The sequence below is a fragment of the Podarcis filfolensis genome (genome assembly GCF_964270895.1).
Source record: "Podarcis filfolensis genome assembly, chromosome: 8".
In the NCBI taxonomy this organism is placed as follows: domain Eukaryota; kingdom Metazoa; phylum Chordata; class Lepidosauria; order Squamata; family Lacertidae; genus Podarcis; species Podarcis filfolensis.
Genome location: NC_139611.1, coordinates 78,762,444 through 79,887,110, shown reverse-complemented (window position 1 = coordinate 79,887,110; position 1,124,667 = coordinate 78,762,444). Strand labels below are relative to the sequence as shown.

Below are 1,124,667 nucleotides of genomic sequence, written 5' to 3'. Positions count from 1 at the left end.
ATATTGATGTTCCATGCCATAATGATAACACTTACATAGGCCATTCATGCAAAAATGGACAGGGTGGAAAGCCTTCATGAATCCCCATTCTGTAAGGATAATACAGACACTTTTTAGAATAATTTAAAAGACATACTCTGTTTCACCAGAGATGGTACCAGACGAAAAACAAATTGTTCCCAGGCACAGATGGTGCATTAAGGTTTAGGCTACAAGGCATATGGGTTGTAGGAAAGAGCACTGGCTGAAGTATATAAAACTATCCATCATGAAGATAGCCAATGCATGTTTCCTTGTGCAAAGGTGGCCAGCTGGCCACTTGTAGTGTGATAATGTGTACTATATTGCATCTGATCAGACAAGCATCAAGACAGACCTGACTTTCTTGTACTGCTCGGTATTACAAAAGCACTGATTCAAACTAACCCTGTTATCATGAGGCTAGGGTTAGAAATAAGTTGTTCTCCTAAGTGAATAATAGAATATATCACTTTGATGTTGTTTTGAATATAAAGCAAGCAGTGGCGTAGCGTGGGTTGTCAGCACCCGGGGCAAGGCAAGTAATTTGGGCCCCCAACCCGTGGATTTGCGCCCCCTAACCCGTGGATTTGCGCCCCCTAACCCGTGGATTTGCCCTAACCCCAGATGTTGCGCCCGGTGCGGCCGGCACCCCCTGCACCCCCCACGCTACGCCACTGAAAGCAAGTAGGACATTTTCTAAATAAATGAAACATGTTGTTTCAAAACAATCTCATTTCATAATAGTGAAACATTTATTTTATTAACATCCCAGATGACAAAACATGAAAAAATAAGGAAATTTAGTCTGTCATTAAATCAAAATAGGATTACAAACCGTCTCCCATGCTAGGGCTTGGATCAAGAGTATTATTGGGGTCAACTATCAATTTCCCTGGGCACTGCTTCGACTCACCCACCTTTGGCAATCTTCTGTAATGCACAACCAGAGCTTTGTATGCCATGGTAAGAAGAGAGGGTCAGCCTATTACTTTAGGGAAATAACCAAACACTGTGAAATGTCTGGGGTTTTTTTTCATTGTTTCCATGAAAACTTAAAACTCATTGGTTCTTCTAATGGAGAGATACTCAACATAGTGTCCTCCATATGTTTTTGGACTAGAACTCTCATCAATCTTGCTAACAAAGACAAAAGTAGGGGATAATGGCAGTTATAGGCCAAAACATCTGGAGAGTATCGCATTGGTTAACCCTATTACTTTTAGCCACAAGTCAGGCTCGTCTCATTAGCTCTCTCCAGCTTTCCTTTGGTATTTGAAGAAAGCTGGGGAGGTTCATAGTGCAATCTATCAAAAAAATTAAAATCCTACAATATTAACAATGTTACAACTTTTTCCTATACAAGAGTGGGAAAGCATACAAGTAGCAGATCAAAGATGAAGACAAATATAATATTGAAACAAAAGTTGCATAGGTTTTTCACCCATGATATGATTTCAGCCTTTTCCTGGCTTCTACCAAAGCAAATGTTGGATAAGCTCTGTTTTTTATCCTATCTTGTGATTGAGGCAGTCTATGTACTATTTCTTTCTTGTTCATGTGTGTCTTGAAGCATTGTCCAATCAGCACCATATATAGCTGGATTTTGCTGCAAACCTATAGCCCAATTTCCTTCAGCATTCAACAATGGGGGGGAAATATACATTTGAACTGAACACAGTGAGCACGCTTCCAAATCAGCTGCACTATAAATAGGTCTCTCTTAAACCCCAATTTCAGAAAGGGAAGTAGGAGCAGGCACACATTCTAAATGAATTAATCCTATAAACTCAGTTGTGCACCATTTGGTGAATATCACTGACGTGTTCTTTACATCTTGGAACAAATTTTCCTAGAAAAAGGGAGGGAAGCATCTCTTCCCAACAAGACCAAGAATGGAAAAGTGACTAGGAAGATGTCAAGTGAAGATAAAGTTAGTACTTGTCAGAATATTTTGTCAGGAAAACGAAAATGCCAGGAAACCTGTGTTGTTTACCCTCCTGCCAAAACCAGAACTTTCACAAAGCAGAATCAATAAGTTCTTCTCAGCCTTCTTATTGTAAACCTGACATAGTTATACAAGTGTGAATATCCTGGAGACAGGAGAATATAGAATCCTTCCACCCCTGCCCTCAATTCTCCTCAGCAGGATGAAGTGAGGGAGAATATTCAGGATTCAAAATGGGCTGTTTATACTGTGTGCCTGGAAAGTGAATGCAAAGCAAAGTCCTTTTCTATCACGGTTTCTCTGGCTTCTCCAGCTGCAGATCAATCACTTTCACGTTCCCTATGTCCTGGTAGGTGGCCTGCAGCCCCCGTGAAATGTCCTCATACATGGAACAGTCATCCAGATTCAGTCCCTAGGAAGGGAAAACAAAAAAAAGGTCAATTTCTGAAAGATAAGTCTATAAGCATAAATACTAATACACTATTATTCTGAAGATGCATTGAGTTTTAGGGAGATAGCCAAGGTTAGTCTTATTCAGAGCAGAACCAGAAAGATAAGTCTATAAGCATAAATACTAATACACTATTATTCTGAAGATGCATTGAGTTTTAGGGTGATAGCCAAGGTTAGTCTTATTCAGAGCAGACCCGTTAAAAACAATGGACATTACAAATTTCGGTGCATTCATTTCAAAGGGTCTGCTCTGTGGGATGTGACATCACTGTAGCAGTCAAATACAACATTTCCAGTTTGCCCAGAGTGGACTCACGGGGATGATGTTCCAGCCAGGAGGACTTCCTGTCACTAGGTATAACTTGATACAACCCTTTGGCTGCAACCCTAAACAAGTTTATTAGGAAGTAAATCCCACTAAGTAGCATATTGAGATTGAACTGAAGGGGGAGACGGCGCTCTTCTTTTTCCACAGGCCTCACCACAGGAAATGAAGATTGGGTCTGGTTTTTTTAGGATAATGGCAAAACATACTTTCACAGTAACGTAATGAACTCATCTTGAGCAACAGGAAAATGTACATAAGCATATAAAATACATAAAAATAAAAATAACAAATAGCAAAGCTGTTGACTACTTTCCTTCCTACTGGAATTAAAGCGTTCTCATTTTTTAATTCACCGATCTTTGGAAGGGATCCTCACTCCTAAATCTGTAGGCAGTGCCTATACTTTGGAACTCCCTGCCTATTGAGATCAAGCGCATGACTTCCCTGTACTCTTTTCAGCATCTGCTAAAAACATTCCTCTTTAGACAAGTCTGCCCAGAAGCTTAGAACTTTGAGGTGATTTACGGTAAATCTGTTTTAGCATTTTAACTTTTGTATGCTTTAAAGCAGGCTTCCGCAAACTCGACCCTCCAGATGTTTTGAGACTACAATTCCCACCATCCCTGACCACTGGTCCTGCTAGCTAGGGATCATGGGAGTTGTAGGCCAAAAAACATCTGGAGGGCTGAGTTTGAGGAAGCCTGCTTTAAAGTCAGGTTGTAATTTTTCCCCGTGATTTCACTGTTTTATCTCTTTGTAAACCGCTTTGAGGTTTTGTTTTGTTTTTACAATCAAGCGGTGTATAAATTTTATGAAATAAAAAAAATATATACAGTGGTACCTCTGGTTGCGAACGGGATCCATTCCAGAGGCCCGTTTGCAACATGAGCAGAACACAACCCGCGCCTGCGTGGGTCGTGATTCGCTGCTTTTGCGCATGCGCGTGACATCGTTTTGCACGTCTGTGCATGTGGCGAAACCCAGAAGTAACCCTTTCCGGTACTTCCGGGTTGCCGCAGGACGCAACCTGAAAACGCGCAACCTGAAGCAAACGTAACATGAGGTATGACTGTATTATGCATGAATATGTTTCTTTGCCTGGTGTTAAATTATGCTGCTGCACAATACTGGCTGGGCTTCCTTTTTCCAGTATCATATGAATACACCATGGTGTCCGTCTCCTTCAGCTTTGGAATTTTCCCACATTCTGCTGTACAGAAGCATGGGCATAGCCAGGATTTTTCTTAACATTTTTATTTATGGGGGAGGGGCAGCTGCCAATCCCTTCCCCATGCCCAGTCTCCTGGAATTACCTCATATATGTTCTCCTCTTCATAAGCCTTCTTCTTGGCTTGTAAAAGGCGCTCATTTTCCCATCTCTTCTGCAAAAAAAGAGAAGCAAAACACTATGAAAACAAGTGTGGTACATCAGGGTAGGCATCACTGGGCCTGCCAAAGCGTGCAGCCCAGTAGTGAGCCCAATGCTATTCTCTGGAGCTGCTCCTCAGTGATGCTGTCTGCTCACCTGCCCTAATGGAGACATAGTCTCTATGTGCTTTTCCTCCAAGTGGCTGGGCTTCCTGGACTCCACCAAATTGGAGATGGTTCACTGCTTAGCTGCATCAGTTTTCGGTGCATTTTACATGCTTTTAGGCCACAAACTCAGGCCACACACACACACCACACATTTAAAGCACTCTTCTGTCACTTTAACAGCCATGGCTTCTCCCAAAGACTCATGGGAACTGTAGTTAGGGGTGCCAGGGGTTGTTAGGAGACCCCTCACAGAGCTGCAATTCCCAACACTCTTAACAAACTACAGGTCCCGGGATTCTTTGAGGGAAGCCATGACTGTTATAATGGTACAATAATGGCTTTATTTTTTTAAGTATGTTGTGGATGTAACCTTAAACCAGTTTAACTGTCCTTCCCCCATTCAGAGTTGGGATTCTCTGAGGAAGTGAGAGGTGAGTTATAGCGAATTGTTGATTACCACTTCTTGCTAAATGACAATTACCAGTATTGAGAGGCTCATAATCTTGGTAGCCATTTACTGCTTAGATTTCATAGGTTCTCAATACGTTGGTCACAGTTAATGGTAACTAACGAGTTGATCACAGAAGCGCATAACAATTAAATCAATTTTAGTTTAAGGGCCATTTCATACAAACAAAAACTGGTCCTCAGCTGATCAGCACATGATAAAACTGAACACATGTTACGACATTCTGTCTGGCCATATGGAAAAGTAGTTGCATGAACTTTCTGTCATGCATGATTGGGGTGCATAGGTGAAAACCTACATCCTGGATCGAGGCGGGTCAGGGCTGCTGATTCTTCTAGACCTGTCAGCAGCCTTCGACATGGTCGATCACGAACTCCTAGACCACCGCCTTGCCGACGTGGGGATCCAGGGCACAGTCCTCCAATGGCTGCGCTCGTTTCTCTCTGGTCGGGGACAGAGGGTGGCGCTTGGGGGGGAATTGTCATCGCGCCACTCCTTGGTGTGTGGAGTGCCTCAGGGTGCGATTCTCTCCCCGATGCTTTTTAACATCTTTATGCGCCCCCTCGCCCAGCTTGTTCGGAGTTTTGGGCTGGGTTGCCATCAGTATGCCGATGACACCCAACTCTATCTGTTGATGGATGGCCACCCTGACTCGGCCCCAGACACACTGACCAGATGCCTGGAGGCTGTGGCTGGTTGGTTACGTGGGAGCCGGTTGAAGTTAAATCCTTCGAAGACAGAGGTCCTCTGGCTGGGACGGGACGATATGGGATTGAGGGGGCAACTCCCATCTCTTGCGGGGGTGCAGTTAGTGCCAGCACCGTCCGTTAAGAGTTTGGGTGTAATCTTCGATACCTCCCTCTCTATGGAGGCGCAGATTACAGCTATAACAAAGGCGGCATTTTTTCATCTCCGCCAAGCTAAGCAGTTGGCCCCTTACCTCTCTCGCCCTGACCTAGCCACTGTGATCCATGCGACGGTCTCCTCCAGACTGGATTATTGTAACTCGCTCTACGTGGGGCTGCCCTTGAGACTGACCCAGAAACTCCAGCGGGTGCAGAATGCCGCGGCGAGACTCCTTATGGGGTCTTCGCTGCGAGACCACATTCATCCGGTGCTATATCAGCTGCACTGGCTCCCGGTGGAGTACAGGATCAGGTTTAAGGTGCTGGTTTTAACCTTTAAAGCCCTATACGGCCTAGGACCCTCGTACCTACGGGACCGCCTCTCCTGGTATGCCCCACAAAGAAACCTACGGTCTGCAAATAAAAACATCCTGAAGGTCCCAGGCCTCAGAGAGGTTAGGCTGGCCTCAACTAGAGCCAGGGCCTTCTCGGCTGCGGCTCCAATCTGGTGGAACGCTCTGTCACAAGAGACTAGGGCCCTGCGGGACCTGACATCTTTCCGCAGGGCCTGCAAGACAGAGTTGTTCCACCAGGCCTTTGGTCAGGGCGCAGCCTGACTCCCTCCTCTGGCAACCTGCACAGAGTTTTGCTTAATGGTTGCCATCAACTTGATTTTAATTAATTTTTATAATGAAATATTTTAGAATGTTGGTTTATTTGATTGTTTGATTATTTGACTGTTGTTAGCCGCCCTGAGCCCGGCTTCGGCTGGGGAGGGCGGGATATAAATAAAATTTATTATTATTATTATTATTATTATTATTATTATTATTATTATTATTATTATCATCCTGGGTAGCTGTGTGTGACAGAGAAATAAAGAGGCCAATTCACCAAATGCCCAGCTGTAATTCAGACAGCATTTGTAGATGGACAATTCTAGCTTATGTGAACTAGTCTTCAGTTAGCTGTATAGATAAAACAACACGTCTCAGATAAGTACCAGGGGCCAGGACATGGTCTAAAGGTGCATGACACAGCCATCTTGTTCTTGTCAGTCCCTGGATGGGAACCTACCTGAGATCCCTCTGTGTGCTTCCTTAAGTTTCATGACAGCGGAGAAGTGGGATATCGATGTGATAAACATGTCACACAAGCCTTTTACTAAAGGAACACAGCAAAAAGCATTTTGTATTTCAGAGCCATCCACTTATTGTTCTCAGACAATACCCTTGGTACTTTGCTATAACTGACCCATGTGATTCCAGTGAACTGCCATTTGGGGGGAAACTCTTGTATCAGGCGATGATCTAGATGCTGTGCCTGTTGCTGGTGTACATGCTGATAAAAGGACAGTTTGCCTCTTTGGGGTAACAATCTACTCTTTAAAAATAGAAAAAAAGCAGAACAAGATCTGGTGACTGGAAACTGTAGGCTGACAGATTCATTATACACCATGCTCTCCCTGTCTGTCACCATGCGTACAAAGAATAGTCAGAGGGAAATAACAGCTCACCCTGAAGAGCAAAAAAAGACCAGGACCAATGGCACAGATGAGTAGCAGGAAACCCTCAGCTGTGATGATCTTATTTTTGACGCCTTCTGTCATTTTCAGGAAAGAGGCTGGTCGAGGCCCTAGAAGACAGCAAGCAGGAGAGTGTTTGATCCAGAAACCCCACAGCATCCCTAACTATTTTATCACTCTCTTGCTATCCCAGGTAAAAGTACAAGTATGCAAAGAAAAATATGCACCCCAGGTATTATTGCATTAAGTGTCTTTGTTTGTATTGATTTACTCTGCCTGCCCTGCCATGGGTGGTGCTGTGGGTTAAACCACAGAGCCTAGAGCTTCCCGATCAGAAGGTCGGCGGTTCGAATCCCTGCAACAGGGTGAGCTCCCGTTGCTCGGTCCCTGCTCCTGCCAACCTAGCAGTTCGAAAGCACGAAGTGCAAGTAGATAAATAGGTACCGCTCCGGTGGAAAGGTAAATGGCATTTCTGTACGCTGCTCTGGTTCGCCAGTAGTGGCTTCGTCATGCTGGCCACATGACCCAGAAGCTGTATGCCGGCTCCCTCGGCCAATAAAGCGAGATGAGCGCCGCAACCCGAGAGTCGGCCACGACTGGACCTAGTGGTCAGGGGTCCCTTTACCTTTACCTTACCTTACTCTGCCTGCCCTGCCATCTCTGCCACTGGCAGAGAAGCGGCACTGGCACTGATTTTGGGCAAGTACTTGCTATGAAATTGGCACTGATGCCAGCACTGCTTCTCCACAATGGTTCTGTTTGTACATTGCAGTGCCAAACCTACTCTCCGGATTTCTCCTTAAGATAAAATTTTTGGTGGCGGCTTCTGTGCCTCTTCACACATTCTGCAGAAAACGTTTCCCCATTTTGAACCTTCAGGTTAAATGTTGTGTTGTGCGGGCTGATAATACGTCATTTCACAGGCCAGTGGCAATTTCAGAAAGGAAATGAAAGTTCTTATTGACAAAACAAGGTTGTGGAGCATATTTACAAAAACCCTGATTAAGATACTGTCTGGCAGAAGTATGAATTCTGCTCTGACTTATAACTCCCTGGGTGTTTGGGAGCAACCCTAGTTGTAACACCTAGTTTACTTCTCAATGAAACCTACCTAACAAAGTTGTTGTAATGATAAAATGTGGTTGGGAATAATAATAATAATATTTTTTATTTATACCCCACCCTCCCCAGCCAAGGCCGGGCTCAGGGCGGCTAACAAGCAATAATAAAAACAAGTTGAATGAATACAACTTAAAAACAAGAGTAAAATACAACATTAAAATATTGAAACATTAAAATATTAAAATGCAGCCTCATCACAGGAGGAGAAAGGAAAAAGAAAAAAGAAAGAGGGGGAGGGGGAGGGAAGGGAATCAAATTGGCAGGAAGATAAACAATATCAATATTCTCATAACCCAGAACTCACCTGTATCAGTCCCTATTCCCTCTGAGCTTCTGCCTGGCACTACTCTAGCTACACTCCCATCTCTCTGGAAGAACCATTAACTTTAAGAATTCAATGCAGGAATCCTGTACAGATATTACCAGCCTGGCTTAGGTCTCTAGAAAATCCCCAGTCTGAAAAACGAAGCTGCTTCACTATAACCCATGAGTGCAGCTACTCAGAGCACACCCACGGAAATTAATGGGGATGACTAACTTAGGTCCATTAATTTAATTGAGACTATTCTGTGTAGAACTTAGTTAAATACAACTCCACGTTCTTTTCCTTCTACATCTGGCACCAGGTATATATCTATTTAACCAAGTGGTAACTTTGCAAGTGGTTAACTTGTATTCCCCCTGCCAAGTGATGAGGAAAATCCAAGCATACCTAAGCAGGGAAATAATCATATTGTCTTCACTAGGCTACAGCAGAGAGTGGAAGAGGAAAAATGCACCTCTCTGAATTCTGCAATGTCGTTTTCCAGCCAAGCAATGTTTTAAAAATGCATCTACTAAGATAACGTGCACATAAGAATGCTTGTATAATGACAAAGATGCCGTATACCCCGGAAAATTACTTTGCAAAAATGGGAAAACTGCACGTAAAAATGTGTATATTGGAAGAAAATTGTACCAAAACGCTGGTGAAATTCATTGAGGCCTTTTTCTAAAATGTGGAAATGTAGAGGGCAGGACTTAAAGACTAGAAAAAATAAGAAACTGAAACTTATATTGGCCCGTGCCTAGTGTTGAGAAGCTATCAAGTGTCACCTGGCAGCAGCTGTTTAATCAGAAGGTGGAAGAGAAGAAACTCCATCAACACAGCTGAGAGACTGGCATTTCTTGGTTTCTCCTCTCTTTGAAGTTTTCTACCACAGCAGGAACTAAGAACTCCTGTCTTGAGTACAGTGCCGTAGCGTGGGGGGTGCAGGGGGGGCCAGCCGCACCGGGCGCAACATCTGGGGTTAGGGCAAATCCACGGGTTAGGGGGCGCAAATCCATGGGTTAGGGGGCGCAAATCCACGGGTTAGGGGGCACAAATTACTTGCCTTGCCCCGGGTGCTGACAACCCACGCTACGCCACTGCTTGAGTACTAGTTTCCTCCTCCTGCCTCATCCATTTATCTTTTGTGTCATCATTCTTGATGCCTCCCTTTCCATGGAGGCGCAGGTTGCAGCAACAGCCAAGGCGACATTTTCCCATCTTCGCCGTATCAAGCAGTTGGTCCCTTACCTTTCCCACCCTGTCCTGGCCACAGTGATCCATGCGACGGTCACCTCCAGGCTTGGCTACTGTAACTCACTCTACTCGGGGCTGCCCTTGAAACTGTCCCAGAAACTCCAGCGGGTACAGAATGCTGCAGCGAGGCTCCTCACGGGGTCTTTGCCATGGGAGCATATTCACCCAGTGCTTTTGAAGCTGCACTGGCTCCTGGTGGACTACAGGGTCAGGTTTAAGGTGCTGGTTTTGACCTTTAAAGCCCTATATGACCTAGGACCCTCGTACTTACGGGACCGCCTCTCCTGGTATGTCCCGCAGAGGACCCTAAGGTCCATGAATAATAATAGTTTAGAGGTCCCAGGCCCTAAGGAAGTTAGATTATCCTCCATCAGGGCCAGGGCCTTTTCAGTGATGGCTCCAACCTGGTGCAATGCTTTGTCCCATGAGACTAGAACCCTGCAGGACTTGATCTCCTTCTGCAGGGCCTGTAAGACAGAGCTATTCCACCTGGCCTTCAATTTGAATAAGCCTGATCCTCTATTCCCTTTTCTCTTCTATGAAGAAACCCTTTCTGGGACCCCACATTTAAATTTTTCCCTGGCCTCCTTGCTGGCCCTAGTAGGACCAACTTGGCCAGTTAGCCCTGGTGATCATTTGATGTCTACTGACAGGGTTTTTTTTTCCCCTTCCCAAAATGACCCGATTTTTTGAATTTTATTGATATTGATGCTGCATTTTTATGTTGTCTTTTATGCTGTTTTAAAGTCGCATTTTAATCAATGTTTTATATTTGCTATTCTCCGCCCTGAGCCCGGTTTTTAAACCGGGAAGTTGTTGTTGTTGTTGTTTAGTCGTTTAGTCGTGTCCGACTCTTCGTGACCCCATGGACCAGAGCACGCCAGGCACTTCTGTCTTCCACTGCCTCCCGCAGTTTGGTCAGACTCATGTTTGTAGCTTCAAAGACACTATCCAACCAAAACCGGGAAGGGCAGGGTGTAAATAAATTATTATTATTATTATTATTATTATTATTATTATTATTATATCTAAATTATAACCCTGAGGGCAGGAGCTGTCTTGTTTCTATTGCTCTGGAAGCCTTTTTCATCTGAATGCATGCACACATTGCACACCCAACATAGAAAATTACCACTTGATAAAATGATGACCAGCATTTAATCTGCCATCACTTACAGGGGAAAGGGGGATAACTCCCTAACATTGTAACAACCACAGCTTGTTGTTTTGCTGGCTCTAGACCACTGGTTTTCAACTGGTGGGTTGAGAAAAGATCAGAGATGGACCGTGGCAGCAACACCATACAAATAGATGGTAGAAAAATAAATAAATAAGAAATGGGTCCCCAAATGTCTGTTTGACTTAAAGGTAGGCCCTGAAGTCTGCTGCTCTACCAGGGTTTCCCAAACTTGGGTCTCCAGCTGCTGTTGGGCTACAACTCCCATCATCCCTATCTAGCAGGGCCAGTGGTCAGGGATGATGGGAATTGTAGTCCAAAAACAGCTGGAGACCCAAGTTTGGGAAACGCTGCTATAGACAATGGGGAACAGCTGCAGCTTAGTGTAGGACATCTGCCTCTCTGGCCTTTCCATGTAGGGCTGAGATAGATTTCCTCCCTAATTAAAACCCTGCAGTTGACTCTGCCAGTTTGCCAGCACCGTTGTCGTCCTCCTCTTCCACTTCAACCTGATTATGTCATTCTGGACTGTCTGATCTTAAGCTTCTGATATTTTCCAAATGGTGATTTGAAGGAAGGTGGTCAGGAAATGGCCAAATTCATCATCTCCTAACCAGCCCCCTTCTCTCCAACTCTCCCAAATCTAGGTGCTGAAGGATTTTTGAAGGACAGCATTAAGATGTGCAGCTATTGCACACAGCAAATTATAGTTTTCGCTAGTTCCTCAAGACTCTTATCAGCGAGACTTAAATTTTTCATTTTTAAAAAGACCACCCCACTAGTACTAATATTAATACCAATACTAATAATTTATGTATACCCCACCTTTTTCCCTGATGGGACTCAAGGTGCCCCTCAAAGAAATATCTCTCAACCCAAGGCTGCAATCTTACATAATTCAGAGGAAGCTCATTGAACACAGTGGTCCTTACGCCCAAGTCGCTATTCACAGGTTTCAATAGTAAGATTTGTTTTATTTATCTAGTTTCCATAATCCTATTATTTCACCATGGAGCTATGAGTTGAGTATGCAGGGGCTGTCTCTCATTTTATCCTCACATCTACAAGTTAGATTACACTGAAAATACAGAGACTTGCCAAAAGAAGTTATCACTCAGCAGAGTATTGAAACCCCAGTCCAAGTCTTGCATTGTCAATGGTTTTCCAAGTGTCAGGATTCAGAATCAGATATAAAACAACATTTCAAGGCCAATGTTGAAAATTAAACACAAAACAACAGTGAACATCCTGAGATATTTCTCATTTTCAGACTGCATTTATTTCAGATTTATAAGGAGATAAAAAAAAATTTCAAAGTAGCTCCTAGAAAAGTTTTAAAGTTTAGTCATCTTATACTCTCTTCTGATATGCATTGGCCAATTACAAATTATTTTTTCTAATGCAATTTTTTAAAAAAACAAACAAACCCCAAACTAACAGGCAAATGTAACTTCTGATGCAGCCTATGCAGTGGTACCTCAGGTTAAGTACTTAATTGGTTCCAGAAGTCCATTCTTAACCTGAAGCATTCTTAACCTGAAGCGGACTTTTCCATTGAAAGTAATGAAAAGTAGATTGATCCATTCCAGACGATGAAACCCCCCCCCCCAAAACAGCAATTTAACATGAATTTTACTGTCTAACTAGACCATTGATCCATAAAATGAAGACTTTAAAAGAATTTTTTGATTTCAATTTAAATAAGGAGAATGTCTTAAAGATCGTTTGGGATGCCAGCAAAGCTGTCCTTAGAGGATTTTTTATACAGTGGTACCTCAGGTTAAGTACTTAATTCGTTCTGGAGGTCCGTTCTTAACCTGAAACTGTTCTTAACCTGAAGCACCACTTTAACTAATGGGGCCTCCAGCTGCTGCTGCACCGCCACTGCACAATTTCTGTTCTCATCCTTAAGCAAAGTTCTTAACCTGAGGTAATATTTCTGGGTTAGTGGAGTCTGTAACCTGAAGCGTATGTAACCTGAAGCGTATGTAACCTGAGGTACCACTGTACACCCTTCCCTCAGCTTGCCTGCTGATCCCTTGACAGCGTGTGTGTGTGTGTGTGTGTGTGTGTGTAAAAATCCCATTGGCACCAATGGGCACTTTCCCCCTAAGTCTAATTGTTGCCCATTTTGGGTGGTGGTGGGGGAGCAATTTTAGTTAGGATCACAGAATACAGGGAGTTATCTCTGCTTTCTCCAACCACAGTTCCAATGAGAATTGCACCCCCCCCCAAGGCATGGGAATAAGCATTGTATGTGTGTCGGGGGGGTTCTCTCACTAACTACTAAGCCTAATTGCCACACAAGGAGAGGTGTGTGGGTATTTTTGGTCATGATTAAGTGTGCCATTGTTAAGTTGTGGGTGAACATATCAGACGACACAGCGATTCTTCAAACAGCTCTTGTTTATTCGCAGGCCAGAACAGAACTGACTGAAGGGTTCAGCCAACCTGCTTATATAGAGCTCCACTACAACTTTCTGTAACTATCCAATCACTGAACGTCACTTTCAATTCCTTATTTGCATATGTGGACGTGAGTGAAAACTATCTACAGTATCCCCCCGCTGGCCCAGGGTGAGAACTTCAGCACATAACAGCCATGACTAATAATAATAATAATAATAATAATAATAATAATAATTTATTATTTATACCCCGCCCATCTGGCTGAGTTTCCTCAGCCACTCTGGGCGGCTCCCAATCGAGTGTTAAAAACAATACAGCATACCCACAGACTTACCCACCCCAACCCTATGGATTCACAAGGTTCATACTCACTCCGGACCCAGAGGTACGTGCCACAAGACTGGCGTTGGCCGGCCGATGGAGCAGACACACAGCAATAGTACATGGCTGTGTCTTCCCTTTGGACTGAATGGAAGCTGAGCGTTGACAACCCTTGAGAAAGGTCTTCCGTGATCTTCCGGCTGTCAGTCTCATTGACAGCAAAGCTTTCACTGCAGTTGGAGGAGCAAGTCTTTTTCCAAATGACTTTGGCCCCTTTGGGGGCCTTGAACTTGCACTCTAGAGTGGCAGAAGACCCTTCGGTGGTTATATAAGAGGGGTGTCCAGGCTCCACCGTCATGGACACATAGCCCACTGGTGTAGGCAGGGGGGCTGTTTGGGGGCGTTTTTTCTCAGTCGTAGGAGACAGAGTGGCTTCTGTCGTTCCAGAGCTGCTGGCATTTAGTGTGTCTGATGGTGAAATGGACTTGTCAACTGTGGTCTGGTTCTCACAAGCATAACCTGGAGAAGGGAGAAGGGAGAAGAAGTTTTGATGTCTGCAAGCTGTAGAAAGAGCCATCTTCTTTTCTTTCTTTTTATGTGGAAATCTCCTTTTGTTTTATTTAGGGCAGTGGTTTTCAACCAGTGTGCTATGGTACCTTGGGCATAGCTGTCAACTTACAGATTTGAAAATAAGGGACCAGCAGCCAAAATAAGGGACCTGCAGCCTCACCTGTTCCAGGCACTCCAGTCTTCCTGCCCTCCTGCAGTCTGGTCAAACTCATGCTGGTAGCTTCGAGAACACTGTCTAACCAGAGGTTCAACTGAATAGAATCTGAATCACATGCACCACAAGGCCTATGCAGCCTCAACTTAAGATAGCTCCCCGGCCTGGCTTTGCACTGCAAAGTTTGCAGCAGCACGTGCAGCAAAATGGCGTCCAGCATTCAAAAAACCCCTCAGCTTGCATTAACTAGCCACACACAAGGCATGCAAGCTCCACCCCCCAGTCGTTCTTAGACTTCTTATTGGGTGAGCAACACAGCTAAGCAACACAGCTGGAGCCTCCCTCCTCCGTGGCCGGCAGGGAGAGGAGCTGCTTCCTTTGAAATTTAAGGGACATCATTTAAGGGACATTTTTTTTTTATTTTATTTTTTTCAATGCAAAATCATAACAAAAATTACAAACATTGAATCCAAAATAATACTATACAAACAAAAATCCCCGGAACGTATAGGAAAAAAAACAGAAAACAAAAGGAAAAAAAAAAACAAAAGTAACAAGACTAAACTAAACAAAAACGAAAAAGCACACATCTACAGAAAAAAAACCATATCATTACGTACATAAACACAAATTGACTTCCTTTCTTTGTTCTAAGACCTCAAAAAATTTACTCTTACTGTGTTGTTGTGTCTAATTAGATTACTTCCACCTTGGTACTTTTTTTTTTTTTTACACCATTTTTCTTTTCCTTTAACCCTGTAAAGCATCATTCATTACATACCAATATACTAACTCCAGAACAATGTTTTTTCATATACTCTTTAGCACAACCCCATTCTTTTAATAATTTCTGGTCCGATTGTCCCCTTATGTAAGCTGTGAGTCTTGCCAGATTTATGTATTCGCAAAATTTAATTTGCCAATCTTTCACTGATGGAGTTTTTCTACCTTTCCAGTTTTTAGCTATAAGCATCCTGGCAGCTGTTGTTGCATAAAGGAATACTTTCCTTTGATTTTCGGGGATATCATTTGTAATTAAACCTAAAAGGAATGCCTCCGGTTTTTTTCTGAAAGATATTTTAAACATCTTTTTGAGTTCTTCATAGATTTCATTCCAGAATTGTTTAATAGGTCGGCATTCCCACCACATGTGAAACATTGTTCCTATTTCTTTTTTACATCTCCAACAGGTATTCGATTTTAATTTGTAAATTTTAGCCATTTTTACCGGAGTTAGGTACCATTGGTACACCATTTTCATAAAATTTTCTCTTATTGTATAACATGCCGTGAATTTAATATCATATTTCCATAATTTCTCCCATTGGTCCAGCCGAATTACATATCCTATATCACATGCCCATTTAATCATAACTTCTTTTATTTCTTCATCCTTTAATTCCCATTCTAATAATAAATTGTACATTTTGGATATATATTTTTTTTGAGTTTTGTAATAATACTTTTTGTAATTTTGATTCTTCTTTTTCAAATCCTATTACTTTATCCTGGTTGAATATTTGTGCGATTTGGTGATATTGTAACCATGTGGTACAGTATTGGGTCACCTCATCGTATGGTCTTAGTTTTACTTGGCCCTGTTCTTCCTTTAGGAGCTGCTGGTATGTTGCCATTCTTCCTATAGTATTTATCTTTTTAACCGATATTACTTCTAGCGGTGAGACCCACCATGGGGTTTTTGGTTCTAACAACCTTCTATGTCTCATCCAGACCTTGTATAATGCATTTCTAATTACGTGGCTTAGAAATTCTTTATGGACTGCCACTTTGTTATAAATTAGATAGGCATGCCAACCATATCTGTTGTTCCATCCCTCCAAATCCAAAATGTCACTGTTATCCAATTTGATCCAATCCTTGATCCAAGTAAAGCATGCTGCATCGTAATATAGTCTCAGGTCTGGGAGTCCAAAACCTCCCCGCTCTTTTATGTCAGTTAATAATTTATGTTTGATCCGTGGCTTTTTGCCTTGCCATATGAACTTTGTTAGGTCCGTTTTCCATTTTTTAAAACAATCATCTTTACCTATTATGGGAATCATTTGAAAAAGGAACAGAAGTTTTGGTAAGATATTCATTTTAATAGCCGAGATTCTACCCCAGAGTGTTAATTTCAATCTTGTCCAAGTTTCCATTTCTCTTTTTGTTTCTTCCCAATTTTTTTTATAATTATCTTCGAACAAATTTATATTTTTCATTGTTATTTGTATACCTAAATATTTCACTTTTTTTACAATTTGTAATCCGATTTAAGGGACATCCATCAATAAGGGGCAGCAGCGGGACATGGCGCTGGAATAAGGGACTGTCCCTTCAAATAAGGGACACTTGACAGCTATGACCTTGGGTCAGGTGTGTCATGGGCAATGCTGGCTTCCATCCCCCTTCCTTCCTTCCTTCCTTCCCTCCCTCCCTCCCTCCCTCCCTCCCTCCCTCCCTCCCTCCCTCCTCTGAAATATTTTAGAAGTTTTAAAGGCCTGTGACATTTATCTTTTTAGAGTCTTTGCATAGCACCTAAAGGATGCCAGCATCGGTATCCACTGGAGAAGGAGTTCCACAAATGGGCTGTCGCTATCAAAAATGCTCTCACTCCATTTACTAATTTTTTTATTAAAATGTGTGTACTGGCCTTTCATCCACAGATCTCTGGGATCTCTTCTATGAAGACAGAAGAGCACAGATGAGGGTATACACAGATGTTGTTAACGTATGGGCAGATACTGAAGTCATAAGTCAAAAAGGATTTTATTAGGTGAGTAGCAGTGGCTTGAAATGAGTTTGCAAATAGAACGAAAGAAAGCTAGTTCCAACATTCCTTAAGCCGTAGGAGCCATATTCTCAGGACTACTTATTTAAAATACAACACAGTGGTGTATCTGGGAATTCAATCTCTCTTTCCAACATCTTTGAAGACTTAGCTACAAGCGGGGTTGGGAATATGTCAAGAGACCATCAGATCACCAAACATTTGTGTTACCCTCCTCCTGCCCCAAGACAGAGAGAAAATGAGAATGTGTGCACACACTTTACTTTTCCATGGGGCCTGGGTAAAGGTCTGATCTAGTAGAATTAAATTTGCTAATAATAATAATTTTCCCAGTAGTGATGTATGGAAGTGAGAGTGGACCGTAAAGAAGGCTGATCGCCGAAGAATTTATGCTTTTGAATTATGGTGCTGGAGGAGACTCTTGAGAGTCACATGGACTTCAAGAAGATCAAACCTATCCATTCTTAAGGAAATCAGCCCTGAGTACTCACTGGAAGGACAGATCCTGAAGCTGAGGCTCCAATACTTTGGCCACCTCATGAGAAGAGAAGACTCTCTGGAAAAGACCCTGATGTTGGGAAAGATGGAGGGCACAAGGAGAAGGGGATGACAGAGGACGAGATGGTTGGACAGTGTTCTCGAAGCTACCAGCATGAGTTTGACCTAACTGCGGGAGGCAGTGGAAGACAGAAGTACCTGGCATGCTCTGGTCCCTGGGGTCACAGAGAGTCGGATATGACTAAACGATTAAACAACAACAACAATAGTAGTAATAATATCTTACTTGTTGCTCCAGCCACTTTAGTTGTGGTACCCCACCCAACACTCCATTAAATTAAAGCTTACGATGCACAGTAAAAATCTCAGATCTGCTTGTTGTCACCATGAAAACATTGATCCTGATGAATCCTCTTTACTTTTACATAGGATGTCGACAAAACCACAAACCAATCATAGAATACATCTGTGGACACAGAGCTGACCTGGAACCAGGAGTGAAGGACCTTTTGGCCCACCAGATGCTTGTTGGACTCCAACTCCCATCAGCCCCTGCAAGAATGGCCAATGGGCAGGGATGATGGGAGTTGTGGTCTAGTGACAGCAGGGATGGCCAAAGGTTCCCCAGCCCTGACCTCGACAAATCAGTGTTTGGGCTCAAAGTAAGGCAGTTTCTAGCTGCTAGCTTCGAACAGTCTTGATTAAATGGTTGCATTTACATGCCCCCATAAGTCATGGTTTATTTTTATTGATTGATGGAGATGGATACCTCTCACTACAGAGGGCATTCCATAAATGGGGAACCACCACTGAAAAGATCCTGTCACAAGTTGATTGTGAACTAAAAGTGTGTTCAGGTAAATGCAGCCGTAGGACCAGAACTAAGAGACACACATCTTTCCAGCATATGTGGGGGGCTTGCAAAAAAAGAGTTCTGGTTTTGGACTGTGATCTTTTCAGAAATTACTAAAATGACTGGTCAGCAATCATTAGTCCTGTTAAACATGTTTCAGAACAATGAGGATTGTCACTTAAAACCTCGAATTGGCTATCTCCTTGCAGCTGCCCAGCCAGCTGTTGCTCAATATTGGAAGGACCTCCTAAAGGATGTCGTGTTAGCTAACTGGTGTAGGTAAGGTAAAGGTAAAGGACCCCTGGATGGTTAAGTCCAGTCAAGGGCGACTATGGGGTTGAGGTGCTCATCTTGCTTTCAGGCTGAGGGAGCCGGCGTTTGTCCACAGACAGCTTTCCGAGTCATGTGGCCAACATGACTAAACCACTTCTGGCGCAATGGAACACCGTGATGGAAACCAGAGCGCACGGAAACACCATTTACCTTCCCGCCGCAGCAGTACCTATTTATATACTTGCACTGGCGGGCTTTTGAACTGCTAAGTTGGCAGGAGCTGGGACAGAGCAACAGGAGCTCACTTTGTCCCGGGGATTCGAACTGCCAACCTTCTGATCAGCAAACCCAAGAGGCTCAGTTATAAGATGGTTTGGCCAGATGCTTTGGTGGAAAATTTGATTTAAAATCTATGTTTGGCTAAAGGAATGAAATTTAAAGATCCATTTGAGTCAGATTGACACTGTTTTGTTTCTTATGCAAGCAAAGATGGACTACAAAGACATATCCCAGCAGCATACAAAACTTTACGGTTGCTTTGAACATTGTGGGCTTGAATTTGGGTACTTCTTGATGGGTTGTACTGACCAGTTAATGTTTTTGTTTTGTTTTGTTTATATTACTTTAGACTCCGCTTGTCTCCTGTATGAGATGAGGAATGGATTGTTCTGTACAGTACTTTTAAAACAGTGTTAATAATAGGAAAAAGGAAAAAGGAAAAAGGAAAAAGAAAATAACTGCTAAGGGCTGGTTTCAGTGTATCTGAAGAAGTGTGCATGCACATGAAAGCTTATACCCAGAACAAACTTAGTTTGTCTCTAAGGTGCTACTGGAGATAGATAGATAGAAAGATAGAAAGATAGAAAGATAGAAAGATAGAAAGATAGAAAGATAGAAAGATAGATAGATGAAAGATAGATATTGTGTCAGATCAACACGGCTACCTACCTGATGCTAAGGGCTGTCATTGAATCATTATGAGTTTGTATAGAATTTGCTCATTTTTGCCTTATTTATATGGGATTGCATTTATGATTGTAATGTTTGCTAATTTTTAATTATTATCACTATCATCATCATCTTCATCATCATTATTATGAGCTGATTTGAGCTCAACATTGTTACCAGAAAAGCAGAATACACATATTAATACAATCTTTAATTTAATTGTGGTTACATGAAGGACACCATGTAAAATCTATTATAATTTTAGCAGATCAGACTTTTGCCCGGACATCGTGGAAAAGCAGAGAGTGGCCTGTCACTGACAGGAAAATGGCCCCTGTGTTTTTACAGAAGCCTACATATTTAGCAGGTGACCATTTTCCTGATGTGTCACCTGCTGAATTTCTGCATGGCATCCAAGCTTACTGGGTTTGTTAAGAACAAAAAGGGGGGGCAGCACTCAACCACCCACCCCCATTTTGAATTGCCGTTCCAGTAACAAGCTGTGTAATTTTCACTCCCCTGTTCCTTCCCTTTCACTGAACCACATCTCCACTTCACGATGACACCCCCTCCCCGGCCATCTCTCAAGGGTACCATGCTGGTTTTAGTTCCCTTTTCCTGCCCCTGTTGACAGGAAACAGAAGATAAGTTTTTTTTTAATTTTATTTTCAAAAAGGGAACTTTGCAGGTAAGTGGGCCTTGTAGGGTGGGGTGGAACCTTACATGACAGGCTCTTCCTCTCCTGGGGATCATTCTAAAATAGGCTGTGGTTACCTCTGGGTCTAGCAGAGTCTGACAAAAATGGGCAGGAGGTTTGTAGGACAGGTAAATATATAAAAAGCTGCTAGCCCGCGAAAAGGAGTTAGGAACATACACATATCCTCCAACATTTCCCTGATGAAAATAGGGAAAGCAGAGACATCACCTTGCCAACAAAGGTCCGTATAGTTAAAGCTCTGTGAACGGAACAGTGGGTCTCCTTTAAATAGCCATGGCTCCCACCCCAAGAATTCTGGGAGCTGTAGTTTGTTAAAGGTGCTGAGGGCTGTTAGGAAGACCCCCTCCCCCCATTCCACTCAGAGAGTTCCTAGCATGGTGTAACAATAAATCCCTCTTCATGGGAAATTTTGAGAATTGCAGGTCTGTAAGGGGAATGGTTGGTATAGTTAAAGCTATGGTTTTCCCAGTAGTGATGTGTGGAAGTGAGAGCTGGAACATAAAGAAGGCTGATCGCCGAAGAATTGATGCTTTTGAATTATGGTGCTGGAGGAGACTCTTGAGAGTCCCATGGACTGCAAGAAGACCAGACCTCTCCATTCTGAAGGAAATCAGCCCTGAGTGCTCACTGGAAGGACAGATTGTGAAGCTGAGGCTCAAATACTTTGGCCACCTCATGAGAAGAGAAGACTCCCTGGAAAAGACCCTGATGTTGGGAAAGATGGAGGGCACAAGGAGAAGGGGACGACAGAGGACGAGATGGTGGGACAGTGTTCTCGAAGCTAGAAGCATGAGTCTGACCAAACTGCGGGAGGCAGTGGAAGACAGGAGTGCCTGGCGTGCTCTGGTCCAGGGGGTCACAAAGAGTTGGACACGACTAAAGGACTAAACAACAACAACAAGGAAAAGCGGGGCATTCCAGGATCAAGTCAGAAAATGGGACGGCTTCTGTAAATCCAGGACTACCCCCTGGAAAATAGGAACAGTTGGAGGGTCTGTATACATTGAAAGCACTATTGTACCACAGTCATGGCTCCCCACAATGAATTCTGGGATCTGCAGTTTCTTAAGGGAGATGAGAATTGTTAGGAGGCCCCTAGTCCTCTCACAGAGCTACAGTTCTGAGAATTGTAGATCTGGGATGCGAATGGCACCCTTATCTCATGACAGCTCCCAGAATTCTTTGGGGGAAGCCATGACTATTTAAATTGGTATCACAGTGCTTTCAATGTCTGGTGTGAATGGGGGTCAGGTCAGACCATTAGTCTACATAGCTCAGTTTTGTCTCACACCAGGTGTGGGAAACCTTTGGCTATTGGCTGTGCTGGCTGGAGATGATGGGCATTGATATTCAGTAACAGCTGGAAGACTCCAGACTTCTGGTTTGCAATAACAGGCAGTGTCTCTCGAGAATTTGAGACAGGGGCTCTCTCTCTTGGACAGCTTTTAAAAGAGGGTTAGACAGGGGGAAGGCTGTCTACAGCTACCAACCTAGATGGCTATGCCTTGCCTCCACTGCTGAACGCAGTATGCTTTGGAAACCCCTTTCTGGAAACTGTAGGAAAGGGAGAAAGGGAGAGTGTTGTTTGGCTCAGGTCTCGCTTGTAGGCTTCTCATGGGCATCTGGTTGGCGATTGCATAGCTGTCAATGTTTCCCTTTTTTAAAGAGAAATTCCCTTTTTTCCGAATAGGATTCCTCGCAAAAAAAGGGAAAAGTTGACAGCTATGTGATTGTGAGAACAGGATGCTAGCAGACACACTATTGGCGTGACCCAGCCGGCTCTTCTTACCCACTTACCTAGGAGCAAGCCCCATTGAACTTAATAGGGCTTACCAATGAGTAGGCATGCATAAGATTGGAAGTTATTCATTTTCCCACCCCATCTACTTTAATTTGAGCCTACTTGACCCTGATGGTGGTACAAGACAATTGAACAATGGATCCCTTTATTGATGGAAAATACCACAAGTGACACTGGTGCGTATACCAAAAGTCAGTTGATTAAAAGTGTTTCAAAACAAAGAACCACCATCCTATTCTATGAATAAGGGCCCCTCTATCCTAAGAAAACATGGTAGGTTATAGTTAAGGTTGTCAGCTGACACACACACACACACACACACATATATATATATATGTGTGTGTGTGTGTGTGTGTGTATTATTTTATTTTGACTGCATCAGACCAATATGACTACCTACCTATTTTTAATCTTTAAATTTAATTTATTTTTTAATTTACAGCCTCACTACTAAAATTGGCCTCTGATGAAGCTTTGCTCTGTAACCTATGGCACCATCAGGTTCAAGGCAGGGCCTTTTCAGTGGTGGTTCCCCATTTGAGGAGTGACCTCTCTGGTAAGGTACATTTCTCTCCCTCATTATTAACATCTGAGACGAATTTTAAAACATTCCTCTTCGCCTAGGGTTGTTGTTGTTTTGGTTAAGTATTTTTATTGCTTTTAAACAAAAGCAGAAAATCATTGCAGGCAATGGGAAGTGTAAAAACATTATTGGTTCACCCAGATATTTGATGGCTGAAGGGACTGTTCCCAACATCCCTGGAAATTATTAGCTGTGATTGTTTTGAAATGTTTTTGGATGTTCTTAAGGTGCTTAGGTATAATTAACGTTTATGAATGCTTTTCTTTATTTTATTTTAAAAAGCCTTATTGTCTTCCACTTTGGATTCCTTTGGAAGAAAGGGCGGGATAGAGATTTTTTTTAAAAAAAGCCTCTTCTAAATTCAGCCACAGAGCTCACATTTTATGCCGCAACTCTATACCCCACAGCTAGCCAATGTGGTTGCCTCCAGGTGATGTTGGACATTTAACGGCCAGGGACCCTAAACATCTATATGGCTGCCTATCCCTGTTATACACAGCTAATGAACTCAATGGGGCTTCTGAGTAGGGATGGGGGGGATTAAATTCAATTTGCACTTGAAGGCAAACCTACCTAATTCACACTTTCAGAAACAATATGCAAACCGAAACAGCCAGCCTTCAAAATTCACACCTCTCTGAATGTTGCAGTGCAGCTCTGCAGCTAAGCAATGTGTACAAAAATGCATGCAAAGTGTGCATAAAAATCTGCACATTACTGAAAATAGCATGTAAAATGCATTATCTTTGTGAAAATAGCTTTGCAAAAAATGTGCATACGAGGCAAAATTGCCTACAAAAATATATATGCTGGGAGAAATTCGCACTAAAACCTCATGAACTTTCATGGGGTCTGGTGAATTTTCATGTAGAACTGAACTGAAGACAGGAAAAAATGAGAAACAAAACTGCCCATCTCTGCTTCTGAGTAAAACATGCAGAAGGATGCACCGTCTAATCCTTCAGAATTACAGATACCTTTAGTGCCTGTGACCTCTGCTTTGAACCTGGCACAAATGAATCAGGTGATTTTCCTGCACCCCTGGCAAGGAGGAACACAATTCACCTGTCAAACTGCTGCATATCAGACTGCTACCAAAGCCCTGTGCATTGCCACTGCCCTCCCTATGCCAGCCCAGTTCCAAAGATCTCCAAACCTGTTAGGAACCGCCAGCCCAAAAGGTCTCCAGTGAGTGCTTACCTGTAAAGAGACTCAGTAGAACCAGGAAATACAGCTGATTTGGACCACCTTTCATCCTGCTATCTTTATCACTTCCTCGGAGCTACTTGTTCTTAGCCACGACGGTCCTAGACTTGCATACTACTTGCAGCTGAGTCTGATGGACTTGGCGTTGTTTTTGCTCACGAGCTTATTTTCCCCAACCCTCTTTTCAGCAGACACCAGGAGATGCGGCTGGTTGCTTCATAGCTCCACCCAACTAAACTTATGAGGGCTTCCCTCCCCCCCTCCTTTTATTTTCTGGCTGTGCACTGAAGCTTCAGTTTTCACTAGAAATGTATTTTTAATTCGGAGGGTGTAGCAGAGTGTCTTGTGATTCTGAGGAGAGCAGAGGCGATGGTTTATTGGTGCCCCTCTGCTTCTGTAAGGGCATCAGAACACAAGAAGAAGAAATCTAACTGGGGTTGGTTACCCTTTGCATTGGAGGGGATGTAACAAAAACGAAATGTATTGGCACATGTGGTGGTCATGTAAACATGTACAGTGGTACCTTGGGTTATATACGCTTCAGGTTACAGACTCCGCTAACCCAGAAATAGTACCTCAGGTTAAGAACTTTGCTTCAGGCTGAGAACAGAAATTGTGTGGCGGCAGCGGCACAGCTGCAGCAGGAGGCCCCATTAGCTAAAGTGGTGCTTCAGGTTAAGAACGGACCTCCAGAACGAATTAAGTACATAACCAGAGGTAACACTGTACAGGCATACCTTGGGTTACAGACGCTTTGGGTTGTGGGATTTCGGGTTGCGCAACATTCCGAACCTGGAAGTACTGGAACGGGTTACTTCCGGGTTTCGGCACTTGCGCATGTGCAGAAGCACCGAATCGCAACCCGCATGTGCGCTGATGCGTGGGTTGCGGGTTGTGAACGTGCCTCCTGCACAGAGCATGTTCGCAACCCGAGCATCCACTATACATAAACCTTGGGAAGAGGCGATGAGGGATATTTCTGAACAATAGGTGTACACCAATGCCTTTATACCACAGATCGTGCCTTTTATCAATTTTTGATACGTCAAATACAGACTGCTTATAATTTTTCTGTTAGTAGCTGCTCGAAGGAGCCCACGAGTTTTAGTTTAAATATTCTGTTTAATAAAGGAATGTTTATCCTTCTCCCTGAAAAAATTGACTCATAAATTAAGGATATCTTAGGGGCACCTAAACCTATGGACTTTGCTGTCATTTGTTATTTATATGACAAGTATACTGTATCATGACTGGCAAGTCCCAATGAAATGTGGCTTTATCTGGTACTCATTTGTTTAATATCAGGACAGTTTTTGTTGTAATATCTAATTTATTGTGTACCCTCTTGGGCATATACTTTATGTACCAATGGCTGTGAACCCAGGTGTGGGTTTTTTGGTCTTGTATAGTTTTTGTTTTCTCCCTTGCTGTTATTTTGTTGCACTTTCTATCTTTTCCTGGACTGTTATTTTAATTTCATGGTAAAGTTTTGACTTTTTTAAATGACATCTACATTCTTGTATACTAGAGCAGTGGTACCCGAACTATGGTCTGCAGACCGCCAGTCCTCTATGAGCTTCAAGCCAGATGGCACATCCATTGTACTGAATATTCATATTGACTTTTAATTATATTTCTATTGCTGCTTTTGTGCTTTCTGTTGTATTTTGCCACATAACAATATGAATACTATAAAACTCAAATTTTAATACAATAAAATACAGTATGTAAGGAAAAAACAAAGCAATACGGATATAATTACCGTATTTTTTGCCCTATAGGGCGCACTTTTCCCCCTCCAAAAATGAAGGGGAAATGTGTGTGTGTCCTATGGGGCGAATGCAGGCTTTCGCTGAAGCCTGGAGAGCAAGGGGGGTCGGTGCACACCGACCCCTCTTGCTCTCCAGGCTTCAGGAAGCTATCCGCTAGCCGTGGGAGACGCAGCTCTCCCACGGCTAGCGGAGAGCTTGCCTGCACCCAGAAGCTTGGGGCGCGCTGAGCTCAGCACGCCCCAAGCTTCGGGCTTCGCGCAGCGCTCCGCTAGCCGTGCAAAGTCACGCAGCTCTCCCACGGCCAGTGGAGAGCTTGCCGGCACCCAAGAGCTTGGGACGCGCTGAGCTTAGCACGCCCCAAGCTTCGGGCTTGGCGCAGCCCTCCGCTAGCCGTGGGAGAGCCGCACGAAGTCGCAGCAGCTCTCCCACGGCTTGCAGATAGCAGCCTGTTCTGGGGGCTGGGGTCGGGGGAAGCTCGGGCTTCCCCCGCCCCAGCCCCGCACCTGGGGGGGAAATAATTTTTTTTCTTTATCCCCCCCCCCAAAAAAAACTAGGTGCGTCCTATGGGCCGGTGCGTCCTATGGGGCGAAAAATACGGTAAAATATATACAGCATCTAGCACAGTACATTATTACAGCTACAGCAGGAAGAAATATCATTAACCCTTAGCAGTTTTCAAGTAGTCCAGGGGAGGGCGGGGGGAAGCTTGGGAACCCCTGGGTTAGAGGCTGGGCTCTTTTTGAAAGTTGAAATATGAAACACAGCACTTCTGGTAATCTATGCTAGCAACAATTTTAAAGGGCACACCCCAAAGAGACAAAATGGAAACCGGAATTTACCAGTTTAAAGGGAAACAGCGGAAGCCATATTCATGGCAGCTGCAAAACTAAATAATCAACAGCCTGCCTGCTTTAATTTGTTTCCAATCTCTACCTGATAAAATTCCTAAAAATACATCAGACAAGAGGGCTACATCAGGGTTCCTTCCAACTCTACAATTCTATGATTATATTACAAAGTTAGCTCCATTAATTTCAATGGGACTATTCTATGTAAAGCTTAGTTTGACACAACCTATAGTGATTATCCTATGGGTAGGCAAACTAAGGCCTGGGGGCTGGATCTGGCCCAATCGCCTTCTAAATCTGGCTCACAGATGGTCTGGGAATCAGTGTGTTTTTACATGAGTAGTATGTGTCCTTTTATTTAAAATGCATCTCTGGGTTATTCGTGGGGCATAGGAATTTGTTCATCCCCTCCCCACATAGTCTGGTCCCCCACAAGGTCTGAGGGACAGTGGACTGGCCCCCTGCTGAAAAAGTTTGCTGACCCCTGGATTATCCCCTCACCATGACTACGCAAAAGAACTTCCCCTTGTAGAACTGCCCATACGTTCCTTTAGATCAGCAGTAGGAAGCCTTAAGCCTATCATGCCAACCTGTCTGGCCCACAAGACCAATTTGGCCAAGCTACACCCACCTGGTGTCAGGTGTAGGGCAGGTAAGAAGAAGAAGAAGAAGAGTTTGGATTTGATACCCTGCTTTATCACTCCCCTTCAGGAGTCCCAAAGCGGCTAACATTCTCCTTTCCCTTCCTCCCCCACAACAAACACTTTGTGAGGTGAGTGGGGCTGAGAGACTTCAGAGAAGTGTGACTGGCCCAAGGTCACCCAGCAGCTGCATGTGGAGGAGCAGGGAATCGAACCCGGTTCCCCAGATTACGAGACTACCGCTCTTAACCACTACACCACACTGGCTCTTAAAGTGGTATCTCAGTGCAATGCAGGAATCACAGCTAAAGAATCTCTGACAGACAGCCATTCAACCTGTGTTTAAAAACCTCCAAAGAAGGAGAGCCCACCACCTTCCAAGCTTTCCGCTGTCAACAGCTCATACCAACAGAAAGTTCTTCCTAATGCTTAGTCTGAATCCCCTTGGTTGTAATATGAATCCACTGGTTTGGGTGCTTCCCTCTGGAGCAGCAGAAAACAAGCTTGCTCCATCTTCCATGTGGCAGCCCTTCAGATGATGAAGAAGAGGAGTTTGGATTTGATATCCCGCTTTATCACTCCCCTTCAGGAGTCCCAAAGCGGCTAACATTCTCCTTTCCCTTCCTCCCCCACAACAAACACTCTGTGAGGTGAGTGGGGCTGAGAGACTTCAGAGAAGTGTGACTGGCCCAAGGTCACCCAGCAGCTGCATGTGGAGGAGGGGAGACGCGAACCCGGTTCCCCGGATTACGAATCTACTGCTCTTAACCACTACACCACACTGAAAAGGAGTTTTCAGACAGTGCTGTTCAGCTGAGTTCTGGGAATCAGACAACTGTCAGATCCTGCAAAGTGCCGCGCACAGGGCTTTGTGAACTTCGACAATCAGCTGGCTGTTGTGGCTTGCGGGATACAGTGCCCGGGGCTTTGACAGACCCGATGATCAGCTGATGGTTGCCACTTTCTGAGTTGCGCCTTTGGCCTGCTTAGTTTGATTTCAAGCAGCACAGATAAAAATAGATCATCTGATGTCAGTGTGATGCCAGGTAATTGACAGGTGGGTCGCTCACCATGTTAACAATTTGGCTGCCAGATGAATCCACTCCCCCACCCCACCCCGCCTTGCCAACTCTAGCAACACTTGAAAAATTTGCAGGCCTGATAAGTATATTTGAATGTGACGTTCAAGGTTCCCTTTTTGCCTCTTCCAGCCTCTGCCACACATTTCCTCTCCTTTCTGTAGACAGGGGTGTGCGTGTGATAAAATAATGCAAATACCATGCAAACGACTAAACTGGGTCACTAAATTCATCTTGTCAGAAGAACAAGGGGGAGAGGAGGGTACCTATGACTGCAACATGGCAAGAAGCAACAAACGGAGTCCTTGTGTATCGCCATGGAAGGTCAGAGCTAGCAAACAGAGGCAAGGGACCAAAACCCAGGATTGCTATTTCTGGGTGGGACATCGCTCAGGGCATATGGCAGGACCCCTGAGGACGAATCACAAAGCAATAGGTTGCATAGAACTCACAGAAGCCCCACACTAAAATTGATAGAGCTAGCTGAGCCGTGTTGACCAGTTTCAGTGTGTCTACTCTGAATAGTGCCGGCACCAGGTGGCTGAATCTTCTACAAAAATGGAAAGAAAGTACAGTGGTACCTCGGGTTACATACGCTTCAGGTTACATACGCTTCAGGTTACAGACTCCAATAACCCAGAAATAGTACCTCGGGTTAAAAATTTTGCTTCAGGATGAGAACAGAAATCGTGCAGTGGCAGCAGGAGGCCCAATTAGCTAAAGTGGTGCTTCAGGTTAAGAACAGTTTCAGGTTAAGAACAGACCTCCGGAACGAATTAAGTACTTAACCCAAGGTACCACTGTACAGTCAACATGTACAGTCACTGTACAGTCAACACACTCAACATGTTCTGCTTCCAAGGCAAAGTTCACAAACCAAAACACCTCCTTCCAGGTTTGCCACGTTCTTAATCCAAGTTGTTCATAAACTAAGCTGTTCTTAAACCAAGGTACGTACCTGGAAGGTGTTTTGGTTTGTGAACTTTGCCTTGGAAGCAGAACATGTTGAGTGTGTTCCGTTTGTAAATTGAGTCCCCCGCTGCTATGGGAAAGCATGCTTTGGTTTAAGAATGCACTTCCGGAACGGATTAAGTTCGTAAACCAAGGTACCACTGTATTATGAAATAGGTTGTCATCCTCTCAGACACTTCCTCTCAGACAATACAAATCTGGGAAGATTTGGAGTCATGCTTGGAGAAGGCCAAAATAGAATTTCCTGACTGGAACATCCTGCTGGCAGGTGACTTTAATGCTAGGATAGGCAGCGACATCAATTCGTATGGCTCCAAAACCCAGTTTTTACCAGAGGCGGACTGGTTTATTCCTTGGAGTTCTGATGATAAGGTCCTGAATAAGGCAGGTAATACATTACTGGAGATTGCCTTTAAGCATAATTTGTACAACCTGCATGGTACCTACATGGATAGGTCAGGAGGTTTCTTTTCTTTTATCGGCCCTCGTGGTGCAAGTGTGATTGACCATATCCTGGTCTCTCCAACAATTTTGGAGAGGGCACAGGGTCTCAGCACTTTTAACAGAACTGAGAGCGACCATCTTCCTAGAGCAATCTCACTAATTCCCCTCGAATCAGGGGGATTACAACAACTACATTGTACAGTCCCTCCTCAAGCACCGGCCCCACGCAGGCGTAAATGGAACAGCGAGCTGGAGCTTAAAATTAAACAACACCTGCACTCTCCAGATTTATTGGTTCTGAGAGACCAATGTCTTTTACCGAACTCTGATCCTTTTCCACTATATCAGCGGGTCTCAGAGTCTCTTTTCCCATTACTTACAAACACCAGGCCTCCCAAACAACATAACATATCGGGGGGCTGGTTTGACAAAGATTGCCGGAAGCTAAGATCCTTGCTTAGGAAACAACAAAACAAGGTAAAACAGGAGAGGACTCTGTCATCTATGGTAAACTTCCACAGATGGCGCTCTTACTATAAAAACACCTTAAAACTCAAGAAATCCCTTTATAGGAAAGAACAATGGGAGGCACTTGATAAGGTGATTAAATCGCGAGACGATAGAAAATTTTGGGCAATAGTAGCACAGGGAGTCTCATCTAAAGGAAAAATTGTAAACAACAGTATTCCATCCGATGTGTGGTTTCAACACTTTTTCCAGCTATACACACCCTCAAATATTGCTAATTCGAGTCCGTCCCTCCCATTGAAGAATGTTCATCTAGCTAGTTGGGATCCTGTTACGGAATCAGAGTGCCTACAGCTAATTAAAACATTAAAAAATGGCAAAGCTCCTGGTGAGGATATGATCCCCCCTGAGGTATTTAAATCAAATACCCAATGGTGGGCCATCTTTTTGGCCAAACTTTTTACGGCAATAAACAACACATGTAAAATCCCAGCAAACTGGAAACTAAGTGTGGTAGCCCCTATCTACAAGAAGGGAGATATTCAAGATCCAGCAAACTACCGCCCTGTAAGCCTTCTGGACATCGCATACAAACTTTATACCAGGTACTTATTAAACAAGTTGGTAGACTGGGCGGACCACTCTAACCTGTTCAACCAGGAACAGGCAGGATTTAGAAAGGGCCACAATACGATAGGTCACTGTATGGTACTACAGACCCTGGTAGCTAAATATGCAAAAGCGTATAAGAGCAGACTCTTTGTGGCCTTTGTTGACTTGACATCTGCCTTTGATTCAATCTGTAGAGATAGACTATGGAAAAAATTATATGAAACGGATATTGATAGACGACTTTTAAAAATTCTCATAGAGTTACACACAGATACTACAGTCAAAATCAGAACTGGGCCATTGGGAACTCTTACGGACCCACTGCCATTGGGGAAAGGGGTCAAACAGGGATGCCTGCTAGCCCCATTTCTTTTTAACTTTTATATAAACGACATTGTTCAGTACATGGCAAAATACAAGTCATCGGCTCCAGCCATTGAAGGTAAACGTTTGAATATATTGCTATACGCCGATGACATGGCTTTAATGGCACTCACCCGAAGAGGCTTACGCAGCATGCTGGAGGGGATCGCAGCCTACTGCTCTCATAACTCACTAAAGATAAACTATGACAAAACAAAAATTGTGGTGTTTACTAGAGCTCGCCACACCTTTAGATGGTCTTTAGATGAACATGTGATTGAACAGTGCCCCTTTTTTAAATATCTGGGTGTTACATTTCAGGCTACATCTAGTTGGCTAGCCCACTTTAAGGCTGTAACCATCCTAACACGAAGAACAATTGGTGTCCTGCTTAGTTTCTTCCATACCCGGGGAGGACAATTGGTGATCCCGGCATTAAGAGCTTTTGTTGGGAAAGCTATTCCCCAGATGTTATATGGGATAGAACTCTGGGGGTGGAACCAGAGGCTGTTGGAACGGCTTGAAATTTTGCAAAATTATTACCTCAAGAGGATTCTAGGCCTTCCTCAAGGAACACCAGCAGCTTTCTTGAGGGTGGAAGTTGGATTACCCTCTGTGTCTGCCAGGGCCCACTTAAGATTCCTACGATTTTACATCAACCTTGCAAACACTTCAAACACCTTATTGGCCAAACAAGCCTTTGTATCTCTTCAAAAGAACACCACTTGGCGTCAAAACCTATCTGAGATCCTGGTTAGATACACCCTACCGGAGTTTAATATTCTCAAACTGTGGAGCCCGGACAAAGTTCGGGAATGGATCCTGGAGAGAGACGCTCTGTTAGATATCACAAAAATACAGAACCCAGGGTCCTCCCACTGGTTTCCCCGACTGAAATCAGTCAAAACCTGCGCCAATTATTTGGCGAATATCACCAACCCCACCCTTCGGAGAGCTTTCACCATGGCCCGTTTTCAAACCATTCCTACGGCCTATTTGGCAGGCAGATATGCAAAAATCCCAGTAGAGCAGCGTATATGTCCTTGTCATATGAGAACCAAAGAGGATCTCACACATTACATGTTGTATTGTCCCATCTATTCGGCCTTCAGGGATGCGATGTTACAAACTATTCCCAAATCAATAGCCAACCCTGAGGACCAAGTAAAGTTTTTACTGGTGGACGCTGATCCACGGATTTCTCACGTGGTAGCGGTCTTTGTGGTGAAGGCTATGAAAACTAGGGTATGGTTCCTGGAGGAAATGGTGAGGTTCCTCCCATTGCTCTCCTAACCTGTTGCTGTATCTTCTTTCCTGAATGGCGAGGTTTTTTGGGTAGTTTTCTTGCTGGGACAGCATGGCATGAATTTTAGCTTATTTTTGTAATTTTATTGTTTATCTTTTAATAATGTTTTATGGTATTTTGTGTAAAGGCATGGACCTCACAAATCTAATAAACTTTGACTTTGACTATGAAATAGGTTGTCATGTATTCCCAATACAGGGCTGCCTTCAGATGTTTTCTAAAAGTCAGATAGTTGTTTATTTCCTTGACATCTGAAGGGAGGGCATTCCACAGGGCAAGTGCCACTACCTGGTTCCCTGTAACCTGACTTCTCGCAGTGAGGGAACTGCCAGAAGGCCCTCGGCACTGGACCTCGATGTTCAGGTAGAACGATGGGGTGGAGATGCTCCTTCAGGTGTACTGGGCCGAGGTCAGCACCAACAACTTGAATTATTCGAATTATTCTCAGAAACGTACTGGGAGCCAATGTAGGTCTTTCAGGACCGATGTTATATGGTCTCAGCAGCCACTCCCAATAACCAGTCTAGCTGCTTCTTTCTGGATTAGTTGTAGTTTCTGAGTCACCTTCAAAGGTAGCCCCACGTAGAGCGCATTGCAGTAGTCTAAGCGGGAGATAACCAGAGCATGCACCACTCTGGTGAGACAGTGTGCAAGCAGGTAGGGTCTCAGCCTGCGTACCAGATGGACCTGGCAGGTAGACAGTTGCTTTTAATCTGGACAACTGGATCTGTGATCCTAAATGGATTTCTGTACAAACAAAACTGCAACAAATTTTGCTTTGACTATCCAAGAGGGATACAAAATATCTGAAGGGCTGTCACATGGAAGATGGAGCAAACTTGTTTTCTGCTGCTCCAGAGGGAAGGACCCAAACCAGTTGATTCAAATTACAACCAAGGGGATTCAGACAAAATTAGGAAGAACTTTGTGTTGGTACGAGCTGTCGACTGTGGAAAACTTGGAAGGTGGTGGGCTCTCCTTCCTTGGAGGTTTTTAAACACAGGTTGAATGGCTGTCTGTCAGAGATTCTTTAGCTGTGATTCCTGCATTGTAGGGTTGGGCTAGATGACCTTTGGGATCCCCTCCAATTCTACAAGTATATGATTTGAGGGTTTAGGATGAAACTTGATCAGACTGTGTAATGCCCACATTTCACCAGCAGAGGGAACCCACTACTACTAAAACTGTATTCTACACAATAGACCTCTCTCTCTATGGTTTAATCTCACACTTTATTGCAACAAAAGCATATCATATCAGAATGCTCAGGAAGATGAGCCCTATCACATACAAAAAAAGGTATTCCACAATTGCCTGCCAGGAAAATTGCCCACACCAATCTTTATGGCTTTTTAAATATCTTTTCACTCTCTTCCACGTGTGATTCAACACCTCTTGAAATAAGAGAGAAAGATAAATGAATCCAACACCATCTGAAAAAGAAGACCTAAAGTTTCAAACTGATACACAACACTTTGATTTACATTCAATTCACAACACATTATGGCCAAAATAAGTTGATTCTTTGTTTTTAAACAAGGGAGGTAGGAATCAACATTTGGGCACAAATATAATTCCATAGGGACGCGGGTGGCGCTGTGGGTTAAATCACAGAGCCTAGGACTTGCTGATCAGAAGGTCAGCAGTTCGAATCCCCGCGACGGGGTGAGCTCCCATTGCTCGGTCCCTGCTCCTGCCAACCTAGCAGTTTGAAAGCACATCAAAGTGCAAGTAGATAAATAGGTACCACTCCGGTGGGAAGGTAAACGGCGTTTCCGTGCGCTGCTCTGATTCACCAGAAGCGGTTTAGTCATGCTGGCCACATGACCCGGAAGCTGTACGCCGGCTCCCTCGGCCAGAAAGCGAGATGAGGACCGCAACCCCAGAGTCGGTCACGACTGGACCTAATGGTCAGGGGTCCCTTTACCTTATATTTCCACAGAATGGTTTTAGATACTACTTTGTGTATGTGGCAGAGCTCACCTTCCTGTTGAAGTACATCTGAAGTACATTTCTGAGCCAGACTAAATGTATAAATAACTGGGTAAAATAGCAGGGCAGCATTGGCCAAATGGGAATGGAAAGGATTATTTAAAAAAAAGGATTTTTAATTCTTTTGTGGAATCAGCAGTGCAAAAGTTTTGTGGAATCAACAGTGGCCATTTTGGATGTGGACAGTTGGAAGAAGCCAGTTGGGAAATGGATTACAATTCAGAGAAGACTGAACACGAAGGTTTTAGGAAACGGGAACCAGATTGTTCAAGGGGGGGGAACAACTCTCCTATGGAAAGAGGTTGCAACATCTAGGACTTTTCGTTTATCCAAAAAAAGGTGCCTGGCAGAAATGTTTAAATTTTCACAGTGGAGAAAGCGCAAAGCAGCATAATGCCAAGGACAGAAAAAAACATCTGTTGCTGGATCAGGCCAGTGGATTATGCAGTCCAGCATACTGTTCTCACAGGGAGCAAGCAGGTGCCCATGAGAACGCTGGAACCCAGGGTCGTCCAATGCACAAGACACAGAGATGGGCAGTGCACATCTAGCACAGTTGCAAGCCCTAGGCTCAGTGGTTTAACCCACAGCACCACCCGCGTCCCTTTAGAACCTCTTACTATTATGCAATTCAATCTGCCTCAGATTGAATTGTATGTTCCTGGTAAGAACCCTTTTAAATCCCTCCTAAAAGAAAAAAGACACCACATTCTTATTCCTAAGCAACAAAAAGTAGTTTTACTTATGATCAGGCAGAGCACAGTGTGATGATCCCTGAAGGCAGGCTTCAGGCTTAAAGTTACAAACATATACAAACAGGTTTACCCCGTATGGGAGATAACCTAGGGAGACTGCTGGCTAGCAGTCTAGATGATGCAGGAAAGTCGAAAGGAGTCAAAGAGACAGTGTGTGGCAGTGTGCCTTGGCCTTTTACCAGGTCTGGAAAAGCCACGCCCACCCACTAGTCACATGCAAGGAAGGATGCTCTAGCCAGGTGTAACAGGAAGTTTGACTGGCTGGACCAACATCCCCTTGAATATCCACTCTAGGAAAACAAGGAATGTTATATTTGACTGCTCCCTGTGGATTAATTACAACTCACATCCTGTATTGCAGGGGGTTGAACTGTATGACCCTCGAGGTCCGTTCCAACTCTGTGACTTCTATGATGATGCCTGCATACTGTCTCTGTTTTGCATACTGCTACTATTTTGCTCACTTCCTGATTCTGGGGTTCTTGTTGACCGCTGTGGAAACAGAATGCTGGGCTTGATAAACTTTTGTCTGATCCAGAATGGCTCCTCTTACGTTTTTCAGTAGCACAGTGCCTCTGAATGTGGAGGTTTCATCCAGCTGTTAATGGTGAACAGCAGCTAATAAGACTTCTCTAACACCACTGTAGGAAGGAATATGCCAATTTGGACTTCCTGGAAACCGCTGGAGAAAAGTGTTTTTTATGAAATTCCTTCTTCTCCACCTGCATTTTGTCTAATATCCTTTTAAAACAACCTAAGCCAGTGGACACGGGACGCGGGTGGCACTGTGGGTTAAACCACAGAGCCTAGGACTTGTCGATCAGAAGGTCAGCGGTTCGAATCCCCGCCACGGGGTGAGCTCCCGTTGCTCGGTCCCTGCTCCTGCCAACCTAGCAGTTTAAAAGCATGCCAAGTGCAAGTAGATAAATAGGTACCACTCCGGCAGGAAGGTAAACGGCGTTTCTGTGCGCTGCTCTGGTTCGCCAGAAGCGGCTTAGTCATGCTGGCCACATGACCCAGAAGCTGTACGCTGGCTCCCTCAGCCAATAAAGCGAGATGAGCGCTGCAACCCCAGAGTCGGTCACGACTGGACCTAATGGTCAGGGGTCCCTTTACCTTTAAGCCAGTGTGCATAATCACATCTTGTGGCAGGGAATCCCACAGACCGATTATGAGCTGTGTGAAAAACGACTTCCTATTGCCAGCCAGTTTCACTGGATGGTGACAAGTGAGTCACAAGATGGCCAAGGGGGTTGGACTAGATGCCCCTCAGGGTCCCTTCCAATGGTACAATTCCATGATGTTACGATTCCAAGCTTCATTTTGACATCCACGCTTGATGCCTGCAGTCTATGAATGTTCAGCACCCTGCATTTAGTTTTGTTGTTGTTTGCAGTCTTGCTTTTTGTTGTTGCAATTATTTAATATCATTCAAAAGTTTGGCTTGAGGAGCCAACCAGGGTAAAAACTGCTTCCCCTGTATGCTAGGCAGATGGTATTACCACTGAGCTATGATCCTACCACTGAGCAGGGCAGAAAATAAATAGCATATATTATTTTCACTAATGTATTCATTTTTATGCCCACTTTCCCCTTATATATGAGGCTATATATATATATATGCGCACTGGTTGGTTAGCAAGCTGCATCGTAAAATTTGGATAACTGCACTGTTCCAAAGGATGGTTTCCTCCTTTCTTTCATGTGAATTTGGAAGATTCAACTTTAAATTTGAACTGAATCGACTTCCCCCGCCCGCCATAAATACAATCCTAATCTAATAATTTAAGAAAAGACGGCTGGATCAGGCCAATGGCCCGTGTAGTCCAGTATCCTGTTCTCACAGTGGCTACGCAGATTTACTCAGAAGTAACTCCCACAGTGTTCAATAGGCTGCGGTAAGTATGCGCAGGATTGCAGCCCTCATTTATAAGCCTGATGGCAGAGCCCAGGGCCTTCATTTTCCTTTACAACAGCACCAGTTCTGCCATATCACTGCTGAAATCAATGAGCTTTAGGTGTGTTTAGGATTGCAAATCTGCTTCCAAGCAAAGATGGAGAAATTTCTGCTGTCAGCACTTCCTGGTGAGCTACTTCTCCTGCCTTTCTTCCAAGGACCTCAAAGTGGCATAGTGGTTCTCCTCCTCCCCATTTTATCCTCACAACGACCCTGTGAGGTAGGTGAGGCTGAGAAACAATGACTGAATCCAAGGTCACCCAGCCAGCTTCCTGGCTGAATGAGGATTTGAACCCTGTTCTCCCATATTCCAGCCCAACACTCTAACCACTAGGCGACACTGCCTTCATACTTAACACTGCTGTTTTATTGACGCTATTATGAAATTGTATGGTCGTTTTTTAGAGGTATTCTTGTTTCCTTTGCTGTGAGCCGCTTTGGGCCTGGTTCTTTCCTTGGAAAGGCGGCGTACAAACGATGACGATGCAATCCTACAACATGTCTTACTACTCAGTGAAACAAATCCCGTCGAGTCCAGGTAAGTGGCTTTAGGATTGCGCAGCCAATGTCCCGCTGAGCTGAACGGAGCTTGCTTTTCGGTGCACGTGCTCAGGATCCCGCTTGCGCGGTTTCGATGCTCCACTGTCTATGTAACTGGGTCTACTTCTGAGTGAAAACGGGTGGGCTAGAGGTCTGTTTCGATTTCCTTATGCGGCCATCCCAGCCCGAGAAGCAGGTGAGAATCGCGTTCGTACCCCTGCCTTGCAGCCTCCGACCCTTCACCCAGCGCGTTCACACGTGCATCCACCCGACCCCCGTCTACCTGCAAGCTGCGCGCGCGGCATTCCAGCACAAAGAGGCCAGCCGGCGTCGGAAGAGGAGGAGGCGCCGCCGAGAAACCCAGAAAGGGGAGGCGCTGCGGGGAGGAGGAGGAGGAGGAGGAGACCGGCGGGGCGGGATCCAGAAAGCTACGAGCGGCTTCCTGCTCCCCCCTCCACACCGCCCCACATCCCCGGCCAGCCCCTCCCCACGAGCCGCCCTCTGCAACAGGAAACCCCGCCGGGGCCTTGCGTCGGGAGGCAGCGGGAGCCAAACTCAAGTTCGATCCAGGTGAGGAGCTCCAAGGTGCTGCGCGCGTGTGCACGGCGTCGATTCGGATCGAAGGGGGAGGGGGTCCGTGTGGACAGAAAGGGGACGCTTCCGGTTCGAAGCGTTCTTAGCGCTTTGCTCGTTCCAAACAAACAAAAAAAGAAGAGTTTAAGAGCTGGGAGTTTTTGGGGCGTTGCAGCGCAAGCCCCTGTCCTGTCCGTGCCTGTTTACACTCGGGAGCAGGCGCCCAGTTGGATTCAAACGGGGCTTACTACTCCCGAGTAAGTGGGTTGCAGGCGGAATCGCGTCTCGCGTGGGAGCAGGCTCTGGTGTTCGTGGCCAGCCTCGTGAAAACGCCACCCTCGCGACGTGTTTTTCCAGGGCTGTGCCCCTGGAAAATATGGAGGAGTAGTCAATAAGCGGGCGAAGCGAAGCGGAGTGATCCGAGTTATGTGCCAAGTATATTTCCCTCCCGTCACTGGGTAACCTTAGAGCCCATTCCCTTAAATCGGCGCTGGAAGAGACGTGGATTCCTGGAGTTTCTTTTCTTTTGGAGGTAACTGTATTCTGCACATGCTCCGGGTAACTCTTGGCTGTGGTTATTCCAGGATTGAGCCTGGACTTTGACCACAGGATGTGTGGCAGCCCTTAGATTATTCCGTGGCAGAAAGTGGCTGGGGGAGCTAAGGCTAACACCTGGAACTGGAGCTCAAATTAATTGAATTGAAACTGAAAGTAAAAAGAGGTTAAGAGTGTTGGACCAGGGTTCAAATCCCTGGCTGGGTGACCTTGGGCCTGTCACTGCCTGGCAGCCTAACCTATCTCGCAGGGTTGTTGTGAAGATTAAATGAGGAAGAGTGGGGGAACCACGTATTTCAGCTCCTCAGATAAGACATGATATAAAAGCAAAAATACGTAGGTTCAAGAGAGGAAGGGATAATCTTAAAATGGACAAGGATGCATTGAAAGTTTGTATTATGTTAGCAGGGTGGGAGGGTGGCTGACATTCAAATGATTTTGTCCCTAAAAAGGAATATCCAAAAGGATGGATTTTAGGTTTTAGAGAGATGGAAAATGGGATTGGAGAGCAAGGCCTGTTAGTAGGGTGTGTTTTATGGCGTGTTTTATGTGGCGTGTGGTATTGATATGGCTTTCCGGAATTAGAAACATGGTTTTGTGTTTAAGGCTAAAAGGCCCTCACACAGCCTTCACAAACCTGGCACCCTCCCTCCAGATGTAGGACTACGACTCCCATCTTCCCCAAGGGCACCAGGTTGACAAAGATTTCCCTGGCACCGTCCTCCCCTCTTTCCTCCCCTCTTTTTCAGGCTAGTTTTACAGCAGGTGTCTTCTCCCTTTCCAGACCCAGGCACCACCTTTTACCTAAACACACATTTTGGGGCCTATTTATTCATAGCCTCATAGAGTCGGAAGGCACCATGAGAGTCATCAATCTGCAGTGACCAAGGCTGATGGGATTTGTAGTCCAGCGACTTCTGGAAGACTATAGCTTTCCCATCCTTGCTCTGTGACCCATGGAGGCTGTGTTTCGAAGGGGTGGTTTGTTTCATAGATGGGATTTTTAAGGCCATCATTACGCTGTCCTTTGACACCCAAGAGGTGTGTTTTCAGGGTCCAGCCTCTTCCTGTGCCTGTTTTAATTGTTTTTAAATTTTCGGTATCAAATTATTGTTACCCCGCCCTGGTGCCCGCTGGTGGAGGAAGGGCAATGAATTTAATAATAATAGATGAGCTATTAGTGTTTTGATGTAGGTGTAGAAACTCTTTTTGGTGTGTGTGTGGGTTGGGGAAGAGCGTTCGTTTGTTTTCTAAAAATAGGGAATGCTTTGTGTAATGAGAGTGTGTGCCGCTTGAGCATTTTGCAGGAAAAGGGCTGCGCTGTTTTTTTGTGCATTAAAAAAAAAAACCTCTGCGTGTTTACAACCACCATTAAAGGAAAGTCCATGGTCCATTGTTGGAGCAAGCGCTTTTCCATGCCAGCAGGGACCGGCAGCTGGGACTGATGTGAGTTGTAGTCCAAAATATTTGAAGGGCACCAAGTTGGCTAAGGCTAGTGTGGGCACCGCTGAGTTCAGACCGAAAGCAGCATGGCTTGGCACCCACACACACCCATTCCATCTATTCATATACGAAACACACATATCTGGGGGCAAATCTATTTTTTATCTATTCCTGATCCAGTCCATTTCCTGTGACCTAGAACTGGAATTACGGAGGTAAATAAGAATAAAATCAAGACCCCCCTCCCTTGAAGCGATAGTGTTTGAAATATGGGAAGTATTTCCCTGCAGCTGAATTCCTAAGAAGCCGCATACCTTTTGTTTTTGGCATTCAGGGGCACAACAGCCAGCTTTACCTGGAACTGAACTGGGAACTGGTCGCCTACCCACTCTAGAGGCATGTTGATCCCTCCTCCCCTTGCCACCTCTAGCCTCTCATCGCTCCAGCTGCCCTGGGACCGCAGCTTTTGCATGCCAGACATTTTTTGCTAGCCAGAGAGGCATCTTGAGCCTGTGAGGTCAGTTGCAGAGCGCATGCCAGGGGCCTGGTGGTTTGGGGGGGGGGGAAGAAGGGGTTAGGCTGCTGCCTTGGAGAGGTTTCTCAGCAGGCTCCAAAAGCCCCCTCTCTGCCCCATATTTTTCCTCCTCTTCCTCCTCCTCCATCACCCTACCAGTTAAAGCAGGGGTCAGCAAACTTTTTCAACAGGGGGCCGGTCCACTGTCCCTCAGACCTTGTGGGGGGCCGGACTATATTTTGAAAAAAGAACGAATTCCTATTCCCCACAAAGAGATGCATTTTAAATAAAAGCACACATTCTACTCATGTAAAAACACCAGGCAGGCCCCACAAAGATCCCAGAGCTGCATTTTAAAGAAAAGGACACATTCTACTCATGTAAAAACACGCTGATTTCCGGACCGTCCGTGGGCCGGTTCTAGAAGGCAGCTGGGCCGGATCCGGCCCCTGGGCCTTGGTTTCCCTACCCATGGGTTAAAGGCTCCCTTCATTTCGTTTTGCTTCGTAAAGGACCCCTCAGTGTGTTCCGTGCTGTTTGCTTGGCATGGAATGAATATCCCTGCAGCCAATAGTGTGAATCTGTTCCCCACTACAGTGTGCAAAGCTGCTGCTCTCCACATATGTTCAACTAGTTCTCCATGGGTCGGTTCATGTGTTGCTGCTGGCGACTGGTTGTGGGGGCAGCAGACTCTGCCTGGCTTCAAAGAGCGGTCCCCAAAATTATTATTAGGACAACTCGTCACTGTTTTACTCTTGAAACGTATCTCAAAAGGATGCTGTTGTGTGTGTGCATCAGGACGAAGGGGTTGTATTTTTGAAAGGATCCTGTGTTTGTGAGTGGAAGGTAGGGATTTAGTGTGTTTTGTGCATTGCACCCCCACTTTCGTCCCCACCCTCCATTTCAGATGTTGAAAGACTGCTTTCCCCCCGCTCACAGAGCTACAGTTCCCAGACTTCCCTGGGAAGATGGATTGATCGCTTACCCGCTCTGAATATTGTAGCTCTGCGTGAAGGACAAGGTGTTTCTGACAAACTGCACTTCCCAGAATACTGCTTTAAATGTGCACTGCGGCGGCACTCCCTGCCCCAAGGAGCTTCCAGTTAAAATTCTGACAGTTGAAGCAGACAACCGAGGGAAATGCGAGAAGGACAAAGGAGCAAGTTCAACTGACGGCTAATGACAAGCCCGTGTGATTGCAGCAGGAAATCGCTTTGCCTGCGTTGGCTCGTGGCCTGCTCTCAGCAGAGGCATGCTAGTTCATGTTCAGTCTATGCACAGGATGCCATGCGTGGCACAAACCAGCGGATGTTGTGTGTTTGGGGTTTTTTTGGGAGGGCTCGCTGTAGTGGGCCCCAAAACCAAATCCTCATGTCTGGCGCTGGGGGCACCCCACAGGCTGAAACAATTGGAAAACAACAGGGGCGGCTTTGCATGTGCCTGCCGCGTGCTCAGAGGACCACAGGAAGTGACCCTACTGTTGTTACTCTCATTGCTTATTGGACTGTTTTTGTGTGGTTTTCTTTCCCTCTGTCTCACGCCACTCTTTTTCAGACAGAAATCAGAGCGGCTTAGAACAATCAAGCCATAGCTATACCAAAACAATGTAGAAAATACAAATGGAAAATGGGACTGTATAAGCAGGCCTGATTTTGCCAATCTGGTGCCTTCAAGATGGTTGGGAGTCCTGGTTGGGAAGGCTGAACCAGACAAAACAACAAAATGGAGGCTCATGTAGGGAAGAAAAGCTGTGACGAAGACCTCTTGGGGGGAAAACAGAACTCCTGTTTGAATAGGAACCAGTGTTAGAAACCCAGATATATTAGCTAGGTGCCAAATGGCTCCTTAAACCAGGGTTACAGTCGCCAAAACAGAATGCCTAGTTGCCATTTTGGGGCCAAGAAGCTCAAAAGTTATATTTTTCAATACAGTCATACCTCGGGTTGAAGTAGCTTCGGGATGAATATTTTCGGGTTGTGCTCCGTGGTGTTACTTCCGGGTTTCGCTGCATATGCAGATGCTCAAAATGACGTCACGCGCATGCGCGGAAGCACCAACATGCGCAGACGCACAGTCGCGTGTTACGTTCGCTTCAGGATGTGAACGGGGCTCCGGAATGGATCCCGTTCGCATCCAGAAGTACCACTGTACGACTTTTTGGTTCTTGAAATTGTGCTCTGATTGTGCAGATAAAATGGAACGGATAGAATTCTACAGGATGTGTTGCTAGTGTGTGAAAACAGGATGGATCCATGGATCTCCAGGCAGGCAACTCCAGAGGGTGGAGACGTCCGGTGCCCCCTGCCCCCCCTCCAGAAATCTTTACTGGGTTGCAAGTGACCGTTAGCCAGGTGCAAAATGCCTCTGGTACCTGGCTAATTTCGAATGCTGAGAGGAACATAGGGAGCTGTCTTCTACTGAGTCAGACCATTGGTCCATCTAGATCAAATTTAATAAGTAAATATTGTCTACACCGGCTGGCTGCGGTTCTTCATCATTCCAGGCAGGGAATATCTCCCTGCTGGAGATGGTGTGGATCTTCTGTATGCGGTGGGGCATCAGATGTTGTTGAACTTCCATCACTTCTGACCATTGGCCATGTCCGCTGGGAATGATGGGAGTTGTAGTTTTAGCAGCATCTGGAGGGCCAGAGACTCTCCATCCCTGCTCTAGCCCACCAAACTACCAGCTTCCCTCAACCCATATAAAAACATTTAGTGTTGGTGCTGAGCAGGCTTTCTTAAGGAGTCTGCTTTATGGTGTTAGCTCTGCAACCAAGAAGCCCCCACTTCTCGGAGATGTCCACATCCGGAGCAGAGCTTCAGAAATTATGCAAAGTGCTTGTGGGGTGGTGAGAACTCAGAAAGGAAACCTTAAAACTTATAAGAATACATAAAATATGTAAGAATACTCCACCTTTCTCCCAAATGCTGCTCAGTGGTCCCTCTTGGTTCTCGCCACAGTCAACCAGGTGCCTTCACACAGTGCATACTTAAACTTGAAATTTGCTCCCAGAAGATGCAGTGAAGGCCACCCACTTATGCCCCCAGCAGATTTCTGTGGTCTGTCAGAGGGTTTCTCATGATGTGGGTCTTTTAGTGTGCGGCTGACCCTGTTCTGTGTGAAATAACATTTCTGCTGAGAGATAACGGGGACCCACTATCTGTATTTTGGGAAAACAATTGGAGTTGTTTTTGTTTAACAACAGGTTTTCTCAGCCGGATAAATGGGCCTTGATCACATGTGTCCACTTCTTAGGGTTTTAGTCATCTTCTAAATGTATTTGGTATTTTTTTAAAAAATAAACCTGTTTCTTATATGTAAATCGCCTTCAGACAGTGTTTTAGAAGGCAGTTCATAGATTGATGGTGATGATAGTATGATTAGTAACTTAGATGACTGTAGAAGAGGATATTGTGTGGGATTCTAGAAACAGTACGAAAGCCTGTGCTGATTTGCACATCTTTGAAAAGATCAGAGCAAGATGCATTGTGGGTTTTTTGTGGGGGTTTTTGGTGAGGTGGAGACGACAAGTACAGCACTAATGTTAACATGAAGGCAACATGGATGAAGACATGCTTTGCAGAACACAAACTTCGTACGCAGGAACCCTTTCCGCCCCGCTGTGCAAAAAGATTCCTCACTCTGATGAGATCTTAGGCCTTCTCCTCCTTCTCCCCCATGCCTCTGCTAAACAGCTGGAAGAGGAATCTCAGGGGGGGTGCCAAGGGGGCAGGATATCACAGCAGGAGGAGTGACTGTTCCAGCAATTCTCAGAAGACTGCGAGGAAGGTTGTGTCTTGGGACTGGGGGGACATCAGCGGATCCTGGAGCTGGGAACCAGATCCATGCTGCAATTGAGAGGGGGTTGAGAGAGAGGCGTGTGGGTTGGTATAACCAGGAGAGTGGAGCTGAGGCTACTAAAACAATTGGGGAATCTTTGCGCAGTGCAAAATTAACGTAGGCAAAGTCATTTAAGCCAGCCTTTCTGTGGATTTCCAGCTGTTGCTGGACTCCGTTTCCCATCAGCCCCAGCTAGCATGGCCAATGAGCAGGGGCTGATGGGAGTGGTAGTCAGATAAGGCCACTGGCACCCCAGTTCTGGCTTGCGGCATTCACCGCCAGAAAGCCAACGTACGTACATAACTTTGGAAAACACACAAGATACCAACCAAATTTAAGGAGGACAAATCTGTGAAAGGCAATGAGGTAACCTTCATATTCAAAGGCAGCAAAGCGCCATTTGTGTAAAGTGCTTTGATACCACTTCAAACAATCATGGCTTCCTCCCAAAGAATTCTGGGAGCTGTTGTTTGTTAAGGGTGCTGAGTCATTAGGATGCCCCCATTCCCCTTGTTGTTGTTTAGTCATGTCCGACTCTTCGTGACCCCCTGGACCAGAGCACGCCAGGCACTCCTGTCTTCCACTGCCTCCCACAGTTTGGTCAAACTCATGCTGGTAGCTTCAAGAACACTGTCCAACCATCTCGTCCTCTGTCGTCCCCTTCTCCTTGTGCCCTCCATCTTTCCCAACATCAGGGTCTTTTCCAGGGAGTCTTCTCTTCTCATGAGGTGGCCAAAGTATTGGAGCCTCAGCTTCAGGATCTGTCCTTCCAGTGAGCACTCAGGGCTGATTTCCTTCAGAATGGAGAGGTTTGATCTTCTTGCAGTCCATGGGACTCTCAAGAGTCTCCTCCAGCACCATAATTCAAAAGCATCAATTCTTTGGCGATCAGCCTTCTTTATGGTCCAGCTCTCACTTCCACACATCACTACTGGGAAAACCATAGCTTTAACTATACGGACCATTCCCCTTACAGACCTGCAATTCTCAAATTTTCCCATGAAGAGGGATTTATTGTTACGCCATGCTAGGAACTATCTGAGGGGAATGGGAGTTGGGGGGGTCTCCTAGCAGCTCTCGGCACCTTTAACAAACTACAGCTCCCAGAATTCTTTGGGCGGGAGCCATGGCTATTTAAAGGAGACCCGCTGTTCTGTTCACAGAGCTACAAAGCTTGCAACTGTTTATAGTCAATACCTCTTTTTTAAAAAAATATTTTTTTATTATGAATTTCAACAAAACATTTTGTCATATAGCATATCACCCTTGATCCCCCCCCCATTTCCCCCCTCCACATAAAGTAATCCACCCTCCCCTTCCCCCTGACTTCCCTCAGCTCCACTCTCTGGTTTATCTGCAAATGTTGTTCTCTGCATGTTACAAAATTGTATAGATCCTTAGTTTGTCTAACTGAATATTGTTAATAAAAGGTTTGTGAGTGTTTATTCGAAACCTGCCAAGGAGTCCAGTGCATTTTGTTGTTTCTTTAAGTACTTTGTAAAGGGTTCCCATTCATCTTTAAAATCACAGTTATCCTTGTCCCGTAGTTTATGTGTCAGTTTTGCCAGTTCTGCGTAGTCCCATCAGCTTCTCTTGCCATAGTTCTTTAGTCGGGATTTCCTCATTCTTCCATCCTTGTGCTATTAAGACTCTTGCCGCCGTTGTCGCATACATAAATATGTTCTTGAATTTCCTTGGCAGTTTCTTTTCCTGCAATCCCTAACAAAACCTGGCAACTCCAGATAGGACTGGGAATGCCCCTGTGTCTGCAACTTCGTACCGTGTCTGTCGGCGTGGACAATACTGAAATAGATGGGCCAGTGGTTTCACTTGGGCGCGAGGACACTTCCTGTTGGAAGCAGAAAGCTGCGCTAGATAACCTAGTGGCTCTTTTGAGAGCCAGTGTGGTGTAGTGGTTAAGAGCGGTAGTCTCGTAATCTGGGGAACCGGGTTCGCGTCTCCGCTCCTCCACATGCAGCTGCTGGGTGACCTTGGGCTAGTCACACTTCTCTGAAGTCTCTCAGCCCCACTCACCTCACAGAGTGTTTGTTGTGGGGGAGGAGGGGAAAGGAGATTGTTAGTCGCTTTGAGACTTTGAGACTCCTTAGGGTAGTGATAAAGCGGGATATCAAATCCAAACTCCTCCTCTTCTTCTTCTTCTTTTCGCGCAATTGCATTGCCTCCATAACCCATGAGATTTGCGCCCCTCCCCGCGCTAAGGGTGACACAAATGCCTCCTTTTCTGCCTGCTGAGATAGTGGATCTCTCTCTTTCTCTGCACTTGCAGGAGTGTGAGATGGCTTTTTATTATTATTATTTTTATATTAATTTTTAACATGCCATTTTCAGCAATCATTTAACACAATTTCATATCTTATACAATTTTTTGACTTCCATCAATCACGTCTGAAAATTTTCCAATCTTTTTCACTTAATTTACATTTCTTAGTTTCACTATTACTTTTAATTATCCTAACTAATAGCTTTCTTCATAATCTTCCTTGCAATATTTCATATATTCCTCCTTACAAAACCTCTTGTAATCTTACTAGCGTAATCTGTTGATTACAATTGCGTTTCAAATAATTCATATGCTTCTTCCAATCTTCTGTAAATCTCTGGTCCCGCAGATTTTGAATCCTTCCTGTCATCTTATCTAATTCTGCATAGTCCATTAATTTCATCTGCCATTCTTCTTTCATCGGTAATTCTTCTTGTTTCCAGTTCTGGGCCAATAATACTCTTGCTGCTGTTATTGCATATAAAAACAGTTTGTTATCCTGTCTATTAATATCCTCTCTTACAATACCAAGTAAATATGCTTCTGGTTTTTTAAAAAATGTATATTTCAACATCTTTTTCATCTCATTATATATCATTTCCCAGAAGTTTTTCACTTTCTTACATTCCTACCACATGTGATAAATATTCAATTATATTCACAATATTTCTTATATTATCTTTTCATCTGTCGACCAGGGAGAATGCCTGCTTGGTCCTTGTATATTATTTTGTTCATTACTTTTTTCAATCTATTTGCCAATATACTTCCAAACAGTTTATAATCATTATTTAACAGCGAAATCGGCCTGTAATTCTTCACTTGTAATAAAGCAGAGTCTGGTTTTGGTATTAATGTGATATATGCTTCTTTCCATGTATCTGGTAATTCTCCTTCTTTTAATATATTATTCATCACTTCTTTCAACGGTACAAGTAGGGTGTGCTTTAGTTCTTTATAATATTTTGCTGTAAATCCATCCGGTCCTGGTACCTTTCCACTTTTTAATTCTTTTATTGCACTCTTGATTTCTTCAATCTCTATTAGTTTATTCAGTGTCTCTTTCTTTTCTGTCGGAATTCGTTGCACTCCTTTCTGTTTCAAAAATTCCTCTATCCTATTTACATCTTCTTTTCCAGTTTTTTTATACAATTGTCTATAAAAGTTCACAAATCCTTTTCTAATTTCTTTCGGATTTTCTATTTCTTTTCCATCCAATATTTTGTTTATTGTATTTTGGGCCTTTCTTTTTTTTATTTGCCAAGCCAGCCATTTACCTGATTTGTTTGCATATTCAAAATTCTTCTGTCTCACTCTTTTTATATTCCATTCCACTTCTTGATTAATTATCATTGCAAACTGGCTTTGCAGCATCTTAATGTTTTGATTAATTTTAACATCATTCGGTTTTTTAATTAACTTTTTCTCATTCTCCATTATCTGATTTAAAATTTCCTTTTTTCCTTTCTCTTTGAATTTTTTCTTGATGCTATTCTGTTGTATAAAGAAACCTCGCATGACAGTTTTGCTAGCATCCCACAGCACATTCATATTGGTTTCTTTATTACAATTATTTACAAAGTATTCTGTTAGCATCTTCTGTGCTTTCTCAATTAATTTCTGGTCATCCAATAAATTTTCATTTAATCTCCATCGAAAGGGCTTTTCCTCTAATTCTTTTATTTCACACTTAATTGCATTAGGATCCAAATGTATCTTTGGTTGTATTTCAATCTTTGTGACTCTAGGTTTTAACTCACTAGATGTCCACACATATTCTATTCTCGAAGCTGATTGATTTGGTTCTGAAAAATGAGTAAATTGTTTTTCTAATGGGTGTCTCGGTCTCCAAACGTCTATCAAATTACAATCTATCATAGAGAAAAATGTCTTTGGTAGCTTCCCTTCCTTCGATCTTTCTTTTCTTCTTGATCTATTCATTTTCAGTGACACCACACCATTGATGTCCCCCATTATTATAGTTTTTTGATCCACAAATTCAAATAGTTTTTCTTCCAAATCTTTATAAAATTCCTTCTTACTACCATTTGGTGCATAAATTCTGACGATTATCAATTTTTCACCTTGCCAAGTGACTTGTACTTCAGTTACCCTGCCCTCTTCATCTTTGAAGATTTGCTAAGCTTCAAATTTGTTTTTTATATACATCACCACTCCCCTCTTCTTACTTCTGACGACATAAATTCATTTCCTAATTTTTTATTAATCAATACTCTTCTACGTTTCCTGGCTACATGAGTCTCTTGTAAATAAATAATATCCAAATTCTTTTTTAACAAAAAGTGTTCAGTTTTGTTCCTTTTATTTTTATTACTTATGCCATTCACATTCCAGGTCCATAATTTTAATTCCTTTTTGGTTTCTTTTAATATGTAAGACTATAAAAGTTCTTAAACCTGCCCCTCTTCCTCTTCTTCTTCTTCAAAATTATCAATATCTTCTCCTTCTGGGGTCACTGCTGCTGCTTCTTCTCTTCCCAACTCTTTATATCTCCTCAAAAATTTATATGTCTCATCCACACTTTTAAATTTGAATTTCTTCTCTTTATAATAAAATGAGACTCCTTCCGGAAATTCCCATTTAAATTCAATTCCAGTTTTCCTCAATATCTGTGTCAATGGCTTGTATTGGTCGTGTTTTTTCAGCAAGCGAAGTGGCACGTCTTTAAAGATGATTGTGAATATTCCATCAATACATAGTCTCTCTTCTCTTTTTCTGCAAAATCAAATTTCTCATTTCTCTATCCTTAAAGATAATCAGACAATCTCCTGGGAATTTTTTTGCCTTTTTAATCCTAAACGCATTTTGTATTGTTTTTGCCACTTCCTCTACCTCCATATTTAACCATTGTGCAATTTCCGTTGTCAATTTTTACAAAATATTTTCTCCTTGTGATTCTGGAACCGATCTAAACCTCAAATTCATTTCTCTTTGCCTCAGTTCATTCATAGCAATTGCATCCCACAGCTCCTCCTGTGTTTTATTTGTTTCTGAGACTTCTCTTTTAACTTTTTCTTCCTCTTTTTTCATATCTCTTCTTGCTTTGTTTTCTTCATCCCTTCTTCCAAGCTTTGTGTTCTTTTGGTTATCTCTTTCATTTGGCCCCTCAGAAACAGTCATATCAATTTTTTTATCCATCTGCTGCAGCCTTGTCTCCAAATTCTTTTCACTCTGTTTTATGTCCTTTTTTTTTTATTTCTGCAAACATTTTTAAAATCTCTTCTTTATTTTCACTTTCTTGTTTTGATCCCCTCCTCTCCAGTGGTGTTCCTTCTTCTCCTGCCTTTTTCTGTGCTGACATTCTTTTTTAAAAAAGTTTTTTTATTAACAATTTTGACATATCAAAGTATCAAAACATAATCATATTCATTATTTTTTCCCTTTCCCCCACCTCCCCATCAAACCCTCCCCCCCCCCCGAGACTTCCCTCAGCTCCTCTTTCTGATTTTTCAACACATATTATTCTCTGCAAACTGTAAAATTGTATAAATCCTTATATTATCTATCGGCTATGTTATCAACCAATAAATTTGTGTATGTTTATTCAAAACCTGCCAAGGACTCCAATTCATTTTGTTGTCTTTTTAAGTAATTTGTAAAAAGTTCCCATTCTTCTTTCAAGTCACAGTTGTCCTTATCTCGCAGTTTATATGTTAGTTTAGCCAGCTCTGCATAGTTCATCAATTTCTCTTGCCACTGTTCTTTTGTTGGGGTTTCCTCATTCTTCCATCCTTGTGCTATCAAGACTCTTGCTGCTGTTGTTGCGTACAAAAATATATTCTTTATTATCCTTGGCAGGTCTTGTCCTACCCTAACAGAAATGCTTCTGGTTTTTTTTAACAAATGTCATTCTAAACATTTTCTTCAATTCATTGTATATCATTTCCCAAATTTTTAAAATTTTTCTACATTCCCACTGCATGTGATAAAAAGTCCCTTCCTTTTCTTTAAATTTCCAACATATGTTTGACCCGGTTTCATATATATTTGCTATCTGTACTGGTGTTATATACCAGCTATACATCATTTTCTTAAAATTTTCTTTCAAAAGAGCACAATCTGTAAATTTTAAATCTGTTTTCCACAGTTTTCCCAATCCTCAAATTGTATATTATGTCCTATATCTTGCGCCCATTTGATCATTTACCTCCTCATCTTTTGTTTCCCATTTTAACAGGATACTATATGCACCCTTCAGCAACTTCACTTTTCTTTCTATAACTTCCTTTTGAAATCTAGAAGTGGTATAACTAAATCCTTTCTTGTTGTCTTCTTTGTATATCTCATGTAATTGCCTGTAATGTAACCAACTCTGAAAATGATCTTTTATGTCCTCATACTCTTTTAATTTCCATTTTCCTTCTTGATCTACAGTGGTACCTCGGGTTAAGTACTTAATTCGTTCCGGAGGTCCATTCTTAACCTGAGACTGTTCTTAACCTGAAGCACCACTTTAGCTAATGGGGCCTCCCACTGCTGCCGCACCACCAGAGCACGATTTCTGTTCTCATTCTGAAGCAAAGTTCTTAACCCAAGGTACTATTCTGGGTCAGCAAAGTCTGTACCCTGAAGCGTATCTAACCTGAAGCATATGTAACCTGAGGTACCACTGTATTAGCAAATCACTGTATGTAAGCCATTTCCCGTTTTTCTCAAGTGGCTTGAGCAACAGAGCTTCAGTTGGTGAGAGTCTTTTGTTCTATTAAGTCTTTATATGTCTCCCAGACCCTCATGGCATTGTCTGTTTTTAATATTTTTTCACTCTTTGCCACTAGATGTCACCCTCCAGTGTTAAACAGTCAAAGAAAGAAAGGGACAAAACAAGAAAACTTTAATTCAAAATTTTCCACCTCTTGTTTGGCTAATCCACCATTCCGGAACAGCAAAGTTAAATTCACCCCCAAAAAACAAACTCAAATCATTAAAATTAAACTTCTTCTGCCACTTGCTTGGCTAATCCACCACAAAGCTTTCCCAACGTAGTGCACACAAAATCACAAATTCCTTAATATCGAGGAAGAAAAATAAAAAAATAAAAACCACCACAAGCCTTCAAGTGTCCTAATAAAAACCCCCAAATAAAAATCAAACCAATTCTTCAGCCACTTCGAAATCCCACTATCCAAAAAATAAGAAGAAGAACAGGTACAAAAATGAAATCAAGATAGAAACCAATCCACCAGTTTGCTAACAGTCCACACCAAAAAAATAAATAAGGGGGAGGGGCGTAGTTCAGCGTCTTTTTTCCGCTCCTCTCCTCCTCAAAATAAAAATAAAAATATACAATCTGCAAGTCCAAATCAATTCCTGCTTGGGCTTAGTAGCTTTCTCCCTACACACTGCCGTCTGGCATTAGTAAAAACTAAAAAGAATAAAATAAGAAGTACGAAGTTTCCTAATTTTGACTAGGCAGTTCCGCATAAACAAAGGTAAAAGGAAGTTCTCCTTCTGCTTTCTCAGAAATCCTCAGGCTGACGAAGAACATCCAAAGTAAGAGGTTTTCACCCTTTTTATATACAGTCTGCTTCTATTAAAGTTTATATTTCCGCTGTAGGTAAAATCATAAGTTTACTGTTTCTTATCTGAGTTCAATTCCCAGACGGGGCTGACCTCCTTTTTTCCACCCCGCTGAGAGGTGGCTGTACTTATATCACTTCCTCTTGCAGGAAATCGGCTCTCTCTGTAAAAACGCTGCACCGCTCCTTTTGTTATCGAGCCCGGCTGCAGCAGATGCGGCTGCTCCTTTGGGCTCGGAGGAAACGGGGAGTCCCTGAGGGGCACAGGTGTCCTGGGGCGTGCGGGTCTTCACCCCCAACTCTTGTCGTTGCTCAAGAAACAGAGACAAGGGCGATGGTGTGACTCACTTCCTGAATCTTTTGCCCGCTTGTCTGCAGGTAGCGACCGTCACAAGGGCAGATGGGGAATGGATGTATATTAAGGGGCCAGGACCATTTTGTGCCTCTCCCATATCCTTCAAAGCACCTCGCATCCGTGGTCCTCCATCTGCAGCCTCGGAGTCCATCTTGTTGCAATCCATTCCATCTTGTTCAGTGGTTTGCTTGCGCCTGCCATTTCTGCCTCGTCCCTCACTTGTCCGCGGGGGCTGCAGCTGCCCTTAATCCTTGGTGCAGCTGATTCAGCCTTTATTATTGTCTTTTGCAAAATGCCTTTGCAAAGCGTTTCTTTCTCGTTCTCGCAGTGGGCCGGGCGAAGGCCCGGTTTGACACTTCTCTGGGCGCCGTAACAAACTTTGTGGCTAAGCAAAGGAAGTGGGTTTTTCACATCGCACACCCTTGAGTGTGTGAAATACATGTGTTCTCTTGACGGTTCTGTGGTTTCTCTCACATAATTAATTTGTTTAATGGCTTGTTTTATTTAAGGCAGGGCTTTGCTTGCTTGTTTCTTTGCAGTATTTCTATACTGGTTTTCAGACAGACCTCGCAAAGTGGTTTACGTAAGATTCTTACGACAATCAGCATCGCTTGAAAAAAGAAAATATTCAGTAGAATATAAAAGGCAACTTGTTTGCTTAAGGGAATAAATGACCCCTGTGGCAGTTTGAGGAGAGGGGACGTTATGGGAGTTAGATGCTGACAAATCCTCAAGCTCCCTTCTTCTCACCTCTCCTCCGGGCAAGAGGCCACATTCCCAAAATTGTGGTCCTTGAGGTTTATTCAGGTGGTCCATTGTGTGTCCACATTAAATATCCACCTTGAATTTTAATTGTATTTGTATGGCTTCTGTTGTTTCTCATATTGTATTCCGTTGAATGATGGTTCGAACTCCAAAGAATTCAGCTTGTAATACAATAAAATACAACATAAGAAATGAAAGAAGCAATAAAAAAATTAAGTTTTAAAATCATACAGCCTCTAGCACAGTACATTGCAATTGCTACAACAGGCAGAATAATCATTTAAGTGGTCCGCCAAGACCCTCTAAAAATTTCAAGATTTCCTACCATAATTTAAGGAAGGGTTTCCCAAACTCGGGTCTCTACGTGTTTTCAGACTACAACTCCCATCACCCTGAGCTTGCAGGACCCAGTGTCCAGGGATGATGGGAATTGTAGTCCAAAAACCAAGTTTGGGAAACCCTGATTTAAGGTATTTACTGCACCATGGCACTGAAATAGGCTCTCAGTTTCTATGGTGTGAGTCCACTTCTGCATGAGTATCTTAAAAGCACGCAGAACATTAAAGAATGTGGCTGAAAGCTGGGTCACAGTCCACTCTGAAAGGTTGGTCACCCTTTTCCGGACAAGCTTCTCTGTCTTTTTTAACATACGCATCACTGGCAGAACTTCAACAATAGTGCAGCTTGACAGAGAAATGTGGATGTTTGCTTTTAATTTCTGTTTCTTTTGCGGTTGCCAAAAAGCCACAGAGCCATTGGTCAGAGAAAAATGTAGCTATGGCTGGGAATCCTTGCCTGCTAAAGCAGCTTGACGCTTGATGTAATGCATTGCATATATATATATATATATATATATATATATATATATATATATATCCCCATAAAAGCTACTAATCCTCAGAAGGTTGTACCGGCTTGCTTCTCCCTATACTTTGTCTGGCTGGCCGTTTTGTGGCCTCAAAGGGCAAAAAAAGGGGGGCATTTTCTGCTAAGCCTCTGGGAGACCGCACAAAGAAGCAATTCCTTCTTGACTACAAGAGCGGCCATTTATGAGTCTTCTGTAAACATGTCCTGAAATTGCTTTGCAAGCTGGTTATTTTATGTGTGTGTGAGAGAGAGAGAGAGAGAGGGGGGGGGGAGATTCTGTTGATGGTCCCTAGGGGGCATAGAACCATAGCATTGCAGATTTGGAAATGGACCATGAGGATCATCTATCTCAGGCTTCCTCAAACTCGGCCCTCCAGATGTTTTTGGCCTACATCTCCCATGATCCCTAGCTAGCAGGACCAGTGGTCAGGGATGATGGGAATTGTAGCCTCAAACCATCTGAAGGGCTGAGTTTGAGGAAGCCTGATCTATCTAGCCCAGGGTTTCCCAAACTTAGGCTGCCAGCTATTGTTGGACTACAACTCCCATCACCCCTAGCTAGCAGGACCAGTGGTCAGGGATGATGGGAACTATAGTCTTAAAAAAACAGTTGTAGACACAAGTTTGGGAAACCCTGATCTAGTCCATTTAGGTGCTGGAGCTGACTTCTAAATTGTACTGTTCCCCATAAGTTGTACTGATCCCCATAAGGGACGCGGGTGGCGCTGTGGGTTAAAGCACAGAGCCTGGGGCTTGCCAATCAGAAGGTTGGTGGTTCAAATCCCTGCGATGGGGTGAGCTCCCGTTGTTCGGTCCCTGCTCCTGCCAACCTAGCAGTTCGAAAGCACGTCAAAGTGCAAGTAGATAAATAGGTACCGCTCCAGTGGGAAGGTAAACGGCATTTCCGTACGCTGCTCTGGTTCGCCAGAAGCGGCTTAGTCATGCTGGCCACATGACCCAGAAGCTGTACGCCGGCTCCCTCGGCCAATAAAGCGAGATGAGCACCGCAACCCCAGAGTCGTCCGCGACTGGACCTAATGGTCAGGGGTCCCTTTACCTTTACCTTACTGTTCCCCATTGGGGGAGCTACCCAGAGTGCTAACCACCCTGTAGGCAATTATTTTTATCTTTCCTTTGTGCCACCACTAGGGGACACCAAGGTAGTCATCACTCATTAGGATTTTTTTTACCTGTTCCGCAAAAAGAGACAAATAATGTCTGTGGGAAAATAGATAGGCAATGCTCTAGAGATGGGTATCTGGGGCTAAACCTCAATAATCAGGCTGGGAAACCTCAATAATCAGGTTATTCTGTTCCCCCACCCTGGGATAGTGTGTGTGTGAAGGCAATCCAGGCCTAGCACTTTGAAGAGTTTTGCAATGTGCTGTTTTGATTCTGACCCATATTTTTCCCCAAACCGAGCTCCTCCCTGGCCACTACTGCCAGCCTTTTGGAAAGGTGCCCTTTATGAGTCAGGCTGTCTGTGGGGTGTGGAGTTTTCCTCCTCCTTGACTTTTTCTCTGAGGCCTCTTTGTAGGTGACAGAGGCAGTATTCATGCAGCATTCACCTCCACCTAGTGCAGGAATTTCTGAGTAATGGGGGGGGGAGAGAAAGAGAGGTGGGGTGGCCTTGGTAGCTTGAATACCTCTCTGTGTATGAAGCCCTCCCCCCTGCTCCAACTTGCTTTCCATTCCATCTCTTCTCCCTCCCCCCCCCCCCGCATATCCCATATTCTTCCTGAGGACGGGTGTGTATTTTTCCTGAAAAACCAAATCCTTGCAAAGTTGGGTTTTATTTAAAGAGAGCAATCATTTAGGGGAAATCCATGCCATGGGTTTTTTAAGCTCGTTCACTGCACGTGACTCCCCCCCCCCAAGAATCCTTCGAACTGTAGGTTGACCCCCCTGAGCTATGATTCCCCAGCGACCTTAACAAACTACAGTTCCCATGATTGTCTTGCGGTTTGAAAGCACGTTGGATGGGGGTCTTAGAGCAGGGATGGGGAATGTGTTATAAACCGAACTCCCAAATCTATGTGCTTCTCCTCCACTGTCCAGTTTGTGAATTTTTCATTTTTCTGTGCCCCCCCTAAAGGTAGATGCTGACTCTGAACACTTGGACCCCTTGACTCAGCTGCTGGGGACCTTATCCCCACCCGCCCCACAGGGGCAGAATGGAGTTGGAGGAGGGATACAATGGGGTGAGTGATTGGCATGGGGAGGGGAGGGGAAAGAGATGGGCTTTTGTACAGTGAGGGGTAGTACAGTCAAAGTTCTAACCTGCCCACCTCCCAGGAAAACAGTGTTCCCCAAATTTAGGTCTCCAGTTGTTGGACTACAACTCCCATCATCCCTGGCTAGCAGAACCAGTGGTCAGGGATGATGGGAGTTGTAGTCGAAAAACTGCTGGAAACCCAAGTTTGGGGAACCCTACCACAGAGCAAAGATAGGGAGCCTGTAGCGCTCCAGACATTGTTGGAAATTGTTGGGATGCGGGTGGCACCGTGGGTTAAACCACAGAGCCTAGGACTTGCCGATCAGAAGGCCAGCGGTTCGAATCCCCACGACGGGGTGAGTTCCTGTTGCTCGGTCCCTGCTCCTGCCAATCTAGCAGTTCAAAAGCACGTCAAAGTGCAAGTAGATAAATAGGTACCGCTCCGGGGGGAAGGTAAACGGCGTTTCCGTGCGCTGCTCTGGTTCGCCAGAAGCAGCTTAGTCATGCTGGCCACATGACCCAGAAGCTGTACGCCGGCTCCCTCGGCCAATAAAGCGAGATGAGTGCCGCAACCCCAGAGTCGGCCACGACTGGACCTAACGGTCAGGGGTCCCTTTACCTTTACCACAGAGCAAAGATAGGGAGCCTGTGGCGCTCCAGGCAGTGTTGGACTCCAACTCCCATCATCCCCAGCTAGCAGAGCCAATTGCCAGGGCTGATGGGAGTGGGAGTTGGAGACTGGCAACCTCTGGAGGGCTCCCTTCTGTATTTTAGAAAGGGCAGTGCTTTTTTATAAATCAGATTTGCTGATTGGCAACTGGCATTGGTAGTTTCTACACAAAATACTCTTGTTATATGAGGGGTTTTGTGGGTGGAGAGAAAGTTCTGTTTTGAGAGTGTGTGGAGTTTCCAGGGTGCTTGGTTGGGACCTCAAGTTTTGGGTGATCCAAGCAGGGCAAGGCAGGGCTTCTTGATGCTGCCACTGAGATGGTCTCGCGTCTTCCTTACCAGAACCCGGCACTGGGTGCCCGCACTGGGTCGGCCATGGCGATCATCGGAGCAGAAGACGAGGACTTCGAAAACGACATCGAGCCAGTAAGTGGGAGGTTCGGGAGAGGCCAGGGTTCTAACAGCAGGAAGAAGGGCACAACAGCACCATAGCTCAGTGGCAGAACACTTGCCTGGCATGCAGAAGGTTGAATCATGGGCATCTCCAGATGTGGCTGGGAGAGCAGCCTTCCCACAGTCCCTGCTGCCGGTCTGTGTTGATCAACCTTTGGCCTCTAAAAGTTGCTGAACTACCATTCCCATCCTCCCTGCCAATTGGCCACACTTGCTGGAGCTGATGGGAGGTCATACTTCAGCAAGATTAGGAGGGCCGGAGGTTCTCCACACGTGGGGTAGACAGTGCTAAGCTGGGTGGGCTTGTTAGAAGGAAACTTGTTGTGAACAAACACCGAGTATGAGCTGGAAGGAACTGTGTTGAAAGGAGGCAGTGAGGAGAGGGTGGGGTGGAGAAGGTAGAGTGGGGAAAATCCTGATTTAACAACACACACACACACACTTTCGTTCCTCCCCTCAGTTCCAGAACCCAGATGCACAAAGCAGCATGTTCCAGAGCCTGGACCTCTTAACACGGCACCCCGCCTACTTGATGGTTTTTCTGCAGCATGTGGTACTGCAGTTCGACTCCAGCCCTGTGGTAAGCCTTGCATTTTTTTGTTTGTTGTTGATTTATTAATCATCTTCTAAACCACCATCTTGAGACGATTTAGACCATGGGTAGGCAAACTAAGGCCCGGGGGACCGGATCCGGCCCAATCGCCTTCTAAATCCGGCCCATGGATGGTCCGGGAATCAGCATGTTTTTGCATGAGTAGAATGTGTGCTTTTATTTAAAATGCATCTCTGGGTTATTTGTGGGGCATAAGAATTCGTTCATTCCCCCCTCAAAAAAATATAGTCCGGCCCCCCACAAGGTCTGAGGGACAGTGGACCGGCCCCCTGCTGAAAAAGTTTGCTGACCCCTGATTTAGACATAAGGTGATTTTCAAAAGTTAAAAACAACAGATGCATTTAAAACAAGACTAAAACCCTAACAAGTGGAAACTCATTTAAAGACTCGTTCATTCATGAGGACTAGCTTCCTACCACGCTTGGCTGTGGTGCCATTGGGTGGGTTGGCCCACGCAGGCACATCTTGCTGCAGGTTTCCCGAAGCTCATGCAGGGGACAAGCGTGAGTGTATTTTCTCAGACCAAATAATTTGCACCAGTTGTCAGCTTCAGTAGTGAACTTCCCACGTAACAAGACTTTTGACATGCTTTAATTCAGGCAATTCTTTGCACTGATCTGTCCAGTTCACGGTCAGCTGGAATGGCAAGATTGACAAATGGAATAAGAGATCAAGATGATTTTTTTTTTAAAAGAAGACTGGAAATGTTTTGTGGATTATTTGGAAAATTATTGTAAGCCTATCAAAAAGCTAACAGTAACACAGTAAATTCAGCAGTAACAATTGCTGAGATATAAAAATGAGAAAATGAAAAGAGAGAGATTAAATATAATATGTAGTGGGGAAAAAATGATGAAGCGAACCATGGAAAGGGTGAGGGGAAGTCTAAATGAAATGTGTATTTGGTATTTGGATTCTTATCTATTGTTTTAATTGTAAAATGAAAATGATAAATACTTTTTTAAAAAAATATGGAGTCGGATTGTGCAGGTTTTTCTGGGCTGCACCAGTTTCGCCGACAGATGATGGAATTGCATGTTAAATGCAGCCTAAAATAAACATATACAAAACTAGCCTGCTGGGGAGAAAAGGCTCTAGCCCAGCTTTCAGTGTTGCTAAAACACCCTCCTATCTATGGGCTTATACCTGTTGTGTGGCATAGTTCTCAGTATGTGAGAGGTTCCTGGCAGAAGCTCAGGACCCTGTAGCTATTCTTGATTCCGTCCTTGTATTGTCCGCTGTTGTTTCCCCCCAGCAAGTTTCTAGTCCCTTTTATTAAGTGAAATATAAGGAAAAACCTGGGGTCAGGTAGGCATTCTTAGCTCACTGCTCAGTAAGAAGCAAACCTTCGCCAGCCACCCACTGTCCCGAGCCCTGCAGGCAAGGGCACTGAGATTATTTACGAAGCACTCAAGAATATTTTTTTTAAGTGCTGTACAAACAGTAGGGTAGACCTGCGCCCAGTGGCTTGCAGTCTTATAGACACAATAGCAAAAGGAGGAGGTGTGGGTAGGGAAGGGAAGGGAAAAGCCCATTCGGATACCAAACGTGTTTTCCTTTATCGTTGGGCTGGATAAAGATCAGTAAGCAAGACAGTCTCTGCTGCAGGCTTGCAGTCTGATAGAGACGACACAAAAGGAAAGTGGAATGAGGAGGGCATGGGAAAAGAAGCAAATTAAGGCTCCAAGTCTTAAAAGTTAATGTAATAGATCAACATGGATAAATTCTGACATCAAGACCACAAGGTCAGTGCAGGAAGCAGTTATGGATGGCGTAGACTCAAATGGTGGTTGGTCCCAGCCAAGCCAATGGAGGGCGTCCCATGGTGTAACCTTGCCCTCTCACGCGGGCAGGCAGCATGATTGACAGTTAGTGGAAGCAATGATAACCCGGCTTCATTTCCCTGTTTTACAGAGGGAGCAGGCAAGGGCCTTTCTGAACTTCCCTTACTTCTCTCATTTAATGTTGCATTGATTAGGCCTGGAGTGTTGTTTTGGTTGTTGATTTTATTTTGCATTTCTGTGCCAATTTCCTTTCGAATGATTCCCAAAATGACTTACAAACCATAAATAGCAATGGCATAATAGAGCATCACAAGCACAGCGTAGATCATATAATTAACAAATCATCAGCAAAACAATTGCAGTCTATAAAACCCTGTTAACAAACCAGCAACTAAGAAATAAGCTAGCGCTCACAATTGCGGCGTAAGTCATATTATATGATTACCAAATCAATGGGGCATTTATAATCTATAGAACGATATTAAACAAGACAGCAACTAAAAATAAGCTAAACACTATTAAGTTCATACACACGCCTTCTCTCAATGACTGATAATCTTTCACTCTGCTCAGTTCATTAAAACACACATACCCATCCATCATCTGGGAGTTTTGGTGAGTCGCCATCTTGAATTGGCACAGGAGGGTCAGGTGAGAAGGAATCCGGCCCCTCCTTTCCTCGGCCGGCTGCCAGGTGTTTCTTTCCTAACTGCCTCCCTTTCTTTCAGCTCTGTTACCTTCATGTGGACCTCATACTGAACCGCCTTGGGGCCAAGGAGGCGAAGAAGCAGTTTGTGGAATTCTGTCATACGTTCCTAGACAAAGCCGGGGTAAGCCAACTCTGTGGGAGAGCGCTTCACGGTGACGATGGCTATCTTTATGAATCTATACCCTACGGGTGGTGTTCTGATAATTGTACTCAGAGTAGACCTGTGGAAATTACTGGACCTCACTTTGTCCCATTTATTTATTTCAAAGGGTCTCCTCTGAGTAAAACATATAGGCTGCATTCACACCATAGGTTTAAAGAGCTGTATTAAAAATCAGAAAGTTGTGGCTTGCCTCCTCCCAAAGGATCCTGGGAGTTGTAGTCTGTTATGGGTGCCGAGAGTTGTCAGGAGACACCTCCCCCCCTTTATTCCCCTCAACAGAGCTACAGTTCCCAAAGTGGTTTAACAGTCAATGCCTCTTCAGCAGCTCCAGGAATTGTAGCGCTGTGAGGGGAAATATGGGGCCTCCTGGCACCTTTTAAGAAAACTACAGTTCCCAGGGTCACGGGGGGGGGGGGAGAAGCTGTGTTTGAAGTGGTGTCATAGCGCTTTAAATGTATGTTGACTTACCACCCTCTCTGTCCACAAAAATACATGGGGCAGCATACATAAGATGGACACCATACGGAAGTACATTGCAGTGACAAACAGCAGTTGAAAACAAACTAGCAGCAGTTTTAAAAGCAGAAAATGTGATAGAAAATGGAGAGCCTTGAGACACTCCCTTCCTCTCCTCCAGCACCACTTTCTCCAGCTAGCTTTAACCAGCTTTTTCTCATAACCAGGATTCGAAACCCAGGTTCTGAAGCTCCTGTAATTATTCCACTCCTTCTACAATTTGAATGGTTTAGTAGCTGTCAGGTGATTCCCTCACAGGCCCATTCAAGGGTTTTGGGAATCTCACATGCTGCCTCAATGATGTCAGGGATCCACTTTTACCACAATTCAGGTTCAGCCTGGTCCACCACACGTGGCAGAATGAGGGGTTTCTGTTTCTAATCATTATCCCTTATTATATTTTTGGCAGCTACTGAGGGTCCCTGTTCCATCCTCCGTCCAGTTTGAGCTGGGTAAGACCCAAAGCGAATGATGTTCTTGTTGTGCGTGAGTATGCAGTAGGGAAACAGAGCTTTCATCTCTTTTGCACTGAGGAATTTTGCAGAAAGAATGCGTTTTATGCAAAGTCAACCCTCTGGCGGTATTATTATTATTTGCAAATTATTATTTTTTTGCATAGTAATTTACATGCATTCAGAAACGCCATAGATCCTTTTACGAAAGTCCTGGCAGACTGTGGCGAGAGAAGCAAATACAGTTATGGGTTTTGTGCAGTTTGACGTAATTGCAGGAGAGCCATGGAATTTTGCTACTGGTAGCAAAGTCCAGCATCCTGAAAACACTGGCATTTTTTGTTCTGCCGGCTAAAAGTCAAGTTAGTAGTCCTTGTGGATGTGCAAAGTGTGTGGGCATTGCCTGATGGCAACTCTGGAGCAATAGGGGAAGCCAGGTGTGTGGGGGGCGGGTTTTTTTTACCATGACTTACCAGGATTTTCATTGGACAGGCACACCAGAAGGTGGGTGTCGGTGCTCTCAATAGCTGAGGACTCTGCTCCCTGGCTGGCAAGCGCAGGAATGAAATTATGCAAGGTTGCTTCGTTTATGCAGGATTCAGTTTTTGTTTGTATGCGAAGCATTTTCATATTAAGTGCAAAGTATGTGGAAGAGCTGCAGGACCAGGTAATTGGAGCCAGAGGGGAAGTTGCACAGAAGGCAGAAAGTTTTGCAAGATAGTTGAAGGCACGGCAAGTGAGTTTCATCAGTTGCCTTGGGCAGGGATGGCCCCTCCCGGTCCAAAACTGAAGAGGCTTTTATGGCACAGTAACCCCTAAGGCCTATGAGCTGTTCCACACCCCACCCTCCGCTCCTTGCAGTTAGTGGTCTAATGGTTAGAGTGTTGAACTGCGAGACCACGGTTCGAATCCCCCTACCCAGCTATGAAGCTCACTAGATGACCTTGGGCCAGTCACTTGCTACTCAGCCTGGCCTCCCTTGCAGGGGTGTTGAGAAGATAAAAAGCAAGGCGGGGAGAACCACGCCCCCTGTCTTGTGCTCCTTGGACGGAAAGGCAGTACAGTGGTACCTCTGGATACGAACGGGATCTGTTCTGGAGCCCTGTTCGCATCCAGAAGTGAACGCAACCCGTGTCTGCGTGTCGTGATTTGCCGCTTCTGCGCATGCGTGTGACGTCATTTTGACCATCTGCGCGAGCGGCGAAACCCGGAAGTAACGCATTCCGTTACTTCTGGGCCGCCGCGGAGCGCAACCCGAAACCGCTTAACCTGAAGCAACTTCAACCCGAGGTATGACTGTACAGTGGTACCTCGGGTTAAGAACTTAATTCGTTCCGGAGGTCCGTACTTAACCTGAAACTGTTCTTAACCTGAAGCACCACTTTAGCTAATGGGGCCTCCTGCCGCCGCTGCACCGCCGGAGCCCAATTTCTGTTCTTATCCTGAAGCACTATTTCTGGCTTAGTGGAGTGTGAACCCTGAAGCGTATGTAACCTGAAGCGTATGTAACCCGAGGTACCACTGTATATAAACATGACAAATGCAGGAAATACTTAGGGAAAGTTGCTGCAGGACTGAACTGAAATCTCTACCCATTCTGGAGTTGGCGATCCTGGTTGCCACACAGCAGACGTGTGGCAAAATTACGTTTTAAGCTCATGGCAAAGAGGAGCCGGGAGTTGACTTAACACTTGTTGCTGCACTTCACGAAAACTTGTGACATAATGTATAACCGCGTTGGGTCTCCGTTGGTGAAGCAAGACTGCTTGCCTGGTTCCTGGTCCCTTTCTGCTCCCTTTCCAGATATTGTTGCCTCCGCCCCTCCGATCTGCAGCCCCTAAACTGTTCTCCCTCCTCCCTGCCTCCGCCACCCCCTCCAGCAGTCTCTGTGGCTTGCTCCCCCTCCTGGCTTGCTAGCTCGCAGCTGTCGGGGAGCCCCACCCAGCTGGTGAAACTCTGTGAAAAGCAGGAAGTTGGAGGGCTTGGGGGGTGGGGAAGGCTACTGCTCTCCCCCGCTGCCCCGGCCAATTGATGAGCTCATCTGGAGCCACGGACTGGCCCTGCCTATTTCTCCTGCCACGCTGGGGGTTGGGGGGGGGGAGAGTTTAGAAATCTGAGTGCAGCCAGGCAACGGGTCCTGCGGCTTCGTGGCACCATCTAGTGGGCTTGCCTGCCAATTGCAGCTGACTCCCACACACTCTGGAGAGCGCCCAGCCTCAGAAAGGAATTTCTGATATGAAAAATGTGCTGTGGTGCCACACGACTGTGGTGCCACATGGTGGTTAAGCATTTGGGAAGATCTCTGAAGGCAGGGTGTGTGTGTGTAAGTGTAAGGGGGAGGAACTTGTAGGAGACAAGACTTTTGCACTGGGGGGGGGTGTATGCAAGAGGAATGAAGAGATAGGGGGAGAAGCACCATTCACTTCCCCCTAGAACACTGAAAGGGGGTCGGGGGGGGGGAGCGCAGGGCCACCCCCTGTCTCTGCTTCCTGTGAATGAGTGAGCAAATGTGTTTTTATATACAGTGGTACCTCAGGTTAAGTACTTAATTCGTTCTGGAGGTCCGTTCTTAACCTGAAACTGTTCTTAACCTGAAGCACCACTTTAACTAATGGGGCCTCCCGCTGCTGCCTTGCCGCCGGAGCACGATTTCTGTTCTCATCCTGAAGCAAAGTTCTTAACCTGAGGTAATATTTCTGGGTTAGCGGAGTCTGTAACCTGAAGCGTATGTAACCCGAGGTACGACTGTATATTGCACAGAGAGAAGGCAGGGGTGCAAACGCAGGCGAACCTTTCGATTTGGACCACATTCGCGCCATTCATTTGAAGCAAATATTGCAAAACTACCCTTCTCAGAGTTCCTTGTGACGAGGGATTGGTTTTTAATCCCTTTTGGAGACTGTAGCTTTGAGAAGGGGATAGTGGGAGGGTGTTTCCTCTCAGCGCCCTTAACAAACTACAGCTCTCAGGATTCTTGGGGGGAAGGAGCCATGACTGTTTAAAGCAGGCGTAGGCAAACTTGGCCCTCCAGATGTTTTGGGACTACAACTCCCATCATCCCTTGCCAGCAGGACCAGTGGTCAGGGATGATGGGAATTGTAGTCTCAAAACATCTGGAGGGCCAAAGTTTGCCTATGCCTGGTTTTAAAAGGGATGTTGTGGCTCTTTAAATGTGCTGCATGAATGTGGCCTTAGAAATGGCTGGAAAAAATGGAATCATCATCATCATCACCAGAGATATTGTCTTTTTATAGGCAATATATGAGAATTATTTCACCCCCTCATTGAAAGAGTCTAGGCTGGCTTGCAAAAGTGTGAACGAAACCAAACAACAGTAAAAAAAAAAAAAAAAAGCAACTTGAAGCCAGAAAATAAACGTGACAAAATGCAACAAGGCAAGGGGCAATAAAGAGTTTTTTTGTTTTGTTTAGTTTTTTTTAAAAAGACTGAATAAGATGACTTTCAAAAAAATATTTTAAATACCTGGGAGAGATCTCTATACATTGTTCTTAAAACAGAAGAATACATTATTCCTTGCGTAACCCAGGTTCCAAAATCAGTGCCCCCCTTTGTGATGTCTGAGAATCCAATTCAGCCACCCAGTTCCCCCATATTTCTGAGATTTCACCCAACAGTGCTCACAGATATCGATATTTATCTCCACAGTCGAAAGGACTAGAAACCATTTTTTATATATAAAGTAGAGGCAGGGGAAAGTGATAGTAATTCTGTACAATCATAGATGTGCTAGGTACATGAAGCCCTACCAGGACATGGGTGTCGCTGTGGTCTAAACCACTGAGCCTCTTGAGCTTGCTGATCGGAAGGTTGGCGGTTCAAATACCCGCAACGGGGTGAGCTCCCGTTGTTCGGTTCCAGCTCCTGACAACCTAGCAGTTCAAAAGCACGCCAGTGCAAGTAGATAAATAGGTACCGCTGCAGTGGGAAGGTAAACAGGATTTCCGTGCACTCTAGTTTCCATGTGCTCACGGTGTTCCGTTGCGCCAGAAGTGGTTTAGTCCTGCTGGCCACATAACCTGGAAAGCTGTCTGCGGACAAACGCCAGTTCCCTTGGCCTGAAAGCGAGATGAGCACCGCAACCCCATAGTCGCCTTTGAATGGACTTAACCGTCCAGGGGTCCTTTACCTTTACATGAAGCTCATATGCTGCCAAAGGGACTAGCCCCTTCCATGTTGCCCAGCGTAATGGTTTTTCGGGGATTATGCGTGCTCATGCTCCTGGCAGCCCCATTCCCCCTGCTGCCACTTAAGCACCCTCAAGTTTTATCAATGCAGATGGTTAATTCACCTCTCCTTGTATAAAGGTAAAGGGACCCCTGACCATTAGGTCCAGTCATGACCAACTCTGGGGTTGCGGCGCTCATCTCGCTTTATTGGCCGAGGGAGCCGGCGTACAGCTTCCGGGTCATGTGGCCATCATGACTAAGCCACTTCTGGCAAACCAGAGCAGCACCCGGAAATGCCGTTTACCTTCCCGCCAGAGCGGGACCTATTTATCTACTTCCACTTTGACGTGCTTTTGAACTGCTAGGTTGGCAGGAGCTGGGACTGATCAATGGGAGCTCACCCTGTCACGGGGATTCAAACCGCCGACCTTCTGATTGTCAAGCCCTAGCCTCTGTGCTTTAACCCACAGTGCCACCACTTATATAGACCCCTCCAATTGTCATTGTAGGTCTCCAAATCTCAGGCTCTGAATCCTCTCTTTCCCCAGCCTTTCTAATTCCACAGCATTTTTATTAGATACACCCGGGGACTCCTGAAAGCAAACAGGCCCTTGCGTCATGAGAGCACAGCTGCACAGAAGCAGAGGTGACACTCTTCTCCTCCCCTCATTGAAATGGGGCCACAAATAAACAAACAGCTGCTCCACCCCAGAGATGGCTGCATTACCGTCCTAGGACAGCTCGCTCTGCTCCAGAGGCAGCTTCCGTGTTGGCGGCACGCCAGAGACAGTGGCATCCAAACAGCTGCAAGCGATTTGCCTTGACGATGCTATGTTTGCACAAAATCACAGAGGAGATGCCTCCCCTTGGAGCGATCTCCGAATCCCAGGGCGGTTCTCCAGTCAGTCCTGCAGGCCGATCACTTTTTGTTTATTCCGCAGGCCGGCTGCCAGGACAGCTGGGAGAGCTTTGAAGGGCTTATTTTCTGAGTCTCTGCGGTTGTTTCTAGTTCGGTTTGAGGATTTGTTTATTTATTATTTTTTAAATTGCTCTTGTACAAATATAGCAGCAAGAATACCCCTCTGGACTTTAAGGATACGGACCGTGAAAGGAAGCACAGAGCGACGTGGACTTGGGAAAGTTTCTAGGACACCCTTGTAGCAGGAACAAATATGGCATTGATGTTGCCAGCAGCAGCCATAGATCTTCGTCATGGTGCTGTCAGGGGAAGTGGGGGATGGAATGCTTAAAGTTTGCAGAGTTGCAGCCTTGCCGTATGTCGAGGGCTGGAGATCTGAGTGTTGAACCTGCCAGAATTCTCAGGATTCCAGTTTTCATGACCTCTTACAGCAAGCACACTCCTAGGACGTCCATTCGGAGGAGTCCATCCTTCCACCTCTGTCGTGTTTCTGAAAAGCAACAAAAATATCTGCGTTCTTTTGAGTTCGTATTAATGCACGCGTTGCATTGTGAATGCAGCATGAAGATTCAGTCGGCCCGATGAGCTGAAGTCGTGCAATGGCTGTGTGCCGTGAGTCAGGAGGCTCCAGTTCTCAATCCTATCTCTGTTGCACACTCATTTAGGCAACATTGTAGCGCACCCCAGATCTGCAAGCTGGGAGCAGGAATACCGATGTACCTTACGGGATTTTTGCTAGGATGACTGAGATAATGTATGTGAATTATTACTGAATGATAACAAAGAGGGCAAACTTCTTCCTCCTCAGATTCTCTTCTTGCCCAGCAGCTTCTTAACATGTTTCCAGTTAGTAAAAAAACCCACTAACCTCCAAATTACTTTTTAAAAACTTTACACAGAACTATGCAGATTGCAATATGCAAATTCAGTTGTCCATCTTACTGCAGAAGTTCTGCAGTGCAAGGGATCTTTCAGTTCCCGTTTCCCTGTAGGAGGGAAACTTAAATGCTTCTGAGCGTTTGCTGGCGAGAAGGTATTTTGGAGCGGTACAAAACTGTCTTGAGGTTTGGGGAGAATTCCCCAGCCTTAAAAACGATACCTTGGCAATGGGCCTCCATACTTGTCCTTTGAGCCTCTCAGTACCCCCTGCAACCAGTTTTGCAGCATGCCTAAAATTTTGGGGCCCTCCTCTCTCCTTCCCGCAGATCGTAACCGACCTGAGCTTCTGCCCGATGACCAGCAGCGAAAACACTTGCAGGACATCCAGGCTTTCCAAGAACAGGAGATCTCTCGGCAGCTGGAGGACTTCAGGTACAGACCCTGCAGCCGTCGGGCATGGAGGTGGTGGCAGAGAGGATCGGGGAGGGCTGGGCATCCTCTGAGGGTGGTGAAACTATCCAGAGTGCCGCTCTGGCAATCTAGACCCCTGAGAGGGTCTGTAGGGCCCATTGGCCCACCCAGTATCGCTTACACTGATTGGCAGCAGCAGCAGCTGTGCAAAGTTTCCAACAGGGGTTTATTCCCAGCCTACCTGAAGATGCAGAGGTTTGATCTGAGGATATTGTGTGTGCAGAACAGATGCCCTTCCGCTGAACTGCAGCCCTTCCCCAGCACCAGAACTAGGCAATTGGTGTGTCTAGTTCAGTACTGTCAGCACTGTCTGGCATTAGCTCTCCAGGGTGTCGGGCAAAGGGCCTTTCCAGTCCTGTTTGGGGGTGCTGGAAATCGAACCTAGAGCCTTCCCCATGCAATGCACATGCTCTACCAGTGAGCTACAGCTCTTTCCCTTCCTATAGAATCATAGGCTTGTAGGGTTGGAAGGGACCACAAGAGTCATCTAGTCCAACCCCCTTCAGTGCAAGAATCCTTTGCCCCAACATGGGACTCGAACCCACAACCTTGAGATTAAGAGTCTGAAGACCTACTGACTGAGCTTTCCTAGTGCACTGGGGTTGGGGAGCAGAGGCACTTTTCTTCCTGAGCTGTTTTGGCTCAGGGCATGCATTTGCGGCACGAAAGAGCCCTCACTGCCTCCTCCTTTGTTTCCGGCAGGGAAAAGAGGAAGATGGGGATGACTCCGGGGGAGTCCGAGCTCTTTGAGTTGGAAGGCTATCGGACGAAGGACAAAGGCATCCGCGAGGCCAAGGAGAAGCAGCTGGCCGAGTTGCTGATGGTGAAGCTGGAGGAGATGCAGTGAGTGAATGTCTTTCTGTTCACCCTGCGCCTAATCAATGAGCCTTCCCTGACATAGAATTGCAGGGGAACCCCAAGGGTCATCTAGTCCAACCCCCTGCAACGCAGGGGTCTTTCGCCCAACATGGGGCTCAAACCCACGACCCTGAGATTAAGAGTCTCAAGCCCTACAATCTTTATTTTATTTTATTATTAAATCTTTATTGGTTTAAAATACAAAGATACAAACATACAACGAAGGTAAGTATTTCAGATTTAAATACAAAAAAAAAAAGAAAAGAAAGGAAAAAAAGAAAATTTTTAAAACAAAGACAAAAAATGATAAAAAGAAGTGAAAAAAATCTTTACAATCTTTTTTTTTTTTAAAGGCCAGGGAATATATTGGTAGGGGGAAAGTATAAAAAAGGTAAAGGGACCCCTGACCATTAGGTCCAGTTGTGGCCAACTCTGGGGTTGTGGCGCTCATCTCGCTTTACTGGCCGAGGGAGCCAGCGTACAGCTTCCGGGTCATGTGGCCAGCATGGCTAAGCCACTTCTGGTAATATATTTCCTTTTTCCATACCAATATCTTCCCTGCACCCCCTTCTTAAATGCCTGGTCGGCAAAACAAAATGGTCTCTGCAGCTTCTTAAAACCTCCTACTTCTTATTGAGGCCTAGTGGACCTACTCAGGTTGTTATTAATTTTAAGCAACCCCCCTACCCCTCCACCCCAGGCTGTGCTGGTCCCATCCACACTTCCCACTTCTCCCAGGGAAAATGGATTCACCCAGACTGGCACCTCTCTCGTGCAGACCTTGCCTCTTTTTCCCAGGAACCGAGCTTCTGGTCCTTGGCACCCGTCCCGTTCGCACCGGGCGCAGCGCCAGGAACTGGCCTCTGATGTCTCATCCCTGAGGATGTGGCCGAGGCGTGCTGATTACGGCCTCCCTCGGCCGCCACCCCTTCGCTGCCAAGTTCCTTCCAGATAATAGAAACCATCTGTCAAGCAGGGGAAGAAAGAGAGAGGGAGACGTCCCCCGCCCAGGCCGGGATATTGCCTCCTGTTGCATCATTCAGGCAGGGTGTATAAACTCCCCTCGCAGCCCCCCTGTCCCCATCTCAGTCCTTGCACCCGACTCAACCCAGCAGCTCCGTTCCAGCTGTGAGCGCCTATCGAGAGCCCACCGCATCTCAGAACATGCGTATATGCCTTTCAACTTTTATTCTCTTACCGCGCAAATATGGGGCTGTTGTACGGGTGAGTTTAAACTTGCAAGGAGCCGGCGGGGGGAAGATGGGGAGTTGCTCCTGAGATGCAGCTGCCGCTGGGGTTGGTGCTGTGAGTCTGGGGGTGCAGCCCCTGCTTTAGGGATTTGGCACAGACATAGAATCATAAGGGTTGGAAAGGGACCCTGAGGATCATCTAGTCCAACCCCCTGAAATGCAGGGAAATGCAGCTGCCCCGTATGGGGATCGAACCTGCAACCTTGACGTTATCGGCACCACACTGTAACCAACTGAGCCGTCCAAACTATCCGTCTGTGCCTGTTTCTTCCCTTCAGTTATTGAGAGTCAAAGCGGCCAGCATGTTGGACTGGGATCAGGGAGACCTGCGTTCAAATCCTTACGAGGCTAGGGAGCCTGCCTCTTCTTAAACCTTGGCCAGACCTTGCTACCATTCAGGGTCCCTCGGGGTTGCTTTGTATGAGGGTAAACTGGGAGACTGCCCACCCTGAGCTGCTTGGCAGAAGCAAAGGAGGCGCAGATTGAGTAGGTGAACAAATATGGATTTCACAAACCAATCTCTGCCATACTTACGATAATATTTTATTTTATGCTCTTGTTAGTTATGTTCTTTTAAATGTGCATTTTATATTTGGCTTCACTTAGCAATGGCTTGTTTGTTTTTCGAAATGTTTAAGGGTGGTTTTTTGTTAACTTGTGTTAAATATGTATTCTGTAGTTGACCTCCTTTGTAATGTTTTATTTTGAATATTTTAGTTTCCTGTTAATTATGTTGCTTTGGCTGTATACTCCATATTTGATTTCCTTTAGAAATGTTGGGTTCTGGATTGTTTTATTGATGTTTTAATATACTGTAAACCGCTTTGAGATTTTTCTTAAAAATATAAAGCAGTATAGAAATGAAATTAATACTAATTTCTCTTTCTCCTTCTTTTTCATTGTCGATTCCAGCCCCACCATTTCTGTCGACGAGGAGAAAAGGTACATAACAGGCAGGGCTGCTGAGACGGTTGTTTTGGCTGTGTGTAGGGGGGGGGTGTTCAGTGGTTTTATTTCCACAGTGCAGCCCCTGTAGAGTTCCATGACACATGTACTACCGGATGCGACCTGCAGCAAATTTAGCTCCGCCGCTGCTCAGGAAGTTGTGTGTGTGTGTGTGTGTGTAGGCGGGGGGGGGGGGGGAAGGTAGGCCATCCTTTAAACCTTTGAGCTTTTGACAGTGACGAAAGGCAGTAGCCTGCCTGAGAAGGCAGAAGAAGCTGACTTATCCCAGAGTCAGGCCACTTGCCCACCAAAACCAGCACAGTCTGCAAAAACTGGTAGCCCAAGCTCTGGAGCAAAAGGTCCTTTTCAGCCCTGCTTGCTTGTTACCTGGAAGTGCCTGAGATATTTTAACCTGAGGTCTTTTCACAGGCAAGAGTTTATGCATTTCCATTGGATCTCAGGGTCCCTTGCCGTCCCTTCTGCTGCCTTCCTGGACCAGATCTGTGCCATACATTTAAATCCCAAGGCTTTCCCCCTAGAATCTTGGGAACAGTCTTTTGCTAAGGGTGCTGGGAATCATTAGCTCTGTGTAAACTACAGTTCCCAGGATTCTTTGCTGGAGGGGCAGGACAGAGCCATGAGCTGTAAACATGCTTTAATGTGTGGTGTGGGCAAGTGTCTTTTATAAGGGCCCATTGTAGCTGCTTAGTGACCTCTGCCCCCCTCCCGCCCCCGGCACAGGCATTTTTGGAGCTGTACCAATGAATCATACCCTGTGTGCATGTGTGTGTAGAGAATTTGGAATAGTGCTTCAGGAGCATGCATATATAGGAATGTTGCACCAAAATGGGCTTTCCTCCTATATATGCCTACCATAACAACATGAGAAGAGCATGGCACAGAAGTGAATGACAGTTCAATTGCTGGTGACCTTGTGCCATCAGGGGGCATCATATAAATGTTCCGGTTGATGTCGCCAGAAAATTGACTAGATAATACCAAAACTGAAAGCAGACCAGTCGGCTCAGTTCTGCCTTCCCCAAGTTGTATGTCTCCCTCTGCTGTCTGCAACCACTCAACAACTTTTCGTTTTCCTCTCTCTCCCCTCTGGTCCCTTAGTTCTGCCATTTTTGCTGCTGTTGTGACATATATGAAGTCCCTGGGGGTTAAGACGAAAGCTGCCGATAACAAGAAGTCGAAAGCCAACTTCTTCCGCAAGAAGGTATGGAGAAGCCTGAAACCCAGAATGGCGCCATTTCCCCCCTGTGTATTTGCTTCAGATTGATTACCAAGGTTGTTTTGCATTTTGTGGATTTGCAAGCGACCTCTTTTCATGGAAAGCAATGAATAAATGTACCGTAGTAAAGAATAATAATCTGGGACCTGGTGCCTGTCCCTTACCCAGCCACACCCAAATGATGAGAACTTGAACAAACTGGTTTACTAAAGTCCTAGCTCTTGCCTTTCAACAAAAGAGCTTCACCTTTATGAGAATTTGATAAATCTAGAACACATCCCAGAGAGTCCATATTTGGGCAGAGTTGGGATTAGGAAGCTACTTCATCCCTACCTTTGAAGGTGACCCGGAAACTACAATTAATCCAAAATGTGGTATCTAGACTGGTGACTGGGAGTGGCTGCTGAGACCATATAACACCGGTCTTGAAATACCTGCACTGACTCCCAGTACGTTTCTGAGCACAATTCAAAGTGTTGGTCCTGAGCTTTAAAGCCCTAAACAGCCTCGGTCCTGTATACCTGAAGGAGCATCTCCACCCCCATCATTCAGCCTGGACCCTGAGGTCCAGCTCCGAGGGCCTTCTGGCGGTTCCCTCCCTGCGAGAAGTGAGGTTACAGGGAACCAGGCAGAGGGCCTTCTCAGTAGTGACACTCGCCCTGTGGAACGCCCTCCCATCAGATGTCAAGAAAATAAACAACTACAGTGGTACCTCGGGTTAAGAACTTAATTTGTACTGGAGGTCCGTTCTTAACCTGTAACTGTTCTTAACCTGAGGTATCACTTTAACTAATGGGGCCTCCCGCTGCCACCGCACAATTTCTGTTCTCATCCTGAAGCAAAGTTCTTAACCCGAGGTACTATTTCTGGGTTAGCGAAGTCTGTAACCTGAAGGGTCTGTAACCCGAGGTACCACTGTATCTGACTTTTAGAAGACATCTGAAGGCAGCTCTGTTTAGGGAAGTTTTTAATGTTTGATGTTTTATCATATGTTAATATTTTGTTGGGAGCCGCCCAGAGTGGCTGGGGAAACCCAGACAGATGGGTGGGGTATTATTATTATTATTATTATTATTATTAATAATAATAATAATAATAATAATAATAATTAGTGAGACCATTGGGACCATCTAGCTCCAAATTGCTTACACTGACTGGCAGCATTTAAGACGTGGGAAGTTCCCAGTCCTGCTTGGAGATGCAAAACAGATGATTTTCCATTGAGCTGCAGCTCTTACTCATTCTTCCTCTCTCGTCCTCCTTGTTTCCTGCTCACCCAGATTTCGGGGACCAAGAAGCCCGAGGAAGCTCCCAGATCAAAGAAGAGCTTCAGCATTTTGGACCCAGCCCGCTGGAACCGGGGAGACTCCCACTGTAAGTATGCGTTTGTGGGCAGGAGCAGAGGCCTGCTTCAGGAGGCTGCTCTCCCTGTACTCAGCTCAGTAATCCACAACCTCCCTGGTCATTAAAAAAACAAACTCTTAAGCGAAGGGAGCCAATGTTCTTCCCAAAAGAAATGAAGGCATGCCCCCAAAGTGGCTGTGCCCACTCTTGCCCCCATCCTGGAAACAACAGGACATAACAGGGACAAGGGAGGATTGCGGCTGCACAGAAAAGCTGACCTCTTCTGAGTTACGTCAGTATAGCCTGCACCAGTGGGCAGCAGCTCTCCAGGTTTCTTGCATGCAGGGCAGATGGTTTCCCACTGAGCGACACCCCTTCTCTGGAAATGCCTAGGACTGACCTCTCTGGAGCAGGTTCTCTAGCTAGTAATTGTATCTTAGAATCTGAAGATCAGGGCTTGACCCCTTATAGATAAGTTTACAGTGAGGGTTTCCTCTCCTACTGTCCAGTTTGCATGCGCCAGGCCAGCTTGAGTGGTGAGTCTGGCATGCTCTTTGCCCATAAGTATTTTTTAATAATAATAATAATAATAATGGAGGATTATTATTATTATTTAACGCAGGCAGGCGCTGTTGTCCCTGGGTGGGGTTTGGTTTTATACCTTTCTCTTCCCCTAGCCCGTTTTGCCTTCCCTCCTCCATTTCTCCTCCTCTTCTTTTTTCCTGCATTTTTTGTAGATTCTGATTACAGACAACCCAAACCAGAGGGTGAAGGTACCAGCGCCCCCTCCCCCTCCTCCTCCTCTTCTCCCCCACCCCAATAACGCATGACGCCCCATGTGTCACCTTGTCCCTCTCTTAGCGGAGGGGTCCGCATTAAACTAATGCACTCCCTCGTAACCTCAGGCACTAACTTTTTGTATTCATGGTTTCACATAACAACGTCCCCTTTCACATAACGACGTTCCCCCTCCCCGCTGCCCCACCCTCCTGATCATAATATATTACTAATATATCACACACATTCCTGTACAAGCCCATCATACTCGTCAACGTTATCGGACAACTTCCTTTTGGCATGCTGTGGCTGCTCGCTATGTTTCCATCCGTGTGTCTGTCTGTGGGAACCGTGTCTGTATTGGCTTAAAATTGGGCAAGTTAAGTGGGAGAGGACTCCTGGGCTCCTCCCTTTTCTCTGAAGGCTTATGCACTTACAAAATAGTGCCCTTACACATTTTACATGCACCCCCCCAAAAAAAAATCAATTAGCTTTTCTAGAGAGCCAGTGTGGTGTAGTGGTTAAGAGCGGTGGACTCGTAATCTGGTGAACCGGGTTCGCTTCCCCGCTCCTCCACATGCGGCTGCTGGGTGACCTTGGGCCAGTCACACTTCTCTGAAGTCTCTCAGCCCCACTCACCTCACAGAGTGTTTGTTGTGGGGGAGGAAGGGAAAGGAGAATATTAGCCACTTTGAGACTCCTTCGGGTAGTGATAAAGCGGGATATCAAATCCAAACTCTTCTTCTTCCTTGTCACAGACACTTAAATTATTGGGGAAGGAGGAGTGGCTGGATTCCAACCCCCCTCAGCCCAAGCCATCATGGTACAGTGGTACCTCAGGTTACAGACGCTTCAGGTTACAGACGCTTCAGGTTACAGACTCCACTAACCCAGAAATACAGTGGTACCTCGGGTTAAGTACTTAATTCATTCCGGAGGTCTGTTCTTAACCTGAAACTGTTCTTAACCTGAAGCACCACTTTAGCTAATGGGGCCTCCCACTGCCACTACGCTGCCGGAGCACGATTTCTGTTCTCATCCTGAAGCAAAGTTCTTAACCCGAGGCACTATTTCTGGGTTAGCGGAGTCTGTAACCTGAAGCGTATGTAACCTGAAGCGTATGTAACCCGAGGTACCACTGTAGTACCTCAGGTTAAGAACTTTGCTTCAGGATGAGAACAGAAATTGCGTGATGGCAGCAGGAGGTCCCATTAGTTAAAGTGGTACCTCAGGTTAAGAGCAGTTTCAGGTTAAGAACGGGCCTCCGGAACGAATTAAGTTCTTAACCCGAGGTACCACTGTACTAAGTCCACGATACCCTATTCTGTCATTCAGATGATACAGGCTCAATAATGCTCAATCTTCACGCTCATGTTTTGTTTGGTAATTACTGTTCAGTGGTAGTACCTTGGTTCTTAAACTTAATCCATTCCGGAAGTCCATTTCAAAACCAAAGCGTTCCAAAACCAAGGTGCGCTTTCCCATAGAAAGTAATGCGAAATGGATTAATCCATTCCAGACTTTTAAAAAACAACCCCTAAAACAGCAATTTAACATGAATTTTATTATCTAACGAGGCCATTGATTCGTAAAATGGAAGTAATAATCAGTGTACTGTACTATATAATAAATAAAACAGTATTGCAGATGATAAAAATTAAAATTATTTTTTCCCCTTACCTGTGCTTATGATAGTCATTGTTTGGATGGGGGCCTTTTATCCATTTCCGCAGTCACAGAATCAGTCAGTAGCTGAACTGGGTTCCACACAGCCACAAAAACAAATTAACCTAAAAAGCCTCTGACTTTTATAAGACATCTGAAGGCAGCCCTGTTTAGGGAAGTTTTTAATGTTTGATGTTTTATCGTGTTTTTAATATTCTGTTGGGAGCCACCCAGAGTGGCTGGGGAAATCCAGCCAGATGGGCAGCGTGTAAATAATAATAAATAATAATAATAATAATAATAATAATTATTATTATTATTATTTCACGGGGACAGACCATAGCTGTCAACTTTTCCCTTTTCTTGCGAGGAATCCTATTCGGAATAAGGGGGTTTCCCTTTAAAAAAGGGAAATGTTGACAGCTATGGGGGCAGACCCTCATAACCTCGGCATTCCGTGAAAGGTTAAGATTTGAGCAAACTCATAAATTCATACATTTAGCAAGGGCTGGCAAATAATGCCAGCTATTATTGAGGATTATTGAAGAAACAAAAGGCTGATAATGGCCTGGTTTGCTTGATAATGGCAAGCCACCCGCAAAACATCAGGCTCTCTGCCCAGTAACATTTGTGGTAGGATAGCTCAGTCGGTAGAGCATAAGACTCTTAACCTCAGAGTCATGGGTCTGAGCCCCACCTTGGGTGAAAGATTCCTGCAGTGCAGGGGGTTGGACCAAATGACACTTGTGGTCCCAACTGTGAGTCAGGCCTTTGACCTGGCCAACGCAGTATCGTCTACACCAGTGTCTCCCAAACTTGAGTCTCCAGCTGTTTTTGGACCACAACTCCCATCATCCCTAGCTAGCAGGACCAGTGGTCAGGGATGATGGGGATTGTAGTCCAAAAACAGCTGGAGACCCAAGTTTGGGGAAACCCTGATTTAAGGTATTTACTGCACCATCCCACTGAAATAGGCTATCACTGGCAGTGGCTCTCCAGGGATTGAACCGGGCACCTTCTGCATGCAAGTCAGATGCCCTACCACTGAGCTACGGCCCTGGTGCCTTATGGGAAACTACCCAGAGCTTAAATGGCACCCTTGCTTCTCCATCCAGCATCTGAAATGGGGAGAGGTTTGGTATGTGCACAAGCCTTCAGAAGCGGGGGAAGTCCAGGGAGGAGAACCGTGTGTTTAAAGCGGTTAGGGAGCGCTATATGCATGGACTCTGTGTCTTCTAAAGCTTATTTTTTCCCCTGTGTTTTTGTTTTTTTTGTCTCCTTTACAGCAGCTGATAAGGCGCCGGCCTCGGACAGGAAAGGAAAGCCATTGGAGGGAGGCCCAGGGCGGATCAAGGGAAGCTTTTCGGGGTCGGATCCTGCGGGAGTGTCCGTCACTGTTCACCCCCCTCCTGGGGAGGGCAGTGACAGAGAGCAGGGTGAGAGATCACCGGGTGAGGCTGAGGGTGGAGGAGCTGCGGGGAAGAACCCTAAAAAGGGGGCAGGCGAAGGTGTTTGGGCCATTCCCACCCCCCCGATGACTTCTGTCCTCCCTTTGCCATCTCTAGGTGCCGACAGTCAGGCTTCAACTGATGCCTCAGACTCCCCGGTTACAGAACAGCCCATGGCTGGGGAGCAGCCCCCAGCTGAAGATGGCACAGAAAACGAAAGGTGAGAGGGGCACCGTTTTGGGAAACTCAAGGGAAGATTTGGGGGAAAGGCGGGGGAGAGATAAGCAATCCCACACCCTCTCCCCTCTTTTGAATGCTTATTTGTGTGTGGTTTGGTGATGCTCTGAGTACGCAGACAGTTGGTGGGTGTGCTAGTCTAAGGCTGGGGAAAGCTCTGCCCTTCCAGATGACTTGGACTGCAGCTCCCATCATAACAATAATAATAATAAATTTTATTTATACCCCACCCTCCCTGGCCAGAGACGTCCTGCTGGCTCGGGCTGATGGGAGTTGGGATCCAGCGACACCTGAGAAGCCATGATTTTCCTGATTCCCTGCTCTAGTCTGTTTAATCTGGAGTTAAATGTTATGGGGGTCTTGCATAAGCACGGAGGGAAAAATCCCATGGTGTCTCCAGAGTCCTGTTGTCACTTGGTTACTTGGCTCTTCCCTTCTCAGGGAACAGTATTCCTTCATTCGCTCTCATCCAGGTTCTCTGGTGTTTGTATGTAAAGAGGCCTATGTTTTTTTAAAGACTCTCTTCTCTCATAGCTTCCATTTAAAAAATAAAATAAAATGAGGATAGCATTCTTTCCCTCTGTTTCTCTCTGTCTCTCTTTTCTCTCTCTCTCTCTCTGTCTCTCCTTTCAGTGTTAACCAAATCACCCTTCTATATTCTGTTCTTCCCTTCTAGAAGGCGAAAAAGGTTGGTGGCTTCCTCTCACACACACTCCCTCACCCTTTGCATGAATTCCTTCCTCAGGGAAAGACACGCGAGCCGAGTTAAGTATGACCTTGTTATCCAAAGCTGCCTGGTTAGAACGGCGGTGCCCCTCTCGCCAAGTCCGTTGCTTGCGAAGCGGGGCGCCGTACGATGTTTGCTTAGGGGTGGCTGGGAGGGGGGCTAATTGGCTCAGTTACCCCTCCCTTGTGGGCGCACAGCGGTGAACTTGGGGGTCATTGCAGCAGGTTCTGAGCCCTCATCCCTGGCCCCAGTAATGCTAGCGGTGTGGGGTGTTGGTCCTCACAAGAAACAGGGTTCCTTTTGAAGTTGCACCCTCTTTGGGGGGCTGCACCTGTTCTCTGAGGTTCTCTCAAACCTTTGCATGGCAGCACAGGGTATTCTGCCTGTGCCCGGAGTGTTTCCCCACTCTCCCCTGTTCTGGTGCATGGATCTCTTACTGGTTCTGGGATTCTCACTTTTCCCCCTTTCTCTTCCCTTGTCTTTCCACTGCCGCATGTGCTGGTGTTTGTTTTCCTCTGCTACCCAATTGGGTGCTTGCTTGGCCTGTTCACTTATTGGTTGTGACGCTCCGCCGTCTCCTTTCCCACTGGTGTACGGCGCGCTACGCCCCGCCCCGTCGTCTCTCGTGATTGGTCCGTGGCCCTCCCGTGTCCCGTGGCCCATTCCACCGCCCTCCTTCCTCTCCAAATTCGGCTCGTCCAACCCAACGGCTCTCCCCTGTCTGCGTCTTTTTTGGTGTGTGTCTGTGGCCCCCGCCCCCCGGCTCTGCCTTGCCCGTCCGCCCACCCCCTCGCCAGGCTGTCAGCAAAGCTGGGCCGCTCCGAGAGCCTGCGGGTATACGAGCGGAAGCGGTCTCTGCGCGGTTCAGCCAAGGGCAAGCAGCCACGATCGCGGAGCGACGTGGACATCGAGGCCGCTGCCCGTGCCAATGAGATGGAGGAGAAGCAGTCCCTAGAACAGGCTCGGCAGAAGCAGGGGAGTCGCAAGTAGGTGAAGAGATGCTCCCCCTCTGGAGAGCCACCCAGGAGGGGACAGAAATGGGGCGCCCACACCAGGAGCCAGGTTTCAAGCCTTTGCAAACCCCAAACCAGCGTTAGTCTTGTTTACCGCCTGCACTAAATGCTGGGGTGATGGTAGTTTTCTCCCCCGCTAACCATTGTTGGAAACTCAGGTATATCACCTAGGTGCCGAATGGCACCCTAAACCTAATTAACCTTCGCCACAGCAGTATGTGTCTATTCACCAGAGGGTTGGGCTCTTACGATTCTATTTAATCTTGGTTACATTGCATGACTGTAGCTTGTTATTACAGTGGTAGCTTGGGTTACATACGCTTCAGGTTACAGACTCCACTCACCCAGAAATAGTACCTTGGGTTAAGAACTTTGCTTCAGGATGAGAACACAAAGCGGCAGCAGCAGGAGGCCCCATTAGCTAAAGTGCTGCTTCAGGTTAAGAACAGTTTCAGGTTAAGAACGGACCTCTGGAACGAATTTAGTATGTAACCAGAGGTACCACTGTACAGCAGTTTGCTGGTCCCAGTATGCAAGAAGGAGAATTGCACACAGTGGAAATTGAAATGGCGTTAACTGTGGACTAAGGCAGAGGTTTTTAAACTGTGGTCTGTGAGTTCCGTTTGCGGCAAGGCTGCAGCACATTCAGATATATCTGTACTCAACCTGGCCCTTACTTTCCTTCATGTGATGATGGAGGACTAAGATGCCCATCCCATGATTCACGCAGCAGCACAAGACCCGTGTCTTTTGCAGTACACGAGTCAGCTGGCTCGATGGAGGCATCAGTCGCCAACCTGGCGCCCAGAAATCTCCACGTGGTTGCAATTGGACCCGCACCACTAGCAAAACGCAGCTGGCACCCAGGGAATTTCGAGCACTAACCGCAGGGATGAAGTACTCCAGCTCCACACATGGACTGCTTCAGAAAAAAGTAAACTACAGCTGTTTGTCTCTCTCCTTTTGCCACAGTGCCAAGAGGGCAAGAAGTACCTTTATCCTATATGCCCTGCTGTTGAACTAGGGCAGAGGGTCTCAATTTTTCTTCTTCTTTTTTTACCACTTTAAAATTTCTCGGACCACTTAATAAACTTGTTTTTTCGACAAATCCAAGCACACACAGAACTCATATTTTTATAACACTTCTTCATCAATACCAGCTTCACACTTGAAACCAGTTCTTTATTATGGAAATTGTGGTCCCTAGGCTAAGCTGCTAGGAAAGCCCCCTTTAACTGTGTTTTTTTTTAAATTAATTAATTGGCTACGCCAGTGCTGTGCCATATTATGAAAATCATAGGCCACTTTGTTGGTCTGTTCAGTAGTAGATCAAAATGGCCTCTGTTTCCATTGTTGGGGAAAGAATTACTCAAGCACAGAGACAAATGGAGAGATTCTCAACTTTTCCACAATATTTCTGTGGACCATCTGCGCAGAGCTTGTGGACCACCCATCGTCCACGGACCACACTTTAAGTACCTCTGAGCGAGGGAGGATGTAGACTTTGAAACTGCCACTCTAGCCAACTATCTCTTCTGCCCAGGAGGACCAAAATAGTTCTATTCTCCCGAATAATCCACACTTTCTTTTTCAAGCTTCCCATGGGAAATAGTAAACTATAACTGGTTTTTACAGCTGTAATTTAACCGGAAACTACCGCTTCCCAACTCGTGCTTACGAGAGGTAAATACAGTTCTGTCTGGAGAGATTTGATTTAACCATCATAACTAACAGCCACTGGTGGAGATTACTTATAACTTTAAAAAAAGAAACAAACAAATTTTGGCAACACAATAAACAAAACATTTGTTCCTTTCCATCTCTACAATTCTATGATTCCACGTCTTGTAGCAAATTCTCTTGCTAGTTTGCCCTGTGGTAAAATGCCAAAAGAATAAAAAAGCACTTGGTGAATTGAAGGTGTCTATGGAAAATATTAATAGCAATTACTTGGGCGGGTGGTTTGATTTAATATTTGTATTCCGCTTTTCCAGCAGCAATGTTGAGCTCAAAGTGGCTCAAAATAAGAACAGCGTTTAAAATTTTTATTATTTATTATTATTTTAACATGTAAATAAGGAGAAAACAAAACAAATTCAGCAAACAATACAATACAAACTTGTAGTGATTCAAAATATCAAAAGTGGCTGCAGAGCACCATTCCGGGACCAGCTGAGATGCTCTCTTTGGGAAAGGGCTGCTTTACTCAGTGCAGCAGAACAACCCAGACAGCAAGATCTTTTAAATCTTTATTTCCTTTCTACCCTCAGAGAAAGAAACTGATCAATTCCATCTTGTTTTTGGAGGGGGTGCAACAACAGATTCCTTAGCACGATGGGATCTATTCAGTGGGAATGAAGAGGCTGCGAAGGAGGAGAATTGCGTCAACTCTCCCTCTGATCTTGACAATTTCGTAACTTCTGAAGAGGGAGAAAAAATTAAAATAAAAGACTTCGATCTGGTGGGATAAGACATGAAAGGGAGGTGCTTTTTGAGCTCTGTGAATGTGCCCGTACCGCTTTCTCTGTCATGTAACTTTTTGGCAGAAGGGAAATCCTCAGCATAGCTGTCAACCTTTCCCTTTTCTTGCGAGGAATCCTATTCGGAATAAGGGAATTTCCCTTTAAAAAAGGGAAACGACAGCTATGATGAGGAAGTTCTGTACCCGCCAATTTGCAATACAGCTATGCTGGAAATGTAGAAACAGGTTTAACCATTAGGGCTTCACCCAAGGAACCATGGGAATTGTAGTTTTGTGAGAACTACAAATTGCCAGAGTGCTTTGGGATGGGCCCAGGACAATGCTTAACTCGTTTCTCTGTTTTTGCGTCGGCCAGCCATCACTTTTTGTGTCTTCCTCTCTCTCTCCGCAGTCTGGAGCCGGGAGGGGCTGGGGGAGGGGAGCCCCCGCCGTCCTTTCTGCATCCCCAGTCTGAGGAGACTGAGCCGCGTGTTTCGGAACTGGAGCTGGACCCGCCCAACTGGCGGGAGCTCGTCCCCAAAGACACCCTCCTCAGGCTGAAGAAAAGCGAAGTGAAGCGGCAAGAGGTCATCAATGGTACGTAGCTCGCTCTCACCACCTCAGCACCGGTTGGGGCTGGGAAAACAGACAAGTCAAGGGAAGATGGGAGCAGGGTGGAACTGAGCCCAAAGCAAAACATTGGGGGTTGGACTAGATCACCCTTGGGATGTCTTGCAGCGCCACAATTCTATGATTCTAAGAGTGATATACTGTATTTTCCACTCTGTAAGACGCACTTTTTCCCTCCTAAAAAGTAAGGGGAAATGTGTGTGCGTCTTATGGAGCGAATGCAGGCTGCGCAGCTATTGCTGAAGCCAGAACAGCAAGAGGGATTGCTGCGCAGCGATCCCTCTTGCTGTTCTGGCTTCAGGGATTCAGACTATTTTTTTTCTTGTTTTCCTCCTCCAAAAACTGGGTGCGTCTTATGGTCTGGTGCATCTTATAGAGCGAAAAATACGGTACGCTTTTCTTTAGATCCCTTTTTAAGCTGCGATGAGGAATTCTCCCCATGAGGAAAGGTTGCAGCTTAATGTGCAATTCCAGTACAATTTCAGTTATGCCACATAACTTTAAAATCAGTTGCTTACTCACTCAGTTGTTAGAGTTCAGCACTGGGGTCTTTATAGATGTTGCTCTGCAGTTTTGTGATGGGTGTTAATTGTAAATTTTATCTGCACTAGGCTTTGCCTTAATGGGTTTGTTGTTTTAAATTAAGCTGTGCTGTTCCTTGTGGGTGGAGGGCGGGATGTAGATATTTTGAATAACTGACTTGTCCCTGTTTCAGCAGGACTAGAAACTTGCTTTATTCCTTTTAAAAGAAATTATAAGTGTGACACACCCACCCCATTGACACCAGTGCGGTACTTGCAACCCCTGCTTGCTTTTCTTTGACATGCCTCCCATTTATCTCTCATGCACATTAATATATAAATTGCAATAATAATAATAATAATATATTATTTATACCCTGCCCATCTGGCTGGGTTTCCCCAGCCACTCTGGGCGGCTTCCAACAAAGTATTAAAATACAGTAGTCTGTTAAACATTAAAAGCTTCCCTAAAGAGGGCTGCCTTCAGATGTCTTCTAAAAGTCTGGTAATTATTGTTCTCTTTGACATCTGGTGGGAGGGCATTCCACAGGGCGGGTGCCACTACTGAGAAGGCCCTCTGCCTGGTTCCCTGTAACTTGGCTTCTCACAATGAGGGAACTGCCAGAAGGCCCTCAGTGCTGGACCTCAGTATCCAGGCAGAATAGACCCTACAGCATGGATGGGGAACCTCAGGCCTGGGGGGTCAAATGTGGCCCTCAAGCCATCTCTGTCTGGCACTTGGGAGTCTCCCTAGGCCACGCTCCCTGCTGAGTCACTTGCCCCTCCTTGAGTGCTTTTGCCTTGCTGGAATATGCCCTCGAATACTGTGATCCTTGGATGAAGGGCGGTGCTTTAATTAAAATGAAATAAAAAGGCTGGCTTGCTTGGAAAAAGAGGTTTGTGTGGGAGTGAAAAAACTGCTTTATATTCGTTATTTTGCCCAAGGTTGGAAAGGGTTCCCCACACAACTGCACTGCAGGGAGAGGACACCTGTCCTGACATTCCCTCTGCCTTTTCTCCCGCAGAGCTGTTCATCACCGAACATGCCCACCTGCGCATGCTTCGGGTGCTGCTGGAGGTCTTCTACCAACCTCTGCTGTCTGAGGAGCACTTCATTTACAAGGAGCTGGCCAACATCTTCCCCAGCTTGGAGGACTTGATCGATGAACACAGTGAGTGCATGGGAGAGGAAGTGGGGTGTGGAATGAAGAGGCACAGCCGAGGCAATCTACCAGAAACACACACACAGGCCAGGTTTATTTTCCTGCAGTAGCTGCAGTTCCTTGGCTATGTGTTTCTTTCTTTTTTTTGTAAATGCTTTTTATTAAGTTTTCATTTCAAATACGCAGGTGGTGCTGTGGGTTAAACCACAGAGCCTAGGACTTGCCGATCAGAAGGTCGGCGGTTCGAATCCCCGCGACGGGGTGAGCTCCCGTTGCTCAGTCCCAGCTCCTGCCAACCTAGCAGTTCAAAAGCACGAAGTGCAAGTAGATAAATAGGTACTGCTCCAGCGGGAAGGTAAGCGGTGTTTCCGTGTGCTGCTCTGGTTCGCCAGAAGCGGCTTAGTCATGCTGGCCACATGACCCGGAAGCTGTACGCCGGCTCCCTCGGCCAGTAAAGCGAGATGAGCGCCGCAACCCCAGAGTCGGTCACGACTGGACCTAACAGTCAGGGGTCCCTTTAAAGGTAAAGGTACCCCTGCCCGTACGGGCCAGTCTTGCCAGACTCTAGGGTTGTGCGCTCATCTCACTCTATAGGCCGGGAGCCAGCGCTGTCCGCAGACACTTCCGGGTCACGTGGCCAGCGTGACAAACTGCATCTGGCGAGCCAGCGCAGCACACAGAACGCCGTTTACCTTCCCGCTGGTAAGCGGTCCCTATTTATCTACTTGCACCCGGAGGTGCTTTCGAACTGCTAGGTTGGCAGGCGCTGCAACTGAACGACGGGAGCGCACCCCGCCACGGGGATTCGAACTGCCGACCATGCGATCGGCGAGTCCTAGGCACTGAGGTTTTACCCACAGCACCACCCGCGTCCCAGTCAGGGGTCCCTTTACCTTTACCTTATTTCAAATTTACCACCACCAACAAAATACACAAATATTTCAAATCTTTTTACATCTGCCTTACTTTACGCTCCGTAGAGCAGTTCACTTCCCTCCTTCCCTTCCGCAGGTTTTCTTATTCCAATCCCTAATCCACAGTTCCTTAATAATAACTAAACCATGACGTAAGATTTATCTCAGTCCTGCTAATGTCTTCAAATTTCTACAGTTCTCACTTATATAGACCATAAATTTACTCCATTCTTTTTGGTACTTTGTTTCCTCCTGACTACGAATCCTATGGGTCAATATTGCTAATTCTGTGTACTCCCTCACAGTTGGTATCTCATGTGTTTTCCATTTTTGGGCTAACAAAACTGGCAGCTGTCGTAACATACATATATAATCTTTTGTCCATCTTCTTAATATCCTCTCCTATCAAACCTAGCAATAGACTTCAGGCTTTTTGGGAATGTATATTTAAGCATCTTTTTAAATTCATTATAGATCAATTCCCAAAACTCTTTCATTTTATCACATGTCCACCACATGTGGTAAAAATCACCTTCCTTTTCTTTACATTTCCAACAGATTTTACTACTCGTCCTATACATTTTTGCTAGTTTGACAGGTGTTAGATACCAGCGATAGACCATTTTCATTACATTCTCTTTTAAAGTAGTGCATGCAGTTCCTTGGCTATGTGTTTCAATCGTGAGCACCCACATACCGTGGAACAAGGAACAAGGCCTGGGCGAGTGGAGAAGGGTCTTTGAGCCTGCAGGGACGGATGTCCAGCTTGTGCTGGTTCCTTCAGGGTATGAGCTGGTGCACACTCAGTAACTGAGAATTTCCTTGAGGAGAGGAGGTCATTGCACTGTTTTTTTTCCATAACCAGTGTGTCTCTCTGTGTGTCTTTTTCTTTCCTCAGAGGTGTTTCTGGAGAGCTTAAAGAAGCTGAGGGAGGAAAACAATTCCCTTGTTTCTGAAATCGGGAACACTCTGCTGGCTCGGGTAAGGGGGTGGGGGAGGCCAGCTTGGACCAGTATTTTGAGGGATGGAGGGCAGCGTGGCCAGGGGTGGGGGTCTTCCTGAGAAATTAAAAGGCTTTGGAGCGGGGATCAAAAGCTCAGGCAGGGCCGTGGTCCATGGATGAGGAGTGGAACAGACTGAAGCATGTCGGCTGAGGGAATAATGAAGAGCATGAGGTCAGATCAGAGCTTCGTTTTGATGAAACGGGATGCTTGCCGCCTACAGAGCTGATGTAGCATATTGGGTACAAGCTATGTAAGCGCAAAGCTCTCCTCCGGTTCAACAAGCTGGTGTGGTAGTCAAGACCAGGGAGATTGGGGTACAAATCTCCAATCTGTCAGGGAGCTCCCTGGGTGATCTTGGGCCCAATCGGTCACCCTCAGCGTAATCTCCTTCAAAGGGTTGTTGTGAGGATAAAATGGGGGGGGGGGAAGAATTATGTATGGCTCCTTGGGCTTCTTGGAGGAAAGGTGGGAGGCAAATGCAACCCATCAATCAATCAATCCATGAATGCCCTATTTGACCTTAATCAAGGCACAGGTTATGCTCTGTGGCCAGACATAATCTTGTGAGCTTCCATTTCATTTTGCTATCATTTTTCTACTGCTTCTATTAATACATCTGTTTTAATTAGACTTGATGGGTTGTTCTTATTGTTAACGTGAGCTCACTCTGTTACTTTAAAAAAAAAATTCTGTTACATTTGCAATAAAAATACGCATTTTGAAAAAAATGAATCAATAGATAAGGCCTGAGCTGTCTCCATCCCACTCCGTGATACTCAAAGCGTAGCCCGTGAGCCGGCGGGTGAAGCATAAAAATATTGCACGGGTTGGGGCCATAAGGTCTTTTTAAAAATAAAATTAGAACTAAAGAATATCTCAAACGGCTCCTAAATGATCCCTGTGGAATCTTTGCCCTCTTGCCCATGTGTGAAATATATCTTATTATGTCTCTGTTACTGTACGTATCTCGGTTTCTCTCTTCTGGGAGAAAATACTAGGGGCAGGGAAGGAATGGTTTCAAATAGGTGTGGGGAGCCTTTGTCTGCCCAGAGGTTGGTCAACTACAGCTCCAAACACCCTTGACCACAGGCCATGATTGCTAGGGCTGATGGGAGTTGTAGTTCAGCTACATCTGGCGGGACAAAGGTTCTCGACTCGTGGTTTAAACTGTACAGTGAAGGCAAAGGCTGGGAATGGGGCCTGTCAGAAAGAGCTTTTCCCCCTGAGATCCCCAGAGGTGGGGGGGGCAGGATAGCAACTTTTGTGTGGCTCAGCACTTAGATGATGCCACACAATGAGCCAGTGTGGTGTAGTGGTTAAGAGCAGTGGACTCGTAATCTGGTGAACTGGGTTCGATTTCCTGCTCCTCCACATGCAGCTGCTGGGTGACCTTGGGCCAGTCACACTTCTCTGAAGTCTCTCAGCCCCACTCACCTCACAGAGTGTTTGTTGTGGGGGAGGAAGGGAAAGGAGATTGTTAGCCGCTTTGAGACTCCTTAGGGTAATGATAAAGCGGGATATCAAATCCAAACATAATGGCTGCGCAGGTGAATCAGCCCAGGTACATCACAGTGATTCTTGAGTAGCCAAAAATGGTATGAAGAGGCAAAGGTGTGGGGCAAGGCAGAGGCTATCTTGGCTATCAGAAAGGGACCAAAGGTTTGCAAGATCCCTCTGGGTGATCAACTCACCAACCTTCCCCCCCCCCCCCCCCAGTTTGATGGTCCTGAAGGAGCCTGGTTCCAGAAGATCTCGGCCCGTTTCTGCAGCCGCCAGTCGTTTGCTCTGGAGCAGCTGAAAGCCAAGCAGAAGAAGGAGCCGCGTTTCAACCAGTTCATCCAGGTAACTGCTGCTGGAGACTGGGGATAGCTCAGTCAGTAGAGCACGAGACTCTTAATGTCAGGGTCGTGGGTTTGAGCTCCACGTAGGGCAAAAGATGCCTCCATTGCAGCGGGTTAGACTAGATGACTCCCATGGTCCCTTCCGACTCTGCAATTCTGTGATTCTATGAATTTGCCTCTCCTTCTATGGTAGGGCCATGTGTATTCCACTGTTCCTTTCCGGTGAAAAAAAATGGTATAAGCTGTACAATTCAGCATCCCAAGAAACCTTTTATGTTGTACAAAAATAATGAATTAAGTTTCATTAATTCATTATGAGGTAATTCTGGTTTTTCCCCAAAAAATATTTATCGATTTTCCAAAAATTTTAAACAAACAAATAAACATACATCTTAACTGTACTTAATCCAATCTTAGTAACATTGTTAAGTGACTTCCTCGAATCCCCCTGGCTGAGTTTTAACGTATATCATTGTAAGAGTTTTCCAAAACAAATTTCTCATAAAATTAACTTAATCACGTAATATCTTTCTTTTCATTTTAACTTTAAACATATTATTCTCTAACATCACATGTTTAAATCCTAGGCCTATCTGGTATTTGCAAGTTTTTCCAATTAAGTTATCTTGGCATATTTAACTAAATAGTCTTTAAATTTCATCCATTCCTCCTGGTACTCCTCCTCCTTCTGGTCGCAGACTCTTCCAGTCAGGTTGCCTAGCTCCCAAAAGTCCATCATCTTCATCTGCCATTCCTCCACTGTTGGGACTTGTGGGACTCCACTGTTGGGAATTGTGTTTTCCAATTCTTAGCTAACAAAATTCTAGCTGCAGTTGTGGCATACAAAAACAATCTAACATCTTTCTTGGGCAGTTCCAGACCTGTTATTCCAAGAAGAAAGGCCTCTGGTTTCTTAATAAATGTATATTTCAACATTTTTTTCAATTCATTATAAGGCTGTGAGGTAATTCTGAGGCAATTCTCTTTTTAGTGTGAATGCGTAGCTCCATGAGGCTTAAGCATACACAGAATAAATTTTCGTAAAGCATGTGTCCAATTAAAAATTATTTTGGATAACTTTATTTGGCTTTTTGTGGAAGAGATTTTTTTTAAATAAAAAACTAGCAGGCCTGGTTAAGGGTGGTATTCAATGCTAGGTCCAGTGGGTCTACTCTAAGTAGGACTTGGTTGAAGACAGCCCTAGGTTCCTACTCCCTTTCTCCCAGTGAAACATTTCCCTGTTAGGGTCAGGTGATATTCTTTCATTAATCAAAAGTATATGCCATTAAGAAGGGGGGAAAGTTGTTGTTTTTGCAAACACTGAGCTTGGATACCGATCCAAAAAAAAACGACCCCGGGGAGGCTTTCCCCACTGTACCTCCTCCATTTACCCAGACTCAGTGAGCAGCCAGGTGTTTCCCTCTCATCCCTGCAGGAAGCAGAAAGTCAGCCTCGTTGCCGGCGGTTGCAACTGAAGGACATCATCCCCATCGAGATGCAGAGGTTGACCAAATATCCGCTGCTCCTTCACAACATTGCCAAATGCACAGGTGAGCAGAGGTGGGGAGGATGGAGGTCGCTGTGACAATCGCACAGGGACAGCTGAGCCAAGGGCGGAACAGACGACGTACTGTACATTTAAAGTACTGAGATAGCCGCTTTAAATATGCATGGATTCCCCTCCAAAGAATTCTGGGAGCTGTGGTTTTGTTAGGGGTGGGGTTCAGAGTTGTTGGTAGGCCCTCTGTCCTCCTCCCAAACCTACGATTCCCTGAGTTCCCTGTGAAAAGGGATTGGTTGTTAAAGCCTCTCTAGGCATTTGTCTGAGTCTTGATTTTGCTGCGGGAGGGAGGAAGGACTCACAATATTCTCCCCCTCCTGAGGGGGGGAAAAATCCAACCCTGAATCTAGATCTGAGCTGAATTCTAGATAGGGAAACACTGGGGCTGTATTTAATGGGATGCCTTTTGAAAAAACACTTCCGCCTTTTTCGATCTGTGCTGCAGAGGAGGCCGAGGAACGGGAGAAAGTGCAGAAGGCGGCCAACTGCTGTCGGCAGATCCTCAACCACGTCAATCAGGAGGTGCGCGACATGGAGAACTTACTGGTAAGTGTCCTTCTTCTTCTTGCTGCCTGACAGCATCATGCCTCAAGGGCCACTTCTCCCCGTACGAACCAATCTGGCCCCTGCGATTGTCATCCAAGGTCCTTTTCTGTATGCCAACACGAGAACGGGCCTTTTCAGTGGTGGCCACCTCCTTTTTTGGAGTGTGCTCTCCCCAGGGAAGCTCACCTGGTGCCATCATCACTTAAATTTAGGCACCAATCAGAACGTTTGTCCCGCCCCCCCCCATCCTTCGGCTTTTATTTATTTTCATCCTGTCTTTAAAAGTAACTGAATGAGTTTTAGAGTTCTCTTGCGTTTTGCTTTATGGTGGTTTTAAGGCATGTGTTATTATTTATTTATTGCTTATTATAATAGTTTTTTATTGGTATTTACACATATTTTCCAACATATCGTTCTTTTAAACATCATTTCAAAATCTTTGGCTATCACAGCCCTTCAACTTCAACTGATGGTTTTCTAAAATCTTTTCTAATTATGCATTTTGCTACTATAGTTATTGCTTTAAATTCAAATCTTAATACCTATTCTTAATTCTTTTCACAATAATTTATATATTACTCCTTACAAAACTTCTTTTAACCCTACAAGTGATATCAGTTGGTTACAGTTGCTTTCCAAATATGTCGAAAACTTCTTCCATTCCTTTAGGAAAGTCTGGTGCTGCTGGTTCCAAATTTTCCCTGTTAATCTCACCATCTCAGCATAGTTCATCAATTTCTCTTGCCACTCTTCTTTAGTTGTCATTTTTTCTTGCTTCCATCTTTGGGCTAACAATATCCTTGCTGCAGTTATCACATATAAAAACATTTTTTTTATCATTCATATGAATTTCTGTACCCACAATAAATTGGGTATTTATTGTTCGCACGTCACTTTTGAGTTAGCTTTTTTTTTTTAAGCGACTACTAAGTTTGATAAATGAATAAGTACCTCTCTGTTGGGCAGCTGCTCTTTCTAATCCTCCCTTGCCACTCTCTCTCTGTATGTGTGTGTCCTCTTCTCTGCGTTTTTCAGAAACTGAAAGATTATCAGCGTCGCCTTGACCTCTCCAACCTGAAGCAAAGTACTGATCCACTGCTTAGTGACTTTAAGGTGAGTTTCTGGCCTAGTATTTCCTCCCTGGTTGCAGACTGGGGAGTCGGGAACTTGTGAGCAGCCAAATACTCTCCATCATCCCTGACTTTGGACCCTGCTGGTTGGGGCTGATGAGAGTCTAGCAACATCTGGAGGGCCACCTTTTCAATGGGGTGGGGAGCAAATTCTCTAAAAAAATTCCACCTGTTTCCTCAAGGGAGCCTGCCACCTTTTAAAGAACTTTGCAGTAGGTAGCATGTCTCTCCATGCTTACGCTGTACCTGTTGGGTTTCAGCCCGTCACGCGGCTGCTATCAAGGGGGAAAGGGCCTCTGTTTTGAAATGTGGCTTTAAGGCTGCTCTGAGCAACTGGTCTGGTGCTCCCAATTTACGTAATGAGGTTTGTAAAATTATAAGAGTGTTTCTTTGATTTGGAGTGAAAAGTGTGGTCTTCCATGAGCTCTGGTTTCCCCAGGGCTTGTGCATGAAATGATAACGTATGCAAAAGCTCAGGCTGTAACCATCTCTTTCCCACAGAATGACATCACCAAGAAAAACCTCGTCTACGAGGGACCTCTGACTTGGCGTATCACCAAGGATAAATCAGTAGGTAAGTTGAGCTCAGGCTCACTCTTCCGTGGGAGTCTTCCTCGGCTTAAACTCTGGGACAGGGCTTTGATTCAAGAACTTCTTCTTGATGCCAGGGGCAGCGTGCTGACGCAATTGAAATAAGATTTGAGTGGATTTATTTATTTAAATCCTTCTCATCCCACTCTTCAGCCCCAAAAATGATTTGAAATGGGACCCCTACAGGTCTTGCCTGTAGGCATGGCACGAGAGGAAAAGGGATTGGTAGGGAGGAGGAAAAAAGAAAGCTCAGGCACCGTTACAGAGTTCTTGCACGGACCTGCTGGAATGGTATTATTTCAAGGGGAGGAGGTGTGGGTTTTCTTCACTGCATAACAATCCCCACCCTGGGGCGGACCTTGTGGGCAGTTTCCCCATCAGTATTGCTGAATAATGGGCTTGCTGTCCTCCAAGCAATTGTTTTATTTACATATTGTTACAATTCTTCCCTTGAGTGCCGGGAGACTAGCGGGGAGGTCGGCGTAAGGGGACTTCACTCAGTAGGCCTTTCAGCCTTGCATGGGCCCTCTGGGCCCCTATGCAACCTTGTTGACATTGACTACGTTTGAGATTTGTGGGCGTGGCTTCTGAGTTGAAGGGGTGGGGCTTTCAATGGCTCCACCCCCTCAGGGCACCCCTTTCTATAAGCTCAGCTTTGGTTGGGGGGGGGGGGTCTGGGTTTCCCAGCAAGGCTCGGAAGCGTACATCAGACCTCTGACCTTCTCTCTCTTACCCCCCACCTCTCCAAAAAAAGATGTCCACGTTCTCCTGCTGGACGACATCTTGGTGCTTCTGCAGAAGCAGGAGGAGCGCTTGGTCCTCAAGTGCCACAGCCGCACCATCAACCCAACCCCTGACGGGAAGCAGATGTTGAGCCCCATCATCAGGCTCAATTCGGCCATGACACGCGAAGTGGCCACAGGTGGGTGCTGTGGTGGCGGGTGGGTGAGTGAGGTGGAAGCACCTCCACTTTGAGTGAGAGTGAGGAAAATTCTCAGATTGATTCACATCCTGGCCGGCACTTTCTTGATCTCTTGCCCTCAGGCAGAAGATATAGAAGCATGATTAGTCGCACCAACAGGGTAAAGAACGGCTTCTATCCGTGGGCTGTTAGGCTGCTGAATGAAAAGATAACAACAGGGCAACTGACTTTTGGGTTTGGTGTGTGTGTGTGTCAGTAAACGAGGGGAATTAAGACTAAGAGAGCTGAGTGGCGGGTGCTCATGTAATCTCACTGTATACAAGTTGTACAAGTGACAATAAAGTATTTCAAAAATTTCAAAAAAAAATAGCAACATTAGGACCAGAGGTGTAGTGTTCTGGGGTCAAAGACACCTTACTATTTCTACAGCAGGGCTCCCATCTCCAGTATCTTAGAGCTGCCCGGCTAGCGTGAAAGGGGTAGCTTTTTAGCCACTGAGAAGAATTATTCTCATCCTTCATGCTGATTGGAACCAGTCGGAGTGAAAGGGGAGGCGACTCTGCCGCTGAGGATGGAGGAGCAACGATGAGGCATTTGTTTGCTTTTTTATTTTTTATATTGAATTTATATACTGCCCTATATCCAGGGGGTCTCATGGCGGTTCGTAGAATAAAATCAAGATATAAAACCACAAAATATCTAATAAAAATAAAAACAACAACCCAATAGCCCCCCCCACCACAAAAAACTCATTTTTAAAAGGGCATAGGAGTTGTTGTTCTGTATGCTTCAAAGCTAAGCATTTAGGGACACTGAGAACACAAGGGGCTTCTCGGGTTGAAGAGAATGATATTCAAGTTCTGTTACATGCAATGGAACTTCAAGGAAGGCACAGCTTAGGTCACTTGGAAGATACTGGAGCGCTCCAGGTCTTTTGCACAGAAAATAGTAGATCTGGCTGAAAGGCAATACGTGGAGATCTGCAATGATAGCTGCAATGGATCCTTTATTATTATTATTATTAAATTGTAAAATTATTGTATAATATTAGAAGCCGTCATTGCAGGGTTTTTAAGCAGAGGTTGGTCGGCCACCTGTCATGAATGCTTTAGCTGAGATTCCTGCATTGCAGGGGGGTGGGCTAGATGACCCTTGGAGGTCCCCTCCAACTCTACAATTCTGTGATTCTATGACTGTATAATATTGAAAGGGATGTGGCTATGAGGGGACATGGCTGTGAGGGGGAACCCTGTGCTACCGATTGGGACTGAAGCAGTGAAGTTAAAATTAAGAATGTGGGCCCCCCCCCAAGGAAGTTTTTAAGTGGAGGAGGAATACTGTTCAGTGGTAGACGTGTGCTTTGCATTTGGGGAGACCCCAGGCTGGCTCTCTTCGGTGAATAAAGGAACTCCAGTAACAAGATTGTGGGCACCTACAAGGCCCAGCAGGCTTTCCTTAGTTAGGTGGGACAGTTCCCTGGCAGCGAGGAAACTTCGTATGACGATTACGTTTCTTTGGTTGTGGAAGAAAAGGAAACCTTGAAACAGAACAGGCAGTGCGAGCTAAATTAAAAAACCCAAACCTTGCAGCAGCTATTAATAGTTTAGTGTTCAGCTCAGCTCAGGGCCATTCTCGTCTCCTATGCTGTTTTTAAATAAAAGATTGGGACGGAAGCCATAAACAGCCTAGATCCTTACCTTGAATAATCTAAAATTCTGCTGCAAGCACAGCTCTGACTGCAGACGGTCTCTGTATTCTTGGCCGTGCATCATCCGCACCCAGGCAGCATGAATTCTGTGCCAGGAATGCGGAATTCTGCAACCTGCACAAACTTACATGCAGGTCGGGCAGTTTTTTTCTTCTTAATTTGGCGTGAATTGACAGCAATCCTCTCTATTCCTGATACACTGGGACTCAATATATGCTGCTGGTGCTGTGGGCATGGTAGCCCACGCAGGCTCAGGCTAAGGGGTTTGGGGGAATCATGCAACCAGAAGATGCAAAAATGGTATAAAAAACAACAGACAAGCCCCTTGAGTCCTTAGGAAAGTTGCCACATCCCACCGATCAGAGGCCCTCACCCCCCACTGCACTGACTTCCTACCTGCACATAGAGGCAGCCAATGAACTCATGGCAACAAGAACACGCCCCTGCCACACCCCCTGCTCACACACAACAGGATGCCACAGAACCTCCAGTCCCAGTGGCAGAGCCAACAAAAACCTTACTGATGCCAGTCCCCAGGCAGCTCTCCAGACAGGGGTTTGAATCCCCTTAGCTCAGGCACAGAGAATCTCCAGGCCTCTCTGCCTTGCCCTCGGCACTCCCTAGACCAGCCTTTCTCAACCTGTGGGTCCCCAAATGTTGTTGAACTACAACTCCCATCACCCCTAGCTAGCAAGGCCAGAGCTCAGGGATGATGGGAGTTGTAGTCCAACATCTGGGGACCCACAGGTTGAGAACCGCTGCCCGGGGGCCGGATTAAGGCCCAATCACCTTCTAAATCCGGCCCGCGGACGGTCTGGGAATCGGCAGGTTTTTACATAAGTAGAATGTGCGCTTTTATTTAAAATGCATCTCTGGGTTATTTGTGGGGCATAGGAATTCGTTCATTATTATTTTTTCCAAAATATAGTCCGGCCCCCCACAAGGTCTGAGGGACAATGGACCGGCCCCCTGCTGAAGAAGTTTGCTGGCCCCTGCCCTAGACCATGCCCATCGCTGGCACTGCTTCACCCATAGAAACATAGCATTGGAAAGGGACCTCAAGGGTTTTCTAGTCCAACCCCCTGCAATGTAGCAGTCTTTTGCCCAACGTGGGGCTCAAACCCACGAACCTGAAATTAAGAGTCTCGGGCTGTACCAACTGAGTGCATCTGTCTTAAAATGTTATAGGTAGGTAGCTGTGTGGGTCTGCCATAGTCGAAACAAAATAAAAAAATTCCTTCCAGTAGCACCTTTGTTGTTGTTGTTTAGTCGTTTAGTTGTGTCCAACTCTTCGTGACCCCCTGGACCAGAGCACGCCAGGCACTCCTGTCTTCCACTGCCTCCTGCAGTTTGGTCAAACTCATGCTGGTAGCTTCGAGAACACTGTCCAACCATCTCGTCCTCTGTCGTCCCCTTCTTCTTGTGCCCTCCATCTTTCCCAACCTCAGTGTCTTTTCCAGGGAGTCTTCTCTTCTCATGAGGTGGCCAAAGTATTGGAGCCTCAGCTTCACAATCTGTCCTTCCAGGGAGCACTCAGGGCTGATTTCCTTCAGAATGGAGAGGTTTGATCTTCTTGCAGTCCATGGGACTCTCAAGAGTCTCCTCCAGCACCATAATTCAAAAGCATCAATTCTTCGGTGATCAGCCTTCTTTATGGTCCAGCTCTCACTTCCATACATCACTACTGGGAAAACCAACTAAGATATCTGAAGAGGTGTGCATGCACATGAAAGCTCATACCAATAACTAACTTAGTTGGTCTCTTAAGGTGCTACTGGAAGGATTTTTTTAATTTTGCCTTAAAATGTTTCTGCCTGGCTGGAATGTGCCCTTGAAACCCCGACGACGCCTCTTCCTTGCCTGTATGGAAGGCAAGAGGGAAAGTGTGTAGCCTACTGTACAAAGGTAGCATTTACACTCGTCCAGTTTCACCTCTGGCCCTGCCCACCCCGGGCATGCGGCCCCCAGAAGGTTGGCTGGAAACGTCCTATCGGGCAAACCTCGAATGGACGCTCCTCTTTTTTGATTCTGAACCTGCCATTTCCTTCTCTCCTCTTAGATATGAAGGCTTTCTACGTGATTTTCAGCTGGGAGGACGGAGCCCAGATCTATGAGCTGGTTGCGCAGACGGTGTTGGAAAGGAAGAAGTAAGAAACAGGGGAGGCGAGATTGAGATGCTGCTGGCTGGGGCGGTGGGAGGTGGGCATTTACCGCTGGAGTACCAAAAGGGTTGGTCCAACCACCACCACCCCAGCTTGATGCCCTCCAGGTTTTGGCTCACTGGCTGATGGAAGTTGTAGCCCAAAGCATCTAGAAGGCACCAGTTTGGGGAAGGCTGGGTTTAGTCTGTGAGCTGGAGTGGGTGGCAGAAACAGAGGGGTGGTAGTTTTAGAGGCGAGGGTAGTTCAATTTTCTCAGCTTCGATTCAGAGTCAATTTTCAAAATATGACTTTGCCTAGCACCAAGGGACGCGGGTGGCGCTGTGGGTTAAACCACAGAGCCTAGGGCTTGCCGACCAGAAGGTCAGCGGTTCAAATCCCCGCGATGGGGTGAGCTCCTGTTGATCGGTCCCTGCTCCTGCCAACCTAGCAGTTCAAAAGCACATCAAAGTGCAAGTAGATAAATAGGTACCGCTCCAGCGGGAAGGTAAACAGCATTTCCGTGCGCTGCTCTGGTTCGCCAGAAGCGGCTTAGTCCTGCTGGCCACATGACCCGGAAGCTGTACGCCGGCTCCCTCGGCCAATAAAGCGAGATGAGCGCCGCAACCCCAGAGTCGGCCACGACTGGACCTAATGGTCAGGGGTCCCTTTACCTTAGGTCTTTAAGCTTATTATTATTATTATTATTATTATTATTATTATTAATTGAATTTTTATACCACACTATACTCACAGGTGCCATTCCTTAATTTGCGCTGGGGCTCCTCCCTGGGCTTATAGTGGTGGGTGTCTCTGAGCATGTTCCAAGTGCCTCCGCCATGAGCAGTACATTTGGCATTTAAGGGGCCAGGCCTCCAGGTTTGGAGAGTCCAGGCCAGCGTGAGCCCCAGCACCTCTAACTGTTGTCAAATCAACCACTCAGTTTTTGTTTTACCCGATTCCCTTCTTTTGTTCTTTTCTAGCTGGTGCCGTATGATCAGCGACACGGCCGGCTCTCTGAAGGTCCCCATTAAACCACGGCTTTCAGTGCCAAACAGTCGGTCTTCGCCACACAGCCCCAGCTTGTAAGCCTGGCGTTCCTGGGGAGGGAAAATGTCTAAACCTTTCTCGTACCAAAGGCCACGTGGGGCATTTTGTGGGGCCTGCTTGCCAGAAGGAAGTGAGGCAAAGTCAGAGGCAAAAATGAGGAGGGTAGCGGACGGGACGTTTTCCTTTGTGCGTTCCAGCCATGCAAAACCCAGGAGTTTTTGCAAACATAACCTCCACGCAGCGTCTCTGCATCCAGACCAATGAGAGGCAATATCACAGTTCAAAGAAAGGTCCCACCCGGGCAGAAGAATTTTAGGGAGGGGGCAAAGGGAGAAGACTGAGAGGAGGAGGTGTCAGAAACTGAAGAGGTAACAGGGTTTAGTGAGCAGGGAGAGCCTGTGGCAGAGACAAGTGCAGAATCAGAAGGTGAAGCAGAAGAGGAGGGAGGCCAAGAGGCAGAGAGGAGTCCAGCTGGGGAAGAGGCAGAGGTCTCTCCCCATCCTGCTGCAACTAGCTCCCCTCCCTGCTGGTCTCCCAGGACCAGAAGAGGTATGAAGGGGGAGGAGCAAAGACAGGCGTGCTGGGACAGTCTCAGATTGCTTGGGAAGGACCGGGAGGCAGAGGAGTCTTAGGCAGTTGCCTCATAAGGGCAAGACCCACCAAGAAGAGTTGCTGTGCTCATGAGGCCTGGCTCCTCTGAACAGGCTTTGTTTCTTCTTATAAAGAGTTAACTTCACTTACTCAGTGTGATTTATTGCTGGCTGGCTCCCTGACACTGGAAGGGCTGTCTGATGGGGTGTGCGGGGGGAAGGAAGGACCCAGCCTGCCAGTGCAACCCATTTCCCCACCGCCGGCATAGATCTGCACTCACAACTTCTTCTTTTTCCCTCAGCAGCTACTCAGAGGGGTTGCTGGGTGGGACGGAGAATGGCAGCTCCCACAAGGAGACCCTGCATTCGGAGGGTGAGTTTGCGGCCAGGCGGTTTGGAGGAGCTGGAGGGGGCAAAATAAGAGTTCTGGGTTCTTACCGAGCTCAGAGCCAGGGGAATCCAGGGGCTCTTTGAGAGCAGGGATCCGATTGGTCTTTTGGTACCCCAAAGCAGAGCGAGAGAAGGACGGGATGCTGGAAGGGGCCGAGTTCGAGGGGCGCAGCCCTGTGAGCGGACCGAAGCTGGGCAAGGCAACGGAGGAGATCTTGGACGACATGCTGAACTTGCACAAGCACCGGCCCATAGGCCAGGGGGCCCTGTCATCCGCCGCACAGGACAGAAGTATGTAACGCTACTCCTTCGGAACTCCCTGCCTGTTGACGGCAGGCAGGCACCTTCAACTCTGCATTTTCCAGTGTCTGCTTAAGAACATTTACGCATAGGCAAGCCTATCTAGGGGGTGCAGGTGGTGCTGTGGGTTAAACCACAGAGCCCAGGACTTGCCGATCAGAAGGTCGGCGGTTCGAATCCCGGCAACAGGGTGAGTTCCCGTTGCTGGGTCCCTGCTTCTGCCCACCTAGCAGTTCGAAAGCACGCAGTGCAAGTAGATAAATAGGTACCGCTCCGGCAGTAAGGCAAACGGCGTTTCCGTGCGCTGCTCTGGTTCGCCAGAAGCGGCTTAGTCATGCTGGCCACATGACCCGGAAGCTGTACTCCGGCTCCCTCGGCCAATAAAGCGAGATGAGCGCCGCAACCCCAGAGTCGTCCGTGACTGGACCGAAATGGTCAGGGGTCCCTTTACCTTTAAGCCTATCTAGACATGTAGAGCAGCCTCCCCAAAATTGCTGCTCTCCAGAGATTTGGAGCTACAACTCTCATTGGCCGCCGCCAGGGCTGCAGAAGCCTGATGTAGAATGTTGACATGTGTTTTAATCTGGATTTAAGCATATCATTGATTTAGGTTTTTTTAAAAAACGACTTTGAGGTTTGTTTGTCTTTACAGTATGTAAATTGCATGAAGCAAATAGATAACCCAGGGCTGGTGGGAATTGGCGGCCCTCCAGATATCGTTGGATTTCAGCCTCTATCCAGCACGGCCGGTGGCAAAGGATGATGGGAGTTGTAGTCCAACAGTATCTGGAGCGCTGGAGGATTCCCCCCTCCCCTTCTCCATTCTTTCCCCTCCCCTCTGCGGAGATTCCTTCTGCCCCCACAACCCCCCAGCTCCAAGGCTCGCGAAGGAGATGAATCTCACCCCAGTCTTGTGTCTTTAACAGTATCAGCCCTGAGGAGGCTACTGCAAGTATCGGAGGAAGGAGACGTTTCCTTCCCAGCAGCAGAACCTGTGGACCGTCCGCCGGAGAACGGGAACCTCCGCGAGGGAGAAGAGGAAGAGGAGTGGGAGGCGGGTCACGGGACGGAGGCAGACGGCAGCCGACGTCACCCAGGTGGGGGTCTGAGAGCCAGGTGGCTGCTGGGAAAGTCAGCCGGGGCTTGATGAGAGAGGGGCATGCTGGGAGTATTTCACAGAATCATATATCCCCCTCCCTCCCTCTTGGCAGGAGGTCTCCCCAATGGCCCCTTGGAGCCAGAGTGGGGCTCCGAGCACCTGGATAGGGAAGGATCCAGTTCCATAATTCTGACCCACCAACAATCTGACGGGGTGAAGCATCACCTGCGGCTTCTAGAAGATGCCATCCAGGGTCTGAAGGTGAGAGAGGGTTGCAAAGACACACACACACTCACACACACCAGTGTGGCACGCTCAGAATTTACTGTGTAGTTTTGCACCCGTTTGCTTTCCTTGCAGAGCTAAACCCGAGCCCTGGAATATTAATTTCCAAGATTGTTTGGAAAGTCCAGAAGATGTAGGAGGGAGGGAGGGAGGTGCGGGAGCAAACGCCTGAATGTTTTTTCAAGCAGTGGGGTTGAAAGGGAAGAGGGGCAGAGAGATGGGCCCTCATGTTGAGAATGAGGGAAGGAGTGTAGGAAGGTGTGAAGACTGGCCTTTGATGGCTGCAGCCCTCGTCCATTGGCCTCTTTTAAATAAAGAAGAAAGACCAGGACTATAGCCATGAGGACTAGAAACTTAACGCAGGCTGAGATGAATGGGAAGCCTGGAGACTTATCTGCTGAGCCCGTTCTATTCACTAGACAAAGCAAAGAGCCGAGGGGGGTGTCTCTCTTCATGCCTGTACATGATTTGCTTTGTTATATTTTACTGCACTTAGGTCCCATCATTTTCTCCAGGCAGCAAACATGGTTCTCTCCCCCCTTACCTCACCCCCACAACAACCCTGTGAGTTAGGGCTGCTCACTGTCTGTCGGCTTAACCTGAGGTCACCCAGTGCCCTGCTCTCCCCGGTCCTAGTCTGCCACCCTCTTAACAGCTTCAGTATGCTGAGGCAGCATCACACTCCTGCTAGAAGGACTTCTTTTTAGAATTTATTCTTTGCAAGCCCTAGCTTATGCTCCAGGTCACCTTTAGAAGGGGGCTTGCCACTGAAGTGCTGGTTTTGACCTTTAAAGCCCTTCACGGTATGCCCCGTGGAGGACCTTAAGGTCCATAAATAGCAACACCCTAGAGGTCCTGGGCCTTAAGGAAGTTAGATTAGCCTCAACCAGAGCCAGGGCCTTTTCAACACTGGCTCTGGCCTGGTGGTATACTATGCCTCATGAGACCAGGGCCCTGCAGGATCTGATTTTTTCCGCAGGGCCTGTAAGACAGAGTTGTTTCACCTGGCCTTTGGCTTGGAGCCAATTTGACTCCCTCCCCCTCTTTCTTTCTTTTTCCTTTCTCCTCCTGTGATGATGCTGCATTTTAATGTTTTAGTGTTTTGATGTTGTGTTTTGATCTTGTTTTTAAGTTGTATTTCAATCAACTTGTTTTTATTATTAGTTGTTAGCCGCCCTGAGCCCGGTCTTGGCTGGGGAGGGCGGGGTATAAATAAAATTTATTAATTATTATTATTTCTTATTATTATTATGAAGCAGGAACGGGGAGCCCATGGCCATGCAGGTGTCCGTTGACTCCAGCTCCCAGCCGTCCAAGCCAGCATGCTCAGTGGTCTGACAGGGGCTGTTGCCCTGAGGGGAAGGGCTGCAGCTCAGTGGGTTAGAACATCTGCTTTGCATGCAGAAGGTTTCATTTCCCAGCATTTCTGGGGAGAGGGGTGGCAAAGACCCTTATCTGAAACCATGGAGAGCTGCTGCGAGTCAGTGCAGACAGTACTGAGATAGATGAACCAGTGGTTTGATATAAGACAGCTCTTCCTGTGTCCCTGTGCAGTCCAGCAACATCCACGGGGCGCCACGTTGGCCGATCTAGAGCGACTGGGTTGCCAAGGTTGAAGCCTCTCATCCTTGAGAGTTGGGAGTGTCCAGAAGGAGACTCCTGCCCACGTATGCTTGTCCCCATATCCCTCCTTCACCCTCTCAGTGAATATTTTCCTCAATCTGTTTGTCTGCCTGTCGTACTAGGAAATTGAAGCGGATTATTGGCACCTGCAGCAGCTGATAGGAAAACTCACGCCATCTCAGCCGCCCAGTTTCACATGAGGCTTGGCCAAGCAGAGAAGGTAATGGAAGAAACAGGCTCTGTCTGGGGTATCCCAAAAACTCGGTGCATGACCACCCTGTGTCCTTTGGTTAGGCTGATAAGACAGCGATTGGCTCAGGATGAGCCTGGGATCTTCGTGGCTGAGCAAGCAAGTTTTTGAAATAAGTGTTTATGCCTCAAAATTTAATTTAAAAGACAAAACAGTGCCTCCGCTGAGGGGAGTTTAGGAATCGCTCAAGCCACTTCTATGTAAATCCCACCCATTTGGTGTTTTTTTGTTTTAAATGGGTGTGTAATTTGCTGTGTTTTTAGCGTGTAGTAAGTCTCGCTGCCTGTTTATCCAAACATCCTCTGGCCCGTTGAGGCAGTTTTGAATCAGCCCACCAGGAGAAAACTCTACTCTCCGAACCCGAACCCCGAACCCTCCCATCCTTTCTTGCTTCAGATGTACCTGGCAGTTGGGGGCCTGTGAGTGGAATGGCAGGAGGGTGGGAAGGCTCTAGTAGGCCCAACATGTATCCATAGCAACCAGGAACCAGTGAAACGTAGTTAGGAATATTGGGGGCCACGGGAACTGTATTTCCCATGGCTCCTGGCAGTCCAGGATGCCTCTAGGGCCTTTTGGGGCCTCTGTGTGATTCCTCCCTGCCACTGCCAGGCAGACTTGGATGGGAAGGGACAGAGAAGGTGCAGGAGAATGAGCGGGCCCTGAATTTTAGTCTGGGTTTCAGCTCTGGCTCCAAACTAGGAAAGTCCATTTCTTAAAACCGCCCCACCCGCTCCGGTTTCAAACTCGAGTTGACACCGCTGTTTTCTGCTGCCCCATTCTCACTGTCGTCTTAATGGCTTTCTGTGTCTTCTCCCCCCTCTCCAGGCCTTTCTTTCACAGGGAGGAAAAGGGATCTTTTTTGCCAACCGCTCTCTCCAGCCAGATGTTCCTCCTCGAACAACACCAGCAACCAAGTGCGGCCTACACTGCTTTTTGTATAGAGGATTTATAATGCAGGGAAAGATTCCAGGGTTATAAATATATATTTTATATATATTCTACCTAGACCACGCTATAGGGGGCCATATTTAGAGGCTGCGGAACTGCATGTGAGTTAAGGGATCAAACCCTTCCTGAGGGGTGGGGTTAGCTATGTCATCAGGCCATAGAGGTGCTCTTGGGGGGGTCAGCTTTTTCTTTAGCTATGGGAGTAATTTGTGGTGTCTGTCCCAAAGAGAGGCGAATTAAAAAATTGGGTCCCTGTGGCAGCTGTCTAGTGGACCAAAGATGATGGGGTTGGGGTTGGGTGCAAGGCGCTTGTAGGCTTCTGGGCTCCACAGACCTATTCAGAACATAACTGCTGGAGACATCAAACTTGACCTCTTTTCTGCCAAAAGTGACCAGCCAAATAATCTCAGGGAAGGTTTGCAAGGAGGGTATGGCGATAGCAGTATCGAGCCCCTCCTCAAATTGTCAATCATCCTGGAGGTATAAGCTTGCCTTACAGTATATCCTCACACGTGGACTTAACCCTCCAGATAGGCATCTGATCCTTTTAAAAAGGAAGCGTTTGGCAGCAGCGGCAGCAGCAATCACCGCGGTTTCATGGGGAGGCAAATCTTTAACTCACTTCACTTGGTTTTCCTTGCCTTTACTCATCTCCCTGTCCCCAGAAACGCCCCGCTTTTCTAGAATGCGTTTTTATCCTTTTCCTGCCTCATTTATTCACATCTGCAGTCCTGCCCTAGCTGTCTCCCTCCATCCCTTGGCCCCTTGCTACCTTGCCATTCCACACAGTGCTTTTGTTTTGGCACCAATTCAGCTGAGACACACACACAAGCACAAGCACACAGCAGAAAAGCCTTGGGGTTGCATGCAAGCTGCATCAGCTGCCCTGAAACTTGAGCTGGTTCTCTCCCCAACACAAACCCAGCCACCAGAAGACTGGTCTCTCCTTGCTGGGTGACCCTTCACAGCTGGCTTCACAACATAACAGAAGGCCAGCTCCACCGTCAGTGCCATAACCACCTTCTGAAGAGAGGAGAAAGGCAGGGGGAAATGGGTCTTGTGTTATGAGATGAGCTTGAAGTCTGAAGGCAGCGTTGTTCCAGCGGTGGATCAAGGGAGACCCCTGGTGTTCCCTGGAAATGCTTCTCAAGAGATTTCCCCCAACGAGATCAGTAGTGCCAGGCAAGCTCCCTGGAAACGCCACTTGATCTTAACCTAGCCGGGTGCAGTTTCATGTGAGCCTTCTAGCCTGCCCTTGTCCCAACTCAAGGGAGACCTGGAAGACTTGGCCAGCAACCTCCTTCACTTGATTGTGTGCAGAAACGCCATTGCAGGGGTGGAAAGATTTATTTTATTTTTAAAACGCAAGCTCCTGCTAGCAAAGCAAAATCCCAACCAACCTCCTCCACAAAGCTTCTTTCTCACCACATCCCTGCTTTCCTTGGGAATTCCTGAGAAATCTCGGGGTTCGATACCCAACAATGTATATACCAAGGATCAGCTGAGCAGTGAGATCACACTTGCCCACACGTTATTTGGGGTTGCCTTTCACTCGGTGTTGCTGACCAGGTTATTCCCAGCACCGTGTAGCATTATAAAAGCTGCTTTTAGCCACAGGGTGCTACAGATGTAGAATATGAAAGCGAAACCACAAGGTCCTGGGTTGGGGGTCTCATCTGCCATAAATTTAATTAATGCACGATCACTTGGCTGCCCTTCTGTGACATGCTGTTTTATGAAAGGGACAGCAGGTGGAGCCATATCAGTAAGTCAGTGGGGGCCTCTTGGCTCTTCAAGTGTTGGGGTTATTGGCCTTTTGCAGTATTTTGCAGGAATTGAGTGGGGGCGGGTGTGTGTGCCCGTTCTTCCTCCTACCCCTGATCCCCCTTTGGCTGTGTATGGAAGGGACTTGTCCTCAAAGCTGGTCTGTCGCATGGAGCAAGAGGGCTCTGGACCTATAGAGGGCTGCTGAGCACCCAGACTCGGGGTTTGCTGCTGCTTCTGGCAACTCTGCTCACCCTCCCCAGCCAAGACACCTCCTATTTGTAGGACCTTTTGCCCAACTGGAGGGTTGCAGTGGCTCCTCCCTAAGCAACCGTGGCGTGTTTCCGACCTCCGGTTGGGAGAATTTCATCTGCCGAAACTAGTCAAGGGGGATAAACACAGGTGGTGCTTTCATCCCAGAGGACAGGTAGCAGACCTAAGGGTTGAGGTGAGGGGGAAAAGTCAAGTGAAACCTGCCGCCCCCCCCCCACTTGATGTCCTCAGAGACGGACCTACACAGATATTGCACACGTTCCAGTTCTTCCAAGTGCCTTTTATACTTATTGTTCATAATGTGCTTGTATGTTTAAGAAAACTCAATATTTTGCTGGGATATTATATATATATATATACGAACATAAGGGAGTGGTCTTAACTCCTCCAGCTGGGGCTAAAAGCAAAGAAGAACCCAGAGGTTGTTGTTTTTTTTTATATAGAGTGATATTATATATATTAGTCTTTAGGGGTTTTTGCCTTATTACTGTACAAAGAGCCTAACCCAGTATATTCGGAGAAGAAAGAGTGTGACCTTCTCAGCTTCCCAGTATTATGGAATGTATAATAGCCCCTGCCAAATCTGTTGCAGTCAGATGAGGTGTTTTTTTAACGTCACACTTAAAAAAAAGAAGGAAAATGAAATAAAAATTCTAAACTGCAAAATGTAAAAGCATCGGCTGGGTGGGGTGGGGGGATAAAATCCCCCGGGATCTGCTTTCACGTCTTTTACCATTGCTGTTTTGTACTTTCGTGAGACATTCTCAAGATGGTGCGCTATGGATTAGTTCACCTGCAGCTGCTGCACCACACATGCAAAGTGCTGCACTTATTTAATGGCTTTTCCCTGCTGTGTGGCGCCTTCCAGTTTGGACTCCCAGTTCCCATCAGCCCCAGCCGGAGATGATGGGTGCTAGAGTCCAGCAGCATCTGAAGGATCCTGTATTGGCCACTGCCCTCCTGTCGTAACCCATCCACCCCACCTAGGAAAGATGAGAAATGCAAGTTCTGCACTGTCCTGTCTGGGGCACAACTATTTAAGGAAAAATTAAGGAAGAAGCAAGTTCTGCTTGACTTCCTAAGCTTTTTTTTCCCCAGGCAGCATAAAATCCCCTCTTCAACCCCCCCCCCCCCCCCGCCCGAAACAGCCAATGCTTATGAGTGCAATTCTTACAATCTGTGCCTTTTTAGCATTCTGGATTCTTGACCTGGAGCGCTGGCTCAGTCGCGAACTGGATTTCAAGAGCAGTTTGGGTCTGTAGACTCGTGGTTGGCCTGGAGCACAAATTGGAACTTGTGCTGCTGTTGCTTGATCTTCCCCTGAATCGTGTGAATTAACCACGGGGTAGCTAATCGGTGGTCAACTGTCTTGAGAATGCTCTCAACTTGAGCTCGGAGGTTCCTTTTCCTAGAGTTCAGTTGAGGATTGAGCTCTGTGTGGTTCCCTCCGCCTGGCAATGTTTTTGTATGAGGTTTGCAGTGAAAATACTAGCCAGAAGAAGGAAATGTTTCCTCGCCAGAGGGTGGGGAGATCAGGTGAGTTTCCACTCTGTAGAAGGACGGGGTAGAAGGGAAGAGCAGGGATCCTGGGTTCCACATCCCTCCTGCTTATCTGGGCACAGGAGTCGTGGGCCCCTCCTTCCCGCACTTTACGTAGAGAGAAATCGGAGGCTTTTTGTATGTTACAGGAGGGTTACAGGTACGTGTAGGAGAGGTGAGGAAGAGACTGAACCAAAGATAACTTTTGTAAAAGATGCCAAATTAAAAGCTATATTAATCGCAGCGGCCTTTGTGATTGGAATACAGCGTGTATTTGCATTTCGTGTCTCATTTATTACATTGGGTTGGGTCAGATGATCCTCAAATGGGGGTCCCTTCTAACTCTGTGATTTTGCCTGGACGGAACATGTCCTTCAGTTACGATGGTACGTTTTGCTTTCCTGTGTTTTGTGCACGCATGGAACTCGTGACTCTTGTGTAACTTGAATATATAGCCTGCTGCGCAGAAGGAAGGGCTTAAATTGTTCCCCTTCCGCTCAGTTGCAGGCAGCCCCTAGACCAGGCATTGGCAAACTCGGCCCTCCAGATGTTTTTGAGACTACGATTCCCATCATCCATGACCATTGGTCCTGTTAGCTAGGGATGATTGAAGTTGTAGTCCCAAAACATCTGGAGGGCTGAGTTTGCCTGTGCCTGCCCTAGACAGTTTCTCATGAAGAAATGTAGCCCTCAGGATTGAAAGAGTCACTCATCCCTTCCCACTTACCTGGGAGTAAATGCCACTGAGCTGAGTGGGACGCAGGTGCCTATACTGTTAAATCTCTTCCTTTGCTCCTTTGTTAAGTGATCTACTTGTCAGGCTTCAAACTGCCACCTTGTTGGTTCCTGGCCTCTCACCCAGGAGTACCGCCTTTATTCATCCATTCCCTTTTGCCTGTGAGCAGAGACTCAAGTGACGAATAGATATTTTATTGCTTTAGAGGCCAGCGATGTGCTGGGGTAAAATTCTTTCCCATCTGTTTTTTTTCTTTTCTTTACACACTCCATAAATTAATATAGTATTTACAAAAAGGAAAGAGAAAACATAGGGGTCGGGTTAAACAGCGTCTTCATATCAACCACACAAATACAGTTTTTTTTTCCTTCTTTTAAAACACGGGGACACGAGCACACAGGTGAGGCGTGGGAGGGTTTTTTTTTGTTTGTTTTGTTTTTTACAGAGGGTCACACCAGAGCATGACAAGACAATATTGCACTTCGAAAGTCAGGGGTGGGTAAAAAAGGGTTTCAGTCCGTCTCCCATCATACAACTCCCTGTATTTTGGAGCGGGCCTGGATTTTCAAGTTCCTCCCCACAATTTTGGGAGCTGGAAATCAGGTTCGTAGGTTCTGGAGGACACTGGAAACTTGGAACCGTGTTGGCTTGCAGGAGCGCTCTCAACCTAAGCTGTGAGGACCCTGTCAATAAACACGTTTTGCTGCATTCCAGTTTGCAACAACCTACGTGTGCACCTTAAACTATCAGGTGTAGAGCAGCAACACAGGAATGGTGGTATTTGGACTACTTGGACTTAAAAAGGGATGATTCACACAACCAGTCTTGTGTTCTGGTTGGACCTTTTTGAAGACACCTTCACAGCACACTCGGGGCAGCCCCAGATTGTGACAAGCCAATTAAAGGCATCGGTAATGATGGGAAGCAGGCAGAAATCTGACCCAAGAAACTTATGTCAGGTGAGAAAAGATCCTTCACTTCATATCAACAAGGCTTGTGCAGGAGAACTTCCTGGTGTGGGGGAGGGGCGTTTGGGTGTTCTTTGCTGAAGCACCAGAATATCTTGTGCCAGCCACAGCAGCAAGCTGGTTGCCTCTAGAAAGCACCAGAATATCTTGTGCCAGCCACAGCAGCAAGCTGGTTGTCTCTGGCTGTTAAATAGGTCAAAAGAATTTAATGGGGTGGCAGGTGCACTGAAAGGGATTAACGTAGCCTGTGGAAATTTTCAGAGATGGTGTGGAGCTGGCCGGTCCAGGAAGTTTAATGGGACTAGTCTAGGGAGGGAGAGCCGAGGCAGATTGTGATCAAAAGTGCATGGAGGTATCTTCCCGTGGTATTGGAAGAGGTGATGAAGAGGACACTTTCAGCTCTCAAGTCTTAAGTGTTGCTGGACTGCAAATCCCATCATCCCTGACCATCGGTCATATGGGCTGCTGTGAGCTGGGAGTCCAAGAAGATCTGGGGTCTCTCAGCCCCCCCCATCTCTGCTTGTCCTGAGCCCTCGTCCCTTTCTTCCAGAAAGACTTTTTGCCCCAATCTGGGCCTCCCCAGGAATGTGAAGACAAGGCCCTCCATTGATGAAGTTGAGAGGGGAAGGGATGAGTATTCCAGCCCAGGGTGAAGGGAACGGGGAGCAGAAAGTGAGGGTGCTTTGGGGAATTAGACTCAGTATAATCAATGAATAAATTTTTCCTATAAAAATAGAGACATCAAACAAATGGGGGCAGGTTTTGTTTTCTTTCCTTTGTTTTAAACTCTTTAAGAATCTGGCTACTGATGGAGAGGGACCAGCAGTTGGGGCTCCGAATAATGCTTGCGTTCAGCTGCCTGGCAGACTCTTCGCTTCCTTGGCAGTGCCCAGGCTGGCCTCTGCCACCCCTTCCGGCTTGCTGGCTGTTGCCCCTGCCGTCCGCTCTGTCTGCAGCCGCTTGTAATTCTGCACCTGGCTCTCTATCGCCTCCAAGCTGTCGGGGCTGAAATCGCAGCCTTCGTTCTCTGAGCTGCATTCGCTTAGATCTGTGATCTCCAACTCGGAATCGGAGCCAGGGTCCTCTTTGGCCCCTCGCCCCCCTGAAGGGCTCTGGGCCCTGGGACCCAGCAGCTCCTTCTCACGCTCGCCAGCCACATTCCCAGCGCCGCGGAGGGGCAGGGTCATGCCATGGGGAGGGAGACAGAGGCGAGGGACGGAGCCGCCCCCCAGGGCTGCAGCCCGCTCTGTGCTATCTCCCGGCAGTAGTGAAATGGGTGCTGGAAGCTGGGCTAATGACCCAGACAGGGGGTTGGGATAGAAGTGTGGGGAGTACAGGGAGGCGGGCAGTTTGGAGCTGTTCAGGGGGAAAGAGCTGGACAGGTAAGGGTTAAAATTCCAGGGGTAATCTGGGAAGGAAGCGTTCCTGCCATAAGGAGTCAGCAAACTGGGGGGCTTTGTATATCCGGCAACACCTGTGGGGGAGAAGGGGGGGAAAAGAGGTGTGAGCAACCAGTCCATGCTGGGTTCAGAGGCTTTGGGTTTGCTGGAATCCCAAATCATTGTTGTGATATTTTCATATTACCCTTTGGCGTGAATCATAGCAATATGGAAAGAGAGGCAATCACCTTTTTGGGGAGTTCTTTTAAAAAACAACAACCCCAAAATGAACAAGCAGCAAAAATAATAATTAGGGATCACTACCTTGAAAGCATCTCCTGCCAACCTAGCAGTTCAAAAGCACGTCAAAGTGCAAGTAGATAAATAGGTACCACTCCAGCGGGAAGGTAAACGGCGTTTCTGTGCACTGCTCTGGTTCGCCAGAAGCGGCTTAGTCATGCTGGCCACATGACCCAGAAGCTGTACGCCAGCTCCCTCGGCAAGTAAAGCGAGATGAGCACTGCAACCCCAGAGTCGTCTGCGACTGGACCTAACAGTCAGGGGTTCCTTTACCTTTACCTTGAAAGCATAGCCTTCCCAGATTTTAATTTTTATTATTTTGGAAAGGTAGAGGATAAACAGCTTGCTCTCACCTGACCCCAGAAAAGGGAAGGTTGCATCCAGTCTGAGCTTCTCTGTCTCAGTTTGGCGTTCGAAGAGTGGGGTGCGGGTGGCTGGGTCCCCCAAACGGGGGCTGGAGAAGAGGCTTTGCAGGGTCTAGGGGGAAGAGAAAAGGAATGAATGAGCTATGCAGATGCATGGGCTCAAATGGTAAGTGGCTGATCTCGCTGCCTCCTGATCTGACCATCCTGGCCCTGTAGGCTGAAAATATTAAAAAAGGAGAAGGTGGGGTAGAAATGGCCGCTCTGCACATTCTCCATGGCACTATTGCAGCACAACGTTCTGACATCAGAGGCCCAGCTCACGACTGAGCTGAAATGTGCTCTGAAGGGGAGCAAACGGTGTGATGCACCCTCAACACATACCCTCTTAAAAAACAGACGTGGTTCCCTCTTTCCCGCATCATACCTCAGGGGTCAGAGGGGCACAATCTGCCCCGTGGTTGCTCCCATTGAAAGGGTTCTGAGCCAGCAGAAACGGGGAGTTGGCAGCCATGTCCAAGAGAGGATAGTTCACCAGGACCACTTTGCTGAAGTTGAACTTGTAGGTGAAGCGTTTGCCCTTGGTCTTGTGCAAGATCCGTTTGTTGTAGTAGTACCTGGCAGGGAAAGAAGCAAGGGGCCAGGTGAGCCAGTAGCGAGCAGGGTGGCGACAAATCCCCAGGGCGCTAAAGCGTCATTGTGGGATGTGCAAATCTGCGTTGGCAGCTGCTGACCAGAACCAGGAGAGTCTACCTTACAACAAAGGCCTGCAAATATTCTGTGGTTAAAACAAAGACTAGTCCAGTGAATAGATAGCCAGGCCAAATCAAAAGCCAGTGAAATTTTATGTGGTTTGTTTTCATACAATGGAACCATTTGTTTCGCCAAGACTGGAGAAATCCAGGTTCAAATCCCCACTTAGCCATTATACCCAACAAGGAACAGTTTGCAAGCCACCATCTCTCAGTCTAGGGATGCGGGTGGCGCTATGGGTTAAAACCACAGAGCCTAGGATTTGCCGATCAGAAGGTCGGCGGTTCGAATCCCCGCGAAGGGGTGAACTCCGGTTGCTCGGTCCCTGCTCCTGCCAACCTAGCAGTTCAAAAGCACGTCGAAGTGCAAGTAGATAAATAGGTACTGCTCTGGCGGGAAGGTAAACGGCAATTCCGTGTGCTGCTCTGGTTCACCAGAAGCGGCTTAGTCATGCTGGCCACATGACCCGGAAGCTGTACGCCGGCTCCCTCGGCCAATAAAGCGAGATGAGCGCTGCAACCCCAGAGTCGGTCACGACTGGACCTAATGGTCAGGGGTCCCTTTACCTTTACCTATCTCTCAGTCTAACCTATGTCTCAGTATTGTTGTAGGGATAAAAGAGGCAAAGAAAGAGGTGCACAACCTTGAGCTCCTTGGATATTATTATTATTATTATTATTATTATTATTATTAGCAGCAGTAGTATTATAAGTATTAGTTTTCTTATTAGCCGGGGGGCGGGGAGGGGAAGGGGAAGGCAAGAGTTGAGTTTTGCAGAGAGTGGGACTTCCGGGTTAGCGCCATCGGTGGAATGGCGGAGTTCCTCCGGTTGGAGGAACTGGCTCCATGGAAACTGGGTCTGCCCGCCACGGCGAAGGTGGGGACCCGCTAGAAATCCCAGGTGGAAGAAGCCTGGGAACGTGGGGTTCAGCAGATCACCAGGAGCGCCTCCCCTACTCGCGGGGGACCACTTTTTGGGACTCCGGAGTGAAGTAGGGTGATTGGCACGGTGCTGCGAACTGACTGCTATTTTCACGGAGGGAAGCCGCATTGCCATTGCCGGAGAGCGCTGACTTTTTCCTGTTGACAATTGGACTCTAATCAAGTACCCGTGAGTAGAAACGGAAAATTGGATCAAGAAATATCTTAATTTGGCATCGAAGTGGAAAGGTTCAAAACAGGAAGTCCGCCTTCCGCTTTCTGTAAATAGACTGAAGCAAAAATCTTGTAAGCTAATAGCCTGGAAAGTCGCTTTACAAAGGTCGAAATTTCCTTCATTTATAACCACTAAAACCCCCTTGGAAGCAGGAGAAAAGGGGGGAAATTAAACTGTTCAAGCCTGCTGGAGAGGGAGTAAAGGAGAATAAGTTTCCACCATCTCAAACCTGGGAACGGGGTGTCAGAGACAGAAATTATCGGAGACGTCCACTGACTGTGAATGGAATATTTTGACAGATAGTAAGAAAAAAGAGAAACAAGTTGACTCCAATGTTGCCTGTTGCAGTTTAAAGAAACAAAATATTCGAAAATTGAAAGTAACTTTCTTTTGTTGGACATGATTTAAAAAGATGGACACAAATAGAAATTGTGTCCTCTAGAGGGAGCTTGTCAAATTGTTGCTGCAGTTCACTTGTAGATTTCACAGCTGCGAGATTAACATCGTGGGACCAGACTGTGACCTTGAATAAAAATGTGTTTGGAAGAAGTCCTGGTGCTTGCTTTTTGCAAGACAAGTGCTTTGTTGGAGCAGTTGCATGAGAAGGTGGATTTGATGAACGAGAAGTTGGATTCGATGACTGTTGTAATCAGTGAATGTGGACAAGTAGGGAATACTGACATTGAAATCATACAGGGACCAATCCAGGAAACTGGTTCGACTGGGCAAATGCAAGGACAGATAATAATTAAGGAAGCTACGGTGCTACCTCAAGCAACACAAATGGTGAGACCCGAGGCCCTGCAGGAGCATAAGCCGCTGTTTTGGAAGAATGAACTTGAATTAGGCCAGAGGGAGTTTGGAGCTGAGGAGGCTCTCAACTTTGGAGAGATTTTGAAATATGCTGTTAAAGATCTTTTGGATTATATTGATGACTGTGGGGAGTGGGACTGTGGGGAATGGGCTGGTCTGATGTGGGGAGATGGACATGAGTATGGGTGGAAATTCCCTGGAGACCTACTCCCTAAGGAGAAAGGAAAGAAACTAAGAAAGAGACCAACAAAAGACAAGGAAAAGTGCAAAAATAAACAAGAAGAAAAAGATCTGCAGAAGGGGCATGGAAGAGACTTAAGAGCCTCGGATATCAGACAACCAGGTTGATGGACTAGATGGCATGGATAGCAAGGACTGACATAACCCAAGACCAGGAAGAAGGGACGTTGGATGAAAATTGGAAGAGTCTATAAAGAAAAATTTTTATTTTGGGAATTAGTGTAAAATTAATGAATATTAGGGAGAATGTTGGAATGAAATTGTCTGGCTTTAGCAGAAATGATATAAGGATAAATAAGTATTACGTTATTTAAGTTTTAAGGTATTTTATGGTATTTTATGGTAAGATAAGGTTAAATAAAGTAAGGTAAATTGAATAACAGAATATGGTGAAAGATGGATAGGATATATAGAGTTAATTAATTGGTTATAAGCTAAAATATTGAAAGGATTTGCTGAAACAATGATTGAATCAGGATACAAGAAGAGGGAGGTGTGAGGAAGTCGGGGAAATAGGCAGATGAAAGATAGGATATGGAATGACTGATTTGTTTTTAACTGTTTTTATTTTTTTTGTATTTTGTATCTCTTTGTCTTCTTTTTCTTCATTTTTTCCCTTTTTTTTCTTCTCTTTTTCATATTTTTGTATTTCCTCTGAAATTTTAATAAATATTATTATTATAAAAAAAGAGAGTTTTGCAGAGAGTGAAATCACAAACCCAGTTAACTGAAAGACCTGCTCAGCATCTGCAACCAGCAAGAAGAGCTCCTGATATTTTGCCAAACGTGGCTTCACACACACATGACAAAGGCAATCTCTGCGGCCATGAGGACTAGAAACTTGCAGTTTTAAAAGGAGAAGAAGAATAAATCTTAAGAATTCCAGGAAGCTGGATTCTGCACTACCCGATACCAAATTCCACACTACGTGTTGCAGTTGTGAAGCAATGTAGGGCAGCACCCAACATGCGGAACGAAGAGAGAATCAAAGGGAGAAGAGTTTTTTTTGTTCCAATTAGTCAAACATGAGGCAGAGCATGAAAGGATTTGGTGCTGTGCCAGTCCTCACACTCGGTAGGAAACATGAGTCCCAACAACTAAATACAGTGGTACCTCGGGTTAAGAACTTAATTTGTTCTGGAGGTCCGTTCTTAACCTGAAACTGATCTTAACCTCAGGTTCCTCAGGCCTCCCACTGCTGCATGATTTCTGTTCTCATCCTGAAGCAAAGTTCTTAACCCGAGGTACTATTTCTGGGTTAGTGGAGTCTGTAACCTGAAGCGTATGTAACCCGAGGTACCACTGTAGTGGTAACCAGGACTGCGTGCAGTCAATGCAAAAATGAAATAATAATAAAAATAATCCTCTAAGCAATCTGAATTCTGCACCCCAAAATGATGAATTCTGCAACCTGCAGAAATTATGCAAATAGAGCACACGTGCGCTGTTTCTCTATTCTATAACTTGCAGTGTTTACTTCATTGTTTAATTTTTCTGCTAGTGCTGGTCAAGAGGAGGATGAAGATTAGCACAATATAGAACATTGCTGTAGAGTTCGTGAAAAATCCATTGAAGAACAGCTGAGCTGCAGGACCATCTACACGGGTTTATTATGCAAAAAATATTGTTGTCCTTTCAAAAGAACCCGAGGTGCATCACCTTCCAAGATTTCAAGCGTCCTCTCCAGAATTCGAGAGACGTTTTTATTTTATTTTTAAAGAAAAACTGTACTATATTAAATCACATCACAAATGCTCTTGGCGCCAACTTGTGACATTGGCGTCTGCCCTGACTTAGGAATCAGCGCCCTCTGCAGGCAACAACAAATTTCATCCCCTTAGTGGCCTATTAGGGGGAATTGGACTCGGCTCCACTTCCAAGCAAAGAGCGCCCCCTGGTGAGTCGTAACATGTCACCCAGCTCTATGCTAGCAATAAATCTCGGAGCGTTCCTTAAACTGGTGCCCTGGGGAGGGAGCGTGGGTTATCAGGGAGTCTTCAGCATTTATTTACTGGGCAGAGCAGAGACGAATTCCCGGGCTCAGTTAATAGGAAGCGTCAATAGCACTTAGCTCCTCATAAATATTAATTAGGGAGGTGGAATCTCAAGTGGCCAGAGAGGTGCAGTTAATTAATAAGCAATAACAAATATCGCTGTCGATCAATTACACAGAGAGGCTACTGGGAGAGGATGATAGCAAAGCTCTTGTGGGTTTTAGTAGTGTTTAGGAGAGGTAGGCAAAGGAACAGGGAATAAAAAGCACCCCTTCTCATCTCAAGAATTTGATAAAGTCCTGGGAATAATGTAAGGAACTGGGTATGTTGCATGACTGCATGTGAAAGCAGTATTACACATAGTAAAAAATACTTACAAAGTGCAATCCTATACATGTCTACTCAGAAGTAAGTCACGTAGTTTTCAATGGGGCTTACTTCCAGGTAGGTATGTGTTGAAACTGCAGCCTTAGTTCAGTTGCCTATGTTGCAGAAATCTAACTGATGAATCGTATCAGTTTTAATAATCAGCTGATGGATTAAGTTTGCCAGTGAGCAAACTAATAGTACTTTCTTTGTTTCTAAATGATATAAATGTGTGTGTCTTTTGTAAGCATCCTTTTCCTGCACGGTGAGAATGCCTCTTTTTATAGATGATGGTTTGCCGCCAGCAGTTTATATCAGCTGTTATTTTGAAAACTGAAAAATAACTTCTAAAAAAATAAAGAAAGATGTTGCAGAATTAATCAGGGAATGTTGCAATGTGTGTGTGTGTGTGTGTGTGTGTGTGTGTGTGTGTGTGGTGTTAGAACTTAGCATTAATATAGGGCATTCCAAGACAACCACAGCTCTGTTATCTCAGTTCCCCTTACCACAGACCACAGACCTGAAAAGCAGGCCTGTATTATCCTGTCCACATCACAGATGTGAGGCTGAGTGATGGTGCCATTTTGGTTGGCATCTGTCTGGAGACAACAAAGGAGTGTGCCTTTGGCCACCCAGGGCGATTATGGCTGAGGTGGGATTTGAACAAACGACTCACTCACTCCTTCTTGCCCACTGCCTGACATACCCATCACATTACTGGCAATGCTGAAATCCACTGCATGCAGAAGGTTGCCTTCTGTACCCTCTGAGCAGGATCACAAGCTTTGCTTTGGTCAGGCAGGTATGGTGGAGTGTTCAACTTTTTAAAGCATCAAATGGAAGGAACACACACACACTCCTAAAATCCCTTCAGTTTCACAGTGGGTTTGCTATGTGGCATTACTCTCAGTGAAACTTGGTTGAACATAGCGCAATGTCTTTTACGGATTAGACTTCCTACTTCATGCATAATCATGCGCAGTTAGGGGGCATCCTCTCACCATTCTTTAATTAACCCACTCTGTGAATACAGGAGATTAACTAAAGCATGTTAAGAGGCAACAAATCCACTTTAATTTTGCTCGTGTACATTTTCACACACCCTTTAATGGGTTCCTTTTACACCAGGGCTGTAGGCAGACTGGGAGAAATCAAATAGCTCTGTAATTCTTCTTGGTCAACCTGGAGATTTCTGTCACTGAAGAAGGAGGAGATATAGAAAGACAATCCCACTAGGCCCTCCATCTCAAGTTATGGCCAGCCCCTCCACCTCCTCTAGAGAAATGGGGCATGAATGGTGCAATTGGCTTACTGGGTCTGTTAAATTCTAAGTTATCATACATTTAATTGAAACTATCTCCTTCCTTCGGAATCTCCAAAGCAGCAAGATGTGCAACTGTTTTTTTAGGCCATGTATGACTCCTTAAATTTAATCAATAACCAATCAGTTAGTTATAAAATTAATCAGTTTCAAACTTTTTAACCAATAGGTAACTCTAGTGAGGTTTTTTTTAAAGGACTCGGGGAAATTCCCCCACCTGGCCTCCACTCAAATGCCTGCCCTGATTGAACATTATCGCACTGTAAGTATGAAGGAATAAAGAAATATAAAAACATAAATTCACCCTGGAAGTGGTTTTCCAAAGCAGTTGGGAGAACTAGACGGGTTTCAAAAACCCCGTTCAACCAGAATAGGCCGCAATGCTGCAGCGCAAGGCTAGAGGGCGCTGTGGCGCTACAGCGCAGAAGCCTGCGGATCCTGCCGCCCAAGAGGCGCTGTCCAGCAGCGAAAGTGCTGAAACTGTCCGGGTCCGGCGCCGCAGGGCGTCCCAGTTCCTCCCAGTCCCCACCCAGTGCCTCACCTCAAGGCCCTGCTCAGCTTGTCGTAGTTCATATGGGGCTTGCATTTACGGATTCCCCACAGCCTGGCCACCTCGTCCGGGTCCTTGATGACAAACTCGCCGTAGTCCCCTTGCCAGGCGATGACGTTCTGGTATTCCTCTTTTTGCAGAAGCTCCAGGATAAAATGCCACAGCTGGATCTGGCGCGAGCCGGGGCTCGACTCTGGCTTGTAGGCCCAGTCTGGGAAGGCGAACCCTGCCGGGGGAGAGGTGGAAAGAATAAACCAGCTGGGGTCTAAAAGGGGGGGGGGGTTTGCTCTAGACAAGCCAGGAGAATCACTTATGTTTCTAGAGATCATAAGGTTGTTGGATATCTCTCTCTCCTGCACCTTTGGAGCAGGTACACAGGTACTTGCCTGCTGGGGCTCACGAATTCTGGAACCTCGTGAAGCATAGGAGCCAACTCCTAGGGGACAAGGGGTCTTCTGCCCCCCCCCATAAAATATTTGAGGAGGCAGGCCTGCCCCCAACTTGATGGGCATTGCCATTCAAATGATGTGCCTGCACTGTGTCATGTGATCGATTTTGAGGGCTGGGCCCCCCCAATATTTTATTCAAGTTGGCACCCCTGTTGAGAAAAGCATCAGGATCTAACACTCTCTGGCGCAAGCCCCGTACCTATCTGTGTGGATGCAAAAAGAGGCTGCCCATGTCCCGGAACATGGCAGTTTTCCCTCCCCCCCCCCCCGCAGCATGCAAAGGAAAGGGGGTTAAATGTCCAAAATGCAGCGACCTCCCAGGAAACTGATGCATTGCGGCGCTGTCACCTGATTTAAAAGTCAATTGATTAAATGAGCTTTGGTTGATTAATTGATTAGTCACTAGCTAAATCTTCACATGCTTGTATACGAGTAAAAAAAAAAAATCATTCTGAAACCAAATGTGCATTGCCTTTTTTAAGGGGGGGGGGTTGCTCATATATTTTTATTTATTTCATAAAATAAATAAAAAGGGGGGAAACTTCAAAAGAGATTTATAATAAGTGGGGAGGGGGAGGAACTTGAGGATGGCAAAGGGGTGAACTGGGATTGTGAATAACTGATTTAACTTCAGGCTTCCCCCAGTCCTTTCAGAGGCTGCGTTCGCACACATATTTGGAACTAAATCCTGCTGAGACTTGCGGGACTTGCTTCTGACTAATCACGGACAGATTCAAGCTGTCAGTTTCTCAGATTTTAGCACTAATTGTCCATGTGTGTTTGTGTGTGTGTTAGAACAAAGAGGTCTAGAAGCTTGTTCTGGTTTGAAATGGAACGTGAAGGTTGTCATATTTTTACAGAACAGCTGCTTGTTGTGGGGTCAGAGGGCATTCCACTGTTCTATTTATTCTAGTTCTATTTATTCATTTACTCAGCTTCTATCCCTCTCTTCATCCATGTATGATCCCAGGGTGGGTTACGGATAAAAGAACGCTTCAGTGAAATGCAAGAGCACTGAAATATAACTAAACAACCATATTAAAACCCCAATTGATATACTAACAGAGCAACAGAATGATTACAAATTTACATCTGGTTGATTCAAATCCCTGTGAAGGTGCCTGCAGAAGTCTGGATAAAGACTTGTGTCTTCAGCTTATGCTGGAAAGTCAGTACCAGTGATAACGGAGAGCAGGGCATTCCACAATCAGGAGAAGGTGCCGCCACCAAAAAGGCCCTCTCTTGTGCTGACACTACCTGTCTCACTCAGCAACAGGGCCACAAGAAGTGCCTCCCCTAAAGCTCTTAAAACACAGCCTGAATGGTTTAGGGTCATATTGTTTTGCTGAGTTAAAGTGCTATAAACACTTACTTGGGACTAAGTCAAGTGAACTCTGCGGGACTTATTTTTCATTAAATTGCACGGATCAGGCTGTGATAGCAACTTATGCTAAGAATATCATCGGTTTTAAAATGGCCACGGTTAGTTAGTTAGTTAGTTAGTTAGTTAATTGCATTTCACATGTTTCTCAAGGCAATATATGAACCCACCACAAAAACTGCTAAAAATAGTTTTTAAGACAGTGCAAAAACAACAACTGAAGATTGGTTTGAAAACAATGCAAAAGGAACACCTTAAGTAAGAAGCGGTCTTGAGAGTAGATTTTCCTGAGTGTATAAAAGTTGATTTCAGCTTGGCTGTGAATTTTTTTTGCAGAACTGTATGCAGATAAGTTACAGTGCAGATTAATTCCAGGGGGTTGCTGTGTTTGCCATGGTAAAAGATTAACTGCAAAGATTAACCGGATTCTTGTACGAGTGTTTGTGGGATGCAGCCAGTTTGTCCAATGTATGAACAGGTATCCTCAGATGGCAGACAAAGGGCAAAAAATAGTATACAGTGATCCCCCCCGCTAAAAAAAAAAAAGCCAGTAATATTTCATTGCCACAGTATATGTGTTAGTCTTTAAGGTGCCACTGTATTGTATTGTTTTCATATGGATTTTAAAAGTTGCTATACCATACAAAGTGGTATTCCTAAGTAGTTTTTGTTTTTTTAAGATATTGTATGATATGGGACATTCCTAAAAATCAAGTGAAATTGGAAGTGAATTTGAAATGGTTCGGTTAAACCTGGTTCCAATTAAAGCTAGGAAATATTTTTGTATGTTATAAGTCAGGGGTAATTCTTTGTTACATCATTAATCTTTATGATTAAGACCCCAATCATTGGGTTTATTATTGAATTTGGAATGGTTGGGTTGCCTTTTTATACTACCTTTCTGAGGGGTTTTTTTTTAAATTCCCTATTCTGTCAGCAATGAGTATTTTTCATACGGTGTTTCTCCTGCAAGAAACTGCTGAATGTTCATTCACTTATCAAGAGGTTCAGCTCTGTCACTTGTGGCCTGAATCGAGATAATGGTTTTCTATCCCACTGCATGTATTAATTAGCATAGCAGCACAGGGATGCTTGCTTTAGAATCAACACGGCTTTGTGAACAGCCACTATAATCATTTCACATACATTTAAGCATTAGCACAATTAGCACAGTCTGTATTCATGCTTTTCATTTCCCACTGCTTTCATTGCCAACATTTGTTTTCTCCACACATTTTGGTGAGTATACATCTGCCATCTTAGGAAATCTCTAGTCCATGAAAGCTTGTGCCAGAATAAATTGTTTGTGCCCGTGGTGCATAAGACTCCATATTGTTATTTTACTGCATGCAAACGTTGACGTTACTTTCCCATAGATGTCAAATATATTTGATCTCTTTTTGTTGGCCCCTTCGCCTCTTCTTTTTTAGTGGCTGTGCCTCTTTACAATATTTTATTTTTAGTGTCTAACTCTACACCACATGAACATTCATGCACAGATCGTTGCACGCAGGCACATGCCAAATAAACCCAAATGTTTGTGCACATGGCAAGACCTTTGCTAGTGAGTTTCCTCTTACACTACTTATAAAATGTTCCCTGAGTCCTCCGAGATCTCTCCCTTGAAGTTGAGATGCTCTCCGCCTTGTAGTTATTTCCACTTTCAGATCTTAATTCCGCAGTGGGCTTGAATAACAACCTGACACTGTGTTTAAAAGCAGGCATCTCCAAGGAGCAGGGATAGCCAGCTCGGTCACCTCCACCCCGACTAATTAATCATGGCTAAAAGCTGAGCTCTCTCTGCAGCTCAGGAGGGAACGCACTTCAAGCAGAAGGTGCTGAGGGACACACTCTGGCCTCTTCTGTGCAGGAGAGGTCAGGCCGGCCTCTTCAGATCTGTGCCTCTATCTATGAATCTATCATTAACAGGCCTAATGAACTGCTGATCAATGCCTTGATTTTCAGTTACACAGAGCACCTTTGGCACCCCTGCAGTAAATTACATTCACTCTCCCGAAGGCCTCTCTCTCGGATGCCAGGGCCCTCAAAGTGTGAGATCAGCCTCTCAACAGAGGCACAAATACTTTGCTGGGGAGTCCTGGGCACTATTGATGCCTCTCAAAGTGCAAAGGGGATACCTGTCGCATTCCTCTCCCCCTTGCATTAATTGAAGGCATGAGGCACCAAGGGCAAAGCACTCTTGGCCAATGGGATCGTAGCAGGACTGTAATGTAATGCCCACAGAGTTTCTACATCAGCTCTAAAATATGTGCAGATTACCTGCAGACCCACAGCCTGGAATATTAAGGTGTTTATAAGCCCTAGGATAAAGCAGTGGTCTGTCTGTCTGTGTCCAGTAGCCTTCAAATATGAACACTACTTAACTTGCTCAGTGCTTTATTTTGACGAAGCAAAATTTAATTTATCACAAAGGGAGAATAAATACCACATGGTTGCCTGTCCATTTTATACTGGGAGACTGGAGCAGGAACACTAGTTCTTCATTCTCCCTACACAGTTTTCCTTTTATTTTTCCATAAGAAAAACAGCTAGCAGCCTAAACAGATAGACAGTTTTGTCTCAAAGGTTCGGTTCAAGTCACCCAAGGAGATATGGAGAGGCTTCCCAGTTTCCATTTCCCATCTTGAACACGGGAATGTTTTCCTTGGGGTTTTTGAAACAGCAATCCCTCTGTGTGTGTGTGTGTGTGTGTGTGTGTGTGTGTGTGTGTGTGTACATTTATATATACACACACCATATTTTTCACTCTATAAGACGCACCAGACCATAAGATGCAAGTAGTTTTTGGAGGAGGGAAACAAGAAAAAAAAAATTCTGAATCCCAGAAGCCAGAACAGCAAGAGGGATCGCTGCGCAGTGAAAGCAGCAATCCCTCTTGCTGTTCTGGCTTCTGTGATAGCTGTGCAGCCTGCATTCGCTCCATAAGACTTTTTAGGAGGGGAAAAGTGCGTCTTATAGAGCAAAAAATATGGTATATGAAATATGGAATTATTATTATTATTATTATTATTATTATTATTATTATTATAGCATGGGAGGCTGAAAGAAATTTGCTTTTCATTTGTATAGCCTGCTCTTGGCATTTCCTGCTCTATTTGCAAAGCAGAAAGAGTGGATTCACCATGGTTCTAACTACTTCACAGAGCAGAAACTATCCTGGATGGAGTCCTTGCTGTTGCTGTCACTGCTGGATGATCTGTTTGTTCCCAAAGCACATTTGCAGTTCACATGAAGCAATGGTGCAGAGTAACAAACCACATAGGCTTGGGGTGTGTACCCCAAAAATCCTACACAGCGTGCGAGAACTCCTCAGCAGTGGACAGCTTCACACAGAAAAGTTTCCCCGTCGTTCGAAAACCCCTGTTGAAGGTGGAGATTGGCAGGTTCATTCTGCACCAACCACTCCCATTACTTTTTGAAAGGGAAGCACCAGCTCACAACTCCCCCAGGAACAAGACCTGATCAGTAAGGGGTGCGTTACTTAGTGGTGAATGAATGACACTCTGTACATGCTCAAAGGCCAATTGTTTTTAAGGAGACTACACCCTATTAATCACCCCGTCCTTTATTTTTAGGACTGCTTAGTAAATTACAGCTTCTGGCAAATTGACATGGAGTGCCTGGATTTAGAGTGGCAGGAACAGGAATAAGTTTGCTCAGTCCAGACACCTCGAAAGGGCATGTGTACCAGCCAGTTAAGTCAAGCTGAGCCTTGATTAAAATCTGGGCCTCCTAGTCCTGTTTATCTGGCTCTTTGGTCTCTCCCCAGCCCATGCCTCTCACTGGCCTTGCAGCACACTTCCTGGAGTCCCTTTGACTGGCTAAAATGTGTCCTTGATTATGCCTCTTGCTTGCTTCAGTAGAAGGTGGAGAGATGTGGTTATAGCACTGCAGAAACCTCAGGCCTGTGTGTTGCTGAAATGTAGCCTACTTTTTAAGAAGTAAGGGTCACATCCCAAGCTCCACCCACTGTTGCCTCTGGCCCCAACCCCCCCCCCCGGCAATTGGCTCCACCCACTCCTTAGAAAGTTGCCTATGAGGGAATGTGAGCCCCCAGGCTGAATAAACTTCCATGCCATGGATTTAAACTCTTTCAGGTAGTTCACCCTTGCAAACAAATGAACCAGCGAACTAGGCATGTGATACACAATCGCAGAGAGATTAAGGAAAACACAGTTTTCCACTGCTGTCGCTAGAGTGCCGGGTCTGGCAATGACACTTGACTGTTAAATTGCCATGCATTGACGCTGCAAAAATAGGTGAAGTTGCTCCCCTTTTTCAAGGGAGAGCCAGGTGGTGTAGTTAAGGTGTTGGATTCACAACGGGGGAAACTAGGTTCAAAAGCTGCATAGCCGTGATGCTCACAGGGTCACCACTGGCCTACCTCACAGGGTTGTTGTGAATCTTAAATAGGGGCATGGGAAAACTTGCATATGTTACCCTGTGCTTCTTGGATAAAGGTGAGATGTGGATGCAGAAAAAATACATACAGCGAGACTTTTCCTCCCCCGCCAACACCAGACTGCTAAGATTCTTCCTTTGACTGCCCTGCCATGGTTTTAGCCTCAGTGTATGGGGAAAAATAGAATCAGCTGGCTAATGAAACATGCAAGGCTTCTGTCCTCAGAGGACCAGCATGGAAAAGAGTGCCCTGCGGTTAAAACCAGCTCCTTTGATTGTCACTATTGCCCCCCAGCCTTCAGCTTGGAGCTACAAACTCCACAGCAGTCTAGACCCTTGGGGGAGATTTTGCTGTGAGAGAGGGGGAGGGTGCAGTTATTAGCTGTGTGAAATAAGTGGGTATGGTATTGTGTGTTTGTTTGTTTCTAACTGGGAGAGGGTGAACGTAGAAGCCATGATGGCTGTGTCTCATACAGCACATGTGGCTGGATTTGCATTTATTCATTGGATGGTCTCTATACTGGATCCATTTGCAGAAAAATCTCCTCTTCAAATTCTAATGTTTTATATTTACTAAATATCCACTGACGATTCGAATATTTGCGAGTGAACCGCTGAATATTTTACATATCATAATGTATCTTCCCTTCCTTTCTTCAGTCCCCTGTTTTCTGGTGGTTGCTTTTTATTATTCACAGCTTCACTCACATTATATTTTTTTTTAAATCTTCATTTTTAATTTATTTTGTTGCTATGACTTCATTGAATAAAAGCTAGGCATACATTTTAAAAACAAATAATTTCATTTCCCCCATGTTGCATGCAATGGTATGTAGCATTTGATAGTTGACATGCAATAGTATGTAGTGCTTTTTGACATTTGACACATGTCAGTATCAAAACAATCAAGAGATATCAACAGGTCTAAAGCCCTTGAGATAATGGTTTCACCTTCAATGTCGAATTAGAATTCTGAAAATGAAATTTTTGCATGCCAAATTTTGATAGTGAGAGAAAAGCAGATTTCAAATATTTGTGAATGTTGATTTCAGTGATATTGTTTCTGTCAGCAGCAGTAATGTGTAGCATTTTTTTCTACAATAGCAGTAGTATGTATGTACATAGGTATCAGACTAGGTTTGATGTTGGGCATACAATAAACTATGGACTGAACACTTCACTTTGTCTATGCAGGAGCTAGTGAAGGAGAAAGAAATTCTGCACATGCTCAGAGCTCCCCTATTATCTACGTACTGTGCAGCTAGCATTAAAAACCGACCAAATGGCACACCCATTTCTACTAACCAAAAGGAGCAGATTGCACCAGAACATTTTGCCAAGTTCTATTAAAATGAATGGGAAACAGAACAGTAGTATCCATTATTTTCTTTCCAGTGTGTCCATGTTGCAAGGAATAAGTTAGCTCAGCGTTTCCCAAAGTTTCTTTTGAGCCATTTGTCACCAGGTCCTAGAAATTGTTTTTACCTGAGCTAATCAAACTAATAATATAGAAGAACGCTGTGCCTCTCAGGAATTGCAGAGCTTATTCACCACTGCATGTGGACAGACTGCACTCATGGTCATTTGGAAGAACAGTGTTTCATAGAATCATAGATTTGTAGAGCTGGAAGGGACCACAAGGGTCATCTAGTCCAACCCCCTTTCACCTAACATGGGGCTCAAACCCACAGCCCTGAGCTTAAGAGTCTCGTGCTTTGCCAACTGAGCTATCCCAGCTCAGGCAATAAGGAATGATTTCTACAGATTTATTTTAATTACATTTATTTTCATGGCATTAGGGAAGACAATATGTTCACCCAAACCCCTGTATGGAATCAGGGTACAGGACAGAAATGAAGGCATTCTTGATGCCCATTCACACATGGTGCGAAATGTGTGTGTATGAATGACTACTTCACTCTGTTCTGCCCGTGCAGCATGATTTAAAGCATTTTGTCTGGGATGCAGGTTCAAGCCTTCACTCAGCCACAGAGTGACATTCAGCCAGTAGCCTAACCTACCTCACAGGGTTGTTGTTCTAAGTATAAAATGTGGTGGTGGTGGTGGTGGTGGGGATAATGTATCTTCCCTTCCTTTCTTCAGTCCCCTGTTTTCTGGTGGTTGCTTTTTATTATTCACAGCTTCACTCACATTATATTTTTTTTTAAATCTTCATTTTTAATTTATTTTGTTGCTATGACTTCATTGAATAAAAGCTAGGCATACATTTTAAAAACAAATAATTTCATTTCCCCCATGTTGCATGCAATGGTATGTAGCATTTGATAGTTGACATGCAATAGTATGTAGTGCTTTTTGACATTTGACACATGTCAGTATCAAAACAATCAAGAGATATCAACAGGTCTAAAGCCCTTGAGATAATGGTTTCACCTTCAATGTCGAATTAGAATTCTGAAAATGAAATTTTTGCATGCCAAATTTTGATAGTGAGAGAAAAGCAGATTTCAAATATTTGTGAATGTTGATTTCAGTGATATTGTTTCTGTCAGCAGCAGTAATGTGTAGCATTTTTTTCTACAATAGCAGTAGTATGTATGTACATAGGTATCAGACTAGGTTTGATGTTGGGCATACAATAAACTATGGACTGAACACTTCACTTTGTCTATGCAGGAGCTAGTGAAGGAGAAAGAAATTCTGCACATGCTCAGAGCTCCCCTATTATCTACGTACTGTGCAGCTAGCATTAAAAACCGACCAAATGGCACACCCATTTCTACTAACCAAAAGGAGCAGATTGCACCAGAACATTTTGCCAAGTTCTATTAAAATGAATGGGAAACAGAACAGTAGTATCCATTATTTTCTTTCCAGTGTGTCCATGTTGCAAGGAATAAGTTAGCTCAGCGTTTCCCAAAGTTTCTTTTGAGCCATTTGTCACCAGGTCCTAGAAATTGTTTTTACCTGAGCTAATCAAACTAATAATATAGAAGAACGCTGTGCCTCTCAGGAATTGCAGAGCTTATTCACCACTGCATGTGGACAGACTGCACTCATGGTCATTTGGAAGAACAGTGTTTCATAGAATCATAGATTTGTAGAGCTGGAAGGGACCACAAGGGTCATCTAGTCCAACCCCCTTTCACCTAACATGGGGCTCAAACCCACAGCCCTGAGCTTAAGAGTCTCGTGCTTTGCCAACTGAGCTATCCCAGCTCAGGCAATAAGGAATGATTTCTACAGATTTATTTTAATTACATTTATTTTCATGGCATTAGGGAAGACAATATGTTCACCCAAACCCCTGTATGGAATCAGGGTACAGGACAGAAATGAAGGCATTCTTGATGCCCATTCACACATGGTGCGAAATGTGTGTGTATGAATGACTACTTCACTCTGTTCTGCCCGTGCAGCATGATTTAAAGCATTTTGTCTGGGATGCAGGTTCAAGCCTTCACTCAGCCACAGAGTGACATTCAGCCAGTAGCCTAACCTACCTCACAGGGTTGTTGTTCTAAGTATAAAATGTGGTGGTGGTGGGGATTTGTACACTGTGTTAAACTCACTGGATGAAAGGTAGGATAACAGTGAAATAATAAATAAATAAAAACGTCAATTGCCCACTGTTGGAATTCATAGCTAGCTGAGATCAAACACGTGTTTAAAAAGAAACACATGTTTAAAAAGAAAAAGAACTTAAGAATTATTAGGATAGGGCCACTGGGCTCCAGAAACCGCAAAACAGAGTCTGGCGATTGGACCTCTCCTTGAAGGCTCAGCTAAAGTGACAATAATAAGGACTTGCAGTTGTTTCCAAAGCTACTCAGAGTAGACCCATTGAAGTCAATATACATTACTAACTTAGGGCCAATGATTTCTTTGGTACTACTCTGAGTTGGATAGAGCCCTTGGGAATATATATTCATATTTTTGCAAACTCCTTGACTTCCTGATTTGGGAAAGACAACATCTCAAACAGCGCCATCTGTGTGAGTTTGTAGGTGGGTATTATGTTGGTGATTAAATTTGCTTTGACTTCTTGGGTACATCCCCAAACTGTTGAAGGTGCACAGTGGTGTGGTGGGCCATCTTAAGCTTCTTGGAGGGGGGGGGGAATAGGTGAGGTATAAATGCAATAAAAATAAATAAATACGGCACAATAAAAAAGCAGGAAGGCAAAGGAGAAAAATGTTGGTTCTAGTTGTATCTTTTCATTTAAAAATTGAGGTAGCTCAGTTGGTTAGAGCCCATTGGTTATAGCCCCAAGGTCATAGAGTAATAGAATTGTAGAGCTGGGAGGTACCCCAAGGGTCATCTAGTCCAACCCCCTGTGATGCAGGAATCAAGGTTTGATCCCCGTATGGGACAGCTGCATTTTCCTGAATTGCAGGGGGTTGGACTAGATGATCCTCAGGGTCCCTTCCAACTCTACAATTCTACAAGTCCTTTCCAACTCTGCAGTTCTATGATTTCCCAATGGGGGAGGGGGAGCAGCACTGGCCAAGTGAGATCACCCTGGGTGCTTATAGGAACTGGAAGATTGAGATATAAATCTCTACATAAAGAAACATAAACTTTTAAAAGTGGTGGATACGCTGGGGTCTCACCTGGGAAAGTGCTGGGCCGGTTTGGTCTATGGCGGGATCTACCCTGAAATTAAACCCCCCCCCCCCGCTACTGATATATCTGTGTGTGTGTGTGTGTGTGTGTGTGTGTGTGTGTGTGTGTGTGTGTGTGTCTCTCTCTCTCTGTGTGTGTGTGTGTATTGGTAAAGCGAAGGCAATTTTACCTGGAGTCCAGAGAGCAGGAACCGGCGAGGTGAGCAGCAGGTCCGAGACGCAGTTACAGTCCATGGCGCGAGAAGGTTACACCTGCAGAGGCGGAGAAGGGGAGGAGGGCCGTGAGACTGGATGGGTGGACTGGGGGGAGGAAGCACAAGCGAAAGGAGGGTTTGTGCCGTTTGCGAGAGACAACTGGGTGAATGCATTAGAACAGCGAGGAAACGAGTTCAAAAGAAATGGAGTGGGGTAGGGGGAAGTGGTTGTTGTTTTCCAGGAGACAGCGGAGGAGATAAAGTTCTGCCCAGCTTCCCGCGGCGCTCCCAGAGGCCGACGGGCCTCCTGCTGCATCTGAAGGACTAGGAGCACTCACGGACTAAGGCCGAAGTCGCCAGCCAGCCAGCAATGCCGACCCGAGCTCCATTCCCTGCGCCCGCCGTTGCGTAAAAAGCTCAGCAGCGCAGCTCTGCGCGAAGTGGGAGAAAGAGCCCCGCGCCTTGGACCCGCTGAACCCGCGAATTATTCGCCTCTCTTTTGGGGTGCCTGCCGCTGTATTCCCCAGAAGTTTGGCCCTCTCCCCACAAGCCGCTTTTCAGTTGAAGTACTCGTAATGGGACGATCCGAACTCGGAAATAAGCCGGACTCACGAGTTACTAGTTGTGGGTCTGCTCCCCTGGAATGTGGGAACGGTCGAATTAATTGGCATTTCCTTCCAATTAAACTTGTTGGCTTCAACCCCGAGGCATCGTGGGCTTTGCTGCGAGTTGGGCTGCTGGTGTTATGTCGGCCTGGGCAATTGCGTCTGCGTGCATTAAGGAACGCTGTGTACCCGTGGTTGTGTGAACACGTCCCAAGAGCGTGTGCACATTTAAATTAACGGTGCTGCCTTTCACATATACCTCTGCGTGACCCTGTGTGTGTACTTGTGTAGATCCATTTGGCCCTTGGGTGCTGATTTCCATAGAATTGTTATTTATTAAATCTGTATATTGTATTACTTTTTAAATACGTCTGAGAGGGAGGCTGGTCGCCGCCGCCAGTTGCTTCTTTGGCGCCATCTCGCATGCCGAGAAGCCTCCGCCCAGTTGTATAACGCCCCACAAGTCTACCCCCAAAATACCCGCAGCAGCCCACCCAACAAAGCGAATATTGAGGGCGGGGAGGGTGAGGTTTCTGTTCCTAACCTGCACATTATCATTTTACCCAACCCCTTTCAACCGAAGAGCCACAGGGAAAGCGTGGGCAACAGGTAGCCCTCATTAAATTAGAATGCGCTCATTCAATTAGAACAAAAAACAGACCGCGATCCTAAACACAGCTCCTTGAAAGTTCGTCCCACGCTGCATTTGATGGAACTTTCTTCCTCCAAAGCAGGCATAGGATCGAGGCCTAGCACCAAGCTTCCTCAGTGCCCGAGAAGGGCTCCCCTTTAATTGGAGAGGGGGCTTCTTCACACACACGAATATTGCACACCCTTGGAGTGCAGCCTTGCACGAGGGCAGGGCAGCTTCCGCAGAATACTCACCTGCTTCCTCCACGCCAGCTAGCAGAATAGGGTTTGTTGGGCCCAGCCGCCCTCTTAGGAATCTGGCCCAGTTAGCTCAGCCCTGCCTACACCGACCGGCAAAAGCTCCCCAGGCATTTTTTCTATCTGCAGATACCCATGACCGAGCCAGGCCTTTCTGCGTGCCGAAGCACGACCTCATCGCAGCTCTTTCGCTCGCCTCTCCCCAAAAATCGCACTCGGAATGTCCGATTCGCCCCGCCAAAACTTCAGATTCACAACAGCAATAATAAATAACAGCAAATGTACTCATACCACCAGCGCGCTTTACACGGTAGCAAGCAGGGAAGCGAAAAGAAAGAAGAAATGGAAAAGGACAAGTCTCTGCCCGCAAGGAACTTACAAACTACGAAGGGAGGAGGAGGAAAGGCAGCAGAATAACCGAGGAAGGGTCTATACTTACGGTTTCCCCGCATGTAGATGCATATTCCTATTAAGTTGCATTAGCTTCCCACCCCCACCCCGCCGCGCCCTTTCTTGTCCCCTGCTTCCTTTCTCCCCACGGATTGCCCCATTTGCGCCCCACAACGGTTTAAAGCCCATCCTTACCTCTTTCCCGCGCCACGCGTCCATCCGAGGGATTTTTTTGGGTGCCCAGAGCGGGGGCAGTGTCCTCCCTGGTTCTTCAAGAAGCATCGTCAAGCATTCCGCCAACCCCCCCCCCCAGATCAGCCACCCTCCCCCCCACTCAGCCGGCTTATTTGGCAGCTGAAACGCGTCTCCTCCCCCTCACTCGCCCCCACCCGCACTCCCCCTCCAGCCACCCCGGGGCCGAGCGCGCGGCTGGCCGGGCTGTCAGATAATTACCGCGGCGGCGGAGGAGCCGGTGCCCTGGGCGACTCCGCTCGGCGCCTGGCGAGTGACACGCGGCCCGGAGAGCCGCATCATTTATGGATTCGCCCCCCGGACACGAAAGAAGGAGAGGAAGAGAAGGAGAGAGAGAGAGAGGGAACGCGCACCTGTCTTCCTCGCCTGCCCCTTACACGCTCGTTCCTTCTTCCCTTCCGTCCCTTGCACATTCCCCTTTTCCGCACCGCTCTTTTCCTCTCCCTTCTTCTCCCCGCTCCGTCCCTTCTTCTCTTAACTTCTCTCCCGCTTCCCTCCCCGGGAGCCCTTCATTCTCCCTTATTCCTTTCACACAGACAACCACGCAACCCTTTTCTCTCTCTTCTCCCGTCCTATTCACATTCCCTCCTTCCCTCTCCTCCTCAGCCTCGCTCCCTTCTTCTTCTTTTTTCACCTCCTTCCACCTCCACACTCTCCTCCTCCTTTTCAGGGCCTCTTTCGCGTTCCCTCCTTTTCTTCCCCCTTCCACGCCCGCTCCTTATCCCGTGTTGAGTTCCTCCTCTTCCCCCGCTTTCGCACTCTTCTCTTCCACTATCCTGCCCTCCCTCTCTCCCTTCTCTCTCTCTCTACCCGAGGAGCGCTAGAAACGAGGAGGGAGGGTGATGGCGATGGGGCGATGAGATGGGGCGGGTGGGGAGAGGGTCCGAGCTCCAGCCGCCTCCTGAGGTGTCCGGGCGCGGCGGCGGCGGCGGCAGAAGCCGCTCCAAGGGTGACGGCGCCTGAGCTCAGCGCTCGGCTCCGTTTGTCTTCATTAGGGGCGGGTGTTTGCTTGTAACTACTCCTGACTTCCCCACAACAGCTCCACCGCCGGCCTAAGGCGGGCTGGAGTGGCGGGGGTGTGCGTGGGGGAGGCGGAGGGGGGCGGCGATGAAAGAGACTCTCGCTGCGAGAAGCGAAAGTAAATAGGAAAACAGCCGGAAGAGACGAGGAAGGAGCATTTGCGCTCACCACCACACCGTCTCCCTGCCACACAACTGACTGTTGTTGTTGTGTTTGTGTGTCTGAGAGAGAGAGAGAGAGGAGGAACAGGGAGCAAAAAGTCATCATCCTCCCTCCCGCAGTTGTAAACGCAAACATGTATGAACAAGAGATCTTTCCCAAGGCAAGAGGGAGTTAAAAGTATTGGCGGCGGAATGGCCCAAAACTTTGATTCAAGCGGTATAGTGTGGACGAGGAGTGGCGTCCGGCTCTCCTCTGACAAGAACCACTTGTGTGTGTGTCTTCTCAAGCGGATGCTACCAGTTTGGAGGTGGGGTGATGTGTTTTCAGACTGGGATGCAGGTGGACAAATAGAAGCCTCCACCTGCCTTCGCCCAGTTGCTCTCCAGCCGCGTACTTGCTTATGCCCATCTTCCCTGTGCAGGTTATGTCCGTCTATCTCTGTATTTACAAAGGCGGGGGCTTTAATACTTCCTACATAGGCGCAGGGACATAAGATCAAATTCCAGAGATCTGGTGACCCGGCCTTAGCAGGGTGTGTGTGTGGCTGGGAGACGGCGGAGGAAGAAACATGAATGACCGGAAATTGAGGAGCGAGAGAAGATAGAGAGGCAGGTGGAGTGATGGGGAGACGCTCCACAGAGAGGTGTATTTAGACATCGTATCTGGAACAGAGTCGGTTTAAGACCAGTTTAGCAAGACACATTAGCAACTGAAATCGAAGAGATCGGGGTGTTCAAAAACGCCGATAGATAACAGGGACATCGCAGCTTTGTCCCCGCGTTCAGCACCGGGGAGAGCTCCGCCTAATAGAACGCAATACGGATAGACATAACTTCCACCCAGTGTCACCCCCTTGCCACCTTATTTCATGCAGTATCCCCTCACCTGCCCCCCCTTCCCGAGCTCCAAGGATGTCACCGAAGCCCCCGTCTTCCTCTCTGCGCGCCCCCCGCCGCCAGCTCCCAGCCTCTTGTCCTTGGTTGCAGTAATTTTCCGTTTGATTTGGGAGGTAATGCATTTTTTACAAATCAAAGAGGAAGCTAGCAGATCCCCCCGCAGGCCCCCAGGAGCCGGGGCCCAGATGAGAGGCGCAGATCATTTCCTTGTTAGTTTTGATTTCGGTTACCGAGGCTTTCAACTTCCCTCCAACCTCCTGGAGAAATGTTATAACAAGTAGCCGAGGGAATTTTCCCTTCTTTGCTTCCCCACTCCTTCCCTCCCTCCCTCCCTCCCTCCATTTCTGCCCCCTCCCCTTCGCTTTCTCGCTCGGTCTCATCTCTGCATATTTCTAAAGCGAGGAGGGCGTAAAGCAGCCGTCCAAAATTGAAAAGAAGGACGCAGGAGAGACACGAGGCACCCAGGACGCCCGCCCCCACCCCTATGAGACCCCCCACTTTCTTATTTATATATTTATTCACTCTCTTCCCACAAATTTTCCCCACGCGGTCTTTTGGAGAGATCCAAACATATTTTTTTAAAAGTTAGCGTTTTAGGCCAGAGGGATTATGAAATAAAGACACCCAGGTTTTCGATTTTTATTTTGGGTGGGGTCTGGTGTTATTTTTGGTTAGGATTAAATGTTTGCTGTAAATGTGCCTCCTCTGCACATCGCTGTGATCATTCAAGGGAGATGATAGCTAGAGTATTCCGTCCATGTTCGGTTCAGCAGAATTTCCAGCCCTACCCCAAAACTGCTTGCTTGGAAGCAAGCCCTACTGGGTTCAACAGGACTTACTTTCTAGCAAGCCCAGTTGAGTGCAGTGGGATTTAAGTCCAGGGAAGTGTGTGCAGGATTACAGCCTCGGACGAAAACCTGCAAACACACTGCAGAGTCGCGCGTGCATTGGTTTCTTCACTTGTAAGACTCACATAAGCGACATACACATATTCAGGCGCGCACACCCGTCTCATGCCTAAAGCTGCCATACCTGTCTGAAAAGCCCACCTATGAACACACTTTGTGGAGCATACTGGGAGACAGGTAGGCAGGTGAAGAAGCACCCGCGCCTGTTTACCAGGGCTGTGCTTACCTGAGAGAAAGTCCATGGAGCTTACTTATCAGTGCGCATGGAAAGGATGGCGCTGCATTTTGTGAGTGGGTGTTTTGTCAACCGAGTAAGTAATTTAAGTTAATACGCCTCTGCCTTTTTAAGCCGATTCAACTGATGATAAATTCGCGGGTTACCAAAACCTCGGTATGGGTGCCTTGACGCTGAGGAAAAGGAAAGGGAAACTGGCACCTTAATAAAGCGAAATCTCCAGTAACCGTGGAAGAAAAAGCCACAATCTAACCTTGATTATTTCAGAACGTGCAGACTCAAAAAACAAACAGGTGTGCTCTGCACTGGCAACCCCGCGGATACAAATTGGTCTTCGACGATTAATCAACTAAAGCGCCAGTTGATTAATCCACCGATTAAAGGTTGCAGCCTGGATCCATAAACGCACGCACTCCCTATGGGTTGTTACCAGAATAAAGCACAGAAGTGACACTTGCGCACAAGCTGCAACACAAACCTGTTTCTATCACGTACACACCGCACATATACAAACACAAACCAGGAGGGGAGGGGGGGGCACGTATTCATTCGCGCAAGGTTTGAAATGCTAATAGCATCTAACTTTCCGATGCAAAAAAAATAATAATAATCTGGGGTTTTTTTCCTCGTTATATGGGGTTTGGGAGGGGGGGAATTCGGTGTTTGTACCGCTTCTCTCTTTTTAATCTTAAAGGATATGTTTGCCGACCTGCCCCCCTCCTTTCTTTTTTTGGGGAATCGATACTGTAAATTATTCATTGTCATTAATTATCGATTTGGGTATCTAGCGGCGGCGTTTGGAGGATGAAAAGGTTTCTTCCTTCTCCCCCTCATTGTTCCATAACCTCCGGCGAAAGAAGCCAGAGCTGGAAGACACCCCCCTCACACCCCCTTCCCCCCAACCCAATCCACCAGCCCTGCTCTAAGCAGCCCCTATACACATGTTAGGGCAAACTCCGCTCGATCAATGGGGGATCAATGCGGAGGCATGAAACTAATAGCCAGCGAAGCCTCTTTGATCTGAAATCTCAGATCAAAACTCGAATACCTGCTTCTAACAAGACAGAGAAGGGAGGCGAGGGGAGGGAGAGGAGAGGCGAGGCGGGCAGGGGGCCGCGAAAGACGAGGGAGCCGGCGAGCTTTAAATACCCGACAAATATTTAAACATACAGGTTGCAAGTTTAACAACCGAGGATCGCCTGAGTTTCAGGGGGCAGAAAGGGAAATGTCTGACTCCCTAAATGGAGGGATTTTGGAGTGGGTGGGAGGCGCTGGATACACACACAGGAAACAGAACGGGAAACGGGAAAGGGCGCCCCCTTGAGGTTGGGGCAAGAGCAAGGGCAGGATCCCTGGTTTTCTGGGAGGCGAGGTAGGAACAAGAAAGAGCAGGAGATTGTGAGTTGCACGCAAAGGGGGGGAGCGGGGTGGGCAATGACCAACAGAGGAGGACTACACCGCTTATTATACTGCCCACGTCTCTACGGTCACATCCAGCAGCCCTCCGCGAAAGCGAGCTTGCAATTTATTAAGTAAAGTAATTAATAATTATTTTTTTAACAGTCTAATAGGGCTGCTCCGGTCCCCACGCCTTGTGCTGCCTCGTTTGATTATTTTTAATGTCCTCAGAAGTTCTCAGAACAACACTTTGTTTGTTTGGCGTTCTCCCCACCACCAACACCCCGAATATCAGAGTTTTTGGCGAGATTCCTTCGCCCTCCACCTCCACCACCACCCCAGCTATCCCAGGAGGGAGGCTGGCACTGGCACTCCAAACACCCCCCCCAAAAAAATATTCCTTAGATCCCTGGTGCGTAAATCTGAATCCATCCATCCTGTTGCGTACATATCCCTTTTGGAAACTTCCCACCCACCGACCCCGAAACAAATGCCTCGGGGGAGCAATCACAATTTTGATAATAACTTACTAATTAGAGGAGCAAGAGGAGAAGAGGAACTTCAGCTCCCCAGGTGTATGAAGCTAAAGCCTCGCCCATCGCTTGCGAGTTTGCAAACTTCCCAACATAGATATATTGTAAGTTATCCGGGGCAGAGAGACCCGCCTTCTGCTTGCAGACCGTGAGGTAGAGGGATGGCGCCATATAAATAGTTCATGCTAATAATATAGCAACTTATCGTTTCTGTTGCGCGTACAGGTCTGGTTTTTTTGTTTTGTTTTTACAGAGGGTAAATAGATGTACTTAATGCTGACCAATGCGCATAACCAGTACATATAATATACTGCTAAAATATATTAATGATACGTTCTGAGACAGATTGCGGTGGGTACCATCTTATCGCAATGACGTGTCTTTATTGCCCCGTTTTTTCCACGTGTGAGCTCGACACTTGATTATGGCCTCGCCTATCAAAATCAACGAGGTTTTCAACGTGCTTAAATCGGGCTGTATGCTATTTGATAAAACTGCTCTAATGCTTTGTTTATGCACTATATGGACGAAATGCAACCATATAGGGAGAATATATAGGGGGTGCCAACTTGAATAAAATATTTTGGGGGGGAGGGCAGGTAAGCCCCGCTTCACATCATCGATCACAACACGCGTGCACACTCACACCATTTGAATGGCAATGCCCATCAACTTTGGGAGAGAGCAGCCCCCTCAAATATTTTATAGAGGGTGGAGGAGAAGGGAACCCGGCCCCAAGGAAATGGCAATATATCTATATTGTGTATATGCACCAGTTCTTGCACTCGTTTCGTGATTCGTTTCCACTTATATCCCGCTTCTCTTTCCCAATAGGAACTCAAGGTGACGAACAGTATCAACGCAAGGATAACATTACAGTAAAACATTTAAAAACACACAGACTAGTTGGATCCGGCCGCCTCAGGATTTATTGGTACTGCTTCTGTAACAATTCCTCATATAGCGTATGTGTGTGTTAGAGGTGTGTGTGTTAGAGGTGTGTGTGTGTGTGTGTGTGTGCGTGTGTGTGCGTGTGTGTGTTCGGGTGCATGTGTCAATTGGAGGAAAAGTTTTCCACGTTACTTACTTGAGCGTAAGGCTCGTTAAGCTCCGCGGACTCTTTTTCTGAGCAAGCGTGCGAACCGGCAGTCACCCAGGGAATAATAATAATAATAATAATAATAATAATAATAATAATAATAATGAATGTGCATGAATAGGAGTCGTGGAAAGGATAGTAGCCGTAATGATACCGATGCCAATCATGAGAACCCCGATTATATCTGGTGCAGTAGGGAAAGCTTAAGCCATGATTGTACAGGCTAAAAAGTCGTCAAGATGCTTCAAGGCTTTTGTTACTTGTCTATCGCTTTCCCACTAAGCGTTCAAAGCGCTTTACATATCTCATATCCATAATGATTGCATTAGGGAGGCTGTAGGAGAGAGGGAGAGGGAGAGGAATTGCAGAGCATTTCCTGAAAGAGTACAGTCGTAAGGGGGAGTGGATGTGCAGACAGAAAGTGGAATCTACTCTAGCCCAGAGTTTGTGTGTTATCAGGAGGCGGATGCCGAACGACAGATGCAGAAAGATTTAGACTGCGGTTATATGCACATTTACCCAGGGGCCCATTGCACATGCTTGTTTCTAAGTACGCAAGCACAGGGTGGCTCTGTTGAGACTGGCAGCGTGCCAGCGTGTGATTTGGCTCACTTGCTAGAGCCAGCTGTTTTCATTAGCGTCACCATTTAAGGTACAGGGCGCTCTGCAGAGTCCCATCATCCAGCCCTCAAGGCTCTTACAGCGTAAAGCGTTATCAGAGTCAGCCCAAAAGTGAACCACTCTTAATTCCCAGAGAGAGAGAGAAGAGAAATCTGAGCCTCTGGCTAGGCGTGCATACAAAAGCACAGCGTTTGCCAACCCGGTGTCCTCCGGATGTTATTGACAACAACTCCCATCAGCCCCAGCCAGCACTGATGGAAGTTGTAGTGCAGCAACTTCTCGAGGGCGCCAGTTGGCGAAAGCTCGGTAAGTACAACGGGACTTAATAGGGCAAGCGTGACTAAGAAGGCAGCCTTCACTCTGGCATTGAAAACAGCGAGATGGGAACGTGGCCTGGAGAATCACACCCTTAAATATAGACAAGGACGGACACAAGAGGAGAAAGATGAGATGGAGATAAAAGCCAAATGTGACAGAGACAGGCGTCTGGCCAGGCAGACGTATTATATCCAACATGCATTCCAAAAGAAGAGCGGGGGGGTGGGGAGCGACGACCACTGGCCCTGGCAGCGCGATCCCAGGTGTGCTTCGTCGGAATAAAGTCTCATTTTGCTCGGGAGAAGCTCAGGCTCAAGTGTGTCAAAGGCCATTAACGTCAGCAGCCTTTAATGCGCGCGAGGTCTTCTAAGAGTAACAGCCCTTCCACTTTAAATAGCTTCCATCTTCCTCTCTGCTCAAACTACAGGGAGGTGCGGTGGGGGAGAGCCTCAGCAAAGACATTCCTGCCTTTTATTCTTTTGAGGCGGGGTGGTGAGTTGGACAAAGAGGCTACTTTGCTGAAATGTGTGTTTAAAGACCACAGCGTTCGTCGTCCGGCTTGAGATGCTCGTCTTGACAAATTACTGTGTTTCTCTCTTCAACCACCTCCGCCGCCGCCCCCCGCCCGCCCCGCGCGCCGCAAATATCCAAGGATAATGAAGCATATGTTTCAGAAATGGGGGGGGGGGGGAAAGAGAGAACCCGCTTGGCTTCATGAATTGGCTCGAGAAAGGAAGGATGCGCGGGGAGGCGGCTGTTGCAACTGCTTTTTCTCGAAAGTCAGAACAATGCATAGAAAAGCGTCCAAGCTGAATAGGAGACAGAGAGAGAGAAAGAGAGAAAGAGAGAAAGAGAGGGGGGGGAGAGAGACTAAAGTGATACGGACCATCCAAGCTCCCCTGTTAACACAATCTTCTAAACTGAAATTAAAATTGATTTTTCTTTTTTCCCTTTAAAAAGAATTCATATTTTCTCTGATCTTTCTAAAATAAAGAGCAAGGGAGCAAGAGAGGGAGGGGGGAGAGAGGACAAAAACAATGTCACTCTCTGTCACTTGGGGTGAGAGATAGGTGGGTGTCGTCGTCGTCCCCCCCATCTCTTTTTCTTTTTTCTCCAATGGCTGTGAAAGTTTTCCTATCCAGACAGTTATGGCGATCCGACGATTATTTGTTCACGAGAGTGGAAGACATTGGGCACAATCTGAAAAAGTAAAAAAACCCACCCCAAAAATCGCGTGTCGCCAGTGAAAAGAAACAAATGCATGTATTTTTGGGGGGGCGGCGGTGATGGCCAAACCTGTATGGCTGTATATTGCAACATTTTATATTCCCTTCAAGAAGAGATTGTAGTGAAGATTTTATAGAAAGGTCCTGACTCCCCCCCCCCCCCGTATTCACTCTTCTGAATTCCAAAGGTTTGCACTGCTGTGGTCCCTTAACTTTTCCCATACATTTCCCCCTTTAATTCCTAAAAGGTTTTTTTTAAAAAAAGAATCGTAATGCTTTTATCGCGTGCACACACAAATTCTCAGCCAGTCCCATCCAGATACCGCAGCTTATCTAGTCAACCACACTTTGACCAACTTTAAAACAAGTCCCTTCCTTCCTATAGATTAAATGGTGAATTATTCTAGAATAATGAGATAGACCACATTTTTGGGGCGGGCGGGATCGTGTAGGAACTGGTAATCAGGAGTAAAGGAAAAGGACCCCCTTCCCTTTCCAAAGATTAGAGGAAGAAGACTTCCGGAGGCGGCGCGACCGGTAATGGCTGCCTTCTCCGAGTAAGGAGAAGGGAGCTCCGCTGTAAACGGGTCGTCCGCTACGGCGAAGCGGAGACCCATCCAGGAAAACCACAGGTGGCAGAAGCCTGTGGTCTCGGGACCCGGCGGGCGCCAGAAGCAGCCCCCAAAACGTTGAAGGGACCCCGTAAGGGGCTCCGGATCGCGGAGGGGGTAGCGGCGCTGTGGGTCGTTGCGCAAACAGCGAAGTGAAGCCGCATTGCTGTTGCCGGTCAGCGCTGTCCTTTCTTCCTGCAACTTTTCTGAACTTTGGAAACTACAACCCGTGAGTAAATTTGGACATTGAAAACTTTCTGAAACTTTCGTCAACTTTCTGAAACTTTTTGAGAACTTTATGGAACTTTTAAAACTTTTTAAAAAAAAGTTGAAATTTGGCTGAAAACGGAGTGAGAATAAGCAGGAAGCCCATCTCCCGCGATACTGAACTTTAAGCAAAGAGCAGGAGGAGTGGAGACAAAAAGTTATGCTTTAACTAAATGCTGGCACCCTGTTAAAGCAGTTTTCTGAGAGAAAGACTTTGAGCTATTGACTTTTGCTGGTCATATGTGGGATGCACTGATATTCTTCTTCTGTGGTACCAGTGGATTATAAAATAAATAAGAATCTCTGGTGCTGGAGCTGCCTGAATGAGCACCAGTTTGCAACTTTGGATATATTGAATTCAGGTTTTGAAACATTCTGAGCTGGAACTGGATACTTTGAAACTGTTGCAGTCAAGGCACTGTAAGAAACACTGTTTTGCTTTAAGTTTTACTCTGCTAAAAATAACACACTGTGGAGGCGATAGACATGGATTTAAATTTATAAGTTTAACTTGGATTTGATCTTTTCCCTGAAGACGTATTAAGCTCCCTCTAGAGGATTTTGGGCTTACAGCAGTGACTTTGTTTTACTTTCCCTTTCCCGGCCTCTGTTTGACTATTGCATCTGGGACTCTGCTTTCTCATGGGAACAACTTGGATTGACCTTGGATTACAGATAACTTTGGAATGAGTGGCGCAAGGAGAAGAGGAAGGACTAAACAAACAACTTTAACTTTATCTGCAGCCTCACAGCGTAGATCTTCTGTGCCGGCCTTGCCTTCCACTTTGCCTCCAGACATAGAGGCGGCCTCCCTAATACAGGCAGGGGAGGGTGAGACAGAGGAGCTGCACCTGGGAGATATGGCTTCAGGGACAAGTAGCTCTGTCTTGGAGAAAATTTTGGAGAAACTGGAGGCTCTGGACAAGAAGGCTGATTTGCATACAGCTAAAATTGAACAGAACACAGAAAGTTTGAATAAGCTGACTGGACAAGTTGCACAGAATGCCCAATCCATTGGAGAATTAAAGGAGGCTGTAGGTGAAAATCGTAAACTGGCTGAAGATACTAGTCAAAGATTGGAAGAACTTGAGAAAGAAGTAAGACCACTCAGCAAACAAGTTGGAGAACATCAGATTTACTTTTTGATGACAGAACTGCGAAACAGGGAGACCAACTTGAGGATACGGTCAATACCAGAGGTGGAAGAAGATAATCTTATTGAATTTCTAACTAAGGAATTTGCCAAGTTTTGGGAGTTAGAGGAAAAAGACTTTAAAATTGCATCTGCTTTCAGGCTTGGCAGAGTCAGAAGGACAGAGAAGCCCAGAGATTGTTTGATAACATTGAGATCAAAGGAGGAAAGGGACAAGATTTTGGGCCTGCACTACGAAAAGTCACTAGACATCTTGGGCAAGAGAATTGAAATCTACAAGGACATTCCTAAGCAGTTGCTGGACCTTAGATCTAATTACACGGAATTGGCAAGACTGTTGAGAAGCAACGCAATTATCTTCAGGTGGGAGTTTCCACAAGGATTATCCTTTACCTACAGAGGGAGAAAGATCAAAATCAAAACAGTGGAAGATAGAGACAAGTTTTTGGGAGCACACGGAGAAGACCTCCACAAAGGACTTGGATTGCCAGCGCCAGAACCTCCAGGGGAGCCCGCCCCCTCGGATCCTCAAGGACCGGAGAACAAGGTACCACCCCAGAAAGAATAACCAGATCTATCCAGGATGTCTCTGCAGCTTTTGAGTTGGAACATAAATGGCTGTAACAGTCCCGAAAAAAGGTCTAAAATTTTTCATATTTTAAAAAAGGAACAATTGGACATTATATGCTTACAAGAAACGCATGTGATTAGGCTCCATAGAAAGGTGTTAATAAATAAAAGGCTTGGTCAAGAATTTATATCATCGGATACAGTTAAAAAGAGAGGTGTAGTGATCTATGCAAAAGAGAGCCTTTCACCAAAATTTCTCTTTAAAGACGAAAGTGGAAGAATCCTCGCAATAGAAATACAGTATCAAGGAGAAAAAATTTTGATATTAGGAATTTATGCTCCAAATGAAGGAAAATCGGATTTTTATAAGAAGTTGCACGAGATCATGCTGGACTATCTGGATTACAACAACGTCATCATGATGGGGGACATGAATGGGGTCGTATCAACAAATATGGATAAGTCACAGAACCAGAACATTACTAAAGAGGGAAGACTACCTAAGACCTTTTTTGAAATGACTGACAATATGGACTGGGTTGACATCTGGAGAGTTAGAAACCCCTTGGGAAGAGAAGGAACATTCTTTTCTGAAGCTCAACTGACTTGGACACGAATCGACCAAATATGGATAACTAGAAGTCTGGCACCTAAGGTGAGGAAGGTGGAAATCTGCCCCAAAACATGCTCCGACCATAACGCCTTGAGAATGGATATGACATTGATCCCAATCGGCTCCTTTAGATGGAAGATGAATGATGGCCTGTTTAGAGATCAAAGAATTGTAAAGAAGGCCCAAAAAACCTTAAAGGACTATTTTGAGATTAATTTGAACACTACGGTGGAAAAAAGAACTATCTGGGATGCAAGTAAAGCTGTGATGAGAGGGTTCTTGATCCAACAGAATTCCTTAAAGAAAAGACTGCAAAATGAAAAGAAAGATAAAATTCTGGAAAGTATCAAAGAGTTGGAGAAGAAGTTAAGATCTAACCCGAAGTCCCAACCGATTCTGAGAGAAATTAAACTTTATCAGGCGCAATATTCCAAGCTGATAAATCAGGAAATAGAATGGAAGATTAAAACAATGAAACAAAAAACTTTTGAATCGGCAAATAAATGTGGGAAACTGCTAGCTTGGCAGTTGAAAAGGAGACAAAGATTAAATACAGTAACAAACTTAGAGGTTGAAGGAAGGAACATTCAGAACCCGGGAGAGATTAGAAAGTGCTTCCAGAGGTATTTTAAAAAGTTATATACTCAAGGGCCACAAGATGAAATAGAGATTACACAATTTTTGGAGAGAAATGGATTAGCAAAGCTGTCAGAAGAAAACAGAACAATTTTAAATGGCAAAATAACACAACAAGAGATTGAACAGGCCATCCTGAGTCTGAAACAGGGCAAATCACCAGGGCCAGATGGACTGACCTCTAACTACTATAAGACATTGAAGGATTATTTGATACAACCTTTGTTGGAGGTCAGTAATGAAATAATGGAGGGGAAGAAGGCGCCTGAATCGTGGAAAGAAGCATTTATCACATTGATTCCAAAGTCAGAAACTGAAAAGACACAACTTAAGAATTACCGTCCCATCTCCCTTTTAAATGTGGATTACAAAATATTTGCAGATGTTTTGGCACGAAGATTTAAGAAAGTTTTAAGTGAGATAATCCATAAAGACCAGGCAGGCTTTCTCCCGGGCAGACATATGTTTACTAACACAAGGAACATTATAGACATATTGGAACTTTTACAAACAAACATAAACACCAAAGCAGCTTTAATTTTTATAGACGCGGAGAAAGCCTTTGACAACATTTCTTGGAAATTTATGAAGGGGAACTTAAAAGAAATGGGAGTGGGACGGGGGTTTGAGAACGGGATTGAGGCAATATATTCAGAACAAAAGGCTAAACTGATAGTTAACAATGTGGTTACAGAAGAGTTTAAAATTGAAAAAGGTACACGACAAGGCTGCCCGATTTCCCCATTACTGTTTATTTCGGTTCTGGAAGTGCTCCTGAATATGATTAGGGGGGACCGGTTGGTGGAAGGGATTCAGGTCGGAGCGAAACAATATAAACTTAAAGCTTTTGCAGATGACCTAGTTCTGACATTACAGGAGCCGGAGTCTAGTTTGAAAAGAGTACTACAACTGATTCAAAACTTTGGTCGAGTGGCAGGATTTAAGTTAAATAAGCAAAAAACTAAAGTTCTGGGGAAAAACATGACAGATATTGAGTTGGAACAGCTTCAGAAAGAGACAGAACTAAATGTGGTTAAAAAAGTTAAATACCTAGGGGTAAACATAACAGCAAAAAATCTGAGTTTATTTAAAGATAATTATGAAAAATGTTGGTCAGAGATTAAGAGAGACTTGGATAGTTGGTCAAGATTAAAACTTTCATTGCTAGGCCGAATAGCTGCCATCAAGATGAATGTATTGCCAAAAATGTTATTTTTGTTTCAGACACTGCAGATTGTAGACAAGACAGAGTGCTTCCGGAAGTGGCAGAAAGATATCTCTAAATTTGTCTGGCAGGGCAAAAAGCCCAGAATCAAATTTAAAATATTAACAGATGCGAAAGAAAGAGGGGGCTTTGCCCTGCCAGACTTAAAGTTGTATTATGAAGCTGCAGCTTTCTGCTGGTTAAAAGATTGGTTACTTCTTGAAGATACGGATGTCTTGGATTTGGAAGGTTTTAATAATGCGTTTGGATGGCATGCATATTTATGGTATGATAAAGCTAAGATAAATAAGGCCTTCAAGAACCATATTGTCAGAAAATCAGTTTTTAATGTCTGGACAAAATATAAAGACTTACTGGAGAATAAAACTCCGAGGTGGCTGTCACCCCTGGAGGCTAAGGCTCGGAAAAGAGCCAATATGGAGGCCAATTGGCCAAAATATTGGGAGATAATAGAAAAGGATGGTGACAACTGGAAATTGCAGAGTTTAGAAAAGATGAGAGACAAAGTGCGAGACTGGTTACACTATGCTCAGATTAAAGAAGTGTTTAAAAACGACAAAAAGTTAGGATTCCAAGTGGAAAAGTCAAAGTTAGAAACTGAACTGTTAGAACCTAAGACTAAGGTACTTTCAAGAATGTATAACTTGCTGCTGAAATGGAACACACATGACGAAATGGTAAAATCAACAATGATAAAATGGGCGCAGGATATTGGGTATAATATTATGTCTGAAGATTGGGAAAGGTTGTGGACCTCTGGGCTGAACTTCACTGCATGTAATGCGTTGAAGGAAAATGTGATGAAAATGATGTATAGATGGTACATGACCCCTGTCAAACTGGCTAAAATATACCATTCGTCTGATAGCAAATGTTGGAAGTGTAAGGAAAATGAAGGAACATTTTTTCACCTCTGGTGGACCTGCCCTAGAGTGAAGGCCTTTTGGGAGAAAATATATAATGAATTAAAAAAGGTGTTTAAATACACCTTTACTAAGAAAGCAGAGGCCTTTCTCCTGGGTATTGTCGGCCAGAGTGTGTTAAAAGAGGACAGAACATTCTTTTTGTACGCAACAACAGCAGCAAGAATATTAATTGCCAAGAATTGGAAAACTCAGGAGCTACCCACTGTGGAAGAATGGCAGATGCAACTGATGGACTATATGCAACTAGCCGAGATGACCGGCAGAATTCGAGACCAGGGAGAAGAAAGGATGGAAGAAGACTGGAGGAAATTTAAGACTTATTTACAAAAATATTGTAATCTGGCTGAGTGCTGAATAGGATGCCAGTGCAGACAATTGTCTACCATTAAAATAGATTTAAAGTCGAATTATATGTCAAACCAAATTAAGATTATTAATTAAGATGAGTTAAATGATAATCTGCTTGAAAATAATTTAATAATGATGTAAGTGTATGCGGGAGGTGTGGGGGAGTCCCATGTAACAATTGAAAGATGTTAAATGGACAACGATAAGTGCTTATTTGATATATGTTTTATTTGAAAACTTTAATAAATATATTATAAAAAAAAAAAAAAAAAAAAAAAAAAAAACAAAGATTAGAGGAAGAGGTGAATAGAAAGGAATGGATACGCATTGGGGAAAGAATGCGGATGAAAAGTAATTTCTCATAGGAAAAGAAAGGAAAGTATTAAGGAGAAGGGGAAGAAGGAAAGAATCAAGTAATGGGGAAAGGAGGTTAAACATGACTGTGAAAATAAGAGACTGGGGTAAGAAAGAACACACTCTCTCTCTCTCTCTCTCTCTCTCTCTCTCTCTCTCTCTGTGTGTGTGATAAACAAGAGCAAAAATGAAAGCGCATGAAAGTGGAGAAGGCTGAAAATTGTCCCTGAGTGGCTGATTTTTTATTTATTGTTTGTTTGTTTAAGGAAGAAAAAAAAAGAACCAAGGGGAACCGTCAGAAGTTAAAATGCTGATAAATCCCAACACCCACCTCTTCCACCCACCCGCCCCCTTATCCCCCTCCCCATCGCTGCTTTGGAGACGCATAACACACCGAGAAACCCCTCCCGGCTGCTTGGTTTCCCTTTGAAATCTCCCCCTTAATGAACATCTCCCGGAGCACTAGAGTATCATAAATAAATATATACACTCTGGATCCGGGGAGATGAAATCAAACTCCCCCGCTCCCCGTCACCTCCCGCCATTGCTGTGCCCAAAGCTAAAAAAAGCTCGCTTCCCTCGTCCCTAGCAAAGCTTCGAGAAACTTTTGGACCCATTTTGGATTCAGAGGAAAGAGTGACAGAGGTGACAGCTGCGGGAGGGGGGTGTGGTAGTGGCAGGAAGCGCCCCCCCCCGCCCCCCACGAAGCTCACTCAGCAAACTCCTCCAGAATCTGCGCTTGGTTAGAGCTGCGCGACGCTGAAGTGGCCTTCGCCCCTGGAGGGCGCAAGAGAGCAGCGCTGCCACCAAAGAAACAGCCAGGAGACTCCTTGCGGCCGTGCTGAGCATCCTTGCACCCTTTAAATGCCGTTCTCTGGCCAGCCACCTCTCCGCCGGAACCAGCAAACAGGCTCTTCCAGGGACTTCCGCGGCAGGCAGGCAGGCAGACATGAACTCATTGGGCGGCCTCGAGGGGAAGCAGCTAAGTCGCAGTCTCTGTCCCATTCAGCCCTTCAAGGCGGTGGTTTCCTCTCCCCATATGAACCAGCCTGGACCCTGGCCTGAGATTACCATCTGAGGCCCTTCTTCGTGTGCCCACTCCACCAGAGGTGCAGAGGGTGGCAGCACGAGGGTGGGCCTTTTCTGTGGTGGCTCCCCGTTTATGGAATGCTCTCCTAGGGAGGCTTACCAGATGCCTTCATTACATATCTTTAGGCACCAGGTACCACGTTTCTCTATAAGCAGGCCTTTGGCTCATTAAACATTATATGGCCTTTTAAATGTTTTTTTTTGGGGGGGCTGTTATTGGTTTTTGTTTTTAAAACCTGTATTTTTTGTTCTCATTTTGTATTTTTATGTTATGAACTGTCCTGCAGTCTTTGGATGAAGGACGGTATACAAAATTGAATAATAATAATAATAATAATAATGTGTGCAGCCTTATATGTTATTAGGCAATGTAGGTGAGGTGCTTTGAAAACTCAAGGAGCACATCATTTATTTATTTTAAAATAATTTCTATCCCACCCTTCCCTTCTTTAGAATATTAGAGTGGTTTACACTAAAAACAGTAATGCAGAAACAAACAAAAAACTGCAACAGTACAGATCTCCTAAAAGGATGGGAGTTCCAGGGGTGGGGGCGCACCACAACCCCCCTCTCCCTCCCCCCCTCTTTCTCTATATAATATAGCTATATATATATTCCTGCCTAAGTCGTCCCCCCCGCCAACTTGCAGGTATTCATGAGATGATAAAGACTGTGTGTGTGAATATATATATATCTTTTGCCTACCTACTTATATATTCATGGATCCATTCCCAACTGAACTGTGTCTCCTATATTACTTCCTAATCTTTTTTTCCTTCTTTTTCTTCTTTCTGGTGCATACCACTCCACACAAAGCCGTTCCCTACAACCATCCATATCCACATGTCGAACCACCCTGGGATTAATTTGAGCAAGAGTTCACCACCACAACCTGTTCGGAAGGTTCAGCCTCATCATAATTGGAGGCAGTAATAAATAAGGAGAGTGCCTCTGGGTATGTACAGAGTGCGCTCCGCAGCACCACTGAGTAACTACAGCTAACCAGCACACACATCTGGGATTAGAGATTCCAGGTCATTGCAGAGATTTTCAGCCTTTATAAAAAAAAAAAAAACCAACCACACACAAAACACACATAAAGCCTTGCATCCTCTCCATCAGTACCCACAATCCATCGACATTCTCTTCAGTCTTTTCATCCCTTTCTGACGAATGTATCTGTTTATCCATCCATCTTTCTCTTCCTTTCTTTTTCTGTATCTATGCATATCTTTTATCTCCCCTTTCCATGTATGCATTGTCTATCTATCCGTCAAATCTCTTTTCCCTTCCTTCATTTTCTCCTTCCTTCATTTTCTCCTTCCTTCATTTTCTCCTTACACCGCGCCCCCCCCCCCCGCAAACGGAGGCTGTCGGGAAGGGCCTCATCCCACCCTCTCTCCTCTTGGCCCGGGTCGCCATCTCTCCCTGAATATTCAGCTTTTGAGCACACCTCCCACTCGGGGACTGGAATAGCCTGACAGGGTTAGTCTCCACCATGACAAGAAAATGTAAAAACCAACCGAGACGCCCTTTTGTCAGCGGAGGGTGCGGGGTGGGGGGGACGTGGCCGGCTGCGGAGCGACGAATCCTGGGGGGGGGGCTGCTCAGCGAGCGGCCGCCGGGCTCTGCTGCAGCGCTCAGGCGCTCTGCCTACCAAGTAGCGTCGGGCCGGAGGAGCGAGACGCTGCCTTAAACGGGGCGCGTGAAATTGAAAGCAGGGCGCAGTTTAGCAAAATGTGCAAAGGGGGAAAGTGGTTTTTTTTTTAAAGCCACTGAAGAGAGGAGGAGTTGGCGTGGTGGTGATGGATCGGGCACTCCCCACAAACGCCGGGGGTATGTGGAAGCGGGAATAAGTTCTGTAACACTGTGACTTGAAGGGCAATGATTCACACACGCACACACTTCCATTGACAGCTCGCTTCCAGAGGCTGCTGAACGTGTGAACTGCTTTCACTTATGGAAAAACGACGAGTTTGAGGTGGCGCCAGGTGACGCAGGCTCTAGGTCTGCGGCGTTTGATCTGCCACTGCACAAACCGCCTGGTTCAAGCATTAAATGATAAGATGCACGTGTGAAGGTGCCAGCGGGAAACCCAAGTTTTCAAGCACTTAACAGAAATCGGTTCACGCCACCTGCTTATCTTCCAGTAACCCAGTAATTGCGAAAGTGGCTTTAGATTTGTCTCGACCCATTCAGACATGGAGGTAATCCCTTGGTGCAGTAGTCACCAGGTAACGGACACGCACGTCTGAACCAAACCTTTGCTTGGGGTTTATTGGCGCACTGAGGCCAAGGTCAGCCTGGAAATACTCGGTGCCCGGGAAGGGAAATCTCAGTCGCCTTCCTCGCAGCGTTGATTACTTCCCATGCTTTGCTCTGTGTGTGTGTGTGTGTTTAAGAACTACAGAGACTGATTAGGGTTACCCAGGCATAAGTTCAGTGGGACATACCGGTACTCTCGATTAAGTGTATTTAGTTTGGCAACCTAAGCATCCCTGTCGTCTACTGCACGCGATTTACGCCAGAGCGCACGGTGCTTCTTTTCGCGTAAGTAGACCAACGCGAACTGAGAAAGGGGGTCTCAATCCTCCAGGCACCTCGTTTTGTTTCGCTACCTTTCAGACGCCTTTACCGAAGAATTGTGGAAACGGAGCAACCCTTGACGGAGAGAAGCGCAGATCAGGAGAAACCGCTTCTCTCCCGGGAGATGTCTCCAAGAATTGGACTGGAAAGACAGCAGGAAACGCAGACCGGGTGGTGGGGGACCCACGGTGCGCAGGGGCCTATCTTGGTCAGGCGGCTCCGCGCTGATGGATCTGGGCGGTGCGGGAGATCCTCAAGGCCACTGGTTTGGCGAACTTGGGGAGGAGGGGGGTGTTGTATTGGTATTAACATCCACAACCACTTTGCAAACACCCAGCGGGCTGCGAACGGCATCGATTTGCAATTAGGCCGCTCTAATACGCGCCAGATTATGGCAAGGACGCAAAAGGGGGCCGGGAAGTGGAGAGGGGAGACTGGAGAAATCTTCAGTCACATCAAAGCGACTCTCCCCACCCAGCTCCGAGCAAAAGACGGTGCGCTACAGGCGAGATAAAAACCCAAAGCAAAGATCCCCTTGACGGCGCCTCCTATCCTTAGGTGACCTTTCTTTACGGTTCCCCTCATTTATTTCCACATAGGGTCTCTTTCTCCCTCCCCCCCTCTCTCAAATGCTTCTGAGATCGACCCCCTGCCCAAATAAAAACAAGTTTGTTCCCTCTAAAAGAAAAGATCCCCCATTCTTTTTAAAACTCCCAGTGTGGGTTTTGTTTTTTTTAATGATTCAATTGCGCGTCGTTTTAAATTCTCCCCCTTTTCGTTAGCATCTAGGCGGCTGCGGGGCTGTTTGTGCTGTTCGTGATCCCAGAGGGAAAGGGGAAGAGGAGGCAGGCGGATGTTAGGGAGAGAGCTTTGGGAAAGAAGCGGGTGGATTGGCCTTAAGCTGCGAAAGGAGGTAGGGGGTGGGGGAAGAGAGAGAGAGGACTGAAGCGCCGGGTTGCAAAACAAATAGGATGTGAAATCTGGATGCAAGAGGGAGAAAGAATGAAAGAATCTCATTCCTTCTCTAGCGTGGGACACCGAGCAGTTCGTAAAGACTCTGGCAGCATCAAGTGGGTGACCTGTGTAGATGGATGGAGCCATTGTGGAGCCATCGACAAGCTCAGCAGGCCTGTTGTCCAGTTGAGGAGTAGGGAAACACTAAACCATCACGTGTTCAGCAGGCACGGGCGTAGCCAAGATTTATTTTTTTGGGGGAGGCTTTATGTTATTGAGGGGCAGAACCGAGTTATCTGTGACGCAATTGGTCAGTTAGTTAAGTATTTTTATTTATTTACTTGATTTAGGGGAGGGCAGCTATCCCCCTCCCCGCACCCTCCTAGCTACGCCCATGTGAACAGGCATATGTGTGTCCGCCCTTATTAAAGTCACACCGATATTCGTAAGGTTCTCGGGACTTTGAGAACGAGAAAAGTTACTTCCTGGATCTCCTTCCCACGACCAGCAAGGCTGGGCGCAGCATGTACCTTCTCCCCAACTCCAGCTATCTCCCCTCCGCCCTGGTCAACTCATGGCAGAGTAAAACTAATGTGCCTCTTTACGTTTTATGCTTTGTATTGCTGTAAACCGCTTTGATTTTTCTTTGTGACGTAGCGGTATATAAATTTTTTTATTATATAAAACAAACAAGTAAAAACAAAAAACTGTATCATTTATAGCAACCCGCTTTTCAGGGAGATTTCGCGCACGACGCAGAAACCAACTCGGGTGTGTCGCCCAAGGAGAGCAGTGCCCCCATTCCAGCTTTTTCTCTGAGAGACGCACCTGAGTGGTACACGTACCTGTCTCAAACACCTGTTGGGAAGGGGGAATCAGGTACGCGTCCCTACGTACTTAAAGATGTGTCGCCCGGTCCTCATCTTTGATAGCGGGCGGGGCCAAGTGACCGACTAGGGCTGAGAATAAGGGTCTTCCGCTGCCTTCCCTCCATTTTATTTCCGGGGTGCTTTGCGCAGGAGACCTTCCCGCTGCATTGTTGCCAAGGTTTTCCCGCTAGCAACTTTGCTTGTGTCTGAAGTCTCTGGAGACATGCCAAAAGTGTGGTTGGGCGTTACTCCCCCCCCCCACCGGCTCCCACCTCCAAAGAAGCACCTCAAATCCATTCACTGAGAATTGTCCCATTAAAGTCAATGGATCTTGCTTCTAGGTCATTTCAGAATCGGGGCGCTGGAGCGAGAGAGCAGTGAGCTCTGCTGAAATGTCATACCTTCAAGTGCGTATAGTACTTCTTCCGCCAACCCCGTCAAGGTAGGCAGGCTGGTAGCTTTTACATGTGTGTTTAGGAATGGAGGCGGCTGGGCTGGGGAGCCGGAGAACGGAGCGAGCTCTTGGATGAAGCACTGCCACTAGTCCGGCCAACGGGAGTGGATCCTAGCACGCTCTCCGGATTGGGAGCGGGCGCGGGGACTCGAGGATGATAATTTGTTAATTTATCAAAGTGACGGCGGTTTGATCTCAATCTCTCATAATGATGGGACGTTAATTAAACTTGTAAGGTCACTTACGCCGATGGCTCGCTCAGTGTGTTTGCTAATTGAACTCTAGGCTCCCAATCGCACACCCAATTTGTCAGGGGCGCCTCTGGCAGCCACGGGGAGACGAGGAGGAAAGGAGCTTTGCAGCGCGCGGGCACGCGCCTGTTGGATTGGGCGTGGGGAGAGATAAATGCCAGCGAAATAGAGAGAGACAAATCTGAAATACCAGCAAAGGGTTAACCAACAAAAAGCAAGCAAGCCCTTTCCTGGACTCTTCCAGGTACTGTTTTGTTAAAGAATCAGTGCTTCTCTTGCCTAGTTGTGAATGCTTAGGCTTATCATGCGCACCCGTTCATATTGTGAGTGTACACAGACTGCCCCAAAGCCCAGACTAAGGGTGGTTTACACATGTGTGTATATCCGAAATAGCAACAACGCTTGGCATTTATATTTCACTCTGTGGAGTGCCAATAAGGCTTCTATTATCTCAGTAATCCTTACAACCTTGGTGCTGTAACAGGGCCGAATTATCACCACCTCAATGTTGGTAGGGATGCGGGTGGCGCTGTGGGTTAAGCCACAGAGCCTAGGACTTGCCGATTAGAAGGTCGGCGGTTCGAATCCCCGCGACGGGGTGAGCTCCCCTTGCTCGGTCCCTGCTCCTGCCAACCTAGCAGTACGAAAGCACGTCAAAGTGCAAGTAGATAAATAGGTACCGCTCCGGCGGGAAGGTAAACGGCGTTTCCGTGTGCTGCTCTGGTTCGCCAGAAGCGGCTTAGTCATGCTGGCCACATGACCTGGAAGCTGTACGCCGGCTCCCTCGGCCAGTAAAGCGAGATGAGTGCCGCAACCCCAGAGTCGGCCACGACTGGACCTAATGGTCAGGGGTCCCTTTACCTTTACCTACAATGTTGGCAGGATAGAAGGGGTGATGTGGGGGCATGTCTTGCTTATGACCCTCCTAAGTGTTTAGGGTGATGTGGAGGTTTGAAGGACAGGGGAAGTAGTAGTAACCTACAAAAGCTGCCAGAGAGAACGAGGAGCAGCTTCAAACCAGCCTGCTCCCCACTTGAGGAGTGGGAACTCAAGCGATGGCCGGCATGTGTGAACGTGGCTTGGCAGATATAACATCTCAAGCATTCATCATTAACTGAAATGCCTTGTTTCTCAATGAAGTCAGTTCACTCACTGACCTGCCACACATCAGGCCTTATATGGAGTTGGACAACTGATCCATCCAGCACAGAATGTCTGCACTGACGGGAAGTGGCTCTCCAGAGGATCAGATGGGAGTTTCTCCAAATCCTACCTTGAGATTGAACTTCTGCATGCAGAGCTGATAATCTACCACTGAGCTGCAGCTCAGTGCCCTGACTAGCCTGCCTTCTGTCAGTCCACCAATTGCCTTACAACCAGTCCAGAGGGTGGCACTGTCTCCTCTTTGCCTGCCGCCTCACAGCTGCCCCCTGTAGAACTCAGCAAGTAGGAGAATTAGTTCTCTCTGCCTATCATTGGCTCTGGCGCCTCCTACTGTTACACTCCTGGCCTTCTGCCCTCCCATCCCCAATGAGTTTCAGCCACAACTTGATACCTGTTGTGGGGTTTGCAGCCAAATCACAAATGCATGTTTTGCTAGACAAGCACAGGACTAGTGCACAGCGAGTTCTTAAAAGTTCCTAGAAAGGACCTGCTGTGTGGTCACTTCCCCTGTGTTCTCTGGGCAGAAATTCTGTAACAAAGGAAATACAGTGGTACCTCGGGTTAAGAACTTAATTCGTTCTGGAGGTCCGTTCTTAACCTGAAACTGTTCTTAACCTGAGGTACTACTTTAGCTAATGGGGCCTCCTGCCACCGCCTGATTTCTGTTCTCATTCTGAAGCAAAGTTCTTAACCCGAGGTACTATTTCTGGGTTAGCGGAGTCTGTAACCTGAAGCGTCTGTAACCTGAAGCATCTGTAACCCGAGGTACCACTGTAACTTGTTATACTTCCTCCTGCCTCTGAGGAAACTCTTTTTTCCACCATGCTTCCACACTGATCAGACATGTGCCTGGGGGCTCCACACACACATGCACTCTATTTTGCAGCCAACTTTGGTATTTTCTACCTGAGAAGTTTTTCTTACCTGTATTGTAGTTGCTGCCTGCATTGAGATGTAAGTAAACCTTTTTTGTTTATCTTACTAAAATGCATGGGCATAGCCAGGGGGATGGCTGCCCCCCAAATCAAGCAAATAAATGAAATAATTAACCAACTGACCAATCAAGTTGCAGATAGCTCAATTCTGCCCCCCCAACAAAAGTCCTGCCACCCTAACATAAATCCTGGCCATGCCCACGCTAAAGCATGTGGTTCATTCTCTGCAATGTGAGTGAAGAGGGGGAAGTCAGCAGACTACAAATAAAAAGGGTTAAAAATGTGTACTTGCCTTATTCCTAAACTTCAGCAAGTTGCAAAAGGCATAAGTGTTCTACTTTGCTAAAAAGGCTTCACTTACTTTTGCATTTCTCCCACACATATAAGATAGGTAGTTTAAATTTTAATCTACAGATTTAATCCTCAATCAATCTCCTACACCTTTGGCATGGAGTGGTGATTTGCATGTGTGAATGAGGCCACCATAGATATAAATACCATACACACATTGTTCATATTTCCTCAAACACAATGCTTGTCAATGGCATCTGTTCGCGCATTAAAGCTGCTATCACCATGTTTTGAGGTTTTCCAGTAATGTTATCACACATCCAGGTCAACTCTTGTGGCAAACATGCATCCGTATGACAGCCCACAGAAGTCAATTACCTCAATTCAAGTGGCGATTTGCATGTGTGAATGAGACTATTGGAATAACAGGGTCCCACTGCCTATTGAAATCCTTTAGTATGTAGAGTGAGCAGTGTTTGGCTAGTGAATCTTGGTTGGAGAGTAGACATTACCTGTTTCTAATCACATAGAGAGATGCTTGTGGAGTGAGAATAGCAACAAAGTGCTTAATTGTAGGCAGTACACAACTTGGATAGAAAAGCAATTGTGCTTGCTCCATTGTCCTCTCAGATCCAGGGTAATCTCTCATATTGAGGTTTGAGAGAGGAGGAGACAGAGGAAGAGGAGGAGGAAGCTGCAAACAGGACACACCTGAGATTATCAATCTAAACATCAAAGAGATAGAGAAGGCAGTTTAGGTATTATACGTACAGGGATAGCCTGGGAATCTGGAGACCCCTCCCTCTGTCTGCCTTAACCTCCTGCACATCCTTCTTTTGCAAGTTGAGTTGCACCCAAACTTCCAACAGGGAGCAATGCTGATCCAAAACCACACACTGAACTTTGGCAGCAGTTCACATCATGTACAACTCAATGTTTTTCAGTGAAGTCACTACATACACTCATTTACAAATCAAGCACGCAGGTTGTGCTAGCACAAGCAACATATCTAATTACACCAGCATTCATACGTTACTATCCACTGTATACAGAAAAACAGTGGAGCACTGTAACAACATCATTGCAGTGCAGAATGCTTTGGATCAGAGTTCTGGGACTTCCATTTTTTCATCCCTGGCCTCATTTCCCATCCGGTACCCTCCAAACGTCAGCCAGCCATGCTGTTGTTGTATATTCTCAGAGTGAACCAGGAAGCAGTGGAGGCTGGTCCATTAGGACAAATGGGGACAGCTCCACCAACCTCATTCTGGCAGTCCCCACTTTCCTGTCTTCTGACTCATATCCAGTCCAAGGGATAGCCCTGACCATCAGCTTCCTTAGTCTCAGTGTTGCCCTCTTAGGACTCAGCAGAGAAGAGGATAGGGACAAACTAGTCTTTCATTGGCAAAATTAGGGGTCCTTGTCTTCCGCCCCATCAGCACCAATGAACATCAGCCACAACTTCCAGGAAGTGACCTAGCCTGCTGTTTACCATGATGTCGATTGATTGACAGGTGGGATGTCCCACCCACCTGTCAAAGTTGGCCCACAGGGGTGGGGACCAGTAAGGATCTGGCCCACTACGCCAAGAAGGTTCCCTGCCTGATAGATATATAGATACAGATGTCTTTGTCCTCCTATTCCAGTCACACTGTATAATTCCCCTTCCCACCTAGTTCTCAAGCTTTCCACCTATTGCTCACACAACATTTTATTTCCCTCTCCTACCCGGTTGCCAGACTCCACCCCACCCCAGTTTCTCAATATTTTAAAATGATTAAAAAATTAAAAATATGAAACAGTTTATAAATGCTCAAAAAATGCTTTTAAAAAATGAAGAAAATATTCAATGCCACCGAGTTGTTAAATTCTTTGCTCAGAGTCGTTAAAACAAAAAAAGGATTGTGAAGAACTCCTAAAAGGCCTCTCCAAATTGAGGAAATGGGAGGTAAAATAGAAAATGCAATTCAATGTAAACAAGTGTAAAGCGATGCATGTCAGGGCAAAAAAAGGCCTTAATTCCACCTATTCCTGGGGTCTGAAATGGTGGTGATTGTTTAGGAACATGACCTTGGCTTGTAGCAGACAGCTAGACGAAGACATCACCCAGTTTGTGGCAGTGGTGAAAAACGCAAATTCCATGCTAGGAATCATTTGGAAAAGAACTGAAAACAAAACAGCCAACATCACATCACCATTATACAAATCTATGGTGCTACCACATTTGAAATACTGTGTGAAGTTCTGGTTTCCTCACCTCGAAAAGGATAGAGTACAATTGGAAAAGGTTCAGAAAAGGGCAACCAAATTTCTATAATCAGTTCAGGAGGAGTTCAGGAGCAGGGCAAGAAGTTCAGAACTGAACGGAAGCAAAGGGAGATGTCCTAACAAGATCCTGCCGCTCCCAACAAGCTTACAAAGAGGAGGCGTGATGTGAGACTCCTCTTGCCTTGTGGGAATATCAAGATTTCAATGGTATGCTCTGCCACGGTGGGTGGGTGGATCTGCTCCCATCTGTGAATGCAACCAGCTAGCCGTGTTTCTCAAACTTGTGCCTCCAGCAGCTGTTGGACTACAACTCCCATCATCCCTATCTAGCAGGACCAGTGGTCAGGGATGATGGGAGTTGTGGTCCAACAACAGGTGGAGGCGCAAGTCTGAGAAGCACTGATAGATGAACCTTGCTGTAGGCCTCTAGTATATTTAAGAATGTAATATTTGTCCTGCTGGATCAGACTGCAGTTGACACCCATGCCATACATTTAAAACATTCCTCTCCAAAGAATCCTGGGAACCAGTGCCTTAAATGTATGGTGGGGGTGGGCCTTTTATCTAGTCCAGGGTTCTGCTTTCAATTACACAACCCTTGGAAGCTCGTAAGCAGACCTCAAAGATAATAATAGAATCATAGAACCATAGAGTTGGAAGTGGCCCCGACTTCCCTGCAATGCTGGAATCTTTTTGCCCGACGTGAGGCTCAAACCCACGACCCTGAGATTAAGGGTCTCATGCTCTACCAACTGAGCAATCCCTTACACAAGGTAGCTAACCCCACTGGAGTTTTCCCTCAGCAATTGGTGTTGCCAAGAGGTATAGACTGCCTCTGAATATGCAGGCTTCAATTCATCATCATAATTAATAGCCATTGACAGATGATCGGTGTGCCTGATCCTTTCAAATAGCTGTTAAAGCTAACGACCATCATTTTATCTTGTGACAGAGAGTTCCACAAGCTAAGTGCATACTTTATGAAGAGGCAAAATGTGTCCTTGGCAAGCTCAGGTGCTCTTAAGACTGGATTTTGTCTCTCCTTGCCATCACCCATGACCACCCGTTTGAACCCAACCAGCAGGTTGATGATCCTTATCAGGGATGGGCGAATCTGTCAATTTTGCCCGATATACACATATTTACAAAGCATATTTCCCCCTGACTTTGAATCATAGAATTGTAGAGTTGCAAGGGACTCCAAAGGTCATCTAGTTCAACTCCCTGCAATGGAGGATTTGCAGATATATAAAATGTTTGCATGCTATTTTCACGTCTAGATGCATTTGATTTTGTTGGAGAGCGGCACTGCAAAATTCAAAGGTTTAAGGGTAGCTGCAGTCTTGGTATGCATATGGTTTCAGATACTTCAGATTAGTTAGATTTGCCTTTAAATGCAAACTGAGTAGAATTTCTCCACCATCCCTAATCCTTATATACATGGGGACTTGCACTGAAGGGGCTGTTGCAGATGTTCATGTCCTTTGAAGAGGCAACACTTCCCAGCTCTACTTGGCCGGGAGCTGCACCTCAGCAGGGCTTGGATAAGATCAGAGGGGACGGCAGGCTATTGAAATAACAAGAGCCCTACAAACAACTCTCAGTGTCCCTTCTGGTTTTGCTTCTTCTGACAAACAAAAAACAAAACCACACACAGTTTCTGCAGCTTTGTAGGTGTGTTTCGGGTAAGGGATAAGCCTGGATCTAAAAAAGTTCCTATGCTTTGGGTGAATTTCTCTCTTGCACCAGATCAGCCACTCACTCAGTGTCTCTCATCTGCTCCTCTTCTCTGACCCTCCTTAACTTCAGTCAGTTTCTTTAACTGCTCCAAACAGAACAGCACAGCAGAAAGGCTACTGGTGGTTCGTGGCTGCCGTCAGTTCAGCTTAATGCAATTTGGAGCTTGCTCTTATTGGGAACTTTGTGGCTGTTATTACCCTGGTGGGAGTGTTTTGGCTGTGGTTCTTGATCTCACTAGGAGAGGGGACAGTTTCCCCAGGAAACTTTTGCCTTGGATCAAAGGTGGATCATAGAATCATGGGGTTGGAAGAGACCCTAAGGATCATCTAGTCGAACCGCCTGCAATGAAGGCATATGCAGCTGTCCCATACGGAGATCGAACCTGCCACCTTGGCACCATCCTCTAGCCTACTGAGCTATCTATGTGTCCCCTAATACAGAGCCTTATTTTTGAGACTTCCTCTAATAATAACAATAGCAATAGTATATTGATACAGTGAAGATAAAGGTAAAGGGACCCCTGACTGTTAGGTCCAGTTGTGACTGACTCTGGGGACGCGGTGCTCATCTCACTTTATTGGCTGAGGGAGCCGGTGTACAGCTTCCGGGTCATGTGGCCAGCATGACTAAGCCGCTTCTGTCGAACCAGAGCAGTGCACGGAAACGCCATTTACCTTGACGCCAGAGCGGTACCTATTTTTCTACTTGCACTTTGACGTGCTTTTGAACTGCTAGGTTGGCAGGAGCAGGGACCGAGCAAAGGGAGCTCACCCCGTCGCGGGGATTCGAACCGCCAACCTTCTGATCGGCAAGTCCTAGGCTCTGTGGTTTAACCCACAGCGCCACCCACGTCCCTTTATTGATACAGTAGATAATAGCTATTTATCACCAAAGATCTGGGGATAAAAAATTTGCACAACTTCAGAATGTCAGAATTAACTTTTCAGAGCGTTGTCACGTTTGAGCTTTGACTTCCCCCTAAAAACATAACTTCCCTAAAACATAACTTCTGTTAATTAAGTTCATAAGACTCATGTTAAGCATCGAATAGCTAACTTCACTACTTTTGTACATTCCCATATATATATATATATTAGTGTTAGGTGTACATCCAATTTTTTATTTTATTTTTTAAAATTCAAAGTGTGAATGCAATACAGATGTACCGGTATTTGTTGACGTACATGTTTCATACTGATGCACTTGGTAGGCAAATGTGATTGGCTGTGGTTTGCTGCTGCATGGACGGTCAGTGGCAAACCCAGTTCTGTTGCCATGTAATGGATGAAATGGCCCTTGGTTAAGAAGGAACCCAGATCTTGCTAAGTTGCCTGTCGCCCAGCACTAACAAATATTTGGTTTGATAGCCTTCAACCAGGCCCTGGGTGTGTTGCAAAAACTTATTTAGCTTATTTATTTAAGAAGAGATCCCCATTTCCCAGGGTCAGTCCCTGGATTTACAAATCAGTCCCCATACAAAATCCATTGAAGTTGAAAAGTGTCCCCAGATTCATTGAAAAAAAATCTGGTAACCTTACCTTAGTACCTTAGTACTAGTACCTTAGTACCAGTACTTTAGTACCTAAAACAGGAGCAACTCCAGTGGCACCACCAGTCTGGTCAAGGAAACCAATTCTGGATCCAGGGCAAATAAATCCACAGTGGTTTATTGACACTTGCAACTAAAATCTGGAATCCCTGGGAGAAACACCCCAAACCCCTGAGACTAGGCTTTAGCAAATATTCCCCAGTCCATCGCCCAATAAATAATAGAACCTCCTCACATTTGTTTCCTCTGCTTGAGTTGACATTAATTAATATGCGCTAATTAATCTACGGCGCTGTGGTAAATACAGCTATGCTATGCAGCTGAAGCCGGTTGTGCCGTTCTGGGCTTCTGTGTGCCTTTAGCAGTTTAGCTTGTTAACGGGTGCATTAATATTATAACAGTTACTGCTAGGAATACTGTATTATTCAAAGTGTTAACAAATGCTGTACAGTTAAATATGCCCATTAAGGGGTTACAGAGCCTTTAAAGTTTTCAGTATTTTACAGGAGCACGGAAGAGTGGAAGGGAGCAAATAATTAACTGACCTGGTTTTAAAACCACACCCCTAAATTAACATTGCCACTGCAAATAACTACCGGTATGTGAACTGATCCTAAATTATGTTGCTTTATTCCATACGTATCATTTCTTTGGTCGGTGAGGGAGCAAGCATATAAAGATTTACTGAGAGAGAATATCTGAGATCCACTGACTATGATCCGACCTGATCATTGCTTAAGTCTGCCCAATGTTGTTTGGTAAATAAACACTGCTAATCCTTTCTTTTTCAGGATCTCCTCTTTTTGTTGCCTCTGTTATAGTAATATTTAGAATTTAAATATTTAGAATTACTTTCCCTAAGCACTCAGAGCATTTTATGTATGCATAACTGTCAACTTACAGATTTGAAAATAAGGGACCAGCAGCCTCGAAAATAAGGGATCAGCAGCCAAAATAAGGGATTTTCCGGGCACAGGTATGTTCAATTTTTGAGCCCCTCTGAGCCAAAGGCAGAAAGCCCAGCCATCAGCCAAATGAAGCCTCATCAATAAGGGACAGCAGCGGGACATGGCGTTGGGATAAGGGACTGTCCCGCCAAATAAGGGACACTTGACAGCTATGTATGTATGTGGATATTACAGATTTGAGGGATGGGAGTTGGGGGATCAAGGCTTCTCAAGGGTTTGTGGTTGAGGGAAGATTTGAACCAAGTACACAGTGATAAACAATTGTTTGTGCATGTGTGAAACAGACCTAACTGGGGATGTTTGTGGGTGGGGAGGCAAAATGGTCTTTGCCACCTCCCAGCTCTGGTTCCATGATTCTAAGGATGGGTTTTCACCCACACATTCTTAAACAGCAGTGGTTTAGTCCAAGAGTAAAGTCCTTCATTCCTGTATTGCTATATTGCAATGCACTGGTGAGTAAGGGTAGACAATACAGAAGGGAAGGGCATTACTGCATGAGCTAACACTGTAAGAACCAGGCTGCTAGATCAGCTTAGTGAAGCATTCTGTTCCCGACAAGCAGAGATTTCCAGGAAGCCCACATGGAGGGTGTGGATGGAATAGCTTTCCTCAGCTGCTTGCCCCTGAGCAGCTGGCATTTAGAGGTATATTGAATCTGAACCTGGAGGCTCTATTCAGCTGATGTGGCTGGCAGCCATTGGAGACACATCCTCCATGAATTTGCCTAATCCCCTGTTAATTAAAGTAATTTAGGCCCATAGACATCACCAAATCTCATGCACCGATTTCCATAAGTTAATTGGACACTGTGTGAAGAAGCCCCAATCTTTGGCCTGTCATGAATCTACTAGCAATCGGTTCTCCTGACATGATCCTGAGCTCCAATATTATGAGAGAAGGAGAATTATTTATTTACCTACCGCTGGAGTAAATTATGTTGTGAACCGCCCTGTGATCTTCAGAAGTAGGGCAGTATACAAATAATGAATGAATTAATGAATGAATGAGACTGCTGTGTGAGGGTACAGGTTTGGAGCTGGTTTGACCATTAGGCAGAGTGAGGCAGCTGCCTCAGGAGCACATCCTTCCTAACTCAACCTTTCTCTTTCATCTTCTTCCTGACTATTTTCAGATGAAACTACACTGTCAGTGACCTCAAGTGACATATTTGTTGCTTGGCTACACCACTTCAGAGTGCAGGTGGAAAAAAATAAAATGCTTGAATGTGCCCCTCCCACTTAAAAACATATGCAAACCCCCACATACCCTGGCATTGCCCCTTTTATAACTCCCCTACTACATTTGTAGGATCAGGGAGTCTTGTATGTGGGGGAAAGACACAAACATGCAAGTGTGACCTGCAAGAGAATGTTGCAGATTGAGGGCTTCAGGTTTCCAGCCAGCCATGACACGCCCCCCCAGGAAGCTCCTATCTATTCCGCACCCTATGCAGCTCTGGTTCTGAATATTCCTCAACATTTAGCATTTCATGCCTGCAGAGACATGCCTTTTGTTTATTTTTGCATGTTATTTTTTCACCGCTATACAGGGAGGAGGAAGAGAAGATTGCAAGGATATTAGGGGGTGGGGAACATTGCCTGACAGATAGGAGCTGCCCATTGTCCCAGTACAACTCCTGCCATTTCTTCTACTCCAGCCTGGGTTCAAAGGGAACCATAACTTGGGGTGCAGGATTGGAAGCAGGTTCAGTCTTCATCACACTGTTTTTGGGGGGTCATCCTCCAAAACTGCTGATATCATAATGCTAATATACAAAATCTATGGCGTGACTGCATTTGGGACTTTGTACAGTTCTAGTCCCCTCAGCTCATAAAGGATATTGTAGAGTTGGAAGATGTTCAGAAAAGAGCAGCCAAAATAATCAAGGAGATGGGGAGATTCTCCTATTAGGAAAGGCTGCAGTGTTTGGGATTTTCCAGTTTAGAGAGAAGGCAAGTAAGAAGTTTCTAAAAAACATGCACAGCCTGAAGTGGACAGAGGAAAGATTTTCTCCCTCACAACACAGGACATCCTGTGAAGCTGAACACAGGAGGATAAAAGTAAAGGTAAAGGGACCCCTGACCATTAGGTCCAGTCGTGACCGACTCTGGGGTTGCGGCACTCATCTCGCTTTATTGGCCGAGGGAGCCGGCGTACAGCTTCCGGGTCATGTGGCCAGCATGACTAAGCCGCTTCTGGCGAACCAGAGGAGCACACGGAAACGCCGTTTACCTTCCCGCCAGAGTAGTACCTATTTATCTACTTGCACTTTGACGTGCTTTCGAAGTGCTAGGTTGGCAGGAGCAGGGACCGAGCAACGGGAGCTCACCCCGTCGCGGGGATTTGAACCACCAACCTTCTGATCGGCAAGTCCTAGGCTCTGTGGTTTAACCCACAGTGCCACCCACGTCCCAACAGATAAAAGTAAGTACTTCTTAAATGGACAGTAGAGGCATGGAATAGTTATTTGTTTGAACTTATTCAGTCGGACATTGTCATGGTTATGTCACAGGAAACAATGTGGAAGGTCAAGTCCACCACGATAAGGAACAGATGGAACCCCATCTTCAATGGATAAAAACTACTGGAACAAAAGACATTCGGTGGAAACTAAAGATGCGTGGCTGAGGATAATAGTTTGAACCCTTCCAATGGATATGGGGTGGGGAGGGAGGGAAAGGAAAAAATTGTACGAGAAATTTAAAATTGGAATGAGATAATGTAATGTATGTAAAAATCCCGAACTCGAATAAAACTTCAAAAAAGAGAGAGAAAAAAGTAAGTACTTTTTAATCTAGCACATAGTTAAACTATGGAACTATCCCCTGCAGGAGGCAGTGAGAGCCACCAGTTTGGGATGGCTTTAAAAGAGGATTTGGCAAATTCCTGGAGGATAATGCAATCCATGAGGACTAGGCAATTATAACGGTGCTCTGCCTTCATGGTCAAAGGCAGCGATGCTTCTGAATACCAGTTGCTGGAAACAACAGGAGGGGAAACAACAGGATCTCTTGTGCTCGGATCCTTCAGCTTTCCCAAAGGCACCTGGCTAGCCGCTGGGAGAACAGGGCTGCTTGGCTAGCTGGGACGATGGCTCGACTCATCAGGCTCTTATCATGCTCTTAAAAGGTAAAGGGACCCCTGACCATTAGGTCCAGTCGTGACCGACTCTGGGGTTGTGGCGCTCATCTCTCTTTATTGGCCGAGGGAGCGGGCGTACAGCTTCCGGGTCATGTGGCCAGCATGACTAAGCCGCTTCTGGGGAAACCAGAGTAGTGCACGGAAACGCCGTTTACCTTCCCGCCAGAGCAGTACCTATTTATCTACTTGCACTTTGACGTGCTTTCGAACTGCTAGGTTGGCAGGAGCAACCGGAGCTCACCCCGTAGCGGGGATTCGAACTGCTGACCTTCTGAAAAGCTCTTACATTCCTCCTAATTTTTTATTTGCAATTTTCAAACCTTACAGTCTTCTCCAGGACTGCTGATACCCTCCCTCTTGAATGTGGTGGATGGTGTCCTTTTGCCAGTGAAAGGAGCAGCATATGGAAAGCTGTGCTTTGATTAGTAACTATGACAACAAAACCACAATCCTGAGTGTGAAAACTGGTGCATCCTAGCAAAGGGCTGAAGCAGACTTTAAGGGGCCAATTAGAAGCAGAACAAATTTCTAGGCCTCCTAAAAACACTTTCAAAGGTCTTTCTTTCTTTCTTTCTTTCTTTCTTTCTTTCTTTTAAGAAAGTCAATGAACATCTGTTAGAATCCAAGGACAACTCAGCATGCCAGAGAGTGAGAGCAAATAGATTTTTATATGTATTTAAATTTATAGCCTGCTCCATCCCAAAGGCTCAGAGGAGGTAAAAAGCAAATAGAAATATCCTGTTAAAAATCAATTAAAACACATAAGAATGTAACAGATCTTAAACTCCCTTCAGCTCTGTGCTGGCTTAATGCTGGCTGCCTTCATAAACCAAGTCAAACAGAGAGATCTTACAGTGGGATGGAAGGGCAGATAGATAGTTTCCTGCACATTACAGGAGTGGAATTTAGTTTACACACACACACACACACACACACACACACACACACAGAGAGAGAGAGAGAGAGAGAGAGAGAGAGAGAGAGAGAGTGTACATCCAGTATCTCTAGAAAGCTTAAAGTCCATGGGAAGTGGAGCTGCAGCCTTTGCCAACTTGGCTCCCTGTAGACATCATTGGACTCCAACTCCCATCAGTCCCAGCCAGCATGGCCAATGATTAGAAATGATGGGTGTTGGAGCCCAACACAATCTGGAAGGCCATGCATTCCCCATGTTTGTTGCTTCAGGATTGAACTAGGATGAAGAGCGCTTAACCCTCTAGACTGATGCTGTGGCTCAGTGGACCCAAGCCCTCCTAGGCTGTTTACTCTGGGCTCAGGCTCTCCTGCCTCCTCTCCCTACTTTGTAAGCTTTAGCTTGTTTATTTATTTATTGCTTTGCTTATGGGGGCTTCTGAGTACGCTGCAAAGCACAGTACTGACGTGACCTCAGCAACTGCCCTGGACTCCTTCGGGAGGAATAGTGGGGACATACATCCTAATAATAATCCATATTTATTTGCTCAGAGAACTAGATTTGCATCTAAACATATATATTAGCATATGCAGATTTAATGCAAATTTGTGGCATGGGCCTGTTCTCTTAATCTTCTAACTATCTAGCAATTAGCAATGCCCCTGCTGGATCCCCCCCCCCAATATCCTCCTCTGAAAAATGCTGCAGCTCTGGAGACTGCACCCCTCATCCATTATGATAACTGACATTCCTCACCTTCTTTACATGACAATCATCAGGCAAGGCCTCTTTCCACCTGCCTTGCCCCACCCTCAGGCCCTGGGACTCCTCATAAGGAAGCTGGTCCTGGAGGAAGAACTGTGAGGGGAGAGACTCCACCAGGCAAGGCCCCTTTCCACCTGCCTTGCCCCACCCTCCAGTCTCTGCTTCTCATTTTGTATTGCTTTATGTTGTGCACTGTGGCTTGCAGTTGTTTTATTAAATAAGTAATTTAGAAATTACTTATTGTAACTGTTAAGAGTGAATTTCTGTTTAATATTGAAATGCTGATATTTAATATTCTATACTATTTTGATGAACGTTGAATGTTATTTTATTTGCATATTGCATATTATTATTATTATTATTATTATTATTATTATTATTAATTTCAGCAATTTTTTCCTGATTCCTGCCTACTGAGTTCTTGAAACATGCAGTGAGCTCATAGGCAACCTTTTTGCACCTCCCCGCCCCCCCCCCGTTCTAATACAGTGGTACCTCGGGTTACATACGCTTCAGGTTACAAACTCTGCTAACCCAGAAATAGTACTTCAGGTTAAGAACTTTGCTTCAGGATAAGAACAGAAATCGGGCTCCGGCGGCGCAGCGGCAGCAGGGGGCCCCATTAGCTAAAGTGGTGCTTCAGGTTAAGAAGAGTTTCAGGTTAAGAACGGACCTCCAGAACGAATTAAGTACTTAACCCGAGGTACCACTGTATTTATTCCCTGCGAGGTCTTCCAAGCCAACTGCCTCTGTTTTCTTATTTATTTATTTTATTGATGAACCTCCCCCCTTAACACATCCACAGATACGGAAGTTCAAGTTAAAATGTGGGCAGAGGGGACGGGGGATGCAGAACAAGAAATGGTTTATATGCTTAGGGGTGCTCAAGCAGTTGCTTCCTCACCTTAGTTTTAGAAACACCTTTACTGGATATAGCTGAACAGTTTTGAACGAGGTATGTCTGAATGAAATTATGAAACAGAAAAAAACAAACCCAAAAAACCAAGAGCAAGCATCGTCAGAACAAAATGAAACTACCCTGTGGGCAAAACTGAGCAAACCTCCAACTTTGTTCTGCCTTCAGCCAGTCCCCAACTGCTTGGCTTCTTACACCCAGCTTCCTCTTCCATAGTCTCAGTGTTTCCATTACAGAGATCAAGAGGGAGAATCATAGAATTGTAGAGCTGGAAGGGACCCCCCAGGGTCATGCAGTCCAACCCCCTGCAATGCAGGGATCTCAACTAAAGATCTCAACTAAAGCAACCTCTTAAGGAAGGAGGGTCCACTACCTCCAGAGGGAGAGGAGAAGAAGAGGAAAGAGGGAGAGAACTAGAATTAAGTTTGCTCTGTCTCTTATTGGCTCCAGCTCTGCCTGCCATTAGCTCTGGCTCCCCCTGCCATTGGTCTTTCTGCATTCTGCTCTACCATTCCCAGGGGGGCACCAGTGCAGTGGCGTCGCAACGGGGGGTGAGGGGGGGTGCACCCTGGATGCCATGTCTGGGGGGTGACAAGAAGGCACCCCCTGGGGGCTCAAGCAGCCATCGCGCCACCGCAGCCGCATGTGGAGGACCCTCCATTCGCAGCTGTAGCCACGAGCAGAGCATCCCGGCGCCAGCGGCAAGCTGCTATGTACAGCGCATGTGCAACATTGCACGCATGCACTGTATGTAACGATGCCGCACATGCACTGTACATAGCAGTGCGCCGCTCAAACACTGTATGGACGGCAGTGGGATCCCTCTGTCGCCGCTACAGCCACATGTAGAGGATCCTCTGTTCACGTCTGTAGCGGCGACGGAGGGATCCTGGCACCGGCTGTATGGCGCTGGAGGGGCGCTGCTGGCAAACCACTATGTACAGCACATGTGTGGCAGCGCTATATACAGTGCATGCGTCGTACGTAGTGATGCTGCACATGCGCCCTACATAGCGACGCCCCGCCCCAGGTGTCACAACACCTTCGTTCGCCCCTGGGCACCAGCCATCACTGATGTGCTATATCAGACCATTTGTCTATCCAGCCTAGTGCAATGGAGATAGCTCAGTTGGTAGAGTATGAGACTCTTAATCACAGGGTCATGGGTTCAAGCCCCACGTTGGGCAAAAGATTCCTGGATTGCAGAGTGTTGGACTAGTAGACCCTTGGGGTTCCTTCTAATTCTACAACTATATGATTCTAAGCCTACACTAACTGTCACCAGCTCTTAGGCAAGCATCTTTCACATCACCTGCTCCCTGCTCCTCTTCACTGGAGATGCCAGGGATTAAACCCAAGAACTTCTGCATGCAAAACATGTGTTCTGCCATTGCACTGCAGCTCTACTGTATACACCAGCATATAACAGCCAGGACACTCCTTTACAAACCTGCCTGCTCTAGTGAGAAATTAGGAACTTCCCCCACCTCATTTTCTGTTGCCCCAAACACGGACCCCCTCCATTTTACTCTTCTTTAACAGCCTACTCCTTCCCTTCTGCTCCAAGAACAAATAGCCAAGTTCTGCAATGGCAGAACTTCAGATGAAATGTGGGGGATTACACTGCCAAGTGCCCCCTATTAAAAACAAACTAACCTGCAAAAGCATCCCTTGCACATAGGAAGCAAGAAGCCAAGATGAATCATCCAGGTACAACTGGCACACCAGCCAATACCAGTCTGCTGGTACACCAACCATGACCATTTCTGGATTGGGATAACAGCGACCTATGTGCTGGTAGCCTAAAAACTGGGCTACCGTAAGTGTTCCATGTCGGACTGCCCTTAAGCTTAGGTTTGGAACCCTGGGGTTTGCTGGTGTGGAAGGCAGGGAGCCCAACAGTAGGTGGCAGCAGAGAGCCAATGACAGGCAGATCCAACTAAGCCTAGTTTTGGCCCTTCCCTTCTCCCTGATGAGATCTACAAGGGTCCACCACTAAGACTAAAGAGGAGGAGGAGGAGGAAGCTGACAGTTCTAAGTAAGAAAGAAAGCAGGTGGGGACTTGCTGAGGTTAATGGGACCCTAACGAACCACCCTCCACTGGTTCAGAAACTGCAAGTAGTGCGGAATGCTGAGGCTAGGCTGTTTACTGGTATATCCTACTGAACACACGCAACATCTCTCATGATGGAATCCCAAGGGTTACTAATCTGCTGTTGAGCCAAGGTGAAGGCACTGTTGTTACTGGGCCCTGTGCACAGACTTCCCCAGCATTCAAAGACAAGCTTGAGAGGATTGAACAGATGAGAGCAATAGTGGGCCCTACAGCCATGAAGGCGGTTTCTGCACAAGGAAGTGAGGGGCAGGTGGGGCTTGCTGACCTGGGAAAGGAGCCCACCTAGGAGAAGGAAAACTCTGATCCTAAAACTCCACTGCCTTGTGGGACATCCTCCGGGAGAAGAAAAGGCTAAGGAGTAAACCCTACACAAATCTGCGGTGGAGTCCCCAAGCCCCTTGTGCGCCTCCTTCTGGCAACTCCTGCAGCCAAGCTGGTGCCAAACGCATTGCTCTGCTTTCCTTTGGACCACATCAGTGAGGTGAGAAGCAGGGTCTTGTCGTCTGAGCAGCCCAGGACACACTGCCCAGGCTTGCACCTCATGGAAGTCACTTCGGTGCTGCTAGCACAGCAGTTTGACTTCATCCCTGCAGGCGTACTCCATTGTCTCTCGAGACAGATGGATGCTAACAACACCAGGCCCTATGCAACTTGAGACGCAGTTATCTGAGAGATCACCTTCTCCTATACGCCCCCACAAATATCTCCAGAAGAGATCCAGCTGGTGGTGCCATGGCCTGCCTTAACTCATCTCACATCAATCAGGGAAAGAGAATTATCTGCTGCGGTTCCTGCACTGTGAAAAAGGTTCCCCTTAGAGATCTGGTGGGCTCCTTTAGTAATGTGTTTCTGCCAGCAATTAAAAACATTTCTGTTCACCCAGGCGTTTGTGGGCTGCTGATTGCTGACTCATTTACTCTCTGTTTACTGTGTTTACTTTGTGTAGAATGGCCATTTACCAGCGCTACCCATGGGAAATGGCTGTGTACTGCTATTTGTCGCTATTTGGGACAAATATTCCATCTACCCAATGAACGGGCAGGTGTGGATTCAAAATTGCTTAAAGTCATGACATGCATCCTCTTAAGAAAAATAATGCATGTGTTCTATTTCCCCCAAACAATTCTCAGCAACAACTCAAGGCTTATATTAGCCTCGTTGCAAGTGGAAATTATCTTCCTAGGTAATTTGAGAAACAGATTACTGGATGTCTAAGGATCTGTAGTGAGCTCAAGGTCCATCACAATTCTTCGGTGAGGACACAAGGCCTGAAAGAATACATGGAAGTAAATTCTAGCCACTTGAAGGCCCTGTCATATAGCCAGCTGTCTGAGGCAGTCTTGGAGGAGATGAGAATTCAGAGCAATCTGTCTAAAAATAGTCTATACCTATTAGAGACAGGCCTAGACCGTATAATGGACGGACAGGGAGATATATAATGTCCCCTTGGCTTGCAAGATGGGGAAGGATTCTTGAGACATAAAAGTTGCAGTGTGTGTGTGTGTGTGTGTGTGTGTGTGTGTGTATGTATGGGGAGGGGGGAGCAGCATATATTGCCAACAGATTTGAAGCCTGTATTAGTGAGTATAATTTTGTCCCTGGGCCTGTGGGCGCAAATATATGTTTGTTTAGCTGTGCATATACACACCCATGCTGCACATCCACATATATCCAGGTCAGCCTTAAAAGCATACCACATATTTAGCAGAGTAGAATCCTCAGATAAACTGGTAGAAGCATCAGGCTGTCTGCTAGTTCCGAGTGAATTCAATTTCACACCTTTGCTCTCTGTTAACGGGTAAAATACACCCCACCCTGCAACACAAGGGGTCCCAAAGTAGGTCCCTCTTAAGTTGTGGATCCCCAGGATCTTGTACTACACTTGTTTCCTTATCCTCACCCTGACAACTTCCTAAAGACCTCCCCATATTTCACAAACCTCTTGACACCCAACTCCCGATCTTGCTTGTCCTCCTTAGAATATTTGCAAATATTCCCCAAACTTCTTCCAAATATTCTTCCAAACTCCGGGTTCCTGATTCCCTGCCAGTCTCTGCTTCCTCTTCAACGCCCCCCACCCACCCACCGCTTTCCCCTCCTGCACTTCTCTGCCACGGCTGATGCCTCCCAGCCTCTGTGATCCTGTTTGACACGCCCCCGCCGCGAATGCCACCGGCTCGGTCCCCAGATCTTTCACCCCGGCCCCTCGCAACCCTCTCCCGATCCCCAGAGCCCTTCCCGCGCGGTGGGTCCCTCTTGGTCCTGCCAAGCTCGCTCCCCAGATCCCCCCCTCCCCAGCACCATCCCCACCACCGTCGTCCAGCCCAGCGCTTGCCCGTGTCCGAATCAATTAGAATTGAGATTGGACGCGCAGCGCTGAGGGTAAATATTAAAGCCGGGCGCTTCGCTAATTCAAACCATCGATCAGGCGGGGATGAGAGCAATAAATTATTGTGACAAGATGCAATCCTCGCGCCGGGCGCCTCTGCCTCCATCGATCCATGCGGCCCGGCCCGGCTGCCTGCGCCCTCCCCTGCCTGCAGACAGCGCTGCCCAAACCCTCAGCAGCCGCGGCCTGCGCCCATTACTCGCCTCTGGGCGGCGCCCTGCCACCGCCCATTCCCTCACCCCTTGGGGGTCTTTCAGATTCACTTCCCTCTCTTTCTCCAGCTCCCCTATGAATGAGTCGCAGTTTCCCTCCCTCTCTTTCTCTTACACACACATGCAGAGCCAGAACCTTCTGCTTCCTGCTCCCTGTCCTAAGTGACCTGTCGCACCCATCATTCTCTGCCACTCCCAGGTCTACTTGCTGCTGAGGGTCTCCCGGCCCTCTTTGTTGGACTCCCAGTGAACGAGGTCTCACCACCACCAACATGGAACCCCACATTCACCTCCCTGTCCATCCTAAATCCTTTTTCTCATTCTGGATTTCCAACATCTTCTCAGTCTCTGTTTTCTCTCCCTCCCAAGAACGATCACCCTAGTGCTCTCCCACTATCTCTCCAGCCTACTGCCTCCTCCAGACACCCTGCACCCATCCTCCTCTTCTCTTTCATGGGACACATCCACACCACATCTTGGGAACTGTAGTTTACCCACAACTACAATTCCTGGCACCCTTAACAAAATACAGTTCCCAGGATTCTTTTGGGACGCAATGCACCTTAAGTGTCTCCTGACTTCTTTCTGGGTTGCCCCCGCTTCTTTGCTTCTTATTCTCCATGGCTGTTCTTTTCTTCCTTTGCCCTGTGTTTTGTTTCTCTCCCCCTCTTCAGCCTTCCCTCCCCTGACTTGTGTACCAATGTACTTCTGGACAACCAGGGACTCTAAAACTCCAGTTCTTGGAAGATCTGTGCTCTCCTCCTTCCTTAGATTTCCCTTCCTTTAATTTGCACCTGGATACATTTTACTCATGCATGTTCATCACCAGACAACTGCAACTTCCAGTAATAGGCATGGACAAGCGTAACACTTATCATAGTGTTCCATCTGCAAAGCTGCCAGTAGAGAAGAAATAAGAGGCTACTTTTTTTTTAAGTGATAAAACCACGCAAACATATCCTGAATGAGTCCTATCACAAAGGCATCAAACCCGCCAATGAATTCTAACTATGTTATCTGCAAGACTGTTGAAAGAGAGAGGAATTTGGAGCTGACCTCTCTTAGAAAAATAGAGCTCTAGAGCTAACTTTGCTCCTGAGCAGGACCTCAAAGGCAAGTGTATTGAGGCTTTAAATGGCAGGTCACTGCTTGATTGATTGATTGATTCATTGATTTGATTCGGAGACCACACCCATTCCTAAGGCAGGTAACTACAGCAGGATGCCAACTGGAATAAAAATATTTTTTTTTTGTGGGGGCCAGTTAAGTCCTGCCCCACATAATCTATCACAAGACATGGTGCATGCACAGCATTTGAATGGCAATTCTCATGAACTTTGGGGGCCCCCAGTCTCCTCAAATATTTTAGAGGGGGTTGAAAGGACCTTGGCCCCTAGGAGTTGGCTCCTATTGCTGGATCTACAAAGACAGCAGAAGGAGGTGGTTAAATCCTGAGGTGCCAGTGTGAACTGTAATCACTTTAGCTGGTAATGGGCCGACAGCATAGCTTCCAATGCTCTCCCAAGTCAAACAGACTCCCTGCAAGTCAAGACCTTTGGCAAAGGACAAGAAGGTGCCTCACCTCCCATTCTATGTACAAAACCCAGCCAAAGTAGCAGCTGGATCTTAACTTCAGTGTTGGCAATGGGATAGCATCCTTGGCTACATCTGAAAGTAACAGGCTTTCTTTGGGGTCAGGCCTATGGCTAAAAGAGCTCTGTTCTCCAACACCTTGCTGCTGGTCCCTGTTCCACTAGCACAGCCTTCAGCAACCTGGAGCCCTCCAGTAGTCCAAAACAACTGGAGGGCACAAGTATTTGCCACTTGAGACAGTTGCCTCACTTTGCCAAATGGTAGAGCTGGTCCTACTGCAAGAAGAAAACCAGGTCACCCAGGAGAAATGTTCTCTGCACTCAATTTTTACTTAATACATGATTATCTCTCTGTAGTTTGAGGTGGTTCAACCTAACCTCCCAGCTCATTGCTACCTTATTCAATAGGATGTGTAGATAAGGCCAACATGTTGAAAATGCAAAACCCCGGCAAATATTAGAACTCAGCCGTCATCTGAACAACATGCAACAAGAAGCCAGCCCGAATTTGAATAAGTAAACCTTACTTCTGCAAGTTGCTGTTCACAGATGAACATTCATTGCTTTATGACTGCAATGTCAGCTGATGACTTGCATTTGTGAATGATCTGTCTTAGAGATCACATAGCACAGCAAGGTTTGCACATGACTTCAGGCACAACGCATTACAGTGGAGTCAGTCAATTATGAGTCATTGAATACTGAAGTGATAAGAAACACATAGCTGCGGTCAGCGGACAGAAGTCACGGGGTCTGGGAGCTGCCCAGTCCCCACAATAGGGCCCTGCAGACCTGGGGACTGCATTGCCATTTTATCTCTTGCTTGAAGGCACTGTGTCTTTACTGGATCCCAAACAAAGTGAGTGGTTGCTCCTCAGTCCCATATATTGGTGGTGTCCTTTGGGATCTCATGCTGTAAACCTCTCCACTCCACATGAGTTATGCCCCCACCCCCACCCTTCTCAGAAAATGAGCTGCCTTCCTTAGCCTTTGTTCATTGAGTGAGGGCCAAATAATATTTTCTATGTAATTTTCTCTAAGGAAGAGAGGGCTTTTTCTGTGCCAGCAGTGCCTCATGTATGGGACTCCTTGTTCCAAAGGGTTTTGGCTATCTCCCTCTTCATTTGTGCTCTGTAGGCAATTTAGGACATCGTGTGGTATTCAACTAATTTTACTATAAGTGGACCTATTGAAGTCAATGGACTTAACTTAGTTGTGTTTATTAATTTCACTGGGTCTACTCTGAGTAATTATTATTATTAATTGAATTTATATACCGCCCTAAGGGGAATACCACCCGTTCCTTTTTAAAAAAGCTTTTGGTTCTGTTGCTGCTTAATATACTGGTTGTCAATATGTTCCTTTTTTTGCTGCTGCTTTTTGTTTGGTCATTTGTGGTTTAATGGTTGGGTTACTGTTGATTTTGTATTTACAGGTCGCTTAGAGCAGCTCCTTTGTGGAGGAGACAAGCGAGGCACAGACTTCTTTTGAAACAAACGGCTACATACCACAATGGATGGCTCCAAAAATTAGGAATGTGAGGCACTTGTACTTGCTGTTGCTTCCTGTCATGTCCTGGGCCCAGCTACCTGCCTGAAGCAAAGCGTATCTGCATCCGTGAGAGGCAGCATGATGCAGGGGTTAGAGTATGGGATGATGACCTTGGAAGCCAGGGTTCAAATCCCCAGTGGGTCTCTTGCTGTTGCAGTTTATGTGACTAAGGGTACAGGAAGCCTCATTAGACTAGGTCATGGGTAGGCAAACTAAGGCCCGGGGGCTGGATCCGGCCCAATCGCCTTCTAAATCTGGCCCGCAGACAGTCTGGGAATCAGCGTGTTTTTACATGAGTAGAATGTGTGCTTTTATTTAAAATGCATCTCTGGGTTATTTGTGGGGCATAGGAATTTGTTAATTTTTTTCTTCCAGAATATAGTCCTGCTCCCCACAAGGTCTGAGGGACAGTGGACCGGCCCCCTGCTGAAAAAGTTTGCTGACCCCTGGACTAGGTCCATTATATCATTGGTCCATGGAGCCAAGATATGGGAACTAAGAAGTGGTTTAGTTGGGAGTTACCTTGGAATGAGTGTTTTTAATAATTTTCTATATACAGCTGACAGATGAAGTTCTCCTTTGTTTCCTTTTCCTCTTTTTGGCTTGTGTTTTTATTTAGATTATTTTTTTCATATCGTTGATACAGTGGTACCTCGGGTTAAGTACTTAATTCATTCCGGAGGTCTGTTCTTAACCTGAAACTGTTCTTAACCTGAAGCATCACTTTAGCTAATGGGCCTCCCGTGGCCACCGCGCCACTGCTGCACGATTTCTGTTCTCATCCTGAAGGAAAGTTCTTAACCCGGGGTACTATTTCTGGGTGAGCGGAGTCTGTAACCTGAAGCATATGTAACCTGAAGCGTATGTAACCTGAGGTACCACTGTATTCTAAAAAGACATTGGGCATTTGATATTAACCTTTGTATATCTTTTTTCAAACTTAATTAAAAGCTATGGTTTAAAAAGAAGAAGGTGCATAGAACTAAGCATTGTCACTCTATGCAGCCTGGCACCAGTGTTTAAAGGTTTCAGGCAGGAGTCTTTACCTGAGCCTGCCAGGGACTGAACCTGAGACCTCCCCTATGTGAAAGCATGTTCTCTACCACTGAGATACAGCCTTTCTCCAGATTCTCGTGACCATTTCCCACCCATGAGCACTTCTATTTTAGTTTGCATGCATTGCAATTTGAAGGAGATTATGCCTTCTCTTGAGCGCTTGTCTCCAAACCTACATGTGGATTTGGAGGGTAACTGAAATAGGGAGGTTGCATGACAAATAATGCCTGAATTCTGGATACATGTTCCTCCTGGCATCTGGAGCACACAGTTTTCAGCCCAGCTGAGGTCTGTGTCTTACTGCTTCACCTATGCCTTTGGTTGCTTCTCACAGGACTTTTTTTACCCCCCTCCATGGAGATTGTACCTGCAATGGAATGAGGGAAAATTCGGGCCACCCTCTCTTATAAGACTACACCCAGCAGTCACCCAATTAAGTTTTTTGGGGGATTAGATTCAGAGCACAACAGTTCAGGGAAGGATCATAGCTTCGTGGTGGATGGTCTCAGCATCAATCTCCGTCATCTCAAGGTAGGGCTGGGGATGCCCCCTATCTGAAGCCCTGGATAGCCACTGCCAATCAATGTGAATAATGCTGAGCTAGATTGATTGACTCAGCATAAGGCAGCTTCCAATGATTATACTAGGATAGGTTCCAGATTTTTTGGGGGGCGGGGGAGGGAAGCAACTCAATGGAAGAGCACTTGCTTTGCATGCAGAAGATTCCCGCTTGGACTACTGCAATGCGCTCTACGTGGGGCTACCTTTGAAGGTGACCCAGAAACTACAACTAATCCAGAATGCGGCAGCTAGACTGGTGACTGGGAGTGGCCACCGAGACCACATAACATTGGTCCTGAAAGACCTTCATTGGCTCCCAGTACGTTTCCTAGCACAATTCAAAGTGTTGGTGCTGACCTTTAAATCCCTAAACAGCCTTCGCCCAGTATACCTGAAGGAGCATCTTCACCCCCATCATTCAGCCCAGACACTGAGGTCCAGCTCCGAGGGCCTTCTGGCAGTTCCCTCACTGAGAGAAGTGAGGTTACAGGGAACAGGCAGAGGGCCTTCTCAGTGGTGGCGCCCGTCCTGTGGAACGCCCTCCCAGCAGATGTCAAGGAGATAAACAACTATCTGACTTTTAGAAGACTTCTGAAGGCAACCCTGTTAAGGGAAGATTTTAATGATTGATGTTTTATCGTGCTTTTAATATTCTGTTGTAAGCCGCCTAGAGTGGCTGGAGAAACCCAGCCAGATGGGCGGGGTATAAATAATAAATTACTATTATTATAAATTATTATTCCAGGTGCAACTGCTGGTAACTCTAGGCAGGACTGGGAGCTTCCCTAGTCTGAAACAGTGGAAAGCTGCTGGCAGTCTGTGCAGACAGTATTGAGCTGGATAGACAATGGCCTGACTCAGGATAAGGAAGCACTGCTGGAAGATGTAGTTGAAAAGATCTGGAAGGCATAAAGTTGATAAAGGCTGAGTTAAACAGTTTGTGTGCATATATATATGTGCATGTATGTGTATATATGCGTGTGTCTATATATATTATCATGTGTCACTCACACACAGGTGATATCCCACCCTTCCTCCTGCAGGAGCCCAGAGGTAGCTCAGTACTGACCTGGAGGGACTAATATTCTCACTTAGTATAAGGCTGCTTCCTATGATCTCCTTCTCAGGGCCAGCGTGAGACACGACACCCCTTTCCTGCTAATGAACAATGGGTGATTCCACCAGGTATTCCTTCTGCGCAAGCTTTATTGAAGTGAGCAACAGCTGCATGAGAGCAGTTTCCTGGTGGACGCCGGAGTCTCATGGGACATAGCTGTCAATGTTCCGCCAGAGTGGTGTAATAGTTAGAGTATTGAACCAGGAGGAAGGAAGACCCAGTCAAATCCCTGCTTGGCCATGAACAGGGTCTTTCAAATTTCAGCGGCACGCTATGCAAGGCTGAAATTTGGTGCACACACCCAACCTCTCGCCTTCCGTTCTGCTCAATTCACTATGTCGTAGTTGCAACGCTCTGTGGCAACCCCTAGGCTTGGCTCCCAGTGCGGCAGAACCATCCGCACTTATCAGAATCCACCTCTAACTAGGGGTACAGCCACTACTTCTCAGTTTAATCTACCATAGATTATGGTTATTGGGAAGAGGAGAGAACTGTATGTGCTTGCTTGAGCAACTCTGGTGAAAAAAGAAGGATATGCATATAATAAATAAGTAAAATCCATAGTGGTGCCCCAAATCCACTGCCTGTGTGGTTAGCTCATGATAGGGTTGCACTGGTTTGTATGGCCATGCTAACGGACATCGTAACATGCATTGCAACCTCCTAACTAAACTGAATTGTACATTTCGGGTGTTGGATTCCCTTCGGTGGCTTTTCGTTGCTGTTATGGCATGGGCTGGTTTGTTACCGCCAAAGCAGCCACATCCCTAACCAGCAGGGAGGCTTCCCATGCAGGAAAATAAACTGCCAAAAGCATGCATCACAGGAGCATGGGAAAGACTGACACAGAAAGAAATACTGGCAGGCCACAAACACACGCAAAGATGAGAAACCAGAAGGGTGCAAGGCATACCAGCCAGCTTGCTCCTGCCTGCTCCCCCCACCCCCTCCACACCTGCCTGAGTCAGCAGTAATGAAGGTTGTAAAGAAGAGGGATGGAACCCGTCAAAGAGGAGATTGGTTCTCAAGTACAACATCCTGGCCTATTTCAGCCATATAGCCCACAACTCTTCTCCCCGCCTTTCTGCAGCGAGCGTCACGGCCCTCCCTCCTCACCGTCATTCCGGAGAGAGGGCAAAGGATGCAAAAATGGCATTGGCTAAATCGGGAAACAGGTGAAGATGTTTGTCTCTCTTCTGGTCCCAGGAAAGATGAGATACAAACCAGGTAATGCAATGCGGGGGTTTTTTTGTTTTTGTTTCTTAAAAAACAGGTCTGCTTCTGTTTATGTAGGACGGGGTGGGGAACCGAGGGCCGCATTTGCTTCCAGGCAACCTTCCAAAGTCCACATGCCAGTGGTGGGCGGGGCCAGATGTAAAAGTGGGTGGGGCAATAAATGTAAATGTCACCTTGGCCCAGTAGTCTAATTTCTAGAAATAAGAATAAGAATTTTATTAATTATACCCCACCCATCTGGCTGGGCAGCTCTCAACAGAATATTAAAAACACAATCAAACACTGAAAACTTCCCTAAACAGGGTTACCTTCAGATGTCTTCTAAAAGTTAGACAGTTGTTTATTTCCTTGACATCTGATGGGAGGGCGTTCCACAGGGCGGGTGCCACTACTGAGAAGGCCCTCTGCCTGGTTCCCTGTAACCTCACTTCTTGCAGCGAGGGAACCGCCAGAAGACCCTCAAAGCTGGACCTCAGTGTCCGGGCAGAATGATGGCGGTGGAAAGGTCCTTCAAGTATTCAGAAACACTCATATACCCTCAGTCCATCCTCCAGCCGCACAAGACAAAAGTATTATGAGAGTTCAAGGACGCATTCCAGAGAGCCAATGTGGTGTAGTGGTTAGAGTGCTGTACTAGGATCTGGAAGACCAGAGTTCAAGTCCCACCAGCGTTCAAGTCTCCATTCGGCCATGAAGCTCCCTGGGTAACATTGGGCCAGTCACTTCCACTCAGCCTAACCCGCCTCACAGGGTTGTTGTGGGGGATAGAATGAAGAGGGAGAGAGCCACGTACACCACCTTCAGCTCTTTGGAGAAGAAGTTGGGATATAAACGCAACAAACAAATAAATAAATTGCACTTGGGCAGAAATACCCAGAATGTTGAAGCAGGGATTGGTGAGGCATGTGGCCTCGGGTCACAGAGTTCCAAGGCCCAGGCCCAGAGGCCTGGATGGCTGCATTTGTCCCCTCAACCTGAAGTTTCCCTGTCGCCAGATGTAGAGGCATGCAAGCTTTCCAGTTTACACAGAGCTCTTCGGCAGGAAGCATTATGTGGGAAATGCATACTAGTCCTGCTTAGACCCACTAAAATCAATAGCACTGTGATCCAACCATATCTACCTGTAACCGATAGACAGCCAATGTAGTGCTCTCCTGACATTGTAGGACTACATCTCCCATCATCCCTCGCACTTTGTGCATGCTGGCTGAGGCTGATGGGAGTTGGAGTCCAACAGCAGCTGGAAGCAGTGCTTTTTCCCCCTGAGGGTACTTAAAGGTATGCAGTACCGGCACCTTTGTTGTTGTTGCTGCTGCTGCTGCTAAAAAGTGTGGCATCTACTGTAACATCCTCATGGTGAGTACTGGGACCTATTTTTCTAGGAAAAAAGCACTGTCTGGAAGGCATTGAATTGGCGACCCCTGCTGCAAACCTTTAGCTTATTATTCTCTCCAAAGCTACACAGATTAAAAACATGAATATGCTTGGTTAGCACCCGAATTCTTATATCTTGGTCCCAGCCGAAGACCCCACCACACACAACGACACACTGCTGAATGCCACCAATGGCATTTCGCCCTGCCCCCGTTAATGTAAAAGCCAATGGAAAGTCTGTTCTTTTAGTTTAAGACCTATGCGAAAAACATACAGTATTCTATCCCCCGTTTAAATTATACCGCAGCTGCAGCGCATAAAATAGCAGGCTCTGCCTTAGCGATCGTGTGCCCTTCTCAGTGGGTGCTCACTGGGTCTCCCTCCCTAGAGATGGCTCCTTCCATGTTGTCCATCAGCTGCAGCTGAAGACTTTCTTGTTCCAACAAGAAATTTTGGGAATTTACTGCTTTTAATAAAAGGGCTGGTGCCGTGCTGTTTTTATTGCAATTATGTGTATGCTTTAAACAGATTTTATACATGTATTTTGTTTTAATTTGTTTTAATTCTACCAATGTTTAAACGCTTTTAAGGATTGTTTCCCACCCTAGGTTTCTAGTAGTTCATTTTTTATCTGTAACCCGCCTTGAATCCCATCAGGAAAAAAGGTGAGGTGGTAGTAGTAGTAGTAGTAGTAGTAGTAGTAATAATAATAATAATAATAATAATAATAATAATAATAATAATTGTGCCTTAGTATGCCTTAGGGAGCAATCCTAGAAGAAGATCCACTAGGGTGAGCTGGGTTAGGATCCAGCGCATCTCTGATTGAGCTGTCTTAACTGCCTCAACCTACATTCATTCAGATATACATCAGTATATTTTTCTTATCCCAGCTCAGCCCAGCTGGCTGAGCCAAGCTCAGCAGATCTTAAAACAATGTAAGCCCTGGGAAAAGGGAATTCTGGGGCATGGCAGGGGCAAGACCAGAGAGGAGAGGCTTAGTCTGATCCTGAGCCTATACAGCTTGGTCATGTGACCTTGGTGTAATTCAGTCACTATTTTAAAGGCTTGTTCTCCCTCTGCCAGGCTAGGCCATCTGAGCCAGCAGTATCCCCACAACTGAACAGAGTTCGGATCTGGCGTAACTTTATGCCAGCTTAACCTACAGTGGCTTGCTTTAAGCCGGATTCTTGTGTATAGGATTGCTCCCTTAGTGTTCACGTCCATGCATTGCCTTTATGTTTATATCTGCCACGGTCACAATGTCACGCGGCTATTTCTCACTCAGAAATTTATAGCGCAATCCTAGGCCAATATGCAGCACACTCCTAGCTGAGTGGATATAGGACAGCAGCGTTACTGTCTGAAGAGCACGGGGAGGTGGCTGAACCCTGAACAATGGCAACTTTTAATAAGACATTCCCAGAAGACAAAAATAAGGGGCTGCACCAGAAAATATAGGACCACTGGGGATAAACATGGACTTTGGAAGCACACTATTTAAAGAGATGAAAGGAAAAAAGTGTGCGCACTTTAACCACTGAAATAAATCTTCTCCCACCTTCCATGGTACTGACCAATGAATGTGAAGATACCTGGATGGTTGCAAAGCATTTTGGACTTCAAAATATTATTTGAACTGTTTGCTTTTTGTTTATTTAAAGAATTTTAAGCAAAAGACTGCATAAGATTGCTTTGTATGCAGGCTTTCCCACACCTCAGATGCTGAGGGTCATATTTTTGTCTCAACATCATAGACCAAAAGAGCCCTGATTTTTCTCAAATCAATATGCTTCCTTTAATTTGATCTGTTTTTCACTTGAGGATCCTTGAACACACACTCCGTGCTTTGGTTTCTGGAGACCTGCTGTCACACAGCTCGCAAAATCCCCGTTTCAACGTCGAGTCTTAATGTTTAAAGCCCTCTGTCCTTTCCTCCTCCTTTTCAGCCCTTATTTTCCCATTGTATCTCTTTCCCATGACCTTTGCTCCTCTAACTTTACCACCCTTGGCCACAGCAAGGCTTCAAGGACATCATCCATCCTTCTGAACTGCCCACTAGGCCAGGAGTCCCACCCCAGTATACTTATATGCAATAGTTGTACGTAGTGGCAAATTCAGAAGCGCACGGCCCCTTCACGAAAGCCACAGCCATGCCCCTTCACAGCCACACCACTTCTAAGATTATACAGTAAACTTATTATTATACAATAAGAAGAAGAAGAAGGGATGCATTGCAATGATAATGCAGATCTCCATGTATCGCCTCTCAGCTTCCTTTCCTATTTTCTATGCACATACATGGGCAAACAATTTGGAGTGCTCCAATGTCCTCTTCTGATTTAAAATGTCCCCCCCGCCCCTGAAGTTCCAACGTACGTAACAGAACCTACACACTCTTCTCTGGAAACTGAAGCACTTTGTGTTTTCAGCTGTCCTAAATGCTTAGCTTTGGAGCTTACGGTGGCCAGACAGCTTCCCTTTCATGCTGATTGGGTGGCACTAGGGCAATGGAGATAGGCACTCTGCAGGGAACTTGCTGCATTCAACCCCTGCCCTTTAACCATGGCACCACTGCCTATATGATGCCACCACCGCTCACCCGTCCTCTCTCAAAGCCAACGTTCCTTTGGGAGCACCAGCTGAGAAGCCTCCTACATGCAAACATTTGCTCATACTCCTCAAGTCACTGCTCTCTCCTTCAAACCTTTCCTCCAGGCCCAGTTCCTCCTTCATGTTCCATTGCCCAAACTTTTACTGACACCTGATTCTTCCTCCAGTTGCCAGTCAGGGGAATTTTCAAATCACCCTGATTATGCTTATTTTACTGAAAGTACCACCGCAGGTGTAGCAACAGCAGCACCACCAAGACCACCACCACCAGTAGCAGCAGAAATTTCATGACAGATTCTCTGGAGACTTCAGCAATTATCCCATCACTAAATAGTCTATAAGGATACAGGCATGTGGGTTAGGGGAAGACAATTCCCAACTGGACAGGTGTGCAGCTAGTTCGCATTTAGAGTGTGGGCATGTCAGTAGTTGCTCAGGGCAGAGCAAAAATGGCCTCCCAAAATTTTCCACCTTGCTAGTGAGCGGTGAAATGGGGGGGAAGCAATGGTGTGGAGCTAATTTCCTCTACCAGTAGTACCTTGGGTGGGTGTTTGTTTGTTTGTTTGTTTGTGTGTGTGTGTGTGTGTGTGTGTGTAAAAGAAAATGATCTTCTGAGAAATTCCAGCTCAATACAGAATTGAAACCCTACCGCTAGTTCATACTAGTTAATGAAGGAAGCAATGACCAAAGAAGAAAGAGCTGGAAGGAGGAAGGGAGCAAGCCGCTTGCTTCCTTAAACAATACTAAATTACAGTACATGTATATCAAAGCACGATCCACAGCGGTGCCTGAGATTCTCCACCATATCTGTGAGCAGCAAACAGGCTGAAATTCTCCAACTGTCATGTCTGAAAAATAATATTCACAGAATCTTTTTTTTTTAAAAACACACCATTGTCTTATAAGTTTGGGTCCAGTTCTATTTTTGAAAGCTGTTTCTGTTGGAAGCGTTGGGATTCAACTCAGCTTTTAGTAAGACTGGGGTGGTTTGCAGGGATGGGAGGGAAAGTAGATAGTAGAGAGGGGGAACCCCCAAGTTTCTGACCTAACGTGCCCTGACCTTCCCTCTGATACCTCTTAGAGATCCTGATCTCATTTCCTACTCCTCCCTTCCCCCTTCATCCCACCACCAGAGAGGAAACATCTTGTGCGACTCTTGAGATCAAAGACCAAGCAAGGCCCCTGACATCTCAAACTTTGTTAGACAGAACTTTTTGTAAAATAAATGAAGCTTTCTTATTTTCCCCATACTAAACGTCTCTGTATGGTTGCTTCCAAGCACAGGTGTGTACCTGTTACAGATAGGTAGCCGTGTTGGTCTGCCATAGTCAAAACAAAAAAAAAAAAATTTCTTTCCAGTAGCACCTTAAAGACCAACTAAGTTAGTTCTTGGTATGAGCTTTCGTGTGCATGCACACGTGTATCTGAAGAAGTGTGCATGCACACGAAAGCTCATACCAAGAACTAACTTAGTTGGTCTTTAAGGTGCTACTGGAAAGAAAAAAAATTTTTTTAGGTGTGTACCTGTCAAGGTATATCTGTGTCAGTGCACAGTTCAGACTTCCGCTGGTGGGATGTAAACTCCACATGCTTCCCATTGTTAATCTCCAACTGTTGAGGAGCAGTGTTAGTTTAGAAAAGTATTATTAATTAATTAATTTGATTTGTATACTGCCCTTCATCTGTAGATCTCAGGGCGGCTCACAACACCAACACATTCATTCTCTTAATTGTTTAATATGTAATAATTTACCCAAATGAACCTTACTTATAGATTGAAGGGTTACAACACCTCCAAGATAACCAAATTATGAACGCTGTAGGTGAGGGACGGGCTGTTGCTTATATTCACAAATGATGCCTTCAGCCCCTGAGGACATTTACCTAAAAGTAAGGCTTTTCAAGGGACCCGGGTGGCGCTGTGGGTTAAACCACTGAGACTAGGGCTTGCCAATCAGAAGGTCGGTGGTTCGATCCCTGCGACGGGGTGAGCTCCCGTTGCTCGGTCCCTGCTCCTGCCAACCTAGCAGTTCCAAAGCACGTCAAAGTGCAAGTAGATAAATAGGTACCGCTCTGGCAGGAAGGTAAACGGCGTTTCTGTGCGCTGATCTGGTTCGCCAGAAGCGGCTTAGTCATGCTAGCCACATGACCCAGAAGCTGTATGCTGGCTCCCTCGTCCAGTAAAGCGAAATGAGTGCCACAACCCCAGAGTCGGTCACGACTGGACCTAATGGTCAGGGGTCTCTTTACCTTTTAAGGCTATATTCCCATGCACACATCGCTCCATTGCATTGGACCCAAAAGGTGACTTATTTACGAAGTAAATGTGCACAGGAACATCTAATGATGCGGACTATAGTCCATGAAAAATAAATGCGTCAATATTTAAGATGCCACAGGACTCCTTGTTGCTGAAAACTGGGGGAGGGGGAGGAGGGATAGCGATCTGTGCTCAGGTCCTGCTAGACGGTTTCCCACGGTGGGGGGGGGGCACCTGGTTGGCCACTGTGAGAACAGGGTGCTGGGCTAGATGTGCCATTGGCCTCATCCAGCAGGCTCTCCTCTTTTTTTGTTCTTAAAGTAGGTGGGAATGTGTAATAAGACGAACCCAGAAATGACATCCTATAAAACGCGAGACTTTTAATCTCAGGGCCATGGGGTTCGAGCCCCACATTGGGCAAAACATTTCTGCTGTGCAGGGATGACCCTCATGGTCCCTTCCAACTCTACCATTCTATGATAAAAGAGGATTGTAGCTAACATTCATCCTACTCAGAGTAGACCCATCCAAATTGTCCTTTGTTTCAAAAAGCTTTCCTCTGAGCAGGACTAACCCTTGATATGATCCAGACATAGAAACCTGTCATGGTTCAGAGGAGTTCAGAAGTCAGAACCATTTTTATAAGTTTCAAGTCCATCATGTCCCTGAATTTCAAAGAGCGCTGATGGCAACACATTTACATCAAAGTATTCTGTAAGGAAAATTGCTATCATGCCCATTTTGTGGAGAGCAAACTGTAGCTGAAGGTTGCACTGCTCAATGCCACCCAAGGGCTCCATTGCTGAGCTAGGAGACAGCGCTCAACTTGATTCCCAAATGCTGGGCCTAAGCTCTGGAAGCAGTTCAGTAAAGGCAAGAAAACGCTACTTGCAATGTCTTCAGAGCCTTTCCCTCACAATTAACCACAATCACACCCTGCACATCAACGAATTAATTCAACACAGCTGAAAGGCACAAGTAATAATAATAATTTATTATTTGTACCCCGCCCATCTGGCTGGGCTTCCCCGGCCACTCTGGGCGGCTTCCAACAAAGATTAAAAATACATTAAAATGTCACACATTAAAAACTTCCCTGAACAGGGCTGCCTTCTGTTGTCTTCTAAATGTGAGGTAGTTGTATATCTCTTTGACATCTGATGGGAGAGCGTTCCACAGGGCGGGTGCCACTACCAAAAAGGCCCTCTGCCTGGTTCCCTGTCGCTTTGCTTCTTGCAGTGAGGGAACCGCCAGAAGGCCCTCGGTGCTGGAGCTCAGTGTCCAGGCAGAACGATGGGGGTGGAGACGCTCCTTCAGGTATACTGGGCCAAGGCTGTTTAGGGCTTTAAAGGTCCAGACCAACACTTTGAATTGTGCTCGGAAACATACTGGGAGCCAATGTAGGTCTTTCAGGACCAGTGTTATATGGTCTCGGCGGCTGCCCCCAGTCACCAGTCTAGCTGCCGCATTCTGGATTAGTTAGTGGGTAACAGTTAGTTGGTGGGTAACAATTACCCTACCCTACCCATGGCCACTTAAACAGCCATTTTAAATACCAAAATGCATTACACCGCTTTTCTAGGACAGACAGGGTTGAAGGTGCACCTGCAGCAGCAGAAGGTGGCATGGTCCTGAGGTGGGGAAGAAAGAGGGCTATACCGCTTCAAGAATGGATGGGAGTGGGGTGGGGTGGGTGGACGGGACACACCCCTCTGGCTGCTCCCCTACATTTAGACTTAAGCCTGAGGGCAAATTCTGTCATGTTACTGCTCTGTGTAAGCTGCTCTGGGAACCTTGTGAGGGTAGCTGAAAAGCAGGCAAAAAAAATGGAAACATAAATAAATGTTTAAAAAAATTATTCGGGCACTTGCACAGACAAAGAGGCTGAGGCTATGACCTTTCTGTCTTGTGCTGGACTGAGGTATGCCTCCCTCCCCACCACCTTCAACATTTTTTTTTTTGCAACCCACCACACCACCTGTTGTCTGAAGTGGGTCAGCCTACTGCCACTCACTGGATTCTGCTGCACTTCTAAGAGGGCTCTGGCTTTGGTGAGTCTCCCAGGGATGATTATTCCAAAATTGATGGTTGGCCAGCCAGCCAGCCAAGGAGAAGGCCTCTTTGGGTGCCTTTGATGCCTTAACATTATTAGACGGTCAAAGAGTTTGGCTTCCAGGCTTCCTGGAGCCTCGGCACCGTTCTCTTCGAAAAACCAATCTGCACTGAAGCCAGGTCTCCGTCTGACACGCTAGCCTTTCTAGGGCAACGCTAACTGTAACATGTGGACAAGGAGATAGATATCTTCCTGACAAGCCCACCAATTAATAATACAGCTTTCTTTCTTTCCCCCCCAGAGATAATTTAAGCACTTTGGGTATATTGCATGTATAGTCTGCATAACGAATGGCTTACAGACCTTTCTCCGGGGTTTTTAAAAGGAGCTAGGTTGTATCAAAGGCAATGAAAAAAACCTGAATTACCGTCTGCCCACCAGCGTTTACAGGAGTGGCATTGAACGTTGGTTCTATGTCTCCCTTCCGTCTTCCCTCTCGGTTAGAATAGGCATGGAACCTGATGACAAAACGCGTGAGGACTAGTGGAATGATTAACTCACATTCGGTAGAAGGTAGCAGAACTTTAGACAACAATTATAGCTTTAGCCCTGAATGAGAAGGATTGGGCGGGGGGGGGGGCTTGCATAGAATTAATCCACAGGGGGATGGTGTGCCTGTGTTGAAAGGAGAGACAGAGAGGTGGGAGTCTAAGCTGATTCGCAAAATCCTCTCTTCGTGTCTAAAACCACGAGTATTTCACTACCTCAGCATCCTGCGATCTGGTGATCCACTCACCACGCCGCTAAGAAGTCGAGACAGTTTGGTTCCAGTGATTTCAGTGAGCAATGTCCGGCTGCAAATCCAACCCATTCGGCTTAACTGGCGGATGGATCTGGCCGTGTAAGAAGAGGACGCAGATATCCACACTTTGAGGGGTGCACACGTGTACGTGTGAGTCACCGCAGCCCTTATATTCACCCCCATGTTTGTCCGCACGGTTCCCCGCCACCGCCGCGGCCACCACCCCAGGGTCCAGCGAGTAGAGGAATGCTATTTTGTGTTTACTCGGAAGTAAAACCCTGCTGGTTTCAAGCTAGTGTGCTTTAGGATTTGCAGCCCTAGATTGTAAGCTCTTTGGGACGGAGACCTCTCGCTCGCTGTCCCCTATTGCGCGATGTAGATTTTCTGCGATTGTTATTCGGAAACTGCGCCACATATCTCGCTACATCTAACTTTCCCTAAGAGATATATTCGTTACACACACTCAAACACACATTTCAAGAAGGGTCAGCTCCATTGGGGGGGGGGGGACTAAGTTCGGGGTCTTCCCCCCCCCAGCGCTTGAGTCAAGCAGCCCCCCCCCCCGCCAAGCACTGGAAATTCGCTTCTCCTCACCCAGTGTTCAATTTCTAAGACGAGAGGTCCGGGGTTCAAGACCCCTAACCTACTGAACTCCTTTTCTTCTGATACCTATTTGCTTAACGCACAAGCTCGAGATGGAAGAAGTTTCGCCAAGTTAAACTCAAGTCCTCCACATCCAGCCAACACTCGCTTGCTTGGTGGGGAATGAGGGTGGATGGTGTTTGTGGAAGCCACATCACACACGCTTCGTAATGTGAAAGGTGGAGAAGAATTTCTCCTGAACCTCAGGCGGCCGCCTCCTTCTCATACCATCCTGCCAGCCAACCTCATGACATTATTGGTAGGGAAAAAATAACCACAGCTGAAGGTGAGCCACCCATGATTTGCGGTGTTGGCGGCAGCCAGACTTGGCAATTTATAGGTCAGGCTTAAGGAACTAGTGGCTGAAAGGCAAGTGGGGTCATGATGACCCCAGAAACTTCGGTGTGATCTCAGTGATCCCCCTCTCCCACCAGCCCAGCTGCTCCTCTCTGCATTTCCGGGGCACCACTTCCCCAAATGCCCGGGTCCCTGAACTCCCTCCAGTTCCATACGCCTCTGGTTTCACCCCACACGCAGCCCAATAATATGCATAGATGGAGTTTCGCGGGCCTATGCCCCACAACCACACTCTTGGATCCATGGGGAAGGGAGAGGAAGAGCTTTCACTCCTGAGATCTTCAGATGCAACCTCTGCTCCAAAGGATGGAGTTCTACTGTTCCACCTTTTGCATAAGACGACGATTTACTACTACTACTGTACTACTACTACTTCTAATCTTGAGTAAAAGTATTGTTTGGCTCTTGGAACTTCGAGTTCCAAATTCCAGGACACACACAACCCCCAAATACTACTTAGCAGGGCGCTTGCAGCGCAAGTCTCTGCATGTTTACTCAGAAGGAAGCGCCTCTACACTCAAAGGGACTTGCTCCCAAATAAGTGTAAGCACACGATTGCAGCCTTAGGTTGCAAACTTATGCTGACGCACTTACCTGGGAGTAAATCCCACTGAATAGGGCTTTCTCCTGGAACACGACTGCCCCGTTAGGGCGCTTAAAGTGTTTCGCATACGTTACCTCAGTGATCTTCACAACGGCCCTGTAAGGTAGTTCAGTGTTTATTACCTTGGATGGCGAGAGTGGAGGCTGAGGCTAAGACCGAGCGACTTACCCCTGGCCACTTAGTGCTCACACAGCAGTGGAGAAATTTGAACCTGGAACTTGCTGGTTTCCAACGCCCGGGGAACGCAGTTCCCTGTTATTATCACCCAATCTGCAGAATTTTGGTGTGTGTGTGAGAGAGGGATGTGTTGGGGGGTTGAGTTTCAGCAAGAACGGTTTGCCTAAGGCCATTCATTGACTTCGAGGCTGAGGTGGAATTGCAATCGGGGACCTGGGCGGCTCACAGCTCAGTCTCTTAACCACTACATTGCACGGGCTGCACGGTCTCCTCTTTCCAAAGATTCCCTTTGGGGGTCTTCCTCCCTGATCTCCTGCCCTCTTCCATTTTCCCCGGGGTGGGGGAGAGGGAGGTTCGGCCAGCCCTTCTCCCCTATCCTCCGCCAGCCCCCCACCCCACCCCGGTCGGCCCAGCTGCCCCGAGGCTCCCGCTCCTGCCCTCCCAGAGGGGCGCGTGTTTGCCATGCCAGGCGCGTCCGCAGCCCGGCCGGCTCTCAGGCGCAGGGAGGCAGTTTAGCGCTGATGGATACACACACTTGTCTCTTAATCTCCGGAGCCTCTGATCAATACGCTATTTCCCTTTGTTGCCAGAAATTTCGATCCCCTGCCCTGGAATTAGGTTCCCTGCCTTAATCTAAACGGAAACCGGCTTCCAGTTAGCTGGGGAGCGAGGAGGGGAGGGTGGAGAGGGGAAAAGGGGAGGGTGAGTGAGCGAGAGGAGAATGGGAAAGGACAGGGAGAGAGAGAGAGAGAGAGAGAGAGAGAGAGAGAGAGAGAGAGAGAGAGAGATGGGAGGGGGGAGGAAAGGAGAGAGAGAGGAAGAAGGGATGAGAGAAGAAGCAAGAAGGAGGGGAGGGTCGGAGCACGAAAGGGTGTGAGAAAGAAAAACGAGTTGGGAGATGAAGGATTGGGTGAAGGGTGTGTAAGTAGGGAAGGAAAGAAAGAAGAAAGGAAGGGAAGAAGGAGAGATGGAGAGATGGACAGATATCACAGACCTCATTTCCTCCACTTTTAGAAGTGGGACCATAATAACTCCCTGTCATATAAGAGCCCCCCCCCGCTCCCACCTCCCCATAGAAGCACCCATAATGGCTTAACTTCCTCCGCTCTCCTCAGACCACTTTCCCAAGAAACTTTCCCAAGAATTTGTTACTCACTGTTCTCTCCCGTCACCATTCAGGCAGTCTCCAAGTTGAAGTTCTTTGGGAGGTTGGCTTGGCTGCGAGGGGGCGCGCCGGGAATTGAGGTGGTGAGGGGTTTGGGGGGTTGTTGTTTTTTGCCCGGGGTGGGGGAGGTTTGCTTCTTGAAAATGAAATCAGAATGGTTAGCTTTTTCTGGAGAGGGTGAATCAAGAGTTTTGGAGGGGGGTTGGGGGGAAAGAGACAAAAGTGTGTAGAGGAAGGAAGGAAGGAGAGAGAGAAAGAAGAGGAAAGAGAAGAAGATCGCCTTTTGGAAGGAGGGAAGGAGCCTGGCAGGGAGAGGAGAGACGAGACGGGGAAAAGAAAAGGGGGGAAAAGAGAGCGAGCGAGAGAGAGAGCGTGGGTTGTGGGATGAAGAGAAGGAATTGGAGAGACAGGAGGAGGTGAAGCCTCTATGTGTGTGACTGAGAAGCAGAGGAAGCCAAGGGATGAATCAGAAAGTGGCGAGGTGTGTCGGGAGAAGGGAGGAAGGAGGAAGGGAGAAATGGAGGGTGGCCGAGGAAAGGAAAGAAGGGAGCAGGCGGGCGAGAGGGAAGGTGGCTGTGCGATCGGGGAAACTGCGAAGTGTCTCGCTGGCGGTGTGTTGCTGCTGCTGCTGGTGGTGGTGCTGCTGCTGGTGTGTCTCTTACAAACGCGTCTTTCCCCGTCGATAGCAGGGGAGGGAGAGAGAGAGCCGAGGCAGAAGCGAGGGGGAAAATATATGTAGGCTACGCCAGTGCTTCGGATCGATGGAATATAATTTTCCTCAAACTCGGAAAATAAAGTTCATAGCTGATCAAATTTGAAAACAGATGTCGAATCGCGACTCTAAATAAGATTCGATCCTTCTGAATGGACTGTGGATAATATTTGGCCGGGCACTTGATGAAAATGACTGATTTCATTTAGACAGAGAGAGGGGCTGGGAGCCACCAACCTGTTTGCAGAAAATGGGATTTGTGTGTGTGCGTGCGTGTGTGTGTGTGTATCAACCCCCCCTTTCCAATTCTGACCCCCCTCTCCCTCTCCTCCTTTTCCCTCAAATTTTGATGGATGGCTTTAGGGACCTGAGCATGCGCCCCTTCCTCCAGAGGGGAGTTGTGTTAGAAAAGTCCCAGTTGAGACACAGGCAGATTTGTGTAGCCTTTTGTAGGCGCTTTAGTCCCGTCTCCCCCAGGCCTCAGCACTTCCCCACACCCCCCAGAATTGGGCGGCTGGGGGGTGTTTGAGGGGTCCTCTGTTTCCATCAAGAAATGGCACAAGCCTCTCACTCTCTCTCTCTTTCACACACACACACGATATTTAAACACAGCACTGTCAGTGACACCGATCCACCAAAGACCTTGGAGACAGAAAGTTCCCAAATGGTAGCAGAGCTGAAGCCTGACATCTGTATTTAATACCTAAGCTTTCCTGAAGCGATGCTGCATAAAAGTGCTCCTGAGCATGTGCAGAGTGCCTCCCCCCCCCACCCTGAGACCACAGCTTGTTTCTTAAGAAGCAGGCCTTCCTGGCTTGGCTTTGAGTCAGATTTCAACCCCACACTCTCTGTGTCTTTTTCTTTTCTTTTCTTTAAGAAATGAAGCCTCCCCCCCCTCTCTCCTTTAAGAGCCCAATCCCATGCCTGTTTACTCGGAAGTAAGTCCCACTGGGTTCAATAGCGATGACTTCTTCAGGAAATGGAGCACGTGTCTGCAAACCTATGCCCACCTAACCAGGGAGCAAAAGCCCCATGGAGCTCAATGGGATTGACCTCTGGGGCAGCGCTGCTGCAGAAGTTAGGATGGAGAATTTGGCCCAGTCCCTCTGCTCGCCTCCACGGCGTATGTGCAGGAAGCTCTTTCCAAGTGTCTCTTGGACACCAAGACCCAATATATTAAACCTCCCTCTTTTAAACTGGGAAGGTTCCCTCAGTGAGGCTGTGTGTGTGTGTGTGTGTGTACACGCGCGCACGTTGTGGCACACGTCCCACATCAGCACCAACAAGCAGCAATACACACTCTCACAATACAAATAGTCCAGAGTAGTAGGTTCTCTCTCTCTCCTTTTTTCCCCTTCTCTTTTTTTTTGCACTCCCTGCTTGCAATAACAATTAAATATCGACCGCTTTCCCACTCCAGAGGGTGCTGGAGAAACTGCCAACTGCACCCAAGGTATTTTCTCTCGCGCTGTGCGCCTATATATATATATATATATACACACACACACACACAAACACAAACACACACACACCTCCTTTCCTTTTTTTAAAGACCTGGGCTTGGCTAAATTGGTGGGAATCTAAGGGAGGAAGGCTGAGGGGAAATTTATGTGCAAAAGCTTTCCAAGATAGCAAAGCAAGCGTCAAATGTGTGTGTGAGTGAGGGGGGTTGGGGAGGAGAAGGAGAAGAAGAAAATCCTTCGCAGGGGATAGAGAGGGTGGAGGAGAAACAAAAGAGTAACCGTCCCATAGGCAGAAGGTTCGAGTCTTTGGGTGAGGAAGGAGCCGTGAGGGGACCATAGAAGGAAAGGAAGGAAGGAAGGAGGTGGCGGGAAAAGAAAGTCGAGAAAAGTCCAATTAAAGTCTAGTTAAGCCCTCAGAGCGCGTGGGCAGGCGCGAGCGCGGGAAAGTGAGTCTGCGCGCGAGGGAGGAAGCCGGAGGAGGAGGTGGTGGTGGCTGGGAGGGGGTCGCGCGTGTGAGAGGGAAATTGCGCGGGAAAAGCGTCCGCGTCAGAGAAAGGGACGTGGCTGTGGAGCAATGTTCGTGTGTGTGTGTGTGTGTGAGAGAGAGAGGCGTGTGTTAACGTCTGAGGGCACGCCGCCGTGTGAGAGAAACACTAACGGATGCGCGAGCGCCCGCCGCGCTAGTGTGAGAGAGTTTTGTGGCGATGCCCGTCGGAGAAAAGCATAGGGACTGTTTTTAAGAGGCGTGTGTGGTACATAGCTGTCAACGTTTCCCCCTTTTTTAAGGGAAATTCCCTTGTTCCGAATAGGATTCCTCGCAAGAAAAGGGAAAAGTTGACAGCTATGGTGTGGTAGTATTGAGAGGACGCCGTGTGAGGAAAATTCGTCGGTGACAGGACACGTGTGTGTGTGTGTGTGTGCGCGTATTTGCGCGCACGCGCACCAGAGGACGTGTGTGTGTGTGTGTGTGTGAGAGAGAGAGAGAGAGAGAGAGAGAGAGGGGGGGGGGGAACTGTTAGAGAGGTTAGGTATGAGGAAAAGTTTCCGTTAGAGGGAGTGTATGTGTGCCAGGGAAGAACGTCCGTTTGAGAGGAGTGTGTTAGAAGTGTGCCAGAGGCGGAGGGATGCCATATATGTGAGAGGGGGGAAATTGCGCGTGTGTAAATAGGTGAGAGTGAGTGAAGAAGGCGTCCTGAGGGGAAAGGAGCGTGTTGGGGGAAGATACTGAAGCCAGCCGGGCTGGTGGTGTGAGGGGAAAAGGCCTCTCGAAGGGCCGCGCTGCGCGTGCAAGAAGCCCAAGCTGTGGCGCCTGCCAGAGGAAAGGGCGGGAGGGTCGCGACCGGTGCGCAGCTGAGAAAGTATTGTGTGAGGGAAACTGCGCGCGCGTGTAAGAGATGGGGGCAGTACGGGAGGCAATAAATATGTGCGGGGGCAAAGGATGCGTGAATAGAAGATCGCGCGCGCGCGCGAGCGTGTGTGTAAGAGGGAGCCAGGGTGAAAATGTTTGAGGGCAGGTGGATAGGGAAGACTGCATAAGTTCTACCACTGTTGGTGTGTGTTGTGTAGGTACACACACTCAGCTAGGGTTTACACACACACACACACACACACACGAGAGAGAGAGAGAGAGAGTGAGTATGTTGGCTGATTCATAGGTTTTCTTTACCAAGCCACAAACCGCCTTAATAAACAAAAAAAGCCTCCTCTCTCTCTCTCTCTCTCTCTCTCTCTCTCTCTCTCTCTCTCTCTCTCTCTCACACACACACACACACACACACACAACAGCTGAACTGGGGCGGTGGAGAAGGTTGGATGTGTGTGTGAGAAGCAACACCAACACACACACACACACACACACAGGATTCATTTTGGATCTGGGTTATTGTGCTGAAGTTCCCTGATTTGCGAGTGTGCAGGGGATGGTTTGTGTGTTTCAAGAAAGATCTTTCCTTCTCCAGGGCGATCTGTTTGGGGTGGGGGGTTCAGGAAGATCTCGCCCCCCCCTTTCCACCCGGGGAGACTGCAGAGGGTGGTGGGGAACGGAGTCCGTGTGTGTGTTTTTGTATCTGTCTGGTCTCCTGGAATTATGAAAAATACCCACCATCGACACTGGACTTCAACTTCGATTAAGGCAGATAGGACATGACAGGCTCCGATCAATAGCAGGCCCGTCCTATAAAGTGTCAAGTAATGAATCAATTTCGACTAAATTTTCCATTTTTCAGGGGCCGTTCCGAGAGAGAAGAATATCCTCTTTTGTAAAGATATTATTATCGATTTCGGCGGCAATTTGACATCAGGGGTAGTTAATTCCACTCAGAATAAAATTGAAAACACTTGAGAGAGAAAAGAGAGAGAGAGAGAGAGAGAGAGAGAGAGACAAAGGAAGAGAAGGCGGGAGGGAAGGGGGGATAACCATGGGGAGAAAGGCTAGAAGGAGGAAAGGAGAGAGAGAAAGGAGAGAGGTGGACATTGGGATGAGTGGCGAGATAGACAGGCAGAGTGGAGGAAAAGAAAGGAAGGAAGGATGAGAGGAATAAAAGATGCTGCATAACGTGGATGGATATGGATGGATGGGCAGACCAGCTGAATTTGGGGGATAAGAGAAAAAAGAAAGAAAGAAAGAAAGAAAGACTCTGATGGTTTTGGTGAATACTATATAGTCAATATCTATAGGGTTGGCTGAAAGAAGGGTGGAATGGTAGGATAGAAACACTGCTTATCGGATGAATGAAAGGATGGACTACATGGGGAAAAGAAGGGTAACAATGAAAGCAATTGAGATGTTTCAGAGGCTGCTAAAAGCATAAGGGGTCAAGGGCTTTGGAATGGGAGAAAGTGTGTCAACAACTAGGACAGAGGAGCGGCAACTAGTAAGGAGTATTTTTCTATTTCATTATTATTTATCAGATTTCTTACCCGCCCTTCACCATGAGGGCTCAGGGTGGGTTGCAACAATTTACCAATACAGCACTGAAAACTGTTAAAAGAGATTATAATCAGGAGAATAGGGTGGGTCCTAAAAAAAGAAGAAGAAAGCAAAATAAAGAGGTGTGTAGGGAGGTAATTCTGCACCGTTACCAATATCTCCTGCCAACTCTGAAAGAGTCATCTCCCTCACAGATTCATCTCTAGAAGCCCTCCCCGAAAACATCTGGCAATGGCCCAGTTCTTGTTTCTTTTGTGACAGGAAGTGTATCCAAAGCTGGTGGAGGGGAATGGGTGGCCGCCAGATGCTACTGGACTACAACTCCCATCAGCCCCAGCCAGTGTGGTCATTGGCCAGGGATTCTGGGAGTTGTAGTCCAGCAACATGGGGAAGGTCCAGAGGTGTTGACAAAGGCCACCAGAAACCAAGACAAGCATTTGGTGGTGGGAGCATTTGTGTGAATGCTCTTTCAGAACTCTACAGATGTTGGGATCTCTCTGAATGGTGCACTGAGAGATAAGAGGTAGTGAATTGACCACAGGTCTGCCATGCTTCAGAGCATGCAGGATCAGAGTTATTAGTCCCATCACCACCACACTTTTGAAATCTGACTCCATCCAGAGACTTGGCCAAGCACCACCTATGGCAGGGCAGATGTGGGAGCAATGTTCCATGCCTACCCTATCCTGGAGGGGAGGAGGTTACTACCCCATGCTTTTCCAAAGCCCAGCTCACCTTCCCCTTATTTCTCTCAATACATTTCCTGCCTACCATTCCCTTTGCATGAAGAAAGGATGGGGAATCTGTGAACCTCCTCCAGTTATTGCTGAACCACAACTCCCAACAGCCTTGGCAAGCATGGCCAGTGATCAGGGAAGATGGGAGCTGCAACATCTGGAGGGACACTGTTTTCTCACCCCAGCATAAACACTGGATGAAATAAATGTGAGCGGTGTGTGCGCGCGCACGCACATGCCTCAGGCTGGAAAAGGAAGAAACAAGGGACTTAATTCAACAAGGGAGAATTCAACATTTCTCTTCAAGGACCCTTTGGGGGGAAACAGAAAGGAAGGCGGGAGTGTGAGAATGTGAAATCCAGCTGTGTAGCAGAACTGTTTGTGGGCTGCCTCTGACTCTTCCTAAACAAGCATTAGTAGTACTCATGTTGGGAAAAGTTAACATGAAGTGGCACTCAAGAGTGTGAAGCAGGGGTGGCCTATGTTGTACCCTCCAGATCATCTCCTACCATCCCCAATATTCAGGGATGATGGGATTTGTAGTCCTGAACACCCGTAGGGCACCTTGTTGGACCCCCTTGGCATGAATGTGCGAGGCAGAGATTTATGCAGGAATTTGTGACGGATGGGATGTGAACATGGCCTTGATGGGTGAACACAGTTGATTTGGCACAATGTGTGTTGAAATGGAAAAGGATGAGATTCACAGAGTTTGTACACTATAATGTTCACCATGCTCTACCCCAATGAGATGGGGTGGTAGAGCACACTGGTTATAAAGAGGTCTAGTAAACAGCATTTATCATGATGTGCTTCTGCCTGTTAAAAGTGATTTGTGCATAGAGTAAGATATATAGATGGACAGATTTAAAAACAATAACACCTAACTATGCGCAAGAGTACATTTACACAGGACTTTGTTCTGTGCACAATACATAGGAGCTGCAAAAATGTGCATTTGTATAGAAAGTGTGCAGTATAAATGGGGAAATATGTGAGTGACTATAAGAGCCCATACATGAGAAAGTGCGCACAGAATGGAATGCGCATATGAACATGCAATGTTGTGGAAATATTGTGGTGGATGTGATTAATGGTATGAGTATATTTGTTATCAAAGCTCTGAGTGTGCGTTCAGGCGCTGATGTCTATCTGCCGGCTTACTTACCTATCCCTACGAAGGACAGCTTGTGTAGGACGTAAGTGTAAGAATGGACACAACGAAGTCTGTTGCTATTGAATATCACCTCCGGTCTTATATGAAAGAGAGAGAATACAAAGAGTGTGTGTGCAGGAGTGTGCACACACAGACAAGAGTGCGTTGTTGTCGTTTGGTGGCTTTGTCCATAGGGATCATTGTAAGAATTCTCTCTGGATCTACTCACAGCTAGCCAGGCGTGCAATAGGAAACCTCCCCATTTATCACAGGGACAAGTCATGCTACATAAGCTTTCCCCAGCCACAATGTGGGAGGAAGGCTATTTAACCCCACCGGGGGGGGGGCATGATGCATCTGGTCATTCTCTGTGTACACACACACACACACACACACACACACGGGGTGTTCGAGAACAGAAACACATAACTGCTAGGGCAACCCCTTGCTCACACAGCTATAGGGTTATGACTGCTGCTTGATGTTCTGCTCACCTTAAGGGTAGGAAATCCCACTTATACAATGGCCATGCCCAACACTGGCGGAGAGGGCTATCAATGGCTACTGGCCACAGCTGGAGGCAGAACTTAGTTGGAAACTCTTCCAAACCCAGGAGGCCCCCGGAAGAAACTTTAGCCCACATCACTTAAAAAATCGGGTCTAGCAGATCCAATCTGAGACTCAAAATTGATTAATTTTGTTGTTGCATATATTTCAACAATCACAAGGGGTTTTTTTTTGAGTCGGTAGCACAGATGCTGTAAACAACCCCACTGAAAAAGATAACAGTGGTTACCCCAGACCTCGTTGCTGGTCGTGAAGGGGTCCCCATAACAGTCCAAGCTTCAGGGGCCCCCAAATGTAGGTCCACCACATCTGACACCAGCACATCTTCTGCATACAGAAGGTGCCATGGTCCACCTCTGGCATTCCCAGGAAGTACCGTATTTTTCACTCTATAAGATGCACCAGACCACAAGACGCACCTAGTTTTTGGAGGAGGAAAACAAGAAAAAAAATATTCTGAATCTCAGAAGCCTGAACAGCAAGAGGGTTCGCTGCGCAGTGAAAGCAGCAATCCCTCTTGCTGTTCTGGCTTCTGGGATAGCTGCGCAGCCTGCATTCGCTCCATAAGACGCACACACATTTCCCCTTACTTTTTAGGAGGGGAAAAGTGAGTCTTATAGAGCAAAAAATATGGTACTGGAAAAGATTTTCCAGAACCTTGGAGAGCTGCTGCCAGTGTACTGTGGACGCAATACTAAGTTGATGGAGCATCAGTCTGAGTGAGGCAGCTTCCAGTGTCTTTGGAAGGTCAGAGCAACCTCCAGCTTGAAGACCATTGAAGTAAGAGACATTGCTAACACCCTGAAGTTCTGTTTCCAGGGAGCTGTAGACATAATTCTCTATGCATAGTTTTAGAAACAGCCCATTTTTCCAGGCCTATCAGAATCCTGTTGGGTTGCCTTCTGGATATGATGTAGTTGCCGGGCTTAGCTGGTGAGAGAAAAGCGTACTCCAAGTTGCGTATGCTCTGCAAACATTTTATACGTCGATTCTATGTCGAGGTAGCTCAAATTCTGTGCAGAACAAAAACCAGGTTACAAACTTCACGAATTGACAGAATGGACACGATTTTGCATGGCTTATTCAGATTGCACCACTCAATGGGAAGGGCAAAGAGCTATGCAGAGCACTGCGGCCTCGCTTCTTGGCCAGCACCAAGATAAAACTTCGGCTGCTAGATTCATCAAGTATAGCTCGCACACTGTCAGGCCTATCTTTGCAGCCATAAAAACTAGAAACATGTTTTTTATTTAAATGAATGGTGCAGTTTTCAGGAACCTGAAATTTTCACAATCCCCTATTCTGCTTCTGAGGAGCAGGTTGCAACTACTTTGCCCAGAACATGCCTGCCCAGTGATGGCTGGAGTCTACTGAATTTGGTAGGGTGGCAGGGGTGCCAACTCTAGGGGGCGGAAGGGGCTTCGGCCCCCTCAATATTTGTGGGGAGGGGGCTGAGCTCCCCAAAAGTTGAGAGGGTTGCAATCCCCCGCTGCAGCTGGGAGAGCTCTCATGTGCTGGGCAGGATGTGGGGAGGGTGAAGATCACCCTCCCCAGCCCCCACCAGGTGAGTGCTGGTGTGCTAGGCGGGGGGTTGGATGTGTCACATGGCGCTGGGTCCCCTCATTGTGGTGGGCAACTCAGTGCACGTGTAGGGTGGCGCACTGGGAGGCCGAAAGATACTAATGCTAGATTCATTGCTACTTTCCTTTTTTACAGAATCCCACAAGGTGCAACACGGAGGAAGCAGAAAGCCTGGACTCGCCCACTGGACGGATCGTAAGTAGGCAGGCAGACGGGGGGGGGGGGGGGCTAGCTTTGGGCTGACTGAGGTTGGTGGGGCAGTGCCCTATTTTCCCTAAGGGCCCAGCCTCCACTGATGCTGCCTATGTTTATCATGCTGTCATATATTCTAGGCCAGTGTTTCCCAACCTTGGGCCTCCAGATGTTTTTGGCCTACAACTCCCATCATCCCTAGCTAGCAAGACCAGCGGTCAGGGATGATGGGAACTGTAGTTCAAAAACAGCTGGAGGCCCAAGGTTGGAAAACACTGTTCTAGGCACCGAGAACTGGTCCAGGGGGCTGAGCCCTAGCTCAAATTACGTCCCACCTTCATTCTTCCATACATGCACGTAAGGAGGTGTGGAAAGCTTAATCTTGGTTCACTGAGGTTCCCAGAAAGAGAGGGAAAACCGGCCCTGCACCACAGGAAACTAGAAGAAGAAAATATCAAAAGCAAATGATAGCATGCACCAGTATTATTCGTATAGGTTCCTGTTTCTTTCTGTGAATATGGGCTAAATGTCTTCCTCAGGTTGGAGAGAACTGGCTAGATCATGTTGGAAAGAAAGGATATGAAGACCAGTGGCGAAGTGGAGAAGCAACTGGGTGTTTGTGTGAGAATAGTTCAAAGACTTTTAAAGAGCAAGGGCAACAACATCGTCTGGCAGAGCAACTGATGACGTTTCCTTGCTCTGACAAGTATCCTGAGGGTTTCACGTTTTTACTGTTTGTGACAGATTAGAATAAAGGAAGACAGAAAATGAGTCAAGTAATAAAGAAGAGAACGGCTTCTTCTTTCCTTTGACGGGGTTCCTACTTCATGCCAGCAACACTTATTTGCGAGATGGTTTGCATTTCTGATTAGAAGCTAAATGTTGCATTTCAGATGGCTGAAGATCTTTTGCTAATGCTCAGTGTGTTTAATCAGTTGAACCTATGCTGTCAAAAGTAAGCACTGAGTTCAATGGAGCTTATTTCCAGGCAACTGTGTAGGATTGCAATCATGCTATGTAAGTGATAAAGAATGATATCCTAATTCTGCCCCCCCCAGCATGTTTCTGGACCATCACTGGGGACATGGCTATGAAGGCTGTAATTAGAAGCTCCTGCACGTCAAAATTTACCACCACAACACTGATTGGAGGTTATATCTTCCAGGAAGGAACTCAATGGTTCCAAAATGAGCAGAGAGAAGTCGTTCAAGAGAATCCTTTTTTTGGGGGGGGGGCATTGTGCATGGTTGGTGCCATCAAAGACACAACTCTTTTTACAGAGCAGTATTCATAAGCTCAAAGGTGCTTGCCTTGGTCGATCCTGTTGTACATTCAGGTCAGCCACAGAATTTCCCCCCAAAATTGGAATCCACTTATTGTGACCACCTCACCCCCAGTTTCCTAATCAATACTTTAGATGCAATCAATTGCCAAAATCAAATTAGGTATAATCTATTTTTTTTTCAGTTAGACCGCTGGCCCATGTAAACCAGGTGTATCTGCTCTAACTTGAAACAGCTGTTTCAAGCTTTCTGGCAGAGATCTTTCTCATTCTCGCTCGCTGAGCTCCTTTAACCAGAAATGCAAGAACTTGAATATTGGAGACATTCCCCCATTTGCAATTGGTATCCTCTGACACAGAGTGGTACTGTTAGGGTAGGAATTTAGGCCAGAAGTTCCAGAAGGGGGACCCCAAAGTCAGCAGAGCTGGCTTGCCACATTTTGAGTTTTGAGGTATGCAGAGTAATACAAATTGCCATATTGGGTTTGTGTGCTGTTGTTGCTGCTGCAAGACTGATAAATTCAGAATTACCTAAATTAGAATAAATTAGAATTACCTAAGCTGACCATTGTGGGACGCGGGTGGAGCTGTGGGTTAAACCACAGAGCCTAGGACCTGCCAATCAGAAGGTCGGCAGTTCGAATCCCCACGACGGGGTGAGCTCCCGTTGCTTGGTCCCAGCTCCTGCCAACCAAGCAGTTTGAAAGCACGTCAAAGTGCAAGTAGATAAATAGGTACCGCTCTGGCGGGAAGGTAAACACTGTTTCTGTGCACTGCTCTAGTTTGCCAGAAGCGGCTTAGTCATGCTGGCCACATCACCCGGAAGCTGTACGCCGGCTCCCTTGGCCAATAAAGCGAGATGAGCGTCACAACCCCAGAGTTGGCCACGACTGGACCTAATGGACTGGACCTAAAGGTCCCTTTACCTTTTAAGCTGACCATTGGCACAACAAAAGAGTTAGGAGCAGAGGCTAGCAACCTAAAGTCCGTTGTCCATAACCAGTCCACTTCTGACACCATTGCCGACACTGTGTGGCAGCTCAGCCATAAGTCAGAAAGGAAAAGCTGTCGTCACGCTGGATACAATCTAGAATATGGAAGGGGATTTGTGGTGCTCCAGATATCATTTGACTACAACTCCCTTCACCCCCAACCATTGGGACTGATGGGACCTGGAGCCCAACGACTGGAGAGCCACATGTCTCATTTACAGTGACTACCCCTAAAAGATATTCCAGATAACTTCAGTCGGGGTGGGGAAGGGAAAGTCAAAGAGAGGATTATGAAGTGGTCATGAAAAGGCTTGGGGTCTCCCCAGGCACTTCTCACCACTTGGTAACACGTGTAAACAGAAACTGGTAAGAGTCCAGATATTTCAAGGTACATGCACCAATGAAATAGGACGTTGCTGCCTGCCATCGTTTGGGCTGCAGGGTTCCAGGTGGTGTGAGTCCAGCAGAGGTGGATGGAAGGACCTCTTTAAAATGTGCAGAGCATTCTCCAGCTCCAGTAATTCATGCCCTCCAGCCTCTGTCGAATTCCGCCCGTCTGCTTAGCAGGGTCTGGCAGGGTCGATGCTTGGGTGAAGAAGCTACAGCTGCTAAAGAGAGGTCTGGGTGGTTCACTGCATGGGGCTCTCCCATTAGAGCTAATACTGTTCCTCAAGGTCTCTTGGGTATTGCCTGGTTCTTAGAAAGGAGCAGAATGGGTAGCTCAGTAGGAAAAACAGATTGCTGCTGCCCTCCAAACTCCTCCTCCGCCCCATGGAGTCCAACCACCCAGATTCAGTTCTTAGGGTTTGCTTTTGTTTTTGTTTCGCAAGGGGAATGGAGGAATAGTTTCTAGAGGTTAAAGCTGGAATGTGGGTAGCTAGTGAGAGGAAGAAGGATTTATGGGCTGCAGGGGTATTTCTGAGTACATAAAGGTTTGGGGGTACAAGCTCACAGTACAAATTTGCTTAAAGTTATTGAGGGCTTCTGGGCAAATTAAGAATGGTGGGTGACTGGCAATGTAATTTTTGCTAGGAGGATAGGGTCAGGAAAAAGAGGTGCCCCAAATAAATTTTAAGGAACAAAGGCTGCTATTCTAAGCACACCTACCTGTGAGTTCTCTCAGTGTTTCCGATCTTAAATTCAGCTTTGCCACATTTCTGCAGCATTTTTTTAAAAAGGGAAAATACTCAGGCAAATTTATCAGCACTTTAGTGCAAATTTGTCTTAATAAACGTGCCTGTATGTCTGCATACTTTCGCAAAATGAATGTTCCTAACCTAATGTATTCTTTAATGTTATAGATGTGGATATATGCATTTTTATTCCCCTAATATATGCATTTTTGTGCACATTACTTGGCTGGAGAAGTGTGAATTTCAAAGAAGGGCTGTGCTTCAGTTCACATATTGCTTCAGAAAGTGAGAGTTATGTAAGTTTGCCTTTATATATGAACTGAACGAAATTTCTCCCTCATCCCTACTTGGGAGCAACTCCTATTTAACTTGGTGGGACCTGTATGGCAAGGGTAGATAGAGAGGAACCTCCAAGCTTCCTAGACTGTCCTTCTTGTGCTGACATATTGGTCTGTCATATTGCTGTCCTCATTTCCTACTTACACTGGGAGTGGAGACATATTTGCATCCCTCTCCTGCTGAGGACAAAGAGCAAGGAGGCTCTTAGTATCTCCACCTTAATAAGCTAAAACTAGGATCTTGCCCCCCTTCATGGATCACTGCCTTGTCGTGGCGAAGGGGCTTGAATAACTCCAAGAAGCTCTGAACTATGCCGTGCAGGGCCACCCAAGATGGACAGGTCATAGTCGAGAGTTTAGACTAAATGTGATCCACCTGGAGAAAGAACTGGCAAACCACTCCAGTATTATGCCAAGAAAACTCCATGGACATAAAAAAGGAGAAGCTTTGAGAAGGAAGTGAGAGTTTCCAAGGCATGCTCTGGTTCATGGGGTCACGGAGAGTCGAACACAACTAAGACGACTAAACAACAACAGGATCTTGCCTATCAAATTTGTATTTCCTTTAATAAACTTAGTTTTCTTATTCTCCAAACTTTGGGTCTCAGTGTGATTATATTCTGGGTAAAGAGTGCTGAACAATGATGTTCAGTTAAGCTTCCAAATTTAACACCAAACACCAACATACGGTAAGTCTTGGTTGCTAATACAGTGGTACCTCGGGTTAAGTACTTAATTTGTTCCGGAGGTACGTTCTTAACCTGAAACTGTTCTTAACCTGAAGCACCACTTTAGCTAATGGAGCCTCCCACTGCTGCTGTGCTGCCGGAGCCCGATTTCTGTTCTCATCCTGAAGCAAAGTTCTTAACCTGAAGTACTATTTCTGGGTTAGTGGAGTCTGTAACCTGAAGCGAATGTAACCTGAAGCGAATGTAACCTGAAGCGTATGTAACCCGAGGTACCACTGTAGTTCATAACAGTGCTTCTCAAGCTTTCTGCATGGACTTCCCTGCTTCTCTGCTGAACGACTTCTGTGCATTTGTCACAGAACCACAATGCCTTGCAGAGGATCTGGGGTCATACACAAAGCTTACACAGTTCATTCACGTCATCAGTTAGGCCTACTGGTAGGGCCTGCTCCAAGTTTGAGGGGTTCCTTGGCAAAGTTCTCTCTAGTGGAGACCCCACTCCATTGGTTGGTCCCCATCTGTGGACTTGTCTGGTCACAGGAGCAACAACAAACAGCTGTGAGAGCCACCATTTAGATTGCCCACAATGCTCTGGATTCTTGTCACAATGGGGAGAAGTGTACAAAATTAAAATGGTGGCTCATAGACTCCATTGCTCAGCACAGAGAGCCCAAGGCAAGGTTGAGCAAGGGTGCTGGGTACTGATTCTAAGCCCTCCTGTTGGGTTGCACCATTGTTCCACATGAACTGAGCATTGTTGAGCTCTAGAATTATGTAAAGGTGTATGTGCTGGCCCAATACAACAGTCCAGCACATCCACTGCTTCACCTGCAGATGTAAAGGAGAAGCAGAGCTGTGTATTACCAGCTTGTTGCAGACAACGTACTCCAAAACTTCGGATAACCCCACTCAGTGTTTTTATGTAAAGGTCCAAGATGATGGCCCTTCGGCTTGATCCGGCAGAGTTCTTAGTTCTTTAAGAAGAAGAAGAAGAGTTTGGATTTGATGTCCCGCCTTTCACTCCCTTTTTTAAGGAGTCTCAAAGCGGCTAACATTCTCCTTTCCCTTCCTCCCCCACAACAAACACTCTGTGAGGTGAGTGGGGCTGAGAGACTTCAAAGAAGTGTGACTGGCCCAAGGTCACCCAGCAGCTGCATGTGGAGGAGCGGGGAAGCGAACCCAGTTCCCCAGATTACGAGACTACCGCTCTTAACCACTATACCACACTGGCTCTGAAAGGGGAAAACTGAAAGGGGAAAACTAAGAACCACTGTATTTAACACGCCTCTGTGTATAAGACGCCCCCTATTTTGAGGGACTCCAAGTTAAGAAAACCACTACACCACACTGGCTTTAAAGAGGGACAAAACATAAATGGGAACATTTCTTTCATAAAATATTAAGGCAGGAAGTTAAGAGGACAAGCGCTGATTGTAAGCAAGGCAGTATGACCACCCCAAAACTTTTCCAGGAGTGAACCGCCTTGAAAGGAGGATCACGTATAACCACCCCAATATCACCTTGTGCACAAACCATCGTGAATGCACAATGAAAACGACAGCTTGTGGGGAGGGGGCTTTCAGTGTCTAGGACCCATGAGCTGGCTAGAGGCAGAGAACGGCTCTAGGGAATGACCAGATGAAGACAGGGGAAACTTCTCCCCATGGCCACCCCCAAGCAGCCCCCATGGTTTGGTGTACACATCAAACGCCAATGGGTGTTTTGTTTGCAAAGCAGCCCTTTCCTGACAAAGACATTGCTGCCCTTGCGGGGTGGGAGGGAAGGATTGCTGGGAGATTTCCTCTGGCACCCCCAGCTCCATCAGCATGCTGAGGTTTGGGGTCATTCCCAGGGGCGCGAGGGTGTTAGAGAAGGCTGGAAACAAGGCCCCACAGCCGTTGCCTCTCTAACCGGTTGCGCTAGAGGGGTCAGAGGACTTTGCAATATCTCAGACTGCAATCACCACGCTATTTGCCTGTCACCATGGCCATCAAGCCCGGCTATCAACACGGCAATTGCCTTTCTCTGTCTCTATGTTTCCATATCGCTCCATTTCCCCCCCTCTCCTTTCTTCTCCGATCCCCCTCCCCAATCCTTCTTCCCTTCACTCTGTCTCCCGGGTGCCATAATTCCATCCACCAGCATGTCTCCTGTGTCTTTCTCTCTATCAGCTGTGAAAATTCTGCCTGCCTCCCTTTTTCAATTGGGCATGATGTGCCCATGGGGCAGGGGCAGGGGAATAGGCTCAGGGTGAAGGGGGCGGCGGGACTGGGGAGAGAGAAGACTCAAACACAAACACATAATACGTGTACCTTAAACTACCTGCTACCTACCTGCACAGACAATGATAATGTATTTGGCAGAGGAAATCTGGAACCAAGAATCAGTGCCAGCGCAAGTTACGAATGGTTGTGATCCGGTTTAAAGGCAGCAATGCTTCTGAATGCTGGTTGCTGGAAGCTGTAGGAGGGGAGACTGCTCTTGTGCTCGGATCCTGCTTCCTGGTTTTGGCCACTGTGAGAACAGGGTACTGGATTAGATGGGTCATTGGCATCATCCAGCAGGCTCATCACATGTGCTTATCAAGTGGCACCATTTTCTGGGGCAATACCATTTCTGGCAGCAGCTAAAATGGGCTGGTGTACATTTTAGGTGGGGAGACTCCCTATGCCAGAGTTATGTAACTTGTTACCCTCTCTATGTTGCAGGACTACAACTCCCATCATCCCTGGCCATTTGCCACGCTGTCTGGGGCTGATGGGAATGGTAGTCCAAAATAATCTGGAAGACCCTAGGTTCCCCATCCATGCCATACACCAGGGGTCAGCAAACTTTTCCAGCAGGGGGCCAGTCCACTGTCCCTCAGACCTTGTGGGGGGCCGGACTATATTTTGGAAAAAAATAATAATGAATTCCTGTGCCCCACAAATAACCCAGAGATGCATTTTAAATAAAAGCACACATTCTACTCATGTATAAACACGCTGATTCCCGGACCAGCCACGGGCCGGATTTAGAAGGCGATTGGACTGGATCCGGCCCCTGGGCCTTAGCTTGCCTACCCATGCCATACACAGAGAACATAGTTTTTCCCCTGACATGTTACCTTTCTATGTTCAGGGATTTTCTTCTCTTTCACGAGGAGATAATTCAGATATGAAGCTTGAAGTTGTATCCAGCAAAAAGCTTTACCGCTAGGTATCTTGAATCACATAAACTTGCCATTAGGCCTTGCAAGATTTCCCCCCTACAGTGCAGTGACCTACTCTTCCTTAACAGCTGACATATCCGTCAACACAGCTCTAGATTAGTCCAGCAGAGGTTGTTGTCTATGCTAACAGCAAGTGACTGAAGGCAGATGCCTGTTATCAAGGCTAGTCTAGAGTTTATGCAGCTATCAGTGGCACTCACACAGTTGCCCCCCCCATGTCTTAGCAATGCCTCTCAGCACCTTGTTCCCCTTACCCTCACAGGCCTTTGCCAATGCAGAAGGAAGGAGAGCTGGGATCAGTCCTCAAGCTCAGGCTTTGAAGCAGCGCCAGTAGGAAGAAACATGCTTGAAACATTATCCAGCCCTTTAGCATCTTCCAGCCTTTGCACACGGCCAAGGTGCATGCTGGGAATTAGGTAAAGGGACCCCTGACCATTAGGTCCAGTCGTGGCCGACTCTGGGGTTGAGGCGCTCATCTCGCTTTACTGGCCGAGGGAGCCGGCGTACAGCTTCCGGGTCATGTGGCCAGCATGACTAAGTCGCTTCTGGCGAACCAGAGCAGCGCACGGAAACGCCGTTTTCCTTCCCGCCGGAGCAGTACCTATTTATCTACTTGCACTGGCGTGCTTTTGAACTGCTAGGTTGGCAGGAGCTGGGACTGAGCAACGGGCGCTCACCCCGCCGCGGGGATTCGAACCGCTGACCTTCTGATCAGCAAGTCCTTAGGCTCTGTGGTTTAACCCACAGCGCCACCCGCGTCCCTTATGCTGGGAATTAGGGATGGGCAAAAAGTAGGTGTGTGGAACCTGCAGATGGGTGTGAAGGAAGAGGAGGAAGGGGTGGCAGAGAGGGAGGGAGGGAGGAAGAGAGCGAGCGAGGGAGATAAAGAGAGAGAGAGAGAGAGAGAGAGAGAGAGAGAGAGAGAGAGAGAAGCAGTAGCATAGAACAGATTGACAGAAAGAGAGAGAAGCGGGGTTTTATGTCAGGTGCTTCTCACTACAGACAGATGACCCACAACGGATGACCTGCAAAGGAATGTGGCCCTTGCCTGGACAGAAAAAACAAAAAGTTCCCCTGTTAAAGCTTGTGAATCAATTAGTTGTTTTATGTCCTGTTTTCCAACAAAACAAATGTATTTCTTCATCGAAAATTCTTCCAACCTGTCCAGAACTTGACATGTTTCAACTGGGATGAAGTTTCATTGCATGCCCTTCTTTTTCGATTTTTGGCATGTGTGTTCAGCCCAATCTTTGGAAATGTGGTCCTGAAACCATGCTGGCGTACAAAACGTGTACATGCTGCAAGTTCTAGTTGCAGCTTCATCTTGCATCCTATGGGAGTTGGGGGCAATGCTGGTGAACATCTAGGGAAGGACAAGTGAAGCCGTTCCACACACCTGACGCATACAAACACATAGACGAACATAAACAATGTGTATGCAGATGTGAGCAGCTACCAAAGACTGTGTTATCTGTGCTCTTAAAACTCACAGCCAGGGATGAGCACTGGGTCCACATGCTCAACCGAGTGTGCGGATTAATTCATTAATTGTCACATTTATATCCTCCCTCTCTCCACTTTTTCATCACAATGACCCTGTGAAGTAGGTTAGGCTGAGAGGCAGCGACTGGCCCAGCAGCGTAGCTAGGGGGGTGGGCAGGGCACACTGGGTGTCACTTACCCGGGGGCGGCACTTACCACGGGGCCTGCGGTTGAGGGGGACGCGGCGGGCAGACTCCATGCAGGCTCTTCCCAGAGTGCCCTGCCCTGCTTGCCCCGCCCCCATGGATGGCTCGCCTCGCCCCCGGGTGCACGGGAGCCCGAGCGCCTAGCTATGTCACTGGACTGCCCCCAAGTGGCCTTCGTGGTTGAGTCAGGATTTGAACCCCAGTTCTCCACGTCCTATTCCAGCACTCTAACCCAGGGGTAGGCAACCTAAGGGCCGTGGGCCGGATGTGGCCCAATTGCCTTCTCAATCCGGCCCACGGATGGTCTGGGAATAAGCATGTTTTTACATGAGTAGAATGTGTCCTTTCATTTAAAATGCATCTCTGGGTTATTTGTGGGGCCTGCCTGGTGTTTTTACATGAGTAGAATGTGTGCTTTTACAGTGGTACCTCAGGTTAAGTACTTAATTCGTTCCAGAGGTCCGTTCTTAACCTGAAACTGTTCTTAACCTGAGGTACCACTTTAGCTAACGGGGCCTCCCGCTGTCGCTGCACCACCGGAGCACGATTTCTGTTCTCATCCTGAAGCAAAGTTCTTAACCTGAGGTACTACTTCTGGGTTAGCGGAGTCTGTAACCTGAAGCGTATGTAACCTGAGGTACCACTGGGTTATTTGTGGGGCATAGGAATTCATTCATTTTTTTTCTTCAAAATATATAGTCCGGCCCACCACATGGTTTGAGGGACGGTGGACCAGCCCATGGCTGAAAAAGGTTGCTGACCCCTGCGAGTCTAGCTGGTAGTCCACACAGACTCTTCTGTACCTCTGTGTGGTACTTGGCAGGGGTTAAACTGTGGCTTGCACAGAAGAGTATCTGCCTCAGTCAGACCCTGGGTTTGGCACACCCATTGCTAGTAAGAGTAGGCCTTGCCAAGCCAATTAACCTATTGCAAAAAAAAAAAAAAAAGGCAGGAGGAGGATTACATGGGTGGAGCCTATTCAGCTAAATGCACACTCTATTGGATTATTGTAACTGAAAACCAATAAAAAATATTATAAAAAAATAAAAATAAATGCTCACTAAACAGCCTACTCCATGTGGATGCAGGTGGCGGTCATGCAAGCAGAAACTGGTCTTTTTGCCCCACTGGATGTAGGACATACAGGCAGCATCAAGAAACAGAAACTCAAATTGCAATACGGTCTTCTTTCGTGTTGCATCTGTTTGAGCTGCATGAGCACAGGGGAGATCTATATGTGTCTGTGTCAATGTATGCTCCTGTCTTTGCATACCTTGCTGTTGACAGCTGGTGCTGGAAAGCAGGAGCCAGGAAGTAAAGAACTGCCTAACTCCTGGGTAGAGCTCCAGAGACACCGTTGCCATCATACCTGGGACATATGACTTGCCCCTTAAGAATCCTGGGAATTGTAGTTTGACAGGGATGCAATTCCCAACACTCTTAACCAATTACAGTTCCCAGGATTTGGGAGGGGAGAGTCACATTCTTTAAATGTGTGGTGTGGATCGGCCCTGAGGCTGTGTATACACCATATGTTTGAAGCAAATTTAAGGCACACCCCCTGCAAGAATCATGGGAGCTGTAGTTTATCCCTCACAGAGCTACAGTTCCCAACATCCTTAACAAATTTCCAGGATTCCTGGGGGAGGGGTGCTTTAACTGGTTTGTATTGTATTAAGTGTTGGTTCTATGAAAAAAAATTAGGTGTAAGAAGAGAATTCCTGGATGCCAAGATCCCCAGCAGAGATTTAAAATCACAAATTATGCAGCAAAGTAAAGCACGGAAATATAGACTGTTAGACCTTTAAAATATGCCCTTGAGAGTTCTGAAACTTCCCTCTTCCCCTAGCATAGAAAAACACTAGACATTTGGTAAGTTAAAATGGTTTACTTACAAACTCTCCAAAGATCAGATTCATGTGCTTTTCCATACAACATTCAGAAAAAGTTGCACAGGTAGTAAAACTTGGCTTAGTTACTGTGGTGAAAGTTCTTAAATTATTCGTATAGGAACTCAAGAGTGGTTTGTGAGAGCCATGTGGCTAAGCTAGCTCCTCTCCACAAGCGGACCTTCTCAGGTAAACTGAAGGGAAACAAAGTCTTGATTGCATAGTTCCTCCCAGGGTGAGCTAAGCCTGGCAGGACAGCTTACTCTATGGTCTTAACCCCTTCATGCATTAATTAGATTTAAGCACGGTTATATGAGGCTGGTTATCCTGCACTGAGTTCCACAGTGTAAATTATGTACCTAAAGTTAGTCATGCCCATCCATTTCAATAGGTCTACTTTGAGCAGGACTAACATCTGATACAACCCAATGTATGGTGTGCACATAGCCTACGTTCTGCTTAAAAAGTCATTCTTAATTCATTCAGCCTCTATACTCTCCATTCCAACCTTTTTAATCTCTTAAAGGGACTGTGAGCACCTCAGGGACAGAAGCATCTGCATTTGGGGAAATTCCTGTGAGCTCCTCTGAGTTCACAGGAAAAAGTGAGATATACATAAAGCTAATAAACAAATGTTGTGCATTCCTGTGCTGACCAACCTCAAAGAAAAAGGAACAAACATGTGGACTGACTTTTTGTACATCTGACTGAGGGCTTATCCACACCTCTGCTTGCCCTGCCTCTTTCCCCCAGGGAAATACGCTCTTTTGGACTGAATTGGAACAAACAGCAATTGGGTTTTCAATGGACTGCCATGTGTTCCGATTTAGCGCTAAAGAGCTGGTTTTCTGGAGGAAGTGGCAGAGTGAAGGCAAAACTGCTTGGATCGCTCGGACCCGTGTCTAGAAAGTGTGGGAGAAGCAGAAACCCACTCAGACGCATACCTAGAAAGCACAGGGCCAGCAGAAATGTGGATGAGCTCTCAGAATCATCTATTCTGCCTGGCATCAGCTCTCAGGGCCAGCCCTACCATCAGGCAAAATGAGGCAGCTGCCTCAGCCAGCAGGTGTAAGAGGGCAGCTCCACTGCCACCAGCCATCCTAAGTCTCCTAACTTCCTAGCCATTCCCATTCTTCTGAGTCCCGATGGCAGCAATTTACATTATTTGAGATTGGTCTTCATCAAACAATCACAAGTTGGTGAAAGATATAAAACAATTTCAACCAAAACAGTAGGTGGAGCCAGAGCCAACTAAGGACAATTGGTCCTGCCTCTTGCAAGGCCAACACTTAGATGAAGTTTTGACAATTTATATACTGTTTGGTTACAATTGTTTCTAAATGGTGTACAAGAAACCTAATGCAACGGAAACAAAGATCACCTGACTGTCTATTGCAGAGAAAATAACTCAAAAATTACGTGTTTCTATGGGTAAGGAAGACCTGGAACACTTCTACGGTGTTTGCAGTGGCGTAGCGTGGGTTGTCAGCACCCGGGGCAAGGCAAGTAATTTGCGCCCCCTAACCCGTGGATTTTAGCACTCGAGTCTCTTCCACTAGATTAGCGCGCGCCCCCTCAGATGTTGCGCCCGGTGCAGCTGGCCCCCCCTGCACCCCCCACGCTACGCCACTGGGTATTTGGTAAGATTTCATTTCTTATGTGTCAAATGCAGATAGGCAAAACTCTTTCCCTTACCAAATCATGAAATTTGGCTTTCATGATGTGTTTTGCTGCCCCCTGTATTATTCACTATCTCATTTATTTGGAAAATATAACCTTTGCACTGCGTGTATGTCTCTCAACTTTGATTTTTGTTTTTTGCATTTTTGACTTTGCATTATATACAAAAATATAATAATACAACTTTTGTTTTTTTAAAAACAACAACACTCTGTGTGCAAGGAACTCAACAAAAAAAAACACAGAAAGAAAAATAACTTGTGTATGTTTTAAAGTACAGTATGGTTGTGAATCCCCCCCCCCTCCCAATTCTTTGTTTTATCTTTTTGCAAACCACTTTGAGGCTTTTTACAATCAAGCAGTGTATACATTTTATGAAATGCATGCATGCATGAATGAATAAGAACTGTAAAATATAAGAAGGCTGGCTGGCAGGAGCCGGCTGAGATTTGTGGGGCACTGCCCCATTTACTCTAGTGGACCAGCCTCCTGCTTTTAGCCAGAGACGCCAGGAATATGGAACCCACCCAGGATCTTCCCCTGTAAAGCACTCTGTTGGCTAATTATAGGACCTTTCACCATATCTAGATCTTTTTCTGCAACGGGGCTTAGAGCCCGAGTGATGTGTTGGTAGCAGAGCAGCATCAGAGATGCTCTAGGCACCTTCCCTGGTTTTTTAAAGCAAGTCTCTTAAATATATATATATATATATATATATATATATATATATATATAAAGAAATCTATAAAGGAAAATACATATTTCCACTATGCTGGTCACTGAATGCAAAAGCAGTAGAATGACTGAACACTTTGATTATTGTCCTGTGCAATCCTTTGTAAGTTTACTCAGAAGTAAGACCCACTATATCTAGCGGTCTTTCTGCTATCCTATATGTTTACTGCTCAGAATTAGGTCCCTTTGAGTTCAATGGGTTTTACTCTTAGGTAAGTGGGCATAGAAGGGACACAGGTGGCGCTGTGGGTTAAACCACAGATTCTAGGGCTTGCCGATCAGAAGGTCGGCTGTTCGAATCCCCGCGACGGGGTGAGCTCCTGTTGCTCGGTCCCTGCTCCTGCCAACCTAGCAGTTCGAAAGCACGTCAAAGTGCAAGTAGATAAATAGGTACCACTCCGGGGGGAAGGCAAACAGCGTTTCTGTGCGCTGCTCTGGTTTGCCAGAAGCGGCTTAGTCATGCTGGCCACATGACCCGGAAGCTGTACACCGGCTCCCTCGGCCAGTAAAGCGAGATGAGCGCCACAACCCCAGAGTCGGCCACGACTGGACCTAATGGTCAGGGGTCCCTTTACCTTTACCTTTAAGTGGGCATAAGATTGCAGTTGGAGTCCCCTTGATGTCAATATGTAAGGCTGTTGAGGAGCCACCATCACCCTGGGGGTCCCAGCATCTCAAAACATATCCTAGGGACCTCTCCCTGGCCCCACCTTCCTCACCTGAGACACAGGTAGGCACAAGAACCTGATGCCAAATTCTACTGGTTCTCTGTACTGCCACCTTGTGGGATGAGCAGGCACTAGGAAATCAGTTTTGGGTATAGGCCTGAGCCCTTGGAGAGACTTTGCCCTTCAGACAAAACAGCAATAAACCAGGTAGGTGGGACTTGCAACAAAATGTTGCAGAAGTGCTCCTCTTCAGGGCTCCAGCTTGCCAGCCATGCCAGCTTCCAAGATCCTCCATTCCATTCCTCCTCCCCAGTTTTCCCTTTCCCCATCCAGCAGTCAGTGTGCGCATGGATTACTGCAATGCGTTATATGTGGGGCTGCCTCTGGAGATGGTTCAGAAACTTCAGCTGGTGGAAAATTCGATGGTCAGGTTGCCCATCTAAACAAAACAGTTTGAGCATATAGCACCAATCCTGGCACTGGCTGTCAGTTAGTTTCCAGGCCCAATTCAAAGGGCTGGAGCTGACCTATAAAGCCTTATGCATTTCAGGACTGCAATACTGAAAGGACCACCTCTCCTCATATGAACCACTTCGGACCCTGTGCTTGTCATTGGAGGCTCTTTTCTGTGTCTCTGCTCCCCAATATGTCCACAGGGTAACAACATGGGATTGGGCCTTTTCTGTGGTGGCTCCCTGTCTGTGGCCTGCTCTCCCCAGACAGTCTCACCTGGTGCCATCATTGCATGTCTTTTAGGCACTAGGCAAAAACATTCCTCTTTACCTAGGCCTTTGGCCATTAAATAATCCATGACCTGTTAAATGTGAGGGGCAGAGACGGGACCGGACGGGACCGGACCCGGACCGCTATTATGCTTATTTTATTATTATGCTGTGTATTATGTTATTATGATGCTGCATAAATTATGATCCCAGCACCTTGGGATCTTTGGATAAAGGGTATATAAATTGAATTAAGAAGAAGAATATTATTACTATATATTAATTAATATCAGTATTAATAATCATGTGGCTACCAAGCATACTCAGTCTTCCTTGGGCTCTTAGAGTTTTTTTCTGGGTGGGTGTGTATGTTAACATTTCACCCTTCCTAAATATTATTCTGTACTCCTAAAGCTTTTGTTTGTTGCTTTTTTGTTTGTTGCTTTTTTGTTGGAAGCCAGCCAGAGTGGCTGGGGCAACCCAGTCAGATGGGTGGGGTATAATAATAATAAAATTATTATTATTATTATTATTAGTAGTAGTAGTATTACTACTACTACTATTACTAATGGTCACTATATGGAGTGTGACGCGGCAGCTAAAAAAGCCAATGCAATTCTGGGCTGCATCAATAGGAGTATAGCATCTAGATGAAGGGAAGTAATAGTGCCACTGTATTCTGCTCTGGTCAGACCTCACCTGGAGTACTGTGTCCAGTTCTGGGCACCACAGTTCAAGAAGGACACTGACAAACTGGAACGTGTCCAGAGGGCAACCAAAATGGTCAAAGGCCTGGAAATGATGCCTTATGAGGAACGGCTAAGGGAGCTGGGCATGTTTAGCCTGGAGAAGAGGAGGTTAAGGGGTGATATGATAGCCATGTTCAAATATATTGGCAGGGGGTTGGACTTGATGGCCCTTGTGGTCTCTTCCAACTCTATGATTCTATGATTCTATGATTCTATGATTCTATGATTCTATGATTCTATGAATCAGCACTCTGACTAAGGGCCACTCCAGAATAATGGTGTTTCTGCAACTCGCCTTAGTGGCAGATTTATTGCAGACTGTCCACACATCATTCTGTGTTATTAGTTGTTCTGCGATGCGTCCCCAATTTTACTGCCTTACTGCTGTCTAGACGGGCACTTTTGCACTAAAGAGCAACAAAAGACGCGCAAAAAACCCTGGAGCATTTGTGTCACGGAAAGTTAAAGGGTTTCGGCGGGAAGCTACGGAAGATGCACTGATTGAAAAACCCCAAAACCTTTGCAGGGGGAGCGAAAAGTATTGAAACCACGATCGCCTAAAACCACCCTGATACCATCACAAGCACAAATCATCACGGGTGCACAATAAAGAGGACATTTGGAGGTGGAATCCCTGCAGTTTAAGATAGCATTGTGGGCTCCCATGAAAGAGCTCGAAAACCCAGGTCCACACCCTTAGGGGTATCCCATAGATGACGACCACCCAAGTCTCCAAGGTGCCAGGTTCTCTCTCTACCCGCCACAATTCTGCCTCGCCTTTTTGCCCAGCTAATGCCAACGTACTGCCCATGTCCCTTGAGGAAAGGAAGCGGGTGGGGGGGTGCGCTCCTGTCCCAGAGCGTATCATTTAACAAAGGAGCTGGTGGATCAATGCTGACTCCTCGCCTAAATGTGGCAGGCCCCGGCCTGCTCTGGTGTCGCTGCGCGTTGCCCTCCGGCAGACAGCTTGAGTGATGGTACACATTAAACAGTTAATCCGCCTGATTGAATGTTTGCTTCCTCCAAATTGAAACATTAAACAACAACGGAGGGAGAAGAGGCGGCGACAAATCAGTCATGAAAGATTCATTTTCTCCCGAATAATGTATCTCATGAGCTCGGAATATACAAATAGGCCGGAGCCACCGGCGGAAACTCCACCTCCCCCCCTCCCTCCCCACCTGCCAGGCTGGGAGCAGGGCCACCCAGCATCCTCCCCACAGCCAATTTGGCCCTCTCAATATCGCCAGGGGGGCGCAGCGCCTGGGTGAAGGCACCGCTCAGCAATCCAGCAGCACCTCTCTTTTTTTGCATGTGTCACTGAAAGGGATTGGGTACCTTTCCCTTAACAGAAAGGAAGATCGAGCAGGGAGGGAGGCTTGGCAGATGTTGTCCAATGTGGGAGGTGGGGAAAGTCACCGACGAAATGGAGAGAAGCCACGCTGAGTTCATCAAGGCCTCAAATGCTTATAGCCCCCTGAATTGGCACAAGGTGAGCAGGTGTGCAAAGAGGTCAAGGTCAATAGGAGTCACGCCAAAGAAGGAAAAACCTTTTCAGCTGCTGCTTCTCACGGAGGGTCGTTGCCACCTCACGAATCCAGATACCGAAAGTGTGTCATTTGGGGGGCGGAATTTTCAAGGTGTGCCACCTGACCCATGTTGATCCCCCACCCTGGACGTCCTTTTTATTGTTCATCGTTGTGCCCTGAGAGTTCGGAATGTTTGTGAACATGCTGTGGCGTCAAACCTGGCTAGCCAATCAATCTGAATCAGTTTCACACTGCCAGAAAGGAAGAATAAGCAGGTCTCTAGGTATGTTGCAGAAGCAGGCGAAACATGGGGTTGATGGTAGAAGAAGAAGAGTTTGGATTTGATATCCCGCTTTATCACTACCCTAAGGAGTCTCAAAGCGGCTAACATTCTCCTTTCTCTTCCTCCCCTGCAACAAACACTCTGTGAGGTGAGTGGGGCTGAGAGACTTCAGAGAAGTGTGACTGGCCCAAGGTCACCCAGCAGCTACATGTGGAGGAGCGGAGACGCGAACCCGGTTCCCCAGATTACAAGGCCACCGCTCTTAACCACTACACCACACTGGCACCACAGTGGTAGAAACACGAAGGGAAAGAGCTGGAAAAGCTGCAACCAACTCATCTCCCACTTGGGTGATCTAAAGAGCTATATCCAGTGTCTATCTGCTGTGTGTGTGTATCCCAGTTTTACCATTGCAACCACCATATCAGGGAGGTTAGACAGAGAGAAAGCATCCTCTTGGTAGTTTCATAGCACCCTTTGAAGTGCAGGGAGTGGCATCCCCAGAGAGGACATTTTCTGTGGCACCCCAAGCTTTCGAATTCCCTCCCCTCAGAGGTGGACCATTGTATAGCTTTCGCCACATGCTGAAGATGCACCTCTCTGTCCTGACCTTTGACGCCTGAGATACGTCTGGGTTTTTGTTTTTTTTAGGACCAACCCTATACCTCCTCTCACTATAAATTGCTTTAACTGATTTTAATATGGTGGACATTTTGTTTTTACATTGCTGCAACCTGCCCTGAAAGCTTACCATGAAAGGGCAGGTAAGAAATAAAACAAAACAAAACAACCAGCCCACCTTCAGCTTGGTGACTGAGTAGGGGGATGTGAAGCCCTCTCTGCCCAGTGCTTGTCTGACTCTCTAACCACTACACTACACTCTCCTTTGCCTATTGAGGGTAACTCTAAAAAGCAAAGGTGGCCTGGACAACAGAACATCCAGGATCCCAGCTCTCGTTCTGAAACAAAGTTAAGGGTGCAAACAAATGATAATTTAATTTGTTTCCCTGCGAAGGTGTGAAAGCAAATATTGTATGATACAGGCATAGATGTTCATTATGCGTATATTCATCCTACTTCCATCTCCACCCAAACAGTTTTACAGCAAAACCTGTTTTTTCTAGAAACAATAGTGATGTGTTTTTATTGTTTTATTACTTGTTGTTCACCACCCTGAGCTCTTTAGGGAGGAAGGATGGGATATCCATTTTAATAAAAATAATAATAATGAAATGTGCATGCACACCCAAAGCCAGTATGAGGAAAGGATGAAGAAGCTGGGTTTGTTTAGCCTGGAGAGGAAACCATGCTAGCCATCTCCAGATATCTGAAGAGCTGTCCACACAGAGGGCAGAGCAGATTTGTTTACTGTTGCACCAGTGGGTGGGAACCTGAGTCAAAGGGTTGAAGTTACAAGAAATAAGATTTCAAATAAACACTGAGAACTGCCTGAGAGCAGAATCCTGTCTGCTGTAGTGTACTAAGGGTGCTGACTGTGGTTAGATGGCCCCAACTGCCCTTGCAGAACCACAAATTCCAGAGGGACTGTTAAACCACTCTGAAAATTGTAGATCTGTGAGCAGAGCAGGAAGTCTCCTAACCACTCTCAGCACCCTTAAGGAACTACAGTTCCCAGGATGCTTTGGGAGAAGCCATGACCTTTGGCTGATCTCATGAGAGAACTAGCCAGACTGGGACCCCCGAGCCCAGGAGATAAGTAACTATACAACCTTTAGTAGACATCTGAAGGCAGCCCTTTAAAAAAATTGTTTTAGTGTGTTTTTATATATGTTGGAAGCCGCCCAGGGTGGCTGAGGCAACTCAGTCAGTGGGGTATAAATAATAATTTTTTTATTATTCTGGAATAAGGGTAAAGGTAAAGGGACCCCTGACCATTAGGTTCAGTTGTGGCCGACTCTGGGGTTGCGGTGCTCATCTCGCTTTACTGGCCGAGGGAGCCAGCGTACAGCTTCTGGGTCATGTGGCCAGCATGGCTAAGCCGCTTCTGGCGAACCAGAGCAGCGCATGGAAATGCCGTTCACCTTCCCGCTGGAGTGGTACCTATTTATCTACTTGCACTTTGACGTGCTTTCGAACTGCTAGGCTGGCAGGAGCAGGGACCGAGCAACGGAATAGGACATCCCTATTTTCATTGGAGAAATCTGGGCGGGTATGAGACTGCAGGCACAGAGTAAGGAAGGAAGACGTACCTGGAATTCTGACAAGCGCAGGATGGAGAATGCAGGGCAGGGGGGCAGAGAAGAGAGAAAACTGTCTGGGTGGTGATGCCTCCTTCCTTCTTGTTCCCCATGCAAGGTATAGGAGCAGGATGGGAAAGGATGGGGAGAAAAGTATAATTGCCGAACCCCTTGAGCTGCGTTTGGAGTTACAGACAAGACCTAATGATGCATTGGACAAAAAAGAAAAAGGAAAAAGAAAGAAAGGCGCTCTGTGTGTGTCTGTGTGTCGTAGTAGCAGTAGTAGTAAATACCAGAAAGGATTTGAGCGATGGTCCCCGTTTTGTTTATCCTGTGCGTCCTCATTAAATTTAGCACTACAATTTGCCAGCATAGCCACGACAGCTGATTTACATGGGTGCTTAACGAGCTTAGGAAGAGGGAGGGGTGGGAGAGAGGGAGAGATTGATCATGGTGTTTATGTACATGGTGGTGTGTGTGTGTGTGTGTGTCGAGCTTGTCAAGCCTCTTTTGTATAGCAAGGCCTGAAGCCTGTAGCAATAGGTAAGACGAAATCCGCTCCAGCCTCTTCTTTGACAGCCAATGGGATGCCCTCCCCAAATTAGGTGCTCCTTCCCTTCTCAGCCACAGGTCAGCAATCCTGGCCTTGCTGGATCCCACTTCCATCTCAGATCGGGGGGGGGGGGGGGAGAGTCCATGTTTCTTCTCACAGCCACCTGTTGTGCCCCGGACAAATAGCTCATAACACAATGGATTGCAAATGTAATTATCGTTGATTGATTATTTAGGCTTCTTTCCTGCCCTGTCTCAAGGGCGCAAGTTGGTCTACAATATATCCTAATCTCATTTGGTTCCTCACAGCCAGGATAAGCTGGAAATGACAGTGGCTATGTACACATTGGCGGCTTGGAGCGCAACACGGTTGTTCCCCAGCCCCACTGCATTTTAAGGCATTCCAACGATGCTTGTGCATGCATCATGCAGGGCTCTCCTAGGGACGCGGGTGGCACTGTGGTCTAAACCACTGAGCCTCTTGGGCTAGCCTATCAGAAGGTTGGCGGTTCGAATCCTCACAACAGGGTGAGCTCCCGTTGCTCTGTCCCAGCTCCTGCCTACCTAGCAATTCGAAAGCACACCAGTGCAAGTAGATAAATAGGTACCGCTGTGGCAGGAAGGTAAATGGCGTTTCCATGCATTCTGGTTTCCGCCCCGGTGTTCCGTTGTGCCAGAAGCGGTTTAGTCATGTTGGCCACATGACCCAGAAAGCTGTCTGTGGACAAACGCCAGCTCCCTCGGCCTGAAAGCGAGGAGCGCCGCAACCCCATAGTCGCCTTTGACTGGACTTAACTGTCCAGGGGTCCTTTACCTTTTACCTTATTACCTGAATTGCTTCCCCACACTGAGCTCAAATTCACTGAAGCTGTCAACTGTGCATGCACGGTCACCTGCTGGTGTGCAATGGCTATCTCCAATGTACACACCTCAGCTTCACTGTGGCTTCCATTCTCTAATCTGATGGAAACTGGTTCGAATCACACATAGAATCATAGAATTGCAGAGCTGGAAGGTACCCCAAGGGTCATCTAGTCCAACCCCTGCAATGCAGGAATATCAGCTAAAGCATCCATGACAGATGGCTATCCAACCTCTGCTTAAAAACCTCCAAGGGAGGAGAGTCCACCACCCCTCATGGGATTCTGTTCCACTGCCGAACAGCTCTGACTGTCAGAAAGTTTTTCCAAATGTTTAGTCAGAATCTCCTTTCTTGAAACTTGAAGCCATTGGTTCAAGTCCTACCCTCGAGAGCAGGAGAAAACAAACATGCTCCCCCTACCATGTGACAACCCTTAAGATATTTGAAGAAGGCTGATCGCCGAAGAATTGATGCTTTTGGATTATGGTGCTGGAGGAGACTCTTGAGAGTCCCATAGACTGCAAGAAGATCAAACCTCTCCATTCTGAAGGAAATCAGCCCTGAGTGCTCACTGGAAGGACAGATCCTGAAGCTGAGGCTCCAATACTTTGGCCACCTCATGAGAAGAGAAGATTCCCTGGAAAAGACCCTGATGTTGGGAAAGATGGAGGGCACAAGGAGAAGGGGACGACAGAGGACCAGATGGTTGGACAGTGTTCTCGAAGCTACAAACATGAGTTTGACCAAACTGCGGGAGGCAGTGGAAGACAGGAGTGCCTGGCGTGCTCTGGTCCATGGGGTCACGAAGAATCGGACACGACTAAACAACAACAAAATCATATCTCCTCTGTCTCCTCTTTTCCAGGCTAATCATACCCAGCTCCTTCAAGCGCTCCCTGTAAGGCTTAGTTTACAGACCCTTGATCACCTTCGTTGCCCTCCTCTGCACGTGTTCCGGCTTGTCAACATCCTTCTTAAATTGTGGTGCCTAGAATTAGAAACAGTATTCCAGGTGTGGTCTGACCAAGGCAGAATATAGTGGTACTATTACTTCCCTCAATATGGACACTGTACTTCTATAGCATTAGTTTTTTTTTTTTTTTTTGCTGCTGCATCACACTGTTGACTCGTGTTAAGCTTGTGGTCCACCAAGACCCCTAGATCCTTTTCACATGTACTGCTAGTAAGCCAGGTGTTCCCCATCCTATATTTGTGCATTTGGTTCGTCCTGCCTAAGTGCAGAACCTTACATTTGTCCCTATTGAAATTGAATAGTCCCTACTGAAATTCATTTCATTAGTTTGGACCCAATTCTCCAATCTGTTAAGGTCATTCTGAATACTGATTCTGTCTTCTGCCACACTTCCCAGTTTGGTGTCACCTACAAATTTGATGAGCACCCCCTCCATTCCTTCATCCAAGTTGTTTATGAAGACATTGAACAACAATGGGCCAAGGACAGAACCCTGCGGCACCCAACTTGTCACTTCTTTCCAGGATGACGGGAAACTGTTAGCGAGCATTCTTTGGGTTTGGTCAGTCAACCAACTGCAGATCCACTTAACGGTTACCTCATCCAGCCCACATTTCCCCAGCTTCTCTGCAAGAATATCACTGGGGACATCGTCAAAAGCCTTACTGAAATCAAGATACACTATGTCCATAGCATTCCCCTGATCCACCAAGCTATGTAAAAAAAGAAATGGCATTCATCTGGCATGACTTGTTTTTGAGAAACACCAGCATCCTTTTCTAAGTGCTCACAGACCAACTGTTAAATTATCTGTTCTAGGACTTTTCCTGGTAGATGGATTCTGTATGAGTGGCTGTTTCCTCATAGGAGCCACTAGTTCTTATCAAGTTACAAGAAAGGAGATTCTGACTAAGCATTAAAAACACACATGTTCTGACAGTAAGAGCTGTTTGCCAGTGGAACAGACTCCCACGAGAGGTGGTGGAGATTTTTAAGCAGAAGTTGGATGGTCATCTGTCATGGATGCTTTAGCCGAAATTCCTACATTGCAGTGGGTTGGACTAGATGACTCTTGGGTCCCTCCCAGCTCTAAGATTCTATGACTCTATTCATTAGTTCATGGGACACCAACAGGTGCAAAACCAGGAGTATCTTAAGCAGGGGTTGCGAACCTTGCGGACCCTGCTGCCTGCTCAGTCAGTCCCCACGCTAAACTGGCACGGCGCGGAGGCCTTGCTGCGTGGGGACTGACATCCATGACACTGGTGCAGCTTTGGATTGGCTGCAGGCAGTCCAAAGCCGCAGACGCCTCTGGGTGGTTGGCGACACTGGTGCAGCTTTGGATTGGCCGCAGGAAGCTCCTGCAGCCAATCCAAAGATGCAGACGCCTCTAGGCGACGCCCCTTCCTTCCCGTTAAGGCGTATACGTATGGCCAAGAGCCAAGTGGAAGGAAGTGGCGGTGGGGAGGCTGCCTCCGCCACCCAGGCCAGTGGCTTGGGCTCTGCACCCCGCGGACCCCTGGCCGAGGCAGACGACGACGCTGCCGAAGATGAGGTGGCAGCGGCGGCGTGAGTGGTGGCGGTGGCAGGTCCTTTCAGGAGGGGGGTGCTTTCGGGAGAGGGTGTGTCTGGCCCCCCACAAGGTCTGAGGGGCCAGCCCCATCCTGAAAAAGTTTGCTGACCCCTGATCTTAAGGCTATTTATAAGGATGTTAACAAGCATCACCTGCCCAAATACGAAGGTGAATAAGAGGAGGTACAAGCCAAAAAGAAGATGTTTTAATATGCTTTGCACAGTTTCTATTATTATTATTATTATTATTATTATTATTATTATTAGAAATTAGATACCACCCTATACCCAGAGGTCTCCAGGTGGTTCACAAAATAAAATCAAAATATAAAACCATAAAATACATAATCAAAATAAAAACCACAACCCAATAATCCCCCCACCCCCAAAAAAACACATTTTAAAAGGGCACAGGATCCGCACAGCATTTAAAGTAAGACCATTAACAAACCTGGACAGGAGCCACTCGTTTAAGTATGGAAACTTATATAATTTGTGTGCCTGTTGTCACTGACATTGCACATCATTTAAGTGCACAGTAAACACAATCGCCTAACGTGTCTGATCTCCTCACCCATTTTTCAAACTTCACATTACCCAAATGCACACATCACCCCCCACCCCAACTAAACAGCCTGCTAAAACCCTTGAAGTGGGCAATGGCAGTGTGAAGGAGGGAGAGAAGACGATACTTTCCTGTTATTGATCCACTCATCTTCCAGCTCTCTTGCTGTCAAGCAAGCAGTTAGTGATGGCAAGGAGGAGTCACAGCAAGTGGGCATCTCTGGTAGAATGGAGGTAGGCCACTGGGGAAGAGGGCCACCAAGGGCATCTTGCTTGAGCTACCCACCCAAAATACCTGGAGCCAACACTGGTCAGCAGTGGCGTAGCGTGGGGGGTGCAGGGGGGGCGGGCCGCACCGGGCGCAACATCTGGGGTTAGGGCAAATCCATGGGTTAGGGGGCGCAAATCCACGGGTTAGGGGGCGCAAATCCACGGGTTAGGGGGCGCAAATTACTTGCCTTGCCCCGGGTGCTGACAACCCACGCTACGCCACTGCTGGTCAGGCCATGCATAGGCCAGGGCAAAATTTGTGATGTGTTGATGCACTAGTGCAGACATGACACTGCCCATGACATTGCACCTGTATCCCAAGTATTCACCCATATTTAAAAATCTGTGAACTTTTTGAATGTTGCCATAAGCAATGGGAAATTCCAGATTTGAGACCAATTTGGAATGCCTAACCTCCATGTCTGAAATGTGTGTGTTTAGAAGTTTTGTTGACATCAACTCACGTTCTGATTTTTACAGGCATCAAATATCAAGTTTCATCACCGTCATGTGCTAACTACCACTGCATGCCAGCTATCAAATGCAATCAAATGTGAAAATGAAAGTGAAAACAGCAACAATCCAATTCGACACCAACAAAAAATATTCGGTGAGAATCCTGTAAAGACTCAATTCAGGTCTAATGCTGAATGTACCTTGGTTGATTTCATTGTCCATGGAAATATATCCATTTGGAAAATCACAAACACACTTATTCTTTGTTACCACCATTTCACAGATTCTAGTGTGGCTCTTTGAGACTGGAAACAGGTCCCCAGATGAGTCCGAACTCAGATGATGAATCTGGTGGATCCATTTTATACCGACTCACACCATTGGTCCATGTGGCTCAGTAATGTCTATTCTGATTGGCAGCATCTCACCAGGGTCTCCAGAGAGGAGTCTTTCCTAGTCTATCTAGAGATGCCAAAGGCTGAATCTGGAACTTATAGCGTATGAGACATGGCCCTTCCCAAAGGCTCCTATTCCAGCTGAAGGTTGGTTTGCACAACTTTGGGGGTTGCGGTATAATGGATAAGAGCACCCTACTAATTGATCAAGGTGGGTACCTGCAACCTTCCTCCCACACACTGCTTTGTAAAATCACCCAGGGCTTGAAGTGCTGCCCTCTGAGGAAGGCCAACAGACAAAAAGATGACTAAACCTGGAGAGAGAGGAATCACACCCATCCTATAATGAAAGTTGATTGGAAAAGGAGGAAGAGAAGAGGTCTATCAACAGATATTCAGCGAAGGAGGCTGATTGGACCCTCCATATTCAGAGGCTGCAATCTTTTAACTACTGGCTCTTGGGAACAAGCAGCTATTGGAATCAGATGCTAGCAGAGGCGCATTTAGGGAAGTGTGACCTGTTTGCACTCAGGAATGCTCAAGTTAACCTGGTCTCCACCCCCATCGTTCAGCCCAGACACTGAGGTCCAGCTCTGAGGGCCTTCTGGAGGTTCCCTCGCGGTGACAAGTGAGGTTACAGGGAGCCAGGCAGAGGGCCTTCTCGGTAGTGGCGCCTGTCCTGTGGAACGCCCTCCCATCAGATGTCAAGGAAATAAACAACTGACTTGAACACCACTAGTAATCACATACAGCTCCCAAGTTAAAACAGTTCAACGCATCATGAGATCTACAACCTCTCCTAGACTATGACAGTTCTCTTTCTCAAGCTCTGGGAGGAAGACCTTTCATTGCCTACAGACAACTACCTAGTCTTACACAACTCCTCACCCACAATAATACAACAACCAGACTTAACATGGACACTGGTACCAGAGCCTGCAATAAACCCAGATGCCAACTTTGCTGCCACATACACCCGGACAACACCATTACTGGCCCCAACAACATCAAACATACCATCTCAGGACTATTTAATTGTTCATCTTCTAACATTGTGTATGCCATCAAATGCCAACAGTGCCCTTCAGCTCACTATGTTGGACAAACAGGCCAAACCCTACGCCAGAGGATAAATGGATGTAAATCTGACATCAGGAATCACAAGACAGAGAAACCAGTAGGAGAACACTTCAATCTCCCAGGACATTCTATACAAGATCTCAAAGTAGCTGTCTTATTACAAAAGAATTTCAGAAATAGACTGGAAAGAGAAGTTGCTGAATTGCAACTTATTACCAAACTTAAAACCATGGAGAGACCTGGTCTGAATAGAGACATTGGATTCTTATCTCATTATACATCTCACCCCTTGCTTTTTCCTGTAAGACCAACTGCAGTCGTTAACAGTCGTCAACAGGTTTACCACACCTATCAGCCAATCACCCATTCCCACCACCCTTCTGAGTAATACCCCTCCCCACCCTCTCACTATATAGAAGGGTCTGGTGACTTCTGTTTCAGTGTATCTGAAGAAGTGTGCATGCACACAAAAGCTCACACCAATAACAAACTTAGTTAGTCTGTAAGGTGCTACTGGAAGCAATTTTTTTATTTTGTTTTGACTTTTAGAAGACATCTGAAGGCAGCCCTGCTTAGGGAAGTTTTTAGTGTTTGATGTTCTTTTAATATTCTGTTGGGAGCCGCCCAGAGTGGCTGGGGAAACCCAGCCAAATGGGCGGGGTATAAGTAATAAATTATTATTATTATTATTATTATTATTATTATTATTATTATTAAGTTCAGTGTGGTTTCTGGAAGGGCTACAAAGCTCAGTCGCACTGGGCACGTAGCCTTGGGTGGCACCACAACTATGAATTAGAATGGAGGGCGAGAGGCGGACAGGCACTGAATTTTTACGTCACAAAGGGTGCTGGAATTTGAGACCCCAAGATGCTAGACATGATGGACTTTTTTTTGTAGATGGTCATTTTTATGTAGTCAAATCTGTTCCTAGAGGTGTCTACTGTTTGAGAGACATATGGGTACAGATTTGGCTACTTAGTTCTGTAGTGGGGCTCTCCTCCTTGGCCCCAACCACTGGCGGAGGAAGGGGGTACAGGGGGTGTGGTCTGCCCCGGGTGTCATCGCTGAGGGGGGGGTGACATCGGCGCAGGTGGCGCCCCCCTGGAATGCTTGCTGCTTGCCATGGCACCACCCTGGACCATGCGCCGCAGGCACCCCCACCCCCGTGGGACACTCACTGGGGGCGACACCACACCACCCCCATGGACAGCTCACCCTGCCCCCGGGTGCATAGCATGTGTGCTGCTCTGGGTGCTGGAGCAGATAGCTCCGCCTCTGGCCCCAACCACTCTCCCTTGACTTCTGTGCTGGCTTCCCTTTCCCCCCAGCCAGCCAGCCAGCATGCCCAGTCCAGATCAATACCTTTTGCCCCTGCTGCACTGCCAATCCAGACCCCCACTTGCCCAGTGCCTGTAATTTGCCATGCCAAAGGAAGATTTCCCAGCTGCCTTTACAGGCTTCCTTGGCCAGAGCATCTCCCAGTTGCAGACCTGCATACACTTACCTGGGAGTAAGTCCCACTGAATTTCATGGTACTTACTTCTGACGCGGGTGGCGCTGTGGGTTAAACCACAGAGCCTAGGACTTGCCGATCAGAAGGTGAGCGCCCGTTGCTCGGTCCCTGCTCCTGCCAACCTAGCAGTTTGAAAGCACGCCAAAGTGCAAGTAGATAAATAGGTACCACTCCGGTGGGAAGGTAAACGGCATTTCCGTGCACTGCTCTGGTTTCGCAAGAAGCGGCTTAGTCACGCTGGCCACATGACCCAGAATCTGTACGCCGGCTCCCTTGGCCAAGAAAGCGAGATGAGCGCCGCAACTCCAGAGTCGGCCACGACTGGACCTAATGGTCAGGGGTCCCTTTATCTTTACTTCTGAGTATGCAAGTGCCTTACCTACCCACTCCATTTCCGTTTCTGTGCCTGGTCCCAGAGGCATTAGATTGGTCTCTGTTGAGAAAGGCAATGCACACCAGAAGGGGCTTCACTTTAGGTTTCCTCCAGCGGGGCAGCTCTCGTGGTCTTTGCAGTCTGCCTCCACCCCCACCATGAACAAAGATTTCAGGCCATCACACCAGTGCAAGATACATGAGTGGGATGGCTGAAGGTGCCACACCGGCCAGCCATCTGGTGCTCATCACAAAGCAATCGAACACCGGTGTCAGCTTGGATCCAGCACCCTTCATGAGCGCTGTCAGGGCCAATTGCCACCAACTTTTCTGATCACGAGGGCGCCGCTTACAACTCCTTTCTTCTCAACCCGGGTTCAGAAAAGTGCTCTCGGCCAATTGGTTTTGTGCGTGGTTTGGTCCTGGGTACAGAAACTCTCATTTTTGCTGCATAACCACTCGAGGATTTCCTCATTTCGAACAGAGGGGTTTCCTGAGAGAAACCTGGCCGCTGCTCTGTATTTCGACTGGTTCTAGCTCCATGTCGGTTTGTTCAATATTATCAATTTGCTTTAAGCAAGAGTTCCCAGATGTTTCACACACCCACCCAGCGAGTATGTTTTTGGCTGCGGTCGCATTGCATCATGGGTTTTCCAGCTGAAACAATGTTCTTCCCCAATTTGGTGCCCTCCAGATGTATCAGACTAACATTCCCATCATCCCTGGGATGTTATGTTTTTTATTTCTTGATTTGCCACCTTTTCTTTCAGGGAGCCCAAGGAGGTGTACAAAGCTCTCCTGGCTCCCCATTTTACCCTCACAACAACCCTGTGAGGTAGGTTAGGCTGAGACACCGTGGCCGCCCCAAGGTCAGCCAGGGAGCTTTATGGGTGAACGAGGATTTGAACCATTTCATCAACAGCTGGCACCAAGCTGTTCGAACAGGAAGGAACCATTCTTTGTCTCTGACTCCAGGTAGACCCACTGAAATTACTGGAACCAAGTTCATCACATCCATTAATTTTGATGGTCCCACTCTGAATACGATTCATGTTGAATAAAGCCCCATATAACTGGCCTCAACCACTTGATCATTTCATGCTATCCAGGGTTCTCTGGAGAAAAGTGAGGTTGAACCCTCACTTAATCTGGAGTAAAAAGGCCAGTCCTTGCCTATATATATACATATCAATCACCTCTAAATGTATATTGCTTTACCCCTATCAGTACCGAGCAACAGAGCAAGGTCTCGGTTTTGAGCCAGGGCCTGCTAGGACTGAGTTCAGGAATTTGTTTCGAATGCAGAAAAAAATGCACTTTTCCTGGAATATGGAAATGACGTTAGAAATACTCTTCCAAATTTGTACGGGGTGCCTTTGCTTCATCCCTGGATGAGCTGAACCATTGGCTATGCATCTGGGATTAGAAGGAAAGGCTTTCATATTGTTGACTTCCAAGCAGTCTTTAGTCTCTGCACCACTTATTTTTGACAGCACTGAATAGAGGAATAGAGGGACTATGGAAACTGATTCTCAGCAACGGAACACATTTTTTAAAAAATATATATATAAAAGCACTTCTGAGAATGTGCAGAGTGCATTCCCTTCTTACAACCAGTCTCCTCAGACATATAAATATTAGTGGGCAAGAGGCTTTAGTACCAGACATTTCAAGACAGTTTCAAACCCTGCACTTTTAAAAGAAAAGTTCCCTTTAACACATGCAAAGTGTCTTTCCCTTCCCAGTAATAAAGACGGCCATGCATTACAAAACAAATATCTGCGACTACACTGGGCACACTCAGCACATGTGCAGAGGAACTGTCAAAAAAAAAGTGCAGAATTCCATAATTCCTCAAACTCCTGTAACCTGTAAAGACCTGATGTGCAGACAGGAACCGGGTTGAAATTACTCAGCAGTAAATATAAGGCGCTTCGCACATGCTCAGAGACACACACAGCTGTTACTAAATTCACATGCTTACGGATGGGTCAGGCCTTCCAGACCAGAGGGTGACATTTCCAGACATCCTGGGTCCCACTCACCCTCCCAGCTTAAAAAAAAAAGGGCAAGAAACTTAAACATTGGGGTATGGGGGGGACCCAGACTAGGAACCCCGCTGGCAGGTTGGGGGGTTGGGGGAGGGAGTCCCCGGTTCGTCTCCAGCTGGCGTGACCACCACCTCGGCCGGGGTGGGGGGCAGAAGGGGGGCGAGCGAGCCGTGCGCCCCGGCTCAGGCAGCGAAGTGGAGCCGACTCTGGAGTTGATCAATATTCGATTTAGGTGCTAATTCGCCGCTTTTCTGCAGCTGTCAGCGGGTGATGTATGGGGGAGGCGGCGGGGGTCGCCGGGAACCAGAGCCTTCTCCGCAAGTTAACAATAGACCCGCTTGAATATTATTTATGGGCTCGGACTTTGGACGCGCGCGGGGGGGGGGAGGGATCGGAGATCTGGGAAGGTGGGTGGGGGCTGGAAGGGTGGCGGCGCGCGGGGAGGTGGGGGGCCAGGAATGAAGTGAAGAGTTGTCTATTTGTGATGTCTCTTTGGCCCGTGAATGACAACAACCCGCTGGATAATTTAACAAACACTACAGAGGAGAGAGAGAGACAACAAGGCGCGGGGAAAAGGGGTGGGGTGGGGGAAGAAAGAGTGGCGAGGGAGGGAGGGAGATGCGCTGATCAAGCCCTGGCCCTCCTCTCCCCAACCCCCAACGCCCCCCCCAACCACCCGAGCGCCATCCCAAACAACCCAGCGCCGATTTGACAACTTAATCCCCTTTCCATTGCATTAGAGAAGCTCCCGGGCAAAGGAATTGGGGGTGACGGTTTGGGGTGAGAATTTGTAAAAAAATAAAACCAGGAAAGGTGGGGTGGGACGAAGAGGATGGGAGGATATGGGGAAAGACTGGACAGGAATGGGGGGCAAAACTGGGTGATGATCACACAATAACGCACAACCCATGCGCGTTTCTCAAAGGTCAGAGTCCACCCTGATTTGCTGAGTTGGTTGGTCCTAACAGTGGGTGGCAGTGGAGATGTTAGTCTTTGGGAAATACTGTAGGGGGGAAGAGAGAAACGGAGGGTGGAAAGGTGGTATGAAAGCGGGGGGGGGGGGGGGTGGAGCAAGAACAACTTTAAGTCCCCACCGCAACTACTTTGTCGCAAGAAATCTCCAAGGAGTATACAGTGGATAAGAGGCTCCTTCGGTGCTGCTGCCTTGCTAGGCTGTAGGCCTAGGTCAGATACGATTTTGTCCTTGGTGTTTGTCTCTTGGTGTCAGGCAGGTAATGGGGGGAACCTCAAAAATTGTGCCTAAAAGAGAGGGACATCGAAAGCTGCAACCCTCTCCATCTCCATCCCTACCCCCCAGATGGGTGACCACGGCATGTATCATTCCAAGATGTCCAGTAACTGTTTTAACCCCAAAAAATCCCCACAAAGATGGGGGAATAGAGGGGCCGGAGCCTCCTCCTTCCTGTCTCCCCCCCCCCCCGCCAAAAAAATGGACAATGTTATTAATGTACAATTGATCCATTGTGTGAGAGATGCTTTGGGTGGCGGTGATTTTTTGCACTGGTGTGTCCTCCCCAGCCTGCATTTCATATACAAATGAGCACATTCTTATTCTACTCATAAATTGAAGACGTGCAAAATATGGGGGTACAGTAGGAGGGCCGAGAGAAGGCCCCCCCTTGTGAAATGGATTTGGGGAAGCAGAGGGTGGAGGATGACTGTCAAAGCGGCAGAGATGCCAAAAGGAAAGAGGCAATTAGGAGGAAAGGATCTTCCCCCCACCTATAAATCTACCCCCACTCTTCAAAAATAAATAAACAGACAGTTTCTAATCAGAGCCAGTGAAGGGAAGCAGCTTCAAAGAACAAAAAGAGGAGGGGGAGGGGGGAAAGATTTACATAGTAGCATATAATCTCGCCAGTAATTTGTTTTAATTACTATTAAAATCTGCTCTAATCATACAAGTGGGGTTTCATTAGCCTTGCGGGAGGAGAGCTAAGCGACGGCTGCCCGCCTTGGCAGCCAGCTTCCTAGGATAAAATGGATTCTCAGGGGTTTAAGCAGACCAGAACTCTGAAGGCCAAATCTTAGCCCCAGAACACAGGAGGCGAACTGACTTGAGTTCTGTGGAAGGCATAGTTTCGAATGGTAAAAAAAGAAGACGTTAGGGTTGGATTAGCACTGATTGTCTTGATTAACACTGATTGTCTTGTTATTTATTTTTCTTATAATGGGTAAAAATCATACAGACCGTGTGGGCCAAATTGTGTGTAGGCTGCAGCCTACCCGGACTTTATGAAGTATGATTCTATGGGATCAAATACTTTTCGCCAGTGGCGAAAGTGAGCAGGTACGGGCACATATTAGCAAGGAGCACTTCCAAATTCTGAAAGATCCCAAACTTCTTTGTGGAATGGGATCTGTGTTCTCAAGCCCTGTAATGGGATATAGGGGTCAGTAATTCTCTTCTAGAAAGAGGTGATGGAGCACAGTTTTTCACAGCGGGGGAATATGAACTACGATAGCCGTTTATGCACTTGACGAAAACTGCTAGTCAAAATGTGCCCGCCCCCCCCCCGCCCCCCGTGCAGATGAAGGAATATTCCAAAATGCATCAGGCCTAAAATAAATCTTTCTTCAACCACCCAGAATTCCTTCTCCTCTTTCTCTATCACCTCCCATGGAAGGAAACACTCCTTTTAAAATTCTTACTGTATGGAGACAAGCTGTCGCAGCCTACTGACAAGGGAACAATACTTTGTACATGTTCAGAGGCATTCCACTACATCCTATCTATTTTCTTTCTGCAAGTTGGAGATGAAATGGGTGCAATGAGAAGCAGAGGGCCAGCAGTACCTAAGAGCTAATTTTTGTTTGTTTGTTTGTTTGTTCACTTATATTACTACTGTTCCCCATGTGGTGAGGAAACAAGGCCCCCTCCTGGCCAGCCTTATGGGGTGGCCACTGCTTGCCAATGGTGGGTGGAGCCAGAGACAAAAATGGGCGGAGATTTGGACGCCAATTTTATCTTTCTGCGGCAGGTGAGTTTGTACATGCACTCACACAGCCTCCATCCAGGCAAGCGAGAGGCACGATCAGAGATCAAGGACATATTCCAGCAAAGCAAAAACTCTCAGGCTGAGCACAAGATCAGCAGCAGTTGTGGCTGGGAAGGGGGTGAGACCTGAGGAGAACCCCAAGGGGCAGATAGAGGGTCTTGCTGAACAACGCCCTGACACAATTATTCCTCTCCCTTATAATAATAATAATTTATTATTTATACCCCGCCCATCTGGCTGGGCTTCCCACTCTGGGCAAACTCCAACAAAATATTAAAATACACTAATGCATCAAAAATTAAAAGCTTCCCTAAACAGGGCTGCCTTCAGATGTCTTCTAAAAGTCTGGTAGTTGTTTTTCTCTTTGACATCTGGTGGGAGGGCGTTCCACAGGGTGGGTGTCACCACCGAGAAGGCCCTCTGCCTGGTTCCCTGTAACTTGGCTTCTCACAGTGAGGAAACCGCCAGAAGGCCCTCGGTGCTGGACCTCAGTGTCCGGGCAGAACGATGGGGGTGGAGATGCTCCTTCAGATATACTGGACAGAGGCCGCTTAGGGCTTTAAAGGTCAGCTCCCTTGCATTTCTATTCTGCCCTTTCTTCCATCATGGCACCCAAGGTGGCACACATGTGGTTTTTAGGTCTCCCATCCAGGCACTGAATAAGGGCAGCGTGCCCCATTTTGCTGCTCCCGCACCAATCGCCTTAACACCCTATTGTGGCAGAGCCCCAGGCCCCAGATGGTCAGTGACCTTCATTGGATGCCACAATTTAAGGATATTGACAACTGGAATGTGTGCAGAGGAGGGCGACCACGATGATCAAGGCCTGATGAGGAATGGTTGAAGGAGTTGGGTATGTTAAGCCTGGAAAACAGAAAACTGAGAGGAGATGTGATTGCCACCTTCAACTATCTAAAGGGCTGTCACATGGAGGATGGAGCAAGCTTGTTTTCTCCTGAACCAATGGATTCAAGTTATAAGAAAGGAGATTCCAACATTTTTGTCAGTAAGAGCTGTTTGTCAGTGGAATGACCTCCCTCAGGAAGTTGTGGACTCTCCTTCCTTGCAGGTTTTTAAGCAGAGGCTGGATAGCCATCTGTCATGGATGCTTTAGTTGAGATCCCTGCATTGCAGGGGTCCCTTCCATTGGGGTCCCTTCCAACTCTACAATTCTATGGTTCTATGAGCAATTCTCTGGAATAGTGTATACACTCAGTGCCTCTCTGTCCATACGCTTTTCATTACACAGACAGTACGACTAAAAACGTGGTTATGGTTTAGCTCTGGACTGGTTTGTGCATATGCTTCCATCACTCATTAAACACAGTGTTGGGGAAATATTGGGGTTCAATACTCAATATTCTGTGGGTTCAGCCTGGACGGCCAATAAAATGCAGCCAATCGGAAGCCTCGCCTTGGTTTCCAAATGTTTTGGAAGTCGAAAAGACTTCCAGAACAGATTCTGTTTGACTTCCAAGATACCACTGTGTGTGGGGAAAGTGAGAGCAGGATGCCAGGCTAGATTGGAAGGCAATTCTTATGTACCTGAGATGTATATTCCTGAGACTGTAATTTGATTTAAACTGGTTTTCATAATGAATTTCAAATTGCTATAACTTGCCTTGAAACTTTATGGTGAAGGGTGGGCTAATAATAATAATAATAATAATAATAATAATAATGCCATCAGAGATATATCACCAGAGGTGGAATTTTCGAATCAGTGTATCAACTCAAGCACAATGCTTTTCAATGGAGACCATTTACACATTTACATGAAGCACTGCATTAAAGGGGGTTGGACTAGATGGCCCTTGGGTCCCTTCCAACTCTTAAGACATAATAATAATAATAATAATAATAATAATAATAATAATGTATTAATTTTACCCCGCCCATCTGGCTGGGTTTCCCTAGCTACTTTGGGCGGCTTCCAACAAAAGATTAAAATACAATACAAATGATTCTATGAAGCATTTATAATCAAGTAAAGAGGATTCGAGGGAGGTCCATTCATGTGTGCAGCAGAAGTCAAAGCACTCTGTTTAGATACTGGACAAAACTAGACTTTATGTACTAATTTGTACACAACAGTGGTACCTCGGGTTAAGTACTTAATTCGTTCCAGAGGTCTGTTCTTAACCTGAAACTGTTCTTAACCTGAAGCACCACTTTAGCTAATGGGGCCTCCCGCTGCTGCTGCGCCGCCGGAGCACGATTTCTGTTCTCATCCTGAAGTAAAGTTCTTAACCCAAGGTACTATTTCTGGGTTAGCGAAGTCTGTAACCTGAAGCATATGTAACCTGAAGCGTATGTAACCTGAGGTACCACTGTATTCTGCCGGGACACCAAGTGGACAATAGTGAGGTGGGTTAACAACACCGGTTTTTAAAGCTAGTTCACTCCTGAAAATAATTCAGGCTACTCACCCACAGATTGGCAAGGAATCTAGCTGCAAACTCTAAAGCCTTTTTCCATGCCGACTGAAAGCGATTCTCGGAATCGAACTCCCCTTGTGCCCCGAAAAGAGTGGCAGGGATAGGAAAGAAAAGGCACTTTTGATCTGTTTAGAGCGCGTCTACACAGGGGGCTTAACGCAGATTAACAAAACCACATTAAATTCACCCCTTCGATACAGGTTAATTAACCTGCTTACAAACCTCACATGCGCCCGGCCTTGATCAATCGAAGCGTACAATGCTTCCATGTAACCGCTTTCCTCAGTTAAATTTAACTACAGGTTTGCTCACAGGCGCCCGGCACTAGGTTCAAAGCACAAATACCACCTCTTTCACCGGGGAAATGTGACTGCAACTCCTGTTTTGAGGTCAGCTTTGTGTACCTCAGTTTGTATAGATCTGGGAATCTCAGGAGCTGCATGAGCAGTACAAGGAGATGTGTATATACAGGCATGTCATACCCCAATCCAGGAAGGAGGAAACGTAGGCCCTCTAGATGAAACCTCCTGTCACTCCCAGGCAGCATGGCCAACCATCAAGAACATCTGGAGTATTCCAACATCTGGAGGCTCCCCATCCTTGTCCTATTCCTTTATCAGTGTTCACAGGAACCACAGAAGAGGCTGCTGGAGTAGGCCATTGGCTTTTCGAGCCCAGCATTCTGTTCTCCCCAAATCTGGGGGAAACCCACTGTGGGAATGTTCAGGGTGGCAGGAGAGGATATATTGTTTATTAATATCCTTCCTAACTTGCGCTAGCAGGTTCCTTTACTTAGCAGAGTGCATTCCCCTTTACACAGAAGAAAACTAGTTGCAAACTCGTGTGAGTTTCTTAAGACAATACGCAATTCAGTCTGGCTTGTCCAGATTGAAATGTGCTCTAATATTTTCCTGGCAAGACCCCTCGAATCCCTCCTAAAAGAATAAAGACACCACAGTCTTACTCGTAAGTGATAAAAAGAAAGTTTACTCACGATCAGGCAGAGCACAGTGTGGCTCAAGGCTTAAAGTTACAAGCATATACAAACAGGTTTGCCCCATATGTGGGGGTGACCTAGTGACTGCAATTAGCAGTCTGGGAAGTTCGCAGGAAGAAAGGAAGATGGAAAAGAGAGAGAGGGGCAGCATGCCTTGGCCTTTTACCAGGTCTGGAAAGGTCACGCCCACCCACTAGCCACATGCAAGTAAGGATGCTCCAGGCCAGGAGGAACAGGAAGTTTTGACTGGCTGGACCAAACATTCTCTTGCATGTCCACTCTAGGAAAACAAGGAATGTTGTACTTGACTACTCTCAGTGGATTACATCCCACAAGCAGGAACTGAGTGCAACCGCGGTATCCCCTTCTGCGGTTCCCAGAAACTGGCCTCCAGAAGCATTACTTCCTCTGACTACGGAGGCAGAGCACAGCCATCGTGGCTGGGAGCTGTTGATAAGTCTTACCCTCTGTGAATTTGTCCAGCCATCTTCTAAAGCCATCCAAGTTGGTGGCTGTCGCTGCCTCCTGTGGGAATGAGCTACATGGTTCCTCCCTGCACTGAGGGGCGAAGGAAGGCGTCGCGACACCCGGGGTGGGCGTCGCTACATAGGGCGCATGCGCGGCATCACTAAGTATGACGCATGCGCAGTACGTAGTGACGCCGCACATGCACTGTATAGCGGTTTGCTGCCGGCGCTGCTCCAGCGCCATATGGATGGTAACGGGATCCTCTGCTCGCAGCTGCAGCCACGAACAGAGGATCCTCCACATGTGGCTGTGGCAGCGCGATGGCTGCTCGCACCGCCGCGAGCCCCCGCGGGGTGACTTCTTATTACCCCCACAGACATGGAACCCAGGGTGCACCGCCCCCCGTTGCGACGCCACTGCCCACACTCTGAGACAGGGGCCACCGCTTTGGGGCCTGGGCGTGTCCGCATGTCCGGCGGTACCTCTTGTGGCACCTTGCAAAGGGGCTCAATAAATATCTTCTCAGATATCCACATTGCATGAAAAAGCTTTTGCTCTTCCAGCTCAGTTCCAATCCTACGCTGAACACAGGGATGAACCAAGGTGATCCAGGGTCTGGAAACCAAGCCTTATGAGGAGTAGCTGAAGGAGCTGGGTATGCTTAGCCTGGAAAAGAGGAGACTGAGAGGAGCTATAACAGCCATCTTCAAATATCTCAAGGGCTGACACATGGTAGATGGAGCAAACTTGTTTTTCTCCCACTCTGAAGAGTAGGACTCAAACCAATGACCTCAAGTTGCAAGGTAGGAGAGTCTGACTAAACATCAGGAATAATTTTCTGACAGTAAGAGCTTTTTTGACAATGGAACAGTCTCCCTCGAGACTCCCTCATAGACTCTCCTTCCTTGGAGGTTTTTAAGCTGAAATTGGATGGCCCTTGGTCCCTTCTAGCTCTTCAATTCTATGATTCTATGAGGTGGGAGGGGACCACATTTTATAATTTAACATGGTTGGAATAATCCTGTTAACATATCCTTGATGCTCATGTGACAATTCCGTCCAGACTGAGTCTACAATGTGCCCCACTCTTGCTAGACAAATGCCAATACAGTCGTACCTTGGAAGTCGAACGGAATCCATTCTGGAAGTCCGTTCGACTTCCAAAACGTTCGAAAACCAAAGTGCGGCTTCTGATTGGCTGCAGGAAGCTCCTGCAGCCAATCGGAAGTCACGGGAGCCCCATTGGACGTTCGGCTTCCAAAAGAACGTTCAAAAACTGGAACAGGCACTTCTGGGTTTCGATCATTTGGGAGCCAAAATGTTCGAGAACTAGACTGTTCGACTTCCAAGGTATGACTGTATAGTCAGATTTAGGCCAAAAAGCTTTATACCTAGAGGTTCTTGGAAAGAGGGGAATGTTCCATATCAGGAACCAGCCTGGGACCTCAGCTTGAAACCTGTGATAGCAAAGAGAGAGTGAAAGGCCCCAGACCTCATTCGCCAACCTGTTCTCTGCTCCCTCCTGAATCCACTCTTTTAATTAAGTATCTGTCTGCGTTAATTGATCATTTCTTCTGTTACGTTTCCACCTCCTCAAGTAGCAGCTTTAATTGCATCTGGAGAGGGATGTCCTTTTACCTCTGGGCTCTGTCAAGATTTGGCCTTGCCTCCTTAACTTCATCCACCGACTCTGCTTCTGCGAGGGACCCCACCTTTGTTTGAACCTTGCTTTATCAGGATTTTGTTGGTATCCCCTCCCCACATGGAGCCCCGTAGCAAGATAACGTCAAGCGCAGTCCCGAAGCAAGCCCCAAACAAGATATTCTCTGACCAACAACCTCTGAATGCTAAAGTCAAGGTAGCCCATAGCAAATCTATTTCCATGCATTAAACGCAGAACTTTAAAACAACTGCTTCATATCATAGCTGACAATCGCCAATGGTTATGTCTCCATCCACAGTAACCAACCAATACATGTAAATGGATTGTTTCTCGTGTATGCAAAACATGATGGGTTCTTTTTAGAGCAATGATCCACACACCCTAAGGCAAAATAACAATAGTTTGCATTGTGAAATGAGAACATTGTGAAATGAGATCATTTGTGAAATGCATTGGGAAGCAAAAGATCAACTTGCCAACCCGAAGATCAACACTACACTGCAATGCTACACTCGTCTACAAGTGAGCAAATCGCTAGTACAGTGGTACCTCGGGTTAAGTACTTAATATGTTCTGGAGGTCCGTTCTTAACCTGAAACTGCTCTTAACCTGAAGCACCACTTTAGCTAACGGGGCCTCCTGCTGCTGCTGCTGCTGCGCTGCCAGAGCATGATTTCTGTTCTCATCCTGAAGCAAAGTTCTTAACCCGAGGTACTATTTCTGGGTAAGCGGAGTCTGTAACCTGAAGCGTATGCAACCTGAAGCGTATGTAACCGGAGGTACCACTGTAATGCAAAGGCACACAACCTCCAACAATGGAGTTGTTTTTTTAATCCTTCTACAATGGTCATCGTGCTCTTACCCTTTCACCCAAAACATCCCCATTCTTACCTATGCACAAAAAAGCTAGCTGCTTAATGCAGTGTTAAGACTACAAAATCCATGATGCAGTGCAGCCAAACACCTCAGGGTGAAAATGTCTGGGGGCCTTTAACTGAAAAGCTGATGGAATGGATAAAACTGAAAGGGCGCAGAGGAAAATGGAGCCACTCCAAAGTTAATGAAGCAGAAGGGTTTTCCCAAAGAAGTCTCAGGGATGGTGAAGAAGATAAAGGAATGAAATGCCACTTGGATTTTTGCATATGCTTAGGAGAAAAGCATTGTCGCCTGCTGATTTTGGTTTCTCACTCTTTCACCAACTTCTTCTATTTTTTCATAAGCCCAAAATCTTTCTGAACTTACATCCAGTTCCCTCTGCTCCCATTTCCCCTCTTCTGTCAATGTTCTGTCATGTGAGCAGAGATGGTGCAGTGGTTAGAGTGTTGGACTAGGACCTGGGTTCAAATCTCCCTGTGGCCATGAAATTCACTGCCTCTCAGCCTACCTCAGAGGGTTGTTGTGGGGTTTAAATGGGGTAGAGGAAGAACCATGCATCCCACCATGAGCTCCTTGGAGGAAAAGGTGGGATATAAATGCAAAAAATAAATAATAGCTATCTTTTTTTCTCCGTCCCTGAAACTTACTTCCTCTCACTTTGCCAGTCCTCCGGCCTTCTTCCTCTCCTTTTCTCCCCTTCTGCTTCTCTCCTTTTCCACTCTCTCTCTCCATCTGCCTTTATCCCCCTGCAATTTCCCTCCATCTCTCCCACCCACCCACCCACCCCTCCCCACCCCCTTTGCTTCTCGACAGCCGAAAGTCCCAATCAATCAATGAGCCAAGGATGTTATCAATAACCCAGAAGATGGATAAAGCCGCACGTCTTGATTACAATCCCTGTCTGCCGCACTTTAATTAACACTTTAGTTAATTAGTTCGGGACCATTTACGAGTAAAATGTTTTTATTAGGGAATTTGCATGATGGTGCCATTTGATGAATTGATGTGTTACGCAAACTATCCGACTGTTCTTAATAGATAATAAACAGGAATCAATCAGCCAGCGCCGACCGAGCCTCCCACGACGGCACATCGTCTCCACTCATTAAGGCAGGGCGACGAAGAAAGTTTCCTTCCTGCCCAGCCTGTGGCGAAGGCATCCTCCGTTCTGTGCTCGGGGAGTACCGGTACAACAGAGAGCCCTGAGAAAGACCGTTGCCATGCAGAACTCAGAAGCAACAGGAATGCCTTACAGACCATTGCCCTCCTAGGCCAATATTATCTAAGCAGCATCTCTCCAGGGTTTCAGCCAGGAGTTCAAGCCCTATCTAGACATACTGGGGGAGGAACCTGGGACCTTCCAAGATGCTCTGCGTCAGAGCTATGGTGCTTCCTCATCTTGATCACCAGCAGCCCAATCCTACGGCGATCGAACCTGAAAACCTCCAGCGAGGCAGTGCTCTCCGCTCCTCTACGCCAGCTGTCTTCAAGCTTCTCAGACCCAAGACCCACTTTTAACCCAGACGTGTATTTGGGGACCCATTTCTGTTAACCTTTTGCCTCCGCTGCAACCCACCTTGGATCTGGCCATGATGACCCAACCAAACAGTTGAAGACCAATGGTCCAAGCCAGAGTTTCCCAAACTTGAGTCTTCAGCCGTTTTTGGACTACAGTTCCCGTCATCCCTGACCTCTGGTCCTGCTAGCTAGGGATGATGAGAGTTGTAGTCCAACAGCAGCTGGAGACCCAAGTTTGGGGAACCCTGGGATAGATTGCTGATAGTATGCAAATATATATATATACATGGAAGGAGACTGTGGCATGGATGTGAGGCTGTGGCAGGGTCCTGGAGTCCTCCCACCTCCTTCCCAAAGCTGAGCAAGTGCTAACTAGGCTTTGGGGAGGTGGAGGGAGGACTCTAGGATCCTGTCACAGCCCTCATGCCTCCTTCCCATAGCCCAGCGCCTCGCTTGCCCGGATTTGGCAAGGCAGCACGAGGGCTAGGGAGGCATCAAATGTTGCCAAGGGCTGCCAAAAAATGCATTGAGGACCAGCATGTTGGCAGTCAAGATAACCCCACAATTAATTGGTAGTTGCTGTAGCAATGAGCCCGTATACTTTCATACATTTGCTTGATATAAGCGAATTAGTTTGGCTTGAAGGTACCCTTATCTGTGGGTCTGAGATACTGGGTCCTGAGCCCAGAAAGGGGAAACGTCAGTCATGTTTTAGGTATTGGCCACCTGTGTTCCTAATACTCTTCTTCAATAAAGCATTCAATATGGCTGTTCTCGTGTGTTTAAACTGCTTCCCTGGCACCCCTGCAAACCTTGAACTCCCACAAGCTCTCCTCTAGTTCTGAGGTCTGCGTGAAGATCAGAATATGCCCACATCACAATGCCAGTGTCCTCTCTCTACATACCAGCTCTCTTGCTCTGCTTGTCCACTGGGGACGCGGGTGGTGCTGTGGTCTAAACCACTGAACCTCCTGGACTTGCCGACTGGAAGGTCGGTAGTTCGAATCCGTGCGACCTGTTGCTCTGTCCCAGCTCCTGCCAACCTAGCAGTTCGAAAGCATACCAGCACGAGTAGATAAATAGGTACCTCTGTGGTGGGGAAGATAAAAGGTGTTTCTGTGCTCTCTGGCTTCCATCACAGTGTTCCGTTGTGCCAGAAGCAGTTTTGTCATGTTGGTCACATGACCCGGAAAAGCTGTCTGCGGACAAATGCTAGCTCCCTTGGTCTGAAAGCAGAGACGAGCTCCACACCCCATAGTCAAATTCGACTGGACTTAACCATCCAGGGGTCCTTTACCTTTACTTTACTTGTCCACTATCCTAGGCCAGCCTTGGTCAACCTGGTGCCCTCTAGGCATTTTGGACTACAACTCTCATCAGCCGCAGCCAGCTTGGCTAATAATAATAATAATAATTTATTATTTGTATCCCCCCCCCCAATCTGGCTGGATTTCCCCAGCCACTCTGGGCAGCCTCCAACAAAGATTAAAAATACATTAAAATGTCACACATTAAAAACTTCCCTAAACAGGGCTCCTTCAAATGTCTTTAAATGTCAGGTAGTTGTTTATCTCTTTGACATCTGATGGGAGGGCGTTCCACAAGGTGGGCGCCACTACCGAGAAGGCCCTCTGCCTGGTTCCCTGTAGCTTTGCTTCTTGCAGTGAGGGAACCGCCAGAAGGCACTCGGTGCTGGACCTCAATGTCCGGGTAGAATGATGGGGGTGGAGATGCTCCTTCAGGTATACTGGGCCAAGGCCGTTTAGGGCTTTAAAGGTCCAGACCAACACTTTGAATTGTGCTCGGAAACATACTGGGAGACAATGTAGGTCTTTCAGGACTGGTGTTATATGGTCTCGGCGGCCGCTCCCAGTCATCAGTCTAGCGGTCGCATTCTGGATTAGTTGTAGTTTCCGGGTCACCTTCAAAGGTAGCCCCACATAGAGCGCATTGCAGTAGTCCAAGTAGACTATGGTGTTTGAAAAGGAAGTCTTTCATGCTTCCCCCACCGCCGGCCAGTTTCACTTCAGTAGTAATTGCAAGGAAGGCAAGGACTAATGCAAGGGGTAATGCAAGGAACGCACTAGCAAGGCAGACCCCTCCCCACACCCCACAATTCAGCTTTTGCAAGTGGACAGGACCACCCAGCTATCCGTCACCTGATGTCATCAAGATGCTGGATGATTGACAGGTGGGTGGCCCCACCCTCTTGTCAAAGTTGGCTGGCGGAGAGGGATAAAGATCTGGCCCACTGGGCCAAAAATGTTCCCTACCCTAAGATATAGGGATGCTGGTAGAGCTGTGATCTAAACCACTAAGCCTCTTGGGCTTGCCGATCAGAAGGTCAGTGGTTCAAATCCCCGTGACGGGATAAGCTCCAGTTGCTCTGTCCCAGCTCCTGCCAACCTAGCAGTTTGAAAGCATGCCAACAGCGCAAGTAGATAAATAGGTACTGCTCCAGCGGGAAGGTAAATGGCATTTCCGTGCGCTGCTCTGGTTTCGGTGTTCCGTTGCGCCAGAAGTGGCTGTCATGCTGTCCACATGACCCAGAAAAACTGTCTGCAGACAAACGCCGGCTCCCTTGGCCTGTAAAGCGAGATGAGCGCTGCAACCCCAGAGTAAAGGGGTCCTTTACCTTTTTTTTTTTTTACCCTAAGATATGTCAAGAGGCCCATTGCGTTACCAATCAAAATGCATCATTCTAACAGAAAAGACAACGGACTTAGAAATAATACACTATGATATTTCACAGAGTTGGAAGGGACTCCAAAGGTCATCTAGTCAAACTCCTTGCAAATGCAGGAATCTTTGCCCAACATGAGGCTCAAACCCATGACCGTGAGATTAAGAGTCTCATGCTCTACTGAGCTATCCTCCCATGTAACTTTGCATATATACGGTACATAGGTGAAGATGCAACCTGTCTGCAAATGCCTTATGACTTCTCTTCTTACTAAGCCTACTGTAATGTACAGCACCACGATTATGTACAACTTGGAAATTTAGTTTTTAAAAAGCGCTGCTAGAGGCTCCTCAGTCTGAGACCTTGCACCATCGCTTACTTAACATGTCATTGAATCTGACACTGAGAGCACTCCTGTCTCCCCCAAGAACCCCAAACCCATCCCTGGAGCAAGATGTTCCTTAGTTTTTCCCACTCTGCTCCTGCCTGGTTCCATTGCTATATCTCTCTCCCATCTCCTGGAACATGCAAGGTCCTCACATTGCAGGACAGCAGGAAGGAGCAGACATTAAGCCTTAGTCAGAAGGGAAGGCATGGAAAAGAGGAGAGTAGTGAAGCTGTAGCAAGATGCATCCTCCCTCTTGTTTTTGTGATTTATTTTTGGGTTTTTTTATTGAAAGCTCAAAAAATACATAACCATAAACATGGCGAGATGCAGACAAAAAAGAAAGAAAAAAGATTCAGAACCCGTGCAGAAGGGAAAACAAAGGAGGGGAGGGGGAAAAACCCAAAACTGTATATTTTACAAGGTTGATATTGTACTTCACCAGATCTTACCCTATTACAGTATTTGTAAGAATGGATTCCAAATATCATTGAATTTGTCCATGGCGAGTCTGCATTTATATGCAAGTCGTTCATATGTTGTGAGTTTGTACAAGTCTTCAATCCAATCATAGAAGGGAGCCACAGTTTTATTTTTCCAATTCATTAGTATCCGTCTTTTTGCTGTGGTAAGGGCACGGAGCGCCCACTCATATTGTCCTTTTGTAAGGTTCCATGTGCCGGGTATATAATTCAAGAGGATGTTTTGCTCTGTAAATGTGGGGTTGCTCCGTACAGTTTTGCTGACGGTTACAGTTACCTTCTGCCGAAAGTCTTTCAATATAGGACAATGAAAAAATGTTTGTTTTAGAGAAGCATTATCTCTATTGCCTCTACAACAATTTGATAAGCCCTATCCTCCCTCTTGGTTTAAGGGCATGAAATGGATGGGACAGACACCCTTTTTTTCCAAACCACAACTGTTCCATACAATCCATTGCCCCCATTCATATCTCCATTTGTTCAAAACTGTTTTCGAATGCCAGTCTTGGCTTTTTGTATAGAAAGGATATTGGATCCCTTCAGAGACATCCCTTAGTTGCTGTCTGGCATGTTTAGAACGGGTGTATAAATAGCTGCCCGCCTTGGGCTGCCAACTTTTGAACCAGCCCCTGTAACTGTGCCTTAAGCGGCTAACTGATCTACAGTAATCAGCATGTTATCCTTCAGTCCCATGCCATGAAAAGCTTCTGATTTCGGCCGATCAGCCTTCCATTTCAGAGTACAGGAGCAGACCACACTGTTCTGCCCAAGGCACCCCCGCTTCCTGCCCAGTTGCCAATGCACTGCCCTCATCTGGTCACCTATAGCGAGTGAGAATCCCGTCCAAGTGATCAAGCAGAGAAGATATGCAAAAAGTTCGGCGCCACTTCCTTTCATTGCCATAAATAACTAACATGTAGGCAGACCAGGGCCATATTTTATGGGCTCTAGAAACCTTTTCTGGACTTCTGCAATTGCGTATCTAAGGCATGGTCTATCCATGCAGAAGAATATCATTCAACACATGGGGATGCCATTTTTGGATGCTTAGCTGTGTAAAATTTCCTGGCACATAAAAAGTTAGATGGAACACAGCTCACTCCTGTGCCTGTAGCAGAGGCCCAATCTGCTGAAATCAGCCAGTGCAGAGAGACACATCAGAATCTCTTAATTGCTCCACATAAACCAGTGTTAAAGGGACAGTTTATAGATGCCAGTTCAAAAACTGGTAACCCTATTTATGTTGTATTTTCAACATCCCTGCGTGTCATGATTCCACGACCGATCAAGAAGTGTTTTCTTATTTTAGTTTTTGCTCAGTTGCACAGGTTTAATTTTAAGTGTGCCATCTTGCTGCAGTTTGTTGGTCAATTAACCTTTTAGGGATTAATCTTTTGGAGTTTGGTAAAGAAACTGAAGGTACATTTTTTCATCTTTGGTGGACTTGCCCGAAGATTAAGGCATTCTGGGAAATGATTTATAATGAACTTAAAAAGGTATTTAAATATACTTTCCCCAAGAAACCAGAGGCCTTCCTCTTGGGTATTGTCGGCCAAGGGGTGTTAAAGACGGATATAACTTTCTTTATGTATGCTACAACAGCAGCTAGAATACTTATCGCGAAGTACTGGAAGACGCAAGAGCTACCCACACTGGAAGAATGGCAGATGAAGGTGATAGACTACATGGGCTTGGCAGAAATGACGAGCAGAATCCGAAACCAGGGAAGAGAGGCAGCGCAAGAAGAATGGAAAAAATTCAAGGACTATTTAAAGAAATATTACAAAGTTAATGAAAGTTAGAATGATGTTGGATTGGAAAGTAAATGGTTACTATTAGTAATGGTTAAGACAAGGAGAACAAGGAAGAATAGTCTAAATCTAAATTAAAATAAGGGAAGATTTGCTGAACAATCAATAAGAATTTGGAATACAGAAAGGGGAGGCATGAGGAAGTCGGGGAAGAAAGGTAAATGAAATTAGGATATGAAATGATACATGTTTTTTGTTCTGTTTTTGTCTTTGTATGTTTATGTTTGTTGTGTTGTGTTTATATGGAAAAAATAAAAATATTATAAAAAAAAAAATCTTTTGGAGTTTGGGGGTTGGAAAGGCACTCTAGAGTTCAGCCAGTCCAGCCCCTGTTCAATGCAGGAATGAGTAGATGCAAAAGGGGAATGGAGCTACTGTACCTTTAATAGGCACGTGGCAGAGGTCACTCCAAAATGTCACACAGGAAAAAGAGAGAAAAGCAGCTGCTGTTTGCCTTGTTTTCTGCACAGCTAGGAAAGGCAAATGTTCCTTGTCCCTGCAACTAAGGAGCAGGAAGCTTGTTATGCAAGGTACATATGTACTGAAATTCCCTCTTGTACACACTATTAAATGTGCAGGAGCCCCAGTCCTCCTTTGCCCCCTACTTGCAACTGCTGTGGCCTTTCATGGAGGCTTGAGGTGGAGACCTTCACAAGCAATCACACTTGTCTCCATGCCATGAAACCACTGGTTTCTGCTTGCCAACTCTGTTAAAGGCACGAGGACAACCTTTTGCAGCTAGTCACCCTTGCTATGAGAACCTATATTGCAACGAGAGAGACTTGGGCCTTGCTCCTAGTGTTACCGACTAGGTGAAAAAACCTTGAACAGCAGCCTGGCCTGTTTCTAGTTAACAGAGGCTTGCTAAGCTGCAAACTCTTAATGTCACTAAGCTAAATACTATCACCTACTAATTGCTGCAGAGGAAGGGACAGTTTGCTGCAGAGGCTGGCTCAAAAGCTAGCAAGTCAGCGTGCTCCAGAGATCCACGGAAAGCCTGCTTTCCTTTGTATCTTTTTGTTCTACAAAACCAACATTTCTACAGGGACAGCAAGGGGCATTAATCCTCTCCCGGTTTAACAGTCGGCTCCTTTTGCCTTCCTTCAATCAGAGGGCTTCCAGGGTTGATACTTGTGAGAGGAGCGCCACTATGTGCCTGTTAATAGTTACTGCACAAGGATGGCGCACCATGCACAGGCTTCCTTGCTGTTAAGTCCTCAGATGCACCAAAAGGGAACATTAATAGTTGTGCAGGGTTTCAGTTGCTGTAACTTATCCATCAAGCTGCATCTGCTAAAATCCTCTCTTCTACAGAACTACTAAAGGTGCAGGAGTCCTGCCTGCTTTTGCATCTGGCTGCCTAAGTCTTACTCCTGGTACTCATGCTCACTGGAGCACAACGGTCTGAGCACATCACACCAATCGTGGCCTGACTGCGTGGGCTGCCAAATTGTTTCTGAGCCCAATGCAAAGCGCAGGCCTGCAGATGTTGTCAGACTACAACTCCCATCATCCCTAAACATTGGCCAAGCTGGGTGGGGCTGATGGGAGTTGTGGTCCCCAAAGAAACATCTCAGGGGCCATAGGTTCCCCATTCCTGCTTTCTTCTGTTTGGAGAGCACGCATAGCCGAGTAAGTTGGCCTTCCATGAACATGGTCTTAATGGTGCCCCTGCTTTATCTGTATGCCATTTTAAAAATGATTCACCTGCATAATTTTCAGGTACAGGAGCAGGGTCAGTAAAAAGAGAGAACAATCAGAATGGAACTATCTTTGACATGAGGCACCAGACTCTCCATGGATAAGTAATTATCATGTAACAACAACAACAACAACAACAACAATAATAATAATAATAATAATAATAATAGTATATTGCCCATCTGACTGGGTTACCCCAGCCACTCTGGGCAACTTCCAACAAATTAAAACACAGCAGGACAAGGGTGGCGCTGTGGGTTAAACCACAGAGCCTAGGACTTGCCGATCAGAAGGTCGGCAGTTCGAATCCCTGCAACGGGGTGAGCTCCCGTTGCTTGGTCCCTGCTCCTGCCAACCTAGCAGTTCGAAAGCACGTAGAAGTGCAAGTAGATAAATAGGTACCACTTCAGCGGGAAGGTAAAGGGCATTTCCGTGCGCTGCTCTGGTTCACCAGAAGCGGCTTAGTCATGCTGGCCACATGACCCGGAAGCTGTATGCCGGCTCCCTCGGCCAATAAAGCGAGATGAGCGCCGCAACCCCAGAGTCGGTCACGACTGGACCTAATGGTCAGGGGTCCCTTTACCCTTTAAGACATCAAACGTTAAAAACTTCCCTATACCGGGCTGCCTTCACATGTCTTCTAAAAGTCAGAGAGCTGTTTACTTCATTGACATCTGATGGGAGGGTGTTCCACAGGGAGGGCACAACTACCGAGAAGTTCCTCAGCCGCACAAACTTAAGCATGATTACTCTGAGGTTCGGTTGAGTGTCAAGCAGCTTACACCTCGGGGAATATGCTTCCTGAATTTAGGCCTGTTGTCATGCAGTTGGTAAAGGCACACAGCCTCAACAGCATTTCCTCTGGAATTTGTTCTCTCTAATCTCAAACGCACAAGGCACTTTGCAGATGCTCAGAGGGACTGCCTTCTTTCTAAACTTTATCCTTACGTTTTTATCTTGGATTGCCAGCTTCTTTGTCTTGACAGAGCTCTATCAGTCGTACAGCTGGCCGTCAGAGGCACAGTATGGAGATGAAGTAAAAGGAATATTGTTGGCTTCATGCAACTGTTACAGGCACTACAGCAATGCCAGGGGAGGGGGGAAGTTGGCAGACTCCATTTTATGGCATTGAAAAGTGGAGGAACCAGTAACCTGGTGACCCAGGATATAAATCATGTCCCAGTATTGACAGGGAAAGTGGCTGTCTTTATCAGAAGTGAATAGGATGACCTATGTATGGAATCTCACCTACAGCCTGTATGCTGTAGCAGTAACTGCTTCTTGCTGGTCTGACCCCCATGTTTGATTTGTGGGGGGGAAGCCGGTGACTGAAACCCCTTTTGCTTAACAGCTTAACTAGCGTCCTCACCTAGTGGGCATTCTCTTAGCACTTAACCCAACACCTATAGCCAGCCCACCCATGAGACAAGGTGAGGCCGTGTCCTCAGGCAGCAGGATTCCCGGGGGCAGCAGATCTTCATTCCCCTCTTGTTCCTGATGTAGATCTTCACTCACCTATTCATGCCTGGTGGGGAGCGAGGGGCACCATTTTGTGTTTAGCCTCAGATGCCCCTGTGCCAAACCTTGCTCTCTGATCTGCCTGGCGCAATCCATGTCTGCTTGTACCAGTTATCATTTTCATTTTAAATTGTACTAATTTAATATTTTGATGTTTGCCACCCTGGGCTCCTTTGGGAAGAAGGATGGGATACAAATTTAATAAATAAATCACGGGACGCAGCCCTGAATTCCCAGGCTCCATCTGCACTCCCAGGTTCTCCGATTCTCATAAGACCTTAATTGTTGTCATCCATCTGTCTCGGGAGACAATGGAAGAGTATGCCTTCAGAAGTGAAGTCAAACCATTGGAGGGTTATGGCACCTGCTGTGGCTGTAGAGAATGGTACGGGAGAGACATGTTTTGTTGCATCTGGGGCAGATGAAGGCATGTGGTCATTGCTGTGGATACACAACTTTGATCTACTGTCTTCAGGCACTGTTGGTTGTCTCTAACCCCACAATGCCAGGTTCATGTTGTTGGCCTTCCTGTCACACTTGCAGGCATCTTTATCATGCAGAGTTGGTCCATCAATGGGCCTGGCACATGAAGCCAGCTCCCCGTACAGCACATCCTTGGGGATCCTGCCATCTTCCATTCTGTATATATGACCAAGCCTGCGTAGACATCGCAGAGACAGAAGTAAGAACCTGCTGGGAATGTGGGCTTGGAAGAGCACATCTTTGTTTGAGACCTTAACAACCAATAATGAAATAGAGTCGAGAGTGGATTTCATGCTCTTTATTCAACTCATAGTGTTGAGGAGGAATGGAAGTTCCCCCAGAATGTCTGCTTTATATACATTATTTACGCAATGGGCCCCACGTGATTGGCTAATTCCGGGATTCTCCTGTAGGCCAAACAGGTTGCGGATTCACTTCCACCTGGAGCTGGATTGGGTGGCTCCTGTGGACCAATCAGACTGCTGCATTCGGAATCCTGTTGTTCTAGGACCAATCAGACTGCTTCATTTTGGATCCTATTCAACTCAGTACATAACAGGTAAGAACAAACCCGTAAGAATATCTGGTGGGCAAGCCTGAAAGCAAAGCCCAACACCATCCTCTTCGGCCCGAAACAAAAAACTGGTGAGCCTGTGCAGATTTCTGCTTTGTTTTCCTAACCTGTGTATAGGTAGTCAGCCCAGGGTGTGACAGCAACACTCTTCCGAAGCTAACTCATCTCATGCTTAGGCAACAGGATCTCTATATAAAACACTTGCTCAGTGCTCAGTATAGCCTTCCAGGAAGGAGCTTTGGATATATTACTGATCATAGATAACCAAAAACCCGGAAGTAAATGCTCCGGTTTTTAAATGTTTATCGGAAGCCAAACATCCGACACAGCTTCCACTTGAGTGCAGGAAGCTCTTGCAACAAATCGGAAGCTGTGCCTGGTTTTTCAAAAGTTTTGGAAGTCGAACGAGCTTCCAGAATGGATTACGTTCAACAACTGAGGTTTGACTCTGTGTTTTAAAAGTATGGCTTCTTCTTTTCTCCGCTGAGGATATTTCCAAAACATACCACACCATCTCAGCCACTAGCTGGTCAGCCTCTGCATAGCACTAATTGGAGGTGGAAAAGGAACAAAACAAGCAATCCACTGTCATTAAAGGCACTGAATGATGCTAGCCTTTACTCTAGCCTTTGGCATCTGAGATGTGTGTTTTCAGGACCAACCTTATTCTTGTGAATGTAATCTGTTTTAAATGTATCTTTTTTATTCTGATTTTTTTTGTAATCTGCTCTGTAAGCTGGTGAAAGTCAGATAAGTAATCATCATCGACAACAACAACTACCATATCTGAAGCGCTCAACATCAAAAAAACGAAGATCATGGCCACTGGTCCCATCACCTCCCTGGCAAATAGAAGGGGAAGAAATGGAGGCAGTGAGAGATTTTACTTCTTGGGCTCCATGATCACTTCAGATGGTGACAGCAGCCACGAAATTAAAAGACGCCTGCTTCTTGGGAGAAAAGCAATGACAAACCTAGACAGCATCTTAAAAAGCAGAGACATCACCTTGCCAACAAAGGTCTGTATAGTTAAAGCTATTGTTTTCCCAGTAGTGATGTATGGAAGTGAGAGCTGGACCATAAAGAAGGCTGATTGCCAAAGAATTGATGCTTTTGAATTATGGTGTTGGAGGAGACTCTTGAGAGTCCCATGGACTGCAAGAAGATCAAACCGATCCATTCTGAAGGAAATCAGCCCTGAGTGCTCACTGGAAGGACAGATCCTGAAGCTAAGGCTCCAATACTTTGGCCACCTCATGAGAAGAGAAGACTCTCTGGAAAAGACCCTGATGTTGGGAAAGATGGAGGGCACAAGGAGAAGGGGACGGCAGAGGATGAGATGGTTGGACAGCGTTCTCGAAGCTACCAGCATGAGTTTGACCAAACTGCGGGAGGCAGTGGAAGACAGTAGTGCCTGGCGTGCTCTGGTCCATGGGGTCATGAAGAGTCGGACACGACTAAACAACTAAACAACAATGACGAAGTCTGCAGAAATCAGCAGGCAGAGGAAGCTTTAGAAGGCATAGAGATAAATGCCTGCTAATGCCAAGACAGAAAGCTTCAGCTAAAGGCACATTTATAGTGGCTGGTGAAAAGCTGGCAGGGCCATGAAGTCGGTCTGCAAAACAGGAGAGAGAAGTGGCTTCAGAAATGTGGTTGGAAAGGTGAAAAGCAGACTTAGTAGCTGCACAGGGTAGGAAGAAGAAGTAGCTCTAGGGAGTTAGGGTTACGCCCTAGTTGTTTTTTTAAATGAAGAGCCTACAGAGTCTATTTTTGATAGCTTCTTGATTTTTACAGTTGATTTTTAATTGGGATAGGGGTGGGGCTGTGATTTTACCCGAGAATTGGTTGGCATCTGTCTGTCTCGAGAGACAACGGAGGAGTGCGTCTTTGGGAGTGAAGTCAAGCGATTGGAGAGCCATGGCGCCTGCCGTGGCTGTAAAGACCAATACGGGAGAGACATGTTTTGTTGCAGCTGGGGCAGAGGAAGCCGTTCTGTTATGCCGAAGCAGGTGTTTTTTCTTTCTGTGCTCCTCCCAGCGGTCATTCCTCCTCTGGTCCCTGCTGCGGATACACGACCAGATTGTCTCCAAGATTCTTACCTGGAAATAAGCCCAGGTGAGCAGAGCTGTGCCTACTTCTTAGTAAACATTAACAGGATTGGATTTCAGCCCTGAGCACTGCCATGGATCCATATTTAAGTATCGAAATGTTAAATTGAGCCAGATCACTGGTCCATGTAGCTCAGAATTGTCTACACTGATTACCTGGGGCTTTCTGGGGCTTCCTCCAGGAAGTCTTTCCCAGCCCTAACCAGAGGTGTTGGGGATCAAATTCGGGATCTTCTGTATGCCAAGCATAAGCTCTGCAACTAAGTGATGGCCTGCCCCCCTGTAACCTTTTGCTAACAGGGATGGGGAACCTCCAGACATTGAAGCATGCCAACTTTCACCAGCCCCAGCCATCACAGCCGATGGACGTGGATGATGGGGCTTGTAGTACAGTACAAGGTTTCTAGTGGGGGTGGGGTGAGCACATCCTAGTCTTTCCAGGAGGGGATGCTGATCCTGGCAGATCAACAGTTCAAATGGACTTACTCCCAGGTATACATGCATCTTGTGTGTGCGTGTGTACATTTTGTGTGCATTTGTATTGGATTGCAGTCTAAACCAGGGTTTCCCAAACTTGGGTCTCCGGCTGTTTTTGGACTACAGTTCCCATCATCCCTGACCACTGATCCTGCTAGCTAGGGATGATGGGAGTTGTAGTACAACAACATCTGGAGACCCAAGTCTGGGAAATCCTAGTCTAAACCTTATGCTAGTCTTCACTATCTAACCCCATTCTTTGATTCCTAACATTTGGTAAATAAAGTGGAACCATGGTTCTCGAACTTAATCCATTCCGGAAGTCCGTTTAACTCCCGAAACTGTTCAAAAATTAAGGTGTGGCTTCTGATTGGCTGCAGAAACTTCCTGAACTCAAGCAGAAGCCGTGTTGGATGTTCGGCTTCCAAAAAACGTTCGAAAACTGGAACACTTACTTCTGGGTTTTTGGCGTTTGGAAGCCGATTTGTTAGTCAACTAAGCCATTCGAGAACCAAGGTATGGCTGTATGGGGTCCTCATGTGTACTTTATTTTATTTTATTTTTTATGTTTATTTTTTGCTACAATGTTCATCCTTGCTTTTGTTTTTTTAAACAGGTATTCTTGAAGCACAGAGTGGACGTTTTAGGACTGTTAACACCTGATTTTTATTTTTTTTAAAAGTTGAGGCATGTGGGGAGCCAGTGTGGTGTAGTGGTTAAGAGCGGTAGTTTCGTAATCTGGTGAACTGGGTTCGCGTCTCCGCTCCTCCACATGCAGCTGCTGGGTGACCTGGAGCTAGTCACACTTCTCTGAAGTCTCTCAGCCTCACTCACCTCACAGAGTGTTTGTTGTGGGGGAGGAAGGGAAAGGAGAATGTTAGCTGCTTTGAGACTCCTTAGGGTAGTGATAAAGCGGGATATCAAATTCAAACGCTTCTTCTCCTCTTCTGGGGACACAGAGCCTAGGCTGTGTCCAAGACCTGCCCCAGGTTATTGGACTCCAGCCTCCACCAGCCCTAGCTGGTACAGCCAACGGCTAGGGATGATAGGAATTGTAGTCCAGCAATACCTAACGGGCCACTGGTTATCCACCCCTGGTGTAAGGACAAATCAGCAATTTGCATTGGGTCTGGGGTACAGTGTCCATGCACCCTACTTTGCAGAGGCCTGTCCTCTATTTGAAGAGCTGCCAGAGGACAATTCTCTGTTTGATGATATCCTGAGAATCTAAGGTGAGCCTGGCAAATCAGGCGAATGGCCCATCTTAGACCAGCATCCTGTTCTCACAGTGGCTAACCAGATGTCCTTCTTGAAAGACCTACACTGGCTCCCAGTACGTTTCCGAGCACAATTCAAAGTGTTGGTGCTGACCTTTAAAGCCGTAAACGGCCTTGGTCCAGTATATCTGAAGGAGCGTCTCTACCTCCATCGTTCTGCCCGGACACTGAGGTCCAGCGCGGAGGGCCTTCTGGCGGTTCCCTCATTGCGAGAAGCCAAGTTACAGGGAATCAGGCAGAGGGCCTTCTCGATAGTGGCGCCTGCCCTGTGGAACACCCTCCCACCAGATGTCAAAGAGAAAAACAACTACCAAACATTTAGAAGACATCTGAAGGCAGCCCTGTTTAGGGAAGCTTTTAATGTTTAATAGGTTATTGTATTTTAGTGTTCTGCTGGAAGCCGCCCAGAGTGGCTGGGGAAACCCAGCCAGATAGGCGGGGTAAAAATAATAAATTATTATTATTATATTATTATTGAAGGTAAGGAACCATAAGAAGGGGAAAGCAGGGGGGACCTTGAAGTTATCCATCAATGCTTCGTCTCTGGACAGAAGACTTGAGAGGGCACATAGGTCGTCTGATCACAGCCTTGCCCACCACAGTGACGAGCACTGCGTTTCTATTTAAGTTCAGTGTTAGACACTGAGATACGAAAGCCAGGAGCTAAATAGCACCTTAAGCCTAGGTTATGGGCGCAACAATGGAATGTCTAGGCACACTTTTTTAATAACAAGAATACAAAGCTGAAAATGAATGAACTGCAGCTAAAATATTGTGCTCATTTTTCACATGGTCTAGTCCAGGCATCCACAAACTTGGCCCTCCAGATGTTTTGGGACTACAGCTCCCATCATCCCTAACAGGACGAGTGGTCAGGGATGATGGGAACTGTAGTCCCAAAACATCTGGAGGGCCGAGTTTGGGGGTGCCTTATTCTTAAGAGGGTCTCTTCTCCAGTCTTCAGAGAACAGCTGGAAGTGGGGAGGCAGAAAAAGGTCCTCCTTTCTTTTTACTCTGCAGTTTTAATCTGAAATCTTAGGTGCCCATAGCTCAGAAACTGCTCACACTAATGAAATTCCATGTCACAAAATGCGCCTAGAACAACAGACGTTTCGGACAATGTTTAAGTTACAGTGATGATTTCCAAATTTGTACCACTGCAGATGAATTAGCGTGTGCAAATATGTGTCTCCTTCTACCCAGGCTCATGCCTTTTTGCTGTGCCTTGTCGTGGTGCGTAGAGATTTCATTGCGTGGTGGGCAATGCTCAGCCCCCCCCCAGCTGCTTATTCACCTACAATGTAGGAAAACAACAGAAATGTAGCTTAGAAAAAATGAAAGATTCTTGACCTTTTCTTTTCCGTCCATTGGCCTCCAAGAAAAAAGAAATCCTGACGAGCCCAGATCTCTTTTGGCCGCTTGGCAACCCTAGTGGAGTTTCTCATATCACTTGCCCCCTCTCAACCCTGGGGGGCATTTGCTGTTCCTGTTCTTCTTCTCTCTCCCCCCCCCCACTACCACCCTCTTTCCAAATGTTTCATTATTCTATATATTTTTCAGAGGTTCAGATAAAAAAACGCACGATAGAAGTTGGCTGTAAAACCAGCAGGCCCCGGGGCTTCTCTTTTTAACATGCTGATTTTCTTTACAGCTTTCCTTATTTCATCTTCTGAAACCAGCTCCTCACTTCCTTATGCCCCAATCTCTGGGAGACATATCCGTTGGAGTTATTTGCTAATGACCTGCGCGGTGTTGCTTTTTCCCTTATTCTTCTGCCAGGGCTCGAGTTCAAAAGGAGCGCTTTTGTATAAAATGGCTTTCGGTTATGTATGTGTGTTAACTTTGCCTCCTGACCGGATCCCAAAGAACAAAACAAAACAATAAAGATGAGTATGCTGTTGAGCATATGCAAGGGTTTTTTCTGTGTGTGAGCATATCTTCTTCTTTGGTGATCACTCATAGCTGAGTAAGATTGTCTTCCATAAACACGGTTTTAACAATGAGTCCGTAAGTGACTGTGGAGGCCAATTCTGGATCCACACATCCTTCCACAGTGGGGACATTGGTTTCCGGGCGCGGGTTGATCACGGTGTGGATTTGCCAAGCGTGCCTTCCTCCTAGTACGTTTCTCCTTTGCGTCCTGAGTTTGAGTGTCTTCAAAGCCCATGACACCTTTGGTAAAGGCTGTTCTCCGACTGGAGCGCTCGCAGGCCAGTGTTTCCCAATTGCTGGTGTTTATACTACATTTTTAAAAATTTGCCTTCAGACAGTCTTTGAACCTCTTTTGTTGACCACCAGCATTACGCTTTCCATTTTTAAGTTCGGAATAGAGTAGTTGCTTTGGAAGACGATCATCAGGCAACCGCACAACATGACCAGTCCAACGAAGTTGATGTTGAAGAATCATTGCTTCAACATTGCAGAGTTAACATAAGACAAGCCCTCCTGGATCAGGCCAAAGGCCCATCTAAAGTCCAGCATCCTGTTCTCACAGCGGCCAGCAGATGCCCATGGGAATCCTGCAGCCAAGATCCGAGTACAAGAGCACTTTCCCCTCCTGTGGTTTCCAGCTACTGATGTTCAGAAGCATTACTGCCTTCAGCTGAGGAGGCAGAGCCATCTTGGTAATAGCTTTCAATAGCTTTCTCCTCCCTGAATTTGTCCAAGTACTTTCTTCACCACCTCTGACTGCTATGGAGTTTCGGAATTAAGGCTTCCAGGGTAGAAAACTTGGTCAAAGTTGTGCCCTTAAAAAACCCCAAAATGACACCCACCCATCCAAAAAATTCCATTCTGCAAGAAGAAATGCAGGATTGTGAGAGTTTATCAGACGTTGCTCAAACAGCCTCAAGAGTATATTTGCAACAATAAGGTCTTAAAACATGGTTTGTTTGTTTTTTAATCATGGAATCATAGGATTGTAGAGTTGGAAGGCACCCCAAGTCCAAACACCTGCAATGGAGGAATCTCAACTAAAGCAAAATGAAAAATGAGTTTCTCAAACATCTGAATTCTGCTCCAGTGGCACAATCTGTGCCCCCTCCTGATCACAGTACACACACAGTCTTAGTGGGTTTGATCCTCAACACATTAAGCAGAAATGAAAGTAGAGATTATCACCAAAGTTTGTAATTACTTGGTTCAGAATATGAATTTCCTCAGTTTGTTAGAGTCAGATGAAGGAGCTTCTCCACCCCCATCGTTCAGCCCAGACACTGAGGTCCAGCACTGAGGGCCTTCTGGCGGTTCCCTCGCTGTGACAAGTGAGGTGAACCAGGCAGAGGGCCTTCTCGGTAGTGGCGCCTGCGCTGTGGAATGCCCTCCCTGCAGATGTCAAGGCAATAAGCAACTATCTGACTTTTAGAAGACATCTGAAGGCGGCCCTGTTTAGGGAAGTTTTTAATGTTTGATGCTGTATTGTGTTTTTAATATATGGTTGGAAGCCGCCCAGAGTGGCTGGGGAAACCCTGCCAGATGGGCGGGGTATAAATAATAATTTATTATTATTATTATTATTATTATTATTATTATTATTATTATTATTATTACAAACAGTCCCCTCCAGAAGTTCTTCTCTGGCTTGGAAGTGAAGTGAGGTTCTGCACATCATGTACAGTGTTAACGCTGGCCAGCCTATTTAATAGGCGCATGTGCAAACATTATTTGTCAACTTCTTACTCATGATTAAAAAATAAAAACAAAACCTCTCATCGATTGCTACGAGAAACTTAACCAGACATCCTATCTTTAAGTTTGGTGAACACTGTCTACATTTGTGTGAGTCAATTCGCTCGGCCGTTTCTTGCAGATATTTTACGTGGGTCCCTATTCAAGATCTAAATCCCTCTCTTGTTCCTCTGTGCATGTTTGGAAGAAGGAATTTCCGGACACTGCTCCCCATCATGGATGGTGCTAAGCTAAGAGAGAACGCTTGGGAAACAGGCAGGTTCCCCCTCTGCAGAGATCTCCAAGAAAGCTCCTTGCTACTGAATTCCAAATAGAGCCGAGAGGATTTCAGCTATCATTCCTGAGGGCTGGGATTCTGGATTTCTGGAATCTGGACCACTGGAGTCAGTTCTTAGCTCTTGAAGGGGTGGAGGGAAGAGAGAGTAAGGGGAAAGGCTTGCAGCCAAGAACCTCTGGCTTTGGTCCCAAGCTCTTGGAATAGTTATTTCATAGTGGTGAGGGTGAGAGACAGGTATTTCTGGATTCCCCATGTCCCATGCCCAATAGTGCTCCTATCTTGCTATATAACAGGGATGTGGCCTTCCAGATGTTGTTGGACTACAGCTCCCATAATCCCCGGCCACTGGCCCTGCCGGCTGGGGCTGATGGGAGTTTTAGTACAACAGCATCTGAAGGCCACAAATTCCCCACCACTCCTTTATTACCTTTAAAAGGGGCCTCGAAATTTTAACTTCCAATTTCCTAAATGCCTTTTTTAGCTCCACGTTTATGTCCTACTGGGTTGCAACCTATTTATAAAAAACCTTTCACTGCAGCAGGGGTCCACAACACTTTTGGGCCTGGGGGCACATCAGGGAATCTAAGAAACTGCCACGGGCATCGCAAAGTACCCATTTCACAGAAGAACAAGTGGCGATGCTCAGAGCCAACCTCTCTTCACCGTAACAGGCAAAACATCTGCAAAGGTGGTATAATGGTTAGAGTGCTGGACTAGCTCAGCCATTAAATGCTCTGGCTGACCTTGGGCAAGTCATGGTCTCTCATTCTAACCTATTTTAAATAATAAAATAATAAAGAAAATTGACAGATAAGCAACAACCCCACAGGCAACCAAACACAGGAAAGGGCCTTTTCTGCGGTGGCTCCCCATTTGTGGAATGCTCTCCTCAGGGAGACTCACCTGGCACCTTCATTACATATCCTTAGGCGCCAGGTAAAAATGTTCCTCTTCAACCAGGCCTTTGGCTGATTAACATTCTGTGGTCCTTTTAATGTGACTATGAGAGGGGGTTTACTGGTTTGTTTCACTTTTGTTTTATTATGTATTTTGTGTTTTCGTTTTGTATTCTTATGTTGTGAACTTTGGATGAAGGGTGGCATACAAATTTAGTTAACAACAAACAACAACCACACAAAAGCAAAATCAACAAAACCATGTACAGCGCCACGTTTTAAGTACAGCGATACCTCTGGTTACGAACTTAATTCGTTCCAGAGGTCCATTCTTAACCTGAAACCGTTCTTAACCTGAGGTACCACTTTAGCTAATGGGGCCTCCCGCTGCCGCCGCACAATTTCTGTTCGCATCCTGAGGTAAATTCTTAACCCGAGGTACTACAGTGGTACCTTGGGTTACAGACGCTTCAGGTTACAGATGCTTCAGGTTACAGACTCCGCTAACCCAGAAATAGTACCTCGGGTTAAGAGGATGAGAACAGAAATCGTGCAGTGGTGGAGTAGCAGCAGCGGGAGGCCCCATTAGCTAAAGTGGTACCTCAGGTTAAGAACAGTTTCAGGTTAAGAACGGACCTCTGGAACGAATTAAGTTCTTAACCTGAGGTACCACTGTATATAAATTTGAAGGGGGCAGGTATGCTGGCACACTGGCAGGCCCCAATATTATTCCTGTGGCCTGATATTATTCCTGCTTCTTGGTATTATCCGTTCTATTCTTAGGATGTTCTATGACTTTAAAACCAGGATCGATTTCATATCAGGGATTTATATTTTGGATTCTTCCTTGGGAGGGCCCGGCCCGAGCAGGCAGCCGACGAGTATGTAAATAAATTATAACAAGCGTGGCAAAGCTTTTCCTGACAAGGAGATAGAAAAGCACCACCAGCCCTGCCTCCCTGAGTGTCAGGCTGCAAAAGGCATAAGCTCAGGACCAGCTTGAAAAGGTGGCAACCGTGCCCTAGCAGGCTTCAGCCCGGAAGACAGCTAGTGGGCGGAATCGCTGTCCAGGAGAGGGGGAAATTTAGAAGGACACCTGCAAGAAAAATGACCCGTTGTTCTTGGAGCTAGAAGGGGGAGAGAGGGATGATAGAGTATGGAACAAGGGCTGGGGACATCTGGTACATTACGGGATCTGTTTAAAGACCCATCCGTTTCTCTGATCCTGGCGGGATTTGAGGGATGGATGGAGAAATGAAGGGGGAGCAAATAGCTAGCAATAAGCCATTGATCAGCTACAGGCCGGCTGCAGACAGGCTCTTAGAGCAGAAGGGAAAGTGGGGAGAGGCTCTGGCCAGGTAAAGGAGGGAGGGGGAGAAGAAGGACTTCAAAAGGCAAAAGGGCCGAGACCAAGGCGATCACATGCAACCCAAGAGGTAGTTTTGCATAGTGGTTAGGGTACTGCGCTTCGGACAGGGGAGAACCAGGTTCAAGTCTCCAGTCACCCAGAAATCTCGCTGGGTAACCTTGGGCTGGTCACGGCCTGGCCTGCCTCACAAGGCTGTTGTGAGGACACTGTTGCATCCATGTGCCCTATGTTTCTTGGGAGGGAGGGCTGGGTTTAAAATGTAGGAACAACAAGCTCTTTTCAAAGGCACAACAAGCCAAGGGTGAGCTTGTGCATGTGCAGAGTTTCCCTTCAAGTAACTAGCATCAGCTCTCTGTACTGAGATTAGGAGCAGGACTTTTTGTTCTAAGTACAGTGGTACCTCGGGTTACAGACGCTTCAGGTTACAGACGCTTCAGGTTACAGACGCTTCAGGTTACAGACTCCGCTAACCCAGAAACAGTACCTCGGGTTAAGAACTTTGCTTCAGGATGAGAACAGAAATCGTGCTCTGGCAGCTTGGCAGCAGCAGCAGGAGGCCCCATTAGCTAAAGTGGTGCTTCAGGTTAAGAACAGTTTCAGGTTAAGAACAGACCTCCGGAATGAATTAAGTACTTAACCTGAGGTACCACTGTACTTTATTCCAGATGCACGGGTGTTTCAGCACCTCGTTTTAGAAATTAACTAAGCCCCAGTTGTAGGTAACAAGATCAACTGAGTACGGGAATGCTTGGGCCCTCTAATTCTAGAGTTATTTTCGTCTTAGTACCCCCCCCTCCGGAGAAATGGGGTGTGAAAACTGGGGGAATGCTCCCAGCAAAATGGGAGGAAGCATTTGCTAACAGAGCAAGCAACTGCAATTGAAAACATTACATAGAATGAGGAAATGGGTGTCCTCGTGGATTTTTTTGGGGGGGTGGGGGCATAGTAAAACAAGCATGCGAATGAGAATAATAATGCACGTTTTGCCTCATATCTCAGGTTCCACAAATGCTAGAAACGTACTCTTCTTTTTCATGAAAGCTGTGGATTTGGAGATTATGGTTCATCTGCCTCCCTTGCCCCCAAAGGTCTGCAAGGTAACGTAACAGATAGGACTCGGGGAAAACCCCACATCTTTAGTGGAAGATGTCGCAGGAGGCAGTAGATCAGCATCATGCTGCCATATGGCTGCTGACCGTCCTGCAGAGACCTGTGTAGGCCAGTTATATTGTTGGCCTTTTCCCATGAAGAATACTGCTGGCCAATCAGCAACGACACACTTCCCAGGTACAGATCAGATAGCTCCTCATGCATCAACCCCCCCCCAAAAAAGGCAGAGAGCTGCACAAAATTTGCATATGCTGATACAAACACGTTCACACATACACATTTAGAAATGCTATCTGTTGAATATAATAAAATGGTAAGCGCGTCATCACATTGCAGTTTGCTTAGCCACAGGCAGGTGGCGCTGCAAACTATAGCATAATGAGAGGCACCATGAGGTGGAAAGTCTATGAGGTCAGTGGAGAGTGGTTCCCTAGAGGGAAAGAGGTTTGGTGAGGTGGAGGAGTTGGCGATGGAAGCAGAATTCCATCACCTCATTGTGTGTATTATGTGGGGCCTGGTCTACACACACAAAACAGAATGGGGATCCTGAGACAGTTGATTAGGCTGTCTGAACTGGGACTGCAGGACTCCATTCAAGTTAAACAAAACGTAACATTCCCACTGAGCCATGCACAAACCAGGCCCAGGCAGGCAGTGCAAACTTCTGGCAGCCCTTGAAACACCACCACAGACTCTGTCCTGGTTTACACAAGCTTCAATATTGGGCAGCAATGAGCTAAAGGAGCTATGTGATTACAGAGTGGACTGTGCTGCTATAGCCTACAAATGGGGGTTCACTTTTCTATTGCTCCCCTACATTTAAAAATTCAGCACAGCAGGGAGAGGCCTGGGCTAAAATCTTGCTCCTGAATGTGTACCCCCTCCAAAAAAATTAGCAATAATCATCTGCAGAGAGGTTGTTGTTTTATGTGGGGGCAGCATTCAGACATAGCCTCCTACATTTATTTATTTATTTATTTATCCATCCATCCATACATACATACATACATACATAGCCTCCTACTTGACTCCACCTCCCATCATCCCTGACCCTTGCCCATGCTGGCTGGGGCTGATGGGAGTTGGAGTCCAATGACATATGGAAAGTCACAGGCCCCCCACCCCTGCTCTAGGTAAAGTCCTTTTCAGGGCTAGGTGCTTGCAACTGCCTGACCCTGGGGCGGCCATATCCTACTTCACAGAAAGCAGTCCTCTGTTTGCAAATGGGCTCTTTGGTCCACAGATAAAGAATGATGAGAACTGAGAGCAAGTGGCCCAACACCTGGCCTCACCTGTTCACAGCCTTTCCCACTAGCGTTAGCTAGTTTCCAGTTTAAATAATAATAAATATTTCCAAATTTGCATATGGCAAATAAATTACCACATGCACATTTTTTGCAATTCCGGTACATCTTTTTTTGGGTGAGGCGTGTCCTCTTTGGGGCAACACCTAAGTGGGCACCCTGCCCTGCTTTTACTACTGCACCAATATATCACTGGGGGTTTTTCAAAACAAAGTGGGATAGGTCAAGAAATTGCTCATGTCTGAGGAGGAAGATGTGTCTAGCACTACAATACCCTGAAGAAACTCATTCACCACTGTCTCAATCCCCAGCAAACTGTATTAACACCACACGTTTAAACCGTGTGGTTTCCTCCAAAGAATTCTGGGAACTGTAGTTCACTCTCCACAGAGCTACGATTCCCAGCACCCTTAACAAATTACAGCTGCCAGGATTCTTTGGGGGAAGCCATGTATGGGGTGTATACAAGCCCAGCCCCACTGCCCTGGTTACTGTGAAGTATGTGGGGCGGAGGCCTTCTTGACAACCACCATCTATTGAAGTTTGGTTGGTTGGAGTTCAGAGAGAAGCGCCTTTTCCATCATGGCTTCCATTTTGCAGAATGAGTTCCCCACGGAGATCAGGTGAGCTCTGAGGATGGGCTCCTTTTGCAGTGAGTTAAATCGCTTTTGATCCCCCCTGGATCACTGATACCGAGTTCTTCCTCTCTTTTCCGTTTCACCCCCTGCAGTTGTTTGTTGATTTATAATATTTCTCGCCCGCCTTTCGCCATGATGCAAACACGTTCACACATACACATTTAGAAATGCTATCTGTTGAATATAATAAAATGGTAAGCGCGTCATCACACTGCAGTTTGCTTAGCCACAGGGCCGGTTACAACAACATCATACACGATGATCAAAACAGGTTTTAAAAAATTACAATGACCAAACAACCAAGCCGTTCGAAAACAAAATACATTACAATAAAGGTTCTTAATTCTTCAAATTGTGGATGTGTTAACTGATTGATAATTTTTTTCTAATCGTTTGCTGTCTGTTGGGAGCCGCTCCGAGATTCGCAAACGAAAAGCGGGATGTAAGTTTAAAATGAAATAAATTTCTGGCTTTCAGTCTATCCTCCCTCTCCTCCGGGGCCTCCTCTGTTCCGTCCTCCCCTTCCTCCTCTATTTTTAGCCAGCATCTCTTTTTATTTTTTATTTATTTCGGCTCCCCTCTCTCCTCTTCCTTTCTAAACACTTCCTCCCCTCCTTTCGGGGAGCGCTCCACTCCCCCGAGCGTTATGACTTCATCCCGGCGCGGGCTGCCGGCAAGGAGAAATAAATCTTCATAAAGGCTGGGTTGTGATTAATCCGTGGGCCAAGGCTCGAGAGCGGGACCTTTCCCATTAGTGGATAATGGGAAGATGGAAAGCTCCTGTCGCCAGCACTAGCTGCCCGTCATTTGTTCCACTTTGCAGTCCATTTGGCGGGGAGACTACAAGGCACTCCATCAAAAATATTTTCAGAGTTAATTTCCGTCCCTTAATCTGCTTGATTCTTATTTTGTATCGAATGGCAGAATCGATTTTCGTGGCGACTAAATTAAATAAGGGCTCTTTTCATGCATGGGGGAGCCCGGGAGCTAAGGGGAGAAGGGGGGGGGTGAGTGAGGAAGAATTAGAAAAGAGGAGAAAGGGGAAAAGGGAGGGGTGGAAAAAAAATAAAAGATGTGCAGGCACATGGAAGGATAAATAGATAGGACTTGGGGGAGCGTGGGGGGGGGAGATTGGTTTCAAACCCACAATCCCACCTTCCCCCTCCCCTCACAGCATCCACAAAGGTGGGCCCAGGCAAATGCATTCACACAAACACCCTAGCTCTTGCCCAGTGTTGGTGCCAGGATTGGCACCCTCCGTGCCCCCCTCCCCTGCCTCCATCAGTCCCCCGTCTCCTCCTCACCGCAGTTCTTGCTAGTTGGCCCCCTGTGGGAGGGGGGCAGCCCCTTGGCGGATGCCTGAGCATGGCGACCTCTGACCCCAGCTCCGCTCTCGTCCGTAAGATTTCCGGAAGCCCACGGCTGCGTTCTGTGCCTTCTCCACTGGACTCCAATATTGATATTTTCCATTTAACTATGGGGGTGGTTGGCAGGGAGAGAGGGCTGCCTCACCTATCGCTCTGGAGAGAATTAAAACACCCCTATAAGCCGCAGACATCAGGAACCTCCAGGAGCTATAAGGCCACCTTCTTACCTTACAGATCCTGATCCTTCACTTTCGAGAGCAGTCCAAATGACAGATCCAATACGCCATCCAATAACGTCTGCTTGGGAGTAAAGCACACTGAGTTCGCAAAAGGATGGAGGCCTCAGCCTAATGTACGCTGCTGCCTTTTCTCCTTTGCACCAAACGAAACACCAAACACTAGTCTGCTATTGAAAGATGGTGAACAGACTCAGCAATCATAACAACAGTAATATTAGTAATAATACTGAGGGGCACCCTTCTCCTTAGTTAATAAACGGAGCTTCTGGTTGAGGAATTTATACAACTTATACCATGGTGGGGAGAGTGGGCTAGACTTTGCTCCGTAATGCACTGAGCACGAGGGTTAAAAATGGTCGTGGTTCTATTTTAAGACTCACCTTATTTCTGTGATTTTTAAGTTGCTTTCAACTGTCTTTGCGTTTTAATTGAAATCTGCCCTGGCTGCAACCTTAAGGTGGAGGGCTGGTAATCAACAACAAAACAACAACAATTAATCCTTCGCTAGACTCTGAGGATAGATAACACCCTGGGATGCCTACGCTGGCAAGGAAGGAGGAGGAAATACAACGGAGGGCGCAGGTGATCAGTTCATACACAAACACACAACGGCTCCCCTCCACACAAGCATCAGGTTCAAGCAGTGTTTGCTGGCCCCCCTCCATCAGAGCCTTCCATGTTCATTTCATCCACCATTCTTCTTCTTCCCTTGTCAGATAGACTCAGACCCCCCCCCCCCGACTCTGTGGACCCATGGGGAGAGTTGGAGGTGGGGGCTGTTGCTCTCTTTCTCTCTGGATCACATATAACCCTTTTGCCCAGCAAGAGAAGGAGAGTTCATTTATTCATGCTGGAGCCCAGCCATTCATTTATCTCTTTTTGCATCTCTGACAGCTTGACATGCCTTTGGCTCCCACCAAGAGCCCCCCGCCCTATTTCCCCATCCATCCTCCAAGCCTCTTTATCCGCCGTCCCGTCCAACAAGCCAGGGCATCTAACAGGGGTTGTGTGTGTTTTTAGAGTGCCACAGCCACAAGGGGTAGGCAAACTAAGGCCCGGGGGCTGGATGCGGCCCATTCGCCTTCTAAATCCGGCCCGCAGATGGTCCGAGAATCAGCGCGTTTTTACATGAGTAGAATGTGTCCTTTTATTGAAAATGCATCTCTGGGTTATTTGTGGGGCATAGGAATTTGTTCATTTCTTTCCTTCAAAATATAGTCTGGCCCCCCACAAGGTCTGAGGGACAGTGGACCGGCCCCCTGCTGAAAAAGTTTGCTGACCCCTGGTCTACACTCTTCCTTAGTGTCTTCTTTGGGACCTATTTCTTCCCAAGCCTTCTGCCATTGGAAAGTTTAATAAGGTACACAAACACCATCTCCCATTAGCAGCTCCAGGCAAGATTTCTAGCAGGGTGGGCTGCCTAAGTCTGTTGTTGCAAAAGCAACATAAAATCCCAAGGTGCCTTAAAAGACCAGCAAGCACATTGTGACAGAAGTTTTTGCAATGTCTGCTATCGCTGGCGGAAATGCGTCGGTCTCTCTCTTTCACAGACACGAGGAAAAAGAATGTTTTGATTCATTCATTTCCTCTCTAGACCGCTTTACATTTTTAAGGAAAAAAATCTCAAAGCGGTTGACAACGCAGGAAATCGTCATAAAAAGCAATTCAGAGGAAAACACTATTGAAGAAAGACTAAATATGAAGTATACATTCAAAGCAACGTAATTAACAGGAAGCTGAAATATATGAAAGATTTCAAAATAAAACAGTGCAAAGGTCAACGATGGAATGCACGTTAAATGCAGCAAAGTTAACAACGACGAAATCTCAAAACATTTCAAAAGAAAACGTTGCTAAAGGAAGTCAAATATAAAGTGCACATTTAAAACAACGTAATTAACAACAGAATAGAATATTATTGTAAGCAGAGAACGTACCTGCCGCTGTCACTGCCAGTCCTGCCAACGGCGGCTCAGGCTCAATGGCCTAAGGGACAGTCAAGGTGGTCTGTGGCCTCTTCAGCAGCCTCAGCTTTTGTAGCTGGAGTCAGTCAGGGCTCTGTCCTCCCAATGCAGGGAGCAGGCCTTCCAGGACTCACAGCCAAGATGGTCCAGCACAAAACCAGCACTTTAAATTCGTAACCTATCCATGCTCTGAGTGAGAGACAGCATTCTTCCTAACGTTCATTCTCTTTCTCTCCAGCAGGGGGCACTGGCAATAAGATGGATAACAAAAAAATAAAAAGGAAGTGATGTACATTGCATGACTTAACACAAGGAGAAATTGACCACTGGGGGGTACTTCCACTTGTTGCATTTCTTCTACTGCGGAAAATGCAAATCGCAAACCCAGTTCTACTCTTTCAGAGGAAGGAGCAAGACTGCTTACTCCTACCGTCTCCCTCCCCAAATGAATGTACTTGCAAGGGGGTTGGCACTGGGTCTCAACCTGCGTCTTGCAATACAGGATATCCAACAATATATTCCACTTTCTAGAGTAGGCCATGTACACGTGAGATCTGCAAAATAATAATAATAATAATAATAATAATAATAATAATAATAATAAATGTGCTTATTAGGTGTCCCCCCCCAAAAAAGTAAACTGAAAGCGACTTACGATATAATTAGGGTTGCCATACATCCGGAATTTCCCAGACATAAGCCAGCAATCGGCCGTCGGAAGCTGTGTCCAGGTGGAAATTGCTGGTTTCCCCCCTCAATTTTTTCCCAAGATTCTGAAAAAAAAAATAAAAATTGAGCAACTTGGGGCAAGATGAAAAAAATCTCAACAACTTTGCCAAAAAATGTTCGGCAACAACTTTTCTGTCCTGATTGTCACTTTTTGAAATATGGCAACCCTAATATAATACAAATGTTAAAACCAGTTGTCAGGGAATCAGGAGCAGGAGCACTGGAGAGAGAGGAGGAAGGAGCAGCGGAGAAGGTGGAGCAAGGCTAGAATCTTAAATTGGTGTCAAGGGGGAGGAGACATCAGCGGTCTGACACTTTAGACGTGGGGCTGCGCGCTGCGGCTCTGGAAGTGAAACTGAACTTCAATAAAGACTTTTATACTTAACAACGAAGCAGCGTTGGTCCTTTGTGAGCTGGGACCTAGGGTAGCTCTGACACCAGTATACATTTAAAACAAAATATTATCCATATATGTAAAGGGTAGCTCAACCCAGCCCACCCACTACAAGAAACCACAAGATCTAAAACTCTTCAAGGTAAAGGCCAAAAGCCTGGTTGAAAATAAATGTTAAAAGAAACAAATAATGTTATAAGTTTTCAAAACTACCAAGCTTAAGACTAGTTGCTTAGCTTTTAAACTGACATTCCACCTTAATGCCCACAGATATAAGTATTTTGAAGTATGTAAGATTACATTTTTTTTAATGATGGTTTGAAATTTGAACTTCAGCATACTATGTTGGAAGACTTATTAGGATTTTCCTTTCTTTGATTTGATTTGTTTTTGTTCTTATTTTCTGAAAAGCAAGCTGTGTAAAGTGAGATTGTATCAGGCTGGATTTATTTACAGCATTTGGAGTGTTTTGTATACATTATTTAGATTTTCAATAATTCCATAAGCAAGGAGCCACCACTAAAAAGTCCCAACCTCATGTTGCCACCCTCTGCACCTCCCTCCGAGAGGTTACACAGAAAAGGACCTTAAGTGATGAATACAGGGCCTGGATTGGTTCCTATGGTGAGAGGCGATCCTTGAGGTATTGGGGTCCAGCAGCCACTTCATTCCATTTTCATTCCATCCCATGTTTTCTGTTCTCCCTCTCCCCACGCCACCCCAGTCAATCAGTATCTTGTGGTCATTTTGGTTTTTTTTATTATTAAAACCAATAATAAATAATAAAAGTTGTTTATTGTTGTTGTTGTTGTTGTTTCATTTTATAATGTATATAAGAGAGAACAATTATAACACCAGGCGGAAATTAAAAGATGAAAAACGGAACCATAAAATAGGCACAGAGAATGTGTAGTTTCACATGCGTTAAAATAGCAGCGTTAAATTTGAAATATATAGTGCATATGTTTCTTGAGTCTTCTGGAAGCAACAATAGGCCTTTTCTTTCTTTCAAACTTATTTTTGTTGGCCATGGTGGATGCTGTACGTTTGGTTGGGGATGATGAAAGGGGGGAAAGTTTCAGTAAGAAGTCAGCATTTTCACCCAAAGATTCTCCGAATAAGTTATGTTTTCACAAGTAACTCCAACAACACCATTTGGTCTCTTCACAGTCGGCTCCCATCATTGATCAAGAAAACAGAAGGTGCGCAAGTCATTTTTCAATTGAATGTACGTTCTGATACGGCTCTTTTATTCAATATACAAAGCCAAAAGAAGCAAACACCCACATCTTTCTTTCTTTCTTTCTTTCTTTCTTTCTTTCTTTCTTTCTTTCCGTCATTTGGGTAAACACCCCATTCAGCCATCATAACATGTGCATAAGTCCAAAACCCAGAGGTGATGGGTAGGTGGTCATGGAGAGAAACATTTTTTTTATCTCCAAGGGAACACAGAGACACAGAACTTCCTTGCTACATCTTCCAGATGGGGTCATTCTCAATAAATCTGTAACTGCCCTGAGATAGCGATAGGCCCCATGACACTCAAATTGTGGATTGGGCCCTCCTGAGAGGAGCAGCATGGCTGGAAGAAGGACACAAACTTTCAAGGAGGGGCATGATCCAGTCTTCAGCACATGAGAATCATATAATTGTAGAGCTGGAAGGGACCACGAGGGTCATCTAGTCCAACCCCCTGCAATGCAAGAATCTTTTGCCTAACATGGGACTTGAACCCACAACCCTGAGATTAAGAGTCTCATGATTTACCGACTGAGCTATCCAGAGTATTCCCAACCACCACCCCAAGTACCACAGCCCCAACAAAACTACTCACCCCAGGGTGCTCTGCACCCTGGACAAAATCTATCTTTGGCTTTCCCTGGCCTTTCAGTTCTTAGGCTGTGTACAAACCATATGTTTAAAGCTCTTTACCTCCTTCAAAGAATCCTGGGAACTGCAATTTATGTTGGTTAATATGGTTTAAGAACAAAAGCAGAATTCCCTGGGTGCCTAGATCCAGGTTTGGGGCAAGTACTCTTTGGTTAGAGAACCCCAGCAGAGATTTAAAATCACAAAACATGCAGCAAAGTAAAGCGTAGAAATATAAGGTGTTGGACCTTTAAAATATCCCCTTCTAAGTTGCTTCCAAAGTTCCTCACTTCCCTTAGCATAGAAGGAGACCACACATTTGGTAAGTTATAATAATAATAATAATTTATTTAAGTTAAAATTGGTTTACTTACAAACTCTTCAAAGCTCAGGTTCATGTGCATATCCATACAACAGCAAGAAATGACAGGCAGTATAAATTAGGTTCCAAAATAGAAAGTGTTTCTAAATTATGTGTATAGAAGCACAAAGATGGTTTGCTTAAGCCATGTGGTCTAAGCCTGGAGCACCCAGCTTACACCTCCTTACTGGTAGGCTTTGCATGGTTGAAGTGAGAGAACAAAGAGTCTGGTAGCCCTTTCTCCCAAGGTGAGGGGCTATGACCTAGCTAAGCCTGGCAGGACAGCTTACTCTATAGCCTGAACCTCTTCATGTATCAATAAGAGTTAAGCATGTTGGTTTTATGAGGCTAATTTATCCCACAGTTTATGAGTGTGGGGAATTGTAGCTCTGTGATGAATAAATTGCACCTCCTAGAATTCTTGCGGGGGGGGCATTCACATGCTTTAAATGTAGGGACTCAGCTACACAACTGCAATTATGATGTTATAGGTAAAGGTAAAGGGACTCCTGACCATTAGGTCCAGTTGTGACCGACTCAGGGGTTGTGTGCTCATCTCGCTTTATTGGCTGAGGGAGCCGGCGTACAGCTGTGGCCAGCATTACTAAGCCGCTTCCGGCGAACCAGAGCAGCACACGGAAACGCCGTTTACCTTCCCGCTGGAACGGTACCTATTTATCTACTTGCACTTTGATATGCTTTCGAACTGCTAGGTTGGCAGGAGCTGGGACCGAGCAACGGGAGCTCACCCCGTGGCGGGGATTCGAACCACCGACCTTCTGATCGGCAAGTCCTAGGCTCTGTGGTTTAACCCACAGCGCCACCCGCATCCCTATGATAAGTGTGCTATAAAAATGTGAAACGAGATGGGGCTGTAGAGCTCAACAGCAAATTGCATATATATTTTTATAGTGGGTTTTTCATAGCGTTTTTTTTAATATCTGTGTAGATCCAGCCTAGGTGTATACACAGCCTTAGGCTGAAATCACATGTTTTAAGGATGTTTAGGTGAACCGCCAATCACAAGTGTAAGGAGGAGGTAAAAGTAGGTGCCAGCTACATGTGACATCCCTTCGATAATGAGTGAACCAGAGTGTTTTAGGACAGGATTTAGACAAGCTCATTTCCAATTTCTGCCAAGGCAATTTTATTGGCACAAAATACCAGGCTGCTATACTTTGCCAGCGTATTACTTTCCTAGGAAACATTCAGGTAGGTGCAACACAGGAATCCATTGGGAGATGAGAGCAAACAAGGGTTTTAGGGTTCCGCAGGTTTGTAAAATAAAAATAAAAATGCACTTTTAAAATAAAGGAAAGAGAAAGGGGTAGTTGAAGGGTATTTAACATTGGAAACGAAACCAAAATGATTTCACGGCAGGAGGAGAAATGTGAGAAGGGAGAGTTGTGCGAAAGAACTACTGTATTTTTCTGTATATAAGACGCCCCCTATTTTGGGGGACTCCAAGTTAAGAAAATGAGGGGAGATTTTCCTGAGTTGTTGAGCTTTTTGAGGGGAGGATTGCCCATAGTTAATGAGCTTTTTTGGAGGGGGGTGGCCCAGAGCTGTTATACTTTTTTTAGGGGGAATTGCCGAAATTCACTCACCCACCTGACCTACGCTGCCACTCACACGCATTGCAAAAGCCAGCTATCGTCTGTCCCCTCAACCACAGAAGCCGCCAATCACCCTCTCAATTGCTGCAGTGACAGCCAATCAACAACAGCCCTTCCCGCAGCCACCAATAACATGCACCATAGCTAATGGGGCCTCTTGCTGCCGGTGTGTTGCCGGCACACGGTTTCCATTCTCATCCTGGGGCAAAGTTCTCAACTCAAGGTAACTCGTTCCAGGTTAGCGGAGTTTGTAACCTGAGGCGTTTGTAACCTGAGGTGTTTGTAACTCAAGTTACCACTGTATAAGACGACCCCCAATTTTTGACATACAGTGGTACCTCAGGTTACATACGCTTCAGGTTACAGACTCCGCTAACCCAGAAACAGTGCTTCAGGTTAAGAACTTTGCTTCAGGATGAGAACAGAAATCGTGCTCCGGTGGTGCGGCGGCAGCAGGAGGCCCCATTAGCTAAAGTGGTGCTTCAGATTAAGAATAGTTTCAGGTTAAGTACGGACCTCCGGAACAAATTAAGTACTTAACCTGAGGTACCACTGTAATTTTTTAATAAAAAACCTTAGTCTTATAGACGGAAAAGTAGGGCATGTTCTTTATTCATTTTCCAGACTATAGCCATGCTTGTTAGATTAGTCACTGAAACATAAACAGATGGTGAGGACTTGATAACCTTCAATGCCTAGGCCTGGTCAGAAAGCCCCACCCCTACCTGCCCAGCCACACCTGAGGGCAAGGGTTCTCCATCCTTGCTCTACCAGCGTTTCTCAAACTTGGCTCGCCAGTTGTTGTTGGGCAAAAGATTCCTGCATTGCAGGGGCTTAGACAATTTGACCCGCGGGGTCCCTTCCAACTCTACAATTCTATGTTTCTATGACTACAACTCCCATCATCCTTGACCACTGGTCTTGTTAGCTAGGGATGATGGAAGTATGTGGTCCAACAATGGCTGGGGACCTGAGTTTCAGAAACACTGGTGGCCTGAATTTCAGAGAGGAGTCTTTTCCACACTTCCTGAAGGGCGGAACTGGGCATCGTGGTTCAACGCTAAGCTACAGTTCCACCCCTGACATGCCAGGATCCACAGTCTGATGCGAGAAGAGGTGCTTCCATCCTAAGAATAAGCTTTGATCATTTTAAAACAGGATCTGAAACAAGCTAGTGTTACGGAAATGACATTGGGGGGGGGCACATCTTTAAATAGGGACGCGGGTGGCGCTGTGGGTTAAACCACAGAGCCTAGGACTTGCCGATCAGAAGGTCGGCGGTTCGAATCCTCGTGACGGGGCGAGCTCCCGTTGCTTGGTTCCTGCTCCTGCCCACCTAGCAGTTCGAAAGCACGTGCAAGTAGATAAATAGGTACCGCTGGGTGGGAAGGTAAACGGCGTTTCCATGTGCTGCTCTGGTTCGCCAGAAGCGGCTTAGTCACGCTGGCCACATGACCCAGAAGCTGTACGCCGGCTCCCTCGGCCAATAAAGCGAGATGAGCGCCATAACCCCAGAGTCGGCCACGACTGGACCTAATGGTCAGGGGTCCCTTTACCCTTTACCTTTACTTGGCTGGAACTTCCTTCTTTTACTGACTGCATAGACCTGTGGGGGACTTGCACCCCAATGAGCTGGGCCTTTGAGTAGCGTCTCACCCTGGAATTTTCTTCCTTAACACTAGCTAGTTGACTCAACTCAGAGAGAAGGGATATCTGAATGGAAGAGATCAGGAACTCCCTGGTTATTTTTTTTTTTTTAAATTGGGCTAGCAAGCTCAGTTGGATGAACTAAAGGTGGAAGGGCTTTAACATTCAGGACGGTTTGCAACCTGGTACTTCTCAGGTTGGTCTCCTGTTACGCTACATTTGGGGGGAGATTCCAGCTTTCTCACTTTCTTCCCGCTATTGAAAATGATACCCAAAGCCCTTTCCAGTGTGAAGTTGTATGTAACAGTTATTTCCCAAAGCACACCCACTTACTTTATCCGACCTCCCAGATGTCCCAATTTCCAGGTCCCTTCCTCCACCTTAAATAAATTGCTCCAAGGCAGGCTGCTGTTTTCTCCCTTATCTGCTCCTTCCCCACAGCAAATTGCTACTCCCCCCACTCCCCGCCCTTCCAACCTAGTACATATATATATAAGAGGCACCAACAGAACCCCACCCAACTTGTTTCTTTACCCAAAGTCATCTGGTCAACACAGAACCTGAAGTTCCAGGGGGGGAAAAACCAGGTGAGCAAGGAAAGCTTTCACAGAAATATTAGCAAACTTTCCATTCATGACGGGCTGGTGTTTGGGGTGAGGGGGAGGCTAGCAACCTAAATGACAAATGCATGGCTTTTGGGGTGGGGTGGTTTGCATTAAACTGTTCTGTGCTGCCCTTCAGACTTCTCATATGTGCTTCCAAGCACATGGAAAATGCATACATGCCCTTTCCCTAGTCTAGTCATTTTCTGACTTTCTACTTTAAGAGGGAAGTGCTGGGATAGCTCAGTCGGTAGCACATGAGACTCCTAATCTCATGGTTGTGGGTTCGAGCCCCATGTTGGGAGATAAAATATTCCTGCACTGCAGGGGGCTGGACTAGAGGACCTTTGTGGGTCCCTTCCAAATGCTACAGTTCTGTGATTCCACACTGATATGTCCTGTGTGGCTTGCCAGGTAACCCTTGTATGTTGCAGGGGTGGGTTTAGGGCACATACTTGGTGCATGCAGACTGCTGGCTAAGTGAGCATCACTGCCACATTGCATGAAAGTTGCAGACCCCTGGAACATATTGCAGGAGAAATGTCCTAGCAGTGAGCAAGTTATCTCCCGAGGAAGCTGAGCTGCCATGGGAGAGTTCCAAGGAAGGTGATTCTGGAGACTGATTCTGGATGCAATTTGGGAACCACAACCCCACTTGCTTGCTTGTTGTCTGCAGTTGCTAGGCGATCACAACCCAACAGGTCTCTCCTGTTGTTTTCTGCAAAATGTCTGAGCCAAGCGAATATTGAGGAGATGTGTGCATTTCAGTATGGGTGGAAGGACAATGTTCCTGTTTGGTCAAGCATTGCTCAGTTGTTTGCTGTGCCTGAGGAAGGGAACATAAAGGGACTCCTGAGAGGTGCCTGGTGTAGTCTGACCATGTAGATCAACCTTCAGCTGGGCCGGCTGGGAGTGATGGGAGCTGTAGTTCAAGACGCTTGGAAAAACTGGGTGGGAACTGATTCAGGTATCATAAAGTGGATTGATAGTGGTGAGATCAGGATTGCCTGATAAAGAGCAGTGGAACTGCATTTAGAATAGCCATGCCTCTTACATGAAGGAGTCCTCTATCTGAAGAACTGTCCAGCCCAGATCACATCTTAATTTTGTTGCTCATCAACAGCTGACACCCAGGCAAAGAACTGGCTAGTCTTCCCCACTGTGGTGAGATCATAGAATTATAGTGTTGGGAGGGATCCTGAGCGTCATTTAGTCCATCTCCCTGCAGTGCAGGTTTGTTCCTGGCTTGCTTGAGGAAACCACAGATAAGAACAAATTTATTTCCTTGGAGGAAGCTGTTCTTGCAAGCCCCAAAAGACTGCTCGGGAAAAGGTTTTGTTGTTGTTTAGTCGTTTAGTCATGTCCGACTCTTTGTGACCCCATGGACCAGAGCACACCAGGCACTCCTGTCTTCCACTGCCTCCCGCAGTTTGGTCAAACTCATGTTGGTAGCTTCGAGAACACTGTCCAACCATCTGGTCCTCTGTCGTCCCCTTCTCCTTGTGCCCTCCATCTTTCCCAACATCAGGGTCATTTCCAGGGAGTCTTCTCTTCTTATGAGGTGGCCAAAGTATTGGAGCCTCAGCTTCAGGATCTGTCCTTCCAGTGAGCACTCAGGGCTGATTTCCTTAAGGATGGAGAGGTTTGATCTTTTTGCAGTCCGTGGGAAAAGGTTTAGATAGAAAAAAGAACAGAAATAAATAAATAGCAGGCTGAGAGCTAAGCAATAGTAGGAAAAATGCTCCTCTGACAAGCCAAAGTCACACCTGTGTTGTTAATCCAAAGAGCAGCTCCAGTAAAGGTGAAAGACCTAGGAATATTTTGTGGGTTTCCTGGAGTCTCACGGCTATCTCAGGCTATTTAGGCAGAGACCAGTCACCTGCAGAAGTGACTTCAGGTTATCTTCTTCGTGGAAAGATGTAATGTGACTCAGGTGGGCACCGTTAGGCCTCCCATGAAGACACCCTTTTGGGACACTTTGCCCCAGCACACACTTATTTTTGCCTAGTGAAGGCCACTTCGCAAATCAGTCTCCTTCCTGAAAGCATTTAGACCCCAGAGCTCTCTTAAAACATCTATCAGGTACCTTGAATCCACCTCTGTAAAGAAGAAAGACAGGGGGGTCAGAGATGCATTGTATTTGCTTAAATGAGAGGATTTAATTACAGCTACATTTATCCATATATATTAAAGGTAAAGGGACCCCTGACCATTAGGTCCAGTTGTGGCTCACTCTGGGGTTGCGGCGCTCATCTCGCTCTATAGGCAGAGGGAGCCAGCGTACAGTTTCCGGGTCATGTGGCCAGCATGACTAAGCCGCTTCTGGCGAACCAGAGCAGTGCACGGAAACGCCATTTACCTACCTGCCGGAGCGGTACCTATTTATCTACTTGCACTTTGACATGCTTTTGAACTGCTAGGTGGGCAGGAGCAGGGGCCGAGCAACGGGAGCTCACCCTGTCATGGGGATTTGAACCGCTGACCTTCTGAGCGGCAAGTCCTAGGCTCTGTGGTTTAACCCACAGCACCACCTGCGTCCCATCCATATATATTAGGATATGCAAAATTTAAGCAAATCTGCAGCCCGCTTTGTCCTTTGTTTAAAGCAGAGTTTCTCAACCTTTTTCCGACTGTGGCCCCCTTCTGATCTCGTTTCCTTCCTGTAAATTCTCTGTTCTACCAGTAGAAAGGTAGCTAGTTAAATGTTTTCTTCGTAAAAAGAACATGTTTTATTTATAGTTTTTATAATTTACACAATTACTGTACATAAAAATTTATACTTTAAGAGTTTCTCGATCAATGGGACCCTTGTGCTTGATGACCAAAACCAAGCTTTTTAAAATATCCGGTTCTATTGCTGTGAGTGATAAACAAATATCACCTCTGTCCATTATGTTAAGGTAATTCCACGTTAGACTGAGTAAACACCATATTTTCCTGTCTATAAGACCCCCCCATGTATAAGATGCCCCCTATTTTTGTGGCAACAACCAATCGCCACTCCACCCTCGGCACTATTCGTGTACAAGACACCCCCTAATTTTTGACATTATTTTTTAGGAAAAAATCCTAGTCTTATACATGGAAAAATATGGTAATTCACACGACTGAAACCTGATTCTACCAAATACAAAGTAGGAAATGCCATGAAAAACAAATTTGCTTTATCCCAAAGCTGTGGAAACTTTTAAGATATTCTGTTTTCTTTTTGATTCTTGGTCACTTCACTCTTTTCTTCACTTCTCACGTCCCTCTGTAGCCCCCTAGACTCGTGCCATGGACCCCCCATTTACACAATTTTCACCTGTTTCCCCCTTGGAATATCCTGGGCGCCCCTAGGGGGCCATATGACTCCCAGTTGAGAAACACTGGTTTTAAATGATGGATAAACAGCCACCCAGCTGCACTGGGTGCAGTGAGATACAAAAGGATACTGGACAACACCCCAAGGTGGGTGCAGCGGCTGAACTCCTTGAAAACTGGGTTTGAATCCCAGCTGAGCCATTGAAAAGGTTTGCCACCTCTTTTTCGGGCCCTGGTTCTACACAGTTAATGGCTGCCTGGCACACAAACTAAGGAGGCAAAATATTCCAATGCATGCCCGGAGGGAAAAGGTCACTGCTTTAATTTCTTTTGTGAAGCTAGTAACCCACCCAATGAATCACTGGGTGTGCCTTGCACAACCCCTCGGTTTTCGGTACCTGCAAAGGGGTGTGTGTAGCCTTCTTGACACGGTTGCAAACAGTGCCAGATTTACTTATAAGCTAAACAAGCCCTATAGCTTAGCGCCCCACTCTCTTGGGGGCCCCCAAAAAAAATTTAAAGGAAAAAAACTGGATGTACATTTCCAAAATATAAGATAGAAAACAAATAAAATAAAACCTACATACAGCAACAGTGTTTTGTTTTGTATTGTGTTAGGCTCCTATGATGTAACGGGCTACACCTGCTAACCTGCTCCCTAAAATATCACTGGTTTGCTCATTTCTATATATAGGATGCCTACATTCTGCATGTACAAATGGCTTTAGATATGTATTAGGTCCATAAATTACCATATAGCATATATTCAACACAAAAAAGCAGTGACAATTTGTTGTTGACAAAGGACAGCTGGACATATAAAGCTATTACCGTCAGTAGCTTAGGGCCTCATCAAACCTAAATCTGGCCCTGATTGCAAAGAATAACGGCGGGGGTGGGGTGGGTGTAAAGCACTATACATGCTAAAACTGTGCAGTAGAAGCTATTTTTTAAAGAATAAAATGAATGTCGTGTAGACTAGCCCCTGAAAGAGAAATGCCAGGAGCACATACATTCATGTCTGCCTGTACCATGCAGAAGTCAGGAACTGCACTACAGTCCCAAGAAATCTAAACTGTGTTGAGAGCTGAAGCACAGATACTTTGAAGTAAGCTGCATTGAAATCAATGGGATTTACTTTCAAGTAAATGTTTTTAGGATTGGACTTTTAAGCTCATTGATTTCAGTGGCAGTTGAGCACAGTTAAGTGCTTAATTCTCATTGATTTCAACAGGACTTTCTCTCCCATAAAATCCGGTGGCACCTTGGAGGCTAACTAGTTTATTGTGGCCTGAGGTTTTTCCTCCTCTAAGGAGATACATCTTCATGAATCCACATCTCTTAAAATGAGGTTACCAGCAGAGCAATAATAATAATATTAAAAAAAAGTCCAGCCAGAAACACCACTATCCTTTTAACAGAGGTTTGACATATAGAGATCAGCAACCGTAGCTTTTAATAGCATGGAGTTAAAAGTGATAAAACCTCTCTGTCAAAGGCATGGCTGCATCGAGACCCTGCTCAAAATTTGGCAACCTTGTTTAAAATACAAAAACATCTGGCAAATATAAACGGATATGCTTTTCGGCAATTCTCGGAGTCAGTTGTGGGATGAAACTATCACAGGCTTTGTCCTTAACAGAAGACAAAAAAAATGTACTCCAGGCCTGAGTACATCCTTTGTGCCAGGGCAAACTCTGGTGACAGTAAATAATTTAGACACATTTCCTTGCTTGGGACACCAGCCAACACTTTCTTTTAGAAAGGTAACTTGAAGAGATGCCCTAAGGGTTGCTGTATAAACTGCTGACTTACGTGCAGATTAAAAATGGTGTTCCGTGCCAGTCCTCTCGAGTATATTACTATTATATCCACAACTCCCACATAATTTTCTTGTTCTGGGCCCAGTCCCAAACGAAGCCGATCCGGCTCTCATGAAAGGGAAGTTCCGTTCTTTTATCAAAACTCCGTGGACAGAAACTCCTGATAATGGCTGGATTGTACACACTATAGTTCCACCCTTAATTTTCCTCCAGCGCCATTAGTCCCTTTTCATTTCAGATAAACCACACGTTATCTGACAGCGTAACATGTTCCCCAGGGCTAGAACTACCAAGGATATGCGCCGCCTGTAGGCAAGATCATTGGTGTTAAATAGTGGGTAGACATATCAGACGACACAGCGATTCTTCAAAGCAGCTCTTTATTAGTAAGCTGGAACAGAACTGAAGTGAAGGGTTCAGCCAGCCTGCTTATATAGAGCTCCAGTACAACGTAACTGTAACAACTTTATGTAACTATCCAATCCCTGAAAGTCACTTTCGATCCCTTATTTGCATATGTGGACCTGAACTATCTACAGTACCCCCCTGCTGGCCCAGGGTGAGAACTTCAGTACATAACAATTGGAGACATGGCCACATTCATACCCAGCATTGAAAGCACTATGGTGCTTCTTTAAACAAACATGGCTTCCCCTCCAAAGAATTCTGGGAGCTCTAATGCGTTAAAGGTGCTGAGAGATTTGAGGAGACCCCTATTCCTCTCACAGAGCAACAACTATCAGAGTTCCCTGTGAAAAGGGATTACCGTAATTGTTAATCCAATCTGAAAATTGTAGCTCTGCGAGGGGAATGGGTCTCGCCCAACGGCACCCTTAGCAAACTACAGCTCCCAGAATACTTTGGGTGATGCCATGACTGTTTAGAGTGGTATCATAGTGCTTTAAATGTATGGTTGAATGTGGCCATAGTCTTTTGGTTTATTTGCAAGCAGCCCATATTTATTATTATTTATTGTATTTGTTAGTCGCTTTCCTTACAAATTAACTCAGAGGGCCCATCTGCACGATACATTTAAAACACTTTCGTATCCCTTTAAACAATCAACAACCCCAAAAGACTCCTGGGAACTGTAGTTTGCTAAGAGTTGTTAGGACACACACACACACACACACACACACACACACACACACACACTCACAGAGCTATAATTTTCAGAGTGGTTTAGAAGGATTCTTTGGGGGATGAAAATATGTTTTAAATATATGGTGTGTACACAGCGGTTCTGTGTGAAAATCTGAAGGCATCCTCTGTTGACTCTGACCAATTTCCTCATCCTCAACCTCTTCCTTTCACAGATTTCAGCAGAGAGAGAGGGAGAGAGAGAGAGAGAGATTCTTTCGCAGAGCATATATATTTGCTATGAGGGTGTGAGCTTCTTGTCCTCTCAAGGCGTTTCCTGTATTGTTTGGAAATAGTTTTTCCACTTTGTATTTGGGGCCTTGCCCAAAATGCTCACTCAGATTGTCTGGGAACAAGCTAGATTTCTGCCTCAAATGTCTCCATGCAACCCTCAAGGAGAGGCGAAAAGCTAAGACCATCTCAACGTGGCTTCAAACAAGAGCAAAAACGGGTGTTTGGGGCCTGTTTGAGCAGATGCGGTTGTAGGAACACAGCCTGAGGAGGTCATACAAGGATCTCCGCAAGAGATTGGCTATCTGAGCACGAGTCTACCTTGTTGCCATGCCAACAGGTCTCCATCTTCCTCCACCCTAGCAAGATGCCATGAGGCAAAGGCAGTTGTTTTGAGGGCCATTAAAGATAGCAGCAGGATAGAACCGAGCCACCACAATCCACAGGGGAAGGGTCCCTTTGACCAAACCCCACAAAAATGAGCAGGAGATGTGCAGCAAGACAGGCTGCGTACACAATACCAGCTTAAAACACAGCTAGGTCATACTTTTTCTCAATTTGGATCGGAGGTGGTTTCTTGGGGGGGGGGGCATGCATCAAAAGGCAGCATTTGCTGAGGAACGACATGACTTTACACCACTTTCCAAGTGGTGGGAGTGGGAGCCAACCGGATGCAGAGTAAACAGGAGTGTGTACGCAGTTGCAGTGCCTGGTTTGCATGGCATTTGAAAGTCATGGTTAAGTTGAACTATCGTTTAAAGGCTAGGAAACAGAGCAGACATTGTAGCTGCTTCATTCTTCCTCCTGCCGGGTGCTAAGCGATGGTTTAGCTTAGAATTACATCAGAACCACAGGTCTGGGATTTATGTCTCACTATAAGCAAAACACAAGTTGTAACCATGGTTTGTTCTTGGCCTACTGCTCATGGTTTGGGGGGAAACAAACCATGAGCCTGGGTTTGCATGTAATCCTAAACGAAACCATGGCTTAGCTCCCCGCAGTGCAGTTAGGCGCAGGGAAGGAGTGAAACAGCCATTATCCCCCCTGCCATGGAGCAGCAGACTGCACACTCACACTTCAACCACAATTAAGCTTAACTATGGTTTATAATTAAATGCAGATAAAGAGAGGGGGCTGGCAAAAAAAACTCAAAATACAGGCCAGGATTGGTGAGTTGCATACCCTCCAACCTTTCTCCGAAGAAAATAGGGACGTCCTGTTCCATAACGATAATGATAATTTTATTAGTTATACCCTGTCCCTCTGCCTGGGTTGCCCCAGCCACTCTGGGCAGCTTCCAACAAACATTAGAAAGCATTAACAAACAAACAAACAAAGCATTAACAAACAAACAAAGCATTAAACATTTAAAAACTTCCCTATACTGTACAAGGCTGCCTTCACATGTCTTCTAAATGTTGTATAGTTACTTAACTCCTTGGCTTGGGGGTCGCATAGCTCCATACCCTCTCTAATGAAAATAGGGAAGTCCTAAAGAAAAGTGATAGCGACGCGGGTGGCACTGTGGTCTAAACCACAGAGCCGATCAGAAGGTTGGCGGTTCGAATCCCCCGACGGAGTGAGCTGTTGTTCGGCCCCAGCTCCTGCCCACCTAGCAGTTCGAAGGTATGTCAAGTGCAAGTAGATAAATAGGTACCATTCTGGCGGGAAGGTAAATGGTGTTTCTGTGCGCTGCTCTGGTTCACCAGAAGCGGCTTTGTCATGCTGGCCACATGACCTGGAAGCTGTCTGCAGACAAACGCTGGCTCCCTTGGCCTATAGAGCGAGGTGAGCGCGCAACCCCAGAGTCGTCCGTGACTGGACCCAATGGTCAGGGGTACTTTTACCTTTACCTTTAAAGAAAAGCGGGACATTTCAGGATCAAATCATTAACCAGGACGGCTTCTGTAAATCTGGAACTGTCCCTGGAAAATGGGGACACCCGGAAGGTCTGTGAGTGGGTTGGTTCCAAGGGCTCACCATTACCCAAAGCACATTAAATCCCACAGCTGGGGCCTGGGTCTGATGGTGGGGAATAACAGGAGCTCTCCTGCCTCTCTTCTCCACTTTCCAGGAGCTGACATGGCCTACCAGACGGAGTTCATCATCGATGCCCAGCCACAAGCTGTTGGCGCCAGCTACACTTTGAGCAACCAAGGGGCCTGGAATACAGACCTGTGTGACTGCTGTTCCGATATGGGCATCTGTGAGTAATTGGGGTGTGTGTTGGCAGCTAGCAGTTCCTTTCTGCCACTCAAGTGGTAGGCTGTACATGAGAAGAAGGAAGGAGGGCTAATGAGCTGTCTGTCAGGCAATCAGAAGAGCCAGGAAACTCAAGGTTTTGCCACTGATCGATCCACGGGGCTGCCCTTTCCCTGCCTGCCATCCCTGAAAAGATTCTTGAAATCAAAAGTTAGCCAACCTAGAAGGGGCGAGGGATCAGTTGTTGCTAATACGTGAGGCTATTTTTATTACCGGCACTTGCAGCAAACCATTACAGTGTGGAGTGATCTGGTACAGAGTCCCAGCCAGGCATGCCCTTTCCCAGGATACTCCATTACCCATTTCTCCCAAGGTATGTTCCCCGCCCACTAGTCAAAAAGCATTCTGTTCCCACTGAGCATGCACCGTCTGCACTGGGTTGTTGTTGGTTTGTTTGGCCCCCTCTTGCCCCCAAGGATTTTTCTATATCCGTGAAACTTGGTGTTCCTTCGAAACAGATGGCACTTCCCTCATGGACAGTGCATGCCTTTTTTATACTGTTACTTAAAACTGCTTGGGGCAATGCAGAAATTAGGAATAGCACGGGCCCTGCCATCAGATTCAGCATCTAAATGTAATGGCGAGCGGCACTGGGAAGAAAACGAAAATACAGGGGAAGAAGTAATTAGGAAGAATGAGGTGAAGCATTAGGAAGAAACAGGCCGATGGAAGGAATCTTCTGCATTAGGCTTATGCAGGAAGCTTAGGCATTGGGAGACAGTGATGTGTAGTGGTCAGAGTGACAGACTGCAACTGGGGTGTAACAGCACAGGACGCAAGTGCGACCTGCACTGTGCAAAGAAAGGGAGGCAAGCAAACCAGCTTAGCCAGGGGTCAGCAAACTTTTTCAGCAGGAGGCCGGTCCACTGTCCCTCAGACCTTTTGGGGGGGCCAGACTATATTTTGGGAAAAAAAGAAATTAACAAATTCCTATGCCCCACAAATAACCCAGAGATGCATTTTAAATAAAAGAACACATTCTACTCATGTAAAAACATGCTGATTCCCGGACCGTCCGCGGGCCAGATTTAGAAGGCGATTGGGCCGGGTCCGGCCCCCGGGCCTTAGTTTGCCTGCCCATGAGCTTAGCTAACCCCTCCTCCTACTTAACCTCACTGCTGCCACCAAGTGGATGTTTTTATTATCTCGCTGTCTCCACCAAACAGCCTTTTAATTCTCTAAATTCAACTGGCCCAACCTACTGGTCAGAGCGGTACAGCAACTAGACATGTTTTGAATAACTAGCCCCCAGACCATTCTGCCCGCCAACAAAACCCAAAAAACATGCATTTACTGTATTTTTCCATGTATAAGACGCCCCCTATTTTTTGAGCCTAAAATTAAGAAATAATTAACTGCAACATTCCATGTATAAGACAACCCCCAGTTTTAAACTTAAAAAATTTGGGGGGAAATATCGTCTTGTACATGGAAAAATACAGTACTTAAAGTAATGCATGATTCTATGAAAGCACCGGTGGTCAACCAAATTGGTGGCCTTCACCACCTCCTGCAATTGCAAGTTCCATAGTTTTAAGTCTGCTCCACCTTTTGCCTGACAGCCTCTTTGGATTATAATCTCTCCCCTTAACCTTCTTTTCTCCCAGCTAAACATATCCATATCCCCTATAGGACTTGGTTTCCAGAGCCCTCACTGGAAATCATTTGCCTTCCACCGGATACATGCAGAATGCTTCTGTCTCCCTTCCTCCAGGTCTCTGTGGTACCTTCGTTCCGTGCATCCTTGCCTGCCGTGTGTCAGAGCAGGCAGGTGAGTGCTGCTGCCTCCCATACCTACCTGGTACTATCATTGCTCTGCGGACCAGTGTGCGCGAGAGATTCCACATTGAGGTGAGATGTGGGAAGTCAAATAAAGATGGGTGTGGGGAGAGGGGTTGGGGTGGTAGTTAAACTGATGGGATGGCCAGGGTTGGGGTTGGGGTGGAGTTGCTCTTCTGCTCCAAAAGAAAAGCCCAGTCTGTTTTAATGAATACCTTTTTATAGGTTCAAAATTAGGCACGGAGGAGGAATCTGATTAAGCTCATGTTTAAAAGCAAACCTTGCCAATTTGCATTTTCTGACACAATGCACGAACCAAAACGCAGCCTTTGAAATTTGCACTTCTCTGAATGTTGCAACGCAGTTCAAGCAATGTGAACAAATATGCAAATACTAGGGCAAGGTGTGCATTGAGATGCATATATTACTGCAAAGGCCATACAAAAATGCATTATGTATGGGAATATTGCTTTGCAAAAAATGTGTAAATTAGGCAAAACTGCATACAAATTATATTAAGAGAAATTTGCATCAAAATGCTAATGAGTTTCATAGCAACTTCAAAAAACAAAAGCCCTGCAAACTGATGTGGAAATGTGGAGAAATTAAGACTGGGAACGTTTAAAAAATGAGACAAACCAAAATTGACAGATTTGCCCATCCTTACTCAAAATATGTTGGTAGCTATCAAGCTAGTTATGCACCTGAAACCTACCAAGGAGGAAGACACAACAGGGGTGGATGGGCTGGGTATAAGTAGTAAATCATCATCTACCCGTTGCTTGTTTTCTTACCATGATTAGAGTTCCTTAGGGCTGCTCAACTTTTCAGCTGACCATTGGAAGTCTGGCTTTTAGCAACAGCTTGATGCGCAGACACCAAGTGACAATGTGTTTCTTTTTTGTTAAAAGCTTTATTTGCTGACTTCTGCATATTACGCTGCTACTATGTGCATGAGGACATCCTGGGCCATTTTATTCTAGTCATTTGGCTGTATTTGATGGCAGAGATTAATAGGAAGGGAGGGCCTCTTCTGTGGTAGCCCCTTGTATTTGGAATACCCTCCCCAGAGAGGCCTGCCTGGCACCTAAGTTGTTTTCTCTTATGCCCCAAGTGAAGTGCCCTTTATTTTCCTGATGGATGTTGCTTTTGAATTGACTTTTATCATTGCTTTGGGACTCATTGGGAAAATGAACCTTGCTCACGAGAACAGGAAACACAATTGCATATTCAAAAGTAAAGTGCTCTTGCAATTTTTTAAAAGTGCTATAATAATCAATGTGTGGGCGGTGTGCCTTTGCTGAACCAGCTCTGAGGCTGATTTGCCTGAGTTTGGCCGAAATGAATCCCTAGATGGTTAGGAATTTCAGCCTCTGTCTCAATTACAAGCCAGTTTTGTCTCTTGGGAGCTACACAACTTCACTTGCCCCCGACCTTCCATTTTAACTCAGCCTCTTTGTTTCCGAAACCCAGGGCTCCATTTGTGAGGACTGGGTGGTCATGGCCTGCTGTCCATTCTGCGGCCTCTGTCAACTCGCCCGAGAGCTGAAGAACAAGAACTGAAGCAGAAGGGAAGCTGGCAGACATTCTTCACTCCTGCAGGGAGAACGAAGTAGCTGGATCAATGGCAGTGAGGGACGGAGGCCAGCTTCTGAACCCAGAAGCGTATCAACTGCAGAGCAAAAGACCTATTGTCCTTGCACAAGGAAAGAGGAAAAGATACGGCTCTCCTCTGTTCAGCCCCTGCGGTCATCCCACCTTGAAAATTGTGTCAAAATAAAATAATCATTGTCTCAAACTGCATGAGCTGGGCTGTCTTTGTCTTTTTGGAAGAACGGGTTAAGTGAGAATCAGTGTGATCCCCTGGCCCAGTAGAAGACTTAGGGGTGCCAAGTGGCCAGGGGGTTAAGAAAGGACAACCTGGCCTGCTCCTGTCTGTCTAATAAAGGACTCATATACAGTGGTACCTCAGGTTACATATGCTTCAGGTTACATACGCTTCAGGTTACAGACTCCACTAACCCAGAAATAGTACCTCAGGTTAAGAACTTTGCTTCAGGATGAGAACAGAAATCGGGCTCCGGTGGCGCGGCAGCAGCAGGAGGCCCCATTAGCTAAAGTGGTGCTTCAGGTTAAGAACAGTTTCAGGTTAAGAACGGACCTCCGGAATAAATTAAGTACTTAACCCGAGGTACCACTGTACAGAAATCAGCCCATGAAGCTTTTTTTATGGCATGGAGGGAAACTTCTGGGAGAGGCAGAAGTTCTCAGGTTCAGTCCTTGACAGCCTGAGTTGAAAGGGTTAGGGCTAAGGTGATGGGAAAGACCTCTCCAAGAGCAGACCTACTGAGCTAAACCAGAAGAGCAGATAGTTTGGCCTGATAGAAGGAAGCATCCTTTGATCAGCTTTGAGGATTGAACTCAACCAAGTGCAAGCACTTGTGAAACACAGACAATTGCACATTCCGTGCCTGCAGCCACTTTCTTCCCTATCCTCTGTTGCTTCACCTCTGGTGATCGTAGGTGGCTCAGGGCAAGGACTACCAACAAGGATGGAGCCAAATAAATAAATGATTATCTCAACTGAGTACAAAGGAACTTAATGTTATAAATTAACAGGCCCAACTGAACCATCCCATATTACCTTCTGAGACAGCGTAATCCTATGTTCGTATACTTGGAAGTAAGTCCATCGGCATTCAGCTGGGCCAAGGTAACATGCATAAGAGCAGAACCTCTTTGTTTATCGCCACTGTATTTTCATGTGTCTTACAGCCGTAATGTGAGGTCAGGGTGCCCTAAAAGGTGTTTACAATATTCTATAAATAAAATAACAGATAAACAGATAAGGTTTGCAAAGCTGAGGGAAGATTAACTACCCCATTAAAAACAAAGGATTGGTCAGATAAGCAAGAAAAAAATCTAGTCCTTTATCCTCGGTCCACCAACAATTAATACAAATACATGTGTGCGACTACAGTCGCAAGAATGTTATTTGCCCCAAAGTGGAAGGATGAAGAGGTCACGAAGAAAGAAGACTGGATACAGAAACTAATGGAGTATGCAGAAATGGTGAAAGTTACCAGAAGAATAAGAAATCAATATAATAAACTTTTTAGAAAGGAATGGAAGTGGTCTATTGAGTATTTACAAACAAACTGTAAACAGATCAAGACATTGGCAGGATTATTGTAAAAACCTGCAATATATAGATATATCTAGATATATATATATATATATATATATATATATATATATATATATATGTTGTTGCTGCTGCTGCTGTTGTTGTTGTTGAATTTGTATACCGTCCTTCATCTGAAGATCACAGGGCAGTTAAAACATAAAAATCATATATATATATGAGAATAGATGATTAAAAGAGTAAGTTAAGGCAATCTGAGTATACAGGAAAGGACGAAAATAAATGTAAGGAACCACAGAAAGAGGGGGAAGGGAGTCAAAACTGAAAATGTTAAAACTTGGTTAAATAAGTGTTGTAAATTATTATTGTTATAAATGAAAATTATAAATATTTTTTTAAAAAAATTAATACAAATAAGGACAAAATGAAATACTTATACTGCAGAAAGCACAAACATATCAGATACTACAGTATTCTTATAGATCCGGTTGACTGCACTGTCGCAGGAAACCCCCCCCCCAATCATTCAGTTTGTACAAACTTCACACACACTCACACTCACACACTACATACGCTACACGTCTGTTATAAATTCACAGAAAATCAACCATACATCTGATTTCCACTGTTCCACTTTTATTTTACTCCATGAAGGAAGGACTACAAAATGGGGACGGTTTGATACAGGGCAGCCATAATCCCTTCAGCATACCAGCACATACACAGGAGCCCTGCCCAGTGGCTATGTCAACCCTGATGGTCCTAGACAGAAGACCATCAAGATCACAAAAAACTTGCATATGGGTGTGGATTCAGCACGGACTGGAACAAAGGACAATGATCAGCTCTTCCCTCTGTGGGCAGGAAACTGCAAACTCCCCTCTGTTACCTGGAAAGTACTCATGGGGAGGGGGAAAGGGGGAACCAGCCAGGTGACAGGACACTCAGGTTACCACCACCACCCCTCCCTCAACCCCTCCTTTCTGTGATGTAGGTATGATATTTCTGGGGGTGGTCTTGATCTACAGGGTGGCAATTTCAAAAGTCTTTATAATACCTTGCACACCATTTTTCTAGGTCCTTCCTCTCTCCTGCAAGTGAGGGGAGCAGCACGCTGTCGCAACAGTTCAATAAAGGCCAAGCCTACAGGCTGCTGTTTTGCTCCAAGTTATCCTGGTTGGTGTCTTTGTTTTTGTCCAAGGGAGCCCTCGGATTTTTCCGTTAACAGCATAAACAAGAAAGCCACTATTACCCTCACCCTCTAGATATTTCTGTGTGTGCCTCTGTGTGGCCAGGCTGGGGGTTGTAGTCCAGCAATACCACAGAATTGTAGAGTTGGAAGGGATCCTGATGGCCGTCGAGCCCAACACCTTGCAATGCAGGAACCTATCAGAAGGCCTACACCTTCCCTAGCAAATGAGAAAAAGGTGAGAGGTGCGCCAGCCAGAAAACAGGAACCAGCCACGCACACTTAACAGATGCTCTTTGCCACCCCCGTGTCCCACTTAGAGATTTTGGACTACAACTCCCATCAGCCTTAGTATGCAGCCATTCTGGCTAGGGCTGATGGGAGTTGCAGTCCAAGAATGGGGGGGGGGCGAGCGTGCGGCAAAGGCTGCTTTGTTACGCCCATGCGGGGAAGGTGGCGCTTCCGCACTCTCCTTCTCCCTCACTCGCTGCGGGAGCTGCAAGCACGTGAAGACTACATTTCCCAGCATGCTCCCCGCAGCCTGCTAACGCAAACGCGCGTTCCTCCCCCTGCCACGCAGCCACACTCCGCTTCCGGCGAGGAGCTGGACCAGATTCCAAAGGAGGCAGGTGAGTGAGCGGGGGTTCCGCTGTTGCCAGGGGCAACCGTGGATGCAGGGGGGAGTCTTGGTCGCAGAGCATCCTCTGGGCCGCTCTCAGGCGGAGGCGCCTGGAAGGGGGCTTTAAGCAGATTTTTTTACTGAGCCTGTAGCTCCCCTGCCCGCTTGCAAGTGAGCCAAAAGCTGCTAAAATGTGTGAGACACACCCTGCGCTATCAGGGCTTTAGCGAGGCAAGGCCTCCTCATCAAGCTGTGCTCAGGGGATTAGGTGACCACCCTAAGCCGGTAGTAAACCAAACTGGACACTGCTCCTCTCTTATGTCCTTAAACCTTGCATCTTGGCTAATAAGGAGGCGGATTTCGGTAATATGGCACCCTGAGCAAGGACAAAATTTGACGCTCCACCTCCCCAATATTTCTTATTTACCCATATGTTTACCCGTATAAATATAGGTGTTGTTATTATTAGGCTTCCTCTTGGCTCTGCACCCTGTGCAGGAGAACTGCCCAAACAGAATATTAAAAACATGATAAAACATCAAACGTTAAAAACTTCCCTAAACACAGTGTACATTAAAAGCATAATTAACCAATTAGTTATTTAATTATGTTGTCAGTAATATATCACCCTCCTGTTGTGACTCTTCTAATCCAACCAGTCTACTATTCTGGATCTGCTTGGCACTTTTTTTGTGCTAGCTGGCTCCTCTGTACAGGATATATTTGTTTACAGAGCTGTGGGTGGATTTTATAAGACACTTGCTGGCTAAGTAAGAACTGCAAATTTGCCTCCTGAAAAGTAAAACTGGTCAGATTCTGCTGCTGAGTGGTTTTATTTGGAATTTACGTGGGGGAACGAAGGGTGCAGAAAAAGGCAAACAAGATGTCTGGAACCATCACCTTGGTGCCTAGATAATTGTTGGGTTACCAGCCGAAAACAAAGTACAAGGGGCAGCTATGATTTGTAAAAATTCTGGTGGCTGATGTTCCTTGTACTGGGGAGCAGGATTTAGAGGGGCTACATGCAAGCCAAATAACCAATTAGGAATGATGTCTGTATCCCACAATTCCTCACAAGCTCAGAATATCATCTTTCTCTCTCTTTTTTTTTTTTTGGCTTTATAAATGTTCTTCATGCACTGTCTAATCAGATTACTGAAATCAGAGGGGCTACTGATTTTAAGATTTCCAGGAGTCACTGGGAAGAACTTACACACACTGCATAGATTCTCTTTTCCCATCCCCCTTGGTGGCTACTAGAAGCTGAATAAGTTAAAGAAATTGAGAAGAAATCCTGCAATATTGTTAACTTCCATGATTTTATCCATGACTCAGAATTCCTCTTGTTTTAGAATTTGGGTTAGCTCTGCATAAAAGTTTGTGGGTGGTTTTTTTGCTTTTGAATACAAGCGACCCTGCCATGTTCAGATGAATGTAGCAAAACAGCAAATGTATTTTTGTCCAGGTTGCTGTGCCTCATTTCTATACTTTCGCTGGAGTACATTGCCCACAAAGAAGGCTCTCCAAAACACCCACCCCTCACTTTCAGGAAAGTGCCCTTCTTCTGAGCAAGGCATTGTGGATGAGATCGTCTCAGAGGCCATCTGCACTGTCAACTCTTTGCCACTCTGGCAGCAAATATTTGTTTAAAGCTAGCTTCTGAAGGCTTAATGTTTTTGAGTAACAGTTGCCGGAAGGCACAGGAGCAGCGGGTTCTCAGGTCCTGCTTTTCAGGTTTCCCACAGACATTTGGTTGGCAACTGTGAGAACAGGATGCTGGACTAGATGGGCCATTGGCCTGATCCAGATGTCTCTTCCTATGCTCATATGTGATTCTTAAACAAATCATATGTGAAATTGCCGATCTTCTTAACATACACATGTAACATGTCCCTAAGATCAGTCTCCACACTTGAGGAGCCAAAGGAGCATCATTGTATTTTATTTTGCCTGTTTATAATGTGTGAAGTGCCCCTTAGATTCTACATCCTAAACCAACAATGGTCTTCTTTCCTAGCTTTCTCTGGACAGCACTCCGATCTCCACACCTGTCTCCGCCACCAACTTCTGAGTGTTACGCCTGACTCTCTCTCCCTCTTCTCCCATCTCTCTGTAGCGCTGCCTTCTCTGTTATTGACCGAAGCACAATGGCAAGCAAAACAGGACCCGAGCATCTCTTCAACCCTGCCACTGAAATGGAGACAGCAGGGACCGTGTTGGGCACAAAGTAAGGAGCTGGGAGGTGGTGGGGAGCCCCTTAAATGGGATGGAGCATTATAGTTTTAAGATTGGGGTGAGGAACTGGTGGCCCAGAGCCCAAACCCTGCCCAGTCATTTGGACAGGCCATGCAGACTCTCCTGGGCCTTGCCTCTCCTTGGGGTGGTCCAAAGAGGACCATGGCAGCAGCACCTTCTGAAATGGCTGAAGCAGGAGGTAGGCCGAGCAGGGCAAGCATTGGAGAAGTGGCGGTTTCCCAGTGAGTTTGTTGCGACTGCTGCTCAGCTGAGCGGGACGGAGAGATAAGTCTTCCTCATGTTCCCCATCTCTCCTACTTCCCACCGAATTGGAAACAGCTGAGCGGTGGCAAAGAGGAGGCTGTGTTTGTATTTTCTGCTGTACGTAAGGGTGATGTGTACATGAGGGTGTGTGATGGCCTCCCCATTAGGGCTGGGTGATATAATGATATATCACTGAAACATTGCGAGCTGCAGCTACGCACCCTTTGGACATACCCACTGCCTGCATCTGGCTCCTTGGAAAGTTGGCTCCAAAGGAATGTAGCCCTTGTCTTGAGAGCAGGTTCTCCCATCCCTGCTCCAGCAAAGAAGGCTGCTGGCTCAGTCCTGGGCCTCTTCTTTTGGAGTTTTTTTTGGGGGGGGGCATGTGGGTTGAGATAGTCTGTCTCGCCAGAGTGGTGCATGCTCTCGTTATCTCTTACTTGGGCTACTGCAATGCGCTCTACGTGGGGCTAACTTTGAAAGACCTACATTGGCTCCCAGTACGTTTCATAGCACAATTCAAAGTGTTGGTGCTGACCTTTAAAGTCCTAAATAGCCTTGGTCCAGTATACCTGAAGGAGCGTCTCTACCCCCATCATTCTGAGGTCCAGTGCCAAGGGCCTTCTGGCGGTTCCCTCACTGCGAGAAGCCAAGTTACAGGGAACCAGGCAGAGGGCGTTCTCGGTAGTGGCACCCGCTCTGTGGAACGCCCTCCCACCAGATGTCATGGAAATAAACAACTACCAGACTTTTAGAAGACATCTGAAGGCAGCCCTGTTTAGAGAAGCTTTTAATGATTAACAGACTATTGTATTTTAGTATTTTGTTGGAAGCCGCCCAGAGTGGCTGGGGAAACCCAGCCAAATGGGCGGGGTATAAGGAATAAATAATAATAAGAATAAGAATAAGAATTAATAAATACCCTGCCGACTCTGGGCGGCTTCCAACAAAATATTAAAAACAATACAGCATCAAACATTAAAAACTTCCCTAAACAGGGCCGCCTTCAGTTGTCTTTTAAAAGTAAAATAGTTGCTTATTGCCTTGACATCTGCTGGGAGGGTATTATTATTATTATTATGTGGCTCTTGTGACTTGCCCCTCTTCTCACTCCCTGTTCTCCTGGCCTCCCCTCCCCTTCTTCCCCAGGATCAACATCCCAGCTCTCCTGCCCCAAGGACCCGCCAAGGAGTGGCTGGATCAGCGCCGGGCCACCATCCGGCCCTGGGCCAACTTCATCGACCAGCGGCGCTTTGGGAAGCCTCGGAACTTTGGGGAGCTCTGCAAGCGGCTGGTGCGCAACGTGGAATATTTTCAGAGCAACTACGTCTTTGTCTTTCTGGGACTCATCGTCTATTGCCTGTGAGTGGGGTTTTGAGGGCGTGGGAAGGAACCCTCTTAACTTTGAGGGCGTCACTGCGCATGCACTGAGCAGCCTTTTGTCCCACAGCTGGGATAAGCCACAGAAGCTGGTCTCAGGGGAAGGCTGCTTTAGGCACAAGATGTGGAAATATCCCTTCTGACAGAGTAATTTTTTGTTTGTTTGTGATGATACTGAAGTGTCATTGGAAGAAAGAATGGAGAGAGAAGCGAAGAAGTTGCATATTTGCCCTGAAGCAGTAAATTGTATGTTGATGACATACAAATAGAGATAGACAAATAGTCAAAGTTAGCATGTCAGACAGGAGGTTTCAGGCTAGCATTTTCCTTGTTTTTTTTTTTTTTTTTGGTTTTTTTTGGAGGGGAGAGCATTCAGTCGAGAACGTTTATTTCACTTTTCAAGGGAGCATTTAGACATTCAGTTCTGCCACCTGCGATATGAAACAGTAACTCTCAGAAGCAGACAAATAACAGGGAGGATCTGCAAGCAGGTTGGCTTTAGCTCTTATGCAGATTTTTGCTGCTTAAGGGTCACTGAGTAATACTGTATAATGTCCCAAAGCCGGGAACCCTTTTATGATTATTACTGTGATTTGGGGAGAGGGGTGGATTGATGATCCGTGATCTTTCTCGACGCTTCTAACCCCCTGGCCTTCTGTCTCTGCCCTGGCAGCATCACGTCTCCACTCCTCCTGATTGCGCTTGCTGTCTTCTTTGGAGCCTGTTACATCATCTACCTGAAGACCCAGCAGTCACAACTTGTTGTCTTTGGTACGTAGAGGGAGGCTGGCATTGACAAGCTGTGTGTGATAGGCAAAATTCATACCAGTGCGATAGATTGCATGCTGATTACATAACCACCACGATCACTGAAGCCATAACACTGCCCATTTTCTTCTATATTTCTCTAAAGCCACACACTAACCTTGTTTTTCGGGTGGCTTACGGCATAAAACGATGACATACAGTCACACCATAATATTGTAAAATAAAGCACCATATTTTTCGCTCTATAAGACGCACCAGACCACAAGACGCACCTAGTTTTTGGAGGAGGAAAACAAGAAAAAAAATATTCTGAATCTCAGAAGCCAGAACAGCAAGAGGGATCGCTGCGCAGTGAAAGCAGCGATCCCTCTTGCTGTTCTGGCTTCTGTGATAGCTGCGCAGCCTGCATTCACTCCATAAGACGCACACACATTTCCCCTTACTTTTTAGGAGGGAAAAAGTGAATCTTATAGAACAAAAAATGCGGTAAATACCCTGCAGCACAGGACAGAATAAAAGTAGTGTTTCAGAACGCTAAAAACACAGATTTCTGAAAAGCCTGGGAAATGAAAGTATCTTCACCTGGTGCCAAAATAACCATAAGGAAGACATCCCCACAGCTGATGGGCCACCACTGCAAGGCCCTGTCTCTGGTCACCACCCATTTCACTTCATTTAGCAGGTGTACCTGGAGCAGGGCCTCTAAAAAGGATCTCCCAGGTTAGACTCATGGAATTGTAGAGTTGGAAGCGACCACGAGGGTCATCCAGTCCAACCCCCCTGCAATACAGGAATCACCCACAACCCCGAGATTAAGTCTCTACCGACTGAGCTATCCCAGCATAGGACTCGGGTAGGTCTATTGGGAAAAGGCGATCTTCCAGGGATCTTTACCGGTTGCTGGAAATCTCAAGCAGGAGGAGTGCTGCTGTGCTCATGTCACGAAAAGGGAGGGGGCAGTTCTTGGCCATGTGGTTCGGACACCCCAGCCACTTTCGTGGGCGACACTCCTTGAAGCTCATGCCTTGAAGCATCCTTGAAGGTTGCAGCTCCCAGAGTAGCCACCAGGTGGCAGTGCATCAACAAGAATGATGCAGATCACTGGCGAATGCCCTTTTCTTGCTAGGCTTCAAGCCTGTAGTTTATAGCTAGAGTAGACCATAGAGCGCTAGGCGTCTTGTGTTCATTTGCAGAAATCAGGCAAATCTCTGCTATTGGGCCAGTGGTCGATTTACACAGGCAACCGGGGCTTCCAGCTTTGTCCTGAAAGGCCCTGAGAGTTAGAGCGTGAGCCTGGTATTCCTGCCCCCTGTATTCTCACCCAACCTCTTTTTCTTTAGGGCGGGAGCTCAGCACAGCCCACCAATACGGCCTGGCTGGGGGCGTTTCCTTCCCATTCTTCTGGCTGGCGGGAGCCGGCTCTGCTGTCTTCTGGGTGCTGGGTAAGTGAAGAGCCACATTCCAGCTGTGAGACACAAACCACCTTCCATTTCTTAATAAAATAGAAGGGGGGGTGTCTTCTCTTGTTTCCTGGAAATCTGGGAGACAGTCCACAGCTTGCACAAACAGCAAGCTGTAAAGTGTTCCTGTGGAGTTACTCGGGAGGAGAGCTTACCTTCCTGCACTGCTCATGACTGCATGTGCCACAGTGCATCCCGTACTCTCTTCAAAATGCATAAATCCTGCAGGAAGAAGAGCTAAATTCTGTGATGTGCATAACTTAGGCAAATGTGGTTCACTACATAATAGCCTCTTAGTTTGCATAATTTATTCTGCTTTTGCTAGTCAGGAGTTGCTGTGCATAATAATAATAATAATAATAATAATAATAATTTATTATTTATACCCCGCCCATTTGGCTGGGTTTCCCCAAGCCGCTCTGGGCGGCTCCCAACAGAATTAAAAGCACAATAAAACCTCAAACAATAAAAACTTCCCTAAACAGGGCTGCCTTCAGAAAATAACAACAACAATTTATTTATTTATACCTCGCCCATCTGGCTGGGTTTTCCCCAGCACTCTGGGCAGCTTCCAGCAAAAGATAAAAGATACATTAAAACAGATGTCTTCTAAAAGTCAGATAGTTGTTTATTTCCTTGACATCTGGTGGGAGGACGTTCTACAGGGCAGGTGCCACTACCGAGAAGGCCCTCTGCTTGGTTCCCTGTAGCTTCACTTCTCGCAGCGAGGGAACCGCCAGAAGGCCCTCGGCACTGGACCTCAGTGTCTGGGTAGAACGATGGGGGTGGAGACACTCCTTCAGGTATACTGGGCCGAGGCCGTTTAGGGCTTTAAAGGTCAACACCAACACTTTGAATTGTGCTCGGAAACGTACTGGGAGCCAATGTAGTCTTTCAGGACCGATGTTATGTGGTCTTGGCGGTCGCTCCTAGCCACCAACCAGTCTAGCTGCAGCAAGGCACTAATTCAGGGCACTAATGCCTGTTCAGCACCCTGTGACTTCTTAGATGTGATAGTCCTTACTGGAAACTTGTTTTTAAGAAGTGCAACCTGAGATTCTCGGATGCCGGGTGTGTGCATTACCTGCACCTACAAGTTGCAGAATACACGAAGCCTTGATTATTGGCCGTCTGCTTCTCACGCTTCTCAGCTGACACATACGGTATTTTGCAAGGTCTGCATTTTGATCATATTCATGGGCTTCTGCTTACTGCTGCCCCTCCCAGCCCTGCTCAAATTTAGTCCACAGCCTTGCACAGTTCAGCTTCACTTGCTGCAACATTATTTGTGGCCTTCCACTAGTTCAGGGGCCCTGGCACGTGACCCTGACCCCCCCCTTTTTTTTTGCTTTGTGGAGCAGATCATGGGATGAGGATGAAAAAGGAGCAGGAGCTGTGTGGTTTTCTCTTGAGTAAGAGGTGTATACCTAATTAATAAGGTGTAAAACTAATTCACCTTATGTTCGCCAGGCAAGAGGACAGTAAAAAAAATTAAATGCTGGGATCTGCCCCTGTTAACTTTCCTGGTCAGGAAGTGTAGTTCTGTGGGATGTGGGCTCACCTAAACCATCAGAGCAATTAATAATAATAATAATAATAATAATAATAATAATAATAATAATAATAATAATAATATAAATAATAATAATATATGAAGGGAATAGAGTACTGTAAGTTGGCATACCACATTCTGCCTGAGTCAGTTCTCGCAAAAAACAAAACTTGCAAAAAACAAAACTATTCCCACCTTGCAGAAAATCTGCTTCTGCAAACTATTTCCATTTTCCAACAGCATCTCATGTCGTTCCTGTGCCACCCTTGCCATTTTCAGTGCCATTTGCACAGGAAAAAGGCTTATTTGAGTTAAGCCTACTATGTGAATAATGTTTGAAAAGGAAACTGTATTAATGAGAATAGTGCTGGCATAATGGGTGGGTGGTGTTATGTTGTTTCATTTCGTTGTATTTTTGCATTCTGTTGGAAGCTGCCCAGAGTGGCTGTGGCAACCCAGTCAGATATGTGGGGTACAAACCAATAATAATAATAATAATACTTCCAGGTGGGGATTCCAGGTCTTCCATCCCACTCTGTTGTGACTCCCTTTCTACTTTGGCTCCTTTCTCTCCCTCCCCACAAGCCCAAGGTGCCCTTAGGAGCTGCAGCGTACAAAGAGAGCATGTCAGAGTCCCAGCGCTGTGGAAAGAGAACTAACCTAACCTTTTTGCTTTCTCCCTGTCCGGTCTGTCGCCCCCTGCAGGTGCCACGTTGGTAGTTATTGGTTCACATGCCGCCTTCCATGAATTGGAATCTGCCGAAACCGATGAGCTGCAGATGGAGCCTGTGTGAATGGCCTGGGGCAGCCCTTCGCCCCCTATATCGCTGTTACCCTGTCCTGTGTAAATACCACTGCTATTTCATTCCATTGCCATGTGCCATGTCCTTCCTTCCTTCCCCAAGAGACTGGCTTTGAGGCTCTCTCCAGATCTTAGAAACCCTTGATGCTCTCCCTACTTTTTGGGGGTGTGGGTTGCCTCCCACCCCTCGTCTCCCCATTCCTTAGAAACCCCCCCTGCCCTGAATTCCCAATGACCTCGCCCTTGGATTTCCCCATCTCGGGCACGTGATAAGGCCGTGTCCAGCACTCTCCGCCTTCGTGAGATTATTTAACTCCCATTACACTTCACCCAGTAGCCGGGCCTTGGAGGCCTTCCAGAACAGCTTTTAGTTCAGCCTCCTTTTATCTTCTGCCGGTAACATTAAAGAAGCAGAAGTGTTAATTGGAATGTCCTCCAAGCGCTTACTCTGCTCTGCCCAAGAGGTCACAGGGACACACAGTGTGTGTTGATACACGACAGCTCCTTCGTTTTCTCAAGGTCGCCTGCTTGCTTTGAGGCTGGCCGTCAGCGGGCCGTCGGAAATGCGAGCAGAGAGGCCTCTTGTCGTTGCTGCTCGGAGCTGACAGTGGATTAACCACCAAAATAAAAAATTTTAAAAATCAAAACTCCAGAGTCTACAGTCAGGGCAAAAAAAGCCACACTCCAGAACCTAATTCCGTACACGTGGCACCATGAATCATCCAGATTCTCCACATTTTTGAGTGCTTTGGTCTGGCAGATCAGTCAGAATAATTCATTTGGTTTGATTGTGGCCCTGACGTGGCCAAAGATAATTTAAAATGCATGTGAGGTGCCCTGTCCTTTTTTGCCCCCTAGCGCCTGATAGCACAGTATGCAACATTATTGCAAAGTTTTACAAGTCTCTCTATGTATTTGCATCCTATTTTATCCCCCAATGACTAATGGAATGGCAACACCTTTTCTTAATGTTACAGGTTCTGTGCAATTTTAACTTCTCCCTCCCCCCCCCCCCCAGCAATTATTCATCCATTTGGAAATTGCAAGGGCTCTTAATACTATGCTATTTACAAGTGATTCATATTCTGGGAGCACTTAATAAATTCCAGGTTAAGATGGACTGCTAATTCTGTTCATTTCAGCCCGGCTTCTCCCGAATTTCGCATTGGAGCTGGTCCCAGGGGTGGGGTGGGGGCGTCTCTCTAGGTCACAGAGACAAGGGAGCAAATTTACTTTCTGTTGCTCCAGAGCAGCCTTGGACAACCTGGTGCCCTCCACATGTTGATGGACTATAGCTTCCAACTCAGGTGGGAGTTGTAGCCCAGCAAAATCTGGAGGGCAGCAGGTTGCCCAAAGCTGCCCCAGAGCAACGAGTTTAAATTGCAAGCGGATTTCACCTTAGCCAGTGGTACATGCTCTCCAGTTTCTGTTTCAGTACTAGACTGAATCTAGTCTGATCAGACTGACTTGGAAGGTGGTGGTGACGACTATTTCATTAGACATTTTCAAGGCAAGGCTACATGTTGTAACAGCATATCATCTCCATCTTTGCTGGGTTGGACTCGATGCCTTTTAAGGTCCTTTCTAATTATCTGATTCTCACGTCCCACTGGAACTTCAGGTCTCTTACTGAAGTCGAGTGGCAGTAAATTCAGGATGGACGAAAACACAATCTGCTTCCGCATAACTTCGGAACTCACTGCCACAAGATGTGGCGATGGCCATCACTTCCAATGACTTTTAAAGGGGAATGGAGTAGTTAACAGATTAGGGGGAGTCTGCATTCATACATGCTAATGGTAACATCAGCTTTCCATAACATTGAGCATCCTGGCTGGAATAGAGTGACTTGACCTTGAGCAGGAACACTCAGTGCTGCAACACTTTGTTGCTTGACTCCCTTGCCGCCTGCCTGTTAGCCATAGTACTGAAATAGAAACTGAAGCCACTGAATGCCAGTTGCTACAGCCATGCAACAGGAAGGACTCTTGCTATCACACCTTGCATTTTGGGATTCCTAGGACCATGTAGCTCAGGGTTAGGCAACCTAAGGCCCGTGGGCCGGATGCAGCCCAATCACTTTCTCAATCTGGCCTGCGGACGGTCCGGGAATCAGCGTGTTTTTACATGAGTAGAATGTGTGCTTTTATTTAAAATGCGTCTCTGGGTTATTTGTGGGGCATAGGAATTCGTTCACACACACACACCCCAAATATAGTCTGGCCCACCACATGGTCTGAGGGACGGTGGACCAGCCTGCAGCTGAAAAATATTGCTGACCCCTGATCTAGCTGGAAGCAGGAGGGTGAATTGAGTGGACCTTTGGACTGATGCAGCAGGTCGGTTCCTGTTCACTGCATCCCACAGCATTGCCATGTGTTTGCTGCCAGAGGTTGTCACCCCGAAACACGTTGGTTGCGAAGTCTTTATTTTGAGAAATGGGACTGCGTGGATGAAAGTCGCTTCCCTGCCCTAAATGCAACGCAGCCCAAAATACCCTGCTGTTTTCCAAGTCGCGTTTGCTGAGATTAAAAGTGGCTTTCTTGCTGAAGCCTCAAACAGACATCAGCCTTAAAATGGATTTTCAGAGGAGGTAGCAGACTTAATAAATTAGGGCAGCTCGCCTAGGTAGTTTTCAGGTCACACCTGAAGATGCTAGATTGAAGAAACACGAATGGCAGATTCATATATATATATATATATATATATATATATATATATATATACACTCTAGATGATGAGGCTCCGCTGCATTTAGTGACTGCCATTGTATGCCAAGATGATTAAGCAAAAGAGTGCTGCCTCTCACCGCCATGGCTTGGTTTCCCTGGGAGGGAATGCTTAAATATCTATCTATCTATCTATCTATCTATCTATCTATCTATCTATCTATTTGCTGGTGTTAAAGGCACAGGAGCAGAGGACAGCTAAAAGATTTGGCAGCCATAAACCAGGGGGCAGTGGCAGAGTAGCATCTAAAAGCCCTCTCCGATGCTCTGCAGAACTTTTAAAAGAGAGGACGGAATTATAGCTCAGTTGGTAAAGAGCATGAGATACTTGATTTCCAGGTCGTGGGTTCGAGCCCCATGTTTGGTGCAAGATTCCTGCACTGCAGGGTGTTGTCCTTGATGACCCTCAAGGTCCCTTCCGGCTCTAAAATTCTATGAATTCTGTGAAAACGGGCCACCGCCCAGCCAAGCACCTGGGTCTCCCGAGTGCCTCGCCGCCACCTTTCCTTCGTCAGCAACTTCAGCCTGCTTTGTCACCATGGCAATACCCTGCTCTCTCTCTCTCTCTCTCTCCATCCTTCTGTTGCCGTGGCAATGACCTCCTCCTCTCTCCCCACTCCCCACCCCATGGGAGCCAGATGGAAAAAGCAATCCGATTAAATTAGCTGCGTCAAGAGGCATCTTTCAAGTTAGAGGACAGTGCCAGACAGTGGGGAGGAGGTCAGGACAGAGCTGAAGCCTCAGAAGGGAACTTGGGGAAAAGAGGAAGAGCAGCTGAGGGCATCCCAGGCCAAGGCTCGCTCTCTTTATTATTATCTACCCAACCCCAACCCACCGCAATGCCACCTGCAACCAGCCATCCTCACTTAGCTGTTTGCTGCAGTGCTGGGAGAGGCTGCTTGTCTCCCTCCTGTGGCCAAACGCAGAACAACAAATCCACCCTTAGCTAGAGTCTAAATTCTGTCTCGCACCTTTGCAGCTGCTTCTCAGAAGTCACGTAGGCAACATTTAATTCAAGCAGGATGCCCAGCTGTGTGCTCCTCTCCACCCTAATTTGCTAAGCAAGAGTAGCTGTCTCCCCATCAGCAAAGCCACAGCGGATCAGATGCACATAACAGTGGCGCATGGATCGTTTTGCTCCATGTACCGTGCAAGATGTTTAATGCCTGACGTCTTAATAAGCAGCCCTATAAAAGCTTCGGCTGAGACCATCTATAAACCACATTTCCCTTTCCTTTCTCTTGGGTTTTCTTCTCAGAGATTATGAAGGATCAAGTGCAGAAGAATTCTGGGCTGCATTGCTTCAGAGGGAAGGGGGCGGGCTGTTCTTTGTGTGTGCAATAAATAAATGAATAAATGCTATAGCCAGCAGAGCGAGGATGGAGCTACTCTAAAACTTTTTCTGTGGCAGAGGTTCTACCACACTGGTTTGGTAGGAGAAGGTGGCAAGGGTGGCAGGTAGACAAAGAAACATTTAAACATTTCAGTGCAGTGGTATGGTATCCAAATATTATTTTTTGCATTATACGGATAGATACCTTTTCAAAATGAGAGCGGGAGCATCAAGCGATACGGAGGGCAACCCTAGTTCTGATCCAGAGTCACCGTTTGTTGTGTGGCACGAGCACATTTTTATTCTGAAAGTGTGGCCCAGAGGCAAATAAAGTTTGAGAGCCGCTGCTCTTCAGCGTGTTCATGTACTTAGTAAGAGGGGCAATAATACACAACAAGCGCAGTTTCCACCTCCACTCTGAATTGGTACAGCCCAGAATTTCAACACCTTGGTCTCAACACTTCATTCTGCGTAATGGGTAGGCGGGCTATTCATTGCGCACCATTTCTCCTAACAGAAACACAGACACACACAGAGATATATATATATATATGTAATGAGACGGCTATATCTCATATATTAAATATTCCACTTCTGGTTTTTATTTGTTAAATCGGTTTGTTTTTTCCTCCTTGTTTTTGTTGGTTCACACGACAACACAATCCCAAAACGGGAAGGGGAGATGGGACAGGACAGACTACATCTCCCCCCCAACACGGGCGCTTCGTGTCCCCACTCCCCTCCCCACCCAAAACACAAAGAAAATAAAAGTTTATTGAGGGTGGGGACACACAGAGGTGAAGTCGCCTCACCCAGTCAGAAGCCAGAGAGGTCCCTCTCCTCCCACCTCAGGGTAGATGAGGAAGGGCACAATTTTTCCTGGGGAGGGAGCTATGGCTGAGGTCTCTGTACTGGGTCGTGGGCCAAGGAAATGGGAAAACGGCTGCCCAAGAGGAGAGGGTGGTGTTCAGCACCAGTGGGAATGACTGCCAGGAGGGTCCCCGCTTCCTCTCGATGGGTTACCTTGGGACAGAAGGGTAACATCCTGGCCCCCGCATACACACACACACAGAGGAGGGGGCAGGAGAAAGCTGCTGTCTTGGTCCTATGAGAGCAAATCTGTACATGCAGAGGAGAGGGACTCTGGACTCTTGGATTTCATTTACACATCTAGCGGGAGTCCGAGTCGAGAGGGGAGGGGTGCGGGAGCCAGGAGGAAAGGGGACGAGAAACCCTGGCGCGTTTTGTTCTCGAAGGGTTTGTTGTTGTTGTTGTTGTTCGCCTTTGTGCTGCAACACTCGCCACACGCAACCCAAAAAAAGTTGATAGGAGGGAGGCCAAGGAAGCGTAGATGGGCAGTTGAGGGTCACCCATGGCTGACCTCTGCTCCCCTCTCGTGCGTACACACACACACACACACAAATGTACACACACACACACACACACATCCCCCACCGGAGCAGGGGAGAAGGAGAAAATGGAAAATGACAAGGGTAGGGGAGCAAAAGGAGTTTCCCTCCCCAAACCTGGGGGGGTCAAAAGCTTTACTACTGCTAACCAGATAACAGTAAACCCCGCGCCCTCCCACCCGAAACCCTGTCCCGTTTGGCTCATGTAATCCGAGGCATGTTGTTTTTTGGGGGTACTGCTGGTCCCCGGGTTCAATCCCAGCTATGGAAGGGGGAAATTTGATGCAGGGGCAACAGTTGGTGGGTGAAGATGGGTTTCGCTGAGGTAAATAAATATTGCCCCAATGACCCCGTTTCTCTCTCTCTCTCTTGCACCCATGCCCCCTCCCCCCCCCACAGGCTGCTCCAAAAAACTAAAGGAAGAATATGGCAGAGAGCAGAGGTCGAGGTGTGTGTGGGGTGGCGGTTTTCCCTCCCCCACCGCACCCCTCCATCTTGGGACATGGGTGCAGGATGAGACAGGATGGCGTTCCTATCTCAGCCACCAGGGTCCGGGGAAATGAAGGCGGGGAAGGTGGTTTTGTTGTTTCTGTGTCCGAACGTATGATCCTGGCATCAGGCGCTCTCTCTCTCTCTCTCTCTCTCTCTCTCTCTCTCTCTCTCTCTCTCATAATTAGGCGGGGAGGATAGGCAGAATTTTGGAGGGGAGAGCACTCCCCCTTAAGGGGAGACAACCAGCCACGGACAAAGGAGGAGACTCAATAGTAGGTTTCTTTCTCCACCCATCCTGCAAAACAAAATAAAAAACGAACATGAGCAGGCAGCAGTGGCAGGCACAGTTCTCCTGTCCTCGTCCCCTGGCTCCATCCACAGGTCTCCCACCCACCCGCTCTCCCTTTCCCCCCTCACCCAGAAGATGATGATAATCCTTATTACTAGGATAATTGGTCGCATTCGATGGTGGCTTAGTGTTTAGACTCCCGCAAAGCTCCTCTTCTCAGGCTCCAAGGCAAGGCACCCTCTTTTTGCACATTCCCTGCCCCAACCACAGCAACTCCCTGCACCCTCTGAAAGGCTCTTTCTAATAAAGTCTGGGGAATCTCCAAAACTGGCCAGGAGATGGATCAGTGAAAAATTAAGGTAGGAGATGGATCAGAGGAAAATTTAAGTGTGCTATGTGAGAGGTTCCTGATGGTGCAATGCCATCGTTGGGTACAACCTGTATTATTCATCGTTGTTGCTATTCTATCAATAAGTGTGGTGTTCACTGAAGAAGACAAGTCCCAGCCCCAAATAGTTTGTAGGCTTCCTCAACCTTGGCCCTCCAGATGTTTTGAGACTACAGTTCCCATCATCCCTGACCACTGGTCCTGCTAGCTAGGGATCATGGGAGTTGTGGGCCAAAAACATCTGGTTTACAATCTAAAATGTCGACATAGGAGAGATGTGGGAACTGGGGGGCATAATAATAATAATAATAATAATAATAATAATAATAATAATAATAAATAATAATAATTATATATTATTTATACCCCACCCATCTGGCTGGGTTTCCCCAGCCACTTTGGGCAGCTTCCAACTGAATGTTAAAAACAATACAGCGTCAGATGTTAAAAACGTCCCTAAACAGGAACGGTTGTCTTTTAAAAGTAAAATAGTTGTTTATTGCCTTGACATCTGCATGAAAAAGGACAGCAAGGGAAAAAGCTGAATTTAGATTGTAAGCGCCTTGAGGGGGGACCTCTGTCATGTTTATATGAAGTTGTGAAGTCTATAAATAAATATGTTATTAAAATAAAAATAGGGTGCCTACAACCCTTATTTGAAACGCAACACAGTTCTACACAAAAGCAGGCCCATGGAAATGAATGGATCGAAGTTAGTAATGTCCGTTCATTTCAGTGGGTCTATTCTGGGTGAGGCTAATAGTGGGCACAGCCCCAGGGATGGGGAGCTTCCCGCTTCAACATCATCTCCCGAAATATTCCTCACGCTCCTCAGAGAACTCCCGACTTTCCCGGCCCCACTCACCTCCTGGGTTACGGCGCAGTATAAGTTTACGGATTTCATCGTACACAAAAATGAGGAAGCTGTAAGGGAAGGCGCAGAACCACCAGCTGGGCCTGAGGAGAGAAGGAAAGATCAGCACAAGAGCCGAGGAGACGATGGTTGGGTGTGAGTGTGCATCTTTGTGTGTGTGTGTGTGTGTGTGTGCCCGTGTGCCCCCACACAAGGATTCCCAAGACTGAAACAGAAATCCTGGGTGTGATCAAGCCTCCCCCAAATGAAAAGTCCTTGTGCCAGAGATGGAAAGACTCCTCCCTCTTGTCTGAAACCCACGTCCGCACCATACATTTAAAGCACTATGATACTGCTTTAAATAGTCATGGCATCCCCCAAAGGATTATGGGAGCTGAGGTTTGCTCCAAGGGTGCTCAGAGAGAAGAAGAAGAGGAGGAGTTTGGATTTGATATCCTGCTTTATAAGTGCCCGAAGGAGTCTCAAAGCGGCTCACATTCTCCTTTTCCTTTCTCCCCCACAACAAACACGCTGTGAGGTGAGTGGGGCTGAGAGACTTCAGAGAAGTGTGACTGGCCCAAGGTCACCCAGCAGCTGCATGTGGAGGAGCGGGGAAGCGAACCCGGTTCACCAGATTACGAGTCCACCGCTCTTAACCACTACACCACACTGGCTCTCCAATTCTCCAAGTGGTTTAATAATCAATCCTCCTTCACGGGGAACTCTGTGTAATTGTAGCTCTGTGAGGGAAATAGGGGTCTCCTGGCAATCTCTCAGCACCCTTAATGGACTACAGCTCCCAAAATTATTTGGGGGGGAAGCCGTGCCTGTCTAACACAGTATCGTAGTTCTAAAAATGTATGGTGTGAACATGGCCGAAGGCTGGGATTGAACCTGGGACATTCTACGTGCCAAGCAAGATGCTCTGCCATGGAGCCACAGATCTGTACTCACTTCAGGGGGTACATTCTCAGCGCCACATCCATGCCGGGGCAGTAGGACAGGAAGGCGGCCAAGGCAGTCTCCTCAAAGAGGCCAAAAATTAGGATCTTGTTTCTGAAGGGGGAAAGAGAGAGAAAGTGAAAGAGAGGAATACTCTTGTTATAAGTCACCTGTTGCCCCCATTTGCTTAAGGAGAACTCCCTGAGGTGCCATTGGAACCTCCGTTTTTGGGAAACTAACCCATTTCTCTGCTGTGAATGGCAGGTGAGTGCCACCCCCTGGGGGCTGCCCAGCTGGCGTTGGCCCACGTCAGGGCCTTTCCAGTGGCAGCCCCAATTTTGTGGAGTGCCTTCCCTTGTGAGGTACCTCTTGGTTCTCTCATTATTGTCTCTCAGGAGAAATTTAAAAACAATCCTGCTTACCTAGATGACTAAAAAACACTGTTCCTGGCAACCCTGAGATCCATGATTTTAGAAAGTTTTAAAGTGTTTTCAGAAATTTTATTTAAAAAACAAACAAAAACCAGCTTGTAAGGGAGCCTGAGGGTCATCTAGCCAAAAGCCCCCACAATGATTATGGATATGTTTGCTCTTCTGGGCTCTTCCTGGAGGAATTTATTTAAATAAATGAATAAATACAATGTTTCAAAACCCAGAAATGGCAAAAGCATCCAGTGTGAAGGGAAAAACTTTATCCTTAAATGTGTAGGAGTCATGCACTAATAACCAATCGTAGAATTGTAGCTGGAAGGGATCCCGAGGGTCATCTAGTCCAACCCCCTGCAATGCAGGAATCTGTTGTTCAACCTGGGACTCGAACCCACAACCCTGAGATCAAAAGTCTCATGCTCTACCAACTCCATCTTCTCGTAGGGTCCCTTCACATCCTGTGGGCTCCCAGATGATGTTGGGTCCCCACCAGCCCAGGGATTATGGGTGTTGCAATCCAGCAGCATCCGGAGAGCTGTAAGATCCTGACTCACGCTGTGGTAACCCTCCTGCTTTTATAACGGATGAAGCTGTAAGGCCCACAATGGCAGGGCCAACCGTACACAGGGCAGTGCTCACTGTGTCCTGGAACAGACACACAGTCGTAACTTGGTGGTCGAACTTAATCCATTCTGGGAGTCCGTTGGACTCCCGGAACCTTCGAAAACCAAGATGCGGCTTCTGATTGGCTGCAGGAAGCTTCATGCAGCCAATCGGAAGCCACCGAAACCACGTCGGAAATTTGGCTTCCAAAAACACTTCCGGGTTTTTGACGTTCAGGAGCTGAAACGCTTGGCAACTAAGCCGTTCAACATCCAAGGTTTGACTGTGGTAGCTTGACAATGACCAGCACAGAGGTCCTTCAACATGGTATTTTAAAAATATATCTATATATTTGAAAATATAACAAATGCAGGAGATGAACTCATATTAGAAAATACACTTGCCACGCAGGTACAGTCATCACCACAGAGCCAAGTTTGGCTGCACCTTCCTAACAAAGTCACTCTTTGTGGCATGTTCCAGTTTGCTGCCACGTAATGTGTGGGGCAGCCTATAGCCACCAAAGGGGGTTGGAATCTCTAGGGATTCCTCGATCCTTGTATGCCAGGGTTCCTGCCCAGGAGTCACAGCCTTTGAATCACAAATGCATAACAAGCAAAGCCTTCATTTTTCAGCTGCGGATTTGAGACTCTTCCCTCTATCATGCACTAAATTTCGAAATGTTTACCGGTCTCTCTTCCACACACCCCCTTTTTCTGGTTCCAAAACAGAGTTACGGATTCCTTGAGCAAATGGAAAATCAAGCAGCCTTACCTCATGCCCTGCTGGAAGACTGAATTCCTTCTGGTTTTGCAGATGATCAAGTCAGCCCACTGCACCACCACGATGCTGACGAAGAAGGCTGTGTGGCAGGTGAACTCCACCACTTTGCGCTGCTCGTAGGTCTAGGGGCAGACGGGGTGCAATCAATAGGGCAACATGGGGAAACCAGAAACATGCAACGCCGCCATTCTCATCCGCCACCCTCTCTGCCTCTCCAAACCAATCCCCGCTCAGCCTTGTTGAAATTTAGGAAATTTAGGTGTGTGACAGGTAAACAATGCACCTTGGCTGAAAGTGAGGGTTGCAGGCACTGCGGCAATGATTGCAATGCCCACCAGGGGCGTCACCATTTACAAAGGCACCACTGGTGAGCGGATCGTCAGCAACTGCAAAGCGCTGCTCCTTTTCCTGCGTGGGTTGATTTCAAACCACACAGGCAAAGGAGAACAGTCACCTGACACCACTGTGCCATCGGGTGATTGACAGGTGGGAAGGGAACCTGTGGCCTGGCAGGTGCTGGTAGATTCCAACCCCCATCATCCCTGACCATTGGTCATGCTGGCTTGGGCTGCTGGGAGTTGGAGACTAGAGGGCCATGGATTCCCCAGACCTGCTCTGCAGCACTACCATAAGTCCTGTTTGACAGAGCACGGTATTTGAAGATTGCTCTGTCTGAGCCCGGTTTAAAGAATTGTTTAAAGGGCTTGGCATCATTTTCATCTTCAACTGCTCAAGAAACTCTGTCGTGTAGGAGGAGGAGTTTGGATTTGATATCCCGCTTTATCACTACCCGAAGGAGTCTCAAAGCGGCTAACATTCTCCTTTCCCTTCCTCCCCCACAACAAACACTCTGTGAGGTGAGTGAGGCTGAGAGACTTCAGAGAAGTGTGACTGGCCCAAGGTCACCCAGCAGCTGCATGTGGAGGAGCGGAGACGCGAACCCGGTTCACCAGATTACGAGTCTACCGCTCTTAACCACTACACCACACTGGCTCTCATTTCTTCCCATTTCACAGAAATGGAACAGTGTTTGAGAAAGAGGAAATGGCCTAGGGCATCCCAGGGGTGTTGCAGCGGCAACAGGCTTTGTGGGGACCTTGGAACAAGAAGACCCTCATTGTGGGCCCCACATTGCCTCATCATTCCTGCCACCTGCTTGTTTGCCAGCCAGAGCCAAAAATCAGGCCCTGAGTGGCAGCTGCTCCTCCTCCTCACAACCACAGCCACTGACCAGTTATGACTAACGTTCTGAGTCACAAAACATATTTTCCTGCACCAGACCAAAGTTGATCATTCTCCACCCCACCCCACTCCCTTTTATATATTGGACCCAATTCAACTTCACTTAACACATTGGCACTCAGTTGAATTTCTGGCATCTGCCCACTGCCAGAAACATTCATTTGCTGCAATTCCACTAAATGCCCGGCCTCGCTCACGCATGTGCAAGCAAAATGGGCTCCCTCTTCTTACCCATTGTTGCCCGTAGGAATCTTCCAGATCGTTGCATGTCCGGTCATCCCAGTTGAGGCGGATGCCGACGAGAATAGATGGAAGGAACCCGTTCTCGGCCAAGATCACAAAGTAGGAGAAGAAACCGCCCAACGCCTGAATCATTCCTGCAAAAAAGAAGTGAAGAGTTGGCAGAAAGCAGGGAGACCCACAGTGGGTGGAGCCAGAGCCCTGGATAGGCGGAGTCAAGAACCAATGACAGGCGGAGCCAACTAATTGTTGGGGCGGGCTTTTCCCCCACCCGCCTCCCTGCTGGGTTCTGCAAGGGGCAGCACTGAGATTGAAGAGGAGCAAACTGTCAGACAGCGCTACCCCTTGGAGTGGCAATAAGTAATAAGGAAGGGGGGGCTTCCTGAGGGCAGGCTAAGCTGGGGTGGGGGGGGCAATGCCCCCCTTGCTCTAGTATACCAGCCTCGGCTGGTCCATGCCCTTCAATCACATGGTTCCCATTTCAGCCACCTTAACACTTCTAATCCTCCTTAGTCTCATGTCTAAGCCTACACGTTTGCCCTGTGAATAAAGCCACAGGTCATTAGCCCGCATGCGCAACACAAATGCCTTCCCACAAGACCCACAGCAGCTACAAAGCTTCCCTGTCTGCTTGGCCACAGTTTGCTCCTCACTCACCACAGGAGACCAGATGAGCAGCTATTCGCAGACCTAACAATTCTGGCAACACAAACATGTCATCTGGAATCCGACCCGGAATTAAATCTCCACCTTGAGTAGTGAACTGCTGACCAGAATTGCAGGAGGCATTTATGTAAGTGTGGTAAAGACCTGGGAGACCACTGGGTTCAGATTCCAACTGGGCCATGAAGCTCACTAGGTCCGTAACTCCTTCTCAGCTGTGCCTACCTCTCAGGGTTGTTGTGGGGAGAAAAATGGGCCAGGGTAATTCTGTATGCTACCTTGAGATCCTTGGAGGAAAGGTGAGGCGTATGTGTAATAATAAAATAAAGATGGATAAACCAGATTTACAGGTTGCATGGTCAGTGTAGACAATGCTGGCCTAGATGGACCAGTGACCTGATTCAATAGAAGGCAGCTTTCTATATAAAGCTGCAACCCTGTTACTTGGGAGTAAGTCCTATTCTCACTACTCTGAGAAATATTTCTGTCTCTGCCACAGAGGACTTGCCTTGGGACGAAAGCTTATTTGCATTCCTTTTTTTAAATGTGCAAATAATTTTTATTGGTTTTCATGTAAATACAAGAACAACGTATGACTCCACCCACAACCCAAGAATCTCTGTGGAGGGGATACTTGAATTAATGATACATAAACAAACGTATTACTTGCATACTGTGTGCTGCATGTGAAACTTAATATGGACGTACCACCGGACAAAGTTGCTTGCATTCCTGGGTCCCGCTTATGCCACTGGGACCAGCAGCCAAGCACCTGCAGGTTGGCCTGATTTTCAACACCTGCCCGATTCATCCCCACTCAACTCCCTTCTGCACCTGGGGGTGCTCAGCCCTGCTCAATGGCTGTCCCCCGTTTACTCACCAATCTGCCCGTAGGCCATGCTGATCAGCCTCTCATTCACCAGCTTGTCAGTCCTGGGGTTTCGTGGCTGTCGCTTCATGATGTCACTCTCAGCTGCTTCGTAAGCCAAGGAGATGGCTGGCACCTGGAGGAAGAATTGAGAGGGTCAGCAGGATTGCAGGATCGCAGGGCTGGGGGCTGAAATTTTTGGGTGTAGGTGAGGGGGTGGGGAACCTGTGCTAACAGATCAGCCCTGGCTAAAATGGTCAATGGTTAGAGATGATGAGAACCGTTCAAGCATCTCATTGGGGATATAGCATTCAGCGACAAAACCGTGGGAAGTTCCAGAATGACTTTTCTCTGTACTTTTGCTCAGAATGAGTCTGGTGTTCAGAGGCAGCCATTTTGTCAAATTGGCAACATGGAGATTTGAGCCTCTGCCTCCATGTTCAGATTGTAAAAAGTAACATGCAGACAAAGTGCTTTAAGGAAGGCCTTCCCTAGATACATCAATCAGTTTGAGCATCATGGTTTCTTCGCCTCAAAGGAACCTGGGGACTGTAGTTCTGCAATGAAATGACAGAATGCTCTGCACTCTGGTAAGAACTACACTGAAAGAGATAATCTTTCCCGGGTTCAAAGCTAGTTTCAGTTGGGGGGGGGAATCCCCGCATGCAGAAATCTAGTTATAAAGGAGACTATTTCTAGACAAGTGTTTAGAATCTCAACTTCTCCCTGACTAGTTTTCCATGTGCAGGTATTGCTTTCAGGTAGGAGCACTCAGAGATACTACCTTTCCTCACACACAGTAGCACAGTTGAGTAACTTCTACCATGCAGTTCACACTTGGTTTATGCCAGGCTTTAGTTGGGCTTTTGACACAGAAGTGAACCAGGGCTCCTCCACAGAGCCTGAGTCCAATCAGAAGATGGGTTGCAAAGAAGCAGCAGTAATGGGAATTTGGGAATATCTGGGTACTGGATCAATGCCCTCCTGATGATGCAGCAGTAAAACTGTTAGCACATCTGCAAAGCTAAGCAGGGTTTGGTATGGTTTCAAATTGGATGGGAGACCAGCGTGTTGAGATTCCTGCATTGCAAGCGGTAGTCAACCTTTTATATCTACCGCCCACTAATGCATCTTTCTTGATGGTAAAATTTCCTTACCGCCCACCAGTGCTCGATGGAAGGAGGATTCAGCTTGTGCCGTAGAACCCCCTAAGAACCTAGAATCCTGAAATGCCCACTAGTGGGCGGTAAGGACCAGGTTGACAACCCCTGGCTTAGATGACCCTCAGGTTGGATTGAGTTGGAAGAAAAGCGTTTCTGTGTGTGAGGGGATGAGACTCACCATGTCAGTGCCCAAGTCAATGCAGAGGATGGTGATGGTACCCAGAGGCAGAGGGATGTTGGCCATGATGAACAGCAGGAAAGGGGTGATCTCAGGGATGTTGCTGGTCAAGGTGTAGGCAATGGATTTCTTCAGGTTGTCAAAGATCAGGCGTCCTGGCCAGAGGGAGACACATGGGCGTAAGGGGGAGAGACAGGGGGCACAGCTGGGGGGCAAGGGGATTCCCAAAAGTCAGAGCAAGCCAGATCTCTGCACCCCTCTTCCCCTCTCTCACCCACAACTCAATTGCTGCTGCTGCCCTCTCCCCTTTGGGAACAGCGCTTTCCAAACCTTTCACGTTGCTGACACAGTTTTTGGACATGCATCGTTTCACGACACGGTAATTCAGTTTTACTAGCAAGCCGGAAGGTTAAACTAACCCCTTTCCGGCCCCAGGAGGGGCACGGGGACCATTTGCGCAACACACCTACACATTGCAGCTGACACACTGATGTGCTGCGACACGCAGTTAGGAAAGCTCTGCTTTAGACGGATCTTGAAATGAAGAGGCAGAATAAGGAACAATTCCTCAGCCAATCCACTAAGAACGGTTTAAGAGGTGTTGCCTTTAGGTACCGAGAGGGACGTAATGCGCACAGAATATTTATTGAATCAATTTAAATAATAAATTTGCCCTAGTTGCCTCCTGGAGATTTTAAATCAAAGTTGTACAGGCATTTATTGGGAATGGCTTAGATCAGGGATAACAGATGCAGTCCCTTCTGGATTTGATCTGCAGGTACAGGGCAGTATATAAATTCTAACAATAAACAACAACAACAATAACTGTTGTTGGAATTACTGGCTGGCTGAAATTCCAGAGTGTTGCTGCCAATCCGTGTAGACAATACTGAACTAGATGCTCAAGCTTCCTATATAGTCCAACACCCCCTGGGGGGCCATTGCCCCTGGCTGAGGTAATGAAAATCCTGTTTATAGGATCCTGCCAAGGCTAGTTCTACTCAGAGAAGACCTGTTGAAATGAATGGGCATGACTAGCTTACCTCCGTGAATTCCAGCAGCTCTACTCTGAGTAAAGCTCAGCTGCTTACAGCCCTGCCATTTTAGAGGCTCCCCCACAGCAGAAGCAAGATGGAAGCTGTACCTATATAACCAGGTTCTGCTCACACCCTTAGCGCTCGCTGATTATGAATCCAGTCCCCCTCTTCACTGCGTCCGGCAATCCTCAGAGCTTACCCTCTTCGACTCCAGTGACAATAGAGGCAAAGTTGTCATCTAAGAGGATCATGTCGGCAGCCTGTTTGGAGACGTCAGAACCGGCAATGCCCATTGCCACCCCAATGTCGGCCTTCTTCAGGGCGGGGGAGTCATTCACGCCATCGCCTGTTACAGCCACAATCGCACCCTATTGGTGTGGGGAGAGAGAGAGAAATGCACACTAAGAGCCAGAAGAAGGCCCAGAAGGCATCACCTGTGGGAGAGAGAGATGGGCAATCACCCAGCCTCTCCATCCAGGGATGATTTCTGTGGAAATAATGGCAGTGGGAAGTGTTGCCTGTGAGCCTGCAGTGGGGTATACTGGTACCTCAGGTTAAGAACTTAACTCGTTCTGGAGGTCCGTTCTTAACCTGAAACTGTTCTTAACCTGAGGTACCACTTTAGCTAATGGGGCCTCCCGCTGCCGCCACACGATTTCTGTTCTCATCCTGAAGCAAAGTTCTTAACCCGAGGTACTATTTATGGGTTAGCGGAGTCTGTAACCCGAGGTACCACTGTATATCATAAGCCTTTCTCAGACAGGTTTCTGGCTTTTTAAAATTGGTCATATAAGCTTTACCTGCTGATTTTTGCAGAAGAGCAGGCTGGGTGATATTTTGGGGTGAAGGGTGTCTTTGGCAACCTTAAGTTCACACAAACTTCCAGGCGTTCCCAAAATGATACTAATGGGAGCCTCTGTGTGTGTGTGTGTGTGTGTGTGTGTGTGTCAGTATCTCTTAAGGCACCTGCAAAATATCTCCGCAAATTTCCCTTCAAAAACACACAGGGCATGAGAGACCATTCGCTACTCCTGCTCAGTCCCTGTTTGCGCCAGCTCGGCCTCTCCTACATGCTGACTGCGGCAGCCATTTTGTGTTATGTCACACACACAATGGCAGCCATTTTTTGACCGGTGCCCACGGCACCTTCCTCAAAATTCCAAATGTGCCCAGTGGCTCAGAAAGGTTGGCAAGCCCTGCGCTAAAATGCCTGGGATTGTGCTGTTTTATAGAGGCAGGTGGGGCAATCATAGGGCTGAAAGCTTTCCCCGTGAGGCAACTCCCTCCACATTACCAAGCCAGCCAAAGAAGAAAACGCTAGGCTAGAACTCTTCTCCCTGAGTTTTCTATGCGCAGGGAGATTGGGTAACGCATGGTTCCCCGCTAAGAATTCTGGGAACTGTAGTTTGCCCAAAACGCTGAGAGCTGTTAGGAGACCTCTAGTCCCCTCCCAGAGCCACAATTCCCAGAGTTCCCTGTGAAGAGGGATTGTTAAACCACTCTGGGAACCGTCGCTCTGTGAGGGGGACAGGGTCTCCTAACAACTCTTAGCGTCTTAACAAACAACACCTCACAGCTGGATTAGTTGGTTGTGCTCTGTGGGGCCGGTTTGGGACCCCGCTGGATGTCCTTACCTGTCTCTGGCAACCTTCCACAATGATGAGCTTCTGCTGCGGGGACGTACGGGCAAAGACAATTTCCGTGTGGTTCTGCAGAATCTCGTCGATTTGCTCTGTGCCCATGTCTTTCAAGTCGGTGCCATGGATCACACAGGCTTTGGCATCTCTGGGTGGGCAAAAAGACGGCGTCAAGGTGGTAGAAGATGCACCTTTGTCATCCATACTCAGGGCTGGCCTCACCATGAGAGGAACCAAAGCGCCTGGACAGAAACCTTCTGTTACAGAAATGTGAATACAGTGGTACCTCGGGTTAAGTACTTAATTCGTTCCTGAGGCCGTACTTAACCTGAAACTGTTCTTAACCTGAAGCACCACTTTAGCTAATGGGGCCTCCTGCTGCTGCCGTGCCACTGGAGCACAATTTCTGTTCTCATCCTGAAGCAAAGTTCTTAACCTGAAGCAATATTTCTGGGTTAGCGGAGTCTGTAACCTGAAGCGTATGTAACCCGAGGTACCACTGTATCCTATAGAAGCTCAACAAACCAGGCAGGATAGGAAAAGTAAGAAGTGACTAGCCTGTACTATAACTCCCATCATACCCAATCATTTGCCATGCTGGCTTGGGCCAACGGGAGTTTTAGTCCAAAAGGGCTGGGGGAGGCTGGTCTATGATCTCTTGTGGGGTAGCAATTTAGCATTGTTTTGCTATGTTCTCATTCCAAGCAGCTCCAGTGAGATATCTCCACTATGGGCTTAATCTGGCTGAGGAGTCACTCCTTTCCTGGGAACTGTAGTCCTCTGAGGACTCCCACCAAACTGCAAGTCCCAGAATCCTCGCACAGGGAGGGGGGCAGGGAGAGAGAGCCATAACAATTGAATAAGGTACATTTGTATTGTAGCTAGACAGAGTTGGATGCCCTAATACCATGTGGCTTCTCATTCTGGTATTTGCCAAGCCGAGATCTGCTTAAATTCATGGAGCGAACCGTCTCACGATATGCAGCAAAACTGCCAAAGAGAGCTTTGTTCCTCCCTCAGCCCAGCCAATTTTATTCCAAGTCTCCCTCCTCGTCTCTGCCTTGGAAGAGTTATCTGCTTCTTGCGCCATTTCCCCAGCCTCATTATGTTTGTCTCCAGCCTCTGCCCCCTCCCCTACATACCCACACACCTTGACCCCTCTCACCTGGGGTTGACCTGGCTGACGGGGATGTTCAGCCGGGCAGCAATGTCTTCCACGGTCTCGTTACCTTCAGAGATGATGCCCACACCTTTCGCAATGGCCTTGGCTGTGATGGGATGGTCACCTGTTACCATGATCACCTGGTGGGGGAAGAGTGATGGTTACCAAAGGAGTCCCACTGTAGGCAAAGGAGGAGGCTGGCTAGCTAACCAGCAAGACTCACCTGGTCCAATCCGTTCCATCCTAAGGGTTTACAGGGCAGAACAAGGGGCCCCTGGGGAGGCCTGGGTGGTTGCCAGCATGATACCAGTTCCTTCCTGGTGCCTTTCTCAGTATGTATCTCAACCCTGATACAAACCCAAGGTGCCACAGCCTCGCTGGATGCCATTTGGCTTAGCTGCGCTGATGTCACAGAAGGCCTGGCAGGCCTTGGGCTAATCAAGTGACTGCCAGTCTTGGAAGGATCCTTTAAAAAAGTCCCGTATGACCTGATAATTTGCGACTGTCCTTTGGGGGATATAGGAAGCCCTGAACACATATTTTTTAGATGTCCCTTTTACGATGAGGCACGTAGAGAAACCATTGACCCCCTGCTGGTGAGGCTTGCTGACCTCCCGGTACAGCAAAAATTTGATCTTCTCCTGTTAGGCAAAGACCACAAGATGACCCGGATTGTCATCAGATTCTGAGCACAGATTTGTAGGCGCAGACCATCCCCCGATTCAATCTAGTTTGCTATGAAAATTCCCAAACCCACGGGCGACTTTGGGTCATTTTTCTAAGGTAGTCTATTTTAAAGTTTTTATGTGTTTATATGCCTATCGCACTTTTAAACTCAAAATCCATTGCCGTATATTGTTTTAAATGTTTGTTTTGCTATTGGGACTGTAGTTCCATTTGTGTTTCTCAAGCTGGTCTCTGACCGTAATAAATTTCATGTTCGTGTTCGTGACTGCTCAGAAGCAAAGGAACCCCTTGATTCCGAAGCCTATGGGCAAATTTGAGATTTAGGGAACGAGTGGGCTGTGGGATTGCCCCTCCACAGAGACAAATGCACCCAAGCAAAGGATCTCAAAAGAGCTGCAGCACTCCAGAGACGCACTCCACAGTGGGCCAAGAACGCCTTCCTGCAGCAGCCAGTTTGCTCGAGGGGTAGCTGAATTTTAGCGCCTGGCACCCACAACTCAGTTTCAAGGCAAGCGACACAGCATTACCTTGATGCCAGCGCTTCGGCATTTGCCCACGGCATCGGGCACAGCAGCGCGGGGAGGATCAATCATGGACATGAGCCCAACAAAGCAGAGGTTCTCGGTGGTAAAGTTGACATCGTCGCAGTCGAAGGCAAACCCTTTGGGGTACTGTTCCTCGGGCATGAAGAAGTGGCAGAAACCTGGAGGGTGAGAAGGAGGCAAAACCCCTCGGAATATGCCCTTTGGATGCCCTGTCGCCAGGTGCTAACTTGAGAAATGAAGGTGTTTTGCATGCAGAAAGTCGCAGGTTCAATCGCTGTCATTTGCAGGAAGGGCTGGCAACCCCCCCCCCCATTCTGAAATCCTGGAGAGCTGCTGCCAATCGGAGTCTGCAGTGCTGAGCTAGATAGACCAATAGTCTGACTCGGTATAAAACAACTTCCTATGTTCTTATGGTGTCAGGAGTGCATGCAGGAGCCAGGCCCTGTGACCAGTAGGGCTTCGCAGGACTGGAGCCTTCCTAAGTTTGTTCTGGAGAGGCAAGGCTCGGCCGCACAGGTGAGGCCGCTTGGTAACTCACTGCACCAGGTCGGGAAGGGATATAAGGTCAGCATTTCCCTTTGGCTCTTTGCCACAGCAACACGTTTCCTGCCTTGGGTTTCTTGCTTCCTGATCCTCGGATCTCAGCTTCTAGACTCCTTGCTTCTCAACTCTCGGACCCCTGACTTTGTGATTCCCTGCTTCCTGACCCTCGGACCCCTGGCTTCTGGACTCTCATTCCTGCTTCCACCCCACCATCTTGCCCCCGGTCCCAACGTCCTCAGCCGGGACTTCGATCGCCCGTAGACTGGACTGTGACATATGGCCTCTTTTTGAAGGAGCTTGAGACTTCCAAATCCATGGGCACAATTCTTTATGCACTCGAAAGCTATGGTGCCCAGATAACCCGGGCTTGGAAACTCTGGGTTACTGATGAGGTCAGCAGGCTTCTTACTGGCACTGTAGTGGCTTCTTAGTCTCGAATGAAATTTGGCACGCAGCCCACCCTGTCCACCTGCATCTCACGTTCTCCAGCCCTCTTCCCATCTTCACCCAGGGAGTCCATTCCCCACACCTCTCCGCAACCATGCATACCTAGCACCCTCTCGCCAAGACCTCCCAGCTCCAGGTAGGCATTCTGGAAAGCTTCTTTCATCTCCTCGTCAAGGGGCTGTTCTTTGCCTTGGAGTAGGATGGTGGAGCATCGGTCCAGGATGCGCTCAGGTGCACCCTTCATCACCAGCAGGTAGCGGTTATCATTGGGGTCTTCTGTCTCATGAATCGAGAGCTGTGGGACAGAGGAAAAGAGAGCAGTAGCATTCCCAGATCCTACCTGAGGTGCTATTTAAAGACAGTGCGCCACGTAGAACCAACCCGTATCTTAAACACAAAATAAGGTGCAAAATTATTGCTGCACCAGATCAAATGTTTTTAAATTGTTGTCCATGTAAAGAAGTTCCCTGCATGTAGTAAGCTAGTTCACCAGCAATAAGGGCTATGGAGAAACTGGATAAGAGGAATCTGAGAGGAGGTACGATAAAGGTAAAGGGACCCCTGACCGTTAGGTCCAGTCGTGGACGACTCTGGGGTTGCGGCGCTCATCTCGCTTTACTGGCCGAGGGAGCCGGCGTACAGCTTCTGGGTAATGTGGCCAGCATGACTAAGCCGCTTCTGGCGAACCAGAGCAGCACACAGAAACGCCGTTTACCTTCCCACCGGAGCGGTACCTATTTATCTACTTGCACTTTGACGTGCTTTTGAACTGCTAGGTTGGCAGGAGCAGGGACCGAGCAATGGGAGCTCACCCAGTCGTGGGGATTCGAACCGCCGACCTAATGATCGGCAAGTCCTAGGCTCTGTGGTTTAACCCACAGCGCCACCCGCGTCCCTCCAGCAATAAGGGCTATGGAGAAACTGGATAAGAGGAGACAGAGGAAGTACGATAGCCATCTTCAAATATCTAAAGGGCTGCCACGTGGGAAACAGAGCAAGCTTGTTTTCTCCTGCTCCGGAGGGTAGGACCCAAACAAATGGATTCAAGTTACAAGAAAGGACATTCCGACTAAACATCAGGAAGAACTTTCTCATGGTAAGAGCTGTTTGACAGTGGAATGGACCCGCTCCGGAGATGGTGTCCTCTCCTTCCTTGGAGGCTTTTAAGCAGAGGTTGGATGGTCATCTGTCCTGGATGTTTTAGTTAAGATTCTTGCATTGAAGGAAGTTGGACCAGATGATTCTCAGTGCTCCTTCCAACTCTACAATTCTATAATTATGTACTATATTTCCGTGAGTAATGGAGTGATAGGGTTTTGTATTTAAAATTAAAATTAAAATTGGGAGAACACTGAATCCTACGTCCGCAGTCTAAAGTGGTTTAGCATTCAATCCCCCCCTCACAGGAAACTCTAGTAATTGAAGCTCTTTGAGAGGAACAGGAGTCTCCAAAGCAACTCTCAGCACCCTTAACAAACTATAGCTCCCGGGATTCTTCAGGGAAAGTAATGGCTGTCCAAAGTGTTATAACAGAGCTTTAAATATATGGTGGCTATTTTTAATAAATTGTTCAGGCCACCCGTACAACACTCCTGGGGCCCAATGTTGCCCACATGCCTCCAGCTGACCTTTCCTATTTCAGAATATTCTGGTTGTGTAACAATACATCAACCGGTGGCTGGTTTTTTTTACCCTGTCTGTGCAGCTAGAATCCATTACGAATTTCTGCAGGAGAACTAGGTCGGTGTGAAGCAAGACAGCTTCCATGTTTGATGATCCTTGGGATAGCTCTGCTGGTGATGCTGGTTGTGGGTTCAAGCCCCACGTTGGGCAAAAAATTCCTGCATCGCAGAGGGTTGGGCTAGATGACCCTTGGGGTCCCTTCCGACTCTACAGTTCTGTGATTCCATGATGTAAATTTTGGGGAACGAACATTCAGCTGTTCGTGTTTTTCAAATTTTCAAATATACATTCCCACCCAAAGAAACCAGAGGCTTTTTTATTAGGGATAATAGGAGATGAAGTGAGAAAGAAGACTGCAAATTATTCTTATATGGCACGACTGCCGCAAGGATTCTTGTGGCCCAAAAGTGGAAATCCCAAGAGTTACCAACCCTAATGGAGTGGCAGACGAAATTATTCGAGTATACTGAATTGGCAAAAATGAGTTATAAAATTTGAGACCAAAAAGTGACAAAGTTTGAGGAGGAGTGGAGTAAATTTGTTGTGTATATATGAAATAACTGTAGAAGTTTAAAAACTGTAGCAGGGCTAACATAAATCTTGTGATGTATATAGAATGTAATTAAGAATCTGCAGAAGTGGATGTAAATTGGGAAAACCGAAGCAGGGAAGGAGGGAAGTTCGGGCACGAAATTGCGCAGGGTAAATAAGAAGATAAAAAAGGTTGAATGTTAAAGTTTAAGTTTTATTTAATTTTGTTTTGTTTTTGAAAATCAATAAAAATGTAATAATTTTTTTTAAAAAACTGTCCATGTTTTCCACTGCTCTTTGGCACCCGAGGCACTTGGTGATGAAAGTGCTTTGATTTCCACCATTCATTTATATTTGGATACCATGACGGTCAATGGCCAAACTCAACTGATCTGGGTAAGCGAGGCTTACATGAAGCCCTGCTGGTGCGGCAGCCGACATGACGTAGGGCATCAGATTATGGTGATGGGCTGTAAGATGCATCACAGGGCGTAGCTGCTGGTTCCACTTTTGGCTTGGGCAGAGGCAGGCCTCAATTTACCTTCCTGGCTCCAGAGGGACTTGTTCACTGAGGCCAATCATTCCGGACTGCTGGCCACAGGGAATCCTGACTAATCCTCTCCAGCTGTCGTTTAAAGAGGCAGGATTACGGCTGATGGGCCTGAGAATCCCAGAATGGGGAACTGTATTGGGATCACTGACTCAGTCCTCTCCATGGGAACTGTGGAACACAATTTAGTGGCTAGTACCAGACCCAGGATGGGATTCTCACTCCCCATTGCAGAGGAGTGTCAGGTTTCTCGGAGTGTCACCACAGCTTTTTAAGATCTCGGAGGGGTGAGGTGGGGTGGGGCAGTTATGCTGAGCTGGAAGATACATATGTCAACCACAGCTATGTGATCACTCCTGGGGGGCAGGAGAGGAGACTTCCTCCCTTCGGCTGAGGAGGAGCCAGAGTTATAATCTCTGGCAAAGTCCCGTGCGTTTACGCAGCTCCCTTTTCACAAGCTACGATCTGATCATTGTACTCACTGATAGATCCTGCGTTCGCCGGCTTCAATGTCACATGGCCACGGCCTTGCCACAAATGAGAAGGTTATAGAATGTTATTGTATTTGACTTAATAGTTTTTGGATTGTCATGAAAAGTGAAGGTCTGTTTTGCAATGTCACGAGACAATTTTGAACATGAGCAAAGGCAAAAGAAAATGAGCCTGAGCCTGAAGGAAAGTATTACACCAGCCATTTTGGAGTGAGGTGAAGAGCTATGAAGGAAAATTCTAGAAGACAGGACCGTGGGAAGATAAAGTTCTAGGGCAGGCATAGGCAAACTTGGCCTGCCAAATGTTTTTGAGACTACAATTCCCATCATCCCTGACCACTGGTCCTGTTAACTAGGGATGATGGGAGTTGTAGTCCCAAAACATCTGGAGGGCAGAATTTGCCTATGCCTGCTCTAGGGTGTGGATGACTTGCATTTATAGATGAATAGGAAGAGAATATTGGGGAGAAGGTTCTAGCAAATGCCATCAAATCTTGAAGAGCAGCTGTGGAGTTTTATTAATGTTGCGGGTCCCCACTCAAGGAATACCACCGGCTTTTTCAAGTGCCCTGGTACAGGGAAATATTCTGTTAATGTGGAATGTCACCTTGCCCTGGACCTCTTAGCATAGCTGACACCATTTTGATGGTTGACAGGGCCACCCTGAGACATTATACCTGGTATTTGTTGGTGGAGTTGAACGGGATCTCAGCCACTTTCTTGTTTTTCTCCCTCATCAGCTTGACGGATCCAGACGAGAGCTCAATGCACTTTAGCAGGGCGGACTCAGAAGCATCTCCTGCCACGTCACGCTGTGAAGAAATGGAGGCTCTTTTAAACCAGGGAGACGGCCATTTCCCTCTCTCACAGTGCCCCCCTCATCTACCACATTCCTTTGCTTGGCAGAAGTCACAGCAATCTTTTGTAATCTCTTTCCCTCATGGCCACCCTCCATATCTCACACACTTCAGACTGTCAACCACAAATGATGCTATTTTCCGGAACAACCAAAGACATTTCTGTTCTGAAAAGCTTTCCTAGTTGAATGATCTCTGCCATGGGTGTCTGCTTTGTATTGTTTTTAAATTTATCTATCTGATGTTATTTTCTGTGTTGTTGTCGAATCTCGTACATCACCTTAAGACGTGTGTGGAAGCTGATACATAATAGTAGAATTAATTATTATTAATACTATTATTATCACTTAAGTAAGGAGATGAGAGAAATGAGGGCACCCACCTTTAAACCTAACTACACCAAGGGCATCTTGGTCTGAAATAATATTCAGCATAGGCCCAAGTGCCACCCCAATACCTGACTTTTCACCTCCCAGTTGAGACCCAACTATGGTGTCCTTCACATTCTCTCATGGTGTCTTGCTCTCACCTTGAGGATGGGCACATTTTCCTGACCTCCCTTGAAGACAGCTCGGTTGCAAAGCCCTGCAATGTGGGACAAAGCTACCCAGGTGGCAGAACTCTTGTCGAAGGCCGTGCCTACAAAGAAGGGGAAGTCAGGTGAAAGGACTGAACAGCGACGTTCTAAGCTGAGGGAGAAATGGAACTGGGCTGTAGAACCAAGGCCGCATCCACTCCATTAAAATACTATGATGCTACTTCAACAGTCATGATTTACCCCAAAGAATTCTGTTAAGGGGACTTCCGGGTTGGCGCCATCGCCGAATGGCGGACTCCCTCCGAGCTCCGGAGGGAGTCTGCTCGGCAGGGGCTGGGTTCTACCGCACCGGCGATGCGGGGACCCTTAGAAACCACGGCCACGGAGGCCGTGGACATGGAGACTCGGCTTGCACCGTTAGCGCCCTCCCGACTCGTGAAGGAGCCTTTTTAAAGGCTACGGATCGGGTGCCGGGGAGAAGCGTGGTGCCTTGAGTTTTCTGCTTCCCCTGCTGAGCGAAGCCGCATGCCATCCGGCGGAGAGCGCTGACTTCTTCCATTGAAAATTCGGACTTTTCAACAACAACCCGTGAGTAAATTTGGAAACCGGGCTCAAAAGGAGGAAAAAAAAAATTTTTTTTTTCGAATTGGATACGAGCGGGGGGGATCCAAAAAGGAAGTCAGTCCCCTCCCTATTGTAAACTTTCCAAAACAAGGACGGGGAAACCAAGACCCAAAAAGGTTTGCATTGCTGATAAAAATCCAAAATTTCACGATGGGGAACTACAAGAACTGTGCTGGAGGAGGAACTGGAGAAGGGAAACGCAACCCCCCCCCCTGGGAACCGGGGCGACTGAAGAGAGAGCCTGGTGAAAGGAGTCGGAGATTTTGACAGCTGTCAAAATAGCTGTCAAAGTCGAAAAGCGGAGTGGATTTTATTATGAGAACTTGGCTGGTTAAATTTGATACAATTTGCTACAACTTGTTAAAATTTGGATACAAAATGGCGAATATGGATAACAAATTGACTTTTGGATTAGAGGAAACAAAGTCACAATAATCCCCCTTGAGGAGCTTCGGGACATTACAAGGATTGGGAAAGTGGAAAAACACCAATGGAACTTTACAGGACTGGTTATCTTCTGGGAAAGCTGCAAAACGGAAATAACATCTCGTCTTCAGGGTGTTTTCTTTTTTGTTTTTTTAAAGGAGACAATAGATTTTTCTATTGAAGAAAGGAAGGGACTGAACGTAAGGTTTTGCCCCTGAATAACAACCATCCCTGCAGACTTACCAAACTTTCGAATTACAACGTTTTAGCAGCGGAACAAAGGGAAATTAGACTACAACCTGGAAAGAACAATGGAGGGAGTTCTATTACAGTTTTATTAAAGACTGAAGTTAAAGTTTTGAAAAATAATGATAATAATAATAATTTTGATTTTCAAAAAAATTTATTTTTAATTTTAAAAAGAAATAGCCAGCAAGGAGTTGGGGAAAAGTTGTGATTTATGGCCTTAAGAATTCCAGGCAGACACTAGGGGTTGATGGTCAGGGGGAAATTAAACCGGAGACAGGGGGGGGAGAACTAAAACTCCAAAGGCTTGCTAACTTTGTTATTTTTTGCTGAATTGGTCTATTATTCATTATATTTTTTTTTTATTTTCTACCTTTTCTGTTTCTATTATCTGGGGTGCTTCTTTTATTAAAAAATGGAAATTGTGGAATGACATGGGGTGGGTCTTGGGGAAAGAACACTGGGTTTTTTTCTTTTTTTTTTTTTTATTATTATTAAGGGTAAAACAAATTAAGTTTCAATTTGAATGGGGAACTTGTTTGGCCAACAATATGAAAGGGGAATATGGTAGGGGTGGGGGAAGGGGGGAGTCCCGTAAAGTGATATTTTTTGTATTTTTGAAAAATTTTAATAAATATTATTTAAAAAAAAAAAAAACAAAGAATTCTGTTAAGGGTGCTGAGAGCTGTTAGGACACCCCATATTCCCCTCACAGAGCTACAGAATTAACAGTCAATCCCTCTTCACAGGAAACTCTGGGAATTGTAGCTCTGTGAGGCTCTCCTAACGACTCTTAGCACCCACAACAAAACGCAGTTCCCAGAATTCTTTGGGGAACGACTGTGAAAGCAGCGTTCATAGCGCTTTAAATTTATGGTGCGGATGCGGCCTGAGAGGAACTGGAGAATGGGGTGAGGAGAAAAATCTAGAGAGACAAGAGCTGCCCCATTTCACAATGCCTCACACAAGATGCACCACGCCAACATCTCATCGCACTTCCCACCCCAAAACCAACAAGGGGTACCCTTCTTGCCCTCACCAGACTGGTCCTCAGTAGTATCAGCCTCGTGGATCTGGTTGTCGAACCACATGTGGGCAACGGTCATACGGTTCTGAGTCAGGGTCCCTGTTTTGTCTGAGCAGATGGTGGAGGTGGAGCCCAGGGTCTCGACGGCCTCCAAGTTCTTCACCAAACAATTCTTGCGGGCCATGCGTTTGGCTGTCAAGGTCAGACATACCTTGAGGGGAGAAACACGAGTCAGAGGTGGTCAAACCACTTTGATTTAAACATACTAGGGCAAGCTGGAGGTAGGGATTTGCCATTTTGCGTGGACTTAAAATGCCACCCCTTGCCAGATCTCTCTCCCCACAAGATTTCCATCTGCAGGCCTAGACTGCCTTCTCCGTACTGCTTCCTCGAGAACATTTACAGCCCCGAGTGACTTACGGTGACTGTAGCCAGGAGCCCCTCGGGGACGTTGGCCACAATGATGCCAATGAGGAAGATGACAGCTTCTAGCCAGGTGTAGCCCAGAATCAGAGAGAGGACGAAGAAGGAAACCCCCAAAAAGACAGCCACGCCGGTGATCAGCTGGATGAAGTGCTCAATCTCCCTTGCAATGGGGGTCTTGCCAACTTCCAAGCCCGAGGCGAGTGTGGCAATTCGGCCCATCACGGTGCGGTCCCCTGTGGCGATGACGACCCCGCGTGCCGTGCCTGGTGAGATGAGAGACAACTCGATGGGCGCCATGGATTCCTACCAGGTTTCTGCCAGTTTAATAGTTGTTACCACCAACACCACCACCCCGAAAAAGAATCTTGAGAACTGTTGTTAGGCAGGAGAGAGTGAGTTAATTGGTTAGAACAAAAAAAAATTATACCCTGCTTGACTGTTAAAAAACACACACAACCCTACCGCAAAACAGTTTCCGGAAAGTTGAAACAAGAAAAAATTGCAGCTCTACTTTAAACTGTACCAAAGTTAAAATTCTAAAACAGATTAAAATGGCCTCTACCTGCTAAGCATCTGGCCAGGCTTGTCTAAACAAGACCGCTTTTAGCAGGCGCCCAAAAGAGTTCTGTGAAGACGCCTGGTTGATCTCAGTGGGCAAGGAGTTCCCAAGGTTAGGTGCTGCCACACTCAGCGATCAAATGCGGAAGGGGTCAAATGTGGCAGCTGTCGTAGTGCCCATTTCGCCGATCAAAGCAGCTGATTTGGGTTCATGCAGCGCAAGGCGATCTCATAGGTAAACTGGTCCCAAGTTGTTAAGGGCTCCATATACTAACACCTTGAACTTGGCCCAGTAGCAGATGGGCAACCAGTTAAGGTCTCATTCCCGCCAGCAACCGTACTGTTAAAAATCCCTATTTCCCCTTGCAGAACTACATTTCCCAAGGTTCCTTGGAGAAAAGGAAGGGGCATTAAGCTAATTGAGGGCTATCGATGTGAACAGGCCCTCCATCATAGCAATGCAACGTGAGGCTTTCTCCCAGGCTCTTCTCCAACTGCTTCCTATACACACTCACATCTGCAGATAAAACTCTGGCTGTACCTTCTACACAATTGGTAGAGAAGAAAGTGATGTTCCTTGTCTCCAGAGGGTTGTCATGGGTGCAATCAGGAGATCGCGTCTGTGGCTCTGATTCACCAGTCAATGAGGAGTTGTCCACCTGGAGAGAAAACACTGCACATTTAGTTCTTTTTCCCCCTAAGGAAGTTCTAAAAATTCAGTTCTAACTTCGATGTGGAAATTCACGTGTTAGATTTCCAAATTCTCAAAGGTGGTATGTAATAAATTCAAGGCTCTCAAAGTCTGACCTTCAAGATTAAGTTTAAGTTTTGGCTCTGAAGCACAGCTGCTTCATATATTATGAAATTCCGGCAAAGGTAAAGCCCAATGCATTGTGAAGTTCTCATGTTAAAAAACACACACCCCAAACAAACCAAAAACCTTCCCTTCATGGTTTTAGGGTAGCAATGTGGATTAAGCAATTTAAAAATATTGGCTCAAAATACGTGCCACTGACTAAAGCAGGTTGCAGATTTTTTATAAATAAATAATTTTTACAGCAAATACATATGCAAACTAAGATGAGCCACAGTTGTTTTAGATCAGGCACCCCCAAACTCAGCCCTCCAGTTGTTTTGGGACTACAGTTCCCATCATCCCTGACCACTGGTCCTGTTAGCTACGGATGATGGGAGTTGTAGTCCCAAAACATCTGGTGGGCCGAGTTTGGGGATGCCTGCTTCAGATATTCCCCTTAGGGAGAGAGACAGAGGGAGAAAAGGGGGTGCTTTTTTAAGAGGATGCCTCATGCATTATCTAAAATAAAGCAATTTTCTTCAGAACCATTTGGGTTTTCTTTTTCTTTTTCCTCATGCGTATCTAGGCTCATTGAATTAATTCATTGACTCGGCTGTTAAATGGACCAGCACAGCTCTCACTGGAAGTGCAAGAACAGGGCAATGTTTGGTTCAGAATGGGAGAAAACCAATGGCAAAAGACACCATGAGGATGGTCCCGGATGCCTGTTGAGAAGCAGAGGGCTGGAGACACTGGTGTGGACGGTATGGGGAGGAGGGCAGATCTCACCTTACAGCCATGAGCCGAGATGATCCTGAGATCCGCCGGGACCCTGTCTCCCCCTTTCACCTCTACCAGATCGCCAACCACCACGTCTTCGGCATTGAGCTGCATCTTCTCACCTTCCCGGATGACCAGGGCTTGCTGCAGGGTGAGAGAAGCAGGCTCAGGTAGGCAGGCAGACATTCTGGGTTCTCGGCTACTGGCACACAGATCCCCTAAAACACATCACCTTAGAGCATCGTCTCCAAGAGAGATGGAAGTAATAGGGTTATCACTCATGTTGTTAAGACTCATCACACACGTAGCAGCACTTCCAACCTGTGAAGGACCCTGCCTATAACAAACAGTACCAGTCTGCAGTGAATCGTTAATGTGTTATTTTATTCACACTGGGGCAGGTTTATTTGTTTACTTCTCTTCCCATTTCACAGGCGGGAGACCCGATGTCCAAAATGCAGGTGTATCTTGTAGTTCATTGTGAGATATTGCTATCACTACTTGACATAGACAAAGTGGAATCTGGTGGGCCATGGCTAAGCCTGACAGGACAGGTGGGGCGGAGCCAGGATGGAACCCTGGAGTGTAAAGGCTGGAGCCATCACTGCAGCTGGAAGTTCATGCATCAATCCTGGCAAAATCTCATGGGCCATGGGCAAAGTTTGGAGTTCAGTTGGAGAGAGGGTTTCACACCCTGCTATTGGTTACCTGCTGGTAGGACTCATAGGATGGGCCCATGCAATTCACTCAACTCTTTGTTCCTCCTCTCATACCTGGGGCACCATGTTCTTGAACGACTCCATGATCTTAGAACTTTTGGCTTCTTGGTAGTAGGAGAAGCAGCCGGTGATGATGACGACAGCAGCCAAGACGATACCCAGGTACAGCTGTACAATGGGCAGAAGCAGGACGTTGGCATGTCAGAAGCTGCATGGGGTCCCGTCCCCTCTGCCTTGCCTCCCTGCTCTTTCCTCCATGCCCCCACCCCCGATGCCATTCCCCCAGAACTTACATTGTCTCCCGCTGGGTCGTCCTCAGTTCCTGCCTGGATGCCGTAGGCCAAGAAGCAGAGAATGGCACCGATCCACAAGAGGATGGAGAAACCCCCAAAGAGCTGGCGGCAAAACTTCACCCATTCGGGAGTGGTGGGGGGCGGGGTGAGTGCATTGGGGCCATCTCGGGCCAAGATCTCTTGGGCTTTGCTGTGGGTCAGACCCTGAGAGAGGGAGACAGACAAAATAAATCCCCACTTCCCTTGAGGACAGGTGTCTCTGATCCCCCATCCGCCACCTGCTGCACACCCACCATAAATTTAAAGCACATGAATTCCCTCCAGAGAATCCTGGTAATTGTAGTTTGTTAAGGTTACTGGGAATTATAGCTCTGTGGGGTGTAAACTACAGTTCCCAGGATTCTTTGGGAGAAGCCATGTGCCTAAAGGCATCCTTTTCCTTGTCTTCATTCTGCATAAGGCAGGCATAGGCAAACTCTGCCCTCCAGATGTTTTGGAACTACAACTCCCATCATCCCTCGCTAACAGGACCAGTGGTCAGGGATGATGGGAACTGTAGTCTCAAAACATCTGGAGGGCTGAGTTTGCCTATACCTGGCATAGGGCTTCCCATACTTTTCTGTCAGGTTCTGCTTTAGAGGCTGCAGCACCTCTGAAATTATTAGCTTTTGAATAATCGGCTCTTTTATTGGCTGTTGATTAGCTTTTGTCTGCTGGCGATTGATTGATTGATTGATTGATTGATTGACTGGATGATTGATAAAGCACCTAATACTGCTCTGTTCATCCTGCCCCCTCAAGTCTATCTAGAAAATAAAGATCAGCTCCCACAATCCTGCAGGGTCGTTCTGTTCCACATAGCTAGCTACTGCCCAGCTCCCTTGCTGGCCACCTCTGCCAGCCACCTGTTTCCCCCACGTCAATACCCCACTAGCCAGGAGGGCCAGGCAGCACTCGCCAACCCAACCCTTAAGGAAGAAAAGCTGAGCATCACGCCTTAGATGAAATCCATGGCTTCCTTCACCTGCACACAGTCTGTGTTGTATTTCCGGCACACTTCTTCAATGGACATTTTATGCTCGGTCTGAAAAACACCAGAGAGAGAGAGAGAGAGAGAATTAGGTGGTGTCTCCACTGACTGCCCCAGATCTTCTGCCCCACAAAGGTCCTCCCTACTGCTGCGATGTTAGATGCCCCAACCTCCTCTGCAGCACCATCTACTGGTCAAGAGCAGGCCGCACACATTCCTACATCTGCGCTGCCTCCCCAGCCTCCCCACGCTGTACCAGACCATCAACTTACCATCGCCACCTCCTTCTTAAGATCATCCAGATCTCGGACCTTCTGCTGCGCTTTGCTCTTCTTCGGCGAAGAGTTCTCATCGTGCTTGTCTTGCGTGGTTGCCACGCGGTAGCTATCTGAGCGGCCGTACTATTTGAGGGAAGAAGGAAACAGAGACGAGGGGGTGAAATGCCACGCGCTAGAATGCCAGCCCCTAAAGCAACACCGTTATCGGTGCAATCGTTTCACATAGACCGCAGTGCAGAAGCATCCCACCCCCAGCTATTTGTGTATGGAAGCAGCTCCCATTAGCACCCAAAGGTTCAAGAGTCCTTATCATCAAAAGAAACTTCTCCTGTGCTCCACCACAACCACTCAGACCAGCCAATACATCTCTCCTGGCTATATGTCAGGATGGGGGACCTGTGACTTTCCAGTTGTTGGTTTGGCTACAATTCCCATCTTCCCTGACCACTGACCATGCCATAGGCTCCCTGCTATATATGAAGAGTCCATAGAACAACAAGGTACTCCGCAAGACCTAATTCACACAGAGCATAATTGGTTTATGGAACACAGTAATCTCCACTAGCTTGAACAGAAGGATTAGAGGAATTCACAGAGAACTATCAGGGCCTATTAGCACTGGCAGATAAATGGAACTTCGGTGTTCAGGAACAGTATATCTCCGATTCTCAAATACCAGAGCTAAACAATAATCTATCACCTTCATGCTTTGCTCGTGAGCTTTAAGGAACATTTGTTGGATCAAAATGCTGGATTAGCCGGCTCCCACGGTCTGCTCCAGCAACGCAATTCTTCACAGGCTTAAGCAGACATTGGCCTAAAACAATTAATACTATATTTTTATCTTTGTCCTTTGTTTAATCCACTTACTGGTTTTTATTGGGTTGTGGTTTTAGTGTTGTTGTCTCTCTAGAAATTCAACTAACTAAATGAAGCCGTTCCTTCTTCCTCTTTTAATTTGTGGCTTTCTCTCCCCCCCCCCACCCCGGGAAATGACGAGACATTTTGATTGCCATAGTTTTGCCACCAGGAGAAGATGGAAGAAGCCCTGCAGGGCTCCTGTAAGGGAAGTAGCAGACCCGGAAGAGGTGGCATCTTGCTAAGGAGCCGGCTAAGGCAAAACTCAGTGGCAGAGCATGTGTTTGGCATGCAGAAGGTCCCATGGTTAGTTCTTGGCACCTCCAGTTAAAGGTTATCTCAGGACAAAGAGCTGGGGAAGCCCCCTGCTTGAGACAATGCTAGGCTGGATGAACTGACCCAGAATTATGCTGCTTTGCCTGCTGATCAACTGCAACTGCATCTACAACAGCATTTGACGAGCGCTGAGCCCTTTGGCCCTCCAGGATCCACATACGCACTGCTGTGCATCATGCCGATCTGCGCAATCAGAGCTGCGCATGCGTTCCCGCTCAGGGGTTAGTTTGTGCTTTCTGAGGGCAAACCGTTGAGCCCTGCCTGCACACATGGTCTCAAAGATGGTGTCAGAATTTGCACCCGTGTTAGTTGCCTTGGTAACTGCACACAATGTAACCTGCTGCATGCCAGGTTTCGAACCCAGTGTATCAGAGGAGCCTGTTTCCATGCATGCATTTCTGGGGGTGCACATGATCAGAGCATCACGTGCTTGTCTGATGCTGCTGTCATGCAAGGACTATGGCAATGAGCTGTGAGATGGAAAGATCTCAGCTACTGAACTCACTGGGTACTCTTGGGCAAGACACGTACTCTCAACCTCTCAGATCTTCGACTAGCCTGCCTTACAGAATACAGAGGAGCATAACTGAAATATTATATGCAGAGTGCTTTGAACACTTGAGAAAGATGCACTTTTTCAAAGGTTTAATTCATGGTAAGCCTTAACTGCAGAACCTGTGCACCTTGTCATACATGCACGACAGTGCTTTTTTTATACAGAAAAAGAGGTGCAGGAACTCCCACTCTTTTTTTGACGGACAACCCAGATGTCAAGATTTTTAGGGGGGAGCTCCACCTGATCGCCCCACCACTGGCATCGCTGCAGCCACATTACATCGCCTCTGTCACACAGCTCTGGCCGCTGTGCCAATATACAGCTTCTGGTACGCTACAAAGAGGTGGCAGAACAGAGTTCTGGCTTAATAAAAGCCCTGGTGCACCTCTGGAACAGGCGCAGTACTGGGTGCTTCTGAGCATGCACAAAGCGCATTTCCTTCTTCACTGGGGAATAGAAACTAATGCACATGGATTTTTGGAGCAACAAGAAGAGCTTGAGGCCTAAGGTCTCTTCCTACAGAAATATCCTATCCTTTCAATATCTTCAGCAAACAGAATTGGTTGTTGACAGGGAGTTCCCCACACGAGGGCATTGCTAGCAGGTTGAGATTTGTGAGATCTCCTATTCCGCCCTTTGCTTCTTGTCTATGCCCTTGACCCATCTGAGACAGAACTTCATCTGGCCAAGGGAAGGAAAGCGACCTGCAGTTGTGTGCAGACTGTACTTTTGCCCCCTGACACTCTTTTGACCAAAGTTCTTCTGCCCACCTGCATTCTTCAGTGAAGCAGGTTTTGTAGGATTCCCCATTTCAAAAAACCTGCAGAACCTGTTTGACTCTGCACCATGGCAGGACAGGGTGGTGATGGAGTCTGGCCACCACAAGCAAGAGTGGTGGTCCCATCGTTCCACCTTACACATCTCTGAAAACTTCTATCCGAACGCAGCTCCAAACTGTCTTCCTTCTCCAGGCCCAATCCTAGAAGATGATTCACTAAGAACTGAACAGGGTGAGAGAAAAGGTGTGTGCTTTCTGAAAAAGGGAGGGGAATCTATAGGCTTGTGATGCAGTTTCATCTCTAAAGTCTGGCCTGGCCATTATCCACATAAGAGGAGGATGCAGGGAATAAATGTGCGCCTAAGGCCCAAGGAGGATATTCCATGACCTTGACTGACTTTGAGATGCCCTTTGCCAGAAGTGCTGATGAGCAAAAAGCTTGGGCCTTGATTTGTGACTGAGAGTGGGGTTGTCCTCCTGCCGGTCATCAGATGACCGTTCGGGGTGAGGGAACCTCAACAGACGTCCTCATTCACCCATGTCCCTGTCAGAACACCCATTGCAATTCAAAGCGTTGGCAGAAAGCTGAGATGTTTGGAAAGAGCGGTATACAACCTGAGAGCAGAGTATATGAAGCATGCACACCCTTAGACATGCTAATCAGAATACATGCACATGTAGAATCCTCCCCCCCACACACACACAAAATGGCGAGGCTGACATTTACAGATATTCACATGTACTGAGGCCCCAAACCACCAAGGGCCAAGGCAGCCATGCGATACACTTAGAAGCCCACAGAAGTCTCTCTTTTGCATGTGCAACCATGAACAAAATATGCACAGAATCACAGAGAAAGAAAAAGAATGCACTCTGCATGCTATCCGAACCACCAATACCCCAATGCTTTTCCAATGTGCTTTCCTTCCCAGTATGCAGATATATGCTGTTGCATATACATGTCCATTTCCGGACTAGTTGTGTGCATGAGAGTGGCACACACTGATATCTACCAGATTTCCTACAGTGGAGAATACTGCAGTCTCACACAAGGTGTTTTTCCCCCCTCTAAGAGACCTGGAAAGCAGTTGGTGGGGCATGTGGTTAGAATGCAATACTGTATTCCCCAAGCAAAGTGTCCCAACTCCTTGATAAGCTCAATGGTTGAGAAAGGAGAGTTTATAAGCTCCCACAGTTGCCCCTTTGGGTTTTTTTGGGGGGGGCGGGGATGTGGCATACTGCAGTACAGAGAAGAGGAACCCATCCTTCCTTCTATAACGCTAGTTATAAAAAGAGGATGTCCCTGTGGACCAAACCTGCTGATGTATTTCTGAGAGATGACTAAAGGCAATTGGTTACTCTGAGCTGGAGATAGGGGGCTTTTGTGGAGGGGCGTGCCTAGCTTGGGGGGAGGGTCTCTGGGCACCCGGCACCCGGCAAGGTGCCCGCCGGCCTCCCCAGCTCCATCAGGCCTGACCGCCACCCCCATATTCTGCGGCGCTGCGACGGAAGGAAGGGAGAAATCCCTGGCGTGGTGCCAGCGCTGCAGCAAGGCTCACCAGCCGCAGAGCCCTGTGCCAAATGAGGAGGAGGAGGAGGAGGAGGAAGAGGCAGATGAAGAAGGGTAGCAAATGCAAATCCCCGGCCAAAGGGACAAGACACCTTCCGCACCCTCTGGCTGCCTTTGCAGGGCTCCGGAATGAATTCCTGGGGAGGGAGCGACTGGGTCAGGGTGACCCAGGCAAGAGGAGGCAGAGGGGGGAGAGGCTGGCCTGGGGAGGAAGAGGAAAGAAAGAGGGTGTCTCTCTCCTATAAAAATCAGAGGGAATACATTGGTCTGGCTTGGGAATCCCTTTCTCCCTAGGCCCTGAATCTCCCACAGCCAAGAAATGAGGGGTGAGGAAGCAGATCTAGGGATCCAGCTGCGTTTTCCTTTTCCTTTTCCAAGGCCCATAATATATTAAACAAGGCCTAGAATAAACCCCCTCTCTCTGTCCAGCTTCTCTTTCTCCCAGTATTTCCTACCCACCACCCACCCCCACAAAAAAACCCACCCTTCCTCTCTTTGCTGCAGAGAGACGCTGGCAACGAGAGCTTGCCTCTCCTTATCCGCAGACACCAAATATAGGAGCCTGTAAAGGGGACTGGAGGGAGCGAGGGCGGGGGGAAAACCTCATGTGGGAGGGGGAAGCAGAAAGGGAGGCTGAGCAGCCATCAATCCCTCCCCCTCGCTTTCTCTTCAGGGGGAAAAGAAAGCTTAATAATGGTGCGTCCCCAGCTAAAAAACCCCGTTCCCACTCGATGGTCCTATGCATTTCCCCCTCCCCATCCTGTCTCTCTCCCCCCCCCCCCGGTTCCACCTCTCCCCTTCCTGCTCTTTGCAAGGTTACAGCTGCTGCAATGGTGCCCTCTCTCTCCCCGTCTCTTTGATGTGCCCCCTCCCTCTTGCCAGAAAGGAAGGCGGATTAGCTGCTCTCTGCCCATATGCTTTCCCTCCTCCCTCCCCCCCCCCCCCGCTCCCCGCAGCCACACACACATACACAGACAAGAGTGCTTGTCTTTTGGAAATCCGCGCCATCATTCCTCTGACCCCAGTCTGTTTCTTTCTCCTCTTGCATTCTCTCCCCAGCCCCCACCCCAGCCAAAGATAAGGGGCTTTTAATACTAGATTCCCCACTCTCCTCCCGCTGGGAACCATCAGGAATTTATTTGCGCGTAGAGGGGGAATCCTATCCCAATGTCTCCCGTTTATGTCTCCCGTTCCTGGTGATGATGGAGGCGCAAGGGGTCTAGAAAGCACCCCAGCTCCGTTCCTCCGGCCTCCTCCGTTTCCAAACAACATCCCTTTGCTGGATGTTGCAAAGGCTAGGAAAGGTGGCGTTGCGGGGGGCGGCGAATATGAACAGGAAAGGTGACCTTCCTAAATTCATTTCTCTGTCACTGGACTCTCCTAGGACTGTATTGCTAAAGGACACCAAATGGGCAAAGTATATTTCTAGGTGGGTGAGAAATTTAAACAACAACAATAATAATAATAACAGCATATGTTGATGATAGAAGTTCAGAAATAGGGGGACGGGTGGGGGTGAGTTTCTTGTTTGGGCCCCCCTCTGGCGCCACCTACACAAAAAGAGGGGGCTGCTGCCTTCTGATGCCGCAGCCCCCACTAGCACCTGCCCCCCCCCCCGTCCAGAGGAGAGAACAGCTCCTGAATATCAATGAGGGGGGAATAACAGCGCCCTCCTCTCCCGAGCACCGCCTTTGGGTGCCTGGCGATCATTTCCTGTGCTTTCCTTTTCTTCGCTCCATCTTTTTCCATTCCTCTAAACCTGCCTCTCCTTTCCCCCTCTTCCTCTCCTTTGCTCATCATCTCTCATCCTCCATTCCTTCCTCTCTCTCTCTCTCTCTTTCTCCCCCCACCTCCAGCCCAATGACTCATCCTTTCTCCTTCATCTCTCCATCCGGAGCTGACATCTTGTCACCCATGGGGAGGGAGAGATCTGCCTGCCATTTCCCTGCCAGCCCCTTTCCCTCCCTCTGCAAGGTTTTATCATCCCCTTCCGCCGCCCCCACCAAGAAATCCAAGTCAAAAAAAGCGCCCCAAATTCCAGACACCCCTCTCCAAAAACATACACCCAGGAAGGAGAGTCTCGGTTCCTAAGGCTTGAATCTCACATCATCATCACCAAATCATGAATCTCGCTGCGTGGACACCACTTTCCAATGGATGATAAGCTTTTTGTTTATCACAGCACAGCTAAAAATATGTCCTGAACTGTCAGGATGAGGTCCACACATCCTAGCGGATGCGGTGAAGAGAAGAGGGAGGGACACAGGGAGAAAATGGTCTCACAGTCCTCGCGCTCTCCAAGGACAAGGACAGAGATGTGCTGCGCGTGAGCATGGAGCCGGCAGAGGGGAAAAGAAGGTGACCGGCAGGGTGGGGGCGGAGGGTGCTTCATACGGGTACCAGCTCCTCCGTTGCAGAGGGACACATGCGCTCCCCCCATGCGCAGACACATACAAATACATGCCGGGGCACACCGCACAAAATCATGATCCACAGCGATCCACGGGATTAAGGAGTCACACGGGCACCATACACCAGTGCGCATAGACACATCTGCGCGGATTGCACAGACATTTCCCTGCTGTATATGTAAAGCGCAAGCGAGCAGGATTCTAGGTATGTGTCATCAGGAGGTGGGTGAGAGGGAGGTAAGCCAGCGGCAGATACAGGGATGGCGCGCGCGTGCGAGAGATGCGGATGCACAGCGTCGTGCGCACGCGGCCACACGCGTGCATGCAATGCGGGCACGGAGGCGTGTTTAGAAGCGCAAGTATGCAACACAAGGGCACAGCAAGGCTGCCCATACAGGTGCAATGATGCACAGAAACCCAAAGGTGTGCTGATCAGGGGGTATTGTTCGCTACACAGAGAGAGACACACAAAAAGAGAGGAACGCGCAACTTACCCCCATGTTGGCGGCTTGGGCGTCTCAGTCTGGATGACCCAGACTCTCCTGGGGGTGTCTAGCAGGCAGGCAGGTAGGCAGGAGGATGGATGGATGGATGGAATGGGGAAAAGAGAACGAAAGAGAAAGGGAGAGAGAAAGAGTGAGACAGACAGAGGGGAGAGGAGGGAGCTGCCTGCGCCCCAGCCAGGGATGCTGTGCCCACGGCTGCCAGGCGCGGAAGGACAGAACTCGACGCACTCCTGCCGCTGCTGTCTGAGCCGGGGCAGCACAACAGCCAATCAGCAGCTCCTCTCCCCCTCATGCACCCACCCCGACCCACCAGCAAGCCCCGCCCCTTTTACTGCAGAATTCACCTTGCCCAAGGTGGGGAGAGAAGGGGCAGGGGATCCCCCAAGCCTGGCCTGCACAATCTGCCCCAAACCAAACCGGTTGATGGGGACCCTCAAAATCAAAGCGCGCACACACACACAAATTATTGGGAATATGCCAAACTCTGCTGGATCGCAGTCTCCGGAGAATCCCACAGCCTCTCGGTTCACCACAGGCCTCCGTATGCACACATTTCAAGCCCCATCCAGTTGTCCCCCAAAGGCAAAGTGTCACCCCACCCCCCACGACACACCAAAACCACAATGCATCTTCTGAACTGCACAGAATATGGAGACCCACAAGTGTGTCAATGTGCCAGTCCCTCAGAGGCAGCCGGAATCCCCAAATCCTTCTCAAAGCAGGTGACAAACATGTACCGGAGGCCTTTCATATCTGAGGGCTACTGTCAACCTGAAATGAGGACACCCCCCCACCAGGACCGACGCCGCATTGCTCCACATCACCCCTCAGAAGCACAATTCGCCTCCCCAACCTGTACACACACCACACCGCATCAAAACAATGCACGATGTGCCGAAACATCCTAAGAACACACAATCGTGATTCCCCAACACACTGTGTTCCCCTCTCTCCCAAACAAACCCTATGGGAACCAGTGCCATTCAGATATATTTTCTGGGGAATAAACTCGAGGAGAAGGGAGGGAGGGAGGTCATAGCTCAGTGGCTGAGCACATGCATTGCCGGCCTGAAGGTCTCAGGTTCAATCCCTGGCCTCTCCAGTTAAAAGGATCAGGGAGCACGTGGAAGGAAAGCTCCTTCTCTTCTCCAGGAATCCTGGAGAGCCACTGCAGGTCAGATTAGGCAGCACACTGGGCTGGAGATACTATTCCTCTGATTTAGGATAGGGCAGCTATATAAATAAAACCAGTAACCCCTGCAGATACGGAGGTCACATCCAGACCATCCATTTAAACCACATTGCTCCTCCCACCAAAGAATCCTGGGAGTTGTAGTTCCCCCCTGCAGAACAACAATTCCCAGCACCCTTAAGAAACCACAGTTCCCCGGATTCTTTGCAGGGAAGCCATGTGGAGTGTGAATGTAATCTGTGCTCGGGGAGCCAAATCTGGCCAAACTCACAGATCGAGGAGTCTGCAAACTGACCCTCTGGGGGGGAATAGCTGCTGACTGGGAGATTTACAGCCTCTTAACCTCCAAAAGGGACGCGGGTGGCACTGTGGGTTAAACCACAGAGCCTAGGACTTGCTGATCAGAAGGTTGGTGGTTCGAATCCCCGTGATGGGGTGAGCTCCCGTTGCTTGGTCCCTGCTCCTGCCAACCTAGCAGTGCAAGTAGAAAAATAGGTACCGCTCCAGCGGGAAGGTAAACGGCATTTCCGTGCACTGCTCTGGTTCTCCTGAAGCAGCTTAGTCATGCTGGCCACATGACCCGGAAGCTGTATGCCGGCTCCCTCAGTGTAAAGCAAGATGAGCGCCGCAACCCCAGACTCGTCCGCGACTGGACCTAACAGTCAGGGATCCCTTTACCTTTAACCTCCAAAAACATACACAGTAATATAGAGATTGTTAACAAAGAGAGCTTTCCAGACATAACCATTGGAGAATGATTGGCACCTTGACCAACCCCAGGAATCCTTGGGGATAAAGCATGATATTTGAATTGGTATGAAACCACTGCTAATATGCAGTGATACCATCTGAACACATGTTTTGTTTTTCCTGAAAGATAAGTGGATCCTCTGGTTTGTGCATTTACACACACACACACTTCACCCCACTTTCCTAACTGCACATAAAATATGTGGCTTCACAGTCCTTACCACATTTCACCCCATCAGTCACAGAACCTGCATTGCACTAAGGCTTCCCTTTAAGCTGATAATGTTTGTTTGTTTGTTTGAAAACATTGGTATAGAACGGTGGAATTCTCTGCTTGGCAGCTGTTCGTGCGAAAAGGATCTCAGGACTGCAGTGAACATGAGTCAGCACTGTTGTGTACCTACAAAGAAAACTAACACAATTTTAGGCTGCATTCGTAAAACCACACCTTGCAAGTCGTCGCAACTAGGAGTTAGTTGCACTTTACTCTGCACCAGTTCGACCTCACATTGTTTCCGCTCTTAAGGAGGATGTCCCAGCCTTTGCAAACCTGGTGCGCTTCAGATGCATTGGGCTGCAATTCCCATCTGTCCCTGTCAACATGGCCAGTGGTCAGTGATGATGGAAGCTGAAGTCCAAAACTACTGTACCTCACAAACTAGTCTGGCATTATAGTCTCATGGAGACAGGACCTGGAATATAGTATGACATGTTCACAGGGACCCGAATGCCTCTGGCATGGCCAGACACCTGTACAGTGCCACAACACGGCCATTACACAGATGTGAATACTGCACCACTTGCAAAAAGCTCCCAGAAGGGAATACAGCCTAAAAATATTTCCCTGCCCCTGCAATAAACAAGCAAGCAAACAATCAAAGCTTCTATCTTGACCTTCCTTGGAAAAGCCAAGTTTGGTTCAAGTGAGGCTCTCAGTGAGTTCTTGGGGCTATGAAATAAAGATCTGAGGACTCCGGGAAAGAGTTAAAAATCAAGCTTTACTGTGATGAAATCAAACTCTAGTGAGTCAGATTACAATTCTCCCCCAAACCACCACCCCATCAGTGAGATCCAAGGTAAACATCTCCTGTAAAAAGAAAAGAAGCGAAGCAATATGGTATTATCCGACTGGTAACTGTTTACTGGTTCTTTTCAGAGCAAGGAGGGCCTACTCCCCAGGGATTAGTGCCAACTCCACCCTGATAGTCTCCCTGGATCTAAACTGGAGTCAGGGATTAAGAGCATCTAGGCCCCAGCATAATTTCTCAGCCTCCATCATCCCTCATTTGATCTCCATGGCAACTGGGCAAGGGGGGAAGTCCATGTGACCCAGAGTCACTGTGGCAACAGAAGGAAGGGGTTTCCACGGCAGCAAGACAAATAGGATCACTGCCCAATGGGAGGAGGGGCTTGCCACAGGTTCAGAAGGCCTGATATGGGGGAGGATAAACTTTAGGCACCCCTCATCTGTGAAAAGCTTGTGGAGGCCAGAGAGAGGGGTGGATTTCTTAATCCTCCCTCTGCCTTCTAACATAATCTTTCTCCCTATCCAGAGCATCTGTAGGATGAATTAGCTGGCATTCAGGTTTGGGGTAGGAATCAAGAAGTACCTGGGAAGGGATGCTCAGCCATTGCCCGTCCCTTGGCTAGTCTGTAAACCGGGTGGCGCTGTGGGTTAAACCACAGAACCTAGGACTTGCTGATCAGAAGGTCGGCAGTTCGAATCCCCGAGACAGGGTGAGCTCCCATTGCTCACTCACTGCTCCTGCCAACCTAGCAGTTCGAAAGCAAGTCAAAGTGCAAGTAGAAAAATAGGCTTAGTCATGCTGGCCACATGACCCGGAAGCTGTACGCCGGCTCCCTCAGCCAATAAAGCGAGATGAGCGCTGCAACCCGAGTCGGTCACGACTGGACCTAATGGTCAGGGGTCCCTTTACCCTTTACCTTTACTCTTTCCTACCCATAATCCCTACCTTTCCCTATTCCTCGGCTCATTCTTCATTGCCCTCCTTTAGCATGTAAACTCCTAGGGGAGAGTGATCAATCTTATTTTGCCTTTGCTTTTTTGCTGATTCAGCACCGTACCAGACACAGAAGAGAATATTCTCTTAGAATCATAGATTTGTAGAGTTGGAAGGGGTCCAGAGGGTCATCTAGTCCAACCCCCTGCAATGCAGCTTAAGCATCCATGACAGATAGACAGCCAACTCTGCTTATAAACCTCCAAGGAAGGAGAGGCCACCATTTTCTGAAGGAGTCCGTTCCACTGTCGAACAGCTCTTAATGTCAGAAAGTTCTTCCTGATGTTCAGTCAGAATCCCATTTCTTTTAACTTGAAGCCATTGGTCCGGGTCCTGCCCTCCAGAGCAGGAGAAAACAAGTTTGCTCCCTCTTCCATGTGGCAGCCCTTGAGATATTTGAAGATGGCTATGATACCTCCTCACGTTCTCCTCTTCTCCAGGCTAAAAGGACCCAAGTCCCTCAACTGCCCCAAACTGCTGGGTTTCCAGACCCTTGATCATCTTGCTCTCCCTCCTCTGCACGTGTTCCAGCTTGTCAATATCCTTCTTAAATGCGGCACCCGGAACTGGACACAGTATTCCACTATACTTCTGTTGATGCCGCCTAGAAGAGCATTCACTTTTTTGCTGCTGCATCCCACTATTGACGTATGTTCAGCTTGTGGTCTACTAAGACCCCTAGATCCTTCTCACATGTACTACTGGTAAGCCAGGTGTCCCCCATCTTGTATATTGCCAAAGTGTAGAACCTTGCACTTGTCCCTACTGAGATTCAGTTTGTTAGTTAGTTTTGGCCCAGTTCTCCAATCTGTTGTGTTGAATTCCAAATCTATCTTCTAAGCCTAAGGTATTAGCTGCCCCTCCCAGTTTGGTATCATCTGCAGATTTGATGAGGCTGTCCTCAATCCCTTTGTCCAAGTTGTTTATAAAGATCTTGAACAACAAATCCATTAGTGAGCATTCTTTGGGTTCTGTTAGTCAACCAGCTAGAAATCCACCCAACAGTTACGTCATCCAGCCCAAACTGTTATCTTCCAGCCTCAGATCCCCACCATCAGATATGGTGCCAGAATCTGGGGGACCATCCGAGCTGGGCTGCCAACGGGGGATTTCTACACACCCCAACACACACACAAACAGAGAAAGAACTGCGCTTTTTTCTTTCTTTCACTGACACTACCATAGTTCAATGGAAGAGGGAGCATTACATTTTTGGTTACATTAAATTTACAAGCAGCCACAGCATGCCTAGAAAAAATGACTTCAGCTTCTGGTCCAAAGTGGTACCGCCACTTGCCCACCACTGAAATGTCTGTCAGAGGACAGACCAAGAGGGTGGTAAGTGGCAGGACCACAAAGCTGGTCCATTGTGGGGTTCTTCTGAGCTTCTGAAGCCCATGGCCAATGCCTAACCTAGCTGACCACTGGCTCCAGGCCTGCAATATAATCCTAAGGAAATTGACCTCCCTTATAGGATTACTAGTACATAAGTGCAGTACTTTGGACACTCAAAAAGTACCATGGGCAATGGTACAGCTAAGTAGTTTTAGCCCCTAGACTTAGTGGCTTTAATTGCCCCACATGTACAACTTCAGTTGTGAAACACAACCTTGACATTTCTCTTCTCCCTCAACCAGCCATTCCACGCTTTTCACAACTGTCACAACATTCCTGATGTGTTAGCAAACAAAACAAAAAGTTAAATCCTAGCATCATCATGACCACAGAAATGAAATTATGTTTCCTCCTGCTGTTCTCATGCCAATTTGAGAAAAAGCACCCTTTTGTCATGGGAAGGATATATCCCCCCCCCCCAAACTTGGTTAATAAAATGAGGATCCATAGCTAAACATATGCCTGGCTGGCCACCCACCCTGCAACTCTAATATGTTTTCAAAAATAAGAAGAAAGGATGTCTGCAGGAACCAACATCACCCTCCGTGGGTCCTGGCATGCTAATCACCAGCCCAACTTCTGTTGCTGGGCCTGTCTGCTCCTACCCCATACGCTGCTGCTCTCTGGGTTGTCAGTTGGGGGGCCCTGGACTTTGGCTCACAAAATCCACTCTGAATTTTACCACTGGCTGTGGACATTATCTAGTCAAAGTTAAGCTCTTTGGAATCCCATGAGTTTCAATGGGAGAAAAGTAAGCATGTCAGTAAAACCCTCAGGGTTTAAAATATTATTATTATTATTATTATTTGTTGACAGGATCTTTTGGGTGCAGTGACCTCTGTTTCCATTTGCTCCCTTGCAGATTCCAGAAGAAATCCATCATGTCCGCAGACTCCTGGCAACACTCATATGCCTTTGTCACGCCAACACTATATTTCCAGTTCAATTTCATTGACATTTGCCGCTTGCTTTCTCATGCCTTTCCCCTACTCCGGGCTCCACTGCTCTGACCACAGGTCTCAAACCATTTCGCCCTTGCCCATTCTTATTATTTATTATTTATTGTATACATTTCCAAACTGTCCTTCAATAGAAATTTTCTGGGCAGTTTCCCATCGTTCCTTTTCTCCTCCCCACCCCCTCGCTCCCGCCGCTGCCCCATTCCCTTTCAATTCTCAAAGGAAAAGTTTGCCAAGAACTCTTCCCATCACAGCCGCCTCTTCTGGAAACTGATTGGCTGTCAGCTGTAAATGGCTGGCATTCCATCTGTGGCCAAGCCCTGCAACGCAGTGCTTGTTGATGGTGCTGAAATGGACAGCTCCATTCTTGCTTGAAGCAAGCAGGCTGTTCTTTCTCCCGCTTCTCTCAGAGCACACGCACGCACACATCAACTTCCCACAATCCTGGGAACTGTAGTTCGTTAGAGGTGCCGAAAGCTGTTGGGAGACCCTTAACACACACACAGGCAAACCAGAGTTTCTAATTTTTGTGGGGAGGGAAGCCACGTCTGTTTAAAGTGGCACAAGAGTGCTTTAAATGCACCGTGTGGATGTGCGGATGTGGCAGGCAAACCCCACATCTTCCACATATTCATGAGCATCGTGAGGACAGGAACCATAGACCAAGCCACGCCCACTTCTTCTGGTGACGTTGGATGCTCACTTCCTGTAGGGCGAGCTGGCTGGGGGAACTTTTTCAATCCAGGGGCCACATTGCCTCTCATGGGCAGTGCCGGATTTACGTATAAGTTAAACAAGCTCTATAGCTTGGGGCCCCACTCTCTTGGGGGCCCCCCAAAAAATTAAAGGGGAAAAACTGGATGTACATTTCCAAAATAAAAGATAAAAAAGCAAATAAGATAAAACCTACATACAGCAACAGTTTTGTGTTGTGAGGCTCCTATGGTGTAAGTAATGGGTCCCACCTGCTAGTCTGCTCCCTAAAATATCACTGGTTTTCTCATTTCTATATACAGGGTGCCTACATTCTGCATGGACTGGTTGCATGGCAACATGTGCAAATGGCTTTAGATACCTATTAAGTCGATAAATTACCATATAGCATATACAGTGGCACCTCGGGTTACATACGCTTCAGGTTACATATGCTTCAGGTTACATATGCTTCAGGTTACAGACTCTGCTAACCCAGAAATAGTACCTCCAGTTAAGAACTTTGCTTCAGGATGAGAACAGAAATCGTGCTCCGGCAGCAGCGGGAGGCCCCATTAGCTAAAGTGGTGCTTCAGGTTAAGAACAGTTTCAAGTTAAGAACGGACCTCTGGAATAAATTAAGTACTTAACCCAAGGTACCACTGTATTCAACACAAAAAACAGTGACAATTTGTTGTTGACAAAGGACAGCTGGACATATAAAGGGCCCCATTACCTTCAGTAGCTGAGGGCCTCATCAAATCTGGCCCTGCTCATGGGAAACCTTTCGGTGAGTCACATGCCCATGGTGGGCGGGGCCAGAAGAGAAGGTGGGTGGAGCAAAAGGCATTGCTCTTTCCCTTGAACAGCGGGCTACATTCCAGCCAGGAAAAAGGCAGAGGTTACTAGCCTTGCACTCAGCTCTCCATCCTCCAAGCCAGAGGATGCACTTGGGAAGAGCATGTCTGGTGAGGGGCGGGGCTTAGGATGGGGCGAGGCCTGAGGATAATCTTGAAAGCCAGATAAAAGAGCTTGGTGTTGGCTGATCAGGCCTGAGATTCCCAACCTTCTGCTGTAGGGAAATTGGAGCCCTTGCAGTAGCAGAAATAGTCTTAAGGACAGCTTCACACAAGATGAAATTTCCTGCCGGAAAGATGTGTGAGCACTGACAGGAAGCTAGACAGTATGGTGCAGTGGTTAGAGAGATGGAGTAAGACTTGGGAGACCAGGGTTCCTATCCTCGCTGGGCCATGAAGTTCACTGGGTGAGGGCTGCTGGGACAGCTCCGCTGGTAAGAGACTCTTAATCTCAGGGTTGTTGGTTTGGGCCCCACGCTGCACTGCAGGGGGTTGGACTAGATGACCCTCATGGTCCCTTCCAATTCTATGATCCATGATTCTATGCTCTTGGGTACATCACCCAATTGGGTACACCACTGAGAATTGGGTACAATTCTCAGCCTAGCCTGCCTCACAGGGTTGTTGTGAGGATAATATGGAGGGGGGAGCCAAGTACATCACCTTGGACTCATTAGAGCAGCGGTTCTCAACCTGTGGGTCCCCAAATGTTGTCGGACTACAACTCCCATCATCCCTGACCACTGGTCATGCTGGCTAGGAATGATGGGAGTTGTAGTCCAACAACATCTGGGGACCCACAGGTTGAGAAACACTGAGTTAGAGGAAAGGTGAAGCAGGAATGCAAAAATATCTAAACAGTTTGCTTTGTCTGTTTCGTTGGGTTGACATGGGCAGGGTGGGCCACAGCTAGTGGCACCTTTCCACTCCATTTCCCAAACAGGTAAAAGCACATGAAAACACATCCAAAAGGCAGCCCAGACTTGCATGTCCACCAAGAAGTCAATCTGTATGTGTGGAACAGCTGGTAACACATCAAACCTTTCAAAATCTTTGTTGCTGGTATCTCTCTGTCTCGGGAGACAACAGAGGAGTATGCCCCATAACCTTTACTTCCCGATAAATTGCAATTCAAGTGTTCAAAAATGGACACCTGGGTGATATAAAGCCCTGTGTACTCGTCAGCCTAGGTATGAGGAATTATATGTGCAATTTGCACAACTTCCCCACGGGGGAATGCCTTCTGAGTGGGAAATCTGTCTCCTGTGACTCAGACTCTGAAGGTCAGGAAAAGCAGTTGCTCTCACGACATTTGGAAATGCCTGTGGAAGCGGGGGAAGGGAGAGCTGGTGTCCCATTATAAGAAAGCATCTGTCTCTGATTTCTGTCCAACTAGCTGAGCACCCTGCCTCCAGCAGTGGACAGCACATTCAAGAAGTCTCCCAGCAGGCCATGAAAGCCATAGCTCCCTCCCACTATTCCCCCCAGCAAGTCACATTCAGGCTGCCCTTTTGACCTGGGGGTCCCGCTGAGACATTGAGGTGAATGCTGCCGATAGAAGAATGCCCACAGCTTCTCTATCTCTTCTCCCTGCTGTAGGACACAGCCCATGATTTGCAAGCCGAAGGTCACAGGTTCGATTCTCTTCATCTCCTGGTAAGGCTTGAGAAAAGACCCCATCTGTGTCACTCTGGAGAGCTGGTATGAGTCAGTGGCACACACTTTGCAGGTTCTGAGAGCCTTCGGCAGCGCTGCAGGATTTTGCAATTATGAAAGCAGGTTGTTTCAGAGGGTGCAGGGTTGGAGGTGGGCCTTAGCCTATCAATCCCAAGGAGAAGGAAGTGGGGTTTTAATTCCTCATCAAGGGATGGAGAAGGTTCACTGATGATGAAGAGGAATAATAGGGATTTTGAAAGAACAGGTCCAGACAGAAAAACTCTGTGTATGTCCATAAGTGTGATTACTATCCATGGGGGGTTCTGTGCCTTCCCCACCTCCACCTCCCCCCCATCCATGCTGCTCTTGCCATGTGCACCCGGGTCTGTGGGTCTGGCTAGGCATTCTGCATCCTGTCTCTCAGTCTGGGTGTTCCTCTTCCTTCACCTTGATTTGTCCTTCCTCCCTCCCCGCTGTGGTTGCAAAGCAGAAACCAGGTGGCCAGGCGGAATCCCAGCCCCTCCTGCCTGGAGAGAGTCAGAAGGGGAAGGGAAGCCAAAAAATCTCTCAAAGGCACCGATTCCCTCCCCCTGAACCTCCCCAGCACCAATCCAACAGCCATCCGGAATTGCACATTTGCAAATTGCCAGCCAAACCACATTCCCCCTGGGGTTTTGTTTTTCAGCTCTGGAAGCAGAATGGCTGGAGATGCTGGTGGGAGGCAGCGGGAGGGGGGGAATCTCACTGTGCAGAGCCTGTGATCCTGGGTTCTGGCTGCATCTCTGGGAAGGCAGCAAAACTGATGGCAGGCCATGTTCCTCAGCAGCGTTAAACACTGGTAATTGAGCTGGAAATGGGGCAGGGGTGGGGCAGGGCTGAGAGCCTGGACTCCTGGTTTGAGCGCCCTTTCTGCATTGAAATTAGGGGGGTCTGTCAAATTAGAGGAGATGTGGACCAGAACCTCTAGGTTCTAAGCAAATGTAGATTCCCCCCTTCTCTCTCTCTCTCTCTCTCTCTCTCTCTGTGTGTGTGTGTGTGTGTGAGAGAGAGAGAGAGAGAGCAGCCTAAACTACTTTGCAGGGGTGTTGTGAACTGGGCTGCCATTGGGGTGGGCCTCTGGGGCACAGAACTGGGGTCCTGTTCAACAAAACGAGCAGGTAGGCCTGCCAAATGCAGAAGGGGTGGCTTATTACATGCAGGACCATCAAATTGTAGAGCTGGAAGGGACCCTAAGGATCATCTAGTCCAACCCCATGCAGTGCAGCTGTCCCATGTGGGGATTGAACCTGCAACCTTAGCATTATCAGCACCATGCTCTAACCAACTGAGCTATAAATGAAGTACCATAATTGACATTACCATTGGAAGGAGGAGGTCATGAAGCCATTAAGTCCAGCATCTAAAATCAATTGCTTTAAGGGTTGGTTGGTTGGGGGGGTTTTTCCAATCAAGCGGCATATAAATTTTACCAAATAAATAATGAATAAAATTACCCAACTCCACCACTGGCTCTGAAGATAACAAGGGGGTGGGGGTGGACCTTGGGTTGTATTCAGCTACGTTCTACTCAGAGTGGGTGCATTGCAATTAATAGACCCAACTTAGTCATGCTCATTTGTTTTGATGGGTCTACTCTGAGTAAGACTAGCAGCCCTGTGTGCCTTGGTGTATGGATGGTGCTCCATTTTCAAGCCTATATATGTCAACCTCCCACCCCAACTTTCTCCAGTTATTCACCTTTCACTACTGCACCCATTATTTTATTTCTCTGTCCTCCAGGAAACTCATGAGGGACACATTTGACTCTTTCCTCCCTGCCTATTTTATCCCCTGCAAAGTAGGGGCTGAGAGACAGTGGACATTTCAAAGTCACTCAGCTGGCTTCACGGCTGAGAGGGGAATCTGGAACTGACTTTCCTGGGTTCTCATCTGACAGCATAACCCTGGGATGGAGGAACATGTGGCCCAGTGGCGTAGCGTGGGGGGTGCAGGGGGGCCGGCCGCACCGGGCGCAACATCTGGGGTTAGGGCAAATCCATGGGTTAGGGGGCGCAAATCCACGGGTTAGGGGACGCAAATCCACGGGTTAGGGGGCGCAAATTACTTGCCTTGCCCCGGGTGCTGACAACCCACGCTACGCCACTGATGTGGCCTGCAGATGTTCTCACTGTGGCCACTGTTGCTGACTCATGACAGTGGAGGCAGAGCCTAGACATTGCAGCTAGAAGTCGCTGAAAGCCTTATCCCTCAACAGGTTAACTTCTCTGATGGCCAGCAGTGTCTCTTGGGTCTCCAGCAGAGATCTCTCACATTCTACCTGCACTGCTTGCTACCTGAGCATTTAAAAAGCCCAAACCCAATGGAAACAGCAGGGATTGAAACTGGGATCTGCTGGAACCCGTGTGCTCCACCACTGAGCACTGGAGGGGGGGAAGAATTTCTATCTGGTGGGGAGAGACTTTCTGCAACAACTTGCCCGTGCCAAGAAGATGACGCAGGGCTCAGCCAAGGAAGCCTTCCTTTGTATTTGCTAATACCCCAGGGGATTCAGTAAGGAAAATTATAAATAGGTTCCAGAAACGCAGCCATAATTTTGTCTGTTGCAGCAAAAAACAACAACACAGAGTCTTGGGGCGCCTTAACTGGACTAACGCATTTTATTATGGCACAACTTGTTTGTGCACCTGATGATGAAGTGGATTCTAGTCCACGGAAGCTTATGCCATAATAAATTTGCTAAGTCTTTAAGGCGCCGCAGAACTCTTTGTTGTTATAAATAGTTTTGTGATCCTATTTCTTAGCCGCTGGGAGAGGTAGCGTGGGACTGGGCTAATGCAGCTGCGTTACGGCAGCAACTCACTCCTGACGTGAGAGGTTTGGGGGCTCGATCCCAGTGGGCCAGGGAGGCCTGCCTGCTACCTTCGATGTATTGGATTTGTTTAGGGTTGCAAGGAAAGCACTTTGCACATGCTCAAGGGTATTGCTATTGCTACTTTCAATTTGAGGTGGTTCTCAGGCTGAGCCCTGGGTGGCTAATGCCCCTGCCTTTGGTTCATTCCTGGCTAGAAGGTATTGGGGAGAAGCTTGAAACAAGCCCCCACCCACAGATCAGAAGTGTGTGGAAGGGATTGTTGCAAGTACAAAGAAACTAGAGGCTGAACTCTAAAATCTGCAGTCAAGAAATACAGTGGTACCTCGGGTTAAGTACTTAATTCGTTCCGGAGGTCCCTTCTTAACCTGAAACTGTTCTTAACCTGAAGCACCACCTTAGCTATTGGGGTGTCCTGCTGCCACTGCGCAGCCGCTGCACAATTTCTGTTCTCATCCTGAAGCAAAGTTCTTAACCCGAGGTAATATTTCTGGGTTAGCGGAGTCTGTAACCTGAAGCGTATGTAACCTGAAGCGTATGTAACCTGAAGTGTATGTAACCTGAGGTACCACTGTATAAGCTAAACAAGCCCTATAGCTTAGGGCCCCACTGTACTTTTGTTAGGAGCAACCAAAATGTCACATAGCGAGCCAGTTTTGCATTTTCTAGAACTATTCATCCTAAGAACATAAGACTAGGCTGGTTGGATGAAGCCAATGGCCCAAATAGCCTTGTATCCTATTCTAACCGGGGCCAAACAGATTACTGTGCATAACCCACAGGCAGGACTTGAGTGCATAAGTGCTCTTCTCACTTGTGAATGATCCCAGCGACTGGTTTTCAGACGCATGCTGCTTCCTACAGTGGAGGTGAAACGTCAGTCTGCACCTTAAGCGAACGGGGGAGGGGGGAGGAATGGAAAATTGGCTTGGTGCTTGTGCAGCCAAAAGATATGCATCCAGACTCACGCTCAAGATGGAGACTGCAGACTTGATTGAACGAGTGTCTGCTTAGTGCTGCTGCAGATCTCAGGTTACTCCTAGAACTATTGCATTTTGGGAGAGAAAAAGAAAAATGCACTGACCTTCTCTCATTTTTCAAAATGTATAATCCAGCAGATGCCCACACCTGTCTCTACACAAGGTGTAGATCTGGTCCTTTGAGTGGAGGGGGGAAGATGCTAGGAGATCCACTTCACAGGCTCTTGTGGCCTCTCAGCCACTCTCCCTGGGGAGCATAGGATTGCTCCCTAAATAAATAAAATAACTATGGTGGCCTGGTGTGTTTGAGAGAAGCGTGTGAACACCTTAAGGGTGTTGCCTGCTCTTTTTAAGACTGGATTTAAAGAGAGAATAAGAGATCAGTCATTTTGTGGAGATGACCAATTTGAAGAGCATGGTAGGCAATTTTGAACCCCCAAATTTGAACCCCCAAAACTTAATGATGAGTCATAATCATCATAATCATCACCAATATATCTCAAGCATGGTTGAAATAGGAAGAGGGTTCTTCTGTAGGTTGTGAGTCCTGATCAGGAAGGAAAGAGAAACAGGGCAGTCTTCATATTAGAAAAGTTGGAGATTAATTTTAGGCAGGGGGGGGCCCTCCAGATGTGGTGGGACTCCAAGGGCTCGGCCATAATGTCATTTAATGTGGACAACAAGCTTCCTGGACCTGCATTAATTCTCCACTGTCCCTACAATGTTCTCCCCCAAATCACTGCCTTTTCACCTACCTCGATCCAGATTTTCTTATATCACACCTTTAAAGCACATGACTTCCCCAAGAGAATCTTGGGAGCTGTGGTTTGTTTTTTTTTATATAATAATTTTTTTATTCAAGATTTTTATAACAACACAAACATATAACACATACATAAACAAACAAAGAACAAAAACAAAACATAAAACATGTACCATTTCATATCTTAGTTTCTTATACCTTTCTTCCCCGACTTCCTCATGCCTCCCTTTTCTGTATTCCAAATTCTTATCGATTACTCAGCAAATCTTCCCTTATTTTAAATTAAATTTAAACTAATCTTCCTTATTTTCCTTGTCTTAACCATTACTAATAGTAACCATTTACTTTCCAGTCCAACATCATTCTAACTTTCGTTAATTTTGTAATATTTCTTTAAATAGTCCTTGAACTTTTTCCATTCTTCTTGCGCTGCTTCTCTTCCCTGGTTTCGGATTCTGCTCGTCATTTCTGCCAGGCCCATGTAGTCTATCACCTTCATCTGCCATTCTTCCAGTGTGGGTAGTTCTTGTGTCTTCCAGTACTTCGCAATAAGTATTCTAGCTGCTGTTGTAGCGTACAAAAAGAAAGTTATATCCATCTTTAACACCCCCTGTCCAACAATACCCAAGAGAAAGGCCTCTGGTTTCTTAGGGAAAGTATATTTAAATACCTTTTTAAGTTCATTATAGATCATTTCCCAGAATGCCTTAATCTTCGGGCATGTCCACCAAAGGTGAAAGAATGTACCCTCCTTTTCTTTACATTTCCAACATTTATTATCAGGCAAATGGTAAATCTTTGCAAGCTTGACTGGGGTTATGTACCACCTATATAGCATTTTCATAATGTTTTCTCTTAAAGCATTACATGCCGTAAATCTCATCCCGGTGGTCCACAACTTTTCCCAATCAGCAAACAAAATATTATGACCAATGTCCTGAGCCCATTTAATCATAGCTGATTTAACCGTTTCATCTTGTGTATTCCATTTCAGCAGCAAATTGTACATTTTTGACAAATTCTTAGTACTGGGTTCTAACAATTCTGTCTCCAATTTTGATTTTTCCACCTGGAAGCCAATTTTATTGTCCAATTTAAACGCTTCATTTATTTGATGATAGTGCAGCCAATCTCTCACCTTCCCTTTTAATTTCTCAAAACTCTGCAATCTCAATTTGTCCCCTTCCTTTTCCAAAATTTCCCAGTATCTTGGCCACTTCGACTCCATGTTTAACTTTTTAACTGCCTTAGCTTCCATTGGCGACAACCACCTTGGAGTTTTATTTTCCAGCAAATCTTTATATCTGCTCCAAACATTTAATAGTGCTTTTCTGACAATATGGTTTTTGAAACTTTTGTGTGCTTTAACCTTGTCATACCACAAATATGCATGCCACCCAAAAATGTTATTAAAACCTTCCAAATCCAAAATGTCTGTATTTTCAAGAAGCAGCCATTCTTTCAGCCAGCAGAAAGCTGCCGCTTCATAGTATAGTTTAAAGTCTGGCAGGGCAAACCCCCCTCTTTCCATTGAATCCGTTAATATCTTAAATTTAATTCTGGGCTTCTTGCCCTGCCAGACAAATTTAGATATATCCTTTTGCCACTTCTTGAAACAGTCCATTTTATCCATTATTTGCAATGCTTGGAACAAAAACAACATTCTTGGCAATACATTCATTTTTATAACTGCAATTCGACCTAACAAGGAAAGCTTTAAGTTTGACCAAATCTCCAAATCTTTTTTCACTTCAGTCCAAGTTTTTTCATAATTATCTTTAAATAAATTCACATTCTTAGCTGTCATGTTTATACCCAAATATTTCACTTTTTTAACCACATTCAACCCTGTCTCATTCTGAAACCTTTCTTTTTCAACCTGTGTTAAATTTTTCTCCAATACCTTTGTCTTTAGCTTATTCAATTTAAATCCTGCCAATTGACCAAACTCTTGGATTATTTCCAAAACTCTTTTCGTACTAGCTTCTGGTTCTTGCAATGTAAGTACTAAGTCATCTGCAAATGCTCTCAATTTGTATTGTTTAGCTCCGACCTGAATCCCTTTAACCAACTGGTCCCTCCTAATCATATTAAGCAAAACCTCCAGGACCGATATAAAAAGTAGTGGGGAGATAGGGCACCCCTGACGTGTCCCTTTTTCAATCTTAAATTCTTCTGTAACCACATTATTTACAATTAATTTTGCTTTCTGTTCAGAGTATATTGCACCTATACCATTCTCAAACCCTTGGCCTACCCCCATCCCCCGGAGGTTCTTCAACATAAAACTCCAAGAAATGTTGTCAAAGGCTTTCTCGGCATCCACAAATATCAAAACAGCCTTGGTGTTTATATTCACTTCCAACTTTTCCAAAATGTCAATTATATTCCTTACATTGTCCGACAAATGCCTTTTTGGAAGAAAGCCCGCTTGGTCCCCGTGAATCTCCTCCATCAAAACTCTTTTCAGTCTCTTTGCTAAAATGTCAGCAAAGATTTTGTAATCCACATTCAATAACGAGATGGGTCGGTAGTTTTTAAGTTGGGTCTTTTCAGTCTCTGTCTTTGGTATAAGTGTAATGTAGGCCTCTCTCCACGTATCGGGTGCCCTTCTCCCCTCCATAATCTCATTGCAGACTTCCTTCAAAGGTTGTATCAGCTCTTCCTTCAAAACTTTGTAATATTTGGAAGTCAGTCCATCCGGTCCGGGGGATTTGCCCAGCGTCAAGCCTTGAATGGCATCTTCTATTTCTTGTGCTGATATCTCCTGGTTCAAAATTGTCTTACTTTCCTGCGAAACCTTTTTCAGTCCATTTTCCTCGAGGAATTGTTGTATATCCATTTCTTTCTGCGGCCCTTGTGTGTATAGTTGTCTAAAGTAGCTCTGAAAACAGTTCCTAATTTCCGCTGGGTTACTTATGTTCTTTCCTTCCACTTCTATATTTGTTACCGTGTTGAGTTTTTGTCTCTTCTTTATTTGCCAGGCCAGTAACTTGCCACATTTATCAGCAGATTCAAAGGTCTTTTGTCTCATTTGCTTAATTTTCCACTCTAATTCTTGATTCATCAGTTCCATATATTGTGTTTGATAAAATTTAATTTCTCTTAGGATCTCTTGCGATTTTGGCTTCAATCTTAATTTCTTTTCCCCTTCTTTTATCTTTTCCAGGATTTTTTCCTTCCTCCCATTTTGCTTTCTTTTCTTTAATGTATTTTGTTGTATCAAAAACCCTCTCATCACGGCTTTACTTGCGTCCCAGACTATTCTTTTTTCTACTTTAGTCCTTAAGTTAATTTCAAAATAATCTTTCAAAGCTTTTTGGGCCTTCTTGCAAATCTCCTCGTCTCTGAATAAGGTGTCATTCATTCTCCATCTGAAGGAGCCAGTTGTTGTTTGCCTCATCACCATCTTTACTGCATTGTGGTCGGAGAAAGTTTTTGGGCAGATTTCCACTTTCTTTATGTTCGGCGCCATACTGCTAGTCACCCAAATTTGGTCAATCCTTGTCCATGTCATTTTGGCTTCAGAAAAGAAGGTTCCCTCTCTTTCTAATGGATGTTTTGTTCTCCAAATGTCAATCAAGTCCATATTGTCAGTCATTTCAAAAAAAGTCTTTGGTAATCTTCCATCTTTTGTCACTACCTGTCTTTGTGCTTTGTCCATATTTGTTGAAACTACTCCATTCATATCTCCCATCATGATTAAATTGTAATCCATATAGTCCATCAAGGTCTCATGCAACTTCTTAAAAAATTCAGCTTTCCCTTCATTTGGTGCGTAGATTCCCACTATCAGATACTTTTCTCCTTGAGATTGAATTTCAATTGCCAAATATCTTCCTTGTTCATCTTTAAAAATTTGTTTCGGTTGCAACTTTTCCTTTGCATAAATCACCACTCCTCTCTTTTTTACTCTGTCTGAGGATATAAATTCTTGTCCCAATCTTTTGTTTATTAATAATTTTCTATGTGCTCTTGTCACATAGGTCTCTTGTAAACAAATCAAGTCCAATTGGTCTTTCTTTAAGGCATGAAATATATTTTTTCTTTTTCTGGGAATATTCAAACCATTACAATTCCAGGTTAAAAGTTGCAGAGCCATGATGGGATTATTTACTCTTTCCTCCTACAGCTCCCAATTTTTGTTCCTCGTTTGTCGGTGGTTCCGTATCCGTATCTAATGAAGGATGCCCTTGTCCTGGAAACGTCTCTTTCTGTAGGTCTTCTTCGTGTTCTCCTAAGAACTTGTCTTTATCACTCACTGTCTTTATTCTTCTTTTCTTCCCCTTGTATTTAAAAGACAAGCCTTGGGGAAACTCCCACCTGAATGGTATGTAGTTCCTTTTCAGCAGTGTCACCAAGTCCTTGTAGAGTCCTCTTGCGTCCAAAATACTTTTGGGAATGTCTTTAAAAATCTCAATATGAAAATCTTCAATTCGAAGGGTTGTTTGGTAATGCAGGTTCAATATTTTGTCTCGCTCCTCCTTTGATCTTAGAGTTATTAAGCAGTCTCTGGGTCTGTTCTTCCTCTGCCTTGTTCCCAGTCTAAATGCACTTTCTATCTTAAATTCTTCCTTATCCAACTCCTGCTTCCAAAATTCAGAAAATTCTTTTGTCAGATAGTCCACCAGGTTGTCACCTTCCTTTTCCGGCACAAGTCTGATCCTTAAGTTCCTCTCCTTACGTTGCATATCCTGCATAGAGAGTGCCAGCTCATACTCATCTAGTTTCCTGTACACTGGTGGAAACTTTTCCTCAGCAGCAGTTGCAATTTCTTTAGCTTCCTCAGCTATCTTTCGTGTTGTAGATGAGTCTTCCAATAATTTCCCAATTGCTTCTGCATTTGAGTTCACTTTGTTCCCAAGGTCAGTTATGCTTTTTGTATTTAAGTCAATTTTCCCAGAGATTTCTTCAATTTTCTTATTTGTTTCAGCAACTTGTACTTTAGTTTCTGCGCCTTGCTTTTTTAGTTCCTCCAAAGAGTCATTTATCTTCCCCAATACCTTAGCAAATGATTCTTCTGAAGACATTGTTTTCACTTTTGCCTTTGAGACAATTGTAGTTCCAGAGGCTCCTGATACAGAAGCCCTTCTTTGCGTGGAAAGATCCACTTTGTATTGTCTGCCAGATCTCAAGGTTGTTTCTTGTGAATCCTCTTTCTCTTTACCATCTGCCATAACAAAGACTTTTGCTCAAGGTCATTCCCACACTCTTGAGCTGTCAGACAAAAGTTCTCAAATTTTAAGCTCCACTTGTTGCTGAAACAATTTATAAGTCCTCTAGAGGGCGTAAAGTTAATTCTTTACCTTCAAGTTAATCCCACGCTCTCCAGAAAGCAAGCAAAAGTCCTCCTAGTCCCTTTCAATTATTCTTTTCTCTTTCTGAAGAATCCAAGTCAATAATGTCCTGCAAGTAACTTTACTGTGCAACAAAATAGATGTTTCAAGTTGAGAGTAACCAAAGTCAATTACGGATACTTTTTTACCTTCCTATAGTGACAGTTCTTAGCCGGTTCCTTTTCTCCGGCAGTCCGGACCCCAGGTATAAGAGCAGCGGTAAATAGCTCAATTTCTTTTTAAACTGGCAGGAAAACACTTTAGAGTCTTCTTCCCCCCCCCCCCTCCTGCCTTCGGGGAGGGAGTTCTTTGCTTGGTGGTGGATTTCTTAGTTCCCACAACTCTCCTTTCAAACAGTTACAGCTTAAATGCCTTTCGCTTTGATCTTGCTACAGAACGGAAAGCAGACTTCCTTTTTGGTGCTTGTCCGTCTCGGTGCCCAATTTCTTTAATTTTAGTGTCCAATTATATTTTAGCGTTCAATCCTACTCACGGATAGTTGCTCTTTTTAATCCAAATTCACCGGAAGAAATCAGCGCTCTCCGCTAATGGCGACGCGGCTTCGCTTCGCAGGCTGGGTGAAAGCGACTCTCAGCACCGCTCCATACACCCTCCGCTGGTCCGCAGCCTTTAAAAAGGCTATTTCACAATGTCGGGGGGGCGCAAAGGTGCCCGCCGAGTCTCCAGTTCACAGGCTACGCGTCTGTGATTTTTGAGGGTCCCCGCTCCGCCGTAGCTGCAGGACCCGAACCCACGAAGCAGACCTCTCCCGGAGCTCTGGGAGAGATCCGCCATTAAGCGCTGGCGCTAACCGGAAGTCTCCGGGAGCTGTGGTTTGTTAAGGGTGGTGAGAAATGGAGCTCAGTGAGGGAGAAACCACAGCTCCCATGATTCTTTGGGGGAAGTAATGTGCTTTAAATGTTTGGGGTGGATCTGAAAAGGAGAGGGTATGAGAAAATCCTGACTGAGGGAGGGGAAAGTGTGGAAAGGCAGTGATTTAGAGGGAAACGGCATATGGACAACAGAATGATGCTAAATTCACCTACCATCCACAGCAAAGGACAAAATGGATGAGCTTCAACTCCCATTGCAAGAGCTGATGGGAGATGGAATCAATTAGTATCAATAATAATAATAATAATAATAATAATTTATTATTTGTACCCTGCCCATCGGGCTGAGTTTCCCCAGCCACTCTGGGTGGCTTCCAACAAAGATTAAAAATACATTAAAATGTCACACATTAAAAACTTCCCTTCAGATGTCTTCTAAATGCCAGGTAGTTGTTTATCTCTTTGACATCTGATGGGAGGGTGTTCCACAGGGCGAGTGCCACCACCGAGAAGGCCCTCTGCCTGGTTCCCTGTAGCTTTGCTTCTCGCAGTGAGGGAATTGCCAGAAGGCCCTCGGCGCTGGACCTCAGCATGCGGGCAGAAGGATGGGGGTGGAGACGCTCCTTCAGGTATACTGGGCCAAGGCCGTTTAGGGCTTTAAAGGTCAACACCAACACTTTGAATTGTGCTCAGAAACGTATCAGGAGGGACATATCCTTGATTTTAGGTAATATCCCAGGTAACAACTGATCCAGACCCTTCAATCACCACCTGAGGCCCTTCTTTGTGTATCCCCTCCATGAGAGGTCAGCAAGGGGGCAACATGAGAGCGGGCCTTTTCTGCAGTGGCATAACCCACCCAGGGGGTCCGTGGCACCATTCACGTAAAGAAAACTACCATAGAGATATCAAAATTTTCAGAAGTAGGGGCTTGGCTTTTGAAAAACAGGCGGTCTGCAGTACTTGGCTAATTGGGAACCACTGATTTGTGGCTGTGTGTGTGTGTGTGTGTGAGTGTGTGTTATTGTTTTTGTTTGTTACTATGTTGTGTATTTTTGTGTTTTTAAATTGTAAGGTGCTGTGTGATCCTTAGATGAAGGGCGCTATAGAAATTTAATGTATGAATGAACGAATGAATGAATGAAGTCAGTATAGACATATTGTGTAGTATTACCAACAGATGCCTGTTGTCTTTGTCCATGGAGTTTTCTTGGCAGGGATACTGGAGTGGCTTGTCAGTTCCTGCTCCAGGTGGATCACATTTAGTCAGAACTCTCCACTATGACCTGTCCATCTTGGGTGGCCCTGCACAGCATAGCTCATAGCTTCTCTGAGTTACTCAAGCCCCTTCACCACGGCAAGGCAGTGATCCATGAAGGATCCAATACTTTGGCCACCTCATGAGAAGAGATGACTCCCTGGAAAAGACCCTGATGCTGGGAAAGATGGAGGGCACAAGGAGAAGGGGACGACAGGACAAGATGGTTGGACAGTGTTCTCAAAGCTACCAACATGAGTTTGACCAAACTGCGGGAGGCAGTGGAAGACAGGAGTGCCTGGCGTGCTCTGGTCCAGGGGGTCACGAAGAGTCGGACATGACTAAATGACTAAACAACAACAACAACCAGCAGATGGGGGGTATGTTATCATCAGAAAGCAAAGTCCCCTTCATTGGAGGTTTTTAAGCAGAGATTGGGTGGCCATCTGTCATGGATGCTTTAGTTGAAATCCCTGCATTGCCTGGGGTTGGACTAAATGACCTTCAGGAGTCCCTTCCAAATCTACAATTCTATGATTCTACATTTGGCTAGAGTCCAAAGTAATCTTTTGATTTTCCTCAATGGTGACATGCGGTCTATAAAAAAAAAAGCTAGTCATGTAGATCAGTAAGGAAAATTCTAAAATCCACAGCTGGGCAAGGCTTTCTTATGACAGGGCTGGACAAATGCCGGCTCCCTTGGCCTATAGAGCGAGATGAGCACGCAACTCCAGAGTCGTCCGCGTCTGGACCTAATGGTCAGGGGTACCTTTACCTTTACCTTTTACCTTTACACCCCTGACCCTTGGCCTTGATGGGCTGGGGCTGATGGGAATTGGAGGTCTGAAGGTGGCAGCTTCTCTGCCTCTGCTTTATCAGGACCACACACGAGAAGTGAGCAAGCTTTCCAGTTCTTGAAAAGTCAGTGGGAACAGCATTCCCCCAAATCTCCACCATCTGGGGGAAACTCACCAGATCCTTGTGCTGATGAGTTAACACAGGCTTTAATCATCCCTTTGTTTACATCATCAGGAGTAGTTAAGAAGCATAAGGAAGGTGGGCTTTAAAAAAATAAAGAAATTAGAGTCTTTATAGGGAATGTGATGAGGGTTTTTTTATTTTCAAGCTGTGACACACGCACTTAGTTATATCAAAGGGGAAAAATGAAGCAGATTAATGTACAGTTGATAAGGACACAGAGAATTAATTGTGAGGTGGAGAACCTACTGTTTTTGCACCCTTTGTGTACCGTGGTGTGGGTCCCACCCCCCAAATACTAAGGAGCAACCAGTTTGTGCTGGGACGATGAGAATAAATACTAAAGTCTGGATACAGATGGGAAAACATAAAGGGGAATTCTAATCTGTATAACGGGTTACAAGGACAAAGGGATACGGGTTGACTTTTGTTTCAAATTACAGAGTGAGATCTCACAAATGCCTCTCTGATCCCCAAATCACAGATGGCAAGCTGTGATCTTGCACAGGCTCCCCAGCCCCCAACCCTCTGAATTAATCACCATTCTGGAATAGCCATCACTCCCGAGTTCTGTACTTGCCATTATTTATATGGCTCAGAATGTCTCTTTCACCCATAAACATGGGAGAAAAAGAGACTGACTCTTTTTTTCTTTTTTCTTTACTACTCTCTGGTCTCTCTGGGGTGGTTAAAGGGATTCCAGTGGTCACCAATCCCATTAAATGGTTACGTGTTTTGCAAGCGTAATTCCATAAGATCAGGCCCAGGGCCCATCTACTCCAGCAATCCTGCTCTCACAGTGGCCAAATCAGCAAACAGGGCCTGAGCAGAGCAGTCCTCTCCCCTCCTGTAAAAGTAAAGGTAAAGGTAAAGGGACCCCTGACCATTAGGTCCAGTCGTGGCCGACTCTGGGGTTGCGGGGCTCATCTCACTTTATTAGCCAAGGGAGCCGGCATACAGCTTCCGGGTCATGTGGCCAGCATGACTAAGCCGCTTCTGGCGAACCAGAGCAGCGCGCGTGTCAGGGAACTGCCATCAGGGCTGGAGGGAGAGAGCAGGCTCCAGAGGGACTCCAGAGAGCACACCAGGATGGGGAGAGGCAGCCCATCTTCTGGGGAAGAGAATCAGCGTAGCACCAGTGGAGAAGGGGGGCAGATGGGGGAATCGGTGAGGCGGTCCCATGACTCCTTGCCGGGGACCAGCGGGGAGAGTAAGGGTCCTCCGCTGCCCACACCCTCCTTGCGCAGAAGGCTTCCGCGCAGGGACAGTAGGCAGAGACTAGGCATCAAAGAGCTTCTTTGCTGGAAGAAGTTCAAGAAACACCCACTGACGGATTCTGCCAGTGATTGAGACAGCCACGAGTGAGTGGCTGTCCGGACAGAAAAGGTTCACTCAGGCAACCCAGCCAGGTGTGGCGCCGGTTTACGCACGAGCAACCCCTAGAACCATTACAGCGCGGAAACGCTGTTTACCTTCCCGCCGGAGCAGTACCTAATAATAATAATAATAATAATAATAATAATAATAATAATTTATTTATACCCCACCCATCTGGCTGAGTTTCCCCAGCCACTCTGGGCGGCTCCCAATCAAATGTTAAAAACAGTACAGCATTAAATATTAAAAACTTCCCTGAACAGGGCTGCCTTCAGATTTCTTTTAAAGATAGGATAGCTGCTTATTTCCTTCACATCTGAAGGGAGGGTGTTCCACAGGGTGGGTGCCACTACTGAGAAGGCCCTCTGCCTGGTTCCCTGTAACCTGACTTCTCACAATGAGGGAACCACCAGAAGGCCCTCGGTGCTGGATCTCAGTGTCCAGGCTGAACGATGGGGGTGGAGATGCTCCTTCAGGTATACAGGACTGAGGCCGTTTAGGGCTTTAAAGGTCAGCACCAACACTTTGAACTGTGCTTGGAAACGTACTGGGAGCCAATGCAGATCTCTCAGGACCTGTGTTATGTGGTCCCGGCTGCCAGTCCCAGTCACCAGTCTAGCTGCTGCATTCTGGATTAATTGCAGTTACCTTCAAAGGTCACCTTCAAAGGTAGCCCCACGTAGAGCGCATTGCAGTAGTCCAAGCGGGAGATAACTAGAGCATGCACCACCCTGGTGAGACAGTCCGCGGGCAGGGAGGGTTTTAGCCTGCATACCAGGAGGAGCTGGTAGACAGCTGCCCTGGACACAGAATGAACCTGCGCCTCCATTAACCTGCGCCTCTATTTATCTACTTGCCCTTTATGTGCTTTTGAACTGCTAGGTTGGCAGGAGCAGGGACCGAGCAATGGGAGCTCACCCTGTTGCTGGGATTCAAACCGCCGACCTTCTGATCGGCAAGCCCTAGGCTCTGTGGTTTAACCCACAGCGCCACCCATGTCCCCTCCTGTAGTTTCTAGCAACTGGCATTCAGAAGCATCACTGTATATGACTGTGGAGGCAGAGAAGAGCCATCACATCTAGTAGCCACGAACAGGCTTATCCTCGAATAATTTGTCTAATCCTCTTTTAAAGCCATCCAATCTGGTGGCCGCCGCGGCCACCTCCTGCAGGAGGGAGTTCCACTGACCAAGTTCCCATGTCCAGTTCCTCCAGCATCATCTCCAGGTAAGGGTGGAAACTATGCCTGTCTGAAGCCCCGGAGAGCCATTCCTGGGTGTAGACCAGCTGTGGTAGATGATGGGCCAATGATCTGAATTGGCGTGGCTCCTTCTTCCCAGTCCCTGATCTGAAAGTTCAAAACGCAGCTGAATGGCACTGGCAATCAGGGAGCAGAAGCTGATATGCGGGCTGCCTAGTGCTGGTGCCAGTCTATTTTGTGTGCCAGGCAAGGCTAACTACTTAGAATCATAGAATCGCAGAGTTCGAAGGGACCCTGAGGGTCATCTGGACCAACCCCCTACAATGCAGGAATATGCACCTGCAACCTCGCATCGGCACCACGCTCTAACCAACTGAGCTACCCTCCCCACAAAATTTCTAACTTCAGTTTTCTTGTAGGAAAAAAAATGAAAAGCACAGAACTTTGATATGGCTAGATCTGTTTTAAATTGCAAGAATAAGTAATGCAGCCATCTTTGATTATTTTTCTCAAGCGCAAAAGAAAACATTTTAGCGCGCAAATCATTTTGAGTAATCTTGTGAATTGTGGTATTAAAATTTAAGTCTCTTAAATGTTTCAATTTCAGGCACATCAAAATATCACTTTGCATGCTTTTTCCTGTGCAAATTTTGTCACCGGTACTTTTAGTAGCTAATCTGTCAAAACTTGTTGAAAACCCTCATCATACCTGCAGTTGGCTTGTAGCTGAATTTAAATCACTTTCCATATTTTGTAGTAGCTTGCTTGCAAAATGGACTAGCGTGTAACAATGGATGCTACAAACTTCAGTTCACAAATTGCATGTGCAAGGGCCTTGGTTTCAATTTGGGAAGTGTTTCCAGATAAACCTTTTAGGCTTGTGTCATCAAAGACATATATTAAAGCATCACATATGCTACCAAGATGATATGCTGTATCTCAGTGGTTTCAAAGCATTGATCGAATTCTCCCATCTTGTTTCACTTCAATGGCTTAACAGTTATGGCTAAGTTTGATAAATGGCTGGTTAGAATTTGCCAATGCTGAGTCAATGCAGATAAATAATTTTAGATCCGTTGAACTAAACTGAACAAACTCGTTGCTTCCAGACCTAAACAGACCCATTACGTAACCTCCAACCTACCCTACATGTATGAGTTACTTCAAAAACAATGACGTTCTTCAAAGTATAAGATACAAGCAAAATATTATCAGGAATTTATAAGATACAACAAAAACGAATCTGTATAAAACTGTGTCTCTCAAAGGTCAGTGCTGAGCCCCTCTGAGGTGTGGACTCTAAACAGCTGCCCAGTTGGCCTAATGATAGCACTAAACACTCATTTTTTTAGAAAAAATAATAATATGTATTTATTGATACTTATTCAAAGTTATATTAAAATACATACCCATTACAAAGTTATTGTTTTATACAGTAATATACTGAGATGAAACATCTGCTTAGTCTAAAAGAGAACAAAGTCCAGAGGAAGAAAAAAGACAAGAAAAGGAGAAAGCTAAAGAAAGAGAAAGTGATAGAAAAGGAATAAAACCAAAAACTCCATGATCAAGGGTCTGTCCCCTTTAAGACTGCCAGTCTCTCTCCAGGCAAAACAGCAGTTTTGAGCAATGCATTTTACAATACATGGTGACCACAGAAGGCACTTAGAAATAAGGTGGTGTTGGGCACACTCCAAATGCAGCTTTGGGACACCACAAATCACACACTCACACTTACAGGAGAGTGTCCTCTGTGAGATGCTCTGGCTCAGGGGTAGGCAACCTAAGGCCTGTGGGCCGGATGCGGCCCAATCGCCTTCTCAATCTGGCCCGCAGCTGATCTGGGAATCAGCATGTTTTTACATGAGTAGAATGTGTCCTTTTATTTAAAATGCATCTCTGGGTTATTTGTGGGGCATAGGAATTCGTTCATTATTTTTTTCCCAAAATATAGTCCGGCCCACCAAATGGTCTGAGGGATGGTGGACCGGCCCACGGCTGAAAAAGGTTGCTGACCCCAGCTGTCTGGCTGGTACCACTTCATTCAGGTCCAGGACTGCCAAGCACCCTCGGCCCATGCCAATCAATTCCTGGTATATGTAGAGATGAATAGGGAGCTGGGATTGTTCACCCCAAATGATCAAGCCCAAATGACACACTGAAATAACTAGGAGATGGCTGCCTTTGAGATCTCCTAAACTGGCACCCTGCCCAATGCCTTGTTTGGGTGTAAGACGCTGTCAAGAGTACTGATGCTACTACACCTTTTTTCTCGATTCCTTAATCTGGAATAACTGTGATACCATCATCACAAACAAGAATGCTGCTTTTTAAGGTTAGGGACAATAGGGTTCCCCCCCCTCCAGAGAGTTCAATAAAGCCCCCTCAACTCAGAGATATGAAAGAGGGGTCATAGGCCACCGTGCCAATATTTATCCCACTGCTGCCTCCAGTTAAACGGGTTGGGCAGGCTTAAGTATTGCCTTGAAACCTGCCAGACCTGTTTCGCCAGAAGAGACAAGGAGACAAAAGATGGACATTTGCACAGCAGGGACAGAGCCATAGGCCAGGTGGGCACAGGTTCAAATTCTGGCTCCTCCAGTTAAAAGGGTGGGGAAGCAGGTGACGTGGGAGACCTCTGCTTAGATCAAAGCAGGTGATGCAGAGATAAAGGCCGGGCAATGGTCTGGTGTGGTACCCAGCGACATGGGAAGCTGTGTCTCCCTGCCTCAATGCTCTTAAAAGTGATTACCGTATTTTTCGCTCTATAAGACGCACCAGACCACAAGACGCACCTAGTTTTTGGAGGAGGAAAACAAGAAAAAAAAATATTCTGAATCTCAGAAGCCAGAACAGCAAGAGGGATCGCTGCGCAGTGAAAGCAGCAATCCCTCTTGCTGTTCTGGCTCCTGGGATAGCTGTGCAGCCTGCATTCGCTCGATAAGACGCACACACATTTCCCCTTACTTTTTAGGAGGGGAAAAGTGAGTCTTATACAGCAAAAAATACAGTATCTGTCTCCGGTCTTTCCAAAGACACAGGTGTCAAAAGGAGGGTCAGAAGGCAGACAGAACCCAAGATTTATAATGAATTGGAAAAAATGTTGAAATATACATTTCTTAAGAAACCAGAAGCCTTTCTACTTGGAATAATAGGTTTGGAATTGCCAGAGAAAGATGTTAGATTGTTTTTGTATGCCACAACTACAGCTAGAATTTTGTTGGCCAAAAATTGGAAACTACAAGAAGTACCAACAGTGGAGGAATGGCAGATGAAGATGATGGATTTGGGGGAGCTAGCCGACCTGACCAGAAGAGTCTGTGACCAGAGGGAGGAGGAGCACCCAAGAGGATTGGAAGAAATTCAAAGATTATTTAGCTAAATATGTCAAGATAACATAAATAGAATTACTTGTGAGTACCAGATAGGCCTAGGATTTAAAAATGTGATGTTGTAAAATACTATGTTAAAATTAAAATGAAAAGAAAGAAAGATGTAATTTGACCAAGTAAATCTTATGTGAAAGTAGTTTTGGAAAACTGCTACAATGGACTATATGGAAACTCAGCTAGGGGGATTTGAGTTATTTAACAATGTTTAAAAAAAAAAGGAATTATTATAGTTAGAATACATGTTTGGTTGCTTGGTTGGTTGGTTTTTGATGTTTTTTTGTTTGATATAAAATTGGAAAATCAATTTGAAAATTTGAAAAAAAAGAAAGAAGGCAGACAGAACCCACTCTTTAACTGCTGCAGTCCAGTGAAGCTGGCCTGCATCAAATGGCCCCACACTTTGAGGTTGAAACGATGCCTTCAACTGGGGTTCCCCCAACTAATCCCATCGCTGTGCAGCCATCGACAGCTGAAGGTCATTTGCGCTATATCTGGTTTCCATAGCGACCATTGATTGGCAGGCAGATTTTCAGGGCATCCGGGGTTATTATATGCAGCAGACTGCGCCGGTGACAGATCAGGCTTTGGGGGAAATTTCGCTCAGTGGGCAGGTCACGGAAAGGGAAATGCCAGAATAGGCTGAGCATCAAGACAGACTCTTCGCTTCATTTTCTTTCTTTTCTTCTTTTTGTTTCCCCAGCCTGAGGACGCCTGGGCTTGTCTGTTTTTTGGAGCATGTGATGTGGGACGGAGAGGGGAGTGAATGGGAACATACGCAATTCCACCCGCCACCCCCGCCATCTCCCACCCCATTTTCTTCTGCCCTAGATAGAAGGGAGGCTGACGGAGGAGGGAGGAAGGGGAAGATCCCAGAGACTGGCTGCATCAGTAGCCTGAGGGTGTTAATTCATCTCTCCCTAGCAACGGAGCATTGGGGGGGGGGGGAAGGGAGGGAAGCCCCTCTTCCGGTAGGAGGGGAGGGGGAGGAGGGGGAGGAGCTGCGTGGGTGGAGAAGGGGACAGGTGGCTTGGGCATTTGGCTATTTCTGGAGAGAGACAGAGGCGCCATAGCAACAACACACACACACACACACACACACACACTCAAATTTAATGCACAAAATCCATACATGCAACCTCATATTCAGCTTTCTCATAGGACTTGGGTTATCACCCCCACCTCTTAGAATCATAGAGTTGGAAGGGGAACCCCAAAGGTCATCTAGTCCAACCCTTGCAATGTAGAAATCTCAACTAAAGCATCCGTGACAGATGGCCATCCAACCTCTGCTGGAAAACCCCCAAGGAAGGAGAACCACACACCTTCTGAGGGAGTCCTTGCCCCTGACAAACAGCTCTGAATTCTTGTACCTTGAAGTCATGGGTTCGGGTCCTGCCCTCCAGAACAGGAGAAAGCAAGCTTGCTCCATCCTCTGTGTGGCAGGCCTCGAAACATTTGATGATATCTTTTCTCAGTCTTCTCTTATCCAGGATAATAATAATAATAATAATAATAATAATAATAATAACAATACATTTTATTTATACCCCGCCCTCCCCAGCCAAGACCAGGCTCAGGGCGGCTAACACCAGGTATAAAAACAATTGATTAAAATCCAACTTTAAAAAAAAGATTAAAATACAACATTAAAATACAGCCTCATTTCAGTAGAAACTCAAATCAAAAACTTTTGGGGGATGAAAACGTCCAATCTTCACCAAGGCCAACTATCCAGACTGGTCCTACGTGGGCCAGAAAAAAGCCAGGGAAGTCCCCAAATAGGAGTTCCATCACAGAAGGAGAAAGGAGAAAGGAAAGACCCACTTCCCTCGACTATTCCTCCCAAGGCTTTGATCATCTTGGTCTCCCTCCTCTGCACTTGTTCCAGCTTGTCAATATGCTTCTTAAATTGTGATGCCCAGAAATGGACATGGTATTCCAGGTGTGGTCTGATCAAGGCGGAATAGAGTGGTACTATTACTTCCTTTGAAGTAGACTTCTTTTGATGCAGCCTAGAATAGCATTAGGGACGCGGGTGGTGGCACTGTGGGTTAAACAACAGGGCCTAGGACTCGCCGATCAGAAGGTCAGCGGTTCAAATCCCCGCAACGGGGTGAGCTCCTGCCCTGCCCACCTAGCAGTTCAAAAGCACACCAAAAAGGGCAAGTAGATAAATAGGTACCGCTCTGGCAGGAAGGTAAACGGTGTTTCCGTGCGCTGCTCTGGTTCGCCAGAAGCGGCTTAGTCATGCTGGCCACATGACCAGGAAGCTGTAAGCCGGCTCCCTCGGCCAATAAAGCGAGATGAGCGCCGCAACCCCAGAGTCGGCCACGACTGGACCTAATGGTCAGGGGTCCCTTTACCTTTACCTTTAGGATAGCATTAGCTCTTTTTGCTGCTGCGTCACACCGTGGACTCATGTCAAGCTTGTGGTCTACTAAGATCCTTCTCACACATATACCTTGGACTCTAAATACGTTTCTGCCCTTGATCCAAAGAGTTCCTGCAAACCCCCTTCCACCATGACCCCGCCCCCCATTGTGCTCACCTTCATTCTACCAACTATTTCTTGCTGGTTTTTTTTTTAGTAAAAAGTGAATACCAATACTTCTTGCTCCATAAACAGTTAAGCAAAAATATTTGCCATATTGGGCATATCAGGAAGAAAATATGGACCCTGGGGTCTAAGATTGCCAACTGCTATTAGTTTATTGATATTCTAACATTAGGGACGCGGGTGGCGCTGTGGGTTAAAACCACAGAGCCTAGGACTTGCTGATCAGAAGGTCAGCGGTTCGAATCCCTGTGATGGGGTGAGCTCCCATTGTTCGGTCCCTGCTCCTGCCCACCTAGCAGTTCGAAAGCACATCAAAGTGCAAGTAGATAAATAGGTACTGCTCCAGTGGGAAGGTAAACGGCATAGTCATGCTGGCTACATGACCCGGAAGCTGTACGCCGGCTCCCTCGGCCAATAAAGCGAGATGAGCGCCACAACCCCAGAGTCGACCACGACTGGACCTAATGGTCAGGGGTCCCTTTACCTTTACCCTTCATTCTAACATTCTGAAAGTTTTTAATTATTGTTTTAATTTTTCTTATTGGTAACTATATTGCTTTTTTCTTTTTTAAAATAATCTGCGTTGAGGTGTGTGTGTGTTTTGGATTTAAAATTCTTATTTTATTGTATACATTTTATGAAATAAAATGAAATAAAAGTTGACCCAAAGAGGAAAAACCAGACATGGTCTTGTGCCCTTGATGATATAGAAATCAGCTGGGGAAGCTCTCCCCCCCCCCCACAGCACAGGAGAGGTCAAGCATCTTCTGATGATATCGAACATGGGTAGGCAAACTAAAGCCCGTGGGCCGGATCTGGCCCAATCGCCTTCTAAATCCGGCTTGCGGATGGTCCAGGAATCAGCATGTTTTTACGTGAGTAGAACGTGTGCTTTTATTTAAAATGCATCTCTGGGTTATTTGTGGGGCATAGAAATTAGTTCATGATTTCTTTTCAAAATATAGTCCGGCCCCCCACAAGGTCTGAGGGATAGTGGACCGGCCCCCTGCTGAAAAAGTTTTCTGACCCCTGATATAGAATCATAGAGTGGAAAGGGAACTCCCAAGCACAGCTGCCAACTTTTCCCTTTTCTTGCGAGGAATCCTATTCGGAATAAGGGAATTTCCCTTTTGAAAAAAGGGGAACGTTGACAGCTATGCTCCCGAGGGTCATCTAGTCCAACCCGCTGCAATGCAGGAATCTCAACTAAAGCTTTCCTGACAGATGACTGTTGAAGGCACAGCTGCAGAGAGAGGCTGGCTGAAGGAGTTGCCAAACCCATCTAAGCGATGGGGAGACGATGCAAATGAAAGTCTAATTCTTAGTGCAACCTCTCCCTCCTCCTGTAAGGACACCATCAGATGGAGATATACCCCTGTCCCTTTCCAGCGGGGAAGCTTCATAACTCCCGGGGCTCAACGTGCCGAAGGGGAGTGATGCCTAGTGGTTAGAGCACACAGAATTTTTTACCCCCCCCTCTCTCTCTCGCGAAGGAGCCTGGGCTCTTAGACCGAGACGCCCTTTCACCTTCCTCCCCGCCGTCTTTTCTCTGTCCTTCCCTACGCCTCTCTCTCCCCCCTCCCGGACAGCTGTCTCATCCGTTCCCGCACGTGTCCCGTCTTGTCCAGAGAGGAGGCTCCGGTTACATAAGCCTCATATCGGACGCCTCGCTTTTTCCATCTCATGCCAAGACCTGGGGGGGGGGGGGGGGAGGAAGACGCAGACAGACAGGCAGCTGGTATATGGGGAAGAGGCGTGGGGGGGCACACAGCTCCGACCTCCCGCCCGCCCCCACCTCCTGCTGCTGCATTGTAAGATATACCATTACATCCTCTGCAATTTTAAACCATGTATTAATTGGCATGGGGGGGGGTGGAATCACACGCTCGGGGTGTGGTTTGCCGGGGAGGGAGGGGGAACGCATTGTCCCCCCCACCCCACCATCTCCACCACTTAACCGCTGGGGCTCGTGGGTGGTGCGACTTGTGAATTCTGTTAGAGATTTTTTTTGGGGGGGGACACCCCCTTAAACCCTAGGAATTAATAAAGAATCCACCTGCAGCCTGGTGCAAAAATATTACAGGAGGGGGGAGGTTGCGGCTTTCCTCACCCCTCTGGGGACTTTATAACGGGTCTAGAGCCCAAGTTTCTAGTTCTCTTTGTCCTTCCCTCTTCCCCCTCCCGAGTCAGGAGCTCTGCATAGGGACGTTCAAATCCTGTGATTCAGCTAAAAGTAGCATAAATGCTGACTCCGATTAATAGATAGATCTGTCCCTGCGCAGCAGCTCCCAAGCGATCTCGGCCCTGGACCCTCGCCCCCTCAGGATCCATCAGCACGTCTGGCGCCCGCACCCATGATCTCCACGTGTCGGGGTGCTCATCATCGCCCCCAAAACGAATTAGGACCGTCGCTCCTCCAATACGGTTAGCACCCCCTCTTTCTCTCCTCCGCCCGCCCCACCCTTCCGCAACTCCTCCCTTTGTGTGGGGCGAGGGAAGGGGATCTTGCTGCCTCGGTTCCGCAGTAGAACCACTTTCGTTCTGCCCCGTTTGGTTGCATGAGATGGAAACCCCGCGATGGAAGCGCAGGAAAAAGAGGGCGCGCACTTCGACTCGAGGTTGCCCCCGCGTGTTCGCCGTGAGGATTACGTCGGTTCCTTCAAAGAGAGTTGCGGTTTCCTTCTGGGGTCGTCTCCCCTCCCACGCCTCTGTTGTTGTTGTTTAGTCGTTTAGTCGTGTCCGACTCTTCGTGACCCCATGGACCAGAGCACGCCAGGCACTTCTGTCTTCCACTGCCTCCCGCAGTTTAGTCAGACTCATGTTTGTAGCTTCGAAGACACTATCCAACCATCTCGTCCTCTGTCGTCCCCTTCTCCTTGTGCCCTCCATCTTTCCCAACATCAGGGTCTTTTCCAGGGAGTCTTCTCTTCTCATTAGGTGGCCAAAGTATTGGAGCCTCAGCTTCACGATCTGTCCTTCCAGTGAGCACTCAGGGCTGATTTCCTTAAGAATGGATAGGTTTGATCTTCTTGCAGTCCATGGGACTCTCGAGAGTCTCCTCCAGCACCATAATTCAAAAGCATCAATTCTTCGACGATCAGCCTTCTTTATGGTCCAGCTCTCACTTCCATACATCACTACTGGGAAAACCATAGCTTTTACTATACGGACCTTTGTTGGCAAGGTGATGTCTCTACTTTTTAAGATGCTGTCTAGGTTGGCCATTGCTTTCCTCCCAAGAAGCAGGCGTCTCTTAATTTCGTGGCTGCTGTCACCATCTGCAGTGATCATGGAACCCAAGAAAGTAAAATCTCTCACTGCCTCCATTTCTTCTCCTTCTATTTGCCAGGAGGTGATGGGACCAGTGGCCATGATCTTCGTTTTTTTGATGTTGAGCTTCAGACCATATTTTGTGCTCTCCTCTTTTACCCTCAATAAAAGGTTCTTTAATTCCTCCTCACTTTCTGCCATCAAGGTTGTGTCATCTGCATATCTGAGGTTGTTGATATTTCTTCCAGCAATCTTAATTCCGGCTAGGGATTCATCCAGCCCAGCCTTTCGCATGATGAATTCTGCATATAAGTTAAATAACCAGGGGGACAATATACAGCCTTGTCGTACTCCTTTCCCAATTTTGAACCAATCAGTTGTTCCATATCCAGTTCTAACTGTAGCTTCTTGTCCCACATAGAGATTTCTCAGGAGACAGATGAGGTGATCAGGCACTCCCATTTCTTTAAGAACTTGCCATAGTTTGCTGTGGTCAACACAGTCAAAGGCTTTTGCATAGTCAATGAAACAGAAGTAGATGTCTTTCTGGAACTCTCTGGCTTTCTCCATAATCCAGCGCATGTTTGCAATTTGGTCTCTGGTTCCTCTGCCTCTTCTAAATCCAGCTTGCACTTCTGGGAGTTCTCGGTCCACATACTGCTTGAGCCTTCCTTGTAGAATTTTAAGCATAACCTTGCTAGCGTGTGAAATGAGTGCAATTGTGCGGTAGTTGGAGCATTCTTTAGCACTGCCCTTCTTTGGGATTGGGATGTAGACTGATCTTCTCCAATCCTCTGGCCACTGCTGAGTTTTCCAAACTTGCTGGCATATTGAGTGTAGCACCTTAACAGCATCATCTTTTAAAATTTTAAATAGTTCAGCTGGGATACCATCACTTCCACTGGCCTTGTTATTTGCAGTGCTTTCTAAGGCCCATTTGACTTCACTCTCCAGGATGTCTGGCTCAAGGTCAGCAACCCCACTACCTGGGGTGTACGAGGCATCCATTTCTTTCTGGTATAATTCCTCTGTGTATTCTTGCCACCTCTTCTTGATGTCTTCTGCTTCTGTTAGGTCCTTACCACTTTTGTGCTTTATTATGGCAATCTTTGAACGAAATGTTCCTTTCATATCTCCAATTTTCTTGAACAGATCTCTGGTTCTTCCCATTCTGTTGTTTTCCTCTATTTCTTTGCATTGCTCGTTTAAGAAGGCCTTCTTATCTCTCCTTGCTATTTTTTGGAAATCTGCATTCAATTTCCTGTATCTTTCTCTATCTCCCTCGCATTTTGCTTGCCCTCTCTCCCCCGCTATTTGTAAGGCCTCATTGGACAGCCACTTTGCTTTCTTGCATTTCCTTTTCATTGGGATGGTTTTCGTTGCTGCCTCCTGTATAATGTTGCGAGCCTCCATCCATAGTTCTTCAGGCACTCTGTCTAGCAAATCTAAATCCTTAAACCTGTTCCTCACTTCCACTGTGTATTCATAAGGGATTTGATTTAGATTGTATCTTACCGGCCCAGTGGTTTTTCCTACTTTCTTCAGTTTAAGCTTGAATTTTGCTATAAGAAGCTGATGATCCGAGCCACAGTCAGCTCCAGGTCTTGTTTTTGCTGACTGTATTGAGCTTCTCCATCTTTGGCTGCAGAGAATATAATCAATCTGATTTCGATGCTGCCCATCTGGTGATGTCCACGTGTAGAGTCGTCTCTTGTGTTGTTGGAAAAGCGTGTTTGTGATGACCAGCTTGTTCTCTTGACAGAACTCTATTAGCCTTTGCCCTGCTTCATTTTGCTCTCCAAGGCCAAACTTGCCCGTTGTTCCTTTTATCTCTTGATTCCCTACTTTAGCATTCCAATCCCCTATAATGAGAAGAACATCCTTCTTTGGTGTTGCTTCTATAAGGTGTTGTAAGTCTTCATAGAATTGGTCAATTTCAGTTTCTTCAGCACCAGTAGTTGGTGCATAAACTTGGATTACTGTTATGTTAAAAGGTCTGCCTTGGATTCGTATCGAGATCATTCTATCATTTTTGAGATTGCATCCCAGTACAGCTTTCGCCACTCTTTTGTTGACTATGAGGGCCACTCCATTTCTTTTCCGGGTTTCTTGCCCACAGTAGTAGATATGATGGTCATCCGAACTGAATTCGTCCATTCCTGTCCATTTTAGTTCACTGATGCCCAGGATGTCAATATTTATTCTTGCCATCTCATTTTTGACCACATCCAACTTACCCAGGTTCATGGTTCTTACATTCCAGGTTCCTATGCAATATTTTTCTTTACAGCATTGGACTTTCCTTTCGCTTCCAGGCATATCCGCAACTGAACGTCCTTTCGGCTTTAGCCCAGCCGCTTCATCAGCTCTGGATCTACTTGTACTTGTCCTCCGCTCTTCCCCAGTAGCATGTTGGACGCCTTCCGACCTGAGGGGCTCATCTTCCAGCGTCATAACTTTTATATGCCTGTTGTCTTTGTCCATGGAGTTTTCTTGGCAGGGATACTGGAGTGGCTTGCCAGTTCCTCCTCCAGGTGGATCACGTTTGGTCAAAACTCTCCACTATGACCTGTTCATCTTGGGTGCCCTGCTCGGCATAGTTCATAGCTTCTCTGAGTTCTTCAAGCCCCTTCGCCACGGCAAGGCAGTGATCCATGAAGGGGCCCACGCCTCTGAGGGATTATTAAATACAATGTCCGGGGAAGCGCTTCTCCTTCTGCGCGCTAGTGCCACAGGTGTACCTAGGCTCCCTTGAACCTTCGGCAAGGAGCTGTATCGGCGCCCTCCCCCGCCCAGTCCTTGCACCCTTGGCAAGCAGTGGCAAGGAGTTCCGTCGGCGCACCCAGAGGAGTCTGCACGCCTCGCCCAGCGGAGAAATGGCCCAGGAATGTGCCGAAGGGCAGACTGGGCTCCTAGCCACTCCGAATCAGGGTGGGGAGATGTGATTCAGATCGGTTCTGGGAGAAAGGTGGGATATTAATTAGTATTCATAATAATATTTTCCAGAGAGGGGTAGTTGTGTTCCTCTCTTGTAGCAAAAACAGCAAAGCACCCCGACACACCCACGTACACACATCACAAGAATGGCATTTAAAAGTGTCTGAACATCTGCAAATATCAAGGATTTACCCCAAAGTTAACATGACCAACAATTTCTAACCAGAAAGAAAGCGCCACAGGACAAGCCCTGTCACCCATGTCCCCTCAAAAGGCGTAATCAGCATTACATCAACATTTTAACATATGCCTTTTATAAGTCCCATTTGGATATCTATTTGGATCAGGGCCGGCCCAGCTATGAGACAAGGTCGCCTCAGGCAGCAGGATCCACAGGGGCAGCAGATCCCAACAGTGGCATAGCGTGAGTTGCCAGGGCCTGGGGCAAGACAACTATTGCACTCCCTAACCTGTGACAGCACCTGGGTGGGATTTGCCTCTTGAGAGAGATCCTGACAGAGGAGGAGAGATTGCTATTTTTTTCTTTGGAAATTTTGTGCCCCTAATAATTTTGTGCCCGAGGCAACTGCTCCTGTGCCCCCACCACATTGCACCACTGGATCCCAATGCAAATTTTATTCCCCACTTCCTCCTGACGAAGATTTCCCCTCACCTCTTCTTCCCTGGTGAGGGGGGGGGGCAGGAATGCCATTTTGCGGTTCACTGCAGGTGCCAAAATGTCTTGGGCTGGCCCTGATTTGGACAAATGAACTGCTTCTATTAATATATATAAGTCAGGACTGATGGGTTTTTAAAATTGCTAATGTGAGCTGATGCTGCTGCTTTCTTTTGGTTGTATTTGCATTATGAAAATAGCACTGAAAAGAAAGCGGCCTTTTGAGATCGATCCTGAAATTCCTATAGCCATCAGAACATTTGAATGACAAAGTCACAAGGGGGGGGGGGCGGGAACCCATGGCCAGTGTTTATCAGTAATAGCAACAATTAGGGAACCAACCTCAGAATTTTCGTGGGGGATAAAAAAGTTAATGGGCATTGCCATTCAAATGGTCTGTGTGACCGTGTCATGTGATTGATTATGCTGAACGGGGCTTATCTGCCCCCTTCCCCCGCAATATTTTATTCAAGTTGGCATCCCATGAAATTTCCCTCATTCTCTTAGAATGGCCATGGTGCCCACCTGATAGGTGCCAGAACTGAGTTCTGGAGAGTTCCAGCTGCGGAAAAAAGCCCTGGTTCAGCAGAAAGTGGAGATGATGGATGTCAGCATGTTTTAAACAATCCTTTTTTTTAATGTAACCGGCAGATGGAAAATTTGAAGTTTTCTTTTTGTATCTTTCTCTAATGTTTATTTTTCTTTTGTCTTTTTTATCTGTCTGTTTTCTCTGTTCTTACTGTCCCTTTCCTTCCACCTTCTTTCTTTGGCGTCCTAGGTTCAGGGCCTTTCTTAAAGTCCAGAGATTATATACAGTGGTACCTCAGGTTACATACGCTTCAGGTTACAGACTCCGCTAACCCAGAAATAGTACCTCAGGTTAAGAACTTTGCTTCAGGATGAGAACAGAAATCGTGCTCCGGCGGCGCGGCAGCAGCAGGAGGCCCCATTAGCTAAAGTGGTGCTTCAGGTTAAGAACAGTTTCAGGTTAAGTACGGACCTCCGGAACGAATTAAGTTCTTAACCTGAGGTACCGCTGTACTTTTGAAGGTGGTTGATGGGCGAGAGCCAGAGGAACGTCTGTCTCACAGGGTGAGAGGCTGAGAAATGAATTGAGAGATCTCAGGCAAGAGCAGGGGAGAGCTGCTTTCCTCTGTGGATGTGTTAAGGCAGAAGTCAGAAAACTTTTTCAGCAGGGGGCCGGTCCACTGTCCCTCAGACCTTGTGGGGGGCCGGACTATATTTTGAAGGGGGAAAACGAACAAATTCACAGAGATGCATTTTAAATAAAAGCACACATTCTACTCATGTAAAAACACCAGGCAGGCCCCACAAATAACCCAGAGATGCATTTTAAATAAAAGGACACATTCTACTCATGTAAAAACATGCTGATTCCTGGACCGTCTGTGGGCCGGATTTAGAAGGTGATTGGGCCACATCCGGCCCCCGGGCCTTAGGTTGCCTACCCATGTGCTAAGGGCTAAGAATTACTTTTAAGAGAGGACTCCATATTCTATTAGTTCGATTTGTATTTTTCTGCAGCTGCTATTTTGCTGTATTATGGGGGGGGTACTGATAAAAATCTCATTTAAAAAAGAAGAAGGTTTGAACAATGATGTTTGCATCAGTCTGCACACATATTAACATGATGGAAAATGTATGCCAGGAAAGGCTGGCCATATCATGAGGCAGAATGAGTCAGCACCCGCTGAGTAGGCACAGAGAGGATAAGGCCGTGTTTGCCTCCATGTGGTCTAGCCTACTGGCTCCTGGGTACAATTTTTCGTCAAAATTAAAATTCAATTGACAATCTGGCACGATTTAGTACACAGACCAGTTTATCTACTTGCGCTGGTGTGATTTCGAACTGCTAGGTTGGCAGGAACTGGGACAGAGCAACAGGCGCTCACCCTGACGTGGGGATTCGAACTGCTGACCTTACGATCAGCAAGTTCAAGAAGCTCAGCGGTTAGACCATAGCATCAAGCCATAACTAGATTAAAGAAGAGGATGCCACCTGGTGTTTAAAATGGGCACTGCAAGGCATTCCTCTAATGAAGGGTAAATACATGTCTGCTTGAGAAATTCCAGTGTGCAAAACATTGCAGAAATACAAGCAATGCTTTAACTTTTTTTTATACAGTTTCCCTTTTTCTCTCCCCCCTTCTTTCTCTTTGCTCCTGTTTCCTTTTAAGTTAGATTTTTAAAATATTTCTTTTATTCTGGTGTATTAGAAAAAAATACTTTGTATTGGGTATACATGTTTATATAGTTTTTGAGAAGTATTGATAAAAATTCAAAATGTTAAAATAAAAATGCATTTTCCATAAAAATAAATAAAAGTAAGCTGCTGATATACCACCACACTCAAGCATGCCTGAGAAGACAGAATGGACTATATGCAATTTGGAACAATCTAGATTTTTAAAAGCTGAGGTCAACCATATAGCAGGGATTAGTTTTAGACCCCAGCCCAATTGTTAGGTTCCAAATACCATAAGACCTAGAACACGGGTAGGCAAACTAAGGCCCGACGGCCGGATCCGGCCGAATCGCCTTCTAGCCTGCGGATGGTCCGGGAATCAGCGTGTTTTTACATGATTAGAATGTGTCCTTTTATTTAAAATGCATCTCTGGGTTATTTGTGGGGCATAGGAATTCATTATTTTCCCCCCAAAATATAGTCCAGCCCCCCTCAAGGTCTGAGGGACAGTGGACCGCCCCCCTGCTGAAAAAGTTTGCTGACCCCTGACCTAGAGCAAGAGGGACCTAGCTTTAAAATTATTATTAATAATAATTCCCCACCCAACAGCCCCAAAGCCCAGGAAGAGACCTTGGGCCAGCCGCTATTTCTCAGCATAGTCCAACTGATCTCACAGGGTTGCTGTGATGCTAAAAGCTCACAGACCAGATCCAGGTGCTCTTGGAGGAAACAGATTTTCTGGATCCATCTCCACTGGGGTTTCGGTGCGGTTTTGGCGCAGAAACTTCTTTGGTTTCCATGTATGATGACCTCTGTTAGGAGAGAGCTGGGGAAATGTGCCCCTGTTAATTCTCCTCAACCTCTCAACAGCTTTTGATACCGTCAACCATGGTATCCTTCTGGAGCGGCTGTCCAAGTTAGGGGTGTTTGTGGCACCACTTTGCGGTGGTTCCGGTCCTACCTGGGTGGACATTTCCAGAGGTTAATGCTGGGGGGGGGGTTGTTGGCCCTGTGGAGCCTTCAATGTGGGGTTCCTCAGAGTTCAATTTTATCCCCTATGCTGTGTAACATCTGCATGAAGCCACTGAACGGGGTAATTTTGGAGTACGTTGTCAGCAATATGCTGATGACACATATCTCTACTTCTCCTTTAAATCTGCAGGCGAGGCAGTGGATGTGGTGGACAATTGCCTTGCCTTGATAATGGACTGGATTACAGCCAATAAACTGAAGCTCAATCTAGATAAGACTCAGACACTGTTAGTGGGTGGCTGCCTAGACCGGATGGCTGGGAGATCACCTGCTCTTGATAGGGTTACACTTCCTCTGAAGGAGCAGGTTCGTAGCTTGGGGGTACTCCTGGATCCTTTGCTGTTGCTTGAGGCTCAGGTGGCCTCAGTGGCCCAGAGTGCCTTCCATCAGCTTCAGCTGGTGGCCCAGCTACGCCCCTATCTGGACAGGGACAGCCTAACTACTGTTGTCTATGCTCTGGTAACCTCGAGGTTAGATTACTGCAATTCGTTAAACATAGGGCTGCCTCTGAAGTTGGTTCGGAAATGCCGACAGGTTCAGAATTCAGCGTCCAGGTTGCTCGCCGGGGCAAGATGGTTTGAGCATATGACACTGATCCTGGCTCTGGAAACTAAGCCTCCTGGTGTTGTCTGAGAGAAAATGAAAGCTTTGAGATGAAACCAAGCTGAGATCTAAAGCCAGGCTCTGCCAGCTCCACAGCTCAAGCCTTTCATACTAGCCTATGTGAATCCACAAGCCACTTCATGTTTACCTTTAAAGTGTGAGTTAAACCCTACATTTTGTGTACGTGGGAAGAAAACGAAGACACCACCAAATATTGCACCCTGCATACGTTTCCTCATGGAAAGAAATCATATATTTATTTACGTTCTCTCCAATGTAAGACAGGAGGTTGTCTTGTGTAGAAGCCTTTTAAAACTGCAGAACAACATGGTTAATGGCTGTGCCAATCAATAATAAGTGTCAATCCATAAAAATGTCCCTCTCCGTTGTAAAAAGAAGAAAGAAATGGGAGCTGGCATGCTGACTAAAATCAATGGTTTGAAATGGAGGCTTTCGTCTTGTTGATTAAAATTACCTCGGACAGGATGTTTTGTTCGAAAGCCCTCCGAAATGCTGAGGCTTCCCTGTAATCAGATTTTGGACATTCTCTCATGACACAATCCTAAACCACACAGATCATTTCATGGCAGGCTGCGTACGTGTTGCATCGAGCCCTGGCTAGCAGCGAGGTTTTAACAGGCCGCTTCTATAGCGTCCTGGACTTGCAGCAGTGAGGTCTCCAGACACCGACTAACTGAGCCCAAGCGCTGGCACTGAATATCCACAAACACTCCGGGTGCTCAAAGAACAAAGCTCTAGGAATGTTTCCCGTTTCTGTGGGAGAAGGAAAAATATGTTTGGCAAGGTCCCTGCTGACAAGACCAACTTCCTGAGGCTAGCCAAAGGCTAAGGAAAGAAACTTGGGAAGAGATATGCGACAGAGTAGCCAGAGGAAAGATGCTGAGTAAGTCTGGAAATTAGGATTTTGAGGGATGGATGTCTGGAAGAGGAAGAAGTGAATTGGAAGGAGGGGCAGGGAGGACAAGGAGCTGAGGCAAAGAGGAAATATCGGGAGGGGAATCTGTAGAAATATTCCTGTGCCAAAGGTCAGAGAGACATATCACAGGGTCAAGGGGAAACAGGAGTGTGAAGGAACTGGGCAAATAGGTTCAAGAACAAGGGCTGGTAAACAGAGAGCTGAAGAGAAGACTGTAACTCCCATCAGCACCATCTGGTTTGGCCCATGGTCAGGGATGATGGGAGTTGAAGTCCAAAACGTCTGGGAGTCACCATGAAGGGAAATGCTGGCATATTTTATGTTGGGCATATCGTCCGGCCGCCACACACAGAACAGAAGCTTTAAAACCACTGTATTTGAATCTGTTTTGCCTTCATCAGAAAACCAAAACATCATCAATTTATCTCAATACACTTTGTATGAGAACTTTCATGTGATCTCTCTCTCTCTCTCTCTCTCTCTCTCTCTCTCTCTCTATATATATAAGAACTTAGAGGTTTCCTGCACAGGGATGTAATTAGTCTCTTTTTGATTAGCATTGCAACCCTGTACATGTCAATTGAAAAGTAATTCTCCACTGAGGATCAATCAGATAATCACCAGAAGTATTACTCAAAGCTCAACCTTATAATTTATGGAATCTAATGTACGAATGGGGGTAAAAAAAATACCCAGCAATGCATTACAATTGAACATTTGCTGTCCTTTAGCGGTACCTTGAAATCAGCTGCCCGAGGTGGTATCCTTTCTCCAGCCTGCCTAAGAGCAGGGCCGGCTCCATCTGAAATACCTGTAATGTGTTTGTACCAATTTCCTCTCCCTTTCTTCTTATTTTAAAACACATTTTGTTACAATTGTTCTATGGATCAGAGAAAAGGGGTACACTCTGCAGTTAATTTCTGTGAGTATGATGAAACGATTCTGATTTTGAATGATTGTGCATTATTTAATCTCCCCCTAGGAAGATGTTTGAAGCACATTAAAAAAACCCGAAAGACCATTTTGTCAATAAAGTTTTGTGCATCCTTCGCCTTTGCTTTCTTGGCTTCATTTCACAAGCTGCCGTTTCAAGCAAGCAGGGCTTAAAGGTAAAGGACCCCTGACAGTTAAATCCCGTCACAGACGACTCTGGGGTTGCAGCACTCATCTCGCTTTACAGGCCGAGGGAGCTGGCGTTTGTCCGCAGACAGTTTTTCTGGGTCATGTGGCCAGCATGACTAAGCTGCTTCTGGCGACCCAGAGCAGCGCACGGAAACGCTGTTTACCTTCCCGCGAGAGCAGTACCTATTTATCTACTTGCCCTTTTTGGTGTGCTTTCAAACTGCTAGGTTGGCAGGAACTGGGACCGAGCAACGGGAGCTCACTCCATCGCAGGGATTCGAACCGCCTACCTTCTGACTGGCAAGCCCAAGAGGCTCAGTGTTTTAGACCACAGTGCCACCCGCGTCCCAAGCAGGGCTTAGGGAAGGAAAAATGATGGATTATGTGTGGCGATGTTTGCAGATGTCCACACACTGGGTACCCCCCTCCCGCCACGGACGTGTACCTGGGTGCCCCCACCATTAGCACAAAGTAATAATTCTCTCCCATCACTCACATAAAAGAATCAAGTATTTTCACGTTTATTTGTCTTTTGGGGTTGCCACTAAAGTCTCCGGTTTTTGGCTTCTATAGAAATTTCTCCAAAAAGAAAAAGAAAAAATCTTTTTTTAAAGAATGAAACAAAAATTAAAAAAAGACAGACAAGACGTCATGGGGAGGGGCCCCCACAGACCAAATCCTCGCTCCCCACTCTCTTCTGCTTCCAGGGTCCTGTGCGGTTCACTTCCCCCCACCCCCACCCCAAAAGCTGGGTTGGTTCATTACCTCTGTCGGGGTCTTTATCTTCCCACTTGCCCCCCTTTTTTTTAGTTCTTGGTCCTGTATTACTTCAGGTTGGTTTGTTAAAAGCGTGGAACCCGGTAGGCCCCGCGACTCCTCAGAAGGCGGCTTAGTTGACCCTGAGTTCAGTCTCCATCGCCACTGTACAGTTTGCTTGCACGCAACCCACCTCCTTGCCCGCCTTGCGGCAGGTTTAGGTTTGCACGCCGCTAACTGGACCTTCCGGCCAGGGGTCCCGGCCTTCCCCCCACCCCCACCCCGGAAAAAGAAGGCGAACTGTCCCTTTGCCCTGCAAATAGCTGGAGGTATTCATTTCCCAGCAGGCACGTGGCGGGGGCAGTGTGGGATCCCGAACCCCTTTTGGCACCTCTGCTTAAGCAAACTCCCTCCACAGGGCGAAGGCATGGGGGGGAACAGCACAAAAAGGGGGGGCTGTGGTTGCAGCTGCACTGTGGAAGGGGTAGGAGGAGCTGGAGGGGGGCAAGGCCGACAGGGGTGGGGTGGGGTCTGTGTCTGTGGATATTGGTTTTCGTATCCCTTTCCCTCATAGTAAGAGGCTCAGGAAACTGTCTTTCTGCAGCGTCAGAAACAAGCTGCCACAGATCTAATCACCACAACGGCGAGGTTCAACTGGGGCGGGGGGGGCATGTATGTCTCTTTCCCACGAGAAGTGGGGATTAGAAAAGGACTCGCTCTCTCTCTCTCCCCCTTGGATTTTGAGAAGAGCTGTGGCCTTCTTTTTTGGCGGGGAGGCAGGAGGGCCGCAAAGATATCCACACACTACCCCTAGGGCAAGGGATTATGCGCCAGGGTGTGCGCGGGGAAGTCCCCTCAGGCCTGGGTCCCCCAAATCAGGGCATACGCATAGCGTACATGTCTTAAGAGCAGGCGCCTCCGCACGAGAGCGAAGGCAGGGCCGAGGTGGGGCAGGGGGCCAATAAGCACGTGGGGAGGGCGTCACTCCTGCCCGCTGAGTTCGCGGGGGGCTCCCCGGTGCGGAGTGCCCTCCTCAGAAGGCGGGGGCCCCCGAGGCGGTGGGGGGGCTCCCCGAAGAGTCTGGATGCGCCGGCACTCGTGGCAGATCCGGACGTGGGTGCAAGGCCGGGGGGTCTCCTCCAGGAGGCGCTGCGGCCCCGGCTCAGACACCAGAGTCCCCGAGTAGAGCTTGCCGTTGCTGAGGCGCATCTCTCGGACGGAGCGCAGCGACAGGGCGCCTCGGGTGGTGTAGTGGCGCCGGCGCCGGCGGGAGCGGGTCGGCTTGCGGCAAGAAACGGCGTGGCGCAGCTCTCGCAGCATCTCCTGGCACACCGAGATCTGTCGCAAAGGAAGGAGCAAGCAGTGAGGAGGTGGGCGTCACCCTAAGCATACCTCCAACATTCCTCGGGTGAAAATAGGGGGGAAACCCCATTTTTCTGCATGCCCCTGTTTCCCCGGCCATATATACTTGTGTGGTGGCAGTGGCTGAGACTGAGAAGCCAATAGCCATGTTAAACTTTGCACAATACCGCAGAGAGCACCCAGTGTAATGTTGCTACATTAGGCGGCTTGGGGCATTGTGGGTAATTTAACACAGCGGGTAGCATTTCAGGACCAGCCCCTGCGCACTTGTGGGGCACCAATGGAGGAAGGCATGCTTCTTTGGCCCTTCTGGCGTCTCATTTCACGGCTACCCTGCCCCTCTATTTGCACCCTGACCAGGGTTTCCAAGCAGCAAGTATTTTATTGATCCAGCCCATCAGTAAACGGGGCCTAAAAAGTTGATAAACTTTGTATTTTGCCCTATGAGATTCTACCTCAACCCTGTTCCTCAGTTTTCAGATGCTTGCAGGTTCCGCTGCGACTTGATCGTCCTACACTTACCCAGAAAAAAACAGTATTTTTGAAATGAAAGTGTTGCTGGCAAACCCAGCCTCCAAATCATTGAGATACAATCCTCTTGGATTCTCACGACACAAACAAAAATATGAGCACAGACTACCTTAAAATCACAAGAGGTTTTTTTAATTTAAAAAAGTCAATGCTGAAAGAGAGAACAAAGATCCACCTTTGCACTTAGAATGCACCAGAGAAACTTACAGGGCAAGGTATTGACCTCTGACCCCTGTGGGATTCCCCAGCATCTAGTAACCATAGATAGACTGCCTCTGAACACGGGGGTTTGTCTTTGAACTATGATGAATAGAGATGTGGGGAAATTTCAGCGGGAACAGAAGTGGCCACAGTTCATTTATTTGTCTTGTGTTTAGAACGGAACTCAATCCACCAAATAGATCAGTATTCACTTGTTGCTGCTGCTTTCAGTCTCAAAATGATACCTAATTCATTGTCCACCGCAACTTCCTTTGCAGTGACATGAATGGGATGGAAAAATGAAGCGACAACATAATTTACGTAATTAATTACCTAAGTTACGTAGTTCCATCACAGCAGACAGAGAGACAAATAACATAGTTTTCAAGGCGAACTGCAGCGGAATGGAAGCAATGTTTATGCGAGGAACAGAGGGCAATACAGAAAATTATGCCTTCTGATTAATAACGTTTGATAGACCTAGTCTGGGTTCATTTAATCCTTTAAAGATATAATTTCTTCAGAAACTGGGTAGTGTTTTCCCTAAGTACTACTGCTTGAATAAATCCAACCTGTCCTGCTGGAATAAATTCTTCTGAGCCTACTGCCAGTTGGTTTCAATGAAACATAATCACTTAGTGCCATTCCAGACATAGCAGCCATCTTGTGATGTTACAACACGGCAGCCATTTTGGAGATGGTCCTTACTTGGGTAAAATGTGGGGGAAATTCTCAAAAGGTGGAGCAACAGAGAAGTCTTTAAAACAAAACAAAAAATGGAGGCTAGCATACTAAATACTTCTGAAGGGTCCTCCCCTCCCCCTGTTGCTAACCCAGAGGGAAAAGAGGGATCGAGTGGGAGGGAGTTTCTGTAAGAAAAGGCCTTGGTAGCTGAGGTTGGGGGGAGTTGGGTATGTTTAGCCTGGATAAGAGGAGACTGAGAGGAAATATAATAACCATCTTCAAGTATCTGTCACACGGAAGATGGAGTAAGCTTGTTTTCTCCTGCTCCAGAGGGTAGGACTTGAACCAATGGCTTCAAGTTTCAAGAAAGGAGATTCTGACTAAACATCAGGAAGAACTTTCTGAAATTAAGAGCTGTTTGATAGTGGAAGAGACACTTCCAGAAGGTGGCAGACTCTCTCCTTCACGGGGAGTTTTTAGGTAGAGGTTGGGTGGCCATCTGCCATGGCTGCTTTAGGTAAGATTCCTGCATTGCAGGGGGTTGGACTAGATGACCCTCGGGGTCCCTTCCGACTCTACAATTCTAAGAGTCAAGGACACCAGAGGGCCTTGTTCCAGTCAGTCACACACACACACTCTCTGGGCCAAAACTACCCCACTGCCCTGAGCATCTTAGATGATGAGATATAAACAGCAATTAATAGAATTGATAATGATAATTGAATGATTATTGGTGCATTTAAAGCAGGGTGGATTTGTGACCTTCCAGAAGTTCCTGGGCTGAAACTCCCATCATTCCTGGCCATTCTGGCTGGAGCTGATGGGAAGTGCACACTGACAATATCAAGAGGGCCACAGGTTTCCCCTCCCTAATTTAAGAAGTATTAATACGGGGGAACAAGAATCAAGGACATGTAAGGTGAGAATAACCCTTCAGCTCTTGTTAGAAACAAGAGGGTTTTCCCCCCCGTGTATGGGAAAAAAACAACTTCCAACAGCTGATGAACAAAATAATAAAACAATTCATTTTGAACAGCAGGGCAGCATCCTCTGTGATCTTCATTGTTTATGTGACTACAAAGCTTCCTGCGGTTGTTAGGGCGGTTGTTTTGTTCTGTTTTACGGCAGAATATATTTAAATTTATGTTCTAAATATGTTGCAAGTTGCTTGGAGACCTTTGGGTAGCAAGCAACAAACAAGTCAAAACAAACAAGCAAGCAAATAAATAATATGTGCTCGCAACCGATAAATTACCGCAAAACGAAGCCAATGTCAGCTCATGAACAATAGGGAAATTATGCTTTTCTGTTACAGTGCAACTTCAAAGCAAGCCCCCAGGAAAGGATGTAGCCAGTCATTGCAGGTAATACTAAGTGCCAAGGTAGTTTGGTGGCTGGCACACTTGGTAGGCAATACAGGCAGACGGCTGCCAACACGGCTGGAAAGCATTAATACTGAAGAAGGAGCAGGTAAGGCCCAGCCCCCAGCCACAAACAAGCAAGGCAATATCATTGCTCCTGCTCTGAAAACAACAGCAGATTTCTGCCCGCTCTCTGCACACACTCACACCATACTTGTAAAGCAGTGTCACACCACTTTGAATAGTCGTGGTTTCACCCAAAGAATCATGGAAGCTGTAGTTCGATACAGATGCTGAGAGTTGTCAGGAGACACCTCACATAGCTACAATTCCCAGAGGTCCCTGTGAAGAGGGGTTGGTTGTTAAATCACTCTGAGAATTGCGTCCCTGGGAGGGAAATAGGGTCATCCGAACACTCTTAACAGACTATAGTTCCCAGAATTCTTTGGGGAAGCCAGGACTGTCTAAAGGGGCATGGTACTTTAAAATGTGTGGTGTGAACGTGAACTTCTCCTCTCCTCGACCCTCCCAATGTCCCTATTTTCCAGGGACAGTCCAGGATTTACTGAAGCTGTCTAGGTTTCTGATTTGATCCCAGAATGTCCCACTTTTCCTTAGGAAGTCCCTATTTTCATCCGAGAGATGTTGAAGTGTATGGAGTTATCCGACTCCCCGAGCCATCTGAATGCAGCCCTGTATAGGAAAGCTTTTTTAAAATGTTTAATGTTTTATTATGCTTTTATATATGTTGGAAGTAGCCCAGAGTAGCTGGGGCAATACATAATAAAATGGTATAACTAATAAAATCAGATGGGCAGGGTATAATAATAATAATAATAATAATAATAATAATAATAATAATGGAATAGGACGATCCTGTCTTCATTGGAGAAATGTTGGGATGTGTGCACTGTCTGTCTGTCTTTCTGTCTCTCTCACAAACACACACCTGCAAGTCTGCCTCCAGTCTGCACATGAGACCCTCTGATTCACTCCTCAGTCTCCTTATGGGTCCTTGACCAGTTTAACACCCTTCTTAAAACCACCCACTCATACCTCTTCAGGGGCTGGTGGCTATAGTCTTCCCTTTAGACCCAGCCACTGTCCCTCGTTCCTTACTCCATGCAACCAGAGAACCAGCCCCACCCCATCTCACCTCTTCATGTTCAGCCGAGCGACGCGTGGCCCATACAAATTCCATGACAGCAACGAAGACTGCAATGATGAGCCCGCAGATGAGCACCACAAAGATGCCTCCAATGTTCTCCATGCCCAGCCCTGTTGGCGGGGGGGAAAGAGAGAGGAAGAAAAAATAATAATGGGAGCCAGCAAGGACAGGATGGACACAGCTCTAAGCTGCCCCACCCTGGCCACTTTCAGGAAGTCAGAGAGCATTCCTAACACCTTGGATTTCACATCTCTCTCACACACACCTATAATGTTGTCTCCTTGCCCAGTGTGCCTAGAGCAGCTCTGAATGTTCGCTTCCAAATATTTTCAGTGCAATTTTCGCTTTGGAAGATCCCCAAATCCCACCCAAGAAAAACTTAAATGTATGCTTTTGAAAGTTTGGATGTTTGCAGACACCATGTTTTCCTTTCCCTGCTGTTCCCTGGCTACTATTTTTCAGCTTTTCCTTCCCCAGAATCCAGCCAATCCAGAATCCCTTAGTAAATGAGCTGACACATTTCGCTGATTTTTCGATAAGTGGGATCTTTAAAAATCAATAGAACACAGGCTGAAAAGAAACCCTTTGCGTCCAAACCAACAGAAGCTACTGACTTGCTCAACTGTTAGTCGGACACAATATTGGATCTGTTTCTGCTATGGTGAGGCATGTATTACTGCGTCTACAGCTGCAGCTCATTGGATTTTCCTCCACCAACCCATCTTTTTCGACTCGCAGTCTTCTCTCTTGCCACCAGAGGTTGCTCTACACAGCCTATTAGCAATCTCTACAAAACTTACATCTGATTTCAGCAGGTGGGCATGCCTGTGAGCCACACATGAAATTAAGTTCCAAAAACTGAGGCCAAAACAGCCCCAAAGACAGGGCCTCACAACCATATACTGTTGGCCTTCATTTAGGCAGAGAACCATGTTTGGCTTCTTCCTCCAGGTTTTATTCCCCCCCCCCCCAGCTTGCCACATTTAATTGTTTGTATGGAAGAGAGGTGTGAGGAACATTGTGCTATACGTTCAAAGCACATTTCTTTCCGCAGGGCCTGTAAGACAGTTGTTCCGCCTGGACTTTGGCTTGGAGTCAACTTGATCCCCTTCCCCTCTTTCCTTTCTCCTTCTGTGATGGAACTCCTATTTGGGGACTTCCACGTAGGACCAGTTGGCCTTGGTGAGGATTTGACGTTTTCATCCCCCAAAAGTTTTTTATTTGAGTTTCTACTGAAATGAGGCTGCATTTTAATGTTGTATTTTAATCTTGTTTTTAAGTTGTATTCTAATGCATTGTGTTTATACCTGGTGTTAGCCACCCTGAGCCCGGTCTTGGCTGGGGAGGGCGGGGTATAAATAAAATTTATTATTATTATTACTATTTAGATCACATGCCTCCGTCCCCAATTAATCCTGAGAACTGCAGTTTGTTGGGAACTGGGAATCTGTAAAGGGTAAATGGCAGTTCCCAGAATCCTTTGGGGGAAGAAGTTATGTACAGTGGTACCTCTGGTTACGTACTTAATTCGTTCTGGAGGTCCGTTCTTAACCTGAAGCAAAGTTCTTAACCTGAAGCACTATTTCTGGGTTAGTGGAGTCTTTAACCTGAAGCGTATGTAACCTGAAGCGTATGTAACCCGAGGTACCACTGTACTTGAGGTGCCTGGTGTGGGTTTAACCCATATTTATCAAAAACCTTGGGCTGCCATTCCAGTTGGGTTCTACTCAGTTTTAACCCAACCATGGCGTCCATTGGCAACCTCAGGTTGGCGGCGCCCATCATACGCACCCCTCTAACCCTCAGCACCTCACCTTTGGCCCGGTGGTCCTCTTCTTTGGGACACTTGCTTCCCTCCCACCACTTTCGTTTCAAGATCTCCAGGCGGTTGTTCTCCTGAAGCTGCAAGATGGCGAGGGTGATCTCATCCCGGAACGGGGAGCCTGCGGGATTGTCAAGGAGGCAGATATGACACAGGGCTGTCGATGATGATTAATCCACCCCTTCTCAGGCCATCACTCAGTCGAGCTTCAGAGCAGGGGCCGGCATGTCGGCTCCAGCATTATGAAAGTCGTCTAATATAGCTCCCTGCTGACTTTGAATCTCATTTACCAGTTGGCTTATTGGTCACACAAGGCTTGTCAGCGTTTAAGGTAAGCGGGGGGAAGGTGAAAGGGGCCTCAGCTGCTGCAATCAGCTGCAGCTCCTTGCAAGAGCAAGCCTATATCACTTTTTTGAAAATCTCCCTCAGTATTGATCTCTGGGTGACTGGCCAACCTTACTGCCAAAGTTCATCCAAAGTGAAAGGGGAATCTAAAAGATCCATGTTGATGAAACCACTGTTTTGAACATCCCCAAAAACAGGCTATACCTGCCTATGTAGGGGTGTGTGTGTGTGTGTGTGTGTGCACACATGCGCGTGAGAGACAGAGAAGGAAAAAGAGAAGGAGCTGGTATAAGCAAGCACGTCTGCATGAGAAATCAATGTGTTTTTTTGAAAGTTTCGTGCAAGGTGTTCTGTTGTTGTAGCGTTCACCAGTGCTTTTTTTCTTTAAAAAAATGGTATGGGGTACTCTCATTTTGACTCAAGAATTCTCACCATTTTATAGTTCAAATCGGGGGAAATAAATACAGTAAATGGACAAAAGTACAAATATTCACAAAATGTTTAGGGGTACGCGTACCCCTGCGTCCCCCCAGAAACAAAAGCACTGGCGTTCACACAATGTCATTGACAGCAGAACACTAACCTGTTTTACCTCCACCCCACCCAGCTCAGTTTATTCTGGATTTACCCTTTCCAAGGGACATTTTATGTAAAAAAAATAAAAAATTGTCGACAACCCATTTGCAATATCTCAAATTACGCCCTCTCCACAAAGCACACCTTCTACCTTTCTGGTAGAAAAAAAATCAAACGGTCAATTTTGGCCTTCAAAAAGAATTCCTTCTGATTAGTTCAGAGTGTCCTGAACTCCAAATGCATTTGACAACCTGCCACCTGGCAGAACCCCCAGTTATTTGCATTTATCTGTTTCCAATACCCATTCCAACCCCAGGCTGAGCCAATTAACAGGGCACCTGGCTCAACCTCACAAAGGTTTTCTGTGGTGGTACTTCTCCACGAACCCCCATTGCACCCCCATGCTGACTACTTTCAGATTATAAATCTACAAAATAGGGGCTTGTCTTGATATTTTCGGACAATAAAGAGGCTCACGTACATATAAACAGTATCTATTTCATACCAATATAGAAGATCAACAATACAGATGTCACACAAACACATACAGAATCCTGAAGGCAGCCCTGTATAGGTGAGTTTTTAACATTTGATGTTTTATAATGTTTTTCTATTTTGCTGGAAGCCGCTCAGAGTGGCTGGGGCAACCCAGTCAGATGGGCAGCCTCTAAATAATAAAATCACATTACTATTATTATTATTATTAATTAAACAGTGTAGACTATGGACTACTAACTACGGATTGTTAGTAAAGAGTTGATGATTCATAGCATTCATTGTTATTTGGGATTTTTTTATGTGCTTGTAAAATGTTTGTGCTGTTGATCTTTCATGTTAGCATAATATAGACACGATTCATAACTTCTTTTTTGTTTTTGTGCAACATCTAGCACTAGGAATTCCTAGTGCCAGGTGCAGTACAGAAGAATCAAGGTAGGAGTCATACAGCAACCTCCACAATAAGTAGAAGTGACTCAGGTATATATAAATAGCATCTATTATTATCAACATTGTAATTATTATTAGGCCCACGCTTCTGTGTCCCTGTGCCTTTGACATTTTCCACTGTTCTCCTCTTGGCACCAATGCCAGCTGATGATTGGCTCCAGCTACTGCCACTCACCCAGTGGCATGCCGATGCCATAGCCCTTGGTATCCAACAGCCCCCCAATTTGCGTCAGGTTGCAGTTGAGCCTCCGGTGATACTCGTTCATCGTGCTCTCGAGCAGGAAGGCATACTTCGAATTCAGCACCCGGGCGATCCCCTCCTCTGTGCTCTTGACAAAGACACTAGGTTGCTTTGAATGCATGTAATTCCACATCCGCTGGTACGTCTGGTACCGAGAATTCTGGTTGGAGAAAAAAATAGGTAGAGAATGAATGAGGGAGAGGATGCTGAGACTTTGCAAGGCAATCATATATACTCATGGCTTGCTTTGAGAGGTTAGTTTCTTCCACAAATGAAATTTTATCATGATAAGCGTCGTCATAATGCGAAGGAAGGACCTGTACATTGGTTTATTCCATTTTTATCCAAAAGATATCAGGGCAGCGTGCAAGTTTCTCTCACCCTCCCCATTTTATCTTCCCAACAACCCTGTTGGGTAGTGAAATATACTCAGAGTCGAGAGTGGATTTCATGCTCTTTCTTCAGCTCATAGTGGTGAGGAGGGAATGAAAGTCCCCTCAAAGTATCTGCTTTATATACATTATTTACACAATGGGCTGCACGTGATTGGCTAATTCCGGAATTCTCCTGTAGGCCAATCAGGTTGTGGATTCACTTCTATCTGGAGCTGGATTGGATGGCTCCTGCCGACCAATCATACTGCTGCATTGTTCTAGGACCAATCAGACTGCTGCAGTTTGGATCCTATTCAACTCAGTACATAACAGGTAGGCTAGGCTGAAAGATAGCGATTGACCCAAGGTCACTCAGAAAGCTTTGTGGCTGAGTGGGAATTTTAAATTTAGGCCTCACTTGTATTAAGTTCAACATTCCAACCACACAGTTCATTGACATGCTGCAGAGCTTGTCTGAGGCCCAGGGTGGAAGTCTTGCGAATGAAATCATAAACTCAAACAAAAAAGCAGCCAGTCCCTAGTTGGGTCCCCCACCCAGCTTAGTTTTTTATTTATTACTGCTTTCAGCAACAAGTAGTGGAACTGGGCTTGCTCCGTCCTCCCCCTGTGGCTGGTGGAAATTAAAAGACTAGGTTGTTCTCAGGCGACAAGCAGACAGAAGCACGTGGTGTGGCGAGAGAGGATGGCGCACATAAATAAATAAATAAATCAGAAACTGCCCAGGCAATGCACTTGAGCAACGCACAATTTTATGTTGAATTATTGGATGCTTTGCTTCCAAACTGATAACGCAGTGGGCTGCCCAAGTTTAACACTAAAGAGGGAATTATCAGGGTAACCTGTCATTTTTGTGTTTTCTGTCTGAGGGGGTTGTTATTATTATTGTTATTAATGATACAGCCCTTGCACACCTAGTAGATTATTGTGGTCAGGTTTCTCCTGCCAGTTGCAAAGATCTCAGAAGCCTCTTCTGCAGTAACTTAGAGAACGGCTGTCCCTGTTCTGCGGAACAGCAGTCCTGCCAAGGTGACAGGCGGTCACTTATCTGCACTTTCCGGAAACAGTCGAAGACATTTTTGTTCTGATAGGCTTTCTTAGATGAATCAATGGGTCTTTGCCACAAGTGTGCACTCGTTAGGGTTTTAGCCTTGCTTTAAACGCGTTATTCTTTGTCGTCAACTATCGCCAGTGCAAATCGCAAATCGGTGTTTTTAGAAGGCGATTAACGAATCAACTTCAACTATAAGAAAAAGCCGAGGTTTTAGGAACATATGAAGGCGGAACTGGACTCCACACTAAAAACTAATTTGCGATGTGATTGTGAAGTGGCAAGATGCAGTGAGCTGGTCCTCAGACTTGACAAGGGCAACACATAAGAAGGAGGCAGCTTTGGGACTCAGGATGGAAAGGAATTTGCAGGGCCCTGGCTGAAAGGCAAAACTGTAGGTTTTCCTTTCCGCCATCCGGCCTGCCACCTTGTTTGTTGATTGATTTCCCTTCATTAATGTCTCCCGGAGCAGAGACTGCTGTTACTGTGGAGACAGGTTGCCAGAGCAACCAAGAGAAGGATAGAATTAGACCCCCCCCCCAAAAAAAAATGACAATAGACTGGTCACTGCCGCCTTGGCTACTGTTGCCATGGGAACCTCCAGCCTTGACCTTCTCTCTCTCCCCCCTCCAATACCCCAATACTATGATTAGTAGTGAGGGGGGCACTCGGACTGATATGTCAGATCCTGTGCCCCCGCTGGCCCTGAGGGACATCAGCTTTGAATATATTTTCAGAGGGAACAGTTCTTCAGCCCAGCGCAATATCAGAGAAAAAGCTAGCCATGGCTAGGACACTGCCCAAGTCCCAAGAGACAGAAGTCTGGGCTTGATGTTGGGCGTTTATATGTATGAGAACATTTGGGATAGTTAAAGAGACAGCTGAAGGTCATCTCAGCTATCCACCCAGTAATTAAAGTGGTTTTGTGGAGATCTTTTCCTCCCCACCACTCGGAGAATTTCAAGAAGGTATTTTAAAAGGTACTCAGGAAGTCGGGAGAATGAAAAGAAATGAAGGCCACTCTTCACATAATGTTTTTCAGATGCGAGAGAGAACAGGGCCCTATACTGGTTCAGAAAGGGGTATTTTGAAAGGGAACAGCTTATGTTGTGTGGCAAGGGGAAGCTGCACTAGTAAACAAAACAAAAAAAAACATTTTACACAAATTTATCATTATTATTACTACTACTATTAATTACCCGCCCTTCACCAGAAGGTTTCAGACTTGCAACAATTTGAAATTCAGAATTAAAAAACAGTTTGCAGCCGCAGGAATAGGGGAGTCCCGAAAGGACCTGTTCTCCTTTGCCCCTTGTTATATTTGCAAAATATATGTATTTTGTGCTGTGAACAAAAGCTTCTGCCCTGGAAGCTCAAACCACAGAGGTTGTGCAGAGGTTGCAGCGGTTTCCAGAACTGCACTCTTTTTGAGTACTGGTTCAGATTTACAGTGCAATCTTAATACATGTCTTTGTTTAACTGCTGAGTGAAATGGGAACTACACGCAAGGAATTGTCCATGGGAATTCTTTTTTGGACTGATTCCTATTAAACATGGAGAATGTCGTGTTAGGCCTGGATTCCTCCATAAGCCGAAGGGAAGGCCAGCAGGATTCTATTATCCTGCTTCTAAGGATGCACAGATTGTCTCTCTGATTCACAGAAAAGGAGCATGTAATCCAACCAGGGCCAAGCAGGTGATCCCAAAAAGTTCACAGAGAGGTCATAGTGGGGATTGCCACCCCTGGGGCATTTAGGAGTTTTCCCGTCTTTGAATAAAGAGGTTCTGGGCTTTAGCTATCAAGACGAACAAGAGCAAAACTTGGGACAGAGTAGCTAAGCGGACACGATCAAAACACAGCTACGTTATTTCCCCCAATTCAAATCAAAGACCCATATCTGCCAACTTCAGGGCTGGGTGCCAATGCCTTTTGCAGCTAAAACAGCACCACCCACCCGTGAGAGGAAGGCAGCAGCCGGCTCAGGAAAACCCCTGCGGTTTACAGAAGCGCATAAACATTGTTAGAAGGGGGGAAACTTAAAAAACAGCCCGATGGTGACTGAGCATGCTCGGTGACCATGGACGGATGAATGACAGTTGCAGGAGGGAACTGGGTGTCAGCCCAGCCATATAGCTGACGAGCGCGTCTCTCTCACTTGGAAGAAGGTCATTGTGGAGCCCGCGTGGATGGTGCCATATTCAATGTTGGTCTGGTCAGCCAAGTCGTCCGCCGACTCAATGGGCACCTCCATCCTCTGCACGGTGAGGAAGGCAGCAAGGTTGGCCGTGTAAGAGGAGATGATGATCAAGGTGAATGCCCACCTGCAGCAACAAGAACAAAATTCACATGCAATTTTCAGTACCAAAAAAAAAAAAAAAGCCATTTAAGGGGGGGCAATTTATGCATTTCTATGCATTTGATTTATAGCTCATTCCCCCCCCCCAAAAAAACCAGCTTCCATTTTATCCTCACAACAGCCCTGTGGAGTAGGTTGGGCTAAAAGAAAGCCACTTCCGAGCTGGAGAGGAGGTGGGGTTGCGGGCTTCACGTCCTCCCCACGTGCGCGGGGCCTGGTTCACAGCCCCCGCGAGACTGAGGGAATCCTCGGCCGCATCATCTCCCTTGCCAGCCAATCGGAGGCGTGGCCCGCGCTATTTAGGGCCGGCGCGGCCGAGGATTTTCCTCTTTTGTCGCTCCAGCTGCTCCGGTTTCCCAACCCTCCCACCCTTTAGGTTCGGCTCTCTGACCTTGCTATGGACTTCCGTTGGTCGCCATCAAGGGGCCTGGTAGGAATTTTTTTCCACTTGGCAAATTGGCTCCAGCCATTTGGTTTTTTGCCTACCTCGTAGTAAATCGTCACAACTTCCTCGGCATTGGCAGTTAGGCATTGGTAAGGGTATTGTTATGTAGATGGGGGGGGGAGAGGAAGTGCCATCATCTTCCCCCATATAGAAGGGTAGTCCGGTAAAGGATTCCGGGGGGCGTTGCCCTGTCCGAAGCCTATGGAGGTGTGGGCCTAAGGCACGCCCCCGAGCGGTGACCCTGGGGGAGCTCCTAGTTGATGTGCATCAGCAGGACTCCCCCTACTGGCGGTTAACCCTTCCCGGACTTCAAGCAATCAGGCTGAAGCCGGATAGTCGGTAGGACCAATGCCTAAGCCAATACCACTCAATTCCTGTAACCAATAAAGTTGTGGCCTATTTTCGCCCATTAACCTAAAATGCTGGTGTCATGTGTCTTTATTTCCGATGCGGGAGGCGGGAACTCGCCACGCAAAGTGAGAGGCCCAAGGTCACCCAGTGAGCTTGGTGGCTGAGTGTGGATTTGAACCCTGCTCTCCCAGGTCATAGTGCTGCCATCTAACCACTATGCCACACTGGCTCTCGGGGAAGGGCATTCTGGGCATGCATAAAAGTGCCTCTCCACTTATCCTGCAGAAGCAGAGGAAAACTTCCTAGCTAATGAGATCCCTTCGGGTTTCAAGATCTAATGCAGCGACGCTTCCAGGCTGCAGCTATTTTCGGATGGCATCTAATCACAGGCAAACTCAGGTTGCATATTTATGCAGCAGATTGGGAGGGCTTCCCCGAAAGATTGGACTTCTTTGCAATAAGGAAAGCGAGAGGGTGTTGCTTTGGTGTAACATTGCCTAGCCTCCTTACCAGCAAATCAGAATTCACATTGCCACAATTTCTCAGTCGGAAGCTTACTGGGCCCAAATCCTTCTGAGAAGAAGGTGATGGCAACCCTTTGCGATAGCAGTTAACTTTACAAATATCCAGGTTGAGAACAAAGGAGCAAGCAAACTCCCAAATGGGTAAAGCTACCCTTTAAAGGAAAAAAAGCCACTTCTTGCCTGCCAGACAGTGTTTTTTTTTTAAAAAAAAACTTGATTCTTTCTCCTTCTCTGGCTGCATGCCAACTGCTAAAATGTTTCTCCCCAGCCCTCAGCAAAGCAGATGGGAGCATCCCTAGTAGCTAGCAGATACCAGCCATTAAAATTCATCAACACTCACCTAAGCATTGATGCTTATTTAAGTCCTCAACAATACCCACTGAAGATATGCTGTTAGCCTTTAGCCTAGAGAGAAGGTCGTGTCCTCATTTGACACAAACCAACATTATTCTTGTTAATTTAACATGTCCTAGTCACATACACTGAGGTGAAAAGGTCTGTTCCATTACGTTGCTCAGATTAAGACTTTTTAGTAAATTCTGTTTTATATCTTTGTAGAGTAGGCTAAGCAACATCTGCGTAAGGTGCTGAAAAGGGTTGAGTGGGCCCAAACATTGATTTAGATTACAAATCCACACTGCCAACTGGCTAAAGAATTTCTAGAATTCTAGAATCTGCTTTTTAAACAATGGATCAATTAACATTAGATATCATCCAAACTCTGATGTAAGACACTGAATGAAGTGTGACCCCCTACAATTCGGTAAACACAAACGGCAGTTTCGCTTTCAGAAGGAATTGCCTCCTTTATTTTTTTTCATTCTCTGTTGCAGTAACATGCAAAAACCAAATCAGCCTTCACAGATAAACAGATGTGCCCTTCAAATGTTGTCGGCACCAACCCCCCCCCCCCAGATTAATCAACTAAAACTTTAGTAGATTAATCAAAACTTAACCACTATCCCATTTTAAAAATCCAAATTCCTAGGAGCCACCACCAAATGTTTAACAGGCACCTGGGGAAAAAAAATATTTAATATGTTTCAGTTGTTTAAACGGCAGCAGAATGCTACTAGGCAGCTGGGAGATGAGGTGGTGTCTGGAATTTTCCAGATTTGAATATACCCCATAGCTGGTCACCCCTCCTGCTACGGACCCCAACTCCACAGAGGCCCCTTTCTCCAAACCTGTCAGGCACATGCCCCACAGATGCTCACCAGACCCCACTGACACAGCGGGTAGAGAGGGCCCGAGGCATGATCTCTGACCCCTGTTGCATGAAGCCGCCAACTGGGAACCAGAGGCTGTTGCCAAGCGTGTACTGGTTTTCCAATATGTTGTGCCGCTCGCGTAGGCAAGGATGGGGGTTATACCATTCATAAGGGCTCAGCCTGTGAAAGAAAAGAAAATAAGAGAGAAAAGAGAAAAGAAAGAGAGGAGAGGAGCTGGCTTACTTCTATGTAAACATATTTAGGCTCAGGGGTAGTCTCCAAACCTTCACTAAACTACCAATTTAATTACAGGAAGGCATGAAAGATGAACCAGTTTCAAAGTGACATTTCAGATCTCGCCCTAAATGGCTGCAGCCACGAACATCCATCACAGGATTTGAGCAGTGACATTTCCCACAATCTGCTGCAGCAAAGAACACAAGAGCTGCCTTAAAGACGGCACACGACTTTTAGTCCGTTTAGCCCAGTGCAAACCGCTCTGGCTTGCAGCAGGCCTCTGGGCTAGAGATCTTTGACATCGTCAGCTACCCGATCCCATTTTTGACCTGAAGGTGCTGCCAGGGACTGGACCTGGAGTCTACTGCATGTAGATTAGGCACTCTTCCACTGAACTACGGTCCTTTTCCCAAGCGTAACATGTGGAAGAAACCTAGCCTGGGATGGCTAACAGGCAGCCTCTGAATCAGATGCAACACTCAAAGCAATTTCATCCGGTCCCTGGCAGCCCTCCCCAACTTTATTTGGAATATTGGGGGAGGGAATGTTGTAAGAAACTGAAATATTACATACTTCAAGGTGACTCCTCTGCCTTGCTCTTTCTCTGCAATGTGTATGTGTGAATGTACATATCTGCACATACCATTATGTCTGAGTACCTACTGACAGGCGGTCGTGACTTTATGCGGAGCTCAATTTGTGTGACTAAATCTACCTCCCCCGAGAAAGAATACAGACGCCTGACCACCTCGGCTTCAGGGTGCATTGCAACACACAATGCAACAAGGATGTTTGGTTAGGTTCTTAAAAGAACTGGGGCACAAGCCCGTAAGCAAAAATGGGCTAATTTATATGTGTGGATGCAGTTTCAGAATTTAAACGCCACAGAATGCAAGCCGACTAATTTGCCAACCAAATCCCCACCCCCAAAAATACGCAGTTAATTTGTACCACATCCCAGATCACCCCAAAACTCTTTCGCTCAGTTACCCCCCGTTAATCTCCTGCTCCAACCCAATTCACTTTCCCTTCAGTTACACAATTCAACACCCCCAAATAGACTCTTTAGAGGAATTTCAAGTTATTCTCTCAAATTAATATCCCAGTAACACAGAGAACACACAGAAGCACAGACTTCTGCTGGATTCATTACCTACCTAGAAACACTAGAGGTGCTTAGAAATTTTTTTGTGGGGGAGGCCACAGCAGCGGAGCTGGGAGGGGGGGCACACTGGGCGCCACTCACCCAGGGGGTGGCACTTACCACAGGGCCTGCAACGTGCCCAAGCCATACACCTCTCCTTTTTGGGTGACGTGGGGCTCGCATCTGCCAGGGCAGCTGAGGGGGAGGAGGAGGGTGGATTCCATGCAGGCTCCGCCCACAGTGACCTGCCCAGCTCGCCCCGCCCCCATGGATGGCTCAGCCCGGGCGCCCAAGCAGCCAGCTACACCACTGGGAGGCCACGCCCCATAGGCCCATCCCTAGTACTGCCTCAGTATGGCTCCAGGGTAGGGGGCACTAACCTGGCCGCTAGGAAGAGGACGCAGCTGACAGCGAGATACGCCAGGAGCATGAAAAGCCAAACAGCCGGGGAGAAAGGATCCAGGAAGGAGAAATACCCTGGTTTGCGTCCCTGTAAAAAAAAAGAAGTAGCAGGAGCACTGAATCACCATTAATATTATTATTAATATTAATTTATTTAATTCTTATTATAAATAAAATTATTATTAATATTAATATTAATAGCGTATTTTATTTGTACCCCGCCCATCTGACTGGATTGCCCCAGCCCACCGGCAATTCTAGCCCAATCACCTTCTAAATCTGGCCTGCGGACGGTCCGGGAATCAGCATGTTTTTACATGAGTAAAATGTGTCTTTTTATTTAAAATGCATCTCTGGGTTATTTGTGGGGCCTGCCTGGTGTTTTTACATGAGTAGAATGTGTGCTTTTATTTAAAACACATCTCTGGGAATATGTTCATTTTCCACCTTCAAAATATAGTCCGGCCCCCCACAAGGTCTGAGAGACAGTGGACCGGCCCCCTGCTGAAAAAGTTTGCTGAGCCCTGTGGGCCTAGCCACTCTGAGTGGCTTCCGACAAATATTCCCTATATCCCTATATTCAGCCCAGCCTAAACCTTGCCTATCCCCAGTGGTGGCTGGTGAGCATTGCGACTGGTAGGGCAGAACACAGGGAGACCAACAGCAGGTGGCGCCAGAGCCAATGACAGAGCCACTTCTAGTTTTGTCCCCATCTTCCTCCCTGCTGCTGCTGCCTTCTACAGGGGCAACACTGAGACTAAGGGGAAGGAAGTTGGCAACCAGACCATCTCTGACTGGTTGCAAGAAAAGAGGCAGGTAGGTCAGAGCTGGCTGGCGGTAGACGAAGGTTGGTATGTCAATGTGCCCCAATGGACCAGCCTAAACTTTGCCTATCCCTAAGGTAGTAAGTGAGAGCTGGACCATAAAGAAGGCTGATCTCCAAAGAATTGATGCTTTTCAAGTATGGTGCTGGAGGAGACTCTTGAGAGTCCCATGGACAGCAAGAAGATCAAACCTCTCCATTCTGAAGGAAATCAGCCCTGAGTGCTCACTGGAAGGACAGATCCTGAAGCTGAGGCTCCAATACTTTGGCCACCTCATGAGAAGAGAAGACTCCCTGGAAAAGACCCTGATGTTGGGAAAGATGGAGGGCACAAGGAGAAGGGGACGACGGAGGACGAGATGGTTGGATAGTGTTCTTGAAGCTACCAGCATGAGTTTGACCAAACTGAGGGAGGCAGTGGAAGACAGGAGTGCCTGGCGTGCTCTGGTCCATGGGGTCACGAAGAGTCGGACACAACTAAACGACTAAACAACAACAAGGTAGGAAGACTGGGCTGTTTCATGTGGGCCAGCAAACTGCCGTGGTGCATTCCAATTAAAAGCTGCCTCCACGGAAGCGGAGCCAGCATTGCTTGCAGTGCTCCTGAAAGCAGACTTAACGGGTCAACTCTGCTAACTGCAGAGATAATGGAGCTACACAATTAGCTTTAATGCCGTTCTCTTCGCTCTAATGCGCCTTGAAGGAAACCGGTTTGTTGTTGTCATTATATCGGGGATTCTGGAGGCTGTTTCAGAGGTTGTTGACTCAGGGCTGGTACCTTGGTTTCTGCTGATTCATGACAAACCCGGGGCAATTGCAGCTACGCTCCCTTGCTCCGTTTAAAGGTCTTTCGCAAATAACAGGGTATTTGTTAGGATAATGCTCCTCTAATGAGCTCAAGGCAGAGGACGTGGCTTCGTTCCTCACTCCCTGTTTTATTCTGACAATGGCTTTGTGAGGCCGAGAGATACTGGCCAACCTGAAGTCACTCAATGAATTTCGAGGCTGAAACAGGGGACTGGAACAAGGGTATTGTTGGTGCAATTCCAGCACTGTTGCTTATATTAGCCCTGCTGCACACTTTGCGATCCATCAAGCGGAATGCAGCCGAGGAGACCTTGTTTTGACAACCTTGCAATGTGATAAGAGTTGCCGTTTTTGCTGCCTTCCCAAACTGAAGACAGGAGAGAAGAGTCGTGGGATGGTGTGAAACCACAGCACAACTTTGCACCGTTATCAGAATGGAGGAGAGGATGAAGGAGTGTTCCTTTAACCAGAGTTCCCCATGATAAAGAACTGCTTTAAGAAGGCTGCAGCACATGACCCGCAGGGGTCAAAACTCCCACCTATAATTGTGAGGCTGTCTAAAGTCTCAGAATAGGTACAGTGGTACCTTGGTTCTCAAACTTAATCCGTTCCAAAACCAAAGCATTCCAAAACCAAGGTGCGCTTTCCCAGAGAAAGTAATGCAAAACGGATTAATCTGTTCCAGACTTTTAAACACAACCCCTAAAACAGCAATTTAACATGAATTTTATTCTCTATCGAGACCACTGATCCATAAAATGAAAGCAATAAACAATGTACTGCAGTCACACAGTCAATCAATCAGTAGCTGAACTGGGTTCCACACAGTCACTAAAACAAAAAACAAAGAGCTGCAAAAACAAAAAAAGGATAAATGGCAAAAACAGACAGACCTCAGCATAAGACTCTAACGGAGCACATCCGGCTTCCAAAAACACTTCGCAAACCAGAACGCTTACTTCCAGGTTTGCGGTGTTTGGGTTCCAAGGTGTTTGAGTACCAAGGCGTTTGACAACCAAGGTACCACTGTACTGGGTTGTGTGTGAAATGAGACTCAACAGCCACACTGTTCTGCCCTTAGGTTCACCAGCCCATTTGCTCAACTCTCAGCCGTGGCCCCCCCTCCTCCCAGTCCCACAAGACAAAAGCGCACATACCATGTGAACCCGGTACAAGATGCTGATCCCCAGGGTCATAAAAGGCTTGGAGAAGTCGATGACCTTCTCCCGCTCGGCCGTGATGGTGAACGCAGCCACGGCCAGGTCAGCTTTCTGCGGAGCAAAGCACAGTGACCCCTGCCTGTCACTCAGAGAATTGCATGGCCCAACCCACCGCCACGCGCCCTCTTCTGGGTGGGAGCAGGAGCAAAGGAGCGGTGCCTTCTCTTCCTCTTCCCCCTCCACCCGCCAGCCATTCTAACTGCTCAGAGCAAGGGAAAGATCACTTTGGCAACGACATTTTGCAAGCAGGAAAGGAGGTGGCAGGGAAGAGTGTGTCAGAGATCCAGAAAGGCCAAGCTGGTGGTCAGGGAGGGTGGGCAGAGAGGGGCACTGAATTTCACAGGCTGATTTGTGGCAGCAAACTTCCAGCAACTTTATAGAGTTGCTTGCTCATGCAGCAGAAAATCAGGGTGATTTTGCACATTTATTTCATACCGAGGTTTCCAACCACGTGGTTAGAAAAAAATTTCCCACGCTGAATGCATATTTAATGTATAAATATGTCCCCCAGTACATGGTTTCTCCAACTTAGTGTTTTTGGACTACAGTTCCCATCATCCCTGACCACTGGTCCTGCTAGATAGGGATGATGGGAGTCGTGGTCCAAAAACAGCTACAGACCCAAGTTTGGAGAAACCCCGCCCTTGTATATGGGTGGCCAATGTGATGCTCTCTAAATGTTGCCAGACTACAACTCCCATCAGCCCTGACCTTCGACCATGCTGGCTGAAGCTGATGGGCCCTGGAGTCTAGCAACATCTGGGAGGAACCCTTGTGGGCTGGATGTAGCAAACACTCAACTGGCAGCCACAGGTCTCAGTATCACCCTCTGGTTGGAGACTCCAGAACTACAGCAGATAGCAGTTCTTCCCATAGTGAATTATTGTCCATTTTAATCACACTATCTTTTGTAGCCCCGGAAAAAGAATGAAGTACCCACTGCTCATTCATTATCTCCACAAATAAGACCGGGCCTGTGCCTGGGGGCTTGTCCACACTTCTGCTTGTCATGTGCTTTGAAAGCACTGAGAGGTTCCTGCCACCCCCGTCTCACTCCTTTCCCAGGGATAAACCCGCTCTTTAGCTCTAAATCGGAACAAATGGCAATCCCCAGAAAACCCGGTTGCAGTTTGCTCCAATTCAGCGCTAAAGAGTGGTTTTCCCTGAAGGAAAGCTGTGGGAAAGCCCTCGGTCAACACATGCAGCAATGTGAGGTGACAGAGTGGTTTTACAGCTTCAGACTTCAGTTGCGGGGATGCCATTCCTGAGCACTCTTTCATGCGAACAAACAGAACAAAGCCCTCCCTGCAAGAAAAAAGCTAGGAAAATATTTTAGTCGAGCCCAGTTCCTGTGGTGCTAGCTTTCTACTTGCAGGGAGCAAGTACAGGAACGCAGGTGCATTAAAAAAATCTGATCCCCTGTCACCTATCACATTTTGCTCTGTGTCTAGACAGGCCTTCATCTGAGGGCAAAGAACCAAAGAAGCAGCACTAGGGCCTGAGCTTTCGGAGGAACCGGAAAGACAGTGATAGGGCAGTCATGGTGCCCTACAGAAGAAGGGCATGCTGTACATGCTCACATGCACTTGTCCTCTTTCAGCAGCCCACACTTTTGTGCTTTTGGTTCCGACAGAAGATTCCCTGTCAGATGATATACTACCGAGAGATAAGGGGGTTGTGGGTCTTCAGGAAAAGGTCTGGGAGAAAGAGACCCCACTGGGTTCCACCCCAAGGAGCCGTACCCTATTAATGAGCTCTCCCACCATGCCAGTCCAAGATCCATTTGGCTCGGGAGCCCCATAGAGCCCGTCGTCCACCAGCTTAATCTGGAAGCGAAATTTAAGGATGTCGGCGAGTTCGTGGAGCATGTCTACACAGAAGCCCTCGTACTGCTCTGTGCCGGACAGCTCCTGGAAGTTTGCACGGCGCATCACGTAGGGGTTTTCCTGTAAGAGGGGACAGGGAGACAGTGAGTAACAGCCCCTTGCGTTAGGGAATAAGTTCTAGAAGAAAGTTTGCAAGGAAGTTTCACCAAGGCCTTGTTCCATTTCATAGCCTCCGACATTCCTCAGATGAAAATAAGTACATTTCTCACTCCTCGCAGCTGACTCAACTGATGGCAGGCTGTGTCACCCAGGAGGGGGTGGAGGGCTGGGTGAGGGCAGACCGAGGTTGTGGGCAATGCCCCTTTTCACCCTCCACTGCGGGCCACCGGCACATCTTGTGGCAGTGAATTCCTCAGGTTAAGCATGTGGCGTATTCCGAAACTTTTGTCAGTCTACATCTACAGCTAAGTCAGAATAGCCCTCTACAGAGGAGAGAAATGTTGGCTTATTTCTTTTCAGGAGGAGGAGAGAGGGGAACTACCCTGGTTGGTGAAGCAGTCGCCTTTCCCTGCCTTCTTCAAACGAAACAAAACAAAGCCCCGCTCTCACATTCTCCACAAAGCACTTTATTCTCCTCCCACAAGGCACTGGGGCTGCGCTACGTGTTGACCGCAGCCATAGCTCTGTCTCAGCGCCTTCTGTGAGGAGGAGAATGGCAGCCAGACACCCTGAGGAGCTCTACACAGCAAGGAAGCGCTTGTTAAAAAATGAAAAGAAAGACAGAAAATAATAAAAGAGAGGCATTCACCTCCCCCCCACAAAAAAAACTCTACTCAGCGCCAAACTGCACTAGTTCAGATCACACCAATCCTGAACCAATCGGCTTACACTGAATTACTATGAGTTCCAGTGTAATAATGTTTTGATCATGTCTTCTCCTTAGACCAAGGGCAGCCAATGCTGTGGGCTCCATCAGCCCTGACCACAGGCCATGCTGGCTGGGGCGGATGGGAGCTGTAGTCCAATGGCATCTGGAAGGTGCCCCATGGGCTCCTCTTGCCGCAGACCAGGTGTACAGGAGAACAGGTCCTTTAGACCTTTAATCCCAACCCCGCAAGAATTGGGATCCATCAAGCCAAAATGGCGCTCACTGGAGCTGGCCAATGCACAGTGCCTTCCAGATCTTGTTGGACTACAACTCCCATCAGTTCCTGCTAGCATGCGGAATATTCGTGGATGATGGGAGCTAAAGTCCAGCAGAGGACCACACTGGCAATGCACCACGAGCTGTGTACGGCAGCCCACAAGGAACTCCATACTCCTCCTGTTTTGCTTCCAGCTTGAGACTGCTGCATCGAAGGGGTGTATTATGCGTAAAAGGTAAAGGGACCCCTGACCATTAGGTCCAGTCGTGGCCGACTCTGTGGTTGCGGCGCTCATCTCGCTTTATTGGCCGAGGGAGCCGGCGTACAGCATGACTAAGCTGCTTCTGGCGAACCAAAGTAGCGCACAGAAATGCCGTTTACCTTCCCGCTGGAGCGGTACCTATTTATCTACTTGCACTTTGATGTGCTTTCGAACTGCTAGGTTGGCAGGAGCTGGGACCGAGCAACGGGAGCTCACCCCATCGCGGGGATTCGAACTGCCGACCTTCTGATTGGAAAGTCCTAGGCTCTGTGGTTTAACTCGCAGCGCCACCCGCGTCCCATATTATGTGTGTGACTACAATATATGGTATGCAGGGTTTCCGGGATCAAAGCTGGAGCAGACCGACAGATCATTAGGCTCCCTGTCATCAGGTGCTCTATTTCTTCTGTGCCAGGGCAGCTTTGACAGCCGTGCCAAAGTGGAGGAATCTCAGCAGGGGTTGCGCTCCTTCCTCTTGCGTGACAAACCGAGTTTGCGAAAATTCACTCCCCGACACAAGTCGAGGAGCTCAGCGCTCTGGATCTGGTCGCTTGCGTCCCACGTACAAACTCACCGTCTGTCAAGCCCAGAAGACTCTCAACTTGAATTTGATATTAAAGGCCAAGGGAACCCACACTCCCCTCCCTTAACAAAGCCCGGCAAAGGCGGGCAGTGAGCTTACTAAGATGGTGGTGACCGTCAGATTCTTGTTGGCAAGGCTCTCTGAGATGTTGATGTCCAGCGTTGTGGCGTTCATGGCAAGAGTCCTGTTGGAGTACCACACCCCGATCTGCAAATAAGAGGAAGTGTGTTAGAGGGTCTCACTAGAAGAGGCAAGGGGAAGCTTTTCCAGCTCAAGGCTGCATTCCCTTCTGTGCTGGGCCCGGGGGTAAACCCAAGCAACGCGGTCCAGGTCCGGTCCCGAATCCAAGGATTCCGCGAGGAGTCAGTCCAACAAGGCCAAGGCAAGTCACAAGGCAGGAAACCAGGCTAGGTCAGGCACAGGGTCTCAGGCAGGTTCCAGCAGCAATTTTGCTCCCGCAACCTGGGGCAGGGTCTGGCAGCCTTTTATCTCTGTTGGGGTAATGACCCCCCGGTGACTCACCTCCCTGTCTTGCCCAAAGGCGAGCACTCCTCCTGTGAGTACTCAGGTCTCTCCTCTCAGACCTGAGTCTCTGCAGCTCGGGAGATGTTGGTGGGTTACTAGACCCAGAGGCCGCCTCAGCCTCTCCTGGCCCAACTGGTAGTGAGGCAGCTGTATGTGATTGCCCAGCAGAGGGTAACAAGGTAATCCCCGCATCTGGAGCCAGGGCAGGCTCAGGCCCCTGACTCAGCCCAGCTGGTGCTTGTTGAGGGGAACCTGTGCAGACTGGGGCTCTTCAGAATCAGGCCCCAGACTCGGTTCAGATGCCACCTGAGTCAGAGGATCCGGTGCGGACGGAGACTCCTCCGGTTCCGAGTCCGAGCCCAAGTCCCAGGCCATCACACCTTCTGGGAAACTTCCCAGAGTTGCCAGGGTGGGTGGGACTAGAAGGACAGGTGGGCAGAGCAATGAATGCACAGCCATACTTCCCTTGTCCTCAGTTCAGGCGCATAAGAAGCATTACCGGAGTTCCATCACACATTCCAGCCAGGCAAAAAACAACCAAGGAGGCTGTGGCCTGAAGAAAGGGGTGCAGCCTGAGGAGAATCCAAAGGGTCAGACCAAGTGACCTGGAAGGCTGCATTCGGCCCCCAGGCCCCCAACCCACCCCTGAGCTGGACTGTTTTATCAGCGGTGTTTGAAATTAGCTAGGTGCCAGGTGCGTTTTGTGACTGGCACAAGTTTGGTCGCAACCGCGTGGAGATCTCTGGGTGCCAGGCTGGCGACTGAGAGAAGCAAAACGTCACTTCGAGAAGGATCTGAAGCTTGAAGGATCTCCCTTGAAGCTAATAATAATAATAATGATAATAATAATAATTTATTATTTATACCCCGCCCATCTGGCTGGGCTTCCCAAGCCACTCTGGGCGGCTTCCAAAAAAATATTAAAATACTGTAGTACTTCAAACATTAAAAGCTTCCCTAAACAGGGCTGCCTTCAGATGTCTTCTAAAAGTCTGGTAGTAGTTGTTCTCTTTGACATCTGGTGGGAGGGCGTTCCACAGGGAGGGCGCCACCACCGAGAAGGCCCTCTGCCTGGTTCCCTGTAACTTGGCTTCTCGCAGTGAAGGAACCACCAGAAGGCCCTCAGCGCTGGACCTCAGTGTCCGGGTAGAACGATGGGGGTGGAGACGCTCCTTCAGATATACTGGACCAAGGCCGTTTAGGGCTTTAAAGGTCAGCACCAACACTTTGAATTGTGCTCGGAAACGTACTGGGAGCTTGAATTAGTTTTACTCCAGATTGTTCTATTTGATGTTTTAATGTGTTCTGAACCTCTTTGAGGTTTGTTCTTTAAAGCATAGAGCAGTATAGAAACGGTGACAGGGCCTTGATAGACACTGAGGAGTGGATACTGAGGAGTCGTCAGCGGGAGAAGTGTTGGAGACAGACTTGGTAGAAGGGAAGCAGCGATCTGGAGGAATCTGTGATAGCCAGGAGACAGAGTCAGAGGCCTGAGAAGCTGCAGGACTGGAGAGTGAAGAACAGTTGAAGGAGGAGGAAGAGAAGAGGCCTTAGAATTCTGCACATAGAAACTTGAGAAAAAACTGGGCTCCTATCTGGAAACCTGGCCCGATTCATTTCGCTTTCTTGCAAGATGAGCACACAGCGGACTTCAACCTGTAGCCCCTCAAGGCTACAGGAAATGACCCAACAGGAGTAGATGATTTGCAGCTGAGGAACTATAAATGCATATTCTGAACTGCATGATTTGGGTTGCCTTTGCTCAGAACCTGGACTCGGAAGGGAAGGCCAGTTTTAATGATAACCCCCCACTTACCTCCCGGTGCCCATGGCGGGCTTTTTCCAGGATGCGCAAGGTATAATTGGTTCTCTGGCCCTTGCTGTTGAACTCTACACGCCCTGTCAGCCCGTCATACTCTACCTGGCCAGGGATGGAGAGACAGAAATGGGGGTTGGGAGGGAGAAAAGACAGAGAGGGAGACAGGAAAAGAAGGGAAGACAGTGAGATATGACCAGCCTGCGGTGAAGGTCACAACCAGCTTGTGGTAGCCAGCACTGGATTTTTACACCCCCCCAGATTCATCAATATATGTGAACTATGGGTTCCTCTCTGTACATCATTTTAAGACAGTGTGTGCACATACGGAGGTTATCAAAGATGCAATGTGCAGATTTACTTTTTGAAATTAAATTACTTCCCCCCACCCCCAGTGTAACTGAGTCTGCTCCAAATTGGCTGAGCAGGTGTGATGTGGGGAAGCCTGGAGAATGAAGTTGCCAGAGCTCTGGCTTTCAATCGACTGAAATGTGCCCTTCCTTCCCATCCATTGGCTAGGGCTGCAGTGACATCATGGAATGCTTGTGAACATTCCAAATTCTTCAGGGGGGGGGGATTTTGCAAAACAAAGGGCCTACTTACAGAAGGAGCTGTTTAATGATAGCAGGCATAGTTACAGGGAGGCAAGGCACACACAGGCAGCAGAAAAGGAAGGAGGGCACAGAGTGATGGGAGGAGGAGATAAAAGAGTCTGGTAGGCCATTTTGAGAGACCAGGCTATTAAATCTCAGCTACCCACCAAGGTGCAGTTTGGAAAGTTGAGCAGTAATGTATCATTATCTCTGCAGCTGCATTATAATACCCAAGCATGCTCAACCAAGAATATTTATAAAAGGATGAATCTGACCCACCCCACTAAAGGGCGAGAAAACTCACTACTCTCCCAATTAACCAACAAACGCCTAGGTACCGTATTTTTTGCTCTATAAGACACACTTTTCCCCTCCTAAAAAGTAAGGAGAAATGTGTGTGCGTCTTATGGAGCGAATGCAGGCTGCACAGCTTTCGCTGAAGCCAGGAGAGTAAGAGGGATCGGTGCGTACCAATCCCTCTTGCTCTCCTGGCTTCAGGGATAGCCACGCAAAGCCTCCTGAGCGCAGCCGGAGCGCTCCTGCCTCTTCACTCAAGAGGCTTTGCGTTGCTTTCTTGTTCCTTGTTTTCCTCCTCTAAAAACTAGGTGCGTCTTATGGTCGGGTGCATCTTATAGAGCGAAAAATACGGTAAATTGAAATGTTTTGCCCAGGCAATTAGAAGTAAACCATGTCGGCACCAGGTGTGCTTCCCTGGGGAGAACATTTCGCAAACAAGGAGCCACCACCGAGAAGGCCCACTCACACACTGCCCTCTTTTGCACCCCCTCAGAGGAAGCAGACAGAGAAGCATCTCTGACGGCGAGTGCAGTGTCAAAAAGAAAAGAATAAAAACAAGAAAAGAGGAGAAATCCACCACAGGGCCACAATTTCTGTCAGAAAACTTGGACCCCATTCTTATTTTTGGCTCAAACCTAGGCAAACGTTTGTGTCTGGGGCAAATATAATTTGCACAAGGCCTTAATCATAGTTAGGACCCTCTTCATACTGTGTAGGTGCCTTGATATTATAGGTAACAGCCTGCCCACTGCGAGCACAGCCACATCTCACCATGCGCAGGTAGTTCATGAGGCTGGTCCCATGCTGCCAGATGTTAGACGAGGTGCAGGCCAAGGGTTTGACCCCGATCTCCTGGCTGCGGTTCAGCTCTCGCACAGCACTCACCACCACGTGCACCGCATCGAACATCAGTGCCGCCGACAGCTGTAGGGGAGCAAACAGTTCAGCCAGTGTTTAATTATCAAGCAGCTCGGAGGGTGAGGGCACCTGTTATTATTATTAAAGGTAAAGGTAAAGGGACCCCTGACCATTAGGTCCAGTTGCAGACGACTCTGGGGTTGCGGCGCTCATCTCGCTTTACTGGCCGAGGGAGCCGGCGTACAGCTTCCGGGTCATGTGGCCAGCATGACTAAGCCGCTTCTGGCGAACCAGACTAGCACACGGAAACACCGTTTACCTTCCCACAGGAGCGGTACCTATTTATCTACTTGCACTTTGACGTGCTTTCAAACTGCTAGGTTGGCAGGAGCAGGGACTGAGCAATGGGAGCTCACCCCGTCACGGGGATTCGAACCGCCGACCTTCTGATCAGCAAGTCCTAGGCTCTGTGGTTTAACCCACAGCGCCACCCGCGTCCCATTATTATTATTAGTTTATTATTTAAAGCATCCCCTCCCCCACAGTCTTCAGGTGAAAAAACTTAAGATAATCCTAACCCTCTAAAAGACATGGCACAAAAGGAAAAGGGGCTGATGAGGAGGAGGGGGAAAAACAAACTCAGGCTCCGGTTCTCAGTTATGAAGTTCTTATATGTGTTCTTCCAAGCATGCCAGGGCAATGAAATCTCCTGCAATTGTTTCTTCCCTGGCTGACAGATGGAGCCAGGTTGCACTTCCAGCTGTCAAAGCGTTCTTTCTGGGCCTCTAGCCTATCATCTCCGTTCTACTCTTACTTCTGCAACTAGGCTCAAACATCTCTGCCTCTGCAAAGCTGGAGGTGGATGAAATGAGTCATAGTTACTGAGCAAGGATGGAATTAATGTGTTTCTCAAACGGACAGCCATGTATCTTAACATCAGAATTTAACATTCTGCATTAGGGACGGGCAAAACCCCCACCGAGAAACCTAATTAACCTTAATTGAAATTATTTTCGCTTTCCTAGAAATCACTCAGAAGTTTCGTCAAAGGAGGCATACCCAAACTCTTCTCAGAGTTCACCTTAGGGGGAAAGCCTGTGAAAATGCAAACTAAATCTTTAAATGCAAACTAAAAACTAATTTCATGGGGGAGAAATTCGATTCAATCCACATTTAAAGCTGAATCTATCAAATCTGAAACAACAGAAGAACCGAAACACAGCCATCCTTTGAAATTAGCACTGATTTGAATTTTGTGATCGAGTCCTCCAACAGACGGACAATTATTTTTAAAAATGCATAGGTTAGGTAAAAGTGAGCATTAAAAAAAATGATCATATCCATGAAAATAACATACAGAAATGCATTATATCAGGAGAAATTGCTTGCAAAAAATGTGTATAGGAGTCAAAACAGCATACACAAATATGTATTGCGGTAGGGGAAATTTGCACCAACGTTCTGAAGAATTTTTGTGAGGATCTAAATAAATAAATGTGTCACAGATTAGCTGCAGAAACGTGGAGAACCCAATTTAAGATTGGGAAAACGAGAAACCAGAAGGAACGAAATTGACATGTTCTTCCATCCCTAGTGGCCGGTCATTCTAGTAGAGTCACTTCACAGAATTTGGTAGGATTTCTCCTAGGCACATTACCCTTGTACTCTGAGTTGCCAGACTTACCGCAGGCCCCGGGTAAGGGCTGAGCTCACAGTTCTCCCGCCACGACATGTTGAGGCTGCGGACAAACTCCATGTAGAAAGGATGGCTGGTGTTAAACATGGAGAAGCCCAGGATGTTGGAGTGCTCATCCACAATCTCATCCAGGTGCAAGATTGGGAAATCCTGTGAGGAACAAGTCAGGAGGCAAAGAGAAGCAGAAGGAGGGGAGATGGTGAGCAGCAGAGTTTCACAAATCAGCGTATTTTTCCGTGTATAAAACGCCCCCTATTTTGGGGGACTCCAAATTAGGAAAATGGGGGGAGATTGCCCAGAGTTGTTGAGCTGTTTTTGGAGAGGATTGCCCAGAATTGTTCAGCATTTTTAGGGGGGATTGCCGGCAATCACACACCCGCCTGACCTATGCTGACACTCACACGCATCCCAAAAGAAGAAGAAGAAGAGTTTGGATTTGATATCCCACTTTATCACTACCCTAAGGAGTCTCAAAGGGATGCGGGTGGCGCTGTGGGTTAAACCACAGAGCCTAGGACTTGCCAATCAGAAGGTCAGCGGTTCGAATCCCCACAACAGGGTGAGCTCCTGTTGTTCGGTCCCAGCTCCTGCCAACCTAGCAGTTTGAAAGCACGTCAAAGTGCAAGTAGATAAATAGGTACCGCTCCAGTGGGAAGGTAAACGCCGTTTCCGTGCGCTGCTCTGGTTCGCCAGAAGCGGCTTAGTCATGCTGGCCACATGACCCGGAAGCTGTACACCAGCTCCCTCGGCCAATAAAGCGAGATGAGCGCCACAACCCCAGAGTCGGCCACGACTGGACCTAACGGTCAGGCGTCCCTTTACCTTTACCAAATTAGGAAAGTGGGGGGAGATTGCCCAGAGTTGTTGAGCTTTTTGGGGTGGCCTGCACTTGTTCAGCATTTTTTAGGGAGGACTGCCGGAAATCGCTCACCCGCCTGACCTACGCTGCCACTCACACACGTCCCAAAAGAAGAAGAGTTTGGATTTTATATCCCACTTTATCACTACCCTAAGGGGTCTCAAAGCGGCTAACAATCTCCTTTCCCTTCCTCCCCCACAACAAACACTCTGTGAGGTGAGGCTGAGAGACTTCAGAGGAGTGTGACTAGCCCAAGGTCACCCAGCAGCTGCAGGTTGAGGAGCAGGGAATCGAACCCGGTTCACCAGATTATGAGTCCGCCACTCTTAACCACTACACCACACTGGCTCTCTCTCGTCTGTCCCCTCGCCAGCAGAAGCCACCAATCGCCCACCCAATTGCCACAGCGACAGCAAATCAACACCAGCCATTGCCACAGCCACCAATAACACGCCAAATAGCCGCTGACAATCTCCAGGTCATGGCAGCAACCAATCCCACGTCTCCCCTATGTAAGATGACCCCCAATTTCTAACATTTTTTAAAAAACAAAAAAACGCCTGGTCTTATGCACAGGAAAGTACAGCATGCAGTCAAGTGTCCTGTGTTTAAGGAAATTGCAGGAGGCAGGGTTTCAGTACACCTGGAGTGCAATGGACTAACCTCACATGGAGAAACCTTCTTCCTGATCAAGAGACAGGAAAAGCAACAATGGTCTTCCTCACGCCATTTTTATTGGATTTTAAAATTACTTTAATCAGGTTATAATATTCTGAATTACTATATTTGCAGACGATGCTCTTTTGTGATTTGCTCATCTAACCTCTAGTTTATAATCTATTGAGTTACAATTATTATTATTATTATTATTATTATTATTATTATTATTATTGCTACCAAGTAGCTTTAATGAGACCACCGAGGGAAATCAAGAGCCGAAACGCATTTGGGTTTGGTTGCAGCTTGTTATTTTAATGGCTCGGTTTTACTGATTTTTTTTGTGTGCTCTGTAATACTTTATGAGCCATATGCATTCGGTTTTTAAACATCAGGTTTATTTATACTATTCCTGTTTGGAGATTATTATTATTATTATCATTTTGCTCTGGTTACAAAGAGAAATTCACATTGTTCATTTTAATTGGTGCTATATTTCATGAAAACATTGCATTGCGGTTTATGCATTACATTAGCTTGCGTGTGTGTTTGTGTGTCTCCCAATTTCTTCCATCTGTTCCTCATGCCAGTTCAGCTCGGTCTAATTCTTCAACCTGAGAGTTTATTTCTGTATATCCCCATCATACTTCTTTATATTTCCAACCCATTCATATTCCATCCTTAAAGAAGCTCACATCACTATAAATGGGTTTTTGTCATTTTAGCTTCACAACAACCCTTTGAGGTAGGATAAGCTGAGAGAGAGCGGGTTAGCCAAGGCTAATATCCAGTGAGCCCCAAGGCAGAGAAAGGACTGAACCAAGGTCTTATTGATTCAAATGCAACACACTATCCATTAATCTCCCTAGATACCCAAGATCTTCTTATGAATACAAAGTGGGCACTCTCTTGCAGCCTCTGACTCCAGAGCCTTGGAGTTAAGACAATGGCTGAAAGAAAGAATGCACCCTACCTGAGCTGATTTGGCAATGGAAAGGGGAACCAGGGTATTTGCCCAACACCAAGTCACACTACTTTGGGAGAAAAGCAATGACAAACCTAGACAGCATCTTAAAAAGCAGAGACATCACCTTGCCGACAAAGGTCCGTATAGTTAAAGCTATGGTTTCCCCAGTAGTGATGTATGGAAGTGAGAGCTGGACCATAAAGAAGGCTGATCGCCGAAGAATTGATGCTTTTGATTTATGGTGCTGGAGGAGACTCTTGAGAGTCCCATGGACTGCAAGAAGATCAAACCTCTCCATTCTGAAGGAAATCAGCCCTGAGTGCTCACTGGAAGGACAGATCCTGAAGCTGAGGCTCCAATACTCTGGCCACCTCATGAGAAGAGAAGACTCCCTGGGAAAGACCCTGATGTTGGGAAAGATGGAGAGCACAAGGAGAAGGGGACGACAGAGGACGAGATGGTTGGACAGTGTTCTCGAAGCTACCAGCATGAGTTTGACCAAACTGCGGGAGGCAGTGGAAGACAGGAGTGCCTGGCGTGCTCTGGTCCATGGGGTCACAAAGAGTCGGACACGACTAAACGACTAAACAACAACAACATTATTATTACAGTCACTGGCAGTGACTCTTGAATTGCAGGTGGGGGTCTCTCTCCTACCCCCACCCAGTGACACCAGGATTTAACCTGGGATCTTCTGCACAAGAAGCATGTGCTCAGAGCCACTGTCCTTCATCAAGAGTGCTCAGGGATGTACGGAGTGGAGTTAGCTGCTCTGGCACCCGGAGCGGCGAACATGCTGTGCACCCAGGGGTGGGGCTAGCTGCCCGCGGGGGCGTCGCGAGCGTCCCGGGGGGGCGCCACCCGCGGCAAGCGTCCTGGGGGGGTGCAGCACACGGCAGTCACCCCCCCAGGGATGACACCTGGGGCGGACCACACCCGCCGCACCTCCTTCCTCCATCAGTGGGTTTGTGTGGAACATGGTTGCAATGAAAATATGATCTAGTTGAGATTCTTGCAGTAAAGGGGTTGGACTAGATGACTCTTGGGGGTCCCTTTGAACTCTACGGTTCTATGACTCAATGAAACACTTTGAAACAAACAAAAATACACCCATGTTACTTCACACCCACACCCCCCCAATAAAATTCAATTGTTTTACGGTCGATCACTAATCAAAGTTACCAGTGCAGGCAAAACTGCACGGTGTCTATTTGCATATGTTTTGGGAATGTGTGAGAAAATTAAAATCTATTGATGCTCTCCATGTTATTGTAGTTTGAACAAGCCACGGGGTATGAATTCACAGATGGCGCTTTGAGGATTCCGTTAAAGGATTCGGAATGATCTTGATGTGTAGATAATGAGGTAGAAATGGTCATTAATCTGCTCACAGCTGCTAAAATACATTTATAGGGTGGGGAGAGTCTCTCTCTCTCTCTTTCCTTCTATGGTTTTATTTATTTATTTACTTTTCGAATTTGGGATGCAGCCACAGCAGTGAAACGTGCTTATCACATAGATGCTGCAGAAAATGAAATGTATAACGCTAACAACTTTGTAAAGACAATGGATGGTATTCATAATGTTCTGGAACGCTACGCTTCCTGATTTTTGTGCAACCACATTTGTTGTTTGCTTTGCTCGAAAGATTAATTTGTATGGAGGCATTTTTCTCTCTCCTTTTTTTCCTTTGGAATACTGCTGTTCGTTGAAATAACACTAACTTGATCTTCAATTACAACCTTATATCCACTCTGCTGGGAGGAAGCCCCACATAATTCAATGGGACTTACTTCTAAGACAGAGTTATGCTGCTATATGTTAAAATAATTCTGGTTTCCTTTTCCTTCTGTCACTGTTCTTGTGTTTGTGAGCTGTCGGTGGGCTTGTTACCCGCTAGTGTGTGTCTACGACTATGGATAAATACGCCGGGGATATTTTTAATGTTCTGATATAAATATTACTAATGCTACGGATGTTTTTTAATGAATCAGTTTAATGACTATTAAGAGGGAAAGAGATTGATAGTTATCCCAGGAGTGTCTGCTCAGCTTAATGCATCATTGCACTTAGTTTAAAATTAACTTTGCAAATTCTTGTTACCCGGTAATGCTGGATAATGTTGCCTATGATCTCATAGAAATATTGAAAAAAAGAAAGAAACATGACATATTCACTCTCCTGTTTAGCTAGATATAGCTAACCTCTCAGCTTGCCCTTTTCACCCTGTGTTCTTCACCTAGCTTCACCTCTTAGCTCTGTGTTTTCTAACAAGTTTTTGCCAACAAGATCAGATATTTCATCTGCTTTGTTCCTATTTCCAGAAGTGCAAAGGAAGATTTTTAAGAGGAAGCCATTTGGTTATAAGTACACACTGCTAATATTTCTTGCTAGCGTGACAAGACAAACACAGAATGAAAATAGTTTTGGAACTTCAGCACTTAAGGCCGTCAGCATGACCTAAAAACATGTCTTGCTGTGAACCTTCATAGAAATTCATTGTTTAAGAAATTCTGGGATCGGTAGGTGAAACATCTATGTATATTTTTCTCCCATGCCCTGCACTGTTTGCAAATGTGATAATAAGCCTGCAAAAATAAGGTACAGTGGAATTTTGGGGAGAGTACATACAGTATCAAGTTCCCGAAAAAATCGTTTTACACACACACACACACACACACACACACACACACACACACAAATTCACAGCTGAATATTCAGTGCAGAAGAGGGGAAAGTGTGCAGACTGCCTCTACTGCTTACAATTTCGCCCTTCCCTTCGAGAGAAATTGGAATACACCTTTTTGAATTAAAAAATTGGTGGAGTTACTGTACAGGGAGAGAGGGATCTGACTTTTGGGCCATTAATGCTTGGGCAGAATTGCTCATTTCCTAAAATCTGCTGGCAGATTGCTGTCGATTCAGGGCAAGGGGAGCTGGTGAAGGTCCACCGCTCGGTTTCTCAGCAAACGTTCCAGCGATGCTCCTTCAGCAGAGCTCATCACAGCCAAGATCCGTAATGGCAGCGGTGTCTGCAGGGGAGCAGCAGACTCAGCCAGTTGCTCACACCGAGCACGGCTGAGTTACGTTGGGAACATCTGGCGAGCCGTATGCCTCCGGCTGGGATCCCGTCAAGTCTGATACAGCAAAAGCAGGGTCAGCCCCGGTCAGGCCTGGAATGGGTGAACAAGTTAATCAGCATTCTTCCCGGCAGCGGCTCTGAGCCACCACCAGGTGGGGCGATTCCAGCTAAACCACCATCACAAACGCCACCACAGCTGGCAAAAGGACAGCTGTCCGTCATACTACGGGCAGGTAGGGAGAAGTAGGCACAGCCTAAAATGAGCTGGGTTCAGTTCCCCATAAGTTAGGAGAAAGCAATGGGAAAGCAATACGAAGAACGGTATTGCATTTCTATGGTTTGCCCCAAAGTAGGAGAACATCCCAGCTCTTAAATTGCAATTCCATGCATTCCTGCTCTGCAAAGGTAGGTGGTTTATCCAACCCATAGGAGGGCTAGATTTCTGTTCCATATTCCTGTTCCATATTCCAGGTCCTATGGGTTGGCCCTACACAAGGCAATTTATTTTATTAAGCTTTTATTTATTTCATAAAATGTAGCCAAGGTTGCATGTAGCCCAAGTCTAGACCTTCCAGGTTCAGGATCAGAATTGTGTGCCCTGAGTAGCTCAGCTTTCATTTTCTGTTTGTTTGTTTTAAAAAAAGCAGGTTTCTGGTCCTCAACGCTGTAAAGATAGGTTTGAAAGAATGAGGGCGATCACTACCAAAATCTCAGGAGCTGAGAAGAAGAGAGCCACTGGGCTAGGATTTTAAGCAGTCATGGAGTGAGGGGCTCAGTGCTCTACACACCTGTTTGCATCTCCCCTTTAAGAGCAGAATGATTGGCATCTAAGCAAAGAGGTGCACTTTTGCAGAAGTTGTGCATTTTGCAAAATTCAAGTGGGTTAGGTCGGACGCTACGGCAAAGCACATTATGAAGAGAGACTTTGGCTGTGTGGGCAACCCTGTGTGGAGGACCTGTGCCGCTATTTATTGCAGTGCCCGTTATAAATAGACCCAAGAGACCAATTCATAAAACCCCTGTTTCCGAATGGAATAGTGTGGAAAGGGTGAAATGGCTGCTGAGCGATACCGATGACTTTGTAACTTATAAAGTAGCACGCTATGCGTTGGCAGCTAAGAAGATCAGGAGGAAAGAACTACAGTAGATAAAATAGCGGTCAACTGCAAAGGGAATTCGGGTATTTAATTTGTCACCATTTTACTAAAGAATCTTCTGCTATTCTATTTTATGCAACAAACAATCTTAGCAGTTGTGACCGTGGTTCATATTGTATGTGTGGTGCCTGATGATTTTTATGGCTATTGTTGTTTTTCCTTTTGTTATTTTTCTGAACGATGCGATGGCCTATGGCTAGCGCAATAACAGTCGATGATGACGAAGAAGTGGGTTAGGCAGATAATTGGCATTACCTCGGTGAAAAATCTTGACCTTTCCCTCCTCTTTCTTCTTGCAGTATAAGCAGCCCTAAACACATCTGTGCCCCCATCAGGCAGGAGGCGACAAGGCTCCACCCACCTCTCAGAAATGAAGGGGCGACTCCTGCTTTCGAACATGCCACGTGGTTTTGTTTTCCTGAGACTTTCCCAAGAGATGGCAGGATTGATTGTCATTTTTTTTTACTGCTTCTGGCTGTAGCTTTTTCATTTCTGTTGTTTTCAGGTTAATTGGCACTTTATGTTTCGTGCTGATTCTTATTGTCATTGTGCATTTAACGCAGCAGCGTGGCTGGATCTCTAGAAAGCACGAAGGGGCAGTGGCGTAGCGTGGGTTGTCAGCACCCGGGGCAAGGCAAGTAATTTGCACCCCCTAACCAGTGGATTTGCACCCCCTGACCCGTGGATTTGCGCCCCCTAACCCGTGGATTTGCGCCCCCTAACCCTAACCCCCAGATGTTGCGCCCGGTGCGGCCGGCCCCCCCTGCACCCCCCACGCTACGCCACTGCGAAGGGGTAGGTTCTTGCCCTGATGAGCTTGCAGCCTACCGTATGTTCCGGCGTACAAGATGACCTTTTATCCCTGGAAAATCACCCCAAAAGTCGGGGGTCGTCTTATACGCCGGGTATACGCATTGGGAAGGAAGAGGGGGAGACGGTGAGCAGAGGCACCCCTTCTGCCGTCGCTGCTCCTCCCTCCCCACAGAAGGGGACACGGAAAGTCCTTCTGAGCGTGGCTCACCTGCCTGCCTGCCTGCCAAACACCTCACCTCTGCGAGAGCAGAGGCAGCGGAGGGGTGCGCGCTCTGCCCCTGGCGGCGCTCAAACTCTATAACTCTAAAACTCTAAAACTGAACAGCAAAAGTTGGGGGTCGTCTTATACGCCCTGTCGCCTAATATGCCAGAATCTACGGTACATTCCAACACAAGAGGGGCAACAGAGCTGGACTCGTTGAGAGCGCAGGACTCCCTGCAAAGAATCTTGGGAACGGCAGTTCCTCCCCCACAGAACTACCACTTCCAGTACCCTTAATGAACAACATTTCCCAAGATTCTTTAGGAGGTGAAGTCCTGTGGTTTAAGTATGTGGTGCATAAAGGTAAAGGTAAAGGGACCCCTGACCATTAGGTCCAGTCATCTCGCTTTATTGGCCGATGGAGCTGGCGTACAGCTTCTGGGTCATATGGCCAGCATGACTAAGCCGCTTCTGGCGAACCAGAGTAGCAGCACACGGAAATGCCGTTTACCTTCCTGCCAGAGCAGTACCTATTTATCTACTTGCACTTCGTCCTTTAGAACTGCTAGGTTGGCAGGAGCAGGGACCGAGCAAGGGGAGCTCACCCCGTCGCAGGGATTCGAACCACCAACCTTCTGATCGGCAAGTCCTAGGCTCTGTGGTTTAACCCACAGCGCCACCTGCGTCCCTATGTGGTGCATACCCAGCCCCAAATTTACATTTGGCAAAGGGGTTGACAGAAGCTGGCTTACAAAATGATTCTGTCTGGATCATTGTACTGCCCTGCTCTAAATCTCCAGTGTTTTCACCTTCCAACAAAACGGGGACAAAAACCCAAAAAACTGAGACTGAGCATCCCTTCACAGTGAGAAGAAGCATATATAAAAAAAACACCAACATACCCTCCAGCTGAATTTCTGTGGCAGGGTCACCCTTCGTCACTGCTAAAACAATTGCTGAACCAGATCCAATGTTTCGCTACAGAAGGGGACAAGGACTCCCTTTTCTGAAGCAGGGGTCAGTTGAGGGAGGAAGGAGATGCAAGCTGCAGCCCCAATACAGATTTGCAGCTGGAAAAAAGCTGCCCTCAGATCCAATTACCCCCTTCTCTTCCCCAAACCCCACAAAAAATGTTCAATTTCTGAAATGAAAAGAGGAAACTGGGCACAGGAAGATGTGCACACTCTAGGTGGGAGATAGAGGTAACTTGATAGATCTCTCCCCCCCCCCCCCCAATTTCTTACAGGAGGGTTAATTGGTGCGTTCCTAATGCATAGCTAGCGTGATTTATAGGTACGTTGTAATTTCGCTGTTTTATCTTGCTTTAATTGATTCATTGCACTGTGATTGTATATTTACTTTGCATTGTATTTTATAGTTGCTGCTTGGGGAGCCTTTGAGCCAAAAAGCGATAATTAAAATAAAACACGACATAACGTTTTTGGCAGCATCACATCTATAGCTTTGCCCCTGCTCTCCTGTATATTATATCAGACAGGTCTGGGTTTTATGGGGAGGAGAGAGGGGCTCTTTGCAAGTACTGACCGGACAAGTACTGACTCTGCAAGCATGTGCAGAGGTGAAACAGGAAAGGTGGCCGAGAGGGTTGGGGCACGATGATCGCAAGCACTCTTGGATGAAACAAATGATCTTAACCCATTTCAATCTGGGTTTAGACCTGTTTATAGGAATGAACCAGCTTTGGTCTCCCTGATGGATGATGACTTTTATTGGGAGAAGGACACAGGGGAAAATGTGAACCTATTGTTTTTATTTGATCTCTCAGTGGCTTTTGATCCCATTGGCCAGTTAGAAGGCACGGGTCCGAGCGGTTTGCAGTTTGCCCCGGAAAACCTGCTCTCTAGCACTGAACGCGAGCAAATGTCCATCTGCACAAAACCTGATTCACAGTTGCTCCAATTCAGTGGTAAAAAACAGGGGTTGCGGGGAGAGAACAGGCAAGACAAGCAGAGGTCTGAATGAGCTATAAGTGGAATGGGTACTGGAAGCACAGTTCTACCGTATTCGTTGGACTGATTTCTGTTCCAGACATGGAATAATGGGTGAGAAAATATTGGCAATTTCCACCCCATTATCGTTTTCAGCAGAACTCTCTGACATCCCTACAAACCACCCAGGCTGAAAATACAGAATTGTAGAATTCTAGAGTTGGAAGGGAGACCCCCAAGGTTCATCTAGCCCAACCCCACGCAATGCAGGAATCTCAGCTGGTGTGACACTGGTTTATGCTATCATTCCACTGTCCTGTCCAGCTCTGCGTTTTCTAAACTAGCAGCAAGGAGCTCTTCCAGGGTGAGAGATCTGCGTCGCAACACATGTTTAACTGCTGTCGAGCTACGGCTCCTTTCCAGTGCACAAACCAGGGTGGGATTTGAACATGCGCAAACACACACAGACACACAAGGGACTCCTTTGCCTGCATAGCATGGTCTCAGTACTAACCATAGTAGTCAGGATGTACTTGTAGAACGCGGTCGTCATCCCAAGCTCTGAAGCCTAAAAAAGGAGAAGGAGGAGAATCAGTTTCCAGGAAGGACCCTCAGGTCTCTGAGCTCCCCCACCAATGGCGGACCCTCAATATTCACCAGCTCTGGTTTCGCAGCAGCGCTGGATGAAGCCCCTCCTGTTGTTTCCAGCAACTGGTATTCAGAAGCATGGCTGCCTCTGACCGTGGAGGCAGATCTCAGCCATCATGGCTGGTAGCTTCTCAGAGCCTTATCCCCCATGAATTTTTCTAACCCCCTTTTTTTTATTAATGCAATTATTAGAAAATGCAAACCAGTTTACACAAACCATAAAACAGACACAGAGATTTTTCAATAGGGGTCAAAAACAAGTTGCCCTAAAAAAACAACAACTCAAGTATACATAAAATCAGTTCAAAATATACATTTGTTTTTAAAAGGAAAACTGCCTCTTAAAATGCATGTGCATCTTATTTTTAAAAATATGTTTGTTTTTTTAAAAAAATGTGTATACTGCTGCTTCTTTTTTGGTCAAAACCTCTAAGCAGTTGTTATGGGTCCTAATAAAATCACAAACATTTGTCATGCTGTGTAAGTGAAATCTCGTTTCGTCATGCTATATAGCGGAATCTCATTTTGTAGCAAAATCTTGTTTATAGCAAAATCTCGTTTCAACCCCCTTTTAAAGACACCCAAGTGGGCGGACATGCCTGACTCCTCTGGGAGAACGTTCTGTAGTTTAACTACGCTCTGTTAGAAGAAGCGCTTCCTTTTATCTTGCAACTAAAAGAACTAACCCCTTTCTCCAATGCTGAACTACAACTCCCATCAACCCCAGCAAGCATGGCTGATGGCCGGGGATGGTGGGAGTTGTAGTCCAGAAACCTCTGAAGAGCCAAACATTCCCCGCGCTTGCGCTAACCAGTGCTGCATCTTTTCCCTGCAAGAAATGGGCTCTGTTGTGTTTAAACCTTCCTGTCATTAAACACTCCACTCCCTATCAATGTAACTGGAGTTTATATGATCCCAGCTTCCACTTCTGCCGTTTTAATTTGGCTGTGGCTGCCTTGCATTCTTATTTCAAAATCTGGTGTTGCTGAAATCCTAACTAAGATGGCTGAACATCCCGCCACCCCACCCCCCCACCCCGGTTCACCTTACAAACTACAGGCCTTTATTTTATTTTTTGCAAGCGTTTTCACAAAACCCCACGGGCTTTTGCAAACCGCTTTAAAGGGATATTTTAAAAACTCGATCGTTTCCACCGCCACCGTCCACACTTCGAGGCAAAAAGCCACCCTGCCACAGGGGCTTCTCTTTACCTCAAGGGTCTCCTGCACGCGGCAGGCTTTTGCCCACAGCAACCGTTTTTCCACGAGCAGCTCTTCAAAGCGGGGTGGGGAAAGGGGGAGCGCTGATTGGGACGGGGGCGTTTCGAGGATTCTTTTCAAGTATCTGCAAAAGCCCTCGAGCTACTCGGAGGCAACACTTGCAAAAACCCGACAGAAGCTGAGGCGATCCGTGGGATGCTGAGTGGAGGCCTGCTGCTGCCTTCCGGTTTTTTGGGTTTTTTTTAGATATTTATTGAAGTTTTACAAAAACGTAAGTTTACAAAACGAAAAAAAGTCATATAAAAAGAAAAAGATACAAAAAAGAGAACATAGAAAAATACATGAAAAAGAAAAAAAGGCATAAAAATATAAAAGACAAAAGACAAATAACTAAAAAAGAATTAAAAACAAATCCGTTTTTTGTAACTTTGAACTCATTAGCTTATTTCCTTGGCCTCCTCACACCTCCCCTTTTTGTATTCCCATTTAAATAATCAAATCAGCAAATCCTTACCCTCTTTCATTTATCTTAACTCTGTATGTTAACATATTATAACTCTATATTTTCATCCATTGTCAATTCATTTTTGCATATTCTTATTAACTTTGTTGCTAATGCCACTTATTTTCAATCCAACATCATTTTAACATTCATTAATTTTACAGTATTTCTGAAGATAGTCTTTAAATTTCTTCCAGTCTTCTTCCACCAACTCTTCTCCCAGGTCTCGGATTCTGCCAGTCATTTCCGCCAATTCCATATAATCCATCACCTTCATCTGCCACTCTTCCAGGGTGGGTAGCTCTTGTGTCTTCCAATATCTGCTGCCTTCCGGTTTTGTGGCAGCCGCCCGAACCCCAGAGCCCACACTGCTAACTGCAATCAGCGTGGCGCTTTCTTCCCCAGGACAGAATCAAGTTTCTAGGCCTGGCAACACAAGGACCAAGAGCTCCCCCCCCCTCCAGCCCCCATGACAGAATTAGGGTTGTCATATTTCAAATAGTAAAAACCAGGACACCCCAAAAGTTTTTGTAGGAAGACCCCAAAGTTGTTGAGTGTTTTGTTGTTGTTGTTGTTGTTGTTTTACAAAAATGCCAAAACAACACAATTTTCCGATTCACTTCTCTAAGATCCAGGACAAAGCACCGCCCTTCAGAAATTCCCCCCAGACTTCAATTCCACCTTTGAAATCCCAGGGAAATGGCAGCCCTAGACAGAATGGCCAGACACAGTTAAAGGTCTCTCTGTGGCAGGGGACCAAAACTCTTTGGGCCCCCCTCAATCATTTTTAGGGGGGCAGCCCCCCCATTGTTGAGATCGAACAGGGGCTGGGCGTGGAATAATGTCAGGCCCCCTCAATGCTTTCTGGAACATGGCGCCTCTGCTCTTCACACCGTGACCAAGTTAGGACCAAAAATGGCATGAGCTTCCCCACAGTCGCTGGAGGCTGGGGCCCTGCCCCATGGACCTCAGCCAGCCCCCCACCTGCTTGCCTTCTTGCCAAGGGGTGACACTGGCTGCCATATCCCTCCTCCTTCATCTCGGTTTTGCCTCTTGTAGAACTCAACAGGGAGGAGGCGGAGAGTCAGACAAAACTACTGTCCTTGGCTCCACCTTTTCTTGGCCCTCCTGCTTTCCGCCTTGCCAGTCCTAGGGGGCACCAAAGGGTGGATTTAGGGCTCTGCAAGCAGGGCGCACACAGTGGGTGATGAGTTGAGGGGGCGCCATCTCAAAGCCCTGTAAACCAGGTGGTTGTCACCAATGGAAGCGAAGGCTCAGAAAAAGCTCAATATGGAGGCCAAATGGCCGAAATATTGGGAAATTTTGGAACAAGAGGGAGACAGATTAAAACTGCAGAGTTTTGAAAAATTAAAAAATAGAGTGCGAGACTGGCTTCATTATTACCAGATAATGGAGGCATATAACTTGGACAAAAAAATTGGCTTCCAGGTGGAAAAATCAAAATTGGAAACAGAACTGCTAGATCCTAAAATTAAGAACTTGTCAAGAATGTATAACTTGCTGTTGAAATGGAATACTCAGGATGAAACGGTGAAATCTGCCATGATTAAATGGGCACAAGATGTTGGACATAATATTATGATGGCTGACTGGGAACAGTTATGGACCACAGGTATGAAGTTTACGGCATGCAATGCCTTAAGAGAGAATATAATGAAAATGATCTACAGGTGGTACATGACACCAGTCAAGCTTGCAAAAATCTACCATTTGCCCGATAATAAATGTTGGAAATATAAAGAGACTGAAGGTACATTCTTTCACCTTTGGTGGACATGCCCAAGGATTAAGACTTTCTGGGAGATGATCTATAATGAAATGAAAAAGGTATTTAAATATACCTTTCGGAAGAAACCAGAGGCCTTTCTCCTGGGCACGGTCGGCCAATTGGTGCCAAAGAAGGATAGAACTTTCTTTATGTATGCTACAACAGCAGCAAGAATACTTATTGCAAAGTACTGGAAGACACAAGATTTACCCACCCGGGAAGAATGGCAGATGAAGGTGATGGACTATATGAAACTGGCGGAAATGACTGGCAGAATCCGAGACCAGGGAGAAGAGTCGGTGGAGGAAGATTGGAAGAAATTTAAAGACTATTTACAGAAACATTGTAAAATTAATGAATGTTAGAAGGATGTTGGAATGATGTTATGTGGCTTTAGCAGAAATGTTATTAAGGATTAAGAAAAAACTGACTGTTAATTGGTGAAAGGAGGAAGTAAAGTTACATTATATAAAGATAAATTACAGGACAAAAACATGAAAAGATGGAAAGGATTTGCTGAAACAGATAATCGAACTAGAATACAAAAAAGGGAGGTGTGAGGAGGTCAAGGAAATAAGCTAATGAAAGATAAGTTATGGGAAGATTCGCTGTATTTTCTTTCTTTCTTTTTTTTTAATGGATTTTATTTTTCTGTTTTTTCTTTCTTTTTCTCATTCTTGTTTCTTCCTTACTGTATTGTTTTTGTTTAAAATGGTGTTTTTTACTTTTTCTTTCTGTAACCTTTAAAACTTTAATAAATATTATTTAAAAAAAACAACAACAAAGCCCTGTAAACGAGGCTCTGGGCTTTGGGAAGGAGGCGTGAGGCTCCGGTAGGGTCCTAGAGTCCTCCTTCCTCCTTCCCAAAGCCTAGTTAGCGCTTTCCCAGCTTTGGGAAGGAGGTAGGAGGGCTCTAGGACCCTGCCAGTGCCTCGCACCCTAGGGAAACCCAGCCAAATGGGTGGGGTATAAATAATAAAATTATTTATTATTATTATTCCAGGTGCCTCCTTACCCACCTCTGGCAAGGCAGCGTGAGGGTTGAGGAGGGTCATCAAATGTTGACCTCTCGCAGGGCACCCTAAAACCCATGCCTGCCACTCCCTCTCCTCACCTTCTTGAGGATGAGATAAGAGATGGAAGCATTGGCGTCGATGATGATGGTGGAGATTTTGTCGTCCCGGATCTCCTTGAGCAGCGGCGTCGGGTCGTTGGTGTCATCGAGCATCCGGATCGACAGCGTCTCCTTGGAGATGAGAAACTGACGCACGAGCTCCTCCAATCGCAGCAGGCCTGGTGGATGCGAAAGGAACAAGGGGTTGCGCCAACATTTCGCCCAAGCCAGAACCCAGCCCAACCCGCCTGGCTTCAGAGCTTAGGACTTGGCCCGGGAACCATCCGATCAGGACATAAAAGCATTTGAACACCTCTGCTTTTATATATATATTCTTGTGCCCAGAACTGTAGTAGAGGAAGCCCTGCTTTGAATACTAATTTCGAAGGAGGCTAGGGCTTCAGGTAATCCAAGCAGGGTCTTCTTTGTGGTGGTGCCAACACTATGCAGTGGGATCCCTGACCAAGTCTGCCAGCATTCAGCTTTGAAGGAAGTGAAGGAGCTCCGTTTTCTTCACATCTAGTCACTGGGGCCAAACTAGGCATGGCACTAAACAAGTACAGTGGTACCTCGGGATACAAATGCTTCGGGTTACAAACACTTCGGGTTACAAACTTCGCTAACCCGGAAGTAGTACCTTTGCCCCAGGATGAGAACGGAAATCACGCACTGGTGGCAAGGCAGCAGCGGGAGGCCCCATTAGCAAAAGCGCACCTCAGGTTAAGAACAGTTTCAGGTTAAGAACAGACCTCCGGAACGAATTAAGTTTGTAACCCAAGGTACCACTGTATTTTAATTTAAAAACGTATTTTAATTTTAAAAAGATCCCCAATAAAGCCAGAGGTATGACGTTTGAAAACCGCTTCCATCCCCACGGCTCACATCTCTGTGAAATCTGATTGGCCACCCGCTTGCCCCGCCCCCACGAGCACGGCATTTGGCCCCTCCCACTTTGCCCTCTCCGTTCCCCGCCAAAGAGCTCAGCCACAGTTTCTCACACTCAGCCTTGGCGCAGATGAGGCTAGCCGAGGGGTAGTTGAAGGACTTGAGAATACGGGATACGGCCAGGCTGACGTCCTCATTGCTGGGGTAGAGGCTGACAGAGGCGAAGCGCAAGTACTGCAGCTTGGGGGTCTCCTCAGGACCCACCTTCACGTGGGGGATCTAGGGCAGAGAAAGAAGTCGTTTGTTTACAGTGCTGACACAAGCCTCCCCATGTCATCCTCTGCAGCCGAGAAGTCAGCACAGAGGCTGTCCTCATTTAGATCAGCTTCTGCAGGACAGAAAACTCGTGTGACAAGTGTTACATGCAGCAAATTAATTACAGTTCCATAGACTGCTTAAAGCAATCAAAGCCTTTGGGGAAGTCTATTATATACTGGGTGGGCTACCAAACCAGATTTCCTCCCCTTTCTGTCACCAACTGCAGAAAGAGGTTGAGAAAAATTTTAAAAGCAGCCGGAGCTTCAAGTAGGAGTCAGGACAGAGACAAAGAGAAGGATGGGGTCTGTAATAAGAACCCCCAGCAGCTCCGAAAATTTTAAACAGACTTTCCTAGGCAACCATTAATTCAGAACGGTTGAATTAATTTGAATTAATTCGTTTGCTGTGACCTGCCTTGGGATCTGTCGGTGAAGGGCAGGTAATGATTTTAACAGTAATAATAATGTCATTACAGTATATGCGATTGGTAGCTGAACTGTGGACCAGGAAAATTTCTTGGACATAAGTTTACTAGGTGGCTGTAGGTAAGTCACTGCCTTCCAGCCTCCGAAGCTGCAATATAATAGTGACCAACCTTACATGGTTGTTTTATGGCTCATGAAGGTGATGAAGATGATGGAGTTGCCATTACCTCTTTCTCCCCGCAGATGTGGCTAACAATGGAAGCAGAGGCCGGACTGGAGGCTGGGCCCAGGACAGAAACTACGCCTTTGGGCAGGATCTGACACACTGTAGTGCAGGGGCAAAGAGAACAGGAGAAAGAGGTTATACAGATTCATTATTATTGTACCCTTCAGCTTGTTCTCACACTTGTGCCCAGACCACCTGAGCAAAGCCACATGGCCTTGCACACTTAACCTCATGAAAATTGCCTTTTCACTTCCTCCTGGTCACCCTATGACATGCACACAAACATCCCCAGCCGCTAGCTCTCACAGCTGGCCATGAAGGTGATTAAGTTGCCTTGGCTATAATTCTGTCCACCTACCCAGACCTCTGACCAAACTGTCTGCATCACCTTTCAAAGTCTACAGCTCTTCCCACCTGGTAAGGGAATGGAAGAAGGTCCTGTCCCGTCCCGTCCCCCACTCTGCTCTGTATTCACAACCTACGTACAGCGCTGTTTCTGTCGGGCTGCAATTCATCTTCTACCAAAAGCTATTCTCCCCTATGGTGAAATGTGGCAGCATCTGGGATTTTCTAGTTTGGAGGAAAAGGTGACATGGAGCAAATGTATAAAATGATGTGACTTGGAAAAAGCTATTCTCCCTTTTATCCTAACGCCAGAACTCATGGATCTCCAGTGAAGCTGAATGGGCCAGACTGAAAAGAGTATTTCTTGGCACAGCACATAGTTAAACTATAGAACTTTCTCCCAGAGGAGGAAGTGACAGCCACTGACTTAGATGGCTTTAAAAGACAAGTTCATGGAGCAGAAAGCTATTGATGGCTACTAAACACGATGGCTATGCTCTTCCAGGCGGAGGGCCTTCTCGGTAGTGGCACCCTCCCTGTGGAACGCCCTCCCATCAGATGTCAAGGAAATAAACAACTACAGTCATACCTCAGGTTACAGACACTTCAGGTTGCGTTTTTTCGGGTTGCGGACCGCCAAAACCAGGAAGTACCGGAACGGGTTACTTCCGGGTTTCGGCGGTCGCGCATGCGCAGAAGCACTAAATTGCGCTTTGCACATGCGCAGAGGCGCCACTGCGGGTTGCAGACGCTGCGGGTTGCAAACGTGCATCCTGCACAGATCATGTTCACAACCCGAGCGTTCACTGTATCTGACTTTTAAAAGACATCTGAAGGCAGCCTTGTTTAGGGAAGTTTTTAATGTTTGATCTTTTATCGGGTTTTTAATATTCTGTTGAGAGCCACCCAGAGTGGCTGGGGAAACCAGCCAGATGGGCAGGGTATAAATAATAAATATTATTATTATTATTATTATTATTATTATTATTATTATTATTATTATTATTCTATTCCTCCACAATTGGAAGCAGTAATGCTTCCGAATACTGGAAACCACAGAAGGGGAGAGTTATGAAGGAGGGAGAAACACTTTTCTCTATCCACTTACCCCATGCCATACATAACTGGACAAACTTCTACCATGTCCCCACTTACTAGCCTTTTCTCTAAACTAAAAAGTCCCAAACGCTGCAAACTTTCCTCATGGGAGAGTCTCTCCATCCTGTTGATCATCACAGTTGCCATTTTTGGAACCCTCTCCCATCTCTACAATATTCTTTGTGAGGTAAGGCCCTCCCCTGCCCCACATGAGCTTCGTAGATCCTTTCACACTCCAGTGTCGCACACGGACACACACACACACACACACACACACACACACACACAACCTACTGGTGTCGGTGGTCTCGTACTGGCTGTCCCGCTGCAGTTCGAAGATCTCCACCTCGACTCGGGCTTTGGCAGGCACCTCGATGATGCTGTTGATGTGCTCGCGTGCTAAGGCTAAGGCCAGTCGCTCCCCCCGGCCACACACTGTCTGGTCATCCAAAATGGCGGCTGGTCATGGGGGACAGCAAGGCAGGGGAGAAGAAAAGCAAGAAGTCAGTCACTGCGGCCTGCTCACGGCGAAAAATCTCTCCTCTGCAAACATCACTCATGAGCACCCAAGGGCTCCCTAATCAGGGGTGGCTTCTGCCCATTGGGACTGGGAGGGTAAAAAGTAGGTGGCCAATAGCACGCTTTCACACCCATCAGGCCTGATGGGATTGGAGGAGCTTGGGGTGTCAGTTTCTCATCTCCAAGGAGACGCTATTGACCTGAATGCCAGATAGCACTAAGGATCCGATACTACTGCTCAGGGAGATTCAAGGGAAGGTAAGATTTCAGCCACCATCCTTGTTGCCAGTGCTTCCATTTCTCATCTCATCCTCAAGAAAGTGAGGAACAGTGGTGGTTGATGCCTACTGGGTCTGGCAGGGCTGAAAACAGGGAGGCCGAGGGGAGGTGGACCCAACCAACCAACCAGTCAATAATTCTATTTGTAGGCTGCCTTTCCAGAGTCAAAGCCATGCTCAAGGCCGCTTGCAACATATAAAAAAATTGCATAATTACAAGCATACCAAAAGTAGTCATAAACAATAAATAAACAAGTACACAACGAAACTGAACAATTTCCACATAAATCATAAGAAGATCTAAAATAAGGATACAAAAAATAATAATGTCAATAACGACAGCAAAAACCAAAACCCCTAAACAACGTTCTAGCCAGAGCTAATGACAGGCAGAGTCATCTGATTCTGTGTTTGTCCCCATTTTTCCTCCCTGCTCAATTCTACAAGGGCAAATCTGAAACTACAGTGGAAGAACAGGCAACTGGGCATGTTTTAAGTGAGATGGCAGGCAATGGCTTGCTGAGTGCAGAAGGAGATTGGTGGGGCAGTTTTCCAGTAGCCCCAAAGGACCAGCCCCTGCAACGCCAAAGGCATGCCTGGCTCGAACCTGATTTTTAAAGCTGCCCTCCTTTAATGCCCTTGTATTGACTCTGAATCTCACCATGCAATATTTGGTCCTCCATTTGTATTTATTATCGATAAAAATTTGGTGTGGTGCAAGCGAATTATTCTTCTGAAAGTGTGGCACAGAGGAAAAAGTTTGAGAACCATTGGGCTAGAGTGATTTGAATAGGAATGGAAATCTTGCAGATTTCCAGATGTTGCTGAACCCCAACTCCCATCAACCCTAGTCAGGGGCCATACCAGCAGGGGCTGATGGGCCTTGGAGTCCAACAATATCTCTGGCGTAATGGTTGCCTAAAGCCCACCAACTAAAACCGCAAAGTCTTTTTAAACTGCGTCAGCCTTCCTAAGGAGCACAGAGCTCCAGGAAACTACTCCTTATCCCAAAGCATTCCTTTCCCCCAGAATCAACATTACTAGCTCCACAGAGAGCAATGACAGCAGATGACACGTTTTGCCAGGACTCCTGTAATGAAGGGGGAGAGCTCTGTCAATGACCATTAACCGTGACAGCTAAGTGGAAGCTCTGGGAGTGCAGGCAGTGTACTTACAACTACAAAGAAGCAAGAGAAAGCACCTTCACACCTTCCTTGAGAGCACCCTGCTGCACCTGTAGCTACTACGGTGCCTCCATTATGGCACTTAGGGTAGTCAGATGCAAAAGGGTACAGGGCTCCTGTACCTTTAGTTGTGTCATGCCTGCTACCCCTGCTGAAATTTCCCATGTTTGCACCACTATTAAAGGTGCAAAAGCCCTACCCTATTTTTGCATCTAGCCACTGTACCGTATTGCATGGACATGATATGTGTTTCCTGCAACACAGGGGTAGGGGCATCTCAGGGGCCAAATGGGACTCTCCATCCAGCCCTCAAAAATAGGTTCAGGCCACACACTGGCCCTATTTCATTTTTTTTTTATTTTATTTTAAATACATATTTATTAAGGTTTTACAAAACAAAGAATTCATCATTTCAAAATGTATCATTTTCATACATAAAGCTCAAGAAAAACAAAAATATATGACAGAAAAAAAGAAAAGAAGAAAAATAGAAAAACAGAAAAAAGAAAAACACTCTTTCTTAAATTTATAAAGTTCCATGCCCCTCTGTCTTGACCTCCTCACATCCCCCTTTTTTGTGTTCCACTTTACTCCAATCAGATTCAGCAAATTCAAAACCTTGTTTCAACCATACTTAATGTTATATTCTAATTATTATGTCCCCATTTTCCATTTTTTTAATCCGTACCTCATCTTATAAAATATGACATAATATTGTTCTGTTCATAACCCCTTATCCTTTTTTTCTTAGATTCTTCTTTTCACACACCTTTGACCAAAGTCACACAAACCCTGTTGCTTTTACTTCCCACATCCTATTGACACTCAAAGATTTTACAGTGTTTTTGTAGATAGTCCTTAAACTTTTTCCAGTCCTGTTCCATCGATTCTTCTCCCTGGTCACGGATTCTGCCAGTCATTTCAGCCATCTCCATGTAGTCTATCACTTGCATCTGCCATTTCTCCACGGTGGGTAGATCCTGTGTCTTCCAATATTTAGCTAAAAGTATTCTTGCTGCTGTTGTTGCATACATAAAGAATGTTCTATCTTTCTTTGGCACCCATTGGCCAACTATGCCCAAGAGAAAGGCCTCTGGTTTCTTAGGGAAGGTACTTTTAAATACTTTCTTAAGTTCGTTATATATCATTTCCCAGAAAGCCTTAACTCTTGGGCAAGTCCACCAGAGGTGAAAGAATGTTCCCTCAGCTTCTTTACATTTCCAACATTTATTGTCAGGCAGGTGATAAATTTTAGCAAGCTTGACTGGGGTCATGTACCACCTGTAAATCATTTTCATAATGTTCTCCTTTAAGGCAATACATGCCGTAAATTTCATACCGGTGGTCCACAACTGCTCCCAATCAGCAAACATAATATTATGACCTAGATCCTGCGCCCATTTGATCATTGCTGATTTGACCGTTTCATCCTGCGTGTTCCATTTCAACAGCAAGTTATACATCTTTGACAAAATCTTAGTTTTTGGTTCTAACAGTTCTGTTTCCAATTTCGATTTATCCACCTGGAAGCCAATTTTTCTATCCAAATTATAGGCCTCTCTTATTTGATAGTAATGAAGCCAATCTCGCACTTTGTCTTTTAATTTTTCAAAACTCTGCAGTTTCAATCTGTCACCTTCTTGTTCCAAAATTTCCCAATATTTTGGCCATTTAGCCTCCATATTGAGCTTTTTCTGAGCCTTAGCTTCCATAGGTGACAACCACCTTGGGGTTTTACTTTCCAGCAGGTCTTTATATCTTATCCAGACATTAAACAAAGATTTTCTGACAATATGGTTTTTGAATGCCTTATGAGCTTTAACCTTGTCGTACCAAAGATATGCATGCCACCCAAAAACATTATTAAAACCTTCCAAATCCAAAATGTCTGTATTTTCAAGAAGCAGCCAGTCCACACTGGCCCTATTTCACACCCTGAATTTTTATTTTTGCCTGGCTGGAATGCGTCATTAAATTCTAATAACGTCTCTCGCTTGTCTGGGTGGATAGAAAGACACATGCCAGCGTGTGTAGAAGCTCACTTACTGTACGGTTACAATTTAATGCCTTGCTCTGCCTATTTTAATCCTTGGCCCCACCTGACACTGACATAGAATCATATCATAGAATTTTAAAAGTTGGAAGGGACCACAAGGGTCATCTAGTCCAACCCCCCCTGCAATGCAGGAATCTTTTGACCGATGTGAGGTTCAAACCTACGGCCCTGAGACTAAGAGTCTCACACTCTACCCACTGAGCATATGGCCCTCTGAGGGTTTGCCAGAATGCACACTGCCAGTGATACCTTTTCAGTGGCAGATTTGGAGGCGCCATTAAATTGGTTTGGTGAGAAGCTGCCATGGGGGCCTCGCGTTCATTTGTCCATTTGTTTCACTTGTCATAGATGCTTTTAGCTGACATTCCTTGCATTGCAGGGGGGTTGAGCTAGATGACCCCAAGGTCCCTTCTGGTTCTGCAAACCTGCGATTCTATTCCCTCTGTGGAGCTCAAGGCAGCGTGCATAAGGTCCTCAGATCTCCCACTGACACGCTGACCAGACCCAGACCAGCTTAGCTTTCAGAGCATGACGCCTGCACCCTGTGCCAACTTCCCCATGGCATCTCAGCCCTGCCTCCACCATAGTAGAGTTGCCAGCTGACCAGAAAATAACAGCTATCATGCAGCAGCAGCAGCAACAACAAAAAGCAAGAAGCGTGTGGCTTTTTGATGGTGCAATCTTAAGCACTGTCGCCTCCTAACATCTGCACATGATGCGCTTCAGGAGTGCCTGAAGCCAGTAGGAATGGCTGCTGCTACACAGAAACCAGCCCCGCCAGATGTGCTCGCGTTGGAGAAGGCAGCTGATGCCAGGGAACCAGGGGCTGTAACTGACAAGCAGCGGGAAAGTGGAGGGTCATGGGCTGCTACTCAGTGGAACATCGGAAGCTGCCTGGTGCCCATCCAGACCGTTTGGTCCATCTAGCTCAGGACTGTCTACACTGGCCGGCAGTGGCTTGGCATCGTTCCAGGCAGGAGTCTCTTCCAGCCATACCAGGAGATGTCTGGGATTGAACCCAGGGTCTTCTGCTTGAAAGACGGACTGAGCCATGGCCCTTCGCCTCCCTTCAGGCAGCGGCAGCTGGTGCCTGCTGGAATTGGCAGGGCGGAAGGCAGAGAGGAGCACAGCCGCCGGAGCCACAGCCAACGTCTGGCACAGCCAACAGATTTTGGGTTTGTCCCCCACCTTCCTCCCTGCACGGGCAACACAGAGTGAGGAGGAGGAAGATGGCAGGCAGGACCGCCCCCATTTCCAGAGCCCACTCCTCCTTTCTCAGATCACAGAGGCAGCCCCCTCCCCACTTTTCTGGAAGAATGAAAAACCCAACCATTTACTCCAGCTTCGGAAGACTTGAACGTACAGCATGCAGCAGCCACACAGTCCGCAATCCCTAGCTGAGGTTTGTCTGCTATGGATGGATCCTGCCCTCTCTAATCCTGCCCTAAGGGGCCTTTACCCTTTCAACTCTCACCGGAACAGAACTGCTGGGGAACAGTGATAGGGTGGCCCTGCTGCCAATTTGTTGGGCATAGATATATCACTGCCTCTGTTGTTTTATGTTTGGGGGGTGTTGAATGGTGGTGCAGTGTGGGGTCTCGAGGGAAAGGGTCTTGAAATATACTCAGAGTCAAGAGTGGATTTCATGCTCTTTATTCAGCTCCTAGTGGTGAGGAGGAATGGAAGTTCCCCCAGAATGTCTGCTTTATATACATTATTTACACAATGGGCCCCACGTGATTGGCTAATTCCAGGATTCTCCTGTAGGCCAGTCAGGTTGCGGATTCACTTCCACCTGGAGCTGGATTGGGTGGCTCCTGTGGACCAATCAGACTGCTCATTCTGGGTCCTATTGTTCTAGGACCAATCAGACTGCTGCATTCTGAATCCTATTGTTCTAGGACCAATCAGACTGCTGCATTTTGGATCCTATTCAACTCAGTACATAACGGGTCTGGAGTTTATTTCAATTCCTCAGTGAGAGCTAGAGTTGGAGGTGCAGCAGCCTGAGTGAGGGTAGGGCTTTTGCCCATGGGACACACATTTATATGTTGGTCATGGGTTGTATCCTGCAGAATGCTAAGTATGTAAGCATCCAACCAGCACAAGGATTTCTGCTTCTACAATAGGCTTCCCCTCCAAACACACTGCCTTCCCTCACATCTTTCCCAAAATCTGCTCCAGGGGGTTGGGCGAACCATTGATGAATCGCTTCCCTTTAAAGATCTCGAAGCAATTTTGCAACAGAATCATCAGCAACTGGGGGGAAAGAACTTCACACAACTTCATACGCAAAAAATATTGTGATGAAGAATCAAACAATGCTTTCGTATGTAAAAACCATTTCGAATCCAGTACGTGAGCAAATCAGGACGGTGATGCCTACTGAAAAGGATTGTTGAAAAGAGAAGAACTTCAATAAATGCCCAAAAGAAAATAGAGGTGGTACCCGTCTGACGTGTAGTGGGAGGGAGTTCCAAAGGGTAGGAGCCACCACACTAAAGGCCCAGATCCTGCATCATATGGAAGGGACCTCCTGATGAGATGGTATCTGCAGGAGGTGCTCACCTGCAGAGAACATTGATCAATCCTATTGCACCCTTGGTGCGTGGGAGACAGGGTGCTTGTTACAGTGTGGTTCTACAGTGGGTGTTTTGTCCTCTTGTATGCTAGGTGCGTATTTTATGAAGGGCTGTCACATGGGAGGTGCGGCAAGCTTGTTTTCTCCTGCTCCAGAGGGTAGGAAATGAACCAATGGGTTCAGGTTACAAGGAGATTCCAACTAAATATACGGAAGAACTTTCTGATGGTAAGAGCTGTTCAGCAGTGGTACAGACTCCCTCAGAAGGTGGTCGACTCTCCTTCCTTGGAGATTTTAAAGCAGAGGTCAGTTGGCCATCTGTTATGCATGGTCTGCTTGGGATTTCTGCATTGCAAGGGGTTGGACTGGATGATCCTTGAGGTCCCTTCCACCTCTACAATTCTATGACTCTGTGATTTAATGGATTGTGTAGAGCGAAAGACGATTTAGCTGGGGGTGGTAGCAGTGGCAGCGGTTCTGAATGTAACGGTCTTTAGCGTACTTGTTACAGTTTTGTTGTGTAATTGTTTTTATTGATTATCTGCTAATTATATTTTCTGAGTTGTGCTGTAACTATATAATGTTCTGTCGGTGCTGCTTCTGTTTATTGCTTTAAGCCACTGTGGGGTTCATTTGAATGGAAAGCGGAGCAGAAAGGCAATCAAATCGGATCAATAGCGGCTTTCACGCGACCCCACGAAATGTCTTTCCATTCCCCACGTTTTCCCTGTTCTGATTTATTCCCCCTGCAGCCACCTGGACTCAAGGGTGGAGAATGGAGCTGTCAAACGGCTGTCAGATATTTAAAGTGCACTCAAACCAACAAGTGATGTTTTGCTAGAAAGGCACATGATAGGAGCTGGAGCTCACAGAGTTTTCCTGTAAGTTTGCTAGAGAGACCTCTGTGAGAGACATTCCCACTGTGCCCTGAAAGGGGTTTGTGAGTAGCCATATAACTTCTCCTACCTGCCTGGGCTCATCCTCTATTCTCTATTGCTCTTATTCTTCCACCTTCATCACCAAGACAGAAATGTGAGAACATCGGCTGAGCCAGAGCTCCAATGCTCAGACTCCATCTTAAACTAGACTAAAGTTACCGTATTTTTCCGTGTATAAGACTAGGCTATTTTATAATAAAATATATATGCAAAAAATTGCGGGTCGTCTTATACACAGATAGTGGAGAGGTAGGACGGGCAATTGGTGGTTGCCACGAGCAGGAGATTGTCAGTGGTGTTTTCGTTGGTGATTGGTGGGTGCTGCAAGGTCCGTTGGCTATTGGCTGCTGCAGCAGTTGGGCGGGCAATTGGCTGTGTTTCTCCTGTGATTTTTGGCAATCCCCCCCCCCCAAAAAAATGCTCAACAACTCTGGGCAATCTCCCTCCATTTTCTCAATTTGGAGTCCCAAAAAAGACCTTGTCTTATACACAGGGGCATGTTATACACAGAAAAATATGGTATGTCTTTGTAGCTGGATTACCATTTTAAGCCTGCCTGAACAAAGCTACTGTATCTGTTACTCTTCAAAAAAGAATTAAGAGCGAGTAAATATTATTTTTACCTTTTACAAGACTGATTATTGTTTTAAGGGGGAAAGACCAGGAAAACCCAGTCTTCCTTAAAGCATCCTGAGTTACTTAAACCAAAAGGCTAAAACTGGTTTATCTAAGCGTCCCCTTTAAGCTGCGAAAGGATGGCATTCACAAATATATACCTAACAAATATATCCTTTCCAAGAGTCTATCCACATCTCAGCACCAACCCGACCCAGTCACTGTTGCCTCACCCCTAGGATCCAGCCACCCACAGCATCAGCCCTGTAGATCAGTCCCCCACCCCACCCCGTGGATGTCCCCCACTTACCCATGCGCAGAGACGACAGCACCTCTAGGCTCTTGTGGGCGAAGCCGAGAATCAGCAGCAGCAGCAGCACGGGCAAAGCCGGCATCTTCTACCCCTCCTCATGGAGAAAGTTCGGCCGTGGCCTCCGCGCTGCCACCTGCAGGAGGGGCAGGAGAAACACACCCCGTGAGGTACATGGAGCGGGCACACCGAGTTTGGCACAGCGACCCCCTTCTGGGCACAGCCATAATGATCCCTTGCAGTATAGCTTGGGCAGAGGGGGCTCGCCAACCTGGGAAGGTAGCCCGCCTGGGAGAAAGAAAACTCTGGTCCTTGCGAAATATCGTCAGGAGAAGAAAGGTCTAAGTAAACCCTGCACAGATCTGGAGTGGAGTCCCTAAGGCGGTTGGATGGCTCTTTGTACGCCTCCCTCCAGAAACTCCTGCAACCAAGCTGGTACCAAACACCTTGCTTTGCTTTCCTCTGGACCATATCAGCAAGGCCAAGAGGGGGTCTTTTTGTCAGGGCAGCCCCGGAACTCCATACACACTGCCCAGGCTTGCACCCCGGGGTGGTGACTTCGGTGCTGCTAATATAGCAGCCTGACTTCACCCCCAGAGGCGCACGCCACTGTCTCCCGAGACACACGGATGCCAAAAAGAGCAGCATAACACCTGCTGTTGAAGAGGCCTTTGAGGGTCCAAACAGAGGCACCACATCCTCCCAGTTAAAAGCACATCCTCCCGGTTAGAAGGAGGACCCTAAAATACCCTGGTGCTGAGCCTCTTGCCCTGTTCCTCCGCCGACCCCCTGTCCTCTTCCGCCCACTGCCTGCTGGAGCCAGCAAAACTCCTTTTGCTCCAGAACAAGGAAGGAGAAGGGTGGACCAAAGGTACAGTGGCGGATCGGGGCAGCTGCACGTCTGTGCCTTGGTGCATTTAAAAAGGTGAAGGCAGAAGACCTGCAGACGGTGCCAGCATGCAGCAAACTCCACCAGCTACCTGGGGCCTGGGGATGTTGTTGAAGGTCTCACACTGAGCTGCTAAAGCAACGCCATCCCTAATCCACTCTCCCAGCTGCTCTTGCAGAGCTCAGGAGACCAGCAAGGAGGACAACTAAAAAGAGGTTCCAGAAGCGAAGGAACCAGGAAGTTGGCATATACCACATCAGACCATTGGTCTATCCAGCTTGGAACTGTCTACACCAGCCTTCTCCGACTTGGTGCCCTCTGGAAGTTTCGGACTTCACCTCCAGAGGATACCAGACTGGAGAAGGCTGGTCTACAACCACTGGCAGAAGTTCTCACCGTTTCCATTGGGAGATACCCAAACCTACTTGGAGATGAAAATAAAGATGCCCCCTAAAACATCTCTCCGATGAAGATAGGGACATCCTATTCCATAGCCTCCAACATTTCTCAAATGAAAATAGGGATGTCTTATTCCATACCCTTCAACATTTCTCCAATGAAAATAGGGACATCTTAAGGAAAAGCCAACAAAGGTCCGTATAGTTCAAGCTATGGTTTTCCCAGTAGTGATGTATGGAAGTGAGAGCTGGACCATAAAGAAGGCTGATCGCTGAAGAATTGATGCTTTTGAATTATGGTGCTGGAGGAGACTCTTGAGAGTCCCATGGACTGCAAGAAGATCAAACCTCTCCATTCTGAAGGAAATCAGCCCTGAGTGCTCACTGGAAGGACAGATCCTGAAGCTGAGGCTCCAATATTTTGGCCACCTCATGAGAAGAGAAGACTCCCTGGAAAAGACCCTGATGTTGGGAAAGATGGAGGGCACAAGGAGAAGGGGACGACAGAGGACGAGATGGCGGGACAGTGTTCTTGAAGCTACCAGCATGAGTTTGACCAAACTGCAGGAGGCAGTGGAAGACAGGAGTGCCTGGTGTGCTCTGGCCCATGGGGTCACGAAGAGTCGGACACGACTAAACAACAACAAAGGAAAAGCGGGACATTCCGGGATCAGATAAAAAACTGGGACGGCTTCTGTAAACCCAGGACTGACATTGGAAAAGAGGGAGACTTGGAGAGTATTTTGGCCCCTCCGGGACCCCGCCGACTGCCGAACCTCCTCTCTGCAGCCCACCGCCCCCTTGTGGCCACCAAGTCCAGCACTCCCCAAGCTCTGGGCATCCATCCAAAGCCTGGTGCTGCAGAGGGACCAGCACATCCTCCTCCCCCTTTGCACTTGACGCTGGTCCTGCTATGAGCTGAGTCAGCAACACTCCCCACCCGACGTCCTCGCACTGCGTTCACCTTGAGCATTAATATTTATTTTCGCTCAGCCTCGGCCGGGCAAACGGCACAGCCGAGGTTCGCCGAAGGGGAGACGCGTCAGACTCCGCTACCCCTCCCCTTTCCCCCAGGGTGGGGCAGGGAGAGTGCCGTAAGTGGGGGGCTGGGGCGAGGAGGGCGGGGAGAAGGGTCAGTAGCTGGCAAAGGGGTGCTGCACTTCGCAAGCTCATTTTGACGGCGGGGAGGAAGATTCCTGTAGATAAGAGCCAGGAGGAGAGGAAAAAATACACCTCCAGCTGAAACAGCAGATTATTTCTAAAACGAGAGGCATGCATGATCAGTGCTCAGAGGCACTGTTTCTCTCAGTACCAGTTGCTGGAGGGCAAACAACAGAAATGAGGGCTCTGGCCTTCAGGCCTCCTTCTGGGCTTCCCGGAGGCAACTGGCCGATTGCTGCTGGAAGCAAAGCTCTCGTTGCATTCACATGGAAGCGCCCAAGCCCGTGTTGCTGGTTAGCAGAAAAAGGAACATCCCTCACCGCAACAGGACCCAACATTTCTCCGATGAAAATAGGGACGTCCTATACCATCTTAATTTTTATTAAGTTGCCCCAGCCACTCTGGGCGGCTTCCAACATATATTAAAACATATAATCAAGCATTAAACATTTTTAAAAAACCACTTCCCTATATAGGGCAGCCTTCAGATGTCTTCTAAAGGTTGTATACAGTGGTACCTCTGGTTGCAAATGGGATCCGTTCCGGAGGCCCGTTCACAACATGAAAAGAGTGCAACCCGCAGCAGCGCATCTGCGCACGCGCGGGTTGTGATTCGCCGCTTCTGCGCATGCATGTAATGTCATTTTGCACTTCTGTGCATGCGTGAGCGGTGAAACCCGGAAGTAACCCTTTCCGGTACTCCCGGGTTGCCGCGGGACGTAACCTGAAAGAACGTAACATGAAGTGGATGTAACATGAGGTATGACTGTAGTTACTTATCTCCTTGGCTCGGGGGGCGGGGGCGTATAACACCATACCCTCCAACATTTCTCTGATGAAAATAGAAACGTCCTAAGGGGAAACAGGTCAAATCAGAAGCCGGGACGGCTTCAGTAAATCCGGGACTGTCCCTGGAAAAGAGGGACACTTGGAGGGTCTGCCACAGTGGTGCCAGGGCAGAAAAAGCAGGGTCCAATAGAATTCTCCCTTCTCTGCCCCCCTCCAAGCTGCAGCAGCCTCTGCAGCAAAACTAGCGACTAGCAAAGGTGGATTTGGGTGTCTCTGCATCATATCCTAAGGTTAAACTTTGTAAAGATGCCATTCAGGGGCGGGGAACCTCCAACACACAGGTCACTCTCAGTGTGCCAGGGTGTCCGGTTTGGCCCACAATGCCACTTGCCCCAAAGTACAGCCACCTGTCAATCAGCTGGCATTTCTGGGTTTAGTCCAACAGGGTCTGCTGCTTTGCCAGCACGTTCCTTGAAGCAAAAGAACAAGATGGTTTGCATGCTTCCTCATCCCTTAACACAGGGCTGGAATTCGAGCTTTGTTTTGGTTTTCGGTTTTTTGTTTAACGGCAAACAGAAATGGAAGAGGGAAGCAAGGAAATGGCAGCCCTTCCGGGAACCTGTTGCTCAAAGCTAGAGTGTCATCTTGCCCCTGGCAAACTCCAACTCAAATGAAGGCCTGAGCATTACGCTAGGCCTTTTACACTGCAAGGGAAGATACTATCTTTTCCTTACACCAAATTAATTAGGGATTAATTTTAGCAAAGGGCTCTGAGCTGAGCCCCAGGACCAACTTTCAGCTGCAGGGTCTTTCTGCATTCAATTTTGTTTTGGTTTTTTTAATGCCCTACATACTTATTGGTATTCTGGAGCCGGCTGGAGAGAAGAGTGCCTGCTTCTAAGGCAAGCCCACATAGCCAGAGGGGTGAGGAGGCTTAGCAGGGATGTGGGAAGCTGGGAGGGCACCTTAGAGATCATCCAGTTCAGCCCACTGCTGATGCAGGAAATTAACAATTATAGCACCCTCAAGAGGTGCCCTGTACAGCCTCCATTTCAGAACCTTCAATGTTGGATAGCCTGCTACCTTCTGAGGCAGACTTTTTCACTGCTGAACTTTCTCAGGAAGTTCTTCCTCATTTTTAGTTTTAAAAATCTGCATTCTTATCATCTGAACACACTGGTTTCAGGTTGTACCCTCCAAAACAACAGAATACAAAATTGCTCCATTATCTCTGTGACAGCCCTTCAAATAGTTGAAGATGGGGATCATCTGGGAAGAGCCGGAGTGTAAATTTATGTAAGGGACGCGGGTGGCGCTGTGGGTTAAACCACAGAGCCTAGGACTTGCCAGTCAGAAGGTTGGCAGTTCGAATCCCCGCGATGGAGTGAGCTCCCGTTGCTCTGTCCCAGCTCCTGCCAACCTAGCAGTTCAAAAGCACGTCAAAGTGCAAGTAGATAAATAGGTACTGCTCCGGCGGGAACGTAAACGACATTTCCGTGTGCTGCTCTGGTTTGCCAGAAGCGGCTTAGTCATGCTGGCCACATGACCCGGAAGCTGTACGCCGGCTCCCTCGGCCAGTAAAGCGAGATGAGCGCCGCACCCCAGAGTCGTCCGCGACTGGACCTAACGGTCAGGGGTCCCTTTACCTTTAATATGTTTAAAGTTGTTTAATTTTATTATTTCTCAGTGAGCTATTGGGTGGTTTGGTTTTTTAAAAAAGGCTGCATATACACTTTCAAAACCGAAAGGTCTAGGTTAGAGCAAAGGGGAAGTGAACATGGTGTCCTCCAGTTGCTGCTGCACTACAACTCCCATCACCCTTGACCAGGCGCAATTCTGGCTGAGGCTGATGGGAGTTGTAGTCCAACAACACCTTGGCTTTTTTAAAAAATGAGATTGATTTCTTCTTCTTTTTAAAATGAAAGACAGGCATTCAGGGGAGACCTGTGGAGGAAGCGGAACCCCAGCAGCCAAGGGTGCAAAGGCGCAAGAAGGGTACAGCAGCAAGCGGGCAGATGGGTTGCCTTAACACGATCAGGAACCGGCAGCAGGGACACCCATAGACAGCACAGCACCCTGCTAGGAAGCACTGTGGGGGTACTCATAGCTGCTGCCGAGTTTGGCTAAGAGGGCTCTCTCGTGCACCACGTGGCAACCGTTGCCAGGAAACAGGAAGCTGCTAAAAGGATGTTGCGGTTGCTAGGCAGAGCCATCTGCAGCTTGGCTGCCCTCTCTCACCTCCTTGCCCCTCCAAGCAAAGGAGGGAAGTGCGTGCCCAGCCAAAGGTGGCCTGGGGGCATGGCAGCGCTTCTCCCACAAGGCATGCCCTGTGCTTTCTTCCGAATCTGGTGCACCGCATATTGACACTTTCTAAGGGATGAAAGTCAGCGACGGGCCAGGAGGTGGGGAAAGGGGCAATTTGTTGTGCAATAAATTCTCCCCATTTGTCATGCACGGTTCTTACATTGGTGCAGCTAGGGAGGAGGGGTAATTTTGCTAATGCAGGGGGGAACTCTGTGGTCCTGAGAGGGTTGGACAAATTCAGGGAGCTTTTGATGGCTACAAGCCATGATGGCTGTGCTCTGGTGCCAGTTGCTGGAAACCACAGAGTGCTCTTGAACCCGGGTCCTGCTTGAGGTTTCCCACAAGCATCCACTGTAAGAATAGGAAGCCGGACTAAGATGAGCCGTTGGCCTGATCCTTCTGCCCTAAACATGCCCATTTTACATCACCAGGCCCTCTTCTGTGGACAATGCAAAGGGACTTCCTTCAAATTAAGAAAGAAAACAGGCAGAGATCCGTAAAACACTAACAGATTTGCTACAGAAAACGTCTTTTACATTGGATGTAACAGACTGATGTGGCTACGCAGCCCTCCCTCTGGAATAATAAACAGACGTCTCCCTCCCTGAGTAGCAACAGCCAGCCATTTCCCACACACTAAGAATTAAGGGCCAACGGCAGATGCGGGGACCTTTGACCTACCAGAGGCTGCTGAACTACAACTCCCATCAGCCCCAGCAAGTACACCCAATGGTCAGGAATGATGGGAGTTATGGCTCACCAATCTCTAGAGATAGCTTTTCTCAACCTGGGGTCCCCAGATGTTATTGGACTACAACTCCCATCATCCCTAGCTAGCAGGATCAGTGGTCAGGCAACCCAAGGTGTGTATAAACCAGCCCATTATTATTATTATTATTATTATTATTATTATTATTATTATTGACATTTGTATACCAAGCTATTCCTGTAGGCCTCAGGGTGCTTCACAACACAAAGTTACAGTATACAAAGCACAAACTGTTAAGTTGTGGGTGAACATATCAGACGACACAGCGATTCTTCAAACAGCTCTTGTTTATTCAGAGGCCAGAACTGAACTGAACTGAAGGGTTCAGTCAGCCTGCTTATATAGAGCTCCAGTACAACGTAACTGTAACAATTCTCTAAAACTATCCAATCACTGAACTTCACTTTCGATCCCTTATTTGCATAACTATCTACAGTATCCCCCTGCTGGCCCAGGGTGAGAACTTCAGTACATAACACAAACTACATAATAAAAATAAAGAAAGCACAAAATACTTAATAAAAAAGATCAAAACATAAAGGCAGCAAAATGTGGCTTTTCACTCAGTGAGCTAACTCCTTCTCCCAAGCCCATTGCAAGTCATCCCCCAGAGAACTCCATATGTCTTTTCGCTGCTGATTCTTGCACTGCTGACATCAATTGTCCGTTCTATGAAAGGATCTCGTCTTGCGAGCGAACCTTCCCACATTTCCCTACTGGGCTGTTTTTCTCTAAGTCAGTGACCCAGATGCTTCCAACATCCAGCAGAGGACCTTTATGCCCCTTCCTCTTATTCTTCACTTTCCTCTTTTCAACATAGTCATCCAGAGCAGGGAGGTTCCCAAAACTTAGGCCGAGCGCCTCTGTCTTTCCTGGATCTTTGCAGATCAGCCTAGTGTACAGAGGTAACATCCGTATTCATTGCCCTGCCTGCCACTGGCATGTGGCCCCTGATAGGCTGGCCAGAAGGGAATATGGCCCTCTAGCTGTAAAAGGTTCCATATAGTAGTTGTGGAAAGGGGACTTTCCAACAGGTATAGTTTGTCATGCAAGCTACACCTGCTGAATTAAGTCTTCTACACATTATAGGTGCTGTCTGTTTTGCATCAGGATTACCTTCGGGCTCTGTTTTTTATAATAATAATAATTATTATTATTTATCATTTATATCCTGCCCATCTGGCTCGGTTTCCCCAGCCATGCTGGGCGGCTCCCAACACAATATTAAAAACACGATAAAACATCAAACATTAAAAACTTTCCTAAACAGGGCTGCCTTCAGATGTCTTCTAAAATTCAGATAGTTGTTTATTTCCTTGACATCTGATGGGAGGGCGTTCCACAGGGCGGGCGCCACCACCAAGAAGGCCCTCTGCCTGGTTCCCTGTAACCTCGGCCCTCGGCGCTGGATCTCAGTGTCCAGGCTGAACAGTGGGAGTGGAGACGCTCCTTCAGGTAGACTGGGCCAAGGACGTTTAGGGCTTTGAAGGTCAGCACCAACACTTTGAATTGCACTCGGAAACGTACTGGGAGCCAATGTAGGTCCTTCAGGACTGGTGTTATATGGTTTTGGCGGCCACTTCCAGTCACTCCCAGTTAGGGCCAAGGTATTTCCCTGCCCTGCTTAATCCACATTTCATGAACACCATCCCCATTTTTTTTTATTTAAACTTTTAAAGCTTATTGCTTCCAGTAGTATTCCTGCACCACAGCTAAACCTCCGCCCCAGACGGGAGTCACTTACTCCCAACTCAATTTATAAAAGGGACAGGATTGCCAGCCTGTCCTCTATATATTGCCTCTGGCCAACCCTTCTTCGCAGACCCGAATTCTTGGATTCTGCACTCAGGTGCTGCTTAAGAGAATATTTAATGCCAAGTTCCTCCTCATTGACTTGCATGAGTGTCGTTCATATTCACAGCACATTTGGAAAAGCAATATTTGCATCAAAGTTCAAACGGCAACAGACACACTCTTTTCTCCACCCCACGATACACACAGGCGCTCGGCAGTCGGGAAAATGGAGAGTCTTCACTCAGTGTGTAAAAGCGGTGGCTCCCATTACGATTTATTATGGGGCAAATAGGAAACGCCCTGTTTCTGAATTCTGACACCCCTGGACCTTCCTCGGCCAGCCAGATCATAAAGACGGAACCTGTGCTTGTCTCCCAGGTCAGAATCTCAGGTCCAATCCCTACTCGAAAAACCTAAACATGACCCATACCCCCAATAGCTTTCACAATGTGGTGAAGGAACTCTGGAGTTCCTCAATAAGAAATTCAGTAACAGCAGGATAAATTCCCCGGAAGTCAGTTTGCCGACCATGGTGCAAAACTGCAGACACAGGGGAGTATTGCCCTTACATTAGAGGACACTTTCAGTGCCTGTGGGGCAACCCAAGAGAGGCACCCATTGCCTCATGGGAACCGAGAACGCTCCCAGAATTCTCTGCAACATCGAACATCAAATTCTCTGCAACATCAACCATGACAGACACACAGGGGCTCCTAGAAGCCACCCAGAGTGGCTGGGACTACCCAGTCAGATGGGCGGGGTACAAATAAATTATTATTATTATTATTATTATTATTATTATTAGGTAGGTAGGTAAAACTTGTGGGACGCGGGTGGCGCTGTGGGTTAAACCACAGAGCCTAGGACTTGCCAATCAGAAGGTCGGCGGTTCAAATCCCCGCAACAGGGTGAGCTCCCGTTGCTCGGTCCCTGCTCCTGCCCACTTAGCAGTTTGAAAGCATGTCAAGTGCAAGTAGATAAATAGGTACCGCTCCGGCAGGAAGGTAAACGGCGTTTCTGTGCACTGCTCTGGGTCGCCAGAAGCGGCTTAGTCATGCTGGCCACATGACCCGGAAGCTGTACGCCGGCTCCCTTGGCCAATAAAGCGAGATGAGCACCGCAACCCCAGAGTTGCCCATGACTGAACCTAATGGTCAGGGGTCCCTTTACCTTTACCTAGGTAAAACTTATCTAGGAAGAGTTTCTTGAGGGTAAGAGTTTTGACAATGAATGATGCCACCCAGTGGCATGCAGTGAAATTTTTCATTGGGGAACAGTTAGGGCCAGATGGTGGGGGACCGCCATCATGAGCATGGCTTTGTGACGTCCCAATGTCACATGCGTGAGCATCACACCTCCCTCTCTAAGCTAGACAGAAGCTTCCTGGGCTTTAGGAAGGAGGTGCCAGGGCTCTGACAGGATGCTGGAGCCCTCTTGCCTCCTTCCCAAAGCTGGACGGACTTTGGGAAGGTGGTGGGAGGGTTCATGGACCCATCAGAGCATCGCTCTTCCCTCCCTAAGCCAGGCAGAAGTTTCCAAGGCTTTGAGAAGGAGGCACAAGGGGAACATTTAGGGGACTAGCCTAGTCTCCCTAGTCCATTGTCTGCGCACCGCTGATGCCAACACTACGAGTTGTCTCCAATTAGGTCCTACTCAGAGAAAGCCCATTGAAACGAATGTTTCCAAGTGACATCCTGCCAGCCAGGTCTGATATTCCCACATAAATTCAGTGGGCAACGCTTTCTTCATGCAGGGGAAGCATACTAACGCCACTGAAAGAAAGTGGAGGAGCAATCCACCAGCTCCTCTCCCCAGCACTTAATCTTTAGCTAATCAAACGCTAAATGAGGACTTCTCTGAAATCAGGACAAATATTTACACCGAGTATACACAAGTAGTCGGAGCGAAACCTGAGAGAGTGTTTTGAGCCCAAAGTCCTGTCAGATAGCAAAGAAGAAGGCCCGCTATGGCGGCCAAGGAGCTGAAACTGACAAAGAAGGACAAAGTGGTCACAGACTTCTTCCTGTCAGAAATGTCAGCTCAGCTTGACAGACTCTGAACTAATCTAACCACTGGTTGGAAAGATGTTTTAAAGCCTCTGGAAGATGGAGTTACTATAGTCAAAGGCAGCCTTACCAAGGTGGTTCAGACAGCCATTGAAGCTGTGAATCTAGCTGTCAAACAGGTGGGAAAACTGAAATTGCTAGCGCATAATACTCTCAGCCCGCAATTACACTTAGAGGAGGTGGGAAATGACCGCTACCGCTTGAACCTAAAAGTGAGCAGATTAGCCAAGGGTTCTGGGCGTGAAGCTGTAATACCCTTCATGGCAAAATGGCTGACTAAATTGCCATGTTCAGAGGGAATCACAGAATTCAACACTGATGTGTTGTATAGAATTGGTCCAAAAGGATCGTTTGCCTAGAGACCTAGTGATCCGCTTCAGGAGTCTTGCAACTACAAGAAATCTCCATTTGCAAGCGAGTATACAGCCTGGAAAAAGTTACACGGCAAGACAAACCACTGTTATTTCTTTACAACTGGTCCCGATACGTTAAGGCACATTGGTGAATTTCACCCCTACACAGAAAAAATGCAAAAGGCAGGCATGAGATATTGGTGGGGTGATCACCACTACAGGTAGTGTCATGCACTGGGCAATCCACTCATAAGGAGATTAGGAACTTATTCTGTTTACTTAACTCGGACTCCTCATCCCCTCTCCTTCAACAATGGAGATCCCATGATGAAGAATCAGACATGGAAGAAGTCTTCGGGAGCAGGGGGGGGAATTAGGCATCAGAAAGCACATGTTAAGGTTAAACCACAGAGCCTAGGACTTGCTGATCAGAAGGTCGGCGGTTCAAATCCCCGTGACAGGGTGAGCTCCCGTTGCTTAGTCCCTGCTCCTGCCAACCTAGCAGTTCGAAAGCACGTCAAAGTGCAAGTAGATAAATAGGTACCACTCCGGTGGGAAGGTAAACGGTGTTTCCGTGCGCTGCTCTGATTCGCCAGAAGCAGCTTACTCATGCTGGCCACATGACCCGGAAGCTGTACGCCGGCTCCCTCGGCCAATAACGCGAGATGAGCTCCGCAACCCCAGAGTCGGCCACGACTGGACCTAATGGTCAGGGGTCCCTTTACCTTTACCTTTAAGAGATTTCTCCTCCAATATATTTCACCAGGTACATTATAAGCATAAGGGGTAGCAATACTATTTGCTAATTTAACTTTTCTCCTTTAGCATAGCTTGAAGATACGGAGGAATGTTATATTTTTGTCGCGGGCTATCAAGGCGGTAAAGACAAAGCACTGTCCCAGCTCCCTTTCTTGGATAAAACTTTTAAAGCATTGAAAACATTCCAGGGGAGGTGATTTGAATCCAGCGAGGCATTTACAGCACAATAAAAAGGGAAGACTGATCCAAACAAATGGGAATGCTCAGCAAACACTAGAAGGAAATTTGAAAGACTTCATCCTAATGTGTGAAATTGCACCTGGCTTGTTTTTTTTACCCCTAAAGCTAAAATGTATACACATGAACAGCTTACATCCTATCATCCCCTGGATGAGTTGAAAAATTAGGCAAAAACTGTCTGCCTGGAAGTGTCAGATTGCGTCCCTGTATGGGTTACTGTCAAACGCCAATCCTGCTCTGCTCGCCTGCTGTTCTGGAGCTGCCTTTCACTACTCCTGCAAAATCAGCTGGAGGTGGGAAGACTGGGTTCATCAATCACAGGGTATTTTGTAGTGAACTCCTGCTGCAACCTTTCATCGTCGACCACTTGGGATGCCATGAAATTGGCCATCAGAGGGGTCTGTATCAGTGGAACGTCAGCCATCAAAATAAGCCACAGAAGCAGAACAAGAATGTCTGGTGAAGGAAATTGGAGAACTGGAACTTAAACATGAAAAAGAACACTTCTTTAAGAACAGGCAGAATTAAGGCTGCAAAAACTCCCACACAACTAATGTATGTTAATCAGAAATATGAATTTGGTAGAATATCTGCAGCTAGCAAAGACGACAGGAAGGATAAGAGGCCAAACGAAACAAAAAGTCTATAAGGATTGGAATTTTTTAAAAGAATACTTTAAAAACTATGGTATAAAATGAAACCTCTTGGCTGAATTAGACTGAACCTTGCACGGTATAAATATAGTTTGTAGGGAAGTTAACAGAAACTAGATATGAAATATGTAACTGTGCAGTACAAGATAATCAACAGATAAAGTACAGTGAGACTAATTGGAAGTCATTTTTAATTTCTTGTTTTATAAGTTCTATAACTGTTCACATCATTGGAAGTATAAATGATGTCAGTTATAATAATTGTGATGTTTCATATATTGTTATTGTTTGTTAATTTATTGTTTGTCTATTTGATTGTATGTTGTTGGTTGGTTGGCTGGTTTCTTTGCTTTCCTCGCATAAATGTATCTATTTTAAAACAATAAAGATATACAATTGAAAAAAGAGGGGAAAAAGAAATACAAATTTGGCAGAAAATTTCTCAATTACTTGCAAACCAAATTGAAAAGAAACCAAGATCTTCTCATACCAACCACTCAATATTCTCAGTAGAGAGGTTACATTAAGTAATATGTCTGAATGTTGAATGTGTATGTCTAGAGACAAGGGATAAAACAAACACAATTAGCTGTACTGCTGGATAACTGCTGAATGGTTATTGTATATTAGTATTTGTTTAAAAACCAAAAAAAATTGTGTGTGTTTATAAAAAACACAAACAAAATAGTAGAAAAATTGGTTCTGTACAGAACCAGAAGAGGAAGCTTTGCTTTGTCCATAGTGAAATGAGCAACATTTTTGCAGACTTCTATACAACTCTATGTTCACCCAAAGAACAAATGGTGGAGCTGTAAAGATATTTTACTACAAACAACTGGTATTCCACCACTGGCTAAAAAGGATAAAGTATATCTAAACCAAAATATCTCAAGCAAAGAAGTGATTGAAGCCAACAAGAAATTAAAGAATCATAAATCCCCAGGCACTGATGGCTTTAGAGCTAACTTTTATAAAAGAAATTGGGGGAGGGGACCAGCCCCTCCTCATCTTGCCAACTTACTTACCTCATGTAACAAGGTTCTATAACTCCTTCATGGTTCTGTTCTAAGATTGTGTTACTCCCCAAACCAAGGAAGAATGCCAAATTGCAGAATCATATCAGTCCATCCAGTAGCAGCCAATGAGGCGGCCAATTCAACACTCCCACCTTCACACCCTCACCGGGACAATCTCCTCGAGCCTCGCTCCCTGCCCTCTTTGTAAGCTCCAGTTGTCCACACTAGAATCAGTTGATTCAATTACAAAACATATTCTACCAGACCAAGCAGACTTTATGCGAGGGTGGCAAATACCTCACAGTATTCGCAGGCTCCTTAAATGCACTTTAGCAAGCAATCACAAAACCCCCGGCTATTCTTTCTTAGGCTTTGACAAGACCAGCTGCGATTTCCTGAAGACACTAACGACCAAAATAAACATGGGTGATTCCTTCACAAGGGCTGCAATGCTCATTCTGTGGCCAGGATCAGAGTAAATTCTTTTGTTCTTAATCAAGTTTCATCACTGGACCACGGAAGTGTGGGTGCTTGCTGATCTCAGCATCTTAGCATTTGCCGTGGAATCCCAAGAGGACTTGGGATCCACGCCACTGCGAATTTAGGACTATTTGGGGATCAGTATGTTACTCTATCATGTCTCAGAGAGACTGGGAGCGTGGGCTGCCTTTGCACTCCTGGTAAATTGCAAGGGATTGGCCGGTGGTGCATCCTTCTGGGATCCCAGGATCTACTTGATAATTGGACAGCCCCAAATCCTTCCTTCCTTCTCTGGGGGAAATAGGCCAGAGTCTCACAAGGGGGTGGCATTAGTAGCTGGCTCTCTACAGCAGTGCTGGACAGCTGGACACAAGGAAGAGGTGCAAGAGGTTTTCCTGAGTTCCCCTTCTCTACGAAAATGTCTTAATATTTGGCAAAACATGCTTCTTTCCTTTATACATGGGGTGTGCGGAAATTAGGATTGGAAACAAGATCCAGTATGTGGAGGTCTGGAAATCCCTCACCTACAATTTATTTTGAAGCATTTCAACTTAAGCACCTTATAATCCACAACCGAAAGGATAAGCTGGGATGGTGCTGCTACTTCCCTCCCATTCCGCATGAGAAGACACACGTCTCTAACCCTTAACTCAAGATTGGAGAGGTCCTGGTTTAAAATACCATCACGACCTCCATCTCCATTGCTACTGCTTGTGAATAAAAAAAAAGGTTAAAGGTAAAGGACCCCTGGATGGTTTAAGACCAGTCAAAGGCGACTATGGGGTGCGGCGCTCATCTCGCTTCAGGCCGAGGGGGCCGGCGTTTGTCCACAGACAGTTTTCTGGATCATGTGGCCAGCATGACTAAGGCACTTCTGGTGCAAAGAGACACTGTGACGAGTGCCAGAGCACATAGAAACGCCGTTTACCTTCCCGCCGGAGTGGTACCTATTCATCTACTCGCACTGGTGTGCTTTTGAACTGCTAGGTTGGCAGAAGCTGGAACAGAGCAATGGAAGCTCAGCCCATCACGCAGATTCGAACTGCTGACCTTCTGATCAGCAAGCCCAAGAGGCTCAGTGGTTATCATCCCCATTTAAAATATAAGGATTAGGAAGCAAGCTCCCACTTTGGGGCAATTAAATAAGTGAACGGGCACCAAGTGTGACTTTAGATTATTCGCACTGTGCTGCACAAGTGACCCAAAATTTTACTGCTTTTGAGACGCTAAATAGCACAAAAGCTGAACATTGGAGACTGGGCAGAGAAATTGACACCTACCTTCACATGAGGTAGCACTGCCCAATAGTACAGGTATCCTAGGTAATTGTATTTGATGAAATAATGTGGTAATTCGCCAGTCCTTCACTATCCCACCAGCACTGGAATTATTAAACTTATTGGAGAACATAAGCCATAATATTTTCTTTAAAGAGCTAATATTACTTCTCTTAGCAGCTTGTTGATTGCAAATAGCACGTTAGTGGCAGGTCCTAGAAAGATTTTCAATGAATTATTGGTACAGCAGAGTTAGGGCATACAAAAAATGATGTGTTTTCTATAACTTGGTACCCTTTAGCTAGTTATATCAGTACACATGGATTGGAAAGACTCACCAAACAATTTACAGTTTATACAGTGAGTTATACCTGTACTGGACCCATACCATCCTTTGTACTTGTGTGCATGATTGCCCTGATTGAATTATTCTGCTTTATTATTATTATTATTATTATTATTATTATTATTATTATTATTATTATTTTCAAAGAAACCTTAGCACCATGCTGGTTGGGAAAAGATTCTTATTAATATTTCTGTTTATTATTATCATTAAATTTATTACCCATCCACCGCCAGCAGGTTCTGGGGCAGGTTACAACAATTTAATATTCAGAATTAATAACAGTTAAATCAGATGACAGTCACGGGAACAGGGTGAAAACACACACCTCAGGCGTCGAAAACCCTGGGTCAAAAGCGGAGCGTCTTCCGCATTACCTGAAAACTGTAGGAAGCCAAATGCACCTCTGAGTTCCACAACTTAGGAGCTGCCACAAAGAATGCCTTTTCATCCACCACCTACAAACTTCTGAGGAAGGTAGAACAACCAAGAGGATGCCCTCTGCTGATTTTGGCACTGGGCACGGTCTGGAGAAAAGGAAGCAGTCCTTTTCAGGCTCCTGTTAAAAAGGCGCAGGAGCAGAGAGCCTGGTACAAACGATGGCGTCCCAACAAATCTGGAGTACAGGCATCCAAATTTGCAGTCTGGGGACTGCTTCTCTCTTTAGAGCTGCCAACACAAATGGTGAAGCTTGGGCCCGAGGCGTCCTCAGCCGCCGCCGCCGCCACTGAGCAGCAACAAGGGGGAGAGTTGGAGAAGCACGTCCTTGCCTGAGGGAGATGTGAAGCAGCCGCCAAGGAAGGAGGCAGTGCTGTCAGTGCTGTCGTATGGACGCATAGCTGCCCACTGCTCAGCTTTGCCCTATGCTGCCCGGTGGTATCCGTGACCCCTGCGTTTGTCAGTGAAGGGCACAGCTCACCAACTGAACCAGCAGCTACCCATCTCCATGGCGCAGACAGAACCTGGCCTGTTCGTGTCCACCTTGTGCCGAGGAGAAATTAAGTTCAGTTCTGTTATGTACTAAGTTGAATAGGATCCAAAATGCAGCAGTCTGATTGATCCTAGAACAATAGGATCCAAAATGCAGCAGTCTGATTGGTCCTAGAACAATTGGATTCAGAATGCAGCAGTCTGATTGGTCCTAGAACAATGCAGCAGTCTGATTGGTCCGCAGGAGCCACCCAATCCAGCTCCAGGTGGAAGTGAATCCACAACCTGATTGGCCTACAGGAGAATCCCGGAATTAGCCAATCACGTGCAGCCCATTGTGTAAATAATGTATATAAAGCAGATATTGTGGGGGAACTTCCATTCCTCCTCACCACTATGAGCTGAATAAAGAGCATGAAGTCCACTCTCGACTCCGAGTATATTTCAAGTTCACATTGAAAAGGCGAGGCTTCCTCATTCACCCTTTCCAAAATGGCTTCCCCCAAAGAATTCTGGGATCTGTGGTTTGCTGAGAGCAGCCAGGAGATCCCGGTTCTGCTCCTAGAGTCACAATTTCCAGAGTTCCCTGTGAAGAGCGATTGACTGCTAAACCACTCTGGGAACTGTACTTCTCCGAGGTCTCCTAACAACTCTCAGCACCCTTAACAAACTACAGCTCCCAGAATTCTTTGGGGGAAGCCATGCCTGTTTAAAATGCTCTAATGTATGATGTGAATGTAGCCTTAGTTAGACGGTGCCGCTACAGGCGGGTTGGTTGGCTGATAAAACGGATAACCCCAGCGGAGCCAGTAAAAAGATTAATATGGGATGGCGGTGGAGGCAGAATCAGGTCTGCTGTTGTTGTATTAATCATATCACTGCCTTTGTGTTCCTTCACAGCAGGGTTGGCCTAGTGGGAAAGGCTGGATTGTTTGTTTTCTTGACCTAGGCAGCTTTCATTGTGATGTAAATTGATATGCCAGCCTTAAAGGGCTTTAAATTACCGCATTTCATCCCTTTTTATAAAAAAACAAAACAAACAAGCTACAGTTTAAAGTGCTGTTAGAAAATCTAGCAAGAAGGCTCCCCGGGAGACATCCAAGCCGAGGCTGTGAAGACGGACGAGGAGTATAGGTTTGCTGGGTTCATTGCAGGACACCAGGACGGCACTGAAGGAATAGCAGGTGGGCATGCAAGGTTGCCAACTTTACTTCTGGCAGGGCTCCTGCGACTTTGGCAGCTGTGGGACGAACAAAACATTCAAGAAGCGAAGCTTCGACTGGCAGGGAAAGGCCGTGGCGAAAAAAGCCTTCACGCTTAACTCTTTGCTGGTTATACAGGTGTTGAAATGCACAAGAGCTCTGCCAGAATGTCGTCCACAGGATAAAAATAGTCCAGACTCAGGGCCAGACCCAGGACATTTTGTCACCTGACGCAAAGAGCAAGATGACTTCCTTCCCCATTCTACGTACAGAAGTCAAATCTTATTCAGGACTGGTGATGGGATAGCATCCTTTGCCACACCTGAGGCGGCTGGCTAGTTTCGTGCCTCAGGGCATAGGCAAACTCGTCCCTCCAGATGTTTCGGGACTACAACTCCCATCATCCCTGACCACTGGTCCTGTTAGCTAGGGATGATGGGAATTGTAGTCCCAAAACACCTGGAGGGCCAAGTTTGCCTACACCTGCTATAAGACATACCTTTTGTTATGTACTGAGTTGAATAGGATCCAAACTGCAGCGGTCTGATTGGTCCTAGACCAATAGGATCCAAAATGCAGCAGTCTGATTGGTCCTAGAACAATGCAGCAGTATGATTGGTCGGCAGGAGCCACCCAATCCAGCTGCAGATAGAAGTGAATCCACAACCTGATTGGCCTACAGGACAATTCCGGAATTAGCCAATCATGTGCAGCCCATTGTGTAAATAATGTTTATAAAGCAGATACTTGAGGGGACTTTCATTCCTCCTCACCACTATGAGCTGAATAAAGAGCATGAAATCACTTTGCGACTCTGAGTATATTTCACCTTTATTACTGTTTCTTTACTCAATTTATATCCCGCCTTTCTTCCTGAAAGAACCCAGGGCAGCCAAAACATCAATAATAATTTTAAAACTAAATAAAAATAAAAATAAATACCTGTTAAAAACATTCTAAAGACAGCTAAAAACAGTCAGTGTTCTCTAGTCGCCAGGAACAGGGTCTTTTGGCCACAGAATACCTAGGTAAACAATGTTTTTAGGTTTCTACTGAAAGTCAATAGCGAGGAGACAGAAACACATCGCCAGGCAGGTCATTCCATGAATGGGGAAGCACCATTGAAAAAGCCCTGTCACATATCCTCCAACAGTTCTCTGATGAAAATACGACTGCCCTAACACAACCCTTCTGCCTAGCCTGTTGTCTTCTGGAAAAGGTGGGAGACAGAGGGGGATGAGCTGGGTTTATGCCCACTGAGCATCCATCCCCCCCCCCAAAAAAAACCCCCCAAAAAAGATTACGCTGTTCCTCCCCCTGGCTCTCCCCCGAGGCAACCAGCACAACCTCCAGCATCTCGTTGATTAAAGTTTTACACAGCACTTTTAACGCGCAAATCGCTTTCCGCAATATTTAATTTGTCCTCCCACAACCCCGTGAATTCTCTATATTTGTTCCCACTTAAGCAGGTAACTGTGGTTGAAGAACTCCATGCCTAAATATAGGGATTTAGTCATATAGGGACTGAGCGTTCGATTGCTCAGGTTCAGGGTGTAAATTCAGAAAGCACCAAGCAGTCCAATTTATCCCAGGACAAGCGGCAGGTAAGGGATATTACAATACTCCATTCCGCCCCTTTAAAAAATAAAAACAAAAGTCTCTACATATATGCAAAACGAGCATGTTAGGCAGAAATATTAGATTTAGCTTAGAACAGCACACTTGCAGCCCAAAATAGTACAGTCCAAAGGAACCTTTACCTCTTGATTATATTAAATGGCCCTCAGGAGGGCGGAGCAGATATACACACACATACACAGAGAGATAAATATGTGGTACATAAAGATTTTGTTACCCACAAGGAGGTTTTTGCAGGAGACAAGATAACAGACCTTCAGCTTACGAACGAGATAAAGGAGGGGAGATAGAGCAATAAATAAAGCGAGGAGCTGCTGTTTAATGTGAGTAGGTGGGAATGAATTAGGGTTCTCTGACATTTTTTTCTATTTATAATACACGGCTTAAATTCTCCTTCTATTGTTCACCCACATTCCTCTCTTGCCCCCCCCCCCCATCAACTCTTTCTCTTTCTATCTATTTCTGCCTTGGATGTCCAGGTCTTTCCAAGGCAGGTCGCAAAAAAAGGGGAAAACCATACAAGACGTCCCTGCATAATTAACAAACAGGAAAATAAAGCAACAACAAAGAGACGACAAAAAAACCAAAACCAAACCCACAGCTGACAGAGAACTTCTAAAGCTGCTTTAAAAGGTTAACAAACAAACAAACCGAAACCCTGGAAGAATTAGAAAGCTCTTTGCCTGGCAACAAAATAATTTCAGCATAAACAACAGGCTAGCAAAACTCCAGGAGCATAGTGTTCCAAAGAAGGTGTAAAAATAGGATTTTACTCCACAGATTCTTTGGATAAAGGCCGTATATCAACAATTTATAATATTTTGGTCCAGAACCTTTCTACATTCAGCTTCCCCTGGATGTTCATAAGTTCTAGAGCTATAAGAGAAGAATTCCCTCCCTCTATTTTTCGACTTCCTCTATTTCACAAGTAATTTTTATAAACTTTCTGTCATGTGTCTATTATTGCACCCAGGTCGTAAAACCCAAACTTAATGGAAACTTAGTTTCTCTGCAATTATTGGACAGGGTGCTCGTGGAAAAATTAACCCACAAACCACAAGAACAAAGAAATATTGTAATTCCGACAAATTTTATGCTGGTTGGCTCAGTTTCATTAGATATGCCTTGACAAAACATGCCAGCATCTCACAGCTATCTATGGAAAGTCACTTAAATGTGATGGACATTTTGATTGGAGTTGCTTTCAATACAGACATGATATATTGCACTCATCTGTGGGGGCGGGAGTTGTTTATGTTGCTTATACTTGAAATTTAATAATAAAAAAGCTCTCTTTTTTAAAAACCATTCTGAAGAGGCACCCCAACCAAAAAGACATTATCGACAATTTGAGAGAGCCTTCGGAGACTTAGGATGCACACACGATACCTTTAAAGTACATTCAAAGCACATTATTTCCCTCATAAATTTCTGAACATTATGGTTTGCTAAGGGTTGCTGGGAATTCTAACTCTGTGAGGGGGGGAACTACATTGCCCAGAATTCTTTGAGGGAATGAACGTCCTTTGAATGTGCTTTAAATGAATAGTGCGTACACGGCCTGGAATATGCCTCTCTCCTTTGGTAGAATACTGGTTTTTCAGAATATCCACTTTCATGGAAGTTTTTCCACATTGATCCGTCTGCTGAAGAAACTTTGCACTATTGAGGATTCTGCGACTCATTCTGAGGCCCAAGACATTCTGCTGCCTGAGACAAAATATAAAATGGTGCACCCCCTCGTTCCCCCATACAACTCTTAAAAGTGCAGGAACCCCATCCTTTTCTTTTTTTACATCTGACTACTCTAACAACCACCCAGCGAAGTAGGTCAAACTGAAAGAAAGCCACTGGCCCTGCACAGCTGCCCAAGGAGCTTCATGGCAAAGTATAGATTTGAACTCAGGTCCCAATCTGACAAGGAGCAGCTGTATGTGGAAGGTGACTGTTATGTACTGAAGTTCTCACCCTGGGCCAGCAGGGGGATACTGTAGATAGTTTTCACTCAGGTCCACATATGCAAATAAGGGATCGAAAGTGACGTTCAGTGATTGGATAGTTACAGAAAATGGTTACTGTTGCGTTCTAGTGGAGCTCTATATAAGCAGGCTGGCTGAACCCTTCAGTTCAGTTCTGTTCTGGCCTGTGAATAAACAAGAGCTGTTTGAAGAATCGCTGTGTCGTCTGATATGTTCACCCACAACTTAACAGTGACCCTATTAGAAAGGGAAATGGTGCTGAGGAAACCGGGGAAGAGGGAAGGCAAACCTGTAGGGAACAAAACAAAACAAAACAAAGGCTTTCTGGGATCTGTTTTTTTAAAAAAATAATAATTGTTTTAAGAATAATTTTAAGTTATTCTAAGTGTATCCACACCCACACCCACACAAACACACATTTATATCCCACCTTTTCTCCAAAGAGATCACGGTGGCTTACACACTTCTCCCCCAGTCCATTTTTTGCTCTCAACAACCCTGTGAGGTAGGTCAGACTGGGAGACGACGACTGGCCCAAAGTCACTCAGCGGGATTCAGGGCTGGGTGGAGATTTGAACCCTGGTCTCCCAGGCCCTAGTTCAGTAGTCCTGCACTCAAGCCTCTACTCCACACTGATATACATATATTTCATACTCACACATACATATACACACGCATGCACATATTTAAATGGTTAATCTAACCAATTAATCAGCCTGCTTCCCCAGGTTGAACTGGCTTCACACAGAGCTTGCATGCAGGTAGGGCTGCCAAAAGTCCAGGTTTTCCCAGACACATCTGGGAATCGGGTTGCAAAATGGCACCCGGGAGGATTTCTGCTGAATTGGCAAAAATGTCCAGGAAAACCCAGACGTATGGCAAGTAGGGTGACTTTTCTTCATGGCAACCCTTCATGCAGAGGGAGATTAGTTAATGGGGGACAGTAAAACTTGTCTGCCATCACTGACCTTGTCCCTGAGGAACCCCCAGTATGAACCCAGGGATTTCCCCGAACGCCGTTTGAGAAAACCACTGGGGTGGAGCGTCTTATTACCTCAACTGTGCCCACGAAACAAGACAAGGCATAAATCTGGGAGTCTGCTCTTTATGGGTGCCCACAGAGCACATAATTCAGACACAAGCTAGAGGGCATCTTATTTGTGGCTATAGCTGTGCTGTTGTGACCAGCTTGGGGCTTCGGCACTCGGTCATCGTGTTTGTGAGATAATCCTCATGTGTGCCCAGAACCGTTTTTCAGAGACATAGAGGCAGCATGATAGAAGTATTGCTGCCTGCGGATGCACAAATTCATTTTCCTCCCAGTCCCACTGCGATCCCCGGTCAAAGGAGCTTCGAATATCTCTTCCCTTACTTTCTATAATTCATTCTGCTTCTAGACACAGCACAGCAAGACACGGAAGCTCTGCTCAAGTCCTCCTCTGCTGGAAACCCTACCAAATTCCTTTTTGGCTTTACAAATGCCACACAATATATCGCTCACAAGCTTTCATAACCATAAGGCAGGTGTGGGGAACCTGTGGGGAACTTCCTGAAGTTGCTGGACTACAATACCCATCAGCTCCAGCAAGCATGGTCAAGGATGATGGGAGTTGTAGTCCAACAGCATCCAAAGGGCTTAGGTTCGCCATCTGTGGGCTAGAGACTAGGACTGGGCAATATAGTGATATATCATCCAAAACCGGTTTTAAGTCCATATTGTGATATCGGTTTCATAATTTTTGACCTGGCAATATATTGTGAATCATGTGTATGCTATGCAAAAATCATAATGCAAGAAAAACTGTGAAACTTGCCAATGTCTCTATGTAGCTCCATCCTTATTTCAGACATTGTGATATATTGGTATACAATGGAACCTCGGTTGTTGAATGCTTCGGAAGTCGAATGTTTCGGCTTTCAAACGCTGCCAACCCAGAAGTGGATGCTTCCGTTTTTAAACGTGCCTTGAAAGTTGAACAGCTTCTGAGGCGCATTTCTCCATTTTCTCAATTGCAATTGGCAACTGGCAATTGTGCCTTGGTTGTCAAACATTTCAGAAGTCGAACGGTCCTCTGGAATGGATTATGTTCAACAACCGAGGTTCCACTGTATTGTGATGTTTAGCTGGTGATATATCATGATGTTGAAAACCACATATCGCTCAGCCCTACTAGAGACCTAATCTTTTTAAAAGAAAAAAACCGAAAGTAAAAATATCTAAAAATTTATTTATGAAATTGCAACTTTTGTACAGTCCTAGCCACCCTGACTGGTGTATTTACACTGGAGGAGCAGGCTATGAATGTTCCAGTTAATCAACAGGTAAAGGTAAAGGGACCCCTGACTGTTAGGTCCAGTCACGGACGACTCTGGGATTGTGGCACTCATCTCGCTTTACTGGCCAAGGGAGCCGGCATACAGCTTCCGGGTCATGTGGCGAGCATGACTAAGCTGCTTCTGGCGAACCAGAGCAGCACACGGAAATGCCGTTTACCTTCTCGCTGGAGTGGTACCTATTTATCTACTTGCACTTCGTGCTTTCGAACTGCTAGGTTGGCAGGAGCTGGGACCGAGCAACAGGAGCTCACCCTGTCACGGGGATTCGAACTGCCAACCTTCCGACTGGCAAGCCCTAGGCTCTGTGGTTTAGACCACAGTGCCACCCGCATCCCAGTTAATCAATACATTACTTAAATAAAAAGAAATGGTTGCTACTTATCACACCAGGGAAGGGGGCAGCTCAGTGACACAGCATCAGCATGCAGGAGGTCAAGGTTCATTCCAGGTAGGGCTGAGAGAGACCCCCCCCCAAAAAAATGGAATCCTAAAGAGCCACAGCCAGCCAAGCGTAGACAATGTGTTGGATCCGTGGTCCGTTGCAGGTCCCTATGCTCTCCTGCAATAAGTGAGCTCAGCCTGTTGCTCCTCACACCAAGGCATGGGCATAGCCAAGATCTGAAGGAGCGTCTCCACCCCCATCGTTCTACCTGGACACTGAGGTCCAGCACCAAGGGCCTTTTGGCGGTTCCCTCACTGCAAGAAGCCAAGTTACAGGGAACCAGGCAGAGGGCCTTCTCGGTAGTGGCACCCGCCTTGTGGAATGTCCTCCCACCAGATGTCAAAGAGAACAACAACTACCAGACTTTTAGAAGACATCTGAAGGCAGCCCTGTTTAGGGAAGCTTGATGCATTACTGTATTTTAATATTTTGTTGGAAGCTGCCCAGAGTGGCTGGGGAAGCTGAGCCAGATGGGCAGGGTATTAATAATAATAATAATAATAATAATAATAATAATAAGAAGAAGAAGAAGAAGAAGAAGAATGTTGTTGTTGGGGGGGGAGGAGGACGCCCGCCTGTCATCACCCTCTCTCTGGCTCTGTCTATCGCTCAGTCAGATTGCCAGTTGCATCGCTAGAATGCAGCGCAACACCACCCAAGAGACCTCCGCAAGCATTTCAATTTCAAATATTCTGATCATTTCTACTTTTAGTGAAGTATTTGTATTTATTTACTTTGTTTACGGGGGGGCAGCTGCCCAACTATGCCCATGCACCAAGGAGAAGGTTCAAGTACCTTTACCTATATCACACTTTGGGGGGGGGCAGGAAGTAAGTGATGCATAAAAAGCATGGGTGGGGTTATACTGATACGGGGAACTGGACTGAGCCCCTGGAACATTGCCGATTCCTTAGGCTACTGGTGCGAGGGACCGTTTCACTACATTAGCGCATGGCAGCTGCAGCGAGAGAGGGTGTGTGTGCAAAACTTAACCACATCAGTTCAGCCCATGGCAAGCCACAGCTGCGGGTCGTGTGCTAGATTCCGTTTTTTTCAACAATCTAGAAGGCTTTTTTCACAGCCCTGCCCAGCCCATACTGAGCTGGTGGCGAGAAAAAGAGACCCTAAACCTGGCTCGTTTCCTCCGTCAAATGTTCGGAGGTAGGTTGTATTACAGCGGTTCTTAGCAGGAAGTCCCCGATTAGCTGTGGGCAAAGCCCTGGTAAGAGTTTAATGGGATCAAAGGCCTCCTGCGCTCCCAGCTGCAATCCTAGCAAGGAAAAGGCTGCGGAGATAATCAGCTTACAGAGATGCTGGTAGTGGCTTCGTCCCCCTGCGCGGATTCATTCCCTAGACCTGGGGCCTTTACCCTTCCCAGACCCAACAAGCATCTTTAACCTTCACCCTGCAACGTAGGGGCTTTACTTATGTACAGGCTCAACAGACAGATCATTGAACTCAGCGTGTGTATATCTACATATAATTGTTTATAAAGATTTCCCAGTCCTAGGAGTTCAGTTATCAAGGGACAGCCGAGACCACTTTGCCCATGCCGCTCTCCTCAGCTTCTGCACTTAAAGAAGGGCTGAAGTCTTGCAAATGATCAAAGCAGACTAATATCCCAACTCCTGTAAAACATGCTTTCCTTGAAGACATCCCCCCACCCTTTACCACTTCAGTTTGGAAGTGGGGTTCACAAGCTAGCTACAGAAGCTGCCTTATATTAAGTCAGATAGTGTTGGCAGCCATCTGTCTTGAGAGACAATGGAGGAGGAGGAGGAGGAGGAGAAGAGTTTGGATTTGATATCCCGCTTTATCACTACCCTAAGGAGTCTCAAAGCGGCTAACAATCTCCTTTCCCTTCCTCCCCCACAGCAAACACTCTGTGAGGTGAGTGGGGCTGAGAGACTTCAAAGAAGTGTGACTAGCCCAAGGTCACCCAGCAGCTGCATGTGGAGGAGCGGGGAAGCGAACCCGGTTCACCAGATTACGAGACTACCACTCTTAACCACTACACCACACTGGCCTCCAGGGGTAAAATTGAACCTCTGCGTTAGCAATGCCAAAGTGACCTCCTCGGGGTGCAAGCTTGGACGGTGTGCATGGAGGTCCTGGGTTGCCCACATGACAAGACCCCCCTCTCAGCCTCACTGAACTGGAGTTGTGGAAGGAGGTGTACAAGGTGCCATCCAACCGTCTTAGGGACTAAGGGTTTATTCCTTGGGCATTTATTCTCCTGAAGATATCCTGCAAGGCAGCAGAGGTTTAGGACCAGCTTTCCTTCTCCTGGCGTGAACCTGGGCCTGGAAAGAACAGGGCAAAAGACAAGTGTGGGTAAGGCCTTGGTCCTTACTTCCATTCCAACTGAGACACAGGTATGCCACCTCAATGGCAATGAAACTCCTGTTGTAAACAACAGCAGTTTCTACCCAGTCACTGGATCAGGGAGCCTGAAAGCCAAATCCTTGAGGTCAGCTCTGCATATACAACTTGGGCCTAGGCTACCTGAAAGATCATATCTCCTTATATGAACCTGCCCTGGTGCTAAGATGCCCAAGTGAGCACCTCCTCTCGGTCCCATCAACATCAGAAGCCCGGTTGGGGATGACATGAGAAGGAGCCTTTTTGGTGGCTGTTCCCATATTGCGGCATTCGCTCCCAAGAGAGGTTAGACTGGCTCCCTCTTTGTTATCCTTCCTGTTCAGGCAGACCTTTGGAAACTAAGGATCAGGGCTGCTCTAGAGGCAAACTGGATTTCAATTACTGGTTCTAAATGTTTTTCTGATGTGTTTTAAGTTTTGTTTCTAACCAGTTTGCATTTTTATAATTTATATATACATTTTTAAGTGTTGTAAGCCACCTGGAATCCCAGCTCGGAAGAACGGCAAGACATAAATATATTACACAAATGAATGAATGAAACACTCTAGCCTAGTAGCCACATGCATGCAAGCTCACAGAGGAGGGACAGAGCATTCCTGTTGACTGATATGTTGGGCACAGAGGACAAAGTGGCAAAAGCAGGGAAAATTTGAAAGTTCAGATGTGCTTCGACTGTGGCCAGTTTGCAGGGAGAGGCCATTCTGCACATGCTCTGAAGCTCTCTCTTTAAGCAAATATTCCAGTCCAAGCACAGATGCCTGGTATTAAAAAACTAGCCCTGTTGCAAGTCAGGTTGGCACCCTGAAAATGCCAGTACTGGAGAAATGCAATCTGATTTCCTCTGCCACAGATACAGTATTTGAAAAGGAAACCCAGAGCTCTCTATGACAACTCCCTTCTCCGGGAGTTTCGCAGCATCAAGGCGGCAGCACCCATCAATTCCACTACATCCAGCCGCTGCCCCCAAGGGGGGAAAAATGTTAGAAACCAAGAAATCACACGCAAGTCTTCAAGCAAGCATCAACGCATGATCTGCTCCAGTCTGCATGCCCAGCTCAATATGCCATCTGAGCACAATCCTGTTCTACAGTCTGCATCTTGGCAAATCAGGCAGGAAGAACTATCCCAAAATGACCAGCCGGCCCTCTCGTTTTCCATGGTATACCGCAAGCCACCACTGCAGGAAGTAAACATGTCCCTTAAACCCTTCACTATTTCAAATCCACTGTCTCATAGCTAATGGGGGGGGGCACATGAAGTTTGGCAGGGATTTCACCTCCCTAGTGATAAAGAACTTACTTACTTACTTTCCCTTCCTTCCTCCATCCCTCCCTCCCTTTATATTTTATTAAGTTTCAACATTTTTAGCATATACATCCAAAACACAATTTCATCTTTTCCCTTATTTTTGTCGACTTCCCACCCCTTTTCGCATGGCGTTGTTGTTTCTCCCCTTCTTCTGCACCCCGTCTATCAAATCATAACCACGATATTATAGAAAGAAAATACGTTCTGTGCCCTTCCGTTCTGTATTTTCTGTGCTGGAGTTCAGCAGCATACATTATATTCATTATATTACTTGCTTATTTACTTATTGCATTTCTATCTCACACTTTTCTTCAAGGAAGCTCAAAGTCGCATACATGGTTCTCCCCTTCAGTTAATTAATTAATTGATTGCTTAATCAGTCAATGGATGGATGGATGGATTGGCCTTTTGCTGATCAAACTACCCGGAAGGTCAGTTCAATTGTATGTTAAATATCTAATGGAGGGTAAAATCCCAACAGTATCACTGGCAAAGGAGTTGCTTACTATCTGTAGCAGTGAGAAGTAGTAAGCAAATCCATTCCTGAACCTGGAAGAACAATCTTCAGGGCCTCACTCAACATTATCGAAGCTTTATACCAGGCATAGGCAAACTCCGGTCCTCCAGATGTTTGGGACTACAATTCCCATCATCCCTAGCTAACAGGACCAGTGGTCAGGGATGATGGGAATTGTAGTCCCAAACATCTGGAGGGCCAGAGTTTGCCTATGCCTGCTTTATACAGTACAACTGTTCTCAACCTGTGCTGCTGTGAGATTTCCCTGCACAGCATGCTTTTTAAAGTGCTTGCTGTACTGCCTATAATAAATTGATGGATTGTTCAGCATCAGAGGTCTTCCACCAGTGGGTCAGGACCCACAGGGAGGAAGTGAGGCCATACCAGATAGGTCACGACAGTGCTGACGCTGCCATGTGGGACTCCAAGCTAAGGCTGACCAAACCAAAGGAGCATTTCATGCAGTTTCTGGGCTAGAGCAACTTCTTCGGACAAGACACTCATTTTCGCGATGGGTCAAGAGATAGTTAAGAGCCTTTTTTTTCAATAAAAACAGCATTTCTGGCTAACCACGTGGCCCACCTTCCTAGAGTTACGTCTTTAGTGAGGGAGCTTTTCAATGGAACAAGGAACACTCTGCTTGCTTTCCAGTCTGTCTCGACGGCTTTCTAGACTTCTCCAAGAATGGAAGTACTTTGGGGATTGTAATGCCAAAGTGTCTCCTTCTGCGGGTAGCTTGGTTGCCCAGCAGTTGACATCATGGCAGCAACAAGGGGACCCAGGAAGTGACAGCAGAAGTCTGGTTACAGGATATGAGAGTTTACAGACCCTCCAAGAGCCCCTATTTTCCAGGGAGAGACCCGGGTTTACAGAAGCCATCCAGTTTCCCGATTTGATCCCAGAACGTCCAGCTTTTCTTTAGGACATCCCTATTTTCATCGGTATAGTGAAAGCTATGGTTTTCCCAGTAGTGATGTATGGAAGTGAGAGCTGGACCATAAAGAATTATGGTGCTGGGGGAGACTCTTGAGAGTCCCATGGACTGCAAGAAGATCAAACCTATCCATTCTGAAGGAAATCAGCCCTGAGTGCTCACTGGAAGGGCAGATCCTGAAGCTGAGACTCCAATACTTTGGCCACCTCATGAGAAGAGAAGACTCCCTGGAAAAGACCCTGATGTTGGGAAAGATGGAGGGCACAAGGAGAAGGGGACGGCAGAGGACGAGATGGTTGGATAGCGTTCTCGAAGCTACCAGCATGAGTTTGACCAAACTGCGGGAGGCAGTGGAAGACAGGAGTGCCTGGTGTGCTCTGCTCCATGGGGTCACGAAGAGTCGGACACGACTAAACGACTAAACAACAACAACAAATTTTCATCGAAGAAATGTTGGAGGGTATGGAGTTATGCAACCTCCGAGCCAAGGAGATACAACCTGTAGAAGACATCTGAAGGCAGCAACAACTGAACAACTGAATAGGATGTCCCTATTTTCATCGGAGAAATGTTGGAGGGTAGAAAAAGCAGGGATAAAAACATCAGCCTCACTCCACTTCCTGCAGTAGGGTTGGAATCAGGGGGAAGTTAATTTCTTGCTGGTTTTCATTTAGTAGTAATGCTAAGATACCACTGTGTCCATTGCTCTGTGAATTGCCATTTCAAGATTCAATAATATGCCTCATTAGCATATTATAGTAAGTATAGATCAAAAGAGAATGTGGGAAAGCAGGTCCCACATTGCAGGTTAGGAATCAGAGGTGGGCCTCGGTTCTGGAGAAGCTGAAGATCACCGCTCTAGATTTTCCACTTGTTAAGTCTGAATTTTTTATCAGTGCATAGAAATGTTACATTTCTGAACTCCTACTCAGCCTTCCCCAACTTCTGGGAGTTTGGGGCTCCAACTCTCAGCTACGCCGGCAAGGAACGATGGGAGTTCTGGCCCAAAAGCTTTGGAAGAAAACAGGTTGGGGAAAACTTATCTTACGTCTTTTGAACTGTTAAGGCTTATTATGAACAATCTGATGTTTTGCTTTAGGGGTTTTTTTGGGGGGGGGGGTTGATAGGGATTTTCCCACCATTTAGGGAAGCAATTGCTCCCTGCAGCCTGTGAAGTGGTACAGTCCTCTCCCATTCAAGGACTCTACCACCTCATTCCCAACACATTTTACTGCACGTGTAGAAGAAAAGAAGTTGGGCTTATTCTCAGTAGGACAAAACCAGAACAAGTGCATGCCTCAAACTCTTTCAAGTTAAGGGGAAGATTCCTCTCTAGAACCATCAATGTACTTGAGGACAGCAGGCAGATCAGTCTGTGCCCCAAGCAACTTACAGTCTAAACGTTGGCTGTGGGAGACAAAACAAAAGGAGAGGGACAAGAATAACAAGGGATAAATAGGGCCCCATGCAGATGTCAGTGCTTAGACTTTGGTATTTTTGCGATGGGGGCTGAGGGGTATACTTCTTTGATAAAAACCTATGGTCTGGGAATAGGGATTCAGAAGGAGGTGGTTGAGAAAGAAATGGACACCGCGTAGCGTTCCAGGGAGATGTTCTGGATCGTTTTCACAGCACAGCGCACATGTTGATCTCCTATTGTGGTGGGTCCTAAAATCGCCACCAGTGTCCAAAGTCACAAGCATCCCTGTGCCCACCAGCTGTGCCTGCTGAACACGACCCATCAAGCTGAATTGCAGCCCCCGCCCCTGATTTATTGCAGCCGCAAAATGCTCAACAACACTGCCCCATCTTTGCCATCTCGGGTAGAAAGCAAAGCAGAGATGTTTCTCCACTGCTGGTGAACTGTAATCACAAATCCCGCAGGCCCAGCCTAGACCCACAGAGAAAACTGGGGAATGCGGTGGCCTCGCAGGTGGCATTGGCCACGACGGCTGGGGATGATGGGAGTTGTAGTCCAGCAGCATCTCTGGAGAGCCAGACTTTCCACATTCCAGTCCTACACTGGGGAAAGACTTATTTCCATTAAGGATTCCAACTCTTGAACAATGGTCACACCAAACATTTTAACCACTGTGATACCACTTTAAACAGTTGTGGCTCCCCCTCCCAATGAATTCTGGGAACTGCAGTTTGTTAAGGGAGCTGAGAGTTGTCGGGAGACCGCCCTACCCCGCTAACAGAGCTACAATCCCCAGAGTTCCCTGGGAAGAGGGAATGATAATTATTCCACTCTGGGACCTGCAGCTCCCAGAATCCTTTGGGGGAAGCCATGACAGTTTATAGTGCTTCAAACGGAGCATGTGAATGCAGTCATGGGGACACGCCAGGCCACGAAACATGCACATTTCCTAAGCAGGTGCCACAACAGACTGCAAACAAGCAGCCAAGTTGTTGCTGGGGACCCAGAGCTTAACGCTGGCACCCTCCAGCCTCAGACGCTTGCATTTTCCTTGCAACTTCCCATCCCTTCTTCCCCAGGAAAAACTCCCCCTGAATAAAACAGCTCCTTTTCTTCCCAGCAAACAGAGCAAGGAGAGCTTGGATAAGGAAACAAGACCTTTTTGAGCTCCCTGGCACCCAGAAACGCCACTGTCCTTTCCCTTTCGCTTCCTGAGCCACACAGAGAGATGTTAAACACACAGAGAGAGAGACAAACCCATGCACCTCCCTGGCCCCCCACCCCATTTCCTCTCCCCCCACCACCACACTCCACGAAAGCCCCAGGAAGGCTGCGACACCCAGGCCTCGGCAAATCTGCTGTGGCTGTCACAGCAATTGGGTCCCTGTCTCGGATCCGTTTCCGTCTCTTGCCACGGAGCTTGGTGAAGCTGCCAGGGGGATGGGGAGATGCTAACTGGGGCTGGCAGGGGCAGAGCTCTACCCCTCTCCTCACCAACCGCCACCCGCGGCCTCAACAGCTGCTCGGCAAGGCTGCTGCGCACCCAAGACAGAAAGGGGCAGGGAGCAAAGGGGGTGGAAATAGGGCACAGGGGTTCCAAAATTCCCAGCTGGTCAGGAGAGGAGAAGGAGGCGGGCACTGGAGAGAAGGAAAAGAGGGAAGTAAGCGGGCACAGGGCACCGTGTGGAAGCCGGATGAGATCCGAATAAGAAAGCCTCCTCGGTTTTAGGGCCCACCATGGTGGGCGCCAACTAAGTCGTTAACAATTTGCTGCTCTTCCCGCCAACCTCCACCAAATAAATTTGCTACCTGAGTCGGGCCACTTCACCCTACTAAGCAATGGCAGAGCCGGCTCTTAATGGAAAGCAAAGGGTGTTGGGTGTGAGATTCAAAGGAAGGGAGGGAGTCAGGAGAGAGAGAGAGAGAGGAAGAGGTCACATCATCACACACAGAGAGAGAGGCAAGGGTTACATCCAAGGAGCAAACAAGGAGGATGGAAGTATATTGGGGGGAGAGCAAAGGGCACCACAGGAGGAGGAGATAGTGGCTTGCCTAGGGGCAGATTGGGGACGGGAGAATGGAGGCAGGCTGGGATGACAACAAAGAACCAACCAAGCGGGTTGGGTTAGGAGCAAGGAGGTGCATCCTGGATAAAGGAAACACGGCAGTGGCTGGAGGGGGAAGCAGGGAGCTTATGCAGGAGGTTGCAATAGTGAGATACAAGGCAGGTGTGCAAGGTAACTGATGGCAGGAGAGAGGTCACTGGGGGTGCTTCCTAATGGTTCGGTTTGGGGAGAGGTGTAGGTGGGAGATTGGGAAGAAAGGGGGCCCCTATTAGGATGGACAGAGGAGGAGAAGGTTCCCAACTGTAACTACAGCTGTTGTGCAAGAGAGAGAATTTCAGCAAGCGGGGCAGAAAAGTTGCTGAATTTCCCTCTTCCAAACAGTCGTTAATGATGCCCCATCCTTGGTCATTGCTGCTTCCAGACATGTAGGTGGGTTTGTAAGGAACAATGAAAGAAGATCCCTGCAGGATCAGGCATTCTGTCCTCACAGTGGCCAACTAGGTGTCCCAGTGGGAAGCCTGCATTAAGAGACCCAATGTGGAACCAATGTGGGATGGGAGCTTGAGGGTGGGACCATAACTCAGTGCTCTACAGGAACAAGGTCCAGGGGTTTGATCCCTCGTATCTCCAGTTAGAAAGGGATCAGGAAAGACCTCTGCCTGAGATGCGAGAGTGTGACTGCCAGTCAGAGCGGGCAGCACTGGGTTAGGTGGACAAATAGTTTGCCTGATGGCAGGCCGCTTCCTAAGTCTCAAAAGCCTGCCTCTGTTTTGCATGGGGAGGATTTGGAGTGGAAGGTGGGGTTGTGGGAGGGGGAGCTGGAGATACCAGGGAGAATATCTGGTGTTATGGAACGGGGGGGGGGGGGTTGAACCCGAGAGTTGCCCAAGCAGGTGTCCTGGGCAGAAGGATTGGGACTGTGGCGAAGAGGCTTGAGAGGATGCAAAAGAAGACGTCAGAAGATGGAGAGACCTCAGGAGACCTCCTTCAGGAAGGAAGGAAACAAGGAGTGAACTGCATTGTGGGGTAAAGGAGCTGGAAACAGAGCAGGGAATGTCTGTGGGCCTAAAGTCTAACTTGAGAACAATGGACCGAGAAATTGTAGCAACATAGGCCTACCTTCGAGGGCTGTTGTAAGGATTACCAGAGCAATGCATGGTGGGCGAAGCTGGGAAGCTTCTGATGGTTCTGTTCTGACACACAGACAGAGATTTGCAGAAGAGCCAGGAAAGGGGACAGAACGAGAGAAGTGTTTCTTAAAAATTACACAGGGAGTGAAGGAGACTTGCGCAGGCAGGCAGACTTTGTGTAGCCCGTGGCAACTAAGAATGGCCTAGAGGCAACGGGGCCTTTGTATCCTGAAACAGAGTTGGCCCTTTCTCTTTCTTTCTTTCTTTCTTTCTTTCTTTCTTTCCGCCCCTTAGACCACCAATACGCCACAAAAGACTGGTACAGCGGCCAGTTGTGAGCAAGTGCACTAGTGAACACACACACACACAATGTGGGCTAGAAACTTGTGCGGGCTTAAACCCATCTCCGACACATGTATTCCTTAGCTATCCCCAGATCTCTGCTCTCCAACCGAGACTCTGTCGGCCTTGCCTACTGGGCTGGAAAAGCCCCTGGATTTGTCCGATGCCACCCACCTGCACCATCCCCTCCATTAACAAGGAGAAGGGAGGGCTGTGGCCTCGGCTGATGGGCCTGGCTAACAGAAACAACCTAGGCCAACTGGGAGACCAAGAGAGCTCTCTGGCCTAGATTGAGGGAGCCAGAAAGCCTAGGAAGGCGAGGGAGAGGCAGTGGAGAGGGGGAAGCCCTGGGGTATTCGGCTGCTGTAAATAAGTCTTTTTCTAAAGCAGCGGTGAGCGTGCGGCTCAAATGTAATAATTCATTGGGGGCTTTTTTTGGTGGGGAGATGGGATGCAAGGCGAGATTAGGAGGGGAAAGACATGATCTATGGCAAGCGGTGGATGGTGCAGGAGGGTGGGCAGATGGGAAGATAAACTGCATCTTCGTGTGGCATCTCCCCACCCTCTCCACGACCCCCACCCACTCACCCCAAAAACCCATTTCACCCAGTTCCACCACCTTCTACGTTGTACGTCTCCGTCGAGCCACCCAACCACTCAGCCCAAACACAACATCTGAAAGGCAACCCACCCACCCACCAGCCTCAAATCCAAACACCCCCTTCTGATCCCTGCCCCCCCAAGACCCACCAATTCCCCCCTCCCATCACCCTCACATATGCCTGTAGGGCCCTTGGACTGAGGCCACATCCGAGGGAGCGAGGAAAGGGGGACAACAAACACAGAGGCACCCTCTTTCGCCCACCCCACATCCCCCCCCCCGAAGAAATGAAAGAGCGAAGTGCTCCCCACTTACGGAATCCGTGAACTGCGCCCCCCGGCCTCTGTCTCCTTGCAGCTCCCCCTCTTCGAGAGGGGGGAGGCCCACTTTCCTCTGTGGTCTTCCTTGGGGAGAGGCCGGTCTCCCCCACCCCTTTCTTTTATATATATATATATATATTTCTCTGGAAAATAAAAGCGTACACTCTCCAGATTTCGGCTCCCTCAGAATCTCCCTTCCACGGAGTATCCTTGGAGAACTCTCGGATCACCTCTCCATCCAGAAAACAGCCCCAGTACCGCAAGGCTCAAGAGAAGAAAATGGTTGGGGGGGGGGAGAGAGTGAGACAAGAGGGGTCCTTTGCTCCCAGGGGGCCTGGCCCCCCCAGCCCCTTGCAGCCAAACCGTGGTGCACAGCAAGTTCAGGGTCGTGTGGGGTTGTTGGAGGAAGGGGGGGGGGGGCTAATCAGACGTCTCAGGAGTCAAAGCCTCGCAGGCCCCCTCCTGTCCAGGGGGGGAGAACTGCCCATAAAATAGGAAACTCCCCATGTCCGTCTCTCCAGGATGCAGCACCCCCCTTTTCGGGGGGGGTGGGGGGGTGGGGGTAGGACCCCCTTCCCGGACCCCCTCCTCTGTAATCGAACGCTGTCTTCTTCTGGCTCACCCCCCCCCCCAATTCCGGATTCTGGGAGCAAACGTCGAGCCTCCTTCTGCAAATTGGGTGGGAGAGACGCAGCGCCCCCCCCCCTTCTCTCTCTCTCTCTCTCTCTCTCTCTCTACGATTCTTCAATCATTCGGCGGCGGAGGCAAGCGAAGTGGAGGGGCGAAGATCCGCGGTCCACGTCTGGATGGTCCTCCCGGGGGGTGGTGATGGGGAGGAACGAGATCTCTCCGGTTGGCCCCCTCCTCCTCCTCCCCCCCCCCGTTACCACCCACCCCCCAAAGCCAGGCGGGGGAGGCCAGAGGCTGCGATCTGTTGGCTGCCAAAGCCGCAGCAGCCAAAACGCTCCTTCCTTCTCCCTTCTTCTTCCGCCCTCCCGTTATCCTGCTACACCCCCGTGGAGAGAGGGGGTGGGCGATGCGCGGAAGCGGAGGTGGCTGGGCTGGGGGGGGGGGTGTCCCTTTGGGGGTGTCGAGGCTGGGAGGGGCGTTGGCCGGCGGCAGCACTGCCTTTTTCTCTCCCTCTCATCAGGCTCCCACTGCTGGGAGGGGGTGGTTGACTTGGGGAGGGGAGCGCGGCGTCGGCGTCGGAGGAGGGAGAGGAGAGAGGCGCATTGGCATGCGCTGCATCGCTTCGCCGGCGCGCACAGAATCTTGATGAGGCTCGCTGCAATCCGGACTCACTCCGGCGGCCCGCGAGGAGCGGGATTGCGCGCGCGCGCATCTGTGAACCTAAGCTGCGATGTGTACCCAGACACCTGTTCCGCCCCCCCCCACACACCGACACTCAGCTTTAGGGCGGTGAGAATTGCACATAGCAAGAGTGCATCTGAGCATGTGCAAACTGCCTCTCCTTTTACCACCGCCTTGCATCAACAACATCATTTTTTTTTTTACTAGGTTGGGAGTTACCGGCACTAAACAATTATGTTTAGAATCCAAAGAAGGTTGCGAGGTTTCTTAATGGATAGCGTTTTTCATTTTAGTTGGGACCCCTCGCGCCAAAGATTGTGTAAAGTCACGCCCAAGTCACATTCTGGTCTGCCATCTTGGTTCAAAATGGCAGCTGGCATCCAACGTTGATGAGTTCCGCTGCCCCCGCCGCAGGAACCCTGGCGCCATGTTTGGCGGCGATATCTCCAGAAGCGGCTGGAACCTACAGTGGTACCTCGGGTTAAGTACTTAATTTGTTCCAGAGGTCCGTTCTTAACCTGAAACTGTTCTTAACCTGAAGCACCACTTTAGCTAATGGGGCCTCCTGCTGCCGCCGCGCCACCGGAGCACAATTTCTATTCTCATCCTGAAGCAAAGTTCTTAACCTGAAGCACTATTTCTGGGTTAGCGGAGTCTGTAACCTGAAGCGCATGTAACCTGAGGTACCACTGTATAGGGAACAAATGGACAGACCCTTTTCCAAACTCGATAGTTAGGTTTTTATTTTTTGTTAGATGTCTTGAACAGACCGTTGCCAAGAGAGTCCCACACAAATCACATTTGACTTCAAAAAGAGGAAAGTCAAGAGGATCACATCTCTCCAGAATGCTTGGCATGATTCAAAACCACAACAATAAGAGAAGCTCTGCTAGAAGGTATCCAAATGGGCCGAGAGGATGCCAGTGTGGTTAACCAGCAGAGTCAAGGAAGCTACTAGAGGCAAGAAAACAGAAGTCTTATCCAAATGAGGAGACAGAAAAGAAAACACAACTTGGTAAAAGGAATGCAGGCAGACACTGGTTGGCACATCATGGTCACCCCCCAACTATGTTATAGCATGGTGAGGAATCTTCGTCAGCTTGAGGGCCACAATCCCTTATGAGCAACTTTCCAGGGGCCACATGCCAGTGGTGGGCAAGGCCAGAGGCAACTGGGGGTTAGATCTACGAATGCAAATACTACCTTTGTACAGTAAGCTGCTTTCTTCGCATTCTCGCACCTGTATCCTCCATCCTAGGTCACATCCGCCCCATACATTTAAAGCATGTGGCTTCCCTCCAAGTAGTTTGTTAAGGACGCTGGGAACTGTAGCTCCGTGAGGGATAAACTGCAGCCTCCCATTCCAGATGTGGTCGGCCCACACCGCTTACCATTCCTGCCCACTGGCTGTTCCAGCTGGGATTTGTTGGGAATTGGGATGCCAACAGGACCAAGAGGCTCACAGCTCACAGCTTCCTCATCCTTGGCAATAAAGCCTTTCTCCCATTGTGTGCTGTCATGAACTTAAGCGTTTCCATTTAGCCATTATGCCTTATGGCCACTAACTGGCAAACGGATCATTCGCCATGAATCTGTGCAACTGAAAGGCATTTGCCATTACAGTACCTTGTGGCAGAGCGGTCTATAAATCAACAGGTCTCTCCAGGGTCCAGCTATGATGCTTCTGGCTGCTGAGAGTAGGTGGGTTATAAACTCTTTATAGTGTGAGCATTCCTGTCTTGGAAAATATTCAGTAGGGCCAGTACATTTTTCACATTCACATTTTACAAATATTTTAAGCAAAAATCCCAACAAAGTTAGTCTACATTTCTTTCAACTTCCCTCCCCTCCTTTCTCCATTTACTTAGTTTATATCTTTTTTACTACAGCTTTTCCAGTTCAAACCTGTTTATGAATTTTCCCTTATGTTCTCATTTTGTTATTTCTTACTGCATGAGTCTGGGTTTTCCTGGACATATCCAGGATTTGGGCTGCAAAATGGTGTCTGGGCAGCTGAAGAAACTGAGAAAACCCAAACGTTCGTAGAGTGATTTGTTGTTGGTTTTTTTTTAATGGTTAAAAAAAATCAAGAAAAGCCCAAAAATGTATTTTGAGAGGGAGATGTTCCCCCAAAAAGCTCAACACCTTTGTCTGGATTTTCACTTTTGAGAATATGGTAACCCTAATGTCAGCCCTGCTAATATTTTAAGTTGCTTACAATGTATTTTCAATTAATCAATAAATTTTCCCATTCTGTTTTAAAAAGTCTATCTTCTTGGTTTCTTATTCTTCCCATAAGCTTCACCATCTCTGCGTATTCCATCAGTTTTGTTTGCCAGTCCTCCTTTGTCGGAACTGTTTCTTCTTTCCATCTCTGGGCATAAATCATTCGGGCATGTGTAGTAGCATACATATTTTTTTCTGTTCTTTAGGTACCTCTCCACCAAGTATTCCTAAAAGAAATGCTTTTTAAAACAAAGGTTATCTTCAACATTTTTTCCCAATTTATTATAAATCATTTACCAGAAAGCTTTTGCTACCTTAAATGACCACCACATATGGAATAAAAATTACCCTCCTTCTCTTTACATTTCCAAAAGGTATCCGATTCCGACTTATATATTTTTGCTAATTTACTAGGAGTCAGATACCATCTATACACCATTTTCATATAATTTTTTTATCACAAAGCATGCTGTAAATTCCAAATCAACGTTCCATAACCTTTCCCATGCTGCTAATTCAATATTATGTCCTATATACATTGCCCAGTGTGTCACTGATGATTTCACCTGCTAGTTCTGGGGTGGCTTCTAATACCTGTGTAGTTATTTTGCATATTTCTTGTAGGACTGCCGTCCAAAAGGGTTGGAGTTTTGTAGGTCCTCCCTGCTCCTACCTGGAATTCCTATGAGACACCTGTAAATTTAAACAGGCAAGTAGGGGGCTTGCAAAGCCATCTGTGCAGTTAGGAGAAAGAGGAGGGTGGAATGTGAGATAAATGGGAGGAAGAAAGAGGGAAAGGAAGGGGTGGTGCCCATAGTTGGCATGTGGCCTCCAACAGATTGTCCCCATGGCGAAGCGGCCCTCAACAGGGGGGAAAGTTTCCCCCCTCTCACTGTAGGGTATATAAGAATGGAATAGGATGAATCAAAATTGCAAAAACATCAGTGGCAGCAAGAGAGAATTTCTGTAACTGGCAGACTCTTACATATCTGAAGATGCTTATCCCACTGTCTTAATCTCTCCCCCCCCCAACTAAATGTACCTCTCTCTTTTTCCCTTCACTTTCTTCTAGCCTGCTCTGCATTCCAAACCCTTTATCATCTTTGCTTCTACTGGTCTCTCCCCATTTCCTTCTACATACGCGCGTCACTTTCACGAGGGACCAGAAATGAAATCAGCGATTCCTCAATGGAGCGTCCGCCTCCTTCGATAAATTCTGTACTGAAATGTTCAACCAGAATTGCTTGCAGCCTGAAAGCTTGATTCTGGTCTGGTGGTCGCATGCGTGTGTGTGTGCGTGCGTGTGTGTGCATGAGAGAGAGAGAGATGCTTTAATTTATTTATTTTGTGCTGCCTTTCTACAAATTGCACTCAAGGTGGCTTGACAAACAGTAGCACACCATAAAAATATAATGCGATGTGAAAATGCAAGTGACAAAACATATAGCAGCAGCCAAACTCAGGCTAGCAGAATGAAAGAACAAGAGCCGTAAAAGCTATAATTCAGACATTGCAGGGCTAGATCTGAAACATAAAATACGAAGCAAAGTTAACGAACTGGCAAATGTGACCGAGTTAAAGCACAAATGCCAACTGAAACAGGGTAGGCTTTGCCTGGCTCCCCAAATGCCTACTGGATCAGACCAAAGGCCCAGATATTTGAGTATCCTGTTCTTACAGTGGGCAAGTAGATGTCTATGGGAGGCTTGCAATGCACATGAGTGCAGGACCAGCAGTTCCCACAAACTGGTACTAAGAGGCACATTGCCTCTGACAGTGGAAGGTAAACCATAGCTGCAGTGGAGGGTATCAAAGCTATCATTAATTTGTCCAATCTCCTCTCAAAGCCATGCAAATTGGTAGCCGGCACTCTATTGTGTGGGAGCAAATCCCCCAGTTTTTAACTATGCGCTGTACGAGTAAGTCCTTTCCATTGTGTAAGCTGAATTTCCCAACATTCAGCTTCATGAGATGGCCCTCAATTCTTATAATAGACTTCTCTCAACCCATTCTCTCTGCACCTTCCCCATCTTACTTGCTGTTTTCCTCAATCAAAAAAAATTTAAAATAATCCCCAGTATTGTAAGCGAGTTGATCCACGTCCGTGATCGCTCTGGTTACCGTTTTCTGAGCCAATGTAGTTTTTGAGGCATGGCAACCAAAACCGTTCATGGGATTCCAAGTGCAGCTGCACCATAGATTTTGTATAATATAGGCAATTTTATTTTCAATCCTTTTCCTAATGAGCCCTACAATAGAATTTACTCTCTTCGCAGCTGCTGCACACTGGGTCGACACCTTCAACGTGCTCCCACTGCAACCCTGAGAGCTCTCCGCCGATTGCTCACCACCAGTTCAGACCCTACAAGCAAATCTGCAAAGAGGTTTCTTATTGCCCTAATGTGCATCACTTACAGTTGCTTACCCCCAGCTGCATCTGGGATTTTAATGCCCGTTACTGAGTTTGGAGAGATTCTTTTGGAGTTCTTCCCCAACCTCATTTTGTTTTAGCCATACAACTCACCCCAGAACCCTCTTGGCTTTCCCTTCCAGTTTCCTTCTTCCCTGTCCCCTTACTTACTGTTGTTTTTTAAAAAAAACTGTTTTCTTTTGAAGTCAAATGTGACTGGTTTGGACTTTCTTACGTAATTGCAGTTCTATGCCACCTGTCCTCCAAAATGCCCTGGATGGCATAAAATATATTTTCCCCTGTACCCTCACAACAACTACCCTATAAGATAGTTAGGGAAAGATGACTGGGAATTGCTCAATGCCTGCGTGGAGATTTTTAGGCAAGTCTCTCTCCCCATCCCCCAACCTGGTCTTCGTCTGATGCTCTAATTCAGAGCTTTCCTAACTGTGTGTCGCGACACATCAGTGTGTTGGCTGCAGTTTGTGTGTCGCTCAAACGCTCCCCATGCGGCTGGAAAGGGGTTAGTTTAACCTCCCGTTTGCTAGTACCTTGGTTTACAACCATAATCCATTCCAGAGGTCCATTTGTAAACCAAAACAGGTTGTAACCCAAGGCGCGCTTTTGGCAATGGGGCCTCCAATTTTTTTTTTGTTAGTAATATAAAAAAGAAGTTTGTAATCCAAAAAAAGGTTGCAAACCAGGACACGCACTTCCAGGTTTGACATGTTTGTAATAAAAAACATATGCAAGCAAAGACATATGCAAACCCAGGTACCACTGTACTGTAAAACTGAATTACTGTGCTGCAAAATGATGCATGTCTAAAAAGTGTGTCACCAACCTGAAACGTTTGGAAAGCACTGCTCTAATCGAAGGCTGGTCATCTATGCTAACTGCTGGGGCAGATTATTTTGAAGTACCTGAAGTGTGCAGTAGCATTCAAGCTTTATGTTGGAACTTTGTACCTAACATCAGCTGCATATGTTTTAACACGTACACCTGAAACTGCAAGGTTTGAATGCAGCAAACACCTGTATAACACAGGAGCATCGATCCAAGGATCAAGATTAATCATCACACCTTGTTAAGCAGACAAATCAAGGGCCACATCTTGGTTTCAGCTGTTTAATATGCAAGCTGGCCCTACAATTGGCATAGGCAGCTTTGGGTAGAAAGGGATTAAGTGCAAGGTGCAGGGGGACCCAAGAACTTCCTGTACCCGTAGACAGTCTTATTTAGGCATAGTGGGTTGCTGGTTGCTTATTGTGCATCATAGCAGCAAAAGGTTGGCAGATCCACAGCATACCTCAGTTGTTCTGCTCCTTATTAGCTTGCCTTCCCTTCCTACTTTCCTTTCCTACCTTGTGTGTTTTGAAATCTGCTTAGGGAGAGCTCTAGGAGACACTCAACACACACACAGTGCACATTTAAAGCACATGAATCCTGGGAAGTGTAGTTTGTTAAGCATGCTGGTTAATTGTAACTCTGTGAAGGGAAAACTACAGTTCCCATGCCTCCTGTTTTAATCTCCTCTACTTCTCTCTCTAAAGGGACGCGGGTGGCGCTGTGGGTTAAACCACAGAGCCTAGGACTTGCCGATCAGAAGGTCAGCGGTTCGAATCCCTGCGACGGGGTGAGCTCCCATTGCTCAGTCCCTGCTCCTGCCAACCTAGCAGTTCAAAAGCACGTCAAAGTGCAAGTAGTTAAATAGGTACCACTCCTGTGGGAAGGTAAACGGCGTTTCCGTGCACTGCTCTGGTTCGCCAGAAGCGGCTTAGTCACGCTGGCCACATGACCCGGAAGCTGTACGCCGGCTCCCTCGGCCAATAAAGCGAGTTGAGCGCCGCAACCCCAGAGTCGGCCACGACTGGACCTAATGGTCAGCGGTCCCTTTACCTTTACCTCTCTCTCTACCTGGAGCTAGGGGAAGAATCCTGCAACCCTCCTGGCTCTAATGAGCAGTTTGAGTGCAGATCCATCTCCCTTACCCTTGTGTACAGTGGTACCTTGGTTCTCGAACTTCATCCATTCAGGAGTCCATTCGACTCCTGAAACGGTTCGAAAACCAAGGCACGGCTTCCAATTGGCTGCAGGAGCTTCCTGCACTCAACAGGAAGCCATGCCGGATGTTTGGCTTCCGAAAAATGTTCACAAACTGGAACACTCACTTCTGGGTTTGCAGCGTTCAGGAGCCAAGCCGTTCCAAGAACCAAGGTACCACTGTATCTTGGATACACATTCCTTGTAGCTGCTCCTTCGCTTCCCATGCATTGAAAGGACTTCATAGGGAGGACTGAAAAACAGTTTTAACTCATTCCCATTCCTTTCTTCTTGCTTGCCTTCCTCGCTGCCAGCTTCCCTCCCCATCATCCTCAGCACTGCCCGGTCTTCCTGTTGCAACTTGTCTGGGTTGAGTTCCAAAGCAGGCTTGGAAGCTGCCATCTCCAATTCCAGGCACAGACAGCCCTGGAGCAGAAACGGGAGGGTTGGCGGTCCCTGCTCCACGTGCGCAAATATGTATGGGGGTTTTTTTATTTAAGTTTGTGGCCTGTTCGGTGCAGGGTAGATCAGTTTTGAAAGAGAAAACCAGCAATGTAAGTCAGGGAGGGAGAGGGCCATCTCTGAGAGGTGTTGATCTATGGTGCAACCACATTTGGAATGAGATTGTGTACCGTTCTGGTCGCCTCACCTCCAAAAGGATATTGAAGAATTGGAAAAGGTTCAGAAAAGAGCGACAAAAAGGATAAAAGTGATGGATCTACATTAAAACCTCCCACCCAAGAAAAAAGGCCATAGGCAGATAAAAGCCAAAGGCTTGATTAAAAAGAAATGTTTTTGTCTGGCACCTAAGATATGCAATGATGGTGCCAGGTGAGCATCCCCTGGGACAGCAAGGAGGCCTGTTCTTGTGTTGCCGCAGATCTTTGGAGACAAGGAAAAAAAGAGCTAAACCAAATATGCTGAGCCATGCAGAGAGAAAGGGCATAAAGGTCAGAAACAGAGCCCAGTCATTTGTTGCCAGTTGAAGTTAAAGGTAGGTCATATGTGAAAAGGTTGAAGACCACCACCATATTGCCCCTGTAACTATTGGGGCAGGGAGAAGAGGGGCCACCCGTGGACACTTTATTAAATCCAGAGTTACCATTTTCGTGGACTATCCCGAGCTGTTTTCACAACTTGTGCCTCAAGGGAAAAAATTAATCCAGAGAATTTATCCACAGCAAATCATTGCCTGTTGACTCCCTGCATGATATGGTGACCTTGTGACAACTCTGGCTTTTCCCATTAGCTTTCACTCATGATGAGCCTCCTGCCCTGACATTCTTCAGGTGCAAATGGGCCATTCAGTTACTCCCACTGGAGATGCACCACGGTCACTCAGGAGGGTAACCGGTGCATCTCTGTGTGAAAAGCACTGCTCTAGGTTTTCCTCCTTCCAAGGATTTGCTTGTAGAGTGTGTAACTGTGATGCATAACTGTGGAGAACAGTATAATCAGCTAACAGGTTTTGGGGAAAAACCACAAAAAACATTTGCTAGAAATTTCACAGTGATGTGGTTTTTCACAGAAAAATCTCCATCTCCTAAGCTCATTAGTAACGATAAACGGGTGTCAACTGCCAATAAAGTATCAGGAAATTTCAAAGATTTTAGCTTTGTTTCCGTAAATAAGCGTGCTAAATTAGATCACTCTCTAGGGCATTGGAAAATGTTCTAATGCAAGCTGAACACTTTCTGGTGCAAATTACCTGTATCTGCATAGGAAAATGTTCCTAATGGAAAGTCACCTTGCTTTAACCCGCCCCCTTCCTGCTCCTGTTCCTGAAACATCCCCCCCAATAAAAAAGGCATGCATGAAAGAAAAAATACAAGAAAATAAAATTACTCCGAAGTTCAACAGACCATTTCTTTCAGTACCCCTGCCATGAGTCTTCACTCCTGAAAAGATGTTCCTGCTCAATAACTTGGGGAACTTCACAAAAGCTAATGGAGAAGTTATTTCCACAGGAGTGCCATGTATAAATTGGAAGCTTTTACTCTGGGAAAATGCAAGCACACCTAGCCATTAAAACAACAACAGACCAACAACTCCCATTATCTTGAATCACAGAATAACACCTCCTCCCTCCGTGCTTAATATTGCATTAGCACATCTTCAACGTACGTGCCGCTCAACCGGAAGGTGCCTTAATGTGCCAGAGGTAGAAACGGAGAGGTATTAAGGACACAGCCATGCCTAGGGAATAGCAGCCGCGTTGCAGCCAGGCGGAAAGAGAGAAATGACCAGAACGGGATCCTTCCTCAAGCTGTCGTGACACCACTGAAAGCGCCTCATCAAAACGCACAGGAGAAGCTGCTCTGCGGCCCTGGGAGAATAGAAAGCATGTCCATGAGAGCACAAAGGCAAATGTTCTCTCATCTGATGTGCATTTCAGTGACTGAGCCCTCACAGCTGGTGTCCTCAGCACCAAGGCCAGCTCCTTGGCCAGCGAAGAACAGGAGATAAGGCGCAAACTAAGAGAGAAGATGCTGAGGGAAGCCCAGTGGCATAAAACACCCCGCCAGAGTCGGGAACTCTTTTCCTTCCATCTGCACAGACTCCATGTGTGATTATGTGGGTATAAGGGGGAGAAAAGCCACCTGCTCCAAGGTCCCCCGGGCAGCCTGAAAAAGCAGCAGCAGCTAGGAATCGCTTGTGTCAATTGTTAGGAAGGTGAGAAGCGGCCTTTTGCATTGTCTGTGCTGAGAGGTGTTGGTTTCTGCAGGCTTTGAGCCATGGGTCTCTCCTAGCCCTACCTGGAGAGGATGAGGATCCAAGCAGATGCTCTACTTGGGCTGCAAGGGTAAAGACAGCAGAGGGGAAAGAAGAAACCCTTAGCTCGGCTTTACCTGCAGTGCAGAAAGCCCACAAACTTGAGTGATACAACCTGCAGCAAGCTGTCCCCCAACTGGATCCTGAAAATGTCCATAGCTCACATTTAAAGGGACCTGGTGCTTCTGTTTGTCCAAGGATGGAATTTTAGGTAGCTCTTCTCAGTTGGCATTTATTGGGACCCAAATCATTTACCTTCTAATCAAAATGTTCTTCTTGCTTCCACTTGGGTAAGTGACAACCTCTGTCCAAATCCAACTAGGTCTCTCTACCTCCACCACACCACACCCTGACTTTGTGACTCATATATATTTTTGTGTTTCAGCAGCTTCCTTTCCAAGCAATCAAGCCTTCCAAGTATCAAGGGGCTGCTGGTATGTATTGAAGGCTTAAACTTAAGCCTTCACATTCAGAGATGCTATAATTCCCCTGATTGTCACCTCTGTTGCGCCCTGCTTGCATCTGTGACATCTGGCTGTCTGCTCTGGGAGACAGATTGCTGGGCCAAACCATACCTTTGGTCAAATTCAGCAAGGCAATTCTTAAAAACTGTCCCACCTAGTGGACATGATGCAAAATTACAGCCTCTGACCAAAAAAGGTCTGATAGGGGATCTCTCACTCTCATATCCATCCACCAATAGAATCATAGAATTGTAGAGTTGGAAAGGACCACATGGATCATCTAGTTCAGCCCCCTGCAATGCAGGAGTCTTTTGCCCAGTATGGGACTGGAAGCCACGACCCTGAAATTAAGAGTCCCATGGTCTACAGACTCCCACTAACAAAGGGACACATTCCAGAGGGGAAATTCCTCACCAGGCTAGAATTATCCTTAACGGGGAAGTCCTGCCTGGGAAGAAGAAACACTTCGCACTATCCTCTAGACTTGTCATAACTTTTTACTCTGCTACTGCTGCAACTTTTAAATGACAGATAGTGCTTTAGATCGAAGGTGCGGAACCTTTGGCTCTCCGCAAGTTGCCGGACTACAACTCCCAGAAGGTCCAGCCAGCATGGCCTCCAGGAAATGGCATCCAGCATTATCAGGAAGGCAACAGGTTAGCTATTCCTGCTTTAGTTAATTAGTGGGGGACAACTGTATGTGGTGGCACCAAGATTTAATTGCACAGGTTGTTTATTTAGTGTATTTCAGTGATCTCATGTTACTACAACAGCAAATGAAAGCAGAAAACGGTACAGATACTCCTTTCTTTCAACAACGACCAGCAGTTTCTGCTTATTAAATTTTTGTCAAAGCACCTTACAGTGAGGATTACATGAAAACTTTAGGGCTTGTCTGCTTTAAAAACCGTTATCAGGGGATTAATTGTGTTAAGTTTCAGTCAAAACAATTAAATCTGCATAGATTTCCATATAAATAAAGAACACTTTGAAGAAAGGGTTATTTCCCTTTTCAGATAACGAAGTAACATGTTGCAACAGGCACAATATTCGAAACAGCCACCTTGTTAAATTGCTTCAAGATGTTTTATGGGAAGCGATTCATAAATGGAATGAAATAAATTCCCTCCTGTGAAAGAGAGAAAGAGGGAAGAATGCCTGTTTTAAGAAGGCATTAAGTATTAATATAACAAATAATGAGCATTGCAGGTGATTAGAAATTAACCCACTGACAGCCTTACGCTGCACCCAGCTCTACTCAAAACCACCGTAATACAAAAGAACACACTTCAAAAAACCATGAGCGCTTTGATTCCTGTTTAATTTTCATACGAAATAACAAAATGCTCCTGCAGCCATGGGGAAGAATCCAGTTAGCAAGAAACCAAATAAAAGCAGCTGTCAGGGGTCACAAGGGGAATATGTGTGGGTGATAGGGGAGCAACGGCAAACAGTGAGAGAAGCTCCCACAGCGAAGAGGGAAACCCAGTCAAGAGGTATTTACAAGTCAGACTGAACCCCAGCAGGGAAGCTATTCCCTGGAGCTCTCTATGAAACAAACAAAACCATTTAGCATTCAAGGGGCTCAGCCATGGGCGGAGGCTGTGGTTGGGCATTCTCAAGTCTGGGGGGGGTCGCCTGTGTCATTAAAAAAAATAAAAGCCACATTCCACACACTAAGTGGGAAAGAACCCAACCCCAAAGGAAATGGGAGGGTCAGAGCCCACGGTGGCATCGAGTGCACAAGCCAACCCCAATGCCGTCCTGGTGTTTGTGCAGACGGGGAGGAAATGGGAGCCCAGTTCACCTTCAGAACCGGAGAAGTCATGATGACGCAGCCATGTTGCAGAAATGGCCAAAACCTGGACAGCAGAGGGAGCATGGATAAAAAAGCTAGGGAGCAGAAGTTGTTGCAGCTACACTAGAGCCCCAGCAAGGGGGAGCCAGAGAGCAGCAGCTCCCGGTCCACAGAGCGTGGCCAGCTGCATCTCCTTGCTCCCCCCAGCCCAACTCAAACTCCCCCTATCTGGACATTCTCCACCTGGATGTTCTCGAAGTGAACCCCGGCATCTGTAGGGTAGATTTCAATGGTCTCCACCACGGGGATGGTCTCCATAATGGTAACAGTGTTGCCATAGACCTGATCGCTAGGCGTGGACGAGGCCGACGGCGTTGCGGCTGCAGCAGCGGCCGCGGCCGCAGCAGCGGCGACAGCCTCTGCCATGGCCTCTTGCTCGTTCTGCAGCCGCTGCTGCTGATGCATCTTGCGGTGCTTCCAGAGGTTGGAGAAGGAGCGGTAAGCCTTGTTGCAAGCGTCGCAGTGGTACGGGCGTTCCCCCGTGTGGATGCGCTTGTGCTCGGCCAGCCGCACAGCGATGGTGAAGGCCTTCCCGCACTCGTCGCATTTGAAGGGCTTCTCACCGGTATGCAGCCGCCGGTGATCTTTCAGGTGTGTGGACTGCCGGAAGGCCTTGCCACAATCCGGGCATGGGTAGGGGCGCTCGCCCGTGTGGATGCGGCGGTGGACCTGCAGCGACGTCTCGGTGCTGAATAGTTTCTTGCAGTCGCTGCACTCGAAAACCTTGGGGCCGGTGGGGCGGCGAGGCCGGGGTGGGGGCGGCTCCAAAGCGGGGGGCTCTTCCTCCGCCCCTTCGGGAACTTGGATGTCCCCGTGCAGCCGCTCGTGGGCTCTCAACTGCGCCGTCGAGCCAACCTTCTTGCCGCAGACGGAGCACTCAAAGTGGCGGCTCATCTTGCCGCACTTGTGCTCCTTCAGCTGCTCGGCCGTTACGAAGGCGGCGCCGCAGCCGGACGTGCAGCGGTGGGGCTGCTGCCCCGTGTGACTCAGCTGGTGGACCTCCAGCAGTCGGCGGAGCAGGAAGGAGCGGCCACAGGTCTGGCACTTGTAAGGGTACTCGCCCGTGTGGTGGTAGCGGTGCATGAGCAGGCGGTAGGGCCGGTGGAAGACGCTGTTGCACTCCTGGCACTTGTAGGGGTAGTGGCGCTTGTGCACCAGGAGGTGCTGCTGCAGGGTGGATGACTGCGTGAAGCACTTCTGGCAGATCTCGCAGCGGTAAGGGCGCTCGCCCGTGTGCGTCAGGCGGTGGCGCTGCAGGTTGGCCTGTGAGTTGAAGCTCTTGCCGCACTCCTTGCAGTGGTACGGCCTCTCGCCGGTGTGCGTCAGGAGGTGGTTGCGCATGTGCGACTTCTTCTTGAACATCTTGCCGCAAGTCAGACACTTGTGGCGGCGCTCCATGTTGTGGACAAAGCGCTGGTGGCGCAGCAGCAGCGTCAACTTGGGGAAGGTCTTGTTGCACAGCAGGCACTGGAACTCCGAGGGCTTTTGCTCCTGTACGTTGCTTTCAGCTGGGGCAGAGGTCTTGTCCACCGAGCAGATGATGGCCAGTGGAAACACCTCTTGTTCTTGCTGTTGTTGCTGCTGCTGCTGCTGCTGAGGAGGAGGTGGTTGTGGAGGTGGTGGTGGCGGCTGCTCCGGCTGCTCCAAGGCTTCAGGTGGCTCCTCCTCAGGAGGCTGTTCCTCAGGAGGAGATGCAGGCAACTCGTGGGTCTGCGCTGAATTGGCACTGTGGGAACGTCGGTGGTAAAGGAACTTGGTCATGTTGATGAAGGTCTTCCCGCAAGCGCAGCGGTAGAGGGGGTTGGAGGAGTGCGTGCGCCGGTGGGACAAGAGCACCGCCTCCGTGCCGAAGCCCAGGCCGCAGTCCATGCACAGAAAGCGCGACTCGCCGCTGTGCTCCTCCCGGTGCTTCTCAAGGGCGGCTGGGGACGGCAGCACCTTGCTGCAGAGCGGGCACTTGAAGGCGCCCTGCCGGTGGCTCCTCATGTGAAGCTGGAGCTTGTGGGCCGAAGGAAAGGGCTGGTCACACTCAGCACACATGTGCTCCTTGGCGGCCTGCTTCGCTTTCCGGGGAAGCTGCTCCCCGGGGTTGTTTTTTAGCTCATAGCTGTGATCCGTGGCTGTGACGCTGGTGGGGGCTGGCGGCGGCACAGCCCCGTTGTGCACAGCCACTAAAGTTGGAGGTGGTGGTGGTGGTGGTGGCGGCGGCAGCGGCGCCTTCGGTTCCGTGGGGCAGGATGCAGGCAGCTCCCTCGCTCGTGTCCCTGGGGAGGCTTGGATCACTTGGTGTGTGGTCTGGTGCTCCAGCAAGTCTGCCGTCGACTGAAACAGCTGGAAACACTCGCCACATTCATACAGCAGCAGTTGCACAGTGTCTACCCCGTCCTGCGGCTTGCGGTAGGAGTGCTCCAGGTTGACCAGTGCCCGGCTCTGAGGAGGGGGAGCCGGTGGCTCGGGTGGTTTCCGGTGGGTCTGCCGGTGAGCAAGCCACACATCCTGGCTGGTGAACAGGGCCTTGCATTCTGTGCACTCATAATGGATCTGGCTGGAGCTCAGCAGTTTCACCAAGGGTTCCGGCTCCTGGATCACCATCTTGAGGTGCATCTCCTGGTGTTCCAGCAGCTGACTCGGAGACAGGAGGATTTGTCCGCACTCCAGACATTGGTACTGGCTTTCCTGCACAGTCACGGTCTGGTAGAGGCCGGCCTCACCACCTGCCACCAGCCCAGCTTCTGCCAGCCCCACCACTTGATACTGCTGCTCTTGGGAGCACAGGTGGCTCTGCTGATGTACCAGGGCTTCCTCCAAGGAGTTGAACTGCTGGCTGCACTCCGAGCAGACAAAGCGATGCTCCACATATAGCAGCGTCTCCTCGGTTGACTCTGCCATCGTGAAAGCCTGCTGGGGTGTATAAGAAAGAGAAAGGAAAAATTAGGGAGCCCGGTGTTCTAGACTAGGGTCGCAACTTTTGGGTGATTAATCTGGATCGCTGACTGAAAAATACTTTGATCAGTGCCTGCAAATTTTTAAAAAACAACAACAGAATGCCGATTCTGAGATGCTGTTTACTGTGACACTTTAATTAATTAATAATAGTAATAATATTCCTTATCCACCCTTCACCATAAGGTTCCAGGACAGGTTACAATATAAAAAAACAAAATTATAATCAGATAAAGTATGCAGACATCTAAATACAAAGAAAAATGCTATTTATTAATTTGACCAATTAATCAAATGACAACCCTGGTATAGAATACATCCTATGATGGAACAGGTAAGATATGGGTCTTTCACAGGTTCCCACAGCAAGGAGCAGGAATTGCAAGAACTAAATGTATAAGCGACACAGCCCAATACAGGCCTACCTAGAAGGATGCCCCATTGAGTTCAACGACACTTACTCCTAGATAAGACTGTATAAGATTGCAGCATCAATCAGTACGTCAGTCAACTACTGCTTTTTTAGACTACCGTATTTTTCGCTTTTTTCCTCCTAAAAAGTAAGGGGAAATGTTGAGTGCGTCTTATGGAGCGAATGGCGCTACACAGAGAGGGAGAGCTGCGCAGCGCCCCTTCAGAGAAGTGGGAGGAGGAACGGATCCCCTTCTGTTCCTCCTCCTGTTTTGCTGAAGGGGCGCTGCGCAGCTCTCCCTCTCTGTGTAGCGCCTGTCCTGGCTTCTGCCTTAGCCACACACAGCCTCTGCTGGGCAGGGGGAGCCTTCATCCCGCTGCCCTGAAGAGGCTTGGTGGGGCTATCCCAGAAGCCAGAACAGCCAGAGGCTATCCCAGAAGCCAGATCCCTCTTGCTATTCTGGCTTCTGGGATTCAGAATATTTTTTTCTTGTTTTCCACCTCCAAAATCTAGGTGCGCCTTATGGTCTGGTGCGTCTTATAGAGCGAAAATACGGTATTTATTCAGCTGAGGGCAAAAACCTTAATTGGCGGGGCTGAGAGTTAAGCAGACTTGCGTTACATTGTAAGGCTACTTATGTTTTCATGCATTACTGCAGCAGGGAATGGAAAAACAAAACATTAAAGACCCTCTTTCCCTTGTAACAATTAAGTTATTTCACAAAAACACCTATACGGAAGTTGTGGCAGTAAATCACCCAGGGATTTACGCAGTTTAGTCCAGTGTTGCCTACTCTCTGGCAGTGGTTTTCCAGGATCTCAGGCAGAGATCACTGTCATCATCTGCTACCTGAACCTTTTAAATGGAGATGGCAAGTTTTGAGCCGATGACCTTCTGTGTGCCATGAATGTGCTCTACCACTGAGCTATAGCCCTTCTGCTGTACAATTGCCAGATACTATGGACAGATTTCAAAGTAGCTGAAACATGTAGCATAAACACATTTACATCTTCGTTAGTGTGGTTTTGCAACCAATATTCTCAGTTCTTCCAGTTCGAAGCAGAAGTAAAGGCACTCCTCCTTGTCATGCCGCCTGTGTCCTGATTTCAGTGCTGTTCTGTTAGCACACAGTATCATTGTTTCTTTTTGCCCAATTCTAGAGTCCAACAGCAGCGAGTGGACTGATTTGGCAGAGCAATCCCAACTATAGAGAACTGGTGAAACTTATGCTAGCACACGTTACCCCATTTCAGGAGCCTCTGGCAAGCGGAGGGAGGGAGGAGACTAAGTGCTGGCCAAGCCAGAAGCTGGGTGGGCGCCTAAGTTTTGAGGATTGGGACCTAGGATATACAACCAAGCTGAATGGGGTTTGAAACAGGTGTAAGTCTCTCCTTCTTTCACTCTACCCACTTCTTCAAAACACCTCTTTTGGGGGACTACACTGGTGTAAGTTCTGCCAGCTGAGCTGGGGATGAAAGACTTACACTGTTAGATCTTTGGCTCAGTCAGGATGAGGGACTTAAGCCGGTATAGCCCTAGCTGAACCGGAAAAGTCCAAGATCCGCCAAATCCAAACTCATATTGGCAGTTCTGGGGTTTGGATTGCACTGTAAATCACAGAGTTCTGTGATTTCATGATTTTAAATTGCCTAGGAAAAGGCTGAATATAAATAAATGATTTTAATCACATTTGAGAGCAGGATCCAAACAATCACTATGGCTTCTGCATGGGAAGATAGGTGGATTGGAAACCGGTTAAAAAAAGAAGCAAGCAATAAGAGGACTGTTTTCAAAACAGATGGGAACAAGTACAGTGGTACCTCGGGTTACATACGCTTCAGGTTACAGACTCCGCTAACCCAGAAATATTACCTCAGGTTAAGAACTTTGCTTCAGGATGAGAACAGAAATCGTGCTCCAGCGGCACGGCGGCCCCATTAGCTAAAGTGGTGCTTCAGGTTAAGAACAGCCTCAGGTTAAGAACAGACCTCCAGAGCGAATTAAGTACTTAACCCGAGGTACCACTGTATTGGGGTATCCCATGAGCTTCTGCAGATAGCAGTCATTTACCATAACTATTTCATTAGACACCTGGAGCTGGGGTAAACAATGAGACAGCCAAGTTTGAGGACAGAATTGGGCATCTGACTGGTCAGAAAGGATCAACTCAATTTTGGACAAATGTTGTCAAATAATGATTAACTATTTGTAAAATAGTAGGCTTATTTAAACAAGAAATCTTTTTGATCATCAACAGGCTTGATACTTACACTAATTACAAAAAAACCAAAGAACCATGGAATGCCCAAATTAACTAAAGTCAAACTGCTATGTTAGCAACACCCAAGTGATCGCCCCAAGGCGCAAACCTATATATGGAGCTCCTGGGCTGCCCAGGTGACAAGACCCCCCTCAGCCTCACTGACGTGGTCCAAAGGAAAGCAGAGTGATACATTTGGCACCAGCTTGGCTGCTGGAGTTGTTAGGAGGCAGCCTACAAAGTACCATCCAACTGCCTTGGGGACTCCAGTCCAGATTTGTGTAGGGTTCACTCCTTAGCCGCCTCTTCTCCCAAAGATAGCCCACAAAGTAGCAGAAGTTTAGGATCATTCTCCTAGATGGGCTACCTTCCCAGGTTGATGAGCCCCATCTGCCCCTCACTCCCCTCTTCAGCACCTGCAGAAACCACCTTGACTGTTGGGACTCACTATTGGTCTTGTCAGCTCAATCTGCGGGAGCCTATCTTTGAATGCAGGGGAAGTTGCTAACTCACAGAGGGTTTGAGATCCATCTGCCACCCTCATCTGGTTTAGTTGGCCAATTGAAGCCATTTCCTGAGGTGTGGCTGCTGTCACATGCTGACAGCTTCTAGGAGCCACAACCGGTCCCCCCACCCGAGGTACTACCCTTCCCCTAACACCCCGATGTTAAGTAATATTTTTCTAACTGTGCATGTTTAGTAAACAGACTTTTAAAAGAATTTATCCTGAAACACCAAGGTCAGCCAATAGTTACAATTAAAATCAAGAAATAAAAGTAAAGGTAATTATTTAAAAAAACACGCACACAACTCAGTTGTGCTAAGTTGGAAGTAAGTCAATTTTCAATCATTTAGGAAGAGCTTTGCTAGGTCCAGCCAAAGGCCCATCTTGCCTAGCACTCTGTATCCCCATGGTGGCTCATCTGACTAGGTCAGCTGACAATATTGATTAGGATTATAGCCCATTAGCTACGCAAAGATCTCAAGCTCCCTTATAATGCATTTAAAGAGCAAGGAAACATTTAATTGGAATATTATTAGTTCGTCATAGGGCAGGGCTTCCTCTGCCAGGTTCTCGCGGCTGCTGATGTTTCTTGCAGATCTTGGCAGCAGATGTAAGAGGCACTGCCATGCAAATGTCCTCCAGTGTACAGCAGCCTTCCCTAGTTCTCAGCAGTTCCAATTGCCACATTGCAGCTGAATTTCTGGTGCACTGCATGTTTCAGAGAAAATAACCAGTCAATGGATCTGTATGAAAACGCTATTTGAGGAAGACACTACATTATTAAGGATGGGGATCCAAAAGGATCTCTCCATAATAGATGAACAGGCAACAAAGACAAACAATATTTGATTTAAGTGCAAAATGATGCACGGACAAGGGGAAAGCATAGCTTTGAATACTGTGGATATTTCAAAAGTAGTTGTGATCTAGTATGGGAGTCACTTCAGAGAAAATAAGTCAACAATATTACTAGGACGGTCCATATAATCTGCAGATTTTTAAGCTGTTCTTTAGATCCCAGTCAGGAATGTTTAACACATTCCAGAAGCAAGGCTATTACTAGTCACAATCATGTTTTTCCATGAGATGGAATGTAAATGTCTGTGCAGCGTACTGGCAGCGTAATAAATATTCATCATTTTTCTCAGTGACCTATTACCACCTTTGTAAGTCTTGACCTGAGAACAGATTAACATGTCTTTTACATAGAAAATGAGGTTTTATCTCAGTGTGTTTGATAGGAGATCACTAGTCCAGTCGTAAAAGATTATAATATATACATTTTATCTGCACTTAATTACTGTTAAGTTGCCATATTAAACAATCTTATTTCAAAGGGGGGGGGGAGACTCTTAAAAAACACCAATTTAAATTCATCTTTGAAAAAACGAAAATCTGATTTTTACCCCACCAGCTGTTTCTGAGGCTTGAGCTGTATTTCACCTGGCTTCAGGGTGCATCTCCCACATACCTTCAAGGTCTAAAGCCACGGACCAGCCCCAGAAGGGCCTGTGGCTCTAGAAAGATATCCAATCTTGCCTGCTCCAGCACACACCAAGACTGAGAAAGCCGGTCCTCTGAAAACTTGAGTTCAAAAGAAGACTGTAAATAAGTAGACAGCAAGCAATGGTGCAGATCAGCCCCTCATCCCCACTGCAAGGCTGAACAGACCCCTCAGTGATTTGACATCCAACCCATCATCAGGGGACTGCACCCTTCCCTCAAGTTTTTTGTTTGCTTACACAGGAGAGGATCAGAGCCTCCAGTTCACACTTTCTTCCAATCCTGCCCTTGAAAGCAGCTCTCACTCCTCTTTCTCTCCACCTCACTTCTGAAAAGAGGACCCCCCCTCCTCTCTCTCTCTGCCCACCCCGCCCCCCATCACCAACAAAGAGCCTTATGATACCTTGGCAAGACTAGCGCATTAACCGCAGCACGGTTTCACGGGCCACAACCTACTTCCTCGGGTAGTTCTCCAGGTCTCCCTGTGCATCTGGGACTCCCCTTCGCCCATCCTCCTCTGCACATGGGCGCCTGCCTGGCTTCTCCTCCGCCCCAGCCCCCTTCACAGGGGTCTGATTTCCCAGTCTGTGCATGGGGGCTCCCATTCCCCACCACCACCCCCATTTTCATGGGGGTGGGGTCAAATCCACCAGGAACTCGCCCTCTTTGCATGGGGCGTGCAGGGCTCCCCTCCCCCACCCTTGCGGGAGGGGCCACTTCCCCTCCCTCCCCAACCCTGCAAAGTGGGGGGGGCGGTGGCTCCGCTCTGGGCTTCCTTACCTTCCCCACCCCCACCCCACCCCCCGTCCCGCCTTGGGCTCCCCCCTGCACTAGGGGCGCTCTCCCCGAGTCCCCCTCCTCCCCTCACCTTTTCCTCCCTTCTGTCCCCCACAGCCCAGCCTTCTCTCTCACCCTCCTCCCAGAACAAACCGCCTGCCGATTGGGTCGCGGCGGGCGGCCAATCGGGAGGCCGCTTGCTCAAGTCCGCGCCCAATCGGGACCGTCGTTCCTACCCGACGCGCGAGCCCTTGCCCGAACCCGTCGGGATCCGTATAGGCGATCTGACACTGACGTCATCCGGAGGCCGAAGCGAGGCTGCGCCGGTCGCGTCGAGGAAGTGGGCGGGGCTGGAAGGGAAAGCGAGGGAACCCCTTGGCCGAGAGAGAGAATGGGGGGAAATGGCAGTTGGGTTGTACCAAAAAAGCGGCGGGGGAGGGGGGTGTCTGAGAAGACTCGAAACGGCGGTTTAACTGATTACAAGGAGAAGTAAACCGATATTTATGAACGTAAATGCATTTGTTTTGCTTTTTTATGACGTTTATATATATTGCCTTTTTTTTTTGCCAAGCCATCCTTCCTCTTCTCTTCTGCTCCCCTAACAAGGGAACATGGACCCTTCTCAAGCTGCCCCTAGGAAAAGCTCTCCTCAGACCGTTGATGGTTCTCTCGGGTGCCGAGGGTCACGTGCTTCCTGGCTTGGGTTTCCTGCGGAGTACTTGTAAAGCGCCCTCTCAAGGGCGGAGAAACCTGTGGCCGCCAGATCGAGGTCCCTGCGTTGCTGGACTACAACTCCCATGAGCCATCGGGCCAGTGCTTGCACGGCCTGATGGGAGTTAGAGTCCACCTGTGAATAACGCTGGGTATTCTCAGTTGCTTGGATTCCTGAAGCACAGTTCCATGCTTGCCAGTGCTGGATTTACGTATAAGCTATAGCTTAGGGCCCCAATCTCTTGGGGGCCCCAAAAAAATGTAAAGGAAAAAAAACGATGTACATTTCCAAAATATAAGTTAAAAAACAAATAAAATAAAACCTACATACAGCAACAGTGTTTTGTGTTGCGTAGGCTCCTAAGATGTAACTAATGGGCCCCACCTGCCAGCCTGCTCCCTAAAATATCACTGGTTTGCTCATTTCTATATATAGGAGGGCACAAGGAGAAGGGGACGACAGAGGATGAGATGGTTGGACAGTGTTCTCGAAGCTACCAGTATGAGTTTGACGAAACTGAGGGAGGCAGTGGAAGACAGGAGTGCCTGGCGTGCTCTGGTCCATGGGGTCACGAAGGTCGGACACGACTAAACGACTAAACAACAACAACATATATAGGGTGCGTATGTTGGACCACATTTCTGCATGGACTGGTTGCATGGCAACATGTGCAAATGGCTTTAGATACCGATTAGGTCCATAAATTACCATATAGCATATATTCAACATGAAAAAACAGTGGCAATTTGTTGCTGACAAAGGACAGCTGGACTTACAAAGGGCCCCATTACCTTCAGTAGCTTAGGGTCTCATCAAACCTAAATCCGGCTCTGATGCTTCCTGTCGCCCAACCACCCTGTGTGCAGGCTCTCAAGGGTCATCTAGTCCAACCCCCTGTAATGAAGCCACACTGACAAGTTACATCACATGTGCAATGCAGGACCCCACCCCCAAAGAATTCTGGGTATTGGAGTTTGTTAAAGTTGCTGGGAGTTGTAGCTTGTGGGGGGAGAACTACAGTTCCCAAGAGTCTTTGGGGGAAGCCATGACCGTTCAGGGATATGACTATTGTTAGTGTTAGATTGTTCATGTACACTCCAACTTATTCTGCATCTTGAGTTCTTCCGCTGCTGGTTTGGGAAGCGGTGTGCACATAGCTTTAGCCACAATCCGTGTGTGTGTGTGTGTGTGTGTGTGTGTGTGTGTGTGTATTTAGCATATATATAGAAAGGAGAAATCATTGGATGCCAAGATCCAAATTTCGCTCAAGTACATACTTCTTTGGTGAGTGAACCCCAGCAGAATCATAGAATTGTAGGATTGTAAGTGATCCCAGGCGTCATCTAGTCCAACCCCCTGCAATGCAGGAATCTTTTTGCCTATGGTGTGGTTTGAACCCACCACCCTGAGATTAGGAGTCTCATGCTCTACTGGTTGAGCTATTGAGCTATGCTAAAGGCACAAAATATGTAACAAAGTAAAGGGACGCGGGTGGCACTGTGGGTTAAACCACAGAGCCTAGGACTTGCCGATCCGAAGGTCAGCGGTTCGAATCCCCACGACGGGGTGAGCCCCCGTTGCTCAATCCCTGCTCCTGCCAACCTAGCAGTTCAAAAGCACATCAAAGTGCAAGTAGATAAATAGGTACAGCTCCGGCGGGAAGGTAAACAGCGTTTCCGTGTGCTGCTCTGGTTCACCAGAAGCGGTTTAGTCATGCTGGCCACATGACCTGGAAGTTGTACGCCGGCTCCCTCGGCCAACAAAGCAAGATGAGCACCGCAACCCCAGAGTCGGTCACGACTGGACCTAATGGTCAGGGGTCCCTTTACCTTTACCTTTAAAGTGTGCAAACATAAGCTGTTAGACCTTTAAAATATGCCCTTTCAAGCGAATTCCAAAATTTCCCTCTTCCCCCTGCATACGAAAAAACCACGTTTGATAAGTTAAAAATTGGTTTACTTACAAACTCTTCAAAGGTCTGGTTCATGCTCTTTTCCATATATCAATAAGAAAAACTGGCAGCAAAACCTAGCTTAATTACTAAATGGTCAAAGTTCTTAGACTACAGTATTGGTATAGGAACTCAAGAGTGGCTGTTGAAAGCCATGTGGTTGAGCTGGAGGACACTGAGCTTCTCAGATAAACAGGGAGTGAACAAGGGCTTGATTACCTATTTCCTCCCAAGGTAAAGGGAAGTGGCATAGCTAAGCCTGGCAGGACAGCATACTCTATGGTATTAACTCCTTCATGTATTAATTAGATTTAAGCATGTTGGTTATATGAGGCTGGGCTGTATTTTAAGCTGTTAATGTGAGCACAGCCTTTTGTGTCTTCAGCTGTTTCTCCCTCTTGGAAACTCAAATCATCACTCAACTGCTGGGCAAGTCACTGTCTTGTTCGACTGACGAACAGAATTGTCAAGAGGCTTCAGCGTACAGCTGCGAGAATTAAACAAAGCAGGCCAGTTCCAGATTGAATGAACCATATTTTACTATTCAAATGTTTGCAGGCTTCAAAGCTATTTTTTCTTAAAATGGTACTAAAACTGGCAAAAAGTATACATAGGATTGTTCTATAATTTTGTTTCTCCTGGTGTTTGAAATGCATCAGGTATTGATAAAAATGCAGGAGTCTGCTGGTGCAAAGTACAACTTAATTCATTTGAATAGCACTAGACTGCAGAAAACCTAGATAATTGCATATCTGGCTAAAAGAGCATGCTATTTATGTAGAATTATGCTGAGAGCTATTAATTCAGAAATGGAGTTTGCCATGCTTGGATTTGGAATGGAGGAAATCCCATAACATTTTCAAAAATTATGAAATATCTGGTACTACCACTACCTTGCAGCCCCCGAACAGAACAAAAGACCAGATGAGTCATTCTTTGGTGCGTTTTGTCTGCTGGCAATAGAATGGGCATAACCCCTGAATTCTTATCATTCCCTTTATCATTAGTTTATTGGGCTAACTAACATTCAAACTGCTGAAAGGGTGACAGCAAGCATTGATTGTGTGGTTCGTCACATACATAAGCACATTTATACCACTGTAAAAGGTGTTGCTTTCCCCAAAGAACCCTAGCTGTTATAGTTTAGCCCCTGCAGAGCTACAATTCCAAGCACATTTAGCAAACTAGTTTCCAGAATTCTTTGGGAGAAGCCATGTGGCTGTTTCTTTCCGCCTGCTTGCCCAAGTGTAAAGAAAGAATACAGGGCCTGCTGTTAAAAAATAAAATCTCGCTGGCCCCAAAGCCTAGCATCTCCATGGCAAGGAAGCTGTCAAATCAATGGGGCCAGCCCAATACATCTGCTACCTTAGATGAAGGACACAATAGCACCCCCTATTTGTCTGCAGAAGCCAACCAGACCCGCTGAATCTTACTTCAAAGTAGTGATGGGGACATTATCCTCCACCCACCTGAGAACAGTAGGTCAGTTTAGGAGAAACAGGCCAAATGCACAGCACACACAGCTCTGTTCAACCTCTACTGTTGGAGACAGTATGTCTCTAAACACCAGTTGCTGGGAATCACAAGTAAGGACAATCCTGTTGTACACAGGTCCTGCTTTTGGGCTTCCACTTAGAACAGGATTTGGATCCTGGAATAAACAGGCCCTTGGCCTGTTCCAGAAAACTCCTCTTCTCTTCTCCAGCACCTAAGTACTCTTCCCTGCCTTTCACAACCTGCCACCTGAGGCAGCAGTCTCAATCTACCTAATACTAGGGCCGGCCCTGCAAGTCATTTAAGCCCCATCTGTAGCCAAGTCTACCAGACGAGTCTTTCTTTGGTGAGTTTTGTCTGCTGGTAACAGAATGGGCGTAACCCTTGAATTCTTATCATTCCCTCAGATCTCAAATACTGTATGTGATTTTGCTTGTGGATCACAGGAACGAGAGGTAGTTACTCCAATAAGTCTCGCTCAAGTCACCTAGCCAGCCTGGTATTTTTGCCTGTTGTGAAATCAGATGCCGCCTTTCAAAAGCTCTCATGTTCCTGGCTCAAATGGCACTTTCCGCAACAGCAATGCAGTTTTGCTCTCTTGCCCCAAGCAAGGACAGCACGCCCTCCAGAATGCTGTTTCAGGAATTTATGCAACAAGGCTGTTTCTGAGATGAGATCACCATTTTGAGATCAAATAGTGACCGGGCAGGGGGCGGGGGCTCCATCCAAATCCATCTGTCCCAGTGAGTGTGGAGCCGTGACTGATGTAAAACCCAAAATACTGGAAATAAATTTCTCTGTTCCGATCACTTCAGTCATGAAGAACTTTGAAAAACTTCAGTCTGTGAAGGAAACCCAAGTTTCCTGGGAGATTCGAGAGGACACAAATATATTGTGTCTCTACCTCTCTTTCAAATCAGAACCAGTGAAGGCGGTGAAGGTCCTGTGTGAGTGCCTGGAGACGGTTGGAGGATGGATGGTGGCTAATGGATTGAGGTTGAATCCTGACAAGACAGAAGTACTGTTCTTGGGAGACAGGAGGCGGGCTGGTGTGGAGGACTCCCTGATCCTGAACGGGGTAACTGTGCCCCTGAAGGACCAGGTGCGCAGCCTGGGAGTCATTTTGGACTCACAACTGTCCATGGAGGTGCAGGTCAATTCTGTATCCAGGGCAGTTGTCTACCAGCTCCACCTGGTACACAGGCTGAGACCCTACCTGCCCGCAGACTGTCTCGCCAGAGTGGTGCATGCTCTAGTTATCCCCTGCTTGGACTACTGCAATGCGCTCTACGTGGGGCTACCTTTGAAGGTGACCCGGAAACTACAACTAATCCAGAATGTGGCAGCTAGACTGGTGACTGGGAGCAGCCGCCAAGACCACATAACACCGGTCTTGAAAGACCTACATTGGTTCCCAGTATGTTTCCGAGCACAATTCAAAGTGTTGGTGTTGACCTTTAAAGCCCTAAACAGCCTCGGCCCAATATACCTGAAGGAGCGTCTCCACCCCCATCGTTCTGCCCGGACGCAGAGATCCAGCGCCGAGGGCCTTCTGGCGGTTCCCTCATTGCGAGAAGCAAAGCTACAGGGAACCAGGCAGAGGGCCTTCTCGGTAGTGGCGCCCGCCCTGTGGAACGCCCTCCCATCAGATGTCAAAGAGATAAACAACTACCTAACATTTAGAAGACATCTGAAGGCAGCCCTGTTCAGGGAAGTTTTTAATGTGTGACATTTTAGTGTATTTTTTGTCTTTGTTGGAAGCCACCCAGAGTGGCTGGGGAAACCCAGCCAGATGGGCGGGGTACAAATAATAAATTATTATTATATTATTATATTGTAAATCAACCAGAACTCAAGCGATCTGAAGACTACGGTGTTGGCTTAAGGACTGAATAGGAATAAGTCTGAAAGGCATCTGCTACGCATACGATATGGAGAATCTAGCCTTGGTTGATTAACATTGAGAAACTCCAGCAGAAGTCCCAGAACTTGAGGGGCTTCTGCCTTCTACAGGGAAAAGGCTAAAATTGATCATGAAAAAAGGGAACCGGGAGCAGCCATGGGAACAGCCATTAGAAAACCTTAACAATTTCTCATTTGGAAGCAACAGCATGCCATTGAGAACTGCTGTATTTAGCAGACCCACCAAATGTCCCCATTTTCCAGGGACAGCCCCAGATTTACAGAAGCCGCCCCCTATTTTCATCAGAGAAATATTGGGAGGGTATGGAGCTTCCCTGGAACCAAATAACACTGAAAAAAGCACCAGCACTATATTCTGCTATGTTTCCAGAAATGGCATTTACGTTATGTGAAAGCTCAGATATAATGCAGAAATTAGCAGTTAGGGAAAAGTCTGGGAAAAGGAATGAGCTGCCACATGAATGGAGTCTATGTTTGCAACCTCTTTGTAGGTTCTGCCCTTTTTATCGCTTCCTGAACAACATAGCAGAAGGGTTAATGATGAACTGCACCCTAATTAGTCACCTTTTGTTCTCCCTATGCGGGAGGGCAAGTTCAATTACTGGTTTACATTACTTTTCTTTCTTTTATTGTGAAAAACTGCTATTTTGCTATACTGTAGAATAAGCAAAAGGGCAGAGAAAGGAAAAGAAACCTCTATTTAATTCATTTTCCTTTCCCCTTAAAAAAAACCCACTATGCCAGGAGTTGACTTTACAAGTCTTTAATCTTCAGAGGCAGACTGAATAGGGGGCAGAGCCTGCAAGGAAAATACTTTTAATTAAAGTCACAGTACAGTGGTACCTCGGGATGCGAACAGGATCCGTTCCGGAGCCCCGTTCGCATCCTGAACATAACGTAAGACGCGTCAGCGCATGCACGTGACGTCATTTTGACCATCTGCGCATGTGCGAGCGGCGAAACCCGGAAGTAACGTGCTCCGTTACTTCCAGGTCGCCACGAAGCGCAACCCGAACGCGCTCAACCTGAAGCGTATTTATCCCAAGGTATGACTGTAGTTCTTAGATGCCTTAATGGCACTTGTCTGTCCCCTGGAAAGGCTGGCACTGTAACAGCAGGTTTTTTTTGGGGGGGGTGGGGATCACCAGAAAGTGAGTCTAAACATAAACGTGGAAGAAAGTGCAGAGAAGTCGAATGCAACCATTTGGTACTGTCATCCAGATTCTCCATAGAGAAGTGTGTGACCAGATCTGTCAAGTCTAGATAAAGCTAGTTTTAGACCCAGTGATATGTCTGTTGATTTATATTAAAGACAGTGAAAAACAAGTACAAATACAGTTACAAGAAAGGTGATTCCGAGGCAACATCAGGAAGAACTTTCTGGCTGCAAGAACTGTTTGACAGCGGAACGGTCTCCCTCGGGAGGTTGTGGACTTTCCTTCCTTGGAGGTTTTTAAGCAGAGATTGGATGGCCATCTGTCATGTATGATTTAGCTGAGATTCTAGCATTGCAGGACATTGGACTAGATGACCCCCAGGGTCCCTTCCAACTCTACAGTTTTATGATTCTGAAAACTCTCATTGTGACATGTGTTTTATATGCAAGAACGTGGGGAAATCCTCAAAAGGGGACCTATTGCAAAAATATTTAAATGATTGAATTGACAGCTATGCTGAAGGACACTATAATTTTTTTTATTAAAAAAACAGCAACCCACATCCTTGCAGAACTGGATCGCTGCAGCTTAACATAGTAGATGTAAGTTATGTTTTGAAGAACAGAGGTAGAATCTATATCCCTATGAATTATATGAACAGGTGGCATAAAAAAATAATGATAATGCATAGGGTAAAAACTAGATTTTGAATTAACATGTGACTTGTGTATTTTGTATCTGTTTAATCTGTTTACCCCAAGTTAATGAGATCACCTTGGGGAACATCAGAAGCAGGATTTATGTCAAGAACAAGTCATGTCTTCAGTTTTGTGGGTCCAAATCTTTAGAACTCCATCCCATTAGAAATCACAAATGCTTATCTGATGTTTTACAATTATTTCATGTTCTTGGTAAAAATTTCTGAGATTTTCAATATCTGGGGTTTTATATATTTTTGAGTTTAAATTTATGTTTGTAATTTTGCATATTGTATATTGATATTGAATTGATATTGATATTGAAGGAAGCCACTCTTGAGATCTAAATCATGAAAAGTGGGATGTGGTTTTAAAATATGTTGCAATGTAAAGGTACCCCTGACCATTAGGTTCAGTCTGGGGTTGTGGAGCTCATCTCGCTTTACTGGTCAAGGGAGCCAGCATACAGCTTACGGGTCATGTGGCCAGCATGACTAAGCCGCTTCTGGCGAACCAGAGCAGTGCACGAAAACGCCGTTTACCTTCCCGCCGGAGTGGTACCTATTTATCTACTTGCCCTTTGACGTGCTTTTGAACTGCTAGGTTGGCAGTAGGGACCGAGCAACGGGAGCTCACCCCATCGCGGGGATTCGAACCGCTGACAATCTGATCGGCAAGTCCTAGGCTCTGTGGTTTAACCCACAGCGCCACCCACAACCCTTAATTTACAAATAATCATGTGAGGGATAGAAGCATGGTGGTTCTGAGAGACAAAGTTGACGTTGAAACAACTGCTGTGCTTCAAGAGTCACCTATAAATCTCCAGCCTTTGATAACATGGACATCCCAATGTAACTTAGAAAATCCAGAATCTTTGTGGCACTTAGAAAGGAGATGGCCAGCCTCTTAGGATCTCCTCTGTTCTTACGCAAGGGCTGGAAGTATATCTTGCCACAACAGCCAAACACCTCGCAGAGAGTCAAGCTGTGGAATCATAGAGTTGTAGAGTTGTAAGGGATCCTAAGGGTCCTCTAGTCCAAACCCGTCAATAATAAATTGACGCCATCTAGTATTAGTAGACTGGGGACGCAGGTGGTGCTGTGGTCTAAACCACTGTGCCTCTTGGGCTTGCCGATCAGAAGGTTGGTGGTTCAAAACCCCGCGACGGGGTGAGCTCCTGTTGCTCGGTCCCTGCTCCTGCCAACCTAGCAGTTCGAAAGCACGTCAAAGTGCAAGTAGATAAATAGGTACCACTCCGGCGGGAAGGTAAATGGCGTTTCCGTGCGCTGCTCTGGTTCGCCAGAAGCGGCTTAGTCATGCTGGCCACATGACCCGGAAAAACTGTCTGCGGACAAATGTCGGCTCCCTTGGCCAGTAAAGTGAGATGACTGCCGCAACCCCAGAGTCGTCTGCGAGTGGACTTAACTGTCGGGGTCCTTTACCTTTACCTTTTTTTAACATTAGCAGATTCACAATAATGGAGGACAATCGCTGAGACAGTGTCACCGCATCACATCTGAAATCAAAGATTGAAACATGGAGCCTTTCTTTTTTCTTACAACTTGAAAAAATAAGGTTTATTTTCCATACAAATGGAACCGGGAGGAACCTTTTTTTAAAAAAATCACATCTCGATTTAAATTTGGTTGGGTCACCAGCCAGGGACTGGATAAAACTGCTTCAGGAGCAGCTCCAGCCGGCTATCCATTATCAGATGTTTTAATCTGCACATCCCTTTTACACTGGAAAGCAAGTAGCATGTTGAATGTCAGCAGACAATTTAGAACCCCCCCCCCAACCAGGTAGCACATACTCAGGGCTCCATGCTGTTTTTCTCTCTTGTACCCCAGGACCAAAGCAGCTTCCTTTCCTTCCCAACTGCGGACAAGGAAGGAAAGCAGCCTGCGGAGTCATTTCCTGTCTGGAAAGACCTGGCCTAGTAGTGGGAGATCAATCCTTGCTTGGAAACAAGAGGCAAAGTAAAGGATGCTTTCTGACGGGCATATTTATTAAAGCAGCTGTTGGAGCCAGTGGTCGATACAGACAAGACCTTCCCCTTTGATAAGGTAACCAGCACTTTGTAACGGTAAAAGCTGAGCCATTTCAAAGCCAGAATTAATGACCAGCGCTCCATGAGGAGCTGATTGGAAGTGCTTGGAGATTCCTTACCGTTCCTCATTAGTCAGATGGAGATTTTGCCCCCACCCCACCCCAAATTCGATCCCACAGAAGCAAGAGAGTATCTGATTCATCACATTCCCCACAGGACTGTCAACGCCATTCAGCCACCATGACAGACTTCCAATTCCTTTTCAACTCGTCTTTGGTTGCAAGATTTTTATTTTGTTTTTGTTTTTTTAATTTAAAAAAAAGACAGGGAAAAAAAAACACAAACCACGACAGAACCAAATAAAATAACAAATAAAAAAAAATCACTCAGAATATTTGTTACATTATCATCATCATCATCATCATCATCATCATCATTATTAATTTTTTTTTCAAGTCACTTCTAAGCCCCACAGTTACAAATAAATTAACGAGACAGGATCAGACCCCGGAAGATTTAAAAATGAAAATAAAAATAAAAATTGAATACTAGGAACTAACTACCTTTGGCAAAGTTATCACACGATTTTTCCACTGCTCCCGGGTTGGCTACAGCAACAGGCCAGTCTTGTTGGGGTGGTGGTGGTAAGGGAGTCGGGGGCTGGAGCAGCATCCCTCATGCAAAGGTCAGCCCATTTGACCCACTCTTCCAGGGCTATCAAAATGTGACAGACACCCTCCCTGGTGTAGAAGCGCCTCATGAGGTTCCCTTCTCTCGTGACCCAGATACAGGCCACCGAGGACCTAACAAGCACCCAGGAGAAGAAGTCAGGAGGACAGGAAGGGAGAGATGCTCCATGGAGCCTTCAGTGGGATCTACGGTCAAGAATTTGCGTTGGATGTCGGACAGCGCCCGAGTGGAGGTTCTGGCACCATCGCTGTCCTGCAATTAACCCCGGTGCAAAAGCGCCCGTTATATTAGGGCAGAACCCGCTTTATGTAAACAAGGCCCACTGAGATTCATCTAGCCCCCACAACGATTCCGACACCTCTTTTACCCAAGCGGCCGAGTCTCCTCTTCCAACACAGTGGGAAAAGAGTCTCCGTAAAAGGACACCAAGGTTTTAAGGGAATGGATCACCTTTTTGGGGCCTGGCCATCCTCCTGATTTCCCTCCTGGGGGTGAGAGAGGATGCTGCACCTGATCCCCACCGCCCCAAACAGACCCGTCCGGCACACACCCTTAATAAAGCTTTTCTATTTGGTTTATCATTAAAGTATATGAGGTATATGGCGGGCTATCTCCAAAGAGCCTTGTGGTGGGTGTCTTGGCACTATGAGGGGAGGGAGGGGGTCTAGCCTGCCCCCCTCCCTTGTGCCCCCCCAACCCTGGGTCGGGCACCGGCACGGAGGCGTGTGAGCAAATATTTGGTTTTACAGCTGTACTTTAAAGCTTGTTTCCTTCCTCGTTCTGAAACTCCTAGGAGCGCGGGAGGTTGGCGGAACAGAGAGATGTGGCGGCTTTTCAAAGAGGGCAGCCTGGCATCTCACGCCTGTTTTCTCTTACCAGCCATTGGGGGGGGGGGAGTATGTGGACTAGAGAGGCAAGGATGGCTACAGAGACAGCGAAGCATCCTGCCCCACAAGACCAGTGGCCAAATCTGAAATGAGTACCACGTAGTTCTCCTCTGGACCAACCAAAACAAAATTTCCCTCCCCAGGCTAGCGATAACTCTGCATTTAGTCCTCATTTACAGTCTCCAATTTGGGGGTGAGGGAAGAAGTGGGGGTACCCCTCTGGCTTGAGTCCGCAGTTGCAAAATTCACAACCTCCCATATATCCAACTCCTAAAACTGGAGAGAGCCGGTCGTTGTTGTTGTTTTTAAAAAAAGAGTTGAAAGTGATTTGAGACAGGCAACATCACTCACTCTGTTTCTCTTGCCCCGCTATTGCCTCTGGTCAAACAGCCAGCTGGTTTTTGAAGGCAGAGAGAGGGAAGAATGCCCACATCACCACTCCTCATTCCCCTTTCAACTCTCTGAAAAAGGAAACGCCTCTCTCCAGGTTCTAAGCAACCTTTCCAACTTTCCATCACCCTTTGCTTGCCCTATATATCTTGGCTGTTTCCCCTCCATGCCATTCACCCACCGCTCAGCTCCGCACATGGAGATAGGGTCATTTTTGGTCTAGAATCAATTTTTTTAAAAAAACACGTTTTGGTTTTTGTTTCTTTTTTTGTTGATTTTTTGTTTAGTTTTTTTCCCTTTTTTATCTTTTTTTTGTTGCAAACCTTTAGCGTTTGTTTGTTTTTTTGTCTTTTTTTTTAATACAGTAAGAAGCGATAAAGCGGAACATAGAATTTTCTCTATAAAAAAAAAATAGAAGATACCCCCCAAAAGAATTTTTTTCCCCAAAAAAGAAAAAAAGAAAGAAAAAGAGTAACAAATATCACTAAAACAGTTACATTCCACCTAGTAACACGTTCAGTAGCACATGAGAGAGAGAGAGAGAGAAATTGGACTCCCCAAATGTTTTTCCTTCTTTTTTCCCCAGATGTCCACCATAATAGCATGATTGGAATCTTAAAAGAGACAGATAAATACTCGCCGGTTCTCTCTCACTCACGCACATAATGGGATGAAAAACTTTTTTTTCAAGTCTTTTAAAACTAGGTGTTTCCTGTTTTTTGTTTGTTTGTTTCATTTTTGGAAAGTTTCACAGTATTTTTTTTTCTTTTGTTATCTCAAACCCACCTGAACGCTATAACACAGCAAAAGCAGGAGATAAAATGAGGTCGAGGGTTTTTTTTCCCTTTAAGAAAGGTTTCAAAGTTCTTTTTTTGTTTGTTTGCTTGTTTATCTTTTTTCCACTCTGTCCTTTTGTTTGGTTTTTTGTTTTCTACCAGATCGCAGTATGCCATGGCTAACTTCCTTCTCTGCAACAGCAAGACTTTGGTTCGCAGGAGTTGAAAGTAAAAGACGAACATTCAAAGAGCCCCCAAAACATTGACTAAAAAAAAACACCCCTCAAACACATTTAGAAATAAAATCCCAAACCAACCAGTTTTTTAAAAAAATAAAATAAAGGAAACCAACAAAAAATGTACAAAATAAAAGTTTAAAAACAAAAAAAATAAAAAGAGCGTTTTGAGAAGCCATTTTTAAAGCTTTCTAGACTTCTGGGAGGAAGTTTCAGGATCCTCTGATCTCACCCTCCCAACTTCCATTGATTTGGTTCGTTTTACTTTTATTTATTTTGTCTCTTTGCCACTTATAAAATCTTGGCTTCTCAACGCACCTTTCCATGAGGTATTTTTTTTTCAGGACAGAGAAAGACGGTTGAGCCATTTGTCTAACCAGAGAAAGTAAAGATTTCCCATTTATTCCCACGTATTTTTTTCATCCTTTCTTCTTCAAATAAAAGTTTTTTGTGTGGTGGGTTTTTGTTGTTGTTGTACGCTTCCTTTGTTCACTTGGTTGGTTCTTTTTGGTTAAAAGTTTTGTCTCTCGCCTCCGAGTCTCTGTGAGCCACATAAAAGGGGGGATTTTTATCCCTCTTCTGTGGTTTCATTTTTATTCCCCAGTGGTCTTCATCTTGTTGTTTTCTGTAGTGATGTCTATCAATTTTTGGTTTTTTTTCTGGAAAATGTAAAGAATGCTGAAATTCCCGTTTTTTTTGTTTTGTTTTGTTTTGGTTTTTGTCAGGCACTGGAATATGAGTATTATTATTTTTTTCAGAACACAGTTATAAAAATAAAAAGAATAAGAATAAAAATTACACATCCCCTGTTTTCAGAAAAATAACCCCTGATACTAACCCCAGGCAAAAATCAATTTAGAAAAGAAAAGCTACAGAAAAATTGAACAGTGGCGAAAGAAAGAAAAAGCCGATAAAACAAAACGTTTAGTGCTGCCCATACAGTTGAAGGCTGAGACTTTCAATAAGGCTTCTTGTCTTGCAAAGACATGAGTATTTACATTTTGTACCCTGTGAGTAACCAAGGTGTTACTAATAAGCTTACTCCTGAATGGATGCAATTCATTCCGTCCTCAGTGGGGTAACAGGGAGAGGGCAATGCCTAGGCTCCTCCATCTGCATTCGATACACTAGATCAGGATGGGGAAACTGTGGCCTTCCAAATGTTCCTGAGCTCCAGCTCCCATCAGCCCTAGCAAGCATGGCCAATGCTCAGGGATGATGGGAGATGTAGTACAGCAACCTCTGAAGGGGCACAGAGTTCTCGCCCAGACACTAGATACTCTGGCCTTATAATGAATCAGAATCAGAGGTAAGGAACTAGACAGGGAGCAGTTTCCCCACCACCACCAGCTCTCCTTTCAAGCCAGAATTGGCTATATATGTAGGAATGCATTGGCAAGCAAGCTGGTCAAAGGATGCTGTGGTCTAGAGGTTCTTGGGTGTTTTTTTTTAGTTCATTGCAAGGCTGAGTCAGGTAGAAGGAGAGATGCAAAATAATAATAATCATTGCAGGACATCAATTAGGACACCATCATGGGAAGTTGGTACCTAATTCTCATTATTGCCTTTTGAAAATCCTAGCCTTCGTATCTCATGAGAATCCCTCTAAACTATAAAGTTTGTTCCGAAAAACACAGCAGAAAAGGATATTATTTTAGCATTTTAAAAAGGAAAAGGAAAATATATATAGCAAGATCCTGAAATTAAAGCAATATACCCCCACCCTGTCCAACCCTTTCTGGATCCCAAAGAAAAGTAAAAGAATAAATAAGAATAAATAAGAGTTTTGAAAGACATTCGACCAGACACAGAAGTTAGAAAAGTCTGTAAAAAGCTTTGGGTGAAGCTAGGACTGGTGATTTTTGGTGTGAGATTCATTTTCCCCTTAAGGATTTTAAATGTGTTTTTTCTTTTTTTCTTTTTCTTACAAAAAAAAAAAAGAACAACCGATCCCCATTTATTTGTTTCCTTTCTGAAACTGTCCAGGAAACTAGCGAATAAGAAATAAAGAGAAATCAATGAAAATAATTCAAGCAAACAATTGACAAAGTCACCTTTTGCAAGGCATTTTGTCCTGAACATCGGAGGGGAAAAAGAAAAAAGGAAAAAAAATGAACACTAAAAGTTTGGGGAATTCTTTTTGGTTTCTTCCTTTGTCCCTTTTTGCTTTGCTTGTTTGGTTGCTTTGGGTTATTTTTTGGTTGGTTTTTCGTTTGGCTGTTGCTGACAATTCTTTGTTTGGTTTTTTTTTTTTTTTTTGGTTTCACTCGTCGGTTTGTACGTCCGCTCCTTACTACCCCCACGTGTCGAGAAGGCGGGGAGGATGCTCCCCCCTCAGCCCTCATTCCGTCTTGGCATCCGGCTCGGTGGATCCGGGACCAGCCTGCCCCAGAGTCTGCGCCACTTCGCTGGAGGAGCTGCATGAGGAACAGGAGGAGGAGGAAGAGGAGGAAGAAGAGGAGGAGGTCAGGGTGGGCGACTTGCTGGGCATGGAGGCAGCCACAGCAGCAGCCGCCGCCGACACCAGCCCCACGCCTCCCGGGGCAGCACTCAGCAAGGGCAGGCCTGCATGGTTGAGGAAGAGCGACGAAGTCACGATGCTCTGGCTTCCAGTCGTGCCTCCGCTGGTACTGAAGACCAAGTTACCACTGGCATCAAGGCTGGTAATTGGCAGGCTTCCACCACTGGCCAATGCTGCAAAGGAGGAGGGGAAAAGAACAGTGGTTAGGGCGCATGTGTGTCAGCATGATGCCAGTAGCTTCTGGTCACAGAATTGTCGAAACGTAGAAGTGTAGAGTTGGAAGGGACCACGGGGGTCATCTAGTCTAACCCCTTTGAAATATACTCGGAGGTTGCGGATTCACTTCCACCTGGAGCTAGATTGGGTGCCTGCTGTGGACCAATCATACTGCTGCATTCTGGACCCTATTGTTCTAGGACCAATCAGACTGCTGCATTCTGAATCCTATTGTTCTAGGACCAATTAGACTGCTGCATTCTGAATCCTATTGTTCTAGGACCAATTAGACTGCTGCATTCTGAATCCTATTGTTCTAGGACCAATTAGATTGCTGCATTCTGAATCCTATTGTTCTAGGACCAATTAGATTGCTGCATTCTGAATCCTATTGTTCTAGGGCCAATCAGACTGCTGCATTCTGAATCCTATTGTTCTAGGACCAATCAGACTGCTGCATTCTGGACCCTATTGTTCTAGGACCAATAAGACTGCTGCATTCTGAATCCTATTGTTCTAGGACCAATCAGACTGCTGCCTTTTGGATCCTATTAAACTCAGTACATAACACCCCTGCAATGCAGGACTCTTTTGCCCAACGTGGGGCTCGAACCCACGACCCTGAGACTAAGGGTCTCCTGTTCTTCCGACTGAGCTATCCCAGCCTTCAGCATGCAATGGGCCCAGAGGAACTGCATTAGCTCTGTGACTCTCCTCTTGATGTGTTGATGCGGGGGTCATCTTTTCTTAGGAGCCTCCGAGGCTCCCCACCATGACAAAATGGCAGCAGCACATTTCGGCACAGCCGCAGTTCAAACGACACCTGCTCCCAACCAACAGCTCCACATCGCTGTCTCCCTCCCCCAGCACGTTTCACATAGAAAAGGACACATGGTGTGTGGCGAGAAGGGTGAGCACAGATGATTAGCAGGTGCAATGTTACAGACGGATGTTATGAAGTAGGATGCTTTCTACCATAGGTAAGCTAAGGGATGGGATGGAGAAGAGACCTCAACAGGAATGAGAGGAGGTTCTGAGGGACTCCACTGACCTGTTGCACATATGCGCATCCGCACGACATTTGCACAGCAGCTCACATACACTTTCACCTAGACTCAAATATTTCGTGCTTGAAATCAGAGGGGGAGGCGTTTTTAAAGACAGGCCTGCACATGGGGATGGGCCCTAACTCAGTGGTAGAACGCATGCCTTGCCTACAGAAGGACACAGTTTCAATGCCCTGCATCTCCATCTAAAAGGATCTCAGGGTTGAAAGAACCCTGTTTGAATCCTATTGGAGCTGCTGTTGAATAGACAACACTGGGCTAGACAGACCAGGGGTTTGATTCAGGGCAAGACAGCTTTATCTGCTCAATCTGTGACCCATCAAGGCAAAACACAGGCACACCAGTGATGCGCCATGGGCTTGACAATCCCATTTTTGTAGTTCCAAGCAGGTATTAAAAACTGGTTTCAATGAGTCTCTGATAATCCATTGTGCATGACTGCATTGGGTATGGAGGGCAACCAGTTTTACAGGCTGGTTTTAGGCACTTCTACAAGTGTGATTTCTGGCTGGTCACTGTGGGGAACAGGATGCTGGACTTCAGCCTTGGACACCGAGTTTTACATCACAGACCCTGTGCCATATGATCACCTCAGTGAGCAGACAACTGAAAGAAGTGGGCAGAGAAATTCATGGTTGGCTCAATGCTGCCACCTGTTGAGAATAGGAATGAGTGAATATGTCAGTTTCTCTGTGTCTCATTTTCCCAATCTTAAATTCAGCTCTCCACATTAGTTCGTGATTTATTTAATTTTTTTTAAAAATCCTCATGAAAATTCACCAATGTTTTAGTGTGAATTTCTCCTAATACGTAATTAGTTTTGAAGAATGGCTGTGTTTCGGGTTTATGTATTCTTTCTGTGTGTATATGTTCACATACACACACTTTTTGCTTCTCTCTCTCTCTCTCTCTCTCTCTCTCTCTCTCTCTCTCTCACACACACACACACACACACACACAGTCTTGTACAGACAGGCCAGTGGAGCAAATGGCAGTGATGACATCATGTCTGATCTTCTTTTTCACAAACCTTGTATGGTGGCCAGCGGGTTGGTGGCCATTAGCGCTGGGTTTAACCCTGCATTCACCCCTAGCACTGTGCTTCTGAAATCAAACCAGAGGCAGCAGGTTAAAGTTGGGGATCTACAGTGCAAACACTAGAGTGCCCCCCCATCACCAGTTCAAAATGGGTCCAGAAGGTAGCATAAAATGACGTGTGGACACTGTTTTATGGAGAGTCTATTATTTCAGGCGAGTTCTAATTCCCGTACTGTTTGGGTTCTGTCCCCGAAGGCCCCCTCCCTCTAATGGTGTGAGCCTAGCCAAGATCAAACCTCTTCTCCCACAGTCCAACCATTGAGGAAGCTGAACCCGCCCCCCAAAGACCTTTCTCTCCCACACCACTTACCCCGTACTGGGATTCAGGCCTTGCAAGCTGATAGCTGGGTGACTGCTGCTCTGGGGGCTGGGGTTTGTGCTGTTGCTTGGGGGTGGCGTGACCGAGTTGAGGGTGGTGCCCCCTGCTCCCACCGCTGTCCGACTGGGGGTCAGGGAGCAGACTGTGGGGGACAAGGTAGTAACTGTCCAAAAGAAGAGCAAAGAAAGTGAAGGAGAGTTGCCAAGGCTGGTGGTCAGAAGCAGGAGCCCACAGGCATGGTAGCCAACCATTATTGGGAGCTGCACCAACTCTGCCTCTCCCCCCAGAGAGGGCATCCGCCTAACGGCATGCTGAACTTCAGAGGCACCCAGAAGTGCAAGATCTCTACATGTTTCCAAGCTGCTCTGAGGCTCAGTGTGACATCTCATTCCCTGAATGTTCAGAGTCAAGACAAAACTAAGTACATCTTTGCAGAGCACGTAATTAAAATTTAGATCTTGCTACTGCTGGATACAGTGAGGCGTGGGGCGAAACTGCCGCAGCTCTCACCACGGGAGCAGAGATGCTTTCACCCCAGCGCCTCGCAAGCTGTGACAACTTGTTTGTGAGGCTTTTTTGCAAGGCTCAGCTGGGGGATGGGAAAGCTCCCCCCCCAAGCTGAGCATTAAACTGCTCCTGCCCCCCCAGCTGAGCAAGCCCTATGCTTCTTCAGCTTGCGCGCGAAGCATCGGGGCTCGCTCAGCTGGGGACAGGTTTAAAGAAGCCAAGGGAGGAACAAGCTGTATTGGCCTGGCAATACAGCTCGCTCCTCCCTCTGTGGTATGAAAGGCGGAGTGATAGCAGCTTCACCTGGCAGTATATTGCAGGTGAAACCGCCACTGCTCCTGTCCCTCTGCTACCAGCGGCCCAATGTTGAAAGTGGCACTGGTAGCAGAGGAATTCAGGAGTGACATCAGTTTCACCTGCGATATACCACCAGGTGAAGCCACCATCATGGTCTGCCCCCATACCAGTCCAGTACTGAAGGCAGTATACCTCTGAATCACAAGTGGGGATTGTGCTGTTGCACTCAGGTCCTGCCCTAAGCCAACAACTCCACAGATTGTTTCCCACTGGAGGAAGAGAAGAGCAAAGCAGGAGAGTTCAAGCTGTGTCTAATTTGTATAACCATGGTTTGTGGCTTAGGGCTTATCCACACTTTCCAAGCACAGTCTGCACTTTAAAACTCTGTGTCCAAGCCCCCCCCCCCCCACTTTTTTTTGCTGCAAAGCTTTTTCTGCAAAAACCTGCTCTTTAACGCTCAATCGGAGTAAATGTAAATCTGCAGAAAACCCAAAGTGATGTTTGCTTTAGAAAAGTGCTAAAGAGCAGGTTTTCGCAGAGAAAGATCCAGAGGCACTGACCTTTTAAGCATAGACCCGTGTCTGCAAAGAGTGGGGCAAAAGGGAAGTGTGAATAAGCCCTCTGTATTTCATTCAGATAATTGGGACAGTTGGACAGTTTTCCAAAACTGTTTTTCCCTCTGCAGAATGCCAGGTGAGAATTTGCAGGGGTAAACACATTGGGAGAGCTATGGAGAGCTAAGCCAACCAAGCACATATGCTTTTGAGCATAAGAATAACCATCACACAAATAGTTAAGATCCTCCTTCTCACATGTCATTTGTCTGCCCAAAATTGCAGCCTCCTAATAATGTTTTTCATTAAAAGAAAAAAAAATGTTATTGTTGGATGTTGTTGCACATATTCATGCGCTAACATGTCACTGAATAAATCAGCACTAGCTCAGGTTGGATGGCTTTGCATTGGTTTTATGCTGTGGTGTAACCAGACAATGCAACTGCCACCACCTGCTGATGGAACATTGGAGCATCACCCCAGAATCCAGGCTGCAGATCTCACCAAGTTCGACATAGTTCCTATGTCTGCATCTGCCATAGCATTGCCAGCAGCATTACAAGTGCCAGGTCATCCCAATTCTGAGGCAATTTCCCAGTGTGTGGGGTACGTGGTAGCAGCAGAGGGAGCAAAGCACAACTTTTTTGTGCTCTTTTTGGCCTCACTAGCACTCCAGGTCTTGCTTCCAAGTCCCCTTAAGCGTGTAGCAAGAAGTTAAGTTTTGCAGAGCTAAAAGGAGAGCACAAGAGTGTTGCACTGTTTCCACACCAGGTATGGGACTGGGACAACTAGTCCCATCATCTCAAGTGAATAATATGTGCATAGCGGCGTTTTCTTACCTGGTAGTCCCAGTCCTTCCATGACATGGAAACATGCTCTCCTGGGGCCTCTGGAGCACCTGCTGCCTTCTTTGCCATTGCCACCTCTTGCTGTGCCAAGGTAAGTTATACAGGTCAGGGCTGGGGAAGGAGGTGGCAATGGAGGCAGCAGGTGCTTTGAATGACTGTAAGCATTTTGCAAGTGCCGAGAGTGGGTCCTCAAAAGCGCTTGGGCCTTTGGAAGTCTTAACATCAGGATGCATTCTCACTCGTAACCCAACAGACTGCTCTTGTGTCATTCCCACAACCTCAATACCTTGAGCTCTCAGCAGCCCACCACTGGACAGCTATGCTAGAAGGAGGCAAAGGAAAGGGGAAAGGGGGTCCCAGGGAGAAGGTGTCAACAAAAGGCAACTACCTGTTGTGCTCAGACTACTGGAAGCCTGGGAGAGGGGCAGACTTGTGCCGGTGCCTGGGCTGGTCACCTGGAGGAGATGCAGCAGAGAAACGGACTGTCAGAGACACAATGGATAAAATCCACATAAAGACCTTTCTCCCCTGACTGGGGATCATATCTAAGATGCAACTAGCAGACAAGGCTGGGGCGACACTCATGAACGATTTAAGTATGTTAGACACAAATTCTGTAATGTGAGCAATAGGAATGTACATTATTTGAGGAAGTTAAGGTAAGATGCCTAGGGACCTGGAAAGTTTGTACCATGTATGGTTTTATCAAATGGGGTGGTAAGTGGATTGGTAAATGCAAGCTCAGTGAAGTTGCAGTGAAAGATCAGGTAGGTAGGCAGAGTTTTGTATGAGCACAATATATGCATCGTGTAATAGGATGTATCAAGGAAGGAAGCTATGTATCATATGGGGGGCAAGTAATGTAGGCATTGTCCATTAGGGGGAAGTAGTGGGGGTGGGGTTCACACTCCAAACTGTGAAGCTAAGTGTATGATTAAATGTGCAGTGCAGAGGAAAATAATACATGTATGTATTAAATTTATTCATTTTTATTTATTAAATGTCTATTCTCTGAAAGAAGCCCAGGGCAGCAAATTCAGAAAAAGTAGCACTATTAAGACATCTTAGAAATAATCCTGACACATATGCAGACTTGGATAAAGGCCACTAATTAAAAGGCTTGCTGGAAGAGGAAAGTCTTCAGCAGGTGCCAAGAAGACAAACAGAGCTAGCACCTGTCCAATATTTAACAGGAAGGTACCACAACACCTGTTACTATTATTTTAGCATATCACTGGTTTAAATTTTTTGAAAGTTTTAAACAGTTGCTTTTATCTTTTTTTTAAAGTGATAAATTTGATTGCTTTTTTGTAAAGTGCTTTGAGGGTTACAAAAAACCAAAAAAACAAGTAGCATATAATTTTACTGAAATAAATAAGCTCTAAAGGCCAAATTCAACTATTGTGCAGAATGGACACCCTGCAAGAGGCCTTCACCTGCACAGCACAGAAGGCATGTTCCGTACAGGTATATTCCATGGAGTTTTGTGCCGGGGGGGGGGGGAGTGAACGTGTGTAGGAACGTACCATGTGAGGGCTGTAGCCAGGAGGCTTGCCCTGGGCAGGCAACATGGGAGCAGAGCTGCAAGGGTTAATCCGCTTCTCTTTCTGGCGGCGGTTGCAGAACCAGACGCGAATCACCTCCTTCTCCATGTTCAGTTGCTCGGCAATAAGTAGGATCTCCTCTGAGGTAGGCTTCTGGTTCTGCAGTTTGGGGGAAGGTGTTGGAAGTAGGGGGGAAACAGGATGGTGTGACATTGGGGCAAGTCATGGCATAGAGTCAAAACAGGAACACAAAACAAAACAAATCATAGAAACATGTAGGGGGCTGTTCTACTCATTCTAAAGAATGTTAGATCTGCTGGCAAACTATCACGTGAACCTGAAATACAGGCAGCGGATGAAACTAGAAAGGATGAGGCACAGAACTGCTGCTGCTCTGTGTCACTTTCTCTGCTCTTTCTGGTACACATTACATGACAAAACGTCAACCTGCTGAGAATTTCCCTGCCTTTCCTTCTGACAACCAGTAACGTGAGGCTTAAGTTGACCTATCAGTTAAACGCAACAGAGTTAAATGCACTTAAAAAACAACCTAGAACACACACCTAGGCTGTGCACACATCTTGCATTTAAATACACATGTAAAGCACATGGTTTTTCAAGAATCCTCGGAACTGTAGTGCTGTGAAGGGTGAACTGCGGCTGCCAGGATTCTCTGGGGGAAGTAATGTGCTTTAAATGTATGGTGTGTACACACTTCTATCAGCTGGAATCAAATGAGAAGAGAGTCAGCCATTCATTTGGGAGACCTGGGTTCAAGTGGTAGCTCAGCCAAGGACTGACATAAAGACTTTGGGCAAGTCATACAGTCTCAGCCTTGTTTTCCCCTTTGTTGTAAAATAGGTGTGTCATTAATTACCTGGGCTAAAACCAGGAGCCTTTGGCTCTGTGTGAGCCACCAGAGCAGCAGTTTTGGACTTCTAGGTAGGCCAATGAAGTCTTCTCAAGCTCTTCCTAGGATGGCCATTGGGCCCTCCTAAATAGGAAGAGCTATAGAGGGCTTCCTGTTTGGGTCAGGAGTTTGCCACAGCAAAGTGGATTTCCTGGCTCTCGTGTTTTCTTTGATTCTGACTCATGCCTGGTCCAGGGATGAGAAACCTCAGGATCAAGCGCCGAATGTGAGCCTCCTTGCCACTCTCTCTGGCTATACCTCCTTTCTCCAGGCCCCATGCATAGCTGGCCTCGATTCTCACAAGTGTTTTTTGCCCAGCAGGAATGTGTCACTGAACTCAGATAATGCCTCTTGCTTGCCTAGGTTGAGGTTAGAGAGGTATGTATAGAAACTTGCCTACTGTGCAAAGGTTTACTATGTACATTGATTGCCTCACTCACTTTTGCCTCTGGCCCCACCCACCACTGACATGGCCCTTGGAACGTTGCCCAGAAAGGAATGTGGCCCTTACTTTGAAAAAGGTTCCCCACCCTTGCCTTGGTTCCTCAGATTCCCATTCCCTGGCATAACCCCTGATTTTCTTGCAATTGCTGCCAAGGGCAGTAAGATTGGCCTTTTTCCTCAACAGCTTTTCCCCATGAAGAACTAGAGATAAGGAAAAGTTGCTGAAAGCCTTGGGAAGCGATATACAATCTAAATGAACACATTGTAAAATTGCTTAATTTTGTTTTTATTCATTTCCTTATATGTCACACACTTCCTGAGAATAAAACCGGGGTGGCCCATGCATGGGCTTGTCTGCTTCTGTCCTTACAGCAGCCTTGAGATGTGGGTTCGGTGAGGAACCGTACTAGCCAAGGTCAGAGTTTCACAGGAGAACAGGAATTTGAAACCTGGCTTTTTCATATCACTCTTTAGGTACAATGAGAAATGCCTCACCGCGAGAAAGCTTTTTTCCAATGCGAAGCGGACATTGGTCTCAATGCTGGTCCGTTTCTTGCGGCGCCGGCCTGGCAGCCCATCAAAGCCCATGTTGGGACTGCTCAGCTGGTTGGGGCTGGGAAGTGTGGAGTCCACAGACATTGTCTCTGAAACATGAGGTGTGGGGGAGCCATTTAGTCGCCTTGCAAACATCATCACCCAGTGTACAGCACCCACCTGGTGTGTCACCTCTGTCCTGTGGCTTGATCCAGTTCCGCTGTCTTCATCCTTCCTTCTACTGGGCCTAGTTTCCACTTGCTTGCCTTGAGAAGTGACACCACTCCCTTGCCTCTCTGCCATCTCCTTGTGAGATGGTGTCCTCCAGATGTTGTTGAGACTACAACTCCCACAATCTGTGGCCACTGTTCATGCTGGCTGGGGCTGATGGGCATTTAGCAACATCTGGAGGGGGCTATGTTGGAGTCCTGCTTTAGAGAGTTCACACTGGATTGGCTTTTAAGCAGCCTGTGTAACAGTAGTTTCTCAGCTCAAAAACCGAAACCTTTGAAGATCTATCTTAGTAGCAGTCAAGGGGCAATTTTAAAGTTGAATGTATATGCTGATTAAGCAAATGAGGAAATACTTTCCCATGCTCTGACTTACTGGGAAGTAATCTGCAGAACTTTGAGCCCATAAAGTGAATTTTCCTCAAGGCCTGAAGTTAGCATTCTCTCCCTCTGTCCTTGGAGGCTTGGGCCAGGCCCCCTGTCCACCCACCGGCTCCCCAAAGGCCTATTCAGGCCTATCTGACACCTGCATTAGGCTAGACATGTGGGGACCATTCTTAGATAATGAAGTCAGTCTTTTCTATTCTGTTATGCTCTCCCCAGCCCTGACAATGATTTCCCTCACACCTGCTCATTTCCACATCTTTCCTCTCCACCAACTCAATCAGGGCTTAGCTTCCTCAGCAGAAAATATCTCAGATCTTGAGCTCCACCTTCCTTCTAATCGCTTGTTCCGACCCACCCCCAAAAGCTCTTTTATTTTTGCCTCTGAGAGGCCTTAACCCCTCCTCCAGCAGACCTCAGCTTCTTCCTGCTCGCTTCCTCCTCTCCACTTACCAGCGTCATTGAGCCATTTCTCCAGTAGAGGTTTGAGTTTGCACATGTTCTTAAAGCTGAGATTGAGTGCCTCAAAGCGCGAGATGGTTGTCTGGCTGAAGTCATTCCCATAAAGCTTCCCCATGGCCAGCCCCACATCACCCTGTGGAATAGAGAGACAGAGGTGGGGAGAGAAGCTGTTACCGAGAGCATACAACCAGCCGGGGCATTAAGATCATCAGAGGAGGCCCTTCTTCAAGTTCCATCTCTAGCAGAAATACACCATGTATATACATCAGAGGGTGCCTCAACTGTAGAATACTCCCCTTAGGGAGCTACAGGTGACACCAACATTTTCTTCTCTTTGGTACATGCTTAAAACCTTTTTCATTTGCCCCCGTATTTTAGATTATGGAATTTTTAGTTGGCTGGCTGATTTTATTCCTCTTCAGTTTTATTGCATTACTGATAATGGGTTGCATCATACTCTGAATAGACCCACTGAAATACAAGACTAACTAAATCCACTGATTTCAGTGGGTCTAATTGCTGAATACAACCCACTGTTTTATAATGTATTTCTACTGTTAAAAATTCTTTAAAATATTACTGGTTTTGTACTGTGGATGCTTATAAACTGCTTAGAGAGGCATTTTTGGCTAAAAGTAGTAAAAAAGCCTGTAAATAAAATAAATAAATAAACACAATACAATACAATACAATACAATACAATACAATACAATACAATACAATACAATACTTAAGGCTATGTATTCAAACTGGCTTGATCTCTGCCTCTCCTCAGGTTAATCCCAAAGAGAAGGTTGTGTTTATGGCAACAAACATGGGGAATGTACTTTCTAGAGCTGCTCTCAATTCTATGTATGTTTGGGGCACTTCCAGAATGTCACTATTTTCAATTCCATCACATTCAGGCAAGTTTAGGTTGCACAATTAAATATGATTTGGTGATACATGACCACCGCTTCAAAAGATCAACATGATCTAGGCTCCCTGTGAACAATTAAGAATGAATGCTAAATCACTGAATCATAAAATTGTAGAGTTGGAAGGGGCTCCCAAGGATCCTCTAGTCCAACCCCCTGCAATGCAGGAATCTCAACTAAAGCCTAACCACCCCACAAACTTTGGGCAAACAAATTGGAATGAATGTTCAATAAACAGGTCATCTGAATGTGACCTTAGTCTTTTTTTCCCCCAGGGAACATTGCCGTCTCAATCCCTGATGCTTCTTTCATATGAACCAATCTGGACCCTGTGATCATCATCCGAGGTTCTTCTTTCCTGCATTGCAGGCAGTTGAACTAGATGACCCTTGGGATCCCTTCTAACTCTACAATTCTATGATTCTTTGTGTGCCTCCTCCACAATAGCTCCAGAGGGTGACAACAGGAGAACAGGCCTTATCTGCATTGGCTCCCCGCTTGTGGAATGCTGTCCCCAGAGAGGCTTGCTTGGCACCTTCATTACATATCTTTAGATGCCAGGCAAAAGCATTCCTCTTCTCCCAGGCCTTCGGCTAATTGAAGGCCTTTTAAACTGAGAGGAGAGTCGTTCTTGTTTTCGTTTGTTACTATGTTATGTGTTCTTGTGTTTTTATGTTGTAAACCGTCTTGCGGTCCTTGGATGGAGGACGGTATAGAAATTTAATAAACAGAACAATAATTTCACAGCGAAAATGTTTGTAAATTGAGTATATAGAACTGGCAAAATTAACTTCAATTATAAGATACCAATCAAATCAAAAGTTAAGAATGGAGTGGAAGTATTTTGAAGATTATATGTCAAAATATTGTTATAAAAATGACATGCTAATAGGCTTAGGGAAAAAAATGTAAGCAATAACAAAACCAATAAAGAAGGAAAAATCAGAATGTAACAAAAATAATTTATTATAGAATGCAAGGGGAAAATGTAGAAAGAAATATAAAGAAGTTGAATTGCTGTGGAGGGAAGTAGAGGGTGGGTGGTGGGTTTTATAATTATGTGTATAATTAAGTAGCTGTTGTAATTTAGATATTATATTTTATGTGAGGGAATCATTGGGAATTTTGGTTATTATGTATATATGTTAAGTTTCAATAAAGATCTTTGGGGGGAAAGAAAAAAATAGTAATAATTTCACAGCGAAAATGTTCACAGGGCAACATCTAGCACAGCCCCCTAAAGGAAACCAACAACATCCCACTCTTCCATCGTGGACTAGCCGAAGCCAGACACCTTGGCCTGTACCTGTGTGAAGCCCAGCTTGATACGCCGCTGCTTGAAGGTGCGGGCAAACTGCTCCAGCTCCTCCAAGTCACTGGGCTCCTCAGGGTGTGAAGGGGTCTCCAGGCATTTGGGCGGCTGTGAGTGAGTGAGGTGGGACTCGGGGAGGCCAGGCCGAGTCACTTGCTGGGGAGTGGAAAGAAGACACAGAAATGCTGAACCAAGATGCACGAAAGCACTGAACAGAAGGCAAAGAATAATGTATGAACAAGACCTCAGAGAAACAGCTTAGGGCTCATCCACACTTCTACCAGTCCCGTGCCTAGAAAGCATGGGGCCAAATGGTCTTCTGCCTGACTCACTCCTTTCCCAGGGAAACCCTGCACTCTAGCTCCACACTGGAGCAAATCTAGAGAAAACCCAACTTGTTGTGTGCTTCAGTTGAACACTAAAGAGTGGTTTTCCCCTCCCTGCCTCCCGGGCCAAGCAGTGGGACAAAAAGACACTGCTTCCCAGGTGGTGTCAATATTACAATATTACTTATATCCCATTGTTGGCTCTGGTCAGACATTTCTGCAAGTCTTTGAAACACTACATGGGAAACTGTTTAAGCAGAGGCAAAGGTGAGATGAGTGATCACAACCCTCATAGTCCCAGGGCACAAGATACAGAGCCACCATGCTGAAGCTAAGCAGGTCTGATCAGTGCCTGGTTGGAAGACTGAGTGGGAAAGGACCCCCCCTCCATGCACACCACCGTGAAGTTCCATAATGGAAGGGGTGTAAATGTACTAAACAAATAAACAAATTCCTGATCGCCACTGCCTTCAAGGGTCTGACAAAATGATCATTGCATTGCGTTAACTGTGGTGAATCAGTCTTTTCTTCAAAGCAAGATATTCTGGAGCAGAGTACAGCATTAAAAGATGAAGAATGAGACTGCCAGACCAAGGCTGGCAATCTCTGCATTCCCACTGAGTATTTTACGCACTCACCTGTGCTGGGAGTCCTGCACGAGGCTGGTTCGGCAGGAGGCTCCCTGGGTTTTGCTGAGGTAGCTGAAAGAGATTTGGTGTCGGGAGCAGCCCTGTGAGGGAAAAATGTAGTGAACAGCTCAGCTTTGCAAAATCAAGCACCACCTTATTCCACCGTGTGAAAAGTTACTGATCAAACCCGGGGGGAAAATCTGCCAATTTGGTGCCATTCTTCAGACCCCTAAAAACCTCCACTGTTGTTATTTAAGCAAAGTAAAATCCTACTCCTCACTGGCTGAAGAGAAAATAAAAATTCACAATGGCAGCTACTGCTGAAAATGTGCAGACAAGAAAAAAGCCTAGCTGGACACTGCAGCATTTAGAAAATGTGGTTTTTCTATTCTTCACAGTTGTTTGTCTCTTCTTGCAGACTGGGGAGGAATTTGAAGGTGAGCCTATTTAATTCACACTTTCTGAAACAAAGTATAATCTGAAACACAGCCATTTGTTGAAATTCATAATTCTCCAAATTCTGCAATGCAGTTCTCCAGCTAGGTTATTTTGCACTAAGATTCATATATGAGAGCAAAGGCTGCATATAAAATCATATATTTGTGAAAATAACATAGAAATGTAGTGTTATATTAAGAAAATTGCTCTGGAAAAATATATTTATTAGGATAAATTCGTACAAAAATGTTGATGGAATTTTCATGAGGACTTTCTTTTTTTTAATTGCAAACTGGTGTGGAAACTTAAGATTGGAAAAATGAAAAACTGAGATGAAGCAAAATTGGCAAATCGTCTCATCCCTACCATCCAGCACATGATTCTAACTTGAGAGAATAAAATGCTTTATGCTGAGGCAAAGTGGAACAGATTTCTCCAGTTCCCTAATCTGCCTCTTCATCCCAGAATGGGGGGAACAAATGGGGAATTCTGTGGTGAGGGAAAAGTACTTTGAAAATATTCAGACACATGATTTTATCACCTTTCAGGACTGAACATAATTCCTGGTAGACCTGGGCTTGCTGAGGGTGGGGTAAGTAGATGTAGGCTGACAGTGAACTCTGTGTTTTGGGTTTTTTGTCCAAGGCTTACAGCAGGGATGAGGAATGTGTGGTCCTCCAGATGTTGCTGGACTACAACTCCACCATTCCTGACCAATGGCCACATTGGCTGTAGTTTGGTAGATCGAAGAGCATCTGGAGGGGGGAGGGCACAGATTCCCCATCCCTACCTTACAGTGCTTCCATACTAGGTGCTTTCTATCCTCACACTTGGTTCACTCACTTTTTATAGGGCATCTACACAACATCATCAACTCACTATCTCCCCCCTGTGTCTTCTCTGTGCTGCTTCTTCTGGTTTTCAGCAGACCACAAAAAATCCCAAGTTGTTGTTGTTGTTGTTAACAATAAAAACACTAGTGGAATCTTTACAGGTGTAAATCACCATAGTATTGTTACTCTTCCATTTTCTTTTCCATCTGGTTTTGGCATCTGCTGCCTAAAGCAGCTGAACCTATTGCCATTTCACCTTCACTATTATTATTTTCTAGTCAGCATCATTTCATTACATTGTTGTTGTTTTAAAAAATGTTTTAATTAACACTGAAAATGCTTTTAGAACCATTTTTAAATATTAAAATATTCATGCCACTGCACTTCTATGAAAGAGTATTATAGCGCTGATTTTCAAATGCTGCTGTCTTTTCATCCTGTGCCAATATTTTATTTTTCAGACTTACCACAACATTTTAGAATGTTTTTCTTATACATCTCAAAAGTTGTTGGGAAAGAGCACTTCGCTGAGCTTTCCCCCCATCAGGGCATAAAGTCAATGGCAATTTCATTTGCAGCTTACAGCGGAAAAACAACAGCTCGTTGCACTAGGAACTGCTTGCCTGCAAAGACCCTTTTGCCAGGAGAAGCGGAGTGTGGCCTATGCAGTCTCATTTTCACACACAAGCCATTCTTACCTTGCTGTCCCTGCTGGGCCTGTGGCAGCAGGAACTGTGCAGGCGGCTGGAGGTGGTGCCCTGGGACGAGGACTAACTGCTGGAGCTGGAGCAGCTGCTGGATGTCCTAGAACAGAGAAGTGAGTGGGAGGAAGAGTGTGGGTATATCTACCATGCAAATTTATGCCAGTTTAATGCTGAGGACTGCAGTCCGGTGAAGGTGTTGAGGATTCTCCTACAGTTGACCAGGGTCAGGTATGGCGAGTGGCAATGTGTTTGCTAGAAAGACACACACAGAGGAAGTTGGATCTCACAGGGTCTACAGAAAATCCTCCCTGTGAGAGCCACTTCCACTGTGTACAGCCAGGTAAAAGGGGCACAGCCTATATAAGCCGGTCACGTTCCCAGCCTGCTCTCTCTCTGATTCCTGATCTCCAATTTCTCTCTCCTCTTCTCTTCGATGCCTCATCAATGACTAGGGATGAAGGACAAGTGCTGAATCTGAGTCACAGCTCAAACTCCATTTTGATCTAAACTACTGTCTGCAACTACATTTTCAGCCTGCCTCAAGACTGCTATTGTGAAACTGAGCAAGGAAATCTATCTTTACTTATAAGAAGACTGTTTGGCGTGTCTGTTGTTTTTAAGGGAGAAAAGGGGGAAATAACAGGAAATCCAGTCTGCAGTAAAGCATCCTGCATTACTAAAACTAAAGGTTAAAGCTAACCTATCAACAGGTTCCTTATTTTTGGCCGACAAAGGGATGCAGCCTGCTGAACTCACGAAGGATAATATCTAACAAACACATCCTCTCCTAGTTTCTATACACATCCCTACATAAGAGAAGAAATGCCGCAGCGCACCTGCAGCAGCATAACTGAACGCCTTCACCTGTCCCAGCTGCAACAAAACATGTCTCTCCCGCATCGGTCTCTAGAGCCACAGCAGGCACTGCAACTTTCCAACAGTTTGACCTCGCCCAGAAAGACGCACCCCTCCATTGTCTCCTGAGACAGATGGATGCCAATCGTGGATCAGGCCATGTCTGCATGAGCAGCCTGTCATACACTTTGACTTCTGCCCTATTCTCTGTGTGGTGGTGAGCGTGTAATGCTGGGCAACCCATTCTGGCCAGACCCCCGGCAAGCTGAGCCTCCCGTGCACAAGCCCTTACCTGTGCAGTGAGCTGGATTGGCTGCGACAGGGCAAGCTGTGGCGTCTGGGGCTGGTTCTGTGGCGCCGTCAGCTCAGCCCCAGGCTGCTGAGAGGAGGCTGCGGCAGCTGCGGCATTGGACTGCTGCACGGCGGCTGCCAGGAGCTGCGCTTGGGCCTGCTGCAGAAGCAGCTGCTGTTGGGCAGGCATCAGGGCCGTAAGCTGGGTTGGTGGAAGGCAGAGAAGAGGTGTACCAAGGGCAGCATAGCAGATGGCAGGCCAGGAGGGGGTGACCAGGCAAAAGGGGAGTAGAGGCGAAAAAGGGAAGGAGGAGAAATCAACCAGGCAGAGAGAAGGAAGAAGCTGGTTAGTTGGGTCCTTCTCCCACCCAGCGCATCAGCAGAGGTATGAGAGGCCCAGCAAGCAGAGAGCCAAGCAATATATTCCTCTTGGTTGCCAACTCCTTTCCTGACAGCAGTGCCTGTGCTTATAATTCAACACAATAGGACAATTTCACTAAGCAGATGAGGGCTGTTGTTCTTTCACATTATGTTCAGGGACAGGAAATCCTGTGTGTGTTTATTTTCTCCTGGGAAAGGCACAGGAGGAGGAATGGAGTGGACAAACCTAAGCTTCTCACATTACTGAGAAATGCTGATGAACACACAACACCATTCTGGATCTCTTACTGCTTATATGAGGAAGGTATAAGCAGCATTTTGCTAGGGCAATGCAGAATGAGAATTTAGTTTCAATCCAAGCCTCTCCACAAGCCACACCTGCACTGGAGAAATGTCCACTTCCCCAGGCCTTTACTTACCACATTAAGAGGAGAGGAGAGGGGTGAGATTTCAAAATCATCATTTCCTTTTCATCATCCTTCAGTGTCCACCCCAGAGTGCCAGGGAGCCATGCCTCCCCAGCTACCATCATCCTATCAACCCTCTATTTCCCTTAAACTATTCTGAATCATTAACGGATACCACAGGCCTTTTAATACATGATTTCTTTAACTATTTTTTCCAAGTGCACACCTAAATAATAAACACATACAGTGTGGTTGTCAGAAGATACACACACACTCTCTCTCTCTCTCTAATCTGTATACTTACAAACCTGGATTTGTTTCTACATAATCTATGAAACAACTATATGGAAAGAGAGAAGCTTCCCATCAGATAATAACCATGCTTTTTATATAATGAACGTTGGCTCAATGCTTCTTGAGTTCAGGACTTTCAGTTGTTAGAAAACTGGTCATGGAAACAGCCCTTTGTTTGTACCCACCTCCCTGCCACCCCCTGGGCCACTTAAGCCAAACTCCGTAATCTATGTCTGGCCACAGGACCTTCCACTTACCCCAGCCAGCTGGCTGCCAGCTAACATAAGCTGGGCCTGGGGCAGGTGTGGCTGCTGAGCTGAGGGAGCCGGGACTGGGGCTGGAGCTGGAGGAATTTCTGTTGGGTCTTCAGCTTTGATCTGGAGGGAGAAAACAAGATGAAAGAGAATCAGTACGACTCTCTCTCCAGCTGTGTGTGACAGATATCCTTCCGCTCCTGTTGCAGCTCAACATTGCTTGTTTGAGACACAAATTTGATGCTGTCCTCCTTCTCCTTCCATGCTTCCTGACCCCCTCTCTTGTGCCCCTAATCTCCCCTTCCCTAACATCCGAGCTACCAGCCTGGAAGAAGCGCTTAAGCAGAGCTATGGCAATGGGTAGCTCTCACAGGGCAGCGCAAAAGGATCGGGTTTTAAGGCTACCATTGAAAATGCGGAGTCCTATCTGTGTCACTGCAGGGAGAGGATGATGGCCCAATGGAACTGAGGAACATTGTCCAGGGTGCTGGGTGATGCTAAGCAACACCAAGGAAAACAAAAAAATTCTGCAACTTGAATACATTATGCTAAATAAGCAGCTCTACACGTGTTTAATTCACTCTGCTCCTGCAAGCGACTTGCTAAAGGGACAAAGAGCAACACAAGCACCAAAATCCCAACAACTGGAAGTTGATGCTATCTCTCTGACTCATTGCTAGGTTGGCTTCCTGTTTTGCTGCTGGGCCTGAGGCACAGGGAATTCCCCCGCAAAACCAAACTTGATTCATGAGTCTCTACCACACTGATTTCAAAAGTACAAAGTTGCCCACGGTTCTGACCCACCCAACCTTCCACTCAGCTATATATTATACCAGAAAAATGAAAAATAAGTTTCTTCAGTTACTCAGAAATCAATCAACTGGGGGGGGGGGATATTGAATTACTTCATGATTCCAGTCCTGGGACAAAATGGGTTTTGCAGGTTTCTGTTGTGCTTCAAAACACAGCAACATTTGTTTAACCAGAAAATATAGAGGGGCTGTAAAAAAAACAGAGTTTTAAAGCTAAGTAGGTACCGGTAGGTCAGTGACCTGATGGGAGGACTAGCCTGAGGGACCTGTAAGTTGCTTTACAAATGAAGACTGGAATAGAAATGTAGTAAATAATACTTCATGGCACTGCAGAAATGATACTTTTCCTTAGAATTCACTCATCTACAGCCACCATAGCTGGTTCTGGGGTAGGGATGGGGAACCTGTGGCCCACAGATGTCTTTGGACTCCAACTCCCATTAGCATGGAATGATGGGAGTTGCAGTACAGCATTTAGAGAACCACAGGAGATCTGGAGGAAACAGTGGTCAGCTAAGACAGATAAACACACTGATAAACAGAGGTGGAGAACGTTTTCTGGCGAGTGGGTCGGATCCTTGTCTCTCCAACCCTCCTGGACAAAATTTGACAGATGGGTGGCAGGTCATGTTACCCTTTGCAGCCCCACTTATTGGGATTTCAAAGCACAGCACAGGCCATTCGGAAATCCTTTTTGTAAAAAGGCATTTAAACAACCCTCTGGACCACTGGTCTTCAGAGAATCAAGGAGGAGCACTGAGAAGGAGAATGAAATGTAAACTTGACTTCCTATCCTTTCCAAATTCTTTTCACTCTAATAAACCTATTGCCTAAACTTATCAGTGTATTAATCATGAAAGGCTCCCGCCGCCAGAGCACCTCCCCCCCCGAGACTCGTCAGCGCTCCTGGCGGCTAGCCCCGCCCCTGCAGGCGGCTAGCCCCGCCCAGCATATGCCCTGCTTCGGGTGCCGGAGCAGCAAGCTCCGCCACTGCTGATAGCCTTATCCTCTATGAATCTGTCTAATCCCATTTTCAAGCCAGCTAAGTTTGAAGCCATCACATCTTTGGTAGTGAATTGCATCGTTTAAATACATGCTGTGTGAAAAAAAGTACTTCCTTTTGTCTGTCCTGAAACTTCCAACATGTAGCTTTATTGGATGGCCCTAGGTCCTAGTATTATGATGGGGGGGTGAGTTTCTTACCCACTCTCTTCATACCATGCATAATTTTATACACCTCTATCATAATAAATAGGGATACTTCAGGAATTTGTTCTTTCTGAATTCTGATACAAGCTGGCTTGATTTGCACCTCCCAAACCACTGTGAAGATCAGAATGCGGCTACCCTCTTCACGAAGGGCACTGCAAATTGATGCGGTGCTCCCTCTGGTGGCAGCTGCTAGTGAACATAGCTAGGTACCTCAGCCTCCCTTTTCACCTATTAACTATTAACATATTTTACCTTTATTTTTACCTATTAATTAATATATATATATATATATATATATATATATATATATATATATACACATTTATTAAAATATATTTATTGATATATTTATTAGTATTTATACATTTTTTCATACACACACACATCCATTCACAAAACAAGCAAATCTCTCCTCCTTGTGAAGTGGTAGTGTGGCTTGGGTGCCAAAGTTCAGAGGTTCCCCAGTCAGAGGCACTGCAAAATTGGATTCCTATTTCCTCATTAATATTATAACCTGCAACCTGATTTCTTCCCTCTCTGACCTCCATTCTCTTAGACTTGGCTATAGTGGTTGCAGATGAGAGGTGACATTTTTATTCCCCATAGATGGTATCTAGAGGACACTTAACCTTGTTCCCCATGCACAAAGAAGCATAAAAAAGCAGCCCTGCAAACTGTTGGAAGATGGTCCCTACTGGTAGAGACCACTGTTATTACAAGCATGTATGGGAAACTGTCTTCCCTTTTGAGTATGGTGAGAACTGGCAGAGAAACATTGTCCCCTGCCGTGGTGCTAGTGGAAGCTGCAAGTGGGTTGGCTAGAGGATGCCACTTACCTTGGTGCCGGTGCTGGTTGGGGATGGGGAGAACGGGGAAGGTTTGCTCTGCTGGGTCTGCAAGGGACAAAGAGAGAAAAAGGAAGTCAGCATGGACAGACTAAGAGCATGCCCCTTGTCTGCCACAACAACATTTGTGCCACTACTTTAAACCTCCAGCTTCTGGCCACCTTTTCTCACCTGGTGGTTTGTGTCAGGTCCATTTCTTTCTGTATCTGAAAGCAAAGGAGATAATTGTCATAAAGCTTCCATACAAAGCCATCGCTTCAATAATCCCCATTCCTTGAGCCCTCCTCCCAAGGCCTACATTCCCAAATAGGAGTCCCATAGGCCTCATCAAGCCTGCCATGCCTGTTTCTTCTTCTCCTCTCCCCGCAGGCCCTGTGCCTTTCTCTGTCGCTTGCAGGATTTCAGTCATGGCTATGATGTTTCTTATGGTACTGTACATGCATGAACACACATGCCCAAGTGTAGAATCACTCTAAAATCAAGATATATATGCAACCCATACTATAATTCTGGCGTTTTGGACAATGCTGGTATGGTTTTAAAGAAAGGGACTTAATTACATTTTTGAAATGAGTTGTTATAATATAAAGGCTAGGTGGTTTTGTATGCAATATTTGCATTCATTTCTACATTACAGTAAATTCTAAAGACACAAGCTTTTTTTCCTGAATGTTTTATGGATTGTACATGTAGCATGTTTATAGAGGTAGGCAAACCTCTGAGGTCTCCCCGCTTTTTGTCTGATATTTGGTGCTTTCCCTTCTTTCTACCAAGGGGTAATCTGGCCCACTAAATAGTTAAGTGGCATGGCCATGTACCAAACATTGGCTGCTTCTTTCCACCCAGCCTGCCTTCTACCATTTATTCTCTGCTTCATTCCTTCTGCTCCCCTAAAACAATCGCTTTCAGGACTTCTCACTGCTTCTCTTCTCAGTCCCCAGACACCCGACATGACCATTTTTCTTTATGCCCAGCTTTACCCCTCTCCCCCAAATTTGCTTCACTAAGATTCATTCAAAAACTTGCTAGTGCAAATCATATGTTACCTTAGTTGCATATTTATTGCTTAGTCTAATTTATTGGGTCCAAAAAACTTTTTAAAATGCAGAACATTGGGAGGATTTATTTTACAATAATAGTAAGGAGAAGGAGGAGGAGTTTACAAAAGAAACAAGAAGTGTACATATCACAAAACATGTGTTTCATATATTATATGAAGGCTAGTTCCTAAGCTTGTCAGTTTGTCACATTCCATTAGGACCAAAGAATGGAACTCAGGACAGAGCAAAGCAAATGAAAGCTGAGGCATGGTCTCCCTGCAACTGTGGGGTTATGGGACAAAGGAAAATGGCTTTTGGGCACCGTTGTTGGGTGATGGAGGAGCACAGAAGTCTGTACTGAGGTGAGATTACTCTAGTGATCACTGTGCACATCACAGCAGTCTCCCATCCCTCACCCACTTTTCAAAGCTCATAATGACAGATATTTTGCTAGTTCATAAAAATTATAATGGACAAATAAATTCCCATCCCGTCCCTCCAGGCACTGCTACCTGTGTGCTCCTCTTGCAGCTCCAGCCGCGCCTTCTCCAGCTCCAGGGGCTTAGACATTCTTACTTCTATGAGAGAAAGAAAAGAGGGTGGAAAGAAAATGGGGGTGAGCGCTAAATCAGATTGTGACGGTACACCAAGCGGCAGTGGGGGGAATCAGAGCAGAACACCCAGAACTTAAATACTAATCTAAAGTATTTAAATATCAATACAGTAACATTTACAGTACATAGAATTTGAAAATATATGCCTAGTTGGATCAGGGATGGGCAATCTGTGGCTCTCCTGCATTATTGGACTCCATCTCCCATCATCCCTGACCATTAAGGCCAGCCCAGGTCATTCTGCTGCTTGAGGCAAAAGCCCTGGAGCTATTCCCCCTCCTCTGTCCCCTCCTGATCTTCATCAGCGCTGGGCATCTACTACTGCTCGGCACCTGCTACTGCTCCTCCGCTGCTGTGACCAAGTCCCACCACCACAGTCCCTCATCTATCCCCACCTCTCCATAGCCTGCACAGCAGACCACCTGCCAGCCAAGCAAACCACAGCTTCCCCAGGCTGCCTCCAGGTGGTGTAAAGGAGACACAACAGTGGGGAGGACATAGTCACAGTGGCAGAGGAACAGGAGGAGGAAGAGGTCACCCAGCAGCAGTGTGTGCCCTGTGGGCAACTGGAGGTGGCATGCAGTGGGTGCACAGTGGCAGTGGTGCCACCCTCTGGAGCCTCCGGCCCTGCTGACCATTGGCCCTGCTGGCTAAGGCTGATGGAAAATGGAGTCTAATAACTTCTGGCAGATTCCCATCTCTCTCTTACTATATCTTGACCAATATAATGGAAAGACATTTCAGTGGCCAATACTGAAAAGCAGTTTACTTTTTGTTGAGCAAGAGGGCAGAACACTGCTTGCATGTTTTTCCTAGTTATCTCCTGCAAGTAAAAACAATAGTTTCTTTCTCTTTTTAATGGAAGCAGAAAATTCAGAGGAGGAACCTGGAATATCCATGAGAGGACCAGGCCCCTAAAGGCCACTTATCCTCCCTTCCAGTGCTCACCGCAGGAGGTGGTCCCCCCATCATTCTGCCCAGACACTGAGGTCCAGCTCCGAGGCTCTTCTGACAGTTCCCTCCCACAAGAAGTGAAGTTACAGGGAACCAGGCAGAGGGCTTTCTCGGCAGTGGCACCCGCCCTGTGGAACGCCCTCCCATCAGATGTCAAGGAGATAAGGAACTACGCAACTTCTAGAAGACATCTGAAGGCAGCCCTGTTTCGGGAAGTTTTTAATGCTTGACATTTTATTATGTTTTTATCCATTGCTGGAAGCTGCTCAGAGTGGTTGGGGAAACCCAGCCAGATGGGCAGGGTATTATTATTATTATTATTATTATTATTATTATTATTATTATCATCATCATCATCATTATTGTTATCTCATTTTGCAATATTACTGCCATCATGTTTTTCATTTAGTTCTGTTGAATTTTTTGATTCTCCTAAATAATTTGGCATCACCAACAAACTTGACTCCTTCCCCGCTTTCCCATACCCCTATTTATACATAACTGGGTCCAAATAGCATGGCATGGCAGAAGGTGCAAAGATGAGAGCTAAAAGTTGCTTTTTTTCTAACATGGATCATGTGCACAAAATAAATAAAAAGAGGCATACTTTTGCTTTCCAACATACGCTACATCCTCTCCTTCCCACCACCTCCCAAGCTACACTACAAAGGAATAAGATATTGCACTACAAATGCTAGACCCTAGTTTGTGTGACTTTAGCACTACAGAAATCTATTCTATAGAACACTCTTCGGAAAGGCCCAATATGTTTGGGGAGACCCCAGCAGCTCAGATCAGAAAGTGAAACCTTGCAAAAGGAGGGCCTAGGCAACCACTCGCCCAGCTTCACAGGGGATAGAAATAACAAAACAAAACAAAATTTCCACAGATTGTTAAAACCACAAAGTCATCCATTTCAATTCCTGGCCCCCAAGATCCCCACGAATCAAATTACCTAATCCTGCCCTTAGTGAACGTGCTGCCAGTAGAGGATGCAGCCAAACAAGGCACACACAACACTGCGAGGTACCTGGGAGGGGAAGGTGTGATTTGGATGCAACTGGGGAGAGTCAGAAAGTGGACTTCCCCGCTCTGGGCACTTTTGGTCCCGTGCTAGAACTGCACGTAGCTTAGCTTGAAGTGGGGAAAATCTCTTTCTTAATAACAAGCAGCCCCAGCTGAGGTACACAACTGTAACCATTTCGGGCACGGCTGGGCCTACATACTATGATAACTGAAAGTGATTGAAGTCAACTCTCCCTCCACCCCCACCATTCACAATGGAAAGCTTTAGTGAGCAGGTTTTACACTGCTTTTCTCGCTCCAGTCTGGCCTAAAAGCTGCCTCACCCAAAGCAGTTTTAAAAAAGGAAAGCCCTCCTTGCTTCCAGGGTCTCTTTTGCCCTCTCCTGGCCCTCCAGCTCCTACCTGGACCAGCCCTGCAGTGCAAGACAGGGATGGGGGCGTAGAGAGTTGCCTTCCTCTTAAGATGTCTTTTCCGTTTCCCACCCCCAAGACTGGAGCCTTATCACCGGCTGTTCCAGTCTGATTTGCATATGCTTAATGAGTCACACTCTAATAAGGAAGCCCTGTTGAGCTAGGCTACACCTCAGCATGCGATGTGGGGGGCAGTTGACGGGTGGAGAGTACAAAAAAGGGGGGCCGCCCCCTGAGTTGGGTCCTCTCATTAAATGAATAACATCCACCGAATTGTAGCCGAAGTGCATGTGTAACAGCGGTAGCTGTACATTAAGTCCATTACAGGCAACCATTTTGCTACCTTCCGTGTGGCAAAAATTCTCCTGACAAGACGATATACAAACGGTTATACGTTTCCCAGCGTGCAGTTTGGTCATCTGTATCGGTGCCCTGCACCATCCTGTCAAAGGCTGAGGAGAATTTTACCAAGCTTATTTATTTATTAGTTATATTAGTCACCTCATAAAACACATCCTTTAGGCAACGTGCAGCACCGTATTCTGCACCTGATCAGAAATCTGGGGGGAGCAGCTGTGGGGATGGTAGAGGAGGGCAAGGATTCCTCTTGCAGCCAGGCAGTGTAGCACAGAGAGTTCGTGCCAATGGGCAAACTACTCTGAGGCAAGATCTCTCTCACCTTGGTTAGTTTGATCGCCTAACTCCACCAGAAAGGAGAATTTTTGCCATGCATGCGTTGGAAAACATGAAATCTGAGGTCCGGCACCAAGGGCCTTCTGGCGGTTCCCTTGCTGCAAGAAGCCAAGTTACAGGGAACCAGGCAGAGGGCCTTCTTGGTAGTGGCACCCGTCCTGTGGAACGCCCTCCCACCAGATGTCAAAGAGAAAAATAACTACCAAACTTTTAGAAGACCTCTGAAGGCAGCCCTGTTTAGGGAAGCTTTTAATGTTTAATAGGTTATTGTATTTTAGTGTTTTGTTGGAAGACGCCCAGAGTGGCTGGGAAAACCCAGCCAGATGGACGGGGTATAAATAATAAACTACTATATAATCTCACCAGAAGCTGCCACTGCAGTTGCCATGCAACCTTGTGGGAGTGCCGTCCCGCAGTATTCTGCCACCTGAGGCGGTTGCTTCACTCTGCCTCCTGAGTGGGCTGGCCCTGCGCACTCATGTGTGTAGGGCTGGGGGCTCTGTAGCCCTCCAGATGTTGGCCACTGAGTGGAACCAGCTGCAGGCATCTGCCACATTCACACCATAAGGTTTAAGCACTTTAAGTGGTCACGGCTTCCCCCTAAGAATTCTGGCAAAAGTAGTTTGTTAAGGATACTGAGAGTTGTTAGGAAACCCCAATTTCCCTCATGGAATGACAGTTCCCAGAATTCCCTGTGAGGAGGAGTAGACTGTTAAACCACTCTGGAAATTGGAGCACTGTGAGGGGACTAACAAACAGACTCCTATTCTTCTCACAGAGATACCATTCCCAGAGTGGTTCAACAATCAATCCCTGTTCCCAGGGAAATCTGGAGACTGTAGCTCTGTGAGTACAATAGAGGTCTCCTAACAATTCTTAGCACCCTGAACAAACTATGCTTCCCAGGGTTCTTTGGGAGAAGCCATGATTGTTTAAAGTGGTATGATACCTCTTTAAATGTTCAGTGCGGATGGGGTCAAATACACACCAAGATTCCCCAAACTCTCCTTCCTGCTCTGCCTTCTAGCACCCTTCAATTAGCCCCATGCTGAGAGAAATAAGCAAAGCATTCTGGGTAATAAGTGGGACATGCAATAAAATGTTGCAGAGCTGAATGCTCTTGGTTCAGGGTTCCAGCCAGTCATGCCATTTTCCCAGATACTTGATTTCATCCCCACTCCAATGGACATTCAAAATTCTGTAGCTACCGAGCGTGCTGTTCTGAGGTCTCTACTACTTTTGCAAAGCACAAGATGCCTCCAAGCTGGCCAATAACTCCCTTATTGCTGTTTTGGCTTCCTAGGGAATGGCACTCTTGAGTTCACTATTAGTAGGTGACAATGTTATTGGTCGCTTCCAGACAACCTTTTTAATGCGCATCTAGGCTGCTTTGTTTCCAGAAAGATTAGACCATGTTGGCTATTTAATAAGTACTCATCATTATTTGGTTGTGGGGAGATCAGATGATGTTTCATCAAGTGAGCGTTATCCCACATATTGTGCACGTTCCTCAATTCTTCCATTTGGAGCAGGTCTGCTTGGGAGGGGTCAGTTTCCGAGAATCGTATGCGCACAGAACCAACTCTTTCTTCTTGGTTGGCCTACAACAACACTACCCCAATAGGCACATCAGAGGCATTATTTTCAACCATGAAAACCCTCTTGAGCCTTCTCGGTCCACTGAAAGGATTTCCCACCTTTGAGGCAGTTGGTCAATGGCACAGTAAGGGAAGGAGACAATGAACTTCCAGGAGTTATTTGTGAACCCCATGAGATGCTGAAAACCCTTCTTGGTTCAAGGTGGCTGCTGGGTCAAACCACACTATGCCTTTCCTGGATCCATCTCGGTGGCGATAGGGATGCTGCGGTACCACAGACACAGTGTAGGGACAGTGTGGTGGTAGCTTGCCAGCCTCTTTCTTGCAGGACACATCCTGAAAGATGGCATACTTGGCTGGGAGTTTGTCCTTGTTTGCTGTGAAAGGGGGCAAGGTGTTTTCAGGGGAAGAAAGCGCAGTGGCTGCAGCCAACACATCCTGTTTTCTTGTAGTACTGCTGATAGAAGTGAAAATGCCAGGGACTGCTGCCCCCACGAGATGCACAAGTTGTGCTGAGCGCACCAGGGCAGCCCCCAGCATAATGGGAAAGCATGGTGGGGTTGCCAGGTAAAATGTCAGCTCTTCTTGGGGGTCCAGCAACTTCAGGAGTAGCAGGTGCAGTCGCCCGCATGATTGTGCCAGGCACCATTGCTCTACTGTCAATGGCATCCATGAAGAGTGACTCACTGAGCTCCCATGAACCAATGCCCTGCTGATTGGCAATGTCCCAATCCAGGAAATTGCTAGAGGGTCCTGAGTCTATCATGACTCAAGTAGGCACCCCTTTCCCCAAAGGGGTGTGCAAGACAGTAGGCAGGGTGATGGCTGATTTGAGTGGTGGTGGAGCTTCAGGGGCCTTCTGGGGAGGTCCACATTCCTTCTTTGGTCCCAGCTCCCAGACCTCTATAAGAGTTAGGATTTTGAGTTTTCTAGTACCAGAGTCTTGACAACCGGCTTGGCCGAACACAACATGGCACAGTGCCTCACCTTCCCACAACAGAGGCACACACACTTCTTTCACCTTCCTGTCTTCTCATCCTTCATCAACCGGGAACATGCTAATCCAATCTGCATAGGTTCCTCCCCTGAAACCAATCATGTTCACACACTACAATGGGAAATGTGTGCCAGAGCATGGTACTGGAACTCCAGGCAACCTTCAGGTCTACCACACAGCTGAATGAGGGCTGATCAGATGCCAGGCAGAGCTGTTTGCCCCAATTCATCAAGGATCTCGTCATTTAGCCTCAACTGGTACTGCAGCATATACACCTTGTTATTTCAATTCCAGTCCTGGGCCTACAGTCTAAACACACTGGTGTAATCACCCACTGATTCTCCCCCATGCCTCTGATTTTGAAGCCAACGTGTGGGTGTCTCCTTCTTCTAAGGCTGCTGGAAGGACTTGACCATGGTTGCAATGAAGTTGTCCTAGTTGTTGCCGTGCAATTATTGGTCACCAGTCTTGATGTGAGGTCTGGGCTTGTAGGGGTTGGATCAAACTGTCCTGGTCCTCACTGCAAGCAAATGGGCTGGTTCACACTGGCTTGATCTGACTAGGAGTGTCTGATGTCATGGGGTGAAACAGTCCTCTGCCAACCCTGCCCTGGATCCAGCTCTCCACTCCCTAGACTTCTGGCCTACTCCTCAGGCTCAGGCACATCTCAGGGTCCCAATGTCACATTCCCCATTGCACTAGCACGCTCCCCAGGGTCATCCATTTCCAACTCCCCGAGCTCCACCCATTCGTCCTCAGAATCCAACCATTCCCCTCCATGATATCTCCATGGGATTCATGACAATCAAGATCTAGAAGGAGGTGGTGTAGATGTGAAGCAACATCAGAAGTTAAAGAAGGTTCAAAACGATACTGAGGAATATTCACAATTAGCTTGCCTCCTTTTAAAATGACAATGACAAGCAGAAATAAAACGGCTGAAGCTTTTTTCCCTGCTGTGTTGATGAAATGATGGGCAAAAGTTCACCTACTCCATTTCTGAGTGTCAAACTGCTGTTAGAGGCAGGGGAGGAACTGCAGGAGGAACAGGTGGCAGCACTGTACACAGAATGATCAGTATAAGTGGAACTCATTGCTGCAAGCAACCTACAGTAAGGCGACCGATAGTGAGAATGATAAAAATCAGCAGTTTCTATAACCTCTGATCAAAGATAATGGGGAGGCAGTAGGTATGTATGAGTAAGAGGCAAGCAAGTTGGTTTTGAGAAAGAATAATAAGCTAAAGGGTTACGTCCCCCCCGCCGCCCACAAGATACACAAACATGACATCCAAACTCACCTTCTTTGAATGTTGTTAATTCGGTACCAAAAATGGAAGAGCCATATTTTCAGATTAAATGCACCTTCCCATCAATGGGCTCGTTCATTCAATTTACAAATGCAAGGAATTAAAGTACCATTCTTAAACCCAAATGAATTAGATTTTGTTGATCAAACCCTATCAGGAATTGGTATGTGCACACAAACACCCCAAACTCCTAGCACGACTTCGGTGACAAACAGAAAATTTAAATGGCAACACGTTTTCTGATGTGAGTAGGAAAACCCTTCTTTATTGAATTTCTGCCTGTCAGGGAGTTCCGGGATCAAATATTACAAAGGACTAACAAATGCTAAAGACGCAGGAGCCCAGTAAGATGAAAATGTGGCAGCCCTAAAATATTTTGACAGTGGGTAAGAATTATGTCAGTTTCTCTGTTATTTATTTACAATTACTTATTCAGCTTATGAATTACTTCCCTTGAAAACATTTCAAAATAATTAACAATAAAAAACATAAACAATTAATAGAAATTCAAATCAGGTATATCTACCATCTGAAAATCTTTGCTTAAAAGGCTTATGAAAAAAGGAAGGCGCTGAAAAATCAGGTGCCGAAAAGACAAGAGAAATGACACTTGTCTGGCATGTACAAGGAGGTAGTTCTGCAGAGGTCTTTCTCACTGGGGAAGTACAGTCCGAGCACATAACACCAATCCTGGCCCAACTGCACTGGCTGCCAATTAGTTTCCAGGCCCAATTCAAAGTGCTTGTTTGACCTATAGTCTTATACGGCTGAGGACCCCAGTACCTCAAGGACTGCCTCTTCCCCATATGAACCCAGACCCTGAAATTGTCCTCTGAGGCCTTTCATGGGAGGACCAGAGGGCAGCAACAGGAGAACAGGCCCTGTCAGTGGTAGCTCCGTTTGTGGAATGCTCTCCCTGGTGTGGCTCGCCAGGCACCATCATTACATCACATTACATTACATTTTCCCCCAGGCCTTTGGCTTTTAATTTTCTGTAGCTTTGAGTGGGTGGCATAGGACCCAAGTCCTGGGGGTTGTGGGGGCATTGGCCCCCACAATAAAATATTTTAGAGGGGCAGGCCCCCACAAAGTTGATGGGCATTCCCATTCAAATTGTGTGTGCACACTGCATCATGCTATCAATTTTGCGGGGCGGGGCTTACCTGGGCCCCCACAATATTTTATTTAAGTTGGCACCCCTGGTGGGTGGGATGTTTTAATCTAGCTTTTTTAAAAAAATAGATCTGCCTTTTAGATTTTTCTTTGTATTTTTATGCCAGTTTTCATGGATGTGTTTGTTTATATACTGTAGGTTGCTTTGGCTTGCCTTGGTTAAAAAGCGACCAATATATTCAATAAACAAGAAATACAAAAATAATATACGGATCGCAGGAAAAATGTGTTGTGATCTGCAAACAACAACAACTAAAACTCTGTCCTATTGCAAAGGCTTCTCTTACTGAATTTTCACTTTTCTTGCAAATTCTGTCCACCGCTGACACTCAAACTGAAATAGCAGCACTAACAGTGGTAATGTGTGCACGTGCGAGATGCTTGGGGTGTTATGCATGGCTGTGTGCATCTATGTGCATGAAGTGAGTAACAGGTGTGTGTGAAAACATATTGTTTGTATCTAAGATATATTTTTACACTACGGCTATCAGGTTACAACCCAGAGATTCTACATTTTACTTTTTAACCACACTAAAGCAGTGAAAGCGTGTCCAGCTGCATCTCCTGTCCCAGTCAGTCCTCTGTTTGCCCTCCATCCTCCTTTCTCATTCTTTCAGCAGCAAGATGTGGGAAGGGTTAGGGTAGGAGGCCCAGAAGCAGCAACTTCTTCTGCTACGTGTGTATGGTTTAAAGCAGAAGTAAATTCTTTGGCAATTCTGTTCTTTATAGTCATCTCAGACTTGTCTGAAGGCAGCTAGTGCCTCCAATACCTGTAGCATTCATAGAATCCTAGAACTGTAACGTTGGAAGGGGCCACAAGGGTCATGTAATCCAATCCCCTGCAATGCAGGAATCCTTTTGCCCAATGTGGGGGCTCCAGCCTGTGACCCTGAAATTAAGAGTCTCATGCTCTACCAACTGAGCCATCCCACATTCAAAGATGCTTCAGCGCTAGTCGTCAACCGGTGATGTTGGTACCCACAAGTCCGCTTCTCTTTCCAGAGAAGTGGACACGGAGCAATGGATCCAAACTACAAGAAAGAAGATTCCACCTAAACATTAGGAAGAACTTCCTGACAGTAAGAGCTGTTCGACAGTGGAATTTGCTGCCAAGGAGTGTGGTGGAGTCTCCTTCTTTGGAGGTCTTTAAGCAGAGGCTTGACAACCATATGTCAGGAGTGCTCTGATGGTGTTTCCTGCTTGGCAGGGGGTTGGACTCGATGGCCCTTGTGGTCTCTTCCAACTCTATGATTCTAAGTGAGTTACTGCACCCTCACCTAAAGTTGGTCAGACCACAGGCACCAAAACTCTTTTGCTTACTGTCTTTTTTAAAAAGGAAGAGAAACACACAGAGAAACAGACAATTGGAGAAGAAGATAAGGGGAGAGAGGCAGAGAGATGTTGCTTCCAAACAATCTATTTCTTGAGCAATCATCTTGATCTATTTGCAAGGAGGTTAGACTATGCTGGCTTTTTATTGAGAATTCATTCTGATTTGTTTGCAGGAGACACTGATTCAAAGACGGATTGGGCGAGGGGGTGGGATCCTATTCAGTTCTTATTTAAAGTTGAATTTACATACTTTATGTACTTTCCAAAACAATACACAAACCAAAACACAGCCATTCTTCAAAATTCAGTTGAGTTAGGCAAAATTGCATACAAACAGACATGTGTGTGTATATATTAGGCAAAATTCACACTAAAATGCTGGTGAGTTTTTGTGAGAACTTTTTTCTTCTTCTTTAAGTTGCAAGCTCATGTGGAAATGTGGAGAATTGCATTTAAGACTGGAAAAATGAGAAACTCAGAGAAACCCAAATGGGCAGATTTTGTCATCCTTATTGTCAAGAGGATGTCATCACACGGTTTCCACTTTGCTTACCACAGAAAGTCTGCTTCTTTGGGGAAGCAGGTTTGCTGAGCAAGAACTCCAAATTGTGCAGCCTGAATGTGTCGCTATGCAATGGAATCCCATCTGAAGATGTTGACACTATGGAAGAGCCAAGAAATGGCGAAAAACAGAGGGAAGAAGAAAAACGTACAAATGGCAGAAAATTGAAGAGTGGGTCTGAAGTTGCACAGCAGTGTGAAAAAGCGCGTCCTGATTCTGAAATGGCCCAAGACTGCTGCTTTAGGGAAGTAAGATGTTTTCAGGGGTCCTGCCCCTGTGCCTTTAACAGCAGCCAGACATACAAGAATTTCTTCAGAAATCTGTTGGGGAAAGTTTTATCTCCACATCCGGAAAAGCCTCACCAGCTGAATGTCTGAATCTCGAATTACTGCCATAGAGATACAGGAGCAGGGCCTATTTTTTTTAAGTGGCAATTTTACCAATTGTCACGTCACTCATGAAATAATTTCAGGAGTTTCCTCCTCACTGTGGCTCTTAAATTTGCACAAGTTCTCTCTCAAGGGAACCCGGCAGCTACAGCTGGACCTGAGAGATGATGCTTCTCCAGCCTCTCCCCTCCTCCACCGCAGTCCTCCAAACTGCCGGCCACCCTTTGCTGGCTTTCACTTCTGCTTCCCTTTCACATTTTTAGATGTTTTAAAAACAGACTCCAATTTACTGAAACCCCAGCTAAAAACAGAAGCCCAGAAACCAGCCTCCGGGCAGCGCTCCTCCTACCCCTAGCAGCCGGTCCTCATTCTCCTGCCTTGGCTCTCTACAGCACCCTCTGCAGGAAAACACTGGGATGGAAACAGCTAGGGTAGCCAGATACAATGGAAGGCAGAGCTCTGAGCCATTTTAGTCATTTTGCAGGAAAGGGAATCTGTTTTCGTTCCTGCAAAAATAGTACTGTGCAAGCAGCTATGACAGATACAGGGACAGTGTCTTCTTTTGCATGGGACAGCCTGCTGTCTCCTTGGATTTCAGGAAGCCTTGCAGGAATTTGGAAGCCTGAGGGGAACAGGGAGAGTAAACTGGTTTGTTTGCTTCAATCTAAAGTTATGCAGCAATGATGGGGAAGCAGTAACTCTAGAGATGTCGTTGGACTCAAGCTCTTGCCAGCCCCAGCCAGCTCGTTCAATGGCCAGGGTTAAAGGGAACTGTGGCCCAGCAACGGCCACAGGTTCTTCATCAGTACGCTGGAGGATAGAAATAAGTTTGGGACTACCCTCGCAGCCAGCTCGGTTTGCATAGTGACCAGAGCCTGTGCTTTTAACAGTACCTCGCTCTGCAGAAATCAGCAAGTGAAACTTTTCACAGCAAGGAGATAAGCATCACTTGCTAATGGCTGTACATAGAGTTGTTGCTGAAGGCACAGCTACTGTGGTTGCTTACAAAGTTGGAAATCTTGGCCTGTGCTCTTAGTCAGGTTGCCACCTTTTTCCCAGCAGGGCTCCTGTGACTTTAACAGCAGAAATTAGGTGTGGCGCTTCCCCCCATCCCACCCCCAAGCCCACATCTCTATGCAGGGACAAAAACATTCCAGCTGGCTTTCTGCCTGGCAGGGAGCTCTTGGGCACAGGAGCCCCACTAGAGAAAAGCTAGAATGCTCCCCTCTGTTTCAAATACCTTTCATCCGTAAGTCCCAGTGTGCTTTTGCTGCTTATCCCCAACTCCATGCTCCAGCCCTGACCTCAGGCCTACTGGAGTCTCTTTCCCCAAACCCTATCCTCTCCCTTCACCTTTGCACTGAGCTGCAGAGAAGACAGGACTGGCGATAGACAATAGTTTTCAAAAAGTGCTGAAAGTGGGGTGTGACAGGGGCAGCATTGTTTGTGGCCCATGCACTCAGTTTGGCACCAGTATATCCTCTGGCACTTACCTGCCGCCCACAGCCCTGAGTTCACCATGGCAACGATGCTTCTGGTGCAGGAGAGAGAGCATTGGAGAGCCCTGCCTGCCGCTGACAGCCGGTACCTCTTCCAGAGAGGGGAAGAGCGGATGGCGGGACAAGGAAGGGCCTCTGAGCTTGGGGCAGAGCCGGGGGAGTCCCCTGGTGCTTCAGAAGCAAGAACAGTGAATGCGGCAGGAAGCAGCTGGGAGGAAGAAGCCATAGCGGTATGTTGGGGGGTGGGAGCCAAGAACACTGCAAGGACTGGCACACAACAAACACATGTGCGTGGGCATGTGTGTTACCTGCCAATTACCCTTGTCGCCCACAGGTGCTGCCCTCCCCTTTGTGCTTGCCATACTCAGGGCTCCTGGACACCCAACAGAGATGTGGTGTGAAGGGTTCGTGCAAAATGCACACACCACGGCACCACATTCTCTCACACATGCTGTACTACATACCTGGGCATGAGCACAGATAAATTTTCTCTTGAATCTGGAATAATGCCCAGCCCCAACCCCCAATGTGAGTGGGACCATTTATAATCTTTCTGGCATGCTAGCTGAAAGATTAAAACAGCAACACAGTCCCTCTCCCCAAAACACACACACAAACTAGATCCTGCAACTCCAGTCCTACATCCCACCTCAAATACTGCATATAGCCAATAGCTTGTCAAGAGCCTTAGGGCCTCCCTTGGATATACAATACATTTCCCATCAACCTCCAGCTTGCCACTGCCCCCAATACCTCTCAGTGGACTTTAGTCTTCTTGGGTCAAGGACTTGTTCATCCAGACAATCCTTAAAACCTGGGTCCCAGGCCTAGTAGGTACTCCTTCTGCAGCTGCTGTCACAATCCCTATCTGTTGGTTGGCATGTCCTTAGCAGCAGAAGCATGTGTGCTAATGTGGGACTGGGGGAAAAGGAAACTGAAGCCCTTTGGTGGTGGCTGGAGAAATGCTGTCCAGGGCTGTGTACGCACAATCCTGTTTGCACTGCATCCTGTGTGCCCTCACCACTGCTTTGGGAAGCAGCGTTCGCACCAGGTTGGTCACAATCCATAGATATTCTTTATCTGCCTTGTCATTTCCTAGGAAAAACTACATTCTTATGCATTCCCAAAACCCCCAACCAGAACCAGCTTCGATCTGATTGGGGGGGGGGGAAGCAGCCTAACTGTGTTTTAAGCCAGTAATGTGTACACAGCCCTAGGCAAGTGCCTCGGGTCCCCAGGTGGTACAGCAGGACTCAGACTGTCTGGATGATAAGACAGAGAAACAGCCCTGAAATGGTAAATGTGATCTCTGAGGGTCTGGACCTAGCAATCCTAATCCCATCCTACGTCTTACAGGAAATCTCATAATGATGGTCTTCTTAACTGAATATCCTCACAGCTCATTGTGGAAGACTCAATGTGGAGCTTATTATGTTAAGATGGTGAGGCATCTACTCAACCAGGTTTAGCTATCCCTGAAGAGACAAAAACCACCTTTCTGTCTTCACAGTTGGGGTGACTCCAGACTGATGAACCCTGGAAACCCTCCCCAAACACCAGAAATGTGGGGGCTGGCTGTGGTTAACTGGTGGTGAGAGAAAACCACTCTATTTATACTCAGAGGCAGTTTTCTTATTGCATCATATGCTCTAGGGCTGACCTCTGGCATTAGAAACAGATTCTGGGGCTCAGGGTTTATCCACACTTACCTTTCCTCTGCTCTTTCCAGACACGGTCCACACTTTAAAGCTCTGAGTCCGAGCACCCCTTTTTTTGTCCCAGAGCTTTCCCTGCAAAAGCCCGCTCTTTAGCACTCAATCAGACACAACGCTTGAAAGCATGGACCTATGCCTGGAATAAGTGGGGCAAAAGGTAAATGTGGATAAGCTCTAAGCCCCATAAAACCTAAGTAAGTAAGACAACACATAGCTGCTGCTGGATGCTAGCAGTTGGTTCTGCATTTTTGCCAACTCACCACTGGGGGGAAGCAGCATGCCACCAGTTCTCACACTCACCTGTGGCGATGTGGCCTGTTCCAGTCTGAGAGACAGCACGGTCCCACCCAACAGCTCTCCCTTGCACATGATGACCATCACATTCGCTCTCAGCAATGTGACACATGCACAAACACACACACACACACACACACACACAAGCATCAGTGCATCCACCAAACACTACTACTCACAGTCTCACACATTTGGACAGCCAGGAGTACACTGAGTTTTGCTTTTTTCAGAGGGGTAGCTGTGCGAGTCTCTTGCAGCAAAAACAATGAAGAGTCTTGTGGCTCCTTAAAGACTAGTACATTTATTATGACCGAACCTACACTTCATCAAATGTATCAAAGTATTATCTGGAGCTGCAGGTAAAGCTATACATGGCTTGGGATGGGGTGAGGGGGGGAGTTGTTAAAAGTGAGAAGGAAGGAAAGAAAAAACAGAGAAATACAGACAGTGATAATTATGGATTTATCATTGGTTAGAGGTTTTCGTAATGCAAGTAGTCTGACCTGAGATCATTTATTTACTATATGCAAGATAATAACGTAAAAAGAGCCTGCTGGATCAGGCCAATGACCCATCTAGTCCAGGATCCTGTTCTCACAGTGGTCAACCAGATGCTTCTGGGACGATTGCAAGCAGGACCTGAGCACAAGAGAGCACTCTTGCTTCCAGCAACTGGTATTCAGAAGCATCACTGCCACTGTCAATGGAGAAAGAGCACAGCCATCATGGCTAGTAGCCATTGAGAGTTTTATTCTCCATGAACCCCTTATATGCAATGTCTACGTGAGAGCAAGCCATTTGTATTCACAGCTCAGATCAGCAGCTAGTTCTGCCAGAGAGCCACTCTGGAGTGAGGGTTGAAGCGCAAAGGCCCCAATTCATGCTCACCAGCTGCCAAGTCTCATTGCCACATGTTCTGCTTATCCACATCCCACTTTTGCCTTCAGGATTGGCAGCTAAGAGGCCAGACTTTGCCCAGGGGCAAAGCCCCTAAAATACACAAGAAAGCAATTGTGCCCACCCACATCCAGGAACACTGTGACACATGGCCACCCAGACACACCTACAATCTATGCCCCTAACAAGCCCATGAATAACAATTTTCCAAGACAGAAAATTGCTTACATCCCATCTTGTATACCTTTGCTCTAACCCATTTCAAGTCAAACTTGCGCCGTCCAGAAAATCACACACACCCCTCTACTAATTTAGGCTTAGACTAATTGGGTGTATGGGAGTTAAAAGCACATATCCACAGCTGCTTATGTAAGTTTAGAGAGCCCAGGGGCTGGAATAAGAGGGTTATGAGTCCCAGAGTAAGAGAGACTTCACACACACACACACACACACACAGAGAGAGAGAGAGAGAGAGAGAGAGAGAGAGAGAGAGAGAGAGAGTGTACCAGAACTAATAGAGCAGCCTTCTCCGACCTGGTGCCCTCCAAATGTTTTAGACTCCAGCCCAGTGTCTTCACTTTAAAAGTCTCAACATTGCCAAGAAGTGAAAGAACTCTGTTTGAGTCCTTGGAGAGACACCATCAGTCAAAGTAGGCAATACTGGACTAGAAGAACTCTTTATATAAAGACAGCTCTATATACATGTTCACTTAAAAGGGCCCAGCAGCTTGTGAACAGAAGCAGGAAAGCATGGATCAAAACAAGTTATTCGTTGAGAGGCCTTAAGCCAGTGATCCAATGTCAGTCCCTGATATGTAAAATGGGAACAGTGCCCTGCCTCACAGGGTCATTGCAAACAACAACGAAAAACTGTGAAAACAGTTTTGCAACTTTGAAAGTACTGTACAGCTCTTGCCCTGCAAAACAGGAACACTGCAGTTGTGATTTTGAGAGAGGGGATCTATCACTAAAACGAAACGAAACTTCAGCAGCCCAGTCCTAAACATGCTTACTTGGAATTATGTCCAACTGAATTTAATGGGAGTTATTGCTTGGTTAGGAGGCTTGGGACTTGCAATCTAAGCAGCCAAGGCTGTTTGACTCTACTGTGACAAAAGAACAATGGACCGGTGTTTAATTCTTGGAGTAGGAGTTCCTGAATTAGACTGGCAGCAAAAAGTCCTCATGATCCATTCTCACTGCATCCTTCACTGTGAGTTAGGTCAGCAGCAGTTGCTAGACAGTGGGATGCCAATGCATTGATGCAGGATATAAGACGAAGGCTGAAGTTTGCCCTCAAACTAGGGTATCAAAGTTGTGAGATGTGCACCAGTTTGGGAATGTGATTGCAGGCAGGCTTTCCTTTGACCTAAGGTTTAGCTCAGAGGGCCTCTGAACATGTACAGAGCAATCTCACCACATCTCTGGGATAAGATCCTCAGACTTTCAGGTCAGAAGAGATGCCTGCTCCCAGGCCACCTGGAGTATTAGGACCTCTTTCTGCTGGAGTGGAGAGCTACAGGTTGCAACTGCGACACACCAGCCAAGCTGTTCAGGGGGGCAAAGAGATTCATTAAGGAGCCAGCCATGCTCCCTACCCCCCCACACAGCTCACAACCCATGCCGTCTATGAGGAACCTGCGGCTGGAATAGCAATAGGCCTGCGGGTCAGCATTGAGGGGCAAGAGCAGAGTCGCCCTGCCCGGTCCCTGTCTCCCTGTCCCCGCGGCTGGCTGAGGCGGGCGGTAATGAGAGGAGACGGCCGGTGTCGCGGGCGCTCCCCCGGGGCTGTGGTTATTGTATGTGACGCGCCGGCTCCATCGCGCTGCTCATATTTCTCCCCCGATCAATACTTTTGACTCCCTACAAGACAATAATCGCTTGTCCGCGGCCGCCAGTCGATCAAATACATTATTAGAGTGTGCTCCCGGGGGAGCAGGGCGGGGGAGGGGAGCAGCAGGCGGGGGGAAAGTACAGGGAATGGGGCAGGTTTTTGGGGGGTGAGGTGGCAGAAGGCACAACAAGTTATGGGGTGGAGTGCAGGGAGAGAAGGAGGGGGTCTGTGGCTCACTACTATCTCTCCCCTTGCCTATACAGGCGGCTGGCATTTTCCACACCAATGTTTGCAGGTGCACTCCTCTAACGAAGCCTGTCTCCGTGGCACGGGGGTATTCAAACCTCTGCTGTAGATTGTTATCTATATTATTTTGCTGGTTGTGTCGAAACTTCTAGCTTTCCTGAGATTTCCCCCCAGGCGTTTCGCCTGAGGAGAAACCCCAGAATTTCCAAGCTCCAAATTTCACTTTGAATGAAATGTGGTGGCAAAAGATCACCGTGAAACGTTGTTCGTCTCATCGATGCCCTTCTGAGTTCCCTTGGGTGTTTCGCCTCTGGAGGAACACAACGCATGTTTGCCTCGAATTTTGCTTCAGGTGAAATTTCAGTGGCAACCCTAGCCCTAGGTCTAGGCCTGAGGCCTTCTTGGCTGCTCTGTCCTACAGAGAGGTCTTTCCCCTCCTTAAGCGCCTTCTCTTGGGACACAGCTTCATGTTTCTTAGACCAGAGGGTGTTGACAAGAGGACATTAACGCAAGCGAGCGGCCCTGCTTGTCCCCAGCCTGTTCACAGTATCCACATTAATATCTTTGTTCAATTGGCAGGTTTGTTTTTTGACAGACCACAAGGCAGGGGCAAGAAATTGCCTGTGAGCATGTGCAGAGTGTGTGTCTTATAAGGCCAAGTACACACAAACCATGGCTTCACGTTGGAGATAAAGGCAAAGAAGGGGAAAACGATATTGTTGGACTCCGACTCCAATCAGCCCCAGCCAACATGGCCCAGGCAGGGATGATGGAAGTTGCTGGAATACAACAACATCAAGAGTGCCACAGAATCTGCATTCTTGGATTAAGGCTAAGGTAACCAGATGTGAAGTAGGAAAGAGAACTCATGTACCTTTGAGACAGGGCTAGGGAACCACTTCTGGGTCAAATTGTGCCTGAAACCATTAGCCACGTTTGACAAATGGGTGGGGCTGATCCATGGTGCATGGGCAAATCACTCAACACCAACTGAAGTAGTGTGGCTTGCATCAGGCACCAAATTTAACTCTGGCACACACTGGCAAAGGAATAATCAGGAGCCTTGCTGCATCCTCCCAATTATCCCTTTGTGAGTGTGGCTCACATCTGGCACTCTTTGAAAAGGGGAGCTGGTGGGACTTCTGCACCTTTAAAGAGTTGATCAGAAGGGAGGGAAAATATTTAGAACTTACCCCTAGAGAGCTTCAGCACTAAAACATTCTATGGACAAATTTGAAGAGTCATTGTCACAAGCGCTGTACACAACATTTAGGCGCATTGCTTGCTATAGGCCAAAATCTGCAATCTGGGGGTGTCCGGGTGAAGGAGGCAGTGGATTTCTACACAAAAAGTGGTGGAAATGGCAAGCTCAAAGTTACTGTAAAAGCACCACGAAAACTGGAAGAACACGTCGTGCAGAAGGACCAGGGTGATGGGGAATGTGACTTGAGTCCTGCCCCACTGTGCCACACAGGTACATGGTCTCCATCCCTTTGGAAAGGCAGTGCGTCCACCCCAGCCCATTTAAGGTAAAACTGAAACAGAATTCACAAGGGCAGGTAATGCTCTACTATGGCCCCTTTGCAGAGGCTGCTGGAACAACTCTGAGAGGATTTACTGGCTTTTTGGGCTGAGGTATAAAAAGGGGTGTTGGCATTGCAAAGTGTGTCAATGTTACATTTGGATGTGAAGTCACCGGTATTTTTTCCTTGAGCTGTATGCTCCCTTAAATGTTGATGTACAAATCACTGGGTGGTGGTTGTTTTTAGCATTGTAGCTATATTATACTTTTCATTATGTTATTGTATTACTTATTTAGACTTTGCTTTTATGTTAACTGTTTCTGAATGTTTTTACACGATTGTGTAAATTGTGTAAAAATTTCAGCATTGATGTAGTTGTGGAAAATGTGGCATGTAAATAACCTGACATCTTTGGGCAAATGAACTTTCCCCCACCCCCTGCATGACAACCTGCTCCTTGGTTAAAGATAGAGAAGTCCAATCCTTCAATGCATTCAGGCCCCTTAGTACTTGAAAGGCAATAGAAAAGGCAAAGGAAGCCAATGTGTACTTTAATATTTGTGCAGAACAGGGACTTTTCACAGGTCATGCAAGGAGTCACCCTAGTTCAAAAATGAGAGGCTTGAGTTCTGGCATTCCCTGATGGATCTTCCCAGTCTTGGAGGAAACAGTTTGGCCTCTGGGCTTGAGAAGGAGCCATTTAGGGCAAGGGTGCAGATGTTGCTGAACTAAAACTCCCATCAGCCCCCATCAGCATGGCCAATGGACAGGGTTGATGATGAGAGTTGCTAGGGATTCATTCTAGGACCCTTTGAGTCACAGCCCCTCCCTCAATGCATTCATACAACCACTTGATATAAGGCAGGTACCACTTTTAATCCTGAGGTAACCTTTATTTCTTCACCAATTTCTTCAGACCTTTTCACATGACGCCTTCACAAACTAGGTGGTTGTCATTCATCACACACCTGCATGACCGTGTGAATGCATTGGCAGATACAAAAAACGGATTCTAGCCAGTGTTATGTTCTTGATGAGGTGTGGGTTTCACCCTCGGCATTTCCCAAATTCAGCAATATGGCTGTGTGATACTTCAGTGAGCAGTATAGGTTAGGACGGCCATTCTGGATTATAACATACCTAAATCACGCTGTTTAATGTGACCCTTTCTGGATTATTTTTCAATGTGAAATCAATCCAGATCTCATTTTTGGACCATGGTCACCAAATTTCAACAGGTGTCTGAATTACAATCCAACATATCCTAGCCTTGCCAACTTTGAGCAGCATTGAGTGGTTCATGTTAGGATTTCACTGTGTAAAACCAAACCAGAAATGGCTGTGTGAACTAGCTATAAACCTTGAAGCACTGTAGGCAGGAACGTATGTGCCCCCCTGTTGTGCAGCCACATAGGACATCTGCAGAAATTGTGGGCACAGATTTTGGCATTCAGATAATCTTAACATTCATCTGTTTTAAAAACTGCAACTTTCTGGACCATTTTGCTGCAAAGACAGAATTGAAAGTACTTGATGAAATCTCAGAAGCTCAGAAGCTCCATAGATAGCATAGAAGGGAATGCTTTCAGGGTGTGAGGCATACATGAAAAAGACTTGGTTACAGAATAACAGAAGTGTAAAGTTGAAAGGGACCCCAAGGGTCATCTAGTCCAACCCCCTGCAATGCACTATATGTGAGCGAAACTGGAAGGATAACTCTATTCCACCTTGCTTGTGCGTTTATAGCTCTCTGCATTTACACTCCTATTCTGGCTGTCCACATTTCTGTCCTCATCTTTTTTCATTCTCATTTGCTTCTTCACATACACACAGAGTCCTTGTTGTCAGCACATTTTTACTATTTGCACTTTCACACTTGCCTCTCCTTTTGCAACATCAAGCACAGTTTGTTCTCCTTAAATTCTGCCTTAAACACACATGTGTCATACATGCCTTATGTCAAATAAACCTTCCTCAACACACTAGTGCTAGTCTCCAGTTTCCCAAAGAACTCAGATCTTCACCAGCTCCAGCCTCCCTACACACGCAGAACCATGTGTGCAGAGAAATCAGCAGCTGTGGGGATGGTCTTTAAAAATGTGTGTAGCTGGGACAGAAGGGAATGTTTTGATTTTGCTATCATCTTTTCCTTCCGTTTGCTCTACTCCGAGTGCGCTCCCACTGCTGGTTTGGGAAATGGTTGTACACACAACATTAGCCAAAATCCATATCTCTCCTGTCGTTTCTTATGAAATACTGCATTTTGATGTGTTTCCCCCCCAAAGCAGCTTCAATCTGAATAGAGAAAAAGAACCACTTAGCGGAATTTTTAACTGGTAATGTGTACACAGCCTGGGATAGCTCTTTCCTATGTGGTCTTATTTGGTTGTTGTTTTCCTTTTAAAATACTCCTCCTCTTGCTTTTTTCGTCCTTTGATATCTCTTTTGTTTTTATAAATCTTAAAAAATATATAAGGGAGAAAGCAAAGGGGGCATCAAATCACCACATTTGTATGAATGCCTTTCTAAAAAGAATATTCTTGTCTCCCTCCCATCTGTGCCTTGCCAACAATTACACCAGAAGCATTTGGACCATTTCTAATTTCTGTGTGGCACTTCATTTATTTTATGCACTATAAATAACCATCACTGATTGCAAGGAAACGAACTCTGTGAGCATATTTGCAGCTGTAGTTGTGGGATGTGTGTGGAGGGGTGATTTTAAAAAGGACTTGTCCACACAGGACCAAAATGTGGATTTGCACCTGCCTCTCTCCCCATTAATGTGGGGGCATCCACATGACATCCTTCGCATCCCAGTGCTGTCCTGTACATTACCCCTTTAAATTGTCGGGTCCTCCCCCCATTCTTCAAAATTCCAAAAAGCTCAGAACTGAAAGACCCTGCACTTAAAGGAGGAAAGGTCCAGGACAAGAAGACAGGATCCACATTTTCCTTTGGTGTGGATAATCCCCTGGTCTAATCAGACCCAAAGCTCAGCACTCTTGTTTCAATGCCTAGGCTCAGTAATGTAGCTTGATTCTGATTGTGTGCAAAGTGCCTGTTCTAGCACTGCTAAAAAAGCCCGAAGCTCCCTCTAAATATCTGAGTTTAGAGGGCAGGGATTCAAGAAATCAGACACACCTGGCAAATCCCATGCCCATGGTAACAACATGCCGGAGGCCCAGGTAGTCTACAGTGGGTCAGGGAGAAATCATGGACTCAGGGCAGGAAACAAAGTCCGTGCAGCAGAATGCTGTGCAAACCCCCCTGCCCCATAATCATGCTTTCTTCCTTTCATTGCTTCACATGCTTTCAGTTATGTGCCAATGCTGCGCCCTCGTCTAAACAAGTCCTTCATGGCTTAGTTGGTTAGAGCATGGTGCCGATAATGCCAAGGTTGCAGATTTGATCCCCATATGGGATAGCTGCATATTCCTGCATTGCAGAGGGTTGGATTAGATGATCCTCAGGGTCCCTTCCAACTCTACCATTTTAAATGCTCGGTATCTAACATCACTTTTTCAAAAGGGGGAAAGGATCCTGCTTACTCATTCAGGCATACATTTGTGCTGATGTTTGTAATGGCAGCTTGGGGTGCTTACTTTTGATTAGCTCTGCTAGCAGATTTGAAAATGCAGGAAACTCCCTTATGAAGATGTGCTACAAAGATGATGAAACTTTATTTAGATGCAGGCAGAAATGGGCCATGAAAGACAATTTAAACTGAATGTTTGTGCGAGCGTGTGTAGGAAAGTGGGGGGGGGGGGGGACACAAGCCTTGTCAGCTTGTGAAGCTCATTTTGATTATTTATACTTTCTCCTGCAATTAAAAAGTATCATCAAGCTGAACTGAAGTGCCCGTGAAACAGAGAGACATGCACACAGAGAGAGAATGTTTGCCAGTTAGTATTCAAGTGTAAAAGTGTGTTTTGAGCAGATTTATGGGGAGAAAAACTAGGGTGAGAAAGCCCAGAAATAAAATTAAAAGGCACAAGCATGTGAGATGAAGCATTGATTCATGTTCAGGATGACGTGTACACAAACGAGTAGGTGCACATGACGGCGGAATTAAACATGAGAGAATATAGGATAATGAATAAGGAGTGTGGCTTAATACATATGCCTGCATGTGAAAGTAGAAGCACACATCAGAACTGATTCAAGCAACTGCTTTATTGCTCATTTGCGATGTAGGAAGCCAAAGCCGGCTCCCTTTGCTACATGACGGAGGGCGCTTATGGAATTATTTCAACACCCATTTCAACAACTCAGCCTCTGGATCACTTGGAACTTTTCTGAGGATGAAGGAGAGGTGATCTGGAGATGGGGTTGGAATAATCACACAATCCTCTCGTCCTGCTGAGAAGTCAGATGGGCTTCTAATCACAAATTAGCCAAAAATGGTTGCATCGGCCTATGTTATGTATCCGGGATTGTGAGAGAGTAGCTACCACAGAACACAGGCCACCTCCTCTGTATGTGCATGGTGTACAACTGCACACTTGAGTATTTCCCTTCACCTTCCACTCATATCTCCAGATTTCTCCTTATGAAATGTTTCAGAAACTGTTCTAAGTCCCCACAAAGCTTCTGTTCCCTTCTGTCACCCCCAGTCTGGGACACAAGTCGTGATCCAGCACCTGAATCCCAATACATGGTCCAGCACGATAAACCATCAGTTAAACTAGGTATAATTCTCACTCGGACTGCGATCAGGACAGAACAACGCCTGGCAATACATGGTGGGGGGAGGTGGTACATATACTGGGACTTTTCCTCAATTTTGATATGGGTTTAGTAAATTGGGAATTATTCCCAGACTCCAAACCCATGCTCACGCCACCCCCAATATCACTGAAAATCACATTTAACCCATAAGCGTACATCGAAAGGGTGAAAAAGAAATCCCGTCCTCTTTGCCTCTCTTTAACGGTCCTGGCTGCGAGTAAGGAGGGATATCTAATGTGTGTTAAGGGGTAACTAATCCATGTTAAGGGATCTGGAGTATGCCCCCTATGATAAGGGAAATTTGAGAAATGGGTGTGTACGGGGGGGGGAGAGCTTCCGATGAACAATGGTCCCCTTCAACAAACTACAAAGAAAAGAAAGGGTGGGGGACAGGGGGCAGAAAGGGAGAGGAATAGGGGACACTGGAATTTGCAGTGAGATATTATTTTGGAGGGATAAAACTGAAGCAGGGATGATAAATAGGATTAATATGATGGGGCGTGGGGAACCAGCCCCCAAGCTGCAGCATCCCTTCCCATCCCCCAGCGGCTGCGCTTTGTTGGGGGGGGGGCATCCGTCAGCCCAAGCGCCTGACAATGAAAATGGTTTCGAGCCACGGCTGCCGATCGATACTGTGCAGGGGGAGAGAGGGGGGCTGGAGCTACGGCAGGGCCAGGCCTCTCGCTCACTCGCTGGCTCTCTCGCCCTCCCCCCCACCTTTTCCACCCGACGATTTCTCCCTTCTCCTCGCTTCAGACGCATTTCATTTTCTTTCCTATTCCATTCCCTGGTTTCTGCGTTGCAGCAGACTGGGGGGTGGTGGAATGGTAGGGGGGGGCAGGTGACATCCCCACCCTGTCTAGTCTCTCTCTCTTTCTCCTCTCCCTCTCTCTGTGTCACGATTTCGCAGTTCTCAGCATGCCTTGGCAAAGCTATAATAGTAATAATAATTTTTTTCAACAAAAAAAAAAGCAATAACAGCAGCAAAACCTGGGGGAACAGCTGGACTTATTTCCTTCTCCCCCCTCCCACCCTACACCATTAAACTAAAACCTGGACCAAGAACCAAGAAGTGACCAAAATCCCTTCTCTCTGGCCTCCAGAAGCCACTTACAAAGAGGCAGGTACCTCCACCGCCATCCTCAATGGTGCAGGTGGGAGGAAGACTCCCTGCCAAGGTCATACAAATACAATGGCTGAGCTGGAAGCAGCGGCACAAGTCCTAATTCCCACCCCTCTCTCTAGCCCCACACTGTGCCACAAACCCATGGGTTTAGCTAGTCCACTGAAGACCCCATTCACTCTCCTAGAGGTGGGAACAGCCCCCAAAGGTCAAGAGCTGAATCCCTGTCTCAGACGGGGACTAGGCCAAGTTCTGCAAACCCACCCAGCTTACCACAGTGTTCTCCACCAGTCGTATTTGCCCAGGAGTCTGATGCTGTCTCTTCTCCCCTAAACCCCCTTTTCCATCTTCCTACGTATCTGATCTTGGGCACTTTTATCTCCTTCTCCATCTCCCATTCCCCTAATGCCTAGTGCTACATGTATTCCTCTGCCTTCAACTACACACCACCTCTCTCTATATAAACCCAGTTCTTTCTTTCTTTCTTTCTTTCTTTCTTTCTTTCTTTCTTTCTTTCTTTCTTTCTTCCCTCCACATTCCACCTTCTGCCTCCCTTTGTCTTCAAAGCATTTCCCTAAGTCCATGTCTTTCCACTTGAGTCTTCCCTATACCCCGTCCTCACAAGACATCAGCCAGCCCTCAAACTCACCTCCTGCCCTTCCCAACAAGTGTGGCTGTGTGTACACATTACATGCTTGAAAGGCTGCTCTTTGTCTCAATTCGGATCAAAGCCGGATTGGGAGGAAACGCATCAAAATGCAGTCTTTCATGAGAATCGGCAGGATAAATATGGACTGTGGCTAACATTGTGCATATACCACTTCCCAAACCAGCGGGGGCGGGGGGGGGGCGGGTACTGGATGAAGAGTAAATGGGAGGGTGTGCACAGACTGTATTGGTACACACAGCATTCCCATCCTCACCAACAGCCTTGTGAGGAAGCTTAAGCTCAGAGAGAGGGCTTGTCCACACCGCAATGAAATGTGAATTTGTGACTGTCTCCCCATTAATGCAAGGGCGAAGTCACATGACATTCTCCCCATGCCAGTGTTTCTCACACCTTTCCCTTTTAAATGCTGGGTGTTCTTTTTCAATCCTTAGAAAGTGTAAAATACCCAAGAACAACAACAAAAAACCCTGAATTTAAAGGGGTGGGGGAAGGTCCTGCACAACATTAGGGTGGGGAGGACATAATGTTGGACACCTGCCAACATTAATAAGGAGACAGGTAGGTGCAAATGCACATTCCACTCTTGTGTAGTATGGACAAGCCCATAGAATCTTGCCGCCTTCCAATGAGTTTTGTGGCCAAGTAGGCATTTGAACTTGGGTTTCCCGCATCCAAATCCACTACACCACATTGGTTTACTCTACAGTAGGTTGAAAGCTCTGTACTGTGCAGCAAGAGTGAACAGAAGATAAATTGGGATCTACTGACAGGCTTTTCGCAGTAGATCAGCAAGTGTTTCTGGCTCCCAGTTATTTAACAAGAGCAACAACAAAATGAGCCCCCCTTCCCACAGTTGAACTGCTGAAATGAACAAAGCTTGGGGTCACCAGGAACAGATTTTTGTGTGGAAGGACTGTGAGTTCAGCTCAGTTCTGGAACTCAAAACAAATCCATTAGCTCAGCCGTTGTTCAGAGGCACCATGTTCTTTAATTCTACATCTTCTGCACCTGGTTGCAAAAGGTGGGTTTGCGGCTGCTAGTAAAATGCAAAGTAGATCCCATACTGTAGGTCTAAGGCCTGCCCTTCCCTGTTGTCCAGCACCCAGGACATACTGCAGCAGAATTAATATTAATGTCAGCTGCCCACCTTCTGCTTTTGCCCACCCACCCTGGGCCTCAAACCTCTCCCCGAAAGAATTTTGCAATCGCAACGGCATGCTGTTCACAACACTGGAGCCAGAAGGCAGAATGTGTCGTTTGGGGGAAAGGTGGCTTCCTCTCTGTTGCCTATTGTGGGTTCAGGTGTTACCCCTAAAACAGGCTCACAACAACATGATCTCAAGCAAGCACCTCTTCTCTCAATTTCGTTTCCCAGCTGTAAAATGGGAAGAGCGGCAACCCATCTCGCATGGTTGTTGATGTGCAGATCACAAAGGCTGCAAAGCACTTTACAAATCGTATCACAGCCACCAGCCACTTCCTTCTTCTCAGCCCGGGACAAAACACAGCAGAAAAGGAAAGATGGAGACACAGGAACCACGGGAAACTGAGGCGGGTCCAGTAGCGCCATCAGAGGCAGAAGTGCACAGGAGTACCTAGAGATGCAGCAGGGTCTGCTTGCCACATATCAAAGTAAGTAAAGCATTGCCAGCTTAAGAACTCCCCCCGCCATTATAGAAGAAGACCATGAAGTCCAAAGTCTAAAAATCCAAGCTATAGCTCAGTGGCATCTACTTGGCCTACAGAAGGTCCCAGGCTCAATCTCTGGTGTCTCCAGATAGGGCTGAGATTGCCCCCTGCTTGAAACCCTGGAGAGCCGCTGCCAGTCAGTGTAGACAATACTGAAGTCAGTGGGCCAAGGACACCCATGGGACACCCATGGATTAGCATGGGGCCCACAACCCATTGGGGTGTTCTCCAGCACAGCCTCATTTAAAGGAACAGGAGCTGTGTAAGAGGACTACTCACATTTTATTTCAGTTGGACCTAGGTGAGATAGCTTGCCAGAAGATTTCCCTGTCACTCTGCCACCTTTGGTGACTTCCCACATCTACCACCTATGACAGCCACTTAATAGGGTTGTCCTCCCCTGAAGCCTGTGCCCGTTCCCCAAATTCTCCCCATGACCAGTCTCATCTGTAGGCACTCGTCACACAATGCACTCAAGAGGAGACACACCCTTGCATTGAAATGCATCTGTGCCCTGTTTTGCAAAGGACACCGAGACCTGGAGGGTGGGTGGCCATGCCAGCCAACGCATAAGTGCTTCTGCCAGTGGAGCATGTGCACCAAATTCCCTGTGTACATGTGATAGTGAGGTTTCTCTGTGCCAAGACAAGGACCTGCAAGGCGCTGGCCCTTGCTGGCTTTCGGCGACTGGGCCTCATGCTCCACCTCCTCCACACAATTTGCCCGATTGCCAGACCTGTCCGTCAGGCCCGCGTCGGCCGCTAGGAGCCATGCTGCGAGGTGGGGACGCTGCGCCCTCAGGGGGTCGAGAGTAGGGTCGGGGGGGTCAAGGCAAAGCCCCCTCCTAAAACAAAGGGGGTAGTCCTATCTCTCCCCCCACCCCCCGTGCCAGAACAGGGAGATTTCCAATGTCTCTGTCTTGGGGTGGAAGGGAGGAAACACCACACCTGCTCTAACCACTAGGAGAACAACCCTCCACACATAAAACCATACAAAGTGAACTCTAACTCATGTCAGACAGAACCTGGATACAACTCAGACCTTATATATGTGTGAGGAACAGATGCAGCAGGAAACAAACTTTCTGTCCTTGACTAGGGGGGAAGGCACACAACTCTCTGGGCTTATGGTTGCCATCTCCTCCTCGCCCCTTTCCCTGGGTCTGCTCCCATGCCACTAAAAGCAGGCTGGCACACAACACCTGCAGCTCTACCTAACACTCATCTCTATACCAGATGAAGCTTCACCTGCTATATTTCAATGTATCAGGTTGCCTTGAAATGCACCGGAGTAGCAACCAGAAGAAAAGGTGGCAACCCTGCTCAGATCCGCTTCCCATCCCAATGAACCAGCAGTTTCCCTTTGACTTTGGGCTGCGAGCAAAGCCCACCTCCCTAAACCTGCTAGTTCCCATTCTCTGGATTTTCCAAGGCAACCGCTGAACACCAGGTGCTCGGTCCTGACAGAAACTGACCCCCAATTGACAATATGTGGGGAGAAAAAGGGGGTACGAAAGCAGAGCTTTCGGGAAAAGCAGCCACAGCAATAGCCTCCCAGCCATAGAGTCACTGCTCCTTAATGGGAGGGGGAAGCAAGAAGCAAAGTTGGGGCTCCCCCAGTGCTTCCACCTCCCTCCCCCCCCCCGCTGCCGGCTGCCCAAGATCCAGCCTTTTTTCTGAGGCTGGCAAGGAAGCAGCACCCCCCATCACTCCTGCTGGCGGCCAGGCCCTGTCCTAGTAGAGCAGGCTCTGAGTTGCCAGTAATTAAAACCCTGTTAAACTTCATTAAGCAGCTCCACTTCGACCTCATTAAATGATGATGAGGGGAGAGAGAGAGAGCAGGAAAGAGCGTGCGTAAATGTGATCACTCTCTAAACCTCAGCTTGATCAATCGCTTATCTGCTCTTTCTTTCTTTCTTTCTTTCTTTCTTTCTTTCTTTCTTCTTTCGTTCGTTCTTTCCATTTCATACCTGGGTCCTTTATTTTGTCCCCCTCTTAATACAGCAGCTAGGAACCCACATGATCTAACCTCATTGTGTAATGTAAAGAGGATTAAAGCTTCACACAATAACTGAGTATGGGGTGTGTGTTTAAATAACATGCTGTAGTCTAGAACAGGCATGGGGAGGATTGATTTTGGGGTGGGGGGTTGCCTAGACCCCCGCCCCTAGTGTCGACCAAGCAAAGCCACCTGTGTGGTGGCAGCTCAGCATCAGAGCCTCTTAATGATCCACATCACCCCTTACATCTCCTGCCTACAGAAGCAAAAACCTAGATCTGAGCTACTAAAAAACAGAGATTTTAACAGCTTGTTGGTTTTTTGTTTTGTTTTTAGTATTTCTTCGTTGTTTCTGAGTCATAAACCGTTCCCAAATTACAGCAGATAAGCCAATGATTTACCATTAATGTCTGTAAGGGAGCATTTCAAAACTCCACAGTTCTTCACAGTGGCCCTCCCACCCACCACTCCCAACATACCAGCATGAAAATGCTCCAGCTCCAAGATTCTTAACCACAAAACTTCCCAAAGTGTCAGATCTCAAAGTTCTAAACTAGGGGTAGACAACTGGTGGGCCAGGAACTTAATCTGACCCCTTGAAGCTTTCCATCTGGCTCCCTTTGCCAACACAAAAGAGCGAGTCAGTAGCTCTCTTCAGCCTGTTCAAAGGACACTGTGGGAATAAACTATGGAGGTCCTGGGCACTAGCCTTGCCCTCAGTACTGCAAGGGTGGTGTGGCTTTGGCAGACCAACACCAGGTTCATTTGCACCAGGTTCATTTGCAGCAGACAACTGTAAAAGCAACTGGACTAGTCTTCCCTGTCTCTATCCCTATCCCCACTGACTACATACCCACCCACCCACCCACCCACCACGGGATTAGTTGCATGTTTGGCTGAATACACGAAGAAACCTTCTGGCAATCAGGAATCCTCTGCATGCAGGGTTCCCAAATCACAATCCTCACAAGAACGATTCTAAGCATATTCAGAAAAATGCATGAAGACTCTGGTGAGAGTAGAGCTGGAGGGCAGAGCCCTACACACACCTTCCGCAGCTGATGCCCACATACACTCTTGCATGACTCAAGAATGCTACAAGATAGAGCCAGTGTGGTTGGCCTTCAGCTTCCACGCCTTAATTCAAAATATATCCCCCTATTCAAAAAATAAACAAAAATAAACCACTGAACATGTTTTTTAGACACAAAAATGTTCAAATCCAGCATTTCAAACTTCCAGGCCTTACATCCAAAGAGCTGTGGCTTAAGTTTACCCTTTCTTCACTAAGACCTTTTCAGCCTGAACTTTCCAGTGACACTCTGCCAATGTTCTATCCCAGGGATCAGCAAACGTTTTCAGCAGGAGGCTGGTCCACTGTCCCTCAGAACTTGTCGGGGGTCGGACTATATTTCTTTGGGGGGGGAATGGACAAATTCCTATGCCCCACAAATAACCCAGAGATGCATTTTAAATAAAAGGACACATTCTACTCATGTAAAAACACCAGGCAGGCCCCACAAATAACCCAGAGATGCATTTTAAATAAAAGCACACATTCTACTCATGTAAAAACATGCCGATTCCCGGACCGCCCGTGGGCCGGATTGGGAAGGCGATTGGGCCGGATCCGCCCCCCCGGGCCTTAGTTTGCCTACCCATGTTCTATCCTTTCTATATATTACATTGGTTTCCTGTCCATCCTCCAAGGAGCACAGGGTGGTTTGCAAAAGAAACCATGAGCTGCAACCAAAGTTTGTTTTTGGCTTACTGCTCAGAGTTTGTTTAGAGGAAGCAAACCATGAGCCCAGGCTCTGGTGTAATGCTGTGCCAAACCATGGCTTAGCACCTAGCAGTGTGGCAGCAGCAGAAACAGGTGAGTAGTGAAGAGGACACTGTTTTCTTCCTGTGCATGAGCATGCTTGGTTTTTCATGGTAAGTCATTGTTTTGCTTATTGTGACGTGCCAACAGAGCCGATGACAAGTCCAAGGTCACCCAGTGTGGTTCATGGCTGAGAAGGCTTTAGACCTGGAACTAACAAAGCCAACTGTATATCCATCACACCACTCTCACTATTTCTGCACTCCCCTTTCCTTGACCTGTAGAGTGAGTTACAGCCACGCCTGTACTAATTCACCCTCCCTGAATAAAAAATTAACTACCTCCAGAATAACCACCTGATTTGTTGCACCATGGAGTTGGGAACTTGAGTCCCTCATATTACCAGTTGGGCTTTCATAGTCCCTGGCCATCAACCATGCTGATAGAGCTGGACCACAGGTTCCCCAACCTAGCATGAGCCTGCAATACTAGGTACGTTTTACTTGGACGTTGCTGAAATTAAACCAGATTCACAAAGCGACCAAATTTCAAACAAAGGTATTCTAATATTTGATACTACAGAACAGCCTTCAACAACCTGGTGCCCTCTAGATAGTATGGATCAGGAGTTGTAGTCCAAAGCATTGGCAGGTGGGGAAACCAGGCTGGCGGGAGTCCTGTAGATATTTATATGCACCATTTTTGCTGTGGAACTTTCCCCTTTCCTCCCTCCCTCCCATCCCCCACCCTGGATCTTGCTCATCGCTGCAGCAATCTTGTTTCACACCTACACAGCTAGTCATTAGGCATCAATGGTAACCACACTTCAGGAAAAACAGAACCGTTGCCATAGGGGGCAAAGAAGTTGCGTCTGTGAATGAGACCCTTTGCTTCAATGATTTGGCCATAAGACCTGTCAACCTCACAAACCGTCTGCAGAACTTTCTAGCCTTCAAGCAAATCTCTAGCCACATTTTGAGCATTTGCCTCCCAGTTTCCCACTTTCTACACACACATCCCTGTCTTCTGCCCATAAGATGGTCTTTGAAAGCCCTGCTCCAGGCACACCGGGATTAGGCAAAAGGGGATCTGGAGCGGAGCCTTCTCTGTGATGGCTTCCAGACTGTGGAATGCCTCCCTCAGAAACATTTATTTACCATCCTTTCTTCTGCCCTTTAACAGGAATTAAAAACAATTTTCTTTGCCTGGACTTTTTGACAAATGATGATGCTCTCTATTTTAGTTGTGGCTTTTATCAGATTATATTGGCAGAGTGTTTTGATTTTGGGAAGCTGCACTGAAGTTCTGATAGTAATGGAAAGGGCCAAGATATAAATGTTTTAAACAACTGATGCAATAAATCCTTGCTGTTTCCATCTAATGGGCAAGGTACAAAGTCTTAACATCCTCCACTGCAGCTTTCTTCCCTAACTTCCCTCCTTTACATGTCCCTGTAAGTGGTTACAACAGGGTTGGGATGTGTCAGAAGAATAGTACCAACATAGGTGTGGTTTCACCTGAAGGCAAAACACACAGTACCAAAACTAAATTTGCTGAAGTAATACAAATGCAGGGAACACACTTATAAGGAAAATCAGTGGGTAAAGAAGGAGGTGCGTCTACTTTACTTTGTTGTTTTTCCTCTACCTGTTGATTTCCCTCTCTGCAAATGAGTCAATTTTCCCTCCAGGCTCCCAGAGGCCAACTGGGAAGGGATGAAGGGATGGAAAAGGATGGAAGCAGCAGGAGATCTCTGCAGAAGAGAATCAACAGGCGCAAGAAGTGCTGAGCAGCCCCCATGCGTGGATTTTCTCCTGCAAACATCCTTTCCCCCTTTGCCTTGCCAGGCAAACATGAGAATGCTGTGTCTGCTTCGTAACATAGAGAGCCACCCAAAGGCAGCAACCCTACGCATGCTTATTTGAGAGTACAGTTCCACTCTGCTAAGTGGGATTTGGCGCTGCATAGGATTGGGCGGAAAGTGTATATGAAGAAGAACAGGGGTTCTGGAACATAAAAGCTGTTCCTTTTTGCCCACCTGCAGAGCGACCCATTAGACTAAGTGCACCATTTACACTACTACTACATGCCTTACTACCTGAATTCCCCAAAGTGCTCCATTCTCATTTGGTCACAACGCTGCAATATAGGACAACTTGATATTATAGAAATTATATTCACTCATCGTTTATGCGTGACTTTTAACGAGTAAAGCCAATCTTCATCTATTCCACATTCACAGCGCCACTCATGAGACAAGCTGCTATGGCTCACAGTGCACAGATGCTCAAGCAAAAAAGGCATTTGCGCATGATGTGAGAGTGGAGACAAAAGATGTGCAAAGAGAGACCATGCACACCTTTCCTCCACCATGTGTCCCCTGGAGGAAGAGAAGCATGCAGATATAAAAGCCAGTTGATCATCAAAAGAAGGGGAAATCAACCTTTTTTCTGTCAAGGGCCACATTCCTTCAGGGGTAATCTGTCAGGGGCCACATGCTGGTGGTGGGTGGAGCCAGAGCCAGTGGTGGAAGGAGCCAAAGACAAAAGTGATCTAACTAACCCAGGATGGAGGTATGCCTATGGAGGCAAGCTTGGCTCCCTCCCAAGAGCAGGGAGCAGAATTAGCCCCTATCCCAGTTATTATGCCTTGATTCAACTCCTTGCTTTCTCCAGCACACATGAACAGCTGCCATTCACTCCCATAGGGGATAATAAAGTACTGTACCTGGGGACAGTTCTGTGTTGAGGGCAAAAAGCCCTATCCCCTTGCTTCTGAGTGGCCTGGCCTTCAACAACAGGGAACCCATGGTGTGTACACATTACAAAGAGAAGCACTACTATCCCCCCATGAGTCCTTGCAATATGCAAGTCCTCTCTCCGCACAAACACACATCCCACCTGTCATAATGACTTCCTAGTAAATAAACAATCACAATGTTATCTACTGGACCATACTGTCCCTGACTTGAAATCAAAACAGAAAACCCTTTAACTATTTGCTGCGGGAATTCTATTCTACTAAGCAGTCCATACTTGTTCCTACTCTCGGTGGTGATGTGCAAACCCACAGCAGGAATTGTGTTGCAAATTTCTCCCTTTGAGTTGCAAACCACCGATTTCCGAGAAAATCCATCTGCCTTCTTCTGTTCTGGCTGGTTCCATCTGTGCAACAACTATTCCTTCAGTTGCCCACTTCAATTAAAGCCTACATGTTTCTGCATATGCTGGCACTCACAGGCACAGAAGATCTTGAACTTCATCGTCTCAAGGCTGCTAAAATGTTCTGCTGTTCATACACAAAGGACTTCACTCTGACATAACAGGATTGGATAAGTTTGTGGAGGATGGTTTGGAGCAAAAAAAGGTTCCAACACTGTGAGAATGCAAACACTCGCTAGCCACATCAATAAGGTAATCTGAAGGCACATTAAATAAAAACCGTGCATTTCCAAAAACTTGAATGCACAGTCACCCCACAACGATTCACACACACATGACCAACTCTACCATAAAGACCAGCACATGTAGCCATGCAATAATCCAACAGTTCTTCTGCAACTGTTCCACCAGAGCACCTTGTATGGTTTTCCAGCAGCAAGTGGCATCGGCAACCGGCTGTCCAATAGCCATTCGTGCACATACCCAAGAGACTCAGCCTACAGTGCACAGCCACCCTTCCACAATGCTCAAGGAGCTATCCCACACATGCCACATGTGTTCTGCAAGAATCTATACAAAGGATTGTATGTGTTTTTGTACTCACAGATCCGTGCAATCTGTGGTCATGCAGTCACATATTCCTTCCATTTCCTCCAGAGCTGGAGTAGGCAGACCTCAGACTTGCTTGCTTGCTTTTTACCTGAAGTTCACCAACTAGAGCCTGGCGTAAAACTGAAGCTCAGGGAGGCAGACATACAGTAAGAACTGAGGAGCAGGGTGTCTCTGAGCATATGCTCAGTCCAGGAATTTGCAGTCAGTACCTGAACCAATCTGACATGAAAACCCACTGCTGGTCACACCCACCCACCTCTCGTTTTTTGTTTCAGCACCGTAATTAGGGTAAGGAGGTGAGAAGCTTTTTAGTTATTGCTATTCTTTAGTTATTGCTATTCTTAAAACAACTGGGAGTCAGAAACTCTTGCTAATATACTGCAAATCACCAAAAGATCTACTAGAAGATCCTGAACTAATTTCTGCCCACCTTTGCTCTAGTCTAGGGCATAGTTAGATCCTTTCTTGTTTTAGAAAATCTATTGGATGTATGCACAGAGGACTCACTGTGTGAATCAAGTCACCCCCACAGCATGCTATGAGCTTCATGGAAGTCCACAAAACTCATCTCACATGTCAGCAATTTGTAAATGATACAGGCAATATGCATCTACATGAATCCCACCATTAAGACACATTTGCATCAAGTTCTATAGGACAGAATATACAAGCAGCAATTCACTGCTATGGAGGAAAGGAAAGCACTGCATTTGGGTACAGTTTTGCAACTTTTTCTCAAAACACACTTATAAGACGGGCCACTATTTTTATCCCCTATAATACATTTCAGGGAGGGGAGTGGACCTAAGAGACAAAAGGCCCCTCAAGACACCATTCGGGCACGTGATGGTATCAGGGCAGTTACACATGATTTCAATACTGTTTGCACCTGCAAGAGTTTTGTGATGGCCTTACTGCTTTGTTTCCAATCAGTGCATGTCCTGCTGTAATATACCGCTGAAATCCTGTAACTTTTTAATAGCACAAATTTTCTAGGGTTTGAGGTGGGGGTTGTCCCACTTTTGTGCAATATAGCCCCTCCAGGTAGTAACAGTGCAGCAGCATTGAGGAAGTATCACAGAACACTCAATAAAGAGGAACAATGTGTGGATGGTCCTTTGTAAATCCACCACTAATGCACTGTTATTGCATCAACAACATGTTGCAGAATACGCTGGTTGAAAAACAAACAAACCACGAGTCTGTCTAAAACCAGGGTATGGGTATCAGTCTCAAGATGGCTAACCCAGTAGCTGCTCAATGTACTTATCCATATGCTGCCCTCACTGCCACTAGTACACACACCAGCCTAGTGACAGCTCTCATGCCCACTGTTGTTCACATCAGTACAGCAGCCATTTTACCTTAGCTATCAGAATTAACATACCCTGTGTCCAGCCTGTGACAGGGCTGAAGAGAGAAAAAGAACAGAAAAAGGGGGCTACAGGGAGAGTTTCGGCACGTGAAAATTGCAAGAATTGGTGAAGGAGACCCACCACGCTGAACAGAAAGGAGAACTGCAGAAAACTGGAAGAGGTAGCAGGATGGGAAATGCAAGCAGATGCAGAGATCAGAGAGGGTTCCTGACTCTGGGAAAGGTGTGCTGTCAGCAAGGCACAAGGTAGTGGGGAAGATTCAAAGTGGGAGAAAGTATTGGTGCAGGCAAATATCTGCTCCTGGTGATTTCCTGGGTGAGCCATCACCCTGAAGCAACTTGCAGCCACTGCATTGTCGTCTCTCGCTTGCTCGGTCAACTTGGCAGCTTCCACACAAAATGTCAACAACCTGGCACACTTTGGGGCTAGGTGTGGGTGTTTTCTGTGGTGCTGCAACTGTTCTGAAATAGGTGTCGCCCCTTAAATATAAGGGTCTCCAGAAACCTTTATTTGTAGCAGCACGGGAGTGAGGGGGAACAAGCTGAAACAACTCCAGGGTAAGGGGAGAAAAAAGCATGAAAGCCAAAATATTTGGAATGAAGAGGAAAGAACTCAAGAGATGAGAAACTGATGCAGCTGGCAGGGTTGCACGTTCGGGGGGAAAAGAACAAGGGAAAGATCTGGGGACAAGGAGAGTGGAAAGGCTTGTACAATAAGGAAGGCAGATGAAATGGGAAACATAGTGTGGAGGTGTTAGAGATGAGTAGGGCACTTTACACAGGCCAGGAGGGCAGGATATTACCAATGGGTTGTGAAAACTGTGTAAGGTGTGCATGGGGATTGTAGAAGTGGGGAAAACAGGTGAACCCTCTGCAACACTGGCCTACATCCCAAAACCAGCACAATTTTTAGTGACACCAGGTCGACACATATATGTGTGGGCGACTTCAAGGTGCACCCACCTCACGCAGAGATCTTCTCCAGGAGGAAAAGACAAAAAGAGATATGGATGGAGGAAGGTGGACAGAGACAGCAAGAGGAAGAGAGGAAAAGAAGCAGGCAGAGGCTAAGGGGTCGGGGAGGGTGGAAAAGCTGTCTCTGCAAGAGAAGGTTTTTCACCCTGCCCTCAGCTCTCCCCCCCCTTCATACACACAGACACACACACATGAGCCTCAGCACTGACCCCCCCTCCCATCACCAATGGCCAGTCCCTTGGGAGGCCTGTCCTCCTCCCCCCCCCAATCCTGCTGACCCTGGCGCGTGGCTGTGCCCGGAGGCTCGGCTGGAACAAAGGGCCCAGAGCTCGGCCAATCAGGGTGTGCAGCTCTCCTGCCGCTGACCTTTTTATGATTATTATTTAAGGGAAAAAGCAGAGGCGAGGAGAGGAGAAAGGAGGGGAGGAGGCAGCAAAGGGAGGCGGGGGGAGGGGGGAAGAGGACCGGAGCTTTGCAAAGACAAGCCGGCCCTCCTGCAGCCACTGTATAGAAATACCCCCACATGCACTAATCATCTCCCATCCCCCTTGCCCAGGCTCCTTATGATTCCATATTGTCTGGGATCAGCTAGGGCACAACCCAGCAAGGGGCACATCCCTATCTGCCCGTGCCATAAGAAGAAGCCGCTCCGCCCAGGATCTGAGCACAACTGGATCGAGAGGTGTTGGAAATGACATGGCGATTCAGCCCCGGATACCATAGGAGAGCGAAGACACTATCAAGCCCAGTGCCATAGCCATCACTTGCCTGCATACATAACCCCACGCAGAATCCCCACCATACCACATCAGTTTGACTGTCCCATCTCACCAAATATCCCACTTCTAAGAGAGGACCATTTGCAAGGGCTTCTAAGCACAGCTACCGAGCCTAGAGGGAAAGATCTGTCCACACGGAGGAAGTAGGAGATTTAGGTATCGTATATAGCCATGCCTTTTTTTGACAAGTTTAAGCAGTTGCACTCCCTGAGTACGGATGTTAGTGTCTCCTCCATCTGTTTGCCTATCCTTTCTCTTTTAACCCAGTCATCTGGCGGCAGACATTCATACACACATCATAAAGGCATGTACCATGAGCTATTACCATCAGTTGTGCATGGTTAAAAATAAAGCACTTGCAAACATACAATGTCCACGAAAACCAAACAGTGGGTATGGCAGACCTGAGTTTTGCACTCACCTCAATCACAAACTTCTTGGGCAAAATGGCATGTAAAAATCACCATGAGGAAGATGCCATGAAATTCCTGTGATGTGAAAGGTCTACTCCAGGCACAGGCAAACTCCGGCCCTCCAGATGTTTGGGACTACAATTCCCATCATCCCTAGCTAACAGGACCAGTGGTCAGGGATGATGGGAATTGTAGTCCCAAACATCTGGAGGGCCGGAGTTTGCCTATGCCTGGTCTACTCGGCTGACCAGCTTCTGGTCAAACAAATAGCTATATATCTGGTTTGAACGGATACATATCAGAGCATTCATACAAGGCCTCTCACCACGTCAAAAAAAGTCAAATGTTTGGTGGTTTCACAATGCACTCCTTACAATGAAAATGGCTACATGCATCGACTGCTATCGGCACATCCTAAACAAGCTATTGTCCATCTGCTTTGGTGTTTAGGTTCTCAATATATGAAATGGAAATAAGAGCAACCTCTAAAGTACTTAGGCAGTAAAGTAGAGATTGCATAGCACTTTATGGTGTGCTATATTATAAAATAATAAATTTCAGTCCAAAATAATGCACATTCATGGAATTTTTCCTTCCTTTCAGAAACTTTGTCCTTGAAATCCACACTCATTGAGGGCCTAGTTTGCTATTAGCAAATGTATTACTTGCCAGTGTCAACTGGGTATATGGGAATTCAGTATATAACTTGTGCTCAGATTTTTTGACAGGTGCCTGCTTTGATTTTAATCAGCCCACAAAGCAAACTAAACGAGCTCCCAGCTACCAAAGCAATGTAGCCCGAATCAAAGTTTAGCCAAATGAAAGATTCAAAGCTGAAGTTCTCCATGGGTTTGAATCAAATCCCAAAAGCCATCAATAGGAATGGATGCTCAAGTCTGAAACGGAATCCGAAATACACTGTGGAGGCTCAGGGTCAGCTTGGGGGTGGCTTGCCTATTGAGTTACAGTGCCTTTCCGAATTCTGCCATCCTGCGCTGGGTGATATCCAAGTCATAGTCAAAGCAGAAATGATTGAAATGATTGGACTTGGCATTCAGGACAGACAAAAGGAAATATTTCTTCACATTTATTCACATGGTTCAACGATGGAGTTTCCTAGTGTAACAGCCAACTTGCATGGCTTTAAAAAAAAGTTTAGATGAATTCATGGAGAATAAGGCTATCAATGGCTACTAGTCACGGTGGCTGTGTACTACAACCAGAATCAGAAGTGGTTTGCCTCTGAATACCAGTTGCTGGGGAGCATAGTTGAAAAAAGTGCTGTTGGGCTTGCGGGCTTCCCATAGGCATCTGGCTGGCTACCGTGCGAACAGGGTAATGGTTTTTTTGGGTCTTTGGTCTGATCCAGAAAGACTCTTCTAATATACTTAAGTCCACTGATTTCACCGGGTCTACTCTGTGTATGACAAACACTGGATATCACCCAATACATCTGGGGAGTTTAAATAAAAGCATAGCAACCTTCATCACTGCCAAATTCTTTCTCATCTTTCTGGCACTTAATATTACAAAGACTGGTGCCTACTGTCTGAAGAACAGCTCTGACTAGCTCAAAAGCTTGCAACCTTATGCTATCACCAAAACTGGTGAAATGACGGTATTACCTACATGGATCTTTAAAGTTTCCAAAGACAACATTAAAAACTAGAAGCAACACACTAAAAAGGCATGTTCCTAAACCTTTAAAAAAAATCTTTTTCAAAATGTATTATTTTTTTGAATAGAGACATCACAATTTGAAATGCATGTTCTATCTACCATGGGTTTTTTATTTGACTTATGGAGCTAGGTAATGCTAAAAATGCAAAAGCAGCCTAGATCACAGCCTAAATCACATGCAAAAACATGAACTGGATGTACGTGTCACTGTAAACAGACCACAAGACACTAAGGAGGCACAACCTTGTGTAGAGATACCAGTGGCAAACACTCCTGCATAAAAACACATTCACACATTGCATGCAGGAGGGCATGGCGTAACTATCCTACAGCCACGGGATGCTTGTCCAGCCATCTGGGCCTCTGCCTCCCACTCAGCTGACCAAGTATATATTATCAGGCCCAGAAAAGAAAAGGAAAACTGATTCCCAATAACGTTAAGTTCCCCTGAATTGATCTTAGTACAGTACCTAAAACCTTGATGGCTGCCCCATGGAGTTTTACTTTATGATTATTTTGCCAGTGCACAACACAAATGTAACATGCCAAGACAAGGTCCACAATGCGCATTTCCCCCTTGTGCACAGCTATCCAGGTTCCACACCCACCACGAAAAGAACTTTGGCTGGCTTTGTGCCATCCCACAACACCCCACATCCAGACCTAGATGTGGAAAGCGCCAAGGATGGAAGGATGGACACACACCAAACACACTGACTTCTCTGACCAGAGAGAGAGAGAGAGAAAGAAAGAGAGGGAAGGAAGGAGCATGAGAGGGTGGAGGTGGGGGCAGTTACTACAGGCTGGAAAATCGATTTCTGCCTCTGAACAAGCTTCGCTTCCCAGATCTCCGGGTTCATTAGCACGGACTGGGCTTGACACCAATACAATTTCCACACCGCGCTGGCTGCAGCAGAGCAGGGGGGGAGGGGTGTGCATGCAGGGCCAGCTCTGCAAAGCCACTTCTCTGAACCCCCACCACCCACCCACCCGCCAGCCATAGAACGTGTCAGGAACAGATTATAAAACTGCCTCCTGTCGTTCCCCCCTCCCTTTGGGTCGCCCCGTTCTTGCCTTTACCCTTTCACAGGGGTTGCTTCTCTCCTTACCCACTGATGCACCAATGCCCACATTTCTCTTCATGCCCTGACCCTTCCCTATCCCTGATACTCCTAAATCTCCAGCTGTCAGGTCTACCAAGGAAAGGAAGCTCTCCCAGAGTATAGTTGCTTAGAGTAGGGGAAATCAGTCATCAGGACGCCTGGGTTCTCTTCCATGAGGTGGGGAGCGGGAGGGGAAGGGGAAGAAGGAGATCTACCAGTCAGCGGTTATTGCTAATTTGTTCATTAATAAGCACCCACATCGCACCCCAAAAATATCACTGCCGTCCCAGTTCTTACACAGATTCTTACCCAGCACATTCCGTATAATCCACTGCCTCATAATTTTAGGAGGCAGAAGAGAATTTCCCCCCAAGGTCACCTAGAAAAGCCCTTCATAGACCTCAGGAGCCCCAGCTCTGGAGACAGCCCCCCCCCTCCCTTCTCTAACTACTAGACCCCCATGCACCCCCCTCTCCCCTGTTCTGAAGGCCCATCACTTCAAAGGAACACATCCCCACTTATCTTTTGAGTTCACTGTCCATAGTCTAATGGTCGAGAGGTGCAATCCAAAAGTCTATTTTTAAGATGCGCCCAGACATAATAGTGAGGTGTGTAGAATGGGAGGGGGGGATAGCAGAATGAAATAGCTTGACACGGGGGGGGGGGAGGCGGGCAGAGGAACTATATATCTTACGCTGACAACAAACAGTAACTAGAATACAGAGGAAATGTCTAAAATCGGAAGAGGGGAGCTGTGAGCCACAAAGCAGACCCCAAATGCTGTGGGGTGTAGGAGGGGACATAAATTCCCCTTAAACACAAGGCAACGGTCCTGTCTCATTTCCCATCTGCAGCACCCCGTCCCAAGGAAGACAGAGAATCTGAACTATTCACAGTTCCAGAATTTAACTTGCAGAATTGGTGGGTGGAGGAGGGTGGGCATAAGCAGACATGGCGGGGGGGGGGGGGAGACTTCAACAGGAGATTATTGTTAGAAGCATTTGACTAGATGTGGGGAAGATTTGGAGGGAGGATCCGAAGCAGAAAACCAGAAAATATTGGTGGGGTGTTTGGCATGATTGCACTAGAGTAACCATTTACCGGGGTTGCACCTGAAACTCGAACAGGATATTCTTGGGGGTCAATTGATGAAAAGGGGTACTTATGGGAGGCTGCGAACAATTTGACAGAACTGGCTGGCATTGGAGAAGAGGCAGGTGGGGTTATTTGGGGGCACCTTCCCAGACTGGATCTCACAGGTGCTTTCTGTCCACCCCCACCCCCTAATTCTCTCTGGGCTAGAAAAATCCTCCCCCACCAGCCCACCACCTGCCTAACCCTAAACCTTACTTGGTGTTTCCCATATACCGAACAGAGGAAGAACCTCATAGGGAAATAATAGCAATATAATAAAAATAACTTGATGATTGGGGTGGGAGCAAAGGCTTCACCGCCCCCCCCCAGCCAGCAAAAGTGAAAGTGTGGGGGGATCTCTTTTTTCTTTCTTTTTTCTCCCCCTTTCTTTTTTCTCTTTTTTGCCCAGTCTTCTTCCACCGGCGTCTGCGTGCTGTTGGTTTCGGCGGCTGCCTTTGGCTTCTTTTCCCTGCTTACCACCCACCCCCACCGACCCCCACCCCCTCCGTCTATCGACCGCAGGATGCCGGCGCCGGAGGTTCGATACGGAGCAGTGACACTCCGGATCAATACCGCATGAATAAAAACCCCGCTCGCCCATCTCCGCTTTCTTCCTCTCCCTCTTTCCCCTTTTTCTCCCCTCCTTTCCCCCTCTTTCTCTCTCTCTCTCTCTCCTCGCCTGCAAGAGTTGGTGGCATCTCTCTCATTCTCTCTCTCTCTCGTCTTTTTCTTTCCCCCTTTCCCTTCCTTTTCCCCATTATGTTCCTTGCTGACTTGCCGGCTGCTTTCTTTCTCTTTCCGCCCCCTACACCCCCTTCTTCTTACCGTTTGCAGAGCGCAGGGCGAGCGGCGACTTGAGGCGCCATCCGTTCTCCGGGCCGGCGGATCTTTGGAAGACCAAAGGGACCGGCAGTGGGATGAACATGTCGGGGACCTGTGAGTGACACTCCGCATAACCCCACGGAGGGAAAAAAATATAAATATATATATAAAAGGGTGGGTGGGTGAGTGGAGAGAAAGGGGTGGCGGGCGGGCGAAGTGGGGGGGGGGGAACACATACACACACACGCTGGACAGGTGACGATCGACCGAGGATGACAATCAACCCAGGGTGGGGGGGGGAGTGGAAATCTCTCTCTCTACTCTCTCTCTCCCCCCCCTTCGACACACACTGCTCCGCTTTCTGCACTTACACACGTGCGTGCATGGGTGTGTGCACGGGCAAGTGCGTGTGTGTTTGTCCGTGCTGCAAGGAGGTGTGAGGTTTGGACACTACAGCCGGACAGTGTGCATCGTTTTAAGGCTTTTGCAGAAAAGGAAAAGGGGGTGCGAGTGCGTGCAAGTGTGTGTGTGTAAAACACTGCGTGCCCCCCCTGACAGTGCCTGTGTGTGTGTGTGTGTGTGTGTGTGTGTTTTGCCCCTTTTCACTAGATCAACGGGGGCCCCTTAGCTCCGTCCGAATCTTTCTCTCCCCCCCACTTCACCTCGCCCCCCTTTTCCATCACACACACACACACAGCCTACGATTCCCACTTTATTGTCTTCCCCGTTATCTCCCCCCCCTTTGCTTCTACCTCCCCTCTCTCCTTCCAACCACCCCGCTTTGACAAATGACATCCGAGCCAGCGACTTGCCGTCCCTCGCAATCCCCCCCGCGGGGGGCTCCGCTACCAACATCTCTCCCCCCCCCCTTCCTCTTCACTCTTTGCACAAATACAGTCCACCCAGACAAAAGCAATTATTCCTTAGGTACAAGCTTAGTGTGGGTGTTGAAAGGGGGGGAGGGGAAAGAGAGTATGGATGAATTATTGACACCCCCCCTCAAGCAAATAATCTTCCTTCGCTTGCCTTCTTTCTAAAAAAAAAAAAAAATTAACACACACCCTACACCTGACACTTCCACTATCCCTCTTTTTCAAGGGCTAAAAATAAACCCCTTAATCAGCTTCATAAGGCTCCTCCATCCCCTTACTTAAATTAATGTGTGTGTGTGTGTGTGTGTGTGTGTGGCCCCAAACCAGGCACTCAGCGCTCACAGCCCCTTCCAGGTTTATTATTAGAAGAAGAGAGATTTACACAGATAATTACTACTAGGCACTGTAATAATAAAGGGGTGACCTTCCCCACCCCCCAAAAATAGCCCATGGGATATATAATGAGGCCAAGAGAGTTTCTGTAATAACTCTTTGACTTCTCTCCAGGAGACTCACTTTCTTTTACTTTCCTTCAAGGGGGAAAGCAGAGGCACCTGTCTGTTCATCCCCTAGTCTCTCTTTATAAGGCTTTGGGGAGGGACGTGTGAGAAAGCGACCTCTTCTGTGATCACTTTGGTTCCTGGCTCAGGATCACACCGTGCTTCTCTCCCCACCCAGGCCTTATCACCCACTGAAGGAATTGGCACATTTTTTTAAAATGCACATGCATTCAGATGTTGCTTCTCTAGACGATGTTGGTTTCCTTATTTTTCCCCAACTGCCTTCTCTCCCACTTCCCCAACAGTCAGGTCTGTGTAAGCCGCAGTTGGGGTCTCAACCCCAGCCAGCGCTGTTTCCTCGGAAGTGGCAGGGTGGCAAGATTTGAGACAGACAATAGTTTCAAAAGGGAGTTCACCAACATGGATCGCTAAAGGCTTCGTCGCCTGTCATCGACACACAAATTTCTCCTGCACCCACCCTGCTGCCACTCTCCAAAAGGGTTTGGTAGGATTTTGCAACAAGGATGGGGGGAAAGCCCTGCCAGACCTGTCTAACTAGAGGACCGCTTTTCCAAAGTGACTTCAACCCTCTGGAGTGGAGGGATGCTACAGGCTAGTTGGTACCTCTTTCTCCTGCTACTACTAACCCTCATTGAACCCCATCCGCCATACTTCCAGTTTGGTGCTTCTGCATCAAATCAGCCCTTGGAGAAACTGTTGCGTGGATGAGCTGTGAGTCACAGCTAGAGCCAGCCAAACCCCAAAACTTGAGTCCTGCCCCAATATCGCAGGATATTTCTTTTTTCCCATTTACTCTCTGGGTGCAGTTGGATTCTTCTCCCCACCTCCATGCACATATCCCTTATTACTCTATTATGATCTTGCAAGTCCTGTTCAACTGCATTTCAAACAAGTGGTCCAAAAGGAGATCAACAGCAGATACCATTATCTGTGTCCCATTGAACTCTCTTTTCATGTATCATTTGATTCCCCCCCCCTTTTTTTTTTATTCCAACAGCCCTGGAAACATGGAGAGAAAGTAGATAGAGGATGGATGCAAAGATAGAAATGTGTGGGGAGAGAGCGCGGAGTGGAAGATAGACAGACAGAAAATATATGAAAGGGAGGGGGAGAGAGAGACGGAGAAAGGGATGGACAGAGAATGGGATGGAAATATATTAGTGAGAGGCAGAAGGAGAGAGGAGAGGGGTATATATGGTGTAATATAGATAGATATCAGATTGATGGAGGGGCAAATAGATGAATATGCATGGGGCAGAGAGGGAAGGAGAGGGGGGGAGAGAGAAAGAAGAGGAAAAAATAAGAGTTGGTGGGATAGAAAGAGTGCAATTATTTGATTCAGTACCATAGTGCTGAGGTCAGAAATTAACTGCCGCTAGCCTTAAAGTGGGGGTGTTAATATGTTCTCTCTCTCTCTCTCTCCTTTTCTCCCTGTCTCTAGGTCACAGAAGATGGAATGTACACATACACACATACACACACAAACGAACCAACCAACCAAGGCTATTATAGTAGACATTTTCCAAAATAATAACAAAAGCCAAACTGGGGATGATGGCTGTTTTTGGATAGTGTTTGATCTCACCTGAAGAAATTCTCTTTCTGGAGTGAAGCTGGGAAGAGGGTACATGTGCACCCCATTTCAGCCTTCAAAGGGAAAAGGAAGGTCTGTAGATGCTAATAATAAACCACCGTAGGAAAGAGGAGCTGAGTTAATCACAAATCCACCCATCCAAAGAAACAAGGCAGTCACCTAACAGGAGGACTTGGTTCGTTTCCAGGAGAGCTGCTTCAGCCTGCATTGGAATTGCCCACCAAATGTAAATCCTGAACAGGCTACCTTGAAAATTACTCTTTTCCACATTCTAATCTGCATTTAACAACGCTTAAAAGTACTGCTTTGTAGATGAAAGGGAGTTCTTAGCAGCACCTGCTAAAATGCCCTTATAACTGCTGGTCCAATGAGGTATTGCCCCCTCTTCTATTTCATCCCAAACAAACTAAAAGAAACACACTGCTCTTTTAAAATGTGCAGCATGGATATGCCATTTCCAGTCTCCACCCTTTCTGCACCAGTATTTACTCTACTGGGCATTAGAAGGATTGTTTCAATGTGATTTATTTTTATATTGTAACTACTCTAAACCAATGGGAATTGGGTGGGGTGGAAATAAAAAATATTCATCCTAAATACATCGCTAATCTCAAATTTAATTGCTGGCAAAAGTATTTATTGTTTTGTTTATTTATTGTTTCCATTGTTTCCACCTTTCTACAACAGAACTGATGCATGGAGTAAGAGGTTTAAACAAGGAGACGTGGAACAGAAAAGTGTATGGAATAATGAGTAAACAGAGGAAGGTTTTATCCCTATAAGCCAGCATCCGAAGAGTTGAGCTCAATGGCTTGTGGGTGGGTCCCTGCTTGGATTCTGGACTACAGTATTTATTTCTTGAAACAGCAAAATTTTCTCCTCCGTGTCATATTACAAACTATTTAGTTTCAAAAATGACTTCTTTCTAGCATGCCAAACTTCCTTGGGTAAGAGGAACCAGTTGTGCCGTTCTATGGATGCTGGCCTTAATTTCTCTCTGTAGACAGATCATATAGATGTGTGCATACACCTGTTTGCTTTTTCTTAAATAATCCAGCTTTTACATTGTTATTTGTGCATTCAAACTTCAAATATAATGGCACGCAATTAATTAGCATGCAGGTAATAGATATGTGCAGACTCAAAGTAAGGGATGGGCATTCTGCGTTTCCATCTGCATCACACAAGATGGATGGGAAGGAATATCCTATCCACACCACACTGTACTAATGCTTATTCAATCAGCAATGGAGCGCTGGGCACTGCGTGCATGGTTCCCAATCCAATATCTGGAACTATATGTATAGCTGGGTGCTGGCATCCAAACAAAAGATCTGCTCATGTAGCAATTTTGCAGCGTAAACAGATCCAGATCCAGAAGATGAACCTGCATTATGTATGGATACTTCTTGCTGGATTGGTTAAACTTGTATATCCTTTTTCTGTGAACTGATTAATCCAGAGCAAGTAGCACCATCAACTTAGATGGATAAGAATCATCACTAAACACGCATACACACTCTTTGGTCACTTCAACCATGCAGATTATGTGTACAAAAGGTTAATTGAAATAAGAGAGAGAGAGAGAGAGAGAGAGAGAGAGAGAGAGAGAGAGAGAAGCCACTCTCTATTAAATATTATTTAGAAAACATTATTGCTATCCTGCAATGTACAAGATGTTACTTTGCAGTTCTAGAGTTAGATATGTCTTTTGCATGTATTAAGATACTTCCTGTCTTCATTTAGAATTAAAAACTGGGAAACATGAAATCTCTTTCTACCCCTACTGTATCATATTTGTTTACCATTTAAATGTTTATCGTAAAAAGATGTACAATTTCAGCCTTTCCTCCTGTACAACCTAGCATCCTCACTACAACCTGGGCCTACCTTCAAAGAAATAGAAGGATCTAAAGTACTAGGATGTCGTGGCTTACAAGCTCAATCCAAAAGAAATAAAGATTTGGAAGAAAAATTCAATAAGTGATCTAATAGAGCAATTAATGGACTGTCTGAAAAATTACCAAGAAATCTGGAATGAACACTCTTTTCCAGTTTCTCATTCCAAACCTTATTAAGATTTGGTTGGTTCATTTTATCTTTTTAAAATGCAATTTGCTAATTTGGAGGCAATAGTGGGGAAATCTAGAAAGAGGTTTGGAGGAGGTGATAATTTAAAGAGAGAGAAAGAGAGATTGAGATTTAATCAGAAATAGTTCTCCTACAGAAAGTAACATAAAATTAAAAGAGGAAATAAAAGGAACAAAAAGAATGGAAGATGGGATTTCTTTGTTGCTGCGGAACTCTCGCTGGGATATCGTCAATGAATGGGGGGGGCATCATTCTTGGGCTGTCTTCCACTCTATCTTCTTTTAGGGGATAGGGAGATACCTGCAAAGCGTTTTACCCTCATTCCCCAGTTCCTAAAAAAGGGAAGGTAGGAAAGTGGATCTGATATTTGCAAAAAGATTGCTGTAGTGGGAAACTAGTAAATATACAGAGGAGTTTTCTCACGTAAGACATGGAAGAGAAAATATTTGGGGTAAGCCTTCATCAGTAGGGGGCCAGGCATTTGCTTTATCCCACCCATGGGCAATGAGATCAGCTTGGTTTTTTTAGAGTGATCCTTTATGACTTTTGGGGAAAGATGTCATCCTGAATTTTTCCACTGAAATTCCACTGCAGTAACCTGTGCCTTTTAACATGATCAGAAATTGTACAGTTTGATGCTTTACACATTAAAAAAATGTTCAACGAAACAATAAAGCCAATTTCAACCCACCCTGAAAAATAAGTAATGGGAGACTGTCACTTATTTTAAAGTACAGTATTGTGGATTCAGTGGGTCTTGTTAAGAAGAAAAGACAACATGCACACCAGAATCACATTCATAGGTATGTTTCACCTAGTCCCTCCAGCCCTGGATTAGAAGAAAACAGAGGCCAAATCCATTTTCCTTGCCACTTTGTAGAAAATGTAGACATTTGGCCTGATTGTACAAAGATCTGTTCTTGATCCCTGCTCCTCTAACTTGAACTATTAGCAGCAGGCAATAGTGAAAACGTATGAATAAAATCCCATGTCACAGAATCAAACATAGCAGTATCTTTTTTGTATGATGATGTATTTGGCACTTATGTTCCTTACAGTTTCTGGCCAGCAAGCGAAGAAGGGGCAGGTATGTTCAGGAAGAGGGGAAATGCCAGCACTGCAGCAGCTCTCAACAGTGAAATATCAAGCCACTGTTCACTTTTTAAAAAGAGGCTTCTCCCATTGTCAGCAAAAACAGCAAGTAAAACACTACCTGTGTGTGGGGTCCATCTCCTGCATGCATATATTTGGACCCTACCCCTTTAGCTCTTTCATCTTCCCAAGTTCATAACCCTGCAAGGTTAAGTATTATAATTCCCATTTTACAGACATAGCAACTTCTCCAGTGCCAGCCAAGGCACCCATGGATAGATACCGACAGCATCAAAATTTCACATGCCTGGCCAATCAAATAGCCAAGACTTCTCCAGACTTCATTGTATGTGCTTGAAATAATATAATGGTCCTGCCACCTACAATATGCTTTGCTCCTGACACAGGACACAGGTTAAGATCCCTTGGAAGAATGCAGGCAAGACTGCCAGATGTCACTAAGCATGTCCTCATCTTCAGCCAGAACTCACAGTGATGCCCATGAACCATCCCTGCCCATCAGCTTGCCCAGAAAGTGAGATGGAATCAAAAAAGAGACAGTGCGATTCCTCTAAGGGTCACACAAGCAGTCGGTCTCTACCCACAGAGACCCAAACAGAGTCTCTACCCACAAGGCACTTAGTCAAGGCTTGCCCACCCATACATATTTTGGTTTCCTAGCTGTGTGCCCTAAAATCAAAGCATTAATTTCCCTCAGAGAATTTAGAAATCTGGGTGCTGAAGCTATCCCTATCCTAAAAGCAAAATACCTCTGCTACTCTTGCTAGTAGTTTAGACCCCAACTACACATGATATTGGAGTGGCATTAATGCATCTCTCAGCACCTTTTTCTTTTCCAGGCAAGTAGCAGCTGTGGGGAAAGTCAGTTGGGGCTGCAGAACAGCAGAAAGGGAATTAACCCTCTGCATGCCAGGTGCTGATTTCACCAATGAAACCTCAGGCACACACCTACTGCTATTAGCTGCAGGGGGGACGACGACAGAAAAGTATCTATATTATACATCCTACATGGCTAATAGGGATAGGGGTAGGAATGCAATTTGAATCTGGGTAGAAGTGCAAGGGGAAAAGGTTAAAGGGCCATACTCCTGTAGTCCTACTCTGAATCAGGACCCCCAAGTGGCTGCTCTTAGAAGAAGAAAATTATGTCAGGAAATCCAATAGCTGACCATCCAGTTAGGCTTTTGGGGTCAGGGTTAGCCTCAGAAAGTTGGAGCACATGCCTCTGTATTTATTTCAGCAGGATGGCCTCCTTCATTCACACTCCATTGATATTTCCATACATAAAATGTCCAGTGTATCTACACTACAAATTTTGGTTTTGAAAAAGTCCCTTTGTTATGGCTACTCCCACAGAATCCTGGGAATTGTGGTATGGTGATGGGGTTGGCAGTTATTCCTTGGAATTTCCTAGTTCCCCTCACAGTACAGTTCCCAAGGGAGAAAGAAAGACCCTGGAACCAGCTTACGCTTAAATTGGTGCATACCGTGAAGAAAAGCCTACGTTGGCCATACGTGCTTTTCCTTCCGTATTCTACCCTGCATTAGTGATATTTACAGCGTAGCTTCACACCGCATGCATACGTGGGTAACAAGAGTCTGACAACTAACTGTTTCGCCTAGGGAAAAGCCAACTTTTGGATGGCAATTTTTGAGCAGAGAAGTGGCAGGGGTGTGCTTAATCCCTTCCCTGCCTGTGGCTCCAAATCACACACACACCCTCAGCCCCTGCAGAGAGCATGCACATTTTTGGCACCGGAGGTGCACAGGGCTGGCTTGGAGCGGAGCAATTTGGAGTGGAGAAGTAGCAGCCGAGAAAGGATTCGGCACACAAGGCACACTCAGCTGCTTCTCTGCTCGAAACCACCCCCTCCCCAGTGCTGCTTTTGCCCAAGAAAAGCAGCCATCTTTTGATAAAGGCCTGTGCATGTAACACGTAGCTCTGCTGCTGCATCTGTCACTAATACAATGAGAGAGTTCCAAACGTGGTTTTTAGTGACTTTTTCTCGTTGATTTTTCTTTACGGGTGGGGAGTCAATAGCCTCCCCCCCCCCCTGCTCACACGCCCCAGAAACAAACTTTGCAGAACTACTGACCTTTCAGGCAGAAGTGGCAGCTGTAGTACATTCACTCCAGTCCAGTCCAGAACCTAAGGAGAGAACAGAGTGTCAGAAAAGGCCTGGGATGACCACACCACTCTCACGGGCACATACCAAAGGAACAGCAATGTATGCACAAATACTGCACAACTTGCACACAAAGAAATGAGATTTCATTGAATGCTCAGTAGGGCCCACTGGAAGCAGACGTTTTTAAAAGCGTTATTAAAAAGTATCTTTACCTCAGTCGGACACACACAATCACATTTATTTCGCCTCACTGTCATCTCCAGTCAAACAGACTTCGAAAGGTTTTCCAAAATCCTAAAAAACCTGCACGACCTGTTTGATCGGATATGCTAATAGCACAGGAAAAGCGAATCTATATAACCAGAGAAAACAGTGGTTCTCTCCAGCAACCTTTAACCATCTGGGAACAAATATATAATCTGTTTTTAAGCTAGGCAAAACATTAAAGGTGCCACCTTCTTTCTCTCCACCAGGCTCAAATGACCCATGACAAACGTGGTTTAAACAGTGGTCTGCCCTAACTATATATAAAGGAGGGGTGCAGCCATTTTCTAGAGCAAAGGGATATGCGGACAATGAGGGGAGCTGAATCCTTACCCGCCCCCAATCTGCCACATATCTCCTCATGGCATCTCGCCACAGACACTTTTCTCTCTCCTGAGCTTACTTCCATGGTTGTTGCCCAGAAGTGGGGGGAAGTGACTTCAGGAAAGAGACTGTGAGAAGGAAAGATGCATTCATGAGGGAGAAGGCTTAGCACCTTTTTTATAAAAAAAGTTCAACAGCTTTGAAACCCACCCCCAGACCTCATGCCTCAGAAAACCAGCCCCCACTCCCCCATTTCAAGTGTGACTAAATCGGGCCTAGATTTAAACACAGGCACTGTTCACATGGAGTTGAGCCTCAATAAAACTCAGACCGCACTTTCACCCCACTAAGACACTACTGTAAACAGCAATGGCTTCCCCCAAAGAATTCTGGGAGTTGTCAGTTGTGCTGAGAGCCGTTCCCCTCACAGAACTACAATTCCCAGATTTCCTCCTGAAGAGGGATTAATTGTTAAACCGCTCTGGGAATTGTAGCTCTGTGAGGGGAATAGGGTGTTTCCTAACAACCCTCGGCACCTGTGACAAGCTACAGTTCCCAGGATTTGTGGGGGGAGGGGAAGTCACGGCTGTTTAAATTGGTACCAAGGTGGTGTGCATTTGTGGCCTCCTTCTCTGACAGTTTCTTTCCTGGATGCCTCACACTCTTCTCCCACAGAACCAATCCTGCACAATGGTGCTTAATGGTGGGGTCGGCCATGACAGGGCCTGTTACTAAAGCAACTTAACTTTGTAGGTATACCTCAGACAGAGGTGGCCAACCTTTCTGGCAAGGGGGCCACATATCGAGAGATAGTATGCACCTCTCCCCAAACGCCTTAGAGTGGAGTTGCTTCCATCCTACGGAAATGCAAAGGGTGTAGGATCATAGCGTTGCAAAACGGCAAGGCAGAGAAAAGGCCCCGGCTAGCTCTATGCCAACCACAGCTGGGTCTTCCCATTTTTTTTTTATCTGCGAGTACCACAAACCTCTGGTCCCAGCACCATTTAGCACCTGTGCCAACAGTAGCCTTTGCCAAACTATATGCGCACCAGGATAGAAAAACCCAGGCTCTCCGTACCTAAAACAACGGACCTGCAGACGTCAGAAAGCAGGATACTCCTATAAAACTTTGCTGGATCCTAAGATTCCCCAATGCCCTTCATTACACAGAACATAGAAAGGTAGGTGCACACATAGTGAGCTACTGCAGCAGAGAGGCACACAAATTCTGCAATCCACAAACGGGCCTCTTCCAAAGTTGCGTTTATCCTTCCTTGTGGAGAAACAGGGGGAAGCTAAAGATCCACATTAATTTTTCGGAATCGGTACTTGAGAAGAATAAGCAGAAATGCAACGCTATGGATCTTTCTTCGAAAATACACACGGATGGTCAATTCAGATGAAACATTTTCCTCTGAGCATTTTTTTTAAACAGGGCTCATAGCAAAGAATTCCTTTGTAGAGGAATAAGCGCTGTTGTCATAACAGGGACCATCAAAAAAACGGCCTTGCATTTGCAAGAGCTCACTTGCAAACACCCAACCCATCTCATAAGGCCACACCCAAAGTGTCCGACCACAACTGTCCTCTTAGGACCCCCCCCCACCTCTTCCAGAGTCCTGGCTCGTAGCTTGTGGCATTCCTGCTACGGCCCACTGAAGCCCACTCCCCATTCCCAGTGCTGGAATCCAGGTGTCCTGGTTCTCTGTACCCTCCAGAATTGATATAAAACTCCCCCCTGCCCCTCGCACCCCCCACCCCTGGCTACGCAGCGTACCCACAGTTGTTCCTGCTAATCAGCCGATGTCATCTGCGGAGTGAAGTCTTTGCTTAAAGAGATTTAGGGCAGGAATCAATAGGAAATTTAAAAATCAATGCGGTTAGTATGAGAAAATCAATGGCGTTTAATCGGCCTGCCGATCCCCAGTCACAACAATTAGAAGGCTGGGATGTTCTACATCCCGCTACACACCATTAGCGTCAATATTTGTGTAAGTGATGGCAGGGGGCAGTTGGGGAGGGGAAAGGGGGGGGAACCCCAGTCTGGCACGAAAGCACTTGAAAGCTGGAGGAAGCGTGTGCGGAAAAGGCGGGGGGGGGGGATCCCGGCATCTTCTGCTCGCTGTTTCCCTTTGGGAAGGAGCTCCGCTTGTTGCGTTTCTTATTCCTGCTCGCTGAGTTCTTAGCATGAGCTTCCTCTCCGTGCCTTTCTAGGGTTGCAGATTTGGGGTTTGGGGATTCTACGCCTACCTCCTGGTGCGTGGACTGGGAACGTCCGGCATCACGACGGCTCGACTCTTTTCCTGCTGCCCTAGAAGGAGCTGCAGATGCTGTAGTTAGGTGGAGGAGATGAACTGGCCTTGCCAAGAGCTGATCTGGAGGGTCGGCCACAATGGCACTTTTTCAGCCCCCTTCCCCTCTGGTCACTCGATGCACAGGCCTAGGAACAGCAGGGCTTGGGGTGTTGCTTCCCATCTTCCACACCACTGTTCAAGGTGCAAGAACCATATCCTCTTTTGCATTTGCATCCCCCAAGATGGAAGGAGGTAAGGAGGGCCTTGGCAGATGTTGGAAAGGGTGTAAGCTGCAGCAAACAGGGCATATGCAGCCCAGGAATGAAAGAGCAGAAACCCCACCAGGGCCAAGAGTGTTGGACCTGGGAGACCATGGTTCAAATCCCTGCTCTGTCATGAAATTCACTGGGGGTGACCTGGAGCCAGTCACAGTCTCTCAGCCTAGCCTGCCTCCCAGAGACGCTGTCTGGATAAAATGGGGTGGAAGAGTACCATGTATGCCACTGTGAGCTCCTTGGAGGAAAAGCGGGGTTTAAATCTGATAAATAAGTAAAATGAATTTGCAGGGACAGGGAGCCTCCGTTGTCAACGACACAGTTGTTGGCTGTATTATTTACTTCGGTGGGGGGAATTTAGAGTTCAGCCTCGGGCACCAAAATCTCTTGGGTCTTTGCTTAGGGAAGAGGTGAAGGAAACTCTGGGATGTCCTAGTCCTGGGATAGCTCAGTCAGTAGAGCATGAGATCTCAGGGTCATGGGTTTGAGCCCCACATTGGGCAAAAGATTCCTGCCATGCCGGGGGTTGGACTAGTTGACCCTCAGGGTCCCTTTCCAACTCTATGATTCTCTGATTCTATGTTAGGCACTCTGAGACACAGTGCAGAAGGAGGAGGGGTGGGCATTTCAGTACTTTGACTCAAACTGTGAAGTGGGGAGTCAGGTCCCTCTACTGTTGCCACTTGTGGGAGACATCTGTGGCCTAGCGGTTCAAGCAAGGGATCACAAATTGGGCATTTTTAATCCCAGCAAGTATAGCAACAACAAAACCTGGCGCCTCTTTTTTTTATATATAGCTTCCCAGCCTGAGTTTGGCGCGGAGTGCGTGCGGCTGGGACAGGAAGGCAGGCCTGCAGCAAAGCGCTGACAGAGAGTTCGCTCCCGGGAGCCGGATCAATGTGTCAGCGCGGGGGTCGCTGGGAATCCCCCAAAAAATCAATGCGCTGGTGTTTCCGGGCTGTGGCCGCCTAGATTAGCCTGGTACAGAGCTGACAGGGGCACTAATCAGGCTGTCAATAACCCTGACCCTGGGCAATTAACCTATCGACAGGAACGGGGCAAGGGGAAATACATGGGCTGTGGGGTAAGAAGGTACAGGAAAAGACCCCTGTGCAGGGAAAGAGGGGGCAGGGGAAGTGAACATGTGGAAAAAAGAGGCCACTTTCCCAACTCTTCGCCCTGTTGCCATATACTTGCTTAGTAATGAGGACCCCCACAAATGAGAGAGGGCCACAGCTATAATGTGCTTATTTCAATGGCACACGTTGTTAATAATGCTTCGTTACAAAACTTCCACAACTCTGGCACTGCTTCATCACAGCCATCGTGTACTTTTCCCATCGTGTATTTTTCTTCTGGACCTGTTACTCTAAAACTTAGTGCAACTCATAAAATAGCACTTCACAGGCATACATCTATCATAATATGTGAAGTGTGCTTCCTAATTTCCAATCCTTTACCATGTCTGTCCAATTTTAAATCTAAATCTTATCTCTACCCTCCTGAGGTCTAGAAACTTGTTTGTTTGTTTCTGAATGAAACTTAGGATTCTAGAGCTTTAAGTATGCATCAATGTGCCCCACAGTAAGTCACTGAGGGGACAATCTGGTGTTGCCCATTCTGGTTATATATCTGTATCAAGGCCAGAAAAATCTCTTTTTGCAGACACAATGGGCCAGAGGAGCTTGACTGCATGTGAATTTGCATGTCAAAGGGAGCATGAATGAAACAGATGAGGAAGTAAAGAGAAAGAGATCCAGAAATACAACTGGGGCGGGGTGGTAGGTGAAGGTTTCAGATTATGGCCTGTTTTTAAGCTACTTGCATCTTTATCCTTTATCAAAGGTAGATAGATAGATAGATAGATAGATAGATAGATAGATAGATAGATAGATAGATATAGATAGATAGATAGATGATAGATAGATAGATAGATAGTCAGACATATTGCCATGCACAACTGGATACCACAACACCTGGATTTTATCTTACATATACCAATTCTGCCTTTGGATAAAATCTGTAAATAATTCCCAGCCGAGTGTTTGCCAGTCCATCTTCTCACACCTATCTATGCTTGCTGTTTGTAGCCCGTTGACAAAAAAGTACCCACTGCCATCCATTTTACAAAATCTTTATTGCTTGGTCACCTGCAGACAAAGCTTTAACTCGCCACAGGTAACCTTGCAAGTGCCTACTTGTAAGCCTGCTTTATCTCATCCTAAAATTCAGATAATCTGACTTCTGAGAGGCAATTAGCATGTACTCTGCATCCCATTCTGTGCAGCCGTGCTGGCCTCCGTGGTGTATTCCTTCGGAACGGTAAATGCCACATGATGATTTGGTGCAAATATGCAATAAGTCAAGCATCCCAAGTAACCGAAAACCCGCATCAACCTGACGTGCCTTCGCCACTTAGAGTAATAGAATCGCAGAATTGTAGAGTTGGAAGATAACCTCCCGAAGGCTCACTTTCAGATGTGCCCAAATACTGGTCCCAAAAGACAGCTTGACCACATTCAAGTGCCTAGCTCAGCTGGTAGAGCATGAGACTCTTAATCTCAGGGCCATGGGTTTGAGCCCCGTGTTAGGCAAAAGATTCCTGCATTGTAGGGGGTTGGACTAGATGATTGCCATGGTCCCTTTCAACTGCACAACTCTATGTTCAGTGCACAACTGCTGTCTACAGATTACAGGGGTCTGGATGGGGAGAGTAGAGTGGGTGTTGCACAGCAAGCTGGAGAACGGAGATGGGTACTGGCTTTTAGGATATTGCCATCTGCAGACACCCCAGTGCCTGTTTTAATTAATTGTGTACATTGTGTGTATTGTTCATGGTGCAGGACAGCATAGTCACACTCCAGTTTGAAGATACTAGCACATTTTATTTTTAAAAAAGTTTAACAGTGTGCTGTTGGCTTGTGCTGAAGCAGTGCATGTTCTGCTTTGGAGAGATGGACTGGTTTGGATGCCCATATGGCTTGCAATGTAGAAGAGGGGTCATGTTTACCCTAGATCCCATTGTGTTGCCCTGCACGCCCCTCCTCCCCTCACCCCCACCTTGTGACCCCATAAATATGAATTCGAAACCATCCTGGTGAAGGTCACAAGGGCAACGAACGAATAATGGCTCGAGGACATGACTGGTGATGGGGCTCTGGTGTTTCCACCGGCCACAAAATATGCCAGGGCCGAAGAAGAGAGAGGAGGAAACTGGAACCAAAGCAGTGGCAAACAACCAAGGATGCCCAGACAGAAACAGCATCACAGCACGTAAAAGGAAAGATGTACCGTATTTTTTGCTCTATAAGACTCACTTTTTCCCTCCTAAAAAGTAAGGGGAAATGTGTGTGTGTCTTATTGGGCGAATGCAGGCTGTGCAGCTATCCCAGAAGCCAGAACAGCAAGAGGGATCACTGCTTTCACTGCGCAGAGATCCCTCTTGTTGTTCTGGCTTCTGAGATTCAGAATATTGTTTTTCTTGTTTTCCTCCTCCAAAAACTAGGTGCGTCTTGTGGTCTGGTGCGTCTTATAGAGCGAAAAATACGGTACTTCTCCTGAGACATGCAGACACACTGGAACTGATACAAAAGCAGAGGAATTCATCCATGTTGCAAAGCATACAATGGGAAGGTATAAAACCACTGGCCAAAGAGGACGGGGGCTGCGTTCTAATCACTCCCAAATAGGAATAATGTTTCTGCCCTGCTGGCTTTTTTTATTTTTCTTAAGATGGATCTGGCAAATAGCTGCTTCTTTTTGATAACTGAAAATGATTTGGGAGAGGCATCAGTTCCCATCTTTTGCCTCGCTGATCAAACAGGTTTGGTAGGTTTTTGAAACAATACGAAAACCTGCCAAACCTGTTCGGCACTGGTGAAAATTCACATGACCACCAGCAATAGCTCTTTTGAGGTGTCTCCAGCTATCTAGGAAATCACACGAGAGACAATTGTCAGTCTCCAGATTTAGTGAACCAAGCAAGGGGAAGCATAAAGCAGAGCAAAACTTCATGCACTTCAGGGCTGAGTTGCATGATTTACATTTAAGAGTGTTTGAGATTTAAACGATGCTTGCTGGATAAGGCTGTGAAAACTGCCTTACTAGATCAGACAAAGGTCCATTAGATTCCAGATTCCATCCAGATTCCAGTGTTTGGCCATTGTTGGAAGCAAGATGCAGAGCTGGATGGGGTGTGCTCTGATGCAGCAGAGCTCTGCATACTTTCTTATGGTAGAGCCAGGTGCAGAGTACTTGGAAAGCCTTATGAGGTGCCCCAAAACCTTTTCCCTTTGTTCATTAGGCACTGCAGGAATTCTTGGTGTGGGAAAAGCATAGCACTGAGCTTCATCACAGATGTAAATCCCCCATCCAGCAGGGCCCACCTTTGAAAACTGGATCTCCACACATCCAAACAAACATTCGCACGCACTCCCAAGTTGTTCTGCAGCAGGCTAAATGGCGCTTTTAGTGTCACACATGCACACAATCATGTGGCTGCGTGCAGACTTTGTCCAAATGTGTCCGTAAGAATGGTTGAAGTATACGCAGGTTTCCTGGGAACTGTGACCCAATGCCGATTCCGTCAATGTCTACAAATCTGCATTTACATATTCAGAGGTATCTTGCTTAGGAGCGCTCTCCGACGGTCTGGCCATGGAAGAGAGAACACAGCTCGTGCTAAGGCCATCAGGAAGCAAGACGAGAGGAGAAGAATCTGCCCCATCCTTGGACCCCATCATCCCCAAGCATCCTTAAGGGAAGAAAGGAGGTTCATCCATATACTTTCTTCCTACTCCCTTCTCTCTCTTCGCTTGCTGCCAAACTGCTGGACCTGAATAAACAGGGACAGGGCAACCGAAGAACGGCGCAGCCCACCATCCCCAGTCGGGAATTGCTGAACCTGTGAAAATCTGCTTCAGAAATCCGGTTAGTGGAATCCAGTTACATTCCAACTGCATCAGGAGACTGGAAGGGCTGGTCTGGGGGAGGGGGGAGCTGAGGCAAGAGGTTTCCATGGTCTGGGAAGGGTGGGGAAAAAGGAGGAGTAGTCAAAGCACAGATACAGGTATATAAGTCTGGCGTTTCTGAACACTTCTATGATCAAAAGTTGGGGGTATTTTGGCAAGCCAGATACAGCTCAGCGGAAATAGTCCTGGAATACTAACCCCCCTCCATGGTTTTCTATCTGTCAAGTTTTTTACATACCTTTTCATTCTCACAGTCCTTGGGATTCCAAAAATCTGTGTTTGGGTCTTTATGTATTTATTAAGCCAACCAAAATGTCATAAAACATAATACAAGTTTTTTCCCCAGGTTTTCCCGAAGTTTTAATCAAGCTATACGGCAAACAAAGAAATGAGGGCAGGGGGCAGTAACTTGGCTGACAATTAAGTTTTTCCACCAACACCCCAGCTTTGTTTATCATTTAGCATGATGAAGAGTTCTAGATAACTCTAAAGCTCACACACAATTTGCTCAAGTACAGACTCTTCTTCTGGGTCAACAGGGCTAAATTTTTGGGATGCCTAGATTTTGCCCCTTTGGCAACCAATAATACGCTGGTATAATTTAGGCATGGAAATTAGACATTCAGCCACAGAACTATTCACACGCTTATGGCAAACGAGGACTTTGCATGGCTGCATTTGCCTTCCATCAGCGACAGGGGTTGCGATCCTCTACATCAGAAGAGACGTGGTCCACTGGTTTGTCTCATTTGGGGGAGACTTGGGGAAAGAGTCTCTCTCTCTCTCTCTCTCTCTTTCTTAAGGGGGAAGGGGGTGTTGTGAGTGGGTGGCTGGTTATTTTGCTGGCTCGTTTTAAACAAAAGCTGTCTGGATCAAAGAAGAAACTTGAAAAAGATTTTTTAAAAAAGAAGAAGTAGAAAGCTGGCCAAAGAAAAACGCAAGGACGTACGCAAATGAGCAAGAAAGATGCACAACAGTGAACACAACAGGAAAGAAAAGACAGAAGGAAGAAGAATGGGAGAGAAAACGGGAAGAAAGGAACGCGTTTGCACCAGGTCCAATCTTGCAAGCATTGCTCTATTTCCTTTCTTACCAAACCCCTGAGGCTTTCAAAGCTATTTTTTTTCCTGCATGGGAATCTTCTATCAGGGGCAGCAGGATGGGGGCTAATTATGAAATAAAACTAATTAATCACTGCAAACCACAAGGCTGGCCCAGCGGGGCACTAAAGAGATGGCTTTTCTTCCCCTCCTCGGGGCACAGAAATTATTTGCTGCCGATGAATTATTTAATGATGCGGTGTTCATTATGTATTATTGATCAGGAAGGATGGTTATTGTCGCCGAGATAGCCAAGCTCTTACCTAGCCTCCGACTCACTGTCACGGATGAGGACCTGATCTTGTAAGCTCTTATTCCTCCCACTACATCTCCATTGTTTGGGGGAGACACACACACCCCTAAAATAAATCTGCGGTTAGCATCTGGTTTATCAGCCCACGCTGCAAACACTTCTCACCCGATGGGGCTCAGGGTTGATCTTTACACGAAGCTGCTGCACCCATTCCAACCGCCTTTTTCATGGCCTTATCTTTACTTATTTTAAACATTTATATGCTGTTTTTCAGAGGCTCAAGACGGCTGACACCGAGACAAAACCTGGGAAATAATTCCTTCTGGGGTGTGATTTTTTTGGGGTTGGCACTGCTTACCAGCAGCTTCAAAGAAAACACAGTATTTGAGTGCAAGAACACAGTTAATTTTATGCCATGCTTTTCCTGTCCCACAAACTCGCATGGGTTCTGCTATCTTTGAAAAGCTCCCCCCTTTCAAAAGCCTCCCCCTAAGGGGAACTCTCTTATACCAAAGGTGGGCTTGCCACCACCACTCCATATCAGTTTTCTTTCTTTATTATTGCTATTTAGTTACTGCATTTATATCCCACCCTTTTCTCCCGGGAGCTCAAATCAAGAGATTGGTTGATTTTGCCCAAGGTGCTGCTTTCAGGGGCCACAAATTGGCTGGGGAACGAAGCAAGTTGCTATTATTTTAAATAGCAGAAATAAAGGTTTATTTCTGTTCGAGGCAAGAAGAGGAAAGGTTGCCTTTTCCTACAGACCAGCGGTAGCCAACATGGTGCCCTCCAGAAGATATTGGATTCCAACTCCCATCGGCCCCAGGCAGCTTGAAACCAACAGCGTTTCAGGAAGTCCAACAAAAACTGGCCAGTACATCATCAGTGAGCCATGCTTTGCCTTCCTCACTAACCCAGAGCATCACAGTCCCAGAGGGAATAAGCATCCCTCCTTTTTCCGCAGCATGTAAAAGATGTCCTTCATTTCGGACACCACCAGGGCGCAAGAGCATCCCATTATTAAATATTTGGCAGCACTGCTCAACAGTGTAGTATACCCATGGAAATAAAATGCAGGAGCAATAATACTGGGCATTACTGCAATACACGTGAAAGGGACGTGTGCACTTGTTCATTTCACCAGTGTGCCTTTCGATTCTCACGCACACCCCACAACGGCCAGGATTTCCCAGCAATTTTGCCATGCCGAAAACCAAAAGGCTGGGGAGAATTTGAGATTCCCCCTCGTCTTGAACTCCATGCCTTTGTCAGGTTGCCAACTTTCCCACTGGCTTTTCTTCTTGCCATTAAAACAGCAGCCTCACGCACACACGTAGAGAAATTAAGCAAGACAGATTCATGACAGAGAAAAGATAGTAGTTCTTCTCACAGGGCATAATTAACTTACGGAATTGACTACCACAAGATATGGTGATCGCCACTAATTCAGCCGGCTTTTAAAAGGGGATTAGACAAATTCATGGAGGGCAGGTCTATCAGTGGCCATTAGTTTCGATTGCTAAGTGCAAGCTCGATGTTTTCAGACAGAATACTTCTGAATTGCCAGATGCTGAGGACAAATAGGTGACAGGGTGCTGCTGCCTTCCTGCCTTGCTTCTGAGCTTCCCAGAGGCATCCGATGGGGAACAGAATGCTGGACTGCATGGAACTTATCTGGAAGAGCTGCTCTCATGTTCTGTGGCGCCATCGGGAAAGGATTTTGGGGTGGAAGTTGAGGGCCTCCAGCCAGAGAATGAGCAAGAGGCTCGCCCAAACACAGCAAGGCAGCTGACGTACCACATTTTTGAATGAAGGGTAGAAGTTTCTGGCCAGACAAAAGGAAGTCATTTTTGTTCTTCTTCACACAGTACCATACTGAAACCTACGAAATCCGCAAGATGTAGAAATGACTGCCAACCTGAACAATTTTTTAAAGGGGGGTTGGACAAATTTGTGGACAGGAAAGCTAACGGCAGCTACTAATCATGATGGCTATATTACCACCAAATTAGAGGCAGTGTATCTCTGCATACCAGTCGCTAATGATCCGGTGCGGAGGTTATTGTGCTCACGTATCGCTCGAAGGTTGGCCACCGTGTGAAGCAGGATGTTGGACTTAAACCAAGCATAGGCAAACTCGGCCCTTCAGATGTTTTGGGACCACAACTCCCATCATCCCTGACCACTGGTCCTGTTAGCTAGGGATGATGGGAGTTGTAGTCCCAGAACATCTGGAGGGCCGAGTTTGCCATTGCCTGACTTAGACAGAGCTTTGGCCTGATCCACCAGGTCTCTTCTTTACGTTCTTGCACATTACCATATAAAAAAGGGGGAGAGTATTAGAGGCTAACATTATCTAACTGTGCCACTGGTAGGTGAAGCTTTCCCCCTCGCTATATCAACATGCCAGGAGAAAACTTCAACTGCTTAAAGCACAGGAGCAGGGCCTGTTAAAAAGCTGGCAACCCTTACTCCTTTGGGGCATGCAGAGCCTCTGAATACATACTAGAGCTGGGCATTCTGCAAGCAGGTTTGCAGGCGCTCAGGTGGACTTCCATAACAAAAGAGAGCCTAGTGGGTAGCTGTCCATGGCATTCTGCCTTCATTTGCAAGGGTTCCCTTCGCATTCCAGCCTGGCAGGGGCTCCACTAGTGTGCCAAACAGAGGAAATACACCCTGAGAGTGATGTGCATAGATTGTGAATCCATCTCCACTGTGTGTTTTTGTCCAGGGGAACCTAATTCTGCAGAGGACATGCCATGCTGAAGTTATGAAAGCCCTACACATCAATTGTCGCGGACAGGGAAACAAGCAATTATATCAGGAAAATGTATGTGACAATGTGCTTTCGCCCCTGGTGAAAGTGGAATTACTCGCGACAAACTTAAGGAATGGACTTTTACCATTGATGGCGTTAGGCAACTACTTTCCCAATCTGCTGCTTCTGTTTTCTTCCCCTTTATTTGCTTGCTAAAAATCAAAAAACCTCCCAGGGCCCTTGGCAGTTGCTGGCTCAATATGGCCTCAACCTTCCCCAGCATCAGAGCAGCAGCGAAATAAAATGGGGAAGGGGCAAGTCTGGGGCCCCAGTTGCTAACCAAAGGCAAAAGAAGGGTGGGGAGGGAAGACTGGCTGGGGCAACCAGCCGGTGGTCTTCTGTTCTCAAATTAGCCCTCCAGCAAACTTTGCTGCTGTCCGCATTAGAGCAGTGATAATGCAATGATTTTAAAAACCCTGGATTTCCCTGGAAGCTTAGCAGGGGTTCCTCAATGAAAAGATCAGAACTTGTGGGCAACAGTGCACTGAAAGTGGCTAGTCTGCCCCACCAGAACTTCCCCTACAATCCACTGTTGAAAGGGAGTGCTGATGTGCTCTCAGTTGATATGGGGCAATGGTGAGACCCAGTCGTGGAATATATGTTCATCCTAGAACCACTGGAGGTCGGAGCCAGCCATCGGGGTGGGAGGAAACTCTTTCTAATTGTGTCTCCTTTTGCCGGCTGAGTTCTGCAATGGCAACATGGAGATTACTGTGGAAGAAGGCAGGCATCCTCTGGACTCATAAAGTAGGAAGGAAGGCAAGTGGGGGGTGGCTGAGGGCAGACCGAGATTGGTGAGGTTTCATTGCCAAAAACATTTACTAGGATCTTCCTCAGCAGGTAGCAAGTCCATGGCCAAAATTCTCCTGGGTTATCTCTGAAGATGGAGAACTTCAACAGATATTTTCTTCCCTGGCAGGGCTTTGACTAGCCCTCGGTGGTGCAAGGAACAATAGTTTTGTCCCCTTGGTGGCATGTCCCCATGTCATTTCCAAAGAGAGAAGAAGAAAGGGACTCCCTTTTTATTATTATGTATTAAATTTGTATACTGCCCCTCATCTGAAAATCCCAGGGCGGTTCACGAAAGAGTAAGAGTCCCATCCTATGTGGACAGAGGTTCTTTGCTTTTCATAGCGGAGACCTGATAACGCTATCAAAGGGGGCATACTGAAAGATGAATATTACTATTTATCATTTCTACATTGCCTCTTAGCATTTTATTACTCATGACGCTCTTTAATCCTGAAATAATTATTCCAGACTAGCCATCAACCCCCTCTGATTCGATCTTCACAATATCCAGCATAGTTCACAATTGTCACTCAGTGCATAAGCATCCGCTGAGAAGGTGAAGGAAAGATCCATGTTTTAACAAGCTTGGCAGTGTGTACAAAAGCATAATTTAAAGTGCATTATGGTGTGTCTTATTAAAGTCCCTTCTCCTCCTAGGCAGAATCTGATGCAAAGGCTGAGTTTTTCCAAGTCCCTTACTCAATTTCCAGGGAATACAGAGCAGCCACCGCAGTTGAGATCAGCCACTAACTAAGCAACCGGTTTTGGAGGAGAGAAATGTGAACACACCCTTAGATACTTAATGATCTCCTGGCTACACTGCCAACTTTATTTTCAAAATGTGTTCTGGGCAGCACTGAGTTCCTCAGAAGCTTCCGATGGGTTCGTTGGTGAAGAGATTGGTAGTGGCAGAAAATAGTTTCTGGAAAAAGCAGCTTGCCAACACTACCAGTGCTTCTCCTGCTACTACATTTAAAGCAGTATTATGCCACTTTAAACAGTCACGGCTTTCCTCAAAGAATTCTGGGAACTGCAAAGGGTGCTAGTTTTTTCGGAGACCCCCTACTCCCTCGAAGAGCTGCAATTCTCAGAGTGGTTTAACAATCAATCCTTCTTCTCAAGGAACTCTGGGAACTGTACCTCTGTGAGGGGAACAGGTGTCTCCCAATAACTCTCTCAACACCCGTAAGAAACTACAGTTCCCAGGATTCTTTAAGGGAAGCCATTACTGTCGAAAGTGCTTTAAATGTAGTAGCAGGGGAAGCACTGTTAGAGTTGGCAAGCTGCTTTTTCCACTTTAAATGTACAGCACAGATGCAAGCCTTAGCCAGGGATCACCACAAAGGACCTATTTCACAGAGGGGGGAACTAATGAAAACAAGCGAAACTACCACCAAAGCGCAAAAAAACCCCTCAATTTAAAAAGGGGGGCTGTGGGCTTTGCTGGGTTCCAAGTGGATTTTCTGAAGGTGCTATGGTGCCCATGGACACTGGTGTAGGAAGGGGGTGTGATGGGTGCGGTCCGCCCCAGGTGTCATCCCTGAGGGGGGGTGACATCGCTGTCCCGCCCCCTGGGACACTTGCAGCCCCACCCCTAAAGCAGCTAGCCCTGCCCCTGCGGCAGCTAGCCCAACCCCCCAGGTGCCGGAGCAGCTAGCTCCACCTCTGCCCATGGACACCATATTAGAGACCCCAGTTCTTTGTCATTCCCTCAGTTCAGGTGACACAGTAGTGAGGTCCAAAGAGTCCCGGCCTGTGTGAGCAACACTGCAGAACATGACCCAGAATCCTGTGGTGTTTTGTGGAACCTCTGTAGTGATTCCTCCGCAGATGAGTTGATGTACAAAGGGATCCTGAAGGACTCTAGACCATTGTTCTATGTTATAAGATTACAGTGGTACCTCGGGTTAAGAACTTAATTCGTTCCAGAGGTCCGTTCTTAACCTGAAACTGTTCTTAACTTGAAGCACCACTTTAGGTAATGGGGCCTCCCGCTGCCGCCACGCCGCCGGAGCACGATTTCTGTTCTCATCCTGAAGCAAAGTTCTTAACCTGAGGTACTATTTCTGGGTTAGCAGAGTCTGTAACCTGAAGCGTATGTAACCTGAAGTGTATGTAACCCGAGGTACCACTGTATATCCTATACAGCACCCTTGCAAAACAGCACTGTTAAGACCTGGGTTTAGATCTTCACTCAGCCACAAAACTCAGTGGATAACCCTGAGCTAGTCAATGTCTCTCAGACTAACCTACCTCTTAGGGTTGTTGTGCATTCTGCACTCTCTGGATGGAGGACACTATGAATTTCTAATAAATAAGTAAATTCCAATACCGATACAAATCTTATTTTGGACAACAACAAAAAGGGGAAATCCAGACGTATGGCTCAAAAACGTTTTCAGTGTTTGTTTGTTTTTATCTTGCCAAAGAAAAGCTCAACAACTTTTCTGTCCTGACTCTCACTGCCTGAAATATGGCAACCCTACATTTACACTTTAAATTCATTTTGTACATCTATAACAGCTTTAGCATTCGGTGAAGACCATAAATGAAAACTTTGCTGTATCAGGTATTAGGCTTCTCAGTTTCTCATTTTTCCATTTTAAGTTTGCCACATTTCCATAACAATCTGCATTTTCAAAAAGTAAAAAGTAAAATAAAACAATCACAAAAATTTATCAGCATTTTTGTGTGCATTCATCCCAATATACAATTTTTTGTAATCAATTTTGCATGATATAATGCACTTTTGTGAGTTGTTTTCACCAATAAATTCATTTTCACGCACACTTTTCCATAATATGTACGTTTTTTCACACCTTGTTTTGTTTTAGAGAACTGCGTTGCAAAATTCAGAGAATACAAATTTTGAGGACGTAGCTATTCCTGTATTGTTTCGGGAAGGGCGAATTAGATAGGTTCCCATTAGAATGGGAACTGAATTTCTTCCCTATCCCTGACGGTGACAGACAGATAATACAGGAGCAATGAGCCCTGGTCTGAGAGGCAAATGTCTAGGTTAGTTCCTTTTCTCTGCTACAAGCTTCTTGAGTGACCTTGGGCAAGTCCCTTGGGACACAACGCGGCAGGTGAATGTACAGCGTGGTTTTTTTATAAATACGATAGCCAAGAGGTGTCAATTACATGCATTAATCAATCTCTGCATGTGGCAAGGTGTTTAAACGCTGTGTTTTGTTTCGCCAGCCCCTTCACAAAGAGGTGGGTGGGCTTCAGCTGACTTAGCTGACATGCTTAAAACATAACTCACCGGCCAACAAACCATATTTGAGACCTGCCTATCGGAGCCACTCCCTTTCTATAGACCTTCAAGAAGGCGATTATACATTCAGGGCCAGCCACATACATCTTCGCACCTGAAGCGCAAACGCAATACACTCTTGGCGAGGGGTGGGACTCCACTTTAAACACAGTGAGTGAAATTACGTAGTGTTGCATCCTTTCCTCTGCAGCTCTGGCAACACATACATCAACTAATCACCTGGGTAAGGCACAGAGACTCTCCTCTTTATTTATTTAAATACTGCTTGTTACGCAAACCTCTCCAGGCAGCGTGCAATAATATATAAAAAACACAACGCAAGCACCAAATATACAATATAGTTGAAACTGGAATACAGTACAATCAAGGAGCGACAAAATACCCAAAAAGCTACAGTGTTTCTATTGCAAGCACTAAGAAGTAGCATGAGCCTTTTCCCAATGTGAAATGATAGTGTGGTGATGGTGTGCTCGTGGTCACTGGTTGTGGCAATCAGGACGTCCCAATTTTCCTAGAAGGTGTGCCTATTTTCATATATGAGCCCTATGTTCAAGTGATTGTGGCGGTGTAAAAGGTTGTCTGACTGTAAGCACCCTGCGCGTGGAGAGAGGAAAAAAGGACTTAAAAGAGCTGCCAGTTTTTCAGCCAAGCATGACCCAACAGGCACTTACAAAAACTATGAAAGTGCTGTTTCTTCCTTCTCTACCCCAAAACAGGCACCTGATCGCACACTTTTCAGGTGAGGTTACCACACTCCTTCCTCTGCCTGCAGCAACCCAGGAACACTAAGTTTACTCTTGTGTTGCGATACCTTCATTAGGGTCCGTTTAATTCCACAGCCTCCCTACATTTCACTCTTTGCAGGCTTCTAGTATAATTTCAAATCCCTCACAACTACAGACTTGGCTACCTTACCTAACAGCTATAGAACAGGCAGCAATTCAAGAGACGTGCTTTTTTTCTGACCTAAAAAAGCAGAGAGAGCCTGCCCCTATAGAACTTCTGCATAGGAGCCATTAAAAAATAGCCTCTATTAAGGGTAAAAAAAAGTGGCTATGGTACCTTAAGTATAGCCATTGACTTGCAATAAAGGATCAGCCCTCATGTTTCTGATCTGCAAGGTACCAGTATTTCAAAAGAAGTGCAGGCGTGGAAAGACTTTGGACTTGTGGGGTCTATTGGTTTTGGTTTTTTTACTAGCACCCCATGTGGCTCACCAGCTGGAACCCAGTGGGGCAAAATGGTGGCTAAGGGGGATGGTGCCAGATGCAAAATGGTGGTCAGGAAGACAGACAATTGCCTACTACTGCACCCCACAAGCCATACATTGCATCAGAGTTATTACAGGTCAGGGATATACTAACAGCCTAACGTGTGTGTGTGTGTGTGTGTGTGTGTGTGTGTGTGTGTGTGTGTTGAGCAATTAGAAGTCCGAAACTGTTTCCAATCTACTGCAAACGACCCAGAGATCTACTGACAGATCTCAATCTACTTTCTGACCACCACCCCAAATCAAAATATATACCCACAACAGAAAGGCTATAGTGAAAATATGAGCACAGGACCCTTGTCTACAATGTACAGAATCACTGTTACTTTTCCATAGACATAAATATCCCCATCTACCAGAGGCTCTGGCCTTCTTGTAAACACTAGGTTGCCGCTGCGAACCCTTTTCCCTATTGTACGCCTTACTATTGTCTATATTCCTCTGCCAATAACCAATTTCCTTCCTGCCCCAGTCACATTCCAATTGCTGGGATCTTAATATGCAAATCCATTTAGGGTTGGGTTTTGTTTTTTTACTTTTTCCTTGAACACTGCCTCGTTCACGTTCTTCTCTGCTTTGCCTTTGCTCTTCCAGAGTGGTAGTTTTCAGAAATAAAGGACACCCATTAAGACCAAAGAAGCAGTAATGTTCCAGAATAAGGAACAATCATTTAACGTAAGTAGTGCCCCTTAAAATAAGGGGCAAACAGGGGAGCAAACCCAGATTGTGGTGGCCCTGTTGTGCCTTTACAAAAGAGCACACCCCTTTACTGCAAATTAGCTAACTTGGAATAACTACCGCCCCTGGTTCCACATTCAAAGTCTCCAGCACAGGTTTACCATCCCCAATACGCACTCCTAAAGAGGCACAGGGAAAGGTGGAAATTACAATTTCGGAGACTTGACTCCAAGCACCAAATGCGACTAAAGTGTACCAGCAGATAATGCTGTGTATTTGCCCATGGTACACACACACCCGGCCAGCACGGACACCACCCGTTTACAGTTTTGTCTGAGGAGAAGAGAACAAATGGAAGTTTCTCGCACACCCTGAAGCACTTTAGGAAAGCATCAAATGATCAAGGTTTTTATTATGAACTTTAATTAGAAAGATCTCCTCTGAAATTAGTGTACACTCAAACCCACTCAACGCTAAATCCCAGTAAAAATTTAAAAAATTACAACAATCAAGGGTGATTAAAAAGTGGGGAAATAAGATTTTTTTTTTGATCCTCTCACATTGTATAGTTATGGGCAAAGTAGAATTCCAATCCACCGCAGTGACTGCAAGTACACAGCAAAACTGTGATGGCTGGGTTAATTACCACGGAATACAATGGTTTGTACAAGCATGCAAGGATACTGTTTTCAACCACACAGACACACCCCGTAAGAATCAGAGGAAACCAAAAAGCAACACAAAACTGCTTCTTCTCACAAATCATTCAGAATACAAGCCTTCGTTCAAAAGGAATTATTTCTGCTTTAAATGTTAGAAATATCAGGTGCAAGATTGCAATCAGTTCTAGCTTATTTTTTGCTGTTTGTTCTTTTGAAAATATAAGAAGAAAAAAGAAATTTAAGAGGCAGAAAGTGGGGGAGAGGCAAATCCCGAAACAAAATAGCCAGTTACTTTTTTTTAAAAAAAAAAGGTACACAAACATGAAATTTATGATTTGCAATTATTTTGTGGGGGTGGTGGAAACAAACATAAAATATTTTGCAACACACAAAATTCAACAAGGGTAAAAGGTGGGATTATTTCACTTCATAACAAATAAAAACATGTTGCAATATCCCAAGACTGCATCCTAGGCATTTTTTTTCTACACTATGCAGAATAAAATACCTATCAGCATTTAACTTACTATTTCAGAGGCAGAAGGAAATTGTTTCAGTTTCAAAACCTACAGATGTACTGGCGTCAATCTGGAGCGAGGGTCTTTACTCCATATTTAAAACAGGGAGTTGGGGGGGCAGCATGTAGATTAGATTTTACACTGGACTATAATTCACTGCTACTCACCCAATGATCTACATGATCAAATCTGGAAGGTAACATTTAATCCCAACTCTGTACAAAGACTACTGATCTAGCTAGATATACACTCAAAGGCCACTGAATGAAGCAAAACATGTTTCTTAGACTGATCCACAAAACCAATTAATTTGAAGTACTTAGATTTAAAGCGAGCTGGTCCTATTAACTACAATGCAACTAAACTGGCGATGCCCCCGATTTAGCGAGCTTGCTTTATGTGGCTAAGTTTAAAATGGGTCTTCTAAGGTACTTTTATTCCAACTTGTCAACAAGGTCGTCAGGAACACAGCCAAGTCACTGGATCAAAATGCATGACCCATTTTTATGTTTAGCCAGGGCTGTGGTTGGAATATGAATGGGGCATGTCATCGCAAACCTTCCGAAAGTGTTTTGCACAACGTTCTGCCCAGATGTGGCCGGGCCCACAGGGGAGGCTTCGCACAACCACCATACGTTACGTGCAAACTGCAGTCTAGGAAGGGGTAAGAATTTGCCTTCATTGAAAGCAAGGTGTCAATTGTATAACTGTTAGGCTTCGGGGTTGTAAAAAACTGTCTCACTTCTGGTCCAATATGCTTCCCGAAGCCTAAATTGTCGACAAAAAGGGCGAGAGGGAAAGTGTTTTACAGACCCGAATTCACCGTAGTTTTCAGCGTAGGGCCACTGTCGAATAGAACTCACGCCGTGGCAGCACAATTATTTTTCTCAACATAGCGTACAACAATCCCGTCTGCTTCCTGCGCTGGGTTCCATTAATGTTCATCATTGTTCAGAACATGGAGGCTGTTTCCTTCCTGCGCGGTGAGGTGGCAGTGGCTGTCTTCACAGCTGTGGGGAAATTTAACATACTGGTTGCCAGCCTAGCATGAGGAGCCGAATGACTCCGTTCTCTCTAAAGTAGCAGGCTGAGGGGTAGACCGGGGGGGATTATTGGGACAGCGGGGGTGATATCTGCCTCTTCACACATCCAGACAAAGACAAATGCAATGTCCAAAAGGTATGGACCCTCTGAATTTACTTAAAACATGTCAAAAGTCTAACAAGACCTCCACGCATCTAAATTTCACCACGGTTGCCTTTCCTCTAAACCAGGCTGCTGAGTTTTTGCACTCATTCATCTCATCCTCTCCACCTCCCATCCTGTTTTCCATTCGCACCAATCCTGTACCCCCTTTTCTCAGCCACGTACCAATAACACTGGACCCACCTCCAAAATCTTCAGAAGAACATTCCCTCTCGCACTAACAATTCATATCTGTGCAATAATTTACATATTAATCCCATCGCAGAATGTTCAGATTAGAAGAATTGTGGGGGTTTTTAGGGAAGATTAAAATAATAATTTTGTTAACTGATGAAGCCATTTTTCAGTGTGTAATTCTACAATGTAATTTTCTGAATATCTATACGATGTTTACCCTCGATTTCCTTACACATCTGGTATTTAGCAGGTGCCCAGATTCCGAAATAAATCAGAATCATGCCAATAAAAGATAGAAAATAAAAGAGGCACATATAAATCTTTAATTGCAGTGAACTCTGCAGAAAGGAATAATCACTACACGTCAAGACACCTAAAGGGTTCTCTTTAAAAAACTGTATGACATACGGCTTTTCTATATATTTACGCCTATTTTAAAAAAATTGGATCTATTGTAGCTATATATTTAAAAACACATACAAGTTGATTATATATATATAATTTAGCCGATCCAATAGAATAGATCTCCCCCCCCCCCCGGCCCCATTATTCTGTATCTATGATACCTTAAAGTATGATTTGGAACTGGGATAACTGATTATGGGTTGGACTTAATTTGGCTGTGACAGATGACAATAGATAAGCAGACAGACACAGACAAGAAAGCCAAAATAAGGGAAAGTAAAAGGAAAGAGAGACGCAGTTATTAATATTGCACCACAATTTGGCAGGGGACGGCAAATGCTTCTTAATTATGCAATTTGGTTGCATCTGAAAATGTGGATGCAAATCTATGCAAACATATTTAGAAACAGAGTTATTATTTATGGCCTACCACTTCATTCCTGTTAAGGCTCTTTTTAAAAACTGCAGGCAGCGGGCCCGATCGGCTGTTTCACAATAGTCCTTTTACACTGCATAAGTGCTTTGAAGTGCTCTTGGTGTAATGGAAAATGAAGGACGCAATGTAGTGATGTATATTATTTATAGGTTTGTAAATCGATCCCTTTATATTTATTGAACTGTATTCTGGAGATAGATACCGGATATTATTGATACGGATGAATGTATTTACTGACTGATCCTGTTATTGATAGATCCATTACAGACGCTCAAAACAAAAGACACTTTCAAATGTGGAATTATATGTAGAGTTAACTCGTTTTGTTTTCATTATTGGAGCACTGATCTTGTTTTTTACAGATGTGTTGATCTCGAGCAAGGCACCTGGTATTTAGGACAGGTGTATATATTTGCATAATACTGTACTGTACTGATAGGGAAAGGCAAACTGAGAGACTTTACATACAAATCTTCAATTGTAATACATATATATATATAGGAATAACTGCTATACCTACAATTCCAAAAGGTTCTGTTTTAAAGATACAGGCTGGACGTATCTTGATACTTCCATTTACAAATCAATCTGCTGTTTATGGATTAACTGGATCTATATATTTACAAGCAAATCCATCTTTTTCTAGCTACATTTAAAAAACTTTTCAACAACAGTCATTTATAACTACCCTTATTGATTTGCAAAAAGATCGTTATATTTACATCTGGAAGATGCAGATTTAAAAATAAATTATCTAATGGGGAAATCAAGTTTTAGAAAGAGTGGTAATTAAATTGACTGCCTCCCATTTAACATGCATCGATTTGTAAATGAATCTCTTGGTCACACAATTACACAGACTGCACAACAGATAAATTGTACATCAGGAACAAGAACGACGATGGGTTTTTACTAATTGTTATTGGGGCCTGCTCCTTGTTTTAAGATGTGCGGCTGCCTTTCTATCGCTCCCCTCTTATATTTCTATCTGTCTGTAATTTTTACTCTTTCTTTTAAAAATTCCAGCTGTTCAGGAGAGCCAAGGTGAACGACAGAACGAATCCTTTTATGCACCTCTTTCTATGATTTCTTCCTTTCCCGGATCCCTCTATTCTTCCAGGGCTAGAATGTGAGGCTGCTTTGCTTGTGATAAAGCAAACAGACCCCTGATTTCAGATATTTTCCCTTTCTGCCTCCCCAATACGTCCTCACACCAACCACATCCCTGGCCTTCTGGCCACCACCACCCCAGAGAAAAATATGGTAAAGGTGTGTTTGGGGGGGTGGGAAGCATCTAATTCCCACTGAAACTGACACCAAAGTGGTGCGAGGGTGGGGGGATGGAGTGTTTGATGGCTGAAGGGTATGACTGCTTTCTCTCTCTCTCCCTTCCCCTCCTCCCCAGGTGACATTCATGGAATAAATGACCTGGACTCTTTGTCGGGTGAGATGGAGCTGGCGGTCAGTTTCTTGACCAGGAAATGGCTGCTCTTATGTAGCAGTGGAGAACTAGGGATCGCTTTTCCCACTAACGCGTCATCTCTCACAATTGGGAGTAAGCATCCCACTAAACCTAAATTAAGAGTCTGGGTTCGGATTAAATAAAAGAAAACTACTTATTTATTTTTAAAGGCTCTCTCTGTGCCACTGCATCTCACGTTCTGGATTTTAGGAAAGCCAGGTCGAAAAGAGGCACCTTCCGTTCCCAGCAGAAATACGACTTCCAGCGCGGCCTAAGGGCGAAATATAGTTTGGACAAAGGGGACCAAGTCCGAGGGTATAATAGGAACGGAATTTGGAGGGGTTTTGTCAGAGAGGTTGGGAAGGAGGTATAGCCAAAGGAAACATAAAAGGAGAGAAATGGGTGATAGAAAGGGGAGTGGAAAGTGGGGAGGGGGGAATAATGCAATGACAATTAGAGGGGAAAGTAGAGGAAATTAAAAGGGAAGGTGAGGGAAAAAACAGCAAAAGAGCAAGAATAAAAGGTATGGCGCACAAAACACGGAACTGGCAAAATCGTGCAGAGGTTTCAAAGAATATACGGATCATATATAAGGATGGATGGAGGGATGTGGCAAAATATATACATATATTCTGAAAAGTCCTAGTGCTCAGGACAGGGGAGAATGAGGACATTATAAGGGTGTCAACATCTTGTCAGGCTGCCACACAGTTCCAGACAGACAAGGGCAGGCACCGAGAAGCTCAGAGAGCAGCGTGTATTGGGACTGGAAATGTAGGGAAATGGGGCAGCGAAGGACACCCTGTTGCCAAGGGACCGGTAAGCAGGTCGCTTGAGGAAATCGCAGGCCAGGCCCTGGAATGGCTTCCGCACTGGACCTAACCAGTAGGGTGAGCTGTAGAGGAAGACAAGGGGCAGAGGCACTGCAGCGCTGAAAGGGTTACCGAGGCACCCGCACATACAAATGCACATACACATGCCAGGCAGCAATAAAAAAAGGTCACTGCAGAGAAATGAGGTCTCACTTGACAACAGCAGATGCACACCCAACAGAAAAAGGAAGGCAGACACACACACAAGCAACCGCACCGACCCACAGAGCAACACACAACAACAGAACAGTGCGGCGCTTCTCATACCGGGCTCCTCCGACCCTATGCGTAGCGTCTAGCGGACACTGGGGGTGGGCAGGAGAAAGACAAGGCTGTACTAAATACATAAAGCAATGCAATTAAATCACGGGAGTCAGACACACAGACAACACACAGCAGATGTGGGTGCCATAAAATAAAATAAAAGGACACTGATTCAACACCACACTTCTATAGGGGACGTCTCCAAATATATATATTCAGCGTTACTGCCTGCCAATACTCGTCAGCACATTGTATTGCACACACGGGGATGGCGTCCTCTTTCAATTTATACTCGTGGGTTCTAATCCAGATTAGTGATTGCAAAAACTCCAGGGGAGATTCCGCAATCATTGCGGATCAACAATCATGCAGAGTAAAGGAGTGATCTTGTGTACATGGCTTCAAGCTTTAACCATTCTGCCTTTGCCACTAGGCCTAGCTCTCACAAAGTCAGGGTCACTCCAATCCCCTCAGTCACTATGGCTCCTCATGAGAGAAATCCGACACAGAAACGCAAATTCTAGCTCATAGCTCCCTCCTCAAACCCAGTCGGGGTTACCACCCGCAAGGAGCTGCAACTCTTCCAGATTTAAAAAAAATCAACCCAGATTATTGGGATGTAATTTTGAAATACAGTGTTTCAGTGATAGGTCTATGAAAACGAGGCCTAGTAAACATATGTGGGGGGAGACCATGACCGGCCCTATCATGAGGTAGAATGAAGCAGCCACCTGAGGCAGGTTTCAGATGCCAGGAAAAGGCAGCAAATTGTGAATCATTTGATTTTTTATTATTCTGTTTTATTATTCTGTTTTAATATTGCAAGAAGCGGGGGCTCTTGTGAAATATTCCAGTTAGGAGCCAATTAACCTTGGCTTGAGAAGGGAGGGTGAGGGACATTTGCTGTTCTCCCTCCCGCAGCAAAATGTCAGGGGGCAAGCCCAACTTTTTGACAGGACCAGACCTGAAGGGGAGGACGAGACATTCTCTGCAGTTTAGGCAAAAGGAGCTCTTCCCGTGATTTGCACCCCACACTCAAAAGGGAATAACCCTTTGCAGAATCCAAGGAAAAGGCAGTAATAGCAAAGAGATTTGGGAAGTGTCTGGTGACTAAAGGACTTGTTCCAAGAAAGACCTGCTCCATTATATCAACAGACACACACACCACAAGGCCACGCACAAAACAAGAGGGCACGACAATGTATCGCTGCTGCCGCTTGCTTGACACACTTCAACAACCCTTTCATACACACACAGGGCACACACCCATTATCACTTAATGTAGATTAATTACCCCATAGTGAGCTTTAATCACACTGTACTCACAACCCAGTGATAAAAGGCTGGGAGGGGGGTGTTCACCCTTTCAATCCATGTTTATGGATGAAGTAAAAGATTCTAATCCACATTAGCGAACAAGGTGTTAGTTTCCCCCGATTAATTAATATGGAGCACAAGCGTTTGAACTTGAGTGCACAAGATTAGGGTAATGAAAGAATGATAGAAGGTTAGTGTTCTTTCCAGAGTTTGACTTAATCTTTATACATGTGGTGGCAGTTCCAGTCTGTTTTGTGAGGATTAATCTAGGAAAATACAGGTGTTTCCCCATAAATAATCTGAACCAAAACTGTGCGGTCTTTTTTATGTGCTCAAGGAAACTTACCAGCCCCAAAACTGACATGCCAATTCAGACACACAAGGAACAGAAAGGGATGCAATCTATATAGGAAAATGTAAACTCCCATAGATGACAAATAGATGGATTATGCACACCCACGGGGGCAATTTGTACACTTGCAGGGACATAAGACACACACACACGCACATCTCAAATTGCAGAGGCCTGAATGGGGATATTTAAGAAGAAATAAAAGCTGTTGTGTCACCCAACAATGCAACTGGCAGGGGAAAGGACTGTTACAAAACTCTTTGCGGCTTCTGCATTTATTAGGTTTTTGCAGAACCTACTCCAGAGTGATTTCCACTTCTCCCTGTCACAAAAGTAAGAACCATGAATTATCTACCAGTGCTGCTTACAGGTAGACTTGCAACTGCTTAAAGAAAAATGCAACAGTGCTGTTGGTGGTTTAAGCAGCCAAGAAGTAAAAATTTGGTGTCTTAAATGAACCCACTGACAAAGCACAGGCGGGAGGTCAGTGGCAAGCAGCCTAGTATGCTGCCAGCTTCACTTACACCAGTGCCCACCTGTCAGGACTAAGGGGGTCTTTACAGCATATAACCACTGCTCCCCATTTCCCCATGGCAATGTCCTGTAAGTGCCCAGCCCAGCCCATCTCACCCCACCTCACCCCATAAGCAAAGCCCAGTTAGTCATTTCTGAACTCCAAGTAACTATGGACAAGTTAGGGAATGCCAATGAAGAGAGAGAGAGAGACTCGCCGAGGAAATGCCAGGCTCTGGGACAGCAGACCAGAAGGCATCCCTCAATTCGCTCACTCTCTAAAAACTCAAGAAACAGAAATAGCATCCGTTTTGGAAAACTGGGATGGTGTTCCAACTTGGCCTGGGAGACAGCTATTGCACCAAACCTGAATTTGGGGAGTAGGTGGTTCTGGATTTAGGGGTTCAGGACGGCTGAAGGTAACAGCCACACCCCTAGATCCATTATTCTTAACCCTATTCTTAGGAGATGTGTTCCCTGCTCTCTAACTCCCTTCCTCATAACCCACACACTCACTTTTGAAATTTTGGTCCATCTCCATTCTTTTGGCTCTCTCTCTCTCTCTCTCTCTCTCTCTCTCTCTCTCTGCCCCACTGAATCCAGACCACTGAACCCCCTTCCTTCACCAGGAGCTCCCCTCTCTTCTACCCAGCGGTCTCCTTTCTTTCTTACCCAACTCTCCTCCCCTGCCTCAGCCACACACCCTGCCCCCCCCCACAATATCCACCTCCTCTCACCTTCCCCTCATATAGGTCCCCTTCTCATACACTCCCCCACCCCGAAAAAAACACAGAATCTGACCTCTTCACCCATTCAGCCACTACCCCAGGTCTCCCCTGCGCCCCCCCTCCACGCTCCCACCTCCTCCAGATCCTGGCAATATCTCTCCCTCCACACAATAGCTGCCATGGGCTGCTAATAATTATTAATAACATTCTTCTTTTCCTCCCTCTTCTCCACCCCCACCCAGTCCACGGACAAAAGAAGAGTCCAGTTCTCGTTGTATGTATCTGCCTCCCCCTCCTCGCTTCGGCCATTGCACCTTCTCCCCCCCCCAACAACCTTCACTTTCCCCCCCCCCCACGCTCAACACCGGTTCTTTGGACAATCCAAACCATTCCATCTTCGGTTCGCACGCACACACCCCCCCGCATTATGCAACTTGAGTTTATAATAGAGAGGGGTCTATATACTCTCTTATACCCCAATAAACACAGAACCCCCCCTTAGTGTATGAAAGCAATCGCCGCTAATGCACAATCCCCCCCCCCTTTTCGGGGGCGGGCGGAGGGGGGGTTAGGAATCCAAATATTGCAACACATTTCCTAACAATATATGCCCGCTTTGCAAAACCGTAAACGCCGGAGCCACAACCCCCCATCTCCTCAGGTTCCTTCTGTCTATTCCTCCTTTTTTCCCCTCCCTTCTTTCTTCCATCGCCAGAGCATCAAAAGCCGAGCCACCGCCACCGAAAAGCAAAGAGACATTTACAGAAAATCCTCTACAGCGTTTTCTCTGTCTTCTGATTTTATTTTCATCCATGCAAAAAAAACCTATATAGATATATTTTTTTAAACATTCGCTCAGTGCACAAAGCCATTTGCAAAAGGAAAGAACGGCCAGCAAATATCATTTTTTGCCATTGCAAAAAACGCCTCCCCTTTGCAATGAATAAAAATGCCCTTTAAAAACACGCCTGTATCATTTTTGCATTTTATTTGTTTTTGTAAAAAATAAAAATAAAATGCATTTTTATATATGCATCTCTCCGTTATTATTTTTCCCTCTTTGCAATTTTTTTTTGTCCGTTTCCTTAAAGGCTGAGCCACAGACACCAGCAAAAATAATATGCCAGGGAGAGGAAAAAAAGAAAGCTCTTGGAAGGAACAATTGCAGCTGCTGTGTTGAGAGACGAAGAGAGAGAAAGGAATAGACTGCCTTGTGTGTGTGTGCGTGTGTGTGTGTGTGCAATAGACCAGCTGCTGCATTAAGCATTTTGCAATCAATAAAGAGCGGGTGAGATTTATGCAAAGCGCAGATATTAATATGCAAAGTTTTAAAGATTTTTAAATGGGAGAGAGAGGGAAGGAGACAGGGAGGAGGAGGCGGGGTGGGGGGGATTGCATAGAGACTGCACCTACCTCTGCTTCCATCGGTGGGCGCAAGCTGACTCCTCCATGCGCGCATGGGTGCAGCCCAGATACACAGGGGCTGAGGGGGAAGCAGCAGCAATAGCAGAAGCGGCGGCGGCGGCGGCAGCAGTCAGAGCGCGAGCCAGGGCGCGCGCCGGATTCTCTCCATCATTTCCCCCCTCCCCTCCCCATTCCCCGGCTACGGTTGCCCGGGCAACGAGAAAGATGCAGCAGCATCAGCACCAGGATGAAAGATGCTCAGGGCAGCAACAGCAGATGGGGATGGAGATGGGGCGCGCGTGAAAGGGAGCCCTGATTGGAGGGGGGAGCAGATGGGAGGGAAGAAATAAGAGGAGCTTCCGAATTTTAGAGTGGGGGGGGGCTGTTTCCAAATTTGTTAAACTGAGGGACTGAGTGGGGGGGGGGGCAGCGGGTCTTTGGAAGAGGGAGAAAGAAAAATGCCCAGAGTGTTTTCAGCTGGGGCAGGGACGGGGGGGAGGGTGGGGGGCGGGGGAGAGATGAAGGAAGGGGCAATACAGAAAGGTGAGGGTTATTTACGATCTGGAAATGAGGTGTAGGGAAGGAGGGCATCAAAGTCGGGGGCATGAGAAAGGTGCTTCTGAACTTTAAGACGGGTGGGGGGCGGAATTATAAGATTTAGGACAGGGTTGGGGTGAAAAGCCTTAGGGGTTGGGTGGGAGGGGAAAGCTCTTTTGAGTCCTGGAGCAGGACGAGGGTGTTTCCCCCCCCCCCCCCGGCTTAAAATGGGAAGGGAAATAGGAATGGGAAAACGGCAGGACTTCGGAGAGTAGGAGAGGCTAATGGCGAGGTTCTATTTGGGCATGCTTAGGATCCTGGGGTGTATTGTATGCAGCGTGTGTGTGTGTGTGTGTGTGTGTGGTCTGTAAACACCTTCCTTCCGCCCTCTCCTTATTTTGCACCTTCACACTATCACTAAATACAAAATTAGGAAGAGTTTTAATGCTCCATGCAACTATGCAAAAGTTTTCTTTCTACGTTGCTCCCGTCTGCATAGATCTGCCTTCTAGACAGAAATGGAGAGGAAAGAATTCTGTGTAGTCTTTCACAAAGGGGCCATGAAAAAGACCTGGTGATAAAGAACGTAACCTTTTATAGAAACTGAAGGACTTGTATAGATAATCCTAATTCAGAATTTAACATTTGGTCACGCAGGGAAAACATGCTGCCCACTTTGGAGATTTGAAATATGTAATTAGTATTCTGGGGAATCAAAGGTAATATAATCTGGAAAGGAACATTGCTGAAGGGGATTAGGTGTTCTTGTACAATGTTATACGCAGGATTTCAAATTATTGTATCCTGACTAGCAAGTGCAAAAGATACATATAAGAAGTTATTATAAAAGAAGGTAGAGTAAAAACAATAAAAACAATATATAGAACAGATGTTAAGGATTAAATGTAAATTTTGGTTTTAAAAACTGTTTGAAGTAGATGTTGGAGTTAAAAGCATTTTATGGAATAATATTCTATAGTGGAAGTACCATGTACAAAGCCTTACATAACTAACCTGTTAATTAATTTAAATCTGACATTTTTGACGTTAAAAGTCATATATGCGAAAATAATTAAAAGGTTTATATGAAGTGCATATTGAGAAGTAGTAGTGCAACAATTTTAAAAAGAGAAAGTTATGTTTTTATGAACTCTTTGGAATAGCAAGATAGTCATACACTCTAAATAAGATTTTATTTAAATATGCAAAACAGTCTTTTAAAATGCATATTTATGATCCATAGTATTACCTTGAAATCAATGAAAAATGCAGCTAATATTAAATGCTTTATGTAATTGTTGACCCACAGCTGAAATTACATTTACTTAGATTATGCAAGTTCCTGCATGCTACTTAGAATTTAAATGTAAATAATCATGTGGCAAAACTGAATAATCTGTGCATTTTATTATAGTACAATATATAGATTATTTTATATATTATATATATATATATATATATATATATATATATATATATATATGCACACAACAAAATATTTAATTATTTCATTTGCAAACAGAACAATATCAAATGACATTCATACAATCAGCACAAGGTGAATATTACTCATTGGAAAACAAAATTAGTGGGTACATTTAGAAATATTTTATTTTAAATAAAGGATTTTATGTTCAATATGCAAAAACACTTCATGTAAAATCTATTCAAGGTAAACAATATTATATGCAAAGCAAAAAATTGAAAAACCCAATGGTGTTAACTTCTAGGAATTGATCTGTAAGGAAAACAAAATTTATAAGATTACATATGTCACTCCATATATTATAGTTGTATGTAAATCCAAGTAAAGTTTTTGCATACAGTGAAAACAGAAAAAGCATAATCAAACTGCAGTAATTAAAAGCAGGCATTGCTGTGGATAAATGAACATAGGTATAAAATTGAGAACTTTATATTTAATACTCATTGATTAATTTTCAGTTGATGTTATATATAAAAGAATTAGCATAGATTAGATACAAAATGTTAAAGCCTAGCAAAGTTTAAATGACTACTGGAAATATATTTTCAATCACTTTATATGAAGAATTAATATGAAAATATGCAAAATATTATTCACACTATCAGTTTCTATCACCAAATCCAGAATTTTAAGAATAATTGCCAACACCGGAAATTAAGATGATCATATTAAATAATTCAAAGTATTGTATAAAATGGAAAAAGAAAAATCTTCAATTGACCTTTGAAATCTAAATTCTGGTCTGCATACACAAAGCCCAAATTTTACAATACTGGGTTTCTAATATTTAACTTTCAAATCCATTTAGTTACATGTATGTTAAGTAACTGAAACATGATGTAAGGCATCTAACTTTTAGTTAACTTTCCAAGAAAATGCACCCAGAAATTCCTTGTTAAATGAAATAATTTTATTTCGCTCTCAGACAGTGTAAAAATATACAAAACTAAGAGAAATTGCTGTAATTAAGTTAGAGATAATTCCCTCCCCCTTTCTAATGTATGTGAACATTCAGAAGCAGTTGAAGCCAATGTATTTTAAGAATTAAACCTACAGCATGTGATGTGTATCATTGGATTGCGATATTTTGTTTGTCCGAGGGTTTCATTTCTCAGTTGGTCAGCTTCATTGCAAAAATAAAAAATAAAAATTGCCGGGGCTTTTTCCTGTTGTATGCTCTGCAAGACTCGGAATTAATTCTCATTAGCCAAATAGGTGATGTTAATAATATGCACAACATCCACTATACATCCGTAATTCTGTGTCTGTTGTATGCGTATTCATTGGTTTGAAAACCAATCTTAGCAACTTGAACAGGATGAATTACTGCCTGCTCAAGTTGCTAAGATGACTATCATGCTAACATAAAAAAATTCCCACAAGTAATCCAAAAGTAACTCAATATACATTGGGCATTCGGTTTAGATACCACACCTAGAACTTTGCATGGCATAACGATTTTACAGAATCTGTACTGCTTTATATGTGTTCTTGACGTACAGTACACTGAAATCTAAACGTTATTTATCACATGCAGTCCTTATTTACATGCAACATGAATTCAGCATTCCACGCAAAACAAAAATTGGGGAAATCCTGTACAATAATTAAAGTTGTCTGAAGATGCATCTTCAGGATCAAAGGAATAACAAATGACAATATGGCCGAGAATGAAGCATTTTTGCAACAGAAAAGCCAAATGGAAAAAACTGTTGCTTTTATCTAATGGGAACCTAGAATGAGTTATTCTTTCCTTACATCTCTGAAGACATAAATATATACATATTTGTTCCAAATCTACAGGTTGCTGTAAATGGCAATTAAAATATTTGCAAAGGATACACACTCAGGATTCTAGACATCGTACCGAGTGTGGTTTTAGCGTTACGTAGAACACTAGCAAGCGAAGGCCAACACACAGGGTCTTTTTAAGTGGAAAAATACAGATTCTATTAGTTTGTGGGGGGTTGGGGGGAACCATGTCATGTGCCACAACTCAGGCTCACAGACTGGGAAAAAAATAAAGGCTCTTTGCACCAAATTTTACTGCAAATGGACTTATCCTCTAACCCTTTTAACTGAGATATCAGAGTGGATTAATTATTGCAATTAATTTGAGATCCAAAACTCGGTGGCTTCAAAATGCATGGTTAGTTTCTCATGAAATGTATATTGCACACAGACACAAACACACTGTTAATTCAGCCTCGCTCTCCCAGCCGGTGCTCCCAAACCACAGCTGACATGCCTGATGCTTTGTTTGCCATTTTCATCCATGCGTCTGACCACCAAACCTCGATCCATGCTTGCAAAGAAAGCAGGGTTGCGCGGCCAGATATACCAAGGGCCAACAGTGATTCTGCATGCCATTGGCTTAAGACATGGGTACGCAAACTAAGGCCCAGATCTGGCCCAATCGCCTTCTAAATCCAGCCCGCAGACAGTCCAGGAATCAGCGTGTTTTCACATGAGTAGAATGTGTGCTTTTATTTAAAATGCATCTCTGGGTTATTTGTGGGGCATAGGAATTCGTTCTTTTTTCCCCTCCTTTCAAAATATAGTCCGGCCCCCCACAAGGTCTGAGGGACAGTGGACCGGCCCCCTGCTGAAAAAGTTTGCTGGCCCCTGGAGCCTTAAGACATCTCAGGCAGCGTCATTTAAAACACCCCACTTTTCTTTTTAATAAACTTTGCTCAAACATTGCATCTCCCATTTTGCGATGTGGCAAAGGCCCAAGGACTACTTAAGAGCTGCGGAGGAAAGCTAAGGAGCACCCCTTCCCTCTCTAATTCATATATTTCGTCAGAAAGCTAGTTGTTTGTTGGATTATATGTTGTCTGGCATAGCACTGACAGGCACGCGTTTCCCGGGAGCAAATGCTTGCGGTGTGTGGAAACAGCAACGTGATGACTTACCACTGACCAGATGCAGCAAACTGGAGTTGTGGTGGTGGCAACGTGTGTGTGGGGGGGTCCTAATGGAAAACCAGCCCCCGGCAAACCTAGAAGAAAGATTTCTGAGTTGCGAAAAAAGATTGCTGCGCGATTGGTCTTGGCGACTGTCGGCAACAAAAGAGAGTGGGTTTTGTTTATATTCAATTCATGGTTTCCTTGAACTCGGCGCTGTGTCTGGAGTGGAAGCTGCCATTGTAGGGGCTTCAGAAGGGATCGTGTGGCAGCTGCGGGGGGGGCGCTGGGGGGGCTGAGCAGCAAAATCTTTTCGAAAGTGAATGCCGGGGGATCTTGAGTGGCCGGGAAAACATGGCGAGCCCTGAAAGGATATTTTGTGGCACAAATAAATAATGCCATGAGCGTTAAATTTACATTAATATGCGTAATAAATTGTGGCGGGGGGGGGGGGGTTTGGCAGCGAGGAGACCATACTTATGTTGCATCAAGTTTGGAGGCTTTCACCTGTGGACGACCGTCCATGATCCTTGCTTTTAAGACATCTCTCATATGCCAAAAATAAATAGAACTGAGAAATCTCAAAGCCTGTCTAGTTCTATTTCAAATAAGCAATCAGTTTGAGCAATTGGTCATTGTCAAACAGCCACTTTTGGGTCTGGGGTAGCCAGGCCAGAGGTCCCACACACCTCAAAATGGCCTCCTACCAAATCTCATTGCCAGGGTGGCAACTTCCTTCAGCAAAATGGAGGCCCAAGTGACAGTGTCCAGGGAGCCCAGTTTGGTTCAAGGGCCACCAGTTGCTAAACACAGCATCTGTCTCCCTCTTTCTTTCTTTCTTTCTTTCTTTCTCTCTTTCTCTCTTTCTCTCTTTCTCTCTTTCTCTCTTTCTCTCTGCCACCATTTCATGCAGGGAGTGGACAGGAGCACTAGCATTACTACATCAAGGTGGTCTTAGAATGGCAAGTGAGGAAGCGACTTTAATAAAGTATAGTGGCGCCCCCTAGCAAATGATCTGGGAACATCAACTTCGAAAAATATTCATCTCCTTGCAATCCAGGAAGCACCGTCCAGAGGTTTGATCGTAGAACTGGTCATCTAGTCACATGCAATATTCATATAACTTCCATAAACGAATGAATTAAATTCCATTGTAAACATTACTCTTTTCTTACAGCTGATGTTTAAATTGTGCACTGTACAATGCACAGGCAAATATGCAGTGATGAAGTTGCCCTTAGGCAACAGAAATACTTGTCTTGGCCGTCACAATATATGTTAAAATGTTTGTTTGTTTGTTTGTTTGTTTGTTGAATTTATATACCGCCCTATACCCAGAGATCTAAGGGCAGTTCACATAAAAATATCACAGTATATAAAATAAAAATAAAAGCAAAAACCAAATAATACCCCTCCCAAAAGAGCCACATTTTAAAAGGGTATGGGATGTCCATCAGGTCAACCAAAGACCTGGTTAAAAAGGAACGTTTTGCCTGGTTTCCTAAAGGTGTAGAATGAAGACGCCAGGCGAACTTCCCTGGGGAGAGCCACTGCAGAGAAGGTCGGTTCTCGTGTTGCCACCCTCCGGACCTCTCAAAATGTTCCAAAATGTTGCAAAGGTCAGTCTTAATTAGTGGAAGAAATGTGACTGAAATGTCCCACCTAGGTCACGGTTATCTGGCCGCACCTTAGAGGGGTTCCAGGCCCTCTCTGCAGGGCCAGGCTGAAGATGGTGCAGTCAAATAGCAAGAGAGAATGATAGGTTGGGGACCCATAAACTTCCACAAGACAGCTCAGATGCAAAACAGGACCGGGACTACTGCACCTTTAACAATAGTGCAGAAGAAGATATTCCAGGAAGCTAAGCATTCTAGGGACGCAGGTGGCGCTGTGGGTTAAACCACAGAGCCTAGGACTTGCCAATCAGAAGGTCGGCGGTTCGAATCCCCATGATGGGGTGAGCTCCCGTTGCTTGGTCCCAGCTCCTACCAACCTAGCAGTTCAAAAGCACGTCAAAGTGCAAGTAGATAAATAGGTAGGAAGGTGAACGGCATTTCCGTGCGCTGCTCTGGTTCGCCAGAAGCAGCTTAGTCATGCTGGCCACATGACCCGGAAGCTGTACGACGGCTCCCTCGGCCAATAAAGCGAGATGAGCACCGCAACCCCAGAGTCGGCCACGACTGGACCTAATGGTCAGGGGTCCCTTTACCTTTAAGCTTGCATTACAATCTACAAATGCTGTGAATCTCTCCTGTATGCAGCTATTAACGTTGCAAGAGCCCCGGTCCCATATGCTACAACATTTCTCCAATGAAAATAGTGACGCCCTATTCCATAACAATGATTTTATTATTTATACCTCGCTCACCTGGCTTGGTTGTCTCAGCCACTCCGGGGGGCTCTGAACATATTTAAAAAACATTTAAAAATTAAACTTTTTTTATAAAAAACCCCCAAAAACCTCCCTATACAGGGCTGCCTTCATGTATCTTCTAAAGGTTGTATAGTTACTTGTCTCCTTGGTTCGGGGGGGTGTATAACTCCATAACCTCCAATATTTCTCCAATGAAAACAGGGACATCCTAAGGAAAAGCAGGTCATTCTGATATCAAATCAGAAACCGGGATTGCTTCTGTTCCGGGGAAACAGGGACACTTGGAGGGTTTGATGTCCTCTGTCATGTGTGGTACATCCCTATCCCAGACGGGTTAAGGCAGGCGTGGAGAAGACAACAACTTGGGACATCCCACCCCAAAAAGGCCCACAACCTCAAGAAAGCATGAAAGAGCAAAGAAGGTTGGAGTCTGTAAGTGACATGGAGAGAGAGGTTTTATTGAACAAAGTCTGGGGACAGGAAGGGAGGTAATATAGGGACAGGAAAGGGCACAGGGCTGGTGCAAAGGTGGGAGGCTCTAAATAGACTTGGCCCCAGTGAGACTGGTGGTTTTTTCCAATGCAATGCCAGGAGCTTAGCAGAGTTGCAACCCAGGTTTTGAAAGGCCTGCAGTTCAATGGGCGAAAACATGTTAATTTCAGTTTCTCCTTTTTCCTAAATGTAGTTCTTCACATTTCCACATCGGTTTGCGAATATTTTGCTTGAAGGCCTCCTGAAAATTCACCATCATTCCAGTGTGAATTTATCCTAATACACCCTTTCCTTTTCGTACGCAGTTTTGCTGACTAGATTTTTGCAAGGCTTTTTCTAAGGCATTTCCACCAGGCATTTGTATATGCATTTTGCCCTGGTAAATGCATTTTTATTTTTATTTTGGCAAATATTACTCAGCTGGGGAACTGCACCACAAAACCTGGAGAAGTGCAAATTTCGAAGGACGGCTCCGTTTTGATTCATACATTGCTGCAGGAAGTGTGTGTTAAATTAAGTCCACCTTTCAAATGTGAACTGAGCTGGATTTCCCCCTCACCCCTACCTGCAGTTGATGAGACTTGCGCACATTTTGATACCTGTGCCTCATCTTGCTTCCCTTTGATCCTGTCTATGGCTGCAGCTGAAGCCACAGATCTTAATAAAGGTCTTTGCTGTGAACCAAGCAAGGTCTGCCCTGGTCCTAGGTTCAGGATCTGCACAAAATAGCACATTGCTAATAAAATCCTGCTAGCGTTCAAGGATTTTATAGTCACAGGAGCAGCAAAAGATTTTTACTCCGCTTTCAACTAAAAGGGTCCACAAAGAAGGTACAAAGAGAAATTAAAACATAAGAAGAGCTTGCCAACCAGTGGGAAACCCACAAAAGGACTCGGTCACATGAATCCTCACCCCTACTGTGGCTTCCAGCCAGTGCCAGATTTACGTATAAGCTAAACGTATATGTATACAGTGGTACCTCAGGTTACATACACTTCAGGTTACATACACTTCAGGTTACAGACTCTGCAAACCCAGAGTTAAGAACTTTGCTTCAGGATGAGAACAGAAATCGTGTTCTGGCGGCGCGGCAGCAGCAGGAGGCCCCATTAGCTAAAGTGGTGCTTCATGTTAAGAACAGTTTCAGGTTAAGTACGGACCTCCGGAACGAATTAAGTACTTAACCTGAGGTACCACTGTATAGCTTAGGGCCCCACTCTCTTGGCCTCCCCCCCCCAAAAAAAAACTAAAGGGGAAAAAACTGGATGTACATTTCCAAAATATAAGATAAAAAACAAATAAAATAAAACCTACATACAGCAACAGTGTTTTGTGTTGTGTAGACTCCTGTGATGTAATTAATGGGCCCCACCTGCTAGCCTGCTCCCTAAAATAATAATAATAATAAATAATATTTTTTTTTATTATTTATACCCTGCCCTCCCCGGCCAGAACCAGGCTCATGGTGGCTAACACCAATAAAATTACAATAAAACGTAATAGAAAAAGAAAGAACAGTTAATTAAAATACGGGTTAAAATGCAATTTAAAATGCAGCCTCATTTTAGTAGTAACTCATAAATCAAAACCATAAGGGGAGGGAAACATAAGGGTTGGACTGAATCCAAACCAAAGGCCAGGCGGAACAGCTCTGTCTTGCAGGCCCTGCAGAAAGATGTCAAATCCCGCAGGGCCCTGGTCTCTTGTGACAGAGCGTTCCACCAAGTCGGGGCCAGTACTGAAAAGGCCCTGGCCCAGTTGAGACCAATCTAACCTCCTTGCAGCTCGGGACCTCCAAAGTGTTGTTATTTGTGGACCTTAAAGTCCTCCGCAGGGCCTTCCAGGAGAGGCTTTAAAGCATAAGGCTTTAAAGGTCAAAACCAGCAGCTTAAACCTGACCCTGTTTACTGGTTTGCTCATTTCCATATATAGGGTGCCTACATTCTGCATGTGCAAATGGCTTTAGATACCGATTAGGTCCATAAATTACCATATAGCAAATATTCAACACAAAAAAGCAGCGACCATTTGTTGCTGACAAAGGACAGCTGGACATATAAAGGGCCCTGTTACCTTGAGTAGCTTAGGGCCTCATCAAACCTTCATCCGGCCCTGCTTCCAGCAACTGGTATACAGAATGATTTCTGACTCTGGAGACAGAGCATAGACATCATAGCTGGTAGCCACTGATATAGGCTTCTCCTCCATGAGTTTGTCCAAACTGCTTTTGAAACCCTGATCTCAGACTTGCAATTAAAAAAACCCAACACCATTGGCCTGATCCAGCAGGCTCTTCTTGTGCTATTCCCCAAAAGGTGAGAAACTGCACTGTATAATGAGAGGTTATGTTTTTTTGGAGCAACGTCACTGAACCTCCCAGCAGAAAATCACAATGGAGCAACATCAGGCTGGTACCGTCCACTTCCTGAGATTTTTGTTTTTAAGTCTGCATGTACAGCTACAGAAATACCTGAGCTCTTGGAGTGTGGTCTACACACGGGGACGGGGGGACACTATAAATAAATCAGAAATTAAATCGTCATAACAAAAGAAAAAAATTGCTACATAAAAATCACAAAGAATATTTCTTTGCTCTCTGGCACCACCTGGTGTTGCATGTTTATAGTGCTTTTTTTTTTTTTTTTTACTAATGTAGCGGATTCCTTGACCAGAGCAGAAGTCAGTGGAGGGCAGGCAAGGAATGATGGAGGGGAGGAACAACCCCCTGCCCCACAGATACATTCTGCCAAGTTTTGCCCAGAATAGCAATGAACGTCCATGAATCACACACAGAGGAATGTTTGGAAGCAAATGTATGAAATATGAAGAGGATGCAAATGACCTGTTTGTGTTCGGAGGTCTCCTCTTGGAAGCACCCAGAGCCTCTGATTTATTTTCCTTCTTACTTGCTTTTAACATCTGCTCGGGACTTTGAACTAAGAAGGAATATTTCATGCCGCCACTTTTGCTCAGGTGCTGCAAGGAGCACGGTCTGGCTGCCCAGAGGGCTTTGCACAATCAACATTGGAAGGGACAAGCGTGGGCTATGGAGGGGAAGAGGTCAGAGGCTGGCAAATGAGCAGCAGCGATTGGGTCGGGAAGCAATGTTTCATTCCCAGGCAAAGCTGTCCAACCCACTTGGACCCTTTCCGTCTGAGCTTGCGAGTTGCACGAGGTCTGCACGACAAAAGGCCCACAGGCGGACTGCAGGGCCCTCTGTTGATAGAGACTTCCCCCCACATATCTGTTGCAACATGGCAAGCTGCCTCATATTCACACCCTCCAGCATTTCTCTGACGAAAACAGGGACGTCCTCTTCCACAACAACAACTTTATTATTTATACCCCACCCATCCAACTGGATTGCCCCAGCCACTCTGGGCAACTTCCAACGTATGTAAAAACATAATAAAACATTTGAAAACTTCCCTATACAGGGCTGCCTCCAGATGTCTTCTAAAGGTTGTATAGTCAGGGGCATCGCAAGGGGGGTGGGGTGCAGTCTGCCCTGGGTGTCATGCCTAGGGGGGATGACAAAATCAGCTAGACTGGCAACTGGGAGTGGCCGCTGGGACCACATAACACCGGTCCTGAGAGATCTGCATTGGCTCCCAGTACGTTTCCGAGCACAATTCAAAGTGTTGGTGCTGACTTTTAAAGCCCTAAACGCTCTCGGCCCAGTGAACCTGAAGGAGCGTTTCCACCCCTATCGTTCTACCCAGACACTGAGGTCCAGTGCCGAGGGCCTTCTGGCGGTTCTCTCACTGTGAGAAGTGAGGTTACAGGGAACCAGGCAGAGGGCCTTCTTGGTAATGGCACCCGCCCTGTGGAATGCCCTCCCTTCAGATGTGAAGGAAATAAGCAGCTATCTTATCTTTAAAAGACATCTGAAGGCAGCCCTGTTTAGGGAAGTTTTTAATATTGAATGCTGTATTGTTTTTAACACTCAATTGGAAGCCGCCCAGAGTGGCTGGGGAAACTCAGCCAGATGGGCAGGGTATAAATAATAAATAAATTATTATTATTATTATTATTATTATTATTATTATTATTATTATTATTGGTGTGGCGGTGCTCTCACCCATGGCGTGCGGATTTTCACGAGTGGCGTGAGATCGCCGCCATGAAAATCCGCCCGTTTTATGCAATTGGTGGTCGTATTTTAAGCTAAATAACACTGGGCAACCTTCCCTTAAAAAAGCTCAACAACTGTGGGCAACAAAAAAAAAAAAATCGCACCAGGTACTACCTGACCTTGCTACGCCTCTGTGTATAGTCACCTATCTCCTTGGCTCATGGGTCACATAACTCTGTGCCCTCCAACGTTACTCCAATGAAAATAGGAATATCCTAAGGAAAAGTGGGACATTTCGGGATCAAATCAGAAACCAGGATGGTTTCTGTAAATCTCGGACTGTCCCTGTAAAATAGGGGCACTTGGAGGGCCTGCACTATACACAAGTAGCCCTTAAATCTGATCTAAGCTGCAGACCTTGGGCCACAGCCCGTTCCCAGCCCCCCCGTCCATGCCACTAACCACTAGGCCACTCAAGAAACCACAGGCTTATGCTCTGATATCAGTGCCCTGCCTTTTAAAGCCTTAGGATTAATTTTGCAATTTGGGAGCAAGTTTGCGATGAGATCGGGGAGGGAATCTGCAACAATCCAAGATCCTGCCCTCCTCGTTAATGATCAGTGGTGCATTATTGATTCATCATTGGGGAAATCACAGTCATTTACGGGCCTGAGAAAAGAAACCTGACAAATATAGACAAAATATCCGAGTGGCAGGGAAGGACATATGTAGCTTAGTGGAGCCACCCGGTGGCAATTTTGACAAACAGCGAGTGCTGTTAATTTGCGGCTGCTTCCTGATTCACAAACACCTGTTTCAAAGATGATGTGGTGAAGTTTGTGTTTAGTCATGGAAAGCAGTCCTGAGATTGCTGAAGTCGTGAGTTCGAATCCCACCCTTCCCAATCACGGGAGAGACTGCTACCATAGTTCATGGGTGAAAGTCCAAGGTTCAATTTTCAATCAAAAGCATTTCGGGTTGCAGTAGAGCCAGGGCTTTTTCGGCTGTGGCTCCGATCTGGTGGAACACTCTGTCACAAGAGACTAGGGCCCTGCGGGACTTGACATCTTTCCACAGGGCCTGCAAGACAGATCTGTTCCACCAGGCCTTTGGCCAAGGCACAGTCTGACCCCCCTCCTTTGGTAATCTTCATAGAACTCTAGCCCAATGGTTGCCATTAATTTGATTTTGAATTGATTTTAGAATGAATTAATTTTAGAATGCTGTATTACTTTTACTGTTGTTAGCCGCTCCGAGCCTGGCTTCGGCTGGGGAGGGCAGGATATAAATAAAATATTAATTTATTATTATTATTATTATTATTATTATTATTATTATTATTATTATGTGCTAGAAGCAGAGGCAACACAATTTGTTGCCAGAAGTGGAGTACCAAATTCTGCCAGGGGGTGATGGGAATTGCAGTCAAAAACATCCCAAGGGTGGCAGATCACGGAAGGCTAGAGTAGACAGTTCCAGGCTAGGTGATCGCCTGATCTGACTTGAAAACAAATCAGCTACATCTGTACTTTACATATTGGTCTGGTGCAAGGCTGAGTGTGTGACAGATCCCCAAGCCTAGCAGTGAACTTGCCACACTGAAAAAGCAGCCGTTTGTTTCCCCTCTTCATAGAGAGGCTTAAAGAAGACCTAGAAATATCACTTAGGACGGATGAGGAGGGCCCAATGTGGACAATGGATCTGGAGGGAAGAGGAAATTCTGGAGACAGCTCTGTTTGCAGGTATACCGTTTAAGACAGGAGGGGATAAGATTCAGCAAAATTCCCAAAACAATTGGGAATTATAGGGACAGAACCACCTAGATTGTATAGAAATTTATTTGTGTATTCTACTACAGTGGCAAGAATGCTACTTGCCCAAAAGTGGAAAGAAGCAGAAGTCCTTGCAAAGGAAGAATGGATACAAAAACTCACGGAATAGGCAGAAAGGGCAAAACTTACAGGAAGAATAAGAAATCAAGATAACAAACTTTTTATAAAAGAGTGGAAATGGTTTATTGAGTATTTACAGATAAATTGTAAACAGATAAAAACATTAGCAGGATTATTGTAACAACCTGCAGTTTCATAAGAGTATATCTCTACAGTAGATAATTAAATGAGCAAGTGAAATGAATTTGGATATGCAGAATAAAAAATAAAAATTAAGGAACCACAGAAAGAGGGGAAAGGAAGTCAGATTTTGAAATGTTAAATTGATTGTAAAACTAATGAAGTCTATAGACTTGAAAAGTATAAATGAAAACTAAAAAGAAAAAAAGATTCAGCAAAATCCAAAATTCTAGTTGCTGATGCCCTTGTAAAATATAGGTATGCCATGGCTCAACTTGGGGTGCTGTGCATGGTTCCTGCTGGCCTGTCTCAAGATGGGCATACAGTGGTACCTTGGTTTTCAAACTTAATCTATTCCGGAAGTCCGTTCCAAAACCAAAACGTTCCAAAACCAACGTGTGCTTTCCCATAGAAAGTAATGCAAAACAGATTAATCCATTCCAGACTTTTAAAAACAACCCCTAAAACAGCAATTTCACATGAATTTTACTGTTTAACGAGACCATTGATCCATAAAATGAAAGCAATGTACTGCACTATACAATAAATAAGACAGTATTGTAGATGATAAAAATTAAAATTAATTGTGTTTTCTTACCTGCACTGATGTTAGTCATTGTTTGGATGGGGGGCTTTCATCCATTTCCACAGTCACACAATCAATCGATCAGTAGCTGAACTGGGTTCCACACAGTCACAAAAAACAAATCAACCAAAAAAGCCTCAAAAACAAAAACGCAAAATAAATAGCAAAAACAAAAGCGCCAAACTTAATCCATTCCGGAAGTCCTTTTGACTTCCAAAATGTTCGAAAACCAAGGCGCTGCTTTCCATTGGTACAGGTGCCCCAGAAACAATAATTAAACAACAAACCAACAACACCAGAACTGGCTTATGAATATAAAGAACAATTTTACTAGAATAAGTATATAACCTCATAAACCAACTAGACAATGAGCAGACTAAAGTGCAATGTGCATAACCAAGCCTGGAGATACTCATGAACATAGAATGTACCAGTGTCTCTCTAGTTGCTGTACTGTATGCGATAAGTATATCATAACACAGCTGGAACAAATAGTCGTTCACTGGAAGCACAAAGCCATAAACGTAGGAGCGGTTGCCAAAAAGCGTTCTTTAAGTAGTCGTCAGCTGGAAGCGCAAAGCCAAATGATCAGTTGAAGCCAAATAGATGAGACCTGTTCTCTGGATATTATCCAGGTTTCGCAGCAAGCTTCATCAGTCCATAATGCTAAATAATATAGAATAATACAGAATGGCACTCCAGTTACAATAAATGAACAACCACAAAATACATGCAATACCCATCTCATGTTGTATCTTACCTAATCACTCAACACGGTTCGCTCAAGACAAAAGGTACTCACAGGCACAGCAAATGTAGAAACTGGTGATCCCAAACATTTAAATACATTACAGGTGCATGGAATCAATAATCACATTCATACATGGTTAAAGGTACAGTAACACTTCTCTGTTATTGCTAAACAAACGAAGGCACAAAAATAAATTTATATATAACAACCAAGCTCAAATTCAGTATTCAAACCTTTTGGAAACAAGGTTCCTAGCTGAAATATTAATTTGTATTCTTTTTATAACAAGGCTCTTCATACATCAACAGGTCTAAAAGGTAGTTGTCAGGGAACTGCCATCAGTGCCGGAGGGAGAGAGCAAGCTCCAGAGGGATTCCAGAGAGCGTCCCGGGATGGGGAGAGGCAGCCCATCTTCTGGGGAAGAGAATCAGTGTAGCACCAGTGGAGAAGGGGGGGCAGATGGGGGAATCGGCGAGGCGGTCCCATGACTCCTTGCCGGGGACCAGCGGGGAGAGTAAGGGTCCTCCGCTGCCTACGCCCTCCTTGCGCAGAAGGTTTCCGCGCAGGAAGAGTAGGAGGAGACTAGGCGTCAAAGAGCTTCTTTGCTGGAAGAAGTTCAAGAAACGCCCACTGACGGATTCTGCCAGCGATTGAGACAGCCACGGGTGAGTGGCTGTCCGGACAGAAAAGGTTCACTCAGGCAACCCAGCCAGGTGTTGGCACCGGCTTACGCACGAGCAACCCCTAGAACCATTACAGCAGTTTTTCAAAAGTCCACAGGATGAAAAAAACTCAGGTCATTTTCAGTATGAGCCTCTTGCTGGAAATGCTGGACTAAGGCAAGCATTGCGTATTTTGGACCTATGCTCAGAAATTCTAGTCCTGATTGCACGGGTAGTACTAAAGGTAAAGGTAAAGGGACCCCTGACCATTAGGTCCAGTCGCGGACAACTCTGGGGTTGCGGCGCTCATCTCGTTTTATTGGCTGAGGGATCCAATGTACAGTTTCTGGGTCATGTGGCCAGCATGACTAAGCCGCTTCTGGCGAACCAGAGCAGCGCACAGAAATGCCGTTTACCTTCCCGCCGGAGCAGTACCTAATTATCTACTTGCACTTTGACGTGCTTTCGAACTGCTAGGTTGGCAGGAGCAGGGACTGAGTAACGGGAGCTCACCCCATTGCGGGTATTCGAACCACCGACCTTCTGATCAGCAAGTCCTAGGCTCTGTGGTTTAACCCACAGCGCCACCAGCGTCCCTTACGGGTAGTACTACCTATATATAAAAGCCCACAAGCACAATGGATACAGTACACACAATTTTTTGTAGAACAATTTGTAAACTGTTGCAAGACAATATTTTGCCCATTTATTGTGTTGGTAAATGATTTCACGGGCAAAGCAAATCTGCAACATGTGCAATGACCGCATCTATAATGCCCTTTCAGCATAGTGTGTGGGTCATCATTATGGTATTCAAGTATTCAGTGTGGGAAAGAATGTCCCTAAGCGATCTAGTATGCTTTTGCCTAAAACGGGCACATTTTCACAGCCTGGAATATGGGAAATGATGTGCCAATGTCTCTTAATCACTCTTTCAATGGAAGAAGATAAACAATTGCGTGTCGAGACCCTGCAGCCACCCCCTCGTTGGAAATAACTCACACAAGGACACAGATATTAGGTTTATGTTATTGGGCAAATTTTGGCCACAACTTTATTGAAATTACAAAATGTGAGTGGTATTGGCTTAGGCATTGCTTGGACCTGACTATATCTGACTCCTGCCCATTGTGCAGGAAGTCCCCAGTAAGGGCAAGCCACCGGTAGGGGGAGCCCTGTCGATGCGGACCAACTCAAGCTCCCCCTGGTGTTCCCGTCGGGGTCGTGTCAAGGCCTTAGCCCCCTTCAGACTAGAACAACACCCCCGGATTCCTATAACGGAATACCCTTAAGCATGGAGGGGCAGGTGATGGCCACACCTCACCTCCCCCACACAAGGTCAAACAATGCCTAACCGCAACCCTAACAAACTTGTGACGATTGCCACGAGGTAGGCGAAAACCAAGTGGCCAGTGCCAATTTGCCAAGTGGAAAAATTCCTACCAGGCCCCTTGGACAACCAAGGTGATCAACTGAAGTCCATAGCAAGGCCATTGCCTATCCTGCAAAATAGGGAGGGAGGGTGGGTGATTGAGGAAGCGAGCCAAAGAGAAAGTCTTCTGGCTCGCTCCTCCGTTTAAACGGCCCCGGCCACGTCCCCCTGGCCAGTGGGTTGGCTGGCCAGGCTCTGACGTGGCCGGGATCCCCCAGGCAACGGGGGACAAGATCCCCCGCCCCCAGTGGGGAGTGGGTGGCCACGCGGTCTACCGCAACTCCTCCCCACTGGGAAGTGGAGCGGATTTGTACTCTATAGAACCAAAAATCCTGTCCTAATTGTTTTTGGGTTTTGGTACTAACAATTCCTGCCTAGAAGTTCTTTTAGCCTTTTCAAAGGCTGTTTGAATTATTTCCTGTGGATATCCTCTATCTCTTAATGAAGAGGAAAGGGGTGCAGCATTTTTTTAAAAAATCAGTATCAAGGGAAGAATTTATTTTGAGTCTAATAAACTGGCTGAACGGGAGACTATTTTTTAATTGGACTGGATGGTTAGAATGATAATGAATAATTCCTATCAGTAGGTTTGCGAAAGGGACGCAAATTAATGACATGTTCATTACGTTCAGTAACAAAAAATAATTCAACATCTAGAAAGGGAATGCTACCTTCGCTCTTTTTGCCAGTAAATCTTAAAGCTGTATCACATTGATTTAACCAAATGTCAAATTCCAAGAATATATCCTGGTCCAAAACAAAAATTAAATCATCAATGTAATGATAATAAGCCAATAAATGCTTCCTAAATGGATTTGAATCACTCAAAATATATTCTAAATCAAAATAATGCATATAGATACAGTTGAGGGATGGTGCACAATGGGCGCCCATCGCCACGCCCCTGCATTGAAAATAAAACTGTTCTTTAAAGCGGAAGAAATTATTTTCAAGAATAAGGTCCAACAGATCGAGTAATACATGTACCGGGGGATCATTTTGATTATTGTCATGCAGTATTTGTTCAACCAGGGAACGTAACCTATCCAATGGAACATTAGTATACAAAGCTTCAACATCCCAAGTAGCTAATAATAATAATAATAATAATAATAATAATAATAATTTATTTATACCCTGCCCATCTGGCTGGATTTCCCCAGCCACCCTGGGGAACAGCGAGACTTTCTATAACACAAATAAAATGCTGAGTATCCTTAATACCTGACAACCGCATTGGACGTTCAGCTTCCGAAAAAGTTCGAAAACCAGAACCCTTATTTCTGGGTTTTCGGCGTTTGAGAACCAAGGCGTTTGAGTACCAAGGTACCACTCTATAGCATTGCAGGAAACATACAGGTGAAACTCGGAAAATTAGAATATCGTGGAAAAGTTCAGTAATTAAACTTAAAAGGTGAAACTAATATATGAGATAGACTCATGACATGCAAAGCAAGATATGTCAAGCCTTTATTTGTTATAATTGTGATTATCATGGTGTACAGCTGACGAAAACCCCAAATTAACAATCTCAGAAAATTAGAATATTAAATGAAATCAGCAAAACAAGGACTGCAAATAGAGCAATATTAGACCTCTGAGAAGTAGAAGCATGCACATGTACTCAGTACTTGGTTTGGGCCCCTTTTGCATCAATTACTGCCTCAGTGTGGCGTGGCATGGATGCTATCAGCCTGTGGCACTGCTGAGGTGTTATGGAAGACCAGGAAGCTTCAATAGCAGCCTTCAGCTCTTCTGCATTGCTCAATCTCATGTCTTTCATCTTTCTCTTGGCAATGCCCCATAGATTCTCTATGGGGTTCAGGTCAGGTGAGTTTGCTGGCCAATTAATCCCATGGGCATTGAACCAGGTTTTGGTACTTTTGACAGTGTGGGCAGGTGCCAAAGTCCTGCTGGAAAATGAAATCAGCATCCCCATAAAGCTCGTCTGTGGAGGAAGCATGAAGGGCTCCAAAATCTCCTGGTAGACAGCTGCGTTGACCCTGGACTTAATGAAGCACAGTGGACCAACACCAGCTGATGGCATGGCTCCCCAAATCAACACTTCACACTGGACTTCAAGCAGCTGGCATTGGAAACTTCACTCTGGACTTCAAGCAGCTGGCATTGTGTGCCTCCCCATTCTTCCTCCAGACTCTGGGTCCTTGGTTTCCAAATGAGATGCAAAAGTTGCTCTCATCAGAAAAGAGGACTTGAGACCACTGAGCAACAGAGCAGTTCTTTTTTTCCCTCTAGCCTAGGCAAGATTCTTCTGACGTTGTTTCTTGTTCAGGAGCGGCTTGAGAAGAGGAATACAACATTTGAAGCCCATCTCCAGGATCCGTCTGTGTGTGGTGGCTCTTGATGCACTAACTCCAGCCTCAGTCCATTCCTTGTGAAAATCCCCAACACATTTGAATGGTCTTTTCGTGATAATCCTCTCCAGGCTGTGGTCATCCCTGCTGCTTGTGCACCTTTTCCTTCCACACTTTCCCCTTCTGCATAACTTTCCATTAATGTGCTTTGATACAACACTTGGGGAACATCCAACTTCTTCTGCAATTACCGTTTGAGGCTTTTCCTCCTTATGGAGGGTCTCAACGATGGCTTTCTGCACAACTGTCAGGTCAGCAGCCTTCCCCATGATTGTGCGTCCTACTGAACCCATTGCAGGTGTTATGGATTGAATAGCTACTGCACCTTTTCACAATATTCTAATTTTCTGAGATTGTTAATTTGGGGTTTTTATCAGCTGTACCCCATAATCATCACAATTATAACAAATAAAGGCTTGACATATATCGCTTTGTATGTCATGAGTCTATCTCATATATTAGTTTCACCTTTTAAGTTGAATTACAGAAATAAATGAACTTTTCCACGATATTCTAATTTTCCAAGTTTCACCCGTATTCTTAAGAGGAGCCTTGCTAGATTCAGTCCATCGTTCTGTTCTCACAGCACTAAACTGTGGGAAGCCTGTAAAGCAGGTCACTGATGAATGTCCGCAAATCTGAGAGGGCTGCAGCTCCTTCACTGCAAAGACAAGACTGCAATGTATGAAGCTATTTAGTTTAGAAATGAGGAAAGGTGTGATTAGAGGCTCATAAGATTATTCATGGTGCAGAGAAAGTTGGATAGGGAGAGGTTTCTCCCTCCCTCTCTCATAGCAGTAGACCACTGGGGTCATCTCATGATGAGAAATGGTCCAGCGTAAATCCCTCTTCTCAGCTCACCAGTATCCTCACCATGGGCGCTGATATTGGCAGTGGTGATCATCTGCGCCCTGCGATCGATCTGTAGCAGAATCCCTCTCAAAAGATGGCGAAGAAAAGAGAAGACACGCATACCCAGTCGAAAGCCATTTGGGGTGGGGAAGTAGGAAGAAAAATTGTGCCCCTTCCATATTTCAGGGGAAAGGCAATTTCCCAGGTCACATTCAAGATGTCAAGTTGTTGTTTTGTTTTTATGATTCTTGCTTTAATGCCTTTTAAAATGGTGATTAAAATTGGAAAAAGGTTTTCAGGCAAAACGGGATGCGGTTTGATTGCTGAAGGCATTCTGCCAGGAGACTGAACTGAGTAGTAAGTGCTCTTCTTATTGTTGTTTAGTCGTTGTCCGACTCTTTGTGACCCCATGGACCTGAGCACGCCAGGCACTCCTGTCTTCCACTGCCTCCCGCAGTTTGGTCAGACTCATGCTGGTAGCTTCGAGAACACTGTCCAACCATCTCGTCCTCTGCCGTCCCCTTCTCCTTGTGCCCTCCATCTTTCCCAACATCAGGGTCTTTTCCAGGGAGTCTTCTCTTCTCATGAGGTGGCCAAAGTATTGGAGCCTCAACTTCAGGACCTGTCCTTCCAGTGAGCAAGTACATGCTCTAGATGTGGGTAAAGATGGGATTCTCCATTCTCAGGGGAACATCATTAGAATGGTTGTCACCTTCATTAAGGCGCTGGTACCAAGGTCAGAGCAAATGGGAGAACCTAACATGGAACTGGCACCGTTCAGAAGGAAAATGATCTGGCAAGACCAGGATTTGAAGGTAGGCTTCTGATGAGAGGTCTTTCAAGACTTAGACAGCTCAGGGCTTGGAGAACTCCCAGGCTGCCATGGAAATGTCATTGTCATCATCATCATCATCATTTAAGGTTATTGGAGCTGAGGACTACTCTCGAGTTCTCATATTTCTTCCAAACTGAGAAAGTAGGCAGGGTCACTCTTGCAATTAAACTTATTTTGTCTAGTACTGTACAGCGGTTCTCAACCTGTGGGTCCCCATATGTTGTTGGACTACAACTCCCATCATCCCTGAGCTCTAGTCTTGCTAGCTAGGGGTGATGGGAGTTGTAGTTCAACAACATCTGGGGACCCACAGGTTGAGAAAGGCTGGTCTAGTAGATGCTTTACCACTGATGGGGTGTTTTTTTCCTGTCGCAATTATAGAATTGTCAAGCTGGAAGGGACGGTCATTGAGCCCAACCTCCTGCAATGCAGGAATCTTTTGCCCAACTTGGGACTCAAACTACAACCCTGAGGTTAAGAGTCTTATGCTCTACCAACTGAGCTACGTATGTGGGCGAGAATTCAGTGAAGGAGCTTTTGAGATGGTTTGCACCAGCTTGTGGAAGACTATTCTACACATGGCCAAAGTACTGGTTCCTCCCACTGATGGGTTCTAAGGTTGAGTGTGTGTGTGTGTGTGTGTGTGTATTTGTGTGTGTGTGTGTGTGTGTGTGTGTGTGTGTGTGTGTGTGCAGGAGACGCTCTCTGTCTTAGGGTTTTTATGTTGTAAACTGTCCTGTGATCCTCAGATGAAGAGCAGTATAGAAATTATTATTTTTTAAAAAAAGATTAGACTGCCTGTTGTCTCCAAAGGCAGAGGGCTTAGCCAGCCCCCTTAGAAAGGTCTGGAGTGGAAGATTTGCATGGATTAAGCAAAACTTGGCATTTCTGTGGTGCTTCCAAGGATACAAAGAGCTTCGCATACATCATCTGGCTGTAGTTGTTTACAACAGCCCTATCGGGTAGTCACTATAATTATGCCCCAAGTAAGGGGACTGAGGCTACGAGAAAACCCCTTAATTCACTAAGGCCACTTAGTGAATTAATTAGTGATTCAAACTGGGCACTTCCTGATTTACAGCTTAGCATCTTAGCCACTAGGCTACACCAGCTGCAGGAAAAACTTGGAGGAGGTATGCAGGACTTAGGGTATTTTTGTGGGGGTGAGATGGTGTGGCCTGCTGAGTTTCCTTTGCTGTCGAGACGCACTAATAGGGATTCCCTGAAGAATTTATCCCCTTCCACACGGCAAGGTTGCAGGGCTTGATCTGCATCCACGTTCAGCCACGCTGCAGTTCACCAGTTAAGGAGGCCACTTTTGCCACCCTGTCTCAGCTCAGGAGATTTCGGTTAAGGATGCCCTGAGCTGATAAAACAGAAAAAAAATTGGCCCAAACAGATTGGCCTGGGCATTTTGGGGAGCCAGGCTCCTGCTCTTTTCTCCTAACCTTCTCTAAGTCTTCTGGGAAGCGTATGGTCCAAAGATGACTGAGGGGGAAATCTCAGTAGCCCCTCTGGGATGGGAGTGTGGCGTGAGCTCTAACACCTTCTGACCCGGGTTGGCTGTGATGGGAAATAATCCCACTTGAGACTTCAGCTGCTAGAGTCTGAGATAATGGCCTGCTCTCCCGTGGGCACACATCCCCTACAAAACCTTGCTGACAAAATCTGAAAGCTCTGCCCTTCTTCTCAGTTTTTGACGGAGCGTAAGAGCTCTGCATTGGCTCCCAGTACGTTTCCGAGCACAATTCAAAGTGTTGGTGCTGACCTTTAAAGCCCTAAATGGCCTCGGTCCTGTATACCTGAAGGAGTGTCTCTACCCCTATCGTTCAGTCCGGACACTGAGATCCAGCGCCGAGGGCCTTCTGGCGGTTCCCTCATTGCGAGAAGTGAGGTTACAGGGAACCAGACAGAGGGCCTTCTCGGTAGTGGCGCCCGTCCTGTAGAACACCCTCCCTTCAGATGTGAAGGAAATAAGCAGCTATCTTATCTTTAAAAGACATCTGAAGGCAGCCCTGTTTAGGGAAGTTTTTAATATTGAATGCTGTATTGTTTTTAACACTTGATTGGGAGCCGCCCAGAGTGGCTGGGGAAACTCAGCCAGATGGGCAGGGTATAAATAATAAATTATTATTATTATTATTATTATTATTATTATTATTATTATTAGCTCATGTGCTCACTGTCCCAAGGCCCGAGTGGTAAGGGACAGCATCCAAGCACGGGGGGGAGAGGGAAAAGGATCCTCTGTGGGGCAACGCTACGCCACACCTTCACCCAGGACCCTGCTTTCCAGTGAAAGGGCTGCACAGGGAAGAATGAGGTTGCCTGTGTGCATTGTGGGGGTGTTCTTTTGTGCTCCCCCGCTCCCCGCTCCCAGCAGATAACTTCCCTCACCTTCTTGTATTATCCAGGGGCTGATGGGAGTTTTAGTCCAAAATGTCTGGAGGGTTGTCAAAGGTTGATTCAGGCGGCAGAGCCTTTAAAGGAGGGGAGAATGGATTCATAAACTAAATGAATATTTAATTTTGGCAAAATTAACTGCTATAGTAAAAAATCAGTCGAATCAAAAATTTAAAAAGGAGTGGAAATGTTTCAATGAATATATGGCAAAATAGTGCTCAAAAAAGATAGGCTAATATTAGCATATTAGATGTGCTAATATACCTAGATTAAAACGTGAAGTACCAGATGGAAGAAAAATTAGTAAGGAAAGATAATAAGAATATATAGATGATTTGAGAAGGTTGTAGAATGCAAAGATTATTTTAAATTGTACAATGTGGGGGAAATCAAGTGGGGGCGGGAAGTGGGAGGAAGGAGAAAAGAATAATAATATGATGGATTGAGAAAATAGAAATGTAAATGTATGGGGGGATGGGGAGGAAATGGTGTTGGCTTTGGTACATCTGTATTGTAATGTAATATGTGAAAACCAGTAATAATAATAATAACAACAAGAAGAAGAAGAAGAAGAAGAAGAAGAAGAAGAAGAAGTTTCAGACCATAAAAAAGGAAAAATAAATAAAGGAGGGGAGAAGCTGCTTCAAAGGCAACTCTTTAAGACATCTCCGCTCTCCCAAAGGGAACATGAGACTGCCTTAAACCAGCTGCCTTTGCAAATCTCCCTGCGTTCCCCCTTTACATCTGCAACATCAGGGGCTTAATGGGGAAACTTGCAAAGCCACACAGGAGATTTTGGCCGGTGGGTGATGCAACAGTGACCACAGAGTTGGAAAGGACCACAAGGGTCATTTAGTCCAGTGTTTCCCAACCGGGGGCCATATGGCAGCCCCCCCCCCGAGGGGAGTGTCCCAGCATATTCCAAAGGGGGCACAGGTGAAAATTACGTAAATGCCTGGCTATCTCTTTGGCCAATCACAAGCAGGTAAGGGGACGGGCCACCAGGGGGCAGCCTAGCGCTTATTTTTGCCACATGCATTTTCATGGAGCAGTTCTGGTTTGTTTCCAAGATCGCCGAGGCTGCCGTTTTTGACCACTGCTTATGGCTGCCGCCAGTACTGGGCCAGGTGGCAGCGTGGGCTTGACTCCAATCTAGCACCTGGCAGACTGGGGCATTTGGATGTTGCCAAGGAGCGCAGGGCCCGTTGGCAGCGTTGGCCTGGCTTCCCTGCGCCTAGCTGGGCATGGTCGTTTGGTGCTGCTGACTTGCATGTAAAAAGGTAAAGGGTAAAGGGACCCCTGACCACTAGGTCAATTTGCAGATGACTCTGGGGTTGCGGCGCTCATCTCGCTTTACTGGCCGAGGGAGCCGGAGTACAGCTTCCGGGTCATGTGGCCAGCATGACTAAGCCGCTTCTGGCGAACCAGAGCAGCGCACGGAAATGCCGTTTACCTTCCCGCCGGAGGGGTACCTATTTATCTACTTGCACTTTGACGTGCTTTCGAACTGCTAGGTTGGCAGGAGCAGGGACTGAGCAACGGGAGCTCACCCCGTGGCGGGGATTCGAACCGCCAACCTTCTGATTGGCAGGTCCTAGGCTCTGTGGTTTAACCCACAGCGCCACATGCTGTAAATAACTAAATGTCTACTCAGAAGAAAGCTGGCTGAGTTCAGTGGGCCTTACTCCCAGGTAATAATAATAGTAGTAGTAGTAGTAGTAGTAGTAGTAGTAATAATAATAATAAACTTTTATTTATATCCCACCCTCCCTGGCTGAAGTCGGGCTCAGGGCAGCTAACATCAGATATATAACGTTAGTATAAAATCAAACAATAATTACCTCCTAAAAACAGGTCAAAATCAGATTAAAGTCTAATTAGATGGCTTTCTGCAGGGTTAGGGTTGGGAACAGTAAGTCCTCATTGGCCCAGCTGTTTACGCTGATCTTATATGAGCCCGTCAGAATGCTGGGAGGCTTCTTTCATACTAGTTCTTATACAAAAAGAAAAGGGGAGTCAGGCTGAGCCCTTACCAAAGTCCTGGAGGAACAACTCTGTCTTGCAGGCCCTGCGGAAAGATGTCAAATCCCGCAGGGCCCTGATCTCTTGTGACAGAGCGTTCCACCAGGCTGGGGCCAAGGCCAAAAAGGCCCTGGCTCTGGTCGAGGCCAACCTAATCTCTCTGAGGCCCAGGATCTCCAAGGTGTTATTATTTGCAGACCGTAAGGTCCTCCATGGGACATACCAGGAGATGCGGTCCCGTAGGTACGAGGGTCCTAGGCCATATAGGGCTTTAAAGGTTAAAATCAGCACCTTAAATCTGATCCTGTACTCCACCGGGAGCCAATGCAGCTGGTATAGCACTGGATGAATGTGATCCCACCGCGAAGACCCCGTAAGGAGTCTTGTCGCGACATTCTGCACCTGCTGGAGTTTCGGGGTCAGTTTCAAGGGCAGCCCCACATAGAGCAAGTTACAATAATCAAGCCTGGAGGTGACCGTTGCATGGATCACAGTGGTGAGATCAGGGCGAGAGAAGTAAGGGGCCAACTGCTTAGCACGGAAAAATGCCGCCTTTGTTGTAGCTGCAACCTGCGCCTCCATAGAAAGTGAGGCATCAAGGATTACACCCAAACTCTTGACAGAAGGCGCTGGCACTAATTGCGCCCCCACAAGAGATGGGAGTTGGGCCCCCAGCCCCATATTGTCCCGACCCAGCCAGAGGACCTCTGTCTCCAAAGGCTCACATGCAGCCATCCAGCCACAGCTTCCAAACATCTGACCAGTGTGTCTGGGGTCGAGTCAGGTTGGTCATCCATCAACAGATAGAGTTGGGTGTCATCAGCGTACTGATGGCAGCCCAGACCAAAGCTCTGGACAATCTGGGCGAGGGGGCGCATAAAGATGTTAAAGAACATTGGGGAGAGAATTGTGCCTTGCGGCATTCCACGCACCAAGGAGTGGCACAATGACAGCTCCTCCCCTAATGCCACCCTCTGTCCCCGACCAGAAAGGAAAGAGTGCAGCCATTGTAAGACTCTGCCCTGAATCCCCACATCAACAAGGCGGTGGTCCAAACGTTCATGATCGACCATGTTGAAGGTTGCTGACAGATCTAAAAGGATCAGCAGCCCTGACCTGCCTCAATCCAGCTGCCTATGGAGATCATCTGTTAGGGCAACCAAAGCCGTCTCGGTCACATGACCAGAGCGGAAGCTGGACGGGAATGGATCCAAGGCCGATGTTTCATCCAGAAATCCACCAAGCTTTTCAGCAACTGCTGTCTCCATCACCTTACCCAGATATGGAAGATTCGAAACCGGGCGGTAATTGGATAGATCTGAAGGATCTAATGATGTTTTCTTTAAGAGCAGACGCATCACTGCCTCCTTCAGCTCCCCTGGGAATGTCCCCGTGCCAAGGGACAAATTAATTATGTCACCTAGGGCCCCTGCACCTTGTCTGGACATGCTGTAATCAGCCAGGATGGGCACGGGTCAAGAGGGCAAGTGGTGGGCTTTCCAGCTCAGAGGAGTCTGTCCACATCGGCTGGGAGTTTCCAATCGAAGTGGTCCAATACTGGACCCAAAGACAGTGGAGGTAAAGTTGATGGGGGGGCTATAGTGTTTTATCTAGGCAGCCAGGGCTTCTTCAGATGACAAAATCATTTTGCACCAGGTTAGTGACGACCACTTGCCTTTTAAAATTCTCCCACATATACAGAACTCCCTGTGCACCTTTTGCAGACCCTCCAAGTGTCCCTATTTTCCAGAGACAGTCCCAGATTTACTGAAGTCGTCCCCATTTCTGATTTCATCCCAAAATATCCCGCTTTTCCTTGACATCCCTATTTTCATTGGAGCAATGTTGGAGGGTACCGAGTTATCCAACCCCTGAGCCATCTGAAGGGAGCCCTGTATACGGGAGTTTTTTAAATGTTTAATGTTTGCTTATGTTTTTATATATGTTGGAAGCCACCCAGAGGGGCTGGGGCAAACCAGTCAGATGGGCAGGGTATAAATAATTAAGGAATAGGACGTTCCTATTTTCATTAAAGAAATGTTGGAGGGTATGCTTTTGGGCTGTTATCTGTAGGTTTCCCCCCCTGTGTCAAATAACTGGGGTCAAAGAAGTGTTGTTTACTTTTTACAATACATGGAAGATGGATCTCCCTCAGGTTCTGGACTCTCCTTCCTTGGAGGTTTCTTATTATCTTATGTAATTCTATTTTGTAAAAAATTATAAAAATCATACATAAAACATGCTTTATTTACAAACAAAACATTTAAATAGCTACCATTCATTCAGTAGGATGGGGGTGGGCTCCACAGGGAGGGAACAAGGGTGGAAGGGGGTCACAGTTGGAAAAAGGTTGGGAAACACTGATCTAGTCCAACCCCCAATAATCTTTTGCCCAACGTGGGGCTCGAACTCACGACTCTTGAGATTATGTCTCATGTTCTGCCGACTGAGCTATCCCATCAGCAAATCCTTGAAGGTGCTGATGCTTCTGCTATTCCTTGCCTCTGTTCTGCCTAACACACTTAGGACCAATGTCAGTGGCTGGCATCCTTAGGCAGCTGACAGGGCCCACAGCTGTTCCTGCCTAATGGAATCAGGTGGGGGGAAGGGAACGGAGTAGAAGCCTCTGAAAGACTCGATTACGACAGGCATACATCCAAGTTGTTTGTGCAAGACGTAAGCTGTGGGATCTCCTCCCAGAAGCAGAAGTGGGTGGGAGGAGTTGTCTGTCTTCATATCAAATACTGTATACACCTCTGCAGGATCTTGGTAATGATTTATAGGTCTAGAATGGTTTTGGAGTAGGGAAATACCAAACCAAACACTGACATGATTAAGTTTGTTGACTAAAAAGAAGTGGGAGAGGGGGATCTGGGGCCTAAAGAGGGTGACACCAGGGGATAGTATGAAGGTTTGATTTTGAGGTTGCTAAGCATGCTAAGAACTCCAGTTCCAGTTGAAACGCCGCCTTCAGCATTACATAAACAGCAGAAGGCAGAAAAACCTGATGTACTGGGCTATTGCCAGTTCAATTTCTTTAGCTGATGGCCGACATCTAAATGCCAAGGCATTTAGTAGAGAATCTTCAGTGTCTCTGTATTCTGCCTTCCCTGGTAGCATCCACCCCCTTGGAATCTGAATAGCCAAGCCCGACAGCTGTACAATGGTACCTCGGGTTACATACGCTGCAGGTTACATACGCTTCAGGTTAAAGACTCCGCTAACCCAGAAATAGTGCTTCAGGTTAAGAACTTTGCTTCAGGATGAGAACAGAAATTGTGCTCTGGCTGCGCAGCGGCAGCGGGTGGCCCTATTAGCTAAAGTGGTGCTTCAGGTTAAGAACGGACCACCAGAACGAATTAAGTACTTAACCTGAGGTACCACTGTACTTGCCTATTCTACATTAACAGATGATTTTTAATGTATCAGAGATAGGAGTCTGTGGCCAGTATCTGGATCCTCTGTATTCTAGTCTGCATTGTCAGGGAGTGGCAATGGGTCAATGCGTGTTACAAGTTAACCAGAAGGCTGATGGTTCAAGCCCCCCCCCCCCCCCCAGGGATGGCTGTGGGCAGGATTCCTGCATTGGGGGGGGGGGTTGAACTAGATGGCCCTCTGGTTGCCTTCCAACTATGACCAGGTCCTCAGCAAGACTGACTCACCTAATTTTTGTCAGCTTGGCCAAAGACCACTAGGGGTATGCAAGGGCTCTTGGCTTCCTAAGCAGTATGTCCCTCCCATCATCTCTCACAACTTCTCACTAATAAAGAATGGAGGAAATCACTCTAAATGTCCTTGTTCATCCTCCCCTTGCTCTTGGGATAGGCCTATCTGTTGTGTGGAAGGGTATAGGCCCTGCCCCCTTGTCAAACTAGTCACCTCAGCGACTCTTGGGTGGCCGGCAACTCCCTTTGGCAGCAGGCATACCAGCCTAACTGCCTTTCCTTGTTGGACAGGGAACAAGGTTTAATCACTACAGCAGCGACTGTAAGCCAGGACTCTTGTGTCCCAGCCTCTGGTCCTGGTAAAACTGAAATATGAATCCAGGCAGTTGCAAATACTATTCTTTATTGACATTTGCAAATACAATACATTAAGAATCATTTGTCAAAAAAAGTCTTTTTTTATATAAAAAAATACAACTTTTTAAATTACATGTTTCTGGCCTCTGGCCCTCCCACTGCAGTCAAGCAGTGTCCTCAGCTCAGAAATTCAACCAGAACGGGCTGCACCACCTTTTTTTGAACCCTATTATTTATATTATGTACAAATAGCCACAGAACTGACAAGTTCCCCCCCAAAATGACTCAAGTTTCCACTTCTATCATCATTGGCTCTCTTGCCATGGGACTTGGATGTATACTTAGGTTCAGATTTGAAGGAAAATAGGTTATTTCTCTTTTTCCAGGAAAGTAGGCAACATAGCATGCCCTGCTACTGGCCTTAAGAGGTGTACCTGCAACTCTGCAAAATGAAAATGCTCTCCACCTCTGCAAGAGGTCAAAAACACAAGTACTGGTAGTGAGCATGGTGCACATACCAACTTATTCCAAAAGGGTTTCAAAGCCCCTTTTTTTGCTTCATTATCAGGACTAAATGGCTCTCCAAAAGCTGTCCCTTTCACTTCAAAATAAGGAATCCACACTGAGTGGGTGCCTCTAGCCAAGCCCTACTTATACCTGAATGTCAATTAAGACCATTCCCAGTTGCTCTTTCAAAGCTTCAACCTATACAAGAGCAGCTGCGGCACAATTCTAACTCCCTGAAGTCCCATCGCTGTCAAGATCCAGCCCTGCCCCGCGACGGGACAAAGGTTCCTTGGCTAAAAAGAAATTTCCTTCCTGAAGTCTACATCCAATTCACGTAAGCCATGTGGTAATCAGGGAGTAAAAATGAAGTGCCCTGTGAGGAGAAGAAAAAGATTAAGAGTGAAAACCAGGATGGATGCCAACTCCATACGCATTTATCTGTTGTCTTCCAGGCACCAGGAAGGCTGGTCCCCCACCCAACCCCCAGAGATCCTTTGGGACTCTGTTCATTTGCTGACACCTGTGGGGTTTATGCTACTGATACTCTTCCATTTTGGTTATTTTTTCTGGTTCGAGGGCTTTAAGAAAACCACTCTCATCTTTCACTTTTTTAATTTCTGTCAAAAATGTTTAAATAAAATATATATGGAGGACCCAAGTCTTGCTGAAAAAGAGCAGCAATGGACCTAGCCCTTATATCAGTGGTGGCAAGCCTGTGGCACTCCAAATGTTGTTGGACTTCCATCAGTCCCAGCCAGGATGGCCAAAGGTCAGGGAGGAAGATGAGAGGTTCAGTCCAGCAGCATCTAGAGGGCCCCAGGCTTCCCACCCTATCCTGCACCAATCAGTCAATAGAAGACCTTAGTCAGCAAGTTCTGGGAAACTGCACAAGTCTCAAAATTAGGACAAACACATATTGTTGCAGTGTAATTCAGTATCACTTGTGAAAATAGTTCAACTGCAGAACATCTGAAATTGTCCTGGCAGAAAAACTGGCTTATTAGTTAAAAGCAAAGCTAAACTATTTGATTTTTACATTTATATGTATATGTGTGTATGTGTATATATATATGTGCCTTGTACCAGATCTCAGTCTGAAAGCCAGAGCACCATCAATATATACACATTTTATACACATTTTATTTTATATGCAAATCAGGGACCTTTCCCCAAAACCTCAATATGGTGAAGCATACAGAAAAAGTTTCCTACATACATGCTTACTTACAGATGAAGGAGAAAAATATGCTAAACACATTACCTTCTGTTAGTAATTACAGGATGTAACTCTATTTTGGTTTTGTAGTTTGGAAATATAACTATTCAACTGCCTTGAGCTAATCTCTTCCTTAAATTTATTGAAGCACTGGACATCTCATGTCATCCAACACCCAGACAAAAAGCCCCTAACGCCACTTGCAAAATTAATCTTCTGTGTTGAGCCAATGGAGCAAGATGACAACTGACAAGTAGGGGGAAATGCTAAGTTTTCAGAGAGTGTGAAGACGACAGATATTAGTGGAGGGAACATACCTAAATTTCCTAGTAGCTAAAGTTACCAGGCCTGGGGAATAACGCTTTCCAGTAACAGACGGCGACCCTCCTCATAATCATCTTCATCCACATTGACCAGCAGTCGGATAGCCTCCTGGCCCACGGCCTCTTTGAGAGAGTCCGTGATGAAAACCCCTTTAAGTGCCTCTAGCAGTGAGCCGTTCATATAGTCGCTCCAGAAGGCATCAAGGTAGGACAGCTCTGAGAACTTGATGTCACAGATTATTGAGCCCAGGTCACGGGATTTGAGGATGGTGTTGGACTGCCCAAAGACATCAAACTGCCGCTCCAGATGGTTCTGCTTGTTTGACATCACATTCTGACGCAAGACAGGGTCATGTTCACAGTACTCTGCACGAACACGGAGCCGGATGTCTGAGCAAGACACACAGAACAGAGAGAGAGAGAGAGAGAGGGAGGGGAAAGGAAGAAAAAGAGCGGCATTAGAGCTGGAGGTCGCAAACAGAGCACGCAGACAAACACACGGTCATGCAACAGTATTCCAGGGTTGGGCTGTTCAACAGCCATGAGCAGGTGCTGAACATCAATACCAACCAAGCTGAAGATGCAGGCCACCTAAGACTCCTGAAGAGTTCAGGTTCCTTAAGATGGTCAGTCCCAGCAAGGGGTGTTCACTCTCGTTTTTGAAGTCTACCTTTGGCACAAAGTTACAGCTGAACTCCAATAATCACTTACTAAAAACATCTCAATTCTCACCCCAGAAACATTCCTCTAGTACTCCCCACCCCCACTAAATCATTCCTGTTGAGCTATCTGCACCAATCCTGAAAAGTCATCCACAACAGCAAATTCTTCAAAAGGCTTCCCGCCATTTTCAATCCAAAATCTTGGAAATATTTTTTCCAAGTTAAAATAGCTTGTTGTTACGGGACGGCATTATCAAACCGGACCACTGCTTTATTAAGGGCCATGAGCCATTCTTGACTTGGAAGGGGAAGCGACTTGGGGAGATCCTGAACTAAAGCTAACTACTGACAGCCAGCTGGACTCTTTGGCAGGAAAAACTTGAAATTTTAGCTAATTAAGTTCTAGCCATCTCGTGAGTGACTTGCTGCAACAGAGGTGTACTACCATGCTCTAGATGCCCCAGCAATTACTGAAGTTCAGCTGTAACTATGGACATTGGGCAGGTTTGTGTTTTGTTCAGTTGCCCAAGGTATTATCAGCATTGTAGCCAAAAATTTAAAAGGTTCAAGAGGGAGGGAGAAATGGAACAAATACAGAGTAGGATATGTTTTAAAAAATGAGGCAGGTGGTGTATTACATACGCTCAACAAGGCCGTCAGCTTTAATTTCTCTGTGTCTTGTGGTCATCACCTGTAGAAGCATTAACTCAAAGTGCAGTCACAGCCCTTTACCAGCAACTTTGTACGGCCTGGAGCCCACACCCACCCATACGAGTTAGCTACAAGGCAGCTTTTTGGTAGCCGGTTGCTCGTTTTCAACCAGCATGACAATTAGAACCCCTCTTTCCAGATGGGCAACAGCAGAGCTGTGCAACAAATTGAATTTGACAATTGTCCATGTAAGAAAGCCTAGAGCTTATACTAAGAGCAGTGCCATTTCCACCCCAAAATAAACAATGTACTGTAAAACTTGAGTAAGGAACAGTTGTCCACAATTTCTCTTTACAGTGTACACCAGCAACTGCTTTGCCTTGATAGGGCAGCACATTAAGAGCTCGGCTGTAGGACCCACTGGAAACCTTTCTCACATTCCAACCACAAGCTCCCACCCAATATGCTATATGCAGAGTAACTGAGAGGTTTCATTTTATTGGTACTGTACTCAGCTTAAGATATACAACTTTTGCATCCATGGTTTGGCATACGATTTCATCTAAATACCCATCCCACCCACTTTCCAATATAAACAGTTCTCTGAAGTAAGAAGGATAGCAGCTGTCAGAGTTGGCATCAACATACTGGCACCTCTTGCGTCAGTTATGTCTCACTTAAGTGCCTGGAGGGCTCTTCCTCCCCCAGGACAGGATAAAAGCCTCAAATTATTGACCATGGGGGGGGCGGGAAACCCACAGCTTTTATTTCAAAACAAGCAGGATGCACTTCAACTGCAGGACTGTGGGGAGAGGGTTTCTGCACAACTCAGTTGTACAAGGTGGTTAATTGTTTCATGGCCATGCTCAGCCAGTAGTAATGCAAGCCCTGAGCAGCTGCATCCAATTAGACACTTGACCTATATAGGCAATAATGAAACCAACTGAGGCAGCACAAACAACATGGTACCCACCCAACCCTCCACTTTCAGGCCCCAGTCCCAGTGAAATAATCCCACTGTGGTTTCTGTTTGGAAGTATAGACAGCTTCAAAACACGCCACTGAGCCACATACTGTAGAGGCTTCTGCCAATGTCTTTTCCCAAGTTTGAATCACAGTAACAAGAGTGAAGAAGCCTCCAAGTTAATTACCACTAAAGTAGGATGGTTTCAGAGATTGAGGCCTGTCACCTCATCATCCATGCAACCCTTTAGTGTGTGTTCAGCATTAGAATTAGAAAACTCAAGTTATCAGTTTTCTAGAAAAGAACTGGGAACAGCATAGAGTACCAATTCAATTCAATTCCATATACTACATTACCCCACCCACCTTTGACACACATATTTACAGGCCAGCAAAACCCATTACAGACAATGTTAACCGCGCAAAAATGCCTCCATTGTGCAGAAGGCAACAAGTCCCAGAGTCCAAGGCAGTGTCCCTCACAGCTTGTTTAACAAGAGCGCTGCAGGGTCCAGATGCAGGTCGCTTCTAACATAGGAGAAGCGGTGAAGAGGCAGCTGAAATAATCATGAGGGCCACACTTAAGTTTTTGCTTTTTTTAGTTTGTCTGGGTATTTTTGCCAGTGTCTGGTACTTGGCCCGCTTGCCTGGGCCAATACTTATGCTTTTCCAGGGATGAATTTCAACTGTGGACCGAGAGAAACATGGTTCAAGACTTTTAGCACATGGCAACATCAAGAAATCATTCTGAGATTCAATATGGCAAAAGAACACAAAATGGTGTGAAAACCCTGGCCTCACTTCTAGGTAGGTTGATAAAGAGCAACTGCTGCAGATACCAGACACAACATGGGAATTCTCACTGCAAGGACACAGGGTGCATGTTCTTGCTTATTCTTGACAACCACCAAATTGCACATGTATCAATGCAGGTTAACATTCATTGTGCTGACAGATTTATCATGAGAGAAATAACCAAGCAATGCAAGTGGATTTTGAAGTGAGAAGTGTGGAAGATTTTAGAACTATTAATTGTTAGCAGTTCATCCATCAATGATAAATGTTGACCACCCAGAGGAAAAACTGTCCAAGAAAACTGATGGAAACATCTGAAGGACAGGTAAAGTAGTTAAGGGAATGTTTATGCCCTAAGGAAAAAGGATTAACAGGAGCCCAGGATGATTCCATAGCAGCTCACAATGGCCTGATATCTGCAGCAGTAGCTATTAACATAACTAAGGGATCACGTGATATGGGAGCTATTTGCTTTTCTATATAGTAGAGCAAAACCTTTAATTGACTGGCACTTGAGACATCAGCTGATGACTGTCCCACAAGAGGCACAGTCCTCATAGCTTTAATACCCCCAGCCTGTTTATATCACTCTGCTGGAGGTTTGCAGCATATGCCCCCTACAGTGCCAGTTTTGAGTGGCTCTGTACACGATTACAATCCCAGGAGCTGCCAATGCAGCCTTGTCCCCACTGACCATGAGAATAGCCAACATGCCTTTACAAATTGGCTGTTTGAGAGGCTGGCATGCAGGGTGGGCTGCCTGTGGTTCCTCTGGAAATAGGTAACTCAGCACACATTTAAACACAGATTTGCTTTCACATAGAACTGGTGGAAATCTGGGTGCATGGATTCATTTACCTTTGCGAGACCATTCTGTGAGAGGAGTGCACAAGAGAGACAGAGTCTCTTTATCATCAACTTTTGCTTAGTAACCTGGAATTTAAATGGTGGATTGAGAAAGAATTGGCAGAAATCAAGCAGCAACAAAAAAAGAGATCATTTGGGGGTTTGTATGCTCTTTTTCAGTAACTAAGCTCTAGCTTCTGCAGGCTGAAATAGCTCAGGAGGTTGCAAACTGGAAAAGGAGATCAGTTTCAAACTCCCAAGCTTAGGTGTGCAATTCAGAAGGGTTATAAAATGCAGAGCTTATTTCAGAAGCAGCTGCCTGGAAAACAAGGGTCAAGCTCTGCCCCAGTGAAGCAAGGCAACATCATCAAGTATACAGGCAACAATCTAGTGTTGAATGGAGCTTACAGTTTGATCCTTGCACCTACCCGGCAGAAGCCTTATAGCTGCACCTTGAAGTTGCAGTTTTGACACTCATTGTATTATTTTTGAACCTTCTTCGTTAGAACCCATTGCCTGTAAATTGGTCAGATGGTAAGACAAGTGTTTTTGTGCATTCGCTTTTGTTTCATTTGCATTGCACTGACACAAAGACAATAGCACATTGAGCTATGTAGGGATCCTACACCAGCCCCTAGCACCCACCTGCTGAGTGAGAGCAGCTTCAAATGTTACGTGCAACACAATGCATTTCTGGGTAAGAAAACTGTAAACACTGTGGGTGTGTTGTCAAATCGATGTTTCACAGTTTCCCTATACAGAACATCTCTCCGTATAGCAACATGTACCTAAAGCTCTAAGTTAGAAAAGGGTGTATGCTGGCGTTAGAAATAGACATTCAACAATGAACTTAAAATCAAGCCAGAAATTTGGATATAATTCACTTAACTGAGTTTTAATATGAATTCAGAGGCGAGTCTGGGATTTAAGAAAAATCCAGTTTGATGGGTTGGTGTTACGGACCAAGTCAGGAGAATTAACCCCTTTCGAAAGTCAGATACAGAACCAGTGCGAAGTATAGTGTGCTATAAAATAAACATGCAAACTCAACAGATGAGTCTAACAGAAAGATGTACAACAAGGCTCTCCAGAAAATATTACAGCTATATGTTACTGGTGAGCAAGTACAATTTTGGAAACAACTTAAGAATGTGGACAAGACGTTCATAAGCTTGACCACCTCTTAATACTATTCAGTGCCGGAGCTGTGGCACTCATGACTCCTTTGCTCAGGAATCGTACTTTCTGAAGATAACTAGCTTCATAATCCTCAAAATAGTTTTATGTTATTCTATACAAAATTATGTCCCGCACATCAAAAATCTCCAGAACCTCTTTGTTCTGAAGAATTCACTGAATTAATTGGAAATATATAGTTTCAACAAAAGTTGAATTTATTTTTAATTGGAGATGATTGAAGCAGAAAAATGGCAACTACCATGAATGAAACTACCTCATGTTATAGGGCATGATGTGTTTTGTTATTACAAAAAATAACATCAGAGTAGCTAAACCAGTCTCTTTCCAAAACCAGCATATCACATGTAATGGTGTACTGACATTAACAGCCTCCACATCCCTCCCAGCAACTGGTGCCAAGGGATTAGTAGTCTGAAGGCATCCTGTCCTCATTTATAAAGCTTTCTTTTTGGTCTTATGTTGCTCTCAGAAAATTCTGCCTGAAAGGCAGGGTATGTAATTGAAGTAGTAAATAAATAGAGCTGGACCTTCTGGAGCACTATCAATAAAATAGGTACCGAACAGATCACCCTGGGAATTGAAGACAACATAACAAGGAGTGGGTTAGAACCTTCCCACCCTCACCCCAAAGAGGGGGCCAAAGCTTCCATTCCCCAACTGCACTGGAATGAAGTCCTATTGCCAGATTTGTACAGAAATTAATAGTGCAAGCCAAAACTCAAGTTCACTGACATAGAACAAAACTGACAGCGCTGCAGCTACATATATATATTTTCCTCCCCCCAACCTTTTCCCCATTTGGCTGCAGCCAGAGAGAAAATGAATCACTGATCAGACCCTTAACAGAAACCAAGCTGCTAATGAGCATTTTAGAATGGTTTCATGGCATTATAAAAATACTTTGTTCAAATCAAGGGCGCCCCCGGAAAAAAAGCACATGCAAGGCTGACACCTACCACAGGTGACTTTCGTGGGAGTTTGGACCTCCTGCATTGGAGCATTAGTTGATTTAGCTCCCCGCCGCCTGCGGGAAGTAGACTTTGACCGGCCTCTGCTTACTCGCTTCCTTTTGCTCGTATTGGAGCCTAGAGAGAAAAAGCCGGGCATAGGCAATTATTTACACCAAAGCCTGGCAAGGAAAGCTCAGATTCTGGCAAGAAAAGCTACTGCTCCAAACCCCTTCCTCCAAATAATCTGATATCAAATGCAAACTATTTAAATTGCTGCCTTTCATCGAGGAGAAGTTATAAACTAGTAAAAATGTATCCACAATTGTAGCAGACAAGACATAAAACAGCTACATAAATACTGATGGCATTGTATATTTACTACACAAAAGGGATGAAACCATACACCTCCCTGCCACCCCCGCAAGCTGTACAACTCACACACCTGTCTCCCACTGATCATTTCGAGGCTCTGCAGAGGCTGAATTGAGACAGTTGTCCATCTGCCGGTCGGATGAAAGGACAGATGGTCCATAGGTGTATCTCTCAGGAGAAACTATGTTTTTTAAAAAATAAATCAAAAGGTAGACACTATGTCAACTGGGAAAAACAGTTCTAGAAGCAACATCAAACCTGTCAAATCAGTTCATAAGTGCCTAGAATCAGAATATTCTGAGCTAAGCAATAGCAGACATAATACCATAAAGATATCCACCCCCCCTATCTTTCTATTGCTAAAATTCTGGCCAGAAAGCTGAGTTGGAAGCTAGGATAATGTTCATTCAAGGATAAAATTCATTCAAGAAGGAACTTTATTTCACTCAATTCAGCCAGGAAGTAAAAGTTAATGACACTGGCTTGTATACAATGTTAGTCTTTCTCAGAGTATATTCACTGAAATGAGTGACTTGGGTCCACTAATTTCAACCGATCTATGCTCAGAAAACAGATACTACCCACTTGCTCTCTACTTTTCTGGCTCAGTACCTGTACGCTGCCTTTTCATAGTGACATATGGCAGCAGATCATGCCTTGTCAGTACTCTCAGGAGCTGCAGAAGCTGCACAAAGTTGGTTTCATCACATTTGCCCCTCCTCTCTAGCTCCAGGAGCAGTTGTACACCATTCTTGGGCAGTTGCCTCTGAGCAGCAACTTCAAGACTACCATCAGTCTTGCCCAAGCTACATCGCCATTGATTTTTCTTCTTCCAGCTCTCCAGCACAGGGGAGGTAGTCTCAGAATCACTCTCTTCTGCTGCTGCCACAGCCCAAAGGGCAGGATCCAACGGGTGAGTCCAAGGCTGTGTCTCATCCAGAAGGAAAGAGAGTGCATCCATGTCATTCTCTGTAAGCTGGGAACCAATGACCTCAAACATTCGATGCAGGGAAATCATCCCATAGTACTCTAGACATTCTTCCTCCTCCCATATGTGGGCAAAGATTGGCCTTCTCATGTCAGCCATATGAAGACACTAACCCCAAGAGGGATTTACTGTTAAGAGCTAGAAGAACAGAACAGATGTGCTGTGCTCTCAATACCACGGGAAAGAGACACGTTTTGGCAGGCTGTGTATGATTATAATACGTTATAAGAGAGCTGGGAAAATAGAGGTCTTGAGGAAGGATCCCAACACCGCTCCACAAATGCCTGTAAAAGGAGAAATGGGGATGATTAGGGCATACCACTTTGCCCCACCCTAAAAAGCTGCTTAAGAGGCAGACTACACACAGAATAACACAGATAAAACGTTTCTAATTCTGCCATGAGTCCCAACCAAGAGTGAACATGCAAAGATACAGGGGAGAAAAATCCTCTCTCAAGGCCGCTGCCGTGGCTGCCTCCTCCAGAGGATGCAGGGCCCAAAATGTGCCACAAGATGGCAGCAGCGGCAGCATCAGCCACAGGACGCAGCAGTCTCCCCTCCCCCTTGTCACAAGGGCAAGCACAAACCAGCCCGAGGTGTGTGTGGACGAGCCCCGTGCCTGCGGCTCAGCCCCATCTTGGCGTGCGCAGTGACCTCCCTTTCTCCATCCAAACACCCCTCCCCCGCTATCCCAGTCAGTCAAGGCTCCGCCCCCTATTTGCATAAACAGTCCCTCTGAGAGCGGGGGTGGGGCTCCTCTGGGCGTGGCTTCTCCTCCCCTCCTCCCACCGATGTTGTTGTTTTTCTCTCTCCTGCTCACACCACCGCCGCAATTACGTGTCCTTTTACCTCTCCATGTTTTCGCGAGGGCATTTCTGGGACTCCCCTCCCCCCACCACACAGACGAGACTCTTCCCCCCCCCGGCTCTTCACATACACACCTCCCCCCCCCCGCCTCCTTCAAGTATTTTTCCGCCCTCGTTGCCTCACAGCTGTTCCCCTTTTCGACGCTCCTCTGCCTCCCTCGCCTATATTCTCTTGCCGGCCCCCCAAGCCCCGTTTCCCGGTTTCCCTCAGGGAAAAACGGCTCCCTCAGCCGTCCCCCCCCCCACCTTCCACTCAAAGCCGCACCACAGAACCCGCCTCGTTTCCTTTCCCCTGTCGGCATTCCTATCCCAAGCCCTCTTCTCTATCCGGCCCCCAAAATAAAAATAAATCCCACACACGAATAAATCCCCCTCACCGGGTCTTCCTCCGCCGATACAGCCAGACGGCGCCGCCGTTCCGATCTTTCTGGTAGCTTCGACACGACTGCGCCTGCGCCAACCGAACCTCAAGCACAGGGAGGGTTCTTTCACCCACCTCACCCGTCGCGCAGGCGCCCGGGCTGTCAAGCGTCTTCCACTCCCCCACCTGGCGTCGCAGAATCCCAGGCTGCGCACGCGCAGACCCTGCCGCTCGTCCTAATAACCGCCGGTGGCGGCGCGTGCGTCGCCTTCCCCCGGCTCACGCGGACAGCCCGCTGGTGTCCTCGTGACCCACGTGCGGGGGAGGAGCCTCCTTTGAGGGGGAAGAATCTCAACGGCGGCGGCAAAAGCAACGGCAGACCTGATAAATTCCTCTCGCTCGCAGCCGGCGCCGCTGCACGCCGCGCTCTTTGCGTGACGGCTTAATCCAGCTGATTGGGTGGTGTGATATAGTAATTGAGGGCGGCTTTGCGCTACAAGCGCAGCGCAGCGCAGCTCCCCCTACTCGCCGCCTCTACCTCCCTCAGACTTATGTTTACGTAAACGGGACGTGGGGTGTCAAGGAGACGGCGCTGATTGCGTAAGCGAGGGAACGGGAGGATAGATAGGTCGATGCGGCTGTGACAGGAGTTACGTAACATGCGTAGGGAGAAGAGGGAGGCGGGGCGGCAAAGCGCAGTACTGTCTCCTCGTGACTGGGCGGGCCTAGAGAGCCGCCAATACGCTCCTCTTGCCTCCCTCCTGAATGGGCGCCTCTCGCCCCGCCTGTGCTTGCCGGCCCCACCTGAGGGCGGGCTGGCCTTGACGTCACCGAGCTGCTGGAGCCGAACCGCCCCCTTAGTATCGAGGCAGCTGATTGGCTCCCCAGCGTTTGCGGGGGAGTCAATGAGAGGGCGCGGTGCAGCCTAGGCCAAGCAGGGCCTGTGTGAGGAGACTGAGAGAGACTGAGAGCAGGCAAGAGGGCGGGCGAGGATACAGCGGTGGCAGGAGTGGGCCAGGCCCACGGGCCGGGTGAGTGTGGCGTTCCTCCCACCACCCGAGCCCCCCGCCCCCTCTCCCTCCTGGCGGCATTGCAGTGAATTCCGCACAGATCTGTAGAGCCAGAGGCCCCTCCCGCATACCAGCAATACCCCACAGGGCCGCCCCTTCACCCCTTTAAATGGCCATAGCAGTGGCACTGAAAGGAGGGGTACAAGGAGCTCCTGAAGGGTTGTGTGTAAAACTCTCTCAGGATCGCCTGGGGTTGACACCACAGTTTTTTCCATTCCTGGTATGATCTCTCTTCTCTGCTGTTTAGCTACTTCTGCATGCCGCAGCAGACGTCTCCCTGCTCTTTTTGTTCTTCATTTGTTCTTCTTTTTGTACCTCCATTATAGGAACTCATGTGGTGCTATGCATGACTTTTCTCCCTTTATCCTCCCAGCAACCCTGCAAGAGGCATTAAAATAATACACCTTATCAAAATGCCCACTATTATTACTACACACACACTCCTAATCTCCTATCTACTTTTCCTGTTGTTCCCTTATCTTTCTTAAGACATGATGGTGTCTTCCAAATATTAATATTCCTTTCCTGTTTTTATTTTTTATTTTAGGCTGAAACAACTATCCATTTATATACCGTGTTCAAACACTGATTTCCTCTTTTCTTTTATAATCTGTCATGGTCCTTTAACTCACCTTGGCTTTTCTCTCCAACTTGCAGGCGAAAGCTTGCAGTTACCATGGAAGAAGAACTGCCTCCCTCTTTGTTCTTCCAGCATCAGTACATGTGCTCGGAGTGTGGACTCCTCTACAATACTTTGGAGGAGGTACTGATCCACCATCAGAGCCATCTAGGCGAGCCCTATGAGCCTGAAGCTGCTGCCACTGTTGTAGATACAGGGCCCCAGCAGGACAACCGCTACCAGTGCCTGGAATGTGGCTGTGTCCTGTGGTCACCTGACGAACTGCTAGCCCACCAAGAAGTGCACCCCAGAGAGGTGCCAACCCGGCCTCAACCTCCACCAGCTACCAGTGGACAGATCCGCTACCAATGCAATGAGTGTAATGAACTCTTTCCTTCTACCAGCCTATGGCTAGCACATCGCCAAACGCACCAGAAACAAGAGGCTTCACCTGAGGTCCCCCTGTCAGCCCCACCAACCTCCCAGCCAGCTCCCTTGCCTCCTCTCCAATCATCTGTTCCACCACCTTCCCAGCCAGCCTCCCCACCACCCTCTCAGGCATCCCTTCCATCACCTCCTCAGCCAACTCCACTCATGCATCCCTATGAATGCTCAGAGTGTTCTTGCCTCTTCCCAACTCCTGAGGAGCTGCTGGACCACCAGGGTGAACACTTTACTGAGATTGAGAAAGAGAGCAATGAGCCATCTGAAACAGCAGCTCAGGAGATTTGCAGTCAACGTGTGTCCCCGCTGCCATGCCCTGAAGAACCCCCTGCTGTGCCTCCACCTGCTCAGGCCTTCTGTTGCAGTGAGTGTAAGCAGGCCTTTGGGACAGTGGAGGCGCTGCGGAGGCACCAGCAGGAGCACATGGGGAGCAGTGAAGAGTTTCTTTGTGGCGAGTGCCAGCGTGGTTTCACAACAGCCAAGCGGCTGTTGGCTCACCAGCGAGTGCACGTCGATGGCACGTACGAATGTCCCAACTGCAACAAGATATTCAAAAAGGCAGCATCCCTTGAACAGCACATGCGCATCCACAAAGGTGAGGCACTCTACCTCTGCGTGGACTGTGGGCTTGGCTTCTCTACTGAGATGACTTTGATCATGCACCGCAAGAGCCATACAGCCAATCCCCTGCACCGCTGCCACTGTGGCAAGACTTTCAGCAACATGACCAAGTTCCTTTACCATCGGCGCACACATGCTGGCAAGAGTGGCATTCCACCCACTCGTGGGGCTGGGGATCAGGCACCCAGCCAACCTCCTGAACCAGCGCCCAGTGACAGAGAATCAATTGTAAATGGCTCAGCTTCCCCTGCCGTCGCTGCCTCCTCCCTGCCAGGGACATCAGTAGAAGTGCCCAGTGCTGGGTTTCTGTGCCCTCAGTGTGGAAAGGCATTCTCTACCCACATCCGGATGGTGCGGCACAAACGGGTGGTGCACGTTCTGGAGCGCAAGCACAAATGCCCCACATGTGGCAAAAAGTTCAAGAAGTTGGTGCATGTGCGGAACCACATGCGGACACACACTGGTGAAAGGCCGTTTCAGTGCTCTGAGTGTGGCAAGACCTTTGTCTCCCAGGCAAACTTAGCGCGGCACCACGTGACGCACACTGGAGAGCGCCCCTACCAGTGCCAGGTGTGTAATAAGCGCTTCACCCAGTCCTCTAATCTTCGCCAGCACCGCCTCTTGCACATGGCGCCTAACGGAGAGGGGCCTCACTCCTGTGAAGACTGTGGAGTAGCTTTCTCCCGAGCCCATCAACTGGCTCTGCACCGGACCGTGCATACGGGGTGTTTGCCTTTTCCTTGCCTAGAATGTGACAAATCCTTCCCACGCCGTCGCCTCCTGGAACTGCACCGGCTCAGCCATTCTGGGCATGAGCCTCACCGTTGCCCGGATTGTGGGGCTCTCTTTGTTACGGCTTCCAAGTTGCAGGAGCACCGCTGCGCTAGGCGCCGCGACCAGGCGACTCTGCAGTCCTTCCTCTGCATGTCTTGTGGCAAGTACATGGGCTCGTTGGCCAAGCTGGCGCTACACCAGCTGGTACATTCGGGCCAGCGTCCTTACCCTTGCCCACTCTGCGGGAAAGCCTTCACCACCCCCAGCGGGCTGAGCCGGCACCAACAGCGCCACGCTGGCCTGCGCCCCCACAAGTGCTCTGTTTGTGCCAAGACTTTCGTGGCGGCCTCTGGGCTTCAGCTGCACCAGCGTATCCACACAGGGGAGCGCCCTTTCCCCTGCCCCGAGTGCGGTAAGGCGTTCCGGCAGGCTACCCACCTGCGGGAGCACCGGCGCCTTCACACCGGTGAGCGCCCCTACCGCTGCCCAGACTGTGGCAAGTCTTTTGTGCAGTCCATGCACCTTGCTGAGCACCGGCGCATCCACACTGGGGAGCGCCCCCACCCCTGTCCACTCTGCCCCAAGACCTTCAAGACTCTTTCCAACCTGCGAAGTCACCGCAAGACTCACACCGAACTGGCTTCTGGTCAGGAGGCGCTCCAGTCTACAGGGTCTCTCGTGGCTACTGGCCAGCCCACCCAGATTATCATGTGCACGGAGTTTGGGGAGGCTATTGCTATCATTGAAAGCACTGAGCACCTCCCCTTGGTAGAAACTATAGAGATCTACCAGACGACACTAGAAGGCAACATTTAGGTGACTGCCTTTGTTCAGGGACTGAGCAACCACAGTCTCTTCTTTGCTCAAGGGCTACAGGTCAGCAGGAGGGAGAGTACTGTTCCCTTTCCTCCATGCATCAGTTTAGCATGGTCTATCGATGACAGAGCCTGCAGACCAATCTCAGTGCCCTGATGCAATCTGTTCAGTTTTGTGGTGGGACCTGGCTCGTAGCCTCACCTGGAGGTTTCTTGAGGCAATGCCTTTTTTGTGCGCAGCGGGCAGTGCTGTGGAATGGCGTCAGACTGCTTGTCTCTGCCACAACTTACATGTTTATTGTAAATTAAAGCAAAAAGTTCTGTTGTACTGTTAAATTATTCCTGTTGTGTCTCTTGATTATGAGACTCTAGGAATGTGCCTGCCTGCTGCTAGCTTGTCTGTAAAATTCAACTCTCTAGTAGTTGTTCATCCACTCCCAGGAAATAGATGGCATCATTTCCTGTTGATCAGAGAGCAATGAAAGCAAAGCCTTTGCTTTTCATGATGAAGTACTGTTGCCTGATTTTGATAGTGGGAAAATACCTTTTTGATAATTTTACAGAAAGAAGGGTTGACACTTGGAGCTCCTCTCACCAGATGAGCCATGTTTGTTAAAACTATCCCTTCTGTGCAACAGGTTGACATACAGGGTCTCTGTTTCATTTTGAAGATGTAACCCTTGCTGAAGGTCTGGTCCAGTTTTAATTTTTTTCTTAAATAAAAGTGGGGGAATGGGACCAATATCTTGTTTAGGTCACTTGGGGTATCTCAATCAATTTGAATTTGTCTTTTTTTACTTCAACTACTGGTAGGAATCCTGGATTTTAGTTTCTTCTAAGATGTTTTTCAGGGCAGAAGAGAGCAGCATAGGGAGAAAGGAAGCTGTTGCTTTTGTAGCCCTGAACATTCGCCAGGAAACTTTGTTTGTGCTTAGTGGGTTATATTGGGTCTTTCTACGAACAGCCATTTACATCACCACTGTGAAAGAGGCAGATCTACAGACTGGTTCCTCTAGCTATGTTTTACAGAGCTTTTATCTGTGTACAGGAAGGGTAAGATTAGTGAAGGATAACTCATTTTTCTTCCAGAAATGCATGGCCATACTTCCAGTATTTGTAACTTTAGTAGAACAAACACGCATAGGAGATTGACCTCTGATACGAAAGTTGAGTGTATCACTATTTTCAGTTAATGGCAAACACGCCTGAAATACAGCAGCAAACCTGTGGTATTTTTAGAGGAAAACCAGTCCAATTGCAGTAACTGTAATCTAGTTACGCAGCTGCTCTTTGGCTAGCGCAGAGCCCCGTGTGTTATGTACACTGTACAGAGAGGTTCAGGTTTAACCTTAGCTGGTAAATATTCACATGGAGAGTTCTTAAAATTAGCTGCAGTCGCAGGATAGCCTTTGAAAGGTCTTTAGCCACTTGCAGTTAAGGGAGGGAAGGAGGAGAGTCATAAGACTACTTTGGAAAGCAAGTGTTGGTTCATGCTTGCATTATTATAAGTCACAGAACACACACACTATAGAGCCATCCTTCCACTGTCCCATTTACTGCAGAGTGGAACATACCCAGAGCCTTTTGGCTTAATTTTTGTGCTGGGACCTCAGATCAGGGACAATGTTCAGGGATGGGAGTTTCAGTTCACCGTCTGGAGGGACACTGGTTCCTTATCCCTGCAATCTTTTCTCGTCCCTTCCTTGTTGCAGTACTGTAGCCTTCTTGTGCCTCTGGGGCCCTAGATATCACAAGCAACATACAGCTTAAAACATGCACAGATTTTCAACTCCACGGAGGCTAGTGGTATCCCCAGCAGCAAGCTGGTGGGGTCTTTACATTTAAGTTTACAGATGGTGAAAAATGCATGCTTGCCAACACATTATCGTCTACAGTTCGGCTTGCCCCATGCTTTTGAGGTACAGGTCCAAGCAATCTTCTATTTGCCCTGCCTCTTTACCTGGGAAAACCTGCTATTTAGTGCTGAATTGGAGCAAACATCAATCATTGGAAAACCCAATTGAATTTTGTTCTGTTTCAGTGGTAAATGTCAATTTCCCTGGGGGAAAGCTGTAGTCTGGATGAGCCCTATGTGAGATGTAATCCTTGGGCATCAGGACACTTGGTTTGGGCATGTGGACATGTTATGACAGGAAAACATAAAGAGCTCGTATTAGTCATATTTTAAAAGGTTATTTCAAACTCACCAGGTTTTCAAAATCTAAATAGTTAACATTTTAAGTGGCCCAGGAACACACAGTTGGCAGGCTGCAAAGATTCATGCTAACAAAACTGAGTATTAACTAGTTCCATTGAGGTACCACCTTGTGAAACTGATGGAGGACTAAATAAAGGCCTTTTCTCCACTAGCAATTTAATATCCATTTGTTGGTGTTGAGGCCACAGTTCTTTATAGCACGTACACGTTTTATGTGAATGTAACATCTAGGCACTGGTGTTACTGCAGACAAATTTATACTACTTTAAAGGGACGCAGTTTTTCCTACTTTACCCTCTTGCCCCACAAAAGTTATGCAGAATCCAGGAAATCCAGCACTGCCACTTGCAGCTGGGTGTGGAACCAACTTGTAGCCTTGGAGCAGTTTTTTTTCTTTTTAAAATAGTATTCCAAGTGTGCAATTATGCAGAAAGGTGGCATGAAGGCTAAGGTTATCTCCAGGAAAAGGTTAAAAGCAGGCCTAAGCTCCTGTGCTCACTTCCCTCATGGGAGACATAAGCAACAAAATCAGGAAACTGCATTGTTCTTTGAACCTGAGTTAATCCCTGGGCTTCGGTGCTCAAAAGACTGGGCAGAAGCCACAACTCAAGTAACTGCAGAATCTCGCTGTTTGGTCCTTCAGTGTTCTCTGCAATGGGAGTGCAGCATGCAAGCTTGAGGCTTCTGATCTCACCCTGAGGGAACAGTGTCATGAGAAACAAGCTAGAAAAAGGATTTGGAGTTCTGAGGAAACACAAATGCTCCTTGTGTACATCAGTGAAGAAACTGCTTCAAGTTTAACTAGCGGGAATGCTTAAAACATGGGTCATCATGTGTAAGGATAGTGAAGTGCCTACTCCTGGGTCCATAGCACATGCACAACACTGAACAAAAACAGTGCCGCATTTGCAAGTCTTTTCTTGTGTGGAAATTGCTTTGTATGCTCAGCTGGCAGAGCATGAGACTCTTAATTTCAGGGTTGTGGGTTCCTGCATTGCAGGGGTTTTGACTAAATGACCCTTGCGGTCCCTTCGAACTCTACAATTCTATGATGCGACGTCCATCGCTTATTGACAATGGAGCTTTAGTTACCAAAGCCTTCTTTACCTCCATGCTTATGGCACACAATTCTTGGTCCCTACCTTAAGGGCATAGGGAAGCCGTGGTTGTATGAAAGTAAGCTTGGAAGCTTCTGGTTGGCAGCACCAAATGTTTAACCACCAAGAATCTCCCTCCTTGTCAGTGGCTTCACCCTGCTGCCTTTCCCAGCTTATCCACACTGCCAAGACCCTCCCCTGTCCCAACCCATAATAAGGAGCTCCATGCCGTTCTTTCCGTTCATGCCAATAATTTATTGAACCGGATGTCTGTACACAGCCAAAAAACCTAAGAAAGAAACTAACACACAATGTTGGAAGGGAGGGGGGCAGTGATGAGGAATGGGCATGGGGAGGTGGGGGGAATTTATCCACAGGCTGCACCCTGGCTCCCCAGGGGGGGGACCTTCAATCCTAGAGCGATCTGAAGATGGAGAGGGAAATGGGGTTTGGGGCAATCATTGCAACGTTGCATTAAGAAAAAAAAAATTATAATCTATTTACAGGGAGAATGGTGAAAGGAAGCCACTGAGGGAGAGGGATGGGGAAAGAAGAGATGTATTTACAGCAGGAGAGGGAAAGGGCATGGAATTAAAACTTGTCTTCTCCTTCCCTCCCCTCCCACCCGCTTTGAGAGAACATCCCCCCCTCATCCACCCACATCACTGATTTGCGGTGCTGGGGAGCAGACACGGCTGAAACTCAGAGCAAGCTCTGCTGTAAATTTATCCACCTGCCTGGGGAAGGAACAGCTCCCAACGCCAGCCTGTACTGAGGGCAAGGGGGGGGGGGAAGGATTTCCCACAAGAAATCCTGGTGCCATGACGTATGGGAGGATTGGAAGAGGAAGGTACGGTTAGCCATGCCCCCCTCACAGTCCAAGGCAAGGGGGATAGGAGTTTCTTGTTCCCATTAAGAGATTGTGGTGGAGGCACAGCCAGCAAATGAGGAGGGGAGGGAGGCCTTTCAGGGATGAGAAACGGTCCTAATTCCCCACCTGAAAGCGATAAGTTGAATTTTATTGGGGTTAATAAGAAAACAAAAAGGGGGAAAGACTGACCCGCTTAAAAATACAGCATCCGTGTTTCAGAGGCAGACAGGTCTGGGGTGGGAGAGGGACACCCAGTGAGGGACCAGACCGGTATGAGGGGGCCACAGGGTTGGAGTTCGGAGAGCGTGGGTGACATGAGACTGGAAATAAAACATTTTTTGTATCCCTCGGGGATGTTAAAAACAAGAGCAAGTTAAAATCGAACTGGGCCATCCTTGGGAAAAGGTGGGAGGGGAGGAGAGAAATGGGGGTGGGGTGGCAGCTCTTGGGTCTCTCCCCCTCCCCAGAGGCACCAACCTTGACTGCTTTTGAAAAAGGGAGCCCTTAAGCCATGGGATTTTTTTCTGCCCTCTCCCCGTGCCGAGGCATCATGGGACAACATGGGAGGGAACCGCGAAGTGATTCAGGGAGACAGGGAATTCCGCCCCCTCCCCCTCCCCGTGGCCGTCTCGTCTCCGATTGGCCTCCCCACTGGCCAACGGGAGGCAAGCTCCACATGATCCCCCAGGCCACACCGTTGCTTCCCCACCCCCCACGTTCACAGTTCAGAGAAGTCCATGTGGGTGGCCTGGAGGGTAGGGGGTAAGTGGAGGGGACCTGCCCCCCGGCCCAGCAGCCCCTCAGGATGTGTTGGCGATGGGTCCTGCTCCGTCCCCGGGCGTCACCTGGCTCCTGTCGGTTCCCATTCTCCCCTCACCTGCAAAGAGAGAAAGGAAAGGCCTCAGGTGTAATACTGAACCCTCTACTCCGTTCCCAGAATGCATCAGAGCGGCCTTATTTGAGCATCCATTCACCCCTGAAAGGAGCAACCCACCCAAGCCCACGACTGTTCTCGCGCCAAATCTCAAGAGGATGAAGGCACTCACTGTGCGAAGTTGTGGAGCCAGGCACACTTCCCACCGAGCTGGCCTGGGATCGAATGTGTGGTGGAATGAGGTTTGTGTTCAACCCTGGCTGGATGGATAGCTCTGCAAGGGAAGAGAGACTGGATCAGCCACACAGGTATCTGTCAAGGGAAGATCATTCTTCATGCATCTGATGAAGTGAGTTCTAGTCCACAATTACAAGGAAAAAAATAGGGTGAGGGTGTTTCAGATATTTCCCAGAGGTTCCGAACTGTTGTTAAGAGAGCTGAGTTTGAGAGGTTCTTCTTAAAGTTCTGATCAAACAGTTAATCCAAAATGGGAGAAAGCTCGCTGAGGCCCACAGAATTACTAACCACGTCACTAATCCAATATTGGTGTGGGAAGACGCTGGGAGTCACACGGGGAGTAGGGACAAGTTAGCTACCTCCATTGTGGAGAATACATGGAGTATGACGTGGCACTGAGTCTCAAGCCCTCAGTGAGTTAGGGACTTCCCCTGCACGCTGCAAGAGGCTCCAGCAGAGTGAAACAATAGTCGGTCCAACAGTCAAGAAGGCAGTTTCTATACATGCTGCAGAGGGAAGTGAGGGGCAGATGGGGCTTGTCAACCTGGGAAGGGAGCCCATCTAGGAGAAGGAAACTCTGATCTTAAACCTCTGCTGCCTCACAGGATATCTTAAGAAGAAGAAAAAGCCTGCACAAATCTGGAGCGGAGTCCCTAAGGCTGTTGGATAGCACCTTGTACAACTCTTTCCAGCAACTCCTGCAGCCAAGCTGGTGCCAAACATTGCTCTGCTTTCTTTTGGAACACATCAGTGAGACTGAGAGGGGGATTCTTATTGTCTGGGCAGTCCAAGACCTCCATGCACACTGCTCAGGGCTGCACCCCAGGGAGGTAACATTGGTGCTGCTAACACAGTGGTTTGACTTCACCCCCGGAGGCGAACTCCATTGCCAACAACCATCTTGTGGGACGAGCTTTACATTACTGACCCATAAGCAGGGATAACAAGGACCCAAAATGGGGAGGACAATGAAGCAGCAAAGGAAAAACTGTGGAGTAGCAGAGTAAGCTGAATAATCAACATTCAAAAGCATCCACTCAATTCCTGGCTCAGTGAGGCCACATCTGGGGATGGAATTTAACCTGCACCAAAGTCTTCTCTAGCAAATGGTTTGTGCTTCCTCAAGGACCCTGACAATAGGCCCCCCCCCGCCTGACACCCCCCTCGACCCCACCGCTCTGCCTGCTTTCCAAGATGCCAACCACTTACCCACAGGGCTGAAGTTGAAGAGGGGGGGCAGGTCGCGGCCATTGGGCAGCCGAGCATTGGGCTCGCGCAGCTCATCGAAGAAGCTGTTGGCGCAAGCCTCCAGTGGGGAGAGGCGGGTGGCGGGCGTGTACTCCAGCAGCCGGCTGCACAGCGAGATGGCCTCCAGCGGCGTGCGGGGCTTGAACACCTGGCATGGGGGGCACCAGAGGTCATCCACAATGCAATGCAGCTCCACTCCCCCTCCACTTGAAAAATGCTACTAGAGTTGCATGCAAAGGAACAAGTTTCACATGTGCATTTTCTGCAATATGCCCACCTTTATCACGGCCAATGACTTTTAAGCAGAGAACTGCCGGAGTCCCCGGTAAAAGTCTTGAAGAGAGTAGTGTGCGCTCTCAAAGACAGCACGACATAGTGGCTAGAGTTATGTAGCTGGTCTAGGGATAGCGGAGCTCGAGCTCCTGTCCAGTCTTGAAGGTTATCAGGTGACCTTGCACCAGGATCGCTCTTGTTCTCTCCCTCGCTCTCTAACCTACTTCACAGGTTGGCTGTAAGGATAAAGACCTTTTTTGGCACCCTGAACTCTTCATAAAGAATGGTGGGATAAATATGTAAATACCGTATTTTTCCGTGTATAAGACGTAGGCCTTTTCCCTAAAATATGTCAAAAATTAGGGGGCGTCTTATACATGGATACATCTCCCCCCCCCATTTTCTTAAATCTGAGTCCCCCAAAATAGGGGGCATCTTATAGACGGAAAAATACGGTATCTGCTGTCACAGAGCAGTGTTCCCCAAACTTGGGTCTCCAGCTGTTTTGGGACTAGAGTTCTCGAGCTGTAGTCCAAAAACAGGTGGGAGACCCGAGTTTAGGAAACGCTGACATAGATGGAATGATTTTTTTTTCTCCTGCTGCTTCACAAGGTAAGACCCTAACTGATGGGTTCAGGTTATCAACGACAAGCAATTAGGAGGAACCTCTGGAACGTACAGGGTAATGGAGAGTGAAACCTGTGCCGCAGCCTCCCCAAGCAGCTAAAACTCCCCAAACTGTCCCTCTCCAATGATACCCTTGAGCAGCCGGGGGGAAGCCTCAGGCCTAACTGGGCCCACCTGCACTACACCCAGCATTATGCAGTGTCAAGCGTTGGGCAGGTAAAGGTACAGCTGCACCAAAAGGAGGTTTGCAGGCACTGCCAATAGGCCGGCTGCTGGGGCGTGCAGAGAATGGTGCTCTGTGCAGCAGGGTGGGAATCACCTGATGCTGTTGTGATGGCAGCTGATTGACAAGTGGGCAGCCCCACCCACCTGCCCAACTTGGCCCACCGGGTATGGAGTGGGGAGACAGGGATCCAGCGTAATAGATGCCATTCCCCAAGCCTATGCAAGAGCCTCCCCCCACTTTGAGCAGAGGACGACAGCAACCTCCACCTACCCCGGCATTTCCCCCATCATCTTTACCTTTATCCAGGGGTGTGCTTTAATCTGGGGGAACTTGAACTCCGTATAGTTGGGATTCATCTCTCGGATCTGTTCTCGCGTTGGTGTCCCCAACACCTTTGGGGGGTGGGGAAGAGAGAAAGAAGAGGGGGGGTGTATTTTAGTCACAAAGCATGTCGGGATGACTTCTCGGTTCTCCTCCCCTACCCACAATGTCTTACTGGCATCTCGATGGGATGGGAGGAATTCTGTCCAAATGAAAGGTCACAGACTGGTTGGACACAGAGGGATGGTGGGAGGAACCAGCTGGGGAAACCCCAAAGGAAGAAGGCTCAGAAACTGGTGAGTGGTGGTGGTGGGACAATGATGACTGATCAGGGGGAGAAAAGGAAGAAGACTGGGAAGAAGAGGTGTCAGAAGCTGAAGAGGTAACAGGCTTTAGTGAGCAGGGAGAGTCTGTGGCAGAGACAAGTGCAGAATCTGAATCAGAAGAGGAGGGAGGCCAAGAGGCAGAGATGAGTCCAGCTGGGGAAGAGGCAGAGGTGTCTCCCCCTCCTGCTGCAACTAGCTCCCCTCCCTCGTCTCCCAGAACCAGGAGAGGCATGAAGAGGGCGGAGAAGTTAGCTTCACGCAGGTGCAGTCTCAGATTGCTTGGGGAAAACCCTAGTGAGGAGGGAACTTAGGCAGCTGTGGGGAAGCAGGGACCTTCAGTCTCAGCAATGGCTTCATGGGGCAAGACCTGCCAGAGATGAGTTGCTGCGCTCATCAGGCCTGACATGCCTGTGCAGATCCTGTTCTCACTAGTAAAGAGTTAACTCCAACTTGCTCGGTGTGATTTACTGCTGGCTTGCTCCTGTCATGAAGGGAAGGATGACCCATAGTCCTCTGTTTGATGTAACAAACCCTTTCTAAGCAGGTATGTCCATTTTATAGCATAGGAAAGAGTACGCCAGTGGCCTTCAAACTGTGTTCTGGGTGGGCTTCAAGTTCTTTTCAGTGGTTCCTCATTGACAAGATCAGCAAGGGGAGACTATCACTTCCCCCACCCCAATACATTTTGTGCACCATCACCTGTCTTCTGTCACATCGGTTGTGCATGAAGGTGAGGTGCGTGACTACAACCCACATGAACCAAGCAGGGGCACACCAGAATTCATTTGCAATGCACAGGGTTCACCAGGCAAGAGTAGTTTCCTGAAGGATGTTTGAAAAACACTGAGGGAGCCCACAAGAGTGTTTATTTGAATACTTGAGCTGGAGTGGCCCAGCAAGAAAGAGTAAATGATCAATTCGTTACCTTGATGATCTCCACCAGCTGGTCCACTCCACTGTCCCCAGGAAATATAGGCTGCCCCAGAAGCAGCTCTGCCAGCACACAGCCAGCAGACCAGATATCTAGGAAGGAAGCAGATGGGGACTTCATTGAAAGCTGGCCTCCTGGGAGGGAAGCAGCACCCCATGCCTAGAAGTGGAAGTCCTCAACTTTCTCCTTTTAGCAATGGGTGGGCAGAGGAGAGAGAGACTCCTGCCATAGATCAGAAGTAGAGTACAAGCTCCGCATGTGGAAGGGACCCAGGTCAGATCCTCCAGCATCTCCAATCCAGCTAGTCAGAGTATTTTGCCTGAAACTCTGGAGAACCACTGCCAGTCAGTGTTGGCAGCAATGAGCTAGATGGTGCAGACTCTCGAAGGCAGCTTCCTTATAGCAAGGATGGATAACTTCTGGTCCTCCAGATGTTCTTGGACCACAACCTCTGAGGCTGATGGGGTGGGAGTCCAACAACATCTGCTGAGTCACATGCTCCCCATCCCTGCTTTACGACATAATACCAGCTAGGACGTACTGCATCTCACAATGGAAGACGTTTCAGGCATCCACCTCTTCGGGGCATTACAGAATTCAGGAAAGCTTTCTTCCGTCAGCCACCAGGTCCCACCCACTTGTTACAATGAGAGGACATTCACTCTGCAGAGGCGTCTGAGCCCCACAGAGATGCAAGATGCAAGGGGTGGTTGGGGTCGGGCACTCACCTATGTTTGAGGTGTAGTCTGTGGCTCCAAAGATGAGCTCGGGAGCACGATAGTAGCGAGAACAGATGTAGGAAACGTTGGGTTCTCCTCGCACCAACTGCTTTGCACTGAAAAGGGAAACAGAGTATGGATGGGTGTGATAAAGATGGTGTGGTGCAGCAGTTAGAGCAGTGGTTCTCAAACTTTTTTCTATGGGCCACTCTTTCAGAATAAAACTTTGCTTGTGCCACCGAGAAGAAATACACTGGAAAACACAACTAGGATTGTCCTCAAAATCACATGATGCTCTTGCTCTCATTGTGAAAAGATATCTATGTGTATTCTGCAAAAAGAAAAAAGAAATATACTATACAGTGGACGCTCGGGTTGCGAACGTGATCCGTGCAGGATGCATGTTTGCAACCCACAGCGTTCGCAACCTGCAACGGCACTGTGTGACCGCCGAAACCCAGAAGTAACCCGTTCCAGTACTTCCGGGTTTTGGCGGTCCGTAACCTGAAAAAAATACAACCTGAAGTGTCTGTAACCCGAGGTATGACTGTACTACACTGAAATGTTTGAATGTTTCTTTTGACTATCCTTGAATCTTCCCACCACATTTGCTATCGTCTCCTGCCACACCAGCGTGGCACATCACATCCTTTGAGAACTGAGTTACGGTGGTACCTCTGGTTAAGAACTTAATTCGTTCTGGAGGTCCGTACTTAACCTGAAACTGTTCTTAACCTGAGGTACCACTTTAGCTAATAGGGCCTTCTGCTGCCACTGCACAATTTCTGTTGTCATCCTGAAGCAAAGTTCTTAACCCGAGGTACTATTTCTGGGTTAGCAGTGTCTGTAACCTGAAGCGTCTGTAACCCGAGGTACCACTGTATAGTGTCAGACTAAGAGACCTGGGGTCAAACGCCTCCTCAGCCTTGAAGCTCAGTGAGTGACCTTTCAACCAGCTGCACTTTCTCCCTCTCTCTTTCAGCCTAACCTACCTCACAGGAGTGTTGTGAGGATCACAGAATCTTACAGCTGGAAGGGACCAAAGGGTGCTCTAGTCCAACCCCTTCAATGCAGGAATCTTAGCTAAAGCATCCAAGGCAGATGACCATCCAACCTCTGCTTAAAAACCTGCAAAGGAAGGAGAGTCTATAACCTCTCATAGGTTCTGCCGCTTTACAGCTCTGTCAGAAAGTTTTTTCGAATATTTAGTCAGAATCTCCTGTATACAACATAGTGGTACCTCAGGTTACATACGCTTCAGGTTACATACACTTCATGTTACAGACTCCACTAACCCAGAAACAGTACCTCAGGTTAAGAACTTTGATTCAGGATGAGAACAGAAATCATGCTCCGGCGGTGCGGCAGAAGCAGGAGGCCCCATTAGCTAAAGTGGTGCTTCAGGTTAAGAACAGTTTCAGGTTAAGAACGGACCTCTGGAACGAATTAAGTTCTTAACCCGAGGTACCACTGTATAGCTCAAGTCTACTCTTTGATTAAGGACTTTTTAATAACCACCTGATGAAGTCACTAATTCATCAATTAAACGAATTAACCGAACAGCTTGCATAGTGTAGTAATTAAGGTGCTGGACTAGGACTGGGGAGACCCAAGTTCAAACTGCCACTGGTGACCTTGGGCTGGCTATTCCTCTCTCTCTCTCCATCTCAGAGGGCTGATGAGGATGAGAGAAGCAGGGGCCCAAAGCAGGTTTAAGATGTTACCCATAAAAAGGTCAACCAGCATAAAACAACACCAAGTAGCTGCTTCAGTGAGTTATGAAAGCAGCATGAAGTTCGTCAACGGCAAGGTAAGCTGCCAGTCATTGTAAGATGAAAGGGAAGGGAGGACAAAGATGGCCTATGACCACAAAACCAGGGTGGATAAAAATCAATGATTTTTTTTTTAAATCAATAAATAAATAAATAAAATCAGGGTTTTTTTTATTTAAATTGGATTTTTTTTATTTAAATTGGATTTTAAAAATAAAATGCTTTCGGAGGAAAAATCTTTTTAAAGATAGTTTTCTATTTAAGTTGCATTACAGTCCAAAGATTATTCATCAGGAAATAAGGATTTGTTTTAAGTTTGTCAGTCTAAGGTTTGGGTTTTTTCTAAAAATGTTTAACCACATCAGTTAACAAACACGGATACATATGCTATGTTATTGTTTTAGTTAAATAAATTTTTTAATTTTTTATTAAGGAAATGGTTATTTTTCTCCTTCCAATAAAATACAGCAGAAAAAAGTTGTCCAAATAGAAAGTTAACTTATTAAACCTCACAATAATTTCATAATTATCTGTCTATGAATTTCTAATAGTATAACCAAATCAGCAGTTTTTTATATAACTGTAAAAACTACTCTGAAAATTTATTATTCCAAAAATGAAACCTTCATATGGTTGTAAATGTTAATATTATACCAGCAAGAATGAGTCTTTCTGTAAAAAAATGATTTAAATCAAGTCTTACCGACTAGTGATTTAAATAAAACCTACCTTGCACAAAACACACAAAATTGTATGTAAACCTGCACCCTGAACTCAGAAACCCAACTAACTATGTCAGCCAGCTGCAGCCTTTGTTGATTAAAGACTGGAGCCTACGATTCTCCATTTCCACCCTGAGATGTCACAGGGTGGTCAAACTGCTGAAGGGAAAAGTTCGGTAAAAAATGTGAAGGGAAGGCATTGGGAAGGAAGGAAGGAAGGAAGGAAGGAAGGAAGGAAGGAAGGAAGGAAGGAAGGAAGGAAGGAAGGATCTAATTGGTGGAGAAGCCTCATTTTAATATCTGACGTTTTATTGTATTTATAATTTTTTTGCTGAAAGCCGCCCAATCCAGCCTGATAGGCGGGGTATAAATATATTATTATTATTATGGCTGCACATGAAATAGAGCAACCCAAAGGCAACATCTTCAGTGTCAACATCATCCATATCCCCCACATCTTGCTATTATTATCTGAGGCCTGTAGAATGATGGAGCTATGCAACAGGGAAAAAGGAGGCATGAGAGGCGGCAGAAGTCGAGTTGCACATATGGGTATGAAATAACCAAGCAAACCTCTGGCTGAATATTTTGAGCAAATTATGGGTCACGGACAGAAACAAGTCTACTTGTGTATTTGGAGCACCAGGGTGATTTGTAAATCCATCACACAAGGGCCGAGGTCCATCCTACAGGGGCGTGTGTGCTGGGAACAGCCGCTTCCGTGCCTCTCTCACCTGCCAAAGTCACAAAGCTTCAGTACTGCTGTGTCGGGGTCCACCAGTAGGTTCTGGGGTTTGATGTCCCGATGACACACGCCTTGAGAATGGATGTAAGCAAGACTGCGGAACAGCTGGTACATGTACACCTGGTTGGGAGAGAGGGAGACGACAGACATTTAGGTTAAAACAGTAACTTAAATGATATAATGCGTACAGAGGTGTTTCACTCAGAGACCCTGGCTCAGACATGGGTGGGGATGCAGCAAGATAAAAATGCAAGCAAGGGAAAGCACTTTAGGCTCAACATATAACCAACCTATGGAGTTTAATGCCATGGATGATGCAATGGCCGTCAGCATGTCACTCTGGAGCCAGGGATGGGAACCCTATGGATGTGGCCACCGTCAGATGTTGCTGGACTCCAAGTCCCATCAGCCCAAGCTGGCCTGCTCCAATGGCCATGGATGATGGGAGTTGTAGTCCAGCAACACCTGGAGGCAGCCACAGGTTCTCCATCCTTGAACTAAAAGATTTGCGGTGGCGGCGCAGCCCATGGGGCTTCCTTAATGTCTCAGTGGGCTCGGAAAGAGGAAGACTGTCCTGCTGCCATTTGCTAAGCTGCTCCGATACTAAACTGAAGGCAAATCAGAGAATCTCAGGAAGCCGTGTGTGTGTGTAAAGGCCAATGTCCAGCAGAGGTGAAAAGAGATGTCTGGGAAAGCCAACAGAGGGAGCAGTCTCAGGGGGAAAGAAAGCAGGCCAGAGACAGAAGCCTAAGACGAGAGGAAAAACTCAAAGAGAACAGGCACACACACGTATCCCATTCAAGAAGGCCAAAGTTCACATATTGATTACCAAACAGCCGTCTTCTGGCAGCAACCACCAAAAGCTAGGCATTTTCTTTAAAATTCTGTTTCTGGTGTGTTGTAGTTACGCATCTATTTGGACTGCTGTTATCCTGATATTTTATTTTTATTTTGCCTGCATTTTGTTAGCCGCTTTGAGCATCTGCATTGCTGGGGTGGGGAGAGCGGGTTAGAAACCTCAGTGCAAAACAGACTGTGGCACATGGACGTGTTGTTCCCTGCATTTGCCCTGAACGGCGGCACTCAGCAAATGCATAAGATTCTCATAAGTGGCTGTCATCCACACGAACTAATTAGCACTGTATCCAACTGTGGAAAGGCTCTTTGATCCAGCGGAAGCTTCTGTGAATGGGGGGGGGGGCAGAGGTGATTTATGTAAATTTCCCCTTTTTCCTGCAGCTCCAGTGCCACCTTCCGCACTGTTCAAAGGGTCCCCCAACCCACTGGAGGAGATTTGAGGAGGGAGCATGAGGGGAAATCAACAAAATCACATCCCCCTCCACCTTTCTGTTCACTGGGGCCTCTGGCGGCTTAAAGAGCCCTCTGCCACAACCCCATATCTCCACATTCAACTACAATATACCTCTAACTCCCAGCTACCGTGGTTCAACAACACAAATGGGCATCACTGCCACGTCAGAACCATGAACCTCAGTTTAGCCACTGTTGGGCGAAAAAGTGCGTCAATGGTCTGACCCAACCTTGCCATTCCTATTAGGATTCCCTACACTCAGAAAAAGGGATGCAGGTGGCGCTGTGGTCTAAACCACAGAGCCTAGGACTTGCCGATCAGAAGGTCAGCAGTTCGAATCCCTGCGACGGGGTGAGCTCCCGTCGCTTGGTCCCTGCTCCTGCCAACCTAGCAGCTTGAAAGCATGTCAAAGTGCAAGTAGATAAATAGGTACCACTCCAGCGGGAAGGTAAACGGCGTTTCCGTGCGCTGCTCTGGTTCGCCAGAAGCGGCTTAGTCATGCTGGCCACATGACCCGGAAGCTGTACGCCGGCTCCCTCGGCCAATAAAGCAAGGTGAGCACCGCAATCCCAGAGTTGTCCACGACTGGACCTAATGGTCAGGGGTCCCTTTACCTTTACAATCAGAAAAGCTACAGTGACTTGTGGCATGGTAACAATTTTATTTACACACAGCCTTTCTAGGATGAAAGAAAATCAAACTCAGGGCTGCTTCCAAATAAAATCAGAAACTGCCAACAAAACAAAATCAGCAGTAATTGAAGAAAACAGAACCACAGAAACCTCATCTGTGGAGAAGCTTTTAAAGGACTGGAAGTACTATTAAAATTCAAAATTAACTGAGAAAAGGGGTGGGATCAGGAAGAGAAGTCTATTGACGTTTAAGATACATTTTATAGGTCAGTACAGATCCTTAAGCAGAGATGTTATTCGCTATTGATAGGGAAACCCCACCAGCAGACGAACTGCACAAAGACAAGGTACCATTCACAGCACATCCCATCAGAAGGCGCAGAAAAAGACCCTTCTCTGCCCTCAAAGACCCCAAGGAGCTACTGCCAGACAGACAAGATAATACTGGGCTACAGGGACCCGTAGCTGCACTCAGTATGAGAAGGCTTAATATGAATATACACATATAGTATTTTAGAAATGCAAAATAGTTAACGGGAGTCTAAAAATTAGCTAGAGACAAAAAATGTCTGTTATCCTGTTCCATTTTGAACAATTTTTCATGCTTTATAGTTATAGTGATTTTTTTTGTTTTTGTTTTTACAAATTGCATATCCTGTCATTGTAACCCATCCTGGGATCTTGTGGGAAAGGGCAAGTAAGAAAGTATTAAATGAAAAATGAAAACCTCACCCCATTCACTCAGAAAGGTTAGCAAAAGAAGGAGAAAAGATAGCTGTGATTGGGAAGGGGCAACATGAGTGCCTCAGGGAAGGGCTAAGGAGCCTTTAATCCTCCAGATGTTTCTGGGCTATTATTCTATTTATTTGTATCCCTCCTTTTCCCCCAGACCAGGACTCAAGGGAGCTTACACAAATTAAAGCAACACATAAAACACAGAAGGTGAAGGATGTATAAAAAGTACTAGTTAAAAAGCAATTAAGACTATAATAGTATTAAAACAATATAAAACAGATCTATTAAAATTCAGATAGTAAAAAGAGCACAGCACTACTTAAAAGTCCTTTCCCTTAAATAAAAACAAACAAACAAACTATAATGTCAGTCATCCCTAACCACTGGCCGCCTGGCTGGGGCTGATGGAAACTGGGATCAGTGGATGTTAGCAAAGTGGTTTTTCCCTTTCCTATATAAGAAGCAGGGGGAAACCTTTGGTCGTTCAGTGTTGATGAACTGTAACTCCCATCAGCCCTAGTAAGCATGGCAAATGGCTACAGATGAAGGAAGTTATAATTCAATAGCATCCGAAGGCCCCAAGGTCCCACACACCTGCTACATAACATGCAATATTTAAAATCAGAGAAGGGGGTAGGTCCCAACACTTATTTTTCCTTACAAGCTAACCTTGGGGTGAAAGGCAGGCGATAAATTAAAATAATATTTTCATCATCCCTTTCCGACAGGGGTATTTTATTTTATAATAGGGGTGTCTGATTCCAAACTCAATGAAGGTGCACGTTCTCGATCCGTGTTACTCAAATAAACCTTTCAAAAATGATGGGAGATCCCAATCGACTTTATTAATACCCGAGGCTCATTGCAAAATCCCAAGGAGGCAAGAAAGAGCCTTCCGATTGTACGCATTAAAATGGGAACGCACGGGGGGCTCTTGCCCCTTCAAAGGATGTAGAGGGCACAAGACGTCTTCTGGCCGTTGCCATCTTTCCAGTACGTCTTTGTTGAAACCAGAAACAGCAGCTCCATAATGGGCCCAGGGGCTCGTCTGTCTGCATTGCAGCCATAACGTCTGACGCATTCATTACACCCAGGACTCTGCATGTGCTGTCGTTGTACAGCATGCAAAATATGACATTATGGGCACTCAACTCCTGCTTCCAGGAAACCTCAACTTTCAATTAAGTAAGTTTTTAATTAATAATAGTTACTATCATTTGTTAAATTTATACACCACCCTTCATCCAAGAAGTACAGGGCTGTAGGCAACTCCATGGAGGACTAGCTACGATGACTGCTTATTTATTTAAGTTCAAAAAAATTATATACCACTTGATTATAGAAAGAAAACCTCAAAAAAAATTGAAACAATAAGATTGTCACTAAAAGATTTATAACCATAATTTAAAACACACAGAAGGTTAAAGCCACGATAGAATAGACTAAAACAATTTAAAACTCATGCAAGCTTTCTAAACATCTGGGCAGGCTTATCTAAATAAGGATGCCTTTAGCAGGCACTGAAAAGAATACAATGAAGGCACCTGCCCGAAATCAATAGGCAAGGAGTTCCAACGTGCTGGTGCTGCTACACTAAACAATCAAGTTCTTACAGATGCGGTGGGGTTATAATGTGGCAGCTGAATAAGTTTTATGTTCTACCTCTGCAGCCGGAGGCATTGCCCCTCTGAATATCAGCTGCTGGGAATCACAGGTGGGAAGTCCTGCTTGCAGGCTTTCCTATCCGGTTGCCCCCTGTGAGAATGGAGAGCTCAGCAAGATAGGCCTTTGGCCTGATTCAGCAGGCTCCTCCCAAAACGTGAAGCAAAGGTTCGTCCTTGGCTTCCCGATCTTAGTTTGAGCAAAACAACCCCTAGTTCAGACGCAATGCTAAATCCGGGATGGTGTTTTGCTGTTCTCACTCTTGCTAGGCAAGGAGGGAAGAGAGAGCAAGGCATGGTTCATTGCAATGTGCAAATGTGGTCCTGGGTGCCACCGTCTTCTTGGGCACAGAACATTTTGCAGCAGGAGTGACACTCACCTTTACATAGATGACAGGGATGGTCTGTTTGGCTTTGGTGAAGTGCCGGGCCACGCGATAGACCGTCTCGGGCACGAAGTCCAGGACTAAATTAAGATAAACTTCATCCTTCTGCAACAGATTGTGAAGAAGAGGGAAGTGAGGGAACCTCCAGACCAGCTCCACCTTACAAATGGCAGTGGGCAACATGGAACCCTGAAGATACATCTGTTAGGACTGCCCCAACCCCAGCTTTCATCTCGAAAAGATATACAGACTCTCATATAATATAAAAGGACTTTTACATAAAGAGCTCATATGGTTGCAGCAGCGAAGGATAGAAGCGCAACAGGAAAAATGAGGGCTTAATTTTTAAAAAGAGAAATGTGTTGCATACTCCCGCTTATCTGGAAGGCAGAACTCAAGTCCCAGGTGCAGAGAGGGCAGCTGCTGCTTCCTCAGCAGTTAAGTGCTACGTATTTACGCTCAAAGGCATTCTGCTATTTCCAGGTGCTCTTGAGTTCAGCTCCAGCAATGAAAACGCATCCTGTAGCTGAGCTCTGATGAGATGCGCCTCAATTAGATCTTGGCAAAAACACCAAAGGGCTGGAAACAAAGAGGTCAATTAAGAGAAGCCTCAATTTTGTTATCACTGTTAGCTTTGCCTGCACCCCAACAGCCAGGATTTAGGAAGTAGCACAAAGGAATACAACGTAACAGCTATTGCCACTTCGGATTACCAAAGTAGAGTAAGACTATCCTGTACAGTGGTACCTCGGGTTAAGAACTTAATTCGTTCTGGAGGTCCCTCCCGCTACCGCCGCCACACAATTTCTGTTATCATCCTGAAGCAAAATTCTTAATCCGAGGTACTATTTCTGGGTTAGCGGAGTCTGTAACCTGAAGTGTCTGTAACCCGAGGTACCACTGTATAGAGTAAGAACAAAGTGTCAACAATCCGACTGCGGCTTTCATCATGCCAATCATGTGAACTATATACTGCTAAATCATCCAAATTCGCCGGAAACCTATCCCCAGAGGACTCTCTGGTATAAAAGAGCCAGAATAGAAGGGCATAGCAAATAGACTAGGACTGAGGACACCCAGCTTTAAATTCCCATTTGGTCATAGAGCTGAATGAATGACCTTAGCATAGTCTTTCTTCCCCTTTGGACTGATGGGACTTGTAGCCCAAAACATCTGGAGGGAACCAGTTAGGCAAAGGCTGCCTTAGCACAGCTGCTCTCTCAGCCTAACTCAGGAGTGAGGAATCTGCAGCCCTCTAGATGTTGCTGGAGCCCCCAACTCCCATCAGCCCCAGCAAGAGTGGCCAATGGACAGGAACCAATGTTGCCAGACATTCTGAACAAACCATTCTCCATTTCTTCCCCTGTCCGTACCTTCTCCCCACTCGAGTAGAAGAAATACCGCAGGCGAACAATGTTGCAGTGATCCAGCTTCCTCATGATCTGCAGCTCTCGGTTCTGAAAGCAAGAAGATCGAGGTGAGCTACAGAATCCCAAGTGGCGAAATCAGCAAGACGCATTGACAAACTTTCCCTTTCAACTCACCTTGAAGCGTTTATCTTGCAGCACCTTCTTGATAGCAACCAGCTCCCCGGAATCTGCTAGTCGGGCCTGGTAGACGACCCCAAATGACCCATTGCCGATGACCTTGATATCAGAATACGAAACTTCTTGGGGGCGGTCGGGGCCCTGACCTGGCGTGGCCACCACAGTGGTCACCTTGCCACTATCTCCTGGAAGAAGGGGAATGTTTGAGAAAAGGGGTGAGAGTTCCAGATGCTGAGGAAATCTCAAGCACCACTTGACTTCTGCTCCCCAAACACATATCCACACCCTCCCCAACACAATGTCAACATGCTCCAAATAGGATACCATTAGGTGACCCTCAGCACCCCCAAGCTGCTTCATCACTGAGTCCAATGGCCTACACACCCGTACCCAACAGCTGGTGCTGAACACACAACATTCCTAAGGCAACCCAAATGAGTAATCAAAAAATGTCACATCGTAATTCCCTATGCTGTAGCTAAACCTTACAAAGCACTTGATAATAGGGACCAGCAACTGCATACCCAAAACCTGATTTTTAGGTGGGGTGGTTGTCCTTTTCCCAACTGGAAATCCAAAGGGGGTGGACAGCAACACTCATAAAATATCCTTTGAGATTAGGAGGCTTAGAGGGTCTTGGTCTACACCCACACTTCTCAAAGTGCCATTGCTAATTGATGGAATTATGACTGTGCCCCTAAAATCCTAAACTTTCATGCTGCACATTGCTTCCCTTCTCAGTGTCCAGCCGAGCCTCAGGCTCCCTCCACCCAACACCTCCGCCCCTCACTATCTTTCAACCACACACCTGCACTGCCTTACCTGTGCTGCCACTGCCACGCCCATTCTGAACTGCCTGTTACCAAGCAACCAGACCCTGCTCCAATTCTCCTTGCTCTTTCACCCAAGCATTAGTCGTTCTTCCTCCCCTTCATGGTCCAGCCCATCTTTCATTGCAACCCCCTCCTGGAGGGCACTGTGTCATTCCTACGCAAACTAGCTCAGCACCAGATTGGCACTAAGGAAAGCTTAGACAATTCCAGCAGCCGTCACAGGCTGCCTCCTTCAACCCCATGGAAATGAACACCCCTGGCTACCCTTACTAACCTCCCGGCTTCAATGATTTCATCCTGACGTCACCAGTATAATTCTGGACCACTAGTCCAGCTGTTGACCTCAAATAGCTTTTTTCCCAGAGCTCTGGTCCCACCAGCTGAAAACCTCAAGCCCTTGCAGATTCTCCCTGCACAGACCCAGGCCAAGTTTGCTTCTGCACCACCACTCTGAGGTGCCAAGCGACCCAGCTCTGTCCTGCAATGGTGCCCGTTAGCAAACCCCTCCAAAATAAACACACACCTCCTCAAACCTAAGGGGCACATTTCCAACCTGTCCCCTCCCCGATTATTCATTCATTGGTTAGGCTTATATTCCACCCTTCCTCCCAAAGGAGCCCATGGAGGCAAGTAGGACCCCCGTCCCCCCACCCTGCTTCCCCTTGCCTAAACCTCCGGAGCCCCCAAAACTGGCACCACCCTCAAGAGCAGGTGTGGCTCTCGCAGACTCCTCCCTACCACCCTATGCCAGCCACCCCAAAGGCTGAGTACCCTCAGATACTCCCCCTCGTCCCATTTCTCCCCACATCTCCCCCTCCTTTGTCCCCGCCTCCCAAGCTCTCGCCCATCCCCCCACTTCCCTAGCACCCCTCTTTTCTTTCGCCCTTTCCCAACTCCCCCCCCAGCCCCCTGCCCTTCTCCTCTTCCTCTGGTCGATTTCATTCAAGCCACCTCTTCCCCTCCCCCACCCCTTCTTTGTCCCCCCCTCCCCCTTCCCCACTGCCACCCCCGACCCAGGCGGTACTTACGGCCCAGCTTGAGCCCCGGGAAGGAGCCGACTGCCGTGCTGGTCCCGCCTCCCCCCGGCCCAGGCCCGGCAGCCCCCCCGGGCTTCCCCCCCGGCGCTGCCCCCGAGGTGGGGCCTGGCGCGGCGGGCGCCGTGGCGGGAGCCCCGCCTGACGGGTCTGCGAAGGAGCTCGTCCGGGGCCGGGAAGAGCCGGCGCTGCCGCTGCTCATGGTGAGGCCGGGACCGGGGAAAAGGGAAGGGGGGCCGCGCTGGCTGGCTGGCTCCGTCTGAGGCGGCTCGGGAGCCGGCCCAGCCCGGCCCTGTCGCGGGAGCGGATGGGAAATGGAGTCCCGGCCACCATCCGCCTCGCTACCCGCTAACGGAGGCGGGACTCCATTTCCCACAAGCAGCGCCGCGGAGGCGGGCCGCTCGGCCTCCCGCCGAAGGTCATGCTGGGACATGGAGTCCCCGGGCCCCGAAACGCCCCGCAGCCCGCTAGAGGCAGGGGACTACGAGTCCCAGGATGCCGAGCGCACCGCTAGCCGGCCGCCGCGAGGAAGGACGGGAGATGGAGTCACTCGGCGCACAGCCCGGCTGGACTCCCCAGCGCAGAGTGCAAGGGAGGGACTGCGTTTCCCAGCGTCCCCCGCGCGAGGACGGCTGACCTATCCGGAGATAGGCCTCTTGTGGGGCGAAGAGGGAGGCTGGGAAGGAAGCTCGAGCCTTCCCGTACGGGAAGCCAAGAGGGTCATACAGAGCTGCAGGGCGGGCAGTGTCGCAGACGCCGCTCGGCCACCAGAAAACCAAGAGAGACTTAACCTTGCGCCCATCTCGCTCTGATATCCATTATCGCCTCAAAGCCCAATGGAGCCGGAATGAGGCCTCATCAGGCCGCGGCGCGGTGCACGATGGGAGACGGCGTCGGAGCGGCCTGCCGCCGCTTTCCCAATACGCTCAGCGCGGACGCCCCGTGACGCGTTTGGCGGAGCCCCGTCCTTCTAACATTTAGCGGACTACACTTCCCATCGTGCACCGCGACGAGAAGGGCCGCGATTCGCAATGGGAGGCCGCTGTGGCTCGGGAACGGCCCGCGAGGCCTTTCAGGCTCGCCACTCTTGTAAGGCAGGCGCGTTATGCAGTGGGCGGTCCATTCTCGCTTGGTGTAGAGTGGTTCCTTGGCATTAGGCCTCCTGGCATGCGGCGCCTCGCTGGGGCAGCGGCGTAGCTCCCGGCGTGCACTGCGCGTCTCCCGTAGGGGGTTTGTGGGAGATGTAGTTTTCTCGGCATTTTCAGCGAGCAGATGGAGTGGGTCTCCTCTCTACCGTTATTTGCAAGGAGGAAAACACAGGAACTAATTATATTATTCATTCATACACTGCCTTTTCCACCCTGACAGGGACTCTGGGAAAATGCTAGTTGCAGCACCGTGAGTAAGTAAGCCCATAACTTAACATGCATTTCACTTACGCACATTCAGCTTTTTTTGCAGGTGTCTAAAGAAATAAAAGGGAGCACAATGGGTGCATGGTTCTGGGGAAAATGACTTTGGCAGTCCCACCGAGCAGTGGACCCAGTAGGTTTTGGCAAGGGGTCAGTGCATCTGGCTGCGAACCAGAAGGTTGGTGGTTCAAGCCCACCCAGGGACCGCTGTGGGCAGGATTCCTGCATTGCAGCAGGTTGGACTAGATGACCCTTGGATACCCTTCCTGCTCTATAATTTTATGATTTTGACTTTAGGCACAATCCCTGGAACGTACAGCGTGTGTAGGTTGCAGGCTAGTTATATTTCTCTCACTGGACACCTGCAGAGCTAATGAAGGCAAGAACAAATAGGGTGACCACTTGCGCACTGCTGTTTCCCCCGCGGAAAAAGAGTTGTGCAGTTTTTCATAAAATTTGCATATGCACATTTACATGTGGAGTTTCAAATTTATAAATAATGACCATGGACATAACCAGGATTTTTGTTGGGGGGCTGGGGTTGGCCTTTTGTTGGGGAGGGGACAGAACCTCAGTTAGCCATGCATTCTTATTGATTTGGGAGGGGGCAGCTGCCCTTCCCTGCCCCCCCCCCGGTATACCCATGAGTGGCCGTCTAGGATGTTGATTGACTATAACTTGGGATAGCTCAGTTGGTAGAGAATGAGAATCTCAGGGTTGTGGGTTTGAGGTCAAGCCCCCTGTTGGGCAAAAGATTCCAGCATTGCAAGAGGTTGGACTAGAATAGATGACCCTCCTGGTCCCTTCCAACTCTACACTTCTGAGATTCATTGAGGGTTAACCGCTGGCCATGCTGGCTGGAGCTGATGGGAATAGGCGATTTCAGAATCAGTGCCAAGCACCCCATGGCATTTCTGGGCCAGTACCTCCCTGCTTCCCACACTCCCACCTCTGCAAGCTTCTCTTAATGTAGAAGATATGATTCTGTGATTTATGAGTCATATATATATAGAGACAGAGATGAAACTTGCATGAACCTTGAAACAACACAAGATCAAAAAATATCTTTATTCCATGCCCTGGAGGCTGCTATTGGTTTGCCAACAATTGGTTTCTGGATGGATATGTTTTAACTATCGGGGCATGGCAGCATAATAGCCACACACCTTTCTAGCCTCGAGGCTTTTTATAAAAGGAGAGCTTAAGGTTGCAATAGGGGAACTTCTAAGTAGGCATGCCTAGAATTGCAGTGTGAGTTGTTTTAAGGAACATTCACCCTAGAGTCATAGTTCCAAGATAAAGCTTGCCATGAAAAAGGCCAGTGCTCTCTCTTTCTCCACCGCAACCCCTGTAAGCTGTATTATGTACAAAAGAGGTCTAGCAGCTATTAAGCCTTAAGGCTCAGATTACCATCTCAGAAATGAAAGAAGTTTAGGGAGAACAATGGCTGCATCAAGACCACTTAGAATCATGGAAGGAACCGCAACGGCCGTCTACTCCAAGCCCCTGCAATGCTGGAATCACAGCTGAATAATCCCTGACAGATGGCCACCCAACCTCTGTTTAAAAACCCTCCAGTGAAGGAGAGTTCGCCATCTTCCGAAGGAGTGCAGTCCACTGTCTTACCGTCAGAAAGTTCTCTCTAACAGAATCATAGAATTGTAGAGTTGGAAGGGACTCCGAGGATCATGCAGTCAAAAGCCTTGCATCGCAGGAATATGCAACAGGCCTGTAAGGGGATCGAACCCACAACCTTTGCATTATCAGCACCACACTCTAACCAGCTGCGACTATTGGTTTGGGCCCTACACTCTGGAGCAGCAGAAAACAAGCTTGCCACATGTGACAGCCCTTCAGATATTTGAAGAAGGCTTAACCCCTTCTTCAAAGTTTTTGCCTCTTCAGCGATCTTTCTAGTTGCCTCATTTTCTTGAACCAATTTATTTATTGACTCTGTGTTTAAATCCAATTTTGTTGCGGGGATAAAAGGGACTTGGAGGCTGTCCTGAGTGAGATAAAAAATGGACTGCATAATAACACAAACTATTATGAGCCATCCCATTTCCTGATGCAGAAATCCTGTCCAGAGTTACTTGATAATAACCTCCCATTGAACCCAATGGGACTTATTTCTAAATGCCCATGAATAGAATTGGGCTGCTAGTCAGCAGGTGAGCTCTTTTAGAAGCTCTTGGGTTTTTCGGGGTGTGGAAAGGAGGTTTTTTTTTGTAGGCTGTAATGCTTTTGCATTCAAACTGTCCCAGATTCAATTCTTGGCATTTCCAAGGATCTAAAAGTGACCGGTGCTGCAGCCAGTCGAGGTACATAATCAGGGTGGTTGAGGATTGTGGCTCCAGCGACCTCTAACCAAATCAATTGCTGACCACAGCTATCATAAGTCCAAGCCGAGAGAGATATATGAAGCAAAGAAGGGCTGCCTGTACATTGCACCTCTAAAGCACATCCCCCTGCTTCAAAGAATTCTGGGCACTGTAGTTACCCATCTCAGGGTTACAGCGCCCAGTAACCCTTAACAAACTACAGTACCCAGAATTCTTTGAGGGATGCAACGAGGGGTGTGTGTTCTTTCAATGTGCCTTAAAGGCATATACAGCCCAGGTTGAAGCCATGCAGTGGAATTCAGTCGCCACAAGGGGGCGCTTGGAGCATTGTGTTCCTACAGGGAAGAGGACTGTTTCCACTCCAGCAGTATAGATCTGACCTAAAGGGAGTTTTGAAATATATGTGTGCACAAATCTGCTAGGTGTCTTTAGAAGGCCAAACTTGCCCTGCAGGTGAGCAGCTACAAAGAGCCCCCCACCCCCCTCCACATCCTGCAAAGGGGACAATCCTTGTGGTAATTATAGGTGGGAACAATGTGCAAACTTGAGCACATCATGAATTTAAAGAATGCACACAACCAGGAGTGATCTCCTGGGTGGATTAAGTGTCCGAACCAGAGTCAGCCAAAGCAATAGAGCAGGCCAAGGCCTGTACTAATTTAGGAATTCTGTGTTCAGCTGCCTGGACCCTGGGACTCTTCCCCAGACTACAACCCCTCAGTGGTTCTTCTCTGATCCCTCCTGAAATGTTGTTGCCTAACTGGTAAGGGCAGACGAGCTGGGATGATGTCTCTTGCTTACTTGTGTGTGCATGTTAGTAGAAGCCCTTGCCTGGCATTTTGCATGGCAAGAAAGTAACCTACACAGAACAACAAACCCCTGTGTTGCAAACTTAACACAACAAACAACACAAGCAACACAAAGACCAGTATGCTAGATAGCACTGTAGTTCTTATTGCATAATGTACATGATTTAGTACAGTGGTACCTCGGGTTACATACGCTTCAGGTTACATACGCTTCAGGTTACAGACTCCGCTAACCCAGAAATAGTGCTTCAGGTTAAGAACTTTGCTTCAGGATGAGAACAGAGATCGTGCTCTGGCAGCAGCGGGAGGCCTCATTAGCGAAAGTGGTGCTTCAGGTTAAGAACAGTTTCAAGTTAAGAATGGACCTCCGGAACGAATTAAGTACTTAACCCGAGGTACCACTGTACAACAGAAACAAAATATGTACACTTGTAAATTCTCTGATATATCTGAAAACAAATAAAGACACGTCTGTCAATCTTTCAAAGTCCGTAGAAGTATAATGAGTCTATGGTTGAAACAAAGTGATAGGTGCTATCCTGTGGGCTAAGCGGTAAAACTTTTTAGGCGTTCATGGTGCCGAAGTAGTAAGTGAATAACAACGTAGGACAGTGATCCTGGATAACCTGACTGTTTCGCTGGAATCTTCTTCAGCGCAACCCATGGGTTAGAAAAATGCACAAGGGGCAGTGGTTACATCAAAAATTATATCCTGCTTGATTGTGTAAATAGAAGCTCTAAGTGGATTGCAATAAATAAATAAACATTGTCAATAAAACAGGAAGTTGAAAACAGGAATTCTGAAAAATAATAATCAAAATATAATTAAAATCAACATTTATGCGAGAAACGGATTACAAACACATGTCAGTTTTTTAAACGCCTGGCTAGGATTTCCCGAAGAAAGCTGTTTTTAGCAGGCACTGAAAAGAGCACATTGAAGGCACTTGCCAGGTGTCAGTCAGCAGGGAGTTCCACAAGTGCTGGAGCTACCTCCCTGAGAGATTGATTTCTTACAAGTGAATAATGATATTATGCAACACCTGTAAAGGTCCCAGTTTTGCAGATCTAAGCTAATTATTGATATACAGCCTCTTGGCTGTGGAGGTTCCACTTAATTATCATGCCTTCCAGCTGCTGATAAGGCAAATCGATGGAGGTGGAGAGTTCATTCTTTCTTGAAGCTGTCGGAGTTGGTGGCTGCCATTACAAGCCTGTGGCAGGGAATGCTTCACCCTGATTTCGTGTTGTGCGAAGACGTCCTGAGCTATAATTGTTGATCAACTTCTTGTATAATTATGGAGTGGGGTGGGAGAGAGAGAATCCATAATGAGACCGAGAGATCCTTTGCTTGTTAAAACAAGTTTTGCTGTGGAGCAGTACAGCTTCACCTGAGCCAAGTCTCAGCCTTCAGAAACCTTCTTTGCTTGGTCCCCCCCCCCCCAGTTCCTGGAACGTGCAAGGCAATTATGAGGTACAGAGTGCTTCTGAGCATGTGCAAAATGCATCTAGCTCCACCCAAGGGGAAAGCGATAGCCTACTCCTCTCCCCACCCCAAATGGACCTGGGGTTAGGAGCAGAGTCCTTGCGTGATTGAAACGGCAGCCCTTTTGGAGTGTAACCACTGTTCTGTAATAAACAAATTTCTTTTCATGTAAGACCAGGCACTTGTGGTCAGCCACCCGTCGGTTGTGGCTGGGAAGAGCAAATCGTAACCTAGGACTGCTACCACGGTGGAGAATTCACATACAAACACACCGTTTTGCCTGAAGTACCTTGGAAGATCAGAAGCCAAGGGACCTCAAAGGAGATCTGAGGGCAGATATTACCCTCTGTGGAGAGTACCAGTGGAAAGACACACACTCATTCACTCCAAGGCAACACTGAGCACTTGAGCTACACACTAATTAATTTTGCTCTGCGCTACAAAGCCTGCCACACTAGCAGCCCGATCCTAAGCATCTTTACCCAGAGGAAAGGAACCAGTTTTTTTTCTAACCAACCTCTCAACCTCATAAGGAACATAGGAAGCTGCCTTAGAGCGAGTCACACAATTGGTCCATCCAGTTCATCATTGTTGGCTGTCAGGGGCAGGTCAGCAGTAAATCACTCAGAGAAAGTGAAGTCAACTATTAGAAGAAACAAGGTCTGCTCAGGAGTACCAGGCCTAACGAGCACAGCAACTCTTCGTAGGTCTTGCCCCTATGAGGCCGTTGTGGAGGCTGAAGGTCCCTGCCTTCCCACAGCTGCCTATGTCTCCTCCGCTGATCCTTCCCAAGCAATCTGAGACTACACCTGGGCACCTGCCTTTGCTACTCTCGCTTCATACCACTTCTGGTCCTGGGAGACCAGAAGGGAGGAGAGCTTGTTGCAGCAGGAGGGGGAGACACCCTGGTTTCTTCACCAGCCTGACTCCTCTCTGCCTCTTGGCCATCCTCCCCTCCTGTTTTTCCTTCTGCACTTCTCTCTGCCACAGACCCTCCCTGCTCACTAAACCCTATTATCTCTTCAGCTTCAGACACCTCCTCCTCTCAGTCTTCTTCCTCTGACTGCTCATCGTCATCCCACCACCACTCCCCAAACTCTGAGCCAGTTTCCCTTGGAGGTTCCTCAGCTGGTGTCTCCCACCCACCACCCCTGCATCCAGTCAGTTCATGACAGGTACATGTCCCAGGTATCAGCCAGGGGCAGGGAGTTGCTCCCAGACCTCCCTCAAGATGCCAGGGGTTGAACCTGGGACTTTGGCATGCAAAGCAGATGCTGTGCTGTGGCCCATCCCCAAAGCCTCTGCCTCTAGAATCAGCGCATGATAAACACTTGCCCTACAGCTTTGCAAGCAATTACATCAGATTCTTGTTCCCAAAGAAATGCAAAGGCTGTTGGAAAAAAGGCTTAGACAGCTTGATGGGAGAGGTATTAGGCTGCAACAGCTATATACAGTGGTACCTCGGGTTAAGAATTTAATTCGTTCCAGAGGTCCGTTCTTAACCTGAAACTGTTCTAAACCTGAGGTACCACTTTAGCTAATGGGGCCTCCCACTGCCACCATGTGAGTTCTGTTCTCATCCTGAGGCAAAGTTCTTAACCCGAGGTACTATTTCTGGGTTAGCGGAGTCTGTAACCTGAAGCGTCTGTAACCTGAGGTACCACTGTAAAACCTCTACATCCAGGAGGAGTTTATCAGAAGTTATAAAAGGAAGTACTTCCTCACAAAACACATACCGGTAGTTAACACGTTGGAGACAAATAAAAAAAACCTCCAAGTGTCCCTGTTTTCCAGGAACGGTCCCAGATTTACAGAAGCCATCCCAGTTTCCGATTTGATCCCAAAATGTCCCGCTTTTCCTTAGGACGTCCCTATCTTCATTGGAGAAAATGTTGGAGGGTATGCAATTATGCATACCCTGCCAACCTAGCAGTTTGAAAGCACGTCATGTGCAAGTAGATAAATAGGTACCGCTCCAGCGGGAAGGTAAACGGCGTTCCATGAGCTGCTCTGGTTCGCCAGAAGCAGCTTTGTCATGCTGGCCACATGACCCGGAAGCTGTCTGCGGACAAATGCTGGCTCCCTTGGTCTATAGAGCGAGGTGAGCGCGCAACCCCAGAGTCGGTCATGACTGGACCTAATGGTCAGGGTTCCCTTTACCTTTTTTTATGCAGTTATGCAACCTCTGAGCCAAGGAGATAAGTAGCCATACGACCTTTAGAAGACATCTGAAGGCAGCCCTGTGTGGGGATGTTTTTACAGTAAATGTTTTGTTGTTGTTTTTATATGTTGGAAGCCACCCGGAGTGGCTGGGGCAACCCAGCCAGATGGGCGGGGTGCAAATAATAAAATTATTATTATAATGGAATTGGACGTCCCTATTTTCATCGGAGAAACATGGGAGGGATGAATCAATAGAATGCAAGGTGTTCATCGGCCGCTAGCCACAATGGCTGTGTACTATGCCCAGGGGTCAGGGACGGCATGTACCCAAATGCCAGCTGCCGGAGATCAGCTGTTGACCTCAGCTGCTGCTTGCGGGCTTCCTGTCGGCCACTGCGGGAACAGGATAGGTCTTGGTCCACCTCCAGCAGCCTTGCTCTTCCTAGGCAAGCAACCTCCATCATCTTCTGAGCTACTCAGTGGCCTGCCACTGACGACGGCAGAGCCCCCTCGGAAGCTAAGCCGTCGTTAAACCCGATTACTGTGGCTGACCCATTGCGGCCTACGCCTTACTGCAAGAATATTTTCGGCGTGTGCCGAAAGCAAGGACCTTTGTCGCTCGGCCCAGCAGTAGCCGAGCGCGAGTCCATGGCCCCGTAAACGCTGGCGGGGATTCCTGCCCGCCCTCCCCAGATCTCTACTCAGGAATGTGCGCGACCCAAAGGGTTAAAGCTTCAGTGCGGGGGGGGGGAGGGGGAGATGGAGAGGTTAATGAATTATTGAGTAAGTCAAGGGTAAGAAGCAAAGAGCCTCCCACCGGGAGCAGGCAAGATTAATTCAATTAGGGGATGACGGCACTCACGCACACTCCTGCCAGCTCACGTCAACAGAGTTGCATGCGGGGGGGGGGGGCAGCAAAATCGGGACGAAGCTCGTGTGCGGGCAGCCGGCCGTTTTATAGTGATGCATGCATCCAGCATCCTCTCTAATGCTGCCGGGCCCTCACATCGCTGCTCCGTAGGGGAGGCATCGCTGTTGCTAAGAGACAACCAAGTCTTTTGGTTCAGGCCTTGCTTCCCAAAATAGCAGAGCCAGCAAGAGGCCGCACCCGCCACTCTTCCCCCGTCTTCCTCAGAAGGGACAGCAGGTGGATTGACCTCCCCAGCCTCCCTCCCTCCTGGCAATAGGTGGCAGGTGCCACCTTCTCCTGGCCCAGCTCTCGCCCTACTATAGGCCCGGATCCAGCTCTTTGTGGAAGGCCCCACAAGGCTATGTTACCTGCCTGGAAATAAGATTTGAAGGATGTGTTTAATTATTAGGATCCGCACCAGGACAGTGGGGCTTGAAGGTCACAGAACTGTCAGTTTGGAAGGGACCGCAAGGGTCATCTAGGCTAATCTTTTTGCCCAGCTTGGGTTTCGAACCCATGACCTTGGGATCGAAAGTCTCATGCTCTACCAACAGTCACTGGGGTAGTCGTAGGCCAGTGGCCCTCTCGCTCAGCCTAACTTACCTCACAGGGTTATAGTGAGGATACAGTGGAAGGGCAGGGAACTGCCACATAGCCCTGAGCTCCGTGAAGGAAAGGGCGATTCATAGATAGCCCAAAAAGTGTGTTCCAACTGTGTGTTTTTTTATCAGGACCTTTTCTGATGCCCATCCCAGGCAAACCACTATCTCTGCTTCGAGAGATGCATGTTAAAAAATGTCCCTAGCATGTCACCTTCCTTCTCTCACACACTCCCCAGATCTTAATAAATTGAGCGAGTTGTGTACCAAACCTGTCACCGCTGCACAAAAATGCACACGCACGAATGCTCAGGCTATAGAATAGTGTGTTTATTGCCATAGCTGGCAAGGTTCATTTCGCTTATTTGATGATCTGTTCTAGAACAATTGTGTTCCCTGTACAAACACCCACCCCAGCCATATTTCTTGAACTGAACAACACCCTCTTTGCCTTTCGGGCCATGCAAGCCAGGTACGCAGGCAACCATCAGAGCTATGAGGTATGTTTAAGGTACGGGGAAATGTCCCTGTTTCCCTCTGAGAGACACTGCCAGCTTTTGCTGCCGTCCCTTTGGACAAGAGACTCTGCTTTGCACCAGAAGGTCCCAGGTTCAGTTGCCAGGTAGGCCCAGGAGACACTCCCTCTATGAAACCCTGGAGAGCATCTACAGTACTTGTGAGCACAGAATCTACGGCGGGAAACCTGTGGCCCTGCAGAGGTTGCTGGACTCCAACTCCCATCAGCCCCAGGCAGGACAGTCAATTGTTAGGAATGATGGATAGTGTAGTCAACACTTAACAGCCAGATTGCTCACCGGAACAATTCATTTCCGGGCCCAAATCAAAGTGCTATGCAGCCTTACACAGCTCAGGACCTCAATACCTTAAGGACTGCCTTTCCCCATACGAACCAACCCGGACCCTGCACTTGTCCCCATTCCCAGAGAGGCTCGGACGGTGGCAACATGAGAACGGGCCTTTTCTGTGGTGGCTCCCCGTCTGTGGAATGCTCTCCCCAGAGAGGCTCGCCTGGTGCCATCATTACATGTCTTTAGGCACCAGGCAAAAACACTCCTCTTTACCCAGGCCTTCAGCCTGGTATGGCCTATTGAATGTGCTGTTGGGGGGTACTGTTATTAAGATTATTTTGTTCACATGCTTTCTATTGGTGTATAAATTGAATGAATGAATGGGCCATCTGGGTGGCCCATGCATCCCCTACCTCAGACATGAGTTATCCTGAGTTAAGATGCCAGAATTGGCACAAGCCATTTTGCTACATATACACAGAGTCCTGCTCTGGGGCGCCTGCAGGTTTTGGCCAACAGGCAACTGACAACCTTCCTCTTTTCGCTTAGGAAGTCTGCTGTCTCCAGAATGACGGAGCCCTGATTTCTGCTGGGTGGGCAGATTATTTCATCGCACTGCAGGCCATGGCAAGAACAGGAAGGACGAGATATTCCGGCACCCACAGCTGCCCCACATTTCCTTCCACTAATTACTCGCTTCAACAAGGGTGCAATGGGACTTTTAGAAGAGCAACGTTTGCAACAGTAGAAGGAGCTGGCTGCCCTTGAGACCAGCTAACTGTCAGAACGTGAGCCATGGTTTGTATCATTTATAGAACCACAGTCAATGGAGAGGGGGGTAAGTCTCTTAAGACTATATTTTAAGGGGTGGGAAGAAGTCCCTGTTCCACAGAGCTTACATTCTAAAAAAATTGACACCAGAGAAGCAACCAGGGGAGAAAAATAAGATGGTAGTAAGAGGGGGAAATGTATTCGGTTTCAGAAAATTGCAGAAATTTATATAGGATTAGACCCAAAGCTTCATGGAAAACACGTCACATTGGCATTTTGGGAAGTGTGTTCCAGGCAGCAAAGGGAAGCAAGGCAGTTGAAGGGACTGTTGGGTGCCTGATTATGAGGACTTATTATTAACGATGTGTGGTTTTTTTGTCCAGAAAGGGGGATTCAATGTAAGGTAGAAAACAAGCGTAGAAATACTAAAACCGAGTGTAGGAAACAGCCTAAAACGCTGCCCAGTAATACGGAATGAAGGTCACATATAGGGATAGTAAAGGTAAAGGGACCCCTGACCATTAGGTCCAGTCGTGGCCGACTCTGGGGTTGCGGCGCTCATCTCGCCTTACTGGCCGAGGGAGCCAGCGTACAGCTTCCAGGTCATGTGGCCAGCATGACTAAGCTGCTTCTGGCGAACCAGAGCAGTGCACGGAAACGCCGTTTACCTTCCCGCCGGAGCGGTACCTATTTATCTATTTGTGCTTTGACGTGCTTTCGTACTGCTAGGTTGCCGTCGTGGGGATTCAAACCGCCGACCTTCTGATCGGCAAGTCCTAGCCTCTGTGGTTTAACCCACAGCGCCACCTGCGTCCCTATAAATAGGGATAGGAGAGTGCAGAAATGAGCATCTAGGAGACCTCAGGATAATTACGTTTGAAGATAGAACGATGCACAGACTCCAGGTGTGCCTATTTTCCAGGGACAGTCCTGGATTTATAAAAGCCATCCCGGTTTCTGATTTGATCCCGGAAGGTCCTGCTTTTCCTTACCGCGGTCCCTGTTTTCATCAGAGAAATGTTGGAAGCCACTCAGAGTGGCTGGGGCAACAAAGTCAGATGGGCAAGGTATAAATAATAAAATTATTATTATTATTATGAAATAGGATGTCCCTATTTTCATTGGAGAAATGTTGGAGGGTATGACAACGCCTACTAAAATCTCAAGCAAGAAATATTGGTAGGGTTTTCAATGACGGGGGGGTGATGCTTCAGAGTCCTTGACAACCTCTTTTTCTTTTTTTCTTTTGCGCAAATCTGCAGAAATTGGATTGCCTGGGTACATCATTTCCAGGCTCATGTTAATAAATTGACAATAATATTAAAAAGTACAGATGTTGCTACAGCACTTCCATGAAACCCTACTTGCACGGCTCCACATATTGCTGTTTCAGAGATTGCGATGGGTAGCTCAAAGAAACAGGGCCTCTTCTGCGGTGAAACTACAGCAGCCCTGGGGAACATCATGGCCCCAGCCAACGATCAGGGATGATGGGAGTTGTAGTCAAAAAGAAAACACCATACAGAGGTTTGCTGACCCTGAACTACGGCATTCTCTCCCCACACTCACCCTCGGAGACAGTGGTCTTGTTCATTCGACAATTGCCTTCTGCAGAATAGCAGGCCTTTATTTTTCGGGAAAGTATTTAGGGATGGGTTATTTTACATGTGCTGGCTCCTGTCTCCGGGTAACTATTAAGGGAAAACACATTTTTTTCCTCCCCAGAAAACCTCACACATTTATTGCCTTAAGTGATACGGCCCACTTAACAAAATGAAACCAAACATTTGATTCTACCGGATCGTAATTTACGTCAGCTGCTCATTCCCATGGAAATCAATGAAACTTCATTCCTTAACTCCCATTGAAACCATTGTGAAAAGTTGAGCAAAATCTAGTTTGCACTCCATCCTTCTCCTCTTACTTACAAGCTCGTTGGGGAGTATTAAGCAAAGTGGTAATGAACGCTCGGACGGACACTGAAAATGCTAGAGACCTTGGTGCTGCGTTTGAGGGTCCCCAACTCTGCTCCACCTCCTTTTGCACCCAAGGGTGCTTGGATAGGTTGCAGCCTAGGTGGAAGAGGAAGCGAGTTCTGCAGACAGGGCTTGCCCCAGGGTAGGACCTGAGATGTGCGCTGTCTCTCTTCCCTGCCACCCCCCAGTCTTGTGCAGCACAAACCGGTCTTTCTGGCAGGCGTGATGCTGGAGGCTGGCTCCGTAGGTATTAAGAGAGGTGAACGAGTGCAGTCCTTTTCAGGCTTGCTGTGGGGTCTTAATATCCTTTAAGCCCCACCCCCCAAAAGCAAACAGGAGCAAAAGGAGGCTATTAATTCCACAAGCATCTCCTCAAACCTTAAGAGATAACAGCCCCAAACAACCACAAACACGCATGGCAGTTTCTAGAAAAGGACTTCAACAACTGGCCTGGGTTTATTTCGTACCAAAAAGAAATTAAGCTCCTGCTTCTGGACATGGCAGATTCTCACGCCTGCACAAGTTAAGCAAACTTGCACAATTTACTTCCATGTGTTTTCTAGTTGCAAAGAAGTCCTATTGCATCCTGATCTTAGTTTACTTCTCCTTGCCCCATTGCCGCTGGCTTCTGAGATTTCCAGAAAGCTTCACTCTTCATTTTCAGTGTGTATATTTGCAACTATCAAGTACCATACTAGAAACTGCTTTGCCCCAATGCCTTTGTTCCTTTAAAACAAAAACCAAAAAACGCAACATACATGCAAACGGAGTTTCCAAAAAAAGAATTCTGCAGTCCATACCGCACTTTCACAAAGTTGCACCATAGAGGGGTAGCAGCCCTTTCTCAAAACTTCCACAATAATGGAGATGGCAATGGGGAAAGAAAGCAGCATTTCCAAAGCAATCTCGGAAAAGCATCTGTGCACCAATAGAGATCAGTCTTCCTCTGCTTGTGGTTATCTAGCCAAAAACTACGAGAGACTTACCAGCAGACTGTGCATACTTCTGGGATACCCCAAAATTATGAAAAATCTGCAGAGGGGGAAAAAACACATCCATAAAAATGGCCCCCTAAGGACATTAGGAGGCCCTTTTTGCATTAGACCAGTGGCTTGTCTAGTCCAGTATCTCAGTGACCAGCCAGATGCATGTACCACCTCCAGCTGCTTCTGTGCGGTTGGTGCCCCTGAATTGTACAACTGCTTAAGAACTCGAAGAGCGTACAGGCCAGTGGTCCATCTGCTCCTGCATCCTGTTCTCACAGCGGTGAACCAGATGCTTGTGGGAAGCTCACAAGCAGGAAGGAAGTGCAACAGCAGCACTCTTCCCTGCTTGCTTTGTTGTTTAGTCGTTTAGTCGTGTCCGATTCTTCGTGACCCCATGGACCAGAGCATGCCAGGCCCTCCTGTCTTCCACTGCCTCCTGCAGTTTGGTCAGATTCATGCTGGTAGCTTCGAGAACACTGTCCAACCATCTCGCCCTCTGTCGTCCCCTTCTCCTTGTGCCTGGTCCTAACATCTTTCCCAACATCAGGGTCTTTTCCAGGGAGTCCAAAGTATTGGAGCCTCAGCTTCATGATCTGTCCTTCCAGTGAGCACTCAGGGCTGATTTCCTTAAGAATGGATACGGTAGATCTTCTTGCAGTCCATGGGACTCTCAAGAGTCTCCTCCAGCACCATAATTCAAAAGCATAGGGGGGGCCATTAGGTGGCGCATCGGAAGATGGCTGACAATAACATCTCTCTGACCCACACGAGGTAATTTGGAGGCTATGATGGGGGTAATTAGCCTCCTTAACCCCCCCAGCATTGTGGGGGGGACGGCCCTTGCCTGCTGTGCCCTATACCACCCCCGAATTTGTGGGGGTGGGGGCACTAGGCACAAAGCCCTCCTGTGGGATTCCGGCACTCCTGGACGCCGTCCCTGATTCGCGCCGCTAGTTGCAAGCATCTTCAAAAGAAACAATTTGGACGAGATAAATTGCACGTGCTTCAAGGAAAAAGGGGAGTAAAGACTGCTGACAGAAGAGATCTCTGATAACAAGACAAGAATAAAATATGAGAAGATACGTCAAGATACGGTATGACTGAGGGGGGAGGGGGGAAAAAACCTGCCTTCCTTTTTCTTATGTGATTTAACAAGAATCCCCTCCCCTAATGAGTCAGAAACTAAGGACTTAAGCTGTGGATTTAAGGCTGTGTGGAGATAAACTTTCGAACCAAAGCAATGTTTCAAGATGAAGCTGGAAAGCTAAGAGTTTTGGAATGACGCAGTTAAAAATGCCGTCGCCATTTTGGGAGGCATTGTTGAAGCTCTTGGGTCTGGGAGGAGAAAGAGAGAAATAGAGTTGTTTACATATCGTGGATCAACTTCTCGGTGGGACTTAAGAGCGACAAATGCCAAATTTATGATGGAAAGAGCGATGTTATCTACGAAGGAGATATATGGAAACCATCTGGACTTAGTGGAGGAACGGGAAATCCACACAGGATTATTATTTTGTTTATCGGCTTAAGGAGACTAACAGAAGAGATCGTAAAGGAAAAATAGAAATTATATGAACAAGATATGATGTGGAAACACCAAGATAAGACTGGATAGAATTATGAATTTTGTTTGGACTGATTGGGACTGATTTGGACATTAACGCAGTAATAAGAAGATGATCTGAATCCCCCTTTGGATCTTGAAGTATGGGTTCCCCCAACAAAATTTAAAAATTTGGCTTTGTAATTTGGAATTTATGTGATGTGATTTAATTTGATGTGATTGGCCAGTTAATAAAAATTATTTAAAAAAAACAAAAACAAAAGCATCAATTCTTCTGCAGTCAGCCTTCTTTATGGTCCAGCTCTCACTTCCATACATCACTACTGGGAAAACCATGGCTTTAACTATACGGACCTTTGTTGGCAAGGTGATGTCTCTGCTTTTTAAGATGCTGTCTAGGTTTGCCATCACCTTTCTCCCAAGGAGCAGGCGTCTTTTAATTTCGTCTTTTAATTTCCCTGCTTGCAGTTGCAAGCAATTGGTATTCAGAGGCATGCAAATGGCCTAGATCAGGGTTTCCCCAAACTCTGGCCTCCAGCTGTTTTTGGACTCCCACCATCCCTAGCTTGCAAGACCAGTGGTCAGGGATGACCAGTGGTCCCTGACAAGTGGGTGGGAGAACCAATAATGGAGGGACAAAGAGGGCAGTGAAACTGCCTTGATGTGCTGTGCTGTTTTAATAATTCCATCTGGTCCGCTTTAAAACAAACCAGCTTGATTTGCAGTCCCAAGATTCGCTTGTGGCTCAGAATGCAGTTATCAAATCACGCTTCTGCATTTTGATGTAGAGCTGGACATAAAAATACGTACGATTTAAATGCAACTAGAGCTTTGTTTTTAAATCCACATCAACGGGAAACCTATCAAACACATGCAGAACTGACATGGAACTAGGAAACACATCCATCCACCCATTGCTAATTGATCAGCAGAGATGGGCACCCTGTGAAGCTTCAGATGCAGTTAAGACTCCAGTTCCCATCAGGTTCAGCTGGTGTAGCCTATAGTTCAGATTAACATCTGAAGGTTCTCTAGCTCCAAAGCACAGGGGGAAAACATCTCGTTAAGTGGGCTCGCATGAGGATTGTGAAACCAGTTCTGATCCCGAAAGCAAATTCCTGTGCCTAGGAGTCACCGTGCTCTTCATCTGAAGTGTACTGGAGCAATCTCTGCCATTATTTCGCATCTGGCTCTGGTTGGGGTATCTTCATGTCCAAATAATAATTGGGGGAAAAGAAATACCCGAAGTTGGCCTAACCCTGCCCTAGGCCACCCTCACTCCTTCCTTCAGGCCAGAACACAGCTCACTTCCACTTGCTCCATGAACAGTCTTCAACAGGCCTGCCTTCAGGACTCAGCAGCTTTTAAAATAAGGTATTAAGAGGTTCCTCGGTGAGAATAATCAATAATGGCAAAGGAGGATTGCACCCAATGTAGCAGTACGTTCCATTAATGTAAGGATTTACACTTGTGCAACAGAACCTCCTCCCTTTTCCTCTCGTACTGTTCTAGGGTTCCCTCAATCCTCTGGAGCAAATTTGGGTCCCTTGTGCTAATGGAATCCGTGTCTTAGATAATGTCCATGGTTCTTTGACGGACAGCTTGCTCACTACAGTACTGTCCTGTCTTCTACCGCAAAGGACTGTCACAAGGGGACTGTCCCAGGGACCACTTGGATACATCCAGAGGTACAGTAAGGTCTGCTGGCCTTGCCAGCATCCCTGTTTATAACTCTGGAGTATACGATGATCCCCATGCCACTTATCACAGCGTTGAGCATTTTCCAAGCGTGCATATTCAACCAGCGTTGACTAGGATATAACAGGGCTGCTCCTGTGGATCAGCAGTGTCTCTGTGGGAAATATATAGCCGCAAAACATACCCCTCAAGATTAGCTCTTTGCAACGGGATCATCTGCAATTTTGCGGCCTTGGAACACTAGGCACAACCCTAGAAGGGATCCTTTAAAATGATTCTCCACAGGTTTCCACTCGCAGAAAGGAAATGTGGGGCGGCTAGCAAGCAAGCCCAGGGCTCCTTGCAAAGCACGTTCGATATTCAGGTTAAGATAGGAAAGGAAAATGTGAAAGAGAAGTTTTTCATCAGCCTTGAAGAGTTTGAGGGAAGGAGAAATCTCATCCTAGAAATTCTATGCATTATCTTTAATCAGAAAGCAAGGCCTCTTTGGAGAACCTGTGGCTCTTCAAATATTGACCATCCTCACTCAGGCAGATGGGTCTGGAGGACCACAGAATCCTCACCCCTACCATGTTACAAGCGGAGTCATATATGCATCTGTAAGGGACGTGGGTGGCGCTGTTGGTTAAACCACAGAGCCTAGGACTTGTCGATCAGAAGGTTGGCGGTTCAAATCCCTCCCATTGCTCGGTCCCTGCTCCTGCCAACCTAGCAGTTTGAAAGCACGTCAAAGTGCAAGCAGATAAATAGGTACCGCTCCAGTGGGAAGGTAACCGGAGTTTCCGTGCACTGCTCTGGTTCGCCAGAAGCGGCTTAGTCATGCTGGCTACATGACCCGGAAGCTGTATGCCGGCTCCCTCGGCCAATAAAGCGAGATGAGCGCCGCAACCTCAGTCTGCCACGACTGGACCTAATGGTCAGGGGTCCCTTTACCTATATGCATCTATAGCAGCATAGTCTGGAATTTTACCTTTTCAAGAATCTCAGCTTTTATCATCTCGAATATGTCTACCAAACTCTGCTTGTAAATCCATGGGCAATAATCCCGACCCTCTTAGAAGCTAGAGGTGGAGAAATAAGCTTCCACTATTAAGCTTCATGTGGCAGAATTCAGATGTTCTTGGTAGAGAACTTGCAGTCAGTGCAGAACCACTTTTTAGGGAAACGTTATAGCAACGCACTCAAATCAAGAGCAATGCATTAAACAGTAACTTTCCAAGATTCACGAAGCTGTTTTCTTTTTCTAAGGGAGCACAAAGTTATGAAATCTCAAAACCCTTTTATTGGTGTGTTTTTTTTGTTTTTACATTCTTAAAATGAGACACCCCCATTTCCTCGATATGTACAAGAATTTGAATAAGGCTGTATATAAAAAAAAAACCTTTAGCATGATACCTCGTTATGTCCACCCTACAAACAGCAGGTTATGATCGAAGACCTAGCCTTCCGGGATTACAGCACCCTTCCCAAACCCGTTTTGAGCAGTGGTTTTGCTTTTTCGTCTGGATGCAGAAAAAACAACAGACAACATTTCTCTCTCCTGCTGGGACATGGAAAAAGTCTCTTTCCTGCTTGAATGTGGGGTAGCTGAAAACAAAGGCGGGTATGCCTGCCTGGGTTTGGGGCGCAATTAGGAGGTACACAAGTGTTTGTTTGGGGGGGGGGAAGATCCCTGCTTTGTTTTTTTTTGCAAGGCACTGTCATCCTGCAGTCACCCCCTGGCTCCAAATCTCCCTTTTTGACAGAAAGGGGGAGATGGGGCAGCTTCTGGCCCTCCCTTGAGGAGGGATTTATTCAGCGAGGTGGCGAAACAGTGCCTTAATTTGGGGGTGGGGGAAGAGGCATGGAGAGAGGAAGGGTGGGGGGTTTCGTGGGACAAAGAGTATTGGAAAAGTAGGGTTGGGAGAAAAGAGAGAAAAAGGTGTGGCCACTATCTTGGAAAAAGCACTTGCAACAGGCACTTAAAAACCCCTTTGAAAACCCACCCACCCAAGACCACAGTGGGATAGGCAGAGAGGGGGGGGACACTGTGACCAAGCCCACTATTTCATTTTTGGTTACATAAAGCAATGGATTATGAAGGAGTTTCTTTGGAGAGGTGGGTGGGTGGGTGGAAATCCCTCTTCTGTCATTATTCTGGATCCCAAGGTTTCACAAATATACCAACTTACTATTTATAGGAGAGGAGAGATGGGCTGGGGGAATAGATTAAGATGATGCTCTGGACTCAAGAGCAGTCCAACACTCTCTGCCCTAGGAACCTCTAGCAAATGAGGTTGGTTTCTGTGTTTTTTTGGTGGGGCAGGGGAAGAGCATGGTTGAGGGGGGTGCATTTTATTTTTTAAAAGGTACATCACTTCTACATAATATAAGTTAGAAGGGGATATTAATTACCCCACAACCCACTTCTTGGGCGCTATTAAAATGGAGTGAGATGCATGAAAAATATGGCTAATTCTCTTCTCAATCCCCTGGAGGATTAAAAAGTGTATTGTGCTTTAAACTTGCCAATCGCAAGGGGGGGGAGGAAGAGAAGGAAAATATCAGGGAGGTGGGTTCTTTTAATAAGACCACCCCTTAAAAACCCCCGGGAAGGCAAAACCAAAATTATGAGCTTTCGTTCTTTTAAAAAATAAAAAACCCTACTCATTCCTGCGGGGTTTTCTTTTTTAACAAAAGGCCTTGGACTATATAACCTTAAAGGATTTTAAGGGAAAGGGGGTTGAACAGGAATAAAGAGAACCCTTAAAAGTCGTCCCAGCATATTAATTTTTTAGAAATCCCCCCTCCCCGCAAAGAGTTTATATATATATATTTATATATGTATATAGACACGTAAAAACTGTTCAATATTTTTTTTCACCCCGCCCCCTAATTCTTTTTCTTTCCTCCTTTTTTTTTTCCTTTTCGTCTGGCTTCCAGATAAGAAATAATAATAAAATTTACAGAGTTTCCGGAATAAACAGGGGGCGGAGGGGTGGAGAGAAGGGAAACTGACAAAAGGTAAAAAGATAATCTCTGAGTTAAGGCAGCAAAACCAGCCCCCCTTCTTCCCCCTCCTGCCCATTTTGTCCATCTGTCCTGGGAAGGGAGCCGTGGGGGAGCTGCGCATCCCAGCTCTAGGAATCCCGGTTCTCCAGGGTCAGCTCGGCCGTGGCCCGCTGCAGCTCAGTGCTGATCCGCCGGCCGCCCACCCCATCCCCGTGGCTGCTGGCGTCGTCTTCCCCCTTCACCTTCTTGTCATCCGTTTCTTCGGCCCCCGCGCCCGCTTCCAGCCTCTGGTCCTCGCTCCAGCGGCGCTTGAAGCGCAGCTTGAGAGGGATGCATTTGCCGCTCTCCCCGGCGCGGGAGGCGGGGGGTGCGGCCGCCATTGCGGCTGCCGGGGTCTCCTCCTCCTCTTCCAGCTTTTCCAGAGGCACGAGAGGAGCCTTGAAGACGTCCTCGTCGTCTTCGCTGATGTCGGTCACCTCGACGGTCAGGTCCTCCTCCGACTCGCCCTCAGAGATGGGCTCCACCTTGATCTGGGGCAGCAGAGGCGGCTCCGCCCCAGATGTAGAGGCAGAGGAGGAGGAAGAAGAAGAAGAGGAAGATGGCATGCCGCTGCTGGACTCTCCCGGGGGCAGGCCAGGGGGCTGCTGCTTGTCGCGGTTGCGGCGCCCCAACGGCGGCGGCTGCAGCTTGAACTTGAAAGGGGAAGGCGGTTCTTCGGCCTGTGGTGGCGGTGGCGGTGGCAGGGGTGGTTTCTCGAGGCGCTGGGGCTGTGGGATGACGATGTTTGGGTAATGGAGGAAGGCCCTGGGGCTGAGGTGGTAGTTGTACACACTTTGAGTGTGGGCCTGGAGATAGCGCTTCATGTCCTCTGGGTTGAAGGAGAAGTGGGAGCCGCCAGGGTACATAGGGCTGAGGGTGGGTGAAGGGGTGTAGTTCATGTGCGTGGGCGTGAGGGGAAGAGCTGGGGACAGCTGAGGGGGCAGGAGGCCCGCCGGCCCAGCCATGGGAGACACAGGAAAAGGGCTGAGGGGCTCGGGGACCCGTGGGCGCGGGTAGACCCGGAAGAGGCCGTCATGGGTCAAGCGGGCATGGCCAGGCACCGGGGGCCCCCGGAAGCTTCCGGGCTCCCCGCCGCCCCGACGCTGCTCCTCAGCCAGTGACTCCTCCACCTCCGAGTTGGCAGAGGTGCCGTCGCTGCAGTCGCTGACAGAGCCCCGCGCCAGGCGGCGCGCCACGGCCGAGAAGACGCCCGGCGAGCGCAGGTCTTCGGCGGGAGACAGCACATCGGACGGTGTCGAGGGGGGAAAGCGGAAGTGGGAGCCGCCAGACGGCACGGGAGGGGCGCTCTGGGGCACAGCCCCGCCTGCGGAAACGAAGAGAAGTTAGGGAGATCCAACATACGGGAGGAGGAAGGAGGAAGTAGACAAAATTGACCCAGTCCTATCCCCACTTTCCTTCTGTCTTCTATCACATCCCTCCAAAATTCTATTATTATTATTAAATTAAATTAAATTTGCATACCACCCTTCTTCCATAGATCTCAGGGCAGTTGACAACATAAAATTCTAGCATGTACATATCCAGTATCGGCTAGCTGTTCCATTTCCAGGCCTAATTCAAGGTGCCCACCATTCGTGTATAAAGCCTTGATTGACTTATAGAATTGTAGAGTTGGAAAGGACCCTGCTGATCTGCTATTCCAACTCCCTGCAATTCAGCTGCCCCATACAGGGATCGAACCTGCAACCTTGGAGTCATCAGCACCCCGCTCTAACCAACTGAGTTATCTTAGTACAGTACCTGAAAGACGACCTCCCTCCCTCCCTACATGCCCTCCTGGGCTTTTAGATCAGCCAATCTTCCACCTCCCTCAGAAGTTTGGGTGATAGTGGTGGCCCAGGAGAGGGTCTTCTTGGTGGCAGCCCCCAAAAGTTGTGCAATTCATTCTGGCTTCTTCACTGCACACCCACTGATGTTTCGGGCTTCAATTTGTATCAGCTGTAGCACAGCCCCCAAAAGCTTTTGGGTAGGAACACCAGGGACTGAACCTCATGTACAGAACGCATGCATTCCTATAACAGGTGACTTTGCCCCTGGCCTGGCCCTGTGCACAGGGAAGAGCAGGCACTTGGATTCCAGATTTAGATTCTACATTATGCCTTTCTATGTGTAGCCACCACCATATAGGGGAGGGGTGCTTTGTTCGTACACCAAGGCAGCACCCCCAATCTTTGCAAAAAACAACAACCCATCACTTTCACCACTTCTGCAAGTTGACATGCGCATTCCTCTAATGAAATCCTTTGCTCGAGCCAGGTGAAAGGAACCTTTGGGCCCTCCAGATGGTGCCAAACTACAACTCCCAACATTACCCTTGGCCCATGGATTCCTGATGGCTGGGGCTGATGGGAGCTGTAGCTCAACAACATCTGGAAGGCCAAAGGCTCCCCACACCTGGTTTATACTTTTGGTTTCTTTGCCCCCCCCAACTCACCTGCCATGCCCATGTCAATGAACGGATAGTTGACCAGCACCAACTTGTTGAAGTTGAACTTGTAGGTGAAACGTTTGCCCTTGGTCTTGTGTAGGATCCGCTTGTTGTAGTAGTACCTGAAGGAGGACAAGGCGCAGGAGGAGAAGGGGAAGGTCAGTGACTCACAAGCCCCGTTGAACACCCACTACAGAAACTCTTCAGACACTGAATACTTGGTGGGCAGTTCTGTGGTTCCTCCACACTCAGAGCAGATTTGAGTTTTTTGCGGCCTGGGCACCTATTAAGCACAACCTGTTAACAACAGACAAGTTTCTAGACCTCATGGTGGAACAAGAAATTTATCACTTGCTTGGATGCCTGGGTTACCCATCTCCTCCAGGTGATGGCTAGAGAACATTCATAAAGCTTCATTTTCACCATCCCACAGGAGGCGGAAACAGATTTAAGCCCCTTACTTGCTGCCAGCTCAAGAGTGAAACCTCTGTTCTATTTGTCTCTTTGGAGTTGTCAGCTCCCACAAGCATGCATATTATTTCCTGCTGTGAGGTTATGTTCTCCGTTGCATAGGTGGGTACCGGAGGTGGGGAGACAGTGACTTATCAACCTCCCCCACCACATACATGTGCATGCGCGCAAACACACACACACACACACACACACACACACACACACACAGAGCTAAGCTGCTACAATTCTCAAGAATGCTTTATCAGTCAATCTCTCTTCACAGGGAACTCTGGGAACTGTAGTACTGGGAGGGGGACAGAGGGTATCCTGGCCACTCTCAGCATCCTTAACAAACTACACCTCCCAGAATTCTTTGCAGGAAGTGGTATCATAGTTTTAAATATATGGCGTGAATGTCCCTTTCTGGCTACTAACTCTGTACAGACTCCAAAATGACCATCATTCCGGCTTGCAGCTCTGGTCCGATGAAACGCAAAGAGCTGCCTTGTACCATGTTGGACTTTGGCCATCTTGCCCAGCGCAACCTGCTCTGAACGGCAGCCGTTCTCCAGCAGAGGTCTTTCCTCATCACCTGCTTCCGAATCAGACTGAATCTGGCACCCTCTGCTCTGCAGCCATCCCTCTGCAAAGTGATGGAACCTCCCGGCAGGACTATACGCAAATCACTGTTATCAGGCATGGGGAAGCTTTGGCCAGCCAGATGTCGCTGAACTACAATTCCCATCAGCCATAGCAAGCAGAGTCAATAGCCAGGGAGTGATGAGCATTGGGGCTCAGCAAAATCTGGAGGGCCAAAGGTTCCCAACAGGTGCATTACAAAGCCAGAGGTCTTCCATTTAGATACACAGAACCAATGCAAACCTGAGACTGTGGATTTGGGGTGATGGGAAGACTTGTTCTCAGCAAGGAGCAAGAGAGGCCTACCTCACAGGACCGCTGTGAGGCACCGTTCCAAAAGCAGTACTATGGCCAGGCACAATGGGCTGGTGCGGTTTCACATGCATGCCACACATTTTGAGGCGAGCCTCTTTTGCGAAGATGAGCGGAACAAAACAAAGCAGAGAACGGGGAGCTTGCGTGATTAGCACTAGGGTCATGCGTTTGTGCCCCAAGATGAATGAGCGATTCCTGCACTGCAGGGAGTTGGACTAAATGACCCTCAAGATCCCTTTCCAACCCTATAATTTTATGGTTTATTTAAAATTATGTATTATGCACCAACGAAAGCAAAAAATAAACTCAGAATGAAGTAGGCAACATTTGACGGCTTCCACAACTCATTCTGCTCTGAAGATTCAGAAAATAGTGTATCTGTGTGTGTGGTCAGACAGGGGAAAGGATTAAGCAGAGAAGTGTGTTCACAAACGCAGTGGGAGGCAGACAATGAGCTCTGGGGTCTTCCCCTCTGTTCACTCATCCCTGTTTCTGGATTTCACCAGGTGCTGCCAAGCTGTTTCTGGAGCCGTTAAGGACTAGCACCATGCAATGTTTAGAAAATAAAAAAGGCTGCAGTCTCAGGATACAGGTTTCCACTCCATATATTGGTTCCCAGGGTTTACACAGCAGTTGCACAGGTGTGAAAAACACAGCCAGGTTTGAACAGCCCAGGAGGGTAGGGACAAGGGAAGCAGACTCTTGGGGTTTCTCTTTCCAGTACCCTTTTCTGCCAGCTCCCGCCCCCCCCCCCGACTCACCTCAGGGCCCGGCTCAGCTTGTCGTAGTTCATCTGGGGCTTGCACTTCCGCACCCCCCACAGCCTGGCCACCTCGTCCGGGTCCTTGATGACAAACTCGCCGTAGTCCCCCTGCCAGGCGATGACATCATGATATTCCTCTTTGCGCAGAAGCTCCAGGATGAAATGCCACAGCTGGATTTGGCGCGAGCCGGGGCTCGACTCTGGCTTGTAGGCCCAGTCTGGGAAGGCGAACCCTGGCAAGGAGAAAAGTAGAGTTAGCCAGCTCGGGATGGAGGAGGCAGCAGCCAGGTTGCGCGGTGGGAGGGGGGGAGAGAAGAGAGAAGCAAGTAATTTTCCTGTTAAAAAAAAGGAGGAGGGGGAGAGACTTGGAACAAAGGTACTGCCATTTCCCATACTCTGACCCGCTTCCCGCATCCCATCGGTAAGTGCTGACAGTAGGGCACAGTGGTTACAGCCAAGGGAGGGCTGGAAGTTCAGGACTCTGCTGGCCCATCTCCCCGCAGGATGAAACTACGAGGCGCATGGATTTCTCTCCCCTCCCTGCCACCCCCCCCAGCGCACACACAGGGAGGGGAAAAACAGGAAACCGGCGGCTGCTGCTGCCGCCGCCGCCTCTCCTCTTGTGCAGCCAGGAGGCTGGGAGGCCGGCCAAGCCGCCTTGCGACTTCCAGGCTGGGTCCCAACCAGATCCTCCTCCAAGCGTGGGTGGGAGGGAGGAACAGCCCAGGCTTGCCTCTTGATGTTAAGCCTCCCTCTACCTGGGAGGGAGGAGGGGGGGGTGCGAAGAAGCCAGAGCTGGCGGCCTCCATCAGCAAACTTACAGAGTCCTGCCCCGGGGACCCATACCTGCACAACAATCTCCACCCCGAGAGCAAAACACACACTGAGCGAAAGGGGGGGGGGAGGAGACCTAAGGGGTGCAGCTCAGCAACTCTGTGAAGAATCAGCCCCATTATGGCACAGAGAGAGAGGGAAGCATCAACATGTTTAAAGGGGGGGGGAGGAGAAAGGGGGGAAGGAAGGCTCTTTGTGCCATGTTCTCACTGGGCAAGGGGGGGATGGTTAGTGGCTGAGGTCAGCAGCTCCCAGACAAGGGGCCCTTTTTTCCAGCCACGAGGCAGCAGCCTAGCCCAGCCCCAGAGCATTCCTGGGGAGGGGGGTGGCTGTGGGGCTGCTGCTGCAAGGGGGGGCGCGCGCGCCTGGAAAACACAAGAGGACGTCAGAAGCACACCCAAGGCCTAAGACTACCCCGTGCGTAGTAGGCCTGCGTTGGCAGTACCAAGGGTCAAAACTTTTTTGAGGAGGGTGGGACGCAGGCAAGGGTCCCCAAACACCCCACAGACTTGTTTCTGACACATCCTGGGATTGGGGGGGGGGGGTAACACGCCTGTTCCCACCCACCTCACCAAATTTTAGCTGCTCTCTCATAAACAGGAAGTCGGAAGGGAAAACAATAGGGCTGTTTCCATGCTGGCCCTGCAGGGAATGGGGCCTCCCACTAGGCCCGAGGAACAGAAGGGGTGCGCCCATCACCCACAAGTTAAAGCGATTTTTTTGGGGGGGGGAGCTCTCCCTAAAGGATCCTGGGGGCCCTTCCAGTTTGGACACGCTCCGACCTCTGCGCGCCTCACAAACTCAGTGCCACGCGAACCCACCGTTTGGTTTAAAATGTATTTACACCCCATCTTTCCTTTCGTCAACAAGACTCACAGGGTTGTAGGTAAGCCCTCCCAACAGCCCTGCGAGGTAGCTCAGCCCAGCAAACAGACTGGGTGGGGGGGATTTGAATCCAGGTTTCCCAGGTCCTGGGTCCAGCAGCCTCAGCTCCAAGGGCAATGCCACTCTCTTGTGTACGGGTCAGTAGGGCATGCCTGGCACACCAAATCCATACAGAGAAAGCAGTTGAACTCCCTCACGCAGCAACGAGTATATGGGTGGTTGTAGGGAGACCACCACCCCACAACCTTCTTCGCTTTTCTCTCCGCCCCCCCCTCACCAAACCCATCATGATCTCCTTGGCTTGAAATTGCTGAGCCTATGCCCAGTGCCTTGGGGGAGGGGGGTGTCTGAGCTTTGCCGGGGGGGGGGGGGAAGGAGGGGGGCACTGTGGTTTCCCATTTCCCAAACCCCAGGCGCTCTGAGCCCATCAATAATTCAGGGCCCTGTAATGGAGGCTGGGGACGCGGGCGGGCGCCGGCTCAAGGGCATCTCGGCGCACAGACCAAGCCATTAGGGTGGTGATGTCATCCGGAGAGGAGAGGGGGGGTGGGAGGGCTAGAGGTGGGTCCCATAGATGCATGCCTTGGGGGGGGGCGCTCCAAAGCTATTCCGTGTTGTGTGTGTGTCCCAACAGCCCCAGCACCCATGAATTCTCCAACAGGCAAAAGGGCAGGGCTAAAGTGCGGTCCACGCAGGGATGGGGAAGCAGAGTTGTGCAGCGCGCGCCCCCCCCAACCACAATTTCAGCTGAGCATCTTCCTCGCTGCCTTGCTCCCTGGCACCACAAGGGCCTTTTACAAACAGAAACCACCCCGCTCCCCCCCCCCACAAAGTACCAGTCTCCAAGCAACAGGCAACAGCAAGGGAGACAAGAGGCTAAAAATAAACGGGGAGGAAGGGAGAAAAGGCACAGCGTGAACTGGGCAGCACCCCAAGGAGAGGCAGCCACAGGCACCCCACAACTACGCACTGGCAGCATGGGGAGGCACAACAACCCCCCGCCCCGATGCCCGGCACAAAAGCAGCTTCAGATACAGCAGGTGCCCATGCAAGACTCTTGGTTCGAAAAGCAGCGGGGTCCCTTCTCCCCAATATCAGCCACATTTGGGGGGGGGAGAGGAGAAAGTTTGGAGCAAGTTGCTCCCTCTTCTTCACAAAAGGAGTGCATTGTGAAGCATCAAGCTCAGTAGCACCTGTTTGAGGCTGGTGGAAGGGGGGGGGGAGAAGCCATTTCCAGGTACATCTTAGGTTCCCCTATATGCCCCGCTTGACTCCTGGTTTCGCGTCCCATCCAGGCCCCCCAATTGTTTTCCACCAGCAGTGGAGTGGGTGGACGACATCCCATCTCCCAGTTCCTGTGAGTTGGAAGAGGGTGGAAGGGGGGGGCGAGAGAAAAAGAGGGGGCCGGGGAAGAAACAAGCCAGCCCTGCTCCCCTTGCCTCCCCCGGCTGCAGCATGTGAGTCAGCCCCAACTCTCTCTCTCTTACACACACACAGTCCTGTTCTCACTAATTAGGAAGGCGGTGGAGGAAAAGGGGGGGGGGAAGGCCGTGACATCAGCCGCCTGCAAAGAACTAAACACAGTGTGCTGAATGGGCTACTGTTCTCCGGCTGGTGCTACCAGATACACTCCCCCCGCCACCCCCACCAGCGGAGTCCTCCCAGGGTGTAACAGAGCCGGAGGAGCAACCCCCTCCCCTCCGTCGTGGAGTTTAAGGCGGGTGGGGGCCCTTCACATGATTATGACAATCAGGGCATTTCTCCCAGCAATGCAAAACTTCCCCCGAAATGTCTTTGCATAGGATTGCTTTTCCAGACATGGACACCACACATTAAAAGAAGCAGAAACCTCATGTACCAGGATAGCCTGGGTGTCAGCAGGAGGCCTTATCTGTGGGAGAGGGCTATACCTCCACCCTTTTAAAAAAAGGAATAGAAAAATGGCAGCGTTCATGTTGTCAAGACAAAAATTGTGTATGTGTATAGTGGTACCCAATTGCAGGCTCATGCACCTGATGCTGCGAGATGCAGGCTGGCCCTCAGTGATGCTAGCGAACATTTGCACGGCCCCTAAACTAAAAAGTCTGGGATAGGGAACATGTGGCCTTCCAAATGGACTGTAAACCTCCATCCAATGTAAGCTGGGAACCCAGACGCACCTGTGCTAAATGATGCACAAAGAATGGTGCGTCTGCCAATGATATTGCACGCTGGAACCAACTCACCTGTGTACATCAGGCCTCAGGTGAGTGGCGGTGGTTGGGGGGAGAGGAAATTTGGCTTCCTGGTCCACCCTACTCTTCTCTTCTCTGCAGGGCAATCCTGCAGTTGGGTTTGACATCCAAGCTGCTGCAATCATTTTGGATCAGGGCGGTTGGAGGGAAGGGGGTATAGAGTCCCGTCAGCTAAAGAGGAAAGGCCTCTTGCAAAACTTTGGTCTCCTCTTAACCAAGTGTGGGGTGCCTGCTATGGGGGCAAGCCAACTGGAAGATCCTATGGCAGGAGAAGGGGAGGAAGAGGAAGAGCCTGGCAGAGCTGACAGCCGGTTAAAAGGGCAAGCTCTTCTGACACCCCCCCTCCCCTCCAGTTGCCTATCCTGCAGACCAGGCCTGTCCTGCTGTTTAGATTCTCACCAACTAACACCCTCCCAGGAACGCACCAGGCACATTCCTGTTCCTATGGCCGGGAGAGAGAGAAGAGGGGAGAAAGGAGCATGGTGCTTGTTGCATTGCCCCATTGCTCAAATACACAATCCTCTTATCATTTTACACCCACCCAGAAGCTCCCTCTCAATGATCAGGCTGCAGAGATTTAATCTTCCAGGGAAAGGGTTTAGGTTGCTATCTCCTCTACTAAAATAAAGAAGTAGTTATGCAGACACACACACACACTTCCTTCTTTATTCACAAAAGTCCCATTTGCACCCAAACCGAGGAACCCAGGATCACACCCACCCTATTATCCTTGCCTTCCAAGTCCTACCACAACACGCCACAGCCAAGAGGGTTTTCTCCCCCCCGCCCCCCCCGCCATTATTTCAAAGTGGAAGAGGCAGAAGACCGTTTCAACAAGTCCTCTGCTGCCACCCACCCTGCGCCCATGGGCTGTTGCCACCATGTCTCCACCAACTCAGCCACCTCCTTTGCCAACCCACGGGGAGGTTGGCGGCAAAAACCACCGTCTGTTGGCTGGCAGTGCCCCCCGCTCTGGCACGAACCAGAGGCAGGCCTGTGCCAAGGGACTGGCTGGCTGGGTGGGGTGGGGGAAGACGACGAGACACCAGCCGTCCCTACCACAGAGCTCGTGGCAGGTCTGTTGCCACCCACCCAAGCCATACTAAGCAGGGAGAGAGAGCGTTTGTCATCACCACCGAACCCTTTCCAGCCACCTCTCCCAGTCTTTTATGGGTCCCAGATGCCCCATTGGCAAGAGATCTCTCTCATCAAATGAAGCCCACCCCGTTTTCCCATCTCTGCAGGGCTCCAAGGCAGGGAGTGAGGGCTACCAGCCATGCCACACAAACCCATCCGTGGCAGGAGGGCAGCCCGGAGCCACAGCTCTGTCCCAGAGAGGGCAGGCAGGGGGAGAACACCTTTGACCCATGCACATGCCCCAGATGGGGGAACTGAAGGCAATTAGGGGCATTTTCCCTGACAGCGAGAGAGCAGCAAGGCGCACGAAAAACGTACACACAATGCACACAGTGTTCGCAACCCCAGGCTTGGCTTAAGGCTCCTCTGGCCAAGCCAAGCCCTCCACGCCCCCCTTCCTATTTTCCACTGCTTCCTAAGAGAGAGAGAAAGTGTGTGTATGGGGGGGGGGCTGAAACTGCTCCTGCTTGCCAGAGTTCTAGCGTGTGTGTGTGTGTGTGTGTGTGTGTGTTTTATTTCAAAGCTCAGCTGAAAGGGGACTCCATCTTAAAAACACTTTACCTCCTTTTGTCTGGTTGACTAACTCAAGGCTAGCCACACAGAGACCCTCCTCCCTCCCCTCCAAGGAACTATGGTCTGTTTTGAAGAAGGGGCTCTATGGTTATTTGCTCAGGGATTTCCTGGAAGACAGCAAAGAAGAAGAAAAAGTGGGAGGGGGGAGGGAGAAGAGAAGAAAACTGGAAATTAAGTTGATATCTCTTTAAATCACACACCCCCCCCTTTTACACACTCCAAACCACACCACCCCTGTGACTAATCCCCGGAGCCAGAAGCTAAAAGGGCTGGAATTCAATCCCGGCTTCAGAAGGGGGGGGGAACCCTTAATATTACATCACTCCCCAATACTAACAGCTTTCTTAAAGCCACATGCACAAGTCTACCATTCTCTGGCTTTCAGCAAGGCAAGCGGGGTGAGGGGGGAGGAGGGAGGGGGGCCCACGCTCAGCTAGTAGAAGCCACATCAGAGGCCGTCTGCATGAAGCATGCCAGCGAGGGGTGGCAATAAAGACGAAGCCAGACACCTCTTTCCTCCCCCCCCTCCCGCGCCAAAAACAAAGTTGATGGGGTTTTTTTTAAAAAAGCGTTTTTCAGACGGTGGAAAAACTAAGCGCCTTGCAATTGGGATCTGAATGCTTTCAGATCTGGGATCTGCGTTCGCTCTGTGTGTGAGAAAGATTCCAACATGGGGGTTAACGCTGCAAGATTTTATTTTCCTAGCGGCTTGGGCGAGGCCCAGGAATTATTATTAGGGTTTCTTTTTTTTCTTCTTTTTTTTTAAACAGACGCCCAAAGAAAAGAACTTTCCCAGAGTTTAAGGGGAAGGGGGGGGGGAGAGAGAAGAGTTTTCAGTGGCCTCGATTACTGCAAAAGAGGAGGTGTGAGAGAAAGACAAGTCCGAACAGAAGCACTTCAAAAAAAAAAAAGACACACAAGATTCCAGGAGACAGACAATCGGGCTCGGAAGGGAGGGGGGAGGGTGGCGCCAGGGGGGGATGGGGTGGAAGCTCTGAACAAAACCAGAGAGTGAGAGAGAGGAAGGAGAGGGGGGGTGAGAGAGAAGAGAACAGAGGAAAGAATCTGACCCCTCCCCAGAGCCTCTGCCAAATAAAAATAAAAATAAAATTTAAAGGAACTGCTGTCTGTCCACACACACACAATGCAAAAAGATTTTTTTAAGCCCCTTTCAAACAAATTGTTTCTCCACCTCCTAATGCAACCTCAGCTTTATTTCGTATCCGCCTCCCCCCCCCCCCGCGCAAACTCCTTTCAAGGAGCAAAGTCCACCAACCACTTGCCCTCAAACGGAAACCGCTGCAAGGCCATTTTTAAGACGGCAACCCCCCCCCCCGGCAAGAGCCCAGCTTAGTAAAAGTGATCCGGCAACACTCCCACACACATCTAAGTGTACCCCGCTTAAAGGTGGGCAAGCAATTCCTCCCCCCGCAATCGCCAATCCAGTGAATTCAACTCAGGCCGGATTTTGAATCTTGGTTTTTTTGGTGTTTTTATTTCGAGAAGCGGGGAGGGGAGGGCATTCTTCTACAGAGACACCCCCTTCCTTATAAAGAGGTTAAAGTCCAGAATTTGAGGTTGGAGATTAACCCCCCCCCAAACCCGCTACAAGAAAACTGAAGCTACATTTAAGGTAGCATTTGCCAGCTGGTGTAAAAGAGGGCCCCGCCCGCCATGTACCTGGCTTACTTATGTTTGAGGTGGTGGGGAGTTTGAGGGTGATAAAGGAGGCATGAGACCCCCACCCCACCCCCAAACCAACTAATGCACAACTTACAAGGCCACCCACCACACCGCCGCGCTTCCACTGACCATCCCCGCCAGGCCACCTTAACACCACGTTGTTTGTCGGAAACAAAAGTTCCTTTTTCGAACGCAGAATTTCCAGTTCGGAACGCTTTGTAACTTTTTCTCCGTTTCACGGGCTCCCCTCGCTCCGTATTTACATACACGCACGCCGCGATGCGCCGTGAACCGTTTCCACTTGCCAACAATATCCTCCAGATTTGATTTTTGATTTTTTTTGCGGGGGAATATATAACACACACACACCGTAACCAGGGAAAAGGAAATCACATGCCTCGTTTGTCTTTTTACCGTGTTATCACTTTTAATCGCTTCCAAGGTGACAATGGGACGGGAGGAGAGCGCCCCGGCCACTTCCCCAGATCCGAAGTTCACCCCTTTCCCCAAAGCGAACGCAAACATCCCCCCCCCCAAATTCGGCTATGGATGTCTAATCCGGTTTCGGCAACGTGGCGTTGAGTAACGTCTCTCCAACATCTCCCCACCCCACAGCCCCCCAAAGAAAACCCACCGGGATTCAGTCCATCCGAAATCCGGTTTCAAAAACTCCCACAACCTCACGGCGGTGGGACGGTTGGGGGTGGGAAGTAGAGAGCGGAAAAAAGGGAGAAACACACATAGCCCGAGGCCTCCACAATTGCCACACACGCAGATTCCACCCCCACAAATCAGGGCCCACACAGCCTCAGTCACCCCCCCCCATTCATTTCCCTGCCCCCTCAGTCTGCCAGCAGCACCCAGAACAAGCGGGCCTGGGGGGGCGGGAGAGAAGCACCCAGGGCGCCCCCGACCCCCCCACCTCCCCAAAGTCGCCCCCATAACTCCGCTCACGCCCCCCACCCCCTCCATTCCAGGACAGCAGCGGAAACTCCCGGCTGGAGCGCTCCGTCCCGAGGCCGAGCGGGCACCGCCACGCGCGAAACGGAGGAGCCGGGCAGGGAAATGCAACAGGTCCCTACGCCGCTCCTGCTCGCAAACTCCGGCGGAGCCCGGAGAAGAGAGGGGTGGGCTGCCTCCCGCTCCTCGCCCGCCTCCCTGCGAAAGGATCTCCCCCGAGAGGCTCGATGGACAGGAAACAAGAGTTAAGTAGCCTCCATTAGCTGCCAGAGATGGACTCCGGGAGGGGGAGGAGGAGGAGGGGGCGGGAAGGGGAAAAAAAAAAAACTTGCTTGCACACCATTCCCTTCCCTGCAGGAACCTCCATTGCAGCTTCACTCCAGGCACGGGAGCCGGAGCCCGCTGCGGATCTTGCCTCGTCTCCCTCCCTCGCTCCCCGGTGGATCCCTGCCGCTGCTTGCAGGATTGTATAGAAACGTCTCCCCTTCCTCCTTCCCCTCCCCCGGAGCAGGATCCGTCCCTCTCGGTTCACCCAGGAATCTCTTGCGCGCAGATAACGCACAATCACCCCTTTACCCCACCGGGACCCCCAAAGTCCGAACTCTCCCGGGGTCGTTTTGCTGGGAAAACTTCCCCGCATCTTTCCAACTTTCCAAGCCCACGTGCCGCGGCCGACCCCCCCTCCCTAAGCGACACCCCCCCTTTTACTCCTCCCCCACCGGGGGACCCCCATCTCCCCACCCAAGCTTGGGACCTTCCCGCGGTCCCCACCTGCGTCCGCCGGGGTCTTCATGGCTCCTCGCGCTGCAGCCGCCGGGTTGGACTCGGGCTCTGGCCCCCCTCGCTTTTCCCCCCTCCGCCTCATATGGAGCCGGGACGCCCACGCCCCCCTCTCGTACGTCACCGCCGCGTCGCCATGGACACGCTGAGCCCGCCCCTCCGCCCCAGCCTGGCTCGGCTCCGCCCACAGAGCTCGGGGAGAGAGGGGGAAGTTAAAGGGGCCGCGCGGAGAGGAGCCGCGGGCCGGAGTGGGATGGAAAGTTGTGCGCTTGGGAAGTTAAGGGGGAAGGCAATTGGAAGATGGGTGGGTGGTGGGTGGGAGAGAGATGAGGCACGCATCTACAAGCCTCCCCCCACCCTTTCTGTAATAACAAATGTTTAGTAGCCAGGAAGATTTTGTTAAGGTTGCCATATTTCAAAAAGTAAAATTCCTGACACCTGCAAAATTGTTGAGATTTTTTTTAGGAAACCACCAAAATTGCTGAGATTTTTTTTAGAAACACACCAAAATTGTAAAGCTTTTTTTGGGATCAAACCCAAAGTGTTGAGCTTTTTTGGGGAAATCCTACCCCGAAAATAGTGATTTTAAAGCTTTTTGAGCTGCTTTCCCCATTCCATTGCCATACATCCGGGTTTCCCCTGACCTTTTGCCAATTCAGCAAAATTCTCTGACGCCATTTTTACACCCGAAAACCAGGACATGTAAGGAATTTTCCCAACCTATTGCAAGCCTAATTTTGTGCCAAGGAAAGCTAGGCTTTATTTTATTTATATCTATTTACACAAGGTAGAACCTGTGTAAATTATTGCATGCGGAAAATAAGCCAGTGTGCACCTATTGGATTTGTTTTCCCAACTTTTTTATATTGTAGGTCTAATTGTTAACCTGAGGAATTACTGTCACAAGACTCAGCAGTGATGGCTACTGGTTAAAACGACTTTGAAAGGGGGTCGGACAAATCCAGGGATGAGAGGTCCATCAACAGCTATCAGCCATGATACCTAAACTGAACTTCCACTTTCAAAGGAAGTGTATCTTATCAATACTGGTTGCAGAGGAAGGTGATTGCATCCATGCCCTTTTTGTGGGCTAGTGTTGTAAAGAGCATGCTCAGCCCAATCCTACTCACTCAGAATTAAATCCTGTTGCATTTAATAACGATAATAATAAATATAAAATCTGCACACTGCCCTTCATCCATAAATCTCAGGGCTTACACCCCTAGGGCTGGGCAATATTTGGTTTGCAACATCACAATATATCACCAGCTAAACTTTGCGATATAATGATATATCAAAATGTCTGAAATAAAGATGGTTATGTAGAGGCATTGGCTGAATTCAAGGTTTTCCCCACTTGGTGATTTTTCCATAGCGTGCACACACACATCATGATTCATTATCTATTACCAGGTGAAAAATTATGAAACCAATATCACAATATAGGGGTCAAACCAGCTTTGAACGATATATCAATATATTGCCCGGCCCTACTCCCCACTAAGTGTGTATAGGATTGTAGATTTAGTAGTCTGATACAACAGGGCTCATCATTTTAAGTGCCAAAAAAAGGAAAGTAAAAGATGCTGTATAGGACACGGTACCTTATTTATAAAATTACATAACAGCCTTTCCTTAAAAGCTCCTTAAATATTAAAAACCTATATAAAAAACTAATACAATAGTAAACACAACTAAAACAAACTCTTTGACTATAATATCAGAGTTAACCATTCTTAGACACTGAATAAATAAAACATTTTTAGAAGTCTTAGCCCAAGAAACACACACTATGGTTTTATTTTTACAGTACTGTCAATGTACAGAGCACTTTAGAGTGCTCAAGAAAACAGGTCACTGTCCCGAAGGGCAACAGGAAGATGGAAGGGAGAGTTAAGGGATAAAAGAAATGAAACTTCACTACAGTGGTACCTCGGTTTTCTAACGTAATCCGTTCCAGAAGACCATTCAACTTCCAAAATGTCCGAAAACTGAAGCATTTACTTATGGAAAACTCAATATGGAAGCTACATGGCACGTTCAACTTCTGAAAAGCATTCAAAAACCAAAAGAGTTACTTCCTGGTTTTCGGGTTTCGAAAACCTAAACGTTCGACTTCTTAGATGTTCAAAAACCGAGGTACCACTGTACTTATGTTTAGCAAGCCATGAGGGCTCTGGCTGAAATCTTAAACTTGCTCACCAGGGAGAAAGCCCCACTAAATGCAATGGATTTAAGTAGACATGGACACGTTAAACTAGGGAACTCACTCCCACTAGAAACAGCGATGACCACCAACTTGGGTAGATTTTAAGAGGGCTGGACCAATAAAGCATAAAGCCACCAATGGCTACTAGCTACGATGGCGATGGTTGGTTGGGCGTGATAATGTTTCTGAATACCAGTTGCTGGAAACCTCAGGAGGGGAGAGTACAGTGGTACCTCGGGTTACATACGCTTCAGGTTACATACGCTTCAGGTTACAGACTCCGCTAACCCAGAAATAATACCTCAGGTTAAGAACAGACCTCCGGAACAAATTAAGTACTTAACCCGAAGTACCACTGTATGTTTCTGAGCTCAGTTTTTGACGGAGCGTAAGAGCTCTGCATTGGCTCCCAGTACGTTTCCGAGCACAATTCAAAGTGTTGGTGCTGACTTTTAAAGTCCTAAACAGCCTTGGCCCTGTATGCCTGAAGGAGGGCCTCCACCCTCATCGTTCTGCCTGGACACTGAGGTCCAGCGCCAAGGGCCTTCTGGCGGTTCCCTCACTGCGAGAAGCCAAGTTACAGGGAACCAGGCAGAGGGCCTTCTCGGTAGTGGCGCCCGCCCGGTGAAACACCCTCCCATCAGATGTCAAGGAATAAACTTTTAGATAACTTTTAGAAGACATCTGAAGGCAGCCCTGTTTAGGGAAGTTTTTAATGTTTAATGCTGTATTGTGTTTTTAATATTCTGTTGTGAGCTGCCCAAAGTGGGCGGGGTATAAATAATAAATTAATATTATTATTATTATTACTTGTGCTTGGCTTCTGCTTGTGGGTTTCCCACAGACATCGGGTTGGCCAGTTTGAGAACAGGATGTTGGGCTAGAGGGGCCGTTGCCCTAATCCAGCAGGCTATCCTTACGTTCTTATTGGATAATAAGACTGTGCTCTAAGGAGCTAGCCAAGGGTTCGAAAAAGTTGCGTTGCAAGGAGAGAGTATGGAAGGGAAAGAACGACAGTAAGTATCATATAGGTGTTCTGAAAGGGAGTTCCAAAGTCACGTAAGGAATCCGTCCGGTGGCTGAGCCCGAAGGACCAAAGTTCATAGGCTGGACTGCATTGAGACATATGTGTGGAGAAATTCGGAGAGAAGTGAAGCAGTTAGATAATTTTAGGCTCTGGACCTCAGAGTCTTTTGTGGGTTTTAAAGATAGTATTGTCTGCTGCTTTGCTTGCTTTTTACAGCTCATTCTGCCCGGTGAAGTCCTTTGGCAAAGTCCTGCCCCGACAGCACCACAGGGGGAAAGGCCAAGACCATGAAATGCCTATACAAAGGCTGCACCTGGTCAAAATTAATCCATGATTTTGGCACTACCACTGAGAAGGCCCTGCTCTTTGGTTTTTTTGGGGGGGAGGGAATGGGGAGTGGCACACTGGGTTTTACCCTACTTTGCCTAGTCATAGAGAAGGTCTAGAAAGAGCCGTGTGAGGCACTCAACTGGAAGTCCTGCTTCTGAGCTCCACCCGACTTCTGAGATTTTACAACACCTAAAACATTTTGAAGGGTTGAACATTTTGTGGTGAAATCACACTATGCTCAGTACTCAGTGAGTACTGAGGAGCCCCATCCATGCAGGGGTGGGGGGACAGGCTTTTATGCGGGGGCTCTAGAGTACTTTTTGAAAGGAAGGAAGGAAGGAAGGAAGGAAGGTGAGTAGATAGATAGATAGATAGATAGACAGACAGACAGACAGACCTTGGCTGCCCTGGGCTCCCTTGAGAGGAAAGACAGGCTACAAATGTAATATATAAATAAATTGGTAAGGGATAATAATAATAATAATAATTAATAATAATAATTTATTTGTACCCCGCCCATCTGGCTGGGTTTCCCCAACCACTCTGGGCGGCTTCCAACAAAGACAAAAAATACACTAAAATGTCACACATTAAAAACTTCCCTGAAGTCAGGTAGTTGTTTATCGCTTTGACATCTGATGGGAGGGCGTTCCACAGGGCGGGCGCCACTACCAAGAAGGCCCTCTTTCTGGTTCCCTGTAGCTTTGCTTCTCGCAATGAGGGAACCACCAGAAGGCCCTCGGCGCTGGACCTCAGTGTCCAGGCAGAACGATGGGGGTCTAGACGCTCCTTCAGGTATACTCCATTCCCCCAATTTTAGTGACCTCACCGGGGGTTTTTTAAAAAAGGGCTTTAAAATGTGCTTTGTGGAGTTGGTTTGTGTGTGTTTTTTTCTTGTTTTATGATGCATTTTTAAGTTGTGCACCACCCTGAGATCTGCTACTGAAGGGCAGTATGCAAATTTAATTAATATTAATATGAGGAACAACCATACTGAGTTCCAGAGTGTGTTTTTTTATAAAAGAGCCTTTCAGCATCCAAGAACCAGAGTTACGGAAGACAGGGTCCAAAACCTGGATTACTGGGACAACCATGGGCCAGCCATTGTCTCTCAGCCTAACCTACCTCACAGGGTTGTTGTGAGAATAAAATGGGGAGAGGGGGAACCATGAACTCCCTTTGGGGGGGGATGTGGGTGATAAATGTAATTAGTAAATACATAAATAGAATTAAGTCCACCACCTTTGCCTTACAGAATCTGGAAACAGGGCTCAGAATCCAACAACTCCCAAGACTTTGGAATAGGCCAAATTGCAGCCAGGGATGCAGGGAAGGCCTTGGAGGAAGATGTTTGCCACTTGTTACAAGTAGCCTGGGGGTGTATTTAAAACAAGGGGGGGAAAGGCCAGCCAGCAATTTGCACAGGATCAAAAACAAAGAGCAAGAGTGAATCCGGGGAAGAGGAAAGAACTGCAAAACATTCTGTGAATAGCCTGGAGGAACAGGGAAAGGATACAATGCAGATAAGAAGAGGAGGAGGGTTGGGGAGAAGGTCCAGACAATGGTCTGATGGCACATGATGCTATTAAGGTATATTTGTTAAAGCTAAGCAGGTCTCCAACTTGGCCAGTTGCTTAGACGGGAGACTGAATAACCAGGGCTGGCTCAGTCAGAAAGGCAGTTTGTAACTTAGCATGCCAGGGGAGACGGCTGGAGCACTTAGGTCATGCATGTCCAAAGTCCGTTCCGGTGGCCTAATCCGGCCTGCCGGTCGGTTTAATCCAGTCCCCGTGGCAGTTTATTTCCGGGATAAGGTAAAGGTAAAGGGACCCCTGACCATTAGGTCCAGTCGTGGCCGACTCTGGGGTTGCGGCGCTCATCTCGCTTTATTGGCCGAGGGAGCCGGCGTACAGCTTCCGGGTCATGTGGCCAGCATGACTAAGCCGCTTCTGGTGAACCAGAGCAGCGCACGGAAATGCTGTTTACCTTCCTGCCAGAGCGGTACCTATTTATCTACTTGCACTTTGATGTGCTTTCAACTGCTAGGTTGGCAGGAGCAGGGACCGAGCAACGGGAGCTCACCCCGTCGCGGGGATTCGAACTGCCGACCTTCTGATTGGCAAGTCCTAGGCTAAGCTCAACAAGTTCAATCCTTAAAAAAAGCTCAACAACTTCAATCTTAAATAAAGGTCAATAACTTTGGTGGGCCCTCACGCATGTTCCCCTCATCAAATCTGGCCCTCTTTGGAAAAAGTTTGGGCTTCCCTGACTTAGGTCCTCATAGGCTTCTCATAGGCAATTGGTTGGCCACCGTGAGAACAGGATGGTGAACTAGATAGGCCACTGGCCTGATCCTGCAGTTCTCTCCTTACGTTCCTGTGCCAAGCTGGAGCCCCGCACAAAGGAAGGTCGTGACCCCAAGTCGTATGTGTCATGTAAGTGTCTCCCACAGGGGAGCCGCAGAAAGAATGTGGTTGGTCAAGGGAGCCATGGACTCCCAAAGGCTGAGTGAAAACCACTGCTCTACAGGTTTCTACGTGCAAAAAAAATGGAAAGGAAGCAAACCCAGAGGTCCTTGAGAAGCACTTTTGATGCATATACTTAGATAGGAAAGGTGAAACGAGAAAGAAAACGGCAAATGCAAATTACAGTGCGTTTTCTCAACTTTTCTAAAAAAGCTCAACAACTTTTTTGGGGGTCTCCTAAAAAAAGCTGTGCCTCAGGAGCTGGGGGGGGGGGTTGCTACGCTGCTGACGAAGGAAAGTTTGGGGCCAACAGAAGTTTGAAACAGAAGCAAGGCCTTTGTGTAAACAGGTTTGAGCCTGGCCTCGTGAGACGTGAAGCTCCTTGTCCAGATTCCTGCCTAGCCGGGGGTATTCCTGGGCTCACAAACAGTCTGTCACCGTCTCATCTCCCCATCTGTAAAGCAGGAATATTAATGATCTGGCTGCTCAGTGCTACTGTGAGGTTGGGCGAGGTGATTGCCACAAAGCACGGGGAGCATCAGCAGACACTCCAGGGGGAAGGAGTGCAGCTGAGAAGGTGCTAGCACAAAAGTGAAGGATCAGGGGTGGGAACGGCAACTCACTCTGTTCCTGGGCCACGGGGCACACAGGGAACAGGCAGCAGCAGATCTGAAGGAATGTGAGCGGGGAGGGATCCCTGTCCGGGCATGTTGGGGAGCTCAGAAGATTCCATCCTCCAAGCAGACAGGCAAGGGTGGGGAGAGGCAGAGCCCAAGCGACCGGGGCCTGGCTGCAGGGAGGGAAGCGCTGATCAGGAAGCCCCCCTGAGGTCTACAGGCACAGACCACTTTCCGTTCATGTCCATGGAGAGTGCCATGAAGACTCCGCCTCTCTGCAAAAGCCAATTTTGCAGGACTTGCACAGTGCAGATCTGGGGATCTGGGCGGTGGGGGAATAGGCTTGCTAGCTCCCAACTTCCTTGCATGGCGCAAAGAAGCAACGGTATCAAGGAGGCCACTAGGACACAGCGCCAAGCTGCATTAGGGCGCTGGTATTTACGTTGTACACAACCCATGTGTAAAGCACATTCAATGGATATTTAAAGCACACGGCTTCTCCCAAAGAATCCCAACCCCCCAAATGTCCCTATTTTCCAGAGACAGTCCCAGATTTACAGAAGCCGTCCCGGTTTCTGATTTGATCCCGGAATGTCCTGCTTTTCCTTAGGACATCCCTATTTTCATTGGAGAAATGTTGGAGGTATGGAGTTATGTGAATCCTGAGCCAAGGACATAAGTAACTCCACAACCTTTAGAAGACATCTGAAGGCAGCCCTGTATAGGAAAGTGTTTTGTTTTTTTATGTTTAATGTTTTACAGTGGTACCTCGGGTTACAGACGCTTCAGGTTACAGACTCCACTAACCCAGAAATAGTACCTTGGGTTAAGAACTTTGCTTCAGGATGAGAACAGAAATTGCGCAGCTGCAGCATGGCGGCAGCAGGAGGCTCCATTAGCTAAAGTGGTGCTTCAGGTTAAGAACAGTTTCAGGTTAAGAACGGACCTCCAGAACGAATTAAGTTCTTAACCCAAGGTACCACTGTATTATGTTTCTATATGTGTTGGAAGCTGGCCAGAGTGCCTGGGACAACCCAGTCAGACAGACAATATAACAGGATTATTTGTGGGGAATAGGAATTCATTCATTCCCCCCCCCAAAAAAATAGTCCGGCCCCCCACAAGGTCTGAGGGACAATGGACCGGCCCCCTTCTGAAAAAGTTTGCTGGCCCCCTGCATTACATTAACAAACTACATTTCCCATCATTCTCTGGGGAGAAGCCGTATCCTTTAAATGTTTGGTGTGGATCTACGTAGTTGTCTTCTTAACCTATATGTCCTTGGTTAAGAAGACACTTACGGCGGCATTCCTAGGAACATACCGAGCCACAGCACCGGTCCATCTAGTTCAGTATGGACTACACTGATTGGCAGAGGCTCTCTGGGTTTAAGGTGGGTCTCTCACAGCCTTGAGATGCCCAGGACTGAACCTGGGACCTTCTGCATGCAACGCATGTGGCCTGTCACTGAGTGACAGCCAAGTATCGCAAATATTTTGAACAACTGTTGTTGCCCGCCTTCAACTGGTCTGCAAATAAACTCTGGTTTCTCAAGGAAGGTGGGATACACAGTACAGTATTAAAATAACAAAAAAGGGGGGGGACCAAGCACTACAGAAAACACAAGTTTCCCCAACGTGGATATTAAAGCTCTGTGTTTAAAACAGGATGTGCAATGCAGCTTTTGCTCCATGTAATCCAGGGGCACGAGGACTGCAGAGCATACAAAAATATGAGTGCATAAGAAAAGTCTTGCTGGGTCAGCCTCGCTTTTTTGTGTGGGGGCGGGAGGGTGTAGCTCAGCTGCAGAGGTCCCAGTTTCAATCCGCAGTACAGTGGTACCTCGGGTTAAGTACTTAATTTGTTCCGGAGGTCCGTTCTTAACCTGAAACTGTTCTTAACCTGAAGCACCACTTTAGCTAATGGGGCCTCCTGCTGCTGCCGCGCCTCCAGAGCATGATCTCTGTTTTCGTCCTGAAGCAAAATTCTTAACCTGAAGCACTATTTCTGGCTTAGCAGCGGCTGTAACCTGAAGCGTATGTACCACTGTATATCCAGTTTGGGCTGGGAGAGACTCTTACCCCAAATCCTGGACAGAGTTCCTTCTAGTCAGTGTAGGCAAGGCTGAGGAAGGTGGGCCACTGGCCTGATTCAGTGTATAAGGCGGTTTCCCGTGTTCCTGACGGACGAAGTGCCCATCTAGTCTTTCTGGTATGCTGCTGCCTGATGCCGCTGAGAAAGGGTGGCCCAAGGGCGAGAAGGAGAAGGGAAGCCCACGAACCTGAGTTATATATGTGGTGAAAGGGGCATTCACACCGGGGAAGAGTACTATGGGAAGATGTGCAGGCCCAAGCGAGAGGGGATGCAAGCCACAATGGGAAGGAAGAGGCAGCAGCCTGGGGGATGTGCTATGCCCATGCTTCCAGCCCCAAAGAGATGTTTAGCAAGGCTGCATTGATTCAGTAAAAAGGCTGCAGAATTCAGCATTCTGAGGTTCTCAGGTTCCACTTTAAAAAAAAAGAAAGAAAACAGAGAGAGAGGTGGGGAAAGAGAGAAAGACAGAGAAGAGCAAGCTCTTGGGCCTTTAAGGTGTCAGAGCTAAAATTTCAATATTTATTTATTTTAATCCTGTTGCGTGCAACACCTGGAAAAACCTCTGAAGCCTTCTTGAAAGCTCATCGCCAAAGGGTCTTTAATTTAATGGCATCTTAACTTAAGGGTCCCCCCCCCCCCCGCCGCCACCGCCCCACCCTCCCAAGAGTAAATAGTAATGGCATGCAATATTGTAAAGAGGAGGGTTTTCCCTTGCAAGCAGCGAAGTCTCAGAGGGGCCCAGAGGGTGTTGGCTTGCAGAGGGGTGGGGAGGAAGGCGCACTGGACAGAGAGAAAGGTTATGCAAAAAAGCTCTGAAAAGCCAGATGATAGGAATATCAGCAAGGAATATATTGAGGTCTTCTTCTTTGAAAGTTTCAGGCTGCAGTCCTACGCAGCCCAGGAAGCAAACCCCCATTGGGCACAGTGGGGCTTGTTCCTAAGTAAACACACACAGGATTGTGCTATTATTAAGGCTATAAATTAGGACCAAATGGTCAAGAACACAGACCTCCTTGCACCATATACAGTACAGTGGTACCTCGGGTTAAGAACTTAATTCGTTCTGGAGGTCCATTTTTAACCTGAAACTGTTCTTAACCTGAAGCACCACTTTAGCTAATAGGGCCTCCTGCTGCCACCACTGCACAATTTCTGTTCTCATCCTGAAGCAAAGTTCTTAACCCGAGGTACTATTTCTGGGTTAGCAGAGTCTGTAACCTGAAGCATCTGGAACCCGAGGTACCACTGTACGAACTTTCTCTAGATCTGGCTGTGTTGATGGGCAGGCCATGGGCTTCTAGGGGCTTGCTTTTTTATATAAATATCAGGATGCGGTTTGAAAAAGTAATATGCAAAACAAGCCGTAAATGAGGCTGTGCTACAGAATTGGTCGTAAGGAACTGTTTTCCAGCGCATGCTGTTTGGGAACAGGACAGATCCATCCATTAGCAGACAGGTGAGTCCCTGGCCCTGTAAGCTGTCTGGATAGGAAAGCACTTTTTGGAACCATATTGTTATAGATTTGAGGGGATTCCCGCCCGCCCCCCCAAAACCCTAGAAATTAATAAATGGTAGTTGCTGTTTAGTCATTTAGTCATGTCTGACTCTTTGTGACCCCATGGACCAGAGCATGCCAGGCACTCCTGTCTTCCACTGCCTCCCGCAGTTTGGTCAAACTCATGCTGGTAGCTTCGAGAACACTGCCCAACCATCTCGTCCTCTGTTGTCCCCTTCTCCTTGTGCCCTCCATCTTTCCCAACATCAGGGTCTTTTCCAGGGAATCGTCTCTTCTCATGAGGTGGCCAAAGTAGTATTTTGATTAACTGGGATATGGATGAAAATATAAGCTGCAGGACTGTGCCAGACAAGGAATCCCTGGGCTGGCTTATGCACAACAGCTTGGCTGGCCTAACGAAGAGCAAATGACCTAATGGGCCATCTTGGGACGCGGGTGGCTCTGTGGGTTAAGCCACAGTGCCTAGGACTTGCCGATCAGAAGATCGCGGTACGAATCCCCGCAATGGGGTGAGCTCCCATTGCTCGGTCCCAGTTCCTGCCAACCTAGCAGTTTGAAAGCATGTCAAAGTGCAAGTAGATAAATAGGTACCACTCTGGTGGGAAGGTAAACGGCGTTTCCGTGCACTGCTCTGGTTCGCCAGAAGTGGTTTAGTCATGCTGGCCACATGACCTGGAAGCTGCACGCTGGCACCCTCGGCCAATAAAGCGAGTTGAGCCCCGCAACCCCAGTGTCGGTCACGACTGGACCTAATGGTCAGGGGCCCCTTTACCTTTACCTAATGCGCCATCCTAGAAGAATCCTTGGGCCTGCCTGGGAAGACAGATGTCAGACAGAAGACAGGTGATGTGGTGTGTGTGTGTGTGTGTGTGTGTGTGTGTGTGTGTGTGTGAAGGGACAGGAAAAGAAAGTTTTTGAGCAAGGTATCTTAGGAAGAAGAACCAGGAAGAGAGACTGGGGACCATTTGCATTTGCTGGGTCCTCAAGACTGGCCAAGGCTGCAGCCAGCACACAAATAATTACCAGGCTGCATGTCCTGCTTCTTCCAAAATCCTGGAGCCAATACTGAGTACAGGACACACCCGGCATGTCTGTTGTAGAATGACAATACACCCCTCTGCAGGAGCAAGAGCTGGGCACAAATTCAACAAATAGATGAACATCTGATAGCAACACAGTGTCGACCTCCTTTCAGTCAGACACTGCATGTTGCCAGACAATGTATTGAAACTTGGATCCTGCCCACCAAACTTGAAAGGGGTGGGATTTCATTGCAATCTATTGGCTGCTCCCCCTGCTTGCTGGGGAAAATATCATGGCAAGGAAGAGACTAGCTTGGCCCCATCTGTTGACCAGAAAAGGAACAGTGCAGGGAGCTTGCTTCTTCTTTCCCTGCCAGAAGAAATAACACCTTACAACTAAGAACTAGTGCCTGGGTTTGCTTTTTCCCCTCCTCCCTCCCAAAAGCTTTTCCTTTTGTGTCATGTCTTTTGGAAGCCTGGGTTCAGGGACTGATGGTTTCAAGACACTCTGGGAAGCCCCCCCTTTTTTGGGTTGAAGAGCAGGGTGCAACACACACAAGTAAATAAATGTGTATCTGACGAAGTGTGCATGCACACGAAAGCTCATACCAAGAACTAACTTAGTTGGTCTTTAAGGTGCTACTGGAAAGTAAATAAATAAATACTGGTGCTGAAGTGGGAAACCAGAATTGCTAAAGTCACAGTTGCTAAAGGATTGGATGCTGCCGGATAGCTCAGTCGGTAGAGCAGGGGTCACCAGCCTAAAACCCATGGGCCAGAAGCGGCCCACGGAGGTCGTTTGACCGGCCCCCGAACCACCCCTGAACTGAGCTGCCTGCTCTTGCGCTGCGCTAAACTGGCGCAGCGCGGGAAATTGTGTCTGCGCAGATGCAGATGCCAAAAATCACGGGCGGGCGCGATCCAGCCCACAGAGGGATCTCCACAGGACCGATCCAGCCTAGGCAAGATAAACCTTGCCGACCCCTGTGGTAGAGCATGAGACTCTTAATCTCAGGTTCATGGGTTCAAGCCCTATGTTGGGCAAGAGAGGGGCTGGATTACAGGACCCTGGTGGTCCCTTCCAACTCTACAATTCTCTGATTCTAAAATGTGGGAATGCCAGGAGAGGCCTGCCAGATCTGAGCCAAGGTTCATCTCCCCTCAGCAGCCAGCCCCCTGCCTCTGGGAAGCCTTAAAGGTAAAGGTACCCCTGCCCGTCAGGGCCAGTCATGACCAACTCTAGGGTTGCGCGCTCATTTCGCTCAAGAGGCCGGGAGCCGGCGCTGTCCGAAGACACTTCCGGGTCACGTGGCCAGCGTGACGAAGCTGCAGCTGGCGAGCCAGCACCAGCGCCACACACGGAAACGCCGTTTACCTTCCCACTATAAAGCGGTCCCTATTTATCTACTTGCACTTAGGGGTGCTTTCGAACTGCTAGGTGGGCAGGAGCTGGGACCGAACGACGGGAGCTCACCCTGTCGTGGGGATTCGAACCGCCGACCTTACGATCAGCAAGTCCTAGGCACTGAAGTTTTACCCACAGCGCCACCCGCGTCCCTTCTGGGAAGCCTTACAAGCAAGTAATGAACACAGCAGCCCCCTCTGCTGTTGCCTCCCTGCAAATTGCATTCTGAGGCATAGCGCTTCTGCCCCTGGAGTTTCCATGCTGCCATCGTGATGGTTAGTGGCCAGTTACGAAGAGCTCTCTGCCGTGAGTTCCCCCTGATGCACTTTTAAAGCGGTCGAAATGTGTGGCCATCATCACCACCATGTCTTGGGGTGGTGAATTCCAATACCACATGAGGTTTAGATTTGCCATGCCAGCTAGATCTGGGGACCCTGGATGCCTGTTTGAAGCTGATCAGGATTTCTCCAGTGGGAAGGTGAATAAAAGAGGGCAGATTTCAGCGAAAGATTGCTTGCCCACCAGTCCTTCAGCATACACCTGGTATGCAGGCTGAGACCCTACCTGCCCATGGACTGTCTCGCCAGAGTGGTGCATGCTCTAGTTATCTTCCGCTTGAACTACTGCAATGCGCTCTACATGGGGCTACCTTTGAAGGTGACCCGGAAACTGCAATTAATCCAGAATGCGGCAGCTAGACTGGTGATTAGGAGTAGCCGCCGGGACCAGATAACACCAGTCCTGAGAGATCTGAATTGGCTCCCAGTACGTTTCCGAGCACAATTCAAAGTGTTGATGCTGACCTTTAAAGCCCTAAACAGCCTCCGTCCTGTATACCTGAAGGAGCGTCTCCACCCCCATCATTCAGCCTGGACACTGAAGTCCAGCGCCGAGGGCCTTCTGGTGGTTCCCTCATTGCGAGAAGTGAGGTTACAGGGAACCAGACAGAGGGCCTTCTCAGTAGTGGCGCCCGCTCTGTGGAATGCCCTCCCATCAGATGTCAAGGAAATAAGCAGCTATCTTATTTTTAAAAGACATCTGAAGGCAGCCCTGTTTAGGGAAGTTTTTAATATTTAATGCTGTATTGTTTCTAACACTCGATTGGGAGCTGCCCAGAGTGGCTGGAGAAACTCAGCCAGATGGGCAGGGTATAAATAATAAATTATTATTATAATAAATTATTATATTACACAATTGTGGGGGAGCCCTGTGCCTATATTAAAAGGTCTAGGATGCTCTCAAGAGTTTACCTAGCATAAGATGCCTTAGAACAAGCCCCCAGAATCCTTTGCACCATGCAGGGCTTCTACAGCAGGCGTTCACAGGGCACATGGCAGAATGTGAACTCGGAAAGGCTTCCTCGAGAGCGGAAAGTTTTAAAAGCTGCCGGTTTAACACATAGAGTTTAATCCAAAAATTCAGGGCAATCTTATTTGACAACAGTCCTCTCTCATTCTCTGAAAGCTGTTATCCACTACTTGGATAATCTGTTTCAAAGCCATCTTTTAAACCTCAGCATTGTCTCAACAGAAAAGCAGGGCTTGGGTGAATGTGCTCTGTGTGCTCACCCAGGTGCCCCAAGAGGGGAGGGTCCCCCCCCCCAGGTTTGTGCTCCTTCCTAAAAACAGAGAATCGGCTCCAAAAAAACTAGGAGCAACTTTTTCCAGCTCTGCTGCTGATCTAGCTAACGGTTTCAGCATCTTTCTGTCAAGTCTTTATTATTTGTCGTCGGGTAACATTATATTGCTGTTGTTGCAACACACCCCAAGGAGAATTGACAAGCCATTGCTTTTGTGATCTACTGGTGAGCTTCCAAAGGCATCAATACCTGATCGTTACTGGAAAGAGGAGGGGCTAGATGGATTTGGATTTGATATCCCGCCTTTCACTCCCTTTAAGGAGTCTGAAAGCGGCTAACATTCTCCTTTCCCCTCCTCCCCCACAACAAACACTCTGTGAGGTGAGTGGGGCTGAGAGACTTCAGAGAAGTGTGACTAGCCCAAGGTCACCCAGCAGCTGCATGTGGAGGAGTGGAGACGCGAACCCGGTTCCCCAGATTACGAGACCAGCGCTCTTAACCACTACACCACACTGGGGCTTCCTCAGATTCAGCAAGTCGGTTCTTGCGTCCATTTGCGCCCAAAGCATGCACGGGAGAGACCTGTATCATCTATGCACGATCAAGTGGAATATATAACAAGTGAGATCTGCAATAAAATGTTGCAGCGCACCAAGTGTGGGACACTTCTGGCCCTCAAGATGCTGCCGAACCACAACTCCCATCTGCTTCAGCAAGCATAGCCAATGACCGGGGATGATGGGAGTTTAGCAACATCGGGAGAGGGGGCAGCAAAGGTTCCCCTACTCCTCCATTATACCCTAACACCTAATAATGCTCCTGTTCAGGGTTCCAGTCAACCATGCCCTATGTCAAGAAGCTGTCAAGGGCTCAAGCAGTTCACTCCCCCTGCCCGATTTTTTGTTTTCCCTTTCCGACTGACACTCAACATTTTGTGATTCCCTTGCTTCTACATAACTTGGGATTTACCTAAGCACGTCCTCTCGATTTCCAGCAGCCCCTTTTGGGCTCTAATTCTGTCAGGATCCTACCTCCGAGGGCACAATTCACAGGGAATGATGCTGAATTGCATGCCCTGTCTCCCCAGGTCTCTGAGCATGCGTGCCTCCTTCTGTTTAAACAAGGGGTTTGGATGATGGGTTTAAGATTGCAATCTAACAGGTTCCTAACCTGCCTGACTGTTTCAGGTTGTAGCCTCCAGTGTTTGTTTTAGTGGCCATTTTAAGCCATGACAACTTTAAAAAAAAGTTTTTAAAAAATCTGAATACATCTAAATGCATTTATGGGTGCACCTGGTCAATAGTTTGAGAGTGGATAACCCAAAACAGCACTAGGATGTTTGTGGAGAAAGCAAAGAAAAGCTGGTCTTCTTGCTAGCCTACGGGATAGAATTGCTGCTGCTACATTTATCCTGGAGCAAATTTGCTTTATCCCAGTGTATGTCATCCGACTACATTTTATGCTGCAAGGAGCCTTTGAAGTTATCTTCTGGCAGATTCCCACCCACAGACAATCAAACAAGCTATGGTTTGTTTCCCCAAAGCTCGGTTTGTTTTCCAGCTGCTCTTGCCTCAAGACTTTGCAGTTTGGTGACCATCCAGGATGGGGGTCAGTAAAAAAAAAAAAATATCAAGGAAGGGTGCTGAGTTCACACATGACACCAGGAAACCAAGTTTCATAAGCCAAATAGATTCAGATCATTCTTTGTTAATGGGAAACAAACCATAGTTAACTTGCTGGGCATGGTTCATATGTAACAATAAGGGTCTTAGCCAATTAAGTTCTACTTAGAGTAGAACAACTGAAATCAATGAACCTAAGCTAGTTATGTCCTCTAAGGGCTATCAAGATAATAGCGTACAGCTAGGCTTGTTCTTACGGGTAATGTTCAACTCTAGGCATCACTAGTTAAAGTAGAGGTGGAGAACCTGTGGCCACCAGGTGCTGCTGGACTCCACCTCCCATAATTCCTGGCTGCTGGACTCCAACTCCCATAATTCCAACAACATCTGGAGGGCCATAGGTTCCCCATCCTCAAATTAAAGGATCTCAACATTAAAACCAGTGTCTTGTTTCTAACAGGAACCAGCTGGAAGCTTCTAAGAAGAGTGAAAAGGCAACATCCCTTCCAAGCTGATTGCCCTCAGCGTCTTGTATTCACACAGGCATATTGCCCTCTGGTTCACAGAATCATAGAGTTGCAAGGGACCTCCAAAGGTTATCTAGTCCAACCCCCTGCAATGTAGGAGTTTCCATCTAGTTCTCCTGGCTAATAGGTGCTGGAAGACTGGTTATCCTCCGCAAATATGCCTGCTTGCTTCTTCCTTTTAAGCCCTCTTAGCTAGCGGCCATAAATATATCCAGTGGCGGTGAATTCTGCAAGTTAATTGCACGTTGTATATGAAATACTTCTCTCTTTCGGCTCTCCGGAGCCTTGAGCTATTAATCTGCCGGGGAGGTGCCGCTGCGAGATTACGACCGGCTCCAAGGCTGCCCCGTGAACTGCCGTAGCAAAAGTGGGATTAGAACTCTGCTCTCCCAGATCAAAATATAATCCTCTCCTTGGTGCACTAAGCTTGTGTATATGTTGCGTGTGCGCAGACACCAATGCCTCACACAACCGAAATCTCCCGTGGGGACGCCCCTCTCTTCTCCAGGTCTCTGGGCTGCCTGCCGTTGCCCAAGGGGGTAATTATAAAGGTGTTTGTTTTTGATTGCCTCATTTAGACACAAGTGGCTATTGCTCAGCGCAGAACCCGCCTTGCGTGTGCATGTGTGTGTGTCTATATATCTATATCTGCCTGTCTGATGCAACAGCTGAACGCTCAGAGAGGGAAAGATGGGGCCCACTCCCCTCTTATCTAGGGGGAGATGTGCCTCTGTCATTCGTCACTAAGGGGGAAGACTCCAAAATTGGCTGGGGGAACACACGCTTTTGACCCATGTGAATTTTGCGAAGGGGGCACCTTCCATCTGTATCCCCCCCCTGCAACCCCTACATCTTAGGGCTATGAGAAAGTGAGGCCTGGAAAATCCCTAGAAATGGACTCTTCTGAGACAGCCACAACTAAAATTAGAAGTGCCGTAACTATGGGTGGAAGCGAGGGAGGACTTTGTGGCCAGGGGAACAGGCCCAAATTATCCTTAACTTTATTAATTATGGTGTTAGAAACACCTGAGGTGGCCTGGAACACGAACACGAACACACACACACACACACACACACACACACACACACACACACACAGAGTGTATATCTCATACATTTAAAGAAAAAAATAGAGAAAAGAATCCTGGGAACTGTAGTTTCTGAGACAGCTTGGAAATGTTGCTGTGTGAGTGGAAAACTACAGTTCCCATGATTCTATGGGGGGTGGGGAGGTGTGCTTTAAATGAATGGTGCGTACATAGCCAGTTGGTCGGAGGAAGTGGAGCCTAGTAGGCGGGCATGAGAATGAGAGGGAGAGAGAAGGGTTGTGAGGCTTACCATACCTTGCCTCCAGTCCGCAGCGCCATCTTGTTTGCTCGCTGGAGATCGACATCTGCAATACATTCGACTTTGGCGAGAGGATGGCTGTGCAAACAGAGCAGAGGGTTAGGATACCAGCACAAAAAGTGTGTGTGTGTGTGTGTTTTGGTGAGGGGGGTAGAATCTCTGCCAAGAGAATCTGGCTTAAAGATGTCAAGGACCAAAGAGGACACCTCACTGCTCCAAGCCCAAATGAAAATTAACGGACCAAAGACTGGCTGTGTACATGCCATGCATTTAAAGCACATTATGGACCATCCTGGGAACTGTAGTTTACTCCCAACATACCTACCATTCTCAGCATATTTCTCTAACTACGGTTCCCAGGATTCTTTGGGCTGGGGTTGCTTTGAATATATGGCTTATACCATGGCCAGCCCAAGACATTTGGGCACCTGAGGGGAACCACAAAATGGCGTTTGCTCACCCCTGCCAGGGAAGAAGGGGTGAGTAAAGATCAACCTCAGGAACAAGGAAGGAAGAAGTATCTACATCAGGATCAGTGATTGCAGCTAGTAGCCTTTAACAGCCTTGGTAGTTGCTGCTATGTTACAGCTCCCAAAATCCCCTGGGCAATGCAGGCGGAAGCTGATGTTAGTTGTAGTTTGAAAATTAGCAGGGCAACAGGTTTTTGTTTTTATTTTATTATGAGATCTGCCCTTCCTCCTGGGAGCTCAGAGTAGTGTACATGAGTCCTCACACTCCCCGTTTTATCCTGACAACAACCCTGCGAGGTTAATTAGGTTCAGAGATTGCGATGGGCCCAAGGTCGCCCAGCGAGCTTCATTGCGGAGCGGGGATTCGAACCCAGCCCTCGCCTACAGTGGCATCAAATTAATGTATAAACTTTTCCTGCATTAACTACAACAGAAAACACCAGAATGTCACATCGGTAGAGGGGAAAGGGAGGACTCAGAAGGTGGAGTTTTGGGGTCCCAAAAGGTTGTGTGAGTTTGCAGCCCAGTGCCACTTCTAAACACTTGACAAGGGTTTAACGTGCGAGTCCAGAAGTTCCAAGTTAAAATTTCATGTCTACCAGAAACTCAGTAGGTGGTCGTATGCATATTCCCCGCCTCCCACCCATATTATTATACGGACAATAATGGTTTACAGAGGGGTAGCCATAGCCTACATTACAAGGCTGTTGTAACGATTGCTGAGCCTGTGCATTCACAACAATTTGAAAGGCTCTGTGTAGGAATGCATGATTCTTAAATAGGAATGAAATGTAAAGCAGCTGAGGGATATTACCAGCAGAAAGGAAGCTGTCTCGATCTATGTCGGAAGCATCGGAGAAGTCAGCCTGCATATGGCACGATATTGTTCAGAGGCACTTCTTCCAGTAAAACTCCGCAAGTCCCCCTCCTTTGTTAGAAAATAAACTTCCAAGTGGGTAAAAATGGAGCCAATATTTCCACACTAATGCGTCCACAGTGGGTGGGAAGAACTTAATAATGAAAAGTTTTGGGGAGCCCAAAGTAACCCATTAAGGGAGAAGGAAGTCTGTTGTGTTTCTGGATGAGTCACCGGCCAGGTAATCCTGCCCCATATCTGGAAAGGACAGGGTTGAACAGGGAGCCTCCAGATGTTTCTGGACTTCTGCCAGCTGCAGCCAGCATTGCCAATGATTAGGGGCGATGGGAATTTTGTAGCCCAAACTCTGGAGGGCCACAGGTTCCCCAAACCATGACACAGGCAAAGATTCCCTGCCTTCAGAAGGAGACGTGCTCTGCAAGTCATGTAGGTTTATTTATTTATCACATTTTTATCCCGCCTTTCCTCCAAGGAGCTCAGGCTGGTCACATGGTTCTCTTTTTACAACAACCCTGTGAGGTAGGTAAGGCCGAGAAACTGTGACTGGCTCAAGGTCGCTCCGCAAGCTTCACCCAGGATTCGAACCCTGGTCTCTCAGGTCCTAGTCCAACACTCTAACCACTAAAGCACATGGCTTGGGTGGTGGTGTTGGGCTCTTTGGAGGGCAAGGTGCTTTTTATTCCTACGTGCTCTTAAAAGGTAAAGGGACCCCTGACCATTAGGTCCAGTCATGGCCGACTCTAGGGTTGTGGCGCTCATCTCGCTTTATTGGCCGAGGGAGCCGGCGTACAGCTTCCGGGTCATGTGGCCAGCATGACTAAGCCGCTTCTGGCAAACCAGAGCAGCGCACGGAAACGCCGTTTACCTTCTCGCCAGAGCGGTACCTATTTATCTACTTGCACTTTGATGTGCTTTCGAACTGCTAGGTTGGCAGGAGCAGGGACCGAGCAACGGGAGCTCACCCCGTCGCGGGGATTCAAACCGCCGACCTTCTGATTGGCAAGTCCTAGGCTCTGTGGTTTAACCCACAGTGCCTTCAGGGTCCAAGATTCAGGGTCCAAGAGTAAAGTGGCCTTGCAGTTTTAAATCAGACCTTCTCAGTGTTGGCTCCCAACAGTGTGGGACGCCCTCCCTATAGAGGTGTATTGCGCACCATCCTTACCAAGCTTTAAGCGGTCAATGAGGGCTGGCATCTTATTATTGAATGTTATTGGCCTATTGTCCAGCTGTTATGCACGGCATGGCATTTTGGGGTGGGGTCATTTTCGATCCAATCTATTGCATTATCTTTCCTGGACATAACTGGCATTTAGGATGAAGGGCAGTTAACAACCAGAACCAAATAATGAAGACCACGAAGGAAAAGACGTGCCGGCTACCAGTACCTTCCAGCGGGTTTGGAAGACAAATTCAAAAACCAGTGGAAGGAGGACAGTTCCCACTAGGGCCCGGAATACAAGGGGTTAACCTGAGGAGCTTGAGGCCTGACACCTGTTTAAAGAGACATGTGGGAATTTTCCGGTCTTGACCCCTGCCGCTGACCCCTGGCGACCAGGCTACTGGGGAACCAGGCCAAAATATGGGAACAATCTCCCCAGGCATGAAAACTGACAGCTTGGGGGAATGGAATGACAGGGGGGTGGGGGTGGGGAGAGGCTATACAAGGACCCAAGGCGGAGGGGGGGCTGGAGATGGGGCGAGGGGGCGGGCTGAATAGCCCTTGCATCCACCCGCTCCCTGCCCCCCTCCGCACAAATCCCGACCTCCCAATTCCTTTTTTTTTGACTTTCTTTCTTTTTCAGTCTCCCATTGCACCTCCCAGAAAGGACCCCTTTGCAGATGCAATTTCTACCCGGCTCCCCGCCCACCCCCGGCCACCCTTTGCCCTGCGCTGTCCTTGGGACTCCCTCTGGGTGAAGGGAGGGCGCGAGGCAAGGAGGGTGGGGAGGGTGGGGAGGGTCACAAGCCCAGGGAGCAGGCAGCAGCCGAGAGGTCTGGTGCCACATTTTCTGGGGCCCGGCTATAAATAGCCGGCGTTATAAATAATGCAGCATTATTCCCTCTATAATTATCGGGTGGGAAGTTTGTGGCCGGGCTGGCGTATTACACGGCTGTGCAGGCCGGCACCCTCCTGCCTCCCTTACGCCAGTCTTCCTAATTTACACTCCTTCCTCGCGGGTCCCGTCCCTCCTGCCAGACGGACAAATCGAGCAACCGGATCCCTCCATTACTCTGGAGCAAAAGGCTCCAAAGCGCAGACCACATCCTTTTCATTTAAACTCCCGGGGAAATAACTGAGTGGGACCCTCGCCCCACTGTTGGGAGGGGAAAGGGAGCCAGCCTCCCCACTTCACCCCACCCCACCCAAAAAGCTTTTGCAATTGTAGCCCCTGCTAGGCTGAGGTTAATTTCGAAGGCAGAAATTTTGACCCGCTCTGCTTTAAGCCTGTCCAGAAGACGTGCCCCGCTGACCCACAGAGCCTGTTCCCTAATCCGACATGTGTGTGGGTTGCCCGGGGTTACTCGGTAGTGAGGGAAAGGCAGGTGGGATATGCTCAGAAACACACTTGTCATGTTACAGGGTAGATTCTGGATATTTAGCATGATCTGGGGCTCAGGCCCGGCATAAATTAAGACCCATTTCATTGTGACATCATCATCATCATTATTATATAGCACCATCAGTGCATGGCAGTTTATAGGTCTCTGTCCCGAGGAGCTTACAATCAACCTCACGGTACTAGAGTTCCCTAGGTATAACATTAGGTATATTAAAATAGATCTACTTTGTTAGGATTTTCGTCCTGTTTTATCTGTATTTTCTGTTTTGAATCTTATGTGTTAAATCACCCTGAAGCAGTTGTTTGGAAGGCAATTAACAAATCACTGATAATGCAGTAGTAATTAATATCCAGCCCAATTGTTTAGCTCCCTTGTTTAGAGGCAAACTGTCAAATCTGCTTTCCTCTACACGTGAAAACACCTTCAGGCATCTCAGAAATATAACCAGTACACACACTAACAAATTTTGATGACATCCAGAGTCTTAGCAAATTGGGGGTGTCCAAGCCAGCACGGGTGGGGAAACTGAGGCAGACACAGTGAACGGGGATGATGAATGCACGCCTGTTTGTTCCTAACAACACCTTCTTGCCTTAAGGGAGATGGGAATAAAGGGTGCCCCCTTCTGCTGTGGGAGAATTGCATTCTGACCTCCCTATGCAGGTCTACTCTGAAGTAAGTCACAGAGGTCAATGGAAGAGCTTGTTTCAAATATGTACTCCGTTCACACAGCTCACTGGGTGGCCTTCAGTTACTCAACCTTGCATACCTCACGCAGTTTTATCAGACGCATAGGATTATATATATATTGTAACTCACGGAGTCCCTCTAATATGGTACAGTAAGAAATAAATCTAGATGAATTCAAAATAAACAAGCCTTTTTGGCTCGGCTAAAATACGGAACCTAGGAATTCAGGCTTTCATTAAAAAGAAGCCCTGTCAGAAGTGATGCTTACATGACTCTCTTTTCTAAAACCTTCATCTTCCACAAGGCTACTGCAGATGAGGTTTCGGTCAGGTTTTGTTTTTTTACACTGAAACCGGTTCCCTACGCATGCTGTTAAAGCAATATTCACCACGACCGGCAATCCGGGTTTAAAATGGCTCCCTTGTGATTCCAACATCCACACATGGACCAAAGTTTTTGATGCAGCTGAACTGTATCCCACGGGGAAGGAAGGAGGGAGGGAGGGAGAAGAACTTTGAGAACTGTAGCCCGATAGGCAAAAGTTAATATTTAAAAGGCAAAAATTTCCACGCTGGGGCCTTGAGCCTTTTGAGAAGACCTGCTCTTTCCAATACAGTTGAAAGCGCCCACCCCAAATTTGTAATATCAACTTCTATCAGTTATAAGTTTCTGGGGTTTTTTAAAGTCACTCTTCTGCTTTCACAATGATGCAACACATTTTAGGATTCGGTGGTTGTTGTTTTCAAAGACCTTCTGAGCACCATTTAGAATCATAGAATTTGATTTATAAATGTCCTTAGGTTTAAGCCTTTTTTCAAAGGTTTTGTTTTAAAAAAACAAAGACTCCCCCCCTACCCCCCCACACACTTCTACCTGTATTCAAGACTGTTGTTCTACATCTTCCTTGGTCCCCCCCCCAATCATAATAATTGGGGAGTTCGTGATCACCCCATTTGGTGCTGGGTCCAAGAATCAGAGGCATGCAACGTCTGGACCTATTATGCAAAGTGTTTTGCCCCACATGCAACACTCCCCCCCCCCAAAAAAAAGAAGACAGCTGAGGGTGGGAAGGAGAAGAGAGAGAGAAAAAGAGACTTACAGAGCAAAGAGGAAGAGAGGGCTTTCTTTGTGTGGGGCTGCCCCATAGACGGGCTAAGTCGTCCCCTCCCTTTTTGCCCCCGGCCAGCTGGGAAAGTCAACTCCGGGGAGCCGGCCGGAGGGAAAGAGCGAGCGAAGCGGGTATATTTAGCCGCAGGGCGGGGTCGGCCGCCTGAGGAAGGAGGGAAGGAGGAAAAGAAGGAGTAAAGCGGGATTAAACTCTAGAAGGGGACGCCCGGCGCCTTGTGACTCCTCCATCGCCGAAATAGCAGCGCGAGGCGAGAGGAAAAGTTTGTTCCTGCGGCGGAATTAGCAGCAGGGCACTAAAAACAGCTGCAGCGAAAGCAGCGCCGCCGCCGCCGCCTCCCTGGCCCGGGGCGCCTGCCAGCTGGCAGCCAGCTCCGGCCCTGCCCTGCCCGGCCTGCCTGCCCGCTCGGAGCGAGAAGCGCGGCAGACACAAGCACAGGCCCGCACGGCCCTTCGCACGCACGGCGAGCCTCCCTTTGTTGCCGCTTCCTCAGCGCCGCCGCCGCCGCCCGTAAGAGGCGTGGGTTCCGCCTCGCTGGCGCCCTCGGCCGCGCAGCGCCTCCTGCCGGCGGCGGCGGCCCGGAGCGGCCGGCAGGGGGCGCTAAGGAGGAAGCGCCCGGATAGAGGCGGCGGCAAAGCAGCTCCCGCCGCGTCTCTGTGTGAGTTTCCGTTCTGGCTTTCCTCCTCCTCCTCCCCATCAGCTTTTTTCTGTTTCTCACCACGCATCAGGATTTAGATTTAGATTTGATGAGGCCCTAAGCTACTGAAGGTAGTGGGGCCCTTTATATGTCCAGCTGTCCTTTGTCAACAACAAATTGTCGCTGGTTTTTTGTGTTGAATATATGCTATATGGTAATTTATGGACCTAATAGGTATCTAAAGCCACTTGCACATAACAAAATATGTATTTTAGCAAAGTAATTGTTGAAAAGTCCATGCAGAATGCAAAGTCGACGCAGAATGTAGGGCCCCTATATATAGAAATGAGCAAACCAGTGATATTTTAGGGAGCAGGCTAGCAGACCTGCTTACATCATAGGAGCCTACACAACACAAAACACTCTTGCTGTATGTAGGTTTTATTTTATATGTTTTTTATCTTATATTTTGGAAATGTACACCCACTTTTCCCCCCTTTAAATTTTTGGGGGGCCCCCAAGAGAGTGGGGCCCTAAGCTATAGCTTGTTTAGCTTATACGTAAATCCGGCACTGATCAGGAGTGCCACCTTGAATAAAATATTTGCGGGGAGTGGGAGCAGGCATGCTCAGACTCTCCAAATGTCCCTCTTATCCAGGGACAGTCTCAGATTTACAGACATTTCTGATTTGATCCCTGAATGTGCCACTTTTCCTTAGGACGCCCTGATTTTCATTGGAGGAATGTTGGAGGGGATGCAAGCTCCGCCCTGCATAATTGGTCACGGCGCAAGCACACCATTTGAATGGCAATGTTCATCAACTTGGTGGGAGGGGCTTCAAATATTTTATTAGTGGGTCCGAAGGGACCTCAGCCCCTAGGAATTTGCTCCTATGACACACACACACACACACACACACACACACACACACACACACCAGCTTCCACAGCACTCAGTGTGATTCAGATATATCCTCAACCTATTAAGCAGTATAGAAATCAAATAATCAGTCGATTCATTCACTCCTGATACAAAGAGCCAGTGGAATTGTTGGGCTTCAGAAAGAGGCTGCCCACTGGCTCTCTTGTGCCCAGATCAGTGAAATACAGGTGGGCAGGGGGACCCTGGAATTGTAGAGTTGGAACAGATCCCAAGGGTCAGCTAGTCAAATCTCCTGCAATGCAGGGATCTCAGCACACAGTCCCCCATCCAGTTTGGAACCATAACCAGATCCTGTTTAGCTTTGCAAATGTGCTAGCTGTTTTATTGCTGAAGGAGTTTCCTCTCAGTATATATTACTCTCAAAACAAAAGTTTTATGGTTAGACATAGAAGTGTATCTAACTGTAATGCAATTAAAAAGAAAACAGAAAACCTGTAGTTATCAGCAGCCTGGGTGCCAGGAAACATCAATTTGTCTCCCCTCCGCTGGGAGAATGCCAAACTGCTGAGATTAGCAGTAGTTACGTTAAAGGTGGCCTGCGTATGTCAGAGGCTCTTCACGTATTTCTTTATGTTCCAAAACTAAAGAGAGCTTTTGTTTCTGTCTCTTTTCTTTCTTAGAAAAGAGAGGTGCCCATCGTTTTAGAGGCCACCTGTTTCCAATTTTGAAACCTAAGGGCTTCAAAGTGCGCTTAAGGGCCTCTGTGTCTGTCCACTAGCTGAAGGGTTTTGTAGGGTCAGAGGCCACCTGAACCTATTTTCTGTGTCAAATCTCAGCTCTGGAACCTGTCAGAGTGCAAAGTAGCCTTCACTCATGCAACTTAGGACAATTTGTGTATGTGTGTGATCAGATGCGGACGAGCTTTTAAGCACCACAGAACTATTTATCATGGCAAAATGGAAACCCAAGAATACAGACCGCAGCTTCTTGGATAATTACAGCACCCTACTTGCCAACATTTAAACTGGGGGGGGGTGTGTGATTAAGTCGCAAATGGCAAATATTTGTTTTGGTGCTTCTGACATAGCTGAGAATCAGGTATATTTTCATTCCACCCAGTTAAAGAGTGTAACTCTAAAGCTTGCGTGTTCGTACACCAACAGAAAGGGGTAAAAATACATTTCTTTTCTAGTTTTGCATTTCTTGTGGCTACCCAATGAATCCAACAATTTCCTCCCCCTCATTGAGGACCTCTACAGTGCTCCCAGCAGATCCCCCCCACCCCGCTATTGTTTACATATCAGATCTGAAACACCAGCAGCTGCGTTACAGAAAACCCAGTGGCCCAATATTCTGATGCAGCACATAATATTTAACGTATTGAATAGGTGGTGCAGAGAACTATGCCTATCTGGAAATGCTGTCCCTAACCCCAACTACTTGAAGGTGGTAAGAGGAATAGGCTTTTCACACGCTCAGAGACACTCTTTTCCAGCCAAGCTGGAAGTCAAATGTAAATCAGTCCTTGGCTAATATGAAAAGATCCAGTTCCTATGTCCAGAGCTGAAACAGTTCCCGTTGATTCAAGCCACTGTGAGAGTTGTTTGAGATTAAATATTACACTGTGTGTGTGTGTGTGTGTGTGTGTGTGTGTGTGTGTGTAAAAGTCACTCGACTGCTTACGGAAAGCTAACTGGAGAATATGTTCTATTGCCCTGGGTGGGGACTAGCTTCTAAAATAGAGATTATGTTCTGCATTCCAAGGATATCCTCACAGCATCAACACAGTTCTATTTAGGAAAAGTGCTAGAGGAACTTGCAAGGCTAGCTTCAGAGGGTGGCATGACTGGACATTTGTGGGAGCTTCAAGAGCAGCAGAGGGCCCATTGCAGAGAGAATGCTGCCGTTTCCACCTTGCACAGAGTCTCAGATGCAGCCAAAGATAATTCTCTTTTTTAAAAAAATATTTCCACATAAGAAATTATCAAACCATATAATCACCTATATAATTTCCCCGCCTCCCCACTATGTACTTCCCTTAGCTCCTCTCCCTGGTTTCGCTGCACATATTTTCTCTGCATATTATAAAATTGTATATATCCTTACATATCTTTCCATCATGTTATCAACAATAAATTTGTGTATGTTTATTCAAAACCTGCCAAGGAGTCAAGTTCATTTTGTTGTGTTTTTAAATAATTTGTGTAAAGTTCCCATTCCTCCTTAAAGTCACAGTTGTCCTTGTCTCGCAGTTTGTATGTCAATTTAGCCAGTTCTGCATAGTTCATCAATTTCTCTTGCCATTGTTCTTTTGTCGGGGCTTCCCCATTCTTCCATCCTTGTGCTATCAAGACTCTTTCCGCTGTTGTAGCATACATAAACAAGTTCCTTATTTTCCTTGGCAGGTCTTGTCCTACAATCCCTAAGAAAAATGCTTCTGGTTTTTTTACAAATGTCATTTTAAACATTTTCTTCAATTCATTATATATCATTTCCCAATTTTTAAAAAATTTCTTTACATTCCCACCACATATGAACAGCCAAAGATAATTCTCAGTTTGTAAATCCTGAATGTTCTGTGTTGGCCCCTGAGGGTGCTGTGTGCCCAAGGGCCCACAAAATCCTGGATCCAGCAGTTGGGTGGTGTGCTGGGAGACTGGGTGTCCCCAGATAATTCTTTTTTGTCTAAATATCTAATTTTAGGACATTGAGCTGGGGTGCGGAGCCTCTGGCCCTCCAGATGTTGATGGAGTACAACTTCCATCATCCCTGTTGAGTTGGAGTCCAGTATCTGGAGTGACACAGGCTCCCTACCCCTCCACTGAGAGCACACTTGAGAGCCAGTGTGGTGTAGTGGTTAAGAGCGGTAGTCTCGTAATCTGGGGAACCGGGTTCGCGTCTCCGCTCCTCCACATGCAGCTGCTGGGTGACCTTGGGCCAGTCACACTTCTCTGAAGTCTCTCAGCCCCACTCACCTCACAGAGTGTTTGTTGTGGGGGAGGAAGGGAAAGGAGAATGTTAGCCGCTTGGAGATTCCTTCGGGTAGTGATAAAGCGGGATATCAAATCCAAACTCCTCCTCTTCTTCTCCTTCTCTCTTCTTCTTCTTCTTCTTCTTCTTCTTCTTCTTCTTCTTCCAATGCAGGCTTCAGATCTTATACCAGAGGTTTGCAGTGCAATGCTCTGCATATCCACTCAGAATGAATTCCACTGAGTTCAATGGAGTTTACTTTCAGGTACGTGGATATAGGACTGCAGCCCCAAAGAGGCACGATGCATTCCACAGAGCAACCTGCACCATCTATTTTCGGTGCATGTGGATTCAGCTTTACTGCTTGAGTTTTGACATACTGTTATTATTTCATTTATGCCTTATGCAAAAAAAAAAGGGGGGGGGAGAAGCAGCAGCAAAAACGCCTCTAGGCAATTTACAGTTTAAGAACAAATATGCAACATCCAATATGCCAAACACAATAAATAAAATTTCCCCCTGGAAAAACAACAACCGTCAACAAAATATCTTATATAGCATAAAGACAGCAATCAGCTCAGAAACCCCGTCGTATGGGAACAGCCGTTCATATTAAAAACACGGGGTAATAAAACATGAATAATTGCTAAAACTGATAAGTCTAAAAGGCTTGGGGGAAGTGGAAAGACTTTGCCTTAGGGCCTGGGATAGGCATCACATTCAGCTAGCTCAGCCTTTGCCGTCCTGGGGCCTGCCAGATGATGGCGGTTTAAAATGAAGATGGGGAGAACATTGTACACCAGCTTTTCACTCCTTGGAGAAAAAAGGTGGGGTAGAAATGCAGCAGTTTGTTCCCTCGATGCAAAGCCATCCTATACAGTGGTACCTCAGGTTACAGACGCTTCAGGTTACAGACTCCGCTAACCCAGAAATAGTACCTCGGGTTAAGAACTTTGCTTCAGGAGGAGAACAGAAATCATGCGGTGGCAGCGGGAGGCCCCATTAGCTAAAGTGGTGCTTCAGGTTAAGAACAGTTTCAGGTTAAGAATTGACCTCTGGAACAAATTAAGTTCCTAACCCGATTTGCTGAACATCAGTACAGCTTTTCCCCACCCGGTGCTGCCTGAATGAGACTTTAACCTTCTGCCTTCTGGTGCTGAGAATGTGAAGCGGGAAGGGGGTAGACCTGAGAAAACAGACCAGGACTCCCACACTATCATTATCCCAGCAAATTTCCCTGCAACGTTGCAACCAGCAAAGGCACCAAAAAGCTGCTTGGGTCTTCTGGCTGAGTTATTTTATGTGCCTCTTTTCTTTTGGCCAAGCTTCCTGAGTGGTACTCCTCATATATGGCAATCTCCATATATATATATATATATAGCTATATATCTATATGGAAGTATCATGTGCAGTTTTGTCTTCTTTAAAATGTCCGAGTGGCTGCAGCTCAGAGGAAGAGCATGTTGCTTCGCGTCCAGAAGGTTTCAGGTTCAATTCCTGCGCAGGCACAACTAAGAGAGACGTCTTTCTGAGACCCTGGAGAGCTGTTGCCATTCAGGATATTGCGTCCTTGAACTCCGATAATGCCTCACACGTACCTGGATGGAGAAGGGTGTGCGAGTTTGTGTAGGAGCTAGCCTGCCGAGCAAAGTTAAACTCATTTTAATTGCACCACCCACTTTTGGCTCTGGCCCTGCCCACCTCTAGCATGAGGTCCCCGGAAAGTTGCCCAGAAGAGAAGGCCACTACCACCAGGCAGGAAAACCTTCCCTCCCACTTCCCACAACATCATAGCATTTCCAAGAACTATCACTTCTTCAAGGCTTTTCTAGGAAAGGGTACTAGAAGGTTAAAGGGAATGCCACCATTTTATCGGTCTGGAAATTCCGCTTGTGGTGTTTAAGAGGTTGTTCTCTGCTCCCCCCAAAAAGGACTGGGTGTTTCACGAAGATTGACGTCGCTGAGGATCCTCAACTGTCCCTCTCCAGAAATCAACTGGAGGACATGTGAGTTTTCAGTCAGCCCAACACTGTCGCCGGCATTTGTCTGTTTGTGAGCATGATGGAATGCAATCAAAGAATGAATGCCAGCTTTTGCAAACAACAAAGACTTTGCAGTTCTGGGAATTAGGATGCCAAGTGAGAAATCTTCAGTGTCCTCACCAAACTACAACCCCCAGGATTCTTTGCAGGAAGTTGCCACTTTTGGTCAGGCAAAATAAAGGACGGTTCAGGAGAGTGGGGACACAGCCAAGCAGTGGCGGACCTGGACTGTGCTAGACCAAGATAATAATTATTTTAGGCATTTATTTAATATTATTTATTTTCTCTCACATTCTAGGGGTTGGACTAGATGATCCTCGGGGGTCCCTTCCAATTCTACGATTCTATTATCTTCTGTGCATAAGCACAGGCAAGTGATTTCGGAGCGATCTCCTTTCAGTGACTTGGGTTTTCCTTGGAATTCCATTGTATGTAACAAAACCTGCACAGCATTCTCTTGAAACTGAAACTCCTTTCGTTTTCAGTTTAGCTTTGTCGCACGCAGTGGCTAGAAAGCTCCCCTTTCACACTGATTGGGCAGCTGTAGGATGCTGGAGACAGGGACCCTCTTGCAGAATGTAATAAGCATTTGACCACCTGCGATCTGGGGCCCACCACACCACATCTTACAACTGAATATGGCTTCCATGAGGCAGTCATACCATGTGCGCCCTGCCTCCATAGCTGTCAACCTTCCCTTTTTTTGCGGGAAATTCCATTATTCCAGCGCCGTTTCGGATTGTTAGATATCCCGTATACTGTCCGCAGGACAGGTGAGGCTGCTGATCCCTTATTTTTGAGGTTGTTGATCCCTTATTTTCAAATCTGAAAGTTGACAGCTATGCCTGCCTCTCACTTCTTGACTGTGACCCTGCTGACATAAACCTGCAGCTATTCTGCACTGCCGGTGGAACTTCCTACGTCTGTCCCCTGCTGGAGACAGAATGCTAGCCTAGAGGGGCTTTGCCTGAGCTCCGTTGCCTGCACTCACATAAACAACACCAAGTCACAGAGCAGTAGGTGAGATTGTATCTTCTACAGCACCAGCTTCTTCTTCTTAAAAGCGCTGCAGACTTGCAAACATCACGAGATGTTTTCTTGTTAAGTAAGAGATGTCAGGAGCCAAAGCAAACCGGGAGAAGAGGGAATATGTTTCTACGTGTCCAGGCTGTTGGGTCACCCTGGGATGCTTTGTGAGCAAAGGGCCTTCAGGCACACATGGCGATGATTCAACTGCAGCCCTGCACAGATGTCAGGGCTGAAAAGTACCCTAAATGTCAAGCTTTTAAAAACAGAAACACCACCCACGTTTTGAGCCTTTAAGGCATGCTTCCATAACGCCTATTTCCATGAGTGCAACACCCTGTTCCCCAGAGAAATTCACTGCAGGAGAAACACCCTTCTCTTGCATCTGAATCCTGCTACGGTATAGATCAGGGATTCCCAAAATGCGGTCTATGTTTGGGTTGCCATATGTACTCTTTTTTTCCAGGACACCTCCTCTTTTTTCATAGAGTCGTCATGGAGATCCATAGTTAAAAGTAGAATTCGGCAAGTGTGTCCTCTTTTTTGCTCTTCAAAATATGGCAGCCCTAGACTGTGAATCACCAGTGGTTCAGGCGGTTCATGGCCATGTCGCATTGAAAGAATCATGCTGATTTGTAATTGCATTTTTATTGCTTCTTTTCTTTCTTATCTTGTATTTTATTGTATTACATTTTGAGTTCTATGGAATGCAAATTGTAATACAATAAAAATTCAAGATAAGGGAAAAAAGAAGCAAAAAAAAAAAAAAACAGTTAAAGCCATACAGTGTGTAGTGCAGTGCATTACAATTGTTACAAAAGACAGAAGAGTCGTTAAGACCCGCAATTTTCAAGTGGTTTTGGGAACCAGCGATATAAATCAAAAAGAATTCGCATTGGGAGGGAATGGCAGATTCTGAGGGATGATTTTCATCAGGTCCATGTTGCGAAAAGATTAACCCCCTTTCTTCAGGGTACAAATTCCCAAATTTGGTTGGGACCTCTCCCTCCTCAGCTGCTATTTAAACAACAACTGAACAGGTTAAATGCATTTTTGCATGGCCCATTTCACTGTTTAATAGCAGAACTTAAATCTGCGTCCTTGAACTCTGCTTTCCTATCATTTACACCATACGTTTAAAGTGAACTCTGAGATCACTGGATCTTAGAAGACAATGATAATAATAATAATAATAATAATAATAATAATAATAATAGCAGATTTGAATATTTTCTCTCCCCAAAAGAAATCTGGGTGCTATAGTTTGTTAATGGTTGCTACAGTGCTCAGAATTCCTTGAGGGAAAGAAAGTGCTTTGGCCACCCTGAGTGGCTGGGGAAACCCAGTCAGATGGGTGCAATATAAAAAAATAATAGGATGATGACGATGATGAAGGAATGCAAGGGGTCTCCTAACAACTCTCAGCACCTTTACCAAACCAAGGCTACCAGAATTATTTGGGAGAAGCCATGGCTTTTTAAACTGGCATCACGGGGCTTTAAATGTATGGTGCGGCTGCGGCCTAACTGCTTCACTTCCTGGACCCTTCTGGGCTTCTGTGTTGGCAACTGTGAACACTCTTCCAAGGGGGCAGGATTTGGCCCAGGGCTCTGGATGGCTTGAGGAGCAGCTGCTTTGGAAGTCAAACCTAACGGGCCAGCGCTTTGTCCACATGGAGGTGAGCTAAGGAGCATCAGAAGACACCACTGTCCCGAGGAAAGCAGCTGCCACGGCACGGAGGCCCCTCTCGCTGCGCTCTCCGCTTATTTAAAACTACTACTGCAAGGCAGAAGGAATCCGTGTAGCTGTGCACGACCAGACACGCCGCCGCGCAAGTGAAATAACACGCAGCCAGCCAGGGCGTTTCTGGAGGGTAATTTACAGGCGACGTGAACGCGCCTTTCCCCTTCCTTTCTGCACAAACTCAGCGCAGGCGAAGCGGGTGGGGAAGGCCTTAACCTACCCGAGAAGGCCTACGTGCATTTCCGTAGCACGCGCCAGCGTGGCTGACCTGCTTTCTTTTGTGTGTGTGTGTGTGTGTGTGTGTGTGTGTTTTGCGGAGCTGAAAAGGCGAAAACTGCACCGCGCTCCGCATAATTGTTTTGACGGGAACGCCAAGTAGATCGCGCTTGTTGCATTTGCTCAAGTTGCATCGGGGTGAATTGCTAGCGCAAAACGTGTGTTTGTGCATTGCACGCTCTTGCGGGGAAGTGACGGGCCTGCACGCGCAGGTGTGCGTGTGCGCGCGCGTGCGAGCGAGAAGTCGCGCCCCCCCCCCCCCGCCGCCGCCGCATCTTCCAGGTTCCACAACTCCCGACTTCTCGCCCGTTCCTGTCCTGCCGAAAGCGCCTCCTGATTGGCTACGAACTCCGGCAGCGCCGGCCAATGCGGGCCTGCCCTGGTGACTTCATTCCTAGGCCGCCCCAGGCGCTGATTGGTCGCTGCCGGCCCCGCCTCCTCAGCCCCACGTGGGGAAGGGGGATCCCGGTCCGGACGCTGATTGGCCGCGGAGCTGTCGGCGGCGGCTCCGCTGTTGCTGAGGGGAAGCGCGAGGGGCCCGGCCGGGGCAAGGGAGGCCAGGAGCGGACGACGGGTGAGTTTATGAATATGCTAATGACATGCAAATTACGTAAAAATGGACCTTCCGCCGAGGGGACTTGGGATGGGAACGAAGTCCACCCTCCCCGTTCGCTCCGCTTGCCTCAGTTGTACTTTGCAGCCCTGCGGGGGGAGGGGACAGGCTGGAAGTAACAAGCGGAAGAGCTTGATGGGAGTTGTAGTCTTTCCTAGGGGAACTCCCCAGGATGTCCTAAGGGCGGGCCGCCGTTTTGGACTACAAATCCCATGAGGCTGTGCGCGGAGCTTGGCTTCTTTAGACGTTCTGTTGCCCCAAAGCATGATGGGTGCGCTAGTCTTTTACGAGTTACGTCCCTCTACTTTTCCTATGGGCATCGCTGGCCCTGAAGATTCTCCGGCACCCTGACCGTTCTGAGGAACGGCGCGTTGCATCCCGGGAGTTGTGGTTCTTTCTCTGGTAACTTCCTGGTTTCTCCCATAACTCTTTATGGGAACCATGACTTCGGCGGCCGGCAGCCCTTGCGCGCTCAGCATTTCTAATGCTGTAGAAGCCTGGCTGACAAGGCACTATGGGAATTGTTGTCTTTCACACCTACGCAGTATAGGAAGGATGAGTGACAAGAACTACAAGTCCCATGAAGGATAGCTCCCCGTTTCTGCCTCAGCTGTATTTCGCGTAGTGTCATGGGAATTAAAGTTCTTTCTGCGAGGGTTGGAAGACTCAATCAGCTGTGGGTGAAAGTCCTTAAAGACTACATGTCCCATGAGGCTCAGCGGAACCTCGCTCTTCCTGTTCGCCCGGCGCCCGGTAAACAAGTCTGTGTTCTTGCTCCGCCTCTCCGTCCCTATTGGCTACTGTATGGTGGGCTTCTCCCACTTCTCCCTTAATTCACCTTTCTACAGGCTACTGTAAGTGCTTCTCTCAAGGGAGGGGCAGGAATGCTTTGAATAGTCTGGCCGACCTCTTTCAGCGCTGATAGGCCGCACGCGCTGCCTGTCTCGGGAGGTGGGGAATGCGCAAGTTCTGAGGGCGAGCTATTGGCTCTTACGAAAATCTGTCACGGAGTTGTGGGTGCCGATTGGCCAGTGGCTCCAGCTGGTCCAGATTCATTCACCATTTTGTCTGTTGGAGTAAAAGGGGCTCGGAGGGGCCGAGAGGGGCTCGGGCTGGACCATCGGAGACGCGGGGGGGGGGGAGCAAAAACTGGACTGTACCAAGACTCCCTGCAAAAAGAATTCTGGCTATCCTAAACTCCCTGGAAAGAGGGAGTCATTCAGGTAAGGGGGTGATATTAACTCCAGTGCCCCCCTTCCCAAGGAGGGGGGGAAGAGGAGGCTCCACAAAGGGTTAACATCTTCACCATAGCCTCCAAAGGAAAAGGAGGGGGGTGGGATGCACCAACTTTACTCCCCCTCCTCCTCATTAGGTCCCGGGAGGTACCAACTCCCGCAGCCCCAAAATGGGGACCCCCACAGTTGCAAGGCAACAGGAAGAGGCAGCAGCAGCAGAGATGCCCGCTTTTTATGTGCCACAACTTTTGGTGGTTTTATGCAAAAGAATTCTGGCGGGGGGGTGGGAATGCGATCCCTTTTGCAGCTGCTAAGGCAGGTGGGATCAAGGCGAGAGACCAGCTTTGCCCCCCCAGCTCCCCTTTCCTGGGAGGGCAAGTGGGTTGTGATGCACCACCAGGAGAGGAGAGGGGAGCTGATCCTGGCTGTGGTGGGATGACTTTGAGCAGGGCAGCGGTCCAGGCTGAGACCCAACACCAGTTATTATGGGATGGGAGGATTGGCAGGGAGGCCTGGCCATTGTGTGTGCGTGGCAGGAGGTGTTTGTGTGTGTTGGGGTGGGGGTGGAGAGAAGGAGAGAGCGGAGAGGAGTTGCATAACATGGGAGGGGTCTTTGGGAAGTTAGTTGCGTTGTGGGAGCGTTGTCAAGAGTGAAGGAAAGTCTTCTCAGCATTTGGGGTGAGCAAGGTCACTTGTGGGAGGTGCTGTGGGGTAGAGGGTCTGTCTTTCAGATATAAGGCCACGGCCAGGAGCAGATGACACTTTGCTGGCTTTTGGGAGGGGGCTGCTAAGGAAGGATGGCATGGCTGTGTGTATATGACTCTGGGGAGTAGTAACGTGAAAATACTCCAAACATTTCCTATATGGGGCAGGTGGAGGGGGATTGTGCAGGGAGAAGGTGTGTGGACAAGATCGGGTTTAATTATTCCCCGGCCACACTAGGTATTAGCACGGGGACCTGTTCCGATTCAGCCCAAGGGTATGTGGAGTAACAGCATGTGCCTCTGAGCGCATACAGAGTGCCGCTGCTCCACCACTCGGGAACAGAGCACCCACATCTTCAGCTGAAGGAATCCAGAGCAGATCTGGGGGGAAGGTGGGAGAAGAGGAACACGTTTAGAGGGTTTGAAATGGGGGAGATGGGGGCAGCAGCCATGGAGAGTCTGGCATAACCTCTTTCTCTCTCGAGGAAGCTTGAAGCCAGGGAGAGCGTCCGGAATGATAACATTAGGAATGCTGTGTCGAGCCAATCCTTGAGACTGTTCGCCCATAGTCTGTTTTTTCCCAGGAAGCCTCTTCTCCCTCCCTTTTTGGTGGGGTGTGGGGAAGAGGAGGGGATTTGGCCTACGTCCCCGCTTGCCGCCAAGCGGATGGGTTGCAACTCTTCCACATTCCTTTGCACCCTGCTCCTGTCTCCAGGCCTCAGATGAGAAGGGAGCTAGGAAGGATTCCTCCGGAGGTCTCTGAGCATTCTTCTCCCCGCCCACCAGCTGCACCCAAGCTGGTAGCAGGGGGAGACATGTGAGCAAGGAAGATGCCTCCCTCTGCAGGACTTGGGGTTCTTTGGGTTTTGCCTGAGTTTGCTGCACCCCTTACCCGGGTAGCACATTATGGAAAGCCGTTGAGAAAACGTGTTGGCCATATTGAACAAGTGAGGATATGCCGTTTTCTTGCGCTGTCTCATGTTGGGATAGACGTGTGAGTTTCTTCTCTGGCCTTTGGCACAATGAAGCACAGACAAACTCGGGAAGCATCCGATGAGGTAAACAGAAATGGAGAGAAGTGTATCTCAAGAGATGCTGGAAAGGGTGAAAGCTTCTTATTATGCTAGCCCGATTTGTTTCAGGCCGAGCAAGCCTCCTTTGGGGGGCTTATCTTACACATTTCTTTATAAGCTGCTCAGCGAACATCCGTTTTGAGGGACCTTGCAGGGCAAAACTTGCCTGGTCCTTACGGCATAACAGCCAGTCCCCGGGACCCTCTTGCCTCTCACTTTTTATTCCCCACGGATGCTTCTGCTGTATAATTAAAAATGAAGGCAGAGGACCTCCTCCTCGTGTTAACATCATCCAGGGGTTTCTTATTCAGAATGTTGAAGGTGCAAGCCGTACCATACCGAACCCTGTACTCTATCGTAAGTTTTAACGCCTTCATCTGATGAAGAGTTCTGTGTTGCTTGAATGCTTGCTCTTCCATTCTGTAGAATGGTGACGGGGAGCCTGTGACCTTCCAGGTATTTTTTGGACTCCATTTCCCATCAGCCCCAGCCAGCGCAGCCAATGGCCAGGAAGGATAGAGTTGTTGTCCGGTGGTGTTAAGAGGGACTTGGGTTCCCCCTTCCTGATTTACAACATAGCGTAGTTAAGTGTCATGACTGACCTTCCGGGGGGGGGGCGGGGAGCTGGAAGGGATCCCCGAGGGTCATCTATTCCAACCCGCTGCAATGCAGGAATACCTAAGCTCTTTTATTTATTCCACTTGTTCTTGATTTCATTGGCAATGGTGCCAGGGGTGGCGTATGAGTGCTACCCAACCATTAGTGTATCCTGCTAAGTGCCTGCCAAAGCGGTGTTGGTGTTTTCTCCATTTCTGAATACAGTGGTACCTCGGGTTAAGAACTTAATTCGTTCTGGAGGTCCGTTCTTAACCTGAAATTGTTCTTAACCTGAGGTACCACTTTAGCTAACGGGGCCTCCCGCCGGCGCCGCCACACCACGATTTTTGTTCTCATCCTGAAGCAAAGTTCCTAACCCAAGGTACTATTTCTGAGTTAGCAGAGTCTGTAACCTGAAGCATCTGTAATCCGAGGTACCACTGTACAATTATATGAGGTGAAGGAGCTCAGGGCTGGGAGACGGGCAGAAAATTATGGGATGGGGCAAAAGTATGGAATATGTTGCCTCGAGCCTCACACAAGCGAGAAGTAGCAGGTGGGTTTGTGCTTGCGGGAAGGGTCTTTTTTAGGGCTAGAGCTGGGAAAAGACAATGGGAGCAGGGAGTGTTTTAAGAATTGCATTGCAGGGGGTTGGACTTGATGACCCTTGGGGTTCCCTTCCAACTCTGCAATTCTGTGATTCTACAAGGAGACTTCTGAATCGGCCCAAGGTGCCCATCTGATCCAACGCCTTGTTCTCACAGTGGCCCTATATTTGTTTCTGGGGAACCAGTGTGCAGAACGTGAATCATAGAATCATAGAGTTGGAGGGTCATCTAGTTCAACCGCCTGCAATGCAGGAATCATTGGCCCAACATGGGGTTTGAACCCAGGACCTTTGGATTAAGAGCCTCAAGCTGTACACAAGAGCACTCTCTCCTGTGGTTTCCAGCAACTGGTATGAAGAGGCATTACTGCCTCCCAACTGTGGAGGCAGAGAATGGTCATGGAGTGTACAGCCACCAATAGGTTTATTCCCCATGAACTCGTCTGCTCCTCTTTCAAAGTCATCCAAGCTTGTGGCTGTCACTGCCCCTTGTGGGAGTGAGTTCTGCACTGGCTAAGAATTACTTTCTGCCCTGAATCTTCCCAGCATTCAGGTTCATTGGATACCCAAGAGTTCTGTCATTAAATGTTTAGGATATAATGGATGCTTTCGCTGAAATTCCTGCATTGCATGGCGTTTGGACCAGATGACTCTAGAGGTCCCTTCCAAGTCTATGATTCTATATGACATCCCCACCCTTTAGCTTAAAACAAAACCCCCAGGTTCTCAAAAGCTGAATGGCTGCAATAGTGGGGAAGGAGAGGCCAGATCCTTGGACCAGTGAGAGAGCAGGTATGGAGGTTTGTCACTCTGGTTTGTTGGAACCTCAGCAGAACGAGCCTCTGCCTGCTCTTGTAACCTTTGCCTCTTGTCTTTCTCTCCTCAGCTCCCTGAGTCCACACCCAGCCTGGAGGGAATATGAAACCAGCGAGGAAGGCTGCTGGCTCCTCCTCCTCCTCTAGCAGCAGCAGCAGCCGCTCCCCACCCTCCACTCGGGCAGCCAAGGCCCAGAAGCGCAAGGCCACTGAGGAGGGGCCCAAGCCCGAAGAAGAAGCAGGGGAGGAGTCTCTAGATCAAGCCCCGCCTTTCCCAGGTGCCCGGTGCCTGCAGCCGCAGATGGATCCCGGACTGCAGGAGTTGGCAGGGACGCCCGAGGACCCCTACAAGCTGCCCGAGGGGGACAGGGACCCAGGGACTGAGGCCTGCGGGGCGGAAGCCTCCCTGAACCGCAAGACGGCCACTTTCAAGTCGCGGGCACCCTGCAGGAAGTGCCCGGGGGGCGACGAGTCGAACGGCAGTGAAGGTGCGGCGGGGCCTGCAGAGGACGAGCCCAGGCGCTGCCCTTCGTCCAGCACCGACACCGCCAGTGAGCACTCTGCGGACGAGAACGACAAAGGGGCGGGGGATACCTGGGCCACGGCCTCGAGCGGCTATGACCTGCGGCAGCTGCGCTCGCAGCGGGTGCTGGCCCGGCGCGAAGGGCTCTTTCAGCCGGCCGTAGTGAAGCAGATCCGCCGCGGGCAGGACTTGGGGGTGCAGTTTGTGGGCGACCGCGTCACGGCGTACTACGAAGGGGCTCTGGGCTCCGGCGCAGTGGACGTGGTCCTGGACGCCACGCCTCCACCGGGGGCCTTGGCGGTTGGCACACTGGTCTGCGCTTGTGCGGACCCCGAGGAGACGGCCTACCGGGAAGGCACCGTCGTCGAGGTGAGCGCCAAGCCGGCTTCCTACAAAGTTCGCTTCGCCCGCCCCGTCGTCCTCCCTGGCACTGCGGCAGCCCGCAAAGACTCCGCCTGGGTGACACGCTCGGCCCTGCGCCTCTTGCGCCCGCCGTGGAGCTGTGAAGCTGCCCTTGAGGACAGCAAGCCGCCTGAAAAGTCACCTCCGTTGCCGGAAGAAGAGAAGGTCGCCCTGGCCCTCCCGTGCCCGGACCCGAAACAACCAGAAGACGCGGAAGTCTCCAAGATCAGTGCCTGCGTGCGGGCAGAGGAAAAGTCCGTGGTGGTGCCGCCCCAGATCCTGTCCCCGCCCAAGTCTCCGGCTTTCCCTCGGCTCCCTGAGCAGCCGTCCCCACTGCTGAGCCCGGATGCGAGTGGGAGCCGCAGCAGCAGCGTCATGTCCGTGGACAAATGCAGCACCCCGGGGTCGTCTCGCTCCCGGACTCCCCTCACGGCGGCCCAGCAGAAGTACAAGAAGGGGGACGTGGTGTGCACGCCCAACGGCATCCGCAAGAAGTTCAACGGGAAGCAGTGGCGGCGGCTGTGCTCCCGGGAGGGCTGCATGAAGGAGTCGCAGCGGCGCGGCTACTGCTCCCGCCACCTCTCCATGCGCACCAAGGAGATGGAGAGCCTCTCGGAGGGGCGGGCCAGTGGGCTGCGAGAGGGCAGTGCCGAATTTGACTGGGATGACACCTCGCGGGACAGCGAGGCCAGCAGCGCGCGGGGGGACTCTCGGCCCCGCCTGGTGCCCCCCGCCGACCTGTCCCGCTTTGAGTTCGATGAGTGCGAAGCAGCTGTCATGCTGGTCTCCCTGGGCAGCTCTCGCTCGGGCACCCCTTCCTTCTCGCCCGTCTCCAACCAGTCTCCCTTCTCACCGGCACCCTCTCCCTCTCCCTCGCCCCTCTTCGGCTTCCGCCCGGCCAACTTCAGCCCCATCAATGCCTCGCCCGTCATCCAGAGGGCTGCCGCCCGCAGCCGCCACGTGAGCGCCAGCACGCCAAAGGGCGTCGGTGGTGCCGTGCTGAGCCCTGAGATGCTGCACCACGCAGCCTCCCGCGAGCGCCACCACTCGGGCATCACCTTCCAGACCAACCTCACTTTCACCGTGCCCATGAGCCCCAGCAAGCGGAAAGCCGGGGACTCGCACCACAGCAGCACAGGCTCAGCGGCCGACTTCCACAAGAACGAGAGCCTCGACTTGGGCGTCGAGTCTGTCTCGCACACACCCACTCCTTCCACACCAGCTGGCTTCCGGGCTGTGTCGCCTGCCGGGGCGGGGCCCTTCTCCTCCCGCTCCCAACAGGCTTCCCCGCTCCTGCTGGTGCCCCCGCCGGCTGGGCTGACCTCCGACCCCAGCCCCACCGTGCGCAGGGTGCCCGCCGTGCAGAGGGACTCGCCCGTCATCGTGCGGAATCCCGACGTGCCGCTGCCCTCCAAGTTCACCGAAAAGCCCCTGGAGGGGAGGGTGGGCAGCCCGCGGGCGGGGAAGGCCGGCTCCAAGGAGCATCTTCCGGGCAAGGGGCAGCTGCAGATGCCGGTGCCCATCAACGTGGGCCGGACTCTTCCTTCCAGCCAGCCCTGCGTGGTTTCCGCCTCTGAGCAGGCCCCGCCCATCTTCAGCGTCTCCTCCCCCTTCCAGCCGGTCGCCTTCCATCCTTCTCCTGCAGCCCTCCTGCCTGTCATCGTCCCTGGAGAGTACACCAGCCACCCCACGCCCAAGAAGGAGATAATCATGGGAAGGCCTGGGACAGGTGAGTTGGGCTGGTTGCTTTGTTTGTTTTCGCCTTCTGGCACAGTTTTCAATCTGTGTGTGGACTGCAATTGTTGGTTCCCACGATTCATTCCGTAGAAGGTGAAAACGAGGCACTTGTCTGTGCGTTAGGCCCTATGCATATGCCTGCTTTGAATCTGCTCTGACTTTGTACTGTTTTCTTCTTTGCACCGAGAGAGGCTGCGACTCTGTTTCGGAAAGAGAGTGGGGATCTTGTGTGCTGTATGGCCTAGTGGCCCAGAGAGTTTGCTTTGGACCTAGGCCCTGGAGATTTGATTTCAGCAGCCACTGCTGCCCTGCTGCTGTCAGCAAGTACTCCTTTTTTGGGCAGCGGCAGCAGTAGCGTCCTCCTCTGCAGGGTTGTTGTGAAAGCAAGGGCATTCAGGACTGTGAAGGACATTGTGAATTGAAAGTGCTCCATGAGTTGTATGTACAAAGAGATATTTTACTCAGTGCTGTTCAGAAGCAGGAAATGTACGCTGGCTTTGAGGCTGCATCTAGGAGGGAGTTTGAAAGTGTCCACATAGTTCATCTGAGGATAGTGTTTTTCTCCAGCTCTGTGCAGCCAACCTGGTGCGGATGTGATTCAAACATGAAGGGGAGGCGAAAGGTTTTTTTGGTCCTCCATTTTGGGTTTGTACCCTAACCTCCTTTTAATAGCTGATGCAATGTTAGAGACTCAGATATGTAAACTAGGCACCAAATGGCTCCTTAAGCCAAGGTTACAGTCGAGAAAATGGAATGTCTAGTTGCCATTTTTGGGCAAGTCAAAGGATGGACTGAATGTGGTTGATTTTCAGTTAAACATCTGGCTATTTCAGATGACAACCTTGAGCTCTGTTAAGAACTTTGAGAACTTAAAGAAGGAAAGTCACTTGATCCAGCAACAGTCCACATATATATTGGCCTATTCCGACCTCTCTCTTTTTATGGACCATTCATAACGTAGGCATACTCTTCACAACTGTGAATGTGAGCAGGGCAGTGGGGTGGGGTAAGTGAAGACAACCGACAACAATTAACTATGACGTTGTTCGCTGCTCCTGCTCAGGCTGCACAGAAACAGCATTTGGGTTCCAGAAATTCACCCTGACCTTGCAGATAAAATATAACTGATAGAATTCTCCAGGATGTGGTATTAGTGCGTGAAAACAGTCCGGATCCAATGATCCCCAGGCACGCACCTCCAGATGGTGGATATGTCAGGCCCTATCCTGGCACCTAGGCCTCTTCACTTAGCCACAAGTAGCCGATAGCCCGGTGCAAAATGCTCCTGGCGCCTGGCTAATTTCAAACACTGAGCTGGTGGCAAGATTTTCACGAGAGTCCTGCCGCTTCAGGCCAAAGGTCATGAGAGCAGAAGAAGGAGCCCTGCAGGATCAGGCCCATGGCCCATCTAGTGCAGCATCTTGTTCTCATAGTGGCCAACCAGATTCCTGAGGGACACCACCAAGCGGGGTCCGAGCCCTCTCCCCTCTTGCGATTTCCAGCAACTCTTATTCAAAAGCAATACTGCCTCCATCCGTGGAGGCAATACACAGCCATCCTGGCAAGAAAGCCGCCCCAAGTTGTTGGCCATTGCTGCGAGTTCCATGGTTAGACTCTGTGCTGTGTGAACAAGTTATTTCTTCTCTCTGTCCCAAATCTTTCAGCTTCATTGGACGTCAATGAGTTCTAGTGGGAGAAAAAAACTTTCCTCTCCCCACTTTCTCCACAGCAGGCATAATTTTATAAACTTCTATCATGGCACCTCTCCTTTACCTTTCTCTTGGCTAAAGAGTCCCAAATCATAGTAGAGTTGGAAGGGATCCCGAGGGTCATCTAGTCCATACCCCCTGCAGGACTCTCAACACATGGTCTCCCATCCAGTTTGGAACCATACTGGACCCTGCTTAGCTTTGCAAATGTGCCAGCAGTTTTCTTGCTGTTGCAGCCTTTCCTTATAGGTCCCTCTCGTCCATGCTCCCCACTCCTACTGTAGCCCAGTATCTTGCTGTGTTTTTCAGGAAGCAGGGGCACAAGGGGCAATGAGCCCCACACCCCGCTGCCTGCCTGCCTGCCTTCAGGCAACTGCTATTCAGAATCCTACTTCTTGTGATTACTGTTGTAGTTACCGTATTTTTCGCCCCATAGGACGCACCCGCCCATAGGACGCATCAAGTTTTTTCGGGGGGGGGGGGATAAAGAAAAAAAATGTTATTTCCCCCCCAGGCGCTTGTGGGGCCGGCAGCGGGGAGAAGCACTCTTCTCCCCGCAGTCCGCCTTCAGACCAGGTCCGGGGACAGCGGGAAGACGCGCTGCATCTCCCAGCTGTCCCCGGAGCTTGCGGGGCAGGCAGCGGGGAGAAGCGCTCTTCTCCCCGCCACCCGCCTTCAGATCAGGTCCGGGGACAGCAGGGAGACGCGCTGCGTCTCCCAGCTGTCTCCGGAGCTTGCGGGGCTGGCGGCGGGGTCTCCCCGCCGTCAGCCTCCAAACCACTTCGGGAGACAGCGGGATGGCGGCGTTCCGCCTCCCTCTGTCCCCCGACCTTGTGGGGCTGGCGCTGGTGCTCTCCAGGCTTCAGTGAAAGCCTGCATTCGCCCCATAGGACGCACACACATCTCCCCTTCATTTTTGGAGGGGAAAAAGTGCGTCCTATAGGGCGAAAAATACGGTAATGGCCATTGAGATATTTTTTTCCTCTGTGAATTTACCTCTAGCCTACATCACGACCCAGCTGCAAAGTCCTTGCACTCCTATCTTTGTTTTCAGTAAGAGATATTTTAAGTAGGCGGAAACCGCACTGAGCCTTGGCTGAATTGGGCCCAAGGCCATTAACCGTCCCCTTTGATAGTTGTGGAATCTGAAGCAGAGAGAGTATGTGATGTGCTCAAGGCAGCAGCCCTGTCTGTCCAGGGTTGAGTTGGGATTTCAACTTTGGTCTCCTTTGGTTGTGGCTGGATGTTTGACGAAGCAGATTCTCTCCTCCTCCCGGAGGTAGGGGCACGCAGAGCTTCCAAGTTTTGTCCCAGCTCCTGCGAGGGATGGAGTGTCATCTGTTATGGATGCTTTAGCTGAGATTCCTGCCTTGCAGGGGGTTGGACTAGATGACCCCTTCTAACTCTACACTTCTTTGATTCTATGAGAGTGCCTGTGTGTCTGTGCAAGAGAGATCCTACAGTAGTCTAGATATTCCCCCCCCCCCCCATGATTTCTCATGTTCTGCCACTTGCTTCCCAGTGCACTCTGGAATGGAGAACAGGCCCATAATGCTTTTGAACCACCTCCAAGGTTACACTCATGACTGTTTGCAGTCCCAAGCAGGCCACAATGCCAGGTTAGCCAAACTATCCTGTTCGTGTCTGTACACATTTGGTGGGTTGCATTTGACTTGGTTGGGTTGTGAGCCGGGTAAGCCTGATCTAGAAAAACAAGTTTGTTCAAAAATAAGTAAGCAAGTTCCCAGGTGGTAGTGTTTGTGTCCTGCACACAGGCTTTTCATAGTCATCTGGTTGGCCACTGTGAGAACAGGATACAGTGGTACTTCGGGTTAAGAACTTAATTCGTTCTGGAGGTCCGTTCTTGACCTGAAACTGTTCTTAACCTGAAGCACCACTTTAGCTAATGGGGCCTCCCGCTGCCGCCGTGTGATTTCTGTTCTCATTCTGAAGCAAAGTTCTTAACCCGAGGTACTATTTCTGGGTTAGCGGAGTCTGTAACCTGAAGTGTATGTAACCTGAAGCATCTGTAACCCGAGGCTGGGAGCAGGAGCCTAAACTCAGAATTATAGAAGGGACCACAAGGATAACCTAATCCAACCCTCTGCAATGCAGGAATCTTTTGCCCAACGGTGGGACTCGAACTCACGACTTTGAGTTTAAGAGTCTCACGCTACCAAGTCCAGTTTAATTTTTTTTGTGAGCCACCATGAGTCTTTGTTCTGGGGAAAAGGTTGGATAGCTAACTAACTAACTAACCAGCCAACCAACCGACCAGTTTGGCTAAGTGCTAGTTTTGATCAGTTTGAAATCAACTTGTTTTTAACCTGCTTAGATGATGCCAAGAGCTGTGTGACATATGATTAATGGCTGGGAGAGTTAAAAACCACCTTGAAGGCTTTTAGGCCTGCCACTTTCTCTCGAAAGTCTTTTACCCCAACAAGTTACATTTTTTGAGAGAATTAGAAAAACCCCTAATGCAAAAGTCGGTTGTGTTTCTTGGAATGTGTACATATATGTGTGTAAGACATAGACATGCCCGAAACTTTCTTAAAGAGAACTGCAAATGGTAAGTGGGCGAACTTTGGGGATATTGTTTGCTACCAGCACAGTAATATCTTGGAAGGACTATGTGGTAGGCAAATAATGTGGGGTGGAAATTTTTCCAAAATGGAAAGGGCTGTGCTGAATGTCAATCATGCTCAAGAGAAGACTCATTGAATTGGATGACCATGACTAGCTTGCTTTCTGCTGCTCCGAAGGGTGGGACCTGGACCAATGGATTCAAATTACAAAAAAGGAGATCCCGACTAAACATTAGGAAGAACTTTCTGTTGCTAACAGCTGTTTGACAGTGGAACAGTTGTGGACTCTCCTTCACTGGAGGTTTTTGAGCAGAGGTTAGACGGCCATCTGTCAGGGATGCTTTAGCTGTGAGTCCTGTGTTGTAAGATGTTGAACTAAATGACTCTTGGGATTCCTTCCAGCTCTGATTCCATGACTACCTTGGGCCCATTTTCAGTGGGTCCACTCTGAGGGAGAACCTGGTTGGCTCCAGCGTGCCATTTTAAAGCGCTTTTATTTCCCCACGCAGAATTTTCTGTTTCATAAGCGCATTAGCAACACCGGAGAGATGCTGGTTCCCAAATACAATGCTAGGCGAGCGCGGCAGTTTCCAACGGTTTAGCTTTGCTTACTAAATATAGGTAAAACGAACATGCTCAATTAGGTCGCTCTCCGGGGCATAAGAAAATTTCCTGATGCGAACTGAATTTTTCCTGATGCAAAGGAAGAATTTCTGGTTCAGGTTTCCCTAGGAAACCCGAATCCTTTCCTGTCAGCCTACTTCTGTGTAAACTCTGTAATTAAAAGTGCACCACTGGGGTAATCTCTCCCCCCCCCCGAGGTCTGGGTTAGGGTTAAATATCTACTCACGTATGGTGAATAGAAATTGTCTCCGGGCAGGGAAGCTTGTAAACCGGAAGGGAGTTGCTTCTATCCCCCCCCCCCCCCCCGTTTTCCTTTTAGGCCAGCTGTGTACCACTACTGACTGAGGTATGTGCTAGGAGGTTATTTATTAAAATATTCCTAACCCACCCTGTATTGGTTGGTCTCGGAGCAGGATATAACAATAAGGCAATCCTAGGTGGGCTAGCAATTTTTGAGGGGGTGCTTTTAAGACTGCTGTGTAGATCATCCAGCACAGACATGCTGGATTAATACCAATCCACACAGATACTCAGAAGTGTTGGCATTTTAGAACTTGATCTTATTGATAGCAAAGGGCTTTAGAATTTGTAGGAAGGGTTCCATCTGCACTATGCATTAGGGCTAGGCGGTATCTGGTTTCCTACATCACAATATATCGCCAATTAAACATGGCGATATACCAATATATCACAATGTCTGAAATGAGGATGAAGCTATGTAGAGGCCTTGGCTGGCTTCATGCGTTCCCCCACATTGTGATTTTTGCATAGCTCACACATACATATAACAATTTGCAATATATTGCCAGGTCAAAAATTACTAGACCAATATCACAATATGGACTTCAAACCGTTTTTGGATGGGACAACAATATATTGCCCAGCCCTGCTACGCATTTCAGTAAGTGTCATGCAACTTTAAACAATCATTTAAACAACTTCTAGGCCTGTTGTTGTTCTACCTGTTTATAAATGACTTGGATGAAGGAATTGAGGGGATGCTCATCAGATTTGAAGATTGACACCGAACTGGGAGGGATTACTAACGCCGCAGAAGACAAAATCAGAATTCAAAATGACCTTAACAGTTTGGAGAACTGGGCGCAAGCTAAGAAAATGAATTTCAGTGGGGGCAAATGCAAGGTTCTGCCCTTAGGTAGGAAGAACCAGGTGCACAAATATAGAATAGGGGACACCTGACTTAATGCAATACATGTGAAAAGGATCTAGGGGTCTTGGTGGACCACAAGCTGAACATGAGTCAACAGTGTGATGCAGCAGCAAAAAAAAGCTAACACTATTCTAGGCTGCATCAACAGAAGTATAGTGTCCAGATCAAGGGAAGTAATAGTACCACTCTATACTGCCTTAGTCAGATCACACTTGGAATACTGTGTCCAGTTCTGGGCACCACAATTTAAGAAGGATGTTGACAAGGTGGAACATGTGCAGAGGAAGGCAACCAAGATGATCAAGGGTCTGGAAACTAAGCCTTATGAGGAGTGCTTGAAGGAGCTGGGTATGTTTAGCCTGGGAAAGAGGAGACTGAGAGGAGATATGATAGCCATCTTAAAAGCTGTCAAATAGAATAGGGAGCATGCTTGTTTTCTCCTGCTCTTGATGGTAGGACTTGAGGCAGGGGCTTCAAGTTACAAGAAACTTTAGGGTTGCCATACATCCGAAATTTCCCGGACATACCCGGAATACTGCAGTCAGAAGGAGTGTCCGGGCGGAAAGTGGCAAAATGTCCGGGAAAATCTGGACATACGGCAGCCAATGCCAGCAGTGTCATTTTTGCCAATTTCCCTTAAAAGTAGCACAAAAAATGTCAATTGCTTTTGTTTCCGGATTTTCACTTTTGAAATATGGCAACCCTACAAGAAAGGAAGTTCTGACTAAACATTCGGAAAAACTTTCTGACAGTCAGAGCTGTTCGGCAGTGGAACAGACTCCCACGAGAGGGAGGTGGTGGACTCCCCTTATTTGGAGGTTTTTAAGCAGAGGTCGGATGGCCATCTGTTATGCATGATCTGGTTGAGATTCCTGCATTGCAAGGGGCTGGATTTGATAACCCGTGGGCAGTGTTAGAAACTGAGATATGAAATCCAGGAGCTAAATGGCACCTAGGCGCGCTTTTTTTAATAACAAAAATAGAAAGCTGAAAATTAAGGAACTGCAGCTAAAATATTATGCTCATTTTTCACACAGTCCAGTCCTTCTCCTGCCCACCCCCCTAATATTCTTAAGAGGTTCTCTTCTCCAGTATTCAGAGTAGCTGGAAATGGGGAGGCAAAAAAGGTCCCCCTTTCCTTTCTTTCTGCAGTTTTAATCTCAAATCTTAGGCTCAGTACTGCGCCCAGAGCTCAGAAGTTGCTTGCGCTGATGAAAGTTTTGAACCCTGCCCATGGGTCCCTTCCAGCTCTAAGATTTTATGTCTTCCCCCAAAGAATCCTGGGAGCTGTAGTTTATTTAGGGTACTGAAGGTGGTTAAAAGGTAAAGGGACCCCTGACTATTAGGTCCAGTCGTGGCTGACTCTGGGGTTGCGGCGCTCATCTCGCTTTATTGACCAAGGGAGCCGCTGTACAGCTTCCGGGTCATGAGGTCAGCATAACTAAGCCACTTCTGGTGAACCAGAGCAGCGCATGGAAACACCATTTACCTTCCCGCCAGAGCGGTACCTATTTATCTACTTGCACTTTGACGTGCTTTCGAACTGCTAGGTTGGCAGGAGCAGGGACCGAGCACTCACCCCGTTGCGGGGATTCGAACCGCCAACCTTCTGATCGGCAAGTCCTAGGCTCTGTGGTTTAACTCACAGCGCCACCCGTGTCCCTTACTGGAGGTGGTTAGGAGACCCCAATTCCCCTCACAGAGCTACAGTTCCCAGAATGATGCTGCTTTAAATAGGTAGTGCAGATGGGGCTTTAGTGTGCAGAATGAATATGGAGGCAGTTCTGGGGAGACCCAGTGCTGTGACCCCGCACCCACCCCCCTGATTCCTTCATTGCAGCAAGTCATGCCTGCTGCACCATCCAGTTCTTGACCCTGAGACACCAGGGTTGAAGCATTTGCCGCAGCCAAGAGACTAGTTCAGACATGACTTTTCTTTATTAGACATTTGACTCATTCCCACATGCAGGTAGATACGGTTTGCGACATGGCTGAACATGTGTCCAGGTGTCGCGGTACGTTTGCCCATCCATCCGTGTGTGGACAAGACTTCTCACTTGGATTTGCCATTAATATAACTGTCGGTACCCATAGGGACGACCAGTTGCACACCAGTCTGTGTTTTGTGTATCGTCCATGCGCAAGACTGCTGAAGCTTCACGTGATGCTTGCATGAGTGAGTGGAGAAAGAGGAACATACACGGAACGGCTGGTTGGCTGCAGCTTGCCCCCCACCCCAGCGACTGTTCTGTACCATAAGAAGCCACACAGACCTCTTTTCTCCCCCTGGTGGCTGCTGTCACCAAAATCATAATGTGAGAGCCAAACTCCATACCACTGGGTACCTCTGAGCAGTGTTAGAAGCTCAGATATATAAGCTAGACGCCAAATGGCTCATTAAGCCAAGGTTGCTATCGCCAAAAGGGAACGTCTAGTTGCCATTTTGGGGCAAGATGGCTCTAAAGTCTTACTTTCCAGACGATGGACTGACTGTGATTTATTCTCATCTGTCTGGTTCAGACGAGCTAAGTTAAAAGCTTTGAGAACTTAAAGAAGAAAAGTCCCTTGCTCCAGGAACGGTCCACATGTATATTGGCTTATTCCAACCTCTTTCTCTTAATGGCGACTGTTCCTGCTCGGGCTGCGTAGAAAAAAACTATTGGCTTCCAGAAATTCATTCCGATTGTGCAGATGAAATATAACTGGGTGGGGTATTAGTGGATGAAAACAGTTCAGATCCAATGATCGATCCCCAGATGGTGGAGATCTCAGGCGCCATCCTGGGACCCAGGCACCTTCACTTGGTCGCAAGTGGTCGAAAGCCAGGCACAAAATGCGCCTGGCACCTGGCTAATTTCAAACACTGCCTCTGAGCCCATCCCTTTCACCCCTGGGAGAGACCTTTTGGGGTGGATAAGAATGCTTGCTTGTGCTTTGCCAGGTTTCTGCACCCAACTAGACACACTCTTTAGGGACTTGAGATCAGGCGGTTACATTTGAGGTTTGCTCTCTGGGGCCCTCATTTTGGCAGTGGTGATGGGCAGGTTCTGGAGCTCTGTGTGTCCAGGACACCGTGGCTCACGGTTGCTTGGGTCTGTGCACATCCTGCTCTGGGGTGCTAGGACATATGAAGGGAAGAGCGCGCCTGGGACAGAGGTGAGGGCTAGAGCATGCGAGGTAAGGGAGAGCGTGGCATGTGCTTCTCCCATTCCCAAGGCACTGGCTCCATCTCCCTGCAGCCTCACAACTGCAGTTTGCTGTCTCGGCAACTGGTAACCAAGGCTACCATCTCCCTGCTGCTCGCCCGGAGCCCCATCTCTATTTTTATCAGCAACGGGAGAGACCAGATCCAGATTTAGGGGAGTTGTACATTTGTGCATATGGCTTGGGGCTTAGGTGCATTTTGTGCGTACTGCAGTAGTGCCGGCTCCCTAACTCCCACACCCTCACATGCGATGGGTTTATTTGTGTACTCGCACTGAGCGTGGGCGTGCTTGCGCAATTGTGTGCACGGGCATATCCATCGCATGCACACGTGTGTTCTGCAGTTGCACCGTGCACGTATTTCCCCGTGGCGCAGCCGTGGTGCCGCTCGAGCAAACCTCGGGGTACGTTCGCACTTCCTCTGAAAGTGCGAATTTCATGCTTGCAAGCTGGCTTTCCACACCTGTCTTGTGCTTTTATAAAAGGAAACCATCATTCTGTGGAAAGCGATCAAGCTTGGCAGACTTGCATGTGGGAGGGAAACTACAAAACGATCCTGTGGCATCTTAAACACTAACCCATTTATTAAAGTACAGTGGTACCTCGGGTTAAGTACTTAATTCATTCCGGAGGTCTGTACTTAACCTGAAAGTGTTCTTAACCTGAAGCACCACTTTAGCTAATGGGGCCTCCTGCTGCTGCCGCCGGAGCATGATTTCTGTTCTTAACCTGAAGCACTATTTCTGGGTTAGCAGAGTCTGTAACCTGAAGCATAGGTAACCTGAAGCATATGTAACCTGAGGTACCACTGTATGACCTTTCGTGGACTAGAGTCCACTGTATGCAGTAATCCATGAGCGCTTATACCACAATAGATTCATTAGGGTTTAAAGGGCTGTCAGACATTTTTGGGGTTTTTTTGGCTGCAACAAGTTAGTTTATTTTATATCCCACTTTTGCTCAAGGGGGCATACATTTTTTCCTGTGAGGTACGCTAGGCTGGAAAACAGTAACTGGCCAAAGGTCACCTAATGAGCTTAATGGCTGAGTGGGGATTTGAACCTGGTCTCTCAGGCTCTAGTCCTGGGACACTCTAACCCAGCTTGTTTTGGACTACAACTCCCATCATCCTTAGCTAGCAGGACCCAGTAGTCAGGGATGATGGGAACGGTATTCCAAAAACAGCTGGAGTCCCAAGTTTGGGAAACCCCGCTCTAACCACTACACCACACTGGCTAAAACCACACCCCCTCTGGATGTTCTTGCAATGTGAGTCCGAGAGGCTTTTCATGCTTTATTCGCCAGCCTGGATCCACCAGTGCTCACCATGAGAAACGTGCAAAGCATGACTGGGAGGGATGTGGACTTCGACTTGCATTAGACTTGCAACAGGCTCTGGCTCTCTGATGCACCTCTCTGCAATGTTTGGATTAGGACCAGCCGTAGCTCAGTGCTTGAGAACATGCTTTGTACCTAAGAAGGTATTTGGTGCAACCACTGACATTCTCAGGTAAAATAAAATGGATCAAGTAGCAGCAGGTTATGGGAAAGACCTCCTGCCCCCAATCCCTAGAGTCATTGGCAGTCAGAGTAGTTAATACTTGGTGAAATGGATGAATAGGAAGCTGTCTTATATCAGGCCAGGCTGTGGGTCTCATAGCATGAGAGTTTCAGGACACAGGTCTCCTTTTCCTCTTCCACTGCATCAGACATTAGTGGAACTCTGATGCCCTGGGTTGTTGTATAAGGTGTGATGTGTGGCTTTCTCCCTATTATGTAATGCAGCGTGTACCTAGTTCCAGCACTGAATACCTGCTCTTACACAATTCCGGATGTTCCCTACACCCTGGAAAGTGCCAGGATATTAGTATGGTAAATGATTGTGCTCTTGACAGAGGACAGTGCCGAAAGCACGCCAGCAAGCCAGTTGTATAACATACCCTGCTACAGAAGGATGCAAAACTCCCCATGCAGCAGGGGCCAGAGTGTGCACACAGCCTACTGCTGTGTGGGAAATCCAGATGGGAACAGATGGCAGCAGGCATCTGCGGTTGCCCTCTTCGCAGCTTTGCATGTGTGCACAAGAACGCAGCTTTTCCCCTACAGTGCCTGGTGTTGTATTTGTATCAACACAGTACTAGGTCGACAAACGTTTAACGGCTAGTGGTCACTGGGGGTGGTCAACCTGTGTCTGAGTCGTACCGTTTTCAACTCAGGCAGTGACTCAGATGATTGAATAATCTTCCACTTACGGTAACTGTGATCAATATCCCTCCATGCTGTTTACTAGCATGTTGAGGAGTAAGGCTCTCACCTCACCTCCACCCCCATGTTCAGTTTTCTATGTGGAATGCATGCTTTTTGTATGGAAGAGCATTGAGTCATGCGCATCTTTAGGCCTGACGTGGTTTAGCCCGGCTATGGGATGACCACATTGAGTGACGGCTTAGCCTCAGTCAGGGCAGGACAGGAATTAAGCCAGAAGCATATTCGCCTTGAAAGAGGTGGACAATCCCAGTTGAGCCCGTCTCCCTCCGGAGATGGTGGACTCCTTGATTCGAGGTTTTTAAGCAGAGGTTGGGTGGTCATCTGCCATAGATGCATTAGTTGAGATTCCTGTTTTGCAGGGAGTTGGAACAGTTGACCCTCAGAGTCCCTTCCAGCTCTATGATTCTATGATTCCTCATCTTCCCGTGAAAAAAGGAGGCCTTCATTTCTAGCAGTGTGTTCCTGTGTCCTCACCGAACATGAGCTTTTGCATGTGAGAGAATGTATTTCTCTACAGAGAGTGAGTGTGGGCACTGAAGAAGCAAGACACACACACACCAGTGAAACTTCTAATGTTGCTTGCTTGCATTATGCGGATGAGAACTAGAAAGGCTCAGTGTTCTGGGACAGATCCCTTTATGTGGCCCTGAACTCCTTGGAGGAACTATGGATCGTCTGGGATTTGGTGGCCAACTCTTAGGTCCATTTAATCTGGAGGCCCTCCGCATTCCTTTTAGACGGAAAGGATGGTGCGCTGTAAGTCGCCCCTCCCTTTAAGCCACCTTGAAGTAAGGAACTTAAGATACAGCTTTGATTTCTGTCGTTCACCCGAGAGTGGTATATCTGGGTTTTGAGTGTCATGTGCCTCCTGTTCTGTGAATATGTTTTCCTCCCTCTGTGGTACCTTCTGTCCTTTGCACTCAGCGGACATAAAATGCACTTGCTGGCGAGAGAGAAAGAAGGCGGTGTGTGTGTGTGTGTTGTGTGTGTGTGTGTGTGTGGCCCTTGGGCTGCAGAGTTTGCAGGAAAAAAGTTCTGCGGGCTCCTGTGAGGCAGCGGGTCTGCATGCAGCATGCGTGGCTGTGTCGGGGCAGAAGCATGAGGAAGGCTCCTATGAGTTCTCTGCATGTGAGTCAATGTGCACTGCAGAGGGAGCATTGCAGAGGGAGCGTGGGTGGCGCTTTTTCTGTGCAATTGTTTTTTTCTCTCCCCCCCCCCCCGCCCCAGCCCCAACGTCATGGTCAGTCTTCCCTTCCACCCCGCCCTCGGCGTAAGGCAGAGCGTGCTGGGAGTGGTGTGTTTGTGTCCTCTCCTTCTCACCCCCCCCCCAATTCCCTCAACAATGGGATCCTCGCCCAGGCCTGGCCTTGTGCCCAGATCTAGTGTGTGTGTGCTTGTGTATTGGTGTGTGTGTGTCTGTGATGGGGGGGGGGTGTTCCTACGTGTCTCCTTACTTCACCTCATAGCCTATTGGCTGCCTGCTGGGGGAAAGAGGCTGGCTACAACCCACCCACCCCCAGCTGTGAGCAGAGGCAGCATTGAGTCAGTCTTGCGGGGGAAGGGGCTGTGGTACTCAGGGACGGGAAGGGGCTAAGGGAGGAGGCGAGTGTGAGTCATAGGGAGGCAAGCGGAGGCAGGGAGGGGGGGTGCCCTGGAGTGCACGACACTCGGGGTTCACTGCCTCTCTGCCCCCCCTCGCCCACACTCCTTTTTCCCGCCACCCTGCCCTAGGGAGGATAGATTATCCCAGGAATGCGTCTGTGCTGCAAGCTCTTAATCCCCAGCCGCACTGGGCTGCCTGCCAGCAGAAGCAGCTTCAGTGCATATGTGTGAGTAGTATGATAGGAGGGACTTTAATGTATGGACACGTATGTATCTGGGAGCATGACGGTGATGCACTCATCTTAAAAGGTCCTCCATCAGCCTGCATGCTTAGCTGGGCTCGCGCCCATGTGCCCCATTCAGGTGTTAGACAAGGATGCGCTTAATCCCACGTGTGGGTCTGTCCATGCGTATAGCTAGCCAGGCGTGCGCCTTATCAAGGGTATGCTGGTGTGTATGTGTGTGTCCATGCCTCTGCATCTACTCGATGTGGTGCCCCCTCACAGGCATCTGCCAGGGCATGTGTGGCCACAGGAATGAGCACAATCCAAGTGGGTGCCCACATGGGCACAAAGTGGGTGGGGAAGGGGCATATGGGGTGTATCATGTATGCACTGCATTTACACTCTACCTTTCTCCCCAAGGAGATCAGGGTAGGGTACCTGGTTCTCTCTCTCTCCCCCCTCCCCACATCCTTCATTTGATCCCCACAACAAGCCCAGGCTCAGAGGTGGTGACTGGTCCAAGGTCACGCCAAGGCAGCTTCACCTCTTGAGCAAGGATTTGAACCCTGGTCTCTCCCAGGTCCTAGACCGTTGTGCGCTAAGTCAATAAGCGGGGGGGGGGGGGGGCCAAACACCACAAATCTTGCACAGCTTTCCTTAATATCCCCTCCCTACTTTGTTTTGTCTTAAAAACAAAACAAAACTGCATCAGCCCTACTTGTTTCCTCTTTTTTCTTACTCTTGACCTGGTTGGCCCCGTCACGACTTCCTGCCCATCCTTACCCACCCCCATCTTCCCTTTTACTGCCCCTCCTCTTACCCCGCTTCCCCCTAAGCCCCCACCCTTATTTTTCCCACCCTTCCTCCCTATGCCCCCTACTCTCAATTCCCCCTTTGCCCCCACCCTCATTTCCATACCCCTCCACCCCCCAGGGTTTCCCCACCTTCTCGCGCCCCCCGACCCCCATCCTTCCCTTGCCCCCCTTATCACGCCTCTCTTGCCCCCTCTCCCCTCACTTCGCCTCCCTTTTTCTCTCCTCCGCTCCCCCCCCTCCCCGGGCGTGGTCTCTCCCTCTCTCCCTGGGTTCCGACGGGCGGGCCTGAGGCGGCGGTAGAGTACAAGAGAGAAGACGGGGGGGGTGGGGAGCCGCGGGAGGCGGGAGAAGAGGAGGAGGAGGAGAAGGCGACTGGTAGTAAACCACGGCCAATGGGAATCCCTCTCACCCCCCACCTCTCCCTCTCCCTCTCTCTCTCTCTCTCTCTCCCGCCCCGCGATCCGTTCCTTCACCCTCCCCACCACCCTCGCGGCGGCTCGCGGATTTGCATATGACTGACATTCCAGGGGCGGCCAATGGGCGGCCGCGGTGCGTGCGGCAGGGAGGGGTGCTCATTTGCATGTGAATGACCCAGCGCGGCGGCAGCCAATGGCGCGGCGGGGGCTAATTGGGCATGCGTGACGACGGCAGTCTGTGTGAGTGTGTGTGAGAGAGCGAGAGCGAGCGAGTGAGGAGAAGAAGGAGGGAGCGGGCGAGGAGAGCGAGAGGAGGGCGGTTCGGGCGAGGGGGCCGCCCTTGTTCGTAGCCCAGAGCGGCCGGGAGAGGGAGGAGGAGGCGGGCAGGCAGTGAATGGTGTTTGGTTACAACGTTACAACCGGAGGGGACGGCGCGACAGGCGGAGCAGCAGCAGCGACAGCCTCCTCCCTCCGTCTCCGTCAAGACGCTCCGCGACAAGCAACCGCCCGCCTGTCGCCGACAGTGGCTGCGAGGAGGAGGAAGGGGAGGCGGGCAGACGGGAATAGGCGGACAACTCGCGACCTCTCCCCTTCCCCTCCCTCTCCTCTCCTCCCCTCCCCCCCTCCCCGGTCTCTTCCTGCCTTCCCAATGCGCGCACACCGTAATCCTGCCAGGCGACAAGCCTCTGGCCGGGGATCGGGGCAGGCGGTGTGGGCGCTCTCTCTCTCCGCCCCCCTTCCAACCCCTCTCCTTCCTACCCACCCGCTTTCATCGCTGAGGTGCTAAAGTGCCCTTGCATACTCGCACACACCCACCTCTAGAAATTGCACCTCAAAGCAGCCTGTATTTCCTTCCCTCCCTCCCTCTCTCTTTCTTTCTCTCCCACCAGCACCTTCCTCTCAACACTGCTGGACCCACACGCCCCTCTCTTTTTGCACACACTGCCAGAGCAGCCGGCTTGGCACATGGGTGCGCGCACACACACGCCACCGCCACACGGCTACCTACCTTGCCTCCCTCTGCTCCCCCACCCTAAGATGTTTCCTAACTTACCCCATGCCGACTGCCGGACACACTGCTGCGCCTGTGAGGAGGACCAGAGCAGGCCGTAGGAGAAGAGTGTTGCACCTCCTGCTGCCGCTGCTGCTGTTGCACATGGGCGGCAGTGCGGTGGTGAGCCTTCAGACTGTTGACATCCAGCTGGCCTTCGCCCCGCATGGGACTTTCTAAGGCGGCCCTCTGCCGTGGAGGGGAACTGGCTTGCTGACCCAGCGCGCACCCAAAGCTGCAGACTTCAGTGGGCCTGTTAAAGAGACCACCCCCCACGCCTCCCTCCCCAGGGCAAGGGCAGGGGGAGAATGCTCTCCGGACTGGGCAGCTGAGAGACACGTGGTCCACCTGCCCTCAGGACAACGGCTCAACACGCCTTGGGATGTTCTCCACAGAAAGACCCCCGTCAGCGTTGCCCCCTCTGCCGCACAGGGGGCTAGGCATGTTCGGTCAGTGAATTCTGGGTTGCAGAGTGGTAATTCTGAAAGGTGGATTTGTTTGTGTATGGAGACATGCAAGGCACGCCTTGGTCTTCTCTCGTACTCTCTTCATGCTGGAAAGATGGGTGATTTGGAAGATATAGTTGACCTGAAGCTGACCTTTAACCTTTTTTGTGTCACAAGAGATTGAGGGTGTCTTCCATTTCATACTAAGATGACTGTAGAGGTGAAATCTGCAGGATAGAAGGGGGGCGTGGGTTCCTTGATATTTCCATTTCATTCACATAGTCCCCTTTTAAGTTCAGGAGGTCAGTTGGCTGCAGATGGGGAATGGTATTCGAAGTTTCCCTCTCCCCCTTCCTTGGCTACTATTTCTATTCCTTGTCTTAAGACGAGGAGCAAATGTTGGATATTTGAATTTGCAGTATTGCGTTTGGTGGTCCATTATGCTAGTAGCAGCTTGGCACCCAGGTGAACTTTTTCTTGGAGTTGGAGATGTTGCAAGTGACAGAACAGCAGCGTTTTTTTCAGAATTTCTGGATGCAGTAAAAAGACACAGCAGCCTGTGGTAAAGGTGACAACCCTGACTGAGTTTTGTCTGAAGCCCCTCCCTATGGGCACTCCTCCCCTCTCCTCCCCACCCCTTTATTAGCATTCTCTGTGGAAAGGTGATTGGAGAAAGATTCCATGTGTTGCTGTTTTCATGCTTTCAGTTCTTTTAATTTGCATGCCATGTCTTGCATCCATGCCAGCTCTGTGAACTTGCTTGCTTTGTCTCCACCTCTGTAGAGGAGAAATCGAGGCTTAGAGAATGGTGGTGGACTTGCGGTTGGTTTATGACAAAATTGGAAACTGGATTTCTTGTCCTGTTCTCTGTGTTGGATGCCGTGGGGGGGGAGGGATCTTGGGGGTCAGGGAAGGACGTGGGATGCCAGGATTCCACATGGTGCAGCTTCAGACGAGCCCTGCCCTGTGTCTGTACTTTCTTCGTTATGTGTGTTGTAGTTTTTCTTGATGGACAGCGGCTTCAATCTTGGAAGCTAAATCAGTAATCTTTACTTGGGGGTGGGGGGGGGCAGCCTCCAGTCGTGACATTTTAAGAGCCTTGTTGCTTTGCTGAGACCGGAGGGAGGGTCTTACTATTTCGTGCCCTTCCTTCTGCTGTTGCCCCCCTCCCTTCTCATCCTCCCCCTCCGCAGAGGGATGTGGTCACCAGCCGGAGGACAGGAAGCCACTGAGCCAGCATTTCCCGGCACAGTCCAACCACGATGCGCTGAGTGCTTTTAATAATTGAGTTAACTTTACACGCAGGCACAGGAGCGATGTGACTGATCCATCAGGGGATGCAAAGGAAGGAAGAGAGAGAGAGGAATGATGGGAAAGGGGCTTAGCAGTGGGAATAGAACTATCCTTTTCTTTCTGGAAGGCAGAGGGCCCCCCCCCCCCGGTTCTATTATGATTTTAGCATTCTTCTTCTCAAATAAGTACATCCTTCTTTTTTAAAATCCCAAACCATAAGTAAAATCCAAATAAAATTGAAAGCCCCCAGCCTGCAAAGGAATGATGAGCAATGCAGGAAAATGGGAAACTTTATATACCAGGACAGATTATTTGTCCATCTGGCTCAGCATTGCCTACTTTGGCTGTCAGCAGCACCCCAGGGCATCTGGTAGAGGCATTTCCCAACCTGACCTTTTTAGCTGGGGATGCCGGGGATCAAACCTGCGGCCTTCTGTGTATTATTCCACCAAAGTATAGTCAAAGCTAAGTATGAATTGGTTTTCTGTTAGGTATGTTATTGCTTGTGGAGTGCTGAGCACTTAAGAACGCAGGTGACCCTGAGCAGCAGTTGCTTCACAGGGATGAGGGTAGCATAAAGTATGTTAGGTTGTGCTGTAAGTTTGTGCTATTGTTTAGAATCAACACTACTCACTCCACAGAATTAAGCCTGAGGCATCTTTGCGCACAACTGATTAGCATGTAGTTTTCCAGTTATGCATGTCAGCTATGTTTGGTAGAGGCTGTTTGTGGGATGGTGGTAGAGGTGGCACTAATTGTGTGTTTGATGCTGAAACAGAGCCCTGCTGCTGCCACTTTATGACTGAAGTTGATCAAGGCAGCCCTGCAATGTGTCCTGGGTTGTTTCCTGTAAAAAACAATAACACATGATGTGGTTTGTTGCAGTGGTGCAAGGCTCTGGTTTAGTCACACTGGTTTAGTTAAGCTGTAGCGGACACTGTGGATCCACGTGCCATAGAGGTGTTTTCACAATATTTTCAGCTTACTGGTGTTGCATATACGGTTTGTTTTTTGGGTGCCATAGAACCAGGAAGTACAGATGCTGCAAATTTGATTGTGTGTGCACACGCGTACGCAAACACATGCAAGCCAGCTCAGGTCTCTCTCTCCTGCGCAATAATAGCCTTTTCTTGGAACCCCAAGAAGGAAGTCTTGCTTAGCCAGATACAGGGGCAGCAGGAAGTGATGGGAGGGAGAGCCAGTGCAAGTAGATCACTTCCACCTTCAAGGAATAGCTTCTAATGGGGGGCAGTGCTGATGTCTATGGACACTTCTTCCTAGGTGGGGAGGACCTTCTTCTCCTGAGGGCACAACCCTGGGGCGCCGTTTGGCTTCCCTTGCCCCACGCAGCCTGAGCTCCTGAGGATGCTCTCAAGCCCTCTGGCTGGGATGGAGCCAAGTAGCTTGGCTGCCCCAGCAAGCGTGGGAGTCTGAGTGAGCTGGGCCCCTCACCCCTTCCCTCCCCTTCCCCTCCTGCAGCTGTAAAATTCCTTTGCCTGGCTTCCAGCTGGGAAGGGCGGAGGAGGGGGGGTGTTGCTTCCTGGCAGGCAAAGGAGAAAATCTCTCCCACCCCCAGGGACCTAGAAGCTAGCGATAAGGCATGGCACAGATTGTGGCTGCTAGGACTGAGGACGGAAACGCAACTGGGATGAGGCTGTTAGAGGTGTGCATGAGAGAGAAAGGGAACTGGAGGAAGGGAGGCTTGGACTGTGATTCAACCCTGGAGTCCCGACTCCCAGTCTCCTATTCCCTTTATTTTACTTGCTGGTCTGAGCTGACTGTTGCAACACTTTATTTCTTCTCCCGTTCCTTCCAGTGTGGACAAATGTGGAGCCACGGTCTGTGGCTGTATTCCCATGGCACTCGCTTGTGCCCTTCCTGGCTCCCAGCCAGCCCGATTCCTCCGTGCAGCCGACCGAAGGCCAGCAGCCTGTCAGCCACCCATCTACATCCAATCAGAACAAAGGCAAGTGCGCAGGGTGGGACGAGGGGAAGAAAGGGGGCGGGTGCAGAATTTCCACCTAGGCTTCCTGCTACGGGACAGGCCAGCAGGTAGTACCGGGCATGCGTGCAACTCCTTGCCCTCCTCCGCAAGAGCGCATGGCTGTTCATTCTCACCTGAGGCTTTCCATTTCAGAACCTCCAGAATCAGCTGCCGTGGCCCATGAGCTCCCCAGCGTGTCTTCGGGGGCCGAAGCAGGGAGGCCAAACACTTTGCATCCTGACAGCCCGACTCCAGTTTCCCAGCCATCAGCGGCGACTCCTGGAGGGAGCGGAGGGCCAGCCCAGCAGGAGGACGACGTCCCAGGGCACTCGCGCCTGGACAGCGAGACAGAGAGCGATCACGACGATGCGTGAGTTTGGCTGCCTTCCGGGGCTGCTCCATCGTGCTTTGTTGCGGTTCTCTTTCCAACACCCTTGCGAGGTCACAGCTCCCCCACCCTGCCTGACAGACAGCGCTTTTATAGCTGTGGGCAACTTGCGCAAGCTATAAGTCCACGACAGAGGTGGGACCGCAGCACAGTGGAGCAGGGAATGTGCTGCTGGAAGGAGCGGCGTGAGGCAGTTGGGAGAGAACCCTAAAACAGAGAGGGAACGGGGAGCATGGTTAAGTTGAAGGAGGATGTCAGGAGACCCGGGCGAGGTGGCGGCGCTGGAAATAGTTTGGAGAAGATGGTGAAATTGGACCTCCTTCTGTAGGTTCCTGTCCGTTGTATCTTCTGAGATGCAACTCCCACTGCTGCCAGGCAAGCGTCGTACCCAGTCATTGAGCGCTCTGCCCAAAGACCGAGATTCATCTTCCGAAAAGGATGGGCGCAGTCCTAACAAGGTGAGGGATCTTTTCCTGTCATCTCCTCTTCTCTCTCTCATATTCCTCAGCCTCCCTTCTCCTCATTCATCTGTGGAATGCTCCACCAGTATTCAGAGTTCACCCTGGGTAAAATGTAAGTTTAGTGGTGGCTTTGGTGCTCTTTGCATCCACACACCCCTTTTCTTTGCAGAGAGAAAAAGATCACATCCGGCGGCCTATGAATGCTTTCATGATCTTCAGCAAGCGACACCGGGCCCTGGTGCACCAACGGCACCCCAACCAAGACAACCGTACCGTCAGCAAGATCCTAGGCGAGTGGTGGTACGCGCTGGGGCCCAAGGAGAAACAGAAGTACCACGACCTGGCCTTCCAGGTACAGCCTCCTAGGGAGCGTAACACGGAGAGCGAGTCGGGCGTCTTATCTGTTGCCTCCCATTGTGCAGCTAGCATGCCTGGCTTAGATCAGTGGCTCCTTTCATCCAGCATTCTGTCTCCCAAGAGTGATGCTGTTAAGCAGGGCCTGGTGGTGAAAGCCAGGGCTGTATGTATGTAACCTTTTCAGGAGTACAGGAAAGGTACGCAAGGTTGTATGGTTGCAGACCTGAGTTTCTGAAGAATATCTGCTTTCATGTAATTACAAAAATTTCATGTAATTACAAAAGCAAGTCTCTGGCCTTTAGGTTGCCAAGATATGCTTGAAAAATTCGTAGGTGAAACCTAGTAAAATCTCAGAAGCAGCAGTTTTAAAGGGAACATGGATGCGGTGTCTTGCTTTGTTTCTTTTCCCAGTGTATAGCAATGATTCATAATTTGCTCATTTTAGATGGGATTCAGATCTCCATTTCACAGAATTTTAACTTTTGCGGCATGGAGTCTGTGACAGCCATTTCCACTTTTCCCCCTCAGTAGCTGGTACGTTGCCTAGGTATCTTTTCTTCATTTCTCTCTGTTCTCAACTTTTCTCTCTCACTCCCCCCCCCCAAAAAAATAAAACCAGGTGAAGGAAGCCCATTTCAAAGCACACCCTGACTGGAAGTGGTGTAACAAAGATCGGAAGAAGTCTAGCTCAGATGTGAAGCCCTCGGGGCCAGGGGGATGCTCCAAGGAGACCCGAGAACGCAGCATGTCTGAGACGGGTACTGCTGCTGTTCCAGGAGGTGAGCTCCTTTCATAGCTCTCTTCCCCCTGGCTTTAAGGCTCTCTCCTTCTTGTCTTACCACTCTCTGCTTCCCCTCCAGGCCCTTCCGAGATGCAGGTGCTGCTGGGGCCAGAGGGCAAGGCAGGCATGGTAGGATCCGGCCACGGACATGGGGAGCGGATCCTGCCCACTGCGGGGTCTGGTGCACAGCGCCCCCGGGCCTTCTCCCACAGTGGGGTGCATGGGATGGAGAGCGACCGTGACAGCCAGGTGCTGCAGGAGCTCACCCAGGTACGTTGGCACACTCTTGGGTTCTGGCGGCGAGGGGCGGGGCAGTAGGAAGTCATGAAGAATCTGGGTTCTGATCAGTTCCAGGGGAATTGGGGCTTTGGGAAGGAGAAGGGATTATTGCTTGCTGCAAACCCAGCTCACATGTGCACACACACAAGAAAGAGTTCAAGAATGCAAGGCAAAGGCAGTGTCGCTCAGACACGTACCCTGACTTGGGAGCTTGTAAAGGGAGTTGTGGTACCACACATAGCCTTTTCTGGCCTACACTAGTTCTGGGGCTTCCTTGTCGGTTCAGCTGTTGTTTTGCTACCCAGTTCCTTCTTTCAGCTGAAGTCTGACCTGACAAAAATCCTTCAGGTCACAGATCACCTTGTTGCCCTGGGAGATGCGAGGCTCTAACAGATGACACTATTCTGTTCCAGATGTGCTCAGGACAGTCTCTGTACGTCAGTGGGAAGGGGCAGTTCGGGGGGCTGGGCCCTTCGGGGTCCCCATTTGCAACCCCAGGCGAAGGCCCCAGGCACTCCTTGCACCTGCACGCCTCCCGTGCCTCCCGTTCTCAGCGCACAACCAGCGAGGACATGACCAGCGACGAGGAGCGAATGGTCATCTGCGAAGAGGAGGGTGATGACGACGTCATTGGTAAGGAGTCCCTGCCCCAAATGCTAGCACAACACTTTCGCTTATCCCTGAACCACACGGAGCTTGGAGTACAGTGGTACCTTAAGTACTTAATTCATTCTAGAGGTCCGTTCTTAACCTGAAACTGCTCTTAACCTGAAGCACCACTTTAGCTAATGGGGCCTCCCGCTGCCGGCGGAGCACGATTTCTGTTCTCATCCTGAAGCAAAGTTCTTAACCCGAGGTACTATTTCTGGGTTAGCGGAGTCCTGTAATCTGAAGCGTATGTAACCTGAAGCGTATGTAACCCAAGGTACCACTGTATTTAAATTTGTTGCCCTAAATTCCTGCATGGCTGCCCCCCTCCTAAAGCAAAGGATGAGGAACATTGCAAATACATTAGGGGTGAGGAAGATGACATGTTAAATAAATGCTGTGGTTTCAAGAACTTGATGTAAACCATGAACTAATAGTTCAGCATTAAATTTAAGTTGAAAGCTGGAGGACTGATTTTCAGCAAACTGATTTTCACCTGCACTGTTTTGGAATAGGCTTGCTGGTCTGCTAACTGTTGCCCTCACATCTGCAGCAAGAGTAGCGTGTGGTCCTCTATGGCCTTGGGGCTGCTCTTGTGCCATAAATATCAGTGTACCTATGTTCTTACCTACCCACTGACCCAACTCTTGCTAGGAGATCTGTTTGCCCCTGGCAAACAGGTTATTCAGCACTGTGTTATAGGTGCCTCTAGCTTGGGACTAGCACGGCATGCCTTAAAGTTGCTTTCTGGGGCGGTGTGAGCCCAGTTTGTCGTCCTGCAAACCCAAATTCATGCAAATCCACCATGTGCCACACAAACCTTGTACTTAATCTGTTATCAAATGATGTTACATCTGGTAAAATTCAGTGAAACCAAGGAGGCAGGATTTTCTGCGTTTTCTGGGAGCTTGTAGAGGCAAAGAAGCTGGGCCCCCTAAGTTATCTTTGACTCTCACTTCTACAATGCTAAAGTTGATTGGGTGGGACTGGAAAGGCTGTGACCCCCATGGATTTAAGAAAGAGTTAGGTTTTTGTGAAATACCTTGTGATTTGCTGCACAGGTAACGTAGCACAAGGGTGAAGAAATGGCTACTCTTCCATTATCGATGGGGGTATCCTTTTTCTTTATGTATTCTGAGATTGTAGTTTGTGGGCATGGAAAATGGTACTGGGAAATTACTGCTTGGGATTTAGCATCTTCAGAATTCCTTAAGTTTCTAACATTTAAGACTGCAAAGATGGGCTGGTGGACTATCTCCCAGATGCTGCCCTCTCAGAAGCTGAAGAGGTGGAGAAAGTTAGTAAGATCTCTAGGGCTTCAGTACCTTGCACAACACTTTCTCCCTTTCCATGACGGGGAGAGAAGCAGAGTGAAAATCTGCAAACCAAGTAAATATATGCGCTCATTAGCATGATTTATGCAGATTGCAGAATAGTGTGACTGTCCTGAATGCCTGGATAGCTCAGTTGGCTAGAGTGTAGTGCTGATACTGCTAAGGTTTGCAGGTTTGATCCCATATTCCTACTAGTTGATCCTCAGGATCCCTTTGAACAATACGATTCTATGATTCCACCGTGTTTTTTCCCTCCTCCCGATTTACACAGTCTTGCCAATAAAGCGGAACTTTAATTTACTTCGGTCAGAGTGCAACACCGACTGTTCTTTACCTGCAGTGACAAGCTGTGCTATTACACTGTAAGCTAAACAAATGTTCCTTGCTACCCAAACCGTTCAAATTTTATTAGCTCAAATAAATGAATGGAATTTCCTCTTCTAGATACAAACTCAATTCAGCAATGGAAGGAGCCACCTCTTTTCGAACAGTAGCTTTAGGCAAGCTGCGGTAATCACCAAATTGCACCACAGAAGGGAAGAAAGAGGGATAAAACTCAAAACATTGGTGGCGGGAGGGGGTGCAAAGTGAGGGCAGAGGAGTGATGACGCCCCCCCTTGGGGAGCATGGAATCTCCTCCCAGGTGCCATTTCATAGTGAAGTCTTCAGTCTTACCCCCATAACCACAATGATTCAGACTTCCCCATTTATTAAAAAAAAACCCCAGCGTTTTCTGTACCACGAGATCATCGTACCCTGCATTAGTTTATGTGGAATAAGCTGCTCTCAAACAAGCATCTGATTCCCTTGCACACAATCTGTCATATGGCATAGAATGCAGAGTGAGGCAGTTTGCTGTGCTGCTTTATTGAGGCTGGATGTTCTCGGAGGTAGAGCCAAGTGACCTGCATGCAAAAGACCCCAGGCTTAATCATTGGCATTTCCAGGTAGATTCCTGCTTGGCACCCTGGAGAGCATCCGCCAGCCAGTTACTGCAGACAGTATTGAGGCAGATGGGGCCAGTGGTCTGATTCTGAATAACGTGTCTTCCTAATCCCAAGAGGCATTTATTACAGGAGTGGGATAGTCCCATTCTTGTTGCTACTTGCTTTTTAGATTGTGAACGTAGTGGTAGTGGTGCATACTGGCATTAAAAGGTAACTAAGGGATGCGGGTGGCGCTGTGGGTTAAACCACAGAGCCTAGGACTTGCCAATCAGAAGGTCGGCGGTTTGAATCCCCGTGACGGGGTGAGCTCCCGTTGCTCAGTCCCTGCTCCTGCCAACCTAGCAGTTCGAAAGCACGTCAAAGTGCAAGTAGATCAATAGGTACCACTCTGGCGGGAAGGTAAACGGCGTTTCCGTGCGCTGCTCTGGTTTGCCAGAAGCGGCTTAGTCATGCTGGCCACATGACCTGGAAGCTGTACGCCGGCTCCCTTGGCCAATAAAGCGAGATGAGCGCCACAACCCCAGAGTCGACTATGACTGGACCTAATGGTCAGGGGTCCCCTTTACCCCCTTTTTAATCTGCATTTAAATGCAATCTTGATTATTTACTGAACAAGATTCTCTGAATGCAGCAGAAGCCAGATTGCTCTGCTTCAAAGCTGGGCTGCGGGTAGGTAAAGAGATGGACATTTCTGCCTCTCGTTTTCTGTCCTGCACAGTGTTTTGTTGTGCCCTAGTTATTGGCCCATTACCAGCACCTTCTTTTCCTCCGATTACTTAGCTCCCTTCTGCACCCAGAGCACCCCTAATTTAGATCTCTTCAGGGGGCCAGCAGCTACAATCTATAACACACACACACACACACACACACACACTCCAAAAAATTAGAAATAAACGCTCCGCATTTTGCCTGTACTTGCAGTAAGTGAATTTGCAGATTTGCAGTAATCCTATCTCTCTCGGATAAAAATCTCTGCCTCTCCAGGAGAGTTTTGGAGAGGGAGTGAGGGATGTTTGGAGGTGGTCAGGTGTCTTGCTGACTCATGCTTCTGCCCTCTTACAGCTGAGGATGGGTTCAACCCTGCTGATGTTGACCTCAAATGCAAGGAACGAGTGACGGACAGCGACAGCGAGGGTTCCTTGGGGGATGAATCCGACAATAAGGTGAGTAGGCTGGAAGTAAATGAATAAGGGTGCAACTTCCGGGGGGTCTCAGCCTTGCAACATAAAGAGGTTGTGGCAACGAGAGAGGAATCTTTGCTTGGTGGGGGTCTGGCAGTGGGATGCTGCAGAGTGTTCAAAGCACCGCATGCGTCTTCCTTGCGGCAAGCTAAACTCCTGGCTTTTGGCATGGCGTCTTTAGAGGTTTTTAATTATCATTCTGTGTTGAGATGAGCAAACACAAGCACAGTCCTTTGCAGGCAAGGAGCTGGAGCTGAGAGAGGGGGACTTTGCTGCCCTCTTGGTGGAAGTGAGATTCGAAATGCGAACTGTCCTGGTTCAGAACTCATTCCTGTTTTGGGACTTAGAATTGTAGAGTTGCAAGGGATTCCGATGGTCATCTAGTCCAACCCGCTGCTATGCAGGACTGGCGATGCTGTAAGGAAGAGTATGAAAGCAACGCTGTGGAGGAGATTGCTCACGGGTGTTCGGCAGCCTTCTAACCTTCTCCCCATCTGCTCGCAGGACTTTGGGCGCAAGCTCTTCTCCCCGGTGATCCGCTCGGCTGCGCTGCCTCCTTCCTCTGGTGCCTTCGCCCCCTGCCGCCCGCCACCCCCTCTGGACTTGGAGCCACCCCCGCCTCCCCACAGCCTCGACCAGCAGCCCCCTCCCAAGACATACAGCTCCTTCCAGCTGGCACCCAGCACCTTCAAGGCCCAAGACTCCCGAGGAGGGCTCCGCCCTCACAACACCCCAGCCAAACGCCAGGAGCCGCGCTTCGAATCGGCGGCGGCCTCTTACCGGCGGAAGCGGGCAGACAGTGCTGGAGGGGGCTCTCAGGCAGCAGCCACAGAGTCTGGGGTGGCCCCCCTGGCCGCCCCTACTCACTCGGTCATCTCTTCGCCTGGTGGAATGTTTCAGGCCGTGGTGCTCTCCGATTCCGCCCGCTTGTCCTCGGGCACTGTGCTGGTGACGGCCCCGTCCATGAGCGCCCCGAATGTGGGAGTGATCGGCTACAGCGGCGCGCCCAGCCTGGTCCGCACGGCCTCCACCGTCGTCACCAACGTGGTCAAGCCGGTTAGCAGCACCCCGGTGCCCATCGCCAGCAAGCCCTTCCCGCGCGGGTCAGGGGAGGGGCTCCCGCTGCTTAGCCCCCCTCCCTCGGACGGGGCCACAAAGGCGGAAGGGATTTCTGTGGGGCGCCTCGGCCTCGTCTACGCCGACAAGAAGACTCAGCCGCCCTCGGCGATGCCCGGGATCCAAGCCACGTCGCCTCACCTTGTAGCCGGCCCTCTCATTGGGCAAGGCTTGACCGCTTTGGGGAAGGGGCCTGCCAACCAGGGCAGCGTGGTGACCAACCTCCTTGTGGGAGCTCAAGGCTACGGGCAAGCGGGCAGCGCGGGAGGGGCTGCCGTTCCGGTGACTGTCTTGCCCCCCGGCGCCATCGCACAGCAGCCCTCGGTGCAGTTCATCACGCAGAATCCGCCTGGGCCTGGGCAGAACGGCCCAGTTCCGCTCAGCATCCTGCAGCCTCAGGGCATCCTCTCGGGGGCAGCGGGCAAGGCGGGCGGCATCACTCAGGTGCAGTACATCCTGCCCACCTTGCCTCAGCAGCTGCAGGTGGCTGGGGGAAAGGTGCCGGCGGGAGCGGGTGCTCCTGGAGCTGCCAGCATCCATTTCACTCTTCCGCCAGCCAACGGGAAGGTGATCGCCACACCCCAAGCCATCCCCATCATCCAGCCTGCTCCAGGAAGCGGCAACAGCAATGTCACCGTCATGTCCTCAGCACCCAAAGGTAAGGGCATGGGCCTTTTTGCTTGATATGCCCTCCGTACCAATATTTTATTTTATTTTTTAAAAAAGATAATTGCATCACATCAGAGGCTTAGACCTCACCCTGCCTAGTCTCTCTGTAATTCCTAAGACTGATTGAGAATGCTTCCTGGCTAGTTCATCCATGCCCCATGATGGAGTGCAGAAACAGATAATAATAATAATAATAATAATAATAATAATAATAATAATAATAAAAATTTTTATTTATATCCCGCCCTCCCCAGCCGAAGCCGGGCTCAGGGCGGCTAACAACATTCAAATAATCAAACAATCAAATAAAACAACATTCTAAAAATATTTCACTATAAAAATTAATTAAAATCAAGTTGATGGCAACCATTAAGCAAAACTCTGTGCAGGTTACCAGAGGAGGGAGTCAGGCTGCGCCCTGACCAAAGGCCTGGTGGAACAACTCTGTCTTGCAGGCCCTGCGGAAAGATGTCAGGTCCTGCAGGGCCCTAGTCTCTTGTGACAGAGCGTTCCACCAGATTGGAGCCGCAGCCGAGAAGGCCCTGGCTCTAGTTGAGGCCAGCCTAACCTCTCTGAGGCCTGGGACCTTCAGGATGTTTTTATTTGCAGACCGTAGGTTTCTTTGTGGGGCATACCAGGAGAGGCGGTCCCGTAGGTACGAGGGTCCTAGGCCGTATAGGGCTTTAAAGGTTAAAACCAGCACCTTAAACCTGATCCTGTACTCCACCGGGAGCCAGTGCAGCTGATATAGCACCGGATGAATGTGGTCTCGCAGCGAAGACCCCATAAGGAGTCTCGCCGCGGCATTCTGCACCCGCTGGAGTTTCTGGGTCATTCTCAAGGGCAGCCCCACGTAGAGCGAGTTACAATAATCCAGTCTGGAGGTGACCGTCGCATGGATCACAGTGGCTAGGTCAGGGCGAGAGAGATAAGGGGCCAACTGCTTAGCTTGGCGGAGATGAAAAAATGCGGAGATGAAAAAAAGATTCATTTTCATTAACGGATCTCTCATCCCTGGAGGGTCACCGTGCCCCAAAGCATTACACATTTTAGAAGCGCCAGGTTCCAGACATTTTTAATACATGAAGGGGTTTTTACCTGAACCTCCTACCACCTCTGTGTTAACTGAGCTCGCCTAACTGTTTGTGGTGATGGCGTGGATCACCGTTTTGTATGGCAGAGTTCACTTCCGGTCCCTGGGCAAGCAAGAGGCGGCCGGCCGACAAGAAGATGCACATTGGCTCTCCCTGGTGTAAAAGATCCAAGAAGAGCCGTGCTGCATTGGGCCAGGGCCCTGTCTAGTCCAGTATCCCATTTTCCATGGCGAGAGCCATGTGCCTTTGGGGAGCCCCTAGTGCAAGGCATGAGGTCAATTGGCCTCTCCAGAAACGTGTGTTATGTGACCATCACAGCTAGTAGCCCCTGATAGCCTTTGCCCTCCATGAATTTGTCTAACCCCCTCCCCCAACCGCTGCCCTTTAAAGATTATGGTGAAGGTGCCTGCCTGATGTCAGCAGGCAGGGAGCTCCGCCATATGGGTGCTACCACCCTGGAAGATTTGATTCCTTGCAAATGGGAAGCAAGCATTACGTGGCCTCTGTCACGGTGCCAGTTCTGTGGATCAAAGTGGTTGGGCGGCCACATACAGGGTAAGGCGATCTTGCAGAAAAACAGTAGAATTATGTAATCCTTGATCGATCTTCCAAACTTGAGAAGCCCCAAATGTAGCTTTCCTCGTAGGGAGAGGTGCTTTTGTCCTCCGGATAGTTGCCCTGTCCTGTGCCTTTCCCAGCTCTGCAACATCCTTTATGAGATGTGGTACCTTGGTACCTCCGCTCAGATGCTGGGCTTTTTGAGATCCGTAAACTGACCTCGCTGTGTGCACCTCTCTTCTCTCTCCCTCTCTCGCCCCCAGTTCAGTCAGTGTCTCCAGTTCAAGCTCCATCTCCCGGAACTTCAACCCACCTTGTGTCTGGGCAGGTGGTGCCCCCTGCTGGGCTCCAGGTACAAGGCAAGGTCCTGGTGCCCATGGCACCCCCACAGGTGACAGTGCGCACCTCCACTGCCACCCAGCTGCCTCTGGTGACCCCACCTTTCCCCGTCCCGGTGCAGAACGGGAGCCAGCCAGCCAGCAAGGTTAGTTAATTGGGGGGGGGGGCTGTGCTGGGTACCTTATGCGACGGGTGAAGGTGGTGGTATCTGCTAACTGTGAATACTACGCTTGGCATAAATGCTGCAGGACTGTCCAATAATAATAGTAGTAGTTGTAGTAGTAGTTGTTGTTGTTCTGGCGGCTGCTATTATTACTTTCTTGCACAAAGGTGGATAGGTGGCCAATTCATGGAGCAGTAGATAAGCCTAGGGGTGGGGGTTTGAAATTACCCCATGTAGGAGTCTTTCTTCCCTGTCCTCTGCATATCCTACTTGGGTCACCCTCTGGGTTTCAAAGTCCAGGTACTTCCCTTGAACCGCAAGGTCTTTAATTCATGGCATGTAAAAAAACAACAAACCCCAAGCTTTCTATAACCTGCCAAGATACCTTTGGCTAGTACAGTTCCTTCATTTGTTTTTGACTCTTGTATTCCCCCTTTTCCTTGCAAATAGTGTAATCAAGTTTCTTTGAGTATATTGTTAACGTAGTACAACGTGGGGAGGAGAGCAGAGCCTCTTAACGTTGTGTAGCAGTGCTTAATTCAGTTGCTCATTCTATAATTCTATAACCCAGCTGAATGATGGCACTCTGCTTAGGGCCACAGGCATGCTGCGAAACTGGAGGATTGAAACTTTGGTACAGGATGCGTTGCTTTGACTGGAATGCTGAGAAAACTCTTGCTTTAATCTCTTTCTTTCTGGACAAGTTTCTCATTTTCAGGATTGTGGGGAGGGACTTTAAAAACGAAGGAGAGATAAAACTAAAAGGCGATTGGTGGGCCCAGATGGTTTCTTCCTCACAACTCCCTGTCTCTACTGATCACAGGCTGCAGTTCCCACTCACACTTCAATGCTCCTATCTCTCTTCCAGTTAGGGCAGCTAAGGCAGCATAGGTTACACGATTACTGTTCCTACTACTGCAGATGTTGAATTCTGACAAATCAGACCTGAATGGCGTGTGGAAACAGTGTTTTCATGATGTTGGTTGACAGTTCTGATTGACAGGTCTGCCTGGCCACCCCGTCTTTCTGCTTTTCCAGATCATCCAGCTCACCCCGGTGCCCGTGGTTCAGCCCCAGCCCTCCTCGCAAAGCAGCGCCACCTTGGTTCCACCCCTTAGCCCAGCTGCTCTCCAAGGCACTGTGGCCACTGCCGTCATGGGCTCCCCGAGCCAAACCCAGAAAGTCCTCTTGCCCTCCTCCACCAGGTACAGACCCCCCCCCTACTGATTGGCTACGCCAGATCCTGGGGGCACCCTGCCTGGGGGGTGGGAAGGTGGTAGGGGCGCGATCTTGTTCATTTCAGCATCAGCCACCTCCTCTGCTATAACACACTCCCCCCCTCTCTCTGCCCCCAGGATCACCTACGTGCAGTCAACAGCCGGGCACCCCCTCTCCCTGGGCACCTCGGCCTCCCACACACAGCCCAGCGCCCCCCCGGCCACACCTGCCACGACCTACGTTCAGTCCCCAGTGGGCCCTGCCCCCATGGCACTGGGTTTCACAGCCATCGGGCCGAATGGGCAGGCCATAGTGCAGCCGCTGCTCTCAGGTAAGGTTGGCAAGGCAGCTGGGGGGGGCAGCTGGGGCCAGGCTGGACGGATGCGCTTGGCAAGGGGCATGGGGGCAACGAGAGATGGCGCCAAGGGTCGACTGGCCTTGCCTCTGGCTTGCCTCTGATTCCACTGCCCCTTCTGCTTCCTGCAGGTCAAAACCCTCTGCTGGCTCCAGGGCAAGTGGTGTCCCCACTGCAGAGCCCCCAGCTTCCAGTGTCCTGTGCTGGACAAGGGCAGGTCATCACTGCCATCTACCCCAGCCCCACGGGGACCAGTGCTGCTCAGCCCACCAGCCACGGCGTGGTCTACACGGTGGCAGCCACAAGCACCGTCACAGTCTCCTCTCCCACAGCCATCCTGCCCAAGGGGGGCAGCAACACTCAGAGCCCAGGGGGCCCCAGCCAGGGCCTGATTTCCACAGGTACGGGATGGGTGGGTGGGTAGCAGCAGAGGGAGGAAACTGAGAAGTAGGGGAGGCAGCCAGGGAGGACACTGGGCTAAAAGAAACAAATTATACACCTAGGCTGCAGTTTGTAATCCCGGCAAATGTTGCCCATCGCTTTGCATCATTTGAAGTCCGTAAGGCGTAGAAATCTTGCTATTTTTAAAAAAATGTGCATTCCACTATAGTGCATTCCGTTATAGTGGAATGTATGAAAAAGAATATAAAACAAAACTGCACGATAATACCATGACAACAGAAAAAGTATAACGAGAAAAATTGGAATATTTTTGCACATTTTATTTTTTTATTTGATAGCTATAATTTCAGATAAATCTTTGGTCTTTTTTTCTTTTTATCATTTTTTTTGTCTTTGTTTCAAAATTTCCCTTTCTTCCCCTTTCTTTTCTTTTTTTGGTATTTAAATCTGAAATACTCACCTTCATTGTATATTTGTATGTTTGTATCTTCGTATTTTGAACCAATAAAGATTTTTTATTTTATTTTTTAAGTGTGTGGGGCGGGACACTCCTGCTTGGCAGCACCACGTTCCTGTGGTGCTGGATCTGCCCGGATCCTAAGTTAGGTGGGCTTTCTTTCCCTTTTGGGCGTTTCTGACTTGACTCTAACCAGCTTCGTTTCCCCACCTCCCTCCTACTCAGCTACCCCTGCCGCTCCTCCAACGGTTCCCCGACCTCAGCGGCCGCCGCTCAAGCCCCTCCAGAAGGTGAAGGCCACGATCGCCAGCATCCCGGTCGGCTCTTACGAATCCTCCCCCTCTCCGGGTCCGGCCCGGCCCCCCGGAGGGCAGCAGCAGGAGCCCGGAGGGTCACGATGCCACCGGGAGGCCGAAGCCGCGGGAGAAGCCCGGACTTTGCGGGAGGCGGGGCCCCAGGAGCCGCCTCTTTCCCCCGTGTGCCGGGGCAGCGAACAGAACCCCCCGCCCAAAGCCCAGGATCTGAAGCGGGAGTCCTGGGAGCCGGTGTCGCCCCCGTCTCCCCAGCAACCGCAGGTCACGGAGGCAGCGCCCGCGGAAATCTGGAGCCAGCGGGAGGCAGGAGCCAGCGAAGAGAGGGCGGTCCGTGAGCCTCCACTGGGCAGCAAAGGGACCGAGACGGTAAGGAGGAGACAGGAGACCTTTGCTCAACCTGTGCTTCCAGCGCTTGGAAATCCCGCAACCGTCTTTGCCAACTCAGCCCCCACCCCACCCCCCAGCATTTCACTAGGGCAGGCGGAAACTGGAGAAGTCTTCCACAAAGTCTCCAGCAGAAGCTCCAAGGTGATGGTTCTGCGTCAGGGGAGCACAGCCACTGAGAATGCCTCTCTCTGTGCCAGTTTGACCAACATGCCCCCCCCCAGCCAGTGTTTTTGCCTACAATTCCCATCAGCCCCAGCCAGCACAGCTGTAGGAATACAGCTGCATGTCCCTGGAGATTCCCCCAAGCTGCGGCCTGAGCATCTCCTGGAGACTTTGGAAGACCTTCCCAGTTTTCACCTGCTTTCACCCAGTTTTAAGATCACGAAAGGTTACAGGGTTTTGAACATCAGGATTGAGTATTCTGGGCTGTGAATTTATATAATAACCTCCCACACATAATCATCTTGCCTTGCGAACCAAGCGAGAAGGTCTCCCCACTAGTAGTTCACCTCCCCATTTGCCAGCCTTGCTGATCTGCCTCCATGTTGGCTCGCCCTCCTTCTTAATGCCTCTTCCCAGATGCTCTCTGGTAGTAAACACCCTATTCCTTTCTTCCCCAGGCCCACAAGTTCTCAACTTCCCCGGACTGGAGAACAGCCAGTGCTGAGGGCCGCGGTGAAGCGTCTGCCCCATCCGCAGGCCCGCTGACTTCCTCGCTCAGCCCTGGCCCTTCGAGCTCCACAGAGGCCCCTAGAGGAGGCCCCTCGACCCTTGCTCCAGCGGCAGCAGCCTCCACATCTGAGGCAGGGCCCGAGCAGAAGGAGGTCCCCGTGGGGAAGAAAGTCAAGGTCCGGCCTCCGCCGCTGAAGAAAACCTTTGACTCTGTCGACAAGTGAGTGATTGGGGAGCTGCAGGAATGGGTTGCCAAAGACCTAAAGCTCAGGCAGCTGCTATATGCAGAGTCAGATTATTAGGTCCAACTAGCTCAGAGTGGTCTGCACTGATTGGCAGTGGCTGTCTGGGGTTTCAGGCAGGGAGTCTTTCCCTGGAGATGTTGAACCCCAGGACCTTTTGCATGCAAAGCAGATGCTCTATCTCCAAGTTACATCCCTTCCCCAGGAATTATGTTTTGCAAAGTGTGTTCTGGGGTATCTGGAGTTCTTCATCAGGGGTTGCCGAATTCCCCCCTCCTACCCCTCAAATGCAGTTTGCCTGTTGATACAATATTATTATTATTATTTTATTTACATGCCAACCATCTGACTGGGTTATCCCAGCCACTCCTTTCCTTCAATAGGCAGTTGGCTGCTGGCAGTTAGCTTGAAGGGACCACCTTCCGTTCATGCTGGTTGTATTTATATTATACGTATTATCACATGGTTCTCCTAGAGTCATAGAACTGTAGAGTGGGAAAGGGAACCCTGGGGGTCATCTAGTCCAACCCCTTGCAGTGCAAGAATCTTAACTGAAGCTTCCATGAGAGATGGCCATCCAACCTCTGCTTTAAAAGCTCCAAGGGGTCCATAACCTCCTGAGGGAGAGACCGTTCCGCTGTCAAATAGCTCTTAATGTCAGAAAGTTCTTCCTGATGTTTAGTCAGAATCTCCTTTCCTTTAACTTGAAGCCATGGGTTCAGGTCCTACGCTCCAGAGCAGGAGAAAATAGGCTTGCTCCATCCTCCATGTGACAGCCCTTGAGATATCTGAAGATGGCTCCTCTCCCAGTTAGAGCTTCCCAACAAGCCTGTGATGTAGACTAGGCTGAGAGAGAGTCCCTGGCCCAAGGCCACCCAGCGAGCTTCATGGCTGAGTGGAGAGTTGAGATTTGTTCCCCCAGATGTTCTGCCCCTGCAGTGACATGGAGCCAGGGAGGTTCTATGGCAGTGCATTCTAATGTGCGAAGAACTCTGTGCAGCTAGGAAGCTTGGGAAGCTGCAGACGCCAGGGGGGAGCTGAACTTGGTTTGGCACGTGTGAAGGCTGCTTTCCATGTCACTCTTTTCTACACAGCTGTTGATGCTTGTGCCGAACTAACAACCCAATTCCAGAAAAGGCACGCGCCTCCGTAATGTGCAAATAAGTGTACAAAGTGCCCTGTTTTGGTCTGAGCTCACACGTCGGTAAGAGAGTACGTGCCGCGTTGCATCCTGCAGAAACACATACGTTGGTTAGCACTCTCTTGCGGAACGGGCGGTGTTGCAAGTTAAATTCACAGGTGAAGGCGGCCTTTTCTGTAGACAAGGTTTTCCACAAAGGCTTGCCACTGGTGGTGGAGGGACCCTGGAGGAAAGCAGTGGCCTTTTGAAGAGCAAAGCACGAGGTGGCTGCTGGGTTGGGGGGGCAGTGTGTGTGTTGGGGGGGGCATGTTCTGCGAGAGCTCCTGACTGCACGGTGTGACCCACACCCTGTCCCCTTCCCCAGCAGGGTTCTGTCGGAGGTGGATTTTGAGGAGCGCTTTGCCGAGCTGCCTGAATTCAAGCCCGAGGAGGTGCTGCCCTCGCCCACCCTGCAGTCGCTTGCCACCTCGCCCCGCGCCATCCTCGGCAGCTACCGGAAGAAGCGCAAGAACTCCACCGGTAAGGAGCCGGGCAGGGCCAGGAATAGCCTTCTATGGTAGCGGCTGCTGGGCATTGCAATTCCAAGGCAACAGAGAGGACAGATACAGAGGAGCAGATGAGAACGGCAGACATAGATATTGCCAGGGGCTGGACAGAGGAGGAAGGGTGGTGGCCGTCCCCCACACTTCTCATGAACCTTCCTGAGAACAGGAGGACAGTATAGACTTAGAGCACTGGTTTGCAGAAGGACATAGTTCAGAGAATGTAGAGGTGAAAAGCTGGGCAATATTGGAAGAGGAAGCAGTTTCACTGGGGGAGAGACAGATGACAGTGTCTTTGGAGAGCATTCCTGAGTCTCCCTCCCCCAGGACTAGGCGTGCAGTGAGAGTAGCCGAACAGAAAGCTCAAGAGACAGAAGCCCAGACCAACCAGCGCAGGCATGACTTACGATAAGAGAGATGAAGGGGGGTGGGACTTGGAGCAATGCCATTATAGGGAAGGCTGCATTCCTTCATCATTCTCTGTGAATTAATGAATAAATTGCTTGGTAAGAACTTTTATTGTTTCTCTGATTCTGGGCTGCCACCATGGGAGGGCTCTGATTCCCCAAAGCCTGACAGATATGGAGGAAGGGGTACCATCTGTTCTGTGGAGAGTCTCCAGGCAGGACAGGTTTGCCCAGGAGGTTACTGGAGTCGAAAAGCAATGTGGGATATCCGCCCCTTTCACATTTCTGGGATCAGGTGGGAAAGGAAGTGTAACTTGTGCTTCCTATTTCCAAGCTCTCCCGTAATTCTGCATCCTTGGGTTTAATTTGGCGCAGATTTTTTAGGGGCAGGACTTTCCCCTCCCCTGACTTGGTAACATGACTTGTGTGCGGGTGTCCCTTTCAGACCTGGACTCCTCTACGGAGGACCCCATCTCCCCCAAGCGGAAGATCCGGCGCCGCTCCAGCTGCAGTTCGGAGCCCAACACTCCCAAGAGTGCCAAGTGCGAAGGAGACATCTTCACCTTTGACAAAACCGGTGAGTAAGGTTGGAGGGCAGGGGGGGATGATTGGGGAGAAAAGGTGGCAGTGGAGGAGAGGCCGCCTGAGCCTCAAGCAGCACTGAAAGGGTCAAGAAAACCCCCAAGCTGTGTACCTGCTTCTTCAGAGGGAGGGAGACCCCATTCAGAGCAGGCAATCTCCCAACTATCCGCTAGCAAACCACCCATACCCCAAAATTTTTAAAGGGGCATTTTGGCTCCAGGTGCATCATAGATCCTTTCTCAATTTAGGCACAGACACGGAAGACGTACTTGGGGAGCTGGAATACGAGAAGGTGCCATACTCTTCACTCCGGCGTACCTTGGACCAGAGGAGGGCTCTGGTCATGCAGCTCTTCCAGGATCACGGCTTCTTCCCTTCAGGTAAGGAAGAAGCTCAACCTGGCTGACATTGTCCTTGGGGGAGTAGAAGTTTGGACTTTCCTTTTCCTGCAGGGGATTCATCTCCCTGCCCCCGCCCTTGGACCTTCCTCCACTGCAAGAAAAACGATTATAGTTTTGGGGTTTCAAGTGAGCAGCCATTTTAGGGTCCACCAGACAGTTGTGGAAATGTAATCGAGAGCAGCTTTCCTCGTCTGGCGGTCTTTTTTTGGATTCCCAGCTCTCACCAGCCCCAACTACCACGGCCAGTGGCTGGGGATGATGGAAGTTGTAGTCCCAACAGCTGCTGGAGAGCAGCAGGTTAGGAAAGACTCACGTAGAACAACTCTGCGTCATCCTCCTGCTATCTGAATGGCAGCTTTCAGTTTGGAACAGGAACCGAGACTGACTGTACCCCTCTAGGCTTCTTCTGTATATTTTTTGGCTTTGCTGGCGGGTGGGGCATATGCTCCAGGTTCTTCACATTGTTAACGCACTGCCTAGGGAAGAGTTTCTGTATTTGTTCTGTTAGAAAGGGTGGCTGCATCTCTGTAGAGGAATCACACTTCATTCATTCATTCATCCCATCCATCCATCCATCCATTCATATACCCCGCCTTTGAAAAAACAACAATCATTTTAAAAATTGAACATTAATAGAATTAAATCTATGAAAAATATATAAAAACCATACAAATAAAAACAGCATAGCACCAGCCCTTTCCTTAAAAGCACTCAGTTCCCCAGAGACTGTTGGAACAAGTGTGTGGAGGGAGGACAAAGAGGGAGCCAGTCTAACTTCTCTAGGGAGGGAGTTGCAAAGTCTGGCAGCAGCCACCAAGGCAGCCATTTCCCGCATCCCTACCAAGAGTGCCTCTGAGGGTGGTGGGACTTGAGAGAAGGGCCTCCCCTGAAAATCTCAAAACCAGGGAAGGTTCATATGAGGGAATACGCTCCATAGAATTGTATGGTTGGAAGAGACCACAAGGATCATCTAGTCCAATCCTGAGATGCAGGAATCTTTGCCCAATGTGGGGCTTCAACCCATGACCCTAGCATTCAAAACATTTCAGAGATTACTGTAGTATTCCTTAGTCTTTCTCTCTCTGTTTTGTGGCCTAGTTCAGTTCTCTGCATTAGTTTGTAGGCTTTCTTCCCACCCCCCTTTTTATTCCCCAGCCGTTCTCCTCTGTCCCATCCTCCTTGCTGCGGCACTCACCACCTTTCCTCCCTCCCTCCCTCTTTGGCAGCCCAAGCCACCGCGGCTTTCCAGGCCCGCTACTCCGACATATTCCCCACCAAGGTCTGCTTGCAGCTCAAGATCCGGGAAGTGCGGCAGAAGATCATGCAGGCGGCCACCCCCACGGAGCAGGCCCCGAGCACGCCGGAGCCCGGAGGCCCCGCCAGCCAGGGCAGCGCTGCGGAAGTGGGGCAGCCTCTGGAGCTGACCATGGCGCAGGACTGTGCGCAAGGAGCAGACGCCACCTCTGCCGCCACCGCCACAACTGCCCCCCTTCCTACAACAGCTGCCAGTTGGGACTGTAACCAGCAGTCTTCCCCAGGAGGCAGCGGCAGCGGAGGCAACACCAGCAGCAGATGAACAGCCGTGAGCAGAGAGAAACAGCCTTGTGGAAAAGGAGTGGGGGGGGGGATATTGGAGCTTTGCCCCCCCCCCCCCGCTGCCATCTCTGTTCGTCACCCCTGCCCACCTTCCCTTGCTAAGTGCTTCCCCCATTTTCTGTGCCCCTGCTCAGGGACTGGAAGCGGGGAGGCAGCTTTCCTTCCTATGCAGACTCTTCCCCTTTCTTCTTGCACTCCTCTCCAGCCAGTCTGCTCCGAGAGGGAGGGGCTCTGGACTGCTGCCAGCCCCTTCGCTTCCCCCTCCACCCCAGGACTCGAGTGGTGGTGCTGAAAAACCATTCCAGGACACACAGGCCTTGCTCTCTCTCTCTCAATGCAGCGGAGACTGGCGACGGGGCCGAGTTGGGGGACAGTTTTACAAAGGGCCTTGAGCGATGGACCCGTGCGAAGTGTCGGGTTCCAATTTCAAGGCCCCTCCCCGCCCTTTTAATAATGTTAAATATTTTGAGAACCCACATATTCGTTGCTTTTGTGTCCTTAACTGGGGTGGAGGGGAGAGTCTTTCCCCAGACACACACATACACACAGCTGCAGGGGGTCGGGCGGGGAGTTTGCGGCCTTGAGTTCTGGACAGGTTATTGCTTCAGTCGCTGGAGGCAAAGGAAGAGGAAAGCACACCCAGACCGCTGCCGGGATCAGTCGATTACGACGCCCGCTTCTCTTGACCGGTCAAGGCTCTGCGTTGGCAACGAGAAGGAGGGAAGAGGGCGCTATTTGCGGTAGAGACTGCATACAGACCAGCCTACGTCTGGACAGGAGGTGGAGAGGGGTTTCTGCGAGTGAGGGGCTGACCCAGCACTCAAAGAAGCGAGAGAGCAGGTGTGGGTAGCTGGGGGGGCTCCCCCCCGAGCGTGAGTGCCCTGGCGGCCCCACGTCACATGTTGACCATGTGTGTAACCCCTTCTGTATTGGGGTGCTCCCACCTCACATGCTATTAAAGCTCTTTAACAATCCGTTCAGTCGTGGCGTTTTAGTTGCGCACATCTTTGGAGAACACCTTCTGGTGGGGGATACACTTTCCACCAAATTCTCCTGCAAGTCTGGTGCAGAGCGGCACAGAACCCAGCTCCTTCCAAAACCTCCACTCCAGCATCCACCAAAGGCTTTTAACCCTTAAAGGGGGAAAAAAGAGGTATGTTCGAAATGAGTGTATGAGATGAGAAACCAGAGGGGTTCCTGTTAGCCTTGGCCCTGGGCACTCTCCCTTCTGCGACACTGCAGCAGCAGAATAAAAGTGTGTATATTTGCAGCGAACTTGTGCAGGCTTCAAACCTCAAGGGGCGTCTGCTACGAAAACCAACAGCAGCAGGATGTGGAGTTGGCTGCATAAATTGAGCCCTTTTGTGCACCTGATTTACAGGTCTCTGGGTTGCAATCCTTGTTCAAAACGATTTTCAAATGGATTTTGAGTGGCAGGAGGAGGAGGCTGAACAGCAGGTTGCAATCAGTGTAGACTAGGGGTCAGCAAACACTTTCAGCAGGGGGCCGGTCCACTCTCCCTCAGACCTCGTGTGGGGGCTGGACTATATTTTGGAGGGGGGGAAAGAACGAATTCCTATGCCCCACAAATAACCCAGAGATGCATTTGAAATAAAAGCACACATTCTACTCATGTAAAAACACACTGATTCCTAGACCATCCACGAGCTGGATTTAGGCGGTGATTGGGCTGGATCTGGCCCTCGGGCCTTAGTTTGCCTACCCATGGTGTAGACGGTGGTCCCCTCCAAAAACTAGATTTCTACGTATGAAGAGAGATGACCTGTGGCTGTTTTTCAGCCATTTCCTGATAAGGAGGGGCAACTTCTTTTGTGAGTGGTGAATGGTAGGATTATTGGGTAGGCATTTATAGTGTTACGAGGTTCTGCACCAAGGCTGTGTAATGTTGGCTTGCACCACATCTCAAACCCTGCTGTGCTGTTGGCATCTATCTTGTCTTGGGAGACAACGGAAGAGTGCGCCATCAGGGTGAAAGTCAACCGCTGGGAGAGCTCCACCGCTTGCTGTGGTTGTAAGGAATGATACGGGACTTGCACCACGGCGGTTAACAGTATCCCTAGTAAGCCCCACCTGTCCATTTAGAGATGAGACGCTGCTCTTCAATTACCTAAAGGTCTGGAAGGGAGCAGCTTTAGGGAGGTGGTGCAATTATACAGAAGAACCAGCTTTCTGGATCTTGCATGTGCTCCATCTGATTCGATATTCAACTACCTAGCAAAGATTGCAGGGAACAAAGGAGGTGATATTCCCTGCTGCAGAGACATAATAGGCCCTCCATGGAAGGTTCATGCATATCGGTGGGGAACTATAACTCCCATCATCTGTGACCACTGTCCATGCTGACTGGGGATTTGGGGTCCCAACGGGAGCTGGAGGGCTACTCGTTCTCCACCGCTGCTACTACACACTGCGGCTAACAGTTTGACAGTTCTATACTAATCCCTGTAATTTTTCAAAGTCTGCTTAAGGCAGGCCACCCCCAGAGCGTAGGATAGTGCTTTGGCAAACCTCCATTTTCATTTGAGAAGTCGCTGCTTGCAAATCTGGGACAAAAAAACCCACACCCAGTCAGAATCATAGACTCGGAAAGGATCACAAGAGCCATCTAGTCCAACCCCCTGGAATGCAGGAATCTTTTTGCCCGGCGTAGGGCTCAAACCCACAGCCTTGAGATTAAGGGTCTCATGTTCTACTGGGTGGACAGAAAGAAGAAGCCAGTCTTGGAGACCAGATACTTTGTGCACCACTTTTATTAAGTAAACATAAGCAAGTTCGCATCAACTTGCCCTGTGCCCAACTTAAGTTTTTGGCAGACGCTGGCCAACAGGCCCCCCAACCCCACAGTCTCCCACAATCACTTAACAATCTACAGAACTAACATGCTGAAAGGGATTTGGGGGAGAGAAATCAGCATTCAGTGCTGAATACTAGGTAGATGAAGACGTAACAGCTTGGGAGGGAAGCTGTATTTATTGCCTACCCCCTTGAAGACCGGAGGAGAGGTGGTGGGAGAGACAGCATTCTAACTTCTGGGGAGGTGTCCCTTTGCAGCCACCCAGGCCACAGCGTGGCTCCATCTTGGCCACAGGCAACAGCATTTGGTCAAGGGCTTTGAGCGTGGCATTCTCCCAGCAGGCAAAGCAGCAGCCGGTGCAGGCCAGGACAGAGTCTGGCGTAGCCGTTGCGGGTCAGGTGGAGGTAGTCGTACATGTCATGGTGGCTTATGGTCCCGTCCGAATGCACAAAGCCCGGGTCAACGTTGAGGAAGGAGGCGTTGGGCAGCAGCGGAACCTTTGCCTCGAGCAGTTCGTTCACTCTGCTGTTCTTCTCCCGCAAGGGGTTGGGGTTCTTGCCCCGCGGCAGCAAGCCCTGCATCCGAGAAGACACGAGCCGATTAGAAAGCAGTGCAGACCTTACGCCAGGGTTTCCCGAATGTGGGGTTGTTTTGGGACTACAATTCCCATCATCCCTGACCACCAGTCCTGCTAGCTGGGGGTGATGGGAGTTGTAGCCCAACAGTAGCTGCCTTCAACCTTCATCCCTCCCACCAAAGCAGCCCTCCCGGGCACCCTCGGCACTCACCAACACCACCACGCGGGCCTGCGGTTGCTGCTGATGGATGACCCGCACAATGGCTTCTATGCCGCCAGCCACCTGCTCGGCAGTGTGGCCGTGGTTATTGGTGCCCACCCAGACGACCACGATCTATAGGTTAAAAGAGGGAGAGGGGAGAATAAGTTTCTCTTGGGGGAAGGAGGTTGCTGTCCTGGCCTAAAGAAGGCCACCCGCATGGTTAGAACAATCATTTTCTCCTGTAGTTGAAGATTCCTCCCTGCAGGGATGGTATGTTGCTGTACTACAACTCCCATCAACCACAGGTTCCCCATCCTGCTTTTAAAGCCACAATTGGGCTCTTTGTTCTCAGCAAAGTTGGACAAAGGCGGGGGGGGGGGGGAGGAGCCTCTCCCCTAACCAGTGGGGGCAGTGACAAACAGTATGGGGATGGGGCGATTGGGGCAAGCTGTGAAGGAGTGGATTTTTTTGGGGGGGACAAGTTGCAAAGGGAATGGGGTTAGCATTGGGGTGGGATGGGTGAGCAAGCATGGAAGCCCCTAGCTGATGTTTTAAAAGCTTGTTTCAAGTCCTTAGGCCTAGCAGCTATAGTATATGCTTTACGAGGTGTAGATAATCTCAGCAAATCGGGAGAAGTAGTCTGAACAGTATTTCCAGTGCTTTCTTCTTCTTCCCAAGGGCTGATTAACTAGTGAAAGCAGAATTAGGCAAAATAAAGAGACATAGGCATATGATGCATGCGTCACAGAAACTGAGTTAAATATTTTTTGCATAGAGATTATGCAAGAAGGGCTACTGTGGGTTTAACTCTATCTCTTCTTTCAGTCCTCCCTTGTGAGTTTTTGGATACTTCCTTGTCCTTTCGAAAAAAATGCCAAAAGTACCAATCAATCAATCAATCAATCACACACACACACACTTTCCTAGAGGCAGAATAAATTATGCAGAAAATATGAAAATCTGTATGATTTCCTGCTGGTTTTCTTGGTAAAGACTAGAAACAGACCTAACTCTCCTTAAAGATCAGCAATTGCTTCCTCATCCTGCTCTATGGTCCTGTACCACCACTACCCAATCTCCTCAGATGCTTTCATAAGGAGACATCTCTCGGGAAAAGCTTTAGGATCACGGGCAGAGTCCTCAATCCAGTTTTTAAAGGATCTTGCTGATCAATGCTTCTGAGATCTTGGGAAATGGCAGTCAGTCAGTTCTGGGCTGGATGGACCAATGGTCTGAGTCGGCATAGGACTATTTCATAAAGATTACCTTTGGTCTGATGTGCTGCAACTCCCCATTCTGCAAGCGCCAGAGCACATGCTGGGTGGCATCGCCCCCAATGCCAAAATTGAGAGCGTGTAGAGGGGAGAAAAGCTCTCTCCAGATCTGTGGGGAGGAGGAAGCGAATCGGCTGTCAGACTATTAAAAGAGAATTCCACTTACCCATCTCGCCCCTTACAAGTTTCTTTCTGAGCCACCTCACCTCGAACTGGTGCAGCAGCTGCACCAAAGAATCTCCAATGAAGACAACCTCTGGTTCCTTGTCTTTGCTATCAGCAATAAAGCGATGGTGCTGTTTTATGGGGAGAAAGAAGGTAAATTTCAAGAGACAAAGCTAAAAAAAGGAACGTCTTTAGGTGGAGAGAGGAAGCAACCCAGGCATGCAGACCAGTTTCAAAATGAGATGCAGGTGAGACTCACTATAGTCTTAAAATATGCCCAACTCCGCACAGGAGTGCCGCCTTAATACCTGCAGCGTTAAGGCTGTGCACACACCAATTCTTCAAATCACATTAGAAGCACATTCCTCCCCCTCAAAGAATTCTGGGCAATGTAGTTTATCCCTCACATTGTTACAATTCCCAGCAACCCTTAAGGAAAAGTGCCCAGAATCCTTTGAGGGGGGGGGGAATGTGCTTGGAATGTACCTTAAAGTTAAAATTGCGTACGCAGCTTTTGTGCATTGTTACCGCCAACCACACAAAAAACTGCCATATATTTACATGCCAAAACTTAGAAATGGGAAAAACTCCCGTTATTGTCCACCCTGATGGGAAAGGAGTAGCTGAAAAGGAGGCTAAAAGGGGTACCTAACATTCATAAAGCTCTTTCCACATCGTAATGTGTGAGGTGGTAGCCAGGCCAAAGGTGAGAAATTAGGCTTAGAAATGGAACCTCCCCAGGGGGCATAAATGTGCCCCATGCAAACTCAACACTCTATTATTGGCCTTCAATTAGCGGATAGCATAAGAGTGGGTCCCACCTCCCTTTACAGCTTCAGGTGAGCCACACTGGTGATACCAGCACCATTTTCTTTTGTAATAGTAATAGTAATAATAATAATAATAATAATATATTATTTATACCGCACCCATCTGGCTGCGTTTCCCCAGCCACTCTGGGCAGCTTCCAACAAAATATTAAAATACAATAGTCTGTTAAGCACTAAAAGCTTCCCTAAACAGGGCTGCCTTCAGATGTCTTCTAAAAGTCTGGTTGTTGTTTTTCTCTTTGACATCTGGTGGGAGGGCGTTCCACAGGGCGGGTGCTGCTACTGAGATTATGAAGAAAGAGGAGAAAAGGAGGGCACATACAAGGTTGAAATATCAAAAGCAGACCCTAGCCCTAGCCTGCAAAAGCATCTCCAACAATAAAAGTGTTAATATTTAAGGTGCTCTGTTGGTTTTGCTGCAATAGACTTGACACGGCCTACACTTCTGAAACATTAAAAATAGGTCCCATGTTGATGGTCAAATGAAAGCCCTACAACTGAGGAGGTAGTAGGTGGTTTTATCGCTCTGCACCACAACAGCACCCTTTGCAGGGATGGGGCTCCATTCTGCATCCTTCTCAGGATTAGCACATTGGCAATTCTGGCCTAGCACACAAGAAATGAGCACACAAGCAACTGTACACTGCCTGAGGACCACAATTCACTATCGCCTCCACTGTAAGTCATTGGGGGTTTCCCTTGTTATTTTCCACTTTGGGAGAAAAAGCGGGTCGCAAATACTAAATGAAAACTGCAAAGGCAGGAACGACCACGGCCTTCTCCAGGGAAGGGCACTGAGGGACCAAAAATATCAGAGACAATGAAAACTAATAAGGCTACTCAAAGAGCTCATCGGGGCAAGTGAGAGGCAGGAGTCTTTTGTCTGTTTCACAGGTGGTTCATTCATAAGGATGTTCCCTCCCCTTTTCACCTTATCCTACATTTGCTTTGTTGTTGTTTTTTTAAATGCTGCATGTAACCTGCTTCTTTCTTTTTTTTGCGGGAGGGTGCATGCGTTTCAACCTGAAAATACAAATCTTTTGCAAGCCTTTCGAAGCTGATAACTGTGATTGCCACCATTTGGAGACGTGCAAAAGCAAACCCTGGAAAATGCAACTGCACCCTCCCAAGGTGGAAAACTATTCTCTCCCCCCCCCACAACCCCCCTTCCCCTTGCTTTGTTCTCTACAGCCCGCCATCCTCCCAATGGGCCACTGAGCCAGCTGGGCCTCTCACCAGGGACATCCATCGCCCATCCCCTTGCACATCAGTGACTGGGGTCGGGGTGCTGGCTGGGTTCTTGTCGCCGTCACTCATGGTCCCTTGTGGCTCCTGGGAAGGCGAGAGCAAGAATGAGACCTCACACAATGAAAGCCCCCCGCCCCACCTGCCCTGCACAGGGGACTGCACTACCTAGACAGGGAAGGGAGGGGACTGTGCACACAGCACCCAGTCCAGGAAGGCTAATTGCACGCCGGCAAACCTTTCCCTCCCGTCGGCGTGAGTGGTTTAGTCCTTTCTCATCGGCTTCACTATGAATCGTCAGTCCCATTTCTCAAAAAAGGGGGATTGGTCTTATGCCACTGGTCTTTCTCGTTCGGGATCCTCCCGCTTCAAAGCAGACAGTACTAGGCAGCGTGATGGTAAAATTATATTTTGTGGGAGTGGTGCTGAGGGAAATACCTAGGAAGCAGGACATAAGACTAATTTTCCTGCAGGCTCCCCTTTTGATACAATAGCGCTGTCCACTGCTTCCCCCTCTGTGTAGCGCATAGTGGTACAATCCTCAAAAGCCAAAGATGCCCCCTCAAGACGAGTGGGAAATACCAATAAGCACAATGGGGGGAGGGAACGCGGTTTGCCCACAGAACCTCCCCCAAGGTTATGTAATAACGCAAGGTTCCTGCTTGCCTTTTAAAGCACTCTTACCGACGAGCGGGAGTTAGGTTTCCTCAGGCGAAGGGAAAAGCGAGTTTGCCCGATTTCCCCCCCCCCTCTCGTGTGCAGTGGTTCGCTCTGACCTTATCCGCTCTACGCTTGATACAGGCAGTACCATTTGAAACGGAGGGGGGAAATACTCACGGGGTTGATCGGAAAGAAGCCAGTTGGTCCAACCCTTCAGCGGCGGGAGGAGCCCCTTTCGCCGCCGACTGACTTGACGCTCAAGCCGCCTCAGCTCCGCGCTTGGAAGCGGTTGCTTGTGCGGCCTCGGCGGAACCATCTGACCCCGTCATTTGAGGGGAGGAGGATGCATTCCTTCGCCACTCCCCCATCTCGTGAAGGAAATGGTACCGCTGTTCCATTCATCCTCCGGCTGTTCCAGGTACCCTCCCTTCCCCGGCGGGGCTGTGCTGTGCATCTCCCCTCGGCTGCTGCTTCCTCGGTGCCGCGTTATGCGTGCATAGCCAGTGGGCATCAGCAGTTGGTGCAGGCAGGATTTGTAGAATCAGAGACTTGGAAGGGACCCTGAGGTTCATCTAGTCCAGGATCAAACCTGAAAACTTGGCAGTATCAGCATCATGCTCTTGTTGTTGTTTAGTCCTTTAGTCGTGCCCGACTCTTCGTGACCCCGTGGACCAGAGCACGCCAGGCACTCCTGTCTTCCACTGCCTCCCGCAGTTTGGTCAGACTCATGTTTGTGGCTTCGAGAACACTGTCCAACCATCTCGTCCTCTGTCGTCCCCTTCTCCTTGTGCCCTCCATCTTTCCCAGCATCAGGGTCTTTTCCAGGGAGTCTTCTCACGAGGTGACCAAAATATTGGAGTCTCAGCTTCAGGATCTGTCCTTCCAGTGAGCACTCAGGGCTGATTTCCTTAAGAATGGATCCGTTTGATCTTCTTACAGTCCATGGGACTCTCAAGAGTCTCCTCCAGCACCATAATTCAAAAGCATCAATTCTTCGGCGATCAGCCTTCTTTATGGTCCAGCTCTCACTTCCATACATCACTGCTGGGAAAACCATAGCTTTAACTATACAGACCTTTGTTGGCATCATTGCTCTAACCCAGTAGTTTTCAACCAGTGTGCTGTCATAGCACCCCGAGGTGCCTTGAATAATGGTCAGGGGTGCCACGGGCACCACTGGCCTCCATCCCTCTTTTCATCTCTCCCTCCTCTGATGCCTTCTCGTGTCTCTGCCTCCCAAAGGCTTGCACATCTGTTTGTTGCAGCAGCCTTGGCTACAAGCTCCTCAGGGCGAATGATGCCTCTGGGGCTGGCCAGGGGGTGATTCCCAGGCCCCTGTGGGGCAGTGGGAGGAGGCACCTCTCTTTGGGGTGGAGCAGGGGATGGGCAGCTCAGAGATGGGGGGGGGAGAGCAACTGCTGCCCAGAGGACTCCCAAGGAGAGAGGAGAGGAGGCTGAGAGAACACTCCACAGGGATGTTCAAGAAGGGGTGAGGGGCTGCCAGTTCTGCAGGCAAGGGGTGACATAAAGGGGCTCCTGAGCCCTGCAGGGGTGCCGCAGAAAGAATGTAGTTGGTCAAGGGAGCCGTGGACTCAAAAAGGTTGAAAACCTCTAGTCTAACCAACTGAACTATCTAAAACTCAATATCAGATCCAACAACATTTGTGCTCATGAATGGTTTTTTTGTATGATAGTAGTTGGAAGCAATAGTTGTACAATGGTACCTCGGGTTAAGTACTTAATTCGTTCCGGAGGTCCGTTCTTAACCTGAAACTGTTCTTAACCTGAAGCACCACTTTAGCTAATGGGGCCTCCTGCTGCCGTTGCGCCGCCAGAGCACTATTTCTGTTCTCATCCTGAAGTAAAGTTCTTAACTCAAGGTAATATTTCTGGGTTAGCGGAGTCTGTAACCTGAAGCGTATGTAACCCGAGGTACCACTGTATAATGTTTTCCTATTTGGTAGTGTACATTTTTAGATTTCTGCATTTCCTTACATTTATATAATGCTCACCACACCCTGCAGGCACCATGAGAATAGGGCTACTGCCTCTGTATCCCACACTGCCTTTGCTCCTGCACGTCTGGCAGAAATTCACGTATTGAAATAAAGGCACTGCAGCCCTGCCAGGTAAAAATAAAATTGGCAACACTTTCTATTTTGGGGCGAATGGGAGAGAGCAAGCTAATAGAAAGCCAGGGGATATTTGGCTCTCCATATTTTGTTGGACTGTAACTCCCTGAGTCATAGTAGCTGGGACTGGCTGGAGTTGGGAGTCCAATAATAACTTAGCATTTGTACAGCAGACTGTTAACAATGTGTTAAATACTTTGACACAGCCATCCCTACAACAACCTTGTAAGGTGGATCAGTATTATCACCTTACTGCAGAATGAGGTGCTGAGGCTGAAAAAAGACTCCAAGCCTGCACAATGTGTGACACATTAATCTGAATGCAGCCAATTGGCAACATATTGTCCACCACATTAATGAACCTATTTTTGCTGCAAGCACCTGGATGGTCATATTATACAGCTGATAAAGCGCTGCATTTAGCTCCAGGATTCACAAAGTTGTGCTGGCCCGAAATAGTGGCCTTGCTGATGCAAGTTTTAAACCAAGGACTTCCCAGCACTTGTATATTGAGGCCTAGTCCACCCCATGGTGGTACAGCCACTCCTGGAGTGGCACTTGAATATTCACATTCACGTGTGAAGAAACATTGTGTGTCATTACAGTAGTTCGAAAGCACGCCAGTGCAAGTAGATAAATAGGTACCACTGTGGCGGGTGTGGTGGGAAGGTAAACGGCGTTTCCATGCGTTCTGGTTTCCGTCACGGTGTTCCGTTGCTCCAGAAGTTGTTTAGTCATGCTGGCCACATGACCCGGAAAGCAGTCTGTGGACAAATGCTGGCTCCCTCGGCCTGAAAGCAAGATGAGCGCTGCAACCCCATAGTTGCCTTTAACTGGACTTAACCGTCTAGGGGTCCTTTAACTTTTTACCTATATCCAAATAGGAACTGACCAGTGGAAAGCTGTTGCATTCTCTCTCTCAGCCACACAGGGGACCCATTTTCCTGAGAATCTCAACAGAACAGCAATAGGAAGGAATAGTGCTGCAGATCAACCCTGAAGGCATGGCACTGTAGGCATGCCTGTACCACACACTAGGTGGACTGTCCTACAGCCTTCTGAGGGGTCTAGAGAACAATAGCAGACAATTCTCAGCCTCTTCTCATAACTATAGTCTGCAAGGTTCAAGCTTCAAGAGGTAAAACACTGACATTGTTTGTAGAGAAGGCATGTCCTGAGGATGTTCTCACATGTAGAACTTAAATTAGTGTTGCTGTCCCTGTATCTGAAATTCAAAGGTCTCTAAGCTATTTTAGATAGAATGTTTCTGCTTATCTTGCATTAATAACCAAGGCTTATATTTTAATTGTTTTAAGTTGCTCTGTGCAATATGAATGCATTGGAAGGCCTGGATGCCCATCTTTCTAATAAACAAATAAATGGCATGGTTTTGAGTTACTTGTTTCTGGAATTATTGCTTATGGTAAACTGTGATGTGGGCTCTGTTGGTTTGGAGAGCTGATAAGGAAAGCCTGTTCTAGAAGTGTGAACCTACAGAACACGGCCCCACCTCCTCTCGCTAATACATCCATCCTTCTCCCCTTTCCGGCAGAAAGATGGAACAACAGTTTTGGGGTGAGGGAGGTCATAGTATGATCTACTGCTACAGAACAAACCTCACTTTAACATCTGCTTGATATTTGCTGCAGAGGCTCTCTGTGACTGTATATGTATATGGGAATATGTATATGGGAATCTGGTACACGTCACATCTGGTACAAGTTTGAGAACTTTTTTGTTTAAAAAATACTTACAGTTCTTGTTGTGGGTATAAATTTGAAAATGTATAGAAGTGTTTGTAAAAGAATTCAGCATGCAAAGGAGAAATTATCTGTGACACATGGTTTTCTCATCTTACCTTGTGGTTTTCACTCATGGTGTTCTTGCATGCCCTCAAAAACCAACATGCTACATAAGCTTCCAAATACAACCCTATTAATATATTCTGAGTGCAGAATTTCAGTATAGCTCTAATTTAGAAAACTTGAATCCTTCTTGAAATAGCACTAGATAAAGCAAAGTGAAAAATATTTCAAACTTCAGCCTGGGGATAAAAACCAAAACAACTGCTGTTGTGTCTCAACATTTTATTGGCAGCGGCCGTGTAGGGAACGTAACACATGTCTTGTTCATTAATCATTTCAGTGTGATTTATTTTTAAATGGTAGAAATCCATTACAATATCCCATTTCTTCAAGAAGGAACATTAACTGCTTACGCTATTTGTTAGAAAGCTACTCCAACATGCTATTTAAAAATCTAACGTTTTCTCAAAACCCTTTCAAAAACTCTGCCTGTTGCCTGGCACTGAACTAGTTAAAAATGAATTGAATGTGTTAAGTGATGCTGACTTTGTCTTGCCACAATAAAGTGGTTGCAATAACTCAGCTGGGGATCTGAAGGAAAGAAATGCAGAGGCTGTGCCCCTGACCACGCCCTGTTAAAAGATCTGGAGAGAAGGGCTTTACCCAACTGAAGCCCTTCTTTTCACAAAGTATTATATATGCACGCACCTCCCACTGTCAGAAGCCTAGGTGGGGAGCGAGATGGAGCCCATCTGGCCAATGCTTAGGGAAACAGAGGGGGAGGTGTTGGCCTGGTGGAGGTGGCTCGGCTGTTGTTGGCTTGGTGAAGCTTGCTGAACAGACTGGCTGCATGCTTGCTTAGATGCGAGGAAGTCAGGTGCTGCTTCTGTAGAACCTACACAGAACAGAGAAACCCTGTTAGATCTCTAACAGTGCAGCTCAATGGCTTCTTCCCCTATTCCTACCTATACAACAATAACGCTGATCTTGTGACAGCCATTCAGACAGGCCTCCCGCAGGGTGTCAGCCTGCTATTTGTAAATACCATGTGGCTGACCTGGGTTTGTTCCAGGTCAGCTAGAAGGTAACATGATTGGAATTGCATTGCCTTCTGCCTGATCCGGTGTGAACCCAGGTCAGCTACAAGCCGTAAGTTGACACACTGCAGGAGCCCTGTATGAATAGCTCCTAAGTGGCAACACCGTAATTGCCCCTTTTGAATTTTTTCTCTCAGACACTCTGGGTACTCTGCACATCATTATGACCATGATCCTTAAATCCCATGATTCTCAAGTTGACTGCAATGCGACTAATCCGGAATAAGTGATTTGAATATTTCTGTCTGTGTTCTGAGGAGCCCAGCTGTATGACCTCCTGTGTAACCTCTTGATACAAAGGTGATGGTGTTTAAACAAAGAAATTCCAGCAAAGCTATATAAGATGTCTAGAGCAGGCTTCTTATTTGCACCATGGACACTGCCACTTGGTACTTCCTTGTATACGGGAAGATCAGCAGAAGATTCTCAGTTTAGGAGAAAAGCAATATGGGTGTAGGTATGTTTTGGTCAATGAAATCAGGTTTCCTGATAAAGGAGAAACCTGCTGAAGCTAGTTTGCATGCATTCTTAACAATTTCTCTGCAAGGACTGTTCTTGCTAACGGTAGGAATTTTCCTATACATCAACAGATCAAATCCTTTTTTAAAAAAAACAACAACCCAAGAACCCAGCATTAATATCTACAAAGATAAGTAAAGATCCCCTCATTCCAGATTCCATGTCTGCCTGTACATGTGCTTGACATTTTGTGCAAACTCCTATGAAATTGTTACAGGTAGCAGTGCTGCATCATGGAAGGGCTTTCCCAAAATTTAAAATGCTTCAGTTTTGTATAGTGAGTTTTTCTAAAAGCTCAAATGCACATATTTGTGTACATTCTTTCAATAACCCTTACAACAGCCCTGAAAGGTTTACCAATATTATTATCATCATAACTGTTATCCTCCAGCAAAAAATTATCTAATTTTTTTTTAAAGTCCAGTGGCTATCACAACATTCTGCAGCCAATTCCATGTTGATTGTGTAGTGTGAAGTATTTTTGCCAATCACTTTCATTAAATTCTAGTGTGTTGTGTGTGAGAAAAATAAAATAAAATCTCTATATTCCTTTATATAGCCCCCAGTTATATTTTGGGTACAGGGGTGCTTTCTGCACATGTCATTGCCCCTTTGGAGACACTGTTTTAAAAAACAGTTGATAGCACATATTAGTCCTTCTGGCATCAATTGCAGCTGCATTGTCTATAGTGTACCTTCTGGATCCTTGCTCCCTGGCGCATTGTGGCTTCTGCCATGTTCTTCTCCTTCCTGACCCTTGCTGGAATGCTTTCCTTCTTGGCTCTGCTGCTGATGGCATAGTTGTGATTTATGCCCTGGGGGGGAAACTGGCTCTGGGAAACCTTCCTGAGCTATAATGTAGGGGGTAGGATTCAACAGTGACAGCCTGGGAAGCATGTGCAGTTCCATCCCAAATGGAGTGCATGGGATGCCAGTTTGTAGGGGCACTGAAGTGACAGACACATCCATTGGTGGGACACAGAAGGGCAGAATTTGAGGGCCATTGTGAGTGGAGCTGGATGGAGCAAGGACTTCAACATTTGTCTCTGAAATCCAACCACTGTCTACAGTTTGTGGCATGCAGATGGTATGTGGCATGGAGCCTGAGGCTGTGTGGTAGGTTGCCACGTTTGGGGCAAAATGGTGGTGGCTGACACTGGAAGTCCCTCTGAGGCTGGGTTTGACAGCTTGGATGCTGGAAACCATTACAGAAGTAGCCACTTGGGGTGCCCGGGATGGAGCAATTGAGAATAGATGGACATTTTTGTACTGCTGGGGAAGAGCACTTCCATGGAGTAAAGGAAGGAAAAGAGGCCCTGGGGCCTGTTCTCCATGAGCACTAACTGACTCTGGTGACAGCTGGGTTCCTTTCAAAGCTATGTCCTTGGAAGCCTTTACAGGCTGAATGTCACATGGAGGCATGTAGTATGAGGGATGCTGCTGGAAGGGACTGGCCACCTCAGGATTGTGAAATGTTGCTGAGGGGCGTGTGAAAGCTGATGAGGCCAACAGAGCAGGTGCAGAGCTGGTAGGGGGCAGAAGACTGGAAGTGGCCAAAATGGGACCTGGCTGGGGAGCATTTCTCAGCACCATCAGGGCTTCAGCAGCCTCTTTCTGCAGCTGTTGTTCAGAAAGGGGGGAGAAGATAAACCCCCTGGTGGGCCAGACCGAAACATGAGCAGAAGAGGTTGGCTGAAGAGAGAGGGGGAGAGACTATTAACCTCATGATTAACAAACAGACATGAACTAGATTAATGAACGTCTCATGTACAGATTCTGCTTGTTCTTTTTGCAGAGTTTGGGAAACAGAATAAGAACAGGGTAAATCTTGCATCTTTCTTTGCTGGTGGGAAAGAACAAAGAGACCTGCAACACATTAAAAGACTTAACCATTGTATTATAGTATAAGCTTTTGTGGGTTACAGTCCACTTTATCAGAAGCATGAAGTGTTACCCTGATGAGAAGGTGCTAGCTGAAGCTTCACCCGTGCAGGTAACCAGCTCATAGCTCTGGATTCCTTTTCCTCACCAGAGTTAAAAAGAAAAAAGGAAAGTGGTAGCAGCAATAAGAATGACACACAACCGGCCTCTGCAGCAAGACAGTTGTAGGTCCTCAATTTTAATCTAGCCCCAGGTTGCCTTGTGGTATGGGCACTTGCAACATGGAATATTTTAATAAAGGTTTCCGATTAGAATAGGATGGAGATGCAACTCTGGCTGCTTTCCACGTATACAGAGTGAAATATAGACCAATTATTAGTCATTTTACCAATTGCCTGTGCCAAATAACAATTCTTTGATTGAATGGATATCGTTTAGCCTTGCCAATCATTGCTCGTGTTCTCCCCAGCTGTGCATTCTGCTTAGTCCAATTTAAAGGGCTGTAAAGGAATAGGAGTTGTTTCACTTTTCAAGCGATAATGTTTACTGTTTCCAACGCAGTTCCTCTTTTGCAGCCAGAGCTATGGCATTTCATAACTTAACATTAGACCAAAGACCATGACTGGCTGACTGTCCCACTTTCACCCTCTCCCACTAAACCACTGGACCAGCCCATGAAAGCCCTCTACCGATATAAGGCCCTGGCAAGTTGGGGCCTTCTTACGGCAAAGAAGCAATCACCTACAAAATGGATCATAGGACTTTTATAGGGGAAGCATGAGTTCTACTATTAGTAAAGCGGTTGCCCATTCCAAGACCTTGAACTACTCTCCATTTCTCTGTGACAAGCTAACACACCTGTGAGTCACCAATTGGAGAGACATCAGGAGAGAATCCTTACCATACATTGGCATGTGTGTATTCACCCTCCCACAGAACAGGGCAGACTAAATAGTTCCGACTGCCAGCTTTGCTACCTCCTGCAAGATCACTGAAATGTGTCTTCCCATCTTTGAGGAAGGAGGGAGAAGGTAATAATTCCAGCTCACGGGCAATTTTTGTGCAAGACACAAGGACCAAAATACCTGACCTCCCAAAGGTGCAGCCTTTGGACGTCTGCTGAAATCCATGTTGCCACTCAGGGGATTCAGGGCCATGCGGCTGGAAGAGGGTGGATGGGAGGGGGAAGAGAGAGAAAGACAGAGAGCACATTCAATCCTGTTTATAAAGTTCCTTACTGGCAGCTTGTCTCCCACTCGCCTTCTGTCCTTGCTAAACCACAAACTGTTGAGGGGGAAGAGGGGCTTCTGCATCTGTCATTCTCCCAAGTTCACTTTACATTTCCACCCACAACTTGCTGTTTGCAGTAAATGTTTGTTAGTATAGACAGCTGTTGCTGTACCAGTGCCAAAGATTAAAAGATAAATAATAGATTAGGTAGTGTCTTTCATGGAGCAATTTCTGTTTATTCATTATACAGGACCTGAAGTTACATGGAACTGTTAAAATTGTTCTTTAAATAATTTGTGCAAATACATTATTCTAGCAGTAAAGGCATATACCACCCTCTGGTTCCACTCATAACAAGACAATTATTCCAGCACTGTCTTTGCTATGTCTACTTCATATCTGTGACTTTGTGCTTCCACTAGATTCTTCTGGATCAGGGATAGGAATGTTTTTCAGACTGAGGGCCACTTTCCCTTGTGAGTAACCATCTGGGGGCCGCATGTATGCCCAAAAGTGGGTGGAACAATGGATGTGATGCTTTCTTTGTTGTAGGCCAAGCAAAAATCAGAGGTTTTCTCTCTCCACCCTCCATCCAGGCAAGGAAAGAACATCACCACACTTCAAGAACATATTCCAACCAGGCAAAAAATCTTGGTTGCAAAACAGGGCTAATGAGGTGTTTGCCTGGGGAGAGTTCTGAGGGCCACATTCAGCCCCTGAGTCTGAAGTTCCCCACTCCTGCTCCAGATTAAGACTTCTGTGTAACTGGAAAGTTTGAATATTTCCTTTAGCCCCAGAAGTTTGCCAAAAGGGTCATCAGCTTATCTGCTTTGTATCTCATAAATTTCTACAGCAAACTCTACATTTTATACTTCCCTTTGACTTCACTGTAATTTCTTTAGTAACTTTACCTTCTATGTACAATGTAATTTACACAGAGAAGTAGATCCCTTAATAAATAACCCATCTTAAATCATGGGCCTTGTGTCTAGCGGAGACTTATTTCTCAACAGCCCTGACATTGGACATGGATTAGCCCTTTCTTGGGATTAGTGAGCTAATATACACCCTGATACTGTAAACATTGTGGCAGAAGTCAGTCCTATTGACATTAATTGAACATTTATACAAGTGCACTTAAGATCGTAGCCAAAAGGCATGTTCATTCCCACATGCGGGAGGCACTACCTGATGGCTAAATCAACCATGTGATTAATACCCAGAGGTACTATTACCAACTATTTGCTCTCTGTCTTGTCCTGGCTTCTTGTTTTTGAATCCTCAGCAGAGCAGGGAGACAGAACATTACAGCTGCCAGACTTTCCTTAGGGTGTTTACACAACTGCCATGTGCATAAACATGTTGGACAAGAAAATATTTCATAGAGAGCAAATATTTCATCATATAGTGTGGGCAAAATGTGAGTGGACAGGTGGTAGAATTGCCAGCTCAAAAGTTCAAACTTACTCTGGAGCTATGTTACTTTTTACAGACCTCATCCAACATGTTATGCTTGGGAATGTGATATGGCCAGGGCCACCTCTTTAAAGATCTAGCAACTCTAGTGAATGTCCACATTCTTTTTACTATATAACTCTGCAAGGACTTCTTCTTATCATTGTGATAGGATTCCCTTATTTTCACCAGAAATGTGTTCTCATATGCAAAATAAGCAGTCATTAAATTTATTTTGCATATGGAAATATTCATACTGACCTATATTATAGTTTTTACAACTATAATGACCAAAGATTTCAGTCACCCACAGTTAAGTCTTCCTGGTTGATGAGCTGTTATAGAGACATATTCATGTTTTTAAATTTTCAGTCACAGACCGTTACTTAGCTTTAAATATTCCCGATGCTGGAACGCCATACACAAAATACCTGGGCAGATTGGCAGGTGAAGGTAAGCACCAGGACGTGCCAGGGGTCTGGTGAAACATCTGTCCTGGAGCTGTCATGTAACTATCTGGCATGTACAATGCTTCATTACCATCACAACCTGCAGGGGGTGGAAAACAAGCTCAGTGATCAGATCCTGAATACAGAGGCCAACATGGTGTTTACAATACAGTGGTACCTTGGGTTAAGAACTTAATTCGTTCCAGAGGTCTGTTCTTAACCTGAAACTGTTCTTAACCTGAAGCACCACTTTAGCTAATGGGGCCTCCTGCTGCCACCGCTGCGCAATTACTGTTCTCATCCTGAAGCAAAGTTCTTAACCCGAGGTCCTATTTCTGGGTTAGCGGAGTCTGTCACCTGAAGCGTCTGTAACCCGAGGTACCACTGTATAAGAAACCAGAACTAGGGCCAGCCTTTCTGAAGCAACACCTCGTACCTCAGGGCTGTTTCAAAGAACACCAGGATGCTAGAAAGGTTACATTAAGTTCTTATATAATTGCTGCTATTATAGTATAAGAAGTGCAGTATATCTTTCGAAGCATGTGCTATGATCATGTAGGTTTTCTTAATTACATGCAACTAAAATATTAGCCATCAAATCACAGGGTGAGGGTCTGTTGGCTCAGAGTGGGGCCCTGTTTGTATAAGAGACAGAGGGGGAATGAGTGGGCTTCTACATGTGAAACAAGAAGTAGGAACTCTTTCTAAGACTATTGGTTATCTAAAATGTTTGACTGTCTTGTGTTTGTTTTTTACCACAGTATTTGGTTTTTGAAGTTGTGCTTTTTTTCCTTGTGACAGAATTGTTGTTGGGGTTTTTTTGTAATTTTTGTATGCTGTTCTTTTTACTTTGTTTAATTTTATTAGTTGTTCCCTGCTCTGTGACTGAAAATGTTCAGTGAAGAGCAGACTACTAAATGCAACAAAATAAATAAATAGATTCCACCAGATTTATTACTAGAGAAATTGGTCACCCACCTAACATACCTTGAAATTGAAAAGAATGTTCCTGAGGCAAGAATGGGCAGAAGGGTGCAGGGGGCATAGGAAGCGGAGGTGGGAACCAAGCAGTATGAGGTGGTTGATGTCCTCGAAGGGCCCACGGCAGTTCTGTCACTTTAGAGCAGTGAGGGAGAGGCAACCAAGAACATTCCTAGAGAACAATGCACAATGCAAATGCAATACAAATACAGCTTATAAATATTGCAAACATCATATAAGTCATTTCCTCAAATAAATGAAGCAATTTTTAAAAAGTTTCTGCTCAAATCATTAATTGACATGAACTATATTAATTCACTTTGGGAAATCCTGATAGCATCATAGGGGACATTCTCTGTGAGGTTATAGCCAGAGAATCAGTCAAGTCTCCTAGATCTTAAAGGAGTGAAGGAAACAAAGGGAGGCATCACAGGCTACACCTAGATTCCAGAGCATTTTGCCAGGGAGAACACCTTTCCACTGTCTGGCACTGCCCACGCCTGCCAAGCCTACTGTTGCAAGGAGTTCCACAGGCTCAGGTTGGATATATAAGGGGAAGCAGCCCTTACCAAAAATAAAACACCCCAAGTGCTAATAGTGACTTCAGTGTTATGCTGGCAAACGTATATGAGGCTGGCTACTTTATGTTTAATTTGATGATATCAAGACATCTATATTTCAAGGCTTCCAGCTTTATTTCATTTCTCATTTCCTGGCCATTTTGCTAACAACTCTATGACAACAAAGCTGAGTTTAGCTTTGGAAAAGGCATATTGTTGCCAGTATAAAGAGAGGACCGGAAATCTCTTTCTGCAAGTGCCAACCACAATCTACTGTTAAAATGACCCCATCAAATAAGAAGACAAGATAAGTGATCTGGTCCCTTTTACTCACCTTCCTGGCTGCTCTCCGCCTTTGTCTTCGTAGGGGTCCAGGAACCCCTCTGAGTCCATCCTCTGAATCTTTCAAGGGTTCTTCATTCTCTTTCCTGCCTGTACAACAAAAGAGAGGAAGCTTGTGGGTCACTAGCTGTGAACTGGAATGTTGCCTGAATTTTGAAAAAGTCATGTAAGGGTAGTTCTTTTGGTGTCTGTCATGCTGCACAGCAAAGGGAAGCAGGGCTATTTCATTGACTCTGGTGCAGGTCCTTGCAGAGCTTGTCTGAGACCCAGGGCCTGAGGCTTGTTCTTGGGATGACAGCATAGGTCCAGCAGGCCCCTGGCAGGGCACCCTGGCCATCTTAGCCTTCCAAGGTCTGGGGCAAGTGTACCCGGCTGCACCCCCCCCTACAAAGGTCTGCTCTGATGAGAGACTAACACCTTCGACCCTCCCTGAGCTGTCCCCTAGCAGCACTATTCCATCAGATTATCTGAAGTTGGTTGTTTAAGAACTGAAACTTTAAGAACTGATGCCTTCCTGCTTTCCCCTTGTTTGCCACAACATTTAGATTGTAAGCTTGAGGGCAAGGACTGTCTTACAAAAATTGTTAGTAAAAGGCTCAAGAGGAGCCTTTTCAGTGAAAAATAATGGAGTAAAAAAATACTTAAAATAAATAAGTGTATTTATTACTTAAAATCTGACAAGCAGCCAATTTACCTCCTATGATACGGTATTTATTTTTTAAAGACATTTTTACTCAGTCTTCAGCCAAAAAAGATTCCTAGAGCTGGCTTACAAATGTCAGTAGTGCAACAGTCCCTGCCCACAATCTTACAACCTAAAAGACATGACAAAAGAAAAAAAGGAAATGGGAAGAATGAAAAAAGCAAACCCAGGCACAGAATGCTTCTAAATACCAGCCTGAATGGATTTTTTCAAGGAGAGAAGGAGCCAAAGGTTGCTGGACTTGCAGCAGTCCCTGAGTCCCTGACCCTAAGGACAAAACTACATACACATTTTAACAACCACCCCACAGTTTTTTTGGGGGGAGAAATTCAGTTTCAGGAGGAGAATTTTGGAGCATGAAAAACTGTGGAGAGAACACACTTAACTCTCTTCCCACTTGTTAATTTTTGTGTGTACTCCTAATCAGCTTTTCCATCTAAGTTCAAAGCATCTGTTTGCAAGAGCTCATGGAGCTGAATTTGCAAAAATCATTCCTTGCCAGCACAAATCCTCATTTATTTCATTGCAGCCATTCACATTGGACATATATTTTCTGCTCCCCTATGTTTGGCAGCCTGTGTTATTATTGTTATATATGTATTTATACCCCGCCTTTTTCTCTGATGGTGTTCTTTTGTTTTAGAACTCAGAGGAGATTGAGAAAGTCAGTTGCTCCCATATAAACTGATGGGATTGTATATATAATTAATGCTAAATGCTATAATACTAAACACATTTAGGACTGGAAGCAAATTCGGATCAATGAGGAGTACAGTTCAGTCCTTTGCATTTTTATTTATTTATATACAGTAATTCAATGTCCCATGTTTTCCTGTTCTCATAGCAGCTTACCTATGTCTCCCCTGCAAGGTTTGATCCCTTTTGGTAGTTTGGCCGGGTGGAGAGAGCTTGATGTGGGGCTGTCCTGAAGCTGCAGCAAACCACTGGTCAGCTTCCTCAGCTCCATCTCCTGCTGCCTGCGCAAGGCCACCTGGGCAGCCATGACCCGGCGTCTCTGCCTGGGAGGAGAAACCATTAAATAAAGAATTAAAGTGGTAGAGTGGGCAGATACAAATCACACACAAGCAAAGAGTTCTTGGCCTTTTCCCTACGATGTAACAAAACCTGCTTTTCTCCCTTTGGAGCAGGTGGTCCAACACATGGCCTTTGAGGCCTTTTTTGCAGCCCTTGGCAACATTTGATGCCCCCCACTCCTGGGCTAGGCTTTGGGAAGAAGGTGTGAGGGCTCTCTGGCAGGGTCCTAAGGTCCTACCTCCTCCTTCCCAAAGCCTAGTTAGTGCTTCCTCAGCTTTGGGAAGGAAGTGAGAGGGATCTAGAACCCTGCTGGAGCCTAGCACCCCCTTCGCAAAGCATGGCGTCTCGCTAGTCGGCTTTGGAAAGGCAGTGCAAAGGTTTGGGGTGGGAGCATCAAGTTTTGGCCTTGCTTTCCTCCTCCCATGTGACAAGGCCATAGCTGTCAACTTTCAGATTTGAAAATAAGGGATCAGCAGCCTCGAAAATAAGGGATCAGCAGCCTCACCTGTCCCAGGGACAGTCTACAGGATATCTAACAATCTGGGATAGCAGCGGGAAACAGTGCTGGAATAAGGGAATTTCCCGCAAAAAAAGGAAAGGTTGACAGCTATGGACAAGGCAGTGTATGTAGCCTGCTGGTTCCATGTTGAAGTACTCTTGCGGCCTACTTGGTATGAAAAGTTGGCCTGCCCTGCTTTGGAGTTTCAGATGCATATTTAACCTTCCTGGTTCTCTAGTCATACCCTCCCAAGATTGCCTTTTTCCAGTGTTCTAAGCCATCCATGCACATTTGCATAGATTCTTCCTTTAGGATACCAAGCAAGGAGCTGCAAGGAGTGTACTTTAAAAGGAAAAACATTGTGCCGTACATCATTGCAAGTATTAATGGGCTTCCGAGGAGCCAGCAAAGCACAAAGGGGAGAGGTAGTACTTGCAGCTTAATATGACGAAGGCCTTATTCATAAGGGAACAGTGCCACCTACTGAGACCAGCACTGTGTTACGTTCAACACAAATCCCCACAATGTCTGGGGCCAGCACCCACTTCCATCTTGCTTTCCCACCAGACGTACAGGATCAGGATACATTTTTCACACTGGCACCCCTGGAACTGGCAAGTGTTCTTGTGGCCTTTCAGTGGGACCCGGATGCCATGATTGCGGCAGCGGGCACAGGTTGGAGAGCGTACGATGGCGGGGAGCACATAATCATCTTGGGTGCTGCTGTCGTCTGTGGTGGAGTCTGAGGGGGAGCACTGCATGTTTGGTGCTGCTGCAGCGTCAGGATCCTCATTGTCTCCCATGTTGTGGGAACCTGAAAGGCAGGGGAGAAACATCATGTCTCGGAATGTGAGGCCATTTCTTCGATCCAAACAGAGCCGCCCATCCTGACTGTTGACTAGAACCAGCTTTGAGGATTCCCAGTGCACTCCTTGACCACTTCAAATGTATACCCTCCCGTCTCAATCTTGCAATATGCCTGAAAAGATACATTTTCTTTGCCTCTAAAATGGCATCTGTCCCATTTCAGATAGTTGCACGCTGCTGCTGGTCGATCAGGATTACCCAAACAGAGGGTAATAAATGGGTGAGGTCAAAGGTGTGATTGCCTGGGCTGGCCTTTGACGTTTTTGCTCCCAGTATGAAAACTGAAAATGACCCTAAGGCAATTGGCTGATTTTATTATTATTTTTTTTAATGACAAGTACATCCCAGTCCATACTTGGAAGTGAGCCTTGCCTTTTTTCTAGGGGATTCACTTTCAAGTAAGTATATTTTGGATTGCAGCCACAGAGATGGAGATTAGAGGTGGGAAAATGGCAATCCCTCTGGAATTTGATGCAACCGCTTCATGCGAAGGCCTGCTCTGGTTGCTGTCACCTGGACCACCCAAATTACCAACATTTGCTTCTGGAGAAATATGAAATAGACACTTGGAGGAGATTATGCCGCTATAATCTTGACATGACCGAGAGGGACTCATGCCATGGAATTTCTACAGAAACATGACATAATTTTAAAACGCTGGGGTGTGTTTGAAGCCAGGTTGCTGTTGGGGAAGTATTGGAAGGGCACTTCATGCACGGTGTCCAAATGAGGTGAAGTTAAGGCACAGCAGTTGTGTGAAAGTCAGGACAATGTGGGTTTACGAGGGAATTGTGTCACTAGATAGCAAAGTTAAGTAACTGAGTGTGACTACAGGCAATAGTGACACCATCTTGTTTTTGACAGGATGACAGGATCCTTTGGGATGGTTGCTAGTGATGCCCTCACAATGAAGGTGTGTCAATACTATGAAAAAATTGTTGGGTGAGGAGAATGCAGATTTTATTTCCGAAGGCTAATTAAGGTTCTGAGGCAACATTTTTATAGCATTACCATGTCACTTTGAAACAGATATATATATATATTGGCTACGGGATACTTTTGTGGATCGGCGTGACAAAAAGAAAAGGAGAACTGAAGAGTATTTCAGAACGCTATAAAAGGCAAGCAAGCATTCATGCACATAAAACGGTTCCTAGAGCACTCCCTTTAACTCCAACGTCAAACAACCAATCACAGCATTCCTATCATTCGCTGCTTGGACTGCGAGCCAATGAAAAGTGGCCTTTTATTACTCCCTTAGCCCCCGTGACCAGACAAAAATCATTCGTTCGCCCCCGCGCCTCGCCAGGTTGCTACTTTGAGTGCTTTCTACTAAACTGTCGCTCTTCGCTCCCAACTGCAAAAAAAGAGAGAGAGCCAATGAGCGACGAGAGCGTCTCGGGCTCGAGCGGTGTGGGGTGGTAGTTAGGAGAAGTCCGCTCAAACTATTGAGGGGGAGGAAGCTAGCAACAGTTGGGCTGGACCATTGTGGGGGAAATAGGGGGAGAAGGGGAGAACCACTGTGTTTCAAAAACAGTGCTGGTGAAAAAAGTTGGCAAAGGGATGCCTCAGAAAGCAGAATAATATGCTCGGGGCAGATCAGTGGAAAATATAGTGCCCACAGAATGCTCTGCTTCCCTCCAAAATTTTGGGTGGTTTACCCTGAACCAATGAGTAATTAAGAATATACTGTACATATATAGATAAGATAGAATGAGCAAGAGATCCAAGAAAGGGATCGAGCCCCTCAGCTAAACGACTTGGATGGAATTCCCCTCACCCCTAATTTGGATGAAAGGCTATTACAACAAAAATGAAAAACCCAAGGGCAATGGTGGTTTTTAAAAGTGCATCAGCCACCCAAAGGCCTCTTTTTTCCAGTGTGATAGGAGTCTGAAGCTATTCCCCATTCCCCACTTCTTTACGTGAAGCTTTTTTGAAACAAAGTTATGAATTTTTATTTTTTGGCTTGTTAGCTTATTAAATTAAATGCAGCTTGAATCAGTAGCTGGGATTTGTGCACCTCTGTGCTGCAAAATAAAGGGCATCATCCCAAACTGAATTGTCACTGCATTTATGTTCCATCTTCCCTTCAAAGAGGTCAGCGGGCTATGCATCTTTTTCTCTTCACCCATTTTACCCTCACAACAATGCTGTGAAGTAAATTACACTGATATGGCCCAAGGTCACCCAGCGTGCCTCATGGCTGATGGGATTCCGATGTACTCTGCTCTTGTTATTTATTTTATTTACTTATTTACTTTCATCAGGTCTATCAACCATTTTTTTTTATCGTGATAGAGCTAAAACCAAAATTTAAAATACTGACCAGGATTTCTCCAACATTGTTCTAATCACATTCACAACTTCTTTTTTTGCCTGTCAGTTAGCTACCAAAATAAACCATCCATTTATATTTATATACAAGACTGCTATGAATATAATATGTGGGGGTGCGGACACTGTCTTGAGATTGACAGATGTAAAAGAGGGACATAGAATAAAAATGCAAGCTTGTAAAAAAATCCACACAAGATACTAGCCTGCAATGTTATTAAAATAGCCCACTAAGAATTATACATTTCCTTGCTAGCTACAGAGGAGGCGAGTCACAGAAATGCAGGCTGTTAATTCTGATTTCAAGCTATTCCACTGAAAGGGCAATGGGAGCTGCAGAGAGACTTCGGGGCTAGTTGATAATATATTAGTCAAACTGTTGCAGGGCAAATCTGCTGTCTCACCGAGTACCATTAATTACTCGTGAGTCAGGTTGAAGAAAGAGTCCAAAAGTTTATTTACTGCAGTAAATAGGTCCAGCACGGTCACCTCCACAAAGGCTGAATGGGGGTGGGTCTTACTCCCCCGGACCTTTTACAGTGGTACCTGATTCTCAAACTTAATCCGTTCCAAAAGTCTGTTCCAAAACCAAAGCGTTCCAAAACCAAGGTGTGTTTTCCAATAGAAAGTAATGCAAAATGGATTAATCCATTCCAGAGTTTTAAAAAAACAACCCCTAAAACAGCAATTTAACATAAATTTTACTATCTAATGAGACCATTGCTCCATAAAATGAAAGCAATAAACAATGTACTGCAGTCACACAATCAATCAGTAGCTGAACTGGGTTCCACACAGCCAACAAACAAACAAAAACACAAAATAAATAGCAAAAACAGACAGACCTCAGCGTAACACTCAAAACGGAAGTGTGGCACTCAAACTGGAAGCGTGGCACTCAAAATGGAGCATGTTTGGCTTTCAAAAAAAGTTTGCAAGCTGGAACACTTACTTCCATGTTTGCAGTGTTTGGGTTCCAAGTTGTTTGAGTACCAAGGTGTTTGAGAACCAAGGTACCACTGTATAGGTTTTAGAGATAAAATCCAATCAAACCGCTGCAGACATTTGCAGAGTGTAGCTGGCAGAACACTCATTGGATACAACTTTCTAGATGTCCAGCCTGCAACTTGACGTGTGTCCAGCCCTTCTAGGGCCCCTCACTTCCAAAGTTTTGAAGCCTAAATACATACAAGCCTACATACTAAAGAAAGGAGAATTGTAGTCTGAGATTTATGTTCACCTAGATAACAAGCCTACATAAGGGGAGTTGTCCTTGGTAAGCTGGCACAGCCAGACTCCCATAATTTTACTCTTCAGAAGTTCACTCCCTGAATGCCTTATCTTTGGTATTTCCAGCAACTGGGCTATGTGTCTTTTATGAACAAAACGAAACTATTATGAACGAAGGATTTTAACAGAACTCCAATATATCATTCAGTTGGGGCTTTTTTTTATAGGTTTCTCACACAAAACATAGGGACGCGGGTGGCGCTGTGGGTAAAACCTCAGTGCCTAGGACTTGCCGATCGCACGGTTGGCGGTTCAAATCCCCGCGGCGGGGTGAGCTCCCGTCTTTCGGTCCCAGCTCCTGCCCACCTAGCAGTTCGAAAGGACCCCTAAGTGCAAGTAGATAAATAGGTACCGCTTTATAGCGGGAAGGTAAACGGTGTTTCCGTGTGCTGCGCTGGTGCTGGCTCGCCAGAGCAGCTTCGTCACGCTGGCCAAGTGACCTGGAAGTGTCTCCGGACAGCGCTGACCCCCAGCTTCTTAAGTGAGATGGGCGCACAACCCTAGAGTCGGACACGACTGGCCCGTACGGGCAGAGGTACCTTTACCTTTTACACACAAAACATATTTTGGGGGCCCTTGGGGTCCCCCTACAATACCATTGGCCAATGCTACCTCAGTTAAGAATGAAGACAGGAATGGGAATTTCTGTGTAAATTCAAGGTTATTTTGATGGGGCCTGATTTCAACATACCTTTCTGATATGCCTAATGTTGGGGTGGGAATTAATTGCATATAGAAGTTAATTTGTCTCACTTATGGTCTTCTTATATTCGTGGATGCATATGTCAGGGGTGGGCTGATCTGATCAGAGCATCAGTCCCCTCTGTTATCCATCAAAAGCAACACCAACAACTTGACAAGGATAAACGTCTGGAGGAATAATCTACTACTGACAGAATATCACAACACATAATAACAAGGGCTCATTTCCTCATCTTCCAGTTGTCACTTGCCAGCAACGCCCTTCTGCTTTATATAAGTGACAAACAGACCAGTTCCTGAGAATAAATCAGTGAAGGGAAATCCTCAGCTCACAGGCCAAATTAGGCCCACCAGGGACCCTAATTTCAGAAATGAGGCCATTTCCCTCAAACCATGTCCACCTGCTCCACATCTGGCTTTGTATGTGACACCTGGTGTGGGTCAGATAAAGCTGCATCTGCAAAGGGACAATTGGAATAAATAATAAAGTTTGTGCCTGATTGCTCTTTGATTAGCAAGGTTGACATGGCTGGGGAGGAGGGAGCTTGCAACAGCTGGGCTGAACCACTGTGAAAAATAGATGCAGAATGATAAATAGAAGGAAAGGGCAGAAATCACTGTGTTAAAAGTAGAGCAGGGAGAAAAAGATGGGGAGAGGATTCCTTTAAAAGTGGAGTAAAGAATGAAGTATAAATGCTATTTTTGGCATGTTCCTGAACAGAGGAGTGTAGCCGTATATATTAACTTTGATTCCTTGGATTTCCCCAAAACCAGAAAACAGCACATTCAAACAAAATTAAAAATTGTGTGCTTTTGCATACTTCCTGGGCAGGGGAATTAAAACAGGACAAAACAAGAAAACAAAAATGAGGTGCGCCTGCAGAAATCTGTTTATGTGCCCTACCAGTACATAACTGGTGTAACAGAATTAATAAATTAGAAGGTGGGGACAAACATAAAAGGTAACACCTACTGGTATAAATTGTAAATTACTCCCCAGATACAAATTGAAATACATATGGGTCTCAATTAGTCTATTGCAATTTGAATGGTGGGGTGGGGAGTAGATTAACAGCTAAGCAATGCTTACATGTGGACAAGCCCTGTGGCTTCTCACAGACCATCCTGCCTGCACCTTAGGGTCAGTGGATGATGCCTGACTGGTGGTCCCTACGCAGGATGAAGTGCATACCTCTGGGACCAGTGGAAGGACCTTTTTAGTGGTGGCTCCATGGCTCTGGAATGTTCTCACTAAGATGTGCCTAGCCAGATTATCATTTTGTTTTAGAAAGCAGGTGAAGGCACACCTATTCCAGCAGGGGAATTGTGATTGAAGTAATTTGAATTTGAATTAGTTTGATGCTGCTGCTTTTGTTTGCAAGTTCTTGTGTGGCTTATTATGATGATGTTGTTGTAAAGCACCCTGTGGCCTGCTGGCAACACTTATTTTTAAGCAAAAGGACAAATCAGCATCTGTGTTGGCTACCCCTTGTCATAGACTGTGCTTTTTGTATTGCATTGCCATTTGAAAAGCTTGTGGTGCAATTGATCTGTTTCAGACCAGAATCTCTCCCAGTCCCACCCCCACCTGGAGACTGAACCTGGGACCTTCTGCATGCAAAACAGATGCTGTACCACTGAGCTGCATTCCTTTCTCGTATATCTCTATCTTTGGAAATTGCTACCCTGTTTTCCAGGAACTGCTGGTGCTCATTCTGAGAAAGAGGAATAAGAGCAACATTATTTTGGAGAACACAGGCAGAAGTCTTTCTTTGTGGAAATATGGCAAAGATCAAGGGGTCAAAAACAGTGTTCCCATTATGAGTGTATGGCTTCCACTTTCTTCCCTCCTCACAGCACCAAATGGGGCAATACTTTTTCTGTGGCCTTCTGTACAAACAGGAGAATTTCATATTGACTTAAGCACTGACGTTGACCGGAAATGCCGTTGCTGTGGGCTGAGTCACCAAGTGCTGGGAGCCAAGCAGCTACAAGGCAGCACATCATGTGTCAAATTTAGAGCTTTGTGAAGGGATTGTGCAGTTTGCCCTGCTCAAACAATGGGATCTTCCAGCCTCCAGCCTCCAGCCCCTCCACCTCACCCCTCCTTCTTTAGTCAGCTGAGAACAAGCAGTCCTGCTGGCTGGTTAAGACAGGAAACCAAAAGGGAAACTGAAACCTTTTCTTTAGCAATTCTAATTCCAGTCAAAGCATCTAGTGAGGGGAATTCATGTGAGCGCTACCATAAAAAGCCACTGGAGTTTGCAGTCAGAGCAGGAGTGTTGTAAACTGCTCCAAGCACACATCTGTGGGAAAGGCTTCAGCAGCTCCTGAATTTCCTAGTGGCTGAAGTGCCCCGCAGAGAGACTGCTGCCAAGCCAGAGCAGCCAGAAAATTACCTATGTGAGTACCACCTTTTCTCTCCACAGTCCTGCCTAGCTGTTAGCTTGAGAGAAACAGCCACAAGCCCTGGATTTCAGACTTTCAGGCTGGGGAAGAAATGACTTGGGTCAAATCAAGGCAGGGCTGGTAGGATACATCTTGCTGAGTGTGGCGAAGCAGCAAATGCTTTCTATTTGTGCCCTGTCTTACTGGCTATGCAAGGGATTGAGGAAGTAGTCAAGTGATTCTGGCACCTGAGGCAGAAAACCCCACAAATGTCTTGGCAGTGAAAACGCAGTAATAATAAATAACAAACAATTTGCGGCCTTTTCCTGATGCACAATATCAGCTGCCCGCCCCTCTACCTAATGATAGGGCTTGTCCTGGAGTGAGTGAATAGTTTCATAGTTCTTGAAGAATAGCATTCAAAGATCCTATGGGCAGCCCTTCCTTTATCTAGCTAAGGGATGGGGAATCTCAGGTTCGGGTGCCAACTGTTACCCTGTAGGCCTTGGGACCACACCTCCTCCCCCCAAGAGATTTTGCCTAACTGAAATATGTCCTTTCATTTTGATGTTTTGAAATGGTAGGAATCGCTCACATTCACTGCTCTGGCCCAGAAGCTTGCCCAAGAGGAAATGCCCTTGGGGAAAATGTTTCACAACCACGACCCAGCCTTTCCAGGGGAAATAACCTGAGTGCAGAAGCAGAGCTTGGAATTTCTTTTTGTCTCTTTCGATTCCTCAGCCTCTTTCCTGGGCTGCCTTCTGAACTGCTCAGCCAAGCATCATGGAAGAGCCAATGTGCCTGATCGAGAACAACCTCAGTGAACAGCTGCGGATCAACCAGGAAGCCCTGAAGATCTTGCAGAGCATCCAACAGCCAGTGGTGGTAGTAGCCATCGTGGGACTGTACCGCACAGGCAAATCCTACCTCATGAACAAGCTGGCAGGAAAGAAGAAAGGTGAGTCTGCACAAGGAATAGGTGTTGGTGGGTAGAGACTTTGGGCTGGATGGGGCCAGCAAGGTACATTCAGATGTTACTTCATTTAGGTAACCGCTTTTTCAGATATCGGAGAATTCCACACTAAGAGGACCATATTCTGAGGTTACTGCTGATCCCCTCGTACCTGATTCCCTTATTCCTGTCTCATTTGATCCCTTTAGGCTTCTGTCTGGGGGCCACAATACAAGCACAAACCATGGGCATCTGGATGTGGTGCCTTCCTCACCCCAAAAAGCCTGGCCACACCTTGGTGCTTTTGGACACAGAGGGGCTGGGCGATGTGGAGAAGGTAAGTTGGAGACACAGAGCAGCTATTGTATGGGGGAAGGGCCATAGCTTAGTGGTAGGGCAGCTGCCTTGCATGCAGAAGGTCCTAGGTTCAGGTAGGGCTTGCTGTTTGTGCCTCACGCCTTCATTGTATACCTTTAGGCACCAGGCAAAAACATTCCTTTTCAACTAGGCTTTGGCTGATTAATATTCTACAGCCTTTTAAAATGTTTGGGGGGGGGTATTGTTTTCTTTTCTTTAACTATTTACTTTTGTTTTTACCTTTTACCCAGAGATCTTGTGATGAAGGGTGGTATATAAATCTTAATTAACAACAACAACAACTATACAACAGGAGAACAAGGCTAATCAGGAGCACTTTAAAAGCTCTCAGGTGAGGAAGGATGCTCATAGGAGTAATCCAAAGGTGAGATAGTGCGAGCAGAAAGGGATCAACCAGGCAGAGTTCTTTACTGTGTGTAGGGATGCAGCCTAGGTGCAGATCAAGTGTGTAACAGGATTCTGCACTAATTACTTACATCCCATCCTACAGAGCAATACTGCGAATGACTCCTGGATTTTTGCCTTGTCCATTCTGTTAAGCAGCACCTTTGTATACAACAGCATGGGCACCATTGACCAATATGCTCTGGAGAAACTGCAGTATCCTTTGTACAAATGGTGTCAGGCAGTTCACTGCCAGTTTTCCTGCTTTGCAGTCAGAATAGATGGCGTGTAGATGCTTTTGGTAGCAATGTAGCTGTGTGTGCATGCTGGGAAATGCCTCTTCGTACATACATTTACTTTTACGATACTGGATGGTGCAATGTAGGTCACAGTTAGTGGGGACACCGCACTGGTTTCCAGGAAGCACACTAATGGACAAATTCAAATGAAGATGAACGAAACTGTGATAATAAGTAAGACAGCAATTTCTAATCAGTTAGCTGGTTAGATTTCTTTGGGAGGGAAACAGCACTAAAAAGACACCTCTCCAATGAGGCAGCAAAAAACTGTTAATTCATTTAAATGCAAGTCCTTCTTAAAAGAGTCATTCTGCCTTCTCTCACACACACAGAAGGAATGCCTTTTCTAGTACTGTGTCTGCTATGTCGCATGCATACATCATCTGAAAACGAAGGAATTGTGCTTTTTGATTTGGAACTACTGTTTTTATCTAGAAGCAAGGTTTATCTAACTGGGTGACATTTCTAATAAGGGCCTTAGGAATAGTGAGGAGGGATAGAGGAGGAAAGGTGAGGGGTATTTGAGAGATTACTGCCCTGTGAAGTGGAAGAGGCATCGTAATTTCCTTAGTGTGATCCCAGGTATGTGACAGAGCTGACTAAGCGCATTAAGGTGAAGAGCACACCTGCAAAGGACTCTGAGGGTGAAGAGGAAGATTCAAGTGACTTTCTCAGGTTCTTCCCGGCTTTCGTCTGGGCTGTGCGTGACTTTTCGTTACTGCTGAAGCTGAATGGGAAACCTATCACCGAAGACGAATATCTGGAGAATGCCCTGAAGAGGAAGAAAGGTACTGAGAGTCGGAGGGATCCTAGCCTGGATGAGTGCCGGATTTAGGACGGTGTGGGATGTTCCCCCTCACAGGGGGCCGAGCCAACGGGGCACAAAATAATAGCAACAGCAACAATAATAACCTTATCTGTGATTCTCTCTCTGTTAGACAACCCAGAGAAGTTGGACCTTGCCAAGAAATGCATACGCCAGTATTTCCCCAGCCGCAAGTGCTTTGTCTTTGACCGCCCGGCCTCAAGGCGAGCTTTAGAGGAACTGGAGGACCTACCTGAATCTAAACTGAATCCTGACTTTCTGGAGCAGGTTCAGCATTTCTGCAGCTATATTCATGAGCAAGCTCAGGCAAAAGTCATTCAGGGAGGGCACACGGTGACAGGGACATGTGAGTAGAGGCAAAGGGCGTGGGTTGAGTGGCTCATGGGGAATCCTGGGTGGAGAGGCTGGGGTTTCACCATGAACTTCAGTATACAGCTGAAGGGTTTATGGACTAGAATACTTTTTTGTTTATAGACCATAATACTTTTTGGTTGTTTTTTCTGCAAGAGACTAAGGGCCTGTCAACACTTCCACTTGCCCCAGACTTTTGCACAATTTGTGCTGGACCATTACCACTTATTTGAGAGCTTTTTCATATATCCTGAACTATCTCATAATAATAATAATAATAATAATAATAATAATAATAATAATAATAATAAATAATATTTATACCCTGCCCATCGGGCTGTGTTTCCCCAGCCGCTTACATTAGTTCATCATTTATCCAGTTTTACTCATATCATATTTAATCACATTAATATCTTATTAAACCATATTTCTCTCCCTCCCTACCCCTTGCAGCATTGGGGCATCTGGTGGTGACCTATGTGGACGCCATCTGCAGTGGCTCCATACCCTGCATAGAGAACGCGGTGGTAGCCCTGGCGCAGATTGAGAACACAGCTGCTGTGCATGATGCCATTACATACTATGAAGGAGAGATAGAGAAACATTTGAAGCTGCCCACCGAGACTATCGAGGAGCTGCTGGAAGTGCATACCCAATATGAGAAGGAGGCTATTAAAGTGTTCTTGGCACGAGCCTTCAAGGATGTCAATCACGAGTACCAGAAGGAACTTGGGGTATGGGGATTAACTCACCAGTGGGCATTAGATAGGGGGCTCTCAATATCTGATATAAGGAAAACTAGGAAGGATTTTGTGTTGGATGGAAAGCTGGATACTCAGAAATGGGAGGTTCCTTTCTATGGGGCAATGTATTCATTCCTGTCCTAGTTCAGAGCCGAGATGTCAAGGGATGAGATCCGGCTCCTTAGCAAGGTTGTGTTGGCCATTGATTGGATGCCAATGGAGCTAGTTGAGTTGAGCTAAGATGCCCCCAGGAACATGGAGCATCTGGCAGCCTCTTGGTTTTGTTGGGATGAAAAAGTGACCCTGTTCCCAAGGGTAGTGTTTAGAATGAGGAACTAACTGTGGGAGGACCAGTTTGAGGAAAGGACAGAGGGTAGTAGATGAGCCACCTTTTTCAGGCAAAGTAGACTTGCAGCAGGTCCTGTTATTTGAGGCCTTATCCACGCTTACTGTTTGCCCTGCTCTTTCTGAGCTTTAAAGCACGGATTGTGCCTGGAAAGAGCGGGGGAAAGGTAAATGTGAAGAAGCCCTAGGTCTTTTAGCCCTTTCTTACATCTCTTCTCCTTCTGGGTTGACAAACGGGAAGCCAGCTGGCACTCAGCAGAATGGACTTTCTGATCTGTATCTAAGAGTCACTTTCTCTCATGGATTTCAAGGGCATTGCAGCCTTCCTCCTGGGCCTCCACATGCAAGATGCAAGCTTCTTTCTACCTTCCCCTGCCCAGTGCTATTTATGATAAGTCTAAAAAGCAGAGTTAGGGGCATTCTGGGTGCTAACTTGCTTATTTGGTTGATGGTGCTGGGAGAGCAAGTAGAGCAACAGCCAACTTTCAGAATAAAGTCCTTTTATTTCATACACTGAAACACACTTTGGAACCATGTTATCCGTTGCTTCCCCTTTGCACTGTTCCACTGGGGCTAGTGCCTGCAACAAGAGAGAGCCCTGAAATCCCTGGAATAGGGAATATAGGACTGTTCTCCATTAGGAAGCACCATTTGCATCTCACCCTGTGCCCCCTTCTCTCTTCCCCTCCACTCTTCCCTCTTTCCTCCAGACCCAGCTGCATGCCAAGCTTCTAGAGTTCTGTTCTCGCAATGAGCAGGCATCATCAGATCGCTGCCAGGCTGTGCTTACACAGCTGTTCCAGGACCTGGAAGAGGAGATTGGCAAGGGGAGCTATTCTGTGGCTGGGGGCTACCAGCGCTTTCTGGATGACCAGAAGGAAAAGGTGGATCAGTATTACCTGGTGCCTGGGAAAGGACTCATGGTGAGTCAGACTTGTAGGCACAGCAACAGGAGGGATAAGAGGACATGCAGCACACCCACAAACCACGTTTAGCTTCCCCAGGGATAAATCCTCTCCTTATAACTATTTTACTGTTCCTTTGCTATAATAGGTTTCTCCAGAGCTGTCGCTCCATCACAGTCAGCAGCCCTGTCAGCATCACTGTAAGAGCCACTGTGGTGCAATGGTTAGAGTGCTGATCTAGGGTCTGGGAGACCGGAGTTTATATCCCTACTTCAGCAACAAACCCGCTGGGTGATCCTGGCCCAGTCACTGCTTCTTTGCTATCTTGCCTCACAGCTTTGTTGCAAGCATAAAATAGGGCGAGAGCCAGGCACACCACCTTCAGCTCTTTGGAAGAAAGGTGGGATATAAATGTAACCCCTGCCTCACTGCCCTGCCTTGCCTGCTCCCTGCTCAGCCCGATAACCACATTTCTCCCAGTGCAGTTCTGATCCTGAAGTGAATCAGGATGGGAGAAGATTTCTTTAAAGGATAGTACACCTTGGGGTAAAGCAGAGGAGGAAATGACTTTTTAGATAAATTACATTTTGCTTTAATTTATTAATTAATACCCTGCCTTTTCTTCAAGGAACAGAAGGCAGTGTGAGTTTCTCTCACAGCAACCCTGTGGAATAGGCTAGGGGGAGAGAGAGAGAGAGAGAGAGAGAGAGAGAGAGAGAGAGGGAGAGAGACTCTCCAAGATCGCTTCATGGCTGTGTGGGGGACTTGGACCTGGGTCTCCACAGTCTTAGTCATACACTTGAAGTAATACACCCCACTGTCTCTCTCACAAACCCAGCTCAGCTCCAGAGGTGACTGGGCCATTAATCTAGATAAAGTACGAATGGCTACCATGCCATGTCTAGACTGGCCTTCAGGTTTTTGCAGTGTCTTCTTTACTGCATATAGCTTTGCATGCAAGCACAAAGCCAAACAATTTGCCTCACTCTACCCCTCTTCTCCTCTTTAGGCTTCCCAGGCCCTGCAAGACTTCCTGAAATCCAAGGAGGCAGCAGCCCAATCCATTTTGCAGGCTGACCGGACCCTCACGGACAAACAGAAGGAGGTTGAAGGTGAGCCCCAGTTCAGAGGCCTCCTCCACAGACAGGCCTTACAGACCCATAACAATCTTGGCTGGGATAGTTTTAGCCTCCTCCGTCTGAGGTGGGAGTCCCCACTTCCTGTCATTTTTGCTAGTTCCTGATTCCTACCAATTCCCAGGCCTCTGAATGAAAGCCAAACTAGGAACATCTTGGAGGGTACAATGATCAGACCTGCCATTTAATAAATAAAAAAATTGTAATGGCCATTGCGGAGGGGTGACTTTGACTGAGACCACAGGATGGAAGAGGAAAATGTTGCTGGGAATACTCTTGTCATCTGATTAAGGGAAGTGAGAAAGGCCCACTAGACTGAAGTTCATTAAAATAACAATGTGACTTTCAATGATACAATAATTTATAAAAGCTGTTTTTTAAATATAAAAAATCCCTGATACTGAGCTGTCACAATAGCCCAGTTGAAATGTGATGCAGCAAAAATAGAACTGATGGTGCTGTATACTGTTCAGTACTGTCACAACAGTAATAACAATAATAATGACGATGATGAACCTACATGCACACCACTCATGTAAAACACATTCCCTTCCCTAAGAATCCTGGGAACTTAGTTTGTTAAAGGTGCTGGGAATTGTAGGTCTGTGAACTAAAGTTCCCAGAATTCTTTAGAGGAAGCTGTGTTTTAAAATTTGATTTCAGTGTATGTACACAACCTCCCAATACGCTAATGCAGCCTTTGCCAACCTGTGTCTTAATGTACAATTAGCATTCACCATCTCTCTTTCCCCCTAGTGGAGCGAGTCAAGGCTGAAGCCTCTGCCCGGGAAGCAGAGTTGCATGAGAAGATGAAAGATGAGGCTGTCCGGAGGGCCCAGCAGCAGGAAAAGAGTTTTGAGGAGCACAAAAGGCAGCTAGAAACAAAAATGGAGGAGGACAGGAGGAAGCTACTGGCAGAGCATGAGATGGTGATGAATGCAAAGCTCCAGGTAACAATATCCTTAGTACTATAAGCCTGATCATTTATGCAGTCCTACCAGCTTTCACTAAAGAGGCCAAAGTCGAAGAAGAAGAAAAAGAAGGAGGAGGAGGAGTTTGGATTTGATATCCAGCTTTATCACTACCCGAAGGAGTCTCAAAGCAGCTAATATTCTCCTTTCCCTTCCTGCCCCACAACAAACACTCTGTGAGGTGAGTGAGGCTGAGAGACTTCAGAGAAGTGTGACTGGCCCAAGGTCACGCAGCAGCTGCAAGTGGAGAAGCGGAGACACGAACCCGGTTCACCAGACTACAAGACTACCGCTCCTAACCACTACACCACATTGGCTCTCTATAAGAGACTATCTATGTGTGCAATTTCTATGCATGTATTTTTACCCCACTCTTTAGCCAAAGAAGGCCTCCTGAGCAGCTCACGGCAATCAGTAATAAGCATTCAGGCTTACAATCTAAAAGATACAGCACAAAAAGAAAAGGGATTGGGAGGGAGGACAAAAAAAGCAACCCCGGGCACTACTTCTTAGTCACAACGTTCTTTTGAGTCTTCTTTCTGGCAGAGTAGAAGCAAGCAAGCTTCCTCCTCCTCCTGCTGCTGCTGCCACTTCTTTGGATGATGAACGAGGTCTGGTTTGTCTCTCTTGCCATTATTATTTTTTCTGGGGACTTGTGACCATTGGGGAGCTCTACAACATACATCCTTCAGGAATCACAGGGCCAGTTTGTTCAAGATGGCACCATTCTAGCTGCCTGAGGATGCCTGTGTCATCTTGAGATAGTCTTCAGGGACCTAACATTAGGGGAAAGAAGCAGCTGGATTGGGGGCATATGGAGAAGGGAGGAGGAAGCAATTGCTCACCTGTCTCAATTCACCACCTGAATTGGCCTAGCTCTGTCCCCGTCTCTTTTATTGCAGTCTCCAGCTTTGCTCTGTGATCAACTGGCATTGACTTTATTCTTTATCCCTGCCATTCCTTAGGAGCAGAGGCGGCTTCAGGAAGAAGGGTTCAACCGAGAAGTCAGCAGGCTTCAGGGCGAGATCCAGCGCTTGAACTCTGCGATCAGTGAGAAGTCGAATGGGGGCTCTACATGTGTGATCCTTTGAAGCTCCTGGCATTTCCAAAAGGCCCTAAATGGATGAGGAATGGGATGGAGAGGAGAGATCTACTTTGTATCTGGGCTCACTGAGGAGATATCTTTGGTGTGACTTTTTGTGTGTATATGAGAAAAATGATGGCATTTAAAGACAAAATGGGTGAAATTAAACAAGAAGGAAAATCTGATAGTTGATTGTATTCTGTTGGTATAATAGGGTTCATGCCTTGTAACCTTGTCTTAACTATTACGTTTATGTTGCAAATAGTTCTAGCTGTTGCCTTGCAAGCATTCGCATACATGTGGTTTATTTATTTTGGTTTTATTTTATGTCTGTATTTCTTCGACAGTGATTTATGATTGTATATGGACCATGTATATTGCCACTAGATCCTGTTTAATAACAGTGCATTTTGCAGAACCTTATATAACAGCTTTTGGACAATTAATTAATTAATAAATAAATTGGAATCGGCCATGGGTAGAGGCTTCTCTGTAAAGGTAACGTGTCTCCAGCTTGAAACAATCTGAAGACAAGACAGTGTGTGGAAAGTTTACTGGGCTTGGATGTGGGGAAATCGTTCTCAGCTATGAAGCTCTCATGGATGGGTTTTAGGAAGGGTGGAGGGAATCGCCCCCATATACATTTCAGATGACATTATTCACTAGAAGCACCTTTATCTCAGGCAAATCTGCTGCATCTTTGCATTGACTGGCTTTTGTGAACAATCCAAAGTTCTTGATTGCCATTAGTCAAATGCAAACCACACCAAATATGGACATCATATTTCCCCCAGGGGAATCAGACTTCTGCTGCTTCTCTCTCATACACAAACACACCTTTGCTGCTGGAGAGCACACCTCAGCTGTGGATATTTGCAGGCATAGCTGCTTCCCATCATCTCACTGACTGCTAAAAAGGTGATCTGGAGCCATGCTGTTCGTTGTTTTTCAGACAACACTTCCACACTAAGGTCTGCCAGTGCCGTCCAGACATGGCTGTTCTACGGTCAGCTAGAAGCAGAATTATAAATGTCCACATAATCAAATGTGGCTTGATATTGCAGAGGAAATTTTGACCCCAAGGCCTCAGTCTTGGTCTGTCACTGCCAGTTTTGACCCCATGAGCATATATGTGAAATGTAAGGTTATTTTGTCCCAGCATGAATTTTACACTTGAATTGCATTTGCCATTCCACCACCTGTTCACTCACTTCGGTGAGGTTCTGTTGGTACTCTTTGCAATCTCTTTTTGTTTCAACAAATCTGAACAATGATGTATCATCAGCAAACTTGGCCACCTCACTGTTTACCTCTTAACTCTAGATAATTTATGAGCAAGTTAAAAAGCACAATCTTTGGGATAATACCAATCTTTGGGAGAATGCACTTTCTTCTCCATTTGGAGAACTGTCCACTTATTCCTACCCTTTGCTTCAATGAACTTAACCAATTCCTGATCCACAAGAGGACCTCTTATTGAATAACCTTAGCAAATGTGGCTATTTTCAGTCCCTGTCACTTAGCTCTGCGGGGGGCGGGGAGCAAGCAAGCAAGCAAGCAAGCAAGCAAGCAAGCAAGCAAGCAAACACCTATTATTCATACCCCACTCCTCTGCTTTTGTATTCAACCCAGAGAACACAATCATCAGGTGAAGTGGGGAGGGTGAAGTACTATGCATGCTGAATCCAGCTGAATCCATTCTTGTGATGCATAGGATCTGGCTGCTCCTGGGATAAGCCCTGCTGGAACAGACCAATGGCCCACGTAGCCCAATATTCTGGTCTCACTGTGGCCCGGCAGATGACTTTGAGAAGCCCACAAGCAGGGCTTGAGCACAACAGCATTCTCCCCTCCCGCTGTTTCCAGCAACTGGTGTTCAGAAGCATTCTGCCTTTGACAACAGAGATGGAATGTAGCATTGCAGTTTAGAAGATGTTGATAGTCTTATCCTCCATAAATTTGTCCAGTCCTCTTTTGAACTATCCAAGTTGGTGGCCATCGCTACCTCTTGTTGGAGCGAGTGCCATAGCTCATCTATGAGCTGCACTGAATCTTCCAATATTCAGCCTCAGTGGGTGCCTCTGAGTTTTAGTGTTATGAGAGAAGGAGAAATTATGCACACACTAGTGGGGACATTATAATGGTGTATAAATTATGCATAATTTTATACACTTTTATAGTAGGCTTGCCCTATTTCAAAAAGTAAAAACCAGGACGCCCCCGCCCCGAGAGTTGTAGAGCTTTTTTTAGGAAGACCCCAAAGACTGATTTTTTGATGGACTTGCCTAACATCTAGGACAAAGCAATGGCCTTTGGAAATTCCCCCCGGACATCGATTCTGCCTTTGAAATCACAGTAATATTCAGGAAAATCTGAATGTATGGCAGCCTTGCTTTATAGTGTTTCCACTTACTTGCCTTTTTATTGTTTTATATATATATATATATATATATATATATATATATATATATATATATATATAAAAGATTCTTGGTTTCCAAAAGTATGTGCAATGTCTCTTTTTCAAGCTGTGTTTTCTACAGATCAGTTGCATTTGTTGTGAGGCATTAGCGTTACATTAGGAAGTAAAGAGTGGAATGGTGAGTGGGGTGGGGCCAGGTGTTACTTGACTTTTTTCTAAACTACAAAGACTCAAACGTAATATTTTCTCATAGGGACCTTTGATCATGTTGTGTTTGCTTACATTGCTTCACATTTGCCATTTTGCTGTCCAGCTGGGAGAAATTGTTTTGCAGCTTCTCAAAATCCCTGTTTCTTTTTGCAACCTCCAGCAGCATAGAACACCGGTCCTAAAATATCTGCATTGGCTCCCAGTACACTTCCAAGCACAATTCAGAGTGTTGGTGCTGACCTTTAAAGCCCTAAACGGCTTCCGCCCTGTATACCTGAAGGAGCATCTCCACCCCCATCGTTCTGCCCAGACGCTGAGATCCAGCTCTGAGGGCCTTCTGGCAGTACCCTCACTGTGAGAAGTGAGGTTTCAGGGAACCAGGCAGAGGGCCTTCTTGGTAGTGGCACCCGCCCTATGGAACACCCTCCCAGCAGATGTCAAAAAGATAAATAGTTATGTGACTTTTAAAAGACATCTGTAAGCAGCCCTGTTCAGGGAAGTTTTTAGAGTCTGATGCTACATTGTGTTAGACTTCCCCCAGTCTAACACGGAGCATCTGGTTGTGAACTAGAAGTCTGGTGGTTCAAAGACTGGGGGAAGTATTCCTGCATTGCTGGGGGTTGGACTAGATTACCCTTGGTGCCCCCTCCAACTCCACAATTCTATGATTCTTTGATTCTATGGCTCATCATCACCACCACCACCTTGGAAATTGAGCCATGTCTCTTCTGCAGGCTTTCGTCACAAACAGAGGTGTGTAATGCTTAGAGCCTTGAAGCAGAAGAGACAACCCGAATTACAGTTACTGAGGGCTGATTCATGAGCTGGGAGTCAGCGAGTTACACAACTCAAGCCCGTTGTGTGCAGAGCAATCATCCCGCTTCTCCTAAGGACAAAGGCAGTTTCCCTGAAAGGGAAAAGCGAAACTAGAAGTAGACATTTCTCATGCTGAAAGAAGGAAGATTCCAGGCAAGGAAATCCCCAGGAAGCACTCATCCCATCACCATAAAAAAGCCAGGGGGGAGTTCAGTGAAAGGAGAAGAGGTGAGCCCGGTTCCAGCAAAAGAAGAGCCACAGCAAAGTCTTGCCTTTGGCAGAAGTTCTGTCCACAAACAGTGAGACTCAGCAGCAACCCAGATCATCAGCCGCTGCTTCCAGTAAATTAACTCTGTAAGTACCATTCTCCTTCCTCCTGTCCCTCCTGTTGGCTTGAGAGAGACAGGCATAAGCTTCGGAGGCCAGACTTCTCAAAGCAGGGAAGGGACTGCTTGGATGAGTGCAAGGATGCTGGCCAGCTAGTAATAATAATAATAATAATAATAATAATAATAATAATAATAATAATAATAATTTATTATTTATACCCCACCCATCTGGCTGAGTTTCCCTGGGCGGCTAGGGATGGAAGCATCGACCAGTTTCAGCTCTCTCAGCTTCTCATTCTTCCAGTCTTAAATTTAATTCTTTCCATTTCTGCAGCAATCTGCAATACCCCTAAAATGTGCCACCTGAGGCAGCTGCCTCACTCTGCCTAATGGAAGGACCGGTGCTGTTTTTGTCTGCGGTCTGCTTGCTTGCTTTAGTGTTGTGTCATTCTTGCTGTTACAATATATTAGATCTTTATTGTCATAGTACACACATACATATTCTGGGATCTGCTTGGATGTTTCCGACCTTTTTTAAAATAATAATAAAAAATTAGTTCCCCAGATCTTACAGAAAAGAGTCTGAAGAAGCCACAGGCTGGCTTTATTAAGAATTCTCCTCATTTTCCCTTACTCATGCCTCAGCTGATGGCAGCCAATTCATTGCTTGTCCCTGAGCTTGCCTTGCTCAGTAGGCAGAGAATACAGAGTAGAGAGAATTCAAACTAGGGAGGGTGGGATGGAATGGAGTTATCTGGAAAAGGGCACAAGTGGCTGGCTGGCACTATAGAGCACACCGCACAGCGTGTTGTTGCAGTTTTCACTTGTGGGACTAGAGATTTCTCTGGAAGTTGATCTTCAAGCAATTAAGCAGTGGCTCCAGACTTAGTTAGACTTAGAGCAGACCCGCCAGATCAATGGGACAATCTCATTGTTTGTAATGGATCTGCACATCATACAGAGAAAACACATTCCCCCCTTAAGAATCCTGGGAGCTGTGGTTTATCCCTCACAGATCTACAATTCCCAGCACCTTTTACAAACTACAATTCCCAGGATTCGGGGGGCTTACTTTACATATATGGGCTGTGCTCAGCCCAAATGTGAACCCAACCCTTACACTATGCTCAGATTCATCAGCTGTGCATGTTTGGGCTACAACAAAGAGGCAAAGTTTCCAGATGCTTGGAATGTGTTTCCAGATGTGGAACAACAAAGAGGCAAAGTTCCCAGATGTGGCTTGGAACATAGAACCAAGTAAAGGGGAGGTGACCTTGGGCATAGTCCTGTTTGGTGCTGTGCCCTATAACTGACCAGGAACACTGACCACATTGCTATCAAATCCATTAACTTGGGGTCCTTTCCAACTCTAGGTTTCTATGAACTATGTAAACAGTTGCAGGGAAAGTCCAGCTCTTGATTTCAAAAGAGGAAATTATTTTAAAAACAATGAGGTTCTGGAAAAAAAAGAAAGGAGGAAGCTGAAACAAGAGCATTTCCAGAAACAGCTTGAAAGCAAAGCAGACAGTGAGTTTCATAATGCTTTTCTGAACACCCTTTAGCAGTGCAGAAATAACGTGGCCAGGCTATCCGTTTGTGCATCAAACTTGGATGTCTGCAAAAGGGGTGCCTATGTCTGAGAAGGTACATCTGCATATGCCCTCTTCATAGTTTAATATCTGTACTTTCTAGGGTCCTGATACCACGGAGCACCTGAAACCTTTGTCAATGTGCAGGACTGTTCTAAAAAGGGATAAAACATGATAGGGTTGATTCACAGAGGGTCGACGTGGACCTTAAAAAAGGAAATAGCTAGTGCCATCAATACAGGCCCTTAGTAGCCAGAATAGCAGTGAAATAGACCATCTACTCTTAGGAAAACTGAGCAGCTATTCTGCTGAGTTAAAAAAAGCCAGATTTTCTGAACATCGGTGGGGGAGAGCATAGGACACAGAAGATGAACTGTGTTGTTCATGACATTGTTGAGATAACTTTGTAAAATGTAAACAAACATAGTATAGCTAGTCCACAGTAAAAGCCCAGTGCCCTCGTTTGCACATCACAAAAAGCTACTGTTTGTTATAAACCATGGCTTAATCATAAACGTGTCGCCCATGTCCTGCCCCCCTGCGATGCAGTTCCCTGCACAGCTCCTCTCCCACACATGCCATCCATCTGGCTTTTGTTTGTTACTACGTTAGGTGTTTTAGTGTTTTTACATTGAAACCTCCTGGCAGGATTGAGACTTGGAGATATGCTTCAAGGTCCAGACTATGGGAAGTCCCAAAAAATTAATAATTATAATTTGGATGATAATTTTGTCTTTTTTATTTTAGTTTTATTTTAATTGGATTATGATTTGATATGTAAAGGTAAAGGGACCCCTGACCATTAGGTCCAGTCGTGGCTGACTCTGGGGTTGCGGCACTCATCTCACTTTATTGGCTGAGGGAGCCAGCGTACAGCTTCCGGGTCATGTGGCCAGCATGACTAAGGCGCTTCTGGCGAACCAGAGCAGCACACATTTACCTTCCTGCTGGAGTGGTACCTATTTATCTACTTGGACTTTGACGTGCTTTCGAACTGCTAGGTTGGCAGGAGCAGGGACTGAGCAACGGGAGCTCACCCCTTTGCGGGGATTCGAACTGCCGACCTTCTGATCAGCAAACCCTAGGCTTTGTGGTTTAACCCACAGCGCCACCCGCGTCCCTTTGATAAATTGGATGTTTTTTATTGGAAAATTAATAAAAACAATTTAACAAAAAAAGAAAAGAAAAAGAAACCTCTCCTGTGATTCTTAGAGGAAGAGGTGGCAAATGTAACTAACTAACTAACCAAGTGATAAAATTATATTATGGTTTGTTTGTTTGTTTCAAACAAACCATGAGGACCAGATCAAAAACAAGGTGAGAACAAACCTTGGTTTATGATTGACTTACCACTTGAGGGCTGTTTGTTTTTTTGTTTGTTTTTAAACAAATAATTCACTATCTGGGTTCAGCCAACTTGCCAAGAAGGGGGTTTTAGGTATGCGACAAGTGTCGCACGGATGTTGCTAGCCCAGAAATAGAAAGAAGACAAAGGCCCTAGCATAGAGGAATGGCAAACTAAGCTGTTGAACTATGCCGAAATGTCAAAAGTGACCGGAAAGCTCAGGAACCAAGAAGACAAAAACTTCAATAAAGAATGGGGAAAATGCATAATTTATTTAGGAGACTGCTGTAAGCAGATGAAAACATTAGCAGGATTCTAATAACACTTGTAATGTAGCAAATATCATGGCCAGTATGGAAAGATGCAAGATATGGATTATGAAATAATATGCAGTCAAAAAAGTTGACAATAGGACCCATGGAGGGGATGGTGGGAAGTCTGGAGATTCAGATAAATCTCTAAATATGGATATGTATCTTGTATTGTTCTAATTCTACACTTGTAAAATCAAATGAAAATTATTTAAAAAGAGAGAGAGAGAAGTACCTGGGTTTTTCTTTTCACTAGCAATATACTGAGGGCAGAACCTGATAGTGCAGTCCTTTACTTTTTCTCCCAGGAGGTTCTTTGTCCTGATCCGTCCCTCTCATGGACTCTCCGCGGCCTCAGTCAGTGAACATGGAAGAGCCAATGTGCCTGATCGAGAACAACCCCAATGAACAGCTGCGGGTCAACCAGGAAGCCCTGAAGATCTTGCAGAGCATCCAGCAGCCAGTGGTGGTGGTGGCCATCGTGGGACTGTACCGCACCGGCAAGTCCTACCTCATGAACAAGCTGGCAGGAAAGAAGAAAGGTGAGTCTGCAGGAAGAATCTGCTCTGTGCTCCTGAGTAGAGACTGGGGTGCTGAATGGCCACATTCACACCACGCCAGAGTTCCCTGAGAAGAGGGATTGATTGGAGGGGAATAGGGAGGCTTCCTCTCAACTCCCTTAACAAACTACAGGTCCCAGTTTTCTTTAGGGAAAGCCATGACTGGCATCATAGCAATTCAAGCACAGAGTGTGAATGTGGTTGATGAGAACTTAGTAAGGGGGCAGTTATAGTGTGAAGTCCCTTAATAATGGGTTGTACCAAACTAAGTGCTCAGAGTTATGGATGGATCGATAGATCTGTCTCTTTCAGTTCTCGCAATTTCTAATCTCTCCAGTCTAAAATTCAGTTCCCTATATTTCTGCAGCAATTTGCAAACAAGTAAATAAAATAAAATCCCCATCAGCTTTTCTCCTAATAAAAGGTTTTACCTCACTTTTCCAGCGTCTCAGAAGCCGAATGTTTCTGTTTTCGAATGCTGAAAACCCGGAAGTAAATGCTTCTGTTTTTGAACGCGTCTCAGAAGTTGAACTTCTGAGGCAGCTTCCTGTTTGAGTTTTCCATACGTTTTGAGGCTTCCATATTGAGTTTTTGGTTTTCGAATGTTTTGGAAGTTGAACGGTCTTCTGGAACGGATTACGTTCAAAAACCGAGGAACCACTGTAAAGACCTTTTTGTATGCAATTTTGCCCAACATTTTTGGAAAGCAGTTATTTTCACTAATATATGCATTGCCACACACAATTTACCCCAATGTATGCATTTTTGTGCACACTGCTCGGATGGACAGCTGCGTTTCAAAATCTGGAGAAGTGTGGATTTCAGAGGATGACTGGGTTTTCGGTACACACATTGTTCTGTAAAGCGTGCATATGGTTGGTTTGCCTTTGTAAGCAAACTTAACTGAACTCATCATTCAGAACAGACGCAGTGAAATTCATGAGGTTAGTCATGCCCAGTAACTTCATTGGGTCCACTCTGAGTTGGACTAGCAGTGCATATACATCATATCCCTGTCTCAAGTGCATGCGCAGAACTGTTCTAAAAAGGGCTAAAATAGAGCTGATATATAGAGGGTCAATGTGGACCTTAAAAAAGGAAATAGCAAGTGCCATTTGTGGCCAGAACAGTAACAGTAGGCCATCTGCTCTTCAGCTACTTGCTGGCTATAGGTCTTTGGTCTGCGTTCCCTGCAAACGGAAATCCTTCACTCACTCCTTCTGATCTTTTGAACCTGTTCCATCCTCCCTTCTGTGGTGGAGCAGTCATCAAACCCAATTAAGTGGTTGACAAGAGCCTCAAGGCTCCTTTTACAACCAGGCTATTACTGCAGTTTATAGTTATGGTGCTTCTTTGCATGTGCAGGGAATACAACAACAACAACAACAACAACAAATTTATTACTTATACCCCACCTATCTGGCCAGGCCTCCCCAGCCACTCTGGGCAGCTCCCAAAAGAATATTAAAAATACGATAAAACATCAAACATTAAAAACTTTCCTAAACAGGGCTGCCTTCAGATGTCTTCTAAAAGTCAGAGAGTTGTTTATTTCCTTGATATCTGATGGGAGGGCGTTCCACAGGGCGGGTGCCACCACCGAGAAGGCCCTCTGCCTGGTTCCCTGTAACCTCACTTCTCGCAGGGAGGGAACCGCCAGAAGGCCCTCAGAGCTGGACTTCTGTGTCCAGGCTGAACAATTGGGGTAGAGACACTCCTTCCGGTATACTGGGCTATCCCTTTCATGCTGGGGTCAGGCCTTGGAAAAGAAAGTAAGTCTTTGGCCAAGCCCCTAGAAGATAAGGTGTACACCCACCTGGTGCCATGCAGATGTTTCTGACTACAACTCTGGATTAGGCTGATGGAAGTTGTGGTCCAAAACATCTTCACCGGGTTGGTGACGGATGCTCCATAGATACCTACTTGTTTGCAAAGGGTGGAAGCCCTTCATTTTAAGAATTGGAGTGAGTACTATTGAGAGTTGGAAAACAACGCCTCCGCCCACAACAATCACACAGGTGATCCCCTGATATCTGATCTCCTTCCCCTTTGTACCCTACAGGCTTCTCTCTGGGTGCCACCATACAAGCAGAGACCATGGGCATCTGGATGTGGTGCCTTCCTCACCCCGAAAATCCTGGCCACACCTTGGTGCTTTTGGACACAGAAGGACTGGGTGATGTGGAGAAGGTAGGCTGGAGGACAGGGCCGGAGCCAGTGTGATGCAGTGGATAGGGCGTTGGGCCGAGACTTGGGAGGCCAGGGTTCGAATCCCCACTCAGCCACAAAGCTTGCTGGATGGCCTTGGGCCAGTCACTGCCTTTCAGCCTAATCTACCTCACAGGGTTGTTGTGGGGAGAAATGTGTCACACTTATTGAGATCCCCATGACATCCTAGGTCCCAGGTTTTGGCTTTGAAATCCCAGGGTCTGGGGTGCTCCTGAGCTGGCAGTCCCAAGAGCTAGGCTAATCTGGAACACTCCCAAAGCTTTTGGACGTGGAGTGGCTGGGCAATGTGCAAACATCTGGAAGTAGGGAGTTGATGCCTTGAAGAGTTTTCTTTTTTAAAATGATAATAATTTTTTTATTCATTTTTAGCTTTAACGATTAGCATCACAAATAAATCATAATCATATACATATAGGATTCTCTGAATCCCTGGACTTCCCTCCACCTCTCCACCGTTTCCATAGTTATTATTTTCCAACTGTATCAAATAATGTTCTCCGTATTTTCTTTAACCTCAATTCTCACCATGGTTCTCATTACACTGCAAGTGGTTTTTTTATCCCTGCCAATGCTTTTAATTGTTTACAGTGATATTTTAAGTAACTTATAAATTTTCTCCAGTCTTTATCAAATTTATTATCCTCTTGAACTCTGACCTTCCCAGTCATTTTTGCCATTTTTGCCATCATTTTTGTCAGCCATTCTTCTCTTGTAGGTACTTTTTCTTCCTTCCATCTTTCGGATAATAACATCCACACAGCTGTCGTAGCGTACATAAACAGTATTTTCTGCTCCTTTGGTATATCTGGACCTAAAATTCCTAATAAAAAAGCTTCTGTTTTTTTCCACAAAAGTTTTTTAAACATTGTTTCCAACTCATTATAAGTCATTTGCCTAGGATGGTTTTCTATGCAGTCCTTACATACAACAGGAAAACTAGACTAAGAGCTCTTGAAAGTCACCACAGTCTGAGGCAGTGAGAACAGAAAATACCCACCAAAGCAGTGTCTCCAACTCTAGCAAGTGCAACAACTCTAGGTTGCTGACATCAGGAAGGCACCATCACTGTACTCTTTCCTGCAAGAAATTAAAACTTTTTTAAGGTAAACCTAGCATAGATGTTGATATGCTTTTAATCTATCTTACTGTAGATTTTTTTTAATTAAAAAATTGCATTGTCGGGGGTTGGACTAGATGACCCCTGGGGTACCCTCCAACTCTACAATTCTGTGATTCTATGTTTTCCATTGTTTTTAGCTTTTTTATTGATTTTTTTTTATACAAATTTATTGCAAACCTGTTACAGGCTTTGCCGCAATCGAGCAGTCTATAAATGCAAATAAATAAAACAGGTGCAAGTCCAGTGTGCGAGGGTTTCGTGCTAATTATTCCTATCCCTCCCGACAGAGCAACATCGAGAACGATGCGTGGATCTTTGCCTTGTCCATTCTGCTTAGCAGCACCTTGGTCTACAACAGCATGGGTATCATTGACCAGTTTGCCTTGGAAAAACTGCAGTATCCTTCCATGAAAACTCCATTTCACCTCCAGTTCCCTGATTTGCAGCCAGAGTAGATGGAGCAGGGACTTTGGCTTGCGTGGTATCTCCACGAACATTATAGGATCTCCCCATGTACTTCTTTGCAGGATACTAGATGGCGCTCGCAAGCCTGCAGTGCCACCGTTCCCTTTGGACTCTGGTGTTTGTTAGGAAAACATTCTTTAAGAAACAGATAAAAGTTCCTGGAAGCTTTAAAGAGGGTTCCAGAATTTTATTTAGTGTGTAGGAGTGGCACTCTAGGCTTGATTGGTGTCAGCTGGCGGTGCAAATAAATAATAATAATAATAATAATAATAATAATAATAATAATAAATTTTATTTATACCCCGCCCTCCCCAATAAAGGGAGGAAGATGCAGGCTGCAACTTCCGCACGAGGAAAGCACACACACACACACACACACACACACACACACACACACTGTCAGCACGCATGCTGACCACAAGGTTGGAAGTAAGACTATGTGCTGCCGATACTATGAGTTTTTGCTGAGTCAGGATTGTTAATTACTGGACTGAGATTATACCGTGCTGGAGAAATGAAGAAGGAATGTAAATAGCTTGTATATAATAGTAACAGAAATGCTTGTGCAATCAGTCAAGCAGCAAAGAAGCAAAGAATTTGAGTATGACTCCTGTTCTTGTCCTCTGCCTCCGGGGAAAACTCTGCTACAAACAGTAAGAAGCATAGCTGTCAACCGTCCCTTATTTGGTGGGAAACTCCCTTATCCCAGCGCCGTTTCCCGCTGCTGTCCCTTATTGATGATGTCCCTTAAATTTCCCAGGTTTCAAAGGAAGCAGCTCCTTTCCCTCCCTCCCTGCCGGCCAGGGAGGAGGGAGGCTCCAACTGTATTGCTTGGCTGTGTTGCTCACCCAATAAGGAGTCTAAGAACGACTGGGGGGTGGAGCTTGCATGCCTTGTGCCCGGCCGCGTTGCCTGGGGACTTGCCTTTGCTCAGCGCTTCCCAGCAGAGAGGTGACAGTGGTTTTCCTTGCTGCATCTCCTTTCCCGGGTTGCTGCGCTGTGGGAACCACCGCTTGAGGCTTCGTTTGGCTGCTGGCTGGGCTTTCTGCCTTTGGCACAGAGGGGCTCAGAAGTTGAACATACCTGTGCTCGGAATCAGATGGATACGTCATCGACGGCCCACTCACCATTGCCGGGGAAAAGGTCTGTCTGGAGCGGGGGCACATGGTGGGGGAAAAGGAAAGGAGCTGGTTGAGTACAATGGTGAGTGGCGATCTTGTGGGAGGGAGGGTTTTTGGATTTGTTTTGGAGGCTCCTTCGAATGACTGTTATGGGGAAAAGGAAAGGAGCTGGCGGACTAAAATCCCTTATTTTCGAGGCTGCTGATCCCTTATTTTCAAATCTGTAAGTTGACAGCTATGGTAAGAAGTGGTTTTACCGAGGTGCCACCACACAAGCAGAAAAGCGCAGCAGAAGTGTGTGGGCGGTAACCTCTAATAGTGTTATCTAAGTTATATAACTGAGAGATTATTGCCCCAGGAGGGGACAAAAGTCATCTCCATAAATTCCTTAGTGTAATCCCAGGTATGTGACAGAGCTGACTAAGCGAATCAAGGTAAAAGCTACAGCCACAGAGCCCTCTGAGGATGGAGAGGAGGAAAACAGTGACGACTTTCTCAGGTTCTTTCCAGCCTTCGTTTGGGCTGTGCGTGATTTCACGCTGCAGCTGAAGCTGAACGGATGCCCCATCTCTTCCGACAAATATCTGGAGAACGCCTTGAGGAGGAAGAAAGGTATGGGAAAGAGGGCTGATGGGATCCCACCCAGGCCTTGCATCAGCAATCTGAAGCTGTGACAGGGACTGACTCTATCGGGGCGGGGAACCTTTTTTTTTTTTTTAATACTTTTTTATTCAAGGTTTTTATAACAATAACAGACATATAACAAATACATAAACAGACAAAAACGAAAACAAAACAAAAAAAAATGTACCATTTCATATCTTAATTTCTTATACCTTTCTTCCCCGACTTCCTCATGCCTCCCTTTTCTGTATTCCAAATTCTTATCAATTACTCAGCAAATCTTCCCTTATTTTAATTTAAATTTAATCTAATCTTCCTTATTCTCCTTGTCTTAACCCTTGCTAATAGTAACCGTTTACTTTCCAGTCCAACATCATTCTAACTTTCGTTAATTTTATAATATTTCTTTAAATAGTCCTTAAACTTTTTCCATTCTTCTTGCGCTGCTTCTCTTCCCTGGTTTCGGATTCTGCTCGTCATTTCTGCCAGGCCCATGTAGTCTATCACCTTCATCTGCCATTCTTCCAGTGTGGGTAGTTCTTGTGTCTTCCAGTACTTCGCAATAAGTATTCTAGCTGCTGTTGTAGCGTACAAAAAGAAGGTTATATCCATCTTTAACACCCCCTGTCCGACAATGCCCAAGAGAAAGGCCTCTGGTTTCTTAGGGAAAGTATATTTAAATACCTTTTTAAGTTCATTATAGATCATTTCCCAGAATGCCTTAATCTTCGGACACGTCCACCAAAGGTGAAAGAATGTACCCTCCTTTTCTTTACATTTCCAACATTTATTATCAGGCAAGTGGTAAATCTTTGCAAGCTTGACTGGGGTTGTGTACCACCTATATATCATTTTCATAATGTTTTCTCTTAGAGCATTACATGCCGTAAATTTCATCCTGGTGGTCCACAACTTTTCCCAATCAGCAAACAAAATATTATGACCAATGTCCTGAGCCCATTTAATCATAGCTGATTTAACCGTTTCGTCTTGTGTATTCCATTTCAGCAGCAAGTTGTACATTTTTGACAAATTCTTAGTACTGGGTTCTAACAATTCTGTCTCCAATTTTGATTTTTCCACCTGGAAGCCAATTTTACTGTCCAATTTAAACGCTTCATTTATTTGATGATAATGCAGCCAATCTCTCACCTTCCCTTTTAATTTCTCAAAACTCTGCAATCTCAATTTGTCCCCTTCCTTTTCCAAAATTTCCCAGTATCTTGGCCACTTCGACTCCATATTTAACTTTTTAACTGCCTTAGCTTCCATTGGCGACAACCACCTTGGAGTTTTATTTTCCAGCAGATCTTTATATCTAATCCAAACATTTAATAGTGCTTTTCTGACAATATGGTTTTTAAAACTTTTGTGTGCTTTAACCTTGTCATACCACAAATATGCATGCCACCCAAAAATGTTATTAAAACCTTCCAAATCCAAAATGTCTGTGTTTTCAAGAAGTAGCCATTCTTTCAGCCAGCAGAAAGCTGCCGCTTCATAGTAGAGTTTAAAGTCTGGCAGGGCAAACCCCCCTCTTTCCTTTGAGTCCGTTAATATCTTAAATTTAATTCTGGGCCTCTTGCCCTGCCAGACAAATTTAGATATATCTTTTTGCCACTTCTTGAAACAGTCCATTTTTTCCATTATTTGCAATGCTTGAAACAAAAACAACATTCTTGGCAATACATTCATTTTTATAACTGCGATTCGACCTAACAAGGAAAGCTCGGGGCAGGGAACCTTTATCCTTCAAGGGGCTGCATTCCCTTCTGAGCAACCTTACGGGGGCCACAGGGCCAAGGAAGGTGGAGCAACGCCTGTACAACTGACCCTAGTACAGCAGGTCAGCATATTCTCCACCCAGGCAAGCAAAAAGCCTTCTCAGAGTTCAGGGACAGAGTTCAGCCAGGCAAAAACTCTCAAGGAGGCTGAAAGGCAAAGTCATTGAGGTCTGTAGCCTGAAGAGAAGGGGTGTGGACTGGGGAGAGTCTTGAGGGCCACCCAGAGAGACCTGCAGGGCTGTTTTTGGCCCACAGGCCTGAGATTCCCTATCCCTGAACGACATTCTTGTTAGCTTTTTATAACATCCACGTCAGTAGGAAGTCCAAATTCTATAGACAATGATGAAAAATGGCAGAAAGCCTTTCTGTGAAACGGGGCCTTTGAACATAAGAATCCCAAAAAAGCCCTGCTGGCAGGCAAGAACTGTATACGTACCGGTGTATGGTTCCCAGTTCTGTCATTTTACTCCACAATTTTCTGGGTTAATGGTGTTGCAAACAGATGTTTGTTTCTGGAAGCAATTAACGTGGAAATGAGTGCTAAACCTCCTCTATATTCTGCTAGATTTCTGGAGGTAATAATAATCATAATAATCATAATAATTAGTATTAGTATTATTTCCCCAGCCACTCTGGGCAGCTCCAAACAGAATATTAAAAACACAATAAAACATCAAACATTAAAAACATCCCTAAGGGCTGCCTTCAGGTGTCTTCTAAAAGTCAGAGAGTTGTTTATTTCCTTGACATCTGGTGGGAGGGCATTCCACAGGGCGGGTGCCACTACCATGAAGTCCCTCTGCCTGGTTCCCTGAAACCTTACTTCTCTCAGAGAGGGCACCGCCAGAAGGCCCTCAGAGCTGAACCTCAGTGTCCAGGCTGAATGATGGGGGTGGAGACACTCCTTCAGGTATACTGGGCCAAGGCCATTTAGGGCTTTAAAGGTCAGCGGCAACACTTTGAATTGTGCTCGGAAACATACTGGGAGCCAATGTAGGTCTTTCAGGACCGGTGTTATATGGTCTTGGCAACCACTCCCAGTCAACAGTCCGGCTGTCGCATTCTGGATTAGTTGTTGTTTCCGGGTCACCTTCAAAGGTAGCACCACATAGAGCGCATTGAGGTGGCTTTTACATTGTGCGAAAGCTCAAATATAATGCGGATACGTGAGGGAAACAGAATGAACTGCTGATGTGGTCTTTCAGGACTACGTCACTTAGGGTTGTATATGGGGGACTGTTTAGTTGAAAGCACATCCTTGACAGAATCTGCTGCCAAAACGAACAGGAAAACAGGATGAGCTAGAATTTTCCTCCCTGGTTCGTCAGCTTTCTGCAGGTGGGAGGATTTTGGCATAGGGGTGTTTTCACCGAAGCCATTACAAATGTGCATTCCAAAATGCTGTTGACGTGAAGGATTGCACTGCTTGGCCAGCTGAATTTGATCTGAGGCAGGCATGACGTCTGGAGCAAAGATGGAATGCAGCAGCCCCGAAAGACTGATGGCTTTGAACTTTCTTGCAATTCTCCCTCTCCAGGACAACCCGAGAAGCTGGATCTTGCCAAGAAATGCATCCGCCAGTATTTCCCTAGCCGCAAGTGCTTTGTCTTTGACCGCCCGGCCGGAAGCCGAGACTTATCGGAACTGGACGACCTGTCTGAAAAGATGCTAAGCCCCAACTTTGTGGTGCAAGCGCACCGCTTCCGCCAGCACGTATATGAAAGTGCTCAGCCCAAAATGATCGAAGGAGGACACCTGGTGACCGGGACATGTGAGTAGAAGGGAAGGGACCAGAAAAAATGGATGTGTTAGCAAAGTCACTTAAGTAACACAGGCGGAGTCCAGAGGGAGAAAAGGAATCATCGTAACACTTCACAGGAGAGAGGGGAAAGTCCCATTGCGCAAGTGGAAATCCCTGACAGATACCCACAACTTAATATAATTGATGTAGGAATACAGCATGTCTCACCATAGAAATGCAAGTAGCTAGCTAAAATAAATAAACTGGCTTTCTTCCCTCCCTTTGCAGTGCTGGGGCACCTGGTGGTGACCTACGTGGATACAATCTCCAGTGGCTCCATACCCTGCATAGAGAACGCAGTGGTAGCCTTGGCGCAGATTGAGAACACAGCTGCTGTGCATGATGCCATTACATACTATGAAGGAGAGATAGAGAAACATTTGAAGCTGCCCACCGAGACTATCGAGGAGCTGCTGAAAGTGCACGCCCAATACGAGAAGGAGGCTATTAAAGTGTTCTTGGCTCGGGCCTTCAAGGATGACGATCACGACTATCAGAAAGAACTTGGGGTATGACTCACCAGTGGGCATGAGATATGAGGCTCTCCATATCTGATATGGGAAAAACTAGAAGGATTTTGTGTTGGATGGAAAGTTGGATACTCAGAAATGGGAGGTTCCTTTCTATGGGGCAATGTATTCATTCCTGTCCTAGTTCAGAGACTGAGTAGCCAAAATGTCAAGGGAAGAGATCCGGCTGCTTAGCAAGGTTGTGTTCTTGGCCATTGATTGGACGCCATTGGAGCTAGTTGAGTTGAACTAAGATGCCCTCAGGAACATGGAACATCTGGCAACCACTTAGTTTTGTTGGGATGAAAAAGTGACCCTGTTCCCAAGGGAGATGTTTAGAATGAGGAACTAACGGTGGGAGGACCAGTTTGAGGAGGACAGAGGGTAGTAGATGAGCTACCTTTTTCAGGTAAAGTAGACTTGCAGCAGGTCCTGTTATTTGAGGCCTTAGCCACACTTACTGTTTGCCCTTCTCTTTCTGAGCTTCCCCACTCAAGCAAGTGGCCGCTCCTATATGGGGAAAACTGAAGAGGATTTGTGGTTGGAAGGAAAGTTTGAGACTCAAAAGTGTTTATTTCCTTTTCCACGGAGGGTAGCAGGTTGATGCTTGCCCTGGTTCAGGGACTGACTGGCCAGGATGTTGAGGAATGAGACCTGGATTCTTGGCATGTGTCTTGAATACACCAGCTCCCAGGGAAGAAGTGCAGACAGAGGGAGAGGGGAGACAGGAAGAGAGAGGGTTAAATACAGAGCAATCAGCACCCAACCCTCAGGAATGTCAAATGTAAACAAAGCTGAGGGAAGATCAAATTACAGTGGTATCTCGCAAAACGAATGCCTTGGAAGACGAAAAACTCGCAAGACGAAAGAGTTTTCTGTTTTTTGAGTTGCTTCGCAAGACGATTTTCCCTATGGACTTGCTTCGCAAGACGTTTTCGTCTTGCGAGTTTGTTTCCTTTTTTCTTAAAACCGCTTGAAGAGGTGCAGTTGCGACTGACCGAGCTTCGCAAGACGAAAAACCACGCAAGACGAAAAGACTCGCGGAACGAATTAATTTCGTCTTGCGAGGCACCACTGTACAGGGACACAGGACAGGAGCAGGGAGGAGAGCGGGAGAATTCACAGAAGTCTGGAAATGAGGAAGAGGAGAGAGTTGACCCCATTAGGACTCCAGATTCGCCTTCCTCACAAGAAGAGGGTAGGCTGCTTTTGGTTTCGAAGGAAGAAAAACCCCTAGTGGGAACATCGCCAGTGATGGACGGCAGGCAGATGTTGCCGCTTTGTGAACCTCTGTTGCTTTTCTTGCAATAAATCTTCTTTTAATTAACCACGCTCGTGGTTTCCAAGACTCCCTGACAGCATGGTTGTGTTGGCCATAGATTGGGTTTGGTTGGAGCCTGTTGAGTTGAGTTGCCCCCAGGAAGGCAGGGCATCCAGCAGCCGCTTGGTTGTGCAGGGACAAGAAGTTGATCCTGTTCCCAGGGAGGTGTTTCGAGTAAGCAACTAATTGTGGGAGTACCATTTTTTGGAGTGGAACAGAAGTTTGTGGACCAGCTGTTCTCTTTTTCAGGCAAAGTGGACTAGCAGCTGTCCAGTTATTCAAGTCTACTAGTCCTTCCGTTTATTTCTTCTCCCTCTCAGTTGGCAAATGGGAAGCCAACTAATGACAACCAGATTTGGTTCTGGGGTTCCCAGTTGTTGATCTGTAGCTAAAGCCACTTCTTCTCACATCAAGGGCACCTCAGTCACCCCACTGGTTCTCCAAATGTGCTTTTTGCACTCACCCACCTGGTTTTATACACAAATGGACGAGAAGGTTGAATTAGGGGCCCTCCAGCCTCTTACTCCAAATAAGTTAATCTTACATTGCATGTTTGGGTTACATCCTGCTTGCATTTGTTGACGTTGCTGGGAGGGGTGGCCCAATGAAATTTTGTGCTTTCCTGCAGACTTTCCGTTTGACACAATGAAGCTTTCGACTCTGGTGATCCCATTGTTTTCCTTTTCCTTTGGCCTTCTGCCTGGGAAAAGAGTGAACCGTGCCAACAGATTTGTCCTTGTTTTTAGGATGCTTAGAGTTTCCAGAATTTCTGGAATGGGGAATATAGGACCATCCTCTACTGCTGAGCATCTGTTCCCATCTGACGCTATCTGTTTCTTGCCCAACCCCAGGAGCGGCTGCAATCCAAACTTTCCGAGTTGTGTTCTCGCAATGAGCAGGCATCGTTGGATCGTTGCCAGGCGGTGCTCCTGGAGCTATTCCAGGACCTGGAGGAGAAGTTCAGCAAGGGGATCTACTCTGTGGCTGGTGGTTACCTGAAGTTCCTGGATCACCAGAAGGAAAAATTGGAACAGTATCACCTGCTGCCTGGGAAAGGGATCATGGTGAGTCAGACTCAATGGGAAAGCAATTGGGGAGGGGGATCGCAAGGGCCAGAAGGATACCCTTGAGAAAAATAACTTCCCATTTAGCAACCTCAGAATGTTATTTCTAGTTATATAATGCCAGATATGTACACAGGGCTATATCCAACAAAGTGATAATGTAAGACCCCATTCGTGCAAGGATTATCACTGGCACAATGGGGCTCAATCACCCCCATCTCCTTTCCCTGAATCCCCCCTAAATCTAGGGGTCCCTCTCACCCTTCGGAGTAAATTTGGGGAGAGTGTGGGGTGTGTAGTGGGGGGAGTTGAATAGAAACAAACAAACAAACGACTTCACTCTCTCTCAGGCTTCCAAGGCCCTGGAAGAATTCCTGAAATCCAAGGAGGCAGCAGCACAGTCCATTCAGCAGGCTGACCGGACCCTCACAGAAAAAGAGAAGGAGCTTGAAGGTGAATCTGTTCAGGGACACCTTGTTACGACTCGCAGACACTTAGGCTGCTTCCACACTGGCCATTTAATGTGGAATCGCCACTTTTTGCTCACACCCTTTTTATGAGATCTCTGCAGGTGGTCATGAAGAAAACATCCCCCTCTCATGCCTTTGTGGTTTATCTTCAGTTCTTTTCTGTCCCTCCCCCCCCACGCAAAAAAGATAAGAAAATCTACATTTTTAAAGTTCAGAAGAAGAGCTGTGTCATTTCCCATCCCCATGTAATGAATGTGGGGTGCCCCTGCAGGGCAGATTCATGACATCTCGTCTGGAGTCCTCCCAGTAGATGGTGACAGGAGGTAGACTGGAATAAATCCACATCTTCTTTCAGAAATTAAAAAATACCAGCATGAACTCACTGCTTGTCTCTTTCTGTGCAGTGGAGCGAGTCCGGGCCGAGGCATCTGCACGAGAAGCTAAGCTGCAGGAACAAATGAAAGAGCAGGCCATCAAGATGGCCCAGGAGAAAGAGCGGAGTTATAAGGAGCATGAAGCACAGTTAATGGCCAAGATGGAAGAAGACAGGAAGAAGATGCAGGCTGAGCATGAGATGGTGATGAACAGGAAGCTTGAGGTAATAGAACAGCGCCCTCTATGGGCAGCCTTGGTCATCTACACCAGAGGTGGGGAGACTTAGGGCTTGGGGGACAGGTCATAGCTGTCAACCGTCCCTTATTTGGCGGGAAACTCCTTTATCCTAGCGCCGTTTCCTGCTGCTGTCCCGGATGTATGATATCCCGTAAATTTCCCGGGTTTCAAAGGAAGCAGCTCCTTTCTCTCCCTCCCTGCTGGCCAGGGAGGAGGGAGGCTCCAACTGTGTTGCTTGACTGCATTGCTCACACAATAAGGAGTCTAAGAACGACTGGGGGGGGGGTGGAGCTTGCATGCCTTGTGCCGTTCAAATCGGCTGCGTTGCCTGGGGACTCGCCTTTGCTCAGCGCTTCCCAGCAGAGAGGTGACCGTGGTTTTCCTTGCTGCATCCCTTTGCTGGGTTGCTGCGCTGTGGGAACCACCGCTTGAGGCTTCGTTTGGCTGCTGGCTGGGCTTTCGGCCTTTGGCTCGGAGGGGCTCAGAAGTTGAACATACCTGTGCTTGGAATCGGATGGATATGTCATCGATGGCCCTCTCACCCCTGCCAGGGAAAAGGTCTGTCTGGAGTGGGGGCACATGGGGGGGGGAGTAAATCCCTTATTTTGGCTGCTGATCCCTTATTTTTGAGGCTGCTGGTCCCTTATTTTCAAATCTGTAAGTTGACAGCTATGGGACAGGTATGGCCCCCCAAGGCGCTCAGGCTCTTTGGAATCACCTTAGGCCTCTTCGTAGCTACATTTCTTTTGTTCATTTCACTTTTAATTTGTATACCGCCTTTCTATATAACTATGCACAAGGCGGTTTACAGCTACAAAACATACAATAAAGAACACGGGCCTTGGAATCGTCTGATCCAATACAGAAAGTCATAATACAACATATCTTTAAAATGGAACGGCTTATATCAAATTCAGTAATCTAGTAGAATGTAATAGTACACAATGAAATTAACTCTCAATACATGAGCAAATAATAATTAACAATTGCAATGAATAATTAAATTCCTTCCAGTAGCACCTTTGAGACCAACTAAGTTTGTTATTGGTATGAGCTTTCGTGTGGACACGAAAGCTCATACCAATAACAAACTTAGTTGGTCTCTAAGGTGCTACTGAAAGTTTTTTTTTTATTTTGTTTCGGCTACGGCAGACCAACATGGCTACCTACCTGTAAATAAATAATTACTAAACCATGACCAATAAAAATAACTGCAGGTCACAATGCATAAAATGCCATATTACATACCAAACCATGTAAAAGGATCACATTGAGAAACAAAGGACACACCACTGATAACATTATTATTATTAAAATCCCTAAATTCCTCTCCTCCCTTTACCTGTTACGGACCCTGCATTGCATTCCCCCTTGAGGGTTTTTGCCTGACTAGAATATGCCCTTGAACTCTGATGATGCCACTTGCATAAGATTTCCATATGTTAATTTACACGGAAAGCACCACGTTTAGGAATAACAACTGCAGTAGAAATACAATACATTGTACTCCAATGAGGAAGGCAGTGACCGGGGATGTGCGTGGTTGCCCAGTCTGCTGCCTAGGCAGGGCTGGGCAATGTATCGATACATCGTCCCATGTAGGTTTGTAGACCACACTGTGAGAACCTTTTCAAAACGAATGAGCTGGCAATTTATTTCTGAAGCACAGCCTCCAAAACTCCAGGGGGCGGTATAATTGTGAGTGGTCTGGCAGCTGGCTGGCTGCCGTCCCTTTCGGCTCCCTTTCCCCTCCGATGACAGAATAGTCCCGCTCCCAGCCTCAGTGCCTCCCTGCAGCCGCAATATCTCTACTCGTTGTAGGAATCGTGGCTGGGCTGCTTCTTCCTTCTCCTCCTCTCTGTCCAGGGAGGAATGGAAGGCGTTTGCCCTTCAAAGGCAAGGGCTCACCTTCCTCCAAGAGGAGGGATCCGCATTGCACATGGTACATAGCAAACAAACAAACAAACAAACAATAAATAAATAAATATTTATACCCTGCCCATCTGGCTGAGTTTCCCCAGCCACTCTGGGTGGCTCCCAACAGATTATTATTATTATTATTATGATTAGTGATAAAACATCAAACATTAAAAACTTCCCTAAACAGGGCTGCCTTCTGAGGTCTTCTAAAAGTCAGGTAGTTTTTATTTCCTTGACATCTGATGGGAGGGCGTTCCACAGGGCGGGTGCCACTACCGAGAAGGCCCTCTGCCTGGTTCCCTGTAACCTCACTTCTCATAGTGAGGGAACTGCCAGAAGGCCCTCGGAGCTGGACCTCAGTGTCTGGGCTGAACAATGGGGGTGGAGATGCTCCTTCAGGTATACCTGCTAATCTCCATGACCGCTCTTTCGCCTAATCTTCGCCCTTCCATGATACAGTTCCATGTTTCAGACATTGTGATATATCACTATACAGTATCTTAGTGGGGATACCTTGCGATGTCGAAAACCAGATATCGCCCAGCCCTACAGCCCAGGTGTTGCTGATGAGCCTCTGCTCTCCCTTCTTAGGGTTCTTTATCTTCCCAGTGGATTTGCACTGGGCAGCCTTTAAACAGAGGACTATCCTCTATATAGCATAACACACACGGGCACTCTAGACAGCCCTGTGCCCTTTTATTCATTCCTCCCATTCCAGCTGCTTTGTGAGGAACTGGGGCTGACTTCTATCTTCATCCTTGCCACTCCTTAGGAGCAGAGGCGCCTTCAGAAGGAAGGGTTTGAGCAGGAAGTCGCAAAGCTTCAACTTCAGATCCAGGCACTGCAGAAGACGGTGGAGATGCAGAGAAATAGTGGTGGCTCCCGGCATCGGCATCGTCGTTGGCGTTTGTAATTTAATGAAAACAGCATCCCTGGAAGTGTCAATGGGTTGAATAAAGTGTCTAGATTGGCCTCAGGACTGTGGATGGGAGTGCAGCTAGGAAGCCAAGGGATGAACAGAGATCTACCTTATGTTACCATTTAGCTGGTGTTTGCAGTCCGTTTGCGCACAAAGGAACCCCAACTCTGCCTTTTTAAGACACAGTCTATTTCTAAAGGGTCATCTACACTTCCACTTGATCTGTGCCTATAAAGCACAGGTCTGAGTGGTTTTCCATTTGCCCCACTCCTTTCCCAAGGAAAACCTGCTCTTTAGTTCTCAATCGAAGCAAACAACAAACCCGAATTGCTGTTTGCACTGATCGAGCACTAAAAAGCAGTTTCCCCTGCCCCCAGGACAAGGGGAAGTGTGAATAAGCCCTAACAAAAGAGCAACATGAAACAGACTGTGACATGAAGACTTGGCCTTGGGCCAGTCACTGTCTCTCAGCCTAACCCATGAGCGTAGCCAGGATTTTTGCTGGGGGGGGGGGGGGCAGGATCAGCTAGTTAAGTATTTCTATTGTTTTACTTGTTATAGGGTGGGGGGCAGCTGCCTCCTGCCCCCCCCACGGCTATGCCCAAGGCCTAACCTACCTCACAGGGTTCTCATGAAGATTAAATCTGTATGCTACCTTGAAGGAAAAGTGGGAAATTAATGCAATATATATTATCATCTATTTTTAAAAAATAAATGCATATTTTTCAGCGAAGTTGTACAGTTGAAAAAAGGAAGAAATCAATAAAGTACAATTAAACAAAAAGAGATATCACATCGTTTTTCCTGTGGAGTAAGATATGGGGAGAGAGTGTATAAAGCCAGTATAGATAATACAGAACAAGAAAAACAGCAGTCATTCATGTCAATTCACAGAGCCACCCCCCCCCAAAGCCAACGTATGGAGCAGAGGGCTTTAAATGTTTGCAGGTGGAATTAATAAGAGTCAGAAATGGAAACCACACGTCTGCAAATGCATCTGTTAAAGCTAAAGCTCACTCATCCTTTGGTTGACCTCAAATTATGAGAAAGCCTCTCCATTAAAGCCAGATGCCAGATATTATGACTGTACCATATTATGACTGTACCAATTTTCAGTGGAGAAGTCCAAGGGTGTTTTCCTCCCTCCTGCTACTGCCCCCAAAAGACAGCTAATGAGATCCCTGTGAAATAGTTTAGGACCAACAAAAGAGGAAAGTAGAGTTAGTGAGGGAGACTTGGGGACTCTTTGGGGCTGGGTATTTTTAGAGACATGGTTAAATACAAGGCCCCAAACCTGAGCCACGTGGAGTCAATGCTACCACATAAGAAAGTTGGAGCCCTAAATGGACCATCCGCCCCAGCAATTAGGGGAGAAAGTGGGGCCCATATAGCTCATGCATAGCATCACCTTGCTACAATTTGAATACAACTCTGCGTGCTGGGGCAGGTTTGGGCTTAAATGCGGGGAAGCTGAGCTGCAAATGCGTGCTCAACTGCGAAGCTCCCTTGAATGGGGTTTCCGAGATGGTGGTGTAACAGGGAGTCCTTGAAGCAACCCACAATCATCTAACCTTGACTCCCATAGGTTCAGGCTGGGGTCACAAGCAAGAGACTTCAGCCAGGAGATAGAAGCAAAACAGCAGCCAGTTGGTCTGATCTTTATTGCTGCAAGAGGACTTCTTGCTACCACGAAGATGAAGCAGCCAGGTCAATGGTTACATCCTTATTTTAAAGTTTCCCAAAGTTTCCCATAATACAACTCAGGATGCATCATCAAGACATCATAGATATGTCACAGAAAAGGTGTGGCCTCAAGTAGAACCTGAGATCCAGGCATGCCCCTGTCAATCAAATATAGCCTTTCACACTTACTCCATCACAGTGCAAAGAAAGGTATTTTCATTATTTTCACTGCCATGATCCTACACTTTGTTGAAGGGAAACTCCCCTCTGGAGTAGACATCATATACAGTGGTACCTCGGCTTACATACACTTCAGGTTACATACGCTTCAGGTTACAGACTCCGCTAACCCAGAAATAGTGCTTCAGGTTAAGAACTTTGCTTCAGGATGAGAACAGAAATTGTGCTCCGGCGGCACGGCAGCAGCAGGAGGCCCCATTAGCTAAAGTGGTGCTTCAGGTTAAGAACAGTTTCAGGTTAAGTATGGACCTCCGGAACGAATTAAGTACTTAATCCGAGGTACCACTGTATTGAACAGATGGAAAGCTCTTTTATCTGAGTAGGCTGAAAGAAGAGTAAGGTTATAACTTTCATCATAGAGCTTCAATATGCTGATGACAACATAGTGTGGGCACGCTCAGAGGATGACCTCCAAACCATCCTAAATGTCTTCGCAGCAGCTTACGAAAAGCTTGGCCTATCGCTCAACATCCAAAAAACCAAAGTGCTGCACCAACAAGCACAAAACAACCCCTCTGCAGCACCACAAATCCAACTCAATGGTGTAACGTTGGAAAATGTTGATCACTTCTCCTAACTGGGCAGTTATCTTTCCACAAGGGCAAACATGGATGCCGAAATCCAGTATAGCCTGAGCTCTGCGAGTGCAGCTTTCTCCCGATTGAAGTGCAGAGTGTTTTAGGACGGGGACATTCGCAGGGAAATAAAAATGCTTGTTTACAAAGCTGTTGTACTACCAACCTTATTGTATGCTTGTGAAACGTGGAACTGAGAAGATTGATAAAATGAGTGATTTCTATAAAGTTTTCCCATTGAGCCAGTACATAGATACGTTTAACAGTGAATTGCTACATTTGGTATTGACACTTTCCCTGTTTTCCTTTGTTGGAGACCTGGGTTTCAGCGGGGAGTCGTCGGCTCCTGAGCTGAGCTTCCCTTGCAAATGCAATGCCTTTGCAGATAGGTATGTTGCTGTTATTTTCTCTTGACACTAGAGGATTTGGTTTGACGGGTGAAAAGGCAGCGAAATACCTCTGATATGTGTACGAGTGAATGGTAATGTGCAGCGGAGACTCTTTGTCTTTGCCTCATGTTGTGGAGAGGCAAGACTTGTGGTGGTAGTGGGGAGGTCTCTCATCCCCCCTTCCAATTTCCCGGTAGCAGTGGGTGCAGACGTTTCACTGCGGACACGTGTAGGCAGCAGGCGTAGTCTGTTGCCGCGTCCCCGCCACTCCTACAATCCCTAGAGTCAATATCACTTATTCCCATCTCCCCTTTCCTCCGAGGAGCCAGAGGCGGCAGACCCAGGTCTTCCTCGCTCCGTTTCATCTTCACAACCCTGTAAGATCCAGAGTCTTTCCCTACCATGGGGGAAAGCGGAGGGTGGGCGAGAGAGATACAGAGACCGGCCACACACATACAAAAAAGCCGTCTAGGATAATGACTCGGGAAAGCTGATCTGGCCTTTCCCACGACCGTGGCAGAGGCGAGAGGAGCACCAGGCAGGCTGCAGAGATGGGACTTTCCCCCGTGGAGGGCGAGGCGAGATGGCGTCGCGTAAAAATCGCCCCTCCCCGCAGCAAGCGAAACCGAAAGAACAGCTGCGCGTCGGCGAAGCAGGAGCCACGGGGTCTTCCGGGGGGGAAATCCTGCGGCTCCCTTGCGCTGCTTTCCGCACCAGGACGCGCCTGCCGTGCGCGCCGGATCAGCGTCCCACGACCAGGTTTGCGTGCCGGCTTCCGCCACTTTATTTCTCCCTAAACTTCCAAGAAAGGATTGCGTAACGCATCGGAGGAAGAGGAGGGGTGAGTTTGCGCGGAGGAGTGAAGGGGGGCTGGGGAGGGAGTCTTTTTGCTTTGCTTTTTTTTAAAAAAAAACTTTTTAAACAAATAAAACAACACACTGCACAAACAATTACGATAAACCACAATCTCTTCTATAATGCATTTGTATCCGGAGGGTGGTGGTGGTGGTGAAAATCTTTGGAAAACCAAACAAGCTATGATTCAGCCAGTCCCTCCCAAACAAAGCCAGGCACAGAGCTGTTATTGTAGCGAAATGTTTTGGGAGGCAGCCAAGGTTTTATTTTTAGTTCAGTTCGTGCAGGTCTTCTGCTGGGAGCTGTAACTCAGTGAGGAGGAAAGGAGTCTCCTAACAGAAGCCAGCCCCGTCCCCCTAACAGGCTACAGCTGTTTGGGAAGTCATGGCCAGTGGCGTAGCGTGGGTTGTCAGCACCCGGGGCAAGGCAAGTAATTTGCGCCCCCTAACCCGTGGATTTGCGCCCCCTAACCCGTGGATTTGCGCCCCCTAACCCATGGATTTGCCCTAACCCCAGATGTTGCGCCCGGTGCGGCCCGCCCCCCCTGCACCCCCCACGCTACGCTACTGGTCATGGCTGTTCAAAAGGGCTTTCAGTGGTGTAGTAGAGCCCTTAATTGGCCCCAAAGCAGCGTGATATACCATTTGCACTTGGGGAAACTGGGTGACTGTTCCACTAAGTGAAGGAAGTCGGGTTTTCTGAGCGCTGAAAGAATAAAAGGTAGCTGAAAAGGGAAAACAAGAGGGGGAGGTGTGTTGCTCTATGAAGTACAGATGCCCTTTGAACAGTGAGTAAAATATGGCTGTGTCACAGTGAATGTCCAGTGTGGAAGTGGAATGTATTAACCTTGAAAATGCCCAAACCTCTAACCAGCTACCTGGACCATCACTCCAGCCGTCTTTGGCAGCAGCATCTTGAAGTATTCTCCTTCCTGTTCTTGACATTCAGTCCCGTCCCGCCCCCTGCCCCCCTAGAGATTTAGGAGCGGGAATCCCTGATCGGGACCTTGTGCAGAGTAGGAATCAACAAGCTCTCCACAACAAAGAAAAAGTTCCAAAGTTCTACTGCAAATAATCTCTAAATTTATTACAAAAAAGTTGCAAATACAAATCAACACATTGCTTTTAAACAACTAGCAATGCAGTCCTTTTTTTTTTTTTTAGGTTCTTACTTGTTAATACAGTTAAAGAACTATTCTCTTTCTTGTCCCAGAGAGAGATTCAGATAAGCAACTTGCTTCTCAATAAGCTGGCAGTTTCTGAGAGAGACCCAGACTGCCAAGGATGAGTCACCAATTAAAATAAACACTGCAAATAATTTTCCGTCCCCTTGTTGCAGCTATAGCTGCAAAAACACTTTTTTCTTTTTTCCTTTATTGCACTTGTACAATTTTGTGCAAAACAAACATCCTGCAGATGCAGACCACTACGTTTCATACACAATGCACACAAACGTAGCATTTTGTGAGTGTTAAACTTATACCCTTTGCAGCATACGGATTCCTCAGTGTCCCCAGTCTCCTTCCTGGCCTGGTTTTGGCTAGAGCTCAGCCAAGCATCATGGAAGAGCCAATGTGCCTGATCGAGAACAACCCCAATGAACAGCTGCGGGTCAACCAGGAAGCCCTGAAGATCTTGCAGAGCATCCAGCAACCCGTGGTTGTGGTGGCCATCGTGGGACTGTACCGCACTGGCAAGTCCTACCTCATGAACAAGCTGGCAGGAAAGGACAAAGGAGGTAGGAACGTAAGACATACTTTTGTGGGGCTGGGCTGGCCCACGGTATTTAGCTGCCTGAGGCGGTAAAGCAAATGTCCCCCCCTCCCCGGCTGTTGCCCCATCCTCAAGTTAAATTATGTAATACTCAAGTCTAGTCAAGTGATTTTGGTATTTGAAGCAGAAACTCCTCAAAGCACATAGCAGAAACCACTGCCTGTTCATGGCACTCAAAATCTGCTGCCTAAGGTGACGTTCTCACTCTACCTAATAGTAGGACTGGCCCGTATATTTGCTCTGTGAGCTGGCACTCAGGTCCTCCTTGCAGACTTGCAGGAGAGTTGCTTGCAGGTTTCCAACAGGTATCTGGTTGGCCACTGTGAGACTAGAATTCTGGACTAAATGAGCCAGGCTTTCCTTATGTTCGTCAGTGTAGTGAAGTCTCTCCCATTGACTCCCATCTCTTTTTCACCCCTCAGTACAGGAGGGGCTTACACTCTTGACCAATTATTTATTTTATTTCAACCATTTGTATGCCACTTAGCACGGTAGTTAGTAAGCAGTGTAGAAGGGATGTTACAAAAAGATGCAATCAAATCAGTTTAAAATAACCCCAGATCATTCTGCTGGAATAAGAGGCATTGCCACTGAGTGCCAGAAATTCAACAGGGAGGGGGGATTGTCTGCCCTCAGACTGAAGGAAGCTCCATATAACTGAGCCAATGATACTGAACACACAGTTCCCAGCGGATAGGAGCAGTGTGTCTGAGCTATTGGGGGAACCACTCACATTCTGTCCAGCAAAGATCTCAATGATCAGGCAGGGATATAAGGAATTGCGTGGTCATTAAGGGATTCTGGAGCATGTTACCATAATTGAGTCTTGAGATGTTCAGTGAATACATTGCAGTAACAACAACAACAACAACAACAACAACAACAACAAATATTTATTTATTTACACCCTGCCCATCTGGCTAGGTTTCCTCAGCCAACAGAATATTAAAAACACGATAAAACATCAAACATTAAAAACTTCCCTAAACAGGGCTGCCTTCAGATGTCTTCTAAAAGTCACATAGTTGTTTATTTCCTTGACATCTGATGGGAGGGTGTTCCACAGGGCAGGCGCCACCACCGAGAAGGCCCTCTGCCTGGTTTCCTCTAAGCTCACTTCTCGCAGGGAGGAAACCCCCAGAAGGCCCTCAAAGCAGGACCTCAGTGTTCGGGCTGAACGATGGGGGTGGAGACGCTCCTTCAGGTATACTGGGCCGAGGCCGTTTAGGGCTTTAAACGTCAGCACCAACACCTTGAATTGTGCTTGGAAATATGCTATGCTTTGAACACGGACATCTATGTGTGAGCAGATACTCCTGTTTTCTGCACTACTAGGATTCCCGTGCTCTCTGGGGCTGTGATATCACCTATACCCTCAGTGCATGTGTGGACATCCCTGATGGGGTTTGTACGCTATGGGCTCTGGGACCAGGAGGCATGGGGTTGCTGTGACCTCCACATCCTCATCTATAGGCATGGAAGACTGCTCTAAAAAGGCCTTAAAGTGTACCCGAAACAGTTAAAGCAATTTCACACTACCCAGAAACCTGAGACTTGATACGCATGACGCCTAAGGCACCTTGATTTACCAGCAAGTCAGAAGTGTTGACATTGTATGTTTTCGTTGGCAGTGGTTGAGAAATTGCAGAGCTGCATGCCTCACCGCTTCTGTCCTTCCCATTTCTACACTGCCCGCTACAGGTTTCTCTCTGGGATCCACAGTGCAAGCAGCCACCAAAGGTATCTGGATGTGGTGTCGCTCACATCCCCTGAAGCCTGACCACACCCTGGTGCTGTTGGACACGGAAGGGCTGGGTGATGTCGAGAAGGTGAGCTGGGGTGGGGGCAGCCAGGATAGCTCACCATGGAGCTTTTATCTGCAAGAGGCCTTCAGAGATCAGGGCCACTCCCTAGTGAGCAGGAGGCACACTAGGATGTGGTGGGAACAGGACAGCACCCCGGGGGCCCCAATGGGTGGAGAGATTTCTGATAGATCTGAGATTTCAGACAAAAAAAATGCCAACGCTCGCATTCTTGTCCCATGCCAGGAGTGGAAATCAGTGGATATGACCCATGTTGAAATGAACAGGGTGTGATAACGTAGTGACAATGCAACTTGCTTACTTGATGCAATTTCCATAATCAATCACATAAATTGTGTAAGTTGCGGAATTTTGCTGCAGCAGACAGCCAGACAAATAACTGTGTTTGGCAAAAGATGAACCGCAGTGGAATGGAAACAGTGCTGCGTACGACACGTATGGTTTATGATGCCATCTTACGCCCCTAGTGGAGACCTCGGTCCAGTTCTAGCGCCTTGTTGCTCTGGAGTTTTATGCTCACCATGCTCCTTTGCAGAGCAACCCTGAGAACGATGCGTGGATCTTTGCCCTCTCCATTCTGCTTAGCAGCACCTTTGTCTACAACAGCATGCACACCATCGACCAGTATGCTCTGGAGAAACTGCAGTATCTTTTTGTAAGAGTGCTCCCTGGCAGAAACACGGGTTAGTGAAGTGTGTGGGAATCCCAGTGCTGTGTTGTCTCATCAGGCCCTTGTCAGGTGTGACAGTGAGGGCTCCAGGGTCCTTAAATGAGGGGCAGGAGTCTTTTTCAGTGATGTCCGAAAGGGCTTCAAATGAAGGAGCTGGAGGGGGAGAGAGCAGACTTCTCAGAATGACGCAGGACCTTGTAGAGGGGTCATTGTAGAATTAGAATTTGTTGAGCTTTATGGAATTGGGAACGTCTGTTAGAGGGATTAAGAGACTCTTAAATTATACTAGTTCTGTTTGTACAGTCTCCTTCCTCTCTAGTTTGCCGAGGAACTTTAAGTAAGGTATAGCTATAAGTTAAAAAACATTATTAAGAGATGGGAGAAAGGAAAAAATGGGACATACTGTATAGGAAAGATCCATCAAAGGGGGAAAAAGACTGGGGTCCTATTTTGCTGCATGTTTTGATGGTGTGAGGATTCCAGCTTAGTGCAGTAAGTGAAAATGCTAAGCCATTCCAAGTCAGGGTGATTTTGATTTCTGTGAGGGCAAATTCAGGTTTAAAAGAAAGGCACATAGTGCCATTTCACTGCACAATTCAATGAGAAGTAAAATGACTTGCACCAGAGAACCCTGGGGAATGTAGTTTGGTGTTGGGGAGATTAGACTTCTCCCTTGGCACAGGCTTGGCCAACCTGTGGTCCTCTAGATGTGGCTGGACTACAACTCCCACATCCCTGACCACTGGCCTGAATCCCCATCCCTGAATAAAAACTGAAAGGGAGAGAGTCAGCTGAGATTCTCAAGGAAGGACATTACAGAGCCTTGGTGCTGCTACTGAGAAGGCCCTGTCTGGTGCCCCAGTCAATTGTGTCTCTGAAGGGCAAAGGAAACAGAACCTGACTTCTGGTGATGATCACAGAAAGGTAGACAGAGGATACCAGTATAGATATCACAGACACAAAACATTGTAAGGAGGGACTGTTGAGAAACTATTATTCTATTCTGGGATGGGGGTGGGGAAACATGACTCATTTCCTTAACCCAGTCCCCAGCTACGTGTCTGAATTAACTGAACATATCAAGGTGAAGACATCGGCCAGGCAGAGCAGTAACAGATATGATGAGATGCCTGATGACTTTGCCTTCTTCTTCCCAACCTTCATCTGGACTGTTCGGGATTTCACACTGCAGCTCAAGCTGGATGGGTGCCCTATTTCAGAGGACGAGTATCTGGAGCACGCACTGAAGTTGAAGAAAGGTGCTGCGGGGAGCTTTCCTTGCTTGAAAAGATTGGGCCTTGCTGCTTTTGAAGCAGAGGCCTAGTAGGGTGTATATACAGCTTGCTTGTAAAAACAAAACCTGAAAGTGGTTTACAAAAAGAATGCAACGGTGACATTACCAGTACAATTATACAGTTTAAAACTGCATTGCAGGGGGTTGAACTAGATGCCTTCCAATTCTACGATTCTATGATTCTAAAAAAGGTTCCTAACATGTTTTTTAGAAGTACTTAAAATCCACAATAAGATAAAAACCATATTAAAAAAAAACACATGTCAACATTCTGCAGGTCTGGATAGGCTTGTCCAAGGTAAAAATGTTTTAGCAGGTGCCGAAGAGAGCATGTTGTTGTTTAGTTGTTTAGTCGTGTCCGACTCTTTGTGACCCCATGGACCAGAGCACGCCAGGCACTCCTGTCTTCCACTGCCTCCCGCAGTTTGGTCAGACTCATGTTTGTAGCTTTGAGAACACTGTCCAACCATCTCATCCTCTGTCGTCCCCTTCTCCTTGTTCCCTCCATCTTTCCCAACATCAGGGTCTTTTCCAGGGAGTCTTCTCTTCTCATGAGGTGGCCAAAGTATTGGAGCCTCAGCTTCACGATCTGTCCTTCCAGTGAGCACTCAGGGCTGATTTCCTTAAGAATGGATGTGTTTGATCTTCTTGCAGTCCATGGGACTCTCAAGAATCTCCTCCAGCACCAGAATTCAAAAGCATCAATTCTTCGGCGATCAGCCTTCTTTATGGTCCAGCTCTCACTTCCATACATCACTACTGGGAAAACCATAGCTTTAACTATACGGACCTTTGTTGGCAAGGTGATGTCTCTGCATAGGGAATGTGATTGCCCGATGTCAGTAAGCAAGGCGTTCCAAAGTATGGGTTCTGCCACACTAAGAGTGATTTCTTGCCAATGTGGACCTGGTATTGCATGGCAGCTGTGCCAGTTATGCGGATCAAAGCAGTCAAGTGAGCAAATACAGTGGAACCTCATGTTACGTTACCCTCAAGTAACGTCAACTACGGGTTGTGAAAGCGGCAAACCCGGAAGTGTTTCACCGCTCGCATGCGCAGAAGCGGTCTCTCCGGTTGCGAAAACTTTGGGATACGGCCGGACCTCCGGAACGGATCCCATTCACAACCGGAGTTACCACTGTATATGGTGTAAGGCAGCCTTGCCGGTAAATGGTCCCAAGCTGTTGAAGCACTTTATACTAACCGTACTGTGTGTAATTTGATTCTATATTAGATGCCCCCGAAAAGCAAGACCTTCCTAAGAAATTCCTGCGGCAGTATTTCCCCAACCGCAAGTGCTTTGCCTTTGAATGCCCAGCCTCACGGAAAGACTTGGCCGTCTTGGAAGACCTCCCGGAATCGAGGCTGAGCGCAGAGTTCGTGAAGCAAACGCACTGTTTCTGCAACTACATTTATGAGAACGCCCAGGCCAAAGTGATCCAGGGAGGGCACTTGGTGACTGGGACATGTGAGTAGAAGCAGGGGAAAATATACTGAAAAGGCTCCTGGGATATTCCATATGGGGCAGAGGTTGGGCATCTTTGGCTCATCAGGGTTCCATTTTGACTTAGGAGGCCATTTTTTCCAAAACCATAACCACCTGTCTATTAGCTAATATTAGTCCAATGCATGTGTGACATCAGCTGTTGGGTGAGGGGGGGGGGCAATTCTATGTTGGCTGCTCATACCAGTTCTCCACACAAAAAACTGGCCCACACAGCCAGTACAGCAGGATTAGGTCTAATCCTGCTCCATTTCTCTTTTGGGGAACTCACCCATGTAGCCAGAGCAAGGAGGATTTAACCCCCATTCATCAGGTGATGAGTGGGGAGTTAAATCCTGCTCGGTTTGGCAGGATCACAGCTTCCATTGAAACAAAGTCCCCCTGTCCCCTCGTTTTAGCAGTGCCTTTCTTCCTGCAAGAGGCTTTGAAGTCTGAACTTCAGAGCACCAAATCGAGTGACGTTATTGTGATGCCAGGTGATGGTCAAGTGGGTTGCCCTGCCCACTTCTCACATTTGGTACCAAAGGTCAGTCCTCATAAGAATCTTGCCCATGAAGCCGAAGAAAATTCCCACTCCAAATGTGGGTCTACTCAGAAGCAAGTCCCATTGGATTTGAGGGAATCACTCTCAAGTATACAGAGGATTTTAAAAAATCTTTTTATTTAGTGCAAGAGGCCAAAATTTAGACATTAGTTTTTTGGAGAAGATTCTGATGTTCTGTTTAAAAAAAAAAACAACCCCTCTGGATTTTATGAAATAAAACAGCTGTTGCCTCCATGAGTTCCCTGGATGAAGAAAGACAGAAAGTTAATGAAATAAAATAGACAACTGAGTTAGCCTGCCCTTGTCCTCCTCTCCCTTTTGCAGCCCTGGGGAGCCTAGTGGAGACTTATGTGGACTCCATCCGCAACGGATGTATGCCTTGCATCGAGAACGCTGTGGTGGCCTTGGCTCAGATCGAGAACCAGGCCGCCGTGAAGGATGCGCTGAACCGCTATGAGGCAATGGTGGACCTCATATTGAGGCCTCCCACTGAGGACATCGCACAGGTTCTGCAAGTGCACGCTGTTTGCGAAGAGGAGGCCATTCAAGTGTTCCTGGCCCGTGCCTTCAGGGATGAAGACCAAGTGCACCAGAGAAAATTAGGGGTACAGGATTCTATGTCTCTTGTGGGAATAGGATGTTGGCCCTATTGGTTGGTTTCCCAGGTTCAAAGAGCCTTTTCTGTCTGCTGCAGAACTCCTGTGCATCCCAGCAAATCCTGGAGCACGTTCTAAGGCAGGGACAGCCAATGTGGTAGCCTTCAGATATTTTGGACTCTTAGTTCCCACCACTCCTGACCATCTCCCATGCAGGCTAAGGATGATGGTTGGGAGTCCAGCAACATCTGGAAGGGAGCATATTGGCTGTCCTGGTTCTAAGCATAGGATGCTGCTCAGGCCTTTTGGACCACATTCTTGCCCTGAGTAAATGGAGGGGGTATCTTGGACAACATTGAAGACTCTTCTGTGACTTCAAGTTACAGGGGAAGATTGACTGTGGTGGAGAAGCAGTATTTGTCCCCCCATTGATCTCCTTTTTAAAATAAAATAAAATACTTTTTTGATATTTCCCCCATTTTTAACAAAAGGAGAAATAGTATCATAATCTGAGTTGTTCCCCTATCATGTTCATGAGTAGGGATGGATTAACCTGTCAATTTTGGTTTCTGTCAGTTGCTCGTTTTTTCCAATCTTAAATGGGAAAATCTCATTGAGTTTCCAAGGAACAGTAGGGTTGCCCGGAATATCATCTGAAATTGCTCTAATTAATATCTGGGCCCGATTCAGAAAGATTGGTTGGAGATTTTTGACCAAGTTTAGGATGAACCAGCTTAGATGGCGGACGATGAAGATCTGGGTTGTTGGAAGGAGTGGACCACCTGTGAACTGCCTTAGTCAGCTGGACCAGCAAAGAGGTTCAGGGTTGGAGAACTCCTGGAACAGGGGATAACAGGCCTTTCTTTATTAGGGAGCATCTGCTTTATCTGACTCTGCCCACCTCTCTCCTCCAGAGGCAGCTACAAGAAAAACTTCAAGAGTTGTGCACTCGCAACGAGCAGGCGTCATCAGACCGTTGCCTGGCTGTGCTCATGGAGCTATTCCAAGAAATGGATGAGAGGATTAGCAATGGGGAATATGCAGTGCCTGGTGGTTATCAAAGGTTCCTCGAGGACCAGAAGAAAGTAGTGGAGAAATATCACCAGGCGCCTGAGAAGGGAGTAATGGTATGTTGGTCAGCAACCTTGGCTTCTTGGGTTAAAGTTCGAGCCTGCTCTTGCATGGGGTTTCCTATTTTCAGTGGGTGCTTCCAGATGGGAGCTTAATATTACAACTGGGTCATTTGGCTATTGCAAACAAGTCACTGGCAATAGGATTTTAGTTAAGCTTTTCTTATGGTAAATCCAGATTAAGGGGGTGGGGGGGATATGGACTTGCTTTTTGATGGCAGTAACATCAGTCACATGACCTGCCCCATACATTTAAAGCACACAGCTTCCTCCAAGGAATCCTAGGGATTGCAGTAAAACAGTTCCCAGGATTCCTTGGGGAAAGCTATGTGCTTTAAATGTGTGGTGTGGATCATATGACTTGTGAGGTCACTGTGAAAATTGTGTATGCATGAGGATTGCCAGTTCACAATAGATACCCATCTGGAAGTGCCCAGAGCCGACTTTATGATTCTTCAAGTTCCAAATGAGCCACCTCACTCTCCCCTCTTCAGGCTTCCCAGGCCCTGCAAGACTTCCTGGAATCCAAGGAGACAGCAGCCCAGTCCATCCTGCAGGCTGACCAGACCCTCACGGACAAACAGAAGGAGCTTGAAGGTGAGCGCCTGTCCAGTAGGCTTTGTTTGCCTTGAAGACATACTGGCCCCAACAGGCCATTGTAGCTGCGAAAATATAACACAGTAAACAATGGATTGTATCTACAGTCATACCTCGAGTTGCGAATGTGATCTGTGCAGAAGGCACGTTCACATCCCGCAGCGTTTGCAGCCTGAAGTGCTGCGTCTGCGCATGCGCGTGATGTCATTTTGCGCTTCTGCGCATGCGTGTGACATCATTTTGTGTATTTGCGCATGTGCGTGCGCCGAAACCCGGACGTAACCTGTTCTGGTACTTCCAAAATACGCAGCCCACAGTGTTCATAACCTGAGGTATGACTGTAATGCTGGTCCTACAGAGTGCACCCAGTGAAGTTAATGAACCTAAGTTAGTCATGTCTGTTAAGTTCAATTGGTCTACTCTGAGTAGGACCAGCAATGGATACAACCCACTAAGACTCTGTGTAAGCACACTGGTAGGTACTCATTATCCCAAACCTAGAGCAAAAGTCTGACAGCTCCCTCTGTCCCCCTGCTCACATCATTCCATAGGACGGACTGCAGCAAGGAGATGGCTTGTCTGCACCCAAGTAAAGATAAACACAGTCTTCATGGGCTCAGTGGTCTAAACCACTGGGCCTCTTGGGCTTGCTGATTGGAAGGTTGGCGGTTCGAATCCCAGTGACAGAGTGAGCTCCCACTGCTCTGTCCCAGTTCCTGGCAACCTAGCAGTTTGAAAGCACGCCCGTGCAAGTAGATAAAAAGGTACCGCTGTGGCGGGAAGGTAAATGGCATTTCTGTCTGCTCGGGTTTCCATCACGGTGTCCTGTTGTGCCAGAAGAGGTTTAGTCATGCTGGCCACATGACCCGGAAAGCTGTCTGGGGACAAACACTGGCTCTTTCGGCCTATAAAGCGAGATGAGTGCCACAACCCCATAGTTGCCTTTGACTGGACTTAACCATTCAGGGGTCCTTTACCTTTTACCTTTACATCACATGGAAACACAGGTGCCTGGTATTAACCATTGCCTGGGGTCTCTTGGGAACACAAGTGGGTGGTATTAACCATACCTTCCCCTCTAGCTATGCCTGGGGCCTGTGGATACATCAAAGCATGTGAAGCACACATGAGCTCAGTGCTGCAGCTGCTACCGATTAGGCAGGGGTTATCTTGACCATCAATATGCAAAGTTTCCAGACCAGCTTACCTTTCAGTTCAACACACCAGGCCTGATCCAGGAGGCTGTTCTTATGTTCTTCATTACAAGAGGACACTTCATTAAGTGTTGTTTGCATGACGAGCAGCGCCTACTTAATATTCCCTCTTCCACCCAGCTAATGTGCAGGAGCCCTGACCCACTAAATTACAGGCCACTCTAAAGAGCAGGGCTCATTGCAGGGCAGGGAATGGGACAGTTGTAACCTTCTGGAGGTGGCTGGACTGCATCTCCCATCCCTCACTAATGGTCACATTGGCTGAGACATGCTGAAGACCCAACTGATATCTGGAAGGCCCCCTCTGTTCTACAGCTCAAAAAACACCACTAGTGGGAGAAGACATTCCTGCTAATTGTGTTCCTCCCCCACTATAGTGGAGAAAGCCAGGGCTGAGGCCGCCAGGCGGGAAGCTGAGCTGCAAAAACGGATGCAAGAACAGGCCGAGCAGATGATCCGGGAAAAGGATCGGAGCTATGAGGAGCACAAGCGCCAGTTGTTGGCCAAGATGGATGAAGACAGGAGGGCCCTCCTGGCTGCGAATGAGAGATTGTTGAACCAGAAGCTCCAGGTAACAGCCCTTCTCTTCTCCCATATTGTTTGCTTTTCTTAAAAATGAGGTTTCAATACATGCAGTTCCTTATGTGTAGGTCTCATGATCAGCAAGGGCACGCCAGTAAGTGGAGCTTAAGGGGGCCCTCCAAAACTGGTGTTTCATTGTATCCTGTGACATGTTCTTGACACAATGGTTAGTGCACTAGGGATGGCTATATTATTCTATAGGCCACATTCACACCATACATCGAAGGTCCCTCTGATACTATTTTGAACAGCTGCAGCTTCCTTCAAAGAATGATAGGAGCTGTCGTTTGGTTAAGGATGCTGAGAGTTCTTTCGGAGGCCCCCTATTCCCCACCCCAGAGCTATAATACTCAAAAGTTCCATGTGAAAAGGGGTTGATTGTTCAACCCCTCTAGAACCACCCTTCCTCTTGAACCTTGGAATGAGGCTAGAGAGCAGAGCATGTGTAGAAGCTAGCCTACTGTCAGACACAGGTCTCCGTTGTTGGTGAAGTTGACTCTTCAAGGAAACGGATATGCAACTTGGCCTCGTGGTCATCAACACTCCCCAGTAGGTCTTGCCCCATGGAAAGGTTGCCAGGACTGAAGGTCCCTGTCTTCCACCCTCTCTAAGGCTCCTCCTCCTCCTGGATGTTTCCCAAGCGGTCTCAAACTGCATTGGCATGCCTCTGGCCTCTGCTCAGTCCATCTCGGAGACCACTGGTTCTCAGAGGCAAGTGGAGAGGGGAGTTTGTCGCAGCAGGAGAGAGAGACTTCCTGGGTTCTTCAGCAGTCCCTTGAGCACCCCCGCTCCTCTGCTTCAGCCTCAGAGTCTGAACTGCTCCCTGTCAGGTTCTTCCTGCTCACTAAACCCTGTGCCCCTTCAGCATCTGACGCCTTCTCCTGTCCAGGCAGTCCCTGACACCTACTATACAAGGCTGCAAAATTTACATGAATTGCTCCAACCACTTTTGCTTCTGCCCCCTCCCATCACTGACATGTGCTCTCTGGAAGGTGGTCCAGAAGGAAATGTGACCCTCGTTGCTTCATGGGCAGGGGATGAAACATGTTTTTGTTCGTTCCTTGAAAACTTCCATGGATCCTGGGATCTGCTGGGAGCTGGCAGCTCTGGGTTCTGTTGTAGACCAGTTCCATCTGTTTTGTGATCCTCTATTCTCCCCCCCCCCCACACACAAAATGTGTTACAATTAACAGATGCTGACTTTGTTATGCATCTCTCCACCCCCTTCCTCTGACAGGAGCAGAGGCGTCTTCAGCAAGAAGGGTACCAGCAGGAATTCTCAAAGCTTCAATCTCAGGTCCAGAGCTTGGAGTCTCAGATACAGCAACAGAGGAGTCAGAAAAGAAGAGGATGTGTGATCTCTTGAGGACTGCATCTCTGAACAGCCCTGATGGACTGAGTGAAAGAAGGGGAAATCCTGGCCTGGCTTCAGGGCTGTGGATGTGGTTCAGCTGGGATGGGAAAAGGAGAGAGCTCTACTTTGTACCACTTTTAATAGATGTTTGCAGTGTGTATATGTGTACATGATAAATTTTTTTTGCTGCATTTTCAAAAGAGCCGGGATAGGTCGCAGAATGGAGGTTTCTGTGTAAAGATTAAGAGTACAGTGGTACCTCTGGTTACAAACTTAATTCGTTCTGGAGGTCCATTCTTAACCTGAAACCGTTCTTGACATGAGGTACCACTTTAGCTAATGGGGCCTCCCGCTGCCACCACACAATTTCTGTTCTCATCCTGAGGTAAAGTTCTTCACCCGAGGTACTACTTCCGGGTTAGCGGAGTCTGTAACCCAAAATGTTTGTAACCCAAGGTACCATTGCATTGTATCCAGGCTTACAATGCAATCCTAATCACATTTACTCCAAAGTAAGTCCTGTTGTATTTAGTGGGGCTTCCTCCAAAGCAGAGTTAGGGTTGAAGTCTTAGACATGTTTAGAGCTGGTGAAGCCAGCTGTACTTAGTTAGACTAACATGATTTCAACAAGTTTGCTCTAAGGCTGTAGTTCTAACTTAATTGATTTTAATAGGACTTGCTTTTGATACGATACGATTATCTTTATTGTCATTGTCCCATACAGAACAACAAGTAGGCTTGGTTAGGGTTGCATCCTAAGCTGGGCTCCAACCCAAGATTTTCAGCTTGAAATTATCTGAAGGCAAGTTAAGTGTGTGGAAAACCTATTTGGTTTAGATGTTTGGAACTGACCACTGATTTTTCTATCCATGAAACTCAGAAGGATGGGTTTTAGGAAATGGGAAATAGAGGTCATCCACCATCATCCCACTTGTTTATTTCAGTATGTGTGTCATTATTCCTGAAGGGCATCCTTTATCTCGGGCAAATTCACTGCAACTGTGTACTGACTTCTGTTCTAAACAATTACCTGTGTCTGTGTGGAGTGAATCAGTCTTCAGGGGGCGTTTACAGTGTTGTCTACGGTTGTACACTGAACTGCATTTTGATATGGATGGTGCTAATATAAAACCAGATGGTTGGATCCATCTCTTAGGAAGGAGATAGGAAGCTGCCTGATACATAGTCAGATCACTGGTCCATTTGATTTTGTCTGCACTGACTGGCAGCATCTCCCTGGGGTTTCAGATAGGGACATTTCCAACCCGATCTGGAGATGCCAGGAATTGAACCGGCGACCCTCTGCATGCTAAGCAGCTCCTATACCACTGAGCTACGCCTTTGCCCCCTCTCCTGCATTGCTAAGAACACTCAGAATCAGCTGTGTGATGGGGCTGTTGCTGCCCAGTCCACATGTACGAAGCAGCTAAGGTGGAGAATCCCTCATATTTGGCTCGTGGTGCTGTGTGTTATGAACTGGTCTGCAGCCAGCAAGATGGGTAAATGTGTAGCTGCTGTGCTTTTGCAACCTCTGAATTCCTCACCCCCAAACCCAGATTCCTGGCATCCCTCCAACCACCAGTGATCTGCACTATTGACAAGGGAAGGAGGAAGGAATCTAGACTGGGGCTGCTGCCTAGTCTTTTGAGCTGAACTCCCTCTCCCCTTGTGCAAAATGAGTGGGGGGGGAATATTATGCACGCTTACTCTGAAAGTATTGCAGCCTGAGACCTGTCACTATGAGAATTGTAATGAAATGTGCATGAAGTGCTTGTGTGTTTCAGTATTATTTTGAAACGATAGCTTCTGTCTTTGAATTCTCCTGCTTTGTTTCTAATCTCTTCAGCTAACATCTTTTTAAATGTTTTTATTTTGGAGAGTTGTTGTACCAGCTAGCATTGCCAATTCTATCCTATTCCAGGAAATCAGGCAATCAACACTCTTGCCGAGGGAAAGAGTTCAGTGATCTCTGTGTCCAGGGCAGCTGTTTACCAGCTCCATCTGGTACGTAGGCTGAGACCCTATCTGCCTGCGGACTGTCTCGCCAGAGTGGTGCATGCTCTGGTTATCTCCCACTTGGACTACTGCAATGTGCTCTACGCGGGGCTACCTTTGAAGGTGACTCGGAAACTACAACTAATCCAGAATGCGGCAGCTAGACTGGTGACTGGGGGCGGCCGCCGAGACCATATAACACCGGTCTTGAAAGACCTACATTGGCTCCCAGTACGTTTCCGAGCACAATTCAAAGTGTTGGTGCTGACCTTTAAAGCCCTAAACGGCCTTGGTCCAGTATACCTGAAGGAGCATCTCCACCCCCATTATTCTGCCCGGACGCTGAGGTCCAGCGCCGAGGGCCTTCTGGCGGTTCCCTCATTGCGAGAAGCAAAGCTACAGGGAACTAGGCAGAGGGCCTTCTCGGTAGTGGCGCCCGCCCTGTGGAACGCCCTTCCTTCAGATGTCAAAGCGATAAACAACTACCTGACATTCAGAAGACATCTTAAGGCAGCCCTGTTCAGGGAAGTTTTTAACGTGTGATATTTTACTGTATTTTTGGTTTCTATGGAAGCCGCCCAGAGTGGCTGGGGAGGCCCAGCCAGTTGGGCGGGGTATAAATAATAAATTATTATTATTATTATTATTATTATTATTATTATTATTATTATCATTATTATCATCTCAGTACCACTCACAGGTTTTGTGTTGGGGAGCCATTATCTCCCAAGGTTAGGATACCATGTTAAATCTTAAAACTAAGACAAGGAACTAGTCTGTTCTCAATATGACAGTTGAGCAAGCAGACACAACTGCCTCATTTGCTTCTGAAACAATTCCTCCCTTGAGAAAGACTTGCGGTTACAGCTAATTGCCGCTAAAAGGTCACCTCTTTGGACTGTCATGGCTTTCCCCATCAAATGCAGACCCTGAAATTTGTTTAAAGAGTGTCTAGTCAAGTTAAAGGAAGGCGGGAAGTTATGAGTGTGGTTGGGTGAGGAAATAGTAAAAAGTGAGGTCAGAGAGAAATGAAATGCAGAAAAGTACAGGATTGCGGCAATTCTGAGGACACAAGGTGAGAGACAGGTAGAGGGGTGCAAAAAAGGGAAGGGGGAAATGAGTGGCTGCTGGTTCCTGCCCCATCAGGGCAACATTTGGGGGCAGATGTCCAGGGCCAGGCTTGCTACTGCAAAAGACTGAGGGTGTGTGTTCGTATTACTGCCTCAAAGTGAAGTAGTTGAGGGTTTTTTGTGTGTGTGCATTTCTCATCTCTCTTTCTCTCTATCTCTCCCTGTTCCTTTTTATCTGTAAAAGAAAATAACAAGCATTTGAAACATTCAGAAATAATAATTAAAATCAACCATAATCTAAAACCAGATTAAAACACATGACAGGTTGGATATTCGATGTGCTCATAGGCCCCCCTCCCAGGTTGGTCACCCCTGCTCCGGTGCCACAGAATAATGTTGCACGCCAGCTCAATCTGAGGTGCAGGGTTCAATTTCCATGGAATGAGGGTCAGTGGTGACTGTGGTGTCTTTATGATATATGGTTTATTTGCATATATAAGGTAAAGGACCCCTGGATGGTTAAGTCCAGTCAAAGGCAACTATTGTTGCACAACCCTCATCTTGCTTTCAGGCAGAGGGAGCCGGGGTTTGTCCACAGGCAGCTTTCTGGGTCATGTGGCCAACATGACTAAACCGCTTCTGGCACAACGGGACACCATGATGGAAACCAGAGCGTACCTTCCCGCTGCAGCAGTACCTATTTATCTACTTGCACTTGCTTTTGAACTGCTAGGTTGGCAGGAGCTGGGACAGAGCAACGGGAGCGCATCCTGTTGCGGGGATCCAAACCGCTGACCTTCTGATCGGCAAGCCCAAGAGGCTCAGTGGTTTAGACCACACCACCACCCCATTTGCATATTTACCTATTTGCGTACACGCCCACCCACCCTGACAACAGAAATCAAGCATGGCTTTCCTTCCCTGGCTTCCACCTGAAGGCTACTTCCAACTCTCACACATGACTCTGCTGCCCCTACCAGCCAGGTGAGGGAGGGGGGCACCCATTTGGCACAAAGCTACTTCCCTTTGTTATAGGTAAAGGTAAAGGGACCCCTGACTATTAGGTCCAGTCACAGACAACTCTGGGATTGCGGCGCTCATCTTGCTTTATTGGCCGAGGGAGCTGGGGTACAGTTTCCCCAGTAAGTCACCAAGAAGACGGCCTGGCTAGTTCATAACAGATTTTAACCCTTGCTGTGGGTCTAGGAGCCCATGAATTAGGGCTCGGGCATTATGCAAACTACTAGTAAAGGTAAAGGGACCCCTGACCATTAGGTCCAATCGCGGACAACTCTGGGGTTGCGGCGCTCATCTTGCTTTATTGGCCGAGGGAGCCAGCGTACAGCTTCCGGGTCATGTGGCCAGCATGATTAAGCCACTTCTGACGAACCAGAGCAGCGCACGGAAACGCCATTTACCTTCCTGCTGGAGCGGTACCTATTTATCTACTTGTACTTTGAACAAGTAGGTTGGCTTTCGAACTGCTAGGTTGGCAGGAGCAGGGACCGAGCGACAGGAGCTCACCTCGTCGCAGGGACTCCCCCCCCCCAAAAAAAAACTCACACTAAAATCCCACAAAAGCTAGGCATATATCAAGTTCATAAGTTTATTGTTCTAGCCAAAGTCCACAACAAACTGGCGCTAGGCAATAGTATTAATAAAATAATACAAACCAGCGTCCATAAAAGGGCATACATAACTGGCAACAATTCAGAAACACCCAGACCCGTGCTTGAAGGCAGATAAAAACTCAGAAAGGGAGGACGCGGGCGGCGCTGCCGGGAACTCTCCGCTCTTCCTGGAATCCTGCGCTTACAATCAGGGGCTGCTTTCACTTTCACTTTCTGGTCGCGAACAAAAGCCCCGCTGAGCAGGCGAGAAGCCAGAGTTAGCGGGGTCGGCGGGAGAGAGCCAGAGGCCGCTGGTGCTGTTGCTGCTGCTGTTGCCAGGACGGTAAGGAGAGCGCCCGGGCCACGTTTCGGGCGGACCCCGCCGTGATCGGCAGTTGCGCCGCGATCCCAATTGCTGAACATCCGCGGAGGCGGAGCTTGGAGAGCCGCCTCCTCGTTTGCCAGCTGCGAGAATCCACACGTGCAATCCCAGCCCTCTTTACCCGGGAGTCATCCCCGTGACCGTGTGTGCCAACTCCCTGGGACCCTGGTGGGTGTGCCATCGCTCACAAAATTCCCCATGAAGAGGACCGGGCACCCACAAATTTCGGTGCCAGGGTCATGCACGCTGCATAGCACCCACAGCCCCGGGGCCAAGTTGGCACTCCTGCCCCGTGGGGTTAAAGGAAGGCTTACTTCTGAGTAGATGTTGCACCGGAAAGTTGGGAACCGCTGCGCTCCTGCGCGAGAGGAGAGGGGGAGAGCCGTCGCCGTCTGGTTTACTTCCGAGTAGACGCGCGGTGGATCGGTTTGCTGGTGCACATGCAAAAGCAGAGCAGCGGCGCTCACGGGGCAGCGAAGAGCGGGTTGTTTATTCTTGGATCACCACCCGAGCTAGTTTTAGCCAGCCATTTGGAGCGGCGCCGAAGCGAAGCTCTTTTTGCTTACGAGGTGCTGCCAAATGTCTCCGCGCGTCTGAGGCTGGTTTAGCGCCAGACTGCGGGGGGCGGGGGGGCGATGAGCTAAGGAAAGAGGTTCTAGCCAGGGGTGTCAACTTCAATCAAATTGCGGAGGGGGGAGGAGATAAGCCTGGCACCACATAATCGATCACATGGCACGGCGCACGCACATCGTTTTAATGGCGATGCGGGGGGGCGCGCCCCCCTCAAACATTTTATTGTCGGGGGGGCGGGGCGAAGGGACCTCGGCCCCCTAGGAGTTGGCTCCTATGATGCTAACTAAGAAGCATTTGGCACCATCACCCCATTGGTGCGCGTCTCGTGAGAATCGGCCTGGGGATTCCCACACGAACCCTGTGCGGTTTGTGGTTTTGCGCGATGGGATGGAGGAGGTTGCTTTGCAAGCTAAAAAGAGGCCAGTCAACCTTCCGGGTCCTCTGTGTGTCTCTGGGCAAGGCAGGGCCTCGATCCGGAAACCGAAGCACGTTTTAACTGCCCCAGTAATTATCACAGGGAGGGAGGGAGACCCCACAAACTTGGTGGTTTTGAAACGGGTTCCTCGAAACACGGGGCTCCCCAGAGATTCTTGGGTGAGAAGTTTGCTCATTGCAGACAAACTGCTCAGAACATAGTTTCTTCCTAATAATAACAGTAACAGGGGAAAAAAATGTTTGTCTAAATTGTTTGTACACCACCTTTCATTTCCAATAGAGTGGTACCTCGGGTTACATACGCTTCAGGTTACATATGCTTCAGGTTAAGAACTTTGCTTCAGGATAAGAACAGAAATCGGGCTCCAGCGGCGCGGCGGCAGCAGGAGGCCCCATTAGCTAAAGTGGTGCTTCAGGTTAAGAACAGTTTCAGGTTAAGTATGGGCCTCCAGAATGAATTAAGTACTTAACTCGAGGTACCACTGTAAATGCCATGGCAATTTACACAAAATTAAAAATATTAAAACAATATTATTATTATTATTATTATTATAACTTCAATATGTGTGGTGTTTTGCAAAAGGTTAATTCCTTGCCTTCAGGATCTTACAGTCTAAAATATGACGCAAGAAAAACGAAGGAAGAGGAGAGAGGTGAAGGCACAGTTTAAAGGGAGAATGCTATTTTAATCATTTCAGGGCCACAAATGCAGGGATGCGTGACCTGCAACCTTCTAGATCAGGGGCCAGCAAACTTTTTCAGCAGGGAGCCGGTCCATTGCCCCTCAGACCTTGTGGAGAGCCGGACTATATTCTGAAGGGGGGAAAACGAATTCCTATGCCCCACAAATAACACAGAGATGCATTTTAAATAAAAGGACGCATTTGACTCATGTAAAAACACACTGATTCCCGGACCGTCCATGGGCTGGATTTAGAAGGCAATTGGGCTGGATCCGGCCCCTGGACCTTAGCTTGCCTACCCATGTTCGAGATGACAGAATCACAGAGTCAGAGAATTGTAGATTTGAAAGGAACCCTGAGGGTCAGTGCAGGAATCTCAACAGGTGGTTCCCCATCCAAATCGAAACCATACCTGGCCCTGCTTAGCATTGCAAATGCACCAGCGGTTTTGTTGCTGCGCCCCATTAAGGCAATAAACCATCAAGTTGTTCAAATGGTAATAAATATAATATCTTGGCAGTGTACCATGAAATCATTAAAACTTCCAGAAATTATAAATTCATGGCATACAGAACAAATGGTCAACACTGAATCAAATTTATTACCTAAATTTTTTAGCTGTGTTTTATTAATGGATTTATTTGCACATTGCTTGTGCACATTATAAATCAGCTATCTTATCTTCACTGGTGGTGGTGTAAATATGTAAACTTTTTTTGGCAAAGGGAGTTTAAGGAAATAACAGAAATCACTGAGTTAAAGCTGACCGAAAAATCCAGAGGTAGCATTATTATCTATTTACAATGGGGTGGAAGGTTCACAGGCTATGAAAGACTTGCTTACAAATTTATTGACAGCTGCACGAATTACGATAGCTAGGAAGTGGAAGGGGCAAGCAGAATATAAAATGGAAAAATGGTATAAAGAGGGGTGGGATATAGCTATTAATGATTAAGTAATATGTGCCATTAAGATAAGATGGGGAATATGCAGGAGAAATGATTTTGAGGAGACAGGGAGAGTGTTTGTAGAATTTATACTGTTAAAGGGGTCAAACCATCGCAAGACGTGTTGAAATTTTGGGATGATAGATAGTTGCAATGGAATGGTCTTGGGGGTGGGGTGCACATTTTTATTCCTATATATTTGTGATTATTACTTTGTCAAAACAAAAAACAAACAAACATCTATCTAAATATAAATAAATAAATAGCATCTTTCTGATTCTTCTGGCTGCTGGATCTGTGCAGCTCATATTTTTGATTCATAGGTGTACATGAAATATATCCCATGGTGACTCTTCCTGGTTTTCCATCTGTCTCCTACCCCAAACAGTACTTTAAGGTTTAGAGCAATGGCGCCCGAAAGCCACATGTCCGAGCCCATCTGCCTGATCGAGAACAGGGACAGGAAGCTCTTCGTCTGTGAAAAGGCCCTTCGCCTGCTCTCCGAAATTCGCCAGCCGGTGGTGGTGGTTGCCATTGTGGGACTCTACCGAACGGGCAAGTCCTACCTCATGAACAAACTAGCTGGCAGAAACTCAGGTGAGAGAGAAAATTGCAGTGAACCCTGGAGAGGGAGGGGAGCAAACGCTACATTTAAGTGTTTTATGCTCAAATGGGGGGGGTGTGTACCACAGAGTGCCCTTCTGTGCAGAGAGAATCATGTAGTAACTTATTCCGAGCACAATTCAAAGTGTTGGTGCTGACCTTTAAAGCCCTAAACCACCTTGGCCCAGTATACCTGAAGGAGCGTCTCCACCCCCATCATTCAGCCCGGACACTGAGGTCCAGCGCCAAGGGCCTTCTGGCAGTTCCCTTACTGCGAGAAGTGAGGTTACAGGGAACCAGGCAGAGTACCTTCTCAGTGGTGGTGCCAGCCCTGTGGAACGCCCTTCCTTCAGATGTCAAGGAAATAAACAACTATCTGACTTTTAGAAGATATCTGAAGGCAGCCCTGTTTAGGGAAGTTTTTAATGTTTGATGTTTTATTGTGTTTTTAATATTCTGTTGGGAGCCACCCAGAATGGCTGGTGAAACCCAGCCAGATGGTGGGGTATAAACATCATCATCATCATCAACAACAACAGCAACAACAATTCAAGGACAGTTAATGTGTTCCAAGGCAACAATTTGGACACAACTTCCACAAGAGTCCAGCATGCCTCTAATCCTAGTTTTCCTGGTACATCTCTTTGGAAAATGTAGAATATTAGTAGAGTATCTGATCTGCATGTATAAATTCCCAGATTAAATATTCCTAGTCTGAAAACCCTGGTGAATTGCTGTCAGTCAGGGTAGACAATACGGGGTTAGATGGGCTGATTCAGTGTCAGGAAGCTTTCTAGATTCCTAAACAGAAGCCTACTTTTCCTACCACCCCACCCCCCTGTGTGGGAGAGGGAACTGACGTAAGAGCCTTCCAAGAGAAAGGGCGTCAGCCCCGTTCCCTGATCTTCCTAGCTCACATGATTCCGGTTTCCTAAATCCTGAAAATTTGGTTATCTCCATGGTTAGGTTTCCCCCTGGGTTCTACGGTGCAGTCGAAGACCAAGGGAATCTGGATGTGGTGCATCCCTTACCCTGGCAGGCCTGGTCAAACCCTTGTGCTTCTGGATACAGAGGGACTAGGCGATGTGGAAAAGGTAATTCTGAACTCTTGAATGGTGCACCTGCTGAATTTCTGCCTAGCATGTACGGACAAAGGACATAACAGCATTTGTGGCAGGGCCAGGCACAACATTGCTGCCACCGTACCCAGCTGCTGAAGGATCATTGCCAGGTATTTGTCTACAGAACCAGAAAATGCACACATCAACAGAGATAAATGTTTTATACATTCAAAGTGCCACTCTGAGGCTGAAACCAGGTCTCGGCGAAGGGACTGTGAAAACAAGCAGGTGTGAGGGTGCCGACCTCTTTGTAAACTACAGGAAAGCCCCAAGTATGACTAAATATTTTGGCTGCTGGGATTTTGATGGCTCAGCACAACTTATGTAATTTTTGGAATTTCCAGTCAGTTGAAGTTGAGAGCTGGAGGAAGGTCTATAGTGTGAATCTGGTGCTGATTGCTTTCCCATCCACAGTGGTATGGGATAGCAAAGGACAAGCTCGAGCCTACATGAGCAAATAACGCTACACCAATGGTATTTCTCAACTTCCTTGCACACTTGTGCTTTAGAGTTGTGCCACTTTGTTTCCAGCAACAATAGCATCAGCCTGAGGAACATAAACTGTTTAGGGAAGTTTTTAATGTTTGATGTTTTGTTGTATTTTTAATATTCTGTTGGAAGCCTCCCAGAGTGGCTGGGGAAACCCAGCCAGATGGGCAGGGTATAAAATGATGATGATGATGATAATGATAATAATAATAATAATAATAATAAAATAATAATAATAATAATAAATTAACCTTGGGAAGCTTTTCTCTGGAACAAATGTTGGGCAAAGCTTTCCCTGCTTGATTTTGACGTGACTAGCTGCTGTTAAAAACCCGGAATCGGGGCTCAAAGGAAGGGAGTTTAGGGACAGCCCAGCACCAACAGCACTTTGGTTCTCAGTAGTGCAACTGCGTCAGTGGCAGTCCTTAGCCCGCTAGGCCAGCTTTCCCAGGGCCAAGTAAAAGCAACAAATAACTTGAGAATGAATCAGTACGTATTGAGCAGCTTAGTTGGTTAGAGCGTGGAGGTGATAATGTGAAGGTTGCAGGTTCGATCCCCGTATGGGACAGCACCATTGTATTCCTGCATCGCAGGGGGTTGGACCAGATGATCCTCAGGGTCATAGAATCAGTTCTATGATTCTATGAACAATACTTGTAGCAACACTGCGGTGGAAGGGGAGAAGCAGAACCTAACAGTTTTCTTCCTCCTTTCTTAGGGCGATACTCAAAACGACACCTGGATCTTCGCTTTGGCTGTGCTCCTGAGCAGCACCCTGGTCTACAACAGTTTTGGTGCCATTGACCAGCAAGCTATGGATCAGCTTCAGTATCCTTCCCAAGCACTTACTCTGATCTTCATTTGCTGGAGGGAGTTGGAGGAAGTCCTGTACTGGCTGTCTCTCCTTAGGACATTGCCTCTTGTTACTCTAGAGTGGTAGGAAATCTTTTTCAGCCCAGGGGCCACCTTATTTTATGTGCAACCTTCCAGGGGCCATGTGTCAGTGGTGGGTGGGGCCAGAGACAAGAGTGTGCAGAACAACGGGCACAACTCTAGCCTTTGTAGTGTTAGGTTTTCAACCTTTTTTCAACCCACAAGTCCACAGAGCAAGCCAGCAGTAAATCCTACCGTTCAAAGTTGGTGATAACTTAGAACTCAGACTGGGAAGAGGAAGTCTCAGAAAAAGAGGAGGTTATGTTAGCCCCCAAATGGAAAACGAGTGAGGTTCCAACCAAAGAAGAATGGCAACTTAACTTGACAGAATATTCACAACTTGCAGGCTTAGCATACAGAGTAAGAGAACAAGAAGAACATACATTTAAAGAAGATTGGGAAATGGTTATTGAATATATGGAAAATAATTGTGCCCAGCTGAAAACGCTGGCAACATTAAGATAAATTCAACAGTGTAAATGAGTTTTGATGGATGCAATAACGGTAAACTGATTGGTATAGTTTTTTGTAAAATATGCAGGGATTTAATATATGTAAAATGAACCATGGAAAGAGAAGAGAAGTCATTGATGTCTTAAGGATGTAAAATGAGAATTTGAAATTGTAAAACAGAAAATTTAATAAAAATTATATACGTAAAAAACAAACAAACCAGAAGATGAGGAGGTAACAGGGTTTAGTGAGCAGGCAGAATCTGTGGCAGAGAGCAGCCCACAATCAAAGGCAGAAGCCAAAGCCAGTGAGTGAGAGGACGTCACAGGAGTCTCCCCATCCTGCTGCTACAATCTTCCCTCCCCACATGTCTCCCAGAACCAGAAGAGGGCTGAAATGGGCAGAGCAGTGGCAAATTGCATGCAGGTGCAATCTCTGATTGTTTGGGGAAAGCCCTGGAGAGGAGGGACTTAGACTGCTATGGGAGGCGGGGACTTTCAGTCCCAGCAATGGATTCATGGGCCAAGACCTACCGGAGGTGAGCTGCCGCTCTCCTTAGGCCTGATACTCAACCAAGTCCGTGAAGATCCTGCTTTTGCTAATAAAGAGTTAACTTGCACCTTTGAACGTCTTTGACATCATTTTCTAAAACTGCCATCCACGTGCCACATAAAGTTGAAGGGCTTTTCTCTCCTGTTGTAACTTTGTTTTCCTGTGGCAATAATTTCAAGGCAGGCCACCTTTGAGGGCGGAGTGGGGGGGGGGGAAGAGGCATGCAAAGGGCACATTGTGAGGAAATCATCACCACAACTGCAGCTGCATGAGAATTTGTTCTGCACATGCAATGGAAAAGGTTAATGAGATGGCGCTCCAAAATATGCAGCAGTTTAAAGGTACAGGACCTTTCTCATTTGCATCGAACTATCTGTTCTGTGGGATGCGGGTGGCGCTGTGGGTTAAACCACAGAGCCTAGGACTTGCCGATCAGAAGGTCGGCAGTTCGAATCCCTGCAACGGGGTGAGCTCCCGTTGCTCGGTCCCTGCTCCTGCCAACCTAGCAGTTCGAAAACACGTCAAAGTGCAAGTAGATAAATAGGTATCGCTACGGCAGGAAGGTAAACGGCGTTTCCGTGCGCTGCTCTGGTTCTCCAGAAGCAGCTTAGTCATGCTGGCCACATGACCCGGAAGCTGTACGCCGGCTCCCTCGGCCAATAAAGCAAGATGAGCGCTGCAACCCCAGAGTCGGTCACAACTGGACCTAATGGTCAGAGGTCCCTTTACCTTTATCTGTTCTGTGTTGCATGACTGTATTGCGTGGTGGGGGTATTTTGAGGGGGTGCTTGTTCTCCCCCTGTGCAGGCAACTGGTCTCTTGATTCCTAAACCTGGCCAACAGCTATGTGACAGAGCTCACAGAGCGCATCAAAGCCAAATCGTCCCCCGGGGGCGGCAGTGAGGGACTGGAAGACTCTGCTGAGTTTGTCCGCTTCTTCCCAAGTTTCGTCTGGGCCTTGCGGGATTTCACCTTGCAGCTGGAGCTGAATGGGCGCCCCATCACTGAAGACGAGTATCTGGAACATTCCTTGAGATTAAAGAAAGGTACTGACAGTGGCGGGCAAATTCAATGGCTTCCCCCAGTGAATGCCAGGAAGTGCTGTTTGTTAAAGGTGCTGAGAAGTGTTGGGAAACTACTCTTCCCCTTCCCAGACTACAGAGTTCCTTGGGAAGGAGTATTGGTTGTTAAACCACTCTGGGAATTGTAGCTTTTGGGGGAGATTAGGGGTCTCCTAACAACTCTTTGCACCCTTAACAAACTCCAGTTCCCGGAATTCTCTGGGGGAAGCCATGACTGGTCAAAATGGTATCATAGTGCTTTGAAGTTTTGTGTGAATGTGGCTTTAGTTTAATACCAGTCTAGGTGTGTTAACGTCATGTCTTTACTACCTAGCAGAGTCGTGTTTCAAAGCATGTTTGATGTGTTTACACATCACATTTATTTGAAACAGTTGCAGCTTTCCTCTGCACAAAATTCCTTCCAACAAACCACAATAAAATAGAGTATATAAACTGTTTCAAAGGGGTAGCCGAGTTACTCTGTTGCAGCAAACACAACGAACCTTGCTAACTTACTAACAGCTGTAGGAATAACTGTGACGACAGGTTGAATGCGAGTGAGCTATGCGGAAGCAAGCTAATCGGCTAGCTTGGCAGAGCCTCTTTTATTGGCAAAAATCAACAGTTGCAAAGCAGTAGTGAAACCACTCTGAACTTTAACATATTTCCATCTAAGCACATTCCCAGCATTAGCAAATGCACATGACAGCAGGTGTTTCCCTCTAATGTCCTCCCCGATACTTGATAACATCTGCTTTCCCTGCCATGCTGCAGCCAAGCGATATGTCTAAGCAAACAGTTTGTGAAAGGACAAAAGGTCAGGGGGGAAACCCTGCTTTCTAGCCAAGAAGGCAAAAGGTCACGGAAAGCAAGCGTAACGCTCCTTGACATGCTGTGGCACGTCTTTGCGCGAGGTTTGCCTTTGCAAAACGGAGCGTTACCCCCACAAACAGCCAGCTCTGGTAGGCCCCAGTCAGCATGGACACTGCTTAGGGATGATGCGAGTTGCAGTCCCATGACACCTAGAGGGCACTAGGCTGGCTAACCCAGCTTTGTAACTTGCATGTGTGTATATATCTGCCAACTTGGGATAACATTCCATGCACCTGAGAGAGTAAGCTTATGCCATAACATACTTGCTAGTCTTTAAAGTGCATGAGACTGTTGTTTTTAGCATATATATTTAAAAACACTCAGAATTCATAATGCATCTGAAATTACTAGCTGTTGCTTAAAACTTAGAAACTTAGAAACTCATGCCTATAGGCTTGCCATCTAAAGTTAGATCTAAGAGTCAGAATGGGGGGGAAGCAAGGAAGAGGGGAAAGGGTTGTGTGCCTATGTACTTAATAAGGATAACCATGAAGTATAGTATGCCTTCCCTTCTGTAGTATGAAATATCCGCCTTGCTCAAATCCCACTTTTCCTCTTCCATGTTCCAACCCACTGGTATCTTTGCATTTCCGTGTGCCATTTCAGATTTACCCACAAGCTCCCCATCTCCTGTTAATATTTGTACTGGTACTGTATTTGTTAGAAAATGTATTTTACAAAGAGTGATTTGTACTGGGGGGAAAGAAAACCTATGTAATGTAACAGCTGCAGAATCTTGTGACTCCGATTAAGGTCACAGAAATGCTGACTCGTTGCCTTGTTAATTTGTTAACTCCCTTTAAAAGTGAGTGTGTTTCTTATATAGGAGGGGAGGGAGTTGGAGGTTGTCTTGTTGTTGTTTCATTGACCAACAACAACAACAACAACAACAACAACAACAACAACAACATGGGAGTGTGGAAACTTCAAGCAGATGCTGTGTCTGGAGGAGTTTGTGAGGACAGACAAATCAGCAACTCAGCGGTTCTCAACCTGTGGGTCCCCAGATGTTGTTGGACTACAACTCCCATCATCCCTGAGCTCTGGCCTTGCTAGCTAGGGGTGATGGGAGTTGTAGTTCAACAACCTCTGGGGAAACACAGGTTGAGAAAGGCTGTCTTACTGCTATGAAAGAGTTTTTGAAGCAAGAAGCAAAAAGATCCTCTCTTGGGCTCAAATGCATTGTATTGGACTTTATATGCACAAATAATACTGATTGTTAACAGCTGCCACCCTGCAAGTAAAGAGTCATCTTCAGAGTCCTGGTTCTGGAGGCTACTTCATCATGAAGGCTTTGAGGGTGAAACCCCTGCATGACTCAGGAAAATAGCTAACATCTCCATCGTTTTCTTTCCAGGCGATGCCTCTGATGTTCAGCTGTACAACCTGCCTCGCAAATGCATCCGGATGTTCTTCCCCACTCGCAAGTGTTTCATTTTTGACCGACCCACTACTAGGAAGAACCTGCCCCATCTGGAGTCGATGCAGGAAAGCCAGCTGGAGCCCGACTTTGTGGAACAAGCCGGCCAGTTCTGCTGTTACATCTATAGTACATCCAAGGAAAAGACCATCCCTGGAGGACACCTTGTCAATGGCCGCTGTGAGTCCTGGTAACTGTGTAGTCCTCCTCAGACTAGCTGGTTGGCAGCTGGATGGCCCTGTGCACCTGCCATAATTGCCCCAGGGAGGAGCTTGGGATCTGGCCCACCATCCTAGCTACTTGGGTTTGCATTCCAGTGGGCCACTCTGAGCACAGGCAGTTCAGTGTGCCCTCCCATAACCAGCTCCTTTTCTTTTTCCCCCTGGTAGTGCTGGCGAACCTAGTGACAACCTATGTGGACACCATTCGCAGTGGGCAAGTGCCTTGCATGGAGAGCGCAGTGCTGGCCTTGGCTGAGATTGAGAACTCGGCTGCTATCCATGATGCTACTGTGCGCTACAGGGAGCTGATGGATCAAAAGCTGAAGCTTCCTACGGAGACGGTCCAGGAGCTGCTGGGGATCCATGCCGAGTGTGAGAAGGAGGCCCTGCAGGTGTTCCTGGCTCGTGCCTTCAAGGATGACCAACAACGGTTCCAGGTGGAACTCATGGTAGGTTGTCCCTTGATCCCCTGTATATTAACATGCTGCAAACTGTATATTATACCCAAATATTCAGATTTTTGTCCACCACACGGGAATCTTTTGGTGGAGGGTGGTTAAGAAATGTCTTGAACAATTTTATTCTGAAAAAAAATCTGGGCGCACAAAGTCTGTTCTCCCAGATTAGAAATGTTTCGAAGTGCTCAGCTATGTCTCAGGTTTATTTTGTTTGTGTTGCCAGAAAACCATGGAGCAGATGAAGGAGGGCTTCTGCCAAAAGAATGAGCAGGAATCTTCAAAACTCTGTTGGGCTGTGTTGATGTCCTTGTCTGGGGAGCTGGAGGAAAACATCAAACAAGGGGTTTACTCCTGTCCTGGCGGTCACAAGCTGTTTTCGGATGACCTGAAGGAAATGGAACAGAGATACCACCAAGAACAGAAAAAAGGAGTGATGGTGAGGAAGCGCGAGGGCTGCTGAATGAACATCTTAAAGGGCCATTATAATAGCTCGGCTAATTGGAGGGTGGGGGTGCACTCCAAATCAGAATTCAAATTGCCAAAACCTGAAACACATTTCATAGGTGTGGCTGAAATAGGTGCAAAGTTCATATCTGAGTACCAGAGCTGGAGATTGGGTACTGAAATTGTGACTGGGGAAACCCAGCCAGATGGGCAGGGTATAAGACAACAACAACAACTCTTGCCACACAATTGCACCATTTTAAAAATTCTGAATCCATGAAAAATTAAGGCTTGTCCGACTGCAGTCTAATAGCTCATTGTTCAACCCGGTAGCAAACAGAAAGGCATACAGCTGAAACAAGCTCAGATTCCTGGTCCAGTCGAGAGACATATAAAAAGTAGACTGGGAGAGAGATTGTGGGAGGTTGTCCTGCTTCCCCTAGCAATGTGCCTGAGCTTCCCAATTTAGGACCTATATAGATGTGACACAGGAAGTCCACAGTGCTTTGAATTTTACTTAAAATCAACTGCTAGAGATTGCAGATTGGACTAGGACACAGTGGCCCTGAGAGATCCTTGTGTTATCGGATATTTGTAGCAGATGACCTTTTCTTCCATCCTGGCTGCTCAGATGTGATATTCAGTCCCCAGGAGTGTTAAGTAACTTTCAGAATGCTAGCAGATCCAGTCACAGGCATCCCTTAACATATCTGCTTAGGCTCTTAGCGGGCCATAATTCTAGGGGTGAATAATATAGAGGACGCGGGTGGCGCTGTGGTCTAAACCACTGAGCCTCTTGGGCTTGCTGATCAGAAGATCGGCGGTTCGAATCCCCATGACGGGTTGAGCTCCCATTGCTCTGTCCCAGCTCCTGCCAACCTAGCAGTTCAGAAACATGCCAGTGCGAGTAGATAAATAGATACCGCTGTGGTGGGAAGGTAAACCACGTTTCTGTGCGCTCTGGTTTCTGTCACGGTGTTCCATTGCACCAGAAGTGGTTTAGTCATGCTGGCCACATGACCCAGAAAGCCGTCTGTGGACAAACGCCGGCTCCCTCGGCCTGAAAGCAAGAGGAGCGCTGCAGCCCCGTATTCGGCTTTCACTGGACTTAACAGTCCAGGAGGAGTCCTTTTTAATACAGAGGAAATAGAAGAAGGAAGTCCACAGCCCTCAGCTGCAGGATGAGATCTACTTTGTGCCTGAAATGAAAGGGGTGCCTGCCAGGGAGTCAAATGCCATCTGGGCCATCTATCTTCTCACAGTCCATGCTTCAGACAGTCTCCCTTCCTCTTTACTATTAACATCACTGCAGAAATGTTCGTGCATTTGTATTTCTCCTTTCTCACCTTATCAAGCAAAAATGGGAAACTTGAAGCAGGCAGGGGACCCAATCTGTTTTAGCCGGCCTCTTTTCATTCACTCTGCTGACTCTTCTGTTGCAGGCAGAGACAGTCCTACAGCAGTTCCTCAAGGAGAAGGAGAATGTCAGCAGAGCCATACTGCTAAGTGATCAAGCTCTGTCAGAGAAAGAGAAGGAAATGGCAGGTAAGGGGATGGTAAAGTAGCATGCATGGGGCAGTGGTCAACAATGTGGCTCCCTGGAGGTCTTCCCCTGGGGCCCATGAAGACTCTGGGCCTCCCCACATGCTGCCCACTTGGTCATGAGGTTTTGGGTGTGGCTGTCTTTTTACCCCTTGAAAATGACACAGAAGCATGTTGGAAAAAGAGACATTTTCTCCCACTTTCTCTTTCAGCTCTATGTGCTTTTCAAGGCTGATGGTATAGGGTTGTATAATAATAATAATAATAATAATAATAATAATCTGCTTACAAAAAGGTTTTGCAGAGGTTTGATTAGATCCAACGTTTGTTGAGCATTTACTGTGATTTGTTTATGACAATGAACATTCATCCTGACTTGCTTGTAGGGTGCTTAGACATTTTCCCTTTTACTCATTCACATCCCACAATTTTCAGTTCAATTGCCTGTCACTTTCCTAACAGCAGAAAAAGTTCTTTTTCAGGTTACGGACACGCCAAAACCCAGAAGTACCAGAACGGGTTACTTCTGGGTTTCGGTGGTCGTGCATGCACAGAAGCGCTAAATCACTCTTTGCGCATGCGCAGAAATGCTGAATTGCAACCCGCGCATGCACAGATGTGCCCCTGCGGGTTGCGAATGCTGTAGATTGCGAACGTGCATCCTACACGGATCACGTTCGCAACCCAAGCATCCACTGTACTAGGAAATTTAGGTTTGCACATTCAAGTCAATTAATGAATTCTGTTGCCCTAGTGCAATAATTCCACTTAAAAAATAAACTTTTTCTGCTGTTAAGAAAGTGACAGGCAATTGAACTGAAAATTGTGGGATGTGAATGAGTCTGTAACCCGAGGTATGGCTGTATTCACTTGAATCCGTCCCACAAACTACTGCTCTGGAGTATTTATTTCTGCTACTACTTTTCTATTTTCTAGTTGCTTTGGGGCTTTTTGCTTTCTCCAAATACAGATATGAGCATTAACAAACTTCAAGCAGTAATTCTGGCCCCTTTAACCCTATTTTAGCCAAACCTAAACTCCATAGCAGTCAGTAACCATGGAACAATATCTTGTGACACTGCACAAACACCTGCAGTTATTCATTCTTCCTTTTTTTCATTCCCGGGACAGAGGCGAAGGCAAAGGCTGAAGCTGCGCAGAGAGAACAGGAGATCCAAAAGCAGAAGCAAGCTGAGCTGGAACAGAAGATGGAGGATCAGAAACGAAGCTACGAGCTGAACATCCGTCAGCTGGAGGAGAAGATGGTGAAAGAAAGGGACAATCTACTGAAAGAGCAGAATATGATGATGGAGAGTAAACTCAGGGTAACTATCACAGGCCCATCTTGGGCTTCTTCTCTATTTGCAACAAGCAAACACAAGAACACTAGTTTCGGTGGTTCTGGAGTTCTCTGCTTCCTTACAAAATGGATCAAGTCAGGCTCAGGGCAGTGTTAGCCCTCTTCCTCACAAGCCCAGGGCCCCTATCTAATTTAGTTAGCAGTGTTTTTCCTGGTCAGGCATCCTTGCAAGATACACTCAGCTGTGGAGTGAAGCTTCTGGGGTTGGAAGGAAGTTCATTGTGATCTGAGCCATCTCCTTGACTGTCAAGTGGCAGACAATGATGTTAAAAACTTAAATTCCATTCAATTAGATGCCTTCTTTAGAACACCAGAAGAAAGCTTTTTCCTTTCAGTTTGGCTGGAAGTATTCTTAAGCACAGGATGCGGGTGGTGCTAGGACTTGCCGATCAGAAGGTCGGTGGTTCGAATCCCCGTGACGGGGTGAGCTCCCGTTGTTCGGTCCCAGCTCCTGCCAACCTAGCAGTTCAAAAGCACTTCAAAGTGCAAGTAGATCAATAGGTCCCGCTCTGGTGGGAAGGTAAACGGCGCTTCCGTGTGCTGCTCTGATTCGCCAGAAGCAGCATAGTCATACTGGCCACATGACCCGGAAGCTCTACGCCGGCTCCCTCGGCCAGTAATGCGAGATGAGCGCCGCAACACCAGAGTCGGTCACGGCTGGACCTAATGGTCCTTTACCTTTTTATTCTTAAGCACACCGAAAGCCGAATCACACCCCTTTGCTTTTGATGTGAATGCTCTCTTTTTACAGGAGCAAGAGGCTTTGCTGAAGGATGGATTCCAGAAAGAAGCAAATCGACTAAATGGGGAGATTAATCAGCTGAGACAACAGACTGAAAATATCAAGAAGCCATCTTGGATTGCCGGGGTGTTGGGTGGTCTGGTAGATGTTGCCACATGTTTTTTGCCTGGTATTGTCCCCAGACTTGCTGGATCTCTGGCTTCTAACTTTATAAAGCGCTTGTGATCAAGCAGGAAAAGGCCTACAGATCAATTACATTTGTCATGAGACAGTGGTGGTGAAGGCATCTTCTTCTATTTCTCCCCAAGTCAGTTTCAGTCTCAGTTTATTGATTAACTTTTCTAGTAAGGCTGTTTCCCATACTACTTGATACCAGTGTTCCATGTTTATTCCTGACAGGTCCGACCAGTGTCTGCCTATGATGTTTCTGGCTGCTGAGAGTAGGTGGGCTATGAGTTCTTTATAGTGTGAGTGGGCATTGCTATCTTGGAAGATGTTTAGTAGGGCCAGTTCTGGGGTGACTTCTAGTACCTGTTTAGTTATTTTGCTTCTTTCTTGTATGACTGTTGCCCAGAAGAGTTGGGTTTGGGGGCATTCCCACCACATGTGGAAGTATGTGCCTGTGGAGGTGCAGCCTCCCCAGCATTTTGGCGAGGTTCCTGGGCATATCAGCACCAGTTTCTGTGGTGTTAGGTACCATCTGTATATTGTATATTGTGGATACCATCCCCTTGTCATGTCCTGTTGTTGTTAGGAGAAGGTTTTCAAAGGTGGTCAAGGGCTTAGTAGCTGTTGATTTTACTACTGGATTGTTTAAGAAGGCGTGTAGTTGGTGGTGTGTTAGCCAAGGCATTTGGGTGTCCCCTAGTTTAGCTTCTGTTGTTCCCTGACACACCCAAATATTAATATATTTGCCAGGATCCCCGTCCCCGCCCCCCATCGGAACTGACACTTCCTTTTTCTTCTTCCCTGACATTTGTATTAAGTTAGTAAGCAAAAAGGAAGCTGTAAACAAATTCCACTTGCAAGTGGGAGACAAGAATGCCTTCCAAGATTGTATTGAAGATGCAGATTGTGTACAGATTTCCTTGAACACCTTATAATGGTGCTGTATTTGTCAAAGGCAACCTCTTTATGAAGTCAGTTAGCTACTTGCATGCCTGTTGCCTACGAAGAACTTTTTGCCATACAGTGCCTCAGGTGACACCAAAGCCACTATCACAAAGAAAGCTGCTGTGTTGATGTAGCCTGAGTGCCATATTGCAGTATTAGCAGAGTGATGCTTACCACAGACTTGACCTGATAATGTGGTTGGGTGCAGATTGTAAGCCCATGGAAGCTTACAAATTTGACCGTCACATTTGAGGGTAGGTTTAATTGCTGGATTTGAAATATGCCTGTTTGCTTTGATCTTGTACTGCACACTTGTTTTTTTTCTTGTTTTTTACGTGAATAAATGTCTGGCAATATAATAAAATAATTCTGGAGTTCACAACATTGCATTTTTAATTGTGTGTTTCATTAAAATTTCTTGTGGCATGGGAGAAGAGGTGGCTTATTTATTTATTTAACTTTTTTCTCCCAAGGAATTCAAGGTGGCATACTCCTCTCACTGAATCTCCACAACAGCCCTGTGTGGTTGGTTAGGCTGTGGGAGGCTTTGAATGCCCCATGGTCATCACCCAAGTGTCGTGGTCATGTGGGGATTTGAACCCTGGTCTCCCAGGTCCTTGTCCAACACTCTTAACCACTATACCACCCTGGACAAAGATGTACAATATTCATGAAAATGTCATGCTATCTGAATTTGCTTTTTGTAACAGCCGTGTGCCCCAAATCCTACTTATAGGCCCCAGCACCTGTTTTCCAGTCAGAAGCACAGAGTCTGCTGGAGAAACCCTGGCCTGATAGAAAGTCTCAAATCTCACATGCAATGGGGCCAGAGTTTGAAACCAGGGTTGACTCCCAATCTGCAAAAGGTGAGGAGGAGTTTCTGCACCAAGGCGAAGAAGAGTTATATCAGGAGCAGCAAAGTGGGAGGGTAAGACATAGGGCTTGTGCACAGCAGAGCAAAAGGTTCTTTAGCTCGTAAGTTTCTTGTTCTAGCCAAAGGCCACGACTAACTTGTATTAGTATTGATAAAATAATACAGAACATATGTCCATAATATAAAAATTCATAAGATGAAAAATGACTTTGCCAAGTTCCTGAGCATTAAAGCACAGTTTCCCTTGTGCATCCCTGACAGCTCCAATTCTGATATTATTTCACCTTTTTAAAATTCAGTTTGCCAACATCCATGATGTAAGAGAGAGAAGTTACCACAGAACAAAATCAGGATGAGAACAGAAATTGGGCAGCAGCGGGAGGCCCCATTAGCTAAAGTGGTACTTCAGGTTAAGAACAGTTTCAGGTTAAGAACGGACCGCCGGAACGAATTAAGTACGTAATCAGAGGTACCACTGTACTGGCATTTTCTCCCATCATGAGATCCTGTTGGTCTGCACCAAACGTGGTCGCCTTATACTCTTCTAGGCTGTAAGTGCTGCGAAGATCAGCAGCTGTCCTCCTGTAATGGGGCCTGGGAGTGGGTGCAAGTGTGCGCCTTGTCTCTCCTGTGGGCACAGAGCAAGGTTCATGGAGGGTTCAGGGTGTAGGCAGTCCTTGTGGCTGAGCCAAATACATTTCATGTCTCGGGCATGATAATTTGTCAAACTAGGCAGGTGCCTGACAGTTGGCCAAATTCTCATTAAATAACAAAGTGAGGGACAACCCCTTGTCTATATGATATGTGGTCCTAATTATATTGACAGAGAGTGACGTCAATATAATTCCTACCAGGCCCCTTGGACAACTTCTGCATCTAATTTTGTTCAGAATGAAAACTTTTTTGCAGCATCATTGTATACTGATGCCCTTTGTGCCAGATTTGATTCTAATGCATCCATCACAGGTATAAATGCTTTGATTCTGAACTTGTCTCTTGGCTCAAGGTTCTCTAAAGCTTCATCTTCACCTTCACCTATATGTCTCCATTTAGAATGATCTTCTTCTGCTTTTCTTGTAATCAACATCAGGCAATTTGTCCTTTACCTGTTCTTCAAAATGATCAAAAAGATCTCTGGGACCTTTAACAAAATCAGAAACTGAAGCATACAATTTACTACATGCATCTCGGCTAATTTGGGGGTCTTGCAGTGATTGACTAGCCTTGTGAAATTCATCCAGCAAAAAACTCTACAAATATAACATTACCATCAATTCAAGTTCCTCCGTTTTATTCAAAATGTTTGTGGCTTGATTTCTCGTTTCACCCTTCTCTGTGGTATCAATATGCAGCTGATGCAATGCAGAAATTATTCCACCATAACTGTCAAGTATTGCACTTGTGGCCCTTGAATGAGCTTCCCATCTAGTCTTTGACAAAGGCTTTGGAGCTTTTGAATCATCTTTGAATAATAACAACAGCACTGCCCATCTTTGTGTAGATGATGAAAAGAAATCATATATTTCTTGAACAATTCCAAAAAAGTTTACTGCATCTAAGCAACAGTTAACTGCTGCTCTACCAACAAGATTCAAGGTATGACTTGCACATGGAATGTACCATATTTTTCGCTCTATAACACGCACCTGACCATAACACGCACGTAGTTTTTAGAGTAGGAAAATCCGTAGGCAGGCCACCCATAGGCAATCCCTCCATAACACGCACAGACATTTCTCCTTACTTTCTAGGAGGAAAAAAGTGAGTGTTATGGTGCAAAAAATATGGTACATAGCATACTTATTAATCTTCAATATTATTTCTTGCAGTTACTTTCAAACTGCTAGGTTGGCAGGAGCTGGGACAGAGCAACGGGAGCGCACTCTGTTGCAGGGATTTGAACCGCTGACCACAAAGCCACCCCTATTTGCATATTTAGCTATTTGCATACACACCCACCCGCCCACCCACCCTGACAACAGAAGTCAAGCATGGTTCTCCTTCCCTGGCTTCTGCCTGAAGGCTGCTTCCAGCTCTCACACATGACTCTGCTGCCCCTACCAGCCAGGTGAGGGAAGGGGGGGCACCCATTTGGACCAATGCTACTTCCTTTTGTTATGGGTAAAGGTAAAGGGACCCCTGACCATTAGGTCCAGTCGCGGACAACTCTGGGGTTGAGGCGTTCATCTCACTTTATTGGCCGAGGGAGCCGGCATACAGCTTCCCCAGTAAGTCACCAAGAAGATGGCCTGGCTAGTTCATACCAGAGTTTAACCCTTGCTGTGGGTCTAGGAGCCCAGGAATTAGGACTCGGCCATTATACAGACTACTACTCCCCCCCTAAAAAAACTCACAACACTAAAATCCCACAGAAGCTAGGCATATACTGTACCAAGTTCATGAGTTTATTGTTCTAGCCAAAGTCCACAACACAGTGGCGTAGCGTGGGGGGTGCAGGGGGGCCCGGTCGCACCGGGCGCAACATCTGGGGGTTAGGGTTAGGGGGCGCAAATTACTTGCCTTGCCCCGGGTGCTGACAACCCACGCTACGCCACTGCCACAACAAACTGGCAGTAGGCAATAGTATTAATAGAATAATACAGAACACACGTCCATAAAAGGGCATACATAAGTGGCAACAGTTAAGAAACACCCAGATCCGTGCTTGAAGGCAGATAAAAACTCAAAAAGGGAGGACGCGGCTGGCGCTGCTGGGAAGGCACCGCTCTTCCAGGAATCCTGCGCTTACAATCAGGGGCTGCTTTCACTTTCACTTTCTGGTCGCGAACAAAAGCCCCGCTGAGCAGGCGAGGAGCCAGAGGTAGCGGGGTCGGCGGGAGAGAGCCAGAGGCCGCTGGTGCTGTTGCTGCTGCTGTTGCCAGGACGGTAAGGAGAGCGCCCGGGCCACGTTTCGGGCGGACCCCGCCGTGATCGGCAGTTGCGCCGCGATCCCCGTTGCTGAACAGCCGCGGAAGCGGAGCTTGGAGAGCCGCCTCCTCGTTTGCCTGCTGCGAGAATCCACACGTGCAATCCCAGCCCTCTTTACCCGGGAGTCATACCCGTGGCATAGGTGCCAACTCCCTGGGGCCCTGGTGGGTGTGCCATCGCCCACAAAATTCCCCATGAAGAGGACCGGGCACCCACAAATTTGGGTGCCAGGGTCATGCACGCTGCATGTCACCCACGGCCCCGGGGCCAAGTTGGCACTGCTGCCCCGTGGGGTTAAAGGAAGGCTTACTTCTGAGTAGACGTTGCACCGGAAAGTTGGGAACCGCTGCGCTCCTGCGCGAGAGGAGAGGGGGAGAGCCGTCGCCGTCTGGTTTACTTCCGAGTAGACGCGCGGTGGATCGGTTTGCTGGTGCACATGCAAAAGCAGAGCAGCGGCGCTCACGGGGCAGCGAAGAGCCGGTTGTTTATTCTTGGATCACCACCCGGGCTAGTTTTAGCCAGCCATTTGGAGCGGCGCCGAAGCGAAGCTCTTTTTGCTTACGAGGTGCTGCCAAATGTCTCCGCGCGTCTGAGGCTGGTTTAGCGCCAGACTGCGGGGGGCGGGGGGGCGATGAGCTAAGGAAAGAGGTTCTAGCCAGGGGTGTCAACTTCAATCAAATTGCGGAGGGGGGAGGAGATAAGCCTGGCACCACATAATCGATCACATGGCAGGGCGCACGCACATCGTTTGAATGGCGATGCGGGGGGGCGCGACCCCCTCAAACATTTTATTGTCGGGGGGGGGGGCGGGGCGAAGGGACCTCGGCCCCCTAGGAGTTGGCTCCTATGATGCTAACTAAGAAGCATTTGGCACCATCACCCCATTGGTGCGTGTCTCGTGAGAATCGGCCTGGGGATTCCCACACGAACCCTGTGCGGTTTGTGGTTTTGCGCGATGGGATGGAGGAGGTTGCTTTGCAAGCTAAAAAGAGGACAGTCAACCTTCCGGGTCCTCTGTGTGTCTCTGGGCAAGGCAGGGCGTCGATCCGGAAACCGAAGCAAGTTTTAACTGCCTCAGTAATTATCAAAGGGAGGGAGGGAGACCCCACAAACTTGGTGGTTTTGAAACGGGGTTCCTCGAAACACGGGGCTCCCCAGAGATTCTTGGGTGAGAAGTTTGCTCATTGCAGACAAACTGCTCAGAACATAGTTTCTTCCTAATAATAACAGTAACAGGAAAAAAAAATGTTTGTCTAAATTGTTTGTACACCACCTTTCATTTCCAATAGAGTGGTACCTCGGGTTACATATGCTTCAGGTTAAGAACTTTGCTTCAGGATAAGAACAGAAATCGGGCTCCAGCGGCGCGGCGGCAGCAGGAGGCCCCATTAGCTAAAGTGGTGCTTCAGGTTAAGAACAGTTTCAGGTTAAGTACGGGCCTCCAGAATGAATTAAGTACTTAACTCGAGGTACCACTGTAAATGCCATGGCAATTTACACAAAATTAAAAATATTAAAACAATATTATTATTATTATTATTATAACTTCAATATGTGTGGTGTTTTGCAAAAGGTTAATTCCTTGCCTTCAGGATCTTACAGTCTAAAATATGACGCAAGAAAAATGAAGGAAGAGGAGAGAGGTGAAGGCACAGTTTAAAGGGAGAATGCTATTTTAATCATTTCAGGGCCACAAATGCAGGGATGCGTGACCTGCAACCTTCTAGATCAGGGGCCAGCAAACTTTTTCAGCAGGGAGCCGGTCCACTGCCCCTCAGACCTTGTGGAGAGCCGGACTATATTCTGAAGGGGGGGGAAACGAATTCCTATGCCCCACAAATAACACAGAGATGCATTTTAAATAAAAGGACGCATTTGACTCATGTAAAAACACACTGATTCCCGGACCGTCCATGGGCTGGATTTAGAAGGCAATTGGGCCGGATCCGGCCCCCGGACCTTAGTTTGCCTACCCATGTTCGAGATGACAGAATCATAGAGTCAGAGAATTGTAGATTTGAAAGGAACCCTGAGGGTCAGTGCAGGAATCTCAACAGGTGGTTCTCCATCCAAATCGAAACCATACCCGGCCCTGCTTAGCATTGCAAATGCACCAGCGGTTTTGTTGCTGCGCCCCATTAAGGCAATAAACCATCAAGTTGTTCAAATGGTAATAAATATAATATCTTGGCAGTGTACCATGAAATCATTAAAACTTCCAGAAATTATAAATTCATGGCATACAGAACAAATGGTCAACACTGGATCAAATTTATTACCTAAATTTTTTAGCTGTGTTTTATTAATGGATTTATTTGCACATCGCTTGTGCACATTATAAATCATCTATCTTATCTTCACTGGTGGTGGTGTAAATATGTAAACTTTTTTTGGCAAAGGGAGTTTAAGGAAATAACAGAAATCACTGGGTTAAAGCTGACCGAAAAATCCAGAGGTAGCATTATTATCTATTTACAATGGGGTGGAAGGTTCACAGGCTATGAAAGACTTGCTTACAAATTTATTGACAGCTGCACGAATTACGATAGCTAGGAAGTGGAAGGGGCAAGCAGAATATAAAATGGAAAAATGGTATAAAGAGGGGTGGAATATAGCTATTAATGATTAAGTAATATGTGCCATTAAGATAAGATGGGGAATATGCAGGAGAAATGATTTTGAGGAGACAGGGAGAGTGTTTGTAGAATTTATACTGTTAAAGGGGTCAAACCATCGCAAGACGTGTTGAAATTTTGGGATGATAGATAGTTGCAATGGAATGGTCTTGGGGGTGGGGTGCACATTTTTATTCCTATATATTTGTGATTATTACTTTGTCAAAACAAAAAACAAACAAACATCTATCTAAATATAAATAAATAAATAGCATCTTTCTGATTCTTCTGGCTGCTGGATCTGTGCAGCTCATATTTTTGATTCATAGGTGTACATGAAATATATCCCATGGTGACTCTTCCTGGTTTTCCATCTGTCTCCTACCCCAGACAGTACTTTAAGGTTTAGAGCAATGGCGCCCGAAAGCCACATGTCCGAGCCCATCTGCCTGATCGAGAACAGGGACAGGAAGCTCTTTGTCTGTGAAAAGGCCCTTCGCCTGCTCTCCGAAATTCGCCAGCCGGTGGTGGTGGTTGCCATTGTGGGACTCTACCGAACGGGCAAGTCCTACCTCATGAACAAACTAGCTGGCAGAAACTCAGGTGAGAGAGAAAATTGCAGTGAACCCTGGAGAGGGAGGGGAGCAAACTCTACATTTAAGTGTTTTATGCTCAAATGGGGGGGGGGGTGTACCACAGAGTGCCCTTCTGTGCAGAGAGAATCATGTAGTAACTTATTCCGAGCACAATTCAAAGTGTTGGTGCTGATCTTTAAAGCCCTAAACAGCCTCGGCCCAGTATACCTGAAGGAGCGTCTCCACCCCCATCATTCAGCCCGGACACTGAGGTCCAGCACCGAGGGCCTTCTGGCAGTTCCCTTACTGCGAGAAGTGAGGTTACAGGGAACCAGGCAGAGGGCCTTCTCAGTGGTGGTGCCAGCCCTGTGGAACGCCCTTCCTTCAGATGTCAAGGAAATAAACAACTATCTGACTTTTAGAAGATATCTGAAGGCAGCCCTGTTTAGGAAAGTTTTTAATGTTTGATGTTTTATTGTGTTTTTAATATTCTGTTGGGAGCTGCCCAGAATGGCTGGTGAAACCCAGCCAGATGGTGGGGTATAAACAACAACAACAACAACAACAACAACAACAACAACAACAACAACAACAACTCAAGGACAGTTAATGTATTCCAAGGCAAAAATTTGGACACAACTTCCACAAGAGTCCAGCATGCCTCTAATCCTAGTTTTCCTGTTACATCTCTTTGGAATGTAGAATATTAGTAGAGTATCTGATCTGCATGTATAAATTCCCAGATTAAATATTCTTAGTCTGAAAACCCTGGTGAATTGCTGTCAGTCAGGGTAGACAATACTGGGTTAGATGGGCTGATTCAGTGTCAGGAAGCTTTCTAGATTCCTAAACAGAAGCCCACTTTTCCTACCACCCCATCCCCCTGTGTGGGAGAGGGAACTACACCCCTGAAATGTTGTCACTTGTACAGTGGTACCTCGGGTTAAGTATTTAATTCGTTCAGGAGGTTCATTCTTAACCTGAAACTGTTCTTAACCTGAAGCACCACTTTAGCTAATGGGGCCTCCCGATGCCGCCACGCCGCCGGAGCACAATTTCTGTTCTCATCCTGAAGCAAAGTTCTTAACCTGAGGTACTATTTCTGGGTTAGCAGAGTATGTAACCTGAAGCATATGTAACCTGAACCGTATGTAACCCGAGGTACCACTGAAATCTGTTTAAGACGTAAGAGCCTTCCAAGAGAAAGGGCGTCAGCCCCGTTCCCTGATCTTACTAGCTCACATGTTTCCAGTTTCCTAAATCCTGAAAATTTGATTATCTCCATGGTTAGGTTTCCCCCTGGGTTCTACGGTGCAGTCGAAGACCAAGGGAATCTGGATGTGGTGCATCCCTTACCCTGGCAGGCCTGGTCAAACCCTTGTGCTTCTGGATACAGAGGGACTAGGCGATGTGGAAAAGGTAATTCTGAACTCTTGGATGGTGCACCTGCTGAATTTCTGCCTAGCATGTACGGACAAAGGACATAACAGCATTTGTGGCAGGGCCAGGCGCAACATACCTGCCACCATACCCAGCTGCTGAAGGATCATTGCCAGGCATTTGTCTACAGAACCAGAAAACGCACACATCAACAGAGATAAATGTTTTATACATTCAAAGTGCGACTCTGAGGCTGAAACCAGGTCTCGGCGAAGGGACTGTGAAAACAAGCAGGTGTGAGGGTGCCGACCTCTTTGTAAACTACAGGAAAGCCCCAAGTATGACTAAATATTTTGGCTGCTGGGATTTTGATGGCTCAGCACAACTTATGTAATTTTTGGAATTTCCAGTCAGTTGAAGTTGAGAGCTGGAGGAAGGTCTATAGTGTGAATCTGGTGCTGATTGCTTTCCCATCCACAGTGGTATGGGATAGCAAAGGACAAGCTCGAGCCTACATGAGCAAACATTGCTACACCAATGGTATTTCTCAACTTCCTTGCACACTTGTGCTTTAGAGTTGCCACTTTGTTTCTGGCAACAGAACAGAACAGAAACTGTTTAGGGAAGTTTTTAATGTTTGATGTTTTGTTGTATTTTTAATATTCTGTGGGAAGCCTCCCAGAGTGGCTGGGGAAACCCAGCCAGATGGGCAGGGTATAAAATGATGATGATGATGATGATGATGATAATGATGATAATAATAATAATAATAATAATAATAATAATAATAATAATTTAACCTTGGGAAGCTTTTCTCTGGAACAAATGTTGGGCAAAGCTTTCCCTGCTTGATTTTGACGTGACTAGCTGCTGTTAGAAACCCAGAATCGGGGCTCAAAGGAAGGGAGTTTAGGGACAGCCCAGCACCAACAGCACTTTGGTTCTCAGTAGTGCAACTGCGTCAGCGGCAGTCCTCAGCCCGCTAGGCCAGCTTTCCCAGGGCCAAGTAAAAGCAACAAATAACTTGAGAATGAATCAGTACTTATGTATTGTGCAGCTTAGTTGGTTAGAGCGTGGAGGTGATAATGTGAAGGTTGCAGGTTCGTTCCCCGTATGGGACAGCTGCATTGTATTCCTGCATCGCAGGGGGTTGGACCAGATGATCCTCAGGGTCCCTTCCAAATCTACAGTTCTATGATTCTATGAACAATACTTGTAGCAACACTGCGGTGGAAGGGGAGAAGCAGAACCTAACAGTTTTCTTCCTCCTTTCTTAGGGCGATACTCAAAACGACACCTGGATCTTCGCTTTGGCTGTGCTCCTGAGCAGCACCCTGGTCTACAACAGTTTTGGTGCCATTGACCAGCAAGCTATGGATCAGCTTCAGTATCCTTCCCAAGCACTTACTCTGATCTTCATTTGCTGGAGGGAGTTGGAGGAAGTCCTGTACTGGCTCTCTCTCCTTAGGACATTGCCTCTTGTTACTCTAGAGTGGTAGGAAATCTTTTTCAGCCCAGGGGCCACCTTATTTTATGTGCAACCTTCCAGGGGCCATGTGTCAGTGGTGGGTGGGGCCAGAGACAAGAGTGTGCAGAACAACGGGTGCAACTCTAGCCTTTGTAGTGTTAGGTTTTCAACCTTTTTTCAACCCGCAAGTACACAGAGCAAGCCAGCAGTAAATCCTACCGTTCAAAGTTGGTGATAACTTAGAACTTAGAACTCAGACTGGGAAGAGGAAGTCTCAGAAAAAGAGGAGGTTATGTTAGCCCCCAAATGGAAAACGAGTGAGGTTCCAACCAAAGAAGAATGGCAACTTAACTTGACAGAATATTCACAACTTGCAGGCTTAGCATACAGAGTAAGAGAACAAGAAGAACATACATTTAAAGAAGATTGGGAAATGTTTATTGAATATATGGAAAATAATTGTGCCCAGCTGAAAACGCTGGCAACATTAAGATAAATTCAACAGTGTAAATGAGTTTTGATGGATGCAATAACGGTAAACTGATTGGTATAGTTTTTTGTAAAATATGCAGGGATTTAATATATGTAAAATGAACCATGGAAAGAGAAGAGAAGTCATTGATGTCTTAAGGATGTAAAATGAGAATTTGAAATTGTAAAACAGAAAATTTAATAAAAATTATATACGTAAAAAACAAACAAACCAGAAGATGAGGAGGTAACAGGGTTTAGTGAGCAGGCAGAATCTGTGGCAGAGAGCAGCCCACAATCAAAGGCAGAAGCCAAAGCCAGTGAGTGAGAGGACGTCACAGGAGTCTCCCCGTCCTGCTGCTACAATCTTCCCTCCCCACATGTCTCCCAGAACCAGAAGAGGGCTGAAATGGGCAGAGCAGTGGCAAATTGCATGCAGGAGCAATCTCTGATTGGGGAAAGCCCTGGAGCGGAGGGACTTAGACTGCTATGGGAGGCGGGGACTTTCAGTCCCAGCAATGGATTCATGGGCCAAGACCTACCGGAGGTGAGCTGCTGCTCTCCTTAGGCCTGATACTCAACCAAGTCTGTGAAGATCCTGCTTTTGCTAATAAAGAGTTAACTCGCAACTTTGAACATCTTTGACATCATTTTCTCAAACTGCCATCCATGTGCCACATAAAGTTGAAGGGCTTTTCTCTCCTGTTATAACTTTGTTTTCCTGTGGCAATAATTTCAAAGCAGGCCACCTTTGGGGGCGGAGTGGGGGGGGGAAGAGGCATGGAAAGGGCACATTGTGAGGAAATCACCACAAATGCAGCTGCATGAGAATTTGTTCTGCACATGCAATGGAAAAGGTTAATGAGATGGCGCTCCAAAATATTCAGCAGTTTAAAGATACAGGACCTTTCTCATTTGCATCGAACTATCTGTTCTGTGGGACACGGGTGGCGCTGTGGGTTAAACCACAGAGCCTAGGACTTGCCGATCAGAAGGTCGGCAGTTCGAATCCCTGCAACGGGGTGAGCTCCCGTTGCTCGGTCCCTGCTCCTGCCAACCTAGCAGTTCGAAAACACGTCAAAGTGCAAGTAGATAAATAGGTATCGCTACAGCGGGAAGGTAAACGGCGTTTCCGTGCCCTGCTCTGGTTCTCCAGAAGCAGCTTAGTCATGCTGGCCACATGACCTGGAAGCTGTACGCCGGCTCCCTCGGCCAATAAAGCAAGATGAGCGCTGCAACCCCAGAGTCGGTCATAACTGGACCTAATGGTCAGAGGTCCCTTTACCTTTATCTGTTCTGTATTGCATGACTGTATTGCGTGGTGGGAGTATTTTGAGGGGCTGCTTGTTCTCCCCCTGTGCAGGCAACTGGTCTCTTGATTCCTAAACCTGGCCAACAGCTATGTGACAGAGCTCACGGAGCGCATCAAAGCCAAATCGTCCCCTGGGGGCGGCAGTGAGGGACTGGAAGACTCTGCTGAGTTTGTCCGCTTCTTCCCAAGTTTCGTCTGGGCCTTGCGGGATTTCACCTTGCAGCTGGAGCTGAATGGGCGCTCCATCACTGAAGACGAGTATCTGGAACATTCCTTGAAATTAAAGAAAGGTACTGACAGTGGCGGGCGAATTCAATGGCTTCCCCAAATGAATGCCAGGAAGCGCTGTTTGTTAAAAGTGCTGAGAAGTGTTGGGAAACTACTCTTCCCCTTCCCAGACTACAGAGTTCCTTGGGAAGGAGTATTGGTTGTTAAACCACTCTGGGAATTGTAGCTTTTGGGGGAGATTAGGGGTCTCCTAACAACTCTTCGCACCCTTAACAAACTCCAGTTCCCGGAATTCTCTGGGGAAAGCCATGACTGGTCAAAATGGTATCATAGTGCTTTGAAGTTTTGTGTGAATGTGGCTTTAGTTTAATACCAGTCTAGGTGTGTTAACGTCATGTCTTTACTACCTAGCAGAGTCGTGTTTCAAAGCATGTTTGATGTGTTTACACATCACATTTATTTGAAACAGTTGCAGCTTTCCTCTGCACAAAATTCCTTCCAACAAACCACAATAAAATAGAGTATATAAACTGTTTCAAAGGGGTAGCCGAGTTACTCTGTTGCAGCAAACACAACGAACCTTGCTAACTTACTAACAGCTGTAGGAATAACTGTGACGACAGGTTGAATGCGAGTGAGCTATGCGGAAGCAAGCTAATCGGCTAGCTTGGCAGAGCCTCTTTTATTGGCAAAAATCAACAGTTGCAAAGCAGTAGTGAAACCACTCTGAACTTTAACATATTTCCATCTAAGCACATTCCCAGCATTAGCAAATGCACATGACAGCAGGTGTTTCCCTCTAATGTCTTCCCCGATACTTGATAACATCTGCTTTCCCTGCCATGCTGCAGCCAAGCGATATGTCTAAGCAAACAGTTTGTGAAAGGACAAAAGGTCAGGGGGAAAACCCTGTTTTTTAGCCAAGAAGGCAAAAGGTCAGGGAAAGCAAGCATAACGCTCCTTGACATGCTGTGGCACGTCTTTGCGCGAGGTTTGCCTTTGCAATACGGAGCGTTACCCCCACAAACAGCCAGCTCTGGTAGGCCCCAGTCAGCATGGACACTGCTTAGGGATGATGGGAGTTGCAGTCCCATGACACCTAGAGGGCACTAGGCTGGCTAACACAGCTTTGTAACTTGCATGTGTGCATATATCTGCCAACTTGGGATAACATTCCATGCACCTGAGAGAGTAAGCTTATGCCATAACATATTTGCTAGTCTTTAAAGTGCATGAGACTGTTGTTTTTAGCATATATATTTAAAAACACTCAGAATTCATAATGCATCTGAAATTACTAGCTGTTGCTTAAAACTTAGAAACTTAGAAACTCATGCCTATAGGCGTGCCATCTAAAGTTAGATCTAAGAGTCAGAATGGGGGGGAAGCAAGGAAGAGGGGAAAGGGTTGTGTGCCTATGTACTTAATAAGGATAACCATGAAGTATAGTATGCCTTCCCTTCTGTAGTATGAAATATCCGCCTTGCTCAAATCCCACTTTTCCTCTTCCATGTTCCAACCCTCTGGTATCTTTGCATTTCCGTGTGCCATTTCAGATTTACCCACAAGCTCCCCATCTCCTGTTAATATTTGTACTGGTACTGTATTTGTTAGAAAATGTATTTTACAAAGAGTGATTTGTACTGGGGGGAAAGAAAACCTATGTAATGTAACAGCTGCAGAATCTTGTGACTCCGATTAAGGTCACAGAAATGCTGACTCATTGCCTTGTTAATTTGTTAACTCCCTTTAAAAGTGAGTGTGTTTCTTATATAGGAGGGGAGGGAGTTGGAGGTTGTCTTGTTGTTGTTTCATTGACCAACAACAACAACAACAACAACAACAACATGGGAGTGTGGAAACTTCAAGCAGATGCTGTGTCTGGAGGAGTTTGTGAGGACAGACAAATCAGCAACTCAGCGGTTCTCAACCTGTGGGTCCCCAGATGTTGTTGGACTACAACTCCCATCATCCCTGAGCTCTGGCCTTGCTAGCTAGGGGTGATGGGAGTTGTAGTTCAACAACCTCTGGGGAAACACAGGTTGAGAAAGGCTGTCTTACTGCTATGAAAGAGTTTTTGAAGCAAGAAGCAAAAAGATCCTCTCTTGGGCTCAAATGCATTGTATTGGACTTTATATGCACAAATAATACTGATTGTTAACAGCTGCCACCCTGCAAGTAAAGAGTCATCTTCAGAGTCCTGGTTCTGGAGGCTACTTCATCATGAAGGCTTTGAGGGTGAAACCCCTGCATGACTCAGGAAAATAGCTAACATCTCCATCGTCTTCTTTCCAGGCGATGCCTCTGATGTTCAGCTGTACAACCTGCCTCGCAAATGCATCCGGATGTTCTTCCCCACTCGCAAGTGTTTCATTTTTGACCGACCCACTACTAGGAAGAACCTGCCCCATCTGGAGTCGATGCAGGAGAGCCAGCTGGAGCCCGACTTTGTGGAACAAGCCGGCCAGTTCTGCTGTTACATCTATAGTACATCCAAGGAAAAGACCATCCCTGGAGGACACCTTGTCAATGGCCGCTGTGAGTCCTGGTTGGCAGACTAGCTGGTTGGCAGCTGGATGGCCCTGTGCACCTGCCATAATTGCCCCAGGGAGGAGCTTGGGATCTGGCCCACCATCCTAGCTACTTGGGTTTGCATTCCAGTGGGCCACTCTGAGCACAGGCAGTTCAGTGTGCCCTCCCATAACCAGCTCCTTTTCTTTTTCCCCCTGGTAGTGCTGGCGAACCTAGTGACAACCTATGTGGACACCATTCGCAGTGGGCAAGTGCCTTGCATGGAGAGCGCAGTGCTGGCCTTGGCTGAGATTGAGAACTCGGCTGCTATCCATGATGCTACTGTGCGCTACAGGGAGCTGATGGATCAAAAGCTGAAGCTTCCTACGGAGACGGTCCAGGAGCTGCTGGGGATCCATGCCGAGTGTGAGAAGGAGGCCCTGCAGGTGTTCCTGGCTCGTGCCTTCAAGGATGACCAACAACGGTTCCAGGTGGAACTCATGGTAGGTTGTCCCTTGATCCCCTGTATATTAACATGCTGCAAACTGTATATTATACCCAAATATTCAGATTTTTGTCCACCACACGGGAATCGTTTGGTGGAGGGTGGTTAAGAAATGTCTTGAACAATTTTATTCTGAAAAAAAATCTGGGCGCACAAAGTCTGTTCTCCCAGATTAGAAATGTTTCGAAGTGCTCAGCTATGTCTCAGGTTTATTTTGTTTGTGTTGCCAGAAAACCATGGAGCAGATGAAGGAGGGCTTCTGCCAAAAGAATGAGCAGGAATCTTCAAAACTCTGTTGGGCTGTGTTGATGTCCTTGTCTGGGGAGCTGGAGGAAAACATCAAACAAGGGGTTTACTCCTGTCCTGGCGGTCACAAGCTGTTTTCGGATGACCTGAAGGAAATGGAACAGAGATACCACCAAGAACAGAAAAAAGGAGTGATGGTGAGGAAGCGCGAGGGCTGCTGAATGAACATCTTAAAGGGGCATTATAATAGCTCGGCTAATTGGAGGGTGGGGGTGCACTCCAAATCAGAATTCAAATTGCCAAAACCTGAAACACATTTCATAGGTGTGGCTGAAATAGGTGCAAAGTTCATAGCTGAGTACCAGAGCTGGAGATTGGGTACTGAAATTGTGACTGGGGAAACCCAGCCAGATGGGCAGGGTATAAGACAACAACAACAACAACAACAACTCTTGCCACACAATTGCACCATTTTAAAAATTCTGAATCCATGAAAAATTAAGGCTTGTCCGACTGCAGTCTAATAGCTCATTGTTCAACCCGGTAGCAAACAGAAAGGCATACAGCTGAAACAAGCTCAGATTCCTGGTCCAGTCGAGAGACATATGAAAAGTAGACTGGGAGAGAGATTGTGGGAGGTTGTCCTGCTTCCCCTAGCAATGTGTCTGAGCTTCCCAATTTAGGACCTATATAAATGTGACACAGGAAGTCCACAGTGCTTTGAATTTTACTTAAAATCGACTGCTAGAGATTGCAGATTGGACTAGGACACAGTGGCCCTGAGAGATCCTTGTGTTATCGGATATTTGTAGCAGATGACCTTTTCTTCCATCCTGGCTGCTCAGATGTGATATTCAGTCCCCAGGAGTGTTAAGTAACTTTCAGAATGCTAGCAGATCCAGTCACAGGCATCCCTTAACATATCTGCTTAGGCTCTTAGCGGGCCATAATTCTAGGGGTGAATAATATAGAGGACGCGGGTGGCGCTGTGGTCTAAACCACTGAGCCTCTTGGGCTTGCTGATCAGAAGATCGGCGGTTCGAATCCCCATGACGGGTTGAGCTCCCATTGCTCTGTCCCAGCTCCTGCCAACCTAGCAGTTCAGAAACATGCCAGTGCGAGTAGATAAATAGATACCGCTGTGGTGGGAAGGTAAACCACGTTTCTGTGCGCTCTGGTTTCTGTCACGGTGTTCCATTGCACCAGAAGTGGTTTAGTCATGCTGGCCACATGACCCAGAAAGCTGTCTGTGGACAAACGCCGGCTCCCTCGGCCTGAAAGCAAGAGGAGCGCTGCAGCCCCGTATTCGGCTTTGACTGGACTTAACAGTCCAGGAGGAGTCCTTTTTAATACAGAGGAAATAGAAGAAGGAAGTCCACAGCCCTCAGCTGCAGGATGAGATCTACTTTGTGCCTGAAATGAAAGGGGTGCCTGCCAAGGAGTCAAATGCCATCTGGGCCATCTATCTTCTCACAGTCCATGCTTCAGACAGTCTCCCTTCCTCTTTACTATTAACATCACTGCAGAAATGTTCGTGCATTTGTATTTCTCCTTTCTCACCTTATCAAGCAAAAATGGGAAACTTGAAGCAGGCAGGGGACCCAATCTGTTTTAGCCGGCCTCTCTTCATTCACTCTGCTGACTCTTCTGTTGCAGGCAGAGACAGTCCTACAGCAGTTCCTCAAGGAGAAGGAGAATGTCAGCAGAGCCATACTGCTAAGTGATCAAGCTCTGTCAGAGAAAGAGAAGGAAATGGCAGGTAAGGGGATGGTAAAGTAGCATGCATGGGGCAGTGGTCAACAATGTGGCTCCCTGGAGGTCTTCCCCTGGGGCCCATGAAGACTCTGGGCCTCCCCACATGCTGCCCACTTGGTCATGAGGTTGTGGGTGTGGCTGTCTTTTTACCCCTTGAAAATGACACAGAAGCATGTTGGAAAAAGAGACATTTTCTCCCACTTTCTCTTTCAGCCCTATGTGCTTTTCAAGGCTGATGGTATAGGGTTGTATAATAATAATAATAATAATAATAATAATAATAATAATAATAATAATAATAATAATATCTGCTTACAAAAAGGTTTTGCAGAGGTTTGATTAGATCCAACATTTGTTGAGCATTTACTGTGATTTGTTTATGACAATGAACATTCATCCTGACTTGCTTGTAGGGTGCTTAGACATTTTCCCTTTTACTCATTCACATCCCACAATTTTCAGTTCAATTGCCTCTCACTTTCCTAACAGCAGAAAAAGTTCTTTTTCAGGTTACGGACACGCCAAAACCCAGAAGTACCAGAACGGGTTACTTCTGGGTTTTGGTGGTCGTGCATGCACAGAAGCGGTAAATCACTCTTTGCGCATGCGCAGAAATGCTGAATCGCAACCCGCGCATGCACAGATGTGCCCCTGTGGGTTGCGAATGCTGTAGATTGCGAACGTGCATCCTACACGGATCACGTTCGCAACCCAAGCATCCACCATACTAGGAAATTTAGGTTTGCACATTCAAGTCAATTAATGAATTCTGTTGCCCTAGCGCAATAATTCCACTTAAAAAATAAACTTTTTCTGCTGTTAGGAAAGTGACAGGCAATTGAACTGAAAATTGTGGGATGTGAATGAGTCTGTAACCCGAGGTATGGCTGTATTCACTTGAATCCGTCCCACAAACTACTGCTCTGGAGTATTTATTTCTGCTACTACTTTTCTATTTTCTAGTTGCTTTGGGGCTTTTTGCTTTCTCCAAATACAGATATGAGCATTAACAAACTTCAAGCAGTAATTCTGGCCCCTTTAACCCTATTTTAGCCAAACCCAAACTCCATAGCAGTCAGTAACCATGGAACAATATCTTGTGACACTGCACAAACACCTGCAGTTATTCGTTCTTCCTTTTTTTCATTCCCGGGACAGAGGCGAAGGCAAAGGCTGAAGCTGCGCAGAGAGAACAGGAGATCCAAAAGCAGAAGCAAGCTGAGCTGGAACAGAAGATGGAGGATCAGAAACGAAGCTACGAGCTGAACATCCGTCAGCTGGAGGAGAAGATGGTGAAAGAAAGGGACAATCTACTGAAAGAGCAGAATATGATGATGGAGAGTAAACTCAGGGTAACTATCACAGGCCCATCTTGGGCTTCTTCTCTATTTGCAACAAGCAAACACAAGAACACTAGTTTGGGTGGTTCTGGAGTTCTGTGCTTCCTTACAAAATGGATCAAGTCAGGCTCAGGGGAGTGTTAGCCCTCTTCCTCACAAGCCCAGGGCCCCTATCTAATTTAGTTAGCAGTGTTTTTCCTGGTCAGGCATCCTTGCAAGACACACTCAGCTGTGGAGTGAAGCTTCTGGGGTTGGAAGGAAGTTCATTGTGATCTGAGCCATCTCCTTGACTGTCAAGTGGCAGACAATGATGTTAAAAACTTAAATTCCATTCAATTAGATGCCTTCTTTAGAACACCAGAAGAAAGCTTTTTCCTTTCAGTTTGGCTGGAAGTATTCTTAAGCACAGGACGCGGGTGGTGCTAGGACTTGCCGATCAGAAGGTCGGTGGTTCGAATCCCCGTGACGGGGTGAGCTCCCGTTGTTCGGTCCCAGCTCCTGCCAACCTAGCAGTTCAAAAGCACTTCAAAGTGCAAGTAGATCAATAGGTCCCGCTCTGGTGGGAAGGTAAACGGCGCTTCCGTGTGCTGCTCTGATTCGCCAGAAGCAGCATAGTCATACTGGCCACATGACCCGGAAGCTCTACGCCGGCTCCCTCGGCCAATAAAGCGAGATGAGCGCCGCAACCCCAGAGTTGGTCACGACTGGACCTAATGGTCAGGGGTCCCTTTACCTTTTTATTCTTAAGCACACTGAAAGCCGAATCACACCCCTTTGCTTTTGATGTGAATGCTCTCTCTTTTTACAGGAGCAAGAGGCTTTGCTGAAGGATGGATTCCAGAAAGAAGCAAATCGACTAAATGGGGAGATTAATCAGCTGAGACAACAGACTGAAAATATCAAGAAGCCATCTTGGCTTGCCGGGGTGTTGGGTGGTCTGGTAGATGTTGCCACATGTTTTTTGCCTGGTATTGTCCCCAGACTTGCTGCATCGCTGGCTTCTAACTTTATAAAGCGCTTGTGATCAAGCAGGAAAAGGCCTACAGATCAATTACATTTGTCATGAGACAGTGGTGGTGAAGGCATCCTCTTCTATTTCTCCCTGTGTCAGTTTCAGTCTCAGTTTATTGATTAACTTTTCTAGTAAGGCTGTTTCTCATACTACTTGATACCAGTGTTCCATGTTTATTCCTGACAGGTCCGACCAGTGTCTGCCTATGATGTTTCTGGCTGCTGAGAGTAGGTGGGCTATGAGTTCTTTATAGTGTGAGTGGGCATTGCTATCTTGGAAGATGTTTAGTAGGGCCAGTTCTGGGGTGACTTCTAGTACCTGTTTAGTTATTTTGCTTCTTTCTTGTATGACTGTTGCCCAGAAGAGTTGGGTTTGGGGGCAGTCCCACCACATGTGGAGGTATGTGCCTGTGGAGGTCGAGCCTCTCCAGCATTTTGGCGAGGTTCCTGGGAGTATCAGCACCAGTTTCTGTGGTGTTAGGTACCATCTGTATATTGTATATTGTGGATACCATCCCCTTGTCATGTCCTGTTGTTGTTAGGAGAAGGTTTTCGAAGGTGGTCAAGGGCCTAGTAGCTGTTGATTTTACTACTTGATTGTTTAAGAAGGCGTGTAGTTGGTGGTGTGTTAGCCAGGGCATTTGGGTGTCCCCTAGTTTAGCTTCTGTTGTTCCCTGACACACCCAAATATTAATATATTTGCCAGGATCCCCGTCCCCGCCCCCCATCGGAACTGACACTTCCTTTTTCTTCTTCCCTGACATTTGTATTAAGTTAGTAAGCAAAAAGGAAGCTGTAAAAAAATTCCACTTGCAAGTGGGAGGCAAGAATGCCTTCCAAGATTGTATTGAAGATGCAGATTGTGTGCAGATTTCCTTGAACACCTTATAATGGTGCTGTATTTGTCAAAGGCAACCTCTTTATGAAGTCAGTTAGCTACTTGCATGCCTGTTGCCTACGAAGAACTTTTTGCCATACAGTGCCTCAGGTGACACCAAAGCCACTATCACAAAGAAAGCTGCTGTGTTGATGTAGCCTGAGTGCCATATTGCAGTATTAGCAGAGTGATGCTTACCACAGACTTGACCTGATAATGTGGTTGGGTGCAGATTGTAAGCCCATGGAAGCTTACAAATTTGACCGTCACATTTGAGGGTAGGTTTAATTGCTGGATTTGAAATATGCCTGTTTGCTTTGATCTTGTACTGCACACTTGTTTTTTTTCTTGTTTTTTACGTGAATAAATGTCTGGCAATATAATAAAATAATTCTGGAGTTCACAACATTGCATTTTTAATTGTGTGTTTCATTAAAATTTCTTGTGGCATGGGAGAAGAGGTGGCTTATTTATTTATTTAACTTTTTTCTCCCAAGGAATTCAAGGTGGCATACTCCTCTCACTGAATCTCCACAACAGCCCTGTGTGGTTGGTTAGGCTGTGGGAGGCTTTGAATGCCCCATGGTCATCACCCAAGTGTTGTGGTCATGTGGGGATTCGAACCCTGGTCTCCCAGGTCCTTGTCCAACTCTCTTAACCACTATACCACCCTGGACAAAGATGTACAATATCCATGAAAATGTCATGCTATCTGAATTTGCTTTTTGTAACAGCCGTGTGCCCCAAATCCTACTTATAGGCCCCAGCATCTGTTTTCCAGTCAGTCAGAAGCACAGAGTCTGCTGGAGAAACCCTGGCCTGATAGAAAGTCTCAAATCTCACATGCAATGGGGCCAGAGTTTGAAACCAGGGTTGACTCCCAATCTGCAAAAGGTGAGGAGGAGTTTCTGCACCGAGGTGAAGTTGAGTTATATCAGGAGCAGCAAAGTGGGACATAAGACATAGGGCTTGTGCACAGCAGAGCAAAAGGTTCTTTAGCTCGTAAGTTTGTTGTTTTAGCCAAAGGCCATGACTAACTTGTATTAGTATTAATAAAATAATACAGAACATATGTCCATGATATAAAAATTCATAATATAAAAAATGACTTTGCCAAGTTCCTAAGCGTTACCCTTGTGCATCCCTGACAGCTACAATTCTGATATTATTTCGCCTTTTTAAAATTCAGTTTGCCAACATCCACTGTACTGGCATTTTTTCCCATTATGAGATCCTGTTGGTCTCCACCAAATGCGGTTGCCTTATACAGTGGTACCTCGGGTTAAGTACTTAATTCGTTCCGGAGGTCCGTTCTTATCCTGAAACTGTTCTTAACCTGAAGCACCACTTTAGCTAATGGGGTCTCCCGCTGCCGCCGCGCCGCTGGCGTTTAATTTCTGTTCACATTCTGAGGTAAAGTTCTTAACCTGAGGTAATATTTCTGCGTTAGTGGAGTCTGTAACCTGAAGCGTATGTAACCCGAGGTACCACTGTACTCTTCTAGGCTGTAAGTGGTGTGAAGATCAGCAGCTGTCCTCCTCCAATGGGGCCTGGGAGTGGGTGCAAGTGTGTGCCTTATCTCTCCTGTTGGCACAGAGCAAGGTTCGTGGAGGGTTCAAGGCGTAGGCGGTCCTTATGGCTGAGCCAAATACATTTCATGTCTCGGGCACAATAATTTGTCAAACTAGTTAGGTGCCTGACAGTTGGCCAAATTCTCATTAGATAACAAAGCGAGGGACAACCCATTATCTATATGATACGTGGTCCTAATTATATAGACAGAGTGACGTCTTGCGTCAATTCCTCATTATAAGTTGCGTGTATGAGGATACACTCACTATACAGATAAATATATAAAGATTTAAAGCTACAATAAGCGTTGAAACCAGGAAGCACCAATTACTGGCCATATGTGGTAATATATCCGGCAATACATATAATCATTGCTGTGGTTTATTTTTCTCCCACTTTTGTTGCGCTATAGCTCCTCCAGGCAGCAATAATGTGGAAGCACTAGGAAGCAGAGCAGAACATATCTGTCACTAATGCACTCTTACTGTGTAGAGAGCACATTGCAGGATACACCCACAAATAAAACACCAGTCAGGGAGGGGGGAACCTGCAGACCCCGTATCTGATAAGGTAGACATATTTCAAACTGAAAATCCCATCAGAAAAGTTGAACAAAATGCCATTTTTGAACTATTTTTATGGGGAAACGGCACTGTCGACTTGGGTATTCCAGATACAGCGGTACCTTGGTATAAGAACAGCTTAGTTTATGAACAACTTGGATTAAGAATGCTGCAAACATGGAAGTAGGTGTTTTGGTTTGTGAACTTTGCCTTGGAAGCAGAACATGTTGAGTGTGTTCCATTTGTAAACTGAGACCCCCACTGCTATGGCAAAGCACGCCTTGGTTAAAGAATGCTTTGGTTTAAGAACGGACTTCCGGAACGGATCAAGTTCGTCAACCAAGGTACCACTGTATGTCAGCCAAGTTCACCCTCAATTACCAAATGTTCTGGAAAACTCAAGTTCACATACCAATTTGTGACATTTGGGCTAGCTTAATAAAAGTATTGCCTGGTACATGCACTTTTCAGAACAGGTATTTGGGCATTTCCCACAAACTCCAGAACCGTTTCTCAGACCTCTGGACTCTCCTTCCTTGGAGGTTTTTAAGGAGAGCTTGGATGCCCATCTGCCATGGCTGCTTTAGCTGAGATTCCTGCATTGCGGGGGGGGGGGGGGTTGAACTAGACGACCCTCAGGGTCCCCTCCAACTCTAGTAAAGGTAAAGGGACCCCTGACCATTAGGTCCAGTTGTGGCCAACTCTGGGGTTGCTGCACTCATCTCGCTCTATAGGCCGAGGGAGCCGGCGTACAGCTCCCCTTTTATTTTATGCCCCCTTTTATTTTATGTAAAGCTAAAGCTAAAGGGACCCCTGACCATTAGGTCCAGTCGTGACCGACTCTGGGGTTGCGGTGCTCATCTCGCTCTATAGGCCGAGGGAGCCGGTGTACAGCTTCTGGGTAATGTGGCCAGCATGACTAAGCTGCTTCTGGCAAACCAGGAAATGCCGTTTACCTTCCCCCCGGAGCGGTACCTATTTATCTACTTGCACTTTGACGTGCTTTCAAACTGCTAGGTTGGCAGGAGCAGGAACCGAGCAACGGGAGCTCACCCCGTTGCGGGGATTTGAACCGCCACAGCGCCACCCCCGTCCCCCCCCCAACTCTCCCATTCGATTATTCTTACACACGCTCAAAGCCCATCCGCGCACATGTCACTGCTTTAAGTGGGACTGCAGATGGTGCCTTTCCACCACTCAGACCAAAGGCCAATCAAGTTCATTTGGCCCCTGAGGCAGAAAAATCTCACAAATGCCTTTCCCCCACCGTGGCGGGGGGGAAAAAGAAAATAGAATTAAAACGAACTAACCACTCGATGCCCACCCCCACTCCCGGGGCAACCAGTGGCGTAGCGTGGGTTGTCAGCACCCGGGGCAAGGCAAGTAATTTGCACCCCCTAACCCGTGGATTTGCCCTAACCCCAGATGTTGCGCCCGGTGCGGCCGGCACCCCCTGCACCCCCCACGCTACGCCACTGGGGGCAACGCACACTAACGAGGAATTTATTCGGTTTCGGATCAAAGTGCTGCAAGGGGAATTCAGAAAAAAAGTCCCTATTTTTGTCTGGAGACGAGAGGGTTCTTCCTCGACTTCACGATTGCCAGGGAGATCTTTGTCGAGCAGGGCGTGAGAAGCGCTGATTTCCTGGAACCGCTCGCCTTGGAAGGAAAGAGGCAGCCGGATGCCTGCTTTCACTTTCGATCCTGCGCTATCTCGCCACCCAGACAGGCGAATCTCACGTTCCCGCCCAACCCGCCCCCTTGGCCAGGAAGCGGCGCATAGTTGGCGGCGCCCATGAGGCTGGATGCAGCATCCTGTTCTCAGGAGATGGAACAGTTCCAGGCAGCTGGGATTCAGGAGCATTTTGCCGCCTTTGGTCCCCTTCTACGTGGTCTCGTCCTCGTTTAAAGCCATATCCAAATCGGTGGCCGTCCTTGCCTCCCGTGGCAGTGAGTTCCACAGTTTATCTATGCGTTGCCCGAAGAAGCATTTCCTTTTATCCACCCTGAATCTTCCAACATTCAGCTTCCTGGGGTTATGAGAGAGGGTGGAAAACGTGTCTCTATCCGCTCTCGCCATGCCATGCGTAATTTTGCAAACTTCTAGCACGTCTCCCCTCACTCGCCCTTTGTCTAAAGCCGTGGTTCCCGACGTGGGGCACACGCCACACAGGGGGCAATTTGATTTTTAAGGGGGGCAATTTGAGAACGAGTTATTAACAGCCTTTTAGGCTTCCTCTACGTGAATAGTTCACTTTTTGAATAATACGAATTGTATGTCGGAGGGGTGGGCACCAGGATTCTAGAGATGCTTAGGTGGGGCATGGCCAAAAAAAAAAGGTTGGGAACCACTGGTCTAAAGTAAAAAAATTATAAAAATCGTGCAGGGCAGGTTTGCAATGCCTGAACTTTGCTCCCTGGTGGACAACTGAAGAATGGTGAAATAGTTTGGGGGTTGTAACCAGAAGTGGATTATTGGGGGGCTCAAATAATTTCTGAACGTGGTTCTATCCAGATTTTACTGGACTGCTGCCTGTCCCAGCCAGGATAACTAACTGTAAGGTGTGGGGGGGCGGAATGAATTTCCGAGTCCAAAACATTTGGGCGGGGCCGCTGGGTTGCCGAGCCCTGTCTTAGAAGCGGAGTGGGGCAGAGAGGTTCACACACCCTTTCGAACCTCTCCAAGTAACAACTATTGCACTGATCGCCAACTTTAACGTGAGGCTCCAATACTTTGGCCACCTCATGAGAAGAGAAGACTCCCTGGAAAAGACCCTGATGTTGGCAAAGATGGAGGGCACAAGGAGAAGGGGACGACAGAGGATGAGATGGTTGGACAGTGTTCTCAAAGCTAGAAGCATGAGTCTGACCAAACTGCGGGAGGCAGTGGGAGACAGGAGTGCCTGGCGTGCTCTGGTCCAGGGGGTCACGAAGAGTCGGACACGACTAAACGACTAAACAACAAATATACTTGCAAGAAGACGCCTGGAGACCTTCCGCTAGTGAGCGGGGAGTAAAGACTCCGAAATATATGTCTGGGCTCGGCATTCTTTTATGCTAAAGTGCCTTGACTTTTTAATGTTTCTTTGCACCAGGTTCGGATTGGCAGATCTTGGGACTTCTAGCAAAAAAAGGGGAGGAAATTCTGCTCGAGGAAATCTCTGGGCTTTTCTGACTTGACTTACGAGCCTCGCCCTCTGCTCCGCCAGCCCGGTGCCACCTTCCATTGGGCTCGGGCGAAACGAGCCCGATTTCCTCGCCATCTCCTTCGAGGATTTGCTTGCACTTGGCTTGCTGCTGCTGCTGCTGCGACTAGCGCTGGATCTTTGCAGAGGTGAAATCGCCAGGCAGAGAATAAAGGAAGAGAGAGGGGCGCTTTCCAAGGAAGAGATCCAGAGCGAGTAATCCGAGCCTTCCGCGAAGAAGGTAGGAAACCGGTCGGTTCATTGCTGTCAAGGCGCTGGAATTTGGCCGGGGACGGTGGGAAAGTGGACGGGGGTGATTTTGTGGGAAAGCAACTGGCAGGCAGGGGAAGGGTTAAGTCAGCCTTTCCGCGCCCCTCCCCCCCAATCTTTGCAAGGGCGAAATCGGAAGTGCGCAGTTCTTTAGAAAAGGGTTTAAAGTGAACTTTGCTCTCCCATGCTAATACTGTACAGTAAATCTATCATAGCACCATCTGTGTCTACCCTGAAATGGGCTCCACTGTATTCGGCGGGACTTATTCCCGTGTAAATGTATATGGGAGTAATGTGTAAGCATTCTATACAGTCCTTACTTCTGAATACAGATATATATATATATATATATATATATAGAGAGAGAGAGAGAGAGAGAGAGAGAGGGGGGGGGAGGGGGGGGACTGCACTGGAAGGCCGCAAGCCTGAACACACTTTGTATTCCCTCCTTGAAAGCAGTGGGCCTTACTTCTGAGTAAGCTTTGCAAGGTTCCTGCTGTCAATCTGCAAATCTGATTCACTGGTTGAATTGTATTGGAAGGAAAACCTGGACTCCATTAAAAAAAAATGTTTCTGTGTTATGACAGTGCATGCCTCTGATAAAGATCTTAAAACTCCTTCCCTTTTTCTAGTTTGATTTTGTAACATATATCAGACTGGAAGAGTGTATTTTATTGTATTAATAAAATGATATGTTTAACTCATGTACTGTACTTTAAAAAAAAGGGCCTGCATATTAGGTCAATTTCCTCCCAAAATCAGTTTAAAAGGTTGTAATTCTATACACAGCCCTCCCGCTAATAGATCAGCAATGTGAAAAAAATGTTAATTATTTTTAGTGTCAGTACATAAAATAAAAGGTGGCAGTCATTCACCTTCAAGAAATAGGCATTTGCTCTTCTGTCTCTTCTGCTATCATAAAAATAAGGAAATGTTTTAACTTCTAGCCAACCCAGTGTATTTACACTACTGGGCAAGGTGCATAGCAACAGGGCTGTCTTAAGTAAATCTGACGCCTGGTGCAAAGATCCCTCCAACGAGGAAGAGGCGGAGGCTCCAGGTGCAGTGCTGCTTCAGCGAGGTGGGCGAGGGCAGTGAGCTGATGCCAGGAGGCACCGTGTCCAGCCTCCACCTCTTCCCTGGCACCTTGCGCCACTAGCCTCTATAGGCAAGATGCCCCTGCATAGCAAGTAAACCGCCCCCCCCTTTAGCTTTCAGTGTCAGCATCTGATGCCAAGGACCTCAAACCTCTAGAACAAGTGTAGACTTGTCACAGCTATCCTGAGAATGGTGATCTGGGCAACGTGATCTGTGCTGTTCCTAACGTCTTGCCCTGCCAAGTCAGGTTTCACTTATTCACTCACTCCAGGGTTTCCAGCTCTTGTTGGACTACAAATCCCATCATCCCTGGCTAGGAGGACCAGTGGTCAGGGATGATGGGAACTGTAGTCCCAAAACAGCTGGAGACCCAAGTTTGGGAAATGCTGGCTCACTAATAGGCAGAGACACACTTGAGTTTCCAATGTGTTGTGAGCGCCTCTGTTTTCCTTTTGCAGACCCATCTTCTCTTGCACGATGGCGTCAGGGCAGGTCCACATGGCGGCTCCTGTTTGCCTAATTGAGAACATGCCAGATGGGAAGCTTGTGGTGAACCGGGAGGCTGCAGCGGTGCTTGCCAGGATCTGCCAGCCAGTGGTGGTGGTGGCCATTGCGGGGTTGTACCGCACTGGCAAGTCCTACCTCATGAACAGGCTTGCCGGCAAGAGAAAAGGTGACTGGCTTCATGAATATTCCCCGTTACTCAAGGGAAGGGCTGGAGTCTAGTAGCTTAGCATGAAGCCTCTTCGGAGCAAGGGCAGATTTCGATAATATTTTGGCTTCCCTGAGCGAGGCTAAAATTTGGCGCCCCAAAACAGATCTTCTCAATTATGGAGCTTCACAATTTTGCACCCCTTCGGCTCATTGCCCTGTGCAGGGGAACCACTTTCACCACCCTTAATCCAGCACTGTTTGGAGCAAAGCAATGACGTCTGCTACAGCTGGAACTGGCTTTCAGGGCCCCTGGCTTTTCTGCCTAGCCTAGGGAGAAGCATAGAGACAGAGGAGTAATGGCTGTCGTGGAATATTTATATAGACTTACCAATGTGCATGGTGTTTTTCAAATAAAATCGCCAATAGGTCCCTGCCCTGGGGAGCTTCCAATCTAAATTTCAACAGGCGAGAGCAATAAGGAGCATCAATATAAGTAAATGGGGTTACACACACTTGGCTTCTTTCCCAACATATCTACTTTGTTTCTTGTGGGATTCATATTCTGGGTTTAAGCCAAAATAGCCTAGGAAGTAAAGTGATCTTGCAGCCTGATCCTCAGAAGTGAGCCTCGTTGGGTTCAATGAGGCTAACTCCCGAGGAACTGTGCAATGGATCAAAGCCTTGGGAGCTCTGGCTTTCTTGATGGGAATCATTGTCTGCTCCTTCCTCAGGTTTCTGTCTGGGTACCACAGTGCAGGCGCAGACCAAGGGAATCTGGATGTGGTGCCTCCCTCATCCCAAGAGGCCTGACTTCACACTGGTGTTACTGGACACAGAAGGGTTGGGTGATGTGCAGAAGGTGAGCTGGGGGAGATGGCAGCTGGGGAGGGGGGCTGTGGAGGACTAGCACTTTCAAAAGAGCCTCGTGACAAAATACGTTGAGAGCTGGTGGCCAGCAGTGGGGGATGATATCTATGTGAATTATCTGACATCCCTGTGTCACACGTTTGGGAATGTCTTTGTATCTCAGAAACAGCTGTACCTGGAAGTCAAATGGAATCCTGCACCCAATCGGAAGCTGCGGTCGCCACGCCGGACGTTTGGCTTCCTAAAATCATTAAAAAACCAGAACAATCACTTCCGGTTTTCAATCGTTCGGGAACTCAAACTTTTGAGTTTACAGGTGTTCAGCTTCCAAGGTTCCACTGTAGTAGGAAAAAGTAAGATTCTGGAGGGAAAAAATCTTTTAAAACCCTATGGCTAATCTTTATTAAAATGTAGAAACCAGAGAGGTCTTGGTGCAGGTGGTCAGTGGATGGGACACTGATGGAACCCCACAATATTATATTATTATTTCAACCTTCAGAACATTTTATGTATGAATGCATAAAAACAGAGGCAATCAAGGGAGCTTTCAAAATGAATAAGGACACGATATCACTATTAATCAAGAAATATGATCCAATCTGTAAAAATATATATAATTTTGACAGTCAATACATTGAATTAACACCCAAAAGAGCCAAGATTAAGAACAGAAAATGCTGTGTATCAGAAGCTGCTGGAGAAGAAGATTTATCAGGTGACAGTAAAGGGGGGAGAATAACCAAACTTCTCTGAGTTCAGCATTCTGCGTCCCATAGGAGAAAGGTCCCTTTTTTACTTCCTTGCTAGCCAAACATGGGACGGTAAAGGGGTCTGCTCTTACTTCAGGGCCACCTAAATGGGACCCATGTCTCTGTGTTTGTGTGTGTGAGAGAGAATGAGACAGGATGCTGTGCAGAGAGAAAGCACTATGCCAGAGGTTTTCAACCTTTTTGAGTCCACAGCTCCCTTGACCAAGTACATTATTTCTGTGGCACACTAGTGGGGCTCAGGAGCCCAGTTATGTCACCCCTTGGCCTGCAGAACTGGCAGCCCCACACCCCTTTTCAAACACCCTCCCTTGTGGGAACACCCTCCCTCAGCCTATCTCTTCTCCTGTCTCCTTGGGAGTCCTCTGGGCAGCTGCTGCCCCTGGTCTCTGAGTTGCCCCCTGTCCTCACACTGCCCCACAGGGGCCTGGGAAGGACCCCATGGCCAGTCCCAGAGGCACCATTCGCATGGGGAGCTTGTAGCCAGGGCTGGTGCAACAAGCAGATGTGCAAGCCTTTGGGAGGCAGAGACTTGAGAGGGCATCAGAGGAGGGAGGGAAGGAATGTGGGACAGAGGCCAGTGTTGCCCACAGCACCCTGACCATCATTCAAGGCACCCCAGGGTGCCATGGCACACTGATTGAAAACCACTGCACTATGCAACCCTGTCATGCTGGAAATTTTTGCCAATACAGTGGTACCTTGGTTTACAACCATAATCCGTTCTGGAGGTCTGTTTGTAAACCAAAACAGGTTGTAACCCAAGGTGTGCTTTTGCCAATGGGGCCTCCAAAAAAATTGTAATAAAAAACATACACCACGGGTTGTAATCCAAAAAAAGGTTGCAAACCGGGACACACACTTCCAGGTTTGACGTGTTTGTAATCCAAAATATATGCAAACCAAGACGTATACAGTGGTACCTCAGGTTACATACGCCTCAGGTTACATACGCTTCAGGTTACAAACTCCACTAACCCACAAATAGTGCTTCAGGTTAAGAACTTTGCTTCAGGATGAGAACAGAAATCGTGCTCCAGTGGCGTGGCAGCAGTGGGAGGCCCCATTAACTAAAGTGGTGCTTCAGGTTAAGAACAGTTTCAGGTTAAGAACAGACTTCCGGAAAGAATTAAGTACTTAACCCGAGGTACCACTGTACAAACCAAGGTACCACTGTATCCACTTTGGGGTCTAGCTCTGTGCCCTTTTGACAGCTTCCCCCAATTGATTTTTGCTGTGGGTCAGCAGTTCTTCATAGGAAAAACGGTTCCTTACTCTTGCCTTAGGGGCTAGAAGCTGGCTTTGACATTTTAAGTAAAAATGTGCTTTATTCCTGTGCCCAATAGCAAATTCTGATACAAGCCCACTTTGGCTTGTGTGCAGGATTGAGTGGCACGATATACACAGTAATAGAAAATAAATAAATATGCTTTAGCTCTTCCTGCGGCACGTGCCCACAATTGTGAAATGCACACAACTGCTAAGCACCACTAACCTTCCAAACGCAGTCTGAACAACTGCGAGCAAATCACAGTTTGCATTCATTTCAGATAACAACTTTGCCTAGTGCAACAGAAGCAACAACACAAACCTCAAAGCAGCTGCTTTGCACATGCAGGGGAAAGAGCTGCAGATGAGAATGGGGCATCAGGATTTCAGGTATCAGAGGCTTGGGATGAAAAGTCTTTTTAAAAAATGCCTGTATCTGTTTCAGGGAGGCATGGAGAATGATTCCTGGATCTTTGCCCTGGCCATTCTTCTCAGCAGCACCCTGGTGTATAACAGCATGGGCACCATTGACGAAACGGCCGTGGAGAAGCTCCAGTATCCTTTTGGGGGCGCCATCAGTTCCAACCAGCCCCACAAGATTGGGAAGGCAGGACCATGTGGCAGCTGGATGTCTGTGTAGGGCAGCACTTTCTGGGGAGAGAAAGCTTTTGGTGTAGTCGCAAGTGGAGCAAACCTTCCCTTTCCAGGTTTGCCTTGGAACACAAAGTGCTGGGGGAGTGCGGGGGGGGGGGGCAAGGAAACATGCAGGGCATGTAGCTGATGGGGGTGGGGCAGGCAGCCTGCCAAGGATCAGGTAAGCAGGTCACTGGGGCAGGGCAGGGATGGGGAGCCTGTGGTCTTCCAGGTGTTGGTGGACTCCAACTCCCATCAGCCCCAGGAAGGGAGTTGTTTACTCAGCCACATCTGGAGGGCCAAATGTCCACCCATCCCTGGGTTTGTGCTTTCGGAATGAATAGATGAGGGTCAGACCACCCATGAACACAACTGGATAGTTGAGTATAGGGTCCTCATTCTCCACAGAAAAAAAAACCCACCACAAGCACCTGCCTGGTGTCCCAATCCAGAACAGGACTTCAGTACGGAGGAGCCAAGGGCTTTAACCGGTTACCCCTGCTGTGGTCCTGATTCAGATTGGATCAGGATCTGGGTGCGTATAGCCTGGAAAAAAGGAGACTGAGAGGAGATACGATAGCCATCTTCAAATCTCTGTCGCACGGAAGACGGGACAAGCTTGTTTTCTCCAGCTCCAGAGGCTAGGACCCGAACCAGTGGATTCAGGTTACAAGAAAGGAGATTCCGACTTAACATCAGGAAGAACTTTCCGTCTGTCAGAGCTGTTCGACAGTGGAATGGTCTCCCTCGCGAGGTTGTGGACTCTCCTTCCTTGGATGTTTTTAAGCATCTGTCATGGATGCTTTAGCCGAGTTTCCTGCATTGCAGGAGGTTGGACTAGATGACCCTTGGGATCCCTCCCAGCTCAACGATTCTATGATTCTATGGCATATCACAATTTGCATGGCAAAAAGGCACCATTGAAATGACTTGGATCTTTGCCCCACTTTATTTTGCAGTGCTCATTGCAGGTATGAGGCTCCTGGTCAAGACTGGGATTGCAGGGAGAGCAAAGGGTTAAATGTCTCCAGTTCCAGGATCCTGATCTGTATCTCTCACACTGCACTGTCAATTTGTGTGTGCTTGGGACACCTTGCATTAAATGGCAGGGCTACAGAGTTAAGGTCATGTGGTTTCACCTTCAGCTGCAGTTCCTGTTGGGAACTTCCTGAAGTGTGCTTCACTGGCAGGCAGCTAAAGAAGGGAATCTAGGAACCCTGGAAGCAAGCAGGAATGGGAATGGGCCCTGATGTGTAAAGCAAGATATGCCAGGAGGGGTTAGGGCCAGGTTCAGCCGCAAAGCCTTGCCCAGACCTCTACTGTGTGCCCACAGTGAGGAAATCACAGGTAGAGACACAAACTGTTCCAGCCAATGCATGACTTGGGAGAAGTTCAGATTGCAAACCCCCATGATAACCTTGCAGTCCTTTTCCTTAGCAAGCCCCAGCTATGTCACTGAGCTGACAAAAGCCATCAGAGCAAAATATCCCTCCGGGGATGGCCAAGAAGAGGAGAATTTCACCAAATTTGGCCGATTCTTCCCAGACTTTGTCTGGGCCGTGCGGGATTTCACACTGCAGCTGCAGCTAAACGGACGCCCTATCAGTGCAGACAAGTACCTGGAGAACGCCTTGAGATTTCTGCAAGGTGCGGTAGCCGAAACCAAATGCAACATCAGGACAGATCCTTCCTTGGCCCTTCTTGTTTCTACTTACCTCCTTCTAATCGATTGAGTTTTCTGTTCAGCAGGGAGATTTTGTTTTATTTTGAAAGGTGTTCTGGGCATCGCTACCCGCTGATGACAGAGTATGCTTGCCGGGGTTGCTGGGAGTTGTAGTTCTGCAACATCTGGAAGGCCACAGATCCCCTACACCTGGATTAGAGAAACCAAATGACACCTGCAGACTTTCACTGTTTTGCAAGAGGGATTCTAGTGCATTCTGGAACTTTAGGTCGGCACAATACTAACAAAGAACTGCACCGCAACCCATACCCACACCCTTTCTTCGTCTTTTCTCTTAGGTGATGCTGAGCACATCCAGAAGCACAACATGGCCAGATCATGCATCCACAGTTTCTTTCCTTCACGGAAATGTTTCATATTTGACCGTCCAACTACCAGGAAGAAGTTGCATCTGCTAGAGGAACTGAAAGAAGAGGATTTGGAGGAAGATTTCTTGGTAGCAATGGCTCATTTCTGCCAACATATCTGGGAGACATCGCGACCCAAGATGATCCCAGGAGACCGAGTTGTGACTGGAACGAGTAAGGAAGCTCCAGCAAAATTGTAGGCTTGGGGGATGTAGGAAGCTTTCTTTCATTGAAGCCATAAGGAGCAGTGTATTGATTGTGCTGCAGAACGTCATGGAGGTGTGCTCTTAAACCCTTTAGTGTTGGTCAATTACCTGTGTTGCACTTTGAATCAAGCCCAATATAGCTTTGCCCAGCTTCGTTATGGTGCCAATAACAGCTGTCAAACTGGTGGTGGAGGGACCCTTTGTCACCAGAGCAAAATGAAGGTGTCAGGAGCTGTTGGCCTGACCATTGTAGATGGCTGAAGTTAGCAGTCCAGCAGGGATCAGGTGACATCAGAAACCAATGGGGTTCCCCCTTCCAACCATATGAAGTCGCTGATTCTACCCTGGACCACTTGATTGCCTGCTGAAAGCACCTTTGCCAGCAGGTGAAAAAGAGTGGAGAGATGAGAAACAAAGGAAAGTTGAAATGGACAGATTCGCTAATCCCAAACAATGAGTTGTTTTGTTATACTGTTGCCCTGTCATTTGGAAATGGCCAGCCTGCTGCAGCACCCTCTAACCTGCTCTTTGTTCCTAGAGCAGGGGTGGGGAATCTGTGGCCCTCCCAAATCCTCAGTCAGCATGGCCAATGGCCAAGCGTGATGGAGTTTCAGTCCAGCAACACCTGGAGGGTCACAGGTTCCCCATTCTGCAACGAGAACACACAAATTCTGTTGCATAAATAATGCAAATAAAATGAATTGGTTTGATTTTCATTATTTATTCTGCTTTCAGTGTAGGTTTTTAATTTTTTTAAAAAAGAGTTTCAATTTTAGAAGAAGCATAAAGGGCAAGAACCAGAGTCCAGCACAGAGGGATCCAATTAGGACTGAGATTTATAGGGGGCGGGGAGTAGAGCAGAGCAAAGTAACTATGAGAGAGGGTGATTGGATGGTGGTCCTCATCCCCCTCTGCTTTTCATGTCTTCAAGCTCTTATTTGTAGCTATGAAGGCTAGAACCCTTCTTCTGAAAACAAATGGGATTACTTTATACTACATTAGGTGCAAGATCCTGATCCTGTTCTTGCATGACACAAGAGATACAGAATACTTGGTCCTCACTTTCTTGCTGATGTGGGCGGACACTTCAAGGCAGTTTGGGTCTGCAAATTCTTTCTCAACGTAAGGAGGTTAATCAAGCCGTGCATTCAGCGTCTATTACCTCTGATTCTTTGGCTTCAACAATCTTTCCCTTTTCAGTGCTCGCAAGCCTGGCTAAGACCTATGTCAATGCCATCAACAGTGGGGACGTGCCCTGCTTGCAAAACGCAGTGCTGGCCTTGTCCAAGATCGAGAATTCGGCTGCTGTGCATGACGCCATTTCCTGTTATGAAGAACGGATGCAGCAGCTGTTGCTGCTGCCGACCGAGACTCTTGAAGAGCTGCTGAGGGCACATGCCAAGTGTGAGAGGGAGGCCATTGACGTCTTCATAGCCCGTGCCTTTGGGGACAACGTTAAACAATTTCAAGAGGAGCTTGAGGTGTGTTCTCTTTAGTGCCTTGTCAGCTGCCTGCACTTTAGCCCATGTCCATTTATATATTTAATATGCTTATACATCACTTTTGGTCACACGCGACCTCAAAACAGTTTACATAAAAATTAAGCGTTATCATTAAAAACACAGATTAAAAATCACAACAGAAGATCAGTGACACAAACAGTAAAACCACAAAAATCGGTGCTATAAAGCAAATGTTTAATGTTTTACTGTGGCTTGGAAGTTGCCCAGAAGTTGTTACTGTAGATGGGTGTCATATAAGCAATAAATTATTATTTACTGCAGTTGCAGACAGTTCCCACATTTTGGTGTGTGTGTGTGTGTGTGTGTGTGTGTGTGTGTCTTGACATAACTATTTCAGTTAAGGCAATCTCACACTGATTGAATTTTGTAGTGTAAACAACAACAACAGTACCCCTCCCTTCTGACCAGGTTGCCCCGACCACTCTGGGCAGCTTCTAACAAATATAAAACGTATTAGTATGTGGCCTTAGTATGTCTTTTCATTGTATAGTACACTGGGGAGGAAACGTTTCATCATTGCTAACGTGTCATCTTTCTGCTGCTTTGTTCTGTTTTCGTCCGGTAGAATAAGTTGAATCAGAAAAAGAAGGCATTCTGCGAAAGAAATGAGAAGGTGTCTTTGGACCGCTGCCGTGATGTGCTGCGCTTTCTTTCCTGGGACCTGGTATCTGAGATCCAGGAGGGGATTTACGCAGTGCCTGAAGGCTATAAGCGCTTCCTTGCCAAGATGAATGAAATAAAGGAGAAGTATGATGCATTTGATGGAAAAGGGGTTCAGGTAGGACAGGAGGAGCAGCACTTCTGTGACACTCAGAGAGGTGGGGATCCTGTTGCTGACTGAGGGCAGACTTACAGTGCAATCTAATGCATGATTACTTGGGAGTATGTCCCACTGAATTCACCAGTTGGGGGTAAAGATGCAAAGGTACTAAACTGGTTGAAGAGGAATCTTCTCATTGCAGGATTGATAGCAATCACAAACGTGTCTGAAAATTGTCCCCTCCTTAGTGAGTTTTACAAATACTTCAAAACATTTTTAATGCCGGTCCACATTTTATTAACTTTTATCAATTGTTATTGTTAGGATCGTCCTCCTTGTGTGTAAGACCCTGGCAGAGACACATGCCCGACTGGCATGTTCTCTCCCTCCTGGTTGATCGTTTGGGTGCTTCAAAAGCTTTCTTAAGCCCGAACATCACAGCCACTGATATCAAGAAGCATCAGCACACTCAGGGATCCTGTAGAGTATTTGCAGTTTGCGTAACGGAACACAGTAGCACAGCATTTTGGCTAATCTACTTTATTTACATATAATACACTCGGAGCATTCTGCTTTAGCTCCTTCCTCTTTCTCATCAGACAGCAAAGAGAAAGAACAAAGGACAATAGTCCCACTTCACGGAACACAGTAATACCAAAACATCCTATCTCCATCACTTCCCACACTGTGGAATGAAAATGTCATGTGATAGACAACAATCTCATGACTGCAAACACAGAGCAAGAATCCTAACAGTTATATCACTGGTGGGTTGTTGTTTTTTTACTGTTCTTTTCTGGCTCATTTTAAGGGATATAGTTGTTGTTTTTAGTTGTGATGATTTCTCTCCATTACCTTGTGAGGACATCTGTTCTAAAAGGCTGGATATATATCTTTCAGTGAGTAAACAACATCAGTTTCTCAGCGTGTCAATAAACTACTCGCTTACGTCATATACTACCTTTGGGTCTTTAATCCCAACAGGACAGAATATTCAGTTTCCTCATCTTTTGGCAAAATTAATAACTTTTGCTCCCAATGTATTATCAGGCAGACAGAGCTCTCGAAGAATTCCTGAAATCCAAGGAGACGGTGGCAAAATCTATCCTTCAGACGGACAATGCCTTGAGTGGCAAAGAGAAAGAAATTGAAGGTACAGATTTGGGGAAACAGAAGTGCTATATTATAATTTATGAATGCCACAGATTAAATGCCACTGTAAGTGTGGGGACACCAAAGGTTTTAATTGGTGTCCAGAAGATAACAGCATGGTGAGGTTCTAAAGCAGGGTTTCCCAAACTTGAGTCTCCAGTTGTTTGACTACAACTCCCATCATCCCTAGTTAGCAGGACCAGGTCACAATTATGGGAATTGTAGTCCAGAACCAGCTGGAAACCCAAGTTTGGGACCCTGTTCAAAAGTCCAGATCAGGGTTTCCCCAAACCCTGAGTTCATTGACACCTTGATGAGTTTATAAAGTTGTAATTGACTGCTTCTTAGGAATGTAAATGAGGGGAAAGTGCAAAAACGCTGCAAAAACAATTATTTAAAAAGTAAAACACTGCACCTATGCATCACTTTTTAGCAATAAAGCAGCATGCTCTGAGAATACTGTTGTACTGTATTGTGGAACCATTTTATTAAATTCAGGGGTTCCTCACTGGCAAGGAAGGTGGACCCTGTACCCATGCCCTTTATTTCTAGGGATAATAGTTCCTATTTATTTTTTCTATACCTTGTAAACTCTTGTGTTTCCTAGGCCCTTTTCTACCACCTTTCTGTCCCTTGGTCTTTATTTACCTGCTGCACATTCCTGTTGATCCCAGGGGATTAACATCTGCCACTTGGGGAAATCTTGGCCTAGATCCACCAGTGCAATGGCAAGCCCCAGAGGGAGGCCTGAGCAGAAGATTATAGCGCACACAGACAGCCAAGTTCATATGAGCGTAGAGGGTTCCTCCAGATTATTCACCTTGGATGCCTGATCTGACTGCCAGCAAATCACTGCCTCTGTTTCTTCCCTGGACCACAGCCCAGCGTGCTCAGGTTGAAGCAACCCAGCTGCAACAGAGGCTTTTGGAGCAGGAGCTGGCCAACCTGGAGCAAATGATGGAGGATAAGAAGCGACATAATGAGGAAGGCATCCAGCGGCTGAAGGAGGAGTGGGAGGAAGAGATGAAGAAGATGAAAGAGGAGGCTGAAAGGAGAAAGAGGGATTTCCGCAAGGTAATGAGAGGAATGCATGGCACTGTATTGTTTTTTTATTTACACACACACACACACACACACACACACACACACACACACACACAACTTTCTTGTGATCCATAGACCCAAAATACACAGTACAATTTTTTTTCATTTACATTGTCGCTGTTGTTTTAATTTCATTTTTGTATTATTCCCTTGTATTCATGGATGCATATTTGTACTTACCTTCACATTGATTTGAAGCCGCTTTGTGTCCTTCCCAAAAGAGGCTCCTGGGAGGCCGGAGGGACATTGCTGGAACAGCTCTTGGGTTGGGGCAATTGGCTAAAATGTTTTAAATGGTTCCAATTTTGGTTTCTCTGTTTTGTTTATGTCGGGTTGATGTTGGTTAAATGTTTTGTTGGGGTTGGCGATTATTTTAATTCGGGTACAACTGTAAACTGTTTATTATTATTGTTATTATTGATTTATTGGTTTGTTTGTTGCCGTGTAGGATATTTTGTTTTTTTAATATTTGATGCTTTGTTGTGTTTTTATATATGTTGTAAGCCACCCAGAGTGGCTGAGGAAACCCAGCAAGATGAGTGGGATATAAAATTTATAATCATCATCATCTCCAGGTGGGAGAAAGTGTATTCAGAGAGCCCCTCTCCAGCATGCTGGGAAATGCATGTTTATTTTGTAACCAAAGGCAATGTGGGCCTTGTGACCCACGACAGGCCTGATTCCAACGTGAGTTCGTATCTGTTGCCCTCACTCATCTGTTTTCTCAGTTGAACAATGACTGTGTGCTCCTTGTCTCTCTAGGGGCTGCTAAGGCAGAGGTTTTTGCTGATGGCCATGGAAACAGAAGTGGAGCTCCTTAGTCTCAAGGTATAAAGGAACAATGCCTCAGGGCTTATGCTTACTACAGAAGCTGTCCACAGTGCAGTTTTGAGGACCAAATAAAGAGGCCTGGAAGTCAGGACATAACCCCAAGGCTGGACAATTGGAAACTTCAAACTAGTGCAGGTTATGGCAGCCTGCTTGTTGACTGGCACGAGGTGTTGAATACCACATTGCCTGTTTTGAGCCATCTGCACTGCTTGAAGTATCATTTCTGCAATCACTTTGAAGTGGTGATTATGACTTTTAAAAGGTGATCAGCCTGGTTTCCTCAAGGGATGTCTCCTCCCATATGAGCCTCCCTCATAGGAAGAACTTACAACAATGGCTTGGTCCAGCTTCTGTCTAATGAGGAAGTCATAAGAGGAACTGCTTTCCAAGAAATGGTTCTACTGTCACAGCCTTCCTGCTGGCTAAATAAGAAAAGAAAAGCAATAACCCTGTTTATTTCAGCAGGTCTGTGCTGTTTTGTGTTTCTTTCTCTTATTATCCAGCTTCAATGGGGCATTGTGCTGTTGTTGTTTGTTGTTGTATTTTAAATCTGTAAACCACTGTGATATAGTTTATGAACAGATATATGTAAATTTCAAATAAAATAAATAAATAAATGTGCAATACTGAGTGTGTCTATTCTGAAGTCATATTAATTTCAGCAGAGTTACTCTCAAGTAAGTGTGCATAGGACAGGCTGCATTCTTACACCATATCTCATAACACTGAATTCATACCATGGTTGGCTAAGGGAGCGCTCACACAATACATATATCATTATGTGTTAGTTTACCTTGTTGAAAATGCAGATTTGTGTTTAAACATAGCTCTTCTCTTGACAGGAACACCTGGGTATTTCCTTTTAGTTTTTATCATGTTTATGTCCCCACTTTTCATGCGCTGGCAGATGTTTTAAATACATCGCTGTAGTACTTGTCATACTGCCACTTGTTGTCACTATAGTACTCCCCGCACAGGTAACAGCGACTGCAGCAGCAATTTGTGAGGAAGGGGAAGGAGACATCTTTTGGGCAGGGAAACCCATCATTCTTTAAATCCCTGTGGTTCCAGTTTGATGGGACCAGACAAACCAGAACAACAGGTCCAGTTTACTGAGAACTACTTTTTAAAAATTATTTGCATTTACAGAAACAGGAACAGAGAGCATATTTAACCCCCTCCCTCTGCCCCACTTACAACTTAGTACCAAACACAGCATGTATACTAATACCAAATGACTTCCCTTCCACGCTTTTCCTGGTTTGTTTGCTTTTCTACTACTCTGTGTAATCCACATCTTTTTTAATTATCCAATTTGTTATCTATTAAAAACTCTTTATCTCTGCTGGATTTAGTTCACCGAGAATTTCTTGAGTGCAGTGGGCTAGCAGATGGAGAAGCATTCGTGGCTGCTTTGATTTCTAATGTGTACAAGAAATTTCACAACCTTAAACACAACAAAATTAAGAGCTAAGAAACAGAATTAGAGAGAGACTGGGTTGCTTTGGGTTTGTTTTTATTTCCCCCACATCTTCCAATTTGGGCAGTAGGATTATCCTGTTGGTTCTAATGGGCCTCCTGTTTCCTAGGAAGCAGTTAACAGTCTCTGCAAACCAGCGAACATTTACCGTCTCCTAACAAGCTTGCTTGATGTACATATTCCTTTCCTTTCTCTGCTGTGCCATATTTCCCCCTTACCAAGAGGCAACAGGAACCAAATTTTGGCTTCACACAGGGCTCTGCTGGAATTTGAGAGCCCAAGATCCACCACTGCTGCTGTTTTCCCTTCTCCTCCTCATCACCCGCCTACGGAGGCACCTGTGTCACTCTGCCTATTGACAGGGCTGGGCCAGTCATCTACTTGTACAGCCTCAAATGCCTGATTATCAGCAATCAAGTTTCACATTTCATACAGTGAAAAAACTTCCCATCAATCCCTGAACAGCAAACAGTGAGTGACAGCCAGGCATTTTTTAGTACTCTGTGGTTTTGCCCAATTCCCCCCTTTTGCCCAGTTTTCTTGCCCATCCTCTGCTATTTCCCCTACATGTGCCATTTGTTGGCATCTGTCTGTCTCAAGAGACAATGGAGTGCACCTCCGGGGATGAGGTCAAGCTGCTGGAAAATCACAGCACTGGTTGTGGCTGCAGAGACCGGTAACTTAGCTGCTGCCTCCCGTGTTGTTTTTGCTACATTAGCAACACTGAAGTGACCTCTCCACGATGCAACCCTGGGCAGTGTGCATGAAGGTCCTGGGCTGCCCAGACGACAAGGCCCTGCTTCTCAGCCTCACTGATGTGGTCCAAAGGAAAGCATACATTTGGCACCAGCTTGACTGCAGGAGTTGCTGGAAGGAGGCATAAAGTCATAAGGCTATAAGCAGAAACCAGGCCATTTATTTTATTTATTTATTTTCTATACAGCTTTGCATGCCTGAAAAGAAATAGCATATAAGAAAACAAGTTGGACACAACAATTCACAGTTCTCTAGCCAGTTAGAAACTCAGATATATAAGCTGGGCGCCAAATGGCTCCTTAAAACAGTACATACAGCGGAAGAGATAAGACCGTCTTCTGCTCCCCCACTCTTCCCAGACAGGCATGTGATTTACACCAATCTCATCTGCAGCATCGGGGGCGGGAAATACTAACAGGTTACAGCCGCCAAAAACAGAATGTCTGCTTGCCATTTTGGGGCCAGGCAGCTCAAAGGTCATATTTTTCAATACAACTTTTTGGTTCCTGAAATTTGTTCTGATTGTGCAGATAAAATATTACAGAGAATTCTACAGGATGTTTAAAACAGGCAAGAGCTAAGGATCCCCAGGCATCCACCTTCACCTGGTCCCAAAGTGGCCAGTAACCAGGTGCAAAATGCACTTGGCGAATTTCAAACATGGATCTGTACATAACACTGCAATGAAGGTGTGGATGAGGTGATAAGATAGGGAAGTCAGCAGAAAACTAAGAACAACTAGCCCCATTTATTCCCATGCTGGAACTACATTTTCTTTGGTGTGCTCCTTACATTCTTGGGTGGGTTTTTACTCCTTGGTGTGCTTTTTACACTCTGTGGTGCACTTTCACTCCTTTGAGGATTTAGAGCACTGGAAAACATCTTGTACTGCATAACCTGTGTTCCCATAGCTGCAACAGTTGACAACAATTTTTCTATAGCAGACAGAACAAGGGCCACCTTGGAGTTATTACTTTCTTCTTTGAGACGTTGGATTTCATCTTCCATCTCACTGGCCCTCTGCTGAAATCCTTCCTTCAGCAGTTCCTCTTGTTCCTGGGAAGTTGAAAAGCACACAGAGACAGTTTAGTTGATGGATGGATAAGAAATGGGCAGCATCTATGAACAGGGATGGGATCAGGCCAGACCTGGACCACTTTGTGTGGCAGTTGTGTTTTCGTTGCCAACCAATGCATTTCCCCACTGCACTGTGTTGCCAAATGGCCTCCCATAAAACCAACTGTCTCCAAACTAGACCTGCTTTTTTATTTTGAGCATATAGGGATTTGTGCAAAATCTGATGTGGTTAAGAGCGACAGGAGCTAGGCTATGCGCAACACACAAAATTCAGCTTAATCCTGCTCTGTGTCCTCAGGCAAGCCAATCCCAGCTGGACCCATACCTTCACAGGTAAGAGCTACAAATATTAATGGACTCCCATCATCCATGACCACTGGCTGAGGCAGATGGGAGCTGGAGGCCACTAACATTTGGAGGGTACCATGCTGACTATTCCATCTGACTATACCATCTGTATGGGCAAAATTAGATCCTGACCCACCTCAAGGGGTTGTTGTAAGGAGAACAAAGGAACTGTATAAGAAGTTGTTTGAAGACTCAGGACAAGTACTGTAGAAACACCAGCTAACGTCTATCGAATATATGGAACCTAGGTTTTACCAAGCCACAGTGAGTCACTGAAAAGCTCCCAGACAGTGCAGCTTTCTTGCCTCATTCTGCACCATCCATCAGTGGCTGCTTGCCTGCAAGAGCATATTATGCCCATTTTAAAGCAGATTCCCTAAGTTAGGGATTTTCCAGGCACAAATCAAGGTGACGGCAATCACCTTTAAAGCATTAAATAATTTGTTCTTGATTTTGCTTGAAAGACATAGGGTTATGTGGCCTGTATAAAGAGGGTGATGATATATCCGGGAATATATGGTTTATGCTGAGACATTCAGAAGGGTAAAGGAGGCTGTCTGTGAACTAGATTTGGCCTTGAATGGAGGAAGAGTTCTGCTTCTAAGCATCATCCTAAGGAGAAAGCAGGAGCAGGGGAAATGGGACCCTCCAGATTTTTCTGGTCCATGAGCACTGGCCATACTGACTGGGAAAGATGAGAGTTGGCTCCAGCCACATCTGGAGGACCACAGACCTGGCCTGAATATTGAATCTTCCAGGGGGACGGCTGCATCTGACTCAGCTCTCTTTACCTTGAGTTTATGCCGTATCATCTTTTCTGTTTCCTCTTCCATCAACTTCTTCTCTTTCTCCATCTTCTCCTTCAACAGCCGGAGCTGTTCATCGTGGCTTCGCTTCTCATCCTCCATCATTTGCTTCAGTCTGGCCTGCTCCTGCTCCAACAGCTTCTGCTGCAGCTGGGCTGCTTCGGCCTGAGCGCGCTGGGCTGGGGGCCAGCGAAGGAAAAGAGACAACATGAATACTGAGGGGGCTGCCATCCCCTGCCGCCATCTCCCCTTCACCCTGTGTTCTGTTCAATGTTCTCTCCTTGCCTGAAGATGAGAATACTACACCTGTCGCTATGCCATTCTGCAAAAAGGTACCACAACTGTAACCCTTCCCTGGGAACTCAGAGCCCAGCCAGAGAAGGCCAGGACCTTTACTTTCTAATACATATAATTTATAACATACCGTATTTTTCGCTCTATAACACGCACCTGACCATAACACGCACATCGTTTTTAGAGGAGGAAAACAAGGGAAAAAACATTCTGAATGAAACAGTGGATGTATCATTTTTGTGCTTCATGCTGTGGCCACAGACATGTGATCTGATGGTGAATTTGGGGTGACCCAATGCAAAAATCCTGAGAATTCCTGTGGATCCATGCTTTGTAACCACGTTTTTGCACCATTGCAGCCCCAGGCAACAGTGGGTGCGTGATTTTTCTGATGCAGGCTGTAGCCATGGACATGCTATGTGATCTGATGGTGAATTTGGGGTGATCCAATGCAAAGATCCTGAGAATCCCTGTAGATCCATGCTTTGTAACCACATTTTTGCACCATTGCAGCCCCAGGCAACAGTGGGTGCGTGATTTTTTTTGGTGCAGGCTGTAGCCATGGACATGCTATGTGATCTGATGGTGAATTTGGGGTGACCCAATGCAAAGATCCTGAGAATCCCTGTGGATCCATGCTTTGTAACCACGTTTTTGCACCATTGCAGCCCCAGGCAACAGTGGGTGCGTGATTTTTGGGGGGCAGGCTGTAGCCATGGACATGCTATGTGATCTGATGGTGAATTTGGGGTGACCCAATGCAAAGATCCTGAGGATCCATGTGGATCCATGCTTTTTAACCACGTTTTTGCACCATTGCAGCCCCAGGCAACAGTGGGTGCGTGATTTTGGGGGGGCAGGCTGTAGCCATGGACATGCTATGTGATCTGATGGTGAATTTGGGGTGACCCAATGCAAAGATCCTGAGGATCCATGTGGATCCATGCTTTTTAACCACGTTTTTGCACCATTGCAGCCCCAGGCAACAGTGGGTGCGTGATTTTGGGGGGGCAGGCTGTAGCCATGGACATGCTATGTGATCTGATGGTGAATTTGGGGTGACCCAATGCAAAGATCCTGAGGATTACTATGCTTTGTAACCACATTTTAAGTGGGGAGCGAAGGAAAAACAGAAGGGACATGAGGGGTTGTGCAGAGAAGCAGCTGGCTAGGAATGCAGGAGAGGGATTTAACGGGAGGGAGAAAAGAAAGGCAAAAGTTCCCCCCCCCCAAGCCAGCCATCTCTCTCTCTCTCTCTCTCTCTCTGTCTCTCTCTCCCCCCCTCTCTCCCCCCCTCCCCCCCTCTCTCCCTCTCCCCCAGCAGCACCGGAGCACAGAGACGACACTCTGCTTTCCCCTCTGCTTGCCTGGAGGGGAGGGGCTTTCCCTGCTCTTTGTTCCGTTTCAGCAAACACAGCAAGGAAACAGACGGGTGGGCAGTAAGACCCTGAGGCAGAATGCAGGAAAGGAGCCACTTCCTCTTTTCAGGTTTCCCTTCTCCGTGAAGCGCGATTTGATTTTTGCCTGATTTTTCGGCTCCAGGGACCACACATTCGCTCAATAACACGCACAGACATTTCCGCTTCCTTTTTAGGAGAAAAAATCTGCGTGTTATAGAGGGAAAAATACGGTATACTCATTGCCTTAGATATGCACCTTCAATTTCCTTCTGTTTGTCGGTCAGGGCGTGGTCCATCTGAAGGAGAGAGTTTGCCACCGTCTGCTTGGATTTCAGGAATTCTTCAAGAGCTTTGTCTGCCTGATAACACATTGAGAGCAAAAGTTATTCATTTTACAGTATAATGGGGGGACAGACGAGATTATATATTGTGATTAAGGGCAAAAATTGGTGTATAGTAAATTAATAATTGTATTAATTTTTGTAATAATTGTATTAATTAATTAATCTTAATGAGGTGCTGAGAAATTGATAATAGTGGTCCCTAATCCCTCTCTTATGGTGTTGGAGGAAACTCTTGAGAGTCCCATGGACTGAAGAAGATCAAACCTCTCCATTCTGAAGGAAATCAGCCCTGAGTGCTCACTGGAAGGACAGACCCTGAAGCTGAGGCTCCAATACTTTGGCCACCTCATGAGAAGAGAAGACTCCCTGGAAAAGACCCTGATGTTGGGAAAGATGGAGGGCACAAGGAGAAGGGGACGACAGAGGATGAGATGGTTGGACAGTGTTCTCGAAGCTACCAGCATGAGTTTGACCAAACTGCGGGAGGCAGTGAAAGTCAGGAATGCCTGGTGTGCTATGGTCCAGGGGGTCACGAAGAGTCGGACTCGACTAAACGACTAAACAACCTCTCACATAGCCTAGAAGACAAAGTTCTCTTTTAAACTATTTTATGTAAACCACTTTAATATATTTTTCATTGAACAGAGTTTATTCATTTTGGTAAGTAGACGAACAAACTAATTCACTTTGAATCAAGCCCTATTGAATTCAGTGGGGCTTACTCCCAAGAAAATATTCACAGTATTGCACTCCAGGTCTAAAGTTTGGATCTGTCCTCAGTCAGTATAAGAATGCTCATTCTTTGGATATCACAGAAATGCTGGCTTCCTGCCCTACCTGAATTCCTTTCTCAGGTACCAAGTTATATTTCTTCTCTATTTTGTCCCGTTTCTCCAGATAACGCTGGTAGCCACCAGGCACAGAGTAAATTCCCATCCGGAGCTCATCTTCTAGCTCCTGGGAAAGATCCGTCAGCACGGCAAAGCAGCGGTCAAAAGACGCCTGCTCATTCTTCCTGCAGAACTCTTCCTTTTTCTGCTTCAGCTCTTGCTACGAGAGACAGAAAATTAGCAGAAAGATGATCTGTTAATAATGATGAAAAGCTTTTCCTCTTCAGTGGAAAGACTTATTGAGAAGGCCACATCAAAACTGCACTACAAATTTCAATTGACTTTACTGTCCCCACTCCCACCGAAAATCGTGGGAACTGGCTACGACACCAATGATCTAGAACAGCTGCATTTCTAAAATGTAGGCCAGTTTAAATTGTCTGGCTCCACCCTTCCTAAAGTTAAAAACTAAGTGTGTACCCAATCAAATTGCAACCCTACCCGTCTTCTGGGATATGTGTTTGTCTTCCATTTCATCTGGAGAATGTGTCTTTCACAGGTAACTAAGCGAGCAATCCTGCAGCAAGATGCTCCACGATGAACGGGCTAAGATCCAGCGGATCTCTGGCTGAGCCAGGAAGTTCCCCGCACAACCAAGCTATGCTGGCTTAGCTCCCTCATGCTCGGTTCATTCGGGGATACACCAGAGTATCCCCCTGATCCTGGTTCAGCCATGACTCACATCTCAAGCTGGCCTAAAGCCTGAAAAGGGGGCATTTAAGGGGCATGGTGGGGGCAGGACCGGGAGGGGGGGGAATCCTAAGTCTATTCTGCTCAGTCATATGACCTGGAAACCCAATGAAAACTCAGAGGGCCGAGGGGATGGTGCAGTTCAAACACTTATTTTAAAGGTTTGTTCTACCTCTGCCAGGCTTAGGATTGCTAGGCAAGCAGTAGCTCAATGGCTGAATGGAGTTTGGTGTATAACTTTACACCAGCTTAACTTACACCAGCCTGCTTTATGCCACCTTTCTATGTTCCTTTTTGCCTTTGGATAACAAGAGGCTGTCTCCATTCTGAAGTGAGATTTTTAGAAAACCGTGCGAATTTTGGAAGGCCCTCCTAAGATGTGATGCTCAGAGCTAAGCTAGGTAAGTGTTTACAGTGGTACCTCAGGTTAAGAACTTAATTCGTTCTGGAGGTCCGTTCTTAACCTGAAATTGTTCTTAACCTGAGGTACCACTTTAGCTAATGGGGCCTCCTGCTGCCACCGCACAATTTCTGTTCTCATCCTGAAGCAAAGTCCTTAACCCGAGATACTATTTTTGGGTTAGCGGAGTCTGTAACCTGAAGCATCTGTAACCTGAAGCATCTGTAACCTGAGGTACCACTGTATTCTGCTAAGTTTTATTTATTTTTTCCAGATCTTATTTTCTTCTAAATGTTTCCTTCAGCCAATTAACATTTATGTAGGAACACAGGAAGCTCCCTTGTCAGACCAGTATTGTCTATCCTTGGGGCAGCTCAGCCAGTAGAGCATCAGACTCTTAATCCTGTCTCATGTTGAGCAACCACGTTGAGCCCCATGTTGGGTAAAAATATTCCTGTATTGCAGAGGTTGGACTAAAGGACCCTCGTGGCCCCTTCCAACTGTACAATTCTATGACTCTTTCTGCACTGACTGGCAGCAGTTCAACACAACTTCAGGCAGAGGAGACTCCCTGATATGCCACGCTGGCAGAGGTGTGTTTTTTTAAAAAAAAGAGAACAGATTTACCTCAAGCTTCTCTTGTGATTTTTTTACCAACTCATCGCCAAAGGCACGGGCCATGAAGATGCCAGTGGCTTCCCTCTCACACTCGGCGTGCACCGCCAGCAGCTCATTGACAGCAGCTCATTGACGGAGCCCGTGGGCAGGTGGCCCCACAGCTGCAGGATACACACTGTGCTGACAATGAGGTATGATTGGGCTGCTTCCAGTTTTGGCAAGAACCAGAAGTACGGAAGGCAATAATACATATGTAGCATAGAGGTAAAGGTAAAGGGACCCCTGACCATTAGGTCCAGTCTTGACCGACTCTGGGGTTGCGGCGCTCATATCGCTTTAATGGCCAAGGGGGCTGGCGTACAGCTTCCAGGTCATGTGGCCAGCATGACTAAGCTGCTTCTGGCGAACCAGAGCAGCACACGGAAACGCTGTTTACGTTCCCGCCAGAGCGGTACCTATTTATCTACTTGCACGTTGACGTGTTTTCGAACTGCTAGGTTGGCAGGAGCAGGGATCGAGCAATGGGAGCTCACCCCATCGTGGGGATTTGAACCACCGACCTTCTGATCTGCAAGTTCTAGGATCTGTGGTTTAACCCACAGCGCCACCCGCGTCCTGTAGCATAGAGAGGTAATAATAATTAGGACTGTGATGTGGGTGCAGGGCAGAGAATAGTAATCTCTGCTTTTTAAGCATTCCCAAGTGCTTCCTTCATATTTCAGGTTATTTTCTACAGGCATGAGGGCTACAACATTACTTTTAAAAACATGTCTTCTCTGCCTCTTGTTTTGTGCAGAATATCTATTTCTTTTCTTTTATGAGAACAGTGGATGGTGTGTCCACAGTTATAGTACAAACGTTTGAAAGATGTTTGACTCGGGATACATTTCCTTGACGTACAAAAGTTAAGCGGGATGGGCATCCCTGTTCTGCCATTTCTGATTTGGTGACGTGGCCCAACTCTTCCCTCTTCAGTGCTTCAGAACCTGGTGAAGACCTACGTCAATGCTATCAACAGCGGGGGTTTGCCCTGCTTGGAGAATGCCGTGCTGGCCCTGGCAGAGATCGAGAACGCAGCAGCTGTGCGTGATGCCATTTCCTGTTACGAAGAGCGGATGGGGCAGCGGTTGAACCTGCCCACAGGCTCCGTCAATGAGCTGCTGGCGGTACACGCAGAGTGTGAGAGGGAAGCCACTGGCATCTTCATGGCCCGTGCCTTTGGCGATGAGTTGGTAAAAAAATCACAAGAGAAGCTTAAGGTAAATCTGTTCTCTTTTTTTTAAAAAAAACACCTCTGCCCCAAGGGTAGACAATACTGGTCTGACTCTGTACTAGGGAGCTTCTTGTCTTCCTACATAAATGTTAATTGGCTGAAGGAAACATTTAGAAGAAAACAAGATCAGGAAAAAATAAATAAAACTTAGCAGAATAAACGCTTACCTAGCATAGCTCTGAGCATCACAGCTAGGAGGGTCCTCCAAAACTCTTCAGAATGGAGACAGCCTCTTGTTATCCAAAGGCAAAAAGGAACATAGAAAGGTGGCATAAAGCAGGCCAGTTGAAATATACTCAGAGTCGCAAAGTGATTTCATGCTCTTTATTCAGCTCATAGTGGTGAGGAGGAATGAATGAATATCCCCTCAAAGTATCTGCTTTATATACATTATTTACACAATGGGCTGCACATGATTGGCTAATTCCGGAATTCTACTGTAAGCCAATCAGGTTGTGGATTCACTTCTATCTGGAGCATGATTGGGTGGTTCCTGCCAACCAATCATACTGCTGCATTGTTCTAGGACCAATCAGACTGCTGCATTCTGAATCCTATTGTTCTAGGACCAATCAGACTGCTGCCTTTTGGATCCTATTGTTCTAGGACCAATCAGACTGCTGCAGTTTGGATCCTATTCAACTCAGTACATAACACCCCTCCCCTCTAAGTTCCAGTCCTGCCCGGGAGGTCGCATTCATAGTCCTCAAGGTACGCCGGCGGCCTACGTGTGCGTTGCGGCCTGGGGTGTTCCCTGGTCCGGGGTTCAGGTTCTGGCTCGTGTTCCAAGGATGCTGGCTGTGATGGGGCTGTATGGTCTGGCGCAACCAGCTCGCTCAGTCGTGGTTCTGGTTCCAGTGTCCTTTCGGCCTCATGGGTCCTCTCTGTATTTACTGATTCTGCCTCTCCTGCTTGCCCCTCCTGCTCTATGGACCTCACTGCCCCACTGTTCCCTTGGGACTCCTCTGACCTGTCCTCCTCCTCCTGGTTTTCTCCCGGGAATCGTCGCCGTATCTGGTCGCAGTGGCGGCGCCAGCATTGCCCCCCATCTGTTAGCACCTCGTACGACACGGGGCCAGTGACCCTGGTGACTGTGGCGGGTACCCATGCAGGGCCTGCCCCAAAATTCTTTGCGTACACTGGGTCCTGGGCCTCGAAGGTCCGGGGGTTCCTGCCTTCCCCCACCACTACCTCATCCTGAGCTCTATCGGGGTGAAGGCGGTCCAATCTGATTGCAAGGCGCCGACCCATTAGTAGTTCAGCGGGGCTCCGGCCAGTCGTTGAGCTGGGGGTGCTGTGCTGTGCTAGAAGGAATGTGGCAAGGCGGTACTCCCAATCCCCTTGCGTCATGCGGCGAAGGGTGTCCTTGGTGGTCCGCACCATGCGTTCTGCTTGGCCATTGGTGGCAGGGTGGAATGGCGCTGAACGGATGTGGCGGATGGCGTTCTGCGCTGTGAAGGTTTGGAATTCTCCTGACGTAAATGCAGTCCCGTTGTCTGAGACGAGAGTGTCAGGGAGCCCGTGGGTTGCAAACAGCCTGCGTAGTACCCGGATGGCTGCGGACGTAGAAGTGGACGGTACCAGTGCGACTTCCAGCCATTTGGTGTAGGAGTCCACCACTATGAAGAATGTTTTCCCCTGAAAGGGGCCAGCAAAGTCCACATGCAGGCGTGACCATGGTGCTCGGGCGGACTCCCAGGACTGGACTGGGGCCCTTGGGGGATCTGGGCGGGATTCTTGGCAGGCCTGGCAGTGTTTGACCCAGGCCTCTATCTCTCCGTCGATCCCCGGCCACCACACATAACTCCTGGCAAGGGCCTTCATTCTTACTACCCCTGGGTGTGTCTCGTGTAGGGCTGTGAGGACCCTTTTGCGGAGGGGCTGGGGAACAACGACCCTGCTTCCCCATAACAGGCACCCCTTGTGGGCCGACAGTTCATGTTTGCGGGTTGTGTAGCCGGCGAATTCTGGCCCGGGGCTGCTGCTGGGCCATCCCCTCCACACCCAGTCCAGGACCCGGGAGATGACCCTATCTTTCTTGGAATGGTGTGCAACTTCTTGTGCCTGAATGGGGCGCTCGGGAAGCAGCTCCAGGCTCATAACCTCTTGTGCAGGTGCTGGGTCGGGGCCTGTTTCCGGTAGTGGTAGCCTGCTGAGGGCGTCCGCATGGCCCATCGCCTTCCCAGGGCGGTGAATCAGTGCATACTGGTAGCTGGCAAGGAAAATTGACCACCTGAGGACACGCGGAGACAGCACTTGGGGGGTCTGCTTTTCGGGGGCAAACAAGCCAAGCAACGGCTTGTGGTCAGTCACCACGGTGAAGGGCCGCCCGTACAAGAAATCATGGAATTTTTTTACTCCCTTCACTATTGCCAGACCCTCCTTGTCGATTTGCGAGTAGTTCCGCTCGGTTTCGTTGAGTGTCTGGGAAAAGTATGCCACCGGTACCTCTCTTCCATCCGGGAGTTGGTGTCCCAGGACAGCGCCAATGCCATAGGGTGAGGCGTCGCATGCTAGCACCACCGGCAGCCTCTCGTCGAAGTGTGCCAAGACCGAGTTTGAGACAAGCAAGTCCTTGACTGCCTGGAATGCGGCCTCCTGGCGCTGGCCCCACACCCAAGGGGCCCGCTTGTCCAGGAGTCTGTGTAGGGGCTCCGCTACTGCTGCCTTGTGGGGAAGGAAGGAATGGTAAAAGTTCAATAGTCCCAAGAAGGCCTGAAGTTCAGTCTTGTTCTTGGGCGCTGGGGCATCACAAATGGCCCGTACCTTGTCTCCAGTCGGGTGGACCCCTTCTGCGTCCACCATAAATCCCAGAAAGTCCACCTGAGGCACTCCTAGTAGACATTTTTCCCGCTTCACCTTGAGACCTGCCGTCTGGAAACGGTGCAGAACGGTGCGGAGGCGGTCCTCAAACTCCTCGGGTGTGGGCCCAGCAATCAACACATCATCGAAGAAGGGGGTGACGCCAGGAATCCCTTTAAGGAGAGAGTCCATTAGATTCTGGAATATGCCTGGTGCCACGCTGACACCGAATTGCAGCCGCTTTACCCTGAACGCTCCTCTGTGCGTCACAATCGTCTGTGCCTCTGCTGTGGCCTCATCTACTGGCAGCTGTTGATATGCTTGGGCCAGGTCCAGCTTCCCAAAAATTTTCGACCCAGCCAGGGTAGCAAGGACATGGCTGACCACTGGCACTGGGTATGCATGGGCCGTGAGGGCCTTGTTTATGGTACATTTGTAGTCTGCGCAGATGCGGACCGAACCATTAGGCTTGACGGGTGTGACGATTGGGGTTTCCCAGGGGGCATTAGGCACCGGCTCCAGCACTCCTTGCTCCACGAGTCGGTCCAATTCCTCGTCTATACGGGGTTTCAGGGCGAACGGGACCCGACGGGCCTTGAGCCTGACCGGTCGTACTGCGGGGTCAAGCTGTAGAGCAATGGGGGGGCCCGTATACTGTCCCAATTTCCCATCGAAAACCCCCGGAAATTCCTTGCATATGGCATCCACGTCCACTTGTAAGGTAGTGTGGTTCACCCCGGTGACGGCTAGCCCCAGTGGTCCAAACCATGCCAATCCCAGTAAGCTAATGTAGGGGCCCTTGACCACAAGCAAGTCCAGTTGCCGCGTCCGCCCTCGGTACTGCACCCTGAAGGTCCCCACCCCCATTGTGGGGACCTTACGTTTCTGGAAGTCCCGGAGGGTGAATGGGGCCGGCCTGAGTTTGGGACCCCCAGTAGGACACAGTTTCCTTAAGGTCCTTGCCGAGATTATGGATAGAGTTGAACCCGTGTCAAGCTCCATGCGGCATGGGGCCCCCTCTATCTGTACCTCTACATAAATTTTCTCTACGTTGGGGTGGGGCAACTGGTATACCTGGAAGTCCGTGAGCTCCGTCGAGTTGCCTTGGTGCGTTGGGCCCCGGGACCTGGGGCTCTTGGATTGGTCATCTGATGCCTGGCGTCGGGTGGGCCGAGCCCGACACACCCGGGCGATGTGTCCCAATTTTCTGCACTGCCTGCACTCTGCGTTGCGGAAACGGCAGGTCCTCCTCTCGTGACTTTCTCCACAGCTTGCGCAGTTCCCTCCTTCTCGTCGAGGCAGCTGTGGTATGTGGGCTGCTTGAGTGCGCTGCTGTACTCTGTGCACCTCCTCCCTGTTGGATCCTGAGTCGTCGGTGAGGTCTTCGTGGTGGACCCTCGGTTGGGACGGCTGGCTCGGCCGTGCCTCTTGCGTCGACCTCTCGGCAGCTTCCGTTGCCAGGGCCTCCTCCAGAGCAACCTGGAACGTTAGGTTCTTCTTAGCGTAGAGGCGTCGTTGCAGCTTCTCATCCTTCAGGCCACCGACGAGGCGGTCACGAAGCATGTTCTCCAGCTCTGAGAAGTTGCAGAACCGGGCAGCTTGGCGGAGAGAGGTCACAAACCCAGTTATGGTTTCCCCAGGGGCTTGCCGCTTTGCGTAGAAGGCATTTCGACGAGCCACCACTGAGGGCTGTGGCGAAAAGTGCCCCTTCAGCTGTTCCATTATTGTTTTGTATGGAACAGTAGCAACATCTTCAGGTGCAAGGAGAGCCCGGGCGATTTCAAACGTCTCCTCTCCGCAGACGCTGAAGAATATTGCCCTCTTCTTGGCGTCTTCTTCATCGGTGACCCCTTTGGCTTCTAGGAGGAAGGTGAAACGGGAGGCGTACGCTTCCCAGTCTCCAGATGCTGGGTTGAACGGTGAGAAGCTGTTGTCGGTTGCCATTCTGAGTTCCTTGTGTCCCGGAGCTGAAGCCTGGATACACGGTGCGAGGCAGCGGTGCGGCAGGTGGCGGTGCTGCGGTGCTGTGTGTGGCAGTCAGCTCAGCGGGATCCCACCTTCGTCGCCAGTGAAATATACTCAGAGTCGCAAAGTGATTTCATGCTCTTTATTCAGCTCATAGTGGTGAGGAGGAATGAATGAATATCCCCTCAAAGTATCTGCTTTATATACATTATTTACACAATGGGCTGCACATGATTGGCTAATTCCGGAATTCTACTGTAAGCCAATCAGGTTGTGGATTCACTTCTATCTGGAGCATGATTGGGTGGTTCCTGCCAACCAATCATACTGCTGCATTGTTCTAGGACCAATCAGACTGCTGCATTCTGAATCCTATTGTTCTAGGACCAATCAGACTGCTGCCTTTTGGATCCTATTGTTCTAGGACCAATCAGACTGCTGCAGTTTGGATCCTATTCAACTCAGTACATAACACCAGTGTAAGTTAAGCTGGTGTGAAGTTATACACAAACTCCATTCAGCCATTGAGCTACTGCTTTCATAGCAATCCTAAGCCTGGCAGAGGGAGAACAAACCTTTAAAATAAGTGTTTGAACTGCACCATCCCCTTGGCCATCTGAGTTTTCATTGGGTTTCCAGGTCACATGACTGAGCAGAATAGGCTTAGGACCCCCCTCCCGGTCCTGCCCCCACCATGCCCCTTAAATGCCCCCTTTTCAGGCTTTAGGCCAGCTCAAGATGTGAGTCATGGCTGAACCAGGATCTGGGGGAAACTCTAGTGTATCCCCGACTGAACCGAGCATGAGGGAGCTAAGCCAGCATAGCCTGCTTGTGGGGGGAACTTCCTGGCTCAGCCAGAGATCCGCTGGATCCTAGCCCGTTAATTGTGGAGCATCTTGCTGAAGGATTGCTCGCTTAGTTACCTGTGAAAGACACATTCTCCAGATGAAATGGAAGACAAACACATATCCCAGAACTGGCCCCAAGTTTAATGTGCTCGACACTTTACAGCTTACATAGGTTCTTCTTTGTTTTGTGCACAAGTTTACTTTCACTGCTTGCTGAGCTACTATTCCCAGCACCCAAGCAAACTACAGTTCCCATTATTCTTGTGGTGTGTGTGTGTGTGTGTGTGTGTGTGTGTGGAACTCATGTGCTTTAAAGCTATGATGGGGATGTGACAAATGTTTCATTGAGTTCAGTGGGGTTTCCCAGTGACCTGCGCCTTAAGCCTTGGCACCTGTTGTTTTTTGTCTCTGAATCATTGCCCGCTCTTTCCTCAGGTTTCCGTTTGGGTGCCACGGTGCAGGGGCTCACGAAGGGCATCTGGATGTGGTGCCTCCCTCACCCCCACAGGCCTGACCTCACACTGCTGTTGCTGGACACAGAAGGGTTGGGTGATGTGCAGAAGGTGAGCTGGGGGAGATGGCAGCTGGCATGACAGCGGAAGACTAGCCCTTTCAAAAGAGCCTTGTGACAAAATATGCTGACCTGGTGTTAAGAATACCACAACACACACAGTAACTAGCTGTAAAGTAACATAACATTATATATAATTGTCATATCAAAAAATTGCAAAGCACAGTTCCTGGTGGCAATAACATATCATGTTACTATTAACCTTCTATATGTTTTTATTGTCATAACATCTAAGGATAGTCAAGTCCAAAGATTGTCAAGTCCAACGATTACAACATACAGTTCCTGTGGGAAACAACACACTGATATCTTCCTTCTGGATTGTCCTATGTCTTCAGAGTGTAACAAACTTAGTAACAATAAGGCAGCTGATGAAAGACCAGTTCTCATGATACACCCTTGTTTCGCCCATTGGGCTTCTTCAGTGACAAGGTTTCCAGGAGATTTTCCAGGAGGTTTTTTTCAGCCGAAATAGTCCATAGGAATGCAGAAGTTGCCAGTCAGAGGCATTTGTGTTGTGGTATTCTGAAGATGATTTATGTAATGAGGCAATTGTGTTGTGTGTTGACCTGGTATTAATGGCAATGGCGTCTACCAGAGAGGTGCCAGAACTGAGTTCCGGTGAGTTCTGGCTGAACCCCCCCCCCCCGGTGGTAACTGATATTATATTTCTGTTTCAGGGAAACACACAGAATGACTCGTGGATCTTTGCCCTGGCCATTCTTCTCAGCAGCACCCTGGTGTACAACAGCATGGGCACCATTGATCAAAATGCGCTGGAGAACCTGCAGTATCCTTTTGGGGCATCAGAAATCCCAGCTGGCCTTGCACGCTTGGCCTGGCGGAACTAGGAGGAGGCAGTTGTAGGTCGTCCCCCTAGGGGTTTCACTCCATGGGAGGGGGTGCAGGCAGGAACTCCAGAAGGCAGGAAATCAGGAATTGGCCTTAAGGTGTAAAAATGAGAGATGCCAGCCCCTTGCCACAAAACCCTGCCGTAATTACAATTGCAATACAGTCGTATCTTGGTTGCCGAATGCCTTGGAACTCATGCTTTTCGGTTCCCGGACGATCGAAAACCGGAAGTGAATGTTCCGATTTTCAGAAGCCAAACGTCCGGCACAGCTTCCGATTGGCTGCAGGAGCTTCCTGCAGCCAATCAGAAGCTGCACTTTGGTTTCTGAACGTTTTGGAAGTTGAACAGTCTTCCAGAACGGATTCCGTTTGACTTCCAAGGTACGACTATATGTGGTCTTTCTTTAAATGTATCCCGAGTCAAACATCTTTCAAACGTTTGTGCTATAACTGGGGCATGTCATCCACTGTACCTGCAGATTTCTCATAAAAGAAATAGATATTCTGCACAAAACAAGAGGCAGAGAAGACATGTTTTTAAAAGGAATGTTCTAGCCCTCATGCCTGTAGAAAATAACCTGAAATATGAAGGAAGCACTTGGGAATGCTTAAAAAGCAGAGATTACTATTCTCTGCCCTGCACCCACATCTCATTCCTAATTATTATTACCTCTCTATGCTACATATGTATTATTGCCTTCCGTACTTCTGGTTCTTGCCAAAACTGGAAGCAGCCCAATCCATAACTCATTATCAGCACAGTGTGTAGCCTCCAGTCCTGGAGCCACACTGTGATAAGTATGAAACAGCACAACTGGACTCAGAACCCAGCTCAGAACCAATATTTTATTGAATACAAGAAATAAAACATCAACAAAACAAAGAACAAAGCCCCTATATTAGCGGCACCATGGGGAATTAACTCTGCAGAAATAGGCATGGAAGTGTTTCGGTCTATTAATTCTCAATAAGTAAAAGGGGGAGGGGGTGAACAGGCTTTTTAGTAGCCAAATGTCATGGGTTCAAGTCCTTGCTTGCTGCAGAAGCATAATAAATGATGTATGCGTTTAAAACAATGCATACAATGTTGCTTTCTGCACAAATGACGCAACCAAATTTCTCTGAAAGTAGAATTTGGGTTTCATCACAGAATCGTTACTGTATTTTATTCTGTGTATATAGTTTTCAAAATAAATTCTAGCTAAATGATGTTCAGCAGGCAATCAAGTGAGCAGCTTACATGCAATTCAGCCTGCACGTGAACAAAGAAATCGTCAAACTGCAGAGCAAGGACAAACTAAAGCATTTTCTACAGTCAGGTGGGTCACTATTGGTTTCTGATGTCACCTGATCCCTTCTTGGCTGGTAGCTGAGTAACACCATTCACCTCAAGCTGACAGCTTCCTACACCCCCAAACTGCTCTGGAGGAAAAAGCCCCCCATCCATGGGGTTCCCAGACTGAGACCAGTTATTAGTATTATTAGAACGGCACTGGGTAAAACTAATTACTCGAATCAGAATGGTTCTCTACCCACCAACCCCAGCCTACAATCTTTCAAAAATGTTCCCTACTTCTCCCTGTCACAACTTGGCCTCCTGGAACTGTCTTGGGTCGTGATGTCTCCCAGATGTGTTGGCAGAAACGAGCCACCGGCTCCAAGAAATCTTCCTCCAAATCCTCTTCTTCCAGTTCCTCCAGCCGGGACAACTTTTTCCTGCTAGCTGGGCGGTCAAAGGTGAAACATTTCCGCGAAGGAAAGAATCTGCGGATGCACGACCTGGGCATGTTGCACCTCTGGATTTGCTCACTATTACCTGGGGGAGAAGTGTGAGTACACAAGACAATCGGTTACTATCGCCAAATTCCACAGAAAATGTGCCAACCATCTCCCTGGTGGAGCAAACTCACCTGGTTACCTGTAAACATTCAAGTCTCCATGCCAACTCAACTGACACCTGAGGTCCCAAGGCTTGCTGTAAACTGAGTTAGGATATTGCTCTCTGTTTCAGCACTGCAATGTTATGGCCTTACTCTGAGTACAGTGGTACCTTGGGTTAAGTACTTAATTCGTTCTGGAGGTCCGTTCTTAACCTGAAACTGTTCTTAACCTGAAGCACCACTTTAGCTAATGGGGCCTCCCGCTGCTGCTGCTGTGCCGCCACGGTGCAATTTCTGTTCTCATCCTGAAGCAAAGTTCTTAACCCGAGGTACTATTTCTGGGTTAGCAGAGTCTGTAACCTGAAGCGTCTGTAACCTGAAGCGTCTGTAACACGAGGTACCACTGTATATATTTCCCTCTTCATAGTGCACTTACAGCTCGCATGTGTATATTTGAGATTAGCAGGTAAGACTCCCATGTCACAGGAGTTTCAGGGAGCCTAGTCCAACTGTACAAGCAACTTAGCTTGGTATTATGAGGTTTTTCACAATTTTGTGGCTTTTAGCTTTTACAGTTTGGGTTTCAACATTGTAATTGTTGTAGGGCATTTGTAAACCTCCCTGGGAGCACAATTGAGGATTGGCATGAAGAGTTATTAGTAATGCAGTCTGCAGCCAGAGACAGGTGCCTCAGGAACCGGTGTGATATATCTCTGTGTCTTGCTCCATGTAGCACAGGGGAAATCACTTCAACCTCTTTAGCCCTCAGTGGCTATGTGACTGGATACATTCACCCACCTGAATATTAGGCCTTTTTGACTTAGATCATTTGTGCACCTCTCAACTAACGGTATCCTCTCTCCACCTCAGACACTGCATTTCCCCCCTTGCAGTTACTGTACCTGTCTGCAGTCTCAAGGCATTCTCCAGGTACCCGTCCTCAGTTACAGGGTATCCATCTATCTCCAGCTGTAGTGTGAAATCCCGCACTGCCCAGATGAAGTCTGGGAAGAAACGGACAAATTCGGCAGAGTTCTCCTCCTCTTCATCTTCCCCGGAGGAAGCTTTGGCTTTAATCCTTTTTGTCAGCTCAGTGACGTAGCTGGGGAGTGCTAAGGAAAACAATTCCAGGGCTGGTTTGGGGCCTGTTTGAACCTGCAGTTGTGGGCTGGCCGGAAATGATGATACAGCTTTTGAGCAGAGAGATTTACACTACAGAAAGACCACATATACTCGTACCTTGGAAGTCAAACGGAATCCGTTCTGGAAGACTGTTCAACTTCCAAAACGTTCAGAAACCAAAGTGCAGCTTCTGATTGGCTGCAGGAAGCTCCTGCAGCCAATCGGAAGCTGTGCCGGACGTTTGGCTTCTGAAAATCGATCGAAAACCGGAACATTCACTTCCGGTTTTCAATCGCCCGGGAACCGAAAAGCATGAGTTCCAAGGCATTCGGCAACCAAGATACGACTGTATTGCAATTGTACTTAAGGCAGGGTTTTGTGGCAAGGGGCTGGCATCTCTCATTTTTACACCTTAAGGCCAATTCCTGATTTCATGCCTTCTGGAGTTCCTGCCTGCACCCCCTCCCATGGAGTGAAACCCCTAGGGGGACAACCTACAACTGCCTCTTCCTAGATCCGCCAGGCCAAGCGTGCAAGGCCAGCTGGGATTTCTGATGCCCCAAAAGGATACTGCAGGTTCTCCAGCGCATTTTGATCAATGGTGCCTATGCTGTTGTACACCAGGGTGCTGCTGAGCAGAATGGCCAGGGCAAAGATCCACGAGTCATTCTGTGTGTTTCCCTGAAACAGAAATATAATATCAGTTACCACTGGGGGGGGGGTTCAGCCAGAACTCACCGGAACTCAGTTCTGGCACCTCTCTGGTAGACGCCATTGCCATTAATACCAGGTCAACACACAGCACAATTGCCTCATTACATAAATCATGTTCAGAATACCACAACACAAACACCTCTGACTGGCAACTTCTGCATTCCTATGGACTATTTCGGCTGAAAAAAACCTGGAAAAACTCCTGGAAACCTTGTCACTGAAGAAGCCCAATGGGCGAAACAAGGGTGTATCCTGAGAACTGGTCTTTCATCAGCTGCCTTATTGTTACTAAGTCTGTTACACTCTGAAGACATAGGACAATGCAGAAGGAAGATATCAGTATGTTGTTTCCCACAGGAACTGTACGTTGTAATCTTTGGACTTGACTATCCTTAGATGTTATGACAATAAAAACATATAGAAGGTTAATAGTAACATGATATGTTATTGCCACCAGGAACTGTGCTTTGCAATTTTTTGATATGACAATTATATATAATGTTATGTTACTTTACAGCTAGTTACTGTGTGTGTTGTGGTATTCTTAACACCAGGTCAGCATATTTTGTCACAAGGCTCTTTTGAAAGGGCTAGTCTTCCGCTGTCATGCCAGCTGCCATCTCCCCCAGCTCACCTTCTGCACATCACCCAACCCTTCTGTGTCCAGCAACAGCAGTGTGAGGTCAGGCCTGTGGGGGTGAGGGAGGCACCACATCCAGATGCCCTTCGTGAGCCCCTGCACCGTGGCACCCAAACAGAAACCTGAGGAAAGAGCGGGCAATGATTCAGAGACAAAAAACAACAGGTGCCAAGGCTTAAGGCGCAGGTCACTGGGAAACCCCACTGAACTCAATGAAACATTTGTCACATCCCCATCATAGCTTTAAAGCACATGAGTTCCACACACACCACAAGAATAATGGGAACTGTAGTTTGCTTGGGTGCTGGGAATAGTAGCTCAGCAAGCAGTGAAAGAAAACTTGTGCACAAAACAAAGAAGAACCTATGTAAGCTGTAAAGTGTCGAGCACATTAAACTTGGGGCTAGGATGCGGAAGAACAGAGTTGGAATCCACACGGGGAGACATTGGGCTAGTTCAGGGGTCAGCAACCTTTTTAGCCATGGGCCAGTCCACCGTCCCTCAGACCATGTGGTGGGCCAGACTATATTTTGAAGGGGGGAAAATGAACGAATTCCTATGTCCCACAAATAACCCAGAGATGCATTTAAAATAAAAGGACACATTCTACTCGTGTAAAAACACGCTGATTTCCGGACTGTCCGCAGGCCAGACTGAGAAGGAGATTGGGCCGTAGGCCTTAGGTTGCCTACCCTAGTTGCTGTCTCTCAGCTGAACCTATCTCACAGGGTTTCTGTGAGCCTAAACTGTATATGGGGAAAACTGAATACCACCTGGAGCTCCTTGGAGGAAACGTGGGGTATATATATACGTAATAAAAAATAACCTGCCATATTTGCGGAGCCTCCTGTGAATTCTGCTGAGTGGGGACCCCTGACTCAAAGTCCTATCTCCCCTCTGGTTCTATATAAATATTAATTTACTCCTCTTCCTCCATGCTTCTCCCCAGGCTAGGCAGAAAGCCCAGGGGCTCTGATACCCTGTTCCAGACACACCAGACTCCACTGCCTTCCTCCTCATACGGCTACTAGACTCCAGCCCTTCCCTTGAGTAACAGGAAATATTCATGAAGCCAATCACCTTTTCTCTTGCCGGCAAGCCTGTTCATGAGGTAGGACTTGCCAGTGCGGTACAACCCCGCAATGGCCACCACCACCACCGGCTGGCGGATCCTGGCAAGCACCTCTGCAGCCTGCCGGTTTACCAGAAGCTTCCCGTCTGGCATGTTCTCAATTAGGCAAACAGGAGCCTCCATGTGGACCCGCCCTGGGGCCATCGTGGAAAAGATGATGGGTCTGCAAAAGGAAAACAGGAGCTCACAACATAGTGGAAACTCAAGTGTGTGTCTGCCTATTAGTGAGTCTGTGTTTCCCAAACTTGGGTCTCCAGCTGTTTTGGGACTACAGTTCCCATCATCCCTGACCACTGGTCCTGCTAGCTAGGGATGATGGGAGTTGTAGTCCAATTCAATTCAAGTGTCTCTCTGCCTGTGAGCGAGTGAATGAGTGAAACCTGACTGGAAAAGGAGTTCAAGAAGGGCACAAATCACGATTCAGCTTCACCTCACTGGGATCCCAGATATCTTCTGGCACCTGAAAGTTACCCAGTTCGACATTCTCAGGATAGTTGTGACAAGTCTACATCTGTCCTAGATGCTGTCATTTTTCTTTCATGCACACCTGGAAATAGACTTTGTCCATGCTGTCACCATTCCCCCCCCCCACCACACCTATGGTTTTCATTTTATCGGAACTGATGTGAAGCCGGCAGAACTGCCCCCCCCATTTAAGAATACATTCTGGCGTGCTGACATTTTAATTCCTACCCCTCCCGTGCTTCTGTTGCAAGAGCCACGTATTATTTATACTATCGGCAAAAGTTCTCTTCTCCCTCGCTTTCCATGAACCCATTCAAACTTTTCCCAATGGTTATTATTCCCTAAATCAGGTGCACATCTACAATGGGACCCTGTCCACTCTGGCAGTTTCCTTAATTGTTTAAGAGGGGGAAATATGGCACAGCAGAGAAAGGAAAGGAATACGTACGTCAAGCAAGCTTGTTAGGAGACGGTAAATGTCACAGTTCTTCCTCCAGGAACAGCTTCCTTATGAGGACTCCTAGGGCCAGAGGGTGGGGCAAGGCAGGTGGAAGGAGGCCTTGCCTAATGAAGTCTCTCCCCTCACAGTTCTTCCTCCAGGACCAGCTCCCTTATGAGGACTCCTAGGGCCGGAGGGTGGGGCAAGGCAGGTGGAAGGAGGCCTTGCCTGATGAAGTCTCTCCCCTCACAGTTCTTCCTCCAGGACCAGCTCCCTTATGAGGAGACCCAGGGCCGGAGGGTGGGGCAAGGCAGGTGGAAGGAGGCCTTGCCTGATGAAGTCTCTCCCCTCACCAGGTTTACTTCCAGGTTTTCGGTGTTCAGGAACCAAAACGTTCCAAAACAGAGGCATTTGGGAACCGAGGTTTGACTGTATCTTTCCCGTAAGGCTGTGGCAAATATTACAGCCAAGAACAGAACCAACCAGATCCCATGCCCAGCAAAGTGGAAACACAGAAAACCAGCAGCCATTTAACATCATCTCCTTCATGTCCACTGAACTCTCAACTGTGGAGTTAGCACTTTTGCAAGTGCCTCACATGATGTTTCTTCTGGTCTTGCAAGGAATTCTTTACCAGATTTACGCTGGAGGACCTTCTGTTGACAGAATGATGCCTCCCTCTGTCTGCAATAGATAGGGAGGGTCCCTGACCATGGCTCTTTTCTCTGGTGAAAACCACATTTATTTTGAGTTTGTGTGTTTCCCCTCATTTTCTAGTTTCCCCCTCATCTTCTATTGTGTGTGTATTTGGGACTGTTTGGGTGAAGTCAGGACCCACCGCAGGTAGCAAACTATCTCCTTCCCCCTCATTTCCCAGCCCCAAAATGCCAGGGGTTTAGGTCAAGCAATGGAGCTATGGATGTGTGGAGTTTAGCATAGGCACAAATTCCTAGGGGCCGAGGTCCATTTGCCCACCCCCCTTAAAATATTTGAGGGGTCCAGCTCCCCCCCAACAAAAGTTTAAATGGTGTGTGAGCACCATACCATGTGATCGATTATGTGGAACGGGGCTTACCTGGGCCCCCAATATTTTATTCAAGTTGGCACCCCTGTAGTGTAGTAACTACAAAGTGGGCCGTATGCTGTGGCAGATTGGGGTTATAGGGACACCCAGTGTGTTTCCCTCTGTGCTGACAGCAGCTGTCCGAGGTGTATCACTTCCCACTTGCTGCTGTGGACTTGCATTTGTCAATTTACCTCTCATTCACTTTGGAGAGGTCCTTTCTCAGCTCTTCATGCGCTCTCTCTCTCTCTCTCTCTTAAGGACCCTGAGCTATTTAGTGTCGTTAGGAACCTGGCCCGCCCCTCCGCCCACACACCCATTCCTTAATTCTTTCTCAAGCTCTGGGAGGAAGACCTTTCATTGCCTACAGACAGCCACCCAATCTTAAACAACTCCTCACCCACAATAATACAACAACCAGACTTAACATGGACACTGGTACCAGAGCCTGCAATAAACCCAGATGCCAACTTTGCTGTCACATACACCCGGACAACACCATTACTGGCCCCAACAACATCAAACATACCATCTCAGGACTATTTAATTGCTCATCTTCTAACACTGTGTATGCTATCAAATACCAATAGTGCTCTTCAGCTCTCTATATTGGATAAATAGGCCAAACCCTACGCCAGAGGATAAATGGGACCTAAATCTGATACAGTGGTACCTCAGGTTACAGACGCTTTAGGTTACAGACACCACTAACCCAGAAATAGTACCTCGGGTTAAGAACTTTGCTTCAGGATGAGAACAGAAATTGAACAGTGGCGGCACAGCGGCAGCGGGAGGCCCCATTAGCTAAAATGGTGCTTCAGGTTAAGAGCAGTTTCAGGTTAAGAACGGACCTCCAGAACGAATTAAGTTCTTAACCCGAGGTACCACTGTATCAGGAATCACAAGACAGAGAAACCAGTAGGAGAACACTTCAATCTCCGAGGACATTCTATACAAGATCTCAAAGTAGCTGTCTTATTACAAAAGAATTTCAAAAAGAGACTGGAAAGATAAGTTGCTGAATTGCGACGCAGGTGGCGCTGTGGGTTAAACCACAGAGCCTAGGACAGGGGTCAGCAACCTGCGGCTCCGGAGCCGCATGTGGCTCTTTTACACCTTTGCAGCTGCTCTGGGGTGGATACTAGCGAGGGGAGGAGGCACATTGTGTGCCCCGACACTCCCCACTGTTTTAAATGTCGCAATGGTTTTGAGGCTCCCAGTTTTTTTTTCTTCGGTCCAAGCGGCTCTTTTTGTCTTAAAGGTTGTAGACCCCTGGCCTAGGACTTGCCGATCAGAAGGTCGCCGGTTTGAATCCCCGCGACGGTGTGAGCTCCCGTTGCTCGGTCCCAGCTCCTGACAACCTAGCAGTTCGAAAGCACATCAAAGTGCAAGTAGATAAATAGGTACCACTCCAGCGGGAAGGTCAACGGTGTTTCCGTGCGCTGCTCTGGTTCACCAGAAGCGGCTTAGTCATGCTGGCCATATGACCCGGAAGCTGTACGCCGGCTCCCTCGACTAATAAAGCAAGATGAGTGCCGCAACCCCAGAGTCTCCCACGACTGGACCTAATGGTCAGGGGTTCCTTCACCTTCACCAAACTCAAAACCATGGAGATACCTGGTATGAATAGAGACATTGGATTTTTATCTCATTATACATGATGTTATGTACTGAGTTGAATAGGATCCAAACTGCAGCAGTCTGATTGGTCCTAGAACAATAGGATCCAAAAGGCAGCAGTCTGATTGGTCCTAGAACAATGCAGCAGTATGATTGGTTGGCAGGAACCACCCAATCATGCTCCAGATAGAAGTGAATCCACAACCTGATTGGCTTACAGTAGAATTCCGGAATTAGCCAATCATGTGCAGCCCATTGTGTAAATAATGTATATAAAGCAGATGCTTTGAGGGGACATTCATTCATTCCTCCTCACCACTATGAGCTGAATAAAGAGCATGAAATCACTTTGCGACTCTGAGTATATTTCACATGATAAAGCTATTTTTAGCCATCTCAACCCTTGCTTTTTCCTGTAAGACCAATTGCAGTCGTTAACCACACCTATCAGGCAATCACCCATTCCCACCACCCTTCTGAGTAATACCCCTCCCCACCCTCTCACTATATATAAGGGTCTGGTGACTTCTGTTTCAGTGTAACTGAAGAAGTGTGCATGCACACGAAAGCTCATGCCAATAACAAACTTAGCCGATCTCTACGGTGCTACTGGAAGGATTCCGCCCCGCCCCACCCCAATTGCTTAATTCCACCTGCCTTTCTGTTTGCTCGTTTCCCAGAATCGCGCGCCTTTCAGAGAAAGAGGTGCGGAGCCCGGGCACTTTCGCTTTCGGTCCTCGCATATCTTGAAGCCTCGCCAGGGCAATAAAGGAGGCTGATTGGTCGCGACGAACTCCCAGCTGGGGCGCTGCAAGAGCTTTGGAGCCACAAAAGCGTCTTGCAATTCCCGAGTTCTTGCTCTTACCCCGAAGGCGAGGCTTGAGCTTCTCCTGCCGTCCCCTCCCGCCGTCTCCGCTGGGAACTCCGAGCAAGGCTCTCTCCCTCTTCCTGCCGGCCTGCCAGCTCGTCTGCAAGAGAGAACCCGCAACAATCGAGTCCGGTCAAGACCCATCCTCCCGAGGGCCGTCCCTGCAAAAAAGAAAACAACACCAAAAAGTAAGAAACGGCAGCTTCGCGATGTCGCTGTTGTTGTTAACCCCTAGCGCTCCTTTCTTTTTACAAGGTAAACACGGCGCGGGAATCTTAGCCAGGAGCAAAAGCAGCCGAGGGAGTGTAGGAGCCAAATCGGAGGGGCCGAGGGGTTTTTGCTCCCCCAATAAAATATTTGAGCCCCCACCCCAAGTTGAAGGGTATTGTCATTCAAATGGGGTGTGTGCACCGTGTCATGTGATCGATTATGCGGGGTGGGGCTTACCTGGGCCTCCCCAATATTCAAGTTTTGACACACCTGCAAGGAAGGGAATCGTAGCAGCGGGGAGGTGGCTGGCAAGGAAAGGGTTAACCAAACATGCAAGTTCCGTGCCGCGCCCTCCCCCCCCCCCCCCCGCACTGACCTTTCCAGTGGAGAGTTTTGCTTTCGTGCCTGCAGCGTGCAGCTAGAACTTTTGCTTCAACTTTTGCCGATAGTATAAATAATACGTGGCTCTTGCAACAGAGGCACGGGAGGGGTAGGAATTAAAATGTTGGCACACCAGAATGTATTCTTAAATGGGGGGGGGGGCAGTTCTGCCGGCTTCACATCAGTTCCGATAAAATGAAAGCCATAGGTGTGGTGCTGGGGGGGGAATGGTGACAGCATGGACAAAGTCTATTTCCAGGTGTGCATGAAAGAAAAATGACAGCATCTAGGACAGATGTAGACTTGTCACAACTATCCTGAGAATGTCGAACTGGGTAACTTTCAGGTGCCAGAAGATATCTGGGATCCCAGTGAGGTGAAGCTGAATCGTGATTTGTGCCCTTCTTGAACTCTTTTTCCAGTCAGGTTTCACTCATTCACTCGCTCACAGGCAGAGAGAGACACTTGAATTGAATTGGACTACAATTCCCATCATCCCTAGCTAGCAGGACCAGTGGTCAGGGATGATGGGAACTGTAGTCCCAAAACAGCTGGAGACCCAAGTTTGGGAAACACGGACTCACTAATAGGCAGACACACACTTGAGTTTCCACTATGTTGTGAGCTCCTGTTTTCCTTTTGCAGACCCATCATCTTTTCCACGATGGCCCCAGGGCAGGTCCACATGGAGGCTCCTGTTTGCCTAATTGAGAACATGCCAGATGGGAAGCTTGTGGTGAACCGGGAGGCTGCAGAGGTGCTTGCCAGGATCCGCCAGCCGGTGGTGGTGGTGGCCATTGCGGGGTTGTACCGCACTGGCAAGTCCTACCTCATGAACAGGCTTGCCGGCAAGAGAAAAGGTGATTGGCTTCATGAATATTTCCTGTTACTCAAGGGAAGGGCTGGAGTCTAGTAGCCGTATGAGGAGCAAGGCAGTGGAGTCTGGTGTGTCTGGAACAGGGTATCAGAGCCCCTGGGTTTTCTGCCTAGCCTGGGGAGAAGCATGGAGGAAGAGGAGTAAATTAATATTTATATAGAACCAGAGGGGAGATAGGACTTTGAGTCAGGGGTCCCCACTCAGCAGTATTCACAGGAGGCTCCACAAATATGGCAGGTTATTTTTTATTATATATATATATATATATATATACCCCACGTTTCCTCCAAGGAGCTCCAGGTGGTATTCAGTTTTCCCCAGATACAGTTTAGGCTCACAGAAACCCTGTAAGATAGGTTCGGCTGAGAGACAGCAACTAGGGTAGGCAACCTAAGGCCTACGGCCCAATCTCCTTCTCAGTCTGGCCTGCGGACAGTCCGGAAATCAGCGTGTTTTTACACGAGTAGAATGTGTCCTTTTATTTAAAATGCATCTCTGGGTTATTTGTGGGACATAGGAATTCGTTCATTTCCCCCCCTTAAAAATATAGTCTGGCCCACCACATGGTCTGAGGGACGGTGGACTGGCCCACAGCTAAAAAAGGTTGCTGACCCCTGAACTAGCCCAATGTCTCCCCGTGTGGATTCCAACTCTGTTCTTCCGCATCCTAGCCCCAAGTTTAATGTGCTCGACACTTTACAGCTTACATAGGTTCTTCTTTGTTTTGTGCACAAGTTTACTTTCACTGCTTGCTGAGCTACTATTCCCAGCACCCAAGCAAACTACAGTTCCCATTATTCTTGTGGTGTGTGTGTGTGTGTGTGTGTGTGTGTGTGTGTGTGTGTGTGTGGAACTCATGTGCTTTAAAGCTATGATGGGGATGTGACAAATGTTTCATTGAGTTCAGTGGGGTTTCCCAGTGACCTGCGCCTTAAGCCTTGGCACCTGTTGTTTTTTGTCTCTGAATCATTGCCCGCTCTTTCCTCAGGTTTCCGTTTGGGTGCCACAGTGCAGGGGCTCACGAAGGGCATCTGGATGTGGTGCCTCCCTCACCCCCACAGGCCTGACCTCACACTGCTGTTGCTGGACACAGAAGGGTTGGGTGATGTGCAGAAGGTGAGCTGGGGGAGATGGCAGCTGGCATGACAGCGGAAGACTAGCCCTTTCAAAAGAGCCTTGTGACAAAATATGCTGACCTGGTGTTAAGAATACCACAACACACACAGTAACTAGCTGTAAAGTAACATAACATTATATATAATTGTCATATCAAAAAATTGCAAAGCACAGTTCCTGGTGGCAATAACATATCATGTTACTATTAACCTTCTATATGTTTTTATTGTCATAACATCTAAGGATAGTCAAGTCCAAAGATTGTCAAGTCCAACGATTACAACATACAGTTCCTGTGGGAAACAACACACTGATATCTTCCTTCTGGATTGTCCTATGTCTTCAGAGTGTAACAAACTTAGTAACAATAAGGCAGCTGATGAAAGACCAGTTCTCAGGATACACCCTTGTTTCGCCCATTGGGCTTCTTCAGTGACAAGGTTTCCAGGAGTTTTTCCAGGTTTTTTTCAGCCGAAATAGTCCATAGGAATGCAGAAGTTGCCAGTCAGAGGTGTTTGTGTTGTGGTATTCTGAACATGATTTATGTAATGAGGCAATTGTGCTGTGTGTTGACCTGGTATTAATGGCAATGGCGTCTACCAGAGAGGTGCCAGAACTGAGTTCCGGTGAGTTCTGGCTGAACCCCCCCCCCCCCCCGGTGGTAACTGATATTATATTTCTGTTTCAGGGAAACACACAGAATGACTCGTGGATCTTTGCCCTGGCCATTCTGCTCAGCAGCACCCTGGTGTACAACAGCATAGGCACCATTGATCAAAATGCGCTGGAGAACCTGCAGTATCCTTTTGGGGCATCAGAAATCCCAGCTGGCCTTGCACGCTTGGCCTGGGGGAACTAGGAGGAGGCAGTTGTAGGTTGTCCCCCTAGGGGTTTCACTCCATGGGAGGGGGTGCAGGCAGGAACTCCAGAAGGCATGAAATCAGGAATTGGCCTTAAGGTGTAAAAATGAGAGATGCCAGCCCCTTGCCACAAAACCCTGCCGTAATTACAATTGCAATACAGTCGTATCTTGGTTGCCGAATGCCTTGGAACTCATGCTTTTCGGTTCCCGGACGATCGAAAACCGGAAGTGAATGTTCCGATTTTCAGAAGCCAAACGTCCGGCACGGCTTCCGATTGGCTGCAGGAGCTTCCTGCAGCCAATCAGAAGCTGCACTTTGGTTTCTGAACGTTTTGGAAGTTGAACAGTCTTCCAGAACGGATTCCGTTTGACTTCCAAGGTACGACTATATGTGGTCTTTCTGTAGTGTAAATCTCTCTGCTCAAAAGCTGTATCATCATTTCTGGCCAGCCCACAACTGCAGGTTCAAACAGGCCCCAAACCAGCCCTGGAATTGTTTTCCTTAGCACTCCCCAGCTACGTCACTGAGCTGACAAAAAGGATTAAAGCCAAAGCTTCCTCCGGGGAAGATGAAGAGGAGGAGAACTCTGCTGAATTTGTCCGTTTCTTCCCAGACTTCATCTGGGCAGTGCGGGATTTCACACTACAGCTGGAGATAGATGGACACCCTGTAACTGAGGACGGGTACCTGGAGAATGCCTTGAGACTGCAGACAGGTACAGTAACCGCAAGGGGGGAAATGCAGTGTCTGAGATGGAGAGAGGACACCGTTAGTTGAGAGGTGCACAAATGATCTAAGTCAAAAAGGCCTAATATTCAGGTGGGTGAATGTATCCAGTCACATAGCCACTGAGGGCTAAAGAGGTTGAACTGATTTCCCCTGTGCTACATGGAGCAAGACACAGAGATATATCACACCGGTTCCTGAGGCACCTGTCTCTGGCTGCAGACTGCATTACTAATAACTCTTCATGCCAATCCTCAATTGTGCTCCCAGGGAGGTTTACAAATGCCCTACAACAATTACAATGTTGATACCCAAACTGTAAAAGCTAAAAGCCACAAAATTGTGAAAAACCTCATAACACCAAGCTAAGTTGCTTGTACAGTTGGACTGGGCTCCCTGAAACTCCTATGACATGGGAGTCTTACCTGCTAATCTCAAATATACACATGCGAGCTGTAAGTGCACTGTGAAGAGGGAAATATATACAGTGGTACCTCGTGTTACAGACGCTTCAGGTTACAGACGCTTCAGGTTACAGACTCTGCTAACCCAGAAATAGTACCTCGGGTTAAGAACTTTGCTTCAGGATGAGAACAGAAATTGCACCGTGGCGGCACAGCAGCAGCAGCAGCAGTGGGAGGCCCCATTAGCTAAAGTGGTGCTTCAGCTTAAGAACAGTTTCAGGTTAAGAACGGACCTCCAGAACGAATTAAGTACTTAACCCGAGGTACCACTGTACTCAGAGTAAGGCCATAACATTGCAGTGCTGAAAGAGAGAGCAATATCCTAACTCAGTTTACAGCAAGCCTTGGGACCTCAGGTGTCAGTTGAGTTGGCATGGAGACTTGAATGTTTACAGGTAACCAGGTGAGTTTGCTCCACCAGGGAGATGGTTGGCACATTTTCTGTGGAATTTGGAGATAGTAACCGATTGTCTTGTGTACTCACACTTCTCCCCCAGGTAATAGTGAGCAAATCCAGAGGTGCAACATGCCCAGGTCGTGCATCCGCAGATTCTTTCCTTCGCGGAAATGTTTCACCTTTGACCGCCCAGCTAGCAGGAAAAAGTTGTCCCGGCTGGAGGAACTGGAAGAAGAGGATTTGGAGGAAGATTTCTTGGAGCCGGTGGCTCGTTTCTGCCAACACATCTGGGAGACATCGCGACCCAAGACAGTTCCAGGAGGCCAAGTTGTGACAGGGAGAAGTAGGGAACATTTTTGAAAGATTGTAGGCTGGGGTTGGTGGGTAGAGAACCATTCTGATTCGAGTAATTAGTTTTACCCAGTGCCGTTCTAATAATACTAATAACTGGTCTCAGTCTGGGAACCCCATGGATGGGGGGCTTTTCCCTCCAGAGCAGTTTGGGGGTGTAGGAAGCTGTCAGCTTGAGGTGAATGGTGTTACTCAGCTACCAGCCAAGAAGGGATCAGGTGACATCAGAAACAAATAGTGACCCACCTGACTGTATAAAATGCTTTAGTTTGTCCTTGCTCTGCAGTTTGACGATTTCTTTGTTCACGTGCAGGCTGAATTGCATGTAAGCTGCTCACTTGATTGCCTGCTGAACATCATTTAGCTAGAATTTATTTTGAAAACTATATACACAGAATAAAATACAGTAACGATTCTGTGATGAAACCCAAATTCTACTTTCAGAGAAATTTGGTTGCGTCATTTGTGCAGAAAGCAACATTGTTTTAAACGCATACATCATTTATTATGCTTCTGCAGCAAGCAATGACTTGAACCCATGACATTTGGCTACTAAAAATCCTGTTCACCCCCTCCCCCTTTTATTTATTGAGAATTAATAGACCGAAACACTTCCATGCCTATTTCTGCAGAGTTAATTCCCCATGGTGCCGCTAATATAGGGGCTTTGTTCTTTGTTTTGTTGATGTTTTATTTCTTGTATTCAATAAAATATTGGTTCTGAGCTGGGTTCTGAGCCCAGTTGTACTGTTTCGTACTTATCACAGTGTGGCCCCACAGCTGCAGGATACACACTGTGCTGACAATGAGTTATGGATTGGGCTGCTTCCAGTTTTGGCAAGAACCAGAAGTATGGAAGGCAATAATACATATGTAGCATAGAGGTAAAGGTAAAGGGACCCCTGACCATTAGGTCCAGTCTTGACCGACTTTGGGGTTGCGGCGCTCATCTTGCTTTAATGGCCCAAGGGGGCTGGCGTACAGCTTCCGGGTCATGTGGCCAGCATGACTAAGCTGCTTCTGGCGAACCAGAGCAGCACACGGAAACGCTGTTTACGTTCCCGCCAGAGTGGTACCTATTTATCTACTTGCACTTTGACGTGCTTTCGAACTGCTAGGTTGGCAGGAGCAGGGATCGAGCAATGGGAGCTCACCCCATCGTGGGGATTTGAACCGCCGACCTTCTGATCTGCAAGTTCTGGGATCTGTGGTTTAACCCACAGCACCGTCCTGTAGCATAGAGAGGTAATAATAATTAGGAATGTGATGTGGGTGCAGGGCAGAGAATAGTAATCTCTGCTTTTTAAGCATTCCCAAGTGCTTCCTTCATATTTCAGGTTATTTTCTACAGGCATGAGGGCTACAACATTACTTTTAAAAACATGTCTTCTCTGTCTCTTGTTTTGTGCAGAATATCTATTTCTTTTCTTTTATGAGAACAGTGGATGATGTGTCCACAGTTATAGTACAAACGTTTGAAAGATGTTTGACTCGGGATACATTTCCTTGGCGTACAAAAGTTAAGCGGGATGGGCATCCCTGTTCTGCCATTTCTGATTTGGTGACTTGGCCCAACTCTTCCCTCTTCAGTGCTTCAGAACCTGGTGAAGACCTACGTCAATGCTATCAACAGCGGGGATTTGCCCTGCTTGGAGAATGCCGTGCTGGCCCTGGCAGAGATCGAGAACGCAGCAGCCGTGTGTGATGCCATTTCCTGTTACGAAGAGCGGATGGGGCAGCGGTTGAACCTGCCCACAGGCTCCGTCAATGAGCTGCTGGCGGTGCACGCCGAGTGTGAGAGGGAAGCCACTGGCATCTTCATGGCCCGTGCCTTTGGCGATGAGTTGGTAAAAAAATCACAAGAGAAGCTTGAGGTAAATCTGTTCTCTTTTTTAAAAAAAACACACCTCTGCCAGCGTGGCATATCAGGGAGTCTCCTCTGCCTGAAGTTGTGTTGAACTGCTGCCAGTCAGTGCAGAAAGCATCATAGAATTGTACAGTTGGAAGGGGCCACGAGGGTCCTTTAGTCCAACCTCTGCAATACAGGAATATTTTTACCCAACATGGGGCTCAACGTGGTTGCTCAACATGAGACAGGATTAAGAGTCTGATGCTCTACTGGCTGAGCTGCCCCAAGGATAGACAATACTGGTCTGACTCTGTACAAGGGAGCTTCCTGTGTTCCTACATAAATGTTAATTGGCTGAAGGAAACATTTAGAAGAAAATAAGATCTGGAAAAAATAAATAAAACTTAGCAGAATACAGTGGTACCTCAGGTTACAGATGCTTCAGGTTACAGATGCTTCAGGTTACAGACTCCGCTAACCCAAAAATAGTATCTCGGGTTAAGGACTTTGCTTCAGGATGAGAACAGAAATTGTGCGGTGGCAGCAGGAGGCCCCATTAGCTAAAGTGGTACCTCAGGTTAAGAACAATTTCAGGTTAAGAACGGACCTCCAGAACGAATTAAGTTCTTAACCTGAGGTACCACTGTAAACACTTACCTAGCTTAGCTCTGAGCATCACAGCTAGGAGGGTCTTCCAAAACTCGCACGGTTTTCTAAAAATCTCACTTCAGAATGGAGACAGCCTCTTGTTATCCAAAGGCAAAAAGGAACATAGAAAGGTGGCATAAAGCAGGCCGGTGTAAGTTAAGCTGGTGTAAAGTTATACACCAAACTCCATTCAGCCATTGAGCTACTGCTTGCCTAGCAATCCTAAGCCTGGCAGAGGGAGAACAAACCTTTAAAATAAGTGTTTGAACTGCACCATCCCCTTGGCCGTCTGAGTTTTCATTGGGTTTCTAGGTCACATGACTGAGCAGAATAGGCTTAGGACCCCCCTCCCGGTCCTGCCCCCACCATGCCCCTTAAATGCCCCCTTTTCAGGCTTTAGGCCAGCTCAAGATGTGAGTCATGGCTGAACCAGGATCTGGGGGAAACTCTAGTGTATCCCCGACTGAACCGAGAATGAGGGAGCTAAGCCAGCATAGCCTGCTTGTGCGGGGAACTTCCTGGCTCAGCCAGAGATCCGCTGGATCTTAGCCCGTTCATCGTGGAGCATCTTGCTGCAGGATTGCTCGCTTAGTTACCTGTGAAAGACACATTCTCCAGATGAAATGGAAGACAAACACATATCCCAGAACTGGTAGGATTGCAATTTGATTGGGTACGCACTTAGTTTTTAACTTTAGGAAGGGTGGAGCCAGACAATTTAAACTGGCCTACATTTTAGAAATGCAGCCGTTATAGATCATTGATGTTGTAGCTAGCTCCCACGATTTTTGGTGGGAGTGGGGACAGCTAAGTCAATTGAAATTTGTACTGTAGTTTTGATGTGGCCTTGTTAGTAAGTCTTTCTACTGAAGAGGAAAAGCTTTTTCATCATTATTAACAGATCATCTTTCTGCCAATTTTCTGTCTCTCGTAGCAAGAGCTGAAGCAGAAAAAGGAAGAGTTCTGCAGGAAGAATGAGCAGGCGTCTTTTGACCGCTGCTTTGCCGTGCTGACAGATCTTTCCCAGGAGCTAGAAGATGAGCTCCGGATGGGAATTTACTCTGTGCCTGGTGGCTACCAGCGTTATCTGGAGAAACGGGACGAAATAGAGAAGAAATACCACTTGGTACCTGAGAAAGGAATTCAGGTAGGGCAGGAAGCCAGCATTTCTGTGATAGCCAAAGAATGAGCATTCTTATACTGACTGAGGACAGATCCAAACTTTAGACCTGGAGTGCAATACTGTGAATATTTTCTTGGGAGTAAGCCCCACTGAATTCAGTAGGGCTTGATTCAAAGTGAATTAGTTTGTTCGTCTATTTACCAAACTGAATAAACTCTGTTCAATGAAAAATATATTAAATTGGTTTACATAAAATAGTTTAAAAGACCTTTGACTTGTAGGCTATGTGAGAGGGATTAGGGACCACTATTATCAATTTCTCAGCGCCTCATTAAGGTACAATTATTAATTTACTATACACCAATTTTTGCCCTTAATCACAATATATAATCTCGTCTGTCCCCCCATTATACTGTAAAATGAATAACTTTTGCTCTCAATGTGTTATCAGGCAGACAAAGCTCTTGAAGAATTCCTGAAATCCAAGCAGACGGTGGCAAACTCTCTCCTTCAGATGGACCACGCCCTGACCGACAAAGAGAAGGAAATTGAAGGTGCATATCTAAGGCAATGAGTATATGTTATAAATTATATGTATTAGAAAGTAAACGTCCTGGCCTTCTCTGGCTGGGCTCTGAGTTCCCAGGGAAGGGTTACAGTTGTGGTACCGTTTTGCAGAATGGCATAGCGACAGATGTAGTATTCTCATCTTCAGGCAAGGAGAGAACATTGAACAGAACACAGGGTGAAGGGGAGATGGCGGCAGGGGATGGCAGCCCCCTCAGTATTCATGTTGTCTCTTTTCCTTCGCTGGCCCCCAGCCCAGCGCGCTCAGGCCGAAGCAGCCCAGCTGCAGCAGAAGCTGTTGGAGCAGGAGCAGGCCAGACTGAAGCAAATGATGGAGGATGAGAAGCGAAGCCACGATGAACAGCTCTGGCTGTTGAAGGAGAAGATGGAGAAAGAGAAGAAGTTGATGGAAGAGGAAACAGAAAAGATGATACGGCATAAACTCAAGGTAAAGAGAGCTGAGTCAGATGCAGCCGTCCCCCTGGAAGATTCAATATTCAGGCCAGGTCTGTGGTCCTCCAGATGTGGCTGGAGCCAACTCTCATCTTTCCCAGTCAGTATGGCCAGTGCTCATGGACCAGAAAAATCTGGAGGGTCCCATTTCCCCTGCTCCTGCTTTCTCCTTAGGATGATGCTTAGAAGCAGAACTCTTCCTCCATTCAAGCCCAAATCTAGTTCACAGACAGCCTCCTTTACCCTTCTGAATGTCTCAGCATAAACCATATATTCCCGGATATATCATCACCCTCTTTATACAGGCCACATAACCCTATGTCTTTCAAGCAAAATCAAGAACAAATTATTTAATGCTTTAAAGGTGATTGCCGTCACCTTGATTTGTGCCTGGAAAATCCCTAACTTAGGGAATCTGCTTTAAAATGGGCATAATATGCTCTTGCAGGCAAGCAGCCACTGATGGATGGTGCAGAATGAGGCAAGAAAGCTGCACTGTCTGGGAGCTTTTCAGTGACTCACTGTGGCTTGGTAAAACCTAGGTTCCATATATTCGATAGACGTTAGCTGGTGTTTCTACAGTACTTGTCCTGAGTCTTCAAACAACTTCTTATACAGTTCCTTTGTTCTCCTTTCAACAACCCCTTGAGGTGGGTCAGGATCTAATTTTGCCCATACAGATGGTATAGTCAGATGGAATAGTCAGCATGGTACCCTCCAAATGTTAGCGGCCTCCAGCTCCCATCTGCCTCAGCCAGTGGTCATGGATGATGGGAGTCCATTCATATTTGTAGCTCTTACCTGTGAAGGTATGGGTCCAGCTGGGATTGGCTTGCCTGAGGACACAGAGCAGGATTAAGCTGAATTTTGTGTGTTGCGCATAGCCAAGCTCCTGTTGCTCTTAACCACGTCAGATTTTGCACAAATCCCTATATGCTCAAAATAAAAAAGCAGGTCTAGTTTGGAGACAGTTGGTTTTATGGGAGGCCATTTGGCAACACAGTGCAGTGGGGAAATGCATTGGTTGGCAACGAAAACACAACTGTCACACAAAGTGGTCCAGGTCTGGCCTGATCCCATCCCTGTTCATAGATGCTGCCCCATTTCTTATCCATCCATCAACTAAACTGTCTCTGTGTGCTTTTCAACTTCCCAGGAACAAGAGGAACTGCTGAGGGAAGGATTTCAACAGAGGGCCAGTGAGATGGAAGATGAAATCCAACGTCTCAAAGAAGAAAGTAATAACTCCAAGGTGGCCCTTGTTCTGTCTGCTATAGAAAAAGTTGTGTCAGCTGTATCACCTTTAGCAACACAGGTTATGCAGTACAGGATGCAGAGTAACATGCTTTCCAGTGCTCTAAATCCACAAAGGAGTGAAAGTGCACCACAGAGTGTAAAAAGCACACCAAGGAGTAAAAACCCACCCAAGAATGTAAGGAGCACACCAAAGAAAAAGTAGTTCCAGCATGGGAATAAATGGGGCTAGTTGTTCTTAGTTTTCTGCTGACTTCCCTATCTTATCACCTCATCCATACCTTCATTGCAGTGTTATGTACAGATCAGTGTTTGAAATTCGCCAAGCGCATTTTGCACCCGGTTACTGGCCACTTTGGGACCAGGTGAAGGTGGATGCCTGGGGATCCTTAGCTCTTGCCTGTTTTAAACATCCTGTAGAATTCTCTGTAATATTTTATCTGCACAAATTTCAGGAACCAAAAAGTTGTATTGAAAAATATGACTTTTGAGCTGCCTGGCCCCAAAATGGCAACCAGACATTCTGTTTTTGGCGACTGTAACCTGTTAGTATTTCCCGCCCCCGATGCTGCAGATGAGATTGGTGTAAATCACATGCCTGTCTGGGAAGAGCGGGGGAGCAGAAGACGGCCTTATCTCTTCCGCTGTATGTACTGTTTTAAGGAGCCATTTGGTGCCTAGCTTATATATCTGAGTTTCTAACTGGCTAGAGAACTAAGTGAATAGTTGTGTCCAACTTGTTTTCTTATATGCTATTTCTTTTCAGGCATGCAAAGCCGTATAGAAAATAAATAAATAAAATAAATAGCCTGGTCTCTGCCTATAGCCTTATGATTTTATGCCTCTTCCAGCAAATCTTGCAGCCAAGCTAGTGCCAAACACATTGCTCTGCTTTCCTTTGGACCACATCAGTGAGGCTGAGAAGCAGGGTCTTGTCGGCTGGGCAGCCCAGGACCTCCATGCACACTGCCCAGGGTTGCATCATGGAGAGATCACTTCAGTGCTGCTAATGCAGCAAAAACAACATGGGAGGCAGAAGTTTAAAAGTTAACGGTCTCTGCAGCCACAACCGGTGCTGTGATTTTCCAGCGGGTTGGCTTCACCCCCAGAGGTGCACTCCATTGTCTCTTGAGACGGACAGATGCCAACAAATGGCACATGCAGGGGAAATACCAGAGGACAGGCATGAAATCTGGGCAAAAGCGGGGAATTAGGCAAAACCACAGAGTACTAAAAAAAGCCTGGCTGTCACTCACTGTTTGCTGTTCAGGGATTAATGGGAAGTTTTTTCACTGTATGAAATGTGAAACTTGATCGCTGATAATCAGGCATTTGAGACTGTACAAGTAGATGACTGGCCCAGCCCTGTCAATAGGCAGAGTGACACAGGTGCCTCAGTAGGCGGGTGGTGAGGAGAAAAAGGGAAAACAGCAGCAGTGGTGGACCTTGGGCTCTCAAATTCCAGCAGAGCCAAAATTTGGTTCCCGCTGCGTCTTGGATTCCATTCTAAATAATAGTTGTGGTGTCCTCTGCAGTGCTTCCAAAGCGCTGCACCCAGTGCGACTGAACTGGTCGTGCTCTCCTAAATGTGCCTCTGGCAGCAGCCTTCCCAGCCATTCCAATGGAGGTCCCCCTGCCGCCACCAGTTCCTCTTTTAGGACGGCAGAAATTAATGTGTCCCTCAGTCTGCCCTGAGACTTGCAAGCCTCCCTGCTGCCTTCATGTGTGGAGGAGGATGCTTCCCTGTTACCAGCGTTGAAATAATAGTCAGCTGCCATTCCAGTCAGTTACTGTATGTGGACTGTGCCTCAGGTAGCAAAATATATTGGGTCAGCCCTGGGAGCAGCCGGTTCATTAGACTTCTAGCCTTCCATTTTGCTTTATCCTGTGTCAAAAGATACTTTTCCTCTCCCAACTGTTCTATTTCCTCAGTGTGGTGTGAGCTCCTCAAAAGCAATCCAAAGAATCTTGGGAAGTGTAGTATGCCCCCACAGAGCTGCAATTTCCAACACCTTTAACAAACTACAGTTCCCAGCATTTTTGGGGGGGAGGGGAGTTTTGTGACACCCCTAAATCAGCTGACAATAAATCATAAAGACGATGCTGTGTCTGTGAATAGTCAAAAACAGATTTTTACAGCTTTTGAACCACCATTCCTTCCTCAGTTTGGAGTTTTAAGCGCTAATGTGAAAATTAGTGCCCCAGAAGGGTGTGGACACTATTTTTCTTTTGCTTTCCCCTGTGTCAAAGTTATTTACCCTGCTCTCAGCAGTACTGTTTTTTCAGTGTGGTGTGGCCCTTCGAAAAGCACATTCCTCCCACTCCAAAGAGTTCTGGGGGCTGTAGTGCAGCCCTCACAGAGCTACAATCCCCAGCACCTTGAAGAAACTACAGTTCCCAGGATTTCCTTGGGGAGAAAGACCTGCTTTGAAAGTGCTTCGAAGGCATCGTGTGTAGCAGCCTGTATAATGCAAATAGGGCGAAGGAAGGTCTAGCTGGGAGAGGACCCGCCCCCCGCGAAATCCTAGAAGTTGCCACTGCCAGCCAGTGTAGGCAATACGGAACCAGATCGGTCTGACTCAGCACAAGGCAGAAACCTCCTAAACGCACCATCTCTGCCACTTAAGAGGCGGACGGCCCCCTGTCCGGGCTGCTTTAGTTGAGACCGCGGCATTTCAGGGGGTTGGGCTAGATGACCCGCGGGATCCCTTCCACGTCTGCAATTCTATGATCCCAAGAAAAGCATTCAACTGCGGGAAAGGTGAATTCCGGGTATCGCGTGAATTTCCGAGAAAAGGGCAGCCGGCGAGCTTTCGCTTTCACTTTCGCTTTTATATATATATTGGCAACGGGACGCCAGCTTTCCGGGGAAGGGTGAGCTGGGCAGTGGGTGCAATTTTTGAACCATTTTCCTGCCCCGCAACCGAGACAAGAGGCGGAGCTTGGGGGATCGCTCCCTCTCTGAAGACCCAAGGCAAGCGGGGAGCGCTTTGCAAACCACCCGGGAAAACTTCGAGCTGGGGGGAAAGGAAAAAAAAAAGCGAAACATCGTAGCTTTGGATTCCTCGCCCTTCCTCTCTTTTTGCGAGGTAAACGCGGCGCTGGCATGTGGGCGGGAGCTAAAGCTGGCGAGGCTGGGAATCTGCGCGGGGAAGTGGCTGGCAAGGGAAGGGTTAAGCATTTCCTCCCTCCGCTGCAAATCGCCCCAGGCCTTTGCAATGGAGCCTGCGGGAGAGGGCTGGACGCCCGCGCGGCGCCTGCAAGAACTTTGCTCCCTTTTGCTAATATTAATGCTAACACGTATCTCTTGCAACGCCCCCACCCCATGTCTCCTCGGCAGTAACTGCTACTGTGTCCTGCGGTGCTTACTTTCAGGTAAGCGTATGGGGATCACTTTCCGAGCTCTGAATAAACTTTCATCGAGTTTATGTTTCAGGTTTCATTCACTAGAAAGTAGTTATAAGCTGATAAACTTATATTAAAAATATCGTTTTAAAGTGGTTCTGCACTGCTGATTTGCCAGTATGATTCACAAATCGAACTGATTGTGGGGTGGAGGGAATCGGGGCTCCCACTATTGTAGATAAACTTTACTTTTATTTTATTTTTTATAAATATATTTTATTAATTTTCCATACATTCATATCACATTAGCAATTTACAATAAATTTTCGATTTTTGGACTTCCTTCAGCTTCTCTGCCAATCGTTCGAATTCTAATTTTTTAATACACATTTCCAAATTTTTATATTACCTTTATGCTTACCCCCCTCTTATATTTTGCTTTTTTGCAATATTTCTTATTCTATTACAGAGCTTCTTTAAATGCCACTAACGTTATTTCGTTATCACTTATACATTGCCAATAGTCTGCTAATTTTTTCCAGTCCTCGATAAACCTTTGATCTCGTTGATATCTGATCTTCCCAGTCAGTTTATCAAGTTCTGCATAGTCCATCAGCTTCGTTCTCCATTCCTCCAACGTTGGTATTTGTTCTTGTTTCCAATTCTGGGCCAATAGTATTCTTGCCGCTGTCACTGCATATTGGAAAATTTTGTGATCCTTTCTATTTATTTCATTACCAATTATTCCTAAAAGAAAAGCCTCTGGTTTCTTAACAAATGTATATTTCAACATTTTTTTCAACTCGTTATATATCATCTCCCAGAAGCTTTTCACTTTCTTACATTCCCACCACATATGAAAAAATGTACCATCTTTTTCTTTACATTTCCAACACATCTTACATGTTTTGTACATTTTTGCTAGTTTTACTGGTGTGATATACCATCTATATATCATTTTCATAACATTTTCCTTTAATGCAGTGCATGCAGTAAATTTGATACTTTCATTCCATAGTTTTATCCAATCATCAAATTGTATATTATGTCCGATATCTCTGGCCACTTTTATCATGACTGATTTAACTTCTTCATCCTTTGTGTGCCATTCCAGCAATATTTTGTACATTTTGGATAAATTTTGGTATTCATTATTTATTATTTCTATTTGAAATTTAGAATCCTTCTCTGCATATCCATATTCTTTAAGATCTTTCTTAAACATTTCATTTGTTTGAAAATAGTGTAGCCAATCATACACAAATTCTTTCACTTCTTCATAGGGTTTCATTTTCCATTTCCCCCCTTCTTTAATGATCAAATTTCCATATGTAATCCAATTCTTTCTCATATTAATTTTTTTAACCGTCATAACCTCTAATGGCGACAACCAGTGTGGAGTTTTTGTTTCGAGTAGGTTTTTATACCTCTCCCATATTTCTATTAACGGTCCTCTGAAAATGTGGTTTCCAAAACCTCTATGGATTTTCTTCTTTCCAGCCCATAAATATGCGTGCCATCCAAATCTATTATCAAATCCTTCTAAATCCAACAATTCCGTATTTTCTAATTTTATCCATTCCTTTAACCAACAGAGACCTGAGGCTTCATAATACAATTTCAACTTTACTTTTAAAGGAAGTTTTGTGTTGTTATTTAGAGAGGTATTCCTTGTGCTTCATACTGAGATATTTCTGTCAGCTTCTGGGGCTTGAGCCAGGAACACCCTTGTTGGCTGCGGCCAACCTAGCAACTTCCTGCCACTGGCTTTGTGTTCTCAGGCCTTAGTTCTTCAGGAAGAGAGCTAATGGCACACACCCTTGAGACAAACAACAATGGCAGCCTGGCGTCAGCAGAGACTTGGCCAGCTCCTGGCCTCAGAGGTACCAAGGCAAGAGGTCCTTTGGAGGCCTCCTGCTGCACCAGGGCCTCCCTCTGCTGTGCCAGCCTAGGGTCAGTGGTGGCAGCAGCAGGCTGTGGCATAATGAGCGCCTCTGTTTTCCTTTTGCAGACCCATCTTCTCTTGCACGATGGCGTCAGGGCAGGTCCACATGGCGGCTCCTGTTTGCCTAATTGAGAACATGCCGGATGGGAAGCTTGTGGTGAACCGGGAGGCTGCAGAGGTGCTTGCCAGGATCTGCCAGCCGGTGGTGGTGGTGGCCATTGCGGGGTTGTACCGCACTGGCAAGTCCTACCTCATGAACAGGCTTGCCGGCAAGAGAAAAGGTGACTGGCTTCATGAATATTCCCCATTACTCAAGGGAAGGGCTGGAGTCTAGCAGCTTTGCATGAGGAGCAAGGCAGATGTGTCTGGTGTGTCTGGAACGGGGTATCAGAGCCCCTGGGTGTTCTGCCTAGCCTGGGGAGAAGCATGGAGGAAGAGGAGTAAATTAATATTTATATAGAACCAGAGCGGATAGGAAGGACTTTGGGGCAGAGGTCCCCACTGAGCTGAGCAGGGAGATACCTTAATATGGCAGGAAACACACGTTGCCATCTTAGGGGGTATCCTAGGACTATTACCTAACTGCCTCACTGAAGAAACATCAGCACAAGTGGCACTTTGCAGACTCCATGGCACCAAAACGATAAGCCCCTCCTGTGAGTATATTGCAATATATATTTCAACAAGAGAGTACAGTTCAATAAGAAGGAGAATCAATATGAGCAATGGACTCAATAGGTCCTGGTTTCTCCTCAAAGTCCTGTGAGGTGTCTTGTTTGTCCTCTAAGGATGTCTGGAACCCTGTGGCAGCTGGGCCTTGAACCAAAGAGAGTTTGTCATCTGATCTTAGGTATCTTTACACAGAAGTAAGTTCCAGAGTTTAGAAACTGTGTGCAGGATCAAAGCCTTCAGCCTTGGCACCCCTTGTTTTCTAGAGTGGTTGGGGAAACCCAGATGGGTGGCATAATAATAGTGATGATGATGATGATCTGCTCCTCCCACAGGTTTCTGTCTGGGTACCACAGTGGAGGCGCTCACCAAGGGCATCTGGATGTGGTGTCTTCCGCATCCCTACAGGTCAGACCTCTCACTGGTGTTACTGGACACAGAAGGGTTGGGTGATGTGCAGAAGGTGAGCTGGGGGAGATGACAACTCAGGTGGGGGCCGCAGAAGCCCAACACATTCAAAAAAGCCCTGTGACAAAATGCCCTGGCCAAATATTGATAGGGATGGCCGATACTTATGCCAGTTATATCCCCATGTTACACATTTTGGAATTTTCCTGTAACCCAGAATTTGTTAGTAGGTTAAAAGCAAGGGTGGATATAGATGGCTGTTTCTGGCCCCCCAAGTTGTCCCCGCCCCAAACATGCCATTTTTAAAGATGGCTGCACCCACTTTCATAATTTTGCCACACCTACTTTGACATGTGACTTCCAGAAGGTTGGCCATACGTGGCCCTTGGGGGAAAGTGAAGAAAGTTAGCCTCTTCTGCTGGAGGGGCCAACATTTATTACAAAACTAAAGGGTTCTTGGTGCAGGTATTTGTGGTTTGCAAATGGGGCGTGTATCATGTTTACCCGAGTGAAAATTCATTGACACAAGGCGCAGCTCTGAAAAACATTTTAAGTACACAGAAAATGCTGCCACTCAAGGAAGTTTACAATGAACTATAATGCTTCACTGAAGAATGAGAGTTCTCGATGTAGCCATGATATTTTAATATGCCAATGGGGTCATGTTTACTAATGCCCTAAAGGTGCTTTATATTTATAGTTTTCCTGGGACACATTAGACAGCAAAAATGAAATTGAAACATTTAATGTTTTGTATCAACAAAGGTTTCAGTTTCAGGCTTGTTTCCAGCAATAACTGCTCTGGGTGTGCCAGGGCACATTTTCCACTTGCCAGAGTTGTGCCACACAGGGTAATTAGTCATCGCAAACACAAACAGTGATTCTGCAGTCAACTGTGTGGGCTGTGTTTTCATCGCCTTGAAATGATAAAAAATTTCCCCTGAAATCCGTGGTCTTAATGGTAAGCAGTCTTGCATTTATTTGCTCATTTTGCAAGCTGCACGCAGGGTTTTTTGTTCTCTGCACCACCTAAATGGAAAATGCTGCTTCTTCCACAGTGTGTGTGTGATTGAGAGGTAAGAAGAACAAGAGTGGTGCAGTCCTGGAAATTCTACTGATCATTATTTTTGGCTCTGTCCACCTTTGGCTGCATGTACCCTGGCTAGCTTTCGCCGTGGTTCAGCAGGTTTAACCACTCTTACCTTGTGTGCTAGGATTTACTCTTTATATTAACTGAAAGTTTAAATTCTCAGGATACTGAGTTCCTGTGCCCGTCACCAAATTCTGGTACAAGCCACTATGGAGGTTGTGTGACAGGCTGAGTGTCATGGATGTAAAAAAACCCCTAAACATATCTGTTTGGTGCTTGTGGGGTAGTTGCCAACAGTTAGACAATATGCCTCTGCAAGGCTTCCAAGTGCAGTTTAAGATGCTGCAAGCAAGTTATGATCTGCATTCATTTCCAAGAATTCCTTAACCTGGTGCAACGGGAGCAGCGGAAAAGCAACAACACAAACCTCGAAGTAGCTATCTCTGCACATGCAGCTCCCAGAGGAAAGAGTGCAGCTGTCAATGGGGCATTGGGATTTGGGGTGATGGACTCTTGGGATGTCCTCAAAAGCCCCGTTTTATGTTTCAGGGAAACACACAGAACGACTCGTGGATCTTTGCCCTGGCCATTCTTCTCAGCAGCACCCTGGTGTACAACAGCATGGGCACCATTGACCAAAATGCCCTGGAGAACCTGCAGTATCCTTTTGGGGCATCAGAAATCCCAGCTGGGCTTGCACGCTTGGCCTGGAGGATCTAGGAGGAGGCAGTTGTAGGGTGTCCCTCTAGGGGTTTCGCTCCATGGGAGACAGATCGCTTGATGCAGAAGCAGGTGGAATGAACTCTCCTGGTCTGAGACTCCATGATGCTTAGAGTGGTCTGCATGATGCTGAGGAACTACGGGGTGGTGGAGGAGGAAACACAGAGGGGATGTAGCTGATAGAAGAGGCAGGCAATCTCCCAGGATCGGAAGGTGGGTGAGGAGCTCATTGGGACACATTGTGAGGGGGGTGGATTAGTGATTACAGCCGCAAACTGGGAATCTCCAGAGACATGTTTTCATAGCTGTCAACGTTTACCTTTTTTAAAGGGAAATTCCCTTATTCCGAATAGGATTCCTCGCAAGAAAAGGGGAAAGTTGACAGCTATACATGTTTTACAGATATGGGTGGGGGGCAGGCAGGAACTCCAGAAGGCATAAAATCAGGAATAGGCCTTAAGGTGTAAAACCAAGAGGTGTCAGCCCCTTGCCACAAAACGCTGTCCAAATTACAATTGCGATATGTGGTTTGTCTGTAGTGTAAATCTCTGCTCAAAAGCCCTATCATTATTGCCAGCTAGCCCACAACTGCAGGTTCAAACAGGTTCATCGTTTGGCTGAATTCAGGTCCAACGCCCCAAACCAGCCCTGGAATTATTTTCCTTAGCGCTCCCCAGTGATGTCACTGAGCTGACAAAAAAGATTAGAGCAAAAGCTGTAGGTGTCGTCTTTGGGTTCAGAATCAAGTGGAATGAACTCTCCTGGTCTGTCTCGGAACAAATAGAACCATAGAATCGTAGAATTGTAGAGTTGGAAGGGACCCTGAGGGTCATCTAAGCCCACCCCTTGCAATGCAGGAATATATATAGCTGTCACATACAGGGATCGAACCTGCAACCTTGGCGTTATCAGCACCACACACTGACCAACTGAGCTGCTCAGGAACTGGGTGAAGGGAAAAGAAACATAGAAAGACATAGCTGATGGGCAGGATAGGCAAACCCCAAGGATCAGGTGCTGGGTGAGGAGCTCATTGAGACACAGTGTGAGAGTTGGAAACCCCCAGGGGCATGTCTTACTGACAGATAGGTGGAAGGAGTAGGGGAGCTAGGAATCCTAGAAGGGGTGGAGTCAGGAATTGACCTAAGGGTGTATAATAAGAGCTGTCAGCAGGGCATAAGGCCACAATGTTAAAATAAGTCCCTTGCCGCAAAGCTCTCCCCAAACCACAACTGCAAGAGGTGGTCAGTCTGTAGTGTAGAAAATCTTGCTGCACCTGCTAGGAGGTCATCTCATTCTCCAGCCAGTACTGCATCTACAGACAGGTCTAGCCAGTTCATGATTTGGCTGAAGTTCATATTGCAAATCCCCAGACCAGCCCTGGAATTGTTTTCCTTAGCACTCCCCAGCTATGTCACTGAGCTGACAAAAAAGATTAAGGCAAAAGCTTCCCCCGGGGAAGATACAGAGGAGGAGAACTCTGCCGAATTTATCCGTTTCTTCCCAGACTTCATCTGGGCAGTGCGGGATTTCACACTACAGCTGAAGATAGGTGGACAGCCCATCACTGAGGACGGGTACCTGGAGGAGGCATTGAGACTGCAGAAAGGTACAATAACTGCAAAAAGATAAGGCAGCGTCTGAGATGGGGAGGGAAAGCTGGGGCTTGTTAACAGCCTAGAGGACACTGTTAATGTGGAGGCATACAACTGATGTAAAGAATAAGGGCCTAAAATTCAAGTGGGTGCATATGACCAGTCATGTACCCATTGAGGGCCAAATAGGTTTAACAAGTGTCCCCATGCTACTTGCCTGATGGAGCACACATATGGGTACATCACAACAATACATCAAAACTGCATACTGCCAAGTGTACCATGTTGCTTGTGCATTTGGACTGGGCCTCCTGAAACCCCTCTGACCTAGATGCCTTGCCCAATAATCTCACATATACATGTGTGAGCTGCATGTACATGCTCAAAAGCGTCATTTATACCATCACATTTGCAGTGCTGAGACAGAGAGCAATATCCTAACTCAGCTTACAGTAATTCCTGGGTCCTCAGATGTTGAGTCAGCGTGGAAACCTGAATGTGTACAGGTAACAAAATAAGTTTTCCCCACTGGGGAGATGAATGGCATGTTTTCTGTTTAATTTGACAATATTAACAAATTGTCTTGTGTACTCACACTTCTTCTCCCCCAGGTAATAGTGAGCAAATCCAGAAGTTCAACATGCCCAAGTCATGTATCCGCAAATTCTTTCCGTCACGGAAATGTTTCACGTTTGACCGCCCAGCTACCAAGAAAATGTTGTCTCGGCTGGAGGAACTGGAAGAAGATGATTTGGAGGAAGATTTCTTGGCGCCGGTGGGCCGTCTCTGCCAACACATCTGGGAGACATCTCGACCCAAGACAGTCCCGGGAGGCCAAGTTGTGACAGGGAGAAGTAAGGAACGCTTTTGCAAGTTTGTAAGTTGGGACAGGTGGCAGTTGGAAACCATTTCAATAGGAGTCATTTCACACTCTTCCGTTGTCTCTCGAGACAGGTGGATGCCAACCAATAAAAACCAATAATTGTCCATTGTACAGAACACCTCAGAGCTCTCCAGGTGTTGGAAGTACACCTAACACACCTTAGTGCTGGTCAGTGACCTCTGTTGCACTTTGGACTTGAGACGTAGATACTTTTGCCTGGTGTAGTTCTGATGGTACTACAGTCGTACCTTGGTTTTCGAATGTCTTGTGACTCGAAAATTTTGGCTCCTGAACGCCGCAAACCCAGAAATGAGTGTTCCGGTTTGCGAACTGTTTTTGTAAGCCGAACATCCAACACGGCTTTCACGGCTTCCAATTGAGTGCAGGAAGCTCCTGCAGCCAATTGGAAGCTGTGCCTTGGTTTTTGAACGTTTTCAGAAGTCAAATGGACTTCCGGAATGGATTCCGTTTGAGAGCCAAGGTATGGCTGTAATAACAAGTCTCAAACTGCGAATTTAATTGGTGGAGCCTTTTCCCCTCTGTGAGCAGAGCAGCTTGTGGATGTTGCGATGTCTGCTGCATAGCAGCACCACCATTCTAGATGGCTTAGGGCGAAGGGTGTTACTCAAACCAGCCCATTAGGGATCAGGTGACATCAGAAACCAATAGGGTCCCATTTGGCAGTAGAAAATGGTTGGTTCTGCCCTGACTCCTCAGTTGGAGCAGGTGCAGACTAAGGACTTGTCCAAGCCAGAGCAAAATATGGATTTGCACATGCTGTCTCCCCATTAATCTAGGAGTGTTCACATGACATATTCTCTTGTCTCAGTGCTCCCCTTGTCTCCCCCTTTCCCTTCTTTAAAGTACTTTTTTTTTTAACCTGGCCATTTCATAATTTCCAAGGATCAACTGTGCCCTGCATTTAAAAGGGGAAATTGTCAGTGTTTGAAAAAGAAAAGTTTCTGACCTTTTTACTCCTTTGCCTAGTCCTCAGACCTTAGTTGGCACAAAAGAGTCTTTGAGAAAGAGTATTCTTGCAGAGTATTGCTGCTTTTATTCTTAAAAAGTCTTCTTCTCCAACCACGACCGACAGCTTTTTACACACACCAAACGCAACCAGCTTTCTACCATCTAACCAACCCACACCCAACACTAACATTGAGCACTCTATATATACAGGTACAATTTGGTTAAAAGTTGCGTGAGTCATTGTAGGCCGCTGACTCAGGCTGACTTAGTTCTTTTAGCATTAAAGAAACAGCGGCCAATTTTTAGCCGTGACAGAAATGTCCAGGACAACAAATGCCCCTACTTTAATGGGGAGACAGGTAAGTAAGTGCAAATCCACATTTTGCTCTGGTGTGGCCAAGACCTCAGTTGCATGTAAACAACTCACCTGATTGCTGAGTTGTGGGAGAGAGCAAGGGAGGAAGGCAAACAAGAGTAACTGGGAGGATGTGTGTGTTGGATTTCTATCAAGATCCCTCCCTCCTTTTTCAGCCAAGTGCTATCTACATGTATTCAAGTTATTTCCTGCAGCCACAAGGGACAGAATCTTTCTTTTGTAAATAGGAAACGGGTGGCTACTATGCCTTTTTTATTACGTGCAAGATAACTGTTTTCTGCTCTCGCTTGGTGAATCTGCAGCTACAGCAGAATACTTGATGCAGACAAACAACTAAAGGGTGTTTGGGGCCTGAAATTACTCTTTCAGTGCAAGGAGGTTAGTTCTGTGGCTTCACTGATCCTTCCCTCTTCAGTGCTTGAGAAGTTATTGAAGATCTACGTCGATGCTATCAACAGTGGGGATGTGCCGTGCTTGGAGAACGCAGTGCTGGCCCTGTCTGAGATTGAGAACGCAGCTGCTGTGCAGGAGGCCGTTTCCTGTTACGAAGCGCTGATGGGGAAGCGGTTGGCGTTGCCCACAGACACGGTGGATGAGCTGCTGGCTGTGCATGCCGAGTGTGAAAAGGAAGGCAACGCTGTCTTCATGGCCCGTGCCTTTGGCATCGCGCAGGTTAAAAAATTCCAGGAGGATCTTGAGGTATATGTGGTTTCATTTGTGCCTGATCAATTGTCTCTGCCAGTGTGGCTGGAAACCGAACTTTGGGTCATTTTTTAAAAGTTCCTTCCCTGCTCCTCAGTCTGTTTCGCAGGCCCGAAAAAAGGCCTCAAGAATGCTGAAATATAGACAATTGTAGGTCCTCTGCCCCCTCAGACGCACCCCATCTCCATCATACATTTGAAGCACTTTCATATCACTTTAAACAGTCATGGCTTCCCCCTAAGAATTCTGGGCGCTGTAGTTTTTTAACCACTCTGGAAACTGTAGCTCTCTGATGGGGAATAGGGATCTCCTAACCAGGGCTGGACGAGACATTTTGGCACTCAAGGCAAACCACAAAATGGCGCCCCCACCTCCTGAAGATCTATATCAGGAACAAGGCGGGTGGGGAGAATAAAGATCTACATCAGGCTCTGCAGCCCTGTGGATTTTGCCATCTGAGGCAGTCGCCTCACCTTGCCTCACAGGCTGGCTGGCCAGGTCTCTCCTAACAATTCTCCAAACCAACTGCAGCTCCCCAAATTCATGGGAGTCCTATAGCACTTTAAATGTGCAGTGCAGATGGGGTCATGGAACCAGAAATGTTCTCAGTGGTCAGAGAGGAAACCCACAAAGCAGAGAATGCAATTAAAAACTGAACTTTGGAGAAGGGCTGGAGCACCGGAATAGAGCACCTGCTTTGCATGCAAAAGGTCCCAGGTTCATTCCCCTGCATCTCCAGGCATTTGTGAAAAAAGATCACACTTAGTAAAGCTTATTTAGACAAAATCCTGTTGCATAGCTATAGACGTCATGGCTAGCAGGGCCTTCCATACCTTACTTACTTATTGGGTTTATATGCCGCCTTTTCTTCTAAGGTGGTTTAAAACACCAAAGCAAATAAAAAAGGTAAAGGTAAAGGACCCCTGACAGTTAAGTCCAGTCGCAGACGACTCTGGGGTTGCGGCGCTCATCTCGCTTTACAGGCCGAGGGAGCCGGCGTTTGTCCGAGGACAGTTGTTCCGGGTCATGTGGCCAGCATGACTAAGCCGCTTTTGGCGCAACGGAACACCGAAATCAGAGCAGCACACAGAAACGCTGTTTACCTTCCTGGCGGAGTGGTACCTATTTATCTACCAGAGCCGTCTTAAGCATACCTGGCGCCATGGTGCAAAGATCCCTCCGGTGCCCCACCCCACCCCCCGTTTCCCAGAGTTGTTGACATTTTCCCAAGCCTCTGCAGGGATCACTCTCCTCCCGTGGAGGCTTGGGAAGGAAGCTGCACATCCGCCAGCCATATGGTTGATGGGGCGCAGCTGGCAGGTGTGCAGGAGGGAAAGGGGAGGCCGCCGGCAAAGCCGCGCAGCTCCCTCACTCGCTGGGGTGCCCCTGAGGCCAGCGCCCTGGCACAATGCACCAGTAAGCCCAATGGGAAAGACGGCTCTGTTATCTACCTGCACTTTTTGGCGTGCTTCCGAACTGCTAGGTTGGCAGGAGCTGGGACTGAGCAACGGGAGCTCACCTTGTCACGGGAATTCGAACCGCCGACCTTCTGATCGGCAAGTCCAAGAGGCTCAGTGGTTTAGACCACAGCGCCACCTGCATTATATTAAAAGAAGACTGACAAGAGTCCTCTCATGCTAACTGGGAGCTGATGGTATGTGCACTTCCTGGCTTGGCCTCCTTCACTTCTGCCTGAAACTTAAATGGTTTTCTCAGAGTCTCTTTGTCCAAAATGGAGACCGTTGTATGTTGTCCCCAGGCAGCGACAGACATTGAAATGCAGGCCAAGTTGACCTCAAGTCATTTACTTACATAGCCTAGAGAATGCTGCATTAAGCTAGCAGCAAGCGGCACATTTTCCAAGTGAAATCGAATATATGTGCATCTCCCAATAGACAGGTGGTTGAAAATGGCAAGGGGGCCTGGCTCTGAACTCAAGGAAAGATGTGGTTGGACAAATAATAAAACTGACGTCCAGCACAAGCAGTTCCAGTTCGACTGAAATCTGTGCTGTTGATTGTATGTAGGCCTTGGTATGCCTTTCCCCCTGCAACAGGGTACAGAACGGGGCAAGTTCCCCCTCGTTGTTAACACACCATCTTTCCGCTGGTTTTGTTTTCACTTTGTTCTGGCAGCTTCAGCTGAAGCAGAAAAAGGAAGAATTATGCGAGAGAAACAAACAGGTGTCCTTTGACCGCTGCAGCCATGTGCTGGTGGAGCTTTACCGGAAGCTGGAAGATGGAGTCCACATAGGAATTTATTCTGCTCCTGGTGGCTACCAGCGTTATCTGGAGAACTGGAATGAAATGGTGGAGGAATACCGTTCGGTACCCTGTAAAGGAATTCAGGTAGGTTCACTACTTGGAAGTACCTGAGCCAACTTTTCCTCAGCATCCAAAGATTCAGCATTCTGGTGCTGATGGAGGGTAGAAGCAGACTGTAGACCAGAGGTGAGGAGCCTCAGGCCAAGGGGGGCAACTGTGACCATCCAGGCTTCTCCTTCTGGTCCTCTGGACTCTCCCTAGGCTACAGCTCCTTAGCCATACCCTCTATGCCCAGGTCACAGCCCTCACTAGCCTTACTAGAGGGTTTCTGCCTTGCTGGAATGTGCCCCTGAACTTTCATTATGTGTCTTGCTTACCTGTATGGAGGACAGAAGGGTGTGTGTGTTTGTGCGTAAAACTAGCGTATTGAACAAACTAGCATATTACACATGTTGCTCCTCCCACTTTTACCTGTGGCTCCACCTGCCACTAGCAAGCACCTCTCAGAGGTTTCCTAGTAGGGAAGGGGGTATCAGTCGGGCGGGGGGAGGATTGCCACCCTTTCTGTAGATGTAAACTGCAATCCAATGCACATTTACTTAGGAGCAAGTCCCACTGAATTAAATACGATTTGATTCAGAGTAGGTATCCCAAGGATTGCACTGTAAATTCAGTTTAAGAGGCATTCTTTCTTTGCAAGCTATGTGATAGGGATTATAGATCACTAACATCTATTTCTCAGCATCTGACCCCAGCTACTATTATTCAGTTATTTGCTACATTAATACACCAAGTTTTTGTTGTTGTTGTCTTTAATCCCTGCATGTAATCTGCTTTGACTTTCCCCCCATCTTTGCATTCAATTTTGCAAATTTTCAAAATTTTCAAAACCTTTGCTTCCGATCCTTTATCAGGCAGACTGTGCTCTTGAAGAATTCCTGAAATCCAAGGAGACTGTGGCAAAATCTCTCCTTCAAATGGACCGCGCCTTGACTGCCCAAGAGAAGGAACTTGAAGGTGCAGAACTGGAGGAGAGGACTTTACACATCATAAATTATATGTTATTGTTCTGGCCTGCTCTGGTAGGGCTCTGAGCTCCTAGCAAAGCAGGTTATAGTTGTGGTACCTCTTAGCTTTATGATATTGTAACAGGTGTGGTGTTGTCACATTGGGCAGGATAAAACCCCAAAAGCACTGGGTGAAAGGGCAATGTCTGTGATCTTACAGGGTGCTTGTCTTGTTGTGTAGCCAGAGGCTCTTATGGCTTGGGGTAGGAGGAGTGATCAAGGAGTGAGAGAGAGTATTTTAATTCTGAAGTGTCCCTGGGAAAGGCGTATATTTTGGTCTGGAAGGACCTGATACAGTGGTACCTTGGTTTTCAAACTTAATCCATTCCGGAAGTCCGTTCCAAAACCAAGGTGCACTTTCTCATAGAAAGTAATGCAAAATGGATTAATCCGTTCCAGACTTTTAAAAACAACCCCTAAAACAGCAATTTAATATGAATTTTACTATCTAACGAGACCATTGATCCATAAAATGAAAGCAATAATCAATGTACTGTACCATAAAATAAATAAGACAGTATTATAGATGATAAAAATTAAAATATTTTCTTTTCTTACCGGCACTGATTGTAGTCATTGTTTGGATGGGGGGGGTTATCCATTTCCGCAGTCAGTCAATCTATCTATCTATCTATCTATCTATCTATCTATCTATCTGTCTGTAGCTGAACTGGGTTCCATACAGCCACAAAACAAATAAAACGAAAAAGCCTCAAAAACAGAAACGCAAAATAAATAGCAAAAACAAAAGCGCCAAGGTACCTTGGTTCTTGAACTTAATCTGTTCTGGAAGTCCGTTTGACTTCCAAAATGTACGAAAACCAAGGTGTGGCTTCTGATTGGTGCAGGCTCCCTGGAAACAATAACCAACAGCCGCATCAGACATTCGGTTTCCGAAAAACGTATGAGAACCGGAACACTTACTTCTGGGTTTTCGGCGTTTGGGAACCAAAGCGTTTGAGAAGCAAGGTGTTTGAGAACCAAGGTACCACTGTAAAGGAAATGGAGATCCTTCCTCCAGATTGCCCTCAAAGTTTTAAAGCGTATTAAATATAAGACATGTAAACTCTTGGGTACATAAGAGATGCCTAAAAGATAACAATGGAGGCAGCCTGATGAATATGTCCAGGGAAGGTCTTCTAAAGTCTGGATGCCACCACAAAGCAGGCCCTGTCCCCACCTCAGCTTGGAAGTTGGAGACACTCAAAGAGTGAAGACTGTAAAACCAGCCAAGTTCATAGGGTAGCAGGGGGTGGTCCTCCAGATTATGCTCTTTCAATGCTTTCCTGTCTGCCAGCAGTTCAGGTTGTCTCTTTTTCTTCGCTGGCCCCCAGCCCAGCGCGCTCAGGTCGAAGCAGCCCAGCTGCAGCAGACGCTGTTGGAGCAGGAGCAGGCCAGACTAAAGCAAATGATGGAGGATGAGAAGCGAAGCCACAATGCACAGCTCCAGCTGTTGAAGGAGAAGATGGAGAAAGAGAAAAAGTTGATGGAAGAGGAAACAGACAGGATGATAGAGCAGAAACTCAAGGTAAACAGAGCTGAGCCGGATGCAGATGCTCGCTCACTGCAGTATTTAATCTTTAGGTCAGGGGTGGGGAGCTTGTGGTTGGGTCCAGCTCTCATCAGCACAAGCCAGCATGGCCAGTGCTCAGGGGCCAACAAGGTCTGGAGGATCATATTTTCCCAGTTCCTGTTTTGGGGCATCTTATTAAGATGGTGCATGGAAGCGGAACCCTTCCCTCCACTCAGGGCCAAATCTATTCACCCCTACCCTTCTCAGTGACTCCCCACCAGTCATTTATATACCCTAAGATATCCTCACCCTCTCAGTGCAGGTCACATGTTGTTTAGGTAAAGCTTGGATCCAACTCATGTAGTGATTCTTCACAAATCCCTGTATAATAATAATAATAATAATAATAATAATAATAATAATAATAAATTTTATTTACTGGTATACCCCGCCCTCCCCAGCCAACACCAGGTATAAAAACAATTGATTAAAATACAAAATTCAGCCTCATTTCAGTAGAAACTCAAATAAAAAACTTTTTGGGGATGAAAACATCAAATCTTCACCAAGGCCAACTATCCAGACTGGTCCTATGTGGGCCGGAAAAATCCAGGGAAGTCCCCAAATAAGAGTTCCATCACAGAAGGAGAAAGGAAAAAGGAAAGGGGGAGGGGGAGGGGATCAAGATGATTCCAAGCCAAAGGCCAGGCGGAACAACTCTGTGTTACAGGCCCTGCAGAAAGAAATCAGATCCTGCAGGGCCCTGGTCTCATGAGACAGAGCGTTCCACCAGGCCGGAGCCAGTATTGAAAAGGCCCTGGCTGAGGCTAATCTGACTTCCTTAGGGCCCGGGACCGCTAGGGTGTTGCTATTTTTGGACCTTAAGGTCCTCCGCAGGGCGTACTGGGAGAGGCAGGCATACCGGGAGTATGTTTATTATTATTAAGTTGATTTAAGTAGCTTTGAAAGGGAGGGGAGGTTTAAAAGTCCACCCGACAGCTCCCAGAGTCTTTTACTGGTAAAAGTTGGCAGATAATTTTCATAGGTTGAGCCTTTTTATCGGGGTAATTTGGTCATTAGAGCTCCTACTCATGCAGCAGAGACTCAGTTGAGACTTGACCCGGCGCCATCTTCTATTATTATTATTATTATTATTATTATTGAAAACCAGTTCTAACTTGGAGACAGTCTATTTTCAGGTTGTGTACACACAACATCTTATTCTAGAATTGATGGAGACTGAGTCCGTGTTTTTCATACATAGTCCACAAACAATCTGCACATTTTTATCCCTGATAAGTGCTTCTTGAGAAACCGCTGCAATTCCAAAAACAAAAGCTCATTGCAGATTGATTATGTGTTACCCCCCAGTGTGTCCGCCCAAAAACAGACGTAAATGGTCCCAGCCATGGGGCGTATGTTGGTGTGTGTATCTATAGCTGCTCAATGACATTGTGGGTGAGCGTGTTTCAAGATCGCAGTCAGTACTTTCGTCCTTCGTTCTGCTGGGGCATGTGAAGGGAGGAAGAGGCATATCAAGTAGCCATACTGACCCTTGTGCATGGTAGGATCTAGAATCAATCTGGATTGAAAGCAGCATGTTGAGGGTGAGCATAAACAATTCTAGATTGAGCAAAACTACATTTTTTGTGCTATTAACAGCTGGGTGTGTACGCAGCCTCAAAGGGTGCCTCTCATTTGGCAGCATGCTGGAAAAATGTACATTTTCATATCCAGCTAGTGTAGTGGACATTCTGCTCCAGTCTTGGTCTTATTCTATCCTGTGTCTGTAATTTTCTGCCCTCACTCTTCGATTCTTAGTTGAACGAGTCTCTGTGTGCTCCTTACCTTTCCAGGAACACGAGTTGCTGCTGAAAGAAGGATTTCAGAGAATGGCAAGGAAGATGGAGCGTGAAATCCAGCATCTCAAGGAAGAAAAGAAAAGCTGGGAACGGGTGTCGTCTCTAGTGGAAAATTTGATCCCAGTTGTGTCATCTTTGGTGATGCACAGTGTGCATCTTGCAACAGTTTCTCAAACTGGTAGCACGCCAAAGAAATAGTTCCAGCATGGGGGGATGGGATTAATGCAGATTGCAAGGTTGCATTTGAATGTATTATTAGATGCATCTGCACAAATCAGGAAGCATGAGAGCTGTATCTATACACCTTTAAAGCACATTCAAACCATGTTCTTTCCCTCAAAGAATTTTGGGCACTGTAGTCACAGAGTTAAAAATTCCCAACAATTCTAAACAAACTACAGTCCCTAGAATTCTTTGAGGGGGTAAATGTGCTTCCAGTGTGCTTTAAAAGTATAGTGTGTGTGCAGTGTTAGTCTTTTGCCCACTGACATTTACTTAGGATAAAGTTTATGCAGGGAAATGTATTCTGGGTATCCTAAGAGAAAGCCAGCTATTAGCTTGTGTGTGTGTTTTTGGAACATGGTTGGGAATGCCAAAATGTGAAGTAATGTTACATTTTTAACATATTAAGTCTGAGCTTCACTATACACAACTTGGAACCCATACTCTGGAGTTCCTTTGTGCAGAACTAAAAATAGGATAGGCTATTTCTAGAAAGAAAACAAGCTGGCCTTGCATTGCCCTCTAGCGGGCAGAGACCAGATGGTGATTGTCTACATAAGGTGTGTCTACTTAAATATCAAGGATCACACCTAAAGCCAAAATTGTGTATAGTCAAAAAACATTGGCTTCAATGGCGGGTGGGATTGCCAAAGTCATTTCCCTCCAAGCCCCACCCCCTTAAAAAATAAAAATCCACACACATAAAGCTGAATGCACACAAGTTAAGTGTGCGTAAGTTGCGGTCTTGCTGTATTTGACTCAAGCAGCCTTCAACCAACCCGATCCCATCCTGATGCTGTGGGACTACAACTCACATCATCCATTACTATTGGCTATACCAGCTGGTGGGAGTTGTGGTTCGCAACATCTGGACGGCACCATCTCTGGGATGGTTGGTTTAGGAGCATCTACAATGATTACCACCTTGACCTAGTGCATTGTTGTTAAATTTGATACCTTCTTTCTCCCTTCCTCATGTTCTGCAGCCAGGCACAACTTAAATTGATTCCCTTCTGGAATCTGTTGTGCGCAAGAAATCAGCTCTGAAATATATGCAGGAGCAGAACATGCTCAGAGCCAATTTCCCTCTGCTGCGTAACAACAACCTGCTGCATGTATCCAGGGTTCAGTCTTTGCCCCTGTGGTGAGTGGATGTGCTGGAATTGCAGCCTGCAGTGCTGATGAGCTGGGTTTGTCTGCACGAGAGTAAAATTTGAATTTGCACCAGCCTTTCTCTCCAATAAGGGACATGGGTGGCACTGTGGGTTAAACCACAGAGCCTAGGACTTGCCTATCAGAAGGTCAGCGGTTAGAATCCCCAGCTCTGTTATCTGTCACAGTTCATTTTTCTCCTGTTCTGTCATATTTTTTTTACCAATAACTTAGTTTTATTTTTATTCAGTTTGAAACCTGCGACTTGGCCAAATTGGTTAATCTTATCCAACACCCTTGGTATACTTTCCAAGGGGTTTTCTACTATTATTACCAGGTTGTCTGCAACACAAAACGCATTGCATGTGAGTAGAATTCATTCCTCAAGAGCATTTGGAATCTTGAAACTAGCACAGAGTATGGTAGCTTGCTTGTTAGCAGGAACAAACTGTTACCTATCCTACCTGTTTTGAATCATCTGCCTGGACTGAGAATTTGCTTCTGGACCTGGTTCTTGCTTTTTAAAGCCATCAATGGCTTTAGGGGCTCTGATTTTCTTTACAAATGCCACCTCCCATGTGAGCCTCCCCAGCATTTAATATATTTTGATGGGGCCTGGGTTGCTTCAGATTCTACCTTATGGGGAGACCAGTTTGGCCACTACCAAGAACAGGGCCTTCTCTGTTGTAGCACCAATGCTCTGGAACTTCATTCCACGACAGTATCACCACTGCCTCCCTGTTGGCCGACTAGATAAAAACGTATTGATTGCAGTTGGTCTTTGAAAACTGCCGTATCCCATGTTTTATGGCTATTTTGTGATGTTGTTTCTGCTTGGTTTGAATGAAAAATGGTCGTATTTTGAATCTGTAAACAACTGTGGTGTATTTTGTGAACAGGCATATTTAAATAACCTTAAATAAATAACAGTGCAATTGTACTAGTCCGTGAATTGCCCTGTTGTGTTCAATGGAACTTACTCCCTGGTAAATTTGTATAGGTCTGGATTGCATCAAACTGGGTGCTCATACCCCAAACATCATGACAGCAGTACATCATTCTAGTACTGATGGGAAGAGTTTAAAGAATCATAACTATGTGAGTGTCTTTAATGGCTACAGATTTTTGTTTAAACATATATCCTCTCTGGAATATTTGGGTGTTTCCTTCTGACTTTTAAAATATTTACACCCTTCACTGCTTCTCCTTCTTTGGCCAATGTTTTAAATACAGCGCTGTAGTATTTGTCATACTCCCTATCTGTCACTAGGTGTTGCTGTCGTGCACCCTGCACAGCTAATAGCAGTGCATCAGCACTTTGTGACAAAATGGGAAGATACATCTTTTGGGGAAGGAAATCCATTGTTCTTGAATTCCCTGTGCTCCTGGTTCCAAGGGACGAGGCAAACTGGAACAACAGGTCTTGTTCACTGAGAACTTATTGAGTGCAGTGAGTTAGCAAATGGAAAAGCATTTATGGCTATGTCACATTCCGTTTATTTCAATGTGCCTTGCAAACTCCCCAGCGGGCTGCTCCTGTGATTTTTAATGAGCACAAGAAAAGCTCGCAACATTAATATAAAATTAAGAACTAAGAAATGGGGAATTGGTGAGAGATGAGATTGCTTTGCTTACAAAAATAAATAAATATCTACCCCTTCCAATTTTGGCAGCGGGATTATCCTGTTTCTTCTAATGGGTCTCCTGTTTCCAAGAAGGGCAGTTAGCAATCTGCGCAGACCAGAGAACATTGACAATCTCCTAACAAGCTCGCTTGACGTACTGATGCATTTCCTTTCCCTGATGTCCTATACTTCCCCCTCTGATGTGCCATATTTCATTCTGGGAAATGGCCAAAATGGATGAGGTTCCAATTGAGATGTGCACCTGATTTTAGTGAATAGCCATCGGGGACAGATTGAATTTGCTCATGAAGGAGGAGGGTGCTCCATTACTATTCAGGCCTCCAAGTCTGTGGCAAGTGCTAAGAACCAGATTTCTGTGCACTGCAAAGTGGGAAAGTAGGAACTCGCTGGCCATTTAATGTCACCCTAAGGACAACAATGGGGTTGATGATGGAGGGGAGGTAACAGAAGCAGCAGCAACAATGGCAGGCAGGGAAAGACCATGGGCAAGTGAAGAAGCAATGAGGTAGAGAGGTAAAGAGAAGGAAGCTGGCAGTCATACCTGGGGGAGGGAAAAGGCTGGATGGAGTCGGGCAAGGGAGCAGCAGTGAGTGAGGAGAGCTGGTGCGAACAATAATAATAAATTTAATAATAATTTTTTATTTGTATCCTGGCCAAGGCCAGGCTCAGAGTGGCTAACATCATAAAAACAACACAATAAGCATAAAAACAGACATCAATTAATTCAAATACGTCTTAAAATTAATTCAGACAAGTTGAAATCTGGGCAGGTGGCAATTATCAGGGTGGAATTGAGAGTGGTTAATAATTGCCAGGACCAACTGTTTCCACTGATCATACAAGGACCTCCTGTGAGTGGGTTAGGGGCCTCCTTCGGGCTTGTTTTATACAAAGGAAAGTAAGTCAAACTGCATTCCCCGCCCCCCCCAAGGCCTGGCGGAACAGCTCTGTCTTGCAGGCCCTGCAGAAAGATGTCAAATCCCGCAGGGCCCTGGTCACTTGTGGGTGAGCATTCCACCAGGCCGGGGCCACGTCCAAAAAGGCCCTGGCTCTAGTCGAGGCCAGTCTAATTTCCCTGGGGCCCAGGATCTTCAAGGTGGTGTTGTTAGCAGACCCTAAGGACCAGAAGAGGCGGTCCCATAGGTACGAGGGTCCTAGGCCGTATAGGGCTTTAAAGGTTAAAACCAGCACCTTAAACCTCATCCTGTACTCCACCGGGATCCAGTGCAGCTGGTATAGCACTGGGTGAATGTGATCCTGCAGCAGGGACCCCATAAGGAGTCTCGCCACGGCATTCTGCACCCGCTGGAGTTTCTGGGTCAGTTTCAAGGGCAGCCCCACGTAGAGTGAGTTACAATAATCAAGCCTGCAGGTGACCGTCGCATGGATTACAGTGGCGGGATCAGGGCAAGAGAGGTAAGGAGGAGATGGAAAAATGCCGCCTTTGTTGTAGCTGTAACCTGCGCCTCCATAGAAAGGGAGGCGTCAAAGATTACACCCAACAACCAGGAATGGTGTGATCTTTGCGGAAATGCAATTGGTGGGGAGGGTGACAAAAGCCAGGAAAAGTTAATGGGAAGGAGCTCAGAGGCAGAGCTTCTGACTTGCATGCAGAAGACCCCTGCTTCAATTTTCTCACCTGAAACCCTGGAGAGCCACAGCAAGTCAGTGCAGGGAATACTAAGTTAGCCAGAAGGCAGCTTTCTAGGTTCCTAATTCCTAATCAGGATCAATTCACACAACTGAGACAGTGTAGTGCAGTACTTAACCTGGGGCCTGAGAGATCAGGATTCGAATCCCCATTTGGCCACCAGGCGACCTTGGGCCAGTCATCGTAATCGCTACCTAACCTACCTCACAGGGTTGTTGTGAGGATAAAACATGAGAAAGGGGAGAAGCATGTAGCTCCTTGAAGTTACGGTGTGATATATAAAATAAATAATAAACTAGCTCCTTCCAACCCGTTTACAGGGTAACTGTAAAAGCAGTTCCCAAAATGTGTTACACACACACACACACACACACACACACACAGAGTGCTGGTTGGGGAGTGTAAACACACATAAATGTGTGTGTGTGTGTGTGTGTGTGAATGAACACGTGAAATCCAAAAGCTAAGAGCCACCTGCAAGGACGGGAGACTCCACTCTACATTTCCTATAGGACGCATTTGAAGTCTGGATGCCTGGAGCTTTGGATTTGTGGGTATTCTAAATTCTAAAAGAGATAACTCAGCCGGTAGAGCGTGAGCCTCTTAATCTCAGGGTTGTGAGTTTGAGCCCCACATCGGGCAAAAGGATTCCTGCATTGCAGGGGGCTGGACTCGATGACCCTTGTGTCCCCTTCCAACTCTACCATGCTGTGGTGCTATGAGAAGCTCTGATAATTCCCATCTGTAATAATACATTTGTGTGTGTGTGGCTAGTATTGCCACTGCTTCCACACATCCCATTTCATTTAAGCTCTCGCATTGATTGCCTTACCTCAGAGACGTGCTTCCCTAATCCACGAGCATTAAATGATCCACATAAAAAGCCATATTGTGCCTGGGCTGATCTGATCTGTTTGCTAGCAGAACGCTCAGCAAACAGAGACAGGTTCAGATTATCGATAGCAGGGCAGAGCTGGGACTGCCACATAAGGGAAGGATGTGTCATAAGACACACAGAGAACGATGTCTGAACGTGGATCCTTGATGTTCCATGTAGATCAAAGAGAAGAAGCTGTCCCATGCCTGGTTCCTGGTGGGAACCATTCTGCTGAAGGAGGACCTTCCTCTGCAGGGACAACAGAATTACTGTGCTGAAAGGCCGTTTACAATAACAACAACCTTCATGGACATGTATTTTGGTTTCGTGGTTCTTGAGGGGGTCCTGGCGGTGGCCATTATCTCCATCAACCTGCTGGTTTGTGCCACTGTCTACCTGCACAAGGAGCTGAGATGCATCACCAACTACCTGATCGTGTGCCTGGCAGTGGCCGACCTTGGTGTGGGAGCCCTGGCCATCCCCTTCTCAATGGTACTCAGCATGGAGTATGTCCTCTGTTTCTACACGTGCCTCTTCCTCACTTGCTTCCCACTGGTCACCACCCAGTTCTCTATCCTCCTCCTGCTGGTCATTGCCATCAACGCCCACCTGAAGATCAAGCTGCCCAACAGGTAAGCCAAAGGCTCTTTCTTCAGCATCCAGCCTGTGAAACTGAGCGAGTGCTTGTGAGCCAACAACATCCATGCACATGACCAACTTCTTAGGGGTTCTGCAAATGCTGGTGCATCATTTATGCTAGTGGTTCCCAACCTTTTTTCTTCCATGGACCATTTGAAAATCGCTGATGGTTCTGCTGGACCACTCAAATGATTTTTCTGCCAGTTGTAGCAATGGCAATGTATTGTGCTCGATGCTATCTGCTTTGTAATTGCATTTTTATTGCTTCTTTTATTTCTCATTTTGTATTTTACTGTGTTACCATTTGCATTGCATAGAGTTCCGCTTGTAACAATAAAACGCAAGAAATAAAAGAAGCAGTAAAAATACAGTTCAAAATCGATATGAATATATAATTATTTCATTTCATAAAATTTATACACGACTTGACTGTAAAAAGAAAACCCTCAAAGCAGTTTACAAAAAGATAAAAACAGTAAAATCAAGAAAAAATTACAGCCGTACTTTAAAAAAGACAAAAGTTAAAATACTAAAACAGGTAAAAATTACCCTGAGTTTCTAAGCATCTGGGTAGCCTTATCTAAAGAATGTTCTTAGACGATGTGATTAGAGTAGCAATGGAAGAGCTACTAATGGAGGCAGCACTTGTTTGTTGACCATAGACAAATGACACCTGACTCCATAGTCACATGACACTCACAAGGATTATTTTCTGGACAGCTACGCCGTGCACGTGAAGAAGGGAGGGATGGTGATCATTGTGATCTTCTGCTGGCTGCTGTCTCTGCTGATAGGTCTCTCACCAATGATGGGCTGGAACCGCTTCCAGCACTATGTGGAGACCGCCAACAAGACGCTGCCTTTCAGCTTCCCTTCCGAGAGGACGGCCTTTGTCATCATCGCCCGCGACCTGCCTTACGGAGGCTTCCTCTCCAAGGTCTATCCACGTCAAGAGAACCTCAGCTACTCTGAGATCCACAGCGGACACCTGGGCCTCTGTTCCTTCACCTCCATTTTCAGCCCCGAGTACGTGGTCTATTTTAACTTCCTGATCTGCACCCTGCTGCCCTTGGCCACCATGTTGGGCATCTATGCTGACCTCTTCCGGGTAGTCCGCGGCCACTTCCAGTCCCAGGCTCCTTGGCCAGGGAAGAAAAGGGAGTTGCAGATGGCCCGCACCCTCTTTCTCTTGGTGGGGGTCTTTTGCATTTGCTGGATCCCGCTGCATGTCATTTACTGTGTCCAGCTATTGTGCCCCGACTGCCAGCGCTATGAGTCACTGAACCGCCTGGCTGTGTTGCTCTCCCACCTGAATTCCTTGGCCAACCCACTAGTTTATGCCCTGCGGAAGAAAGACTTTGGGCTAGCCCTCCGATCTGTATTCCTCCACCGTGTTCTGCACTGGCCCAGGCTGAAGGCCTGCGTTTGTCCCAACCCCAAAGTCCATCCCCAGGCCTGAAGGAGGACAGAGAGCCACTCCTTCTAATAGCAGACTAAGGTGGTGAGTGCCGACAACAACAGAGCCAAAAACAGGTCCACTGAGGGCGGGTTCACGCTACCCTTTGCAAAGGTGTTCCCACCTTGGCTACAGACAAATTGGGAATGGCTTCAAGGACTTACAGCATGCCTGGATAGCTAAGTCGGTTAGAGTGTGGTGCTGATAATGCCAAGGTTGCAGGTTTGATCCCCGTATGGGACAGACAAGTACCGTATTTTTCACCCTATAGGGCGCACCGCCCCATAGGACGCACCTAGTTTTTTTGGGGGGGGAAATAAAGAAAAAAAATTTATTTCCCCCCCCCAGGCGCGGGGCTGGCGTGGGGGAAGCCCGAGCTTCCCCCAATCCCAGCCCCGAGAACAGCCTGCTATCCGCAAGCCTAGGGAGGCCAGCGGTAAGTCGTGCAGGTCTCCCCAGGCTTCGGAATGCAGGCAGCTCTGCGCAGCCATCGGGAGGCGGGCGTGAAGTGGCGCCCCGCTCTGGATGGCTGCGCAGAGCTGCGCTCGCCCCGAGACAGCAGGCAGCTCTGCACAGCCATCGGGAGGCGGGCGCGACTTCGCGCCCCGCTCCGGATGGCTGCGCAGAGCTGCGCTCGCCCCGGGACTGCAGGCAGCTCTGCACAGCCATTGGGAGGTGGGCGCGAAGTGGCGCCGGTCTCCCGAGGGTTGCGCAGAGCTTCCTGAAGCCTGGAGAGCGAGAGGGGTCGGTGCGCACCGACCCCTCTCGCTCTCCAGGCTTCAGCAAAAGCCTGCATTCGCCCCATAGGACGCACACACATTTCCCCTTCATTTTTGGAGGGGAAAAAGTGCGTCCTATAGGGCGAAAAATACGGTACCTATTCCTACCTTGCAGGGGGTTGGACTAGATGATTCATAGGGTCCCTTCCAACTCTACAATTCTATGATTCTATGACTCCAATTGGTGTGAAGCTGGTTTGAGAAACAACACAGCCAACAGCAGCCTTTTATAACGAAATACAGTCCCAGTGGTCATTTCTCCTCTGGTACATGTGCACACGATTTGACTGCGAAACACCATGGTGCATCTGCAGCAGCACAACTGGATGCCTTCATCTGCCCCAGCTGCAACAAAACATGTCACTCCTGCATCGGCCTCTACAGCCAGAGTGGGCACTGCAAACGTCAAAGAGTTTGACCTCACCCCCAAAGATGAACTCCTCCATTGTTTCCCCAAGACCGATAGATGCCAAACAACAGGATACATAGGCATTTTGGATGCAGGTTCTGCCAAGACAAGATTAAAAACCCAGCACGAACTGCAGTCAGTGCACAGTAATTGTTAGTATGTAGGCAGCCTGAGAAACAGGAGGCGAGCTATTAATATGCTCAGGGGAACTCTTTTGAGGTTTTACAGAATGACTTTTTTTTGCTAAAAGCAAACAAGCAAACCACCACCAACAATCTGGGCAAAAAACTCCAAAACCAGCCCAATGTGGACTAGACTTAATCAGTAGCCACAATATGCTGAATGCCGGGCATGGGAGAGATTCGGTTCAGTTTGCGTTTATAGGCAAACCTACTTAATTTGCATTTTCTGAAACAATCTGTGCACTGATGCAGCTGTCCTTTGAAATCTGCACTTCTCGGAGTTTGCAGTTCTGTAGTCCAGCGATGTGTACAAAAATGTATATGCCAGGGTAAAGTGTGCATAAAAATGCATATTGCAAAAAATGTATTATGTAAGGGAATTGCTTTAGAAAAATGTCTTTGCTGGGCAAAATTGCATCCAGAGATGTGTGTATTAGGAGAAATTCACATTAAATTGCTGTCGATTTTCATGAAGACGTAAGTATAGAGAGCAGACTGATGTGGAAATGTGGAGAACTGACCTTAAAGAGTGGAAAAGTGAGAAACCGAAATTGCCAGATTCACCAGTCACTTGTTGAATGCCAATTGAAAAGAAAAACGGAAAAGCACCATGTGCATGTGTGCATGCAATGCCCTAGGTCGCAGGATTCTTTGTGGGATGTGCTTTAACTGTGCAGTGTGTATGCAGCCAGTATGCAGCCTGAGGGCATGTGGGGCAGTCCACACAGCTCTAACCACTGACCACCCTTCAGCATTTGCCCCCTGAAGCGGTTGCTACACTCTGCCCCCCTGGTAGGGCCAGCTCTACCCACCAACCACCATCCATAACTATGTCCCTGCCTGTCCCCTTGGTCCAATCTACACCACTGCCCAGGAGGAGAGGGCAAGGCAAGGTTGAGGCTCTTCCTCCTTCTCTGTTTCCTTAGAGAGCAGGAAAGCAGGAGGAGCAGGGCCAGAGGGCACTGGGAATTGACCGTGAGGTCCTTCCTGTGTGGCAGACCTGACAATGCCCAGCAGCGATGCTGCGTCTGAATAAGCCGATGAAGACAAGACTTTAATAAGAGCCTTTAATTACGGTGAAGCTGAAAGAATTTTTGTCAGGTGCAGCTTGTCAAACCTGAGTGGGAAAAGCTGGTACCTGGTGAAATTTCCTAGTCTGTGTGATGTGAAAATTTAAAGGCACAAGAGGAGCCCAATTCTCCTTTGTCCCTCGCCTCCCTCCCTTTGTGCGTCTCCTCTACCTTTGGGCACCATCAGCTAAGTGCAATTGAGAGAGGCCCACTTAAGACAGCAATAGGAAAATCGCTTCCACCCACAAAGCAATTATTGAAAATGAGGGAGCTGAACTGCAGAGAGCTATTGAATATTGCGGCATTAAAGCACATAATGGACATCAGGAACTGTCGATAAACCCATTATTTAAACAAAGACTGTGGCTCGGCCCTCGGTATTTTTAGAACCTTAAATTAAGCTAATGAAATTGATTCTGTTTAAAACTCGGCGCAATAAACCTCACTTTTTATCTATGGAGGTAAAATAGTCAAGAAGGAAAAGAACCATGGAAAATTTGGAAGGAGCAGGTATGAGAGAAAGCTGGTTTCAGTTATTGATTGTTGGTTCTCGTGATGCCCAGGGTGCTTCTGCAATCTCCAGTCTCCAGTCCACGAATAATTTCAGTCCAGGGTTATCTGTGTGTGATAAAGTTTTCTCCTCATGAGAATTGCCACCTCTATTATTATTATTAATATTAATATTAGCAGCAGCAGCAAGTCTATGTGTCTCTTGGAGCTATGACACAGCCATAAATCACATTTGTGTGGCAAGCTTCAAAAGTTAATTGCCACCTGTTGCTGCTATCAAATATAAAAAACGGGGCCCCTTTTCCTCATGGAAATGAAGGCAGTTGATAGGGAAACTGTAGCTCAGCCCAGATTGAGCAATGTGCAATTCCTCTGCCAGGGGATAATTTAATGTGCCTTTTAAGCAATGTAATGAGACTGGAGTTGTAATGGGGTATAAAAAAACAAATGGAACTGGTCAGTCTTATTTTTCTTGTGGTCTTGCCTGTATTTTGAGGGAACCTGTGCCGATCCAAAACATTTTGCTACCTGGAGTAGAGCCCAAGTGCCCTTTCCCTCTGGAAAAAGAGGTACCAGAACTCACAATGAACACTTCCCTCGTTCTCTCAGAATGGCAACCTGAGAGTTGTTGGAACTGAATTCTGGCGAGTTCCAGCTGAGGGGAGAAAAAAAAGAAGTCCTGGTGCTACACAAATCATAGAATCATAGAACTGTAGAGTTGAAAGGGACCCTGAGGATCATCTAGTTCAACTCCCTGCAGTGCAGGAATACACAGCTGCCCATTCAGGGATCAAACTTGCAATCTTGGTGATATCAGCACCATGCCCTAACCAATTGAGCTATCCAGGCTGAAGCATGTTGCTTCTCCCTGCTGCATGGTAGGGCTGGTCCTGGATTGGACCAGATTAAGGGGGGCATAAATTCTCTATTTAAATGTCTGTCCAGTTTAAAGAACAATAAGGGAAAGCAGTGGCCTTGAAGTTGTTCATCAACTGCAGATGAAAATAAGACTGACTAGGTAGAAGCTAGTCAGACTAGACTAGGTAAAAGCCTATGCAGGTGCTCAAATTTCCTCTAGCCTCTAAGGCCTGCAATTTCAAGAATCTTCTTTAAAAATGAATGCATTAATTGAAAAGGAAAGGTCAGGAAAACCAAATCTCTTCAGAACATTTGGAGATTATTTGAAATGTGTACAACAGACATTCCAAAAGCTTTTGTGCCTTTCGTAATTTGTAGTCTACAAGCCCAAGAAGGTGCCAGAGTAATAAATGTATTGTCACTCAAGAGAGTTGTATATGGTGATGGAGTACAGGCAGACCACAGGAAAACCGAATTAATTCTTTGCATCAGTCTTCACTGCAAAGGTTGCACACACACAAATGCTTGACTACTTTTTTTCTGGAAGAATGTCTGAAGAAGTCAAATACAGGTAACAAAGAGATGAAGCAGCATGGTTAATGGAGAGAGTAAAAATTAGCAACTTGCTGGGTTTGGATGACACATAGCCAAGAATCCCATAACAGTGTCGAATCTATGCAAATTCCTTTCAGTCCTTTGGCAACACCAATTTTTAAAAAGCATCCCGAGAAGCAGAGAAACCCATTAAGCCTAACCCGCCTAAGCAAATTGGTAGATAGCACTACATGTATTAAAGCCAGAAATATTAAATATATAGGCAAAGAAGTATAGCTGAATAAAAATCTGTATATTTTCTGCAACGCTAAGGCGATGCAATAATTCTTTAAGAGTACGTAAGTCACCTTGCACACGTTTTGAATGGGGTTCCAAGGTTGTTTTGGCAGTTGTAACGGTAGTTTTTATTACTTCCCTAGCAACCAGGTTAACAAAGAAGCTTGTGAGCACCTTAAAAACTTCGGCTAATATATTAATATTGTGGACATAAGATTTCAAAACACTTTTAGCTTGTTCTGGAAATACCATTATTAAAAAATTCGCCTTATTTCGTCTGTTGTTATAATTGTTTATCTTTATTTATTTTAGCTTATAATGTATACAAACTTTATCCTCCCAAAAAAAATCTCAACAAATTTATATAAGTATTATTATTAATAATAAAAGCAATAACCTGTATCACCTGCAAACCTGTTTCCTCTATAAAGCACCAATCAACGCTCAAGTCAAAAGAAAAAGTGAGATTCTAACACCCCCCCCACCCACCAAATTACTCACGAGGCGAACGATGGAGACTAGGCTAGACCAACTTCCGCCCTTTTGTGCAAAACGCTTCCGCAGCTTCCGCTTCCGCCGCTGAGGCGTGTGAGCGGGGGTTAGAACTAAAAGGCGGCGCCATGCTCCTCCCGCGCGCCGCGGTGATTGGGCGCCCCAAGTCTCGCGGCCCACTATTGGCTTACAGAACCTCGCGACGCCCGGAGCCCTTGTGAGTAGCGGGTGGGTAACCCCTCTCGCTCTCTTTTTTTCCCGGAACGCAGCGGCAGGAGCACGGTGAGCGGCCTCGGGGAGCGTGGTGGGTAGGCCTGGGTCCTCTCGGGGAAGGGCTTTCGGCGCGCCCGAAGGCTGGCGGCCCAGTCTCCCGCCGCCCCTGGTCCGCCTGGCCTGGCGTCCCCCGTCCCGCTGGGCCAAGAGCGTGTGGACGGGGATGCTCTTCCAGGAGGCGCGGGGTGGCGGGGAGCCGGCTTCCATGTCTCATGAGGCGGAAGAGGACAGACGAGGGCCTGGCTTGCGCTAAAAGTCCCGTGTTCTGGTTACCAAAGCCATAATAAAGTATACATTCCCCCGCCCGCCCCCCCAAAATCGCCACGTCAACTTTAAAATGTGCTTTGGGCACAAGGCGAAGAAAATTTATGTATTATTACTTGCGATAACAAGTAATTTTCCAAATTGCGCGTCAAGTTTAAAATGTGCTTTGCGTTATTGCCTTGGGCACAAGGAAAAGAAAGTTCATTTCCAAAACTTAGGACAGGCTAAAAGAAAGGCATGGTGAAATAGTGTGTATGGTTTCTTAGAATTCGTTCGCTCTGTTTTCAGTGGAGCCTACTCCTAAGTAAAGTTTTGCACAGGACTGCAGCCGCCTTGTTTAATTCTCTGTACGTTTACTTGAAAGTAAAGCCTGCTGTTATAAAATTAGTTAAAAGGTTTTTGTTCCCCATTGATCCACACCTATGGAAGAGATACCAAAAATAAAAATGGGCCTAAGTTGGAGAGGATTTAAAAGGGGAGAATGTAATTGTTATTACCCTGATTCGTAAAAATGCTTCGTAAATGGCGAATGAGCCTTAAACTAGAATATACATTGGGCAGGAAACCTGTAGGCATTTCAAAACTAGGAATAGAAATGTTCTCCCTGCTGCAGCCTTCATCCATTTTAAACAAAAGTAAAATAAATAAAATAGGCATTATTGTTGATAATAAAGTTGTCATTGGGTTATATGGTGTGCTGCAGAGTAAAATGCACAAAGCACCTTGACCTAAATATGTATAAATACTTCAGTAAGTATGAACCACCAACCATATTCTAAGATGCAGCTCAGAATTTGATAGACATGGTGCAAATGGAAAAGAATGTGAAGGAAATGCAAGTGTAGGAGCAGATGCAGATTGATGGGGCTTGATGGGTATTGCTGTGATAACCTATAGCTCTTGAATTCCTGACCTGTAGCAGAGGTTAGAAAATACTTCTCTTGCAGTCCCTAACGTAACTTAACAGTTAGGGCCAAGTGTTCCCCCCGCCCCAAGGAGGAAAGTAAGCTCCTTGCAGCCTTCTCTGGCTGGTGGATGGGGCCCGGTTTGTTGTGATTTTTGCCATAATGTTCTTCCTGGGAGGCAGCCTTCCATTGGTCCTTGGGATGGTTCCAGAGATCAAAATGTGCCTCCCTTCAGCTCTGGATAAACTTCCTAAAGGTGAGCACTTCAGGTGGGGTTTCCCTCCCCCCAACCTCAAAAGCTTGCCATGACTTTGCTTGGTCTTAATATTTCCCAACTTTGTGTACTGGGAGTTTTTTCCTTCTGAACTGGCATTAATGCATACTGGTCTTCGCTGCTTCCCCCACCCCTCTCTTCTATAGATGCCTGGAGTAACTGTAAAGGACGTGAACCAGCAGGAATTTGTGAGGGCGCTTGCAGCCTTCCTCAAAAAGTAAGTTGCCTGAAAAATGAATTAGCATTTAAGAGCTAGTCCCATGGATTTGATAAGGGGATTAACTGCACTTGTTAGTTAAAAAGAAGGGAGCACAGTCTACCTGCCCTCTTCTGCTAATTGCTTTGTGTATGTGTGTATGTCTTTACTGTTCTAAGAGTGCAACACTGAGCCAAACATAAGGAAATGCTCCCTTTGGTGTAGTGATGGCTCATCTAATGGAGCAGCCTGTCTAGTAACATAATTTTAAAAAGCTACTTAGGTGCAGCTAGTTGTGCCAAAATGAGAATTGCAAATAAGAACTCAAAGCCATTGAAAGCTTTGCAGTGTGGATAGATGGCATCTTGTGGACAGCTGGGGTTCCTGATTTCAGCAAATATCCCTTTAGTAACAGGACATTTGTTTTGAGGTTTATACATTCATGAGTCTTGGCAGACACAATGCTTGAAGTGTGTATGTGATAAGGGAGTTCCTCCCTCCATAAAACTAAACTTTAAAAAATAAACAGTGACTTCCCCTTTGATCAGTGATATCCTTTTATCTGATCAGGTTTTAGTCAATCTAATTGTAGTCTTAAGCATGCCTTGTGGGATCTGTAAGTGGAGGTGCTGGTGTCCAGGCCATCTTTTGTCCCGAGTACAGATGCATCATTTGCCTCGTTCCTGGGTGTGACTGTAGATGCAGCTGTTCAGCACTTAGTTGTATCTGACTGTGTTTTCTTCACAAGGTAGAATGTGTTAGTTTTTAGATAGTTTTAAGGTAGATTGTGCTTTGCTTTGGCAGTCTTGTGGCAACAAACAAGTTGGATGATAAACTTTCAAATAAATAGAAGAAAAGCAGGGATAAAACAGAGACACTAATGGGACAAAGGCTAAACTTGCTCTTTGTTCCTCCATCCAAACTCCAGATCCAGGGTGGGTGTTGTCTTCTCTTGATTTTTTTTTTTAAATAAATGTTTATTAAAATTTTCCATCATAGTAAAAAAAATAAAAAAATTAAAAAACACATAAAGTTTACAATCCGTATTTTCAATGACATATTTCCCTGACTTCCCCACACCTCCCCTTCTTATATTCCAATTCAAATTGTTAGTTCAACAAGTTCTTATCCCCAATTTTTAACCTTTTTATATTTAGTTCATTTTAAAGAAAAAACCAATTTTAACTTATAAACATCCATATTTATACATCAGTACTCATTCTTAAAACCTTTTTCTAAAGTCGACCCAAATTCCCTTCCACGAATTCCCCAATTTTCTTACTAATAACAAAACAAAATAAAAAAACAGATTATAATTATACACCCTTTGCATTCCCAAACCCCACCACCCCCTTTCCCGGTTTCGATCCCCAACAGATGTCCATCAGTCTTAATCTACTATCAGCCTGGAGACCTCACATCCGAGGCTCTTAATTCTCTCTCAATTCCTCTCTGCCGGTTTTTTTGATAGTCTTTAGTATTAAACACCAGATCTCGGAGAAGCTCTGTCCCCATAAGGTCCATGTTTCTTCCAGCCAGACCTCCATACTTAAAAGTGGAGCCCGAATCTTGTTTCTTACTCCTTTTAAGTCCAATTGTCCCGAAAGCTCCAACTTCCACCTTGATCAAATTTGTAATCCATAGGTCTTCAGATCTCCACATAAGGAGATCTCTCCATTCTTCAATCTCCAATTCAAACCAGATTTTCATCATCCAGTACTTATTTTCCTTTGTAACCATCATGTCAGGCCTCTGGCTCGATTTCTTACTTTCCTTTGTAACCATCATGTCAGGCCTCTGGCTCTCCTTTGTCATCTGCAAAATTACAGCTCCTCCTTCCTTTTCTTCAGAAACAACATATGTCTCCTTCTCCACACTCTCAAAACTCTCAAGTTTCTCTTTTTGTCCAGCTGCATGGGCTTCCTGAGTCAAATCCTTATCAAATTCAATGATATTATTTACTGTTAAGTTCAGAGTTGCAACATTTGTAGCCAAAACATCCATTTGGCCTTGTAACTTTCCCAAGAGAACAAAAGCTCTGTCCAACCCAGCTTGAATTTTCCCTCCTCCAGCCATTCTTGTAATGTCCCAAATCCCCCTCTAGAGGGATTTTGGCAACTTAGTATTCTTTCCAGTTCAAATCCAAAAGTCAAGTTAGTTTGTATCAGTTCTTCCTTGTTTTCAACAAAATATAACCAAATTGCAACAAATATTTCCCAACAGAGACAGCAGAAACAAAGTTCTCTTTTTTCTTCTTGACAGCTAATTTTGACAGCTGTCAAACTCTTCTATATCTCCTCAACAGGCTCTCTCACAGATCACTCCCGGGTCTGGGGGGGGGGGTGGCACTTCAGCTCTCAAAATTAGCTCTTATCCTCCAATAAAGTTATTTATGCTTATACTGCCAAATCGTGAAATTAATATCTTTTACCCAATGAAGACAAAGAAATTCTCTCGACCTTAGTTAACTAGTCCTTGCTTTAAATTATTTACAAGACGGGGAGGCAGACTTCCTGTTTGCACCTTCCCCGATCGTGCCAAATTCAACAAAAAAAATTCCTTTACAAGTCCAATTTCCGTACTACTCACGGGTTGTTACTTTTAGGATCCAATTGTTCACAAGAAGAAGTCAGCGCTCTCCGACCATGGCATGCGGCTTCACTCCGCAGGAGGAGCAGTCGACTCTCAGCACCGCGCCGCTCACCCCGTCCCCCGTTCCGAAGCCTTTAAAAAGGCTCCTTCGCAGGTCAGGGGGGCGCAAATGGTGCCCGCCGAGTCACCAGGTTCACAGGCTTCAGCGCCTGTGATTTCTGAGGGTCCCCGCGTCGCCGCAGCGGCCACACCCAGCTCCTGCGCAGCTGATCCCCTCCGGAGCTCGGAGGGAATCTGCCATTAGCCGATCGCGCTAACCCGGAAGTCCCCTGTCTTCTCTTGATTTTGTTCATGGTAGCAGCCTGTGCACTTGGAGGTACTAGAACTCAAATGGAACCATTAAGAACAGACTCGGTTTTCATCCAGTTCTCATCTGCCTAGCCCTGCCCTGGGTTCTGTTTTACGGTCACAGCTTTATTTTTATTATTCTGTTTGTTTATAATCTGCCTTTTTTCATGATTGGATTCAAGGCAGTTTACAGATAAAAACAATAACTCTTTAAAACATAGAAAAACCAATAATTAAAAATAGAATTAAACATTGATATAATTGAAACTATATACAACATATATAAAATCTGTTTAAAACATACCAGTAATTACAATAAAAGCACAGCACCAGCCCACCCTTTCATTAAAAGCAGTTAATTCCCGAAGGCCCGTTGGAACAAGAAGGTCTTCACTTGTTGACAGCAAGGAGGGAGCCAGCCTAGCTTCTCTAGGGAGGGAGTTCCAAAGTCAGAGCAGCCACCGAGAAGGCCTTCTCCTGCATCCCCACCAAGCATGCCTGAGATTGTGGTGGGACAGAAAGAAGAGCCTTCCCAAAAGATCTCAAAACCCAGGCAGGTTCACATGAGGGAATACTGTCTTTCAGGTACTTTGGACATAAGCTATGTGGGGCTTTACAGGGGATACCCAGCACTTTGAATTGTGCCCAGAAATAGACCAATAGCCAGTGGAGTTGTTCCTAGTATAACCAGTCTCATAACCAGCCCCGGTCAACAATTTAGCTTCAGCTCTTGGAGCCAATGGACATTTCCAAGCACTTTTCAAAGGCAGCCCCATGGTAGAGTGTGTTACAGTAATCCAGATTACTGTAAACCCTGAAACCACACATTCTAACAGCTTACCCCAAAATAGGATATTGGAGGCTGGCCAATAATTATCCGGTAAAGTGGAATTCAGGGAGGACTTTTTCAATAAGGTCACTATAACCACTGCCTTCAGCCAGTCTGCTGTTGGCCCTTTTGATGAGCCAGATAGGGCAAAGATCTAGCACACATGTGGTAGCTCTCACATTTCCAGGCTATACAAAAAAATTTTTTTCCTGCCAGTAGCACCTTAAAGACCAACTAAGTTAGTTCTTGGTATGAGCTTTCGTGTGCATGCACACTTCTTCAGATACACTGAAACAGAAGTTGCCAGATCCTTCTATATAGTGAGAAGGTGGGGAGGGGTATTACTCAGAAGGGTGGTGGGAATGGGTGGTTGGCAGATAGCTGAGATGAGCCTGTTGACGACTCTTAACGACTGCAATAGGTCTTACAGGAAAAAGCAAGGGGTGAGAAGGTGAAAAATGGCTTTGTCATGTATAATGAGATAAGAATCCAATGTCTTTGTTCAGACCAGGTCTCTCCATGGTTTTAAGTTTGGTAATGAGTTGCAATTCAGCAGCTTCTCTTTCCAGTCTATTTCTGAAATTCCTTTGTAGTAATACAGCTACTTTGAGATCTTGTATAGAATGTCCTGGGAGATTGAAGTGTTCTCCTACTGGTTTCTCTGTCTTGTGATTCTTGATGTCCGATTTATGTCCGTTTATTCGTTAAGAGTCGTCAACAGGCTCATCTCAGCTATCTGCCAACCACCCATTCCCACCACCCTTCTGAGTAATACCCCTCCCCACCTTCTCACTATATAGAAGGATCTGGCAACTTCTGTTTCAGTGTATCTGAAGAAGTGTGCATGCACACGAAAGCTCATACCAAGAACTAACTTAGTTGGTCTTTAAGGTGCTACTGGCAGGAAAAAAATTTTTTTGTTTTGACTATGGCAGACCAACACGGCTACCTATCTGTAACTATTTCCAGGCTATATAACTTGAAAAGTATCCATTAACACTGGACTCATATCAGTTATAGCATCCAAGTCAGGACAGATCTGAGCAATTTTGTCAGCAAAGTGCTTGAGCAAATAGTTCACAGTGGGCCATTGAGTGGTCCACGTTTTCATGTGGGCCTACGTGTGAGAGACCCCTGACCACTCAAAACAGCTCTACAGGATGGCTCTTCGCTGCCACATGAATAGGTCTTCAAAGAAGAGATTCTAGCCTGTGTTTGGTCAGGCTTATTCCAAGTTTTCTGCCAATATCAAGCTACACATCTTCAAATACACTCAAACGCAGCAGACTGCAGGAGAGCGCACCTGGTCAGGGGGATGCAGTCATGATAGACCACTGCGATTCTGCCCCCCACCCCCCGGCCTTGCTTGCTGTTGTACAGAGAATGCCGGTGGGCAACTTCAGCTAATCAAGTCTCTTAATTCAAGCCTAATCAGCATGCTTTTGCAGGATCAAGTCCTGGGTAGCTGTTGTATCCCATTCACCGACCTGGCAGCATGTAATGGAACATTGATTAATTAGCTTTTATTTTTATATGGCTATGTTTGTAGGATGACGTTTAGGGTCAGAACAGTCCTTTGAGGATTTGACTAAAGAATAGTGACTCGGCTGGTTTCATAAGTGGTGGTTTCAAATACAAAAGCTATTGCGCTGTCTTACAAGAGGCCTTTCTCCTTTTTTCACAATGGGAGAGAGTTCCTCCTTTGATTCAGGTGTGGGGAACATCCAAAGCTCAGTGGTAGAGCATTTGTCTTGCATACAGAAGGTCCCTGGTTTAGAACAGTTCTTTCTCTTTCTTTCATTCTTTCAGAGGTATGTTTTTTTTAAGTTGCCCGACTCTTCAGCCAAAGAAGACTCTTAAAGTGGTTTTCACATCAGTAAAAACAAGACAGGACCCTGCCCTTAGGCTTACGTAAAAGACATGACACAAAAGGAAAGTTAATTGGGAGGGAGTGGGAAATATGCAAACTTAGGTACCAGTTATTTGTTACAAGGTCTACTAATAAGCAGCTGGGATTGAAACCAAAAGAAGCCAGAAAGTTGCTGGGCTGCTTGCTTGCATTGTTGGAGTGTCTCTGTCTCCCTTCTCTGCCACAGGTGGCAGGTGACGAGGGAGGAGGGACTGGACACCCCTCATCTCTTTTTGCCTCCCATTTGCTGCAGCTTGATGGAATTGCCCCAGTCAAGTGAAGTCTTAAGGCTGGAAGCTGTTCATGCAGAACATGTGAGGATCTAGCAAATGATAGTTCAGTGAGGCATGGGTTTGAGCACTTGTTTTCTGGTGACGCGCCCTTTGGGCAAAAGTGATAGCTTGGCTGAAATAAAATTACTGCTGCTTATTTGTATGGTGATAACTGGTGTTTGAATTGTTCTTGCAGGTCAGGTAAACTGAAAGTACCTGAATGGGTGGACACAGTCAAGCTAGCCAAGCACAAGGAACTAGCTCCATATGATGAGAACTGGTTCTACACCAGAGCTGGTAAGGAACTGGGCAGATATAGTAACGTGCAAATATGGTGCATCGTCTTACTTTTTAAGAACAAAGTTCGTAATTGTTTTTAACAATCCATGATTGTCTGCATAAGCGTTGCGTTGCATAGTGCATCAGAGGGACCAAGATAGATCCTGCCACTCAGATCTATTAAGGGCACCACTTTTGGAATGAGAATGTTGTAGGATAAGTGCAGTGCATTAACTCACTGGTTTGGCACCTGACAACTTTATGAAAATGAGATGCAAATTACGTTGATTATATACAGCTAATGGTAATGCTTGCCATTTATACAGCAAAATGTAAGTGCTTGAAGCAGTTCACGTACATTATTAGCAGCAGCATCAATGCACATGGTACTTTATAGGCATTTTATAAGTGAAAATGGGTCACTGCCTCCAAGGAGCTTACAATAAGAGGGATAACATGGAGAGTGAGACATGTAGGACAAAGAGTGGATATGAGCAGATACAGTTAACGTGTAGCTTAGTGTCATTATCCCAATAATCCTTAAAATTCCTCATGCCTCTTTATCCAGCATAGTTGAAAATGCTTGAGTTTGGTGTGCAGTTAGGGGGAGTTTGGAGATGACAACTTCTTGGGGGATAGCTAGTGTTCTGCTCAAGGAAATGAGCCCTCTCGGCACCATAAAAGAAAACCATTTACTATTTTCATTGATAGGGCGAGTGTGTCTTCCCTGATGTAGACCATGAACAGTTAACTGTGTGCTTGTGATGGTGCATTATTAGCTCCCCTGTGCTAGGCACGCCTACTTAGATAGATGACACATTGGATAGACATTATGCAGCATTTACATGTTTCCTTAAGAGCAAGTTACTGGGGTTCTAAAGACATGAATCAGTTGCTTGCTTTTACTTCTTTTTCCAGCTCTCCTGATCTTCTTGGGATTGTTACTAGAGGTCTTGCCACCTCTCCGCACCCAATCTCTGTCAGTGCTGGGTGCTGAGGCAGTGCGATTTTTCACAGGCTCAAGTCATGTGCCTTTGGATTTGCTTGCCCATAGAAGGAGGAAGCCACAAACAAGTGTTGGTAGCCGGCCAAGCAATCTGTCTTGGTTTTCTTCCCGCCGCCCCCCAAGGCCCAAGATAGTTTTGTTCCTGACTTTAGGCAGCTCCTAGCAACAGTTGGAGAGCTTTAGAGTTGCTCTTTGTGGAGATCTTGCACTGTTCATTCACATGTCGCTAGAATGCCTTCTCAAATGCACACATCTGTTTGTATTCATGGTAAATAACGCAAACCAATTATCTTTTCATGTCTCACTTTCTAAATGCCCCTCCACTGTGGCGATGATTTACAGGGAAGCGCTAAAGTCCAATGTGCTTTTCTCTCGCAGCACTACCGCAGTGATGTCTATTAAGTGCCGTATTCCCAGATGTTGTCTTGCTGCTGTAACTGTTTTAGCGAAATGAAGGCTTGAGAGGTTGCCTTGCGGCAATATGGCCTTAGGCTGTGTCTGTTTTTGTCTGCTTGAACGGTGGCCTCAAAGGACAAAGCAGGTGGCTCTGTACAAAAGCAGCCATGGCGGTGAAAAGTGCTCTGCCCTCCGTGCTACATTCTGCACTACCCTGTAGTCCTGTTCTAGGTCTAAATTGGGGTTTTTACACCATTTCTTGTTCTCAAGTGATATTAACAGTATGGTGCTCTGTTGTTTCTCTGGAGTTGCCACACTGTGTTTGGCTAAGGTTCCTCCAGCTAGATGATCTTAGGCTGACAACAATTGTGCTCATTAACAGTTCGCATGCTACTGTTGGCTACTTTTGTGTGGTTCCTTCCTTCTTTAACGGGAGTAATGCATTCAAGCATGCAGCCAACTTAGTGTGAGCTCAGAGACTTTGGCTTCTCATTCTGGAGATGTTCCCCAGCTGGAATTGGGAGTTCTCGGCTTGTATATCACACTGCTCAAATAAGTACACCAGCCTTCTTCAGATCAGTGCCCTCCAGATACTTGGAGCTACAGTGGTGCCCCGCAAGACGAATGCCTCGCAAGACGAAAAACCCGCTAGACGAAAGGGTTTTCCGTTTTGGAGGCGCTTCGCAAAACGAATTTCCCTATGGGCTTCCTTCGCAAGACGAAAGCCCATAGGGAAATCTCCAGGACAGCGGGGAAGCGCAGCGCGTCTTCCCCACTGTCCTCGGACCTCCTCCGAAGGCTGGCGGTGGGGCGGAGAGACCTTCTCCCCGCGCCAGCCTTCGGATGGCTGTCCTGAAGACTTGCGGTGGGAGGAGGGTTTTCCTTCCCACCGCCAACATTCAGAATGCTGTTCTGAATGTTGGCGGTGGGGAGGAAAAACCCTCCTCCCACCGCAAGCCCCGGGAACAGAGGAGAAGCGCTGCGCGCCTTCCCCTCTGTTCCCGTACCTGTCCTGAAGGCTTGCGGTGGGGAGAAAAGCCCTTCTCCGCACCGCCAGCCTGGCAAGCGGTCTCCATAGGAACGCATTAATTGATTTTCAATGCATTCCTATGGGAAACCGTGCTTCGCAAGACGAAAAACTCGCAAGAAGAAAAAACTTGCGGAACGAATTAATTTCGTCTTGCGAGGCACCACTGTACAAACCTGTTTCAGCTCCAGCCAGCACAGCTGATGGTTAGGAATGGTGGAATACTTTCTCGGAGACATCTGAAGGGCACCAGGTTTGAGAAGCGTGGAGTACCCTATTCCTGTGAGTAAAAACATGAGTGGTGTGCAAGGCAACCCTTTGAACCAGGAGGGTTTTTATAATGGGTCAGTCAGTGTATAGAAAACTTACTTTGCGGCTGTATCTGGTGTAGGAAGACAAAGACAAAATGTTTTGATTGAAATAAACAGGAAGAAGAGTCAGGAAGTGATGTGTTGTTTGTGTTTTGGTTTGTTTGCAGCATCCACAGCTCGCCATCTGTATCTCCGTGGTGGTGCCGGAGTCGGCTCCATGACCAAGATCTACGGGGGCCGCCAGCGCAACGGCGTAATGCCCAGCCACTTCAGCAGAGGCTCCAAGAGCGTTGCTAGGAGAGTGCTGCAGGCTTTAGAAGGGCTCAAAATGGTGGAGAAAGACCAAGATGGGTGAGTCTCGGTACCAAAAGGACGCAGAGAACTTGTGCGACTCGGTAGCCCAAGAATTACACGTATAAGGGAGAAAACTGCTGCAGGGTATCATGGCCGCCTGCCCCACTTGCAAAAACTTCAGGTTGTACTCAACACATTTTTACTTGGAGTAGGATCTCAACAAGCCTAACCACGTCGTGTCCATTGACTTCAGTGGGTCTACTTTGAGTAGGAGTATAATTGCCTACAACCCATAACGTGCCACAGCTGACAACATGCAGAGGTCCGTTCATCAGAACTTGCTTATATTATTCATGATGGCTGCATAGAGCCTTCATGTTCAGAGGCAGTGTTATCGCTCAGTATTAGTTGCTTGGGAAAACAGCAGAAGGTGACCATGACCTTTGGTGCCCTATGATTTGGCCACCAGCAAGCCTCTGACTAACCATGGATCAGAATTGCTGGACTAGGTGCACCCTTGGTTTCATCAAGGAGAAGCCTTATGTTCACTAAAGGTTCCATCGATCCATACTTTCATGTGTGGATTAGTTATGTGCTGCATTGCCTATTGGAAGGTGCTGAAGCGTAGTATATTTATGTGGGGCATTTAGGGCTATGGGGTGAGGTTGTACACGTTCCTTGAAAAAGATCATAAATCTGCTGGGTGATGGTAACTAGGGCAGAGAATTGCCCACAGTAGCGACAGAATTGCCTTTCTAAAAATGCTGATACTGGTCACTGCTTTCTTTCAGAGGTCGCAAACTTACTCCTCAGGGGCAACGAGATCTGGACAGGATTGCAGGACAGGTAACCTTTTTTTCACATGAATCATTTCTACAAGAGTAGCCGTGTTAGTCTGTTGCAGCAACACCAAGGAAAAGCCTTGTGGCACCATAAAGCATTCTTGTAAATAGCTCCCTGCCTGCAAGCTGTTAGAATTCTATTCAGGGAACCAACTTGGACCTTTTTTTCAAGTCCCACCCCCCTTTTCAAGGCACAGAAAAATAACCTGTTCAACGTGGGCAGGCTAGATTGTGTAAAAATTTGCAGATCATTTAATTTTGTAGAGTAGTTTTGCAAAGATGCCTGTTGCATAAGTTTTATTTAAAATATTTTAGGGTTGCTTTTTGGCATATGCCTTTCCAATGTGGTTTTACAGTCAAACAATTAAGGAAAAGGAAAACAACAATACAAATTTTTAAATTCTGCTGTTGTTTAGGAAATCACATTCTGAAATAAATGCAAGAGGCTTTAAGATACTAGAAGCATCTTCTGTTTCTGCCACAAAAAACTGTTCTCGGTTGCAGGGTAGGAGAAGGAATGCTGGAAATGAATCATAATTTTTTTCCCAGTTGCTTTGGCTTGAAAGTGTTCCTATTACTTAAAGAATTGCACTATCTTACTTGAAATGCTTCACAACGAAAGGAAAATTGAACAGAGAGTGAGTGAGTGAGGATCAACAACTTGCGAGATTATTTCAGCAAAAGTTCTGCTGTGGCATAAAGCGAATCCCTAGCAGCCTGCCTCTCTTCAAAACTCATTAGAAAGAGCTGTGTTGTGTAGATCTCCGCAGCTTTAGATTTGTTCCTTAAAAATTTACTTGATAATCTCTCCCCAATAAAACTCTTTTTAACAGCCCCAGTGCCATCAGATAAAGTGCCTGAATGATGTTGCATTAACTAGCTCTCTGTTGACATTTACAATGTACTGTGGATGAGTTATTCCTCACAAACGGTTGCCTTTACAAATACATAGAAGTTATTAAGTGCAGCATGTCCAAGCAAGTACCAGAATGAAAAATCACACAGAGTTGATAGATGTCTCTCATTTCTAGCGGTTGAGCTAGACTGTGAATCTGAGTATCTTGAAATTTTCCCTTATCGGTTCTTTCAAAATTACAGCGCTCCATATAAAAAAGAGCACGTTGAAAGAACTCCAGTTCAGCTGCTAGTTAGCTGAGTTCAGTTGGTGACTGAATTTATCGTTATATAATTCTGAAGGGGCAAGCCTTGCGTTCTGTAAGGAGGCATGGATTTCTCATCCAGAAGCTGTGGGTGATGTAGACCAAAATGTGTATGTAGAACCCAGCTCCTCCTAGGCTGTTTTATGTGCCATCTATATAAACTGTCAGTGTTCAGGCCAATGGATTATGCCTTTCTTCATAGAATTGTAGAGTTGGAAGGGGTCCCAGTGGTCATTTAGCCCAACCCGCTGCACTCCACAGACATGACAGGAAGCATGTCATGGTGCTATGTAACATTGAGTTGTGCCTTTTCCCCTGCCAAAGATCAGCAGCTTTCCCACCTTGGTGTTTTCCAGATGTTTTGGAGTATAACTCCATCATCCCTGCCATTGACAGTGCTGGCTGTGGCTGATGGGAGTTGCAGTCCAAAACATGTGCAGAAAGTTGGACTAAATGAAAGTCTTGCATGGTTTCCCCACCAAAATGCAGACCTTTTTCTCTCTTCTTTTCTAGGTGGCAGCTGCAAACAAGAAACATTAAAGTGAATTGCAGTTCAGAAATAAAGTCCTTTATTTACTGATGTTGCGTGTGTTTTTCTGAAGGCTTCACTTCTCCCACCTTACTCCCTGCGCACCCTCCAGTCTTTTTTGTAGTATCTGAATCTTGACCACATAAACTGCCTACCATTTCATAACATAAGCCACCATTTCAAACCTTTCTTCGAAACAATGAGGACTAAAATCTTCAGGACGAAAACGCCATGCCAGCTGCAAATATCCCCACTTACATGGGCAGCTGCAGCTATATGTAAAAAATTTATATGCAAGTGTGGATATAATTACTGCCTTTAAAAAAAGCACTGCCTCCCTGAGAAATACTCTGTGCTCAAGCACAGTTCATTCAGATTAGATAGATAGATAGATTCTTTATTGTCATTACACACGTGCAACATTGCACAAGTGCAACGAAATTGGATGCCATCCCTTAAAAACAACAAAAGCAAAACAACAACAACAACCCACAAACCACATTCCAGCCACACCCACACCCACACCCATCAATCTCCCAAGTCACACTATCGAGTTACAGCATTCAAAAGGGCCACAGCTCTCGGGTAGAAACTGTTTTTCAGTCTATTTGTCCTTGACTTGATGTTTCTATATCTCCTGCCAGACGGCAGTAGTGCAAACAGACTGTATCCCGGGTGAGATGAATCCTGCAGGATGTTGTTTGCTTTCCTAAGACAACGGGAACCGTACAATTCTTCCAAGGATGGGAGAGGTTGACCAATAATCCTTTGTGCTGTGGTTATGACCTTCTGGAGCACCTTCCTCTCCCTAGCTGTACAACTGGAGAACCAAGCACAAATACAGTATGTAAGAATGCTCTCTATGGAGCCTCGGTAGAAGGACACCAGCAGTCTCTCACTCAGATTGTTCTTCTTTAAAAGTCTGAGGAAATAAATTCTCTGCTGGGCCTTCTTCACCAGAGCAGTGGTATTTGCGCTCCAAGTCATGCCCTGATCGATAGTTACTCCCAAAAACCTGAATTCCGCCACCCTCTCCACCCGTTCCCCATTGATATGCAAGGGCTGAATGTCCGCCTTTTTTTTCCTGTAATCCACCACTAATTCCTTGGTCTTAGCCGTATTAAGAGCCAGATTGTTCTCTCCACACCAAACACAGAGCCGCTCCACCTCGTCCCGATAGGCGGACTCATCCCCTCCTGAAATGAGCCCTACCACCGTAGTGTCATCAGCAAACTTGATGATTTTGTTGCTGGAATAGATGGCTGTACAGTCATACGTATAGAGAGCATAGAGCAGGGGACTCAACACACAACCCTGTGGTGAGCCGGTGTTAAGGCTAAGGGCTGTGGACATATGTGACCCTACTCTAACCCTCTGAGAACGTTCTGACAAAAAATCCAAAACCCAGAGACAGGTGGAGTTGGAGAGTCCAATCGCCTCTAGCTTGGACACCAGTCTATGGGGGAGAATAGTGTTAAAAGCTGAGCTAAAATCCACAAACAGCAGCCTCACATAACTCCCCGGCTGCTCCAGATGGGACAGAGCAGCATGGAGAGTGGTGGTGATAGCGTCCTCTGTGGATCTATTTGCCCTGTATGCAAACTGGTAGTTGTCAAAAGTTGATGGAAGACAGGAAATAATATGACGGCGCACCAGTTTCTCAAAACACTTCATGATGATTGGAGTCAGTGCAGTTAGGGATGCAGTCTTTAATTGCTAGATTAATAAACTAAAGCTCTTGCTGTTGTGGGTCAATTTTAATTGGAGAGAGCAAACTTTAATTCGTTAGAGCTGCTAGTAAGGGCACACTCTTCTTTTAGCTATTTTGCTTCCAAGGTGGAAAAAATATTAAAAGATGGCCTTTCTGAAAGTTCTTATACATATCCTTCAATAGTGAGGTTTTGGTGATTTGAAAATAAAAATTTAATTCGTTAGAAAGCAGAAGATTCTGTAATTAGTTCACAACCCTCTGATTTGCGCCTGTGTATTCCATATGGAAAACTTATGCTTGTTTGATGAAAACAGTTGCCAAATTTTATTAAAGTAGGTACCTTTGCCCTGCCTTTCCAGTGCAATTTTTTATTGGATTAAACCCCTCATCAGAAAATGAATTCTCTTTTGCCACTGTTCTTACACTCGCTGCTGGCAACTCGCTTTTAGGTCTTGACTGACCGTTTGACATTCTGGTAGGTGTTGGAACTGAGATGTTAATTTTAGCTTGTGATGCCTTTGCCCCAGACTTCCCTGATGGCAAACTGCTTAAATGTGAGAAATTTATTCAATGAGAGCTATAGGCAACACAAATATTCTGTGGTCTGGTGTTAATTTGGAGAATATGGCGGTTGGATATGAACTTGATTTGAAATAAAAAGTTAACTGGGAGAGTGGTGTATTTCTCTCTTTACCTCTACTTCCTGGTCTTTATATTTCCGCTGCAAATCTGGGGTGGATAAGAAGAGCCAGCTGGATCAGGCCAGTGGCCCATCTAGTTTGACATCTCTAACAGTTGCCTTTGGGAAATCAGCAAGCAGGATTCGAGCAGGAGCGCTCTTGCAGTTTCCAGTAACTTGTTCAGAAGCGTTACTTCACCTAGAGACAGCATAACCGTCATAGTTAGTACCCATTGATAGCTTCCAGTAACTTGTCCAGCCCTCTCTTAAAGCCATCCAATTTGGTGACCATCACTGCCTCCTGTGTGAGCACGTTCCAGAATTTAACTGTTGCGTAAATAAAGTACTTTTACCTGTTTCAACATTCCATCTTTATTTTTTTATGCAACCCTCAAATCTGTTCCTTTTAAAAAAAATAAAACAACACTTAGAGACTGCATGAGTTGTGGGTTAGCCCCAAGGGCTTTTTCCTCCCTGAAGTTTATGAATGATTTAAAACATGGGAATTTGGAATAAAACTGCCACCTCAGCCTTAACTGTGACTTTGACGGTGGCGCTGAAGCCCAAGAGTGTTTCTCTGCAGCTTGATGCTAATGTACACTTCTGGAATGCCTCTCAGGAGCTCAGCACTTTACAAACTCAATTAAGAATTTGCGCCACTCCTGGGAAAATGGGGGGTATCTCAAGCTGCTGTGCAGTAGAGATGAGGACATTTGGCATAATCTGATAGTGTACACAAAACTTGCCTGTGTAAGCCATTGTATCTCGGTGAATCAACACACCAGGAAAACACAAACTTTAAATCTGTTTTTATTGCGCTGCCAACTCCCACCTCCGAATTCGAGCTGTATTTGCACCACCTGCCTCACTGAGGATGTTCAGGTGATGCGTTACATTCTAAGGTTGGCATCCTGGGTGCTGTATGGAGGAATCATAGCCACTGCTAGTTCTGGAATTTACATTTTTGTACGTGTGCTTTTGCATGATATAGACATACACAAATCTAGTGGCATCCAGTGCAGGTTTCTTCCTAACATTTAAACCTTGTCTTCAAGAGACTTTCGATGAGAGCAGATAGACAAAACTGCTAGCTCAGTTGGTACAGCATGAGACTCAATCTCAGGGCTGTGAGTTTGAGCCCCACTCTGGAGGGACGTGGGTGGTGCTGTGGGTTAAACCACAGAGCCTAAGACTTGCTGATCAGAAGGTCGGCAGTTTGAATACCCATGACGGGGTGAGCTCCCGTTGCTCGGTCCCAGCTCCTGCCAACCTAGCAGTTCGAAAGCACGTCAAAGTGCAAGTAGATAAATAGGTACTGCTCTGACGGGAAGGTAAACAGCATTTCTGTGTGCTGCTCTGGTTCGCCAGAAGCGGCTTAGTCATGCTGGCCACATGACTTGGAAACTGTACACTGCCTCCCTTGGCCAACAAAGCGAGAGGAGCACCGCAACCCCAGAGTCGGTCACGACTGGACCTAATGGTCAGGGGTCCCTTTACCTGCATTGCAGATTCCTGCGTTGCAGGGGGTTGGACTAGATGATCCTCGTGGTCCCTTCCAGCTCTAGAATTCTGTGATTCTACTTTGAGATTGCTGTACCAAAGGAGAGCAGACTTTGGCTCTGCCATTAGCCTGTTGACACAAATTCTGCTGGATTGTGTGTGTTTGTGTGCGGTTAATCCATTGATGAAATTACCTCCAGTGTTGGAAGAAATAAGCCTCTGAATACCAGTTTTTGGGAAACTCGAGCGGGGAGAGTGCTCCTGTGCTCAGGTCCTGCTTTTGACCTTTCTATACGCATCTGGGCGGCCCCTGTGAAAACAGGATACTCGGCTAGATGGGCTGTTGGCCTGATCTAGCCTTCTTAGGTTCTTCTTAAATTTGTTGTGACATAAACTCTCATAGAGCCTACTTCATTGAATGTTGCAGGTTGACAGGTGTGTGAGTGTGTGTAAAACGCACGTGTGGGTATAGAGAAACTGTTGTGAAGTGTGGGGACAAAAGGTTGTCAAAGGCAAGTTCTTGAATTTCACGGTCTCTTGGTCCGGTTTAATTCCCCTCCCTTCTACATTTCTGCCTGTCTATTTGAAATGATTCAAGCATCAGACAAAATGAGTGCTAGCCCACAAAAGCTTGTGTGTTACTGGGCAATGCTATATGTTGGCTGAGAAACGAGCCTTGTTAGTTTATAGAATTGCAGTCTTAGTTTTAAAGGGCTGTGGGTTTGTCATCTTGAATAGGGGACACGTGCCGGGATTGCCAACTCTTCCACTGTCCTTGCTTCTCTGCCTTTCAAAAGCCTGTAATGCAGGAATGAAACAGGTGAAACCTATCCAGTCTTTACTGGGGCGAAAAGCTCCACAGAAGAGGCAGGGGCTTAGACACGCCTGATCAGGCCCACGGGGTGCTTACCGATTAATATGTGCCTAGAGGTAGCATGAGTGGAATAAGAAAGTGGCAGCGTAAGCTATAATTCTGCATAAATGCAAATTAAATAATAGATATCTAGGCTACCTTAATAGCCTCTAGAGTGCAAGAACCATATGCCACAGGGCTGACGTTAGATGTTGGTGGCATAGGCCTCTATTCCCATCGGGCTGTTTTCCTGCTATACTTTTCTCCTTTCTGCACGTAATTCAGTCTGCTGCTGATTTTTCTTCTCATTTCTCTTCCAAGCCAGGCCACTGAGGTTTTCCTATGGGCGGAGGGCAGTGTTGGGAAACGGCTGCTTCGGCCCCCCTTGGCAAAAAAAGGGCACACTATGTCAAAGGGGCAGAACAGCCTGTTCTCCCTTTGGCACCAGTGTAGCTTTTGCAGTAAAAAGCGTCTTGGAAATCCTGTCAGAGGAGGAGGAAGGAGGCGTTCTGGGGGTGTTAGGAGGAGTTTGTCATTTGTTGCTGTCAAGGACTGCCAAAGGTAGATGTTGATCCCTGACATAAGCTAATGAGTTGAGCTCCTGGGGTGCCAGAGTTTAGGCACCCCCTGGTTTAAAGGCGTCTCTCGTCAATGCAGGTTGGGATCCATGAAAAATTGGCTCTCAGTGGCCAGGACAAGACTTGCCTGTTAAACGCTGAGCGGGAAAGTGTGGCGATGTTTGTGCAGGGGACTGAGCGGAAATCGTGTGGAACGGGTTTTTAATATGCTGCAGTCTCTCTCCAGCCGTCTTTTGAGAGGCCCTTCTGGAAATAATTAGAGCTGCTAAGAATTGTTAATTCAATATACGTAACAGCGGGGGCCTGATGGGCCTCCCCCCACCCCACCTGTCGCTCCTTTGCCACCCATAAAGAGGCATTAAAATGGGGGAGATTTACAGCCTTCAGCGGAGAGGAGCGTTGCAAATTTTTAAATGGCGCCTTCGACAAGCGACAGGCAACGAAGTAATGCGTTTCTGATAGTGCCGCTGATCTGGAAGCGGGATTTGAAAGGGACGCAGCAGCTGTTGTTTACAGCTGCTCAGCTTGAGTGGAGGGGGCTGAGATTTATCACTTGGGGAAGCAAAATAGTTTGGAGGGGGCCTGATGCCTTCAGTCAGTCATTTTTGGATGTTTCCTTTTAATGGCACCCTATAGCTCTGGGATGGGCCCTCGTTTGCCAGAGCAGAGAGCTCTTGCTCCCCACCCCAGCTGAAATCATTATTAAAGCTGGAGATAAGGGAGAGGAGGGAATATATCTTCATCAACAAGGCAGGGTTATGATTCATCCTAGAGTTGGAGCCAACATCAGCACACGGCCCGGCGTGATTGAGTAAACAACTCTGATGATGTTTCCAGCATCATTACAATTTCATTGGGATTAGTTTGGTTTAAATATCAGTGTACTGAGGATGGGGGCGCATTTCAAATGAGTGGATATTCATGCCGACAGGCACCCATTCAAAATCCAAAGCAGTTCCTTGGAATTTGCATCTTGAAGAGATTCTAACGTTTGCCTTTGTCGAAATTTGGGATGCCACTACCGACGGGGGCGAACGGCACATCCTCCTCAACTGAAGTAGGGCTTTCAAAATTGAATATCCTTCACCTCAGCCACAGCACTTGTTTTCCGAATTTGATTTTTTTCCTCGTGTGTTCAAAGCCAAAATTAGCAATTCTCTAACTTAAACATTTCAGATTTCAGATGTCGTTGACATTTAATTAAGAGCGAATGTGACACATGTAGGGTTGGCAGAAGCTGAGCTCTGGAAGGGATGATGGATCTTGGAGAAGACTTTCTCCTTGTGCTGGTGTGGGGCCTGGCGTTATCCACAAGGTGGCACTCAAGTGAATGCATTTCAGGCTAATTTCCTAGGCAAGGGAGATGTTGTGATAGGGCCTTTTCTTTTCTCTTTTAAAGGGCAATTGATTTAAGGAGGGAAGCCAAACTGAGGGGTGTTTGGTAGCCTCCACCCAAACAGAGGAAAGTGTGTCATTCAGGAGCTTGAGGCTTAGCTAAGGCAAAAAAGTCTCCAGAGCATTGCTGGAGGCTCTGCTGAGGGAAAAGGTGCGAGATGTTGTAGCTGAAGGCCTTTCTGCTCCCATTCAAGACACCACCTGCCGCCTGAAGCCACATTCAGGTAAAAGGACAGTGAAATTTTGACATTTGAAGCGCCATTAGGCCTAGCTATGGGGAAAGGCCTGAGTGGGACACTGAGGAGTCCTCAGTGGCTGAGTGAGGGAAATGTCTAGGGCGCCAAGGCCCACTGCTGGGAGAGGGAAAGCTGTACAATAATTATATTTAAATTGACCAGAGGTTAATTTGCCTTGGCCAAATTGTGTACAGTTGGTTTATAACCAGATGCAATGTGCGCAGCTCTGCATTTTTGGACCAGGTCAATATGAACTGAAATGGTCCACACAAAATATATAACCAATATTGTATCTGGGAGTGTCATGGCCACAACGAAAAGGTCCAACATTTGTGGTGGTGGTCTGGATCTGGTAGGGAGGCCAGTTTTCAAGCCAGCCCCTCCTCCTCTGTCTTTAACAGTGATTTGATCTGCAGAAATTAACAGGATGCGTTTGCTCTTGCACCATAAAAAGGGGCCACCTGTTGATTTCTGCAGAACAAGATTTGGATTTGATGTATTTAGAGAAGTTGCATGCCACACTTCTTAAAGTGGCTGTTAAAGGCGGAAGAGCAGACCTGGTTGGGTTTTTTCCTAATCCTTTGGCAACCCTACACCATTCAGAGGTGAGGTGAGGCAATGGCAGAAATTTCCATGCCTCCAGAAGAGGATAGTTGTTTGATTTAGCTGTATAGGTTGCCAGAGCAATTATTCTATTGATCCAAAGCTGATGTTGGGTTAGACATTTCAGGGGCTTTTTGGGGGGGGGGGTGTCCTGGTGCAATTGTTAAAAAGTTACTGCTGAAATGGTTGCTCAGGACCAGATAGTTCCCTATCTTCCCTCACCCCATCTATCTATCTCTGTCTCTATCTATGTCTATTTGCACTCCCTTGCAATTTGGGGGAATTGCATATGAACCGTGACCACAGTCCCATTATTCCATGCAGGAAGTAGTCGCTTTTAAATTGTTAGTGTGTGCTCTTTTCTTTCCTGTTTGTTTAATGATTCTCATTGAAAGTACTGTAGTAAGATTTGTCAATATATGTGATTTTTCTTGCTTTCAACCCCTCCCGCACTGCTGCCTTAAACATTCCCTGGGGTCTGAGGAAAATGCCAGGTCAGTTTTTAAAAGTATTTTTTTTCCAGTTCTGCTGGCTAGGCATAAAGGCTTGAAACCCCAAATACAACTTACCTTAAAAGTCTCAGTAACCAGGATTCCCACACATGTGCGTTTTTATGTGCAAACACACACACATGCCAGCCTCCCAGACACTTTCTCTCCAAGCTAAATTTTACACACAAAAATGTTCCCCCCGCCATTTGAAACTGTCCTCCTTTAAGCACTTGCACAAATTTTAAAGACTGAAGTTAACATTCTAGTAAGCTCTAGTATTCATAGTTGGGGATGGGAGCAATCCATTCGCTGCTTTTTTATACCTTTAAAAGCCTGGACATTTTTACTGAGCTCTAATCTCAAAATGTAAGATTTCTAATATGGTGTTAACAAATTGGCACACAGAGCATTGGAACAGATTGGGGTGCATGAACAATTTCTTATCTTCTTTAAGCGGAAATCCATAAGGAAAGCTTTCTTTCTGTTAACAGCTGCACATAATTAAAAAATATGCATATCATTTATTTTGAGGGCTACAAATGTGTACTTATAAACACTTAGAAACATTTCCAGCCAGTTGCTTTTAGTGAGAGGATGACGATGCAAGGCTTAGCACTTACGTTGGTCTCTTGTCAGTTGATCCAGACAAGAATAAGAGCCCTGCTGAATCATACCAAGCCTTTATTTAATCCAGTTTCCTGTTCTCCACAGTGACCACACAGAAGCCCCCAGGAAATCCACAAGCGAGGCAAACAAAAATGTTGCTCATTTCTGTCATCCAGTGTTCAGCTGTACACTGTCTGTGATGGGTGGGCAGGAGTCGTGTTTGGTGTCCATTGGGACTAGTGGAGTGTAATGCAGGAGGCCAACAGTAGGTGGAGCTAAAGCCAATTTGCTCTTTCTTCCTCCTTTCTGAGCTTTGCTAAGGCAACACTGAAACTCATCAGGAGGAAATTGACAACCAGTGCCGCCCCCTGGACAGGTTGTAAGTAAGGAGGTAAGCTGGTTGAGGACAGATTGGAGTTGCTGGGGTGATGGTCCATCTGCTCTCAGAACTAGCCTCCATTGATGGGCAAACAGTTTTTCCCCTGTTGAAGGCAACATTGTCTTGGGGATAATCTGTCAGGGGACACGTACTGGCTATGGACTTGGGTGGGGCCAGAGCACAAGATGTTTGCGGCTATCCCCTTTTCTTTCTACTTTCTCCCATTCTCTTTCTGCTAACCCTTCCTCCTGTTTATTCCCTCCTTGCTACCTGCATAAAATCAGGTCAAGGGCTGCATCAAATGGAGCTGAGGGCCACAGTTTGCCTATCTGTGCTGTTCATGGACGTTCCATTTACCTATTCTTGTTAGCCTGTATAACTAATCCCTGTTCCAAATTATCTAAACTAATGATCCCCACAGCATCTTGTGGCATTAAGCCAGTGGGTTAAATCCAGAGGCATATATGCGTGTTTGCTGCCGAGTTAGTTTTTACAGTATTGGGATACGATTAACAGTACTGTTCTGAAGGCTTCTGGCTGGTATGTGAACATTTGTCACAACTGCAAATCTATCAGTTGGAGAGAGCCACATGGCCTCTGGGCGCCATTGCTGGCTTCCTGCCCCATGGTGCAGGGCTCAGTTCTATACACACTGCCACAAATGCTCACAAAACATTCCATCAGGGCAGCTGAACGCATTTGGTTGGCCCTGGGATGGGATCCAGCATGTGTAGCATTTTCAACTTGTGCCTTATGATTGTGTGAATTGGTGCTTAAATGACACAGATGCTAGGCAGGGGAGCAGGCGAGTATTTTGATCTGAAATGCTGGAAAGGAGGGAAACTGTTGCTGTTGTTGGAGAAGTAAGGAGAGTATGTATGCTATTAAGTGGAAATTGCTATTGAAGTTACACCCACACCATTTAGAACACTCTGATACCACTTGCACAGTCATGATTTTCCTCAAAGAACCTTGGAAGCAATACTTTGTTAAACATTCTAGAAGTTATAGCTCTGTGACTGACAAACTACAATTCCCAGGATTTTGGGGTGGGGTGAGGTGAATGACTGTTAAATGTCTGGTGTAGATGCAGCCTAAGTTGGTACCACTCCTTTGTTTATCCACTTACTGTTCAAAGTTAGGTTGTAAGCTTTTTAGAACAGGAGACTTTGTTACTCTGCAAAGCACCGTGTACGTTGGTGTACTTTATTATTCCTCCTAATAGCAAATTTGGGTGCTGAGTGCCACCAGGATTGTAGCCAAAATGTGCCACTGGGAGACAAGGAAGCATCAGCATGCTTGGAACCACAGGGTATGTAGAAATAGAAAAACATCTTCTGTGGTTCAAGTGAAAGGAGTATTGAAGGAAGCTACGACTGTGTAAATTTTCCTGCCTTAAAATACAGCTAGGTCATTTTTGTTCTCAATTTAGACCAAAGCTGATTTAGAGGAAAACACATTAAAATGCAGTATTTCATAAGAAATGGCAGGATAGAGAAAAGATAAATATGGCTAGCGTTGTGTTTACACAGCTTCCCAAACCAGCAGTTGGAGCACTCTGGATGCAAAGTGAACAAGAGAGTGGATACAGCTTTAGGTGGGAAGAGGATGGGTGTTAAGGGGTATTAGTACAAATTGTCACAGATTTATTTTTTTAAAAAAATACATCTTAAAGTGCGAGAAGGGAAGTCTTTGCATGCTTGGGGAATGTCAAGTTTTTGTGTGTGTGTGGGGGGGGGAGAAACCTGAGGTGTATGCAGGTTCCCATGAGAGAAGAAGACACAGCAAGAACAGCAAGAACCTTTACTGAACTACATAACTGGGAAACAGGGGCAAAGCAACTGCTTATATACAGTGGTACCTCAGGTTAAGTACTTAAATCGTTCGGGAGGTCCGTTCTTAACCTGAAACTTTTCTTAACCTGAAGCACCACTTTAGCTAATGGGGCTCCTGCTGCTGCCGTGCCGCCGGAGCACGATTTTTGTTCTCACCCTGAACCAAAGTTCTTAACCCGAGGTAATATTTCTGGGTCAGCGGAGTCTGTAACCTGAAGCGTATGTAACCTGAAGCATATGTAACCCGAGGTACCACTGTACATTCCTGAAAGCCTGGGCCACTCCCACTCCCAACATGATTGGCTGTCTAAACTTCCAAGCTGCAAATCACGACTCGGAGTTTAAGGGCCAATTGCAGAGCCCTAAATCCTGAATGTTCTGTGATTGGATATCATGTAGCGAATCAGAACACACGAGCTCAGAATCCTTAGTCCAGACTCAAGCTCAGGCAAACACAGCCCGCTGAATACATAACAGAACCTATGAAGGCAATCTTAACAGAAAACAGCCCAAAGAGGACTAAAATATGCTCAGTACTCTCAGACAGTGGACGGGGACAGTTGGAGAAAGGGATGTGGAACGCCTTGCTTTATGAGAATGGCTGTCGGGAACCCTGAACAGGAGCACTCATTTCAGGAGAGAGGACGCACCGTCTGCAACATTTTCTTGCTGGCCCCACTTAGAGATGTAAATGGTGAGCAATGCAGTTCTGAGGGCCCCCCTGCACTCTGAGTTTACTCGGCTCTGGAGCTGTTTAACATGCTGCTCAAAGAAGGCAGTTGCAGGTATGAAAGTTTCTGAAAGATTTGCCACCAGCATTGCAAGGTATCTGAAACAACAGACTGCATTTCTTCTTCCCCTTTGCTTGTGTGACCACTGTACACCACAACTTGTGCTTTCAGCCTCATACCCTTGGTATCTGTGTGGGCTTGCTGATTGGGTGCTTGAATTCTCCCTTCCATTCAGTTTGATTGGCTGTTTTGCATCTCCCGTTGCGGCTGGCTGATTGGCTGTTTTTACATTCGCCCCCTGTTGTGGAGTCTGATTGGCTGCTGCAGCCCCTGCGGTGTGCTGATTGGCGTAGGAGGGAGGCTTACATACATGGCAGGGTGTGTATATGAGAAAATATGGCTTGTATTTTCTCTCTCTGACACAAAAACACATATAACTAATTAATTTCCCCCCACACTTATGGCTCACATCTTATCTAAATTGTTTTGGTAGCCACATGCTCAAAATCACTTCATGCAAATCATCACAAAGCACGTTTAAGCAGCTCATTTTGTTCGTACAACTAGGGTGGTTAAAGAGTGGTAAAATAATTACCAAGCCCTCCTACACACCCCTTCAATTCATGCTTGAATACTAGTCTTCATTAATGCTTTTGAGCATGGAACTATTCTAGTCAAAATCATTTGGTGCCAGAGTCTGAGCATATGAACGTGGCGCCTGAAAAACTGCATGTTCAGGAGGAAGTAATGGGAGACTTGGAGACAGTCACCTTTTCCTGAAGCAGTAGCCAAAAGGAGGATGGTCTGGTATTAACAATAGCCAACATCCCACCTGTATTATAACTCCTCTCATTGCTATGATTCCCTAGGCCCTGTAAAGGTCAAAACACTGCCAAGCTTTCAGCATTGGGACAACTATATCTCTTTAATAGATACGTCAAAAATAAATTTCTGTTTATCATGCCAGTGGGCCACAGGGAGTTGAAAAGTTGTATTTGTCAAAATACCGTCGTGTCCACAGCTGTTAAAGATACAGCATTCCTAACGTTGAAAGTTTGACCCACATTGCTATATTGTGATCCCTTTTGCTCTCAGTAGCACCATCCAACACACAGTGATGAAGCGGGGCTGCTCATTTTATGTCTCTGCGGCAGCTCATCCATCAATGGGCCTCCAGGAAAGCAAAGCATGACCTCTGCCACAGCTGTCAATGACAGCCTGTAGAACATTTGGTGAGGTTCTTTCACAGGTGGAAATCCCCCTGGTGACGTATCTGAGGTTTCCCCTGCCTCTGGACCTTGGCAGCCAAGATCTCACTTTGACCTTCTGCACATCTTGAGTGCATGGTATTACTAGCCTCCTGTGCTGCCCTAGGTGAGATTTAAGACTCCCATTTGCAATTATATGCCTTGGACATACGCTCAATGCAGGGAATGAACTTGCTTTGCTATTATAATGATTTTTTAAATAGGCTTTCATATTGAGAAACCGCCGCTTATGCACCAGGAAACATGGTCCCTGATGTGCTCTGCATACAGCTGTGATGGTTCAGGCAAGAGGCAGGCATCAATACATTAGGTACCACAGCTGTTAGTGACTATGTGCCTCTACACGCACACGCAGACACACGTCTCACTTTATTTATTTATATTTTCGTGTGGGAAACAAACATCCACAATCCTTGCCTAGGAACAGAGGTGGCCTGTTAACGTCTCTTCTTCCTTGAAAATGAAAGGGAAGGCTAACATATCATTTTACTAATCAGTTTACTTGTCTCATTTTTGCTGAGAGCCTTTTAGTAATAATCTTCATTAATCTAATAGGTCATATATCATCTCACAGATTTTGGACGTTCTGCTGCACTAATGGAAAAAAAAGAAAATCAGGCACTTTCTGTAGGTGGCTGAGATCAAGATGGGTGGAGCAGTGGCACGCCTCAAAAGCCATAAAATCAAAGTTAGCTGAATAAATTGGAAAGCGGCTTTCGTGTATTGTGGGGTGGGGAGAGAAACTGCCACAAGCAGGAAGGTAAAAAAATGAGTTTTACAAAGATTAAAGGGACAGGGAGAGGGAGCCTGGTGGTCTGGCTGCTATTTTTCAGTGCATGGCCAGGCTTTGCTGAAAGAGCTGCTTCCCTTACAAAAACTGGGACACACTTGCAAACACCCCCTGCACCAGTGGCTATTACCCAAGAGGCCTCACTTGCCTTTGTCCTCATTGCACACTGAATCTCCAGCTTTGCTAATATTAAAATGGCCATGTTCCTCTTTGCTACTACCCTTTACCTACCATGAGCAACCTGTGTGTTTTTGCTTATGGCTGGAGAAGAGGCTGATCTGGGTAGCTGTCTGTTGAGCTTTATATTTTCAAAAATGGGAGAATCTGCCATGGTGTGTTGCCTTCATTCCAGCATCCCTAGCTGTGACTTGAAACATGCACGGCATCTTGGAGAGCGTAATCTAATTAAGTCCTGCTACCATTTCCTACATTCTTTCTGAAGGCTGAGAACAATGTATGTGTTGCGGCTTTAGCGTCAAGCCAGTTCCTTCTCTCTCTTACCCCCCCTCCTTGTTTAACATCCAGCATGATGAAGGGTCCTGGAAAACTCAAAACCTTCATCTCTGTTTTGTGACTTTTGCTCTGTCCTAACGAAGGAACGGCCCCACAGTGGTTTTTGCTGGGTTTCTTATGGGCCAATGGTGTTACCTTTGTGTCCCTCCCTCCCGCCTTCTCCCCTCCCCAATCCGATGTATGCTTTATCTGAATCGCTGTGCTGTAGATTGTTTGTAGAATGCTGTTTTTTAGTTTTGTAACTAATTGTATTGCCTTGGTTGTATTTTATGGGTTTAATTGTTTATGTCAGCTGCCTTGGTAGTGCTTTGCCCTGAAGGGCAGCAGATCAATCCCGAAACAGAATAAATAAGAAAGAGTGAGGGTTACAAAAAAGGCAAAGCCAACAGGTAACAAAAAGATTCATTATCAAGCTGATTTCCAAATTCCCCAATGCATTATAAAACGTGTGTGTACTTTCTTAGATTCGTCGTTGAGGATTTCCCCCAAGAAAACAACATTCAGATTGATTTTCATCTTCTGTAGCCAGAACAGGGAACCTGCGGCCCTCCAGCTGTTGCTGGACTACATCTCCTGCCATCCCTGATCATTGGCTGCTCTTGCTGGGGCTAATGGGAGCTGGAGTCCAACAGCCTCTGGAGGACTAGAGCTTCTTCATCTAGTATAAATATGGCATTCCATTCCTGCTTGTTTCGCCAGCTATTAAGAAAGAGAAAGAGGTGGGGTGTCAAGGAGAGGCTGCTCTCCCCAAGCTTTATTCCAGGGGAAACTGGACATTATGCCATTCACATTCCCTATTTTCCCCAAACTACAACCCAGAGTGACCCAGTGAAGCTGAATACCAGACAAAAGGAAATACTTCTTTGCAAATGCCCATTTCAGTGACACTAGTTTTAACCTGGAAAGCCCTTATGGTTCAGGTCCTCTATATCTTCTGAAACCTACTTGGACTGTTGGATTATCTTCTGAGGCCCTTCTCTGGGTCCTCTACTGAGGGCGGCTCAGAAGGTGGAGGGAAAGGACTTTTTTGATTGTGCCTCTCCATCTGTGAAATACTCTTGTCTACCTGCCGCCTTCTTTGACATCTTTTCAGTGCCAGGTAAAGCCCCACCCCAGTCTTTGATGGACTGAGCTGGTTTTGTTCTGCCAGAGCTTCCTGTGGCTGCTATGGAGGTTATTCCTCTGTGTGTGCATGTGGATTGTAGGCGTTCATATTGGTTATATATTTATGTTTATGTTCTGAAATGTAAGTCGCTTGGAGACCTTGGTAGCAAGTGGCTAATAAAACGAATAAGTAATAATATTTAGCTTCTAGAATTTGACACCACAAGGTATGACAGCCACCAACTTAGATGGCTCTGAAAGGGGATGACACATTCATGGAGGGCAAGGTGATCCTCTGTCATGGATGCTTTAGCTGAGATTCCTGCATTGCAGGGGGTTGGACTAGATGACCCTTGGGTCCCTTCTAACTCTATGATTCTTATACTATAAATGGCTACTAGTCATGGTGCCTGTATTTTACCTCCAGGGTCAGAGGCACAATGCCCATGAATATTAGTCACTGGGGAAGAGCTGCAGAGGGCTTCTGCTCTGGCGTGATGCCTCTGGGCTTCCCACGGGCATCTGGTTGTCCCATGTATGTAATGGGATGCTGGCCTAGATGGTCCTTCAGTCGAATCTAACAAGACTCATTTTCTCACACTTTTATTGGGAGCTGCAGACCTGGCCCCTGGTGTGTGCTGTGATCCTGTTGTGGTGTCTCGTTTGCTCTTTGCAGTGGTATTAACTTCCTAGAAGCTCTTCCCGAGCGAGGAAGAAGTTATTGTAGCAGAAACTTAAATCAAAAGCCCAAACACCCAACAATAAGCCAGGGAGGAAGATTCAATCAGCATATGAACTGCTTTCCATGCAGAAAGCAGATTTTTTTAAAAAATACAGCGAGTGTTTTAAAATGTAATAAACAAATGTGCATCTGCTACCCAGTGCCTCTTAATCTACCCACTCAGTCTGGTCTGCTTTTCTTAAGCCTCTTGTTGGAAAAGCTGGCTTCAGGAAAGAGGTGAGTGTGTGGATCATTTGGGGAAAGGGGTCCTCAAGGAGTGAGTGGGAAGTGGGGGGCGGGGCTGGCTTAGCAGGCTGGTGGGCAGGTGGGCAGCCAGACTTGGCTGTGTTGTGTTGAATAATTTGCAGGCAAAGTTAAAACGTAGCCACCTAAGACTTTCCAGGATGGAATATTGCCTTGATGTAAATGTGAGATTGTTATCCCCAAAGAAGCTGCTGGCAACCTCTTTTGACACTTGTACTTTCAGTAGTTTCCATGTTCTTACATTTGGGAGCTCATTCTCTCCATGTTTCCCTCCTCCCTGCCCATAGTAATAAAAGCTTTCAGGCCACTGCACATAGCTGAAGGAGTGAACAGAGGGAAGAAAAATTAATATCTGGAACTTCAGCCGAGTGAATCTTATTGAATTCTTGTTACTGGTCTTATTGAAGAGCGTTTGCAGGGTTGACACTGTGGTAATGCGGCAGGCTGGCGGAAGATAGATTTGAGTTTTGCTGAGCCAGTTTGTGGTCCCAGATCTATTGAAAAATAGGAGAGAAAGCAGAGAGCTGTGACCTAAAAATCCCAGTGGGCTAGATCCTGTTTATCTCTCTCCAGCGCTGTAATATATTACACAGGTGACATTAACAAGATGGTGTAATTCTGATATGTTAACCCACTTTAATTATCTTTTTGTTCAGGCAGGCTAATTCTCAGCAGCTTTTCCTGCAATCTTTTAATTTATCGGTTACATTGGTATCCTTGCCTTTCCTCCAAGGAAATAAAATGGGTGCTCAAACTTCACAACAGCCCTGTGAGGTAGATTATACTGAAGGGCAGCGAGACACACAGAGGAGGGTGTCCAGGCCTACAACTATATAGGAATATGGCTAATTTCTGTCAGTTTCAGGGCCAGCACTGTCTGATTTGCCACATGATCCTGGCTGGGCCAGAGGCACCCTTAATCTCTAAAAAAAACTGTATCCTGTTAGTAAGGTCGAGGATAAGGCATATTGGCGGAGAATGGTGGAGAAAGCAAACTCCAATAAAGAGAGACAGCAGGGAGTTTACTAAATACCCAATGGGCTTGCTTTATTCATAAGCCAAAGGAACAAGATTTATGGGAGGAAAATGAGCGATAAATATACAGGAGAGATACTCAAACCAACAGAAACATGCTTAACTACCGTTCTAGCTACACTATCTCTAAGGTCGTTTAAAGGGCAGGACAGCTATATGACAGGGGAAGGCTTATAACAAATCGCCTCTAGCTTCACCCCCCCTCACCCTGACTCGTCTTCAGAGGTCTTCAAACTGCCTTTTCCCTGCTACCACTGAGGCCGTCCTGTATCCAACCCCCATCCCCTTCCAAGACAGCCCAAGATTATCCCTGGGGTGGATAACCAAAAGATGTCCCCCTTTGGGCAGCTGCTCCCAGCCCCAGCCCAGCATTGCAGCCGTCTATAACCCCCAAAATGCAATGCTTTGTGTGACGTTGATGTAACATTGGGCATTATATTTGCGAGATTTTAAAATGGTGGTTTCCTGCCACCAAGCGCTGGCTCTAGTGAATTAAGTCCTAGGATACCTGAAATTTCATCTCGCCCTTTATATGCCCAATTGATCACTGCCTTCTGCAGATACCCTGTTATCCAGAGGCCCATTCTGCACAATGTAGGAATCGGGCCTTTAGTGTTGTGGCACCTACCCTCTGGAATGCCCTCCCCTTGAATATTACACAGGCACTGTCTTCTCTTGTCTTTTTTTGGAAATTACTGAAGACCGTCATCTTTCAAGAAGTCTTTCAAGGTGAACTGTTTCCCAGCCTGCATCTTTATTGGATATGTTTTTAATTGCTTTATCACTTGTTGCTCACCACCCTGGGCTCCTCTGGAAAGGTGTAGTCCAGAGCAGAGTGTCAGGTGGGCAGCCGGAGACAGCAGCAAGTGTTTTGCTGATTTCCCAGTCCGCTGCCTGAGCTTGTTGTGCCCTCCAGATGTTTTGGACTACATCTGCCTACCAGCATTCACAGTCTCTGGCCATGCTGCCTGGGGCTGTAGTTCAAAACATTTGGTGGGCCCAAGGTTGGGCAAAGCTATCCTGGCTTCTGGTTTTAACCTTCTTCGGTCTCAAGAAGGGGCATGATGTATCAGACAGAGCAGAGGCAGAGAGACTTCAAGTTTCCAGGGTCTACTGTGGTTGTTTTTAACTAGAAACACAGTCTCCCAACTAGAGTCAGTTACACAACTGCAGCTAAGGAAATAACCTTAGAATTAGTGAAGAAATAGGACGCTTATGACCACATGCACAGCCTAGGAGTTTGTTTTCAGTGCCAGAGTAGAACTGTCAATCATTCCACACATATGTCCGCTCCTGGTGCCCCCTCAAGCTTTTTCCATGAGAGTAACTTAATTCAAGGGACACGGGTGGTGCTGTGGGTTAAACCACAGAGCCTAGGACTTGCCAATCAGAATGTCAGCAGTTCGAATCCCCACGACGGGATGAGCTCCTGTTGCTTGGTCCCTGCTCCTGCCCACCTAGCAGTTTGAAAGCACATCAAAAGTGCAAGTAGATAAATAGGTACCGCTCCGGCGGGAATGTAAACGGCGTTTCCGTGCGCTGCTCTGGTTCACCAGAAGCGGCTTAGTCATGCTGGCCACATGACCCGGAAGCTGTACGCCGGCTCCCTCGGCCAATAAAGCGAGATGAGCGCTGCAACCCCAGAGTTGGTCACGACTGGACCTAATGGTCAGGGGTCCCTTTACCTTTACCTAACTTAATTCAAGGGGAGTGGAAGAGGATAACTTTTTTGTTCTTTTTATTTTTTATTTTTACAATATCAGGGTTGCGTGCAACAATAAAGAAAACCCCCACACAATTGAAGGCAACAAGGTGTTTCAGCAATTGGAAGCAAGAAATACTTGCTGATCTACTGCAAATGATCTAGAGATCTACCAGAAAGGAGCCCCCTGTCTACTGCTGACCCCTCATGAGATAGATGCTGCATCATGGCCAGTCCGATTCCAGCTATGGCTACTCAGATGATTAAGAAGCATGCAACAAACAGGGCATGGTGGCAACAAATGGTTGTTTGTTCATCTGGTATTCAGATGCATGCTGCCTCTCAACGTGGATGGTTCATTTAGCTATCACAGCTAATAGACATCAATAGACCTCTCTTCCATGAATTTGTCTACCTGTCTTCCATGAACAATAGATCTATCAATGGCTGCTAGCTCAGCTAGAGGGAGATGCTACTGAGGTAACTGGATTTCCATTCTGAGGCTTTTTGTGACATTGCTATGGCTAAAAGGCCTTTGGGGCTAGATATATTTTGAGCAAGCAACACATATGGCTTCAAAGACTGAAGGGTGACTGTGGACCAGATCTGTATGTGTTTGACCCCTCCAGGCAGATGGGCTGAGACCTGGGCTTTGAATCTGTGCTTTATAGCCAGCCTGCAGTGCTGAACTCAAGATGGGAGTGTGGGCAAAACACTTGGACTTGCTGGTATGTGCTTGAATCCCATTCACAAAGTGGCTGCATACTGGAAGTGGTCAGAGAAAGCTCAGAAGAGCAAAGAGCGGGGCTGGCAGGTTATATCCAACGGGCCTAGCATAACACTGAGAACCTACCAAGGCAAGCAATTATTGTTCCATTGTACAGATGTGGAAACTGAAGCTGTGAGGGATGTGACGCACTTCAAGCTCATGTTTCAATAAATTGGGGAGGCTTTGAACCAGTGTGTCCTGGAGCCGATGCCAATGCGTTATCCACTAACAGTCAAACATATATGTCGGTTTTGAAGCCTAAGCAAAAGGTGAAATTCCAGGCATTCTGCCCAGTTTATCTTCCATCCAGCATTTGTTGATGTTTGATGAAGACTCTTGGGATGCAGCTTGATGAAAATACATCTAAATAGATTTCATCTCGCCTCTGATGCTAGCTAGCAGTGTTAATCCCAGAAGAGACCAAACTATCTTCTTTTTCTTTTCTTTCTCTTTAAACTTTTCCTTTTGTTTTCCTTCCCGGCCTCTTTATCAGGAAGGGCAAAATCATTATATGCCTGCAAATGATGGAAGCCTTCGAGTGGGGAAGATTTACCTTAGGCTGACAAACTGCCTGCCTTTGGATCATTGTCTGCTCTCTTACTCTGCGGGAGATGAGCAGTCGAGTAGCGAAGAAAATATTTAAGTGAAGTTTTATGAGGGATTCCCTCCTGCGCATTCACTTAATTTGATATGAAATGGCAGCCTGCGAAGACACACGTTACCAGTCGGCATCTGCTATTACATGGCTGGCTGTTCCTCGGGGTGTTGGTTTGCCTACTTTACAAGCTCTGAGCAGATAAAGAGGGAGATGTGAGTGCCTGTAGGTTTTCTGTTTTCTTTTTATGAAGTTGTGTGTGTGTGTGTGGAGGAGAAACCCACCCTGCTTTTTGTTTCATATTCAAAAGGCAAATGCCGGGTAGAGGGAATTTATCCAAGGAGAAGGAAAAATCACTTGTGTTGGCAGCCTTAAAGAGGGTGGTCCAGGGGAGCCTGGCACGCAGCAGGACTCTTAAGGAGGGACAAGCAGTGGTCTGACTCGATATACAGTGGTACCTCGGGTTACATATGCTTCAGGTTACATACGCTTCAGGTTACACACTCCGCTAACCCAGAAATAGTGCTTCAGGTTAAGAACTTTGCTTCAGGATGAGAACAGAAATCGTGTTCCGGCGGCGCGGCAGCAGCAGGAGGCCCCATTAGCTGAAGTGTTGCTTCAGGTTAAGAACAGTTTCAGGTTAAGAACGGACCTCCGGAACGAATTAAGTACTTAACCTGAGGTACCACTGTAATATGGTTTTCTATGTGCCTGTGTTTGAGTATCTCTTCCCATTTTATCTATAAGCGGCACTGGAAAAAATGGGGAAGAGAACTCCATTGTGGAAAGCATCTAAAGAATGGTGCAACTGGTTCCACAAGCTCAGTTATCACTGCTCAACTTTGGCTAGATCTTGAATCTGAGGTCCCCACAGAGGAGGAACAAAAGGAACTGTGTCCCAAGGTGTTAGGATATTTCCGTTCCACCTTAAAAGGCAGCAGGATGTTTGTGTCACAGCCTGCGTAAGTTCCTGTCTCACAGGATGTTTATGCTATATGTTCCTTTCGTTTTCTGTCTGTTTTGCCTGAGCAGTCGGAGCAGACGGTCATGTTTTCTTTGTTCTGACCAACGCCAAATAAACTGTAAATATGCTGTCCTGCTGTGCGACTTTTGCTGTGTGAATTCTGCTGTTTAGAGTGTGCACTAAGCCAGAGGCTTAGTGTCGCTAAATTGCTGATACTGCGTGACTACCAGAGGTCGATGGATCGTCCGGCACCGAGCTTGGAGGGTCAGATGGACATTATCTCCCTGGCAGTATCCCAACAACAGGTTTCGGGCCCAGATTCACGGCACTTGCAGGAGAGTAAGACTGCGACAGACTGCTGAAAGGTATGTTGGAAAAGCGAAAGCAGAGGCTTTTCTGTTTGCCGCGGCAAGAGCTTTTGATGTCCGGCTGGCCTAATTGGCCTGGGAGCCGAGCCAAGCAGGCTTCGTGATTTATGGGTGCCAAGATAAGGAGTCTCTGAAGTGAAGAAGACTCACGGCTGGCGTTAAGAGGTGGAATGGAGTTTTTCCAAGCCTCTGAAGCTGCTGAGTGCCCAAAATTAAATCGGGACAATTATGAGACCTGGGCAAAATGGTGTGAGAGTTTGCTGCGTCAGTTTGGAGTCTGGCAAACTGTCAGTGAAGCCCCTCCAGTTCCTCTGACAGGGAGATGGGAGGCTCAGAATTCGAGAGCCATAGACGTAATAGTCTTGTCCGTCTCTCTGGAGGAAATTGCTACGCTAGCTGGAAACACGACTGCACGTCATATGTGGAATGCTTTGAAGATAGCCCATCTGCCAGTCATCCCAGCCCAGAGTTTGACTGCATCGGAGGTCCTGGCTGTTTCCCAGAATGCGAGTGAATGCAAGGATGCCGAGGGCACCGGTTGCAAGCTGCAGGGGGAGCTGACTGTGATGTCATCCCAGGCAGCATTCCAGCCTCCAGGGGGAGCCAAGGAGTCGGCAGCTGAGAGCTCTGTTTCCTGTGGGAACCAAGGTCATACTCAGAAGTTTTGTCGAAAGACTGGAAATAAACAAAGGAAAAAGCCTGCAGATGGCCCGAAGCAGAAGGGGAGTGGAAGGCCAGGGAAAAACAAGGCTATGTTTGCTGGCACAGCTCCACCAAAGGCTAAAGGCAAGTCTGATGGCCAGGAGCAGGGGGGCAAGCAGCAAAAGCCCACGCCAGTGGAAAACAAGGTTTTGTATGCTGGCACAGCTTCACCAAAGGCTAAAGGCAAGCTGCAAAAGCCCACGCCGGTGGGAAACAAGGCCAAGGCCAGGTTTGTTATTGACTCTGGGGCGACGCGCCATCTCACCAAAGACCGCCATCTGTTTATCTCCTTCACACCTCAAGATGGAGAGGTCCACCTGGCTGATGGAAGGACTTTGCAAGCTACAGGAGTTGGGACTGTGAAACTTGCAAGTTTGCATACTACCATCAGAGATGTACTTTTTGTTCCAGGAGCTGCGGACAATTTGATTAGTGTACCACAGCTGACTGGGCGTGGTTTTGAGGTTTCCTTCAAGAGGACTGTCTGTGTCATCAGAAAAGGCAAAGAGGACATGTGGCATGCAAAGTTGATGGATGGTTTGTTCTGTCTAACTTATGATGATGTTGCTGTGTCTAATGCTGATACTTGTTGTGTTGCACAAACTAACAAGGTTCTTCATGCAGGATGCATTCACGATGCACATAGAAGATTTTGTCACCTCTCTTGGCAAGCGCTAGCCAAGATGCCTGATTTGGTTGAAGGTTTGGACATCAAACCTTGTAAATTTCACATGAAATGTGTATCTTGTGCAGAGAACAAGGTGAAGGTTGCTCCAAAAGGCAAGGAGTCTAGCAGGCAGGCTTCCAAACCCTACCAGCTAGTTCACGCAGACCTGGTTGGGCCTCTAGCGCCCTCTTTGGGAGGAGCAAGGTACTTCATGGTTCTAATTGATTCTTTTTCCAGGTACATTCATGTGTTTATGCTCGAGCAGAAATCGCAAGCATTTCCTAGGTTCAAGGCATTCTGTGCTTGGTTGGAGAATGCTCATGGTAAACGTATTGGCTGTCTGTTTACTGATCGGGGCGGGGAGTTCACTTCTCAGCAGTTTGAAGCTTTCCTGACTGAGAAGGGAATCCAGCATGACTTGTCAACGCCTAGATCGCCATGGATGAATGGGCTTGCGGAGAGAGCAAATCAAACGTTGCTGCAAGGAATAAAAACCTTGTTGCATGATGCCAACCTCCCTGAGAAGTTTTGGGGGGAGGCTCTCTCGAATTTTGTTTACACTTTTAATCGCAGACTGTCATCACCTATTGGCTGCACTCCCTATGAGAAAATGTTTGGTAAGAAACCTAACACCAAGCACTTGAGAATCTTTGGTTCTGACATGTGGGTACACACCCCACAAAGCAACAAGCTTGGGAAGCGTGGGGCACATGGTTTGTTCATGGGGTACGATAAAGGTGCATACAGAGTATGGATGACTAACTCAAAATCCATAAAGTTCACAAGGAGTGTTGAGTACAATCCTAAGTGGGGGGAAAATGTGGGAATTTTCCAGAGTTACCCAGAGGATGATGAAGGTGATGTGAAGAAAGCAGATCATGCTGAGAAAGCTGAGGAAACTGAGGATGATGATGATGATCAGAGTTCGGATTCCAGTTCAATGGGCGGCGCTGCTGCTGCTGTCAGTGACAGTGATGACACAGCAGACTACAAGAGCGCAAAGGCCTCAGTCAGACCATCTAATGCGTCTGACAATGAACTGGAAGAACCACTGTTCACCATTGGTCACTTTTCTCCTAAGAAGGAGGAGATGAGTCCAGAAGACTTGCGTCTAGTTCGCAGGTCTGAAAGGGCGACCAAAGGCAAACCTCCAAAGAGATTTGCTGATGAGTTTGCTAAGACGGCAACTGCTGTTCTTAGTAGCTCAGAGAAGGTGTGGGAACCTTCAAGCTTCAAAGAGGTCCAGGAGTTAACCTCTAAAGATGCTGAGCCTTGGCTAAATGCCATGAAGGCTGAAGTTGATTCCTTGAATAGGAACCAGACTTGGGAACTGGTACCGGTAGTCCCAGGGATGAGACTGGTTGGCAGCAAATGGGTCTTCAAGGCCAAGACAGACCACAATGGCAAGGTTGTCAGACACAAAGCCAGATTGGTTGCCAGAGGTTTTTCACAGGTACCAGGGCAGGATTACCACGAGACCTACTCGCCCACCGTCAAATATGAGAGCATTCGGCTGATGCTCAAGATCGCTGCGGAGGAGAAACTGCATGTTTCCCATCATGACATAAATACAGCTTTTTTGTACGGGATTTTGGGGGAGGAGCTATACATGCTTCCACCTGACGGGATGCAGATACAGAAGGGAACGGTCTGTAAACTGCGGAAATCCTTATATGGTCTCAAGCAGAGTGCCAGGTGTTGGAACACAAAACTCACTGAAACGTTGCTTTCTCTAGGTTTTCACCAGGGCAAAGCTGATCCGTGTGTGTTTGTCAAGGAGGAGGGGCAAAACAAACTGTATTGTTTATGTTTTGTTGATGATCTTCTGATGTTTTGGAAGAATCAGGCTTTCTACCAAAGCACCCTAGCTCAGCTGAAGGAGCACTTTGACATGAAGGATCTTGGTGAAGTATCCAACTATCTTTCTCTGCAGGTGGAGAGGGACCAAGCAGGTAATTTTCTGGTACACCAAACACAGAAAATTGCTGATGTATTAATCAGGTTGAATTTGGTTGATGCAAACCCAGCAGACACACCGATGGTGACAGGTTACCAGGTAGACAGTACTGCTGAAGCGTTTTCTGACACTACACTGTACAGATGCATTCTAGGCAAGTTGAATTTCATTGCTAGATGTTCAAGACCTGACATTGCTGTAAGCACTAACCTGCTTAGCAGACATGCTAACAATCCTACTGTTCAGGATTGGAAAGCTCTGAAGCGCATAGCCCGGTATTTGAAAGGGACTATGCACTACAGGCTGAGGTTCACCAGTCAGAAGACTGGAGGTCTTGAAATCTTTGCAGATGCAAGTTTTGGAAGTGACACCACGGATGGTACAAGCACTTCTGGAGTATGCTACATGTACAACCACTGCCTGTTTGACTGGTTGTGCAAAAAGCAGACGACAGTTAGCCTAAGTTCCTGTGAAGCAGAACTCAATGCTCTGTCATTTTCACTCATGGATTGTGAATGGTTGATGCAACTGTTTAAGGACATTGGGGTTTCTGTGAAATGTCCTATACAAGTGTATCAAGACAATAGATCTTGTTTGGCTTTGCTGAACTCGGAGAGTTGCAAGCAAAGGACCAAGTACTTGCAGATTAAGCTACATCGTGCAAGAGAGTGTATTCAGAAAGGACTCATTCAGGTGTCCTACATGCCAGGAAATGAAATTCCTGCTGATCTGTTGTCTAAGGTTGTTAACAGAGAACAACTTAAGGTTTACGTACAAAGGTTGCAATTGGGTTGAACCACAGGTACTACAGGTTACACGGAAAGGGGGAGGATGTTAGGATATTTCCGTTCCACCTTAAAAGGCAGCAGGATGTTTGTGTCACAGCCTGCGTAAGTTCCTGTCTCACAGGATGTTTATGCTATATGTTCCTTTCGTTTTCTGTCTGTTTTGCCTGAGCAGTCGGAGCAGACGGTCATGTTTTCTTTGTTCTGACCAACGCCAAATAAACTGTAAATATGCTGTCCTGCTGTGCGACTTTTGCTGTGTGAATTCTGCTGTTTAGAGTGTGCACTAAGCCAGAGGCTTAGTGTCGCTAAATTGCTGATACTGCGTGACTACCAGAGGTCGATGGATCGTCCGGCACCGAGCTTGGAGGGTCAGATGGACATTATCTCCCTGGCAGTATCCCAACACAAGGCACCCACCAGTGTCGCTGAGGGAAGCCTGGGTCCCAGCAAACCGTTTTTCTACCTCAACACTGCAGTCACAGGTGCAGAGATCACCTGACCAGTTGCATATCCTCCAACATTTCTCTGATGGAAAATAGGGACATCCTATATAATAATAATAATAATAATAATACTCTTTATACCCCACACACCTGACTGAGTTGCCACTCTGTGTGGCTTCCAACATATATAAAAACATAATAAAACATTAAACATTTTTTTAAAAACTTCCCTATACAGGGCTGCTTTCAGATGGCTCAGGGGTCAGATAACACCATACCTTCCAACGTTTCTCTGATGAAAATAGGGGCGTCCTAAGGTAAAGAGGAACATTGTAGGATCAAATCAGAAACCAGCACGGCTTCTGTAAATCTGTAACGTCCCTGGAAAACAGGGACACTTGGAGGGTCTGCAGTTGCCTGGGGCTTCCAGCCAGCTCTCAAAATCCCACCCCACCCCCAACTTGTCACCCTGGGAATCAGAGGAGACAGCCAGCCAGGAAAGAGCTTCAAAGCTGCCAGCCGAGTGTCTGGCTAGCCGCACAAATCTATCCTTCATGTGAGATTACTCAGGAGGATCCTGCATAGGTGCCTGCCTGGATCAAGGCCTGGCTGATGGTCAGGAAGAATGGAGCCCCTAAGTCCTACATAAGCTCCCTTTCTGAGCCAAGCCATTGCTGAAGTAATCGCTCCCTTGGGGCTCACTGCTATGCTCCTGCCCAGTGCACTAGTGGTTGGGTTTGCAATTGTGAGTCTTTCTAGTACCAGAGAAATGGACATGAAGGCAGCTTTCTGCTTTTGATGCTTTTTTTTTATGGGATTGATATATGTCAGTCTCAAAAGCTCACAATCACAAAGAATAATAAAACAACAAAATGAATACCAATCCTTCCTCCTCCTCTCCTTGGGTGGTTTTTTTTTTGTAACATAGTTTTTATTCGTCTTTAAGCTGCTTAACGTGGTTGAACAGAGATATATCTTTGTCTACATTAGAGCACATGACATGCAACAATTACATAAAATTAAAATTAGAACAACAGCAATGATAAACACTCTGATAAACATTTCTGAGAAGTGCATATACAGTACCAAAATTACTACGCTTATCACAGATATGAAATGATATATTGTAATGTGTGGTGCTTAGATTGCTATCCATAAGAAAAAAGGTACTGTATTTTGTATCAGTTTCTCCCCAGGTTAGTTACTAAGGTAATTGTCATTATTTGCCCAATTGTCTAGTCAGGTGAATCAATGTCCCAGTGTTTATACTGTTATCCAAACATGTCTTTTAAAAATGTATTGACTTGTGTTTCTTGTATAGTATCCACCCCACCAACACACGCATGTGGCAAAACCCTTTTGAAACTGAGAGGTCCTTAAATACTGTTTCTGTTAAAGGGGCCCTGGTGGATCTGTTGTCAATTCAAAGTGTGGTGGGGTGGGGGTCGTAACTTCTTCCAGATGTTCCTGAAGCAGTTCTATGGACCTGGCCCTTTGATTATTAGATTAATACATAAATACATATGTCAGAGCTGCCCGAGATCCCAGCTCACAAAGGACCAACGCCGCTTCGTTGTTAAGTACGAAAGTCTTTATTGAAGTTCAGTTTCACTTCCACAGCCGCAGCGTGCAGCTCTACGTCTCAAACTCTAGACCGCTGAAGCTCCGTCTGAATCTCCTCCCCCCCCAGACACCAGTTTAAGACTCTAGCCTTGCTCCACCTCTTCCTCTGCTCTTTCCTCCTCTGGTTCCGCCTGTCCGTCGGGGTCTCGCCCTTTCTAGACTCTTCTGACGCTGAATCCCCTGAGTCTTCCCCCTCCCTCCGGCGGGCTTTAGGAGCTGGTTCCCAATCCGGGTCTCCTGCTGTCCCTCGCGCCTGTACATTTGAACTTGGCGCGCGCGCCCAGCCGGCAACTTTCCTCCTGACCGTTTCACTGCTGCTGTCACTGCTTCCCCCTTCGGGGAGGCTAGCTGCAACTGACCTCCCCTCCGTTCCCCCACTCTCCGATGGAGGCGTGGTCAGCCCTGACTCATCTTCTCTCCCCGCTGGAGGAGACGCTGGTCCTGACACATGTGACTCTTCCCCCCCACTACGCTCTGGTGGGGAAACTGGTCCTGATCCCCCGCTGCTGCTTTGGGGGTCCCCGCTGGCTCCTTGTTTCTGGTGCGTCCCCCCTGGGACCCCCCTTGCCCTGACCATCGGCGCCCCCTTCTGGGAATCTTCTGATTCGCTGGAGAAGCTCATGGAATCTCTCGGGTCACTGTCATACTCCCCTACGCTGCCCTCGGATTCTTCCCCTTCGCTCTCCATTTCCTCTCTCCCCTGTGCTCCTGCTCCCGAGCCCCTGACATCATACATAATTTTATTTGTATGCCGCCTTTCCACTGTTCAAGCAATGCTCAAGGCGGCATACAACACAGCTTACAACATAACTACCACATAACAAAAGTAGTCATAAATAATAATAAATAAAATATAAAAAATGCACAACCAAGCTGAACGATTTCCACATAAATCACAACAAGATCTAAAATAAAAATACAGAAACACTATCCCGCAACAGCAACAAAGCTTCCTGGAGTATGGCTTGACATTCCATGATTCCAAACCCTGAATAACAGATTTGCCTAAACCAAACCAAAGCCAGAACCAAATCACTGAACCACAGAAAAAGTGGTTCACAGTGTAATGAGACATTTGGGTGCATAGCTTATAACGAGATAGAAGAAAATAGTCTTAAAAGGCCAGCATCCTCAAGTCACATATACCTGCGTGTGGCTTTGGCGTCCAAACAAATGATCAAATATATGCCAACTCTCATGAATATTTTGTTGGGGAAGGATTTCCTACCCACCAATGCCATCCAAAACTCCAAGCAGTTTGATACAAAACATCAACAGCTACTTGCCCTTTGCCCTAAGGTTCCAAGGTGGATTGCAACAATTAAAATACAATATTAAAAACGATTTAAAACAACTTGCAATCGCATAAATAGGGGGAGTGCTAAAAATTCTACACCTCAGGTATCAGAAGCTTGGGTGTTCCTTGCATTTTGTCAAAAGCAATATATAGAAGGTGCCAGATGCATCACTGTCGGGAGGGAGATCCACAGCTTAAACTAGTTGTTATAAGAAAAAAAATTTGCTCCTTTTCCCTTATGGGGTACACAGGAGCCTGAACAGAGACCCTATGTAGGTTCCCTATCAGTAGAAGAAAATAAAAGAGGCCAGCCAGAGACTATTGAGAAGCAAAGCAGCTAGTAAGCCTGATCTTTATTTATCGTATTTTTCGCCCTATAGGACGCACCTATTTTTTTTGGGGGGGGGGAATAAAGAAATTTTTTTTATTCCCCCCCCCCAGCCGCGGGGGAAGCCCGAGCTTTTAAAAACGCACCTACCGGACTTCTGGAGGCGGCGCCATCGGCAATGGCGGATTCCCTCTAACCTCGAGGGAGTAGCTCCGCGGAAATTGGGTCTTGCCGCTACGGCGAAGCGGGGACCCCTTTGAAACTCACAGGCGGGAGAAGCCTGTGATCGTGGGACTCAGCAGGCACCATTAGCGCCCCCCCCCAATTTGCGAGGGAGCCCAACGGGGGTTTGGCGCGGTGCTGAGAGTCAACTGCTCTTTCCGTGGAGTGAAGCCGCACAGCTGTTGTCGGAGAGCGCTGACTTTTTTCCTGTGACAATTCGGCTGACAATCAACTACCCGTGAGTAGGTCAAGTTTAAGATCGGGGACATAAGAAAAAGGATTAATTTGGCACTGAAGCGGGAAGGCATAAACAGGAAGTCCGCCTTCCGTTTTCTGTATATAGATCAAAGCAAAGACTCTTTAAGCTAAAACCTGGAGAGTTGCGTCTAAAAGGACTTAAATCCTAACATCAAACTAAAAGAATTCCCCCCCTGAATTTCAGGAGAGGGGAGGGAAGAGGATAAAGTATTTTTTTTGCTTGTAAAAAAAGGGAGAGTAAAGAGAATAAAGACCACCACTTAATCCCTGGGAACAGACTGCCAGGATCAATAAGAGACGCACTGTTTAGGGACAATGTTACTTTTTGACAGTTAACTCTGCAAGTGAGATACTTTTATTCTGAAGGGCTTCTCTGGACTTGAAACTGTTGCCTATTTCGTTGAAGGGGGACTTTGGAAAACTGGAAAAGACATCATATTGTTTCTATTGATTGTTACTGTGTCCCCCTAGAGGAATACTGAAATTGTTACAACTAGCTGGGGATTTTCCACTGTGAACTGGCCAGGGAAATTTCCACTGCAAAACAAGCTTCGAGCCGTGGGACTGACCTTGATCCTCAGATAAAGTGTTATGGCAGACTTGCCTCAGGAAAAGACAACAAGATCGGGTAAGGTCAGACTGACACAGACCAGCGTACTGTAGCAGCGTAGAGCATCCGCATCTGGCCCCCCTGTACCACAAGGAAAAGACCCTGCACAAACCGCAGTACAAACTGCAACACAAGGAAAGGATCCAGTACAAGCTGGGCCTAAAGGAATGGCATATGAAGAGAGTTTTACCTCAGTATTAAGTAAAATTTATGAAACCTTGGAAAAATAAAGTAATCAAGTTACTGAACAAACTACTAAAATCGACCAAAACACCACCAGCATTAACAGCTTGGGGCAAAAGGTGAACTCAAACACAGAATCTATTGAAAGACTGCTGCAAAAATCTACCTTGAACCAAAAAGCAGCTGAGGAAGCACAGGAAAAAGCTTTGGCTGTGGAGGAAAAGATCACACCGATATGTAAACAACTCGAGGACCACCGGACGCTCCTGTCTATGATTGAACTTAAGGAAAAACAGACTAATTTGAGGATCAGGGCAGTACCTGAACTTGAAAAAGACAGTTTAAGTGACTTTCTTACGCAGCAATTTGCAGACTTTTGGAATCTGGATGCTAAGCAAGACTTCAAGATTGTAAGTGCTTTTAGACTTGGAAGAGGAGGGAGAAAAAACAGGGTGAGAGACTGTTTGATTACCCTCCGAACGAAAGAAGAGAGAGACAGAATACTGAATCTGCATTTCCAGCAGACTCTGGAGATACAAGAATCAAGAGTAGAGATCTTCAAGGATATTCCGAAACATTTATTGGATCTTAGGGCCAACTACGGAGATCTGGTGGCCCTGCTAAGAAACAGAATTGTTTTCAGGTGGGAATTTCCCCAAGGCCTTTCTTTTACCTTTAAAAGGAAAAAAACCAAAATAAGATCAGTGGAAGATAAAGAAAAATTCTTGAGAGACCACGAAGATCTACAAAAAGAAGCTGAAGAAGGAGAAGAGCCAAGAGCATTAAAACCAGGACTATTAGAATTAGTATCACTACCTTTGGGATTGGATAAATCAGAGAAAGAGCCACCACCGACAGAAGAAGAACAACTACCTGGAGCAGTTGGAGGAGAAGCAAAATAATCACACCATGTCTCTGCAACTATTAAGTTGGAATATTCACGGTTTTAACTCCCCGGAGAAAAGGAGAAAGGTTTTCCATTTATTGAAAAAGGAACAATTGGACTTGATTTGCCTACAGGAAACTCATGTGATAAGGCTCCACAGGAAAGTACTGATTAATAAAAGATTGGGCCAGGAGTTTATTTCGTCAGACAAAGTTAAAAAGAGAGGAGTTGTAATTTATGCAAAAGAGAGCCTATCACCGAAATTTATTTTTAAAGATGATCAAGGAAGATTTGTGGCAATTGAAATACAAATTCAAGGAGAGAAATTCTTGATAGTAGGAGTTTATGCACCAAATGAGGGGAAATCTGAATTTTTTAAGACGTTGCATGAGACATTGTTGGACTACATGGAATACAACATTATTATGATGGGAGATATGAACGGAGTGGTGTCTACAAATATGGACAAGTCACAAAGACAGGTAATTACCAAAGACGGCAGACTACCAAAAACCTTTTTTGACATGACTGACAACATGGACTTAATTGACATCTGGAGAACTAAGAACCCTTTGGGTAGAGAGGGAACTTTCTTCTCTGAAGCCAAAATGACATGGACAAGAATTGACCAAATTTGGATAACTAGAGGACTGGCTCCTAAAATTCGAAAAGCGGAAATTTGCCCTAAAACTTGCTCCGACCCTAATGCTGTGAGAATGGAGATGAAATTAACACCAATTGGTTCCTTTAGATGGAGGATGAATGACACCTTGTTTAGAGATGCAGAAGTTACCAAGAAGGCCCAAAAAACTTTGACAGACTATTTTGAGATAAATTTGAATACTACGGTTGAAAAAAGAGTAATCTGGGACGCAAGTAAAGCGGTTATGAGAGGGTTTCTGATTCAACAGAATGCAATAAAGAAGAGAACTCAAAATGAGAAAAAAGATAAAATTTTGGAGAAAATAAAAGGAGAGAAGAAAGTAAGAGTGAAACCAAAGTCGCAAGAGATTCTGAGAGAAATAAAGTTGTATCAAGTACAATATATGAAAATGATAAATCAGGAAATAGAATGGAAAATCAAGCAGATGAGACAAAAGACATTTGAATCGGCTAATAAATGTGGGAAACTGCTGGCTTGGCAGATGAAAAAAAGACAAAAACTTAATACCATTACAAACTTGGAAGTGGAAGGAAAGAATATACAGAATCCAGTGGAGATTAGAAAGTGCTTCCAGAGATATTTTAAACAATTATATACACAAGGGCCACAGAAAGAGACTGATATAGACCAGTTTTTAAGAACAAATGGATTACAAAAAATCTCAAGAAAATAAATTAATGCTGAATTATAAAATAACAGAGCAGGAGGTGGAAGGTGCCATCCAAAATATGCAGTTGGGCAAATCTCCAGGGCCGGACGGTTTAACCTCAAAATACTATAGATCTTTGAAAGACTGGCTAATTCAACCACTAAAGGAGGTTTGTAATGAAATTTTGGAGGGGAAAAAAGCGCCAGAGTCGTGGAAGGAAGCTTATATTACACTTATATCGAAAACTGAGTCAGAAAAAACACAACTTAAGAACTACCGCCCCATATCCCTACTTAACGTGGATTACAACATTTTTGCAGATATTTTGGCTAAAAGACTGAAAAAAGTACTAGTTGAGGAGATACATAAAGACCAAGCTGGCTTTCTCCCGGATAGACACTTGTCTGACAACACGAGAAATATAATTAACATTTTAGAGAAGTTGCAAGTGAACATTAATACAAAAGCAGTTTTGATATTTGTTGACGCGGAGAAAGCCTTTGACAATATTTCTTGGAGTTTTATGAAGAAAAATCTTCAGGGGATGGGGGTTGGTCAAGGTTTTGAAAATGGTATAGGTGCAATTTACTCAGAACAAAAGGCTAAATTGATAGTTAACAACGTGGTGACAGAAGAATTTAAGATGGAGAAAGGGACACGACAAGGCTGCCCAATTTCCCCATTGCTTTTTATTTCGGTCCTGGAGGTTTTGCTAAACATGATTAGAAGGGACCATTTGATCAAAGGTATTCAGGTCGGAGCTAAACAGTACAAACTTAAAGCGTTTGCAGATGACTTAGTATTGACATTACAGGAGCCAGAATCTAGTACTAAAAGAGTATTAGAACTGATTCAGGAATTTGGTCAAGTGGCAGGATTTAAGTTGAACAAATTAAAGACTAAGGTTCTTGAGAAAAACTTAACACCGATTGAGAAAGAGAGGTTTCAGAAGGAGACGGGTTTAACACTGGTTAAGAAAGTAAAATACCTAGGGGTATGACCGCTAAGAACCTAAATTTATTCAAAGATAACTATGAGAAATGTTGGTCAGAAGTGAAAAAGGATTTTGAAATATGGTCAAATCTGAAGCTTTCCTTGTTTGGTCGAATTGCTGTTATAAAGATGAATGTATTGCCAAGAATGTTATTTTTATTTCAATCATTGCAAATTTTGGACAAAATGGACTGTTTCAAGAAGTGGCAGAGAGACATTACTAGATTTGTCTGGCAGGGCAAGAAGCCCAGAATAAAATTTAAAATATTAACTGATGCAAAGGATAGAGGTGGATTTGCCCTGCCAGACCTTAAACTTTACTATGAATCAGCAGCATTTTGCTGGTTGAAAGAATGGCTGCTTCTTGAGAACACAGACATTTTGTATTTAGAAGGTTTTAATAATGTTTTTGGGTGGCATGCATATTTGTGGTATGACAAGGTTAAAGCACATAAAGCATTTAAAAACCATATTGTCAGAAGAGCACTGTTCAATGTCTGGACAAGATATAAAGACTTATTTGAAAATAAAACCCCAAGGTGGTTATCACCGATGGAAGCGAAGGCTCAGAAAAAGCTCAATATGGAGGCCAAATGGCCAAAATATTGGGAGATTTTGGAACAGGAGGGTGACAAACTGAAACTGCAGAGTTTTGAGAAACTAAAAGATAAAGTGCGAGATTGGCTTCATTATTATCAAATAAGGGAGGTTTATAACTTGGATAAAAAAATTGGCTTCCGGGTGGAAAAATCAAAATTGGAAACAGAACTGTTAGATTCCAAAACTAAGACATTATCAAGAATGTATAACTTGCTGTTGAAATGGAATACTCAGGATGAAACGGTTAAATCTGCTATGATAAAATGGGCACAAGATGTTGGACATAACATAATGTTTGCTGACTGGGAACAGTTGTGGACCACAGGTATGAAGTTCACGGCATGTAATGCCTTAAGAGAGAATATTATGAAAATGATATACAGGTGGTACATGACACCAGTCAAGCTTGCAAAAATATACCATTTGCCCGATAATAAGTGTTGGAAGTGTAAAGAAAATGAAGGTACATTCTTTCACCTTTGGTGGACGTGCCCAAAAATTAAGGCTTTCTGGGAAATGATCTATAATGAAATGAAAAAGGTATTTAAATATACCTTCCTGAAGAAACCAGAGGCCTTTCTCCTGGGCATGGTCGGCCAATTGGTGCCAAAGAAGGACAGAACTTTCTTTATGTATGCAACAACAGCAGCAAGAATACTTATCGTGAAGTATTGGAAGACACAAGATCTACCCACCTTGGAAGAATGGCAGATGAAAGTGATAGACTATATGGAATTGGCGGAAATGACTGGCAGAATCCGAGACCAGGGAGAAGAGTTGGTGGAAGAAGATTGGAAGAAATTTAAAGACTATTTGCAGAAACATTGTAAAATTAATGAATGTTAAAATGATGTAGGATTGAAATGAGATGGCTTTAGTAACAAAGTTAAAAGAATATGTAAAAAAGGATTGATAATTAGATGAAAATATGAAGTTCAATATGTTAAGATATATAATTAAGATAAAAACAAAGAGGGTAAGGATTTGCTGAATTAACTATGTAAACTGGAATACAAAAAAGGGAGACGTGAGGAGGTCAGGAAAATATGTAAATGAAACTTAAGATATGAAAAGATTGATTTGTTTTTAATTGTGCTCTTTTATTTATCATTTATTTTTTATGTATTTTGTATTTTTTATTTGTATTTTTGTATTGTTCTTATTTCTTGTTCTTTTTTCTTCTTCTTTTTTATTTTGTAAGTTTTGTCTGTTTATAAAATCTTAATAAATATCTTATAAAAAAAACAACGCACCTACCGTAGTTTTTAGAGGAGAAAAGGATATCTGCGAAGCGCGGGGCGCTCTGCTTCAGAGTGCCCAGAGCTCCGGGCGGCAGGCTGCTATCCGCAGCCTAGGGAGCTCTGCGGGAACTCTCGCAGGCTCCCCAGGCTTGCTGATAGCTTCCTGAAGCCTGGAGAGCGAGAGGGGTCGGTGCGCACCGACCCCTCTCGCTCTCCAAGCTTCAGCGAAAGCCTGCATTCGCCTCATAGGACGCACACAGATTTCCCCTTCATTTTTGGAGGGGGAAAAGTATGTCCTATAGGGCGAAAAATACGGTGATTGTTGCAACAAGGTGCTCACAACCACACACAGGAGGCAGGAGGGACCCAGAACAATGGTGTGCAAGCCCTTATATAGACTTTTGAAATTGCCCACCCTGTAGCCCAAGACCACCCCCCTGATACATCATACATACATCACAGAAGGGGCGGTCTACAGCAAAATCCTGTCTGGCAGGAAACCTGTTGATGGGTTTAACTGGAGAGCCTGGGTGTTCTTTTGTGATGATAAATACTTAATTCCTGAGTCCAGGTCACAGGCTCACCCTATTCATACCCAAATGTGCCCTTAAGGCAGGATTTGTGAGCACAGAGACAATGGGGAGGCTTTTTCCCATTTGCCTCCAAACTGCAGAGGAATATTTGAAGTCACTGAAAGAGTCAAAATGGCTTTAGGTCTGTTTTCCTATACTGTTTCAGACATGTTGTTTATATATTTATGTATGTGTTTGCCTGGTACATTTATTTTATATCTTAAACCTTATAATTCTCATAACACTAGTATAACAATTTTAAGCAAACTAAATAAGTTATATTGAATACACGCCTTAGGAATGCATTCATTTGAGCAAAGGCAGACTGTATTAGGTGCTTCTGCAGGGGTTATTCAAAAGCCAGTGTCTTCCTTCTTGGTCTTCCTTTACGTTAACAAGTAATACTTCACAGAACAACAATCAGATCCATGGAGGGCATGCACTGATATCTCTGGACTTCACTTGACTGCTTCTTTCTCTATAGCCAGTGGGGCGGGTCTGTGGTAGACCAAGGACTGCGTTCTCTTTTTTTTTTTTGTAAGATATTTATTAAAGTTTTAAAAGTTTATATAAAATAGAAAAAACAAAAAACAGAAACAGTAAAAATACATACAAAACACATACAACAACAAGTATAATTTCAATCCCTTATATTCATAAAACTTACTTTCCCGACCTCCTCATACCTCCCCTTTCTGTATTCCAATCTCTAATTAATTCAATTCAGCAAATCCTTCCCCTAATTTCTATATAATTTTTAACCTTTCTTTTCTTGATCACATAATCATTACAGCTTATAACCACTTAATTTCTGAATCAACATCGTTCTAACCTTCAATAATTTTACAATGTTTCCTAAGATAGTCCTTAAATTTCTTCCAATCTTCTTCCGCCGTCTCTATTCCCTGGTCTCGGATTCTGCTGGTCATTTCCGCCAGTCCCATATAATCTATAACCTTCATCTGCCATTCTTCCACGGTGTATCTCCAAGGACTGCGTTCTCTTTAGGGCATCCTTCCAGAAAGCAGCATGCCAGTGGTGGGCAGGGCACCTCAGAGGCAAAGCAGGTAGAGCAATGAGTTTAAGCATCACGTTTGTAGACTAGTTTTTCCACACTTTCATGCACCCCATCCCTATCCTCCAACCAAGGAAGCAGGTCTGAGTTCAAGGACAGCCAAGAAAAAGGGTGGTGATGCATGACCAGCAAGGGGTGTGGACTGAGGAGAGTCCAGAGATAGAGGGGTTTGAAATTTGGCCCCTGGGCCTGAGGTTCTCTGGTCCTGCTCAGCGGAAAGGGTGAAAAACCTGTGGACTGAGGGCCACTTGTAGCCTTTAGCCTAATTTCATGCACGTGGAGAGGAAGGGGAAGAATGTGGGGGTGGGTGGGATGAAAGGCAAAAGCAGAGAAAAGAGGGTTGCTTAAAGAGAGAGGAAAGGAGGAGAGCAGCTCATTTTCAGCTCTGACTCTAACTCCCATAGTTCTAGTTACTGGTAGGTAGCTGTGTTGGTCTGCCGTAGTCGAAACAAAATAAAATAAATAAAATAATAAAATAAAATAAAAATCATTCCAGTAGCACCTTTGTGCATGCACACGAAAGCTCATACCAATAACTAACTTAGTTGGTCTCCAAGGTGCTACTGGAAGGATTTTTATTTTATTTTATTTTTGTTTTGTTGTGACTCCCAGTTTTGGCTTTAGTTTCCCAACCACCACTAGCTCCAGTCCTGCCCACTGCCAGCTTAGGGCACCACGGGCAGAGGATTCCCTCCTTCCCCAGGAATGTAGTGCTAGGTGGGGCAAGGAGAAGGACTATTCCATCCCAGGTTCTATTGGCATGTCTTGCTTCTTGTATGTAATGCCGTGTAGAGCGAAATATAGCTGCAGAAATAACTATAGATACAGTCTTCCTCAACATGCAAGGTTTAGGCTCAGTGGCATGCATATTGTGCTCATTCTTAAAATAATTCTTTTCATGCTGTTTTTTAAAAATTACATTTACTTCGACTGCTTGTTCAATTTGTAATCTATGGGTCACTGTAAAGGTCCAAGGGGGCAGTGGCATGTGCATGCAGAAGGGGCAGGCAGAGGTTCCGGAAGGAGCTGGCAAAAACTGTTGTGCCCTGAATGAAGGATGTCCCATCCTTTTGGCAAACGTAGAGGCACTAAAAGTAGATCACCGAAGAATTGATGCTTTTGAATTATGGTGCTGGAGGAGACTCTTGAGAGTCCCATGGACTGCCAGAAAATCAAACCTATCCATTCTTAAGGAATTCAGCCCTGAGTGCTCACTGGAAGGACAGATTGTGAAGCTGAGGCTCCAATACTTTGGCCACCTCATGAGAAGAGAAGACTCCCTGGAAAAGACCCTGATGTTGGGAAAGATGGGAGGGCACAAGGAGAAGGGGATGACAGAGGACGAGATGGTTGGACAGTGTTCTTGAAGCTACCAGCATGAGTTTGACCAAACTGCGGGAGGCAGTGGAAGACAGGAGTGCCTGGCGTGCTCTGGTCCATGGGGTCCCGAAGAGTCGGACACGACTAAACAACAACAACACAGAGGCAGTAAGAGGATGAGCCAGAGGGTCCAGGGACCCCTGAAATGACTGTGCTGTGTGAGTGTGGGTGTAATCCATGGGTACGCAAACTAAGGCCCAGGGCCCAGATCCGGCCCAATCACCTTCTAAATCTGGCCCTCGGACGGTCCGGGAATCGGCGTGTTTTTACATGAGTAGAATGTGTGCTTTTATTTAAAATGCATCTGTGGGTTATTTGTGGGGCATAGGAATTTGTTCATTTTTTTTCTTCAAAATATAGTCCGGCCCCCCACAAGGTCCCTGGGACAGTGGACCGGCCCCCTGCTGAAAAAGTTTGCTGGCCCCTGGTGTAATCCTCCCCCGCCTAGGACGCAAAAGTGCCGGAGATTAGCCCTGAAACATGCGCCGTTCGTGCTCTGCATTTAAGAGATGAACTCTTGTGGGATATTCTTTCACCATCGCTAAGCCCTCTCCCTCCCTCCCTCCCCACCTCCCTCCCCCCATCCCCGTTTCAGGCTGTGGAGTTCCATTCAGTGCCATTGTCTCAGATAATTTCAGCGAAAGAGAAATGCCTCGTTAATACTGCTATAATTAAGTGACACTGCCACTTCCCTGCTTCCTTCTGCTTGCCATCCCCCCTGAGCCTTCTATGTCCCTGCAAGGAAGCCTGAGGATCCTTCAGCTGCATCATGGGTTCCCCCCCCCCCCAACGCCCCCTCTCTCAACAGCTCGCATCTTTCCCCTGGACGGATCTCTCTTCCTGGGTGGCTCTCAGTACTGTTCTTTTATTAGCAGCAAACGCTTATCTCTTTTTATATGGCTTGGAATGCATTAACTGATTGCCTGCTGCCTGCTGGCATGCTTCTGCAAGAAATCAAGAAATTCTCCATTGTGGCCTGGGCTTTGCCCATGTAGCCCAAGAAATCAGGGGGTTTATGTGACACAGTTCAAGTCTGGCAGTACAATGGCAACCAAATTGGAGGTCAATGGGTATTTTCTCTTATGCAAAAAAAAAAAAAAATCAATTTGATTTCAATGTTGCATCCATTGAAAGCCTAAGACTCTGAATAATGCACATGCCATTCTGATGAGTGAATGACCAGGGGGTTGGCAGGGGGTTGGACTTGATGGCCCTTGTGGTCTCTTCCAACTCTATGATTCTATGACCAGTTACAGAATGTGGATGTGTTGCACCTGAGGTGGGGGTGGGGAGAGGGAGACTGCAGCTGAGTGGCAGAGGACATGTTTTGGATACAGAAGGTCCCAGATTCAATTTTTGTCTCTTAAGTAGGAAAGGTCCTCACTGGGGAGCTGCTGCCAGTCAGTGTCGACAGTATTCTGAATAGGCAGGTTCCTGCTGTTAGAAAAATGAGGTTGGCTTTTACAGCCAAGCTCCCTATCATGGGACTTTGGGTCTAAAAATGGAAGCTACCAAGGAAGCAAATAAAGCTGTTAATCTTTATTGGTGTGTTGCAACAGAGTCTCTCCCCGTTCCCACCTTCTTGGAAGGAGGTGAGGAGCCCAGAACAAAAACATCTTACAAATTTTAAACCCTCAGATAATGCCCACCCCTGTAACAGAAAGACCACCCCAAAATGTCACAGATACATCACAAAATGGGTTGTACGCCTAAATCAGATCATGCTCAGAGTTCACGTTTCTCCAACATATTTACACAGTCAGTCAATCAAGATACCTGATAATACCTGTTAATTGGGCTTCCTGGCCTCTCTGAGACATCCTTTTGAAATGGCGAATAGCTGGGACTCCAATCCATTGTCAAGGACCTGTTTCATTCATGCGTAGATTTCTGATCTTTTGACAGATCAACTTGGCCATTCAACAGATACTTAGAATCATAGAGTTGGAAGGGATCCTGAGGGTCATCTAGTCCAACCCCCTGCAATGCAGGAACATGCAGCTGCCCCATACGGGGATTGAACCTGCAACCTTGGCATTATCAGCACCATGCTCTAACCCAATTATGTGGAGCTGTAAAAACTTATAACGATAATAGAATCATAGGGATGTTTAACTGAAAGGGATCACAAGGGTCATCTAGTCCAACCCCCTGCAATGCAGGAATCTTTCACCCAATGTGGGGCTTGAACCCACAACCCTGAGATTAAGAGTCTCGTGCTCTACTGAGTTATCCCAACAAGATATTCTACCAGTTTGCAGGGGGAGAACCTATCAGGAATTTCCTGCTAACTGACTTGATGGGGTCTCTGACGTTGACTAGGGGCTGCTAAACACGGCTGCTGTGTTGCCCTCTCTACTATTTAAGACATGTAGTGTATGCATTTATGAACGTGCATTTTATTCACAACACCTTGGAATTCCTACAGCGTCGCGTTACCAGTTGCATCCAGCACCCTGCTTCCCACAGGGCATGAATCTGACTGCTGCTGTTCCCCAGCAATTGGTTTTCAGAATGATATGGCTTCCGAAGCTGGAGGTTCTGCATTGGAGTCATAGGTAATAGCTGTGATGGACTTATTCCCTATTTGTCTAATCCTGTTAAGGGACGTATTTTACACCATAATCTTCAGAAGCGTCCGTGGCTGCATAGCGACAATTGGTCAGAGCAGTAACATTTAAGCACTAATTCATTCTTCTTTCGCGCAAGGGGCCAGAGCTCAGGGGCACAACGCGTGCATTGCATGCAGAAGGTCCCTGGGTTCAATCCCTTGTACCCTCAGGTAGGGCTGGGGAAGCCCTCTGCATCTGAAACTGTGGAGAGCCTCTGGCAGCCATTGTAGACAGTACTGAGCTAGATGACTGGCTGATGAGACAAAATCACCCTGAAACTTTCACTTATTTCAGAGAGTATTTTTAATGCACCCTTCTAGTGTAGAAATAATGTTCAGGGTATCACAGGGCATTTTTAAAATAGCTTTTAAAAAAAGGCACCTGAGTATTGCGATTCACATTCAGTATCCTTTGGATATGCCACAGTGGCCTCTGCCATCCGTCAGATGGCCATGTACAGGAGGCAATAATAAAAAATACATTAAAAATGAGTTTAAATAATGAATATGAATGGTAAGCAGCAAAGCAGTAGTCAATGGTTCGGTTCCTAAGGAGGTCAAAAGCAGAATTCACATCCGATGTTTCCACCCAGGTGACTATTTGGCTGCGTACACAGATGGAGTGATTCGCCTGTGAGGAAAGGTGGGGAAAGGACTTTTTAGTTTGGGGAAAAGGCAAGGAAGAGGTAACATGGCAGAGGTTTATACAATTATTCATGGAGAAAGGGGAGAGAGAAAAGTTTTTCTTCCTCTCTCATAATGCTAGAACTTACGGGCATCCTGTGAACCCTAAATGCTGGGGCAGATAAAAGCAAGTACCGTATTTTTTGCTCTATAAGACTCACTTTTTCCCTCCTAAAAAGTAAGGGGAAATGTGTGTGCGTCTTATGGAGCGAGTGCAGGCTGCGCAGCTATCGCTGAAGCCAGAACAGCAAGAGGGATTGCTGCTTTCACTGCGCAGTGATCCCTCTTGCTGTTCTGGCATCTGAGATTCAGAATATTTTTTTTCTTGTTTTCCTCCTCCAAAAACTAGGTGCGTCTTGTGGTCTGGTGCGTCTTATAGAGCGAAAAACACGGTACTTCTCCTCCACCCCTATTTTTTTTATTAGTTTTCAAACAATTCAGCAAATTCAACTCAATTTCCATGCAACATTCCCTTAAGATTTTGACCTCCCATCCTTACTTCCATGAGGTTTCTCTTCAGATCATTCCTCTATGTAATATTTCTCTAAAACATATATCCTAAAAAGCAAGTGCTTCTTCACACAGCAAGCAGTTAAAACTGTGGAATTTGCTCACACGGGCCACCAGCTTGGATGGCTTTAATAGAGAATGGGAAAAAATTCATAAGGGATAAAATCTATCAATGGATATAAGCCATGAGGACTGTGCTCTGCTTCCACAGTCAGAGGCAGTAATGCTTCTGAATATCAGTTGCTGGAAACCACAAGAGGAGAGTGTGTTCTTATGCTCTGGTCCTGCTTGCCAGTTTTGCACAGGCCTCTCTGGGTCACTGTTATGAGAACAGGGTGCTGGACTAGATGGGTTCATTGGCCTGATTTAGCAGGCTCCTTTCATGTTCCTACACACTAGCGGTTTAAAATGCTGCTAGGTCATTCATTTTCTTAATTTGGATCAAAGCTGTTTTTTGGGGAAACTACATCAAAGTGCAGTATTTCATAAGAAACTACAGGACAGAAGCAGGACAGATGTGGATTGTAGCTAATGTGGTGTAGCTAAACCAGCGGTAGGAGTGCACTGCGTGCAGAGCTTTCTAGTTTGTGCCTCTGTCCTGGATAGCAGGATTCTTCAGGGATGCGGGTGGCGCTGTGGTCTAAACCACTGATCCTCTTGGGCTTGCCAATCAGAAGGTCAGTGGTTCGAATCCGCTCAGTGGTGGTGAGCTCCCATTGCTCTGTCCCAGCTTCTGCCAACCTAGCAGTTCGAAAGCACACCTGCGCAAGTAGATAAATAGGTACTGCTGCAGTGGGACGGTAAATGGCATTTCTGTGCACTCTGGCACTTGTCATGGTGTCTCGTTGCACCAGAAGCGGTTTAGTCGTGTTGGCCACATGAGCCCGAAAACTGCCTGTGGACAAACACCGGGTCCCTCGGTCTCAAGTGAGATGAATGCCACAACCCATAGCTGCCTTTGACTGGACTTAACTGTCTATGGGTCCTTTACCTTAACTAGCAGGATTCTGAGTCTGGATCGTCATGAGCTACCATCGTTGCTTTATCATCTTGGTGGGAAGAACAGGCGCTTTGATAAGCAGGGCAGTCCCCGTTGGTGTCACGGTTCAGTTTATGGGCGGTTGAAGTCCTGGCTGAGGATGTTGGGACCGGGGGCAAGACGGCGGTGGCAAGACGGCAGGGTGGGAGCAGGAATGGGAGTCTGGAAGCCAGGAGTCAGGAAGCCAAAGGTCTGAGGGTCAGGAAACCAGGAATCAAGGAGCCAAACACAGCAAGGCAGGAAGCGTGTTGCTGTGGCAAAGAGCCAAAGGGAAATGCTGATCTTATATCCCTTCCTGGCTCTTGCCACCAGGTGCTGTGAGTTACCAATTGGCCTCACCGGTGCAGCCGCGCCTTGCCTCTTCAGAACAAACCTAGGAAAGCCCCAGTCCTGCGAAGCCCTACCGGTCACAGGGCCTGGCTCCTGCACGCACTCCTGACAGCTGGAAAAGGAGGGCAATGTACACATAGTAAGCAAATGTAGGACTGTGTTGGCTGGCAGCTTTGGGTACTATAACTGTGGGACTCCTATGGGGAACATTGTTGAATGGAACCCTTAGTTCAATTCTGCTTCCAGCTGAGAGTGGACAAGCAGTGTGTCAATCAGCTGTTCTCAAGAACCCAGGTATGAAGGCAAACTCGTCAACCAAATAACACACTTCAAGCCTCTCTGCTCCCTCCCCCTCCCTCAAATGATATTTAGGCCTAATTGAGGAACCCCGGAGAAACTGGAATGCAGAAAGGTGCCTTATACCAAGGGAGACCAGAGGTCCTTGTCTATGCTAACTGACAGCGGTTCTCCAGGGTTTATGGACAAGTCTTTTTCCAGCCCCACCCAGAGATGACAGGTATTTTATTGCTTTATATTAGAGTCATACGCTGCTTCACAGCCAGAAGCTGTTGAAGTCGTGCTGCTAAGACAAAATGGGGTAAAACGCAAAAGATAACAGACTCTTAAAAACAGCAAAGCCATTTATACGATTATACAATTAATGTTCCATAAAATGATTGAACCTGAGACCTTTTTTATGCAAAGCATGTGCTCTGCCACTGAGCTTGTGACCCTTCCCCTTCGTTCACTTTGGTTCAGCGGCCCTGAAACCAAGGAAAGTTTACAGAGTACAATTTATGAGAAAATAAGCACACAGGTTATGGAAGGCGGTAAGGGGGAATTGGCTGGGGTGAGATAAAAGCAGGAAACGATGGGTGATTTCTGATTTTCAGTGCAATTTGTTATGAACGTACGCACTGAAAGTTTTGCATACCGTGAGATCTTTTTGCATTTAATGAAATCTCATTGAAGCTGCCCACCCGCCCCCATTCCTCCACTAAAAACTGGCTCTTTTGGCCTGCTCAGTCTGAATTCAGCTCAGCAAGGAGTTTTCCTTAGGCACCCTCTGGCTGTGCCAAAGACTTGCAAATGGAGAGACCCCTATCAGCGTAGAGAAAAAAGTAGGTTGTTGCTAGCTGCAATCCACACAGCATGCAAGAGGAGCACTCACCAAAACTAGGGGGGGAGCGGCAAATATCCTGCCTGCAAGGTACCTCTAGCCAGCCTTTTAATATAAATATTTATAGGTTTGGAGAGTTACATAATCTAATCAACCAGTGCTTCTCCCCCACCCCTTTGCTTTCTTTCTGATCCTCGGTTTTTTGCCATCTCTCTTTCAAGCAGACACTGGTCGCCATGAGGCCTAGAAACGTAATTCTAAACAATGACAAACTTCTGTGGAGTCTAAGGAGACCTGATCTGCCATACTAAAGTGGTTCAAGATACATATGTGTGCTGCCCACTTCTGATCTCTTAAGTGGGCTTATCTGAGAGGAATGTGAGTTTGTCTCAATGCAGCAGGTAGGGTGAGGTGATGATTAGGATTCCCCGGATCCCATGAGTTTCTGAAATGAGAAATCAGGAGTAGAACTCTGCTCCTTGCTGTGCAGAGTGATGATTGTTATTGTAATTTCATCAGTGTCTGGATTTTCAAAATTTCCTAGCAACTCTATCACTTGACTCTGACTTTATGTAGTTACTTCTGCCAAGGTCTGATTTTATGCCCAAATAGCTTTGTGGATTCCAATTGTGAATCCAAATCTTGCTGTCCCTTCTAAATAGCCATCTTTTAAATTCTTTTTTGGGAGGGTGGGGAGGGGTGGGTGGTATTATATACTACATATTAATTTGCAAGAAGGTAATAGAAAATGCATTGAAAGATAATTCACGGAAGAGTATATTAAACTCCCTTAATTGTTAACTACATTTGCAAGTTTTTAATTACAAGCTTGCCTTTTGTTATGCTTGAAAAGAGGTGGGCACGATAGAAACATTTTTGTAAGGCAGTGTGGTATAATGATTAGAGTAAGGTTACCAGATTTTTTTCAAAGAATCCGGGGACACTTTTTTTTGGGAAAAGAGAAAAAAAAGTTATTAAAAAAAGGTATTTTTTAAAAAATTAAGAAGTAATATCTTCTCTTCTGGGATCTCCTCTGTCACACGGCTTTACTCTGGGCCCCAGCCTGCTCTCTTGGAGCGCTAGCCGCCGTGGAGTAGGCTTGGGTCGGGCCTGGGCTCCGCCATGTGTCCTTGCCCTCCTGGTGCTCTCCCACCTCTCCTCAGTGGCAGTGGCAGCAGCAGTGGCACAGCAAGGTTGGGGCTCCCCTCTTTTCTCCTTCCTCTTTCTCTCTCTTCCTTCTCCTTCTCCTCTCCTCCTTCCCCCTGTGTTGGCTCCAGGGTTTTCATGGCCCCGGAGCGCTGCTGGGCAGTTGGCCTGGTGGCCGGGTGCTCTCGCTTCCGTCTCAATTTGGGTTGCAGGGGAGGGGGGTCAGTGGTTCCTCCAGTTGACCCGCCGGGTGTCCCCGGTTCCCCCTCGGCAGTGGCGCCTGCCATTTTGCCTCGCCAGAAGTCCCCATATGATGTGTCTTGTGCCGTTGAACCAATCACGCAACATTCATTCCCTACTAATAAATCTACAACACTTAAAATATAAATCCGGGGACATTAAATGAAATCCAGGGACGGATTTTGTCCGGGGACAGATTTGTAAATCTGGGACTGTCCCCAGGAAATGGGGACGTCTGGTAACCATAGATTAGAGTGTTATAGACTTATACTGGTGAGAGTCAATTTCAAATCCTGCTCAGTTATAAAGCTGACTGAGTCCATTCAAGCCGGTCACTATCTCTTAGCCTGACAGAGCTGACCCTACCATTGGGCAAACTGAGGCAATCACTTCAGGTGGCAGATACTGGGGGGTGGGCAGTGAGTGCAGCTTCCTGGCTGTTACCCCTAACCTCCCCTGGGACCAGGGTCATTTCCCTCTGTTGGAGGACAAAAGCTATGTTTCTCATGCAGTCTGTTGGTACAGTGGCAAATGCTGTCCCATCACCAGCACTGAAGATTCACCTGACGTAACATTCATTCTCTTGCCCCTTACCTCAGGCTCCAAAATTTTGGCTTGATCTAGCAGGCTTTTCTTATGTCTTGGGCTCTCCCCCCCTTGTCTAACCCACCTCACAGGGTTGTTAAGTGGGTTACAGCAGGCTAAACCATACATGCTGCCTCAATCATCTCCTGGGAAGGCAGAATAAAAATGTAACAGTAGCAGAACAGCACTGCATGTGCACCAGAGAAAATTGGGCTTCAGTTGACGGCACATGAATGAGATATTTATAAAGAGGGGGGGGGAAGATTAATGTGCAATGGAGCTCCCCCTCCTGCTTGCACCCTGGGCCTGCCTCAGATCTGGTTTGGAGGTTTGGGGGAACCCCTAGAACAGATTTAGGGGGCACACAGGGGGAGGAGAGGGGAGGAAGTTCCAGTGTGCCAGCAGAAATCCATGCGCTGAACAGGGCACTGTAGCTGAATACTGCCCTTTGACTTTTATCTGTTTAACAGCAAAATGCATATAGCACTTTGTCAAATGAAAACCTCCACAGCAAAGCTACGGCTTAAAACTTCCCAAGGTGAAGTGCGGCACCTGGAGTTGTTGAGAGAGACGCAATCTCATGTATGAAATTTCAGACTGGGGTTCTAGTTAAAGGAGCACACTGTTCCCGATTTGAAATACTTTTGGCTGTAGGGTAGCATATTATAAATAATGTAAACGTATAGTCTCTCTCTCTCCCCCCCCCTCTCTGGATTTATTGTACTGGATTTGTAGTTGGGTTTGTTTTCCTGGCTGTCATGAGAACGCAAGAATATTAGAAGAGCCCAGCTGGAGAAGGCCAAAGGCCCAGCTAGTCCAGCATCCTTTTCCCACAGTGGCCGACCAGATGCCTGTGGGAGGTATCATCTTTTAAGCCTGTTGGTTTTCTTACTCTCTTTATTTGCACCTGGATAATTTGTTTTGAGGCACCTCATAAATTGACATGTAATAATAATTTGAAAAAAATCTAAATAGCGCCAATCTCCACCCTCCCTGCTGTGTCTAGATATGCACCCAGTTGTAGGGCAGGTCCCAAACTATGTGCATTGTGAGCTGGTGTTCTTCTACTTCGCATAGATAAACATCACATTTGTCATGAATATTTATTTATGTGCAGTGCTTCAGATTTCCTGGTGTTACATGCTCTCCACATTCCTGAGCTGTGAGATGTTCTGGGGACAGTGCTGCACCAGGTTTGTTTTTCTCTGGATGAGAGAGCGCTGCAGACGGAGGGTGTACTTTTCTTTATTTACAGAGAGCTGAAATGGAAGCAGTGGATCTGCTCCTCCACATGAGATCCCCAGGGAGAGGCCTATATTTCCAAGGTGCCTTCAATTAACTCACAACTCTCCTGCTCCTGCTGTTGCCCTCCCTCTTCCAAACAACAGAAATATTTTTCTTTTCTTCTCTCCTTTCCCAGCTTACTCCTCCACCCGTAACATCCAACTGCCCCTTCAGCTGAGTCATCTTTCTCAAGCTCTGATGTGCATGCCATTCACACATATATCAGTTCGCAGCAATTGCCTAACCACTGCAGTGGTACCTCGGGTTAAGAACTTAATTTGTTCTGGAGGTTCGTTCTTAACTTGAAACTGTTCTTAACCAGAGGTACTACTTTAGCTAATGGGGCCTCCCGCTGCCGCCATGTCGACGCCGCATGATTTCTGTTCTCATCCTGAAGCAAAGTTCTTAAACTGAGGTACTATTTCTGGGTTAGCAGAGTCTGTAACCTGAAGCGTCTGTAACCCGAGGTACCACTGTATTGGATTTGTGGCTGTTAACTATGAACTCCATGTTTGATGCATCAATTGCTCAGTTTGTGGGGTGCTGCAAAACGTGGGGTTTTTGTTGCAAAGTGACTGCAAAACTTGGGCACAGGTTTGGAGGGGGAGCTCAAATTTGGGGGTTCGTAGTTAGTAAGCCTACTCACATTGATGTTCTCTCAATCGACCAGCAGTCCACCTAATAGGAGAGTGCTCAGTCAGTGGGCGCAACAATATTATTATAACACACTGAACAAAGCAATTGAAAGTAGCCTGTGGCAATTTTCATATAGGCTTGCTTGTTACTTGATGACTGCAACATTAAGTGATGACTTGTGTGTGTGATGTAGCCGTTGTCAATCATGCACCTAGGACAGAACATTCATATTGCCTCCAGAGCAAATGCTTTTCAGTGGAAGCAGTTAATCTGGTCTGGATGTGCAGCTGAGTGAGATGGAAGAATGGGCTCCCATCATTCAGACTGTTCTGCTTTATAGCAACAAAACACAATGTTCTCAACAAGCAAAGGAGAATGGGGCACCTACCCTACCGGCCTCATCCTACCATCCTACCTTCAGCCAGCAACCACCTACCTGCCTTCTCAGCAGAGAGGAGGAGGAAGATGGGGACAAAACTGGAATCATTTGGCTTCACCTGTCGTTAGCTCTGGCTTCACCTACCATTTCGACTCCTTTTCTTCTGCCCCACCAGGGGCCCCAATGGGCACCAGCTGCTGCTGCCAACAAATAAAGAAAACTAGCATAGCAAAAAGCAAGATTTTTCTCCCTGCTGTGCTGGCTTTCTACCTGCAGGGAGCTGTGTGTGTATTTTAATGTAGGCAGTCATTTGCAAATATGATCCCCACCTCCTGCCAGCCTGAAATGCATTCTGCCTCCTTGCTCTGCTGCTTGTGTAGATCCGGCCTTGGCAACTGGCAAATAATGTGGTGTGAGTTCGCCTTAAGTGTAGGACAGTCCTGCTACACTTTTGTGACAGAGGATACTGTTCAGGGCGCCTGTTTCTCTCTCTGCCAAGCCCATGTCAAGAGCGCATGGGATCTCAGGCGCCCACACAGAGTCTGTTTCCCTTCGGAGAATGGAAGACACAGCGGAGACTGTCGTGCTTTAAGAAATATGGTTATATTCACACATTTTCACCTTCAGTCTGCATGGGGGATCTTACAGCATGGCCCAAAGCATTGCAGGCAGTCCTTCCTTCTCCCTTGCCAAGATGGATCTCAGCCTTTCTTCCCATTTGCCACTTGCCCTCCTCCAGAGCAGTTACCCTGGCAACTTTCCAAATCTCCAGTCTCTGGTCACACCTGGGACAAGAAGTTCCATTGCCTTGTTAACGACCCACAATGGCTCTCTTAACAGCCCTAGTTTGGCCAGGCTACCCAGGAATTCCTTTGCATCTTATATTCTCCCTTCATATCACAAATAACCCCAAATCCTAGCATTTATTCATTTAACTGGGGGCCCCCAGTTCTGTAACAATACTTCCCCCCCTTCACCATCCTTCCTCCACAATGCCCAAGACCCCTGCATGATCCATTGTTCTCTGAAGCAATCTTCTTAACATCCTTGCCTTTTTTCATTCTGCTAGAAAATCCTGCATGCCTCACACAAGGCACTCTTCACCAGCTTTCTAATTTGGGCTTTGCATTATACTCTGGATTTATTTTTAACACCTCGGGTTCAAATGTTTCTTTTCTTTTATTTTTTTTGCACGGGCCAAAATAAGCTCCTAATTTTTAAGCGCTTCCTCCTTTTAAGGAGATGAAAAATATTTTAAATTCAGCTGTTTTTTTAAAACAAAAAATAGCTCATTTATAAGCCTCTTTGGTACCCTGCTCCTCCTCCATTACTCTTTCCAGTTGCATTTGTTTGTTGCTGTTGGGTAATAATAGATTTCTCTCCCCTGCTGCCTTTCCTATAGAAATGAGGCCTCCTGCCTAGCTTACCTCTTTATTTGTGTTCTACCATCATTTATTAAGTCAGCACAGCGGTCAGCGCCTAGGAAGAGGGCGTGTTAGGTAACTTGAGGTCCCTCCACTGCAACAAGAACATCCACTTTGAAGGGTTCGCTGCACAGCAAGCTGCCTTTTTCCCAGAGTAGGGAACGGTGACTTTTCTCTACAGCGGGTCTATGTTGTTAGTTTTCCCTTCCTTTTTTTAAAAAACGAAAAAACCTTCCCCTCTGACATCTGTAGGACACAGATCTCTGGATGGAGATTTAAAGAGACAGCAACATATCCGAGCATCTTAGCATCAGGAAGCCTTCCTGTCAAGGCTAAGGGAAAGCTTTTTTTTTAAGTCGCCAGATTTCAGAAGGCCCGGCCAGACTCACATTTCTGCTCTCGCCACTGAGGTGGTGCTGAGGACGTCTCAGATGATTTATTTCTAAGGGGCCCCGCAACTGCAGTGACTAATGTGCCTTGTGTGTCTCTGCTTTAGATCTGCCCAGGGATTTGATTTCAGAGATAACTGGGCCTGACAGGCAAGACAGCACACTGAGTGCGGAGGGGAAAGGAGAGAGAGGGGAGCCGGGAGAGAGGCAACCAGAGAAGGGGAAAGGGAACTCGGAAGAGAAGGAGCCAGCAGGCACCAATTACTTTTGCAAAGTGCTACCGCTTCTCTCTAGTTACCTCCAGTAGATAGGGAAAGATTAGATCTTCCTGCCGTTTGCCTGTTGGTGGCAGGCTCTCCTTGCGCCCGATCCTTTTTGACAACCCAGCTCTGGACTGCCTTGTCTGGATCATCTCATGCCACAAGCAAAGCTGCGGATTCCCAAAGGAGGATTTATTGGAATTTCAAGGACATATCCCCTCATAGCACTTTGCAAGTGGCGCTTCTGAGTCAGGAGGCCTTTCAGAGTAGGCAACCGCCTGCGTTATTTTTTATTTATCATTTGGTTTTTTAAAATGTTATTTGTTCCAGTTATGAATTGCTTCCTGTGAAATAACTTGGAGGAATTTCAAAATACAGTTCACACACACGCACACACCCAACTGCATATATTTAAAAAGTGAGAACAAGAGCCAGCGAGGTGCAGCGGGTATAGTGTTGGACTAGGGCTTGGGTAGTATAAACACCGACAACGGGAAAACAATGGTCTGCAAGTGCTCCAATTGGAGAACAGCCTTTACCAATGGTTTCGTGGGCTTTGAAGACGCTCGAACTCAGGATGAAAGGGAGAAACGTGCTCAGAGGAAGGCTCGCTTGGCAAACCATCACCGTGATCAGCTCCTGCCCGGAAACCCATGTCCTCACTGTGGAAGGACATGTGGATCCAGAATTGGCCTCCACAGTCACGGACTCACTGTTAAAACCATGTTTATGGAAGACAATCTTACTTGGCTACGAGTGTTCACCAAAGAAGAGGAAGAAGAATAAGAAGAAGGGAGACCGGGGTTCAAATCTCCACTCAGCCATGAAGCTCACTGGGTGACCTTATGCTTGCCACACACCTTACGTGTATGCCACCTTTCCATAGTTAAAACTGTGTTCAAGGCAGCTTACACCATGAAAAGATTTACATAATTAGAAACACGACAGGAGCCAATCCAGCAGTAAATCACACCCAACAAGTGGAGTTAACTCTTTCAGGACCTGCAGAGGAGTATCAGACCTAATGAGCATAGCAACTTTTCCTTGGTAGGTCTTGCTCCAACATGAAGCAGTTGCTGAGAGTGAAGGCTCCCTGCAGCTGCCTAAGTCCCCTTCTCTGCAGGGTTTTCCCCAAGCAATCAGAGACTGTGCCTGCATTCTAGCTAACTCCTCTTCTGCCCTGCTCACTTAGGCCTGTTACCTCTTCAGCTTCTGACACCTCCACTTCCCAGTCTTCTCCCTCTTCCAGTCCCCGGGCTCTGAACCTTCTTCCCTTGGGGATTCCCCAGCTGGTTCTCCCCACCATTCCTCTGCATCCAGCTGGTCCATGACATTGCACAAGAAAAGTAGTCATAAACAGTAAATAAAACGCATCAAAAAACTACACAACCAAAATGAAACCAAAGTTTCCATGTAAATCATCATATCTAAAAATATGCAAATAATCAATGTCAATAACAGCAACATAGCCCTCTAAACAATACCCCAGCCCAAGAGTCTGTTCAGCAACCTTAGCTTTCAGTCAATCAAACAGCCAGGGCCCAGCCTCCCAGGCCTGGTGGAAAGAGGCTAGTAAAGCAGAGTGCAGGTTTTCCATATAAAAATGATTTCAAATCCAAAAACAGACACTAACTGGGATAAAAAAAATATCTCGGCTTTGAAGGCTTAGTGAAAGAGGAATGTCTTCAACGGATGCCATAAAAGGAATAGAGATGGCACCTGTCTAATACTGTATCCTGCCTTTCAATGCAAACTTCCCCGTAAGGTGGCTTCCAACAAGCGAAGCAAAAGAGAATAAAATAAAATATAAACGATCAAAACAGCAAGAAAGCCACAGCAAAATAGCAGAGCCAGCAGCTATAAGCATATTAAAAGGATCTTTAATACCGTTAATACCACATTACAGTTCCATTGTGCCATTTCAAATATAATTAATTGCAATTATATGGTGGTGACGAAGCCTCTGGCAATGATTGGCTAAGCTATCTTCTTGGTCAAGGGAAGGCGGGACAGGGAGAGGTTTTCTGGCTGCCACTGGCTGAGCACCTCAGACCCTGAGAGACACAGGGCAAATTAAAGAACCCCGGAAATGAGCAGGTAGTTGGATCTTAAGAAGGGGGCAGATGCTGTGGATCAGGTGAGTCTAGAGCAGGAGCAGATAACATGTGGCCTTCCGGATACTGCTGGACTGCAGCTTCTATGATCTACAATTCCCATCATCTTGAAGCACTGATGGGCATTTGAGTCCATGGATTTGTGTCCAAATGGATTGTAGTTCCATTTGTGTTTCTCAAGCTGTTCTCTGACCATAATAAATTTCAAGGTAACGTGTCCAACAATATGTGCAGGAACACAGGCTCCCCCATCCATGGCCTTCCAGGAAAAAGTGCAAAGCAAGAAGAGCAGTGACGGAGAAGGAACACAATTTTTAAAATCAGAAATTAGCTGTTGTGGAAATACGTGTTCTTAATTGCCTGACGGAATAGGAAAGTTTTCAGCAGACTTTAAAGAATTGAAACAGAAGGTGCTTACTGATGTCTCTATTGGCAGAGTGTTCCACAAGATGGTCTCTTAAGATGTTTTTATGTAGTGCAGTTTCCATCCAAACCATTCTAGAAACCAAACTGGTCCAGGGTCAATGCATGGGACATTCTGTGCCTTAAAAGCTAGAGCCAGTGTGAAGGAGCAAGAAGGAAAGAGGGGATGACACTGGTGGAATTGGGGGTGAGCAAAAGGGCCCCCCGGTCCCCTTGCTTATTGTGATGTCCCTGTTCCTAGAAGACTACAAGGGGGTTGTGGTGCTGGTGCAATTTGGGTGAGCCAGGGTGGAATGTGCTCTTTGCACATAATTTGAACACTGGGGAAAGCTGATACAACAGGCAAAGGAGCAGGGTTGGGGAGTGTGTGGTCCTCTCAGTGTTGTTGCAACTCCTATCAGCTCCAGCCAGCATGACCAATGGTCAGGGATGGTGGGGGTTGGAGTCCCAACCACTTTGGGAGGACCACAGCTCCCCCATCACTGCTTTGGAGGAAGCGGGATTCGAAAAGGGGGGAAAGCCTGCAGGGAGCAAGAATGCAAAGCAGCTTGTTGCTCAGCCCAGATCCAAGAGCCGTGGATGCTCTTGAAGCCTGGCAATGCTCTCATAAGCCAGCAGGAAGTCCGGGTTGGCAGAGGCATGTATAGAACCTGCAGGACTGCAGCTATTCTCCATGCTTTCAGCAGCCTGGAGTTGCTCTCTGTAACAGACGGGGAGAGTTCCTTCTTTGAAAACCGGTACCTAGTCCCGAGAAGCCTCACTGAAAGATCAACGTGGGACATGATTATGAAGATACAAGAGTGTCACTAAGACATCGGTCTTCTCCAGTCACCCCACCCCTCGCTGCAGTTGTAGGGGGGATCCATAGGAGGACGGTCGCATGACAGACTCCTTTTGCAGCTCATCAAAGTCATGCTGGCAGCAGAATCCATCTGACATTGGACGCCTGCAGTAAGTCAAGTTCCATGTTGATCCCAAGATGAAGTGACTGCAGAAGTCGGTACACAGAGGAGGAGGAAAAAAGTGACAGCTTGAATCAACCCAAGGATATTACCGCTTAATGGATCTCCCAGAGCAGAGCTGAGAGAGGCTGCAGACCTTGAAACTGTGGCCGTTCGGTTTTGTGCCAGGAGATGGATGGGCCGCTGGTCTGACTCGGCGCAAGATGGCTCCTGGACGGCCACCTTCCACCAATGGTAGGGGGGAAAGCAACAATGGCATTTCATTTTCATCGGCCGGAACCTGAACCCCAGGAGGGCTGCCAGTCATAATGAGTGTCAGTGGCTACTGAAGTGTTTTGTTATCTGTGTGTTCCAGAAGGGATTTAGCAACTCTGGCGTTTGATCACTCTTGACTAAAACTGGTTGCGAATATATGAGGCCTAACATTATGGGGGCACCGTTGTAATGTTTCCAGTGCTGCCTAAGTCCAGCGACAGAAACCACATCTTCTTGGATTTGACGGATTGAGCCGTTTAGTCTGTTGTGCTAAAGGAGTTTGGCAGCATCCTGATGTCCTAACTCATCCGCAGGTTGTCTTTCTGTGCCACAGTGCAATTGTTGGTCTTCAAGGCCTTTGTAGAATGATGTGAGGACTGTTACTCAGCAGAGCAGCATCTCATACCTTAAGATACTTTAATAACTTGTTTGGTTTTCTTCCTTTTTTGTGCTCTTGAGTTCCTGTGGCTCCCACAGCAGCGGGTCCAAAAAACACACATTTGTTTTGTTTTGTTACCTTCCCCTACGCCAGCTTTGAGGTGGATGGGACTTTAAGCCAGGCTAAGTACTGTCTTTTAAACACGGGTGAGAGAAGCTCGGTGGGTGTCCTGGAAGCTGTCAGCTTGGCGCCTTTATAACTATGCTCCCCTACCTGGTGGCAGGAGAGGCGGAGGGTTTGGGCGGTCAAGTTGATAAAAACCTGGCACATTTGCAGTCTCAAACAAGATAAATGGAGTGAGGCCGATAGCAATGCTGGCGGCGTGAATCCATTACACAGTGAGCGATTGCAGAGATGATCATTAGTATTTATTATCTGCATGCCTGGATTTTTCTGCCTTTGAAACAGCACTTCCGAGGCAGCCACACTGCTCCCCACGCACCTGTTGCAAGCCTGTGGGAGTTCTGCTCTGGTGCCATCGGGAAGCAGGCGATCCTGGTGGGAAGCGAGTGAGGAGAACTGTCGCGGAGATCCAGCTTCTGATCTGCCTCCAGTGCCTAACCCTGGAGAAGTGAGGAAACAACAGCTGCTAAACAGTTACAAGCAGGGGAAACTGAGGGCCTCCAGATCTCGTTGGACTACAACTCCCATCAACCCTGGCTGTTGGGACGTAGGAATCTGCCTTATGCCAATCAGTCTGCCTAAATCAGTAATGCCAACACTGAGTATCAGAAGCCAACACAATCAGACAGATGATTTGCCTGGACATACAGTGGTACCTCGGGTTAAGAACTTAATTCATTCTGGAGGTCTGTTCTTAACCTGAAACTGTTCTTAACCAGAGGTACCACTTTAGCTAATGGGGCCTCTTGCTGCCACCGTGCCGCCACCATGCAATTTCTGTTCTCATCCTGAAGCAAAGTTCTTAACCCGAGGTACTATTTCTGGGTTAGCGGAGTCTGTAACCTGAAGCATCTGTAACCTGAAGCGTCTGTAACCCGAGGTACCACTGTACTGGGAAAAGAACCAGGGATGCTCCACCATTGAGCTATGGCCATTCTGTCTAACAACATCTGGAGGGATACAGTTCTCCATCGCCACTTCTCTGAGTTAGGTTTTTGTTGTTTTTCCTCCGGAGGCATGTTTACATCCCATGTCCCTTTTCTAAGAACATAAGTAGAGCCAGCTGCATTAGGCCAATGACCTATCTAGTCCAGCGTCCTGTTCTCACAGTGGCCTACAAGATGCTTGTGGTATGCCCGCAAATAGGACCTGAGCACAAGAGCAGTCTCCTGTCCTGTGGTATTCAGAAGGATTATTGCCTCTGATCATGGAGGGCAGAGCACAGCTATTATGACTAGCAGCCACTGATAGCCTCTACTCCCCCCGACCCCAATAATTTTTCCAATCTTCTTTTAAAACCATCCAAGTTGGTAGCCATCACTGCCTCCAGTGGGAACAAGTTTCGCAGAGTCCATTCTATGTTCTACGCGAAGACGTACAGTCATACCTCAGGTTACAGACGCTTCAGGTTGAGTTTTTTTGGGTTACGGACCCACTGAAACCCGGAAATACCGGAACGGGTTACTTCCGGGTTTCGGCAGTCGCACATGCACAGAAGCGCTAAATCACGCTTTGAGCATGCACAGAAGTGCCAAATCTCAACGCTGTGTGTTGCGAACGTTCATCCCACACGGATCACGTCCGCAACCTGAGCATCCACTGTACTTTCTTTTTTACTTGTCATTTCAATAAGACTTACTTGCAAGATCGTTTACATTTCCATTGAAAAGTTTAAAATGCTGCATTTTAGCTGGCTGGCGATCTTAAAAATTTGTGTTTGAGATGGCTGACGCTCATCTCAAAGTTGAACCTTTTCAATTAAGAATGAGTTCCGCGGAGCTGAGACTCCACCCCTCCCCGGCAACCTTCCTGAATTTATTTAGTACCTTTTGTACAGATTTTTATATTGTGAACTATTTTGGCAACCCATCGCTTTTGAACAGCAGGTTGTGACAGCACAACAATATAACTAATGGCTGGAAATGGCAAAGGGACAGATTTGGGGGGACATTTCCTAAAGGCAAGAGCTTATCTGAGAGTGAAGCCGACTGCCTCAGGAGCTGGTGGCGACAGAAGCAGAATATGGATGGTCATCCATCAGGGGTGCTATGTTTGCAAGATGCCTGCGCTGAGCAGGGGATTGGAGCAGATGAGATGACCTCTGAAATGAAGATATGGGAGCATTCCAAATCATTTGTCCATTCACACGCAGAGAAAATAGCACATCTGGCTGAAAAGCAACACAAGGAGATCTGCATTGATAGTTGCAATGCATCCCTAACTACTATTAGTGCATAATTATGCAATTGTTGTACAATCTTGGGAAAGGGTGTAGCTGTGAAGGGGAATGACTATCATGAAGGGACCCTGAACTTCTGAATTTGCCCTAATTTATACCCTGCTCTCTTCAACTTCCATTACACCTGGCAAGGCACAACCTGCCCCCCCCCCCCCGCAAAGGGATGCAGTGTGAACTTAGACCACGGCCTAAAGACAAGGGGCTAATCCCCCACCCACTTCTTTCCTCATTTGTGGGCTTTTGCTTCAACTTGCGTCATGTGGTTCTGCGAATGTTTCCTTGCCTACAAGTTCCCGTAACTACAAATGCCCTCAACGGGAGGTGGCTGCATTTACCTAGCAGGGAAAAGCGTTTTGTGCCTGGCTTAGTCATTGGGGATTGTAGCTGATGGAGATGTGGCCTTGTTAACTTTGCATTTCCCTCTGCCCCCTCCCTCTTTGGAGTTGCAGGAAAGTCTTCCCGTTCTTGTTAAAAGAGCCCTCTGGGAATGTAGAGCTGAGTGTTGTGCACTGTGCCCCCTTCTCAGGGCTGCTTTGTAAACTGACTTCTAGAAAATGGTACCCTCCTCATAAACTTGCCTGCCGTGCTACTTGGGACAGTCCGGCCGGCTATTGATGGGAGACCATTGCCTGCCTCAGCCTGCTCAACCTCTCAGGTTAGAAGTGCAAATTCCCACCCAATATGCAGTGATGTTTATGCATTTATCTTAAAATGTTGGCACACCATCATCACAAGGCATTTTACGAAAACGGGAATGGCAGCAAATTCGTTAGCGAAACAACCAGCAGATGATAAGGCAGCTGAAAGGCAGAGAGTTTAAAATACTGTAAAGACAGTAAAAATGTTTTAAAATGCATGGGTAAATAACAAATCATTTTGCCCAGTGCCTAAAGGACAAGAGTTAATGCTCAATGATACTTCCTTGAGGAGGGCATTCTATAGCTGCTGTGCCACTAGCACTGCTGTGCCCTCTTTCCGCTCTGATGGGGTGGTATTTGGAGAGACATTGGCTGATGATCTTGGCATGCAGGCAGACAGAAGCCTGCAAACCAAAAGTCCAGCATTCTGTTCCCACAGTTACCAACTAGATGCCTCTGAGAAGCTCACAAGCATCCCAATCTATTTAGGGCTGTAAAGATAAGCTGCCGCCACCATGATTTGTGTTTATGTGGTTTATGTTGTTCCTACTTGAGGTCAGTTGGAAGGGGAAAGGAGGCCATTTCCTCTTTCTGGGCCCAAATTGGGCGCTAACTAACAAAATGCATTTCAGTAGGGACAAATGCAAGGTTTTACACATTATCAGGAATAGCTAGCTGCACAAATACAAGAAGGGGGACACCTGCCTTGCCAGTAGTACATGTGATCTAGGGGTTTTAGTAGACCACAAGCTAAACATGAGTTAACAGTGTGATACAGCAGCAAAAATAGCTAATGCTATTTTAGGCTGCATCAACAGAAGTATAGAGTCCTGATCAAGCGACGTAATAGTACTGCTCTATTCTGCCTTGGTCAGACTGTACCTGGAGTACTGTGTCCAGTTCTGGGTGCCCCAATTTAAGAAGGATATTGACAACTAGAATGTGTGCAGAGGAGTGCAACCAAGATGATCAGGGGTCTGGAAACCAAGCCTTATGAGGAATGGTTGAAGGAGCTGGGTATGCTTAGCCTGGAAAAGAGGTGACTGAGCGGAGATGTGATAGCCGTCTTTAAATATCTCAAGGGTTGTCACATGGAAGATGGATCAAGCTTGTTCTCTCTTGCTCCAGACGGTGAGACCCAAACTAATGGATTCAAGTTACAAGAAAGGAGTTTCTGACTAAACATCCGAACTTCCTGACGGTAAGAGCTGTTTGTCAGTGGAACAATCTCCCTTAGAAGGTTGTGGACTGTCCTTCCTTGGAGGTTTTTAAGCAGAGGTTGGATGGCCAGCTGTCATGTATGCTTTAGCTGAGATTCCTGCATTGCAGGGGGTTGGGCAAGATGACCCTTGGGTTCCTTCCAACGCTGTAATTATATGATCCTTCCCCTCCCTACCCTTAGGCAGGGCCAGCACTTGAGCATTGCCTTCTGTGACTGGGGATATTCCCCAGTTACGAAGGGAAGCCAGAGCTGCTTTGGAGAAGGAGGTGTAGGATGATTTCAGTGCCTCTGTTTTCCTGCAAGGGCAAAGAGGGTATTTCTTGTATGCAGAGATAGTCCCTCCTACCTTGCTGTCCTCATTCCTTGCTTGGGCTCCCAGCGTGTCTGAACCTGTGTGTGGGCATTTTACCAAGAGAGATTCTTTCCCTTCCTGTCTGTTACTAATAGACCACTTTTTTCTCTCTCGCCTGCAACTCTGAACTCAGCAGCTTCAGTTTAGATCCTGCTGACTTCCTCAGTCTTACCATAGCCTAAGACGGTGATTAACACTCCAAGGCATCATTCATGTTCACAGTTTAGATGCCTGTGGCTGCAAATCCTGCTGCTTTTGAGGAGACATCTGTTAGCTTTAATTCCACTCAGGCCTGTATTACTAGAATATCCCTTCAGGCTATGACAGACTTTTATGGGACACAGAGCCAGTAGGATGGACAATCTATCCACTCTAATGGAACTTTGAAGATCCTATTAGAACCCTGAGGAATCTAGATTTTTTTACTCCTTAAAATAGAGAAGTGAAGATTCTAGCTCTCATGATGCTACAAATGGGTTTCAAGGGTTTGGTAGCAAAAAAAAATGGACTACAAGTGATGAGGTCCTATATGTTTTGAGGGTTGGGTTTCACCGCTCGACATCTTCAAGAAAAATGCAGAGAGCAAAACCAACTCCTGTATATGGTGTTTATTGACCTGACTAAGGCTTTCAACACTGTAAATTGTAATGCCCTGTGCAGTGGTGTAGCGTGGGTTGTCAGCACCCGGGGCAAGGCAAGTAATTTGCGCCCCCTAACCCGTGGATTTGCGCCCCCTAACCCGTGGATTTGCGCCCCCTAACCCATGGATTTGCCCTAACCCCAGATGTTGCGCCCGGTGCGGCCCGCCCCCCCTGCACCCCCCACGCTACGCCACTGGCCCTGTGGACTGTCCTTCTGAAAACTGGCTGCCCAGATAAATTTGTAAACATCATTCGGCTCCTCCATGATAATATGACAGCAACAACAATCGCAGATAACAATGGCTCTCAAAGTGAACCATTCACAGTGGGATCAGGTTTTAAACAGGGTTGTGTTATTGCCTCAACTCTGTTCATTATTTTCATTGCCATGATCCTACACTTTGTTGAAGGAAAATTCCTTACCGGAGTAGAAATCCATTAACGGTGTCTCAGAAAATTTTTACACATCACTTGGGAAGACAGATGAACTAATATCAGTGTACTGGAAGAAGCAAAAATTACCAATGTTGAAGCAATGATTCTTCAACATCAACTTTGCTGGACTGGTCATGTTGTGCGGATGCCTGATGATCATCTTCCAAAGTAACTACTCTATTCCAAACTTAAAAATGGAAAGCATTATGCTGGTGGTCAACAAAAGAGGTTTAAAGACTGTCTTAAGGCAAATCTAAAAAATGTAGTATAAACACTGACAACTGAGAAACACTGGCCTGTGAGCGCTCCAGTTGGAGAACAGCCTTTACCAAAGGTGTCATGGGCTTTAAAGACACTCGAACTCAGGATGCAAGGGAGAAACGTGCTAAGAGGAAGGCACACTTGGCAGATCCACACCGTGATCAACTCCCACCCAGAATCCAATGTCCCCACTGTGGAAGGACGTGTGGATCCAGAACTGGCCTCCACAGTCACTTATGGACTCATTGTTAAAACCCTGTTTATGGAAGACAATCTTACTCAGCTACGAGTGATCCCCGAAGAAGAAGTTAGGATGCTTGAATTCAAATCTCTGCTCAACTATAGGTAGCCTTGGACATTTCGTAGCCTACAGTGATCTGTCGCCACAAGGTTGTTGTGAGGACCACAAAAATAAAATTTGCAACTGTCAAGTTCTTTATATGCCACATTTTTCACAAGTGAATCTGTGAATCTCAAAGTGAATCTCAAAAAGTGAATCTCAGAGTGGTTCACACAAAAATTAAAATCAAAAGTACAGTAATACAATGACCATACGTAATAAGGCATATCAGGGACGCGGGTGGCGCTGTGGGTAAAACCTCAGCGCCTAGGACTTGACGATCGTCAGGTCGGCGGTTCGAATCCAAACGGCGGGGTGCGCTCCCGTTGCGCCTGCCAACCTAGCAGTTCGAAAGCACCCCCGGGTGCAAGTAGATAAATAGGGATCGCTTACTAGCGGGAAGGTAAATGGCGTTTCCGTGTGCTGCGCTGGCTCGCCAGATGCAGCTTGTCACGCTGGCCACGTGACCCTGAAGTGTCTTCGGACAGCGCTGGCCCCCGGCCTCTTAGGCGAGATGGGCGCACAACCCCAGAGTCGGACACGACTGGCCCGTACAGGCAGGGGTACCTTTACCTTCTTTAATAAGGCATATAATATCGCTGCAACATAACACTAAAAATGAACAATCAACAATTCGTTTAGCCTATATGAACATTTAAGTGCGCATATAGTTCAGCAATAGGTCAGGTCAAAGCATTCATTAAGCAGCTCCCTTACTAGGGCAAAACAAGTGAAACAGACCATTCCCTAATGGCAACCACAGGGTGTGTCTCTTCTGACAGTTTTTCCTCTAGAAACAGATCCCTTAGGAAGGCTCTCACCAAGGCCGGCCCATCCATGAGGCAAGGTGAGGCGACCGCCTCGGGTAGCAGGATCCACAAGGGCAAGAGATCCAGCCTCCAAGGAATGCATTGCATGTAGATCTTTATTCCTCTCCATGTTCCCGATGTAGATCTTCACTCTCCCCTTTCCTCTCTGGCAGGGGGATTCATCTCAGGTTCCAAAATATATTGGGCTGGCCCTGGAGCATCCATAGAATCATAGAATCATAGAATCATAGAGTTGGAAGAGACCACAAGGGCCATCGAGTCCAACCCCCTGCCAAGCAGGAAACACCATCAGAGCACTCCTGACATATGGTTGTCAAGCCTCTGCTTAAAGAGGAGCCATTTCCAGAGGAAGAACAGTGAGGGGAGAGAGACTGTCTGTTTTCCATTGGGATGGTGGTTGGTGGTTGATTTCACCCGCTGCCCTGAAGGAACCTTCAAAAGGGAGTTGTTGCAATGGGCATCATGTGTATTTTAATGAGATGAATAGAGTGAAAGATTGAGAGTCCTGGGGGTGCGGAGAGTGTGTGCATGAACTTAACAAATGAACTTAACAGTGTTTAGCTTATTTTTGGGTTGCTATTTTGTTAACATTGTTCTGGAGATTATAAATGCTGTATTGATTTGTTAATTGTATAATAGGACATTTGCGATCGGTAGCTTATTTTTCGTTGTTGCTTTAAGGTAAGATAAGGTACTAAAAGATGGAAAGGGTATGATTAATTAATAAATAAGATAGATTGTTAAGATAAATTATTTAAATTAAAATTGAGAAATATGGGAAGAATTTGCTGGAATAATGAATTAAATTAGAATACAAAAGGGGAGGTGTGAGGAGGTCCAAGAAATAAGCAAATGAAAAGATGCAATTTGAGATTTGTATTTTTCTTCTTTTGTGTTTTTTTCTTTTTATTTTATTTTCTTGCTGTATTTTTCTGTTTTTTTTCTTTTTTCATACTTATGTATTCATGAAACTTTGAATAAATATCATTTTAAAAAAAATAAAATATTTTTCGTTGTTGCAAAACCACTCAAAGCCATGCCTAGAAAGCATAAGGCTAGCAGAAAACCTCTCAGACCCTTCCTTTCCAGTGAAAGTGTGGACAAGCCCTCAGTTTGCCTTTCAATACAAACCAAATCCATTTTCATCCCCTTCCTCCCATCCCCAAGACTCTTTCCAGGTACCTGCTACCTTCTCTTTTTAACAGAAGATGCCAGGGATGGAAAACCACAGACAGTGTGGTGTAGTGGTTAGAGTGCTTGACCAGGACCTAGGAGATCAGGGTTCAAATCCCCACTCAGCCATAAAACTCCCTGGGTGACCTTGGGCCAGCCTCTATCTCTCAGCTTTAACCTACCGTGCAGGGTCATTGTGAGGATGAAATCATGGAATCATAGAGTTGGAAGGGACCCCAAGGGTCAACTAGCCCAACCCCTTGCAATGCAGAAATCTCAATTCAGGCATCCATGACAGATGAACATCCAACCTCTGCTTAAAAACTTCCGACGAAGGAGAGAGTCCACAGCCTACCAACAGGATGGAGTGGAGCATATGCCACTTTGAGCTCCTTGGCGAACAGGTGGGATATAAGTGTAATAAAATGATGATTATAATAATTAATAATACAGTGGTACCTCGGGTTACAGACGCTTCAGGTTACAGACTCTGCTAACCCAGAAATAGTACCTCGGGTTAAGAACTTTGCTTCAGGATGAGAACAGAAATCGTGCTTCGGCGGTAGCAGGAGGCCCCATTAGCTAAAGTGGTGCTTCAGGTTAAGAACAGTTTCAGGTGAAGAACGGACCTCCGGAACGAATTCAGTTCTTAACCCGAGGTAGGTAAAGGTAAAGGGACCCCTGACCATTAGGTCCAGTCGTGGACTCTGGGGTTGCGGCGCTCATCTCGCTTTATTGGCCGAGGGAGCCGGCATACAGCTTCCGGGTCATGTGGCCAGCATGACTAAGCCGCTTCTGGCGAACCAGAGCAGCACACGGAAACGCCGTTTACCTTCCCGCCAGAGTAGTACCTATTTATCTACTTGCACTTTGACATGCTTTCGAACTGCTAGGTTGGCAGGAGCAGGGACCGAGCAATGGGAGCTCACCCCGTCACGGGGATTTGAACCACTGACCTTCTGATTGGCAAGTCCTAGGCTCTGTGGTTTACACCACAGCGCCAGCCGCGTCCCTAAGCCAAGGTACCACTGTAAATAAAACCTGGGACCTTCTCTGTGCAAAGCATGATCTCTGCCACTGAGCTGCAGCTGGTGACATGAATAAACGCAGATAGAAATCTTTCCCATGCTATAACTTGCAGCGCAGGTGTGCCTCATAGAAGCCTTCCCAAGAAATAAAATTCTGATGTGAGGAGCAAGTGTTTCCCTTGCTTCCTCCCCCCACCCCACACCTCACCCCCTAGAAAGCAAACACAGATTGGCATCAGCAGAGGGCCCAGCAAGCTCAACAGAGAGGGAAGGGGGTGTGTGGAAGCCCCAGACAGGAGCAGCCTTCCCAACATCCTTCAGCAGACATCTATGAAACATTTCCCGTTGCCCCGTTTATGTATTTACATTCCATTATTGGCAGATTTGGCATTCATTCAGTCACAGGGAAGAAATCATTTGGTTACTGAAAGATCTGCGGGGAAGGCGGCTGAAGGAACACACACATAACCAAATCAGCTTCCGAAATAAATAGTCCCCCTGCAGATAGATACACTTCCGAAGGTTTGTCATATACTTGTGCAATATTTTTCCTGTGGCTCCAAGCTTGGGTGTGTAAAACATATTTATTTTACAGCATGCCAGTAACTCTTTGCATGGGTTTTTCTTTCTCTTTAAACGCCCTTAGCTTAATTCATCCCCAGAGGATAATGCCCTTGGGGTCCTCCCCGCCCCCCCTCCATCCTGCCAGCTCTGCCTCCATCAGGGGCATAACTGACCCAGGGGAGGGAAAGGTGTATTTTGGTTTGATTAAGCTTTCCAGATTGCAACCTGAGTCCCTTTTTATGAGTGTTCTGCTTTAAGGTTCCCTCGCACAATTCCATCCTGTAAACTTTATGGGCAAGAGAGAAGGAGGTGCCGCTTGGGGTGGATTTAAATATGGTCACAGTCAAATTTCGACAAGGGACGAGTTTGCCTTACGAGGGGGCAGAGGCTGTGCTGCTCCCGCTTCTGCTGTCATGTTTCCGCCTCTTTGCTGCTTTTACGGCCGATGTTTCTGCTTTGTCAGGCTGCTCCAGGAACCACCTTCTGCATGTCTAATTCTTTCCTCCTCCACATGAAAGGAGCTGTGCCATTTCCCACCTCTGCCTCGAGTCAGGTGCAAGGTTTCAATGCTTTTCAGTCCGTTTTCTCTTAAAATGCAACTTAAAAACATCAAATATGGGGGGTTTTTTGGGAGGTGGGGTGTAATTCCTGCTCACTGAAACCACGTTTCAAAATGTGGAGAAAGTGCATAATTCAGTTGGGAGTTGTGTTCTGATCGGGACCGTTGAACTGGGTCGGTCCACTGCAAAAAGTGGATCAAATGAGCTCCTACTCCACCCCTAGTTGGATCTAATATAAGAGCCAGCCTGGTGTAGTGGTTAGAGTGTTGAACTTGAAGGAGCGTCTCCACCCCCATTGTTATGCCCGGAAACTGAGGTCCAGCGCTGAGGGCCTTCTGGCGGTTCCCTCCCTGCGAGAAGCCAAGGAACCAGGCAGAGGGCCTTCTCGGTGGTGGCGCCTGCCTTGTGGAACGCGCTCCCATAAGATGTCAAAGAGAAAAACAACTACCAGACTTTTAGAAGACATCTGAAGGCAGCCCTGTTTAGGGAAGCTTTTAATGTTTGATGCAGTGGCGTAGCGTGGGTTGTCAGCACCCGGGGCAAGGCAAGTAATTTGCGCCCCCTAACCCGTGGATTTGCGCCCCCTAACCCGTGGATTTGCCCTAACCCCAGATGTTGCGCCCGGTGCGGCCCGCCCCCCCTGCACCCCCCACGCTACGCCACTGGTTTGATGCATTACTGTATTTTAATATTTTGTTGGAAGCCGCCCAGAGTGGCTGGGGAAACCCAGCCAGATGGGCGGGGTATAAATAATAATATATTATTATTATTAACCTGGGAGACCAGGGTTCAAATCTCTACTCAGCAGTGAAGTTCACTGGGTGACTTTTGGGCCCATCTCTCTCTTTCGATCTGTCTCTATCACGCTCTCCCTCCTTCTGTGCCCGCCCCCCTCTGGCTGGGATGCCCAGACTAGATATAGATGCTGGACTGATTCAGTAGGCTCTTCCTATGCTCTTAGGAACTGCAAGGAGGAAGAATAGGATGCAGAACAATGTGACAAATAAAAGGCGCACAAATAGTCAATGCATAACTTACAATTTGTTAAGTGGCCTTTGGGCATCTTTCTTCTTCCACCATCTATAAAACGGGAATTATTACCTTCTCCTCTTGCAGAAGGTGAACAACGTTAGAATTTCAAAGCACTTTGCATTATTTTTTGAAGTGCTGTATTAATGATTCAAAACAATAAATGTTCTTTTAAAAAGTAATGGCGTGTAATTAAGTGTCACAAAGGTGTGTAGAATCACGGCAGCAGCCTTGCTAGGGTCTGGGGTTTGGTCACCATGCTACTCGTGGAAACACCTTCCAGCTAGCTGAGTGGTCCATTAAATCAAGAGCCAAGGGGCGAGATTGGGACCTCTTTCTGCCAGTTGCCCTTTCTGAGGTCCATAGTGTTAACACCAGTTGACTTGCAGGTTCCTGCATCAGTCAATTTGATGAATACAGGGATACTGGGAAAGATGTGAATTCATGCTTGCTATTCTACCCTGAGGTGACTTTTTGCCGTTACCTCAGGGGCAGCGACCTGAGTTACACCCCATTCTAGGGTAGTAATTCCCAAACTGTATGGCAGGGCAGAAGAGAGAACTACTAATGTGCTAGGCGAAATAGCTCATAAAATGAAAGAAAGGCCCCTGTGATCCCCAATTACCAATTGACAGAGAAGGCCGCCCATTGTCTCTGTATGCGTCACTGCTCTAGTCATCTGGGGGGCAGATAAGTTTCCTTAGGGCTCACCCACACTTTCTCTGCTGTTTGCTGCTGAATCAGAACAAATCTCAATCCATAGAAAACCTGACTGATGTTTGTTCGGATTCAGTAAGCTTTGGGTTTTCCTGGGGAAAGCAATGGAACAAAAGAAAAACATGCCTAGAAATCATGGGGCAAACTTATTCTCTGAGGAGGCACATCCTCTGAAGACAGGGAGGCATTCCTGCCTAGCCCTCCTTCACCCAATATAAAAGTAAACTTTTCTCATCGGAGAATATAGAGAGCCAGTGCAGTGTAATGGTCAGAATGTTGGGCGGTGACCTGAGGGACATGGGTTCAAGTCCAGCCATAAAGCTCACTGGGTGCCCTTGGGCCAGCCATTGCCTCTCAGCCTAACCCACCTCACAAGGTTCGTTGTGGCGATTGAGGAGAGAGACCATGTGTGCCACCTTCAGCTTGGAGAGAGCGGTGGGATAGAAATGCAAATAAAACAAACAGTTTGAAATCAAAAAAAATAAGTGACCTTCAGGATTCAGCAGTCTAGGAAATACTGATCTGTTGAATGACTCAAAGCTGTATTCAGACAGCCACGGAGCATGAATTTGACAAGCTTCGTAACCCAGTCAAGGATGCCAGGTTTATTTTATCCCGGGGTTTGGGGAATCTGTGGCCCTGGAGATGTTGACGGAGTCCAACTCCCATCAGCCCAAATTGCATGGCTAATGATCTGGGATGCTGGGAGTTGTAGTCTGGCAACGTCTGAAGCTTCCCTCACCCCTCTTTTATGCCATGACCTGAACAATTCACAGGACTGAAATGAACATGGATACTTCTTCTGCAGTGCATTATTTTTTTTTTTAAAGACTGTTATAGTTTCTTTTTTCCCAAAGACATGCCAGTTCACATTTAAATCGGAGACATAAGTTGTATTCTGAGTCATTGGGGCTTCATGCCTTTGATCATCCTGCACAGAGATTTTGGTCTCTGGTGCAGTATTTGTGTCCCTTAGAATCTCTGCTGTCAGATAATGGTTGCTGTTCACTCCCTTCAAAAACATCTAAGCAGTGGCTTCATTCCTTTTGTTTTTACCCTTCCCTTTTATGCCTTTTGGGTGCCTCCCCGCCCTTCCAAATTTCCAGATGTAACAAATATGCAAGCTGAGATCATTTTAAGAATAAATAACACCCGCATGTATTGAATGGGCGAGTAGAGATGCTGTAGCGCAGGGCATAAGTGCATAAGAAATGCCTGCTGGATCAGGCCAATGGCCCATCTTAGTCCAGCATCCTGTTATCACAGTGGCCAGCCAGATGTTTGTGGGAAACCTGCAAGCAGGATCCAAGCACAAGAGCAGCCCTCCCCTCCTATGGTTTCCAGCAGGTGGCAATCCGAAGCATTGCTGCCTCTGATCGTGGAGATCATGGCTAGTAAGTCATTGATAGCTGTACCCTCTGCGATATTGTCCATGCACCTAAGATCATGCATCTTAAAAAGCAGAGACATCACCTTGCCAACAAAGGTCCGTATAGTTAAAGCTATGGTTTTCCCAGTAGTGATGTATGGAAGTGAGAGCTGGACCATAAAGAAGGCTGATCGCTGAATAATTGATGCTTTTGAATTATGGTGCTGGAGGAGACTCTTGAGAGTCCCATGGACTGCAAGAAGATCAAACGCATCCATTCTTAAGGAAATCAGCCCTGAGTGGTCACTGGAAGGACAGATCGTGAAGCTGAGGCTCCAATATTTTGGCCACCTCATGAGAAGAGAAGACTCCCTGGAAAAGACCCTGATGTTGGGAAAGATTGAGGGCACAAGGAGAAGGGGACGACAGAGGACGAGATGGTTGGATAGTGTTCTTAAAGCTACCAGCATGAGTTTGACCAAACTGTGGGAGGCAGTGGAAGACAGGAGTGCCTGGCGTGCTCTGGTCCATGGGGTCACGAAGAGTCGGACACGACTAAACGACTAAACAACAACACCACCTAAGATCATGACCTGCGAAATACTGCTCCCATCTGGATGTCCAGTTTTAGAAAGTGCTTTTGGATGGCTACTGCTCAACGCGTTGACATTTACACCATAGGGTCCCCTCAGGGTTCTTTTGCCTCCCGTGGTATTTTAAGCGTTTGCACAAAACTACTCAATGAGCTCATTCAGAAGCTTGTGGCGAGGTGTCTGTCACCAACATGTGGATAACATCCAAGTCTATTTCTCCTTTTCTTCACATTCAGGTGAAGCATTAGAAAATCTTTAATCAGACCCTGGCTGCAGTAATGAACTGGATAGGGGCCAATCAACTGAAGCTCAATCTGGGCAAGGTGGGAGCTTTCGTGAGCAGGTGGTTCGTCTGCCCAAAGGATTCTTAATTATTTTGTGCTAGCTAGCCAGGGCTGCTATCGCTCGGAAGTGAAGGCTCATAGCTTGCAGGAAGGGCTCCTCGCTCCATCTTTGTTGGTAGAGGTGCAATTGGCTTCTGTGGCACAGTTGCAGCTGGTATACCCGCCTCTGAACAGAGAGGTTCTGGCCTTTTTTATCCATGATCTGGTAGCCTGCAGGTGTATGTGGAGCTCTCTTTTGAAGACTGGAAGCTGCAGTTAGCACAGGATGCAGCTGCTCGATTGCTAACTGGGATTGGGCGCGGTGGTCATATTGCACCTGTGCACCACTGGCTCCCAGTCTGTTTCTGGGTCCAATTAAAGGTGTTGGTTTTGATCTTTAAACTTTCACAGCTTAGGACCAGAGTATTTAGAATCTTAGAATTATAGAGTTGGAACCCTCTGCAATGCAGGAATCTTTCCCAACATGGGGCTCAAACCTATGACCCCGAGATTAAGAATCTCATGCTCTACCAACTGACCTATCCCTTGCATGACCAGATGTACGTACCCACCTGCACATGAAAAGGAAGGTCTCCTCCTGGTGCTTGCCCTCCCCAGCTTCTCAGATGAGCTGGCTTAAAAGGGGGAATGTCTTCTACGTGTTGGCACCCAGATGTGGAACACTTTCCCTGATGTCTGCCCAAGCAACATAGGAAGCTGCCTTACCTCAAGTCTGACCATTGGTCAATCTAGGTTAGCATTTTCTGCACTGATTGCGGTGGTTCTCCAGGGTTTCAGATGGTTCTCTCCCAAGCTTACCAGGAGATGCCAGAGATTGAACCCACAACCTTCAGCATGCAAAGCAAATGTCCCAACATAAGATCAGGCCAAAGGCCCATTAGTTTAGCATCCTGTTCTCAAAGTGGTCAACCAGATGTCTGTAGGAAACCAGCTAGCAGGGCCTCAGCACAAGAGGACTCTCCCTTAGTGGAGTTTCTAGTAAATGGTCTTCAAAGGCATATTTCCTCCAGCTGGGATAGCCATCATGGCTAGTAGCCTTTGAGCCTTATAGTCAGATTGAGGTTGAATCCTGACAAGACAGAAGTACTGTTTTGGGGGGACAGGAGGCGGGCGGATGTGGAGGACTCCTTGGTCCTGAATGGGGTAACTGTGCCCCTGAAGGACCAGGTGCGCAGCCTGGGAGTCATTTTGGACTTATAGCTGTCCATGAAGGCGCATGTCAACCCTGTGTCCAAGGCAGCTGTTTATCAGCTCCATCTGATATGCAGGCTGAGACCCTACCTGCCCGCGGATTATCTCGCCAGAGTGGTGCATGCTCTAGTTATCTCCGGCTTGGACTACTGCAATGTGCTCAATGTGGGGCTACCTTTGAAGGTGACCTGGAAACTACAACTAATCCAGAATGCGGCAGCTAGACGGGTGACTGGCAGACCACATAACACCGGTCCTGAAAGACCTACATTGGCTCCCAGTACGTTTCCAAGCTCAATTCAAGGTGTTGGTGCTGACCTTTAAAGCCTTAAATGGCCTCAGCCCAGTATACCTGAAGGAGCATCTCCACCCCCATTGTTCTGCCTGGACACTGAGGTCCAGCACTGAGAGCCTTCTGGCAGTTCCCTCACTGCGAGAAGTGAAGTTGCAGGGAACCAGGCAGAGGGCCTTCTCAGTAGTGGAGCCCGCCTGTGGAACGCCCTCCCACCAGATGTCAAAGAGAAAAACAACTACCAGACTTTTAGAAGACATCTGAAGGCAGCCCTGTTTAGGAAAGCTGTTAATATTTGATGAATTATTGTATTTTAATATTTTGTTGGAAGCTGCCCATAGTGGCTGGATAAACCCAGCCAGATGGGCGGAGTATAAACAGATAGATACATAGGTAGATGACAGATAAATAAGTTGGTGTTGTTGGTGTTGCACCTAGCATAGACCTTTTAATTTCCCCAAGCTTTATTTGTGCTGTTCTAAATCTTGCTGTTTTATGCTATTTTGTGCCTTTTAGCATGTTTATATGTTTGTACGTGTGTGCGTCTGCAAGTGATTGGAGATTAGTGGCATTAAAATATTGATCATAAATAAACAAAGGAGCACCCACTTTGTTTTACAGGGTCATGTGCTTGTTCTGGAATAAGTGATGACTCTCAGGGAAAAAAATTCAGCACAGGCCTCTTGAGAGACACCCCACCTTGTCAAGGGCACAGGAGTTGCATCTGTCTGCTGCTCCAGAGAAGCGGACACGGAGCAATGGATCCAAACTACAAGAAAGAAGATTCCACCTAAACATTAGGAAGAACTTCCTGACAGTAAGAGCTGTTCGACAGTGGAATTTGCTGCCAAGGAGTGTGGTGGAGTCTCCTTCTTTGGAGGTCTTTAAGCAGAGGCTTGACAACCATATGTCAGGAGTGCTCTGATGGTGTTTCCTGCTTGGCAGGGGGTTGGACTCGATGGCCCTTGTGGTCTCTTCCAACTCTATGATTCTATGATTCTATGATTCTAAGAAGTGGGAACCTTCTTTGGTGGCGGCTGAGCCACGCAGGTAAATTCTAACAGGGACGCTGGGTGTGGCATGGTTAATTCTGACTCAGCAGAAGTAGTCTGGGAATGAATGGTGGTGCCCTGACCCGTGAAACAGGTTCTGGTGATGCAGGCTGTGTGCAAGTTTCCCTCTGAGCCCAGGATACCTGCCCTGTTCCCCTGCCGCTTTAACAAGCAGTGACTTGTCTCTTTGTTCAGAGCTCAGAGGTATGAAAGCCACTATAGAAAACCAGGCTCGGGCTCCTTTAGAAACCTCCATTGATGGATTTTTTTTCTCTCCCCCCCTCCCTCCCCCCACATCCTGTTTTGCAAAAATACACCGCATCCCCCGGGGTTCATTCACAAAACCTGGTTGATAACAGCTGGACATTTCTAGGCAATCGATCAGGATATCAGTTCTCTTTGTGAGAGCAAAAAGGGCAATCTTAGTTGCTGAAAGAAATGCTGAGCTTGAACTCTGGCCCTGGCTCTCAACAATTTAATAAATAAAAGAACGAGGGTATGATTTTGGATGGTTGTTGCGCACAGCTCCCTTCTGTAAAAAAGCTGAGCCCTGCCATGCCTTTGAGAAGCTGCTTGGTCCAGCAGACCCACTAGGCATGACCTAGGTAGCAACAGTCACCACATCTTAACCTTTACCACTCCTGACTGTTGCTTTTGCCACAATTGCAAACAACTGAGCACAGGGATGAGTGTGAGTTAAGAAGAAAAAAGGCCATGCACCTATACATTTTTTATTTGGGCACCGCTTAGTGTTTGACTGCAACAGAGGTGAGCAGCTTCAGCTGTCGGGGTGCAAGCAGATAATTTTCTCTTCTGCAGCTAAAAGGATCATCGCCGGCAAACAGGATGGAGCAGTGCAGCTGCATCTCACAAGCCCTTTTAGCTGCTCTAAACCCACAGTGTTCCTCTTATTGTTCCACATTCCCTGCACAGCAATGGATTCCCAGTGCTCTCCCATGTGTCTGAGTCTCCAGTAACCTCTTGTGTGCTGTGTCATCACCAGCTAATAGCAGCCTCTGTTTCAAAGGAGCCGTTCCTGTGGCACAGCTGCAGTGCTTTGCACAGAGGCTGGGCAAAGCAATGGGACCTGGTCTATCTTCTGCCCACAAGTGCGCTAGAATATTACAGAGAACCCTTCAAAATAGGCAGAGGTACCAGGGTAGATATGGGGGATGGGGTTCTTGGCAGTCAAGCAGGACTACATACAGATGAAAATTTGAAAGCTACTGAAATAATAATGATAATAATAATAACAAAATACTGTGGATTTAAGGTCTGACATTGGGAAGGAGGGAGAACAAGAAGGAGTAACGAAATTTAAGATATTTCCCCCCCAGCATCCCCTCCCTCTGTCTGAAGATAAGGTTGAACCAGATGAGTCATAAGACTCCTTACAATGTTGTTAAGGGACAAATTCATTTGCGGCCAAATACATGGATTTGTATTTGAGTCAAGCACACTCACATACCCTGCTGGAAGGTAGGAGAGACTGTAAGGTGCCTTTTGTTACGTACTCAAAGGTAGCAACTACAATTACTAACCCTCAGTCTGAATCTCTGAACAGTTTTGAAATACCAGATGGGGTTTCTTTGGGGCTTCCTTTTAAGCTGTGAAATCTCATTGGCCTGTACAAAGTAGCCAGAGGGACATAGGTGGGGTCAGTCCAGGCTAACCAAGAGGCTTAACCAACAGCAGACACTCAAGTCAAGTCTGTTCATTTAAGAATCAAGTTGGAGACATTCAGAAATGGGAAATAGCAAAACAACAAAACAAAAGAAAAAAGCAGAGAATTAACTAGCTTACCTTTACATCAGATAAGTGGATTGTAGCCCAAGAAAGCTTATGCGGCAGTAAATCTGTTAGTCTTTAAGATGCCACAACCACTCCATTGGAAACTATTGTTTTCCGAATCAATGAACCTTGTTTTTTTTGCCTGTGACTGTCTTCGTTATACAATTGCCAGGGCAGAGGCTAGACTTGGCAGATGTCAGTTCCTGATGCCGACATTTCATTCCTGACCCCTGTTGCTTTGCTGCCAAAGTCTGTGGGCCAGAGACTTCCATCGAGGCTCAAATCCATCGTTATCTGGAAACTCTAAGCTCAGGAGAACTCCAGCGGTAACTGAGAACTGAACCTTGCACGTACCTATGAGAACAACTTCAGTCGGATGCTCCTTTGTACCTTTGTGTGTACACAGTGTTTGCATTTTCTGAGATTCACAGCAAGGGCATCTGCTGATCAATCAAAGTAAACCCCTTGTTGGTAGCAGACCCGGGTGTCACTGTGGATTACACAAGGATGCTTCAAAGAGCCAGGAGAGGGTTCAGGCAACCCAGTAATAACGTGAAAAAAGGGAAAAAAGAAAAAGTTAACAAAAATTCCCCCAGCGCGTCAGATGATTCATTTTCCTTGAATGAAAACCGACTCACATTTCAAAGGAAGAGCTTATGAGAGCTGGCTGTGCTTGAAGGAGAACTCAGCAGAATAGACCAATAAACCAATGTGCAAAAGATGATTGGGGGAAATTCTGGGCCATGGGAAAGGTGACATTCATGGGTCCGTGCCACTTCCTACTCCTTTCACTGTGCAGTGGAGCAGAGGGGAGCCGTGCTCTTCAAATGTCTGATAGCGGAACCACATTTTTTTCTCAATTAAAAGTGGAGGCAGGTATCATAGCTCAGCCGGCAGAGCATGGGCTTCGCATCCCGAAGGTCCAGGTTCAATCCCTGGCATCTTTGAGACGTGGAAAGGCTTCAGTCTGATCTCTTGAAGATCCTCCAGATATTTTGGACCATAATCCACATCAGCCACAGCCTGCATGGTCTGCAGTCACAGATGATGGGAGTTGTAGTCTAGATAGAATATCTAGAGCATGGATTCCCAAACTGTGGTCCACAAAGCACTGGTGGTCCTCAAGCTTCATTCACGTGGTCCATGCAATGTCTGTGAAAAACATTTACTTTTAAATAGTTTTTTTTTAAAAAAATCTTATATTGCATTTTATTGTATTCTATTCCATAGAATTCAATTTGTAGTACAATATAATGCAATATAAGAAAAGCAAAGACTATTTAAAAGCAGCAGAAGAAGAGGAGTTTGGATTTGATATCCCACTTTATCACTACCCGAGGGAGTCTCAAAGCGGCTAACATTCTCCTTTCCCTTCCTCCCCCACAACAAACACTCTGTAAGGTGAGTGGGGCTGAGAGACTTCAGAGGAGTGTGACTAGCCCAAGGTCAGCCAGCAGCTGCATGTGGAGGAGCGGAGACGCGAACCCGGTTCACCAGATTACGAGTCCACCGCTCTTAACCACTACACCACACTGGCTCTCAGCATCTAGCACTTTGCATTACTTCATGGAGGAGAGGGCTATGGAAGGTTACTAGCCAGGGCTTTTTTTCAGTCAGAGCTCATAGGAGCTCAGCTCCGGCACTTTTCAGGTGGGCGCCGTTGCCATTCGAAGACAACAAGGGAAAAGTTCATGGTGAGCTCCGGCACCTCTTTTTCTAGAAAAATAGCAGTACTGCTGGCCATGCAGGCTGTTCTCTGTCTCCACAGTTGGGATCACTTCTGAATACTTCTGAATATCAGCTGCTGGAAGCCACAGGAGGGGACAGGGCTCTTCCGCTTGGATCTTGCTTGTGGACTGCCTACACACATCTGGTTGGCCGCTGTGAGAACAGGATGCTGGACTTGATGGGCCATTGGCCTGAACCAGCAGGTTCTTCTTATATTCTTATTAAAACTGTGATAACAGGTAGAAGAATCATTAAGGGGTCTGCCGAGTTCCTCAGCAATTTTCCAGTGGTCCATGGGTGGGAATGGGAACCACTGGTCCTAGAGTATATGTAAATATGATATAAATTAATATGTGGTTAAATAATACAGCAGCAGTGAGACTTCCTGGATTGGGGAAAGCAGGTGTAGACAATATTGAATTACATGGACCAGTGGTGTGACTCAGTAGATAGCTGTTTCCTAAGTTCCATTGTTGTGCCCGGAAAGGTTTACTTGTAGATTGCACAAAAATAAGAACTGTCTACCTTTTGTTTTGAACATGCACATCTTCTGCATACTTCACCTGAGGTGGTTTTGCTCTGCTCTCCTCAACAAGAATGGTTGAGGCAATCTTGTTGCAGAGACAGAGCTATGGGGTTGGATTGCCCAAACTCAAGTGAAGACTGACTGGAAGGAGGTCAGGCAGTGATTCATGCAGAGATACGGCAGGCAGCCTCCCCGAGAGCAAGTCATCAAGCTGTACCTTTTGCATCGGCAATGAATGATCAGTCCATTTCCATCTGATACAGAGGGTATAATTGCTCAGTCCCAGCAGAGGCTGACTGGAAGACAGCAGGCCCAGGAGCACTGACTCTGTCAGAGACAGAAGGTGCAAATTTACTTAATTAGTAATTTGAATTCTCCCACTATCCAGTTTGAGAATTACTGGGGCTCAGTAATAGTGCAGTTTGCAAGGGTTCCTCTGCTTGCTCAATTGCTGCCGCCCCCCTAGGGTCTGGCCCAGCAATTTGGGATCTCCTGGTTCTCATTCTGCTCTGCCTAACTTCTGAAAAGGGAAGGAGAAGAAGCCTAAAGTGGGAAGAAAAAACCCTCTTGTGGTGAGTCTTTACCACTAAAAGGGAATAGGTTCCCCACAGATGGTTACTATTCCCACAATTTATCCACTTCTTAAAGATCAAAAATGCCTAGCAGAATAGATCTTGTTTATTGAGATTGCTAGCATAAATCCCTATTTCCCCTGCCCCCTTTCTATGTAGCTTGGCTCACTTGCATGAGTCATCTTAGTTTGCTGTATAAGCACCATTTTGGGGTACTCTGGGTATCTTCATATAGCCCAGCATAGTAGCCTGATAGGTTGGTGGTCAGAGGCAGGATTTACAATGGCCAGTTGAGATGGGAAATTCTGGCAACTGCACATAGGTCGAGTCTCTCTCTGGCTTCTGGAAAGTGGCAAAACCTATTTCACCCGTATCTGGCAGCTTTCATCCATGTTTCTCCCTGGTTCGCTGCTTCCTGTTTGTAAATTACTGCATTTTGTGGCTTTAAAAATTGCAGAAGGTTTAGTGCTCTGTTATTACGAATGCAAGCCACCTTGAAAGCAGGGTCGCGGATTTAAAAACTACTAACAAAAATATACGCAAGCAGGGGGCATCTGTTTTTCTTTTTGAGTGCTGCACTCTTAGGACCCTGCAATTAAAAAACACAAAACAATTTATGGGATAGGTGCAGGCTGGATCACTTCTACTTAGCAATGTGTTTGTGAGTAGTGGTGAGGAAAAGGCCTCGAGGGGCCATGGAGATGCCCTGATTTCGAATTCTGCTGCACAGCCAATCTTCGTGGGGCGCTGCTTGCTTATGAAAGGTCTGAGTGGGCCTGTGGTTGCCAACTGACCAGGAAAAAAGCAACAACTAGCCTTGCCTGATCCTGCGCCTTCAGCAACAGCTTGATCTGCAGAAATTAGCAGGTGAGGCTCAGCATTATCACTTGCTGCTGTCCAAGGATCAAGCTGTTGTTCAAGGCCCAGGAGCAGAGGATGGTAATGAAGCTGGCATCCCTGTCATCAGGTTATTCTTCCTATTCATGCCAGCTGGTCCAGACTTTGGCAGGTGTCGCTGTAGCTTCGCCATCTTTCTTAAAAGTGCCAGAGCAAGCGCTCCAGCTTCTCTCCATCATGCGTAACCTTTTGCTTGCTCTGGTGTCTGCTGTATAGACTATCACATTTCCCTGTCTGGCTGTTTAGTTAGTTTGGGCCAATTTAATCTCTCCTCATAACTCAGGCCCTGCAGCCCTTCTGATGTGTGAAGTGCCTTCCGTTCATCTCTGCCTTTCTGCTCCATTGCCCAGTTCAATTTGGTCGCTCCTTGCCCTCCTCACCCTCCTTGCTTGTCTCAGCATAAGTGTACACTCTTGTTAACCTTTCTCCTCCGCCTGGAAGTTTCCCTCCTCTTCCTTTATAGGGTTGCCTGCTCAAGGTATCCTGACAAACAGTTTCCTGCATTTCCTTTCCTTCTGACCCCACTGTTTGCACCCCCACCCCGTGTATACACAAGTGTAACCGGGGCTGGGAGAGAAATTCAGTTCAGTTCATGCTTAAATGCAAGCCAGCTTAATTCACAGCATGCAAAATGAAACACAGGCATCCATTGAAATTCGTACATCTTTGAATTTTGCAGGTCTCCAGGCAAGTCACATGTACAGAAATGCATATCATAGGGGGAAGTCTGCATAAAAACGTATGCATTCATGAAAATAATATACTCCAAAAAAAGCCTTAAATCAGGGGGAAATTTCTTGGCCATGTGGTCAAGAATATGTGCCACCACTGCTCTTGATTTCTCAGGGTGGAGGATGTCCTCAGATTTTAAACTTTAAAACTAGATGTAAAGTGATGCCAAGACAACTCAGCCCATCTCTTAAGCCAGAGGTTTCAAGTGTACCTGCTCAACCTGCTGCTCAGGTGTTAACTCTCAATGGGCAATTCCACGGTCCCTGCTGCTCTTTATTCATACAGTTCCTTATCTTTCAACTGAACTTGGATCCGATAGCCCTTTCAGTAGAGGACTGTCCTCTGTCAGGTGGGACACATGGCCACCCTGCTTCCACAAGTCTGCACTGCTCTCCTTTCCGAGCAATCTGCACCTCTTAATTGAATTTTGAATAAGAAGTGCTAATGGCTCCATCCATCTTTTCTGCCTTGACAAACTGCCCACAATGGATGAGGGCCAGCAGTTCTAACTGGTCTCCCACCTACTTTTGTCTTATTGTTATATCCCAGTTTGTCGAAAGATTCATAGTGCCAGGTTAGGGATATAACATGTATGTATAGGAGAGCACCTGGGTGCTCTGGAGCTTGGGAACTCATTCCGTGAACTTGAGCTTATTGGAAGCAGTAAGTGAAGGTCTGCATCATGAACCAGGGGGTGGGGGGTGGGATAAAAATCTGCATTGGGATCTGTTGCTCTATGGATCCTTCCACCTGAGGCAGTTGCCTTGCCTTGCCCTGTGAATGGGCCGGCCCTGAGTTATGCCAGCATTAGGCTAAGCCAGTTTCCAAACCCAGAATCATGGTTTGTCTCTCTCCAAACAAACCATGAGTGGTAAGCCAAGAACAGCTTGTGGTTGGTTTGGCGAGATACAAACTACGATCCCAGCTAAACCATGGCTTAGGTTTGCATAGTATAGCAATACATCAGGAATGGAGGAATATTTTTTTCTCTGTGCACCAGCATCTGGTGTGTTCACCTTTATACCATAGTTAAGACCAGGGATGCGGGTGGCGCTGTGGTCTAAACCACTGAGCCTCTTGGGCTTGCTTATCAGAAGGTTGGCGGTTCAAATCCCTGTGACGGGGCAAGCTCCCATTGCTCTGTCCTAGTTCCTGCCAACTTAGTAGTTCGAAAGCACGCCAGTGCAAGTAGATAAATAGGTACTGCTGTGGCGGGAAGGTAAATGGCATTTCCATGCGCTCTGGTTTCCGTCACAGTGTCCCGTTGCACCAGAAGCAGTTTAGTCAAGCTGGCCGCATGACCCGGAAAAGCTGTCTGTGGACAAACGCCAGCTCACTCGGCGTGAAAGCAAGATGAGCGCTGCAACCCCATAGTCCCCTTTGACTGGACTTAACCGTCCAGGAGTCCTTTACCTTTTACTTTTTACCATAGTTAAGTGTAACTGTGGTTTAGAGTGATGTTTGAGCTAGTCCTGGTGATTTGGTGGTGCAGGTCAGTGTTGGAGTTTAAACATGCAATATTTCCCACTTCTGAGCTGTATTTATTTAGCTCTTACATCTTAGTAGGTTTGTGTATACTGTTCTTGAGTGGTTATTTTATATTTGTCCACAGTCTCCTGGACTAGGCAAGCTGCTGCTGCTTTTTTTTTAGTGTAAAAATGTGTTTTGTTTTGAACCATAGGTGCAACATCCTTGTCTGAGGACTTACCCCCAGTCACCTGGTGCAAGGTAAAGCAGTACTTTCCAGACCGTACATCTGAGCACATAATTGCTTCCCTTCCAAGCTGCAATAACAGTTTAACAACCAAGAGGAAGAGCTTTTACTGCTGAAGCATTAAATGTTTTTTGCCTAATGATTGAAAATAGTAAAATCCTAGCCTCTGATGGTTAAGGCAGCATTAAAGGGGAATAATAAGGGCTGGCATTTAGACAGGGCCTTTCATCTTAGAGGATCAGTTGTAACCTACATATAGATGGAGGGGCTTTTGCCCATTCATTTAGGGCCAGCGTCTCTGGTGGAGTTTTGTCCCAAGCGCCAAGGCACTAGGGGGCGCAACACAACCATTCAGGGTCACAAACACAAATATGCACCTCCCACTCCTTTCTGTAATAGGGGGTAATTTGGTGGTTACCTGCAGAATAGTCCCAGTGGTGCGGCTAGATGGTTTTTTGAGTCTGGACTTAATGGTCTTAGAGGGGTCTTAATGGTCTTAGAGGGGACCCAGCACTCCACTTCTGCTTCACTTTAAGGGCAGGTGTCCACCCCACTCCACTTCTAGTGTGGGTTTACGGCAAGATTGGTGCACATGTTTTGTAGAATTTGCTACCTGCTTAGATTGTAACTTTGCTGTCCGAGGCAGCATATCACTCCTGTTTCATAAAATATACCAAGCGTTCTTTATTCCTCTGCGTGAAAGCTTCTTGTGGTCATAAGGTTAAGGGTTGACACACATCCATAATGAGCACATGTCATAACTCCAGCAAAAAGATCCTAAAACCTCTTGGCGGTGTGTATATGAACATACAGGAGTGCTGGCTGCACACCTGTGAGCCCAGGTGCACACTGGCAACAATGGAAGATGGCACAACCATACCCTAATACTCAAACCAATGGAACAAGGAGATTCTATTGAACATCAGGAAGAACTTTCTGACAGTACGCGCTGTTCGACAGCGGAACGAGCTCCCTTGGGAGGTTGTAGACTCTCCTTCATTGAAGGTTTTAAAGCAGAGGTTGGATGGCCATCAGTCATGGATGCTCTAGCTGAGATTCCTACATTGCAGGGGGTTGGACTAAATGACCCCTGGGGTCCCTTCTGACTCTAAGATTCTGTGATTCCTTTTCATTCTGCTGATTGCAACCCTGGCCCATATGCCCCAAGCTCTTGCCCTGACAATACCTTTCTCCCCAGTGCTCAAGACACAGAAATCAAACAGTAAGGTCAAGATGAACCTTTTTGGTCCAGGCCTCTGCAGAGTGTACCCTTCTATTTGACCAAAGAGAAAATGAAAAGTGAATGTTAATGTTAATGTATTGCATTATTTAATTGAATGGAGCTGTTTGTGACCCACCCTGGGACTGCATGGTGAAGAGAGGGTCATAAACGCCAATAAATATTTATTTTATATAGTTTATATTCCCACTCATCTGCAGTAAACACCAAACAAGAGCAATATCATTCAAAGCGGCTTGCAACATTTTAAAAGAATAAAATGCCCTAACCAAGGATGCAACAATATTATATTTTAACCGCTGTGCGGGGCACAATTAAACTTTCTGTTGTTGCCTCAGTCAGCGAAATTTGAGCTGGCGCTGGTAAAGAGATCTCTGATATTTTAAAAAAGAGAAAAGGAAAGATGGGATCTGAAAATCTGTCCTGTGTGCAGAGACACGCATGTATACATTTAAAGCACATACGAAGCATGCACACAAACCCCAAGAATCATGGGAATTGCAGTTTCTTTGGGGTGCTGGGAACTCATAGAATCATAGAGTTGGAAGAGACCACAAGGGCCATCGAGTCCAACCCCCTGCCAAGCAGGAAACACCATCAGAGCACTCCTGACATATGGTTGTCAAGCCTCTGCTTAAAGAGCTCCAAAGAAGGAGACTCCACCACACTCCTTGGCAGCAAAGTCCACTGTCGAACAGCTCTTACTGTCAGGAAGTTCTTCCTAATGTTTAGGTGGAATCTTCTTTCTTGTAGTTTGGATCCATTGCTCCGTGTCCGCTTCTCTGGAGCAGCAGAAAACAACCTTTCTCCCTCCTCTATGTGACATCCTTTTATATATTTGAACATGGCTATCATATCACCCCTTAACCTCCTCTTCTCCAGGCTAAACATGCCCAGCTCCCTTAGCCGTTCCTCATAAGGCATCGTTTCCAGGCCTTTGACCATTTTGGTTGCCCTCCTCTGGACACGTTCCAGTTTGTCAGTGTCCTTCTTGAACTGTGGCGCCCAGAACTGGACACAGTACTCCAGGTGAGGTCTGACCAGAGCAGAATACAGTGGCACTATTACTTCCCTTGATCTAGATGCTATACTCCTATTGATGCAGCCCAGAATTGCATTGGCTTTTTTAGCTGCCGCTGTGAGTTGTAAGCTAAGTTCCCCTTATTACTTGGAGGAAGTGAGATGAGTTGAATTGTGTGCATCCTAGCCACACTTTAGGGTGCAGGAAGCTGACTTTGAGGGGGCAGAACTCCTTTCACGCTCCAAGGCAGACGTACCTGCTACAGCTTCTTCTCATTTTGAAGGATCCTGGATCAAATGCGAGAACTGCTTTTCGCTTTCTCATCGGTCAAATGGAAGGGTATAACTTTGCTCTCAGTTCTGTCTGTAGATTGCTTAATGGAGCTGCGGATTGTTAAGAGCGGCCCACCAAATGTGCCGTGGATGTGATTAGTAGATACCGAGTTTCCTTCCATTGAAATACAGCACAATACATTTTGAATGGTTGGTATGGAGCGGTGATGTGAATGCACGGGCAAAAAAAGCCATTAGCTTTGCATTTTGGCAGAAAAAATGATTTTCTTTTAAAGACGCCTCACCAAGAATTACACATTCTGTAATAATGAAAAGGCTGTTTGCAGGAGCTGTTTCCTTTGCATAATGCGCATATGTATAATACATATGCTTTTCAGTGCATATTTCACAATTCCTCGCAGCATTAATGCTTGCATATTTTAGGGGGCTCAATTCTTTACCAATCTTGCGACTTGAAATAACTTACAGTAATAACATGATTACTGCTTTAATAATTTTGTTACGTTCACCGTAAGAGGATTACTATTTTGGTTTGTGGATATTTTTTTTTCCAATTCGCCGGCAGCTTTGGGGTGGCGCGGGGCTACAGAACACTGTGCGTAACAAAGAATAAATATTTTTTTTTTGCATGTCATTTTTTTCATTTTTTATTTGCAAAGGAGCGTTTGCTGCCCTGGACGCCCCCAACCTTCCTCTCTGCTGGGTGCTGATGAACTTCAGGGGGAGAGCAGGAGCCGCGCTTGTTGTTTTTCCTGGAGTGGGCGGTGCCAAGAGGCGGCACCGCCCCTTCCCCGGAAAGCCCCTCCTCCCTGCTCTCCCTCCCTCCCTCTCCCGCATGGGAGTTGTAAACAGTTGCCTCCCCCTTCTCTGGGCAGGCCCCGCCCCCTCGCGCCGCGGGCCGGCCCCCCTCGCCGCATCTCATTAGCATAGATTAACGCTGGGGGAGCTCGAGTGCAGGTGCAGAGCCGGCGAGAGGGAGAAAGAGAGAGAGAGAAAGAGACCGGAGGGGAAGCGGCAGGATGCGATCGGCAGGGAGCGGCGGCGGCGGCAGGCACTCGCCTTTGGTGGCCGCGGCTGGGATTTTACTGCTGTGCGTTGCTGGCAGAGGTAAGCGCGGAGGAGACGCGGAGATCGGCGGGGGGGGTCAATCTACCCCCCCTTCTCTCTATCTTTCTCTCTCTCTCCCTCCCTCCACCCCCCCCGGCTGCTTCTTTATCCCACCCCCTCCCGGGCTGCTGTGGGCGATTCTGCGCTGGCATTGCCCGCTTGTCCTCTACGCGTTGGAAGCGCTCCTGCAGCGAGCGAGGAAGGAAAGCGCCGGCTGCGCGCAAAGGAGGAACCGCGGAGAGCGCGGGGCAGCAGGGCGGGGGCGGGGAGAGCAGGAGAGACCCCCGCTGCTTGCGCACGGACCCACTGGGTCATCCCCGGCCCGCTTGGGGGGCTGCCCTCCCGGCGCCGGTCTCTCTTACCCCTCCCTGCAGCCTTGCCAGGCTGCCCCGTGCCGCGACTCCGAGGGGTGAAGCTGGCAGGCAAGGCGGACAGCTGCCTGGTCTTCTTTCCCCATGGCGGGGGGGGCGCTTCCCGGAGGGACCGCGGCCCTGGCGGAGGGAAGGAGGGCGGGCAACCTCTGCGCACTGTAGGGTTTCAACTCCCCACCCCCATCCGCCTTCGCAACCCGCATTGTGTGACCCTAATATTCGCCGCGGCTGCTGCAGCAAAGGGGTGTGTGGATAGGGGGAAACAATGGCATGGTTCCCACCCGCCCCCTTTTTTCTTGTCACTGCAGTGGTGGTGGTTGCCGGGCTTTGTTAGAGGGCGCTTTTTGTGTGTGCCCCCCCACTTTATCCTTCGACCTGTGGGCACATCGGGGCACCCCCTTTTCTGCATGCTCTCTCCCTCGTAGTGCCTTTCTTCTTCTCCTTTTTTTTTTTAGCTGGGTGTCGCCTAGGGCGAAGGCTGTGCCCTGGAAGGTTAGGCACCGGTGCCCCGTCAACTTCAAAATTGGATTGCAGGGAGGTGGGGGGCGAGACCTGCTTGCTTGTGTCTTTGGGTGGGGTGGGATCCTTGCAGTTCCTTGACCTTTCTCTATCCCCCCCCACCCCACCAACCGTGCAAAATAGTACATTTCCAAGCCCAGTGTCAAGAAAGGTTCCAGTTCCTTACATTGCCATTCTTGTGGCTTCGTTTTCGGCTTTTGCGTGCGTGTATTTACATTTTCGGTTGGTCTAACTTTTTAATCCCCTCCCCACCGGAGATCGCAGTTCTAAAAAAAGGGTATCCAGATAGCTACATCATCTCTTCTCCGCTCCCGCCCGCTTCCCACCTTCCTCCTCTTACTCTCTCCCTCTCATCCTTCCATCCCAGCCTGTGCCTTGAGTTTGTAGAATAGAATATAAAACTGCCTGGCTGTATTCCCGTCGACCTCGGAGCGAATCCACATCCCTCCCTGCTTTTCTTTCATTGATTCATTCTCTCTCTCTCTCTCTCTGCTGAGAATCAAGATGGGCTGACAGTTGGCCTCCTCTCTATGCAAATCTTTCAAATTTTGTTTTGATGGGGGGGGGGAATTGCAGGAACGTGCACAAGTAAAAATGGCGGTCTCCAAACCCCCCACTCCCCAGTTTTCCAAATCCTGGGTATCCTTAAGTTCCCATCTGATGCAGTTAGTGTTGGGGTGGCAGTGGGTGGGTGAGTGGCAGGAAGTGACTGGAAAGAGAACAAAGCCGTTCGGAATAGGATTTAGCCTTACCAAGAGGAAACAAAGAAGAAACAAACTAAGTACCGTTTGGTCCCTTTGATAGACCAGCTAGGCTGAAACGAAAAAGACAGAATCTGAGCAGGCTGGCATTCCATGGACTCCCGAAGCTCAACTGGCTTCTGGATCCAGTTTTGTGTGTGTGTGGGAGGAAATGAGCTTCTGCCTCTGCCTCCCACCTTGACATGGGCAGAATTCCTCGAGAAGGTCAAAATTCCAAGCCTCCTTTTGCGGCTCACTGAGGAGGGCAGAGTGCTGAACTTTACTTGCCAGCGGCTGGCACCTCCATCAATCAGCCTCTCTTTGGAGAGGTCAGTCTGTGGATGCTCAGGCAAAAGTTCCAGCATGGCTCCCAGCCTGCAGGCCTGTCAGGTGTGCATCTCCCTAGTGGCGTTGTGTGATCCTTCCATGCAAGCTGTCCACCTCTCCGTCCTTCACTGCTCAAGGATGCAATTATAAGGCAGGCGAGTGAAGGTTTGGGATGATGAATTAAGCGTGGCGTTGTGCACATGGGGCTTTCTTTGTGTGGGCCTGCATGAGTGCCATTTCCATGCCTTTCATCTTTGCTTCTCTGAGCTGGTCCTCTGTACACTTTCCCTATTGGGAAATGCTTCTTCCTCTGCTCCCCCCCAAAAGACCCCCCTCCTATCAAACTAAATTGGTTTATTTCATCACCATGTGAAGCCAGGGAGTCAGGTTGTAATGATGAAGGACTTGGAATAAATGGGCGCCCAGTCATCCTGGCTCAATCACATCACAAAGCACTTAATTTTTTAAAAAAGATATAAACTTCCTGCATTTATAATCCCACTTTTCCTCTAAGGGGCTCAAGGCCGCATGCTTGATTTCCCCTGACTCCATTTTATCTTCACCACAGCCCTGTGAGGTAGGTTTGGTTGAGAGATTGCAGCTGTGATGCCAGCATCAGTTAGGGAGCTTTGTGTCTAAGTGGGAATTTGAACCTGGGTCTGGCCTGGTCCTAGTCTAACCGCCACATCGTAATGACATCCTCTCCTTTTCCTCCAGCTGATGCTGGCTCCTGTGTTTGTCCTAACGGACTACAAAATACAAAGATAGCAAAGAGACCCAACTTTACTTGATCAGCTAGGTTGGTGTGTGCAAGCTTTTGAATTGCACAAAACTCTTCATCGAACAGATTCTTTTCTTAGTGGGGACAAGCATTCCTGGATGATAATGCCTTTCCTTGGAAGTAAATGCAGGACATGTATACAATTGGTTTTTTCTCAGAGTTAAACATCTGGGACTATCACTGTATACATATGGTTCAGGGTTGTATGGAGCAAGCCCTTCTTTTGAAACCCAGAATTCTGGGTTGAATTCAAAATGGCAAATGCAGGGTCCCCCCCTTTTCTTTTCTGGAACTCTTGTTATTGTTTTTGCAACCAGTGACACTGGGGGTTTCCAGTTCAGCACTAGACAGGTTTTCAGTTTTGGTTTTGTTCCCTCCTGCCTTTTAGAGAGCCCGGAAGCTTGTTCACTTTGCCAGCTCTTCTAGGCTTGGCCAGGTTTCACTGGGGGCTGAAAAGTGTGTGTGTGTGTGTGTGTGCAGCTCAAAATAAAGTTGGGGTTACTTCCTCTTGCCCTCTCCCTAACTGCGTCCAAAAAGCAGGGTCGGCAGGGAAGGAAGCCATTCTAGCAACAGGAGAAAAACAACAACCCCACAACCCACAACTTTTGAGGTGTAGAAGGACGTTTGAAAGGCAAAAGCTCTGGCTGCTAAATGAAAGGGTTTGCTCAGCTGAGAGGCGAGATGCTTTTAGAGTTGGAAGACTAGGAGGCTGGCGGGAGTGGGGGTGGGTAGTTTTCATCCAGCAGGGGAAGGAATCGAAGAAAGTGATAGGGAGCAGAGAGCCAGGAGGGCTGAGGATCCGGGGTTGCTTTTAAAAATGGGGAAGTGGGGATGGGAGCCAGCCTTGACTTTAATTTTTGTGACTTTGCAATGAACTCGCTTCCTTCCCTTATCGGAGCCAGCAGGTCCATGCAGTGGGTAATTGCATTCCACTTTAATCAATAGCTGGAGTAAATCTACTTTCTAGGTCACTGAGGGAGGGGTGGGGTGTATGTGTGTTTCTACTCCCTGTTGCCCCCCTCCTCATTTCCCTACTTCTGTCATCATGCAAGCGGCTGTTTCTTACAAGGGGTGTATAAGGTTGCCAGATGAAAACACCCCCAAATTGGGTACCCGCACCAGCAGTGGCTGTGTAGAACTTCTCCTGTCCGAAACAGGATATGCTTTTGCTTTTTAAAAAAGATGTATTGCGTTGCGCACCTGCTTAGACGTCACAGCCTTTGACCTGGATGCTCCTCCCTGGAACTCTAGTGTCAGGCAAAGGAACTCTGCATATGCTCAAATGCCGTCTTTTCCCTGTAGATGCCTGGCCTGGCAACCAGCTCTGGGTTTCTACCCTTCTTTTTGCGAAGTTGGATTCCCCGCCCCCCCTTTCCTAGGAAGAAGGGACTGTCTCTTAAATAAAAGCACTCTGGCAGCCTGGCTTGTCAGATGAACATTTCTGAAATAAAGGGCTCTCTGGAATAATGGAGTTTGAAGTAAAGGACGGCAATTATTTTCTATGAAGCTCTGATATTTAACGAGGGTGGGGGAGGAACAAAGCAACATCCTGAAAATCGTAGAGGTTTTATGAGGTTCTGGAGTGCTAGGCAGTAGCTCAAAACCAACGTTGCCCGTTCAAAATGTGGAATACTGTAGTGGTGTGGGGTTTTGAAACAAAGGGCCACCCATTCTCCTTCTGTGGAGGAGGAACGGGAACCTCTGTTGTGCTCTGCAGTGTTGCAAAGTGAACTAAGGGACACTTCTCAAAATGGGGTGGGCGTCTGACAGCTCTGTATGATTAGCAGCCTTGTTGTTCCTGGTGGGGGGGGGGAGTCAGATTTCTCTCCCCCCATTTCCCACAGTTGGTGACTAAGGTGCACACTAAAGCACCCATTCAGTTTCTGAGACACCCCCCCCCCAAATCATGAATGCACAGTCCTAAAATTGCATCCAGGGGAAGCTATGCGCGGGCACTCTGGCAACTGGGCCCTTTTATGCAAATGTGCTTACAAAACACTTGCTCTGCTTTGATGCCAGAATTAATTGTCGGGAGGACTTTAAAGAAACATCATTTCTTAATGCACAAAATAGCTGCTGTGGTGCGACTGGGACTCTGGGTGGCTTCTGTTTTCCTGTTTTTTTTTTATAGTGTTCCAGTTTCTCCCTCCTCCCTCCTGCTTGCTCTCCATTGCTGTTTTGGGTGTTTAGCAAGGGTTGAATAGCAGGAGAGAAGCGCCCCTTGGTCTGTGCCAGGTTTTGTGATGGCTCAAACCTGGAGCTAGTTCTCAGTGACAGGGCTCACTTTCTGTCGCATGCGAAGCAAAACATAGATGCCTCTGTGCATGCACAGACTGCATCCCCCCCCCTCTTTGCTTACATTTATTATTGCAGGCTAAATGTGAAATACCACCTCTGGCCCACACCTGTCTCAGGTTTGGGGAACATTTGGTCCTCCAGATGTTGCTGGACTACAACTCCCATCAGCCTCTGCAAGCCTGGGATGGTGGGAGATGTAGTTCAGCAGTATCTGGAGGGCCAAAGGATATATTTGAACAGTTAAAATGGGAACAGAGGGATAGCTAGAAAAAGGGGGTGGGAAGGTGGTTGCAGTTGGTGTCTGTAGCTCAGCAGGGAAGCTGAATCCTGTAAATTGGTGGTGGATACATACAACTGGCTAGTGGTGGCCATCCTGTGATTTACTGGGGATATAAGTGGTCTTGTGGCCAGGCAAGGGGTAGCTGACATGGCGCCCTCCAGATGTTTGGAACTCCAACTCCAATCAGCCCCACTCAGCCTGGCTGACGGGCAGAGATGCTAAGTTGTAGTCCGAAACATCTCAATGGCACCATGTTGGCTACCGCTGGGCTATGCCCAAAGACCAAACCCAAGCCAGACTGTTTGCCCATCAGTGTACCTCTTGTTAACCATATCAATATAATCTCCGAAGAACCTGCTGGTTCAGGCCAATGGCCCAGCTAGCCCAACACTAGTCAGTCCCAGAGTGGCTGACAGGATGCCTCTGGGAAGCCCAAAAGAAAGATATGAGCGCAACAAAGCTCCAGCAATGGGCATTCAAGAGAGGCATACTGCATTCAGCAGTGGAGGTATTGTGGCACAGAGGGAACCCAGATTCTGTGACACAGCAGAAGGCTCGGTTCTGCTCTCAAAAGTGGTGCAGGCCTACATGCACATTTCGCCTTCTGGTAGCCTCCATCCTAGTGACAAAATGGTGGTGGTGGGCATAGGTCTCAACCACCCTGTGGGATGACATGAAATGGCAGGGGTACTGGTAAGAATTCTGCTTCCCTAGCAACTCCCTAAGGTGCAGATCCTTGCACTTCTGAGAACTCTTGCGTCAGGGCAGGTCCACACACCATACATTGAAAGCACATCCAACACATGGCTCCCTTCCCCACACTGAAAAATCTTAGACACTGTAGTTCCCCCTCGCAGAACTGCAGTTCCCAGCACCCTTGCCCAAGAGAACTATAATTCCCAGGACTCTTTGGAGGCAACTCGTGTGATTGGGTCATGTATGATGTGGGTCTGCCTTGCGTAGAGGAGAACTAGTTATCCTGGAAATGGCTGCAGGAGATTCTCAAGGGAGCAAAGTGCCCTTTGGCTAAAACCAGGGATCCCTTGGGCCTCCTCTGCTATAGACAGCCATGTGCTTCAGCGGTGAAGCATACAATTAATGGGTTTCTCTTTACACCCCCACCATTTGCATGCTAGACAACAATCCTAATGTGTGTGTGTTTGTGTGTGTTGTTTGTGAGAGAGAAGACAAACGAAAAAGGGTTGCCAACCTTGATTAAAAGCAACAACACTCTGAGCATGTGCAGTTCTGCATTTTAAACCTGCTCAGACCGTAGCACCATCATGACTTCAGGAACAAAATTCAGTTTTGCTTCTTCTGCACTGACACTAAAAGCAAAAATAATAAAGTGAGCATCTGTGACCGTGTCTATGCCCAGCTGGCCCACCCCCTGACTATAAAATGCCTTCAGAAATAAGAAAGGATGCTGAGGCTGTCAGTAGTATTAAGTCCTGGCATGCCCATTCAGGCCCAAGTGCTGGCATCTGTTTGAAGCTGCCTCCATCACCTGGGTGGCCGGATTGGGGCTTCTCTGGGCTGCAGGAACCTAGACCAGCTCTGAGGTCCAGCTGTGGCTGCATCACGTCCTGGGGCATCCAGGGTTCAAACCAGTCACTCCTCTTTTGCCCTTCCCTTTATCTGCAGTAGCCCTTTTTGAAATCAAGATGCCCCTGCCCTTGGCTTGTCAAAGCACCAATACTTATGTCAGGTTTAAGAAGTCATACCCTTAGGTTATCTTAACATACGTTTCTGATGCTTCGCCCCACTGTATAATTTACAAAAAAGAAGTATTGTGGCACAGCCTTTGACCCAGAACCCACTCCCTGCAAATCCCCCCAAAGCATGGGAGCTGGCGAGAGGGCACTGTGTGTGTGTGCTTTTGAAGCAAATGTTGGAGACATTGAAAAATCACACTGCCAGTTGCAGGTGGCCAATTCAAAACCCGTTGATCGCTGAGGGATTTGTCCTCATATGGCAGTTTTCTCTATGGATGTCTACTTGTTTCTTCCTTTTTTTTGTTTCCGGGGGCTTGTTCTGGTGTGCTTGGTTTGCGCTGTGCGGTGCCGTGTTTGCCTGAGGCAGCTAATTCCATCTTGTGGCAGAGGAAGAGGTCTTGAACTTGGTCTAAAAGGAGAGAGTGGAAACTTGAGATCCGCCAGCCAGATTCACCCCCCAGAGACTTCTCATCTGGGCTCCAGCGTAACCCCTGCTCCTACGGGTTTATTGCGCCTCTGTGCCACCTTTGTCTCCTAGTTGCTCAAGATGGTGTGCATGGTTCTCTGCCACAACAACCCTGTGAGGTAGATTAGGCTGAGAGGCAGTGACTGGCCCAAGGTCACCCTGTGAACACTGGTTTTCCCCCTGGTCCTAGTCCGACACTTTAACCGCTTCCTCACCCTAGCAATCACCCACAGGCACACAACCCAGGCTGTCCAGCCACTTTCTCCCAAGCGGAGGCTCAGACTACACATGATGGCAGTAGACACCTACCTTTTAAATGTGGATCTCTGTAATTGTGTATAAGGGTGTGTGTCTTGAAAAGCAAAGGAGCATTCGGAAGCCTCCGCCCACAATTCCTGCCTCCTTTCCTTCAGCCGGGTTCTGATCCTGGAAATGAGCATAGATGGGAGGAAAGCCTCTCCCCATCCCCCACCATCCCCTGGGGGGCTTTTCTTCCAGCCCCACCTCAGACAGACTGAGGCAGATCTGCATTTCACATATACAAACAGATCTGCCACAGTCACGTGGAGTATAGGCCTATTTAACATCTTTCTTCCCGAGTGTGAACACTGAGAGGCTTGGGGCAGAGAACTCCTTCACAGGTCCCTGTCTGAGGTCAGTTAATCCTAGGAGCAGAGCTGGAGAGCCTGCAGGATCAAGGGTGTTGCTGGTGTGGAAGCAGGACTCAGGGATACTCAAGCTGGAAGGGAATTAAAAACTCAGTCAGTTTTGTAAGAACTGGTTTTGAACCTGGAGCGCATGACAAGAGACCTATATGGAACTACTATCCCGGTGCAGGTCCAAGAGTGACTGAGATTCATACCTTTACAACCACTTCCCTGCCTTCCTGGTTTCCTGCTGGTTTCTTCCTGCTCCTGAGTAGACCTCTGATGTAGACCACTTCGGAGTTTGAAGGTGGGTGTGGTAATCATTGTGGTGTTGGTAGGGTTGCCATAAGTCCAGAATTTCGTGGATGCACACAGAATACTGGGGCCACAAGCAGTGCCGGGACAGAATTCGGCTAAATGCCTGGGAAAATATGGATGTCCAGCAGCAGCCCATGTTGTTTTTCCTCAGAAATAGCTCAGAATGTCCATATTCTTTGCAATTTTGCAAAAACCAAAACCAAAACAAAACTCAACAATTTTGGCCAAAAGCTTAAAAATAAAACCCACCCCAGAACTTTGGCCAAAATTAAAAAAAACACACCTCAACAACTATGTTTGAAATATGGCAACCCTAGGTGTTGACAGCAAGATGCCCATGGGACAGAGCAGCCCAGTACCTCCTTCTGTGGATTCCATGCTTCCTTCTCTGATAAGACCATAAGAAGAGCCAAAGGCCCCTCTAGCCCAGAACTCTGCTCTCACAGTGGCCAACCAAATGTCTGGGAGAAGCCCATAAGCAGAACCTAAGCACAACAGTGATCTCTGCACTTGTTGTTCACAGCTACTGGCATCCAGAGGCATATGTTGCTTCTGACAATAGAGGTAGAAGAATGTCACCATTGATAGCCTTCTGCTCCATGGAGTAAAGAGTCCTGGGATTCTTTCAGACGCAAAGTCCTTCCCGGGGTCCTGGTCAGATTAAATCCTGGCCGTGCTTCAGCTGTTGCCTCCTGTGCACAAGCCAAAAGAGTGAGGGCAATGGCAGCCTGCCATTGGGGGCTGTGTGCCTGGGAGTCAGTGGGCAGAGTCATTGTTGCTGGACGTCCAGCCCTTGTTCCATATCTTTTTTTAAAAAAATTTTTTAGCCTTAAAGTGTAAGTAGTCAATGTTGTTATCCCTCCTGCTTTGATTGTTGGGTGAAGGTTTCACCCCTGCTGTATAAAATGGTCCACAAAAGCATGTGGCAAAGATCCGTCTCAGATTTTCGAGTCAACTAGTGAACCTTGCCTCAAATTGTAGGGCCACGGGGTTCTCAGAGTACAATGCAAGATGGGAGCGGCCATTCTAGAGGGAAGGCAAGGAGAGAGAGCAGGAGATGAGCAGAATAAATAAAGAATCATTTGAGTGGCCGAATAAGGATTTGAACCAAGGTTCTCCAACTCACAAGGCCAACATCTTCTGAGGCCCTTCTTTGTGTGCCTCCTCCTCGAGAGGTCAGGAGGGTGGCAACACGAGAACGGGGCCTTCTCTGCAGTGGCTTCCCGTCTGTGGAACGCGCTCCCCAGGGAAGTTCACCTGGTGCCTTCACTATACACCTTTAGGTGCCAGGCAAAAACGTTGCTTTTTAACCAGGCCTTTGCCTGACCTGATCCACATCCTATACCTTTTTAAAATGCTGTCTCTTTTTAGGGTGTTTTTTTTTATTGGGTTGTTGTTTGATTTTATGTACGTAATCCTTTATGTGACCCGCCCCGAGACCTTCGGGTATAGGGCGGTATAGAAATAAAACAAACAAACAAATAAAAATAAAATAAATAAACAATATCCCTTATTGTAGCACTAGTGAGTCAGAGTTTTGACCAGGACCAGGAAGGTTCAGATTCAAATCACTGCTCAGCCTTGACGCTAGTCAGATGATTTTGGGTCTCTCTCTCTGTCTGATAAATCTACCTCACAGGATTGTTTGGGGGATAACATGGGACAGTAAAAACAATACAGCTTTGGGCTCCTTGGAGAAAAAGCGGGATAGAAATGTAATAAGCACAATCCCATTTGACCATGCATCGTGCGTTTAGCATCCTGGCATTGAGAACAGATTCTGGATCTGAGCCCAGGCTCTGCTTAAGCCCCTGCACCTCTCCTGCCCCGAGCCTGAGTCGTTTCTCTGTTCTAGCCATTGCCTGCCTCTCTGCTTCCTTCCCCGGGGTGGCTGGGAAACTCTGACATCTGCTACGTTACAGCCGCATCTGTTCCAACTCTACAGACAGAGACTCTCACCTAAGAGATCTACAGCAAACCTTTTTAGAACTAAAATAGCCACCTGATGAAGTTAAACAACAGATCAACAGAGCCAGACTGATACCCAGAGAGAAGACAGACCCCAAAAAGAAAATAACAGAACACCACTAGTAATCACATACAGCTCCCAAGTTAGAACAGTTCAACACATCGTCAGAGATCTACAACCTCTCCTAGACAATGACAGTTCTCTTTCTCAAGCTCTGGGAGGAAGACCTTTCATTGCCTACAAACAGCTACCCAATATTAAACAACTCCTAACCCACAATAATACAACAACCAGACTTAACATGGACACTGGTGCCAGAGCCTGCAATAAACCCAGATGCCAACTTTGCTGCCACATACACCCCGACAACACCATTACTGGCCCCAACATCAAACATACCATCTCAGGACTGTTTAATTGCTCATCTTCTAACACTGTGTATGCCATCAAATGCCAACAGTGCCCTTCAGCTCTCTATATTGGGCAAACAGGCCAAACCCTACGCCAAAGGAAAAATGGACATAAATCTGATATCAGGAATCACAGGACAGAGAAACCAGGACATTCTATACAAGAGCTCAAAGTAGCTGTCTTATTACAAAAGAATTTCAGAAAGAGACTGGAAAGAGAAGTTGCTGAATTGCAACTTATTACCAAACTTAAAACCATGGAGAGACCTGGTCTGAATAGAGACATTGGATTCTTATCTCATTATACACGATGAAGCTATTTTTAGCCATCTCACCCCTTGCTTTTTCCTGTAAGACCAATTGCAGTCGTTAACCACACCTACCAGCCAATCACCCATTCCCACCACCCTTCTGAGTAATACCCCTCCCGACCCTCTTACTACTCACTATATATAAGGGTCTGGTGACTTCTGTTTCAGTGTATCTGAAGAAGTGTGCATGCACACGAAAGCTCATACCAATAACAAACTTAGCCGGTTTCTAAGGTGCTACTGGAAGGAAATTTTTAATTTTGTTTCATCTGCTCTTCAGTCAATCTTTGCAGATCTCTGGACTGACAGTCTCTCTAGCAGCGGCCGGGCACCAGGACCCAGCTGAAGCAGAGGGGGAGGCGCTGCTGATGCTGCCTGGGCTCTCAGCATGCAGCTCACTCCTCGCCTTCCATTCAGAAAATAATACCCCCTCCAGAAGGGATTGGAACCACTGGGGCGGGAATCTGGATTTGTGAGCAGGCACAAGCATAAGGTCATCTGCTTGGGGAAGAACCTGGAGCTCCCTGATCAGAGCCACTTGGGCGGGTATGGAAGCAGGCAAGCGGCAGCGGCGGCAGCACAGGAAACATTTTTATGCTTCGTTCCTGGAAAAGTTCTTTTTTCTTTTCTTTTTTTGTTAGCTGCGCTGCTTCTTTCATGCTGTGCCTCCCCCTCCCCCTCTGCTTCCCCCAAATCCAGAGTCTGTGTCAAGGATACCCAGTCAGAATTAATTACACAAGTTAATTAAGCTTGTGCACATGTACTTAATTTTTGCATAAATCGTTTTCTTCTTCTGACATTCCGGTTTTTAAAAGGATTTTCTGTGTGTGTGTGTGGTGGAGGAAGAGGAGGAGGAGGGGGACCTTGGGTAACAAAGAGAGAATGAAGAGTGAGGTTAGCAAGAGGAAATGCGGTTGCTCCTTCAGATTGCCCGTTTTCCGGATTCAGAGCAGGAGTGGCAGTCTTAGAAGCACAGAATCATAGTCACAGAATCATAGAATGGTAGAGTTGGAAGGGGCCACAAGGGTCATCTAGTCCAAACCCCTGCGATGCAGGAATCTTTTGCCCAGTGTGGGGCTCAAACCTACGACCCTGAGGTTAAGAGTCTCATGCTGTACTGACTTCAGCTATCCCTTCAGTATTGCAGCCCTCCAGATGTTACTGCAGATCCCATCATCCCTGCAACTTCTGGAGAAGAGCCATAGGTTAGCTAACCCTGCCATAGGAGATTATTAACCTACCTGTCCATGGGACACGGGTGGTGCTGTGGTCTAAACCACTGAGCCTCTTGGGCTTGCCGATCGGAAGGTCGAAGGTTTGAATCAACTCGACGGGGTGAGCTCCCGTTGTTCTGTCCCAGCTCTTGCCAACCTAGCAGTTCGAAAGCACACCAGTGCAAGTAGATGAATAGGAAGGTAAATGGCGTTTCCATGCGCTCTGGCATCTGTCATGGTGTTTCATTGCGCCAGAAGCGGTTTAGTCATGCTGGCCACATGACTTGAAAAGCTGTCTGTGGACAAACGCTAGCTTCCTCGGCCTGAAAGTGAGATGAGCGCCTCAACCCCATGGTTGCCTTTGACTGGACTTAACCATCCAGGGGTCCTTAACCTTTTTACCTTTTACCTGTTCATCCACCCTGTTATCTTAATTCCTCTCCTTGCTCCCTCTCTGCTGTGCCAATCAGTTGTTAATCCCACCTACCCACCTCCTTTCGCTCTCAATTATTTATTTATTATTAAATCTACATGGAAGCTGTCAAGGATGGCTTATGCATTATTGATGGATTCTCTCCTGCTCCCAATATAATAATAATAATAATAATAATAATAATAATAATAATAATAATAATAATAATAATAATATTATACTATACGCAAGATGGCCAACAAGGTAGGGATACTAAAGTAGCAATGAGGGATGGAAAGCTATAATTGTTGCTAATAATGAATTGTTGTCTGACCCTTTTTACACCAAACCTTCATAGGACTCCATTCACATGTTTCTCAACTTTTATGATCATGAAGACTGTCAGTTTACCAGGTTCCCTTTAATCTGCAGTCTGCATTAGATGTCACTGCTTGCCCATTTTGATGTGAACTTGAAGAGAGAGAGAGAAAAAAAGAGGATAGATACATGAATTATTGGTTACAAGATAGGGTGAGAGTCCGCCTGTAATTTTCACATTTCCTTTCCTTATAGAAAATGATTTAGAAAGAGTGTGTTTTGCTTGAAACCTTGAGGCAGGTTACTTGACTTGGGTAAGGTAAGGACAGATTTCACAGCTCCTTTTTTGGGTTGAACACTGAGCTTCCCACCTGAGGGCCTGAAGTTTATATAATCAGGTGTTAAGCCAAGGTTACACCAACACCATACATTTAGAGCACATTTGACGCACATACCTTCCCTCAGATAATCCTGGGAACTGTAGTTTGTTAAGGGCATTGGGAATTGTAACTCTGTAGGGAGCAAACTACAGTTTCCAGGATTTTTTGAGAGGAAGCCCTGTGCTTTAACTGTATGGTGTGCCTGTGACTAAGGACGTGGGGGACCAGGTGTTCAAATCCCCACTCAGCCATGAAGCTTACTAGTTGGCCTCGGGGCAGTCACAGTCTCTCAACCTAACCTACCTCACAGGATTGTTGTGAAGATAACGTGGGACAGGAGAGGACTGTGTACTCTACCTAGAGCTTCTGGGAGGAGATGGTGGGATGGAAATGTAATAATGAAATCAGAAGAAGCGTGTCTGTTTTTAGTTTTGTTCCCAAACATTAGCTCTCTGTGTCCCCACTTCTGCATTCGGTGGTCATCATCACAACGCTCTTTACCCATGATCGTAAAGAATAAGTCTTCTTTTTTCAAAGATGTACACTTCCTCTAACTTCTAACTTTGGTCTCTTCGCACTTTAGAAGCTCTGGAGAGGTGGTGAGGTGGGCAGTTTTAAAGTCCTGTTACCCACCTTGAGTTCTCAGGATAGGGCAGGTTGAACCCCCCCTCCCCCTTTTAGCTTCAGCTCTATGACCCTGGGCTGGAAATAGCTGTTTTACTGGCTGATGAATGAGGTGTGAATTGCTGAAGATGGAGCCTCTCTCAAGCTGTGTTCACACTTGTTCAGCCTCCATCCTGGCTCCCGTCTGCAATCCTTGCTGAACTGTGAACATATTGTAAGACTTGGCAGCTGTAAAGGGACCAGAATAGAGTGACTTCTGCTCTCTTTGCCTGGAACCTGTGGCCTTACCTGAATCTCACTTTGAAACTGATCATGCTGGGGTGGGGAAAGCATCAAATCAGACAGCATGAGAGACAGAAACAGGACAAAAATCTAAGAACATAGGGAAACCTCTTTAAACTGAGCCAGACCCCTGGTCCATCTAACTCATTCCTGTCTACACTGACAGGCTGTGACTCTGCAGGGCTTCAGAGATGCCCTACTTTGGAGATGCTGGGGACTGAACAATGCAAAGCCTATGCACAACCCCTGAGAGATGTCCCTTCCTCTTTCATTTTCCAAGTTGTGTTCCTTTCGGTAGCCTTTTTTACATCGCTCCATCCTCTGAGGAAACTCCTGTGTGTGGCAGAGGATTATGGGATGTGTGGCAGGATGCTCTTCACAATGGGCCATACCATCACCTCTTGCTAAATGAGAGCATGTCTTAGGATGCTGGGTGCACGTCCTTTCTGAAAAGCTTCCATTTCATAACTCGTCCCTAAGAAACCTTCAGGGATGGCAAACCTACGACCTGCTAGATACTGTCAGATTTTGATTCCCATCAGCCCCAGCTAGCAAAGAATGGATGGCCACAAGTTTCCTCACCTGAGCTCTGCCTAGCTTCAGAAGGAGCCCTAGGTTTTCTCCGCGCACTGCTGGCTCGTGAGACTGAAAATCCGCTGTTCTGTTGCCTTTGATACCTGGGAAACATGGCCAGGATTCTCCACGTTTCTGTATCCCAGCATTTAACAGCCCTCAAGACCTCTTTCCTGTCTCAGAAGGTAGAATTGCAATGATTCATCCATGTAAATAAGCTGTGTCTCTTTCTGAGACCACGCTCACAATCCATCCCACCGTAGGCATGCATGCTGATCGTATGGCACAAATTGGTTATCCTACCAGGTGGGCTGTGTTGTATGATGGGGGTTGTAGTCTAGCAACATCTGGGGACCCAAGACTGGGAGAAGGCCACACTAATAAATACTCTTTTGCTTGGTGGTTAAAGGACAGCTTTCACTGTTTCTGTGTGGAGGTGGGTTAGAAAAAGGCCTATTAGCCTCTAGAGGAAGATTGCAGATAATGGACCAGGGAGGCTGACTATTCTGTAGGGATTAATTCAAAGTTCATGGATGTGATCTGGGGTGTGTGTGCATGTGCAACAGAAGATATAGTCACACCAGATTGTAGGGTGTGGCAGCTGGAGGGCTGTCGATCATCCTAAAGGCAGAGGAGTAGAGTTACTGGAAGAAGGAGGTCGTTTGGGGATAAGTAGGTTTTCTCCTGTGACACACATTGTTCATAGCTGCCCAGTTCTTTTTCACCTCTGCCAGCCTTGCTGGGTCTGCCAATCCATCATTGTCCGGATATAATAGGACGGCATTAATGAAGAGATGGGTGCCAAGGAGGCCATCAGACTCCCGGGACAGCCAACAGCGCACGTGGGGGAGAGAGAACTCTTCTCTGGGCACAATGCCTCACTTCCGTCTCGGAAGCCAAACCCAAGAAGTTCTGACCTCCATTCCTCTGCTGCCGTCTTAAGTGCCTCTCCTTCCCAGAGTTGAGGTGCTCTCAGGTGCTCTGTGTGACCGAGAGCACGGTTCAATTCCTCATCTAGCCACAAAAGCTCTTCAAATGGCCCAGGCCTGATCATTGCCCTCTGCCTCTCTCTGCAACCTCTGCAACATGGGATTGTTGTAAGCATGTGCTGAAAGAGCTTTATAAGCCGGCAAATGCTACCGCTATAGGTCTGCTCGGGTTTATGCTTGAATGGGGAATATAAACATGCAGAGGGGGCCCAAGCCATCTTGCCCCCGGTGGCCCCTCGTGCACCAGCCCCTGCTTGCTTTGCCCCTGAGCTCCCTGCAGTGTGGACCTTCCCAGATCAACAGAGGAATGTCAAGAAGGGAGTGCGCAGGAGCTGGAGTAGATAGGGATGTCTCCTGCTCCACCTACTTGAATTTACATTCTGTACCCAGGCAAAGGTTGCTTACACACCATACATTCAAAGCACATTTGCACCCTCTGTCCAGAATAATTATAGGAAACCAGGGAGGCCAACTTGAATAAAATATTGGGGGGGGCGGCTCCCCACATAATCTATCACATAGCATGGCACACAACCACCATTTGACTCACAATGCCCATCAACTTTGGGGGAGCCCAGAGTCCTCAAATATTTTAGGGGGGGCTGAAGGGACCTTGGCCCCCAGGAGTTGGCTCCTCCTGTTGCTTACCTGTCACAGAGCTACAATTCCCAACACACTTAACAAACTCTCTATTACAGGCTCCTTCTGTTGGGTGAAGGGGTCTCTTGATTCCTTTTGCTGCAATCCACTCCGGTAAGGGCCGGAACTTGCAGGTTTGTTCTTTCTAATTACACCTGACATATTTTTTTATCTCGCTGTTCTTCTAAAGAGCACTTGGCAACGGCCATGTAGCAATTTAGTTTTTCATCTTCCCACAGGCCCTATGGGATAGGTTATGTTGTGAGGTGGTCGCTGACCCCAAGGTTTGCGCTTCATGGCCAAAGCACAAGGTTGTGACTTGAAGAAAGATTTGAACTCAGGCCACAGAACAAGTTTCAACCTCTTGTCCGTTGTCTGTGGCACGCTGAGTCCCTGGTTTTCTTCCTGAGTCTTGGGACTTTCCTCTAGACAGTGGGGGCTCTTCTTCCTTCAAGTTCCTTGACAGGAAGGTGGTCTATAAGTGCAGAATATAAATGGAATGGAATATATATAAATGCACTATAAATTTATATGGGTTTCATGTCAGTTTTGAAAGTTACAGCTTCCCCAAAGAATCTTGGGAGCTATTGTGTAGAAAGGTTACTGGAAAGGCTCTTGGGTCTCCCCACAGGACTATATTTCCAAGGATTCCCTGGGGAACGAGAGTGCTGTGATGGCAGAGAGACACAGTTTCCGTGGCCAAAATTCCTAGACTTGAATGTGGTACTTTGCTGTCTGCAACGAGGGACAAGATGGTGCAGACATGCACCCAATTCTACATACAGAAGCCACCCAGTCTGGCAGCTAAATCTTACTTTGACCCGGGTGATGGGATGTGCTCTAGGGCAGCAGCCTAATTTAGGTGGCTCAATTCAGCTTTGCTCTCCGACATCCCACCGCTGAGGCGGGATAGGCTGAGAGACAGTGACTGACCTGAGGGTGCCGTTCTGCGGAAGCAGCATTTCCTATCGTTGTGTGGGGCAAAATCGCCCCACTGAAGGTTGCCTTGGTTGCTTGAAGGAACAATAAGGTTTTTAGACAAGGTCGCAGTTTGGCTGACCCTGCTCTAAAGTAGCAGAATCTAGGGGTCCAGACACGTCCCCTGCTCTCTCGACCGCCCCTCACATCCCCAGCCTGCCTCGCCTCTGCAGCTCTCCTGCTTATTGCTCCGTTTCTCTTGCTCTGCCTAATTGTTTCTGCCTTCCCTATTATGTGAACTAAATATTGCCTTCCATAGCTCAGGGCCTCTTCCTACCTTGGCGCGCTCCTTTCGAGATTGTTTTCCCTCCTCTAGGCTACCTGCGTAACCAAGATGGAGTGACCTAGGAGTCCACAAGGAGAACTAATTATTGTATGTTCAGAGGGTGTTTACAGAGCCCATCCCCACAGACTCCCAGCTCTGGTTTCTCTCTCTCCTTCTCTCTGTCTCTCTTCCCTGCTTGCACAGAGCATCCTGAGATGGAGAACGCTGGATCTGGAGCGGCGCTGGATCCCACTGGGGATTGAGGCAGCGCAACGGCTGCCTTTTAGCACCGACAGAGCACAAGTAATTAACGGCAGCAGCAAAACCCCGTCCTTCTCAGAGCAGGTTTGCTGGCTGCTTATGCAAAGATCTCTTGCATCTTTGTTGGGACGCGGCCATTTTGGTCCTCCCCGGAGTGGCAGCTGGGATTTGTTTACTTGCTGTGCAGGAAACTTTTGCTTAGGCTTGAGATGCGGCTGACTCTGGACTGGAAACGGGGGCATTTGCATGTTTGGCTAACATGAACCGATGGCCCTGCACAGTCAGTATGTATTTGCTGTGTTGGGAAAGAATCATCAACAACTTGTTCTGGGTCAGATAGGCCGTTGCCCAGGGGTTTTCCTTCTCTGTCTCACCCCACTTCACTCTGCAGTGTCTGGCTTGGCTTGCTTGCTTTTGAGTTATTTTTTTTACTTTCTAAGCACCTTTCTACTTGTTCTGTGTGGATGGAAACAGCAGAGGCTGGTCCATTAGCACGAAGCGGGCACTGCTCCACCTGCCATAGCCTGCTACCACCTGTCTTCCTAAGGGTGCAGGCAGGTGGCATTGCTTGCCAGCTTCTTCCTCTTTAGTCTCAGTTGTTGCCCTTGCAGAAGCCCAGGAGGAAAAGCTAGAGTTTGTTTGCTTTGGCACTGGCTCCTCCTACTGCTGGGCTCCCTGCCTTCTGCCCCACCAGCTGCAGTGGGCACCCGCCACCATGGCAGAGACTCTGCCTAGATTGTGAGCCCTTCCAGGCTGTTGCTGTTTTGCAGGTAGATGGTAAGCTCAGGTCGTGCAGTTAAAGTGGATTTGGTTCTGGGCAGTGAGTAGACGATTGGTCATGCCTTGGTAGGGAGTCATTGATCGACTTTCGACTGCTTTGGATTCCTGGAAGCAGCTAAATAACACTCTCCTCCCCATAGAGATGGGGAGCTGGAAATTCACTTCTCATTTAAAGGGGAACCTACCCAATTCACACTTTGCAAAAACAAATGTGCAAACTGAAACACAACCATCCTTTGAAATTTGCCCTTCTCTGAATGTTGCAGTACAGTTCTCCGACCAAATAATGTGTACATAAATGTCTTTACTGGGTTAAAGGGTGCATTAAAATGAATACAGTCATACCTCGGGTTACAGACGCTTCATGTTGCGTGTTTTCGGGTTGCGCACCACGCCGAACCCGGAAGTACCAGAACGGGTTACTTCTGGGTTTCGGCACTCACGCATGCACAGAAGCACTAAAACGCTCTTTGTGCATGCCCAGAAGCACTGAATCACAACCCACACGTGCGCAGACGTGGCGCTGCGGGTTGTGAACGTTTCTCCCACACGGATCGCGTTCGCAAACCAAGCATCCACTGTATATTGATGGAAAGAAGAGGGGGAAATGCATTATATTAGGAACGATTGTTTTGCAAAAATGTGCCTATCAGGCACAATTGCACACAAAAATGTATTATATTAGCAGAAGTTCCATCCTAAAATGCTGAAGAATCTCCATGAGGACATTTGTTTTTTATAATGGGAATTACTGTGGAAATGTGGAGGACAACATAACATAGGAAAGGTGAGAAACTGAAATGCATAGATTCACCCATCCACCTCCCCAGTCCTTCTCAAAACTTATCAGAGTCCTGGTTGCCAACTCCTGTTCCTGAATCAGTTGTTTCCTCTCTGGCTAGATATGCATTGCTAATTTTCAAATTGGTTTAGCAGTCATTTCCCTTGTTCTCATGGGAATTGCAGTTCTGTAAGAAGAACTTGGCATTCCCAGGATATGTTGAGGTTTAATTGGTGTAGAAGGCATACCAGCTAGTGTAGATAGCATTATTCTTTATTTAAAGCTATCCATGTAAATAATAATAATAATAATAATAATAATAATAATAATAATAATAAATTTAATAATCATTTTATTATTTATACTCCACTCATCTGGCTGGGTTTCCCCAGCCACTCTGGGCAGCTTACAGCATATATAAAACATAGTAAAATATCAAACATTAAAAACCTCCCGATACAGGGCTGCCTTCAGATGTCTTCTAAAAGTTGTGTAATTCTTTATCTCCTTGACATCTGATGGGAGTGTGTTCCACAGGGAGGGTGCCACCACCGAGAAGGCCCTCTGCCTGGTTCCCTGTAACCTCACTTCTTGCAGCGAGGGAACTGCCAGAAGGCCCTTGGAGCTGGACCTCAGTGTCCGGGTAGAACGATGGGGGTGGAGACGCTCCTTCAGGTATACTGGGCCAAAGCTGTTTAGGGCTTTAAAGGTCAGCACCAACACTTTTGAATTGTGCTCGGAAACGTACTGGGAGCCAGTGAAGATCCTTTTGGACCAGTGTTATATGGTCCCAGCGGCCACTCCCAGTCACCAGTCTAGCTGCTGTATTCTGGATTACTTGGAGTTTCCGGGTCACCTTCAAAGGTAGCCCCATGTAGAGTGCATTGGAGTAGTCCAAGCGGGAGATAACTTGGGCATGCACCACTCTGGCAAGACAGTCTGCGGGCAGGTAGGGTCTCACACAGAACATTTACTGCCTATACTGGTTCCAATTTAAAAGAGAGGTAGAACTGGGTAATGTGTCTCAAAGAAGGAAAGGACAGATCTAAAGGTTGATTATAGCCTAGAACAGGTGTGGGGAACCTTCAGCCCTCCAGATGCTGCTGGACTGCAACTCCCATCAGTCCTAGCAAGCAGGGCCAGTGGTGAGGGATGATGGGAGTTGTAGTTCAGCAACCTCTGGCCAAAGGTAAGATTTCTCACACCTGGTCTAGAAGATGACAGAAGGAAGACAGATGAGGAAGGGGAAGGATATGGAGGCAGAAATAAAGGGGGGGGATGTGTGACATTTGCAGTTATATGTACTTAGGGTTAGCTGCAGATTACAGTGTCAGCCCAAGACATTTGTGGCTCAGGACCGCAGTACCTAAAGGACCGCTTCCTCCCATACAACCCACCCAGTCCCTGAGATCATCTTCTGAGGCCCTCCTTTGTGTGCCCCCTCCTCGAGAAGTCCAGAGGTTCGCAACACGAGAATGGGCCTTCTCTGCAGTGGCTCCCTGTCTGTGGAATGCTCTCCCCAGGGAAGTTCGCTGGCACCTTCATTATACACCTTTAGGCGCCAGGTAAAAACGTCCCCTTTTAACCAGGCCTTTGGTTGTTCTTAGTGACATCCAACACCCTTTTAGAATATGGCTTTTGGTGGTGCTGGTGGGGGTTATTGGGTTATTGTTTTTGGTTTGATTTTATATGTTGTGGTTTTGTTTGGGAACTGCCCTGAGACCTCCGGGTATAGGGCGGTGTATAAATTGAATTAATAATAATAATAATAATAATAATAATAATAATAATAATGATGATGATGATGATGATGCCTGAGGTGGAGCAGCAAAGCAAGTTGTTTTGGCATCTCAGGCGGAAAATCCAACGGGTGCTTCTCTTTCTGCAATAAAAAATTAACAAGTAATTTGTTGCCCTTTCATGACATCTGAAACTCCTTGGGTTATAGCTATCTAGCATTAGTCATATTCTCAGTAGACCCATTGGACTTAATGGGCTTGCCTAACTTAAGCCCATTTATTTCAGTGGGTCTTCTCTGAGTATAACTTAGTTAGATACAACCCCCTCTCTCTAATGTTGAGGCTGGCTCTGTTACTGTTTTTGATGTTGTGCTGGCTGCATCCTGCTGTATAACTTGTGTATTTAGCAACATCACCGTTTCCCCCAAAGAATCCTGGGAACCAATTTGGTGAAGGCACTAAGAATTATTTGAGGCCCTTAGTTCCTTCAACTGAATTTCTCAAATTCTGTATCAGGAAACCTATGTAGCATTTAGGTTTTGACTAATTAGTTGGTGTAAGTTGATTTTAGGCTGCAGCTCAGGTAAAGAAACCATCATTGATTAATTGCATGAATTTAAATTGAATCTGCAAAAGTTTGTGTACAAATAAATCAATAGTTTTGATGGGGGGGGGAGAAACATTTCCTTGATTTTTTTAAAGAGGCATACCTTTAGAGGCTTTCCCTACCCTGTGAGAGAAGAGGGAGAAAGGTATTCTAAAGAGGTGCTAACAATCTCTTTTATGGATTTGCAAGTATCTTTTCTTCAAATTAAAAGAATGATGAAATATAGAAAAATACAGAAGTCAAAATCACACTGAACAATGAAATGAAATGCACTAAATGAAGATGCATGTATAATCAATTCACCCAAAATGGATTTTGTTAGTTCTAGAATTCTTAAGTTAGAACTCAAATTATTTTTATTCTAGTGTTGAATAAAAACAGACCGTTACTCCCCAAAACAAGAAACCAACTAAAAAGCTCCAGCTCCACAAATGTCTGTGGGCTGTGTCAAGTGTTAGTCATACATGACTAAATCAGGTCCCTAAATTTGGGTCTACTCTTAGTCCAACTTAGTTGGAGATCAACCTGTGCTTATTCGAAGGCATAATATGCTAGATGTTCTGCACCCATTCCTTACAAGTAGGGACCCAAGCATAGGCAAGTATTGCCGTTAAGAATAATTTAACAGTTTGCTGAAATATCTGCTCCCTGATTATTTAGCTGCATCTTTTAAAATCAATTAAATTCTTAATTGATTGATGGGCTAAGCCTTCAGTCTTCAACACAGCTTATTAGGGGGCACACCTTGTTGAAGAGGTAGGTAGCCGTGTTGGTCTGCCATAGTCGAAACAAAATTTTAAAAATCCTTCCAGTAGCACCTTAGAGACCAACAAAGTTTGTTATTGGTATGAGCTTTCGTATCTGAAGAAGTGTGCATGCACATGAAAGCTCATACCAATAACAAACTTAGCTGATCTCTAAGGTGCTACTGGAAGGAATTTTTTTATCTTGTAGAAGAGGCTGAGACTTACATCCGAGTAAACGTGCATTGGATCATGCTGTTAAATGTCCTAGCCCAGCTATGATTTGGTTGTATTTCTATGGACTTCCTCCTCAAGGTCTGTATATAGACACACACCACTCCTCTGGGTGTGTATCAAAAGCTTGTTCTCTTCACTGTTTCAAATACTGTACGGTAGGTTGACACTCACATGCAGGAGTGGCTGTTTAGCTATTCCTTCTCAGGAGAAGGATGGCAGAGAGCATTTTAGAGAGGTTATGTTAATCTGCATTTAGTGATCTTGAGAACACTCTGGTCTGATGTTAATCTGGAACGAAAGCCATGGATTAAGATAGGATTGTCAGAGCGGTAGCTCCGTAAATACGCTTCAGAAGAATGGGGCATGGTTGGATATTCCCTGCAAGCAGATGCTGGACTGTTGCAGGTAGGGGTAGCGAGGCAGTGCCAGACAGCTGGCCGCATGCTACGCTGGGCACACTTGATTGCTGTTGTGTCAACATTTTCTATGGTGCTTTTCATAAAAAAACTTCCAAAGCTATGTACACAGATTAAAAGTTTTAAAATTCATAAGATCAATTAAAACAAACAAAGCCATCAATGCAGCAAAGAACAGCAGCAAAATTAATTGGTAAACTCAAAAGCTCCTTGAAAAATAATTATAAGAGGAGCTGCTTCCTGGGATCATGTTGTCGTTGCAAAGGAGTGTGTGAGTTCCATCGGAGACCAGCCCTGCCTTACTTTTGTCAGTGAAACTTAATGGCTGGGTTTGCAGCCATGGTTTGTTTGGCAATGCTAAACCATGCTTTGTCTGACCTAACTGTAGTTCATTTGAATGTGTGGCTTGTTAACCATGGTTTGTTTTCTGCCAAGAAACTGTGACGAGAAGCTGTAGTTGGTTGTTGGTTTGTAAGCCCTGGTTTGTTTCTTTCTATAGT

General features: G+C 46.9%; 28 protein-coding genes and 7 long non-coding RNA genes across 135 annotated transcripts in view; 19 read left to right on the top strand and 16 right to left on the bottom strand.

The window, feature by feature from the left end:
• Positions 1 to 749: 749 nt before the first annotated feature.
• CD79A (CD79a molecule) lies at positions 750 to 38,224 on the bottom strand. 3 transcript variants are annotated; one of them, XM_083627890.1, is made up of 5 exons: positions 38,140 to 38,224; positions 13,767 to 14,234; positions 7,114 to 7,232; positions 4,061 to 4,129; positions 750 to 2,378 (listed from the first exon to the last, which is right to left on the bottom strand). In XM_083627890.1, exons 1-5 carry the CDS (start codon positions 38,159 to 38,161, stop codon positions 2,256 to 2,258), a joined length of 801 nt encoding a protein of 266 aa, XP_083484016.1. In that variant the 5' UTR covers positions 38,162 to 38,224; the 3' UTR covers positions 750 to 2,255. The 3 variants fall into 3 exon arrangements, with proteins under 3 accessions (XP_083484016.1, XP_083484015.1, XP_083484014.1); XM_083627889.1 differs by lacking the exon at positions 38,140 to 38,224 and adding an exon at positions 24,102 to 24,767 and having other exon boundaries at positions 4,061 to 4,126; XM_083627888.1 differs by lacking the exon at positions 38,140 to 38,224 and adding an exon at positions 24,102 to 24,763.
• Positions 38,224 to 107,604, top strand: ARHGEF1 (Rho guanine nucleotide exchange factor 1). Of its 28 annotated transcripts, none has more exons than XM_083626897.1 (33): positions 38,224 to 38,426; positions 56,685 to 56,790; positions 57,816 to 57,899; positions 58,387 to 58,506; positions 61,052 to 61,153; positions 62,121 to 62,163; positions 68,475 to 68,580; positions 69,322 to 69,462; positions 71,640 to 71,669; positions 72,792 to 72,894; positions 74,190 to 74,283; positions 74,991 to 75,026; positions 77,982 to 78,131; positions 78,261 to 78,363; positions 79,057 to 79,068; positions 79,905 to 80,093; positions 82,994 to 83,178; positions 84,758 to 84,904; positions 86,708 to 86,790; positions 88,530 to 88,655; positions 90,090 to 90,204; positions 90,661 to 90,761; positions 91,797 to 91,874; positions 92,393 to 92,465; positions 93,237 to 93,404; positions 97,172 to 97,259; positions 98,234 to 98,335; positions 99,196 to 99,263; positions 99,404 to 99,571; positions 100,507 to 100,677; positions 100,792 to 100,940; positions 102,710 to 102,807; positions 103,663 to 107,604. In XM_083626897.1, exons 2-32 carry the CDS (start codon positions 56,764 to 56,766, stop codon positions 102,785 to 102,787), a joined length of 3,240 nt encoding a protein of 1,079 aa, XP_083483023.1. In that variant the 5' UTR covers positions 38,224 to 38,426; positions 56,685 to 56,763; the 3' UTR covers positions 102,788 to 102,807; positions 103,663 to 107,604. The 28 variants fall into 28 exon arrangements, with proteins under 28 accessions (XP_083483023.1, XP_083483022.1, XP_083483021.1 ...); XM_083626896.1 differs by having other exon boundaries at positions 99,401 to 99,571; XM_083626895.1 differs by having other exon boundaries at positions 99,193 to 99,263.
• Positions 91,172 to 98,297, bottom strand: LOC310769247. The gene is made up of 3 exons (XR_014551570.1): positions 98,206 to 98,297; positions 93,823 to 93,969; positions 91,172 to 91,564 (listed from the first exon to the last, which is right to left on the bottom strand). It is a non-coding gene; the product is annotated as an uncharacterized lncRNA (long non-coding RNA).
• A 1,599-nt stretch (positions 107,605 to 109,203) lies between the features above and the next one.
• Positions 109,204 to 268,687, bottom strand: ERFL (ETS repressor factor like). Of its 5 annotated transcripts, none has more exons than XM_083627613.1 (6): positions 268,408 to 268,687; positions 129,308 to 129,389; positions 118,291 to 118,525; positions 111,534 to 111,723; positions 111,098 to 111,221; positions 109,204 to 110,539 (listed from the first exon to the last, which is right to left on the bottom strand). In XM_083627613.1, exons 2-6 carry the CDS (start codon positions 129,369 to 129,371, stop codon positions 109,917 to 109,919), a joined length of 1,236 nt encoding a protein of 411 aa, XP_083483739.1. In that variant the 5' UTR covers positions 129,372 to 129,389; positions 268,408 to 268,687; the 3' UTR covers positions 109,204 to 109,916. The 5 variants fall into 5 exon arrangements, with proteins under 5 accessions (XP_083483739.1, XP_083483738.1, XP_083483742.1 ...); XM_083627612.1 differs by lacking the exon at positions 268,408 to 268,687 and adding an exon at positions 191,307 to 192,475 and having other exon boundaries at positions 109,588 to 110,539; XM_083627616.1 differs by lacking the exon at positions 268,408 to 268,687 and adding an exon at positions 137,706 to 137,729 and having other exon boundaries at positions 109,588 to 110,539.
• On the top strand, positions 196,103 to 204,992 carry LOC310769226. Of its 2 annotated transcripts, none has more exons than XR_014551547.1 (3): positions 196,103 to 198,355; positions 200,596 to 200,655; positions 201,192 to 204,992. It is a non-coding gene; the product is annotated as an uncharacterized lncRNA (long non-coding RNA). The 2 variants fall into 2 exon arrangements; XR_014551548.1 differs by having other exon boundaries at positions 196,103 to 196,541; positions 201,192 to 201,395.
• Positions 268,688 to 284,200: 15,513 nt separating the features above from the next.
• On the top strand, positions 284,201 to 287,988 carry LOC310769078 (cornifelin homolog A-like). Its single transcript, XM_083628165.1, has 3 exons — positions 284,201 to 284,355; positions 286,126 to 286,262; positions 287,664 to 287,988. Exons 1-3 carry the CDS (start codon positions 284,232 to 284,234, stop codon positions 287,751 to 287,753), a joined length of 351 nt encoding a protein of 116 aa, XP_083484291.1. The 5' UTR covers positions 284,201 to 284,231; the 3' UTR covers positions 287,754 to 287,988.
• A 2,964-nt stretch (positions 287,989 to 290,952) lies between these two features.
• Positions 290,953 to 300,724, top strand: RABAC1 (Rab acceptor 1). 5 transcript variants are annotated; one of them, XM_083628126.1, is made up of 6 exons: positions 290,953 to 291,153; positions 293,260 to 293,370; positions 294,792 to 295,004; positions 295,696 to 295,793; positions 297,131 to 297,232; positions 299,508 to 300,724. In XM_083628126.1, exons 2-6 carry the CDS (start codon positions 293,291 to 293,293, stop codon positions 299,594 to 299,596), a joined length of 582 nt encoding a protein of 193 aa, XP_083484252.1. In that variant the 5' UTR covers positions 290,953 to 291,153; positions 293,260 to 293,290; the 3' UTR covers positions 299,597 to 300,724. The 5 variants fall into 5 exon arrangements, with proteins under 5 accessions (XP_083484252.1, XP_083484254.1, XP_083484253.1 ...); XM_083628128.1 differs by having other exon boundaries at positions 291,048 to 291,153; positions 293,161 to 293,370; XM_083628127.1 differs by lacking the exon at positions 290,953 to 291,153 and adding an exon at positions 291,178 to 291,506.
• A 3,521-nt stretch (positions 300,725 to 304,245) lies between these two features.
• On the bottom strand, positions 304,246 to 339,364 carry ATP1A3 (ATPase Na+/K+ transporting subunit alpha 3). Its single transcript, XM_083626901.1, has 23 exons — positions 339,122 to 339,364; positions 332,113 to 332,241; positions 331,835 to 331,894; positions 330,811 to 331,014; positions 330,572 to 330,685; positions 329,808 to 329,942; positions 328,764 to 328,881; positions 327,659 to 327,927; positions 327,251 to 327,449; positions 324,907 to 325,016; positions 324,198 to 324,332; positions 320,368 to 320,560; positions 319,258 to 319,433; positions 318,047 to 318,183; positions 316,879 to 317,029; positions 315,444 to 315,612; positions 314,208 to 314,362; positions 312,879 to 313,002; positions 311,327 to 311,472; positions 309,845 to 309,975; positions 308,052 to 308,153; positions 307,110 to 307,201; positions 304,246 to 305,862 (listed from the first exon to the last, which is right to left on the bottom strand). The coding sequence occupies exons 1-23, from the start codon at positions 339,125 to 339,127 to the stop codon at positions 305,834 to 305,836; spliced, it is 3,084 nt and encodes a 1,027-aa protein (XP_083483027.1). The 5' UTR covers positions 339,128 to 339,364; the 3' UTR covers positions 304,246 to 305,833.
• A 12,876-nt stretch (positions 339,365 to 352,240) lies between these two features.
• Positions 352,241 to 359,712, bottom strand: LOC310769261. The gene is made up of 3 exons (XR_014551585.1): positions 359,651 to 359,712; positions 352,494 to 352,570; positions 352,241 to 352,383 (listed from the first exon to the last, which is right to left on the bottom strand). It is a non-coding gene; the product is annotated as an uncharacterized lncRNA (long non-coding RNA).
• Positions 359,713 to 368,127: 8,415 nt separating this feature from the next.
• Positions 368,128 to 658,827, top strand: LOC310768641 (zinc finger protein 574-like). The gene is made up of 3 exons (XM_083627172.1): positions 368,128 to 368,132; positions 654,246 to 654,342; positions 655,470 to 658,827. Exon 3 carries the CDS (start codon positions 655,489 to 655,491, stop codon positions 658,084 to 658,086), a length of 2,598 nt encoding a protein of 865 aa, XP_083483298.1. The 5' UTR covers positions 368,128 to 368,132; positions 654,246 to 654,342; positions 655,470 to 655,488; the 3' UTR covers positions 658,087 to 658,827.
• Positions 383,482 to 476,337, bottom strand: GRIK5 (glutamate ionotropic receptor kainate type subunit 5). The gene is made up of 20 exons (XM_083626920.1): positions 475,117 to 476,337; positions 440,280 to 440,415; positions 432,093 to 432,257; positions 430,357 to 430,454; positions 429,500 to 429,665; positions 428,502 to 428,680; positions 423,743 to 423,796; positions 413,531 to 413,692; positions 411,760 to 411,912; positions 410,099 to 410,203; positions 407,857 to 407,964; positions 405,684 to 405,887; positions 403,879 to 403,992; positions 401,070 to 401,179; positions 399,315 to 399,488; positions 396,577 to 396,742; positions 392,912 to 393,137; positions 390,860 to 390,988; positions 389,034 to 389,155; positions 383,482 to 385,076 (listed from the first exon to the last, which is right to left on the bottom strand). The coding sequence occupies exons 2-20, from the start codon at positions 440,362 to 440,364 to the stop codon at positions 384,720 to 384,722; spliced, it is 2,877 nt and encodes a 958-aa protein (XP_083483046.1). The 5' UTR covers positions 440,365 to 440,415; positions 475,117 to 476,337; the 3' UTR covers positions 383,482 to 384,719.
• ZNF574 (zinc finger protein 574) lies at positions 487,650 to 497,341 on the bottom strand. 15 transcript variants are annotated; one of them, XM_083626938.1, is made up of 3 exons: positions 497,261 to 497,341; positions 495,797 to 495,909; positions 487,650 to 491,106 (listed from the first exon to the last, which is right to left on the bottom strand). In XM_083626938.1, the coding sequence occupies exon 3, from the start codon at positions 491,092 to 491,094 to the stop codon at positions 488,359 to 488,361; it is 2,736 nt and encodes a 911-aa protein (XP_083483064.1). In that variant the 5' UTR covers positions 491,095 to 491,106; positions 495,797 to 495,909; positions 497,261 to 497,341; the 3' UTR covers positions 487,650 to 488,358. The 15 variants fall into 15 exon arrangements, with proteins under 15 accessions (XP_083483064.1, XP_083483053.1, XP_083483056.1 ...); XM_083626927.1 differs by lacking the exon at positions 497,261 to 497,341 and adding an exon at positions 496,697 to 496,791 and having other exon boundaries at positions 495,732 to 495,909; XM_083626930.1 differs by lacking the exon at positions 497,261 to 497,341 and adding an exon at positions 496,697 to 496,791 and having other exon boundaries at positions 487,650 to 491,103; positions 495,732 to 495,909.
• On the bottom strand, positions 506,863 to 613,513 carry POU2F2 (POU class 2 homeobox 2). 11 transcript variants are annotated; one of them, XM_083627209.1, is made up of 18 exons: positions 585,874 to 586,474; positions 584,494 to 584,546; positions 576,210 to 576,318; positions 533,567 to 533,632; positions 532,186 to 532,220; positions 532,006 to 532,062; positions 529,149 to 529,268; positions 527,811 to 528,011; positions 526,658 to 526,763; positions 524,698 to 524,789; positions 523,728 to 523,889; positions 521,496 to 521,637; positions 520,390 to 520,538; positions 518,523 to 518,699; positions 517,385 to 517,451; positions 514,782 to 514,953; positions 514,404 to 514,477; positions 506,863 to 512,263 (listed from the first exon to the last, which is right to left on the bottom strand). In XM_083627209.1, the coding sequence occupies exons 3-18, from the start codon at positions 576,307 to 576,309 to the stop codon at positions 511,911 to 511,913; spliced, it is 2,073 nt and encodes a 690-aa protein (XP_083483335.1). In that variant the 5' UTR covers positions 576,310 to 576,318; positions 584,494 to 584,546; positions 585,874 to 586,474; the 3' UTR covers positions 506,863 to 511,910. The 11 variants fall into 11 exon arrangements, with proteins under 11 accessions (XP_083483335.1, XP_083483336.1, XP_083483332.1 ...); XM_083627210.1 differs by lacking the exon at positions 585,874 to 586,474 and adding an exon at positions 585,717 to 585,778 and having other exon boundaries at positions 514,782 to 514,932; XM_083627206.1 differs by lacking the exon at positions 585,874 to 586,474 and adding an exon at positions 585,717 to 585,774.
• LOC310769167 lies at positions 576,218 to 582,990 on the top strand. Its single transcript, XR_014551471.1, has 3 exons — positions 576,218 to 576,320; positions 579,041 to 579,565; positions 579,881 to 582,990. It is a non-coding gene; the product is annotated as an uncharacterized lncRNA (long non-coding RNA).
• DEDD2 (death effector domain containing 2) lies at positions 643,072 to 654,252 on the bottom strand. Of its 3 annotated transcripts, none has more exons than XR_014551383.1 (6): positions 653,759 to 654,252; positions 652,140 to 652,799; positions 651,598 to 651,708; positions 651,162 to 651,290; positions 644,673 to 645,478; positions 643,072 to 644,625 (listed from the first exon to the last, which is right to left on the bottom strand). XR_014551383.1 is itself a non-coding variant. In XM_083627724.1 (6 exons), the coding sequence occupies exons 2-5, from the start codon at positions 652,612 to 652,614 to the stop codon at positions 645,105 to 645,107; spliced, it is 1,089 nt and encodes a 362-aa protein (XP_083483850.1). In that variant the 5' UTR covers positions 652,615 to 652,799; positions 653,759 to 654,252; the 3' UTR covers positions 643,072 to 643,922; positions 645,083 to 645,104. The 3 variants fall into 3 exon arrangements, 1 of the variants encoding a protein (XP_083483850.1); XR_014551384.1 differs by having other exon boundaries at positions 644,684 to 645,478; positions 653,759 to 653,941; XM_083627724.1 differs by having other exon boundaries at positions 643,072 to 643,922; positions 645,083 to 645,478.
• Positions 658,828 to 661,631: 2,804 nt separating the features above from the next.
• GSK3A (glycogen synthase kinase 3 alpha) lies at positions 661,632 to 680,323 on the bottom strand. Of its 2 annotated transcripts, none has more exons than XM_083627426.1 (11): positions 680,224 to 680,323; positions 677,563 to 677,750; positions 677,392 to 677,475; positions 676,013 to 676,123; positions 671,282 to 671,412; positions 668,063 to 668,169; positions 667,329 to 667,426; positions 666,053 to 666,148; positions 664,592 to 664,778; positions 663,318 to 663,419; positions 661,632 to 663,148 (listed from the first exon to the last, which is right to left on the bottom strand). In XM_083627426.1, exons 1-11 carry the CDS (start codon positions 680,249 to 680,251, stop codon positions 663,072 to 663,074), a joined length of 1,209 nt encoding a protein of 402 aa, XP_083483552.1. In that variant the 5' UTR covers positions 680,252 to 680,323; the 3' UTR covers positions 661,632 to 663,071. The 2 variants fall into 2 exon arrangements, with proteins under 2 accessions (XP_083483552.1, XP_083483551.1); XM_083627425.1 differs by lacking the exon at positions 680,224 to 680,323 and adding an exon at positions 679,427 to 679,880.
• An 8,127-nt stretch (positions 680,324 to 688,450) lies between these two features.
• LOC310769235 lies at positions 688,451 to 691,777 on the top strand. Its single transcript, XR_014551558.1, has 3 exons — positions 688,451 to 689,653; positions 690,512 to 691,235; positions 691,570 to 691,777. It is a non-coding gene; the product is annotated as an uncharacterized lncRNA (long non-coding RNA).
• Positions 691,778 to 698,216: 6,439 nt separating this feature from the next.
• ERF (ETS2 repressor factor) lies at positions 698,217 to 737,493 on the bottom strand. Of its 7 annotated transcripts, none has more exons than XM_083627379.1 (5): positions 737,151 to 737,493; positions 731,449 to 731,530; positions 704,605 to 704,839; positions 702,443 to 702,558; positions 698,217 to 701,311 (listed from the first exon to the last, which is right to left on the bottom strand). In XM_083627379.1, the coding sequence occupies exons 2-5, from the start codon at positions 731,507 to 731,509 to the stop codon at positions 700,077 to 700,079; spliced, it is 1,647 nt and encodes a 548-aa protein (XP_083483505.1). In that variant the 5' UTR covers positions 731,510 to 731,530; positions 737,151 to 737,493; the 3' UTR covers positions 698,217 to 700,076. The 7 variants fall into 7 exon arrangements, with proteins under 7 accessions (XP_083483505.1, XP_083483503.1, XP_083483502.1 ...); XM_083627377.1 differs by having other exon boundaries at positions 731,444 to 731,530; positions 737,151 to 737,489; XM_083627376.1 differs by lacking the exon at positions 737,151 to 737,493 and adding an exon at positions 732,737 to 732,809 and having other exon boundaries at positions 731,444 to 731,530.
• Positions 737,494 to 747,196: 9,703 nt separating this feature from the next.
• On the top strand, positions 747,197 to 794,457 carry CIC (capicua transcriptional repressor). Of its 3 annotated transcripts, none has more exons than XM_083626692.1 (21): positions 747,197 to 747,328; positions 752,470 to 755,052; positions 774,285 to 774,434; positions 774,606 to 774,822; positions 775,169 to 775,298; positions 775,471 to 775,653; positions 776,278 to 776,437; positions 776,519 to 776,709; positions 777,132 to 777,351; positions 780,710 to 780,810; positions 781,333 to 782,602; positions 784,529 to 784,749; positions 785,806 to 785,972; positions 786,123 to 786,316; positions 786,472 to 786,741; positions 787,425 to 787,879; positions 788,521 to 788,792; positions 790,323 to 790,474; positions 791,350 to 791,481; positions 791,735 to 791,866; positions 793,114 to 794,457. In XM_083626692.1, exons 2-21 carry the CDS (start codon positions 752,502 to 752,504, stop codon positions 793,461 to 793,463), a joined length of 7,518 nt encoding a protein of 2,505 aa, XP_083482818.1. In that variant the 5' UTR covers positions 747,197 to 747,328; positions 752,470 to 752,501; the 3' UTR covers positions 793,464 to 794,457. The 3 variants fall into 3 exon arrangements, with proteins under 3 accessions (XP_083482818.1, XP_083482816.1, XP_083482817.1); XM_083626690.1 differs by having other exon boundaries at positions 790,320 to 790,474; XM_083626691.1 differs by lacking the exon at positions 747,197 to 747,328 and adding an exon at positions 748,439 to 748,590 and having other exon boundaries at positions 790,320 to 790,474.
• Positions 794,458 to 796,238: 1,781 nt separating this feature from the next.
• Positions 796,239 to 801,637, bottom strand: PAFAH1B3 (platelet activating factor acetylhydrolase 1b catalytic subunit 3). 3 transcript variants are annotated; one of them, XM_083628030.1, is made up of 6 exons: positions 801,429 to 801,637; positions 800,583 to 800,678; positions 798,558 to 798,647; positions 798,344 to 798,460; positions 797,087 to 797,209; positions 796,239 to 796,873 (listed from the first exon to the last, which is right to left on the bottom strand). In XM_083628030.1, the coding sequence occupies exons 2-6, from the start codon at positions 800,661 to 800,663 to the stop codon at positions 796,607 to 796,609; spliced, it is 678 nt and encodes a 225-aa protein (XP_083484156.1). In that variant the 5' UTR covers positions 800,664 to 800,678; positions 801,429 to 801,637; the 3' UTR covers positions 796,239 to 796,606. The 3 variants fall into 3 exon arrangements, with proteins under 3 accessions (XP_083484156.1, XP_083484158.1, XP_083484157.1); XM_083628032.1 differs by lacking the exon at positions 801,429 to 801,637 and adding an exon at positions 801,276 to 801,407; XM_083628031.1 differs by lacking the exon at positions 801,429 to 801,637 and adding an exon at positions 800,760 to 800,980.
• A 3,818-nt stretch (positions 801,638 to 805,455) lies between these two features.
• Positions 805,456 to 831,928, bottom strand: LOC310768637 (uncharacterized protein). 13 transcript variants are annotated; one of them, XR_014551358.1, is made up of 9 exons: positions 817,818 to 818,251; positions 816,513 to 816,753; positions 815,258 to 815,424; positions 813,695 to 813,792; positions 812,807 to 812,972; positions 811,802 to 811,919; positions 809,776 to 809,846; positions 807,500 to 808,496; positions 805,456 to 806,083 (listed from the first exon to the last, which is right to left on the bottom strand). XR_014551358.1 is itself a non-coding variant. In XM_083627163.1 (9 exons), the coding sequence occupies exons 2-9, from the start codon at positions 816,740 to 816,742 to the stop codon at positions 805,914 to 805,916; spliced, it is 2,022 nt and encodes a 673-aa protein (XP_083483289.1). In that variant the 5' UTR covers positions 816,743 to 816,753; positions 831,659 to 831,928; the 3' UTR covers positions 805,456 to 805,913. The 13 variants fall into 13 exon arrangements, 10 of the variants coding, with proteins under 10 accessions (XP_083483289.1, XP_083483287.1, XP_083483288.1 ...); XR_014551359.1 differs by lacking the exon at positions 817,818 to 818,251 and adding an exon at positions 817,338 to 817,797 and having other exon boundaries at positions 812,798 to 812,972; XR_014551360.1 differs by lacking the exon at positions 817,818 to 818,251 and adding an exon at positions 817,338 to 817,788.
• LOC310768697 (guanylate-binding protein 1-like) lies at positions 818,361 to 832,375 on the top strand. 2 transcript variants are annotated; one of them, XM_083627342.1, is made up of 11 exons: positions 818,361 to 823,538; positions 824,256 to 824,481; positions 824,685 to 824,812; positions 825,344 to 825,453; positions 826,119 to 826,324; positions 826,475 to 826,708; positions 827,167 to 827,447; positions 828,512 to 828,724; positions 829,716 to 829,818; positions 830,599 to 830,792; positions 831,779 to 832,375. In XM_083627342.1, exons 2-11 carry the CDS (start codon positions 824,307 to 824,309, stop codon positions 831,902 to 831,904), a joined length of 1,770 nt encoding a protein of 589 aa, XP_083483468.1. In that variant the 5' UTR covers positions 818,361 to 823,538; positions 824,256 to 824,306; the 3' UTR covers positions 831,905 to 832,375. The 2 variants fall into 2 exon arrangements, with proteins under 2 accessions (XP_083483468.1, XP_083483469.1); XM_083627343.1 differs by lacking the exon at positions 825,344 to 825,453 and having other exon boundaries at positions 818,361 to 824,481; positions 826,108 to 826,324.
• A 3,042-nt stretch (positions 832,376 to 835,417) lies between these two features.
• LOC310768689 (guanylate-binding protein 1-like) lies at positions 835,418 to 856,222 on the top strand. The gene is made up of 11 exons (XM_083627328.1): positions 835,418 to 835,699; positions 839,228 to 839,461; positions 841,542 to 841,669; positions 843,116 to 843,225; positions 844,818 to 845,026; positions 848,360 to 848,593; positions 848,852 to 849,132; positions 851,305 to 851,517; positions 851,868 to 851,970; positions 852,392 to 852,585; positions 855,292 to 856,222. The coding sequence occupies exons 2-11, from the start codon at positions 839,257 to 839,259 to the stop codon at positions 855,430 to 855,432; spliced, it is 1,818 nt and encodes a 605-aa protein (XP_083483454.1). The 5' UTR covers positions 835,418 to 835,699; positions 839,228 to 839,256; the 3' UTR covers positions 855,433 to 856,222.
• LOC310769238 lies at positions 849,545 to 851,296 on the bottom strand. Its single transcript, XR_014551561.1, has 3 exons — positions 850,461 to 851,296; positions 850,221 to 850,420; positions 849,545 to 849,954 (listed from the first exon to the last, which is right to left on the bottom strand). It is a non-coding gene; the product is annotated as an uncharacterized lncRNA (long non-coding RNA).
• Positions 856,223 to 857,996: 1,774 nt separating the features above from the next.
• Positions 857,997 to 874,077, top strand: LOC310768643 (guanylate-binding protein 7-like). 6 transcript variants are annotated; one of them, XM_083627177.1, is made up of 11 exons: positions 857,997 to 859,084; positions 860,672 to 860,917; positions 862,654 to 862,781; positions 863,311 to 863,458; positions 864,492 to 864,704; positions 865,974 to 866,207; positions 867,112 to 867,392; positions 868,298 to 868,510; positions 869,008 to 869,110; positions 870,702 to 870,895; positions 872,144 to 874,077. In XM_083627177.1, the coding sequence occupies exons 1-11, from the start codon at positions 858,877 to 858,879 to the stop codon at positions 872,270 to 872,272; spliced, it is 2,097 nt and encodes a 698-aa protein (XP_083483303.1). In that variant the 5' UTR covers positions 857,997 to 858,876; the 3' UTR covers positions 872,273 to 874,077. The 6 variants fall into 6 exon arrangements, with proteins under 6 accessions (XP_083483303.1, XP_083483304.1, XP_083483308.1 ...); XM_083627178.1 differs by having other exon boundaries at positions 857,998 to 859,084; positions 863,311 to 863,420; positions 864,499 to 864,704; XM_083627182.1 differs by having other exon boundaries at positions 858,946 to 859,166; positions 863,311 to 863,420; positions 864,499 to 864,704.
• A 2,889-nt stretch (positions 874,078 to 876,966) lies between these two features.
• LOC310768679 (guanylate-binding protein 3-like) lies at positions 876,967 to 893,722 on the top strand. The gene is made up of 11 exons (XM_083627296.1): positions 876,967 to 877,278; positions 880,344 to 880,552; positions 881,525 to 881,652; positions 882,887 to 882,996; positions 884,950 to 885,152; positions 887,398 to 887,640; positions 887,850 to 888,130; positions 888,363 to 888,575; positions 890,026 to 890,128; positions 891,257 to 891,450; positions 892,237 to 893,722. The coding sequence occupies exons 2-11, from the start codon at positions 880,363 to 880,365 to the stop codon at positions 892,450 to 892,452; spliced, it is 1,881 nt and encodes a 626-aa protein (XP_083483422.1). The 5' UTR covers positions 876,967 to 877,278; positions 880,344 to 880,362; the 3' UTR covers positions 892,453 to 893,722.
• A 3,116-nt stretch (positions 893,723 to 896,838) lies between these two features.
• Positions 896,839 to 913,842, top strand: LOC310768678 (guanylate-binding protein 3-like). Of its 3 annotated transcripts, none has more exons than XM_083627294.1 (11): positions 896,839 to 897,100; positions 900,152 to 900,360; positions 901,624 to 901,751; positions 902,990 to 903,099; positions 905,051 to 905,253; positions 907,487 to 907,729; positions 907,925 to 908,205; positions 908,438 to 908,650; positions 910,110 to 910,212; positions 911,367 to 911,560; positions 912,357 to 913,842. In XM_083627294.1, exons 2-11 carry the CDS (start codon positions 900,171 to 900,173, stop codon positions 912,570 to 912,572), a joined length of 1,881 nt encoding a protein of 626 aa, XP_083483420.1. In that variant the 5' UTR covers positions 896,839 to 897,100; positions 900,152 to 900,170; the 3' UTR covers positions 912,573 to 913,842. The 3 variants fall into 3 exon arrangements, with proteins under 3 accessions (XP_083483420.1, XP_083483421.1, XP_083483419.1); XM_083627295.1 differs by lacking the exon at positions 896,839 to 897,100 and adding an exon at positions 897,105 to 897,306; XM_083627293.1 differs by lacking the exon at positions 896,839 to 897,100 and adding an exon at positions 897,158 to 897,572.
• A 4,230-nt stretch (positions 913,843 to 918,072) lies between these two features.
• Positions 918,073 to 971,426, top strand: LOC310768664 (guanylate-binding protein 1-like). 2 transcript variants are annotated; one of them, XM_083627260.1, is made up of 11 exons: positions 918,073 to 918,128; positions 960,575 to 960,789; positions 961,795 to 961,922; positions 962,611 to 962,720; positions 963,301 to 963,500; positions 964,473 to 964,715; positions 966,314 to 966,597; positions 968,155 to 968,367; positions 968,795 to 968,897; positions 969,165 to 969,358; positions 970,520 to 971,426. In XM_083627260.1, exons 2-11 carry the CDS (start codon positions 960,594 to 960,596, stop codon positions 970,820 to 970,822), a joined length of 1,974 nt encoding a protein of 657 aa, XP_083483386.1. In that variant the 5' UTR covers positions 918,073 to 918,128; positions 960,575 to 960,593; the 3' UTR covers positions 970,823 to 971,426. The 2 variants fall into 2 exon arrangements, with proteins under 2 accessions (XP_083483386.1, XP_083483385.1); XM_083627259.1 differs by lacking the exon at positions 918,073 to 918,128 and adding an exon at positions 959,155 to 959,526.
• LOC310768704 (guanylate-binding protein 1-like) lies at positions 918,108 to 932,611 on the top strand. Of its 2 annotated transcripts, XM_083627368.1 has the most exons (12): positions 918,108 to 918,191; positions 918,697 to 918,997; positions 920,583 to 920,797; positions 921,510 to 921,637; positions 924,127 to 924,236; positions 925,762 to 925,961; positions 926,337 to 926,579; positions 927,812 to 928,092; positions 928,700 to 928,912; positions 929,945 to 930,047; positions 930,927 to 931,120; positions 931,913 to 932,611. In XM_083627368.1, exons 3-12 carry the CDS (start codon positions 920,602 to 920,604, stop codon positions 931,982 to 931,984), a joined length of 1,740 nt encoding a protein of 579 aa, XP_083483494.1. In that variant the 5' UTR covers positions 918,108 to 918,191; positions 918,697 to 918,997; positions 920,583 to 920,601; the 3' UTR covers positions 931,985 to 932,611. The 2 variants fall into 2 exon arrangements, with proteins under 2 accessions (XP_083483494.1, XP_083483493.1); XM_083627367.1 differs by lacking the exon at positions 918,108 to 918,191 and having other exon boundaries at positions 918,543 to 918,997.
• LOC310768148 (guanylate-binding protein 7-like) lies at positions 934,356 to 955,042 on the bottom strand. Its single transcript, XM_083625863.1, has 11 exons — positions 954,832 to 955,042; positions 953,746 to 953,873; positions 952,969 to 953,078; positions 952,178 to 952,377; positions 950,966 to 951,211; positions 942,226 to 942,300; positions 941,094 to 941,209; positions 939,324 to 939,536; positions 938,399 to 938,501; positions 936,434 to 936,627; positions 934,356 to 935,273 (listed from the first exon to the last, which is right to left on the bottom strand). Exons 1-11 carry the CDS (start codon positions 955,025 to 955,027, stop codon positions 934,983 to 934,985), a joined length of 1,872 nt encoding a protein of 623 aa, XP_083481989.1. The 5' UTR covers positions 955,028 to 955,042; the 3' UTR covers positions 934,356 to 934,982.
• A 2,017-nt stretch (positions 971,427 to 973,443) lies between the features above and the next one.
• Positions 973,444 to 992,551, top strand: LOC310768682 (guanylate-binding protein 3-like). Of its 2 annotated transcripts, none has more exons than XM_083627303.1 (11): positions 973,444 to 973,706; positions 975,974 to 976,188; positions 976,912 to 977,039; positions 978,624 to 978,733; positions 980,204 to 980,403; positions 981,001 to 981,243; positions 983,033 to 983,316; positions 985,455 to 985,667; positions 986,498 to 986,600; positions 987,985 to 988,178; positions 990,020 to 992,551. In XM_083627303.1, exons 2-11 carry the CDS (start codon positions 975,993 to 975,995, stop codon positions 990,221 to 990,223), a joined length of 1,875 nt encoding a protein of 624 aa, XP_083483429.1. In that variant the 5' UTR covers positions 973,444 to 973,706; positions 975,974 to 975,992; the 3' UTR covers positions 990,224 to 992,551. The 2 variants fall into 2 exon arrangements, with proteins under 2 accessions (XP_083483429.1, XP_083483430.1); XM_083627304.1 differs by having other exon boundaries at positions 973,458 to 973,992.
• A 2,580-nt stretch (positions 992,552 to 995,131) lies between these two features.
• Positions 995,132 to 999,774, top strand: LOC310768862 (adenosine receptor A1-like). Of its 2 annotated transcripts, none has more exons than XM_083627740.1 (3): positions 995,132 to 995,246; positions 995,754 to 996,205; positions 996,933 to 997,914. In XM_083627740.1, the coding sequence occupies exons 2-3, from the start codon at positions 995,880 to 995,882 to the stop codon at positions 997,669 to 997,671; spliced, it is 1,065 nt and encodes a 354-aa protein (XP_083483866.1). In that variant the 5' UTR covers positions 995,132 to 995,246; positions 995,754 to 995,879; the 3' UTR covers positions 997,672 to 997,914. The 2 variants fall into 2 exon arrangements, with proteins under 2 accessions (XP_083483866.1, XP_083483867.1); XM_083627741.1 differs by lacking the exon at positions 995,132 to 995,246 and adding an exon at positions 998,563 to 999,774 and having other exon boundaries at positions 995,324 to 996,205; positions 996,933 to 997,238.
• A 316-nt stretch (positions 999,775 to 1,000,090) lies between these two features.
• On the bottom strand, positions 1,000,091 to 1,002,884 carry LOC310769242. The gene is made up of 2 exons (XR_014551565.1): positions 1,002,714 to 1,002,884; positions 1,000,091 to 1,000,726 (listed from the first exon to the last, which is right to left on the bottom strand). It is a non-coding gene; the product is annotated as an uncharacterized lncRNA (long non-coding RNA).
• A 110-nt stretch (positions 1,002,885 to 1,002,994) lies between these two features.
• On the top strand, positions 1,002,995 to 1,016,556 carry RPS19 (ribosomal protein S19). Of its 2 annotated transcripts, none has more exons than XM_083628192.1 (6): positions 1,002,995 to 1,003,081; positions 1,004,662 to 1,004,732; positions 1,010,858 to 1,010,958; positions 1,013,848 to 1,014,031; positions 1,014,766 to 1,014,820; positions 1,016,490 to 1,016,556. In XM_083628192.1, the coding sequence occupies exons 2-6, from the start codon at positions 1,004,662 to 1,004,664 to the stop codon at positions 1,016,514 to 1,016,516; spliced, it is 438 nt and encodes a 145-aa protein (XP_083484318.1). In that variant the 5' UTR covers positions 1,002,995 to 1,003,081; the 3' UTR covers positions 1,016,517 to 1,016,556. The 2 variants fall into 2 exon arrangements, with proteins under 2 accessions (XP_083484318.1, XP_083484319.1); XM_083628193.1 differs by having other exon boundaries at positions 1,003,079 to 1,003,103.
• An 84,042-nt stretch (positions 1,016,557 to 1,100,598) lies between these two features.
• The window catches only part of CADM4 (cell adhesion molecule 4), a 131,482-nt gene continuing 107,413 nt past the window's right edge, over positions 1,100,599 to 1,124,667 (top strand). The window contains exon 1 of the mRNA XM_083627646.1: positions 1,100,599 to 1,100,777. Coding sequence (XP_083483772.1) covers positions 1,100,690 to 1,100,777 — 88 coding nt within the window. The 5' untranslated portion in view covers positions 1,100,599 to 1,100,689. The remainder of the gene's footprint in view (positions 1,100,778 to 1,124,667) is intronic.

Bases quoted from the DNA above. Each gene is read 5' to 3' on its own strand.
- ARHGEF1 (XM_083626873.1), top strand. From the start codon at position 56,764: ATGGAGTTGGAGGAGGGATACAATGGG. The intron at 69,463-71,639 runs GTGAGTGAATGT...TGTCGATTCCAG, and splicing joins GTGAAGCTGGAGGAGATGCA to CCCCACCATTTCTGTCGACG. The intron at 92,466-93,236 runs GTAAGTTGAGCT...CTCCAAAAAAAG, and splicing joins CACCAAGGATAAATCAGTAG to ATGTCCACGTTCTCCTGCTG.
- ERF (XM_083627376.1), bottom strand. From the start codon at position 732,794: ATGCAGGCTGACTTCTCCGATGCTTCCGACATAGATCGAGACAGCTTC. The intron at 704,840-731,443 runs GTAAGCCTCACA...TCTCCTTGCCAG, and splicing joins CGGACTGGAGGCAAGGTATG to GGTTCGCCTTCCCAGACTGG. The intron at 702,559-704,604 runs GTGAGTCGGGGG...GTCCTCCTTCAG, and splicing joins AAGCTGAGCCGGGCCCTGAG to GTACTACTACAACAAGCGGA.
- DEDD2 (XM_083627724.1), bottom strand. From the start codon at position 652,614: ATGGCTGACATGAGAAGGCCAATCTTTGCCCACATATGGGAGGAGGAA. The intron at 651,709-652,139 runs GTACTGAGCCAG...TAAAAAACATAG, and splicing joins TATGAAAAGGCAGCGTACAG to TTTCTCCTGAGAGATACACC. The intron at 645,479-651,161 runs GTAGGTGTCAGC...TGTCTTGCTCAG, and splicing joins TCCCACGAAAGTCACCTGTG to ACATCCGGCTCCGTGTTCGT.
- LOC310768664 (XM_083627260.1), top strand. From the start codon at position 960,594: ATGGCCCCAGGGCAGGTCCACATGGAGGCTCCTGTTTGCCTAATTGAG. The intron at 960,790-961,794 runs GTGATTGGCTTC...CTCTTTCCTCAG, and splicing joins GCTTGCCGGCAAGAGAAAAG to GTTTCCGTTTGGGTGCCACA. The intron at 968,898-969,164 runs GTGCATATCTAA...GCTGGCCCCCAG, and splicing joins CAAAGAGAAGGAAATTGAAG to CCCAGCGCGCTCAGGCCGAA.
- LOC310768637 (XM_083627157.1), bottom strand. From the start codon at position 817,422: ATGAGTCCCTCTCGGTCATGTCAAGATTATAGCGGCATAATCTCCTCC. The intron at 816,754-817,337 runs GTAATTTGGGTG...CCTGCCTTTCAG, and splicing joins TTCTCCAGAAGCAAATGTTG to GTTCCCACAACATGGGAGAC. The intron at 815,425-816,512 runs GTACGTCTGGTG...TTCTCCTCCCAG, and splicing joins GAAAAATGTATCCTGATCCT to GCAGAGACGCCGGGTCATGG.
- RPS19 (XM_083628192.1), top strand. From the start codon at position 1,004,662: ATGCCTGGAGTAACTGTAAAGGACGTGAACCAGCAGGAATTTGTGAGG. The intron at 1,004,733-1,010,857 runs GTAAGTTGCCTG...TTGTTCTTGCAG, and splicing joins CTTGCAGCCTTCCTCAAAAA to GTCAGGTAAACTGAAAGTAC. The intron at 1,014,032-1,014,765 runs GTGAGTCTCGGT...GCTTTCTTTCAG, and splicing joins GTGGAGAAAGACCAAGATGG to AGGTCGCAAACTTACTCCTC.
- ZNF574 (XM_083626938.1), bottom strand. From the start codon at position 491,094: ATGGCAGAGTCAACCGAGGAGACGCTGCTATATGTGGAGCATCGCTTT.
- LOC310768148 (XM_083625863.1), bottom strand. From the start codon at position 955,027: ATGGCCCCAGGGCGGGTCCACATGGAGGCTCCTGTTTGCCTAATTGAG. The intron at 951,212-952,177 runs GTACAGTAACTG...CTTCTCCCCCAG, and splicing joins TGCCTTGAGACTGCAGACAG to GTAATAGTGAGCAAATCCAG. The intron at 939,537-941,093 runs GTAAATCTGTTC...TGTCTCTCGTAG, and splicing joins AATCACAAGAGAAGCTTGAG to CAAGAGCTGAAGCAGAAAAA.
- POU2F2 (XM_083627209.1), bottom strand. From the start codon at position 576,309: ATGTTCATCCCACTGCCGGTCCCTTTGGTCTTCCAAAGATCCGCCGGC. The intron at 532,221-533,566 runs GTAGCAGTGCCT...CTTTGCTTTCAG, and splicing joins GCTGCAAGAGGAGCACACAG to ATACAGAAAGAAATGGACCT. The intron at 532,063-532,185 runs GTGAGAAAAGGT...TGTCCCTTGCAG, and splicing joins GACCTGACACAAACCACCAG to ACCCAGCAGAGCAAACCTTC.
- LOC310768697 (XM_083627342.1), top strand. From the start codon at position 824,307: ATGGAAGAGCCAATGTGCCTGATCGAGAACAACCTCAGTGAACAGCTG. The intron at 824,482-824,684 runs GTGAGTCTGCAC...TGATCCCTTTAG, and splicing joins GCTGGCAGGAAAGAAGAAAG to GCTTCTGTCTGGGGGCCACA. The intron at 829,819-830,598 runs GTGAGCCCCAGT...CTTTCCCCCTAG, and splicing joins CAAACAGAAGGAGGTTGAAG to TGGAGCGAGTCAAGGCTGAA.
- RABAC1 (XM_083628126.1), top strand. From the start codon at position 293,291: ATGGCAAGCAAAACAGGACCCGAGCATCTCTTCAACCCTGCCACTGAA. The intron at 293,371-294,791 runs GTAAGGAGCTGG...CTTCTTCCCCAG, and splicing joins GGGACCGTGTTGGGCACAAA to GATCAACATCCCAGCTCTCC. The intron at 295,794-297,130 runs GTACGTAGAGGG...CTTTTTCTTTAG, and splicing joins GTCACAACTTGTTGTCTTTG to GGCGGGAGCTCAGCACAGCC.
- GSK3A (XM_083627425.1), bottom strand. From the start codon at position 679,865: ATGTCCCAGCATGACCTTCGGCGGGAGGCCGAGCGGCCCGCCTCCGCG. The intron at 677,476-677,562 runs GTGAGTTGAAAG...TCTTGCTTTCAG, and splicing joins TGCAAGATAAACGCTTCAAG to AACCGAGAGCTGCAGATCAT. The intron at 671,413-676,012 runs GTGAGTGTCACT...TCTCCCAACCAG, and splicing joins TCCCTGTCATCTATGTAAAG to GTGTACATGTACCAGCTGTT.
- LOC310769078 (XM_083628165.1), top strand. From the start codon at position 284,232: ATGGCCTACCAGACGGAGTTCATCATCGATGCCCAGCCACAAGCTGTT. The intron at 284,356-286,125 runs GTGAGTAATTGG...CCCTTCCTCCAG, and splicing joins CTGTTCCGATATGGGCATCT to GTCTCTGTGGTACCTTCGTT. The intron at 286,263-287,663 runs GTGAGATGTGGG...TCCGAAACCCAG, and splicing joins GCGAGAGATTCCACATTGAG to GGCTCCATTTGTGAGGACTG.
- LOC310768689 (XM_083627328.1), top strand. From the start codon at position 839,257: ATGGACTCTCCGCGGCCTCAGTCAGTGAACATGGAAGAGCCAATGTGC. The intron at 841,670-843,115 runs GTAGGCTGGAGG...CCCTCCCGACAG, and splicing joins GACTGGGTGATGTGGAGAAG to AGCAACATCGAGAACGATGC. The intron at 848,594-848,851 runs GTGAGTAGAAGG...CTCCCTTTGCAG, and splicing joins ACACCTGGTGACCGGGACAT to TGCTGGGGCACCTGGTGGTG.
- LOC310768678 (XM_083627294.1), top strand. From the start codon at position 900,171: ATGGCGCCCGAAAGCCACATGTCCGAGCCCATCTGCCTGATCGAGAAC. The intron at 905,254-907,486 runs GTACTGACAGTG...TCTTCTTTCCAG, and splicing joins TTCCTTGAAATTAAAGAAAG to GCGATGCCTCTGATGTTCAG. The intron at 911,561-912,356 runs GTAACTATCACA...CTCTTTTTACAG, and splicing joins TGATGGAGAGTAAACTCAGG to GAGCAAGAGGCTTTGCTGAA.
- ERFL (XM_083627613.1), bottom strand. From the start codon at position 129,371: ATGGACTGTAACTGCGTCTCGGACCTGCTGCTCACCTCGCCGGTTCCT. The intron at 118,526-129,307 runs GTAAAATTGCCT...CTCCCCCGGCAG, and splicing joins TCCTGCTCTCTGGACTCCAG to GGTTCGCCTTCCCAGACTGG. The intron at 111,222-111,533 runs GTATGATGCGGG...TCTTCCCCCTAG, and splicing joins GTGCCCCTCTGACCCCTGAG to ACCCTGCAAAGCCTCTTCTC.
- PAFAH1B3 (XM_083628030.1), bottom strand. From the start codon at position 800,663: ATGAGTGACGGCGACAAGAACCCAGCCAGCACCCCGACCCCAGTCACT. The intron at 798,648-800,582 runs GTGAGAGGCCCA...CCCATAAAACAG, and splicing joins ATGGGCGATGGATGTCCCTG to CACCATCGCTTTATTGCTGA. The intron at 796,874-797,086 runs GTGAGTGCCGAG...TCTCGGATGCAG, and splicing joins AGGCCCGCGTGGTGGTGTTG to GGCTTGCTGCCGCGGGGCAA.
- LOC310768641 (XM_083627172.1), top strand. From the start codon at position 655,489: ATGGAAGAAGAACTGCCTCCCTCTTTGTTCTTCCAGCATCAGTACATG.
- LOC310768682 (XM_083627303.1), top strand. From the start codon at position 975,993: ATGGCGTCAGGGCAGGTCCACATGGCGGCTCCTGTTTGCCTAATTGAG. The intron at 985,668-986,497 runs GTAGGTTCACTA...ATCCTTTATCAG, and splicing joins TACCCTGTAAAGGAATTCAG to GCAGACTGTGCTCTTGAAGA. The intron at 986,601-987,984 runs GTGCAGAACTGG...GCTGGCCCCCAG, and splicing joins CCAAGAGAAGGAACTTGAAG to CCCAGCGCGCTCAGGTCGAA.
- ATP1A3 (XM_083626901.1), bottom strand. The intron at 328,882-329,807 runs GTGAGATCTGCC...TTTTCTCTCCAG, and splicing joins TCTCGGCTCATGGCTGTAAG to GTGGACAACTCCTCATTGAC. The intron at 313,003-314,207 runs GTGAGTCTCATC...TTCTTCCTCCAG, and splicing joins TTGACTTGGGCACTGACATG to GTGCCAGCCATCTCCTTGGC.
- CD79A (XM_083627888.1), bottom strand. From the start codon at position 24,156: ATGAAAGGTGGTCCAAATCAGCTGTATTTCCTGGTTCTACTGAGTCTC. The intron at 7,233-13,766 runs GTGAGTATGAAC...GCTGTCTTCTAG, and splicing joins CACGTACCTCTGGGTCCGGA to GGCCTCGACCAGCCTCTTTC. The intron at 2,379-4,060 runs GTAATTCCAGGA...TTCCCTTCCTAG, and splicing joins AAGAGGAGAACATATATGAG to GGACTGAATCTGGATGACTG.
- LOC310768643 (XM_083627177.1), top strand. From the start codon at position 858,877: ATGGGACTTTCCCCCGTGGAGGGCGAGGCGAGATGGCGTCGCGTAAAA. The intron at 862,782-863,310 runs GTGAGCTGGGGT...GCTCCTTTGCAG, and splicing joins GGCTGGGTGATGTCGAGAAG to AGCAACCCTGAGAACGATGC. The intron at 866,208-867,111 runs GTGAGTAGAAGC...TCCCTTTTGCAG, and splicing joins GCACTTGGTGACTGGGACAT to CCCTGGGGAGCCTAGTGGAG.
- LOC310768704 (XM_083627368.1), top strand. From the start codon at position 920,602: ATGGCGTCAGGGCAGGTCCACATGGCGGCTCCTGTTTGCCTAATTGAG. The intron at 921,638-924,126 runs GTGAGCTGGGGG...TATCTGTTTCAG, and splicing joins GGTTGGGTGATGTGCAGAAG to GGAGGCATGGAGAATGATTC. The intron at 926,580-927,811 runs GTAAGGAAGCTC...TTCCCTTTTCAG, and splicing joins CCGAGTTGTGACTGGAACGA to TGCTCGCAAGCCTGGCTAAG.
- LOC310768862 (XM_083627740.1), top strand. From the start codon at position 995,880: ATGGACATGTATTTTGGTTTCGTGGTTCTTGAGGGGGTCCTGGCGGTG. The intron at 996,206-996,932 runs GTAAGCCAAAGG...TTTTCTGGACAG, and splicing joins AAGATCAAGCTGCCCAACAG to CTACGCCGTGCACGTGAAGA.
- LOC310768679 (XM_083627296.1), top strand. From the start codon at position 880,363: ATGGCGCCCGAAAGCCACATGTCCGAGCCCATCTGCCTGATCGAGAAC. The intron at 888,131-888,362 runs GTAGGTTGTCCC...TTGTGTTGCCAG, and splicing joins GGTTCCAGGTGGAACTCATG to AAAACCATGGAGCAGATGAA. The intron at 891,451-892,236 runs GTAACTATCACA...CTCTTTTTACAG, and splicing joins TGATGGAGAGTAAACTCAGG to GAGCAAGAGGCTTTGCTGAA.
- GRIK5 (XM_083626920.1), bottom strand. From the start codon at position 440,364: ATGCCGGCTTTGCCCGTGCTGCTGCTGCTGCTGATTCTCGGCTTCGCC. The intron at 403,993-405,683 runs GTACGGCTCCTT...TTTGCTCCGCAG, and splicing joins TGGGAGAGCTCATTAATAGG to AAAGCTGACCTGGCCGTGGC. The intron at 390,989-392,911 runs GTGAGTGGCAGT...ACAATCCCGCAG, and splicing joins TGGCATCGGCATGCCACTGG to GCTCCCCGTTCCGGGATGAG.
- CIC (XM_083626690.1), top strand. From the start codon at position 752,502: ATGAAACCAGCGAGGAAGGCTGCTGGCTCCTCCTCCTCCTCTAGCAGC. The intron at 776,438-776,518 runs GTGAGCTCCTTT...CTTCCCCTCCAG, and splicing joins TACTGCTGCTGTTCCAGGAG to GCCCTTCCGAGATGCAGGTG. The intron at 780,811-781,332 runs GTGAGTAGGCTG...ATCTGCTCGCAG, and splicing joins GGGATGAATCCGACAATAAG to GACTTTGGGCGCAAGCTCTT.